This window comes from Macaca thibetana, chromosome 7 (assembly GCF_024542745.1).
Source record: "Macaca thibetana thibetana isolate TM-01 chromosome 7, ASM2454274v1, whole genome shotgun sequence".
Lineage (NCBI taxonomy): Eukaryota > Metazoa > Chordata > Mammalia > Primates > Cercopithecidae > Macaca > Macaca thibetana.
The window spans coordinates 69,639,963-70,584,419 of NC_065584.1; the positions used below are offsets into that span (position 1 = coordinate 69,639,963).

The following is a 944,457-nucleotide window of genomic DNA, read 5'->3' on the forward strand; positions in this document are numbered from 1 at the left end:
TTGAAGCAAATTTGCCTTCTGGTTGTTTTGGCAGGAGGTTGCATTTTAGAAACCATCTAAATCTTGGTTATTAGACAAGAAACTCCATTTTTCTTTTTTCCTGTAAAGGTCTTTCCTTCATTCAAAGTGAGAAAACTTGTAAATTTCTATTTATTTGAACTTTTCTTTCACTTCAGCAAACAAGTCTTGACTCCAAAATTATTAGTGCAGCTCATGAGATAAATGTAACTAGTTTGAGCACAGTTCATTTGAATACAATATGATGCTTTCTTTCTTTTTCTTTTTCTTTTTTTTTTTTTTTTTAACAAAAATCATTTTCTAGCATTCAAATTGGTGGAATGATGGAACTAGATGACCATAATGACATTGGTTCACTTTTACAACAAGTTTCCAGTTTTTCAGAGAATATCTTGGGAAACATATTGACTACTTCCTGTAGTCCAGTAGTTCGACTGGCATAAATGCCGCTCACGTTCTCAGTGATCAGGGAAATCTCTTGTTTCCAAAAGCCTTTTGTGTTATGTCCTTGCTTGAACAAACTGAAGCTTCTTTGTGTAGAAAACACATTGTAATGTTCACAGTAACGCTCTCAGAAACTTCCTTAAGATTTTAATCTTAAAGAAAAGCATATTGGTTTTAGCAACTTGACAACTGATGCTTTGAAAATAAAATTATAAAAGCTGTCTTAGTCAATAATGGATAGCCGACTAAAGTCCATTTTAGGTTCAGAGTTCACAGCCATCAATAAAAATTGTTGCAGAATTATAAAGCCTCTTACGGGGATCTATTGCTATTTATTGTAATATAAATAAGAACTATCAAGTTTTGGGCACTGCTGCTCATACTACTAGATTTTGAATGTCATGTTCTCCAAGTGTCTGCATTCTGCCCCCACGACTCTTCAAGCAGAGTACCGACATAATTCTCCACAAAATGATCAGTGTTTGATGTCTGAATGAACTGTTGCTTTTCTGAAATGAGTGCATCTCTGCCTTGCTTTCCCAAATGACAAGAACATTACTATATATTGAAAACTACTCCTTTGATTTGAGAAAATCAGCTATGTAATTTCTTTTGCTAGATCATTTTCCTGGATCTTTAAAATTATCAAATGTAGTTCAGTTGAGCGTCAAGTAATAATCCTTTGTGGAAACCGAACATAATAGAAGATTACACAGCATCTAAAAAATTTCCAAATGTTCTTTGTTGAGACAGATGGTGAAACTATTCAATGTAAGTGACAATGCCTCCATTTGTAATATTTAAACATCTGAACAGTGATTGATAGAGCTTCTTTAGTAATACAATCATTTCATCAAAAGTCTTGTTCTTCACAATCAAAAATACCTTCTCTATATTGTTTCACTGCAAAATAATAAAATGAAAGTTTCACAGCATGTGAATCCTAAGAAGAGTAATTTAGAACATCAAAATTTTCAGTGAGCCCCAAAGCAACCATTTGAGGTCTGCTCAAGTTTTGTTGTGGAGGTTGGATTCAATTGTTTGCCAAGACTATTTGAAAATGAATTTATACTGCCAGCTGCTATCCAGCTTTTATTGCCAAATAAAGCACATTACGTTATTATAACTAAAAACCGATATAAATAACTTCTCCGTTTCTCCTGTAGCCTACCCAATAGGGAGCTACCTAAAAGGAATGAGTTAAAACAAGGAGTTAAAGGAATAAAGGAGTGCAAGATGATAACTGTGTCAAATTCAGGGTGCTGAATATAATAATATGCAGTTCAGAGAACTTGTCCATAGTTTTTGTGGATATCCCTAAGTCACTTCATATTCAACCTTTACAAACTGAACTTCTGACATTCCCCCAAGTGTGCTTCCTCCTATCTTCCCAATCTCAATTTCATCATCTACCCAGTCACCTAAGTCAGAAACCTGGCAGCTCTCTCAGTTCTTTTTTTTTTTTTTTTTTTTTTTTTTTTTTTTTGCATCACTCTTAACATTAAATCGAGTATGAAGTCTTGTTGAGTATATCCCTTAAATGCCTCTCCAATTCAACCACGTCTCTATCCCTGCTACCACGAACCTGATCCAGGTCACCATTTCTCCCTGGATCACTGCCACGGCCTCCCTATTGGTCTTTCAGCATCCAATCTGGCTCTTGAAATACTTTCATCTCCATGCAGCTGGTGTTATGTTACGATATCTAATCATGTCACCACTTGCTTAAAACTCTTTAATGAATCTCACTGCCATTAACATGGCTCACATGACTCACAAACCTCTTCGTAAGCTTACTCCTGCTTACCTGTGCAGCTCCATCTCTTACTGCTTGACCGCTCTTGGTTCATGTTCCAACCATGAGGAACTTCTTTCAGCTCTCTAAACATATCCTGTTCTCTCATCTCTGATAAAAACCATATCGTGTGTATTATTCCCTCATGAGACCCATCATGTAGTTAACTTCTGCCAATTCTCAGGTCTCCGTTTTTCCCTCTAGAAAGCCTTCCAGGTAACTTCTCCTTCTACAGGCCCTTATAGCACTCCATATATTTTCTCACTATCCATTATGCTCCCTTAAAACTGTTTGCTTATTTCTGCCTCTATCACCAGACTGTTAAGCCCCATGAAGGCAGGGATTTGCATTTCCTTGTTTACTCTTGTACCCTAGTGCAGTGCTTGATATTATACATGGTGTAGACCTAAGCATTAGTTAATTGACTGAGTAGCCAGCTGAGGAACCAGCCTAGCCCATGGAAGTAGTTCACAGGGCAGGGAAAGGCACATTCCTGAAAAGTCAGGAGCCGGTGAAAGGGCCCTGAGATATATGCAAGAAAGAATAGGATACTGAAAGGAATGGTGGTGGGGTTTTCAAAGAGTGGAGTGCAACTACTACACAAACTTAAGTCAGAAGCTCCATGGATATAGATAAGTAAAAATAAGGAAGAGAATCTTCAAGTTGATTAGAATTAGAGAAAAATTAGGAAATATCTGTGCTTAGTAAGCAACCAATCTGCATAGTTGACCCAGTTCTTTTACTGAGGGTAGAACTTAAGGGTGGTTTTATACCCACACCCATCACATACATAAATTTTGGCTCTAGGTGAGCTCTTCTCCTATCCAATAGAGAGCTTTGTAACTTTTTTATATATGTTTATGAATTATACAAGAAAAACCTGAGGACGGGCCTAAGAATGCTGTAGGTCATTTTGGCATACTGGCTTTGCATCCCCAATGAGGAAAAATGTCAGCCTGTGAACTGTATTCATAAATATGCCAGAAAGCATATCATTGTGGGACCTGGCATGGCCATAGCTTGGCATGTATTCAGTCAGGAATGAAACAAATGATAGAGTGCCTGGAGAGACTATTTCTTGCATATTGGAGATCTTAAAGAGCTGAAAGCTCCTCTGGATGCATTTTTGTATTATCTCATCCAACATCAAATAGAAATCCCAAGGTTTGAAGAGCAGAAGATAGTAGTTTATTCATCCTCTCAGGAACTCCCCAGGGGAGGAAATTAAGAGGGAGGCAGATTTCAGTGCAACATATGGAGATTTTTACCACCCTCAGAGCTGTCTAAAGTGAGAGTAAACTAACAGCTTTGCAAATACTGAAATTCGTTTCATTTTCAGCAGGAAAAGGAGAAACTAGATCTTAGTCTTCAGCAGTGATTTGGGATGGAAGGGAAGTGATGACCTCTAAGCCTCTAAGTTCTATTCTGATGATAAAATTTGATGATGTCATTTTTTCTTGGTGACTCAGAGGAACGTGATGCGTGTGAATCATTGTAGTGCCCAGAGATGCAATGAGGTCCTTACGGTTTGTGAGGTGACTTCAGCTGCATTTTCCTATCTTATGTTGCTCCAGGCAGCAGTGCTTTTGCTGTTAACTTGTATTCTTTTCCCTCCATTCTATCCATGTCCCCGCCCAGGCTGGTCAACTAATACACTACATATTACCCGCCCTCATCTCAACAGAAAACCTTAGGAACAGGAAGCAAATTTACTTTTGGTACAAAGAACAGTGCTTTGACCCAAGAATTCCATCACTGTGGCTCTCAATGAAAATTTGGGGAATAGATTATGAATGACTTTTAGGAGAGAATGCTACTCTTTATTTACCACAGCTTAGAAAAAAATCTCTGCCCCATGCGTTCACCCACATAGCCATATAGACTCTTTGCTCATATCTGAGAATAACATTTAGTGCTAGATTCTTCCTGTAGTTTGAAATGTCAACTGTCTCTTTCCTGTCTTCCAAATGCTTACTCATCTGTTTAACTCCCATTTAAATATCTGTTCTGGGATGCTTTCCTCGGGCATAATTAACTACTCCTGTGTGCTCTTTTAATTAAATACATACTTCTATTATTCAAATTTCATATTTTATCATAACTATTTGTTCCCATTTGTTTCCTCAGTTAACTCAGAGCTTCTTACAGACAAAGTAGCCCACCTTCATAAGCCCACCTCCATTATATATAATGCCCAGCATATAATGGGTGCTCAGTAGACCCTGGGTGGCTGGGTGACTGAGTGAGGTAAATTTGTGTGTCTCCCTCTGATGAAGAAAAGCACATAGCTTTAAGGCATTTATCTCAGGCAGCATTTTTACTCACTTTCTAATTCTCAACTTTGCTCTAGACCTAAAAATATGACATCCAAATTAGTGGGTCATGTATTACTACAGTGAGGTTTGTTGGTGGTACACACACACAAACAGATACACACACACACACACACCCTCAAACATCCCTATTAAATTTTAAATCTTTTTATATTTTGACAGATTTTGAGAAAAGCATTTGTTATCACTTTAAGGATCATACCTTTACAAGATTAATGTATTGTACAGAAGCCAATTTTCTTATTAGGTTTAAGATGGCCACAGAATTATATAAGGTACAGTCCACCAGACAGCTTCAGGCTCTGAATTTGAAAGGACATGCAGCTACAGGAGAAATGTATCCACAGTTTAATAATCACTAATATATAAATACATCAGATGTGGGTCACCACATGCACTGCTCTCAGGGATGCAAACACTGTCTCTTCTCATCTGTCATCAAATCATTTAAAATTTTATACCCAAAGAACAGTTTAAGTCTCAATTATTGAAAAACAATTATTAATTAAGTCTGTACATCTTTACTATACTATGAAAAGAAAATTACAAAAGGTAAGCTTGGAGCCTGAACCTTAAAAAATAGTTCAATTAATTAATTACATCGATTTTCACATAATAAATATGACTGTATCATATTATGCCATTTTTCTGCCTTACTGATTCACTGCTAGGAATTCATGAGATAGGTTTTGGCACTTAAAATAGTGTTGGCCATTATTTCACAAGCAAGAGGAGCAGGTAGATCATTTTCCACCATCCTCACATCCATCCTGGCTTATCTCTGTGTCCCCTCTGTAGTTTTCTGGGCCAAGACAGTTGTGCCCCAGGGATTACGTCTCACTATTTAAGGACACCAGTGGTTGAAAGATGATTCCACATCACTTAAGCCGATGGAAGAACTTGATGGGGGAAAATATCAAATCAAAAATCTCCTTTTACCTCATTTATGTAAGCTACTTTTACCTCATTTATGTAAGCTACTCATTCCGAATCATGAATTTACAGTAACATAAGACATTCCCAATTATGTCAGAGAACAGTTTTCAAAACAAAAGCCATTAAAATTCAACGTCTTTTTTTAAATTGAACTTTTAGAGCCCTATTCAGATAAGGGAATAGTGGCTTTTGAATGAAGATAATACAACTCTGAAGATAAATAATATACTTGTACAGCAACGATAAATTTCATTTAAGTAAAAGATAGGTGTGTGTGGTTTTTTTTAAACCAATTGGTCTTAAATAGATGCTCCTCATTACGACTTTTTCACTAGGATTTTTAAAACTAGGTTATAAACTGCTTTTTTGAGTAATTTCAAGGCACTTGAAAAGATAAACTATCTTATAGGTTATAGGTAGTCTTTAACTTGTTAACAGTTCGGCAAATTTGTAAATTGACTGAAGTTCAGAATGAACTTTTCCCAAGTAGATAATGTTTTACATAGGGTTGGTCCACAGGTAGACCCGTAGAAAAGTTTTTAAACTTTATATACAAGAAATGACACTAGGTTGTGTTAAGATGTAAGTACTACAAAGATTATGAAAGATTATGATGGCCTTACACGTGATTCAAGATAACATATTGCTTTTTTATAATGACATGGTATTTGTTTATATATCCAAATCAAAATAACCCTCTAAATTTTCTTATTGCAAACATCTCAGGTCAGTGTATCCAAAGGGGAGGATGGATTTGTCCCATTTCTCATGCCACAGCTGTGCTAGTGTCCTCAGTAGGGACTTCACCTATTGCATAATTAAGTGCTGAGCATTCACATAGCAATGCCTTAGACAAAAATGGATCCTTAATTCCACATTCAGATATCTGGAGCATGTGTACTTCACAATGTGAGACAAGATCCTGCTCCACACTGTGGCCTTGCAGGTGTTTCACTGACTTGGAACAGGGGCGGCTGCGGGAGTGAAGAACCACGGTGGGATTTGAGGGAGAAGGGAAGAAGCACTGGGGTGGTGGCGGGGGGAGAGTAGTTGGGAGGGGACACTGGGCTGGGGGAATTTCAAAGAGGGGAGGAAATTAGATCCTTTATTTTACACAGTACAACTGACCCTCTAGTACTACTTATTGTATATTTTCCAAAGATGACACGTCAGAAATGTTTTGTCTTCCTTTGTCTTTCGCTTCCATATCTTTATCTACCTCCACTGTCCATGTCAACGTTGTTCCAAATTATATATTTGCCTTGATCATCAATACTTAATAAGGCAAGGTGGAGAAACAGGGACCCAAACCTGCCGAAGAAGGGGCAGTAGATGGAGGGAAAAAGCTGAAATTGGGAGAGAAGGTCAAACTGAAGACAGAGTCTACAGCAGAAGGGAAGTGGAATGAGCTATGCCAGCAGAAAGGGAGTTCCAGAATGACATGTGGATGAGTAGGAGGGTGTAAGCAAAAAGAGAGTGTGAGTTAGAGTTATTCTCTACCAACACTGGTACAGTAATTCTCCCTCTACTCTGTGAGGATTGGAGATTTAAGGGCCATATGCTCAGCATTTAAATTCTGTGATGATCATGGAAGATTGCACATCTAGGTAAGGGTTGACACACTGAAGTCCTTGGACATGCTAAACAAAAAGCACAAACAAAAGGATGTCTGTGCCAGACATTCACTGAGCTAATGGTCAAGAAATCTGAATCTGAGAGTTAGCCTCAGCCTTGCCCCACTAACCCTCTGTGTGATTTTGGAGTATAAGTCTTTGAATTTCATTATCAGCGTATTGGAGAGCAGGACGAAACTGCCTCATCTCTTAAAAATCTTTACCACTCTTCTTCAAGTAGGTTTCCTATTTCTTGGCTGAGCAAACACAGTTTTGCTGGATTATTAAACAGTCCATAGGCAATGATTCCAAAACGGAATGAAATGGACTTGAGCCATTGCACAATAGATCTCATTAATGAGTCTCTGAAAGTAAGGCAAATCCTAATCTGTAATCACAGAGCCACCTGCAGATGTCAGATTGCTATTTTTCTATTTAATAATTTCTACATATAAACTCTTATCCCTATTCTAAATACTAGGATTGATATAATGAGGCAGTTATTCAAAATAGACTTAAGCAAATAGTCATAATTATCCTAATTTTACTAATATAGTTATTCACTAGAACAACAGAAATCAGTTTAGCAACTGCCATATTCCCATTCTTTAAAAAATTTTCCATTATTATTGTACATCTCCAATGTTATCAAAGTGACTTTCATCCATTACAAGGTATATTCCAAAATCTTTATTATAATTTTATTACCTTTCATGAGTCATAAAACCCTTCTAAAATTTAAACAAAAATGAGGCATGACAATAGTTTGATTTTCTGGTGAAATATTACCTCTGTGTTAAAAATGGATGCTAACATATATTGCACATTTATTTTGCGTAGGTTCTATGCCAGCCAGAACCTAGTGGATCCAATGAGGCAGGCAAGAATTATTATTACTGTTTTGTTTTATGTGAGTATTTGAGTCACTTATAGGACAAATGCTAGGTAAGTGGCAGAGCTAGGATTTTCCTAAAATCTATCTGATTAAATAAAATTATTCAAAAGAGGTAAGAAATTCTGGCTGTTTTCTGTGGTTTAACATACTTCAATTCAGGTCCTGGTTTGCCCACTGATACTCTGTAACAACCAGGTATGTATAGCCCTCACTACCTTGAAGCCTGACTCAGGGACTCCAGCATGTCCTCTTCCTATAGATTTGAGATCATGCTACATGACAGGGAGTCATTAATTAGTAGAGGCTCCTTGATAATCTGCCCCCATTCTTTCTCTTGCCTTTTGACATACAGAAGCCAGTAAAATTTGTTCTGTCTTCTTAGGGAGTCTGTGAGAGGTTGAGACCCTTTCATCCTCATAGATTTCATGGTAATTCCCTGCCATTTGAGGCAGTTTCCATGAGGGTGAAAATTGGTGTTATTGTTTGGGGACCTCTGGGACACCCTTATTTTTTAAGGGAAGAGAGTCTGGTTCATAGGGCTTGCTTACGTCAGAGTTACAAAATGTATGACCTGGTTTTGTGGTCAGTCTGTGTGACGCTGAGTCATGATGTTGGCAATTTAGCAGCGGAGATGCAGCTTCACAGTGGTGATGCTCAGCCCGAGAGTAAGCAGCACAGCAACTCCTGCCACTTTCCACCATCACATTTTTTCTTTTTAAATAATGACAAAATAGTTAATTTATCGTACTTATAATATTTAGCTTAACATACCTAAGTAAACAGAAATATAACAAGGTTAACTATGCAAATCTTTAGGTTTAGTTATCTTAAAAAAAATCTAAGAGTATATGCTTCCTTATTTAATGGTGAGACATATGAGTCACCGTAGTACAAAATTAGTTGTGACTGAAAGGCTAGCTTTGAATAATTACATTCGTGATAAAAATAATGATATTACCATAATATAAATCTGCTCAGTAAAGGGCATTACTCACATAATTTTACAGTGCAAAGAAATCAGTGGTAGAATAGATGTTTGTCAGCTACTCTTTCAGAACCAGATACTCTTTATCCTAAATACTTTTATACTAAAAAATGTACACCTAGTAGTAGGCTTTCACTTTTAATTTTGTTACCAGAGAAAATCTCTTTACATGTATTATTCATTTTATATTAGGCATTCAGACATATTTTTATTTAACATTAATTATACTATTAATACAAATAACTGCCATGCTCAGGTTAATATCCTTTAATGTTATAAGTTCCATTGTTTATGTTATAGAGTGATATTAATTTTCAGTCAAATTTTATACTATGTAGTCACATCATTCTTTTTGCCATGGGTTCAATGTGAAATTTATTTGTTAAAAATATTGATAGCTTTACCAGTGGTTAGGGTTTAATTTAAACACTAGATGGTTTACATAGGATTTAAAAATGTACACCAATACACACACAGTGTACTGTGATTTTAGACTCAGAGAAACTTATATTCAAATCCTATGTATGTCACCAATTAGCTGTGTGAGATCACGGAATCTAGTAATTGTTATAAAATATAAGCACTGGGCCCTGTTGTGCAGATCACAGAGGGAGATCATCTATCAATAAGGCCACAAGGACTGCTTCCTTGAAACTCTGTGCTACAATTTTAAGGGACACTGCTTCACTCCTTCACTCTTTACCAAGTATTTTATTGTCATTGTTATTGGTCTTCTCTCCTCTGTTTAAATTAATTTGCTACACAAATAATAGAGTTATCTATATAAAATACAAAAGAAGATTTTTATCTCTCCCCTGCTTAAAATCCATCTATCTGTTTATCTATTTATCCATCCATTTATCTATTCGTTATCATATTGTCTCAGGTCATTTCAATGGTATTAATTTATAATTCACCTCTATAGTTTGATATTATTTAATATATTATTCAAAGGGCAGTACCATCATAGAATAAAGAATTAAAAAGCAAAGATATTTTCCAGCCTTTATAATTTAAAGGAAAATTATACTGGACTATGAGGCCAGCACCTGCATTAATCATTTTGTGATCTATTCAAGTTCTTGGATTTTGAAATAATTAGTTAATATTGAATAAACTGTGCCTGCATTGTAATTTTTAAAAATACAGCATGATAAATCATGTCACAACAAACCTTTTACACATCATGTACAAGTAACTCCAGTTTTATCATATTTTTAAAAGTTCAAATATGATGAAGATGTTCTTGTAACAGCGCAGACGTGGGCACAGATGCTTAATGTTTGTTTGATTGTTCATGCATTTGTTTGTTACCGGAAAAGCTGTCCTGGATTCTCTGGCAAGATCTTTATTCTCTCGTTCCAGAACTGAGGGGCTTACTCATATATCCTAGATCTAGTCCACTGGAGGCCGAGACCCTGGGTTGCCACACTCACTAAAGGGAAACACAGACTTTGGACTTTGTTTTTGTTTTTTTTTTTTTTTTGAGACGGAGTCTCGCTTTGTTGCCCAGGCTGGAGTGCAGTGGCGCAATCTTGGCTCACTGCAAGCTCCGCCTCCCGGGTTCACGCCATTCTCCGGCCTCAGCCTCCCAAGTAGCTGGGACTACAGGCGCCCGCCACTGCGCCCGGCTAATTTTTTCTATTTTTAGTAGAGACGGGGTTTCACCATGGTCTCGATCTCCTGACCTTGTGATCCGCCCGCCTCGGCCTCCCAAAGTGCTGGGATTACAGGCGTGAGCCACCGCGCCCGGCCGACTTTGGACTTTAATATATAATGCAATACAAATTTAGAAAACAATATACTGGAAGGCACTAGAAACTATTTTTCACTGTGATATTATAAAAAGAAAACTAAGAAAAAAAATCCTTTAGAATGTAATTTACATAAACAGTCAGGTTCTCACATCCTCAGTGCATTAAACACATACATTGAAATTGGTTTCTTCTGCATTTACTTTCCCAAAAATAAACAACTATTTTACTATAAATTATAACAAAATATGCAGACTCTAATCAATACAGTCATTTCTACTCCTGTGGGGAGCCAAGAGCATGTTCCTCATAGAGGACTTTTTGTTTCCTCCTACCCTGCCAACATAGAAATGGGGTACAAGCCCATGGGCGCTTGTCTTCCCTCTTTTCACTCTCTTCTGTCTTCCTCAGTGTTGTTGCTCACAGCTCTTGCCTCAGAATTGTTCTCAGAATAGATCACATAGGTTCAGATGTAAACAAGTCATTAAAGAGCTTAAATATCTTGAGTTTCCAAAGGTGTGCCCCTTAATAGTAGAACATACATTTTAAATTAAAGCAGAGCTTCTCAAACTTAATAAACTCCCAGAAACACGCAGACTCCTTGTGAAAAAGGAACATTCCTAAATCCATCTCTTGCATATTCCAACTCAGTAGATCTCAGGTGGGATCAAGGAACCCAGGTGACTCTGAAAATTAACCAAACTTAGAAAATACTGATCTAAAAAATGACTCTTTGGTTGTAGATTTCAGGAATCAAATGAGTAAGTCACAGGTTCTTTCTGACAAAGCTGTTAGAGAATTGTGGTCATGGTATTAAAATTATTTACTCCAGGAAAATGGAGAGCTAGACTGGCGTGTTTTGCAATTTTAATACAAAATAATTGCTCTAAAAAATGACTCTTTGGTTGTAGATTTCAGGAATCAAATGAGTAAGTCACAGGTTCTTTCTGACAAAGCTGTTAGAGAATTGTGGTCATGGTATTAAAATTATTTACTCCAGGAAAATGGAGAGCTAGACTGGCGTGTTTTGCAATTTTAATACAAAATAATTGCCCTGATCGTCTTTAAGACTGGACTTTCCATTTCCTATTTTAGCCAGCTTTATACCTAACAAATAAAATGAAGGACATCTCACAGGAGCTAGTATTTCCTGCCCCTTAAAATTAAATGTAGCTATGAACATTAAAACAACTTCTACTTAAGACCATTTTACAAATCAGTTAGAAGCTAACCCCTAGTGTTTAATAAGACATTTTAAAAGGAACCTGTGCTGGAAGTCAGCATCTTAATTTTTCAAAATGGAGATTAAGGATGGAAATAAAAAATGATTATGGGAGCAAATTGAGTGTGACATGGGAACAATTTAGAGTGTCTTGGGAAATAATGCTTGGGAAAAATTATTACTAGAGTATTTTGGCTTATTTTCCTGTTCTGAGATGTGGGACACTAAATTTAAGTTTTATGTCATGAACTATAGACTACAGAGCTACTTTTTCTTCAACATTCATCTAATATTAAATGAGTTTGACCTTGTGTGAGACCCAGGGAGATATTCTACTTTGCATTCTGCTTTGTATTCATAGTATCAAGAAGTTTAAAGAAGTGAGTGGTAATGGAAATCTGAAATGCTATGTGATTAATGTGATTATTTCATTTGTTTACAATGAAATAAACTTTAATGTTCTCAGTCATTATTTATTTATTTCAAGAAATTCAGTATTAGAAAATACGTCATGTTCGACTCTCCCACAAGGGAACTAGCTTAGTAAGATTGGGTGGTTTTATTGTTTATTATTATTGTTGTTTTATGAGCATAAACTTCATTAAAAGAATGGGAATGAAGTAACATTCAAGTTGTCTGTGCTTCTTTATATAACCAAAGACATATTCGCTCTGAACTAGCCACCAATTAACTTTGTGAACTTAGAAAAGTGAATTCAGGCCCTAGATCAGATTGCAGCTTCCTCATCTGTAAAATGAGAGTTAGATTGGAGAAACTTTAATGTCCTTTGTGGTTGTATCATGGTGTGGAGTGGTGCTCCCTGACTCCTGGTATAGCCATGATGGTCAGTGCTGAGGTTGTCTGCAGAAGTTATACGAGGAAGTGTTTATGCTTGATACAGAGACATACTACATCTCCCTGGTAGGTCACATTTCATAGCACTTTACTTACATTAAATCATGTAATCCTCACAAGAATGCTATAGAGTAGATGCTATTAATTTTGTTTCCGTTTTACAGATAGGGACTGTAAAGCACAGAGAGGTTAAGCAACAAGCCATGAGTCACCAGCTAGTAACTGGCTGGACCAAGATTTGGATTCAGGCCGTCGAGTTCAAGTATTTGCATGCTTTACCCCTGTGGTCTATTACCTCTCTGCTAGTTTATGGGAAGAGCAGGTTTAGATCTCATTGCTAAATCTGGGACTGGCTGTGATATTCACGTGGGGTCAATAACTTTATTGAGAAGATAAAACAGAGTTACTAGTTTTACCTAGAGGAGCAGAAATGCAAAGTCAGTTGCAGAAAACCAAAATGGTATCATACCAGGCACGGACATATTGGCTGCCAAACATCTGTCAGTGGCCCAGTCAAGGCTGTGGGGCGATTCCAACATCCAAATCAGATGATGCCTCTAATTTCACAATCCCGCATACATTCTTAATAAACTGTTGCATTTGTAAAAGAAAAAAAAAATACCAAGACCACTAAAAATGCTGTCACGATAATAAACTTATAAACCCAACACAGTGTGTCTATAACTTGTGCCTTAACTTTCTCCAGAAGTACTAAGTCAAATAACAGCATTGAGTGTGATCAGCCTAGTTTTGATCTTACTTTAATGGAATTCTTTTTATGTTTCACTGTTAGATATATTTTGTGTTAATTTTTGAAATGTATGTATGTGTGTGTTTAATGCTAAGAGTATTTCTTTATCTTCCTCTTTCCAAGAATTCTTATTAAGAATGTTTGTTTAATTTTACCAAATGCTTTTTGGTGGTTATCAAAGCAACCATACCTTTTTTTCTTATTGAACCATTGCTACACTCCACAACAGAGTATATTGGGCTGTTTTAAAAGAATACCTTGAGGAGTATTATTACAATTTCAAGAAAAAAATTAAACTTAATCCTACCAAAAAAATAGTTGTGTGAATCTATGATATAGCAGAGACCACTGAGGCAATTTTAGGACCACTATACAAGGAATTTGAGCATATGCTGTTTTCTTCTTTGTCTTTCTTTTTTTAAAATAGGAGAAAAGACACACAAATTTATTTAACGTGTATGCATAAGAGGCTTCAATATGGAGACTCTGTGTCTTTCAAAGGTTGACTTATTATTAAATCATTTCCATAATTATCAAAAATATCTAGATCCATGAAACAAAATAAAATGAAGCAGATCAACTCTGTGAGAATTTTGCTCTTAGGAAGTCTTATCCAGTAAGACACCAGTTTAAAAGATTACCTCTCTGTATTGGAAGACGTGAGATGTGAGAAGGGGCAGCACATGACTATAAAGACTAACTACACAGCCATAAAAAGAATAAAATTATGTCTTTTGTGGCAACATGGATGGAGTTGTAGGCCATTACCCTAAGTGAAATAAGTCAGAAACAGAAAGTCAAACACTCTATGTCCTCACTTATAAGTAGGAGCTAAAACACGGGTATGCAAGGAGATACAGAGGGGAATAATAGACCTGGGAGACTCCAAAAGGGAGTGAAGATTCAACAATCACCTATGGGCACAATGTTCACTATTCAGGTGATGGGGACCATAAAAGCCCAGACTCCTATGCAATATATCCATGTAACAAAACCACTTCTATCCCGTGAATCTTAAAATTCAAAAAAAAAAGAAAAAAAAGAAAACTCCATGATTTTTAAAGACAGAGTACACTAAGAGAGTAAAGGACAAAACTGAGTTTCCCCTCAGTTCAGAGGTATATTTTCTGTGAAATTAATTTTTTTATTGGAATTATTATTATTATTATTATTATTATTATTTTTGAGACGGAGTGTTGCTCTTGTTGCTCAGGCTAGAACACAATGGTATGATCTCAGCTCACCGCAACCTCCACCTCCACGGATCAAGTGATTCTCCTGCCTCGGCCTCTGGAGTAGCTGGGGTTACAGGCATACGCCACCATGCCCGGCTAATCTTGTATTTTTAGTAGAGATGGGGTTTCTCCATGTTGGCCAGGCTGGTCTCGAACTCCCAACCTCAGGTGACCCGCCTGCCTCAGCTTTCCAAAGTGTTGGCATTACAGGCTTGAGCCACCACGCCCATTTGGAAAATTTTTAAATAGGATATATTAAAGGTGTACAACATGGTGTCTTTTTACATAAGTATACCTTTTGTAATGATTCCCATAATTGAGCTAATTAATATATCCATCAAACATATTCATCACCTCACATAATTACCTTTTTCTTGAGATTAGAAGACGTAAGTTCTACTTTCCTAGAAAATTTCTACTATATAAGGCATTATTAGTAACTATAGTTACCAAGCTACACATTGCATCTCTGTTATTTATCTCATAACTGACAGTTTATACCCTTCGACTAATATTTTCCCATTTCACCGCTTCCCAGCCCCTGGCAATCACCATTCTAATCTCTGTTTATCCAGGTTTGATTTGTTTAGATTCCACTTACAAGTGATATCATGCCTTTCAGTGCCTTGCTTATTTCACTTAGCATAATGTACTCTAGGGTCATCCATGTTGTTCCAAACGTCAGGATTACCCTCTTTTTTAAGGCTGAATAATGTTCCATTGTATCTGTGTGTCTGTGTGTCTGTGTGTTTGTATATATATACACACACATACGTATGTATATATTATACAAGTTACCTATTTATTTATCAACAAATTCTCGTTTTTGTATCTTGACTATTGTGAATAGTGCTTCAGGGAACTTAGGAATGCAGATATCTCATTACGATACTGATCTCATTTCCTTCAGATGCAAACCCAAAAGTAGAACAGCTGAATCATATGACAGTTCTAATTATAATTTTTTTTTTTTTAGGAAACACCACACTGTTTTCCATAATGGCTGTACTAATTTACATTATCTCCAACAGTGTACACCTTCCCCTTTTCTCCATATCCTTAATAATTATTATCTTTCTTTTTTTTGATAGTAGCCATTCTAACAGGTGTGAAATGATACCTCATAGTGGTCTTGATTTGCAATTCCCTGACGATCAGTGATCTCAAGCACCTTTTTATATACCTGTTGCCTATTTGTAGGTACTATTTGAAAGATGTCTATTCAGGTCCTTTGCCCATTTTTAATCAGGTTATTTGGATGTTTTTATTTTGTTTTGTTTTGTTTACTATTGAGTTGTAGGAGTTATTTATATATTTTGGATCGTGCACACTATTGGATATATGGTTTGCAAATATTTTCTCGCATTCTCTGAATTGGCTTTCCATTTTGTTGATTGTTTCTTTCACTGTGTTGTTAGCTTAATTTATTCCTACTTGTTTATTCTTGCTTTTGTTGCCTGTACTTTTGGTGTCATATCTAAAAAAATTTGCCCAGATAAATGTCATGAAGCTTTTTCCTTGTGTTTTCTCCTCATAGTTTTACAGTTTCACAGCTAATGTTTAAGTTTTTAATTAGTTTGGAGTTGATTTTCATATATGGTGTGAGATAAAGGTCTAATTTGTTTTTCTTCTTGTGGATATCCAGTTTTGCCAACACTGTTTATTGAAGAGACTGTACTCTCCCCACTGTATGTTTTGATATATTTGTCAAAAATCAATTGATCATTAATGCATATATTTATGTCTGGGCTCTCTATTCTGTTTATCAATGTCTGTTTTTGTGCAAATACCACGCTGTTTTGATTGCTATAGCTTTATAGTAGGTTTTGAAGTCAGGTAGTATCATGCCTCCAGTTGTGTCCTTTTTGCTTAAAATTCCTGCAGCTATTTAGAGTCTTTTTTGGTTCCATTTAAATTATAGAGTTACTTTTTCTATTTATGTGAAAAATGCCATTGGGATTTTGATAGGGATTGCATTAATCTGTAGATCACTTTGGGTAGTATGGATGTTTTAACAATATTAATTTTTCCAATTCATGAACATGAAATATCTTTGCATTTATTCCTGTCTTCTTCAATTTCTTTCATACATGTTTTCACGGTTTCTTCTTCAGATAGTTCATTGTTAGCATATAGAAATGAAACTGATTTTTGCATATTAATTTTGTATCCTTCAACTTTACTGAATGTATTAGTTTTACCAGTTTTTTGGTGGAGCCTTTAGGGTTTTTAATATATAAAATCATGTCATCTGCAAATAGAGACAATTTTTCTTCTTTTCCAATTTAGATGTCTTTTCTTTCTTTGTCTTGCCTAATTGCTGTGGCTAGGACTTCCAGTGCTTTGTTGCATACAAGTGGCAAGAGTGGGAACCCTTGTCTTGTTACTTATCTTAGAGAAAGAGATTTTAGCTTTTGATTGTTTGGTATGATGTTAGCTGTGGGCTTGTCCCATACGACCTTTAAGGTGTTGAGGTACATTCCTTCTATACTTAATTTGTGGAGAATTTTTATCATGAAAGGATATTGAATTTTGTCAAGTGCTTTTACTGCATCTATTGAGATAATCAGATAATTTTTGTCCTTTATTATGTTAATGTAATGTATTACATTTATTGATTTGCAGATGTTAAACCAGTTTTTTTGCATCCCTGGGATAAAGCCCACTTGATCATTGTGTGTGATTCATTTAATGAGCCATTGAATTAGGTTTGCCAGTATTTTGTTGAGAATTTTTGCATCTATGCTCATCTGGGATATTGGCCTATGATTATCTACATATGGTTCTGGATGTATGATACATTAATTTGCTACTGAATTTGGTTTGCTAGTATTTTGTTGAGAATTTTTACAACTATGCTCATTGGAGATATTGGCCTATAATTTTTTTCTCTTTAGTGTCCTTGTCTGGTTCTGGAATCAAGTTAATGTTAACCTCATAAAATGAGTTTGGAAATATTCTCTCTTCTTCAATTTGTTGGAATAGTTTGAGAAGGATTAGTATTAGTTCTTCTTTAATGCTTGATAGATTAATTATTTTCTTATAGATATCCTTTGCTCCTGGAAAATAGATGGAAGAAACACTAAAGCCATTGACTATTGGCAAGGACTGAATTCTTATGTTCTCCTTTGACAGTTGTCAGAGCCTGCACACAATAGGCATCAAAATGGGGGAATTTGCTTTCTTGGTGGAAGGTTACATAACTTTTAACAATTTAGGTGTTAGAAAAATTCCTCTGAGAACTCAGACCTAAATGTAAGACTGTAACAGGAAATCCTTCACAGGCCTCCTTTACTCAGCCCGCAGCTCTTAACACCTCGTGGGAGGGGGAGCATGCAGGTGAGTGGGTCCAGGGGCTAGATGAGTGCTTCTGGATGGCAGCAGGAGCAGAATTCTGTGTGGCCCCATGGCAGTGTCTAGAAGGGGAACTCATGACTCCTGGAGCCCCAGAGGGCCATGTGTTACAGTGCTCTTTTAGCTTTGCCATCCACCAACATCTTAAGTGTTAAACAGCGCAGTGTGACAGCCCTCTGTATCCTAAGCTCTTGTTCAGCATTCAGGAAGAATCAGGTCGCATGAATGAATTGAAGATGGTAAATATGGGAAATTTTATTGCCAATGAAAGTGGCTCTCAGAAGGATGGAGAGCTGGAAAGGGGATGGAGGGGAAGGTGGTCTTTCCCTGAAGTTCGGCCGTCCCCAGTGGCTGTGCCCTCACCCAAATCTCACTTTGAATTGTAACTCCCATAATTCCCATGTGTTGTGGGAGGAACCTGGTGGAAGATAATTGAATCATGGGGGCAAGTTCACCCATACTGTTCTCATAGTAGTGAATAAGTCTCACGAGAGCTGATGGTTTTATAAGGGGCAACCCCTTTCGCTTGGTTCTTATTCTTTCTTGTTTCACAATGTAAGATGTGCCTTTTGCATTCCTCCATGATTGTGAGACTCCCTGGCCATATGGAGGTGTAAGTCCATTAAAACTCTTTTTCTTTATAAATTATCTGGTCTTAAGTATGTCTTTATCAGCAGCGTGAAAACAGACTATTAGACCAGCCAAACTCTTCTCTGGGGTCCTGCCACCAAGCCATCCCTCTGAAGTCAAGCTGCTTCTCTCTGACATCTGGCTGCTGTTTCTCTCTGATACCCGGCTGCTTCTTCTCTTCTCTCCTTCTCTGCTGCTTCTCAGCTTGTGGAGCCTGGGTACAGGATGGGGGGCGGGGTGGGCCAGGTGTGTTTGGAAAAGGCAACGTTTGAATGGGAAAACAGGGATGTAAAGTTCTCACTTTGCATCACAGTTCCAGGCTTGAGGGTAGGGCCCACAGTATATCATTTAGGTTGAATATATGGGTTTAGAATTCAGCAGCCCAGTTCTGCCACTAGCTAGCTAAGCAACCTTAACTTAGTCACTTAACTTCTCACAGGCTTCAGTTTTTTCGTCTGTAAAGTGGGTATAATAATACTCGTGTTCCCAGGGTGAAGTAAACAAGGTAAAGTGATTAGGTCAGTGTCTTGTGCATAGTAAAGTACTCAGTAAGTGTTAGCTAAGTATGTCTATATATCCACCCATGTATAAATTATGAAACATTTTCAGAGCCTCCAGAAACTATTAGAAATATCTTGTTGAGTCCTCTGGTTCAAAGGACAAGTGCCCTGAGACACAAAATGAATTGCAAAATCCAGCGAATCCAGCTAATCCCCACTCTTTGTGTCAAGCGGTACTGTACCTGAAAGTTTTAAAGCCAGGGGAGTGTTTCTTATTATGAAAATTTACTAAAGGGCATGTCTTCCCTAGTGAAGAGTCACCTTTGCAGTACAAAGGTGTTCCTCATAGGAGGATCATACTTCTTTCTGGCCTATAAATTAATTACAAACTTTGCCATGAGAAATTCTACAAAAAAGAGAGGAAAATAACATAGGTATTTTGCTCCTCCTCAAAGTAAAATATTACCACGTTTAAAATTAAAAATTAAGTGTTGATTGAATTATTAATGATCAAATTAAATATCATTAAATTAAGTATTGGTTAAATTAAATATTGATCCAAAATGACTCTAAAATTAATTTCTCTTAAGCAAGACAATAGGAAGACAGCCTGGTGAACCGTAATTACCATACTTGGGAGCAATGGGCTTTATTCTTGGCTTCACCTTTTCAAGCCTGTGGAATACTTCAGGGATTCTTCTTCTTTTTTTTCCTTTGTGACGGAGTCTCGCTCTGTCGCCCAGGCTGGACTGCAGTCGTCCAATCTCGGCTCACTGCAAGCTCTGCCTCCCGGGTTCACGCCATTCTCTTGCCTCCGCCTCCAGAGTAGCTGGGACTACAGGCGCCCGCCACCTCGCCTGGCTAATTTTTTGTATTTTTACTAGAGACGACGGGGGGATTCTTCTTAACTAGCTGTGAGATATGGGTAAGTCACCTACTTCGTTGGTCATTGGTTTCCACTTCTGAGAACTGGGCAGGTTTGGCCAACAGATGTTAGCTCCCTGGCAGCTCTCACATTCTTCAATTCCATGTTGTGCTAAGGCAGGCTGCATCACACAGCTTTGTGGAAAGTCCTCCCTGAACTTGGCAGACCAGATTCTAGGACAATCAAAATGAGCAGTGAAGAAATCAGCCAGCTCTGAGCTTCACCTTGCTTCTAAGTACAGGGACTGGACCAAATTCCCTTCCAGGACTACCGTGAGCCCTAGCATTCCATACCAGCTCTTGTCTTTGAAAAATTACAGTTAGGTTCTACTTGGAACTGCCAAATTAGTATAAAAATTAATATAAAGAACCAGCATCTGTGAATCTCTTCCTAATAGATGTATAACTGGATTTAAAGTCTCTGACACATTTAGACTGAGTGCTAAGTCACCCAACCATCTGGCTCTAGGACAGTTATGCAAAGAGCTGCTCTCCACCTGGGCACTGAGAGCATTAATGTTAACATCCTGCTGGGCAGGCACATGCAGAAACAGAGATGGAGATTGGCCCAAAGTCAAAAGCCAAAAAGATTTGAAAAACACTTGGACTATCTAGTGAAAATTCTGTCTGTGAAGCAGTAAGCTTGAGGTAAAGAAAAGCCAAATGACTAGAGGAGGAGAATATAGAGTGAACATCAATGAAGAGAGCCTTTAGCTTAGACTGAAGAGAATATGCTGAAGCTTTAGCTGGCCTTTTGAAAATCCCTTCTCCTTCAGAATTGTTAGGAAGAGATGACTTTGAAAATGTTCCTGATACCTGTTTTCATGTTAATGCTGCTGGTCACTATCACCTGATTCCTTTTATTGCCAGTTGGCATTTTGAAAATATCTGTTTGCCTGGGAAAATGTAGTCCCTGGATACATATTCATCATATATTTCTGCTTCAGAGGCAACTCACACCTTTAAGTTTGGTTACATTTCCTTAACCAAATACAGATTTCTATAGCTCCCAGGTGTCTGGAATAAATTTGATAAAAACAAGATTCCCACCCCTGTGCCAGGCTGTGAGTGACTGTTCTGCATTACTTGCTAGTAGAATAATCACTTGAATGGTGGATTACACTGCCATGCACTCAGTTTATGCATAGAAAAGTCCCCTCCTTCCATTTTCTCCACTTGCTCACTGATTCCATTGACAGGGAAAATAAAATATGTCATTTGGCAAGTAGAAATATGACTTTAAATCCAAGTATCATTGGGAGATGTGATGTTTTCACTGGAATTCAATAGTTCAAAGAACCAGAGAATTTGTCCCTTCTTCATCTTTCACAAAAAAAGAGATTTTGATCTTAGATATTTCTATATCACCCTGAAAAAAACCCCAAACTTCTGAGAATACTAGAAATGTGTTAGCTATGCATTAAACTTCTATATATGTCATACTCCATGAGTTAGATGGGAAAACATGCCCTCTGCATTGTCTCAGCTCTTATACCTTCTGGGAACACAGGTTCTGATCAATTTCTGGGCTGTGGCTCAACCCACATGTAGTGCAACAGAATAACAATAGGGAACAGCTGCTATTTTATTATCACCTGCTATTTTCCAGGCATTGTTTTAGGCATCCCTCATACATTGTTGCATTTAATCTTTATAATGCCTCTGCAAGGAAAGTATGAAGGAATATTTCCTATTTCATAAATGAGAAAAATGAGCTCTGTAAGTCTGAATCTTTCAAGAAACAGACATCTAGTTGGGATTAAAACTGCAAGAATCTTGTTAGGGAAGATGCCTGTGTTAAAGGAAATAGGAAGGGAGTTGGAAAGCCATCAGACCACAGTCAAGTTTGCTCCTGGATAAATGGGAGAAAGAAAAATGTACCCTCTAATATTCTGGACTCTAAGGAAGGTTCTGCAATGTTGCCAGGGAGTCCTTGAGCTAAGAACAGTATACCAAGGAGTCCTTGAACCAAGGTTGCAGACCAAATGTTCCTTGTCTCCCAGGAATAGGTCTGGGTGACAGTATCTGGGTGACAGATTTCAGTAGCTGGTACGTTGATTGAATCACTCTCCCTGAGGAAGGAGGTCTTCCATGTTCATTCTCACGGCTGTTCAACAGGTTCAGTCAGCTGAATTTGCACCGGATGTCACAGCTAGTTGGTGGCAAAGGAAAAAACCTGTCGGTCCAAGCCCTATCCTCAGACGTCCAGATGTATGTGAGTAGAATCCTAGAGGTGCCAAACACTGGGCGTAGGCCCCTTACATGTTCTCCATCTCACTCAGGCTCCAGAGCCTGCAAAGGCTGGCGCCATGAAGCCGCAGTACCCGGAAGCAGGAGACAGCTCCTGTCAGAGGCAGCCCGTTGCTACCTAGCATGCTGCTCTCCCACCGCTTTAATAATTTGTTATAAAACAAACAAAGTCACCAGGGGAATTGCTGCCAGTGGATAATGGCCTCCTGCCTTGCAATTAAGCGCTGACATTCAGCTTTGCCTCACCAGTCACAGTATATTGCTGCTTCCTGTCCCAGTGTTCTCACCCATGAGCGTTTTCTGCTAATCAAATTTATTATCCTATGCAGCTGATCTTGACATTCATTTCCTTTTCAGCTTGGTGGTGAAGATTTAGAGAACATAATTTTTAAGCTACCTGTTCTCTTCGCCCAACATTCATATAGCCTACAAAGAAACACAATCTCTAAATAGAACAAAAAAAGCTCCAAAAGTTTATGTGGGTAAGATATCCCAGTTGTTAATGGGATTCAGTGGCAAGATAATCCTAGGAAGTGGATAAGGAAGTGGAGACTTGTGGAAGTTCTTTTCATGCCACCCTGAGCTGATTTCCTACTGACCCCTTGACTAGAGGTTCAGATCCATAAGCCTTGACTTCTGATATGACATTCTGTGGAATCCTGTGGGATCCTGTGGGATCTAATACACCTGTCAATTCAAATAGTAACTATCCCGTAAGAGTTGCTACTTCCTTAGCAGCCCAGGAGCTTAGAACTGTGCATTACCCCAAGCTCTGAAAAATCATATACCTATTCCCTTGGAAGAGGAGATAATGCACCATACCCTCCACAAGTATAACCAATTTTGAAATGTCTGAGCAAGAACTAGGAGGTTCAACTCATGAGGTCTCAATTCCCTTATCTGCAAATTGAAGGCAGTAGAGTAGGTGATATTATGGGCCTTTTTAGATCTGAAAGACCATGATTTTGTGATAACCAGGAGGTCTTAAGGATAGGCATCAGGCACTCATCATTCTTCCCATTTCTCCACATCAGCCTTCTTCCTCCTAGTAATAATCTATCTTGAATGTCCAGACCCTCTCTACTGATTTAAGGTCTAACCCCTATTACTGCTTTCTCTAGCCCACAACAGACTCCTCCTCTTCCTTCTCCTCCTCCTTATTGCCCCCCTAGTTTTCTCCCTTATCACTTTGTGACCATGTAAACCAGATTTACTCTCCAGCCTACTCTCAGAGACCCATTTTGTCCTTGCTTTCTACTTTCTTTGCCAGAGGAAAACAAAACAAATTTGTTATACAATTAAATGCTGACAACCCCGAGAAAGGTAAAAGGTCATTTTAAATTTACACTAAATTGTAAAAGACATAGAAAATTCTTTTCTGACCACAGAGGGGAAAACATAAGTTACGGAGTTGAGGAAATTAGGAGGAGTTTGAGAGAGAAGAAAGAAATAATCATTTATTGAGTGTCACATAATGCCAGGAAGTATACTATGTGTTTTTCTTTTTAATACATTGCTATACTGTTCTCTTAGATTTCAAAAGCAATTTGTACATCTCACATAATGTAAACACAACCAGGTGTATAAAATAAAGTCAACTAAATGCCTATCCCCCACCACTACCACTGCCCTCTTTTAAGACCAACAACCTCAACAATTGTGTTATTTATTGACTCAATACTATTGTGTTACACGCTGACTCTTCACTGTCTGCCAGGCCCATAGCAGTGAACAAAACAGACAAAACATCTGCTTTCCTGGAGCTTTTTTTAGTGAGGAAAGACAGGTCATTACAAACCAAGTAAGTATAAATATATCAGAGATGATAAGAGCTTTGGAGAAAAATCGAACTGGGAAGGGGATAGAAGGAGAAAGGACAGGGTGTGCACACATGAACAGTTTTGACTGATGCCATCAGAAAACACATTGTGAGAAGGTGGCACTTGAGTGAATGGCTGAGGTTTATAAAGCGGGTGAATATATTTTTCTCAAAATTTTCTCTTGCTTATGCAAATACTCCAAACATAAATGCATGCACATGGTTTTGTTTTAACACCTTTTACAAAGTAAGATTATATTATACACATTACTTTGCAACTTGCTTTTTCCACTGAAAACTAAATTATCGAGATCTCTGTGGGTCAATATATGTAAATCCAGTTTATTTTTTGAATAGCTACATGATTTTCCATAGTTTGAGTGTATCAAAATTTACACAAATGTTCCTCCATTAATGGAATTTAGGTTATTTGTAGTTTTCACATTCTTTTTATTCTCTTTGCAAAGACAAGCAATGTTGTATAGTTTTCTAGTCTTTATTTGTTCATGCCAAAGTTCCAAGTATTTTAAATATTCCATTTTACTCAGCACAACTTAACTGAGAGCTAGATATTATTATTGTATTTTTTTTTTTTTTTAAGCAGAAGTTCAGAATAGTTAAGTTGATTTGCACTGCACTGGGTCATGGAAGAACAAAGATTCAACCTCAGGACAGTATGATTTCAAATACTATATTCTTTTTAAAACTATGTCGAATCTCAGAGCTGAGGACAGAAAAGCAGTACCATCCCCAGGAGAATGGGAAGAGTAAGAGTAGTGCAATTTGTTTTTCATAGCACTAAATTTATTCAATTTAAGAACTGTCATTTATTTTGAGCTTGTGTCCTATGTTTTCAGCATTAAATTGACTTGCTTCAATGAAACAAGGTGACAGCAGATGGTGGACAACATTTTCTAATGAACTTATTCGGAAAAGGAAAACTTCTCAGTTTTAGTATGGTTTCCCAAATACACATTTTCAAACGTTCCATGAAACACTGGAACCACTGGAGTAGGGAATGCGATGTGAAAAACCCTGGTCTAAGCAGCAAAGATCTGAGCTCCACCAGGAGTGTGTCTCTGCCTATCTGCCTCAAGACATACTTTTCTAGACTGTAAAACTGAGATTGTAATGATTCTCCACCTGTACATGTAGTGTTTTTATTTTGCTTCTGCCTAGACCTGTGCCTATTCACTTATATCTGGAGACAGAAGATTCGGCCTAACTTTATGGATGACGGTGAAGTTCCCAAGTTTGAAATAAAATTGAAGCTGAGTAAAATTTGGGGTCAAGGACTAAGTAACCCATGTTATAAATAATAATAATGTCAGAACATTTATGGAGAGTTCATCGTATTGTCAAACATATATCCTGTTTAATACATTTAGGATACTGTTGCTGCTTACTTAAAATTTGATTGAGCTAAGTTTTTAAGAACTACATATATTTGAACTTCACTTTTTTTTTTTTTTTGAAACAGGGTCTTGCTCTGTCACTCAGATTGGAATCCAGTGCAGGATCATGACTCACTGCAGCCTCAACCTCCTGGGCTCAAACTATCCCGCTACCTCAGCCTTCTAAGTAGCTGAGACCATAGTTGCGTGCCACCATGCCCAACTAATTATTTTTATCTTTTGTAGAGATGGGGTCTTGCCATGTTACCCAGGTTGGTCTTAAACTCCTGGGCTCAGAGTTTGAGCAGTCCTCCTGCCTCAGCCTCCCAAAGTGCTGGAATTACAGGCATTAGCCACTGTATCCAGCCTGAACTTCACTTTTAATGTTAGATGAAGTGTTGACTGTGATAGTACTCTTAAATTGGAAAAAATATGTCTTCACTAATTCTGGAAGTCAAAGCCAAACACACACACACACACACACACACACACACACACACACACACACACACAAAGCTAGAGTATTTGAAATTGGGAATGAAATTTAAAAATGAAAGCATAAGAAGAAAAAATTTTTAAGGAACTAGATTAACATAATATAAAATAGCCCAATAAAAACATTATACTTCATGTGTATAAAATAATGCACTGCAAAAAAGAAATTTATAATAATCTGTACTTAAGTGCCTAATCTGTTAGTAGCAGAACAGTTAGATCCCATGTTAGCATAGCATCAACTTTATTGAAGAAACCAGTCATATTAGGAAACCACTCTGGATTTCTAGCTTCCTGTTTACTTACTTTTCATTAGATACAAAGTATGGAGGCTAAGGGTTACACTTTCCGTCTGACTTCATCACATTAATTAATTTCTGTAATAATGAGCTGAGGAATTTATTAAAATCTGGGGGGAAAAAAGCCTTACTAGGAAGTGAATGTTAATTCAGAGTGACAATGCCTCTCAAAGACACATGCGATTTCCCCAGAGCATAAAGGAACCAGAATGCATGCTCGTCTGTAGTTACAACAGAGCAAATGTCTAAACAAAGGATGCTTGCAAGCAGTTTATTCCATGAGATTTATAGTCCTAATCTGCTCTGTTGGGTGGAGTAAGCAATGTGTGCTGACTCTGCCAATGTCAGACCTAGACTCATTAAAGACAGAATCAAAATGCTAACTGAAGCAAGAAAGAAGGGATTAATGTTGAGGGCGGTTTCTTCACCACTGTAAAATTAACACTGCTGCTGCTGCGGAAGCACCATGATCACTGAATTTAGCCTTGCACTGTGCAATAATCTCCTGTGAAAAACAAAAACCCAAATTAGGCATTTTGCAAATATTTGATAATTAGAGAAGCAAGAATAAAGGAATGCAATAGCTTTGATCTTGAGATTTTTAACATTGGGAAAAGCAAAATAATTCTGTTCTTGAAAAAACTTTCTAGGTGTCTTTACACTAAGACTCTGTCATAGACATTACATGGAAAATGAGAAATAAGCTTGCCTTAGTTCTTTTTCCAGGAGTTGAGTTTTGTGTGCTAATGTGTTATTTCTCTATTATAAATCTGTAATTATAAAGATGCCAGTTGTTCCAAAAATAACCATGTTAGCTTGGTAACTACTTAAAGAACAAGACTTAAGGGACTAGAGGCAATAAAATTGGAAGCAGAATTAATTTCATATGTGCTCACGTAGAAATGCTGGTAGTCTAAAGAAAAAGCTACGTCTCCCTGATGGATAGCACATGACAAAGTTTAGATCCTACATTTGCCAATTACCTCAAAAGGCCTAATTAATCTCAGGAAAGTCAATAGTTCAGTTGTTGCCAGAAATTGTCACCCTTTTTAAAGAAAATATGCTTAACAAAAACGTTCCTTCTTTACTTTGGCTCCTCAAAGAGCCCCTAGTATCTGCATATGGAAGTTGTGTGTGGAAGGTTCTCTATTTACCATACACTGTAGTGTATTTCTCTGGTACCCTTGCAAATAAATAGTTATATCTGCTTCTTTGTTCTCATTACTTAGTTACAGAGTGGTCCACAACTTGTAATTAACAGTACAATATGCTTTGTCATTTCTTTTTTTTTTAAATTATACTTTAAGTTCTAGGGTACATGTGCACAACGTGCAGGTTTGTTACATAAGTATACATGTGCCGTGTTGGTGTGCTGCACCCATCAACTTGTCAGCACCCATCAACTCGTCATTTACATCAGGTATAACTCCCAGTGCCATCCCTCCTCCCTCCTCCCTCCCCACAATAGGCCCCGGTGTGTGATGTTCCCCTTCCTGTGTCCAAGTGATCTCATTGTTCAGTTCCCACCTATGAGTGAGAACAGGCGGTGTTTGGTTTTCTGTTCTTGTGATAGTATATTGAGAATGATGGTTTCCAGCTTTATCCATGTCCCTACAAAGGACACAAATTCATCCTTTTTTATGGCTGCACAGTATTCCATTGTGTATATGTGCCACATTTTCTTATCCAGTCTGTCACTGATGGACATTTGGGTTGATTCCAAGTCTTTGCTATTGTGAATAGTGCCGCAATGAACATATGTGTGCATGTGTCTTTATAGCAGCATGATTTATAATCCTTTGGGTATATCCCCAGTAATGGGATGGCTGGGTCATATGGTACTTCTAGTTCTAGATCCTTGAGGAATCGCCACACTGTTTTCCACAATGGTTGAACTGCTTTACAATCCCACCAACAGTGTAAAAGTGTTCCTGTTTCTCCACATCTTCTCCAGCACCTGTTGTTTCCTGACTTTTTAATGATTGCCATTCTAACTGGTGTGAGATGGTATCTCATTGTGGTTTTGATTTGCATTTCTCTGATGGCCAGTGATGATGAGGATTTTTTCATGTGTCTGTTGGCTATATGAATGTCTTCTTTTGAGAAATGTCTGTTCATATCCTTTGCCCACTTTTTAATGGGGTTGTTTATTTTTTTCTTGTAAATTTGTTTGAGTTCTTTGTAGGTTCTGGATATTAGCCCTTTGTCAGATGAGTAGATTGCAAAAATTTTCTCCCATTCTGTAGGTTGCCTGTTCACTCTGATGGTAGTTTCTTTTGCTGTGCAGAAGCTCTTTGGTTTAATTAGATCCCATTTGTCAATTTTGGCTTTTGTTGCTGTTGCTTTTGGTGTTTTAGACACGAAGTCCTTGCCCATGCCTATGTCCTGAATGGTATTACCTAGGTTTTCTTCTAAGGTTTTTATGGTATTAGGTCTAACATTTAAGTCTCTAATCCATCTTGAATTAATTTTCGTATAAGGAGTAAGGAAACGATCCAGTTTCAGCTTCCTACTTATGTCTAGCCAATTTTCCCAGCACCATTTATTAAATAGGGAATCCTTTTCCCCATTTCTTGTTTTTGTCAGGTTTGACAAAGATCAGATGGCTGTAGATGTGTGGTATTATTTCTGAGGGCTCTATTCTGTTCCATTGGTCTATATCTCTGTTTTGGTACCAGTACCATGCTGTTTTGGTTACTGTAGCCTTGTAGCATAGTTTGAAGTCAGGTAGCATGATGCCTCCAGCTTTGTTCTTTTGACTTGGGATTTTCTTGGCAATGCAGGCTCTTTTTTGGTTCCATATGAACTTTAAAGCAGTGTTTTCCAATTCTGTGAAGAGAGTCATTGGTAGCTTGATGGGGATGGCACTGAATCTATAAATTACCTTGGGCAGTATGGCCATTTTCACAATATTGATTCTTCCTATCCATGGGCATGGTATGTTCTTCCATTTGTTTGTGTCCTCTTTTATTTCACTGAGCAGTGGTTTGCAGTTCTCCTTGAAGAGGTCCTTTACATCTCTTGTAAGTTGGATTCCTAGGTATTTTATTCTCTTTGAAGCTATTGTGAATGGGAGTTCATTCATGATTTGTTTAATTTCTTTAGTTGGTTTCAACAGCTCCTTTGGCATTTTTATATATTCATGAATTCTGGTCACTATAGGTAACACTAATTGATGTCAATAGAATAAATTAGGACCAGATAAATTCCACCCAACTTTACAGTAAAAAAATTGCACAGCAATGCAAATTGCTTATGTTTCAGAGTGTCAAAGACACCCTAAGTCTGTGGTTTTGTGCCTTGGTGTGCATCAGAATCATTAGGGAAAGTATTCAGACTGAGCATCAGGGCCTATAGATGCTGATTCACATTTAGCTTGGGGCTAGGATACCCAGTATTTTTTAAGCCTCCTAAATTCTATGACAATAAGAAAAAATGAGAACCACTATTCTAAATGATAGATGGTAATTTATGTTACAAATTTCTTTCCAGAAAATAAAGAATACTCGCAGTTATAATTTTTTTTCCTCAGGATCTGAGGGTTTTCAATACTCATTATTGTTTTTAAAAGCAAAACTCTCCTCCCCAAAACAATTTTAATAAAGGATTTATATAACTCTAATGTCTCCCCTTTTATCCCACAATGCCACACACATGTACTATATACATTGCAAATAGCTTTTTTGGGGGTTATCTTTCCTACCCACATAATCAAAAAATTACTAGGTAACTAGGAATAACATAGAGAAAGAACAAAATAAATATACACCTACATAAAATTATACAGCATTAAAATAAAAGTCAAAAATTGAGAAAATTAATTTAATTTGGCTTTTCTATGGTTTATTCTCCTGAAAGTAGCATCAGACATATTGCAAGTGGTAAAAGGATGACCTGGATTGGCCTATAGAGCCATGGTGTTTTGGTCAAGTGAAATAGAGTACCAGTCCCTTGCCTTAGCAAAAGCTTGTTCCTACTCTCATTTCAGGTAGTTTGTTTTTGCCATCCAGTTTGATGCTGAGTTGCTAAGAAAAGCCATTCATGCCAACAGACTGAGTTTTCTGTAATTGCTTTTATACATCTGCAGAAATGGGACCATCACAAAACTTTATTAAGACTTAATTTTCTAACATGTACTACACAAGTATTCTCTTCTGCTTAAGTCACTTCTGAGTTCATGGGTTAGTAAATTGGACATTAAGAACCTACCATGGTATTTGTGAACAAAATTTCAAAGACATTTGGAGGAAAGAGACTTTACTCCAGTGAACAGTGAGCAAACCAGGGAGATGCTGTCTTTAGGGTAAAATGAAGGTGTGTTCCAGAGAACAAAAGGAGGGTTAGGTTTTACACGAAGAGTTCTTACCCAGGTTCCCAATCGGGTCCATTTATGCAAATGAAGGATTCAACATTGCTTAGTTCCTGTTGGCTGACTTAGCTGAGTATTGATTGGTTCACACAGCTGAGCTCTGATTAGTTGGTTCAGGTAAGCTCTGAAAGCCCTAAAGAGAGCTGTGGGTTTTCGGGGAACTCGGAATATATGTGTGACCTCTATGCAGCAAATGCCAATTTGTCTCTATTTAGAATTTAGCCTCAGTTAGCCACTTGGGATCCATCTTGAAAAATTGGCACTTTTAGATTCTCATTTGTTCACAGTATTAATAGTTGGAGATTAGTAGAACCCAAAGATTTCCAGCTGCATTCTGAGTTGTATGCACAGCTTACCCTTTAATAAGAACCAGTTTCCTTCCCTTGAAAAGAGTTCTCCCAGTGGTGATGCAAGAACTTTTGCTCCGTAGTTCAGCTACATCCTGGTTCTTGTCTCATGACCAGGAAAAATTAAGCAAGCAGACACAAGGGCAGAATTTATTAAATGAAAGGAAAGCTCTCAGCAAAGAGAGGGGTCCTGCATGCATGTTTCCACCTCACAAATTGAATACCAGGCCACCCTACACAAGCTAAAGAGGCCATGCTCCTACCCTGCATAAGGCACTAATTCCTCGTGGCTTCACCCCATTCCTCCAGTTTGTGTGGGCCTCCAGTCCCTTGCGGACTTACCCATGCAAGACCCCATGCAGGTTCCTTTGTCTACAAAAAAACATCTGGTGTAAACACTTGTAGGGTGGCTGGAAGATTCTCCAGGGATGCTTCCTTGTCTGCCCAGGCATTTGTCTGCCCCCTGCCTCTATCAGTGGCTTCCATCATTTTTCACTCCTCAGGTAGCAACAGTTTTGATTGTTTTCTTTAACAAGCAAGAAGAGTATAGATATAAATCCATAAATTCAAAAGCCATTTCTTGTGGGAATGTGTGAGAGCTCTGAAAATTGCACTGAACTAAAATAAGAAGGAAAATGATAAGCTCCTCTTGATTTCTCTTTTCTTCAGCAGCATTACAGTATATAAAGTCGAAGGTGGTTTTTCTGTGTAAATTGACAATTCTAGTGTTTCAAGCCAAACCTGTAAAATGCTGTTATCAGTGATTACACATCCTTCTTCACTGATACAAAGTAGAGTCTGAACAAAATTTGCCTTTTCACGTGTTATTGTGAAATCTTTTTATTCTGAGGAATTCTGTGGGATTCAAAATCTTTAAATTAGTCTGTTGACTAGGCTAATTTAATAGGTATTAGGCTATTTATGGTTTGCTTGTTTGTTTAATTGTGGTAAAACATACATAAAATTTATCATTTTATGTAATATGCATACAGTTCAGTGGCATTGAGTAAAATCATGTTGTACAACTATTACCACCGTCCATCTCCAGAACTTCTTTCATCTTCCCAAATTGAAACTTTCTATCTATTAAAACAATAACTCTCATTCTCTCCTCCTCTAGGCTCTGGCAACCACCATCCTACTTTCTGTCTGTATAAATTTGGCTAGTCTAGCTACCTTGTATCAGTGGAATCATACAATATCTGTCCTTTTGTGTCTGGCTTCTTTTAATTAGGCAGCGCTTCAAGGTTTGTCCATGTTATAGCATATGTAAAAATTGTATTCCTTTTTAAGGTCCAATGATATTTCAATGTGAGATATATATATATTTACTGAACCTTTATGTAGCATAGCAAGTCCTGTGTTTTCTGGAATAAGATCTTCAACATGAGATAGATGTTTTTTACTGGCTCATGAATTCACTCATTTTATTTGCACAAAAACAAAGTCACAATTAAATATATATTATATATTAAAAGTATATAATATGTATCACATTTTGTTTATCCATTCATGTGTTAATAGACATTTAGATTGTTTCTACATTTTGGATATTGTGAGTAATGTTACTATGATCATGAGTATACAAATATCTGCTCAAGTTCCTGCTTTGAGTTATTTTGGATACATACCCATAAGTGGAAGTCCTGGATCTTTACAATAATTCTATGTTTAATTATTTTAGGATCTTCCATAATGTTTTCCAGTGTAGCCACACCATTTTACATTCCCACCAACAGTGCACACAGGTTCCAATTTCTCCACATCCTCACCAAGACGTTATTTTCTGTTTTTTGGCATTTTAAAAATAATAACCATCCTAATGGGTGTGAAGTAATATCTCATTGTGGTTATAATTTGCATATCTCTAATGATTAGTGATGTTAAACATCTTTTCATGTGTTTATTGGCCCTCTGTACATCTTCTTTAGAGAAATGTCCGTTCAAATCATATTTTCACTTTTAATTTAATCATTTTGTTGTTGTTGAGTTGTACTTCTTTACAAACTCTGAATATTCATCTCTTATCCCACATATGATTTGCAAATATTTTCTTCCTTTCTGTGGATTGCCTTTTCACTGTTAATAGTGGTCCTTTGATGCACAATTTTTGTTTATTTTGATGAAGTTCAATTTTTTTTTGGTTGTTATGCTTTTGATACATAACTGGAAGCCTTGAGAAATCCAATGTCATAAACTTTTCACCTGTTTTCTTCTAAGAGTGTTACAGTTTTAGCTCTTATGTTAGGGTTTTTGTGTTTTTCTGTTTGTTTGTTTTTTTGTTTTTTTGAGACAGAGTCTTGCTCTGTCGCCCAGGCTGGAGGGCAGTGGTTCAATCTCAGCTCACTGCAAGCTCCGCCTCTCGGATTTCTCTCCATTCTCCAGTCTCAGCCTCGTGAGTAGCTGGGACTACAGGCTCCTGCCACCACACCCAGCTTTTTTTTTTTTTTGTATTTTTTGGTAGAGACGGGGTTTCACCGTGTTAGCCAGATGATCTCGATACCCTGACTTCGTGATCTGCTCGCCTGGGCCTCCCAAAGTGCTGGGATTACAAGCGTGAACCACTGTGCCTGGCCCGTGTTAGGTTTTGAATCCGTTTTCGGTTACTTTTTGTGTATGGTATGAGTTATAGACCCAACTTCATTCTTTTGCATGTGAATATACAGTTTTCACATCATCATTTTTGAAAGATTCTTTACCCATTGAATGATTTTAGCAACCTTGTCAAAAATTATTTGAACCTGTATGTGAGGGTTTATTTCTGAGCTCTATATTTTATTCCATTGATTTATATGTCCATCTTTATGCCAGTTCCACACGGTTTTGATTGCTGTGGCTTTGTGGTAAGTTATAAAATCAGAAAATGTGAGATTTTCAACTTTGCTCTTTTTGAAGATTGTTTTGGCTATTTGGGGTCCCTTGAGATTCCATATGAATTTTAGGATGGGTTCTTCTATTTACAAAAGGTCATCAAGGTTTTGGTAGGGATTAAATTGAAACTATAGGTGGCTTTGTGTATGACTGACATTTTAACAATATTGTCTTCCAGTCTGTGAACCTAAGATGTCTTTCTATTTAATTGTGACTTTGTTTTTATGCAAATGAAATGAGTGAATATATGAGTAACTAAAAAATATCTTCTCACGTTGAAGATCTTATTCTAGAAAATATAGGACTTGCTATGCTACATAAAGGTTCAGTAAATAAAGAAGAATGAATGAAAACCAATATTTTGATGGACAAGAGAATCACCTTTTTTCACACATACCACAAATAGTTTTAAGGACTCTCTGTTTTATTATTGTCCTTCACCTACAAATGTAACATAACTGATACAGCCTAATTTCAATGTGTAGATGAGACTAAAGGTGTTGATTTGTGGATAAAGGCCTTTTTAACTCAAAACTGTAGAAGCTTGCTCTGCCGACATTTCAGTTCAGTAAATAGCTCTAAGGATATACAAAAACAACCTGGGAGATTTGGGGAAAAAAATGTAGACAACAATTCTTGTCCTTCCAGAGCTTTCAGTCTAAACTTGGAGGGAGGGAAATCAGACAGACACACATTTAGAGGCTGGTTGGTATTTAAACGATAATATGTTTCTGCAACAATGACTCAAGACAACACAGTGATATCTGAAATTCTCCCTTATTCACTTTTATCCTTATCTTCCATGATGTATTTGAGTCTAACTCTGATAAATCTTATTTTAAAAACTAAAGTCTGGTAGTAGTTGAAAAGTTTTAAACTGTTATGAAAGACCATATTTGATATTACACAGGCATATCTCATTTTACTGCACTTTGCAGCTATTATACTTTCACAAATTGAAGGTTTACAGCAACCCTGTGTCAAGCAAGTCCATCAGCACCATTTTTCCAACAACATGTGCTCACTTAATGCCTTTATGTCACATTTTGGTAATTCTCATAATATTCCAAACTTTTTCATTATTGGTGTATCTGTTATGGTAATTTATGATAAATGATCTTTGATATTCCTATTATACTTGTTTTGGGGTACCATGAACCACATCCATAAAATACAGTGCACTTAATTGATAAATGTGTGTGTCCTGACTGCTCCACAGACTAGCTGTTCCCCCATCTCTCTCTCTCTCCCTGGGCCTCCCTGTTTCCTGAGACACAACATGCCTGTAGTGTCTTACCTTCATTGTTAAGCTAATTATTGTTTACTAACAATTCAGGTTAGTTACTCTAGCAGTGAGGTAAGTTACGGAGTGTCTCAGTGAAGGTGTTAGAAAAGACTTATACGATTTGGGCAGATGATTGAGTATATTAATAAATTGTATCTAGGAGGAGGAAAAACTAGATCAAAGCTAACTCTGTGATTGATAAAGCGGCAGCAGTCACTCTTTTGTAGCAAGCTTGTCCAGCACATGGCCTGTGGGGCGCATGAGGCTCAGGATAGCTTTGAATGCAGCCCAATACAAATTCCTAAACTTTTTAAAAACATTATGAGATTTTTTTTTGCTATTTATTTTTTAGCTCATCAGCTATCATTAGTGTTAGTATATTTTATGTGTGGCACAATTCAATTATTCTTCCTCTAATGTGACCAGGGAAGCTAAAAGATTGGAGACTCCTGCTTTACAGGGTAACTAGAATGGGAAACTCTACAGGACAAATATCCCAGCTTCTTCAGTAAATAAATTGCAAGTGCAAAATGGGGCAGGGGAAGCAGGAGTCACCCTCAGTGGCCAGGATAGGGGAATGTATGGCCATTTTGCAGTTTGGACAGAGTTCACATTTTGTCTGTGTTTAGACATGCTTACAGAATGGTCTTGCTTTTGTCTTGATGTATCACAGCCCTGAAATGGCCTTGTCTGATGTTAATGTTCTATAACATTGTTTATGCTTAGCAGAAGAACCCCATCATCTAGCTGTGAAGGCCAAGATAGCAACTACCACCACCAACTCCTGAGTGATCCTGCCAGGCCAGCTCCTGGGCGTGAGAGGTTACTTTTCTCTTTCTCACATCAATCACACATTAATTTTTTTCTCTGAGTTCCTGTAGCACTTATCATGGCATTTAGTTAAATGTAGCTTCCCTCATTATCAGAGTGTATGTGTGCTTTGTCTCCTCATGGAGGCAATAGCACATGTAGGGCAGTGACCAAGGCTTAGAAGCTTTCATCGCATCCTTGGTGTTGAAAATCCTCTGATTCAATCTGTGTAGTAGATGCTTAATATTAACTTTGAAGTGAATGAATGAATGAATAACTTAAGCCCAAATAAACCTCATTTCATAGTTTTTCAATTCTAGAAAATTGAAGAAGAAGAAATCAGTTCTTATTTAACTCAAATAAAATGATGTTTTCCTTTCACATGCCAAAAAAGAAGAATGGAGCTGAAAGTAAAGTTGATCAAGTTGACGTAAATATTTGAGTGAAGAAAAGACTTGCTGGTGCATTTGAGACATCAGTAATTTAAATCTTCAGTTAGATATGAGGAATTATTCAATAAAAAATGAAAATTGTTTTTTATTTAAAAATGTTATGGAATATTTTACTTGCCAAAAAGAAGTTTATTCATCATTTGTATATTATCTTCTAACACACTACTAAATTTTCAATCTTTCCCCTAATTGATAAAGTATTCAATATTTTAATAAGTTTTTGTGAATTTCAATTTTGATTAATTCATGGGTGATAAATATTGATGTTACATTTTTATCTCCACGTTCTTATTTACTCTCTTTTGAATGAGGTATAATCCTAACAATTGCCAATCACTGAAATAAACAAATGTCATAAGTAAAACTCTTAAAATCATGGGGGAAAGATATTAACAGTTTTAGAGCACTGGGGTTTAAAAATACCTTTCTGCAAAGAACTCAAAATAAAAGAGATAATATGAACAGGAGATCTTTAGATCTCTATCTATCTATCTATCCATTATCTATCTATCTATCTATCTATCTATCTATCTATCTATCTATCTATCTATCTATCTCTATCATTTATCTATATGTATCTGTCTATCATTCTATCTAGAGATTTGCTTTAAGAAATTGGCTCACAAGATTGTGAGTGCTGGGAAGTCTGAAATCCACACAGCTAGCTACAGGGTGGAAATTGAAGTAAAAGTTGACTTTGCGGTCTTGAATCCAAAGGCAGGAAACTCAGGCTGCCTAGAAGCAGAATTGTTTCTTCTTCAGGAAACCTCAGTCTTTGCTCTTAAGGCTTTCAGCTGATTGGATGAGGCCTATGCACATTAGGAAAAGGCATTTGCTTTACTTAAAGCAACTTATTATAAATGTTAATAACTTCCTTAAAAATTATTTTACAGTAACAGCTAGATTAGTATTTGACCAGCCAGTCACCACAGACTAGCCAAATTGATACAAAAATTAGCCATTGGAATATACTTTCAACTAGTTATTGACCCTAAAAAAGGCTTACAAATGAAAGTTGTCTTTTATATTAATACCCCCTAAAACAATTAATTTTTTGAAAAATCAACTTCTCAGTGAGGTATTAGTGGTAGGAATAATTATTCCATTGTACAGATAAGGACACAGCACAGTCATGTGCTACAAAATGACATTTTGGTCAACAGCATACTGCATATATGATAGTGGTCCCATGAGATTATAGGGGAGCTAAAAATTCCTGTGACATAGTGATGTCATTGCTGTCATAATATCACAATGCAACATATTACTTTTTCTGCGTGGAAATATGTTTAGATACTCAAATACTTATCATTATGTTACAGTTGCCTACAGTATTCAGGACAGTAACCTGCTTTACACGTGTGTAGCCTAGAAGCAGTAGGCTGTTCCATATAGCCTACATTTGTAGTAGGCGCTATCATCTATGTTTGTGTATGTGAACTCTATGATAGTCACCCAACAATGAAATTCTTAACAACACAGTTCTCAGAATGGAGTCCTCCATCATGAAGTGATATATATTATTAACTGTACTTTGGGTTTGAGTGATTTGCCTAAGGCCACTAGAAAGTCTGTGATGTAACTTGTCATCATCACTGGCCATCAGAGAAATGCAAATGAAAACCACAATGAGATACCACCTCACACCAGTTAGAATGGCAATCATTAAAAAGTCAGGAAACAACAGGTGCTGGAGAGGATGTGGAGAAATAGGAACACTTTTACACTGTTGGTAGGATTGTAAACTAGTTCAACCATTATGGAAAACAGTATGGCAATTCCTCAAGGATCTAGAACTAGAAGTACCATATGACCCAGCCATCCCATTACTGGGGATATACCCAAAGGATTATAAATCATGCTGCTATAAAGACACATGCACACGTATGTTCATTGCGGCACTATTCACAATAACAAAGACTTGGAATCAATCCAAATGTCCATCAGTGACAGACTGGATTAAGAAAATGTGTCACGGCCGGGCGCGGTGGCTCAAGCCTGTAATCCCAGCACTTTGGGAGGCCGAGACGGTCGGATCACGAGGTCAGGAGATCAAGACCATCCTGGCTAACACAGTGAAACCCCGTCTCTACTAAAAAATACAAAAAAAAACTAGCCGGGCGAGGTGGCGGGCGCCTGTAGTCCCAGCTACTCGGGAGGCTGAGGCAGGAGAATGGCGTAGACCCGGGAGGCGGAGCTTGCAGTGAGCTGAGATCCGGCCACTGCACTCCAGCCTGGGCGACAGAGCGAGACTCCGTCTCCAAAAAAAAAAAAAAAAAAAAAAAAAAAAATGTGTCACATATACACCATGGAATACTATGCAGCCATTAAAAAGGATGAGTTTGTGTCCTTTGTAGGGACATGGATGCAGCTGGAAACCATCATTCTCAGCAAACTATCACAAGAACAGAAAACCAAACACCGCATGTTCTCACTCATAGGTGGGAATTGAACAATGAGATCACTTGGACTCAGGAAGGGGAACATCACCCACTGAGGCCTATTATGGGGAGGGGGGAGGGATTGCATTGGGAGTTATACCTGATGTAAATGACGAGTTGATGGGTGCTGACGAGTTGATGGGTGCAGCACAGCAACATGGCACAAGTATACATATGTAACAAACCTGCATGTTATGCACATGTACCCTAGAACTTAAAGTATAAAAAAAAAAAAAAAGAATCCAACCTTTTGTTTCCAATCCAATGTATCAAGGCCACCCCATTTCTGTGAGATCTTGGTGTGCATGATCATTCCTTACATATTTGAAATGCACGCTTTTGTTGCCCACTGTGGCATTGACACCAGCCAGCCATAAGGGTTTTCATAATAGTTTTCAATGAACAGATGGTCCTTTTTCAAGCTAATAAATGCCTTCCTAATTCTACATTGTGTAAGCATAATCCCCAATTCCCAACCCATTAGAACACTGAACCATCATTGTTCCCTTGTTATCCCTGACTAACTTACCATCATCATAAATCCAATTTTAAAGAAGAGTCAGAGAGTTAGATAGAAGACTGTGGGAACTGTATGCCTCCCCCCGCAACTTCTACCTACTTGAATTCGGTTTCTTACTTTACCATTGCACTTGCCAAGATTTTCAGTCAAATCTCTGATGCTGTCATACCCCATGTCCCTCAATTTTGCACTTGCTATTCATTCAGGCTTCCATTGGGTTTGAGTCCTATATTGCCATTTAATAGCTCAGTGACGTTCTAAGATTCAATTTGCATCTTCTATTAAAATATAGACAAAAATTCTAACCTCGTGAGATTTTTTTTAGTGATGCATTCTATTAATATGTACCTAATTGACCACAGTGCCTGGCATCTACTTACTGTTTGATAAATGCTAACTACCTTACCACCCACTTATGATGCTCTAAATCTGCTTATGGGACTCTTAATCTGCCTCTAGCCCCAAATTTTCTCCTCCCTGATCAAAGTGAGAAATGTAGTTTTCTACAGTGGTTAGAATTATGATAACGGAGGGTGACAGGGAGACAGAAGGAACATTTTTCACCCCATTGTAAAAGCTTCCAAGCTAATCCTGAGTGATAATGACAGGCTCTGAAAGTATCCTCAATGAAATTTCATCACTTGGAGGTACAGCAGCAGATTGTTGTTGGAAGGTAGAGGGTAAACTTGAAAGAAGAGTGAAATAATGAAAAATCCAAAACTGAGCTTTGAAAAATTATTAGTCAAAATGGAATCAAACTTGCTCCAGGCTAATTACTTGCACTTTTTAAACTTCAGTTGGTAGAAATGTAATATCTGGAGATATAGGTGAATATTTCTTGTACTATTCTCATAAGTAAAACCTAGAATGAAGAATAGTCATAATTTCTCTATTTCTCATGATAAGTATTCCGTGATATGGTGCATCAGGTAGAGTATGTGACATTTGGCATTATGAAATTAGAATATTAAGTGGTTCCCTAGTTACTTAACTTGTAGTTGTCATAGTCATAACATCCACAAATAGCATTACTTAGTCAAGAGGTGCATGAGAGAGTGTTCAACGACATATAAAGTAATACACACACTGATGTATTTGGACATGCATGTAGACTTTATATTACAAGCACTGGAAAAACTAAAAAATTACATTAAAATTTTATAGTACTTCAATCTTCATTCGTAAATATACAGCATGGATTGTGATGATAGTAGCATCGATGCTTAAATCCATTGCTATCTTAGCTAGGTAACTACTACACTTTTTACCTCCTTCTTTTAGACTACATGCCACATATTTGTCGTTAATTTATTTATGTGCCTGTCTCTTTCCCTAAATTGTGAGCTCTTTGGTGGCAGACTCTGTGTCATTCATCTTATCTTCATGCCTGGCATAAGCCTGACACATAGTGGACATTCACTGTACATTTGATGGATTGAATTTTGTTAAATGATGGAAGGAAAGAACTTTATCGTATCATGATTTTATTGTTTACTGGGCTCAAAGCACTATACTAAATCTTATGATTAGCTAAAACAGTTTGGACATAGGCTCTATCCTCATGCTTCTTGTATCTGGCTGACTTAGAGAATGTGAGTGTTTATTTCTAACTTACTGTGAACTTCTCTTTCCTAGAGTTTGGATGTTTAAGGACTGTTTTCTATCAGGCATGTTCCTGAAAGGTCACTCATGATTTTGAGCCTGGGACAGCTAATTGTAACATCATCATCAACTCAGCTATGGCATCTAGATTACATCTAAAACACATATCATCTTGTATACAGTATCATGAAAATTTGGTTCGTAGGTGTATTTTATAGACCAAATGTACACTATGCTAAAAAATTTAGTCACCCAATTTGTTATTTCTGAGGAGAGAAAAGGAACACTATTAAATTGTGTACCAGATCCACACTTTAATTATACAAGCAAAGAAAAAGTGAAGTTAAAAGGTTATACCAGGTCCTAAAATATGAAATATGTAGACAGTCATGTCCATTAAATGTTAGAAAAGAATGTGATATACTACAGAGAACTTTCAAATCATTTTAGTCATTTTTATTATTTGCTTTAAAAAAAGCACAAGCAAGTCAATTAAGTGACAGATTGCTGGGATTTTAAAAGGACATATGCTTTAGTTTTATATGACTTTCGAAATCCCAGGCATTGAAAATGATTTTAAAATATCATGAACTGTAAAAATCTAATTTACTTTACTCAACTTCAAGTGCCAAATTGTGGGCAGTGGTAAGATATTCAAGAATTGTGGTCATTCTGCTGCCAATATGCAATGTTAGCAACATTTCCACCAAAGAGAGCTCAACTAATGGCCTCTATGTTAATCAACAGAAAACTATTTAAAGTGCTATAATAAGCTTCTAGAAGTAGTCTTGAATTTTAAAATGTTAATAATTAAGGTTATATGTATATTAAAGGATAAAATCTTTTAAAAAACACCTAAAATGATCATAAAGTTGAGGATATAATGTGCCTTTACACAATATATTTTCACTTATGGCCTGGAGACTAACAACAATAACAACAAAATAACCAACACAAACCCAAAGGCTATCAGAATATCAGAATTTAGGGAGAAAAATACAGACATACCTGGAGATATTGTGGGTTTGATTGTAGACCAACACAGTACAGCACATATCACAACAAAACAGGTCACACAATTTTTTTTTGTTTCCCAGTATATATAAAAGTTATGTTTATACTATGCTGTAGTCTATTAAGTGTACAATAGCATTATGTTTTTAAAAATGTACACAACTTAAAACACTTTATTGCTAAATCATGCAAACAATCATCTGAGTATTCAGTGAGTTGTAATCTTTTCCTTGGTGGAGGGTCTTTGTGTGTGTGTGTGTGCGCGCACGGCGGCAAGATTTATTAAAGTGAAAGTGAAAGTAAAGCGAAAGCGAAAGGAAAACTTCCAGGTAGCGGAAGGGTATCCAGAACAGTTGCCGTTTCTGGCTTGGGTGTCTTATGCTTATGCTTATATCCCCTTATGACTCCTCCCCTTTTCCTTGTTCTGTCCTATAGGATTAGCTTATTTTCTATCCACTAGTGTTGGCAGGCCTGATTGGTTAAAAACATTAGGCTGCAGCTAAAGCTTAAACTCCCTATGTGATTGGTTGGAGTTTCAATCCTTCAGTTTGCAGCTGTGACTCATTTTGGCTTAGGGAAAAGTCCCCTTTGATTGGTTGAAGTTTCAATACCTTAGCTTGCAGCTATGCCTTACTTTGGCTTAGGGGAAAGTCCCCTTTGATTGGTTGAAGTTTCAATCCCTTAGCTTGTAGCCATGACTCATTTTGGCTTAGGGGAAAGTCCCCTTAGGGAAGTCCCCATTGACCCAGGAAGTCCAGCCAACTTAGCCACTTAGTCCCTCAGTCCCCACTCTCAACAGGAAAGGCCAAGTGCTGTTGGGAAGTTGGGCGATGATGGTTCTAGATACTTCTTGCTGAACTGGGGCATAGAAGGGGCTCTGCAGTTGAGGTTTCCTCGGGAGGGGAGTCTTCAGTGTCGTGGTGTGAGAACAGATTAGCGGGTCGGTCTAGGGGTCCTCCATAATAGGTGCTAGTGGTGGTTATTTGGGGTTCCATTTGTAGAACCATTTGCAGTTTTATGGATTCTATTCTGGAAGAGACAATTTTTACAGGGAGGTTAAAGATGCAGGGTCCAAAAATAAGCTTCATCACAATAGCCACCAAGGGTTCCAAGAAGGGGAGAAGCCAGGGCATCCATAGGTTGACAATACTCCAAGATCCTGTGTCTTGGAGCTCTTGTGTCCAGCGCTGTATCCGGTCTCAAAGCTCCTTAACCTTCTCGGTGACAATTTCGGATTGATTAATGAAATAGCACTCTTCTCCTAGGAAAAGACAGGTTCCACCTCTTTTGGCTGTTAATAAATCTAAGGCTCTCCGAGTTTGAAGGGCTACTGCTGCTAAAGAGTTAAGCTGGCTTTGTAAGGTGACCAGCCAATCTGTGAGTCATTCCATGTCATCATTTAACTCTTGTGATAATTTGTAATAGAATTTGGGGGAGGTGGTAATGCCTCCAATGTTGTTTCCTCGTTCTCTTAGCCCCAATAATGAATGGCAGGACTTGTGCCCATTTGTAACGGGGTTTGGGTAGAAGAAAATTCTGTAACGCGTGATCAGTGTAGATAGTCATAGGCGGCACCAAAAAGGAGAGAAAGCATAGACTTTCGGAGGAGCTGTTTAAGCAGTGGTAAGCTGAGGAATCACAAACAAAAAATATTCCTGATGGTAAGCAAGAGAGTCGTGGAGTTAGGGTAATCCGTGTTTTGCATTGGAAGGCGGCTGCATCAATGGTTGTGCTAAACTTTACACAGGTGGGATTTGATGTATGTGTTATTTCTAGATTTGAGACTAAAGGACCCACCAAGCCTGTGGTGTTTGTTCTCAGTTCGGTGGCTTTCCAATGTTCGGTAACAGGAACGGGGACATACGGTTTAAAGCGTAAGGGGAGGCACATCCAGCAGTCAGTTGGATTTTGGCTGGAGGCCTTGTGAATTTCGGTAAGGGTGACGTTAAAGTGGAGCTAAATAAATTTAGCAAGTGGGAGTGAGTGACTAATCCCTGTGCTTTTAGGTCTTTGACAATCTTTTGTAACCCTCGTTGGGCTTCTGGTCTGAGGGAGTTCTGCCTTTGATAAGGAAAGGAGGTAGGATCCTTTAATTTAACTTGAACTGGACAAGCATTTTTTGCTCGTCCCTATTGTCCTTGCTCTGCCCAGACTTTAGGATTAACACCTCCTCGAGTAGAGGGCAGCGAACAGGTATTCCTTCTCCTATAATTAAGTATATAATGGCCCCTGCTTTAGCTAATATGTCCCTCCCTAGTAAAGGAGTAGGGCTCTCCGGCATAATAAGAAAGGCATGTGAGAAAAATAAGGTTCCTCAGTCATGACTTAGGGGGTGGGAGAAATACCTAGTGACTGGCTGTCCTAGGACCCCTTTGATGGTGACAGACCTGGAGGATAGTTGTCCGGGACAGAAAAGCAAAACTGAGAAGGCCATGCTAGTGTCCAGGAGGAAGTTAGTTTCCTGACCCTCGATAGTTAAGCTTACCTGGGGCTCTGTGAGGGTGATGGCATGGACTGGCACCTGTCCCAGGCACTCTCGGTCCTGTTGTTGGACCATCTGGTTAGTGGCCTCTGGCTCAGAAGACCTTCATCCTTGGGGGCAGTGTGCCTTCCAGTGATCTCCCTGGCACAAGGGACATGGACAAGGGGGCGGCTTATTTTTCTTCGGGCAGTCCTTTTTGAAGTGCCCTTGTGAGCCGCACTGATAATAAGTCCTGTTAGGTGGGTTGCCTGCCCAGACCTTCTTTCTTTCAGAGTCACAAAAGTTTGTCTGCCTGAGGGCCGTAACTAAGGCGGTGGCCTTTTTCTTGTCTTGTCTGTCTCGTTCAGCCTGTTTCTCCTAATCCCTATTATAAAACACCAAAGTTGCCAAATTCAATAGAGTTTCCAAATTTTGCTTGGGGCACAGGGCAGACTTTTGAAGTTTTTTTCTGAAGTCTGCAGCTGACTGAGTGATAAACTTATCCTTTAAAATTAGTTGGCCTTGAATAGAGTCGGGTGACAAGGAGGTATGCTTTCTTAATGCCTCCCTTAGCCTCTCCAAAAATGCTGTAGGGTTTTCTTCCTTTCCCTGCGTTACGGTGGACATCACTGAGTAATTCATTGGCTTTTTTATGGTCTCTCTTAATCCCTCTAATATACAAGTCCATAAATGCCTGTGACTCCAGTCTCCATGCTCCGAATCAAGGTCCCAATGGGGATCCACACTGGGAACCGCCTGTTGGCCTGTGGAGAATTGTTCCCTTTCTTCTGATGCCATTTTATCATTTACCTGGCTTAGGTACCAGAGATCCCCAAACTCCCGGGCCACAGCTAAGGCAGCCTCTTTTTCGTTGGAAGTTAATGTTTGACCTAACAACAACATAAATCTCTCCGTGCTAAATCAAAATATTGTCCTAATCCCTGTAAGATGTTTATGTATCCATCAGGATTATCTGAGAAATTTCCTAGGTCCAATTTGATCTGTTTTAAGTCTGAGAGGGAAAAGGGGACATATACTCGTGCTGGGCCAAAGTCTCTTCCTCCTCCCTCAGCTTGCAGGGGTCACAATCGAGGGCCATTGGTGCATTTCGGTTCCTTGACTACCGTTTTGTCTGGTTCCTTTTGGGTCGTTAGGGCCACAGGAGAGTTCTTCCTAGTGGGAAGGAGAACCGTGGGGAGACCTGGGTATGGGGGTAGGCTTTGAGGACCCCCAGTAGGATGTAAATTACATTTTTTACATAATTGTGGGTTATCCCTTAGTGAGAAAAAACCCTGTACATATGGCACTTCATTCCACTTGCCCTCTCATTTACAAAAGAGATCTAGCTGTAGGGTGGTATTATAGTTTATACTTCCCTTGGGTGATGACGTCTCCCCTCTGGGAAGAGGATATTGTGGCCAAGTGGTGCTGCAGAAAAATATAAGTCGCTTCTTCTTCAGCGTTTGAGGGTCAAATTGGTCCCAATTATTCAGAATACACCTCAGGGGTGGCTTCACTTTTGAGGAAACATCTCTCATCTGAAAGGAGAACATGGGAGTGCCTGGAATCCTGGTCATCCCCTAGTGAGCACTAGCCCTAGGGCATCCCGTATGGTTCTAGTGTCCTTTTCTTTCCAGGGTGTGCAATCACCCATGGAACCCTGCTTATCCGATTTACTTGAGCCTGCTGACGTAGCAGTTTTGCCGGCACTAGTTTCCTGCCCTTTTATAGCCACAAAAAAGGGGGCCGGGGCTGCTTACCAGCGTGCCCACAATTGTCTTTGCATCTGTGAGTGGGTCTTAGGTTCAGGGTGTATTTTGAGTTCAGACACCAGGCACCAGTTAGCATATTTCTGGACTTGGAGCTGTCCCAGCAAGATAAATTCCTTGAAAATGGCACTGAAGCACAACAGTTTTAGGGTAGGCAGCGGCAATTTTGGGGACTAAGGTTGGAACAGTGCTTTTCATACCCGAAATTTCTGTCCCCTATTTGCCCTCCTAAGAATATTTATTGACCTTTGGACTTGAATCAGGGGAGCTATTGTCTATTATATTGTTTTTGGCCCATAAGTCTGACTTCTTGGAGTGAAGAAGTTCTACAGTTCTAATTGCTGATCCCAGACAGGAAAGGTGATAAAGTAGCCTCTACAATCTGGAGTAAGTTTAGGGCAACAAAAGGAAAAATGTCCTAGGCCTTCTATCAGCCACTGACATGTCTTTTGATGTCCTGGACAGTGCCTAAGGTACAGGTTACGAGGGACAGTCCCGTATATTGATACCCATTGGCATAAGAATAAGCCTGGGGGCACCATGGGCAAGGGTCTTTGTATTGCCACCCCACTTGACTTAGGCTCCTAGCCAAAATACTCTTAGACTCAGAGGTAGGAAAGATCCTAGAGGATAGGGCCTCAAGAAAGCCTTCTCTGAGGATGTTAGAACCCAGGAGGCATGGGTCAGAAAAGGCAGGGAACGCACACATGGGCTGCTGGGGAGTAGAAGCTTCTCGCTGTGCCATAATCTCCACCGGGTCAGTGCCGGGAGTTCAGGACAACAGTTTTCCGCCTCTAGCCAGCCCTCAGCTTTTCCCAGGAAAGGTAGAGAAAGGTGGAACTGGTTCCAGGCAAACCAATGCTCCCAGCCCAGAGGGCCAGGGATTGCTAGAGAGCCCTTTCCCAGAAAACCTCACACCTGTGTCTTAAGTTCAGCAGCCACACTGATTGCTTTTAAATGGCCAACAGGTGCCCGGTGTTTTCCTCCAATTTCTAGTGAGAAGATAGAACAGAATAGCAAGCCTAAGGGGTCCACCTTAGGGGTTACTCACCGCTTTGGAGAAATCCCGATGGGCCCCCAGAAATGAGATGAGAGGTCTTCTGATCGAAGGTTTTTCTCAATCAAAAGGTTCGTAGTCTCACGGGCTTCAAGTAATGAAACCATGGACCACAGCGGTGAGTGTTACAGCTCAATTAGAGAAACATACAGACCCAAAAAGTGTGCGGCTGCAAGATTTATTACAGCAAAAGCGAAAGTAAAGTGAAAGTAAAGCTTCCATGCGGTGGAAGGGAACCTGGAAGGGTTGCCCAGAGGGTGTTGTCTCAATGTTGATTGCTGCTCACTAATCAGGGTAGTGGTTGTTGTTGAATATTGGGCTGTGGCAATTTCTTATCGTAAGGCAACAATAAAATTTGCCACATCAATTGACATTACCTCCCAGGAAAGATTTCTCTGTTGCACGCGACACTGATAGCATTTTATCCACAATAGAACTTCTTTCAAATTTGGAATCAATCCTCTGAAACCCTGTTTCTGCTTTATCAGCTAATTTTATGGAATATTCTAAATCCCTTGTTGTCATTTCAACAATATTCACAACATCTTCACCAGGAATAGATTCCATCTCAAGAAATTACTTTCTTTGCTCATAGCAAGAAAGCAACTCTTCATTCAAGTTTTATCATGAGATTGAAGCAATTCTGACACATATTCAGGCTCCACTTCTAATTCTTGTCCTCTTGCTATTTCCACCACTCTGCAGTTACTTTCTCCTTTGAAGTCTTGAATGCCTTCATGTCATCCATTAGGGCTGAAACCAACTTCTTCCAAACTTCTATTAATGTTAACATTTTGACCTCCCATAAATCATGAACATTTTCAATGGCATTTAGAATGATTAATCCTTTACAGAAGGTTTTCAATTTACTTTTCCCCTATCTATCAGAAGAACTACTATTTATGGCAGCTGTAGCCTTACAAAATGTGTTTCTTAAATAACAAAACTTGAAAGTCAAAATTACTCCTTGAATCCATGGGTTACAGAATGGATATTGTGTTAGGAGGCATGAAAACGAGATAAGTTTCCTTGTACATCTCCATTAGAGATCCTGGGGGGCAAGGTGCATTGTCAATGAGCAGTAATATTTTGAAAGGAATTATTTTTTTCTGAGCAGCAGGTCTCAACAAGGGGCTTAAAATAATCAGTTAACCATGTTCTTAACATATGTGCTGTCATCCAAGCTTTGTCATTCTATTGGTAGAGCACATCAAAGTAGATTTAGCATAATTGTTAAGGGCCCCAAGATTAGCAGAATGGTAAATAAGCCTTGGCTCACTTAAACTTCAAGTTACTAGCTGCATTAGCCCCTAAGAAGAGAGTCAGCTTGTCCTTTGAAGCTTTGAAGGCTTGCATTGACATCTCCTCTCTAGCTATGAACATCCTAGATGGCATCTTCTTCTAATAGAAAGCTGTTTTGTTTACATTGAACATCCATTGTTTATTGTAACTAACTGCATATATTACTTTAGCTAGATCTTCTGATTAACTTGCTGCAGCTTCAACATCAGCACTTGCTACTTCACCTTTCACTTTTATGTTACAGAGATGTCTTCTGTCCTTAAACTTTACAAATCAACCTCTGCTGTCTTCCAACTTTCTTTCTGCAACTTCCTCAACTTCTCTTTTGAAGCTTGCCAAATAAATTACAGCCTTGGATACTTCTCTTTTTAAATTCCTTTGGCTTCTCATCAAAATGCAGATAATGCCTATCTCACAGTATTGTGAAAATTTTATATATATTTGTTTAATTATCCACTCATGTTTGGGTTTAACAAATATTTATTTGGCACCTATTGTGTATCAATTGCTGTGTTTGGCACAGGTAAAGACACACTTGAAAAACAGGTTGGATTCTGAACCATTTCTTCATGTCCACCACTGTATTCCTTCCTGAACTCACTGAACTCCTAAATGATTGCCATCCTTTCTTTTTTTTTTTTTTTTTAGATGGAGTCTCACTCTGTCACCCAGGCTGAAGTGCAGTGGCACAATCTTGGCTCACTGCAACCTCTGCCTCCCAAGTTCAAGTGATTCTCCTGCCTTAGCATCCTGAGTAGCTGGGACTATGGGTGTGCACCACTATGCCCAGCTAATTTTTGTATTTTTAGTACAGATAGGGTTTCACCATATTGGCCAGGCTGGTCTTGAACACCCAACCTCGTGATCCACCTGCCTCGGCCTCCCAAAGTGCTGGGATTACAGGCGTGAGCCACCATGCCTGGCCTGATTGCCATCCTTTCTTAAGTGGTTTTCCATCATTTCCATCCTCTCTGATATCTTTACCTCCCCACAACCATTTTCACCATTCAGATGCCCAAAGTGCTAGTCATACTCTACCCCATCTCAAACCCCTTAGTAGATCTCCCTACATGCACAACTAAAAATTCCTCAGAATAATATTTAAAGCTCTCCACAGTCTCTCTACATCCTGTCCAATCTTATTTCACTACTATCTTACAAGAACATGAGACTCCAGTGAAATTGAACATGCCTTCCAAATATGTCATGCATTTTCTAGAAGGATATCTTATATGGTTTTCTCTGCTTGAACACCCTAGATTTGAATGTCCAAATCCAATTCATCTATTGTATAAAATAGTTCTCAATTTCCTCACCTATAAATAAATTATTCCTCTCTAAACTATAATATTTGATCTATGTTTCTCTTTCATAGACATATTTATACATGTCTCAATGTCTTTCTTAAACATGTTTATTTAAATTAAACTTTTATTTTGAGTTAATTGTAGATTCACATGCAGTTGTAAGAAATGATACAGAGATATTTTTGACCTCATACCTAGTTTTCCCAATGACACAATCTTGGGAAACTATAATGCAATATCACAAAAAGGATGTTGACATTGATACAGTCAAGATGCAGAACATTTCCCATCATTACAATGATCCTTTCTACACCTACTTCCCTCTTGCTCTCACACCCTCCTTAAGCCCTCTAAACCACTAAACTGTTCTCCATGTCTGTAATTTTTTTCATTTCGAGACAGTTATATAAATAGCATCATACAGTATATTTAGAATTGGCTATTCTTTGTTTTTATTTTTTTTTTTTTTTAGAGACAGGGTCTCACTCTGTTGCGGAGGCTGGAGTACAAGTACAGCTCATGGCAGCCTTGAACTCTTGGGCTGAAGCAATCCTACTACCTCAGCCTTCTGAGTTGCTGGGATTATAGGCATGAGTCATTATGCCCAGCAGTATTGGCTATTATGATTAAGTAAAATTCTCTGAATATTTATCTGAGTTGTTGCATGTATAAATAGTTCATTGCTTTTTACTGATGAACAGCATTCTCATGATTCGGATGTACCACAGTGTGATCATTCACTCATTGAAGGGCACCTGGGTTGTTTCCAGTTTGGGAATAATACAAAATAAAACTGCTGTAAAACTTCATGTACAGGTTTTTGTATGAACATAAGTTGTTTCTATGAGATAAATGGCCAGAAGAACAATTTCAAGGTTTTAAGCTAGTTGCATGTTTTAAATAAATAAATTGCTAAACTATGTTCCAGACTGGCTGTACCATTTCACATTTCCACCACATATATGAGTAACCCAGTTTTTCTTCATCCTTAAGAGCATTTGGTGTTATTGCTGTTTTTTTTTTTCCATTTTAGTACTTCTAAAAGGTATGTAATTTCTATAATGTGAATGTTTGCATCCCTTCAAAATTCAGGTATTGAAATTCTAACTCTCAAAGTGATGATATTAGAAGGTGGGACCTCTGGGAGGTTATTAGATCATGAGAGTGCAGCCTTTGTGAATGGGATTAGTGCCCTCATTTTTTTGCATGTGAATATCCAGCTTTCCCAAAACAGTTTATTGAAAAGATTTCCTTTTATCATTACGTTTTTCTTGGCTCATTTGTCAAAGATTAGTTTACCATATATGTGTAAGTTTATTTCTGGACTTTTTATTGTGTTCCATTGGTCTATGTGTCTATTTGTACCATAATGTTTCAATTATTATAGCTTTGTAATAGAATTTGAAATCAGGAGGTGTGATACTTCCAGCTTTGTTCTTCTTGCTCCAGATTGTTTCAGCTATTTAGGATCTTTTGAGATTCCATATGAATTCTAGGATTGTTTTTTCTACTCCTATGAAAAATCTGTGATTGGAATTTTAATAGGGATTGCATTGATTCTATAGATTGCTTTGAATAGTATGCATCCCATTTTGTTACTATTGATATGATATCTTTCTGTTTATTTCTGTCTTCAATTTCTTTTATTGGTGTTTAATAATTTTCAGTATATAGATTTTTTCCTCCTTGGTTACATTTACTCAATTGTTTTATTCTTTTTGATGTTATTACAAATGATAATGTTTTCTTAATTCTCTTTCAGATAATTCCTTTCCAGTGTCTAGAAATGCAACTGATTTTTGCATGTTGGTTTTGGGCTTCTCAACTTTGCTGAATTTGTTTAGAGTTCTAACAGTTTTTTGGTGGACTCTTTAGACTTTTCTATATATAAGATCATGTCATTTTCAAACAGGGAGTATTTAACTTCTTCTTTTCCAATGTGGATGCTTTAAATTTTTTTTCTTGCCTAATTGCTACAGTTAGGACTTTCAGTACTGTGTTGCATAGACATAGCCAGAGTGGGCATCCTTGTCATATTTTTATTTTTAAAGGAAAAGCTTTCAGATTTTTACCATTCAGTATTACGTTAGCTATGGTTTGTTTTATATGAATGGCCTTTATTATGTTGAGATGAATTCCTTCTATACCGGATATTTTGAGGTATTATCATGAGAGAAAGTTAAGTTTTGTCAAATGCTTTTGCTGCATCTATTGAAATGAGCATATGACTTTTATCCTTCATTCTGTTAATGTGTTATATCATGTTGATTGATTGATTGATTTGCATGTGTTGAACCATTATACTTGCATCTCAGAGATTAATCCCACTTAATCATAATGAATGACGATTTAATGTGCTGTTGAATCTGTTTGCTAAAGTTTGTTGAGGACTATGGCATTTATGTTCATTGCTGGCTTTTTAAAATTGTAGTGTACTTGTCTGGTTTTGGTGTCAGGGTAATACTGACATTGTAAAATGAGTTTGGATGTGTTCCTTTAAAGGAGAACACTTTAAAAGGAACACACACATATGCATACACACACACACACACACACACACACACACACTCTTACCTTTATCAGCAAGTTTTATATTTTTGTATGTTTTAATGTTACTAAATAGCATCATTTCATATGATCTTAAAGAACACTCTAGCATTTTTTGTAAGGCAGTTCTAGTGATGAATTCTATCAGTTTTTGTTCATCTGAGAAAGTATCTCTCCCTAATTTTTTTTTTCACATGTGCAGAACGTGGAGGTTTGTTACATAAGTGTACACATGCCATAGTGGTTTGCTGCACTCATCAACCTGTCATCTACATTAGGTATTTCTCTTAATGCTATCTCTCCCCCAGCCCCCCAGCCCCTGACAGGATCCTGTGTGTGATGTTCCCCTTCCTGTGTCCATGTGTCTCATTGTTCAACCCCCACTTATGAGAACATGTGGTGTTTGGTTTTTCTCTTCTTGTGTTACTTTGCTGAGAATGATGGTTTCCAGCTTCATCCTTGTCCTTTCAAAGGACATGGACTCATCCTTTTTGTGGCTGCATAGTATTCTGTGGTATATATGTGCCATATTTTCTTTATCCAGTCTATCATTGATGAACATTTGGGTTGATTCCAAGTCTTCACTATTGTGAACAGTGCCCCAGTGAACATATGTGTGCATGTGTCTTTACAGTAGAATGATTTATAATCCTCTGGGTATGTACCCAGTAATGGGGTTGCTGGGTCAAATGGTAATTCTAGTTCTAGATCCTTGAAGAATCGCCACACTGTCTTCCACAATGGTTGAACTAATTTACACTCCCACCAACAGTGTAAAAGCGTTCTTATTTCTCCACATCCTCTCTAGCATCTGTTGTTTCCTGACTTTTTAATGATTGACATTCTAACTGGCATGAGATGGTGTCTTATTGTGGGTTTGATTTGCATTTCTCTGTTGACCAGTGATGATGGGCTTTCTTTCACATGTTTGTTGGCTGCATAAATGTCTTCTTTTGAGAAGTGTCTGTTTATATCTTTCACCCACTTTTTGATGGAGTTGTTTGCTTTTTCTTGTGAATTTGCTTAAATTATTTGTAGATTCTGGATATTAGCCCTTTGTTAGATGGATAGATTGCAAAAATTTTCTCCCAATCTGTAGGTTTCCTGTTCACTCTGATGATAATTTCTTTTGTTGTGCAGAAGCCATTTAGTTTAATTAGATCCCATTTGTCTATTTTGACTTTTGTTGCCATTGCTTTCGGTGTTTTAGTCATGAAGTCTTTGCCCATGCCTATGTCCTGAATGGTATTGCCTAGGTCTGGGGTTTTTATGGTTTTAGGTCTTAAGTTTATGTCTTTAATCCATCTTGAGTTAATTTTTATATAAGGAAGGGATCCAGTTTCAGCTTTCTGCATATGGCTAACTGGTTTTCCCAACACCATTTATTAAATAGGGAATGCTTTCCCCATTGCTTGTTTTTGTCAGATTTGTCAAAGAACAGATTATTGTAGATGTGTGGTGCTATTTCTGAGGCCTCTGCTCTGTTTCATTGGTCTATATATCTGTTTGGGCACCAGTACCATGCTGTTTTGGTTACTGTAGCCTTGTAGTATAGTTTGAAGTCAGGTGGCATGATGCATCCAGCTTTGTTCTTTTTGCTTAGGATTGTCTTGGCTATGTGGGCTCTTTTTTTTGGTTCCATGTGAAATTTAAAGTAATTTTTTTTTTTCCCAATTCTGTGAAGTAAGTCATTGGTAGCTTGACGGGGATAGCATTGAATCCATGAATTACTTTGGGCAGTATGGCCATTTTCACGATATTGATTCTTCCTATCCATGAGCATGGAATGTTCTTCCATTTGTTTATGTCCTCTCTTATTTTCTTGAGCAGTGGTTTGTAGTTCTCCTTGAAAAGGTCCTTCACATCCCTTGTAAGTTGTATTCCTAGGTATTTTGTTTCTTTGTAGCAATTGTGAATGGGAGTTCACTCATGATTTGGCTCTGCGTTTGTCTGTTATTGGTGTATAGGAATACTTGTGTTTTTTGCACATTGATTTTGAATGCTTTGCTGAAGTTGCTTATCAGCTTAAGGATATTTGGGGTTGAGATAGTGGGGTTCTCTAAATATGCAATCATGTCATCTGCAAACAGAGACAATTTGACTTCCTCTTTTCCTTATTGAATACCTTTTATTTCTTTCTCCTACCTGATTGCCCTGGCCTGAACTTCCAACACTATGTTGAATATGAGTGGTGAGAGAGCCTATCCTTGTCCTGTGCTGGTTTTCAAAGGGAGTCTAGCTCTGTCGCCCAGGCTGGAGTACAAAGGTGTGATCTCAGCTCACTGCGCTCTCCACCTCCCAGGTTCAAGCGATTCTCCTTCCTCAGCCCCCTGAGTAGCTGGGATAACAGGCGCACACCACCACACATGGGTAATTTTTGTATTTTTAGTAGAGACGGGGTTTCACAATGTTAGTCAGGCTGGTCTCAAGTTTCTGATCTCATGATCCACCCACCTTGGCCTCCCAAAGTGCTAGGATTACAGGCATGAGCCACTGCGCCCAGCCTGACAGTTTTTTTCTTTCAGCACTTTGAAAATACTGTCTTGCTGTTACTTGGCCAGCATGGTTTCTGCTGAGAAATCAACTGACAATCTTATTTAGGTTCCTTTGTATGTGGTAAGCCTCTTTTATATTGCTTCTGTCAAAATTCTGTCTTTGATTTTTGACAATTTGATTACAATATGTGTTCATTAATTCTTCTTTGGTTTGAACCTGATTGGAGACCTTTGAGTGTCCTGTAACTGGTTTCATCTGTCCCCAGATTTGGGACATTTCTAACTGTTTTTACTTTAAATAATATTTCTTTCCCTTTAGCTCTCCTTCTTCTCCTTTTGAAACTTTTATAATGATATATTTCTGTCCCATAAATTTCATAGACTTTATTCATTTATTTTCATTCTTTTTTCTTTTTTCTCCTCTGACTGTATATTTTCAAAGACTTATCTTCAGGTTTACAGATTCTTTCTTCTGCTTGAGTAGGCCTGCTATTGATGCTTTCTATTCCATTTTTTCATTTCATTAATTGTATTCTCTAGCTTCAGAATTTCTGTTTGGGTTTTTAAAAATTTATGTCTCTCTACTGAACTTCTCATTTAATTCATATGCCATTCTTTTGATTTTGTTGAGTTGTCTATTTGTGTTCTCTCATCATTTGCTGAGTTTCTTTAAAATAATTATTTTGAATTCTTTGTTAGGCAATTTATTGATCTCCACTTTTTTTGTGGTTGGTTACTAGACTACTAAAGTGTTCTTTTAATGGTGCTGTTTCTTTGATCATTTGTGTTTATTTCTTGACATCTTGCATTGCTGACTTTACTGACTGACTTCAAGAAAACAAACATCCTCACCAATCAGCTTGACTAGGGATTTTGAGACCCTCTCAGACATTCTCCATGGATCCACTTGATTTATACCTTTGTCTCCTCTTAGGATGGGGATGAAATTCTTAAGATTTGATGTATTTTCTGAATCTCACAAAGCCAAGCCAGGTGCTCAGAGCCTCACATTTGTTTTCCCTTGGGAAGAGCCCCAAAATTGTCAAGTTTGTGTTTTTTCTTTCAGTCCCACAGAGTAGAAATGGCTATTTGTGGGGCATGTTTTCCCTCACTGTCCATGGGGAAGCACTGGGGAGTTCACCTGGTGGAAGGGGGCATGAGGCATACAAAGCATTTGGAGTGCCTATGGGTCAATTAGGAATATCCATAGGTGAGGCACCCCAAGTGACTTATAGGTGGGCTCCTTGAAGATGGAGTATGTGGAGAAGATATTAGGGCCTCTCTTCCCTGATCCTAGTCTCTCCCAACAACTCAGCTATGCCAGTCATCTCCATTATCTGGGTGAGATAAAAAAATTAGTCTTCCTGGGCAGTATTCACATGGTTGGGGGAGCAGGTTCCTCATTTATTGCACTCTCACCTTCTCCCATGGGAGAAAGTGCAGGCAAAGGGGTTCTCTCTTGGCACAGAGCTGTACTACTTTCAAGGAAGATTGACATAAATAAGATAAAACTGTTCTTCTTGCTTTCTTCAATGCATCTATTCTGAAATTTTTTTGTTCCAGTGGTGTGCTAGAACTTCTCCACCGGATTATCAGTGTCCCAAAAAGGTACTTTCATTCATGAGTATCCATCAAGATTGATGTTTCTACAGAAGGATGATCACCATCTTACTGACATCACTCCTGCTTGTGGCTTTTATGACACCACAGTCCCCAGGTTTTCCTCACATCTCCAGCTACTCCTTCTTTGTCTCCTTTATAAATGTATATTCTTCTCCCCTGAGGTTTCTAAAGGGGTGAACTGCATTCTCTTTCTCTTCTGATTTTATAATCAGTCCTTGAGTGTTCTCATTCATGCCATGGCTTTGAATACCTCCTAGAGAATGATAACCTGCTCATCTGCAGGCCAACTTCCCTAGCAATATATCTAATTCACTTCTTGCCATCTCCATTAACATGTCTCAAAGTCACATTAAACAAAGTATGTCCAAAACCGAACTCATTTTTTCTTCCCAAGTCTTATCTTCTCCGTGCTTCTGCACAGTAAATGGAATCACTATCTGTGTTGCACTTTGCGAAGATTAGCCATGCTAGGATTTTTGGAAGCAAGAGAGAGATAGCAGGTTTAGATGTGTATAACATCATTCTAGCTCCAGTATGGAAAACTAATTGCACAGTGGGAAAGAGAGGTCTTCTTTGAGTTTCACTAGTGTATCATATTCTAGACACTACAGAGCATTTGGGCTTGCTTTTCTTGTCTGCTTAGAGTACTCTTGCACTTCTCTTTACATTCGCTCTCAACTTACTCAATTTCTTCAAGATAACCTTCATCCTTGTTAAATCAAATTCTTCTATTACAGCCCTTGCTGTGGCTGTAGCATTTGTCCTAGTTATTTGTGTGATTATATGTTAAAAGTCTACTTCCAATAAGAAAATTCCATCTTTCATCAAAAGAGACTATGCCTACCTTTTCTCACAGCTAGCAACATAGATATGGAATATCCTTCATAATTATTTGGCAAAAGAGCTAAAAATAATAGTAATTAATAAGTTCTGTGGAAAAGCAGAGGCACACCAAAAGCTCTGGGCACGCCCTTAGTCAATACAGATTTCTACAATGAAAATACAATATTTATCTGATGCTCATAATGACTAGCCAGACATAAAGACAGGTTCTGAGTCAAAGAAAGATTCAGTATACATTCATTTGTTTAAGAGTCTTAGCATTGTTTATATGTTGCAGGCATTTCTGCAAGAGTAGAGTGTATGACATATTGATATATTTTCAAAATTGAAACTGAAATAAAAATATTATCTGTAACTTTGAGCAAATATTATCAATTTATCTTCAAAGTATATCTCAAATTCAACCATTTCTCTCTTCCTCTTATGCTACTCTTTTAATCCAAGCCACTATTTATTCTTGCCTGGACTTTCAATTGAATTAACTGATCATTCTGCCTTTATTCTTGCTCTGTTACAAAGCCAGGCCCAACCCAGCAGCTAGAGTGGTCCTTTTAGAACATAATTCAGGTTTAAATTCTACTCCAGCTATTCCATTGTTTTCTTATAGGCTATCTATTGATACATAACGGATCACTCAATACTCAGAGGTAAGAAATATAAGCAAACAATAAAAGAACACAAATAGACAACTCAATAAAATCAAAAGAATAGCATATGAATGAAATGAGAAGTTCAATAAAGAGATATAAATTTAAAAAAAAAACCAAACTCATTATTCTTCTCATGAGTTTGTGGGTCAAGAAAGTATAAAAGGCACAATGGAGAGTATCCATCTCTGCTACCCAGTGAGCCTCAGCAGGGGTTATTTGAATGACTAGCAGTGGTTGGAACAGCCCTACTAGGATCATATGTCTAGTGCCTGGGTTTTCCTTTATATGATATCTGCTGACGCTGGATTGTCCAAGTGAGTGACTTCTTCACGCATATCTGACAGCTAGGCTGGAATGGATGGAACAGCTGGGGCTGACTGGACACCTTTGTTTTTCTTTCTATATAGCTCTCTAAATGAATACCTTTGACTTCCTCATAGTATGGTGGTCTCAGAGTAGACTCACTTTTGACATGGCAGTTGGTAGATCCTAACATGTCTAGGCAGAATCTGCAGGGCTTTTATGACCCGTTATTATCCCAGAACATCACTTTTGCACATTTTATTGACTAAACTAGTCACCACAGCCACGCCAAATTTAAGAAAAGGGAATTAAATTCCACCTTTCAATGGAAAAAGTAACAAATAATTAGTGGCCATTTTTAATCTACCACATTCTCATATTACTCCAAATCCTTACTTACCAAGGCTGTTTGATGCCCTGTGCAACCTTCTTCCTGCTGTTTCTCCAATCCCATCTTCTATTAGTTTCCTTCCTGTTGTTCTCCTTTCTGATCCTCAAATATGCCAATAATTGTTCCTATTCAGTGCTTTTAGATTTGCTATGCCCTCTGCCAGGAGTCCTCTACCCCTGCATAATTGAATAACTCACCCTCTACTTCAAGAGTCTGCATATATGTTGTCACCTTTAGAGAGGGCATCCCTGACCACCCTTTATCACATTTTATTTCCTTACTCTTCTTAATTTTTCTGCATTGCACTTATCTATCCATCATGTTATACTTGCTTTTCTGTATAAGTCTCGCTCTCTAGAGCTTAAGTTCCAAGTTCCAGAAGCACATTTTCTTTTTTACCTCTGTAGCCCCAAAGCCTGACACTTACTAGGGGATCAATAAATACTTATTTTATGAGATAAAGGAATAATTCTCAAAATCATATGGAAACTTGATTAATAAAATCTTGCCTCTATAGAGTATTACTGAGATGTCTTTCAGTTATTACATACTTGTATCTGAGACTATTAGGATTTTGATGGGAATGCCCTTCTCAAAAGGCCAAGTGGAGCTCACACAAATTTAGAACTGGATTTGAACAAACACAACACATGTCTTGAACATTACCTGGTTCATTAAGGGAATGCAAGATGCAGAATAATTTAGGCAAATGCAAAAAAAGTCAGTATATTTTAGAAGAACTAGATACCCTAGGGCCTGATTATGCATGGTATTAAACAAGAGGGGACTTGATGTGGCAGGAAAATCACTAATATGATCAACTCTTATAAAAAGCACAGCTATAAGAAGCTAGCTGGGTGATTACTACATTGAAGAGTATTCTCTAGAACATAATTCCAAAATATAATTAGGGTGCTGATTTTTAAAATGATTTATAATTGTGACTTATCTTGTTGGCTATTATTATTGCCTTTTAAATAACCACTTACACAGGCTAGTAATTATTTTGTGCAAGACCTAGAGTAAAGAACTTTGATTCACTTTCATTTATTATTTAATTTTTGTAAGTGTTTACTTATTATAAAACCTCCTTCAAAAGAGTTAGTGTGCAATACTTATTTGGGTTTTATATGTAACCCTGTATTAATATTGGGAAGGCAATATTCTGTTTCTACTCAGCTGGAAAAACCCTTCTACCATTAATCTGTATGATATATTTAGCCCACATTGGGACTGACCAGTCAGGAAATTGTTTACATAAATTCTTTTGTCTCTTGCCTTAAGAAAGAGACCAAATTGATCATCTGTGTATTGTATTATATTGCATTGGAGAAAGAAGTCTACCAAAAATATACAGGCTATTAAATTCTGAGGTTACATGCAATTGATGGTTTCTAATGCTGATGATTTTAATAGAATAGATATGTCCAAGTCATCATACTATGCTTGGGATAGAATTTAAACGCTCTCCATCATAAAACCAGTGTCTTGCAGAGTGCTTCATCTGCTTCAGGATTACCTGAAGTGCTTATTTAAAATGTCCCCATCCAGATATAATGAATTAGAATCTCTGGGGGTGACACCCATGCATTGCATTATGATCAAACACCCCACCCCATATGAGGTACTTAATTATGTACAGTAAAAATGACTTTAAGTTATATAGTTTAAAAACAACTACTGTAAGCCAATGTACTAGAGATGGGAAGCTCATGTTCAAGGGAGAGTAAAGATAAACTAAAAATGACATTAATATCCATCATTTATTTCTTCTTTTGTTATGAAAATCGTTGACTATGTTCCTGTCCTCTGACCTAACAAAAGAGCAAGTGGGGGTCAAGTGGGAATCACAGAGGCAGGGAGGGGACAAGAAGAGATACAACTTATGAATCACTGCTATCTGGTAGGACAATCCCCTCTGCAAGTTTGCAAATCTAATACAATGCAGGGGACAGCATAATGTGGCAGTACAAGTCTTAACTTTTTAGTCACAGGCCTCTTAACCTAAATTCTGATTTTGTTACTTACTAGCCATATTTATTTATTTATTTTTGAGACAGGGTCTTGCTTTGTTACCCAGGCAGGAGTAGAGTGGTGAGACCATGGCTTACTGCAGCATCAACCTCCTAGATTCAAACAATCTTCCCACCTCAGCCCCCCAAGTAGCTGGGACTACAGGCACATGCCACCACCCCAGCGAATATTTTAATTTTTGCAGAGATGGGGTCTTGCCATGTTGCCCAGGTTGGTCTCAAACTCTTGGGCTCAAGGGATCCTCCTGCCTTGACCTCCCAAAGTGCTGGGATTATAGGCATGAGCCATTGTTCCTCGCCACTTACTAGCTTTTTAACTTCCTCTTTTGCACTTGCTAGCCCATTTTCCATATAGGAGTCAGACTGATACTTTTTAAATGTAAATAGGATATTTTCACTGTTCCTGTTTATACAGTCTTGGTACTTTCTCATTTCTTTTAAAAAATCATCAGATTCTTTTTTGACTATTAAAAGACTAACGATTTGGCTCCTGTTTATTTCCCCAATATCTTCCAAATCCTTTTCTCTTACTATGGTCAACTCAAACTAACCTGTTTTCTTGTTTCTAGAAAATGCCAAGTTCTTTCCTATCTTAGAACCTTTACATATGCTATTTAATCTGCCTGAAATACTCAGTTCCTGAATCTTTGTGTATATTTTGCCTTTTTGTCCATTAGTCTTGGCTAAACATTATCTTTTTAGACAAGTCTTTGCTTATTACGTTATATATATAGATACCCCCATTTTCTAAAATTGTACATAATGTAATTATCAAGTGATCAGCTCTGGAACCAGAATACCTGACTTAGAATATACTAATCTCTAAATATGTCCATTGTTATTATTATTGTTTCATAATATTAATTGTATTTACACATTAATTACATCTATTTATTTGTTTTTTATTTGGTTAGTAAGATTCCTACACTATCATAAGCTCCAAAAGGGCACTTTCTGGATGAGGTTTGTTCACCACTGTAAATCCTGTGTCTAGACAAAGATCTAGTAAAGGCTCTCAAAGTATTTGTTAAAGGAAGGAAGGAATGAATGCACAGGAGATTTAAGTGGTAGCTTTTGTTGTTGATATTATCATGAATTATGCATATTATGTTATATTTAATTGTACTTAAGTTCTACCCACAACTCTATAGGTTCCTTGAGGAGGGAGATAGTGTATTAATCATCTAAGACTCTCAGGATATAGGGTAGATATTTATTTAGTCAGTGTCTGTTGGGTCGAATTGCTTACGGAATAATGGAAGCAAGAAAGTCACAGTCAACAGAAAGAAAGAATTACCTACATGTAAATCATAACCATGTTTTCCTATACATAAAATTAGACAACTAGAAAAATGAAGAGATGAAGACGAGGCACTCAAAAGAATAGATATTAATAAATTCTGCTCAATTTTAAATCAGAAAAGTCTCAACAGCTGGCAAGTATGAACACTTATTAAATCATATAAAATGCAAATGGTATAATTAGATCATGTAAAATGCAAATTATGTAATTCTTTATCGTCAAAAGATGTGGATGACATTAACAAGATTACTATCACCAGCAGCTCTAAAACAATGAGAAATGAGTTGCTGCTACTAACCTGTTCCTACTCCTATTTTTGCTCTCAGTTAAATCATGCTGAGTTAAATTATGAGATGAAAACTTTTAAACTTTATATTCCTCAGTCCTCATATTAAGTGCTTATTAAATCACATTCTGTTCACTTCCTGGATGCTTCTCTCATTCATCTGCTGCTCATTTCACTACTACTAACCCAGATCTTCCTTAGCATTCCTCAGCCTTCACAAAATTTGCTTCCCCTTGCCTCTAATCATCCCACCCACTTTAATCCCTGGAGTACCCTCCCAATCTGTTCCCTCACATCTCCACCAGAACCCACATATTTGATTGTAGTGCTTCCCTGTCCATCATCCTTGTAACTGCTCATTATCCATCAAATACGTGCAGGCAGCATGGCCTATTATTAGTTCCAACCTAACTTTCTTAGATTCTTCCTTATCACAGCATACTTGCAACCACCCACCCTTTGGTCTAGCCCTGCTGCACCTCTAGAATTTCTATCATGATGCTTTATCCTTTTCATGCTTTGTGGTTTTAGTTGTTATTTTCCTGGAATTTTTGTCTTCCCAAAGTCTGTCTGTCAAAAGCACCTCCTTCCTTCCTGGCTCAAATATTACTTTTTCCTGCAGCTTTGCCAGATTCTTTTAGTTAAAATAAATCCTCCCTCTTTCATATTTCTATAATACTTAGAGCACTCATAGTCTACCATATAATACACATAGTTCTGGATGCATCTAAATCCCCTACTTGATTATGAGCCAGAGAGGAACCATCTATTATTTAGCTTAGAATAAGTCACAGTGCCGAGTAAAGTGCCCTGCACTTAGATATTGATCTATTGATCACCCTGTTCTATTTAAGCTCTACTAATTTAGTTTGATGCAATCATCTGATCCATTTTTTAGAAACCCAGTTAATTGCCCCAAATGCTAACAGATTCCATCTATCAAATATGTTCTAGCTACTATTCTGGCTTTTAAAAATTCAGAAAGTCAAAATGAATTGATTCATTAGTAAAATAGCGAACTTTTAAAACTTAAATTGAATACTGCTGTTACAGCTTACATTCCAAAAGTTATAAAATACTGGGTTATATACACTGTTGTTTAGATAGGACATTTTTCTTATAATTTAAAAGATCATGTCATTGGGACAGGATAGTGTCTTGGGAGTGGAGAAAATGAATGTTTCATTTTTTATTTATTCAATGAATCCTTATTGAGTGTCTACCATATGCTAGGGATTGACATGAAAATGGGAAATACAAATAAACCATCTGCCCTCAGATGTCTACAGTCTAATAAAGGCAAAAGGTCTTAATCAAATAATCACATAATTAAATCAAATAATCTTCAGTGATATATATGGGAAGTTTTACAAGATGATGTTCTCAGTGCTATCAGTAGATACAGTCAGAGAAGGGAGCAAAACTTCCCCCTGGAGATGGTAATTGGGAGAGAGAGCTGACATCAGAAGGATGAAAAGTAGTATACAAGTCAAAAGATAAGGAGAAATGTTTAATTTAGAGAGAAAATTGTTTGCTAACACCTGGTAAGAGAAGAGAATGCTGAAAGTAACAAAAGAAGGCAGGCCTTGAGGGGAATAGGGTACAGAGAAGGACAGATACATGGGGAAGCATCCAACCTTGAAGGGTCCTGAGGCCGTTAATGCCTTTGGTCTTTATCTTGTGAGTAAAAGGCGACTTGTAGAGTATTTTAGGCAAAAAGAGGGTGGGGTGGAGTGGAGAAGTTGAAGACAATCTGATTTACATTTCAGAAAAGGTCTTGGAAAGGTGCATCATTAAATTTTCAAAAAAGTAGCTGGTTCTGGCTTGAGATATATTGTGCATGTTTATACTGGTGCCAGAGAAGTAACTTGCCCCTAACAGCCTTTAAAATAGCCTCCGTTTTCACTTGGACCAAATTTGGACTCTTGAGTCTGGCTTTTGCAAACTTCTGTGATCTAGGCCAACTCTATACGGGCCCATTCTCCTCATCTCCTCAAGCTTTCCACCCCACTCAAATGCATCTCACAACTGCTTCCTGTCTTTCTCCAATTCCCCACAAAGCCTGTACAGATTCTCCCTGCATCCACTCACCATCTAAGACCTTCATATGTTTTTAGGTCCAGCTTACTCTTATTTACTCATTGTCTTGATCCATTTGCTTTGCTATAAAGGAATACCTGAGGCTGGGTAATTTATAAAGAGGTTTATTTGGCTCCCAGTTCTGCAGGCAGTAAAACAAGCATAGTACCAGCATCTGCTTCTGGTGAGGGCCTCAGCTGCTTCCACTCATTATGGAAGATGAAGGGGAGCCAGAGTGTACAGTGATCACATGATGAGAAAGAAGGCAAAAGAGAGGGAAGGGGCCAGGCTCTTTTTAACAACCAGCTCTCAGGAAACTCTCCCAGGAATTAAAAAAGTGAGAACTCACTATTACCATGAGGATGGCACCAAGCCATTCATGAGCAATCCACTCCCACAACCCGAACACCTTCCACTAGGCCCTGCCTTCAACACTGGGGATCAGATTTCATTATGAGGTTTGGCGGGTCAAATGTCCAAACTATAGCACTCATGTTTCACTTTTCTCTGTCTCCATTAATTCTTATGACCAATACTATGAAAATAAAGTACGGCATCACATAATTTTACAAGATGCTATTTCATTCTTTTATCTGTGTACCTCTTGTCTTCCCAACATGCTTATCTTCCCAAGGGAGGGACTGGATCCTGCACAGTTTTTTGGTCCCTTACAATTGTTAGCGTATTTCTATAAAAATGGTAGTCACTCAAGACATGCCTCTTGGCTGAATGCTTACAGTCCTCTACAGTTCTAGAAGGTACTTGAGGAAAACTTGAAAGCAAAGATAGAAATAATTTTGGAAGATTTTTATAAGGAAGTTGAATACTACTGTAAATTAACTAGGGATTAAGCATTAAGTGTAAGAGTAGAATTTTAAAACCAAATAAATATTTTAGATAAGGAAATTTAACAAATTTTATCCATATTTTTAGATTTTTTAAATTTTGAAATGACTTCAGATTTACATAAAAGTTGCAAGAAAAGGGTTCAGAGAATCCCCATACACACTTTACCCAGCTTGCCCTTTAAGATCATGTATATATCTGGTTTCTCCTCAAACTTCCACTTATTAATTTTAACATCCATCTGTGGGCCTTGCCTGCAGCAATTATATTTGCCTAATGATGATTTTCTATTTTATTATTCCTTCAATATTTATTCATTGGAATCATTGTGTAAGGAGATTTCTCTCCTCCCTACTTTCTTTTTTACTGTCAAAAAAGAAGCTACAATCAATGAGAACCATTGCTTCTAAAAATGTATAGTCTACTCTTCCATGAGGCATCATGATATTATTCAAGTTTAGACTTGTAGATACCCTCTACTGTTAAAATCTGCACCCAGTCATGGTCTTATTGAATGTTCTCAGTGAGAACAAGGTCTCATAACTAGCTTTGTAGGTGACAAGCTTGCTGTGGTACTCACAGGGGCTTAATCAGTGTTTACAGATGATATCTGACAAGTAGGCACTAGGTTTGAAATTCAAATTAAATAGCAGAGAAGTATTTAGAATGAATATGTAGCATTCAAGTGACCTTTCTCAGGTGTAATCACTTGGAGAGGCAAATGATATAATTTCTCTTATACTACAATACTAATAATCGGCTTCCTTGTGAAAATATGCTTTTGATATTCTGCTCAAATTTGGTGACTATACTCCATTTATGTTTGTTGAATTAAGAATAGATAAATAGGACACATATTTGATCTCTACCTAAAATGATACTTAGTATTGTATTGCTTGTAAATTTTCAATATACTTTTATGTATATCATCACCAAACTACCATTCTAAGGGGTAGAAAGCTCTTGTTGTCCTGATTTTACAGATGAGAAATTACCTGATTTATGCTCTTTGTTCCTTCCACTGGAACAGAAATTTTCTATCATTTTTATTCTCTATCTCGTTGATTCAACAATCTTAATGGACAGCCTTCACAACAATCCAAGTTGCCCGCAAGCATTTGCCCCATACGAGAACTGTAATTTGCTGCTAACCCCAGTCATAAAGAAGGTCAAGCTAGTTTTATTCAACACCACCAAGTGCTAGTGATGGAGATCCTAAACCTTCTCTGGGGTTCACAAGTCTCTTGTGTCATTGCTGGGGATGTTACACAGATGTAGGCATCTCTTACCTGGGCATTCTAGGGATGATGTGGTAGCTGCTGTCGAGAGTTTTGCACCAGGACTGACGAGCAAATTGTCAGCATTGCCCTGAGATGTGGGGATTCAGATTACTCACAGGCCATCAGTCAGCACCAACCTTGCTGCATCCTTAGTTCTAGTTACCACAGACTTCTCTCTTTCATCGTTTTTCCTCTGACTTCTAGTGTGGCAGGAGAAGCTGAGTAGGGGACATCGGCCCTTTCTATTCCCTTGGGGTATAACCTTTGAAACTCAGGAAAAGACCTCTCCCCTGCTCTCTGCCCATCTGCTCTCATGTTTTTTTACCTGCGGAAATGAGAACAGAATTATCTAGCTGCTGAAACAGAGGAAAGGACCAAAAATTCAAGAAAAATCAAGGAGAAAATTGTTAATATTTCAAAAGCATTAGTTTTCCAAACATGGGCACCTACTAGCTTTCTGAATGGTAATGTAGGAGAGGTGACACCAACAAAAATAGAACTAATTGGCTGGATGCAGTGATTTATGCCTGTGGTGCCAGCTACTTGGGAGGCTGAGGTAGGAGGATCTCTTGCACCTGGAAGGCAGAGGCTGCAGTGAGCTGAGATCGTACCACTGCATTCCAGCCTGAGTAACAGAGTGAGACCCTGTCTCAAAAAAATAAAATCGAATAGAACTAATTGATTGCCTGTTATGTTTGAACATGTTGAAAGGAATTTTACAACTTTGAAGGAAAGATTTGGAAAAGAAATAAAAATATAGGCATAGAATACAAAGCAAATCAAATATAAGGTAATTCATAACTATAAAAATATGAAAGTTGTATTAAGGCAGGATGTATGATTATAACGTACTATGTAGCTCAGCTATGAACAATATTTACAAAGTACTACTAGTGTAAATCCTAAATATTAATTAAGCCAAAGTGATGATACATATAAGTGATAGGTTGAGGGGTGTTTGTTGGAGAAGGTAGAAACAAGAAGCAACAATAGAAAATTTTAAACCATCTGCCGAGAATAGCCAGGAGATAATATGAAAATAAAAGAATCAAGAAGAATCCATATATGCATATTATTTACAATATGTAGGTAAATAGCAGGTAAAACTGCTGAAAGGTGGAATAAGGTTGCCCCAAGTGATCAGGAAAGGGGAAGCATAAGGCCAGGAATGTCTGTTCCTCATAATAAGCTTTCCAGTTGTTTAAATTATGTACATTTATTCCTTAATAAAATGAAAGTTAATTTTAAAAGTATTTCAGATATAAACTGAAAAATTGGTGGAGACCGAGTTAGTGATAGTGAAAGTAAAAGTAATCTTTTACTTTCTTAAGATAAGTGTAATTAAAAATCTGAGAAAAGTATAACTTGAAAGATGAAAGCCTCTGGAATACCACTCAGATAGAGCCAGTGTAGACAATTTAATGTATATTTCCTCCAAAATTTCTGTATTTCCCAAAAAATGCAATCATACTACAGAAACTATTTTGCAACTTGCACTTGTTTTTCCTGTAACAGGTCCTGGACATCAGTTTATGTCACTATGTACAGATTAAACACATTTTTAATGGATATATAATTTTTTACATTACAGATACATATTAGATATAAAATATTTCATTGTATGATGTACTACAGTGTATCAAATTATTGTTTATTAATTTTTTCCAATTTTTCAGCTGTACTTCACTAAGTATTCCATATGTATATATTTGTGCAATTCTAAGAATGTTTCAGAAGTATACATTCTTAAAATGCAAGTCGTAGCTCAAAAGGCATAAGGCACTTTATATTTTAGTGGAAATTACTAAATAGTCTTTCAAAGACATTCTGGTTGGCAGTAGTCTCACCAACATTGGATATAAGTGCCCAATCTGCTTATGCTGTTAATTTTTATTGGGACATAAAAATTGTGTGTTTACACACAATTGAAAATGATGTGTTTACAAAGAATTTTCATATATGCCATGGACTGAATTGTATTTCTCCAAAATTCATATGTTGACTCTCTAACCCCAATGCATCTGTATTCGAAGATAGAGTCTGTGAGGAGGTGATAAAGGTCAAATGAGATCATAAAGCTGGGGCCATAATCTGATAACAATGGCGCCCTTATAAGAAGAAGAGAGACATCAGAGTTCCTGTCTCCACTGTGAGAGGACACAGAGAAGATGGCTGTCTCCAAGCAAGGAAAAGAGCCCTCACCAGAGACTGACTATGCCAGGTCTTGATCTGGGACATCTAGCCTCCAGAACTGTGAGCAGAACTTTTTCTGTGTTTAAGCCATGCAGTCTGTGGTATTTTTATTATGACGGCCTAAGCAGACTAATACATATGTCATTTTTTTCAAAACTCCTGTCCATGCAAAGGGGTTCCACCATTCCTAATTTACAGGTAAGGAAATGGCATTAAGAATGTGCTCAGATCACATGGTTTTTAAGTGGCGATGCAAGGAATAGAAGGCAGCTTTTTTGACTCAGAGTCAGTTCTTCCTCTTTACTACAGAAGAGTAGTCTTGTTCATTACAATTCCAGCTCACTTATTAGCTCCTACTATGGGAAATCTATTGAAATCACAAATGCTTGAGTTGTAAAAGTCTTTGGAGGTTATCTAGTCTAGCAAAGAAAGTGAGGCCCTGAAAAATCAAGTAATTGGTCCAAGATGACACAGCTAGTTAATGGAAAAACTAGGATTGATATTCAATTTGACTTGAGTCTAGTATTCTTTAATTTTTTTTATTTTTTTGAGACAGAGTTTTGCTTTGTTGCCCCAGCTGGAGTACAGTGGCACAATCTTGGCTCACTGCAACCTCTGTTTCCTGGGTTCAAGTGATTCTCCTGCCTCAGTCTCCCGAGTAGCTGGGATTACAGGCATGCACCACCACGCCCAGCTAATTTTTGTATTTTTAGTAGAGATGGGGTTTCACCCTGTTGGCCAGGCTGGTCTTGAACTCCTGACCTCAGGTGATCTGCCCACCTCAGCCCCCCAAAGTGCTGGGATTACAGGTGTGAGCCACCGCGCCCAGCCCTTTAATTTTGACACAATCATATTTCAAAGTTTACTTTTAATGTATAAATTATTCCTTCATGTTTCCAAACACTACTATAATTCTATAAATACGGTTATTTTTCAGGTCACAAACTTTATCTCATAAAATAGAAGCTGCCCTTTAAAATTCCAATCAGATTTATATTCTGATGTCCTTTGGTAAAGTGATGTAACACATAATAGTCAGTGTTTGTTTCAGTCGTTTTTTAAGGATGATGGAGCCTAATTCTTTTATATATGACTCTATTACACGACTTAGTTCATTCAGGGGCTGAAGGCTTCCACATCTCTCATTTCCATGCTAATTAAAATGTTAGCTTCTTCTTCAGTCTTTGGATATGTGCAACAGGAGATTAGAGTTTGTCTGCTTCCTTTATATCAGCAAAATGAATCACACTGCTGCCAGGAGAGTCCCATTAGTGTCATAAATCCTAGAAACACTATACACTTTCTGAGAATGAAGCTTGAGAGTTGGAAAGCAGTATAGTAATTTTTGCTGACAGTTACCCCCACCAGGACAAAATAAGAGAGGTCTGGGAGCAAGCCACAGATTATTCTCAACATTAGCAAAGTGAGATGCTTTTTGAAAATAATTACTTTCCCTCTACAAAGTGATATAGATATTTTTATCATTTTATTTTTTTCTAAATTAGTTTTGGCATTTAGTTTCCCAGAATATAAGACTTAAATTGAAAATGGCAGAAAAGTCATTCAAAACCCTTTTCTACCTCCCTTCAATGTAACACATTCAGTAGCTTGGTGATTTCAAGTATATTTTTCCAAATAACAAAGGAAATTAAACTCAATAAGTTATGTGTTAAATACACCACGTAGATTCATTATTACTTTTTTAAACTGCTTGTACAGTAGAATACCCAATACACAACTGTGGTTATTAGCAGAGGAACTGAAAGGTAACACTGATTCACTGAATGTTTCCAAGACTCAGGTTAACCTATAACTAGAAACAGCTTGAAGACATCTGACTCATGTTTCTAATGTCCAGAGTAATGGAGCTTTTAAAAATCATTTCACAATACCACCAGTATTTACTCAATCCATATGAGTTGTACTTATCTTTTAATGAAAGAGTGAAAACACAGTTATAATAATTCCCACTAACAACACCCACAGAGAGCTGATTATCAAACTATCTTATTATTCAAAATGAAAGGTTTCTCTCCATTCAGAAGAGAATACAACAAAATAATAAAGGGAGCAGGAAGTAGGATACTGGAGAAAAGAGAGAAACGGTGAGTCTTTCTGCACATCAGAGTCCCTTAGGGAAGATTTTGCAAAACACAGGTACCCACGCTTCCCCCAGATATTTTCATTCACCTGGTCTGGGTTGGGGATGGACAGGCATAATTCTCATGCTTAAACTAAGTTGAAAATCACTATAAGAGAATGAACAGGTACACCTGAGGACACAGGAGGTATCGCAGTGGACTCAGGAGCACTGCAGAGAATGGACAGTTTTGTTATTGAAAGGTTGGCATTCTGGGTATGTACTCTACTACCCCCAAAGGTGGATGCTCTTGGAGTCTTGCCAGGGAAACAATGGTCAATGCCACTTGCTTGTTCTGTGTGCTTGAGCAAGGTGCTCAATATTTGTTGTTCCAATTCTTTGTCTGGAGAATGGGAATGATAGTACTATCTCATGATTATTAAGATAAAATGCGGTAATCCACATGAAAGGCTTAGCTCAGCACCTGTCATATGGTAAGTACTCAGTACATGCTATCTGACCACTCAGTTGGGAGAAAATCATCAGAGCCTTTATTTTTTGCCTTTTAACCACGTACTAACTGATGTTTTCATACACACACACACACACACACACACACACACACACAGCTCAAGCAAAATGTGCTAAACATTTCTGCTTACAAAGTAAACACAAGTGGTCATCTGGTAATGGAGCCCTCATCACTATCGCACCCAGATTACAACAGGATACCTCACCCAGACAGTGTCTCATCTGCCAGGTGACAGGCCTTGGATAGTTCTGTAACAGGTATCTGAATTACAAGAAAAGAAGCTGGAGCAAGTGTGTGTGTGTGTGTGTGTGTGTGTGTGTGTGTGTCGGGGTGTGTGTGCATGTGTGTGTTGTGGGAGGGGTATTATTGTAGTTGCTACTGTTTCAATTGAAGAAATTTGAAAAAAAAAATCTATAGGTTAAAAGGAAAGAGCCAAAAAAGTGGGAGAGGCGACTCTGCAGGTGAGGGAGAGGTGTCCAAGGGAGCAAGAACCTTGGAGACCCCATGTAATAGGATCAGCCTCAGATGGAGCAGAGCAAGCTCCTCCTCTGAAGTGGAAGGAAAGGGCATTAGGAAGCTGTGAAAGCAGATAAATGTGTGGGCATGGCAGGACAATGGGCAAGTTCTCCCTAGTTGGTCCTTATTTTCTCCAATAAATAAGAGCTGAGGTCACCTGCAGAGGTTAAAGAGGGAGGAGGAAAGGAAGGGAGCTAGAGGCAAGTGGCCAGTGTTTTAAATAGCTGTTGGGAAGGTCTCAAGAGCTCCAAAGTACCTCCGACTGCAATAAGTCATTTAGATGGTATTCCTGATTTGTCTTCTTGGCAGATTCTTGAAAATTTGCAGCCAATTGGAGATAATTAGTTTTCCAAATAGATCCCACTCTGGGAGAACCAATATTGCATTCTTTTAATGCAGGCTTTTATAAATAGCAATAAAACATTCTGCCATCTAACCATAAAGAAGAGACCCATATAACGTCCTCCCTTCATTGAAAAGGGAGATGTTATCTTTTAAAACTATGCTGCAAATAGACTTCCCTCCGATATATTGTAATTTCCTACTAAATAACTATTTTTTTTTTTTTTTTTTTTTGGTGGTGAGATCAGAGGTTAAAAGCTGTTGTTTTTACCAAAAAGATTTTTATTTCTATTTCTATACAATTAACTTTAGTGTTTTTAGGAAGGGGGAGGTGAGGACCCAAGGTTTTTTTAAGGAAAATAAAACTATGTGAAAATGCAAAAATACAGAATTCAAAAATGTAAATATATATGCCAAAAGCCAACCACCTTTCCTATTTTTCTGACTTAACCCTTAGCCAAATTGTATTCCATGTAGTTTGAGCTAATAAATGAAAAGGTCAAAGAGCTAAGAAAAGATAATACAAAGAAGCATGCAAACAATTGATAGAGATGAGGAAAGCATTAGAACAAACCACTTTGCCCACGATATTTATGCTGAAGGCCATATGCAGGCCAGAACTTGAAATATAGTTGAAAGCTTAAAAGGTACAGTGATAAGAAAACATAGCAGAGGCCATGAAACAGCTCTTCGGGGGTCTAATCACAAGTGCCTGAGAGGATTAGAGCTTTAACAAATACAGCACTGCTTTAGAGAAAGTCAAAAGCAAAATGAAAGCACTTGCCTTTAAAAAGGAATCAAAGAACCACTTGATCTCCAAAAACAAAAAAGACTTATAATGTGGAAAGAATAGTAACTTTTCAATTAATCAGCTCTTGGAGTCTCTCTAATACTTGCTATTGCATTTTTTCTTTTCGTCATTATATAATTCTTTTTTTTTCTTTTTCTTTTTTTTTAAAGACAGGGTCTCACTCTGTTGCCTAGGCTGGAGTACAGTGGAGGAATCATGGCTCACTGCAGTCTCAAACTCCTGAGCCCAACCAATCCACCCACCTCAGCCTCCCAAGTAGCTGGGACTGCAGGCATGCACTACCATGCCCAGCTAATTTTTCCATTTTTATAGAGATGGGGCGCTCACTGTGTTGCCCAGGCTGGTCTCGAACTCCTGGACTCAAGCAATCCTCCCACCTCAGCCTCACAAGGTGGTGGGATTACCTGGTCCAGTTCATTTCATTAAAGCAATGTATATAATGTGAGCCAAGACCATGAAAATATGCGTAAAATACACATATACATAGGTCAAGGAGATATCAATTTCTTCTCTCTTTTTTTCATGTTGTTTCTATAATAGATTGTATTATAGTTCAAAATATGGACTGCCACTTCCTGCGGGAAGATTATACTTTTTCTCACCGCTTTGATGTCAGTTTTGGCCATGTGACCTGCTCTGTGCAAGAACATGTGAAGTGATATTGATTTCTGCATAAAGAATTAGCATAAAAGGTCTGAGTCTGCTTGGCTTAGAAAGACCTGTGTGGAAGATTGGCCCTCAGCTGGAACTGGGGAGCTTGAATTTCAGGAAGGGTCTCACATTCCCTGATAAGGATGGCTCACACACCTAAACTGCTTGTGCAAACAATAAGGCTTATGCTGAACCCATGATCCCTTTCTGGGGGTACAGAATTTGGGTACATGCTAGGCAGAGGATGCCTATTGTGATCATCCCCCAGTAAAAACTGTAAGCATTGAGTGTCTTGTGAACTTCCCCAGTAGATGACATTTCACACATTGCCATGATTTGGCACTGGAGGAATGAAGCATATCCTGTGTAACAGCACTGGATAAGGACTCGGAATCTTGTACCTGTTTTCCTCCAGAAACCTTTGTCCCATGTACCTTTTCCTTTGCTTATTCTACTTTGTATCATTTTGCTGTAATAAATCATCACTATACAGCTGTGTGCTCTGAGTCTTTCTAGCAAATCACGAAGGCTGCCCTTCCGGGAAGTCCTTCATGACTCTTTCTCCTTGGTATGACAAGTGTCACTACTCTGACTACAGGCTACTCTGCCTTCTGGGTCCCAGAGTGAAGACGACATGACAGAGTCATAGCCAACTTGGAGTGGTCTAACATAAACAAAAAATAAAGCTCACAAGTTGTAAGCCCCTAAGATTTGGGAGTTTCCATTACCACAGCAAAACCTAGCTTTTTCTGACTGACACATAATTTTGGTGATACATTAACACAGTTTTTCATGCTCCCAAAGCCTTTTCTCACATTATTTACTTTGACCTTCCCAAAACTTTATGAAGTATGGAAACCAGATGATATTTATATGCTAGAGACTACATGGACCTTTGTTTCATTCTCTAATATCATGAAACATTAAATAAATAAATCCCTACTCAATTCCTATTCCATGGAGGCATGGTTCTATGGAGTTGTCCATGTAAGAAGCAGACAAATAGCAAATAAGTCACTGCAATTTGGAGCATTCAAAGTCAAACCACAACTTTTTATTGTGGTTCCTATTAGTAATGACTGGTTTGAGGTTTCAGTTTTTGTTTCTTTTTTTTTTTTTTTTTTTCTGTCCACAGCACCTCAACAGGTATAAATGTCTTTCCAGACCTCTGGTTGTCCATCAGTTTATACCTGCTCTGGTTGGTAATCATTTCTTTGAGGTGATCTCCTAGGACTACCAAATTAGATGTGATTTATGCCACATAACCTATATTTTAAATCATACTGAAATAAACATTGCCTTCAAATTTAGTGAAACTCAATAGATTAATTCTCTATTACTATTAAACAAATCACTCCAAAATTGATTGGCTTAGAACAACAATAAGCATTTATTATCTCATGGAATTTCAGTGGGTTGAGAATTTGGGAACACCTTAGCTGAGTGGCTAAGGACTCTGGCTCGGGACTTGTCCTCAGTTTGCAGTGAAGACCCCAGTGGCCAAGGCTGCAGTCATCTCCAGGCTTGACTAGAGTGGGAGGAGTTTCTTTCATGGTGACTATTTGCATAATTGACAAATTACTGCTGCCTTTTACAAAGAAACCTCAGTTCCTTGCCACATGTGTTTCGCCACAGGGCTGCCCAAGTATCCTCGCAACGTGACACCTGGCTTTCCCCAGAGCAAGTGATCCAAAAGAAAGTAAGATGGAAGCCACAGTACCTTTTCTAACTTCATCTTGGAAATCATACACCCCCACTTCTGGCACTAGAATACATGTTACTAGGTCCAGCTTACACACAAGAGAAGAGAAATTAGACTCCACCTTTTGAAAAGAAAAGTGTCAAAGAATCTGTGAACATATTTTAAAAACCATCATATCCCTCGTAGGTAATTATTTAATACTATTGTTGTTCACCAATATGTTCAGTGGGGAGCCACTTCTGGGCACTACTTAATCCCCTCATGTTTGGATGGGACCATGTGACCAGAACTGGCCAAGAGTTGTGAGTGGACTATTCAATAACTATTTCTAGAAAATTGGCTCTCCATATGGAAAAAGACAAAAAGATATTATTTTATGTCCATCGCAAAAATCAAAATGAATTAAATAAAGAAGAAAAATCAGTAATATGACATTTTTACAAGAAAACATGTAATATTTTATGCCCATGACAAAGGTAGGGATTTCCTAAAGAAGACACAAAAACCATAAACTAGGATATCATTTCACAATCATCAAACTGGCAAACAAATTAACAAATCTGAGAGGACAAACTCTTAACCAAGTAGCAGCTGCTGGTGTGAATGTAAATTTGTACAAGCATTATGAAGAGTAATAGAACAAAATCCAGTAAAATCTAAAATGTGAATAGTCTCTGACTAAGAAATTTCACTTCTGGGTTCATGTTCTTTACCTTGGAGAAGCACGAGGGGTGTGTACACAAGGATACACATGCCAGGATGTTCACTGAAGCACTATTTAAAGTAATGATAACCTGGAAATAACTTTACCATCTCTCAAATGTCATTCATACAATGGATTACTATACAGCAGTTAAAATAAATAAGCTAGATCTGCATTTACCAACATGGATAAATCTCAAAAATCAATAATGACTGAAAAGGCAATTTGCAGGCTGGCATTCATATGATTCCATTTATGTGAATTTTAAAACGTGTGAAACAAAACCATATAGCATTATTGAATAAATACGTTTGTAGGAAAGATTTTTTTAGCCTGCATGCATTTCAAAGTTGAGATAACTTCTGGTGAAAAACGTAGGCGAAAGAATTGGGAGTTGGAAGAAGGGCGGTTTGTTGTATCAGGAATATTTGTTTCTATTTTTAAAAAAGAGATCTGAAGTAGATACAACAAAATGTTACCATCTGCTTACTACTGATGATGAATGTTATTGTTATCTTCTGTAATTTTCAGTGTCTTTGGAGAATTTCATAGTTAGACACTACAACTTGAAGAAAACCTCTGAACTAGATTATCTCAATTCTTTTTATATGAAAATTTATTGTTCTAATGAGGAGAGGGATAATCCCTAAATCATGGTGGGTGATTTGCAAGATTTGGGGCTTTTTAAATTAACATACATTAGCAGCTCCTCTGAGATGAACTCTGTATAGGACATGCCAAAGTCACATATCCAGAGCAGGACTTGCTGATGACTATGGCCCAGAATGGGCTCAGGCCACCCAAAGTTCTTTCTATTTATGACAGAAAAGACAGTCCCATTATCTCTGTTCTGGAAATCATCATTCAAATCATTTGTCTGTGTTCCCTTCAAAAATCCAAAATGGTTTGCATTCTTCTGAGTGTTTTTCTGGTGTTAAATTAGATATAATAAAAAGTGTTTTGTTTCAAAGGAGATAAGTTCAAGCTATTCAATTCCCTCTTTCCCACAAAACCAATCCAATCTCATTTAAATTTATTAGGAATGAAAAATACACACGTATCTCCAACATCCCCTGATTTCCCAAAGAAGGCTTTGGAGAGAGTGGAAAACATGGGAATGATACTTTGATTATCATTGTTATTTCCTGGATACAGCTGGATTACAAGAAGCTGTGAAATGGTTTTAGTTCTTAAAAAAAATCCAACAGTTCTATTTTTGCTGACAAGAGAAAGGTCCAACTTCCTCTCATAGGAAAGACTTAATCTTGTTATATTTCTAACCACATTTTGGGCAGGACAGCACTAAATAGAACGGATAAGAATCTAATCTTCCAGATGCTTACCCTGAATAAATCTCCAAACTTTGAAGGGACTGTCTGAGAGCTAATCCTCTCAGCTTTAAGCTTGGGTCAGTCAATGATGAAAAACAAAATGGAAAGTTGATCCATTTCTCACTTATTTTTCCTACACGATAATATAATACCAACAGCAACACTCATTTAAGCTACAATGTTTCTGTATTGGGTATGCTTCTGTATGTGTGAATGAGGTGTGTGTGTGTGTGTGTGTGTGTGTGTGTGTGTGTGTGTGTGTGTGTACCTTTGTCCAAAAAGACCTTCACCATCCAAGGGCACAGGATTGTTCTCTCTCAGTAGCAGAGATTTGTAAATCCCTACAGTATGAACTGTGTTTTGATGTGGGCCAAATAACCAGGGAAGAAATTACTAAATTATGCTAGTTGTAAATTGTCCATTCTAATGGGCCCAAACATCATGATTATTTTTATAAATCACTTTATTCTATTTGCCTGCCGTTTATTGATTCAATAACAAATCAATACTTACTACCTACCACAAACATATTCTACACCAGGCATTTTACAGTGGTGCCTATAGAATTATAAAACTTGTCATTTCTTGTTTTTAGTATCAATGAAACTTCAGGAAAATTAAGTCACAGAATTCTTAGTGAAACATATGATTTCAAGTCATAAAACCAGAAAATCTGATCCTAAGTAATACTGGTGGTGATAACTCTCCATCACTGTAGTCACTGTACTGCCAGTAACTCAGCAAAATTAGACGGAGTGTGACAACAACAGGAAATCAAAATGATTTGTAAAGTGAGAATTCGTCACATTTTCAGGGAAAACCACACAATATTCTGAAATGAAAGCCATTAGAGGGAAAATGCATTTCATTAGCCTGGTCTTCTAAGGACAGTTAGGTTATAAAACCAATTTGCCTTCTTTTAATCCTTTCCCTCCATCCTCTGCCATATATCCTTATGTTGTCATGAGTGTTCCACCATTGCCTTAGATTTATTTATTTATTTATTTATTTTTTATTTATTTTTTTTTATTTTTTTTAAGACAGGGTCTTGCTCTGTCACCCATGCTGGAGTGCAGTGGAGCAATCATGGCTCACTACAGTCCCAACTTCCCAGGCTCAGGTGATCCTCCCACCTCAGCTTCTCAAAGTGGTAGAATTACAGATGAGTGCCTTGGAATATTTTTATGAGAGGAGAGAAAAAGGAAACCCAAAACAATTTGCAGACTCTCATTAGACATGATGGATTATATTTGACCCTTTGCTTCCTTTCCCTGGGAAATTTCAATAGAAACTCAAACGTCCACTTACCTCACAAACAAACACACTTTTGTTAAATCACCACAACTTCATGGAATGTATGTCTTGAGTCTGAGATCCATTTGGGTTGAATTCATATACAGTACTTATGTGATGGGATTGGTTCTCAGACTGTATCCTCTCTTATGACACAAACAGTGGAGGGTTAAAATTTTATGTGTATATCTGTGTGGATGTGCATGCTTATGTGTGTATTTATGTACACATGCATGTAGAGAAAGACACATAGAAAAAGAGAGAAACAGAGCAATAGCAAAACAAGAGACAAGAAGAAAAGTAATTTGAACTAAAATAAAACAACAAAAATTTCTTACAAATTAGCATGTTTCAGTTCATGTTTATGGTAGAAGCTATGAAGTGAAAAGGGAATGAAAGAGCTGGAAATGATCTTTTTTGAATAAATGAACTGAACTGAAAAAGAACTGATAGTGCTCCTTAACCATGGAAATAATTGTAAAACTTTCAATAAAAGTTGTGATTATATAAATAAATAGGTCTAGGAGATAATCTTTGCAAGTGATCTGAAAGGACAATGCCACCAATGTTTTGGAGGGTCTCAGTATGTTCTCCTCTCATGGTTCAAGGCACTTTAAGATTATTGTCAGAGATACCTGAAGCCATAGAAATGCTTTTTTTTTTGTACCTTCATATTAAAACAATAAATAAAGAACACCCCAAATCTGCAGATTAGATGGGCACACACGTCCTCATGAGAAAATGATAGAGAATGGCTGATACTGTAACATAATTGGGTAATATTATTAGTTTTCAAGCTTGAGAATGCACTTCCATTCAGGTTAAAAAGCAAGCTGCCAAGTGGTGAATACAAGCAGGCTGGCCTGGGTTTATTAATAGAAACTTATGTTTTAGATGATAGGGAAAATATTTTGTATATTATGCATGTCTATGTTTATTTTCATGTACATGGAAAATATCGAAATAATATGCACTATATCCTTTTAGTGATGTTGTAGTGGTGATCTTTGGGAGTCAAATCTTTTAATTTTGTTTTTGCTTATTTTTGTTTTCTAACTTCTGCAACACATACATTTTGTTTTCTAGTAATAAAGTGTTATTAAAAATAAAAATAAAATAGCAAAATCATAAAAGATAAATAAGCAAAAAGGTAGTGTACACCCTCAAAGAAAGGAAATAAAACATAAGAAATTTATATGAATAAAGTAGTTTAACCTTAAATGTGACAGACACCCATGTATGTTGAGGAGAAAAACAGAATTAAAAAATCCAACAAAATAAGAGATAATTGGAGAAGTCATTTTTATATAAGAGATAGTAAACACTGAATTATTTTGAAAACATATAATGTAGAATAAATTACAGATACAGAGTATAATACCAGTGTATGAAGTAAAATAAAAAGTTGTACTGTAGCAAAATTTAGTAAGTGAACTCTGGAAGATAGGAGCAAAAAGAGTGAGATTTTCTCATCTGTCATAAGGAAGAGCCAATAACTTCTATCTAAGGAGGATCAAATAATAGGAACTTGTGGATATTTAAATGTTTGACTATATCCCAGGAAAAGCATAACCATAAAAATACAGAGAAGCAAAGAAGGGTTGATAATACACCAAAATTACTGTAGAAAATAATGATACTTATAACAGTAGTAATCATAAGTTTTGGAATATAGCTGAAGCAATAGTTGGTGTGAATTTATTGCATGTTATTTTAAAAAAGTAAAAGTAAGTGAAGAAAATAGAAAAAGGTAAATGCAGAGCAAAGAATATCCTATGAAAAGTATTTTTAAAAGAAATAGAAGTAAAATTTACTTATATAAAATAAATTAGAAATAATGAATAGGGGAATAATGATTAACAAAAAAATGTTGAAAGCTCATAACATAAATCTGAAATATCTGGATGAGGTCATAACGCTTTAGAAAAAAAAATTAGTAAAATTGGCCCCAGAAAGATAAAGTTGTACAATTACACTTAAGAATCTGGTCAAGTTCTGATATGAATCTGATAAAAACTTACCCTTTAATGAAAAAAGTCCAGAATGTTTTTAAAAATATAAAAGTTGAATATATCTGCAGAAAGGACAGATCATTTCAGTGTTAATTCATATTGTTCCAGAACTGAACAAGGGAAAGAAAACCTCCAAGTTCTTTTTTTCAAAGCAGTATAATATTGACACCCAAATTTGACAAACATAACCCATAAAAAAGAATACAGACCCATCTCATTTATAAATAATAACAATGTAAACTTTCTAAATAAAATGTAGCAAACCCATTTCGGTAGCACATTTAAAGATCAATAAATCATAAACAAATAAGTAGGGTTTGTTCAGAAATAGAAGCATGATCTATGGAAACCAATAACAGAATAGCATTAACATAGTTCACTATAACAAGAAGTAAAGGCAAAAAGTTATCATTTCTGTAGATTAAAAAGTATCATTTAGGTAGTAAAATTTTAAAAATCCTGACTAACTCTGGAAAATATGCTCTATTGTTATACACTTAATGAAGGGAATTTACTAAAAGTTGTTGATGGTTAAACATCTTTATGTGACTTTATTCATTAAAGTCAAGAACAAGATTTTTTTAAGCTTTAATCAACACTATTCAGGAAGTATTGATCAATCCAATTATCTAAGAGAAAAAAATAAAAGTTTTAGAAGAAAAGAGTTAGCAAAATTATCTACAGATGATACAGTTGTATGCTTGTGAATCTTTAAAATCCTAGGGAATCAGAAAAAAAAAGAAACCGCAAAATAATTTACTCATCTAACTGCTACAAAATTGTGTACTAAAAATCCAGTAGCTTTCCTATATAAAAACTTTAACCAATTCAAAAATAATATAAGGAAAGATCCTATTTACCAATACCAACACTCACATACACACAAATACATACATACAACCAAGTAACAAACAAGAAATGGTGGGGAAAACAACATCACAATTTCTTAGGAACATGAAAAATATAAATAAATGGAGACATATATATATATATACACACACACACATATATACCTTATTATTCATTAAGAATACTCAATAGTAAATATTTCCATTTCCCATAAATTAATCTAAATATTTAGTGAAATATCATTTAGAATAACAACTTTTTGTAAAGACATCAATTATTTTTACAGTTAACTGAAAAAAAGTAAATATGTGATGATAACACCCAGAACATTCTGAAAAAGAATAGAAATGTGTATAGAGGCAGGTAGGAGAGTTTAGAGAGGCCAAGGTGTCCAGACTATGGAATGGTTACAAAGAGTTCAAAAATACATGCAAGCAGATATGAGAATTGGTACAGTAGTCCTCCCTTATCTAAGGGGGATACATTCCAAGACCTCAGTAGATGCCTGAAACCTTGGATAGCACTAAACCTTATAAATACAGTACTATGCTTTTTCATATTTATACATATCTATGATAAAGTTTAATTTATAAATTAGGCAAGTAAGAGATTAACAACAACAACAATTATAAAAAGAACAATTATAACAATATACCAGCATCACTACTCTTGCATTTTGGGGCCATTACAAAGAAATGTAAGGGTTACTTGAATAGAAACACTGTAATACTTGAGGAGTCTTAATTGAGGAGAAGGAGTCAAGTTGGTGGAACTGAGGGAAAGCAAAAAGAGAAAGCAGATAAGCTCTAAGTCTGCCTTTCTTCTTGGTCCAGGATATATAGCCCTCCTGTGCAAATAACACAATCTTCCTGCACCCAGCTATCACCAGATCCTCAGCTGACTAAAATTAAAAAAAAAAAGTTAGGGTGGCGGGCTCCTGTAGTCCCAGCTACTGGGGAGGCTGAGGCAGGAGAATGGTGTGAACCCGGGAGGCGGAGCTTGCAGTGAGCTGAGATCCGGCCACTGCACTCCAGCCTGGGCGACAGAGCGAGACTCCGTCTCAAAAAAAAAAAAAAAAAAAGTTAGTTAGGTTACTGCAATTTTGGCATTATTAGAACTGCCCAAAACCTTCCTCAGCACACAGCATAAGCACCATCCTATAAAATCCCCAGCAAGCCTTTGTCTCTTTGCAGTTAGCTCCTCTCTTGCTAACCTGTCTGTAACCACTCTTGCAACATATTTTCATGCTTTCTCTATTAAGTCTGCCTTTCTTTACCTACGGCCGACTTGTAAATTATTCTTACCACCACACCACTGGCCTCAAATAGTTGCTGATCACCCATGACAATACTGATGCAGGCAGACCCCCAAATTGGTGCTCAATCCAGAGGGTTCTTGGCTTCATTTAGGAAATAATTCAAGAGCCAGCAGCGAAAGAAAGCAAGTTTATTAAAGATTAGAACAACAATGTACAGCAAAATGGCTGTCCATAGACACAGCAGGCCTTTCCCAGAGGCAGAATTGCCCAGAGTAGCAGTGTATAGCAAAGTGGCTGCTCTATAGGCAGAGCAGACCAGAGCAGTAGCCGCAGCCCCAAAAAGGAGTAGGAGGAGGAGGTGCAGCAGCAGCAGCAGTGTACAGCAACAGTAGCAGTGCAGAGTAGCAGTTCCTGTAGATTGGTGGCTAGCTGTATTTATACCCACTTAGCTGTATAATAATTAAGGAGTGAATTATTCAGAATTTTCTAGAAAATGGGTGAGGGAGTTCCAAAACCATATAAAATAACTGCTGGGTTCTTGTCATGGCATTTGTAAACTGTCGTGGCGCTGGTGGGAGTGTCTTTATGCTAATGAGCAATGAGAGCAACTAGAGGTCACTTTTTTCACCTTGTGGTGGTTTCCACTTGTTTCTTCACTGCATTCTGTTTTGATCATCAGGGTCGTGATTGGTGCTGGGAAAATAAGTCCTGGTCACCTCCTACCTAAATACTGCTGCAGTCGATCTGATAACCAAGAGGGCCACTGAGTGACTAAAGAGCAGGTAGACAGCCTGAATACACTGGACAAAGGGAGGATTCTTGTCCAGTGTGGACAATGCAAGGCAGTGTGAGATTTTATCACACTATTAGGAACAGCATGCAACTAAAACATTATTTCCAGAAATTTCTATTTAATATTATCAAACCATGATTGACCTTGGGTAACCGAAAATGCAGAAAGCGAAACTACAGATAAGGGAGGAAAACCGTATAAGCAAATGGTGGAGAAAGGAAAGATATTTCAATACATTTTGATGAGACAACCAGTTAGCAATTTAAACTAAAAGTATAGCTGAATTATTCCCTCACTCTTTATACCAAAATAAATTCCAACTGATTAATTTTGAAAGAAAAATAATGAAACCATAACCATAATAAAGAATATATCCCAATTTTTCAAAATCCTAAAGTTAAAGAACTTTTAAAATCAAGACTATAAAATCCAGAACCCATAAATATGTTGATAAATTAGTTCCTATGAAGATTTAAAACTTTTGTTAGAACCAAATAGTATAAACAAAGATAAAAGTTTTTTAAAAAGTGGGGGAGAGAATATTTGCAATATATTGAAAGATAAAATACTATTTTCCTAAAAATATAAAACTCTCAGGCCAGGAACAGTGGCTCATGCCCATAATCCCAACACTTCAGAAGGCTGAGCTGGGAGGATTTCTTGAAGCCAGGAGTTCACGATCAACAACAAAGTGAGACCCCGTCTCTACAAAAAACAAAAATGACACAAAGCTTTATTTAGAAATTATATACGTATATATGTTTTATATATATGCACATATATAAAACTTCTAGAAATCAATAAGAAAAATACCCCAAATCTTTTAGAAATATAATAGGCATTTCACAGAAAAATAAACACATATGGCTTATAAGCAGATGGAAGGTTGCCCAATTCTTCTCATAAATAAATGCAAATTAAGGCAAAATAAAGACAGTATTTTTTAGCTGCCAAATTGGCAATAGTTTGATAGTATACAGCCTTGGCAAGGTTGTGAGGAAACAGGAATTATCACACACAGACAGTGAATGTACACATTATCACAGCTTCTTTGGAAGGGAATTTGACAGTAACCATAAAAATTAAAAATGTGGATAACCTCCAACACAGAAATTTGATTTTGAGGAATGTATCCCATAGATACTCACATGTGTGCAACTGCAATGTACAAAAAATGTTTTAAAGCATAGTTATATATATATAAACAAACATTGGGAGCAGCCTAAGTATAATCATAGTTAGATTGTTAAGTGCATGAGACTTTATTGTCTGGGTGCTTCCACCACTTACTAGTTTTGTAACCCTGAACAAGCTTCCTCAGCACTCTTGCCTCAGGCTCCTCATCTGTAAAGCTGTGCTAAAAGAAATACTTTACCTATTTCATTGGATAGTTAAGAGAAAATGAGTGAACACATAAGTCAAAAGGCAAAAATTACAATTTAGCTTAAGGATCTTACTTGGCTTTATTTGCAAGTCCAGAATCCAGCAACACTTCATTCTCTAAAGTATAATATGTGTTCCAATGAGCTGAGTAGAATAAGTTGGCTTTGTAGACAGAGAGATGAAGAAAGCAGAAACAAAGAACAAAAAGCACACCAGTTACTTCAAAGTTACTTTTCTTGTAAGATGCAAACAGGGAAATAAAACAATAGAAAAATGACCCATTAGTTAACTTCAGGTAATCCCAGGTTACTTTTTGTTGTAAGGATTAAAGGCAGAGGGAATTTCATGGCCATGCAGATTAAAACTAATTTATTTGGGAGATTTGGCTATCTCTCTCTCCTGATTTCTGGAAAAGACCCATAACAACTCAGTTTCCATGTAGTGAGTAGAACCTCAGCTTGAAGGACTCCATTCTGGTTTTTAGTCTGATCTCTTGGGGCCTAGTGCAGGAGCTCAGTCCAAAATAAGGACCTCGTATAATTTTTGTTTAACACATGTAAACTGCTTATGACACAATATATATCTCATTTATATGTGTATATGTGTATATAAACTACATACATATGCACATGTGTATATAGGTATACACATGTAAAAGTATCTACACTATTGTAATATTATAAAATTATTTTAAAACAGTAAAAATTCATTGTTAATACAGAAGCATTTCTGAGATATATTGTTACATTCAAATAATAAGACAAATATCAGAGTGGGCTGTGCTCTCATGTGTGTTCAAAAAGATAAGTATTCATATAAAGCTCCAAAATGATACATGGGTAACTAACGGTAATACACATTTCCTACAAGATATACATGAAACTGCTTGACAGTTGTTGCCCATGTAGAAAGGGTCTGATATGATTTGACTGTGTTCCCACCCAAATCTCATCTTAAATTATAATTCCCACAATTCCCACATGTTATGGGAGGAACCTGGTGGGAGGTAATTGAATCATGGGAAGGAATCTTTCCCATGCTGTTCTCATGTTAGAGAATAAGTCTCAAGAGATCTGATTGTTTAAAATATGGGAGTTTCCCTGCACAATCTCTCTTTGCCTACTGCCATCCATGTGAGATGTGACTTGCTTCTCCTTGCATTGCGCCATGATTGTGAGGCCTGCCCAGCCACATGGAACTGTAAGTTCATTAAACCTCTTCTTTTGTAAATTGCCCAATCTCAGGTATGTCTTTATCAGCAGTGTGAAAATGGACTAATATAATAAATTTGTACCAGGAGTGGGGTGCTACTGAAAAGATACCCAAAAATGTGGAAGCAACTTTGGAACTGGGTAACAAGCAGAGGTTGAAACAGTTTGGAGGGCGCAGAAGAAAAAAAAAAAGATAATGTGGGAAAGTCTGGAACTTTCTAGAGACTTTTTGAATAGCTTTGACCAAAATGCTGATAATGATAAGGACAATGAAATCCAGGCTGAGGTGGTCTCAGATGGAGATGAGAAACTTGTTGGGAACTGCAGCAAAGGTGAATCTTATTATGCTTTAGCAGAGAGACTGGCAGCATTTTGCCCCTGCCCTAGAGATTTGTGGAACTTTGAACTCAAGAGTGATAATTTAGGGTATCTGGTGGAAGAAATTTCTAAGCAGCAAAGCATTCAAGAAGTGACTTGAGTGCTGTTAAAGGCATTCAGTTTTAAAAGGGAAACAGAGCATATAAGTTCAGAAAATTTGCAGCCTGACAATATGATAGAAAAGAAAAATCCATTTTCTGAGGAGAAATTCAAGCCTGCTGCAGAAATTTGCATAAGTAATGAAGAGCTGAATGTTAATCCCCAAGACAATGGGGAAAATGTCTCCAGGGCACGTTGGAGGTATTCACAGCAACCCCTCCCATCACAGGCTCAGATACCTAAAAGGAAAAAAATGGTTTCCTGGGCCAGGCACTGGGCCCTCTTGCTGTGTATAGCCTAGGGAGTTGGTGCCCTGCGTCCCAGCTACTCCAGCCATTGCTAAAACGGGCCAGGTACAACTTGGGCTGGCAACTGCTCCAGAGGGGACTTGCACCAGAGGCAGCTTCCACATGGTGTTGAGTCTGTGGGTGTGTGGAAGTCAAGAATTGAGGTTTGGGAACCTCCACCTAGATTTCAGAGGATGTATGGAAACGCCTGGATGCCCAGGCAGAAGTTTGGTGCAGGGGCAGGGCCCTCGTGAATAACCTATGCTAGGGTAGTGCAAAAGGGAAATGTGGGGTTGTAGCCACCACACAGAGTCCCTACTGGGGCACAACCTAGCGGAGCTGTGAGAAAAGGGCCACCATCCTCCACATCCCAGAGTGGTAGAACCACCAACAGCTTGCACCATGCTCCTGCAAAAGCTGCAGACACTCAATGCCAGCTCATGAAAGCAGCCAGAATGGAGGCTGTACCCTGAAAAGCCACAGGGCCAGAGCTGCCCAAGACCATGGAAACCCACCTCTTGCATCAGTGTGACCCAGATGTGAGACATGGAGTCAAAGGAGATCATTTTGGAGCTTTAAAATGTGACTGCTCTGCTGGATTTCAGACTTGCATGGGGCCTGCAGTCCCTTTGTTTTTGCCAATTTCTCCCATTTGGAATGGCTGTATTTACCTAATGCCTGTAACCCCATTGTATCTAGGAAGTAACTAACTTTCTTTTGATTTTACAGGCTCATGGGCAGAAGGGACTTACCTTGTCTCAGATGAGACTTTGGACTGTGGACTTTTGAGTTAATGCTGAAATGAGTTAAGACTTTGGGGGACTGTTGGGAAGGCATGATTGGTTTTGAAATGTGAGGACATGAGATTTTGGAGGGGCCAGGGGTTAAATTGTATGGTTTGGCTCTGTCCCCACCTAAACTTCATCTTGAACTGTAAGTCCCACAATTCCCAGGTGTCATTGGAGGAACTCGGTGGGAGGTAATTGAATCATGGGAGCAAGCCTTTTCCATGCTGTTCTCATGATAGTGAATAAGTCTCAAGAGATCTGATGATTTTAAAAATGGCAGTTTCCCTGCACAATCTCTCTCTCTCTTTGCCTGCTGCCATCTGTGTAAGATGTGACTAGTTCCTCCTTGCCTTTGCCATGATTGTGAGGCCTCCCCAACCCCATGGAACTATGTTTATTAAACCTTTTTCTTTTGTAAATTGCCCAGTCTCTGATATGTCTTTATCAGCAGTGTGAAAATGGACTAATACAGGGTCCAAGATCAGAAATCAAAGATACTTTAGTGTATATTTTTGTATGGCTTGACATTCTTACCTTAGGGATACATTAATTTTTAAAATTACAAATCTAGGTAGTTTTTTTTTAAGAAATTGAATCAAGCAGCTAATAGAGACCCTCACATTAAATTATGGTTCTCAGCTTCATCCAGGAATAATGTCCCAGTCCACAACTTCCCTCTTCTATCTCTTCTATAGGATGACCCTTCTGACTACATTACCCATCATTAATCCAGAAAACAGAGCAAAGGTAACATAAAAACACCTTTGTGGCTGGGCACATTGACTCACACCTGTAATCCCAGTGCTTTGGAAAACTGAGGTAGGAGGATCATTTAAGACCAAGAGTTCAAGACCAGCCTGGGCAGCATAGTGAGATCCCAGCTCTATAAAAATAATAATAATATAAAAAAGAAAAAAAGAAAACACCTTTGTGTTTTGTGGTGACAATTTTAGGAGCAGCTGAGATTCCTCAACAAGGGCAAATATGAAAATAGAAAGCAGTGATTCTCAACATAGGTCCTCAGCCCCACTCAAGCAATCACACTGTTGGCTCAACAATGTGATTCCTATAATCCATCCCATGAGCCAGTGGGCAACTGACTTCTCTCTCATTAGTCCCTCATTTTTACATACAATTAAAGGTCTATTTAGCAGTAAATTTTGTGTAATCTATTTAAAATTTGAAACCATTTAAAATACATTAATATTCTACATTTTGTTATCAGGCAGTTCTTTTCAACAGAAAAATGAATAGGATAGGCAGGCTACAGCATCTACATTTCTTATTGTGTAACAAATTGCCACGAACTTAAAACAATACACAGTTATAATCTCGCTGTTGTCCTGGGTCAGGATTCTGGTGCAGCTTAACTGAGTCCTTGTCTCAGGACATCACAAGTCTGCAATCAAGGTATCAGCTGGGCTGTGTTCTTACCTGGAGTTAGAGTTCCTTTTCCAAGCTCATTCAGTCTGGAAAATGTATTTCTGTAACTCCCCAGTGGGTTCACCTGGCCCACTGCCTAGACAGAGCCAATTAATCAAGACAGGGGAATTGCAATAGAGAAAGAGTAATTTACACAAACCCAGCTGTGTAGGAGACCAGAGTTTTATTACTACTCAAATCAGTCTCCCTGAGCATTCAGGGATCAGAATTTTTAAGGACAACTTGGTGGGTGGGGGGAAGTCAGTGAGCTGGGGGTGCTGATAGGTCAGGTCAGAGATGGAATCAGAAGGAGTCAAAGCTGCCTTCTTGTGCTGAGTCAGTTCTTGGATGGGGCCCACAAGATCGGATGAGCCAGCTTATCGATCTGGGTGGTGCAGGATCTGCAAAATAACTCAAGCACTGATCTTAGGAGCAGTTGAGGGAAGGTCAGAATCTTGTGGCCTCCAGTTGCATGATTCCTAAATCAAAATTTCTAATCTTGTGGCTAATTTGTTAGTCCTGCGAAGCAGGTTAGTCCCCAGGCAAGGAGGTTTGTTTTGAGAAAGGGCTGTTATTATCTTTGTTTTAAACTATAAACTAAGTTCCTCTCAAAGTTTGTTTAGCCTATGCCCAGAAATAATCAAGGACAGCTTGGAGGTTAGAAGAAAGATGGAGTTGGTTAGGTCAGATCTGTGTCACTGTCTCAGTGACAGTTTTGCAATGGTGGTTTCATTTCCTTGTGGTTGTATGATTGAGGGCCCCATTTTCTTGCTAGCAACTGGCTGTAGGCTGCTTTCAGCTCCTAGGGCACCCTCAGAGGCCTGTCACATGCCCCCTCCAGTGGCCATCTCACAGTATTCTGCTTATGTCTTGCAGGCCACCAGAACCTCTCACTTTTATCTGCTAAGAAGGAGTCTTATAGAACATGATATAATCACAAGAGTGAGGGCCCATCACGTTTGCCACATAATATAACCTAAGCACGGAAGTGACATCCCATTCCTTTGCCATATTGTATTGGCTAGAAACAATGACAGGTCCATTTCACATTCAAGAGAAAGAAGATATACAAGGATATGTCTCACTGGAGTCACTCTAGAGTGTGTCTACCACAGTACCCCATCTGGCAGATGCCAGGAATTGTTGAGAATTATTGCCCATTGTAAAAGCTTTAAGGGATAAAATAAAATAATTCAATGAGATGTACTTACAGGTGATGGCAGCATCAACATCTGGCAGAGACTGCAGTGTGGTGATATTAGTTGATACGCTACTTGGTAGTTAAGGATCAGTAAGTTAAAATATTTTTGTGGATGAGAAATACCTGGATGGCCATGTAATGAGTTCCATAAACTGTTTTGATTTTTGCCTTCTCACCTATACCAGAGGAACAGTTTTAAACAAACACACACAAAAAGGCCATGATTCCAGAAATTATCTATTTTCTGCTGCAACTCAAACTTGACATTTTGATATAATCCCTCAGGGAAATTCTTGTTGTTGTTTTTTTAAATGTTATTTCTTCAAATTTTGACATTCAAAAAGATGGCAGCCACCTGTTCTGAAGTAGGTCAGGGAGATGTTATCCAGGGTCATAGGTCTCCTTATCTCTTCCTTATTTCCTTTACAGTCACCCAGTAGATATCCTTCTTTTCCAATCACTGCATTTATTTGAGATAAATTAGAATTTTTGAGTTCAACTGAGCTCTGGAGTACCTGATTAGTCATCGTCCCAGTATAAGTATCAAATTTTACATAGAATATAGTAAAAAATATCAAATTAATCTTCTTACCATGCTTTCTGTAGGAAATTATTATAGATAGGCTGGTTAATCTGTATTTGTTTACAGACATAATTTAAATACTACATAGGTTACTTTCAGGAACTACAGAGACTAAAGTAAACCAAACATTTTAAGTAAAGAGGTGGAGGAATACACGTAGATTTCCATGAATGAAAACACTTCCATAGTTGGCTTTTCTTTTTATTTTTAGGAGACTGAACAAAGTAAAAGAGGAAAGGGATTTTTAAAGGCCCCAGAATATCTGCAGTCTGAAGATCCATCTTATGCAAATACAGATCGCTATCACTATTCAGTTATTCAGATCAATCACTTATACATTTAAAAAAAGAAAGATTGCACTACTGAGAAATGAAATTGAAACTTGAGTGAAACGCTAAGATAAAGCAAAGACATTAGCTGCACCGGAAGTATCTTAAAATCATTCTTAAATAGAATCTAAGCACTAGAATGGCCTATTCCCAGGTCTTAGATGGATAAATGGAAGCACACTGCCTAAAAATGCCATTTACAGTTAATTTTCTCCACAGATTCCTCCTCACACTGAGTTAAAATCTCAACTCTTCCCAGTTAGCCCTTTGACCCTGGGCAAGTTACTTAACTTCTCTGAACCCCAATTTACACATCCATAAAATAGGGGTAATTATACAACCTCTAAAGTTCTCCAAAGATAAAGAGATATTTTATGCAACTGTTTTAGCGCAATGCCTTGCAGCTACTTAGTGCTCATTAAATGATAGCTGTTATTAATAATAATAGTATATAGAAAAAATGTTTCAGTGAGGATCTTGTAAAGACAAGTTTGTGCTATCTTTTTAACACGGCACGTATAATTTTCTTAGTGATTTTTGGTGATGGGGGTTTTGAGTCTTGAAATACACAAAATAATGCTGATCGGTGTGAACAGTTCTCTATGTGTTAAAATTATGCTGCTTCTCTTTAAAGGCTACCTGCATTTTATGTAATTGAAAAAAGGTTACTTTTTGAAGTTTTTCTCATGACCACTGACATCTCTGAGTCAAAGAAGAAAAACACATGCAGCCACTTTTTAGTACTGGAAAAAAAATTATAATCACTGCATTACCTGTTATTGTTCAAAGACAGCAGTTTGATTTGCCATCTTCTTAATCATATTTTGCATAGTTTGAATTCTCCTCTAAAGCACTGTGTATCTCCAAGTCTTCCTCCTTGTACTCATGCACTTGTTCTCTTCTGCAGTCTCTCTCTTGTTCTCTCTCTCATTTTCTCTCTCTCTCTCTCTCTCATTTTCTCTCTCTCTCTCTCTCTGTCATTCTCTCACTGAGTGGCAGCTCCCTACACTCCCTCTCTCTCAGCCCCTGTGGATTTGATCATTTCATTATTGAAATGCAGTGTCCTTTGTTCACATCTAAGGTAGATATTAACATTTTTATTGAAAACCAAAGTAATTCACTTACTCTGTGAATTCTTCACTGCTATAAATGACAGAAGAGGCCCTCTCACCAAGTGCAGTCATTTCAGAGGCTTTATTACATTCAAGAAGGAAAAGGTCCAGGTTAAAATGAAGTTAACAGATTTGCTGAAGGGCATGTTTCTACACACCAGAAAGTGTTTCCCTTTCTAATATATTCCACTACTGAACTCTGTGACCTCACTTTACAGAACTGCCTGTCATAAGGTGCTCAACACCCTCTCAACTGCAAAACTCCAGATCTGAACTCTTCACACCTTGGAGTGACAGTTTTTGGGAAACAAACCATTCCACACAAATTGCCCAGGGTAATGAATAATACTCTACTTCTTTCACCTGGATATTTTTCTGAGCCTAGGAACGGGCAGGCAAAAGATGTACTGTGCTGAGTATCAAAATAAAAGGGCCAAACCACAGGGTATTTGCTGGCCTCTGGGAGTAAACAAATTCTATATGCATGGCTCCTAAAAGACCCCGCTTAGAGGCCTCCTTGCTCTATTGGTCTGAATTAAATAGTGGCAAAGATCCTCAGTACCACCACTACTTTTAAGGGACATTGGGCTTTTCTGAAATAGCCTGAGCTTCTAGAAGACCCTGTTAGGCCTGTCTCAGAGAATTCCATTCAACATCAGCTAAGGTATCTTAAAACACCTTTAGAAATCTTTTTCCCTTTCACTGGTCTAGTGAGAAAAGGATTGAACTGGAATTCAGGAGACCTAAATTCTAATATTGCCAGATCCATGCTTAGCTTTGGACTTTTCCTCTTCTGAAACACAAGGTTATCAGTGGAGATATAATGGGTGTAACGGTGCCCAACTAAGCTAGTTCATCAAGTACTTATGAGGATCAAATACGGTAATGCATAAGAAAGCTTCTGATAAAATGTAAATACTATGAATCTAAATGAAATAGGGGGAGCCTCTCATGGCTATATCGTATTTCCCAATCCTCACTCCAAAACTATAAAGCCCTGGAAAGCAAAGAGACAGGTCCAGAGTCTCCCCTGAATTACCTGCGAGTCATAGCACGCACCCTGGCAGCACGTGCAGAGGTTCTGAGCCCCACCACTCAGAAAGGAGGAGCAGTGCCTGGCAAGGATCTTGGCAGACACCTAATCAGGAAGTGCCTGACGCCAGTGGTCCAGGGGAAACTTATGGAGAGAGAGGTGGCAAGGTCATGATCAGAATATTCTACTCTTTTCCTTATCTTTCCACTATTCCTGCAGACAATTTTATACCTCAATCCTTGTCTTTGAAGTCACGAAGGTAAGCCCTTTCCATCTAATTTCTCTTAAATCTGGAAACCCAGACAGAGTGAATATACATTTAGCTTTTCCATAAGATAGCGAGGTCTTCAAATATGCACCATCTAGAAGACATGTGGGTTGCAGGAAAGAGAAGATTGGACCTTTCTTAAGGGACATCTACCAGGCATAAAGAGGATGTAGACTTCAATATCAGAGTTCACACTTCGGGGATTTCTAGAACAAGAATGAAACCTAAGACAGAGGCACCTTTGGATGAAAACTGCTTCCCCCATAGCCCAAGGCAACTGTGGTTACTTTATGGGTTTGCTGGTAAAAAATCTTTCAGAAGAGCCCACATCTTCTCTTCAGATTCCTTTCTTAAACAAAAGTGAAGATGCAATCACTGATGGAATGTTCAAACTTGGATAGTCACTAGAACCTTATAACCATTACATGTAGAACTTTACTGTTTATCTATCCTGTCCCATGCTTTCCTACCTCATCCTCACAAACCCAATTGAGTTCATTACCTCAATGAATGGAACCACCACATCCCAACTGCACAAATGAAAAAACATAAAATAAAATTTTAAAAAAGTAGGAGTCATTAACTTTTTCCTCAACCTCATGTTCCCAAATGCAAACAGTCATCGGATTCCGATGATTGGACCTCCAAAATACATGTTAACTTCACATTCACTTCTCTTCAACAGACATTTTAGTGAAGGCTGCTATCATTTCTGACTTTGTTTACTTGAATCTAAATTGCCATTGTTTGTAAACTACATTATTATGCTTTGTATCACTGATAAAGAAAATAAAAGCTTCCAATTAATTTATGACATGCCACTAACAGTAAGATGAATCCAGATTTAGATATAATAAAATGTGGAGGGAAAATTGCATGTCTTAAAATTAGTGAAATACAGTACTTGTCAACATCCTAACTGCTATCTCTGCATTTATTCATGCACTCTTCCAGTCCACTCACATTACATCTAGAATGTTCTTTCTATAATAGGACATGTTACTGCTTTTTGCTTAAGACACTTCAAATTATTCTCTATATACTCAGGATGAAATCTAAAACAAGCACAACACATAAGGCCCTGCTCATTTCTCCAGCTCTTGACACTCTGTTTTTCTTACTCTAAACTCCAGCCATGCATAGCAACTTCCAAGTTCTGAAAAGAAAGAAAAAAAAATGTTCTAGTCAAACTTCAGATATTTGCGCGTACACTTCCCTCTGCTGCAATGATATTCTCAGCCCTCTTAACCCCTACCCAACCTTCAGGTCTCAGCTAGCTCAAATCGTCATTTCCTCCAGAAGTTCTCTTTATCTCCAGACCAGGTCTAGATGTCTCTTCTGTGTTCCCATAACACTCTATGTTTAACACACATCATACTCCACAAAAATTCCCTTTCTCTTTGTCTCTCCCTTAAGACTAGAGAGTCCTTGAGATAAGGGAAGATGCTGTAACACTATCATATCCCAAGTGCTTCACATGGTACCTGACAGCTAAATACTTGTTTAAGATTGACAACACATGAGGAACAAATGCGAGTTTACCAGCCAAACAAACACAATAAACAATAGGATTTTTTTAATGAATTCATAATTGTTTAGTTATCTTCTACCTGTCAATTGCCAAATCTCTGTAATAAATTTCTCATCAATGGGATAAATATGCTTTAAATTACAATCATATGGTATTAATCTGTTTTCACACTGCTGTAATGAACTACCTGAGACTGGGTAATTTATTTTTTTAAAAAGAGAGGTTTAATTGACTCACGGTTACACATGGCTGGGAAGGTCTCAGGAAACTTATAATCATGGCAGAAGGTGCAGCAAGGCATGTCTTACATGGCAGCAAGAGAGAGGGCAGGGGAACTGGCAAACACTTTTAAACCATCGGATCTCATGAGAGAACTAATTTACTACCACAAAAACAGCATGGGGGAAGCCATCTCCATGATCCAATCTCTTCCCACCAGATCCCTCCCTCAACACATGAGGATTACAATTAGAGATGAGATTTGGGTGGGACACAGAGCCAAACAGTATCACAAATGCTCAGCTAGTGTTAGATGCTGCTATGTCTTTAGGGAAAATAGCCTCATGTTATAAACTGATACAATTAGGGAACAAGCTTGAAAACAAAACAATTAGAAAGAAAAGCAATGCAAAAAGTGTCTAACTATGTGTAGCAGATTATATTCATTGTTGGCACTCAGATGAAAAAGAGACCACCAAAAACTGGAGCAGTCATAGGATTTATTGAGGATGTTCAACTTGAGCAATCTCTTGAAGGAGGGGTAGAATTTAAATTGATCACGTTTAGGAGGAACTACCTATGAGCTACCAAAAAGAGACCCAACTGTCATTTTATTCAGTGTTTACTGTTTTGGTTGATAAAATATCTCTTTCAGAGACATTACAATCATAATCTTTGGGAAATGAATTAACTCAAGTAATTTAAAATCCATTCTTGGCTAAATTCTCAATTAGATTTATTTTGCTGTCTTTTCATTCTGTCATAGATGTCCTTATTCCTGCTGCATTATGTTGTTATTCAGCTTAGAAAAAAATACAGATAAATCCTGAGGAAGTCTAAGGATACTTATTCTGAAAGTAGAGAATGTCAACAATGCTCAACAGAGTTGTACATGACGCCAGCATCTGCCTGTTTCAGCCAATGTAAGCAACCCATCAACTTCCCAGACAAAAAGTCACAGTGACCTGCATTTGAAGAGGAGTCACACTGCAGCACTTAGTCAAAATGACAAGCATGTCCCTGGTGACTTGATGTTTGAATGGCTGGCCATGGGATTGCTAGGGTGATGGCCTATGGGTCTAATTGGAACTGCAATTGCTCCCAAAGAGCTTTTAAAGGCTGCCTCCATCTGTGTCTTCCCTCTTTCTATGTAAAATATTTTTATTTTACCAATAAAATTTCAGTTAAACTAATGATATAGAATTCTGCTCTAATATTAGTTTGTCAAGCACATCACTCACTGGAAAATAGTTTTCAAAATTGGAAGGTGACCCACCACTGCCCTCTGAGCCTGAGACAGAAATAGAAGTCAGGTAAAAACCATGACCAGAAAGAAGTACCTGCAGGGATAATCAGCAGTTGTGTAGGTGAGAAAATGTATGAGGCTCCTCTTTCTGTCATGATAGCTAAAATTGTTTCTTTGTAAATATATCTCTCTCAGTTATGTACTGTTTCTGCGAGCACCCATTTTTCACACAAATTCCATTTCTATAGTCTTTGCTATGAACCTCATTATTACCAATAACTACAAATTCTTCAATATTTTAACTTCAAGTATTCTGTTTTCTAACAACCCTATTTTCCACCTCATTCCCTGTAGAAACTCAGTTTCAACAACCTCATAATGTCATTTTGCAACCCATTATTGACTCGTTCACCTTTACCCTGTCTTTTTGACATCTTCTCTTCTTCCCTTCCTCAACTGAAATTCCATGGCCAATTATTATTATCACTTCTTTGCTTGCACTGCCTGAAAAATCTTTTTACATTTCTTTTCATAAAGGTCTGTTGAAGAAGTTCTTCAAATTCTTTTAGCTTTTTTTTGTCTGAAAATGCTCTTACTTTGGTTTTATCCAAAAAGGATCTTTTTACTGGATACAGAATTCTAGGTAGAATGATTTTACTCTTAAAATGTAAAGGTGTCATTGTGTCCCATGGCTTGCATTGCTTTTTATGTGAAGTCTATGGTAATTTATTGTTCTTCTGTACTTACTGTGTGTTTTTTATTTTGTTTTATTTCTTTATCTTCATTATTGATTTCCAGCAATTTGACTTTGATATGCTTAGTGTGGTTCTCTTTTGTTTATCCTGCTGATAGTTCGTTGAGTATATGGGATCTATCAATTTATAGTTCTCATCAACTTTTGAAAATGTTAAGCCTTTGTTCATTCAAATATCTTTATGTTTCTTTCTTCTCTCCTTCTGAGACCCCATTGACATATTTTAGACTTTTTGATAATGCCCCATAGGCCACTGAGGCTGTGTTCATTTTTTTTAGGTGTTTGGTGTCTGTGCCCTACTTTGGATAATGTATATTACAATGTCATCAAGTTCACTGATTTTTTTTTTTTCCTGACATGTTCACCTACTTTTTTGAATTTATTGAATTTTTCATTTCTGACACTGTATTTTCAGCTCTAAAATTTTCATTTGGGTCTTTTTTCCATTTCTGTTTCATTAAGTTCATGCTTTCCTTCAAATCCTTGAGTCTCTATACCTTTTAACTTTTAATTTCACATTTCTATTATTTCTGTGTTCATTTGTGGTAGCTGATTTTTTTCTCTTGTTAATGGGTAACATTTTCTTTTTTCTTTGAATTTATGATTTTTAAAAATGATATGCTGGACATTTTGAATTTTTTGTTGAGTTCCATTTTTTTTCTTAAATAGTGCTGAACATTTTTCTATCAGGTAGATAAGTTACCTGAGAATGACCTTGATCATTTTGAGGTTTGTTTTTAAGCCTCAAAAACAAACCTGCTAGGGTTTGTCTAGTTTAGAGTATGTCTGCTAGGGTGTGTATAGTTTAGATCTATTAATATTAGGGTATGTCTAGTTTAGACATAGGGGTATGCTAGGGTATGTCTAGTTTAGACCTATTACTGTGACATGATCCTTCTTGGGTCTCCATTGAATGTCCCAGGTGTTCAGTGAGGACTCTCTGCTTTGCCTGTTTGGAACTCAAATGTCTCCCAGCCTAGCATGAGACAGGGGAACTGCTTTAGCTTAAAGCTTCCCATTTGTTCTTTTTGCAACATCATTTGTGGCTTGGTATTCAGCAAAGAAATCAAAAGGACCGTTACGCAAATTTTGAGTGTTATTTCTTTATTTGTCCTGTAAATTCTAGCTACTTCCACCTCCCTCAACTCCAGTTTTTTCTTCTTAACTCAGTGCAACCACTGTATTCAGGTTGAGCTCTTCCCTGTTTCTGTGGTCCAGAAATGCCTCCAAGCAGAAAGCCAAGGAAATTGTAGGGCTCACCTCATTTGTTTCCCTTCTCTAAGGGTTACAGTTCAACACTGCCTGATGTTCAGTGTTTAAAAACAGGTGTTTCATATATTTGTTCCAGTTTTCTAGTTGTTTATGGTGAAGTCCAGTCCCAGTGTCTCTAACATGGGCATAAGCAAAAGTTTTGAGTATGTTACTTAGAGTGGGTGCCATAATTCAAAAGCTTCATGTCCTCTTCCCCAATAAAATGCTCAAGAGGAAACATGAAGAAGTTGTAATCAAACAAATCTGACCTTGAATCTTGGCACCACTACCTACTCCCTGTGTGGTTTTAAACAAGACTCAACCTCTCTGTGTTTCTGCTTTCTGTTTTGTATAATCGTGGTAACAGTAACTACCACAATGGAGGTAGATATAAAGTTTAAATAAAATGATACATATAGAGAGCTTGGCAAAGTCTTTTGCATCTAATTGTAAAATAAGAAATATGTAACCTGAAATCAAAGAGCCCTCTTTTTGGTCTTAAATTTGTCGTAATTAGGGCCTTTGACAAGGTCAGCAGCCTTGTCAAAGAATAAGGCAAAACGAGAAAATAAATAAGATGGTTTTCTCACTGCTGGGAAAATCAATGTGTCTTGTGCTCTCTTCTCCAGGCCAAGACTGGCAGAATCCTGCCATCTGTGTGGTCTTTCAATCTCCATATGATGAGGAAAAGAGAGTCAGGGGCAATCCCACCTGGGCTGAAATGTAAAGGAGAGAAAGGGAGGAAAGGCGTGTTTATATCTACTTCTCCCTCTTAGCTCAGCTTCCTCTTTCTTCTACTTACACTTCTGCCTCCTCTCTGTCTCTGCCTCTTCCTGGGATGCCTGGCAGTTCAGTCTAGCTTGCTAGAAAGGAGAAAAGGAAAGAGGCAGTCAGCTGTGTGAAGCTTGTCTTCCCTCATCTGGTAAAGTAATTAATTACCTTGTTAGTGGCATGCTATGTGGTCTAAGGAAAGACTCCGTGCCCAGGTTACAAAAGCCACTCTTGCTGAAGGCTCAATTTTACTCTCTGGAAAGGTATTTCATACATTATTTACTTATTAAAGGAAATAATAATATGTAACTTGGAATATAATTAAAAATTTGAGTATATTTTACAATGTTCTGTTTTACAGAAGGTGCTCTGTCTTCAAACACTGTCCATTCTCCCTTTCACTTCATTCACTCACCTTGGCCAGGAGAAAAGCTGCAAAAAACAAGCTAGGAAAGATACATAACTTTTTAATAGATAGAATTTTCCATGAAACAGGTCCACATAGTTTACTCTACTGGATCCTGGTGAATGATAGTTATTCCCACTCTACTTAGACATATTAAGCAGGGGGCCCAAGGAACTGACCCTGGCCTAGAGGATCAATGCTGTGACCCAGTAATGTCATTCAGTTGAATTATTGCTGAGTCCTGCATCCAAAAGAAAAATATTGGCTGCAACATAAAGGATGTTGGTTGCATTTGCATTCTCTTTAGTATCTAAGCATAATTTGATGCTATATCAACCTCTGCCATCTAAAAACCTCCACCCCCGATCCCCACGTTAGTATACACAGGCCTCTTCAAATATCCTAGACTTCACCTTTCTGTTCCCAATATTATTTCTATCTGAATTGATGCTGGAATCCATCTTCTTCAGTACTGGAGGTAACCTGCAGCTCTGACAGTAGCAGACAAGCATGAAATTCTGAATCCTGAAATTCAGTGGAATTAGCCAGTCACTGTTATGTCAAAATTCTGCACTGTCCCAAATCAAATACTGATCCTGTGCCAGGGGATGTACTCAAATCCTGTATGGATTTCCTGTTTTAAAAAGCCATCTTGTGATAGGTTTTTCTGTTAAAAAGCCTGTTACCTGTTCCCTTCTCCCCTTTTCTCTTAGGAAACTAAAAGTAAAAAATACCTTATTTGGAGGTCGTCCCCTTCAATTGGTCTCATCTATATACGACTGGCCTAACAAGTCAAACTAACTCTTCAATTGACAAAATGGAGCCTTCAAAACTTCTTCAAAGTAACCTCAGAAACCAGTACTCAGAACTCATTCCTAGGACTTGCAGTTTTGGATTTCTCCTACATCTCTGTTTTACTACTTTTTCTTTTGTATGGGTTTCTCTTCTTCTTGATGTCGTGGTGTTGAAGTGCCATATGGTTTATTACTTGATCCTCTTCTGTTCTCTATCTATGCTCACTCTTTTGCTGACTGCATTCAGTGTTGCATCTTAAATAAAATCTATGCCAACAACTCCTACACTTATATCTCTATCCCAGACATCTCTTTTGAATGCCAGAGTTATATATCCAACAGCCTACTTAACATGTCTATATAGATATCTAATTAACATCTGAAATTCAACATGCCCACAACTGAACTCATCATCTCTTTCACATCTGCTCCATCTATCACTTTTCCCATCTGAATTAATGGGATTTCTTGGGAAAAAATCTTAGGGTCATCTTTGACTCTTCCTTTCACGTCACACATCTGTCATCAGCATGTCCTACTGGTTCTGCCTTCAAAATGTAAATAGAAACATATTACTTTTCAACACCTGAATTGCCACCCACCAGATCTGCACTATCCTCTTCTCTATCTGAGATTGGTGCCATCACCTCCTGCTGGACTCTGCTGTTACCATTGCCCTCCAGTGTATACACAGCACAGTCATCAGACTAATGCTTTTCGAAGTGTTAATCAGATCATGTAATTCCTCTGCTCAGATTGCTGTGGTGGCTCCATATTTCACTTACAGTCAAAGGGAAAGTCCTTACATCACCCTGAAAGATGCTATATAATTTAACTTCATCTCCAACCCACTGCCTCTCCCTCACTCTGTTCCAGCCTGTCTGGCATACTTATATGCCCATCTTAGCACTTTTTGTATCTGCCTGGAATGATCTTCCTCCATGTAGTAAACTCCCTGATCTTGTTCAAGTAATGCTCAAATGTCACTATCTTAAGGAGTCCTATTGTGAACACTTTAAAAACTCTCCACTCTAGTATTGCTAATCCCTCTTACTATGCCCGCATCTCCTTTTTGCTTTCTAGCCTTTATATCCCTCAACATACTATATCATTTGCATATTCACATGCTCCTTGCTTATCTCCTATATTCCCCTGCTGAGAATGCGGGCCCACAGGGTCAGGCATCTTTGTCCTGATGTATCTCAAGTGTCTAGAACAGTGTCTGCTCAAAAAAAAAAAAAAAAAAAAATGTTGTGCTCAAAGGATGTGCTGAATGAATGAATGAAACTGTACAGCAATGAAAACATGGAGCCTTTGAATACTATTGCCAAGACAAAGGTGATTTTAAGCCCCTAGCATGTCACCCTATCATTCTACAGAGTTTATGTTACCCATTTTCCTTTCACCTTCACAGAGTTGTCAGCCTATTTGCCACCATTTGGCTCACATTGACCTTTCCTAAGCATTTGGTAAAAACATGTACTCTTTCTGTCTTGGAAAAATCAGCAATTAAATGACTAATGTATATTATAAACAGTTTAATTATTTTAATTATTCACAGGAATACATTTTGTCTTACCAGCATAATTGTCTTCACAGGCTGCTGGAGAGCCCCCTTCAGGCTGCCCAAAGTACTAGTTATAATTTCTTAACAGAACTCCTTAATCTGAGTTCTTAAGGATATAATAATAAATTTTTAAGAGAGCTCAGTATCCTACTTTGTTTGATTGTGTATTATTTCTTATCATCTGTCACTTTAAAATGCACATTGCTCTGAATAGAGTGTCGGTTCCCTGAGGGCAGGAGGAGGTTTTTCTCCTACTTGTGCCACTAATTCTTACCACAGTACACAGCACGGGTTGTAGATGCTCAGTGCATATATGTTGAATGAAAGTTAAGCCACCAAAAATAATTTGCCAAAGGCCCCCTCAGAGCACAATCTCATTCAGGAGGCAAGACACACACAGAAAGGAAACATAATATGAAATAGCCAAGCCTGGAAATACAGCAAGTGTCCCTGGAGCACTAAAACTTCTCAGTTAGCTGCACACTGCAGGGCTCCAGGCAACAGTCACGCATTCAGAAAGAATGGAGACAGATCAGAGATACATTTTCTGCTTACGTAACCACCTTCAATATAGTAAGAAAAAGAATACAGTTAAGATGTATAATTAAGAAAAAGAGGGGAAAAGAGAATCATCTAAATATGTATTTCACTTGTTTCTGCTTCTTATCTAAAGACAGAGTTTACCAGACATGTTAATCAAAGCAACATAGGTGGTAAGTGAGGCAAATACTGACTGGAATATTATTTGGCCATAGTCCAAAAAGTATTCTTATGAATTTATTTACTATTCTTTTCAAAGCAAAGTGGCTATTTCATTCATCAATCCTTTTGTTTAAATCATGAAATCTTTGGAGAGTGACATCTAGAGAAAGAATTTTTGACTAAGATTCAGAAGTCACGAATTTTAAGTCTAATTTTGTACCTTTAAGTTGCTATGTGATTTGGGTAAGTCTCTTAACTACCGGGGGATTCAGCTTCTTAGCTATAAATTGAGGGAATGCTCCTAGATAATTACTGAATTCTCTTCAGAGACTAAATTCAATGACAACCCCTCTATAGGTCCATAATCTACCACTGTAAAGCAGGTTACAAATATAATTTTTTAAAAGAGTTAAACTCCAGGTGAAACAATATTTCCATTTATTATCTTTGGGACTTCTGTTCCTTCTCCATGTAACCAAAGGTGAAAGCAGCCTGATGGATGTAAAAGAACAATGCATCATCATTACTATGATTAAATAGAGAAAGACCCAGAGCTGGCTTGCTGCTGCAGAAATCACAAATTAAAACTTTGTTGAGGACACTCATATTCTACAGTCTTTTCCCATAGGAAGCTTCCAGTGATTATTGATCATCTCACATAGAAAAAAAAAAAGACATGTTTATTTTATTTAATCTTAGTTATGTCAGTCAGTTCTTGGCTGAAAGTAAGAAAAGTAAACTCAGCTATCCAAAGGAAAAAAAGATAGGAATGATGTAGAAGGCTATCATGGGCTCCCAGGACCAGACTTGGGGAGCAGACAGAAACTCAAAAGGGTTAGGAGGCTGCACAGCATAGGCAGGATTCATGTCCCACCACAGGGACGGTCTGGTCCTCGAGTTTCTCCTGTCCTGAATTTTGTAGTTTCAAAAGTGACATTTCTATAACCAAGCCATATGGGACCCAAGAGAAAAGTGGAAAGCAAAAGACCTACCTGCAGGCAACAGTTACAGACAAGAGAAGAGATGAAATGTTCTGCTTTGCTCTGTCCCACCCTTTCTCCCCTGCTCTTCATTTCTCCTACCTCGTAAACACACACTTCTGAGATAGAATCTTGGAGGGTGAAAATATCATGTGCTTTTGAAATAACAGCTCTGCCTAAGGAAAAGTATCCACTTAAATATATCTGTATATGCATATATGTACACATGTATGCATACATGCACATATATGTATGTGTGTGCACTTTTATAATACAAATAAGGCATTTAGAAAACAGAGAAAAATAAAAAGGAATAATTTTAAATCATTCAAAACTTTCCAGCCAGAGATAACCACTGTTGACGTAACATTATATCATTTTGTAGTTAAAAACTCCTTTTCACGTCAATGTTTGTTTATTCCACCAAACAAAATTAAGCATGACATGAGTTTTACATTGACACATACTCAAATTTCAATAAAAATTTAAAGTGCAGTATTAAAAATATTAAGATGTCTTCTTTATCAAAACTTCTGTGCAAGTTTTATTACAATGCAATGGAAGCAATCAAGCAAAATCAAATGAAACACAAATGGTTCCACTGTAAATAGCAGGCCTGGCACCCTCACCCTAACACTGTGTTAGAAAGTTGTTATGAAACACACAGTAATATAAGTTCTGACTCACTGAATTTTATCACCCAATCTACAAGGATAAGAGCCTTCCCCAAAGCAGCTGTATCTCTAACCCCGATGTTCTGTTGGCGTTCTTTCTTCCTGGGCCACTCTGGTATTCACTGGCAACTTCTCTATATTCCATTTCAGTGCCAATCCACTACCAACCCAGCAACAATGTGGCATTAAACATAAATGATACCCAACAGCACTGTTTGAAAATGGAAATGAGAGTCTTCATTAATTTAGAAAATCCAGAATTACATATTAACATTTTCTATAATAATTTCTCTGCCTGATTAGGTGAGTGACTAAACAAGTACTCACTGCTATAGTATCCAGGCCATTTGCTTGATCATTTCCTCTGGTTAAAAGCAAGTATTTGTTCTTTTAAGCATTTGTTTTGCTTGGGATCCAAAAGTTAAAGAGGTAAGTTTAGATCAAAACAAGTAAGTATCTGTCCACACTGAAATCTTGGAAAAGATGATTCCCTGTGGTTCAATTGTGTGGTCCTCAGTAGCACACATGGGCTAACAGGGTTGTGGGGAGACTGTAGATGATGTTGCTGAAAGAGGCCTTGGCCCAGTTTCAACATAAGAAGTGCTGTTGTTGTTGTTTTTATCCTATCAAATGCTGACGTCTTGTTCATGGACCATGTCCTTGCCAGAGCTATACTGTGAGGATATTTAAAATAAGGATATGTAAACATGGCATCTTGATCTCACTATATTTTATCTTCACTCAAATACAACCTCTTGGAACTCTTTGGAAATTCTAAAAAAAGAGATTGGGGGTCAGAGTTAAAAGAATATTATATACTGAAGTGGCAAAAAGATAAGTACTTTTTAAAATCCTCTCTGCCTTAATATATTGTCATCATATTAAAACTAATAATTCGTGATGAAGTCTACCATTGTTGGCTATAAAGGAAGCTTTTAAAATATAGAGTTTAAATAATAATTGCATACGTGTGTGTGTGTGTGTATATATATATATATATAGAGAGAGAGAGAGAGAGAGGGAGGGGGGGGAGAGAGAGAGAGAGAGGCTGCCCTTAGTGTCAGGTTTGATGTGTAATGTTCAAGGGTTATCTGTAATTCATGCTTCACAGCAAGACTGGTCTTTTTATGTCAGAAACCAAGTGCAAGATTGCCTGTTCTTAAGCAAAAATGTGCCTCTTGGCAACTGAATTTAAATTGTGTATTACTCTGCTGTAGTTCAACAACCTGATTATTTTTAGATAGAAATTTAAGGTAAAATGGCACATGGATATATTTAGAGAAGACTGCAGCTGGAGTCCAGCTATCACAGAAAGCATTCTGGCATTTGCTTGGGGAAGATATAGCTTTCAAGGGGCAGGGATTCAGTAATAGCAGGTCACTAAGAACTGCTGCAGGGAGTCACTGATTCCTGGAAGCAATGACTGGTGTCTTGACACCCTGGAAGTTTTCCCAAATGACTTGGCTAGAGTAGATAAAGCTCAATTTATGCCATTGATCGTATGTATTTTGTTTCTGATCGTGGAAGATGGGAGCAAGAAAGGACACTAGGTTTGATTTGATTTTGCAGGGAATAGAGCAACTTATTAGTCATTCAGTCAAACATCCAACAAATATTTATTGAGCATTTACAATGTACCATGCTATTAGATGCAAGAGATACAATGGTGAGGAAAAACATTCCCATGTCTTCGTGAAGCTCAAGGCTTAACAGGTAGGATTAACATTAACCAGATAATCACATAAATAAGTGTAAAGTTGCCACTATGATGAATGCTGCCAATGAATAGTCTAGTGCTATCAGGGCATGCAAGAGGGGAATTTGGCATAGTCGAGATACAGCAAGGCTTCCCTGGAGAAGACACCACTGAAATCAAGTCTGAAAAGTGAGTAAAAATTAATAAATGAAAGGAATTGAGATTATTCTATGTACTCAGAACAACATGTGCCAAAGCCCTGCTGCTGAAGGAGCATGCATGTTTGGGGGACTGGTAGGTCAGTGCAGCTGAAGCAGAGAGAGAGAAGACAGGCTACTATAAGATGAGCCTGAAGAGGTAGGATGAGGTCCACCTTAGAGGAACCCATACACCATATTGAGGCCTCATATTTTCAGCCATGTAGGCAAAATTGGGGCAAACATACTTTTAAAAGGGATAATGGATCCTTATAAAAGAAATTAAGGTCAATATATATATTCATATGCTACTATTTTGTACAAGAAACTATGCTAGGTCTGAAGAAGTTGCCAAAGGAGTACAGCATCTATGTTCATAATGCATAAGCAGTCCAAGAATAGACAGTGAAATATATTCCATGTTGTCAGAGAACATCTTTAAATGATACAAAGATTTACTGGAGGAAGATATGTAACATGACAAGAGGGAATAGAATCTGGGGAACACTTAATAGAAAAAGGCTAATGAACAGTCAATAGAATTTCTACTAGCAGAAATGGAGAGCATGGAGCTAGTTCTATTGACAGTTATCAATGTGAGCAAAACCAAACAAAAAAGTGGACCATGTCCATTGTCTTTGGGGAGAACAGTAGAAACTTCAGGGAGGTTATATACAGGCACCACATGGAGATGGTGTAACAGAACAATGTCTTACTTTTATATTGTACTGTACACTTTCATTGAGCTCTAACTTATAATCTCGATAGATCTCCAAAATAACACTATGAAAGAAATAGGGAAGCTTTAGCAATTATCTTCATTTTACTGAAATGTAGAGAGTATAAATAATTTGTCCAAGAACACACAACTGGCAAATGATTGATCCACAATTAAAATACAGATGGCAAGTTTCCACTGCTTCACTGATTCACAAATTTCAATCATTCAGAATCCATCTTTATGACTTCACTACATCTGGATATCACTTTACAGTTATATACTTAATGTTTATCTTTTAATTGACTTACTCTTTTTCCTTAAAATTTTTTAAGAGGAAATTTTCTATCACCCCCATAAGTGGAAGTCAATATCATTTGTCAAAAGTTTAAAGGTAATCCACAAAAATAAAGATTTTTTTCAAAGCAAAACAATTTTAGATATCATTGTCTTTAAAGGAGGCTGAGACATGAATATTTACTTGGTTAAAAAGATAGTTTAGCAAGTATTAGAAAAGTGCTAAAAGAAAAAAAAAAAAATCCTGGTGAGAATACAAAGAAGTGGAAACACACAAATGCTCCTGGTAGGTGGAAGTATAAGTTGGAACAACTACATTAGAGAGCAATTTGGCAAAGTTTATAGTATATATCTATAACATAAAAATATTCTTATTTTATATTATACATATAATGTTTAAATCTTTATTTATTTATATGCATTATCTTTAACATAGAAATTCTACTTCTAAATATATATCCTAGAGAAAGGATCAGTGAATTTTCTCAGCAGAAGTCTAGATAGTAAGTATTTTAAACTTTGCAGGCCATAGAGTCTCTGTAGCAACTATTTATTTGTGTTGTAGTAGTATAAAAATGACCACAGATAATAAGTAAGTAAATAAGTATGACTGAACTCCAACAAAAACTTACTTATGGATACTAAAAATTTAATTTAACACAATTTTGTGTGTCATGAAAAATTCATACTATGGTTTGAATGTGTTCTCCGTAGTGTATGTGTTGGAAATTTAAGCCCCATTCCAACAGTGTTGAGAAGTGGGGCCTTTAAAAGGTAATTAGGTAATGAGGGTTCTGCCTTCATGAATGAATTAATGTTGCTATCATTGGAGTGCATTCATTATCACAAGAATAGGTTTGTTATAAAAGTGAGTTTGGCCCTCTCTTGCTCTCTCTCAATGTGATGTCTTCCTCCATGTTATGATATAGTAAGAAGGCCCTCACCAGATGTGGCCTCTTGATTTTGGGCTTCCCAGCCTCCAGAACCATGAGCCAAATAAATTCCTGTTCATTATAAGTTACTCAGTCTATGGTATTTTATTATAGTAGCACAAAACAAAGACAATTAGTCTTCTTTTGATCTTTTCTATCTTTTAAAAATATAAAATCCATTCTTAGCTCAATGGCTGTACAAAACAGGTGGCAGGCTGGATTTTGCCACCTGGATTTCAAATTCCATGGACTCCTGGACTTCAAATTTGACTTTGTGTCAAGCAAGTCCATCAGTATGATTTTTCCCAACAATGTGTGCTCACTTTGTGTCTCTGTGTCACATTGTGGTAATTCTTATAATTTTCAAACTTTTGCATTCTTATTATTTTTATGGTGGTTTGTGACCAGTGATCTTTGATGTTACTATTGTAAGTGTTTTTGGGTCCCAGTAGTGGTACTCATATTATACAGCAAACTTCATTAATAAAGGCTGTATATATTCTGATTGCTATACCAACCAACCATTCCCTCATCTCCCTCTCTCTCCTTGGGCCTCCCTAATCCCTGAGACACAACAATGTTGAAATTAGGCCAATGAATAACCCTGCAATGGTCTCAAGTGTTCAAGAAAGTGTTTAAGAAAAAGAAGGGGATTCACATCTCTCATTTTGAATAAAAATCTAGAAAGAATTAGGCTTAGTTTTGAGGAAGGTATGCCAAAAGCCAAAGTAGACTGAAAACTGAGCCTCTTGCACCAAACAGCCAACTTATGCATACAAAGGAAAATTTCTGGAAAAGGGATATTCCAGTAAACACACAAATAATAGAAAAGTGAAACAACCTTATTGCTAATATGGAGAAAGTTTTAGTTGTCAATAAAAGATCAAATCAACCACAACATCCTCCTAAGTCAAAGCCTAATCCAGAGCAAGACCCCTACTTCTCTTCAATTCTATCAAGGTAGAGACAGGTTAGGAAGTTGCAGAAGAAAAGTTTGACATAGCAGAGGTTGGTTCATGAAGTTTAAGGAAAGAAACTGTCTCCATAGCATAAAAAATGCAATGGAAAGCAGCAAGTGCTGATACAGAAGCTGCAGAAAATTATCCAGATCAGGCTAAAATTATGCATGCAGGTTGCAACACTAAACAACAGATTTTCAATGGAGATGAACTCTCCTGTTAGGGTCTAACACAGGTGGTGACTTTAAGTTGAAGCCAATGATCATTTACCATTCTGCTAATCCTATTGCCCTTGAGAATTATGCTAACTCTACTTTACCATGCTTTATAGATGGAACAAGAAAGCCTGGATGACAGCTCATCTGTTGAGAGTATGGTTCACTGAATATTTTAAGCCCATTGCTGAGATCTACTGCTTGGAAAATAATTCCTTTCAGCATACTACTGCTCATTGACAATACACTTGGTTGCCCAAGAGTTCTGTTGCGGGAAGTCAGGGACCCCGAATGGAGAAACCGGCAAAGCCATGTCAGAAGAACATAAATTGTGAAGATTTTATGGACATTTACCACTTCCCCAATCGATACTCTTGTGATTTCCTATGCCTGTATTTACTTTAATCTCTTAATCCTGTCATCATCATAAGCTGAGGATGAATGTCGCCTCAGGACCCTGTGATGATTGTGTTAACTGCACAAATTGTTTGTAGAGCATGTGTGCTTGAACAGTATGAAATCTGGGCACCTTAAGAACAGGATAACAGCGATTTTCAGGGAATGAGGGAGCTAACCTTAAAGTCTGGCTGCCTGTGGGCCAGGCGGGACAGAGCCACATTTCTCTTCTTTCAAAAGCAAATAGGAGGCATATCGCTGAGTTGTTTTTCTCAGCAAGGAACATCCCTGAGAAAAAGAATGCGTTCTGAAGGGGAGGCCTCTGAAATGGCCACTTTGGGAAAGTCTGTCTTTTACAGTTGCCGATAAGGGATGAAATAAGCCCCAGTCTCCTGTAGTGCTCCCAGGCCTATTAGGATTTCCTCATCCTAACCTTCAGTAACCCCCACCCTACTTCACCACCCCCAACCTTCAGTAACCACCACCCTACTCATTAGAAGTCATCAACATTGAGGCAACATCCTCCACCAACAAAAAGATTACTACTTGCTGAAGGCTCAGATGATTGTTAGCATTTTTTTGCAATAAGGTATTTTAAATTAAAGTATGTCTATTTTTAGATCTAATGCTATTGCACACTTAATAGATTACAGTATAGTGTAAGTATAATTTTTAAATGCATTGGGAAACCAAACAATTCATTTGACTCTCTTTACTGTGATATTTGCCTTATTGTGATGGTCTGGAACCAAACTTGTAATATTTCCAAGGTATGCCTATAATTTATTTGGGAGGTGATCTCAGAAAAGGATGAGTGGGGAAGCGGAGATATGAGATAGGAAAAGACAGGAAACCCAAGGATGCAGAATCAACAAATTCTCACCTTGGGATATGAGGCAAGTACTGCTGGGAAAAATACCTCAGAGTTGTCTCACAATAGGTGTAAAAACAGGTAAGGTATTTATCCACCAAATCCCTGCCTATCATTGAATGAAGGCTGCTTCAGGCTCTCTGGCATTTCAACTTGCCCTGCAAGTAAGCTGAGTGTGCTCTGAGCATGCCAGAACAGACACCTTTCAGCAGAGTGCTGCAGGTGTCCACAGGAAGCAGCCTTCAGTCTGGAAAAGTGAGTGTCAAGGGTATAAGAGTAAAAACAACAGTTTCTGCTGAATTGCAAACAGTTACAAACATGAATCTGAAAATGGATGAGTTGTCATTTGCTCAAAGGAATATTATACAACAGTTCCAATGGATAGTGTAGCTCTAAATTAGTCAACATCAATAAATTTCCAAATAAGATATTGAGATAAAATGGAATTTGTATCACAATAATTAATATATGTAACATTTCCATGCAGTTTAAAAGAATGAAAAATATAGCAAATTTAGGAAGAGCAGGTGCATTTAGAGAATATCAAAAAGAAAAGAAAGCAAGTTACACAAAGGACCTCAGCTCTATTTCTGGTTCTTTGTTTTTTGAAAAAGCCAGACATGGAAAAATGTTAAGTATAAAAAATATGGGTGTGCATACATGAGTATTCATATTAATATTTTCATATTTCTCTTTATATTATTTATATTGAATAACAGAGAAAGTTGTAAAGAAATGGGCTAGCCTAAATCTAAGTTGTTCATGTTAAAAATCCAAGCTTCTAGAAGAAAGTGAAGTAGGTGTGAAGAAAATGTAAAACATTGATAGTATCTGATGTGGAAGTTTTCAATGCTTATTATTTGTGAAAACATCATTAATTTTGATAGAGAAGAATAGCAAGGATATGACACATGTAAATAACTTTTCTAATAAAATAGCTGTGAGGATAAAAAAGCAGTTGGCAAAATATCTTAAAAAGATTAAGTGCTATACAGTGTAACTAGTATAATTATTACTAAATTGCAGTGACATTATGAAATGTTCCAATGTTAGTTGTTGAATATTTATGGAAATTATTGCCTTGTCTTTTGTCAAAACAAAATAGAATTTCCTTTTTCTCCATATTTTTCCTGTCATGATAGGAGGATTCTGGTTTTTGATAAAATTTTATGCATATTTTATCATTTGGAAGTATGAAAAGCTGAAACTTTTTAAAAGACTGAATGTTGCTTGTGCTTTACACATAATTATGGCAAGAATAACAGTAAAAATATGCCTACAAACATCTGGTGTTTACAATATTCTAGCAGTGGGATAAATACTTTTCATATATAATCTCAAACAGTCCTTATTACAACTTTGTTATGGAAGTTTCTGTTTTTCTTATTTTGCAGATAAGGAAAGTTAAACGCCACTCAATGTAAGTGGCTTGTCTAAGAATATAAAGTTAGGACACGGAGTGGCCAGGACTTGAAATGATTGCTGTTAGCTCATTAAAAGCCTGCACCTTTAGTCACTCTGCTGTACATTGTCCCCCAAAAAGCAAAAAAAAAAAAAAAAAAAAAGTTAGTTAAATTCCATTATACAAAGCAACAAAGTATCAAATTTTAATATTTCTCAAAATAAATTGATCATTACTAGGTTTTAGAAATCTTTAGGGTCATAAACACTCCATTATAATGTTTTATTGTAATAAGATTTAGCCTATTTGCGATAATCCACTTTTGCAACTGAACATTCGTAATGTTTACATGTTACATTATACTATTCAGGAGGGCTAAGACAATCTAGTATACCTGTGACTGGCATGCACTTACTAGAACTTAAGGAGATTCACTTTAAGAAAACCCTCCTTTGGAATGTACATATGAATGGTGCTGCTTCTGGCAGTACATGTAACACTTCAGCACCTGGCCAGTGTTTGACCTTGCCTACTCTTGTCAAACTCAAAAACTGTTAATAGTCTCAGTGAGAAACCTGGCTGTCACCATTGTGCTAAGAACAGGTGACCAGGTGTGGGACTGACACAGCACACTTGCACAGGTTTTGTATGAGCTAGTCGTGAACTTTGACTGCTCTCCTTGCCTCTCATCTGAGATCATGACCATTCAAGCTGTCTGGTCAAGACGCTATTAAGAACAAATGGTGTACTCTTTAGTCATTTGTGTTATGCTACTTACAACCCATAAATTATAGTAGCTTACAATATTTATTCCTTTACATGAGCAATGCAGGTCAGCTGCAGGTATGTTGGTTACATAGGTAACCAGATATGGACTTCACTGGGCTGCACTAGGTCCAGTGGGCCATCTTTGTATGTTTACTCATGCTGAGATCCAGAATTAAGGAGTGGCCACTGCCTGGAGCACGGTGTTCCCATGGTAGAGGGAAATGTTAAGGGTAAAGAGAGAATAATCACACAAGCTCATTTAAAGCTTCTGTTCAGATGCCGCTTACTTCACATCTACAACCGTTCCACTGACCAACCCATGTCAAATGGCCATGGACAAAGCTAATGGGACGGAAAAGTATACTCCACCAATGGGGAAGATACTACAAAATTTGTGGCAAAGGGTAAATGTGAAATTTTTTAGTGGGAAAAAGGTAATAATTGGAAATCAAAAAGTTCAATTTACCAAGGTAAAAAAAAATCAAAGGAGAAGGAATGAGAAATATATATATAAGAGAAATAAATATAATATGCACACACTAAATTATAAATACACAAGTATTATAGTAATAAAATTTTTAAGCTATAAAATCTTCAATTTCCTAAAAGCATTGGCATCAAACTCATAATAATATTTAGGGAGAAATCTCAATGTCCCTCCCTCTTGTGTTCCCACCTGGAGGGATTTCAGCTTCTGTCATCCCCCTCGTTCACACCTCCCAGGGTAGAAGGAATAGGTGAGTTTAGAAGCATCTGTGAATGCATGACTCATGTCTTCTGGGCTCTCTCTTTTCTGAAGCATCCCTGTCTAGTGGGACAGGATGTTCTACTCTATCCCTATCCTCTTTCCAAGGTAAGAGTCCTGTCCCTGTCCAGCTGTGTTGGTGACTGGATGGGTACATTTTATTTACAGAGGAATTATTAGAAATAGACAAAGAAGTCTTTTCCTCAGTTGGTTCCACCTTTAGTCAGGGAAGAGGACTGTTCTTGATTGGCTCCTTCCCAAAACTATAGTAATAATAATGTTGATAATAGCTAATATTCATTAAATACCTACCACTTAACTACAGAATCTCATTCATTGACATAATGACCCTGAAAACTGTTCAATCAGTTTTATCGTTGAACAAACTGAGCCTCAGAAGAGTTATGTGATCCTCCCAAGGTCACACAACTAATAAATTGGTGGACCTGAGTTACAGTTTTAAATGATATTTACCTGTATGTTTTTTTCTTCCAACTTTTAAGTTCAGGGTGTACATATGCAGGTTCGTTACATGAGTGAATTTCATATCGGGGGGTTTGGCCTACAGATCATTTTGTCACCCAGGTAATGTACATGGTACCTCACGGGTGGATTTTTTAATCTTCTATCTCTTCTTCCCACCCTCCACCCTCAAGTAAGCCCTAGTGTCTATTATTCCCTTCTTTATGTCCATGTAGTCAATGTTTAGCTCTCACTTACAAGTGACAACATGCAGTATTTGGTTTTCTGCTCCTGTGTTAATTAGCTTAGAATAATAGCCTGCAGCTTCGTGCATGTTACTGCAAAGGACATGATTTAATTATTTTTTTTGGCTGCATAGTATTCCATAGTATACATTGTATCACATTTTCTTTATCCAGTCCACCACTTTTGGATATTTAAGTTGACTCCATGTTTTTGCTATTGTGAGTAGTGCTCCAGTGAACCATACATGTGCATGTGTCTTTATGGTGGAATGATTTATACTCCTTTGGGTATATACTCAATAAAGGGATTGCCAAGTTGAATGCTAGTTCTAAGTTCTATGAGAAATCTCCAAACTTCTTTTTACAGTGGCTGAACCAATTTACATTCCTACCAGCAGTCTGTAAGTGTTCCCTTTTTTCCACAACCTCACTAGCATATTTTTTTTTTTACTTAATAATAGGCATTCTGACTGGTGTGAGATGATATCTCATTGGGGTTTTGATTTGCATTTCTCTAATAATTAATGATGTTGAGCATTTTTTCAGATGCTTGTTGGCTGCATTTATATATGACTTCTTTTGAGAAGTGTCTTTTCATGCCCTTTGCTCATTTTTTAATGGGATTGTTTGTGTTTTCTTGTTGATTTATGTTCCTTCTAGATTCTGTATATTAGACCTTTGTTGGGTGCATAGTATGCAAATATTTTCTCCCATTCTGTAGGTTGCCTGTTTTCTCTGTTGACAGTTTCTTTTGCTGTGCAGAAGTTCTTTAATTAGGTGCTACTTGTCAATTTTTAGTTTTCTTGCAAATGATTTTGAAGTCTTCACTATGGAATCTTTGCTAGGGTTCATGTCCAGAATGGTACTTCCCAGGTTTTCTTGTACAGTTTTTATAGTTCTAGGTTTTACATTTCTATCTTTAATCCATCTTGAGTTGAGTTTTTATATGGTGAAAGTAAAGGGCCTAGTTTTAATCTTCTACATATGGCTAGCCAGTTATCCCAGCACCGTTTGTTGAATAGGGAGTCCTATCCACAGAGCTTGTTGTTGTCAGCTTTGTTGAATATCATATGGTTGTAGGTGTGCAGCTTTATTTCAGGGTTCTCTAACCTGTTCCATTGGTTTATGTGTCTGTTTTTATACCAGTACCATAATATTTTGGTTACTGTAGCCTTATTGTAAAGTCAGGTAGTGTGATAGCTCTGGCTTTATTCTTTCTGCTAAGGATTGTATTGGCTATTCAGACTTATTTTTAATTACATATGAATTTTAGAATAGTCTTTTTCTAATTATGTGAAAAAATGACACTGTTAATTTGATTGGAATAGCACTGAATATGTAAATTGCTTTGAGTAGTAACAATATTGATTCTTCCTATCCATGAACATGGAATGTTTTTCCATTTGCTTGTGCCATCTCTGATTTCTTTGAGCAGTGTTTTGTAATTCTCATCATTGAGATCTTTCACCTCCCTGGTTAGTATTCCTAAGTATTTTATTCTTTTTGTGGTTATTGTGAATGGGATTGTGTTCTTTATTTGGCTTGGAATTTGTTGATGTATAGAAATGCTACTGAGTTTTGTACATTGATTTTATATCCTGAAACTTTGCTGAAGTTGTTCATCAGATAGATATAGTATAGGAGCTTTTGGGGAGAGACTATGGGGTTTTCTAGGTAAAGAATCAAATAATCTGTGAAGAGTGGTAATTTAACTTCCTGTCTTCCTATTTTGATGCCTTTTATAGCTTTCTCTTGCCTGATTGTTCTGGTAGGACTTCCAGTACTATGTGGAATAGGAGTAGTAAGGGTGGGCATCCTTGTCTTGCTTCAGTTCTCAAGAGGAATTCTTTCAGATTTTGTCCACTCGGTATAATGTTGGCTGTGGGTTTGTCATAGATGACTCTTATTTTGAGATATCTTCCTTTGATGTCTAGTTTGCTGAGGGTTTTTTAAATTATGGGATGTTGAACTTTATCAAAAGTCTTTTCCACATCTATTAAGATAATCACATGAGTTTTTTTTTTAAGTTCTGTTTATGTGATGATTCACATTTATTAATTTGTGTATGTTGAACCAACCTTGCATCCCAAAGCTAATCCACCACTTGATCATGGTGGATTAGCTTTCAGATGTGCTGCTGGATTCAGTTTGTTAGTATTTTGTTCAGGATTTGGCATCTATGTTAATCAGGGATATTGGCCTGAAGTTTCTTTTTTTCACTGTGTCTCTGACAGGTTTGGGTATCAGAATGATGCTGGCCTCATACAATGAGTTAGAATCCCTCCTCCTCAGTTTTTGGACTGGCTTTTGTGGGAGTGGTACCAGCTCTTCTTTATACATCTGGTAGAATTCAGCTGTGAATATGTCTGGTCCAGGGCTTTTTCTGTTTGGTAGGGGTTTTTTTGTTGTTATTACTGACTCAATTTCTGAATCCATTATTGGTCTATTCAAGACTTCAATTTCTTCCCAGTTCAATCTTAGGATGTTTCCAGGAATTTATCCATTTCTTCTAGGTTTTCTAGTTTGTGTGTATGGAAGAGTTTGTAATAGTATCAGGGGTGTTTTGTATTTCTGTGGGGTCAGTGGTAATGTATCCTTTATTATTTCTGATTGTGTCTATTTGGCTCTTCTCATTTTTTTCTTTATTATTCTAGCTAGTTGTCTATCAATTTTATTTATTCTTTCAAAAAACACACTTCTGTTTTTGTTTCTCTTTTCTATGATTTTTCTTATTTCAGTTTCATTCATTTCAGCTTGGATTTTGGTTATTTTTCGTTTCTGCTAGCTTTGAGGTTGGTTTGCTCTTGTTTTTCTAGTTCCTGTAGGTATGAGGTTAGGTTGCTAATTTGAGATCTTTCTAACTTTTTAATGTGGGTATTTAGTGCTATAAATTTTTCTCTTAACACTCCTTCAGCTGTGTCCCAGAGATTCTGGTATGTTGTATCTTTGAAACTGATAAAAGTTTCAAAGAATTTCTTGATTTCTGCCTTAATTTCATTGTTTACCCAAAAGTCATTCAGTACGAGGTTAATTTCCATGTATTTGTATGGTTTTGAGAGACCTTCTTGGTATTGATTTCTATTTTTATTTTGCTGTAGTCTGAGAGTGTGGCTGGTATAATTTCAGTTGTTTTGAATATTTTGAGAATTGCTTTATGGCCAAGCATGTGGTTGATTTTAGAATATGTGCCATGTGCAGATAAAAAGAATGTATATTCTATTGCTGTTGGGTGGAGTGTTCTCTAGATGTCTATTAGACATATTTGGTCAAGTGTAGAGTTTAGGTCTCAAATATCTTTGTTAGCTTTCTGCCCAAATGATCTAATATTGTCAGTGGGGTTTTGAAGTCTCCCATTATTATTGTACGGTTCTCTAAGCCTCTTCATAGGTCTCTAAGAACTTCTTATTTTATGAATTCAAGTGCTTCCATGTTGGGTGCATATATATTAAGGATAGTTAAGTCTTCCTGTTGAATTAAACACTTTATCATTATGTAATGCCCTTCTTTGTCCTTTTTGATCATTGTTGATTTAAAGTCTGTTTTGTCTGAAGTAATACTAGTAACCCCTGCTCTTTTTTGTTTTTTGTTTTTTTGATAGATCTTTCTAAATCCCCTTACTTTGAGCCTGTGGTTGTCACTGCAGGTGAGATGGGTCTCTTGAGAACAGCATACAGTTGGGTCTTGCTTCTTTATCCAACTTGTCACTCTATGCCTTTTAAGGGGAGTATTTAGCCCATTTATGTTCAAAGTTAGTATGGATATGTGTAGATTTGATGCTGTCATCATGTTGTTAACTGGTTCCTATATAGACTTGATTGTGTAGTTGCTTTATAGTGTCAATAGTCTATGAATTTAAGTGTGCTTTCATGGTGGTTGGTAATGATCTTCCATTTCCATGTTTAGCACTTCCTTATGGACCTCTTGTAAGTAGGTCTGGTCATAACAGATTCCCTCAGTATTTGCTTGTCTAAGAAGAATTTTATTTCTCCTTTGCTTATGAAGCTTAGTTTGGCTGGCTATAAAATTCCTGGTTGGAAATCCTTTTCTTTAAAGATGCTGGCCGGGCGCGGTGGCTCACGCCTGTAATCCCAGCACTTTGGGAGGCCGAGGCGGGCGGATCACAAGGTCAGGAGATCGAGACCACGGTGAAACCCCGTCTCTACTAAAAATACAAAAAAAAATTAGCCGGGCACGGTGGCGGGCGCCTGTAGTCCCAGCTACTCAGGAGGCTGAGGCAGGAGAATGGCGTAAACCCAGGAGGCGGAGCTTGCAATGAGCCGAGATCGCGCCACTGCACTCCAGCCTGGGCGACAGAGCGAGACTCCGTCTCAAAAAACAAAACAAAAATAAATAAATAAAGATGCTGAATACAGGCCCACAATCTCTCCTGGCTTGTTGGATTTCTACTGAAAGGTCCACTGTTAATCTAAAGGGGTTCCCTTTATAGGTTACCTGCACCTTCTCTCTAGCTGTCTTTAATATTTTTTCTTTCCCATTGACCTTCGAGAGTCTGATGACTATGTGTCTTGGGGATGGTCATTGTGTATAGTGTCTTTCAGGGGTTCTCTGAATTTCTTGAATGTAAATGTCAACCTCTCTAGCAAGATTGGGGAAATTTTTGTAGACAATATCTTCAAGTATGTTTTCCAAGTTGCTTGCAGTTTCTCCCTCTCTTTCAGGGACACCAATGGGTCATAGGTTTGGTCTTTTTACATAATCCGATATTTTTCAGAGGTTTTGATTATTATTTTTTATTATTTTTTCTTTATTTTTGTCTGAGTTGATTCAAAGCATCAGTCTTTGAGCTCTGAAATTCTTTCCACAGCTTGGTCTATCCTGCTGTTAATACTTGGGATTATATAATAAAATTCTTGTAGTGAGTTTCTCAGCTCTATCAGATCCATATGGTTCTTTCTTAAAATAGCTATTTTTGTCTTTCATCTCTTGACTCGTTTTAGTGGATCCCTTAGATTCCTTAGATTGGGTTTCAACTTTCTCCTGAATCTCAATGAGATCTATTGCCATCTAGATTCTGAATCCTATGTTTGTCATTTCAGCCATTCCATTCTGGTTAAGAACCATTGCTGGGGAGCTAGTGCAGACCTGAGTTTCAACGACAGGCTTATTGGAAGCCAAACTGTACAACACTGTTCTGACCCCCTCTGTCTTGTGTGCAATGGCAATGCTCCAGACAGGGAGAAGCCCAGGGAAGGGGAGATAAGGCAGAGTGTCTGAAATGTCAGGTATTTTTATTGTCTTGATTTTTTTATTACACAGTAAATTTAAATTGTTAATAACTTAGACTTTTTAACCGTAGAGGTTTCACATCTTTATGTGAATTTTGGAAATGTATTAGTGTGTCTCTAAATTGGCATAATTCTGATTATGAAAACCTACTAATTTATTAATATATATTTAATTTCATTAGAAGACAATGATAAGATGGAGTTTAACTCAAAGAAATTTTCATTAGTACAAATTTTACAAATATATCTCTATTCTAATACAAAGATCTACCAGTACAGAGAGGGATGATGACCTTTTTGTCGGATTTAGGAGACCCACCTGGGTCTTATAAAGTTTTCTGTAATGTTTAAGCCCTTTAACTATTGACTATTGACCTCAATTATGGTAGTTGAAGGTGTGACTTCTATCTATATAATTATAGGGCTTTTGGATATTCAGATTTAAAAAGTTTTTTAACAATGACAGATCATGATATTTTTGTCCTTTACCTGATATTTATGTATCTTTTTAGGCTTGTTTTAATTTTCATGATAATATGATACCATGTCTTTTTCTTTGAACCCTGAGATTAATAAAATGTATTCCTGGAGACTTCCTATCCACATAAGTGCTATTATCTCAAAATCTTGATATAAGAAAACATCACAAGCCTCAATTCCTTCCTGCCCTTTTCTCCATGTTACTTGTCAAACTGTTATTGGAAATGAGCCTCTGACCTTTTTTTCTCCCACACAATTTCTAATAAAGATGCTGCCACACGGCCGTATCCTAGTAACTAGGTTTTATACTGAGAAAGACAATTAAGAGAGTCCAAGATAGGGCTAGTTTCGACCATCAGCAAAGGTAATTTGCTAGTCTTTTTCTTTTTCTTTTTCTTGATTTCTTTAATTTAGTTGAATAACGGATCTAACCTTAATGTTCCTTCTGATAAAAATACTGTCCTATAGACCCAAATTAGCATATTTGCTTTTGATTACCTTGCAAAACTCTATTTGCTCTCTTTTCTTAAAAGCTTAATAATTCATGTAAGGCTTCAGAGGAATAAAATCACTATGTGTGGGTGAAAAATTCCAACTTCCCTGCTGAGGTTAAATGGCAGCCTTCAAAGAATGTTTTAAATAAATAATGGAAAGAGATACTCCATCTTGCCTCTGAACTGCTGCACAAGCAGTTCCTTAGTCACCAGAATTTGCAGAGACATAAGAAATCAGTAGTCACACAGGCAGGTACTAGAGACCAGGAAGCACCACTATCCTAAATGAAGGGCAGAGATTGGAACTGCTCTGCTTCAGGGCTTTGTGAGACTCTGGGAATCAAATCCTCAATTTTCAATGCAGTAGTAGCTTGCTTTTGCACTCTTAAGTCAAGGCATGAAACTGGATGAGGGAAAAAAATGCATTATTTTCAGGCAGAACCCAGGTTTAAGGAAATAAGAGGGGGCAATGTACAGGTGCCCTGGAGAAGGCACCTCTTCCCTTGGAACAGTCTGCTGGGCAGATTAGGAAAGGAATGAGAGGAAGATTGAGGGTGAGCTTGTTGCTGGGGTATGGCATGACATTTTTGCTTTGTAGGTCATAGAGGAAGATGGGCACCACTGACCCAACTCACTTCCTCCCAGCCTGAGCTCGGTATGCCTTTGTCACCTAAAGTCATGAAGATACAATCAGAATTCCAGTAGCATTAGGTGGTAAACGCAGAAGTGGTTTTTCAAAGGCCACCCCATGTCCTATATGCTACTCGTACATAATTCAAGCAGCTTTAGTGTCTCACTGGGCTGTCAGGTCTGGGAAGTCAGATCCGACATGTAGTTAGATGTGCTCATTGTAGAAATCACACTTCTCCAGAGTAATTTTTACAGTAATATGAACTAAAGTTAATTTCTCAAAAATGTTGCAGGCCCTCTCTAGAAGTATACTTTTCAGTCCTCTAACTGTCGTTGTTTTTCTTCTTTCAAGGAAATCAATGCAACCTACACTAACTTGGGACAATGGACCCTGCAGTATTTCAGCTGCAGAGGGGTTACTTTCCCAAATGTTTCAGGCATCTGTTTCTTCATTTCTTTCTTCCTTTGCTGTAAAAGAGCTCCATATGTCTTGTTTTAACACAGTATGTTTGCAACCACAGCAAATTAAATAATGCCAGTTGAGAACTATATACTAAAATATGAAAATCTAAATCGAATTTATATCTTCACAGTGCAATGTTTTCTGAACTTCACTTTTGCACATACCATCATCACGATTTTTGTCATATCCACATTTTACCTATAGTATTATTTAGTAATTTTCTTTTAAGTTGACTCACATTTTTGCCTCCATACATTAATTTCAAAGGAAGCTACAATAAAAGTAGCATGTCACTCACCGTAAAAAAGAAGTAAAGATATATAGATCTGTAATCATTAAAACATAAAAATGTTGTCACCCCGCTGAAAATTATCTGCATACCATATTTTGAGAGACTATTGTATAGAGATTTATAATTTACAGATTTCTCCAGCATAAATTAATCCATTTAATTTTCACAAGAATTCTATGAATTTGGCAAACAGATACAGTATAACCATCCACATTTTAGAGACAAGAAAACAAGCAAGCGCTGGCTCACAAAAAAAAAAAAAAAAAAAAAAAAAAGGAGGGTTTTCATACTGAAAGAGAGCTTGCTGTTGTTTTTGTTTGAAGCCCATATTATCTAATTTTGTACAGTTTATGTATGACTTTTCAGGTTCATTTGTGGTCTAAGAGTCTAAAATTCTAGACTACAGGTCTTCTAGAACACTGTTTTAATTGATTCCCTACTCACTTACTATCAAAAATCTTCTTGTGACTGCCCACATTTTGATTGCACTAAAATTGTGCCAAAACGAATATATTCAAAATAATTGATAATTTATGGAACCCTTAAAAACCTTCTTAACACAAAATTTTTATGTGGTAAGGTAGGTAGCATTTTTCTATGTTGCAAATTAAGAAATCATGAAATATTTAAATAATTTATCCCAAATCAAACATCTTTCTGTACAATTAGAAACACCAAAAATTTTTAAATTTGTGTGAAGACTCAAGAGAGATTTAAGACAGTGCTTTATAAATCGTATTGGAAAACAACACTATTATGTGAAATTCCTCACAGCAAAAATATGTTATAAAATGTCTTAGTGATTCTTTTCACTTCACTATTGAAGAGGTACGTTGTAATCATCTAAAGCAAATAGTGATACTGAAATCACAGACAGATATTTAAGCAAGAGATAGCACATACTCTGTTAGTCAAAGACACAGGAAATATTACATAAACATTCAACAAAAACATTCATAATAAAAGAAAATTGGCATTATATCATTGAGAATTACATTAATTCATTCTACAGATAAAATATTCTTATATTCCTATTGCTTCTATAATTCTAATTTTAGCTTATTTTCAATTATAAATTTAACATGAGTATTTTAAAATTTGTGATGATATAGAAGGATATTAAATAAATGTTTCTCTCTCTTTTCTTTCTTCATTCTCCCTCTCCCCAGTCCTACCTCCTAATTTCATTCACCAGTGGTAATCATTATTAAGTTTTTGTGTGTGTATATGCTTTCCGAAGTTTGATGCACATGCATATGCTTTGTTTTTAGGCAAATGGAATCTGAAAATACTTATATACACACTGTTTTGAATCATTTTTTCTTGATATCAGATATCTTTTTATATTGTTATATACCAACCTTTTACATTCACTTCATTGTAACAGAGTGTTCCATTGAATATATGTGCAACCATTTATATTGCTGGTTGTCAGATTTTTTTTTCTGTAAAGAACCATACGGAAAATATTTCAGGCTTTGTGAAATATTTGGTCTTTATCACAACTATTCAACTCTGCCATAGATAATACATAACTGATGGGTATGACTGTACTCTGATAAAACTTGACAAAAACAGACTATAGGCTGGATTTGGCCCACAAAACATAGTTTATTGACCCCTGATCTAAATAATTAGTCATCTACTAGTATAAACAAGTTATTTTCTGTTTGTTGCTATTAAAAATAGTGCTGCTATGGGACTCTTTAATGTATATGCATTTGCTTAAGTTAAAATGAATACACCACAGAGTATATAAAATATTGCTTTATGTGTGAAAAAACAATCCTGTATATTGTGGGCTTCTTTCCATCAAGTGCTTGTGTTCTCTCCCTGGACAAATAGATATTTTCTGTCCGTGTTGTTTTATTTTTTTATCTGGCCCCTTTCCTACCTTACTATTGGCTAAATGAAAAGTCCAGAAACTCAAACCTATTATTGTATCTATTTCCTGTTTCCCCTGACTTGTGTTATCCAGGGATTAGTGACAAGAAAGTGTCACCCCTATGGGAGAGGAACTGTCTAACTCAAAGATTACATGTGAAGGGAAAGCTTAATGGAGATTGAATTAAATAACTGGTATTTTCCTTTTCAGCTATTTTTTATCTCATTTTCTTTTTTTTTTTCCTGAAATTCTTTGTGGCAAGTTGAGTTTGTATCAGAATAGGTCCAGACAATGGGGAGATTCTAAAATCAACCTTTAGCCTTTAATTAAAGACCTGAAAGATATTGCTATTGGCCACTTCAAGGTATAGAGAAATTAATACTCTGAACTGCAGGGTATCTGAGAGAACAAGTAATCAGATCTTGTGTTATCACAGAAGATAATGGGCACTATTTCTTCCTCCTCCTTGTGTGTTTATACAATGTCTGGCAAGACACTTACAGGTAGAGTTAAGCAGCATCTTCTGTTCCTGCTTTTCTACAAATGGTCTCATGATCAGCCTCAGCAGACATATGAATTTTAACTCGATTTTGCTTCCTTTGTGGTTGAAGTGCTCATTGGGGATGTCATTACTATCTGGAGGACTTGCATTTTCCTTTTTCACTAGTGCTTAACAAAATAAAGTCCTTGTGTCTTTCATTCCTCATCATCCCAGCAGACTTTTAGGCTGAGATTTTTGAACAAATATATTTGTGCTTGAAATTTATTGAATTTGTGGTTGAATGTCTCACCTTTACAGAGGATCACTCATCACCTGAATAAGGCTCCCAAACTAACAAAGGAGCTATAAACCCATAAAGAATTGCTGATAAGGCAGTTGATATTAATCTGGGTCTGAAATTTAGTTTGACTGAAATCAAATCAGGCTCACTAGATTCTCACTCTGTCATGGTGTGCATGATCCTGACTTTTTTTCATGAGCTAGCTTATCCTAACCAATATTATCTGGCATGCTATACTTCGTAAAATAAGGTTATATTCCCTTTAACGTTCAAATTAATCCACTTTGAGCTCCTCCCACTTATCCAGAGAATGTCTTACTTTTCTTGATAGTGTTTCACCTCCTTTTCATAAGAAATCATTGAAGGCCAGTGGTGTTTATTCAAACAAGAAAGGTCAATTCAGGTTATTAGTGACTTACAGAAAAGACACTGGAAAGGCTCATCAGTCCCTTGACATGAATCATTCTTAATTGTATTTGCTGATGTTGCTGCCAAAAATCAGTCTGGCAGTACTGTAGTGATCCAGGCATGAGCTACCGTAGGAACTAGGTTATTTTGGTGATACTTTCTCAGGAGAGAGCAGAAAAAGGCAAATTTTCTCTTCCCAGTGTTACAACTACCTCTGGTCTCCCCACATAAAGCATTTTAGGAAACTGGAAAAAGTCTCCCTAAGAGACTGAATCATTTGTGTTACAACCTTGCAATGACTACCCAAGAGAAAACAAGCAGGTGTAAGGGGAAAAAAGTGAAAAAGGCAGGAAAAAAGTGAAATGTGTCTCTCAAATTAACATAACCAAAGAAAGGAGAGTGGGCCATTTATTACAGCCTGAAATAAAATATCCTGCTGTGCTTGCACCTCAGGAGACTTTCCTAGCAGTACCTTCAGCTGAAAACATGAATATGCTTGTTCAGAAAAATCACAAAAGGGCTTTTTGATAAGTCCCTATGTTGACACAAAAAATTAGTTTTGGATATGGACTGGAAACATCTATTTTGATAATAGATCCTTTTATCTACCCCAACCCTCTCCACACACAAACACACATATATAAATTCCCATCTATTATGTATAACTTTGCTCCGTACAAACAGCCACAAGGAAGCTGACTCTGATACCAACTGGAACTGGCTGCAGATGATGAAACTATCCTTTCTAGCTTGTTCACATAGCCTGCCCAGGCCCACAGAGGAGAAGCCCATAACCAAGGTGTTGTCAACAGCATAGCACCTTCAGAACTACAAGGGATACAGGACATTGCCATGGATTGAGGGAAGAGAAAATGTGTAACTACATTAACCCAGGGTAAAAAGATATGATTCTTGTCTTCTCCAGTGACACACACATACACACACACACATACATAAGCACACATCCACTCAGACTCTTTCCAGACCTCCTTATAATGAAAGAAATGCTGAGTTCACCATAGGCTGTGCTTTGAGCTAGCTCTCTAGGATGTTTTGACAGGCTTGTGTTAACAGTTTTAGAATTAAGAACATGACTTTTCTTCCAGTAAGTTTCACCTCAGGGGCCAGGGAGGGCTACCCCAGTACATATGATCATGTTTAATAACTTTCAAACTTAAAAGAAAATTATCAAGGGTTACAGCACCATTCTCCTACCCCACACCCCAAAGGCAATTTGACTCCTTGACAAAGTTGCCCATCTCTTTTTGGGCAACTTTTAAAATGAAGGTGTGTTAATCTGTTCTTGCATTGCTGTAAAAAAATACATGGGAGCCACCAAAGCTTACAGCTTGCACCCTCTGGAGTGGTGGGCCACACTGTACCTGGGCTTCTTTGAGCCAAGGCTGGAGACAGAGTGGCATAGATATGGGGAACAGTGTCCTGAGGCTATGCAGGTCAGCAAGGCCCTGTCCTCACTTCTGGGTTCTCTCAGAATCAGTCTAATCTCACTTTCAGATCACAGCCGTTTGAGTATTGTCAGGCAGCTACCCAGTGCTTTCCAAAGCTTTCTTTCTCCAGATTGAATATCTCTGATTGTTTCAACAATCACACATTATGGTAGGATTTTAGTAACTTAATTATTCTTTTCATCTTTACCAGACACACTTTTGGAGAGCACCAGCATGCTGAGTTTCAGGGACCATGCTTTTTGGGGTGTTTCATATAGTTGATCATCATAATAATATTAATTATAACAATTAGAAGCTAATAGCTAATATTTAATGTGTATCAACCATATACAAGGATTGCATTGAATGATTGATGTGCTGTTACTCTCTTACTACCTACAATAGCCCTGATGCAGTTTGAGTGCTCCAGAAGCTGATGTTAGGACAGAGTTTGGAGAATGTCTGTCAAGAATCAAAACCTGTAAGAGAAAGGGAAATTTGTGAAAGGAAGCACAATTTCCCAGAGAGAGAAATCGAATTGCAGTGTAGGCCTGACAAGGCCTCAGCCAAACCAGCAGGGGACTCTGAAGCAATTACATTGCCCAACAAAGTTGTCCCATATGGGACCCAAATGACTGATCCTTTATAAAACCCATAAACACACTGCACCATTACTGGATGCAGATTGCCCAAACATGGGAGTGATCTCGGGTAATGTGACTCTGCATCTCAGGCAGACCTTAAAGGCAAACTGATGGAGGTCATTTGCTGACTATTGTCTTTACGGCTGGGCAGGTCTTTCCTAGAAGAGGGGTCTTGTCAGTACATCTCCATTTCCACCACAAACCTATAAGGTCAATACTTTTATTTTTCCCATTTTACACATAAGGAAACAGATATAGACAGATTAAGAAATTTACCAAGATAATACAGCTTGTAACTTTAAAATGGTGAAAATATCTCTTCTGCAGTTACAATCAAAGTACATTAGATTAAATGTACTCAAAAACTGAAAATCTACTTTGTTCCCCTACACTTGCAGACAACATGCTATACATTAGAGAAGCTGCCAAGAACTGAAGTTCTGAGACTTTACCCTACTTGCAAGCTAACAAGCCTGCCCCATTTCGTGGATGTTTTAGGGACATGATACTCTGGGGTCAGAGAAAAGGACTTGATTACTCACAGCACAGTGGACAGTATGAGCTTCATGTTCACACCAATCTCCCTCCTCCATCACCACCCTCCTCTTGGTTGTATTCAGGTGATATTAAGGCATCCTGGGGGGATACTGCACACACAGTGGGTTTGTGTCACAGTTAAGGAACCTGGAACTTAGGAAATTCTGCTCTTTAAAGGAGATTGCTAGACTACCTCCTAATCCTTTGCCCCAAGGGAAATATTTTTATTATCCATCTTCCAAGGTTGTTTGCTATACAAACATCTTTGAAAATATAGTCCATAATAAAAATTGATGCAAGATGTGCAGAAATGCCAAGAAAATTGTCTCCCAAAAGATACAAAGAGAAAAATGACATAATCTCTGCCTTACCTCAATCTAGAGAAGGAAATAATAAAACCAAAATGTAACTATAAAACACTATATACATTTCTATAGCTGGGTAAAAGACCATGAAGCTGCAGGAATAGATAAAGGAAGAAACCAATAGCTGGTTAAGGCTAGGGAAGCCTTCATACAGTAGGTGATGTTTGAGTGTTTACTGTTTTCTAGAATTTAATCAGTTCCTAGTAACAATTGAATAAAATAGGAAAGATGATATGGTTTGGCTGTGTCCCCACCCAAATCTCATCTTGAATTCCCACATGTTATGGGAGGAACCTGGTAGGAGGTAACTGAATCATGGGGGCAAGTCTTTCTCATTCTGTTCTCATCATAATGAATAAATCTCATGAGATCTGATGATTTTAAAAAGAGGCATTCCCCTGCACAAGCTCTCTCATTTTTTGCCTGCAATTATCCGCATAAGATGTGACTTGCTTCTCCTTGCCTTCCACCATGATTGTGAGGCTTCCCCATCCATGTAGAACTCTAAGTCCAATTAAACCTCTTTGTTTTGTAAATTGCTCAGTCTCAGGTATGTTTTCAGCAGTGTGAAAATGGACTAATACAGAAAGAAAGGTAGGATACCTCATGATCATGAAATTCACTGGCATACAAAGGATATAAGCTACTTTTGTAGTAAAAATTTGGGTTCTAAAGATTTTAAACTTTAGGCATAATGATGGTAATGGAAACATGTGCAAAACAGCCTTAAAAAGTCTAATAACCTTTCCTTCATTGCTTTCTTAGCAAATAACAGTGCCCAGTAACTAGAATATCTATATATTATGTTTGATATTCAAATTAATATATTTGAAACATTATTGCATTTCAGAATATAGATGAATAATTATACATATACAGCATGAAACATACATTTTATCCAATCTGCTGCTTTGTCTAGCAGAAGGTCATTAAGGATTATTTGTAACTTTAGAATGAATGCAATTATTTGTAAACTTTAGAATAAATGTAACAGTTACATTTGCCCCACTCAATCTTGTTTCATAAAAATCTGTGCTTTGTCTTATGTTCTCTTATATTCTATTCTCCAGAAGAGAGGTGGCCCTTAGAGTAACATCTCTGACTCCTTGAGTTTAAACTTTGGACATTTCTGAAACCTTTGGGTAAATGTACTGCTGGTTAGACTAGAGAGGGATCAGCTGCATTGATAATATGCAGTGAGATATAAGGAATAAAGGAAAAGAAAGAAAAAATAGAGAATAAAATCAGAATTGAAGTCCAAAATCTTCTCTGCAACATTTTTGAACTCCAACAGACTTCTAATGAAAAGGGACTTCTAATATAGAGACTTAAGAAGCCTATCTGCACATAAGCAATCACTCTTCTTTTAAACACTGAGAATGAAACCATTCCCTCTCAATATTGCACATATTTTACAAGGTGTATAAAAAGAAAAGCATGTTCGTCTGTCTGACAATAGCATCTATTCTATATACCGCAAAGCTAGTCCATAGTTTTATCTTTCCACCCTTATGTTCTTCTCATTCCCTTCAATGCCAAAACCTCAACTTCATGGAAAGAACAGAGGCCAACGGGCATGAGCTCAATTCAACTGAAGAAATGTTTATTCACGCCTACCACATGCAGTGCTACATTGAGTGCTGGCAATTCAAAGACACCTAAGACATAGTTTCACCTTTCAAGACGCTTGCCTTTCCATCTTCACCCTTCCTTCCATCTATGTATTTCTCTTCCTCCATATTCTTCTTTTCCCTTTCTTTCAGTCTGAGCTTGCCTGAGACTAATCCTTCCAGACAGAACTCTTCATTGCAGTCTTCCTTTACTCTTCATGTTCCTTGCTTATCATTCCACCTAATTTCACCTCTATTATTAACATCTTTTTAGTGGCTCTATCTTCTTAATATATAAATTATACTATATATAAACTATGCCTTTAGCTTTTAAAACATGCAGTCATTGATCCCTGTGTAATTACCACATTGCCCCCCTCTCTCTCTCTTTACAACTGAGCCTCTAGAATTGTCTTTGTTCATTGTCTACTTATCCACCTCCCATTCACTTTACAAAGCAATTCAGTTTGGGTTCTACATCCACCTTTCATTGGATGTCACTGTTAATATGCTTAGTGCCAATCCTCCAGATGCCCTTCAGTTTACACAAAGGATAAGTAGAGTCTCCCTTCCTGTATTAGGAAATTTTTGCATTGTTGTAAAGAAATGCTTAAGGTTGGGAAATTTATAAAGAAAAGAGGTTTAATTTAATTATAGTTCTGCAGGCTCTACAGCAGCATGATGCTGACATATGCTTAGTTTCTGGGGAGACCTCAGGAAGCTTGCAATCGTGGCAGAAAGCAAAGGGGAAGCAGGCATGTCAGATGGTAAAGCAGGAGCAAGAGAGAAAGAGTTGTGGGGAGGTGCTGCATACTTTTAAAATCGTGCAAGAACGTACTTTCATGAAGACAGCACCAGACCATGAGGGATCCATCCCCATGACCAAAAATACCCCCAACCAGGCCCCACCTTCAGCATTGTGGATCACAATTCAACATGAGATTTGGGAAGGGACAAATATCCAAACTATATTATTCTACCCTTGGCCCCTCCCAAATTTCATGTCCTTCTCACATTGTAAAATACAGTCATGCCTTCCCAACAGTCTCCTGAAGTCTTGACTCATTCTAACATTAACTCAAAAGTCCAAAGTCTCATCTGAGACAAGGCAAGTCCCTTCCACCTATGAGCCTGTAGAATCAAGAACAAGTTTTTTACTTCAAAGATACAATGGGAATATAGGCATTGGGTAAAAGGGAGAAACTGGCCAAAGGAAAGGGGCTACAGGCCCAATGCAAGTTCAAAACCCAGCAGAGCACTCATTAAATCTTAAAGCTCCAAAGTAATATCCTTTAACTCCATGTTCCACATCCAGGGCACATTGATGCTAGGGGTGGGCACCCAAGGCCTTGGGCAGTTCTGTTTTCATGGTTTTGCAGGGTAAAGTTTCCAAGGCTGTTCTCACAGGATGTTGAGTGCCTTAGGCTTTTCCAGGAGCAAAGTGCAAGCTCCTGGTGATCTACCATTCTCAGGTCTGAAGGATAGTGGTCCTTTTCTTACCACTCCACTAGGCACACAGTGGGGAATCTATATAGGGCCTCCAATCCCACATTTCTTCTCTGCACTGTCCTAGTAGAGGTTCTCTTTGAGGACTCCACTCCTTCAATAGGCTCTTGTCTGGGTACCCAGGCTTTCTCATACACCCTCTGAAACCTAGGAGGAGACTGCCAAGCCTCTTTTACTCTTGCAGTTTGAGCCTGCAGGCTTAACACAACACGAAAGCTGCCAAGACTTATGGCTTGTATTCTCCAAAGTGGCAGCTCGAGCTATACCTCGGCTCCTTTGAGCCACAGCTAGAGCTGGAGCAGCCTGGATGCAAAAAGCAGTGTCCTGAGGTTTTGCAGAGCAGCATGACCTGGCCCATGAAACCATTTAGTCCTCCTAGGCCTTTAGGAGGGGCTGCCACAAAGATCTTGAAAATATCTTCAAGGCCTTTTCCCATCACTGTCTTGGATATTAGCATTTGACTCCCTTTTAGTTATGTAAATATCTCTAGCAAGTGGTTGCTTCACAGCCTGCTTGAATTCCTCTCCCCAAAAAAGCTTTTTTTTTTCCTTTGCTATGTGGCAAGGCTGTAAATTTTCCAATCTTTTACATTCTGCTTCCTATTTAAATATAAATTCCAAATTCAAGTCATTTCTTTATTCCCACATCTGAATTAGGCTGCTAGAAGCAGCCAGGCCATACCTTGAATCCTTTGCTGCTTTGAAATTTCTTCCACCAGATATCCTAAATCATCACTCTGAAGTTCAAACTTCCACAGAGCCCTAGGCCATGGACACAATGTAGCCTAGTTTGTTGCTAAGGTATGATACATGTGACCTTTGCTCCAGTTCTCAATAAGTTCTTATTTCCATCTGAGACCTCATCAGGCTGGCCTTCACTGTCCATATCACTATCAATATGTCAGTCACAACTATTTAACTGGTCTCTAAGAAGTACCAAACTTTCCCCATCTTCCTGTCTTCTTCTGTGTTGGGGAAAACAGCCCCACACCATCCAGCGGGTTCCCCGAGTCCAGCGGAGACAAAAGAGTTAGAAAGAGACAGAATAAGCATTTAAAAGGCGGGTCCAGGGGACCGGAGCATCGGAGGCTTGCTCATGGCCCAGAGCTCTTCGGCCCTGCCTAATTTAATGGTTTACAAGCTCTTTGTTCTTAGGGCAGACGGGAAGGGTAGGAAGGGATGAGGAAAAGGATTAATCACTGAAGGAGAACTCGTGAGTCATTCAATAAGATGTATAGCAGTGGCAGTTTCTGTAAATTTCCTTGAGCAAAGGCGTGAGTGTAAACTACTTAAGGTCTTTAACTTATCAGGACTGAAATGGGTGGGAGTGGGTTTCAGGAGGAGTCAAGACTTTTGATTACACTCCACTGCTTCAAGGGAGTGTTATCTCCCTGAGCAACCTGTGGAATGCTACTGAGGGGTTATGCTCTCAGGGCATAAAGACATGAAGGCAATAAGGAGACTTTTCTCCTCAGAGGCCACTCATGGCACCCCATAGGTGTCTCACACAGGGGAGATCAACTCATCTGGCACCCCAGAAACTCTCTTTCCCACATTCTGAGCCTTCCAAACTCTTCCAACCACTGCCAGTCACCCAGTTCCAAAGTCACTTCCAAATTTTCAGGTATCTTTACAGCCGTATTCCACTCCACAGTACCAATTTTTTGCTATTATGTTGTTTTTGCATTGCTAGAAAAAATTTCCTGAGATTGGGTAATTTATAAAGAAAAGAGATCTAGTTGGTGCATGTTCTACAGGCTTTACAGAAAGCATGATGCTGACATTGGGTTGGCTTCGCGGGAGACCTCAGAAAGCTTATAATCATGGCAGAAGGTGATGAGGGAGCAGACACATTATATGATGAAAGTAGGAGCAAGAGAGAGTGGTGGAGGGAGATGCCCACACTTTTAAATGACCAGATTTCACAAGAACTCACCCACTATCATGAGGACAGTACTAAGTCATGAGGAATCCATCCCTATGACCCAAACACCTCCCACCAGGCCCCACCTCCAGCCCTGGGGATTATAATTCAACTTGAGATTTGGGTGGGGACAAGTATTCAAACTGTATCACTTTTTCACATGCTAGTAAGTGAGTGACTGGGAATCTGAACCCAGCCAGGCAGTTCGAGAGTCTATAGTCTTAACTGCTACATTATACTATATTTCCAATAGGAGATGCCATATTTGGCATCACGTCTCTCATAACACATCCAGGCAGTGGGATTTGTCTAGCTCTAGGCTTACTCAGAACCCTTCCAGAGATTACTTTTTTTAACTGAGATGAGAAAAAAAAAAAAAAAAAAAGTGAGATAGAGAAAGCCTCAGTTACTCTATAATGGAGAAGCTGTAAGATTTTAAGCCAAGATATATTAATTACCCTGTCTGTCACTGAACTGCTGATTTATAACAGGAGAAAATGAAGCCAACATGCAGGAAGGAAACTTAACAAACAGAGCCCACAAGTCTTCTTGTTTCTGGTACAATTGTATACAAAACCAGCTTCTATCTTTGCTCTTAGTGGACTACCTGGTCCATAAATTCATCTCTTAATTGAAGTTGGTTTGAGTCAGAATTGTTACTTGCACACACACACACACAAAGCCCTGTTAATATTGATCTTTTTTTCTTTCACCTGCATTCAGCATTTGATATTATTGGACATTCCCCTCCTGTGTGAAATTTTCTCAATCTTATCTCTCAAACCACTCCCATCTTCCCGGATGCTTTCTATTCTCTTCCACTGGTCCTGTAAGCAGCAGCAACACTAAAGTCTTCATTTAATCCTTTACCTTTACCTATGCCTGATCCTTGTGTCCCATGTATAGGAAGTCAACAACAGCTTATGTGCTTAAATGCTAATCATTCCTGCATTTATGTTTATAATCCTAATTGTTGTATCTTAGGTTCTCAAAGACACCTCAAACCCACACATCCAAACTGACCTCAAAAAGTGTACCTTGACCCCTCCTTCACCCCGTTCAAAAATTAATTCAAAATGGAAACTTGACCTAAATGTAAAACGTAAAACTATAAAGTTTTAAAATAAAATATAAGAGAATATCCTCAAGATCTTAAGAGATGAGATTTTTTGATGACATAGAAATCAATAATTATTTAGAAAACTGAAAAATTGGGCCGAGTGCAGTGGCTCACGCCTGTAATCCCAGCACTTTGGGAGGTTGAAGCAGGCAGATCACGATGTCAAGAGTTTGAAACCAACCTGGTCAACATGGTGAAACCCTGTCTCAACTGAAAATACAAAAATTAGCCGGGCATGGTGGCATGTGCCTTTAATTCCAACTACTCGGGAGGCTGAGGCAAAAGAACTGCTTAAACCCAGGAGGTGGAGGTTACAGTGAACCGAGATCATGCCGCTGTACCCCAGCCTGGGTGACAGAGCAAGACTCCATCTCAAAAAAAAAAAAAAAAAAAAAAAAAAAAATTAAACTTCATCAAAAGTGAACACTAATTCTCATAAAAAGATATTATTAAGAAAATGAATAGAAAATTAATAAAAATTTCCTCCATATACTGAGAGAAAATATTCATAAAACATACATCTGACAAAGACATATACAATATAGAATTTATGTAACTCAATAATAAAAAGATAAAAACCCAATAAATGAGTCAAAAACTTAAATAGGCATTTTTCAAAGGAAGATATACAAATATCATTAAGCACATGCAAAAGCGCTCAACATCACTAGTCATCACAGGCAAAATTAAACCTCAGTAAGAAAGCACTGCACATCCTCTAGAATGAATAACATAAGAGATGGACCACAGTAAATGTAAGCAAAGATGTGGAGTGCCCAGAATTCATATATATTGCTGATGGAAGTGTAAAATAATACAACCACTTTGGAAAACTACTTGAAAGTGTCTTAAAAAGTTAAATACACATCTGTTTAACACAGTAATTCTACTTCTAGGTATTTACCAAACAGAAATAAAAGCATATTTTCCATACAAAGACCAATATGCAAATATTCATAGCTGCTTTATTTGTAATAGCCCCAAACTGAAAAAAATATCAGCAGGTGAATGGATCACTAATTTGTGGCATATCCATCTAAATGGAATACTGCTCAGCAATAGAAAGAAAGGAACTACTGATACAACAAAATGGATTGTCATCACAAATATTATGCTCAAAAGAATAGACACCGGACACAAAGGAGTACATACTGAATAATTCCTTTTAAATGAAATTTTAGAAAAGGCAAAACTAATCTTAGGTGAGAAATATTAGTAGAGGTTGCCATGGTTGGAGGCATACGACTGGGAAGGGGCACAGGGGACCTGTCTGAAGAGATGGAAATGCCTTACGTCTTGGTTGTGGTGGTGGTTCACAGGTATACATAAATTTGTCAATACTTATTGAACTGCTCATTTAAAGTGGATGTGCTTTTTGTATCTAAATTACACTTCAATAAAGTTGATTTAAAGAAAATGCCACAGAGTTTAGAAAGAAATAACACCCTATGATATGAACTAATTTCATCTTTCTCACATGACTTGTCATTGACCTAAGAGGACCAAAGACCTGGAAGCTTCAGTGGGAGTGAGATCAAAAAAGAAAGCATAGGAAAGTGTATAGTTTGCTTACAACACTCTCTACCCTCCTCTGCCCCTCCTGCTGTGTTCTACCTCATCTACCAGCTGCTGCTTCTACAGGGCTCTCCAGTATCCCATGATGGTTCTTAGATGGCTGTCCATCAATCCTGCCCTGAGCAGAGGCATGGGCATGAGTCAAAATCCTACAGCTAGGATTAGTACGCTTCAATAGACACATATAAACTGTACATTTAAAAGAGCTGTTAGAATTGTAACAGTGATAATTGAGGTAGGATAACAGCGATAAATGAGTAGGAGTTCAGATGAAACAAGAATCATAGAATATTGACAATTATTGAATCCGAATGATGGACAGAGGAAGGCTAATTACACAATTTGCTTATTTGGTATACGCTTAAAATTTTATATTTAAAATGGTTTAAAAAATAAGTGTGCCAACCAGAATACTGTTTGTATACTTTAGATCTTTTTATCTTTTTGTTGCTGACTATAGTCATATTTAATATAAATAAATAAAACTTTTTCCATGCCTACACAGCTCACCTATTGTGGTCGATGCCAATTCTGGGTGTAAAAGAAAATCCTTGAGGAAGTAGCAGGGTAAATCAACACATATCTAATTACACTTTTCCCTTATTTAAAATCCTTTGGTGTCTTTAAGGAAGTTCAAACTCTAAAATAGCATTCATTACTTCTTATAATTTCCCACCTTACCTCACTTATCTTCAGCTTTATCTCACTCAATATTTGTTCATGTCATTTAGGATGAGCTTTTTGAACTGCTTTCACCTCAATGGATTTGCCATGAATGCGTACATCTTCTTTTTCTTCTTCTTCTTCTTTTTTTTTTTTTTTTTTTTTTTGAGACAGAGTCTCACTCTTGTCACCCAGGCTGGAGTGCAATGGCACAATCTTGACTCACTGCCACCTCCCCCTACCAGGTTTAAGTGATTTTCCTGCCTCAGCCTCCAGAGCAGTTGGGATTAGGGGCACCTGCCACCATGCCCAGCTAATTTTTTTTTTTTTTTTTAGTAGAGACAGGGTTTCACCATGTTGGCCAGGTTGGTCTCAAACTCCTGACCTCAGGTGATCTGCCCACCTTGGCCTCCCAAAATGCTGGGATTACAGGTGTGAGCCACCACGCCCAGCCACTTACACCTTCTTCACCTTAACATACACTAGTCTCTGCCTGGAAAGACATCCCAATACCCCCAGGTCTTCTGGCTAATTCTCATTTATTTTGAGATGCTACAGAATGTGTATTGTCTTGCCAAGCTTCACATCTCACATCCACTGCACGTGTCTGTTACTCATCTGCCTTCTTCACTTGACTGTAAGCATCTTGAAGAAAGGGACTGTGCTGTTACCTTTTTATTCTCAGCACCAGCCCAATCACAGCAACTTAATAAATGTTAAGATTTTTGTTAAATTAATCAATGAATAAATGTAGACAAAATGCTAAGGCCATAGACATATCAAACAGAAAAATGAAGGCATATCATATCTAACAAGATTAGGAAGCATTAGAAAAGCTTTTTTCAATGACTTACTTGAATATATTTTAAAAATATTATAGACCCTAATAAGATCCTGCTTTAGGGAACACAGTGGTAATTGAAACAGACAATGCTCCTGACGTCATACAGATTACATTCTTTTCAAGGTACACAGACAATTAACAAATATAGAATATAGTGTCAAGTACCAATAAGCATTATAAAAAAATAAAGCAAGATCAGGGTTGGCAGGGGATTATGACTACATAAAAAAGCAATTTAAAGCTTCTCTAGGGAGGTGACATTTGAGCAGAGACCTGAACGAAGAAATGCATAAAGCCAGTTGATGATCAGGAGGAAAAACAAAGCAGAAGGAGCCAAAAGTGAAAAAGCCCAGCATCAGGAATTTGGGGTACAAGGAATTCTGGTGCCAAAACTGAACATTCTATCTCTAGAAATATGTATTTTTGGGGGAGTCTTAAAGGCTTTTCTTTTTCACTATTTTTCTATTAAAAGTCAAACACCACTAGGAGCAGTGACAGTTTAAGAATTAACAAGCTGCAGAGAATGAAGCAAGGGTAAGAAGGCAAAGTGGATTGCAGAGCAGGTCCCCAAAAGGGAAGACCAAAGGGCACTAAGCCTTGCCCATGTCACTGCTGTCCCTACACTGGTTCTGGGTAGAGACAGTGATGTGTTTAGATGACCTATGTAAAGGTGAGATGGGAAGAAGGTGGTATTACTGTCTGCCTCCTCTCCAAACAATTGCACAGACCCTTTCTCTTCCCACTTCGTCCAATTAGAAAATATCCTTTAAACAGCACCAGGGACAGTAAAAACAAGGATTGGTAACCTCTGGGATGGTATTAGTCACTGGAAAGAAAATTGGAAAATCAATTCTGTTTGACTTGTAGCAAATGATCCTGCTATGGCAAGGTAGGAAAAATACGGTCTTTAAGAGTCCAAGTGGCTGTTGAGTTCATAGCAGTGACTTTGCCACCGATACCACTTAGCAGTGGCAATAACTAACAAGATGGTCAATAATACGGGCTCAGGAGGCTAGGATCACTGATCCTGTGAAGTAAGAAAATGTGCAGCTCTTTCAGATACTTGGAAAAATCAACAGAGCCACAAGAGCCAGATAAAGAAGATGACAGCTCTGCCCAACAGCAGAGACATAGGAACAGAAGCCAGGAAAATGCATCACGGAAGAAAAGTGGCTTCCTGTGAACACAGGTGCAATAATCAAATTAAGCTTCCTACTTAATGTGTTAAGAGAAACATAGCTCAGCATCGAGTCCCACCACATACAAAGCATCTGATAATTCCCAAAGTGTGTTCTAACTTGTTTCATGTCATCCTTACAAGCAGTTACTTGCGTTGTCACTCATATTTTGTAGATAAGGAAACTGAGGCTCAAACTCATATTAACAAGTGGTACAACAAAAGCAGATACCTTGGTCCTCTGGTTTCCAGTCTCAGGTGGGCCTCACCCAGGACGATTCCACCAGGTGGAGAACTCTCCACCTTCTCAGTTCGTCTCTCTTCTAAACAGTTCACCCTCAGCCTTGTTTCTTTCCTCCTCTTCTGCTTTATAAGTACCCTAGCAGAGGGTTTGATGAGCTTGGGCAGTAGAATTAGACTGTCTGGGTTTAAATCCTAGTGCTACAAATTACTAACTATGTGACATTAAGCAAATTGTTTAATCTTGCTGTCTTTCTGCTTCCTCTTCTGTAAAATGAGAATTGTAATAGTACCTCATAGTGCTTAAAGCAGGGCCTATCCCATAGGAGAGCCCAGTAAAGTTTGCTATTGAAATTATATTCCTTTCCCCGTCACACTTCACAAGCCCTTGTTGACTATCCCCTCTGTTGTCCAGTTCCTCCTTTTCCTGCTTACATTTTCTGCCCCAACCTCTTCCTCCAACACCCCACCCCAACCCCCTCACACACACACACACCTTGCCCTCAGAAACAACTTGCTCTCTTTTTTCTCCCTTCCATGACTTCTGTGTTCTGTCTGCCAACTATACCTGCTCGCACGGCCTCCACTAACAGTGTCTAGGACGGGCCCAGCATTCCTGTACCTGTCCCTGCTGCCCTTGAAGCTGTGTGTACTGGTTGAGGCCCTGAAACTTCCTGCGGATAGATAGTTCAAAACACATTCTGTGAAACTGTTCCAGAGGGGAGAGCAGCAAGGTTTTGCTGAAAGATTGCAGAAATCAGAGAAAACAGAGATTTATAGCAGGTGCTGCTTTCTTAGAAGCCGAGGACCTGGGAATGCCTCAGGAATAACAATGAGTTCTCTCCTATCCTTACACGATTGCTTGGATGCAGGTGAAATCTATGCCAGCTGGTGTTTCAGGCTAATTAAAAGCGTGTTCACTTGCCTTATCCGTATATACTCTGCCCCTTCCTACTAACACAGGCTAGAAAAATACAGTTTTCCTTTGAATCAGTCCTCTTTTCATCAGAATAGATCTCCCTGCCCCGCCCCCACTCACCCCTCCCCCTACTCCAACACACACACACACACACACACACACACACACACACACACACACACACACACACACACACACACACACAGAGTCTTACCTGTCTTCAGGGCCCAGACATTCTGTATAGAAGAACCATACCATTGATGACCCAGATTATGGAAGGTGAATATTAAGTCATGACCCAGATCGGTCAGTCATGCCCAAATTGACTTTGAAAATGCCTTGATTCAATTAACTATCTTTTAAAAATCCAATTATTTTTTAAAAGATAAAACATCTAAAAAGTAAAACTACCTCACATTTCTCTCTCTATATATATACATATATATATAAATACATATATACACACATATGTGTATGTGTTTGTGTGTGTGTGTGTATGTGTGTGTGTAGTATGAAGACTTTTAAAGTACAAATCCTTGAAATTTACTCAGCTCCCTTTGCATCTTACTTCATGGATTACTGCAAAAATGAAGATGCAGACAAAATGGCAAATCTGAGAAGGGACGGACAGGCAAAATGGAGCACAACGGAGTCACTACTGCTATGTCAGTGTGGAGTCACACCTTGAGCCATAGTGTTACTTAACCATGTTCCTTGACGGCACACAATGTTATACTGTAATATAGATGTAAATATTAATATAATATAGAAGTAGGTAATATATAGTATATATATATCATACTGTAATATAGAAATAAATATTATACTTCTGGAATTCTTGAAATAGTTCTGTCTGTGATGGCATCAGAAAAAAATCTTGAGGGCTGAGCTATTTGTCTTCCGTGCCCAGGTTCTGTGGAACCCAGCACAGTGACTTTCGTCCCTGTGAAAGCTCAACAAAACACTAGCGAAGGGTGGTGATTCCCAGTTATATAAAGATCTTTGATGATGATAGGTACACAGGGGTTTCCAACTCAAATAGTGCAAAAGCGAGGAAACAATCATAAACATAAGTGAAGTGGGCCAGGTAGAACTACAACAAGCTGGAGTGCTCACAGCCCTTATAAGGGCAGGGTTGCTATCTGTAGCTGATTGTTGCTATGTGGAAATGCAAGCCTAAAGCACCAAATACTCTGCTTTTCTAAAAGAAGTGGAAATAGCCTGTAACTGTCAAAACTAATTCAACTTTTTAAAAAATCTCCAGGCAGCTCAAACAAAACCTATCTATAGGCCCCCAATTTGCAACCTCCTACCATAAAAGGTCCATGAGCTTGGTTTAATGCAGGGTGAAGTTATCACCTTGGCATCTCTATTTGTCTATCCATATAATAGAGATAACTATAATACCTTTCTCATAGCATTGTTTGAGAAATTAAATGTGTTACTACATGGTAAGCATTTGCACTGTCTCATATTATGCATTTTTATTATTAAAAATTATATTTTATAAATTTGCCTAAATCCATCTGAATGCAGTATGATTGAATTGAAATATGTAGTCTATAAGTCATAATTCCCACGTTTGATTGCATAATCTCAATAAAGAACCTCACCAAATCCCTCAAGCTATATTAAACATGATCCGTCCTATCACATTCACAACTTGTGACGATAGAAACTGAGGCAGAGAGAAGTCAATTTGTTGTCCAGGTTTGCAAAGATTCTCTGGCAATATAGGAAGTGTCTCCTTGTCTCAGTCACAAGTATCCTGTAAATTGGAATGGCCTCTACCATTGATTTTTACGATCACTAAGTTTTCTTTGTGGTTCTCCATGCTTTGACCATATCAAAAAAAAAAAAAAACAAGGTTTATAAAGACATGGATAAACTTTACCCTCTAAAAAGGCTTTAGTTGTGGGTAGACTATTTGTACTCAGGTTTGTATATTTCAAGCTAATTTGTAGAGCTTCACTAAGGAATCCCACTAAGCATCACTTAACACATTTTCAAACTGAATCTGACAAAAGTAAACATCTTTGAAAAATAGAAGCACAGGTATTCCAGTACAATAGCCCCTTGGTCCCCAAAGTGTGGTCCTGGGGCAGCAGTAGCAGCATTAGCTGGGTGCTTTTCAGACATGCAGAATCTTAGGCCTCACCCCAGACATACCGAATTGGAATCTTCACTCCCAGGTGATTTATGTGTGCATTACATTTGAAAAACCACTACTAGCCAACTAATCTCTATAATCTCCTGCAGCTCGTGTGTGACCAAGGAAAGGAATAGCAAAAAGGGTTCACTTTACATTTTACAGGGAAGGCTTTTACTATTTGTTAACTCACTTGAGGGACATAAACTGTCAAAAGCCAGCCCTCAGCATTTGTTTAATTATACTCCTCCAATGAGCCTAATTAAATATGACTTCCACAGAATGACTTCCACAGAAGTCATTTAATTGCACACCTCCAATGAAAATTCCAAAGAAACATGTAAGTTTGTCTTGGACCCAGGCCCTGTTTGCTGAGACTTGCTTTCAGCTGAGACTGACCAGTGCATTATTGCCAGTCAACATGGCCGCTGAGACCTGCTGCCCATTTGTCCGAGGACAGCCAGTGACAATATCCCTGTGTTGGTGTGGCTACATAATCAGAGAAAGGTGCTAAGTCCAATAGACCAGTAAATATCTTATCATTGGCAGCCTTGCTCATTCACAATGGATGACAGAAGCAAGTAGGTACTCCATGCTTTTGCAAAAATGAGGAAAGGTAGGAAAGAAAGGAGAGAGGATGAGAAGAAGGGAGGAAGGAAATAAAGAAGGAAATAAAAACATTATCAGGATATTTCTTTACAACTCCCATTTCCATCCTTCTTTTTTTCTAGCTATTGAAAAGCCAGTGCTTCTACAAGTCACCTTAGGCTAATGATAGAGCAAGAAAGAGGTACTTTGTCAATGACTCTACTAGAGGTAGGTGAGGGGAGACACAGGGTTTGATAATCTGTAGACCCACTTCACAGGTGGGAAAACCCTGCCAAGCTTATTCCTTCACCTTGATTAGACCCAAGGCAGGCAAGCTCTGTTCCTTTAGTGAGGCTATCCACTTCTAGCCTTGTGTTCAGGCAAGGAAAGGGTGGGTGTGGGTTCATAGTTTGGCTTCCACAACCAGATCCATCCTGCACTGTCCTGTCCAGTGGACTGTATATCAGTCAACACTCAGTAGGCAGGATAGCATACGACCAGCTATCGGCATAGCTCAGTGGCTCTCACTGTAAGCAGTGTGCTAAAATCCACCTTCTAGAAGAGACAGGTTTATAAAATCAGCTCATCTATGTTTTAAAAAGTGTCTTAAATTTTGCTCTAAATTTTCTGATTTTGTAGGTAAAACAGATATTCCTGAAAAACAGTATGTGTGTGTATGTGCACTACTTGTTTAAAGAAATCTCTTAGAGATTTGGCCGAAAGGCAGTTTACTGGGAACTTATCCAGCCATGCTGTATCTGGGCTAAAGTACATTGGTTTCATTCTTCAAGTTCTTCAGGTGTCACAGCACTCAACAAACAAATATTTAAAAATACCTTCTATGTGTTTGTCATTGTGCCAATTAACCTGAACCAAGTTGCTCATAATGATAGGAAGAATTAATTAGTCATGTTAATATTATGTTATTATGGGATCAGTATAGGAGTATTTGCATAATACTAGTTCAGTATAGGACACATGCAAACATATTAAAAACTAAAAACATGTTCTAACTGTGAGTAATTTTTCTTTTAATAATTGAGCTTTCAGAAACATTTCCACAGAAGTCATTGTCTCTATACTGTAAGTTATTTAAATTGAAGAAAAGCTATTATTTGTCAGCTCAGCAGGACCTCAGAAAGCATCACTCTTTTGCAGGAAAGCCAAGGCTTCCTCTCTCTGGGACTTAGAGAGCAGAATGTCAAGGTCTCCAGAGAACCTCATCCATGAACCATTGTTTCTTCCATCATTTTTCAAAGCAACTATTTTAGGTGATTTCTTACCTGAGCATGAGGAGGGGGCCTCATTCACAGACCCTAAGAAGCAAGCACCAGGAGCAAGGATCCCCCTTCAGCTCTGCCTGGCCAATTATCCCATATCGTAGCCCCTTTGATTTCTCTTTGACATACAACACAATTTAAAACTGTTTTATTTACGTGTCCATTTATTTACTTAGTAACTGCTACCTTCCCCCTGCTCTCTAGCCTCCAGTGAAAGCTCCAGGAAGTGAAGAATCACACCTCTTTTTCCCTTCTTTTTATCTCCAATGCTTACCTCAGTGTCCAGTCTACAATAAGAAGTCAATAAATAGTTTTGAGTTTTAAAAATGATGGCTGTTTTGCCAAAGCAAATCAGTGCCAAAGAAAAGGCAAGGCTGTGCCCAGCCTCGGCATTTGTCTTCCTCCTGCTGTCTAGCTTAGTATTGTGGGGGACACAGGTATTCATCAGAGAGTATTTCCATCTTGTCATGAAACACTACCTTGTAATCCAGTAACTATCACTGCAGTTAAAGCTGAGAAACCAAAAGATTTCAAATAGGAAAAACTCCCCAAAAGGATATCATTATCAAATGCATTTGCCAAACATTTCTCGTGATTAGCACATTGTTTATGGTTTGGGAAGAGCCTGAAAAGAGCAACTCTTTCTTGCTATCATAAAACATCACAGCATTCCCTTTTAGGCGGAGTCTATGTTATCCAATCTGCAAATGACTGGAGCATCAAGGTCAGATTCCAAGGTAAGTCCTAAAACACTTCTCTGGAAACAAGGAACCTGAGCCTTATGTACTTGGTGGCTCTAGCCGCCAGCTCAGCCCCTGGCGTACAGTGCATGCTGAGCAACATGCCTGTTACTGAACAAAGTAACAAGTGTTTTCCTAATTCCTGAATGTATAAATAATTCTTAAATGCCTATGAGTGAAAATAACAGGGGGAAGATACAATCTAATAAATGCAACAAAAAACTTTTAATACATGGGATGTAAGGAACAAAAGTTGAGTCAAAAAGTTTGATAATCACATCTACAACTGAATTAGAGGACTTTTTAAATCCTATCAAATTGATGATATATAAAGACATACCAAAAAATGTGAATCTATGTACTCTCACATACTCCTTTGAAGCCTTGAATTTTTTTTAAAAATAAACTACTGAGTGTCATTTCTCACAGTGGATCAAATTTAGCCTATGTTTTCATTCCTAGATTCTAAACGGAAAGAAATGCTTTAGGAATCTATTTTTTTTCCCACTCTTCCCTGGCCCTGGTTTTCTGGTTCTCTCTAGGCTGGGTTACTCCTATAGCGAAAGAACAAATTTGTCATGCTCTGTACAGTAAAGGGTTAAGTATTTCAGATAGTACCAGTGGATTTATTAATATATTGAATGTAAAAGGTATAAAAACTCTTTAGAAAATAGGTTTAAGTGAAATCCCATTAGTGTGCTAAAAGGAAAATATACTGGATGAACAAAAAAATCACTAAAAAAGAAAATAATAATAATGAATGGTGGTCCTGACTCCCTCATTTACCAGCAGTAAAATGAACTAACATTCCAGAACGATATCTGATTAACTAAGCCACTGAATTGGAGAGGTAACTAGCAGAACCCACTGGTGTGGTATGGCTACTCCATTGTAGAGCTTTTTATTCTCTCTGTGACTTTGAAGGTAGACAAGAAGTTAAATATTACCACATCCTTCAACACATGAGTCTGTGCTAGAATAGTGCAGTTTGAAATTCATCCAGATAGTCTTGAGTTCCTAGGAAAAAATTAGCATTTTTACTAATTTCTCCATGCCTCCATTTCCTTGGCTGTAAATGGAGGCAGCGCTACTGACTATGTCACAGGAGTGGTGCAAAAATTAAATGTAAAACTTTAGAAGTGTGTGTGGCATATGGAAGGCATGATATGTGTTTGATATCATGGTGATCATGATGACAAGGGTGATGATGATGATGACGATGATGATGATTCCCTTCCTAATTGGAAAGCACTTTCCTCGAACACTTTAGTGATATAAAAAGACAAATTATTGCTTTTTAATATTAGGCCATGGTGTAGATTGTATTACTGGCCTCAACTCTTCCCCTCCTCTTTGTATCCATGTCTTGGATAGTTTGGCTAATGGAATGAGGTGTTGGAAGTGATGTTGTGTCCATTCCACATCTAGGCCTTAAGATGTGTTGCATGCCCCCTTGCAGCTCGACACTGCCTGATGCATGACAAGAACATGCATTAGGGAGTCTGCTGGTCCAAAGATATTAAAAGATTACATGAAACAGACCAGTAGACCTGGAGCATAAGCATGTGTTTATTGTTAATGCCATTGGGATTCTGTAATTCTTTTTTACATGGCAACAGCTAACTCAGCCATAATGCAAATAATTGTGAAAATAATAGAAATAAGCAACAAACACAATATAGAATAAACCATGGCGGTAAATGCAAAATTTTGTAGAGCTGCAGTCGTGTGTACATGTATATGTACATACCAAAACTTACAAAAGTGTTATTTTTATAAGTACAAAGTGGTCAATTACATATGGTTCTCCTAAATATTCTCTAGTATGTGCATTGTGACTAGTATTTAAAATACATCCTCCTATGATTTAGGAGAGTTCCCTAAAATTAAGTAAGAACGATTTTCAAAGAAGATAGCACATAGATAGCACTCAATGCATATTTGCCGAAAAAGTTATTAAACAAAGACCCAAAAAATCAAGCAACACTCTGTATTTGCATCCTATTCGATGCATCTCTTCCTGCTCCTGCTCCTGCTCCAGCAATGTAAAAATGTGCCTGCTTCCCCTTTGCCTTCTGCCATGATTGTAAGCTTTGCCTTCTACCATGTTTGTAAGCATAGAAGCGGAAGCGCTATTCTTGTACACCCTGCAGAATCATGAGCCAATTAATCCCCTTTTCTTTATAAAGTACCCAGTCTCAGGTATTTCTTTATAGCAGTGCAAGAATGGATGAATACAGATGCTAACATAAGGTAAATGACTTTCACCACAAGTGAGGTATAAACTCAAGCAAAGCAGCCAGTGTGGTCTGGATGGCTGTGTCCTGTGCCCCTGGCCTTCAGGAAGCCAGAGAAAGCCACAGAGCTCCAGAGGCCCTGGCTCTGTGATAGCATCACCTGCAAGTACAAGAATTTCACTTTTATGCAACCCCAGGCTTTTGGAAACTCATTAAGAGTGATAAACATCAGTTTTCTTTCACAAAATGTATTTTGTGGATATTCCCAAAATCAATACCCGGTAGTAATAATGGTGGACAACAACTCAGTTAATAGAACTTCAGGTTTCTTTATGTCTAACAGTCTTTATGTCTGAAATTAGTGATATCATCCCATTCTCTAGATCTAATGCATACCTAATAAATGTACTAAGTAAAACATATTATTCCACGTCTCTAAACCATTGTGTCATGCTTTCATCACATAGTTTCCTCATTGAAGTACACATCTGTGTGTTTACCAAATCTCAGCAGCCCTCATGTTGTTTAGCTTAAATGAATAGTCTCAGGCTGAAATCGGTTGCTTTCAAACATAGGCTGACTCTTTAATTTTTAGCTGCATGAAGACATTTGCCCTTGTGAAAAGAGCAGCTATTGTCATAATGCTTTCTCTCAATCAGCGTAAAGTGCATCCATTTTAGTAACCATGGTTATTTCCAAAATTGTATCAATTTGAATTAGATGCATTTTTCCTTTGTTAAGGAAAAGGAACTTAGGTGCATTCAGTCCCATGTGCACATTTCATTTTAACCCAATAATGCCTATTTTCAAAATAAGCATTGATGTATTATACTTTTCACCTCATAATCTGCCACTTGCTTTTCTCTCCTAAAATGTAAAAACCAAATCAGTTCAAAACTCTGTTTCAGTTAGGCAGCCCTTAATGTAGACTACATTCTTTGGGTAATAATGATATAGGTTCATCCATTATAACAAATGTACCACTCTGGTGGAGGATGTTGGTAATGGAAGAGTCTATGCATGTGTGGGGGGAGTGGATACATGGAAATTTCTAAAACTTCCTCTCAATTTTGCTGTGAACGTAAAACTGCTCTAAAAATTAAAGTCTAAACTTTTAAAAGGTCCTCTAACAGCACAAAATCCATCTGTTACTTGAAACCTATGAACTGCTTCTTAGGTCATGTTTTGGAACTTTGTGAGGGCCTCAAGGGCAAGGACTATATTTTATTCAATTGTGTATTTGTGTGATGTTATAAGTTGAATTGTGTCCCTGAAAATTCATATGTTGAAATCCTAACTCCTAGTAACTTCAGAATGTGACCTTATTTAGAAACAGGGTCATTACAGATGTAATTAGTTAAAATGAAGTTATACTGGAGTAGGTTAGGCCTATAAGGATACCTAATCCAATAGAACTGCTATAATTTCTTATAACAAAGGGCAGTTTGGACACATACACACACACACACAGGGAAAATATCATGTGGAAATTAAGTTGTGGGCACGAAGGCCCTTAGCCCCCTAAAGATTTGCTGAAAAAATCACTGACTGACATGAGGCAAATTGATTAATAACAGAAAAGGTACATGAATTTATTTAACTGTATACATGGGAGCTTTCAAAATCAAGACTCAATTCCCCAACAAGTTACAGAAGCGTATAGATTATTTTGAGATTATAGACAGAATGAGAAAAAGCATGGCCAAAAACCCAAAACCGGGTTCTGTTGGTAAATCAAGTTTTAGTGGCAAGACATGTTATGGGAAGGAGAAAGGAAGAGGCTTGTCCAGCAAAGGTGGTCTTGTTATGTAGATGAAGCCTCACTGGTAGTAGCCCTCAGATAGAATAGTCGGAAAACATTTTTTTCAGGCCTTAAATGGTGTCATCGTCTCAGTTAACCTTTCCTAGATCCAGGGAAGGCCTAGAAAGGGAAGCCTTGGCAGCATTAATGGAATGTCTCTACAGACGCAAATTTCCCCCACAAAAGACAGCATTGCAGGGAAATTTCAGTCAACCGGTACTGTGGCAGCCATTTTGAAATATATCAAAGAAACGTATTTTGAGGTAAACTATTTTGATTTCCTTCAAAGTCAGAGATCAACGTGATGCAGCAGAAGCCAAGGAATGCCAAACACTGCCAGCAAATCATCAGAAACTAGGAGGGAGGCAAAGAGCATATTTCTCCTTCTGCCCTTGGAAGGAGGCAACCTTACTGACAACTTGATCTTGGACTTCCAGTCTCTAGAACTATAAGGCAATAAATTCATGTTGTTCAAGCCATTCTGTTAGTGGCACTTTGTTACAGTAGCCCTGAAAAACTAACTCAGGTGATATTAGCAGCAGTGAACCCATATGGGTCTGCAGAAACCTCAATTCTTGCCTCCTTAGAAGAAAGAATTTGACTGAGAAGCATAAGGCAGAGTGAGAGACCAAGGCAAGTTTTAGATCAGAGTGAAAGTTTATTAAAAAGTTTGAGAGGCCGGCACAGTGACTCACGCCTGTAATCCTAGCACTTTGGGAGGCCGAGAAGGGCAGATCACGAGGTCAGGAGATCAAGACCATCCTGGTCAACATGGTGAAACCCTGTCTCTACTGAAAATACAAAAATTAGCTGGGTGCAGTGGCATGTGCCTGTAACTCCAGCTACTCGGGAGGCTGAGGCAGGAGTATCACTTGAACCAGGGAGCCGGAGGTTGCAGTGAGCCAAGAGATCACGCCACGGCACTCCAGCCAGGCTACAAAGCGAGACTCTGTCTCAAAACAAACAAACAAACAAAAAGATTTAGAGCAGGAATGAAAGAAGAAAAGTATGCTTGGAAGAGGGACAAGTGGGCGACTTAAGACATTCAAGTGCATGTTTGAACTTTGACTTGGGGTTTTATACATTGGCATGCTTTTGGGCGATCTGCTTCTCTTTGCCCTGATTCTTCCCTTGGTGTGGGCTGTCCGCTTGTGCAGTGGCCTACCAGCACTGGGGAGGGGCCAAGTGGATTTACTGATGTTGTACGCTAGCTCAATTGAGGCATTTTTCCCTTGCTTGATGCAGTTTTTCTCTGTTCCTGGAAGAAGGTCGTATACCACTTAAACTCTTACATTTTGCCTTAATGTGCATGCTTGAGTCCACTCACTCAGCTCCTGAGATCTTACTGGGAAGCTGCTGATCACCAGTTTCGGGGTTTCTGTTTGTTTGTTTGTTTGTTTTTTCTGTCTGTTGGGAGACTGCCTTTCCCTGGCATGGGCTGTGACCAATTATTATTTTAGAGAGATATTTTTACAACCACCTGACTGTCACCTGATGGTTTCATAACACCTTTTTCCTGCCCTGCTAATGTCTGACTAGCTACCTACTGTAACAGTGACAAGTACAAAGTATAGTCATAGTCATTTATTTCACAGATTCAACAAATATTTACAAAATGTCTTTATTCAGTGCTATGGGAAGGGAATAGGGTAAAGATCCTGTTCTCATATAGGTGACATTCTAGTAAAGGAGAGAGAAAATAAATAATTAATTAATTAACGTAAAATATAATTTATCTTCATTTTCTAGAGAAAACTGGGGCTCAGAAAGACTTTCCTAAAATATAAACAGCATGTCTTATTCACGAGCACAGAAGAGAATCCCAGAAGGCCCACTCCCATTGGGGTGCCTTCTTGCCAAGGCTAAAGGCACCATCTCCAGTTTGTGTGTTGCTAAGTAACATGAAGTTATCTTTCCTGGATCTTACTTGTGAAAAAATATGAGATTTTGGCAGAATGGAAGCACAGGATTTGAAGTCAGGATACCAAAACTGTGTCTTTGTTTTGCTCCTTGTGCAATCCTGGATACATTAATTTATATACCTGAGTCTCCGTTTTCTCCTTTGCAAAATACCTATCCCGTGAGATTATTGTGCAGAATAAATGGGACAAAGAAAAAAACAATCAGGACTTATTTATTACTTCTGAAGTCTTTGTTGGTTCAAACTCAAAGGTCCTAGACTTCTCTCACATAAATTTATACTATTTTTTGTTTTGTTTGGGAGGGGTTGTTTGTTTTGTTTTGTATTTACATGCCTAATATACATATCTACTCAGAGATTCTGGGCTTGGAACCACATTTGGTATCAAGGCAGAAAGTTGTTATTCTTTATATTCAATGAAATGTATACTAAAATACCAAATACCCTATGTTCTCACTCCTTTCCCCACCACACACACACATAAATAGGTAAGTCGGGCTAACACCCCTTTTTTCTTGAGGATGGCCCATGATGATGATGACAGATGGCTGGGGTTGTGTGAGCAAGAAGGTACTCCCACCCACATTACACACCCAACACCATCTGCTTTTACCACCTGCTGCTGTTCACAAACAGCATGCATTGACCACTGTGGGCCTCTCCCAGCAACCTCACGAGATGCTCTCCACTTGGCTCCTCTTGCTAACAACAGGTCTTTATGTGGTTCCTAGAGGTGCTCCCATTAGTGTCTGCTGATCCCTGTAACTGCAACCATAGTGGTAGCCATTCTTGTAGGTGACACTCATTAGAATCTCTTCTGAACCTACCCATTTGTAAATTTGGTTGTTTCTCTTATTTTTATTGAGTTGCACAAGTTCTTTGTTTAGTCTGGATACAAGCCCTGTATCTGATAGATAATTGGTAAATATTTTTTTCCAGGATGTGACTTGTCTTTTCAATTTCTTAATGCTACATTTTGAAGCACAAGAAGTTCTAATTTTAAAGTAATCTAATTGAGCAATTTCTTTTTTTTAATGGCTCTTCCTTTTGCTTTTGTGTCTAAGAATCCTTTGCGTAGCCTGAGAGGACAAAGATTTTCTCCTGTGTTTTCCCCTAGAAATTTTTTGTTTCAACAAAAATGTTACATTTAGGTCAACAACACTAAAGAAAACCAAAATATTTCTTTCTAAAATACTGAAGATTGTCGAGCTGAAGAAGACTAAAACACAGAAAGACATCTGCCTCTCCCTGTGCTTGCCTGATGGGGACAGCAATTCACAAAGACAAAGTATCTTTCTACCTGCTCCCTCTCCTTCCTTCCTGAAGACAGAGATGCAAACTCTGTCTTTACTGGTGATAACTCTGAGCTCTTAGCTCAGAAGCTGGCACCAGCAGGGCTAGGAAAATCTGGGAACAAATTTTACTACCTTCCCACAGGTTTTCTGCCTTTGCAAGGGACTCCTTTGTCTTATCACTATAGAATTTATGGTTCTTTGTTAAAATACCATTTAAGGCAGAGATCCAAACCACTACCTTGTAAAAGACTTTTGAGAGCCTCCTCCCACATGATGTACATACAGTGTGCATTAAACATAAAAATGTTTCTTTTTCTCTTGTTAATCTGTCTTTAATTAACAGGAATCTGCTCCAGCTATATATTTATGAAGACTGAAAAAAAAAAGATTTTCCTCCTTTCAATATATTTTGAGTTAATTTTGTCTGTGTTGTAAGGTAAAAATCTAAGGAGTTTTGGTTTGGTTTGGTTTGGTTTGGTTTTTGTTTTGTTGTTTTGGTTGTTGTTTGCATGTGGATATCCAATTGCTCCAGCGCCACTTGTTGAAAAGATTATCCTTTCTCCATTGAAATGGGCATCTTCTAAAAAAATTAATCAACTATAAATATGAGTTTATTTCTGGACTTCTAATTCTGTTTAATTAATCTATATTCCTATCTTTATGACTGCATTAGTCTGTTTTCACACTGCTATGAAAAAATACCTGAGACTGGGTAACTTATAAAGGAAAGGGGTTTAATTGACTCACAGTTGTACATGGCTGGGAAAGCCTCAGGAAACTTACAATCGTGGTGGAAGGTGAACGGTTAAAAAGGCACCTTCTTCACAGGGTGGCCGGAAGGAGAAGTGCAAGCAGGGGAAATGCCAGACACTTGTAAAACCATCAGATCTCATGAGATTTACTCACTATCACGAGAACAGCAGTGAGGAAACTGCCCTCATGTTACAGTTACCTCCACCCTTGGTCCCACCCTTGACATGAGGGATTAAAATTGAAGAATGACATTTTGGGTGTGGATACAGCCAACCATATCAATGACAATAGCAAATTGTCTTGATGGCTATAGCTTTATAATAAGTTATGAAATCTAGTTAAATAAGCCCTCCAACTTTGTTCTTTCACAAAGGTGTTTTTGGCTATTTTAAGTTATTTGCATTTCCAAATAGATTTTTTAAAAGCTTTTAAATTTATATAAAAACACCTGTTGTGATTTTGATAGGGATTGCATTGAATATATAGATCAATTTGGGAAGTATGTAGAAATATAATTAATGTTGTATATTAATCTATCCTACAACCTTTGTAAACACGGTTATTAGTTCTAGTAGTTTTGGCTTCATTAGAATTTTTTACATACAATATCACATCTTGGAATAGTATCTTAATATCTTATAAAAAAGACTCATTTACTTTCTTCTTTCCAATTGGGAAAATGCTTTCAATCTTTCACTATTAAATATATAAGTACTCTTTACCCAATGGGGAAAGTTCTCCTCTATTGCCAGTTTGTCAACAGTTTTTATTACGAATAGGCATTAGATTTGGTCAAATGCTTTTCCTATGTCTGTTGAGATCACCATATGGTTTTGTGCTTTATTCCTGTAATACGATGCATTAAACTAACTGATTTTTCAAATGTCACACCAACCCTGAATTTCTAGAATAAATCCCACTTGGTCACGGTATATTAGCCTTTTTATATGTTGCTGAATACCATTTGTTAATAATGTATTAAGAACATTTTTGTCTACGTTCATGAGAGATATTGATCTGTAGTTTTCATTTCTTACAATTTCTTTGTCTAGCTTTGATATTGCAGTTGTAATGACCTCATAGAATGTATTAATTAGTACTCCCTCCTCCTCTATTTTCTAAAAATGTTTGTGAGGATTGGCATTATTTTTTCTGAAATATTTGATAAAATTAAACAGTGAAGCCTCTAAGCCTGGGTTTCCTTTGTGTAAGAATTTTTAATTAGTAATTCAATTTCTTTACTTGTTTTTCAGATTTTCTATTTCTATTTCTTCTTGAGTCAATATTTTTCCATTTCATCTATAAAAGGCATTAAATGCTCATAGCTTATAGGCTTTTCTCTGATAATACACATGTATACTACTACTCCCATAAGTTAGCACGTATGACCATCTGGAGTCAGTTGTGTTACTGGCTTTTATTTATAATTATTTAATTTGATTAAATATTATATACACTTCTTGAATAGGATTATAAAAAGAAAGACATTGCTTATAGGAAAATTAAGTTTGAAATGCCTTGGAAGAACATGATAAAAGCGAACAGCTTAAAACAAACAAAAACATTGAAAAACTGTTGTAAAACACACAGAGGGGAGATTGCAACGATCTAGAGTGATCCTGAACTCAGATTGCCTCACAAGTGTTTTTAAGCCCTTATTCCAAAAGAATATCACAAAGAATGCACCATTGTTATGGTTTATGCAAGAAAGACAAGCTCCTTTAGTACATCCTTATTTGAAGAAAAACCCATGCTTTTTGCCAAATACTTGTACATTGATATATTTTAAATTAAAATAAAATAGATGTATGTCCTTAGCTTCACTTAATAGTTTACCAAACGACTTGAGAGATATTCAGAGTGGGATAGGATATCACATAAATATCTGCAAGAGTTGTTGTGTTGATATATAGGAAAAATCTGAAAAGAATAACAGTATCAAACAGTAAATAAATTTGCTGGTCCAATCAAATGATGAAGCAACTTGTAGACACAAATTAACTTGGAGAATGGGGGAATGTATAACTTACATCCCAGGGACTCACTTGGAGGAACAGATTTGAGGTCCTCATGAGCATAGTCAATATAATGAGAATTCCACCTCTATTCAAAAAAAAAAAAAAAAAACAACAACAACAACAACAAAAAACACCTGGGTTCCTACAGCTCCAGACTTCATGGTACTGCAAAAATCTTTGCTAAATATGAACTTCATTTGGCTGAGAAGATAACCTGAAATTTATCTGGGAAAGAAACTCTAAATTCTTGAGGTGATAAAACTATTTGTTGGGAATAATAAGTGACTTTAAAGCTGGGGAAATTTATAATTAAGATTAGAGGTGTTGAAGTTATTTATATTCATATTGTGATAATTGTGTATAGTTCTTTTTTTATTGAGAAAATTTGATGCACTAGTTTCTGTCTTGCACATTTTAGTTTTAAAAATGTACCAGTCTGATTTAAGTTCATAAATACTATCGTAGTATTGTGAGAACTCAAAATTTACTAAATCTATACTTTATTCCATTAGACAATGAGAGTTATTTAAATATTTGAAGAGTTTTGTCAAAATTATTTTTTTCTTCTTCAATATGGGGTCTTGCTCTGTCACCCAGGCTGGAGTGCAGTTGCACAATCACAACCCACTGCAGCCTCAACTTCCCAAGCTCAAGCAATCCTCCCACCACAGCCTCCTGAGTAGCTGAGACCACAGTGATGCACCACCATGCCTGGCCTTTTTTTTTTTTTTTTTTTTTTTTTTTTTTTTTGGAGAGATGGAGGTCTCCCTACGTTGCCCAGGCTGGTCTTAAACTCCTGGGTTCAAGCAATCCTCCTGCCTTGGCCTCCCAAACTGCGAGGATTATAGGCATGCACCACTGTGCCCAGCCTCAAAATTCTTAAGAGGAAATTTTTAATGATATTTTTAAATACTTAGGATAATTTTAATGTATAAGTTAGGTCTAAGAAGTTGTAAAGCTTTTTTTAGAAGTAATTGTTGAAATTTCATACATTTATTTGTAAAGTCAGAATATTTTAAGCTAAATTGAAACTTTTAAGGAAAAACTACTATGGATAGTTATTACTTTAAAGAGTCAAAGACTAATTTTAAAATCCAATGTAACTCTAAATAATGTTTATTTTGTATGAAAGTTGTCCTCAAGGACATTAAAAGAATCTAATTAAATATATTTGTCACTTATCTTGATTATTCCACACCCACGGACTTCTTAGATTAATCTACCAATTCTAATTATAGTAAGTAGGTTTCATACACCATCTAATTATCATGTGCCATTGAGTCAGCCAAGAAGCTAAAGTGGGGAACTATTTGATTCATATATCTTTAGCTGTATGGGTGTAGGAAAGCATGACATATAGAAATTATAAAGGGTTATAGAGTCAGAAGATCTGGGTTTGAAATCAGCTGTACCACACACTTCATGTTAGACTTCTAGCAAATTACTTAACCCCTCTGTAAATATTCAGTTTCATCACCTGTAAAACCTTTACCTAACTCGTAAAGTAATTGTGAGGTTTATATAATGCAATTGATTTTAAGTATTTAGAACAGCACCTGACACAAAATTGAGTATTCAATAAATGTTGGCTGCTGTTGTTATTTATCATAGTTATTCATTTTTAAAAATGGTTTATAAGCATCACTTTCACCCAGATGTTCTTAAGGGAGTTTAAGTTATTATTTGTCAAATCTTACCATGAAGTCTTCTATTTGGGAGACTCCTACATACATACACCTTTCTGTATTTCAATTGCCATGACTTTCCAGTAGCCTCAAGGATGACTTTGCCTAAAGAAAAATGTCAGTTAAAGAAAAACATTTGGAATTAATCTCTGGCTTCGGGTTTAAACCCTAAGGCTCCATAAATCCTCTTGTTTCAACAGCCTTGAAGTCTTGCTGGTTTTTGACATTTCTTTCAAGAGAAAAAACCACTTTAATGATTTTGCTGAAATTGTAAGTGATTCTATCTCTTTAATTATTTGAGCCTTGAATGTGAGGACTAATCTGGAGAGTGAGAAGTACAGTCATCCCTAATATCCATGGGGGATTGGTTCCAGGACCTCCCTCAGATACCAAAATCTGTAGATGCTCAAGTCCCTGGTAAAAAATGGCATGGTATTTGCATATAACCTACACACATCCTCTCATATACTTTAAATCATCTCTAGATTACTTATAATACCTAGTACAATGTAAATGTTATATAAATAGATATGCTGTATTGTTTAGGAAATAATAACAAGAAAAAAATCCGTACATGTTCAGTATAGATGCATTTTTTTCTCAAATATTTTCAGTCCTTGGTTAGGTAAATACACAAATGCAGAACATATGAATATGAAGGACTGACTGTATTTCTTTTTTTTCTTTTTTTGAGACGGAGTCTCGCTCTGTCGCCCAGGCTGGAGTGCAGTGGCGCAATCTCGGCTCACCGCAACCTCCGCCTCCCAGGTTCAAGCGATTCTCCTGCCTCAGACTTCCAAGTAGCTGGGACTATAGGTGCCCACCACCATGCCTGGCTAATTTTTTATATTTTTAGTAGAGACGGGGTTTCACCGTATTAGCCAGGATAGAGGACTGACTGTATTTCTAATTGCTTCTTTCCATCAGCATAGAAGCAATTACTTTTATAGCACTTATACATGCCAGGCACTGTCCTTCGTGCATTAATTCTTTATATATTCTTCAGAGCTGTCGATTTAGAGGTACTAACATTAGGCCACTAAGGCTTCATTCACTTGTTAGAACATTTTCCCCTCAGCAAGTATGTCAAGCAAAGTATTTCAAAGAATGTAGAGTCAATAAAATTCTACAAAGCAAATTTGTGTGGTAGGATGATGAGAGAAAGAGTACATGAAGAGTCAGCCTGGTGATCATTTGTAGCTAGTTAAGAGACCACAGCTGAAAAACAGAACTTGCTTTTATCACCAAATTACATGATGTCTAAGTGGTCACTGTAACTCAGATCCAATCTGTTATAATGAGGCTGAACTCACACATGCTCTATCAGTTCAGAGGAGCTGTTTCTCATCTATTCTTCCCTCTGCCCTCTGGGGAAAGGGCATAGAGGAAATATTGTGTTGTGAACTAAAATAAATGCTCTGTTTTTCTAAAGATTGAAGGTATTAATTTAGCCAATGCATGGTTAGCATCTAGCTGGTCATCTGTATTATGGAGAATGTGAATGACTTCAAACACGAAAAAAAGGATAAACTGTCACAAGTTCAGTGCCCCCTGGTGGAGCATAATGGGAGGCACCTTTTCCTTCTGTCCCTAAAAAGTGTCTAAGAGCTTGCAAGGTGCATTTTAAATGTCCATTTCTCCCCTGGCTTCATCTTGCCTTTCCTATTTTCTTCTTTCCTTTAGCAAATTTTTTTAAACTTTTTTTTTCGAGACAGGGTCTCACTCTGTCTCCCAGGCTGGAATGCAGAGGCGTGATCACAGTTGACTGAATCTTCAACCTCCTGGCTCAAGTGAGCCTCCCACTTCAGCCTCCTGAGTAGATGGGACTACAGGCATGCACCACCACACCTGCCTAATTTTTTTTAATTTTTACTTTTGTAGAGATGAGGTCTTACTCTGTTGCCCAGTCTAGTCTCAAACTCCTGGACTCAAAACATCCTCCTGCCTCGGCCTCCAAAAGTGCTGGGATTATAGGCATGAGCCACCATGCCCGGCCTACCTTTTTATGTTTACAGTTATTTTATCTTTTTGAATTTTTGTAAACAAACTTAATTCTTTCTGGACTAGCAAAATATTACTAATAAACAAGGCTGATAGCCTGTGGGGTGCCAGCTTGGCCACCTAGAGTGTGTATGGCTGGCATCCATTCTCTTGGTTCTGAATTGGTCAGTGTCTGGGTCATACCAGTAGTTAAATACTATTCATATTTTCCATTAATGTGAATATACATATGTATATATGCTTGCACATCAAGCCAATCTGTGCTTTTAAAATTCTTTGTTCCTTAGAATTCTCAAAGACTAAAGAATGCAAAAGAAATCATCCCAAAATTGAAAATATATATCCTAGTTATAGTCAAACAAATATATCATACACAGTACCCATTTTTAATGGCCTGTAACTAACAGCTGTGATTTTAGGTCCTCAACAAAGGAATGAAGACTATTAAGAGCAGTGTCACTTCCAAAACCTCTACAGTCACACAAAGTCAGAGTTGCTCAAAAGACGAAGACTGCATCTCTGAGAATAACTGTGCCTCGTGACAACCTCAGGCCGAGGCACTTAGAATTTGTAGATGGAATTTTCCCACATCTTTAAAAAGAATTCAAGGCCAGGAGTGGTGGCTCACACCTGTAATCCCAGCACTTCGGGAGGCCGAGGCAGGTGGATCACCTGAGGTCAGGAGTTCAAGCCCACTCTGGCCAACATGGTAAAACCCCATCTCTGCGAAAAATACAAAAATTACCCAGGCATGGTGGCATGTGCCTGTAATACCAACTACTCAGGAGGCCAAGCCAGGAGAATTGCTTGAACCCAGGAGGCAGAGATTGCAGTGAGCTGAGATCTCACCATGGCACTCTAGCCTGTGCAACAGAGCAAGACTGTGTCTCAATAACTAACTAAATAAATAAATAAATTCAGCTTTATTGAAGTACAATTGGCAAATAGAAATTGTGTATATTCAAGGTGGACAACATGATGTTTTGATATACATATACATTATGAAATGATTTCAACAATCAAACTAATTAACATACCATCACCTCACATGGTTACCTTTATTTATTGTGATGAGGATACTTAAGATCTACTCTCTTAGTACGTTTCAGGTATACAATACAATATTATTAAATATGGTCACTATACTGTATATTTATTGATCTTCGTTGATCTGTATTTATTGGTCTATAATTTATTGATCTTACAGCTAGAAGTTTGTACCATTTGACCCATATCTCCCTATTTCCCCACCCCTCAACCCCTAATAACCACCATTCTACTCTGTTTCCATGAGTCGGATTTTTTTAGATTCCAAATATCGGCGAGATTATGCAGCATTTGTCTTTCTGTGCCTGGCTTCTTCCACTTAGTATAACATCCTTCAGGTTTATCCATGTTATCACAAATAGCAGAATGTGTGTGTGGTTTTTTTTTTAGGCTGAACATCATTCCAGGGTTTATATGTATAGGTACGTGTGTGTGTGTGTGTGTGTTGCATTTGCTTTATCCACTCATCATATATTGGTTACTATAAATAATGCTTTAGTGAACATGAAAGTGCAGATAGATAGATAGAAAGTTCTTTGACATACTGATCTCATTTCCTTTGGATATATACTCAGAAGTGGGATTGCTGAATCATATGTTAGTTCTATTTCTAATTTTTAAGGAGATTTCATAGTGTTTTCCTTAATGGATGCAACAATTAATATTCTCAGCAACAATGTATAAGAGTTCTTTTCCTCTACACCCTCACTAGCACTTTTTTGGCTTTTTGATAATAGCCATCCTAGCGGGTATAGGTAGTTCATTGTGGTTTTGGTTTGTATTTTCCTGATGGTTAGTGATGTGAAGCACCTTTTCATATACCTGTTGGTTATTTGTATGTCTTCATTGGGAAAATGTTCATTTAGGTCCTTTGCCCAGTTTTAAAATCCAGTTATTTGGTTTTTTACTATTGAACTCACTAGTATGAATCCCTTATATGTTTTTAATTTAAATCCTCATCAGATATATGGTTTCAAACATTTTCTCCCATTCTGTGAATTGCTTTTTCACTTTGTTGATTGTTTCCTTTGATCTTCTTGCTTGATTATACTTAAAGGGTTGTAACATTGTATAACATTGTATAGTCAGGGTGGATTTGCAGAAGACAGAAACCACTTTCAGAAAAACACTCTTTAAAAACATATTTGAATGCTTACAATATCACTGGTAGAGTTAGAGGAGCAGGTCTAGGTTGGGTTTAGAATGATTCTCGTAAAACCACTTCGGAACTGACCTTTGAGGGAATTGTTTCCCTCGCCACAATCAAGAAACAGGGCAATTAGGAAGCTGCCACTGGAAATTTGACTTCAGGAACCATCTTAGCTACACTCTAAGCCCTACTTCTCAATGGCTATAAAACTAACAATTAGTCGTAAGAGTTCTACTTAAGAAAACGTAGTGCTTCCTAAGCACTTTATTTTCCAAAAGTACAGAAAAAATATTGGAACGTGGCCCCTAATTTCACGCAAGTGCATTTGATTGGTCTAATTTAATCATAGCTGGACCCTTAAATCCAGAGAGTCAAGGAAATGAAAATTTTAGCATTCTAATATATTTTACCAGGCAGGCATGCATATTAGAAGAGTATCAACTCCCAAATGCAAATTAGTCGAATATCATAAATCAACTTATTTAATGAGCCATGAAATCAATTGATTTTTAATGAAATGGAATAGAATTGATCATTGTATCCTACATAGCAAAGGAGGATTGTTTTGTAAAGCTTTCTATTTTAGGTTTTTTTTTTGTTTTTTTTTTGTGTGTGTGTGTGTGTGTGTGTGTGTGTGTTTATAACCAGGTTATAAAATGAAATTAATCCACATGGATTAAGGCCAAAATATTTTGCTATCCACTGCACTAGATGGAGGTTAGAATGGATTTTGAACACCAATCTACCAATATTCATCATAAACCCCGTGAAGATGAATTTATATTCAAACTAACTATATCCATTTTCTATGACTGCTGGAATGTTGGAACAACACAACTTTGCTATCTTACAGTTCTGTAATTAAGAAGTCCAAAATGGGTCTCACTAGGCTCAACTCCAAATGTTGTTAGGGCTGCACTTCTTTCAAGTGCCTCTAGGGGGAATCCATTTTTTTTTTTTTTTTTTTTTTTTCTCTTTCCATGTTGGACTCCCCTCGTTCATTGGCTCATAGTCGTCTTCTTCCATCTTCAAAACCAGCAACTTTGGGCCAGGTCTTTCTCAGGTTGCCATATCTCTGTTCTTTTCTGCCTCTGATCTTCCCCTTTTAAGAATCCTTGTAATTACTTTGGGTCTAGCTGGATAATCCAAGATAATCTCCCTATTTTAAAGTCAGCTGATTAGCAATCTTAACTCTTTTTTTTTTTTTTTTTTTTTTTTTTTTTTTGAGACGGAGTGTCGCTGTGTCTCCCAGACTGGAGTGCAGTGGCGCGATAAAATCACTGCAAGCTCCGGGGTTCACGCCATTCTCCCGCCTCAGCCTCCGAGTAGCTGGGACTACAGGCGCCCGCCACCACGCCCGGCTAATTTTTTGTATTTTTTTTAGTAGAGACCGTGTTAGCCAGGATGGTCTTGATCTCCTGACCTCGTGATCCGCCCGTCTCGGCCTCCCAAAGTGCTGGGATTACAGGCTTGAGCCACCGCGCCCGGCCGCAATCTTAACTCTTATGTCATGTAGCCTAAAATATTCACGGGTCCCAGGAATTAGGACACAAATATTTTTTGGAGTAAGAGACATTATTGCACGTACCAATTAACCAAACCAAATTAAGGAGCAAGGGGACATTCGATGTGTACTATAAACTAGGGAGGAAAGGGGATACTGATCCTCCAGTCCAGATCACTCTTGTTATTACTGCTTCCAGAGGAAGGTTAGATAAGAAAAATGCATTACTTCCTATAAAGAAATGCATAAAAATATATATAATTTCATTTGTCTCCTTTTTTAAAAATTTTAGGTTAGGGGGTGCATGTGAAGGTTTGCTACATAGATAAACTCTTGTCATGGGGGTTTGTTGTAGAGATTATTTTAGCACCCAGATATTAAGCCAAGTACCCAATAGTTACCTTTTCTTCCCCTCTTCCTCTTCCCACCCTACACCCTCGGTAGACCTATTGGGGGAACCCACCCCCAATATTTCCACATAGGTTCTTTCTATTTTCCCTAAGTGTCAGCTGGCTGAGAAATAAAGAGAGACAGTATAAAGAGAGGAATTTAACAGCTGGGCCACCAGGGGTGACATCACATATCGGTAGGACCGTGATGCCTGCCTGAGTCTCAGACCAGCAAGTTTTTATTAAGAGTTTCAAAAGGGGAGGGGGTGTAAGAACAGAGAGTAGGTACAAAGATCACATGCTTCAAAGGGCAAAAAGCAGAACCACTGATAAGGGTCCAAGAAAGATCACAGGGCAAAGGGCAGAAACAAAACCACTGATAATGGCCCAACAAAGATCACAGGGCAAAGGGCAAAAGCAGAACCACTGATAAGGGTCTTTGTTCAGCAGTGCACGTATTGTCTTGATAAACATCTTAAACAACAGAAAACAGGGTTTGAGAGCAGAGAGCCTGTCTGACCACAAATTTGCCAGGGCTGAGTTTCCCAACAATAGTAAGCCTGAGGGTTCTTCAAGAGACCAGGGCTTACCTCAGTCCTTATTTCAACTGCACAAGACAGACATTCCCAGAGCAGCTGTTTATAGACCTCCCCCCAGGAATGCATTCTTTTCCCAGGATATTAATCTTAATATTCCTTGCTAGGAAAAGAATTTAGTGATATGTTTCCTGCTTGCACGTCCATTTATAGGTTCTTTGCAAGAAAAAAAAATATGGCTCTTTTTGCCTGACCCCATAGGCAGTCAGACTTGATGGTTGTCTTCCCTTGTTCCATAAAAATTGCTCTTATTCTGTTCTTTTTCAAGGAGCACTGATTTCATGTTGTTCAAACACATGTTTTATAATCAATTTGTACAGTTAACACAACTATCACAGTTGTCCTGAGGTGACATATATCCTCAGCTTATGAAGATAACAGGATTAAGAGATTAAAGACAGGCATATGAAATTATAAAAGTATTACTTGAGAACTGATAAATGTCTATATTAAGATGAAATCTTCACAATTTATGTTCCTCTGCCATGGCTCCAGCTGGTCCCTCCGTTTGGGGTCCCTGACTTCCCATAGCATAGACTCCAGTGTCTGTTGTTCCCTTTTTTGCTTGCATAAGTTCTCATCATTTAGCTCCCACTTATAAGTGAGAACATGCAATATTTGGTTTTCTGTTCCTGCATTAGCTTGCTAAGGATAAGAGCATCCAGCTCCACCTATGTTCCTGCAAAAGACATGACTCAGTACTGCATTTTCTTTGTCCACTCTGTCATTGATGGATAAGACAGAATGAGAGAAAAATATTTGCAAACTATGCATCCGACAAAGGGTTAATATCCACCATCTATTAGGAACTTCAATTTGTAAGAGAAAAATAACCTCATTAAAAAGTGGGCAGAGGACAAGAACAGATATTTTTCAAAAGAAAACATTCATGCAGCTAACAAGTGTATGAGAAAAAGCTCCATATCACTGATCATTAGAGAAATGCAAATCAAAACCACAATAAGATACCATTTCACACCAGTCAGAATGACTATTATTAAAAAGTCAAAATATAATAGCTGCTGGAGAGGTTGTGGAGGAAAGGAAACACATACACTGTTGGTGGGAGTGTAAATTAGTTCAACCATTGTGGAAAGCAGTGTGGCAATTCCCCAAAGAGCTAAAAGCAGAACTACCATTCAACCCAACAATCCTATTATTGGGTATATACCCAGAGGAATATAAATTATTTTACCATAAAGATACATGGACATGAATGTTCGTTGCAGTCTCCTCATTTTCAGATGCTTTCTGTTTGTTCCCTAGTATGAACAACACTGAAAATAACTAGTTATCTTTTGTATCTCCTCCTCTTCCTCTCCCCTAACATCAAATTTTACGTAACATTTTACTTCATTACCAATAAGCCCACCAGAGAGTTTATATTACATTTTATAAATGCACCCTGTTCCTCTCCTGCCATTTCTCAGTCATTTTTATCTACAGTATCAGAGCACGGTTGTCATGTACTATACTGTTTCCCTTACCTCCATCATTTAGCCTCAGTTTTACAAGTAAATGTATATTCAGTGCACACAGATAGTCAATACTTTCTAGTCACTTTTGTTGTTTGAAGATTTCTCAGGAAGGAATGTTAGAAACAATATCCTCTTGAGCATGTTCATAAGACCACCTTTATGCTTGGCAGTCAGTTTGACAGGATATAAAACTTACATTTTTTTTTTTAACTTAAGTATAGTAGGTGTTACTATTTTAGCATAAAGCATTGCTGTTAAAAAAAAAAAAAAAAAAAGTTGTTTTAACTATGACTTCTTTCCTCTTATAAGTGACCTGAATGTTTTGCCTGAAATCTCAGAGTTGTTTTTTCTTTTTAATTCTAATTCTTTTTTTTTTTTTTTGAGACCGAATCTCGCTGTCACCCAGGCTGGAGTGCAGTGGTGTGATCTCGGCTCACTGCAACCTCGCCTCCCCAGTTCCAGCGATTCTTCTGCCTCAGCCTCTCGAGTACCTGGAACTACAGCCATGCCACCATGCCCAGCTAATTTTTGTATTTTTAGTAGAGACGGGGTTTCACCACCTCGGCCAGGCTGGGCTCAAACTCCTGACCTCGTGATCCATACACCTCGGTCTCCCAAAGTGCTGAGATAACAGGCGTGAGACACCGCACCCGGCCAAAAACTCAAAGTTTTTTTCTTTTTCTGATTTGTCCATTTGGTTTATTAGAATATGTCTCAGTGTTAGCTGCTCTGAGACAATTTTCTCATAAACATAGAGTTGTTTCAAGACCTCTTTTACTTCAGGAAACTATTCTTGAAACACAGCTTTTAGTATTGTTTTGTCACATTGCTTTTCTTTGTGGGACTCAAATATATTGTATATTTTTGTCTACCTTATATACCTGTAACTTTCTTTGAAGCCATTTTATTTTTGTTTTCAAATGTTTAATCTTTTCTATTTTTCTGCTTTCCGTTATCTATTGGTCTCATAGTATCCATGCTGTTATCTACAATTCCTTCTAAATTAGTCTCTAGTTCTAAAATGAGTTTTTTTCCCCTTTGTTATATTTTTTAGTGTGGCCAGTTCTCCTTTCAAATCTTCCTTTCATCCAATCATTTTATCACTGAGTTTTCCTAATTTATCATGTTCTTCATAGTTTCTAAAAATATTTATATTTCTTTGAGATGGTTTTTTAAACACTAGTTAATGAATTTTACCCGATTGCTATGAAAATGTTGCTCCGCTTCCATATTCTCTTTATCTTATAATGAATCTGTGTGGGATGGGACTCATGTCTTCTGCTGTGGCTTCATCTTTAAGTGAGATGGGTCCCCCTGTCCTTTTAGATGTTTCTATGTGCTAGGTCAGTGGGGCTTCCGGTGACTTCCATGCCTTCACAAAACTTTCTTTTGTGTTTCTGTTAAGAATGCCAGCAAATAGGTTCTCATACTCACCTCTCCTCTGTCCCCTCTCCTTATTGTTTTCCTAGATTTTGTCTTTCCTTTGCTCCTAGAACCCATGCACTGCTCAATCTGGATCCTACTCCCAACAGTTGGTCTTCAGCGAAGGTCTGTGTCCAGAAAGGACACTTTTGTCTGTTAATTTTGAGAGTTCCTAGGACCCAAAACTCCCCATAACGTCTTCACCATATGTCCTTCCTTTAACTCCCTCACACTCACTGGGACATTGGTACATCAAAGCCCCCCCCAGCTTTTGATACTATTCTCAGAAAAGCCAGTTGCACTCCGCTCACTGAAAGAGAGCCTGTTGATTTTTGACTTTGTTGGCTCTGCCTCTGCCCACCCCACTTTCTTCAACACAGCTGCTTAGACAGCATCATTCTTGTTGCTATTATTAGTTTGCTTTTTGCATTTTTGAATTCATGGGGTATCTCACTCCTCCTATTTTTGTAGAGGTTTCCATATTTTTTGTTACTGGTGGTGGTAGTAGTGGTTTTGTTATCTACTTTCATTGCCCACTTTTGAGGTGGATTCAAGGAGATTTAAAAGCTATATTATTACCCTTTTGCCTTCTCTCTTATTATTTCAACTTCACGGAGCAATTTTTAAATTAATTTAATATATTTATTAATGTATTAGTTTATTTAATAAAATAATTTAATAAAAACTTATTTAATAAGAATTAATTTAATTATCACCTATGTATTACTCATATCTTTTACAAGGCATCAAACTCCAAAAATAGAAACATATCACAGAACTACAATGAGACAACATTTCACGCTCACTAGGATAGCTACTATTACTTAAAAAAAGAGAAAAGAAAGAAAGAAAATAGAAAAAAAATAGTGTTGGTGAAGATGTGGAGAAATTGGAACTCTTGAGTACTGTTGGTAGAAATGTAACATGATGCAACTGCTATGGAAAACAATATAGTAGTTCTCAATAAATTTAAAATAGGATTCTCATATCATCCAGCAACTCCACTTCTGGGAGTTGAAAGCAGCATCTCAAAGAGGTATTAATACACCCACAACCATAGAAGTTTTATTCACAGTGTCTAAAAGGTAGAAGAAAGGAAGTGTCAATCCATGCATGAATGGATAAACAAAATGTGGTATACACAAACAACGAAATTCTTTTCAGCTTTAAAAAGGAAGGAAATTCTGACACATGCTACAACATGAATGAATCTTGAGGACATCATGCAGACTAAAATAAGCCAGTCACAAAAAGACAAATACTGTATGATTTCATTTATACAAAGCACCTAGAGTAAACAAATTCAAAAAGACAGAATGAGGAATGGTGGTTGCCCGGGGATAGGAGGAGCAGGGAATGGGGAGTTGTTGTTTGATGGGTACGGAGTTTCCATTTTGCAAGATGAAAAGAGTTCTGAAGATTGGTTTCTCAACAATGTGAATGTACTGAAATACTACTGAATTATATTTCGCTATACTGAAATGGTTAAGATAGTCAATTTTATTATGTGTATTTTGCCCAAAATTTTTAAACAGTACCACCACCTAACCACCTGTTCAAGACTGAAAGAGGTCTAGGAATTGGAATTGTTCTTGACTCCCATTTCACACCCAACCCTTCACCCACCCCTGTGATTCTAGACAGTTCCTAAATCTGCCCACTTCTCTCCATCCTCACTGCCTCCATGTTAGTTATCTTTTCTATATTACTTATCTCCCTTCCACTACTGTTTATACTAATTCAATGACCATACTTGAGCCAGCCAGAGACTGAAATCTTCTAAAACAGAGACTGGATCACATTACTTGCTTAGGAAATTCTAAACTCCTTTAAAAGGGTTTACAGACAAGAACTACATGATCTGGTCACTGCTACACCCCTGGCCACATTTCTGACTACTCCATTGGCCCTCACTTCTCATTCTGGTCCTGTCATGCCACAGACCTGGGAAGGGGTCTGGACTTCAGGCAAATCAGAAGCACGTGGTTTTGAAAGACACTTGTAGAGCTCAAGGCAACCACCCCTCCACCCTCTCTGAATACTTTTTGATTTGTGCGGCCAAGTCCTTAGCCATGATCCACCAGGCCTAGCAAGTACATTAATATCAAGAAATAAGCTATAATTGACATTTAACAATATAATTCCCCAGAAAAACAGAACATATTTTAGCCTTTGAAATGCTCATCTTTTTTAAATGCAGTAATGAAAAGATAATTTTATCTCCTAGACATTCTAACCACATTTTCCCGTAATCCACTCTCATGTTCTGTTGGCCTTGCTCTTTCTTCATATATTAGTAATAAAAATAATAATAATTATATCCTTTATCTGTAACTCCACATAACTTTGACTCTGAAGGTTTCTTGTGCAATTTTGTTTTATTTCCTTACCTTTTGGGTTTTTAACACTTTCATTATCTTTTCATTAATCTCCAAGTCCTCACCTGAGTACTGATGCCTCAAGATTTATAGACCTCACTGAGAACAGCATGGAACTAAGTTTCTTGGTCTTTCTCTTCCCCCTCTTGATCTAGCTGAGATGCTATCCTTTGCTTTTTGACAAGAGAAGTGAAGGAAAAAATATATATCAAAGAGATTAGAGGATCATTCAAACTTGCTAGGCAAACAGAAGTTCCTAAACTCAATAGTAAACAATAGATTTACATATATTGTAGTTCCTTTTTTTCAGACAGGATTCCTGTGGGAACTGACAGCCTATATTCAAACCTTCCACCCTTCCCTCCCTAACTCTCCATTCTCAGAGATTTCATCCAATCTTCAAACTCCAACCCTAAATTCCATTCAGTCAATCATAATTATCATTGAGCTTGACAATCCTCAAGATTCAGTATTTACAACCATAGCTAAGAGGCTGTATGAGGTTCCTGCCATTTCCATAAACATAGAATTTCAACATTTCATTCCTTCCCCATCTAAAGCCCCCACTTTTTGTTTATAATATTACCATTCCCCTAGGTACCCAGGTTCCCTAATATTTGCCTCCATGATGTGTGCTGGGAATAGAGAAATGGAATATGGTCCTCAACTCCCAACATGTTCCCAGCCCAGCCAGAAAGGATGACAAACAGAGGGTGAACACCAAAGTTGAGAAAGAACCACACACATCACAGTTAACTTTTCCCTTCCTGTCATCCCTGAGATTCAACTTTTCACCGTCTGCTGTTATATTTTTATCCAATGTTTGTAAGATTCATCACTGACATCAGTCTTCTCCCCAGCTTGAAAACTTGAAGTTGTACGTCCCACGTTCTCCTGCATTAAATCAGTCCTGAGGACAATCCATGCTTTTTTTGGTTTTCTCTCACAGAAAACCAAAAAAAAACTTCATTTCTCCCCCTCATAGTGCTGCCAGGTTATCACCTCCTGTCTTGGGTACTCTAGCATCCTCCTCTCATTGCTTCCACTTGGTCCAATCCATGTAGAATATTTGACTGAACTTCCTACAGTGCTACATTCTCAAAGCCATTCTCTATTTAGGAACCTACTGTGGAATTGATTTTAGTTACAGTGGGGCACCTTACGAGGTCCCCAGTCAAGGTCCACTCGCACTCACCAAGCCCTTCTCCCGCTAATCTCCAAGACTCTGCTTAGTAGTGAGACAGCCAAGGCTCATTTCTAAATGTGTGCCTTTAATGAGCACCCTGACTCTGCCAGCTCTTCTTAGTCTGCTTGATTCTTCTAGGCCTTTAAGAACAAGCTCGGGTTCCTCTTTACTTACTCATTACTGTGAATAAACCTAATTGCTCCTTCCCCGACTTCACCAAGATTACTCTGTATTCCCTACATTACCCAAAGTCCAGGAGATTTGATTAGACACAATGCAGTCTTCTATGTTGTAGAAGCACAACACCTTTTACCTATTTTGATATATACATTGTTTTAGGAAATTTTGAATATCCAATTGAGAAAAAAAGGAAGAAAAAGAAATGGTTCTATCTTTAAAAAAAAAACAGCCAAATACTTTTGAGTTTGAGGTATTTGAGACAATACTTCCAAGGTTACAAACAGACTCCAGAGCACTCTGCCCTATCAGCCCGGCCAACCCCCCTGACAAAATTGTTATAGTAATAATCGCAGCCTTTCCTTCTCCAGCCTCCTTTGCTCCTCAGGTTAAGCTTCTTTTCTTTCCCTAGCACCTTTAAGATTGTACCCCTTCTTTTAAAACTTACTGCCATGAAAGAACCTCACAAGCTGGGTATAATCAAAACGCCACTTGACTAAGCTTCTTATAGTCTGTGTTCTGATGCCAGTTCTAATAGAAAGAGTCAACATCAAGAGAAGTCACTTAACCTCTTTGCCTCATTTCCTTTGTTTGCAAAATAAGAAAATTGAACAACATAATTCTCTGAGGTTCCTCTGAGTTCTAACATTTTTACATAGATGGCATTATATACATGATGATTAATAAATTAGTGATTAATAAAATGAGTCCTAAGTTGTTACTTCTTCTTAATTTTATTTTAACAGACCTAACACTTTAAATGAAATGAATAAATATGATATTTTATCCAGCTCTTATGGAGAAAGAATTTGGGAGGCAAAAAGTGAATGCTGAGCACAACAGAGAGTTTATTCCTCATGAGGGCAAACTGGCTGCTGATGTTTATCACTCCATGGTGATAACATGACTATCAGGTAAAAGGTCAAGGTCTAAGAGTTCAGTCATACAAGAATTCAAACAAAACCTTCATTTCAAAGCATCTATTGGACCAACTGTAGCTAAAAGTGTTTCTGGGTCCAATAAATAGCACATTAGTTGAGCAAAGATATTTCTGTGATTCTTTTTTAAAAAGCTGTTTGGGAGATTCCTGATGTGTCATAAAGCTTGTAGGAGTGCACTGCTTGATGGTCCAATGACCAGGAGGTCAGGAAATTGAAAAAACAAATCCTGAATAGAAATGTCACCATCACTTTGCTTTTCCCAAACACCAGAAAAGGCCAATTGAAGCAGATGTTTGGCTTCTAAAGAACAACTTTCAGAGAAGTCATAACCCAAGGGCTGAGTAATCCCCCGGGAAAAATAAAAGATTCAGTAACCTACAAGGGAGAATCCAGATCTGACATCCTGGCCCAAAAGTAAAGGGCAAGGATGTTAAGTATTTCACTGGAGTGACAAGTACAGCTACTACCCAGAGAAGTCATCTTGTTGAATCAGATCTTCTTTTATCATCCCTTATGTTACAGGGTGAGATCATGAGCATAAAACAGTGGAAATTATGTGAAAATATTTCCAATCAAGAAGCACCCAGTGAAGCATGTAATTAAGTGGAAAACTGTCAGTGAATGCTTATTGTATCTGCACAGGACAGGACATTGGTTTAATGGCTTTATACAAATGAGAAAAGACAACTTGGTAATTGACTTAGTACAACAGTAGACAATGTAGAAAAGATACTTCTGGAGGCAGTGGGGCATTGAGTACAATCTTAGGGGTGCTGAACATTGAAGTAAAATGTACAGAGTTGATCACAAATTATTCTTTAAATGATAAATTAATTTTAAAACAACGATGTTCCAGAATTTATAAAATTGGCTGACCTGATGGCAAACAACTACAAAGTCACTTTTTCTTCATTCTAGCAAAGTATGAAGCAAGTTTTGCTGGACAATCTTGCAGAATATTGCAGTGTATTAAAGGAACACAGGAAACCAAGAAAGGCCTTAAACCCAAGAAAAGTATTTGCACTCGCTCTGTCTTCATAAACTTAATAAAATTGCACGTGGTCATGCAAGTTAAATTCCATTATAACTCCCAAGGACAGTGTAAAACCTTCCTAAAATGTTCAGAAATGTTATTGCATTTAAATCTACCTGCAACAAGTAAAACATTGACTACAGATTAGAAATAAATCATAATACAGAAGAATTTATGGTAATAAATGAGGAATTTAAAGACCTGGCTCCTCTGTACCATCTTAAACTACAGAGAAGGAAAAAAGTAAGTGATGTTAAAACCCAGAGCCAACATCCAAAGGCATCTCTTCCTCAAGTAATGATATCACAATGGCATCATGTTGCTACTTCCCATTCCAACCAAACAAGCAGGGATAAAGTAAAGAAGGAGAATTTTGGAAACTCAATAGTAGTTGACGCGAGTGGGCAAAGATCAGAGCTATGTAGCATGGGGAGGGTAGTGGGGGCCTGTCCATTCTCCTTCTACCTGCTCCAAGACTCTACCCCTTTCTCCTTTACCCCATGCAAAAATTGCCTAGTGTTCCTTGCACTGGGAATAGATTCATATAGAATACACACTGCTCATGAAGGAAACATGGTAGAGCCCATTTCTTCACAATATGAATCAATTTTGTGGCAAACATAGGCAGAGAACTAATCAATCTGGGAACAGAAAAGATTGTGTAAGATGAAAATAATTGTTAAGTTACTCTTCACCCCCTAATTTTGCCCCTCAGCTCCTTCTATATCCTCACAATGGGATGGAGAAAAGCGATATTTATTCAATAAACATTTATTATTATTATTATGTGTGGAATACCTTGGCTATTACAAAGATGCAATAGAGTCTCCCTAAAAAGGATTTATACTTTATAAAAAAAAAAATCAGCTTTGCCTTCCTGAAAACTTTTGTCTTCTGGCTTAAATAACACCACCCTCTTGTTCTATTGTCACCTTTCTAAAGACACAGCATTTGGCTTTTTCAAACTTCTTTTTTTCTTCGTCTTCTTTTTTCTTTTTTTTTTTTTTTCAGAGTCTTGCTCTGTCACCCAGGCTGGAGTGCAGTGGCGCCATCTCGGCTCACTGCATCCTCTACCTCCCAGATCAGGTGATTCTCCTGTCTCAGACTCCCAAGTAACTGGGATTACAGGCATGTACCACCACACCCGGCTAATTTTTGTATTTTTGGTAGAGATGGGGTTTCACCACGTTGGCCAGGCTGGTCTCAAACTCCTCGGCTCAAGTGATCCACCCACCTCAGCTTCCCAAAGTGCTGGGATTACAGGCATGAGCCACTGCCCACCATGCCCAGCTAGCTTTTTTTAAACTTCTTAGGTTACAAGTCATCCTTGAAGTTTTAGCTCTCACTTGTTTTGCAGTGTATTCACCAATCTAGAATAGCAGAGCCCAACTGTTTATTAAATTCCAGATAAACACCATGTATTTCTTACTTCCAGTGCATTCCAGCCCATCTCCACTTGAATGCCCCACAGGTATCTCCCACCAAAATATCTAAAACTGAAATTATTTTCCTGTTCCTTCTGTTCCTTTTCCCTTCCCTACTCTCTTCGTTTCATTTCTTCCAGGGGTAAATCCGGAGGTGAGGATTCCAGTACAAATAGTTTATTTGGAAGGTGATCCAGAAGAGACTACTAGGGAATTGGAGCAGTGAGATGAGGAAGGGAAGGTAACCAAAAAGGCTTAGTTATCAAACGAGTTACCACCTGGAGCTGAATCACACCGGGAAACTCAGAGTAGACTATAAACCTCAAGTAATCCCACCTGGGGTGCAAAAGTACTGAGATATTTAGCCACCAACCCACTAGAAAATGTTTGAGGGCTGTTGCCAGGACATTAATTCTCTAGCACTTCCCATCTTCTTCGCCCTTGCCATCAGAAAAACCCCTCAGGCATTGGATGCCCTCTTCAGCTGGAAGGCTGCACACAGAGGTTATGAGGGGGACACAAGCAAGTCCTGTCCACCTCTGTTTTGCATGTTGGTCAGTGGCACCACAACCCAGCAGTGACCACAGCTAGAACCCTTAGAACCATCCATGATTTCTCCCTCTTCTTCACCCTTCACATTGACTCAGACACCAAACCTTATTGATTTTATGCCCATTGTATTGTCAACTTCCTTTACCCTTCTCAATCCTTGTGCCATTGTCTTAATTCAATACATCAATGTCTCTCCTAAAATATTGCCATAATAGATTCCTTTTGGTCTCCAGGGCCTCCTTCAAGCTGCCATCAGAGTCATCCATCTTTTGCACTATTCCAGAGGGATAAGATAACAACAGCCAATGGGTACTGAATGCTCTCTCTTTCTTGTGCCAGCCACTGAACTAAGCATACTACATGCATTAACTCACTTAATCCTCACAACAAATTTATAAGACAGGTAATAGTTTTTACCCTCATTCTACAGATGAGGTCACTGAGCCTTAGAGATGTGAATAAAGTCAGAGCTAATAAGGTTAGAGAAGGAATCCAAACCCAGACAGTCTGACCCCAGAACTCTGGTGTTTAGTAACCATAAGATATTACCATTGTACTCAGTTGTCTGTTTAAAATGCAAATCCAATTATGTCATTTCTCTGGGTAAAAACCTAACCCCATCAATGTTTTCCTAAAACACTAATGATTAAAGTCATAACTCTTAAGTGTCAGGATACCATGTGATATACTGGCCTCAGGTTCCCTGGCTAGCTTATCTTTCTCTACCTGTATTCCCATATTAGTTTCTAAACTTGAGCCATCAGGAACAGGAAGCAGTGTGTTTGATTAAAATACGGGGTGCTTTGAGGAGAGATCACAGAAGATAAGTCTGTTTCATACCACAGAAATCTCTGAAAAATCACCAGATCAAAGAAGCAATATATCTCTCCAGGAGGCAGCCACCTGCCTCAGCCATCAATATTTCTGAAAAAGCAGTCAGGACTTTCAATCTCACACCGGTCAGAAAGGGCCTAAACCAGCTGGGAGGCCGGCTGACCTACAAATCTGTCGACACGTTTGCCAGCAAGTGTTGTCTGACTTCTGCTGCTCTCTGGCTAGCCAAGTTGCTGCCTGCCCAAGCCCCTCCCCTTCTTTCCATGGCCATTCAAACCGATTCTTCCTCTGCTAGAACTTTGTCTGCTTGCCACATCACTTCCTCTGCTCTGAGCTTGAAAAGACCTCTCTGCCTTGTGTTCTTATGAAGTCATTTCATTTTCCCTTGAAAGTAGAGCTCCAGTACATAAGGGAATAGAAGGCATCTATCCTTCATGAATGTTCATGAATGCCCTCTAGTACTTAGCATGTAAAAGATTTGCAATAGACAGTCGAATTAATCAGTTAGATGGTATATCAAGATTCTGTCCCAGCCTATGATATTTTAAGTCCTAATGTTCTCACATTTTGAATGTATGTTACCATGTAATAAATTACATGAATAACTGTTGAAAGAATATTAAATCCTGAAGGTCAACTCAGTTCTAATTAATAATAAGCAATAGGCTATATTTCGTATATGAAAATGGCCCACTATCAGTAAAGCAAACATTGTGAAAGTTAAATATTCACAGGGCTGGCCTTTATCAGACTAAATGGTGCTATGGGTGGTTAATATTGCACAAGACAATTCTGTCATCCCGTTAACAGGGTATTAATCACCTGCCACACCCCCACCAGTTCCCTCACCCCACCCCTCTTTATTATTTTGCTTGTTAGCACTTTGGATATACATACAGTGACACCTATTAATGTTTCCCTGACAGGAGTAAAAATTGCTAGTAGGCAAATTTAAAAATTATGTTTCACAGAGGAGTTCATTTCCCAATGCATATGCAAATTGTTGTCAATTTGTTATCTATTCACACTGTTAACACCTTCATATGAAGTGATTAAAACTTTCTCCCTGCTGGAGAGAGATGAATTTGGAATTGTGTTTTCAACATAGAGTCAACATTGTATTTTTACTGTGCCAGGAGAATTATGTTATGATAGAAATCATATATTTCTACTGTGAAACATTTTGGAGCACAGAGGTGGGAGAGGTGGAAACTGACCTTCATTAAACCTATGGCTGGAGATGTAAGGCAGCCTTCCTATCCAGTGGACAGCTTCATTGATGAGTGAAACGAAGACACTCTTACTGGTCAACTTGCAGTACAGCACTGCAGAATAATGAAATCAGCTCCAAGTTTCCTTGCCTCAAAATCAATTTTAGAGAAAATTCTGCTTTGGTGAAGCTAGCTCTACCTCCCCTGGGATATTGCCGCTAACATAAAATCAAATATCAAAAGACAAACATAACAGGTGATTCGCTTTTTAATTACACATATGTAAGAATACCACTCTATACCTTGGTATGTTACTTTTTAATACCCACATTATATAATTTTGATTATCATAAAAATTCTGCATCCTAGTAGAGCAGATTTTGTTGCATTTCGCAGATTAGGAAATGGAAGTATAAGAACATAAGTGCGGCTTGTCCTGAGTGCATAGCCATATTGTAATCTTTAACTTGGATCATCTGGCTGAAAGTCAGGGAATACAAGAAAAGTCTTATATTCTGTAAGTCTAATAATACAATAATAATAATAATCTTAGCCTCAAACTCCATATAATATTCCCAAAGATGAAAAATTCAAGAGGAAAAGGGTATAAATATGTTAAATAACTGTTTTATAAACTGGTGTCAAATATAGACTGAAAACATATTTTGAAACACCTGAAGATAGACACTAGTATAATGATGTCTACCTTCCAAATAAGTAGATAGATTAATCAGAAATTCTTTTAGAAAAACTATTTAGAAATATTAAATATTAAAAAATAAATTTAGAAATAAATTTGATTCGTGATCCAGAAACTATATAGGAACCTAAGAAAATATCACTGATACACAATAGTTGTTGGAAAAGATTGAGAAAAATCTATCTATATGATCGACTATCACTCAATCCTAACATGGGGACCATAGGACTATACCTAATAGACCTACAGTTACAGGAAGTATAATAGGACCAAGGGCTTGCTGGCTGCTGCATTGTAAAATTCACTGTTGTACCAAGTGTGGTGGCTCACACCTATAATTCCAAAGCTTTGGGAGGTCGAGGTGGGCAGATCAGTTGAGGCCAGGAGTTCAAGACCAGCCTGGCCAACATAGTGAAACACCGTCTCTACTAAAAATACAAAAATTAGCTGGGTGTGGTGGCACTTGCCTGTAATCCCAGCTACTCAGATAGCTGAGGCACAAGAATCATTTGAACCTGGGAGGTGGAGGTTGTGGTGAGCTGAGATTTTACCAATGCACTCCAGCCTGGTTGACAGAGTGAGACACTATCTCAAAAATAGAATAGAATAGAATAGAATAGAATAGAATAGAATAGAATAGAATAGAATAGAATAGAATAAAATATAAAATTCACTGTTGCATTTCCATCAAGGCCAGACCTCCCAAGGCCTGCTCCCAAAACACAATATCCTAAAGCCAACCCATTCAGAATTCAATGGTGGTATGGTGGCCATCCCAGCCATATGTAGCCCACTTTCTATTTTCTCTCACACAGGTATGTCTAATAAAATTCTTGCAGTACTAAGACACATAAAAACATATGTTTTGATAAACACAATCAGAAAGGACAAGGGAGATATTACCACTGACCCCACAGAAAGACAATCATCAGAGAATATTATGAACAATTCTATGCACATAAACTAGAAAATCTAGAATAAACAGATACATTCCTGAACACATACAACCTCCCAAGACTGAGCCAGGAGGAAATTGAATCCCTGAACAGATCAATTATCAGCTCAAAAACTGAGGCAGTAATAAATGGCCTACCAAACAAAAAAGTTCAGGACCAGATGGATTCACAGCTAAATTCTACATGTACAAAGAAGAAATGGTACCATTCCTACTGAAACTATTCCAAAAAATTGAGAAGGAAGGAATTCTCCCTCACCCATTTTATAAAGCCAGCATCATCCTGATACCAAAACCTGGCAGAGATACAACCAAATAAAAGAAAAAAGAAAAGAAAAGAAAACTTCAGGCCAATATCTTTGATGAACATTGATACAAACATCCTCAACAAAATACTGGCAAATCAAATCCAGCAGCATGTCAAAAAGTTTATCCACCACAATCAAGTAGGCTTTATCCCTAGGATGCAAGGTTGCTTCAACACATACAAATTAATAAATGTGATTCATCACATAAACAGAACTAGAGACAAAAACCACATGACTATCTTAATAGATGCAGAAAAGGCTTTCAACAAATTACAACATCCATTCATGTTAAAAAAAACTCTGGGCCGGGCACGGTGACTCACGCCTGTTATCCCAGCACTTTGGGAGGCCAAGGCGGGCAGATCACGAAGTCAGGAGATCAAGACCATACTGGCTAACACGGTGAAACCCTGTCTCTACTAAAAATGCAAAAACTTAGCGGGGTGTGGCAGTGGGTGCCTGTAGTTCCAGCTACTTGGGAGGCTGAGGCAGGAGAATGGCATAAACCTGGGAGGCGGAGCCGAGATCAGGCCACTGCACTCCAGCCTGGGCGACTGAGCGAGACTCTGTCTCAAAACAAAACAAAAAATAAACTAGGTATTGAAGAAACGTACCTCAAAATAATAAGAGCCACCTATAACAAACCCAAAGCCAACGTCATACTGAATGGGCAAAAACTAGAAGCATTCCCCTTGAAAACCGGCACAGGACAAGGATGCCCTCTCTCATCACTCCTATTCAACATAGTATTGGAAGTTCTGGCCAGGGCAGTCAGGCAAGAGAGAAAAATAAAGAGTATTTAAATAAGAAGAGAGGGAGTCAAATTATTTGTGTTAGTACATGACTTGATTCTATATCTAGAAAACCCCACAGTCTGAGCCTAAAAGCTTCTTATAAGCTGATAAACAACTTCATCAAGCCTCAGGGCACAAAAGCAATGTGCAAAAATCACCAGCATTCTTATAAACCAACAATAGTCAAGCTAAGAGCCAAATCAAGAACAAACTCCCATTTACAATTGCCACACATAGAATTACATACCCAGGAATTCAGTTAACTATGAAGGTGAAAGATCTCTACAAGGAGAACTAAAAACCACTGATCAAAGAAATCAGAGATGACACAAACAAATGAAAAAATATTCCATGCTCATGGATAGGAAGAATCAGTACCATTAAAATCATCATACTGCCCAAAGCAGTATGGCTTTTTATAGATTGAAGGCTATTCCTATTAAACTCACATTGGCATTCTTCACAGAACTAGAAAAAAAAAACTATTTTAAAATTCATATAAAACGAAAAGAGCCCAAATAGCCAAGGAAATCCTAAGGGGAAAAAAAAAAAAAAAAAAAAAAAAAAAAGGCTGGAGGCATCATGCTACCTAACTTCAAACTATACTACAGGGCTACAGTAACAAAAACAGCATGGTACTGGTATGAAAACAGACACACAGACAAATGGAACCAAATAGAAAACCCAGAAGTAAGACCGCACACCTACAACTATCTGATCTTTGACAAACCTGACCAAAACAAGCAAGGGGAAAAGATTCCCTATTCAATAAATGGTACTGGATAACTGGCTAGCCATGTGCAGAAGATTAAAACTGGACTCCTTCCTTATACCACATACAGAAGTTAACTCAAGATGTATTAAAGACTTAAATGTAAAACCCAAAACTATAAAAACCCTGGAAGACAACCTAGTCAATACTATTCAGGACATATGCACAGGCAAAGATTTCATGACTAAGATGTCAAAAGCAATTGCAATAAAAGCAAAAATGGACAAAGGGGATCTAATTAAACTAAAGAGCTTCTGCACAGCAAAAGAAACTAAACTATCAACAGAGTAAACAGACAACCTACAGAACTGGAGAAAATTTTTGCAAACTATGCATCCAACAAAGGTTTAATATCCAGCATCTATAAGGAATTTCAACAAATTTACAAGAAAAAACAAACAACTCCATCAAAAAGTGGGCAAAAGACATGAATAGACACTTCTCAAAAGACACATACAGGAGGTCAACAACCATGTGAAAAAAAGCTCAATATCACTAATCATTAGAGAAATGTAAATCAAAACCACAAGAGATACCATCTCACACCAGTCAGAATGGCTGTTATTAAAAAGTCAAAAAATAACAGATGCTGGATAGGTTGTGGAGAAAAAGAAATGCATATACACTGTTGGTAAGAATGCAAATTAGTTCAACCATTTTGGAAGACAGTTCAGTGATTCTTCAAAGATCAAATGGCAGAAATACCGTTAGACCCAGCAATCCCATTACTGGGTGTATTTCCAAAGGAATATAAATTGTTCTGTTTTAAAGATATATATACATGTATGTTCATTACAACACTATTCACAATAGCAAAGACATGGAATCCATCTGAATGCTCATCGATGATAGACTAGATAAAGAAAATAGGGTACAAATATACCATGGAATACTATGTAGCCATAAAAAAGATTGAGATCATATCCTTTGCAGTGACATGTATGGAGCTGGAAGCCATTATCCTTAGCAAACTAACACAGGAACAGAAACCAAATACCACACATTCTCACTGATAAGTGGGAGCTAAATGATGAGCACACATGGTCACATAGAGGGGAAAAACACACACTGGGGCTTATCAGAAGGTGGATGGTAGAAGGAGGGAGAGGTTCAGGAAAAATAACTAATGGCTACTAGGCTTAATACTTGGGTGATAAAATAATCTGTACAACAAACCCCCATGACACAAGTTTACCTATACAACAAACCTGCACATGTGCCCCTGAGCTTAGAGTTAAAAATATATGTTTTGAAAAGATAATTTAATTACACGGCCTAATTTTATGTGCTGGGTATGGTAACTCCCAGCTGTAATCCTAGAGCTTGGAAGAAGGATTGCTTGAGGTAAAGAGTTCAAGGTTACTCCAGCCTGGGTGAGAGAGTGAGACCTTGTCTAAAAAAAAAAAAAAAAAAGGCAAGAAAGAAAATAAAAGATGAGAAAAGAAAATTTAAAAAAAGACAGATGCAAATAGTATGCCCAAAATGACCTAGATATTGTAGGAAAATCAAAGAAAAGACACATTCATTCACATGAAGATACATGGATAATAGAATGAATAAAAATGTACCAAAGTGTTAATAGTAGTTATCTTTGAGTAGTGATTTTATAGGTGGTGCTCATTTTCTTTTACATATTTTTCTGAGTATCCTACATTTCCTAAAATGAGATTATGTTATTTTCTACTTTAAAACATCATCTAACCATCACAACCTAACAAAGTATAGATTTTAGAGAAAAAGTACACAAAATACAATTTGGCTAAGCATAAAAAATGATTAAATTGAGACACATTATGTTTTCCTAAAATAATTCAGGGTGTTTATTGGCTTATTCAAAAGTGAAACCTCAAAAAGAAATGTAAGATTCTTGATTCCTCGGTACTTTGATGAACTTGAAGATGTGGTTTGAAGTCACTATCTTCTTAAAAATGGATAGATATAGACTATCTGTTGCATGTTTATAAACAAATGTACCATTACCAGGAAAATCTTCTAAGAAAATACGTGGAGTTTCATGCTTTCTTTTAACATCCAGGAAGCCCTGCTCTTGATTTGATTTAATTTAGGACAAAATAGGGTCTTCCATTTTGCTTCAATATGAGTTATATGGACCACTTGTTTCCAAAAGCTTTGGAGGGTGGGGAGGAGAGATAAGGAGAGAGGAAGGGAAGGAGAGAATAAAATAAAGAATGAAAGAAGAGTGGTCTTTGTTTGGGGTGGGACAGTTCTGTCAAAGACAATTGTGCATTCACACTAGCTTTGATAACTTCGTATTGACTGTTGTTACCGAGAAGAATTCTGAGGTTGCATCTGATATAGCTGGAAAGTATGGTGTTATTATCAATGAATGATGTCTGTGTAAGTGTGCAAAGGAAGGTATTTGTCATATATGAAGTCTGGGATAGGGCAGGCAATAGGATAGACAATGTATCATCAGTTTAGTAGTTTTGCTGTCGATATATCATGTGACTTCCATGTAAAAACTTCATTCAAGTTTCTGTCAGCCAATTATTGATTAAATGCATAATGTTTTGCTTTTAAATCAAGTGTGTTCATGTATTGTGAGTTGAAAAAAATACTACTACTACTACTACTACTCTGAGGTTTTTTTAAAAAAAATAGTGTATTTCGTAAGTTATTATTGTTCAGAATGAAATCTAGAAATATTAGTGACATGGTTTGGCTCTATGTTCCCAAATCTCACGTTGAATTGTAATTCCCAGTGTTGGGGGAGGTACCCAGTTAGAGGTGATTAGATCATGTGGGCAGATTTCCCCCTTGCTGTTCTCATGATAGTAAGTGAGTTCTCATGAGATCTGGTTAAGCTGTGTAGCACTTCCCCCTTTGTTCTCTCTCTCTCCTGCTGACTTGATTATGGGCCTGCTTCCCCTTTGCCCTTCCACCATTGCTGTAAGTTTCCCGAGGCCCCCTAGGCCATGCCTCCTGTACAGACTGTGGAACTGTGGGTCAATTGAACCTCTTTTCTTTACAAATTACCCAGTCTCAGGTAGTTCTTCACAGCAGTGTGAGAATGGACTAATACAATTAGCATACAAATTTAAGTCATGACAGGGTCCCCAACATTTTACAGTGTGGACCATAGGGCAGCTGATCAGAATCAGATGGGAGCTTCTTGACAGTGCAGTTTTCCTTGGCCCCACCCTCTACATTCTCAATAAAAATCACTGGGGACTAGGTTCTAGAAATCTACATTTTTAACTGGTACACCAACTGATTCTTATGCACTCAAATTTGAGACCCACTGACCTAAACTTCTGAGAGAATATTGCCATTCACTCCATGGCACTTTCTCAACTGCCCTACCACCTCCACCATTACTCTTGTCTAAAAACACAAGCAGTGCCTAAATTATTCTCTATTCCAAACCTAATTTTCTAGATCAACCTCTGAGAAACAAGTATACTGCCTCCTAACTCTGAATATTAACAATCCTCCCAAAAGACACTGTTACCATGCTCCAAAAAATTTGGGAAAATGTTGCTGGCAGCTTTAGTTAAAATTACGAGTTCCTCTACTCTTGCATTCTCACTAATATGATCTATAGCCTTTTGGAAGTTGAGGCATCTTTCATAATAAATGTGAAAATGACCTCAGTAGCATTTCCATTATGATGGACATGAATTATGACTGATGATTTTTGCAAATCTCATTTTAAGCCTAGTATCAGTAGGAGTAGCAGCCTAGTGGATAATGATTGACTGTATAAAATGCTTTCCCTAAATCAAGCCCTGTATACTTTATGTACAAATATCCTTGGACTAGCATTGTGTATGTCTAAATTACTAGTTATATTTAGGCTCCACTGAAGCTTAAGCCATTTCTTTCACATAGTTACCATAGTGCTTTATCCCTAGCAAGCACCTTTTCTTCATATTTTCACCCCCACCCCCTTACTCCCAGGCAGCAAAATATGGATTTGAAGGAAGCCTTTCACTTTAAGGGGTCTTATTTGAAATATAAAGAATTTTAAATGACCTCATGTCAGCAAATCCAAAAGATCTCTAAAAAGAATGTTGTCAATTAAGATGATTTATGACATTGACTTATCTTGGCCAAGGTAGAAGAACACCTCTAATGAGAAGTGCAGTTGCCGTAACAGCAGATGCATCAGGCTTTAATGCTGTGCTGACTCTTCCTTCCATTGTGAACCCTGGAAATTTACTACTGGCCACTGCACTGCATGCAGTTGTGGCCCTTTGACAAAAAGAAAAATTTTATTTAAAGTTTTGAACCTATACTAGCTCTAGTAAAAAGACAGATGGCTCCATAAAATATGCAATAAAAGTGGTCTCTAGGGTTTTTTGAAAGTAAAAAATGTGAGAATTCATTGTGGTGCCATTTGGCCTCTGAGGTTGTGAGTCTGTCAGCATTTTAAGTCCTAACTTCTGCATTTTAAAATTCTATATGGACAATAGTAGTGTCCTACATCATTGAAAAGAAAGCTCTCTTCAGAAAACCATCTTTTCCAAATATATATATATATATTTATATATACATATATATGTGTGTGTGTGTATATATATATACACACATATACATGTATGTATATATATTCATTTGGGAATCACAGAAAAGTATTGTTTTATATCTTACATAAGATAATAAGATAAAGGGCTTCTTTTGAGTATTTTTTTTTTTTTTTGCCCTTAAAATTGTGTGTGTAATAAAGGGGCACATATTTAACATACTCATTTCAATCAGGGAAACACTTCACTAACCATATTTGTCTCTAACAACTCTGGTAAACAAATTCTTAGCTGCCTTCAGAAAAAGTATTCATTAGACCTGCATGTGGTTTTTAGGCCAGAAGATGGACCTAGAGACAGAATCCGGGTCTGGAATGAGGTCTAAGCCAGTGGTAAAGGCACAGACCTGGGAATCAGGAAGTCTGTGTTCTGCCTCTGCTGTTAACAACCCACATGATCCTAGGCAAGACCCTGGATCAATTCACCCAAAAGGGCTTCCAGCATTCTTGGGCTGCTGTAGAGACATATACAGCCAACTGGCAGTATTACAACATGTTTGGTCTCCATCCTCAACCAATCCCTCACCACAGTTCAGTAATATTTTACACTATCCTGGAGAGAGAAATATGTAAGTGTTTAAATTTAAAAAAAAAAAAAAAGAAAAAAGATGGGTTAAAAAATCAAATGAAATGTCAGAGCAGGTCTTGGTCAGAATTATGGCATTCACTATTCTGATGCATGAAGCCCACTTCCTTCTGCACTCAATTCTGAGGCTTACTGCATTCCTGGTATTATATCTCAATCTGAGACAGTCTATGGATATGCTTCAGGTAGCTCTGCAGCACCGATGTAAAATTAGGCTCCTGTGCCTTTTCCTGGAGAGAGGATCTATTGCTCACTTATCATTCTCATAAAGATTTATGACCAAAATTATGTTTATGTTCTGTATAAAGAAAGGAAAGTAATACATTATCCACACCAGCCTGGAGGATGGTCTATTCATCTTTGAATCTACAGTCCCAGGCACATGATCCACATGTAATATTATATGCACTCAAAAAAGATTTCACGAACAAATGAGTGAATGAATGAATGAGAGAACAAATGCACAAACCCCATTTGAGGATACAGTGCTGGGCACTGAGACTGCCTCAAGTCACACAGCTAATCAAAAGCTTCAGTTCCTCAAATGAGCCCATGATCTTTGCTTGCCCCTAGCAATTTGTGAACAACATTCCTCTGCTTTTCTTTCCACTAGATACAGTGCTTATTATTATTGCCCATGGCCAATTAACTTCATTGGAAAATGGAAATCCATCATAATATTCATTTTTCTAATGAAAACATTAGAAGCAATCTTCTCTGAAATAAAAATGCATGATGAAGGACTTACTGGAATAGAGTTGAAAAGGAGAGCACTATTCTTGAGCCACCAAATTTGGGTTATAGTAGCTAGTACCAAGCCAGAGATATTTGTCCATCGGGCCACAAGCCAAGGCCATGGGCCTCAGGTCTGTTCATGTTTTTGAAAGCCCATTAAGCCGTCACTACTTTGGCCCCTGCTCAGAACCTAAAGATACAGGTGTTTTTAGTTTATGTACTGCAGTTTCTCTTCTCACTCTGGACCCATTCCAACTAGCAGCTGTCTTTTTCATCCTGCCCATTACTGATGCTCTATTACCCTCACCACGTTCTAGGCAGGCCTCACAGATGGAGCTCTCGCAGCTGCCTTTGAGATATGTCTGCCCCTACACACGCTTCAAAGAGTACTGATGCTTATTATGTACAGGGAAGCCAAACTGCAACTTCCATCATCCTATTCCCAACACAGGACCACTGTTGGAGTCCCATTCAGTAGCCAGAGAAGGTTCCTGCTGCTTCTGTGAGGATGTCCTAAGGGCTGCAGGATGGCCGTATAGAATCCACAAAGCCCTTCTACTTCTCTTTGGCTATTTCTCTTCTGTACACAGACTTTTTAAATCACTATTTTCCGGGCATGTGTGGCTAAAAAAAAAACAGGCCTTGAGCAGAAGCATTTCCTAACTCCAACTGATCTGAGACAGACCTTGAAGGAGACAGCTCTTTGAGGACCCAATGGTGTTCAAGAATCATAGGTTCTAGCTATGGGACTCACACCAGACTTATTGGTCTGATGAAGAGTCACTTTTGCTATCCCTGTGATATTAGAGGATACTCACTTTACCTAGGCTGATTCACCTGGGTGGAGTACATATCTACTCACCTCAGCTCAGCCTAGTCTACCTTACCCTGGCTGGATCATTTAACAATTACCAATTGATTACCTATTTTATGCCTACACTATGTTAGGGGTTAAAGATAATAAAAGTCTGTATCTCAAGGACTTCGTATTCTATCAAGACAATGATAAATATGGTTTAAAAAGTCTATTATAATAAAACAAGCTAATATTGTTCTGAAAGTATTGGTCATTATCATTAGACAACAAATAAATGAGGCAAAAAATAGAAAGGAAAAGGCAAAATTATCATTATTTGAAAATGATGTGGTTATTTCACCATAAACCCAAGAAAGACAAGTAAAAAATGATTATACACAACGAGATAATTCAGTAAAACCACGGGTACAAAATACATTTACCAAAATGCTTTCCTATATGCAAATGATATCCTATATGCTTTCCTATATGCAAATGATAACTGGCAAGAAAATTCAATTAAGAGATAATAATATATTTATAATAAATTAAGAAGTTTGTGGAAGAAAATTTAGAATAAATAAAAAGATATACCTATTCTTGGAGAGGAAAATAAATATTATAAATACATCAATTATCCTTAAAGAAACATATGCAATAATGTATTAACATTTTTTTAAAAAGTGATTATTAGTAATTTACCAAGCTGTGAAACTTATATGAAAAAAATTGATACTGATATAGGAGTAAACTGACAAAATAATGAACAAATTGAGAGTTGAAAAATGATGAAATATATTTTTTAATTGAGTATATAAAAAAGATCAGCATTTCATGTCAGTGGAGAAAAGATGGATCATTTGATATAATGGTCTGGCATTTGGACAAAAACAAAAAAGTTTATTACCATCTCACTTTTTCTACCAAAATTAATTCAAGATGAATCAAAGATTTAATTTTAAGCATAAAACTACTAGATAATAAAAATAAAAATAGAAAAATTCTTGCAGAGGTAGACAGGGACAAGTATTGTATGTATACATGTGGTAATGGGGAATTGAAGGTGAGGAGGGGCAAATGGGTAAGACATTAAGAAACAACAGTTAACAGAGTAAAATAAATAGATCTTAAGTAGACTTCCAGTTTCAGCTAAAACACGTAAAGAAATTAAAATTCCTCATTCCATCCTTACAACAAGAAAAAGCTGAACAAACTGAAAACCAATGAGTTTTCTTGGGCCCATGAAAAAACTGAGTTTGCAGGCCACACTACCACCCCCAAATTTGAACAAACAAGCACATTCAGAGTCACAGCCAAAATTTGCCTATCTATAGCAGAAGCCATATATTGTAGAAACACTTAAATGGCAATTTCAAAAAATCAAAAAGATCCCCTTTTGTCTCGGGAAGGAAGAGGGCAAAAGCAATCCTTGTAAACTATGCTCAGAGCCTCCTTCTATACAACAAAGGCCTCTTCTACATAAGAAAATATTTTATCAGAGCATTGGAGCTCCAGTCCTCATGTTTCACCTAAAGGGGATAGGGAAGAAGCTATACAAAAGAAACATTTGTGAAGGTGTTAGGCCATCAACACAAGCCCACTAAAAGACTGACATTTTTTTGGAAGATTACAAAATTTGTATCTTCTCCCACTCCTATCACCACACAAATGTGGATCCAGTATGGTAATAGTTGATTACAGCTAAAAGAGATGCAAGACTCAGATTCTTTCTGAGGCATAGTACTTAGGGAAGCCCAAATTAGGGGAAGACAAAACAAAGGCACAGAAGGAATTGGAAGAGGCTGGAACTTACAATTACAGCAAACACAGCCCAAATCCACGCCAAATTAACATAAATCCTCACAGAACAGGTCTATTTACATTGTTTTCTATTACCTGACACAACATTTACAGCTTTCACCAAAAAAAAAATCAGAAGGCATACCAAAAGGCAAAATAAAAGTCTGAGGAGATAAAGCAAGCATCAGAACCAGATTCAGATATGATACTCATCTTCTCAAGAAAATAGAAGCAGAGGGCACACTTCTTAACTCATTCCGTGAAGCCAGCATTACCCCACCATCAAAAGCAGATAAAGATATTACAAGAAACAAAAACTACAAACCAATATTTCTCATGAATACAGATAGGGAAATCCTGAATAAATATTATCAAATAAGATCTGACAGTGTATAAAAAGAACTATATACCATGATAAACTGGGATGTATTCTAAGTAAGCAAGGCTAGTTTAACCCTTGAAAATCAATCAATATAATTGTAACCAAAAATAAAATTCTAAGTCTCTGAACCATCTAAATGGACCCCTCCACTCAGCCAAGGGCATTCCAAAGTTAACCTGAAAAACTAGTTCAGTCATGATGGTTGGTGGGGGCTTGGACAGACCTCATTATACACTCTCCCTTTGAAATTCAGACACAACTGGCCAGTATTAACATTAAAATGGAGCACTTAATGCTTTTTGTAGCAATAAGACACCAAATTCCAGACTGACTCTAGTATAGCATCACATGACAGATAGAAAGCCCTGAAAGAAATCAAAGCATTTTACCCTAAAATGTGTTTCTTTGACATATTTTTAAATAGTCCTGCAAAGCTATCTCTTGTGGGAAAAGTATTCATTCTGTAGAAAATCCCCTTCCCTTTCCAGATCTTTTCCCTGATCTAGGAGAATTAACTAAGAGTCTGGTACCTTTTTAACTCTGATAAGAAATATTTACCATCTATTCTCTCTGAAACCTGCTACCTGGAAGCTTTATCTGCATAAAAAGAACCTCGGCCTCCACAACTCCTTATCTTAACCCAGACACTCCCTTTTATGGATACCAGGGTTTAAAAAAAAAAAAAAAAAAACTTTTATTTTAAGTTCAGGGGTACATGTACAGGTTCGTGGTATAGGTAAACTTGTGTCATGGGGGTTTGTTGTGCAGATTATTTCATCACCCAGGTATTATGCATATTATGCATTAGTTATTTTTCCTGAAACTTTCATTGATCCTACTATCCACCCTCCAGTTGGCCCCTATATGCTGTTCCCCTATATGTGTCCACATGTGCTCATCATTTAGCTCCCACTTATAAGTGAGAACATGTGGTATTTGGTTTCCTGTGTGAGTTTGCTAAGGATAATGACCTCCAGCTCCATGCATGTTCATGCAAAGGACATGATCTCATTCTTTTTTAAGGTTGCATAGTAGTCCATGGTATATATATACCACATTTTCTTTATCCAATCTATCACTGATGGGCATTTAAGTTGATTCCATGTCTTTGCTATTGTGAATAGTGTCGCAATGAACATACATGTGCATGTTTCTTTATAATAGAATAATTTATATTCCTTTGTATATATACCCAATAATGGGATTGCTAGGTTGAATGGTTTTTCTGTTTTTTGGTCTTTAAAAAACCACCACACTGTCTTCCACAATGGTTAAACTAATTTATACCCCTCACTGACAGTGTGTAAGTGTTCCTTTTTCTTCACAACTTCACCAGGACCTGATTTTACTTTTTATAATAGCCATTCTGACTTATGTGAGATGGTATCTCATTGTGGTGTTGACTTACATTTCTCTAATGATCAGTAATATTGATCTTTTTTCATATGTTTGTTGGTCACACATAAGTCCCTTTTTGCAAAGTGTCTGTTCATGTACTTTGCCCTCTTTTTAATGGAGTTGTTTGGGTTTTTTCTTGTACATTTGTTAAAGTTCCTTACAGATGCTGGATATTAGACCTTTGTCAGCTGTATAGTTTGCAAAAATTTTCTCCCATTCTGTAGGTTGTCTGTTCACTCTGCTGATAGTCTCCTTTGTGTACAGAAGCTCCTTAGTTTAATTAGATCCCATTTGTCAATTTTTGCCTAGGGTTTTTATAGTTTTGGGTTTTACATTTAAGTTTCTAATCCATCTTGAGTTAACTTTTGTATATGGTGTAAGGAAGGGGTTCAGTTTCAGGTCCTGAATATCTTTGTTAATTTTCTGTCTCAGTGATCTGTTTAATATTATCAGTGGGTATTAAAGTCTCCCACTATTATTTTTTTGTCTTTTCTATGTTGGTTTAGTCTGTTTTTCACAAACTAAGATTGCAACCCCTGCTTTTTTCTGTTTTCCATTTGCTTGGTAGATTTTTCCCCATCCTTTTATGTTGAGCCTGTGTGTGTCACTGCTTGCAAGCTGGGTGTCTTGAAGACAGCATACCAGTGGGTCTTGGTTCTTTACCCAGCTTGCCATTTTAGTGGGGGCATTTGGTTCATTTACGTTTAATGTTAGTATTGATACATGTGAATTTGATCCTGTCATCATGATGTTAGTTGCTTAATTTGTAGACTTGTTTATGTGGTTGCTTTATGGTGTCACTGGTCTGTGTATTTCAGTGTGTTTTTTTAGTGGCTGGCAACAGTCTTTCCTTTCCATATTTAGTGCTTCCTCCAGGAGCTCTTGTAAGGCAGGTCTGATGATAGTGAATTTTCTCAGCATTTGCTTGTCTCATAAGGACTGTATTACTCCTTCACTTATGTTTGGCTAGATGTGAAATTCTGGGTTGAAATTTCTTTTCTTGAGGAATATCGAATATGGGACTCTAATCTCTTCTAGCTTGTAGGGTTTCTACTAAAAGGTCTCCTGTAGTCTGATGGGTTCTCCGCTATAGGTGACCTGACCTTTCTTTCTAGCTGCCTTTAACATTTTTTTCTTTCATTTTGACCTTGGAAAATCTGATGATTGTGTGTGTTTGTGGGCTTATCTACCTTCAATCTTTAAGGTTGCTGACCTTTGGATGGATTTTTTTGTTGTTGTTTTATCCTATTTGATGGATTTGAGGGTTTGATTGTTGTATACGGTGGATTCAGCTGGGTGCATTCCTTTCTGGAAGATTTTATAGGCCCAATCTTCACCTCCCAACTCCTGGACTGCGTGCTCTAACTCTGGAGACTTGTATTCAGCCCCGACTTTGTTCTCTGCCTCCTCAAGGTTTGGAATACACTGTGCTGGGGACACTGAGGTGAGGCAGGTGTGGCAGAGTGCTAGTGGATACTGGGGTGACTGCCTCACTGTGGGCATTCACCACAGTGGCAGAGGCAACATAGCTGGTGGTGAGTGGGGGGCCTCTGCTGGAGACTGTGTGCATGATCACACTGGAGATGATGTTGGCGCAAGGTGGGGTGCTGGCAGCCACAGGTCTGGGTGCTTTCTTTGTGCCCCACAAGCAGGAGTGATTGCTTAGTGATTGCTTAATCTGTTGTTCTCTGTGCAGTGTTAGTGCAAGAGTGGGGCACTGGTGGGGATGGGGTTTGCTGGCACTGTGCCCCAAGGCCTATCTGCAAAGGTGGTTGGTGGAGGGAGAGAGGGCTACTGCATTCCCACACACTGATGGAGCAAGGAGAGCAAAACCTGCCCATGCAGACACAAGCCAGCAAAGTGATGTAGGGAGTTGTCATGGGCCCAGGGGAAGCTGCAGTATGGGGAGGAAGCATGTGGGCTGATGCATGGCTATAGGGGCTGCCTTGCTGGAGCTCCTCACCAGTAAGGCATGGTCTGCCAGTGCTGAAGCTACGGTAGAGCCCCCCAGGGCATCTGAGACTACCCTACAAGCAGGTGTGGCCAGGCTGGGGCCTCAGGAGAGACCAGCAGACCAAGGATTGCTCAGGTCAGACCAGCCCTGTCTGATAGGCAAGGCCACCCTTCAGAGTTCAGATCTGACAGTTCCCCAAGGGCTCGAGTCTCCAATGGAGCAAGTCAAGCCCACAGGGGTGGCTGTCTCTAGCCATGCTCCACTACAGTTGCTCCCACATTAAACCATCTGGGCTCCACATTAGCTGACTTGCTGCCCCTACCACTTCTCTAAGCAGCTCTCCCTGCCAACTTGAGTGTCCATGGTGGTCAAGGAGTCTCCTCCTGCCAGGCTTCCAGAGTCCCATGGTAAGAGTGGGTTGCTCCTTGCCAGTTCAATTCACCCATTCCCCTGGAGCTGTTGTGGCCCAAAAATGAGTCCTGTGCATGGTTGTCCTGTGCAGTGTTCCCAGTTTTCTCCCCCTTCAGCCCAGCCTCTGCATCTTCCTTCTGTCCACTCTTGGCATCTTTCCTCTGAAGATATGTTAAAAGCATGTAAGTTGTCTCAGTCCTTCTGTGGGAGCTGTTCCACCTGGCTACATCTAGTCAGCCATCTTGTCCCTCACCTCAACTGTATGTCTTTAAATAAACTCTTTCAACAAATTGCCAATCAGAAAATCTGAATCCACCTATGACCTGGAAGCCCCCCAACCCCCCCATTTCAAGTTTTCCCACCTTTCCAGACTGAACCAGTAGAAATCTTACATCCAGACTGAACCAGTAGAAATCTTACATGTATTGGTTGATGTCTTATGTCTCCTTAAAATGTATCAAACCCAGCTGTATCCCAACCACCTTGGGCATTTTTCCTCAGGACCCACTAAGGCTGTGTCACAGGCATGTCCTTAATCCTGGCAAAATGAACTTCTAAATTGGCTGAGACCTATCTCAGATACTTTTTGGTTTACCTAATCTACCACATCAACAGGTTACAGATAGAAAATCATAAGATCATGCCAATTAACACAGAAAAAGCATATAACAACATATACCACCCATTTGTGATTTTTTAAAAAAATCAGCAAACTACAAATAAAGGGAAAATTTATCAACTTGATAAGTAACATCTACCAAGAAACCCCTAAGTTAACATAATAGTTAATGGGGAATGAAATGCTTTTTACTTGCCCCTCAAGCCTGGAAATAAGGTGTGGATTCCTTTCTCACCACTTGATGTGGTTTGGCTGTGTCCCCACTCAAATCTCACCTTAAGTTGTAGTAATCCCCATGTGTCAAGGGCGGGGCCAGGGGGAGATAATTGAATCATGGGGGCAGTTTCCCCCATACTGTTCTAGTGGTAGTGAATAAGTCTCACAAGATCTCATGGTTATATAAACAGGAGTTCCCCTGCACAAGCTCTCTTGCCTGCTGCCACATAAGACGTGACTTTGCTCCTCATTAGTCTTTCACCATGATTGTAAGGCCACCCCAGCCATGTGGAACTCTGAGTCCATTAAACCTCCTTTTCTTCATAAATTACCCAGTCTTGGCTATGTCTTTATTAGCAGTGTGAGAACAGACTAATACACCACTCAAATTCAATGTTGTACTACAAATACTAGCTAGTACAATAAAAAAAGAAAAAGAAATAAAAAGATATGCAAATTGGAAAGAAATAAAACTACCTCTATTCACAGAGGACATCGTTGTTGAGATAGATAGATAGATAGATATAAAACTTCAAATAATTGACCAAAAACAAAAAATTCTGGAACTAAGCAAGAACAGCAGAGTTGCAGAATACAAGATTAATGTTTAAGAGTCCATTACCTTCCTGTGTGTCTGTCAGCAATGAACAATTGGAATTTGACACTAAAAACACAAAACCATTTACAATAGTACCCCCAAAATGAAATATCTAGTTATGTCTGGCAAAATATGTACAAAACCTATATGCAGAAAACTGTAAAACAGCAATGAAAATAATAAAATATCTAAATAAATGGAGCAATATTCCATGTTCATGGATGTGAAGACTCAATATTGGTAATTAAGTTATCAATTCTTCACAACTTGCTCTGAAGATTTAATGTGAAGCCAATTAACATACCAGTAGGCCAGGTACAGTGGCTCATGCTTGTAATCTCAGTACTTTGGAGGCCAATGACAAGGGATCTCTTGAGCCCAGGAGTCCAAGACCAGCCCAGGCAACATAGGAAAACACTTTCTCTACAAAAAATACAAAATTAGCTTGGCATGGTGGCACACACCTGTAGTACCAGCTACTCAGGAGGCTGAGGTGGGAGGATTGCTTGAACCTGGGAGGTTGAGGTTGCAGTGAGCCATGATCATGCCACTGCACTCCAGCCTGGACAACAGAGAGAGTTGTAAAAGAAAAAAAAAAAGACAACAGCAAGCTATTTTGTAGATTTCATTAAGCAGATTCTAGGTTATATGAAAAGGCAAGGCACTAAGAACAGCCAACACAATGCTGAAGAAGAACAACACTGGAGGACTAACACAACCCTATTTCTAAACTTGTTATAAGGCTACAGTAATCAAGGCAGCATGGATTTGGTGAAAGGACACATAGAACAATGAAACAAAATAAAGAACCCAAAATAGACCTACACAAATACAGTCAACTGAACTTTGACAAAGGAACGACGGCAATTAAATAAATAAATACATAAATAAATGATAGTCTTTTCAATAAATAGTGCCAAAACAATTGGATGTTCTTACAAAAGAAAAAGAAAAAAAGAACCCAAACACAAATCTTACAATTTACACAAAAATTAACTGAAAATGTGCCATACACCTAAATGTAAAGTGCAAAACTGTAAAACATCTTGGAAAAAAAAAAAGAGAGAAACTCTACATTACATTAGGTTTGCTGATGAGTTTTTAAATGCAAGACCAAGAGCATAATCCACAAAAGCAAACGTTGATAAACTGGGCTCTATTAAAATTAAAAACTTCTCTGAAAAAAATACTCTTAAGAGAATGAAAAGGCAAACCACAGAGAGAAAATGTTTGCAACACACATATCTGATTAAAGACTTACATCGAAAATAAACAATGAACTTTTAAAAATCAACAATAAGAAAAAAAACTATCAACTTGAAATAATTGGAAGGATAAGAATACAATTTAAAAGAGTTTATTCAAGTGCTAAGCAAGAATGGCCAACTTAGTCAGTGCTCCAAAGCTGAAAAGTTAAGGTCTTGCTTATATAGGCAGAAAACAAAGAAATTTAATGTGATTACATTTTTCACACAGGACTAGTTTAAGAGTTACAACGATTTGATTAGTTACAACTTGTTTTCTTTTTCTTTTTCAATTTAAAAGAGTATATTTTACATTCCATCTTACACAATGTGATAGTCCTGAGGTCTTTGTGTAAGAGAAGTACGAGGGAAGTCAATCTGTAATGAAGATCAACAGTGAAGACGGAAGGGGTCTTCTTTGGTGCCCTTTAGTCTTTTACAACATTTTACAAAAAATGCAGGTAAAGAAAAAGGCCAATCTATAATCAGAGGAACAAAAGTTACAGCTAGTTTACATAACTCAGGTCCTATAATCACATTCCTTTAAGACTCAAAATAATTTAAAGTTCCATCAGCTTTGATTGTAACTACTTATTTTTACACAACCCAACGAAAACATGGGCCAAAGTTCTAAGCAAACACCTCCTGGAAGAAAACATACAGATGGCAAATATGTATATGAAAAGACCGTCTATATCATTTATCATTACAAAGTAGAAGAGCAATGTGATACCACCAAACACTATTAGAATGACTAAAATTAAAAACTGACAATACAAATAACTAACTAGTGTGCTAGGATGTGGTGCAACAGGAACTCTCATTCATTGCTGGCAGGAATGCAAAACAATACAGCCACGTTGGAAGACAGTTTGGCCATTTCTTATAAATCTAAACAGAGTCTTACCATACAATCCAGCAATCAAGCTTCTAGGTATTTTCCCGACTGATTTAAGAACTATGTTCATGTAAAAACTGCTTGTGAAAGTTTGTAGCTACTTTATTTATAATCATCAAAAACTGGAAGCAAACAAAAAGCCCTTCAATAGGTAAATAAACCATGGTTCATGCATACAATGGCATGTTATTCAGCAATAAAAAGAAGTGAGCTATCAAGCCATAAAAAGTGGATGAATCTTAAATGTATATTGCTAAGTGAAAGAAGCCACTCTGACAAAGCTCTCTACTAACTGATTCCAATTCTATGACAGCCTGGAAAAGGTATAGAAATGGTAATGAGTAGTTTCCAGGGACACAGAGAGTGAGGTAAATGATTGAATAGGAGAAGCACAGATGATTTATTAGGTATGGAAATTATTCTGTATGATACTGTAATTGTGAATACAAGACATTATTTTTCAAATTCCAAAGAAACTTAAAGCAAAAAAGGTACGCTTCAAGGTATGAAATTTTTTTAAAAATCACTTTAGAGGATCCCAGCAGAAAATGTGGGATATAAAAATTAACTAAATGTATTACACATGTATGAAACAATCTCACAAAATTGGGTGGGCGAATTAGTTTCAGACCTAAGAAAATTTGTAAATTAATGGAGTCTGTAATAATAACAGCAATAGGAACTTCTCATGAGCACTGTAGTCTAGTTGATAAAAGCTGTTTCCCATTGAAGTTTGGGTTAGCAATTCTGAAAGCCCCATATGTACATACCAAAATTGAATAATTAAGTAGATGGATGGCAGGTAGTGAGCGTGGAAAGTTACAGATAAGCAAGAGAAAGAGTTGGGAGCATCGGCATGAGCTCCTGTCTAACTCAATATACATAAGGTTGGTTACACATGGAAGTACTTTTAGATAAGTTTATATACATAGGTTAGAATACATCTCTTTGTCCTAACTGCTGAGAGGGCCTAGCAGCAAAAAGCACATCCAGTGCCCAAATCTTGGTTTTAAATACTATCATCCAATAAAAAGGAGCTGGGGTCCTGGGATAAATGGCTGATTCTACAGTTAGGGCAGGAAATATACAAGACATACCTGGAGCATCTTATAGTGCCAGAGTAAAAAGGTGTTTAAAAAAAAAAAACACCACAATGATGGGCATATGTCAAAGGGGGTCTAGGATTCAACTGAAAGAGCTCCCAATAAAACTCTAAGCAACCGAACAGGAACAAAGCTGGAACAATTCAAGCAAAAATTTAATATTAGGTTATAATCCAAAGTACAAAAAATCCTCATGAGTGCCTATAAATCTGTATGAATATAAGCCATTGAATAAATAAATAACTTCGGAGAATGGACAAATTTCCGATGCAGAAGAATTTAAAATAATGTATGCTGATACTCTAGTCTCAAGAAGGTGGACCATAACTCCCCACTCTTTAAATGTGGTGGTTCATAATGACTTCCTTCCAAGGAATACATTACAAATATGAAAAGGGGTGGGGGAGAAAAACTTTATAATGAAGAAACCTGGAAAACACTACCTAACCAGGTGATCAAGGTTAACGTCAACATTGATCAGGCCTATTGACAGTATGTACCCATGATATGAAGTGATATGATGTGATGACTGTCACACTCCAGTGGTCTTCCTCCCAAAATCCCATTGATAGAAAACATTAAACTAAACTAAATTTGGCCTGAGAATGCCTCCATACTCAAGTCCTTATGTAATGAACTGCAACCTAAGAATACATAAATGAACTAAAGGTCTAATTTTAAAGTATACTTGATATTGTTTGGTTCTGTATCCCCACCCAAATCTCATGCTGAATTATAATCCCCACATGCTGGAGGAGGGGCCTGGTTAGAGTTGATTGGATTATGGGGGCAGAGTTCTCCCTTGTTGTTCCTGTGAAAGTGAGTGAGTTATCACGAGATCTGGTTGTTTCAATGTGTATGGCACTTCCCTCTTCACTGTCTCCTGTCATCAAGTTAAGATGTGCTTGCTTCCCCTTCACCTTCTGCCATGATTGGAAGTTTCCTGAGGCCTCCTCAGCCATGCCACTTGTACAGCCTATGGAACTGTGAGTCAATTAAATCTCTTTTCTTGATAAACTACCCAGTCTCAGGTAGTTCTGTATAGCAATGTGAGAACGGACCCATGCAATACCCTTAGATCAAATAGCTGAGTCTCAGTCAATTACAGTAGCTGAGCTTCAGTCAATCACAAGAGGCTGATTCAAATAATGGCAAACACCACGCTGTAACCAACTAAACTGTCTCTATATCTCACTTCTGTTTTCTGTCCATAAATGCTGCCCAACAACATGGCAGGCCAGAGTTCTTAGAATCTGTTCTGGTTCTAAGAGCTGCATGATTCATTCATTAATTTTTCTTTGCTCAATTAAACTCTATTAAATTTAACTTGTCTAAAGTATTTTTCTTCAGCAAAGCTTTATTTGTAATAGCTGAGAACTGGAAACAACGCAAATGTCCATTGAACAGTAAATGGATAAACTGTAGCAATATCTGTGCAATGGAAAATCATTTACCTATAGAGAGAAATGAATAAAAATGATAAAAAGAACAATAGAGATGAATCTCAAAATATTTATGCTGAATGAAACAAGCCAAATTAAAAAAAAAGATACATACTGTACAGTTATTTATATAAAACATTTAAAATGCAAACTAATATATAGTAACAGAAAGCAGATCAGTTGTTGCCTGAAGTAGTGTGGGTAATCAGGGAGGATTAAAAGGAAGGGCTTACCAAGGGGCTTGAGCAAATTTGGAGGTGGTCGTGATAGATATATTTACTATAGTCAGCCTTCCATATCCCCGGGTTCCACATCTACGATTCAACCAATCACAGATTGAAAATACTGACAAAAAAATGAAAAAAATAACAATACTACTACAAAAATAAAAATGAAAAAACAATACAGTATAACTACTACTATTTATATAGCATTTGCATTGTATTAGGTATTATGAGTAATCTAGAGACGATTTGAGGTATACAAGTGGATATAAGTTAGGTTGTAGGCAAAGACTATGCCAAGTCCTATGCCAAGGACTTGAGCATCCACAGATTTTGGTATGCAGGAGGTCCTGGAACCAATCCCTCACAAATACTGAGGGTTGACTATATATCGATTATGGTGATGGTTTCATGGGTACGTACCTATGTCAAAATTTATCAAATTTTACACTGTATATGTGTGCTGGTTATAGTAAATATTTATGATATAGTATTTTATAAACAACTGAATAATGAAAAGAAGTAAATATACAATTAAAAGTAGTTGAACTTCAAGTTTGCTGAGTGAGAGCCAAGATCATCCACAACAAAAATTTTCAGGATCTCCAAGAAATTGTTTAAATTCCTTTTAAAAGGTAACAGCTGCCTATGATATCTTTCCAATATTCTTTTTCCAAATATAAAGATTACCTTTCATGTCTTTGAAATGTACAAAATATCTGTGCATTTCTTAAAAAATGTTTTTCTAATGAAAGAAACAGTATAAGCAAAACAAATTCTTCCACTGCCCCCACATCCTCTTAATACCCAACCACACCCACAGAACAGCTGCAAACATTAAAAGAAATGATCAACACCATGTGCCTCTTGATCATGAGTAGTCAACAAAAAGATTCCACAAAAATGATATGGTCAAGCAAGAAGTGCAATAAGTACACATTTCTCCTTTGCTTTAAAGAAAAGGAGATTCACATTTTAATACTTATCTAACCATTATTTTAAGGGAAAAAATTAAATTAGATGTATTAGATTCCATGATCTTCTCTGTAGATAAAATATATGTTATTAATCATTGTATAAAATGAAATTCTTGGAGGATTAAAATATTCACCATTATGTATTTATCTTGAGAAACAGAACCCGAAAAAAAGTTAGCAAATGTGCGTCACTGCTGTGCTTTGTCCTTTGTTGGATCAGTTTTACTCTTAAGATGAAATTTTCCATGAATTTTTATGACTTCCTATGGACAGGTACACTGGTGTGGAAAGTGTTTCCTGGGTAGAATTTTAGTACATTCTGTCTCTTTCTAGGGAATGGCTCCAAGTGAGCCAGAGCAAGATCCAAACATAATGGAAGAAAAGATACTAAGATACACTAAAGGGAGTCAAGCAGTAATTCATCTTTGATAACCTACAGATTCTGTACCAGAGTGCTAGCTCCATCCTATATATTGCCAAAATTTAAAACTCTCTCTTAGAGAAGGGCAGTGTAACAATAACAATAACAAAAACAACCATAACAATAATGGTTATTTTTGCTGATATTTGCTGAACATATAGTATATTCCAGGCAGTACTACAAAGTCATTTAAGCTTATAGCCTTTGAGGCAAGTATTGTTACCATTCTCATTTTGCAGGACTGGAGACACAGAGAGATTAAGTGACACAGCCAGTGAGTGGCAGAGCCAGGGTTGGAGGTCAGATAGTTCAGCTCCAGAGTCCGCTTCCCGACTCCCTGTCACATGCCTCTCAGACACGGGTTTTGTGGCAGACAGACCTGAAACTGTTTTCTCACCCTGCTACTCTACTTAATTGCACAGTTTTCTCACTCTGGTTCTTAAATGAGTCTACTGCTGCCTACCCCTCAGGCTGTGATGGGAATTCAGTGAGATCAGGTAAGTCTCCTGCCACAGATCCAGGCCAGTAGGAGGCATTGGGTTATGGTTGCACAGGCACTGGTAACACAAAAACATGCCAGACAAGACCACTGCCCTTGAGGAGCTCACCTTTGAGAGTAGAAGAGGACCTGCAGTATTCCTCCCACAACTGCCAGTTCTTCACTGAAGACACATTAAATTGTCTCTGCATTTCTTCCACAACTGTGTGCATGTTGGATCCATGACTCCAAGTGACCCCTGATTTGTGTTGTGACTAGCCTGTGAGGTGAAATGAATGAAAGGTGGAAGCTTGGAAGTCTGGATTGTTGATTTCCAAGCTTGTTCTCCCTCCTGCAACTGCACAGGCAGTGATGACTTCCTAATCTGGTAAAAAAAAAAAAAAAAATATATACTATTCTAATTATGCAGTGCTTTAGAAGGCCAAATGTTATTGAACATAAAGTGCTTAGATGGTAGGCCTCATCAGCTCCAGCTCTCAAGTTTAATAGTTTTACATGTGAAACCTTATGATGCTACAGTAGGGAATTCATTTCCAATAAGGACTCATAGAAATCATTTTAAAATGCTCCTCCTACTGCTAGAAAAACTGAATATTAAATGTGACTGAAAGAGAGAGGGTGCCCCCCATAAAAGAACACAAATACAGAATGGTCAGGATACAGAAGAGCCCAGCATCATGAAAATAAAAGCCAGTATGTTGTGGAACATATCGAAGCAAATCAAATTTCTCATATACATCAATTATTACTACAAAAAGCAGTAATTTATATTTGATATCCTGCAGATTCTATTGTCAGAGTGCTAGTCCCTTCCACTTATTAAGCCCAGTGCTCTCATACTAACATATAAACCCTACTTTCAGAGAAAGGCAACGTAGCAGTTAACAATAATAATGGCTATTTTAACCAATAATTATTGAGTACTTAGTATGTGCCAGGCAATACTATACTCATTTATGATGATAATAGCCCTGTGAGGTGAGTAGTACTATCAGGCTTATTTTACAACTTAGGAAGCAAGACACAGAGGGATCTAGTACTAAACTACATAAATTAAAGCAGGAACTTTGAGGTTTAAATGATTTGATACAATTTTATAAGGAGGTGCAAAGAGATTTTCAAAACAAATCACTGAATGTGCACTGCATGTTTTCTTTCAATTGGGTAGCATTGATCAGAAGAGATAGTTATACTATGAAAGGATGGAAATCACAGTACAAATACAGTGGTTTGCACAACTGGGAGAAAATGATGCAATAAGTAGGGGACTGCAAACAATAGCATGCTGTAGAGTCCTTAAAATCATGTTATAAAAAATATTGGCGGTGGTCCACGCCTGTAATCCCAGCACTCTGGGAGGCCGAGATGGGCCGATCACAAGGTCAGGAGATCGAGACTGGCTAACACGGTGAAACCCCGTCTCCACTAACAATACAAAAAATTAGCCGGGTGTGGTGGTGGGTGCCTCAGGTACTTGGGAGGCTGAGGCAGGAGAATGGTGTGAACCCAGGAGGCGGAGCTTGCAGTGAGCTGAGATTGCGCCACTGTACTCCAGCCTGGGCGACAGAGTGAGACTCCGTCTCAAAAAAAAAAAAAAAAAAAAATTAATCACATAGGAAAATGGTCATGATACAATCTTAAGTGAAAATAACTTTTAAAATATATACCACGATGATGAGGACACAATAGTGAACAAAGCAACCAAAACCCTGCTTGCGGGGAGCTCACCTTCTATGATAACAACAACAACAACAAAAAAATATATATATATATATATATATATATATATATATGATAGTAGATATTCAGGTATTGTCTGTCTAGCATCTTTTTGAAAACCAATCCTTCTCCACTCTGATTCTCATAATATTCTTCAGTCCTTGAGTACTTACTCATGGGCCTCTTCTTGACCTGTACACCTTTGCAGGTCTTGGGAGCAGGAAGGTAACACAGCTGTAATTGAGTATTGAACACAGCTGTAGCCCATCACAGTAAGCCATCCTTAGGCTAGAGTGAGTGCTAAATAATAAGCACGTGTCCTAAACCAGGACAGTCAGACACTTCACTGATAATTTTGTCAAAGCAAATGGGAAAAAATAATCCCTTCCTGATGGAATTGTTAAGATTTTGAGGTGGAACTCAGGCTAACCATGGTCATCATGCCTACTATTTGAAGAGAATGGAACTAAGAATTGAAGAGAAAGAGGAAACCTTGATAAAATCATTTTATTTTTTTACTGAAAGTTATTTAAGTTTCCTCCCACTGTAAAGAAAAATAAAAGTGTTAGCTAAAGCAAACATATCATAGGGATCTCTGCTCGAGCCTAGGTTTGGCAGTATATCTGATTAAATTGGTGGGGCCAGTAAAGGAATCTGTTTGCACATATTAATAGGCAGAGATAAATGTGCTCTGCTGGGCCTGGGGTGTCAAAAACAGAGGGTGCAGCAAACAGAACAGTGTTTGTTCCCCAGTTGCTATGCATTTTTTGAGTCCTAAAAAATGAACAGATGCTGGTAAAAGGAGAGGTTTTTGTGGAATACTTTGTTAGGCTTGAGGGCCAGCACCTCTTCTCAGGGTCCCAGGATAGTGACACAGCACATGGGGTATGAAACACAGTATGGCTCTGCCACGTGAGGACCGCAGGGCATTGGCTTATTTTGTTAGCTCAAGTTCAAGATTTTGCAGTTTAGGGAGGACCTGAAGGCAGTTCCCTTGTCACAGACAAGGTATCCTCGAGGAAGATAAAGACAAGGTGGCCGAAGAGCTGTCATGGAGTGGTTTTGCACAGTAGACTTGGAGTGCAGAAGACATGCTTGTTTAGGAGCCTATAGGACCCACTTTGGACTTGCCGTAGTGGCATGGTATGGTGATAAGGGAGAGCTTAGGCTCTTTATCAGGCTGGAGGGAGCACAAGTCAGGGAAGTTTAAGATAATTACTGTTGCTTTAACCTCACTATGCCATTAGAACAATTATGTTTGGAAATATTTAAAATATATATTTGGAAGGACAAGTACCAAAATGTTAACAATGGCTGCTTTGAGATGACAGCATTATGAATGATTTATTTTCTTCTTTGACCTTTTGTTAATTTCCTCAAATATTCAATAATTAAATTATCTGTTATAATGTGATCAGTAAACACGTAATAATGTGTGTGTGTGTGTGTGTATATATGTGTGTGTGTAGTTTTCAAATGCATCCAAACTATATAGTTTATTTAGTCCTCTGGGAAGTGTCATTCAAATGCATCCAAGAACTGATAAAACTTCTCAAACAATTTTACAACTTCAATTTCTGAAGAGAAGGAAGAAAATCTAAGAACTTGGTGATCCAAGTGTTGAAGGATTTACCACCAAAATTGTCAGAAATAGCATCTCAGAAAGTCACCTGAAGATGAAAGAAATTGGAAATATTGCATTAAATTTATGGTTTTTAAAATTTTAGATATGTAAAATATAGAGTCCGTTTAAATAGTATTGTTTGAATGACTGTAACTACATAGTTACAGTCTACCTGTGTCTATGTTTATATCTTTACATAAATACATGCCTTTACATATACATAGTTATGTGTTGCTGTAACCTATACCATTAAAATAATGATGTTTGAAATTTACTAGAAAAAAAACAAACAACCACATAAAAAAGTGGGCAAAGGACATGAACAGACACTTCTCGAAAGAAGACAATTATGCAGCCAACGAACATATGAAAAACAGCTCAACATCATTGATAATTAGAGAAATGCAAATCAAAACCACAATGAGATAGCATCTCATACCACTCAGAATGACAATTACTAAAAAGTCAAGAAACAACAGATGTTGGTGAGGCTGTGAAAAAATAGGACCACATTTACACTGTTAGTGGGAATGTAAACAAGTTCAACTATTGTGGAAGACAGTGTGGCAATTCCTCAAAGATCTAGAACCAGAAATACCATTTGACCCAGAAATCCCATTACTGGATATATACTCCAAGGAATATAAATCATTCCATTATAAATATACATGCATGCATATGTTCACTGCAGCCATATTCGCAGTAGCAAAGACATGGAATCAACCCAAAGGCCCATCAATGATAGACTGGATAAAGAAAATGTCGTACATATACACCATAGAATACTATGCAGCCATAAAAAGGAATGAGATCGTGTCCTTTGCAGGGACATGGATGAAGCTGGAAGCTATTATCCTCAGCAAACTAACATAGGAACATAAAACCAAACACTGCATGTTCTCACTTGTAAGTGGGAGCTGAACAATGAAAACACATGGGCACAGGGAGGGGAACAACACACACGGGCATATCTGGGGGTTCCGGGGGAGTGAGAAATCAGGATAAGTGATTTATTGATAAGTGTAGCAAACTACCATGGCACACGTTTACCTATGTAACAAACCTGCATGTCCTGCACGTGTATCCCAGAACTTAAAATAAAATGAAAATTAGAAAAAAAGATGTCTGAAAAAAATTTAAATATATTAAAATTAGCTATACACATGGATATAGATAAAGGTAAAGACATAAACATAGAAACAGATGGTCATAGGTTTAGGTGTAAGTATATGTTTATCATGGCTTTCAGAGTCATATTTGAGACCTATTCCTATATTCTCCTGTATATAATCTTTATTCAACTGAAACTTCCTATCCCAAAGGTTTTCAGAAACCTAATCCTAATTTCCAGGGAGACATTATTACAGTCTAATCCCTAGTCAACTTTCCATTTCATGTCCTCATTTTTTAATGTATTTATAATAAAGCAGTGGTATGAAGAGTCCAGAAAGATTTAAAAGAAAGGACAGATATAGGCTCTCTACACAGTGATCCTGTTACAATCACAGGAGACAACAAAAACCCAGGAAAACTGCTTCTCACAACTCTGGGGCTCTAACTTCGGTAACCCTGGACAAAGGGCATGTGACAAAGTTTATGGAGATGGTCAGTAATTGTTTTCTAAAGGATAACACAGAATAAAACTCATCTTCTAGTTTACCCTCTGGAGACACTATTTCTCCCTCTTCCTATAGCTGGCTGCTTATTTTGCCTCTCATTATCTAATTCACCATTTTGTCTGGCCTTTAATAAGATTCCACTTTGTTTCTGGCAAATCATTTGTGCTAATAATTTCTGGCTCAAGTTCTCGCTACAGCCTCATATGAATGATGACTTGTTGCTTTGCTAAGAGCTCATTTGCTGGACTGTAATTTTGGTTCAAGAAGAATTAACATTTTGTAAAACAGATGGTGGATAATAATTCATCACACCTTGAAAGTTTCAATGATGCTGCTGCTGTTGGAGTGAAAGCCAGGTTCATTTGACAGGTGTTCCATTGCCACTTGCTATTGTTTGAGGTGACATAAAACTTTTCTCTCCTGCATGCCTTGAATTTCTTAACAGAACTTGCAATACCCAAAAGGCTCTCTGACTTGGGGACAGTATGTTCTTGTAGGGCAAATCTTTCTATGTGAATACATGAAAAATGTAATCCCTGGACCCGTTCATCATTTCCTTGGTTAAAGAGACAATTAAATAATTTTTGCTGACTTTTTCATATATGCTCTTTGCCAAATCAAATCTAAAGCTTAAAATTACATTTCTAAAACAGACATTCTGACTCAGTAGCTAAGAATAAGACTGAAGAAAAACAATTTAAAGATCAAGTAAACAGGCTTTCACACCTGGTAAGCTGTTGGCAAATTCAAATCCTCAAAGGAGTTACACTGCGTTGCTTTAAGCAGACTCAGAGTATGTGGACATTTGACCTCAAAGCTACCCTTCAAGGATTTGTTCTCTTAACCTTCTCCAGGTATTGTGCATAACACACAGTGTAGACAAGAGCTGGACTAAGGGTTCTAATGCAGGTAATGTGTGTGCAGAAGCAAATCGAGGAGGAGGGCTCTAGATTGATAACTATACACTGACTGACAGGCTAGAGGGATCCAACACTATCATGGAAAGGAATAAGATAATACATACAGTTTGATTAGTTTTTATCCAAGAAAAGTCATGCTCATTATGACTTTGAAATTTGAATATGCAGATTGAGAGGTGGATCTCACAGAGGTTATTTTAAAAAAAAATTCTAAAAATGCAATGCTATAGAAATAAAAAAGGACAAGATTTTTGGAAGAAAAAAAAGCATATTTATGGCAAAAGGTCTCCGACTCCCCTCTTCTGGGGGTGGAGAGGTATTCTAAAGTATGTTTTGCACTGTCTCCCAGATTTCCCCAGTAGAATTAAGCCCTGGTTGCCCACAGTGGTAAACTGATTAGTAATGGGCTCTTTATTTGTTTCTTCCCTTCCCTATCCCATGTCCCCACTCCCTCATCAGTGCTTCCTTGGATTGTCTCCAAAGAAACTACTTTCACACAAATCCTCATGTCAGTGTCTACTTCTAAGGAAACCCAACCTAAGATGGTGTGTATGCCCATGAGTCCCTCGGGACTGTAAGAACACCCTATTTCTGTATTTTCCTCAGGAGGCAATAGTGAATAAGAAGCAGTATAAAGTTCAATCTGAGATCAGAAAATAACTCTAGTCCTCCTGAAAAAGTACTTACAGGTGGAGGTCAGTCTCATGCATATTATCTATTAGTTTGCTAGGGTTGCCATGACAAAAAGTCACAAACTCGGTGGCTTAAAAGAACAGAAACATATTCTGTCACAGCTCTGGAGCCTAGATGTCCAAATTCCAGGTGTTAGCAGGGTCATGCTCCCCATGAAGGCTCTTGGGAAGGAATCATCCTTGCCTCTTCCTAGCTTCTGATGGTTGTCTGCAATCCTTCATGTGTGTGGGTTGGCAGCTGCATCATCCCAGTCTCTGCCTCCAACTCCACATGGCATTCTTCCATGTGTGTCTCTCTGTATCTTCACATAGTGTTATAAGGACACCAGTGTTGAATTTAGGAAACCTCCTGCTTCCTGCAATCCAACATGACCCTCATCTTAACTTGATTATATCTGCAAATACTGTTTCCAAATAAGATCACACCCACAGGTACCAAGTGTGTGGACTTGAACATACTTAAGGCGGGACAAAATTTCACCCACAACATGCTACATCCACCAGTCTAACAGAAGAGAAGTCACGCAGCTTTCTGTCCCTGCTCACTCACATGTAACAAATATGCTGCTGCTGCTGCTGCTGATGATGATGATGATGATGAAGAAAATAATGGTGATGATGAAAATGACGGTGATGATGAGAATTTTAGAAATCTACTCCAGCCAGGAACAAAACTCTCAGCAGTTAGAATATACAAAAAAACCATGGCCAGTGCTTCCTAACTCCTACTTACATCTGCTTTTTATTTATCTTTCTAGGCTAGTGACGGTTTCTAGAATCTTTGCTCTGAGCATTCAGTAAGTGCTTTGGATTTTAATGCCCTCTCTCCTGAGAACAGTAAGTGTATTTCTGACAACACAGTGCCTTCCGAGATGAAGTGAGAGCCAAAAGTACCAGCTCATCAACCCCTCAGTCCCTGACCTTAGCTGAATTCTGTTGCTCCGATGAACAGAGCTAGCCAGGAAGAAAACAGCCACATGACATTTTCCACCATTGGTTGCTTGCATCTGAGTGTGTCCCTTGTTAAAGGCAATCCACTCTCATCTCTAGAAGCATACCTGGTTTTCAAGTGAAATACTCCCAGGCCCTTAAGTAATTCACGAACAGGCGATGGTATAATATTTGAGCCATATAAATGTGTATTCAGCTGCTTTGATGCAATTTCTCTTTGGCTTACTAATGAGAAGGCATTGAAAAAGAAAAAGGGAGGGTTATTGAACAACCAGAGCAAAACGTCCATCACTAATTATCTGAAAGCCCAAAGATCCAGCATCCTGATTAGCACAGGCCTGGAAAAAGCACAGAGTAAAACTGGACATTTATTCTTCAATTAGAGCATAGAATGATTACTGCCTTCCAGATGTCCTAGGAACAACCTTCAACTTCATCACTCATTGAACAGAAAAGTAATTTAAAGGACAAAGAAATGCCCACTTGGGCTCTGTGAACACAGCACCAAAATTCTTTGGTAAGGAAGGTGTGCCTGACATTTTTCAGCTTTTATATCTTCATCCAATTAGCCTCTTGCTGAGGTAAAAACAAGAAGAGCCGCTTACAAAAAAACTTAGAAATGTAAACAGAGGAGAAGAAGATAGAAGAAAACACAACAAATTACTAACTACTAATCTTTGAAAATGGAATTGGGAGTGTTTTATTATTTTCTTTTCAACACTTTTACATTTTCTATGAAAAGCATATATTGTTAGTAATTTATCATTCATGATATTGAATGCTTACAATATACATGCACATATTTCATTTAATTCTGACCAAAAACGAAAACAAAAGAACCTATGTAGGAAGTATTATTCCCATTAAGTAACTTGCCTAAGGTCACTCAACTGATATATGGTAGTCAAGATTCACAGCCAAGTCTACGTAATTTTGTTGTCTCCCATATATTGTTTTCATAATCAGAAGGAGAAAAGAAGACATACTCAAAATAGTATCTAATATAGAAAGAATAGTGGAATCAACTTGTGTAAAAAAAAGAAAGAAAAGCTTCCAAAAAAAATGCCACTGTAGAGGCTAAAAATCTGTAATAATATTTTATCTCAGATGCACCCAATATCAGTTACCAGATAGTCAATGATCTTTCCATATGAAAATGCATATTACTAGCCATGGCACCTTATACTGCGCATGAAAACCCAGGGCATACAGGTAGATTCTGCAACTCTTTTTGGGGAGGGCCAACACAATGACCCAAGTCTGCGTCAACTTTCAGCATTTAGAGGGCTTTGTGACCTCAGTCAGTTTGCTTGTTCTTTCTGCGGTTCCAGGTTTTCATTTGTTTGTTCCTTTGTCCATTGATTCAACAAATATTTCCTCTGTGCCCAATATGCCAGTTATTTTTCTAGGTAAGTGTGGTGAATAAAAGAGGCATGGTCTCAGTCCTCACAGAGCTCTGCCCCTCACCTTGGAAGAAAGATAACAAGGCTTGCTTCAGTCAGGGTTGCTGCAAGGACTGAATCAGAGAATGTAAAGCATCTGCCCCAGCACTTGACACGTGGAAGGCACCCAATACATTTACCACTGGGATTATCTCAGTTATTCCAGCTATAAAATGGAATTTATCTTATCTCACTTGGCTGGGTGTGAGAGTACTGATCTCTATAATTCTTCCCTAATTCATCCATCCCAGCCTAGAAAATACCATAGTTTTCAAAATATGCTTCAGAGAAAATAGGATCAGAAAACAAGGTAAGAATGTAGATATTTTAGTTTAGGCTTATGATACATTAAATTCCATTTACTTTTCTTTTACTTTGAATATCAAAATTCACCATACCATATTTAATACGGTCATGTAAAAACTGATGATTCACTAGGAAAGCTCTTAAAATATTCATGTAGGCAAATTCTAATCATCTTAGCTTTTATGATTTGAGTTAAGGGGAAAGTCTGATGAGGACTGTTAAGCAAGTTCCTACTTTTTAAAGGCCTGCGGAGGGATCTTGAGGTCTAAGTAAGCCTCTGTGACCAGAAACATGTTCATATACTTGTGTCCAGTGATATATACTTCCTGTAATGCACATTCTATATGTTATGAGCACAATATTTGAGTGTGTATCAGGGACTTACATAGATTTTCTTTAATGTTCCAAACACTTCTAGTAAAGTTAGACATCCTCCTCCATCAGAAACTAAAACCAGGAGATGTTAAGCAGTTTACCAAGTTATGCTAACTAATAAGTGTCAAGGCCTGAATGTGAACCCTAATTGTCTGACTAACTTACCCTCTTTTGAGAACACCACACCAGGGCTCCACCCACGGGGAATTTATTACTTTTCAAAGCAGTTCATTTCTTCTTTTTAAAAGCTCTTATAATTCAGAGTTTCTTCTAACACTGAGCTGAAATCTACCCTCTCCTTGTGTTACCATTGGCTGTAGTTTCACACTTCAGTTAAATTAGTTAAACTAATTCTTCTTCCACATGAGAGCTCTTCAGATATTCAGAAACACCTTTCCTTTCTTTCTTTCTCCTCTTCACTCTTCTCTATCAAGTTTTCCTTTCTTCAAAACAAAATAATCCCACTTTTCTACTCTGCTTTAAATTTCATTGTTTTAAGTCCCTCCCTGCTCAGTAGGGTAGATATTCCATTGTTTTAAGTCCCTACCTGCTCAGTAGGGTAGCAAAACCTGCTCAGTTCCAATAATCATAGTCTCAGTTGTTCACATCACTTTTTTAGAAATTAAATACAATACCACAGGTGTGATCTGAAGTGTACCAAGTGGAATTTCATTGTCGCCATCCTTGTCTTATGTTATACTTCTATTTATGTAGTTCAACAGCAAATTAGCTATTTTATTCTAGCTACTTCATGCTGCTGACTCACATGAATTTGCTATGGTTACAGCAAAGCCTTTAGGTCTTTTTTACATATACAACTATGAATCCACATTTTCCAAGATCCTATTCCTATGCCTTGCTTACTTGACTTTTTTTTTCATATTAAGCTATACTTCTTAAATTTGGGAAGGCTGAAATAAAGGGCAAGGTTTTTTATTCATTTCTGTCATTAAATGGATTTCCTCTTCACAGTTTCATTCCCTCATAAGTGTCCTTCCAAGTCATTGAGTAAAAATATTGACCAAACAAAGACTAAAAGGGAGTTTGAAATTCTGCCCCACACCCTGTAGATTTCTTTCTCGGTTGAGATCAGCTCACACTTCAGCAGCTGATAGGCAGGGTCAATTCAACCATTTAGGAATTCACCTAATGGTACCAGCCTGCAGCCCACAGGCTCCTGCAGGATTCCTCCTCAAGGAGTTTGTGAAAGTCCATAACATTTGCTCTGCTGGTATCAATATTCCTTGTCTGCTTGTGTCCTACATCTCCAGGATAGTACCTGGTACTCCTGGATGTCTTTTGTTGTAAAAGATACAAAGTCCCTAGTTTATTTCTTGTCTTCATTCTTTACTCTGAAAGAATTGCTCTTGCCAAATGCTCACCTTGATGCTATTAAAGTTTGAGACTTTCCAACTTTCCAGACAAGATCAGTTTAATGGGCATTCGACCTGTGTGCAGAAACACACACTCAAATGGGCCATGCACTTGGCTTAATGCCCTGCCGTCACCATTTTGAAAGTTTTAGAAATTTTATTTATTCAATTGTTAATGTATTAAATGTATAATGACATAGTAAATTAAAAATACTGTGACAAGGTGAGATAAAGGCTACAGAAGAAAGAAAAATCTTCATATTTTAGTATCTTCAACAGTAATGTTTACCTGCTGTTTGAATAAGGAACCCCACATTTTCTTTCTGCACTGTGGTCCACAAATAGTGTAGCTGGCCTTGTTTTGGGGTTGGATATTTAAAATATTTAACAAGTATAGCATGGCCCTCACCTAATTGGAATAGATGCCTAACCCATCAAAAATTGGTGCCAAGTGGTATGTAGGACTGCAGCATACCAGCTGAATATTGGCCTTGCTGCTTTCTGCTGCGTTGGCATGGTCACCTGGGAAGCATGCCCTGATGGCCATGCCCTGAACACCTTCAGGTCTTGGCATGCCCTGAACACCTTCAGGTCTGCATCACTGCCAATCCTACTCACTCTCCCCCAGCTTACCTATCTTCAAACTGCTGCACTACATCAAACCATCTTTATTCTTTCTTTATTCCAGACTTGAAAACAAAAACACATTACTTCCAAGGAAGGCTTAAAGTGAAAATTCCATTAGAACCCTGTGAAAGTTAGAAAAATTATTAGCTAATTTGCGATTTCCCATAGAGTCCATACCAGTATCAGACCTATTACATTCTCATTTATTAACTTCATGCTTTGAAAGATTTCTGGTTGAAGAAAGTTGGTGCACCCAATGTTTTTGTAAAGGCAAGAGGAGGGGTTAATAATTACAAACTTTTTCATACCTCAGTCCTCTGACATAATCCACAGAGCTTTGCCTTCCAAAGGCACTGGTTGGCATGGATATTCTCGTAAAATAGATTTGGGGACTTTTTATGAAATGCAAGGAAATTCTTTTTATGAAACGCCAGGAAATTCTGATTCTTTTTCTTTCTGAAGTGAGGAGAAACCATTTCTTTCAGAGCTCACGTCCAGCAAAAGGTGAAGTATAACCTTAGTCTCCATGCCTGTTATGTCCTGCCAAACGCACAGCTAGAATCAGCCCAAAAGCAACGGTGGGGGGAATTCCCACAAGACAGTGCCCCAAACCATCCCAAGATGAGGCAGGTTGAGGCTCCTAAGACAGAAGCACTAATTGCCAGGGTGATCAGTCCAAACCATTTCTTAGACGAAAGCACAGAGCGGGCTGCAGCAGTCCTCGCAAAGGACAGCAAGAGAAAAGGGGTGTTCTACCCAGGTTATGTCCTGCAGTGGACGGGTCAGCATATCAATTTTATATGGGAGTTAAAGGAATTTGGCTCAGGGATGGGGCCTGTTGCTTTCAGTGTTTGGAGCAACAACCTCAATACTTTTATCAGTATCTGGGAAGGTTCAAGGCCCTGGTTTGAGTTCAAGCCTGCTGGGAAAATCCTGCAGCTGGCTGGATCACAGAGCAGTCAAATCACTCTGTGAGTTTTTGGTCAGGACACAGAAAGAAAAGGCAGGGAAATTTGAGAACCCTACATTTACCAATAAGTCCTTCACAGCTGTTTGATCCTGACTTCCCATCCTGGTACTGCTCAGGTTTTAAACTATTAATACAATCAGTGAACAATCAGATTATCATCACTTTTTATGAATATACTTATCTGTGACATTTCCTCAAAATAATATCCCTCTTCCTAAAATATCTTCCCTTCTCTATTCTATATCTCTCATATATCTTTACAGTTTTTAGTTCAGATTCCATTTCTCTGCGAAATTTTCTTCTTTTCCACTACAAAGTCTCCTGCATTACTATTTTTAAACTTTTCAGTCTAAGGGTCATGTATCTAAATTTGTTGAAATGATCCCATTTGTCTGCTTCACATTTAGAAAGCATCTAAGTTCAAGTGTAGTGAAGGCTAATTAGAAAATTTCTAAGTCATGTACATCTATGAAAGATTAAAATTGATCAGATGTGGCGGAAAGAACATTGACTAAGGTTGAAATTCTGCTTTTCCTACTTTCTAATACATGGTCTTTGAAATTCTTTTACCTTTATAAATATGTATTATTTGTGAAAAGATAATAACACACACCTGGAAGGTGTATAATACGTGGGAAATTATCCTTTAATCAACTAGACAATTCCTGGCACAGAATAACCCCTCACTAAATAATAGCTATCAATATTAGAAAACACTCACCACTACATGCCTGATTTTTCATTTCAATTCAAGTCAGTACTACAAATAGGAAGTGTCTTCTATCGCCAGTCAATTTTGTGGATGATCAAGAGATAGATAGATAGATAGATGCTTAGGAAAGCTGTTGAGGAGAATAATACTTATTAGTAAAACAGAACACATGTTGATAGAAACTAAAATGAAAACAACTGCCAGAAGATCAGAAGCAGATGTGTTGGTGTGTTAAGCAGAGACCAGTATGTGTCCAGGTATCAAGAATGACTTCATGGTTTCATGGTCTCTATGGCAAGAAAGATGTAAAAAGTCTATATTTCTTTTGAGGATCCCTTGAGGAATGTCCTGACTGCCCCATTCCTGTTTTTCAGGCATTTTAAATCCCTACTGACCTGGAACAGTTTAAAAGTTGTAGTACACAGATGAGATTTATGTGACAGCCTCATGCATCATTTTTCTCACCTCAGTGACCTTAGTCCCCTGAATACTATTTTTTGTAAAGTGCATCACCACTGGAGAATTTAACAGGTTGTCTTTATTTTGCTTATTTCTCCAAATTTCTGCTCTACAACTTTTTGGGCCTTTCAGCTACAAAAGCGATTTCTCAGGGATATATAAAAGTGTCAGTGTTACTAGGTGGTCTGATGATGCATGGTATACTTCTTGCTAGAGCAAAGGCGATGGAGAAGGTAATGCTTTGAATCAAACACTGACAGGAGGGCAAAAATTGTGGTGTGTAATACATTCTCCAGTGGAATAGGTTACAAATGTACAGAGAGTTGTGACAATGCATGCATGAGATGCATACCACACACCAGAAGAGCCACGCCAAGCTTTAGGATGAGAACTTGAAGAATCTCTCAGAGTTGTCCTCATGTCACATAAGTTGGAATTTTGAAATGAAATACATTGCATATATGTTTGGGGCACTCAGGGGAAAGAATAAGGAAACATGCTACTCTTCCACTTGACTAGTTGCTATTTATTCTTCAATGCTCAATTCAAAAATTACCTTCTTCAGGAAGCTTTCTCAGATCCCCACCCCAGCCATCAACACCAACCTCCACCACTCTACTACTGCTACCACCATCTCCCTCTCCTTCTCCACCACCCAACCACCCCATCACCATCATTCTACTATGACATCACTTCTAGCACTACAGCCCAATCTACTTCGGCAACCCTGTGCATGCCTCTTTCTAGGCAATTTTACATTATACTTAAATGTGACTTGCTACTGTCTTGCTAGACTTATCTTTTGGGAGTCAGGGATTACTTTAATCTTGTTTCCCCACTACCTAATAAAGAGCCTACCCTATCATAGGTACTCAGTACATGTTTGTTGAATGAATGAACAAACCTAACAATGGAATTACTTTTCAGAAATGTTTGCAATATGGAGTTGTCTTCTTTTTAACAAATTATAGCGAGATTCTCAACTTAATTCTTTCCAGTCACTAAAGAACACTTAGGAGCAATTCGTTAAGTGACACCCTAGTGACCAGAAAGAGATATTGCAGCTAATTCCAAAAGTAATTTCCAGACAGAGTATACTCACAGGAAAAATATGGCTAAATACTTTCTAAGACCATTGGATAGGAAGCTGTAAACTAATTCAGTGGGTTGCATCTTTCCAGACTCTCTGAGAAACTGATAAATGGTGGGTGTCATCCGTTTGAAGCCAATTTGGAAAAAATGTGTTTTAAAGAAATCTTATACCCCATTACCTTTATTTATGACTTAAATGGATCTCTACACATGGAATTTCCATACATGGAAATTCATGTTTAACTCTAACACAGATTCTCAATTGCTCACAAATGATCCTTGAAAAAGAAGGGGGAAAAATCCTGAAGTTATCTTGTTTATTTCTAAAGGTTGTTCCTTTTGTTTATGAGATTGCACATTCTTCGAAGACAAGAGAACAAAGAGAAAAAAAAAAAAAAAGAGAGAAGAGAGAAGGCAGAGCTCTAGAGAGATAGGAAGAGGGAAACAGAAAAGAGTTTAAGAATATACATTTAAATACCAGCATCACATCAGTCACTATTTCCAAAAACCAAAATAACTTTGGAGTCTGTAACTTCTGGTAACATGAAACTCACTTGCACTATCTGGCCCTAATTCTACCATTCATAATGTGACATTACAGATGTGACTTTGCCCTTCTATTCCTTTTTCTGTAAGTTTGAGGGGCTGATGTTATTTACCCCAAGATCCCTTCATGAGCAGTAATTTTATAAAATTCTGCCAATCAATACCAAGTGTTCTCCGTTTTCTCATCTCTCTGATTCTTTCTCAATTAGAAAACTGAAGTCCATGTCAAGAACAACACTACAAATGGCCACCCACTCAGGGATCTCAGTAGTATTTATTTTTAAAATTACACAGTGAAAGAGTACTTGCTTTATTCTGTTGCCAAACTCAAGGAGAGCTATAGGCACAAAAACTGTCTGTGAATTTTAAGGCCTTTATCAGTCAAATTCCCTCAGGGTTAAACATAGATCTCATTCCAATAATTCAACACCTTACAACAAAAAGAAAGTAAGACAGACAGACAGAGTTACATGGCTCTCCTGGCTGTTGTCACCTATTCCTTAAATCAGTATACTCCCAGAGAAGAGAGAAATACTTTACAGTCCAGGAATAACCCATCCATTTACTTACCATTCAGCATCCACTGAAAACAGAGAATCTAATAAGGTTCCATTTCAGCCCTTTCTCCACCTCAGAACAGCAAAGATACAGGAAGAAGGTAAGGGGAAATATGGCAAAGAGGAAGCAAAGGTTGATTTTGCTTTTTGGGTTAAAAAATGCATACACTGGATCACCATGGTTTTGTATTTCCTTTATTTACTATGATTTTGGTTTTCTAATTAATATTACTAGTACAACTTTTACATTCCAATCTGTTTCCAATGACAGAGCTTCTTACACTAACAAAAACAACCGAGATCAGGAGTATATTTCAGAAGTCAGGAGCAGGAGTGACTCAGGGAGCCGAGCCAAAGACTTGCAGATCTGGAGGTGAAACTGTGTCCTGAACTGGGACTAACTGGCCACCATTTGCTTCCTGTTTAGACAGGTGTTTCCTTCTTTATTTGCTCCTTAAAAGCCAACTTTCTGCAATATATTAAGTATCTTGAAGTTCCTAAATGTAGAACTTTTTGTAGGGTGATGTAGGGTTAGGTGGGATGGGTGGTCTTGAATTGCCTCAACAGACTTTGGTCGTGGTTAAAACTGATCCACTTAGGGTAGAATTTCCCAAGTAGGAGGAGAGATTTCCTGATTCCAGAGGTTCTTAGCAGCTCCATAGTGAGTTGAAATCCCTCTGAGTCACTCTCCACTTATGAACATATGGCACTAAGAACAATTTTTTGGAAACGAACATCTTCTTACCATGTCCCGTACTTCACATCCTTTCCTAGGACTGACCCTAATAATTGGCACCTGGTTGTGTAGGAATACAAAAAGCAACTCGGAGAAGCTAGAAATTTGTTTTCATGTTTCATGCTTTCATATTTTTGACCTTTAGAAAATGAGTTTTAATGAGAGGTTAAATAATTTGAAATAATTTTTCTTTGGAATATTAAAGAAAATTTCTGAACAGTTTCTGGGCAGATTTTTGGAACCTGGTGTTAGTTTTTAAGTATCTCAGAAACACACTTCTGAATGAATTTAAAATTAAACTTTGAGCCTGGCGCGGTGGCTCACGTCTGTAATCCCAGCACTTTGGAAGGCTAAGGCGGGCGGATCACAAGGTCAGGAGATGGAGACCATCCTGGCCAACATGGTAAAACCCTGTCTCTACTAAAAATACAAAAATTAGCTGGGCGTGGTGGCTGGTGCCTGTAATCCCAGCTACTGGGGAGCCTGAGGCAAGAGAACCGCTTGAACCAGGGAGTTGGAGGTTGCAGTGAGCCGAGATCGCGCCACTGCGATCCAGCCTAGCAACGGAGTGAGACTCTGTCTCAAAATAAAAGAAAAAAAAAATTAAACTTTGGCTATGTTACATGTCATTAATAAAACACACCTTGTCCAGCTAAGCATTTTTAAAATTTTACTTGCAAATCACACACACATACATACCCCAAAATTGTTGGCAAACATCCAGGGGATCAAACAGAGATATTTTTCTCCCAAAATCTAACTCTGCTTTAAAAAATAAACACAGAGATATCAGCCTTCTAATCTCATACTGAAAGGATTTATCTTTTTCAAGCCAAAGATATTTGGAAATTAAGTTGAAGTTGTATATATAAGATAGTTCTATACTTAAAGGGTATATGGATAAAAGAATCTGAGGGTATTGTTATTTTCTTATAAATGGCTTTATTTTTACCAAAAATTAATGTTCTTTGTAACTCTAATAATACACATTAACAAAATGAAGAAAACTAAAATTACCTACAAATCTCATGACCCAGAGTAAATCATTAATGTTTTAAATATTATCCTTCTACTCTTGTTTCTAAAAATTAAATGTATTTTTAAAATTACTTTATACTTTATTGTGTTGTCATTTATTAAATATTTATTGTCCATCTTATTAAATACCATCCCACAATGTTATTGAAAATAATTATATGCATAGTTTAATATATGAGTATTGCATCATTTAACTCACCAATTATCAATAGAAATTTGGAATATTTCCAATTATTTGATATTGAATTCTATTATGAATATCTTGAGTTATTATTTTTTCAATGAAATCTTTCAGAAACCAAAAAGCATTTGTAAATTATACTCCAGAAATGTTGTACGTACCCAGCAGCAGAATATGAAAGTGCTTTTTTCCAAATATCCTCATCCACATTGAGTGTTAACATAATTTTAATCTTTAGAAATTTAATAGGTAAAAAATGATGTCCAATTATTTTTTGTGTATGTATCATATGTGTGTTTGTGGGGATACATATATGTACATACATTTCTTTGAAATATATACATTTCTTTGATCATTAGTGAGACTATATAGTTTTATGTTTATCATTTCCATTTCTTCTTTTGAGAATCTCTTGTCCATATTCTTTACCCAATCATTACTTCTCTTTTATTGATTATCCTTCTATTATCATAAAAAATATGATATTAATTACACTTATTGAAATGTAATTCATATTGAAGAATTTAAGTGCTGCCCACTGACTCTCCAGCTAACACACTTTTCCTGCTTTGTTATCTACCTCTCACTTCTGTTCATGGAGTTTAGAGGTATGAAAGTTTCAAACATTTAGGATTTGAAATCTATTAAATTTCTTTAGTCATTTTTACTTCTGCTTAGAAAATCTTTACATAGCCCAGTTTTTAAATAAACTTTCACTTATATTTTCTTTAAAATTTGTATCATTTATCTCAGTACACTTACATTTTTAATTTCTCAAGAAATTGTTTTAATATGTAATGAAAGTTTTATTAGACCTAATTATTTTTCTTCCAAGTAAATAACTGGTTGGCCCCCTCTAAAAAAAAAAATTGAATAATTTGTACTGTTACCATGGCAAGGAAATAGTGCTTTTACTTTACTAAATTCTTATATGCATTTGTTTCTGTTACTAGACTTTCTATTCTGTTCTATTGATCTCTTTAACTGTACCTGGACCAATTTTATACTCTTATGTTTAGCTATTATCTGGTGTTTAATAATGAAGCACAACTTGGATTGTGCTCTATTCGATTTGGGAATAAAGTAATATCTATTGCTTCCTTTTTATTTTCTCATCAACCACTAAGATTATCTACAAATATAATTTTTTATTTCTGCCTTTCTAAGATTTTATTAAATTTATTTTTCTAATTTTATAAGATTAAAATCAGAGAACATAACTTTTAAGATGTCTGCTAAATCTCTACGTTTTTGAATTTTAAAATTTTCTTTGTGGCTAAATATATGAAGGATGTTTATAATTTTTGCATAGATAAAAAAGATTTGCTCTGAAATAAGGATGATATTAATTGTATTATTTATCTGTATTCTTATTTCTAAAATGGGTATATTGAAGTCTCCCACTAAAACAGTGTTTATGTGTTCATCTTCTACTTGAATTTCAAATTGTTTTTATATATTTATTCATCTCCTGTATTACTTGATGTATAAAAGGTTTTGATAACTAAATCTTCCTCATAAACTGTGCCTTTTATCATATAATGTCTTATTTTCTAGGTTTAGTGCCTTTAACATTAAATTCTACCTTTTTAAAATTAATATTCCAGTTTGGCTTCTTTTTGTTTGCATTCGCCTAGTCTTTCTTTGTTAATTCTTTTATATTCAACCAGCTATTTTAAGGATGTTTCTTATATGAATCATGTGGCTAAGTTGTAATTTTTAACACAACCTGATAGTCTCTCTTTCAATGACAGAACATAGTGCATTTATATTTAGTAAAATAATATATATCTGATCTTATTTCTTCCAGCTTTCCTTATGCTTATTATTAATTTTCATTAAAGTTGCCACTTTTTCCCATTCCTTTTTCTCTGGTAAAATCAAATTGCTGTTTCTTCCACTTTTTCTCTTGTTAATTTGGAATTTCTTCCTTATTTTCCTGTTAGAAACACCTTTCATTTGTCTTTTCTTAATCAGATACATTTGTCTTTACTGATATTTGAAATAAACTTATAAACATGTTTTATTTTTCTCCCTTCTTCCCTCTCATCCCAATAAAATGATACTTTTGGACCACTTCCTGTGCTCTGGCCTGGCCCACTGCTATGAGACCTTTGGAATATTTTTACTCTGCCCGCTCCAGTCCAATTCTTGTCTTTGCTGAGATAGTTTACTAGATTTTAGTACTTTTTGTCCTAGACTATTAGAATATTTCTTGTGGTAGGTTCCTTGTATCTTAGAAATCCCAATTTGGCATTTGTGTATACATTTCCAGATAATTTATTTTCTGTTTAATAGATAATTTAAACTGATTCTCACTGTTTTCTCTCTTCTTCAATTTCCTGTATTTTAGTTTCTAATATGGTTCATTTCTTGTTTGATTATACCCTTTCAACAAGATATTTTCTGAGAAGAAATATATTGCAAACAGCATAGGCTCCTTATATAAAGCCAAATGATGCTTCTTAATAGGGGCATGTCATACCTGATTAAATGAGATTTGTTAGGACTCAGTTGCACAATCAATTTATTCAATTGTATTCTGGTTAAAAGGAGGACAGAGTCTTACTGAACCTATACAAACAGTTTTATTACTATTGAACAAATAACAGTAGAAATATTTCTGAATTCTGAAGTCAATGTGAATCGATATCATTAAAATATTCTATTTCAGTTTAAAAAGCAAAGTTTCCTAAATTGACAGCTAGTGAAAGCTTAAGAAGAGTTGCCCCATATACCCATTAAAAATGAAACATTAAAAATAACATCAACAATATTTCAAATAAATAACCATAATTTAACTTTCCTTATCAATTAATTTAGTCCTATGTAGATCATTTTTGTTCCACTAGATGTTGGGCCAGTTACCTTTTGCTTTCATCTAGTATATCTGCTATAGGGCTAACAAGAGTCCTGGAATTCCTAACTCAGTCCACTGGCAAAAATCTAAAACTTGTCTAAGCAAAGAGAGTTCTGAAGCACATATCCAAGTATCTATTCTTTAAAGTATAAACACTTTAGAGTACCTGGTAGAGTTCATCCCATGAGGCCCTGAAACTGCCTTTCCTTGTAAAAATAAAATAAAAAAATTTAAAAAAAATTAAACTCATCTGTAGCTTATAGAATAGCCTTCAGGCAAACATCTAAGGGAGGCTGACACTTGTTTAATAATAAAACAATGACAGTGGTCAATTTATTACAGTGACTAAGAATATCAGAATGAAGGAAAGTTATATTCTCTTTTGGGATACAGTACATAACAATTTCATAAGGGTTTGATCAATGTTTTTCCTGAGGATAAGACTGAAGAGTACTGATAAATCTCAGAGGCCTTCCCATAAAACATACAGTTTCTAAAATATTTATATTAATAACATTTTACCTATGCAAACTTAACAAAGAAAGATTGAGCATGCCTGTCTTCTGGTTTGACAATTTTTCCTATATAACTCTTCTAATAGTGTCAAGGTAATTGTAAAATATGGAACATGCTGAACATTTATTTCTAGTATTTCTCTTCATAAGGTAAAATAATACATCTTTGTGATTTTCCAGGGTCCCTCGGGCAACTCACAAGGATAGATTTAGGTATAAAAGACATACCTTGTTTTCTAATTTTAGGATCTGAATTTGAGAAGGCAAAATCAAAAGTTATTGGAGCTTTGGTTACTTGACTAAGATAGCATCATGAATGCTGAGAAATAGTACTTGGTTGTTTATTTAATCAAAGTGACAATAAAATATTTTAAAATAACAGCAAACAAGTTAAAATTATTGTAAGAAACGAGTTCTTTCACAAGACAGGAATATTTGTTCTTTATTTTTGCTCTTTTAAAAAATAATTAAGGACATTATAAAACTCGACATAAAGCAGAGAAAATTATTCTGATGAGATATGGAGTTTCTGCTGTAGGAACAGATTTCACAAAGGGGACAGAATGACATTTTATATACCTTACTAAAAGTTCTAAGATTATTTTTAACAGAGAGAAAGTTGAATTCTAGTTTTTAATTAATATATTTGGCAGTAAAAGATTCACAAGCCCCTTTTCATTCCTTACATTATCTGGTGAATAAACCTATCAAAACCAAACAAACTTTGCCAAAATTTAATGTATTTTATAGCTTCCTTTCCATTTCAGTTATTATAATTCAAGGCAAATAAAATTCATATCCCTCAAACCCTCTATAACTTGCTATACAGAATCAGATTTTGTCCTTCACTGTGCCCTCATGTTCTGGAACAAACTGACACTAATACAGGAGAAAATCATTCCCCTTTTTCCTTGAAAAATAAAAGCACATACCCAGTTGTATTTCCTCTCTATGGCTCCTAGTATAGTCTCAAGCAGTCACATTAATTCTACTTTTAACTAAAACTCTAATTTCTATTTCACAGCACAAACTAGAAACTAGAAAACTGACAAATACATCATAATTAGGGATTTTGCCAGTACAATAAAACTATTGAATACTGGTAACAAAACTTTCTCCTGCTATACATATCACTTTGCACCCTCACAAAGTAGCAAAAATAAAAAATTTAAAAAAAAAAATTCATTTCGGTATTATTCTGAATATCCTGTTCAGTCTGTTTGTGTTGCTATAACAGAAGACCTGAGACTGGGTAATTTATAAAGAAAAGAGGTATTTTGCCTCATGGTTCTGCAGGCTGTACAGGAAGTGTGGTGCCAGCATCTGCTTCCGGTGAAAGCTTCAGGAAGTTTCCAGTCATGGTGGAAGGCAAAGGGGAGCCAGCATGTCACATGGTGAGACAGGGAACAAGAGAGGGGGAGTGAACAAGAAAGGAGGAAGAGAGGGAGTGGAGGTGCCACGCTCTTCTAAACAACCAGTTCTCACGTAAAATCACAGAACAAGAACTCACTCATGACCAGGAGGATGGCACCAAGCCATTCATAAAGGATCCACACTCATGACCCTAACACCTCCCACCAGGCCCCACCTCCACCAGTGGGGATCACATTTCAACATGAGATTTGAAGAAGACAAAACATCCAAACCATATCATAGCCCAAAGATATAGCCACTAAATGGTGTATCACAGTTACATGCAAAACTATATGAACTTGAAATTATGTATAGTAATCAACATTTCAGTATCAATACTATATATGAATTATCTTGGTATCTACTGATTATATTTTAATTAACATAATTTATTAAATTCCAAAGTTTTAAGTTCCCTAAGAATTTTGAAAATTACATTCAAACTGACACACTACAGAACATAACTACTGCTATAAAGATGTCAGAATTATGAAGACAAATTTACAGTTTTATCATCTTGAGCATTATATAACTGTAATGTTTATTTGATCTATAAGACAATGTAAGAAGTTTAGAATGTTCATATATTAACTAATCTCCTTATGAGAAACATACTTAAATCATGTTTACAAAGCAAACTAAAAAGATGGCTGTACTGTACTGAACGCTAGTTAAATCACAGAAAATTATCCAAGTAGTCTAATTCATCCAAAGATTCCCTTAATTATGTGAGCCTGGATTCTTAAAATATTTCTGTGATACAAGTTTCTGTAAGAATAATTGCTTTCACACATTTAAAGTATTAAAGATTTGGTGGTTTTGTGAATTCTTGGAACAATTGATTTATATAAGTACTTGTTTATCTTGAAAAAGCAATCAGAACAGATCTCCTTTAATTTAATGGACATTATACCTAATTTTTAAATACTCTCCAGAAGTAAGACAATGCTGCCCATTCATACACAAGAGTTAAAGGCTTTTCTGAATTACGAACAAATAATTTTCAGCCCAAGTATACAACTTCAGTAGCAGGTCCAAAGAGAGACCAGAAACATAAAAACTCACTAGTCTAGATCTCAAGAGCTGTTGCCCTTCCATAATGGTCACAGAGTATTTTTCAATTGATCTGAGTTCACAAATAGGCAAACAGAAAAAGATTAACAAATCAAATCCTGTCATCTCTTACCCTTCAGAGACTAGATCTCCATCATCCATTGGACAGAGGTCACCCATGGTCAGACCATAAAATAAAATTCCCAATCATTGCTGCCACCAGGGGGGAATGACTACTGCCCATTCAGGAACCAGAAAAAGCAAAAGTACAAAATCAATATAAAGAGAGAGAAAAAAAATAATAGAGGAACAGAGCATTGGCAAACTTTAGTTGGTGCTGAGGATCTACTTCAGGGGCCAAGAAAAGATTAACTTGAGCATACACAGCCCACGAGCTACACTTATCCAGCAATACAGCATCTTCATGAGTGCACTTGGGTGTTCTAGTGATTTATCTCCAAAACCTAAAAAAGTCATTTTCAGAAAGTCAACACCATGATTCTCATTCAATATAAGATGAACATTTGCCAATAATTTTATCTCATTAAAAAATGAGGAAACCAGTAAAATGTTAATAAAAGGTTCACAGAGCATTGAAAAAGGTAAGTATATACAGGTAATTTGATAAAGGAATGATAAGATAAAATCACTAGGTTAAATACAAAACTTTTAATGTCTTAGGGCCATAAGCTGTTCCTTTTGTTCCACCAAACAGACATCATTTTCATATTTGAAATATTTCATATTTCAAATCTAAATTTCAAATCTAAACATTAACCTCTACCACTACAGGCCTCTGCCGCCACACACTTTAAACAGTTCAGTCAATAAAATGTCAAGCCCAGACCTGCATGGGAAATAGCACTCAACAATCTCTTCTATCAATTTCCAACTTTTGGATAGTTTTTGTTCTGACAGAGTCAAGGGTTTTTACCTGCCTCAGTATGTCTCTTTTAATGCACCCTACTGGAACCTGTGAGCCCTTTCTGTGTGTAGATTTAGATCTTCAGAGCTTTCTTCAAATCAGGGACATTTCCTGCTCTTGTTCAATTACTGACATTCCTTCTCCTGTTCCTCTCTATTTCTGGAATTCCTACAATGAACGTAGTGAGTCTTGTGGAGTTAATTGTATCTTCTCCATAATGACTTCCATCTTTTGATATGTTTTCACAAATTCCTATTTCAAAAATGACCTTCCTCTCCAAATCAGCCACTGAAATCACTAGGAAATAATCTTTGATTACAGAAAGTCTTATTTGTGTTATATTTAAATTTCCTTAAATGTTCTGATTATGTCTTTTTCTTCAGCTGTATTCCATCTCCTCCTGCAACTCTATTTTACCGAGCATGTGTCCTATTTGTACTGACTACTCACCTTTCTGCTACTGAGTCTTTTAGATAAGCTGCCTTTTTATTATTGTTATTGTTGTTGACTCATTGAAGCTAACACCTGACAGTCTCTCTGCCCTTAATTAGAGGGACTCAATCCACTCATATTCAGCTGATTTTTGGAGCTTAGGGGCTAGAAAATCTAGTATATTTATGTAAAGCCACTGTCAATCCCTGCAAGGTGTAGTGAGCATACACCTGTATAAAACAAGCTCTTTCCAAGAAGCTCTGTCTTCACACAAGGGTCTCTAGTGCTGCTTCCCAGTTCTTACCCAGCGCACACAGAAGAAAGTCTCCACCAGCCCTCCTCACCAGAATTCCCACCTTGCCCAAGGCCACACTCGCGTTTAGCTACCCATCAGTTCCACCAACCATTTGACTCAGCAAAGGCAAATAGGTTGGAGTTGAGAGCGAAAGAAAAGGAAATCACCATCTTTCAGAATTATCCACCACGTATAACTTCAAATTCTCCTTACATCTATGTTGTCTGAGGCCCACTGAAATTGCTGCTTGTTAGCCATGTTGTGTGCAGCCATGGGGTAGGAAGGTGGGGTACCTGAGGTTGGAAGTTGTTCTTAAAGTGGGATGTATATGAAAAGTAAACTGTTTAACTGGGAAGGCTAAATTATGTCTTAATTTAGCTTGACAGAAGCAAAGTGGTCATGTCTAGACTCCCAACGTTGCCAAATCTCGGACTGGCGTTAGCACTGAGTTACCCTATCTACCAGTTGTTTATCATTCAAATAACTTATTTATCTGGGTTCTTTATTTTTATTTAATTCCTATACTTCAGAGGATAGGATATTTAAAGAACAGGTCAAGTCTAAAGCAATACTGAGCCAGAATTGAGTTCTTCGTGAAGATGGAAAGTTAAAACTCTGGCTTCCAGATCATGGAGACATTGCTTTGTATCTGTTCTCTTGAAGTTATTTTGAATCATTTTTGTTTTTTTCTCATTTTGCAACTGCTGCAAGAAAATTAACCTTGGGCTGCCTCCCAATGGGGAGGTCCCCATCCTGGCAAGGCCCAGATGTGGGTGCCTTAGACTAGCACTTCTCTAGGCCTTATAGCAAACTGTTCTCTTCTCTGACTTTGGTACAGTCTACTTGGGTTGTCTTTCCTCTTCTCACCACTGAGTGGTGAAATCCAGACAGCTGATATTAGTGTGAGGGCTTAGGAACAGACACCAAAGAGGACTCTATGACTGTTTTGTAGTGGTCATTGTGGTTGTTAGAGTTTGTTACTGTTTGTCTCAACCACTTAGGTCTGACTACTGTAGACCAAAAATATTGGGTGACATACTGTGGTATACAGCTCAGCTCAAAGGGTGACTAAATTTAAGTTTGGAATTAAACCTCTGGCTACTATAGTCTATCTTTACTTGAATCTCTTACATATCACCCTTGCAATCCAATGCAGTTAAGAGACTGATCACTAATGATCCTCTACTTGAGATAATGGGCCCAGCTTTGTAAAGGTAGGAATGATACATCCTTTGGGATTACATGTGGCAGCTCTAATAGCCCTAAAAAGGCTTTATGGCTTCATAAAGAAGAGACAAACTTGAAGCATTGTCAATATTATTAGAACCTTGAAATAGATTCAGATATCCTCCTGCCTTGTTCCTATTTGATATCCATAATTATTCACAGATGCAATAAGAAAACAGACCTAGGTGAATATTTAAACAGTAGCCTGATTCTGCCTGTTTCCTTTATGAATAGAAAACATTGCTTAAATTTTTATTTTCATTGATTTGCATCTTTAATCTTTTCCTGTTTATTAAATATAAAAACATAAGGAAGAATGTAAAAATCAACCATGGTCTCAGTAACTAGAGGTAACCTCTATATCATTTTTGCTGAATTGACTTTCAGTTTATAATATACATAAAATAAGTTCAGTCATATCTATATACTCATTGTATTCAGTGATTTGGACAGTGTATGACTAGTTTTTAACTAATCAAGTTTTTTCAAAATCATATTTGCTTATATTTTTTCTAAAAAGGAAAATATTTTCCTATTATGTAAACTTTTAAATTCAGCATTTTGCTGAGTTGACTTTCAGTTGGTAACATATATCCAATAAGTTCAGTCATATATATATATTTTTTTTCTTTTCTTTTCAGTGATTTGGACAGTGTAGAGCTACTTTTTAATATATATAATCAAGTTTTTTCAAATTTGAACTTACATTAATTATAAATCCCAATAGTAGTATAAGCATTTGTTTAATATCCTTTTATTTCCCAATCCTTGCCAGTACAACCTGAGAATATGCACCTCAAACATAATTGAATTGTTTCTCATCCTGTCCTCTCTTTTGTTTTTAATTAGTATACTCCATTTGGGTACCAATTTATAACAATTTCTTGGGCTTTACACTACACATAAGTCTGGCATCAGTGTTCTGTGGTTCTTTAGGACCAATCTAAATTTTATGCCCTTACAAGTAAGCTGCTTTTTTTTTCCCTTCTTGCTTGAAAACTTTCAATTGTTTTTATACTGGAATATCTCATTTTCACCAGCATATGCCGTTCCTCATTTGATTCATTTTGTCTGGAAAATTTTCCTCAGTCTATAGTCGGGTATTTTTTTTTTTCAGATTTAAGAAACTCTTCTTTATATGTCTTTAATTATTAACTTTATAATTTCTGGTCTATTCATTTAGTCTCATTCTCAAGGGTGCCAATTATTCATAGCTTCATATTCTATTCCCAAATCTATCATTTTATTTCTTATTTTTTTTTCTTCATTATATAAAACATTCTGCACTAACTGTCCCCAGTGTGGATCTTCATTCTGCACTGGAGTTTAATTTCTATGGCTTCTTTTCTTAATATTGGCAGGGTTTTTTTTTTTTATCTTTATCAGCTTCCCTTTTAAATAATCTTTTATAGATAACCTTTTTATCTTTTAATAACTCAAAGCAGGTGCATTCTTAATTTCCTTCTTTTACCATGATGAACTTTCATGCATATTTTTTAACAGTACTTTGTAGCAGTGGGTCCCTACTTTTATGTTATATGGGCTTTTAAAAGGATTTCATTTGGTGTTTTTTTCCTTGTTTAATGCATCTTTGAACAAGGAGAAATTTTAACCACCTCTGGTGATTGCCAGATGGGAAAAGCAGTCATCCCTTTACTCCTACTCAGTGTCCCTATCTCAAGCCTTTGACTGAGTATGGATGAACATAGCCCCTCTAGATGTTTGTCTGAGAGACTTTATGAGACCTGGTCTTAATGTCAGACCCTTACTAGAAACTGCATTAGTCTCTAGATAATGATCCTATACATGTCTTTTTATGTGCACCTAGAGTACTTCTCTAGATAGATGATAGATGATAGATAGATAGATAGATAGATAGATAGATAGATAGATAGATAGTTCCATATATCAATATAGCTATATCAATATTGATGTATCTATAGATCTAGATAGATATATGATAGATAGAATCTAGATCTATCTATGTGTCTGTGCATCTATGTGTCAGTATAAAAAACCTATATATTGAACAAGCATGATTTATGATGTACTAAGAAGACAACAGTCCCACACTATTCCTTTGTTTTGGTGTTTTGTTTTTTCCTATTTAATGTAAACTTTTAAATTGAAATATAGTATACAGAGAAAAGTTTACAAATCTTAAATATGCACCTTGAATTTTTACATAGTATCCTTGTACCCACCAATAAGATGAAAACTAAAACATTATCAGCACTTCAGACACCCTCTTTGTGCCACACATTAGATGTGGCACAAATCTAATTTCTTATTGCATCACAGATGCAAAAAGAAAACAGACCTAGGTGAATATTTAAACAGTAGCCTGATTCTGTCTTTTTCCTTTATGAACAGAAAACATTGCTTAAATTTTTATTTTCATTGATTTGCAACTTTAATCTTTTTCCTGTTTATGAAATATAAAAACATAAGGAAGAATATATAAATCAACCATGGTCTCATTAGATGCAATTAGATGTGTGTCATCACCACACATTAGAAATCTTTGTATGTGTTTTAGATTTTGTAAGGTTCTTTTAAGTTATTTTTAGTAGCATCTTAAATGTGGAAGAGCATTAAAAGAAGATGAAAATATGTCAAAAGTATGCATAATTAAATTTTGGTCTGTCCTGGGTAATCTGACCAATAATTAATTGTCCTCAAAAGTAATTACTGTTCTGCCTTATATCACCACAGATTAGTTTTACCTATTTTTGAACCTTATATAAATGGAATTATATTTTGTGTATCCTTTTGTGTCTAGCTTCCTTTGTTCTAGGTTGTTTTCGAGATCCGTTCATGTTATAAATGGCCAGAAATGTTCATTCTCATTGCTCTATAGTATTTCATTCTATGAATATGTCACAGTTTATTTGCCTTTCTTCCTGTTGGTACACATTTGGTTTGTGTTCAGTTTGGAGCTATAAACGTGTCTTTTGGCGCATATATACTGAGTTGTAAAGTATGTTTATATACAATTCTGGCAGCTTCTGCCAAACAGTTTTCTAAGCAGTGCATGAAAGCTTCACTTGCTCTAAATCCTCTCTAACTTTTAGTATTGTCAATTTTTTAAAATGTGTCCATTCTTGCAGGTGTCTAGTGATATTTTCCTGTTTCATGTGCTTACAGGCCTTTTAAATATCTTCTTCTGTGAAGTGTTTGTTCAAGGACTTTCCTATTTTTTATTAGGTTGTCTGTCTTTTTCTCATTGATTTGTAGAAGTTCTTTATATATTATGGGCATTAATCCATCATCAGATATATGTATTGCAAAATACCATCTTCTACTCTATGGCTTACCTTTCCATTCTCTTATTAATTACATTTCTACAGCAATAAAAAGCAGTCTCTTCTACCTCATTTATTTCTTTATATAAGTATGGATGCATGAGTTTTTACCTTATTCTATATGGGTTATAATCCATTATTCTTATTACATATTTTATTGTTCAAAGTCCCCTAGATTTGCCCATTGGGAGATCCTGTGATATATCCTTGTCTTTTTCAGTGCTTCATTTGCTTTTAGTGCCACAAGATGTTCCATGCTTTCTGTATTTCTCCTGCTCTAGACCTGAACACAATTATTTCTCCAAAGAGCCCTGTTCCATTTGTAATGGATAATGGTACTTAGAAACCAAGATCTAGGTCCTTGCTATGCTCATTGCTACTAGAGAATAATTGGCTCTAGGCCCTCATTAAATACATAGCTAGATAACGTGTGTGTGTGTGTGTGTGTGTGTGTGTGCTCACACATCTAAATTTATTTCTATATCTGTCCAACTGTGTGTACACATATATTTAAAATCATAAACTCATATTAATCTCTCTGATATCTTGGTTTGCAATCACTTTAGCTTCCTCAGATAGGCCTGTGACACAGTCCTCAATGTCTTCCAGTTACAGGGAACACATTTCAAACTCTTTGTGTAGTTCCCTTGAACTTCCCTCTCTAGATGTAGGGTTAGAAGGTGACAAACCCCCCACCCATCCCAAACTGGGAAAGGAACTTATACCCGTCTCACAGTCCAATTCAGAGAAAACTCCTCACTGACTTCCTTGCAAAATCCTCTCCGAGGAGCTCAGAAGCTTGAAACACCTTCTTGGGTCCATTTGCCTTGTAAACCTGCCTCTCACTCTTCCTGTCTGGCATACCGGTACTCAGTCAAACGCTGAGACACAAAAAGCGCCCCAAGCTAATAGGTTACGTGCATTCTATAGATTTTCTCCAGGTTCTGACTAGAGAAAAGGAACAGCTTTCAACACATTAGAAAGTGATTGTGGGGCAGTATGGGGAAGACTTTTCTAAATTCTAGCAGTTAGTTAAGACAGGACACAGCAAAAGGGATGGGTGGTTACCTTTTCCCACTATTTCCTTGTTGGTAATACATAGATCAAGGTTCCTGATCAACCACATGACAGTTAGAAGCAATTCCCCAAGATGTTGCTAAATCAAAAAAGTATTTTTACATTTTCCATGACACTATGCCTCTGCAACTCCCTGTACTTTTGTGAGTATCTTAATGTAAAGGTTAAAGGGTGAATCAGATGTCACTGGTTGGTCATCAATTAAATTTTGGTCTATCCTGGGTAATTTGATCAAACAAAATGTATAGCTGTTCTACTTTCTATAAATGATTTCTTTTAACTTTTAAAATTAAAATAATAGCCATTTGACTCAATACTGCACCAGAATTTTGGGGATAGGCTTCAATGAGTATAGGCAGCTAGTTCTGGAGTGTTTGGGACTATCAGGATTTGTAGAATCTCTGCTTGCTCCGACAGCTTACCAACCTTTGGGCTGGATTTTTCTGAGGGTTGTAGCTGAAATAGCCCATTTCCATTCGAGCGCTAAGTAGGGTGGCAAACAAGATTATCAGTAACAATCACAAAGACCAATAGTGATAGAAAAAAATAAGTCTAATCTTCATCTTTCTTTGATAGACTGAGTTACTAAAGAGTGAGTTCAAACTCCTATCTCCTTAATTTTTACCTTGATAGACTTTCTGTTCTCCCCTTTCGGTATTGTTGGTCTCTCATTATTTTTATCACCAATATGATGGATAAAGGGAAAACTCTTCCTGACTTGAATACAGACAGGGTATATATCATGTTTCTAACTGTATTCTTACTTGTGCACAAGAGCAGGGCTAAAAAGCAAGAAGCCCAAAATAGAATTGCTAACACTTTGATGACCTGTTTACTTTCTCATGTCATCAATTATTATGGACAGTAAATCAATTGTTCTGATTGGTTTCCTATAGCACTGCATAGAATACATGTCTTCATATATTGATATACTGTCATTGATCATTACTCTTTAATTATTATTGTATGGCCAGTTTCCAGCACCCAGTAAATTAGCAATGCTTTGAAAGTCTACTAGAATTCAATCTTCCCGTGTTCGTTCTTTTAAATTATTAATTCACTAACTTAACTAACATCACTAACATTTACTAACCTTTAAGTACTGTTCTAGGCTTTGTGGTTATTACATCATGATCATTCATCATTGCTTTCACGATAAAATAGGAATGAATATTGTTTGAGCTAGTGTTTTACTAAACGCTGCACAAGAAGCACAATAAAATGGCATAGAGATCTACATTGTGGGAGTTTGAGGCTGGTGAATTGCTTAAGCCCAGGAGTTCTAGACCAGCCTGGGCACCATAATGAAACCCCATCTCTACCAAAAAAATAATAATAATAAAAATAAAAAACTTGCCAGGTGTCGTGGCACACACCTGTAGTCCCAGCTATTCGGGAGCCTGAAGCATGAGAATCACTTGAACCTGGGCATGTAGAAATTGCAGTGAGCTGAGATCACCCCACTGAACTCCAGCCTGGGTAACAGAGTAAGACCCTGTCTCAAAAAAAAAAAAAAAAAAAAAGAAAAAAGAAAAAAAGGCATACACACCTAAAAGTAGGGATAAGTGCTTCCATTTGAAAATACTAAGAAAGTTTTCATAGAAGACTAAGAGAACTTAGTATCCAAGCTTCTTTGTAAAAGTAAGTAGGTTTCAAACAGATAACATTGGAGGGTGAAGGCAGAATATTCCTAATAAATGAGATTGCATGGAAAAGTATATAAATATCCAAACAGTGACAAATATCACAATATTACTAAGCTGTGTGGGGTACTTAAAGACAGATTTCTTCTTTTCAAAAGAAACAATTTTGGAAATGTAGATTTGAAATAAGTCAGAGATTGCTCAGAATGACAACCTAAAAGGCTTGGATTTTCCTTAGCAATCTTTCCAGCAAATACAATAAACTTTGAAATTTTATTTACTTAAAAAATTCCAACTGAAGATTTGCCAGTTTTTGTCTGAATTTCCTATCTAAAACAAAAAAATTCAAAATCTACATATTTAATGTGTTACAGTATCAATCAGGTGACTTTTTAAAATAAATTGAAATTATTTTTCTTTATTGCTTACATTATGTGTTAGACAGCGACACCTCATGGTAAAATGCTATTTTACAGCCAAGTGTATGATAGAGGAAGAACACAGACAAAAACCCGCGAATGGCGTCTTAAGAGATTTTCTCAGCAGAGAGATTGCCCAGGATTATAGCAAGCGGGGGGATGGACTTAGTAGCTAAAGGCAGTAAAAGAGATGGCAGGAGATTGGGAGGGACCCGAAATCTCCTGAGGGAATTACTAAGTTCCAACACAGCATCAGTATCAATCAGTGTTGGGAACTCTCCATGCCCATGTTTCCTGCATCTGCCAGATAATGACAAGCTTAAAATATTTCTAAGAGTAGCATAAGAGTGAAAAACGAAATTCTAACATCTGGTTCCTGCAGGTCCCTGTGTATTAATGCATGCATACCAACAAGATAAACTCCAAATGTCTAAATGTTTGTACACCACCCATAAATGATGAAAATTTATAAGAACTGTCTTACATATATTCTTGAAGTCTTTCAAAAAACAGAGGTAATATGGCACAGTGTTATAAAAATGCTTTCATTCCCGTGAGGCTACTGTTCTGGTCACCACCAGTTCAAAGACCACTGCAGCATCTATCTATAGATGGCTGCGGCTTTGTGCTAGAGGTACCTTCTCTTTTGATTACATTCTGAGAATAGAGTGGGTAATAATCCAGGCTAGGATAAGCTCTCCCAACACATAGTGGGGACAAACTGATTCTACTGACAAGGTTGAGTCTCTCTCATACTCACACAATAACTCCAATAATGTTCAAAGCATACATTCTCTTGCCCACCCACCATCTATGATTGGCAAACTCAGAAAGAAAATGTTCAGTTGTTTCAATGAAAAGAGAACTTATTTCTCACTTAGGCTCTGACTGTGTTTAATATGAAGACCTGTCTTCACTCTACATGACTGGATCTCCAACCTTTAGTCCAATGTATCTTGGACTTGAGAAAAAATGAAAGTCAGTGCAAAATATCTCTGTCATTTAGTCTTCCACTCACGTTTTCAAGTACTACTACTACTAATAACCCTGTTTGCTTATATGATTCGAATTGGGTACATTTCATTTTAACTTTCAGCTCAGCATTGTAATTTTAGCTCTTCTTCATACATCAGACCACATAACAACTTTGAATCACGTTTTTTTATGACGAAACTTTGTGGATAAAATTCACTTTGCTAAATGACATTAATTTAACACGATGTATTGAATATCTGCTATATGCCCATTACAGAACTAGGTTCACGGCAAAGGCCAACAGAGAATAAGCATATTTTGTTTCCAACATCAAATGTGTGTTTTTCCTCTACATTTGCATCCAAAGAAAATACTCTTATGCACATCAGGTTGAATCTCTTAGCTTGGCTTACGCTAAATTTATATTATATAGAGACTAAAATATGCTTTCAAAATTTTCAATTTCTATTCTTGTCTGTTTTGTAATCTCCCAAGAACATCTGGAAGCTGGGGGAAACATCAGAGGAAGAGAAGAATGTTCAAATACACAGCGACCATCCAGAGACATATGGCCTGCACGTTGATGAGCATTGTGAACTGAATTACTGCTGTATCTGGAGGAATTCCATGAAAGAGAATAATCAGTCTATTTGGATCCCAACTGCCTTTTCCTGCCTCCAAAGGGAGGGAACTAGTGTGGGTGGAAAAACCCAAGGCATCCCAAGGCAGTCCTGCCTTCTACTGGGCCTGCCAGGACAGGCTCCTGGTGGGTTGTAAGGAGAAATGCAGGCAGAAGTGCTGCCAGGAAGCTGCCCATCCGCCACCACAGGGTTCCATCCAGCTGGTAGGAAACCTGCCCTCTTGGCAAGACATTTCCTAAAGAGATGATTCTCCTTCTGTCTTTCCTGCTTTCTCTACTTCTAGCAGAACAATGTTCCCAGTGAGAATCCCGAAAAGATAGTGATGTCTTTTTGTCCACAAGTTTGTTTATTTCCTTTGGCATGAATCCAAGCCATTTAATTCTCTAAAACTACAGCTGGTCAACATCCCTCATAAAATTAAATAATAAACAGCTACACAAAGTGCATACTGCATGACTGTCACCCATCTACAAGAACTTTTCAACCTATCTTGGCCACTTTGTGGTGTGTGAAATATCTATAAGCAACAGATAGTGCAATATTTTCTAAACTCAATCTGAAGTTTTCTGTTCTTTGATTGATGATTTTAGACCATTCATATCTTACATGAAAAGAGATACACATGCCTTGCCATTTCATCTGAGTTTAGATTTACTATCCCTTATTCTTTATTGTTATTTCCTCTTTTCTGTTTTCTTACATTGGCTGACTTGGTCAAATTTTTTTCATTCCCTTGCCTTCATCACCCCTCTACCTCCACCTCTACCTCCACTAATTGGAAAGTTAAGCTGTGTTTATTAATCTTGCTGATAATTGGATTTGTATTGCTCTATTAATGTGTCTAAATTAAAATATAATTACGCCCTCCCACCTGAACATTTTGCTCTATCACTCCCTTCCCTGCCATGCTCCCTTCTAAGCCCACAGTTTTGCTGAACTAGGAATTGTCCTGAGAACTTTCTTCCACAATGGCTCAGCAGATCTCCATTTTAAACTGGCAGCCTACAAACCCAGCCCTGGAGTTACAGCCAGCCTGCTTCCAGGAGTCTCCTACGAGCTGCTCCCAGGAAAGAACAGCAAAGTAATCTGGTCCAGTGTGGACATGCTGTTCAAATCATCTGTGGTTGAATGACTATTTTTTTAATTTAATCTTTTGTAGACATTTTTGGTAAAATATTATATAAATGAATTACTAGAGAAAAAGAAACACAAAAGTAAAAACATGTGAAATATAAGCCCCAATCTTTTGTTATTAGATTCAATACACATAAAAATAAATTTTAATACATACAAGCAAAACAAACAGCATGGGATAAAATAAAAGAACCCCAAAACCATATGAATGATTCATTGAAAGTGTGTTTACAGATTAATTTGGAAAATGCTTATTATACTTGCCACTTTTACTCATTGTGCAATAAAACAAAAAGTTATGAAAGAAATAGCGGTCTCTGTAGTAAGTACTGTGTAGATACTTTGTACAAACACAATACATATCAACACTTAAGGTCTTTAATGGTACAAAGGAGCTCGTTTCTTGCTTATTAACTAATCTAAATCAAATTGAGTTGGCAACAATACTGCTTACAGGCTATGATGGATATCTAATTTCTATGTTTTCTTTTAATAATACTGATATCAGAGAAACAAGTCTTAACCAGAGGTATGTTGGCAGGAACAGAATAAGATATTTCAAAGGCATTTGAGCAAGATCAGAATATTCATTCCCAACTTTTAGCCAAAATGAAGCAACTGACACTACATTTGCAAAACTTAACTTCTATCCTTGTTAATCTTTTGTCCTTATTCAATAAAAGAATCCTTATTCTTTTATCCTTATCAGTAGCAAGTCACAACAATTTATCCTGTAAAGTTGCAGTTAAATTTGTGTTCTTTTAATGAAAGTAGTGAATTTTGGATTTTATACTCTTTCAGATTTGAGTTTGCCAATTAATTTTAAAATATCCCCTGCCGTAAGTAACTCGGTTCTACTGTGCCTGCCGAATTCCAAACCCTGAACTGGTCTGGACACTCTTCAGGAAGACAAGTCACCTGATCACATGCTTGGATATCATGGCCATGCCAAAAAAAAAAAAAAAAAAATCTGTCAGTTTCTGAATGCCTGCTCTCAACCTCAATACAAACAGTTCACAGACCACTATAGGTCCACAGATCAGACTTCAGATAACAGTAACCTAGAAGGCACTGCTGGAGGCTGGAGGGAAACTCTGCTTTTCCTCCTCTGAGGGTTGGAGGGAGACTGGAAAGATTGTCACCACCTGGGGAGCTTTGATAAAACATAAGTTCCAGGGGCTCTTACCTGTGTTTTCCCTGCTGGAAACTTCTCACTGGTGAATCCATCTGTCTGTGGTGACTTCTGTATACACATTCTAGAGCAGCACTGTCCAACAGAACATTCTGTGATGGTGGGAATGAGCTAGACCTGTGCAATCCAATTCAGTAGCCACTTGCCACAAATGGCAACCAGGCACTTGAAATGTGGCTAGTGCAACTGAGGAAGTGGAATTTTTATTTTATCTTAACTGATTTTAATTGAAATGGCCACAGCTGGCCAGGGACTACTATATTGGACAGGACAGCCTAGAAGCTTTTGTCTTGCAGGGATACTGGGATAGGAAGGGCCCCATCTGGGAAGCAGAGGCCGGGAGTCTGGGGCCGACTTGACAGAGTGCAGCCTGCTTTGCCGGGAGCCCCAGGGCACAAGAGTTTCCAAGGAGCTAAGAGGAAAAGGGAACTGCCATCCCAAATGGGCTCTGGTCGGCTCTCCACATGTCTTTTATCTCTCTGCAGACTTATGGCACCAGGAGCTTTCAATTGTCTCATCTCCAGGACTCTGAAGGTCCTTAGAACACTAGCAATCCCTCTCAGGCCTTAGGGGACCTCTACCTGATGTCCTGCTCAGATGATGGAGAGCCAGCCCCCTTCCTCTTGCAAACAGACTTCTTGCACAGTCACCTGGCCTTAGACTAGAAACACGGCTCTCAAACTTCAGGGAAAGTATGATCAAGCAGTTCATCAGGAAGCACAAATGCCACATGGACAGGACAATTCTTTTTCAAGAAGACCCACAGACTTCTCCTGGCTAGGCTCTGAAGAAGCCACAAAAATCTGTCCTTCCACCCGGCTTTCAAGAGAGATGAGCCGTCTCCATTTCCATCAGTCACTCAGCTCTTCCCCAGCACCACAGACAACTGGCCGCCTCGGAGGCTCTTCCAAGTTTCCTCCAGCAGGCTCTTTAGTTGTTATAATGTCCAGAAACGGAAATGGGAATGGAACCTATCAAGTTTTCCATATTCCAAAAATTGTCTCCAGCACATTCCCTGAGAAAGTGTTGCATCCTTGCCCTGAACACCTTCCAACAGAATGACTAAGGAGTACTCAATGCTAGACCAATCCAGCCTGTTCACTCACTGAGAGGCGTAACTTGCCTGAAGCTACAGGACCACAATTGACCATACCCTCCCCTCCTTCTTTGCTTTATCTTTTTAGAACATATTCTGTTTATTATTAACATTTTTAAACCATGAGACTTAAAGATAATCTGGTCTAAACCCCTAATCTTGTACATAATTTTAAAAAAAACCACAAGGACAAATAGAAGGCATGCACACCATCATGCCTCCTGTCCTCTACCCACAGCACAGGTCACTGATCAATTAAAGCAATCTTTTCGACTGCACACAGGCGTGGCCTTAAAATCCTTCTGGACAGAATGCTTCAGGCAGACTTTTCATATTTAATCATAAACATAAATGACATCAAACATTAAACCCATTTGCCAATCCAGTGTTGAATGATGCTAAACTATTTTGTGGCGAAACTGGGCCCACGTCTCCTCTCTCTCGGCTTATTGACCTTTCTACTACATCACAATGTTGTACTTATGTTCAAATGTCACACTTTACGTCTTCTGCAAATATTCCCTCCAGGTTTAATTTTTCCAACAAAATATCTCATCATGTTTTTGTCTTTCCATTTTTGTTCTCGAATAAGTAATACATTTACTTGTTTCAAACTCAAAACAATGTAAACGTATACTCTGAAAAGTCATGCTACCACCCAAGTCTCCATCCACTTCATTCCTTCACTTTTATTAGTTTATCGTTTATCCTTCCAAAGTTTCTTTGTGCAAATACATGCAAATCAAATATATATTCTCATTTTCTGTGCTGGCCATACACAAAATGTAGCATATTATATATACTTGTAGCACCTTTCTTTTTTTACTTAACAATGTAAGCAAGAAATGGATTTTTCTCACTTTTTTGTAGGTTTATAACCATATTACTTTGGACATTTAGGTCATTTGAATAAGATTCAGTCTATAAGACTTGCCTTCTTAAACCTTGTGTTTGTCCTCTCTGAGACTCGATGCCACTATTTGGGCAGTTAAAACTAAGTGGCCCTTTTCGCTTAAGTTTAATTATCCATGATCGATCTTCTTCAAAATGTAGGTGAAGTTTCTCTACTATCCAGCACATGATATGGCCAACGTTTTTATTAAGAAAATAAATTTTATTAGAGCCACTACATAAAATATTTCTTTTTATGGACACTAAAATAATAAGCATACATAAAGTGTCACAATAGCTTAATAATAATTCAGTATTTTGGAGTTGCCAAGTATAAACCCGGAGGCCTCAGAATTAATTTTAAGGATTGAGCCCTGGTTATTAGCAGACACATGTCTGCTTTAAAACTTCGTCCTTTTCACTATTAGAAAGCCAAAGGCTGCTTTGGCTCTTAGAGCTTAGTGGAGCCTCAGAGTTGAGCCACTACACTAGTCTCTGATTAAATGGACCCCAAAGTGTTAGCCTGAACTCTTCTGTTAATTGCCTTGAGTTAGTTTGCCTAATCTATCAAAGGAACGTATGAAACCTCTGATCTGTATGGCAGCCTTAAGATTTCTGATCTTCATTATCTTCCATAAAAGTACATCACTTTTGCATTTTTCAGTTCCTTTTGAATCCCGTGATAAGAATGATCTGCTAATAGACAAACTTAGGCACATTAAAATTTTTACAAGTTTATTTGAGCATCCAGCAATTCATGAACGCAGCAGTCTCAGACCACAAGTGGTTCAGCACTCCACTGAGAGGGTGCAAGGGGAAAATTTGTATAAGATATTTGTGGAAGCCAGACAAAGAAAATATCTGATTGGCTTAGGCTGAAAATCTCTGGTTACAGGTTGGTTAGCAATTTCTGATTGGTTAAACTTAAGTTTTATTTTAGTGTTTAGGTTGAGTTAGGTTTTGGTTTGCTTACAAAGGCACTGGAGCCATCTCAGCCTAGTGGTCTTGAAATTAATTATTATAACAGATCCCCTCCCTAAGAAAGCCAGCATCCCTAAGGGAAAATAAATACTGAGGACTTTATGCAAAGCAAAGAAATGGATGTAAAGACGTAGATCCTCATTGCCCTCACAATACTTCTTTTCCTTGAACAAAGGCTGAGAATGGATAAAGATAAATTTTGGCACAGTAAGGACAAAGATAAAGAATAGCAAGAACTTGTAGCTTGGATTATTGATGCCAGAGAAGTGGAGACACTATGTAGAGAATATTTTTCCCTGTTTCCCACCACTGCTTCCTGGACAGAGATAATCTGGGACCCCTGTGAGTACAGCCCACCTGGCAACCTTGCCATATTTCCATCTTGCAAGGCTTCAGGACAGCGCAGGAACTTATATTTCAGACTAAACACTAAACAAGAACATTAGCCTTAACAACACAAATTATTAATTCATTCCTTCCTTATGTAGCTGAGCACTTAATGATCCAAATCTTAGCGACCTAGTTGGGTAATAGTTCATTGCTGGATGACCCATCTTGACTTTCAAAGTTGCTATTGTTTTTACATTATCTTCAAGTGTTATCATTAGGTTGTGAGCAAAACTAATTTTCTTAATCGTTCCCAATCTCCCCAACCCTTTTTCACCGAATAATATCATCAACAGGCTGCACAAATTGGACATCTGAGATTTAGTTGACTTAGTAACACCTAAAAGATCATTTATGGCTGCAGCAATAAGCCTCCCATTTCATCTAATTAGAGAGCAAGATTATTTCCCTAAATCCTCACTAATATTTCGAGTTGACAAACAATGAAGCAATTCTGATAAGGTGAATAAATGAGTTTCATAAAGCCACTGCTTTTTTGTTCCTTCTTCAATAAACTGAACACTACACCCCAAGCACAAGTTTAAGTGCCAAGAACAAAATATATAAGCACCAGTCACAGCAGTTATTAGGCAACATACTCCACAGAAACTGTCCTGAATCTTCAGAAGCATATTAACTTTGGGGCAAACATCCACCAGGAACATTGCTGCAGCTTTTCTGCTTACATTCTTAAACGTGCAGGGACAGAGACAAATGTTGCTTGGTCTCTTTATCATGAGAGTACTTAAGTGTTTACTAAAGCTAATGTCTCCCAATAAATTACAGCTCATTCCCCAAAGATGGTTATTTCTCAAAAAAGCTATGAGGCATTTAAAAAGAATGGTCAATAAGATTTCATGGGGAAATGGCAGTCTAGCTAAGCCTGCCCTAGCTTGGTACATGACAACTTTTTTCATCTGAGACAATGTCTATTTTGAACACACGCATGCTATGAAAATAAATGGAAAATTATGAACATAATGTTGGTGAGTGTGTTATATAGGAAACAAGATAGGAAATAATATGGGAAATGCACAGAACAGGTGTAGAGAATGAAAGCAATGATTAAATAAAAAGGAGAGAGGAAACATGAACAGAAAGAAGACAGAAATGAAGAGAAAGTTTAAAAGGCAAGAGAAACCCTGCCGAGTCTGGCTTGACAAGTGGTATATGATCACTTCCATAACCCATGAGAAGATTTTGGTAGGTCAGGACTTAGAGTGGTTGCCTAGGTTTCCTGTGAACATACCTGGCTTTGTCCCAAAGCTATTAATGCATGGTGACCCTGGCAGGATTACCTGCCCTGGGACAACTCATTCCATACATTGGCTTACTTGGCAACATCATTGTGGAAGGAAAAGGGAGACACTATATTAAGGAAGCAGTAAGAAAAAGTGGTATCCAGTTTATATTAAAAACATACCTTTTTTAATATAACGGGATCATGCCCAAGAAAAACGGTAACCCAGGAAATTCTGGGTTCCTTTTCCCTCAAAAGTAGTTCAGGTAGGGTCCCTTAACATTTGTTCTCAGCAAAATTAAATGTGTCACCCACTTCGCCAGGTACAATGGAAATTGTACAATGGGCAGAATTTGAAAGTTGCCTTGTGGCAACTAAAATGTATCTAGTTATTTGTTTTAAAGTTGATTACTCAGTTTGAGATATGCAAACTTACTTCTCCTAGAAATCTAGGAAAACAACTAAACCCCTTGGCTTCCTGAGGATCAGCTGCACAGCTTATTAAGGCAAATAAATGTCAGCAAAGCAAAGGGGGTCTGCCTGTTGTTTTTCCTCTCTCCATAACTGCAAATAGCACCCTAGAAGGAGTCAGGAGAGCCATTGTTTTTTCAACTAACAAAGGTGACAGCAATTAAGTAGTGGAGTCAGGACCCAAGCTCCCTTGTGTCCCACGCTTGTTCTCTGACTTCTATACCACACACCAGTCAGTCAGTTTGTACTATAATTACCCGACATACGTTTTTCAGCCATGACAGATATCTGTAAAGTGCTGAGATGCTAAAGGAAAGGTCAAGAGGTCCCACCATCTGCAGGTGGGCTGCTGGCCTTGTGTGGAGCTATTGGAGCCCCTCACTTAGTGGAACTGGGGACCCTTTTAACGGCTAACATTTAGTAAGCTGTAAACTATGTGCCAAGCAGTGTTCTGAATTGCATATGAATCAACTCATCTATTCCACACAATTGTTCCCAGGAGTAGTTGTCTCCATTTTACAGGTGAGGCAAACAGCACAGAATGGTTAAGTGGCCCAAGGTCTCATCACACATGGGTCGCGGGTGCTAGAATGTAAACTGTGGCTCCCAACTGTGCCTTCCTCCACCATAGCAAGCTACCATTCACCTGATTCTCGCTCTTGTTTTTAAGCCTGCTGATATTTTTTATTTAAGGTCATGCCTCCAAATCCTTGTTTTCAAAAAAAAAAAAAGTTTAATATGTTTTATCATTGTCATATTCTATTTTTGTAATATTTTCCAAATGTTACTGTGCCTTTTAAGGATCTTATTTTACTTTCTTTAAAAAGAAATTATCCACATAGTACATTATCTCTCCCCTACCACTACCTGCGCAAACTTAACCCCATAGACAACCAGGGTTGAGTGTGCGTGTGTTTGTGCATGCCTCACTATGAATTTATTGTATTGCATTAATGCATTACATGTATTTATTTATTTAAGTACAAACACACATACCTTTTTAATATAAAGGGATCACACCCAAGACATATTTCTGTAAGTTGCTATTTTCAATAAACAATAGGTTGAAGCTCTTTTAACGCCTACGCATATAGATATAAATCGTTCTTCTAACAGATGCAAACAGTCAAATATTACCTTATCTGAGGCTGTCCCTGACCATTCTATATAAAATAGCACCCCACCCATTCTCATCTCTTACCTTGCTTTATTTTATTCTCAGCTATTATCAACCAAAGCATACCTGTTTATTGTCTATCTCCCTCCACTAAAAGGTAAGCTTTATGAGAATAAAAATTTCTTTTACTCCTACATTCCTGGCCCATAAAGCAGTGCTGGCACCCGGGGGTACTTGGGACACATTTTTTGTGAGATTATCCTTCAAAAAGACTATCAATTTACATAATCACATAATGTGCGTGTGCCTTTTGACCTGGATCCTTGCTAACCTTGAATATTATAAGTCTGTTAAATTTTTTGTTAATCCAATATTTCATTCCCCGAGAACCTCTTGAGTAAATTACCTATCCAGATACCTTATCCCTTTGGCAGTTGGATTTGTTTTCTTCTTACCTATTTGTAAGAGTTCTTTATACATTCAGGGCGCTAAGTCTTTCGTATCTTACATGCTGAAAATATTTTGTCTTATTCCATCATTTTCGTGTCACTGGCTAGGCACAGAAGTTCAGGCTGATCCTCAATGACCCTTGCTCCTTGGTGACAACCAGAAGTTCTATGGATTTAACATCACTTCAAACTGTCTTGTTCCAAATGAGCTGGACCATGCAGAACTATCGCAGTCTGCAGCTACTGTGCGCCAAACCCTACTCAAATAAGGAAGATTCCCAGGAGATTCCCAGGGCTCTGCTTCTTCTATAGCCTGGCAAGATAACGCAATGGGGAAGTAGCTGTTGTCCAGCATTCATCAAAAGCCAAGATAAGACAGTTAAGGAATACTATTGAAAGAATACTGCCCACCCACACTTTCATGTATTCTATACAGCCTAATTCTCTGAAAGACTAATTCCTGGCCTTGGTTCTCTTGGAGTCACACTAACTGATCTCCACTTACCCAGCATGCTAGTTAACAGATACTCCTCTGGAAGTGCACTGAGGAAAGCCCATGGCCAGCTGAATGCCAACAGCCAGTTAGTCTGGCCATTTCTGCTTCCCCAGTTATTTGCTTGTCAAGTGTCAATTGTGTTTTTCCTCAAATCCATTTATGCTAGTTAATTTTGTTATTATAATTTTATAATTTAGTTAAATATTATATAAGTGATCAGAATGCAATGAAAAGAGGATAGGTTTTGCGAAAATTTTAGTTAATTGCTTTGGATACATTCAGTAAACTGGGTACTAAAAATTGTTGTCATACTAGATGTATATGAAAAAACTGTAAAAAACTGGGAAATTTCTAAAAATGTAAAAATTTAGAAACATACTTCATTCAGATTGCCATGTAAAAAAAAGGCTCTGGCTGTACATCAAAAGACAGCTACATGGCTACACCATTAGTTACAAAACAAATTAATATCATATGCATCATTTTTTGTGATTCCCTGCTTTAATAGACTTTTCATGTAGTTGACCCTTGCTAATGCATAGTTTTCGCTGCAGACCAGCAGCAACAGCAGTGGGAGTGTCTCAGTCCATTTCGTGCTGCTATAGCAGAACGCATGAGACTAAGTAATTTATAAAGAATGGAAATTTTTTGCCTGACAGCTCTGGAGGCTGAGAAGCCTTAGGTCAGGGTGCTGGCAAGTTTGGTGTATGGTGAGGTCATTCTCTTGTCCCAAGATAGAGCATTACACACTGCGTCCTTCAGAGAAGAGTAGGCTGGATGCTCCCTTGGCAGAAGGTAAAAGGGCCAAGAGAGAAAAGAGAGTCAAACTCACCCTTTTATAATGGCATTTATACCACCTCTAATCACCTCTTAAAGGTTCCACCTCTTACTACTCTTACAATGTGTATTGTAAATACTAATTTATTAAAACTAAATTTCAACATGAGTTTTTCAGGGGACAAACATTCAAACCGTAGCATGGACCTTGTTGGAAATGCAGAATATGAGGCCCACTCCAGACATACCAATTTGGCATCTGCATTTTAAATACTTTCAACTTTTATTTTAGATTCAGGGAGTACATGTGCAGGTTTGTTGCATGGGTATATTGCACGATGCTAAGGTTTAGGGTATGATTGATATTATCACCCAGATAGTGAGCTTATTACCCAATAGTTAATTTTACATCTTTTGCCCTACTCCCTCCCTCTTGCTTCTAGTAGTCCCCAGTGTCCATTGCTCTCTTGTGTCCATGTGAACTCAATGTTTAGCTCCCACTTATAAATTATAACATAACTTATTTAATCTTCTGTTCCTGCATTAATTTGCTCAGGATAATGGCCCCCAGCTCCATCCATGTTGCTGTAAAGGATATGATTTCATTATTTTTATGGCTGCACAGTATTCCATGGTGAATATGCACCGTATTTTCTTTATGCACTCCACCACTGCTGGGCACCCAGGTTAGATTCCATGTCTTCATTATTATGAATAGTGCTGCAATGGAGATATGAATGCATGTGTCTTTTTGGTAGAACAATTTGTTTTCTTTTGAATAGATACTCAGTGATGGGATTGCTGAACGGAATGGTAGTTCTATGTTAAGTTATTTGAGAAATCTCCAAACTGCTTTCCACAGTGGTTGAACTAATTTACAGTCCCATCAACTGTATATAAGTGTTCTCTTTTCACCACAGCCTCACCAGCATCTGTTTTTTTTTGTTGTTGTTGTTGTTGTTTTGTTTCTTTTGACTTTTTAACAATAGCCATTATGAAGGGTGTGAGATGGTATCTTATTGTGGTTTTGACTTGCATTTCTCTGATGTTTAGTGATGGTGAGCATTTTTTCATGTTTGTTAGCCACTTGTATGTCTTCTTTTGAGAAGTGTCTTTATGTCTCTGCCCACTTTTTAGTGGGGCTATTTGATTTTATTATTTTTGTTTAATTGTTTAAGTTCCTTATAGATGCTGGATATTATACCTTTGTTAGATGCATAGTTTGTGAATATTTTCTCCCATTCTGGAGATTATCTGTTTACTCTTGACAGTTTCTTTTGCTGTGCAGAAGCTCTTTAGTTTAATTAGGTCACACTCGTCAATTTTTGATTTGTTGCAATTGCTTTTGAGGACTTAATCATTAATTCTTTCCAAAAGTTGATATCCAGAATGGTATTTCCTAGGTTTTCTTCTAGGATTCTTATAGTTTGAGGTCTCACATTTAAATCTTTAATCTATCTGGAGTTAATTTTTGCATGTGGTAAAAGGTAAGGGTCTCATTTCATTCTTCTGCACATGGCTAGCCAGCTATCCCAGCACCATTTATTGAATAGGAAGTCTTATCCCCACTGTTTATGTTTTTTGATTTTGTTAAAGATCAGATGGCTGTGGGTGTAAGACTTCATTTTCGGGCTTCTCTTTTCTGTTCCATTGGTCATGTGTCTGTTTTTGAAAGTTTCAGGATACAAAATCAGTGTATGAAAATCAGTAGCATTTCTGTACATCAATAATGTTCAAGCTTAGAGCCACAGAAAGAATAAAATCCTATTTACAATAGCAAAAAAAAAAAAAAAAAATACCTAGCAATATATCTAACCAAGTGGTGAAAGGTCTCTACAAGGAGAACTACAAAACACTGCCTGCTGAAAGAAATCATAGATAACACAAACAAATGGAAAATATTCCATGCTCCTAGATTGGAAAAATCAGTATTGTTAAAATGGCTATACTACTCAAAGCAGTCTACAGATTCAATGTTATTCCAATCACAACTACCAATGTCATTTTTCACAGAGCTAGAAGATACTATTTGTATTAAGCTATTTTCATGCTGCTGATAAAGACATACCTGAGACAGGGTAATTTATAAAAACAAAGAGGTTAATGGACTCACAATTCCATATGGCTGGGGAGGCCTCACAATCATGGCAGAAGGCAAAAGAGGAGCAAAGGCATGTCTTATATGATAGCAGACAAGAAAGAATGAGAATGAAGTGAAAGGGGTTTCCCCTTATAAAATCAATATATCTCATGAGACTTATTCACTACTATGAGAACAGTACGGGGGAAACTGCCCCCATGATTCAATTATCTCCTACCAGGACCCTCCCACAAAACATGGGAATTGTGGGAGCTACAGTTCAAGATGAGATTTGGGTGGGGACACAGCCAAATTGTATCATTCCACCCTGGCCCCTCCCATATCTCATGTCCTCACATTTCAAAACCAATCATGCCTTCCCAACAGTCCCCCAAAGGCTTAACTCATTTCAGCATTAACTCAGAAGTCCACAGTCCAAAGTCTCATCCTAGACAAAGAAAATCCCTTCTGCCTGTGAGCCTGTAAAATCAAAAGCAAGTTAGTTACTTCCTAGATACAGTGGAGTTCCAGGCATTGGGTAAATACACCCACTCCAAATGAGAGAAATTGGCCAAAACAAAGGGGCTAAAGGCCCCCATGCAAGTCCAAAATCCAACTGGTCAGTCAAATATTAAAGTTCCAAAGTGATCTCATTTGACTCCATGTCACACATCCAGGTCACACTGATACAAGAGGTGGGTTCCCATGGTCTTGGGCAACTCAACCCCTGTGGCTTTGCAGGGTACAGCCTCCCTCCTACCTGCTTTCATGAGCTGGTGTTGAGTGTCTGCTGCTTTTCCAGCTGCACGGTGCAAGCTGTCAGTGGATCTACTATTCTGGGGTCTGGAGGATGGTGGCCCTCTTATCACAGCTCCACTAGGTAGTGCCCCAGTGGAGACTGGGTGAGGCCTTCAACCCCAGTTTCCTTCCACACTGCCCTAGCAGAGGTTCTCCATAAGGGTCCTACCCCTGCACCAAACTTCTGCCTGGACATCTAAGCATTTCCATACATCCTCTGAAATCTAAGCAGAGGTTCCCAAACCTCAATTCTTGACTTCTGTGCACCCACAGGCTCAACACTACGTGGAAGCTGTCAATGCTTGGGGCTTGCACCCTCTGAAGTCATGGCCCAAGCTGTACCTTGGACCCTTTTAGCCATGACTACAGCAACTGGGACATAGGGCACCAAGTTCCTAGGCTGCATACATCAGAGGGCCCTGGGCCTGGCCCATGAAATCATTTTTTCCTCCTAGGCCTCTGAGCCTGTGAGGGCTGGAGCTGCCACAAAGGTCCCTGACATGCTGTGGAAACATTCTCCCCATTATCTTGTTGACTGACATGTGGCTCCTCATTACTTATGCAAATTTCTGCAGCTGGCTTGAATTTCTCCTCAGAAAATTTGTTTTTCTTTTCTATCTCATTGTCAGGCTGCAATTTCCCAAACTTTTATGCTGTTTCCCTTTCAAAACTGAATGCTTTTAACAACACCCAAATCACCTGTTGAATGCTTTGCTGCTTAGAAAGTACTTCTTCTAGATACGCTAAATCATCTCCCTGAAGTTCAAAGTTCCACAGATCTCTAGGGCAGGGGCAAAATGCTGCCTGTCTCTTTGTTAAAACATAGCAAGAGTCACCTTTACTCCACTTCCCAACAAGTTCCTCCTCTCCATCTGAGACCACCTCAGCTTGGATTTCATTGTCCATATTATTATCAGCATTTTCATCAAAGCCATTCAACAAGTCTTTAGGAAGTTCCAAATGTTCCCACATCTTCCTGTCTTCTTCTGAGCCCTTCAAACTGTTCCAACTTCTTCTGTTACCCAGTTCCAAAGTCACTTCCACATTTTTGGGTATCTTTACAGCAGGGCCCCATTCTAGTAGTACCAATTTACTGTATTAGTCCATTTTCATGCTGCTGATAAAATATACCCAAGACTGGGTAATTTATAAAGAAAGAGATTTAACGAACTCATGGTTCCACATGTCTGGGGAGGCCTCACAATCATGGAAGAAGGTGAAGGAGGAGCAAAGGCATATCTTATATGGCGGCAAACAAGAAAGAAAGACAGTGAAGTGAAAGGGGTTTCACCTTATAAAACCATCAGATCTTATTCACTACCATGAGAACAGTATAGGGGAAACTGCCCCCATGAAACACCTACTGGGTGCCTCCCACAAAACGTGGGGATTATGAGAGCTACAATTCAAGATGAAATTTGGGTGAGGACACAGCCAAACCATATCACTACTTTAAAATTCATGTGGAACCAAAAAAGAGCTTGAATTGCCAAAGCAATCCTAAGCAAAAAGAACAAAGCTGGAGGTATCACATTACCCAACCTGACACATACTATAAGGCTATAGTAATCAAAAGAGGATCTGTATTTTAATGAGATCCCAGGTGACTGTATGCACATTCTACTTAGAAAGCACCAATATACACAGTATTTTCTCTCTTATTTTATAAAAGGACATTTAAATAAATCTATGATTAAAGAATTTTCTATACATTATTAAGCCCACATGAGAAATTTCTTTTAAATTTGATGTCACTTTTCTCATAGAATTAAAGTTTTTTTTGGACTATAATAATTATAATATCAATCTGACCTTCCTTTTTGCTTTGGCCACTAGGAAGCTCATAAATAGTTTTTCCTTAGCAATGTCATCTGTTCTTGCCTTCTTATTTTAATTTGTATTTCCTCTTGTCTGGTAGTTTTCATTATATTTTATTATTCCATTGTATATGTTTCTTGCAATAATTTTATCTTGTTTATCCTAACATTAATATAGGGGGAAAAATAAATTGACACTCTTCAGCCTGGCATTGAGTAATTATATTCAATGTGATCTTCCACCTTCCTGACCTCACCTCCTGTTCCTCCCAAACAAGAACACCGTATTCTAACCTATTGACCCTTTTCCATCACCCAAACATCCTTTCTTTTCTTTGAATAGGCTCTCTTAATCTCTCAAAGTTCAGCCCAAATTAAATCTTCTACTTGATGGTTTGCCCTGGTCATCCTGGTGAAAAGTTCTTTCCCCTCTTACCTCCAAAAAGCACTCTGTTGAGATCCTTAAATGCAATTTGGCAGTTAGCTTCATGTTGTGTCCATTTACATATGTGGCTTTCAAAAGTACTTTGAGGGAAGGGAGCATGTATTATTTGGGTCACCTGCAGTGTCTATTGCCCAGATGATGCTCTATTAATGAATGAATGAAAGTGTATTAAGTACATGTGATGAGAATTTCAGTTGGTTTCAGCTTAATAAAAACAGATTTGAAACAAACAACCAATATGGTAAGTATAATAATCTATTATTTTTACTTTTCTGCTTCATTCATCATTCAAAGGAGCTCATAACCCAGGATTTGGTTGGGCATCTGAAAAGTTTACTCAAAATTTATAAGACAACAAGAATATATGATGTGCCCTTTAAGTAAAGTCAACGAGGTGTTGGAATGTGGGGTAAGGTGTATGAGATGTCTGTGTATAGAAGATATTTACATTTTCGCCAGAATCACACTGCTCTCCACAGGGCTTCTGGCATCATTTCTAAAGACTCACAGGCCTTTAGCCAAGTCTTTCAGGGCCAAAGCTCCCCATGGACTGTCTCACAAGATCTGCAGGGGAACAAGGTAACACTGACTTTGGTGGCTTAGAGACAGTGCAACACAGCAGCAGACAGACAGCCTGGCACACAGCCAGCTAAGAAAGTGGGACATCTGGGTGCAAGCCCAAACATCTCGCTGACCTTGAGCTGAAGGGATGAGCCTCTGGCAGGCACAATCAAAAGGCTCAGATTCCCTAAGCAGAGAGCGAATATTACATACAACTGCAAGGGAGTGGTCCATGCCACATTCAGCAGCCTAGGACACAGAGCACAAATTAACAAATTCACCTTTGTTAATTAGGGCAGGACAATAAGATTTGAGCTGTCAGAAATATCGTGCAAGCTAAAAATATAATTTAAAATTTTGTTGTAGATATATTAAAAACATAAAAAGAAACAGGTAAAATTAATTTTAGCAATATACTTTCTTTAACCCAATATATCTAAACTATTATCATTTCAACACTTAGTCAATATTTAAAATTATTAATAAGATATGTCCATTTTAAGTCTTTGAAATCCACATCTCAATTTGGGCTAGCCATATTTCTAGTGCTCAGTAGCCACTTGGGTCTGGTGGCTACAATATTGGACAGTGCAGACTTTAAATACTAAAAATACAAAAATAGTAAATTATCTATAAATAATAGAAAGGTTCTGACGTTGTAGATTAAGCTATCTAGCTTATATTTCTAATCCTTGGTTACAGTTTTTTGGCACTTAGAGAGGCCATTTAACCTGAGCATCTCCCCATCAGAAAAAAATGTTGATAAATAATCTCTACCTTTCAAGTTTGTTGGCATCAATGTGTGCCAAGTACCAGAACACAGCCAGGCCTCCAGAGGACACCGAATACGTGACAATATACTGATAACATATTCATATAGAAGGGCTCCAGAGCTACCCACAGTGAGAGTAAGAAATCTCTCTGAAGGGAATTAGAGCCTCTCATTTTTCCTGGCTAAAAATCACAAAAATAGAAGAGAATGTGGTAGTTTCATTCTAGCTTTTTTCTAACTTTACAGTATAATATTCCAATAGATTGTATCCCTTTATGTATTGCATCCTTTTTATGAAAATACGCAGATTTCCAGGTTCTAGTCTGGCATTTAAACAGCTAAGAAGTCTTCACTCCAACCCAAAAAGTAAAGAGCTAAACAAACTGGAACATCAACAACTCTTCTTAGATCTGTCAGAGAAGGGAGGTCACGGGGAACACCACCATCCCAAAAACTCTGTTGTCCAGCCTGTACAACAGAGCGAGACTCTGTCAAAAGACAGACAGGCAGATACAGAAAATCACAACTTAGCAGAGCAGAAACCTTCACAGGAACAAGTATCTGAAGAAATAAAGGTAAAATAAAAACATTTACTTTTTTATTCATAATAGATCTAGCATGTTCAAAATAACAGCAAGAATGTATTTGATTTTATATGCCTGTGTGTGTGTGTGTGTGTGTGTAAGTGAATGGCAGTGAAGAGACCAGAGACAGGAGTGAGGAAAGAGTTGGGAATACTTTGTTATTGTAAGGTACTCCACAGTACGCATCAAGTGGCATAGTGTTATCTGAAAGTGAACTAGAATTAGTTGTAAACATGTATTGCAAACTCCAGAACATCGACTTAAAAAAAAAAGCTAAAAAATTAGTATAATTGAGCTAAGAAAGCAGAGAAGGTTGAATCATATAAAATGCTCCTTTAAAACCACAAAATGCATAAAAGAAGTGAAAAAACTGGGAACAAAGAACAAGGGCAACAAATACAAAACAGTAACAAATGTAGTAGGTGTTACTTCAACTATATCAATAATCACCTTAAACATCAGTGGCCTAATGCACAAATTAAAAGATACAGATTGTTGGTCAGGTGCAATGGCTCATGCCAGTAATTCCAGCACTTTGGAAGGCTGTGGCAGGAGAATCACTTGAAACCAGGAGTTCAAGACTAGCCTGGGTAAGAAACCAACACCCTGTCTCTACAAAAAAATTTAAAAATTGGCTGAGCATAGTAGTACATGCCTGGAGTCCTAGTTACTTGGGAGGTTGAGGCAGGAGGATGACTTGAGCCCAGGAATTAGAGGTTACAATGAGCTGTGATTATACCACTGCACTCCAACCTGAGAGGCAGAAAGAGACTCTTCAAAAAAAACAAAAAAAAAGAAAGAAAGAAAGAAAAAGAAAAAGAAAAAAAAAGAAAAGAAAGGAAAAGAAAGAAAATTGTAAGAAGAATCAAAAAACAAGGTCCAACTATATGAACTATATGTTTTCCAGCTGAAATCCCCTTTAAATATAAAGACACATATAGATTAAAAGTAAATGAATGGAGAAAGATATACCATGATCTTACTAATCAAAAGAAAAATGTAGTAATGATATTTATTTCAGACAGAGCAGACATCAGAGCAAAAAAGTTATCAGGGATAAAGAAGAACATTATATAATGATTAAAAAAAGAGTCAATACTCTCAAGAAGACATAACAATCTTTAATGTGTATGCGCCCAACAACAAAGCATCAAAATACATGAGGCAAAAACCGCAAGAACTGCAACAATAAATAGATTAACCCACTACTATAGTTGCAGACTTTAATATCCCTCTATCAAAAATGGATAGGTCCAACAGGCAGAAAGCCAGTAAGGACATAGTTGAACTCACTAGCATCATCAATTAACTGGATATAGTAGACATCCATAGACTATTTCATCCAACAATAACAGAATATACATTTTTCAAGTTCATGAGAAGCATCCAAAAGATAGATTACATTTGGGGCCATAAAACAAACCTAGCAAATTTAAAATAATAGAATCATATAATACCTCAAACTACAATGGAATTAAACTAGAAATCAATAACAGAAAAAAAGTCTATAAAATCCAAAAATACTTGAAGATTAAACGACACATTTCTAAAAAATATGGGTCAAAGGAAAAATCTTAATAAAAATTTTAAAATATTTTGGCAGGGCACAGTGGCTCACATCTGTAATCCCAACACTTTGGGAGGCTGAGGCGGGTGAATCACTTGAGGTCAGAGGTTCAAGACCAGCCTGGCGAGCATGGTGAAACCCTGTCTCTACCAAAAACACAAAAATTAGCCAGGCATAGTGGTGCATGCCTGTAGTCCCAGCTACTCAGGAGACTGAGGTAGGAGAATTGCTTAAGCCTAGGAGATAAAGGTTGCAGTGAGCCAAGATCATGCCACTGCACTCCAGCCTGGACAACAGAGTGAGACTCTGTCAAAAAAAGAAAAAATAAAATATTTTAAGCCAAATAAAATAGAAAATACAATTTAAAAAATTTGGGGGATTCAGTGAAAGCACTGTGTAGAGAGAAATTTGTAGCACTGAATGATTATATTAGAAAAGAAGAAATACATAAAATCAATGATCTAAGCCTCCACATTGGAACATTAGAAAAAGAAGAACAAACTAAATCCAAAGTAAGCAGAAGAAAATTATTATTGTTGTTATTATTATTATTATACTAGAAATCAATAAAAATGAAAGCAGGAAATCAATAGAAAAATATCAGTAAAACCAAGCTGGTTCTTTGAAAAGAGCAATAAAAGTCAATAAGCCTCTAGCCAGGCTAAGAAAAAAAAGAGAGAGAGCACACAAATCAGTAAATGAAAATGAAATCGGGGACCTCAGTAAATATACCATGGACATTAAAAGGATAATAAAAAAATTACTATGCCCATAAATGTTATAATCTAAATAAAATGAACCAATTTATTGAAAAATACGATCTGTTAAAATTCACACAAGAAATAGAGCATCTGAATAAGTCTATATCTATTAAAGAAATTGTATAAATAATTAATAACCTTTCAACACAGAAAGCAGCAGGCCCAGGTGGGTTCACTGGTAACTTCTAACAAAAATTTAAGGAAGAAATTACACAAATTATTTAAAATCTCTTTCAAAAGATAGAAGTAGAGGGACTACATTTTAACTCGTTTGATAGGGCCAGAATTACCCTAATACCAAAACCAAACAAAGACATTACGAAGAAAGAAAACTATAGACCAATATCACTGATGACCATAGAAGCAACAATCCTCAACAAAATATTTGCAAATGAAATCCAACAATGTATAAAAATACTTCTATATCACAACCATGTAAGTTTTATCCTAGGTACACAAGACTGGCTGAACATTCAAAAGTCATTTAATATAATCTATCACATCAATAGTCTAAAAAAGAAAAATCATGTGATCATATTAATAAATACAGAAAAATAATTTGACAAAATCAAACATTCATGATAAAAACTATCAGCAAACTGGGAATAGAGAGGAACTTTCTCAACTTGATTAAGAGCATCTACAAAATATCTATAGATATCATCACACCTAGCAGTAAGAAATTCAAAGCTTTCCCACTAAGATCAAGAACAAGCAAAAATGTCCCCTCTCACCACTGCTTTTCAACATTGTGTTGAAAGTTCTGGATAATTCAATAAGACAAGAAGAGGAAGAAAATGGTATACAAATTTAGAAAGGAAGAAATAAATTGGCTTTATTTATAGATGATGTAATTTTCTATGTAGAAAATCTAAATGAAATGACAAAAAAAAATCCTAAAACTAATACGTGATTATAGCAAGATTGCAGGATACAGGATTAATATACAAAAGTCAATCACTTTCCAATATACCAGCAATAAACAAGTGGAATTTGACATTAAAAATAAATTACCATTTACATTAGCACCCCCAAAAATGAAATATTTAGGTTTAAATATAACAAAATATATACAAAATCTATGTTAGGAAAACGAAAAAACTCTGATGAAAGATACCCAAGACAAAATTTAAAATAGATATTTCATCTTCAAGTATAAGAAGACTCCATATTGTCACAATTTTAGTTCTTCTCAACTTGACCCATAGATTCAACACAATCCCAGTCAAAATTTCAGCAAATTGTTTTGTGGATATTAAACACTAATTCTAAAGTTTGTATGAAAAGGAAAAAGACCCACAATAGCCAACTCAATATTGAAGGAGAATAAAGTCAGAGGATTGGCACTGCCCAACGTCAGACTTAATATCTTTTTATTATTACAGTAATTTATATTACTACAGTAATCATGACAATGTGTTACCAATAAAATAATATACAGGTAGATAAGTGGAACAAAACAGAAAGCTGGCTAATAGGCCCACATAAAGCCAAGAAAATGATCCAAAGAGCCAAGAAATTGGCCTACATAAAGATCAGTTCACAAACTGATCTTTGAGAAAAGAGCAAAGGCAAAACAATAGAGCAAAGATAGCATTTTCAACAAATGGCTGGGATGACTGGACATCCACATGCAAAATGCAAAACTGTAACACTTCTGGAAGATAACATAGGAGAAAATCTAGATGACCTTTTTGTATGGAGATGTCATTTTAGATGCAATACCAAAGGCACAATCCATGAAATAAATGATAGCTAGAATTCATTAAAATTAAAAATTCTACGGTACAAAAGACACTGCCAAGAGAATGATAAAACAAGCCACAGGCTGAGAGAAAATATTTGCAAAAGACACATTTGATAAAGGAGTGTTATCCAAAATATACAAAGAACTCTTAAAACTCACCAAAAATAAAATGAACAATTTAAAAATGGACAAAAGACTCTTACAGACAATTCACCAAAGAAGATACACAAATGGTTAGTAAGCAAATGAAAAGACGCCCAACATCACATATTATTAAGGAACTGCAAATTAAAACAACAATGAGGTACCACTATGTACCTGTTACAATGGCCAAAATCCAAAACACTGACAACACAAAATGCTGGCAATAATGTGGAAAAACAGAAACTCTTATTCATTACTGGTGAGGATACAAAATGATACAGCATTTTGAAAGATAACTTAGCAGTTTCTTACAAAACTAAGCATACTCTTAGCACATGATCCAGCAATCATGCTCCTTGGTATTTTCTCAAATAAACTGAAAACCTATGTCCGTACACACACAAAAATGCATATGGATGTTTATAGCAGCTGTATTCATAATTGCTAAAACTTGGAAGCAACCAAGATGTTTTTCAACAGGTGAATGGATAAATAAATTGTGGTATATCAAGACAAAGGAATATTATTCAGTGTTAAAAAGATGAGTTATCAAGCCATGAAAAGACAAGGAAGAAACTTAAATGCATGTTACTAAGTTAAAGAAGCCAATCTGAAAAGACTACATACTGTACAATTTTAACTATTATAAGATTCTGGGAAAAACAAAACTATGGAGAAGAAAAAAGATTAGTGGTTGCTAGGCAGGTGGGGCAGCAGATGAGTAAGTGGAGCACAAAAGATTTTCAGGGCAGTGAAGCTATTCTGTGCAATAATACAATGGGTGGATAGATGTCATTATATATTTGTGCAACCCAAGAGTGGGCCCTAATGTAAACTAGAGATTTTAGATGATAAGGATGTGTTGAGGTAGGTTCATGGATTGTAACAAACATCTTACTCTTATGCAGCATGTTCATAATGAGGAAAGTAAGGGGGATATTATAGAAAACTCTGTTTTCCTCTGAAAACTGCTCTAAAAATAAAATTTTTTAATAAAACATATTTTGAATATGCAACAAATCAATGGTTAGAGAAGTTAGAAGATTAGTTCTCCAAAGAACATTTCACCTTATATTAGTACTCACACAAAATAATTTCATAATCAAAAAACTCACAAGTACTGTCAAATAGCTAAATAGAATAGTTGAAAATGTTCAAATTTCTTGGGATCCAGGTCAGTACTGAATTTAGCATCTCATGTCCCATTGTCCTTTTCTCTCCTTCCACTGTTGGGTGTAGTTGGGGTCTTGGGAATCCAGTCCATATTTTGCCTGTATTGCAAAATAGCATTGAAAAACATCTCAAAAGAAAGGGAAACAAGATTTGGCATTCAGAAAGTAGAAAGGTTTCTAAACGTAGGAATGCTTTACATAGGTTGTAATGCAAATAAGAAAGATTGCCAAGAGATAATTTCCTGGCCTGGAGCAAAAGGAGAACAGAATCAACTTGGTAGGTGGAAGTGAGGCATGGGAGATACAGGAATTCATAGTCCTCCAGAAAGATCCAAGGTCAAAATAATTACCACAAAGCTTGGGGACAAACATGTTATGAAACAAAAACAGACTGCATGAGGGCAATTTCTCAAATCACTGTGCTGAGGGAAAGAGTGGATGGTTTTCAATGAATAAGCAGAGCAGGAAGGTAAGAATATGAAATGAGGAAAAGACACCACAACATCTTCCTGGAGGGAAAGATGAGTTAGAAGACAGCCTTTAGGAATAGAAACACAACTTTGGGGATGCACCAGTAAGAAACTGCATCAAAGTTACTTCAGTCCTTAGAGAGATCAGTTGTGAATTGTTCCTGTGTCCATATGGAGTGAGAAAGAGGGGCTTGGAGGATACTGGGGACCTAGGGAACAGAATTATATTCTCTCTGGTTGGGAACAAGGAGGAATCTCACTTATGGAACAATTTAGGACAGGATTAGTTTTAGGTTTGACATTGTTAACCAGTAATTACTAAACACCTTTTATGTTCCCCCTTCCAACTTCCCACATTGTACCCTTTGTTAATCATTGCCATTGGTAACAATTCAAGAAGAACCAGCTCTTGCCTCCTAAGAATGAGGAAATTCTACAGACCCAACATATCAAATGATTAGCTGAAAGGGTATTGTTGCTATCGGGGAAAAAGGGCAATTTGACTGGGGGAAATTCCATTCATTTAGCAAAATTTAAAATAGTGTTTCTTTAACAATGATGATTTCCTACATATTTGTTTATTTTTTTAGGAAGGGGAACTGACACAAATTTTCTGGAAGATTTATAAAAGTTTTTAGCCAGATGTGGAACAACTTTCACTACACGGCTTCTGGAGATCAAAAGTGGTAAAGAGTGCCTCTTCGAAAGGAACTCCACTCACCTCAGGTTCTTTGGTATGGAGCATGTATTCATCTATTTTGCATTGCTATAAAGGAATACCTGAGACTGGCTAATTTCTAAAGAAAGGAAGTTTATTTGGCTCACAGTTCTGCAGGCTGCACAAGCATAGCACCAGCATCTCCTTGGCTTCTGGTGAAGCGTCAAGCAGCTTTTACTCATAGCAGAAGGCAAAAGGGGATCAGGTGTGTCACATGGCAAGAGAACAAGCAAGAGAGAGGAGGCAGGTCCCAGTCTCTTCTTTTTTAACAACCAGCTCTTGTGTGAACTCATTACCATGGGGAGGGCACCAAGCCATTCATGAGGTAACCACTCCCATGACCCAAACACCTCCCACTGGGCCCCACCTCCAACATTGAGAATCACATCTTAACATGAGATTTGGGGGGACAAACATCAAAACTATGTCAGGGTACCATTTTGTGCCACTGCAGCCCCACAGGATAAAGTCAAAATAAACTTTCTACACAGTCTCACTTTGCTGTGGTTTAAAATCTGTACTTACTATAATGTCATGCATTTTCGAATTTCCTCTGGCTCTTGTAGGCAAGTTGGTATTTATCAGGACATCTGGAATTGGTAGAGGAGGATACTATCTAAATCAGTGGTTTTTAAAGCTTTTTCACCTCAATCTACACTAAGAAATAATTTTTGTAGTTACCCTGCACATATATATATATATATATATATATTTAAAAAGTACACATACAAAAATACATGGAAAAATCAGTCGAGGGGCATGCCCAAGATGGCCAAATAGGAACAGCTTCAGCCTCCAGCTCCCAGCGTAAGCGACACAGAAGATGGTTGATCTCTGCATTTTCAACTGAGGTACTGGGTTCATCTCACTGGGGCATGTCGGACAGTTGGCGCTGGTCTGCGAGTGCAGCCCGACCAGCGAGAGCTGAAGTAGGGTGAGGCATCACCTCACCTGGGAAGCACAAGGGGGAAGGTAATTCTTTTTCCTAGCCAAAGGAAATTGAGACACACAACACCTGGAAAATCAGGTAACTCCCATCTTAATACTCAATAGATGGAGAAAAGGCCTTTGACAAAATTCAACAGCCCTTCATGCTAAAAACTCTCAATAAATTCGGTATTGATGGAACGTATCTCAAAATCATAAGAGCTATTTATGACAAACCCACAGCCAATATCATACTGAATGGGCAAAAACTGGAAGCATTCCCTTTGAAAACTGGCACAAGACAGGGATGCCCTTTCTCACCACTCCTATTCAACATAGTGTTGGAAGTTCTGGCTAGGGCAACCAAGCAAGAGAAAGAAATAAAGGGTATTCAGTTAGGAAAAGAAGAAGTCAAATTGTCCCTGTTTGCAGATGACATGATTGTATATTTAGAAAACCCCATTGTCTCAGTCAAAAATCTCCTTAAGCTGATAAGAAACTTCAGCAAAGTCTCAGGATACAAAATCAATGAGAAATCACAAGCATTCTTATACACCAGTAACAGACAAACAGAGAGCCAAATCATGAATGAACTCCCATTCACAATTGCTTCAAAGAGAATAAAATACCTAGGAATCCAATTTACAAGGGATGTAAAGGACCTCTTCAAGGAGAACTACAAACCACTGTTCAGTGAAATAAAAGAGGACACAAACAAATGGAAGAACATACCATGCTCATGGATAGGAAGAATCAATATTGTGAAAATGGACATACTGCCCAAGGTAATCTATAGATTCAATGCCATCCCCATTAAGCTACCAATGATTTTCTTCACAGAATTGGAAAAAACTGCTTTAAAGTTCATACGGAACCAAAAAAGACCCCCTCCGCATTGCCAAGACAATCCTAAGCCAAAAGAACAAAGCTGGAGGCATCACGCTACCTGACTTCAAACTATACTACAAGGCTACAGTAACCAAAACAGCATGGTACTGGTACCAAAACAGAGATATAGACCAATGGAACAGAACAGAGCCCTCAGAAATAATACCACACATCTACAGCCATCTGCTCTTTGACAAACCTGACAACAACAAGAAATGGGGAAAGGATTCCCTATTTAACAAATGGTGCTGGGAAAATTGGCTAGCCATAAGTAGAAAGCTGAAACTGATCCTTTCCTTACTCCTTATACGAAAATTAATTCAAGATGGATTAGAAATGTTAGACCTAAAACCATAAAAACCCTAGAAGAAAACCTAGGTAATACCATTCAGGACATAGGCATGGGCAAGGACTTCATGTCTAAAACACCAAAAGCAATGGCAACAAAAGCCAAAATTGACAAATGGGATCTCATTAAACTAAAGAGCTTCTGCACAGCAAAAGAAACTACCATCAGAGTGAACAGGCAACCTACAGAATGCGAGAAAATTTTTACAATCTCCTCATCTGACAAAGGGCTAATATCCAGAACCTATAAAGAACTCAATCAAATTTACAAGAAAAAAACAAATGACCCCATCAAAAAGTGGGCAAAGGATATGAACAGACACTTCTCAAAATAAGACATTCATACAGCCAACAGACACACGAATAAACGCTCATCATCACTCACCATCAGAGAAATGCAAATCAAAACCACAATGAGATTTGCATCTCACACCAGTTAGAACAGCAATCATTAAAAAATCAGGAAACAACAGGTGCTGGAGAGGATGTGGAGAAATGGGAACACTTTTACACTGTTGGTGGGACTGTAAACTAGTTCAACCATTGTGGAAAACAGTGTGGCGATTCCTCAAGGATCTAGAACTAGAAACACCATTTGACCCAGCCATCCCACTACTGGGGATATACCCAAAGGATTATAAATCATGCTGCTATAAAGGCATATGCACACGTATGTTTATTACAGCACTATTCACAATAGCAAAGACTTGGAATCAACCCAAATGTCCATCAGTGACAGACTGGATTAAGAAAATGTGGTACATATACACCATGGAATACTATGCAGCCATAAAAAAGGATGAGTTCGTGTCCTTTGTGGGGACATGGATGCAGCTGGAAACCATCATTCTCAGCAAACTATCACAAGAACAGAAAACCAAATAGCACATGTTCTCACTCATAGGTGGGAATTGAACGATGAGATCACTTGGACACAGGAAGGGGAACATCACACCCCAGGTCCTATTGTGGGGAGGTGGGGGGAGAGGGGAGGGATAGCATTAGGAGATATATCTAATGTAAATGACGAGTTAATGGGTACAGCACACCAGCATGGCACATGTATACATATGTAACAAACCTGCACGTTGTGCACATGTACCCTAGAACTTAAAGTATAATAAAAAAAAAAAATACATACAAACTGAATCAAGAGAATCATAAAACAATAATGTATTATCCCTGAAGCACTGTGAAATTTCAATTCTAGCTCGATTTTATTTTTTAAAAAACCCTTGTCACAGCCCACCATATTGATCATTGTTCATTTATAAGTCATAACCCTATTAGAAATACACTGGCCTGAAGTTTGTGACTTCACTTCCCAAGTGGTTACCATGACATGCCTATTCACTGCCACCTGATTTACAAGACCTTCCACAATCTGGTCCCATCTCCCTGTTCTGTATGAGTTTCCCACTTCTCCTAACATATCTCTTAGAATAATATAATAGCTTCCTTTTATTGGGCACTGACAATGTGATAGTTTCTGTGCTAAGAGATTACGTGAATCAACTCTGTAGTGAGGTTATTAATTTGCTTCCAGTATATAGATGAAGAAACTGAAGCTCAGGGAAGTTGAAGCAAGTAAATGACTGGGCTGGAACTCAAGATGGGCATAACCCTGGAGCCTGTTCTGTTTCCACTGGAACTCACTGGCCTCCATGTCAGAGTTTCTCTTTAGTACCACTCTTCCTGCCTGGAGCCCTCCTGTGTTCATGCTGTTCTCCTACCTGGAAGGCCTTCCAACCTCCACTACTAGCAATCCACAACTACCTACTCTTATTTCTGGACTCTGCCCAGAGTCCAGAACTCTGCTTCTCCTAAGAAGCCACTCGAATAACTTTGGCCCAGGCTCTCCTCTCTGCTTTAAACTCTGGGAGGCAGCAAAGCTCAGGCCAGGTTTAAACGCTAGTTCAATGACATACAGCCTGAAGATGGCGCTCACCTTCTGTATCTCCACTTTCTCTTCTGTAAAATGAGGATAATAATTGCCCCTACCCTGCAGGATTGTTGTCGGGGTAAAATAGTTAATATACATAGTGTGATTAATACAGAAGCTGGTGCATAGCAAGTGTGCAACAAATGTCATTGTTATTCAGTTTTACCCAATGATCACTTCGTGATACGCTGTCCTATTCCTTAATCGTTTACTCAACATGCATATATCTAATGTCTCTGACTAGAATGTCAGGTCTCCATGGGCATGACTGTACCATATTTACATTTTTACCCCAGAGGTACACAGGACCAGGCATGTTGTACACATTTAACAGATATCAAATTTTAACGTTACAAAACTGGCCAATGCCAGAAAAAGAATGACTCCTTCTCCTTCTCCTTCCCCTTCCCCTCCTCCTACCCCTCCCCCTACCCCTCCCCTTCCCCTTCCCCTTGCCCTTCTCCTTCTCCTTCTCCTCCTTCTCCTCCTCCTCCTTCTCCTTCTCCTTCTTTTTTTTTTTCTTTTTTTTTTTTTGTTTTGGTATCAAAGGAACATAGAGTGATGATTTCGTTTTGGGAAACTCACTAGGATGGCTTGTAAGTTCTATGCATGGAAGTGCTCTTGGGAGGAACTACTGTATAATACTTCTCTGGGCTCTGCTTGGTGCCTGAGCAGATTTAAGTTTCAGAGATTCTGTACTGAGAGTGGGATGTGCAAAAATTTACACTTCTTTATGTTTCCAGAACTGATGTTGGTTTAGCTTTAGAGTCTTTACTTTCACTTAAGTATACCCAGTCACTTCAAATTTAAACCTTTCATTTTAAAATGATTCTCTCCCTCCCACTTCTTTTTCTTTCCTTTTTCACCAGGGTAGTCAAAGTTCCTAAGCCCAACCATGGCAAGGATGGAGTGAGAAATAGGCCATACATCTGGAGGTTTTTTTCTAGCTCTGGGCTTTTAATGAGCTTGTGACTATGGCTCTCAGAGGTCAGTTTCTTATATGTGCCTCTGCAGAAAATAGAACATTTTAAGCATCCGCAATATAGCCACTTTCTTTGTCTCTGGTTTTCTTTCTAACCTCACTCAACTGTATTCATTCTGTAAACTCCATCCCCCAGTAGTAAGCACCTTGCTATAAGGAAGTTGCAGTTTACAGTAAATTAAAAAACCTCCAGCCTGGCTTACTTTTGCCACTAAGCATAATGGAAACACATTTCTCTCTTGTACACAGAAACACAAAACAGCACAAAAAAAGGCACATGAGGAAATCTCACAGGAAAAGGCATCCAGAACATCTAAAGTAAATTGCATACTTTACTGTACTTATTATCTCCCCAAGAAATCAGTGTGAGAGCTGTTAGATATCTGTCCGCAAGGAAAACATTTCTGTTCCACTAGAAATGCCCTACTAAGTTTGATGGTGCCCAAATACTGGTCTTCCTTCTACAAGTTCACCTGTTAAATGCTGTTTGTTCCTCAGAATGGGGTTCTGCATTCTTACTTCCACGTTCACTGTTAAAACGGAGCCTGGTTCAAGCAAGATTGGTGGGTGAAAAGGAAATGTGGAGAGAAATGACAGTTCCCTAAGAAGCAACACTTTTTTTTCCCTAGAAAGTGACTTGAATCGACTTCAGTTGAAGAATAAATCATCCTCAAACTACACCTGCTCTATTGATGGTTCATAGAGAGTTCTAGAAGAGCTTGGACACTCACTGATTGTGCAGAATTCTTAGAGTTACTACTTGTCATTGCATGATTTTACTCCTGAAGTCCCTGGTGAGTTACATGGTATGTGCTTATGTAGGTGGAAATAGAAATGTATAAATCAGTATATGATCATCCAGGTCTGAGAATTTTACAGCATCTTTTGACATATTGGAAGCAGACTAAAATTGCAAAAGCAGATTCTTGGCTTCAAACCAAAGCAATAGGTAGTGCTGTGGTCAGAGAAGTGCTACATGTGAGTTTGGAGAAACTTTTTTACAAAACACACACCAACATTGGTTTGTTTTCTGAGACTGGTCCTCCAGGCTTCTTGGGATATCTCTGGGGACCATGTTTGCTACACCGAGCCACAAGCTCAGATGGCCAGTCAATGTGGCCCATTGCAGCCTGGGTTCAGCTGCCCTTGGGACTTATGGCAAAGACAGATGTTAAATACTGCTACAGAAGGGCTAATTATGTAAAAGGTAGTTACACGTGTTAAGAAAACTTTAATATATTTCACTAAATAAACAATTTTTCAGTAATAGCAAAATATAGAACCAAAGAAAACAAAACCTAGTTACAGAGTAAAATCTTCCTTATACTAAGTTTATTTTGACTCCTCTTTCTCACAGTCTCTACATAATTGATTTAAAAGCAAACTGCATTTCTAATAATAGATTTGTGTTATTTTTTCTTCTGCTCTGCTGTAAGTCATAAAAGCAAACATGCCCACTTATTCCGTTTTCACAGGTTCTAAACAACCTGCCTACTCCTTCTCGAATAGTGTGAGTTCCTCCTTCTGAAGTCAAATTTTTGGGGGGCAGAGTCATATTTTGAAATTCTTCTTGTCAGAGCAGAATTCTCTCTTTGGACTCCCCTTTCCAATCATTCTATCCAGGCATGAACTGGTGTCAGTCTCTCTGCTTTATGCCTGGATAAAACTATCCTTATCATTTATACACCAGAGCCTTGTTTTCAAAGAATGAGCATCATTTGCTATGGCGATAAATATACTCTGTAGAAAAACTTCAGACTACATTAAACCCATTTACTACAGTTTTGGAGCAAGGGGCTGGATGGCAGAGAGTGGAGGGGAGGACCTCTTTCCGGAAGTAGATGGAACACGGGTAGCCACAGTCTACAGTTCTGTGTTCCAGGGCATGCAGAAGGAGGAGAACTAGGTGTCTTTGCTGGTCTCCTGGGAACAGGGGAATATGGTTTCAGAGCCTACACTCAACCCAAAGTATGGTGTGCCCATAAGAGATACCATGGCCCAGAGATTTAGGGTCAGCTTCAAACTGCATGAACAATAGCATGTTTGGTGAGACTGAAAAAATTATATCACATCATTTTCCCTGTGTTTAACTCTCCAGGGTCTCCCATTGTTCTTACAATAAGATCAACCACCAGCTAACTTCCAGATGCTACTAAACCCTGCCCCGTTTGACCTCAATGTCCCTCACAGACCGTCTCCAGCTTGTGCGCCACCACACTCCTTTTCCTGGTGCTCCCACTCAGCTCCTGCTCCTCTCAGGACTTTCTTGGCTTAAATTGCTCTTTCCCACACACCCCTCACCAACTCCAATATCCTTTAAGTCTCCATTTAAATGTCATTTTTCTGTGGAAACCAATTTGAACTTTCATCAGTTTCTCTTGATACAATTGTCGTGAAATCATAATTTGCTTAATCTCTGTCTTCCACATTAGACTGGAATATCAATGAAAGTAGGAGCCACGTCTGCCCTGAATTCTCAGAACCTAACACATGTCTGGTCTATGGTGGGTGCTTAGTAAACCTTTGACAATCAAATGCCTGAGAATGAATGAAGTTGTGAAAGAGAACATGGGGGAATACTTCATTAAGTAACATGTTGTATTTCTAGCATTCTGAAAACCCCACAGACTAATGTCTCCCAAATACCCAGTGCAGTTATATAAAAAGATTTTATAATTTATAAACAAAATAGAGACTGGGTGCCATGGCTCATGTCTGGAATCCCAACACTTTAGGAGGCTGAAGCAGGAGGATCACTTGAGCACAGGAGTTCAAGGTCAGCCTGGGCAACATTGGAGAGGAGACCATGTCTCTACTAAAAATTTAAAATGTATCTGGGTGTGGTGGCACATGCCTGGGTGACAGAGCGAGACCATGTCACAACAAAATAAAACAAAACCCTCCAAAACCAAAATAGATCTTTTTTAAACTTACTGAATAATAAGTTTAGTCTATCTTCAAAGCCAAAATGACATTTCTATTAATTGTGGGAGGTAAAGGGGAAAAGATGCAGGAGGATTGAAATATTGTAGCACAATTCATGTGCTATGCCTTCCTGCCATCCCAGCTTTTAATTTAGTGGATTTTTAAAATTTAGGATTCCAAGTACGGCACTTCCTGCTCTCTGTTACTGCAGACAGCCATCCCGGCAGAAAAAAAGCATCTGGACCAGAAATCATCATTACCAAGTGACAGAACTGGAACAGGTATTAGAGTGATCCAAGATAATTACTGAGTAGAAAAGATTGATCTCGACTGTTTCCTGAATGTAGCTGAGTTTGACCCAGAACAGTGCTTCTCAAACTTTAATGTGCATATGAATCACTTGGGATCTAGTTAAAATGCAGATTCTGATTCAATAAATATAGAGTGGGGCCTAGGGTTCTGCATTCCTAACAAGCTCCCAGGTAACAGACGGGACTAGTCAACATGGATTGGCACAGGTCAGAGGGCACAATCATGCCCAGACGCAAAGAATGTTCTTCACAGAAAGGAAGTGGTGGGGCCACGCCTAAAAGGGTGAACGGCAAAGCCCAGATGTCGCCAGCAGAGGGCAGCAGAGGGCAGGTTAAAGTGCACTGGACTCACAGGCCAAACTCACCCCAAAGGCAGCTCCAAAATAGTTCAAATCAGAGCATGCCTAAGAGGACAGGGGAAAAGCAGGCGCTGAGACCACCAGCAGCCTGAAGGCAGATGTTCACACGGATCGAATAAACTCACTGGAGGGAGCACTTTGTGACAGCAGAAAGAACACCAATCACGGGCAGGTGACCCAAGATCTAAGTCAGACACAAGAGAGCAGTGCGTTGGGGCCAGCCACTCACCATCAGCCTTGATTTCCTCATCAGTCAAACAAAGGGTGGTCGCTAATGAACGCTTCTGGTCTTCACGTTCTGCATCAGCGGTTCTTGTTCGGACCTGGAGGAATCTGGAAGAGACCATGGAGAGACAGCTGGTCACCTGCCAGGGTGAGGCCCTTGGGACATGTGATGGGCAGGGAGTCGGTTTTGTTTGAAAGTCAGGGCTCAGTGGAGGTTTTTCTTTTTTAATTAGCATTTTCATTTGTTATCAAAGATTACATACACTTTGGACAAAAAGATAGGGGCCCGGTGTGGTGGCTCACGCCTGTAATACCAGCACTTTGGGAGGCTGAGGCGGGTGGATCACTTGAGGCCAGAAGTTTGAGACCACCCTGGCTAACATGGTGAAACCCCATCTCTACTAAAAGTACAAAAATTAGCCAGGCGTGGTGGTGGGTGCCTGTAATCCCAGCTACTCGGGAGGCCAAGGCAGGAGAATTGCTTGAACCTGGGAGGCGGAGGTTGCAGTGAGCCAAGATCAGGCCACTGCACTCCAGCCTGGGCAACAGAGCTAGACGCTGTCTAAAAAAATCAGATTGGACTAAAAGGCTTATAACCAAAACAACAGTCCCTTATCCCTCTCACATTCCTTATCTTTTTCCCCCAGAAACAATATCTTCAAACTCTTTTACTGTTTCTCCTCCATTTTTTGCTCCATATTTCTGAATAATTTATACAATATAATCCTATTACTTGATTCATTAGCTATTGACTTTTTACTCTAGTGGATTAGGATAATAGTTCAATTATACCATCTTTTCTTCTTCATTATTCTCTAAATATAATTTGTCTTATTAATATATCTTGAGTCATATCTATATTCAGTTTCTGTGTTTTGACTATGTACATATTATTCATTAAGTCAGGTAATATACTATGATTCTATCTAATTTCTCATATATCTTTTTGTCTGTCCTGGAATGAATAATTGTCTTATTTTTTTCATGTGCTTTATTTAAACATCTGACTAAATTTCCCATACCCTCCAAAGTGCTTCTATTGAAGACAGTTTTCCACAAAGGAATCTGTCAGATTATTCTTGCTTTTACCTGTTTTGCATTGGATCCCATGCATCCTGAATATCATCCTTCCTTCTCCTGAGTTTGCTTCCTCCTTTTAGTGGAGCATTTCCACCAGCAAGGTCCACCAGCCCTTCCACCAACAACTTGACAGTAATCAGGGTTGTCTAAGTCACATGCTCTTATAGATCCCTCAGGAAGAACTCACAGGATTGCCGCTTCCTAAGTTTGGGCCATGGCCATGAAACATGTCTGAACTGTATATGTGAAGGTCAGTTTGGCTAGATATAAACTCCATAGCTGACATTTTCTTAAGTATTGTAATTGTTATTCTGTTGTTCTCTGGCTAACATACTGCTCTTGGATGGTCTGATTAAAATTTTATTTATTTTCCCTAACACGTGAATTGTTCTCTTGCCTGGATACCCAAAGGATCTTTTTCTCTAGGGTCGCTTTCAGGTCCAATGTTTACTAGAGTATGTCTTGGTATTGGTTTTCTGGGGAGCAGTTTTCCCAAGTCATTCCTTTTAATATGAGACCTGACTTCATTTTTTTATTTCAGGAAAGTTTCCTCATATTACAGATTTTAATATTTCCTGTGCTTCATTTATTTTCTTTTCCCCTTTGGGGGTTCCTATAATATGTATATTGGATGTTCTTTGTTCTTTTATGTATCACATTCTCTCAAACAGCTTTTCTTTCCTTCATTTCTTGATTTTTAAATTTTTTTCTTTTTCCCTCTTCTATTTCTCTTAAGACAATATTCATTGTGTTAATTAACTTTTATTTTCTTCCCAGTTTTATCATTTCTAATTTTAAAAACATTTTTTTATAAATTCTATTGTCAATGAAATTATCCTTTTGCCCAATTATCTCATTTCTGAGTTTTTTCTAATTCTTACTTCTGTTGTTCTTTCGTAGTTTCTATCACTTTCTTAAAATTTTTAGCTTATTTTGAAACATCTGGTTATAATTGTCATCTATTTCAGCACATTTTTCTAAATTCTTCATTGAATAGGGACATTTTCTGCTTTTTATGTTCCTTTTTGCGTAACTTTGTATGTGATTCACCCACTATCCTTTTTCTGTTGCTCATTTTTCAGACAGATGAGTTTTCCTCCACTTTTAGGAGAGGATGTGTCTAGATCACTCGTCTAGGCCCATAGCTCTATAATTACCTCTTTTGTTGTTTTTAAGGAGATAAATACATCCCGGCTTTCTGAGATGCTCCTTCTCTGCTCCCTCTCCCATTCTTACTGGAATTTCTCATTCTATTGGCGTTGTGATTCCTATTGTCAGGTTGGGTTCTACTCCCAGCAGTTTCTCCTCAATGCAGGACTTGGCCTCTGAAGGGAGTTGGGGAGTTTTTGTTTCTAGAGTTCATAGGCCCCAGAGTGCCCCAGACACACTCCTGATAATTGGAATCTCCAGTCCACATCACAGATTCAACTGAGACTCAGGTATGGAAACTCTAAATGCAGTGGTCTTTTTCCAGCATCTCACTGCGAGACAGAAGAGTGTGGTGCTAGTTTCCCACTGCTTGTTCCACACTCCCCTCCCCGAGATTTCTTGAGTATGTAACACCCTAAGAGGCAAAGTATGGAGGGATGCAAGTGACAGTAGCATAATTTATGAATTTCCTTGAGTCTCCCTCCACTAACTGTCAGACCACTATTAACCTTGAGTGTTTACATTTTTACCAGTATTATTTCAAAAACATACAACTCATTGGATGTTTTGAGGTTTTGTTCTAGTTGCTCTGTCAGAATGTCTGAGCTTGAGGTGACTCTGCAAAGCTGGGCTTACACAACCAACTCTGAGCTTAGCTTCACCATTAGTAAACAAGGTAAATAACGCCCACTTCACAGAACTACTGAAATGATAATAAAGTTGAAGCATATGAAAGTGCCTCCTTGATTTCACCTGATATGTAAAAAACTATTTACAAACTGTAAAGTGATAAGACACTGTATGTTATTTCAAATAGATTTAGGAAATATGTGAAGCCCTGTAATTTTAGGTTTCACTGCATAATTTTCACTTAATATGCAAATTGTTTTCTTTTCCCACTAGATTGTTTGCTTCAGAAGAGCAGTGATTATTGTCTGATTTACTTCGACGCTACATCCTCATTGCCTAGTATGGTACCTGGCACATCACAGACATTCAGTAAATACTGGATGAATGAATTATTTGTGCTAACTTTGCCTTAAAGCATATTATGCAACAAATAAAACAAATGGGCAAAAATTAAATGGTTACTAGGTTGTTGTTGGATTGGGCCTGTGGAACGTGCTCTGCCAACTTATTTCTTTAGCATTTCAGTTTGCTTTGTATTCTTGCCTACAAGGGACACTGACTCCCCTGCTGCAGAGAAGGGAATGAGCAACACCCGGAGTGCCAGAAACAGCTCCTGCAGGAAACGTGGCTCACCGACCTCCAAGTGTGTGTCCTCCAGGCCAAAATACAGAAGGTTTGAAACAACGTGGCTAATGGCTGGGCAGAGAACAACGAACTGGACTGTCTTTCTCTCACAAGTGTTTATGGAAGTCTGGCAGTCTGTCTTTAAGTAAATAGACTTGCTCTAATGGAGCAATCTATCAAACAAGTAGGGCTGCTGAGAAGGGGGGGAAGGAAGGTGCAGCACTGACTGCTTCCTCGCCCTTGGGAGCCATTTCTTTGAGGATAACAAATGCGAGCGAGGTAGTGATACTCAAAGCAGGAAAAATAATAGCCTGTGGCTTAGGATGGTCTCATCTAAACTCAACGTGTAGATGGGTTTTGTGTGTTTAAACAGGCAGCTCTGCATCTCAAAAACACAGGAGAAGGAGCACACAGACACAGAACCAATACCAGGAGGCTTCTAGTTAGTGGGTTTTGTAAGAGAAGGGTGGTACAATGAACAGATGAATGAGCAAACGTTTAGTCTCTACAGGGTTTCTCCCTCTTTACTACTGGAGGGGGTGTCAAAACTGCTAATTTGCTTGCTCACCACACAGTACTTAATAAATGAATAACATATTTACAGCGTGAGATACATGGTTGGGGGGGTTTGGGGTGCAGGGGCGGGGCAGGGAGAAATTACCAAATATTCACATGAAGACTCATATTTTGGACTTTACTCACAGTATTTGCAATGACACAGTGAAAGGGCCAGGTGTAGGTTAACCCTTTTAGTTTGTGCCAGAACTTTACATTCTTTGCAAAGAAGAAAGAGATTTAATATAAACTACAAACGCTTTAATCAAGTGGCTTTCTTCACATACCATGAAAGCATTTTGAAACATTCAAGTAAAAAAAAAATTCCTTTTTTCTGAAAATATAACCTCTTAAACACCAAGGATGCTGCCAGACCAAGTCCCATCAAGTAAAAGGGCCCACAATAAGAAGCTTAAACAGGGTTAGGATTAGGTTACATTTGTATAAATAAGCCGGTTTTTGTTGTTCAGGTCTCAATCCTTAAATGATCCTATCTTGTGTATGGAAGGTGTCTCCTCATTAAATTATACATTAATATTCTCAGCATGGGGCCCAGTGGGATCCAGAATTTCCCCAGGGCTCACCAATTGTTAGAGGCAAATAACTACATCAATAGCAATAATTTAAATTTTGCTCATCCATTGTCCCCACGTGCTGCAAGGCCCTCCCCTCACCCCAACCAGGTGTTCCTGAGCCCCCTGTGAGTGTCCCACTCATGCAGATGAGAAGCCCTTGCCTGCTTACTCCACAGGGGCACAGGTGCTGCTGCCCCACTGGCACCTTCTGAGGGGATACAATTCCCAAATGCCATTCTTGCCCCTGTGCTATCCTCAGGCTCCCAAATGTGCAGAGTGCACTCAATTCCAAAAAAATGCACACCCCCTTCAAGCCGCATCGGGTCAGAGCCATGCAGGTCCCATAAGAAAAAGGCAAGAGGGCCTGTTACTCCAGCACCATGTCATAACATGTTTGTTCCTTGAGCTCCGAAACAGTCTTTTGCCCCACATTTCACAAAATATTTTATGAAACCATCTTCATCTGCTTTTGCCTTCTGTTCCTCTCTCTGCCTGTCTTAGATCTAGAACAGGGCCCTGGGAAGCACCTCTCTTCCATTCCCCCAGACAGGGACAAAAGTCCTCTTTTCAAGATGAATTGAAGTCCCCATGCAAATTAACCCTTCTGGGGCCTTCCCTACCATTTTGCTAAACATGCCCAGACATACTTGAACCTTAACAGTAGGTAGCATCTAATCCTGCCTCACTCTTGTATCTCACACCCAGGATCCAGGCCCTGTAGATTTCTCCTTCATAAAACTTTACTTTGACCCTTCCTTTCCTTCTCATCTGCCACCATCTTAATTCAAGCTTATCATTTTGCTCCTTGCTGTCTCCAAAGCTCATTAGTTAGAATCACTGCTCATTCATCCTAAAAGCTGCTACCAAAATAATAATCCTTAGACTCTGCCTTGAACACACAGACTGTTTGTAGTAGTTTCCAACTTTCAATTGGCCATATGAGTTAGCTGTCTATTACTGGAGAGAGTATTAGCCTCCATCTCTGTCAACCTGCATTTGAACCTTAGCTCTGTGCTTACATAACTTTAGGGTATAATCACTGGCTTTAAGCCTAAATTTCATCATCTTTAAAATATAATATTAATATCTGCCTCATAAGGCTATGTAAGAAAAAGATAATATGACATGTTTTTCAAATTTGAAAATACAAATGTAAGAGGTAATATTGTAAGATGTCCTCCACAATCTGGCCACCACCAACTTTTTCAATTTTTTCTCCAATTATTCCCATTCCCAGCCCTCCTCCTTAGCCTCATCAGTCTATTTCTTGTCCTTTAAAGGACTCTTTCACTTCTAGATATTGCTAGTCATTGGAATACATTAACCAAAATGTCAGTGGCTTAATACAAAAGTTTTTTTATTGCTTACCTAAAATCCAAAACAGGTGTTCCTACTTGGCAGGTGGCTCTCCTACAATGGGTGGTTCAGGGATTCAGGATTCTTCCATCTTTCAGCTCTGCCATCCTTAACATGTGACTTCCAGGGTCATTTCAAAAGGAGAGAGAACATGGAGAATCACATGTGGACGGTTGTTATAAGCACATATCAGAGCTCAGAGTCATACAACATCTAATGTAGTCCAGTGGAATATCCAGCAAGATGAGGATGGGTTTGGTGAATGGTTGGCTCCCGACACAACCAGCCCAAACACACAACCAGAATGTATTATCCAGAATGTATTCCCAGATACACCCTTCAAATGCCAGCTAAGGCCTCATTCCATTCATGAAGTCCTTCTGGAGCAATCTAACTGATAATCTTATACTATAAACTCAAACTCCTAGCATATATTATATACTATGCTGTGACTCATTGACCTCCCTTTTGTTAAATCACATACATTTCTAGATCTCTTTCTTCTCAAACTCTGAGACATTTAAATCTGATCGCACCCTTCTTGATGAGATACTTCTCTACATTAACACCCGAGTTTAGACTTTCTTCATTCTTCACCTATGAGACCTATTTTTGGTTCAGTTTTTTCTTCCATTGAATAACTGTAAGAGTCTCCATTCCTCTAAAAGTAGTCCTCCATTCACTCTAACTGTAACCTCTACACAGATGTCTTCCAAATCTGAATCCTGTCTCACAATCACTCATCCCTACTCCACAGCCACTATTCCAGCTATCTGCAGGATTTCTATGGTAGCTCATCTCCAAAGATCCAAGGATACCTAACGCTCCCTCCCCAGTGAACTACCCCTCTTTGAATCCACGCCCTGAGTATCTCTTACCCCTTCAATCTGGGGCCTCCTGCTAATGTGTTAAGTGATAGAAGTGAGATGCTGTGGTTTCCAAAGCTGAGGGTCATAATAATCCATGATGCTTCCACCTAGCTCCTCTGAATGCCCGTTCTTGGAACACTCATTATGTTGTGAAAAGCCCAAGATTCATGGGGGTGTCTTAGTTGACAGCCCCACCTGTGCTCCCAGCCAGCAGCAAGCAGCACATGCAAGCCATGTCAGTGAACCCAGCAGAGGCTTCCAATGACTCTAGCCCCAGCCACCACTTGCCTGCAAGTGTGTGAAAAATCCTGAGGACAGCCCAGCTGAGTGAGTCCCCATCAACCCCTAGAACCATGAGAGATAATGCAAAATGTGTGTTATAAGCCACTAAGTTTTGGGGTGGTTTGCTACACAGTAATAACAAAACTTGGGTATCTAACTGTTGAGCTTGCCTACAAAATAAGTGTTCTCAGTAGATGTGTTTCTTAGTCAAATAGAGGAGAATTCAACCTTTTCAGGTAAAAGTCTCGACACCATTGTTTCCCTTTCCTTCTTCTCTATTCTAACTTACCACTAGACTATAAGCCCCATCAGTCAAGAGACTGTGTCTGGTCCCATATCCCCAGCACATTTGTTTGTACATAATACTGACTCAATAAAGATTTTATAAATAAATTACTGAATGAATTCTTTTGGAAATTATTACTGAACCATAAAATTCATTTCTTAAAAAAATTTCATGGATTCTCAGTAACTGTTTTTGTTGCCCACTCAACCATATTAGAATAGCTGTTATTGCGTGCATAGGTGCTAGATGTTACATTTATCATCATTTTAACTCTTGTAATGGCACTATGAGATATACATCATTATTCATTTTTTATAAGAGGAACAAACCAATGTTGAAGAAAAGTCAAATTCCTTGCCCTATATCACAAAGTTTGAGAGTTTAAGAGTCAGGATTCTTAACCCAGGTCTCTAAATGCCCTGATTTATTTCACTCAGCAAACACTGCTTCCTTATCAATTTTTGTATTTTTTTTGTCATTGGTATCTTCATAGGGATAGGAATAGGTACACAAAATTATTGTTTGGGGAAAAAATGAAGTCTCAGACGAAAGATCATGACAATATTTTCTCTCCTCTACCATCCTCACTCTTTGCCAAAACAGGAAACGAATCAGAAAATATGGAGAGGATGGGGCGCTGTTTTATCTCTTTGTGCTGGGCAGTCACCTAACACAGAACACAGATCCTCAACCCAAGCTTTACATTAGAATCACGTGGGAGCATTAAACATTATTTCCTGCCTGTGAGCCATCCCAGACCAATAGAATCAGAAGTTCTGGTGGCAGGCAAAGACATTCTTGCCTCTTTACTACTCTCAGTGATTCTAAAGTGTGGCAAGCCATGATCCACTGCCATAGGAGTTCTTGCAGTGAGCAAGTGAGCCCATCATCATCTATCAGAAAATGATCCAAGGGTTTGGATGCAACCAACAATTTTCACTTTCAGCAGTAGAGTCAGCTCTTGTATGAAAATGCATACTACAATCTTCTAGTTAAAAGTAGTAGGGAGACTGTGGTCAGGCCTCAAATCTCAACCCCAAAGCCACAAAGCATTGACTGAGAAATAAGCCAACCTCAGTCCAGAGGCCTTGCAAAGTTCTAAAGCCTCTTCAACTGTTACATTAAGTTTATGTAATCAATTTTCTCCCTATAGATGACACCCAGAATACTATTCACTCGTCTGTTCTTTATGGCTTTGGGGAACAAATGAAATTCTGTGAGATAAAAATAATAATGGAAGAAAATAAAGGAATTGGCTTCAACAGTAATTGTTCACAGAAGTTTATAGTATTTTTTAAACTACCAAAATTCTTAAAACCCACCTGCAATTGTGCAATACCTTCCAATTCCCTCTCCTGTTTTCCACCTAAGAACTCAGATACTCAGGTCTCATGAGATAATGTGGAAATCCTTGCTCTGAAATCCCTGGAGAAGCCCCAAATTGTAAAGAAATATTGTTCTCCCTACATTCCAAGTAGCACGCTGGGAAGCCTTCCTTCTCTGTGGGCAGGCGAGCTGGCTCAGCCCATCCTTCTGAACGGACTTCTCGTTCCGCTGTCGACAGCATGGAACGGTGTAAACTAAAGGCTCCTTCACATTTATTCATGCAGCTCAGCTCCTGCCCTGTTGACGCTCCTAAGCAGATGTGCAAGTGCCCAAAGACAATTACGTTATGATTCATCCTTCAGGACGCCTGCTAAGGCAGGCTGCCTGGCTGTGAGTGAAAACACATTTTAGCAGTAGCTGATTTTTTCCTTTGGTTGAGGACCAAGTCAGACTAGGCATGGCTTTGAAGTTATTTCTGTCTCGGTGGATTAGAGGTATCAAAAGAAGCAGCTCCACAAACCTTTTAACAAATATTTACAATTCTGCACTAAACAACCTCCACCGTACCTTAACCTTTACCGTCTTGTGAAATGCTTGCCAGCCTCCCTGCCAAACTCATACACTTGGCAGAGGAGGAGAGAGGGCAGCAGCTCAAAGGAAATGAAGTACAAAACAGTGAGGCATCCAGTCTTTTTGCAGCGGAGGAGAAACGAGGCCTTGTTGTGCTGGCCTGGCTGCAGACGTGGATACTCTTCCCCTGTCCCCCATTCTACCTTGTCCCTGCAGGCAGGCACTCCTCTACCCCCAGAGAGATATTTCACTTGCTCAATCCAGACACTGGAGGGACGTGTTCCATATTCACCTCAGTCAGCCTTGGAGCTGCCCTAAAGTCAAAGTTTCCAGAGGTGACAAAGGTGGTTTCAATTCAGTGCAGGAAGGACAAAAAACAATAGGCTCAAACTGCAAAGGAGAGTGATTATGAGGATGCCATGTCTGCACCCGTTAGAAGACCACAACACTTTGTGTAGTTTACAGTAAGCCTCTCACATTGGATGTTTTTTAATGAAAATGCTTGTCACAGAATATTTTAGTTGCTTCTAAAAGGCTGTACAGATTACTTAAATGGATGACATTGACATCTTTTTTGTTTTTAGGACTCCTCATTGTGAACACAAAGATCTCATAACAAACATCCATAGAGAATAAAAGGATCAATGAAAGCAGCCAAAAGGCAGGATCCCATAGCTTTGATGAGGTGAAAAGCGGCAATCCGTTGCCTCCTTCCCCTCTTCCCTGACTTCCTAGGAACAAGTAGCAAGTATGGCTTACCTGTGGAGCCAGCCCCCCAGTGACGAGATCAGTAGAGGAGACCCATAGGAGGAGTGAGCATTAGTGAGGTCCTCCAAGTGGCTTTAATCAGCCACACAGAAGTCACCAAAGGAAGGTGGAGCTTGAGAGGAACAGATGGCAGCTACTGACGTAACGGCAGCCAGGGTTTGTTCATGAAGCCCACTGACATGGTACCCAGTGACCCCTGAACTCACTGTGAGATTCTAAAGCCTCACAGCCATGATGAAGGCAAGAACCAAAATTAAATGCCTGTATGTTAACAGGCCCACCAGCTCTTACCTCTGGCTTGTATAGCCCAGGGAACAAGCATTAGTAGATGAACTCAAAGATTTGGTGGCTAGGGTTGTAGTCAGGCATTTCATTCATTCACTCACTCAACAAATATTTATATCCCAAAGCACTTGGTTAAATGCTTTGCAAAACAAAAATAAACACAGGTCCTTCCATTGAAAAGCTTACTGTAATCACTAACAATAAGTATTAATACACGGTATCTATAATACAGGCTAAAAAAAAAGGTAAGTTTCATCATATAGTTAAAGATCAAACCTTCATTTGGTTCTTGGTGAGGAAGAGAGATGATCTCCAAATTGGGAAATTAAAAATATTTTGTGTAGGAGCTCAGGATTGAGGTAAAAGTAGTACACGCAAAGATGGTGCAGAAGGTATTCTCAAGGAGAAACAGTGTGAGTGATGATATTGAGGAGGAAAACATTGGACCTACATTTTAAAGGAAGTAGATGGTCCCATGTGCCTGGGCAGTGGTGTATAGGAAATAGTGGAAAATGTGGTCAGAAAGTGGGATAGTCAGGAAATGGAGGGCCAAGGGTGCCAGATCAAGGAATCTGATTTTCAGATCATAAAGTAATGGAAATCATGAAAAATTCCTTAGCAAAAGGGTGACTTGATAAAATAGTTACTTCAGGAAGCTTAATCCTTGCTTAATTGCTGAGAAAACTCTTGTCAGCAGGGCTGATTTCACTATCAAACTTTATAGTAACTCTTATCAACAGTAATATTCAGTAGCATGAACAAGGAAAAAAATCCGGTTTCTAATCCCAAAGGTAATTCTTCCTACCGCCCAGAATACTCTCTCAGCCTACCAGCTGTGTTGTGTGCTCAGAGAGCAAAAGTTCACATAAATGACGCCTACATCAATCATAATTAAGAAAGTGTGCCTGCTAGAGGGAGGGGCAGGACAGAATAAAATGCTTCCCAACCACTCCTACCAAGGGGAATGACCTCCAGGAAGCCTTTCTGATGGCCCCACAATCTCTTCTCATCTCAGGTGCCTTGGGGTAGGGTCCATCTTTCATAGCCTACAACCCTAGGTGTATATTCTTAATTTACTCAAATAACTTATAACATCATTAATGCACCAATTTTCTTCCTGAAAATTGGTGAAAATATATTTTTCTCTATAGGGCTATTTTCCTTGTTAATTATGTAAAACTAGTAATAGTAGCACACAGACACTGTGAGTCTTATTTTGAGGCATTAAACATGCAATAAACTCAATATACTATATTTCACATGTTTCTTAAGAATATGAAATGGTAATGGTGGTCACTACTCCATGAAATCTAGCCAACATATATTAGTTGTACTGTAACATAATAATCTCTATAGAAAATTCTTCTACGGCTCTTACAGAAGTTCATGAATATTTGCTTTTAGCTTCAGAATTGCTTTAGAGTTTGACAATAAAAACAGGGACTTAAAAATTAAGTGTAAGACTTTTTGTCTTTTCAAAATTGTAGAAAACTTTATTTTAGCAAATTATTTTATTTACATATAATTAAGAAAAATAAACATCTTAATTCTACCTTTCAGAGATAATGTACTTTGTAATGGGGAAATAACATCATATTTTATAAATATTCCATATTTAATTTTATCTGTATGCTTTTGTACCTTTAGATGGCTTCCAATGTTTCAGTTTTAAAAACAGAACTTGATGAGCATGATAATATCTAAATATTTGCTTATATTTTTAATTTTCTTAGGACAAATTTATAGAAGTATAATTTTTAGGTCAAAGAGGAGGCATATTTTAGAGGTTTTTGATGGATACAGACAAAGCTTGTGAAAATCTTAAGACCAATTTAATATTCCTTCTGCAATGAATGGGAGGTGATTTTCTTGAACACTGGATATGATGATTATGTTTTATTATTTGCTAATTTGCTAGGTGAAAGTTGTGGTTTAATTTGTCTTTAATTACTGATTTTAAAAATTTTATAATGCATATTATTCATGTGATTTCTTCCTTTTTGAGTTATAGCCTTCATCATAAAATTCGTATATTTGATATTTGGGGTTTTTCATTCTTGACAACTCTTTATACATATGCTGCAAATATATACTTTTTAATATCTGCTTTTACTATTTTTGTAGCGTTTTGCTACAAAAAAATAAATTTGTACATGGTCAAATCAATCCACCTTTATCTTTTTTTATTTCTGGATTTGGTGTCAAGTTTTTAAAATTTAACATGCTCAAGATTATATAAATATTCTCAAAGTTTTTTATACTGTTATCAATTTGGCATGTAAATTTCTTTAATCCAGTTGAAATTTATTTTGTTATGTGGTGATAAAGTACTGGTTTTTTCCCTATATGTTTTGCAAATAGCTATCCAGTTGTCCCAACACTACTTAGCAAAAATTCCATCCCTTTTTATTGTTTCTTCCATTTAATTGCATACCAAAATTTATAGACGATATGAATCAGATTGAAGATTTTCTATTTTTTCCATTAGTCGGAATTCCGTTCCTCAGCCAACAGTATGCACTCATTCAATTTTTAAAAGACACTATCATATCTGGTATGGTATGATAAGGTCCTCATGATTGGTTTGTTTTGTTTAAATAGAAATTGTGCTAGTCTCATATATTTACCCTTTAACATTTTTCAACATGTTGTGAAGATTTTCCACCATATGAAAAGGTATATTGAATAATAAACCCTGATATGGTTTGGATCCGTGTCCCCACCAAATCTCATGTCAAATTGTGATCCCCAGTGTTGGAGGTGGGGCCTGGTGGGAGGTAATTGGATCATGGGGGTGGTTTCTCCTGAATGATTAAGCACCATCCCCTTTTGTATTGTCCTCACAACAGTGACGGAGTTCTCATGAGATCTGGTTGTTTAAAAAGTGTGTAGCCCCTTCCCCTACTCACTCTCCACCTCTCGCCATGTGAGACATCTCACTCTCCCTTTGCCTTCTGCCATGATTGTGAGTTTCCTGAGGCCTCCCCAGAAGCTGAGCAGATGCCAGCATCATGCTTCCCGTATAGCCTGTGGAACTATGAGCCAATTAAACCTCTTTTCTTTATAAATTACCCAGTCTCAGGTATTTCCTTACAGCAGTGTGAGAATGGACTAATACAAACACCCATATACCTACCAACGAGCTTAAGGTGTTTTAGCATTAGCAGTACAGTTGATGTCTTTTGTGTACACTTCCCAAATTACTTCCCCCAGTAAAAAAGAGCTTCTTACTATCCTGTCACTGTCCTTGACATTTATCATTCTCGAGTTTATTTATACTCTGACTACATATGTATTTCTAAACAATATATACACTTGTTTAGCATTTTTTAAAACTTCTTGTAAGTAAATGAAAATATTCCTGTTTCCTATTTTTTTGTTGTTGTTCAATGTTTGTGCAATTTATATATGTAGCTCCAGTTCCTTCATTTTCACTGTTTTATAATATTCCATTGTATGAATGGAATGTATCATTTAAATTATTTGCCTATAGCCTTGTATATAAGGTTTTATGTGCGGTTTCTTTTGCTGTAAAACATTCTCGTCCCTATCTCCATAAACATGTAGAAAGATCTCTTGAGTAACTCGCTGGGCTGCCGGATGTATACATCTTCAACTTCATAGTAGGTATTGTCCAGTTGTTCTCCAGAGTGCTTGTACATTTACCTCCCTATAAGCAGGGTTTCTATCACTCCACAGCCTCATCGGTTTTTAGTGTTTTCAAGCTTTTAAGCTTTTTTCTTTTTTTTTTTTTTTGAGATGGAGTTTCGTTCTTTTTGCCCAGGCTGGAGTGCAATGGCACGATCTCGGCTCTCCGCAACCTCCACCTCCCAGGTTTAAGCGATTCTCCTGCCTCAGCCTCCTGAGTAGCTGGGATTACAGGCATGCGCCACCACCCGGCTAATTTTGTATTTTTAGTAGAGACGGGGTTTCTCCATGTTGGTCAGGCTGGTCTTGAACTCTTGACCTCAGGTGATCCACCTGCCTCGGCCTCCCGAAGTGCTGGGATTACTGGCGTGAGCCACCACGCCCAGCTTGCATTTTTCAATATGATCAATTTATTCTTTTAGGAAGACTTTTGAATTCTGTTGTCAAGTTCTAAAAAATGTAACTCATTAAGATTTTTAATAGAATTTTAAACTGCATATATTAATGTGGAATAATTAGCACCTATATATTAATTATATAATAATTAGAACTGTTCCCATCTCAGAACATGATCCTTCTAATTTTTTGCCCCTTCATAGTTTTGCACTCTTTCATAGTTGTGAACATTTAAGTGAATTCATGCACATTGCATAGTTTGTTGCTATTGTGAATGAACTCTTTTTTCAAAAGGGTGATTTTTAAAGCCAAAAAATTTACTCTATTCTTTTGTTGACTTTGAATTTAAGTAGATTAGTGCCCCCAAAAGATGGAAAATATGTTAAGAACAAATAGCTGAGCACATCCATAGCATTATCTAAAATGTCAAATAAAAGGTCAGCACTGAAATTAAATTTCAGCACCATTATGAACACTGCTGGTCCCCTTCATTTGATCCTGCCCCACTCTCCCAAAGTCCTATTTTTTTTAAGTGACTTTTCAACAGCACCTCCTAATAGGCAGGTAACCACAAGGTGATCTAGAATTCATCACAAAGCAGTGGACAAAAGGTGGGCAACTGGGACCCTCCTCCCAGGGCCCTTTGCACCACCTTACAACACCTTACAGAGCTTAAGCAGTGCTTAACCCTCAGCTTTAACCATAAGCTCAAAATTCAAGGACACAGAGAACGAGAGGAAGAATGGGATTTCCCACCCCCTCTCTCTTTCTGTCTGACCAGCCACCTCTTCTTCATCAATAGGAGTTATCAAGCACCTGTGATGGGCTGAGGACTGAGTCCAGTGCTATCAGGGTAAGGCAGGGACATGAAAAGAGCCTAATACATAGTTTCTGCCCTCAGGGAACAGGCAATCTAGATGGAAAGATGACTCAGAAGCATGCAGAATTATGGAACAATTCAGAACCTCTTGAATAGTCTTATTTTTTTCTATGCTACTCTCAGCTACATCCAAATTAGGTAGGTAGACAGACAGACAGACTAGCTAGATGGACAGACTAGATAGATAGATAAATACATACATACAGATAGATAGATAGATAGATAGATAGATAGATAGATAGATAGATAGATAGATAGATTTAAAACATTTGGGACATTTTAGTTTCTTTGTCACTCTTTGAACTGGAACTATAAAAAATACTCTTTTGCTATCACAAGAGGATAGAGGACCTAATATAATGCTGCTGCTGTGTCTCAACAGTGACAGCCAGGTACAAAGGTTACCACCACTTCCCTTTGGGCTCTGAGTGTGTCGTGGCTGCAGGCAAAACTCACCGTCCCTCACTTCTAACCGGGTTCCCTGGCTGTGGGCAGTTCTGGACCACAGCATATTCCTCCCCGACAATGTTGAGTGCCCAGCTCTATTTAAGCAATCTCTAGTGTGAAACAGTAAACTGCTTCTCAGAACTTTGAAAGGAGTAGAAAAAAAAAAGTCCAGAACCATGTGTACCTGGGATTAATTTTCTCTCTGTTTTCAAAAAAAATAAAAATAGTTCCTCCCTCCAATCCACTGCTTTAGAATGTGACTTGGAGTAACATCTAGTGAGAGACAGATTAGTCTGTTCATTTGTCCTGCATTATGGCATACATCATTAAAGGTCTAAATACAAAAGATATATATACACAGTCTTGAAGATTAAGAGTAAATTGCAAGCTATTTTGATTCTTCAGAGGGAATTAATAGTATCATATTGCTTAATCTTTTGTAGAGGGTTTAAAGAGTAGTTTCATAAATATGATCTCCTTTAATTCCCACAACAATTCAGTCGGGTAGGCAGGTAATATTATTCCCATCAAACCCGTAGATCTTAGGGCTAGAAGGGACTTGAAGGCCTATCCTGCAGGTAAGAAAATCGGTTCAGAGCAGTTAACTGAGGTCACATAGCTAGTAGAGACATGACTACAAAGCCTCATTCTGACACCCAGACCCCTCTGTTGCCTTTCTACCATACCAGATTGCCTTATTGATCCCAACTAGGGAAAGCTGAAAGTGGCCATTTTGTGTGTAGTGAGCACATGGGAGGGAGGAAGGGAGGAAGGGAGGAAGGGAAGAAGGGAGGAAGGGAAGAAGGGAGGCAGGGAAGAAGGAAGGAAAGGAGGAAGGGAGGAAGGAACGGAGGAAGAGAGGAAGGAAGTGAGAGAGGGAGAGAGGAAGGGAGGGAAGAAGGAGGGGGAGGGGGGAGGAGAGAAGGAGGGAGGGGAGAAGTGCTCAAGGGTTTCAATTGTAGCATATCTCTGTTTTGTGACAACATCAGCTGAGACCTTCACATTCAAGGTTATAGGACTGTGAGGTATAGACCCCTATAAATCTTCTGTGTTCATGTGCCAATGTTAACAGCTGACAGAGAAGTGAACTAGCCACTTGTTAAGCCTGCCCAATCCCAAACGAAAATTGGTTCCTAGTCAATACACCCCATCTGATCTTTTTCAGGGGATGCCTAGGTCTGGAATTCCAGAACCTCTGAGAAGAAAGGTCATTTCTCAGGCTGACTGTGATGCTTAGAGCTCAAACTTAACTAAAAATCCTAAAACGATGTTAGAACAAATTATACATAGAATGGAACCAAATTTTACCATTTTTCCCCAGAATCAAAGCCATGGAATATTTTCAGAACAAGGATAACTTTTAAGCCCCAGCCTCCTCAGCTCAATCTTTGTGTGAGCCCATCAGATGTACTGACAAGACTAGAGACAAGGTGAAAGCCACACTAGGCCATTTATTTTATCAGGAGACCTCTGTGTCTACCTTCATATGAGACAACTGACATGAGAGACACAAACGTGAGACAGATTGCCCAAGGATTCTACCCCAACTTCCTTCCCCAGGTGCAACAGTGTGTGGCCACCGCCTAGCTAAGGTGCACTACTATGCAACAGTGTGTGGCCGCCTGGCTAAGCTCTTTACTTGGCAAGCCACCAGCCACTTGGGACAGACAACTGGGTCACCGTGGCCCCCTGACATCAACACTGTTCAGACACCAGAGTGAATAAAACAGGAATTTAATCCAAAGATTGGTTTTGGAGAACCACGCTCAGACTGGAAGGCTGAGCCCTGAAAAAGATCTGTCTCACCAGCTGGCCAAAATAAATACAGGCAAAAATAAAAGAAAAGGGGAGAAAAGCAGATTATGAATAGTTTTTCCAGACATGCAATTCTAAACCTAAGTGCAGATATGCACTTTAGAAAAAAAAAAAAAAAAAGAAGTGCCTTAGCCTTTTGAACTATTTCATCTCTGGAAACAGCCTTATTTTACTGTTAATTTGCTTTGATTCAGAAAACTGACATACAGGGAGATCAAGGAACTTATATGCATTTATGTAGAAGTTTATTATTCTAAACATTAAAGCGCAATAATACAAGACTAAAAGGCATGTTAGTTATTACTGATATAAAACATACGTAACTACCTTCCATATCCTGGCTGTTAGCATTGACTGTTTGTTGAGATTTGCTGAAACCCATGTCTGCATTTTAAAACCTTTCTTTTTTAAAGGATCAAAATTTTTCCCCAAATATAAATTTCAACAAATATACATCAAATGCCTACTATAAGCTGGCCGCTCCATTACTGATTTAGAAATTATTGAGATTTTTGTTGAGGAAAGGAAGAAGAAACAGAAAGTAAAATTCCCCAAGGAGAAATAAAGCTGATAAGAAACGTGACTGTTTACAATGCTAATCTTCATATAACTTAGAAAAGTACATATCAAATTTGAAGAGGATTTTATGCTCCCATTAAGAAGAGATGGGTATTGTTTTGTATCTGCTTATAATGAACATGGTCATTTTATCGTATTCTGAAATGATAGCATGCATTGGTTGTTTTCAATCTCAAAGACAGTTTCAGTGAAACAAAATTATTATGAATGTGAACAATATATTATTTATTATGTGCTGGAAATTTAACAGCAATGATATAGCTAGGAAGTAGAACATTTAAAAGTACAGTCTACAACAGTAAAGAAATAACTCATCCAAATCCTATAATATTATGTAAAATGGAAAAAGATATTCTTACAATTAACTGCTATGTTCACTTATTCTAAAGCTTTTGGGCCTACGAGAGCAGAATGTTTATAGCCGGTAATACTATCCATATCTTAAATAGCTTTTTAATGACACTGCTCTTCTTTGGCTAAATTATGTCACATAAAACCTCCCAAAGAAATGAAAAAAAGCACAGTTATGAACAAGACATATGAAGTTCCCAAACTCATTCAAGAGCCTTGCCAATATACTCATCCCAGTACTGAACACATTTTCAAAGCAGCCACTCTGACCTTTCTAATGAGCATATTACCAGAATCACAACTGTCATAAAAGGAAAGAGATCTTATTAACCAAGAAAGTTTATATCCCACGTAAGCCTCACACATTAAATATTGCATAATCCATGCACTGAAAAGCAGGAAGGATCAATATTCTAAGCACAGGAATCTCAAATAAGCTTAAATGAATGTTTTTATATTTGTATAATAATGGCATACTCTGAACTCTAAATTATGAATAAACATTTTAATACAAAGCATATAAGCACTTTTCCTTATTTTTGAGAATTTACTTCAAACTGTTAATTATCCCTTTGATGCCTGATCCATTATACATGAGTTATACTACAAATTAAAGTCAAAAATGAGTACCATATAGCACAACTAGTTTTCCATATGACAGAATTTTTATGCTTTTTCATTACAAATTGAGACAGATTCAAAGGTACTCAGGAATATCAATCTTTATAAAACCAGCCCAGGTTACTAAATTTCTGTTTAGTTTAATACCAAATTTTTATAGACATATAGCTAAAAAATATTGTTTTGAAAACTCTGAAATCAAAGAAATACAGATTACAGAGGATGAATAACAAAAAGTTCAAAAACAAATCCACCCATGTTGTATTGATGCTGCATCTATAGGCTTTGTATGTTTAATTATGTCTTAATATATGCTTGCCCACATCAATGATGTCTGGTTTTGTGGCAAAGCTCAGATTATGTTTCTTTAGTATGTCTAACATAAAATGATGCCCATTTAATAAGAATCTTTGATGATGGTTACAAACCCTCGGCAGAACTCCCAGTTACCACAGAGTGTCTTGTAAAATAAACAAAAAAAATTAACAAACCTATAATCGCCAAAATTTCAAGTACTGACTTGAGTACTATTTTAAGTACTTTTTTCAGTCAAAGAAGGAAACTTCTTAGGGCACCGCTTCTCAAACATGAACGCACATACAAGTCACCTGCAGATTCTCATTCGGGAGGTCTGGGGTAGGACCCCGGACGCTGCCTTTGTAACATGCTCTCAGGTGAGGCAGGAAACACACTTTACATAGACAGAGAGTAGGAAAATCTTTCTGAGATACCAGCACTAGGCCTCAACACCTTATTGGAGAGTTCCTTGGATTTTAATAGGTTTTTCTATAAGGGGACTCATCCAAAACACTACCTACCTTCTCAGTCAAATGAAAGAAAAGAATGGCCATCACTCTTGTGAAGAAAGATCCTTCAGGTGGAAGGATCCTTCAGGTGGAAGATATGAAACCTTAATAGTCTAGCTCTAATTTAAAGGAATTAAATGCATCCTTCGCCCAGAAAAGCATTCACTTATTATTACTGAAACATCTGTTGAGCATCACCAAAGTGCCTAGGACTACTCTATATACTGCAGGGCAAAACAGAATAAAAAGGCACAAACCTTGTGTTTAGGAGCTTGCAATATGGTAGGAAAGATGAAACATCTTCTCCCAAACACAAACAACTGCACAGCCATGTAGAAGGGAATCAGTGTCCACAAAGAAGTAGAAAGCCAGGGTGGGGGTTTGGGGCTGAGGAGAGAGATGACCCACATTTGTATGAATCAAGGATGGTCTCGTGGAGGAGGACTCTATTAGTCCACTTTCAAACAGCTATAAAGAACTGCCTGAGACAAAGTATTTATAAAGGAAAGAGTTTTAATTGGCCCACAGTTCCACAGGGCTGGAGAAGCCTCAGGAAACTTACAATCATGGTGGAAGGTGAAGGGGAAGCAAGCATCTTCTTCACAAGGCAGCAGGAGAGACAGCGTGCAAGGAGGGGACTGCCAAACACTTTTAAACCATCAGATCTCATGAGAATTCACTTATCAGGAGAACAGCTTGGGGGAACCACACCCATGATCCAATCACCTCCCTCCCTCAGCATGTGGGGATTACTATTCAGATAACATTCAGGTGGGGACACACAGCCAACCCATATCAAGGACCATCACCCTCTGAACCATGAGCAGAGTTCAATATGTAGAGATGGAGAGTGAGGAATGATACACACAGAGGTACAGATAGAAATGTAAGTGTTTTTATATGTTTTTATTTTTACAACTAAAATAATTAACATTCAACATTTTAGGGTATATTTTATTTAAAAGCTTTTTCAGAACTTCAGAGATTAGACTAGAGCTTCTCAACGCTCTGGAGTTTTTTTTTTTTTTTTTTTTTTTTTTTTTTAAGACGGAGTTTCGCTCTGTCGCCCGGGCTGGAGTGCAGTGGCCGGATCTCAGCTCACTGCAAGCTCCGCCTCCCGGGTTTACACCATTCTCCTGCCTCAGCCTCCCACTCTGGAGTTCTTAAAGTGGGGTTTCCAAAACAGCAGCTGCATTAGCATCACCCAGGAACCCTATAGAAATGCAAGTCCCAGGTCTACCCAGGACCTCCTGAATCAGAAACTCTGGGGTGAGGCCTAGACATCTGTGTTTTTAACAAACCCTCCACAACAATTAAGTTTGAAAACCACTAAACCAGACCTTCTCTGTTTCAATGTGAATAGGAATCTCCTTGGGAGCTTACTGAAGTTCAGTTTCTTGGGTATCACTCCCAAAAAATCTGAGTTAGTACAGTTGAGGTAAGGCCTGAAATTTGAAGTTTTAGTAAGCATCCCAGTCTTTTCTGACACAGGTAGACCACAGGCTCCATTTTGAGAAACACTAACAGTTTCTTCATCTCAGAACAGGAGATGAAGAAAAGAAAAAATGATAGGAAGAGAGTCAATAAAAACAGGTAGGAAAGGAGAGAAAAGAGTAAAAATGCTCAATGTTTATCAATGTGAAACCAGCCAGTAAGAAAAAGGTTTGATTCCAAATGCTCTGGAAAGAAAATTAGATCCAGAGAGCTGATACCTAAGTAACTCACATATTTCATAAAGTTTGATGGACAGCTCCACAAGGATTTTTCAATAGCCATAAACAATTCCTCTTTTATAACAGAGGTCTAGAGTATGAGTCCTCTTGACATTACAAGTGTAGAGAAATTGATCGAGTTCTTTCCTGTGTGGTGCCCAGGAATTCGATAAGCCGTTGTCGTTTTTAAAAGACTGTCATTTATTGCTTGTGGGTTACAGGAGAGCTTAATGGCAGAAATTACTCTTAAACCCCTGTCCTGTTTGAGCACCCGGTCAGCATTAGCTATTTCCTCTCAGAGATTCCTTTCTTTTTCCTATAAACTTTCAGGGATAAATCTCAGAGTGACTTAGCATCCAGAAAATAAAGTTCTGGCTTAGCAGTAGCTATAACCCTACAGCATTGTGAAGTTAATTATTAGGTTTTAAGGTTGTGTTTTATCCTCTAATCTTCCTCATTTTAAAGCAAAATTGAATCGGCCACTTTGGGTTTAGGCTATTTCAAACATAGGATAAAACATAAAGTTCCTCAACTCCTCAAGGAGACATATAATTTCTGGGGTGCCAAGAGATAGAATTTCCAGGGCACAGATTTCCTTGAGGCCTGGAGGCCACTGACAGTCACCTCCTTTGTACAGGACGGGGGCCTCGGTCCTTTTTCTCCTTATGCCATTTAGGATCATGGTAAAGCAGAGGTCCTGGACTCAAACTGTTCCACCTCTTACTACACGTTACTTCAGGCAAATAACCCTGCCTCTCTCCACTGCCATTTTCTCATCTATGAAATGGGGATATGAATCATAACAGCTTCATGGAGCGGTTGCAGTAATTAAAGAGAGAGTACACATGCAGCATTTAGAAAAGGTCTTGACATTTAGTAAGCACTTAAATGTTTTTATTATTTCCCATATTTTATATAGCATAGAATGAATCTAAGTAGACATGGAGATGGCACTTAAAATACTAATTAAAAAATACATGTATCATTGAAAATACTTTGAGAAATGAATTACTCTACATCCAGTCAAGAATGCATTCTATTAGAATCGTTTAAATAAAAACTTGCAAGAGAGGGCCTCAGGGTTTTTTAATCTTGCTTTATTGGTATTTTCCATTCCAAAGCTTTCCTGAAATGGTATTTTGCAGGTAGCCTGGGTTGTATTGTGGCTCTGTCCTTAAATGTGGGACCTCAATAAGCCACCTAATCTTTCTGTACTCAAGGTTTTCTCATCTGCGAAATGGGCTAACAACTCGTTGGGAGGATCCAGTGAGCACTTGCTGTTGAAGGGGCTTCAGAAAACAGTGCTGATGTGGGACTGGGGTGGCAGAGGCTGCCGTTGTCTCATGGTCCTTAGCAGAGTGAATGCCAGCCTGTGGGCCTGTGGCATATCCCAAAGCAGTCAAACAAAAAGGAGAAATGTCTACAAAGCCCTGTGCCTTACCACTAAGATTCATGTGAACTTTAAAAATTCTGTCCCATGACATAGCTGTATCTTTCGATGTAAAAATATTTTAAATTACTTTCCATTTAAATAACTTAAATTTCTCTTCCCTCTCAACCCTCCCGGTGCCCTATACCAATTCCCCCTCTAACACCCCTGAAGTAAAGTTGATACTCTTTGGCTACTCACTTATTTCCCTAGTTGTAAAGAAATCCCGGTTTCCGAAACCCTAGAGGCAAGTTCTAAGCAAAGATCACATTTTCACAACCAAGCTACAATGAGAAGTCTAGTATATTAAACTATTTCCTGGATTGCCCAGGATTTTCAGCTCTCAAATATTCTTCTCCCACCTTTTCTGCTCACCATCAAAGACTTAATATAGTAAACACACAGCATAGGAATGGAAAGCAGAAGACGCAATACTAGAGAAGTCAGTATTCTGTGAAGATGAGTATGCGCTGCAGGGCTATTACACGACTCATACATTATTCCGGGTAAATTATACATGGAGAAGTTGTGGTGAGATGTCTCTCACATTTCAAAGGCACAGAGTTCTGCTACAGAATTTGTCAATTTTCTGAATAGGACTCCAAGACTAATAAAAATCATTGCTCTATCATTTTTAGGGAAAGAAGACCTCATCTCTAGGTTTTGCAGAATAAAACACCTTAACTTAGATACTAAAATTCTTATCTTGGTCTTTACATTCAAAAGAGAGATTTGTTCCTGACTTATAAAGCAAACATTCCTAAATGATGCTCTCCCAGTCTAATAAATTCAGCATTTAGTGGTTTATAACAAGCTTTTTACACAAAATGACTACTGGGTAAGAGTAATAATGACATAAATACTAAGAATGGAAGAATGACATAAATATTAAGTTAAATTCCCAATTACTTTTTCTTTCTTTAAATATAAGGCAAGTTGATTTGTAGACTTACATAGGTCTCCTATAGGAAGGTTAGAGAAAGAAAGTAATGCTTCATACAAAACAATTAGGAATCTTTCCCTTAGGTCTTACAACCATGTAAGTAAAAATTGTACTTTAAAGTGTCATGTGGTTTATGTATAATATATATAATCACATCCTTTATATATAAAATCATATGATACTTTATATATATGCAATAAATTGAATTGTCTCACCTATTAACCAACTGAAGTAAGATTAAGGAGTATATTTGTATTTGAAATGTAAACGATGCTTTTTCCACTTAGTGATTTATTGCTTTTAAGTCACATTACAAAATTACAGGTATTATCAGCACAAACCACCGGCCTCCCAAAATTCTTTCCTCTTTTAAAATTTGTGTCATAAAGTTGATAGATATGTTAAGACAAAGTTTTCAGTGATTATCCTCTTTTCTTTCTATCAGAGGCTTTAGAGATCTTTTTATTTTCAGAGAAGTAACAGCTCTAAAGCAAAGCAAAATCATCACATGAGCGCATGCAAATGAACAGATCCTTTTGCAGAGAAATTAAAATTGTAGTCCTGGGAAGTAAAAGACCTCAATTGACTCACAGGTTTAGGTAGTAAGTTTCATATTTTCCTTTGAAACTTAAGTGACTATGGTCATCAGCCTATGTATTTTAGAAAAATACTTTTAAAGCTAAGTTCTTCCCAAGAGACGGTCATGATGCAAACACGGACCTGAGATGCTTTGTGGACAGTACCTCCCTGGACCAGTGGGACCTCTGAACAACTCCTGCTCTGCCAGCTCTAGCTCAGAGTCCACTGCAGGCATACATGGAAAAGGCAATGTGGGACTTTTAGAGTCTGAAATGTTGCCTCGAATAAGCTATTTTAACATGGGAGGGGGATAACTTTACATTTTTCCTATTATAAAACTAAGTTGTACTCAGTGATTTAAAAATACATAAATCAGAGAATGCAGAAGTGTCAAAAGTTAAAAAAGTTAAAAAAGATCTCTTAAAATTCTCATGCAGCTTCTACCAATAAACTCTACACCATCAATCCCATTCTCTACAGGCACTCATTGTTAAAGTCTGATGTATGAAACTCATTTAAGGCTTTATACAAAAATGTAATATATTCTGCATATGTATGGTTTTATTTTACAATAAAATGGAAGCTTACTACACTATACATACTGTTCTGCATATCCATATGGAAAACTAATTATCAATGGAAGACTTCTTGGATAGAATAGAATCAAGAAAAGAAGTTGTTGAATTGTCTTATTGGTTTCATGAATTAAAGTTATGACAATGGTATGGTCCATATACTTGATGGAAATTTACCAGTTGGGGAGAGGTCAAAATATCAGAATGTTCCTGTGCACTGTTTAGAGAATCTGTTCAGCAGACAGAGCCAGAAACGTGCATATAGATGTTTACACTCTGATCATTCCCTCCTCTTCCTATTCTAAGTTCCACACCCACCATGCCCTTTCGATTAGTATAACCTTTCTTAAAAAGCACAGAAATTAAAAATCTGCATAGTCTCATATGCACTCGACTTTATTGGGTTACAACTTGATTATGTTATGTCATCATCTAATTATAAAGAGTACAATGATTAGGTTGAGATGTTGATACATCATTGTTTCAGACATTACAACCTTATCACCTTGACAGAGTTCTGTTTTCAGCTACTACTGGTTGACTAATCCTTAGAGTATTTTTATAGCAGGGTGATCTCATGCATTATGTCTTGATTTTGCTTGAAACTTCATTTTTCAAGGTTAATCTTATCTCCTGATCCTAAGGATGTTTTTTTTTTGTGTGTGTGTGTGTGTGTGTGTGTGTGTGTGTATGAGTTAGGCACAGTTAAAGCTGTGTGGACACTAAGGATGAACTGTTAAATAAGAAAAGTACTGAGGATGCAGGCAGTCACTGCTTTGTCAAGGCTTGCCTGAAATCTCGCAGGATGCTCACTTTATCTTATAAATGAATAGTAAAACATGTATTTGTAGTGTGTTGGGTCACAGAGTCCTGTGTGAGGGTCCATACCTGTCTTTTCCTTAAATAAACACATCGAATATTTATGAAGCACCTGATAAGTGCCAGGAGCTGTGATAAGCATTGGTGATGCAGTGGTGAACAGATATACACAATCTGAGTTTTCAGTCTGGTGAGGAAGAGTTTCCAGTCTGGTGAGGAAGACAACCATTAAACAAGGATACACAGATGTGAAGGGCGTTCCCAAAGAGAAGGTGACAGTGCTGTGGGAATATATAACAAAAGATCTAAGCCACTCTCCTAGATGGGGAAATAAGACCCTTCTTGAGAATAAATTAGCCAGGCAAAGATGAGTGAGAAGAGGAAGAGATTTTGAACAAAGTCTGGTACCTCATTGTGAATGGTCATTAAGGTTCCTGTTGTTTTTGGAAATCAATGAGTCTAAAGCTTTGACTAACAAAACCTTTTTGTGACATTGGAGAAGCTCTGGGAGTAAGATCTTACTGTTACAAAAACACACTAAGAATGTAGACTGGGACTCTCAAAGTAAAAGGCTATTATTGTTCTGACTCTGACCTGTCTGCCCAGGCAATCACCTTATGTTTCCTGTTCATTCTCTTTCCCTTATCCATCTCAGCTGGCATTTGACATTCTTCCCTCCCGCACTCTGGTTACTCTTCTAGCTATACCCATCAAACAATAATACTGTGAAGTACAATGTTTCCCAAAATGTAATATGACTGGAATAAAATGAGATGATTTTAGGTAGAATGACACATTTTTAATAGTCACGCATTTACTTTTACAAATTCTTTCTTTGAAAATAAGTTCGATTAATACTAGCAAATCAATTTAAGAAAATATATTGGCCGGGTATGGTGGCTCATGCCTGTAATCCCAGCACTTTGGGAGGCGGAGGCAGGCGGATCACCTGAGGTTGGGAGTTCGAGACCAGCCTGACCCCATCTCTACTAAAAATACAAAATTAGCTGGGCGTGGTGGCACATGCCTGTAATTCCAGCACTTTGGGAGGCTGAGGCAGGCGGATCACCTGAGGTTGGGAGTTCGAGACCAGCCTGACCAACATGGAGAAACCCCATCTCTACTAAAAATACAAAATTAGCCGGGCTTGGTGGCACATGCCTGTAATCCCAGCTACTCAGGAGGCTGAGGTAGGAGAATCACCCGGGAAGCAGAGGTTGTGGTGAGCTGAGATCGTACCATTACACTCCGGCCTGGTCTGTCTCAAAAATATATATACACACACACACATATATATGCACACAACTACATATACATATATGTGTATATATATCTACACCTATATATAACCTTAAACCACAGTTGGGTGTTTGGTATATAGTCGGTTTTTAACAAATAATGGTTTTGTTTTTCTCCCTTTCTTACTGCCTGTGTGTTGACCTTTATGGTGTCAATTCCTATGTTGCCTTTATTGTTAGAGATGAAATATAAGACATAGCACATTGACTGTATTTCAAATTAAAAGCTTGAGATAACCTTATTACTATTGTGCATTTATCTAATTTTAGGATGGATGGATAGATAAATGAAGAGATAGATAGACAGACATAGGCATACATATATGTCTATAAGACAGTACAAAAAAAAAGTGTGAAAGACTGGAAATACTTTTTCTTCACAAAAAATCATTAGGAAGCCAAAGAGCTCTAATATCATTATAATAAAGACTGTTTAATAGAACATGCGTTTATCTTGCCTTGGATTTTTTTCCAGGTGAACAGGAGCAGGAAGCGCAGAGCAGGCACTAGAACAGGATTTCAACCTCAACCCCACCACTCACTAGCTATGTGACCCCAATCATACAACTCAATCCTTCTGAGTCTCAGTCTCCTCATCTAATGATACCTACCTACCTTACAAGGCTACAGAGAAAGTAGAGGCAACATAGGTGAGGCATGGAAGGCTATACCTCTAAGTGCTAAATATTGTGATTATTAGTTTTTAGTTCTAATTACATTCTTCTGCCCGTGACCAAACTATAGAAATGCCTCATTGCAGAGAAGAGACTCCCATCCATGTCAAATGAAAAATAAAGCTCTAAATTAGAAAAAAAAAATCTTGGGAACAGAAAAGTATCAGTAGGAGTTCAGTTATAGATAACAAAGGCAATCTAGTTCTTTTACAAAGAAAGGGGTTTCCTACAAGGACATGGGTGCTCACATCATTGGAAAGTCTGGAGAAGCAGGGTCTGGGCTTGGCCCCCAGAAGAGCAACACAAGACTGGCCAAACTGGGGGAGATGCTGCTCTGCCAGAGAGGAAGCCTGAAAATAAAGAAATGGGCACAGCAACTGTAGATTCTAGGGAAACATACGATCCATCTAGGGTCAGAAGCCATGGCCAGATGGCTGGTTCCAGAGCAGGACTGCCAGATAAGACACAGGATGCCTGTTTGAATTTGAATTTCTGATCAACAACATTTTCTTTTGAAAATGTTTTTCTGAAACTAAATTTCGGAATAATTTTTAGTATAAGTATATCCCATATAATAGGATATACTTATACTAAAAAAACTTATTGATTTGAAATTCAAATTTGAGTGACCTGTGTTTAACTGGGAGCCCTGAATTATTAATAATTTATCTGAAATTCTAATTTAACCAGATTTTATTAGTCAGCTTTTTGTTTTATTACAAAGAATGCCTGATACTGGATAACTTATAAGGAGATTTAATCAGCCCACAGTTCTGCAGGCTTTACAAGCAGGATGCCAACATTTGCTCAGCTTCTAGTGAGGGCCTCAGGAAACTTACAATCATGAGGGAAGGTGAAACCCGAGCAGGCACATGGTGAGAGCAGGAACAAGAAAGGGAGAAGGAGGAGCCAGATTATTTTAAACAACCAACTCTCCAGTAAACTAACTGAGGTAGAACTCACTTATCACCAAAAAGGTGGCGTGAAACCCTTCGTGAGGGATCTATACCCAAGATCCAATCACCTCCCACCAGGTCCCACCCTCCAACATTGGAGATCACATTTCAACATAAGATTTGGAGGGGACAAATCCAAACCATACTACAGTTATTCTATATTTGTATTTGCTAAATCTAACAATTCTACTCTAGCCAACTATTTTAGCATGAGCAGAAGGGTGCTTTGGATGATACTGCCTCAATTCAGCCTCATCAGATTGCATCAAACTGGCAGAAACTAAATCACATCAGGAACTCTGCTGGCTGCAATGACATTTGGGAGGCAAAACTTTTAGCTTTCAGTATCTGTCTTATGGAAGGAATGCAAGATGTCTGAAGGGCATATGACAAGCAAATAATTCACACCACAATATCTATACAATAATGGTGATCCCTGGTAGTTGTAATTTGTGTATTATTTAACAAATATGTTATGAGCATAAATTAGCTGCCAGGCACTACAGGCATTGGAGATACAGCACTTAACCAAAAAGACAAAATTCCTGTCTTTATAAAGCTTATATTCTAGTTAAAAAAAATACATAAATTAACAACAACAAAAAAAAAACTAAAAAAAAATACAGAAGTGCATAAAATTGAAAAAGTCATCTATAATTCCACCACTCTTCTTTCATCTTGATGTGTTAAAAAATTTTTAATAAAACAAAGTGAAAAATCTTCTGCTCCCTTTCTCCTTTCTCCCTCCAATTTTATCTCCCAGAGATAATCATCAGAAGAAGTCCTGTGTGTGTGTTTGTGTACTTATTATAAATAAATTAAACCCAACCAGTAAGTCCTACAACAGTGAGAAGCATGTAGACTCAGGGAACCTTCTGAAGCGATCAAAACCAAGCAAAGTTAATTAGAAAAGATGAAAGCTAGGCATCTTTTTCCTTTTCCCTTGGGGCATGAGTACCTCATTTACATCCTATGACCTCCTGAAGTTACTTTCTTCCGTGTTCTCCATCCTCTCAATCCTTCCTTCATCATGCTATCCTTCCCTTTATCTGCCCTGGATCTTCCAACTGTCAGAGTTGGAATCTATACCACATACAGTTGGAGCACATACAGGACAAGGTAAACCTTTTTCTGTAGAGTACTGATCAATTTTCATATGTCCAATTTTATTGGCGAGGCTAAAATATCCGCAGTCTACTAATGTGAAGACTGAGGGAGAAAAAATGACTAAGAAAAAAAAAAACCCTCTTTCTCTATCTCCTTCTGACTACAGAGCCTTATTTTCCTTCTATCATTTACTCACAAAAACTCTGCTCCAGCCCCTTTCCAAAATATGCTTCTTTATTTTCTCACTGCTGTATCTCTGTCCTGACATTCAGTCTGTATGGAGAGTCTTACTATTCAACACCTCTGCCCATGGGCATTTTCTCCTGCTCAGGACCAGCTTAAATGCTTCTTCCTCAATGCTGCCATCTTAGATCCTGAGACAGGTTTTATTTATTTAAGTGCAAGTAGTTTACTTGGGAGGAGATCCTAGCATGCTTTTGTCTTTGCCAGGGGAGAGGGAGGTAAGACAGGGAAGGGAAAAAGCCAACAAAAGGTGTGGCCACAGAAAAAATTATATGGCAGGTCACTGGGGTTTAATCCCACTGGGGAAGTCAGGGAGAGCTATCCCTTCAAGAGACAAGGGAGCTGAGAGTTTATCCTTTAATTCCCTTCTGTCATTAGCTGAAGGTTCCTCCTAGTGTCATCAGCTCCTCTTCAGAAGGCCTGGCCTGGGCACGGGCTGAGAGAAAGAAATGCCTCCCGTGGAAAATCACGGATGCTTGCAATAGGATTCTGTCAGTGCATGCAGAAACTGTGGGTGCCAAGGGGATATGAGCCAGGGGACATACGGCATTTTGAAAAGTTAGACATGTTTTGTCCTACTCTGCTCGCATGACCCTTGGATTGTATCATTTCCCCAATAGTTATCACATCCTGCCTTGTGTTACAAGGATTTGTGTACAATTAGAAAAAAATATTAAATTACTAACTGTCTCAGCCTGGGCTCCCACCAGAAAGTAGACCCCAAGGCAAATGCTTCTGTGTTACTACTTTATCGAGAAGTACAATCCCAGGAAAGCAGGGACGCTGAGAAGGGAGGGTGAGGCAAGGAAGACAGAAGCACCAGCATGAGGTGTGATTTGAAAGTGGCCACCAGTAAGTACAACTGATTGCATAATCACTCAGGACTATCCTCCACGGAGCCGTGTACACTCAGTGTCTCAGAACACTCCACCAAGAAGAGACGGAAGAGGTTAGAATTTATCTACCAGTTCATTTCTCCCATCACCAAAAAGGTTCATCAGACAGGAACTGTCCCCTGCACGTCCACAGCGCATAGGGGCAGGCACTGAGAATCCCACAGCCTCTATCACCTCTTTCAACAGAGAAGCCCCAGGGCAGTCGGTGAGTGACTTGCGGCATAGGCAGGAGGCAGGGGCTGTCTGTGGCTGCATGTGGTTTGTCTGAATCTCATCTGTGGCTGGGGCAGAGATGAAAAGGCATGAAGATAAGTGAGAGAAAGAGGTTATGAAGCAGCTTATTAAATTTGTCTGATTTACCAAGTAAAATAACTCACCAGGGATGACCCAATCCTCACATGGACCCACACATCATACCAAGAAAATTTTCCTGAAATAGTGTGAAGCATCCCATGGTGGCTTACAAATGAAAATCAACATTCTTGCTAAGCACAGTGGCTCACGCCTGTAATCCCAACACTTTGGGAAGCCAAGATGGGAGAATCACTTGAGTCCAGCAGTTCGAGACAAGCCTGGCAATATAGCAAGACCCCGCCTCCACAAAAAATAAAAATTTAGCCAAGCATGGTGTTGCATGCCTGTAGTCCTAGCTACTTGGGAGGCTGAAGCAGGGTGGTCACTTGAGCTAAGGAGATCAAGGCTACAGTGAGCTATGATCACGCCACTGCATTCCAGCCTGGGTGACAGAAAGATCCTGCCTCTTAAAAAGAATTACTTAATTGACTAATTAAATAAAAGTCAACATCCTATTATGAAAATCTGGTACATCAAACTAAAAACAAAGAAAGCTGAGTGGAGAGAAGTATTCTTTCCAAATGCCTGCTTACAGTGAACACAGGTCTCTGAGGAGATGGAGATGTACTGGAAGAATAAAACCAAGAAGGGAAACAACCCAAATGAGGCAAATATGAGTAAATTTAAAGTTAGGAAGCCAGGCCTGGAGCAATGCCTCATGCCTATAATCCCAGCACTTTGGGAGGCGGAGGCGGGCCAATCACCCGAGGTCGGGAGTTCGAGATCAGCCTGGCTAACATGGTGAAACCCCATCTCTACTAAATATACAAAGTTAGCTGGGTGTGGTGGCACACGCCTGTAATCCCAGCTACTCAGAAGGCTGAGGCAGGAGAATCACTTGAACCTGGGAGGTGGAGGTTGCAGTGAGCCAGGATCACGCCACTGCACTCCAGTCTGGGCAATAGTGAGACTCCGTCTCAAAAAAAAAAAAAAAGTTAAGAAGTCTTGCTGTTATCAGTGAGGCAAAGGGAAAGAGTTCTCTGGTTCATTCAGAGATTCCTCAGAGACACTCTATAAATAGTTTTTAGTTGTTTTATTTTCACTCATCAACTCCTGCAATGCAAGAATTATAAATATATACAGATTTTATATGTATCTATGATAGCTGCATTAAAGAGGCAGAGGGAACTATCTCAAGGAAACATGATGTCCAAAATCTTTATAGGTGCTGTCCTAGAAGGCAGGCCACATGTAAAAGAGAAACACATTTGTCTATTGGAAGAATATAGTATTAGGAAGACTATTGACCTGTATACACACTGTTTAAAGGAAAAGAGAAGGGTTTTACTTGAGTTCAGTTTTTTATAGTCATCAGTTCTGTTTATTTTTTTAATCTGTATACTGTTGAATACATTATCAGCAAGGATTGATGAAAAGGTCGATGACATTTTTTCTACAATATATAGTATTATTTCAAAAAGAATTACTTTAAAGAAAATATTTTAAATGTTAAGAAACATTCCTATTTAATTCCTTAAGAAACATTTTCCTTTAAATTTTGCAGCCTTGAAAAAATTCAATTATCAAGGTATTCCAAATATGCAGAAAATGACATAAATTTTATAATTAATGTATAACAAACATTTTATTAAAATGCATAGAAGGTTATATGGAAGACTAAGCATAATGAATACAATAATGAAAATGGTGGAACCTTTTAGACAACAAATATGTTTCAGTTTCAGAGAGAACAGTTGTGTAAATTACTCTAGAAACCACGGTCTATGTAATCATATAACTGAGTTATGGTCTTCAAGATGAAGTGCTTGGTTATAGTCAGCCATAGCTTCCTCAATCAGACCTATTTTACAACGAACTTTTGCTCTAAAATTATATACTAGAGCATCATTAGGCTTCAAAGACAGGGCTGCAAAAGAAAAAGAAAATCAAGATATGTTTAAGCTAGCACTCAAAAAATAGTCTCATTTCCTTACAAACAAAAATTGTATAAGAACTTTTTTTAAAAAGTAACTCAATGGATGAAATCAAGAACTTTAATACTTTTTATTTGAAAATATTTTTCTTCAAACAGAACTATCTAGTTAAATTAAAAATATTGAATCTTTCTAAGCAAACTAACTTGGGGAAACACAGTACAATGTCTTTCTTCGAAAGGTTGGCATTGTTTGTGTATAGTTTTGTAATAATTCTCTATATCTCAGTTTACTAGAGCTTTAAGTTAAGACATTACATAAAGGAATCTATATCGATTATATCAAGGACATGATATCTAAAACCACTAATTCTTATGTAACTTTATCTAAATAAATAGACCTAATGATTTTCTTCTTTTGTAGTCTAAAAATAATCACATCAACCACTGCAATCTTACCAAAATAATTACCAAAAGTATACCTTTATTAAGGTCTTCCTCAGCTAGTTCATATTGCTTTAAGCAGTAGTAGAAATGTGCTCTATTAAAATATACTGCAGCCCAAAATGGACAGCTTTCAATTACATTTGCAAAATCTCCTTTTGCTTCTTCGTATTTCTTTAATATTGTATTTGTAATAGCTCGATTCATGAGAATATATTCATTTTCTGGATCAAATTTTAAAGCTTTTGAGAAGTAGCCACTGGCCTACAAAATATGAAGATAATGATATATTTTAATTAGCAACTTACTATACCAAAATTTGAAGCACTTTTAGTCTTAATTTTAAATTAACGCCAGTGGCATACCAAGGGGGCAATAGAAGCAATTCATCCCAGGTACAGAGGTGCATTGTCTGCAGAGAATGTAAAAAGGTAAACCCAACCAAAAGTTGATCTGTTTTTTGTTATTACAATGTGTCAGCAATTCTAGATAATGTCAGTGATATAATACTCCTGTTGGCTGGGTTAAAATGCTCCCACTGGCTGGGTGTGGTGGCTCATACCTGCAATCCCAGCACTTTGGAAGGCTGAGGCAGGTGGATCACCTGAGGTCAGGAGTTCGAGACCAGCGTAGCCAACATGGGGAAACCCCATCTCTACTAAAAATACAAAAATTAGCTGGGTGTGGTGGCAGGCGCCTGTAATCCCAGCTACTCGGGAGGCTAAGGCAGGAGAATTGCTTGAATCTGGGAGGCGGAAGTTGCAGTGTGTGGAGGTCACACCAATGCACTCCAGCCTAGGTGACAGAGCAAGACTCCATCTCAAAAAAAAAAAAAATCCTCCCACTGCCTCTTACCCCAAATCCCAGATCCCTGTATAGAGATAAAAATATGTTAAAGCATAAAATAGAAAAGAAGGCCACAACAACAGGATAAAATACAAATTAGAAAAATAACACTTGGTTTTTGTCATTTACTGATTTGCGTATGTTGAACCAGCCTTGCATCCCAGGAATGAAGCCAACTTGATCATGGTGGATAAGTTTTTTGATGTGCTGCTGGATTCAGTTTGCCAGTATTTTATTGAGGATTGTCACATCAATGTTCATCAGGAATAGTGGCCTAAAAATTTGTGTGTGTGTGTGTGTGTGTGTGTGTGTGTGTGTGTGTGTGTCTGCCAGGTTTTGGTATCAGGATGATGCTGGCCTCATAAAATGAGTTAGGGAGGATTCCCTCTCTTTCTATTGATTGGAATAGTTTCAGAAGGAATGGTACCAGTTCCTCTTTGTACCTCTGATAGAATTCGGCTGTGAATCCATCTGGTCCTGGACTCTTTTTGGTTGGTAGGCTATTAATTACTGCCTCAATTTCAGAACTTGTTATTGGTCTATTCAGAGATTTGACTTCTTCCTGGTTTAGTCTTGGGAGGGTGTATGTGTCCAGGAATTTATCCATTTCTTTGAGATTTTCTAGTTTATTTGCATAGAGGTGTTTATAGTATTCTCTGATGATAGTTTGTATTTCTGTGGGATCGATGGTGCTATCCCTTTTATCATTTTTTATTGCATCTATTTGATTCTTCTCTCTTTTATCTTTATTAGTCTAGCTAGCTGGAGGTATCATACTACCTGACTTCAAACTATACTCCAAGTTTACAGTAACCTAAACAGCATGGTACTGGTACCGAAACAGATATATAGACCAATGGAACAGAACAGAGGCCTCAGAAATAACACAACACATATACAACCATCTGATCTTTGACAAACCTGACAAAAACAAGCAATGGGGAAAGGATTCCCTATTTAATAAATGGTGCTGGGAAAACTGGCTAGCCATATGCAGAAAGCTGAGACTGGATCCCTTCCTTCCACTTTATACCAAAATTAACTCAAGATGGATTAAAGACTTAAACCTAAGACCTAAAACCATAAAAACCCTAGAAGAAAATCTAGACAATACCATACAAGACATAGGCATGGGCAAAGACTTCATGACTAAAACACCAAAAGCATGGCAACAAAAGTCAAAATAGACAAATGGGATCTAATTAAACTAAAGAACTTCTGCACAGCAAAAGAAACTATCATCAGAGTGAACAGGCAACTTACAGAATGGGAGAAAATTTTTGCAATCTGTCCATCTGACAAAGGGCTAATATCCAGAACCTACAAAGAACTCAAACAAATTTACAAGAAAAAAATAAACAACCCCATTAAAAAGTGGGCAAAGGATATGAACAGACATTTCTCAAAAGAAGACATTCATATAGCCAACAGACACATGAAAAAATGCTCATCATCACTGGTGTTTAGATAAATGCAAATCAAAACCACAATGAGGTATCATCTTATGCCATTTAGAATGCTGATCATTAAAAAGTCAGGAAACAAGAGATGCTGGAGAGGACGTGGAGAAATAGGAATGCTTTTACACTGTTGGTGGGAGTATAAATTAGTTCAACCATTGTGGAAGACAGTGTGGTGATTCCTCAAGGATCTAGAACCAGAAATACCATTTGACCCAGCAATACCATTACTGGGTATATACCCAAAGGATTATAAATCATTGTACTCTAAAGACCCATGCACACGTATGTTTATTGTAGCACTGTTCACAATAGCAAAGACCAACCCAAATGCCCAACAATAATAGATTAGATAAAGAAAATGTGGCATATATATACCATGGAATACTATGCAGCCATGATAAAGGATGGATTCATGTCCTTTGCAGGAACATGGATGAAGCTGGAAACCATCATTCTCAGCAAAGTAACACAAGACGAGAAAACCAAACACTGCATGTTCTCACTTATAATTGGGAGTTGAACAATGAGAATACACGGACACAGGAAGGGGAACATCACACACCAGGGCCTGTCAGTGGGTGGTAGGTTGGGGGAGGGATATGTAAATGATGAGTTGATGGGAGTAGCAAATCAACATGGCATATTTATACCTATGTAACAAACCTACACATTGTGTACATGTACCCCAGAACTTAAAGTACAATTTAAAAAAAAGTAAACAAGAAAACAAAAGAAGAAAGAAAAGTAAAACTTTGTGTAAAAAAGCAGAGTAAGAGCTCAACCACAAGAGACTTTTCAAAATAAGGTTCTAAGACATACAAGAGTGATAAAAACTCACTTATACCAAAAAAAGGTATAAAAAAGAGAGAGGAAATATCAGCTTGTTGAAAAGACCAAAGACTTGAGATTATTCACAACTCATCATTGATCTGAAAGGGACCCTCAAGTTAGTCTGCAAAACAGTATTGGAGTCCTGGTCCAGGAGTCATTTGCTAGAGCTCTGCAAAGAGGCAAGTACCAAAATTGAGAATAAACAATAAGTAACTTTTATAGAATTTTGACATGGCTATGACATCCCAGCACTTGATCACATTTCTAGTAATTCATTTTTATTGGGTTTTAGCAATGTATATTGATTACAGTATACTAGAATTTTTTTTAACTGGCCTTTCACCACAAATAGTTGAGATGCTGATTAGACATCCTGCTAGTCAACTTAGAAATCTCTAATTCCCTGATGGATGAAAACCTGGCCACTACTTTAAAACCTACCTTAAAGAGAGACTCACTTTTCACAGTAAAGCTTGCCACTCGCCAATTACTTAATACTCAACTTTTTCCGAACCAAACATAATCTGGCTTCTATTTCCCCCTATTCCATGAATTCTGTTGTTGCTAAAATTGCAGCTGTCCTCAAGCCTAATGGACACATTCTAGTTCTTGTCTTCCATGACATTTCTGTGGCATGGACACCTTTGGTCTCTCCTTCCTTCTTAAAATTCTCTCTGTCACTGAACTACTTTCCTCTATGTTTCCCGAAGAGCTGTCCTCTATTCACTTCCTTCATGAGTGATATGGAACACTGATTGCACAGTGGCTGAGAGCCCAGACCATAGAGTCATATTGCTGGGTTTATATCCTGCCTCTACTTTGAATGAGTTACTAAAACTCTATTTGCATCAGTTTCCTCATCTGTAAAACAAAGGTAACAAATAAAACTCCACTTCCAGTGTTGATGTGAGGGTTAAGTGAACTAATATGTAATGTACTGAGAACAATATGCAGAAAGTAGTAAGGACTCAGTCAATTATTACTTATATATCACGTTTTTCCCAGTGTCTATACATGGAGAGGGAACATCACCTTTAGGCAATACTCCATGAATTTTGCTTCCTCTTACTTTTGAGAGGTAATTAGCTCAAGATGTAAAATCCATCTCAACCCTGAGACAGGTTGGGGGGAAGGGGGACAGGATTGACATCATTCTGTGAAGAGCTTGAAGAGGATTCTCTCCTGAAGAGAAGGCTGCACCCCCAGTTCTCAGAAATGAGGCAAGGGAAAGACTCCAAGCAAGGCCAAAACTTTCTTCCTAAAGTAATTTAGACTTCATTTTGATTCACCAGTAAATTATCAATAAAGAAGACACAATTACACATCACAAGGCAAACCTTCAATCATGTAAGAGCAAATTCTTTTTCTCACGTAAGAGAAAAGAACTTTGAACTGTGTAACTTTCTACTCTAGCTGCCAAATATATTACTTAGAAAATGAAACCTATAAATTTAATGAGGTTACTTGAAGTATCAGAATATTAACTATGAAGCAATTAGAGGCTAAAGGCATCTACCACAACAGATGGCCTTGATTTTTTAATAATTGGTTTAATGCCCTTACGTTGTAATTAATTAAAAAGCAGATCCAGTTATTTTTTAAAGTCACCTGTAGTTCATAATGTATGCAAGTAGCACATCCAACTGTGGTTTAAGATCATTAAATCACATTAAGTGGTTATCATTAAGTCACTAAAGATAAAAGAAGCCAGATCACACACATTTTTTTAACCCTCTAGAGTTTATTAGATCAGTTGAGGGACCCTTCCTCCTAGCCTAAGTCTTACCTCCTTTATAGTCAGAAATAAGGTGATGAGGGCAGAGGGTGAAAGGGAATAAAAGCCATTTTCTCCACGGAGCCCAAAGCATACTAGAATAGCTGAATACCTATTCCCAAAGCTTGCTAGTCCCTGGAGGGAGTGTGCACTGTAAAGCTCAGGCATCCAGTATATCAAGTCAAAAGATGGAACATATTTTACATGAAATATTTGCCCAGATAATTTGTCTATACTTTGGAGGGAATACAGCCATACTTCAAAAAGAATTTAAACTACACTTTGGATCTAACCAAATACTTTTCTACATGATGCCCATATAGTAATCAAAGACAAATGAATGAAAAAGGTGAATATCTCCTTTTCATGCAGATCTTAAACATCTATGGAAATATAACATTGCCCTGGGAATTTTATTTGCCTTAATCACATTAACTAACTACAATGCACATAAACATTTCTAGGATCCAGCCAGAGGGTGATCTGAGTTTGGTCAAGTTAGAGACAACTGATCTTTGAGCAATTGTCTCTACTGACAGGATAGATGTAAAACTGACAGGATTAGATGACATTAGCTTAAGGACATAAGAAACAGAAAGTTATGGTTGACTCTGACATTTCTATTCAAGTGACTTTATGGAAGATGACAACTCGAATTGAGAGAGCATTTATATGAAGAAAGCTCGGCTAAGGATAATGGATAGAGAGAGCAATTCAGAATGGGCTTTAATGAACTTGTAAAATATCCAGTTGTAGCAACTCCTAAATATGGGTTAGGAACTCAGAAGAAAGGAGAGTTTCAAGTAGTGTAAGTCATGATAATAAATGGACTTTCAGAGCAGAGAAATGTAGAGATAAGAGGGCAGAGTGTGCTTCCTGCCCCTTAACAGCTTACAGAGTAAGGAGATAGAGATCAACACAGAAACAACTGCATGACATAAAGCAGTATTTAATCTGTATAGAGAGAATTATATGCAAAGCAAGAAAGACTCAAGATCTCATTTTGAAATTTAAAACTACAAACCTCAAATGAGGACTTCATATTGTTACTACACTCTAATATGCTCATCTTACCACTCTCTTAACACAATTATTTCACATTTTCTCTCTTGTCTTTAAAAATCCTAGCCATCTTGTCTTTCTTTCTTAACCATTCACTCCCACTGTTAACTGGTGACTAATACTTGTATCCATGGAGAAGATATAATCAATAGATAGGGTTACATACTACCAAAACCTACATTCAACTGTGCCCAAACCCTCTGCCTTTCCTAATGACATAACGGGTAGTGTGTTCTGCTCCCATCAAGGGCCACATGTGCAACTTCCAAACTCTTAACTTCATCAAATTCTTGAAGATTTTGATCCTAATTATCCCTGACACTCTCCTTTACCAACAATTTACTAGTTTGTTCTTATTAACATTGGAGCGTAAATTGATATCTCTCATCTTAAAGACACATACACACAAACCTCTTACCCTCAAAGTCTCAAAGACAATAAAAAAAATCACCAGGAAAAAGATAGTATTTCTACAATGAAAACTAAAATTATAACATTTCACACCACACTTACCCTGCCATGGACACCACTAGTGCTTATACATCCAGCCCAGGGGCCTAAAGACTGACCTTCCCAGCCTACCGCCCTCACTGCCAGTGCCTATGTGCCCTGCCAGGAGCACAAAGACTGCCCACCCAGGGAAAACCACTGCCTGCAACGGCCCCCATGTGCTACCTCAGGGCCTGAGGACTGGACTGCCTGGCATCACCACCTCCAGTAAAGTTTCACCACAGTGTCCACTAATAACCACAGCCTAAGCCACCAAGGAACTCACAGACACCACTGACATTGATTATAGATGAAGTAATCATATGCAGACTATACCACTCTATGGTGCCCACCTAGAACCTAAGCCGAAGTACCCTATTCAACTTACTTTATAGATACATCTGCAGAAAAAAGTCTTTCCCTATGAAAGCTACTTAATAAAATTGGAAGAAGTGATGGTTACACCAGATGAGCAGATATCAATGTAAGGACACAAGAAACATGACAAAGCAAAGAAATACACCCCAAAAGGAGTGCAATAAATCTCCAGTAACCCCAAAGAAAAGAAATTTTGTGAAATGTTTGAAAAAGAATTCAAAATATTTACCTTAAAGAAATTTAGAACAAAAGAATACAGATAAGCAATACAAAGAAATCAAAAAAAGAATTCATGATTTAGATGAGAAATCAAACAAATATAGATATCATAAGAAAATAACCAAAGAGAAATCCTGGAACTGAAGAATTCAATGAATGTAATTAAAGAAATACAATCAAGACATTCACCAATAGACTAGGTAAAATAGGAGAAATAATTCCTAAACTTGAAGACAGGTCTTCAGAAATGACCTAGTCAGACAACAATAACAAAAAGAATAAAAAGGAACGAAGAAAGCTTACATCATATAGAGGATACCATCAAGTGAACAAACATTCAATTTTGGGAGTTCAAAAGAAAAAGTCATTAAAAACCTATTCAGTAAAATAATAACTGAAAAGTTCCCAAATATTGGAAGAGATATACATACAGATACAGGAACCTCAAATGTCCCCAGAGAGATTCAACCCAAAAAGGCCCTCTCTGAGGCACACTATCATCAAACTATCAAAAGTCTAAGACAAAGAGAGAATTTTAAAAACACCAAAAGCATCAAGTCACATATAAAGGAATTTCTGTCAGACTAACAGCAGATTTCTCCACAGAAATCCTATAAGCCAGGAGAGAATTGGATGATATATTCAAAGTGCTGGGGGGTGGTAGGGGAAGAACTGTTAAGCAAGGATACTATACCCATCAAAGTTATTGCTCAAAAATGATGGAGAAAGTCTTTCCCAGACAAACAAAGACTGAGGAAATTCATCAGTATAAGACCAGTCCTACATGAACTGCTTAAGAGATTTTTACATCTGGCAGCCAAAAGACAATATCCACCATCATAAAAAATACACTAAAATATAAAACTCACTGAAACAACACACAATGGAGAAAGTGAAAGGAAACAAATGTTATCATTATCGAAAGCTGCCAAATTTTATTATCAAAGATAAGCAATAAGAAAGAAAGGAACAAATATAGAAAACAATAAGAAAACAACAAAATGACGTAAATACGTCCTTACCTATCAAAAAGAACTCTGAACATAACCAGTTTAAATTTCCCAATTAAACGATATAGACTGACTGAATGGATAATAAAACAAAACCCAACTATATGCTGGCTACAAGAAACACATTTCACCCATTAAGGACACATGACTGAAAGTTAAGAGATGTAAAAGGATATTTCCTACAAAACAGAACCCAAAAGAAGCAGTTATATCAGACAAAATAGACGTCAGGACAGAAAACGTAAGAGACAAATGATATCATTATATAATGATAAAGAGATCAGTTCAGCAAGAAATATAACAATTGTAAATACAAATGCACCAAACATTTGAACACCCATATATATAAAGCAATTATTATGGGTAAAGAGAGTGAGTTAGACCCATTAATAATAAAACAATTGTTGGGGACTTCAATACCGCACTCAGCATTGGATGGATTATCTAGACAGAAAATCAACAAACAGCAGACTTAAACTGCACTATAGACCAAATGAACCTTACAGACATTCACAGTACATTTCATCCAACAGTTGCAGAATACTTATTATTTTTTTTTTTTGACGGAGTCTTGCTCTGTCACCAGGCCACAGTGCAGTGGCGCAATCTCAGCTCCCACCTCCCGGGTTCAAGCAATTCTCCTGCCTCAGCCTCCTGAGTAGCTGGGACTACAGGTACGCACCACCATGCACAGCTAATTTTTGTATTTTTAGTAGAGGCGGGGTTTCACCATGTTGGCCAGGATGGTCTTGATCTCCTGACCTCGTGATCTGGCCACCTTGGCCTCCCAAAGTGCTGGGATTACAGGCGTGAGCCACTGCACCTGGCCAGAATACCCATTCTTATCAGTATATGGAATATTCTCCAGGATTGGCTACATGTTAGAACATGAAACAAGTCTCAACAAATATTAATAATCAAAATTATATCAACTATCTTCTCAGACCACAGTGGAATAAAACATCAACAACAAGAGAAGCTTTGGAAATTAAATAAGCAAATTAAAATTAAATAATATGCCTCGAACAACCATTGGGTCAATAAAGAAATTCAGAAGGAAAACAAAACAATTCTTGAAACAAATGAAAATGGAAACACAACATACCAAAACCTACGAAATGCAGCAAACCTAAGAAGGATGTTTATAGAGTTGAATGCCTACATCAAAAAAGTAGAATGATTTCAAATAAACACTGTAAAAATGCACCTCATAAAACTAGAAAAGCAAGAACAAGCTAAACCCAAAATTAGAAAAAAAAAAAGAAATAATAAATATCAGAGCAGAAATAAAGACTTAAAAAATATAAAACATCAATAAAATGAAGTTATATTTTTGTAAAAATAAACAAAACTGATTGACTAACTAAAAAGAGAGAAAAGACCCAAATAAATAAAACTGAGAAAACTGGGTATCCATATGCAGAAGAAAGAAACTAGACCCCTGTCTCTCCCTATGTACAAAAATCAAATCAAAATGGATTAGACTTAACTGTAAAACCTGAAAATATAAATCTACTAGAATAAAACATTGTGGAGATGTTTCAGGACACTGATTAATATGGCACAGATTTTTCAAGAGTTAAGACCACAAAAGCACAGGCAACAAAAGCAAAAACAGACAAGTGGTTTTATATCAAGTTTAAAAAGCTTCTGCATAGGAATGGCAATAATCAATAGAGTGTAGAGAAAACCTACAGAATAGGAGAAAGTATTTACAAATTATTCATCCAATGAGGAACTAATAACCAGAATATATAAAGAACTCAAACAACTCAACAGCAAAAAAAAAAAAAAAAAAAAAAAAAAAAAAAAAAAACCATTCCTATTAAAAAGGCAAATGATCTGAAAAAAAAGACATACTTTTTTTTATAGATAGATCTATTAAAAAAAAAGTTGAACATCACTAATTGTCAGAGAAGTGCAAATCAAAACCACAGTAAGATATTATCTCACCTCAGTTAAAATGGCTATTGTCAAAAAAAAAAAGCAAACAAAGAAAAAGACAGAAAAAAACACATCTAGCAAGAATGCAAAGAATGGGAGCTCTAGTACACTGACAGTGAGATTCTAAATTAGTACAGCTATTATGGAAAACTGTACAAAGGTTCCTCAAAACAAAAGAACTAGCATATGATCCAGCAAGTCCACTGCTGAGTATATATCCAAAAGAAAGAAAATCAGTATATTGAAGAAATATTTGCACTCCCAGGTTTGTCCCAGAACTTTTCACAATAGCCATGATATGGAATCATCCTAAGTGTCCATCAACAGATGAATAGATCAAGAAAATGTGTTACATATATGCAATGGAATACTATTGTATCATTAAAAAGAACAAAATCCTACTATTTGCAGCAACATGGGTGAGCATAGAAGACATTGTGTTAAGCGAAATAAGCCAGGTACAGAAAGACAACACGTATTCTCACTCATATTTGGAGGCTTAAAAAAAAACTTTGCATCATAAACATAGAGAGACATAGAGAGTAGAAAGGTGGTTACAACTGGCTGGGAGGGGTGGGTGGGGGGATGAAAACAGGTTGGTTAATGGGAACAAAAATACAGTTACATGGAAGGAACAAGTTCTAGTATTTGATAGCACAGCAGGGTGACTATATTTATGATTTATTGTATATTTCAAAATGGCTAGAAGATTTGAAATGTTCTCACCACAAAGAAAAGATAAATGTTTGAGGCGATGCATATTCCAATTACTTTGATTTCATCATTACACATTGTATGCATGTATCAAAATATCACATGTGCCCCATAAATATGTACAATTAGTATGTATCAATAAAAATATAACATTCTGAAATAAAATGATTCTGAAAAAAATTCATTTAAAAAATTTATTTTAGAAAAAAATTTTTAAGGAAGCAATTGCTATCAAGAAAAAAAATGAATCAGAAATATAGGAACCCAGAAAAGAGGTGATCAGGAAAAAATGGCATGGAAATAGGATAGAACTAGAAAAATAAAATAAAAAGGAAACCTGACTTATGAGGTCCACACGGATAACAGGTATCTCAGGAAACAGTATAAAGATTTAGAAAAAAATACAAAAGAAAGACAAAGAAAATTAAACAGACATTAAGAAAAAAAAATTAGAATAACTCAAAGTTAAAGAATATATGACATCTATATAATTGGTATCCCCAGTGAACAAACTCAGAACAATGAAACAGAAAAAAAAATTGTTAACTGAATTCAACAACACTTATCTGAAATCTACATACTGAAAACATATACTGTATACTTGATAAATTTAACCTGCAGTGGTCAACCCTAAGGCATACCTTGTTAAAACTTTTTCCTTAAAAAACAAATGTGGTTATTTTGACAGAGCAAGTTGCTTTTAAGAAAAAGAAAATCCGGTTTGCATCATGCTTCTTGACACCAACATACACCACCAGAAAAGAAAGCAGCGCTTACAAGACACTCGAGGAAAGAAACATGAGTCAAGGAGCCATGATGTCTTAAGGTATAAAATAGGCTACAGGCAAACAGCTATCAACATGCAAAAATCCAAGGAATATTGTTCTCAGGAGCCCCTCCTTAGAACTCTACCAGAGGATTAATTTCAGATAACCAAGAAATTATTGCGGGGAAGGGGAGTTTGGCAAATAATCTGGTGATGAGAACTGAATATACTTAACTGAAGAACTAAGACTAAAATGTGCAATAAGGGTAACAAAATAATACATAAATATTAAATCTTCAGGCAGTGTAGAAATAATAAAACTTACAACAAAATGAGAGAATTAGATTATGTACTGCCCAAGTGAACATGCAGCAACTATTCTTTTGGATTTCCCCAAGCGTCAGCAGTTGCCCTGCAATATCTATTGTCAACTGCTTCCAGCCTGGAATCCTCTGCTCTTTCCCCTACTTAGCCTTCCTTCAAGACCCTCCCTATGATGTGATTATCCAACTCACCTTAATTTGGACTAATTTTTATACCCAAGAGACTGTGGAAACTAAGTTTATATGACAAGCTGACATAATAAGCTGAAGCATATTTAAGAATATGAGGATAAACTATTTTTTTTAAAAAAAAGAATATTACTAACTAAAATTGAATAATGGATGAGAGGGAGGAGGAGTTTAGGGGTAATTTCACTGTTGTTCATAGTAGAGAAACTAAATTAAGAGTATTAAAGTTATTTTTATAAAGGTAATCACTACAGCAAAACTATAAACCCTCCTAAATATCACAAAAACTGAAAAAAAGTCAAGAAATAAAAAACAGAGAGTTAAATACTTTCAAAATACTTTTAACATTAACATACTTGTATTACATAAAATGACAGAACTAAGATCAAATGTATTTATTACATCAAAATTAAATGGGCTTAACTTGCCTATTAAAAGAAAAATATTTTCAAATTAGCTCTCAAAGTAAAATCCAATTCTATGCAGTATAAAAGAGACATACCAAAAACAAAGGATTTTAAAAGTTGAAAGGAAAAGGGAAAGCAAAGGAATATCAGGCAAAGCAAATCAGAAGGTCTCAGAGGTCATGATCCTCATATTACACAAAAGATAATTTGTTCCACAGAGCATTAAAAGAAACAAAGAAGGAAATTTGTAATGCTGAAGGCTATAATTCATAATGCATATATAATAGGTATAAATATCTATACATGAAATAATGTAGCATGGATTTTCACAAAGCAGACATTATAAGAGATGTAAAGAGAAACATATAGGAACCCCCTAATAACAGGATACTTGAATAAATCTCTCAGTCCAGATAGACCAAGTGAAAAAAAAAGTATGAATGTAAACTAATTAATAATGTAGACTTCATAAATGTAGACTTAAATCCACATCCTAATAGTAGCTACCCTTTCTTTGGAATGACCCTGACATATTCAAAAAAGCTTTTTACATTAGACTACATTAAAACTCAATAAATTCCAGAATGTAGAAAATATAAATGTCCTTCCATCTGGTTAAATGCCCTATTAATTTATTCTTTAGTCAAATGGGAAATAGAAATTACAGGTGCAAAATCTGGGAAAAACATTAATAAAAACATTTCAGTATATACTCAACACTACTGAAATATACACTTAAAAATGGTTGAGATGATAAAGTTTTTGTTAGGTGTATTTTACCAGAGCTAAACAAGCAAACATTACAGGGCCAAATGTGTGGAATGCTGCCAAAACAGTACTTGGGTAAAAGTCATACTTTTAATAACTTATTACAATACAAATGAAAGGGTGAAAATAAATTAAGCTTCCAACTCAAAAAGATAAAGAATAACAAGACAAATTCAAGGAAAGCAGAAAAAAGAGTGACTATAAATAAAAAGCAAAAACTTAAAAATTAAGAGTTTGAATCATGTAAATGCCTTATGATTCAAATGAAATAAATCCAAAAAATAGAAAATACCATCATCTAATGACCCAACATTTTTGTTTCAGATACTATGAATTGAAATCCAAAGAGATTAAGGCATCACACAAAACCAGAACTAAAATCCAAGTCTTCTTACTCCCAGTCAAGTGCTCCCATGGCAGAAATTTGGAAAAAGCATAAATTAAGGTGAGTTAGATAATCATAAGGACGGTCTTGAAGGAAGTCTAAGTGGGGGAAAGAACAGAGGATTCCAGGCGGGAGCTGGTGACAATACGTATCGCAAAGCAAGTCCTCACACTTGGGGAAGTCCAAAAAAATGTTTACTGGATGCTCACTTCGGCAACATATACATTAAAATTGGAACAATACAGAGAGGATGAGCATGCCCCCTGTGCAAGGATGACATGAAAATTCATGAAGCATTTCATATTTTTCAGGGAAGGAAGGATAAAATATCAAGGAGCATGAGAAAACTTTTGGTGCTGATAGATATTTATTATCTTTATTGTAGTGATGATTTTGCAGGTGTACACATATGTCAAGACATCAAATCATACATTTCAAATATGTGTGATTTGTTCTATGTCAATTATGTCTTAATAAGATTCTAGCAAGACATTTATTATGATAAAATATAAAGAAGAAAAAACTTTTACAAGTGTTGTTGATGATAATGAGGAGAATAAATCCATAGAGGCATAAATATTTAATGGATAAATTATAAGCATTCTTATGTAAGACAACATTTTAAATAAAAGAGCTAATATCCAATGCATTATTAGCCTGAGACTGTATGAACTACATTTTGAAGCTATATATAATAAAGATAGCATTTCATGTCAAAAAGAAAGTGTTAAGTAAAACTCACATTACCTGGGAAAACTGCCTGTGGTGAAAGTAGATATTTCCCGCATTAAAGTAAGCCAGCGAGTACTCGGGGTTTAGAGAAATTGCATCTTGATAGTCTTTCATTGCATTCTGTTTATGGCCCATAAACTCATGAATCACCCCACGATTTGTTAAGAATTCTGCTGTAGTATTGATCTGCAGTATAATATTATGATTATTTAACATCTGGGAATAGTATGTATCTCTGATTTCATGTCTGCCAAAATGAACATTAGAGAATCTACTTGTGGGAAATGAGTAGTTTTATAGTGCATGTAAAACCCCAGTAGAACAAATATTTTGAGAAAGGAGTTGGTATGAAGTTGGTTCAGTGTCAACATTTTGTTGATTTGGTTGCTATAAAACAAATAATCTTAGTGTTTTTTCACTCAGTTCCTTTCCAAGGAATAGACAAAGTGGAAAAGCTTATCTGTTTAGCTGTTAAGCTAGAGAAGAAATTAAATTGAATAGTTAACAGGTGTATTTTTATGTAGTAGCAATTATCTTTCAGTTCTTTCCTTTTCCTCATCTCAAACACTACAATATCTGCCCAAATCTATAGAATCAAAACCCAAAATCTAGAAGTAAAGAAGAGTTTCTGTCCATGCATTCAACATGAGATTTTTACTTGTCATTTCATTATGGGAAGATTCTGGGGATTTACACTGTTCTCTCTTTAGTTCCTTCAAACCTAGAACATTATTTTATGTTACGCATTCACTTTGTATGACAAAATAATATTGATGTCCCATGAAAGTATAAAGCGTGTTTACTGAAAGCGATCAACATTTATCAGGACTTTGGGGTTTTAGTGCATTTAGGTTATAAAATTGGCAAGCCATAACTCTTTACCCTAGGGATCACTTGGGTTAAAAAAATACAAAACATTATTTTCTGCATAAGTACTTTAAAAAGCTAACAGAGAACTTCTTACTTGAACCTATTCATTGACAGTGTTAATTTATGCTAATAATAATATAACCTAAGATGGTTTTTACCTTCACGGCAGCATTAATATCCTGCATTGCAGCAAAATTATTACCCATCTGAAGACAGACCACAGCTCTTCCTTCATAGGCTAAGTAGTTCTTTGGATCAATATCTATGGCAATGGTAAAGTGGTTCCAAGCTTTCTGGAATTTTCCTTGGGCCTAAAATAATTTTCCAATTACACAAAGTAGGAAATAGGCCATAACATAACAAATGTTTATGATTCTGACTCAATCAAATAAAACTTTAGTAAGAGTATTTAGTAAGGGTATTTAGCCATGCTAAATCTAAGTTCTTTTAAACCAGAAAGTAGGCATACTGAAAGCATACTGTGGCTGTATTCAGTTGACTAATTACCTCTGAGTATTTATGATGAAATTTTAATTAATTAAAATATATTTAACTTCAGAGTCATCTCCTGTACCAATCCTGGACAACATAAAATCATAGCCACCATGTGAAATGCCAACGGTTTTTACCAACACAAAAAGATTCACATTGAGCTGCACACACATAGGGAGGGATTGCATTTATTTGGTTGGCACTGAATCTCCAGTTATAGATAATATATACATAATATACATAATAAAATAAACATGTATTGAATAATAAATGAATAATGGTGTAAAACATATTCTGATAAATCATGCCAGCATCTGGCGTTTTAGGATCACTATACATATTCCATGGAAAATACATGTAAATCTACCAAGCTTCTGTTTATACCAACTGGAAAAGAAAGAAAAAGGTCAGGAGAGGGGCATTGTTAATAGAACGATGTCAGAGTGCTTCCTAGAGAAGACCAGCTGGCAACTAAATGCCTCCACAGGAAGGCAGTGAGTTAATAAATTCAGTACAGTCTGGAGTCTGTCTTTTTTTCTAATGGGCTAAAAAAACCCATCTTGCCAGAATCTCGGAAGCTGACTCACTTTAACCAAGCTGAGCCTAGGGACTCTCATATGAAAGTAAAAAGAAATACAACCGTTAAGGGAACAAGACCCTGTTTCCTGACCATCAAATCTTCTCTCTCTGGGTAAACCATTTGTAAATCCACACTGTCAACACAAGCTCATTTAATAAACAAGGAATCAGGCAAATTGAGATTAGATTATTAGAATATTAAACAGCAAACTGCCTCACAGTAAGATCTCTGTCATCTGCTCCAGACCACATCTGTTGTGCTCATTTCTATATTTCTAGTGCTAGGCAAATAATAAGGGAATCTGTAAGTATTTGTTGAACAAACTGTTGCTCTTTCCCTGGACAGAACTCAGATGAGCCTAACTCTCCTTTTGCAGTCCTCCTTCCTCACTCAATTCTTTACACTGCTGGGCTTTTCAATTCTCTTTTAGGTTGCTATACACCCAGTGAGATCTTCATAAAATGCAAATTTGATGTCACTTCTCCTATTACTGTTATTCACATTTTTAACTGGACCATAAGGCCTTTACTCCAGCCTCAACTCATGCCCTGCTCCCTTTGCCCATAACATTCCATCCACTTGGGCCCTCTTGTCTCTTTCTTAGGAGACTTTCTGATGGGCCGGTTCTGCTCTACGGAACACTGTATCCTAGCCATGGCCCCTATTTTCACACCTCAACATTATTAATTTCTCAAAAAGCTTTCTCTCACCTCCCAAACAAAGCTAGGTTATTTTGTTATAAGTTATACTAAAACTCATCCTTTTCCTTTGTTGCACTTATCATGATTATGATCAATTATTCATATGATTAATTGTTTGATGCCTATCTCTCCACTGAGTAGTAAACTCTGCAAGAAGAAGGAAGTATATCTTGTTCATTGCTATATCCCTAGGCCTAGAGCAGTTTCCTTTCTATATTTAGTGCTCAGTTAATGTCTGTTGAATGCAATGAATGATGATGATCTTAACACACTTCACTGGATTGCAGTCAGCTCTAGCTGCCTTGGAAATCCCTCTCTTTAAATGGACTTTGAAAATTTCTCTGTGATCCAATAATGGCTAATTTTCTTCTCTTTAGCTTTCCACTAATGCAATAGGACAAAACCTGTGGGGCCTAGGTATACCAGCTAGTAAAATAAATGTTACCCAGGTTCTTATAGATGAACTTCATCAGGCAAATTTTAAAAGTTGTTTGTAAGTGAGGAGGAAGGTAGGGAGGGGTGCAGACATAAAAGGAAGCTCAGGTTCAAAAGATTTTCATTTAACCAGCCTACCAGTTCCCCAGGCTGATCCAGATCCAGACAGTCTCTCTCTAACTAACTAAACCCCCTGCTCCCACTGCTACTCTGGAACCTAAAAGCAAGGAAAAGACAAATGTTCATAACCAAAGAAATAACATATACTCCCATTGCCAGGAAAGAGCCAAATAAATTTTTTCTCCCCAAAAGATGCTTTTAATGCTCAAAATGTTGCTATATTACCTGCAAATTATAGCCAAAACTAATTCTGGCTTTTATGTATGCTGGATTAATATGCAGCGCTTTCAGAAAGTCTTTCTGTGCTTGCTTGGTGGCTTCAGCATGACCACATTCCATGTAAGAATTTCCCCGTCCAACATAAGCATCCAGAAAACATGGGTTAATTTTAAGAGCCCAGGTAAAGAAATTGACAGCTTCTTCAAACTCATTAATTCTGCAAATAAATAAAAATATTGATGCCTTCTGGTGAACTGATGCATTCTGGTGGCATATGCAATGTTTTCTGTAACTGACTTGTCCATAAAGATTTGAATTGACTCACAAAAAATAATCTCCATTTCTATTATCCATTGTAGGAGGTAGGCACATAAGTCCATAAGACCTAAGGAAGTGTCACAGGTCCTTTGAAGATTTTGGTAAAAGGAAAGACGGCAAGAAAGGGTCATTTTCATAGCAGAATGTGATGGGATGATATTCTGGATTTTTTTTTCAAGTTATTAAAGTCCACATGGCATTCTTAAATCTGTTTTTAACAGGCATTAATTACCAGTATAGAAAAACATATGCTACGATTGATGAAATCTACTTTTAAAAAATAGATTAAAATAAACTTATTTGTATGTATTTAATATTTCCTTATACAATGAAAACAGCCAGATTTTCATCACATGGGCGTCCTTACGTCAGATCTCCTATAAAGGCAGGCCATTTCAATGTGGACACCAGGAGAGAAGGGGAGAGAAGAAAGTAAAATGCATTTTATTTATCAAATTGTGAATGTATTTGGCTAAATGATAACTCTCTCTATCCTCCCTAATTACTCTCTTGTAAAGGCATCAAATATTTGTTCATGGGCATATAAAGTCGCTTCTCCATTTCATATGCATATCTAATAATAATAATTAGTTTCAATTAACATGGAGAGAGTCTAGGATTTTTAAAAATAGAATGGAATGAGGAAACTAGCATTGTTTACTTACCAGGTACTGTGCTAAATACTTAACATATGCTATTTCCTTTAATACTTCCAACAACTCTGTAAGCTAGTTGTAATTATCTACATTTTACAGATGAAAGGAAAATTATGGCACAGAAAAGTTTGCACACAGGTAATGGCAGAGTAACTAACATACTATGTTTGCACAGAGAAAATATCTGAGATTCAGATAAGCCTTACTCCAAAATCCGTGCTTTTCCACACAGCCATCTCTACCACACAATCTGCACCTATAATACACCTGTGGTTGGTGTACAAGAGCCAGCTGATATCTCAACAAGGTAGCCAGAAGAAAGGCTTGGAGTTCAGATTTGAGCCTGAACATGAAAATTAATATTAATTTTTTAAGGTTGTTATGAGGATCAAATAAGAACATGTGAAGAACACCTAGCACAGAAACCCTCACCCATTGAAGATTATATCTTCCTTCCATTCTCTTCATTACTTCTCAAACAGGTTTCAAATTTTAATAAGATGGATCACTACTTTGCCCATTTTTCCTTTATAAAATACATGGAACCCAGGATAGACTGTTCCAGGAATTATCATCTTCTAGAGGTTACTCAAGAGTATCTCTTAAACCAGTGATTTCCAAACTACCCCTTCCTTCATGAAAGTTGCCCCAGGTTCCACCTATACTATCATTTACTAAATATTTTCTTTTAAATCAACTCACTTTTTTTACTTAACTAAATTTATTTTTGAAAGCAAATTAATTTAAATACCACAAGTTGAAAAATTATCTCATGTCATAAATAAAATAATAAGCTAAAATGATAAGCTTGGAGCTGGATACTTTATTCTGCAGAAAACAGCCTGAGTGCTACACCATCGATTACAAACAGAAAGTTTTTCAAGACTAGCTCTGGCCAGGCGCAGTGGCTCACGCATGTAATCCCAGCACCTTGGGAGGTCAGGAGTTCAAGACCAGCCTGGCCAACATGATGACACCCTGTCTCTAATAAAAACACAAAAATTAGCCAAGCGTGGTGGCAGTCCCCTGAAGTCCCAGCTACTCGGGAGGCTGAGACAGGAGAATAGCTTGAAACTGGAAGGCAGACGTTGCAGTGAGCCAAGATTGTGCCACTTCACTCCAGCCTGGGCAACAAAAGCAAAACTTCATCTCAAAAAAAAAAAAAAAGAAAAAAAAAAAAAAGACCAGCTCTTAGCTAAGACATTCTCCTTGATGTGTTCAGAAGGTTTGGGAAAGAATTCATTTTGAAACTGAAAGGCAATTCAGTTTCTCACAATGTGATACAGTATTTTTTTAATGCTTGTCCAGGCCATGAAAAGTAACAGGTACTTGCAATACTTGCTCCATGTTTTCCCAAATGTGGTGCAACAGGTGTTCTTCTAGAAGCTCACACAACAATCCACAGTGAAGCATTAAGAAAGCTTGCTTCTGATGTTACAAGCAGGCAAAGGTTAACATCCACATATGGGAATCAGACGCCGCCTTTTGAGTTACTCAGGAAAACACAAGGTCACTTTCCTTAAGTAGTATACAATGAAATTGTGCTCTCTTTCCTGATAATTGGCACTATTTAAGAAGTAAAAGTCGGGCTAGGCATGGTGGCTCATGCTTGTCATCCCAGCACTTTGGGACGCCGGGATAGGTGGATCACCTGAGGTCAGGAGTTCAAGACCAGCTTTGCCAACATGGTGAAACCCCATCTCTACTAAAAATACAAAAAAACTAGCCAGGCATGGTGGCATGCACCTGTAGTCCCAGCTACTTAGGAGGCTGAGGCATGAGAATTGCTTGAACCCAGGAGACAGAGGTTGCAGTGAGCCGAGATCACGCCACTGCACTCCAGCCTGGGCAACAGAGTGAGACTCAAGAAAGAAAAGAAATAAAAAAGAAAAGAAAAGAGAAAAGAAAGGAGGGAGGGAGGGAGGGAGGAGGGAAGGAAGGAAGGAAGGAAGGAAGGAAGGAAGGAAGGAAGGAAGGAAGGAAGGAAGGAAGGAAGGAAGGAAGGAAGGAAGGAAAGAAAGAGACAAAGAAGTAAAAGTCCACTTTGCCTTTCCAAGTGCCTTCTCACTGTAGTATAGCAATAATTCTAAACATAGCATAACAAATTCCTTATCAGGAATAATAGTCATTCCGTGTAAAATGCATTTAGTTTTGATAGGTTCAGAGAGGTTTTGTTGTGTTTAGTATTTCTATCTGTGGGTAGTGAAGCATTTACTTATGATGCATACTTATAGTGAGCATTTCAATGGACATTTCCAGGGAAATCCCTTTCTCTCATATTCTCCCCAAATTCATTGAAATGCCCGTAGTAATATTGACATCCAAATTGCATCATACACCCTGGCCCCTCTTACCCAGTGAAATTAAAAATCCTTTGTGAGTACATATTCTAATATATGGTTTATGAAATACAATCTTCCCTTCTGTATAGCTTAACCAATTAGAAAAATAAGGCAGTGAACTGAAGCTCACCACAATGTCATACAAGTTGTGAATTACCAAATGGCAGTGATTGAAGCTATTTTCCTGTACCCATCAAGTTATCAGCACTAATCTTTAATGAACAACTAGTCTGTTCAGACAAAGTAAATAATCATTAAATCTTAAAACTGAAAAGAGATCTTGAAAGACAGCTAGCAAGCTCCTCAAAGCCGATAGTGACTAAAATCAAGTCCAGGGAGGTAAAAGTGCTGAAAATCAGAGGCTCCCCAGCCTCCTGCACCAATAGACCAGGAAAAAAAAAATGAGCAGATGCCACTGTGGAAACAGTAATTTCATTTCTCTGAATATGTGTCTGTCACAGTGTCCTACAGGTTGAAGCCCTTGTTAAGTAACTGCATGGCATTTAGCCAATGGGAGAATGTGGCAGAATATCTATGATCTTGTCAGGATACACGTTCAATGAGATATACATTGTTAAGCACCAGTTACCACAAGTGTAAAAGTATGTTAAATGAGGTTTTCTAAAATAAAATGTGTTCGCATAAATCTAGAGCCATGTGATCACTTCCTGGAGATGCATGATTCTATTTACTGTGTTCTGTGAACAAGGGATTGTGTGCTGAGCTTGTCCACTAGGCCACAGACACAAAGGTCCACTGCATTTTCCAAATTAATCACATACGTGACCAGATGTGCCCTACTGAGTTGTACAAATAAATCACAAATCCCTGCCCAAACTAAAGAATCTGGCTTGAAGAGTTAAAGACTCAAAAATATTTTATGCCCCAATATGTAAGAATAGTAAAATAAATGTGCTGAAGTAAAAAGTAGATAGGATATATAACTTTGAGTAATCTCCCTCTATGATATTTTTTGAAATATGAAAGCGGCGTTCTCAGTTCTAAAAATTAATTCTACCATAACACTAGTGGTGACTAAATTGGGCAACAAGTAGGATATTCAAGCCTAAGGAATGTTGTCTCCTAGCAACCACAAGAGTGAGAACCAGAGATATACAAAGGATACTTCAAAAGTCTGCAACCCCACGAGATCAAAGATCAAAGCCTTAAAATTTAAAAATTTATTTCTTTAAAGAATTTTTCCAAATGAGAAAATGTTTACTTTCCCTACTGTAAGACACACCAGGAATAAATCCCCATAGTTACAGTCCATGCATCTGTGGCTTAAGGATGTTATAGCTCACCTTGAAAAGCAAAAAAAATATATATACGACCAATCACTAAACACTCCTTATTGTTAAATTCAGCACAACTCACGTGGAACACGTGGAACTGGGACTCTGAGTTTTCACAGGTGTACAGTTGATTTAAATTCTACTTTTATTAAAGAACAATAGAGATTCTAGTTGGGTGATGAAAGTTGGTTATTTGGAATTGCAAAGCAGTATCAGCTCAAGGAGGCTCTCCAGTATATACCCAGTGATTACATTTCATAAAAGAGATTGTGAACCGACATATAGAGAAATTTACTGGTTCTAATGGTTCCTAAACCTAGGAGTGAGGTAGAGAGTAGTTTTGGAGTCTGTTTTTAATTTTAACAGAATGCAATGAGCTCGGACATTTTTGGTCTTCACCCGCCCACCAAAACAAACACATCAGTCATCGTTATTCCATCCCTTCTTAAGAATGACAATTACTTAAAGAGATAGATTGCACAAAGGTTGCTGGATTAAAATAGACAATAGTATGACCGGGTTTTGCTGTCTGTACAAAATGAAAGGTCTGAGACCAGGTTAGGCCTTTTAACACAAAGACACCTTCAGAAGTTCCAGTTATGGTATTACTCTGCCCATAAAATTTTAAAAAAATAAACTTTCATAGGAAAATGTAGCGTACTATATATGTCCTCAAAGAAAAAAGGATGTCAATTTCCTAAATAATTCAAACTATGTTTTACTCTTTAAATTGGGTATTTATACAGCCTAGTCTACATAATTTGGAACTATTCTAATTTAATCCTCCAAATTAACTGGTATTATTTGTTTCTTAGGGGGAAAAAAGTGATAAACTATTATTTGATCAAATACATTTTATCACATATTAAAATCCTCACAGGCTGAATCTCTATAATTTTAAAAGCAAAATTACTAAAAGTTAATTTTATGATGTCAAATATATATGTAGAAACATAAGCATTATGGCTAGCAAAGTCTATACACTATAATATTATTTCAGAGTATATTTTAAGCTGATTATCTTCTATATTTTAACCTTATTTAAGTGTTTTCATCTCTTCTTCTATAACTTATTTTTATAATAAACCCAGGAAGAAGTAACTTTGCTTTAAGTATTGTGTTTTTTGTAGATATTTGCTGGTGTTTTTTATTTAGATTTAGTCATGTTTTTAAACGCAAACTTTTCTTAAAAATGCATAAGTTTTTAAAATCACCCTTTCTTCCAGGAAAGAGACTTTATAATAGTCCCACTTTATGAACAAAATAAATTATTTTATGCTTAGCTATTTTGAGTTACACATAATCTTATTCTATATATTGCCATGATCCTTTCCCAGCATCTATGCTTGGATTAGATGAACTCTGCCCAATGCCATGATGGAAGCATTTGCCTGCTAATTTGTGTAGAACAGTCTATTAGAAGGCAGAAGGGTGCTGAGGAACACTAAATGTGGTCCCCGTGTCTACACAGGGAACTCTTTGTGTCCCTCCCCGTTTTTGTACTCTGTCACATTCACAATTTCTCCCAGTTTCTTCCATTCTCTCCTGGCTTGTTTATGGGGTGATAATTAGATAAGTCTGATGGTCCCGCTAGCTTCCACTTGGACATCAATTGCACTCCATACCTGTGATGGCACATGGCAGTGGCGTGACAAAGGCTCTCGTTAGTCTGGCTTATCAGAGCAGCTTGTTTAAAATCCTGAAATAATGTTATAAGCTTTTGTTAATTTTGCAACATTATTTTATGTGCTATCTTAAACTTCCTTCTAACTGTGATTCCACAATGAAACAAGCATTAAGATACACATCTTCCTAAATACATGTGACACAAGCATTAAAATACACATCTTTCTAAAACTTTATATTTTCCTTGTAGCATCACATCAAATAAGAACAGATGAAACAAAGGAAACCTATTATTGTAGACTCACTCAGAATCTTGTACTACTGGTCTCTACTCAAGAATGGAGATTTTTTTCCTATGGTTTTGCCCTGCAATGGGTAATGAGGTATCTATCTCATTTACTTTCTTTCTATTGTTTATTCCCAGTGAACTCCTCTGGAGACTTCTCTATCTAGACAGAAAAGGAAATGCACCTGGAGAGAACCTTTGATGTTACATGACTATAGGACAAACAGGCATCCAGGTTGGGGAAAGGGCATAACCAGGCCTTCTGTATGGATGAGCTGGGGCTGCTGCTGCCTTTGGAATCCACACTTCCGGTGAGAAATCGTCTCTTGTCAAGGATCCATAAGCCCTCCTGTGAGGGAGAAATGGAAACTCTAATCGCCAGATCTGAAGTTAGGGAGGTCAGCTGGGAAGGATCCCAGTGGCCACTAGAAAGAGGCTGTTTAAAAGCATTCAAAGGGCTAAGTCCACAAAAGATCATGCCATGGTAGCCCAGAGCTCTTTTCTCTATCAGGCCCCAGGGACAGTGTCTGAAGCTTATGGCTCTTCAAAGTCCTACAGAAATATTTGAGGCCTGAAGTAAAATAAGAAAATTTAAATTTTCTTATTTTTATTACTGAATTATACTGAATTAATATTTTATTACTGAATTAATACTGAATATTTATTCAGTATTCTTATTTCTTAATTTTCTTATTTTTAATAAGAAATTTAAATTAAGAAAATATTCAAATATATAACTGCAAAACAAAATATTATATCACGTCAACTGCATGATATTTACATATGTATTAATATATGAGATGTAGATTTATTTTAGTGATTGCTATACTATAGGAAGGGCTTCTGAAAGAGTACTGAATCTGTGAAGGAATGAAAATAGCACTGCTTTTTCCCCCAGAAGACTGCTTCAGTAGTAATCTTCCTGGACAGTGTTTGTGATCTCACCTGATCAAGCAGAGCAGTAGGGAATATTACACTCTTCTCTGGAGTGGCAAAAGGAAACCCCTCCAGGCTTCCTTCCTGGAAGCCAAACATTGGAACTCTACAGCCCCAAAGGACACTACCCAGCCAGAAAGGAGCTAATCAAAGCCCACACTCTCCCTCTCCCTCCCCGCCTCCTCCCTTCCACAAACCCTCCCTGGCTATGTCAGAGGGAAGAGGCTGACTGTCTTTGAAGGGTAGGATAAATTTTCTGCTGTTATTGGAGGTGGAAGAGGGAGTAGTAAGGTTAATCTGCACTCAGAGATCCTGCTGGAGGAGGCAGTATTAGTCACAGACCAACCTGTAGATGTGGACACCCCACATTGATTCAAGAAGCATATTTGATACCAAATGGAACTATTTGGAAGAAAATTTTTTAAATTATTGTCTAATCAAATATAATATAATAAAAATGCTTCCAGACATCTCTCTAGGAGGATTTTTTTTTTTTTTTTTTTTTGCTAAAAATAAGGCAAACTTCCAAGTGTAAGTGAGCTTTAATACAAACATTCCCATGAATTTTGGAAGTTTCAAGGATGACCATGTAACTTAAAAGGCTAAAACAAATTCAGTTTTGTAATCAGATGAAACTTACAAAAGTGAACTTGACTCTACATAATCATTATTATACTACATGGTAATTAGGCAGTAATTATCAACAATAGACATAAAAGATGACTATTAGCATTACTTAGAATAAAGTTAGCCACTGTTATTTAATATTATAATTTTTCTCTTCTGCATTAATTATCTCTGTAATATAAGGATGATAAATAACAAACCACACAGTCACTAATGTGTACCACATAGAATAGAATTTAGCAGTCTCACACTACCACTTCACATGCCTCCCCTTCTCCCATCAGCTCTATATACCAGGGGTTGGGGACCCCTGGAATACGAGATGTAGATCTACATCTCAATCTCAATCTACATCTCAATCTTACATCTCAATCACAGCAGGAGGTGAGCCACAGGTAAGCATTACTGCCTGAGCCCTGCCTCCTGTCAGATCAGCAGCAGCACTGGATTCTCATAGGAGTGCAAACCGTATTGTGAACTGCGCCCACCTAGGTTGTGTGCCCCTTATGAGAATCTAATGCCCCATGATCTGAGGTGGAACGGTTTCATCCCGAAACCATCACCCTGCCACCCTGCCACCTGAATCCCCTGAAAAAATTATCTTCCATGAAACCGGTCCTGGTGCCAAAAAGGTTGGGGGCCACTGCTATATACTTATGACAACCTGTTTGTTTTAGTCGCTCTTTCATTTCCCTTAAGCTTTGATCCTTGGCTACCCATTTATATTTAAGTTTGAGGGATTTAGATCGAGAATGGCAGTTTGGGGTGCCTGAACATCTCTTCTCTACTATCTGTAACCTTGCAGCATTATAACTTTTTTTTTTTAATCCCTTTACTATTATCTTGGTAGGTTTTCAAGAGGGAAAAGAGGAAAACAAATGTTCTTAACCCATTAACTTCTGGTTAACTTAGCCATAACTTCACAAACAATCCCAGTCGAAATGCTTCCTGAACAAAGTGTTCCTATGAAGGGCATACAGCTCTCAACTAACTAATGTTTTCAGCACTCAGGCTACTCAGCTTCTCTGTTAATCAATCTTTCCCACTAAAAGTGTTTTTAAAGATTCTACTTTCTCTTGATTTTTCATGCAGACCTCTAATTACTCAGTCTTACATATTTCATTGCTTCTTCCCCTGCTCACATCGTTTTTTAGTTGTTTTAATTAATTTTTTAACTTCACATAGAGAAAAATTGAATTTTTTGCTTTCAATTTGTGTTTCTGTGATATATCTTTTCCAGCTTTTTGTTGTTACCTATCTATACCACTATATTTAAAATGTGTTTCTGGTTGCCAAAATATAGTTGGGACTTTTACAAAATTCCAATCAGACATTTTCATGATTTTCATTGTTGTATTTTGACTACTTCCATTTAATATAACTACTGGTGTGGCTGGATTTAGGTCTACTATTTTATTATTTCTTTTCTGCTGATTTTCTCCGTTTTTGTTCCTCTGCTTCCCCTTCCTAGACTTATATGGGATTCTTTTAATATTTTTTAATATTCCATTTTAGTTTAGCTTCTACCTTTTTGACTGAAGAGGTCACATTTCAGCAGAAACCTAAATGAAACGATGGCATGAATCATACACAGATCAGGAGGAAGAGTGCTGTATGCACAGGGACTCACTCGTGTAAAGGTCCTAGGGCAGCAAGGGAGCTCAGCATTTCCAAGGAATGGCAAAAGGCCAGGGTGGCATGACTAGTGGAGAGAAGAGAATGTTTGATGACGGGATCAGAGGTGAGCAGCAGTCGTATCAAGTAATGTCTTGCTTGGTCACAGTCAAGAGTTCAGATTTTATTCTAAGTGTGATGGGAAGCCATCAGAGGGTTTTGAGCAAAGGAATAACTTGATCTGCTTTATATTTTTAAGAGATTTCTGTAGCATCTGTTTAGAGAATAGCATGTAGAGGGGCAAGAGTGGAACCTTAAGCCAGTTGGGAAGCTACTACAGTAGTCCAGAAGAGAAATGATTCAGTTCTGAAACCTGAGTTCTGCTCTTGCCCCAGTACTTACTGGTTGAAAGGAAGATAGCAGTGGCAATCATGAGAGATGATTTAATTCAAAATATGCTTTAGTGGTAGAGCTGACTGCACTTGCTAATGGGTCAGATGTGGGGTGTGAGGAAAGAGAGGGGACAAGAATGACTCTCCCTAGACCATCAGCTCCTCAAAGACTGGAACTCTGTCTCATTTATCTCCATATATTAATGCCAGTGCCTTGCCTGAAAGAAGATAGAATTTGGAATTGAGGTCTGAGTTCAGATGTTACCCCAGTACTTACTGTTGAAAGGCCTTATTTAACCTCTTTTGAATACCAGTTTCCTCCTCTGTAAGTTACAATGATAAATTGTGCAGCATTGTTGAGGACCCAGTGTGTAGCAAGTGTGCAACAGTTGTTTAGTGGTTGCTTAGTACTAAATAAATCTTTATACAAAGGATAACATGGGCCCTGCATTTAATTCTCTAACAGCTGCAGTCCCTTGTTCCCCATCTCCATTATCTCACTCTCTCCACCTCAACACTGTTGCCCATTGTTTTCTTGCCTACTACAAACAGGCAGGTTCTTTATTTCCATCTACCTGAGGGTATACCTAGTGACACAGCTCAAAAATATTTTTAATATATCAAAAAGCTTAAAGGTATTCAAACACTGAGATCACATTTATTCATAGCGTAAACTTCCTCAAAGGTAAATGATTAAGTTGCACAGAATCTCAAAAAAATGACTCCAGAAATAGAAAAAATAATCATCTTGGGAGGTGAAAAGAACAGGATGTACTCCACTCCATATGTTATTTTGCAGTTCCTCAGAGACAAAGAAGCAAAACTGTTATTATTTAACTACACATTTCAAATTGCTATTTAATTTTTACCTCCTGTTTCTTAATCTAAGAGTTACAAACAGACAATAAAAATAAAAAGTTAAAAATGAGGATGAATTTTGTTTAATTATTCTTTTTTTTTTTTTTTTTTTTTTTTTTTTTTTTTTTGAGACGGAGTCTGGCTCTGTCGCCCAGGCTGGAGTGCAGTGGCCGGATCTCAGCTCACTGCAAGCTCCGCCTCCCGGGTTTACGCCATTCTCCTGCCTCAGCCTCCCCAGTAGCTGGGACTACAGGCGCCCGCCACCTCGCCCGGCTAGTTTTTCGTATTTTTTTTAGTAGAGACGGGGTTTCACCGTGTTCGCCAGGATGGTCTCGATCTCCTGACCTCGCGATCCGCCCGTCTCGGCCTCCCAAAGTGCTAGGATTACAGGCTTGAGCCACCGCGCCCAGCCTAATTATTCTTTAATGAAATACATTTAAACTACCTGTTTCATCTGAATACCTTGTCTATGCTTTTTTCTACTGATTCTGAACGCCTGTCACCACTAACTTAAAAACCTGTTACCAGTAGCCCATTCTGAGCAACTATTTCCTGCCCTGTTTGAAACAGATTTATTTTGCTATATTTGCAAAGGGAAAAGAGGAAAATTTTGAGAAAGTTACCACTAAACAGCAGAGTACACGTTACAGGAATCATTTTATTTACTAAGTAACTTGAGTTTTGTCTGTACTCCCTTAAAAGAAGTGATGGTCTTGATCAAATTAGAAATGTCTAAAAATGTATTGGCTGTTTATCTGTAATCCAAACAAAGCAAAAATACACATTTTTTTCACAGAGTGTATTAGTCATTTCAAGTATTTTAATGGAATTCTTGCTAAAGTTAAGCTATCACTCATTAATATTGCCAGTTGATAATAATAAAATCTTGTTCACTAGTTCTCAGAAGTCAATGTGCAAAATCAAGTGGGTTCTCACATAACAGGAAGGCTTACCTCTAATGCAAAGCCATACTGGTCTAGTTCTAGGTAGATGAGTCCACGATTAAGGAACGTATTTAGTTTTACAGTTTCTGTAGCATCAAGAAGCAGCACAATTCCATAATCTGTTAATGCCTAAAAATAAAATAATCATTTGTAACATAGATTCAGCTTTTTAGAGCCTGAAATCATTGGCTATGAACAAATATATTTATGTCCAAACTAGGACCCAATGGTTAGTTCAATTTGTTTTATAATTTATGGCCAAAATAACCATATGTTAGATTTAAAGGGTACCCTTAGGCAAAAAGTATCATGGACACTTTTCAATAAGCAGTGCACACTATGCTTGCATTTCAAGTTTTACCTGCAAGTCACCCCATACATTTTCATTGGTGTATGGGCTGGAAGAGAGGGATTTAGCACTCTGCCCTGACTCAGTAGTTTCATCAAATGATCATTAAATATATAATTTCTTTTTAGTGTTGTATTGTTTTCCTTGCTGAAACCTAAGCTCTATGAAGACATAGCTTATCCATTTTGTTCACTGTTTTAAGCCCAGTAACAAGCATCAAGCCTGCACATACCATGCATTCAATAAATTTGTATACAATGAAAAAGTCATGAATCAATGAAAATAGATCTTAATAAAACTAACAAATAAGCACTTGTATGAAAGTTACCTCAAAATATTTTGATAAATATATTCATTTTTCTAAAAGACACATAGTGTAATCTGAGAATCAACTCAGACCCTTCTCCATTACTTTTACCTTTTTTTGTTTTTTTTACATTCACTGACTAAACAAGATTTTACTGGTTTCTACTCTGCACTAGGTACTAGAAGCATCCTAAACTTGGGTTGGAGCTGAATCTCTTAAACCATTTTCCTACTGAACATTCTGTCCAAAACAGCCATATGGTCTGAACAGAAAAGGGCTAAATCTTATTATGCCTGTAGCATCTGCCAACTGAAAATGACAAAGAGCATTTTATATTTGTTCATTTGCCCTCCTCTGGTGTTTCCTAATGTTGGGTGCTCAAGTGTCTTTAAAAAATGTGCAATTAAAGATCCTATAGGTATGTTGTGGCATAATCATAAATAAAAATTGCCAGGACTATAAAAATAAATAGTAATATTTGTCAAAAAAGAAAAAACCAAACCTAGAATATTAGCCACAAATTGTCTAACATTTTTCTTTTACTAAATTACATTATGTGAAACCAGTATGATGCCTTGGAGATCCACTGAGCAGCTGAATCTGCAACACAAGAGGAAATAAAAACTGGGAAATAAGATTTCGTAAAGATCAATGATGGTAAGGGGTAGGGATGGGAGCACACAGGTTTTGATTAAGAGGAAGGGTCAGGGCCTTGGCCTCTCCTGGATTTGTGCCATGCCTCTGTTATCATTACTAACTCCTCAATTTGGAGAAAATTACTTAACACTAAGCCTTAGCTTCCTCATCTGCAAAATTGGCGTGTTAAAAATTCATCATATTGTTACAAGGATCTACTTAAAAATGTTTTGATTGTATCTCAGTGAAGCATTTAGCTCAGTTCCTGTCACACAATAAACCCTAAATAAGTGGTAACTGTTCAGTATTTTTATTAATATCAAGTGTTAGAACCAGAATTCATCTTTCCTTAGTTTTTATGAAACTATATCTTGGGAGAATGCCTAAGTGCATTTTCTGCAGAAAGTTACTTGGTTTTTCTCAGGCTAGGGATGGCAGGAATGCTGAGAAACAGGTGGAGGAGGACACACTGCTTAATGACATCCAGTCCACATGCTGGAGGTCAGACGGTTTTACAAAGCCACCTAAACACTGTTAACCCAGAAGCAAACAAATTTGTGGACAACAATACAGGTCACTAACTCCCTCTGTGTGACTTGGATGGTTTTTCGAACCTCTCCCTACTTCCATTTCCTCATCTGTAAAGTTAGCAGATTGGATAAAATGCTTCAGAGTCCTGGCAGCTCTGAAATCACCAATATTTTATTATCGTAATTTAGTTTTACTTGATTTAGGTAGTTTTGCATTTTCTTTATTAACAGGGCACTGGCTCTTTCACATATCTGAGATAACAAAACAATGAGTGTTCCCTCCCCACCCCAGCCCATTGTTCTCCTATTCAGGGTTACCTTTCCTACAAGAATGGGGTTGGGGAGGGAATCCTCAAAGGCCCCTGTTGTGCAGGTCACTCTAATAAATGATCTTTCTGTCAGCTGCTAGCATCTTAACAATCCCCTTGTTAAAAATTAGCTATTCATTTATCAACATCTCTGAAGGAAACCTGATAATCTGGTTACCAAGAATTTTATATCCTCTTAGGTAGAGACAAAGTTTCTCAACTTCCCTTCTAAAGCTTGTACATTTCTAAATTTCTAAATGTTTTAAACAGATTTCACTGTCCACGTTTCACAGACTGGGGAGTGTGTGAACAAAGAACAGCAGGAATGTGACCTAGCCTTTTAAAAGAATGCGTCATTTACTACGGACATGGGCAGGAATAAGGAGAGGGAGGCAAGTAACAGAGGAAGAGGATGGGACATTATTCTGAAAGACCACAAGACTAGCTGCTCCCCAGTGAGGAATCCTCATTGAAAAGGGACCAAACCAACAGAGGAGAGAAGAGAGTAGGTAAGATTACAAATATAAACAAGAGTTTGCTCCGGCAGACGCTGGATCAAGACAAATGGAAAAACAGGTTTGCTGCAGCCCACAGGCCTTCAAAATATGGGCCAAACCTGGTCACTGGTCCCTGGAGCTGAAAACCATCACTCCATACTCCGTGCTACATGTGTGGTCTGAGGACCAAACAAAAGAATGCCTACACAAACTGCTGTAGCTAACATTAAAATTTTGAAACCACAATATTGCTAGTGATTGCTACTGCTTTAAAAATTCTGCACTTTGGGAGGCCGAGGCAGGCGGATCCGAGGTCAGGAGATTGAGACCATCCTGGCTAACATGGCGAAACCCCGTCTCTACTAAAAATACAAAAAATTAGCCGGACACGGTGGCAGGTGCCTGTAGTCCCAGCTACTTGGGAGGCTGAGGCATGAGAATGGCATGAACCCAGGAGGTGGAGGTTGCAGTGAGCCAAGATCACAGCACTACACTCCAGCCTGGGCAACAGAGTGAGACTCCGTCTCAAAAAAAAAATAAAAAATTCTGCATACGGTAGAAACATTTATTCAAATGATAATTATGTGATGGATTTAATTTATAAATGCCTTTAAATGCTTCTATAAGCATTATCAACTTAATTTTTCATTTGACTTCTTTCAGAAATTATATAAGAAAATTTCGTGAGCACCAACAAAGAAATTAAATATTATTTGAAATGGTTCTTTGGTTTCTCAAGTTTTATATGTGTGTATTTCTTAGGAATTCCTTTTGAAAATTCTAGCAGAAGTAATAAGAAAATACTTTATAAATGCCTTAAATGAATTTACAAATGCTTTAATGTATTGTTTATTACATGTTTATTGACTGAAATCAACAAGCTATTTAATGCATGTTATTTATTAAACACTTTAAACACATTGTTTACTAAAATGGTCATCTTACCATTTGAAGTTCCCTTATCTTGGTGTAACATAATGCTCTGTTATAAAATGCTATATAACTATTTTTGTCCATGCTGATAGCTGTGGTTAAATCTGTAATTGCTAGCTTATAAGTCTAAAAAGAAAAAAGTAATTATGTGAGAAAGGAAAATCATAATGGACTGAAATTTAATCATAAAATAAATTCTTGTTTCTATCAGAGTTTTTGAAACACTCATTTAACCATTCCTTGTATCATCTGTGAAATTAACACATTGAAGCTAATCTTTCATAGAGTTAATTAAGAAAATTTCCTGGTAGAAATTATCATTATAGTTTCTCTTACCTACAAACAAAATTAAATATATCAACAACTTTAATTTAGGTAAATATCTTATTACCAGTGTTGGTATATGGCAAGGAGAAAATCATACTTCTAGGTAAAATAAAATAAAGCCAACCATATTAATGCAGCAAACATTCACCAGTGCTTGCTTGCTTCTGTCATTGTGACTGTCATATCACATAATCAGCATGTTTTCTACCCTTGTTCTCTTTTGCTTCCTCTTTGATTCTTCTCTGATACCTTATATCATCCATTTCTATAGATAGTAATTTTCATGGAATTAACACATAATGCAAGGTCTTACCTTTGCTTTAAGGTATTATTTGTAAAAATTTCATATAAAATGGCTACGAAGAAAGATCAGAAAAGAAAAGTAGAGAGAAATAAAGTATTCAGTGCAGTATCACATATCAATGGTACTGCTCACAACTTTTAACCCAGTAACTTCTGTTTAAGAACCAATCATAAACCCAAGCAGCAATTTTGTTCTCAGATGTATATAACTATATTATTTTAAACAGTAAAATAGTAAAAATTTTAAAAACAATCAAAAAGTTCAACAATAAAGTAATTAAAAGTAAATTATGGTGGAATATTATGCAGTCAGCAAAATACTATCTTCAAAGATTAAGTGTAAAAAGCAGGGCACCAAACAAGTTATATAAGTAGCATAGTCCAAATTTTGGAAAATATATATCATATTTTATGAGGAAAGTAAAAGACTAAATACAAATATGACAAATGCACTCAGGAATTATCATTGATGGTGAGATAATAATCCTTTATTCCCTTCCGTATTTTTCCAAATTTTCTGCAATGAATATATGCTACATTCTTAATAAAAATAAATAATAAATGTTATTTAAAATGTAATATAAAAAATAAATACCATTATTTTGTGAAAAAAATATGAATTGGGAAAGTGTAAAGTTTTCTATGTAGTTCTGCCCTTCATATCACAGTGATTCCCAACCACAAAGAAAAAAAGTAAGTGAGTCCCCTGCCTAGCATAAGAGTCTTCCCACCCTAAAATTTCAGTAAGCCAGGCAGGAAATGGCCCTACCTTGTTGTAGTATTTCAGAACTCCTCTGTAGAGATAGGCACGTACGCTCTCAGGGTAAATTTTTATAGCCTTGTTACAATTCAAGATTGCTTTGGAATACCTGCCTTTTAAACCATAGAATGCTACTCGGCTTAAATATGCCTATTCAGAGAGAGAGAGAGAGAGAAAGAAAGCAGGAATGGGTGCTTTAGTAAAAGCACCAATTCTACCAAAATATATACTTGGAACAAATCTATGCCTCCCAAAGAGGGTATTAAAATATAGTCTTTTAAAAAAATTTCTTTTATTAGAAAAAAAATTTCAAATGACACAGAATAATTGAAAGAATGATAAATACCTATCACCTGGAGTTAATAATTATTAACATTTTGCCATATTTCTCTATTTTTTTCCTGCACTATTTGAAAACAGGTTGTAGATATGGTAATACTTTACCCCAAGTCCTCTAGTATGCATCTTCTGTGAAAAAAAGACATTCTCCTACATAACCACACTGCCATTATATATCCAAGATGATTTATAGAAATTTCCTAAAATCATCTAATATTTAGACCAGATTCGAATTTTGTAGATTCCTAAAATCAAGATGCAATCAAGCTTCACCTATTGAATTTTGTGTTGTCTGTATAGTCTATTGAAAGCTAGGAATCTATGTAACATCAAAACAAAAAGTAAGTAAAATTAATGAGTATATAAACTTTAAAGTATTAACAGCCACATTAATATATTAACAATATTTACATACATCACATTCACATATACATTTATATATAATATCATAATATCACTGATGGAAAGAATACTTTTAGTTTAAGGAGAAATACAGCTATTTGGATTATCAAAATACAGTTAAGTGAAAAGTAGGTATAAGAAACTGATTGGTGCTAATTAATAACAATGGCATATAAGAGATTTAATAGTTTTACCAAAATTAACACTTTACAACTCACTAAAAACATCTATTTAAATACCTGGTAATGTTTTGGATTGAGGGTAATGGCACGATTAAAATCCAGAATCGAGCTATCCTTGTGGAGTTTCACTTTACAAAGCCCTCGTTGATAAAAGCTTTCTGCAAAATCTGGATTTGCTTTCACAGCTTTTGTAAAAGAATCAAAAGCCTACAGGAGCATATTGTCAAAATGCAAACCATTTAGTGACATAATATATTGTTTTAAAATGTTAATGAATTACAGTATATAACTATTGTTGAAAAGTTTCACTCTATTTGTGGATTATTTTAATACATTTCTCCTAATGGATCTCATGGAACAAATAAAACTAATATTTAGAAACAAGTAGAGATGATTATTATAATTAAAGGTCTTATTCCCAGACTAAGGTCTACATAATCCATATTGTTATATTACAATATTTTGGGTGGTATAATTTTAATTGTTATTCAGATTTTGTTTCTTCAAAGAAATCACAACTAGCACATTTATTTTCCATTAGGATCCAGCAAATGCATCATTATAAAACTTCAGAACCACAGAACTCTAAAAATTTTCCCCACATTTTAAAGCAAAGCTGAGTTTGCTCTTGTTCAAAAGGACTAAAAACATGTAAAATATTTGTAATTTGTCTCATACTTACTGGAATTTCTTAATAGAACAACTAATCAAGTGCACCTCTTTTTTTGTGTATACCAATACCACTTTAAAACACTGTCCACTCCATGAACCTAAGAATTAGAATGATGTGTGTGTATTTGTGCGTGCATATGTGTGTGTCTGTGTGTGTCTGTATGTGTGTGTGTGTGTGTCTGTGTGTGTCTAGAGATAGAGTTGTAGAATATCCAACATTAGCCATCAGATAGTATCAATTATTTTACATATTTGTCATATCAGTGATAATTTTGAAGTAAAGACTTGCCTAAAATCACCAATTTTAGAGCTGAGACTGGATAAATATGTAATAATTGAATCAACTGTTTTTCAGTGTATCTGGCCATCTTAACAACCCGTTTCAATCTGATTTGAATTGTTCAATGATCAATAAGAAAAGCCAGAATGCCCTAATCTTTTCCATTTATTCTACATTATGTTAAAGCATTTAAAGTACTTAAAATTTAATAAGTGAATTCATACTAATGTGATAAAATTATTTTACTGTAATAATTTCCTGCAGTTAGATTTATTGTTCTGGTGGGAAACATACGTTAATCTTTAGAATATTGTTGACAAACAAGCATCAAATAAAACATGTTGGCTAAATAAAACAATGTCCTAGGTGTTGCAGGGTGCAGACTGACTATAATGAGCCAAGCTTCAAAAGCAGCTTTGGACCAGTTGCCCACTGTATACGTGGTCTTCGGAAACAGAATTGCATACAAGCAACCAGTCTCTAAAATTACAAATAACCTATACTCCTAAATACACGAAATACCATTTGTAAATTGCCTTCCTCCATGTAACAAAGACCCAAGTTATACAGACAGTCTGCTGAAATTGCTGTGGTGTTTGGTCCTTTATCGGAATGAGAAATGACATCCAAAGCCTTCTTAAGCATTTTCACAGCTTCCTATAATGATAAAAAAGCAGGGAGGGGGCAGGAAATGTTTCTTTCCACTATTGATTTAACATTACAGCCTTATATGTTAAAAGGAGCACAGAGCACACACCTCTACTCTTACTTTATCAGGGAACAAACAGACCTGGTGAAGTTACAGGTCTTGTCAGCACACTACAGGAAGAGAATCCAGTTCAGAAGTCTTACCCTCATGAGTTCCACCCAGATGCCTATCCTACAAGCCAGTACTTAAACAGGTTTATGGACATGGATCTTTAGAACTAAAATTTGTAAATTCCCAAGGCTATACTCAAGCTTAAGTCAGGCTTAAATTTATAAACTAGTTTATTGATAATTTCCTAATAATTTTTTTGAATGGAATACTAGGAAGCTACTAGGTAGTAAAAGATCTCCACTGATAATATCTGACATAATTTTAATCAATTTTTATTGTGTCCTGCTGTCCTCCTAATAGGGTTTTATTGGCATCAAAAAATAAACCACCTCCAAAACTCACCCATTTATTTATTCAAAACACTCAAAAGTCTCATTAATGAAAACGTTCAAAATAGTCAAAAGTTTCATTAATGAAAAAGTCTCATTAAATGAAAAACTCAAAAGTCTCATTAATGAAAAAGATAGAAATGCCATTTAATACTTAACTACTCCTTGTATATCTTTATATAGAAAGTCAAATAATTGTTCCTGGTCACACCATCTTCTTAATTGTATTAAGTTGCTAAAGAAACAATGAGATTTCACTTGGATATGCTAAGTGTCCTTTATGGCTTCTATCGAGCATTAGCTCTACATGTTTGCAAGTCACCCAGCATCCCTCCTTCTGTCCTCACTCTCAGCACATGACCTTGCCTAGAAAAAGTGGATTATTGTCTCAATTTCCCCCCTTTCTACTTTTCAACAAATCTATATCTTCATTCACTTTAACCTTTTTCTCTCCTGTCTTTGAATTGCTTTCTTTCTCATTCCTTGCAGGGCTAACTCCTCAAAAGCTGTCCTTGACCCCATCTCCTTCTGCCCCACCTGACCAACCTGTTACTTCCTTCCTTGTCTGGATTTCTGCCCCTTCACTGACTCCTTAAGTCCAAAAAACTTGTCTACTCAAGCCTTCCATTCCGTTTAAATTAAAATGAACACATCTTCACTTCCTCCTGCTTCCCCCATCTCTCTCTCTTTCACTACTTTATGGTGTCATCGGAGGGACATCTGCAGATGCTTGCAGATAAGTCATCTTTATGGTCTGCAGAAAGTACTGTGGCTGCTGTGTGGATAAAAGCTTGGAAGAGTACAACAATGCAGCTATATAATTCAAGAAAAAATTTTTTAATTATATGTTCCAAACCAGGATAATAGCTATAGAAATAAAGAAAGAAAGTGGATTTGAGAAATATCTAGGAAGTAGAACCAAGAAAATATATATACATATTAACATCACTATTTATTACTATATTTCTATAGTATAAATACTATATATCACTATTTATTACTAGAACCAAGAGAATATATATATATATATACACACTAATATCACTATTATATTAACATCACTATTTATTGGATGGAAGAGGGTAGCTGATGGTGACATCAGGTATCCAGCTAAAGTCACAGGGGACAGGCCGGGAGGAGGAGATTAAAGTAAATATAAAAAAGCAGTCCTCAATGAATACAGAGACCAAAAACTCCAAATGTGAACAAAAGAGTAGACATGATCCATACTGAGAAATGATCACAGAATCTGCAATAAGAAAGCCAATGAAGGCCGGGCACAGTGGCTCACACCTGTAATCCCAGCACTTTGGGAGGCACAGGCAAGTGGATCTCCTAAGGTCAGGAGTTCAAGACCAGCCTGGCCAACATGGTGAAACCCCATCTCTACTAAAAATACAAAAATTAGCTGGGCATAGTGGTACGTGCCTATAATCCCAGCTAGTCAGGAGGCTGAGGCAGGAGAATTGCTTGAACCCAGGAGGCAGAGGTTGCAGTGAGCTGAGATTGTGCCACTGCACTCCCACCTGGACGACTGAGCAAGACTCCATCTCAAAAAAAAAAAAAAGAAAAGAAAAGAAAAAGAAAAAAAAACAAGTCAATGAAGTTAGCAAGAGTGCTTGATTCCAAACCAGAGGTGCATTCATTTTCTATCACTACAAGTCAAATTACTACATGTTTAGCAAATGATAGTAACAAGCATTTATCACCTCACAGTTTCCACAGGTCAGGAGATTGGGCATGGCTTAACTGCGTCCTCTGCTCCAGGTCCTACAAAGCTGCTATCAATATGTCAGTTGAGCTACATTCTCCTCTGTAAACTTGACTGGGAGAATCAGTTTCCAAGCTCATTCATGTTGTTGGCAGACTTCATTTCCTTGAGACTCCAGGACTGAGAGCCCCAGCTTCTTTTTTTTTTTTTTTTTTTTTAATTTTAAGTACCAGGGTACATATGCAGGATGCACAGGTTTGTTACACAGGTAAACGTGTGCCATGGTGGTTTGCTGCTCCTGTCAACCCACCACCTAAGTATTAAGCCCAGCATGCATTAGCTATTTTTCCTAATGCTCTGTCTCCCTCCACCCTTCTTCCTACAAGCCCCAGTGTGTGTTGTTCCCCTTTCTGTGTTCATGTGTTCTCAGTGTTCAGTTCCCACTTACAACATGCAGGGTTTGGTTTTCTGTTCCTGCATTAGTTTGCTGAGGATAATGGCTTCCAGCTCTGTCAATGTCCCTGCAAAGGACATGATCTCGTTACTTTTTATGGCTGCATAGTATTCCATGGTGTATATGTACCACATTTTCTTTATCCCGTCTATCATTGATGGGCATTTGAGTTGATTCCACATTTTTGTTATTGTGAATAGTGCCACAGGGAACATACACACACATGTATCTTTGCAACAGAATGATTTTTATTCCTTTGGATATATACCCAGTAATGAGATCGCTGGGTCAAATTGTATTTCTGCCTCTAGGTCTTTGAGGAATCCCAAACCATCTTACACAATGGTTGAAAAGTATAAAAGCATTCCTATTTCTCTGTAACCTTGCCGACATCTGTTGTTTCTTTTTTCTTTTTTTTTTTTTTTTTTTTTTTTTTTTTTTTTTGAGACAGAGTCTCGCTCTGTCACCCAGGCTAGAGTGCAGTGGCCGGATCTCAGCTCACTGCAAGCTCTGACTCCCGGGTTTACGCCATTCTCCTGCCTCAGCCTCCTGAGTAGCTGGGACTACAGGCGTCCGCCACCTCTCCCGGCTAGATTTTTGTATTTTTTAGTAGAGACGGGGTTTCACCGTGTTAGCCAGGATGGTCTTGATCTCCTGACCTCGTGATCCGCCCATCTCGGCCTCCCAAAGTGCTGGGATTACAGGCTTGAGCCACTGCACCCGGCCGCATCTGTTGTTTCCTTACTTTTTAATAATCACCATTCTGACTGGTGTGATGCAAATAAAAACCACAATAAGAGATACCAGCTTGCTGGCTATTGGCTGCACTCAGGTCCCAGTTGCCCACAGTTCCTCACCACATCACTCTCTCCACAGGAAGTCACAACAAGGCCAGCAGGAGAACCTCTCTCTCTTTACTCTGCTAAGAAGGTCTTATATACTGTAACGTAATTGATGGAGCAACACCCCACCAATTTTGCCATATTCTATTGGTTGGAAGCAAGTCACAGGTCCTGCACATACTCAAGGAAGGTGAGGAGGTAACATAGGGTAGGATTAAGAATAATCTTAGAGGCCAGGTGCGGTGGCTCACGCCTGTAATCCCAGCACTTTGGGAGGCCAAGGCGGGTGGATCACGAGGTCAGGAGATCGAGACCATCTTGGCGAACATGGTGAAACCCCATCTCTACTAAAAATACAAAAATATTAGCCGGGCGTGGTGGCGGGCACCTGTAGTCCCAACTACTTGGGAGGCTGAGGCAGGAGAATGCCGTGAACCTGGGAGGCGGAGCTTGCAGTGAGTCGAGATCGCGGCACTGCACTACAGCCTGGGCCACAGAGCGAGACTCTGTCTCAAAATAATAATAATAATAATAATCTTAGAGTGTGTCTACCAGATGACTCCAATGATCTGGCCCCCAGTAATTCAACATTCTTACCACATGCAAAATACGTTCCTCCATTCCAAGGTCCCCCAAAGTCTCAGCTCATTATTGCATCAGCTCAACATCTAAAATTTCATCATTTAAAGCAGGTCCAAGTCTAGATGAGGCATTCAAGTAAAATCCACCAGGTCCCACTCCTGGGGCACAATTGCTCTCTCTCCATCTGTGAACTTGTGAAATTAAAGAGACAAGGCATCTGTCCCCAAAACACCCAACGTACAATGGTGAGATAGGCATAGAATAATATCCACAGATATTCTGGTTTAAAAGGGGAAAATGGGAGATTAAAATGAGCCACTGGTCCATGGCAGTTCTGAAACACATTTGGGCAAACGCTCAGTCTCTTGATTAGATTTCAAAACATTTATGGCCCTTAGTGTCATCCTGTGGGTTCTTAGTCTTGCCTTCTGGGTCCTTTTTCCTTTTTTATAAAAGGTTGTACATGTTTGCAGCTGAGTTGTTTTATTAACCTACTTCCTGCCAGAATGATTTTGAGGTCTGACAGCCTTCTTTCGTTTTGTACTCTGTCTGTTTGAGTCCAAATTATCAGTGTTTATAAAGAAATAATTCTCTTAAAAACTCTGGGGATCTTCCATGGATTTCACAGTGATTCACTTCATTAGACAAAAGCCACATCCACTATTTTCAAGAAAATTCCTTCTCTACTTTGGCCTCCTGCTGAGATGTCTGAGGGACAATGCCCTTAAGCTTCTAGAGATCCTCTGGTTTGGTTAAGAAGATTTGTAAGGCATGTCCTTAATCTCTTGAAAGGAAAGAGAACTAGTGTGACTGAATACTCTGCCCTCATGATCCTTCTAAGATCTTAGCAAAGTGCTGTCCAGCCACACCTTGTCCTTTTCTCTTGATAGTGAATTTTGTCCTCTTTTGCCATCTGGAGAAGTTGAAAATTTTCCACATAAGCAAGTCCTGGTTTATTTTGTTTAACAGTTCTTATCTCTCCTTTCTCACACTTTACTATTAGAAGCAAAAAGAAAGCTGGCAGCACTGTCAACACCTTGCTTGGAAATTATCTTAGCTGTGTATCCAGGCTCTGAGTTATTAGTTCTGCTTTCCATACAACTATATGAGAAAATTTTACTAAGCTTTGAACTGCTAAATAAAAATAATAACATGTTGCTCATTTGCTTCAGAGTCCTCAATGCTAGTGTCTTTAAAAACCAGGTATCTACTAACAGTCTGTTTGAGGTGATTGAAGATTTTTCTGTCATGTTCCTCAAAATTCTTTCAGCCTCTGCCCACTGCTTGATTCCAAAGCTGCTCCTACATTTGTAGGTATTTGTTATAGCGGCACTCCATCTGTATTATTTTCTTATTGCTGCAAAAAATGCCACAGCAGTTCCCCGCCATGATACCCTCTCCACAAGCAGTTCATAGTATAATTCTTTGGTTTTTTTTAAGGCCAGGAAGGGAATTTCTCTCTCCAGTCTACTACATAACGTAATATAATCATGGAAGTGACGTCCTATCATCTTTCCCATACTCTGTTGGTTAGAAGCAAGTCACAGGTTCCACTCACACTCAAGGTCACACAAGCGCACAACTTGTTGAGGGTCACTTTATCATGTGTCCAAGAGGAAAGAAACCAGATTGTGGTGAGCAGCAGAATGAGTGGAAAGTGAGGAAATGAAGATAAGGGATATAAACAATTTTGCAAGATTTGGTTGTGCCAGAGTAAAGAGAAAAAAGCCAGTAACTGGAGAGGTCAAGAGAGCAAAAATAAAGGTTTTTTAGTTTTCATACTAAAGGTAGTTTCTCATGATTAAATGCTTATGGAATGAAGCCTATAAAAAGTCTTAAAATGCCCAGGGAACCAGATATCAATAATTTCAATGAGGTTATAGCAATTAAGACATTGTACTACTGGGCCAGTAATAGAAAAATTGACCAAAGGAACAGAACAGAGAACCTAAAATAGCACATGATCCACACATATGTGAAAACTTGTAATAAGATAGATGTACCACTGCAGATTTTTGGGTTAAGAAGAACATCTCAATAAATGTTACTGAAACATTTAAATACCCATATGGAGAAAACTGAAATTTTATCACTCTCTCATGCTAAAAAAGAATAATCTTAAGATAGAGTAAGGTCTTAAATGGAAAAAGAAAAACTTAAACTTTCCAAAGAAAATAGGGAAGAATATCTTGACCTTGGAGTAGAAAAGGGCTTCCTAAACAAGATGTTTTTAAAGATGCCCTGATGACAAATTTTAAAATAGACATATTCAACTACACTAAACTTCAGAAGTTCTGTTCATCAGAAGACACCGTAGAAACAAAACACAAGCCACAAACTGTAAGAAGATACTCAGCACACAATTGAGGATTAGTATACAGAATTTATATCTTAAATACCTAAAATCAATAAGAACAAGAGAAATGAAAAATATGTATAGCAAATTGATAGAACAGGAAATATGAGTGGCTTATAAACATAAAAAGATTCTCAATCTGATGCTCAAACTGAGAAGTGTGAATTAAGACCACGAGACATCAATTTTTATCCACCAAATTGGCAAAAATAAAGCCTAACAATATCAATTACTATAAAAGATGCAGATCAACAGGAACAGGAATACACCTACACTTCGGGTGGGAGAATAAATTGGTACCACCCTATGAAACAATGCATCATTTCCTTGAAAGTTAAACATTCACATTCTCTACATAACACCAATTGCACTCCTTGAAATATATCCTGGAAAACTACTCCACATGCTGACTGAATACATGAAAAAGAATATTTAGGGCAGCCCTGTTCTTAAGAGGGGGCAATAAAAAAAGAGAGAAAATAACCCAAATGTTAATTCACAGAAAAATAAATAAATAGTATGACTTAATTTTGTGAAAAATATTTGAAGTGGTATACTAAGCACAATATATACACTTCATTAATAGGTTTAGTAAACATTACTCAGAGGACTTTTCACCTTGGTTCTCTTGGCCTTCATTTGAACTTTTGCTAATAGAGCATACATGGTCATCTCAGCTCTATTCCAGCTGATTCCTTCCAAGACCTCAATGGCCTTGTCATGGTTTTCACAAAATGAATAAATGAGGGCTTGCTGTATAGGACTCAACTCAATAAGACCTAAAAGGGAAGGAAAGTTTATCGATATCTTTGCCAAGTATCAAGGATTTTGAATATAATTATTCTAAGGGAGTAATTCAATAATTTGTCTTTATAATATGAATTAACAAATCAACAAATTATAAAATTAACAAATTATACTAAGATTTATTTACTACCAGTAACCAACAAGACATTCCAATTACAAACAAAAAATAGAAAAATTGTAAGCTTAATATTTCCCATAAAAATCTCTCTCACAAAATTCACTGCTATGAATCATTTTACTAATTGGCAATGTACGTATAAAACTAAAGTTTCAAAATCTAATTTGATTTTCAATTGGATCCTTCATGCTATTTATACATAACTATTGCAAAATAGCATAAAAATTTTAAATACTGAAGTATTTCTTAAAAGTTATAATTAATTATATTTACCTTTGTCCATTTCTGCTACTTGATAAATAGTAAACTTTGCAAGATCATAACATTTCATCATAAGAAGATATTGTCCTCTGGAAGAAATAATCGATTTTGATTCCAAGTAGCTAAAAATAAACTTTCTAAAATAAAGTTTCTTATAATCAGTTACTTAAAATTTTACAATATATTTATTCTTATTTACTTATGTATGCATTAAAAAAGTGAAAATTATAGACATTTTGTATAATCTAAATACATCAATTAGCATAGTGATGTGATGAGGAAACTTAGGAAATGTAACGCTGAAAGAAAAATACCCAAATCTCTTTTTGTAATTATCTGTATTTAAAATGTTATACTTTTTGCTGAGAAATTATTAAAAGATAAAGTTCAAGGCATATACAAGGAAGGAGGTATTTACATAAATTGCTAAAATGTGGTTCAAGGACAAAGCAAGCCCTTATCAGTAAAGCATTGTCTCATTCCATTTTCCCAGGTCTATAAATCCTTAAAAGATTATATTTTTGATAGTGATAACTCATAACTTGTAAAGGATATCTTTATAGAAAGTTTTACTACATTTGAAATACTGCATGGAAGTAGGCACTACCCGTAGAAATGGTATAAAATTCAATATGTCATTTCTTTTCACTGAATTAGTGGAGGTTTATGTTTGGTACACGTGCTCATGTTTGATTGTGGACATAATCAAAACAACTGTTCAAAATATGTTACCTTACTCTTATGAGATATGTGATAACTATATGACTAGTTGCTTAAAAAGGTCTCAAAGAACATAAACACTAAACAGGTATATTTTGATGCAGAGGTAGAGCAAAGGGAAAAATCTGGTTATCTTATGTAATAAACTATCTTAAAGTTTAACAAACTGGCTTGCCGGTGGGGAAATGGCAATTACTGGGAGATTAAATGTAAAATGGGGAGTCTGAAAGGTTCAAGAGGGAACTGAAGATCCCCATTCAATTTCTCTGATGTTAAATTATCCCAGGAAAAATTCAGTTTCTATGCTCATACCTTCTTATGTATAATTGGATTCCATCTGGCTGAAGGTGGATAGCACGAGACAATTCATTTACTGCCTTTTTCCATTTATGCAACTGTTGAGTGATAAACAGAAACTTAGCTCCTAATAATACCAGTTGCTTCCTTTCTGATATTTATTCTCTCGCCCTTTCTACAGAAATTTTGCAGGTACATCTCCTAACATACATGTTTTTCTTAAGAATCAACAAAGCAAATAGGTTACAGAGAAGTGAAAAGAAAAATTTATGATATACTCTTAGTTTTTAAAAATAATCTATCTTTAATTTTGAATAATAATTATACATACCCACTTATACTATTTCACACAAATGTGATTATATAATACATTCTGGATTGTGTGCATGTTTGTGTTCTCTTTTATCATTTAGCTTTCAGTTTTTCTCCCTCAACCCTAACAACTTTTTCAGTTAACCTGATCCATCTTAATCAAGTAGCATGCAGGCCAGGCTCAGGCCTCTAATTCCAGCACTTTGGGAGGCTGAGACAGGAGAATCGCTTGATGAGGCCAGGAGGTCAAGACCAGCCTGGTCAACATAGTGAGACCCTGTCTAGACAAAAACAATAATAAGAATAAAGACTAAGAAATAAAGTATCATGCAAAGGACAGTAAGATAAAAACTAAAACTATATTCCACTTAAAAATAAGGGAGGAAGAACAGGCCTGCACAAAAATTAAGTAAATGAATGAATATAACAAAATAAAAAAATGATGAAAAGTAATCTGTTTAACATCAATATATAATGAAAAGTAAACATTAATCATTCCCTTAATACTGGTCACAGAAACTGAATTTGTACAAATTTGGGGACAAAATCAACTACCATTGGAAATACTGACAACAGAGCACTCTGCAGACCAGAGCAAAATTAACCTGGGACAACCAACCAATTTTTTTATTGTTATCGCACAATGATGCAAAGAAGCAAATGTACAAAACTAATTTGTGCATGGAAGCAGGCAGTACCTGTAGAGATGGTAAAAATGTTTGGAGGAAATGGTGGATGGACTCAAAAGAGGGAACAGAAAAGGAAGAAGTTTGAAATTTGTTAAAACAAATTGGAAATTTTCTGTGGAACTTCAGGCCTGCTGCTTCCTAAGCTAACCCTATTCAGGATGGTGTAATTAATAAATCATATAGTCATATGTCCACATTGCTACACCTGTTCTACCAACCATACATGTCTATGCATTGAGGAAACCCTGACTTAAGACAAATGGAGGCACATTCTCAAATCTCTACAAGCTTCCCTGTGGTCCAGAGACATTAGACCACTACCAGGCAACCTTAGATTAGATTTACCCTGGAGGATGAACCCACATAATGAGAGTATGTATTCTTGTACATACATATACAAGGGTTTATTTACAATTGTTTTATTTACATGGAATTGTATTGTACACACTTCACACTCTTTTGTGAGTCCTACTTTTGTAACTCAAAAATATCTCATGGAAACCCTTCCAAGTCAGCTAGCATACTTCTATTATTCTTGTCACCATCTCTGTTACATTCTATGGTGTGAATGCACCACAAACTATTCCATCATTACGGCATAGAGATTTTTGCCTCTCAGAACAGCCTTTGACTATATCCTTACACCTTGCTATCATGCTAGTGTTTTGATTTCTCTATGTGTTCAGAGAAACTCCAACTTCCACAGATGGTCTTGGCTTCATCAACAGGGTTAGGTTAAGCAAAAGAACCACACTATGGTTCTATGAGTATGTCCATCCTTTCCCCGACAGAGTCAAGAGCTAACATGACCTAATGGCAACACTGAACCTGCCCTGGGTCCCCACCTCCATCGTCAGCAGAGTAAGGACTTTGAATGGGATTCTAGTCACACTGGGTCCTGAGACGTAGACAATGGAGGGCAGAGCCTCCAGGCAATCCTCCAGGGACATATAGTGTGTGCCAGGAATAAACCTTTGTTTTAATACAGTAATTTTGAAGGTTTTTTTTTTTTTTTTTTTTAACCCCAGCATAGCCTAGTTTATCCTGGCTGAAACCATCATAGACAAGAGACAAAGGTAGAAAGGCAATTAGGAGATGGTTCCTGTGGGGTCTTTCAGATCTTTGGCTTTTGTAGAATTTAGCTTTTATTCTAAACACAAGGGAAGCTATTGAAGGGCTTGAGCAAAGAAACGAAATAATCTGACATGTTTTGGCAAGATCACCGTGGCTGCTATTTGAAAATCCTGGTGAGAAACTAGTATTTGGACAGGGCAGTTAGAGGTGAAGTGGTGGAAATGCGTGTCTACTTTGAAGGGTAGAGACAAAAGTTATAGCGTTATCTCTGAAAATCAGATCTGGCTGGAATTGGAGAGGATTTTTCCTATTTATTGTGCTGTTTTAATTTGTCACAGCTGGGACATATAACATTTATTTTTAATTTAAACAACTTATAAAAATTAAACAAAATTAAAGGGAAGTATGAATGGTCAGTATCCCGTTCTATGGATGGATCCCATTGTATAAATCTACCTACTCACCTGTATGTACACACACACACACACACACAAAACATTGGACCATAGACTCAAATTGTTTAGAGCAGCTATCCCTAGAGAATAAAATTATATATAATAGCTTTCAGTTTATTTGTATTTGCATGCATATATTACCTGCAATAAATATATAATGCTTTTGTAATAAAGAAAAAAAGGTATTATTTGCAAAAGTGAAAGACATAAAAATGTACACCTTGAAAGTAGAAGCTTTATAAATGAGTAATTAGAGTTAACTATCAGCTTAACACATTGTTTATAAATGCATTAGCCCCTACAATTATCTAAAATATGTATATATATATAAAAATTATGCTGAACAAATATCCAGAAAATTAAAGTTTTTTTTAAAAAAAATGAAGGTTCTCAAGGCTTAAATACCTTAAAATAGGTTTCTGCTCGACAAAGATAGCTTTGAATATATAAAGGATCAATTCTAATAGCCTCAGAAAATTGCCAAATGGCTTCCGTGTAGTTATCCAGGTATAGCAGATGTATGAGGCCAATATTTACATAAGCCAAAGTAGTAGTTCTAAAAAAAAAAATGAGAAAGTGAAATCTTGTTAAACATTTTTCATTATTCCAAATATTCTCCAATTAGGAATAAACTGAATGAAATAGATGCATCAGTATTCATCAGAGTATTTTTTTTAATGTTTTACAAAGGAAAGGAAAGTAGCTGCTCTCTGTGAAAAACTATAAATACCTTTATGAAACCCTTAGGAGGGAATTAATGTTTTTAGGGTCTGAGCTAGGAACAGAATTCCTGAAGTCTCCTAGACTTTTAGCAAAACTTTACTCTTCTTTGATTTACTTTCCTGTTATCTTGAGTCACAAGCTTAGTTTTTCTCAACTAAAGGGTCTTTACCTCAGGCTATGTTCTATTGGCCATGAGTGACAGTAAGAAACAGTCATATTCAAGGGTTTGGTGGCTTGGGGTTAAAATCCTCTCCACATACATATTAACACAGCTTTTCTGTATCAAATAAATGTTATTTATCTCTCTTAGAATCAAATGATTTTCAGCAGAGAAATAACCTTAGAAATTATCATGTTTGATGCCACTATTTCAAAATGAGAAAACCACCCATCCAATAATCTGGTCTAAAAGAATCCCTGACCCCTTGCCTAGACACCAAAGTTCCTACTTCCCGTTTTCTGTCTCTTTGAAACTGACACTCTTTTCTTTTTCTTTCTGGCTCAAAAATGTCCAAAAGAAAACCACTGTGGTCATTATGGAGTCATGCTCCACGAATTTCCTGTGTCAAATTCAAAGTTTACCTTGGATAGATTAAGCAAACCATCTGCTGGTTGGCAAGGAATTGACATGATTAGTTACTCTTTCTGACACCTTCCCTTTTCACAAATGCTTCATTGGAAGAAAGGGGAAATTTTAATTAAATCTGTGATTTACAGTTTGTCTTTCTGACTAGTGCATTTAACTTTCAGTCTGTATTTCTTCCTGAACCTATGGTCTACATGGTATTAGTGTTTTTATTTTGCTTTACTAAACAAAACAAAGCCAGAAGTTCTAAATAGAAGGTTGCCTTCCATTGAGTTGTATGCTGTCCATAGCAATCATATACCAAGCAGAATTTTTTTATTATTTTAAAACTTAATGACAGTTTTCCATGAAGTTAATTTCAAAAAGCTCTAGCCTGGGCATCTCCAAAATCCTCAATAGTATTGATTCCTTATCCATGGATTTAACTCCTGTCAAACCCATTTAACTTCTAAAATTTGCAAAAACACCCGAGGCAAACAGATGTTGAGAACAGGTTTTATTTTAGAAGTAATCTTGTTTTTAGAAGTAGTATTCTAATTCTAGGATGACTTTATAAGTGTCTCACTTTTTCTAGGTTATCAACGATTAGGGGAAAGAAACTTTTTCTCCCATTTTAGGTTTTCAATTTTTTACAAAAGTGAAATCAATAAATATGAAAAGGAAAACGTACCTTTCTAGAGAAATAACAGTTTCAAAGTCACAAATTGCCAGCAACCAAAGTTTTAGATGTGCATAGACTATTCCCCGATGTAGAAAACAACCAAGATTCTCATAGCCATCATTTATGAGTGCTTAAAAATTTAAAAAAATGTATTTCATTCAGGTTCTAAAATAACCATATGTAAATTATATTTTAGTCTGTAACCTTCCTATTGCTTATTCTCTTTTTTTAACATTATATAAAATAGAAACATATCTATGATGAGTGTACTTGTTTGGTAAGTTAAACAATAGTATTGTACATTAAAATGTATTTATTAGTAACAATGTGGCAATTGTGGTTCACAAACTCATTAGAGCTGAACTAAACCCTGATCGGAATCTAGCATAGTCCACTCACTGTATAGGTGAGGAGATTAAAGTCCAAAGGCGGTAAGTACATTGACCACCGTCATGATATGACAGTCAGTGGCAAAGACTGGCCTAGAATCCAACTCCAGTCAGAAGGTTGACATGACCCTTGATGGCCTGATTTTATCAGGAAGCCATCGTTACTGGCCAAGAACAGGCTTGGTTACTAGTCCTGAAGGCAGAAAGCAGAGGTCAGGCTTACACACAAACCAGGATGGACAAGCAAAGAGGCTACACCAAGGCAAGCAGAGCTTGGAGGTAAGGCAGATGGCTTGACTATGCACATCCCAAATAACAACTATCCAGGATGCACATCCCAAATAATGGAAGGGAGAAAAAGAACCTCCTCTCAGTACTCTAGGTGTGTGACTGTCATCAGTAACCAGTCTAGAGGTCATCTCATGTCTCTCGCCTACTGATTGCCCCTTCACTTTCAAAACATGTTAGTGAATTAGATGGGGTTTCCACAAGTTTTGACACATATTTTTAAAGCTTCTCATGCCATTCTGCCTTAAGATGGAAAGTTTTGCCAAAATGTGCATAATGTTTACAGTCTAAGACAAAAATATTCACAGTACTAAATTTAGGGAAGTATAGTTAGTGTCAGCAATGATCATAAAGATTAAGTAAATACAGTCATGCACGACTTAACAGTAGGGATATGTTCTAGAAATGCATTATTAGGGGATTTCTTTATTGTGCAAACATCATAGAGTGTACTTTCACAAACCTAGATGGTATATGTTACATATGTATATACATATATCAGGTTTACCCATAGTATATACAGTGCATTTTTGACTGAAACATCATTATGTGGCACATGACTGGTATCACTTGAAGAAAATCTAACTGCTCAGTTCACGGTATGATTGACTAGCAATTGAAAAATCAGCTGCAGTTTGGGTGGTTGCTCTTAACAAATAATAATAATAAAAAAACGATTCTTAAGAAAAAAGAAAAAAATATCATTTAACCTCTCTGTGCTGTGGCTTTCTCATCAGTAAAATGTGAATGAAAATAGTACCGAGCTCCTAGTATTACTCTGAATATTGAGATACTTCTTATTTGGCACTTTAAAAAGCACTTTGCAAGTAGCAAAATGCCCAATAAATGTTAGATATCATTATTATTATTATTATTATTACTAGCTTAGCAAAATATCTTGAGAGTCCTTTTTTGTTGTGGGCGATAAAACTCCTTGGGCTATCTGGTAGGAAAGGATTGAGGCTGAAATCAAGTTTGTCTGCTCTGGATAATTAAATAATAGGAATTTTGTTCAATTATTGTGATAGCCTAGAAGTGGGGAGAGGAGTGCATGAGAAGCCCAAAACTTATATAAGAGGGAAATATAAGAAAGAAGCCTTTACAGGAAGACCAGAGAGAAAGGGATTTGGCCAGTGGTAGATGGATAGGGCTGACAGAGTCAGATAAACTTCTAAAAATGGGGGTGGTTTGATCTTCAAATTTAAGTTACCTGTGCTAAATTTATCTTCTGAACCCTAAAGCATTCAGTAACAGATTAGTAGACACAACATGTTTGTGTTGATGTTATACTGGGGAATGAAGGACAGACCTGGTAAAAAGCAAAGCCAAGAGAACAGTAGCCACAGAAGTGAGGGTGAGCAAAGATGGGGAATCCAGCCAAAAGCTGAAACTGGACTCAAAGATGACGAAAGAATTAGACAGAAATCCTCAGGCCCCTTTCCCAAGAATCCTTGGAAATAGAGGGGAGGACACTAGACTCCTCTCAATACACAGAATGAAATTTGAGTTATTTTATTTTAACATTAATGAGAAGGGTGACCTCAGAAGGCAAATGGACTTAAGACAATCAAGTAACCATCACCTTAGCTCTTCTTCCCTGTGGAAATCTAGTTGTCTCTTCATCTCTAGACACCGTCTAATCTACAATGATGGGATTCTAGAACTTCGCACCCAGGTGAACACAGGCATATCTGGAGCGTTAGACTCAGGCTGGATTTCATCAGTCAGGATGAGCTCATTCATTCTGTTGGAGTCTGTTTACTGAGCACTGACTCTATGCTCACCAAATGTGCTGGCCACATGCATAAACCAGGAGTGTGCTGATTGAGGGTAACACAGAAATGGCCATTTTTAGCTGTTGGTGTCCTTAGCTACTAAGGATTCCCAAAACCTATTTTTAGTTTATGGGTTAAAAACGCTGAATTTGACAAATCTCTTGGGCTGAGCCTATGGAGCAGGACACAGCCCACCAGGACAATTTACTGCCATTTTAGAAAGCTGACTAGGAAACAGGCCTGGGTTTCCAGAAAAGTCTTTAGAACCCAGTATATTATAGAAAGAGATTTCTTTGATGTCACATTCTCCCCTTGCCACAGTTAACACACACACACACACACACACACACACACACACACACACACGGGCATATTAGAAACACTTATAACTAAACCATTATAGCTATATATTCATATATTGTATATCTATATAAGAATATTAAAATGTATAAGCTCATGTAATATATACTTATAATGTATATTAGTATATAGTAGTATACTTATTACATTAGTGGCCCCACTTTACCATTCACCACTATGAAACTGAGCTGTTGAATCTCAGATCAGATTGCTACATACATGTAATTGAAGGCAAAGTACCTGAAACACTGTAATCCTGTAGCGCTCTAAAAGGGTTACTCTTTCTGAATAAGCAACCTCGATAATACAATGCTAACCAGTTATTAGGATCTAAGTGAATTGCAGCAGAAAAATCTTGAGTTGCTTCTTTGTAAAATTTCCGTTTAACATATGCAATCCCTCGGTATGTCCTAGGAAAAAAAGATTTGTTTTAACAAGTATTGTAAAGTATACATTTTCTCTTTTTGGTAAACCTGTACAACTAATTTTATATTTGAATAACAATTTGTAAATGTTTCTCCTTGCTTCACAAGAGAGTTTAGTCATGAAGTTAACAGTAAAAATGATACAAACTTTTTATAAATTGAAGGACACTTTATTGTATACATAATTATATGCTTATTAGGCACATTCTACATATTAATTATATGCTTACTAATTTCATTTCTTACATTTCTCATGGAGGTATGTCAATAAAATAAGCATTATATTTATTATTTATTCATTTCCCAAAATGTATTAAGCACTAATTTATACAAAATTGCTCCCTAGAAAAACAAAATGATCCATTTTGCAGAACATGGGCCCTAGTGAGTAGAAGTTTTAGAAGATTTTTCTCTGGGCCTTGAAGATACATCCAAATATGTGAGAGTCTGCTCTTTCATGGATGAAAGCTATTGCGTTAGTTGTGTAAACTGGATTCCTTTATCATTAACTTCTGACTCCAATTTTGAAATTATCACTGACTTAGATCTATGCTAAAAAACTCATTTTCAGTTAGTTAATAATGTGAAGCATATCCATTGTTAGAAATAAAATAAAGATGACAAGGAAAAATAGAAGAAAGAAGCTACTAGGTTGTCTACTTAGAAGAAATAAAAATAGTGGGAGGTTGCAAGATGGCTGAATAGGAAGAGCTCCAGTCTATAGCTCCTAGTGTGAGCAACGCAGAAGACGGGTGATTTCTGCATTTCCAACTGAGGTACCAGGTTCATCTCACTGGGGCTTGACAGACAGTGGATGCAGGACAGTGGGTGCAGCCCACAGACCGTGAGCCAAAGCCAGAGGAAGCATCGCCTCACCTGGGAAGTGCAATGGGTCAGAGAATTCCTTTTCCTAGCCAAAGGAAGCCATGACAGATGGCACCTGGAAAATCGGGCCACTCCCACTCTAATACTGCACTTTTCCAACAGTCTTAGCAAACGGCACAACAGAAAATTATATTCTGTTCCTGGCTCGGAGGGTTCCACACTCACAGAGCCTCGCTCACTGCTAGCACAGCAGTCTGAGATTGAACTGCAAGGCTGCAGGAGGCTGAAGGAGGGGCGCCTGCCATTGCTGAGGCTTGAGTAGGTAAACAAAGCAGCCAGGAAGGTCAAACTGGGTGGAGCCCACCATAGCTCAGGGAGGTCTGCCTGCCTCTGTAGACTAAACCTCTGGGGGCAGAACATAGCTGAACAAAAGGCAGCAGAAACTTCTGCAGACTTAAACGTCTGTGTCTCACAGCTTTGAAGAGAGTAGTGGTTCTCCCAGCATGGAGTTTGAGATCTGAGAATGGACAGAAAGCCTCCTCAAGTGGGTCCCTGACCCCCGAGTAGCTGGGAGGCATCAACCAGTAGGGGATGACTGACACCTCATACAGCCAGGTGCCCCTCTGAGACGAAGCTTCCAGAGGAATGATCAGGCAGCAACATTTGCCGTTCTGCAATATTTACGATTCTGCAGCCTCCACTGGTGATACCCAGGCAAACAGGGTCTCGAGTGGACCTCCAGCAAACTCCAACAGAACTGCAGCTGAGGGTCTTGACTGTTAGAAGGAAAACTAACAAACAGAAAGGACATCCACACGAAAACCCCGTCTGTACATCACCATCATCAAAGACCAAAGGTAGATAAAACCACAAAGATGGGGAGAAACCAGAGCAGAAAAGCCGAAAATTATAAAAATCAGAGCACCTCTTCTCCTCCAAAGGAATACAGCTCCTTGCCAGCAACGGAACAAAGCTAGATGGAGAATGACTTTGAAGAGTTGAGAGAAGAAGGCTTCAGAAAATCGGTAATAATAAACTTCTCCAAGATAAAGGAGGATGTTCGAACCCATCAAAAGAAGCTAAAAACCTTGAAAAAAGATTAGACAAACGGCTAACTAGAATAAACAGTATAGAGAAGACCTTAAATGACCTGATGGAGCTGAAAACCATGGCATGAGAACATGACGCATGCACAAGCTTCAGTAGCCAATTCGATCAACTGGAAGAAAGGGTATCAGTGATTGAAGATCAAATGAATGAAATGAAGTGAGAAGAGAAATTTAGAGAAAAAAAGAGTAAAAAGAAATGAACAAAGTCTCCAAGAAATATGGGACTATGTGAAAAGACCAAATCTACGTCTGATTAGTGTGCCTGAAAGTGACGGGGGAGAATGGAACCAAGTTGGAAAACACTCTTCAGGATATTATCCAGGAGAACTTCTCCAACCTAGCAAGGCAGGCCAACATTCAAATTCAGGAAACACAGAGAACGCCACAAAAAAAAGATAATCCTCGAGAAGCGCAACTCCAAGACACACAATTGTCAGATTCACCAAAGTTGAAATGAAGGAAAAAATGTTAAGGGCAGCCAGAGAGAAAGGTCGGGTTACCACAAAGGGAAACCCATAAGAATAACAACACATCTCTCGGCAGAAACTCTACAAGCCGGAAGAGAGTAGGGGCCAATATTCAACATTCTTAAGGAAAAGAATTTTCAACCCAGAATTTCATATTCAGACAAACTAAGCTTCATAAGTGAAGGAGAAATAAAATCCTTTACAGACAAGCAAGTGTTGAGAGATGTCATCACCACCAGGCCTACCTTACAAGAGATCCTGAAGGAAGCACTAAACATGAAAAGGAACAACCAGTACTAGTGACTGCAAAAGCACGCCAAATTGTAAAGACCATCGATGCTAGGAAGAAACTGCATCAACTAATGAGTAAAATAACCACCTAACATCATAATGACAGGATCAAATTCACACATAACAATATTAACATTAAATGTAACTGGGATAAATGCTCCAATTAAAAGACACAGACTAGCAAATTGGATAAAGAGTCAAGACCCATCAGTGTGCTATATTCAGGAGGCCCATCTCACATGCAGAGCTCAAAATAAAGGGATGGAGGAAGATCTACCAAGCAAATGGAAAACAAAAAAAAAGCAGCAGTTGCGATCCTAGTCTCTAATAAAAAAGACTTTAAACCAACAAAGATCGAAAGAGATAAAGAAGGCCATTACATAATGGTAAAGGGATCAGTTCAACAAGAAGAGCTAACTATCCTAAATATATATTAACCCAATACAGGAGCACCCAGATTCATAAAGCAAGTCCTTGGAGACCTACAAAGAGACTTAGACACCCACACAATAATAATGGGAGACTTTAACACCCCACTGTCAACATTAGACAGATCCACAAGGCAGAAAGTTAACAAGGATATCCAGGAATTGAACTCAGCTCTGCACAAAGCAGACCTAATAGACATCTACAGAACTCTTCACCCAAAATCAACAGAATATACATTCTTAGCACCACATCGCACTTATTCCAAAATTGACCACATAGTTGGAAGTAAAGCATTCCTCAGCAAATATAAAAGAAGAGAAATTATAACAAACTGTCTCTCAGACCACAGTGCAAACAAACTAGAACTCAGGATTAAGAAACTAATTCCAAACTGCTCAACTACATGGAAACTGAACAACCTGCTCCTGAATGACTAATGGGTATATAACGAAATGAAGGCAGAAATAAAGATGTTCTTTGAAACCAATGAGAACGAAGACACAACATACCAGAATCTCTGGGACACATTTAAAGCAGTGTGTAGAGGGAAATTTATAGCACTAAATGCCCACAAGAGAAAGCAGGAAAGATCGAAATTGACACCCTAGCATCACAATTAAAGCCACTAGAGAAGCAAGAGCAAACACATTCAAATGCTGGCAGAAGAGAGAAAATAGAACTAAGATCAGAGCGGAACTAAAGGAGACAGAGACACAAAAAATCCTTCAAAAAATCAATGAATCCAGGAGCTGGTTTTTTGAAAAGATCAATAAAATTGATAGACCACTAGCAAGACTAATAAAGAATAAAAGAGATAAGAATCAAATAGATGCAATAAAAAATGATAAAGGGGATATAACCACCGATCCCACAGAGATACAAACTACCATCAGAGAATACTATAAACACTTCTGTGCAAATAAACAAGAAAATCTAGAAGAAATGGATAAATTCCTGGACACACACACCCTCCCAGGACTAAACCAGGAAGAAGTTGAATTCCTGAATAGACCAATAACAGGCTGTGAAATTGAGGCAATAATTAAGAGCCTACCAACCAAAAAAAGTCCAGGACCAGATGAATTCACAGCTGAATTCTACCAGAGGTACAAAGAGGAGCTGGTACCATTCTTTCTGAAACTATTACAATCAATAAAAAAAAAAAAGGGAATCCTCCCTAACTCATTTTATGGGGCCAGCATCATCCTGATACCAAAGCCTGGCAGAGACACAACAAAAAAAGAGAATTTAGGCTAATATTCCTGATGAACATCGATGCAAAAATCCTCAATAAAATACTGGCAAACCGAATCCAGCAGCACATCAAAAAGCTTATCCACCATGATCAAGTGGGCTTCATCCCTGGGATGCAAGGCTGGTTCAACATAGGCAAATCAATAAAACGTAATCCATCATATAAACAGAACCAAAAACAAAAACCATATGATTATCTCAATAGATGCATAAAAGGCCTCTGACAAAATTCAACAGCCCCGCATTCTAAAGACTCTCAATAAATTTGGTATTGATGGAACATATCTCAAAATAATAAGAGCTATTTATGACAAACCCACAGCCGATATCATACTGAATGGGCAAAAACTGGAAGTATTCCCTTTGAAAACTGGCACAAGACAGGGATGCCCTCTCTCATCACTCCTATTCAACATATTGTTGGAAGTTCTGGCCAGGGCAATCAGGCAAGAGAGAGAAATAAAGGGTATTCGATTAGAAAATGAGGAAGTCAAATTGTCCCTGTTTGCAGATGACATGATTGTATATTCAGGAAACTCCATCGTCTCAGCCCAAAATCTCAAGCTGATAAGCTACTTCAGCAAAGTCTCAGTATACAAAATCAATGTGCAAAAATCACAAGCATTCCTATACACCAATAACAGACAAACAGAGAGCCAAATCATGAGTCAACTCCCATTCTCAGTTGCTTCAAAGGAATAAAATACCTAGGAATCCAACTTACAAGGGGTGTGAAGGACCTCTTCAAGGAGAATTACAAACCACTGCTCAACAAATAAAAAAGGACACAAACAAATGGAAGAACATTCCATGCTTATGGATAGGAAGAATCAATATCGTTAAAATGGCCATACTGCCCAAGGAAATTTATAGATTCAATACGATCCCCATCAAGCTATCAATGACTTTCTTCACAGAATTGAAAAAAACTACTCTAAAGTTCATATGGAACCAAAATAGAGCCCACATTGCCAAGACAATTCTAAGCAAAAAGAACAAAGCTGGAGGCATCACACTACCTGACTTCAAACTTTACTACAATTCTACCATAACTAAAACAGCATGGTACCAGTATCAAAACAGATATATAGACCAATGGAACAGAACTGAGGCCTCAGAAATAACACCACACATCTACCACCATCTGATCTTTGACAAACTTGACACTCATAAGCAATGGGGAAAAGATTCCCTATTTAATAAACGGTGTTGAGAAAACTGGCTAGCCATATGCAGAAAACTACAACTGGACCCCTTCCTTACACCTTAGGACCATAAAAATCCCAGAAGAAAACCAGGGCAATACCATTCAAGACATAGGCATGGGCAAAGACTTCATGTTTAAACACCAAAAGCAATGGTAACAAAAGCTAAAATAGCTACATGGGATCTAATTAAATGAAAGAGCTTCTGTGCAGCAAATGAAACTATCATCAGAATGAGCAGGCAACCTACAGAATGGAAGAAAATTTTTGCAATCTATTCATCTGACAAAGGTCTAATATCCAGAATCTACAAGGAACTTAAACCAATTCACAAGAAAAAAGAAATACATCAAAAAGTGGGCAAAGAAGGTGAACATACGCTTCTCAAAAGAAGACATTTACACGGCCCACAAACATATGAAAAAAAGCTCATCGATGCAAATCAAAACCACAGTGAGGTATCATCTCATGCCAGTTAGAATGCTGATCATTAAAAAGTCAGGAAGCAACAGATGCTGGAGAGGGTGTGGAAAAGTAGGAATGCTTTTACACTGTTGGTGGGAGTGTAAATTACTTCAACAATTGTGGAAGACAGTGTGGCGATTCCTCAAGGATCTAGAACCAGAAATACAATTTGATACAGCAATCCCATTACAGGGTATATACCCAAAGGATTATAAATCATTCTACTATAATGACACATGCACACGTATGTTTACTGCAGCAATATTTACAATAGCAAAGACTTGGAACCAACCCAAATACCCATCAATTATAGACTTATAAAGAAAATGTGTCACATATACACCATGGAATACTATGCAGCCATAAAAAAGAATGAGTCCAGGCTGGGCATGGTGGCTCACGCCTGTAATCCCAGCACTTTGGGAGACCAAGGTGGGCGGATCACCTGAGGTCAGAAGTTCGAGACCAGCCTGGCCAACATGGTTCAACCCTGTCTCTACTAAAAATACAACAATTAGCCAAGTGTGGTGGCGGATGCTACTCGGGAGGCTGAGGCAGGAAAATCGCTTGAACCCAGGAGGCAGAGGTTGCAGTGAGCTGAGACTATGCCATTGCACTCCAGCCTGGGTAACAAGAGCGAATCTCTGTCTCAGGAAAGAAAGGAAAGAAAGGAAAGAAAGGAAAGAAAGGAAGGAAGGAAGAAAGGAAGGAAGGAAGAAAGAAAGGAAGGAAGGAAGGAAAAAGAAGGAAAGAAAGAAGGAAAGGAAGGAAAGGAAGGAAGGAAGGAAGGAAGGAAGGAAGGAAGGAAGGAAGGAAGGAAGGAAAGAAAGAAAGAGAGAGAGAGAGAAAGAGAGAAAGAGAGAGAAAGGAAGGAAGGAAGGAAGAAAGAGAAAGAAAGAAAAAGAAAGAAAGAAAGAAAGAAAGAAAGAAAGAAAGAAAGAAAGAAAGAAAGAAAGAAAGAGAAAAGAATGAGTTCATGTCCTTTGCACATGGATGAAGCTAGAAACCATCATTCTCAGCAAACTAATACAGGAACAGAAAACCAAGCACCGGATGTTCTCATTCATAAGTGGGAGTTGAACAATGAGAACATATGTACACAGGGAGGGGAACACCATACACCAGGGCCTGTCAGGGGTCGGGGGCAAGGGGAGGGAGAGCATCAGGACAAATTCCTAATGCATCGGGCCTTAAAACCTAGATGACAGGTTGATGGGTACAGCAAACCCCCATGGCACATGTGTATCTAACAAACCTGCATGTTCTGCACATGTATCCCAGAACTTAAAGTAAAATAAAATAATATTTTTAAAATGATTTAAAATTAAAAACTGCAAGTGAAAAGATGAGTAGACATGATTATATACATATTTTAAACCATTTCAAAACAAAATTTAGACTAAAAGAAAAGCAACAAAATGGAAACTATACTATGTGCAAATGAAAACTGCACAATGCACAAAGTTTAATATACAATACAATAAGATAGTACATCCCTTGAAGCCAGGAGTTCAAAAACAACCTAGGCAAAAAGGCAAGATCCCATTTCCACAAAAAAAATTGAAAAATTAACAGGCTGTGGCAGCACAACCTTGTAGTCTTAGCTACTTGTGAGGAAGAGGTGGGAGGATCGCATGAGCCTAGGAGGTTGAGGCTGCAGTGAGCCATGACTGCGTCACTGCACCCTAGACAGGGTGATAGCGTGAGACTCCTTCTCTATAAATAAGTAAACAAAAGATTCTGCAAGAAAATGTATGAATAGTTTTCTGTGCTCAAAGTACAAAGGATATGAAGAAGAGATGCAAGGTGGTAGGCAATGCTTTAGAAATTGATAATGCAACTAGTATTTAGGAAATGCAAACGAAACAATTTTAAATTGTCATTTATGCCTATTAAATGACCCACACCATTAGGTTGTAGGCAAGGGTTTTTCATTTACTGATGGCACTGAAAATTGATTCATTGTTTTTAAAGAGCTGTCTGATATATTTCAAGCAATTTTCTGTTCTGAAAATGTATTTCAAATAATAGTAATAATTTCAAAAACGACATCTAAAATCATTCTTACCTTGCTTGAGAATTTTGGTGATCTATATTTAACAAGGCTGTGAAATCCTCTATGGCTGCAAACCAGTTTTCATTTTCATAATAAAACAGCCCACGTTTCAGTAATGCATCTGTTCTTTTGGGATCATAAAAAATACACTACAGGGACAGGGGGAGGTACATAAACATCACAAAATGAAAAAAAACGAAGTATATAATCACATAAGTGATCTAAAACTATGTTTTTAACTTCAGGTTAATAAAAGCAAACCATCTGAAGATGTCAGAATTTTCAGAGTGGTAGCTAAAGAACATACCTTTAGGAGATTTTTTCCATCATCAAATTCTAGAGAGGGAATATTTTTTAGGAGGAAAAAAAACAGCATATACAGGAAGCCCAGGCTTCTACTCACTGAAACTTTTGCTGATAAAAATTCATAAGTGAATTGTTCAACTAGAATGGAGTTCATTGGATCTATCTCAGCATTTTATCCTAATTAAAGACGTAACATATTAGACTACATCAAGGCTGATTCAATCACATAAAATATAGATTAATCTAGCCATTAAAATAGGGAAGAGAATTGAACTGGTACTGGCATGGCTCATTCATTTTACATTGACATACAAAGTAATAGAGGGAACAGACTAAATCATATATCAGTTATAAAGCTCTTCACCTATTGTTAGTAGAAAAGAATTGAAGCACAAAGGAGATGACCAAATATCTTTCAAATAAAAAAAAAAAATCCTAAAGATTTCAAAATTTGTTTGATCTCAGTGTGCTGCATTACTCTATTTCTGAACTATTGGTGCAGGATAGGGGAAACAAAGAGAATAGATAATCTAACAATTTCAGCATCTTCAAAAGAGCTTTTTGGTCATTTCTAGACCAGAAGTTAACAAAACATGTAATATTCTCCTCAAGCAGAAAAATGTCAAGTGGATGTCATGGATTCATAAATAGGGCAGTTGGGAACATGGAAAGTTAAATTATTTAAATAATTGCTTCTAAATTCTAAATTGCAGTAAGGAATAAGAATTTGGAGTTTAAAGTCAGGAGATCAGAGTTGGAACTGTACTGCAATAAGGGGAATATTTTGCCTTGACTACGATTCAGTTAAAAGTTCATTTCCTGGTCCAGCACCGTGGCTCATGCCTGTAATCCCACCACTTTGGTAGGCCAAGGCGGGCAGATCACAAGGTCAGGAGATCGAGACCATCCTGGCTAACACAGTGCCTGTAGTCCCAGCTACTTGGGAGGCTAAGGCAGGAGAATGGCGTGAACCCGGGAGGCGGAACTTGCAGTGAGCCAAGATCACGCCACTGCACTCCAGCCTGGGCAACAGAGTGAGACTCTGTCTCAAAAAAAAAAAAAAAAAAAAAAAAAAAGTTCATTTCCTCAATTCTCTGACATCTCCTAAACATAAGTTACTCTCCCACCATCCTTATTTCCTTCATAGTACTTACCACAATTTGTAACAATGCCTTAATATCATAATTTGTAATACTGCCTTAGTAAATAAATACTTGCAAGTGAACAAATGAATGAATGAATGTATGAACAAACCAGTAAACACAGCTTCTTTGAGAGCAGATAGGTTCCCTGCAGAAAAGAATCAGTTATTCAAGAGTTAAAAAGTAGAAAATACTTTTCTTTAATGTTTAAAGGTAAGAAGCAATTTTCAAAGGCTTCTTTAACCACTGTAGCATGGCTCCAGAGGAGGCAGCTGGAAAAGCTGGGCCCCTCTACATGTTATCTCAAGGCCTCCACGTCCAATTCTGATGTAAATTCATTCATTCACAATTTAAAAAATAATAATTAACACAGTGTTAATATAAATTCCAGTAATGAAAACTCTAGCTCCTAACCTATAACAAATCAATTTTGATTATATAATATATATGAAAAGATCTTCAAAAATTTGCTGTACTATTTGCATGAGGATATCGCAATCTAAACTATATAAATGGTAGAATTATATGTGATAAGACTTACTTTAGAAAAGTCATCAATGGCCAGTACTTTGTTTGCTATTTCATGCATCTCACCCCTCCTGAAATAGATGTCAGCATCTGTGGGCCTGCATTTAATTGCCTGGGTATAATTTAGAATTGCCATAGTTACGTCTTTTTTTCCCCTGTAAATTTCTGCCTTTGACAAATATGCCTCTAAAGAAAATTAAAAAGATAAAATTTGGAGTTATAATCCTTTCATTCACTATGAAAATTTTAAAAGATTAATCCCTCTCCCTCCAAAAAATGTAGTCAAAATAATTTTTCTCTATTACATTTTCTTAACTATTAGTTTATCTTATTTTATTCTATTTTATTTTTTTAGGCAGGCTCTCCTGTCACCAAGGCTGGAGTGCAGTGGCACAATCATGGCTCACTGCAGCCTCAACCTCCAGGGCTCAAGCAATCCTCCCACATCAGCCTAATAAATAGCTGGAACTACAGATGCATGCCACCACACCCAGCTAATTTTTGTATATTTTTTTATAGACACGGGGGCTCACCATGTTGTCCAGGCTGGTCTCAAACTGCTGGGCTCATGTCATCCGCCCACCTCAGCCTCCCAAAGTGCTGGGATTACAGGCGTGAGTCACTGTGCCTTGACCCATTTCATTTAATTTTTATTTTTACAATGCCAAATTTGTTCTCAAAGGCTGGATAAATGCTCATTTGTGGTTAAAAGTACTTTCAATTTGAAGTAACAAAAATTACTCTTTACCTTTCCATATGTCTAAAATGTTTTTTCATAATCCTTTAATCATCATAGTAAAAAGTTAGGCTGTGATAACACAAAACTTAATGGACTTTTAGCAGCGATCAACACAGGTCAAAAATCATTTATTAAGCTCATGTTTTATTTTATGGGTATGTTGTAGGTGCTGGGGATACAAAGGTGAATATCACATTTTCACATTCCTAGAAAGTTCCATGGGTGCTTCAAGTTGATTGGAGGATAGCACATAAGAGCAAAGGTACAAATTTCTTACAACCAAGTAAGCCTAAGCATACAATAACTAACTCAGAGAGATGTGATCAAATCACACAAATCAAAGAGAGATTTGTAAATTACTTCTATAACTAACTATTTTAAATTCATATTCTTTCGTTGTGAGATGAGCAGTAAGGAACCAATTTACTGCAATATATATCAAAGACAGTAAACTTTCAAACCATGATAAGTATTTTAAAAAGACTATAGGATTGTATGAGCCCTGGATTTACAATAACAAGAGTAAAAAAATTTAATTGAGGAAAGTCATTTTCAGGACATATATCTACTGATTTATGTATTCTTACAGTACCAATAAATGACAAAGTTGAGGTCAAAATGTAGGTAATATAACTGTCTCTACAGACAACCCACCTGTATTATTTTTATTATATTTATGTATATAATTCAAGTCATCCAAAGCTTCATTAATTTTGTCTTGGAAAAGATAAATTAAATGTCGTTGCCAATAGGCATTGAGAAACAATGGTTCCAAGAGCATTACCTAGAAAATATATGTAAAAATTCAGTTAAAGTTGATTTGTTAAAGGAGGATATCCTATCAAATAAATGTTTCAAACACGATTGATCCCAGTGGCTTTGTATGTATGTAATGTAAAATAAAACCTCCCAATCTGACAACTAAAAATCATGTTTTTAATATTATTTGAAAATGCAAATAATTATACTGTTATAATAATTCTACATGCTATACTATAAACATTCATTGTTCAAAATTTCAGCAAAAATTACTATACAATTAAAAGCAAGTGTAAATGGTGAATATTACTATTTTGGTTAAATAAAACTTACTCTCTGTAGATCATTCATGGCACTCTGCAACTTTCCCAGTTTTCTATAAATAGCTCCACGCCTACAATATGCAAATGCAGGATATTTTGTCTTATCGTTTATTTCTTCAGTCAAAATCTTCACTTCAGATTCATAATGTTTAATGACCTCTTGTGGAAGATCGGACTCCACATCATCACTTAATTTTAGTTTTGGTGGTTCTTTCACTCTTTCAGGTGTGTCTTTAGGAACTGATATTTTATCATCTTTCTCTTTTACAGGCGTGCTCGCATCTTTGTCCGTAATGAGCCTATCAAAAGCCCATGTCCGAGGATCAATATTTTCTGGAATTCCTCCCTTAGTTTGGAAGAATTTTTCAAAATTTAAATACAAAGGTAAACTGGGACACCGTATTTGACGTTCATATAATGGAACTTTGAACAAATATTTCTTCTGTTCTGGAAGTATTCCATGAGATGTTGATCTAGTTTTTAAAAGAGTGATTTTTTTTAATTACAGAAATACAATCATCTTTCTAATCAGTAAATCAACTCAGTCACACATAAAACTACTATTTCTGTTATCAAAACAAAATTACATGCTAATTTTATGCGCAAGTTCTCCTTTTCATTTAATAAAACGGTAACACTGTATGAAGAATCTCAAGTTTATGAAAGCAAAAGACTGTTTTTAAAGATGTAGCCTCCTTAGAGTACTAAAAAAATGAGGTCAACGCGCCTTTCAAGTTTAATTTACACCCTCTACCATACCTAACCCACCAGAGGAATTACAATTGAGAATTAAGGAAGTAAACATAATATGAGAAAAAAAAAATGCCATGCAAGAGGTTAAAGAGGACATGAACTTGAGGTAGCGGGAAGAAGGCAGGAGTTGACTACACCTCAGACTATCAACTGAATATCCCAGTTTTACCCTTCTCTAGTAGGCTATCAAATTAAATAATACCTAATATGCTTTCAAATGCTACAAGTCTAGGATTAGCCTTCTCAAATTCTCCCTTTGCAATATAGTCTTCATTGAGTAACATGTGCCATAGGGCTGGTACTGTACTAGCCATAGGAAATAAGAATAAACTCAGTATATTGAAATAAAATAATTTACCCTATCAATTCATATTTACTGAGTATGTACTATGAGAAATACCTAGTGCTGAACACTAGGAGAACAAAAGTAAGAAAAGTCAGTTTCCTTCCCTTTCCTTACTTTCATAAATTCTCTATTCCTTTCCACATTCTAGTGCAAGCCACCATCATCTATTCTTCTTAGAGTAGAATAATTTATTAACTCCCTGCTTCTACTTTTGCCCTTTGTCTAATTCATTCTCTGCATGGCAGCCAGGCATAGTTTTTTGTTTTACAAATGTACATAAGATCATATCACTCCTCCAAGAGCTTCCCCAGTATGCAAATCAAGCTCTTCACCATGGTCCATAAGACCCCACGTGATCAGGTACCAGCATAAATATTCGACACCACTACTCTCCCCCTCATTCCCTAACTTCCAGCCTTGAGCACGCCTCAAGGCCATTGCCCTTGTCAGCCCTTCTGACTGGTTGGCTCCTTCTCAATTCATATTTCTGACCAAATGTCACTTTAGAAAGGTCTTCTGTGCCAGATAAGTTTTGTTTGCACCTCCATATTCATCTCTACCCTTCTCCATCTTGCTCCCTGTCCCAGGAAACTGATCTGCACAGACTATAGCCTCTTGGTCTCTGTCTTCTCATAAAGTTTATCCAATTAGGAACCCCAACAGAGGGAAGGAGGAGAGTGAAGTCAAGGTGTTTATTCCTCCGGCTTCCTGATGAAGGGTCTCCTCAAACTCCCCAGGATTCTTGAACAAAGATCACTACTGCTTTCGAGAAAACCATTTCTATACAACTCTTTTCTTTCAGCTTCTAGTCATCACTCCCTCTTTTTGTCCTCTCAAATTTCGGAGTAGAAAATGGCTTTACATTTTTAATCCCAGGATACTGCATTATCATTTTTGGTTTCCTTGTACTTTGATATTTTTGTAAATTTCTCCCAATATTATCCTAAGCTGAGTGGTGTTTATGATTGGGATCTTCACTGACAAAGTAATTAGTACCAGAGATGGACTCAGGAAACACACACACACATAAAGCATTCTAGGATAACTTCCTTGCCAGGCTGAAATAGGACATAGGTAATCCATGGCATGTGGTGGTATAAAAATTTGTCAAATATCACCAATGTTAGCAGGGACTGATGTTCAGGTGGAAGACAAGGCATTGGGAGATCAAGGAGCTTTAAGTCATTAAGACAACAATAATTATTATAAAAATTGTGTGTTCAATAGCAAAGACTTGGAATCAACCCAAATGTCCATCAGTGACAGACTGGATTAAGAAAATGTGGCACGTATACACCATGGAATACTATGCAGCCATAAAAAAGGATGAGTTCGTGTCCTTTGTAGGGACATGGATGCAACTGGAAACCATCATTCTCAGCAAACTATCGCAAGAACAGAAAACCAAACACCACTCATAGGTGGGAATTGAACAATGAGATCACTTGGACACAGGAAGGGGAACATCACACACCAGGGCCTATTGTGGGGAGGGGGGAGGGATGGCATTGGGAGTTATACCTGATGTAAATGACAAGTTGATGGGTGCTGACGAGTTGATGGGCACAGCACACCAACATGGCATATGTATACATATGTAACAAACCTGCACGTTGTGCACATGTACCCTAGAACTTAAAGTATAAAAAAATAAATAAATAAAAAATAAAATAAAATAAAAAATTGTGTGTTCAGTTGACTACTTCTTTCAGACCAAAGAGTAGTTGCAGTACCTATTAAGTACCCTGTAAACTTTGTGAACCAAGTTAATGAAGCTAGTAGGCAAGAAGCAGAAAACTGAAATATGGGATGTTAACATGCAAGGAGCTATGAATGAGAGTGAGAATTTTAAATCTCCAGTTCCCACTTATCTTCCCTTTACTGAGGAAACTGGCTGAGGAATTGTCAGATCCCCTATCTCAGACTCTCAGTCCTCTCCTGCATAAGTTTCTTTCAATGATTACACTGTGACATTGCCTCATATGCTGTAAGGCACCTACCTCAAGCATGTCCTGAAATCACTCAGCTGTGACTCTCAAACCCTCTCATGGAGCCTCAGCCATTACAGTCCCTCAGTCTCCCACATTCCTCCTCCATGGAGGTGACCTTGGGTTGGTGGCTGCTGGCCTCACCACACACAGCCTTAGCTAGAACACCTGGGAATACTCTAAGTGAAGGGTTCTCAAACTTCAGCATGCACCAGAATTACCCAAAGACTTGTTAAAAATACAGATTTTGAGGCTCCACCCTCAGGGTCTCTTATTCGGTAGACCTAGGGTGGACTTCTAGAACTTGCACCTCTAACAGGTTCCCAGGTAACAATCATGCATGGATTACACTATAAGAGCCATTGCTATAGAGGAATGAGTTCTAAGGTTCAAGAAACAGGAATTTGTCTGCAATATGGAATGTGCTTAGTCAAGTCCTAACCCTTGGAAAGACCAGAGAACGCATAAGTGAGGGGGCAATACCCTTGAAAAGCCTTGTGGATGCTGACCTCAGAGCTGGAAAAGAATGACAGTGGGAGAACGGGAGCAAAGAAATTTGTTTCACTGACTCCAGTGGGAATAACAGAACCCTGGAGTGGTAAAATCCCATTTACCACTACAGATATGGTAGATACAATGACCACAATAAGCAACAGAGTCAGAATAGTAATAACAGGATTTTAACTCTCAAGGACCTGTGGCAATAACTAAATGTCTAAATGTCCTTAGAGATGAGATAAATGGGCAGCTTGCTTGGGTGTTCTTTGCTTACATAGGGGAAAAACTTATAGGTCTTCTGGTACAAATCTAACCAGCTATAGTGGGGGTTCACAATCTTTTACCCAGCTTTCACACCCCAGCCAGTTCATAGTCCAAAACCTCTCTTAACAGGAAGGTCGGGAAAAGTATCACTGAGGAAGAATCCTTCAATGTGGCTTCGGTATACACAGTGAATTTTCCCTGAAATCTTCTAAAGGTATAAGAAAGGGGAACCTCAAACCTTTTAGGGGTAATTAGATACTGGCTCTGACCTTATGCTAATCCACAGATACCCACTACAAATCCCACTGATGTTTATCAATCAAATTAAAGAATTACGAAAGTCAAGTGATAGAATCTTGGTCTGAGACCACTTAACAGTGGATCTAGTGAGACATGGACCCATTTTTTGATAATTTCCCTAGTCCCAGAATGTATAGTGGGAGTAAATACATGTAACAACTGAATAAACGGTAGACTGAGGAAGATAATGGTAGTAAGGGCCAAGTGGAAATCGCCCTCATCCCATCTCACACCACTATCCACCAAGATAGCAAACAAAAAGCAATACCAGATTCTGGGGAAATTACACATTAGTGTCACCATCAGACTTGAAGGATATAGGTGGCAATTCCCACCACATCTCCAGTTTACTTTCCTGTTCCACCAGTGCAAAACCAACATCGCTTGTAGGAAGTGACTATAAATTATCACAAATTTAATCAGGTGGTGATAACAATTACAGGTTTAGTTCCAGATGTGGTATATTTACTGAAGCAATGAACACACCTTCTGGCACCTGGTTTGCAGCTGTTGACCTGACATGCTTTCTTTTCCACTCCCCTAGTTTAGGAGAATCTGATGAAGTTACATTTAGATGTCAGGGACAACTCTCTCCATATATATACACACACATACATATATGTGTGTACATACCTATATATATGTGTATGTGTATGTACATATATATGTGTATGTGTGTATATATGTGTGTGTGTGTGTGTGTGTGTGTGTGTGTGTGTATATATATCCCATATCCAACCCACAAGCAAATCCTGTTGTCCCTATTTCTAAAATCTATCTAAAATCTAACCACTTTCCACTACTTTGGTTGCTATCATCCCAAACCAAGAAACTATTTCTCACCTCGATTATTTCAATAGCTTTCTAACTGGTCTCCCTGTTTCACTACAATCTATTTTTCACAAGTAACCAGAGTGAACCTTCTGGAACATAAACTAGATCCTATCAACTCACTGCTCCCAAATCCCAATGTTTCCTTTTCTATTAAGAATCCAAAGTCTTTGCCATAACCTATAAACATCACTACCCCATTCTCAAGTCCAATGATTTCTTGGCACTCTTAAGAATAATTTCAAATTTACTCTGGCCTATACCACTTGGTATTATCTCTGACCACTTCCTCAACCTCGCTTCTTTCCACCCTGCACTCACTCTGTTCTAGCCACACTGATTTCTATGTTGTCCCTCAAAAGCAACAAGCATGTCTCCAACTCAAGGCCTTTGCACTCACTATGACCACTTCAGATATTCAAATACCTCATTCCCTCATTCCATTCAGTTCTACGCTCAAATATCACTACCTTATAGAGGCTTCTGACCACTCTGTCTAAAATAGTAACCTTTGTTACACTGCTTTATTTTCTTCATTACATTTGTCACTTCCTAATGTTATTTGTTTACCTCTCCACTCTCTCTCCCACTAGAATATAAGCTCTATGAGGACAGGGAGTTTGCCAATCTTGTTCCTTGCCCTATGCTCCTTGTCTAAAACGGTATCTGTTATGTAGTACTGTTGAGTAGTGCTCAATAAATGTATATTGCAGAAATGAATGGCTGAACTTCTTCATTCATCAAATTGTTGCTGAATTCTTACTATGTGCCATGATTTAACAAGAGAAATTGCATTTAACTATAGTCCCTCCAACTCTTCACTTTAAGCTGATAAACTTTGCCTTCATTGAAAATATAGGAGCTATCTGCCTTGAACACTTACTTCATTTTCTTAAACAAAATATACATTCCCAGGGAAGGAAGATGCTTTATTCATATAATGTACAACACTTCTTCCCTGGGAGTTCAGTTGTATCACTTGTGTTCTATGTCCCATCCACGTTTGCCTACTCAGAGGCTTCACTCTTTCAATATCCTGACTTTTCTGTAACATCTAAAATTGTGATCAGTACTCTGAAATTTTACTGGGCAGAAAAACTGCAGAAAGGATACTAAAGAGGCAAGAATGAGGAGGAAATTCCAGACAAAAGAGAGTTGAAAGAGGGCGTCCTCTAAATCTAAGTTTGAAGCTATACATATCCCAGACTAACTCCTGAACCACCCACCAATCACTTCTCATTATTCCAGAAATAATCACTTTCATAGTTTGATGTATATAATTTCAAGGTTTCTATATAGATATATAAGCACTATTATACACACATACATGTATATACATACAGCTTTGTTAAAATATATTCCCACATAAACATCCAAAAATATGTTAATTGTGACTTATTTCTCAATGGTAGTATTGCTGTATTTTCTAAGTTTTTACAATAAGCATGTATTATTTTTACTATCAAATATTAATAAAATAAGTACAATGTTTTTAAGGAAACAAGATCTTGCTATATAACTTTCTAGAAGGATGTAAAAAGGAAGGGAAATGCAGACAATGGATGAACTTTCATGAGGAAGAATTATAGTCCCAGATCACTAAAATTAAATAATACAAAGAAAAGGAACACGATAAAAGAGGGGACTGGCTGTTTACATCTACCCCAAAAGGTAAATATTTCTTCCTGTACTGCAAGTTTAAATCATGTTTTCATAGCCATGAATATGGTTCATGGTTTTTCATCTGGAGGAACAAGAGTAAATTAATCTGCTAGCTATCACACCAGTCTGAGAAAGTCAAGCCTTTGGGCTGGAATATGTGTACATACAGTTAATCTGAGATGAGATGTAAGACAATTAAAGGAAACAGAAATTTTGAACAGTTTAAACGTTTTGCTCAAAATATTATTGGTATAAAAATAAGGATAATTTGACTACCCAAATCAAGGGATATTTGAGCTGGACATAACTTCAGAAACCATGTGGACAGGGTATTCATCTTCTAGATGGGGAAACAAATATTCAAGGAAATTAAGTAGCTCGGTCTAGTCACTGAGGATCTAGTAAATGGAGGTTGGGATATGGATGTATACAAATTCCTGATCCAGAGTTCTTGCTCCTAGAACAACACTGCTGCCAGCTCTTAGAGAAGCAGAGTGGTAAATGAAAGTCAAAACAGTCTTGATGGCCAGGCGCAGTGGTTCATGCCTGTAATCTCAGCACTTTGGGAGCCCAAGGCGGGTGGATTGCTCGAGACCAGAAGCTCAAGACCAGCCTGGGCAACATGGCGAAACCCTGTCTCTACCAAAAAATACAAAAAGTAGCCACACGTGGTGGCACCCACCTGTAGGCCCAGCTACTTAAGATGATGAAGTGGGAGAATCCCTTGAGCCCAGGAGGCTGTGGTTGCAGTGAGCCAAAATCACACCATTGATCTCCAGTCTGGGCAACAGAAGTGAAAACATGTCTCAAAAAAAACCAAAAAAACAAAAAACAAAAAGTGGAAGAGTAAAACAACTAAGGAAAATATAACAACTCTTGCTTGGGGGAAAATAAATTCTGCTACTTTCAGGAATGCAGCAGCACAAGATGGGCCAAGAAAACCAGGTCTGAGACCACAGGTTCACTTGCAGGAGCAGGTCAAGTGAGTCAAGACTAAGGACAATTATTCTAGAAAGGGGCACAAGAAGATGCATTCAGAGGGATAGGAACGCCATTGTCACACAGGCTGGTAGCCTGGATCTCAGATGAAGAATGTTACTCAGTCCCAGAAGACAGAACGTTGGCAGAGATCAAGAGGCTAGCAATTCACAAAAGCCCACATAGGAAGTAAGGCAGTGGGTACAAGGGAGTGAAGGCAGCCAAGATTCATTGATAGGAAGAGCTCACTGTGGGTCAGCCAGCTACTGAGGAAGGTCTCCTCTACTCCCTCGGGTTGCTCTGTCAACACTGAGCTCAGAGACCAAAGCAGAGGGAAATTTCTAGAGAAACAATGAAGCTGCAAAGTTATTGCAAACTCTGGCAACCTGCCATGACCTAGCTGAGCAGGGAAGCAACAGGGCTAAGGAGATAAAAGGAAATGCATGAATCTGGGTGAGGTGGCTCCAGTGGCCTTCTGCAGGAGTGACTTTCCACAGTCATAATTTGACTTGATGTATAAGAACACATGCAGTCTGCTTCCCACCATTAAGAGAAGCCAGCCAAGAATGGGTGTGATTAAATAACCTTCATGGTTGAACACAAAATGGTAAGACGCAAATCTGTGAATTACCAAATTAAGATTAGTGAGAAAAGGCCAGGCACGGTGGCTCATGCCTGTAATCCCAGCACTTTGGGAGGCTAAGGCGGGTGGATCACCCGAGGTCAGGAGTTCGAGATCAGCCTGGTCAACATGGCAAAACCCTGTCTCTACTAAAAATATGAAAAATTAGCCAGGCGTCATGGTACATGCCTATAATTCCAGCTACTTGGGAGGCTAAGGCATGAGAATCACTTGAACCTGGGAGGCAGAGGTTGCAGTGAGCCGAGGTGCCACTGCACTCCAGCCTGAGCAATAGAGAGAGACTCTGTCTCAAAAAAAAAAAAAAAAAAAAAAAAAGGGAAAAAAGTCTCAAACTATAGGAACAAAATTATTTTTCAAGTTGCTCCATAGTTGTTAGTTTTGAACTAACAATTTGTGTCTACATTTATATGTGGTAAATTAGTTTGAAATAAGATTTTTTTTAAAAAGGTAAGAAAGCTGTACTAACATATTGTCTTAAACAAATATTCCCACAGTTTGTTTTACTGCCTCCACCAAGAGGTTCATCCTAGGGTTCCTGTAACACCCATTGGCAGCACATACAAATTTCAAAGTCAGTTATTAGAAGGCAAAGAAATCTTTTTAAATGGTAAAACTTTATATTCAGAATGATACAAGGTCAGTAAGAAGACCACACCCCACAGAAGCAGCATTTGATCAGTTTATATCCTTTTTTTAGATAGAAGTCATTTAGGTTGTGGCCAAAATGGTGCTGTGTGTATTACCCTTTCTAGGATGGTGAAGATTCATAATACTTTAAAAATCAGTAAATGTATCTAAAATGTATAAGCAAACTTCTGGTTCTGATCTAAAACATTTATCAACTTAGAAAACCTACTTGAAGTCTTCTACAGATGAACTAACAAAAAAAATTTTCCAGATACTCTATTTGTTGCAGATGAAACTTAAGCATAAGTAGTATACAAAGAACACGAGACTTGAATGGCATTCTCCACTATGGTTGGCCTCTGTTCCACTCTATCACTCACACTTATGAAGTACTATGCCCCCCAGTCTTCTCAAGGACAATAAGTCACCATTTCAAGAGATAATTAACTCTTTTGCAGACAGCAAGTCTTTATAACTATAAAGTGAACAAATTTTTTTTTATTCTCTTATCATCAGTAAAGTCTTTACTTTTTCAAAAGGACACAAGTTTAATAAATTCTGTGATGTCCTGGGATATCTAAAAAGAAACCTCAGAGCTTTTAGGAAACTATTTTGCACAATACTTTTGTTATAAGAAAGTTATGTCCTGAACACTTAATAATGAACACATTTGGAATTTCAGTGGTTATTATTTCAGGTCCCTACATAATTTTAAATATACTGGCTACTATTACTTCCAAGGAAGGAAAAAAATATTTCTGTGTTGATTCCTAAATAAGAGCTTACAATATTTAAAAAATTTTTTAACATTTTTTTTGAGACGGAGTCTCTCACTCTGTTGCCCAGGCTGGAGTGCAGTGGCGTGATCCCGGCTCACTGCAAGCTCCGCCTCCTGGGTTCACGTCATTCTCCTGCCTCAGCCTCCCGAATACCTGGGACTACAGGTGCCCACCACCACGCCTGGCTAATTTTTTTGTATTTTTAGTAGAGATGGGGTTTCACCGTGTTAGCCAGGATGGTCTCAATCTCCTGACCTCGTGATCCGCCCATCTTGGCCTCCCAAAGTGGTGGGATTACAGGCTTGAGCCACCACGCCCAGCCTTTTTTTGGGGGGGGAGGGGGATGGAGTCTCACTCTGTCACCCAGGCTGGAGTGCAGTGGTATGATCACAGCTCACTGCAACCTCTGCCTCCCAGGTTCACGCAATTCTCCTGCCTGAGCCTCTCAAGTAGCTGGGACTACAGGGACGCACCACTATACCCAGGTCATTTTTTGTATTTTTAGTAGAAACGGGGTTTCACCGTGTTAGCCAGGATGGTCTCGATCTCCTGACCTCGTGATCTGTCCGCCTCAGCCTCCCAAAGTGCTGGGATTACAAGTGTGAGTCACTGCACCGGGCCCAAAATTATCTAGATTTATAAATCAATTCAATAACTTAAAATTTAAAAATACTTAAATATCTATTTTGAATGGGTAGAATTTGTGTGGAGCAGGAGTTGTTTTTTGTTACTAAATCACTTCGAATAACTTGTTTGGGTTTTTTACTTTCTGGAAGATTTCAGTTAGCTATCAAATTGATTTAGTCTTACCTCATGTCCTTAAATCAATCCCCTATTTAAATTATAATTTGAATCATTCACATACTTATACTATGAAATATCCATATATTTTTAAATGAGGGTTTGTCTTTCTTTTTTTTTTTAAGACAGAGTTTCACTCTGTCATCCACGCTGGAGTGCAGTGGCCTGACCTCGGCTCACTGCAACCTCTGCCTCCCGGGTTCAACCTCTTCTCAGCCTCCTGAGTAGCTTGGACTACAGGCACACACCACCATGCCCAGCTAATTTTTGTGTTTTTAGTAGAGAGGGGTTTCGCCGTGTTGGCCAGGCTGGTCTTGAACTCCTGACTTCAGATGATCCACCCGCCTTGGCCTCCCAAAGTGCTGGGATTACAGGCGTAAGCCACCTCACCCAGCCAGAGGTTTGTCTTTCAAAAAGTGAAGGGTTCACATTTTCAGTGCAGAATAAAATAATAACTTCATGAGGTGAGATTATAAAATTGAGGTCAAAACCACAATATATTTCTTAAACTATAAAAAGAAATCACTTAAACAAGACCTTTCAAGAGATTTTGGAGGCTTGGATAACTCTTCATACACGAATATAAGTTTTTGTTGTTTCAATCTTTTCTTCCATTTCATCTTCTTTTTCTTGGGATAAACAATGTAACTAATGCCAGCTTTTTTAGATGCTTCAATGAGAGTCAAAGAGAGATTTCTCAAACTGTGTTTTTCGCACATGTTATCAAAGATGTCATCTATATTTTTTTTCACAGGGATGGGTTCTTCAGTTTTATTTTGCTTAGTGAGCTGGAGCTGACGTTTCAATTCCTTTGTTTTCTGAAACATAACCTCTTTTATACTGCTTTGCATATCATTCTTGATTTCCAAAGGAGCTATGATATCCTCCTTCCTCAAGTCTACAGCAGATTTTACTTGCTTAGGTAAGCAAGCAAAGAGGTAGAAAAAGTGTAAAATCAATTTAGTTGCTATGCATTCAAAATTAATTAATTCTGTTACAATTACTATTAATGTGGTTTGGTCACTTAATTTAAAAGTTTAAAAATCTGTATTCTTAAAATTATTCAAAAGTCAGCTGATAAAGTTAATAGTGGGTTAGTTCAAGCAAAGTACAATAATTTGGTTGGTCATAGGATGTTTAATTAGGTATATGTAAACAACACTATAAATTAGATAGCATTATGATTTTCTATATTTTAATTGAAACAGAATGCTCTCTACATATCCAAATAAATTACATGTTGTACTTTTATATTTAATGCAAAAAAACTAGTAGAATGGGCAAAAGCTGTTAAAATGCCTTATTCCATAAAAATCAATTTGGGTTTTCTTTCAAAAGCGCTTTAACAACACTGAATTTCTACACAGTACCATTCAAATATTCTCCACAATAACTTTCAATTCTATATATATATTTTTTTTTTTGAGACAGGGTCTCGCTCTGTCGCCCAGGCTGGAGTGCAGTGGCCGCATCTCAGCTCACTGCAAGCTCCGCCTCCCGGGTCTACGCCATTCTCCTGCCTCAGCCTCCCGAGTAGCTGGGACTACAGGCACCCGCCACCTCACCCGGCTAGTTTTTTGTATTTTTTTAGTAGAGACGGGGTTTCACCATATTAGCCAGGCTGGTCTCGATCTCCTGACCTTGTGATCCGCCCGTCTCGGCCTCCCAAAGTGCTGGGATTACAGGCTTGAGCCACCGCACCCGGCCTCAATTCTATATTTATAATAGGAAGTAATAAAATCACAATCTATTACAGTATTTATTTTATCTAATCATTAGAGAATCCACTTAATTGTTAATAATAGTATTATTTAATATTATAATATTAATAATTATAATTTTAATAATTATGCATTAATACCTGAAACTCTAATACTCATTACTTACAAAAGATAAATTACTTTAAATCCTTTGATATAGCATTTCCTGCCTATTGAGCCATCATCAATAAGTTAAATGCATTTCATTTGCTAATAAATAATTTGTTACAGAGATGTATTTCTGTATAGTGAATTTTGGCCCAAATTTCAAACATCATAATTTCATACTAGCCAGTTACATACTTTTATATACTAAAGTACAATAGAGATATTGACCATCTGCAACTTACTGTACTCCCCCATCTCAAGAAACTATATAAAACTCAATATGTAATTAGACTAGAGAATATAATATAGAAGTATATGCTTTTAAAAAAAACCATAAGGTGATTATTATTCCTAGGAATACACATGTTTCTTCTAGAGAGTAAAAACTATAAAATTATAATACCCTTAGTTGTGTAGGTTGTGCACTAAACCATTTTTGGATATTTTCAAATGATGCAGATTTTCTTGATAAGAAACACTGTGAAATAATAAAATGAAAAATATACATTAGCCACAAATACTATTTGGTAAGCTAAAATATATAACCCTTGGCTAATAACTGTTTAGGTAAATTAATGAAATTCAGAAATACTAATTAAAATACAGATACTGAGTTTGAAGTCACTGACTTTATACAGAGGAAGAGAACTTAAAATCTATCAATTAATGTAGAAGAGTGTATAATAATAAAAACTATCTTGTTTTTTTAAAATTCAACTTGATATAACAAACACCAATTACCTGCTATGTACAAGGTAGGACAGTGCAAAGCTACCCAGCTGGTGTAGGTGGCACTGGTGTGTGTGAATGTATGACAGATACGCTAAGCCATGAATCCCCTTCACCCTGGGGCTGCTTTAGTGGGAGCCCCTGGATAGTCTCCTCTAATCATGAGCAATCTCAACCTTATAGTTCAGGAAACCACGCAAGTGTTACCACTTACTATAATAACACCCAGACTGGTGTTATTATATTAAGAGTTGGAAAGCTCTACTAAACTAGACTGCAAAATACAAAGAAAATGGCACGTTCCATATCCTTAAGCATAATAATGATGCAAACAGTAATAAAGAAATATCTAGGCCAGATCCAGTGGCTTACACCTGCAATCCCAACAGTTTGGGAGGCTGAGGCAGGAGGATCACTTAAGCCTAGGAATTTTGAGACCAGTCTGGGCAACATAGTGAGACCCCATTGAGCCCAGGAGGTCCAGGCTGCAGTAAGCCACGATTTTACCACTATACTCAAGCCTGGTAGACAGAGTGAGATTTTGTCTCAAAAAAAAAAAAAAAAGGACTATATTAGGCACTAGTGAGAGAAAAATAAAACCATGTCCTAATTGTACCCAATAAAGGTCAGGTCATTGGATACACTGCAGTTAGTTATACTAAAAGTCATGACTATGCATCTGATCACCATTTAAAGTGATCAGTCTTACTGTGTTTCATGGCCACAAACAGTTTCTCCATTTAGTCAAAGACTCATATACATGTTCCTTTGATATTGAAGACCTATGCAAGAATGACTGAAAAAACTAGAAGTGTTAGAAAAACTCACAACAAATATCCTGCTATTGTTTAGTGAATAACATCTTCTAACAGTCATAAAAACAGCATATTTGAGAAAGTAGAAATGTATCTTCAGTAAAGATAGCACTGAATGGTCTGAGCCATTTCCCAGAATGAGGAAGTACCAAGAAAAAAAAATTTTTTTTTGAGACAGTCTCCCCCTGTTGCCCTTGATCTCCCATGCTCAAGCCATCTTCCCACCTCAGCCTCTTAAGTAGCTGAGATACAGGCACATGCCACCACATCCAGCTCATTTTTTCATTTTTTTACTAGAGATGGGGTTTCACCATATTGGCCAGGCTGGTCTTGAACTCCTAGCCTCAAATGATCTGCCCACCTCAGACTCCCAAAATGCTGGGATTTACAGGCATGAGCCACCATGCCCGGATCCAAGAAATAATTTCTGGAATTACCATAATTAATATCTGGACTGTAGGCAGATATACTAAACAATCTTAATTAAGAACAAAAATTGTACATACCCAAAAATTTGTTCTGCTATGTCGACGAAAAGTAATGGCACTGCTTTTATATGAAAATTTATCAGTTAAAAGTCTGCTTGCTTGAACACTCTGTGATAAAAAGATAACAATTTTAAATTATGTTTTGGAATACTTTTTAAAAGCCTACGATGACTGTTACTTCACAGTACAACATTATTAACAAAAGAGAAAACATATGAAAGTAGTGTAATTCTAGAAAACACCAGAGATGCATCAAAGTCCAGCTACAGCCATAATATTTGGCTAAAACCTGCAATTTGGCTTCAGTGTTGGCATTTAGCAAAATGGTTACTTCTACATTATTTCTGACATCCTTAATCTTAGGAGTGATCGATGATCCTATGATCTCACAGGTTAACATTGAATTTATGTAGCATATTAATATTAGGATTATGAACAAAACATTATCTAGTTTGCTTGTCAACATATGAACATTCATTTTTAAATACAAACAATCATTCTAAATGTAAACTGGAATGAAATTTGCCTTAAGTGCTTTATGCTTTGAATTCTATCGGTTAAGTATGTAGATATATTTATTGTTGTAAGAGTAAACTGCCACAATAATTAATGTTATTATTAAATGTGCTACTTCTCTATCTTGTAATCAGTGGTTTGGATATGCAGAAACCTAGAAGACCTAAATTTGACAGCTGGGTGGATTAATGATTAATTAAATCATACTACTACTTTGTTTTTTGAAACTGTTAGGTCTTGAACACTAACATTAAAATTTTTTTAATATTTATTGAACAAAAAGTCAGATTTTAAAAATATTATGTAATTATTACTGACAATGGAGAAGGCTATGGGTAACTTAGGAATCACCAAGCATTGAATTTTTGCTAAAAATCCTCTCAAGTTATATTTTCAGAAAGTAGTGATAGTACAATGTATGGTAAGATAATTACCGGACATAATAGAAAGATACTGGTCACCTTCATCATTATTCTTTAAAAACAAACTACATGGTATACCAGGTATTTTCAAACCATTTTGTCATATGCTTACACAAGATATTGAAATATGATGGAATAGCAGATATTACATATTTAAAAGAATGCTTTTAACAAAAATAAGGACAACAACCTTAGTACCATGCTTCATAGATATCAAAACTTCGGAACTTATTAACAATCAATGGTTACTTATTTTTAAAAAGGAACCTATATGCTGGAGCCTTGGAAACTGTCAAAATAAAGCCCAAACTAAGGTATCTTGAGAGGGCACTTACAGTGTTGCTTATGTGATATCCAATGGAAAAAAAAAAGTCCCCCTACTCTACCCCAAAGATATTGTTGAAATTGGTATGCATGCAATAAAAGCTGGGATGCAAAGAGAAATGGAAACAGTTTCTTTAAAAGTCAATAATGACTTCTGCTTCTAATTATGTAACATTAGGAACTCTGCTGAGGACAACTGAGAGCTACATACAATTTGAAACACAATGGTCAAACCATCAGAGAGCTAGCAAAATGAAAAGATGAGCCAAAATCTGAGAAAAAAACAAGGACCAGAAAAAGTAAGCCTACTATTCAAAGATGCTTTGTTCTCAGAATGTTTGCCAAAACAACTATAACTCTGAGTTGCAGAGTTGGCAATTTCTTGGGGCAAGGGTGACAAAAATCAAAGTCCAGAATCTACCTGAGATGTGGAGCCTGATAACACATCCCAATTATATATAAACTGGAATACCACAGGGGTACACCCTCAGATTAAAAGTGGGTGGAAATAATCAACTTTTTTGTGGACTTTCAATCTGGGCTCTATCACGAGGGTAGTCAGAGAAACTCAAGCCTCAACTTTAGATTAAAGCTGTTTCTAAATGGTAAAGACCTCAGGTTCTAACAAAAATGTCCTTTGGAGCAAGAAAATGCCATAATGCCATTCTAAGTCTCAAATGTTTCCTTAAAATCATGTTTTAAATACAATGATAAGCAAACATGTAAAGACAGACAGGTATACAAACAAACGAAACACCATAACATAACAGATTTAAGGAAAAATAGAAATACTAAAAAGAACCATATAAAAAACAAGTTTAACAGTATATTATACACAACTAAAGAGAGAAATTCGTGGACCTCACCGATAACATAGGTTAGAAGAAATTGTCCAGAATCCAATACCAAGCACAAGAGAGGAAAAAAAAAAGGTACCTAATACATGTGATTAAAATCCTAGAAAATGAAATAGAGAATGGATAGAGATTACTAAAAATTTTCCATAGCTAATGAAAGATGTCAACTACAAACTCAAAGGATTTCAATATATGATAAATAAAAAGAAATATACACCTAGACACATCATAGTGAAACTATAGGAAATGCAAATGAAAAACTTAAAACCGGCCAGGTTTAGTAGAAGCAGAAAATGCATTAGCTTCAAAGTCTTTACATTTAAGACTTACTTCTCAACAGCAATAATGAATGCCAGAAAATAATGGAACATCACTATTGTGTTAAAACATCTGCCAATATATTATACTCAGATAAAATATTCCTCAAGAATGAAACAATATGAAGACATTTTGAAACTAAGAAAAACCAGGGATTTCACCAACTGCAGACCTTCTACCCCTCCTCTTAAAAGAAATTCTATAGGATACAATTTAAGCAGAGGGTAAAATGATTCCAGATATAAGTGTCTGAGATGCGAGGAAAAAAAAAGAAAAGCAAAAAAAAAGAGATAAATATATGGGTAAAATTTAAGGTATATTACATAAAATGAAAATTTAGTTTGGACTTTAAAAGCTAAGGATCAAAGTAAGAGCATAAGTCAAGAAAGGGTAAACGGAATCAAAGGATTCTGAAGTCACTGTATTTTCCTGGAGGAGTATAAAGGTATTAATGTATATTAGATAGCAATAAGTTAAAGATGCATATTCTAGGGAAACTGCCACAGGAATAAGAAAAACATACTGTTGACCCTTGAATAACATGGGTTTGAACTTCACGGGTTCAGAAAATCTACTTATTTACAGATTTCCTTCTGCCTCTGCTACCCCTGTAACAGCAAAAACAACCTCTCTTCTTCCTCTGCCTCAGCCTAATCAGTATAAAGACAACAAAGTGAAGACCTTTATGATCATCTACTTCCACTTAACTAACAGTAAATATATTTTCTCTTCCTTATAATCTTCTTAATACCATTTTCTTTTTTCTAGCTTACTTCATTGTAAGAATGCAGTACATAATACATATAACATATAAAATATGTGTTAATTGACTGTTTATCAGTAATGCTTCCAGTAAACAATAAGCTATTTGTAGTTAAGTTTTTGGAAAGTTGAAAGCTACACATGAACTTTCAACGGTGCAGGGATTGGCACCCCCAACCCTCACATTGTTCAAGGATCAATTATATATAACTTTTACAACAGAAATGATAAAACACAATACACCCAAATAATTGGCAAAAATTAAGCATACAATGGGTAAGAAAATAAAAATAACAATGAAAAGTGGACGTAAATTTTAAATAGGCCCAATTAAAAAACAAAAAAAAATCCAAATCTATTTAATTGTTTTCCTCTAATCACATGTTGTTTACAAAAGACACATCTAAAATATAAGAATACAGAAAGGTTATGTGTAAGGGAACAAATATTTAATAAAGGAAAATTGTTATCAATGCATTAATAATAAAGATAGACTCTAAGGTAAAAGTGTTTACTAAAATAAAGTAGCTCAGTTCATTACTGAAAGTTTTGACTCACAAACAATGTTTAACAATTCTTCATTTGTATGCATCTAATAACATGGCCCCAAAATATATAAAGTAAAAATTGACAATATTACAGAAAAATATAGACAAATCTACACCACAGTGGCAGATTTAAACACCCAGCTGAGGTTGAACAAAATGTCATTCTGCCTTCTTGTTTTAGCTCTTGTACTGTAAAGAAGTTTCCTTTTCATGGCCTATTTAGTGTCGTGTTTTTCACATTTTTGTGCTTTTGATTTGTGATTTTGCTCTTTAAAATGGTCCCCAGTATAGTGCTGAAGTGCTGGCTAGCGTTCCTAAGTGCAAGAAGCCTGCAATGTACATTACAGAGAAAATAAATGTGTTACATAAGCTTCTTTCAGGCGTGAGTTATAGTGCTGTCGGCTATGACTTCAGTGGTAATGAATCAAAAATATATATTAAATAAGGTGTCTTTAAATAGAAAACCTCATAAAGCAAGGTTATGTATTGATCAGCTGATGAAAACCAGAGGCTCACAGGACCCTCGCCTTCTACTTCCCCTAAGGGCAACAGTTCAATATCAAGTAATTCAGTGCTTGAGGTGACTTTATGGAACATAACTACCACAAATGACAAGAATCCACTGTACATGTTTACTGTATCTGTACCTCACACCAAAATGTAAGCTCCATGAAATTAGTGACCTTGAATTTTCATTGCTGCAGCTCCAGCCTCTAGAACAGTGACTCAAACATAGAGGTGACTGGCATGTATTTATCTGATGAATGAATGAAAAAATGACATGTAAAAAGACTCACGTCTTCATTTTAAACAAGACCAAGAAGTTCCAAGTGGGATGAATGAGAACTACAGTGTCTGAATACTTATTATCAACACTGGATGCTGCCTGGCAAGTAATGAGAACAATAGAATTTTATGCCACATCAAATTGGAATGCAAGAGGCACAGGAAAATAAATATACATCCACAAATACAAGTACTCCAAAATTTACCACCCACAAATCTTTCTGGAAAGAATTAGTCAAAAATATAATCAGGAAAACAAAAATGATTAGAAGAAAGGAAATGATATAAGACAAGAAATTGTGGAAAGAAAATTAAGTCAGAAAAACAGCTAAATCTATGTAATTGTTGATGCACAGAGTGAACACTGAAATTATCAGGATCAAAAATATTTAATGGTCTCAAATGTGGCAGATGGCAGATGGGAGTAAAGTGAAACATTTTAAAGTCTTAATCCTTCATAGAAAGGATATAGATTCTGATTGACTCTTGATGTGTTTAAATACATGCCAGATATTTTTAAATAACCATGAAAATGTAAAATCATGAGTATATTGTATCCAGACTACTGAATTTTATTTAAAAAAGAACAACTGAAAAATATAAGTTTAAGAAAAGGAATAACAGGTGAAAATAAAAAAGGCAGCATCAAACAAAAAAAATAAGTTAAATTTGCTTTTTAAAAATATGAGCACATAGATCTGTGCATCTAAATATCATTTCCCATTCATCAGAACCAGGAGTCTTTGAAGAAAGAGTCAATGCCAGTTTTGGTGAAATGAAAATGTCGGGTGAGCTTGAGCTATCTTTTTGTGCCAGAAAATGCTATTGGATCTTTTTCTCCTGGTCTCCAGGAGCGGACAACCACCAATACTGATTTTCTTTCGGTGTTGTAGTAGTATCAATACTACTTTTCTAGTGGGTTACTCCATGGTCACCAGTTCTCACTAACTCTTCCTATTCCTGCTACAATTTCACTTCTTTTAAAACAATTTTGCCTACCCTCAATTCCCTACATTCACACTTTCCTGTAAACATACATAGAAAAATATATGCCCATACTTTGTAAACAAACATATAGTTTAAAAAACATTGCACTCATATTACAGAATCCCTACTCTGTCAGCTCAAGTAGAAGTAGACATCAACAGTATAGGATAAAAAGAAGGTACAGGAATAGGCAGGGGGAGCCTTCAGAACACTATGCAGATTTGACATCTGTGAAAGGGGATGAGAAAGGAAGGATTAGGTAGGAAGAGCTTCAGACCACGGAACAGTCCTAAGAAAGATTCAATCAGGCAGATGAAAAGTCCCTGAGCCAAAATTGCCCATGAAAGCAATCACAATCAAGCAGGAATGCATCTGCTCTAGCAACCACCTTGTGCTCAGTCCCTGGCTGGGAGCAGCCCCAAGGAAGCATGGCCTTGGAGCAAATGCCATGTTAGGTCTACAGGACAGCAGCTGGAGGCCGCCAGTCAAGTATGCCCCCTCAGCAGATTTTCTTGAAGCAGATTGTGAGCATCATATTTTCATGGATGCCACATTGACTTATGCAAATTAATATTCACCAATCTTTTGCATTAAGGTAATCTTTTCATATACTTTATATTATTAACTTTCTCCTTCTAGCTCATGACATATTTTTCAAAAACAATATGTATTTTCTCAAGTAAATGAAAAGGTTAGACTGCATTATTAAAAAAATGCAAATATATATAGTCTTCTAAGATTTGAAATATACATACACTTTGACTAGGAATTCCAAACAGAGAAATACACATGTGTGTGCAAAGATATATATTCAAGTATTTTAAGTGAAAAAAATTAAGATGTAGAATAACATAAATTACAAATGCATATATGTAAAAGTATTCATTTGCACATACCTGCATGACATAAATGACAATGAAAATGTCTGAATGGATACACAAAATGCATTTAACAACGGCCAACTTCAGGGAGAAGAGAACTGGAGAAGGACAGCATTAAGGAGGGGGAATGCTCTTTATGTCATATTCATCTTTATTGTTTGAATTTTTACTACAAGAAAGCATTAATATACTACTAGTGTGATTTCTGAAGCAATTGTAATAGCCTTTGCCACTCTGAAAACAGCACAGACAGTAGGGAGTTAACAAAAGAGAACAGAAATTTTAAAAAAACAGAAATCACAAAATGAAATAATAATAGTAGGACCAAAACACCATATGTTACTTATATGGCACAACTAAACAAAACAAAACAAAAACAACAAAAAGTATTAACATAAAAATATTTCTGAACACAGAGAAAAGAACACAGGGCTAGACATACTAGAGTAGAATTCAAACACTGAATAGGCCAAACTGGATCATTTCAAATCAATAAGAGACAAAATTCATAATAAAGACAAAACATCTTCTAATCACAGAAAGTAAAACTGTTAGTAACACGTGGAAATTTTTTTTTTTTTTTTTTTTTTTTTTTTTTTTTTTTTTTTTGTATTTTTGGTAGTGATAGGGTTTCATCATGTTGGCCAGGTTGGTCTCCAACTCCTGGCCTCAAGTGATCCACCCACCTCAGCCTCCCAAAGTGCTGAGATTACAGGCATGAGCCACCACGCCCGGCTAACATATGGAAAAACTGACAAAACATAACTTCATTGAAAATCCGTATTTAATTAAAGTCTTTATAAGATCAAATGAAATAAATATACCACATTAAATGTAATAATATTATAATATAATAGCTAAGTCTATTATTATTTGAGCACCTACTACTTATCGAGCAATGCACCATATAGTCTCTCATTAAATCCTCAAAAAACACACTGTGCAAACAAAAAAAAGAGGCTTCATGAAGTTAAAATAATAGTACAAGGTTACCCAGAAAGTAAGTGGATATCAGATTCGAGACTATCTGATTCCAAAGGTATGCTCTGCTTAGTCTGGCCACAATATAAAAATGATAACAAATAATACCACTGAATTAACTGAGAGATATTGGGATATCTAGTACAAAAAAGCAAATATCCATAAATTCCAAGAAACTGGTATTTTGAAGAATATATTTCTTACACTAATAAGGTTTTAAAATAAAATTTTAAATAATTCCAACAAGCTTTTAAAAAATGTTTAAACACTATGGTGTATCAAAAAGAAAAGGAAAATTGCAATAGAAATTACTTTGAAAATAAATAAAGACACTGCAAATGAAAAGGTTTGAAATAAGGTCAAGTACACAGAAGAAAACTCATAAATTACTTTTTTAAAAAAAAGAAGAAATATGAAGAAATTAATTAAGTTTTCAGCAAAAGAAATTAGAGTCTGGGTGTGGTGGCTCACACCTATAATCCCAGCACTTTGGGAGGCCAAGGTGGGCAGATCACAAGGTCAGGAGGTGGAGACCATCCTGGTTAAAATGGTGAAACCCCATCTCTACTAAAAATACAAAAAATTAGCCAGGCGTGGTGGTGCGCGCCTGTAGTCCCAGCTACTCAGGAGGCTGAGGCAGGGGAATTGCTTGAACCTAAGAGGCAGAGGTTGCAGTGAGCCAAGATTGCACCACTGCACTCCAGCCTGGTGATAGAGTAAGACTCTGTCTCAAAAAAAAAAAAAAAAAAAAAAAAAAAAAAAATTGAAAAATGCCAACATAGAATGTCAACATTCTATGGAAAGCAGAAAGCCAATAACCAAAGATATGTTTGAAAGGAGAAGTAACAACACTGAATTAATATTTAATCCAAAAGGGTTTTGGTCAAAGACGGTGGGTTAAACTCATGTGTTTTCCTGGTTGACTGGCCATGATATGTAACAGCCGGGGAACTATGTATTACATATCTTTCTAAAAAAATAAAATAAAAGGGATGGTGTCATACTGGTATGAGTATAGTAGTCTGACACATATAGAGAAAGCATTTAATTTAAAAACAAATGAAACAAGAAAAAAACTACTTTCTTTTTTTTTTTTTTTTTTTTTTTTTTTTTTGAGACGGAGTCTCGCTGTGTCTCCCAGGCTGGAGTGCAGTGGCGTGATCTCGACTCACTGCAAGCTCCGCCTCCCGGGTTCACGCCATTCTGCCGCCTCAGCCTCCCAAGTAGCTGAGACTACAGGCGCCCACCACCACGCCGGGCTAGTTTTTTGTATTTTTAGTAGAGACGGGGTTTCACCATGTTAGCCAGGATAGTCTCCATCTCCTGACCTCGTGATCCACCCGCCTCGGCCTCCCAAAGTGCTGGGATTACAGGCTTGAGCCACCGCGCCCGGCCGAAAAAAACTACTTTCTAAAAATTCTATTCTAAGAAAAAAAATCAGAAACACCATCAGAAAGGAAAAAGAAAATGATGCAATATTAGAAATGAATATTAAAACTGACAAAATATATGCAACTCTATGCATATAACTTATAAATTTCAACTAAATACATAGCTTTCTGTAGGAATATGTTGCCAATTGACAAGAAAAATAGTAAATATGAATAAGCTAAGAATTAGAAAAGAAAAATTTTTAATTATCAAACAATTACCTTACCAAATGGCTCAGATGAGTCTGAACAGTGAATTCTTCCAACTTTTCAAGATTATTCCTATGCCATATCAATTTCAGAATATTAAAAATGATGAAATGCTATCCAGTTAACCTTATAAAGCAAGAATAGCTCTGATAGCAACGTCCAACAAAGGAAAAAAAAATACACTACACAGATATTTCACCCATGAGTATATATTTAAAATTAAAAATAAAATATGGCCTAACAGAATTCAACATAATATTTAACAATAATACACTATGAACAAGGAATCCAAGAAATGCAAAGATATTTCAATATTAACATTCTAAACATGTAGTATCGACAGGTTAAATATGAACAAGACTCCAACCATGCCTTGGTTGCAGGGAAGCTAGGAGATAAATTGATGACCCCATTTCAAGCAACAGCATACATGAACTGAATGTCTTCATATTAACCTTACCTCTGGCTTTATTATGCTATTACTCATGTTATGTTTTCCCCACAATTTTTTTAACTTTTTTGTTTTATCCTTTTCTGATATATGTGTTTTCATAAGCTGCCTACAGCATTGTGCAAATAAAACAATCCTGAATGCCACTAAAAATTTATGTACAATGATGCTCATCACTGAAATACTGTAAAAGAAAAAAAAAAGGAAAAAGCAGAAAACAGGAGGAGGAAAAAGGAGAAGAATTTTTACAAACCAAAGAAAATGAACCAAAAAGTGGGCAGCAATTCTCTGTGGGAGAAGAATAATAGGTTATTTTGTTTTATTTCTCCTTATTTTTCTAATTTTTAAAATGATCAGTATAACATAAAATGAGAGTAATCATTCTTCTTTAAGGGAAGGAAAAAGATTACCACATTTGGGTATTATTAAATGTTTTTAATATTAATTTAATTTAAAATGTGATTTTAAAAACAAATGAAAATACCATGAAGATCTCTAAACAACTCAAGTAGCTTTATATCTTGAACTCTCAATCAAATAAAACATTCTTTCAAAAAGAAAACAGAATATTCTTCTTAACTAGCTAAAGTCACATGGATAAGTATAACATTTTTTAAATATACATTAAATATATAAAATTATGGATGGGCATGGTGGCTCATCCCTGTAATCCCAGCACTTTGGGAGGCCAAGGTGGGTGGATCACCTGAGGTCAGGAGTTCGAGATCAGCCTCACCAACATGGAGAAACCCCGTCTCCACTAAAAATACAAATTTAGCCAGGTGTGGTGCCGCAAGCCTGTAATCCTAGCTACTCAGGAGGCGGAGGCAGGAGAATTGCTTGAACCCGGTGGGGCAGAGGTTGCGGTTAGTCAAGATTGCACCATTGCCCTCCAGCCTGGGCAACAAGAGCAAAATTCCATCTCAAAAAAAATTATATATGTGTGTGTATATGTATAGAACATATTTTATGTATATGTATTATTATATGTATTATATATTATATATATAGAACATATACATATAATAAAATTATAAATTCATAAGTGTGTAGGTATATAATTCTATACATACATATAATTATTTACATATATAAATAATTTCTATAGTGATATCCAATTAATCCTAATTATGGCAATAACTGTCTGGTAATTTATATAAATGTCCAGTAAAATTTAATGTCACAGCCAATTATACAATTTAATTATTAAATAATAACAACAACAATAAAAGAGAAAACCCATTTGGTATGTTACCTCATATTTTGGATATAGAGTTTCCTTCATGACAGATTCTGGAACAGAGAATTTAGGTGCAGCTGTATTCCAAAACAACTTCGTGAATTCTGGATAAGCACACATCTTTGAAAACAACATAAAAGGTTATTAGAAATGGTACGAAATGGCCCCAAGAGTAAACACTCAATCTCCTGTCAAAATTATTTTTAGTTGCTGAGAATTTTTGGTTCCATAGCTTCTGAAAATCTGGTAAAGAATTTTTTTAAAGCCATCAGGTTAGTAACAATGTAAAAGTCTGCATTACCAACTGACCCTAAGGACTTGGGGAAATTTGTAGAACACACTGGAGGCCAATTGGCCATATCTAGTAGAGTAGAAAGTGTACATGCCACATCTTCCTGGAATTTAACTTCCAGCTATATAGTCTAGGCAAATTCTTTCACACATGCATGGGAAAATGTGTATGGGATATTCACAGAGCATGTGAAATAAAAAAATTAAACCCAATCTAAATAGCCATTAACAGAGTAACATAAATAAAATGTGGTATACTCATAAACACCATAAAACACATTAAAACACAAAAATTATGATCTAGAGGTGGATCTTAGAAGCATGGTATTGAGAAGAAAATAAGCAAGTTTTAGAAAGAATCATATAAAACCATGTCATTTATATAAATGTATCCAGAAAACACACAAAAAAAGTATTATTTATTGGTTAGGCTCACGAATACATCTAGTAAAGTATAAACTCATGGAATGGAAAAACTACTATAATTATACCAGTAACTGCTGGGTAGGGAGGAAGAGAAATGGAATTAAGAAGTACAAAAGGCCTTAATTTAATAATTTTTAAAATTTTATTTAAAAAAAAATGAAACAAGTATGACAAAATGTTAACATTTCCAAAATCTTACTAACATATTCTCAGGTGTTTGCTAGTTTGGTTTCTGTATTTCTTTTCCAAATAAAAATTAATCAGGCCTAGGGGATATTTTTAGCGATGTGAAAGTATTCTGTAGAATTGTGGCTACATGACATTATACATTTTTAAAAACCCACTGAACTTTGAAGCATAAGAGTTGAATTTTAATGCAATGCAAATTGATGCCTACGGCCATACCACTCTAAATATGCCTGATCTCTTCTTTAATATGAATTTTTAAAAATCATTTAGGAGGTCAGGAGGAATCCCAGGATGGAATGCAGAATGTAATAAAACAGTCTAACTATATTACAAACATATGAAACAATCTCACCCAAAGGGGTGGGGGGAAAAGTTGTTGACCTCAGTTATGTTGGAAATGAGGACATAAAACTTAAGGCAAAAGGAACTGTGCACATAGTGTTACACATTAGGTAATAAAGTTGTATTCCACATGATTATGAATTAACAATTCTGATACTTCTATGCATGTGTACTGGAATTGAAAAATTTAATAAATTGAGGGAGAATTACGAAAGACTGGTTTGTCACTGCTGGAGTACAAGTGGAGTAGAAAAAAAGGAAGGAAACTAGAACGACCCATGAGGTAATGGATTAGAGTTGGATGCATCAGTAAGAACTCATATTTAGCTTACTATAGATACAGATATTTACATATAGAAATATGTATTGATACATGTATTTATTTATACAAGTTTGTGTACACACATATATTTCCTTGCTTTGACAGCTGACAAGACCTGGAAGCAACAATGCCCAGTAGAAACAAGTACACCTACTGCCTGGATCTTAGTTTTTAATTATATTCCCCAATAAAGAGACCTAGGACTCCTTGTTGAAATGGCTGATTCTAGGACTAGGGCAGGAAATATACAAGATGAACCTAGAATATCTAATACTGCCAAAAATTAAGAAAGTGTTATTTAAAAAATCCCACAATGATAGGGTGTCAAAAGAGACATAGGAGCCAACTGAAGGAGTTCCCAATGGCCAAAGATCAAAAAATTTTATCAAAACTAATAATAATAATGTAATATTGGATTACAACTCAAAGTATAATGTAAATATTCTCAAATTATACTGACATAAATAAATGACTGAGTAAATAAATAAATGAGAAGAATAGACACACTTCCTATACAGAAGAATTCTAATAAATTTTTGTAGACACTCTACCCTCAAGGAGATGGAGCATAACTCCCCACTTCTTAGGTGTGGCTGTGCATGGTGACTTTCTTCTGAAGAGAATAATATGGGAAGGGAAACAAAGAGAGACTTTAAATGAAGAAACCTGGTAAACACTACCTAGCCAGGTGATGGAGGTTAACATCAACATTGATAAATCATGTCCATAGTACATACCCCTGATACCTGATGAAAACGGCACTTTTTACCTCAGTGGTCTTCCTCAGAAAATCACATAATCCCATCAAATCTGAGAAACATCATGGCTGGGTGTAGTGGCTCACACCTGTCCCAGAACTTTGGGAGGCCAAGGCTGGAGGACCACTTGAGGCCAGAAGTTCAAGACTGGCTTAAGCAAGTAAGACCCTACAAAAAATCTTAAAAATTAGCCAGGTATAGTGGCATGTGCCTGTAGTCCTAGCTACTCAGGAGGCTGAAGTGGGAGGATCACTTGAGCCCTGCAGGTCAAGGCTGTAGTCAGCCACGATCATGTCACTGCACTCCAACCTGGGCAACAGAGCAAGACCCTGTCTCTAAGGAAAGGAAGGGAGGGGAGGAGATCAAGCAAATCCCAAATGGGAGACATTCTACAAAATACCTGACCAGAACTCCTCAAAATTGTCAAAGCCATCAAAAACAAGGAAAGTCTGAGAAAGTATCACAGCCAAGAGGAGCCTAAGACGGACTTGATAACTAAATGTAAATATGGTATCCTGGATGAGATCCTGAAACAGAAAGAGGACATTACATAAAAACTAAGGAAATCTGAATGAAATGTGGATCTTAGTTAACAATAATGTATCAACATTGGTTCATTAATTTTAACAAATGCACCATACTACTGTAATATGTCATATAAATTCCCGAGGGCAGCCATAACAAATTACCACTGCTTGGCTTAAAACAACAAACATTCTCTCACAGTTCAGGATTCAAGGTGAAGGGAGGGCCATGCTCCCTCTGAAGACTTTAGGGAGGAATTCCTCCTTGCTCTTCCCAGCTTCAGGGGTTGCTGGCAATCCTTGGCATTCTTTTGCCTGCAGCAGCATCACTCCAGTTTCTGTCTCCACCAGCACATGGCCTTCTTCTCTGAGTGTCTCTGTGTGTGTTCACATGGCATTCGCCTTTTATAAGGTTACGGGATTCAAGGCCCACCCTATGGATGATCTCATCTCAAGATCCTTAACTACATCTACAAAGATTCTATTTCTAAATAAGGTCACACTCACAGGTGCCATGGGTTAGGACTTGGACATATCTTTTGGAGACAACTATTCAATCCACCATTACTATGTTAATAATAGGAGAAACACAGTATGGTATGTATGGGAAACTGCCATACTGTCTTTGTAGGTTTTCTGTAAGTCTAAAACTATTTTTAAAAATAAAACTATTATAAAACAATAAGCTGGGCACAGTGACTCATGCCTGTAATCCCAGCACTTCGGGAGGCCCAGGCGGGTGGATCACTTGAGGTCAGAAGTTTGAGACCAGCCTGGCCAATATGGTGAAACCCCATCTCTACTAAAAATATAAAAATTAGTTGGGCATGGTGGCATATGCCTGTAGTCCCAGCTACTTGGGAGGTTGAGGCAGGAGAATAGCTTGAACTCAGGAGGCAGAGGTTGCAGTGAGCTGAGATCACACCATTGCATTCCAGCCTGGGCATTGCAGTGAGATTCCACCTCAAAAAACAAAAAATAAAATAAAATAATAATAAAACAGTAAAAAGAAAAAATTTTTAATAGTTACATACGAAAAAATAATAATCAGGTATTCATGACAAGATCTTGAAGAAAATGTGGTAAGATTTTAAAATAATAGCTTTATGAAGCCACAGTATTATTGATAATTATGTTTTGCCACAATATTGATAATTATGTTTTCTTTAATATTTTTATTTACTTGTAATAATATTTAATTGGACTATGCCTTTTCCCCAAAATGATCTGTCTTTCACCAGGAAACTGAGCTCAATTTTAAAGCATCAACTGCAAAAAGACATAACTCTAGCTTTAAAAATGAATGCTTAACAATGACATCTGGAGTGTGGATGATACACAGACTTTCCAGAGTAATACATGAAAACCCAAACCCAGTAAATAAAGATTCACTATTATAAGGTGTCACTGCATCTGGAGTGCTTTTATTTCTAGTCAGAGATATAATCCTCAACTATTCCATATACTTGATCACATGTTTCCTGTTTCCCAGAAGAATACAGTATTTTGAGAAAGGCAGATTTTGTAGTTGCCAGGTAATTTTTCCAGCATAAGACTTCAAAATTAAGTTTTTGGTCTCACTTGTCCTGTTATGCTGGGCATAGTGCATCACTTTATGCTGTACACACCTAGAGCCAGGAAGTCCTTACTAAAAGATGAATAAACTCTTCCAAAAACAGCTGGCAAATCTTCTAAGGATCACCTACACATTAAGAGGATTTCAGGTATTCAAATGTTATGTCACATATAGTACAGTAATTTTTCCCATGGAGTACACTTCCAGCAGCTTAAGCAACCAGAATAAAACTACTGCCCTAGAAGTTAAGATACAAGTCTCCAAGTAGGAAGGGCAGGAAAGCTATCACTAAACAACAATAATTTGCTCTCAAGGGAAAGTACAGATGCACCTTCAGGAGAGAATTTATTAAATTAAACTAATAAATAAGACTAACCATGGTAAATTGCTTCTCCCAGCAATGCTCAGAACTTCTAAGAAGAGTCCTAGGAAAATATTAGAAGCAACAGAGGTAGTGGCTGCCAGAACTTGAAAGGACAATGGCTGTTGCATAGCAAACTGAATGACTAACTCTGAAGCGTCCTGGGTTAATGTATGTTTAACAGTTCCTGCATACCTCCTAAGGCCATGATGCATATTATAAGCTGATACGATAACTCTTGTTCATACTGATGACCCAAGGTCACAGTATTCTGTTCACTAAGGGAAAGAGACATGCAAATTAGTTTCAGGGTCAAGTTAAGTTTCATTTAAATGAAACCTAAGGCAGAATATCAGTTTTCAAAATGTAATCTGAGACCCTGGGGAAGGTTATTTGCCTTTTTCACTATGTTAACATTTGCATTGATGGGGGAAAAAATATATATATATACACACACACACACACACACACATATGTGTATATATATACACACACATATATATGTGTATATATGTATATATGAGTGTGTATATATATTATATATATGGTAAAACTCACAGTGCCAAAGTATGAATCAAGACAGCAGCACCTTAAAAGTGCCCACCAGAAAGAAGGAAAAATTTTTAACTTTATTAAATCTCCAAACATCTTAATATTTAATGTGATTAAATGAGAAATACAAACAAAATACATCTGTGGCCATGGTGAAGTATGATGGTGGTTTGGAGGAAATGCATGTGTGCTATTGTTTGAGTTGTGAACTGAACTAGCCTCCATTTTCATTTAAGAAAACAAACATCAAACCATGTTTATTGAGACTTGGGTATATGGCAAGATTTTTCTTAAAAAGGAAAGAAGCAAACTTGTCACTTCAAACAAAACAACTGAGTGTATTTGTGACAACGAAAAAAATTGAGCTTTTGAACAAAAATTAGAATTTTGGAAAACGTGTGTCCCTTACCATGAGTTTGCAAGGTTCCCAATGCTAAATAACTTTTCTGACAATTTTAAAAATAATCTATTTTGATATTGTGTATTATACTGAAATGTGTCAATATTTGAAGAGTTAAATAACTGAATGAACAACATTTTCCAAATAACTAATGTGTGATGTTATTTGAAACAATGCACGAGTAAAAGATCCATTCAAAGTACAAGATAAAACAATAGATTTTAACATAATAAAGTATGGAAGTCATCAGTACAGTTTCAGATTTCAATTGCAACAAGGTTTTTTATTGTATACATCATCATGTAACAATTATCTTTTTAACTGAGGCTAAATTTTTTTTTTTTTTTCTCTGTTCCACGGACCGGACCGCAATTTTGGTATTAGGCTTTTTATTTTGAGATAATTGTAGATTCACATGCAGTTTTAAGAAATAATACAAAGATATCCCATCTTCCCTTTATCCAGTTTAGCCCAAAGACAATATCATGCAAAACCATAGTACCATATCATAAACAACATGTTGACATGAAACAGTCAAGCTACAAAACATTTCCATCATCATAAGGGATCCATCTTGTCCTTTAAAGTCTTACTCATCCTAACCCCCATCCTGAAAACCTGGAAACCACTATTCTATTCTTTATTTGTATAATTTTGTCATTTCGAAGAAGTTATATAATGAAATTACACAGTATGTAATCTTTTAGAATTGGATTTTTCAGCATAATTATCTTAAGATTCATTGTTGTTGCATATATCAATAGTTACTTCCTTTTTACTGGCGATTAGTATTCCATCTATGGATGTACCACAGTTTTCTTAACCCACTGAAGGATATCCAGAGTGTTTCCTGTTTGAGCTTTTTGGTTTTTTTCACTGTGCAACCTGCTTCAGTATTCATAGCTCACAGGTAAGGCGGCTGAGCAATGGTTCAAGGCTGCAGTTTACTCTGGCATGAGTACACTGTGAGAAGCCCACAGAGAGTTTGGCTTCTATTAATAAAGCTGTGATGACCTTTGTGTACAAATTATAATGTAATTATAAATTTTCATTTCTGTAAGATAAGCACCCAGGCATGCAATTGCTGGGTTGTATGCATGCCCGGACACTTTATCTTACAGAACTGCATGCATACTTTGGATTTTTCTCTAATTACCAAACTGCTTTCTAGACATCTGTACCATTTTACCTTCCCAAAAACAATATATCAACGATCCTATTTCTCTTCCACATCCTTACTAGCATTTGGTGTTATCACTATTATTTTATTTTAACCATTCTGTAGTAATATTTTATGGTGGTTTTAATTTGCATTTCCCTAACAGCTAATGATGTTGAGCATCTTTTCATATGCTTCTTTGCCATCTACTTATCCTATTTGGTGAAATGTTTATTAATGGTTTTGCCCACTTTCCAGTTAGATTTTTTTATACTGAGTTTTGAAAATTCATTATGTATTCTAGATACTAATTTTTTGCTGGATATGTGTTTTGCAAAATATTTTCTCCGAGTCTGTGGCTTGTATTTAATCCTCTTAACAGGGTCTTCTGAAGAGAAAAAAAGTTAATTCTGATGAAGTCCAATTTACCTATTTTTCCTTGTACAAATAGTGCTTTTGGTGTCAAGTCTAAGAATGCTTTGCCTAGCCCTAAATCCCAAAGATCTCCTATTTTTTTCTACAAGTTTCATAGTTTTATATTTTACATTTGTCTACAAACTATTATTTTAAGTCATTTTTTATAGGATGCAAGACTTAGGTCAGGGTTCTTTTTTTGGCTAAGGGATGTACAATTGATTCAGCAGCAATTGTTTGAAAAGGCCATCCTACACCATTGAATACTTTTTGGATTTTTATTAAAAAAATCAGTTTTGCATATCTGTAGGAGTCCATTTGTGGGTTTTCTACTCTGTCCCATTGATCTATAGGCCTATGCATCCACCAAGACCACACAATCTTAATGACTGTAACACAGTAAGTCAGGAAGTCAGCTAAACTGATTTCTCCCATTTCATTTTTCTTATCCAAAATTATTTTAGCTATTCTACTTCCTTTGCATTTCCATACAAACTTTAGAATACTCCTGTTTACATGTACAAAAAAAGCCTTGCTGGAAATTTGACAGGAATTGCTTAAATCTGTGTATCAATTTGAGGAGAAATGACAGGTTTACTATCCTGATTCTTCCAATCTATAAATAGGGAATCCCTCTATTTACTTAGATCACTTTTATTTCTTTTATCAGCATTTTGTAGTCCTCAGCATCTAACTCTTACACATGCTTTGTTAGATTTACACTTAATTATTTCAGTTTTAAGCAATTATAAATGATACAGTTTTAATTTCAGTATATATTTCAGTACATGTTCATCTATAGATACATAGAAATACAATGAATTATTCATGTTTATTTTGTATCCTGTCACTTTACTGAGCTCAGTTATTAGTTCTGTGAGATTATTCTTGTACAGATTCCTCAGAACTTATTTATTTATTTATTTATTGACATGGGGATCTCACTGTTGTCTAGGCTGGAGTGCAGTGGCATGATCACGGCTCACTGCAGCCTCAAACTCCCAGGTTCAGGTGATCCTCCCACCTCAGCCTCCCAGAAAGCCCTAAGGCCATGGGACTACAGGCACATACCACCATGCCCAGCTAATTTTTGTATTTTTTGTAGAGATGGGATTTTGTCATGTTGCCCCAGCTCGTCTCAAACTCTTGGGCTCAAGCAAGCTGCCTGCCTTGGCCTCCCAAAGTGCTGGGCTTACAGGCATGAGACACTGCACCTGGCTGATTCCTCAGAGTTTTCTATGTAGACAATCATGTCATCTGCACATAGGGGCAGCTGTATTGCTTCTTTGCTGGTCTGCAAGCTTTTCTTTCCCTTTCTTGCCTTAGTGCACCGCCTAGAATTTCCAGCACTATGTTGAATAAGAGTGGTGTGGGGAAACAATCAGGCTTTCACCATTAAATACTATGTTAGCTGTAGGTTTTTGTAGCTGCTCTTTATCAAGCTGTAGAAGTTTCCCTCCATTCCTATTTTTCTGAAAATTTTTATCATGAAAATGGGTGATGAAATCTGTCAAATGCTTTCTCTTCATTGATTAATATGATCATGTAATTTTTCTTCTTTATTCTGTTAAAATGATGAATTACAAAGATTGACTTTCCAGTACTGAGCCAGCCTCAAATCTCTGGAATAATTCCCTAAAGTCGTGGTGGATAATTCCTTTTATGTATTTTTAATTCTATGACCTAACATTTGTTAAGGATTTTTATATCCAATATTTTTTTTCTTTTTTTTTTAAATTTATTTATTATTATTATTATACTTTAAGTTCTAGGGTACATATGCATAACGTGCAGGTTTGTTACATATGTATACTTGTGCCATGTTGGTGTGCTGCACCCATCAACTTGTCAGCACCCCTCAACTCGTCATTTACATCAGGTATAACTCCCAGTGCAATCCCTCCCCCCTCCCCTCTCCCCATGATAGGCCCCGGTGTGTGATGTTCCCCTTCCCGAGTCCAAGTGATCTCATTGTTCAGTTCCCACCTATGAGTGAGAACATGTGGTGTTTGGTTTTCTGTTCTTGTGATAGTTTGCTAAGAATGATGGTTTCCAGCTGCATCCATGTCCCTACAAAGGACACAAACTCATCCTTTTTGATGGCTGCATAGTATTCCATGGTGTATATGTGCCACATTTTCTTACTCCAGTCTGTCACTGATGGACATTTGGGTTGATTCCAAGTCTTTGCTATTGTGAATAGTGCCGCAATAAACATACGTGTGCATGTGTCTTTATAGCAGCATGATTTATAATCCTTTGGGTATATACCCAGTAATGGTATTGCTGGGTCATATGGTACTTCTAGTTCTAGATCCTTGAGGAATCGCCATACTGTTTTCCATAATGGTTGAACTAGTTTACAATCCCACCAACAGTGTAAAAGTGTTCCTATTTCTCCACATCCTCTCCAGCACCTGTTGTTTCCTGACTTTTTAATGATTGCCATTCTAACTGGTGTGACATGGTATCTCATTGTGGTTTTGATTTGCATTTCTCTGATGGCCAGTGATGATGAGCATTTTTTCATGTGTCTGTTGGCTGTATGAATGTCTTCTTTTGAGAAATGTCTGTTCATATCCTTTGCCCACTTTTGGATGGGGTTGTTTGTTTTTTTCTTGTAAATTTGTTTGAGTTCTTTGTAGGTTCTGGATATTAGCCCTTTGTCAGATGAGTAGATTGCAAAAATTTTCTCCCATTCTGTAGGTTGCCTGTTCACTCTGATGGTAGTTTCTTTTGCTGTGCAGAAGCTCTTTAGTTTAATGAGATCCCATTTGTCAATTTTGGCTTTTGCTGCTGTTGCTTTTGGTGTTTTAGACATGAAGTCTTTGCCCATGCCTATGTCCTGAATGGTACTACCTAGGTTTTCTTCTAGGGTTTTTATAGTATTAGGTCTAACATTTAAGTCTCTAATCCATCTTGAATTAATTTTCGTATAAGGAGTAAGGAAAGGATCCAGTTTCAGCTTTCTACTTATGGCTAGCCAATTTTCCCAGCACCATTTATTAAATAGGGAATCCTGTCCCCATTTCTTGTTTTTCTCAGGTTTGTCAAAGATCAGATGGCTGTAGATGTGTGGTATTATTTCTGAGGACTCTGTTCTGTTCCATTGGTCTATATCTCTTTTTTGGTACCAGTACCATGCTGTTTTGGTTACTGTAGCCTTGTAGTATAGTTTGAAGTCAGGTAGCGTGATGCCTCCAGCTTTGCTCTTTTGACTTAGGATTGTCTTGGCAATGCAGGCTCTTTTTTGGTTCCATATGAACTTTAAAGCAGTTTTTTCCTATATCCAATATTTATAAGGAATTATCTTAATCTGTTTTGCACTGCTGTAACAGAACACTTGAAACTGGGTAATTTATAAAGAATAAAAATTTATTCTCTCACAGTTCTGGAGGCTGGAAAGAAGTCCAAGATCAAGACACTGATCTGATGTAGGCCTTCTTACTATGTCCTCACATGGGGAAGGCAGAAAGGCCAAGAGGGAAAAAGAGGGCTGAACTTGCCCATTTCTAATAGCATTCTTCCCACCCATAAGGGCCTACTCACATCTTAAAGGTCCCACCTCTCAATACTGTTACAATAACAATTAAATTTCAACATGAGTTTTGGAGGAGACAAACATTTGAACCATAGCAAGGATATTGGTCTGCATTTTTCTTTCTTCCTTTTGTGTGTTTGTTTGTTTGTTTGTTTGTTTGTTTACTGCCTAGTTTAGGTACTAGGGTATTACTAGCTTCAAAAAATGAATTGAGAAGTCTTCCCTCCTCTTATTTTCTTAAAGAGATTGTATAGAATCAGTGTTAACTGTTCCTTAAATGTGTGGTAGAATTCTCTCTAGTAAAATCATCTGGGCTTACATATTTAGGAGAAGTGGAATGTTCTATAAATCAATAATTCAATTTCCTTAATACTTATAGGGCTATTCAAATAATCTATTTCATACTGGGTGAGTTGTGGTAGTTTGTGTTTTTCGAGACTTTCTTCACATCATCTAAGTAATCAAGTGTATGTGTGTATAGAGTTGTTCATAGTATTCCTATATTAATCTTTTGATATCTACAGGGTCTGTAGTAACACCTCATTTCATTTATAATATTGGTAACTTATGGCTTTTCTTTTTTTCTTGTCAGTCTTGCCAGAGATTAATTTCATTGATCTTTTCAAATGACTAGCTCTTCCTTTCATTAATTTTCCTTACTGTTTTTCTGTTTTCCATGTCATTGATTTCTGTTTTTATTCCTTCCTTCTGCTTGTTTTTGGTTCATTTTGCTCTTTTTTTTCTTGGTTCTTAAGTGGGAGCTTAAATTATTAATTTGAGACTTTCTCTTTTCTATTGAAAACATTTAGTGCTATAAATTCTGCTTAGCTATGTCCCACAAACTTTGATATGTTGTATTTTCATTTTCATTCAGTTCAATGTATTTTTTAAATTCCTAGCAACTTCTCCTTTACCATAGATTATTCATAGTTGTACCATTTGGAGTTAGATTCTGTTAGATTCCAAGTGTTCGGAGATTTTTGTTATCTTCCTCTTAGTGATTTCTAGTTTTAGTCCCTTATGGATTTGCTCTATCCTGGTATATGTTTCGTGGCATCTGAAAAGAATATGCATTTTGCTTTTGTTGGGTACAGTGTTCTATAAATTTCAACTGGAACCTACTGGTTGATGAGGTTGTTGCTGATTTTCTAAGTGTTCTATGAATTCTTGAGAGAGAAATGCAGAACTCTCCAACTATAATTGTGGAATTGTCTATTTCTCCTCTCAGTTCGTAGATTTTGCTTTGCATGTTTTGCAGTTCTATGGTCTGGTGCATATATTTTTTAAGACTGGCATGTCTTCTTGATGTGCTGACACTTTTTTCATTATGTAATGTCCTCTGTGTCTCTGAGAACTTTCTTTGCTTGGAAGTCTATCTTATCTGATATTAATATAGCCATTCCCACTTTTCTTTGATGGATGTTTGTGTATTTTTAACCTTTTTATTTTCAAACTGGCTATATCATTATGTTTTAAATTTGTTCCTTGTAAATATTATATATCTGTGTCATGTGTTTTAATCCATTTTGCCACTATGTCATTTAATTGCTAAATTCAAACCATTTACATTTAAATTAGGGTTTAAGTCTGTCATTTTAGATTTTGTTTCCTGTCTGCTCTGGTTTCTTTTGTTTCTCTGTTTTCTTTTTCCTGTCTTCCTGTACATTACTTGAACATATTTTAGAATTCTACTTTTATTTATTTATAGTGTTTTTAGTGTATCTCTTTGTATAGCTTTTTAATTGTTACTCTAAGTATTACATTTTATAAATATAGCTTACCACAATTGACTGAGGGTATTATTTTACTAGTTCAAGTGATATGTAGAAATCTCACCTCCCTTTATGTCTCTTTAAGACATATAATATGTCTTAAATATGTCTTCTAAATTCTGTTACAACCACATCAGCATGATAAATTTTGCTTCAACGGACAAACATAACTTAGAAAACTCAAAAGGAGAAGGAAGTTTTATAGTACTTACCCATATTTTTGCTTTACATGGGCTTTGTTCCTTCTATATATTCCTGAATTTTTTCTCTTATTTCTCTCTATTTAGAGAACTTTTCCTAGCCATTCTTTTAGGGTAGGTATGCTGGCAACAAATTTTCTTCTATCTGAGAATGTCTTGATTCCTTCATTCCTAAAGGATATTTTTCTGGACATAGGATTCTGGAACACAGTTGTTTTCTTCCAGCACTTGAAAAATGTTCTGCCACTTACTTCTGGCCTCCATCACTTCTCATGAGAAACCCATTTCCATTCAAATTGTTTTTCCCCTACAGGTAGCATGTCCTTTCTTTTTTGTTGCTTTCTTTATCTTAATATAATGCCCCTCTGTGTCTCTGAGAACTTTCCTTGCTTGGAAGTCTATCTTATCTGATATTAATATAGCCATTCCCACTTTTCTTAGATTGATGTTTGGTTTTTCTTTATCTTTCATTTTCAGAAGTTTGAATATTATGTGATTTGTTCCATATTCCTTTGGATTTTTCCAGTTTGGGATTTGCTCAGGCTCCTGAATCTATAGCTTTCTGCCTTTTGCCAAACTGGTAACTTTTCAGATATAATTTATTTCAATACTTTTCAGTCTCTCCCCATCTTTTGTGATAACACAAATACTAGATCTTTTGTTACAGTCCCTCAGATTCCCCAAGGTTCTATTGGCCTCCTAGCATGTTAATAGATATAATTCACATAAAAAATTATTGAGGTCTTCTATAATTTTTTTTGAGACAGGGTCTCTCTCTATTGTCCAGGCTGGAGGTCAGTGGTGCAATCACGGCTCATTGGAGGCCTCAATTGCCTGGGCTCAAGTGATTCCCTCATCTTAGCCTCCCAAGTAGCTGGGACCTCAGACATGTGCCACCCAGCTGGGTTATTATTTGTAGATACAAAGTCTCGTTATGTTGGCCAGACTGGACTCAAACTCCTGGGCTCAAGCAACCCTCTCGCTATGTCCTCCCAAAGTTCTGGGATTACAGGCATGAGCTACCACACCTGGCCAGCCCTCAACAATTTTTAAGAGTAAAACAAGTCTCCTGAAACCAAAAAGTTTGAGGACCTGTGAGGTACAAAAAAGTAATATTAAAGAAAGTTTCTTACTTCCTCTCCCAAGACTTGCAAGTGTGGTTTGTGAGCACGCTCTCTAGTTCTTTGTGCCAATTCAGGTGGTATCCCTTGTGGTGTCAGAGGAATATGGACATAGTCTTGGTTGTCATCCATAACAGGAATTCCATATAATATTCTACAATGTGATAAGAACAGTAAGTTTGTTTTTAAGTAATTGACAAAGCATAAGATATTTGCCCTCATTTCATAACTCCACTGAAATAAACACATAGACATTTGACACCTGCACTAAACAGAGATTGTGTAGAAGTCAGATAATCCAAAATGAGAAATAATCCAAAAAATGCTAATATCTGGTTCTTAATACATTTTAATAGTAACATTTATGATGATTTTGTTTCATTATACTGGAATAATAAATTCACCCTATGAAAGCCTAGTTACAAAAGAGGTTTAAAAAAAAAAACCTTCTCTACCTTCTGATCTCTCACCTACTCCCCATTCCAAGCCCACATATACACACAGAGTTTCATTTCTTGGACTGGGGCAAAGCATCAGCCGAAGCAGAAGTGCCTTCTCACATTATGGTTTTCCCTTCTTGCTGGGATGAACAGAAAACTGTTCAGGCATCAAGTCTTTCTTTTAGACTACAAGCTACATATACGTAAGAATATATATGGAACAAAACTTATCAATACAAGATTAAGCTAAAGAGATGAGATAAATCAAAATTTGAAGGTAAAATGTGTCATTAATCACTGACCTACAGACTGGCTTAAAAATACATTAACTTTTGTACTGTAACACTTAACTGTAAAATAAATATAAAATAAACATAAAGACAAAATATCCAAGAATATATACATAGTCAAGTGCCACATACATATTATAGATATATCGATTTCACATTGAAGCATTTAGAGCTACTGTTTCCTCTAACTTATTGATACACTATTATATGAAGAATCACTTTATGAGTTACCAAATGTGAAAATTAAGCATACAAAAACCAACTGATTACAGCAGGTTAATAATATACTGAAATCCTCAAATCCCATCATTCCTGCTGTTAAGAAGTAGACCCACTCAGAGCCAGGCTGGAGAAGATATGGCTTTGTCAGAGTAGAGTCATGAATAAAAGCTTCCTATCTTACCTACTAAAATACTTGAATTCAAGGAGAGTTTAAAACTCTACTCCCAGCAAGGTGAATACCACTGCCACTTAACACCCAATCCATCCTCCTTCTAACGTGCTTTTCTGAACTGCCAAGGATAGAAAGGTAAAACTCTCTTGGCCAGGCATGGTGGTTCATGCCTGTAATCCCAGCACTTAGGGAGGCTGAGACAGGGAGATCACTTGAGGCCAGGAGTTCAAGACCAACCTAGTCAACAAAGTGAAACCTCGTCTCTACTAAAAACACAAAAATTAGCTGGGTGTAGTGGCACACACCTGTAGTCCCAGCTACTCAGGAGGCTGAGACATAACAATTGTTTTAACTCAGAGTGCGGAGGTTCCAGTGAGTCAAGGTCACGCCACTGCACTCTAGCCTGGACAACAGAGTCAGATTCTATCTTTAAAAAAAAAAAAAAACTCTCCTGAGGCCAGTGTTCTCGATATTATTTAGAATCCACTAACCAAATGCCATTCAGAAGGCAGAAGGTTCTGATGTTTCTGTTGGCAAGTACAGTCACGACAATGTTGAGTTCTTCTGTAGCAGTGTTCCAGTAAAGTTATGACTTTGTGAGTTGTGTTTTTTATTTGTTTGTTTTTTGCCAGTGAGCACGTCAAACAGACACAGTGTGGCTCCAGAGTCCAAAGCTGTGACAGTAAAGGCTACTTAATCCCTGAATCTCAGTTAAGGTGGTATGTTGCCAGTGCTGGCTTCCAGATATGCTGCCTTCCTGTGTCAGGAGCAGCAGCGTCCCAGGCAGCCAGTTAAACATGCTCTGTGAGTCATCCCCAGGAGATCTCCCTACCTAATGCCCCATTTTTCTAACCCTCTCATTGATTTTAAAACACCAAATTCCCATTACTAAGTCCTTTTTTGCTTAAAATAGCTACAGCTGTGATATGATTTGGCTGTGTCCCCATCCAAATCTCACCTTGAATTGTAGTTCCCATAATCCCCATGTGTTGTGGGAGGGACCCGGTGGGAGGTAATTGAATCATGGGAGTGGTTACCTCATAGTGCTGTTCTCATGATGTGAGTGGTTTATCACAAGAGCTGATGGTTTTATAAGGGGCTTTTCCCCCTTTTGTTCATCACTTCTCCTTGCTGCCACCATGTGAAGAAGGACATGTTTGCTTCCCCTTCCACCATGATTGTAAGTTTCCTGAGGCCTCCTCAGGCCTGCAGAACTGTGAGTCAATTAAGCCTCTTTCTTTTATAAATTACCCAGTCTTGATTAGCAGCATATGAACAGACTAATATAAGATGTTTCTGTTTTCTGAAGCTGAATTCCAGTGTATCCAGAAAAACAAAAGAACAGGGGAAAGTCTAGGGACTAAGAGAATGAGCCAAGTGAATACATACATCAGGATGAATAAGTATTTCTAAGATAGGTTGGGAGGAGAAGGAGATGGTGATGAGGACAGCGGTGACTAAGAAGTTATCTAGAAGCACTGCTGTACTTTTCTCTGGCTCTAAGCCAGAAACAGGATAGTAAAAGTCATTTATAACTTACTGTCTTTTGCTCTTTCATATTCCAAAAGCACGCTAAATAAACAGAAATTGGACTGGTTGGAAGAAAGTGAAGGTCACTGGACATTCTAGAGTGCATAGTTCTGGTAGACATGAATGGAGGCTTTGGTGGAAAGTCTTACCTAAGGTTAGCCTTTATGTTCCTGTATGACAAAGATGAAGCACTTACCTGGAAATTTTTATCCAGATTTTCCCTGCTTCCTTCTTTCTGTCCAGAGAAAAGAACCAACCCTTTCTAGAGTTCTGTCTGGAAAACACCACTATCTCAGTGGTTCAGACTGAAAATCTCTTCATCACCAATCTCTTCCTCACTCCCAACAGTAATGACTATTTCTGTTCATTCTCCCTCCATGATGTCTCTCCTGTTCATTGCATCTTCTCTCATCTGAGTCCTGTGATACCATCTTTGCTGGTCCCTTACTTCCAGACCCTCCCTCCTCCAATCCATGCCACATATCCCTGAAACTGTTGTTATCAGTCACCCCCTCTCCAAACATCTCACTGACTACACACACAGTATATATAACCCAAGCTCCTGACTCTGGCAGTCAGGGTCCTTCACAGTCTGGGCACCATCTACTTTGCCAACTCTGCTTCCTTCCCCCAACCTCCCACCCAAGCTACATTTGCAATGCAAAAAAAAAATGCCTTATGTGCTGGGATTACTCCAGGAGCAATAGGGGAAACAGGCAAAATCAACAGGCCATTATAGTACCGAGTGGCTATGGAAATGGAGAATGGTGAGAGCAAGACCTTCAGATCTCAACTCCTCCACAGACCTTTACAAATCCTCCTCTGCCCAGCCCAGATTCATGTCTGACTCCCTGGTTTCCCTGTTGCATTTCATCTGCTCTTTCATTATACAATATACTGCATTCTATTCCATATGCCTTTTTCACAGTAGAGCATAGGCTTGTTTGGGAGAAAAAGTGAGACTTACTCATTTTCTGTCTCCCAAAAACTTGAATGGAGTAGGTACTAAATAAATATTGTTGAATTTTGGCTGAGTAAGAAAAGTCTCAGAGCCAAAGCCAGCCCCATACTCTACCCTGGGAAACAGAATCACTGGTAAGGCACGAGATGCTGGGGGTTCTCAAAGTGTGTTCCCTACTGAGCAGCATTATTATCATATAAGAACTTGTTAGGAATGCAAGTTATTGAGCCCACCACAGACCTGAGTCAGAAACTCAGGAGCTGAGGCCTAGCCATCTGTGTTATAACCAGCCCTGAAGGTAATTCTGTACACTCTGAAGATGGAGAACAACTGAGGTACTCAATCGTTCCTAAAACAGCCTAATCATAAGAATATCCTGGGATGAAATCAAATTTGCATCTTCCCAGACCCCTTCTCTGAAGATTCTAATTCAGTAGGTTTGTGATAGAGCCTGGGAATTGACAAACTTATCAAACAACCCAGATGACTCTTATCCTCAAGAAAGACTAAAAATCACTAATATAGTAGAAAGAGTGAGCCTTTAGAATGAGGTTAGAAAACAGAATTTGAGCCCCTCATTGTGCTGTTTCCTTCTTCAGTCTGTTTCCTCATTTACAAATGGCAACAGTGAGTTTTTCAGAGTCAAATGTCTTAGAAATCATGTGTGTGAAGAGGCTTGCACACAGAATATGCTAAGAAAGTGATTGACATTATAACCACTATTGCTTATGATCATTGAGGGAGTTGAATGAAGGAAACAAGCCCACCTCTCTTGGAGTGAAAGTTAAACCTCCTTTTGGGTCCACATTGGCATCCCATGAGGCCAGAGAGAGAAATGTATTTCTGATTGTATGATGCTGTTAAAGAAGTTTGGAAAACATTTGTTCTAAGTTGTGAGTACTCTGAAAAAATCTCTGCACACATCTTCTACGAGTTACATAAAGGTGACTGTGAGTTACATCTTGTGAAGCACGGAGAAGGGATCTCCCTCCAGCAATCCTCCCCTACCTTGGCATGACCCTAACAGACAGGTTCTCCATCACAGCTTCACTATCTCTTCCTTAACAAATTTATCTTGCTCTTTGGTGTACAAAAGCCTGCGAGAGGCTTCACAGGATGTAGATCACAGTCACTCTTAGGTAACTCATAGAAGATGTATACAGGGAAATTTGAAGAGTGCTCACATACAAAAGTTTCATCAAAGTCAATCTCACATGCAATGGTTCTATTCTAGATACCATTTTTTTAAAGTGCTCATAGCAAACTGATTCACACTAAACTGATTTCACAACCCACTCACTGGGTCGCAATTCACAATTTGAAAAACATTAACTTACAGAGAATGTTGTTTAAAAAGCATACGCCAAGGTCTGGAAAAAGCTTTAGGTTTTCATCTTCTTGAAAATGTTAATCTACAAATAACTTTCTTTAGTCTTTTATAATTTTTTTCTTTGAAATCTACAGCAGAGGCATATGAATACTTCGTATGTTTTAAAAAGATCAGAAAATATAGTCTTGATAAAATAACAAGTCTATAGAAGAGTAAGTGTATAACTATATATATGTGTGTATATATATACATTTTACAAAACATGATTGGGGAGGGGGAAATTGTATTTTTAATCATTGTAACTTCATTGCTACATGCAAACAGTGACATCTGGTGGAATGATACTGCTTTACTTTTTTAAAAATCCAGCTTTCACATACTGGCAATTATGGAAACAGACAAATTTCCAAATAATTCCTTTTTTGGTATTTCCATGTAAAAACAGAAATACACAAGTGTTAACTCTTACCAGACATTGATAGTGCATACTGAAATGATTTTTTGTCATCCCAAACTGTATTTTTAAAAACATGCTGAAGACCTACTGACAGGACTATTTGTTCAAAGTGAATATAACAGAAATTTAAAATGAGGTTACTATTAATTCCAGTTCTATCTCTGCCACCAACTGTGACATAGAGTGCAAAGCTTTGCCTCAGTCTCCTCATCCATAATATGAGAGGTTTAGGCTAGGGAACTACTAAGATGTCTTATAACTCTGTTCAATGTACTGCTGCGACATATACCACCAACTCACACAGTGATTCTCATGTTCTTTGGTGTAATACCTTAGGTCACTGCTTGGATTATGCAGCAAGGAACAAGGCCGTGTAAGGGGTAGGGGTGGGGCCAGGATTAGACCTGATCATTGAGAAATGACAGATGGTAGGGGGAAGGTCAGTCACAGATACCTAAACTGGTAGGAAATAAAAAGCATATGAGACAGAACAGAGTATTACAAATGAAGTGTAACAGACCACAGGTCTTGGGTGTACTATAATTAGAAAGGTTTAGTATGAGATGACGGCACATTTGGGTGGGGGGCAACCAGTGATAGGAAGTATAAAACCAGGCAATATTCAGAGACTGCAAAGCTTTCAGTAATTAACATCAGAGAAGTCTCCCACAATGACCAAGGCCACATCCTTGGCCTAGAATCAAAACAGGATTTTCAGTTCCTAGGAGGCAACAAGCAATAGTAAGATAAAATCCTCATCCTATATAAGCAGAAGCCCAGGTTCCAAAATTGGTTCACAATTGATCAAATACAAACCACCAGGGGCAAGTAAAATATGCTTCACACAGATTATCCAACTAAGCTCCTCAGATTCTTCCTAGATTAGGTCAAATTGGTCCTAAAAACAGAATGAGGGTAAGTATACAAATTAAGCATAAAGAGAAAAAATGAAAGGGCCTTTCACAAATACACAAAGCAGTAGAATATAATAAAAACCACGTTTAAAATTATAAAGACCTGGGTTTGAATCCCAGCTGTTACCAGCTACATAAACATGGACTAGTCAATCATTATGCTGTATTTTTTATTTGGGAAATAAAATTATTTTATCTACTACTTAGAGTTGTTATTAATACAAAATTATATAATAAATGTAGTGTATTTCAATGCATTTTTCTGTTAGATAATTTTCCATTTTCTTAACAAATATTACTACCTTATTTGAAGGATTTGGATAAAATCTTTCAAATAAAAGCACATCTTAAATATTTGATTTGTAAGCTATCATCAGTAGAGATAGTAAGTCAAACTACTCATATATGTGTCCTTACATTTTTATTTATATATATAGATATATACCCTCAAAGGAATATGTTATCAAAATAACATCTATAATGTCATTTTCATAAAATGTATGTATATATAATATATGTATATGCACAGAAGAAAAGCTTATAGTAATCTACCATATAGAAAGCCTGATAGGAAAAGGTCACCCTTAGTACAATATTTTTAACAATCATAGAGAGAAACTATAGAGGCAAATTTTTCAGATCCTGTCCCATCCCACCCCCAGTGCCTTTCAGATTCTGACTGACTCAACTGCTAACATAAACCTGCATCTCTGGTTCTCCTACTTAAGATCTAAAAGTACTATTCTAATACCTCCAAGATAAACAGTCAAAAAATGCCTGGTAAATCTAGCCAATATTAACTTTGGGGAGCCAGAAATAATTTGCCTTCATTCAAAGTTGAGTACACAGAAAAACCCAAAATGATTTCTGTGAAGACTGTCTCCAAGCTACAAAAATGAAATACAGCATTCAAAAAGTGACAGAAAGAACATCCTTTTGGGAAAGATTTATTATAGGACACAAAAATATTTTAGAAAGATTCTGCTTTTTTTCTTGAGGTAATAAAATTCATATAAACAAAAGAGATTCTCTTAAGAGACTGATAGAATTTAGAAAAAAATCTGTAAATGCCATAGCAGTCTCACAATGGAAATTAGAAGGACTTTTTAAAATTTATACCACAGAAAATGAAACCACTGAAGAACAGAGGTTTAAGAGATAAATCTAAGCAAAACAATGATAAATATAGAGGAAAGATAGTGAAGATCCAACATACAGCTAATTGATATTCCTGAAGAAATGCACAAAATAAATAGAATAGAAACATTACTCAACATAAAACAGAAAAGTCTTATAGTGAAGAACTATATTTGCATACAAGAAAGGCTTTCCACGTACCCCTAAAAATTAATTAGAAAGCAATCCAGTCTCAAACATATGCTAGGGAAACTGTTCATTTTAAAGCAAAACATAAAAATTCTGTAAGCATCAAGATGAGTAGGAGAAACATATTACATGCAAATAAATGAAAAACGGGTTGGCTTTAGATTTCTGTCTCACAAGATTAGACATCAGATAATGATACAAACAAAAAACACATAGGCAAACGCTGGCAGATAAAACAGATTATAGGAAATAGCAAAGAAGCAAAAAAGGAAAAAGAAAATATAAAATGACAAAATAATACCAAGTACATCTGATAGGACAATAAATGAATATGGGGTGACGCAACCTATTAGAAAAAAACCTATCAGAAAAAAATTCTGATTAGCTCAAAAAATACTTAAGTCTATGCATTCTACAAGGGACACAACTAAGACAGACTAAAATTAAAATGGAAATATATGCCATATAAATAAAGCAAAAAATAAAACAAAGTAGCTTTCATTTTTATGGGTTAAGTGTACAATGAAAACAAAATGATCACAATCAACAGTTTCTTGAACTTTTCTCGCACACACAGAAAAAAATTGTTTTATATAATACACATGTTGTTTCTGAATTTAGTTCTAACCCTTTCAGAATACAGAGCTCTACTTCATTCTTTATTATGGTTGCAATGCATCTCATTATTGAGCGCACAATTAAAATTCTTCCATGATGGACACTTAGGTTGTTTCCAGTTTTTAGTTATTATAAAAAGCGATATGATGAACATCCTCATGCATTTATCTTACCAATTGATAGTCATCAGCATATAAATGGCATTTAAAGCCATGGTCCTGGATAAGATCACCTTGCTAAGCCTGGGCAGTCCAATGTTGAGAAGTCGAGATGAGGAGACACCAGGAGGAGGGACTGAGAAGTCATAGCCAAGGAAGCAGGAAGATAGCCAAGAAAGGAGTGGTCCCTAAGGCCAAGGGATAAATGTGACTTCTGGAAAAGTAAGTGATCAACTGTGTCAAACACAATTGAGAAGACAAGGACTGTGATATCTTAAAGCAAACCTGATCATGTCATTCTTCCTCAGAAAACCTATCAATGCTTTCCCAATTCACTGTGACTAAGAATCCCTCCCCCAAGCACTCACGTGTGCCCTCACATACACATACGGGGTAACTGTAAAATCCTGCCTCCGCTCTAGCTTCAAATGTATCACTGCTCTTCCTGTTCTCTAATACTGGACTTATTTCCAGTTCTCAGATGGATTCCAATTGTCCACAGCATGAACTCAAACTTCAAAGTGTATACAAATTTCCTGCATTTCTAACAAGTTCCCAGGTGATGGTGATGCCGCTAGTTTGTGGACTATACTTTGAGTACCAAAGACCTAAAACATTCTTTCCCCTCCTCCTTCCTATCTTCTATCCATCTTTCAGGTTTCAATTTAAGTATCATTTCCTCAAACCTCCCTAAATAATCAGGGACTCCTCTTACATGTTTCCATAGCACTCTGCACAACTCTATATTAATTGTCGCATTCACAGTAATTAATTCACCTTTCTTTTCACTGGTCTCCAGGTTCCCTGAAGGCAGTGATTATATTTCTCTTGTTTGCAGATGCCTCTCTAGTGCCTACCTCTGTGCCTACTACCGAGTTAGGCATATCATTTGATCACTCGGATCAATATTTATTGACATGGAAAGATGTTTACACATAAGTTTTTAAAAGTTAGGTTACAAAACATTATGCATATAGTATTATTCTAGTTTTGTTCTATATGATTTATTTGCAAAAGGAAAACTCTGGAATCCTATATTTAAGAATGTTTAACAGTGTTATCTATAAATGGCAAGATTTTAATTGTTTTTCATTTTCACATTTGCTTGCATGTTTTTGTATATTTGTTAAAATATTTTTATTGTTTTTTGTAATAAAATAATCAAAAATGAAATTAAACATTGAATTTTGACACTTAACCTTTAGTTTTTCTGTTGTTGTTGCTGCTGTTCTAATGTATAAAACTAATGATCTGTCCACATATTTTCCAAAAATTGACTAGGAATTTCTTTTTTAATTTGAAGTCAACTAGCGGGTTAAGTCTGGGATTTATAGCCTGGCATTGCTCACCACCCAAGAGCTGGCTATAAGGGGTGCCTGATTTGAAAAGGTCAGCCAATGTTTGTAGGACAGGATTTTTGCCACCAACTCTCTATTGGTGGTGAATCAAGGAAATACGCAAGTAGTTTTAGATAGACAAATCAGTGAAATGGAACAGAAATCCATAAATAGACTCAATAACATGTCGGAATTTAAGGTATTTGAAAGTTAGCATTTCAAAACAGTAAGGAAAAGAAGATTCATTGAATAAATTATATTTTAAAATTGTTCTTATCAAAATAAATTACAAATGGATTAAATATTTAATTTTTTTCCAAAGGAAACCACAAAGTTACTAGAAGAAAATATGAGAGAATATCTTAAAATGTAAATGTATAAACACCCTTTCTAAGATTAGCATCAAGACTAGAACACATTAAAAAATTGCTACATTAAAACATTTCTGATAGCATAAAACACCAAAAACAAAACTGAAAAGCAAGCAACAAATTGAAAAAATATCTATAACATATATGGCAAATAACTAAAATTTTTAATATAAAAAGATCATTCACAAAACAATACAAAAGAGAATAAATGACAACTCCACAAAATGTGATCTAGTAATTCTCAAAAGGAAAAAAGCAAATAACCAAGAGACATCTAAAAATATGTTCAACCTTACAAGAAATGAATAAAAATAATAAAATATTAGAAAAAATTCAACAAGAGCAACAATCATAGTTTGGCAAGGGTGTAAGGAAAAGAACAGTGTCATAAATTGGCATAAACAGTGTCACCATAGCTTGGTTATAGCAGTAACTATCTGGCCAGGCACAGTGGCTCACACCTGTAATCCTATTATTTTAGGAGGCTGGTGCAAGAGGATCATTTAAGGCTAGGAGTTTGAGACCAGCCTGGTCAACATAGTGAGACTCTATGTCTACAAAAATAAACAAATAATAATAATTAGCCTAGTGCTACTCAGGAGGCTGAAGTGGGAGGAGCCCAGGAGTTCAAGGTTACAGTAAGCTATGATTATGCCATTGCACACCAGCCTAGGCAATAGAGCAAGACCCTGTCTCTATTAAAAAATTTTTGTATAAAGCAGTAAATATCATGAAATAATTTAAATGTTCACAAACAATCTTGAGTGAAGAAACTCAGGCTATAGAATGTCATGGGTGGTTTAAACACGTACATATACAAGAGATGTCTGAAAGGCTATTCACCAAGTTGTTAACATTAATCTAAGTCTTTAAATACCTTTAATGATTTCCCCTACTTTAAAGCCTCAAATATAAAATCCCATACCAAAACTTTGAACTAAATGTCTATAAACTTCTCTATATAATATACAAATCATTTTTAAAGCAAAAATATGGCCAATACAAGATATTTGTATAGTTCTCATCATAATTACTCTTTAGCAAACTAAGCGTTAAGTTTGAACACTACACTATACTTCAAATAAACTTAAGTATATACCCTTCCAATTCCATTAAAATAGTCTTGGTATTTGCCATAAATAATGATTAACAAAATCAGGAAACATTAAAACCATACAACCACAAGTATTACTACCTTTGAAGTTAACTGATCATTGCACAAAAAATTGCAAAAAGCCATCCGATGAAAGGGTATTCATTTTGTTTACAGTTACCTTACTTGAGAACACTTGGTAGCGCAGAAAAAAATTATACATTTCTCTGAACTTGTAGGCTCAGCAGACAGATATATTTTGAAAAGGTTAAGCTATGTTTAGCAAGGTAATCCTCAAGAGATAGATGCTGGAGAATTAAATATTCAGTACTTAAATTAACTTCTTATTTAGTACTTAGGAACAAATTGCCAAGAATTATACCTCATCAAATAGAACATTTATTGACTCTCGGAAAAAGAAAGTGAGGTCTACTTGAAGAAAAATATTTTCAGAATTGGAAAGAAACCAGCATTTCTAACACTTTGCATGAATAATTGAAGCTATAAGTCCTCCAAATGATGCTTGGCTTGCGTAGTGCTAATGGGAATGACTCAAAATGGTAGAGTTTCATGACTACTAGATTATGTTTATGTATTTATTTTCTACTCCCAGCTTTAGGCTTTAACATACATTCCAAAGAATGGCATGCTGAACTGCTGTTTTCTACTGGAGATACTGGAGCAGTTCTGAAATTTCAAAAATTCTTCATACACAATTTTTTTCAAGAATTTAATTTGATAAAGCAAAACTAAAAGACTTTAGATGTATAAAATTATGATTGATAAATAAATCCTAAAATTTTTTTTGCCTACATAGAAAACAAACATAAAAGTGACCTTCTTTTAGGGATTCAAATAGAAACTAATTGTGATTGCTAATCACTGGGAAACCAGGTAATTTTTAATTCATGAAATAATGCAGTAGTGTTGCCATTTTTACTAGAAGTCAAGTTTGAGAAAACGCATTCAAAATATGCCATGAAAAGTATGGTTACTAATGATTTTGTGACAGTGTCATTAAAAGTAATATTTTAGAATAGTATTCTCATATACCTAGGATAGTTAAATTATAATACTAAAAAAGTTTCCATTTAACTTAATATTTAATATTTGCAATAGTTTTAAAACATGTAGTACATTTTTCAGTATTTTTACCAAGGCTTCTGAAAGGCAAGAGACTGTAGAGCAAGCATTCTCAATGGGTAGGTAATATCCCTCCCTGGAGGTGAAAATTGGTGCTTGGGGTGGGGGGAGCACAGAGTGATTAAAGCTTACTCTTTTTATTTATAAAGGACATACATTCATATAATATATAAACAGATATACAGTATATCTAGCACATTAAAATTTAATCAGGAGGGGTGATTAGAAAAAAAAAAAAAGCCTTAAAATTCTCTTTAAGTGGGTGATAATGAAAAGGCTGATAAAAACTGAGTTAGACAAACCTGGATTCTAGTCACTATCGAGAGATAAGAACTTCAGCAAGTAACCTGATATCACGAACCCTAAATTTCTTCATGAATAAAACAGAAATTACAACTTCTCCCTTACAGTTGAAGATTTAAATAGGAAACATATGCAAAGCACACAGCACAGTGCTCAGAATAGAGTTATTGCTGCATAAATATTAGGTTCCTTCCCTTTTCTCCTTTCTTTTGAGGATGCTGTAAATTATACACTCTCCACAAAAGAATATGCGGATTCCAAAGGAAAGTGAGACCCAAGAAGGGGAACGAACTCCAAGAGCAATGACTTTTGTATGTGATCCCTGGACCCAAGTATGCCCAATGATGGTGAAATCTAGTTCAAATGACTGGGTCCAAGTGTCAAATCTGTGATTTTTTTAATTGTCTATGTGTAGCTAATTGCTTAAATTTTATTACTTTCAATTTCCACATTTGTACTCCAGAGTTGTGATGACAAACAAATGAGATCATGTATGTAACACTCTGGGAATACTAGCGTTACCTTACAATTGGGAATGGGTTCATGTTAATATCATCAGGAAATGGAGACACAGACCTAGACTGTATACCTGAGGAAGTGGCAGAAAAAAAAAAACAAAAACTGCTCCCTTCTCTTTAGTGTCCAAGAACAGAATCAAGTCTTTAAAATCTAGAACTCAAAGGCAGGATTTATGTGATAGTTTACATTCAGTTTAAAATCAAATTACCAGTGGAACTCTTACCTATCTGCTTGTTCTTCATCTGTAAAGTGATCATCTAAGAAAGAGGTTCCAAATTTTCCAAGCAGGGTATTGTGGCCTTTCCTGTTAGCAGTGTGATACACTCGAGAAGCCAGGCGCAAGTCAATGGGCAGTTCCCGGGCTGGGATGGTGGCGCACAAATCATGAAGGTGCGGCATGGAGTAGTCTCGTGGAATTCTGCAACAGAAAAAAGAAAGTGGGCTTCTTTCATCATTTTGTGGCCTTTAGATATAAAGTACATTTATACTGACAATTTAGTTCAGGTTCTAAAGACATATATAAATATAGGAGATCTGATTTAAAACTATAATAATGGTATATAACAAATTATTATCACAATCTCAGGCCATTGTCTAGAGCTTTAAACTTGTATCTAACTGCCTGCTGAACAGCTCAACCTACACCTCTACAGACTACAGTCTACAGGCATCTCAGGATCAAGTCTAAAAACACACTCTTTATCATAATCTCATCCCAACCTCTTCTTTCCTGAATTCTGAAACTCAGTCTGTGGAAACCATATCCAGCCATCACGTATTACTCCTTTGCTACTCTGCTCAAACGCTAATGTCCCTAAAGAAGTGGAACAATATAGGAAGGACATTATCCATTAACTAGCATTGATAGAACTCTGGGTCTCTCTAAGTTAGTGTGGTATCTCCCTTCCCCCTCTGCTGGGACTTGTATGTCTCTCCTGTCTTTCCTAAGTAGAGAGGATGACATGAAAATCTGCTTTTTGTTTTTGTTGTTTTTGAGACGGAGTCTCACTCTGTCACCCAGTCTCAGGCTGGAGTGCAGTGGCACAATCTCGGCTCACTGCAACCTCCACCTCCCACGTTCAAGCGATTCTCCTGCCTCAGCCTCCTAAGTAGCTGGGACTACAGGCCTGTGTCACCACGCCCAGCTAATGTTTGTGTTTTTAGTAGAGATGGGGTTTCCCTATGTTGGCAAGGCTGGTCTCAGACTCCTGACCTCAAGTGATCCACCCGCCTTGGCCTCCCAAAGTGCTGGGATTACAGGCGTAAGCCACTGCGCCCAACCCAAAATCTGCTTTCTTAATCCCCAGTGCCACCTGTCATCCAATCAACAAATAATTATTGAGCACCTACTGTATGACAGATTCTGCGCTAGGTCCGCTACACACATTTTCTCTAATTCCCACGATGAAGCTGTGTTGGAGGTATAATTATCCTTATTTTGGGTAGGTCACAAAATTAGTGGGTAACCACTGGGATCCACACACAACATTACTGGCTATTGACCAAACTTCTTGCCTATTAGTGACTTCTGGGTGGAAGTGGTCCTTTTCCAGAAGTACTCCATCCCTACCTTCCTATTAAAGCTTACATAACAAAATGACCTTCTTTTCATCCAATCCAATCCAATCCAATCAGCTTTAGATCTTTAGATCATGTTCTCTTCTGAACCCCAAAATACAGCTGAGAATATGAATGACTTGTTGAAATTGCTCTTCCTTCACGGGCCTTTAAAACTGCAATATCCCAGATTTCCATCTACCCCTCAAATTCATCATAATCTGACTTAGTCATTGGTTTTCCTTCTCCAGTTTCTGAACTGGGTGTGGCTTCTGAGGTTTGAACTTTTCTTTGTACATTGGAAAAATCATCTTTAGTGTTTCAGCTATTACCTCTGTGCTGAGAGCTCCCAAATCTTACTTCCAATATCACTACCTTAACTAGATTTCTCATTTTGGAGACAGAAAACATCTTTGACCCCTCTCTCTTTCACCTGCACGTCCAGTGCAAAACAGTTTCTCCCCTGCACAGGATTGCTCAGATGTGCTCCTTCTGCATCCTCACTGCCAGCATACCCTTCATCACCTCAGCCTGCACAGGCAGTCCTTCGCCAGTTGGGTTGAGCACTGCAGCCTCTGTCTATTCCCCTCTGCAAAATTCTACCAGATCGATCTCCTTTAAGTGCTCCTTTACCCAGCACATTGATTGGTTGTTGCTTACTGCATTTGTCTAACTTCCTTTCTCTATGTTTCAAGGCTCCTAGCCTTTGGACTTACTTCTAGCATAGTGATTAAAAGTACAGACTCTGGAGTCAGACTGCCTGGGTTCAAACACTGTTTACAATTCTCACTTGGTCATAAGCAAGTCAATTAATTTCTCTATACCTTGTCCTGGATACAGTTGCTTTAAGAAAGAAGAATGAATGCATTTAGAACAGTGTGTCTCACCTGGCAGAAGTTAGTTATTCTCATCAGTTTCCAGGACAAATCACAGGGTTAGACCTGTCAGTTCTTTCAGTTATGGATACAGTGCTGTCTACCCTTTTGTCCACGTCTAAATATTCTTCAAACAAGATCTCAAGGACAGACTTATCTGCCAAGTTTATCTTTTTTTCTTTTTTACAAACTGTCTTTTTTTGTAAGCTGCTCTACTCTTGTGTCACCCATTTTGACCCTTTATCTAGAGGGTTAATGCTGGTCTGTCCACTGACCACTTCATATGGCTGGGACTGATTCAGAGATTAGCATGGTGTAAAGAATATAGACTTTGGAGTTGGCTGGGCCTGGATCAGGATCTTGGTTCTAATACTTGCCAACTGTATTACTGACTTCTTTAAAAGTCTTCTGATAAATGAGGATAAAAATCCCTAACTCTTGCCTTTATAAGAACTGATAAAAATAGAAGATGTGTCATTCCCAGTCTGTTGAAATATCTCAAGAAATGGTTTATTTTTAAGGTTGTTACTATTATTTTGCACTACACAACACCTAACCCATTGCCAGGCACCATATGTACACTATTGAATCATTAATAGAGAGTGGTCTATGGCATTTCCAAAAAAGCATAGGGCCTAACACAAATAGGATATGAAATATGTTCATGTGAAAGAGGAAAAGAGAGGTAAGTCTAAACATTTGGAAATGCCTGAGACAAAGAGGCCTAACTGGAGGAGTGAAAGGGGGTGTCCAGAAAGCCAGGGCTCCCAGGTACTCTGGACTCCTAACAAAGGGCTTTTAAAATAGAGGTGGAAAAAAAAGGTGTGCTCTGATGTCAAGCTCACCTACACCATCATTCTACCTGAGACAGGTCCTGGCTAGTAGAATGTGTTTGAGATTACATTACTGATTTTTATATTTTCTTTAAAAAGCATCACAACAAATCTGAATTCCTATGTGCCCATTATAGTCTATTAACATTAAGCAAATATATTTCTCTTGGTTATTGACCTAAATAACAGTATGCTGCAATAGATGTTTGAATTCCCAAGAATACAATTTAATTTGAGGGCTAGTGAGAAAATTTAGCTTGAAAATTGATTAAAGAAAAAGGAACAGTAAATAAAAGACTTTCAGAAACATTTTTCCAAGGTTCTTTTTTACTATATAATTTTTTAAAATATCAGACTTTTATTCCTCTGCATCTCATTCTATTTCTCTCTAATAAAAATTTCTAATTTTTGTTTTAATGAATTAAAGCAGTACTATATATATATATATATATATCAATAAGATCTACAAATATTTTTGGCATGCCCAGGAAAGGTTGTGTGTTTTTATAGCACACTCTTCTTAAACAGGACTATTTGTCATTCTTTGAAACACTAAGACATAAAAAAGAAAAGACTCTGACTCTGTGTGTGGCCATACTACTCTGCTTAATGCACTAAATGCAAAAGGTTTTTTAGAAAAAAAATCAAGCAGTTTCTGCTTCATTGATAATCTGACAGTAACTATTTATTGAAGGTAAAATACTTGTTGTCTGCTGTCACTATTTGTTTTAATACATAATCTTGCTAACTAAATGAGCTTAAAGCAATGCAGATAAGCAATGGTATGTACAGGGTCACTTAAATGCCAATTTGACTGTTTCATAAACTTTGGAATTCTTTTCCCATGAGTCTATTCTTAGCTACTAAATTGTGAGTAATATCCATTTACAAAGTTTGAGCTAGCCATAAAAAGGTTGTCTTCCATGTCCAGCATACCTTTCCGTTCCCTAAGAAACAACAAAAGCTAATAATTAAAGCTTCTTCAAACCCCCATTAAGAGTTAAATGAAGAAGAATCTAGAAGAAACCAACCCATAAAAACTTAGTGGTGAAATAAGGAGAAAATCTGAGTATCAACAAGGTGACTGGCAAAACGTAAATCATATTCTAAATTGCATTTCCACACTATTATTTAAAATTGTGGTTGTATTCCTGTGTAACAAGAAACTCCATTAAAATTATGGATGTGAGGATGAAGCATGATATTAATAGTAGAGAAAAATAATGCCATCTAAATTACCAAACAGATGGCTTATGGACATTTTGTGTTGGCTTGTTTTTTATTTTATCATAACAAAATTAACCAATATAATAAGCAATTGATCCAAATCAGGCATTACAGTGACCAAAAATATCAAATCTAACATGCTAACATTTAATTTTCTTTAGTCTCACAAGGAGTTATTTTTATTCCAGTTATTGTTACATCATGAAAGTAGGCACATTTGTCAAAAATAGGAAAAGAAAAAAGCATAAAGTATAGCACTAACTGTAAAATCTGTCACCAACTTTTCCTGTGAGGTTTAACTTAGCTCTCATATCTGAATTTCTAAAACATTTAGTTTTCTTTTATAAAAATGTATTTTCACGTCTCAATGCTACTGAATAACTCCTCTTCCAATAGGAAAATTATAAATGTAAGAAAATTACTTTTCACGTAGTTTTTTATCACAAAGAGGTTTTGAAGACTTTCTTGGTCTCAGTGATACACGTTTCTGCATTTGCTTAACTTCTTTTCCTTCAATTTGCAAGAATTCTGATGATTTTGCCTTTAAGAAAATATAAAGTGTAAGTGTAAGATGCAACACAAGAGTTAGATCTTTCTCTCATATTTAGTGAGTCATCTAATATTTAAACTCCAGATTTCTATGTATATTTTATAACAGAATGCTAAAAGTAAAGTGATAGTTTCATCTGAATCCATTCCTAAATTTTACATATATACCTATATAACAATAAAAATATTAGTACCATGTTTATTTACAATATTTTTATTTATTACCTTAAAATTACTGAAGAATAAATATAATATTTCCCCCCAATAAGTGCACTCTTCTTTATTGGTATTTGTAATAAAACTTACCCTTATATCCTTAAAGTTTGGCATGACTGCTAGTTACAACCACAAGCTAAAAAGAACTTTAGTGCTTTATATTTTTGTTTTGATCAGTTTATCAGAATAAACTTATGCAGAATTCATGGTAATCATTCATGTAAAGATATTGTTTTCTGTGGGTTTCTCTATATTTTTTTGAGATTAGATTTAAGGAAGAAATCAGGGAGGCCCTCCTTGGGAAAAGCTATGGTTGAATAAGTAGAAGGTAGCCAGATAAAAGGAAGTTAATTTTCTTATGTTAGGTAGGGTTTAGGTTTGATACAGTAGTAAGGAAGGAGCTATTGCAACTTCTTGGGTGATGAAGTAATGAAGAATAAAGAAAGTTCAATGAATACAGAGCATTCCATCCAACCATCTTGGTAATCTGAATTTCCTGTACAGTATTTCCAGAAAGTGGTCATCAACTGGCTGAAACATGGGCAGGAGTGGAGAACTTGAATACATATAAACTCAACCAGTTTCTGTTTGAAAGTCTTCCAGTCCTGGAATTTTTGCTTGTTTCTTTATTATTGAATCTAACAACTTTCATCCACCAGTCTCAATTCAAACTTCGGGAACCATCCAAGCACAATCTAGCTCTCAATTGTTTGAGAGACAGACAAATATTAGAATACAGTTTAATCCCCTGGGCCTGCTTTTCCCTCAGATACACATCCCCAGTCCTTTCAACTCTACCTTACATGACATAGTTTTGAAGTACTATGCTTAGTCATCTTCACTGCTTTCTTCCAAATAGTCTCTAATTTGTTAGAGCTCCTCCTGGGGTTGGACACCCGGATGTGAATATAATATCTGAGGTGTGATATAATCAGATCAGCCAGAAAAAAAAGATGGTATTTGTCAATGAATGCAAACTATGACTGCATGTGACTTCATCACAAAACTACATTACAGCCTAAAACACTGAAGTTTTTCACATTTGCTACTAAATCTTGTCATCCCATATCTATGCACTTACTGTGTGGATCCTAAGGCTATCCTAATTAAATTTCATATGAGATTTGACTAATCAAATCTTTTTTTAATTCTTAATTTTTGTGGGTACATAGAAGGTATATATATTCATGGGTACATAAAATGTTTTGATACAGGCACACAATGCATAATAATTACATCATGGAAAACGGAGTATCCATTCCCTTGAGCATTTTTCCTTTGTGTTACAAACAATCCAATTATACTCTTTTAGTTATTTTTAAATGTACAATTAAATTATTACTGACTGACTCAGTGGCTCACGCCTTAATCCTAGCACTTTGGGAGGCCAAGGCGGGTGGATCATCTGAGGTTGGGAGTTCGAGACCAGCCTGACCAACATGGAGAAACCCGTCTCTACTAAAATACAAAATTAGCCAGGCATGGTGGTGCTTGCCTGTAATCCCAGCTACTCAGGAGACTGAGGCAGGAGAATCATTCAAACCCAGGAGGTGCAGGTTGCAGTGAGCCGAGATTGCACCATTGCATTTTAGCCTGGGCAACAAGAGTGAAATTCCGTCTCAAATAATAAATAAATAAATAAATAAATAAATACTGACTATAGTCACCCTGTTGTGTTATCAAGTATTATGGCTTATTCATTAATTATATTTTTTCGTACCCATTAACCACTCCCACTTCACGCCCATCAAGCCTTCCTTCCCAGCCTCTGGTAACAATCCTAATACTATCTATCTCTATGGGTTCAATTGTTTTGATTTTTTAGATCCCACAAATAAGTGAGAATCTGTGATATTTGTCTTTCGGTACCTGGATTATTTCACTTAACATAACGATCTCCAGTTCCTTCCATGTTGTTGCAAATGACTAAATCTCTCTCTCTCTCTTTTTTTTTTTTTGAGACAGGACCTCAATCTGTAGCCCACGCTGGAGTGCAGTGGCAAGATCATGATGCACTGCAGCCTCAACCTCTTGGGCTCCATTGATCCTCCTACCTCAGCATCCCAAGTAACTGGGGCTACAGGCATGCACCATCAAGCCTGTTTAATTTTTGTATTTTTATAGAGATGGAGTTTTGCCATGTTTTCCAGTCTGATCTCAAACTCCTGAGCTCAAGCAAGCTACCCGGCTAGGCCTCCCAAAGTATTGGGATTACAGGAATGAACCACTGTGCCCAGCCTCATTCTTTTTCATGGCTGAATAGTATTCCATCATGTGTATGTACCACATTTTCTTATCCATTCTTCTGTTGATGGACACTTAGGTTGCTTCCAAATCTTGGCTGTTGTGTGATCAGTGCTGCAACAAACATGGAAGTGCAGATATCCCTTTGATATACTGATTTCCTTTCTTTGGGGTATGTACCCAGCAGTGGGATTGCTGTACCATATGGTAGTTCTATTTTTAGTTTTTTGAGGAACCTCCAACCTGTTCTCCATAGTGGTTGTACTAATTTACATTCCCATCAACAATGTATAAGGCTTCCCTTTTCTCCACATCCCTGCCAGCATTTGCTATTGCCTGTCTTTTGGATATAAGCCATTTTGATTGGGCTGAGATAATATCCCATTGAAGTTCTGAGCACTTTTCATATGTCTGTTTGCCATTTGTATGTCTTCTTTTGAGAAATGTATATTCAAATATTTTGCACATTTTTAAATAAATTATTAGATTTTTTTCCTACAGAGTTGTTTGAGCTCCTCATATATTCTGGTTATTAACTCCTTGCAAGATGGGTAGTTTGCTAATATTTCTCCCATTCTGTGGGTTGTCTCTTCACTTTAATGAATGTATCCTTTGGTGTGCAAAAGCTTTTTAACTTGATGTGAACCCATTTGTTCATTTTTGCTTCAGTTGCCTGTGCTTGTGGGGTATGGCTCAAGAAATATTTGCCAAAACCAATGTCCTGGAGAGTTTCCAATTTTATGCGGTAGTTTTATACTTTGAGGTCTTAGATTTAATTATTTAATCCATTTTTATTTGATTTTGTCTATGGTGAGACATAGGGGTCTAGATTCATTCTTCTGCATACGGATATCCAGCTTTCCCAGCATCATTTATTGAAGAGGCTATCTTTTCCCCAGCATATGCTCTTGACACCTTTGTTGAAAATGAGTTTACTGTAGGTGTGTACTGTATTCTGTTCCATTGGTATATGTGTTTGTTTTTATGTCAGTATCATGCTGTTTTGGTTTCTATAGCTCTATAGTATAATTTGAAGTCAGGTAATGTGATTTTCCTCCAGGTTTTTTGTTTTTGTTTTTATTTGTTTGGGGTTTGTTTTTTGTTGTTGTTATTGTTTGTTTTGCTTTGTATGGTTTTTGTTTTTGTTTGCTTAGGATAGTTTTGGTTATTCTGGGCCTTTTTGGTTCCATATAAATTTTAGCATTGTTTTTTCTATTTCTGTGAAGAATGTCATTGGTATTTTGATACAGATTGCATTGAATCTCTAGATTGCTTAGGATAGTATACACATTTTAACAATATTGGTTCTTCCAATCCATGAACATGGAATATATTTCCATCTTTTGGTCCTCCTCAACTTCTTTCATCAGTGTTTAATAGTTTTTATTATAGAGATCCTTCACTTCTTTGGTTAATTCCTAGGTGTTTTGTAAATGAGACTACTTTTTACTTCCTTTTCAGTTTGTTCACTGTTGGCATAGAAATGCTGCTGATTTTTGTACGTCAACTTTTTATCCTGCAACTTTACTAAATTTGTTTATCAATTCTAATAGTTTTTTGTGGAGCCTTCTGGTTTTTCCAGATATAAAATCATACCATCTGCAAACAAGAATAATTCGACTTCTTCCTTTCCAATTTGGATGCCTTTTATTTCTTCCTGTTGTCTGATGGCTGGGGCTAGAACTTCCAGTATGATGTTGAATAACAGTCGTGAGAGAGGGCATCTTTCAGGTGCTTCAGATCTTAGAGGAAAGGCTTTCAGTTTTCCCCATTCAGTAAGATACTAGCTGTGGTTCTGTCATATGTGGTTTTGGGGTTTGTTTATTCATTTATTTATTTATTTATTTATTTATTTATTTATTTATTTATTTTTGAGATGGAGTCTTGCTCTGTTGTTGAGGCTGGGGTGCAGTGGCGTGATCTCAGCTCACTGCAACCTCCGCCTCCCAGGTTCAAGCAATTCTCCAGCCTCAGCCTCCTGAGTAGCTGGGCTTACAGGAACACACCACCATACCCAGCTAAGTTTTGTATTTTTAGTGGAGACAGGGTTTCTCCATGTTGGCCAGGCTGGTCTCAAACTCCTGGCCTCAGGTGATCCACCTGCCTCAGCCTCCCAAACTGCTGGGATTACAGGTGTGAGCCACCTCACTGGTAAAAACCATATGTGGTTTTTATTATGTGGAGCTACGTTCCTTCTATACCCAGTTTTTGAAGGTTTTTCTTCTTCTTGTTCATGACGGGATGTTGAATTTTATCAAATGGTTTTTCAGCATCAATTGAAATGATCATAAGGTTTTTGTCTTTCATTCTGTTGACAGGATGTGTCACATTAATTGATTTGCATATGTTGAACTACCCTTGCATCCCAAAGTGGGATTCATTCCACTTTGTCACGAATGATCTTTTTAATGCATTGTTGAATTCAGTTGGCTAATATTTTGTTGAGAATTTTTGCATCAATATTAATCAGGGATATTGGCCTGTAATCCTTTGTGTGTGTGTGTGTGTGTGTGTGTGTGTGTGTCTTTGTCTGCTTTTGGTATCAGGATAATACCTGCCTCATAGAATGAGTTTGGAAGCATTCCCTTGTCTATTTTTCAGAATAGCTTGAGTAGAATTGGTGTTAGTGCTTTCAATTCAGCAGTGAAGCCATTGGGTCCCAGGCTTTTCTTTACTGGGAGACTTTTTATTATGGCTTTGATCTTGTTACTTGTTATGGGTCTGTTCAGGTTTTAGATTTCTTCCTGATTCAATCTTGGTAGATTGTATGTGTCCAGGAATTTGTCCATTTCTTCTAAATTTCCCAATTTATTGGCATATAGTTGCTCATAGCAGCTACTAATGATCCTCTGAATTTCTGTAGTAATGTCTCCTTTTTCATCTCTGAGTTTATTTGGATCTTCTGTCTTTTTTTCTTAGTCTGGCTAAAGCTTTATTAATTTTGTTTAGCTTTTCAAAAAACCAACTTTCTTATTTCATTGATCTTTTGTATTGCTTTCTTCATTTCAATTCAATTTATTTCTGCTCTGACCTTTATTCTTTGCTTCCACTAATTTTTGGTTTGGTCTGCTCTTTCTTTACTAGTTCTTTAAGATCCATCATTAGATTGTTCTTTTGAAGTTTTTCCTCTTTTTTGATGTAAGCACTTATAACTATGAACTTCCCTCTTAGTACTACTTTTGTTGTATCCCACATGTTGTGGTATGTTATGTTTCCATTATCATTTGTTTCAAAAAAAAATTTCAATTTCCTTCTTAATTTCTTCATTGACTTGCTGGTCATTCAGAAGCACATTGTTTAATTTCAATGTGTATAGTTTCCAAAATTATTCTTGTTACTAATTTCTAGTTTTATTGTATTTTGTTGTTTTTTGTTTGCTTTTGTTTGTTTGTTTGACAGAGTATTGCTCTGTCACGCAGGCTGTAGTGCAGTGGCACAATCTCGGCTCACTGCAACCTCCACCTGCTGGGTTCAAGCAATTCTCATGCCTCAGCCTCCTGAGTAGCTGGGATTACAGGCATACACCACCACACCTGGCTAATTTTTGTATTTTTAGTGGAGATGGGGTCTCAGCATGCTGGCAAGGCTGGTCTTGAGCTCCTGACCTCAAGTGATCCACCCACCTTGGCCTCCCAAAGTGCTAGGATTACAGATGTGAGCCACCACACCCGGCCAGTTTTACTCTATTGTGGTCAGAGAAAATGTTTAATATTGGTTTTTTTTTTTTTTATGTTATCCACGTGCTAAAGAATGTGTATTCTGCAGCCATTGGATGAAATGTTCTATAAATATCCATTAGATCCACTGCTCTATAGTGCAGATTAAGTCTGATGTTTCTTTGTTGAATATCTGTCTAAAAGAGCTGTCCAATGCTGTAGGTGGGATGTTGAAGTTTTCAGTCATTGTATTGGAGTCTCCCTCTTTGACTCCCTAATATTTGCTTCATAAATCTGGGCACTCCAGTGTTGGGTGCATATATGATTAAAACTGTTATATCTTCTTGCTGAATTGACCCCTTTATGATTGTATAGTGACCTTCTTTTTCTCTTCTTCTTATAGTTTTTTTCCTGAAATCTATTTTGTCTTATATAAGTATAGAGATTCCTGCTCTTTTCTAGTTTCCATTGGTATGGAATATCTTTTTCCATCCCTTTATTTTCAGTCTATGTGTGTCTTTATAGATGAAGTGCATTACTTGTAGGCAACAGATCAATGAGTCTTATTATTTTTAATCCATTCAGCCACTCTATGTCTATTGATTGGAGAGTTTAGCCCATTCACATTCAATGTTGTGACTCAAGAGTAAGGACTTTCTCCTGCCATTTTGTTATTTGTTTTCTGGTTATTTTGTGGTCTTCTCTTCCTTCTTTCTTTCCTGTCTTCCTTTTAGTAAAGTTGGCTTTCTTTGGTGACATGATCTAGTTTCCTGCTTTTTATTTTTTGTGTATCTGTTGAATTATTTTTGATTTGAGGTTATCATGAGGCTTCCAAATACTGTCTTATAGTCCATTATTTTAAACTGAGAACAACCTAACACTGTTTGCATAAACACACAAACAAGCAAGCAGAAAAGAAAAATAAAATGAATAAAGCCTCCACACCTTAACTTTATTCTCCTGCTTTTTAACTTCTTGTTGTTTCTATTTATATCTATGGTACTGTCTATATCTTGAAAAGTTGTTATAGTTATTATTTTTTATTGGTTAATCATTTAGTCTCTCTACTTAAGATAAGTTTACACACCATAGTTATGGTGGTATAATATTCTGTTTTTCTGTGTACTTAATATTACCAGTGAGATTTGTACCTTCAGATTATTATTTATTCCTCATTATCATGCTTTTCTCTCTGGTCGAAGTACTCCTTTTAGTATTTCTTGTAGGACAGGTCTGGTGTTGATAAAATGCCTCAGCTTTTGTTTGTCTGGGAAAGTCTTTATTTCTCCTTCATGTTTGAAGGATAATTTCACCAGATACATTATTCTAGGGTTAAAGTTGCTTTTATTCAGCACTTTAAGTATGTCATGCTACTCTCTCATGGCCTGTAAGGTTTCCACTGAAAGGTCTGCTGCTGGACTTATTGGAGCTCTATTGTATGTTGTTTCTTTTCTCTTGCTGTTTTTAAAATCCTTTCTTTATCCTTGACCTTTGGGAATTTAATTATTAAATGCCTTGAAGTAGTCTTCTTTGGGTAAAATCTGCTTGGTGTTCTACAGCCTTCTCATACTTGGATAGTGATATCTTTCTCCAGGTTTGGGAAGTTCTCTGTTATTATCCCTTTGAGTAAACTTTCTACCTCTATGTCTTTCTCTACATCCTCTTTAAGGCCAATAACACTTAGATTTGCCCTTTTGAGATTTTTTTATAGATCTTGTAGGTATGCTTCATTGTTTTATTCTTTTTTCTTTTGTCTCCTCTGTGTATTTTCAAATAGCCTGTCTTTAAGCTAATTAATTATTCCTTCTGCTTGATCAATTCTGCTACCAAAAGACTCTGATGCATTCTTCAGTATGCCAACTGCATTTTTCAACTCCAGAATTTCTGCTTGATTCTTTCTAATTATTTCAATTTCTTTGTTAAATTTCTAAGATGGAATTCTGACTTCCTTATCTGTGTTATCTTGAATTTCTTTGAGTTTCTTCAAAACTGCTATTTTTATGTCTCTATATATTTTGAATATATGTCTATTTCTCCAGGGTTGGCCTTTGGTGCCTTATCTAGTTCATTTGGTGAAGTCATGTTTTCCTGGATCATTATGGTACTTGTCGATATCTGTCTGTGTCTGGGCATTGAAGAATTGGGTATTTATTGCAGACTTTGCAGTCTGGGCTTGTTTGTACCCATCCTTTTGGGGAAGGCTTTCCAGATATTCAAAAGGAGTTGGGTGTTGTGATCTCAGCTGTATCTGCTTTAAGGTGGGGTACCCCAAGCCCAGTAATGCTGTGGTACTTGCAGTCTCGTAGAGGCACCACCTTGATGGTCTTGAATAAGATCTGGAAGAATTCTCTGAATTACTAGGCAGAAACTCTTGTTCTCTTCCTTTACTTTGTCCTAAACAAACAAAGTCCCTCTCTCTCTCTCTCTCTCTCTCTCTCTCTCTCTCTTTCTCTCTACTGAGCCAACTGGAGCTGGGGATGGAGTGACACAAGCACCCCATGGCCTCTATTCCTAGGACTGCACTGGGTCAGATCTAAAGCCAACACAGCTCTGGGTCTCACTCAAGGCCTGCTATAACCACTCCCTAGCCACTACCTATGTTTGCTCAAAGACCTAGGGCTCTACAGTCAGCAGGTGGCAAAACCAGCCAGGCGTATGTTGTTTGTGGCAAATTTGCTCAGGCCCTGGGTGCAACCAGAGGTGCCATCCAGGAGCCAGCGACTACAGTCAAAAACTTTAGACGTCCATCTGGCATTTTATTGTACTACAGCTGAACTGGCACTCAAACTACAAAATGAAATCCTTCCCACTCTTCCTCCCACTTTTCAAAAGCAGAGGAGCCTCTCCCTGTAGCCACCGCTCTCAGGCCCACAGGGAGTATTGCCAGACTCCTGCCAATGTTTCCTAAAGGCCTAAGGGCTCTTCAGTCAGCTTGTGGTAAATGCTGCCTGGTCTGGGACTCATCCTTCAGAGGAGTGGGCTTCCCTCTGGCCTAGGGCAGGTCCAGAAATGGTGTACAAGAGCCAAGTCCTGGACTCGAGGACCCCAAGAGCCCACTTGGTGCTCTACTCCCCTGTAGCCAAGCTGGTTCCTAAGGTACAATACAAAGTCCTCTTTACTTTTCCCTCCCCTTTTTAAAGCCGGGGTCTCACCCTATAGCCACCACAGCTGGGAATGTGCTGAGTCTCGCCTGAGACCAGCAAGTGTCAGGGTCTCACCCAAGGCCCTCAACTGGTATCCTTTCTAGTTATTCAGAGCCCAAGGACTTTTCAGTTAGGAGGTGATGAATCTTACAATTTGGTCCCTCTCTTCAAGGCAGCCCAGGGCATATCTAGAAATGTCTGGAAGCTAGGGCATCATGGCACTGACCAATGCCCTATCCTGCTGTGGCTGAGCTTGGTATCTAACACGCAAGACAAAGTCTTCCCCACTCTTGCCTCTCCTCTTCTAAAGCAAAAGGAAGGAGTCTCCTTTGGAGCCATGAGCTATGCAGCCTGGGGTTAGGGGAGGAGTTATGCCAGCACTCCTTAGCTGCCCTGGCTGGTGTCTCAGTAGGTTGCATGCCTCCCTAGTCCACTATCTCTGAGCCCAGTTCAACCCTAGGACTTACCTACGTGTTGCAGTACTTGTGGCCTACATTGCCCTTCAAATTTATTTGGGGCCTCAGAGCATGTTAGCCTGTGGTGGCAAGGCTTTTAAGAAATCATGCTCCGACCATTGAGATCAGCTATTCCTCTCTGGCTAGGGCTCATTTAAATGCACCCTCTGTGGGCAGGCACCAGCTGAGTTTGGTTAAGTTTTGGTTTCTGCTATAACAAGACAGCAGTGAGTTCAATACTTCACACTTGCTGGCTCTCCCTCTCCCCAGGGCACAGAAACACTTTCTGCACCACCCCTCTGCTGCCAGCGGGTCAGGGCAGGGTGGTGTCGGCAATGCAAGACTATTTATCCTACCTCTTCAATGCCTCTTTCAGTGATATGAAGTTACAGTCAGGTTCTGTGTCCTGGTGTACTGTGGGGTGGAAGCGACAATCAGTGGAGCCTTCTATTCCACCATCTTGCTCCACCTCCTCCAGACACATCTTACCAGTAGCATTTTTGATGCTATCTACAAATTCAGTCAGCAAGTTTTCCGTTTTCTCATATGATATGGTTTGACTTTGTCCCCACCCAAATCTCATCTTGAATTGTAGCTCCTATAATTCCCTCTTGTTGTGTGAGGGACCCAGTGGGAGATAAGTGAATCATGGGAGCCGTTTCCTCCATACTGTTCTCATAGTAGTTAATAAGTCTCACAACATCTGATGGTTTTATAAGGGGAAACTCCTTTCTCCTGGCTCTCATTCTCTTCTCTTGTCTGCCACCATGTGAGACACACGTTTCTCCTTCCACCATGATTGTGAGGCCTCCCCAGCTATGTGGAACTGTGAGCCCATTAAACCTCTTTCTTTTGTAAATTGCCCAGTTTTGGATATGTCTTTATCAGCAGCATGAAAACAGACTAATACATCATCTAAACCCTTAGGAAATACATTGAATTGGGCACAGCCCTGTAGCAGTCCACAAGACTTCCATACACTAGTTGTGCATCCTTTGCATAACTAATTACAAATCCATTTAACAGTCCACCTGACCACAATCTCCTCTACAAAACCATCATTGGGAGGCTTTCATAAGCAGTTGCTGATATTCCAATGATAATAACAATAACTAATGTTTATTGAGTTTTCTGTGTGTCAGGCATTGTTCTAAGTGCTTTATATTGTAGCATCTACATATAATCCTCACAAAAACAATATGAGGTGGGTACTGTCGTTATCCTCATTTTACAATACAGACATATAGTAGAGTTCACTACTTTGCCTAAGGTCACACTACTAGTAAAGGGTAAAGAGAGGATTCGGTCCTTGGACATCTAGTTGCAGAACCTGTGCTCTTCCCACAATCCTCATGTTGAACACCAGGTCTGACATTTTTATGATGCTCAGTCTAGGAATTCTAGGAAAATAAATGAGGTCAGTCTTCCATGACTTACCTTAAGGGGCCCATACTCCAAGTGATTACCACTTCCTTTTAGAAGGGTTCAGACACAATTATTTTAATGAGTCATTTAATAATTCTAGAGTTTTGTCCAAGATCAATGCATAGATTGCAGAAATCTTAACCCTTACACTTAAAAAAAATATAAAAGTCATATTTGCAGTTGCCAGGCTCCAGGCATTGGCACCTCTCCCACTGCAGCAGCTCCCCAAAGCTGCTGCTGAAAGGTGCAACAAGCTTAAACTCATCTATCTGAGCCATCCAACAGGCTCAGATATCCAAGTTAACTCTTAAAATCTTTTACAAATCTTGGACTTTAAGTTTCTATTATGAATTCTTCTTTCTAAACTAAAGATCATTCTCCCTGTCAGATTTAAAAGACACAAAGCATAAGTTTATCAGCTTCCTTTTCTCTTTGTTATACTTCTGTTTATTTAAAACCTCAACCTTTTTCCAAAAATAAATTAAGGCAGCTCTGTCATCTCTTGTCATCACACTATTCATCCAAATAACAGAGTTATCTTTCTTTTTATTCCCCCTCTCTTTGCTCCAAAACTAACACCAAAAACACTTGTTTTTGTTCTTAACATTATTCATAGGACTAAACCCATTCTGGATCTCGGCTTTCTTGGTACAATTTTATAGCAACATGCCACCTTTATATTTTTATATGGATATGCATTTCCATGGATATTTTTAAAACTCTAAATGCAATAGATTACTCATACATGTTCTGTGAGAATTTGGGGGATTTAGGGCATCCCCATACCTGTTAAACTTCCTTCAATTTATAATATCAGGTCATGAGATCATATCAATATTTTTATTAGAATTTTACTGACATTTTATAAAATGTTCAACCATCCTATTATTGGCTTTGTGTCAGTTATTTATTCACAGAATCACTATTATTTCTATCTAACTTTCTTTTGTTCATCATGATTTAGACAAAAATACTAACTACCTTCATTATACTAATGAGCTTCTAAGAGTAGAAATGGCCAATCAGGTAAGGATTGATCAAATTCTCACTTTTTCTGCTGAACAAAACCTTCCAGCATGTATCTGAGCAATTAAAGTCCTGCACTGTTCCTTTATCACACCTCTGTGCTACTTCTGTTTAATCATGTCAGAAAAGGTCTTCTTGTCTGCTTAATCCTCAACCTGGCCAGGCTTGCTGGAGTACGTTGTTCCTCATTCTGCTAGCATTTTGAGCAGAAATGCTAGAAACTACCCTTATGGACTCAAATGTCCACATACAGTGTAAAGTTCATGAATAACAACTAATCTTGAGATGTTAACACAAATAAATAAACATATGATTCTTAGTGAAGACTTGGTGGGAATAGTTCGGTGCTATTTTTATGGCATTTCTTAAAGGTACCACAATATCCCACAACAATAAGGCATAATATTTTATTAGACATTCTCTTCTCCTCCCCTTGAAATATTTCTCATTTCAATTTAGAGTCTTGTAATCCATTCACCAAGTCACTCTGATCAAAACATTCTTCCTAGAATGCTTCTTAGAAACATCCAAATGCATGCTTTGTAAAGGGCATGACTGATGGGGTCAGTCACCAACCACAGGATAAGACCCTTGTCCCTGAAAGCAGTAGGGTATTTCCTCTGGTCAACTATTACTTGTGGATCTTCCTTATTACCTGTTATTCGTGGAAGACCAATAGGCTAGTGTCATACAGGATAAACCTGAGAAAACAGGGCTTAAGAAATGAAGAATAACCACTGCATTAATTCAGACATAAGGTCACCAGGACCCAGACTAGGATGGGGTAACTAGAAAAGAGAAGAAAAATATAGAAGCAATAACATTTGGGAAATTCCAAGCCTTGGAGATTGATTTATATGTAAACAGCAAGAGAAGAGGAAGGCCACAGACAAATCCCAGGTTTCAGAATTGGGAGTCTCCAGCAAAAATTGAAGAACGAGTAATTGCCAGTTGACCTCAGTGAACCGTAGTAGGAACATAATCATTGGTGGGAAGGGGAGGCGCAGAAGTAGAAGAACTGACCAGAAAAGCTGTTTACCCAAGAAGGGGCATCCATCTGAATCAGTTTGGGAGAGGATTTCTGTTGATAATCGAGATGACATGCTGTGGTTCAAGGAAAAGGGCCTTTTTTTAAATGCTAATAATATATCTATTTTTAAATAAATTTATTTAAGTAAAAAAGTGACTCACATTAATGAAAAGAATTAATACAACAATCCTCCCTTATCTGTGAGGCATATGTTCCAAATCCCAGTGGATGCTTGAAACCTTGGATAGTACTGAACCCTATATATACTATGCTCTTTCCCATACATACGTATTGAAGATAAAATTTAATTTATAAATTAAGCACAGTATAAGATTAACAACAATAACTAATAATACAATAGAACAATTATAACATACTGTAATAAAAGTTATGTGAATATGGTCTCTCTCTCTCTCTCTCTAAATATCTTACTGTCCTATGTATATTCACCTATCTCCACACTGCAGTTGACCACAGCTAACTAAAACCTCGGAAAGTAAAGCCATGGATAAGAGGAAACTTAAACCCTACTGTAAAGGCAGGGTGATGTGCAAATATGATAAAAAAATTATGTAAACAATAGATAAAATGAATCTTGTAAACATTCTCACAGTAGAGAAAGACCCAGGGGTTAGTATGAACCTAAATGAGGTAAAACGTTATAAAAGCTATGAAGTTCACCAAGTTCTATTTCCTGCACTATAATTCCTGACTTCCTCGAGATGGTAACTAGAAGATTCTTGGCCAATTTCTAAAAGACCTAAAAATTCCTTCCCTCCTTGAAAATCTGTTTTCTTTCCTCAGAGTTGCAATTAGGGTTAACACTAGAAATCCTCAAAAAAACATGTTCTCTTTTCCTAAATGGGCAACTTGCACTTCTGAGGTCCCCTTTTCAGAGTGAACACACCATCACCCCCACCCCCAGCCCCATACCTTGGTCCTTGCCTGGGCCAATTCTTCACACCTGCACATCCTCAATTCTCATAACTCTTAGGTGTTTCCAACATAAATAGTTTCTTACCGTTAAAGACACCCGCTTGGCTTCTTTTGAATCACTTGTGGGCTGTCCATCTTCCAAAGGTTTACTTAATTCCTCTGCTGGCTGAACTTGCAAAATTTCCTGAGGTTTAAATACTGTGCTTTCTACTTCTGAGGTTCCCCATTCTATATCCTCTTGTTCAATCTGGAGAATACTTGACATGGCTTCAGGAAGTTCCTTATGCATATTCTGTTGGAAAAAGTAAATGTGCGAGAATGCTTTTTTTTTTTAATTGGTCCTTCTAGGCTTTTCAGTGATGCAACAGATTCTATCTGACAACAAGATGAATATGAAAATGCACGCTTGAAACTAAGCACAGGTGATAAGTTTCCTCTGAAGATTTCGAAAGAGAAGCTCAAATTGACTTAAGAAAAATGTGAACGCTGGCAAATTATTTTCCTCAGCCCTTGTCTCAAAACTACAGCTACCCCACAGTTGTTATGGGTAAAAGATGGCATACAATACCAAATACTATGAAATTTTCTTTATTATGCAAGAAGGTATAGCTAGACCAAGAAATTTAATTTTGTAAAATAGAACTTTAATCTTGAGCTCATGTTGGTTTTTTTTTTTTTTTTTTTTTTCCATATCACAAGTCATCAAGCAGGAGCTCATGTTTTTATAAAGCTACTGGATGGTGTTATGGAAAGATTAAGAACATGTTTTTAACCAAAGGGGACTGAATTCAAATCCGGGATCTGTTAATTAATAGATGTTTGACCTTAGCCAAGTTACTTAAACTTTTTTAGCTTCATTTTTGTCACTGGTCATCAGGATAGGCTATGCCCAACTACTCCCCCACCAAAAAAAATAGTGGTTCAACACACTGGGACAGTGTGTTGACTACAAATCAAAGTGGCTCTTTAGGGCAGGCATACTTCTTATGGTAGCTCAGCCATCTAGGCTGCTTCCAGGTTGTAGTTCCTTCACACCAAAACACAGCTTTTATGGTCACCACAGAGCAGTGACCATATCACTTTCCTTCGCACCCCATTGGCCACAAACAGCTACATGACCCCATCTAACTGCAAGAGGATGGGGGACATTTGAATATTTAGCAGGGAGCCATTCAGCCACTCCATTGGCTTGACTCACATCTTTACAAGGGATATATCTTTTTTTGTATTTAGTTTTTGTGTGTGTCCTCTGCAAGCTGAGGAAGAATGAAGCCAATAGTGACTCAGTCCAAGTCCAAAATCTTCAAAGGCAGGGAAGCTGACAAGGCAGCCTTCAGTCTGTGGTCAAAGGCCCAAAAGCCCCCGGCAAACCACTAGAGTAAGTCCAAGAGTCCAAAGGCCAAAGAAGATGGAGTCTGATGTCTGAGGGCAGGAGGGATGGATGGAAGCGTCCATGACCAGGTACCAAGTCGAAAAGTATTTTACCTCTAGAGAAGTGGGTCAGCTTCCTTATAAAAAGCCAGAGGCCAGAAGAGGTCCAGTGATTGCCTGTAAATGTCAATGCTTAGGGAATGGTTCCAGCAGAATTACAAATAAATTAATATTTTTGTTTAACTCTTTATTTTAAATAATCAAGATGGTATCTAAGCTAGATACCTGATTGTTGGCCTTTTTCACAGTTTCCTTCAAAATGGTATCTTTCCTTATACTTTACATGAATGTAGTGAATGGTATTAAGTTTATTCTATTAATGAAGATTTCTATTTTGCTAAACCTCACTGATATTGTATTTTCAGTTTACTATACCTGTTAGAGGCGTCAAGGTCAGAAGGTTTGATATCTGTTTGTAAACAGTGTCAACTAGAGGCAGCTACCCTAGATGTCAGTCTTAAGTCCACAGCATATATGGTAAGGCTTCCTAATTGATATATCCACATACTATTACAAAGGGCTACTGGTACCATCTCATGCTGGGTCATGAGGCTAGTAATAAGAATACAAAGGAGAAAAAGATATGGCCTGAAAGCATCTCAAACTCTAGGAGTTCAACCATTTGGGGTAACTCTAATATTACAGGATTCATAGCTTTTGTGAAAAGAAAAAATTCCATGCACTTTCTGAACATGATATGCTAACCTAAAAATGAAATATGATCACAATTTTATGTATGCGGGGGTCATATTTTCAGGAACCAAAGGAGCTTGTAATTTAATGGTAACATTTTATGAATTCTTTGTAGAGGAACTGACCATCAGGTTATCACTTTTCTATGTAAATGTGAGTTTCTATACACTGGGAGACACTTCCCATTCACAAGGAATATGTTCCAGATTGCTTTGAATCCAATGGTTATTTTACCAATGATGGATAAAAAGAAATATTTATTTCCACAACAAATATCTGTCACCAACTGTCCACATTTCTCAACCAAATTCTTCCCTCACAATGCTTTTAACAATTCTTCTAGCTGAATACAGACAAAAGTAGTGCTTTCTTAGAAGCTAACAATTTTTAATTAATTATCCAACTACCTTCTAGATCTAAATGTCTCTAAATCAGAATTGTTAAAATCTTCCCCTTCTAAAAAGAGTTTGGGGCCTTAGCTCAGAAGGTCCATGGTAGCCAGCAACAGTGAGCCAAAATGGCCCAAGACTCCCAGTGTGGTATCGAGTTAGATGTTCTCACAGGTAAACACACTTCTAAAATATATCAGAGAAATTTTTTTAACTCTCTATATAAACATTCAAGCAACAGAAAGCATGCTGTTACTTTAACAGAGGCAAGGAGGATTTTTATTAAAGCTTTACCGTTTGTGATTCCTCAGCACCCATCTGGAATCTATGCTCTGCTTGTATCTCAGGTGTTTCTGCTTGCATACTTGATGTTTTGCGGTACATTTTTCCCATTAAAGAAATATCCTTGAATAAGAAAAGGAAGCAAAGTGATGCAAATTTTTTAAATCATTGAGGCACATTATTCATTATACTAAAATGCTAGTCAATTCGGCTAGTAAATGAGAAATAGAGAAATATAAAGTAGTCAATAACACATGGTAAATAAATAAAAACAATAAAGGCAGGGTGTGGTGGCTCATGCCTGTAATCCCAGCACTTTGGGAGGCCGAGGTGGGTGGATCACCTGAGGTCAGGAATTGGAGACAAGCCTGACCAACATAGTAAAACCCCCATCTCTACTAAAAATACAAAATTAGCCAGGCATGGTGGCGCATGTCTGTAATCCCAGCTACTTGGGAAGCTGAGGCAGGAGAATCACTTGAACCCAGCAGGAAGAGGTTGCAGTGAGCTGAGATCATGCCATTGCACTACAGCCTAGACAACAAGAGGGAAACTGTTTAAAAAATAAATAAATAAATAAATATAAAATATTTTTATCTATGTTTTCAATTTCATGGCTTTTTGCTGGTCTCTATAAATATATTTTTAGATTTAACAAGATAGGTAATATTAAGTCAGATGCTATAAAATAATGTTATTAAGTCATTCTATAAAACATTGCACAAGAAAGATAAAATCAAAACTAAAATTTAATGCAACCAAGGGCAAGAAGGAATATGCTTAAAACCTCACCGGATGGACTGTTAGTATCATTTTTACCACAGCTAGTGATAACTGCAATGATATACTCTCTACTCAGTTGAAATGGCAAGAAGATAGTACACTCCAATTACTAACAATGATCTAGGTATAAAGAGACCCAGGTTCTGTCCATCCAAACTGTAAAGCCACAAATCAGGCATCAACAGGCACATTATTTTGCTTTCCTTCCCCTCAGTCTTAATACTTTTTAAATAGGCATTCAATAACATGACTTTTTTTTGAAACAGACTTGCTCTGTCACCCATGCTGGAATGTAGTGGTGCAATCATAGCTCCCTGTAACCTCAAACTCCTGGGCTCAAGCGTTCCTCTCACCTCAGCCTCCTGAGTGGCATGGACTACAAGTGCATGCCACAACACTCAACTAATGTTTTTGCTTTTTTGTAGAGATGGGGTATCTCTACATTGCCCAGGCTGATCTTGACCTCACGGTCTTAAGGAATCCTTCCTCCTTGGCCTCCCAAAGTGCTGGGATTACACAGCCATGAGACACTGTGCCTGGCCTACATGAATTTTTAAGGTCCCTTTTTCTTCTAGCCTTTTAGTAATGTCAACAGCAAGATTCAAACTCCCATTGTACCTTAAAACTCTTATTTTTCTACTTTTTATTTGCTTTATTAAAAGGATCTAATTCAGGCCATTGGCTTCTACTTCTGTCCTCTGGTTATAAATAACTATAAAACTGGACAAAATATTACAGCAACTATTTTAGGATTTGACAACAGGCAGTGCAGAACTGTGATGACAGAGAATGGAAACTAGGTAAGAGTTACAATTACCTGATTTCTGCCTGACACAATTTCCAGAACATGGCACAAAAAGGCAGAAACCAAACAGAGCCCAAGTATCTTACTAAATTGAAGAGACAGAAATCAGATGAGAGGAGGACAAAGGGGCTAGAGTTTGTAAGGAACAGTGTGGAGATGAGAGCACTGCACAGACAGAGAGCTCCAGAAATCGGCATAGGGTCCTTGAGTCTTTGGCTGAAAGTCTGCCCATGCAATGGGGAAACCCATGAGGCTAGACAAAGAAACCTTGCCAGGGAAGAAAACAATTACCAAGGAGCTGTAAGCCACAATTCCCAGAGCTCACACAAGGTTGGAATTCATTAGGTCTCCCACCAGACATGGAAGATACATGGTACATTAATTATAAAGGCCAAAAGGATCATCCATTAGTAGTAATGCTAAATTAACCCTTGAGTAAAGACTTTTGTGGACGTTAACAATGCTTTAAAATAATTCTTTTAAAAAATCAAGCTGCTCTTCAAGTAACTTAACTGCCTATCATAACAAACTCTAACACTCTTTAAAGGAAGTCAATAAAACCCAATGCAAAATTCATAATGTCCAACATCCAATCAGAAGTTGCTGGTCACATGAAGAAGCACAAATACGTGATACATAACCAGGAAGAAAATCATACAAAAAGACCCAGAAATGACATACATTTTGGAATTAGCAAATAAGGATCTTCAACTTCTAATATAAATATTATAAGTGTTCAACATTAAATAAAAATGTAAGCATAAAGAGGAGCAAACTTAAGAAACAGAATTAAATGTGACATCTATAGATAGAACATACATCATCTAAAATAAAATTCTCACTGAGTGGCATTAACAGAAGAGAAAGACATTGCAGAAGAAAATGTCAGTTAACCTGAAGCCTTATCAACAGTAACCATGCCAAATGAACCACAGAGCAAAAGAAAACTAAAATAAAATGAACAAATACTCAGTCAAACATATATTTAATTGGAGCTCCAGAAAGGTATATGGAGAGTGACTGAAAACATTGACACGCAAATGGCCAAAAATTTTCCAAATATCATGACAACTACAAACCCCCTAAGTTCAATGACCTCTGAGCAGAAACACACAAAGAACACTGCCCAAAGTTCACTGTCATCAGAATAATAAAAACCAGTAATTCTAAAAAATATCTTTATTTGTAAATGAATGATTACACATATACAGAAAATCATAAAGAATACAAAAAAACTTACTAGAGCTAATAAACTAATTCACTAAAGTTGTAGGGTACAGGAAAATTATATAAAAATAAGTTTTATTTCCAAACAATGAACAATCTACAAACAAAATTAAGAAAACAATTCCATTTAAAATGCCATAAACGAGAATAAAATACTTAGAAATAAATTCAACCAAAAAAGCACAAGACTTGTATAAAATATTCCTGAAAGAAACTAAAGAAGTCCTAAATGAAAGGAAAGGCATCCCATGTCCATGGATTGAAAGACTTAATATTGTTAAGATGGGAAGACTCCCCAAAGCTATCTACAGATTCTTTGCAATCCCTATCAAAAACCCAAGGGCCTTTTTTTCAAAACTAGAAAAACTGATCCTAAAAGTCAATAGAATCGAAAGTTCCCCTGAATAGGCAAAACAATCTTGAAAAGGAAAAATAAAACTGGAGGACTCACACTTACCTATTTCAAAATTTACTATCAAACTACAACAATCAAAACGTGTGATACTAACATACAGATAGACATCTAGATCAATGGAATAAATGTGAGAGTCCAAAAATAAACTCATCCAACCCATGGTCAATCAACTTTTGACAAAGGTGCCAAAAACAATCAATGGGAAACAAATATACTCTTCAAATGGTGCTGGGGCAACTGGATATCAACATGCAAAAAAAATAAAGTTGGCCCCCTATCTCATATGATATATAAAAATTAACTCAAAATGGGTCAAATACCTGAATGTAAGACCTATAAACTGTAAGATTCTTAGAAGAAAACATATTAATAAATCTTCATGACCTTGGATTTGGCAATAGCTTCCTAGATATAACAACAAAAACATAAGCAACCAAAGAAAAAATAGACAAATTGAATTTTACCAAATTTAAAACTTCTGTGCATCGAGGACACTATGAAGAAAGTAAAAATGTAACCCATTGAATGGGAGAAAATATTTGTAAATCATTTGCCTGACAAGGGTCTAATATTAGGAATATATAAGAAAGTCTTAGAAGTCAACAAAAAGACCAAAAAAATTAAAAATGGGCAATGGACTCCTGGCGTTGAAGTTAATAATACTCTTTGGCAATAACACAAGCAGTTTTTAAAGCAGAAAAAAACAACAGAAAGAAGCTTCAAAGGAAATACCCTGATTATTCAGCTTAAGAATTTCACTCCCTCCCTCTTCCTACTAGTCATAAGTGTCCTGGCCACCACTATCTGACCATGATCCTCTAACTAATCATTCTTTAGTGTCAACAACTTTGGCATTTCTCAATTAAGCATTTCCCAAACAAGAAAAGCAAGTTTTTTAGTCTCAGAGTCACTGTCATTAATATCACCATGCAACAGAAAATTGTCTAGTATTCTTTCCTTTGAAAGAGTTTTGACACTAACATACAAGAAGAATATTCTGGAAGTCATAGCACTAATTCTCTGTTGTGAATTATAAAACTCTGTGAATTATTTGGCGAAAGTGAAGATATAATCACAGGAGATAGACAACAAATTTTCATTTCTATATAGTCAAAAAATGGGCAAAGTATTTTTGACATTTCTCCAAAGAAGATATACAAAAGCCAACAAGCACATGGAAAGATGACCAACACAAATAATCAGGGAAATGCAAATCAAAATCACAATGAGATACCACTTTATACTCACTAGGATGGCTACAATAAAAAAAAAGAAAAAGAAAATAAGACTTTACTGGGATGCAGAGAAACTAGAATCCTTGTACGCTGCTACCAGGAATGTAAAATGGTGCAGCCACTGGAAAGGTTTGGAGGTTCCTCAAAAACTTGCATACTATTACCAATTGACCCAGCAATTTCCCTTTTAGGAATATGCCCAAAAAAACTGAAGGTAGGTATTTCAATAGATATTTGTACATCGATGCAGCACTATTCACAATAGCCAAAAGGTGGAAACAAGCCAAATGTCCACTCACGGATGAATGAATAAACAAAATTTGGTATATCCATACAATAGAATACCATTCAACCAACAAAAGTAATGAAGTACTGATGTATGCCACGATGCTGGATGAATCGTGAAAACATTATGATAATTGAAAGAAGCCAGACACCACAGGTCATAAATTGTATGATTCCATTTATATGAAACATCCAGAATAGGTAAATCTATAGAGAACAAAGCCAAATTGTTGTTGCCAGGGCCTGAGGGGTATGGAGAATGGCGAATGACTGTGTAATGTGTATAGTGTATCCTTTTGGAAGGATGAAATGGTTTTGAAACTAAATGAAGGTGATGGCTGCTCAACATTGGAAATGTTGATGCCACCGAATTGTGTACTGTAAGATGGTTAATTTTACATTATGTGAATTCACCTCAGTGTAAAAAAAAAGTAATTGGATATGATGAGCACTTGAAAATAGTAGGTACACAACAAATGTCATTTCCCTGCTCCTTAAACATTTTTAACTAATATAGCAGTAAAATTTATACGTGATAGTTACTACATTGCCCAACCCAACGACATAAGGATTTATTTTTGTTTGTCTATAGTCTAGTAAAGCCAGAGAAATAAACTTCACACTTGACATTTAAAAAAGACACGTAGGGAGGCGGAGGTTGCAGTGAGCCGAGATCTCTCGCCATTGCACTTCAGCCTGATAACAGAGAGAGACTCCGTCTCAAAAAAAAAAAAAAAAAAAAGACATGTAATGTAAAAAAATGTTTTATTGACAACAATAATTTTGTTAGTGTTGGATCTAAAGTTTAATAGCAAAGGAACACAAATGGATGTAGAGGTAACAGGTGAGAGTAAAAATAATGCAATTTATTCAACATTAGGAAATCCATTAATTTATAAGTCAAATGTACAAACATACAATGATCTTCATGGTACTCTCAAGTGAAAATCACATGGAAGGTGGAATGATAACGTGGTTGAGCACACATGCTTAGGTTTTGGTTTCAAATCTTGACTCGGTCACTTTAGGATATTCTCAAGCAAATTACTCAACCTCTCAATTTTGTAAAATGGGAATAATATTAGCACATACCTCATATGCTTATTATGAGGATTAAATGATATAATACATGCAAACAGAAAGTGTCTTATACATAATAATAGTTTTTGTTCATGTTAAAATAAAAAGCAAAATAAGGATCCCTATTGGCACCATCATAATTTGACGTTATACTGGAAATTCTAGATATGAAACAGAAAAGAACATAATTATAAGAAATGAGCTAACCACATAACTGTTACTTGAAGAGGTACTACTATATACCTAAAATTCCCAAAATAATCTGTAGAGTTATTCAGACAGAAAATCAATTCACCAAAACCAAACTCAGAAATTTAGAAAATGAGACAAGGAACAAAATCCTAAAAGTAACAAAAATTATAAACTAGCAAAACAGTGCCTTAGGAAATGTGAGGAAAACAAAAAACAATTGACTGAGACATAAAAATTGACTTGAATCAGAAAATTTGGATGTTGGACTAAGAAAAAAAGATCAAAAAGAAAAATTTTAAGTAATACAATTAGTATTTTGTTTAATGTGCATTAATTCTACCGTTCTCCCTGAGTTATAAACTGTAACTAGTAGTTTATTTCTACATTCTCCACAAGTCTGCCAAAGTATTAAACAAAATTTTTTAACTCCACAAACAATTGAAAATTTATAAAGCTCTAAGGGGTCCAGCTTCACAATCCTGGATACATTTTTTTTAATGTGTTTCATAGAGCAGTTTCCACCTAAAGCATGTAACAGAATCCAAAATGTCCAAGCTGGAAGGACCTTGAAGGATCAATAAAACCCGAAGGACGCCCAAATTTCACAGACACTGAAACCAAAGCTTTGAGGCTTAAAGGGTGCTGTTTAGTATTCAAAACAAACAGACCACATGGTCTTTCCCCTAAACTGCTTCAAGCAGATGGACAGCAACAGAAGCAGCAGTGTTCCTGTGCCCTGTTAGGCAGACCCAGTATTTTCTCAATCATCATTAAAAGAACGAGTAGAGACAGCAGCTGCCCTCTACTCTTCGTCATGCAATCCAGGTTCTCCCCAAATGACACTGGCCCAAATAGCATGGGCCAAAAGAGTGTTTCTAAAATATACCCTTTTATGATTTCATCAGCACTTAGTCAAGCTGCACTGCCTTTAGATAACTTACTGTAAAGTTCAAGGTTTAGAAAGAAGGAAAGAAAAGGCATTGTATGGCCCTAAACAATATTTATCCACACAGGTTACTTTCTTGAAAAAATGTCCTGATCTGCGTTAACTTTCTCTTGCTTCCTGCAGGCAAAACCCTGATGGCGCTGGCCTGTGGAATCCTCCTTACAGGCACAAGAATGTATCAGGGCTGCTTGACATCCATTCTTACCCCTTGTGACTCTTTAAATTAAACATTTATATGACTGTTCTGGGTGACTGGACCCTGTATTCCATAGACCTGTTGGCTCTAAAAATGTAATTTGAAAAAGAAAAAAAAAAATGGAATTTGAACAGCTACCATATAAATTTAAACATCAAAATTGCTACAGGCACTATCTATAACTAAATGTGTACAGAATCTTTTGCACAAAGTCCTAACAGAACATAATCCATTACTTAAACCTGTTCAAAAACTACAGTAGTTCCAGAAACATAACATTATTGGGTTTCAAGTAAAATTTCTACTTTTTATAATATCACTTCTCTGATAGCTACCCTATGAAAGAAAACTACAGTGCTTTTAGAAAAAAAAAAAAATGAGGCATTCATGAAAAACTTGTTTAAATCAGGTCGTCCAAAACAGATGCAATGCAACCAGAAAAAATATTTCCAGAATATGATAAAGCCTATAGTTGAGCAATGCACCATTCTTTATTCCTTGACATTCATACTAGAAAAAACAACAAAAAAATCCAGACTTTTTGTTTCAGAAGGCTATGGAGAAATCTAAGTTAATATGCCTGATTCTAGGTTATAGCATCTGATATTTCAGGTACAACATCCCTTTGAATTACATACCAACTGTTGAGTGAGTTATGAGGAGCTATGCAAGCAGCACTGTGCCACAGCACTCCAAGGCTAGGAATCTAAGAGAAATATAAGTCAAGATTCTTTCTCTCAAGAAGTTTCAGTTAGTTAGAGAGATGAAAACAACAGACTAGGAATAATGTTTTTCAAAATGCAAAGCACTGAATTTAATCAAGCGTAATTATTATGCACAGGCTCCAAGTTCAATAGGAATCTAATTTATTTAGAGAGATGAGGATAAGAGTATCAATATCAGAGAATGCACCAGTTTTAGTTATGCTAGTGAAAAATAAATGTGAAGAAGAGCTGGGTTCTGGGTCAAGGGATGGAGGGAGGGGAAATGCAGTTCTTATCCCATATTTTAATGTAAGACCACATGAAAATAATTATGCATCTATATCAATGATTTTTGAAAGTTCATATGCCTCTTTTGTTTATTTAGTCAACAGTATTCCATAAAACTAAAATTCCCAAGACACAAACTGAGTGTATTAGTCTGTTTTCACACTCCTATAAAGAACTGCCCGAGACTGGGTAATTTGTAAAGAGATTTAATTGACTCACAGTTCTGCATGGCTGGGGAGCCCTCAGGAAACTTACAATCATGGTGGAAGGTGAAGCAGGCACCTTCTTCACAAGGCAGCAGGACAGTGTGAGCACACAGGAAAAAAATACATTGATAAAACCATCAGATCTCATAAGAATTCACTCACTATCACGAACAGAATGAGGGAACCGCCCCCAAAATCCAATCACTTCCCTTCCTCAACACATAGGGATTACTGGACACTCCCTCGACATGTGAGATTACAATTGAAGATGAGATTTGGGTGGAGATACAGAGCCAAATCATATCACTGAGGAAGGATGAAAACATATTTGTTATGCCTTCTCAAATGACGCTACATCTCAAAAACACTGTTTTTGCTGTTCCTGAATCAAATAATAAATTCCATTAATTTTCTTAAATGTTTTCTACTGTAAAACCATTCAAAAATGTTAACTAATACTAACTAATATAAAACTCAACAAATTAATATGTGTTCACCTATCCTGGCGTTCAACAAAAACATTTGTAGTACCACTTGCAGATCTTATTTCAAAAAGGCTCTAGTAACCATTGTCCAAGATGATCTCCAATGATTCCCACCTCCTGAATGGTCACCTCCTCAATGAATAGGACAGACCTGTGTAATCAATAAGATATAGCAGAAATTACAGTGTGTGGCTATTTCAAAAAAATATATATGGCAACTTCCGCATTGCCCTCTCTAGATGACTCGTTCTAGGGGAAGCCATCTGCCATGTGATAACAACACTTAAGCAGTCCTATGGGGAGGTCTGCTGCCAACAACCAGCACCAAATTGCCAGTCTTATGACTGAGACATCCTGGGAGCAGATCCCTCAGTCTCAATCAAGTCTTCAAATGATAGCAGCCCCAGACAAGAACTTGACACAACCCCACAGGTTAGAATTACATAGATAAGTTGCTCCTAGATTCCCTACCCACAAAAACTGTGTGAAATAAATGTTCATTGTTTCAAGCTGCTAAATTTTGGGGTGATTTGTTGCACAGAAATAAATAACTTTAAAAAGGCTCTAAAACTCTAGCTCTTCAGATATTTCATGGCATTTCCTAAAGAACCTAAAATCTCAAAATCTCATAATTTTTATTATTTAGGTATGTGTTTCTTCATTATTACCTATTATTGTGTAATTGTTCTTAGCCTTCTTAAAAGATATCTATTGCTTTACAAAACCCATTAAAAAGTGAGGTAGTTTGGCTCAGCACAGTGGCTCACACCTATAATCCCAGCACTTTGGGAGGCTGAGGCAGGCTGATCACTTGAGGTCAGGAGTTCGAGACCTGTCTGGCCAACATGGTGAAACCCTGTCTCTACTAAAAATACAAAAATTAGTTGTGCATGATGGTGGACGCCTGTAATCTCAGCTACTCGGAAGGCTGAGGCACCAGAATTGCCTGAACCTAGGAGGTGGAGGTTGCAGTGAGCCAAGATTACACCACTGCACTATAGCCTGGACAATAGAAGGAGGCTCAAAAAAAAAAAAAGTGAGGTAGTTTGTACTAGATCCTTAGGAAAAACACAAAGTACGTGTGTTAAACATACTGTGTAATACTTAATATGCCCTCCTTTGTCCCACATAATTATCCCAAATATCAGGAAATATATTTAATCATCTAACATTTCACTATATTGTCAGTAACTTTGAAAGACACATTCCATGTATCATTTCTACAGTATTTGTGAAAAATATGGAATTACAGAAAATTAAAGAGCTTTCTAGAGGCAGGACTCATCATAAGCCCACACCAAGAACATAGTTCTTTGTCCTATTATTAAACAAAGCCAACGAGAGAAACTCTATAAGTCCCCTAACAAACAGAAATATATATTTAATAACATCTAACCTATGTTTGTATTTTAGAGAATACATATACCTTCCCTAATTAAGATGAAGAGTGATTGATTCATATCACCTGTGAAAGAGCATTAATAATCAGCCATCAGTTATCTCTTCTCCATACTAAATTCCATCTCTTCCAAATTTTTCTCATATGGATCTGGGAGAGGAAATGATAAATTTTCAGAAGAATCCATAACAATATTCTCTTAAGCCTCCTAATCTCACAGAGGATTTAATAACATAAATAAATACTTCAATAATAAAATTCAGAGCCTCAAGAGTAAGCATATTTTTGTTTACATCATTCAACAAATATTTATTTATAGAGTGACTACTAAGTCCAAGGAATTATATGAGGTGATGTGAAGGATAAAAAAGCAAAAGATAAATAATCTTGCTTCCAGATTGTTTATGGTCTTATAAAACAAATTCAGCATTCATTTGATCCATCCTACTAAAAATAGAAAGGCAAAAGTCTATTATGATCACTTAGGTAGTCACAGCCTAGACGAACATATATATTGATGTGTAGATAAATAACAATAATGCATGTCATAAGAGAAGCACAAAGTAAACTTGTACCAAGGAGTTGGGGCAAGGGAGGGGAATATTATATTTAGAATAGAAGGCAGCACTTCCTTAAAATAGTTCTTAAGAGAGAAGTAGAAAGTAAATGTGTCCAGTGGATTCAAAGAGCACTGCAAGTAGAGAAACACTTCTTAGATTGATTTTCAGATCCTTTCTCTTCCCCTGAGGCAGGTGCACATGTGCCACTTACTGTACTCAAACAGGGTTAGGATGGAAAGCATCTTCCCATTGGCTCCCTCACTCCTCATCCCCAGCTGTACTTCCAAGGGGTAGTGATGAGCCCTGTGGTTGTGTGCTTATTTGGTGCTCTAACATGGTTTTGCTCACAGCCAGATTCTAATTCAAAAGGGAATTTTTTTTTTTTTTTTTTTTTTTTTTTTTGAGACAGAGTCTCGCTCTGTCGCCCAGGCTAGAGTGCAGTGGCCGGATCTCAGCTCACTGCAAGCTCTGCCTCCCGGATTTACGCCATTGTCCTGCCTCAGCCTCCCGAGTAGCTGGGACTACAGGCGCCCGCCACCTCGCCCGGCTAGTTTTTTGTATTTTTTGGTAGAGACGGGGTTTCACCGTGTTAGCCAGGATGGTCTCAATCTCCTGACCTCGTGATCCACCCATCTCGGCCTCCCAAAGTGCTGGGATTACAGGCTTGAGCCACCGCGCCCGGCCTCAAAAGGGAAATTAATCCATTAATTTCATTTATACGAAGCTATGGAAATATTTACCACATTATTCACTTCTTTCATTTCCCTTCTCTCACTTCTCAAGAGAGACAATCTTTGGGCAGAAGCAATGAGATTATTCAAGTTATCAAGGTATTCAGTCCAGGTTTTCAGTTGGAAGCATCAGAAACAGACTCTTATTATGTAGGAGGTATGGAAAGGCTGTCTGGATTAACAGAATCAGTGAGGAAAGAACCAAAGAAGTCATAGAACCAAGAAGCAAGAGACACCACAACAGTCTTTTAGCAATAATAAACTTTCCAAGGTTCCTCATGACTCAGTCACCTGGAATGAGTCCTTATCATCCCTTTCATAAACAGACATGGTGTGTTCAGGAAATTTTAAAATTCAGTGGATGGCTGGTGTGGTAAATTTTGTATTAACGGCCTCAATTTTTCACCTCTCACTCTATCCACACCTTTTGCCATGTGACTTTGCAGTTTTTTTTCTGTCAAGAAGCAAAGTTTATTTTCCTGCCTCCTGACTCTGGACGTAACCATGTGTCTCTGGATTTATTCATTTTATTGCTTTAGCCAGTAAAATGGGCCAAAAGTAATGATGCACCAATTCCTACCCTAGGACTCAACAGCTTGCAGGTTGCTCTCTTGAACTTCTTCTGTTACTATGAGAAGTGCATGCCTAGTCAATTCACTAGTTCCAGGGGGATAAAAGTGTATGGAGGTCCCTGGTCTCGATGTGCCACATGGAACAGAGCTGACCAAGCTAAAGTCTCCAGCCAGAATAGAACCCAGCCTAGATTAGCTGACTCCAGCCAATCCACAAAGGTGAGAGCTATAATAATATTGTTTGGTACTAAGCCCTTAGTTTTGAGAGTTTGTTACATAGCATTAACCGACTGATACAACTGGTGAATAAATTAGAAGGAAAAAGAAAAAAAAAATGCTAGTAAGGTCAAATTATGAAGAACCCTCTATGCCATCCATAGTTTGGAATTAGACTATATCCTGCAGTCAGGAGGTATCCAGCCAAAAAAAATTGTTTTTAAGAGGAAATCTCACACTGTCACCAGGGCTGGTGTACAGTGGCATGATCTCGGCTCGCTGCAACCTCTGCCTCCCAGATTCAAGCAATTCTCCTGCCTCAGCCTCCCAAGTAGCTAGGACTACAGGCACGTGCCACCATGTCCGGCTAATTTTTGTATTTTTAGTGGAGATGGGGTTTCACTATGTTGGCCAGGCTGGTCTCGAACTCCTGACCTCATGATCTGCCTGCCTCGGCCTCCCAAAGTGCATGGATTACAGGCGTGAGCCACCATGCCCAGCCCTAGCCAAATTTTAAAATAAATTAATACTAATGTCTGGTGAATAAACTTCAGTGGGGGTAAAAACTGAAAGTTGGTCCTGAAGATACTGTAAGGATCCAAGTGAAGGCTGATAAGAGCCTCACTTAAAGCACAGACAGTGAAAATAAGAATATCTACTTATAAACACCCCTTATTCTCATTCTTCATCTTTTAAAGGTATTCTTACAGATCAAAGGAAAAGATTAATAAAAATAACCCTAACGTTTTTCAAATATAGAGAGCCCTGTCTTGAGTCTAACTGGGATTTGAACATGTTTGGGCATGTCTGACAAAGTCTGATGGGACAGACTTTCCAAAATCTCATTTGCATGAGTAATGGAGAGTCACTTGGGAAAACATCCCAACCAATGAAGAAGTTAAGCTTGATGAGCAGAGCCCCATACGAAAACCTTGGTCTTCGGGGAAAGGATGTGGTTCCGTCTCTCTGATCTGTCTCCAGTTCCACCCCATGACATTCACTTCTGATTCATAATATTAATGTGCTGGACAGGGGGCGGGGAAACAGAAAATGAGTATGTGGGTACTATAAGTGAAATACGAAAGAACCAATTAACTTAAAACTGTCCCACTAAGACATGAAGAGGAGTCCTCCTCCCCCAACCTAATCTCCCTGTCCCAAGCAGGGCTGACTTACCCAGTAGACTCAGTAGGTACAGTGCCTAGGGCCTGTGATATTTTAAGGACCCACAAAAATGTTTTATTTTTAATTTCTTTTAAAATCAAAAGAAAACAGCGTGGTTTATAAAAGTAAAAAATTAGACGTAATAAATGTCCAATAATGGAGGATGAGTTAAAAAATAAAAATAAAAAATCAGAAGAAAAATACATATAGTAATAATAAATATATAATAATAAAATCAGCCTGGATAATATTTACTTTTATACCAACATAGTCATAAATTTTTTTTTTCAGTATTTTTATGGGAAAAAGTGCCCCCAAAGGCAAAAGTGCCTGAGGCCCACCAAAGTCAAAATGCATCCCTGGTCCCAGCCCACAGTGTAACTTTGGAACCTTGAGAGCCCTGAATTGTTGTGGACATTACCAGGACAGGGTTGGGTAATTGTCTTTCCCCCACTTATCCCCTCAAAGGATATGGGTAATATGTTACAAAAAGGGGATAAATTTCACAGATTGAGCAAACAGGTTTTGAGGGTATCTTTCCTTACTTCCCATCCCTTTCTCTCCTAAAGGAGTTCATGGGCAGTTTGACAAAAGAGCCACCCTCTGAGAGAAGCAAGGAATCTCCTCAGTGGCCTGACCAGGCACTCTCCCTGCATTGCTCCAGGAAACTGCTATGACACTGGAAAATTAAGAATATTAAAACTATACTTTACATCCATGGCTTTCATTTTTTTTCTTTTTCTTTTTTTTTTTTTTTTTGAGACAGAGTCTCACTATGTTGCTCAGGCTGGTCTCAAACTTCTGGGCTCAAGTGATCCCTGCACTTCAGCCACCCAGAGTGCTGGGATTACAGTATAAGCCACTGAGCCTGGCCACTTTCACCTTTTATAAGTGGTAGGACCTATCTGTCAAGTAAACTCATACTTGGAGGCCCAGTGTATAAAGTAGATCGATGGGGAATGTTGCAATCAGGTGAAGGCCGATGGAGGCTGCTGGAAGGACCATAGCCTATCCACTCATTCCTGCCCTCACCCCTCCATAGGACCCAAGGTCTCTCTGAAACACTGGAAATCACTGCTTTTGCAAGTTGCAGTATAATATAGATGGATGATCTAAAATCAAATTTACACTTAGAATCATTTCATGTGTTGTTTAGTGATCCTATATTCATTTAGCTCCTATAGGTTAAACTCTGTATTTTGGAGGTAGAAGACAGGAAAGAAGTAATGCTAAATCAAGGCTCTGGCATGTGCATGAGAGGACAAGCTTGATTTAGCTGCTTTAAGGTCAGTTTCAGTTCCTGGTGCAGCCCTGGAGTTTGAGTATCTCATCACAAAGAGTGTGATTCTGGTCTTAAGGAGAGGTACAGTCCCTAAATATTAACTAGCCAGTTCATCACAAGCTCAGCTTGGCCCTGCTGAACTTGCTTGTGTTCGTCTCACATAGCCCTTTTTCTTCAAGATGCTGAAGGTTAATTTTGCTAATTCATCATTTTTTTCCCTTCAACTTTTATTTTAAGTTCATGGGTACATGGGCAGGACGTGCAGGTTTGTTACATAGGTAAACGTGCCATGGTGGTTTGTTGCACAGATCATCTTATCACCTAGGTATTAAGCCCAGCACCCATTAGTTGTTCTTCTTGGTGCTCTCCCTCTCCCCATACCCACTGACCAGCCCCACTGTGTGTTGTTCTCCCTCAGTGTGTCCATGTGTTCTCATCATTCAGCTCCCACTTATCAGTGACAACATGTGGTGTTTGGTTTCTGTTTCTGTGTTAGTTTGTTGAGGATAAAGGCTTTCAACTCCATCCATGTCCCTGCAAAGGAGATGATCTCATTCTTTTTATCGCTGTATAGTATTCCACGGTGTACATATACCACATTTTCTTTATTCAGTCTATCATTGGTGGGCATTTGGGTTGATTCCGTGTCTTTGCTATTGTGAATGGTGCTGCAATGAACATTTTCATGCATGTATCTTTATGGTAGAATGATTTATATTCTTTTGGGTATATATCCTGTAATAGGATTGCTGGGTCAAATGGTATTTCTGCCTCAAGGTCTTTGAGGAATTGCCACCCTGTCTTCCACAATGGTTGAACTAATTTACACTCCCACCAACAGTATAAAAGCATTGCCTTTTCTCCACAACCTCTCCAGCATCTGTTGTTTTTTGACTTTTTAATAATAGACATTCTAACTGGCATAAGATGGTATCTCATTGTGGTTCTGATTTTCATTTCTCTAATAATCAGTAATGTTGAACTCTTTTCCACATGTTTGCTGGTCACAAATATGTCTTCTTTTGAGAAGTGTCTGTTCATGTCCTTCACTCACTTTTTAATGGGGTTGTTTGTTTTTTTCTTGTAAATTTAAGTTCCTGGCAAGCTCTGGATATTGGACTTTCGTCAGGACAGATTGCAAAAATTTTCTCCAATTTTGTAGGTTATCTGTTCACTCTGATTACAGTTTCTTTTGCTGTGGAATAGCTGTTTAGTTTAATTAGACCCCATTTGTCAATGTTTGCTTTTGTTGCAATTGCTTTTGGCATTTTCATCATGAAATCTTTGCCCATACCTATGTCCTGATGGTATTGCCTAGATTTTCTTCTAGGGTCTTTGTAGTTTCTCTATTTAGATAAATATATTTATCAATTTATGTTTTATCATAAATATTTATCTTTAGAGTATAATAATTCAAGGGTGGCATTTGGCCATAATTCTTGCTTTTCCAGTCTTTGTGTCAAAATCTCTGGGCCTGCTACACTGGACAAGCAAGTAGTTTGACAGCTGGGGGAACGAGAGCTGTCAGTGGCAGTAACTGTAATGCACATGCTAAAAGCAGCCAAAATAACTCCCTCTCAGTATTCCCAAACCCATTCCCAGGGTACTAAAATCATGCACTTAGTATCAATTTAAAAATAATGGAAGGGACAAATTGATAAATGGGAAAGCGTAATCTTCAGATTAACATAAATTGATTATGAAACCTAACATCATCCCTTATGCATTAGAAAACAACATTTTTCAAAGATTCAAATACCTGACTTGGCCATATTCTGGGAGTGCTATTATTTAAAATAATTTGAATTTTGTCTGGATATCAACTATATATTTTCTCTTAAAAACGTGAGATTAAATTAAAAAGGAGAAAAAATTATCCCTGAGCTGCTCACCCCTGGAGTGATAATTCTGTCAGTTCTAACTTCTATTTTCTTAAGGCTACATTTAATATATTTTCTATAAAGAAAGGATTTCTAAAAAGCATTGTATTAGTCCTTTCTCACATTGCTATAAAGAAATACCTGAGACTAGGTAATTTATAAGAAAAGAGGTTTAATTGGCTCACAGTTCTGCAAGCTGTACAGGAAGCATAGTGGCATCTGCTTTTGGGGAGGCTTCAGGAAGCTTCCAATCATGACAGAAAGCAAAGGGGGAACACCCACACTGTATTCCAAAAGCAGGAGCAAGAGCGTGAAGGGTTAGGTGCTACATACTTTTAATATTTTTTCATTATTTTTAAAATTTTTGTGGGTACATAGGTGTATATATATTTATGGGGCAATGGGAAATAACCACATCATGGAAAATGGGGTATCCATCCCCTCAAGCATTTATCCTTTGAGTTACAAACTACTCACTTATAAATAACCAGATCTCACAATAACTCACTCGCTATCTCAAAGAAAGTACCACGCGGGGTGGTGCTAAACCATTCATGAGAAAACCACCCCCATGATCCAGTCCCCTCACAACAGGCCCCACCTTCAGTATTGGGGATTACATTTCAATATGAGATTTGGGCATGAACACACATGCAAACTATATTAAGCATCTATAGAAACAATTTTCTTAGACAAGCTTTAACTATAAGAAGACATTGCTTTAAATAAACACTCTTCTAATTGGGGACAAATATATAAAAGGAAGTTTACTTTGGACATGACTCGATAGACAGTAAGAACCTCAAAATGTATTCTACAAGATGGTTATTTATTCTTGTGACTGACTACTGTAATGCATGTAGTTAAGTTGCCAGTGTATAAATACATTAAAAAGGTGGACCTTAAAAACAACAAACATGAGTACATTGACAAGAGAATGTCTTGCAAATATTTTATTATTTTATCAACAACTCTTTAAGAAATGTAACTACATTTTACTAAAATGAAAACCCAGAAGCAAAACAAGTCATATCATAAGACCTCAGAAAGATTTAGGAATTGGAGGCAGCTAATTCCAAAACTGATAGTGCAAGTGGACTGAAAACAGCCTCCCTAGATCCACCTCCACGCAGTCCAGTAACATCTCTCCCACACCACAGCAGAAGACAGCAAGGGTCAAACATAAAACATGCCAGCAGGAATGAATACTTTGAGGCAAAGTAAGAAGATAAAATTGAAAATATCCTCTCAGAAAAGAAGAGGAGGGAACAAAAAGGAAAATAGGAGAGATATATAAAAATAAGACAATCAGTCCACACCCCCAACATCCAAATAACAGAAGTTATAGAAAGTAGGAATTGAGAAAACAAAGGGGAAAATATTTTAAAAGGAAATTTCCCAGAATTGAAGGATGTTGGAATGAAAGGGCCACTCAGGCCCCATCGCAAATAAATGAAAAAGGAGCCACATCATGTCATGTCATATATATTTCCCATGTATCCTTTGTTGGTAGAGTTAGTAAATTAAGAAAGAGAAAGATATGGGACCCAATCAACAGAAGAAAGCAAAGGCCGGGGCCACTGCTAAACAGCAAGCCCAGAGGGCCATTAATCCTGATTATACCAGGAGATCAAAGGGTTCCAAGAGGAGTGTCTCAAAAAAAAAAAAGAATAGGAGAGATTACCTGGCATGTCTGAATATTTTAAGAAGACATTTACACGTGTATAAAGAGTTTAGGGATAACTTAGTGATGTACACATAGAAAATTATTTCATGAAAAAAATAAAGCTTGCAATCATGAACTGTAGGAAAAAGCAGCTACTTGAGAAAGGAAATGTTACCTGTGGTATCTACCTAAATATAATATTGCAGATATCAAAAATTATACTTAGCTACTATTGGGAAGCTAGGAAAGTGCATGTGCCATGGGTAGAGGTGGTTGCTAGTAAAAGCAATAAATCATTATATTCCATAATAGGAATCAACAAATCTTCTCTAATGGGGGAGGAGGGGAGTCAGAAACTAGTATCATTAAGATATGATTTAGAATATAAAGGCATAGATAAGATGAAATAACTAAAAGGCTGGAAAGTGGTTGTCTTTAGGGAGTACAAATGAGAGGTGTGAAAAGGTTTGACAAGGAACTGCTTTAATAAGCCTAGTTGTACTATATGATTTTTTTAAACTATGTTCATGTATTACTTTGATCAAAATAAAAGTTAAAATATAACAAAAAATAAAGCACTAAAATAATAACAGCAACAACAAAAATTAAATCTACTTCTTGCATCTTCCATCTCTCTCTCTGTCTGCTAGATCATTCCTCTCATCATATAAACATTCATTTAAAAGAAAATCCCTATATAACCTCTTTCAGCTGTAGTCCAATTTCTTTCTATCACAGCCAGTCTTACTGTAAATTATTCTCTGATCAGGTGTTCACCGTCCCTCTTCAAACTGTTGCAATGGATTAAGGTAAACCATACAAAATTGCTGATCTGATCATTTTTTACCTATAAAAACAGCAATTTCATATGGTTCAACCTAATAGTTTACTGTCATTTCAACCACCTAATGCTGAGTCCATCACCTGAATACTTGCTGTCCTGTTTAACCATATCCTGCTCTCCAGCCTCACTGCCCTGCCTGAATTCAGACATACTTCCTTTCCTTCTGGATTAAGGCTTCAGCTCCTGACTCCTCTGCCCACCAGTCCATGTGAGCACTGCCTCCAGAATGATCTGTCAAAGACTTTAGTTGCATCACATCACTTTGCTGCTTCAAATCCTCCAATGGCAGCCCAGTGCCATCAGAATCAAACCTAAACTCTTTTCCATGGCCACATGTTGACCACTGCCTGCCTCTCCAGCTTCATCTCCCTCTAGACTCTGCATCCCACCCTGGCTTTGCCCCATTTGTGCCCTCTAAACTTTTTTTATTTTTAGAGTCAGGGTCTCGCTATGTTGCCAGGGCTGGAGTGCGGTGGCTACTCACAGGAGCAATCACAGCACACTGCAGCCTCAAACTCCTGGCCTCAAGCATCTGCCAGCCTCAAGCCTCCCAAGTAGCTGGGACTACAGGTGTGCACCACAGTGCCTGGCACCTTCTGTACCTGAGACACACTAAACAACTTATATGCAGAAATGTTCCTTTTATTTTCATACATTACAATGTACATATGGGAGATTAAATATCTCTAATATGTGGCACCTTGAAGGTACTTGATAAATATTTATGAAAGGAAAATTCATTGTTTTCATTAATGACCCAAAAATGAATCATGGATGAAAACATATATATGTGTGTGTGTGCGTGTGTGTGTGTGTGTGTGTGTGTGTATATATATATATATCTCATATACAGTACATATATTCAGTTTCTTCTAAGAGCCAAGTGGAAGTTCAAAAGCCTGACTCTGGTTATTTAAATATTCAAATGGATAGTGACAGGAATCTAAGAACAACATATGAATTGTGTTGACAGAGAAGAATTAGAAAAAGAAAAGGAGCAGGGAAAGGGGGGGCCAAGGGGGTATGGGAAATAGCTTCACTTCAATTTTATAATGTAACAACTAAGAAAAGAAAATTCACAAACACTACAATTAATTTGTGTGCAGGAAATTGTTCTCCACTGTCTAAAAAGTGATGAAATGAAGTCCTTATAGTTAGCCTTAAATAATGTATGTACCAAGTATTAATACTTCTATATGTTTTCTGGTGAAGAACTGCATCATTAAGTTTCAAAAGCTGCCCAACCAGTTCTCAAACTAGCATCCTATCCAACAAATGTTTAATTAGGTTTGGAGTTTTGTTTAAACTGACAGTTGTGGTTCAAAAGCCCCCAGGGTCAGCGTTATAGTTTGCATTGTAAGTAACCAAATTGCCCAAAGGTATTCTGTGGTTCTACGGCTGTTATTTTTTATTCTGATTTGCAAAGGATCCAGTTAATAGCGCTATACTAAGAATATGGATTATTCAAATGCAAAAATATTTTTACAGTATCTCTGAGTCAATTTATAAGAAAAAAATAAACAAGCTGTTATTCTTCACCTATCCACTGTGCAGTCATCCAAAGACCTGACCTCACGGATCTAGCAGAGACAAGAAGCAGGATGTAAGCAAAAAAGATTTTAGAGGAGGCAAAAGAGATGTTAGCAAAGGCCGGTGCAGAGGAAGCTCACACACTTTCCCATAGGAAAGCTTTGAGGCCCTCCCTTGGAGGCTATTTACTTTTACTTTACAAACAATGTAGCCAAGCTTATTTATCTAGTTTCTAAGCCCAGGGCAGAATAGAATAAGATATTAGGATGAGAGCTGTGGGAGAAGGGGCACTTACAGCAAACCAAAATACTGACTGCAAAACGGAGCCAACTGTCGGCCTAATGAGGAGGAAGAAACAAAAATTATAAAAAAAGAAACAAAAGAATTCAAAACACAGCTGAAAGCAGGGTGTGGGGGCAAAGGCTTCACTCACCCAGTGAGATCTTGGGCCATCACTGTATCACAGTAGAGCATAGAGGATCCACATCTAAAATGGTGCCCTTTGTCCTCAAGGAAAAGATCAACTTAGCGCCTCTGCAGGGGCACACCTGTGCCAGGTAATGGAAATGCAAGAAGGAACAAGCAACACCTGCTTTCACAAAGGGGAACGAGCATAGCAGATTTTAGAAAGTGTTTCTTCTGAAAGACTAAGCATAAAAGAAAGCTTACTTGTCCTTAAAATACTAAATCGCTAATTATCAAGAAAAGTTAGTATCTAAAGATGACTCATTTGTTAAGGATAGCAGTTACAATGTAATTAAAAATCTATTTGAAATATATATGGGATTGTAGGACCTAAACTCCATAAGGGTTTCAAATAACTGTTTGACAATATATAACATCAAAGAATACAGGAGTAATAGGGTATCTAGAGTTTGGTCTCTGCTTCACCACCAACTATACATGGCCTTGGCAAATGAGTTACTTCCCGGAGACTCCATCTCCTCATCTGTCAAATGAAGAGGCTAAAGAGATAGTTGTGAAATATCCACCAATGTTTCCCTCCAACTCACACACCCAATATTTTCCCTTTACCCACATAGACCACTGAGGGACCATGGCCTCAGGTAAAAGGCACTACTGCAGAACATAAAATGACAGACAAGAGCCTCTTTCTGGCTTTCAGGTTTCAAAAACCTGGAAACCAGGTAGAATAGAAAGAATAAATGACAAGTGATTTGGGAGAAAACAAAATGAGTTTGAGTAACATTTCCTTTCTCTGCAGTTGGAAATGAATTAAATTCCTGGCCCAGAGGAAGTTGGCAGGTAGGTGAAGAAAACATAAATGTTGTGGGGTTCCTGGGCTAGGGGCTTATACCCAGCTCCCCAGGGCTAAGCCCAAAGGAAACAAAAGAAGATGCATTTGTGGGAAGGAAGAACAGAAAAGACCTAGGACTTCGTCTCATGGAGACTCCAGGAAGCAGTAAGATCCCAGAGAAGAAATAGCCCTGCGGAATGTCGAGGCAGGTGGAGCATTATATCATCTCACAGAATTTAGCAGGCCCTAGACTAGCCTGAGAACAGCAAAATGATTTCTGTGCAGCCACGAGTAGAGGGAGATTGGAACAGGGGCAATTTAGAAGAGACCTGTGTGGACTACCAATGTTGGGAAGACCTAAGTGGACCATCAGATAGAACTATGGATGTCTCAACAGAGGTGTCCAGCATGGCGTGTGATCTTAAGAAACTCTATATATCCTGGGGCGTGGGGAGGTGTGAATCTCCAAATTGTAGATAAATAAACATGATTCTTGCACATCTCTGTTTACAAACGGAGATTCAAACCCACTACATGCTGAGACAGACTCTACAGCTATAAAATCAAAAGGTCAAGCCACAGAATAACAAGAAACAATCTATTAATAACTTCATGATAATGAATGTGGGAAAACATGAATAAAAAGAATATCTAGAAATACACGAGTCACAAAACTGATCGTTGGAATTAACATCCTGAATAAATTAGTAATTATTAAAGAAACCAAGATTATTTTTTATAATCTCTTTACCCAAGACACAAGCCCAGACAATATTACAGGTGAAAATTACCAAACTTTTAAGGAAAATATAATCCCTCTCTTGTACAAACTGTTTCTGGAGAACAGAAAAAGAAATCAGACATCCAACATATGAGGATAGTACAACTTTGATAACCAATGTGGACAAATGCAGTAGAAGAAAAAAAAGAATACTCAATCTCACCTATGAAGACAAATGCAAAAACTCTAATAGAAATCATCAGTGTATAGAAACATACTGTAACCTAGAACATTTTTCCCAGAATCCAAGGATAGTTCAGATTAACTAGTAAGTCACAATAACAGATTAAAGAGAAAAAGTATTCAACAAATTTCAACATTTATTCGTGATAAAAATTCTTAGCAAGCTGAGAAAGGAAGTGAACCTAATAATGAATATCTATCATAAAGCTATAGTGAACAACATACTTAGTGGTAAAATTCTAGAAGTCTTTGGTTTAAAGTCAAGGATAAAACAAGAACTCCTACTATCACCACTTTCATTAAACACCAACCATATTAAACAAGAAATTCCACAAGTTCAACATATTTAAACCAATATGGTAATAAGCAATTTGAAAATGCAAATACAAAATGCATCCCATGTACAACAGCAATAAAATCTATAAGATGGGCAGGGGTGAGAGAGAGAGAGAGAGAGACAGAGAGAGTAATGTTATAGTTATAACGCTATGGTTAAACCTTGTAGTCTTCATCTTACTAGACTTGACAGTATTTGACACAGTTATTGCATCGTTCTTGAAATAATTTTTCCATTTGGTCTCCACCAAACACATTCTCCTGGTTTGTCTCCTATACCAGGCTCCCCTCAGCTTCTTTCATTTATTCCACTTCTCTCTAACTCTAACAGTGGCATGTCCTTGGGCCCTTAGGCCTCTTCTGCTTTCTAGCTACACTTATGCCCTGGGTCAGCTCTTCCAGTTTCATGAATTCAAATACCATCTGATCACTGATGACTTCCCATCCCTCTAACCCTAACCTCCCACCTGAACCCTAGAATTATAACTGAATGCATATTTGATATCTCCACTTGAAAGTGTATTAGGCACTTCAAACTTAACATGTCTAAAATCAACTTCACAATCAGGCTGCCCACCCTTGACTTTCACCATCTCAGAAAATGGAAACTATCCTACCAGTTACACACACCATAAACCATAAAGTCATCCTTGACTCTCCTCTTCTCTTTCCACCCCTGCAACACACATACAAACCATAAGCAACCTTCAAAGTAGATGCTGAATGTGACCATTTCTCTCATCCTTCCTACTGTCACCATGATTGACCCAAGTCGCCATCATCTCTCACCTGGATTATTTTAACAGGTGCCTAACATATCTTCCTTCCTTTACCATTTTCCACCTATGATGTATTGTTCACACAGTAGTCAGATACTCCCTTTAAAACAAGATCAGATCATGTCATGTCCCTGCTCAAAACCCTCCAGTGTCTTCCCCAATCACTCAGAGTGAAATCCATATTTCTTGCCATGGGCTACAAGACTCTATACATCAGTGATTCTCAGAAGGGACAGTACTACTCCCTAGAGAACATTTAGAAATTGCTGGCCAGTGGATGGGAGAGACAGCATTTTTGGTTGCGAGAATGACAAACTGCTATTGGCATTTAGTGGGAAAGAAGGGGCCAAGGATATAGTAGACATCCTGCAGTTCACAGCGCAGTCCACAAAACAAAGAAATACATGTCCTGAAAGACTTTCACGTGGGTAAAAAAAGTTTCATAAATAGATGAGGACGGAATCTAATTCCATTTTATATATTTAAACACACAAAATATATCCCTCATTTAACCCATTCTGTATTTTCCAGAAATGCAACTACTGTGTAAATCATAGCAACTATGCTAATAGTTTAGTCACCAAAACAACACACCTGTTTCACTCTGCATTGGCAGCAGTTATATACAAATATATACAAAGAATATATGAAGTTCATTTTGTAAACTTAGAACCAACCATAATTAAATTAGCAGAGACAAGTAAAATTTGGGAATAAGGAATATTGCATAAATGAAGTTTTTAAAATAAATGTTATTGCCAATCTATATAATTTTTTAATATTTTAGCAAAATAATACATTTATATTGGGAAAGTTACATATTGAAATTATTAATTTTGAATGGCCTGTTGTTTTTGTTTTACCCTGAAATTGTCCACAGAGGTCTATTTCATGTCTTCTTGTATTACTTTCTTTTTTCCTATCCACCCTATAGTCTCATCATCTTTTGAAAGATATGTCTTCCAAAGTCCATTTAAGCACCAGAAACTGAATATGTTCTGATGTGTTGAGATTTCAAGATGGGAGAGATGTTTTGTTTTGTTTGGTTTGGTTTTCTGATACTTTGTCACTTTGTCCAATGTCACAACAGAGATTTATGTTGACCTTACATTTATAAAGAGGCCTAGCTCATTTTCTCCATTTCAAAAGTCTATAACTGGTCTTGGCATACATTCCAACTTCATGTAAGGTTATTTACCACTTTCTCATCATATACACATATGCCTAGTCTGCTACCATAAATCCTAATGTATTATAGTGCCAATTGCACTGCTATTTCATTTTCCAGTCTTCCATACCCATCATGGTTCCTTATATTCCTACCCAAAGAGATTCACTATGGGTAGATAAAAGCAGCTAACAACTTCATATTTCTTCCGGTGTAGTCATTTGTAATTTATTTAACCACATATCACTCTCATTGTTCCTGTACGTTACAAAAAGGGTGTTATATTAATTTTTACATTGCATGAATAGGTAAAAGATAATTATTTATAAATTTTGTTCAGAATATTAAAAAGAGCAAAACATACCCAGTAAGAAAAGTGTGCTGGGTCTGATAGTATTGAGAACCACTGCCCCAGTTGATCTGGCTCTTGGCTATCTCTGTGACATCATCTGCCATCATACTCCCCATACAAAGATCCCCACCTTGTAGTTTCTCGAACATCACAGAACATTTCTACCTTGGAGACTTGCACTGTCTCCTCTCACTGCCTGGAATGTTCTCCTTCACACATGAATTTGATGGTTTGTTCCCTTACTTCCTTCAGACTTCTGCTCAAATGTCATGTTCTCCTATGGTCCTTTTCTGATCATCTTATTTAACTGTCTCTCCCTCCCCCATTATTCTATCTCTCTGTCCTAAATTACTCTTCCTTTTGTTACTTATTGCCACCTAAGACATTACTGATTTGTTTACACTCTGCCTCCTCCCTCTAGATTATAAGCAAGGATTTCATTTATTTACTGACATTTCCAAGCATCTGGTATAGCACCAGATACAACAGGCACCCAATAACATTGCAAGAATGAATAATTGTTTTAAAGACCAAAGAGTAAGAGTGTGCTGTTGAGAGTCTGGATTGAGCAGGTAGGACCAGGTCCTCCATTTCTAATTAAGACACTGCTGACATGCTACTAAATGTTTGAGATATTAAACTTTCACTGAATATTTCATTTGAAGAAATGTTTCCACAGCTGAAAAGTATTGGAAAACTACTGCTAATTTGCCTTTCAAATTAGCAAAGAGTGAAAAGTACCAAAATGCACAAAGCTGGTGAGGATGTGGGGAAACAGACTTGTACTCCCTACTAATTGGCAAGTACTTGGTTCAACCTTACTGGGATGCAATGTAGTAGTATGTACTAAGAGCCTTTTTAAATGCAGCCTATTTAACATGTATTGTCTTATTTAAGAACATTTTATTCTCACAGTATTTCAAGGTAAGTATTATTAACCCTATTGAACAGATAAGAAAACTGCAGCACCAATAATTTAAGAAACAAATAAATCATAAATCAAGGATCCCAACCTAGGTCATCTAACTCTAAACCCAGGGCTTTCTCTGCCCTTTTCCATTGTCTGCTAGCTCCCTTGTTATGTTACCTAACTCCTCAAAGCTAAAAACCGTCGCATAACAAAATATTTCCATACTTAGTGCCAAGCACAGGGCTAAATATTGCCGGTGCTCAAAAAAAAACTTTGCTGGAAGAGTGAATAACACTTTGGCCACAAGAGTCTCTACACGAGGTGTATCACCATAGAGACCATATCAGAAACTACCTCATTATTTCTTCTACCCTTTTCCATAGTAATATAATGTGAACCTTGGCATATGGCATATGGCTGTCCAGGAGAGTGATTTCATTTTTCATCCTCTTTTGTAGCTGGCTAAATTCTGCCAGATTAAATACAAGCAGAAGTGGTGTGCAATCTCAGACACATGCTTTTCTTGTGTAAAACCTTCCTGCTGGCCAGAATGCAGAGGTGATAACTGATGCAGCTATGTTGGACCTTACGGTGGCCTTGGGAATGCAGATGAGTCAGTGGAGCACTCAAATGTCAGGATTCTGGATCCCTGGCCCTATGGAACGTCACATTGGTATTACATATCCTTTTTATAAGACCGTTTTTTACAAGACAGAAATAAACTTTCATCCTGTCTAATCCACTATTAATATTACTTTGGGTTTTCTGATTATCTGGACCCATTAGCTACTTTGAACTAGTTCTATTAGGGCTGCCTCTTACTCCCTCTTTCATTGTAACTTGATACTTAGTTAAACCGATTTGGCTTTGTCCTAGCGACAGCCGATATGAATTATGCATTCCATTTAACATTTTCAAAGATTCCATTGTAAATGGATATTTAATAAGCCTTTTCACTTAACCCTAAAGAGCAACAGAACAGTAAAGCATAAAAAGCCATAATTCCATAAACTGTTTAATAATCACTTTCCAGAGTAATAATTGATTGTCAAAGACTATAAACTAGGCAGGTCTCGACAGCATAATGAAATCAGAACAATGAAAAGTGTCTCAGCTGTCTCAATCTTTCCTTTCTTCATAACCCTATTTCCAATGATTAAGAGATGAAGAGCTTGACTAGTGATGTTCTTGAGGGGAAATTTGGCTGAAATGATGAGGTCTGGCTTTATTATAATCTGCTCCTGTATGCCTAATAAATTTGTAGTAAGCCAAGAAAATGACAGGAATTTTATTTATTGTATTATCTGTGAGGTTTAAAAAAGATAGGCTTCCTCGTTAAAGGGTGAGGAAAGGGTAAAGGGTACAGGGAATTTTACTTATTACCAAGACTGAAAAAAATGTGATGATGAGTATGCTGATTAACAGCTAGCCGTGTGATCATAGCAATCCTGTAGCCCTCCTTAAATAACATCCAAAGCATTGGCTCTTCCTCCTGGCTTTCGGGAATTCCTGGTAAGGCCATAGACACACCCCATTCTCTCAAGTTGAAAATTCTCAACAAGACCCTAAAACTCACCACAGATAGTAAGACGTCTTTTTTGTTTGTTTTTGTTTTCTTTTGGCTTCAGGGTTTTTGTTTTTTGTTTTGTTTTGTTTTGTTTTGAGACAAGAGTCTCACTGTGACACCCAGGCTGGAGTGCAATGGTGCAATCTCGGCTCACTGCAACCTCCACCTCCCCGCTTCAAGTGATTCTCCTGCCTCAGCCTCCTGAGTAGCTGGAATTACAGGAGTGAGCCACCACACCCAACTAGTTTTATTTTTAGTAAAGACAAGGTTTTGCCACATTGGTCACAAACTCCTGACCTCAAGTGATTCCCCTGCCTCGGCCTCCCAAAGTGCTGGGATTATAGGTGTGAGCCACCACACCCAGCCAGATAATGAGATTTCAAATGTCATTTTGTGTGCCACATAGTGACATTTCAGTCAATGACAGACCCCATATATGACAGTGATTCTGTAAGATTATACTGCATTTTTACTCTATCTTTTCTATGTTTACATAGTTTAGATACATTAGTTACATTGTTTGGATACACAAATACTTTCTATTATGTTACAGTTGGGTAGAGTATTCAGGACAGTAACATGCTTTGTAGTCTAGAAGGAACAGGCTATACCACACAGCCTAAGTGTGTAGTAGGCTATACCATCTAGCCTAGGTTTGTGTAAGTACACTATGTTCATACAATGATGAAATCACCTAATGACACATTTCTCAGAAAGTATCCCCATTGTTAAGAGTCAAAGTAGCTCTTCTTCCAAAAAAAGAGATAGGGACTCATAACCCATGCCCATCAGGCTAAGATGAGAAAGTACTTGCAGGTATTCACTTTGAGAACAGTTCAAAGATTTCAAAAATAACTAAGAAGATTAAATAAAAGCAGGTCAGTCTGTTACAGAGGGCATATAAAGATTTTATCTTTTATTCATATTAACAGCAACTTAAGTTGGCAAAATTAGTGGGTTTTGACTGAATGTAACTGGTTAGTGACCATATAACCAATTGCAAATGTCATCACCACCTGCAGATTGTCCCAACTGTATTCTTTCACTCTGATGACAAAATGTGCTACCTTAGGTGCTCAGCCCAAGTCTCATCCCACACCCACCATTCCTACCAACACCACAGGGCTCTATGAGCAAATCCTTGGTTCTTGCTGATCCTCCTCAGGCCCAGGTGTGCTAGGCTCAGAAGCTACCAGCGGAGGCTATGGGACCATCAAAGCAAGGGAAAGGGCAATGGTCCTCCCACCAAAGCAGAGATCTGAGAGAGAAATCAAGGGACAAGTAATTCTGGATACCTGAGTATCTAGATCTTAAGTCAGTAAAGGAAAAAAGGAAGGTAGGAATAGAGTAAAAGAGAGAAAGCAAAGTGTCATCTGCATGTATGTATACATCTGATGTAATATGAATAAAAACAGTTCTGGACTGGCTGTCAAAAGAACTAAATAGTCCTAGTCTCAACTATGCTAATCAACTGTATGGCCTTGCGAAAGTCACTTTCCTCACTGGGTCTCAGTTTTGTTATCAATAATACAAAATTAATCAGGTTACTTTCCAGCTCTAGATACTATTTTAGTGAAAAATGAGGGTAAAGAAACACTATGGGGAATTTTATCACCAGGACTATGAAAGTTTTTTTTCCCAAATAATGAGAAAACAAAGTAAAATATGTCAAATAAAATGTATTAAATGAGAACATATTACTTATAGTTTCAATAAGATAGACTAAAAATTTAAAGCTTTTCCTACCAGGTTCATACAAACTCACAAAGATAATAAATACGACTAATTTTGTCAGGCTATCCTTCTTCACTATGGCGAGACTAAGATCCAGCACCCTTAGCAATGAACTGAGAAAACCAGGTACTTATAAAAAAAAAAAATTCCTCCAAAAATGAAACACATATCCAACACAACTAGAAAATGTGCTGTGCAGTCTGTTAGACTATTTTCATTTGGGATCAGAGATGCTTAAACATGATTGTGGTTGGCTAGCTCTCAAGATTTTGATTTTACTGTCAAACTGTTTATCTACCCATCCCTAAAACCCACATATTTACCTATTCTGCTTTAAAACAAACACTGTAAAGAATACAGCTGCCTAGCTTCAGGCTGTTTACAGCTACAGAATGGCTGACTTCAATGGCAACCAAATATTGTACTTTTCAGTAATAAAAAATAAACAGCTTCCCATGTACAATATGTCAATGTGTAACCTAACTGGGATATTTAGTTGGTTCAATTTGCTGTCAAGATAACTACATTATTTTAAGCTGTAATATCAACTTTACATGTTAAACAACTGTTTTAAACTGTTTAAGTTCTTTCCTGTAGTTTTACACTCAACAAATGAAAATCATGACTTGAAGGTATCACAAAAATTACCCTTAAAGTAGACTAACAATCTACAATGTCAAGACAGCGATTAGTGCTGAATTTTAACTCTGCAGCTTGTCAGCTTGTGGCCCACCTCATCTCCCACCTAGAAAGATTCTAAGGCCTTGGACCAGTCCTTAAAATGTAAAAGCATTAAAAATGCCTACATTGGCCAGGTGTAGTGGCTCATGCCTGTAATTCCAGCACTTTGGGCGGCCAAAGCAGGTAGATCACCTGAGGTCAGGAATTCGAGACCAGCCTAGGCAACATGGCGAAACCCCATCTCTACTAAAAACACAAAAATTAGCCAAGCATGGTGGCGCATGCCTATAATCACAGCTACTTGGGAGACTGAGGCAGGAGAAGTGCTTGAACCCACAAGGCAGAGGTTGCAGTGAGCTGAGATCGTGCCACTGTGCTCCAGCCTGGGCAACAAGAGCAAAACTCAATCTCAAAAAACAAAACCAAACAAACAAAAAAACCCTCTACATTACAAAATCAAAGGTGAAATTGAGTTATGTATTAAAAAAACAATCCGTGGAGGACTAGGAGGAGATGCTTTTACCCTAAATATTCAAGTAATTGTACCGGAAATAGCCAGAAAAAGCAATTATTTTTAAAAACATTTAAAAATTCTTCACTTTATCTCATCTGCAGATCTTAAACTCTGGTATGCATAGAAATTGATCAGTTCCAAAATTCAAATGCACCTGGCCATTGTCCTTTAGAGTCTAAATTAAGGGACTTAATTATGCAAACAAGCAAAAAAAATCATTGCTGAGTAGCATCTGTACTAAGAAACAGAAAACAATATATATGCATTCTGTAATAAATTAGCATTTCATTTTTCAAGTAACTCTATATTCTAATCTTGAAAAAAAAAAATACTCTCATGGAAAATAAACCGCACCTGTATCTGAAAAAGAATAGTTTATTTTGAAGAAACAACTTCTAACTTGATTCGAAATCCTTGTTACAATCAAACCATCTAAAGAAATAGGTATTTTCCTTTAGATCTTATACATATATATATATTAGACCTAGTATATATTATTATAGAAAAGAGATATATATATCTCTATATAGCTATATATCTCTCTATATACCTATATATATGTCTATATATCTCTATATATATCTCTGTATATATATCTTACTTTTCTTTTTCTTTTTTCTTTCTTTTTATTTTATTTTATTTTTTTTTTTTTTTGAGACAGGGTCTCACTCTGTCACCGAGGCTGGAGTGCAGTGGCACAATATCAGCTTACTGCAACCTCCACCTCCTGGGTTTAAGCAATTCTCCTGCCTCAACCTCCCGAGTACCTGAGATTACAGGTGCATACCACCACGCCTGGCTAATTTTTTTTTTTTTTTTTTTTTTTCACTTCTTGTAGAGACAAATTTCACCATGTTGCCCAGGCTGGTCTCAAACTACTGAGCTCCAGTGATCCTCCCTCCTCGACCTCCCAAAGTGCTGCGATTACAGGCATGAGTCACCTCACCCAGTCACTTTCCATTTTTTAAAAATGAATAAAAATTAAATACATAGCATTTGCATTTACTGAAAGCATCCAAATGTTATGTGAGAACTTTTACGTTTACACAGAAAAAAACTGTGAATTAATTTGGCAATAGAAGGAAACTTCTGAATTATTACATAATTTGTACTAGCATAAGCTGTTACATCTGTAAGGATGGAAAAAGAACTGCATGAAGGGAATGTTAAGAGAAAAGTGTAATAAAAGTGTCTGTAATTTTGAGTAGAAATGATTTGCCCAAATGAGTCCCTTCCAATTGTACTGGTGTCATTCAAACAACACATTGCTTTTCTTTGCCCAAATCCTGGTAGGTTATTTGATTTATACCTTCAGTGAGCAAAACTGTGTTCCTAATATAGGAAAAGATGAAATTTGAAAAGCAAAGGGCCAGAAAACATTTAAATACTATGAATTCTGCAATATGCAGCTCTTTAAAAGAATACATCATAAGTTATACATGGCAATGTATGTTCTTTGATATGTATCAAAAAGTTAGTTGCAGAATAATATGTATAGCATGTTCTTATTTTTACAAAGAAAAATGTATTGTATGTATGGATGTACACACACATTTGTACTAAGAATTCAGAAGTGTAGAAGGATAAACAACAATAAGTATTGGTTAGTCTGGGAAGTTGGAGGTTTAAAGAGAATATATTATTTTCATATGTATCTTCTTATAACTTATAAAAAGAGGCACATGCTTTTATAAAGAATCTGCTAGCATCTTTAATTAAAGTTTTTATTTTGAGATGACTGTAGATTTATATTCAGTTGTAAGAAAAATACAGAGATCTCTTTATCAGCTTTTGCCAACAGTACCATTGTGCAAAACTGTAATACAATATCACAACCAGGATATCAACAATGATACAGTCAAGATACAAAAATATTTCCACCACCACAAGGATTTTTCATGTTGCCCTTTTAAAGCCACACACACTTCCCTCCCACCCCCACCCACCCTTAACTCCCAGCAACCACAAACTTGTTCTCCATTCCTGAAATTTTGTCATTTCAAGAATATTATATAGGCCGGGGGCAGTGGCTCACGCCTGTAATCCCAGCACTTTGGGAGGCCAAGGCAGGTAGATCACTTGAGGTCAGGAGTTCAAAACCAGCCTAGCCAACATGGCGAAATCCCGTCTCTACTAAAAATATAAAAATTAGCCAGGCATGGTGGCGAGTGCCTGTAGTCCCAGATACTCGGGAGGCTGAGGCAGGAAAACCTCTTGAACCCGGGAGGCAGAGGTTGCAACGAGCCGAGACCACACCACTACATCCCAGCCTGGGCAGCAGAGCAAGAATCCATCTCAAAAACATAAAAAGAAAAAGAAAAAAGAAAAAAAAGAACTTTATATAATTTAATCATAAAGTGTCTAACTTTTGGAGATTGGCTTTTATTGCCTCAGCATAATCATCTGCAGATTCATCCACGTTGTTGCAGGTATCAATACTTCATTTCCTTTTCTTCCTAAGTTAGATATCCATTTACCCCTCAAAGGACATCTGAGTTGTTTACAGTTTGGGGTTATTATGAAAAAAGCTGCTAGGAACATTTGTCTCAGACTTTTGTACAAGCATAAATTTTCTATCCTGGACAATAAATGCCTAGGAGTGCAATTGTTAGATGACACAGTAGTAGCATGCTTACTTTTTTAAGAAACTGCCAAACTGTTTTCCAGAGTGGCCATGTCATCTTATATTCCTACCAACAACGTATCAGTAATCGAGCATCTCTGCCTCCTTGCTGGCATCTGGTGTTGTCACTTTTTTTTATTATTTTAGGCATTCTGGTAGTTGTGCAGTGACATGTCATTGTGGTTTTAATTTGCATTTTCCTAATGATGAATGATTTTGAACATTTTTTCATGTGCTTACTTGGCATTTGTATATCCTCTTTTGTGAAATATCTGTTCATGTCTTTTGCCTATTTTTTTCTCTTTTTTTTTCCTCAAGACCCAGTCTTACTCTGTTGCCCAGGTGGGAGTGCAATGGCATGATCACAGCTCACTGTAACCTGAAACTCTTTGGTTCAAGAGATCCTCCTGCCTCAGCCACGTGAGTAGCTAGGACTACAGGCATGACCCACCACACTGGTGTCCATTTTCTAATTGAACTTTTTACTGTTGAGTTTTGAGAGTTATTTATAAATTCAAGATACCAGTCCTTTACTGAATGTGTGGTTGCAAATATTTCCTCCCAGTCCACAGCTTGTCTTTTCATCCTCTTAAGAGGGTCTTTTGTAGAGCAACAAAAAATTAATTTGGGTAAAGTCCACTGTCTCAATTTGTCCTTTGGATCATACATTTAGTGTCAAGTCTAAGGACTCTTAGTTGAGATTTAGAAGATTTTCTTCTATGATTTTGTCTGAAAGTTTTATTGTTTCACATTTAAGTCCATGAGACAGATTGAGGTGGGTTTTTTTCTTGTGGTTTTGTTTTATGGTTTTTTTTTTCTTTTTTTTGGTTTTGGTTTGTTTTGTTTGTTGTTGTTGTTGTTGTTGTCGTCATCGTTGTTTTGCCTGTGGATGTCTACTAGTTCCAGAACCAGTTGTTGAAATGAAGTTAACTGCTTCTGCACTTTGTCAAATCAGCTGGGCATATCTGTGTGGCTCCACTTCTGTGTCCTCTATTCCACTCTCTCTCCCTCCACCCCAATATCACACAGTCTTGATTACTATACCTAAATAAAAAGCTTGCAATAAAGTACACTGATACCTCCCACTTTTTTCTTTTTCAAAATCTTTTTCAAAATTATTTTAATCATTCTACTTCCTCTGCCTTTTCATTAAATTTTAGAAATCTGTTTTTTTCTATAACTGTAATAAAATTTGCTTGGATCAAATGGCTTTAAATGTAATTTTCTTACAAGTGGATACCATGTTACTTATTTCAGTAAACCAGCCATTATAACACTAGGTGGAAAGTTAGATAATTGATCTGGTGCTTTTTCTCTTTCCTAATGTATACGTTTAGTGCCATTAATTTTCCCCTCATCATTACTATAGCTGTGGTATACAAATTTTGACATTTTTTAATGCAGCTCAATATTTTTTTTTTATTTCCCTGAGACTTCCTCTTTGACCCATGGATTATTCAGAATTGTATTGTTTAGTTTCCAAGTGTTTGGGGATTTTCCTATCATCATTTTGTTATCAATTTCTAGTTTGACTCTGTAGGGTCAGAGAATACATTCTATATAGTTTCAATTCTTTTAGATGTATTGAGGTTCATTTTATGGTCCCAGATATGGTCCATCTTAGTATATGATCCACAAGCAGTTGATAAAAATGTATATTCTCCTGTTGTTGGGTAAAGTATTCTAAAAATGTAGGTTAGAGCCTAGTGGCTGATAGGGTCCTTGAGTTCCTCTGTATCCTAAGAGATCTTCTGTCTAGTTTTTCTACCAATTGCTGAAAGAAGGGTATTATGCGTTTTTAACTATAATTTTCAATTTGTCTATCTCTCCTTCCAGTTTTTACTTCACATATTTTGTAGCTCTGTTATTTGGTAAATACATGCCTAAAACTGTGATTTGTCTTCCTGGTGTGTTGGTCCTTTTACAATATTATAAAGTCCTCTTTGTCTCTGGTAATTTTTTTGTTTTAATGGAATTTTCCTCTTGTTGCCAGGGGCTGGAGTGCAATGGCACGATCTCAGCTCACTGCAACCTCCACCTCCTGGGTTAAAGCGATTCTCCTGCCTCGGTCTCCTGAGTAGCAGAGATTACAGGCATGCACCACTATGCCCGGCTAATTTTTGTATTTTTAGTAGAGACGGGGTTTCACCATGTTGATCAGGCTGGTCTCAAACTCCTGACCTCAGATGATCCACCCTCCTCGGCCTCCCAAAGTGCTGGGATTACAGGCATGAGCCACTGCACCCGGCCGTCTCTGGTAATTTTCTTTGCTCTGAAGTCTACCTTATCTGGTATTAATATAGCCACTCCTGGTTCCTCCCAACTAATATATGCATAATATATATTTTTCAAACTTTATTTTCAACCCGCCAATATCATAATGGAAAAACATTTCTTGTAGACAATATATCATTGAGTCATATTTTTAAACCACCTGCCAATCTCTGCCTTTCAGTTGGTACATTTAGACCACTTACAGTTAATGATATCTTAGGATTGAAGTCTGCCACTTTATTTTTTTTTGTTTTCTTTTTGTTCTTTATGCCTTTACGTGACTTCTTTCTACCTTTACCTGCCTTCCTATGGGTAACAATATTTTTTAGAATTCTATTTTGATGTGTCTATATTTTTTGAGTGAATCGCTTTGTACATCTTTTTTATACCTTTTTAAGTCATTTCTCTAGATAGTACATGATACCAGTACCAGTAGCATGGTCTCCTGGAATGGAAATTGTTCCAATTAGAGTGACACATGAAAATCTTACCTCCCTTTATATCCACTTTAACTCCTCTATCTATAATAGTCTTAAATATTTCCTCTATCTACATTTAGAACTGCATCAGACAGCGTTATAATTCTAGCATCGATCATCAAACACAATCTAGAAAACTCAGGAGGAGAAGGAAAGTCTATTGCACGTAGCCATAGATTTGTTTATTATGTTCTTTCTTCCTAGTGCTCCAAGAATCTTTTTTTCTAATCTTTTCTGTTTAGAGAACTTCCTTTAGTCATCCTTCTAGGGTAGAACTGCTGTGAAAAAAAATCCTAGTTTACTTCATTTGAGAATGTCTTGATTTCCCCTTCATTCTTAGGAAATTATTTCAATGGAAATAGAATTCTGGTAGATAGTTCTTTTCTTTCAGCATTTCAAAACGCTGTGTCAATTCCTTCTGACTACAATAGTTTTCAATGAGAAACCTACTGTCAAATTATTTTCTCCTATTGGTTAACATATTGTTTCTCTCTCACTGCTTTAAATTTTTGTTTCTTTGACTTTAGTTTTCAGAAGTGTTACTATTATGTGTTTTAGTGTGGATTTCTTTGGTTTGGAGTTCACTCAGCATCTTCTTGAATATATGTAGGTTTATGTCTCTTGCCACATTTGGGAAGCTTCTAGCCATTATTTCTTTTTGTACTTTTTCAGTCCTGCCCTCTTTTTCCCCTTCTTCCAGGACTAAGATGACACCAAATTATATCTTTTGTTTTAGTCCCACAGGTCCGTAAGGCTCTGTCATTTTTTTCCCCTCAGTCTACTGTCTCTGTTTGCAGCTCAAGTATATTGCATTGTTCTCCAAGTTCACTGATTCTTTCCTCTGTCTTCTCCATTCAGTTAACGAACCCATTTGTTGAGTTTTTATTTCAGTTATTGTACTTTCCAGTACTAAAATTTCCTTTGGTTCTTCTTTGAATATTTTGTTTCTTTACTGAGACTTTCTACTTTTCTGCTAAGAATTTCTACTTTTCCATTTGTTTCAAGTACATTCATAATTGCTCACTGAGGTGTTTTGGTGGAGGAACTGTTTAAAATCTTTGTTAGATAATTCCACCATCTCTGTCATCTTGACTTTGGCATCCATTAACTGTCTTTTTTTTCTTTTAAATTGAGATGTTTCTGGATATTGGCATAATGAGTGACTTTCTATTAAAACCTGGACATTTTGGATATTATGAGAGTCTGGATATTACTTAGACTTTCTGTTTCAACTGGCTTTCTCTGACACTGCTCTAACAGAAGCAGTGCAGGGAGGCACTTCCCCTGTTACTGCCAAGTGGAGGTAGAAGTCTAGGTTCCCGCTCAGCCTTTACTGGCACCTGGGATGGGGGCCTCCTTGTTACTTGATGGTGGGACTAGGAGTTCTGGCTCCCCACTAGGCCTCTGCTGATCCCATCCTAGTTGGAAAGAATAGGAGTGTCTCATTACGGTTCTCCACATGGCCTCCATTGACACCAGAGGGAAGAGGGAGAGGGTGGCCTCTTTACTTCTGGACAGTATTGAAAGTCTAGACACTCCATTGTCTCCATCCCACTGGGAAGGGGTAGGGGTAGGGGACACTTCATTGTCTCCATCCCACAGCCCATTGATATTGGAAATTGTATTAGGCTGTTCTTGTGTTGCTATAAAGAAATACCTGCTGACAAGATGGCTGAACAGGAATAGCTGCGGTCTGCAGCTCCCAGCAAGATCAACGCAATAGGCAGGTGATTTCTGCATTGCCAACTGAGATACACAGCTCATCTCATTGGGACTGGTTAGACAGTGGGTGCAGTCCACAAAGGGTCAGCCAAAGCAGGATGGGGCATCGCCTCACCTGGGAAGTGCAAGAGGTTGGAAAATTCCCTCCCCTAGTCAAGGGAAGCCATGAGGGACTATGCCATGAAGAATGTTGCACTATAGACCAGATACTACCTTTTTCCCATGGTCTTCGCAACCTGCAGACCAAGAGATTCTCTCGGGTGCCTACACCACCAGGGCCTTGGGTTTCATGCACAAAACCAGGTGGACATTTGGGCAGACATCAAGCTAGCTTCAGGAGTTTTTATTTCATACGCCAGTGGCACCTGGAACACCAGCGAGACAGAACCGTTCACCCCCCTAGAAAGGGGGCTGAAGCCAGGGAGCCAAGTGATCTTGCTCACTGGATCTCACCCCGACGGAGCCCAGCAAGCTAAGATCCACTGGCTTAAAATTCTCGCTGCCAGCACAGCAGTCTGAAGTCAACCTGGGACACTCAAGGTTGGTGGGGGTGAGGAGGGGGGGTTGTCTGCCCTTACTAAGGCACTGAGTCTTGAGTAGGCAGCTTTCCCCTCAAAGTGTAAACAAAGTCGCTTGGAAGTTCGAACTGGGAGGAGCCCACAGCAGCTCCACTATAGCCAGACTGCCTCTCTAGATTCCTCCTCTCTGGGCAGGGCATCTCTGAAAAAAAGGCAGCAGCACCAGTCAGGGGCTTATAGATAAAACTCCCATCTCTCTGGGACAGAGCACCTGGTGGAAGGGGCGGCTGTGGCCGCAGCTTGACAGACTGAAACCTTCCTTCCTGCTGACTCTGAAGAGAGGAGAGCAGCAGATCTCCCACTACAGCACACCAGCTCTGCCAAGAGACAGACAGCCTCCTCAAGTGGGTCCCTGACCCCTGTGCCTCCTGACTGCGTGACACCTCCAAGCAGGGGTAAACAGACACGTCATACAGGAGAGCTCCAGCTGGCATCTGGCAGATGCACCTCTGGGACAAAGCTGCCAGAGGAAGGAAAGGCAGCAATCTTTCTGTTCTGCAGCCTCCACTGGTGATACCCAGGCAAACTGGATCTGGAGTGGATCTCCAGCAAACTCCAGCAGACCTGCAGCAGAGAGCCTTGACTGTTTGAAGGGAAACTAACAAACAGAAAAGAATAGCATCAACATCAACCAAAAGGATGTCCACACAAAAACCCCATGCAAAGGGCACCAACGTCAAAGATCAAAGGCAGAAAAATCCAAGAAGATGAGGAAAAACCAGCACAAAAAGGCTGAAATTTCAAAAACCAGAATGCCTCTTCTCCTCCAAAGGATCATAATTCCTTGCCATCAAGGGAACAAAACTGGATGGAGAATAATGAGCTTGACCAACTGACAGAAGTAGGCTTCAGAAAGTGGGAACGAACATGTTCTAACCCAAAGTAAGGAAGCTAAGGATATTGAAAAAAGGTTAGAGGAATTCCTAACTAGAACAACCAGTTTAGAGAAGAGCATAAATGACCTGATGAAGCTGAAAAACACAGCAAGAGAACTTCATGAAGCATACGCAAGTATCAATACCTGAATTGATCAAGTGGAAGAAAGGATATCAGAGATCGAAGATCATCTTAATGAAATAAAGCAACAAGACAAGATTAGAGAAAAAAGAATGAAAAGGAAAGAACAAAGCCTCCAAGAAATATGGGACTATGTGAAAAGACCAAATCTATGTTTGATTGGTGTACCTGAAAGTGACGGAGAGAATGGAACCAAGTTGGAAAACACTCTTCACGGTATTATCCAGGAGAAATTCCCCAACCTAGCAAGACAGGCCAAAATTCAAATTCAGAAAATCTAGAGAACATCACAAAGATATGCCTTGAGAAGAGCAACCCCAACACACATAATCATCCGGTTCATCAAGGTTGAAACGAAGGGAAAAATGTTAAGGACAGCCAGAGAAAGGTTGGGTTACCCACAAAGGGAAGCCCATCAGACTAATAGTGGATCTCTCAGCAGAAACCCTACAAGCCAGAAGAGAGTGGGGGCCAATATTCAACATTCTTAAAGAAAAAATTTTCAACCCAGAATTTCATATCCAGCCAAACCAAGCTTTATAAGTGAAGGAGAAATAAAATCCTCTACAGACAAGTAAATGCTGAGAGATTTTATCACCACCAGGCCTGCCTTACAAGAGCTCCTAAAGGAAGCACTAAATATGGAAAGGAAAAGCCAGTACCAGTCACTGTAAAAACATACCAAATTGTAAAGACCATCAGCACTATGAAGAAACCACATCAATTAACCGGCAAAATAACCATCTAGATCACAATGACAGGATCAAATTCACACATAACAATATTAACCTTAAATGTAAATGGGCTAAATGCCCCAATTAAAACACACAGAATGGCAAAATGGATAAAGAGTCAAGACCCATCAATATGCTGTATTCAGAAAACCCATTTCATGTGCAAAGACACATATAGGCTCAAAATAAAGGGATGGAGGAATATATACCAAGCAAATGGAAAGAAAAAAAAAGAAGAACCAGGGGTTGCAATCCTAATCTCTGATAAAACAGACTTTAAACCAACAAAGATCAAAAAAGACAAAGAAGGTCATTACATAATGGTAAAGGAATCAATGCAACAAGAAGAGCTAACTATTCTAAATACATAAGCACCCAATACAAGAGCACCCAGATTCATAAAGCAAGTTCTTAGAGACCTACAAAAACACTTAGACGACCACACAATAATAGTGGGAGACTTTAACATGCCACTGTAAATATTAGACACATCAACAAGATTAAAAAATCACCAAGGATATTCAGGACTTGAACTCAGCTCTGGACCAAGCGAACCTAATAGACATCTACAGAACATCACAGTTAAAAGAACTAGAGAAGCAAGGGCAAGCAAACTTAAAAGCTAGCAGAAGACAAGAAATAACTAAGCTGAAATCAGAACTGAAGGAGGTAGAGATACGAAAAACCCTTCAAAAAAATCAATGAATCCAGGTACGAGTTTTTTGAAAAGATTAACAAACTGAGTCCAGCAGCACATCAAAAAGCTTATCTACCATGATTGAGTTGGCTTCATCCCTGGGATGCAAGGCTGGTTCAACATACTCAAATCAATAAATGTAATCCATCACATAAACAGAACCAACAAAAAAACCACATAATTATCTCAATACATGCAGAAAAGGCCTTCAATAAAATTCAACAGTCCTTCATGCTAAAAGCTCTCTATAAACTAGGTATTGATGAAACGTATCTCAAAATAATAAGAGCTATTTATGACAAGTCCACAGCCAATATCATACTGAATGGGCAAAAGCTGGAAGCACTCCCTTTGAAAACTAGCAAAAGACAAGGATGCCTTCTCTCACCGCTCCTACTCAACATAGTATTGGAAGTTCTGACCAGGGCAATCAGGCAAGAGAAAGAAATAAAAGGTATTCAAATAGGAAGTGAGGAAGTCGAATTGTCTCTGTTTGCAAATGACATGACTGTATATTTAGAAAACCCCATCATCTCAGCCCAAAATCTCCTTAAGTTGACAAGCAATTTCAGCAAACTATCAGGATACAAAATCAATGTGCAAAAATCACAAGCATTCCTATACACCAATAATAACAAACAGAGAGCCAAATCATGAATGAACTCCCATTCACAAATGCTACAAAGAGAAAAAAATACCTAGGAATACAACTTACAAGGGATGTAAAGGACCACTTCAAGGAGAACTACAAACCACTGCTCAAGTAAATAAGAGAGAACATAAACAAATGGAAAAATATTCCATGCTCATGGAAAGGAAGAATCAATATCGTGAAAATGGCCATACTGCCCAAAGTAATTTATAGATTCAATGCTATCCCCATCAAGCTACCATTGACTTTCTTCAAAAAATTAGAAAAAACTACTTTAAATTTCATATGGAACCAAAAAAGAGCCCATATAGCCAAGACAATCCTAAGCAAAAAGAATAAAGCTGGAGGCATCATGCTACCTGACTTCAAACTATACTACAAGGCTACAGTAACCAAAACAGCATGGTACTAGTACCAAAACAGGTATAAAAACCAATGGAACAGGGCAGAGGCCTCAGAAATAACACCACACATCTACAACCATCTGATCTTTGACAAACCTGACAAAAGCAATGGAAAAAGGATTTCCTATTTAATAAATGGGGCTGGGAAAACTGGCTAGCCATATGCAGAAAACTGAAACTGGACTCCTTCCTTACACCTCACACAAAAATTAACTCAAGATGGATTAAAGGCTTAAACATAAAACCAAAAACTATAAAAACCCTAGTAGAAAACCTAGGCAATACCATTCAGGGCATAGGCATTGGCAAAGACTTCATGATTGAAACACCAAAAGCAATGGCAACAAAAGTCAAAATTGACAGTTGGAATCGAATTACACTAAAAAGCTTCTGCACAGCAAAACAAACTATCATCAGAATGAACAGGCAACCTAAAGAATCGGAGAAAATTTTTGCAATCTATCCATCTTACAAAGGGCTAATATCCAGAATCTACAAGGAACTTAAATAAATTTACACGAAAAAAACAATCTCATCAAAAAGTGGGTGAAGGATATGAACAGACAGTTCTCAAAAGAAGACATTTATGCGGCCAATAAACATATGAAAAAAAGCTCATCATCACTGGTCATTAGAGAAATGCAAATCAAAACCATGATGAGATTCCATCTCAAGTCAGTTAGAAGGACAATCATTAAAATGTCAGGAAACAGGCCAGGCACAGTGGTTCATGCCTTTCATCCCAGCACTTTGGAAGGCCAAGGTGGGCGGATCACCTGAGTTCAAGAGTTCAAGACTAGCCTGATCAACATGGTAAAATCCCATCTCTACTAAAAATACAAAGTTAGCCGGGCATGGTGGCACACGCCTGCAATTCCAGCTACTCGGGGGGCTGAGGCAAGAGAATTGCTTAAACCTGGGAGGTGGAGGTTGCAATGAGCTGAGATCACAGCATTGCACTCCAGCCTGGGCAACAAGAGCGAAACTCCATCTCAAAACAAAACAAAGCAAAACAAAAAGTCAGGAATCAACAGATGCTGGAGAGGATGTGGAGAAATAGGAATGCTTTTACACTGTTGGTGGGAGTGTAAATTAGTTCAACCATTGTGGAAGACAGTGTGGCAATTCCTCAAGGATCTAGAACTAGAAATACCATTTGACCCAGTGATCCCATTACTGGGTATATACCCAAAAGATTATAAATCTTTCTACTATACAGACATATGCACATGTATGTTTATTGCAGCACTATTCACAATAGCAAATACTTGGAACCAACCCAAATGCCCATCAGTGATAGACTGGATAAAGAAAATGTGACACATATACACCATGGAATACTATGCAGCCATAAAAAAAGGATGAGTTCCTGTCCTTTGCAGAAACGTGGATGAAACTGGAAACCATCATTCTCAGCAAACTAACACAGGAACAGAAAACCAAACACCACATGTTCTCATAAGTGGGAGTTGAACAATGAGAACACATGGACAAGGGAGAGGGACATCACACACTGGGGCCTGTCGTGGGGTGGGGAGCTGGGGGAGGGATAGCATTAGGAGAAATACCTAATGCAGATGACGGGTTGATGGGTACAGCAAACCACCATGACACTTATATACTTATGTAACAACCCTGCACATGTATCCCAGAACTTAAAGTATAATAATAAAAATTAAAGATTTAATACAATTTAAAAAAACAGAGACTTGGTAATTTATAAAGAAAAGAGGTTTAATTGGCTCATGGTTCTACAGGTTCTACGGGATGCACAGCTCTGGCGTCACCTTCTGGGGAGGCCTCAGGAAGCTAAAAATCATGGTGGAAGGCAAAGCGGGAGCAGGCACTTCACAGGATGAAAGCAGGAGCAAGAGAGAGTGGCGGGGAGGGGCCACACATTTTTAAATGGCCAGATCTTGCAAGAACTCTCTCACTATTGCAAAGAGAGCACCAAGCCATGGGGGATCCCACCATGGCCCAGACACCTCCCGCCAGGCCCCATCTGCAGCACTGAGGATTATAATTCGACATAAGATTTGAGTGTGGACAAATATCCAAATTATATCAGAAATACAGGCTCCCCATCCAGGCTTGATGGGTGGGGAGGGAGTGGGGCCACAGGTTTTTCTGCAGTATTTAGCCAGAGTAACATAGTTATTGTCTAAAAACTTTTTGTCTTGCTAGGCTGCCCCTTTCCTGATCTTTTGGCTAAAGAGCAGGCTTTTGTTGCAGCTTTTTCCAGCTGTAACCATTGGCATTCCTATGTATGTTACTAGCTTCTTTAGCTACAAGTCTGGGAGAAATTAGGAAAAAAGAAAAGTCAGAGAATTCACCACCAGGTCATTCCTTGTGCCCCAAAGTCCCTAGATGTGCTGTCTTCTGCTATTCATGTTTTGGAGTCTTCTGGTATTTGTTTTATATACAATGTTCAGGGTTTATAGTTAGTTTTACTAAGCAGGAAGAATAGAGAAAAAGGATATCTATTTCATCTTCCCTGAGGCAAACATAAGCATAAGTTTTATGACATAACTTTTTTGTAGACTGTATATTATTTGCTTATAGGAGACTTGGACTATGAATTCTCTCTTATCTAGGTCACGTTAAGCCATTTTCCTTTTGAGCTGTATGATCAGAAACAACTATGCATGACAGAAGCAAGGACCACCTGGATACTTCATCCTCCAGTTAACATCTAGAAAGTGGTCTGTGAATCCCAGCCTCGTGTAATTAGAATATATCTTTGTGACTGATGCTATTGAATGTCTTAGCAAAACAAACAAACATTCATAACATTTCTACTTCTCCTGCCAAGGTATATGCATACTTTTTAGGTCAGTGTTTCTCGATTGGATAAAAGAGGATGGCACAATTTTGCTCCCGCCTCAAGGGCTCATCTGGCAACATCTGGAGACATTTTTTATTGTTATGACTTGGGAGATGCTGCTAGTATCTAGTGTGTAGAAGCCATGGATCCCTTGAAATATCCTACAATTCACAGGACAGCCAGCCTCAATGAAAAATTAAGTGACCCAAAATGTCAAGAGTGCCAATGTTGAGAAATCCTGGTTTAGATGTCTGACATCTGACAGCTAAGTTTAACCCTCCGTATTCTTTGCAACTCCAGGCCCACGTAACTATGGACCTCTAAGTGCTGCATGTGGAATGTCCTTTAACAAGTTCTCAACAAAGACAGTCCAGCCTGCCAAGATCATCTTACCTCTCAGCTTCCCTCTAGGGATTCCTATGTGGCTGCAAGTTATGATTTCTAAAGGGAAGAACCATGTTCCTTGTTTTTCCTGGAAAGAACATCATTAACATAAGCCCCAAACGTTTAAAACAAACATTCTTATTCTAATCTTAAGAATTTTTTCAAATCATAATTTGGATACCACTTTTACACTTGCATACTTACATTTTTTTTTTTTTACAAAGTCTCACTGTTGTCTCCCAGGCTGGAGTGCAATGGCACGATCTTGGCTTACTGCAACCTCCACCTCCCAGGTTCATGCGATTCTCCTGCCTCAGCCTCCCAAGTAGCTGGGATTACAGGCACCTGCCACCGCGCCCAGCTAATTTTTTCATTTTTAGTAGAGATGAGGTTTCACCATGTTGGGCAGGCTGGTCTTGAACTCCTGACCTCAGGTGATCCACCCGCCTCAGCCTCCCAAAGCTCTGGGATTATAGGCGTGAGCCACCACGCCGGGCCCATACTTGCATTCTTATTACTGTCTCTCACCTACCACCCATTGCCATTGCAACAAATTCCCCATTGTACATTTTTCACCCTAATAAAACTTCCGAAGCCACTTTTACTTTAAGAAATGCAAGTTCTATCTTCTGGAATTGTTGTGGGGTGGGGGTGTCAAAATTTTAAAAGCCAAGAACAAAATCCAGGCTGCACTCAAAAAATCAAGATAATGAGAGGCAGGGATGGGACTGAGATACCTGATACTGTCCAAGATACACTTTATTCTAATGCTCCATGATCCATGCCACTCTCCTACATAAAACAATACGTAGGATAAATGCCATAAAAAGAATACACAAGGGGGGGCCAGGCACAGTGGCTCACGCCTGTAATCCCAGCACTTTGGGAGGCCGAGGTGGGCAGATCACAAGGTCAGGAGATCGAGACCATCCTGGCTAACACAGTGAAACCCTGTCTCTACTAAAAATACAAAAAAATTAGCCAGCCGTAGTGGCAGGTGCCTGCAGTCCCAGCTTCTCGGGAGGCTGAGGCAGGAGAATGGTGTGAACCCGGGAGGTGGAGGTTGCAGCGAGCGGAGACCGTGTCACTTCACTCCAGCCTAGGCGACAGAGCACAACTCTGTCAAAAAAAAAAAAAAAAAAAAAAGAATACACAAGAGGAATTAACACTTCTGGTAGAAGAGCCGAATACACTGCAATGTTCATTATTCATTTAATAGTCTCTCTTCATATATCCCTAAGTCCATTTGAGCCCGCCAAAATACAATCTTTCTTATGGGACACTGCTCTGAGGTATAACTTTCCTCAACCGTACGGGACCTCCGGGCCAGTTTCTAATACCATCCCCTCTTCATGTCAAGTACCTTAACTACGTCATAGAGCATGGGGCCTATGTCAGAAGAAGGGGCGCCGAGGCCTCTCCTCTCTTTGCTAAGGCTCTTCATTGGGCATCCCTGATTTCTTATTAGATTCACAGAAAATCTAACTAGAAATACCCATTTTTAAATGGCCTGAGCAGTCACCCTGATCTTGTTCAGTAACAATGGGGAGGTGTGAGTCTCAACTCAGAACATTTGTCATACTCTGCCCACAAACATTAGGCCAAAGGCAACACCAGAGACTCTTGCTCATACCTGTTTTTGCTTCCCTTTATGGTCACATTCCTTAAATCACAGCCAAGAGTGTATTCTGGGGCTGAAACAATTTTAAAGACATAATGCAGTAGCAGTACTCTGTGTACTAATAAGATATTTGTAGCTGCAGCCAAGAACAGTAATAGAATCTTCTTGCTTCTGTCATTCTCAAAAAAGACTGTGTCTCATATTTTTCTTTCTTTCTTTCTTTCTTTGGGTTTGGGGGTCAAGTTCCCTTGTTACTACTTTTGCTGTCAATGTCCCTGCCACAGCAAAGTCTGTATAATGGACAACATACCTTAAACTTAAATATGACCCTATCTAGCTTAGCTTCCTACCCAGGACAAGTCATAATGAATCAGTGGGCTGTCCCGGGCATGGTTCCAGCTCAGTGTCTCAGATGAGACTGCCTGGGGTGGAATCCCAGCTCTGCCATGCATTAGCTCCAGAACACTGTGCCAATCTTTTTTAACTTCACTAAAGCTAGAAGGCCCCCATGTCAGACAGGACTTTTATTAGTATCTATTGACCTGATAGGGTTGTCATGGGGACAAAAATGCATGTATAGTGTGTCCCATAGAGTTTGGCACACAAGACGCACTTACAAATCTCTATGATTGGGAAGACCTAGAAAATATTTTTTAAAATGTTTCAAGAGAATGATTTTCACTGAAAGTACAGAATTCTTATAAATTGTAATATGCTGATCTTCTTAGAATATAAATGCACTTTTACTTTAATTTACTACTGCTAATATTAAACTGTAACAGAAAAAAAGAGTTTTTCACATAAAATGCCTGTTCCTTTAATACTAAATAATCACAAAACCTTTGAAGGGTAAGGCTACTAGTGACGTATTACTGAAGTCTTCAGCTAATGTTCTCTGAATCAGTTTTGGGGATCATCGCTCAGTTTCTTTCGCTTTGAAAAGAGGATACACTCCCTAGACAGAAAATTCAAAAATTCAAATGGAAAATTCAAACAAAATGCAAAGAAGTTGAATAACGCCGCAGTGTTTTTGTGTTATAATACATGACACCCTGTGCACCGAAATAGCATCCATAATAAACTACGCTTACATATGCAATGTACCTCAAATTGCATTTGGGAGAAACATTACTCTGGTTTTGGTTCACCTACTTCCATTCTAATATCGTAGTTCTGGCCAAGGATGCTCCGTATGAGCTCTTTGATGGTCTGGTCGGAGGCCAGCTGGGCCTCGGACTGCAGCGAGGCGATGATCTCTTCGATGGACGTGGGGATCACGCGGGCGGGCAGCAGCGCCTGCCAGGCGGCCTCCCGCGCGTCGCTGGGCGGCAAGCTCTCCTGTTCTCCCTGGGCTCCTAACCCCGCCGCTTCCCGCGCCTCGCGGGCCCGGCTCTCGCTCATGAAGTGGGTGCGGATCCTCACTTTCCTCCGCCCGCTGCTGACATCCGTGTAACCGTCCTCTGTGGAGATGGAGCTGACCTTCCTCTCTTTGGCCATGCAGGGCCCTGAGAGAGGAGCTACCTCCTGGCCCTCCTCGCGCCCCCTGCCCAGGTCAAGGACCGGCCTGGGGGCCGCGTGCCGCGAGCTACCCAATACCCTGCACGCTCTGCGCTTCACGGGCGGCTCGGGCGGTGGCAGCAGGACCACGGGTCTGGCCGTGCCGAACCCCGAGGCGATGACTGGCGGCTTTTTCAGGGTCTGATGCCGTAGGAACGCGGAGCTCCGCAAGTAAAAGTCCCGGGGGCGAAACGACAAGGTCTTGCCTGGAGCCGCCGCCTCACCCAGGCCCGAGGGCCGCGGCGCGCCTCCGAGCACCTCCTGCAGGAGGGCAGCCGCGGACATTGCAGGGCCTTTAGCCGAAGGGGACCCTCTCGACGTCCGGGCTGCGGCGCAGGAAACGCGCTCGGGGCGGGCCGCGCCGGGGGCATAGAGGCTGTGGACTGGCCTTTCATCTACAGCCGGCTTGGAGGCCAACTTCTGCTTGAATCGGAGAAAATCCTTTTTAGTTTCCTGCCGAACCTTCTCAAGCTCTTTAAACATATAGGATTCCTCTTTGTATTTCAGGCCAAAGTGCCTCGGGATCGTGGACATCTTGATAAATTTGACCTGTAAAGTAAGCCCCAAAACAATCATATGTGTGGTGTGCGTATATACATAAATACAAAACAAAACTGGAATAAAATTCTAGCTCAGCAAATCTTCTCATAATAGAACCTCACTGTGCTCCCTGAGGCACAAGTGAGTAATATTATCATGTAATTTTATGTCCACCTATTGGCCATTTCACAAGAACCATGAAAAACCTCTAAAGCAGTCATTTTTTTCGGTGGAAGTTTCCCAAACCTCTATTGGATTTCTTTTAACATTTCTTTAAACTCTAATGTAATGTTTCACTTCCAGGCAAGTAGTATCGTACTAAGCATAGCTTACAAAATCCCCAGGACCCCTGCTACAACAGAATGAAGGCCACAAACTGTGGCCTGAGGCCTGGATCATTCAGCCCGTATTGTTCAGAGTATTTCAACAATTTTTTCTTTTTTTGAGACAAGATCTCGTTCTGTTGACCAAGTGGCTGGAGAGCAATGGCATGATCATGGCTTAGTGCAGTCTCTGCCTCCTGGGCTCAAGCGATCCTCCCACCTCAGCCTCCTGAGTAGCTGTGATCAAATGTGGTACACCACATCCAGCTAATACTTTGTTTGTAGAGATTCCGTCTCTTTGTGTTTCCCAGGCTGGTCTCTAACTCCTGGGCTCACGCCATCCTCCCACCTCAGCCTTCCAAAGTGTTGAAATTACAGGCGTGAGCAACCATGTCTGGCTTACTTCCACAATCTTAATTCATAGCCAACTATTTTAAATTGGAAGATTTTCATATACCAATTCAGATTTGCAGTTTCTCAGAAAAAAAGAAAAATGAAGGGTCTGTCAGTGCAAGGGCCAAATCCCAGCTCCTGTGGCTAGACAGCTGTTTCCCCTTCCCTCTCCAACTGGTCCCAGGTGTCCCCTTCCTTACCCAGCTCACTCCCTCAAAGTGTCATCTAAGCCACAGCAACATGTAGGAAGGGAATGCGAGAAACCTCAGGATGGGCTGCAGCTAGATTATGAGGCCTTCAGTGCCACTCTCTGTACTTTTTCTGTGAGCTACTGGAAACCACTCTAAATTTTTAGCAGAAAAGTAACGATATATTGAGTAGAAAACGGAATAAAGCCTGGAAGGACAAGTAAGAATCTGGTAGCTGGAGCCTGAGTCTGGCCTTGATAATGAAGCAGAGTAAAAATAGAGACAAACCTAGGTAAAACTGACAGGACCTGGCCAATGATTAGGAATAAATGGGAGCAATGAAAACTCCTTCAAAAAATAGGGACTTTGAGTCAGCCTAATGATGTCTTAGTCATAATAAAACTTCTGTTATTCACTGAACTGTACACTTGAAAATGTTTAAGAGGACAAATTTTGTTATGTGTATTTTAACTACAATTTTTAAAAATTCTGTTATTCAGCAGGGCCAGCTAGCTATGATCATAAGTACATTTTGAGATCTTAAAAGATCATTACCCAAAGCCAGGCTAGCAGTAAATATAAATAGGGGACCAATGGCAGGTTCTGTGGCATACTTACCTGTGTGAGGTGGCAGGGGCAAGAGCAATTAGAGAGTTAGAAAAATGAAGAGGACAGTGTTCCACAGAACACACCAAGAGGAGCATTTCAAGAAATCAGGGTAAAACAATGAAAGTAAAACAAAATACAATGAACTAGAAGAATAATAAGTCTTTAGAGAACACTCAAGGTCAAGTTTCTTTGAAAATAAATAAAACAGTAAGGCAGAAACACCTCTGGAATGTCATCATTATTTCCAGATATGATTATCTACTGAAAACACCGACACTAGAACTCTAATAGGATTCTGCAAGGCATTTGAATGTAAAATATATATAATATATATTTAATGTATATTATTATTAATTTATATATAAATATATATTATAATATGTAATATATAATTTATATATAAATATATAATAATATATAATATATAAATTATACATAATATATATTTTATATATTATATATTATATGTAATATGTAATATATATTAGCTGGTTATTTTGCTCGCTAGTTGATGCAGTTTCTTCCTAGCATCGATGAACTTTACATTTTGACATGTTTTTGCAATGGCTGGTACCTGTTGTTCCTTTCCATGTTTAGTGCTTCCTTCAAAATCTCTTGTAGGGCAGGCCTGGTGGTGACAAAATCTCTAAGCATTTGCTTGTCTGTAAATAATTTTATTTCTCCTTCACTATAAAACTTAGTTTGGCTGGATACAAAATTCTGGGTTGAAAATTCTTTTCTTTAAGAATGTTGAATATTGGCCCCCACTCTCTTCTGGCTTGGAGAGTTTCTGCCGAGAGATCTGCTGTTAGTCTCATGGGTTTCCCTTTGTGTGTAACCTGACCTTTCTCTCTGGCTGCCCTTAACATTTTTTCCTTGGTTTCAACTTTGGTGAATCTGACAATTATGTGTCTTGGAGTTGCTCTTCTCAAAGAGTATCTTTGTGGCATTCTCTGTATTTCCTCAATTTGAATGTTAGCCTGCCTTACTAGGTTGGGGAAGTTCTCCTGGATGATATCCTAGAGAACTTCCATCCTTATATCCTTATATCCTTATATTATATATAATATATATTATATATTTTAAATTCAAATCCCTTGCAGAATATAGTTATATATAATTTATATATAATATATTATTTATATATAATAATTTTATATATATATTTATATATTATATAGTAATATATTATAATTAATATATTTATATATTATAATTTATATATTTATATATAATTTATATATTTTTATATTTTTATATATTATATTATATATATTATATATAATTTTATATATAATATATTATATATAATTTATATGTATTTACATATAATATATAATACATAATTTACATATATTATATATTATATATTTTATATAATATATTACATATAATTTATACTATATTATATTATATATAATTTATATTATATATTATATATAATTTATGTATAATATATATTAGATATAATTTACATATTTATATAATACCTTATATATAATATATATTTTATATATATCCCCCAATAATTTCTTTATACCAAAATGGTCTCATCAAAAACATAATGGACTTTAGCCTGGGCAACAGATGTAAAACAATGTTTTTACTATAATGGTAAAATTTCATTTGTAGTATTTTTAAAGTAAGTATCTGGGCATAAACCTAACAAAAACATGTACTGAAACTACATGATTAAAATTTTTAAATTTTACTGAAGGATATTGAAGAAAGATTCAACTAAATAGGAAGTTAATGTTCCTTGATGGAAAGACCAAATATTTTAATTATATCAGGACTTACCAAAATACTGTATTGGTTTCATGCCAATGCAAAACTCTGAAAATGATATTTTGAACTTTGAAAGGTAATTCTGGATTCATTTGAAATAATAAACAGGCTGGATTAGCCAAAAAAAAAGAAAGGAAAACAGAAATGAGGCAGCACTTCTTGCTCAATGAAGAGCAACCAGATAAAAGATTTACAGATACAATAATTAGAATTGAAAACCTCCTGCCGGGCGCGGTGGCTCAAGCCTGTAATCCCAGCACTTTGGGAGGCCGAGACGGGCGGATCACGAGGTCGGGAGATCGAGACCATCCTGGCTAACACGGTGAAACCCCGTCTCTACTAAAAAAAAAATACAAAAAACTAGCCGGGCGAGGTGGTGGGTGCCTGTAGTCCCAGCTACTCAGGAGGCTGAGGCAGGAGAATGGCGTGAACCCGGGAGGCGGAGCTTGCAGTGAGCTGAGATCTGGCCACTGCACTCCAGCCTGGGCGACAGAGCGAGACTCCGTCTCAAAAAAAAAAAAAAAAAAAAAAAAAAAAAAAAAAAGAAAACCTCCTGCTAAAATCAATAAGTACACTGAGAAAGTGAGAAAAAGGATGAAATATTAGTTATATTATAAAGGCAGCATTAAATTGATGATAAAAGAATTTTTCAATAAATTGTGCTGAGACTACTACACAGCTATTTGGTGCAATTTTTTGGTGTATTTCATGACAGGTACCCAAATAAATCCATATGGACTTAAAACTTAAAGGAAAACATATTTTTATTTTACTTTGCATTTTTATCACTTATCTACATTTCTTAGTTGGACTCATATCAATTCATGAAATAATTATCTTTACAATTGTAATTATTCATTTATCATGATGTTTGATAGTATGAAGAAAATCTCCTGTTTATCCTCCAAATATAGTCTTATTGCTTTTAATTGAAGACCCCGCTACATGAAGAGCTCATCATATCTGGGAATCAATAGGCTTTCTTTCTTTACCTAGCTCCACCACTGACTAGACCTTGGACAATTCAATTCTATCCATACGAAGGGTTCATGTTAAATAGTGAAAATTATCTGTTGCCAGTTTTCCAGACCATAGGATATGAACAATAGAAATTATTTCTAAAGCCCTTAAGAAAGTTTCCCTACTTTAAAAAATGCTGTATAATCGCACCCCCTCCCCCAGTATTTTGACTGTTATTGTTTGCACAGGTGGCAATATGTTCATATCAACACTATCTGCATTTCTTCCTGCAAAAGGTTGAAAGGTAGTAACTGGAACAGAGCACAGACCAGAAGTACATTAGTACCTGATGAGAATCTGACTTGACTCTCCCACTCACACTTCCCTTTTATTTCTTAGTTCCTGCTTTCTCACTTCTCCCAGGCCTTTTGTTTGCTATTGAAGTTTAACAACTGTTCATTGTTTAACACTTCTTAGTACATTCCCATGAGTTCTTAACAGGAAAGTTGCTCTTTCTATCTAAAATTAAACCAACAGGAAATAGAACTTCTAAATTCAACAGGAACTTCCATTGTGCATTCAAGATGAGTGGTATACCAGTGCTTCATGGGCCAGTCCATCAAAGCTAAGTGCCTTTATTCCCCTACCCACTCCTACAACACAAAATACATAAAATGACTTTTAAACATTCATTCTCGTGAGAAAATAGCATGTTCTCTTTTTCAAAGGAGCAATTTACTAAGAGAAACTAGTTCTAGCTTGGAGATACCAAGGGAAAAATAATGTAGTTGTCTCTGAAGGAGAAAGTATTCATCTACATGATGTGTCAAATAGGCAGCTCACAAACCAGGCTGATTATGTTTACCCTACCCTTTAAAATGGGACAATGCTCTTAAAAATCTGTCTATGCCTTTTCCTTTCTCTTCTGCCAGGAGGTTCAAGGCCTGAGCAGTGAAGTAGTCAGAAGCGTCAAGAGCCAGCCTTTTCTTCTCTCTCACAAGGTCAGGTCAGCCATCAGAAGAAAGTTCTCCAGCCAAAAATGGCTAAAGACTCAGGCAGGGCTGCCCACTTGAATTCTCTAGACCATTGCAGGTTGCTCTCTGGTTCTTGCAGTTGTGTTTATTTCTCCTATTGGAACAGAAAATCCAAAACTTTGCTCTAGACTATAACTAAAGTCGAAATAAATGGAGCAGATTACCACATGACTTGGTTCCAAGCTACACAAACCCACCTCACAAAGGGAAAGCAGTCTGCATATGTTAGGCTTAACTCATCAGATGATTACATTAGGAATGGGCCCAGAAAGTAATATGGATTACCTGACCTTGACCTCTTCCTATATGTAGTCAGGGGACCACACTGAGAAGGATAACATATTAAGAACAAGATTTGGGTTTTCCTAGGTCCATAATCAAATATCATCTCAATTGACATACTTCCTAAACTTCAGGCCAATGTCAATTTCCAATGCACAGTACTAAAGTTCCAAAACAAACTTCTTAGCCCAAGGACAATCTATCTCATTTAGTGAAATCTTCAGCCTTGCAAGGAAAACAAAAATATTCTGAAAACAATACTTGCTTTTGAAATATCAGTGGGAGAAATGAGATCTGTTTGTGCCCTCATTGTCATTTACAAAAAAAAAGCCTCAAAAGAAATATATAAACACATTAATAATTTTGCTGAAAGAATGGGAAACCAGTGATTTATTTCTATTTTTCTGCACTTTCTATACTTGTTTTGCTGCCTTTAATCCTGTTAATATCAATAATAGTAAAAACCACTTACATGTGCTCATTTACAAGGATATAGAAAATAGAGAAAATGCTATTTTTCAGGCTCAGAAAAGGTTTCTCTCTAAGCTATTCAAAAGCTCACAGAAATTTCAATAACTATAAAACCTCAGCCCTTTATAACAGTCATCTAGAATATGCCTATATCCCTTGTGAATGTATACTTACATTCAAAAATACATACATATATAAATACATAACAGCTAATGAAACAACAAAATACTCCCCTGCCTTTTTCTTCTCCCCATTTTCTATCTTCCCTTCTTGGACTCCCTTTAATTGCTTAAAAAGCCAAAATTTAAAAATAAAATGTGGCCAGGTGCAGTGGCTCATCTTGTGATCCCAGCTCTTTGGGAGGCCAAGAAGGGAGAATCATTGAGCCCAGGAGTTCAAGACCAAATAAGGCAACATAGGGAGACCCCATCTCTACAAAAAATAAAAGATTAACCAGGCATGGTGGCACATGCCTCTGGTCCCAGCTAGACAGAAGGCTGAGGTAGAAGGATTGCTTGAGCCCAGGAGGTCAAGGCTGCAGTGAGCCATCATTGTGGCACTGCACTCCAGCCTGGGTGACAAAGACTGTCTTAAATAAAAATTTTTAAAGAATAAATAAAAATAAAATGATATGTGTGTGTGTGTGTTTAATGGTCATCGTACTTCTGACATGTTAAAATATTGCCTGCTCTCAGTTTCAAATGCAATTTGTTGAAGAGCCATAGATGCATCTCTTTTTTTTTTTTTTTTTTCTGAGATGGAGTATCACTCTGTCGCCCCCCAGGCTGGAGTGCAGTGTTGAGATGGAGTATCCCTCTGTCGCCCAGGCTGGAGTGCAGTGTTGAGATGGAGTATCACTCTGTCGCCCAGGCTGGAGTGCAGTGTTGAGATGGAGTATCACTCTGTCGCCCAGGCTGGAGTGCAGTGGCGTGATCTCGGCTCACTACAAGCTCTGCCTCCTGGGTTCACGCCACTCTCTTATCTCAGCCTCCTGAGTATCTGGGACTACAGGGAGCCGCCACCATGCCTGGCTAATTCACAGATGCATCTTTACAGACCAATTCCTCACAACAACATATAAAGTCTGGACAAAATATTTTTTTATTGACCTAAGAATTCTTCAGAGTAAATAAAACAGGAAGATTGTGGAGGAAAGTCAACATTTGTGTAAACTGGCCTGGAGAGAAGTTTCTGGTTTATTGTGGTTTTTCTTCAAACACAGTCCATAATTGCAGAATGGCATAGTGCAAGTGTCAAAAACATTGATAGGAAGCCCTTCATTATTCTAGCCATAAGAATCAGGGAAAGGAACCCAGACAACAAACATCGCTGAGAACTGAGAGAGAAATTCTGGAGGGAATAGACCCAGAGAAGATAATCCCCAAATTCTTCTAAACCCCACATATCTCCGACTGACCTTTGATTCATGTATATGCAAGACAAACTCAAAGTAGCACAGCAAAGCCTTAAAGAGCTGAACTGAACCACCAACCGCAGAGTAAGACAGGTCTTACAGTGAGTTTAACTGACTGATGAAATGCCTGCTAAATGGGAAACAACAACATTCTTCAGAAAGGATATGACAGAACCTAGACTCTACATGATAAAACATTCACAATGTCCAGGATATAGTCCAAAAATACTTGGCATGAAAAGACTTGGGAAAATTGACTCATTCTCAGAGGTAAAGATAATAAACAGATCCCAGTCCAGAAATTACTCAGGTGTTGAGATTATTAGAAAAGGACTTAAATTAAAGCAACTCTCATAACTATGCCCAATCAAGTAAAGGAAAATATGCTAGAGATTAATAAAAAGAAAAAGAAAATTGAACAGATCCCATTCTAGAAATGACTCAGATGTTGAGATTATTAGAAAAGGACATTAAAGCAACCATTATAACTATGCTCAATGAAGTAAAGGAAAATATGCTAGAGATTAATAAAAAGAAAATCTTGGCAGAGAAATTAAAAAAATAAAAATAGAAATTTTATACCTGAAAATATATTTTCAAAAAAAATTGATTAGGAAAATGGAGATATCAGAGAAAAGAGTAACTGAGTTTAAAGATAAATGCACAGAAATTATCCATTATAAGAAAAGAGAAAAAAGAAAGCCTGAGATACCTGTAAGGATAATACCAAAAAGCACTAACATTCAGATAATTAGTATCCCAAGGAAAAAGGAGAATGATTGCTCCACTGCACTCTAGCATCCTGAGTGACAAAGAGAGAATCTGTCTCAAAAAATAAAAAATAATTATGTTTGAGAACTTCCTAAATTTGAAGAAAGACAAATTTATAAATTCAAGAAGCTCAGTGAAACTCAACCAGAATAAATGTAAAGAAAATCATATGTAAAGTGATAAAAAACAAATTCAAAGATAAAATTCAAAAGCAGACAGAAAGAAACAACACGTTATTGACAGGAAAACAATAATTCAAAGACCATGGACTTCTCATCAGACATCCCTAAGAACAGAAGACAGGGAAACAGGATTTGTAACATGCTAAAAGATTTTTTTTAACTGTCAACCCAGAGCAGGTGCAGTGGCTCATGCCTGTAATCCCAGCACTTTGGGAGGCCCAGGCAGGCAGATCTTCTGAGGTCAGGAGTTTGAGACAAGCCTGGCCAACATGGTGAAACTCCGTCTCTACTAAAAATACAAATATTAGCTGGGCACAATGCTGGGAACCTGTAATCCCAGTTGCTTGGGAGGCTGAAGCAAGAACACTTCTTGAACCCAGGAGGCAAAGGCTGCAGTGAGCCAAGATTGTGCCACTGTACTCCAGCCTGGGCAACACAGCAAGACTCTGTCTCAATAAATAAATAAATAAATTGATTAATTTAAACTGTCAACCAAGTTTTCTATATCTAGATGCATATTCTTTTTTAAAAGGTAAACAAAATAAAGACATATTCAGATAAAACAAAAAATCTAAGAGAATTACTCACCAGCCAATAGAAATTACAAGAAATGCTAAAGAATGGTCTTCAGGGAGAAGAGAAATGATACCAGAAGGAAATTTAAATCTTTAAAAATGAATGAAGATGAAAAATGTGTCAAATGTCTGAATAAGTACATGAAGCTATTTTTTTTCTCTTAAGTTTAAAAATAATGTATAAAAAGTATAATATTGTGTTGTGGAATGTTTATGTAAGTAGGTGCAGTACATATGACAAGAACCAAAAAGACTGGGATAGGCGTGGGCAAAAGAACTATATGGTTGTACAGTTTCTGCATTTTATGTGAACTAGTTCAATATTAACTCTAAGTAGACTTTGAAATGTTAAGGATGTGTATTGTAATTACTAGAGAAACCATTTTTAAAGTAATGCAAAGAAGTGCAACTAAAAAGCCAACAGGTAAGTAAATTGAAAACAAAAGATATTATTAAATCATAGAATATATTTTAGACTGAATAATAATGAAAACACAACATATCAGAATGTGTGGGGTGTAGCTGAAGCAGTGTTTAGAAGGAAACTTATACCCTATATGATGAAATCAAAAAGAAGAAAGGTCTAAAATCAATAACCTAAAGTTCCACATTAAGAATCTAGGAAAAGAAGAATAACGTATATTCAAAGTAATGGAATGAAATAATAAATATAAGGATATAAATCAATCACATGGAAAACAGAAAAAGAATTGAGAAAATTAAGTCAAGAGTTGGTTCTTCTAAAATTTCAACAGAATTTAAAAACCCATCTGACTAGACTGTTTAAGAGAACAAAAATCACCAATATCAGGAATGAAAGAGAGGATTTCACTACAGAACCTAAAGATATTAAAGGACAATTTTAAAAATGTGATAAACAACACTACACCAACAACATCTAACAATTTAGACAAAATGGGCAATTCTGAAAATTACAACTTAACAAAATTAACACAAGAAACAGGAAATCTGAATAGCTCTATATTTTTAAAAAATTTTATCTGTTATCAAAAAATCTTACCACAAGGACAATTCCAGCCCTGGATGGTTCTCTCAAATATTCAAGAAAGAAATAACACCCATCTTACATACATTTATTTCAGCAAATAGAGGAGGAAGGAAAATTTATTTTATGATACCTGCATAACCATAATACTAAACCTGACAAAGGCTTTTTTGAAAGAAAGAACATTACATACTAATATTCCTTAGGAGCATATATGCAAAAATCATTAACAAAATATTAGCAAATCAAATCCAAAAATATATTTTTGAAAAGGATAATACATTTTGACCAAATAGATTTATCCAAGGGTTGAAAAATTGATTTAAGTATCTTGATTTATTATATTTATTTGAAAATCAATATAATTCACTATATTAACAGAGTACATGAAAACAATATGATTATTTTGGTAGTGAAAAAATATTTGAAATAATTCAACAACCATTCAGGATAAAAATAAATTAGTAGCTTTAGGCAAACTATGAATCACACGGAATGTCCTCAATCTAATTAAGAAAATCTACAAAAACTTTACAGCTAACATTATATTTATGCTTTCCTCCTAAAGTTGGAAACAAGGAAAAAATATCTCACTCTTTTCATGCATATCCAACATCATACTGAAGGTCTTAGCCATTGCAATATGGCAAGATAAAGAAATAAAAGTAATAAAGATTGAAAAGGAAAAGGTTAAAGTGCCCCTATTTGCAGATGACATAATTTTTAGGGTAAAAATCCTGAGGAATCTACAAAAATCTATATGTCCTAATGAGTGAAAATATAAAGGTTGCACAATACACAGTTAGCAACATACAAAATCAGTTCCATGTTTATATAGTAGCAGCAAACAACTGGAAAATATTTTTTAAATTCCACTTACACTAGTGCCTCCACAAAACATAACATTTAGGAATTAATGTAACAAAAAATGTCCAAAATCTCTACACTGAAAATTACAAAACATTATTTACAGAAATTAAAGATCTACATAAATGAAGACATACCAGGTCCATAGATTGGAAGACTCAATATTCTTAAAATCACAATTCTCCCAAATAGATCTATAAAGTCAATGCAATCCCAATAAAAAATACAGCAGGTTTTTAAATAGAAATTACTAGCTGAATCTAAAATGTATACATAAATTCAAATGACTTAAAATCACCAATGTGATTTTTAAAAAGAAGAGGCTGGAGGACTTGCACTATCCAATTTCAAAACCTACTACAGTAAGCTACAGTAATTAAGGAAAAGGTCATGGCAAATCATTATGCCAAGTAAGGAAGCCAGACACAAATGGGCATATACTGTATGCTTTCTTGCATATAAAATTCTAGAAAATACAACCTATTCTATAGTGTCACACAGCAGATATGTGACTGGTTGCAGGGTGTGGGCTAAAAGCAGGGATGAAGAGCAAAGAGGGCAGAAGAATAAAAAGGTTCAGTTATATTGATTGCAGGAAATGTTTCAAAGGTGTATGCATCTGTCAAAACTCATCAAATTGTATGCCTGTACCTTGTATATTGTACAATTGTTCATTTGTGCAGTTTACTGAATATAAATTATGCCTCTATAAAGTTGTAGATACGAAAAAAGCAATTTGTTCAACTTTGAGATTTGCATGTTAAAAACAAAAAAACAAAACAACAAAAAAAAAACTATTGATCTCCTTTAAATTTCTGCAACAGTAGTTTGCAACAGTTCCATTGTGGATCTGTGGGCTTCAATGCCAACAATCCTGGCATTAAGCCCACAGTGTCTCACCGTCCATCAAGGAGTTAGAGCCAAGCTCAGGCAACTGCTCTCTATTCTGAAACTGCACACATTGACCCTAGTGAGAGCAGTCACCTAATGGTGGCTAAGGTTTACTCAAAACAAGCTGCCCTGTAAAGGAACAGCAGAGGTCAGGTAGATGGAAATTAAAGTACCTCCACTGTGACCTTTCACCTCCCGAAGTCTCTTTGAATCCCCCCTCTTTCTCCTTCCTAGCCTCTTTTTCTCCTGTCCCCACAGCCCGGTCTGGCGTCGTACACCTACCTCTCCCTTCCACCAGGTTCTCAATCCTCCCAGCTCCTCTTCAACCCGTGGTCATTCTCCCACGAAAGGCAGCCCAAACTCCAGCCCCAGTGCCCCAGCCCCTTCTACCCTGATTTCTGCCGGGGTGAACCTGCCACAACGAAATAGCCACGCGGAACAGAGTGGACAACCACTCCGCCCAAACAACGCACCTCTCCTTCGCAAAGCGCCCACACGAAGTCACCGCGCCCCAGGCCGCGTCCTCCTCTCACCCGGCCTCGATGGCGCCTCCGCTCCCATTCAGGTGGCGGTGAGATTGGCCCCGCCGCTCGGCCTGTGTGCAACAGGCCCTTCCGGTGCCGAGGGGCCGGGTGGGGTCGACTGGCTGGGTGGGCTCGACTGGCTCCACGGAAGAAAGGACGCGTTCCGTCGCCCAGCAACTAGCCGCGCGCCCTCCCCGGCCCCGCCTCTCCCGCGCCTCAGCCCTGTAGGAGCCTCCAGCACCGTGGCGCCTGCCTCAAGTGCACCCGCCTTGCGGGACCCGCTCCAGGGCAACCTCGGACTTGGACCCCAAACCCAGGCCTCACTTCTCCGGGCGCTAAAAGACACTGCTCCGGAAGAGCCTCCTGGACTGAAGCCGCCTGGATTGGCAGCTGTTACGGAACTTAACCAACTGCTTACTTAACACTCTTGCTCTTTCTACGTTTAAAAGAATAATACTGGACCCCGAGACTTAAACCTTCAGCTTTGGGGAGCAACACAGATGAATGTCTCACAAACATAATGTTGAGCGAAGAAGCCGGACACCGAGGGGTACATACTGTATGATTTCAGCACACAAAGTTCAAAAACTGTGGTGCTTATGAACGTAGGCTCAGCTGGTATATTACAAATAAACAGAAGAAAGTAATAACCATAGAAGTCCAGAGAGTAGCCATCTTGGGAGTGGGACGGTGATGGTAAGTGGGCAGGCAGTACCAGGGCAGTCGGGATGCTAGCAACATTCTACTTTTAACCTTGGTGATGGCTTCTCAGATTTTCTCTTTGTGATAAACCATTGTTTTCTATTGTGTTCATTTTCTTGTGTAATATCTCACCATTTTTTAACAGCTCAAAAAGAGAAAGAAAAACCAATTAGATAATATAGTGTAGATGAATGTGCTTTGCTCAGTACACTTAGCAGAACCGCACATGTTTATTTTCTGTTCCTCTGTACCAACCCTTCTCTCCAAATTCAGGCAACTAAAAAATTATGTGGGAGAATGGCAGATAAAATGTACTGGAGTTTGTTGTCATGAAGAGTCAAAATAAGAAATAAACGTTCTAGAGATCCTCCGTAAGATCTGTCCTGGAAGAGGGCAACGTGTTTCCCGTAAGTCCAAGATGAAAGTCTTGTGCTGCACAGTTCCCTAGAGAGGGGCCCCTGAACAGCCTTGCTTTGGAGACTGATGCATCCTCAGGCCTCCAGAAGGAAGCTCTTGCTCTAGAGACAGACAAAGCCAGGGTGGGACACACAGCTTTACCATGTGGGCCAGTTGCTTTTCCTCTCTGGGTTTCTGCATGTTCGTCTATAAAATGGAGATCATAATCCAACCTCTAAGGTCTGTTATTTCACTCCCTAACACAGTATGTTCAAAAATGGTTGCTGAATGCTGTCAAGATGAGAAGCATTCTACAGAAGAAGATCTGCCAACCCTGCGATGTTACTGCATTTACATCACATCTCACTGCCCTGTGAGCACTCTGCATGGGCAGCCCCTTCAGGCCAGGAGTAAATTACTTTTCCCTCCTAATCAAAATAATAAGCAAGCAGCCAAAGTGCTTGTGAAGTGACTAATTGTTCATGGTACTATCGCGAAAGATGCACAAAAATAATATACATGCCATGTTCCTAAATTGAAAAAATATTCAAATTAATATAACCTTGAAATATGTCTATCATATAGTCAGGAAACAATTTAAATGACAAATAAATATTGTTCATTAACACTTTATGTAATCAAAAAACAGTAACTAAGGACACAGGTATCCATGTCATAGGATAATACAATCCATGAGCTAGGTAGTATTATCATCTTCATTGTACAGATAAGAGATTATACAAAGAGATTAAGGAATTCACCTGAGGTCCCCTAGCTAGTAATCCTGTGCTAGGAATCTCTGTTCTAGGTCTAGTTGATTGATTGATTGATTGATTGATTGAGACAGGGTCTCACTCTGTCACCCAGGCTGGTGGGCAGTGGGGCAAACACGGCTCACTGCCGCCTTCCCAGGCTCAAGCAATCCTCCTGCCTCAGTTTCCCAAGTAGCTGGAACTACAGGAGTGTACCAGGATGCCCAGCTAATTTTATATATATTAGAGACAGGGGTCTCTACGCTGCCCAGAGCTGAGCTTTTGGGCTCAAGGAATCCTCTCACCTCTGCCTCCCAAAGTGCCTGGTGTTACAGGCAGGAGCCACTGTGCCTGGCAGATCTAGTTTCATTTTAAAAAGGTGAGAGTGGGAGACAGAAGAAGTGGGAGGAGGAGGAGTTAGTTATTGAGTTAAAGGTATTTCAAACTTGTTGATGTTGTAATGACTTCATATGGAAATGTTAACACTTCTAGTACCATCTTAAAGAGAGGGCAATTAGACTCAAAAGAGCAGCATAAAATCATTCAATAGTCATTGAAACACTATGATTTCCTCTAACTTTTGCCACTTTCCAACCACCACCTACCAGTCCCCTTGCCACCCAGCTTTGAAACCCCCTGTAGTTCACTACAGCATGAATGAAAGTATGGCCAGTGTGACTTTCCAGCTCCCACACCTTTGATGTATCACCACAGAACAAAGTCCAAACACAGTTCTCCAAAGAGAATTTGAGTCTCCTCACAATTAGGGCCCACCTAAAGGTTTATATACTTGGGAAATAAATACTAAAATCATGTCTTTACTTCATATTGTGCACAAAATAAGTTCCAACTGGATGAAAGATTTTGATTTTGTGCAGATAAGGCTTGTAAGCACTGGTGGCCCACACCTGTAATTCTAGCACTTTGGAAGGCCAAGGCCAGTAAAATCACTTGAGACCAGGAGTTCAAGACCAGCCTGTGCAACATGGTGAAACCCTGTCTCACCTGGCAAAAAAATTAGCCAGGTATGGTGGCATGAACCTATAGTCTCATTTACTTGGGAGGCTGGGGTAGGAGGATTGCTTAGGCCCAGGAAGTCCAGGCTGCAGTGAGCCAGGATCTTATCACTGGACTCCACTCTCGGTGCCACAGCAAGATCCTGTCTCAAACAACAACAACAACAACAAAAACTTGTAAGCACTAAACCATAAAAGGCAGAAACTATAAATAAAAATACCGATTTTTGAAACACCTGCATTATGCATTAAAAAATAAAATTAAAATGCAAATAAAAACCTGGTAAAAATGTTACTACACTTATAGCAGACATGGGACCAGTATTCTGTGGATGCGAAGTAGCCACTCCAAATTTTCAATTGGCTAATGAAGGTGTGAATGACAGTTCCCAAAAGAAGAAATATTATGGCCAATAGAACTATAAGAATATTCAACTCAACTAATCTCATAAATACAAATTAAAACAATGTTTTGCAGTTTTCATCAATCAAATTACAAAGTTAGTAATAGAGTGTGTGCATGGGAATGAGGAAACAGCATTACTCACAGATTTCTGAGGGCATCCTGCTAGATGTCATATAGCAAAATGTCTCAAAAGGCTTAAATATACCATTCTGAGCAACATAACAAGACTCCACCTCTACAAGAAAATTTTAATAATTAGCTGGGCATGGTGGCACACACCTGTAGTCCTAGCTACTTTGGGGCTGAGGTGGAAGGATTGTTGGAGCCCAGGAGTCCAAGGCTGCAGTGAGCTATGACTGCACCAATGCACTCCAGCCTGGGAAACAGAGCAGGACCCTGTCTCAAAAAAAGAAAAAGAAAAAAAAAGACTAAATACTTGCATGTATTTTAACCCAGAAATTCCACTTTTATGAACTTTTCCTACATAGAAGTATGCAAAATTTTCAAATAATAATATTGGAACATTGTTTTAATCTTTGGAAGGCAGAATCTTGTCTTCAGTTTAGTGTCTTTAGTATCTAGCACAATGTTGGCACATAGAATTCTCATGGATGGTCACACCTAAATAATGTCACTGGTTTAGCACTAGTCAAGACTGAGTTGTTGCCAGACACAGACCTGTAAAGGACTGAGCTCTAGACTGAATATTCTAGAGATGAGGAGCCAAAGATGCTGAGGCCTTGGGGAACACACAAGGACATTTCCCATGAGCCCCTCGGTCACTGGACCTAGTTTAGCATCTGCTTCTATTAACACAACTCATCACTAGCAAAAGTCTCAGTCCTTGATTTATAGCAAAGCTCAGTTCACTGAAGGCCAAAAAAACTTGATACTATCAATATTTTATTTTAGCATCAGTTACTTTAACGATTATGTCAAATGCAAATCAGCAAATTAAAATGGCAAATGTAATGCAAATAAACTCAGAGTGTGCTTACCTGCTAGACCCATAGGCAGGCTTTCCTGTAGAAACCAGCCACCACAGAAATCCTGGAGCCTTCATGGCTGTACTCCAAGATGGTGACATGGAAGGAGTAGAGCCTTTTGATGAGTTACAGGATGAGGATGAACTGGAAAGAACTGAAGACACCATACCTCACTTCTACGAATCCTTGTTCCTCTCCTCATCAGTCAAGGCCCCAAGGAAAACAGATGGTACACTCGAAAGGGTTTTCCTGGGGGAAAAAATTTGAAGGTGGGATTAAAGGGAATTAACAAGAGAAAATGAGTCACTCAAGGTCTAGCAATATTAGGAAGGTATTAATACTTTTGATCTGAAGGGGCAAGGGGGGAAAAGGAGGTGTTAACAGAGCCTGGTGAGAGCTGAAGCTGTGGAAGATGAGCTGCTGATGGGACTGTAGAGACAGAGACGGGAAGTAAAGGTCAAAACCACAGTGAGGCAGGGAGAAAGCAGGAGGCCTAAGTACTCCTACCACTCTACCCTCCTGCCCTTCAGTCCTGCACCGTTGTCCTCCATTGGTCAAACCCATTTGTAAGTCCAAAGGCAAGGAAGACTAAGTAGTGTGGTCCATAGAGAACTAGGCAAAGCGGGGAGCTGGAGAGTATAACAGAGAATAACCAGCAGAGTCCCCTACCAAAAGTTGCCTGTACTGCCACTGATCCACAGAAATAAACATATTGAGACAGCTTGCATTGCCTTAGGGCCTTCTCTGGCATTGATTACCTCCAGCCTTCTTCAAGCACCTACGCACCCCACCTTCCCCATGGTAACCTAATTAACATCTGCCAGGCTTCCCTCCAGATCCCAAACTTGAACGGGGTTCTAACATCTAAGCTTATGGAGTTCAGGAATGGACCCCTGGGAAGTCAGCTACCACTCTTCTTTGGAGCACCTTGGAAGTCTGTCACTGGGGAATGACCTCGGGATTCTTAAGGCAGGATAAAAATAGCAAACACTGAGCAGAAAGAAAAAAAAAAAAAACCTGTGAATAAAACTATCCATTTGAAAAAGAAAAGATACAAATAACAGTAATGAGCCTGGTCCAAAGCAGGTGTACTTGGCCAGGAATTAAGGATTTATTTTTCTTGGAGGTAGTGGCTGATGTTTAGCATTCCATTTACACGTTACATCTCCAAAGGGCTTTGCTTAGATGTTCTCCAGCTATGGTAATACACTAGAGATTTTGCTGAGTTTTAGGTCAGAGCCATTCCTTTTCTGAAGGTAAATATGTAAGACTGTTGTATGTGCTTTGTAGCCTAAACATTGAACTTAGAGAACCAATGCCTGGTTTACGCTTAGAAAAACTAACAGCTCTCCCAAGTAAGCTGTAAAAACAGAAGCTGCATTTAGCCAGAGATCACTGCCTGAGACTTCTGTGTATGATCCCACTTCCCCCATACTCACTCACCCACATACCAATCCAAGAAAAATTAATAAGCTTTGAAGATGTGTTGTTTTTCTGTTTTCCAGTGAAGGAAATATTTTATTTTATTCACCTGGATTCTGATTACTGAGTGAAGCAGAATTCAGAAACCTACTGAAACTGGTATGCAGGACCTTCTTAGCCCATCCAAACTCTGTCTAAAATTTGTGGGACGTTTCTCATGAAAGAGTCCTGGATCCACAACTGAACTGCAGCCCTTCCAAACTTCGTCAGTAGGAGGGTTTAATCAATTTCTGGTCTTCATTTGAGCAGACATACCTATATCTGAGCAGACAAATCACTGAAACCCCTCTGTGATTTGGTCTTTTCACAGACTATATTGTCTGTCTTAATTAAACTTTAGCATCCCACTAAGCTTTCTTGCACATGCGAGGTAACATTTAAGTCTTTAATATTTGAAGCATACACCGTAAGCCCAGCATGCTCGCTTCATTTCAGATGGACTTCAACTCCCAGGAAAAAAGTTTTAGGGAATTTAAATCAAATAATTTTTGAAGAGAGCAACTAAAGCTTCCTTGATGTAATGATGCCTTGAGTTTTCAGGATTTTAGAAAATGTCTAAGTATACTTCTCTAAATGAGTTATAAGTGGTCCTAACTGTCCATGAGAAGGGCAGAGGAGGAAGGAGAAAGTGTCTAAGTGAAATCAAGAGTCTTGCTTTCTCATCTCAGTTCTCCCCAAGTTCAGGTGCTGAGGATGGATTGACCTCTCAGAAGCCCAGACTTCATTTTCTTCCTCTTCCTCATCTCCCCTCTCCTTCCTGGGTGCCTCCTAGATCCAAACCACAACCCATGTTTGCCTGAGGTACACATAGCCAGGGTGATGATCGGGGTCTCTGAGAGAGGCATGCCCAGACACCCAATGCCTACAAGTCCAGCTGGTAAATTCAGGCGGGCTCCGACGATACTCTCAGGAGCCCAGGAAAGGCACAGGCAGACTCTTGGGGAGGCATCTTCCCTCTCTCGCCTAGGGGGAGGAATGGACAATGTGTTCTGCTACCCCAGTTGGGTTCAGCAGGACCTAAAGGGTAGGAGGTTCAAGACTTCTCATCTCCTCTCCCCTTGAACCACCTTCCCCCAGAAGGTCCTTAATGTGAGCTTGATGCTGTCTCTGGATCTCCTTCGGATGGTGCTTTTCCTTTGTCATCCATCACTGACTGAGTGAAGAGTGGCTCTGCCAGTCAAGGAAATTAGGAAATTCCCAGCAGGGTCCTGGTGGACACTGAGACTCCGCCCCCCGGCAGTCCAGTTCCCATGGGAGAGCTCCCTCCTCCTCCTAGACTGTAGCTTGGAGGAACTGCAACAATGCAAAGAAGGAATGGTGACAACATACAAAAGATGTAGAAGGCGAAGCACAGGAGGCACACCTGGTCAGCAGCACCTGCCACTACATGTCCCAGCATCCAGCACCACCCAGGCTCCCAGAATTCTGTGAAGGCTCTTTTTGTTACCACTTATTGCATACTCAATCTACACTCAACTGGTATGAGGTGGGTACTCCCACGCCCATTTTACAGTTGGGAAAACTGAGGCTCAGGGAGAGCTAGTCCCCTGCAGTATCTGGATTGGAATCTAGGTCTGATTCCAAGCTGGAATTGCATTGAACATGTCCAACTGCACTGTCGATTGCAAGGAATACGCCCCAATGGAGTTTGTCTAATGAGAAAAAGTCTCAGAGATCTTCAGCCTCAGAAACGAGTGGCCTGAGCCTGCCAGCCCTAGGGAGAGGAGTGTGCAGAGTGCTGAGCCTTCGCCTCCCTGAGGAGGCTTTGCCTGGGCTTGGAAATTGGGAGGACAGGTTGGTCTTTCTCTTCTGCTGCTGCTGTCTTTGGAGATGACAGGCAGTGAAACAGAGGAAAGCTTTTGCCCTAAATTTACCATAAAACATACACCACAAACCTGGATATTCAGCAAAAAGGAAGGAAATGTTTGCGGTATCAATTATCCCAGAGCCTTCCTCCCCCCGGGAAAGTCGCTTCACCACTTCTGGAGCTGAGCCACCCACCACCACAATCACCATAGCGGTTTCCTTCTTAGGTTCACACAGGTTCCTCATTTCTCTGGGTGAGGTCTTCAGGGCTGACTCTCACGTCAGCCACTACTCCAGACTTTGTTCCTACAACTGACGATTGCCAGAACCCGGCATCGGATCCAAGCTCCTCACTTGGGAAAAGAGGAAACGGCGGCATAGAGGGCCCGGCTGGGTTCCCTAACATATTAGAAGTTGGCAGCACTGCTGCCAATGTCAGAACCATGCTGCCCCACCCTAATCTTAACACCGGGTCCGCATCTCCACACAGCTTCTGTAGTCTTCACTTCCTCTCTCTCTCTGTCATCTCTTGGGATGGTGGTTTATTCCCATCCAGCACCTGCAGGAATTTGTGAAGCTCCTGCTCCAGTGTAAACTGACCTTTAACCCCAGCACCGGGATTTATTTATTGAAACCACTTTTCTTGGCGGGGGTGTAGGGGGAGGGTCATGAGGAGGTCAGTGGAGATCAGCAATTCACAATGGAAGGTATTTTGGCGGGAGGCGGCCAGTGGCGCGAGAAGAGTGGGATCCACGCCACCAACTGCATTCTCGAAAGCATTTGAAAGAAAACAAATCTACACCAGATCTGCTAAAACTCGAAACCTGAGTCTCTAAGGTGGGTGAGGCTTGATCCAAGTTCCGACCACCTCCCCCTGACCGAGGTGACAGAGGTCTGGGTAAGCTGTAGCTTGGAGAAGAGGACCTGAAAGCAGGAAGGTTGGGGTGCAGATCCTCCGCCGCATCGGAGCCACGGCTGAACCCCACATCCACCCGGTGGGAGAGTGGGGGTGGGAGGAACATCGAGGACACCAGATGCGGCCGGAGGACCGCACAGCCTTGTGGCTTCTCGAGTGATAGCAGCCCAGAAAAGGAGGTAGGCATGTTTACTCTTGAAACGTCTCTCCCAACTCCTGCATTTTATTTCGGGGCAATTAAAATTTAAGGATGAAAAAATGACAGAAGGGGTCTCCAGTTATTACATTTCCACAACACTGCAGATTCTGAGATTGGTGATCCTTTAAGGAAATCGTTACATTACACATGGAAAGTGTGTAGAATAAAATACTTTGTATCTTAGGTAGAATAAAACACTCTATATCTTATGATACAAGACAGAGAGGCAATTAAGGTCAATGCCTGGTAGTTTCAAGTGCGCTGTCTCCGCCGCGGCCAGCGAAGAGGCAGGCACCGAGGAAGATCACCTCTGTGACGCTCGGTGCGAAAACCCGCCCCGCAGGCGCGCAGAGCCCCAGGCGCCCCCCACAGCAGGGGCCGGAACGAACACTCAGCGCGCTCTAAGTCGGGCGCGCAGGCTCGGACTAATAAAGAGCTCTAGTGCAAGGCTTTTCCTTCTCACAACGTGGGCTCGGCTTTATTTGTTTGCCAATTTAAACATATTATTTAAACACCGATGTTTCCTTTCCAGCTCCTGGTGAAAAGTGTTGCCTGACGGAAAATTCATGGGGTTCTTCAACTTCTAGTCAATATCTGCTATTGACAGGTGTGGCTGTTGCATTTTCACAGCGAGGAAAAGTGAAATATTTGACTTTGGGTCACACGATGACTGTCCTATATGGGCAAAGCGAGGAACTGATTCCGCCCATGTCCAGGTGCCCAGGAAAGGGAGCATTTATTTGTTATGCCACCCGATAATACTGGTTAAAATGAGGCGTGGTTGACAGGGGAAGAGCCAGACCCAACGGGTTTGGAAGCTCAATGTTCTCAGATGTCTGAGACCCTGTCGGCTGTGCCAGAGCATCTTTCCCATCCAATTCTTCACTCAGTCCATCGGCCCATTCATTCCACAAAACCTTTGTTTTTTTTCCTAGTGCACCTGAATCAAGTCCCTCAGATCCTCTCACTTGGGGACTTTGGATGTGGTGGATATGGTGTCTAGACTCATGAATTCTTCCCTGACTGAAGCTAACCTGGCCAGTCTCAGGGATGGGCTAGTCAGTTGACTGACTCAACAAATCTTTATTGAAAGTCTACTATGCTACAGGCTTTGCTCTGGCAGCAGGAACCACAGCAGTGCCTGCCCTCAAGGAGCTACTAGACCAGTAAGGGAAAGAAAAAATGAAAAAGAAACAAATAGAATTTGCTGTTGGTGTGTGATAAAAACATAGCAAGGCATCCAGAGCAAGGTGTGAACCTTAGGAGGGCAGGGCTCAGTTGTTTGTGAAAGGCTGAAACGTTTTAACAGGAACTCCAGGAGGTTGCTCTGGACTTCCACCACAGGTAGTGTCCAGTGGTAGCTGCTGCATTTGTTTAGTTTGATCCATGATTCTGGTAGGCATCCAAAATTACAACATTCAGAAAGTAATCAGAGTTCCTGAAAATCTTGCTAGTAACCCAGCAAAAACAAATGCTGCCAAGGAGGCTGCTTCATAGCGCTTAGTTTAGAAGCAAACTCACTGCAAGGTAAGCTAAGCAGTAGTTTTGCTCTGTGGTCCACAGAACAAGAAAAATCAAAACACTTCACGCAAATGCACAACTCTTAAAACAAAACTTTCCTCTGATGTTAGCTCTTGGAACAGCTGCTGGAAGTCCCAGAAACAGCCACCCAACAGTGCTCTCCAATCGAATTTTAATTTTAAGTAATGAAGGTAACCTCCCTCTAGGCATGCCAGTAAATTAGTCAAGGAGTCCAAAGCATAATTTCAAAATATGGGGGGAAATCAGAAAACTGATACAATGAAAAACTACCGGCAGAATATATTTTTATTTTCTTTCTAAGTGTAAGATATGACATATGATTTTTTATTAAAGCATCTGTTAAATAGCACTATGTAATTTGAGGGTAATCACATATGAATAGCCAAAGTTCAACTACCAGGGACAACTGAGAGACCGTGGGAAAGCTCCTGGGTGTGTGTGGGGAGGGGCGCGAGTGGATTGGCGGGGGCTGGCTGGCCTAGGACGGAGAAGCTAAACACTGGTCGACCCTTCAGGAAGGATTTAGATTTAAGCTACAGCTTTAAGGCAGGATATGAAATAGTTGACTTTTCCAAGCTCCTCAGCTTCCATCACTGCTCTCCATTAACGCGGGCTTCTGCTGATGGAGAGGAATGGAGGTCCTGACCTACCCTCGCCCAGGTTTCCAGTCTCCCAGCTATTGCACACAGGAGCAGCAGGTGGGGAAACGCCAGGATCTCCAAGCACCCTGCCAAGTCTGTGGCACCCAGTAGGACCTCAGCTGCTCAGGTCCTTTCTGCTCTAACGGATACCTAAGAGGTGTCACGTTTACCTCTAATTTTCCAACTCTTTGTGTGAAGCGCGCATTGCCAGTCCCTCCCCTAGGACCCTAGTCCTAGAGTTTTTAAAGTAGAGCCGGAAAGCCTGAGGATCCTTTCAGCAGCACAGAGCAGACACCGCGCTCCCCAGGAGGGGCTGGATGAGGAGGGACTGGCTGGGACTGAGCACGTCCTCCAACAAGAGCTGACCGGTGTGAACAAAACAGTCAGTAACTCGGGGGCCACAGAGATCGGGAGATGCGCGCGGTCGCGGGGACCCAGGCCTTGGAGGGGGCGCCGTATCGGTTCCGGGGCCTCGAGGGAGGTTGGTTCCCGTTTCCACGAGGCCCCAGGGGGCACTTCTTCCTTCCAAGGCTGTCGATTGCCCAGCAGGGGAACTTGCCCTTCTCAATCTTTCTCATTTGAATACATGAAAATGCGAGTTGATTTTGGCAAGGCCATGCTCTCTCACGGCCAGAGGGACGGTTTTGTCGCCCGCGGGCGAGGCCGGGTGGGGAGCAGCTCCGGCTCCGACATCCGGCTGCGGGTGAGCTAGGTCCGCGCCCCCGGCAGCTCAGAAACCCGGCGGCGCTCAGGCAGCAGTAGGGGAAAAGACAAACCCAGTAGCTGTTTTTGTTTGCTTCAATAAAATAAGGGAAAGCCCTGGTTATGTTTATGCGTTGCTTTTACACACAAAGACACACAGACACAAGCACATGCACACACAGCCAGGGTTGAGGCCGGTTACAGGATTGGACTCTGTACAGAACTGCCTGCAAAGGCCCGTCAAGTGGTCCCAGGGCCCCTACCTACTACAGAGTTGTGAATTAATCCCTTAAAGATTTAATGATGGAACGAAGGGAGAGAGGAAGGAAGGTATAAGGAAGAAAAATAAAAAGAAGGCAGCGAAGGAAAGGAGTTCGAACCTGGCCCCGCCCATGCTTCTCTCTCGCGGGGGACCGCCATCTCACGGCTCCCTGGCCCCCTCCCCAGCTCGGCGCACACATCCAACTGCGAAGGCCAGGCACACGCAGGTGTGACCCCTTGTGTCCAGCGTCCCAGGCCTTCCTCACTTCTAAGCTAAGCCGGGTCCCAGTTGGGGTCGGCTTTGAACCGCGTTCACGACCACAGGTCTTAGTTTCATTGGATCCGATTCTCCCCTGCAGAAGGAGGACTTAAGCTTCTTATCTGGGTGAGGGGGTGGGGGTCCGCGGGGGAACTCGGACCACTCCACACCAAGCTTGGCTGGGCTGCTGCAGCCGCCACCTGACAACAACCCCGTCCAGGGAAGGGTAGGCAAGGAAAGGGGACAGGCGAAGGACAGCCACAGAGGGAAGCCCTAGATAGACTCGAGTGGGCACCGCAGAGCCCCACCGGCCCAGGCCCTGCTCTCTGCCCACCCTGCGGTCCTGCTAAATGGGAAAGACCCCGTCGCCGCGAGAGGCCGCCGGCTGGGCCCGAGGCGCGAGCCCGCAGCCTTTCCTTCCACCTTTCGCCGTCGTCGCCCTCTGGTTCTCCCTGTCTGGAGAATATCTAAGGAAGGGGCTCCCAGCCAGAGCTTGCTGGGAAGTGTAAGCTGAGGCAGCCCAGCGTGGTCGAAGGACCCAGTGCCGCCCAGGTACTGCGGGACTGCCTCGGGAGCTGGCCCCATGGGTGTAGCAGGCGCAGCTTCCGGGAAGGGCGGGGCGGCTTCCTCCGCTGGCGGCCACCTGGAGTACCCGCGCACCCTACAGTCCTCACTGCCGCGGCTCCCTCCACTTGAGGAGCCCGCCCTCCCCGCGACCTGGACCGCCCCGGGCTGTCGCAGACCTGTCCTTACACAGGCAAGCTTAACCCGGAACACCCCAGGAGCCGCCACGTGCCTGCCCTCGTGGGTACCCTGCCCCAAGTCCACCCGTCCTCCCCAGAGCTGAAGACAGGCCTGGTTTCCTCCAACGAGCAGCGCAATCCTTGCAAAGCACAGTTTGCAGTAGCGTAGGTGCCTATTTGGGAAAAGAGGTTCGAAAAGAGCAGGCTGCAGTCGCTGGACCTGGCTACCGACTGGCCAGCAACTCCCAGACAGCAGCATGGAAGTTATGTATGTATGTATGTATGTATGTATTTCCAAGTCAAAGACCTAACACGACCCTGCTGATTCGCTTTTAAACCTCAGGGAAAGTGACTGGCTGGCATCTGGGTACACTAGAACCTCACCTCCTAAATGTGTTAGGTATCTTGCAATGCGGCCACTGAGATGGAGAGAGGCTGAGAGCTGGACGAACTGCCATCTCTCCTTCCATCTTGGCCTTAGCTCTAAGAACCTAACTCCCTGGCTGTGGGACGCATGCGGAGTCCAGTATCGCCTGGCGGTGCTCCCTGGAGGCGGGAAAATTCAGCTTTCCCTCTCCACGACAGGAGGCGCTGTGTTTGTTGAAATCCCCCTGGCCGCGAGCCGCGAACCTGGGATCCCTGAGCTGGATCAAGGCTCCGAAGCTGTCAGAGTCCATTCTGCATCACCGGTCTTGGGCTTTGAAGAAGCCTAGAAGACATTCCGCTTTGGCCATCATGCTATGAAAAGTGGATTTTTTTTTCCTAAGACAACTTTTTGTTTTGTTTTGTTTTGTTTTTGAAAATATGAGACTTAGCAGGTTTGGGAAGTGGGCTAAAAGAATATTTAATATTGTAATTGATCCCCCATTTAAGGTGACAGTGTTTTCCCCCTGCTTAAAGCACCAGCTTTTTTGTGCACTATAAAAGCTATTACTATCTATAAATTGTTACTCTCGGTAGAAAATACCCTAGTCTTGCTCCGTGTTATTGGAGAGCCGAGAGGGTATTGGAGAATCACCTCCAGAAGGAACAAGGAAGCTCATTAGCACTGAAAGTCCCCCGGATCAGGCCGAGGAAGCTGAGCATCCGTGTACTTTACAAATGGAACTAAAGTCAGCTACTGATGGGAACTTTGCAAAAAAGAATTAGTTTCTGACACACAATTCGCAGATACATTTACACAAACTGATGGGACAACTTGCAGTCACAGGAGAAGGCTGCATTAGGGAGGGTTCCTGCCCTCCTGAGGTCCAGGTGGATTTAATTTCATTCATTCCTTTCCTTATGTGACGTTTCTATCCCCCACCCTTTTTGTAAAAAAAAAAAAAAAAAAAAAAAAAAAAAAAAAAAAGTAATCCAATGCTTTTATCTTTTTTATTTCCTTAACTGCACATCTTCACCCTCTCTGCTCCCCTGCTGACTTAAGAGATTTGTTTGGTTCAGGGATTTAAAGTGATTCGCTTGCCAGATTTCAAGTAGAAGAGATTGAAAAGAACAAAGCACAGGGAAAAAGGTATCTGTTTGGAAAACAAGTTAAAACATATTTCTTAAAATGAGATTAATAACATTTTAAAAACTTTGCAAAACAAGAAGATTTTGCGGATTCTTAATTACTTTAGATTTTATTTTATTGTTACTTAAGGAAACCTAGTGGTTCTACAGGCAGTACAACAAACCCATGGTCACAGGACACTCAGAAACAAACACACTCAGTCACACGTGCTCAGAAATACACAAACGGTCACACAGTCAGAAACACACTCACCATCTCCCAATCTATCACCAACTCATTGCCTATCACCCAGTCACTTCAGTATTCTCTCTCCTAGGACAAGTGGGCAATCCACCACCCAGGGCCTCAGGAGAGTAAAGAGACTTTGCGTTGGAGAGACTCTCCCACCGACGTCCAGGACCGATTAGGAACCAAGTGAGCCCCTGAGATCTCAGCCCGGACCCTCCGCGTCACAGGACCAAGCGCCGCTGCCGGCAGTCTCGGGCTTCTGCCTGGCACCTCTTTCGCAGTGCACACGCGTTCCCGCGCCCAGGCCCTTGCTCTCCCAGCTAACGCGCGTGTTATGGGAGATGTCCCCTCCCCCTGACCTTTTCCTATCAGAAACCAGACGGTCGTCTCCAGCTCAGTCCCTGAAGCTGCTGAAGGGGGGCGGGAGGAGGAGCCCGGCAGAGGGAGGACGGCCCGACTTGGGTCCGCCTGCCCTATCACACAGACATCTGCTCTCAGTTGCTTCCTCTTTATGGTCGCTACAGATGACAGGAGAGAGGAGCGGAACGAGGCGGAAAAAAAAAAGTTATGTCATAAAGATATAAACCGGTGCTGTGACTCACCTGCTCTTAGCCGCAGGTACGAGTTTCGTGGCAGCGCCTCCGCTCTGCTAGCCGGGAGCCCGGGTCGGCCTAACGTCACTTGGCTCGGCTGACTCAGATGACCCGGTTTCTAGTGACGAAGCAAAAGTGGGGCTTTTTCCCTTTTCTAGTCGGAAGCTCAGGAGGAAAGAAAGAAAGAAAAAAAAGTCTGTATTCTCCAGTCTCCTGGGGTTGAACTTTGGGTCAGGAATCAGGAGGGAGGGGGCAAGGAGAGCAGGAGGGGCGCGAGACTGGGCCGCAGCCCGCGCTCAGAAGGTGGCAAGTACCTCTGGGGAGGGACCCCGGGGTCACTTAGCCCACAAAGTCTCTAAGCCCAGTCTCCGACGCCACCGCCCCCAGCCTTCTCTGGCTATGAGGTTCCCATCTAGACCCCTAGCCCGCCCGCCTGGCCCCGCCTATTTTTTCTTTTTCCAAAGGGTGTTACACCCCCTCCCACCCCACTTCCCTCTTTCCCTAGCCTCCGGGCCTAAACCAATTACACTGCTTTGCAAACAAAGTGAGGGCCGCGCTTGGGGGAGGGGTCGCGGGGGAGGGGGCGCGCGCAGCGGTGGCGCGGCGGGGCGGGAGGCGCGGCGGCCGGACTGGCGGGCGGCCGCCTTGCAGGTGCACCTCGGGCTTTGTAGGTGCGAGCGTCTTTGTGCGGCGGACAAATGGGGAGAGGACGAGGAGGTGGGCACTCGAGCGACGTAAGATCCACATCAGCTCAACTGCACTCGCCTCGCAGAGGCCGCCCGCTCACTTCCCGCGGAGGCGCTCCCCGGCGCCGCGCTCCGCGGCAGCCGCCTGCCCCCGGCGCTGCCCCCGCCTGCAGCGCCGCCGCCGCCTCGCAAGCCGCGCCCCGCAGCTCTGGGCTTCCTCTTCGCCGGGGTGGCGTTGGGCCCGCGCGGGCGCTCGGGTGACTGCAGCTACTCGGTTCTCCTCCCCCGCCCCGCGCCGCGCGGCCGCCCGTCGCTTCGCACAGGGCTGGATGGTTGTATTGGGCAGGGTGGCTCCAGGATGTTAGGGACTGTGAAGATGGAAGGGCATGAGACCAGCGACTGGAACAGCTACTACGCGGACACGCAGGAGGTGAGAGGCGAGACGAGGCGGGCGGCCGGCGGGGCGCCGCTGGAGCCCGTGCCAGGGGAGGCCGGGGAACGGTGGGCGCCGGGCAGGGCGGACAGTCGGGCCGGGGGCGCCTCCTCGGTGCCACCGCTGCCCGCCCGCCGGTGTGGTCCCGGCCGGGCCTTGGCCGGGCCTGGAAGCGGGACCTGCTGCCCTGCTCTGTCCCGACTCTAGCAGCCGGAGAGGGAGTTTTAGGAAACTCCGGTCTTTGAAAACAGCGGCCCTGGGAAGCACTTGCCTCTTCCCAGCAGCGAGCGGGAGCAGGAGCCGGGCCCGGGGTGCCGCGGGCGGGCGAACGCTGGCGCGAGTTGGAAGCAACTCTGAGAAAGCCGGAGCATACCCGCAAGGCGACCTCTTCGTCCCGCCGTTTAATCCGCAGACGTCTTCTGATTAAAGCGCTCTGCCGCCAAGTTGGGTGTCTCAATAATGAAACGATTTCTAAATTTTATAAAACTTGTTCTTCAAAAGCCCTATGTGGGGAGAAGTGTGCGCCTTCTCTAAAACCGCTGGGTGGCGCTAGTGCGACCAGAATCTTCTTCAGAACTCCGGGCCGAGAACCTGTTTCTCTTCATTGTCCCCTTGGTGGCACGTTCATGGGGGTTATTTTTACAATGTGCACAAAAGGATTACAGGGAAAACCAGGTACAGGGAGGACTAGCACCTATTAAAAGTATTTTTCTGGAAACAGCTGGCTATTACCCCCCAAAAGTTTAATTACCATTATTGAAAACGCGTATTGGAACTGCCTTGGATAATCTTGGGAAGAGGGAAAGAAAATAAAGCCCCAAAGTAAAAAAAGAATTTTAAGACGTGGACAGAAAAATATAGAATCACGTAATATTTTGATGGTAACTAACTTATTTAGATTTATATATTCACAAGTTTACCTCTGAGTTTATTTGCATACCATAGTTTACTGGGTGTTCCTATTTAAATCTATTTGTTCTCATGTTTTCAAACTGAGTCATACTTGCTGATGAAAATAAACTTAAGGACATCATTATTCCTTATTAAATTATCAGAGGAGTGCTTTTTAATATGCCTAGGTTCTGTATGTTTAAAATACTGTACCGAATGCATTCCCACATTGCTATTGATAAGGATTTTCGCTTGCTGATGATTTTTAAAGCAGCTCAGAGGTCTTCCAGAGATTTAATTCTGACGCAGTCATCTCGACCCTACCATTCAACTGAGACCCCTAGCGAAAGTACTTTCTAACATATTAAAGCTGAGAATTAGGAAATACAATAGCATTAAGAGAAAATAGGTAGAATTTGATTTTTGAATTTTAAATTATTCAAGACTACTCACGGAATTTCAAAGCCGGGCATTGAAATCATCAGCAGCAACATCAGTATGTGGGAAAAAAAAAGATTTATTTTGACAAACTGTGTCACCAGTATTTTTAAATAGGGGACGGTGAAGTGGTGACAAAATTAATGCGAGTTTCTAAATAGCTTGCAGAGGTGTACATGCAAAGTCACGTTAAAATAAAATGCATATAGCACATTGAGATTATTATGGCACCCCCTCCCAGCCCGTTCTGTTATGGATGTACTTTTAGTTTGATTTTTCCAAAACTTATTTAACTTCTGAGTTTGCTTCCCTTTTTAACATTACAGTTGCTACAAGCAGGTAGAAAACAGTACTTCTAAATACAATAAAAAACAAAAAGTCACCATAAGCAAAAACTCCTAGGACAATAAAGCCACTTGTTGGGAAATAAATGATTCAGGGGGTCCCATGTCCATAGGTGATTTGCTCTATCAGAGAGTTTCATTAACAGTCAGCTATAACAACCGAAACCGCTGTGCGGTCAGCCAGGCCTGCAGACTCAGGCGAGGAGGGCACAGAGCTGGTGCCCTGTGGCCCGCTCAGTGGGCCTGTGACGCGGAACCCATTGCACCCTTAGGGTGAAGTGAATAAGCAGAGGGTCAGAGATTAATTCTATTTTCGGAGTTTTAAAGACATTTCCCCCCAAAGAGCGCTTTGCCGAGGCTGGCTGGGGTGGAGACTTGGAGACCGCCTAGCGTGGATGGAGGAGGCGATGAGGGGGCCCTGGAAGCCAGCCCCTGAGCCTGGCGTGTAAGGCGATTACACATCTTCCTAGGGACATATTTTCTGTGAGCGCTTATCTTTCATGCCTGTCGCGCTAGGATTTTCCCCCTACCGTGCAAGACATCTTTGCTCGGTCTGGGGAGGGCGCTTAGCCGTTTGCCCTGGGTGGGGGTGTCCCGTGTTCTGCAGAAGTGCTCTGCACTTGCCCCCGGATTAACTCCCGGCCGGCCGCCCTCCGGTGCCCACCACTAACCCCGCCCTCCGGGGCTTCTTCGCTGTCTCCGCTCCAGGCCTATTCCTCCGTCCCGGTCAGCAACATGAACTCAGGCCTGGGCTCCATGAACTCCATGAACACCTACATGACCATGAACACCATGACCACGAGCGGCAACATGACCCCGGCGTCCTTCAACATGTCCTATGCCAACCCGGGCCTAGGGGCCGGCCTGAGTCCCGGCGCCGTAGCCGGCATGCCCGGGGGCTCGGCGGGCGCCATGAACAGCATGACTGCGGCCGGCGTGACGGCCATGGGTACGGCGCTGAGCCCGGGCGGTATGGGCGCCATGGGCGCGCAGCAGGCGGCCTCCATGAATGGCCTGGGCCCCTACGCGGCCGCCATGAACCAGTGCATGAGCCCCATGGCGTACGCGCCGTCCAACCTGGGCCGCAGCCGCGCGGGCGGTGGCGGCGACGCCAAGACGTTCAAGCGCAGTTACCCGCACGCCAAGCCGCCCTACTCGTACATCTCGCTCATCACCATGGCCATCCAGCAGGCGCCCAGCAAGATGCTCACGCTGAGCGAGATTTACCAGTGGATCATGGACCTCTTCCCCTATTACCGGCAGAACCAGCAGCGTTGGCAGAACTCCATCCGCCACTCGCTGTCCTTCAATGACTGCTTCGTCAAGGTGGCGCGCTCCCCGGACAAGCCGGGCAAGGGCTCCTACTGGACGCTGCACCCGGACTCCGGCAACATGTTCGAGAACGGCTGCTACTTGCGCCGCCAGAAGCGCTTCAAGTGCGAGAAGCAGCCGGGGGCCGGCGGCGGGGGCGGGAGCGGGGGCGGCGGCGCCAAGGGCGGTCCTGAGAGCCGCAAGGACCCCTCTGGCGCCTCTAACCCCAGCGCCGACTCGCCCCTCCATCGGGGCGTGCATGGGAAGGCCGGCCAGCTAGAGGGCGCGCCGGCCCCCGGGCCCGCCGCCAGCCCCCAGACTCTGGACCACAGTGGGGCGACGGCGACAGGGGGCGCCTCGGAGTTGAAGACACCAGCCTCCTCATCTGCGCCCCCCATAAGCTCCGGGCCCGGGGCGCTGGCCTCTGTGCCCCCCTCTCACCCGGCACACGGCCTGGCACCCCACGAGTCCCAGCTGCATCTGAAAGGGGACCCCCACTACTCCTTCAACCACCCGTTCTCCATCAACAACCTCATGTCCTCCTCGGAGCAGCAGCATAAGCTGGACTTCAAGGCATACGAGCAGGCACTGCAGTACTCGCCTTACGGCTCTACGTTGCCCACCAGCCTGCCTCTAGGTAGCGCCTCGGTGACCACCAGGAGCCCCATCGAGCCCTCAGCCCTGGAGCCGGCGTACTACCAAGGTGTGTATTCCAGACCCGTCCTAAACACTTCCTAGCTTCCGGGACTGGGGGGTTTGTCAGGCACAGCCATGCTGGTAGCAAGAGAGAAAATCAACAGCAAACAAAACCACACAAACCAAACCGACAACAGCATAATAAAATCCCAACAACTATTTTTATTTCCTTTTCATACACAACCTTTCCCCCAGTGCAAAAGACTGTTACTTTATTATTGTATTCAAAATTCATTGTGTATATTACTACAAAGACAACCCCAAACCAATTTTTTTCGTGCGAAGTTCAATGATCCACAAGTGTATATATGAAATTCTCCTCCTCCTTTGCCCCCCTCTCTTTCTTCCCTCTTTCCCCTCCAGACATTCTAGTTTGTGGAGGGTTATTTAAAAAAAAACAAAAAAGGAAGATGCTCAAGTTTGTAAAATATTTGTTTGTGCTTTTCCCCCCTCCTTACCTGACCCCCTACGAGTTTACAGGTCTGTGGCAATACTCTTAACCATAAGAATTGAAATGGTGAAGAAACAAGTATACACTAGAGGTTCTTAAAGTATTGAAAGACAATACTGCTGTTAGATAGCAAGACATAAACAGATTATAAACATCAGAGCCATTTGCTTTTCAGTTTACATTTCTGATACATGCAGATAGCAGATGTCTTTAAATGAAACACATGTATATTGTGTATGGACTTAATTATGCACATGCTCAGATGTGTAGACATCCTCCGTATATTTACATAACATATAGAGGTAATAGATAGGTGATATACATGATACATTCTCAAGAGCTGCTTGACCGAAAGTTACAAGGACCCCAACCCCTTTGTCTTCTCTACCCACAGACGGCCCTGGGAATCAATTCCTCAGGAATTGCCCTCAAGAACTCTGCTTCTTGCTTTGCAGAGTGCCATGGTCATGTCATTCTGAGGTCACATAACATAAAATTAGTTTCTATGAGTGTATACCATTTAAAGAATATTTTTTCCAGAAAAAGGGAATATTACAATGTTGGAGGAGAGATAAGTTATAGGGAGCTGGATTTGAAAATGTGGTCCAAGATTAAAAAATCCTATTGATTGTGGCCATTTTAATCATTGCCATCGTGTGCTTGTTTCATCCAGTGTTATGCACTTTCCACAGTTGGACATGGTGTTAGTATAGCCAGACGGGTTTCATTATTATTTCTCTTTGCTTTCTCAATGTTAATTTATTGCATGGTTTATTCTTTTTCTTTACAGCTGAAATTGCTTTAAATGATGGTGAAAATTACAACTTAAATTGTTAATTTTTATCAATGTGATTGTAATTAAAAATATTTTGATTTAAATAACAAAAATAATACCAGATTTTAAGCCATGGAAAATGTTCTTGATCATTTGCAATTAAGGACTTTAAATAAATCAAATGTTAACAAAAGAGGATTTCTGTTATTTTTCTTCACTTAACTAAATCCGAAGTGGATATTTCTAAATATGATATTTTTCAAATTCTAGAACTGAATATAAATGACAAAAATGAAAATAAAATTGTTTTGTCTATTATTATAATGAATTTATAGCTAGTAAAAGGGAGTGAAAGAAATTCAAGTGTATAAATTGATTTAATATTCCAAGAATTGAGATTTTTAAGATTCTTTATTCCCAGTGATGTTTACTTCATTTTTTTTTCCACACCGGCTTAAGCCTTCTGTGTTTCCTTTGAGCCTTTTCACTACAAAATCAAATATTAATTTAACTACCTTTCCTCCTTCCCCAATGTATCACTTTCCTTTATCTGAGAATTCTTCCAATGAAAATAAAATATCAGCTGTGGCTGATAGAATTAAGTTGTCTCCAACGGAGACTCCTGAACCCTCTTCTCATTAAAAGAGAAACAAAACTTAGCCATCAGGGTAGCTCTGGAGGAGGTTGGGGAGGGGAGTTAATTCAGTCTGGCAGAGGAAGCGTTGTGCCTACAGGACATTTTAGGGTAGCCGCTGTTTTGCATTTTGTGAAGTTATTTTTTAAATTTTGATTCAAAAATGTCGTTCCTAAGAACTTAAAGTTGATAATTTGTCTGACTTCTAAGGAGCTTTTAAATGCAACTTCACACCCCATAGTTGCTTGGGATCACAAAATCATTAATCTCCTTTGATAGCAGGCTCACTTTCCAGTCCACCTATTTCTTTGTAAGTCTTGTTCGGATTGACATCAACAATAACAACACCAGCTCAAGCAGAGGCCGGCCTGCCTGAGCTCTTGTGTATGAACTCCATCCTCACCAGGGCTTGAACTTGGACAGCCTTTACTTTGATCGCGCCACTCCACACCGCGGACAAGATAAAAAGAGCTGTGTGAGTCGCTTAATTATCGCGTAATTGCCTCCCCAGATGAGAGAAAGGGTGCCATGTAGCACTTGAGAAAAATCCAGAAATCCCAAACCCCCACTCACTTTAGTTAATGAAAGGAGGAGGGGAGGGAAATTACTGGTTTGAATAATTTCAAACCCTAATTTGGAGACCTCGTAAGGACATCAAAGTCCCAAAGAGAGGAAAAAGCTTCCAACCCCAACAGTTACTCATATTTACATAGGGTAAACAAATGTGGGCAAATTCAGCTTCCAAATGTAAGACAAAGGCATGGGCTTGGGCCTCGGAATCCCGCCCCCACTGAATCTAAGATGTTTAACTTCTGTGCTGTCCTCTCTGCGCTGTTCCCTTTCTTGTTTTCAACGTATTAGAAACATCAGCGCCTTGCCTTCACCCCACCATTAAGTTGGCCTTAGCTCTTGCTCTCTTACTTGCCGGAGACGTTGTCTAATTATGCGGGGGACGGGGCACTTTGGAGACCTGCCTCGGGAGCTGGGCCGCGAGGAGCCTGCAGGCCCAGTCCCTGCCTCGTGGGCTTCTCGCAGTTCTCAGACCGCATACTCCGCCACCTCTGAGCGATGCGACCTGCCACCCGCGCGTTAGGACGCGCGCGGGTTGGCGGCCAGGACAGCTGGTTACCAGGGAAGGCGGACAGAGGAGGACAGCAAACGTCTCGAGGTGACAAGTGCAGTTAGTTCTTCATTGTTTGAGCATTTTCCCCTCCTAGCGAATAAATCTCCTGTTGAGCCTGGGACCTAAAAGTCAACAAAGAAGGCCAGCCGCCTCGTTACGGCTCCTGCGGCCCCGGCTGCCTGCGTTGCCGCGGCTGCTCCCGCTGCGTAATCCCTTCCTCGGAAACCCGGACACACAAACGCCCGGGCGCCCGGGCTGGGGCGCCGCGCCCCTGGGCCAGAGGAAACCATCTGTGGTTCCCAGGGAGTGCGGAGACCCTCCCCGAGGGCGCCGCCTTCCTGCGACCCCCACCCCATCCCCTTTTCGTCTCGGGGTTTCCACATTTCTTCACCTCGCCAGCTCCCGAAGACCAGGGCCTGAAAGGGGTTGTTGACCGTCCCGCCGCGGTGCTCCCGCTCGCTGGACTTAGGAATTTCGCCCGAGATGGGGGAGGGGTCCCCAGGGAGGGGAGGGAGGGGGCGAGGAGGGGCGAGGAGGGAAAGCCTTCCTCCAGACCCAAGTGTACAGCTCCGGAGGTGCTCGGACCCACCAACGCCACCAAGCAAACACTTTTACAAAAAAGAAAAAAAACAAATGTTTTGGGGGTGAGCATAGGACAGGGTAGGGAAGCTGCAATTGTTACTCTCACCTTGCGTTTAGGAAGGGCAGGTGTGAAACATTTTTCAGGTGATAAAAAGAGAACCAAAGATAGGGAAGAAGAAAAGCTCACCAGTTCTATTCAGCAAAAACTAAACAACTCACAAGTGTTCGCAAGTAGAAGGCAGCTCCGTCCATTTTCTACATGATGGCTAATACAGTGTTTAAATCAAAGGCACAATTTAATTTCCATTGTTCCTTTGTGATCCCCCTCATAAAGGATAAACTGATTAGAATTATTAGGAAAGGAAGGATTAAAACAAACAAGATCCTAGTAAAGCTCCTAACCTCTGTTTTCATTTTCTGAAGGATAGATACCTAATTGATTTCACTGAAAGTATAAAAAACATTCTATTTCCCAGAAGTCTAACCGATTTGAATGAGCCATAACAGAAAAGAAGTCCTGAAGTGATAAAAATGTAAGCCCTTGTTTTGGCGTTTTAAAAAATTGGTCTCAATTCCACAAACATGCTTAAGTTTCTTTGCAAAAAACTGCTGAGATCAATACAAATTCCTTTCAATGCGGGCCAAAGTAGAAGACCTGTCGCCCAAATTAATTAACCTTTCCTAAAGATCAATTGGTTTTCTGTTGATTTAGCAGTAATATTGTAGAACATTTAGCTATAATGTATTTTAATGTGATCCTTCAATGTCAACAGGAAAAAATTCGTTGAAAAACAAAATAGCTTAAGTAAGTTAATAGACATTTTATACATGTGTAAAAAATATTTTGCCTTCAAAAATTAAATACCAATTGTTTTTCTGAATTGTAATAAAGTGTGTTTTGCAACTAAATGGAGTTAAGAGCATGCCTAATTACTCCAAGATAGTTATATGCAAAAAGGTGATTGTTTTAAAGATACCTAGAACTACATAGGTAATCAAATTACACTGAAATATAAAAACAAAATTTTCTCAAACTAAAAGAATCATTAGAATCAATAGATTCTCATGAGAGTCAGAATGTAAGAAAATGAAATGAAAAAACGTGAATATTTCACAATATTCCTGTTTATAAATAGAATCTATTTGGAAGGTAAAGCGTTTCTTAAAGTAGCAATTTTTATTTTGCAAGTTTTATTTTCATCCACGATGCTAGTGTATCCAAATAACATTTAACAACAGATTACCTTAAATCTTACGTTTTTTCTTCCAAATAGTTAAGTTTGGGGGCATAATAGTTCCATTGTTTTTTCTCTTTTTAGCCCCCGCCCAGCATGGTTCTTTGAACTTTGGCCAGTTAGGACTGCAGCCCTCACCTTTTTGTTCTCCACCATCGTTTTACCAAGCAATCTGGGGCTGGAAAATACCCATGCCATTCAATTTTAACTTGTAAAATGCATGCATTTTCCTATTATAAACATTTTAAAACACCTGACAAGGGGGAAATCCTCACTTGCCACCTTTCTTTTTCTATTTAACTTCCTTATTTCTCCGATTATGTTAGCTGTGACTACAGAGTAAGAGCAAAGCGCATGGTGAGAGTGAGCGCCCCTCCTCCTTGTAGCCCCGGGAAATAAGGAGCCCTCCTTTTTCTAGGTGCCACTCAGTGATCTTTTGGGGTTCTCTATGTTCCAGTCAACCTACAGGACAGAGGCAAGATATTCTCCCTCAAAATCCAGGAAAGAAAGGGCTGAAGTAGAATCGTGCTCGAACACATCAGAATCCAGGTGGAATGCGGGTCAAGTCACTGGCGAAGTCAGGTTAAGAACCAGGCCAGTGACACCAATGGCAGGCCTTACCCAGAATTTAAGTGTGAGGTTGCCTTGGTTTAACTTTTTACGTCTCTCAACTCCCCTTCAAGATTACACATCAGGGGCTTTTTCTTTTCTCTTCTTTCAATTTCTGAAACCAAGAAAAAAACAACCTGGAAATTCCCCCCCAAAGCATTGCCTGGAAATAGAGAACAATAAATTAAATTGGAAACCTCCTTAGTCAACCACCCCACACACACACACACACCTTTATAAAGGAGTACATTTGTTACTCTTTTGCTTGCCTGCTTATATCCCAGGTCAGTTTTTTGGTTTCTCTCTCTTACGCCAAATAATTGTTTTAAAACACAAACAGTTTAATGAAAAGACTGTAAGGAGCTCTGCGGAGGTTTGTATCCTTTGTATATTTAATTTTAAGGGCCTATTATGCACGAGGGAGGAAGTAGGCGCCCGCCTAGTCCCGTGCTCCTGGAGAGCGGAATTTCTTTGCATGGTTCAGGTGACTGGGATATTACTGGAACGTTCCCCTAGCTCTGGGTCCCACCTGGGGGCTTTGTGCTTCACTGCCACAGTCCAGCTATACACTGCGGCTCAACAGCGGCTCAACCCTGGGCGCCAACTCCCGCTGTGTCCTCCACCGCTTTTAGTAGGTGGAGGCCGATTCAGGAGCTCAAGCGGCAATGAGCCGTGTTGTAGCGCAAGGCCTCGTCCAGGTTTCCTCGCCTCTCCCTGGAGTCACACCGCCTTCTGCTGACACGCGCTTCCTTTGTGTCATGCTTGGCTAATATATTAATGGGGCGGATAACCCGGATCCTTAGCGGAGGGGAGGAGGGGGCTGGAGATGGGGAGGGCAGGGAAGGGAACCGAACAGCTCTGGTTGCTGACCCTTGGGCCAGAGAGCCCTGGGGCCGACCGGGAGTGGAGGAGCGAATCGAGGTGGGAAAAGTTCACATTGGGGGCACTGAAAGTAAACTTAACTGCCTGAAACAAGTTTTAGAAAAGGTGATCTGATGCTAATGCTCGGTCCTGGGCACAAACTGCGCAGCCAGAAGCGGCGGACGCCAGAGAAACTGTCCCTCCGGCGGAGCGGGCCGCGCGCCTGCAGCGAAGTGTCCGCTTCCCCTACCCAACTCCGGGCCGGGAGCTCCGCCGCGCTGCGCGATGTGCAGAGTCACGGGTGAAAAGTCCTAACTACGTGTCGCACGAAGGCCCCTTGCCGAGTGCACACCTTCGCGGACTCAGACTCATTAAGCTCTAGTTGAGCCAGCTACCTTAGATGCTGGGTCCCAGTGCTTAAAAATAAAGACCAACCCGCTCCCTGCCCTCAAGGAGAAGCCAACTTTTCCCACCCTCACCCCAAAGGGTTGTGCGGCCTCCCAGTCGGACTCATCAGCCACACAGGTGGATCTCCTGCGCTACGCCAGGTGAGCAGGAGGAACGGCAGACCCCTGGCCCGAGGCCTGAAGCCCAAGGATCCCCGCCGCTGGGTACTGGCCTCATTCCAGTCCCGGCCTCCTGGGCCAAGCCCCCTCCCCACCGGGCCCCAGGCCCCGCCCGCCAGACGGTGCCCGGGTGCCCTGAGACATATGCTGCCCGCAGGCCGCGCGGCCCGACGTAGTGCTCATTGCCGAGGCGGTTCTCAGCCCATCAAAAGCCAGGGCTTTCTTCAGCCGTATGGGCCGCGAGGTGAACAACAATGCCCGGGCCCCTTCACTTCAAAAGCAGCGATCAGGGGAAAGGCTCCCCCAGAGAATTTTTTTTTTTTCCCTCAGCCTTTCATTCCTGGTTTGAAAAAAAAAAAAAAAAAGCATCAGCAACGCCAGGGCCCGGGCGAGCCTAATGCCCTTTGATGGGGATTGAATTCATTATCTCCAATAACACAATTGTGCTTGGCCAACGAAAAGAGCAAAGCAGAGCTCTATCCTGCCCGAGGGGCCCGGCCGGGCGGGGCTGGCCGGCTAGCAGCGCTCCTGGGGACCCGCACAGAGGCGCAGTCCTAGCCCGCCCGGCCCACTGAGGCGCCCCCTGGGCTCCGGGGCGCGGGCATGCCCGAGGCTGCAGGACCAGTGGCGCCGCTCGCCGGGACCGCGCGGGGAGGGGCGGGATGGCTCTCTCGTTTGATTTATTTTTCATTTCTCCCTTCGTAACCATCCCCCGAGGGCGGCCCCCGCAGAATGGGTATTAACTCTCCTCCCTCCCGTCCTCCAGCTGGGAAGCCATCCCTGGTGCCCTGGGAGCGCTGGGCAGAAGGGCCGCCCTGCGCCCCTGGCTGACCACGCATGGCTCTCAGCATCCCGGCCGCGCCGCCCAACCCTGGCGCGGAGCCGGCTGTACCCGCAACCTGGCACCGAAAAACTGGGCCCCCTCTCGCTTCCACGCCAGCCATTGAGGAAAAGCGCCCCAGGAGCCTGGGCGGGGACCGCGGAATACCAGGTCTCGCCCCCGGGTGTAGGGGTCTGGGCGCCGGGCGTGATGCCTCATCCCCTCCGCTTCTGGGCCCATGGACACTGCCTGGGACCGCCACCTGACACGAATGTCGCCTCCTCCCGGGTTCCACCGCCATTCCTTCCCTTTCAGCCACCTCCAGCCCCCGCCTTCTCTGCCCTCTTGATTGTAGGGAGGTGGAGGTGACAACCGACTAAAACAGACACTGTGGGTCTTGACTGTGTGTGTGTGTGTGTGTGTGTGTGTGTGTGTGTGTGTGTGTGTGTGAGAGAGACAGAGAGAGAGAGAGAGAGAGAGAGAGAGCGGGGAGAGGGAGAGAGAGAGAGGAAGAGGGAAAGAGAGAGATTATATTTTGAATCTCTCAGAATCGTGATCAAAGAAGACTTCATAGCCCCGTGTCTTAAATTGCAGTTCAAGGTATTACTGAGATGCTTCCTACACAACCTTACTTCCCGCTCTTTACCCCCATTACTGGGGAAAGTTCAGATTAAAGTTTTATTTCAGTCAGATAAACAATAATAATAACAACAATTTAAAGTACTTTAAACAAACAGAAGACTTATTGAAATACTCTGCAGTAGTAACTGAATTGGTCGTTCCTCACCAATGAGTCATGACTATCCCAGCCTCCAAGCAATGGACTCTTCACCTTTCTCTTCAGAGAATTAGAGCCAGTACACACATGCTGTAGGAGGTATATAGACAGGTAGATAGCTATATATACTCACACAAATATATACATGGACTTAGAGGAGCATCCACAAGAACTTCCTATCTATACAACTGTCCTGAAAGCAAGGAAGCAAGAAACTAAGTAATATGCTGCTTTCAGGTCAACCAAGAGAAGTGTTTCAGATTTGACTTCCAGCGAGGCATTATTTTCATCAGGAGATACAGGGATTAGTTATTTAATTCTCTTCAGCATAGAGTAACCTTTACAAATTTAACCCATTGACTCTGACAACAACCTTCAATGGCACTGGGGGTGGCGAGACGGGGGTTCCTCTCAAGTATGTAAGATTAAAAGACTTCAGTTCTTCTTTCCAGGCTTTCTTTCTTCCCCTTTGTCTTATAGAGCAGCATCCTGAATGTAATTTACATTAAAATATAGATTCACTTTTGTGAAGTCTTTATAGTTTTCATTTACCTCAGAAAGGATGTAAAACATTTACCCTGCAGATATTCTGAGTGTCTAATAAAGAAGTGTATGGGAAATTCTATTCTTTAGGTGAGTTTTAAACTCTGAATGCTACAGGTTGTCAAAAATTGAATGAATTCTCTTTTGGACCCCTAGCCCATTTTTATTAACTTATTAAAAATAGGTTTGAATCTTGGTGACGGGCTCATTTACACTGTGGTGACTTACTTCAGTCACCTTTTATAAAATCTCTTTTGCAACATCAAGTGGAGGTTTAATCTTTGTCTTGAATTTTGCCACACACATCCCACACCTGGTGGACCGCTGCGCTTCCTTTGCATATTCATTGTCACATGCTTAGAAATACTGGGAAGAGAAAGATGTTTATACAGGGTAAAGATGGCAGTGAATTAGATTTTACATATTAACAATTTGAATAAGAGTTTAACATAATATGTATAATAAGAATAAGTTATATGTAGGTATAGCTATTTAATAATTTTTATGATATTTTGAGGACTTCAGAGGACTCGGGACCCAGCGTAAGAACAATTCCCTGCATAACTATATGTTTAAAACAACCACCAAAAAAGCTTTAATTCTGACATATAGTCTACCCAACCTCAGAAACTACAGGACAGGCCCGTGGTTTATCACATAAACAATTTATCTAGTGTCTGAGTACACATAAAGGATTATGTGGCTTCAGGTGAGCAGGGCCCCATAGGATGGATGAATTACTAAACAAAAGATACTATGATTTTCATGTAGATGTCTTTGGCCATGGAATAGAATTAGGAAGGAAGAAGATGTGAAGCATTTCAACAGAAATGAAAATCCAGTGTTATCTAAAGTGCAACCCCAATGCCCATTTCAGCCTTGAATCATGAATCATGAAGCCATGGAAAATAGTGATGGAAAAGACTCTTTATGTCTTCTAGCTCACTCACCTTAAAGATTACTCTCCTCAGAGTATTCCCAAGCCATGGTTTGAATAGATTTAAATGTCAAGAACTGAAGGACTCCCTTCCACTTCTTGAGTTTCTTGGAGAAATTATATTCATGGTGCAAAACATTTTGCCAACAGTATTTTCTTGGTTATTTATTAAGGTAAAATTGTCTTGCATTTTAAATATGCCTCTTCGAGGATCCATTTTTATTAGTTCTCAAACCTGTTTCAGATACCCACATGCTTGTCTCTCTGTTTATTCAGCCAGTCTATACACACTTACTTTATTTAGTTCCTACATAAGATTGATCCTGATCCAAATAAAATGCCCAGGTGGGAAACTTCCTTTAATATGTATTAAGCATTTGATTTTCTATCCTTAATACTGAGAGGAAAATAATAAATTTAAATCTCCAAATTCCTTTGAATGATACCAGCATTATAAACCTGAGACTTGATCCATTTGTGAGATGTCACCCAAATGCTAAGTCATGAAGTCTCTTTGCCTTTTAAGTATAATTTATGATAATACATCACAGGACCTCAACTTCTTAAAATATGCTAAATTCTTAAATAAAAGAAAGAAAAACTAGAAACCAATTGGGAGTTGGTTCATTGAGAATACTGTTCCTCTTACTGGAGAATTTTCAGAGTGTTTGTTCCTTGTGACCCAGAGATTTACATGTGTCCTATCAGGAATATATTTTATCAGAGTTTTCAATAGCAAATAGGTCAAGGCAGTTCATTATAAAACTTCCAAAGAGAAGTAAAACCTTTATATTTCAATTGCAGAGATTCAAAAGCTGGAGCTGGAGCACTGCATAATGATTTGGCCTCCCAGACTCAAATCCAGACTCTGGGCTTCCAATGTGCCAAAGTAGTAGCCCGCCCTCTGGACAGTGAAATGCCATGCCCAGGCTTAACCCTGGAGTCTGCACCTGTCTTTTACACTTCAGCATTTCTACTGAGTCAGGCAATTAGGAAGGAAATGCTCCTTTAGTCTGACAGATAATTCACTTTAGAAGTATAACCATAGCAAGAACAGATTGTGAGGTAAGCAGAGAGAGAAATGAGAAATATTGAGAAATGATCTCCACTGCATTCCATTCACCTATCTCATCTTACAAAATAGAATAGGTGAAAAGGGAGAATGGGAATTGTAAGCAAAATGAAAGATTGTAAGGTCTCTGATGAGTCAAAGAGTGACATTGAGAAGTTGTGTAATAATACTATAATTTATATACTCCCATTGAATACAAGATTGCACAGATATCAGCTTCCTCCCAATTTGCTACTGGGTCTTGAGAGGGGAAAATTCTATCCAATTCTTGATGATTCATATGATATAGCAAGTGACAGTGTTGCGTTTTATTTAATTCCCTGTACAATGACTACTACCTTAAAATATCCAAAGAGCCTTCTTAAATAAAGTAAGATCTGCTATTTTTTTCTCCAGGATTTGTAGTAAACACATATTTTAAAGTCTTATGTTCACTTACAGTTGTTACCAGGTGATGTTGTTTGTGGAATAACCTGAGATTTTAACACTAAGCACAAATTAACTTTCCCAGAGTATAACAGAGTCCTATTTTCATCTTACCCTCAGCAACAGAAAGAGTAGTGTAGTAGCCAGTGTTCAACCTGAAATACAAAAAAAATGTAGAACATAGTAAGATTCTTCTCAACTATATACAAGACCCTTACAATTAAATTTATCATTGGGGTAATAAACAATGATTACCATGCTTTGAAATAACATTTTTAAGTGTTTTTAACTCAGGCGAGTAACTTGTTTTCAAGAGGAACAGAAAGCAGAGATTCCCAAGGAAATATAAGTGATGAAAAGATGATAGAAACAGAAGTACCATAGGAGAAGCAGCAAAAGGTATTAGGTCATGTATAGACTCACAGTCCAGGGGACTGAGGGAGTGAGAGCTGGGACAGAGGCAAATTAATAGCTGGAGAGAGCTAGACAGAGTGTGCTGAGGAAGGGCCAGGCGTGAAAAGATTTGGTGTCGTCATAGCAACGGGCTCAGCCCTGCTCCCCCTGAAGCCCATTCATCTCTGAGCTGCCGGAACACGTTTTTAATTAAAGCGTATAAAAGTTGTTTTGTAAGGACTTCTCATCCGATAGATTTCAAAATGGTTAATCAGGCTTCATCTCCTTTTGATGCTCACAAGAGCATGGGCTACAGCATGCACAGAAACTGCTGCTGCTGCTGCTAAGTGAGTTATATCTCTCAATCACACCTAATACCAGAAATGAGCAAGGCGTCTATTTATTTAGATACACAAAAACAGAGGATTCAAGTGGGAGTGGGGAGTCCATTTTTATGGAACTCAGTCTTCTGGATGGCCATGGTCCCTGGTTGATGTTCTATTTAACTTTTGAAAATAGCAAGATTTTTTTTTTTCCTTTGAGAGACACAGTCCAAAAGCCAAAATAAAGGTTACAAATTATTTGTATCAGTGAATATTTACCCTAGCATGGGTATTTCAAATAAAAGGTTTGTACCACTCCCATATAAAAAGATAGTAACCTGTCTCATTTGTTTTTTTGGAAAAAAAGAACTCCCACTCCTAAATCTTTCATAAATTCATGATATACAGCAATAGCTGCATTTATCTCTTTAATAAAATAGATGATTTAATAGAAAATGGCATCTTTTGTTGATTCACTGAATAACCTCTTAGATGAGTTAAACTTTCTCTAGGCTTTTTCATCTCCCTTTCTCCCCAATCTTGATTGATGGCCTTATTTCTAACTTCACTGAAAAAGAAAAAAAAAAAAAAAAAAGAAAAGAAAAGTAAAGAGACAGATGATTTTACCTGTCATCCATTTCTTCATCTACCCTTATCCCAACTGAACATTTCTACTCCTATACCAGTGCATCCTCCATGAGGTCATGGATGAGAAGGAGTCCTGCCTCCTCTCTGAAATAAACATGCCCACCAAACGATTTTACTGAACACTAACATTAGTCAAGGCCACTCTATAACCAGAGTGAAGTGAGGCAAAACCAAGACCACTTTGTAATTTTGTCTAAGCACAGATGAAAACAAGATCCCTATGTAAACTACAATTATAGCAAGCATCCCTTCATCCCATCTAATAAGAGTAACTGTTGCTTATTTACAAATTACAGCTGTAGCCAAAGTCCCACTATCTTGAACTCTCCCCTGAATAACCTAACACAAGCCCCAATCATATAATGTCCTTTCTAACACCCTCTTACTGAAATGCCACACAATTCCCCATGATGCATAGTCTCCTTATTTGCAACAAGCTACAAACCCAACTTATTCAACTATAGATATGCCTCTAATGATCTGGTGTGAGAATATTGACAGACCTTTCGTTCCTTTGTTTCATGGCTTGAATTATCACGCAGCAAACTAAAAGTTAACCGCTACCCTTTGAACAAAACTTCCTTCTTATTTCTATACTGGTCTACAAGGCATTTCCATGATTATTTAATATATTTAAATTAAAACAACACATTTCTTTCAGTAACAGGGCATCCCTCCTGACTTTTACATTTTTCTCAAACTCTTAGTCACTCAGGCCCGAAAAGTCATAGTCATCATTGACTTGTCTCTCTTCTTGCCCATATATCTCTAATTGATTAATATGCCCTGTCAATAATTCCTGTTCCCAATATCTATTTTCTGGACATTACAGAGGTCACAATTTTAGTCTATAATACTGTCCATTATCTATTAAAATAGCCTCCAGATGCTCTTTGGCCAATTCTTGTCTGTACATCATTTCTAGCCTAATGTTCCTGCAACAAGCTTCCAGTGAGTGCAGTTAAGTTCTAACCTCTTGAGGCCAGAGTTTTCACAGAGTAAAATTAGAAATTATATAGGGATAACTAGCATGCTTTTCCTCCCTTAGAAAAGATAATGTCATCTTAGGCTGCATACATGAAATGGGGAAGGCAAGAACACACTGGTCAACACAGGGTCATGTTTCCTATGTTAGGATTTATTCTCTGAGAACTATAGGTCAGACATGGTTGCTCACACCCTTAATCCCAGCACTTTGGGAGGCTGAAGTGGAAGGATTGCTGGAGGCCAAGAGTTCAAGACCAGCCTGGAAAACAAAGTGAGACCCTGTCTCTATACAATTTTTTATACAACTAGCTGGGCATGGTGGCATGTGCCTAGTCCCAGCTACTCAGAGGTTGAGGCAGGAGGGTCACTTGAGCCAGGAGTTGGAGGCTGCAGTAAGCTATGGTCATGTCACTGCATTTCAGCCTCAGTGACAAGAGAGACTCTGTCTCAAAAAAAAAAAAAAAAAAAAAATTAAAAAAAAATTAAAATTAAAATTAAAAAAAAGAAAAAGCAAGACCTTTAGGAGATTGTAAATATAGATGAGAACTAAATCAGGCCTTGTGAAGGATGGTTTAGAATGGGGATGTTTTGCCACAGAATAAAATATTTATGTTACAGTTGAAGGATATTACAGTTATTTCAAGCATATGTGAGGGAGACTAGAACCATTTATTGTATGTGAGTATAGAGGGCAGAATTAGGGCCAAAGGGTAGAAATTAGAGACTTACAGATTACAGCTTATATGAAGACATCCATAACATGATTTTAGATTGAGTAGGTCACCTCAGGAAATACTGAGCTTCTCAACATTGAAGCTTCAAGTGTACATCAGATGACCACTTGGATATACATTTTCCTCAAACTTATGCTTTATTTACTTAGCTCTAGTCATTCAACTTTCAATTACAATAGATATATTTGTTTTGAATAAAATAAACTTTTTGTTTCATGTATTCTATTTTTAAAACGCAGTCAATGTTCATTTGCTTTATCCCACATATTTATCCTTCCTGCTATATTCATTCATTCCTCTGTCAGTATGATCCATCTGTGACCACCTTCCTTTTGCCTACTTGACTTCCTTTAGGATTTCTTTTAGTGGAGTTCTGCTTGTGATACTCTCTCACTTTTTGCTGGGAATTTAATTCCAGGTTGTTGCTGTTGTTTTACTTTCAGCCCTTTAAAGATGCTATTTCATTTTTTCTGGCTTCTGTTTCTCTGAGAAGACAGAATTACTCCTACTCTTTTGAAAGCCATATGTCGTTTTATTCTTTTTGTTGTTTCTTTCTTGAGTCTCTAGTAGTCTCTAGTCGTTTCAACTTCTGAGTCACCTCTGGGTCTGGTTCTGCTGACTATTTTATCTTTTGACATAGGTATTTTAAACTTTTTAAATGTGTGTTTTTTTTTTTTTTTAAATTAAATGCCAGGTATGTTTTATAGAAGAAGAGTAGAGACTGAAGCAAATGTTCAAAGTGGGAATATCTATCCTTCCATCAAGGTATTAATGTGGAGCTATTAGTTGATTTAGTCAGCATTTGCGGTAAATTGGGTTTTGTTGTAGCTATGGTTATTTTCAGTGTACAACAGACTTGAAATCCCTCTGGTGGTGGGCTGGGCTGCTCCTATTTTGTGCTTAATGTAAGACCTGCAGTTCTGGAGAGTGATCGTTGCTTTTTTCCTCTTTCCCTGCTCCATCTTTTCCATGCTTTTCTTCTTTCTCCAACAGTAGATGGCTATTGTTACCTGTTACCAGACACAAGGCTTCTGGCGGGGGAAGGGGAGGAGTTTCTCAGTTCTCCTGCTCTCTTCTTGATTTTAGGCAAGCCCTGTACATCTGAGCATCCTCCAGCAGCAGATGATCTCTGCTTCCTACTCAGTGCAGGCTTTCTAAAACTGATGAACAATATGCCACAACAAACATGAGATTCTAAAAACCTAAAAACACACAGGCAGGTTCCTTGCCCCTTCCTACAAATTCTACCTTGTATTGGAGTGTCTTCAGTGTGTATGAGTTTCTTGAACCTTTCTAAATATCACCAATCTTTACCTAGGCCTAAGGCATAGGATGGTTCTTGCCCTTCTTCCCACGAAGACAGCTTTTGCCTCATGTTAAAGCAGGGTTGGATACAATGTATGGGCAGATTTCTTACCTCTCTCCACTTGGTAGATGCCCTTTGCCTGGAATCAGTAGAGGACCCAGAGTGTAGGTGGGTTTTATACCTGTTCCTAGATACATACCTGCTCATAGCTGTGGCCATTCATCAACCTGTATTCAAAAGGGGCCTGGACCTTGGGTGTGCTTCTCCAGGTACTCCTGCTCTAGCCTCAAACCTTGGCAGGCCCTGCAGAAATCTTCCATAGAAAAGAAGACTCTCTCAGGTCCCCGCTCTACTCTCAGTCTTTCTCATATGCGCCCAGTGGAGGTCCATGAAAAAGTGTTGGTGAGTGTGGGCAAATGTCCTCTGTGCTCTGGGATTCCCAGGGATTCTGAACTGTCATGCTAGTCCATGGGTACGTTTAAGGCTTTGTTAACATTTTCTTTCCTGCTTACCCACTTTATGACTACCACCTCTTTCTCCCATGCTCTGCCAAAAAATGAGACAATTCGTGTGTTTCATTTCTCCTCAGAGGGACTCGTTCTTCTTTGGAATTTAATTCATCTAGTTGCTTTGTAATCTCAACTCTCTGATAGGCTAAAAAGTTATGATTTTATACATAATAATTTATTTTTTTCATTCTTAGGCAGGTGTGACACTTTCTTATGGTTTTCTACATCCTAAGTGGAAGTAGAGCTGTCTCTCTTGTTGTTTTGAAGATTTGTCTATTTGTATTTTTTTGAGCTGTTTATGATGTGCCTAGGGGTGTGTGTGTGTGCATGCGTGTGTGTGTGTTTAAGTTTTTAGAATCTCATGTTTCAATAGCATACTGTTCATCAGTTTTAGAAGATTCTTGGTCAATATCTCTTCAAATACTGATTCTATCCCATTTTCCTTCTGTCCTAGAACCCCAATTACACACACTAAGTCTTTTACTATGTTCCATATATCTTTTACAATGTTTTATAGATTTTTCTTTTTTTTCTTTCTCTTCTTCAATTTGGACATTTTCCATTGACCTCTCTTTCAGTTCCTAAATTCCTTTTCTGGAAAATTTCCTTTTCAGGAAATTCAGTTTCTGAATTTCCTTTTCAGTTCCTGAATTCACTTTTCTCCTAGGTCTAATCCACTAAAACCATCTATTGAATTATTAACTTAGTTCTTATATTTTTCAGTTCTAAGATTTCCATTTAATTTTTTAAAAATTTCCATTTAAAATCCACTTTTGAGCAAATTTGATTATAATGATTATAATGATTTTAAAGTCTGTGTCTGATAACTGCAATATCTGAATCACATGTGGATTTGTTTCTATTTTCTGTTTGTGTTGGTTTTTGGTCATTTAGTTTTATTGTCTGCCATGCTGGATAACTTTCAGTTGAATGATACATATTGTGTATGAAAACAGTGGGGGTTCTAGCTGATATTGTTGCTTTCTACGGAGATTTTTTTAAGAGTTTGAGAATATCACCTTGGTATAGTTGAGGGTAATCTAGCTATAAATGTGTCCTTACTCTTATGATGTAGATTTTCCAAGGTGTGAATCAAAAGCTGAGTTTCTCCTCTTTGGTGAGACCTGCACTCCAACTTTTGTCTCCTCAGAATCATGGAACTGACAGATTCTCTCCCTAGATTTAATCTTCCTAATATGTATTTTTTTACTTGCTTTTTCTGTGTCTCGTCTTGAGTTTAGCCTGTTGGATATCAGAAAATGCCTTGAAGGAAAAATGCACATAGAATGTTGGTCTTAACTGTCCATAGCACTTTTCTCTAGATCTTGGCCCCTCATGTAATAACTGCTTAATTTAACTCTGAACTCCACTTTTTCTGTTTCCTCAGCCCAGTACAACTGCCACAGGCTCAAGAATGCTCCATTTGTTATGCCTCTATGCCCCAAGCCTTGAATCAGCAAACATTCCAAGGCGAAATCGCTATTCTCAGAGCAGTACTCACTTCAATATGTTTTCCTTCTCTCCAGGATCTTGGTCCCTGAGGTCCTGGCTGCACTGGTTGTTCTCCAGAGCTTTCAGATTTTGTTTTGTTTTGCTTTGTATTTTGTCCAAGTTTTATAGTTATTCTCAGTGTATGAATTCATCTGATTCTAGCAACTCTGTCATAGCCAGAAGCAGAAGACCTTTCCTTATTATAGTCTAAACCTGAGTCCTTAGCCATCAAGTCTTGGCAATTCTTATAAGATCCTCTTAATTACCTGCGTTCAAGCCTCAAATTCACTTTCTTACCTATATTTTATGGGTTAGCATATATTTGAGTCATAGTTATGGCAGAATTTATTTTTTGTAAACTTTGGTTGACTAGACAATTAAGATAATTTGGGTACATACTGTAATGCTAGAATAGTTGAAGATCTTGGAATTATTTCCTACTCTTTCATCTTCTATTTGCCAACAATCTTTAGTTTAAAATGTTAGTCACCTCTAGAACATTCTACATCTTCACTTCCACCAGCAAGTTTACTATCACTTTAGCTCTCTAGAACCCAGCTTAAATCCATTTCTCAAGACTAGGAAACACAGATTAACATCATCATGAAGAGCAAATCTTCACACTTAGAATACAGATCAGTGTACAGGATTCCTATTGGAGTTTGTCCAGTTTGGATTAGATAATGCCCATAATGGAGTACTCTTACAGAGAGCAAGTTGAATACAAATTTAGTTCAAATTATTATAGTAAACAACATATAGTAATTGAACAATTAAGGGTAGTGATACACAAATCTAGGTTAATCAAAAAACCCTCCTGGAAATGGATTACAAACTGGGTTCTAGAAAGCTGAACTGATAGTAAACTATGCTGGTGGAAATGAACACATAGAACGTTCCAGAGGTGACTAACATTTTAAGCTAAAGATTGTTGACAAATAGAAGATAAGGGATTAGGAAAGAAATGAAAGTGTGTTAGTGTTGGTATTATATAGTATATTTGTTTGTTTCTTTGTTTTTTGTTTTTTGTTTTTTTTTTTGAGACAGAGTCTCACTCCGTTGGCCCCGGTTGGAGTGCAGTGGTGCGAACGCTGCTCACTGCAACCTCCACCTCTCAGGTTCAAACAGTTCTTGTGCCTCAGCCTCCCGAGTACCTGGCATTACAGGTGTGCACCCCCATGACTAGCTAATTTTTGTAGTTTTAGTAGAGACGTGGTTTCGCCATGTTGGCCAGGGTGGTCTTGGACTCCTGACCGCAAGTGATCTGCCTGCCTCGGCCTCCCAAAGTGCTGGGATTACAGGCGTGAGTCACTGTGGCCAGCCGTATTACACAGTTTAAAAATGTCTGTTGAAGAGAAGAAATTTGGAAAGCCATATAATCTGAGTCCATGTTCAAAGACAACACATGTAGTGTCAATTGAAAGAAGGAAGTCACTGGGGCTGAGTGAATCTTTTTAGAAAGAAATTGTAGCATGGTCACCAGCTAGGTGAGGTAGTAATGGACATAAAGTGGAAGAATTTGATTAATACTATAACTTGCAGAATCTTTCAGTGGAATGGTGGAGCTGAGGGCAGGGAAGAGGTTAAGAGAATAAATACAAGGAAGATAAATGCCATTTTTAAAAATGCCATATAAAGACATTTAAGCTGAGAAGTTGTCAAACAGTATTCTTGCAGATAATGGCAGGAGGGAAATCCATAGCAGGGAGGATAAATGATTTGGGTGCTATCTTTGCCTTCTCAAATTTCAGGGATGAATCTCCATTTGAGATTAATTTATTCATTAACACATTCAGCACATTTGTTGAAAACATGGGTAAAGCATGTGTTAGCTATTTATAGAGTTATATTAGATGATCCTTGATCTTGAGGAATTTATAATGTGATAGAAGTGATAACACATGAATAATTAGAAGAAAGAGAGAAAATGGCCAATTTAGTTTCTGACACATAGTAGGTGTCCAACACAGGTTTGTGGAATGAATGAATACGTGAATGAATGAATCAAAGACATAGGAAGCACATATAAAATAGTAAGAGTTGGGAAGAAAAGTTATTTATATGCAGAAAGACAAAAAATGTCTGGGTGCGGTGGCTTATGCCTGTAATCCCAGCACTTTGGGAGGCTGAGGTGGGAGGATTGTTTGAGCTCAGGAGTTCGGGACCAGCCTGGGCAACAGGAAGAGACCTCATCTCTGTGGAGAAAACAAATAAACAAACAAATAAACAAAACCATTAGCCAGGAAGTTGGTGCACATCTGTAGTCCTGGCTACTCAGAAGCCAGAGGTAGGATGATCACTTGAGCTCAGAAGGTCGAGGCTGTAGTGAGCTATGATCATGCCACTGCACTCCAGCCTGGGAGACAGAGCAAGACACTGTCTCAAAAAAAAAAAAAAAAAAAAAAAAAAAAAAAAAAAAAGCTTTTATAGGGAATATGACAACTGAGTAAAACCATAAATGTCAGATAGGATTTAGGATTTAGATATGAGATTGCAGTGAGGGACAATTCCAGGTAGAGTTAAGTGTAAGAAATTGGAAGCCAGAAAGTTCAGGGCACATACAGCCCAAGGTGACATTGCAGCATGAAAGGGGAGGTCACAGAAAGATAAAGCTGAGAAAGTAGGCTGGAACAAAAGTCTGTAGGGCCTTAAATGCTCTAAGACGTTTGGTGTTTATTCAGTTAATAATATTTAACATTAGAAAGATAATGTATGGATAATAAAATATTTGAATCCCTCGAAGAGATATGGTTAGAGGGGTAAAGAGAATTTATAAGAAAGATAGAAGAGAGGAAGAAAAGAGAAAATTTCATCTGGGTGTATTTGGCAATTAAGACTGTGAAGTTCCACAGTAGAGAAAAGAAATAGAATTGGTAATCAAAGCTGTTCATAATACAAAGGTGTAGCTATGACCCTCCTTCAAGTACTGAGGCTCTTGATGGAAGGATTCATGTTATTGAGCTTGTACAAGCAGAATGCTCTTATTTCACTAACACCCAGAAAATAATCCATTGCTATAATTAGCACTTAATTGTGCTATGTAATATGAAATTCCTTATTATATCTTTTCAGAGGCAGTAAGTAAGAACAGGTAGAAGGCAATTTCCTGGGAAAAGTGGTCTATATTTACTGTCTCCATTTCTACATTTTTCATTCACCTCTCAGCTCACTGCAATCTGGATTTTGCCTCTCATTTCAGTAGAAATCACTCTCATTAAAGTCACCAAGGACTTCCTAACTGCCAATCCCAATGGCACTTAGTTCAAACATCATCTCCTTTGGGAAACCTTCCTTAATGTCACAGAAAGAGCAAGATGCCCTTTTACCTGTTCTGAGCCTATGTCTGTCATGGCCCCTAACACGATGTATGACAATTATTTAAAGCTATGTGAATTCCCTTTCAACTGCGATTTCCATGAGGTCAGAGACTACGTCTTATTCAACTTTGTATCCCCAGCACCAGGTATGGTATTGCCTAAATAATTAAGAAATAAAAACAATAAACCCCCCTCTATGATCTCATTCAATCCTCTCTGCAGGATATACTTTTAGACAAAATACTGAAGACTCTTTTTTTTTTTTTTGAGACGCAGTTTCTCTGTGTCACCAGGCTGGAGTGCAGTGGCGTGATCAAGACTCACCGCAACCTTTGCCTCATAGGTTCAAGCGATTCTCCTGCTTCAGCCTCCTAAGTACCTTGGACTACAGGCATCCGCCACCAGATCCAGCTAATTTTTGTATTTTTAGTCGAGACAGGGTTTCACCATTTTGACCAGGGTGATTCAAACTCCTGACCTCAGGTAATCCACTCACCTTAGCCTCCCAAAGTGCTGCGATTACAAACCTGAGCAAGTACACCTGGCCAAGACAAAATACTAAAGATTTCTAAATATAATCAGAACACAAATTGTCCCAAGGACTTCCAAATAGAACGAGAATGGAAACATTTCCTCTGAGAACATTACTTTTACCTTTCCTTGTACTGTACATTATTTGTAAATCATTATATGATTAATATATATTGATAAAACTTACATGTTTTACAATCTTATCTCCCTACCCCTCACCCATTGCCACAGTTTATTACCCATACTTCTCATGACTCTATCATGTTGTGATTTCATTGGGTAAGGACTATTTTGATTTAGCTAAACATTTTAAAGTGTCTCTTATAAGATTCAAACATAAATAGAAATTGATAAAAATAAACAACTCTCATGAACAAACATTATTTCTTATTTTATCTAACATGGTTTTGTCTAGTAATACAGCTCATGGTTAAGTAATATTCCTCATGATCAATAAAGAAATTCAGTGTTTTATTATTCTAATTGTTTTGTCAAATATTTGCATCTTTGAATTTAACATGTGAAGACCATTCTTGTCTATATTTTTATACACACACACACTATTAATCTTTTTAATCAAATTTTGCAAATATTTTGGAATTTACCAACCTGGATACATATGACAGTTTAGAGTTATCTTTGGTTCTTTCTCTTCCTTTTGCTCCTTTATTGCTATATTGTTTCTTCTCCTCACCTATAAAGCTCACACTTTTTATTATTTTCTTTAATTCTGGTTAACATTTGTCTATTCAACCTTATTCTTACCTATCTTCACTTCTCCCATCATCTTGTTCATCTATTATTTGACCATTTTACACCTGTGAAATGTCTTCCTATAACCTTCCTATCATATGGTAGAACTATCTATGAATAACTATACAGGTATCTACAGATGCCATGAAGATAATCATCCAGATCATCTTTGGAAAAAATTGGGGACAGCATTTAGTAAGGCATCAAGAGGAATAGGGTTGTCATCTTTTAAGAAAGTTTTTTTTTTAAAGTCAAATTAGTATCTAATGCAGCACAAAGTCCAAGAGGACTAAAAACTTAGAGTCTAAGAGGTAAAGTATTCAAGCTGTCAGTTCATTATTACCCCATGTGAGTTTATAATTTCCATGAAGAAACTTGATATATATTATGAACTTAAATAACAATGATAGTATATAATCATATGCTAACAAGTAGTAGAGACTAAGCTTCAATGATCATTATATGAGGGTTGCTTGGGGTGGAACTAACATAAATAGATGGAACTGAGGTGGGAAAACAATGATATCTTGATTTGATATTACTTGTGATAAATGTCCCAGTCCCTTAAATGCATTATTTATATATATTCCATATTTTAAGAATACGGTTATCAAACTAATTTCAATATTATCATTTAAATAAAATATATGATGAGATAATGAAGTATGTGAGCAAAGGAATCTGTAAATGCTTTGTTCTAAAATTATTATTATTTTTGTTTTTGCTACGAAATTTTCAATTTAATAATGCTGAGGATAGTTATTTTGGGAGGGGTTGCATACAAGTATATTTTAAAATTATGTTCAGTTTTTAAGAATAAATTAATATCTAAACATATTTGAATTTAGTTTCTGATTTTTCTTTAATGTAAGAAAAGTCAAGAAAGGAAAATCATTTGGATGACTACATGTTTGTTGGTAGACACTATTAAAACATATTAAGCATTTATATAAGCAACATTTTTAAAATGTCAAATAAAAGTATTTTCTTTTTGAAATGCTTTCTTTGATGCTTATTAAACAACCAGGCTGTTATGCTGAGGCAGCAGTAATGGAGGTTCTGCTTTTGCTTTTGAAAGGAAGCATTGGAGCATCTCTGGATTTTAGATACATCGGAAACCCTCACAAAGACTTTGCAAACAGACTGACGGAAAACAGAGATCGAAAACTGGTCTTTCAAATAGCACCTCATCATCGTTCCCAATGGAAACTTTTCTTACTTCTAATTCTTTTTTACTTCTAATAAGGTGTAAACTATGCACATATAACAATGTTTGCTAGCAAGAGAATCTTAGAGACGATATGCAGGAAATAAAATTTTTAGGAAATAAAATATTCTTTACAATGTACCTTAAAACAACAAAATGAAAAACGAAGATGTATAAACTGGCTGTGCATTTACCTAACTTTAAGGATGTCAGAATTAATATACTACAAAAAAAATTCATTCTTAAAAGCAAAGCATAATTGTTTGCCACAATTATTTTAATATATTTCTTTCCCAGGATAAATTTTAAACTCAGGAAAGCAAGGACCGGAATTGGAAGAGTTAAAAAAACACGAAGCAACAGTAACTCCATTTAGATAAGGGGATAGAAGGGTGGAGCAAGGGAACAATACACTAAAGTACTTTTCTTTCACAGATCTTGGTTCAAATTAAGGTTAAATTCCAAAGGAGGATGTGTTTTCCCCATATGGAGTCTTAAAGGACATGCCTTTGTTTCCAACTTCCCAGAGAAGATATATGTTAACACAAACAAAGCATTTCATAATAAATTTAACTTTTATAGAGTGACTAATGCCCTGTGGAGATAAGGCGGACTCTCAGTCACCTGTGTTTAATCCAGGCTGAAGAAATTATGCCAAGGGCACACTGACAAAACTTTATTTCTTCGGAGAAGATGGCAGTAACTTGGTAGGGAGCAGAAAGGGTCTTGGTTTTAAAAGTTTTGTTGGAATGACTCTCATTCTCACTGTGAACCCAGTTTAGCATTTATGTACTTTGGAAGGACAAAGAGGTGAGGTAAGCCTGCCAAAATTTGAATCTGTGTTTCTGGGAACCTGTTAGTAGGTCAACTGTTACAAATGTAAGAGGAACTGCAAAGGAGCGGTAAATACTAGAAATTTGGGAGTTGGCCTGCAAATAGCTTTATTAAAGCTTGCATACTGTTTCTTCTTCTAGATCTCAGGTCAGGTGACATGATATTTAAAATGCCACAGAGTATCACTATTTCTCAATCCAAACAGGCTTGGGTGCAGGTAGGGTGGGAGGTAGTACACCATGTAAAGAGACAACTGCTTTCTTTTAAAAATATTTTACAGTTAACAGACAGAAATGGAGATCTTTAAAATTTTACTTGGGATCTTGCTAACAATAATAATTTATTAATCTATCTCTTCTTCCTAAGAAAGATAAATGGTTTATTTGTGAAAATAGTACTTTCCCTTGCTTTTATTTTTATGTTGTTATTAACTAGAGGCCTAATTGTGAAGTCCTTATTCTTGCAAAATGTCACTGAATTTGTGGTTAGGTAAAGTTACTCATTGAATATATATATCCCCTTTCCATGGCAAATTCTATTGACTTCAATTGAAGAGTAAAAGTTAGTGCTGTGGCATGTGAGGAATGAATTCTTTTTGAGAAAAGGAAACAATCTATTTGCGTCAGTCATATCAAACACACTTGACTATACATTATACAAGATTCAATTTATTTTTTATATTTATATATTCATCCTTGATGAAAGGCTTAGGCAATCTATATAAAATTTAAATAAAATAGAATACCAGTCTCCCTTCCTTCTCCACTCACTAAAAATGGAGACACTGACATGGAATAAATTTTATGTAGTTGCTATATGAGAACTTTTTAAACACTTCTTTAGTTTATCAATCTGTAGGTCACTAATATTGATTCTAGACAAAATTAGGCATTGTCACTTATTTTATACTTCTCATTTCTTTATAGTGCTCAAGTTCCTTCTTGTGCTCTGAATAAGAAAAAATATCTTTCATCTTTTTATGTTAGCCAGTGGCTAAAAGAAGATAACTTTTCCGACTCTAGACTACTAGCCAAGGGTAATGAGGTTTCTCTTCTCAGGCTATGTAATGCCAAATCCAAATATCAGAAATTAATTATCTTTCCCAAATTTCAGAAATTAACTTCTCAGAGAGGAACACCACAAGGGGGCAGGTGAATCCAGGCTAGGTCCTAGGTAAGAGGGTCTCAGTATTGGGAATCCTGGTCAAAAGATAGGGAAAGGTTAGGTGAGAATTAGAAACAACTCTAAAGATAGTATTTCTTCATGAACACAAGCATTGGATCTGGATCACCCAAGTGCAATTTTATTTAGAACATCTCTAAGACATTAATTACAATACAGCAAGGAAATAAATGAAATATATCAAACCAGTGTAAATAGTCCCATGTTGAAAGTGCTTACTGTGTTTAAGAAGGTCAACGGGGTAATTTTGCTGAGAAAAAAAAGACTGTATGTGAGAAGAAATCAAAAATTTACTGCAGAGCAATTGGGGTATGGTTTGAAGATAAATTACAACCAGATAGGCAAAGTAGCAAGTAATTAAAAGACGACACGAGAAGATATCTTTGCTTCAAGGTGATCCTAATAATGAACAATTTTGTAACAGAAACATAAAGTTTCAATAGAGCTATGCCATTTTTTTTTTCTGAAAACAAAAATTAAGAAATTATCTGAGGCACTTTAGGAAAGAGAAAATCTGCTGTTTAAAAAGATTAAAGAGTCCGTTTTGATTTTCATTAGGAATTAAACTAGCCTATGAATAGGAGGCAAAAATTGATATTTAAAAATTAGTTCTCCCAAACAAATATTTTTAAGTTGCTACCAGATATCGCCCGTGAGAATGTCAATGACAGTATCTTCTATGGCCAACATACACGCATACCTTCTATGCAAAACGGCCAGGATGAATTCTGTTTGGCAAAGCTGGAAATTATCACCAGTTTCTCTTTTATACCTCACTAAGAAAATACATTTAATTATTTGATGTGAATAGATAGTATATTATCTTTTATAGATTAACAAAATTAGGCACACAGAATAGTGTAGGTTAATGAAGTACACAAGTTTTGGCTGTTACTGGTAGTTTCTATTTCATTTCCAATAGCAATTAGAATCTTTAAAATGAGCTCTTAAGTAGCTTCTTTCATTTATGATAAAATTAACTTCTTTTTAAGGCCTATACAATTTTTTTTATAATGATAATGTACAAGTCATTTCTTTTGTTATAATTCTATTGATTGATGAGGTTATCTCATAATACACTTTAGGGCAAGCAGGTTTTAGAATGTGGGATTCCAAATTGATCAAACTTTCTGTTGTACCATGATATATTTTGGTTTTTTGTTATCACAGGACTTGACACTAGTTAAACTAGTAAGCCTATTTTTAACACAAAACTCTGGACTAAAATGTGAATGCCTATTCCTATAGTACTTTAATGAAGGTTATTTCTCTCCAAAATCACTCATTCTTCTCATTGTATGTATATGCAGATATAAACACATACATAATATAGACGCATACACATAAACTCACACGTACATACATACATGTTGCAGTCCATTGGTGATATTTTAGAGCACTCTTTCTCCTCTTTTCACTCTGTGAATTCTCTCCTCTTCCTTTACTCCAAGTACTTGCAAAGTCCTCACATGCTTTGTCACCTTAAGGACATGGAAGCAGCTTCAGCAATGCTTGAAATAATAATGCTTTGATTTGTTAATGTGAAAAGTTGGATGACTTTTAAAAGCTGACCAGTCCAGGGCTATTTGCACATAGTAGACATTCAATAAATATTTGTTGATTTGATTTATTCTAGGGTAAAGAACTGAGTAACAACTCTTTTTGTCTTCACTGATGTGCTATGGTTAAGCCTGTGTACAAATCCATTTATGAGTAAATATTAATGGTCATGGTCAATGACGATGTTTTAGAGAGAAAAAAAAATCTAGATCTACAGGCTGTTAGAAATAGCAATGATTGGGAGCATGTTTAATAAAATAAGTAGGTATAAAAGAGTAGATGACAGGCACTGTAAAATAGGGGCTCACTAAAGAGAATTCTGAATAAATTATCTGGAAAGAAAGTGGCTATTCCAAGAGTTTTGCATTTTTGTTTCCATATACTAAGGCAAAGGACTTTTTCATTAAAAAAAATTACGGATAATATTTTGGTTACAAAATTTAGTAAGCATATATAAGCTACATAATATTTCCTTTGGTAGATTCTCCTTTACAAAAGTCACAAAAGTGTTAATGTATGGTTTTATTGACAACTGAGAGGTCCTGAAAATAGAGAATGAGAATTTGTCCCAAATTTCAAGCAATGTGTAACTTTTAGGGAGTTAAACTCTATACTCCTATCATTCAAAAGAGCATAATTGATTTATTTCCCTTTCTGGATCACCAACAGTAAAAACTGTTTCTGAACTTACAACATGTTAAATTTTGGCTCAAGGCAAATTTACAGCATCAAGGTTTATGATAAAATCTGTCAAAACATTAACCATGATGGCACAAGTTTCAGCTCTAAACAGCAGCAGATAGGGAAGCAGTATGGCTGACAACCTGAACAGCTTAGGGATGGATGCACATTCGCAATTCTAGCTGTGAAAATGCCTGCTTATGTCACATTATAAATGTTTTTCAATTCCTTTGTTCTCATTTTTCACAAATGTGAAGGTTTTATATAAAAGGACAATGTTTTAATTAAGTGGTTTCAAAGTGATTAGAGATCCTAGAATTAAAGATACAATTCTAAGTAAAAAGTTATTAGCTAAGAGAACTTCAGATGTTCAAGACAAGAGTTAGGAATCAATAGCATTTTCATTTCTTCTGTGATTAATCTCAAGAAAAATTAAGTATGAACGCAGGTAGTATCTTAACCTTTTTGCTACTTTAAGGCAAATATGATTCATTTGGCCACATGCTAGCATTTGAGCAATATTCATCTATGTAATTTTAATTTTTCAACATGGAAAACAATGCTGAAAGTTTTGGTTTCCTGTTCCTTCATGGTAAAAAAAGCTAATTTCCTAGAAAATTACAAGCAAAATACAGTTACTCTTATCAAAAGTGAATCACTCTGCCAGCAGTCAATTATAATCAACATAGTTAACTTTGTGTATGAAGTACATACTAGAAACAATATTGGAGAAGGACATACTATATTGAAAAATATAATTTGATTAGCCACAGCCAAAACAGATTTATGAGAAGAAAATCTTCTTTAAGGAACTTAAAGTATGTTAATGTCATGGTCATACAAGTAAAATGCAGTAAATATTCTTTGCTTGAGTATTTCAGAAAGGCTTTGATACAACTGACCTATTTGTTGAAGAATGGCAGGCATTTTTTGAAGCTTTAGAATCATCATTCAACAAGTTACATGATGAAAACTGGTGGATACTGAATCAGAGACAAAATAATATTAGTAACCAAATATCAATTTTTGAAGCTGTAGTTTGGTAGGTAACATTCATGCACAATTTATTTTTGCTCCCAAATATCTTAAAATATGACTTGGGTATTGAAAGAATAATATAACCAGAGAGTAAAATCTCAAGAAAGTATATCAAAGTAATAAGAGCTCATATAACTTTGGTTGTTTTTAGAAAATGAGGGACCACTGAATTTGAAATCATGATCTAAAGTACATGCAGCAACATAAGAGGATATCCAAACAATTTACACTGGTTTATACATTGTTTGCATTCTCCTTCTCCTTGCCTGAATTTGGACAAGCAATGTAGTTATCATTATTGCTCAATAAGGATTTAAATGACCTATTTTCTTACCTGGAAATTTTGTATAAACTTTGTAGTCAACAAAATAAAACCAGTCTTCAGTTCATCATGGAGTGAAATTTCAAACTTTGGACTGCACAGTACCAACATTTAACAGCTACACAAGAAGTTTGGATTAAAACAACAAACCAAGGCTGGGTGTGGTGGTTCATGACTGTAATCCCAGCACTTTGGGAGGCCAAAGCAGGAGGATTGCTTGAGTCCAGGACTTTGAGACCAGCCTAGGCAATTTCAGAAGACCCTGTCTCTACAAAAAATTTAAAAAAGAAGTGATTCAGGCTGGTGACATGTGCCTGCAGTCCCAGCTACTTGGGAGGCAGAGGTGGGAGAAACACTTGAGCCCAGGAATTTAGGGTTGCAGTGAGCTATGATCACACCACTGTACTCTAGCTTGGGTGACAGAGTGAGACCCTGTCTCAACAAAACAAAACAAAACACCCAAAACAAAAAACAAACCACAACAGACACCACACACACACACCCCCTCCCCAAACCAAACAACAAAAAAAATTAAACAACGTCAAAAAAACCCCATAGCAACCCTTCACTTTAAATTGATAAATTAATTATAGTTAAAAAGCTACAGTATTCAGGTAAGTACAATGTTTTAGCTGGTAATGTGCCAGGTGCTAGATAATTTGACATAATTGTATATTTTAACATCACTGATATAGGAAAAATATTTAAATTTTAATATTTTAATGTCATATTTTTAGAAAGGCATATCACACAGATGTTTAGAAAGTTAAAATAGTTTGAAAATTTAGGTTTCTCATTAAACAAGGATGATTATTCATCAAGTATTTACCTGTGCAAAGAAATATGAACAAAACTGAATCTCTCATCTTCAGGAGCTTGCATTCTAATGGGAAATAGTAAAGGAATACTGAAACCAAGAGAAAAGTTATTAACTGCCCTAATAGAGAGATGAAGAAAGAGCTAGATGGCAAATAGAAGGGAGATTAACTACAACTTTGTGGGGGGGTGGGGGTGGGGAATTAGGGAAAGCTTCATGTAGGGGGTGGTACATAAGTGAGCTTGATGGATGAACTGGATTTAAAAAGTGAAGGTGGATTTGATTGAGTATAGGGTTGAAAATGGCGAATGAATCAAACAGTGAAAATATGGGGTAGGAACTGAAATGGAGAGTATGCCTGGAGTACATGGTCTCAGGTATTAGTACGTTATGAATAAAAGTCACTTTTATTAATTTTCTTGCCATTCATAAGAAAACAAAATGTAGCATAGAACTTCTATGTATAGTTTGGGAAACTGGTTCTTTAAAAAATGCAACATGGGCCCAGGCAACTTTCCTAAAACGTAAAGAAAATAATATCTGCAATAAATAACTAACTATATTCCTTGAAAAGTTGTTGCAATTTATAAAAGTTTTTTATTTATAAAAGCAGAAACAAATTATTGCTGTGATATAACTGAAGCTTTAACTGAAAGGAAACTTCTGATTTCAAAAACTTTTCCTCACTTTTTTTTGACAACAATTACATATTCACATTCCTACATTCCTCTATGTCACCTAAATAAAATTATATAACTACTCTTTATGATATGATCACAGTTTAAGATGCAAAAAGCAAATCCAATTTTGCAAAGTGCTAAGACTATATCATACTGAGACATTAGTAATCCGTGTACACATTTAAATGAAGTGTAATTCTTCAAAGAAATAACACTGAGATATTTTATGTCAAATTATTATACTATTGTTCAAAATATATTTGAATTTTCTCCCACAGAAGTATCTTCAGAACTGGTTTATGAGTTAGAGGAGAAATTCAGCCTCTTGTCTTTCAGTCACTTGGCTTTTAGACTCAAGATAGTATAGTTAGAAGCAACATGAAGCTTAGGTATTTTAAAGAAAAACTTGTTCTTAGCCAATGTGTACCTAATCTATATGGGTCTGAGAGACATTCTTTGTGACATTATCAGGAAGATCTCCCTAAGCAACAAAAAACATTTGGCATGGAAGAAGGGCCACATGAGATAAAGTATACATGACTGGTGCATTTGGCAGTTCTCACCTTATAAAAATATTAAAGTACAATAATAATAAATAAATTAAAAAAAAAAAGAAAAAAAATATTATACAGTCATAGTTCCTCTATTTTAGGCAAAGTTCCTAAGTTTTAAAACAGGTATACTTTTTGAAGTTTCTGCCACAGTGGGTATGATTTTTGAAATGAAAGTTACTTCTTAATTTTTGCTAGTGCACTTTGGCTTATTTCTTTACTTTTCATATATATATTTTAAAGGCTACCTTTTAGGAGCAGTTGGTCTAGGAAGGCAAGAGCATCTTAGTTGCATGAAGACATATAAATTATATAATCTTATTATAAAACCAAAAATGTTGATCACTGCTGTTTTCTAAGTCTTGCTTTACATGGAGCCAGTGTGAAAAGTTCGTTAGCTAGAGCTTAACAACACAATGGCTTGAAGGAATGGAGTTACCACACAAGTGTTTAAATTCCACGGCGGATCCCTAGCTACAACGGAGAAGAAAGTTCAAACAACAAAAACAGAGTTGCAAGGTCTGAACTTGTGTGTCACGGATACCTCTTACTCATCACCAGGCAGCTCTTATTCAGGGCAACCATGCCCTCCCAAGCAACATGGTTAATTGAATAAGGATTCTGAACCTTTTGGCTGCAGATAAACCAAAGTGGTACATGGCTCATAACTCAAACATTTCATTTTAGGCAGCTGTTAATTTTCTTGCCCAGGCTAATTTGGATTATTCAATCATTTTCTTTTCTTTAATGAAAAACTGCTTGTAGTTACTGGTGGGGAAAAAGAGCTGCAATTATGGATCTTGGAAGGTAAATTTATTATCTGCTCATTTTAATCATGTATACAAGTGATACTAAATTCAGAACATTTTATTAGCAGTGCAATTCTCTCTCTCTCTCTCTCTCTGTGTGTGTGTGTGTGTGTGTGTGTGTGTGTGTGTATAGGTTTAATAACATTCCACCTTGACTACTGTTTCCTGCTATGATGGACCTGGTACCTCCTGCAGTAAGCAACTAAAAATGTTGGATAGAATATGAAAAACATCTTTTCAAATTCATCAATATGTTGGCAGTCAATAAGGAATACTCTGAGGCCCAAACCTAAGTAAAATGCAACCCTGAGTGGTAAGTAAAGCACAAAAGGCAGTTTTCATCTCAAAAGCATTTGTCTTATGACAGGGGTAAAGTTGAGCTTGGGTTTTCATGGCCTTGTAATGTAGCAGGGGACAAAGTACAAAGCCAGAACCCATCTGGGGAGAGAAATCTTGAACTCAGGCTATGAATGAAGGATAAAAAAAAAATTTCCCATATGAAGTTTGTAACCATAAGCTAGCTCTTCTGTGGATTTTCAACCCAAATTAACATTACCTAAGTGGCCTAATAAAAGTCAAATTAAGATTTTAAAGTGATCCAACATGCTTCCAAATGACTGGCAGAAGCAAATGCAAAACTCTGTGGAGGAACCCACCTTTAACCCAGGCTTTGAAAAACTCCATAGAGAATAGTTCTAAGAAGATATAAGTTTACATTAATGAATCACCAAACATTTAAATAAAGATAGCTAGCAGAAATAATAGACAACAAAATCAGAGCAGCAAATACTTGACATGTCAAAATTATCAGAAATTAAGTATGAAATACATGTTTAAAACATGTAAGAAAATAAAAAAATTAAAAATACAGGAACTCTAAAAATGATCAAACGCACTTGGAGACAGACAAAATATAACCTCTAGAAATGAAAATTATAATAAAGGAAATTTAAAATTCATTGAATTTCTGCTTCGAGACAAAACAGAATAGTTTGTGATAGACCAGTCCTCCTGCCAACAACAACCAGAAAAGCTGAATAAAGTATAAAAAACAGTATTTGTTTAGAAGTGTTGAAGAGGATGTAAAATAAAGGCAAATAGAGAGACTAAGATTCCAGAAAGGAGAACAACAGAGAGGTAAACTGATGATCTGCAGCCACTTTTCCTTTGGAGGCATTTGCTGGTTCTGGGTGAAGATGAGGGAATTGATAATGTGGGCTCTGTCCTAGCAGAAGATTGCTTCTAGGAATAGGGAAACTAGCAGAGCTTTGGGCAATTTTGCAGGGCTGGAGTGACAAAATTGGAGACCTAAAGGGCCTGACACATATATCTAGTTGGCAAATTCTGAGATATCCTAAGTGAAAGATTAAAAAAGCTAAAATGAGAATTTCTAAAAAAGCTCAGTGAAGATATCACTTTCACCACTGAAGGCCCTAGTGAATTATGCAACAAGAAAGGAGGCAAACCAGAAACAACTGATCCTTATTCAAACTGGAACCCAGATTCAAGCCAACACAGTACTTTACTAGATAAAGGTGACTGGGTTTCATTCAGTCATCGCAGGAGAACAAAGGATAAACCCTCTTGGGAGGCAGACAAAATCATCTGGAGGTTCAGGTTATGTTACATTCAATCAAGAATTAATAGGCATGCCAAGAGACAAGATAGATGATAGAGAAAGACCCAGAGGTAATTCAGATATTGGAGTTAATAGGCATGGACTTTAAAGTAATAATGACCAGTATGTTCAGGAAAACAGAGGCAAAGGGGGAAGAAAATAGATTTAGAAAGATGAGTATTTCACTGGAGAATCCGAATGTACAAAAAAGAAAAAAAGAAATTGTAGAATTTAAAAATTCAAAACCTAAAGTTAAGAATTCAATAGATGGCCTTCAAAGCAGAACACAGGCTTACTGAAATAAAAGACAGGTAATCAAAAAATTCAAAATTGTCCAGGTGTAGTGGCTCATGGCTGTAATCCCAGCACTTTTGGAGGCTACGATGGGAGGAATGCTAGAGGCCAGGAGATAGAGACCAGCTTGGGAAACCTAGCAACACCCCGTATCTTAAAAACACAAAAACAAAAACAAAAATCAAAACTGTTACACATATAGCTAGAAAAAAAGAACGGAAAATATAGGAACACAGTGAAAAGGTTAACATATATGTAATTGAAGTCTCAGGAGGAGAAAGAGATATTGACTAAAGATGTCCTAAAATTGAGAAAAGATGAAGACAGAGCTTTAACAAGGTCTCTGAATTCAAGCAAGAAATATAAAAAGAAGACCACATCAAGGCATAAAATAAAACTGCCAAAAAACAAAGTAAAAGAAAAAAATGTAAAAAGCAATCAGAGAAACAAAAAAGTTTACTTCAAGGAGACAATAAGACTGACGGCTGATTTCTAAACAGGTAAGAGAGAAGCTAGACATTAACAGGATGACATTTTAAAAGATCTACAGGAGGGCCTACACTTCTGGCTACAATGGAATAACAGGGACCAGATTTATCCTGCCACTGTCCTCAAAAAACTGAAAAACAACAACAACAAAACCAAAACCAACACCACCAACCAAATAAAAAGCAATAGTGAAAATACATGAAACAATGTTTTTGGACTTTGGACAATAGGCAGTCCAGGACAGTGAATCAAACAAATGAAGTGAGCCCTATGATTGCCCCCGCTTATAGTCTGGAGAATTTACAGAGTGTAGAGTGGGGCAACCAAAACAGAGCTTGGAAGGCTCCCTGAGTTGAGGACACAGAGTTGAGAATCTGGGGACACCAGAGCAGACAGAATTTACAGCTCAGAGTACTGGAGAGAAGAAATTATATGCAGAGAGGGCTGGGAGAGGCTGCACAGAGAAAAAGAGAGAGAGAGAGCGAGAATATACCAGAGAGCGAGTTTGGCTCTGAAGAGCTGTAGACCATTCCTTGAGTCTTTCTCGGAGTATTGATCAACACACATATGTGAGCAAATTAGCAAGGCCAGGGTAAAAATCACCAGGAAAGAAAAGGCAGAGCAATGACCTAAACTTACATATGGTCATCATATACTATAAAGAATATAAGGTAATATATTCAGAAGGGGATTGCCTTGGTTGTGAGGAAAACTCTGCTCTAGAATAGCTGCTCTGGTCTTGCCCATCAAAGCATAAAACAGCTTTAAAAGTATTATACTGTTTCTAAGTAATGTAACTGCATTCCTGAACAAAACTCAAAACATTTAAAAAAATACAAAAATATTCAGCACCCAACCCGATAAAATTTGCAATAACTGGCATTCAGTAAAAAGTTACCAGCATGTAAAGCAGAAAAATATAACCTATAGTAAGAAAAAAAAATCAGTCAATAGAAACAGGCCTGGAAATGGCACAGATAACATAATTAACAAACATGAACATTAAAACAGTTATTACAGCAATCCCTTTTTATCTGTGGGGGACACATTCCAAGACCCTCAGTAGATGTCTGAAACCAAGGATAGTACCGAACCCTATATAAATTTTTTCCTATATGTACATTTTTATGATAATGTTTAATTTCTAAATGGAGCATAGTAAGAGATAAACAATAACTAATAATAAAATAGAATAATTATAACAATATGCTGTGATAAAAGGCATGTGAATGTGGTTTCTGTCTCTCAAAATATCTTATGGTACCATACTTACCTATTTTTGGACTGTGGTTAGTTGTGGGTAACTAAAACCAAGGAAGTGAAACCACTGTATATGTTTTATGTTCCTGAAGATAATGCAAAGCATGAACAAGTTAAGGAGAGCCATACAAAATTTAAAAAACTCAATTCTAACTTATAGAGATGAAAAATACAATGTCTGTGAAGAAAGAGGCCCTGGATGGATTAACAACACATTAGACACTGCAAAAGAAAAGATTAGCAAACTTGAAGACAAAGTAATAGAACTATCCAAAATGAAACAGAAAAAAATTGAAAAGAAATATAATAAAAATATAGTTAGTTAGAATGAATAAGATCTAATATTTGATAGCACAACAAGGTGACTACAGTCAATAGTTTATTGTACATTTTAAAATAACTGAAAGGGTATAATTAATTGTAACAAAAAAGTAAATGCTTGAGGTGATGGATATCCCATTTACTCTGATGTGATTATTATGCACTGGATGCCTATATAAAAATATCGCATGTGCCCCATAAATATATACACCTACTAGGTACACACAAAAATTAAAAATTAAAAAAAAAGAATGAAGCATGAACAAGTTGTAGGATAACTTTAAGTAGCTTAATATCCAGAGAATAGTAGTTCCAGAGAAAGAAGAAAAAGTGATAGGGAAATATATTGGAAAAAATAATGGCTGAAATTTTCTGATAAAGACTGCAAACATGGATCCAAGAAGTTCAGCAAACCACAGGCACAAAAACATGCAGAAATCGACACTGCACATCATAATCAAATTGATTAAAACAAGTGACAAAGGGAAAATCTTTAAAGCAGCTAGAGGACACATAATGTACAGAAAATAAAAATAAGAATGACAGCAGGAACAAAGCAAACCAGAAATATTAGAGCAACGTCTTTAAAATACTGAAAAAAATCAACCCTGTAAACCTCAAATTCTATATGCAGCATTTTTTTCACAGAATGAAGGCAGAAAAAGAGTCACATTTTCAGACATACAAAAGTTGAACCAACAGTTCTTCACTAGTATAGATGATAAATACTTTGGACAGAAGGAAAATGGTAACAGGTGGATAACATGGATGTATGCAAAGAAAATAAGGGCGCTAGAAATGGTAAATATGTGAGTAAATATCATATACGTTCATTCTTATTTTAAAAATTTTCTTAAATATAATTACTTTTTAAAGTTAAAAAAGTTACAATTATGTGCATATGTAGAAGTAAAATGTGTGACAAATCACAAAGGTCATACATCATGAAACAATAATTTAGCAAAGTAATGTGATAGTTTAGATATTACCAGTTTATAGAATTTTTGCCCCAAAGACACCTACTGCCCACTTCCACTGCATTCCTCTTGTACTCACGTACTAAATTCTAAGTTCACTCCAGGTGATAACAGTGCTACATAGTCTGTTTACATTTACCTTATCATGATTGAATAATCAAATGCAACAGAAACAGTGTTTTTAGATTTCAGCTATTGACAGCAAAATTCCACGTACATATTCCAAAGTGAGTAGAGGTGCTTTATGGTAGATTTGAGTCAGTCTATTATTTTTTAATTAAAATAATTTGATCTCCCCTCTTAGGTTCTTTCTAACCATATTCACTAAAAATGATATTTCTCTTCAATATTTTATTGCTATAATTTTATTTTATATCTAAATAGTTTTGAAAGATTCCTAAGGTGCCTAACAAATTTGTTCATATTGACATTTCTCTTTATTAAATTTGTTAAGGAAGTCAGACAGTTTGACAGTGAACTTAATCTGTTTCCTTACTGCAATATATTTTATACTGCATATTTTTAAGACTAGTACACTGTCTTCAGGATTGTACATTTATACATTTGATTAAGATTGATGTATAAGAATTGCATTGAACTATGCATAGGATTTGCAATAGGGGATTTTATTTGAATACAAAGTAAATATATCTTTTAGACATTTGGGCTTGTGCATTAAAATACATCTTTGTTAATAATCAGATAGTCCAGAAATTGGTGGCTTCTAAAATACTAGCATACACCAAAACTATATTTAGAAGACAATTAGATTAAAAATTAAGCATATAAAGACTTCTGCAAAGGAATATCATTATATACAATATTTTAATGATTCTCAAAAATACACATTTATCATTGTCAAATTCTATTTATGAAGTCCTACATTAAATAATTCAACTTTTAGAAGTAACTTAACATACACTAAAACATGTAATAAAAAAGGTTTTTTTTTCTAATTTCAGTATATATGCTGCCGAAGCTAGCACAAGAAAACCTTTTCAAAAAAGATTATTCTAGTAAAAGGATTACAAAAAATTTGGTAACTTGAGATGCTCTTCTGGAACGTATGCTGCTAGTTTAAATGTGCAAGCTCCAACTTAACAAATGCTTAAAATATTTGAGTTTTTAAAACAGTGCCAAAACAAACCACATCTTTTCTAGAGATGACATATTTAGCTAAGCACGAGCAAAATAAATGTCTCAACCATTCCATGTATTTGTTTAAAAGCCTAAGAAACCACGTGCATTTCCAATAAAACATGAACAAAATACTGAAATCACTGGAGCCTAGCAGTTCATTTATAAATGATTTTTTAAAAAGGTAAATGTATCAGTGTGTGTGCATGCATAAATATGTAAAATATGAATAGATAGGTTAGCTGTAAATACTAGTTACCAACAACACAATAAAATCAGTAAAAAATGTGGGTTCCAAACACATCATATGTGAAAAGACAAAAATGTATGAGCCATGGCTATTTCATCATACAATGCCTTATTAATCACAACTATTTGAAAATAGAAACTTTAAAAATAATTGTGATCTTTAAGAATAGTACATATAAAATGTTTTTCTGTGAAACTATATTCAATATTAAAAGTATACACTTTAATTTTCTAGCTTTTTAATAAAATAAACTAATTATATAAATAAGTGACCTGATAAGATGATAGGACTGAGTTTATTTGAATAAGGAAATATACAAAGGATCAACTTTATCATTGAAAAAATAAGCAAAATATTTTATTCCATAAAGTATTTAAAATACATTAATAATTTCTACCTTATTTATAAAATTTTAAATTCTCATATATTAATAATTAATAACTTTGCTTTAACTGCTTATACCTTGCTTATAACCAATAACTTTGCTTATAACTGGTTTTAGCTCTAAATTGTTCTAGGAGATACAGCAAGGCTTGAAGTTTAGACTACCATGTTATAAAACTAAGCTGACAGGTTTTAGCATCAGGCCAAATTAAAAATAGTACAAAGAGACTCATGATATGTTTTATTAGGAATGAATTGTCACAATATTCCTAATTAGTGAAGGCTGAGGCAAAGCATACTGCCACTATAATACCACAGAGAGGTGGTAATAATGTGATGCTGTTTACACATGCAATTCACATTATTGTACTTCATTGAAAGAAATGTGTACAATCTTTTGATTACTAAGGAATTCGTATGTAGTATGTGAAAGAAATGGTACTATAACAACATAAATTGCAAGAGTTAAAATCTTTACTTTGAAATTTTTTTCTTACAGAGAGATTTACAGACTCATAGTTACATGGAATGTGGTTATAAGATCTTAGCTCCAGGTCCCAGCCAGTCCTTGGCAAATTTCAAGACTTACTGAGTCTGTTTCCTCATCTGTAGAATGAATATAATAATAATTATAATGACAGTAATACTAAAATTATCATCACCATCATTATTATATGGGTTATATATAATTTATTATTATTATGATTGTTGATAGGATCAAATGAAAAGAAAAACAGATGTAAAACGACTTTGTAAATCAAGTGCTACAAATGTTAGTATTAGCATTTCTGCCTTTCCTCTAAGTTACTTATTTTTACAAGAAGAAGTAAATTCTCATGTTACTATAGGATTTAGTAGATGATGTATAAAACAAACTCAAAGCAACATTTCTCAGCAGTGTGGAATACTTCTAAAGTTGCATTATTGTTGAATATATAGAGAACCTATCTTCAGTAGGCAAGGCTATTCATTCATACAGAAAAAATATATAAAGACCATCTGACACACTGTTGATGGACACTTTTAAGTGTAAGAAATTAAGATAATATTTGGCTGTAATACTTTGAACTTGAAATTTTGTAGACAACTCATTTTCAAGAGGATGTGATATTTTTGGGAGATTACCTATACTGAACAACAGTGGATGTTACAATTATTTTGCAAATTTAACTTTATAATATCATATTCTATAAAAGTTCCACATCTTAATTATAGGAATTGGTTATTCTAATTTGATCATTTAAGTGTAGAAACATTTGTTTGGAAATCGTGAAATGTCTTTATACTATATTTTGTGTCTTCTAAAAACTCAGACAAAATAACTCAAGAAAAGTTCATCTGTTTTCAGGATTAAACTGAAAATTCAAGTTTACTTGTGACTTATTTTAAGTGAGATCAGGAATGGACTATTTTGTGACAAGAACTTTCTCATTACTTACCTGCACCTCCCAGATGACTTTAAAGATGCTCTTTCTTCACATAGGGAGCTGTTACACGTTTCAAATAGAGCCCAGAGACAAAAACTGCATGCATGACTAAATCATTACATATTTCTCTATTATAGAGTCATTGGTCTATGAGAGGATATAATTATCTTTAGGACTATAGAGCAAATTAAATTAGTTTGTTTTAACCTCTGTTGTCCCTTATTTTCTAATTCTCATAGTTAAAAAAGGTACTTCAATGGATACAGATTTAATAAGGAAGAAATAGAGTTTGTTAGTACTATGATTCTTTTGTCACCTATGACAAAGTAGCTTACATTTTCCTGTGGAGTAAAACAAAATTCAAATGGATAATCTACGATAGTATATGAAAGAATGGTGCAATAAATTGTCCTGAATGTACTTATCCTGTAAATAGGCAATGGTAGATAATTTAGCCCAATCTTAAAGATGAATTAAGAATATATAGACTTAGAAAAAAATTTTACTTGCCTACAAAATTTTCACTAATTAAATTGCGACTTGTCTATTTCATTCTGTTCCAGGCACAGTCATTTCCTCTTGGTCTTTCATCTGTCTCGTCTAAAAATATGAAAGTATTTTCTCTATAGCTAATTACATAAAAATCTCAGTTCTATTCATAACTTCATATGACTGCTATGCTGTAATGATCTTATTTCTGAAATAAAATAAAAAGCAGGTAACCTCAACCAAATGGCAAGTTTACTTTTTTCTGAATTCTTATATTTCTACATTATAATTTTATTGTATATTATGTATTAGATCCCCCTCCTCCACAACAAAAATCAAATGGCAATTAAAAAAAGATAAACAATAAGAATACTTAACAGGTTTGATGGTCTCTGTTCTTTTAAGACAGAGGCATGCTAATTTTCAAGCAAAAATGACAGAGATTTATAGCTTAAGTAGAATTTAGATAATTATTCAGACCCAACATTAAAAAATACTGACAATGTGAATTTATAAGTACACATTAACAGTCTGCTCTTTTTATTGAAACAGTTTGCATTATTTACAGTGAAACAAAAATCATGCCTTGATGAATGTAATTTTAATATATCCATCTCTTATTAAACAAATTATACATTTAATTCATGGCATCTATATTTAATATCTTTTAATACTAACAAAGATTACATACATGCATTGAAGGAAGACTACACACTCATGTTTAGGCCTCTCTCATCAGTTAAGAAATATTGAAAAATGCATGTATTTGAAGTTTTGACCTAACAGTGGATTAAAGCTTAGACAATATTTACTTTGCTGCACTTTGATTCAGAAAGGGCCACATGTGAAGATATGATACTAACCAACTTTAACATGTTTCTATAATGATCTCTCAGTAAAAAGATTTATATTAAAGATATTGAGATATAAAATAGTTACAAAATAAGCTGTAACCTTATAGCTACCCATTGGTAAAAGTCTGTAGTTAATATATTTGGATAAATAACTCAAGTCAGCAGCAAAGTGGTTAAACATTTGTGATTTGATTTTATCTCAGCTTGGAATGTGGTTGGAGTGTCCCACTTCTAACAACTGTTTGCTAAGTTAAGGCTTTAGTGTTTACACAGTGTTGAATGAAGCAGCCTGGTCACCAGATGTGATCGCTTCCCCAGACTGTCGTTTTTTTTCAATCAGATCACTGTCCTCATGGTCCCGGTTCCAACCTTCTTTCTCAGTACATCCACCAGCCTTTCCAACCTAAGTTGGGGTTGGGATGGGGGTGAGAAGGGGAAAAAAAAGGGCAATTATTGTTAAGAATGTCCTGGCTGATAAAGGACAGTATTTGCCTGTGACCAAGCAGTCCTCACAGTCATGTTAAGAAACAAAGCATTACTGTGAAAGACACTGCTACAGAGTGCCAAGTATCTGAGGTTTCAAAAACCAGCAATGACACAAACTTTAACCCAGATCCTTGAATTATGTCAGCATTAGATGCCACACAAAGTGGCATCTAATAAGATACTTACTTCAATGCATTTAATGCATTTACCTACTTGTATTAAGGTTGTGAATGAATCATTTACTATGCAATGACAGGATCACATATTAAATGTAGAATAAACTGATTTTTACCTAAGAAAAGCACATATTTCAAAACAGAAATACCAGCAATGTTTCACTTGTCACTTAGCTAGATAAGTGATTCACTGGTTGGTATACTGTGTAACTTCTATGAGGTACTAAATTCCCATCTTTTCATAGAATCAGCTGATAAAAATAAAGCCAGAAATTATGTGGCTAGGTGGAAAAAATTTCAAGTTACAGTAGAATGGAAATAATTTAAATATACAAAATGATTTGATACTAAGAAAACCAGACTTTTTGTTCTAATTAAAAAACAAGGATCTAGAACTAGATGTACCATATGACCCAGCCATCCCATTACTGGGGATATACCCAAAGGATTATAAATTATGCTGCTATAAAGACACATGCACACGTATGTTTATTGCAGCACTATTCACAATAGCAAAGACTTGGAATCAACCCAAATGTCCATCAGTGACAGATTGGATTAAGAAAATGTGGCACATATACACCATGGAATACTATGCAGCCATCAAAAAGGATGAGTTTGTGTCCTTTGTAGGGACATGGATGCAGCTTGAAACCATCATTCTTAGCAAACTATCACAAGAACAGAAAACCAAACACCGCATGTTCTCACTCATAGGTGGGAACTGAACAATGAGATCACTTGGACTCAGGAAGGGGAACATCACACACAGGGGCCTATCATGGGGAGGGGGGAGGGGGGAGGGGGAAGGGATTGCATTGGGAGTTATACCTGATGTAAATGACGAGTTGATGGGTGCAGCACACCAACATGGCACAAGTATACATATGTTACAAACCTGCACGTTATGCACATGTACCCTACAACTTAAAGTATAATAATAATAAATAAATTAAAAAAAAGAAAAAAACAAGTTTCTATTTCTGAGTAGCATAAATACACTGGAAATTACCTACATAGACTTTTTTGTCAAAGAAAATGATTTTTTTTGGTTGATTAAAAACTAGTCAATTAAATCGAAAAGAGAGTCGAAAGTTCAGAAGTCCATTCTGCAGTGTTCTTAGACTACTCTATGAGCGGGAGGTCACATTCATGTGGATCAGTGAGAGTTTTGCTTGACAAAAGATGATAGAATCAGACCATTAATTGGTTTTCTTCTTTTATTTTCTTTACTGAAAGCATAAAACCTCAACCAAAAATCTTGCTTGATGTTATACACACAGAAATCTTCCTTATAAGTAAATATCATGCCTAGCAGTTTTCATATACACAATCTTTCTCTCTCAAAGACTGGTAAGCGGCACAGTGTAGTCTGCTTCACAGTTTGCCTCATTTATATGGATCCATGCATGAGGGTCCTCTGCAAATAAACACAGCACAGAGCTAGACACGAAAGGAATGAGGGTATTCTTAGTGTCATATACGCTGGGTTAGAAGATTTGGAAGTTTCAGTAAGGAATGGACAAAATCAACTGCATATAATGCTGAAAACTAGCTGAAGTTTATTGGATGATTTTGTATCTATCAAGAATTCTGTTAACAAAAAACAGGAAAATAAAACAAAATCATTCAGTACATCAAAAAACTTTGCTCTAAGAAACACAGTAATGGTCTTAGAGTAAAAAGGCAAATCTTGTCTAAGTTCATTACTACAAACTTTTCTAAAATGCAAACTATACATAAACGTTGTATATCCACTATAACAGTCTAGTGGTACAAATACCCGAACTAGAAGAGTCATTAGAAAATTCACTGTATTCTCAGATTAGTCTGCAATACTTGAACCTTCCCTAGTGGTTAAAAACTAGTGCTAACTTATACACTCTGAATATTATGACTCATAGGACTACATGAATCCTTTAAGGCAATATTTAATTAACTTGAGTTGTGGATGAGGGGAAAGAAAAATGTATGAATTACAGAATTACACTATGAAATTTTAAGTTTATTGTTAAAATCTGATAGTAACTTGAAATAACCATTAAACAGCTCCCAGCAGAAATCATTATAAGACATTAGTAGCATTTCTTTGCATATATTGTTAAAAGCCAGAAAATATTACTTGCAAACTGGCTGAATGTATCCCTTCTCCATAATATAACTTATACTACTAACTAGTGAAAAAACCTTCTTCACAATATAAAAGCTCTATTTTGTCTAGTTATTATTATTGTTACTATAAATTCAGAATCAGTGGAATCCCAAATTATTGAGATGAATCTGTGTTGTGCTTCTTCTGGCTTCTCCTTTACAGACAGGCTCATCTTACTTTTGTTTCCTTTTTCTACATTAGGACATCTTTCCATTTAGAACTCTTATATCTTGTTAAGGTAAGAGATTAGGAGGAAATACTTAAATATCATGTTTTGCAATGTCTTCATTATATTTCAACAATTACCAGATCAACTACATTCTCAATTTATCCAGGTCGAATGATTTATGAAAATCTGCTCTCAGAAATGAGAAAAATGTCACTTACTTAGTTTTGTGAAAGCTTACTGACTTCTGTAACACAATGAAGCACCTATTCCTTCCTGTAAGGAATGGAATACACCTGCCAAACATGGGCTGTGCCAACAGGAAGGTAGACGTGTGTGTCTGTTGAAGCACCTTGCAGGATTTGCCTGCAGGCTATTCTTACTATCCAAATCAATAATGTCCTTAAAAAATTATGTAGCTCACTAAAATAGGCTCCAGATGCTTTAAATATTACTCTATGATATCTTCCCAACAGCTTCATGAAACACGAAAAGGGCTAGAGCTAGGATTAGGATTTCTCCATTTTAAATATGAAGAAACTGAAGAACAGACAAGTAAACCCTTATACAAGATTGTGAGGTAAAACAGTGATAAACCTGGGCCTGGTTTCCTTGTTTTTAGTTCAGAGCTATTTCCATTAGGGTTTGAGTTACTATAGACCTACAGATTTCACATTACAGGTTAATGAACTATTTGTCTTAGTAGCATCGTTAAAAAATTTTCCTCAAGTTATTCAGTTTATCTGAGGACATATTTGCTGGTGTATTTCATCTGGTATTCTAGTAACAACATGTTATAAGAAATTAAATTACAACCACAGAACATACATTCTTCTCATCTATACAAAAAACATATTCTAAGATCAACCACACGCTTGGTCATAAAACAAGTCCTCATAAATTAAAAAAATAAAATCATACCAAGCACACTCTCAGACTATAGTGCATTAAAAATATAAATCAATAACAAGAAGATCACTCAAAACTACACAAATACATGGAAATTAAACAGTTTCCTCCTGAATAACTCCTGGGTGAATATCAAAATTGAGGCAGAATCAGAACATTCTTTGAAATGAATAAAAACAGGTATACAAATTACTAAAGTCTCTGGGATGCAGCTAAAGCAGTGTTGAGAGGAAAGTTTATAGTGCTAAATGTCTTCATCAAGTAGTTGTGAAAATCTCAAATTAACAATCTAACTGCATCTAAAGGAACTAGAAAGAAAAGAATAAATCAATCCCAAAGTTAGTAGAAGAAAATAAATAACTAAAATTAGATAAGAATTAAATGAAGTTGAGATGCAAAAACCCATACAAAAGATCAATGAAACCAATTTTTCAGAAAAATAAAGAAGACTGATAGACTGCTAGCTAGATTAATAAAAGAAAAAAAGAGAGATGATTGAAATAAGTACACTCAGAAATGACGAAGATGACATTACAACTAATCCCACAGAAATATAAAAAATCATCAAAGAATACTATGAACAACTCTATGCACACAAATTAGAAAATCTATAGGAATAGACAAATCAGATGAATCAGTAATAAAAGATCTACTAACAACAACAACAACAACAACAAAAGCACTGGACTGGATGGACGCATAGCTGAATTCTACGAGACATACACAGAAGAACGGGTACCAGTCCTACTGGAAACTATTCCAAACAATTGAGGAAGAGGAGCTCTTCCTTAACTTATTCTATGAAGCCAGCAATAGCCTGATATGAAAATTTGGTAGAGACACATGAAAAAAGAAAACTGCAGGCCAATATCCCTCATGAACTAAGACATAAAAAATCCTCTACAAACTATTAACAATCTGAATCCAGTAGCACATTAAAAAGTCAATACACCATGACCAAGTAAGCTTTGTTCTGGGATGCAAGGCTGGTTCAACATATGCAAATCAATAAATGTGACTTGCCACATAAACAAGCCACAATGACTTTTGCACCAACCTATAGGAATTACCATCAGATTACAAAACCAAAGTATATAGGGGGGTAATTTGATAAGAGCCATACAGCTAATGGGTTTTGAAACTGAGACATGATGCTAGGTCTAACTACCGTGTTCCTGATTGATCCAATTTGCCACAATGCTTCCAAAAGTATAGAGACTTTTAAGGCTTATTCCTGAATTTTTGTGGCTTGAATTACTCTTATTGACTAGGTAATTTATTGCAAAGGGACAGGAAGGAGTAAAAGCAGAACAAATTCCTCATCATTAATTGAATTGTACCAAAGTAAATATCTCACTGTAGATTCCCTTTTTGAAAATAATTTTTGTATTTGTCAATGTGAGAATAGGAAAATTCTTATTGGTTACTTTCTTTCCAGAAAAAAGCATTCCTATTACTTAGGCAATGAAGTTGGCTTTTTGTTTATTTTTCCTTTCCAAGAGGAAAAAACCAGGGAAATCCAAGAGAGGCAAATAACAATTATCCTTCCAGCAGAGGAGACAAAGTCACTAAAAATGCTGCACCTAGGGTTTGCCATTAGTATTCAAGATCTTGCCCCCTTTCAATCAGAAGGATGAGAAGACTTTAAATATGATTTTTGTTTCTTTTATCACTATGGTTGTTGTTTTGTTGGTATTTTTAATGTTGATGTATTTTATCATCTTTTCTTTACATTTTGCTCCCTTGATGACACTTAAATGCTCATGACTTCCAAATTTAGACCCGTTTCTCAAAATTCTCTTCTGCATTTTAGACTCACTTATCCAACTGCCTTCAAGGTATCTCCTCTTGCTTATACTGTCGGCATATGATACTCAGTATATTTAAAACAAAAGTATTTTAATTCTTACGCATGTTTCAGTATTTCTTGTCTTGATTAATGTTGCCATCCATTCACTCACTCGATCTTTCAGCTAAAATATTTAAGAAAAACTTGGTATGTTATTTATTTTATTCTTTACTTCAATTTGAACCTGTGAAAACTTTGTGATGAAACTGCTGATGTAGACAGTGGAACACAATGAAAGGGTTTTAACTCATCTAGTAACATAATTTGCATTTTAGAAAGTTCATATTGCCAATACTGCAGAGATGGGATGAAGGCGGGTTGACCTGTAAGTCAGAAGACCACATAGCCTTTTATTTAAAAAATACCTTAGTGAGCATAATGGTATGAATGTACTTACTGCCATTAAACTATACACTTAAAAGTGGTTAAGTTGATAAATTTATGCTATGACATTTTACCACAATTTAAAAATATGTCAGGCCAGGCAAGGTGGCTCACACCTGTAATCCCATCACTTTGGGAGGCCGAGGTGGGCGGATCACTTGAGGTCAGGAGCTCGAGACCAGCCTAGCCAACATGGTGAGACCCTGTCTCTACTAAAAATTTAAAAATTAGCCAGGTGTGGTGGCACATGCTTGTAATCCCAGCTACTCGGGAGGCTGAGGCACAAGAATTGCTTGAACCTGGGAGGCAGAGGTTTCAGTGAACTGAGATCGCACCATTGCTCTCCTGCCTAGGCAACAGGGCAAGACTCTGTCTAAAAAAATAAATAAATAAAAATAAAGGCCTGAATTAGAGCTGTAGCAATGCAGATGGAAAGAAGGAGATGCATTTGAAGGATATTTAGGATATGGGATCCAAAGGACTTCATGACCTCTGAGGATAGAATGAGCTGAGGTGGGTTGGGCAAGATTGGCTGACTCCTAGGATTCTGGTTTTGGTGACTAGATAGATAGTAATGCCCTAATCAAGATAATGGAGAGGAAGAACAGTAGATTTTTGCTGGGGAGTATGTGTGTGGGTATGTGTGTGTGGGGAATATGTGTGTAAGTTAAGTCTTACACGTTTGTGGTGTCAGTAGGACATAAAAGTGGGGATCTTAAGCAGGCACTTGGATATAAGAGTCTGTGTTAAAGAGAGAATATTAGGTCTATTTCAGTTCAATCAACAAGTATTTGTTGGGTAATTCCTATATGCCAGGCATTGTGCTGGGCTTTGATTATTTAAAGAACTGCTTCTTACTCATAAGAAGCAGTAAGGTGGGAAACTAGATCTTTATATGGATAACTCCAGTAAGTTATTAGTAAATGTTATAATATAAACACAGGTATTAACAGAACCTACCTTGGGTATGGAAGGAGAGGAAAGGTCTATAAAGGCTTCCTGATGATGCCTAAGTGTTGAAGGATGAGAGTTACCTCAAGAAAGGTAAGAATGGAGACAGGGCATGGATGTGCATTCCAGGCAGAGGAAATAACACACAGGTATAAAAAGCTTGATGCATTTCAAGTACTGCCAGTAGTATGGTTTCTCAGAACAACAAAATAAGAGGTGAAAGATAGCAGGAAATGGGGCTAGACAGGCATGCCATACATACTACATTTTACTTTCAGTTGCAACTGAAGCCAGCGGAGTGGATGGAAATGTTTGGAGAGAGAAGAAATAAAAAAGAAGAAAGGGAGGAAGAGGATAGAACCAAAATGACAAAAAATATATAAAGAAAATAAATTTTAAAAATAATTTGAGCAAGAATGGTCAAAGAAGTAAAAGATGGACCAAGAATATGACAGTCACAGAATCCAGAGAAGAGAACTCCAAGAAGGGAGTGATCATCAGAGTTAAGTAGGTGCTTAAGCAAGATCAAAGTGAAGTGTCCATTTGATTTGCCAGGAAGTGATAACCTTTTTTGAGTGCAATTGTAATGGTATGATAAAAGTGAGATAAAGCATGAATGGAATGTGAAAAAGTGAAAACTAAGTATAGGCTGCTTTACAAGATCTTCGTTAGAATGTAAAGAAAAGAGAATTGTAGTTACAAGGGGATGTTTGGCTGAAGGAGTCTTGTAAGAAATGGAAAACATGTGAATGTGTTGATAGACTATGGAAAAGGAGAATACAGAAACATGCTAAGATATAAGGGAGGAAGGTCATGCTTTTTAAAATGGGCCTCTGAGGAATGGATCATAAGCATAACTTGTAGGATTATCCTTGAAACTATGACTGGTTAACTTTTCCTTGAAGACTAAAAGAAAAGAGGTGGAAAGAATATATCTGTGGATAATTCTGTAGGTGTAGAGGAAGGAAATGACAGAACTCATGCCTGCTAGATTCAATTTTCCTCATGGAATAGAAAGGTAAGATTTCTGCTGAAAGCACAGAGTGAGGAAAAAGGCTGAAAGACAATAGTGAGGGTTTAATAGGACAAGAAAGGGAGGTGACCAGGGATATGAAAAAGGATTTTTAAGTGGTATTCATCTAGCTAAAGCTAGACACTACAGCTTTGTAGAAGACATAAACCATCATAGTGGTATACTTTCCCCCTCATCAACTCTATACTTTGGGGGTACATTTGGGGAAAGCAAGTTATAGAAGTAACTCAGAGTTTATGACTTACAGGACAGGAGCATGAAAAAGACCAGGACATAAGGAAACTGAGTGTCTTAGGGAGAAAGTGATTAAATCTAGACTCCAGACTGAGGAGAGAAGAAAGCAAGTCAACAAAGGGCTGTTACTCTACGGGGAGAATGGAGAGAGCAAGGGACTGGATATCTTGATTTGTGTTGAGGCTAAAAAGCAAGAAAAGTTGGAATAAGACTGTGATTCCTGTCAGAGAGGCAACTTTGACCTTAGGATTTCAGATGTAGAAAAGTTCTGAGTGACAACAAGATCCAGAGTGAGTAGCTGAAGTGAAAAGGTAAAGGTCATTAACATTCAGGAGGCAAATGAATAATGCAGGTTATTGACACAGATATTGAAGTTTGTTAGCATGAATGCAGAAGCTGGAGTAGAGAGGAAGACACTGAATGAGATGCTTGAAACTCACGTTAAATAAATGGCATTGATCAGGAGATCAGAAGCAATTACTGAACAAGAGGGATAGAGAATGATAGAGATGGATGATGTAAACCTCAAAGAAGGGGTTTTACATGGATGCAGAAGGTATGAAAGTACTAAAAGGGAACCAGAGCTTTCCTTCCTATTATATGGGGTAAAGGAGAAATGCTAGTGTTCAGTGGGCTACTGGGAAAATAGTGTCCTTGGTAAATTCAAGTTTCGGGTAAAATGTGAGGGCGACACATTCAGTGCAGAAGTTGTGGATAGACACAAGTAGAAACAAAGGAAAGAAGGTTCGTGAAGACAGATTAAAAGGAGCTGAGGTGTAAGGACAAAAGGAGAAGGAGGGAAAGATGGGGAGGGGAGGAAGCACAGAAATATATGGAAGAGGACAGGCAATTAATCGGGCTTACCCATTCCACCATGCAGAAACTGTAACTAATGAAATAAACTTCTTGCTCAGTTTTAGCCACAACCGAAAGATACATATACAGACTATAATGCACACAGATACATATAAAAATGAACATATGCAGACATATTTGTGAATAAATACAGATACTACCATATAAATATGAACACACACAAATATGCTCACAAAAGTACATATAAGAAATCAGGGAATATAAAAAATGAAATTGATAAAAGTATATCTGAAAAAGACTGAAGAAAGAATTCATAAGTGAAAAGGTGAAGGTAGAAGTAGATGGGAAAATGGGTTGAAAAGTCATACAGAAAGTGAAAACAAGAATTGTTAGAAAGTGATAAGAATAGTGTATTAGTCTGTTCTCACGCTGCTATAAAGGGCTGCCCAAGACTGGGTAATTTATAAAGGAAGAAGGTTTAAATGACTCACAGTTCAGCCTGGCTGGGGAGGCCTCAGGAAACTTACAATCATGGGGGAAGGGGAAGCAAACATGTCCTTCTTCACATGGCAACAGCAAGGAGAAGTGTAAAGCAAAAGGGGGAAAAGCCCTCTCTAAAACCACCTGATCTCCTGAGAACTAAGTCACTATCATGAGAACAGGAAGGGGGAAACTACTCCCATGATTCAATTATCTCCACTTGGTCCCTCCCATAACATGTGGGGATTATGGGAACTACAATTCAAGATGAGATTTGGGTGGGGACACAGTCAAATCACATCAAACGGGGAGGTGAATAATAACTATATAGTCAGATAATTATTCCTTATTTTTATAGAGAGTTAGCCTCCTGGGCTCTTCTACCTGTCTGCCTACACCTACCCTTTAAATCATTACCCTACTTGATTTCCTTTATGAGGTGTTGTCAAAATGTTAAGAGAATTGTTATATCTTTACTGTGTTTTACTTTTTTTTTTTTGAGTCTAACACTTCCAGTCCTCGAAGGGCTTTGTATAGGTTAATAAATTGCTCACCGTTATTGGTTACTCTCTCTGCTGTCCAGTGTCTTTAAAAACATAGAGTCCTACAGAACAATCCAGTATGGTCATTACAAAGGGAAATGGAACTTATATCTCTCTGAATCTGGGAATTTACTTCTATCTTAATGCTGCCATGTTTCACTATGGGCTTAGACTTAGCGTTGGGGCAAAAGGCTCACACACTAATACCTGGGCCTGCTTTGCCAGCAAAACCAAGGCAAACTTTCTTTTTTGACATTTACAATTAATATTTCCATTTCAGAATAAATCACCCAAAAGTCAGTAGCTTAAAACAACTCTATTTTATTTAATCATATCAATTTGGGCTTGGCTCAGCTATAAGCTTTGCCTGGAATCACTCAAGCAGCTATAGTTCACTGGGGCTGCGTGGCACGTGCTAACAGTTGGTCCTGCCTTCTGGCTAGGACTCCCACTTTATGTGCGATCTCACTCTCAAGTAAGCTGGCTGGGATTTATTTACATGGTGAGCACAAGTCAGCAAGAGGGCAATGCCAGAATCAGTGAGGCCTCCTGAGACCTTGTTCAGAAGTTGTACAGCATCCCTTGGTTTCTTTTGTTGGTTAAAGTGAATCGCAGCCAGCCCAGATTCAAAGGGTGGATGGAGCAGGAGCAGCTGAAAAAAATTTGTGGCCATTTCTCATTCCACTACAGTATTGATCCTAAATTTAAGATTTTTACATTTATCCCTGTCAGATTTCATCTTAGTAAATATAGCTCATTTTCCCCAGCAATTCATATCTTTTGGCATCCTGAATTTGCTATCACTTTTTTTTTTGTTCTTTTGAGAAGTCTACTCTTTATGTTTTTAACTTAGGTCTTCAGAAAAATGTTGACTAGGAAAGAACCAAAGATAAAGTACAGAGAAAAGCTCTTAGAGGCAATTTTACAGATTATAATATGTATTCTTTTTCAATTAGCTATAAATTCTCAGAACTGTGCAATCATTTCTTGATCTTTTCCAGAAAGTTATTTTGAGACAGTTTGTGAAATGACTTCTGAAATCAAGACATATTAAAGTTCATTATTCCTCCTTACCTACTAGCTATAGAGGTTAATTCCTGAAATATAGCTAGACCTGCAAGGCTCATTATATGGCAACTAGGACTGTTTTCACTGTCAGAGCATACTAAGTCCTTAGTGAGTAGATCACTGAGTTATTAGGTCAGTCTGCAACTAAAGAATCTGGACCAGCTATAGTGTATCATCCAGAAGCATTTATACCTATTTCAATTAGAGTGTTAAAGGGCTTAATTAGGGCTTTTACAGATATCCAAAAAAGCCTAATACCTAATTTCTTGATCTGTGACATGGAAGCAGAAGTTTCTAGACTGTGATGATACTTGGCAAATATGGTGTGTTTGCAGACCATTTCTTGTTGAAGTTGATACTATGCCTTGTATGGCTCACAGCATAGAGCATTTACTTTATTTTTAAATTTAATTTTAATGAGTGATCTTTCAACATTCAATATATAGTCACCGGAAAGCTTTACTGAAGAGTTCATGAGTCACTTTTATCAAACCCAAACCGTGAATTCCAAAATACTACCAACCTAACAATGCTGTGTTTGGTATCATGCATTTTGCCTTATTAAAAAATATCTTTTTTTATTGAACAGGTTCACTATTAAATGGATAGGAACTTACAAATTGATCTTGTTTTACACAATTTTGAGACTAAAACACTTGTTTGTAATCTTATTAATAGAAAACTCAAATGTAATAATGGGTTGTGATTGATTTGGCTGTGGGCATAATTTATTTACCTAGAATTGGACACTACAACAATAATAAAGTGAGATTTCAGCTGTAATTATGGTAGAGAAAATGCAAAAAAAAAAAATTGACACCAGCAGGGATGTAGAAAGCCAAAGTAACTATCAACTATGACTTATATCATACATATAAGTGTTTTCCGTGACAAAGGATAGTGTTAAAAATCTTAGCCTAGCTAAGGTGTCATTGAAAGTTTACATGGATATAATAATTAGAATCAAGCATTCTTCTCTCTGTTAATCTTCATATCAAGATCTTTGAGATTAAGTAGAAACCAAAGAATGCATTTTAAAAGGCCCTCTTACTACCTACTTGATCCAATGTGTTCAGGTATCTCCAATATCTTGTGATAGTCATGAGATTTGAGAATTTTCATCAGTACTAAAATGTTGCTAAATTTAGAGCTTTATGTAAGTTTAAGCAGAGTAGACACCTAGGTTTTGTTTAAACACATTTCAGTAAAAAAAGCCAACTTTCAGCAAAAGCATTGATTGTATTATCAGTCTAGTTTTTGACCTAAAAATGATGACTCCCAATTCAATACTTATGTACACATTGTTTCCACTACCAACCCTCACTATCCCAAACACAGGGGATACTCAGGAAATGAAGCTTAGAAAATTCTTTTTTTATTTTTTATTATGATTATACTTTAAGTTCTAGGGTACATGTGCACAACGTGCAGGTTTGTTACATATGTATACATGTGCCATGTTGGTGTGCTGCACCCATTAACTTGTCATTTACATTAGGTGTATCTCCTAATGCTATCCCTCCCCATACCCCCTCCCCACAATAGGACCTAGTGTGTGATGCTCCCCTTCCTGTGTCCAAGTAATCTCATTGTTCAATTCCTATCTATGAGTGAGAACATGCAGTATTTGGTTTTCTGTTCTTGCGACAGCATGCTGAGAATGATGGTTTCCAGCTGCATCCATGTCCCTACAAAGGACACAAACTCATCCTTTTTTATGGCTGCATAGTATTCCATGGTGTGTATGTGCCACATTTTCGTAATCCAGTCTGTCACTGATGGACATTTGGGTTGACTCCAAGTCTTTGCTATTGTGAATAGTGCCGCAATAAACATACGTGTGCATGTATCTTTATAGTAGCATGACTTATAATCCTTTGGGTATATACCCAGTAATGAGATGGCTGCGTCGAATGGTATTTCTAGTTCTAGATCCTTGAGGAATAGCCACACTTTTCCACAATGGTTGAACTAGTTTACAGTCCCACCAACAGTGTAAAAGTGTTCCTATTTCTCCACATCCTCTCCAGCACCTGTTGTTTCCTGACTTTTTAATGATTGCCATTCTAACTGGTGTGACATGGTATCTCATTGTGGTTTTGATTTGCATTTCTCTGATGGCCAGTGATGATGAGCATTTTTTCATGTGTCTGTTGGCTGTATGAATGTCTTCTTTTGAGAAGTGTCTGTTCATATCCTTTGCCCACATTTTGATGGGGTTGTTTGTTTTTTTCTTGTAAATTTGTTTGAGTTCTTTGTAGGTTCTGGATATTAGCCCTTTGTCAGATGAGTAGATTGCAAAAATTTTCTCCCATTCTGTAGGTTGCCTGTTCCCTCTGATGGTAGTTTCTTTTGCTGTGCAGAAGCTCTTTACTTTAATTAGATCCCATTTGTCAATTTTGGCTTTTGTTGCTGTTGCTTTTGGTGTTTTGGACATGAAGTCCTTGCCCATGCCTATATCCTGAATGGTATTACCTAGGTTTACTTCTAGGGTTTTTATGGTATTAGGTCTAACATTTCAGTCTCTAATCCATCTTGAATTAATTTTCGTATAAGGAGTAAGGAAAGGATCCAGTTTCAGCTTTCTACTTATGGCTAGCCAATTTTCCCAGCACCATTTATTAAATAGGGAATCCTGTCCCCATTTCTTGTTTTTCTCAGGTTTGTCAAAGATCAGATGGCTGTAGATGTGTGGTATTATTTCTGAGGACTCTGTTCTGTTCCATTGGTCTATATCTCTGTTTTGGTACCAGTACCATGCTGTTTTGGTTACTGTAGCCTTGTAGTATAGTTTGAAGTCAGATAGCATGATGCATCCAATTTTGTTCTTTTGGCTTAGGATTGTCTTGGCAATGCGGAGGGGGTCTTTTTTGATTCCCTATGAACTTTAAAGCAGGTTTTTCCAATTCTGTGAAGAAAATCATTGGTAGCTTGATGGGGATGGCATTGAATCTATAAATTACCTTGGGCAGTATGGCCATTTTCACAATATTGATTCTTCCTATCCATGAGCATGGTATGTTCTTCCATTTGTTTGTGTCCTCTTTTATTTCACTGAACAGTGGTTTGTAGTTCTCCTTGAAGAGGTCCTTTACATCCCTTGTAAGTTGGATTCCTAGGTATTTTATTCTCTTTGAAGCAATTGTGAATGGGAGTTCATTCATGATTTGGCTCTCTGTTTGTCTGTTACTGGTGTATAAGAATGCTTGTGATTTTTGCACATTGATTTTGTATACTGAGACTTTGCTGAAGTTGCTTATCAGCTTAAGGAGGTTTTGGGCTGAGACGATGGGGTTTTCTAAATATACAATCATGTCATCTGCAAACAGGGACAATTTGACTTCTTCTTTTCCTAAGTGAATACCCTTTATTTCTTTCTCTTGCCTGATTGCCCTAGCCAGAACTTCCAACACTATGTTGAACAGGAGTGGTGAGAGAGCGCATCTCTGTCTTGTGCCAGTTTTCAAAGGGAATGCTTCCAGTTTTTGTCTATTCAGTATGATATTGGTTATGGATTTGTCATAAATAGCTCTTACTATTTTGAGATACGTTCCATCAATACCGAATTTATTGAGAGTTTTTAGCATGAATGGCTGTTGAATTTTGTCAAAGGCCTTTTCTCCATCTATTGAGATAATCATGTGGTTTTTGTCTTTGGTTCTGTTTATATGCTGGATTACGTTTATTGATTTGCGTATGTTGAACCAGCCTTGCATCCCAGGGATGAAGCCCACTTGATCATGGTGGATAAGCTTTTTGATGTGCTGTTGGATTCGGTTTGCCAGTATTTTATTGAGGATTTTTGCATTGATGTTCAGCAGGGATATTGGTCTAAAATTCTCTTTTTTTGTTGTATCTCTGCCAGGCTTTGGTATCAGGATGATGTTGGCCTCATAAAATGAGTTAGGGAGGATTCATTCTTTTTCTATTGATTGAAATAGATTCAGAAGAAATGGTACCAGCTCCTCCTTGTATCTCTGGTATAATTCAGCTGTGAATCCATCTGGTTCCTGGACTTTTTCTGGTTGGTAGGCTATTAATTATTGCCTCAATTTCAAAGCCTGCTATTGGTCTATTCAGGGATTCAATTTCTTCCAGGTTTAATCTTGGGAGAGTGTAAGTGTCCAGGAAATTATCCATTTCTTCTAGGTTTTCTAGTTTATTTGCATAGAGGTGTTTATAGTATTCTCTGATGGTAGTTTGTATTTCTGTGGGGTCAGTGGTGATATCCCCTTTATCACTTTTTATTGAATCTATTTGATTCTTCTCTCTTTTCTTCTTTGTTAGTCTTGCTAGTGGGCTATCTATTTTGTTGTTCTTCTCAAAAAACCAGCTCCTGGATTCATTGACTTTTTGGAGGGTTTTTTGTGTCTCTATCTCCTTCAGTTCTGCTCTGATCTTAGTTATTTCTTGCCTTCTGCTAGCTTTTGAATGTGTTTGCTCTTGCTTCTCTAGTTCTTTTAATTGTGATGTTAAGGTGTCAATTTTAGATCTTTCCTGCTTTCTCTTGTGGGCATTTAGTGCTATAAATTTCCCTCTACACACTGCTTTAAATGTGTCCCAGAGATTCTGGTATGTTGTATCTTTGTTCTCATTGGTTTCAAAGAACATCTTTATTTCTGCCTTCATTTCATTATGTACCCAGTAGTCATTCAGGAGCAGGTTGTTCAGTTTCCATGTAGTTCAGAGGTTTTGATTGAGTTTCTTAGTCCTGAGTTCTAGTTTGATTGCACTGTGGTCTGAGAGACAGTTTGTTATAATTTCTATTCTTTTACATTTGTTGATAAGTGCTTTGACCAACTATGTGGTCAATTTTGGAATAAGTGCGATGTGGTGCTGAGAAGAATGTATATTCTGTTGCTTTGGGGTGCAGAGTTCTGTAGATGTCTATTAGGTCCGCTTGGTGCAGAGTTGAGTTCAATTCCTGGATATCCTTTTTAACTTTCTGTCTCGTTGATCTGTCTAATGTTGACAGTGGGGTGTTAAAGTCTCCCATGATTATTGTATGGGAGTCTAAGTCTCTTTGTAAGTCTCTAAGGACTTGCTTTATGAATGTGGGTGCTCCTGTATTGGGTGCATATATATTTAGGATAGTTAGCTCTTCCTGATGAATTGATCCCTTTATCATTATGTAATGGCCTTCTTTGTCTCTTTTGATCTGTGATGGTTTAAAGTCTGTTTTATCAGAGACTAGGATTGCAACCCTTTCCTATTTTTGTTCTCCATTTGCTTGGTAGATCTTCCTCCATCCCTTTATTTTGAGCCTATGTGTGTCTCTGCATATGAGATGGGTCTCCTGAATCCAGTAACCTGATGGGTCTTGACTATGCAATTTGCCAGTCTGTGTCTTTTAGTTGGACCATTTAGTCCATTTACATTTAAGGTTAATATTGTTATGTGTGAACTTGATCCTGTCATTATGATATTAGCTGGTTATTTTGCTCATTAGTTGATGCAGTTTCTTCCTAGCATTGATGGTCTTTACATTTTGGCATGTTTTTGCAATGGTTGGTACCAGTTGTTCATTTCCACATTTAGTGCTTCCTTCAGGATCTCTTGTAGGGCAGGCCTGGTGTTGGCAAAATCTCTAAGCATTTGCTTGTCTGTAAAGGATTTTATTTCTCCTTCACTTATGAAACTCAGTTTGGCCTGATATGAAATTCTAGGTTGAAAATTCTTTTCTTTAAGAATGTTGAATATTGGCCCCCACTCTCTTCTGGCTTGGAGAGTTTCTGCTGAGAGATCTGCTGTCAGTCTGATGGGCTTCCCTTTGTGGGTAACCCGAGCTTTCTCTCTGGCTGCCCTTAACATTTTTTCCTTCATTTCAACTTTGGTGAATCTGATAATTATGTGTCTTGGAGTTGCTCTTCTCGAGGAGTATCTTTGTGGCATTCTCTGTATTTCCTGAATTTGAATGTTGGCCTGTCTTACTAGGTTGGGGAAGTTCTCCTGGATGATATCCTGAAAAGTGTTTTCCGACTTGGTTCCATTTTCCCCCTCACTTTCAGGCACACCAATCAGACGTAGATTTGGTCTTTTCACATAATCCCATATTTCTTGGAGGCTTTGTTCATTTCTTTTTCCTTTTTTTCCTCTAGACTTTCCTTCTCACTTCATTTCATTCATTTGATCTTCAATCACTGATACTCTTTCCTCCAGTTTATCGAGTCGGTTACTGAAGCTTGTGCATTTGTCACGTAGTTCTTGTGTCATGGTTTTCATCTCTATCAGTTCTTTTAAGGTCTTTTCTGCATTGATTATTCTAGTTATCCATTCATCCATTCTTTTTTCAACGTTTTTAGTTTCTTTGCGCTGGGTACGTAGTTCCTCCTTTAGCTCTGAGACGTTTGATTGACTGAAGCCTTTTTCTCTCAACTTGTCAAAATCATTCTCCGTCCAGCTTTGATCTGTTGCTGGCGATGAGCTGCGCTCCTTTGGAGGGGGAGATGCACTCTGATTTTTTGAATGTCCAGCTTTTCTGCACTGCTTTTTCCCCATCTTTGTGGTTTTCTCTGCCTTTGGTCTTTGATGATGGTGATGTACTGATGGGGTTTTGGTGTGGGTGTCCTTTCTGTTTGTTAGTTTTCCTTCTAACAGTCAGGATCCTCAGCTGCAGGTGTGTTGGAGTTTGCCTGAGGTCCACTCCAGACCCTGTTTGCCTGGGTATCAGCAGTAGAGGCTGCAGAAGATAGAATATTGCTGAACAGCAAGTGTTGCTGTCTGATTCTTGCTCTGGAATCTTCGTCTCAGGAGTGTACCCAGCCATGTGAGGTGTGAGGTGTTGGTCTGCACCTAATGGGGGATGTCTCCCAGTTAGGCTACTCAGGGGTCAGCGACCCACTTGAGCAGGCAGACTGTCCATTCTCAGATCTCAACCTCCATGCTGCGAGAACCACTGCTCTCTTCAAAGCTGTCAGACAGGGACTTTTACCCCTGCAGAGGTTTCTGTTGTTTTTGTTTAGCTATGCCCTGTCCCCAGGGGTGGAGCCTACAGAGGCCGGCAGGCATCCTTGAGTTGTGGTGGGTTCCAACCAATTTGAGCTTCCTGGGGGCTTTGTTTACCTACTTAAGCCTCAGCAATGGTGGGCGCCCCTCCCCCAGCCTCACTGTCGCCTTGCAGTGAGATCTCAGACTGCTGTGCTAGCAATGAGGGAGGCTCTGTTGGCGTGGGACCCTCTGGGTCAGGTGTGGGATATAATCTCCTGGTGTACGGTTTGCTAAGACCCTTGATAAAGTGCAGTATTAGGGTGGGAGTTACCTGATTTTCCAGGTGTTGTGTGTCTCAATTTCCCTTGGCTAGGAAAAGGAATTCCCTTCCCCCTTGCACTTCCCAGGTGAGGCGATGGCTTGCTCTGCTTCAGCTCTTGCTGTTCGGGCTGCACCATGGACCAGCATCGACTGTCTGACACGCCCCAGTGAGATGAACCTGGTACCTCAGTTGAAAATGCAGAAATCACCTGTCTTCTGTGTCACTCATGCTGGGAGTTGGAGGCTGGAGCTGTTCCTATTTGGCCATCTTTGGCACCCATCCCCTAAAAAAGTCGAAGCTTAGAAAATTCTTATGTTTCTTAAAATGATTTTGGGCCGCATTTTTTTTCTTTTTTACACCTGGTATCAAATAGTCAAAGTAACAATCGTTTGGGCTAGTCATGGGACAGAACTGTGAAAGTGGAAAGTTTGTCTTTATTTCTCAAAGAGCAAAGTCTAAAATAATTTGGTAGTAATAATTAAAATGGAGTTCTGATACTAATAGAGAATTCTAGAGAGAGAGAAAAAACTCAAAACAAAAACTTAATGCTTAGCAGAAATTTACCCCAATGATACTTCACTCATTTCCTATCAAGAATCTAAGTATCCTCATATTCTCCCCCTAAAGATGCTTAGCACTTGTCCTGAACTTTATGATGATGTTATGTGATTCACAAAAAGGCATATCTACAATTTATTACAGTACAAAGCTTTAACTCAAACATGGAAATATCTGATGGAGAAATTTCAGGTATCAATTGATAGATATCAAAATAGATGTATTTTGGTATTCACATTTTTCTCTTAAATGACTCCTGGGATGTGACTATCATCTCTGTCTGCATATAAGATTGTCCCTTACATGTCCCTCTTATTGTCAACTGGTATCATTGGCTGGATATACATGCATTTTAAAAAAGGGAGAAAAGCAAGAAAAATTTTGGAGATACAGCCAACAATATTTACCTTTAAAGCCTCATTACTAATCAGGTATGAATTAATTTGTCGATTTCTACTATAACTTCAAAATTAATCAAATCTAATTCAGCCCTTCTCCCCAAACCATTTTGCTATGTAAAAAGTTATCAGCCAGGTATTGTGGTGCATGCCTGTGGTCCCCAATTCTAGGAAGGCTGACGTTGGAGGATCGCTTGAGCCCAGGAGACTGAGGTTAGAGTAAGCTAAGACTGTGCCACTGCACTCCAGACTGGGTAATAGAGCAAGACCCTGTCTCCAAAAGAAAAGAAAGGGAAAATAAAGCAAAGGAAAAAGAAACTGAAAAAAGATAAAGAATTACTGGAATAAAGGAAACAAAGAAATAATGTAGATAATTTAGCTCCTAAGATACATAATTACACAAAGTACTGTCGTTCACTCATTTATGCATATTTGTTAGGTAATTATTTTGTGAATAGCACCTTCTAAACACTTGTTCTATACAGCCTTTTAGGTGTTTCTACTGTAGATATATATCATATGAAGTCTTTTTACAAAATTCTCTGTAAGGATAGATTATAAAAGGAGTTTTCATCCATAGCAAGTTATAATACCTTTTTCAAGTGGCTAAAAGGTTTTAAATACTGTGAACGAGAGAGTGTGTTAGATAGGAAAACAGTGATAAAGTGAGAATAAGCTGTACTCAGATCTCACAATTCCTGGGTCATTTTATTTACCATGCTGCATTAAGTTTGACTTTTAGATTTACATTAACATTAAGAAGTTACTTCATGCCTTGAAATTCAGCAAGAAACTTGGATTTACTGTTGAGATTAAATAGAACACAGAAAAAACTTGGTATGTGTATATTCAACTGTGCTTAGATTAGATATATGACATTCCCTTTTCAATGTCATTAATATTAAAAGTAGACAAGGTACCAAAATATTACCTATATTTTAAACATTGACTACTATCTTTTAGGTAACCTTGAAAAATGAAGCTCGCCAATCAATCATATCATCAGTTAATATCTACTTAGGTGAATAATAAACATAAAAGTTAGATATGAAAATTAAAATATGTGAAACTTTGTTTTCTTTACTTTTGTTTCACCTCCTTTAAAAATGAGAACACAGAAAATAAAGCAATATTTCCTTCTTTATAGTATCACTAAAATAATTTTATTTCAACTTTTGGATTTTAAAATACTACCTTTGGTATAATTTTACTCAAGGCTTAATTAAGGTTTTGTAAGTTAGATGTCTAGATTGTCCCCTGGATTCCAGTTGGCCCATGGCAGCACTAAGTGTATTGGATGATACTATCAGGAAAGTACGTAACAGAAGATAATGGAGTTATTTTGCTTAATTCCCTAAAAACATTAGAAAGTGACTGAGATAATAGAATAAATTAAGATTAAGTTACAATTTTATTGGGCTCTTTCACTTTGTCTATCAGGGGATATTTAAATCATATGTAACATCCCCAAGAAAACTCAATTCCCATAACAAGCCCATGAGGCTCCATAAGGGTAGGGACAATGTATTTACCCCTGTATATTTGGTAACCAGCCCAATAGGCTCTCAAAAATCAATAGAATATTGTTTATGAATAAATATAGCACACATATGTTGGGAATAAGGAGTACATTTACATTTCTTATTTTAAAGTAACGGGCTGAAATTTTGATGCTGACCTCCTAAAGGTAGGTTTCAAGAATAAAAGAAAGTCAATTAATTGATGTGAAGATTTATAGTATATAGTTTGTCAATAATCTTTGCAGAATAACATTGAATGATAGAGCAGTTATCTAAAAAGAACAGATTTCTCTCACTTGGTTTGGTGAGAAATATGTTAGATAAAATTTCACCCTAAGTAATAACTAAGTAAAGGTATTTCAGTTCCTCTTGTTCTTCGTCTTCTTTTTCTTCCTTTGTCTTCTTCTTCGTCGTCTTCTTTTCTTCTTTTTCATCTTCTTCTTTTCTTCTTCACCTTCTTTCTCTTCCTTTTTTTTTTTTTTTTTTTAGAAGGAGTCTTGCCAGGATGGAGTGCAGTGGCATTATCTCAGCTCACTGCAACCTCCAACTCCTGGGTTCAAGGGCTTCTCCTGCCTCAGCCTCCCAAGTAGCTGAGATTACAGGGATGTGCCATCATACCCAGCTAATTTTTTGTACTTTTAGTAGAGATGGAGTTTCACCATGTTGGTCAGGCTGGTTTCAGCTCTTCTTTTGATTTCATAATTTGTCAGAAGAAAAAAGAAGAAGCTTACAAATGAATGAAGTTGCCTTGAATGTGGACTGCTTATGCATCTTCTATGGAAGAAGCATCGGAGTCAAAAATAAGCAGGCATGTGACAGAAAGTAGGAAAAAACAAATTCAGTGTCAACCATTTCAATGATCCCATTTAAAATTATTTGATTTCTAAGAATTGTAATGGGGTACATCAGTGGTATTTTTTAAAAAGGATGTAGATGAGTGGGAAAGTCTCTCTTTTTGCCTTATTCTTGTGTTTGTGTTTTACTCTCCTACTCCCCATGTGAGCATATGCTTAAGTTACAACTGAAGGCTCATAGAGTATCTTGATGTATCCTGATTTCTTTCAGCTGGAAATGGAGTTTGTTGGTTACATCATTGTCTTATTTAAAATATCACAGTTTCACTATTTTTAGAGTGTCTTTTGTTAAAAATTGAGTGATAAGTTGTTTCCTTCTTAAATATTGTTTTGAAAACTGCCCAATTATACTGTCCTCACAGTCTTTTTCTTATGGGGAATCAATCCTTGGTTTCAAGATAAGGATAAAATAAATAGAAATCTGAAGTATAATTTCATTCATGGTATTATTGGACTTTCAGGTAGCCACTGCTTCTTTCTGGCAGTTTAAAATTGCATTTTATTGGGCTTAGATATTTTACAGAGTCCTAATCTTTTTACATAAATAAGAGTGATTTACTTTTCTAAAACATCAAATTTAGTTGCTATATAACCACGAATAGGCAGATTGCTCTGAAATTGTTATGATGCATACTCATCATAGACTATACTTTATTTAATTAGTATAACATCACAACATAGAAAATAGAAAATGTTATAAAGCCCATACCACATATGTTTATATTTTCATTTATCACAAAATAGTGTAGAAACATACATACTTCTTTTGTATTTTATAGACAAGGAATTCTTAATGCAGAGAAAGACTGAAGAATTAAGAGGTGACTCAGAACCATCTTACTCTATGAAATAATAAATGAACAAGAAAAAACATATTAATATGTTACTAGCATGATATATATACATAAGCTAATAAGCAAAGATTTACAGCAACTATTCATTAATATTAACTAGATGATTTACTCAAAATAGGTATTTCTACCAAAGTTAGGTAACAAAACACATACCAAAAGAGGTAGATACTGCATATTGCCCAAACCTAAACTAATCTAAGGAAAAATAACAAATTACAATTTTCACATGTCGTGTTTCGTAGAGTTTCTGAAAATCCTTGAGGATTTTACCAGGAGACAGGTTTGAGACTATTCTCTTAGTAAGACTGTAAGACTGACTTTCATTTTTTTTTCCTGATTCCTGATTTTCATATGCCACTTGTAAATGTAATTTTCATTCTTTAATATCCATTCACTTCACAGTTAATACTTTTCAAGCACCATAGATGACTTGAAATTAAATCACATACATCTTTCTTTTATGCGTTAAAGTGTTAGTAGTAAGGATTAATGGGCTTTATTCTCAGTACCTAGATTATTCTTTGGTAGTAAGTTAGTAACATAGGAACAAATTAACTCTTTTGAACTGACAGGACACTAGTAAACTATATCAGGGACTGAGTTACAATGATCTTAAGTGTGAATTACACTTATGTTCAAATTTATTTACTGTGAGTGATCACAGAGATAGACTTTTCATGTGATTTCCTTTAGACTTACAGTATTTGTACTGTTAACAATATATATAGATCTATGTATTCTAGAAAATATCCGGAAATTGGCAGCAAATAATTAAGGCCTCATTTATTTATAATGATTATGATTTAGAGAGTTATGGAAGATACTTTGTCAATTTTTTTTGGAATAACAAACATTTACTCAAAAATGGGTAAGTAATACATAGTCACCCTCCATCCCTTAATGCCTCTTCCTCTCCTTTTGAACAGATGGGTAATGTATGGGCATGGGAGGTGGAAAGGACACAAGGACTGGCCCACCACCTTCTCTGTCCCCCAAGATGACAGCTTATAGAGCAGAGGAGGCAAATAGGTCCCCTTCCCTCCTCTCAAGGTACCATATGGTCACCTAAAGCGCCAGCTCTGTAAGGCCAAATGAAAATTATTGTTTCATCTTAATTAGCAGAACAATTCTCATCTGTGTGCTAAGAAAATAGTCACAAACCTGTCTCCTGATAAAATCCTCAAGGATTTTCAGAAACTCTACAAAACATGACATGTAAAAATTGTAATTTGTTATTTTTCCTTAGATTAGTTTAGGTTTGGGTGATATGCAGTTATCTGCCTCTTCTGGTATGTGTTTTGTTACCTAACTTTGGTAGAAATACCTATTTGAGTAAATCACTTAGATAATATGAATGAATAGTTGCTGTAAATATTTGCTTATTAGCTTATATATATATACATATCATGCTAGTAATAAATTACTTTTTTTTTCTTGTTCATTTATTATTTCATAGAGTAGGATTGTACTAAGTAACCTCTTAGTTGTACAGTACAGGTAATACAGAGAGAAGGAAGGCTTCAAGGGAATTGAACTTGGTCCTGTAGAATGGGTGGGATATGAAAAAGCAAAGAGGAAAGAAAAGGGGGTAAGGTATAGAAAAAAAGCAGCATAGGTGAAGCACAGGTACAAGGATGAATATAATCTATGAGAGGAACTGAATAGAGGTCAGTCTGGCAGGAACAAAGAGGGGCAAATAAGCAAAGATTTACAATAACTATTCATTGTCCATCCTCATCATGTGCCTTCTTAAACAAAATAATTAGTAAAATTCTTTCTGGTTGGGCACGGTGGCTCATGCCTGTAATCCCAGCACTTTGTGGGGCCAAGGCGGGTGGATCACAAGGTCAGGAGTTTGAGGCCAGCCTTGCCAACATGGTGAAACCCCGTCTCTACTAAAAATAGAAAAATTAGCTGGGCGCGGTGGCGGGCACCTGTAATCTCAGCTACTCGGGGGGCTGAGGCAGGAGAATCACTTGAACCTGGGAGGCGGAGGTTGCAGTGAGCCGGGATCATGCCACTGCACTCTAGCCTGGGTGACAGAGTGAAACTCCATCTTAAAAAAAAAAAAAAAAAAATCCTTTCTACATGCAGTCTCCAGCTGCTTATATCTGGACTTTAAAATATTCACACATCAGGCTACTTCTGATAATTCTCAGTCTGAATGACATCACTTCAGAAAGTGATCTGCTGTTTGCCCAGTAGAGGAGTTACATATTATTGCCTTTTGAAGGATGATATCTCAAACTGCAGCCTTGACATCTGGCCTATCTTTGAACGGCTTGAAATACAGCTCTTATGAATAATCTTTATCATTCAGAATAACTTTGGACATTCTGACTTTTAGCACTAAACTCCATGGAAAGAGTTTAATTATTTGGGAAATGGGGTTATACAATCTAAATTGCTGTCATTCCAAAGAAATTCTCATGGGTATTTCTATTATTCCCAGAGAAGAATCCTTACAAGCCCTTCCTTTCTTTTCCTTGTCAGTTTCTAGAAGCCAGTTTTGATGAGTTTTATATCTGCCATCTGGCCGTACTTTTTTCAAACTCAACTTAATATTTTTTCTCATAAGTTTATAAGTTAGGGTTACACAAAAAGAAAATGAAATTAGTTCTTACTATTGAAATGAAGATGTTCTATTAATGGCACTGTGTTTTTCCTATCTCTTATGCAGAGAACGTTAAAATGCTGAATTCTTTACCCTTCACATCTAGTTGGTCATTAAATCACATTTTGTCAATAGTGTTTCTGATACGAATTTCTTCCTCCCATTCTCACTGCTACCAACCTACATCAGCCCATCATTTGTCTATCTTAAAATACTATACTATCATGACTGCTTCTTAGCTGGTACTCTTACCTGTAACACCAACCTGATTTAATTAATCTTCCAATGCTAAGTGAGAGATCGATGTTCCTAAAATGCTATTTTCATCAAGTAATCATCGCTGCTTTAAAAACTCTACACTGGCTTCTTATTTCCTATCACATGAAATCTAAATGTCTTTGCATACTTTTGAAGGCTCTCAGTAATTCAGACTAGTCTTGCTTATCTGATCTCATGCTCCAGGAGCCTCTGCTCCTGCCAGGGTGACCTCTCTGCAGCTCCTTTCATAGATTATATTTACTCTTGTACCTGTGCTTCATCTCTGCTACTTCTCTCCTCTGTATTACCCTCTCTTCTTTCCCCTGTGCTAATTCATATCCCACCCATTCTACAGGGCCATGTTCAATTTCCTTGAAGCCTTCCTTCTCTCTGTATTACCCTGTACTGAACAACTAAGAGGTTACTTAGTGCCATCCTACTCTATGAAATAATAAATGAACAAAGAAAATTATGTTAATATATTACTAGCATTATATATACACATACATATACACAAATTACAACATGCCAGATACTTTTTAACTTAATTATATTTGCAGGCACTTGAACCCTCTCCAAATATTTAGGTACAAGTATGTTTACTGTAGCAGTATTAGGAAACAACTCAAAACCAGTGGTATAAACTTATCACAGGCAAAGGAGGTATGAAATGCTTTTAATATATCCAACCAGTAGTGCTAAATACATGACACAATTTTTTCGATTAGCTGTCTTACTCTATATCTTGTAATAACAGTAACAGAGATGAAAATAAAATCAATTTTGTTGCTTTTTTCTTACACTAGTCTATATTTTCCACTAAAATCCTACATCTTTCCAAAAAGTGATAAAATCTTTTAAATTCGAGCAAGATGGCCGAATAGGAACAGCTCCAGTCGCCAACTCCCAGCGCGAGCGACACAGAAGACCGGTGATTTCTGCATTTTCAATTGAGGTACTGGGTTCGTCTCACTGGGGAGTGCCGGACGATCGGTGCTGGTCAGCTGCTGCAGCCCGACCAGCGAGAGCTGAAGCAGGGCGAGGCATTGCCTCACCTGGGAAGCGCAAGGGGGAAGGGAATCCCTTTTCCTAGCCAGGGGAACTGAGACACACAACACCTGGAAAATCGGGTAACTCCCACCCCAATACTGCGCTTTAAGCAAACAGGCACACCAGGAGATCATATCCCACACCTGGCCGGGAGGGTCCCACACCCACGGAGCCTCCCTCATTGCTAGCACAGCAGTCTGTGATCTACTGGCAAGGCAGCAGCGAGGATGGGGGAGGGGCGCCCGCCATTGCTGAGGCTTAAGTAGGTAAACAAAGCTGCTGGGAAGCTCGAACTGGGTGGAGCTCACAGCAGCTCAAGGAAACCTGCCTGTCTCTGTAGACTCCACCTCTGGGGACAGGGCACAGTAAACAATAAGAAACACAGCAGAAAACTCTGCAGACGCAAACGACTCTGTCTGACAGCTTTGAAGAGAGCAGTGGATCTCCCAACACGGAGGCTGAGATCTGAGAAGGGACAGACTCCCTGCTCAAGTGGGTCCCTGACCCCTGAGCAACCTAACTGGGAGACATCCCCCACTAGGGGCAGTCTGACACCCCACACCTCACAGGGTGGAGTACACCCCTGAGAGGAAGCTTCCAAAGCAAGAATCAGACAGGTACACTCGCTGTTCAGCAATATTCTATCTTCTGCAGCCTCTGCTGCTGATACCCAGGCAAACAGGGTCTGGAGTGGACCTCAAGCAATCTCCAACAGACCTACAGCTGAGGGTCCTGACTGTTAGAAGGAAAACTATCAAACAGGAAGGACACCTACACCAAAACCCCATCAGTACATCACCATCATCAAAGACCAGAGGCAGATAAAACCACAAAGATGGGGAAAAAGCAGGGCAGAAAAGCTGGAAATTCAAAAAATAAGAGCGATCTCCCCCGGCAAAGGAGCGCAGCTCATCGCCAGCAACGGATCAAAGCTGGACGGAGAATGACTTTGACGAGATGAGAGAAGAAGGCTTCAGTCCATCAAATTTCTCAGAGCTAAAGGAGGAATTACGTACCCAGCGCAAAGAAACTAAAAATCTTGAAAAAAAAGTGGAAGAATTGATGGCTAGAGTAATTAATGCAGAGAAGGTCATAAACGAAATGAAAGAGATGAAAACCATGACACGAGAAATACGTGACAAATGCACAAGCTTCAGTAACCGACTCGATCAACTGGAAGAAAGAGTAACAGCGATTGAGGATCAAATGAATGAAATGAAGCGAGAAGAGAAACCAAAAGAAAAAAGAAGAAAAAGAAATGAACAAAGCCTGCAAGAAGTATGGGATTATGTAAAAAGACCAAATCTACGTCTGATTGGGGTGCCTGAAAGTGAGGGGGAAAATGGAACCAAGTTGGAAAACACTCTTCAGGATATCATCCAGGAGAACTTCCCCAACCTAGTAGGGCAGGCCAACATTCAAATCCAGGAAATACAGAGAATGCCACAAAGATACTCCTCGAGAAGAGCAACTCCAAGACACATAATTGCCAGATTCACCAAAGTTGAAATGAAGGAAAATTTCTTAAGGGCAGCCAGAGAGAAAGGTCGGGTTACCCACAAAGGGAAGCCCATCAGACTAACAGCAGATCTCTCGGCAGAAACTCTCCAAGCCAGAAGAGAGTGGGGGCCAATATTCAGCATTCTTAAAGAAAAGAATTTTCAACCCAGAATTCCATATCCAGCCAAACTAAGTTTCATAAGTGAAGGAGAAATAAAATCCTTTACAGATAAGCAAATGCTTAGAGATTTTGTCACCACTAGGCCTGCCTTACAAGAGACCCTGAAGGAAGCACTAAACATGGAAAGGAACAACCGGTACCAGCCATTGCAAAAACATGCCAAAATGTAAAGACCATCGAGGCTAGGAAGAAACTGCATCAACTAACGAGCAAAATAACCAGTTAATATCATAATGGCAGGATCAAGTTCACACATAACAATCTTAACCTTAAATATAAATGGACTAAATGCTCCAATTAAAAGACACAGACTGGCAAACTGGATAAAGAGTCAAGACCCATCAGTCTGCTGTATTCAGGAGACCCATCTCCCACGCAGAGACATACATAGGCTCAAAATAAAGGGATGGAGGAAGATTTACCAAGCAAATGGAGAACAAAAAAAAGCGGGGGTTGCAATACTAGTCTCTGATAAAACAGACTTTAAACCATCAAAGATCAAAAGAGACAAAGAAGGCCATTACATAATGATAAAGGGATCAACTCATCAGGAAGAGCTAACTATCCTAAATATATATGCACCCAATACAGGAGCACCCACATTCATAAAGCAAGTCCTTAGAGACTTACAAAGAGACTTAGATTCCCATACAATAATAATGGGAGACTTCAACACTCCACTGTCAACATTAGACAGATCAACGAGACAGAAAGTTAACAAGGATATCCAGGAATTGAACTCATCTCTGCAGCAAGCAGACCTAATAGACATCTATAGAACTCTCCACCCCAAATCAACAGAATATACATTCTTCTCAGCACCACATCGTACTTACTCCAAAATTGACCACGTAATTGGAAGTAAAGCACTCCTCAGCAAATGTACAAGAACAGAAATTATAACAAACTGTCTCTCAGACCACAGTGCAATCAAACTAGAACTCAGGACTAAGAAACTCAATCAAAACCGCTCAACTACATGGAAACTGAACAACCTGCTCCTGAATGACTACTGGGTACATAACGAAATGAAGGCAGAAATAAAGATGTTCTTTGAAACCAATGAGAACAAAGATACAACATACCAGAATCTCTGGGACACATTTAAAGCAGTATGTAGAGGGAAATTTAAGGCACTAAATGCCCACAAGAGAAAGCAGGAAAGATCTAAAATTGACACTCTAACATCGCAATTAAAAGAACTAGAGAAGCAAGAGCAAACACATTCGAAAGCTAGCAGAAGGCAAGAAATAACTAAGATCAGAGCAGAACTGAAGGAGATAGAAACACAAAAAACCCTCCAAAAAATCAATGAATCCAGGAGTTGGTTTTTTGAAAAGATCAACAAAATTGACAGACCACTAGCAAGACTAATAAAGAAGAAAAGAGAGAAGAATCAAATTGACGCAATTAAAAATGATAAAGGGGATATCAGCACCGACCCCACAGAAATACAAACTACCATCAGAGAATACTATAAACACCTCTACGCAAATAAACTGGAAAATCTAGAAGAAATGGATAATTTCCTGGACACTTACACTCTTCCAAGACTAAACCAGGAAGAAGTTGAATCCCTGAATAGACCAATAGCAGGCTCTGAAATTGAGGCAATAATTAATAGCCTACCAACCAAAAAAAGTCCAGGACCAGATGGATTCACAGCTGAATTCTACCAGAGGTACAAGGAGGAGTTGGTACCATTCCTTCTGAAACTATTCCAATCAATAGAAAAAGAGGGAATCCTCCCTAACTCATTTTATGAGGCCAACATCATCCTGATACCAAAGCCTGGCAGAGACACAACAAAAAAAGAGAATTTGAGACCAATATCCCTGATGAACATCAATGCAAAAATCCTCAATAAAGTACTGGCAAACCGGATTCAGCAACACATCAAAAAGCTTATCCACCATGATCAAGTGGGCTTCATCCCTGGGATGCAAGGCTGGTTCAACATTCGCAAATCAATAAACATAATCCAGCATATAAACAGAACCAAAGACAAGAACCACATGATTATCTCAATAGATGCAGAAAAGGCTTTTGACAAAATTCAACAGCCCTTCATGCTAAAAACGCTCAATAAATTCGGTATTGATGGAACGTATCTCAAAATAATAAGAGCTATCTATGACAAACCCACAGCCAATATCATACTGAATGGGCAAAAACTGGAAAAATTCCCTTTGAAAACTGGCACAAGACAGGGATGCCCTCTCTCACCACTCCTATTCAACACAGTGTTGGAAGTTCTGGCTAGGGCAATCAGGCAAGAGAAAGAAATAAAGGGTATTCAGTTAGGTAAAGAAGAAGTCAAATTGTCCCTGTTTGCAGATGACATGATTGTATATTTAGAAAACCCCATTGTCTCAGCCCAAAATCTCCTTAAGCTGATAAGCAACTTCAGCAAAGTCTCAGGATACAAAATTAATGTGCAAAAATCACAAGCATTCTTATACACCAGTAACAGACAAACAGAGAGCCAAATCATGAATGAACTTCCATTCACAATTGCTTCAAAGAGAATAAAATACCTAGGAATCCAACTTACAAGGGATGTAAAGGACCTCTTCAAGGAGAACTACAAACCACTGTTCAGTGAAATCAAAGAGGACACAAACAAATGGAAGAACATACCATGCTCATGGATAGGAAGAATCAATATCGTGAAAATGGCCATACTGCCCAAGGTTATTTATAGATTCAATGCCATCCCCATCAAGCTACCAACGAGATTCTTCACAGAATTGGAAAAAACTGCTGTAAAGTTCATATGGAACCAAAAAAGAGCCCGCATCTCCAAGACAATCCTAAGTCAAAAGAACAAAGCTGGAGGCATCACGCTACCTGACTTCAAACTATACTACAAGGCTACAGTAACCAAAACAGCATGGTACTGGTACCAAAACAGAGCTATAGACCAATGGAACAGAACAGAGTCCTCAGAAATAATACCACACATCTACAGCCATCTGATCTTTGACAAACCTGAGAGAAACAAGAAATGGGGACAGGATTCCCTATTTAATAAATGGTGCTGGGAAAATTGGCTAGCCGTAAGTAGAAAGCTGAAACTGGATCCTTTCCTTATTCCTTATACGAAAATTAATTCAAGATGGATTAGAGACTGAAATGTTAGACCTAATACCATAAAAATCCTAGAAGAAAACCTAGGTAGTACCATTCAGGACATAGGCATGGGCAAGGACTTCATGTCTAAAACACCAAAAGCAACAGCAGCAAAAGCCAAAATTGACAAATGGGATCTAATTAAACTAAAGAGCTTCTGCACAGCAAAAGAAACTACCATCAGAGTGAACAGGCAACCTACAGAATGGGAGAAAATTTTTGCAATCTACTCATCTGACAAAGGGCTAATATCCAGAACCTACAAAGAACTCAAACAAATTTACAAGAAAAAAACAAACAACCCCATCCAAAAGTGGGCAAAGGATATGAACAGACATTTCTTAAAAGAAGACATTCATACAGCCAACAGACACATGAAAAAATGCTCATCATCACTGGCCATCAGAGAAATGCAAATCAAAACCACAATGAGATACCATCTCACACCAGTTAGAATGGCGATCATTAAAAAGTCAGGAAACAACAGGTGCTGGAGAGGATGTGGAGAAATAGGAACACTTTTACACTGTTGGTGGGATTGTAAACTAGTTCAACCATTATGGAAAACAGTATGGCGATTCCTCAAGGATCTAGAACTAGATGTACCATATGACCCAGCCATCCCATTACTGGGTATATACCCAAAGGATTATAAATTATGCTGCTATAAAGACACATGCACACGTATGTTTACTGCGGCACTATTCACAATAGCAAAGACTTGGAATCAACCCAAATGTCCATCAGTGACAGATTGGATTAAGAAAATGTGGCACATATACACCATGGAATACTATGCAGCCATCAAAAAGGATGAGTTTGTGTCCTTTGTAGGGACATGGATGCAGCTGGAAACCATCATTCTTAGCAAACTATCACAAGAACAGAAAACCAAACACTGCATGTTCTCACTCATAGGTGGGAACTGAACAATGAGATCACTTGGACTCAGGAAGGGGAACATCACACACCGGGGCCTATCATGGGGAGGGGGGGGGGGGGGGGAGGGGGGAGGGATTGCATTGGGAGTTATACCTGATGTAAATGACGAGTTGATGGGTGCAGCACACCAACAAGGCACAAGTATACATATGTAACAAACCTGCACGTTATGCACATGTACCCTACAACTTAAAGTATAATAATAATAAATAAATTTATAAAAAAAAAAAATGTTTTAAATTCCATCCAGTAAGTAGTCAGACTAACAAGAAATTTTTTGTATTAATGCTTACAATGAAATGGCAAGAAGAGTTGTTGCCAACTGTAAAAAACAAGTTGAAAGAGTTATTCATACTTGTCACCTTTTTGCCAAAAACTTCCCATAGGTATAGTACTTTGAATGCTATGTTCATATACCTGAAGATTTAAATCACTCACATTAATCGATCAAAGACTCTGGTCCACTATTTTGACATGCTTACTGAGAACAGAGGATGACTGACTATTCTCAAGGAAGTTATTAACTTCTGTCCAAACCTTCTCTCTCAGTCTGTGCAAACCATAGCAGTGAAGCTCTTTGATGGGACACACACTGCCTTTTTCAGCTTCACATCATTCTTTTCTATTAGGATACCAGTGTCTTTGAAAGTTATTAAAAAAGCATGTTTAAAAAGTATAGAAATTTTGAATACAGACTTTCTCAGTATTTGTACCATTGTGTATTGTCTGGAAATTACTAATCAGGGTTTATAGTTTTAAAAGTCTATAAAGAAGTTGACAGTGTTGAAGACACTAACATTTCAAAGTTAATTTTAGCACTATGAATATACACACATTTGTTTTTATCTTTCTTGGGCACATCAGTAAAAATTTTTATTGACAAATAGGCTAAACCCAAATTAAATTCTAGCTATTACTATATATCTTTACAAATTTTGCAACTTAGATCACTCAGAGAATATTATATTTTATAATTAGAGGGCAAGATGAAATGCTACCTTCCTGCTATTAAAAAACAGTACTATATTTCTCTCTTTTCCATGTACTTGAAGGGAGTTAAAAATACACAATTCCTCAAGGATATCTCTAAAAATAGCCTAATTGTTTTTCTAATTGATCCAGAAACTTCTTCTAACAGTTCTAAATATTCTTTAACTCAAGAATTCCACTTCCAGGAATTTGTTTCCTCTGTAATAATCGCAGCTGGGCCCGGTGGCTCACGCCTGTAATCTCAGCACTTTGGGAGGCGGAGGTGGGCAGATGACGAGGTCAGGAGATGGAGACCATCCTGGCTAACACGGTGGAACCCCGTCTCTACTAAAAATACAAAAAATTAGCTGGGCGTGGTGACGGGCGCCTGTAGTCCCAGCTACTCCCGAGGCTGAGGCAGGAGAATGGCGTGAACCCGGGAGGCGGAGCTTACAGTGACCCGATATCACGCCACTGCACTCCAGCCTGGGCGACGGAGCGAGACTCCATCTCAAAAATAAATAAATAAAACCAAATTACCTGCTTTTGTCACAGAACTTGCACTCTGGTCTACAAAAAAACAAACAAACAAACAAAAAAACGTATAGGATACATTTTTGAGATTCAAATTATACTTTTATAAAATTGTGTATTGTCTGGAAATTACTAATCAGTATTTATAGTTTTTAAAGTCTATAAAGAAGTTGACAGTGTTGAAGACACTAACATTTCAAAGTTAAGTTTAGCATTATGAATATACACACATTTGTTTTTATCTTTCTTGGGCACGTCAGTAAAAATTTTTATTCACAAATAGGCTAAATACTTCCCTTAAAATAGTGATTACATTCACCAAATTGTAAAGAAAGACGCTATGGGGAGGAGTAAAAACAGCTTTCATCTGGTTTCAATGAAAACTTGAGGCTTTAAAACAATTTTAATTGTGTATCTATTTTGTTTTCTCCATTAGTGGCCCATCCTTCAAAATCTAGCTGGAGGCCGGGCACAGTGGTTCACGCCTGTAATCCCAGCACTTTGGGAGGCTGAGGCGGGCAGATCACCTGAGGTCGGGAGTTCGTCACCAGCCTGACCAACATGGAGAAACTCCGTCTCTACTAAAAATACAAAATTAGCCGTGGTGGCACATGCCTATAATCCCAGCTACTCGGGAAGCTGAGGCAGGAGAATTGCTTGAACCCGGGAGGGGGAGGTTGCGGTGAACCGAGATAGCGCCATTGCACGCCAGCCTGGGCAACAAGAGCGAAACTCTGTCTCAAAAACAACAAAACAAAACAAAGCAAAAAACAAAAAACAAAATCTAGCTGGAGCCTGATGCAAAAGGACATCTTCTCCAGAAAAAAAAAAAATTACAAATCTCTCCTTCAAAAAAACCTTTCATGTGTGGCATTTGACATTTTCTTTTTACTTAACCCAACTAATATGTAGTTTTGCATCTCATTAAAAATAAAACTTAACTGGTTTGTCAGATTCTAGAAAAAAAACTTTAATAACAAAGAGATAAAGTTTTGGAGAAATGTTGAAATATAAAAAGTTCCCAGTTGGGACAAATTTTTAATAACAAATTCAGCCTTGTCTGTTAAGTTACTATATCAACTGGTATTATAAAATAGCATATACATGGCTGGGCGTGGTGGCTCACGCCTGTAATCCCAGCACTTTGGGAGTCCCAGGTGGGCAGATCACAAGGTCAGGAGACCAAGACCATCCTGGCTAACATGGTGAAACCCCGTCTCTACTAAAAACAAAAACAAAAACAAAAACAAACAAAAAATTAGCCAGGCGTGGTGCCAGGCGCCTGTAGTCCCAGCTACTTGGGAGGCTGAGGCAGGAGAATGGCGTGAATCCGAGAAGCAGAGCTTGCAGTGAGCTGAGATTGTGCCACTGCACTCCAGCCTGGACTACAGAACCAGACTCTGTCTCAAAAAAAAAAAAAAAAAAGAAAAGAAAAGAAGAAGTACAAGTCCACTTTGCCTTTCCAAGTGCCTTCTCACTGTAGTATAGCAATAATTCTAAACATAGCATAACAAATTCCTTATCAGGAATAATAGTCATTCTGTGTAAAATGCATTTAGTTGATAGGTTTTGCTGTGTGTAGCATTTCTTAGAAAAAAAAAAAAACAAATATACAACTACATTGACTAGAGAGGCTTGATTATGAGACACTAATATTTAGTCAAATTATTAAGAAATCATATTTTAAGTTATCACATTTTTGGTGATTCTTCTTTCTCTATAACTTTAACAACATTTGATATGTCATAGTCTCTTAGAAATACTATGATAAAGAAGCCATTAAGCGTATCCTCTACTTTTTCCCATTGATTCTCTCCCTCATTGAGGAATATTCAATACACATCATAGAGGAACAAATTTAACTGAATGAGTTCTCCTTAATTTCAACAATTACTATGGGCACAAAACAATATAAAATTTTCACTGGGTATCTTTATTGTTAATTCATCAGGTCCAACTTTTTTTATGGACAAGTAGGCTATATGCATAATCCTTTAATGTACAATTTCAAAGTTCAGAAAGCTCTGAAAAACAAAAGGTACTTTGATAAGTTTGCTGCACTCCTGTTGCAGCAAAACCTGACTTGATTTAAGGTGACAATTCACATATATCTCATTGCAAAAATATTCATGTGTTTGATTATAGGGTGCTTTCTGGAACAACATCCCTTTATAAGATTTGGAAAATTCTGAATTATGAAACACATATAAACCCAAGGGTTTTAAGTGAGGGATATCGATTCGATTAGATTCTATGTTATTCCTTTAGTAGGTGAACAATATTGTTCATGTGCCGTAGCAAATTCAGTATTTTAAAATCATATTTTTGGAGGTTCTAAAATTGAAGATATTACACTCTATGGTACACTCTAAAAAGTAATAAAGACTTACAGCAACATAGCCCAAAGAGTTAATGGAATATATGGTTTTCACAATGATAACACCTTCCTTGATTCACCCAAGTTGGAGACAGACGTCCTTTCTAAGTGTTCCCACGTACTATACACTTCCCCTATTATGATTGCTGTTTACTAGTCAGTGTCCCTTGCTAGACTGTATGCTCAGTGATGTCAGATGCTGCTGCCTTGAATTATATTTTACCAGTAATTCTCAGTGCTTGCCTCACTGCTTGGTGCATAGCACATGCTTGATTAAAATAATAATTGAATTGGAGAGCAGAAGAAGTAAGTTTCAAAGAATTCTCTAAGTACCTTCAAATAACTCAAGGTAGGACAGGAACTACTCTCATTCAACTTCCATCCTTTCATTATTTAAGGACCCCTTTTATTCTTATTTCACCAAAATATTTTAGCAGCTGTCCATTCATGCTCATTTTATTTCCAGTTTTGTTTTTTTTTTTTTTTTTTTGGTAGTCTTTCATGTTAATGATTATACATCCCTTGTCCTTTTAAAGTAAGCTTCAGGCCGGGTGCGGTGGCTCACACTTGTAATCCCAGCACTTTGGGAGGCCAAGGCAGGTGGATCACGAGGTCAGGAGTTCAAGACCAGGCTGACCAAGATGGTGAAACCCTGTTTCTACTAAAAATAAAAAAAAAATTAGCCAGGTATGGTGGTGGGTGCCTGTAATTCCAGCTACTCGGGAGACTGAGGCAGAAAATTGCTTGAACCTGGGAGCCAGAGGTTGCAGTGAGCTGAGATCGCGCCACTGCACTCCACCCTGGGTGACACAGCGAGACTCCATCTCAAAAAAAAAAAAAAAAAAGAAAAAGAAAAAGAAAAACTAAGACGTCAAGACGAACATCCACCTGGATGTTTTACATACTACTGAAATTTACATACTACTGAAATTCAACCTGCTAAAGATGTCATTCCATTTCACTCTGTTCTTCCTCCAGTCTTCCAAATCTCAGCAAATGGTATTCCCATCTATCAGACTGTTCAAGACAATTATCTGGGAGCTCTCCTCGACACCCTGTATCTTTCCAGAAGTCTACTGTCCAAATTTATCTCATCTCACTATTTCTCTCAATCTCCCCCCACCAACATCCAAGTTATCACAATTTCTCATCAGTTCTATTTCTTCCTAGTGAGTCTCTCTATTTCTACTCTTGTCTCATTCCAATTATCTTCCACATAGTAGTCAGTGTTAGTCTTTTAAAAATGCAAATCAGAATATATCCAAGATTGAAATCCATCAACAACTTCCACTGTTGTAAGATATAGTCAAAAAATGGGAAATAACACAACGGGAGTTAAATGGTTCTATAAGATCTGACTCTGCATACTACTCCATCCTCTTTTTTGCTCCAAGCAGCCATTATTTTGCTGCAAAAATCTTCCTTCAGTTTCTCCAACAAGCCAAGTTATTTGCTTCGGCTTCCATACAGAAGGCTATTTCTCCAGGCTAATTCCTATTTATACTTCTGGTCTTAGCTTAGATAAACACCTCTTCCCTTACCACAAATCTAAATCTACCTGTTATACTTTCCTAGCGTTCCTAGGAATTTTTCCTCATCATATTAAATGAATTTATAATTATATACTTACGTGTATGAATATTTTAATATGTCTCTCCTGAAAGATTTACTTTATGAGGTAAAGGTACAGTGAGGTCAAGATACAGTTTGAGTTTGTTCATCAGTGCCTAACACAGTGCCTGGAACACACAGAATATGTTTTAAAAAAATCTGTTGAATTAGGACATGAATACAATTGATCAACATCTAACTATTATAATTACTAAATAGAAAAATATTTAAATCATGACCTGTTTTGAATGTGCAACAATCTTTCTGCTTTTATCCATTAGGAATTTTTCTCTTTCATCTTTTTTATTTGGAATGAAATAGATTTGTATTTGAGATCTGGAAAAAAAACGTCTAATATTTATATTTGGCTTAGCTATTATAACTCACCTATTTACTTCCTGAGATATCTGTAATGATTTGTGTTTAAATTTTCACTTTACAATAACTAATTAGGATACTTAGATCACCATTTAAAAATACAAACAACCACTTCCAGTAGTCAAAAGGGGTATTTCTAAAGGGACAAAATCTATCACAAAACAGTATCAAAGCTAAGTTTTATCATAAAAGTATGGACTCATTAAATAATTAGGCAGACAGATAGGCTAACTATCATACTTAGAACTTGACCCAAATTCTAATGAGTAATGAAACTTGTTCATTAAGCAGGAATTAAAAAAAAAAAAAGCAAGGTGACATGACTGCTAACATAAATCTTTGATGCACTGATCTGATTCCTTTCTAAAGACATTTACTTAGGGTAGAGTTTATTGTGTTTAAATTGTTACTTAAATGCTATTTTAAAGTTCTTTATTTTTGTTTTCATACGATATAGAAAATGTATGAAACCAATATAAAATTCAATTACTAAGGATAAAAATTGTATTAATGGGTCCTAGTTTCACTCCCTAAGTAAGAAAATAGGATTCATATCTATTAATTTGTCACTAACATGTAGCTCTCCAGAATAACTATGTATTCCTAGGACACAAACATTTTTATTATTTTACTATTCACTGGATTCATTATTCAAAAAATTATGAGCAATAATACAACCAATTTATACTACACAATAAATTATGTATTCTATGAAAGTCAAATATTTTCAGAGTCAATATAATCACAACATACTTTTTTTGGACTCACGTGTTCACTCACAGTTTGCTTTTAACTGCTTCATAGAGATGGCAGTTTACACATTACAATGAGGTTTTATTGATTTATCAGTTACACAGTATAATAAGCATTCTCAGTAAACTGGAAAAGCTAGCTCTGAGGCTAGTATCATACAATAGTAAGTTGCAGAATATCAGAGCAAATCAGAAGGTTGGCATAAGGAAAAGATATATGGTGTAAACTAGACTAGCAAAGACTAATATTTAGTAAGTCCGCTAACACAAACAAATTAGGTTTTTAAGTTGTACACTTTGTCCATGATGGGAAAAATGTTTACTTAGTATTTTATGTTATATGGTCAACTATTCTATATCAAACTATTAAATTTCTTTTTTGGGAAAATGTTTTCTTATTTGAAGACATGTAAAGTAACATTTAACATTAATATGATATAACAAATACTTTTGCTAGCAAACAAGTCCTTTCTTTCAATAATGTATCTGAATTTAACTAGCTCAGATAACTTGACTTTTGCAATGTATTTGTTAATAAATAATAAAAATATTAAATTTTTTTTTAGTATTTTAAAATAAATACTTTTAAACAATAAAATGTGTTAAATTGGTAAGAGAGTAAAAGGGTTGAGCAAAAACTACACAATAAAATTCTCTAAAGCATCATGTAAAAATTTTGTAATTTAAAAATGTAAAGATCATGTAGGCAAAGGTGGTAATGTTCTCTGTTCTATTATTGAAGCCAAAGAATATATATATATATATATATATATATATATATATATATATATATATATATTTTACTTTTTCTTTAGATAAAGTCTTAGTCTGTTGCCCAGGCTGGATTGCAGTGGCATTATCTTGGCTCACTGCAACCTCCACCTTCTGGGTTCAAGCAACAAAGAATAAAATTTTTATTAAAGTTTTTTTGCTTTTTAAAATGGAATAGTTTGAGGACTTCTAAGAGCCTACAAATGAGCAAAGTGGAGTACTGGAAGAGATCCGCAGAGCAATTCATGACTCAATCAGCTGACTGAGTTGTTTGTCATTCAGCTGAACAGAACTGGCCAACATGTTGTTTTAGATAATAATTTTTTTCTTTCTTAGTTGTAACTTGTTTAATTTCCATCCCTAATAGGCCATTGAAGAAGTAAAGCAAACAGAAAGTATATGGATGTTGAAATACAAATTAATGAGGAGCATAAAAATAAATCTGTAAATTCACCTCAGGATTCTCTTCACGAGATCTATAAATTGTGTTCATTTGATCCCACTACTCACATTACCCATTATGTAGCTGCTTCTTAAAAAAAGAAGTTAAAGAGAGAACATATTAGAACAATAATATTCAATTTAGTTTTTCATATACTGGCATAAAGGCCAAAACACCCACAATGTGCTATTTGTGAAAATATTCTAGAAAATAGAGGCTCTATTGTTTTATTTTAAAAGTAAAATGTGACTGGGCACAGTGGCTCATGCCTATAATCCCAGCACTTTGGGAGACCGAGGCGGGTGGATCACCTGAGGTCAGGAGTTCAAGACCAGCCTGGCCAACATGGTGAAAGCCCATCTCTACTAAAAATACAAAAATTAGCTGGGCATGGTGGTGGGTGCCTGTAATCCCAGCTACTCTGGAGGCTGAGGCAGGAGAATCACTTGAACCTGGGAGGCGGAGGTTGCAGTAAGCCAGGATCTCGCCACTGCATTCCAGCTTGTACAACAGAGCGAGACTCCATCTCAAAAAAAAAAAAAAAAAGTAAAATGTTAAGAATTCCAAATATCACCTCACAAGCAGTTATTTAATGTCATAATATGTTATCAAATTTTAATCTACTTTCTTATTTATATTCAGACCCTAAACTCAACTTAATATTACATTATAAAATTTAACAAATTATGATTTTTCTTATATAGCTGAAGTCAAACACCATGTGATGTTACATAAGTATTAAAGATTGTGGTAAATAAAATTTATAAAACAATCAATGCAAGTTAACTTCTTTATCTTATACCAATGCAAAAAAGGATGTTTAAAACACTACATAGAGAATATATACTGGAGAGATTCAAGAGGCAAGAAAGATTGGGAAATGTTGCTTTCACATTGCTAAAGGTTTTGATCATTTTAAACCCAGAAAAGTTTCAATTAATGATGGAGGATGTGAGTCACTGATTTTTATACTGCCAATGAAATGCAGCAAGCTAGAATAACTGGTTAGTTTTATTAAGGTATCTTATTAAGATGGCTTATTAAGCTACTCACTATTGTTTTCATAGGGCTTTAGGCAGATACTAAACTTTAAAATGTAGGATTCGTTCCTTCCTAACTTTCATAAAAGTCATATATAATTAGCACTGAATGAAATTTTCTAATGTCAACATTTCAAATTTTGATTAACAGGGAATACAAATCAACCTAACTCAAGTTTAATTCAAAAGACAGGCAACATCCTTTGGGAGACTAGTAGAGATAATATATCAATGCAACTTCAAATTTTAGACTAAGCCATGGGCCTACAAAGTAAAAGTAATATTCAACTTATTAAGCTGGCATCATCACAGTCATTTTCCCTACCTGTTTTAACTATGATTCATAAAAACCATACATTCTCATCTTTAGGTCAACATTTAAGGTCTCGAAAGCAATTGGGCCCTATTGATAGATACGATGATTGATATACATAGAGTATAAAAGATGATTGAAATAAAGATAAAGTAACAGTTGATAAAAGTGATGCAGGTTCCAAACATGAATTGAGATACAGAAATTTAGACAGTGGTAAGGTTTACGGACACCATATAATTAAAAACCTGGCCAAATTCTGTAAGGTGGAAAGAACCACGATAGTTCAAGTTTACGATATTACTATCATTTCTAAACATAAAATACCATTCAATAGAAATCATACAAGTTAGGATAACTTAGCAAGTTATCATTATTATTCTTATTTTTAAAGAGAATAAACTAGGAGTGTCTTTTATTCCCCTGTAACAGTATTTTTCCCCCCCTGTAATAGTGTCTTTTTCATCTTTTATTGGGTATTCAAGGCTAGAACTAGAGTGAGATGAATGAGGCACTCATCTCAGGTTGAAATTTAAAAGGATGTAAAAGAAAGTAATCAAGATGAGGAATATGTTAATAAAAATAGTTTTGAAAATCACAACACAAAAACTTCATGAGAAAAATATCAAAATTTTAAATAAGGAAAGGATCAATACCTAGTCTAATACCGACAAAGTCTCTAAAGCAAAACTTCTTTACCTCATAGTTTCTTTAAAAGATGACTTCTGATAAAGGGTTGAGTGGTTTAGGTCTATCTGCTATCATTTACATAAGCACAGAATACATGAGTGAGAAAAATACCCAAAGTAAATTTTAATAATAAATCCCTAAATATTGTTCTAAGGCAGTTGATATCCTAAACCCCTATGTCTAAACCCACCCTGATTTCTAAGCTCTAAACTCCTTAGTTATACTAAGTAAGCTCTCTGAAACTATTTAGACTGACTGATTCTAGTACCAAGGTTGCTTCTTTTAACTAATTTTATAGCTGATTAATGGTCTTTGCTTGAATTAATTATGCTGGAAGTTACAAGGTACTGATTTTCTAATTGTATCACTCTCTCTATATTTATTAACTGACATTATTCTGTACAAAAGGCTTTTTCCTCTTTATCCTTCATCTCTTGTTTTTGAATATGTTTGTAGACTCTAAGATGTAAAAGTTCAATATTTTGTAATCAAATAGAGTTTATTTTTTCGACTCACAAATCATCCCAAATTTGGTCAGTGGAAACCTTTTCACGCTGGCTTATGTGTCCTTTCTATACAACCCCGTTAATCTTTGAGCATTTGCTTGTTTCTTGGCACAAAAAGACATCCCAGACTACTCTGCATTTTACCTGACCTAGAAGCTTGGTACTTTTTAATGGGAAATGGTACTTAGAAACTAAAATCTGGATGCTAGATATGTCTACTGCTTTTAAGCCCTTTTCAGTTGACACAGCTAAGAAAAATATGTATATATTTAAAATCATGCAGGCGCGGTGGCTCATGCCTGTAATTCCAGCATTTTCGGAGGCCAAGGTAAATGGAACACTTGAAGCCAGGAGTTCAAGACCAGCCTGGAGAACATGGCAAAAACCCATCTCTACTAAAAATACAAAAATGAACTGGGTGTGTTGGTATGTGCCTGTTATACCAGCTACTCAGAAGGCTGAGGCAGAAGAACCGCTTGAACCCGGGAGGCGGAAGTTGCGGTGAGCCGAGACCCTGCCACTGCACTCCAAAGTGAGACTCTGTCTCAAAAAATAAATAAGGAAAATCAAATCATGAGATTCATTTTGATATTTCTAATTCAAATGTAATATTTCAGTTTCTATTTCCTAATTCCATTTATTTTATGGTGGAAATCTTGGTTCCTAATAACATTTATTTATTTATTTGCTCAGTTCAACAATATACATAAAATCATTTCAAAATGTTAATACCAGTAGGACTAATAACTGTTAACATAGTGAGTAAACTTTAAAATTTCTTTGCATGTATTTCTATTCTTAGACTATATGCCACTAAGGATGTATAGTCAGAGTATGATGATCAAAAGATACTTTTCTGTATTTTATCAATTCTCTATACAGTTAGGTATATTTATTCCTATTTATAGTCACTTTTAGGGCTTTCTTTTTATCTTTTTAATTTGATTTCAATTTCTAAATATGTAAAAGATTTACATGACTCAAAAGTCAAAACTGTACAAAAGGGCATACTCAGAAAAGTTGCACTCCCATCTGTGCCTGTATCTCTTTCCCTTATACCTCCAAAGGTAATCATTTTAGTTTCTGGCTGATCTTTCCTGTTCCTTTGATTCTTATTTCTCACACAAAAGGCAGTAAATGAGAAGCACTTGATTTTTTTTCAGTTAGCAATCTGTCCTGGAAATCACTCAATATCAGTTTATAGGTATTGTTCTTATTCTTTTTTACAGCTGCATTGTATTACACTATGTGCATGTACCATCATTTATTTAACTTCTCTCCTATTTGGGTTATTTTTATTTGCTATTAAAAACAATACTGTAATTCTTATGTTGCTTCATATGCATGGAGGTTTATATTCAGGATAGAGTCCTAAAAGTGATTCTTCCTTAGTCAAAGGGCAAATGCATATGTGCTATTGTTAGATATTGCCAAATTCTCCTCCACAGGGGTTTTACCATTTCACGTTCTCACCAGTAATGTATGAGAATGCACAGAACCCTCTTTACTTCCAGTTTCAAGATCTATGTAAAGAATCCCTTTCAAAAGTTACATGGTTCTTGTATCGTTTCTGAGGCTACAATATAATTTTTTTCCCTTTTTGTTTCCAAACAAGTGATCATAATGTTTTAATTAAAAATATATAAGTTGAAGATATTAAACAGCTGATGTTTGCAGAGCACATTATACTTTTCAAAGCACTTTTATGCACATGCATTTCATTTGATCCTTATAGCCATGTTTTGAAGTAGATTAGAGCAAGTATGTCTTCCAGATGAGAACATTGAGAGCAAATTTAATGATTTGTACATACCTAGTTAATGACGGTTGAGGGTCCTGTTAGTTCACTAATTATTTTTACTAGATACTAAGTTGCCTCCCCTTTAACTTCCAATTTTAGTGTCTTAATTTTCTATATGTTAGTGTAACTTGCTAGATACAAGTATTAGGAATGCAGACCTAATCATTATATTTACCTCATAAATGGCAGAAACAAGAAAGCTATTATTGAGTTATTGAGCTTGTATTTTATTTTGGAGAATAAAGCTTCATTTGTTTGGTTTAGCTTAAATATTTTATAAACTACAAGTGCTAACCAAGTACAATATAGTTTATTCTAAAAAAATACAGCATATTTCAATTTAAAGAAAGACTTAGTAATGTAAAATAAGTAACAGCTTAAACACAATGAATTATATTTTAATACATAAGCAATTGCTGTACATTTCTAAAGTCATAGCAAATAAAGTAAAAAGTAGCCAAAATGTAATTTCAGGACTGAATTAAAGTTCAAAGTCTTCCTTTGTTCTAAACAATGTCTCCTTGCATTCTGTGAAAAGGTGAGAGAAAAAGTTCTGTTCTGAGAATAAAATGTTTGAACTATATTTTAATTAGATTGATTCGTCCTTGAGAAAGGCAACATATATTTATCCTATCAAGCGTACTTCAAGAAAATATTAAAGAATGACATTAACAAATATAAACTGAGAGTCCTCAAATCAGAAGAAATGAAATCATTGAGCATAAATATAAACTCCAATTTTGGCCTCTTTTTCATAATGTAAACTGGACTCCATAAAACACAATCTGTATGTTAAAGATGCCATTTATTTTTCAGGTTGAAAAATAACAAAAAGACTTTAGACCCACATATAAAAGGTACTCTTTTTATCCTTTTCTGAGACACTGACCTGTATACTCATTTAAAAATGAACACCACATCTTTACGTTATTAAATCTTTGTTTTGATCTATTAGTATTCACCAAAGTGCCATTTTATAAAACCCCACACTGAATAGACAAGGCTGGAGGTGACCATCTGCAGCTTTAGAGTCTGCATTTGAATTGATGAAAAGAGCTTTGTGTTTTCATTGCCAAGTTTGATTCTTCCAGTCATTAGGAATTCCCCTCAGATCGCATCAATGAAGCCGGACTCTCTTACACCCATGTGTTAAATTCTCTTCTCCTCATGGTTTCCTTTGCCAGCTCTTCTCAAGAATGACTACTGGGTCTTAAACACATTCTTCTCACAGCTGTGTTAAAAAAGAGCATCAGAAAGTCTTCCTAAAACCCATATGTGTATCTGGTCAGTTCTCTGTCCTAGGGTCACCTTACATTGTGGTGTGATTATACAGAGATTCATTCTTGTTCTTGAACTGTGCTACTGCCATCATTCTGGGAAAGATTTAGGCCCTCTGAGAGTCAGTACTAGAGAACTTCTTGGAAGTTATGTGAAATACACATAACTTAGCTAAAAAGTCAGATTAGTTTAACTTAAGAAAGATCTTTCAAGACACTAAAAATGTTTTATGTTATTTTTACCATTATATAGCTTGTTATATGGCACACAGTAACAGAAAGAGATACAATATATGCTTATACATATACACAGGATAGTGTTGTTTGAGGCAAAGGAAAAACTAAAAAGATGATGATGTTCTAAGAACTATTAGTTTGTATTGTATAAACGCCAAAGCAACTTAAAAAATTAAAATTAGTTTAGTAGGTTCCAAAATATCATTTACATGGAATTTGTAGAATCTTTTTTTTTTTCACTTTTGGTCAGTCTTCCTATAGAAAGACCTGCTAAAGTATTCTACAGTGGTATAACTTATTTTTTTCATTATATTTAGGTTAAGAAGTGACAAGTGCCTCTGCTGAGTTGTTCAAGAATGTATAACACTGAAGGAATAAAGAAGATATGCATCAGCTATAACTATATTCAATATTGTTATACAAACTTTTTTCTCCTTAAATGTAGATGATCAAGAATAAAGTTAATCTATGGACAATGTTTATGATTTCACCATCAAAGTTACAATGAAACAAGCAAAGGATTCTTCATTCTGTAAATTTACCAAGGGGCAAATATGGACATGGGCAAATCCCTGACCCAGTAGGGATAAATAACCAATTATGGAATCTTAGAATCCAAGTGAAATTTGTATTTCTATGTGCTCTTGGGTTCAATTGAGTTTCTCCCAATTATATTTTGGGAATAAAATCTATACCTAGTAACCTATTTGTCTATTTAGGATAGTTGCACAACTGTGAAATCAGATTTTAGATGAGTATACCTGACCAATGTGGAGAAACTCCATCTCTAGTAAAAATACAAAATTAGCTGGGCATGGTAGCACATGCCTGTAATCCCAGCTGCTCGAGAGGTTGAGGCAGGACAATGGCTTAAACCTGGGAGGTGGAGGTTGCCATGAGCCAAGATCGCGCCATTGCACTCCAGCCTGGGCAACAAGAGCGAAACTCCATCTCAAAAAACAAAACAAAACAAAAAGTGTATTTTTTCTATATTAACCAGCAAATACATTATATCTAACCTGTGTGTTTAATAACAGAGACAACAAAGGGGAAAGTTTTGAGTGAATTATATAAAGTATCAAGTTAAACAATATGTTACATCAAATCTAATGAGACTGAGCAATGTTTTCACAGGAATGACTAAAACTTCTAAAAATCTAACTTCTACAATACCTTCCTTTTCCCCTTTATTATAAAAATATTTTAAAGTACACTAACAATTAGTGTCATTTAGTAATCTTTTCCTAGGGAATTCAAATCACTTTATACATCTTATTTTTATCAATTCTTCAACGAATCTCAGGTAAGGTAGTTGAGTACTTCTAACTTCACAGAAGTATCCAGGAGCTATGTAGCCTGTCAAGTGATAAAAAATTAGAAAGCTATTGACTGCAGCTAAGAATAGAAACAAAGAAAAGGATACTTGTTAGATCATATATGCCTCTAAGGAGCTTATATTTCATATAAAATAGTTATGTGAAAATCACATGTATGTGTCTCTAAGGTATAAAAAATGTGGTATTTTTCCCTATCAAATTTTAGTTAAAATGTATACGATCATCATAAGTGGATTCTATCATTTCCCTAAAATAATAAAAATTCCGGTCTTTGACTTTTAAAATCACTGTAGTACTGGCATTTATAAAAACCAAAACCCAAAACTTTTGTATTTTATTTGAACTGAAACAGTATGGATATCTCATATTTAGTCGTTTGTTCTTTTTCTTCAATTCCTATTGCGTTCATCTGAAACATGTTTTATCTATCTGAGTATGCAGAAACATATAGTAGCTCAACTCTAGTTCTAATCACTGGAAGACAGTTTCTGAAATGAAGAAGTACATTAAATACAAAAAGCCATGTTGTAATTTAAAATTTTGGTTCCTACTTTTATGCTCATTTTCATTCATTCCATAAGGTTAGTTACAAAAGGGATCTACCTTATCGGGGAAAATACAGAGGCTAGGTTTAAAGAGCCCTTTTTCTTCTTTAGCCTGGATCCTTCACTTTGCACTCCATTGGAATTCTTATATTCTGGGTTAGGCACCAATCCTAATAATCCCACATTAATCCTTCCCTGGCACAAAGGAGTAACTCAGATAATTAAAACTATGTTTCTTCTTCATATCAACATGAGACATTCCCCAATAGTTAAGATATAAGCCCAAATTCTTTAGTTTTTATAAATAAATGAATATAATTATGTATTTGTTAAACATTGTAGGTATATCTATGTGTATAATAAAATCAGCTCTAAAGAAACCTACTTTATATATAGATGGATGGGAAAGGTGATCCACTCTGTAAGCATATAATGGAATTAGTGATAATTTTAATGAAATGTTTGTTTAACAGAGTATGAGATGACACATTTCACAAGTCAAATACAATTTAACTTTTATGATTCACAAATTCAGAATATTAAATTCTTTAAAAGCATATTGCACATCAAAGAATAAAAATTAAGCATGTTTAGATGTTGTACATCTTATGATGACTGTTTAGGAGCCATCTGAGTCCATCTTCCATATATAGATGATAATAAAATTATCTCTAATTAGATTTAGAAGGTGCCCTCCAAAGCTAATTAGGGAGGGCATTTGTTGATAAACTATCACAAATAAACATTCGACTTATTACTTGCTGAAGTACATATATTTCACAGCTTTCAAATTTTAAACACAAGAATATATTTTAAAGAGCAATTTCTAGAAAAGTTTTAGGTCTCCTCCCACTTATTAATAGTACTAATAAATCAAAGCTAACTTTCAACATTATATAAAATATTGATTTATACCTTCTGCTGAGTTGAGGAATTATGAAACTTATTCTTTGATTCAATCAACAAGTACTTACATTGTTCAGATATGTCTAATTTTGCCTTGACACTTACAGTCCAACAAAAAATTTATAGAAAAAATATCACAGGTAAAGTTGACAAGAACCAGAATAATTTTAATGAAAAGACAATGAAATTATTTTAAAAAATTCACTGAGGCCTTTCATTATGTTAAGCATAATTATTTTTCATATGGTTAAAATAGTTAAAATCAGATTCTAGAGCCAGCAACAAAAGTAAAAAATCTAGTAAAATCTATTGATGAAAATAGTAGGCTTTTTTTTTTCAACTGAGAAACTTTAGAAATGCTCTGTCCCTCTTCCCAGCACCCACAGTCATCTATCCTGTTTTATAATTCAACCTGCAAACAGATTAAGCAGCTGAGTTTGTGGAAAGTATGTTTGCTCTATGCTAAGAACCCTTGTGTGACACTATGGTGACTCCCCTGACACTTCGAAGAGAACTACAGACGGTTCTTACTTGTCAGCAGGAAAACCAGGCTGAGAATTCACAATTTCTTTGTAACACCAAATTCTTCACAGAAATCAGTATTTGGTCAAATAGCAGAAAAGACTTTAAACAGCTGTGTGTGTGTGTGTGTGTGTGTGTGTGTGTGTGTGTGTGTGTTTGGTCAATACTGATCAAAAGATATAGGGTGCCCTATATTTCAAAAGACAATCTACAACTTAAGAAAACCTACAAATTGAAATGTTTTAACCTGATCTTTGATGTTTTAATTATGTTATAAAAATTTAAGATGAGCAGAACTCTTGTAAATTTTAAATAATGGATTTTTTCTTTTTAGAAAAGTATGGGAAGGATGAAAGTTCTTGAGTTGATACATCTTTTCTTACAAATCCGTTTAAAAGTTTACAATTTTTTCCATATCTCTTTGTCTCATCTATTCATTATATAGTTACAGTATATGATTTTATATAGTTTATGAGGGAATTTGAATCATAGCACTGTAAATCTGGACCACAGTAAAACTGACATATGACAAAAGTTATTTCCATGTAAAATCCAGATCTTTGAGAGTTCTAACCTTATAAGCCTGGTTGTAATTACTTTTACTTTAAGTAACTATGTGGAGCTTAGGCATGCTAAGTATAGCAAAATGTATTTTTAAAAGTCCTTTGGCACTTGTTCCAGGCCACAAGAAGCAAGCATACTTGTAGATGGAAAAGAAACTATAGCATAAAGAATTACAAAGTTTTAAATCTCTCATGATGAATAAAAACATCTTTTAAAGGATTGATATGTCAGTTTTCTCTTTAATAAATGGGGATTAGGGATAGTCTTTGACAAAACTATTAAGAGAAGTTTTTCCTACAAAGTTCCCGTGTTCTTAGCTGCTCTTTAATTCTCTTTACTTCGACATAACCCCTCTGTCCAAAACCAAGTACAAACATTCAGTACCAGGAAAAGAGCAATCTAAAAGCTAAATCACAATATGCTATTCATCCACAAACACACACATTTTTCAATAAAAGTACATAAATAAAAGAGAACGAATTTCCACTGATAAAAGATTAGGCTTTATGACAGGTGGGCCAAGAAGACATTTTTTGGTGATGAGGTATAGCATGCACAGACTTTTCCCCTGTAAGTGATGATCTGCCTATACTGGCTAGCTTATGGATGGTAATCCTGTACAACTTGTCTTTCTAGGAATACTCCTATAGGCTAAAATATTTCATAAAATATTAAATTTTTTATGATTCTGAAAGAAAATAAATGTAAAATTCTATGAATAAATAGCAACAGTAGATAGTCTGTATTATTACCAAAGATTTCAGGTCTTCTAAATGTAATTATATTTGATGGAAGTGCGTGGTTAAAATCTGATCAACAGGAAGTAAGCACTGCCAGCTCCTCGGAGAGTGAAAGGTATGGTGGTGGCAGTGAGGGGAGGGAGGGAAGGACCAGCCATAGAAGTCATGCTTTTCTATGAAACTAGTAAACTCTGGACTCTGGGTTGGGAACAAAAGTATTTGTTATGGGCCTAAAGTAGAGGGGAGTATATCTGAAATTTTCCTGTGTATCTCTAACTTGACCTGCTTTAACTTTATTCTGTTATTCTCTCAAACTATTAAACAGTTATGGTTGATTTGTTCATAGCATTTACAGAGTACTTACTTTACAGCAGGTATCTGCATGAGTTTTTAGAAGAGATGGAGAAACAAAGATGAATAGAACACAGTCAATGTCTTAGGAAATCTGGGAGAGAGTGCACTAGGTAGAAAATAGATGTAAAAAATATACCACCTATGCCTGGTGCAGTGTCTCACACCTGTAATGCCAGCACTTTGGGAGGCTGAGGCGGGCAGATTGCTTCAGCCCAGGAGTTTGAGATAAGCCTTGGCAACATGATGAAACCTCAGCTCGACAAAAAAAAACACAAAACACAAAACAAACAAAAAAACCCACCTAAAATATTGGCCAGGTGTGGTGACGCATGCCTGTAGACCCAGCTCCTGGGGAGGCTGAGGCTGCAGTGAGCCATGATTGTGCCACAGTACTCCAGTCTGGGTAACAGAGCAAGACCCTGTCTCATAAAAACCCCCAAAACCAAAACAAAACTATATATATACACAAACACGTACATGTATGTGTATATATATAAACCATATATATACACAGAGTCTATATCTATGTCTATATACATGTAGTTTATATATATGTGTGTATATATAAGCTTTATATATAGACATATATATAGTTTATATATGTAAGTATATATAGTCTATATGTATATAGACCATACAAAGATGAATAGACTATATAGACTACATGTATATATATACACATATAAACTATATATGTGTGTATATAAACTAAGTATGTATGCATATACATATATATAGTTTTCAGGTTGAATATAAAATATGATCAATGACTGTGGGTGCTGGGAAGAGGAACAGTGCATTTCTACAGTTTCTTAATTTAAAAAATGCCTACATATATGTACATATACATAGCTTACATGTGTCTATACACATACACATATAGTTTTTACATAAGTATATAGATATACATATATGTATATACACACATACATGTGTATGTGTATCACGTGTATGTGACACATATATGTATAAACATGTACAAACATATGATACCTATATATCACATATAAGTATATATACATATGTACATGCACATATATAAACAATATATGTGTATATTCATATATAAATGATATATGTGTATGTATATATGTACCTGCACTATATATGTACATATATGTAGGCTTTTTTAAAATTGAGAAACTGTAGAAATGTACTCTGTTCCTCTTCCCAGCACCCAGAGTCATCTATCCTGTTCTGTAATTCATCCTGCAAACAGATTAAGCAGCTGAGTTTGTGGGAAGTATGTTTGCTCTATGCTAAGAACCCTGTGTGACACTACGGTGACTCCCCTGACACTTCAAAGAGTGATATATGCATATATCACTCTTTGAGTGTGTGTATGTATATATACACATAGATGTATATATACACATATATATAAAAAACCCTCAGAATTGTCAGGGAGGTCACTATACACAAACACACACACACACACACACACACACACACACATCCTCGATCTTAGATGATTAGTAAAGGTATGGATTAAATACTATGAAAACATTAAAGAAACAGAAAATAAAGAAATAATTAACTGGAAGAAGCCAATAAAGTCTTTATTGTAGACGTGACATTTGGACTGGACTTTAGGAAGTAACAAAAATTTGGCCAGGCAACAATAAGGGAGAAATATATTCTGCGAAGAAAAAATAGCACATGCAAAGATGTTGTGGTATGTGTTGTGGGAGAAAATGATACTAGAACAATGGGAGAAGGCAAGTGATAGGCCTCATATGTCATGTTAAATCATTTAACTTGTACGGAATGAACAGACCCTGAAAAATTTTAAACAGGGAAATAATATGATACAAATTACATTTTAAAAATATTAATTGGTGGCAGTGAGGAGGATAAATTTGAAAGACCCAATGCAGGTCAACTAGTTTTATGATTATTGCAAGTCTAGATGAGTGATGATGAGGGTCTCAATGAATGCAATTACCAAGAGAGGATGAGGTAGAGGGAATCAGGAGATATTTAGGCAGCAGGCAAAACAAAGATTCATGACAAAGTGAATGTGAAAGGCAGAAAAAAAAAGAGTGAGGAAACAAGGACAGCATGGAAGTTGCTGAAGTGCATTAATTGAGGCAGGAAATACAGGAGAATGGACAGGACTTTACTTTCAGGGAAGTGAAGAGTAAAGAGTTTTGGAAACATGAGACTGGATCTCAGGGGACAGGTGAGTACTAAGATAAGTATTTGGAAGTTATTTGGCGAATAAGTAGTAGTTGAAGCTTAAGGAAATAGATGGCATTACCGGGAATTGTGTAGAAGTAGAAGAAAAATAAAATCTTTTAAGAAACCATTATTTTCGGATAGCTGGGAGATGTAATCCCTCAAAGAAATGGAGTAGGAACAGTCAGAGAAGTAATAAAGGTAGAAAAAAATGGTGCTACAGAATCTAAGAAAAGAAAAGGCTTCAGGAAGGAATGATGAACAGTACTAAACGATGAGAGTTCAAGTAGGATAAATATTGTAAAAGTTAACTGGATTTGTGATCGGATGCTTGCTAACCTTAAAAAAAAATCCTAAAATAACATTGTATGAGCAGAGGAACCAATATACACAAAGGCATTTAGTCCTGAAAAGGTAGAGCCCTTCTGAGGAATGAGATAGTACAGTGTAGAGTGAAATGCCAAGAGAAGGAGGAATTATGTAACACATATTGTTCTAAAAGTATTATATATATTAGCTCACCGAATTATCATGGCAATGTTAGGAGATAGAAGCATTATTGTCCACATTAGCATAGTGTTTTATATCCAGGTTCACATACCTATACATTCTGAATTCAAAGCTTGAGCTTTTAAACCACTATGCTATATTGCTGAAGATATGAAGGTCTTTATTTATTTTCACCATAAACATATATTCATTGTATAATAAAAATACAGTTTAAAATAAGCCATTGAATTTAGTAGTTAGAAAATTACTGCTGATCTTAAGAAGAACAATTTCAGTATACAAACTAGCCATACTGTACTGAGTAGCAGAGGAGTAAATGGGAATTGAAAAATTAGAGATGGTGAATACAGATCAGTTATTCAAGAAATCTGATTGTGAAGGGAAAAGAGGAAAGTTATTTAAGAAATTTGATTGTGAAGAAAAATTTGATTGTGAAGAAATTCCTTTAGTTCAAATTTTAAATTCCCTGGAATACTGACATATTTTCAAAGAACTTTCTAAAATTATTTGCTAATAATATTGATTTCAGATTTTTAAGGAGACTACGAATACCATCTTGCAAAGTCTTATAAGTTGGTTTCCTTTAAGAGGATAACATTTCTCTTAAACTCAATAAAATAGGCTAATATCCTCATGAAGATATACTCTGCCCAATTAAATATGAAATACAGTGGATCAAATATGAAAAGGAAAATCCGATAATACTTCATCTAGTGCTTACTGTTGGAAATCAGAAGAATAAGAGATTTAACATTTAATTCTCATAAATGACACAGTTGTGCTTAAACTCTGATCCATGGATTAGTGCCATTCCATAAAAAAGTTTTGATCTGTCTATGGTTAATTGCAAAAAATAAGGAAGAGAGAGTGAATTTTTCAGAATTAAAGTTATTTTATTTATTAATTATTTTTTATTATACTTTAGGTTCTAGGGTACATACACACAACATGCAGGTTTGTTACATAGGTATACATGTACCATGTTGGTTTGCTGCACCCATCAACTCGTCATTTACGTTAGGTATTTCTCTTAATGCTATCTTAAGAGATAAGAGCATTAAGCCCAGTCCCCCAGTCCCTGACAGGCCCCGGTGTGTGATGCTCCCCACCCTGTGTCCAAGTGTTTTCATGGTTCGATTCACTCCTACGAGTGAGAGCATATGGTGTTTGGTTTTCCGTCCTTGTGATAGTTTGCTGAGAATCATGGTTTCCAGCTTCATTCATGTCCCTGCAAAGGACATGAACTCAACCTTTTTTATGGCTGCACAGTATTCCATGGTGTATATGTGCCACATTTTCTTAATCCAGTCTGTCATCGATGGACATTTGGGTTGGTTCCAAGTGTTTCCTATTGTGAACAGTTCTGCAATAAACATACGTGTGCATATGTCTTTATTGTAAAATGATTTATAATCCTTTGGGTATATACCCAGTAATGGGATGGCTGGGTCAAATGGTATTTCTAGTTCTAGATCCTTGAGGAATCATCACACTGTCTCCCATCATGGTTAACTAATTTACACTCCCACCAACAGTGTAAAAGCGTTTCTGTTTCTCCATATCCTCTCAGCATCTGTTATTTCCTGACTTTTTAATGATTACCATTCTAACTGGCATGAGATGGTATCTCATTGTGGTTTTGATTTGCATTTCTCTGATGACCAGTGATGATAAGCATTTTTTGATATGTCTGTTGGCTGCATAAATGTCTTCTTTTGAGAAGTGTCTGTTCATATGCTTTGCCCACTTTTTGATATGGATGTCTGCTTTTTTCTTGTAACTTTGTTTAAGTGCAAACAAATCACGTAGATTCTGGATATTAGCCCATTGTCAGATGGGTAGATTGCAAAAATTTTCTCCCATTCTGTAGGTCGCTTGTTCACTCTGATGATAGTTTCTTTTGCTGTGCAGAAGCTCCTTAGTTTAATTAGATCCCATTTGTCAATTTTGGCTTTTGTTGCCATTGCTTTTGGTGTTTTAGTCATGAAGTCTTTGCCATACCTGTGTCCTGAATAGTATTGCCTAGGTTTTCTCCTAGGGTTTTTATGGTTTTAGGTCTTATATTTAAGTCTTTAATTCATCTTGAATTAATTTTTGTATAAGGTGTAAGGAAGGGATCCAGTTTCAGCTTTCTATATATGGCTAGCCAGTTTTCTCAGCACCATTTATTAAATAGGGAATCCTTTCCCCATGGCTTATTTTTGTCAGGTTTGTCAAAGATCAGATGGTTGTAGATGTGTGGTGTTATTTCTGAGGCCTCTGTTCTGTTCCATTGGTCTCTATATATGTTTTGGTACCAGTACCATGCTCTTTTGGTTACAGTAGCCTTGTAGTATAGTTTGAAGTCAGGTAGTGTGATGTCTCCAGCTTTGCTCTTTTTGCTTAGGATTGTCTTGGCTATGTGTGCTCTTTTTTGGTTCCATATGAACATTAGTTTTTTCCAATTCTGTGAAAAAAGTCATTAGTAGCTTGATAGATTGGCATTGAATCTATAAATTACCTTGGGCAGCATGGCCATTTTCATGATATTGATTATTCCTATCCATGAGCATGGAATGTTCTTCCATTTGTCTGTGTCCTCTTTTATTTCATTGAGCAGTGGTTTGTAGCTCTCTTTGAAGGGGTCTTTCACATCCCTTGTCAGTTGGATTCCTAGGTATTTTATTCTCTTTGAAGCAATTGTGAATGAGAATTCCCTCATGATTTGGCTCTCTGTCTGTTATTAGTGCATAGGAATGCTTGTGATTTTTGCACATTGATTTTGTATCCTGAGACTTTGCTGAAGTTGCTTATCAGCTTAAGGAGGTTTTGGGCTCAGATAATGGGGTTTTCTAAATACACAATCATGTCATCTGCGAACAGGGACAATTTGACTTCCTCTTTTCTTAATCGAATATAATTTATTTCTTTCTCTTGCCTGATTGCTCTAGCCAGAACTTCCAACACTATGTTGAATAGGAGTGGTGAGAGAGAACATCCTTGTCTTGTGCCAGTTTCAAAGGGAATGCTTCCAGTTTTTGCCCATTCAGTATGATATTGGCTGTGGGTTTGTCATAAATAGCTCTTATTATTTTTAGATACGTTCCATCAATACCGAGTTTATTGAGAAGTTTTAGCATAAAGGCTGCTGAATTTTGCCAAAGGCCTTTTCTGCATTTAATGAGATAATCATGTGGTTTCTGTCATTAGTTCTGTTTATGTGATGGATTATATTTATTGATGTGCATAAGTTGAACCAGCCTTGTGTCCCAGGGATGAAGCTGACTTGATCGTGGTAGATAAGCTTTTTGACGTGCTGCTGGAATCAGTTTGCCAGTATTTTATTGAGGATTTTCACAGCGATGTTCACCAGGGATATTGGTCTGAAATTCTCTTTTTCTTTCTGTTGTGTCTCTGCCTGGCTTTCATATAACGATGATGCTGGCCTCATAAAATGAGTTCGGGAGGATTCCCTCTTTTTCTATTGACTGGAATAGTTTCAGAAGGAATGGTACCAGCTCCTCTTTGTACCTCTGGTAGAATTCGGCTGTGAATCTGTCTGGTTCTGGACTCTTTTTGGTGGTCGGCTTTTAATTATTGCCTCAATTTCAGAGCCTGTTATTGATCTATTTAGAGAATCAACTTCCTCCCGGGTTAGTCTAGGGAGGGTGTATGTGTCCAGGAATTTATCCATTTTTTCTAGATTTTCTAGTTTATTTGCATAGAGGTGTTTATAGTATTCTCTGATGGTAGTTTGTATTTTTGTGGGATCAGTGGTGATATCCCCTTTATCATTTTTAATTGCAGCTATTTGATTCTTCCCTCTCTTCTTCTTTATTAGTCTGGCTAGTGTTCTATCAATTTTGTTGATCTTTTCAAAACACTAGTTCCTGGATTCATTTATTTTTTGGAGTGTTTTTTGTGTCTCTATCTTCTTCAGTTCTACTCTGATCTTAGTTATTTCTTACCTTGTGCTAACTTTTGAATTTGTTTGCTTTTGCTTCTCTAGTTCTTTTAATTGTGATGTTAGGGTGTCACTTTTAGATCTTTCTTGCTTTGTCTTGTGGACAGTTAGTGCTATAAATTTCCCTCTACACACTGCTTTACATGTGTCCCAGAGATTCTGGTACATTGTGTCTTTGTTCTCATTGGTTTCAAAGAACATCTTTATTTCTGCCTTCAGTTCGCTATTTACCTAGTAGTCATTCAGAAGCAGGTTGTTCGGTTTCCATGTAGTTGTGCAGTTTGAGTGAGTTTCTTAATCCTGAGTTCTAATTTGATTGCACTGTGGTCTGAGAGACAGTTTGTTGTGATTTCTGTTCTTTGACATTTGCTGAGGAGTGCTTTACTTCCAATTATGTGGTCAATTTTAGAATAGGTGCAATGTGGTGCTGAGGAAAATGTATATTCTGTTGATTTTTTTGTGGGGGGGGGAGTTCTGTAGATGTCTACTAGGTCTGCTTGGTGCTGAGCTGAGTTCAAGTCCTAGATATCCTTGTTAACCTCCTCTCTCATTGATCTGTCTAATATTGACAGTGGGGTGTTAAAGTCTCCCATTATCATTGTGTGGGAGTCTAAGTCTCTTTGTAGGTCTCTAACGACTTGCTTTATGAAGCTGGGTGCTCCTGTAACGAATGTGGGTGCTCCTGTATTGGGTGCATATATATTTAGGACAGTTAGCTCTTCTTGTTGAAGTGATCCCTTTACCACTACATAATGGCCCTCTTTGTCTCTTTTGATCTTTGTTGGTTTAAAGTCTGTTTTATCAGAGACAAGGATTGCAAACTCTGTTTTTTTTTTATTTTCCATTTGCTTGGTAGATCTTCCTCCATTCCTTTATTTTGAGCCTATTTGTGTCTCCGCATGTGAGATGGGTCTCCTGAATACAGCACACTGATGGGTCTTGACTATCCAATTTGCCAGTCTGGGTCTTTTAATTGGGTCATTTAGCCTATATACATTTAATATTGTTATATGTGAATTTGATCCTGTCATTATGATGTTAGCTGGTTAATTTGCCTATTAATTGATACAGTTTCTTCATAGCATCGGTGGTCTTTACAACGTGGCATGTTTTTACAGTGGCTTGTACCAATTGTTGCTTTCCATGTTTAGTGCTTCCTTCAGGAGCTCTTGTAAGGCATGCCTGGTGGTGACAAAATCTCACAGCATTTCCTTGTCTGTAATGGATTTTATTTCTCCTTCACTTATGAAGCTTAGTTTGTCTGGATATGAAATTCTGGGTTGAAAATTCTTTTCCTTAAGAATGTTGAATATTGGCCCCCACTCTCTTCTGGCTTGTAGGGTTTCCTCTGAGAGATCAGCTGAAAGTCGGCTTCCCTTTGCATGTAACCCGACCTTCATGGCTGCCCTTAACATTTATTCCTTCATTTCAACCTTGGTGAATTTGACAATTATGTTTCTTGGGTTTGTTCTTTTCAAGGAGTATCTTTGTGGTGTTCTTTATATTTCCTGAATTTGAATGTTGGCATGCCTTGCTAGGTTGGGGAAGTTCTCCTGGATAATATCCTGAAGAGTATTCTCCAACTCAGTTTTATTCTCCCTGTCACTTTCAGGTACACCAATCAAACGTAGATTTGGTCTTTTCACATAGTCCCATATTTCTTGGAGGCTTTTTTTGTTTCTTTTTACTTTTCTCTAATCTTGTCATCTCACTTTATTTAATTAATTTGATCTTCAATCACTGATATCCTTCCTTGCTCTTGATCGAATCGCCTACTAAAGTTAGTGCGTGTGTCATGAAGTTCTCGTGCCGTGGTTTTCAGTTTCATCAGGTCCTTTAAGGTCTTCTCTACACTGTTTATTCTAGTTAGCCATTCTTCTAACTTTTTTTCAAGGCTTTTAGCTTCCTTGTGATGGGTTTGAACATGCTCCTTTAGCTCAGAGAATTTTGTTATTACCAACCTTCTGAAGCCGCCTTCTGTCAGCTCGTCAAATTCATTCTCCATCCAGCTTTGTTCCCTTTCTGGCGAGCAGCTGTGATCCTTTGGTGGAGGACAGGCGCTCTGGTTTTTAGAATTTTCAGCTTTTCTGCTCTGTTTTCTTCTCATCTTTGTGGTTTTATCTACCTTTGGTCTGTGATTTTCGTGACCTAAGGTGAGGTTTTGGTGTGGATGTCCTTTTTGTTGATGTTGATGCTATTCCTTTCTGTTTGTTAGTTTTTCTTCTAACATTCAGGCCCCTCAGCTGCAGGTCTGTTGGAGTTTGCTGGAGGTCCACTCCAGAGCCTGTTTGCCTGGGCATCACCAGCAGAAGCTGCTGAACAGCAAATATTGCTGCCTGATCCTTCCTCTGGAAGCTTCTGCATGAGGTGTCTGCTGGCCCCTACTGGGACGTGTCTCCCAGTTAGACTACAGGGGTGTCAGGGACCCACTTGAGGAGGCAGTCTGTCCATTCTCAGAGCTCAAATGCCATGCTGGGAGAACCACTTCTCTCTTCAGAGCTGTCAGACAGGGACATTTAAGTCTGGAGAAGTTGTCCACTGCCTTTTGTTCAGCTATGCCCTGCCCTCAGAGATGGAGTCTATAGAGGCAGTAAGCCTTGCTGAGCTGCGGTGGGCTCTACCCAGTTCAAGCTTCCTGGCCACTTTGTTTACCTTGAAGCCTCAGCAATGGCAGATGCCAGAGGCCCCTCCCCCCACTAGGCTGCAGCCTCACAGGTGGATCTCAGACTGCCACGCTCGCAGTGAGTCATGCTTCATGGGTGTGGGACCCAGCAAGGCAGGCACAGGAGAGAATCTCCTGGTCTGCTGGTTGGTAAGACTGTGGGAAAAGCACAGTATTTGGGTGGGACTGTACCGATTTTCCAGGTACAGTCTGTCATAGCTTCCCGTGGCTAGGAAAAAGAAATCCCCGATCCCTTGTGCTTCCTGGGTGAGGTGATGCCCTGCCCTGCTTTGGCTCACCCTCCGTGGGCTGCACGCACTGTCTAACCAGTCCCAATGAGATGAACCGGGTACCTCAGTTGGAAATACAGAAATCACCGATCTTCTGTGTCGATCATGCTGGGAGCAGCAGACTAGAGCTGTTCCTATTCAGTCATCTTGGCCATTCAGTAAAGTTATTTAATTTAAAACATTATCTGAGACAATGCTATTTCTACTTTTGGGTGTATAAACAAATTTTTTTTAATGAAATGATGATGATAGTTGATGAGATCTAAAAAATAAAAGGTTAATAACACATCCAAAGATTTTTTGAAAATCAAATTGGTCTGTGGGAATGACTGTTTTAGGGAATTTTGGTCATGTATAGAAATTGAAGGATTACATATAAAGAAACCTTTGAAATTTGTATTTATTTGTAGACTTTAAGCAAACAGAGCCAAATCAGATCCTGTCAAAAGTTACTGATTGTGATTTACAATGAAATGAGATCTACCTATACATCATCGTGTTCTTAGAATATAATGTACATTGTGAATAACTAGATATAGTTTATGACTGAATACAAACCCAATCTTTAAACTTACAAATATATATAATACCTACACAAATCAAAAGTTTCAAGGTACACTGGTAGTAAAGATTAAAACGCACAAATTCTAAACTGTTTTAAAATGGTCTATTTTAAAACTACTGACTTACATAACTTCGGCTATTAATCAAAATATAACTTTGGGGATATTGAGGAAATGGTCGAGATGACATTTTCAAATAAGAAATAGTGGGAAGTAAGAAACCTTGATGTGAGCACTGCTTCATAGTGTAAAACTGACAAAATAATTGTTAAGTAAAAAGGTATATCTTTGAAATTGAAGGTGACTAGCTATGTGAATGCTGTAATGCTGTTAACAATACATAAAGAAGGTTAAAATATATTCTATTACATGTATTCTATGTATTCTATTACAGTGGTTCTATTACATTAAAGGTGTCTCAGAAAATTCTGCTACAATGTTCAAGTCCAATAAATTAACAAGTGACTTCTTTGCCTGATAAGCTATTTGTTAACATTTTGCTAGCTGTCAAAAGGACTGACAGATTATGCAGCTTAATTTAAATTTTAATAAAAATGCAAAGATCATTCAAAATAAACACATATAATTATGCACTGTGAAAAGCAGTATTGAATACTTCAGAAGAGCAACACAAGAAAATTAATTTCACCCTACTGGTTTTTATGCACCTACAAGTCTCAGACTGCAATGTCACAGATGATCTCAACTCAAGCAGGATTATTGAAAAGCTGAATGAGTTGAGGTGGTAACTTGACTGCCTCTTCCCCTTGCTAATAACTTTGCCTATTAACTTGGGACTGTTAAATGATTTAAATAGTATGGCCTCCACGAACTGATGATCAGTTATTAAATAAAAATGGTCTGCCCTACATGGTAACATTAGTTCCCAAGAAAATGACTTTTTTGACCCCAAATATGGCATCTGGTATCCAATCTAAAAAAGTTTACTGGGTTAATTCTACTTTTGTCTTAAACTATTAATATGATCAATAAATACGTATTGTTTAGTTCCCAAAAGAAAGTGTTTTGTTTTGTTTCATGTGTTTGAAGTATTAAAAGATCATTTAACTTACTTTTGAACTTTTTCATTGGTTACTTGGGAGGCCTCTATGGCATGTTGAAGTTGTAATTCCATATTTGCTCGCTCTGTCAGAGCTTGTTGCAGTTGAGTAGCCAGTTCCTCATTTTGTTGTTGAGTGATGGAAACAATGTTCTCTCTGTTTTTTAAAGCTTCTTCATATGTACTCAGGGCATAGTTAAACTGATCCTTCAGATTTTCTTCTTGAGATAAAGATTTGTGTAAACTGAGAAAATATTAAAAAATAATTTAAAGATAAGTAATGTAGACTGAGTGATCTATGATCTATTTAACAAAAACCTCCATTTAGAATCTCTAATTCTAAAAATCAATGAATACTTAAATGAGCAAATGAAAATAATTTTTATGTCACAACATATAAAATTGATAATTTTTCTGCTTCTAGGCTGAAAACCGAGACAAATGACTATGCTACCAAAGCATACAAAAAGATGCTGCAAGATGTTAATTTAATTAAATCAATGTAAATATTATATTCAATTTTCTTTAAAAGGAATAGAGAACTGGAAAATAAAGTATCTCTAGGCAAATATAAGAATGTAATAAGCTGAAAGAAGTGAGAAGAGAATGGGCATTGGTTTAGGAGGTTGAGGGTCTATTCTTCCAAGCACTTAATGAGAATGGATGAGGTTTATGCAAATACTGACCAGCCTTCTACACAGCATTTTCTACTTGTCACAGTTGAGATATAAATGAATTTAAAATCACTGGTCAGATTGCACAGAAATAATATGTATTCATATATATGTGTGTATATATATATATATTTTTGGCTAATGAATCTTATAACAAATACATCTACTCATTAAGTCATACAGAGAAATAGCATATAAATTAAGACCAAATGAATGCAGAAGAAAATGCAGACAAATAGAATCCTAAAATGCTAAAGGTCAAATCTTTGATATGTCATTACCACCTACCACCTGAGGTTATTCTGAAATGGCACCAAGCACCTCACTCAATTAAATAAAGACATTTTGAAAATATAAATATTTAATAAGAGAAATTTAAAATCCACACAGGAGATGTTCTTTTTTATTAAAGATCATTTCAGTATATGCATACAAAGGAAATGTCGATTGGAGACATTTGAAGTAAAACAACTTAACTATATAATATAGATTGATAATGTGAAGGAAAGCAATATCATTATTAAACCTGCAAAAAGCTAGGCAGTGAACTTTGGCATTGTCCTAATACCTCGTGTGATACTTTCTTTAAAACTGTTCAAACTAATTATACATTTCCTTTTTTAGTTTAAGTTACCTATAAGCCTTTACAGTATGCTTATTTTGGAGAAGGCGTCCCATAGAACTAGGATGGACATGAAACAAGGACAGTCAGCATACCAGATGAAATCATTTCAGGATTCAAATTCCTTCCTAAGAATACAGACTGTTACTAAGCCCTGGTCAATTGGCTACTACCTAGAAAATTAGAATGGCATGTAGTGCCACATTTGTGGAGTGCAAAAAATATCTTTTTTCATGGTTTTCACATTGTTATTAATCTAACTAACCCTACTTCATTTCTTCTCAGTTTTTTCTACCAACCTATGTGCCTAAGGACTGTCTCTTGCCCGTTTTCCTATTTTTTCTGTGTCCTCTCACTTTCTGCATCTCGTCTGTTCCAAGTTCCAATTTTCTTTAGCTCACTCTCTGTATCTCCTTGAAAGACGCAAGAAAGAAAGAAATTAAAAAGAAACAAACTAAAAGCTAAACCTTAACAAAGGTACTTTCTTATGTTCTTTATGCTTAAAACATTATTAGTTATATTTTGATTTGTTAACTACATTTTAAATTACACAAGGTGCACATATACAAAGTATTCAGCTTGAAAAAATGTGAAGAACAAAATACGGAACAAACGCAGAAATCTAGAAGACCCCTAGTGTTCCCTCCCATTTTTCCCCTCCCCAAAAGGTAAGTACTAATCCAACCTTTATCAAAATGTAAATTGCCTATTTTTAAACTTTTTGTCTGGCTTATTTTCCTCAACAATTGGTATGTGAAGTTCACCTTGCTGTTGCATATCATTCATTGCTTTTTATTGCTATAAAATATTCTGTTATATACATATGCCATAACTTATTTAACTATTCCACTGTTGTTGCTATGAATATTCTTGTACATGTCTTTTGATGGACCTAGGTATTCATGTCTAAAGTAGAATTTCTCCAAGGGTATGCATTATTTTCAGATTTAGTACACTGATAATAGATGCTGATTTAGATTTAGATGCTGCTAATAGTCTTCTAAATTAGTTGTACCAATTTATACTCCCATCAGCAAAATATGAGAGTTTCAATTGCTTTATATCCTCCCTCAGAATGACATTGGCAAGTGCTTTTAACTTTAGTTATTTTAATATGGATGCAGTGATGTTTCATTCTATTCATATACTTATGTATGTGTATGTTGATTGATTGATTGAGACAAGGTCTCACTGTTTCCCAGGCTGACCTTGAACTCCTGGGCTCAAACAATCCTCCTGCCTCAGCCTCTTGAGTAGCTTGGACTATGGGCATATGCCACAATGCCTGACTCTTAATGCTGTCTTTTGATGAAGGTAAGTTCTCAATTTAAATAAAGTTCAATTTATCATTGTTTCTTTAATGGCAATGCTTTTTGTAAACTGTTTAAAAAATCTTAGCCTACTCCATTCCCTTATATTTTAACTTTACGTATATGGCCTAATTTAAAACTCAGTGAGACAGCTTAGTTTGGGAATTCTGCATTTGTCTATCATGCCTAAAGCAGTAACCAGTATACTGTAACCAATTAGAATCAATGATTAAGTTTTAAAAATCTCACTATTATTAAAATTATGAGCATCCTGATTTAATTTCCTAATCACTCCTCACTTCCTAGTCTTTTATCATTTAATTTTTAGGGGGCAAATTTATACCTGATTTTGATTATTCTCTCAGATGGACATGTTTGGATTGTACCCGCAAGTTCAAAAGCTTCTTAGCATTCAAAATGTCTTGGAAACCTGTTAATTACCACCAAGACTTTCCCAAACAAGGGACATGATCTTTTTAAAAAGATGGAAGTAGATAATGTCACTTAAAATCCTGCAATAGCATTTTCTTGCATTTTAAGAGAAAACAGTATCTAAAAATAAATGCTATATGTTAACTCACTAAATGTCACAACTTGCATGAGAAGTCCTATTAATATTCCTTTTTTGGGAGGTGCGAGCAAGATGGCCAAATAGGAACAGCTCCAGCCTCCAGCTCCCAGTGCGAGTGACACATGAGATGGGTGATTTCTGCATTTTCAACTGAGGTACTGGGTTCATCTCACTGGGGAGTGCCGGACAATCAGTGCCGGTCAGATAGTGCAGCCCCACCAGCCAGAGCTGAAGCAGGGCGAGGCATGGCTTCACTTGGGAAGTGCAAGGGGGAACGGAATCCCTTTGGAAACTGAGACACACAACACCTGGAAAATCGGGTAACTCCCACCCTAATACTGCGCTTTACCAAGGGTCTCAGCAAACGGCACACCAGATTATATTCCACACCTGGCCAGGAGGATCCCACACCCAAGGAGCCTCCCTCATTGCTAGCACAGCAGTCTGAGATCTAACTGCAAGGCAGCAGCGAAGCTGGGGGAGGGGCGCCCGCCATTGCTGAGACTTAAGTAGGTAAACAAAGCCTCCGGGAAGCTCGAACTGGGTGGAGCCCACCGCAGCTCAAGGAGGCCTGCCTGTCTCTGTAGACTCCACCTCTGGGGACAGGGCATAGCAAAGAAAAAAAAAAAGAAGCAGCAGAAACCTCTGCAGATGTCCATGACCCTGTCTGACAGCTTTGAAGAGAGCAGTGGATCTCCCAGCCCAGAGGCTGAGATCTGAGAATGGACAGTCTGCCTGCTCAAGTGGGTCCCTGACCCCTGAGTAGCCTAATTGGGAGACATCCCCCCACTAGGTGCAGACCAACAACTCACACCTCACACGGCCAGGTACACCCCTGAGACGAAGCTTCCAGAGCAAGAATCAGACAGCAGCACTCGCTGTTCAGCAATATTCTATCTTCTGCAGCCTCCGCTGCTGATACGCAGGCAAACAGGGTCTGGAGTGGACCTCAAGCAATCTCCAACACACCTACAGCTGAGGGTCCTGACTGTTAGAAGGAAAACTAACAAACAGAAAGGACACCCACACCAAAACCCCATCAGTTCATCACCAGTATCAAAGACAAAAGGCAGATAAAACCACAAAGATGGGGAAAAACCAGGGCAGAAAAGCTGGAAATTCAAAATATTCAAAAAATCAGAGCACATCTCCCCCTCCAAAGGAACACAGCTCATCGCCAGCAATGGATCAAAGCTGGACGGAGAATGACTCTGACGAGTTGAGAGAAGAAGTCTTCAGTTGATCAAACTTCTCAGAGCTAAAGGAGGAACTACGTACCCGGCGCAAAGAAACTAAAAATCTTGAAAAAAGAATAGAAGAATGGATAACTAGAATAATCAATGGAGAGAAGGCCACAAACGAACTGACAGAGATAAAAACTATGACACGAGAAGTACGTGACAAATGCACAAGCTTCAGTAACCGAATCGATCAACTGGAAGAAAGAGTACCAATGATTGAAGATCAAATGAATGAAATGAAGCGAGAAGAGAAGTCTAGAGGAAAAAAAGGAAAAAGAAATGAACAAAACCTCGAAGAAATATAGGATTATGTGAAAAGACCAAATCTACGTCTGATTGGTGTGCCGGAAAGTGAGGGGGAAAATGGAACCAAGTCGGAAAACACTTTTCAGGATATCATCCAGGAGAACTTCCCCAACCTAGTAAGGCAGGCCAACATTCAAATTCAGGAAATACAGAGAATGCCGCAAAAATACTCCTCGAGAAAAGCAACTCCAAGAAACATAATTATCAGATTCACCAAAGTTGAAATGAAGGACAAAATGTTAAGGGCAGCCAGAGAGAAAGGTCAGGTTACCCACAAAGGAAAGCCCATCAGACTGACAGCAGATCTCTCAGCAGAAACTCTCCAAGCCAGAAGAGAGTGGGGGCCAATATTCAACATTCTTAAAGAAAAGAATTTTCAACCCAGAATTATATCCAGCCAAACTGAGTTTCATAAGTGAAGGAGAAATAAAATCCTTTATAGACAAGCAAATGCTTAGAGATTTTGTCAACACCAGGCCTGCCCTACAAGAGATCCTGAAGGAAGCATTAACATGGAAAGGAACAACCGGTACCAGCCATTGCAAAAACATGCCAAAATGTAAAGACCATCGATGCTAGGAAGAAACTACATCAACTAATGAGCAAAATAACCAGCTAATATCACAATGACAGGATCAAGTTCACACATAACAATATTAACCTTAAATGTAAATGGACTAAATGGTCCAACTAAAAGACACAGACTGGCAAATTGCATAAAGAGTCAAGACCCATCAGGTTGCTGTATTCAGGAGACCCATCTCACATGCAGAGACACACATAGGCTCAAAATAAAGGGATGGAGGAAGATCTACCAAGCAAATGGAGAACAAAAAAAAGCAGGGGTTGCAATCCTAGTATCTGATAAAGCAGACTCTAAACCATCAAAGATCAAAAGAGACAAAGAAGGCCATTACATAATGGTAAAGGGATCAATTCAACAGGAAGAGCTAACTATCCTAAATATATATGCACTCAATACAGGAGCACCCAGATTCATAAAGCAAGTCCTTAGAGACTTACAAAGAGACTTAGACTCTCATACATTAATAATGGGAGACTTCAACACCCCACTGTCAACATTAGACAGATCAACGAGACAGAAAGTTAAAAAGGATATCCAGGAATTGAACTCAACTCTGCACCAAGCGGACCTAATAGACATCTACAGAACTCTCCACCCCAAATCCTCAGAATATACATTCTTCTCAGCACCATATTGCACTTATTCGAAAATTGACCACATAGCTGGAAGTAAAGCACTCCTCAGCAAATGGAAAAGAATAGAAATTATAACAAACTGTCTCTCAGACCACAGTGCAATCAAACTAGAACTCAGGACTGAGAAAATCAATCAAAACCACTCAACTACATGGAAACTGAACAACCTGCTCCTGAATGACTACTGGGTACATAACAAAATGAAGGCAGAAATAAAGATGTTCTTTGAAACCAAAGAGAACAAAGATACAACATACCAGAATCTCTGGGACACATTTAAAGCAGTGTGCAGATGGAAATTTATAGCACTAAATGCCCACAAGAGAAAGCAGGAAAGATCTAAAATTGACACCCTAACATCACAATTAAAAGAACTAGAGAAGCAAGAGCAAACACATTCAAAAGCTAGCAGAAGGCAAGAAATAACTAAGATCAGAGCAGAACTGAAGGAGATAGAGACACAAAAAACCCTCCAAAAAAATCAATGAATTCAGGAGCTGGTTTTTTGAAAAGATCAACAAAATAGATAGACCGCTAGCAAGACTAACAAAGAAGAAAAGAGAGAAGAATCAAATAGACTCAATAAAAAATGATAAAGGGAATATCACCACCAACTCCACAGAAATAGAAACTACCATCAGAGAATACTATGAACACCTCTACGCAAATAAACTAGAAAACCTAGAAGAAATGGATAATTTCCTGGACACTTACACTCTCCCAAGACTAAACCAGGAAGAAGCTGAATCCCTGAATAGACCAATAGCAGACTCTGAAATTGAGGCAATAATTAATAGCCTACCAACCAAAAAAGCCCAGGACCAGATGGATTCACAGCCGAATTCTACCGGAGGTACAAGAAGGAGTGGTACCATTCCTTCTGAAACGATTCCAATCAATAGAAAAAGAAAGAATCCTCCCTAACTCATTTTATGAGGCCAACATCATCCTGATACCAAAGCCTGGCAGAGACACAACAAAAAAAGAGAATTTTAGACCAATATCCCTGATGAACATTGATGCAAAAATCCTCAGTAAAATACTTGCAAACCGAATCCAGCAGCACATCAAAAAGCCTATCCACCATGATCAAGTGGGCTTCATCCCTGGGATGCAAGGCTGGTTCAACATACGCAAATCAATAAACGTAATCCAGCATATAAACAGAACCAAAGACAAAAACCACATGATTATCTCAATAGATGGAGAAAAGGCCTTTGACAAAATTCAACAGCCCTTCATGCTAAAAACTCTCAATAAATTCGGTATTGATGGAACGTATCTCAAAATAGTAAGAGCTATTTATGACAAACCCACAGCCGATACCATACTGAATGGGCAAAAACTGGAAGCATTCCCTTTGAAAACTGGCACAAGACAGGGATGCCCTCTCTCACCACTCCTGTTCAACATAGTGTTGGAAGTTCTGGCTAGGGCAATCAGGCAAGAGAAAGAAATAAAGGGTATTCACTTAGGAAAAGAAGAAGTCAAATTGTCCCTGTTTGCAGATGACATGATTGCATATTTAGAAAACTCCATCATCTCAGCCCAAAACCTCCTTAAGCTGATAAGCAACTTCAGCAAAGTGTCAGGATACAAAATCAATGTGCAAAAATCACAAGCATTCTTATACACCAGTAACAGACAAACAGAGAGCCAAATCATGAATGAACTTCCATTCACAATTGCTTCAAAGAGAATAAAATACCTAGGAATCCAATTTACAAGGGATGTAAAGGACCTCTTCAAGGAGAACTACAAACCACTGCTCAGTGAAATCAAAGAGGACACAAACAAATGGAAGAACATACCATGCTCATGGATAGGAAGAATCAATATTGTGAAAATGGCCATACTGCCCAAGGTAATCTATAGATTCAATGCCATCCCCATTAAGCTACCAATGACTTTCTTCACAGAATTGGAAAAAAGTGCTTTAAAGTTCATATGGAACCATAAAAGACCCCGCATTGCCAAGATAATCCTAAACAAAAAGAACAAAGCTGGAGGCATCACGCTATCTGACTTCAAAATGTACTACAAGGCTACAGTAACCAAAACAGCATGGTAGTGGTAGCAAAACAGAGATATGGACCAATGGAACAGAACAGAGCTCTCATAAATAATACCACACATCTACAGCCATCTGATCTTTGAGAAACCTGAGAAAAACAAGAAATGGGGAAAGGATTCCCTATTTAATAAATGGTGCTGGGAAAATTGGCTAGCCATAAGTAGAAAGCTGAAACTGGATCCTTTCCTTACTCCTTATATGAAAATTAATTCAAGATGGATTAGAGACTTAAATGTTAGACCTAATACCATAAAAACCCTAGAAGAAAACCTAGATAATACTATTCAGGACATAGGCCTTGGCAAGGACTTCATGTCTAAAACACCAAAAGCAACAATAAGATAAGCAAAGTTTAAAATCACTCTTCCAGTTTTAAAATTATATAATTCTTTATAAATTTAACTTTTATAATTTAGTGTAGAAGGTAAAACTTTAAAAATATTTTTACTCACTAATATTTGATATGATCATATTTCTAATTCACATCAAATAAGCCTGCACATTGTCTCCTATGTTGCTCACCACATTAAGTCCAATGGCAGGCCAAGGTAGAAAATGTCCTTAATGTGTATTACTCCAGTGAGTACCATGTAATAGATTTCCCTTCTGAAGTGGTTTCTGTCTTGGTTTCGATGTTCCCTGGTCAATTACTTTGTCTATGGCCCTGACTATTTTCCTGGTCCCTGACTCTCTATGCCACCCCAGCTAAATATAACTTGGAATTATCATGTTTATGAGCCACTTATATGTTTTGCTTACAGATATTTATATTCTCTTCAACTTGTCTGCCTACCTGCTCATTGAACTCTCTCTTAATTGTAATGTTACACATGGATTCAGCCTTTTTTTGCAATTAGTACTTTTCCATTTATACTAAGTTTGATGCTACTTTTCCTGACTTCCTCTCTTGTCTCCATGATCAGGTATTGGCCAAGTCCTTACAGGAGATCATTTTACTCATCATCATAGAATATGCACTTATTATTCTGTTTATGCTTCATTTATTTTACAGTAATTGCTCAATCATTAGTGTGTTGTATATATGCTATTTATTTTAATTGGATATATATTTTTGGATTAAAATTTAGAGATGAGGTACAACAATATAGATCAGTAGGTCTTAACCAGGAGTAATTTTGTTCCTCAGAGGACATTCTGCAACATCTGAAGACATTTTTGTCACAACTGGTGGGGGTAGTGGGGAGGGTGAGATGGTACTAGCATTTAGTAAATAGAAGCTAGAGATGCTGGTAAACAGAGGATAGATTCCTACAACAGAGAATTATCCAGACCACTATGTCAACAATTTCAGTCTTGTCATTCACTCTGAGTAACACTGGGGAAAAAAGTTACCTACTGAATATTAATTTCCTCAACTCCAAAATCATGAGAAAAATATCATGGAAATCATATGAGAACGAAATGAGGTGATCTACATGTGTCAAAATAACTGGCACAATATCTGCCAGAGAATAGGCATTCATATCTGTATAATTCTTAAAAGGAATTACTTATATCTAATTAACTTTGTACAAAATGTTACACAATACTCAAGTATTTTATAAACATTTTACTGAGAAAAACAACTGCCTGTCCCTACAGGTTTTTCATGAATTGGGAGAAGGAAACTAGTTTTCTTAACCTTTGTTCGCTTACTGATAACATTCTTAAATCATTCTTGTCTAAAAAATGGGCAGGTTTGGCTTGTTTTACTGAATTAAAATAAAACCTAAGCAAATATGAAATGTAGAAGTATGTGCTGCTTTTTCCTAAGAATACATTTCTGAAAGGATAATGTCTACTTTTATTTCCTGGTTTACTACATCAATTAATTTGCTAAGACCCTTTCAAGAAGATAGTTGAAACTGAGCATGGTGGTTCATGCTTTAATATCAGCACTTTGGGAGGCAAAGGCAGGAGAATTGCTTGAGACAAGGAGTTCTAGACCAGACAGAGCAACATAGCAAGACCCCGTCTTAAACATTATTTTTAATTGAAAAAAGAAAATCATTGACTTCCTCACTTATTTTTAAGGAAATCAGCATATGCTACAGTATAATAGGCTTTAATTTTTAATGACATACAGATAGAGGGAAATATATTCAGAATGGATAAAAGTGTGGATGTGGAAGCTTAATCTGCAAATCAAACAGTCTAGTAACTTCAATGATTTGCTTCCACTGTTACTGCAGTTGATTTAATAAAATAACTTGCTAAAGTACTTTCAGAGAAAAAATAATTTCTTTATTATAAAGCAAGCCAATTAATACTGCACTTAAAATGTCAAGAATCTTAAACTGGATAACTTGTCAATATATTTATTAATATTTATTAAAAGCTTTCTGGATGCTACATTTCACAATACAAATTGGGTGTCACTAAATATCTGTTGAATTCATGCTTAGAAATGTAACAACCTATACAAATAATTCCAAGGAAGCATTAAAAAATATCGAAGTCTTTGGAGGTTTTTTTGAGACAGTCTTGCTCTTTCACCTAGGCTGGAGTGCAGCAGCATGATCTCAGCTCACTGCAACCTTCACCTCCAGGGTTCAAGCGATTCTACTACCTCAGCCTCCTGAGTAGCTCGGACTACAGGCACACGCCACTACACCCAGCTAATTTTTGTATTTTTGGTAAAGGCAGAGTTTCGCTATGTTGCACAGGCTGGTCTTGAACTCCTAATCTCAAGTGATCCACTTACCTTGGCCTCTCAAAGTGCTGGGATTACGGGCCTGAGCCATTGCGCCTAGCCAAAAATATCTAATTATTAAATATACTACAGCACCTGGAATTGATGTAGGGCCAGCTCCTGATTATCTAAGAGTATATTGTGTGCTTCATAAATTTGGTGATGTGGGAAGCAGAGTGGTAGGAGATTATACTCACAAAGCCACTTATGTTTATATACCACTGTATAGCTCACAGGCAACAAAATTTATCTTGAATTTTATCATATAATACATAATGGGCATCACTAAAATGAAAAAATTATACTGTCAAACTTAATAGAAGGTAGACTTCTGCTTTTGAGGAGATGGAAGAAATAGAAGATGCAATTAAGAAACAAATGGAGGATTTGCTGGCAAGATGGCTGAATAGGAACAGCTGTGGGCTGCAGCTCCCAGGGAGATCAACACAGAAGGCAGGTGATTTCTGCATTTCCTACTGAGGTACCTGGTTCATCTCATTGGGACTGATTGGACAGTGGGTGCAGCCCATGGAGGGTGAGCCAAAGCAGGGTGGGGCATTGCCTCACCTGGGAAGTGTAAGGGGTTGGGAAATTTTCTTCCCTACCCAAGGGAAGCTGTGAGGGACTGAGGCTGAATAACTGTGCATTCTGGCCCAGATACTGCGGTTTTCCCACGGTCTTCGCTACCTGCAGACCAGGAGATTCCCTCTGGTGCCTATGCCACCAGGGTCCTGGGTTTCAAGCACAAAACTGGGCAGCCGTTTGGGCAGACACCGAGCTAGCTGCAGGAGTTTTTTTCCATACCCCAGTGGCACCTGGAATGCTAGTGAGACAGACTGTTTACTCCCCTGGAAAGGGGGCTGAAGCCAGGGAGCCAAGTGGTCTGGCATGGCAGGTCGCACCCCCACAGAGCCCAGCAAGTTAAGATCCACTGGCTTGAAATTCTCACTGCCAGTACAGCAGTATGAGGTCGACCTCAGATGCACCAGCTTGGTGTCAGGAGGGGCATCCACCACTGCTGAGGCTTGAGTAGGCGGTTTTACCCTCACAGTGTAAACAAAGCTGCAGGGAAGTTCGAACTTGGTGGAGCCCACTGCAGCTCAGCAAGGCCACTGTGGCCAGACTGCCTCTCTAGATTCCTCCTCTCTGGGCAGGGCATCTCTTAAAAAAAAAAAAAAAAAAAAAAAAAAAAAAAAAAAAAAAAAAAAAAAAAGGCAGCAGCACCAGTCAGGAGCTTATAGATAAAACCTCCATCTCCCTGGGTGGGACAGAGCACCTGAGGAAGGGGCGGCTGTGGGCGCAGCTACGGCAGAGTTAAATGTCCCGGCCTGATGGCTGTGAAGAGACCAGCAGATCTTGCAGCACAGCATTTAAACTCTGCTAAGGGTCAGACTGCCTCCTCAAGTGGGTCCCTGACCCCTATGTATCCTGACTTGGAGACACCTCCAAGTAGGGGCCAACAGACACCTCATACAGAAGAGCTCTGGCTGGCATCTGGGGGGGTGCCCCGCTAGGACGAAGCTTCCAGAGGAGGGAACAGGCAGCAATTATGGCTATTCTGCAACTTCTGCTGGTGATACCCAGGCAAACAGGGTCTGGAGTGGAAATCCAGCAAAATCCAGCACACCTGCAGCAGAGGGGCCTGACTGTTAACAGGAAAACTAACAAACAGAAAGCGATAGCATCAACATTAACAAAAAGGACGTCCAGTCAGAGACCCAATCCAAAGGTCACCAACAGCAAAGACCAAAGATAGATAAATCCATGAAGATGGGGAGAAACCAGCACAAAAGGCTAATAATTCCAAAATCCAGAATGTCTCTTCTCCAAAGGATCACAACTCCTTGCCAGCAAGGGAACAAAACTGGATGGAGAATGAGTTTGATGAACTGACAGAAGTAGGCTGTAGAAGGTGGGTAATAACAGACTCCTCTGAGCTAAAGGAGCATGTTCTAACCCAACGCAAGGAAGCTAAGAACCTTGAAAAAAGGTTAGAGGAATTGCTAACTAGAATAACCAGTTTACAGAAGAACATAAATGACCTGATAAAGCTGAAAAACACAGCACGAGAACTTTGTGAAGCATACACAAATATCAATAGCCAAACTGATCAAGCAGAAGAAAGAATATGAGAGATTGAAGATCACCTTAATGAAATAAAGTGTGAAGATAAGATTAGAGAAAAAGAATGAAAAGGAACAAACAAAGCCTCCAAGATATATGGGACTATGTGAAAAGACCAAATCTACTTTTGATTGGTGTACCTGAAAGTGATGGGGAGAATGGAACCAAGTTGGAAAACACTCTTCAGGATATTATCAAGGAGAAATTCCCCAACCTAGCAAGACAGTCCAACATTCAAATTCAAAAAATACAGAGAACACCACAAAGATACTCCTTGAGAAGAGCAACTCCAAGACAGATAATCATCAGATTCACCAGGGTTGAAATGAAGGAAAAAATGTTAAGGGCAGCCAGAGAGAAAGGTCAGGTTACCCATAAAGGGAAGACCATCAGACTAACAGCGGATCTCTTGGCAGAAACAACTACAAGCCAGAAGAGAGTGGGGGCCAATATTCGACATTCCTAAAGAAAATAATTTTCAACCCAAAATTTCATATCCAGCCAAACTAAGTTTCATAAGCAAAGGAGAAATAAAATCCTTTAAAAAGAAGCAAATGCTGAGAGATTTTTGTCATCACCAGGCCTGCCTTACAAGAGCTCCTGTAGGAAGCACTAAACATGGAAAGGAAAAACTGTTACCAGCCACTGCAAAAACATACCAAATTGTAAAGACCATCAACACTACGAAGAAACTGCATCAACTAATGGGCAAAATAACCAGCTAGCATCATAATGACAGGATCAAATTCAAACATAACAATATTATCCTTAAATATAAATGTGCTAAATGCCCCAATTAAGACACAGACTGGCAAACTGGATAAAGAGTCAAGACCCATCAGTGTGCTGTATTCAGGAGACCCATCTCACGTGCAAAGATGCACAAAGGCTCAAAATAAAGGGATAGAAGAATATTTACCAAGCAAATGGAAAGCGAAAAAACAAAAAGCAAACAAACAAACAAAAAGCAGGAGTTGCAATCTTAGTCTCTGATAATACAGACTTTAAACCAACAAAGATCAAAAGAGACAAAGAAGGGTATGATAAAATGGTAAAGTGATCAATGCAACAAGAAGGGCTGTCAATGCAACAAGAAGGGCTGTCCTAAATATATATGCACTAAATACAGGAGCACCCAGATTCATAAAGCAAGTTCTTAGAGACCTATGAAGAGACTTAGACTCCCACACAATAATAGTGGGAGACTTTAACATCCCATTGTCAATATTAGACAGATCAACGGGACAGAAAATTAACAAGGACATTCAGGAATTGAATTCAGCTGTGCGCCAAGTGGACCCAACAGACATCTACAGAACTCTCCACCCTAAATCAACAGAATATACATTCCTCTCAGCACCTCATTGCGCTTATTCAAAATTTGACCACATAATTGGAAGTGAAACACTCCTCAGGAAATGCAAAAGAACGGAAATCACAACAAACAGTCTCTCAGACCACAGTGAAATCAAATTAGAATTCAGGATAAGGAAACTGCACAACTACATGGAATCTGAACAACCTGTTCCTGAATGAGTACTGGGTAGATAATGAAATTAAGGCAGAAATAAAGATGTTCTTTGAAACCAAAGAGAACAAAGACACAACGTACCAGAATCTCTGGGACACATTTAAAGCAGTGTGCAGATGGAAATTTATAGCACTAAATGCCCACAAGACAAAGCAGGAAAGATCTAAAATTGACACCCTAATATCACAATTAAAAGAACTAGAGAAGCAAGAGCAAACACATTCAAAAGCTAGCACAAGGTAATAAATAACTAAGATCAGAGCAGAACTGAAGGAGATAGAGACACAAAAAGCCCTTCAAAAAAATCAATGAATCCAGGAGCTGGTTTTGTGAAAAGATGAACAAAATAGATTCACTGCTAGCCAGACTAATAAAGAAGAAAAGAGAGAAGAATCGAATAGATGCAATAAAAAGTGATAAAGGGGATATCACCACTGATCCCATAGAATATAAACTACCATCAGAGAATACTATAAACACCTCTACACAGATAAACTAGGAACTCTAGAAGAAATTGATAAATTTCTGCACACATACACCTTTCCAAGTCTAAACAAGGAAGAAGTAGAATCCCTGAATAGACCAATAAAAAGTTCTGAAATGGAGTCAGCAATTAATAGCCTATCAACCAAAAAAAGTCCAGGACCAGATGGACTCACAGTCAAATTCTCCCAGAGGTACAAAGAAGAGCTGGTACCATTCCTTCTGAAACTATTGCAAAGAACAGAAAAAGAAGTAATCCTCCCTAACTCATTTTATGAGGCCAGCATCATCCTGATACCAAAACCTGGCAGAGACAAACAAAACAAAAAAAGAAAATTTCAGGCAGATATCCTTGATAAACATTGATGCAAAAATTCTCAATAAAATACTTGCAAACCGAATCCAGCAGCACATCAAAAAGCTCATCCACCACGATCAAGTCAGCTTCATCCCTGGGATGCAAAGCTGGTTCAACATACGCAAATCAATAAACATAATCCATCACACAAACAGAACCAATGACAAAAACCACATGATGATCTCATCAGATGCAGAAAAGGCCTTTGACAAAATTCAACAGCCCTCCATGCTAAAAACTCTCAATAAACTAGGTATTGATGGAACATATCTCAAAATAATAAGAGCTATTTATGACAAACCCACAGCCAATATCATACTGAATGGGCAAAAACTGGAAGCATTCCCTTTGAAAACTGGCACAAGACAAGGATGCCCTTTCTTACCCACTCCCATTCAACATATTATTGGAAGTTCTGGCTAGGACAATCAGGCAAGAGAAAGCATTGATAGGTATTCAAATAGGAAGAGAGGAAGTCAAATTGTCTGTTCGCAGATGACATGATTGTATATTTAGAAAACCCCATTATCTCAGCCCAAAACCTCCTTAAGCTGATAAGCAACTTCAGCAAAGTCTCAGGATACAAAATCAATAAGCAAAAATCACAAGCATTCCTATACACCAATAACAGACAAACAGACAGCCAAATCATGAGTGAACTCCCATTCACAAATGCTACAAAGAGAATAAAATACCTAGCAATACATCTTACAAGGGATATGAAGGATCTCTTCAAGAAAAACTACAAACCATTGCTCAAGGAAATAAGAGAGGACACAAATAAATAGAAAAACATTCCATGCTCATGGATAGGAAGAATCAATGTCTTGAAAATGACCATACTGCCTAAAGTAATTCATAGATTCAATGCTCCTATCAAGCTACCATTGACTTTCTTCAAAAAATTAGAAAAACCTACTTTAAATTTCATATGAAACCAAAAAAAGACCTGCATTACCAAGACAATCCTAAGCAAAAAGAACAAAGCTGGAGACATCACACTACCTGACTTCCAGAACCTACAAAGAACTTAGACAAATTTACAAGAACAAAACAACCCCATCAAAAAGTGGGCAAAGGATATGAACAGAAACTTCTCAAAAGAAGACATTAATGCAGCCAACAAACATATGAAAAAATTCTCATCATCACTGGTCATTAGATAAATGCAAATGAAAACAATGAAATACCATCTCACGCCAGTTAGAATGGCGATGATTAAAAAGTCAGGAAATAACAGATGCTGGAGAGGATGTGGAGAAATAGGAATGCTTTTACACTGTTGGTGGGAGCGTAAATTAGTTCAGCCATTGTGGAAGACAGTGTAGCATTTCCTCAAGGATCTAGAACAAGAAATACCATTTGACCCAGCAATCCCATTACTGGGTATATATCCAAAGGATTATAAATCATTCTAGTATAAAGACACATGCACACGTATGTTTACTGTGGCACTGTTCACAACAGCAAAGACTTGGAATCAACCCAAATGCCCATCAGTGATAGACTGGATAAAGAAAATGTGGCACATATACAACGTGGAATACAATGCAGTATAAAAAAGGATGAGTTCATGTCCTTTGCAGGGAAGTGGAGGAAACCATCATTCTCAGCCAACTAACACAAGAACAGAAAACCAAACATCTCATGTTCTCACCCATAAATGAGAGTTGAACAATGAGAACACATGGACACAGGGAGGGGAACATCACACACTGGGGCTTGTCGGTGGGTGGGGGTCAAGGGGAGGATAGTATTAGGAGAAATACCGAATGTAGGTGATGGGTTAATGGGTGCAGCAAACCACCATGGCACATGTATACCTATGTAACAAAAGTGCATGTTCTTCACATGTACCCCAGAACTTAAAGTATAACAATAGTAAAAAAGAAACAAATGGAAATTTTAGAACTGAAAATAAAATAACTGAAATGAAAAGCCCAGCGGATAGGCTTAATAGCAGAATTGAAGGGACAGAGAAAGAATAAGAGAACTGGAAGATAGAACAATAAAAACGATTCAATATGAAAAACTGAGACATAGACTGAAAAAAACTATCATAGCTTCAGGGACCTGTGGACTATAATAAAAGATCTAACGGGTACGTGAGGTGGCCCACGCCTGTTATCCCAGCACTTTGGGAGGCTGAGGGGGGCGGATCACGAGGTCAAGAGATTGAGACCATCCTGGCCAACATGGTGAAACCTCACCTCTACTAAAAAATACAAAAATTTGCTGGGTGTGGTGGCGCACTCCTGTAGTCCCAGCTACTCAGGAGACTGAGGCAGGAGAATCGCTTGAACCCGGGAGGCGGAGGTTGCAGTGAGCTGAGATCACACCACTGCACTCCAGCCTGGTGACAGAGTGAGACTCCGTCTCAAAAAAAAGAAAAAAAAAATCTAACATTTGGGTCATCAGAGTCATGGAAGGAGAAATGGAAGAGGACAGAGCTAAAAAACAAGTAGTTAAAGAAATAATGGCTGAAAACTTTCAAATGTGGCAAGACACAGAAACCTACAAGAAGTTGAGAAAACTCCAAATGGGAAAACTCACATAAATGAATGCAAAGACACATCACAATTAAACTTCAAAAAACTAAAGCCAAAGACAAATGACAGAACTCATAGCTTCTTTTCCAAGGTTGACTAGTATTGTATTGGATATATACACTACATTTTCTTTATCCGTTCATCTGTTGATGGTACTGATACTTAGGTTGATTCCATAACTTGGCTATTGTGAATAATGTTGCAATGAACATGGAAATGCAGACATTTCTTTGAAAAAATAATTTCAGGACAGTTGTGGTGGCTTACACCTGTGAAGTCAGCACTTTGGAAAACTGAGGTGGGAGGACTGCTTGAGGCCAGGAGATCAAGACCAGCTTGCTCTACATAGTGAGACCCTGTCTCTACAAAATTTTTAAAAAGCAATCAGGTGTGGAGGCATACACTCATAGTCCAGCTACTCAGGAGGCTGAGGCAGGAGGATTGCTTGAGCCCCTGAGTTTGAGGCTTCAGTGAGCTACAATCATGCCACTGCACTCCAGCTTGGGTCACAGAGCAAAACTCTGCCCTTAAAAAAAAAGATTTCAAATCTTTTGGGTAAATATCCAGAAGTGAGATTGCTGGATCATATAATTCTATTTTTAGTTTTTGGAGGAACCTGCTTTTCAGTTATCCATAATGGTTATACAGTTGGCCCTCAATATATGGACACACAGTTGGCCCTAGAATACATGGATTCTGCAATTGTGGATTCAACCAACCATGGATGAAAAATACACACATGCACACACACACACACACACACACACACACACACACATATATATATATTTTTTTTTTTTTTTTTAAGGAAAGAAAGATTGTTGTTGGCTGTGCTTGGTGGCTCACACTTGTAATCCCAGCACTTTGGGAGGCTGGGGCAGTTGGATCGCTTGAGCCCAGGAGTTTGGGACCAGTTTGGTCAATGTGGCAAGACCTCATCTCTACTAAAAAATACAAAAAATTAGCCAGACATTGTGGCATAAGCCCATAATCCCAGCTACTCGGGAGGCTGAGGCAGGAGAATCGCTTGAACCCAGAAGGCGGAGGATGGAGTGAGTCAGGATCATGCCACTGCACTGAAGCATGGGTGACAGAGTGATACTTGGTCTAAAAAAAAAAAACATGGTTGTGTCTGTACTGAACATGTGCAGATTTTTTTTTTAGTGATTATTCCCTAAACATATAGTGTAACAACTATTTACATAGCATTTACATTGTGTTAGGTATAGGCTAGAGATGATTTAAGGTATATAGGAGGATGTGCATAGGTTATATGCAAACACTATACCATTTTATGAAAGGGATTTGACTATCCATGGATTTTGCTATCCACTTGGGGTGCTGATACCAATCCCCTAACAGATACTGAGGGACAGCTGAATTAATTTATGTTCCCACCGAGAGTATACAAGGGTTCCCTTTTCTCCATATCCTCACTAACACTTGTTAACTTTTGTCTTTTTGGTAACAGCTGATATGGTTAGAACCCAAATCTCATCTTGAATTGCAATTCCCTAGGTGCTGAGGGAGGAACCTGGTGAGAGGTAATTGGTTCATGGGGGTGGTTTCCCCAATGCTGTTCTCATGACAGTGAGTGAGTTCTCAGGAGATCTGACGGTTTTGTGTCTGGAATTTCCCCTGCTTGCATTTCTCTCTCCTGCCACCATGTGAAGAAGATCCTTACTTCCCCTTCACCTTCTGCCATGATTGCAAATTTCCTGAGGCCCCCTCAGCTGTGTGGGACTGTGAGTCAATTAAACCTCTTTTCTTTATAAAATACCCAGTCTTGGGCAGTTCTTGACAGCAGTGTGAAAATGGACTAATACAACAGCCATTCTGATTGGTGTAAGATATCTTATTGTGGTTTTAATTTGCATTTCCCTACAATTAGCAATGTTAAGCATTTTTTTCATATATCTACTGGCTATCTGTATACCTTCTTTTGAGAAGTGTCTATTCAAATCCCTTGCCCATTTTTAAATTGGGTGTTTTGTTTTCTTGCTATTGAGTTGAGTCCCTTACATATTTTGGATATTAACCCTTTATCAGATGTATGGTTTGCAAGTATTTTCTCCCAATCCCTAGGCTGTCTCATCATACTGCTAATTGTTTTCTTTGATGTACAGAAGCTTTTTAGTTTCATGTAATCTCATCTGTCTATTTTTTTCTTTTGTTGGCTATGCTTTTTGGGGTCAAATCCAATAAAGCAACATTATATAGATTCCCTCCTATGTTTTCTTCTAATAGTTTTATAGTTTCTGGCCTTTCATTTAAGTCCTTAATCCATTTTGAGTTGACTTTTGTGTGTGGTGAGAGATAAAGGTCCAACTGCATTTTTCTGCATGTAAATATCAAGTTTTCTAGGCACTATTTACTGAAAAGACTATCCTTTTCCCATTGTGTATTCTTGGCACCTTGGCAAAAATCATTTCCGGGCTCTCTATTCTGTTTCATTGGTCAGTAGGTCTATTTTTTGGCAGTATCATGCCGTTTTAATTGCTACAGCTCTGTTGTATTATTTGAAATCGGCTATTATGATGCCTCGAGCTTTGTTCTTTTTGCTTATGATTCCCCTGGCTATGTGGTTTTGCTGTGTGTGTGTGTGTGTGTGTGTGTGTGTTGGGGGCGTCCATATGAGTCTCATGATAGGTTTTTTTCTATTTCTATTAACAATGACATTAGAATTCTGATAATTATTGCACTGAATCTGTATATGATTTTGGGTAGATCACTTGGTGTGACATTTTAACAGTATTAACTCTTTTAATTCATGAACATGAGATAACCTTCCACTTATTTGTGTCCTCTTCAATATCTTTCATTGACATTTTAGAGTTTTCATTGTGCAGGTCTTACATCTCCTTTTGGTAAATTTATTCCTAAGGTTTATTTTTTTTTAGGGGGTAGCTATTGCAAATGGGATTGTTCTCTTGATTTCTTGTTCCGATAGTTTGTTGTTAGTGCATAGAAGTGTTATGGATTTGGGGGTGTTGATTTCGTATCCTACAATTTTACCGTATCTGTTTTTTGTGTTTTTATTCTTTTAGAGGATCTTTCTCTGCCACCCAGGCTGGAGTCCAGTGGTGCAATCATAGTTCACTGTAACCTTGTACTCCTGGGCTCAAGCAATCCTCCTGTGTCAGCCTTCCAAACAGCTAGGACTACAGACATGTGCCAACATGCCTATTTTTTAAACTTTTTAAATAGAGATGAGGTCTCACTATTTTGCCCAGGCTGGTCTTGAACTCTTGGCTTCATGTGATCCTCCTGCTTTGGCCTCCCAAAGTGCTTGTATTACAGACATGAACCACTGCACCCAACCTGTTTTATTAGTTCTAAGAGGATTTTTTTTGTGTGTGTGTGTGTGGAGTCTTCAGGGTTTGTGATCCTGTTGTCAGCAAACAATGACAATTTCACTTCTTTCTTTCCTATTTGAATGACTTTTATTTCTTTCTCTTGCCTAACTGCTCTGGCAAGAATTTCCACTATGTGGAATAGAAATGGTGAGAGCTGGCATCCTTGTCTGATCCCAGATTTTAAAGGAGAGGCTTTTAATGTTTTACTGCTGAGTGTAATGTTAGCTGTGGGCTTCTTATATGGCCTTTCTTTTATTGAGGTACATCCTTTCTACACCCAGTTGTGACAGTTGTTTTTGTTTGTTTGTTTGTTTGTTTTTTATCATGAAAGTATGTTGAATTTTGTCAAATGCTTTTTCTGCATCTAATGAGATAATTACATGGCTTTTGTTTTTCGTTCTGTTAATGTGATGTATCAAATGTATTGATTTGCATACATTTCACCATCCATGCATCCCAATAATAAATCCCACTTGATAATGGTAGATTTATAATGTGTTGTTGAATTTGGTTTGGCAGCATTTTGTTGAGAATTTTTACATCTATGTTATCAAGAATATTGGCCTGTAATTTCCTTTTCTTGTAATGTCCTGGTCTGACTCTGGGATCAAGGTAATGGTGGCCTTGCAAAAAGAGTTTGGAAGTATTCTCTCCTCTTTAATTTTGGGAAGAGTTAGAGAAGGATTAATATTAGTTCTTCACTAAATGTTTGGTAGAATTCAGCAGTGAAGCTGTCAGGTCCTGGGCAACTTTTTATGAAAGATTTTTTTTTATTACTGATTTAACCTCCTTATAGTCATTACTGGTCTGTTCAGATTTTCTGCTTTTTCATGATTCAGTGTTGGTAGGTTCTATTGTCTAAGAATTTATCCATTTCTTCCAGGTTATCCAATTTATTGGCATATATTTATTCATAATAGTCTGTTACTTTGTATTTTTGTGTTAGCAGTTGTACAGTCTCCTCTTTCATTTCTGATTTTTATTTACTTGAATCTTCCCTCTCTTTTTCTTAGTCTAGCTAAGGGTTTGTAGATTTTGTTTATCTTTTTAAAAAACCAAGTCTTACTTTCATTGATCTTTTGTACTGTTTTTCTAGTCTCTACTTCATTTTTTTCCTGCTCTGAGCTTTATTATTTCCTTCCTTCTGCTAACTTTGGGCTGGGCTTAGTTTGTTATTCTTTTCCTAGTTCCTTGAGGAGAAATCTTAAGTTACTTATTAGAAATATGTCTTGTTTTTTGATATGGGCATTTATTGCTGTAAAATTTCCTTAGAAGTGCTTTTCCTCTATACCATAAGCTTTGGTATGTTGTGTTTCAATTTTCATTTGTCTCAAGATATTTAAAAATTTTTCTTTTAATTTCTTCATTATGCATTGGTTGTTCAGGAGCATGTTAATTGCCATGTATCTGTGAATTACCTAAAATTCCTCTTGTTCTTGATTTCTAGGATTCAAACTAATGTGGTCAAAAAAATACTTGATATGATTTCAATATTCTTCAATTTGCTAAGGCTTGTTTTGTACTCCAACAGGTGATCTATCCTGGAGAATGTTCCATGTGTGCTTGAGAAGAATGTGTATTCTGTTCCTGTTGGACTGAATGTTCTGTATATTTCTGTCAGTTCCATTTGGGCTAAAGTGTTGTTCATGTCTAATCTTTTATTATTAATTTTCTGTCTGTATAATCTGTCCATTGCTTAAAGTGGGGTATTCTCCAACCCCACTGGAAACAAACAAAAAATAAATAAAGTGGTATATTGAAGTCCCCTGCTATTAATTTGTTGCAATTTATCTCTCCACTGATCCTTTAATATCTGTTTTAGATATTTAGGTATTCTGATGTTGCATGCATATATATTTGTAATTGTTATATCCTCTTGATAAATGGATCTCTTTACCATTATATAATGTCCTCTTTGTCTCTTTTTTATAGTTTTTGACTTAAAGTCTCTATTGTCTAAAACAATATTTATGACTGTTATATTCTCTTGATAAACTCCTCTATCATTATTATAATGTCCTATTTTTTACAGCTTTTGAATTAAAGTCTAAATTGTCCAAGAATATTCAGCTACCCCTGCTATCTTTTGGTATGCATTTATGTGGAATATCTTTTTCTATCCTTTCACTTTCAGTCTATGTGTCCTTAAAAGTAAAGTTAGTCTCTTGTAGATAGCATATAGTTGGGTCTTGGTTTTTTTTCATTGAGCCACAGTATGTCCTTTTTTAAGATAATTTAATCCATTTAAATTCATGGTAATTATTGATAGTAAAGACTACTGCCATTTTGCTAATTGTTTTCTGGTGGTTTTGTTGATACTTTGTGGCATCTCTTGCTATCTTCCTTTTTGGTTTGATGGCATCAGATTTTCATCAGTAATGTCCTTGGCAAATTTGTCAATGAATTTCTCTGCTGTTTTGTGATCAAAAGTTTTATCACCACAAATCTTTAAAAATTTAATATCATTCTTTTTCTCAGTTTCTGCAACCAGCCTGTTGAATATTCACAGTTTTTCAATTTTCAGTTCATTGTGCTAGATCTCTGCTTGTTTCATGACCAATACACTATTACGTGTCATATATTCACTTCAACACTGATGGATCTACTCTTTCAGCACATGACTGAGGTCTTCACTTTTAGCTTTATGTAGTATTCTATTTTTCATCACTTTAAGCACAGAACTTCAATGGCTTATCCTTCTGTGACACAGGTAATATATGGTAGTCATTCTAGCACTATACTCTTTTGTAAGACATTTCACACTTACACTGCTGTCCAGTTTCTCCAATAGCATGACTTTCTGAGCTATGGATAAACATAAATGATTCTTCTTTTTCTTATCATTGTTCCCAATGGGGCATCTGCAGACCTTTTAGCCTTTTTCAACAATATCTTTATACCACAGAGCAGAGAATAAGCAAAGCAATAGAAAACAAAAACACGCAGTGAGCAACATATGTAAATCCTGGCCCCATGTGGGGCATTATAGTGACCTGCTGTTCATGCAGCCAGCCTGCACACATGCTATTTTATTATGCTTTGTAGGTGTGCTTGTGTAGGGAAATCTGGGTATGCTCAGAAAAGATATATTGCAGCTGAATGGGCTGGGAGGGTCTTTTTTTTCTCTTGAGGATGCTGAATAAACTGTGTGTTGTGTCCCTGCATTTTGAATGTGACTTGTCACATGAGGTCAGGTGTGGAATTTTATACTTGTGATGTCATGTCAGCACTCAAAAAGTTGTACACTTTGAGCATTTTGGATTTTCAGATTAGGGATGCACAATCTGTACTGATCTCAGGGACATTAAAAGCATAATAGAAAAATGCTATGAACAACTCCATGCCTGTAAGTTTAATAACTTACATGAAAGAGATCAATTCTGTGAAAGACACAAACTACCAAAACTCATACAAGGAGAAATAAATAATTGGAATAAACATTTATTTATTAAACAAATTCAATAAAATAATTGATAACATTCCAAAAATGAAAGCACCAGGCACACTGGTGAATTTTACTCAATATTTAAGAAGGAAATAATATCAATTCTCTATGATCTCATCCAAAAAATACAAGCAGAGGAAACACTATCTAATTCAATTAATGAGGCTAGCATGACCCTAATACCAAAACCAAGTTAAGAGGCCAGGCGCCGTGGCTCACACCTATAATCCTAGCACTTTGGGAGGCCAAGGTGGGTCGATAACCTGAGATCAAAAGTTCGAGACCAGCCTGGCCCACATGGTGAAACCCTGTCTCTATTAAAAATACAAAAATTACCCGGGTGTGTGGTGCATGCCTGTAATCTCAGTTACCCAGGAGGCTGAGGCAGGAGAATCACTGGAACCTGGGAGGGGGAGGCTGCAGTGAGCTGAGATTGCACCACTGCACTCCAGGTTGGGCAACAGAGAAAGACTCTGTCTCAAAAAAAAAAAAAAAAAAAGAGAGAGAGAGAGAGACATTACAAGAAAGTAAAACTTGAAAACCAGTAAACAAAGATGCAAAAACCCTAAACAAAATATTACCAAATTAAATCCAACACAATATATAAGGAATTACTATGACCAAGTGAGACTTAATGTATTAGAAGCATCTGACAAAATTAAATGCCCATTCATGATAAAAACCTCTCAGTAACCTAGAAATAGGGAGGAGCTATCTCAACTTTATATAGAACATCTATAAAAACCATACAGTTATCATATTTAATGGTAGGACATTAGGTGCTTTACCCCTATGATCAAGAAAAAGGTAAGAAGTGCCCTCTCACTACTTCTATTCAACATGGTACTGGAAGTCCTAGCTAATGCAGTAAGACAAGAAAAGAAAGTGAAAAGTATAAAGATTGGGAAGGAAAAATAAAACTATCTTTTTTTCTGCAGATGACATGATTGGCTATGTAGAAAATCCCATGAAATTGAAAAAAACATTCCAGACCATCCAACCAACCAACCAACCAAACAAACAAATAAAACAACTCCTGGAACTAGTAATGATTAGTGATTATAGTAAGATTGTACGACATAAGATTATTTTAAGGTCAATTGCTTTCCTATGTAGCAACAATGAACAATTTTAATTTGAGATTGCATTAGTACCGAAAAGAGAAATACTTAGGTATACATCCCGCAAAATATGTACCAGATCTATATGAGGAAACCGATACAACTCTGATGAAAAAAATCAAAGATGTAAATAAACTGAGTCTTGGATAAGGCAACTCAGTATTGTTAAGATGCCAGTTCTTACCAACTTGATCTGCACATGCAACACAATCCCAATAAAAATTCCAGCAAATTATTTTGTATTGACAAATTGATTTTTAAAGCTTATGTGGGGAGGCAAAAGACCCCAAATAGTCAACTCAGTATATAAGGAGAACAATATTGGAGGACTGACACCACCTAACTTCAAGCCTTACTGTAAGGCTATGGTAATCAAGACAGCATTGTGTTGCAAAAGAATAGAAAAATCGATCAATGGAAGAGAAGAGAGCCCAGAAACAGATACACACAAATACTGTCAACTGATCTTTGACAAAGTAGCATAAGCAACCAAATGGACAAAGAATAGTTTTTTCTTCTTCAACAAATACTGCTGGAACAATTGGATATCTATATGAAAAAATGAACCTAGACAAAGACTAGACTTTTCACAAAATGTAACTCAAGATGGACCATAGGACTATAACAGCGAAACACAAAATTATACAACTTCTTAAAGAAAACAAGAGAAAATCTAGGTGACCTCGGGCTTGCTGATCAGTCGTTAGATGTATCACCAAAAACATGATCTATGAAAGAAAAAAACAGGTAAGTTGGACCTCATTAAAAGTAAAAACTTCTGTGCTACAAAAGGCACTGTTAAGAGAATGAAAAGACAATTCACAAAATAGGAGAACATCCTTGCAAAACACATACTAATGAAGGACTGGTATTCAAAATACACAAAGAGCTCTTTAAAATCAACAATAAGAAAATAAATAACTTAATTTTAAAAATGAGTAAGCCTGTGATCCCAGCACTTTGGGAGGCAGAAGCAGGTGGACCACTTGAGGTCAGGAGTTCAAGACTAGCCTGGCCCACATGGTGAAACCCTGTCTCTACTAAAAATACAAAAATTAGCCAGGCATGGTGGTGCATGCCTGTAGTCCCAGCTACTCAGGAGGCTAAGGCAGGAGTATCGCTTGAACCTGGGAGGCAGAGGTTGCAGTGAACTGAGATCATGCCATTGCACTCCAGCCTGGATAACAAGAGTGACTGTCTCAAAAAAAAAAAAAAAAAAAAAAAAAGTAAAGGATCTCAACAGACACTTAAGCAAAGAAAATATATAGATGGTTAAGTAAGCATATAAGAGGCTCAACATAATATGTCATCAGAGAATTGTAAATTAAAATAACAATGATATACTACTACACTACTTATTAGAATGGCAAGAATCCAAAAACCTAAAAATACCAATTGTTGTACAACATCCTCATTCATCTCATCCGTTGCTGGTGGGAATGCAAAATAGTACAACCACTTTGAAAGATAGTTTGGCAGATTCTTTCAAAGCTAAATATAGCCTCACCATATTTAATAGTCTGTTCTTGCAGTGCTAATAAAGATATACCTGAGAATGGGTAATTTATAAAGAAAAAGAGGTTTAATAGACTCACAGTTGCACATGGCTAGGGTCATAATCATGGCTGAAGGTGAATGAGGAGCAAAGGCTGTCTTACATGGTGGCAGACAAGAGACTGTATATAGGGGAACTGCCCTTTATAAAACGTGAGACTTATTCACTATTATGAAAACACCATGGTAAAAATCCACCCCCATGATTCAATTACCTCCCACTGGGTCCCTCCCCTCCCACGACACATGGGGATTATGGGAGCTACAATTCTGGATGAGATTTGGGTGGGGACTCAGCCCAAGAATGTCACCATATGATCTAGCAATCATGCTCCAAGGTTTTTACCCAATTAAAACCTATGTCCATACAAAGACCTGCACAAGAATGTTTATACTAGTTTTATTCATAATTTCCCCAGACTGGAAACAACCAAGATGTCTTTCAATAGGTGAATATATAAACAAACTATAATGTGTCTATACAATGGAATATTTTTTAATGATAAAAAAGAACTATCAAGCCATGAACATACATGGAAGAACTTTAAACGCATATTGCTTAGTGAAAGAAGCCAGTCTCAAAAGGCTATATACTGTGTGATTCCAACAATATGACATTGTGGAATAAACAAAACTACAGAGACATTAAAAAGATCAGTAGTTGCTAGGGATTCAGAGGAAGGGAGAGGAATAAAAAGTATGGGCATGCATAAAAAGCACATGGGTATTTTAGTATGGTAAAACTCTCTATGACACTGTAATAATGAATATATGACATGCATTTTTCAAAGCCATAGAACTGTACAATATAATGAGTGAACCTTAATGTAAACTATGGACTTTAGCTAATGATAATACATCAGTATGTTTTCATTAGTTTTAACAAATGTGCCACATCAATACAAGACATTAATAAAAGGGTAAACTGTGTGTTGGGGAGGTTATGTGGGAATTCTGTGCTACTTCCTTAATTGTGCCATGAGTCTAAACTGTTCTAATAAAGAAAGTCTATTAATTGAATCCCTGCTCCACCACTATTCCCATCCACACACACAGAGTAGGAGTGAAAATTGGCTAACCAAATTCAGCAGGAATGAAACTTGACAAGATACAAAGGAACAGTCAAACATGGCCCGCAATAGTATAGTGTCTGTGTTCATTTGCTTTGCGTTGCTATAAAATAATACCTGAGGCAGGGTAGTTTTAAAGAAAAAAAGGTTTATTTGGCTCACAGTTCTGATGTCTGGACAAGTTCGAAATTGGGCATCTGGTGAGGGCCTCAGGCTGCCTCCACCCATGGCAGAGCTGGCTTGTACAAAGATCACATGGTAAGAAAGGAAGCAGGAGAAAGAGCGGGGAGGTGTGGGATGCTTTTAACAACCATCTTTAGTCGAGAAAGACCTAATAGAGTGGTAACTAAGAGTGAGAACTCTCTCATTACCATGAGAAAGGCCTCAAGAAGATCATGGAGGATCTGCCCCCCGTAACCCCAACACCTCCCACTAGGCTCCACCTCCCAGCACCACCACACTGGGGATTAAATTTCAACATGAGGTTTGTAGGGGCCAAACATCCAAGCTACAGCAGTGTCCAAATGGGACCTAATCAGACCTGAATTCAGTTATGCCTGTTAAAATTTATAATAGGGATACTTTGAAGCACCTCCATAGGAGGGCTTACCAGGTAGTGAGTGGTCTGTAAAACTTATTAGGTTTTATGGAAAACTGCTGAGAAAACATACTGGGCAGGAAGTGAGAATAAATTAAAGGTCTATGATAAGTCTCTTCAAGTATTTGAAGAGGCAGTTTACAGAATTCTGTGTTGCTTCAGAGGGTAACATAATCCAGCTCAGAATGGGACTTATTAGAATTGTACAATAGGATGTTGATGCCTTACAAAAAAATAAGATGCTCTCACTATGTTGATGTATTCCTGCTTAGTATTGAAGGCTAGACAAAATTATCTTTACATGATTTTTCAGTGAAGACACTTAGTTAAAAATAAGCTATCATATCATTTTTCATCCTAATTCTACTTAGATGGGGGTACTCCGTCACAAGAGAATAGTGCCATCTGCATAAGGATCAGTTCTAGCCAAAAGAATTTTTGAGGCGCTCAGCACACTCTCACTAGCTAGTTTCTCCATAATTGGAAATTATGCCCTATAACATCAACATGAATACATTTTTATACTAAAAATGTATAGGCTGGTGCAAAAATGTATAGCCTGGTGCAAAATTACTTTTGCACCAGCCTAATAATAGCAAACAATCAACTGTTCTTACATAGGCCCAATATTTTTTAATTTTATTAATGATCCCAACTCCCTTAGGAAAAGTAAATCAAGCCTTTTTAAATATATAGTTTTATTTTACATTATATACAGTTTAGTTGTTGGACAAGCACTGATGCTGATTTCAGATATAAGGTCTAAATAAACACAATTTATGAGAATATTACAAATGCACAGTGCTTGCTACATAGCTGCTTCTAAAGAACTACTTGATTAATTGAATTGCTGAATATAGGGTTCAGCTGGTACATGCCTATTGTAAGCATATGCTTTGTTTTACTCAGAATTGGGTCACTGCATTGAGATACCTCAGGCCCTGCTTCCCTTCCTCCTATAAATGAGTGATTACTATGTGCTGGGTGCTTTGCTAGGGCTAGGGATGAGTACTGACTAAACACATGTTTCAAATTATTATAAATGCTATAAAGCAAAGGAGGTGACTTTTGAGTTGAGATTTAAAGATAAAAGTAGGCATTAATTTGAAGGAGGGTGGACAAAAATTTTTCAGGCACAGGGGAGAACATGTACAAAGGCCGATGGTAAGAGAAAGGATGGCTGAAGAGCTAAATGAATCCCAGTTAGGCAGTGTTCAGAGAGCATTAAAAAAAAGTAGTTGGGATCAGAGCACATAGAATCTTCCTGAAATATAGAATATTTTGGTCTTTATCAAAGGGAAAATGAGAAACTACTAAAGGATTTTAAAGAAAGCATAAGAATATTTGCCGTTCAAAAAAATTGCTCTAGCTAGGGAGTAGTTTGTATAGCTACAAGTATTCCCACTCTCTAATAAGACACCAGATCTCTAATTGCTAAGCCTCACCTCGCCCTTCTCTGAGCAGGATAGCTTTGGAATTGTAAGAGAACATGGAGATATACTGAAGCTCAAATCCAGGAAATATAACAAAGTTCAGGAACTTATTTTTTTAGTTAATTGGACCAGACATACTCCTTAGAAGATTTTGTTGTTGTTTTCTATCACAGATTTTGACTCACTAAATTATGAAAATATTCCTGTTTGTTCTAAAATTTCTCTTGGACCTGGTTTGGGATCATCTCATTTAGAATCAAATGGTCTATGTTTGCTGTCTTTATCTTCTCAACGTCAATTCAAGGGTCTATAATCTTCTCTGTCTCCAAGTGTTCCAATGATGTTACCAAATACAAAAGATACTTAAAAATTTATTTGTATAGATTCAGTGAGTACATGTGCAGTTTTGCTACATGGATATATTGTGTAGTGGTGAAGTCTGGGCTTTTAGTGTACCCATTACCGAAACAGTGAACACTGTAACCAATAGGTAAATTTTCAACCCTCACCCACCTCCCAATATCCCTCGTTTTGGAGTTCCCAGCATCTATTACTCTCCTTTGCATTAAAAGACACTTTTCAAGCTTCTTATTTGACCTGAGACGAATTCTTTCTAGAAATGCCTTTTTTCCCTGCTTTCCATGACAATACACTTCTGGTTTCTGTTTACTTTCCTTGATGCTTTTCAATCTTCTTTGAAGGGTTCTTGTCTTCTACTCAACCTTTAACTGCTGTCTTCTCATGCTACCTAGTCTCTCCTGATTGCAACCCACACTGATAGTGTATTAGTCTGTTATTACATTACTATAAAGAACTACCTGACACTGGGTAATTTGTAAGGAAAGGGGTTTAATTGGCTCATAGTTCTGCAGGCTGTGCAGGAAGCATGGCTGGGGAGGCCTCAGAAAACTTACAAGCATGGCGAAAAGTGAAGAGGAAGCAGGCACATCTTCACATGGCAGAGCAGGAGAGAGAGAGCAAGGGGAGGTGACACACTTTTAAACAATCAGGTGTCATGAGAACTCACTGTCACGAGAACAGCAAGGGGGAAATCCATCCCCATGGTCCAATCACCTCCCACCAGGCCTCTCCTGTAACATTGGGGATCACGATTCAACATGAGATTTGGGCGGGGACACAAATCCAAACCATATCAGGTGGCTTCACTTGATCATCGATATAACTAATGACCTTTAACTCTGAAGTATTTCTCTCCAGCTCAGATTTCTATCCTAAGCAACAGATCCTTATAACCACCTCATAAACATCTCCATGTGACCCTTCTTCAAATATCTATAACTTAATGTCTAAAATTGAACTCATGATCTCATTTTGTACCCCTCTGCAAATTGACTCTTTCTCTTCCTCCTCCTTTCCTTAGGCATCACCATCTATTCAGTTGTTCATGCATGAAACCTACACATCATCCTTAATATTTATATCTCACCTCACAGTCTATGCTATTTTATACATAAATCTCCTTTGCATCTTTCAATTTCTTTCCATCCCCATCTTAGTTCATTTTCTGTTGCTATAACAGAAAACCGCAGACTGGGTAGTTTACAAATAATAGAAGTTTATTTGGCTCTGGAAGCTGTAAAGTCCAAGAGCATGGCACTGGCATCCGGTGAGGGTCATCCCATGGTGGAAGGTGGAAGGTGGAAGGTGGAAGGACACACAAAAGAGAGAAAATGGGGGGCTGACCGTATCCTTTTATTAGGAGTGCATTCCTAAGACAATTAACCCTCTCCTATGATAATGGCATTAATCCATTCATGAGGGCAGAGCCCTCATGGCTGGATCACCTATTAAAGGCCCACCTCTTAATATTGTTATAGTCGCAATAATTCCCAATCCATAAACTTTTGGGGGACACATTCAAACCATAGCAAGCCCCATTGTCACTATCTTAATTTAGAGTGACTGCTATTATTCTTTCAAGTGAATTACCACATGATATGGTTTGCATCTGTGTTCCTGCCCAAATCTCATGTCAAATTGTAATCCCCAGTATTGCAAGTGGGGTCTGGTGGAAGGTGATTAGATCATGGGGGTGGTTTCTCATAAATGGTTTAGTACCATCTCCTTGGTGCTGTTCTTGTAATAGTGAGTGAGTCTCACCAGATCTGCTTGTTTAAAAGTATGTAGCACCCCCCTGCTCTCTCTCTTTTCCTCCTGCTCTGGCCATGTGACATGTCTGCTCCCCCTTTGCCTTCGCCATGACTGGAAGCTTCCAGTGGCCTCCCCAGAAGCAGATGCCACTATGCTTCCTACACAGCCTGCAGAACTGTGAGCCAATTAAACCTCCTTTCTTTATAAATTACCAAGCCTCAGGTATCTCTTTATAGCAATCCAAGAATGGACTAATATACTACAATAGTCTTTTCAGTTGTTCTTTGCCTTGAGTGAGTTTTCTAAAGCACAAATATGAATGTATCACTCCCTGGATTAAAACACTTTAATGGCTCCTCACTTTTCCTAGGATTAAGTCCAAATTTCTTAAACCTCATTTACAAAGCTTTTCATGCCTCTCTTTATAGATCATTTCTCTTCATTCACCTATTTACCTCTATTCTCCAGTCAGGATGAATAACCTTCAAGTCCTCTAGAACACTGACACTATCTCCCTTTACTTAACTAGCTCCTACATATCCTTTGGATCTCAGCTTGGATAGGAGAGTCTCCAACAAATCTGACCTAGTGTCCAGCTTAGGTCATCTCCTCATGTTCTCCCATAGTACTCAGACCTTTCAACTGGATAAAGAGTAAACCCCAGGGGAAACTGTCTTTTCACCATTTAATTTCTATCTACTACCTAGAAAACAGTTTAATAAATATTTGTGAAATGGATAAAATAACTTGTTGCTCAAGCCTGTTTCATGTGGTTCTTAATTTTTTATGTTTTAGTGGATGACAAGAATCTGTAATTTGCATATGCCCTGCAGAAGATAAGGTATGGATATTTAGGACTAGTCTACAGTTAATCAATGTGGATTACAGACTAATTACTTTGTGGACCCTAAGAGTAATTTCAAAATACCCCAAGATTTCAAAAGGAAACGAAAGAAAGAAAAGCAAGCAAAACTAACTTCATGAAATTAATGTATCCTTGAAGGGGATGTTACATTGACTCTCATTACTATAATATCATTGTGGATTTCAGTGGTTTTCCTGGAATGCTGAAAAGAAGTGCAACTGGAAGCCCCCCTGGCAGTTGAGCAAACATTTGCTTGTGGTGAAATAATTCCTGAAAGGGGCATTCATTCAATAAACATTTATTGAGCAACCACACACACACAAATGTACACACACACACATATATGTAAATACATGTTTATATACTATATTGTCACATAGTAAATGCTTGTGGATACAACAGTAAACAAAGCAGATCAAAATCTTTAATCTTTCTCTCTCTTTTTTTTTTTTTGAGATGGAGTCTCACTCTGTCACCCAGGCTGGAGTGCAGTGGCGTGATCTCGGCTCACTACAACCTCCACCTCCCGGGTTCAAGTGAGTCTCCTGCCTCAGCCTCCTGAGTAGCTGGGATTACAGGCACCTGCCACCACGCCTGGTTAATTTTTGTATTTTTAGTAGGGACAGCTTTTCACCATGTTGGCCAAGCTGGTCTTGAACTCCTGACCTCAGGTGATCTGCCGCCTCGGCCTCCCAAAGTGCTGGGATTACAGGCGTGTGGCCAAAAATCTCTAATCTTATAGAGGTTTTACTCACCTTTTTATCTTTAGCACCTCAAGAATGCTTAATAAATATTTGTGAATTAGTTAATTAATGTTTCTTAAGACCTGCTCACAATCTGTATTTCCTTAAGTCTTGATGGTCTTCCATTCTAGATGTGCTATTGCATAGCAGATCCCATAGATAAGGAAGAAAGGCTGTGATTATCCTGAACGTAACTTCTACTTCCCTTTATATTTCTTATTTTAAAATCACTTCACCATAATTTATTATAATTACCAAAATGTTAGCTTATGAAATTTGAAGCAGGTCTCTTTATAGAGAATAGACAGGCAGTTACAAAAAAATGATCTTTTATCATAATTTTGTTGATGATTTTGCCTACAGTAATTATAGAGAACTGTTGATCACTTACACCAAGATGATCCCTAATTTAAGCATATTATGCATGTGCTGTATGCACCTTATTTAAAAGAAAATCAATTTGTTATTTATTTCATTATATTTTTCAGCAGTTTTTCTGTACAATATGTGAAAATTGAAAAGTTGAACAAAGTCAACTCAAGGTTCCATCAGATTGCTTTATCTACAGGTTTTAGGGTTATAAATATAAAATTAAGGTTATTGCTTCTTTGAGAGCTAAAGTACTTAGTAAAACATTCATTGAGGTTTCTTCTTTGTAGTCTGATAATGTTAAACATGGCTTATATCACATTTATAAGCAACAGAATTATTTCAAAAAATGTAGCTAATGATAAGGATGAATGTCATTTACTTTTGTTTTGATCGCCAGGAAATATTGTTTACTTTACTTTAAAATTTATGTGAGCCATTTGATTATATGCCTTTTTTAATTAGCTTGAAGGAAGCAATCACTGGGGAGAAAGCGGAAATCAATTCTGATCCGATATTGATAGCTACTGTGCTGTAAACTGTGTGTCCTTTCTAATTAAATGTAAACATGTTCAGTTCTAAAGTCCAGTAGCAATGACAACAGTCACTAGGAAAGATTGCCTAAGTACTGCTCAACTGATTTGCCGGCCTTTCTTTCTTTCAAAGTTGTGCTTGTGCAATCATTGGTGGGGTGAATGCTGGTTGTAACTGACTTTTTTTTAGGTCATCTTCAGAGAAAAGATTTGACAAGAATGTAGAGTGCTCTACATGTAATACCTGAAGTTACTTATTAACTATGTCCTTCTGATAGCTAATCAATGGCATTGCATAGAGTGAAATTTGGTGCACTAAACTGCCCCCCTGTCCAAAGCCAAGTCTTGGTAAATATTTAATGGCTGTAAAGGTGTTTTGCTAGTTATCAAACTGATATGTTAAAGGACTCTTAAAAGCAACTTTATCTTTTCTTCCATTCCCTAAATAATTTGCTCAGCAATATACTGTGTAGGTGTAAAAGCATTTGGATTATTTCATTTTATTATCTTCCTCAGAAAAAGAACAAATTAGAATTAATATAAAATCATGTTCACTTTAATCAAGTACTTTGTCACTTAAACATAAGAGGGAAAAATAACAACCACCAAACTTCTCTCTTGGTAAAATGCCAACTTAAAAAGCATAAAACAACCCAACCCCTTTCACTTTACTAAACACTACACTAGACTGGTTCAAAACCTGTTGTACAGCTGCTGTCATAAGGAAATGTTATAAAATTTCTCTTGCAACACACTCTGGAAAAATTAGAAGACATTTGGATTTTTGCTTTTTATTCAACATAGGACAGGTTGGGCTTTACCTATTTACTTTTTAAATTATCTGTTGAGCCCCCTTGTTTTATCTAATTTAAGTCCTAGCTAAGCAGAAAAACTAGCAGTTTTATTCTTGAAATAAATAAACAAATATCCTAAGATTTAAGTTTTATTAGAATACTTGATAATTGCTTAGGTCCTGTCTAGAAATGAGTCTGATTTCTTTAAATTTACACTTATTTAATGCTTACAGATTGGGAAGGAAGTTAGTAGTACTTTTTTTAAATTCTGGCAGGAGAAATAGTTTAAATGTATTTCAGTCTAAATTTTTTTTTTAATTTATTTATTATTATTCAGTCTAAAATTTAAGACACTTACTAAAGACTGACTGACTTATGAGGTGGGAATTTTAATAGCCTAATTGTAGAAAGTCACAAATTACACTCCTAAGTAGGAAATAAGTTCTGGTGACTGAAAGTCCTACATTGAATTAATGACTCTGCAAGATACATCCAATATCAAAAGGGTTAAAAATGAAAAAATAAAGAAAAAGTATTAGAGTAAAATCATTAAAGTTCAGTTTTTAGAATGAACAAATATTACAAATTTGCCAGATTTGAGGTGGTAATGATGCATTTCTCAACACTAGGAAGACCTGCTTATTTTACCTTGTGGTGGTCTGAAAGGAATATTTATATATGTTTTTGCCTGCATAGCTGGTGTATGGAAGTTTCCTACTATTAGTTTCCTACTATTAGTGACATATTAAGTTAGATTTTAAGATGTTATTGATGGTCTAAGTGTAATGTAATTGTTCCTAAAATCCTGTCTAAAGATTATTTCAATATTGTATCACTTTGGAAGAGTAAGGCACCATATTCCACCATGTTCCAACTTCAAGGAGTTGCATTTTGTATATTGCTGACCACAGTATATCAAGAGTTTGGAAAGAATATTCATGTTTTTAAATTGGTATTTCCGGTTTGTGCCTCCTGAAGACATGTCTATTTTGATTTTGATCTCTGAAATGTTTATTATAAAGGTATTTTCCTACTTCTCAAATTTTGGCCAGAGACCAATGTCAGATCAGAACAAGGGAGAGGCCAGCAGGTACATGTCTGGAGCCTCAATCTAAAATGATAACAAAACTTCACTGAAATAAGTTGAAAATATGATACTAGTTAACTCAAGCTGCACAGGTAACCAATTACTCATGGAAATCAAAAAATATAAATTTGGTATACTGATGCTAAAACAGGCACTTCAATAGGAAATTAAAATTCTTTTTCTGGCACTGAAAACACAATTGCATATATGTGAAAAGATAAGCTGCATTAACTAACCTTTACCAGCCAGCTTTTTAAAAATTTATTTTTATTTTTATGGATTCAGGGGGTACATGTGTAGTTCTGTTACATGGATACATTGCAGTGGTGAAGTCTGGGCTTTTAGTACACCCACCACCCAAATAGTGAACACTGTACCCAACAGGCAATTTTTCAACTCTCACCTCCTTCTTCCTACCCCAGTTTGGAATCCCCAGTGTCTATTATTCTCCTCTGTATTTCCACGTGTATCCATTGCTTAGCTCCCACTTATAAGTGAGAACAAAGAGTAACTGATTTTGTGTTTCTGAGTTATTTCTCTTAGAATAATGACCTCAAGATCCATCTATATTGCTACAAATGACATATTTTCATTCTTTTTCTTGGCTGTGTAGTATTCCACAGTATATATATATACACCACATTTTCTTTATCCAGTCATCCACTGGATAAGCACTTAGGTTCAGTCCACAGCTCTGTTATTGTGAATAGTGTTGAGATAAATGCACAAGTGCAGGTATCTTTTTCTTTGGGTAGATATCCAGTAGTGGGAATGCTGTGCTGAATGGTAGTTCTATTTTTATTTCTTTGAGAAATCTCCATACTGTTTTCCACAGAGGTTATATTAATTTACATTCCCACGAACAGCGTATAGTGGTTCCTTTCCTCCACATCTTTGCTACCTTGTTTTCTGAAGTTTTATAATAGCAATTCTGACTGGTGTGAGATGGTATCTTATAGTGGTTTTAATTTGCATTCTTCTTCTGTTTAGTGATTTGAGTATTTTTTTCATACGTTTGCTGGCCACTTGTATGTCATCCTTTGGGAAATACCTGTTTATGTCCTTTTCCCAATTTTTAATGGGGTTGTTTTTTTCTTATTGAGTTATTTGAGTTCCTTGTAGATTCCAGGTGTTAGTCCTTTGTTCAACGCATAGTTTACAGCAAATATCTCCTCTCTTCTACAGGTTGTCAGTTTAATATGTTGATTATTCCTTTTGCTGTCTGGAAGCTTTTTAGTTTAATTGAGTCCCATTTGTCTATTTTTGTTTTTGTTGCATTTGCTTTTGAGGTCTTAGTTATAAAATCTTTGCTTAGGCTGATGTCCAGAATTTTTCCTGGGTTTTATTCTAGGATTTTCATAGCTTCAGATCTTATGTTTAAATCTTTAATCCATCTTGAGTTAACTCCTGTATACAGTGAGAGACAGGGGTCCAATTTAACTATTTTGCATATGGCTATTCAATTTTTCCAACACCGTTTATTGAATAGTGTGTCCTTTCTCCACTGTATATCTTTATCAACTCTGTCAGAGATCAGTTGGTTGTATGTATGCAGCTTTATTTTTGGGTTCTCTGTTCTGTTCCATTGATCTATGTGTCCATTTTTCTATCTGTACTGATAAAATTTGGCTCTGTGTCCCGATCCAAATCTCATCTTGTAGCTCACGTAATTCCCATGTGTTGTGGGAGAGACCCGTTTGGACATGATTAAATTATGGGGGTGGGTATTTCCTGTGCTTTTCTTCTGATAGTGAGTGGGTCTCACAAGATCTGATGGTTTTAAAAATGGGAGTTTGCTTACACAAGCTCTCTCTTTGCCTGCTGACATCCACATAAGATGTGACTTGCTCCTCCTTGCCTTCTGCCATGATTGTGAGGCTTCCCCAGACATGTAGAACTGTAAGTGCAATAAACCTATTTCTTTTGTAAATTGCCCAGTCTCAGGTATGTCTTTATCAGCAGCATGAAAACAGACTAATACAGTAATTTGGTACCAGTAGAGTGGGGTGTTGCTGAAAAGATACCCCCAAATGTGGAAGTGACTTTGGAATTAGGTAACAGGCAGGGGTTGGAACAGTTTGGAGGGCTCAGAAGAAGACAGGAAAATATGGGAAAGTTTGGAACTTCCTAGAGACTTGTTAAATGGTTTTGACAAAAATGTTGATAGTGATATGAACAATAAGGTCGAGGCTGAGGTGGTCTCAAATGGAGAAAAGAAACCTGTTGGGAACTGGAGTAAAGGTCACTCCTGTTATGTTTTAGCAAAGAGACTGGCAGCATTTTGTTCCTGCCCTGGAGATTTACAGAACTTTGACCTTGAGAGACATGATTTAGGGTATCTGGTGGAAGAAATTTCTAAGCAGTAAAGCATTCAAGAGGTGACTTGGGTGCTGTTAAAGGCACTCAGTTCCACAAGGGAAACAGAGCATAAAAGTTTAGAAAATTTGCAGCCTGACAATGCAATAGAAAAGAAAACCCATTTTCTGAGAAGAAATTGAAGCCTGTTGCAGAAATTTGCTTAAGTAGCTTGGAACCAAATGTTAATCACCAAGACAATGGGAAAAATGTCTCCAGGACATGTCAGAGGTCTTCACAGCAGCCCCTCCCATCACAGGCCCACAGGTCTAGGAGGAAAAAGTGGTTTTGTGGGCCAACCCCAGGGTCCCCACGCTGTGTACAGCCTAGGGACTTTGCGCCCTGCATCCCAGGCACTCTAGTTGTGGCTGAAAGGGGCCAATGTAGAGCTCAGGCTATGGCTTCAGAGGGTGCAAGCCTCAAGCCTCGGCAGCTTCCACGTGGTGTTAAGCCTGTGAGTGGACAGAAGTCAAGAATTGAGGTTTGGGAACCTCTGCCTAGATTTCAGAAGATGTATGGAAATGCATGGATGCCCAGGCAGAAGTTTGCTGTAGGGGTAGGGTCCTCATGGAGAACCTCTGCTAGGGCAGTGCAGAAGGGAAATGTGGGGTGGGAGCCCCTACACAGAGTCCCTACTAGGGCACCACCTAGTGGATCTGTGAGAAAAGGGCCACTGTCTTCCAGACCCCAGAATGGTAGATCTATTGACAACTTGCACCGTGTGCCTGGCAAAGCTGCAGACACTGAACACCAGCCCGTGAAGGCAGTCGGGAGGGAAGCTGTACCCTGCAAAGTCACAGGGTAGAACTGCCTGAAACTCTGGGAACCTACCTCTTGCATCAGCATGACCTGGACGTGAAACATGGAGCCAAAGGAGATAATTTTGGAACTTTTAGGATTTGACTGCCCTGCTGGATTTGGACTTGCATGGGTCCTGTAGCCCCTTTGTTTTGGCCAATTTCTCCCACTTGAAATGGCTTTATTTACCCAATGCCTGAACCCCCATTGTATCTAGGAAATAACTAACTTGCTTTTGATTTTACCAGCTCATAAGCAGACTGTTTGGGGGACTGTTCTGAAGGCATGATTGGTTTTGAAATGTGAAGATATGAGATTTGGGAGGGGCCAGAGGCAGCATGATACAGTTTGGTTCTATGTCCCCACCCAAATCTCATCCTGTACCTCACATAATTCTCATGTGTTGTGGGAGGGACCTGGTGGGAGATGACTGAATATAGGGGAGGCTCTTTCCCGTGCTGTTGTCGTGGTAGTGAATAGGTCTCATGTGATCTGATGGTTTTAAAAACGAGAGTTCCCTTGCACAAGCTCTCTCTTTGCCCACTGACATCCACATAAGATGTGACTTGCTCCTCCTTGCCTTCTGCCATGATTGTGAAGCCTCCCCAGCCATGTGGAACTGTAAGTCCAAACACCTCTTACTTTTGTAAATTGCCCAGTCTCAGGTGTGTCTTTATCAGCAGTATGAAAACAGACAAATACAAGTACCATACTGTTTTTCTTTACTATGGCCTTGTAGTATAATTTGAAGTCAGGTAATGTGATGCCTCCACCAGCTTTGTCCTTTTTGCTTAAAACTGCTTTGGTTATTCAGGCTCTTTTTTGGTTCCAAGTGAATTTTAGCAGTATTTTTTTCTAATTCTGTGAAATATGATGCTGGTAATTTGATAGGAATTATGTTGAATCTATATATTCCTCTGGGGAATATGATCATTTTAATGATATTGATTCCTTTGATCCATGAACATGGCATGTTTTTCCATTTGCATCACCTAGAATTTCTTTCATCAGTGTTTTGTAGTTCTCCTTGAAGAGGTCTTTCACCTTCTTGGTTAAGCATATTCCTAGGATTTTATTTCTTGTGTGGCTATTGTAAATGGGACTGAGTTCTTGATTTGGTTCTCAGCTTGAATGTTATTAGCATATAGAAATGCTACTGATTTTATACATTGACTTTGTATCCCGGAACTATACTGAAGTCATTTATCAAATCTAGGGGTCTTTGGGAGGCATCATCAGAGTTTTCTAGGTATAAGATCATGTCATCAGTGAACAGAGATAATTTAATTTCCTCTTTTCCAATTTGAATGCCTTCTATTTCTTTCTCTTGCCTGATTGCTTTGGCTAGAAATTCCAGTATTATGTTAATGGGAGTGGTGAAAGTGGGTGTCTTGTTCTGGTTCTTAGGGGAAATGCTTTCAACTTTTTCCCATTCAGTAAGATGTTGGCTGTGGGTCTGTTGTATATGGCTCTTATTATTTTGAGGTATGCTCCTCCAAGGCCTAGTTTGTTGAAGGTTTTTATCATGAAGAGATGTTGGATTTCATCAGATACTCTTTCTGCATCTATTGAGATGATCATATGGTTTTTGTCTTTAATTCTGTTTATGTGGTGAATTACATTTGTTGATTTGCATATGTTGAACCATCTTTGCCTCCCTGGAATGAAACCCATTTGACCGTGGTGTACTAACTTCTTGATGTGCTATTGGATTTGCTTTGCTAGAATTTTATTATTATTATTGTTATTATTTTATTATTATTATTATTTTGAGATGGGAGTCTTGCTGTTGTCCAGGTTGGAGTGCAGTGGCACAATCTCAGCTCACTGCAAGCTCCGCCTCCCAAGTTCAAGCAATTCTCTTGCCTCAGCCTCCTGAGTAGCTGGCGTTACAGGCACCAGACAGCCACCATGCCCGGGTAATTTTTGTATTTTCAGTAGAGACGAGGTTTTCACCATGTCTGTCAGGCTGGTCTCAAACTCCTGACCTCAACTTATCTGCCCACCCCAGCCTCCCAAAGTGCTGGGATTACAGGCATGAGCCACTGTGCCTGCCCAGCCTGTTTGCTAAAATTTTGTATCTATGCTTTTTTTATATATCTATGCTTTTTAGGGATGTTGGCCTGTAGTTTTCTTTGTGCATATGTGTCCTTCCCTGGCTTTGGTATTAGGGTGATGATGGTTTCGCAGAATGGGTTAGGGAGAAATCCCTCCTCTTCAACTTTTTAGAATAGTTTCAAGAAGATTGCTACCAGCTCTTCTTTGTACATGTACTAAAATTTGTCTGTGAATCCTTCTGGTACTAGGCTTTTTGTTGTTGTTGGAAACATTGTCATTACTGTTTCAATTTTATTACTCATTACAGGTCTGATCAGGGTTTCTATTTCTTCCGGGTTCAATCTGGGGAGGCTGTAAGTTTCTAGGAATATATCCATTTCCTATAGGTTTTCTAGTTTGTGTGTATAGAGGTATTCATAGTATCTCTGATGATCTTTTGTACTTTTGTGGTATCAGTTGTATTGTCACCATTATCATTTCTGATTGTACTTATTTGAATCTTCTCTCTTTTGTTATTGGTTATTCTAGCTAGTCATTTATTAATTTTGTTTTTCTTTTCAAATAACCAACTCTTCATTTTGTTGATTCTTTGGTTCATTTTTTTCATCTCACTGTTATTTAGTTCTGCTTTGAGCTTTGTTATTTCTTTTCTTCTGCTAGCTTTGGATTTAGTTTGTTCTTGTTTTTCTAGTTCCTAGGGGTGAGGTGTGGCATTAGGTTGTTAATTCAAGACCTTTTTATCTTTTTGATGTAGAGATTTAACGCTATAAACTTTCCTCTTAGTGCTGCTTTTGCTGTATCCCAGAGGATTTGGTACGTTGTGTCTCTATTTTCATTTGTTTCAATAACTTTTAAATTTCTGTCTGAATTCCACCATTTATCCAAGGACCATTCAGGAACGAGCTGTTTATTTTCAATTTATTTATTTATTGACAGAGTCTTGCTCTGTCGCCCAGGCTGGAGTGTAGGGGCACAATCTTGGCTCACTGCAACCTCTGTCTCCTGGGTTCAAGTGATTCTCCTGCCTCAGCGTCCTAAGTAGCTGGGACTAGAGGCATGTGCCATCAGGCCCAGCTAAGTGTGTGTGTGTGTGTGTCTGTGTGTATGTGTATGTGTGTGTGTGTGTGTGTGTGTATTTTCTTTTTTTTAGTAGAGACAGCATTTCGCCATGTTAGCCAGGCTGGTCTCAAACTCCTGACTTCAAGTGATCCTCTCACTTTAGCCTCCCAAAGTGCTGGCATTACAGGCATGAGCCACTGTGACTGGCTTCAGTGTATTTACATAGTTTTGATAGTTCCTCTTGGTATTGATTTCTAGTTTTATTCCACTGTGGTCCAAGAAGAAAATATCGGTATGATGTCCATTCTGTTGACTTTATTAAGACTTGCTTTGTGGCCAAATATATTATCTATTTTGGAAAATGATCCATGTACAAATGAGAAAAATGTGTATTCTGTCATTGTTGGGTATAATGTTCTGAGAATGTCTATTAGGTTCATTTGGTCTAGAGCTCAGCTTAAGCCCAGAATTTCTTTGTTGACTTTCTGCCTCAATGATCTATCTAGTGCTGTCATTGAGGTGTTGAAGTCTTCCACTATTATTCTATTGCTGTTTATCTCTTTCTGTAGGTCTAGGAGTATTTGTTTTATGAATCTGGGTGCACATACATTTAGGATAGTTATATCTCTTCGTTGAATTGAACCCTTTATTATTATATAATGACTTAATCTTTTTTTTTTTACTGTTTTGGATTTAATGTCTGTTTTATCTGATATAAGTATAGCTGCTCTTGCTCATTTTTGTTTTCCATCTGTATGGTATATCTTTTTCAACCCATGTCTGAGTGTATGAGTGTCTACCCATGTGTGAGTATATGAGTGTCTACCCATGAGGTGGGTTTCTTGTAGGCAGCAAATGCTTCAGCTAGGTAACTTGTGAACCCAAATAATCTGTGGTGTGATACTATAGGTGATTTAGTTATATGTTTCCTCAGAAATTGTCTGATTTGGGTAATTACAAAAGACAAGAACAAGAACATATAGGAATACATACAAGGAGCACCTAATCCAGATTAAGTCTTGAAAAAGGAGTAAGAGTTAATCAAACAAGGAAAAATAAAGGGCGTTTCAGGTAGAAAAGGTCATGTATATCAGCATGGTGGTATGAGAAAATCTTTGCTGAAAATATTTAGTTCATTATGGGATTGCAAATATGGCTAGTCCTAAATAGAAATGTGCAGAGTAGAGCACAAGTACCAACATGTAGAGTAAGGTGAGTGAGGGAGAGAATATTATCTTGAGGAAAGGATAGTGTGCTCATCTCACTATTGCTATGTATTTTGTGCAACCAGGAAAAGAATAACCCATTTTCTGATTGCTGGAAACCCAGTATGTGGAAACTCTTGAGTCTGGTTGAAGGCATGTCCATTCTCATTTATTCAGAGCACCTACTTTGTGCCAGACACTGTTCTAGGCATTAAGGAAAGACCAATGAATGAGAAAGATCAAGAACGCTACTTTTGTGGTACTTTCAGAATGAAGATTTTATCCAGATTTAGGAAACACCCACGTGCAGGTAAAGTCCCTTTCTGGAGAGCTCATCTACTACCCTGGTCTAAGAGGCTCTCATCTCTCATGAATTTTCTACTCTGTACTCTACACCAAAGCCCCCAGATGCCAATTCTTTATAACAAATGCTTTATTTCAAATTTTGTCTTTTCACGATGAGTCTTTTTACATCATGTATAGCTCTAAAATAAATTTTCTATCAACAAAGTATATATTGCTGCAATATGTCCTTTTCAATAGTAAAGATATATCCAATTATTATGCAAATATTAAAAAGGATATTAGTTACAATTATCAAGAACTAGTCAACTGTAAAAACAATTCCTTAAAGGTTGTCTGTAGAGTGTGTTTTCATATGTTCATACTTTATTCCAAAAGATTCTATATTTTTATGAGAAAATAACAGTAGAATGAGCTTTTTTCATATTAAGAAAAGGTCTGAAATATAAACATTAGATTTTGTAGCACTTCAATATCTCTGTCTACCTTCTGGTAATCACTGCCTTTATGAAATTTACTTTTGGAAGTGACAAATACAACTATGAGATCTCGTTGAAACAAGTCAATAACAAAAACACATAAGTCAATCTAACAAGCAAATTTAAATTAAATTAAATTTTAATTTAACAGGGTAATATTTATTGCCCTTATAATTCCATATTTACCTGGCTTGGGATTGAAATAGTGGATTAGGGCAAGATGGCAATGATGCTGACCTTACAAAGAATGTTAGGATCTTTTCACTAATAAAAATTGTATTTCCTTTATCTGAAAAATTCATAGGTACAATAAGCTTGTTTTTCATTTAATACGTGCCTATTATGGTTTTGTATAGAACTTACCCATAATATGAGTATGAACAGGGTCCCAGGCTATAATTTGTTCTTTATCTGAGGAATATACTATGGACAGGTATCATTTAGCAACATTTATTTAGGTTGAGGAATATCTATCTGATCTTGTTAACTATTCAAGGAAATATACATTATTTAAAAGATATATTCAATTAGTGAAAATAGGAAAGAGGACTAATTTGGATGGGCAAAGGACTGAAAACTGACCTACATCTTATTTATTTTATTCCTGCAACGAGTATGATGAGTTCACAAAAAAGTTACCAACATTAATGTCATGTAGAAGAAACCTATATTTTCTTCTACATGATATTGATAAGACCAAGGATTCTACAATAATGCTGTCAGCAATCCTATATTTATGCAATCTATTGAAACATATTGAATAACAGAATGTAACAAATAATTTATTTAATGGGAAAATAACATACAAATATAATAAATCCAATTTGGTAAACATAGACTTACTAAATCTGAGCTATTAAGGAGATTATTGACATCACAATGAAATACACTTTAAAAATTAAAATCATGTAATTTTCACAGAACACCACCAAATTTCTAAAAGTGCATGAATGAAAAAAATTTATACCTATAATATAAACACATTAGTTGCCCTAGAATTATAAACTGAATAAGAGCATCCTTGCCTTAAGAAACTCAAAGTGCAAGTTGAGAAGGAAGATAATAATAGATTTTGGGAGCAGAGAAGATGCACACCTAATTTGACTGGTGAATGAGAGGGGAGAGAGGCAGTAGGTTATTTACAAGAGAACAATTCCTGAAAAAAAGCATGAGGCAGCATGAGCAAAAGTATGTTGGTGAGAAAAATAACAGTATACAGATAACTAAAGCAGTTTGGCCTCAAGTACACGACAAGGAAAGAGTAAAAGATGAAGACAAAGAGGCAGTCATGAGTTAGATAATGAGAAGGCTTTAAAACTATAATATTATCTTGTGGAAATGGAAGACTATTATTGAATGGTTTTAAGGTAAATGGCAGTCAAGAAAGAGTGAGTAATGAATTTGAAGAGAACAAATCAGGTGTAGAGAAATTATTTAGGGAGCTATTTCTGTAGTTTCAAGTAATATATAATAAAGATCTGAATAGGATATTAGTATTAACAATAAAAAGAGAAAACAGATTCAAGAAATATTTAAGAAGTAAAATTGATGCAATTTATTGACTCATAGTAATTCAGAAGAAAGAGCAGTTTTAAAAAGGACATTGCTGCCTTCTATTTTAGATATTTTGAATTAGGTTTACCATGAAATATCAACTGAAAATGTCCAGCAGATAGTTTTGATATACAAACTGAAATTAAAGAGAGAGAGATGTGGCTTCTGCATTTGGGAGTCATCAGCATATAGGTTGGGGTTAAAAAATCCAGAGGAGTATGTGGAGGCAGTTCAAGGAAAAGACATATGATAATTATTATCACAAACAGTGAAAAAAATTCCTATAAGATGGTCACAATATATCAGAGTAAGAATTTTTTATAATCGACATTGTCCTTTTTCTGGTATTCTAAATGAAATAATCAGAAACAATCATCGGCTGCCTCCCATGTGCTCAGTACTGAGAGAAAAAAGAGAGAAGTAAAATTTATTCCCTAATTAACACTTTGACAATACTTTATTTCCCACATGGATTTATACATACATGCTTCTTTATGCTTCATATGATGAAACCTCTCATATCACAACAGTCACTTTATATATTTTCATTGTGTTTTTATAATAGGATACTTTTGTTATCAACTGTCAGCAGCAGGATCATGAACCATGATTGAAAGGTGAAAGCAATATGGGATTTGTAAAAACCTGAGCTGTTTCATTCAATATCAGTATGACTTTGGGGAAATTACTTAACTGAATTTTAGGTTTCTCAATTGTAAGACAGATAATACTGCTTATTTCACACAGCTGTTATGAGCATCAGCTCAAATTATAAATATAAAAGAACTGACAAAATTAAAGGTCTATGTAAGTGTTAGCTAACACTATCACTACACCTTCTGTGGTAAACTGCCTAGACGGTATGGGAAATTGAGGGTTAGAAGATCCACATCAAGACTGCCAATGAAGATTGGCCTCAGAGAAGGCCAAACTCCAGGAGTACCCTGAGGCCTGTAATCCAGCTGGAGTAACGAATCTGGAGCCATGAGCACAGTTCTAGTCAGAGGGCACACAGGTCATGAGCAGAGCCAGTACATAGAACATGACTCCATGAATCAGCAGATATTGACACTGGGGCAAATGTATGACATAGTGTGTCAATGCCTTATTTATTCCAGGTCAAGGCTAACTAGATCCACTTTGCAGAGTCTCATAAACAGCTGCTGAAAAACTTCTGATTATAAAAGAGCTTGATAGTATCCCTCTAAAAATGACCAGATTATTTAAATCACACACATAGAAAAACTTCTGGAATTCTGGCCTAAATGACAATCATTCAAATAATGAATGAATTTGGGGTATGAAAAAAGAAAAGTGATGATACTGAACGCTGTGTTTTTCACTAATGAGTAACTGACTAAATAGCCTAGATAATTTCAATAAATAAAAGAATACATCTGCAAAGAATATTGGTTTTGGTTAGGATGCTTTGGTTCTAATTGCAAGCTTGTCACTAACAAATCATGTTACTTTGGCTAATTCTGTTTAACTTATTTTTTAAGGTCTAATTCCAAATGTGTAGATTATATTAAAATGACACTAATTATTTTAATGAGTATCTTTTTTGGGCACTTATAAACATTGTATTCAATGTGTACAATAATTTTGAAAGGTGGTTACCATTCCATTTAAAATGAGAAAATGGAGCTAAAGAGGTCAAATAATTACTCAGAGTCAAGCAGGTAAAGGGTGAAGTCAGGATTCCAGCCATAACATGCCTTCTTCCAAAGACTACATGATTTTTGTTTTTCAAAACATGATTTTCTCAAGACTTTTTCAACCTTAAAATTTTATAAGACAAATGTTTAATCAAATACAATGAGTATAAATATAAATTCCAGGTTCTATTAAGTACTGTATCAAAGATTAGTTATGAGATCCTGAAACAACCACTAAGCACCTCCCTGTTTCACTTGTAAAACCATTTAAATAAAGATAATTCATGCTACTAATTATCTCACAAGATGTAGGAAGTAAAAAGTGATTATGGCCTTGAAGACACAAAGAATATGGCTAACAATATAATGACCTATCATATGTCTAAGAAATCTCTTGAGACTTCTTGAAGTTAAAAAAAAATCATACTTTTAAAGCTCTATGTATGACTTAATAATAAAGATTATCAGATGGGGATTGAAGTAAATTTCTTTCATTGGTAAATAAAATGCACATCCTAATATCATTCATTTTCCAGTCCATTACTGCTGCTTCTTAATACCATTGCCTGGTTTCTAAAAGAAATTCCTTAGAAGGACATTTATCTAAAAATACCTAAGGAATAAAGCTTAAGGAAGAGAGAATGAACATCCTGCTACTTGACATTAATCCCATTAACTCTGAGTACCTAACAGACGGCTCTGGCATTATTCCTAACTGGAAGACACTGAAGTTAAAGCACAAGGTTTTAAAGTTAATGGGAGTTGCAAAACTGAAAACACTGTATGTCAACTTGATAATATGCCCCTAAGTTATTTTTCATGGATAGTGCCGTTCTTCTGTTTAATGAAGAGTTAAAGCATGTGCAGTAATTCCTTATTTTCACAATATTCTTTCTGACAATAAAGATAACAACTATGAGAACAGTTTTTAGCTGGCTAAACCTGATGTACTGGTTTTGTTAATAAAAAATTCATGACAATTAATGAAATGGATCTATTAAGACAGTCCCCCAAAGTAGTACAGCTGCCCCACCTACAAATGAACTTCTCATGACCTATATTATTCAGAAAGAACTGTAGTAACTTGCATTAAAAATTGTTGCATACAAAAGGTTCAAACCAAATCAAAGCATTACTCAGAAGCTGGCAAGATACTTCAAGTGAAGAATGCTTGATATGGCCACCTTTAATCAAGTTTTCATTTGTTGTTCATACCCATAAAACTATTTCTATAATTGATGCTTTTCTACTATATTAAATTTTTAAAAATGCAACACTTAAAAATCATTTTAAGATATTAATAAGTAACACTTGGCTGAGTCCCAGATTTCACACTTTGTTATTAGAACTGCATTGAAAAGAGAGACTTTTTAGTAGCCATATCTCTTTCTCTTCATCTCAAATCCTTAATGGTCAAGTGCTAGGCAAAGAGAATAAACAAAAGAACCTTAAGGCTCATAATGATTTCTTTGATATATTTTGGCAAATACAATTTAGCAGAACATTTACTTTCTACAGGTTCCCCCTTAAAAATAATCCTTTAAGTCATACTTTGATTTTAAAAATCAATTGGATGTCAATTCTTTCTCTATCATAAATGTATTTCTTCATTAAACAATCCTATGATTATGAGAGAGAATCAGCTCCATTTCCATGTATAAGAATCACAGTTATAAAGAAAACTCATTGTTTAAGAATAACAGACCCACCCGAAATGGCATGTGAATGTGTTGTCCATGATAAGAATATGCAAACCTTTTGATGTACAATCTTTTCTAAACCAAAAAAGCCTCATCATATTTGAGACTATCTTTCATTTATAAATAAAAAGTTATTTTTTAAAATTCTCAAAAAAACACAAGTAGAAGAAACACTGGCTTCTGACACTTAATAAGGCCATCTCAATACCTGCCTTCTTTCTCTTCCACAAATGTTAGTTGAGCACCTACATCGATGTGCAAGACAGTGGAGATAAGGTACAGAGATGAAGTAGGGGGTGATACAAAGGTGAACAAGGAAGAAGCTTAACTTGTACAAAGTAGCTAATATTGCCCTGGGGAAGAGGTGTCAAGAACTCCATAGAAAATACCAATCTTGATGAATAAATGTGATGTAGATCTTAAAAATAAATGTTTAGAATAATTTGATTAGAGGAAACAAATAATATTCCTATTTAAAAACTATAATATTAAGACTGCATTAACTTTATAAATACAATTGTAATACCACTTTATTAAATTTTTAAGTGAATACAGAATATTTTACATTATCAGGGTACAAGACTTCTTAAAAAATTTTTTAATCCATAGACAACTTATTCTATGCTAGGAAATGAAATGCTACTTAAAAACAATGAGGAAATACTTTATTTCCTCCATAAAAAATAGATATGACTTTATATTTATACAATATTTCAAAAACATTCATAAAAAAGACTTGAAATCAAGTTGAAGAAATTTCTAAGTCCATGTATCAGAAATTTAAGGATGAAAGAATCTGTCCAGAAAGTATAACATCTGGCTATTAGGATACCAGAAAGAGATACACCAAGGGGAAAAATGAAAGAGAAAACTATCAAATAATATTAAGGAAAATTTCTCAGAGATGAAAGCCAAAGATCTTCAAGTTGCAAGCATCTATAAGTGGAGATCACAGTAAATGAAGGAAGATCCATTCTCAGATACCTCCTTATCAGATTTCAGAATACCAAACTGAAAAAAACACTGAGATTAAAAAAATTACCTTCCATGAGAAAAAGTCAACAAAGAAGATTGATTCATTCTGAAATCAGTTACTAGAAGCAAGAAAAGAGAAAGAATAACATCTTAAAAGTTTTGAAAGGATGTAATGTTAAAATATGAATTCTATATTCAGAAAGCTTCTCTGTTTGGAAATTTCTTGAAGGGGAAATAAAGCAAGAAAGTGACAGGATGGGAAGAGCTGAAATAATGATGCACAAGATCCAAGAAAAAGAAAGGTGGCCGGGCCAGGTGGCTCAGGCCTGTAATCCCAGCACTCTGGGAGACCAAGGATGGCAAATCAGTTGAGGTCAGGAGTTCGAGACGAGCCTGGCCAGTATGGTGAAACCCTGTCTCTACTAAAAATACAAAAATTAGCCAGGCATGGTGGCGCACGCCTGTAGTCCCAGGTACTCGGAAGGCTGAGATAGGAGAATCACTTAAACCCAGGAGGCAAAGGTTGCAGTGAGCTGAGATCGCACCACTGCACTCCAGCCTGGGCAACAGAGTGACACTGTCTCAAAAAAAAAAAAAAAAAAAAGTAATCAGAAATTTCAGGCAGGATAAAAAAAAATCGGTACAAGAAAGTCATGGCTCAAGTAAGAAAAAAAACCCCAAATATGGTCCAATTTTAAGTACTTGGTTAAGTATTTTAAAAATCCTTTTGTCTTGATCCAAAGAACATTCTATTTGGCACAGGGTTGACAAATACAATCCAAAGGAAAGGAAAGGAGCTATAATTTTAGAATACCACATGGCTAGCATGGTCATTAATATTGCTTCTTACTTTTCAAAACTTAACATCAACTTGTATTAAAGCAATGAATAATTTCATTATTAATTCCACTGAAGGACAGGTGAATGATAAAAATCAAATTCTTCATCTCCATTCAGTTTGCTAAATACTTTTCAGAACTATTTGCGACAATATAAATTCTTTACAGACTTATATGTTTTCTACAAGTCTACATTATGTCAATGTTTATACTCATAAATATAATTACTTATAGTCTGAGTGTATGTAGGTTTTATTTAAGTACTTTTTTGAAATTATTTTGTGGACTGTCTCTGCCAAAGATTTCTTCCTTTTTTTTTTTTTTTTTTTTTTTTTACTGGTAATATCAACTGCAGAACTTAACAGGGAGGTTAAAACAAAATGGAAAAAGCTATTGATTCTTAGAAATGCCTTTGACATGGCAAAAATTTTAGTAACCTGTCTGATCAAGTACCGATGTATGGAATGTAAAAAACACTTCTCAAGTGACAGAAGGAAGAATGTGATCTTGCTGCCATTCACTTCTTTGTTGGCATAAACCAGAAATTATTTTAAGGTAGTTCTTGAGAAGATACAAAGAGTCAAAAATGAGTTAGAAATGTTTGAAGAGTTATGTACAAATAAATACCTGAAAAACTCAAACTTGAAGACATAAAAGAAACTGTCTGTCATGGAATTTGAACACATTATATGTTCACCAGAAAATATTAATTAATGCGAAAACTATGAGTGACCTCTATACATATGAAAGAATCAGCAGAATGCTGATTTTGAAATTTGAGATTGTTTGGTTTTTTAGTATAATTAACAGTATAAAGTAAGACTTTTAGTTCTCTAAGATCTTTAAAAGTTTCTCTCCCCTTGCACTCTCTTGCTTAACCCCACCTCATTGATTTTAAAAGACAACAGCACAGCAAACGACGACATTAACTTCTTTGTAAAGATTTTTCAGACTTTATGCTATGGAATAAAGTGAACTGTTAAGACTTTGAAAACTGGGCCGGGCGCGGTGGCTCAAGCCTGTAATCCCAGCACTTTGGGAGGCCTAGACGGGCGGATCACGAGGTCAGGAGATCGAGACCATCCTGGCTAACACGGTGAAACCCCGTCTCTACTAAAAAGTACAAAAAACTAGCCGGGCGAGGTGGCGGGCGCCTGTAGTCCCAGCTACTCGGGAGGCTGAGGCAGGAGAATGGCGTGAACCTGGGAGGCGGAGCTTGCAGTGAGCCGAGATCCAGCCACTGCACTCCAGCCTGGGCGACAGAGCAAGACTCCATCTCAAAAAAAAAAAAAAAAAAAAGACTTTGAAAACTGCTAGTTTCATTTTTTTGCTAGCTGTAATTATTTATTGGCAAATAAAACAATCCTTCAAGAAGAAAAAAAGTCAATAAATAAATATAGTTTGGCAAGTAAAAAGAATTTTGCTACGTATTAGAACCTATTTAAAATAACATCAATGAAAACAAACAGGATTTCTTGCTAGTGATACTGTGGGCACTTTACAAATAAACTACTACAAATACCAGTTTCAAACTAAGTAGCATGTACAGGACATATTGATTCACATTTCCTACTTCAGATTCTGTGCTGCCTTCTGCAATGATCTCTACACTCCTGCATTAGCCCACACTGGCTATGGCTGCTAGTGCTATAGTGCAGAGACTCCCCTTTAAAGGAAGATTGGCAGGTATTGAAGGGTTATAAAGGACTATTAGCACCTAACTGGGGTTTTCTCACTAGTGCAGTGACTGAAGTAACAATTATGAAACACAGTTTTGGAGAGAAATATTTTTGTTTTGGTTGGTCAGACTATTTATTTCTGTCTTTAAGAGCATATCCAGTTTGCAGCCCTGTAATGAGAGGTACTCAAAAGTATGCAGTCTTTCTGCTTGTTTTATAAAATTAGTCAAGAGTCCTGAACTTTGGCTTCAATCTCGCTCTTCTGTGTCAATGGCCAAGTCATCTGATCTCTTTAGTTCACCTACCAACTTTCATAACTGCCTACCTACCCATACATTAAAAAGATAGGTACCAATATTTTCTAAGTTCTTTGAGCAAAATAAAAGTCACATTACATCTATATTATTAAAAAAAAAAACAGCTGACTGGAATTAAAGTATTTAAGATAAATGTATAAGTCATGTTGACTCTAGCTGCCAGTGGGAGTAAAATGCAAATGAGCACTATCAACAAATAGCATTGAATTATCTACAGTCACATATCATTGTTCTGCCTCTTGTTCCTCTATTTAAATTTAACATGTTCTTATTCTTACAGTTTCTAATACATACAAACGCAATGACACAAAGAAATATCTGTGAAGCTATAAAGCATTTCAGCGCCTGGTGAGTGCCTCAGGGAGCTATGATTGGAAAGCTACCCAGATTGACACAGTAAAATGAGGGAACTAGAACCAGTCTAATTTGGTTATATCTTTTTGAAGATAAAACATAAAAGTTCGCCTCCTAAAAGTGTGATGGGCATCTTTCACTGAAATTAGATTCAGAAACTAGGAGAACTAGAGTGTAGTTGTTTATTATTATACAAACCATTACTTTGCACCTACTATCAGCCAGATAGTATATTAGGTGTAGGAATAAAAAGTAAAATAAGAAAAAGCAACTGTCATGGTAATATTTGTGAAGGATGTGAGGTTAGGGTTAATGTTAATTTTTGCATATAATTGTTTACATATCCACTTGTTTTATCACTACTTCTTGAATGGTGGCCTTTTCCCTATGAATTGCCGTGTCTTCATTGTTGAAGATAAACTGACCATATATGTGTAGGATTCTTTTATCCTCCGGATCTATATGTACATTTACGTTTTCACTAATATCAATGTCTTGATATCTGTGACTTTACAGAATGTATCTTGAAATCAGGTATTCCTCCAACTGTGTCTTTTATAAAATTGCTTTGGCAATTCTAATCATTTGCATTTTTATATAAATTTTAGAATTAGCTTGTCAATATCTACAGTAAACACAAATGTAATTTTTATTAGGATAATATATAGCCTACAGATCAATTTGGAGAGAACTGATATCACAGCAATATTGAGTGTTCCCATTTATGAACACTACGTAATTCTCCTTACATGGGTCTTCCATAATTGTTTTCAGCAATCTGTAGTTTTCAGAGTACAGTGTTAAATTCATCCTTAAATTTCTCATAATTTTGTATGCAACCTTTAAAATGTTACTAGAATAAGTTAATTCAGATCAATATGTAAAAATCAATTGTATTTCCATATATTAGCAATGAACAATTAGAAAAGGAAATTTAAAAGTTCAGTTTCTTTTAAAGAATCCACAGGAATCCTTAGGATGTGTACAACATATCATCTGCAAATAAAAGCAGCTTTATTTTTCCAATTTTTAATAATTATCGGTTCCTACAGAAAGTTGAAGTGAGAAGATCATCCTTGCTTTGTTCTTGATCTTACATAGAAATCATTGAGCCTTTGTCATTAAATATCATAGCTGTAAATTTTCTCCTAATGTTCTTTATCAGTCAGACTGAACAACTGAATGGGTTTTGAATTTCATCACATGCTTTTTCTGCATCCTCTGAAATGATTATTTTCTCTCCCTTATTCTGTTAACATGGTAAATTACATTGATTTTCAGATGTTAAACCAACCTTGCATTGCCACCTTTAGCATTGCAGTACCCTTTATATATGCTGTTGGATTTGGTTTGCTAGTTTTTGTAGAGGGTTTTTTTTTTTTTTTTTGAGCCCATCATCATGAAGGACTTTGGCCTCAGTTTTCATTTCTTGTAATGCCCTCATCTGGTTTTCACACTAATGTAAAACAGATGTTATGGACTGAGTTGGGAAGTGTTCCATCCTCTTTTATGTTCTGAAAATGTTTGTATTAAGACTGTTACTATGTCTTCCTTAGATGGTTGACAAAACTCACCATGAAGACACTTGGGCCTGAAGTTTCTCTGCAAAATGTTTTAAATTATGAATTCAATTCCTCCTTCTCTCCCTCCTCCTTCTTCTTCTCTCATTTTTTTTCCTTTTTTTTTTTTTTTTTTTTTTTTTTTTTTTTTTTTTTTTTGAGACAGTCTCTCTGTCACCCAGGCTGCAGTGCAGTGGTGTAATCGTAACTCACTGCAGTCTCGACCTCTTGGGCTCAAGCAATCCTCCCACTTCAGCCTCCCCAGTAGCTGGAACTATAGGTACACACCACCATGCCTAGCTAATTTTTTAAATTTTTAGTAGAGATAGGGTCTCACTGTGTTTCCCAGACTGGTCTCAAACTCCTGGCCTAAAGCTCCTCCTTCTTTGGACTTCAATTTCTTCAATGGATATTGAACTGTTCAGAGTTTCTATTTCTTTTCATGTACACTAAGGATTTATTTCTAGACTCCCAATTCTATTCAATTACAAAATGTCTATTCTTATGCTAATACCACATTGTTTTGATTAGTGTAGCTTTGCAGTAAGCTGTGAAATCAAGAGGTGTGATTCTGCCTCCTTTGCTCTTTTTTTCAAGATCAATTTGGCTATTCCGGATTTCTTTCATTTCCATACGAACTTTAGAATTAGAATTCAATTTCTACAAAGAAGTTAGCTAGCATTCTGAGAAATTTTATTGAATTTGTAGATTCTTATCATCTTAACAGTATAAAGTCTTCTGATCCATGAACACAGATGTTTTTCCACTTATTTAGATCTTCTTTAATTTCTTTAACCATGTATTTGTCATTTTCAAAGCATAAGTTTTTGCGATAATTTTCTTACATTTATTCCAAAGTATTTTATTCTTTTTGATGCTATTGCAAAGGTTATTTTCTTCTTTTTTAATGGTACCTTCAGTAACAATTTTTTAAAATTTTTATTTATTTATTTTTATAATTTCAGCTTCTATTTTAGATTTGGGGGTACATGTGCAGGTTTAATGAGCTTTTGATAAAATTCAACATCCCTTCAGGATGAAAAATCTTCAACAAACTAGGCATCAAAGGAACATAACTCAAGATAATAAGAACCATCTATGACAAACCCACAGCCAACATCATACTGAATGGGCAAAAATTGGAATCATTCCCCTTGAAAACTGGAACAAGACAAGGATGTCCACTCTCATCATTCTTATTCAACATTGTCCTGGAAGTCCTAGTCAGAGCAATCAGGTAAGAGAAAGAAATAAAAGACATTTTAATAGGAAAAGAAGAAGTCAAACCATCTCTCTTTGTTGATAATATGATTATATACCTAGAAAACCCTAAAGACTCTTTGAAAAGGCTCCTGGAAGTAATCAACAACTTCGCTAAAGTTTCAGGATACAAAATCAATGTACAACAATTGGTAGCATTTCTGTACACCAATAACATCCAGCTGACAGCCAAATCCAGAATGCAATTCCATTTACAATAGCCACACATACACACACACACACACACACACACACACACCCTAAAGTAGAATTAGAAGGAAATTTTTTCAACCTATAAAAGGGCATCTATGAAAAATCCACAGGGGTGGGGCATGGTGGCTTACACCTGCAATCCCAGCATATTAGGTGGCCAAGATCTCTACAAGGGGAACTACAAAACGCAGAAGAAAGATATTGTAGCTGACACAAACAAATGGAAGAACATCCCATGCTCATTGGTCAGAAGAATTAATATTATTAAAATGACCATGGTACCCAAAGAAATCTGCAGATTCAACGCAGGCCCTATCAAAATACCAACATCATTTTTCATAGAATTGGGAAAAGCAATCCTAAAATTCTTATGAAACCAAAAGAGAGTCTGAATAACTAAAGTAATCCTAAGCAAAAAACCCCAAAAAAACAAAAAACAAAACAAAACTAGAGGCTTTCTACAGTATATTATGTTACTTGACTTCAAATTATACTACAAGGCTATATCAGAAATAGACACACAGATCAATGGAACAGAATAGAAAACTCAGAAATAAAGCCACATATTTACAGCCAACTGATCTTTGACAAAATTGACACTAATGTACACTGGAGAAGAGATGCCCTTTTTAATAAATGGTGCTGGGAAAACTGGATTGCCATATGCAGAAGAAACTGGACCCTTATCTCTCACCATATAGAAAACACAACTCAAGATGGATTAAATACTTAAATGTGAGGCCTAAAACTATAAAAATCCTGGAAGAAATCCTAGGGAAAACTCTTCTGTTCACTGGCCTAGGCAAATAATTCATGACTAAGATCTCAAAAGCACAAACAACAACAACAACAGCATAGACAAATGGGACTTGATTGAATTAAAAAGCTTCTGCACAACATAAGAAATAATCAACAAAGTGAACAGACAACCTGAAGAATGGGAGAAAATATCTGAAAAATATGCATCTGGCAAGGGCAAGAAACTCACATAACAGCAAAACTAAATAATCCCATTAAAAAGTGGCAGTTGATAAGAATAGACATTTTTTTCAAAAGAAGACATACAAATAGCCAATAGGTGTTATGAATAAATGCTCAACATCACCACTCATCAGAGAAATGCAAATTAAAATCTCAATGAGACATTCTTATTGACACCACTCAGAATGGCCATTATTAGAAAGTCAGAAAATAACATGCTGGTGTGTTGGCAGACATAAGTGAACTCATACACTATTGGCGGGAATGTAAATTAGGACAATCTCTGTGGAAAACAGTATGGAGATTTCTCAAAGAACTTAAGACAGAACTACTATTTGATCCAGCAGTCCTACTACTTGGTACCTACCCAAAGGAAAAGAAATCATTACATTGCACTCGTATGTTTATCATAGCATAATCCACAATGGCAAAGATATGGAATCAACCTATGTGTCCATCACAGATAACTGGTTAAAGAAAATATGGTGTTTATATACACAATGGAATACTACACAGCTATAAAAAAGAATGAAATCATGTTTTTTGGGGGCAAAATGAATGGAATTGGAGGTCATTATCTTCAGTGAAAGAAGCCAGACACAGAAAGACAAATATTGCATGTTCTCATTCATAACTGGGTGCTAAAAAATGTATACCCATGGACATAGAGAGTGGAATGATAGACAATAGAGACTCAGAAAGGTGAGGGGGTGCAATGGGGGTAGATAATGATAAATTACTTAATGGCTACAATGTACATTATTCAGGTGATGGATACCCTAAAAGCCTTGATCTGACCCTCACTTAATTTGTGCATGTAATGAAACTGTACTTGTGCCACATAAATTTATATAATAAAAATGTATATATGTCAATTGCAATGTGGATTTTATTTAAATCTTGATTAACACAAATTAGTAAGACATTATGACATGAAACAATTGGAAGTTTTAGCACTGAGTGGGTATTTGATGATATTAAGAAATTATTGTTAGCCCAGGTGTAGTGGCTCATGCCTGTAATCCTAACACTTTGGGAGGCTGAGCTGGAAGAAGCACTTGAGCCCAGGAGTTCAAGACCAGAAGGATAACATAGTGAGACCTTGTCTTCACACACAAAAAACCCCAACAAATTAGCCAGGCATGGTGGCGTGAGCTTGTAGTCCTAGCTATTCAGGAGACTGAGCCTTGGAGGGGAAGGCTACAGTGAGCTGTGACTGCACCACAGAACTCCAGCCTGAGCAACAGAGCAAGACCCTGTCTCAAAAAAATAAATTTATTAAATAAAATATATTATTGTTAAATTGTTTTTAAGTATGTTAATGGTATTGTGATTATGCTAAAATAAGAGTCCTTATCTTTTAGATGATACATACTGAAATATTTGTAAGTAAAGTAACATTATATATGTGATTTACCTTAAAATAATACCAGAGAGTGGGGGTATATGCATGAGAGTGTGGATGAAATCTGATTGACTAGGGGTTGATGTTTTCAGGGGCAAGTGATGCGTACATGCAGAGTTCATTCTGTAGGCTTTTGTATATGTCCCAAATTCTCCATAATAAGCTTTTCAAAAATGTATTTAGGCTTTTAAGATGCTTTAAATTCTATATAAAGTATTGAAGCATTTCTTTTGAGTATAAGTTTAATTTTTAATGCTTCAAAGAATAAGCTCTATATTCCCAAGGCTCTCCAGGAAACAGAATAAAAACTAAATGCATGTTAACAATAAAATTCCTGCAATTTTCTCTTAATTCCATAATATAACACAGTATGTTCATTAAACCTCTACTTTTCCTTATTCTGTTCTTCCAGGCTAGAATGCCCTCTTCCTTCTCCTCTCTATCAGAGCCTTATTGATTCATATACTTCAATTCTCAAGTATTCCATAAAATCTTGTGAAATTTATTCAAGCCTAGAAGAATCTCTCCCTTCTATGACTTGCTATGGAAGTGTCCAAGTATTTCATTTAACAGCACATAGTAATGTATGTTCATTTTTAGTATATATTTTTTTCTCCAGTTAATTATAATCTATTTTAAGGTAGCAATTGCATCTTATCCTCTGTTAACTCTACGTTTCACAAAAGTCTGCACAGTCTTTAGTACACAGCAGGCTCTTAACAAATTCATATACAACTGAAAATAGCTATTTGGTTAATGGTTACTACTAAATATGATTGTTGTTAGGTTAGTGATTGTGCTACAGCATAGATAAAACAATAATATTAACACTACAACATACTAATAAACATAAACTATTATGATTATATGGATAAAATTCCTGTTAGGCACAGTATTTAGTTTTTGTAGTTTAACATATGATATAATGCTAGAGCTTAAAGGTTCAAAAAAAAATCAGTGGTGGTCTATAAATCCAGACATCAACTGTGGTTGTATTTGTACAGTTTGGTTGAACATAGACAAAGACTGTTAAACTCCAAAGCAGGTCAGATTCTTTTACCGCGTTAACCGGCCTTTAACATGGTCTCAGTGATGTGTTTTGTGCAATAAACATGTCAGGCATATCCAAATCAGGGAAATAATGCTGAAGTACCAGCTTTGCTTCAGCATTATTTCTGAGGGAGGCAAGGGTAGAGGAAGGGGTCCAGTAGTAAAGTAAAAGGCCCAGCTATCAGGAGGATTAGGTAATATTTATGCCTCTGTCAATGGCCTTAATGTAACCTAGGGGATGTTAGTTTTCTCTCTGTTTCAGTTTTCTTCTCTCCAAAAAGGGATGATGCCTTACAAGGATGTTGAAGGGATTAAATAACATATGTATCAAACTCCAAGATACAAGATAGAAAGAATTACAAACATAGCTTTAAAAATTATATCTGTATTTTCTGGGGTAAAAATTTTAACACAAAACATTGAAGAAAATGTTATTATTTTGAATTTGTACTCTTTGGAAAACATGTTTTTCATAGGTTGGGGAAAAGTGATGAAATTATTAGATTTCTATTTCTCAATATATTTTGAACATTAAAATGTTGCTGTGTGAATAAACAACTCCTGAAAACAAACTGTTAATCAAAAAGGGCCAAATCCAAGTTCACGCATGCCATTTTGACAACATATTTTTTAAATGCCTCACAAGAAAAAAATCAACTATCTTAACTACAGTAAAAACTTGTTCCTAAAGAAAAATCAAATGATTGCATATTGTGTTCACAAAATATTGTATTTAAAGTCTAAAATGCTGAAAAAAGTTATAAATGTATTGACAGATTCTCAAAAAAGAGCTAATGATAACAATAAAAACTCAACATAGGGATTATAATAATGGGTTACCTTGGGTACACCTAAGTGTACCCAAGTACTGTATAAAGCATTGTACATGCATTATTTGATTTGGTTATTCTAAAACAATGATATGAGGCAGGTATAATTACAATTCTTATTTTGCAGGTCAGGAAATTGAGGCTTTGAGAGGTTAATTACCTGTAGATGGTCACTCAGCTAGAAAGTCACAACCTGCACCATCTGTCTTACTGTGGTGTTAGCTCTCAATTAAAACACTGTATCATACATAAGAATGAATGGAAAACAAAAGTTTTACAAGTGAAAAGGTGAACGAAGACCTAATGAAAGTGGATTTAGAAATATATGTTTTCTTCATTATTAATTATAATTTAAGTCAACAGTGCGTCCAACTTTCTAGGACAAAATCTCAATTCTCACCTTTTTTCATATCATTTTTTCAAAAATTTTTATTTTTTATAGTTTAGAACAGCTAACCAAGCTTGACAGGACAACTAAACTTTCCATGGGTTAAAATAAATGAAAATCTTGATCAGATTAACATTGAATAAAACTAAACTAAAAAACCAGTCCCTATCTCTAGGCTTTTGAACTTCCTGATTGTTTTACATAGTAACTGAATAGTGTTTAGTTGTGATTCAATTAGAACCAGGAAGTTTTAGAAGATATTTGGGGAATAACTGGAACTACATTAATAGAATACTGATTGTCATAAAACCCTTTTAAGCCTGAAGAGAACAAGACATACTATACAACAACATTTAAAGCTTAACAGCTAAACAGAATAGTAAATTAAACCTTAATAAATTCATAAGTTTCACAAATATTTTAGGTTTGGAATAGTCAGTGGGGCACAATATTTTTATACTGAACTGGCTTATAAAATAATATTTTTGGAATTATGGGGAAAACATTCAGTCAAGTCTATTTTGACCCTTGCAAACTTGTAAATCATTTAAACTTTAGAGAACTAGTTCATGATTTAAAGAATGAAAACTCTAGGTACCTCACATATAATTGAATCTGGAATATTTACACATTTAAATGCCTAACTATAGGTAAACATTTATCCTTTTGGGAGAGGGCCAGGTGAAAGGGCCTCATGGCAAAATAACAACGTTAAGTCCCGGATATCTGACTGTACTGCCAGTGCCACCCAGTCTTAAAAATACTGCTGGATCGTCATCATCATCCTTAGTCAATATTTACTAAGCTTTTTATGACAGCAGTGGCATTAGAAAGTTTATAGAAATCAAAACTAGCTTAAAGATCTCAGTTTATTAGATCTTGTACTGTATGTTTAACATTTATTGTTTTTGCAATTAATGAATCAGAATGTCCTGAACAAAGGTCTTCAATTATTAGCTATTATTTTCATTTGCCAAAATTTTTAACTAGTTTAGATTCAGTAAAAAACTTTAATTCATTTATTAATGCATATGTGTCATGTAAAGAAAAAGAAAACATCTATAATTAAAATATACTAAATAAACCTAATTAAACTGAGTGAAATTTATTGAAATATGAAGGAATTCTCTCCTCTCATTATCATTTCTGACTACAGCTAATGTTCACAGTATTGAATTATTTTAAAAAGGCACCCTCTTCATCTCTAACCAGTCACAGAACCCTGTTTCTACATCAAGTTGAAGAAGAATGTTACGTTAATAGTTCTTTTAAAGTTGGTAGTATTTTTTTAACATCTTATTTTACTTTTAAAAAGTGCTTGAAATACTGCCATGTAAAATACCTTCAAAAATAGTTAAAAATATTTGGCAAACATAAAATGTAAGTGAAGTTATCATTTACATGTATATTTTACATAACACAGGTGAATAAAGTCTACTCTGGAATTTAATTCCCTTATAAATCCTGCCTTTTGTAAAGCACAACACTAATAAAATCTATTTAAAAAATTAATCACATTGTCATAAATAGATATACCAAAACATGGATCAGTTTTTCATTATCAATTCTAAGCACTAAGCTTAATTTGTACAGGTTACCACGCATGAGTCTTTTCAAAACTTACAAACTCATTGATATAATATACAAAAGTAATACATGTACATAAAAAATTTTGAAATTCAAACACTTTATTAGGGTATGAAAGGAAAGTTAAAGTCTTCTCTCACTTACCATGAATGTAAGAAATCTGACTGTTAGACTCAGTCTCATTTCCCAGGCAACCTGCTGTTAAGTTTCTAATGTATCACAATGGTTAAGCACATACATATATTAATACATACTCACTCATTCAAAACACTTATTGAGCATCAAAGACGTGTGAAGCAGTGATTCAGGTATAAGATTCAGTAGGAAGAAAAAAACAAAATCCTAAAGGACAATCCATAAACACAGTACAGTGTCGTGTAAGCATGTCTATTATGAAAAAAATAATAATAAAGGAGGGTAACAAATAGAGTGATGTAGTAACAGGGTACGCTATTTTAGATAGTGTGATGTTGTGATATTGAAGCAGAAAGTTGAACAAAGTAAAGGAACAGACTCATGTGACATTCTGGGGGTAGAACACTCCAGGCAGAGAAAACACATGGCAGGGCGCTGGGATGGGAGCACACCTAGAATATTTGAGTTATTAAGGGACCTTGTGTGGCTAGAGTGAACCAAGAGTAGAAACATGTTAAGAAATAAGGTTAGAGAGGTAGCCAGGGGCTACAGTATATGTATATGTGTACAAACATCCATTTTATAAGTAATATCACAACACACATTTGGGGTCATAAAATTAAATATGTACAAGGTCGAGGAAGATGACTTTAAATTCACAAAGTAGGTGGAATAGAAAGTGGTGAAATGGCAAGTGCATGCCTCTTTTAGAGAGGGTAATTTTTACTTACCCCTAGTCAATTGTTGAAATGCATGAGTGATGGTTAATTTCATGTGTCAACTTGGCTAGGCTATGGTAATGAGATATTTGGTCAAACAGCAATCTAGATGCTGCTGTGAAGGGATTTTGTGTTTTTTTTGGTTTTGTTTTTGTTTTGCTGTGATTAACATGTTTAATTAGTAGACTTTGAGTACAATAGACTGCCTCTATAATTATGAGTAGACCTTATCCTATCAGTGGAAGACTGAGGTCCCCTAAGGAGGAAGAAATTCTGCATCTTGAGACTCAAGGCCACAACATCTGCTAAGTGCAGTGACTCACACCTGTAATCTCAACACTGGGAAGTTGAGGTGAGAGGACTGCTTGATCTCAGGAGTTCAAGATTAGCCTGGGCAATATAGTGAGACCTTGTCTCTATTTTTTTTTTTTTAATTAGTGCTCACCTCTGGCACATATACTAAAATTAGAACCATACAGAGAAGACTAGCATGGCCCCTGTGTAAGGATGACAGGCAAGTTCGTGAAGCATTCCATATTTTTGGGAGAAAACTTTTGCAATCTATCCATCTAACAAAGGGCTAATATCCAGAACCGACAAGGAACTTAAACAAATTTACAAGAAAAAAAAACCTCATCAAAAAATGGGCAAAGGATATGAACAGACACTTCTCAAAAGAAGACACTTATGTGGCCAACAAATATATGAAAAGAAGCTCATCATCATTGGTCATTAGAGAAATGCAAATCCCACAGTCAGATACCATCTCACACCAGTTAGAATGGCGATCATTAAAAAGACAGGAAACAACAGATGCTGGAGAGGATGTGGAGAAATAGGAACGCTTTTACACTGTTGGTGGGAGTGTAAATTAGTTCAACCATTTTGGAAAACAGTGTGGTGATTCCTCTAGGATCTAGAACCAGAAATACCATTTGGCCCAGCGATCCCATTACTGGGTATGTACCCAAAGGATTATAAATCATGCTACTATAAAGACATATGCACACGTATGTTTATTGTGGCACTAGTCACAATAGCAAAGACTTGGAACGAACCCAAATGCCCATCAATAATAGACTGGATAAAGAAAATGTAGCACATATACACCATGGAATACAATGCAGCCATAAAGAAGACTGAGTTCAGGGTCGGGTGCGGTGGCTCACGCCTGTAATCCCAGCACTTTGGGAGGCCGAGGCGGGTGATCACGTGAGATAAGGAGTTTGAGACCAGCCTGGCCAACATGGCGAAACCCTGTTTCTACTAAAAATACAAAAATTACCCAGGCATGGTAGCGGGCACCTGTAATCTCAGCTACTCAGGAGGCTGAGGCAGGAGAAACACTTGAACCTGCACTCCAGCCTGGACAACAGATCGAGACTTGATCTCAAAAAAACAAACAAAAAAGAATGAGTTCATGCCCTTTGCAGGGACATGGATGAAGCTAGAAACCATCATTCTCAGCAAACTAACACCGGAATAGAAAACCAAACACCACATGTTCTCACTCATAAGTGGAAGTTGAACAGTGAGAACACATGGACACAGGGAGGGGACCATCACACACCGGGGCCTGTTGGAGGCTGGGGGGCAAGGGGAGGGATAGCATTAGGAGAAATACCTAATGTAGACAATGGGTTGATGGGTGCAGCAAACCACCATGGCATATGTACACCTGTGTAACAAACTTGCATGTTCTGCACATGTATCCCAGAACTTAAAGTATAATTAAAAAAAAAAAAAAAAAAACTAGGCATGGTGGCAAGTGCCTGTAGTCCTAGCTACTCGGGAGGCTGAGGCAGGAGGATCACTTGAACATGGGAGTTTGAGGCTGCAGTGAGCTATGATTGCGCCACTGCACTCCAGCCTAGGAAACAGAGCGAGACCCTGACTCAAAAATAACAAATTTTAAAAAGTACATCAACCCTTCACTGGTTTTGCAGCCTGATGGCTTGCCCTGAGATTTTTCAGACTTGCCAGGCCCCACAATTGTTTGAGCCAACTTCTTAAAACAAATCTTTTGCCCTATTTATATACAGTCTATTGATTCTCTTTCTCTGAAGACCCTGAATAATAAACATGTCATACTATAATCCTAAGGGTCCCACATTGCCAGATCTCCTAGATCTCATCTTGGCAATGAATTTAATATATTTTTTCCAATGATATGCAGACCAAACAAAGCATCCACGGAAAATATTTTAATTTATTTTTTCATTCTAAGAATAATGCTGCAATGAACACTGGATAATGATATTATTTCCTAAGTTTTTTTTAATTCTAAATTTTAAGAAAGGTAAAATCCAAACAAATGTTTCCAATGATAGTTTTCAAATATGAGCACTGTATGTCTAAAAAAAAGAATTTTTTTTTGGTAGGTGATATATTTGCTTTATTATATGGAGACCCCATTTTGACCCACATCCGTGTAAATAACTAACCTACATGCTAGACTAGGTTCATGTCATCTCAAATCATTCATTCATTCACACATTTATCAATGACTTCTTATATGCATTGCACACAAAAAAAACTGTGCAGGAGACACTTTACATCTGAAGAAACTTTCAATCTCGTGTTAAATTTGATTGTTTATTCATTTGTTGATATATATTTACTGAAGTCTTGCTATACATGAAGAACAGAAGCACTAGTAGGGGAATTAAGACACACATTCATAGAACTATTGGACAAGAAAGCATGAGGTATGTATTGCTAGAGAGCCACTGTGAATAACTATGATAGGAATTTTACATATTGAGATCACTTCTAAAGGACAAGATTAGAAAAGGATTAATAGAATAGCTGTTATTTAAATTATGATGCGAAGCCTCAATAAAAATGGGATAGGCAGAGATGGAGTAGTCCAGGAGGAAAAGATGACATATGAGAAAGCACTGAAGTGGGAAATTGTTGGGTGTGTCCATGAAATATTGAACAATCTATTTTGGAAGTGCACATAATAGTCAATTCAGTGTAACAAATACTTGTTGAGCACTTACTATGTGTGAAGCAATATGCCAGTGACACAAATATGAATGAAACTGGGAAGCAAAAAGATGATTGGTGAAATATTAAATTAGAAACAGGGCCAGGTGCAGTGGCTCACGCCTGTAATCCCAGCACTTTGGGAGGCCGAGGTGGGCAGACCACGAGGTCAGGAGATCGAGACCATCCTGGCTAACACGGTGAAACCCCGTTTCTACTAAAATACAAAAAAAAAAAAAAAATTAGCCAGGCATGGTGGTGGGCGCCTGTAGTCCCAGCTACTTGGAAGGGTTAAGGCAGGTGAATGGCGTGAACCTGGGAGGCAGAGGTTGCAGTGAACCGAGATCACGCCACTGCACTCCAGCCTGGGCAACAGAGAGAGATTGTCTCAAAAACAAAACAAAACAAAACAAAACAGAGATGGCAGCAATATCGAGGAAGTTCATGAATGTTACATTAAAGAGTCTGGATTTTATTATATATGTAATGTGGTATTGTTAAATACTATTGATGACTGAATGAGAGGGTGAAAATAAAGTTTCAGGAATCTTAAGAGAAGTAAGGATGGAGAAGACAAGTAAACAAAGTAGCAAAAAAAGCTTGGTCATGAAATTATTCAGGTGTAGTCTAAGTAGGAAAAGGCAAAAGTGACAATGATTGCAAGGAAAAATCTAGCAAAAGTTGGTTAGAAATTAAATTTAAGAAAGCGATGAATCAAAGATTACCTATGTAGGAGGCAACTGCCACCTGTGGACCTATAATAATAGTGATTCTGAGTGCCAAGACCAAGGGAAACACTGCACTTTTAAAATGTAACAAAATATAAAATTATATTTTTCTCAAGCTAATAGAAATAATGTTTAGAAACATCAAATTCCAGGACTTATAATTAGCAAGCCCATTCTAATACAAACTCTGGGTCCTTTGCTAGGCACAACCATTGAGTGACAAAATATTTTGCTAAATGCTCTTAAAAGGAGGTTGAGTCACTTTGTAGAATAACAACTAGCAGTTGAGAGCTATACATGTTGAAATTTAGTTTTATTCTTATAACTTACTGTGTTGAATAAGGCGCAGAAAATCATGAAAACTGATAATGCCAAAAAACGTCCTTCTGGATACAAAGTTACAGAAGATTTAAATTTACTTCAGTAGCAATAACCTCTTTACTAATTTAATTGTCTTATATCTCAAGACAGCAAAAATTTGTAAGTGATTTTATAAATTACACTTAGTAATATATTTCCTTGGCACAGTGCTTTACAGTTTTCAAAAACATTCAGATATATCATCTCACTGGTTTTCATATTAAGCAGGTCAGATATTATTGATGTTTACAGGTGAGGCAACCGACATTCAGAAGTTAAGTCACTTAGTAAATGCCATATTCTGTAAGTTGAGAGGAAGAAGAGACGAATGCTTAATAAATATAGTCCAAATCACTGGACATGTAGAAAATGTATACTTTAAGTTTTTTTTTTAAACTGTTTTAATTTTATTTTTGTTTTACATTCCAGAGTCACCAATAAATATATACATAGTGACTTGAATAGCGAAGCCAGCTGTAAATTTTTAAATTTAAAGGCCCTGAAAAATAGATATAACTTAATGGCATAAAAAGACTGTTTGACTCTAAATGTTACTAAATAAAAATTTAATCTACTTCATATAAAGGGGTAACAAATTTCATAAAATGTGAGAAGTAGAAAAAGCTTCTCACATCAAAATTAAAGAAACTGAAATCTAGCAAAGTTGAAACTTGTCTACAGTAATCAAAAAAAAAAAAATCTGATTAATGCCAAAGATGGAAGTGTAATTCAAGTCTTCTTGTGTTCTTTTTAATCACAGCTGTTGCAGTATGGTACCATAATGTAGCTCCATAAATAGTTAATTATTAGAGAAAACAGAGGTGTGACAAAAATTTTATGTCACTGGGTAGGCCAATTGATTAGAATATACAACTAATGAGGTCAGGATCAAGTGTTCAACCCCACTCTTGATGAGGGATTTGCATTGAGAAAAATACTTCATGTATTTTTAGCTTCATGGCTATAGTTTGCATGCTATAATCACCAGTGACTTTTCTTACCAACTCGTAGTTCCAACCAAGAAAGCATATGGTTCAGTAAAAAACTATCACTACCATAAAAAAAAATAAAAAACCTCACGGATTCTAGTGACAATCAGCAGTATTTCTGATTGTTAAGGATAGTATATACACAGACCAAAAAAAGTATATAAAGAGAACAGGACCCATACTGAATAAAATTTACTAAAGTAGTACAGAAAAAAATAAAGAATTTTACTTTCTTTTTGAGTATATTTCATCTGGCCTCTATCTTTATGGTTTCTATGACTTTTAAATGTATATTACAAACCCAGTAAGTAGGGTTCATGTTTATCCCACTTTTCACTATGTTAAACACCTAAGTATTTCATATAATTATTGTCAAAAAATACTAATTCAATCATAGGAAACAAACTACCTTAAAAAGTGAAGCATTCTCTTCAACATTTATGTTCTAAAATGTCAAATTTACCATATTCTGAATGGCATTACAAATTCACACATGGAATCACACAAAATATAACAAAAATGTAAAGCACACTGACTGTTGTTAATTATAATATGTATAATAAATCCTATACTACTGCCACCAAACAACAAGGTCTAATTCTTGTCTAAACACTTTAATTTACACTTTCTTTAAGTGAAAGGAAATATAAGGAAGCACTATAAAATCAGCAAACATTGAAACAGGCATTCCCTCAATTAGAAAAGAATTTGTTATTATTATGTCTCCTGAACGTAGGAATGCAGCACTACAGGTTTATAACAACAGGAAAAAAATCATTACTAAATACAAATCTAATCCCTAAAAGTTTAAGATTCTTTCTTGATGGAACTGTCTAAATTTGATTAACGAAGGTGTTGCAAATGAATTTAGCATTTGCTATAGCAATCAGGAGGTACTAATATTTAATAATAGCACTTTTATAATATATGGAATTTATTTTAAATCTTGGTATTGTTATTCCTCTCCTGCTATCTTTTCTGTTTTAATGCAAAAGAGCTATCAGCTACAGTGGTAAGTTTATTATCTCTACCCTCCCATCTCACTGGCCACTCCTCCTAACTGCTGAAAGAAACAAAAGGCCAAGGCTTCATTTTCTTAGCACTCAAAATATTCTAAAACTCAAAGGAAACAAACAGAATAAAGAAACTCATAAACCTGTATTTCCATATTTCCATTTTCCTTATTCCCATACAAGGGAATGGAATGTTTTTACCAGCAGTAGCTCTTACACCAAACTCAGAGAAGGAAAAAAAAAAAAAACGCCAGGATCACTAATTAGTAAAGAAGAAAAAAACTGGGGAGACAGAGTCTCACTCTGTTTCCCAGACTGGAGTACACTGGTGTGATCTCCACCCACGGCAACCTCTGCCTCTTGTGATCAAGTGATCCTCCCACCTCAGTGATCCTCCCACCTCAGCCTCCCGAGTAGCTGGGATTACAGGAACATGTCATGCCTTGCTAATTTTTGTATTTTTTGTAGAGACAGGGTTTGGTCATGTTGCCCAGGCTGGTTTTGAACTCCTGGACTCAAGCGATCCGCCATCCTCCCAAAGTGCTGGGATTACAGGCGTGAGCCACCATGTCCAGCCACTAATTAGTAAAATCAAAGGAAAGGTAGAAGGAAAGCCATCATCATATTTTAATCTGCCCCTAAAACGAAGAGCTGATCATACGTCCTCCATTGTTTTGGCTGTTGGAGAGTTGAGAGTCAGAGTTGAAGCTTTCTCTTTTGCTGCTTCACAGTATACATGCCGGCTGTATCCTGACTCACTCCTGGCTCTAGCTACCTGTTCTAATCCTATATTTTCCTACCCTTATTTTTTCTTAAATATTGGTAAATAACTTTCTCTGACAGCATACATGTATAAATGTATATGTAAATGTAAACTGATTTGGATAGTTGAAAGTATTGCTTGCCAAACATAATCCGTTATCTATGAGTTCTATCTATCTATTTAATCTATCTGAAAATTACGGAGTTAGTTTTAGGTTCCTTCACATAAAAAGGAACCTTTTCATTTCTTCTATAACATAAGAAAATTAGTAAAGAAACCTAATATCTCTATGAATTAGTTGTGTTTGACATACAGATAAGTAAGCATCATTTACTAGGTGTGGAAGAAATACAGTTTACTTTAATTTAAATCAAATTAAAATAGACTTTCAGCTTGCAGGAAACTTGAGCTTGGTTTTTTGGTAATTTCCTCCCCCTTCCTAGAGTTGTACATCACAGGAATCTTTTACTGATCCCATTTAAAATAAATTTCTGTATATCCTCACAGAGTGTGCTCTGTACCTTTAAAAAATGTGTAGTAAAATGACAACATAAAATTTACTATTTTAACCATTTTATCTGTACAACTTACTGGCAGTAAGTACACTGACAATATTGTACAATTATCACCATTATTCATTTCCACAACTTTTCATCATCCCACTCTGTGTACATCATATAATTCCCCACTCTTATAACTCCCTATTCCCTTTCTTCAACTCTAGGTAACCTCTATTTTATTTTCTGTCTCTGTGAATTTGCCTATTTTAAGTACCTCATATAAGTGGAATCATACAATCTTCGTCTTTCTTATCTGATTTATTTCACTTAGCATAATGTCTTTAGGTTTGTCCATGTTGCAGCATGTATCAGAATTTCATTTGTTTTTGAATAATGAATAGTTGGATAATATTCCATTCTCTGTATATACCACATTTTGTTTATTCATCTGCAGAGGGACACTTGGGTGGTTTCTACCTTTTGGTTAATATGAACAATGCTTTCATAAACACTGGTGTACAGTAACTGCTTGTCCTTACTTTCAATTCTTCTGAGTATATACCTAGGAGTGGGCTTGCTAGATCATATGGTAATTCTATGTTTGACCTTTGAGGAACCACTAAATTGTCTGCTACAGTGACTGCATCAATTTACATTCCCATCAGCGAAGCAGGAAAGTTCTCTGTATCTTTTTGTTTTAGGGGAAACATGGAATCTCCCTGGAAGATGCAACTTCCCTTACATTTTTGAGTGGATACCAAACATTCTTCCATGCATCACACATTGTGCAGGTCTCTTATGATATATCTAGTGATATGCCACTCTTCATTCAATAGGTAGGATTTATCTGTTTTTGCATCATGCTCAGAACTGAGTGCTTCACTTCATTTAAGCATTTCACTTAAATAGTAACATTCCGCTTTCTGATTTCAATCTCCTGTCTCTTCAGCTCTTGAATTATATATATATTTTTGTGTGTGTGTGTGTGTGTGTGTGTGTGTGTGTGTGTGTGTGTGTGTATTTTGAGACAGAGTTTCACTCTTGTTGCCCAGGCTGGAGTGCAATGGTGCAATCTTGACTCACTGCAACCTCCACCTCCCAGGTTCAAGCGATTCTCCTACCTCAGCCTCCTGAGTAGCTGGGATTACAGGCATCCGCCCCTACGCCTGGATAATTTTTTGTATTTTTAGTAGAGACAGGGTTTCGCCATGTTAGCCAGGGTGGTCTCGAATTCCGGACCTCAGGTGATCTGCCCAACCTCTCATGTTCAGAAGCCAACACTGACCCCTACTTTATGCAGGAGGTGGGGGGGGCGTGGCTAATACTAATTGTGGCCTCAAATTTAGTAATACAGCTATTCTTAACTCCTTTACTCCTGTCTCTGATCACAATTTGGCCAGCTTCTTTTTCAAGGTGAACTTTTCTGCAGATACTCTAAATTCCAACTCTTCCTACTTCCTCTGGAATCCTGCTCTATAAGAATTCTTTCTTTTGGCTTCTTCAAATTAGCCATAAATATACTCAAGTATTTGCTATTTTTCAAAAACAAAAATCCTTAACCTACGTTTCCTCTCTTCTCAATTATCACAACCACCTTTCTTACTCAAGTTTCTTCAAGGACTGCTCTATTGTCCAAATTGCTATGCTTCTTTACCTCCTAATTACTCTTCAATTCACAGAAAACTGATGTCTATATATAATACTCTATTGACTAAACGACTCTGTGGAAGTCACTAATGGCCACTGAATTTCCAATGTAAAGGATACCTTTGGTCCTTATCAGAGTTAACCACTTAGTAACATTTGACTCTTTTTTCCTTTGGGAAATCTTCTCTAGTTTCAGTGATATATTTTTTGGTTCTACTCCTACCTCACTGATCTTTTGTTTTAAAAAGAAATCTATCTTAACACTGGTTGATCAATAACAATAAACCAAACACTGTGCTCAGAGCTGAACACACTTAAAACAACCCTATAAGTAGGTACTATTACTCTCATTTTAAAGAAAGGAAAGGAGTTTGGTGAGGTTCATTTATACACGACCACACATGGCATGGCTGTCTAATTGCAAATCCCAGTGGCTTTATTACATCACCAGAAATATTTTTTAAGTAGCAGTGAGAAAAGTAGTTGTGAAGCATATCTTTGAACCAATAATTACCAACCTCTATTTAGAAGAGATCATATAATCCTACTAGACTCATGTAGATTTTAAAGAGTATTTGAAAAACAAGAATTTTAGCCTTATGATTTTCAAAAATGATTCAATCATCTTTCACAATTTGGCAGAGAAGGAGCTTCAGGAACTGGCATCAAGGTTTGCTTGTTAGGAAGTAATGTCAGTTCATGCAACATTATCATATACCTCTCGGAATTCTCTGACACTGTCACTTCATCAACAGAGCACCCACTGTCCTGTCCCATAAATGCTACTGGAGAATGTTCCATAAAAATCCTCTCCATCAATAGGGTGAATCTACTACTTACCACGTTGCAATGTCCATGGTCAGGGCACAAATCATATGGTATTCATGTGTTAATAACTGGTTTAATATCTGCCTCTTTATTACTTTACCAATAAGAGACCTTAATTTAATGGAGCTAACTGAAATATGCATGTAGAACATCAGCTCTCAAACTTGGCTGCACACGGGAATTTTCTAGAGAGCTTTAAAAAGACACTGATGTAATCAGCATGCAGTGGGCTAAGCGTCAGAATTTTTAGAGACCATCAGATTATTCTAATAGCAGCTACAGTTGAGAGTCATTGGGTAAAAGACAGGCGAAAGAGTGTAATATTCATTTTATAGTCCAAAATAAAGTAGGTTGGTAGTACGTATTCATTCATCATCAGGGTTTTGCTTACCTGTATGCCCACTTATAGATACTAATTCTAATTGCAAAAGCAAATGATTCCCAACAGTCAGTGACCAACCAAACATACTTGATGTTTGATAACTGCATTCGTTTCCAAGGACAGCCATAACAAAGTACCACAAACTGGGTGGTACTGTTAAAACAACAGATATTTAATGTCACTAGTTCTGGAAACTACAGAAGTCTGGAATCAGGTGTCAGCTGGGCTATGTTCTTTCTGACAACTGTAAAGGAGAGTCCTTCCTTGCCTCTTCTAGTGTTTGGTGTTTGCCAGCAATTGGTGTTTGCCAGCAATTGCCTGGCTTGTAGATACATGGCAGTCTTCTCCCCATGTGTCTTCAGATTGTCTTCCCTCTGTGCATGTCTGTCTCTGTGTCCAAAATTTCCCCTTTTTATAGGGACACCAGTAGTAGTGGATTACAGCCCACCCTACTGACTTTATTTTAACTTGATTACCTCTGTACAAACCCTATTTCAAAATAAAATCACATTCTGAGATAGCAGGGGTTAGGACATCAGCATAACCCTTTTGGGGGGCATAATTCAACTCATAACAATAGCCAACTACTACAGATGTTAATAACATTGCTCCAAAGCAGGAGGGCTTAACCTGGGGATGGGAAAGAATTACACCTTTATTTTCACCAACTCTCATGGAACTACAGTATTTCCTACAATTATGAACATGAGCAAGAAATTGCAGTAGTACTATCAGTGGTTCTTGAGAGTTTGCACCCATAGAAATCACTGGTATTTTCATGTCACATTTCAGCATTTGCAGTTATCCAAAAATACCACTTACAGTCATCACTGGCTTGAAATTAAAGTTGTTAATGGACTTACTGCTAGATCTAGTTATTTTATCCATTAATAATGATGCATGTATATCATGATATATCATGACACAATATTTTCTTAACTGTATTTCAATTAAACATTTTGATTTAATTGTATTTTATGCATTTTAACTTTATTCTCAGAAAAGGTCCAAATTAAAACAAAAATATTTCAAAAATTTAACAGCCCCCTTAGTGAATTTCTACATTTCAGACTTGAGGATTTTTTTAAACTTAGTAATGAAAGAATATACATAGCATTGTACATTGGTGTGTTTTTTCAATGTTTTCTACCATGATCCACTGTAAGAATATATGTTTTACACATAACCCAATACACAATCTTTTCTCTGTTTCTCACATACAAACCTGAAACAAAAGTTTACCATTACTATAAGAGATACATTCTGACATTTCTATTCATTTTCATTAAAAAATACCTACCTTATTAATGTTACAGGAGTAGTTGTGAATACTCCTGTAACATAAATTAATAACTCTGTCATATTAAAATACATGAAAGATTATTATTACTATGCATGTGCTGTTTTAAAAATATATATTTAAATATATATTACATTTATACATATAAATATAAATATATGTATATTTTACATTTACAATTGTTTTAGAGGTGGTATTTAGATGGACAAATAGCTCAACAGCTATCCAGGCTTCATTTAGACACATGGTAATGGATTATGTAAATTTCATAGTTATGACGAGAGTAGAAATTTAAACTTGACCAAATATAGGAAAGAGAAGAGGTAGAATAAGAAATATTGTAAGCCTGAATCTTTTTTTAGTTATAAAAATGCTTTAAGTGCATAATATTTAATTTCATTGAGGTATTTCCTTATTCACTATTGTAAAATCAGGTAGAAACATTTCCCAAACTAACAATATTTACTTAACCCCAGGCTGAAAAGAATTTTACCTGTAGTAAACTCGAAGGGTCTGGATTTCCTCTTCCAGTTTTTTGTACTGTTGAACTGCAGTTTCTCTGGCTTGTTGCATAGATAACAACTTTGCCTGCAAGCAATTAATATTTTAAGAAATTCAGTATTCATTTTAGTGTGATAAAATAGAGTACTACAGTAAGAACAGTAGTCTTAAATTACTGACAGTTAAAAAAAACCAAACCTATGAATGTTTTCAGTAGAGTCTCATAAGTTACCAGAAAATAGTCTAAAGGCATTAATAATACAAATACTAAAAACTTGAACATATTAAATTTAGCAACCTTGCTCATTACTAAACTTCAACCTTATTTATCTGTATCATCAGATATATGCCCTTCTGCAATGTTTAACTTTATACAGAGAATTCAGAAAGTGGAACATGGGTTTCAGAGCAATATCTACAGTAGAGATAAGTACAATGTGTGTTTCACATACAAATTTAATGTGGCTCCACTGCCTGATCATACTAGATTTTCTTTTAACTTTATTAACAGTAAAACTCAGAAAATTCTAAATATGTTGTCAAGCCATCTTTCATACTGAATGTGAAAAAAATACAGCAGGCTAAAAACTGATTCTTACAGTATGACTTAACCTTTTCAATTCCTTCTCTGTGGGAAAAAAACAAATTCTGAAAGGGGAGAATGGCAGCAACCCTAAATGCTAGTGATACTTTATTAAAGGAGCATTATTGTTCCATCCTGCTATAATATTTCAGTTTTAAAGAACAGGTAATCAGTTTTTTTCAATGAGGTTCAACATAGTAATTTAAAAAGAATTTGCCACGCTCCCACCATCATTCCTATTGGATTTCAAACAACACCAAAAACAGTTTTCAACATAACTGAAAATCTGGCACTGGTAAGTCAGATTTTAGTATTGTTTATTCAAAGTTAAATTTTCATAAAATGGTTATCTTTCACTTTGCTTTAAGTGGTGTTTGAAAGGTAACGCAGAGCAAATTGTTGTCACAAACCTCACAAAGTAGGAAAACCACCAACAATTAAAAAGTAATAGAAGTTTGGAGCCACAGGTTCAGAATTTTGCTGAATTCACATAATTTCACTGGAATTGTTTTATTGTGTAAGAAGTCATATGAAAAATTGTAAAATCCTGATTATAGGAAAATTAATCAACATAATAAAAGTGAACTTTACAGAGTGCCACTTTTCTATTTTAATAATAGATAATTTTAAAAACATGCAGCAGTTCGGACCTTTGCATATAAGTTTTAGCATTAAGATTAATTTGTTCTCTGAACTGGTAAATTCTATCCAAGTGTTACCTTATAGCTAAATTTAAGATGTTTGAAAGCTTGCTTTAACATGCCATAGTCCATAATTAGAGATAAAACATTCTAAAAAATTAGGGAAAAGCATCTAAAGTAAAAATAGATGGCTGATTCTTAATGTCAAAGAATGAAAGCTTTTCCAATTTTCAGTATACCATAAAATGTGATTAAAATGGTAACTTGGAAGACACAGATACCCACTGTGACTAATGGCAGGTCAAAAAGAATCACACATATCACATTCAACTTTAAAAACTTCAGACTTCAAACGTGCATTTAAGGAATATCAAATACTGAACAGGTAATATAGATTTTACTAAATAAATATGTGCCAGTGCTACATCTATACAAATGCTGAAATAAAATGATTGTTTTGAAGTCTTTTACTTGGTACCTGTGCACAGAAATCAAAACCAAAACCAACCAACAAAACAAAAATTATTGTAGGAAAACACTAAAATGTAGTTTTTGCCTAGAATTTTTCTTTTTCTTTTTTTTTTTTTTTTTTTTTTTGAGACGGAGTCTCGCTCTGTGGCCCAGGCTGGAGTGCAGTGGCGGATCTCAGCTCACTGCAAGCTCCGCCTCTCGGGTTCACGCCATTCTCCTGCCTCAGCCTCCTGAGTAGCTGGGACTACAGGCGCCCACCACCTCGCCCGGCTAGTTTTTTGTATTTTTTAGTAGAGACGGCGTTTCACGGTTTCACCGTGTTAGCCAGGATGGTCTCGATCTCCTGACCTCGTGATCCACCCGTTTTGGCCTCCCAAAGTGCTGGGATTACAGGCTTGAGCCACCGCACCCGGCCTAGAATTTTTCATAATGAAAATGGGACTGTGATAAGTTTAAATTCCCATGCTTAAGGTATTATTGAAAATTTCACTTTCTCCTCCCACATTTAGTTGACCATGAAGACTTGGTGTTGTTTTATAACAGTTCACTCAATTTCTTAATTCCCAGCATCGAATTTTCTTCCTAGGCCCTAGTGATTATGTTCAAAGCTACTATAAACTTTCTGGCTTTACAATATCCTTACTTTATCACATATATGCTTATCTGGCAGCATTTCTTTTTTGGGAAATACTTTACCCTATGCTACAGTGATCTTGTTCAGTCTCTGTGGCTAGAGTGAATTTCATCCCCCATCACCTCAGGTATAAGATCCAGGTTGTCTAATTGAAGTACTGCATCCCACTAGCCCCAGAAGAAAATCGAGTCCTGACGATATCATTTCTACTCTTGGATTCACGTATGCCAGAAAACAGATCCAGATCTGCTTCCTGGACTTCCAGGATAGATAAAATCCTTTGTCGGGGGGTAAGATGGAGGGTGACTTAGGCTAGTTTGAGTTGGGTATCTGTTGCATGCACTGTTGAAATATTCAACCAATTTAAATGTGCTATTTACTTCTATAGTATTTCCTAGATTGATATTTATATCATATAATCCTATCATACTATACGTCAAAAATAAATGTCATATCAAAAATATCAAGGAAATAACAAACAAGATATTTTTCCTGTCTTTCTTTCTGGCATCCTATTCCCATATTTCTGACAATTACTTTTATAAAAACTGCATGTATTCATTTATGTGTATACTTGCAAAAATAAATGCATGCATTAAACAAAAACTAACAAAACTCAGTGTAAGAGAATATACAATATAAAGTAAATCTCCCACCTCCTACCCTCAGTACTACAAATCCCTTCTCCTGAGATTACTAGTTATCTGTCTGTTGTACCTTCTTTCAGAGATAGTTTGTACATATATAAGCATATATAGACACTTGCAAATAAATTATCCCTATTTACAAAATTGACAGCGCTTTATACACACTGTTATACACACCTTGCTTTAATTTTTTTTTCAAAAATTGCTATTTTGCTTCACAAAAAAAAAAAAAAAAAAATTCAGCCAGGTACAGTGGCTTATGCCTATATGGTAGCTCATGTCTCATTTCCCAGTGCTTTGGGAAGCTAAGGTGGGAGGATTACTTCAGCCCAGGAGGTTGAGACCAGCCTGGGCAACATAGCAAGACATCGTCTCTACAAAAAGTTTAAAAATTAGCTGGGTGTGGTGGCATGCACCTATAGTCCCAGCTACTCAGAAGGCTGAGGCAGGAGGATTGCTTGAGACCAGGAATTCAAGGCTTCAGTGAGCTAGGATCGCACCACTCCACTCCAGCCTGGTCAACAAAGTGAGACCCTGTTTCTAAAAAAGAAAAAAAAAATCCCTACCCCATTCCACGTATCACACTCATCAGTCACATCCCTTTCTTCCTTCCTAGCCCCAAAGAAAAACACTTTTATGAATTTGGGTTCATTATTTACAAGAATAGTTTATACTTTTACTATAGTATAAACATTTTACACAAGTATAACACTTTTTCTTCTTATAGTCATATTTTAAGTAAAATTTTATCAAAGTAAACATATATGCAAGTAAGTACACACATGGACTTTTCAATATCAGACTTATTGAGTCATAATTTGTACAAGGTAAAGATTTACCCATTTTCACTACATAGTTCTGTAAATTTTGACAAAGTTATCCAGGCTTGACACAGAATATTCTTGTTACCCCCAAATGGTCCTTGTGCAACACTGGAGTCAATGCCTTCTTTTCACACCCAGCCTCTGGCAATCAGTGATGTGATTTTTGTCCCTATAGTTTTTCCTTTTTAGGAAAGTCATATAAATGGAATCATACAGTATGCAGTCTTTTGAGTCTAGCTTCTTTTACCTAAACATAATTTTCTGAGATTCATCCACATTATTTCATGTATTGGTAGTTTATTCTTTTATATCACTGAGTAGTATTCAATTGTATGAATGTCTCACAAACTGTATATCCACTTACCTGTTAGACATTTGGCTGATTTCTAGTTCTTTGGCAATTACTAATAAAGCTGCTGTAAATATCTATATATAGGTCATTTCCGTGGAAATATAACTTTGTTTCTCTTGGGTAAATACCTAAGAGTGAAATTGCTGAGTCCTGTGGTAAGTGTGTATTTACACTTTATACATCTATATATCTACATATAGATATATAAAGTTATATATAAATAAACATATACTTTATTTAAAAACTCCCAAACTTTCTGTCTATAATGATATCACTTTAAAGCATCCATGCTTAACTACAAATCAATGCCACTTTTTGACCACCTACTATGAGTTAGGCATTCTTTCAAGTGTTTAAAATACATTACTATAGTCTATTCTCATAACCAACCTATGAGGTAGTTCCTATTATCCCTATTTTGCAAGATATAAAACATAGGTTTACAAAGCTTAAGTAATTTCTAATTATAACAGAGCTAGTGAACTCAAATAGAAATTCAGACCTGTTTGTTCCAAAATACATATTTTCTTTTTACACCACTGTACACATTATATATAAATTACTTAATTCCAGGTGTCACAATGGAATCAAACGATGATTTGATAACAGAGTTAATGACAATAATGAAAGTCCACAGAATAATCACAGTGTATTTTATACCTTCCGTGACTGAAAAATGGGTTGGTTAAGTAACGTTAAGCTAGTCTTATAGTTACCTATCTTGATATCAGTCTTGACTAATGCCATCTAAATAGGACAGCCATTTGTACTGGCACTGTATCAGAAATGAACTACACTGTTTCATTAGAGTTTAATTTAGTAACTCAGAATGACAAAGAAAAGACTCCACTGTTCACATCACTAAGCACTATTCTTAACCACTATTGTGGATAAACCACTTTTATCTCTCCTTGAGATCTTGTTATGTTTGGTTTAAATGTGTTTTTAATAGTTATAGTCTGATACAGTTAAGCCTTATTTTGGTAACTTCAAGACCATGAATAGAAATTGGTTTTTATCTTAGAACAGAGACATTTGATGTTATGTGTGATATCTGCTAAATAAAGAAGCATACAGTACAAATTAAATCACAGAAGCAAATAATTTTAGACTTGGAAAGGATCTCAGAGGTAATACGGAACCTTAGTTTTATAGAGGAAGAAATTGTTGCTAATACAACATGTTCAGGGAAACATTTGGAAATTGTGCAAGGTTTCATAGCTGGTTAGAAAGGAAGTTGGAACTAACAAGTATTCAGAAAACGTTGCTTATTTTACCATACAAGACCACATTTCAATATCGTATAATTTAATATGTGTGTTAGTTATTTTAATAGAGTTATTTCCAGAGTAACCATAAATATATATGATTGAGCTAGCACTATTAAACACATCCATAAAATATATAATGGTATATCTTCAAACAATACATCAAGTTAGACGATTGTTCAAAGAACATGACTACAGACCTACCAGGATTTTAATTTTTAACCTCAGAAGAAGGTTAAGAATCTAGTAGAAAAGAAACATAACTAAATAACTTGTGTAAGGATACCCAAAAAGTTAAAAGCTGTTTTCACAAGGATAAAAATGACCAGGTTTCAATTAAACCTCCACTTCACAGGAAGGCTTGGATTGCTTACCATTGTGTATTACCATAGTGTATTGTTCCCTACAGCTGATTCCTTAGAGGTTGTTCTATCTTGTCCTGATGTCATGTCTCTCTGTTTATCAGACCAGAGATAATGAGGTTCCTCAGTCAAAAGTAGTCATATATACACTGTCAAGTGATATATGAGATAGTCTGACATGATGAGAGAGAGAAGAAGAGTTTGTGGTAGATGAGAGTGAGAAGAAGAGTTTGTGGTGGAAGCAGAACTCAGAACATTCACAGGCAGAAACGGATTCATGGGCAGTGAGCAGAAGCCATGGAGGAGAGAAAGGCAGGGGAGAGAGACATATGCCAGAAAGACAGTGCAGCCATGGTGATTAAAAGCATAGTCTATGGAACCAGAAAGGCTGGGGTCACATCCTGGCTTCACCACTTACAAACTGTCCTATCTTGGCAAGTTAGCAAATCTTCATATGCCTCAATTTCCTCACCTACAAAGTGGAGTAACTGCACTTTATATCTTAGAGGGCTGATGTTAGGAAGAACTAAGTTAAAATCTGTAAAACACAACAGTGCCTGGGACATAGTAAATGCTTTAATAAGTGAACTAGCTGGATCACTCAGCAGATGAAGAAGCAGGAGACGTGCTGCAAAACAAGTAAAGAAAATAAAATCTAGTGTAGATCTGGCTGGTACCATGAAAACCTTTACACATAATGAAAGATGTCCAAGTCCCTGAGAGGTCTTGCTGTTTACAGTCTTCCTCATGATTCTATCTTCACCAGAAAGTCTTTGTTGACCAAGGTAAGTAGGAGAGTTTTCTTGTTCTTTGTCACAAATCATGTAATTTTCCTTCCCAACAAAATTAGTACAGTCACATACAGAATAATAACGCTTTGGTCAACAACGGACCACATATATGACTATAGTTCCATAAAAATATAACACTATATTTTTACTGTACTTTTTCTATGTATAGATATGTTTAGATACATAAATACTTGCTGTTGTGGCACAGCTGAATATGTTGTACAGGTTTGTAGCCCAGGAGCAATAGGCTACACCATATAACCTAGGTAGGCTATTCTACCTAGGTTTGTAGTAGGCTATACTACCTAGGTTAGTATATGAAATCACCTAAGGATACATACAGTGGATCCCCACTGTAAGTAACGCATGACTGTATACAAAATGTTGTATTCCTCAAGAATCCCCTTTTACTATGTGTCATAGGATTTCAGTGATCACTTGTGAAAACAGAATACATTTTAAAGACTTGATTTTAATGGATATTTTTTATTAAGTATAGTTTAGGTTGGATTCTCTTTATCATGAACACCAATACCAGAATTTATAATACTTTAAATATGTATAGTGATGTGTGATGTATAAGACTTGTACTATATTATCTAATTTGAGATAGTAGGAGCTTGAATACTTTCATTGAATGAATAAATGCTATTTCTACCGTTTCAGAAGAGAGGAAAATAAGAGAGAGATTATTAACTACGCAGATTGTCTGTTAATGAGGGGGCAAATTCTGGTCTTCTTTCAAGTCCTAACAATATACAGTTATACATAGACACAGCAAAATAGGAAGACATGCCAGACACTATTCTAAGTGCATTCTATATTCATATATCATTTCTCACAAGATGTTGTATAGTAGCTACTATTACTATTCTATTATAAAGATGAGGAAAATGTTACATCACTTACTTGTCAGCCAGTTAATCAATGGTGGAACAAGGGTTTGAACTCAGGAATTATGGCCCAAGTTTCTCCTTTTAACTGCTATGTTATAAATACTAGGCAAAATTTGGTGCTTTAAAAAAAAATCTGTGCTAATTTTTATCAATGAATTATATTACCTAATTTGATTTAAATAAATTGGTATAAGAATTACTTTTTTAAACATAACTCACACAGTTTAAGATGCCATCCAAGCCTTTCTTGGAGGCACATATATAGTTTTTGGATGTTAGTCCATTTAATGACAAAAGGTCATCTGTGGTGTTTCCCTCAACTTTACAGACACCTGGCAAAAAAGTAGTATTACCATTCTCAGAAATATTAGTAATAGTATATAATCTATTTTTAAGGAATAATGATGATGAGGATTTCTCTCTACTGCAATAACTAACTCCCAAAGAAGCCTATTCTATTTTGGGGGCAGGGGTGGCACAAGCTTCCAAGCATTTATCCATTTACACACATGCAGGTAAGGTAGAGGAAAAAAAATCTCTCTCTACTGGATCTAGCAATGATTCAGCAAGTGTTCTTCTGCCTGTTTTGCAAGTGTGTTTTTAAGACACTATTCTTAGTCAACTAGCCTGAGTTCCATTCTGTGCTTGTTTCCTAGTACTTGGCTTAATCTTGAATCCAGACCTCTGCCTGTTTACTTGGATTTGGTGTCTGCCTAAATTTATACCCTCCAAAGTATTGTATCACTTTGGCTTTTTCAAAACACTAAATACTAAGATACAGAGGCATAAACATGTAATTGTGCTTCTATATCAGCAAAAACAAAGAAGAAACCTTGAAGCAGTGAAAGATAAATGATTCATTATTTAAAAGGGATTCTCCATAAGATTAACAGTGAATTTCTTATAAGAAACCATGGAGGCCAGAGGCAGTAAGATGGAATATTCGAAGTAATGAAAGAAAAGACATGAAGAGATATTTCACAAGGGAAGACATCTACATGGCTGACAAACATGATACACATGCTCAACATCACTAGTTTTCCGGGACATAAGATTTAAATCCCAATATGCTGTCACTTCATCCACAATTGAAGAGGTAAAATTACAATGACTAACAATAGTAGGATATACTGGCTACGATGTGAAATTACTAGAAATCTCTCACATTTTGGGTAGGTGTATAAATTAGTTCCATGCTTTTAGGAAACGTTTGGACTACTGATCATGGATGGCCTATTATGAAAATATGTCATTCACTAAATTGGGAGAAGTCAACTTGTCTTTTCATGTGTATTATGGGTATTATTAAAGATTATGTCAGATTTGATTTTTAATAAAGTCATTAAAATTATAGGTTAATAATCCTTTATTCACAATACAAAAACCCCAACATTTCTGAAAACAAAAAAGAACTTTAAAAAAATTTTTGGCACTGAAATCAATTCATGTAAAACCTAGGTAAACTGATGTAAAGCTATTTATGGTCTTCCTTTATCTCACTAATTGTAAATATTTACATTTTGTTGCAGAAATACTGGGTTTGGTTAGTTTTTAACTTATATTTGACTCCCCCGCATTGTTGCAGGCCTTTGAAAGCCCGTAGCCTTGAGGCACTATGTTTATGGGATAAAACAGCCTAGTAAAAAAGCCTTTTAAACTAAGGTGTTTTAGGAAATGCCTTGTTTCCCAATCCCTCACTCCAACCAGATGTTGTTACTTGATCCTACCTGTGGTCTCATGCCCACATGTAATCTGGGAGGAGTTCTTATTTTGGGCATAATAGGCAGAATGTCTCCCAAAGAGGCCACATCCTATTCCCCAGAACCTGTGAATATGTTAGGTTATATGAAAAGAGGAGAATTAAGGTTACAGGTGGAATTAAAGTTGCTAATCAGGTGACCTTGAGATGAAGACTATCCTGGATTATCTAGGTAAGCCCAACGTAGTCACAAGTATCCTTTTAAGTGGAAGAGGGAGGCAAAGAATAAGAACCAGAGAGATAGCAGTGTAGGAAAGATTAAACTGGCCATTGCTGACCTTGAAGATGAAAGGGGCCCACAAGCCAAGGAACATGGATAGCTTCTAGAAGCTGGAAAACTTGAGACAACTTTAGGCATATCTTCTCATTTTCTTTATGGAGTTCTTTTTTTGCTATTGCTATTTGTTTCAATATTTATATTAATATTTATATTTAAATGATTAATACTATTAAAATACATTAATACTTATATTCCTTTTTAAACTATGAGCTCCTTGAGAGTTGGAACTATACACATATGCATGCTTTTATACATGGTACAAATAAAGATGTGTATTAAATATTTGATAATATTTAAATTAGCATAAACCATTCATGCTGGCATTTAAGGCCTTCCACAATGTGGCATTGAACTCTCTTTTATTCCTTCACATTCACTTTAGCCAAGGATCTGCCATAAATTCTGCCTAATTGTAATATTCCCTCCATCTAGAACATCAAATCTATGCCATGCTATCAAATCTACATCAATCCTTCAAGGCCCATTTTAATTATTACTTCTTACATAAAGTCCTTTCTTGATTATCTTCCCCACTCCAGAAACTTTTTCACCTGCAAAATCCTTAGTAATATTTTTTAAATTTTATTTTGTTTTACATGAATGTTTTATTATAATATACAAAAAGAAAAGTTCAGGGCTCAATGAATTTTCATAAAGTGAACACACCTGTTTAACAAGAAAACTATACAAACAAATACAATTATTTCCATCACCCTCAAACATCCTCATGCCTCTACCTAATCTTCACCTTCCCTAAAGGTAACCATCATCTTGACTTCTACTATCATAGATCAGTAGTGCCTGTTATTGAACTTTATATCAATAGAAGAATATAATATATATTCTTTTCTGTTTCTTTTTTTTGCTCAACATTAATCTGGTGAGATTCATCCACATTGTTTCTTGTTCCTTATTGTATACAATTATAACTGCTGTACAGTATATAATGAGCATAAATATACCACTATTTATTTATCTATTCCATTCCAGTGATAAACCTTTGGGTTGTTTTTGCCTTAGTGATTTTTAAAGCCTTTTTTTTTTTTATGACAGCTATCTCAACCTATCTTACATCACAGTTATTTACATACATACATATCAAGGTAGGGACTACATAGTAGTCCCAAAACATGAATGCCGTGCTCAGCACATACCAGATACTTGGTAGATATTGTTGAAGTATAGTATTACATATTATGATGCCACAATTAAAACAGATTAGTATTTCACATTTCCAAAGAGCTTCCACATTCATGTGAGATGATAGTACGTAATACCATGAGGTGGTTAAGAGCAAGGTCTCTGGAGTTAAGCAAGCTTGGGTTAGGCTACCAGCAATCAGCTTGAGGACTGAACAAGTTAAGGCTTCTGAACCTAAATTTTCTCATTGGTAGCATGAAAGTGATAATATCCATCTCACAGGATTATTATGTAATGATAAAAAGAGGTAACTTATTATCTCATATAGCCATATCAAAGTGAATATGTAAGCTATATAAGAGGCACAATTGAACCTTTGATGTGATATTATTATGAAGTAACTGATGTCTGTAAGGAACAGCACTGTACTAAGTGACCGGCGAATAAGGTGAGAAAGGACTTAGCTTAAACTATAAGTTCAAGCCATGTGGTAGTCTAGACTAGGAGTTATTAAGGATGATAAAATAAGTATTTTAGGCTTGTGGGCCACACAGTCTCTGGGACAAGGAATCAACTGCTATTGTAACAAGAAAGTAGTCATAGACAATATGTAAATGAACAGATGTGGCTGTGTTCCAATAAAATTTTATTTACAAAAACAGGCAGCTGGTCTAGAGGCCATAGTTTACCAACCACAGAAAACTAGAGTGGCCACAGGTTTACATAGAGCCCAGAATCTCTGGTGATCTTTACAAGCTTTTGGTTAGTTGTCAGATACCTGAAAACATGAGAAATGGAAAAACTGAGCACATTTTCAATACGCTTGGCCTGTCTAGAATGAACATGTTTCTACATGAAAGAAAATATCTAAAATACACGCTGTTCTAGAACAGGTTCTTTAGAGTAAATAATGGTAGAACGAGGAAAAAAGAAATTCACAGTGGTTATATGAGAGAAATCATGTGTTGTGTAGTATCATTGCATTGCAACAGGATCAGGGAGACACGACTTCAGCTATTAAATATAATGCAAAATAAACAAAATGTTAAGACCTCATAGCTTCAAATTGCATTTGATGTTAATATAGCTATAACAGCATTCTTTTGAACAGTGTTTTTCTGATATGTTTTTATATTTTTTAAATTTCAATCTATTTTATATGCCTAGGTTTAGATGTGACTCTTGTAAACAGCATATTTTCTCCAGTTAAACAATCTTTGTTTTTAAGTGGAACATTTGGTGCTTTGACATTTAAAGAAATTTCCAATAAATTTGGCTTTAAATCTATCATCTTCTTGTATGCTTTCTACTTTCCTCACTAGTTCTATGTTATATTTTTAAAATAAAACCTCTTTATGCTAACTTTTGAATTGATTCATTTATTATCATCCCATTTCTCCCTATTTACTTCTGAATGCCATACTTTCATTTTCTATTCTTTTAATGGTTATCTCAGAAATTACAAGATGTAGCTTGGCTCATAGAAAATTTAATATTAATACTCTTGGACAATAAGAGGAACTTAAAATCCTTTAACTCTATTTACTTGCCTCCTAATTTATTTGCTATTTTATAAATGTATTTTAATTCTTTTTACATAGTTTTAACCCCCCCCAAAATATTATTATTTTGTTGAACTAATATTCACTTCTATCAGTCACTTTTCTTCTGTGTTCCGATTCCTTCCTGGTTGGGAGGTTCCTTATAGAACCATGTACCTGTGTCTAAACAACAGCTCCTGAAAGTTTCTTTACTACAATTCTGAAATTGTAAAAATTCAGTTTTTAGTTGTCTGAAAATGTCTTTATTTCATATTCATTCTTGAGGGATATTCACGCTGGTATATAATTTTAAACAGGCAGTTATTTTCTTTTAGTACATTTAAAGCATTATTCTAATGTCTCCTGACTTCCACTGTTCTATGGAGAGGTCATGTTCAAGTCTAATTGTTGCTCATTTGAAAGGAATCTGTATTTTTCCTTTGGCTGGCTACTTTTATAATTTTATGTTAGAATGCTAGATGTTTAGAATTATTTCATGTTAGCATTCCTCAATTTGATTATGGTGTGATTGGGTTTAGATTTCTTATCTTGCTGTGGATAGGTATCTTCCATCAGTTTTAGAAAAATCTCAGTCATTTTCAGTTCTAATGATGCTTTTCCTGGATGGCCTGTATTCTCTCCTTTTCGGAGTCCAATTAAATGCTTGTTGAACCATCTTACTGTAAATCTCCTAATATTTGATTCATCCATCTGTGTTGAATTATGGGTAATTTTTTAGATATATTCCAACTTATATGTCTTCTAATGCATGAATTATTATTATTATTATTATTTTGAAACAGAGTCTCGCTCTGTCACCAGGCTGGAGTGCGGTAACGCGATCTCGGCTCACTGCAACCTCTGACTCCTGGGTCCAAACATTCTCCTGCATCAGCCTCCCAAGTAGCTGGGACTACAGGCGTGTGCCACCACACCCAGCTAACTTTTGTATTTTTAGTAGAGATGGGGTTTCACCATGTTGGCCAGGATAGTCTTGATCTCTTGAGCTTGTGATTCACCAGCCTCAGCCTCCCAAAGTGCTGGGATTACAGGTGTGAGCCACTGCGCCCAGCCACGAATTATTTTTTTCGCTGTGTGTAACCTGATGGTCAATGTCTTGCAGAGTGTTTTATTTCTAAATAATTTTTTTGTCTTTTTTTGTAAGAACTTGCAACTTTTTTTCTCCAGATTTGCCTAGTGTTTCCTAAAAAGCACCTGTGGATTACTCAGGGCTGTGGTTCATACTGTATTTATTTAAATATCATTTAAACATTTCATACATAGCTACTTATATTCTTTAGATGATTTTATTATTTGTTTGTTTTTGTTGTGTTGTATCTGCTGTCATTCATGATGGTTTCCTTCCTGATGTGCTTGATTGATCTTTAATTTTGAAATCAAATTTTCCTGATAATAATCTTGGGAATACTGCTGGACTAAACTGGGGATGCCTTCTTCCAAGGAGTACTTGCATCTGTTTCATCAGGGAGCCAAGGGAGACAATTCCTAAAGTTCAAGAGGCCTGAATTAATGCAGGAGTTTCTGTTTCAGATCCCTAGCCTTGCTGCTGACCAAGGATTGGGACCAAAATGATGATACAAACTATTCCTCTAGATGTGTTTTCTTAGGGCTGCTGTGGCCCTTCTGTGTGCTTATCATGGGGAAGGGGGTTGCCTCTGGTTCAACTCCCGTTTTTTGGTGAAGTAAAATCTTTAGACGTTTCATATGCTTTTTGTGAAACCAGCAATGCTGGCATGGATGAAACGGTTTCATCTAGGACCTCGCAGTTTAGCAGCAAGACGGTCACTGCAGTATCTGCCTGCCACACTGCAGGAAGCAGAAGTCTATGTTGAAAGTTAACACATATCGCAACCATCAAAAATAGATGACACTGTTTATAATTCTCACATTTGGTAGATTAGCTTGGTTTATTTATTTATTTAAATAATTTTCCTGACTTGTTTTTTCTTTTCTTTTGAGACAGGGTCTCCCTCTGACACCCAGGCTGCAGTGTAGTGGTGCGATCTCAACTCACTGCAGCCTCGACCACTGGGGCTCAACAATCCTGCAACCTCAGCCTCCTGGGTAGCTGGGACTATAGGTGCGTGCCACCACACCCAATTAATTTTTGTAATTTTTGTTGAGATGGGGTTTCACTGCATTGGCCAGGCTGGTCTCGAACTACTGGGCTCAAGTGATCTGCCTGCCTTGACCTCCCAAAGTACTGAGACTAAGGTGTGAGCCACTGCACCTAACCTTGTTTTTTTAAAAAAAGCACACAACAAAAAAAGTTTCAGATTGACATTTTCAAGTATTTAATGTGGTGTCTTCTAGTCTAAAATCACAATATATGAAAAGTAAAATAAAATTTTGGATATAATCACTCTAATAATAATATTTTCTCTTAACATTTTTTTTTAGAAATACTGGGAGAGTTGAGTGTGGTGGCTCACGCCAGTATTCCCAACACTTTGGGAGGCCAAGGCAGGAGGACCATTTGAGGCCAGAAGTTTTAGATCAGACTGGGCAACACAGTGAGGGCCTGTCTCCACAAAAAAAAAAAAAAAAAAAAAAAAATCAAAAATTAGCCAGGCGTGGTGGTGCACACCTGTAGTTTCAGTTCCACGGGAGCCTGAGGCAGGAGGACTGCTTGAGTCCAGGAGTTCTAGGTTGCAGTGAGCCATGATTACACACAGCCTGAGTGACAGAGTGACACCTTGTCTCCAAAAAAAAAATAAGAAGAAGAAGAAAGAAAAGAAAAAATAAAGTGTGTACTGGGAGATATAAAGATTGGTTAGATAAGAATTTTGATTAAATGATTAAGAATAGTACAAGGTAAATTTCCAATATTATCATTTTTAAGCTTGGTATTACCTGTGTGACAATATCCTTCCTGTCTAAACAGTGGTCTCTCACTGTTCTCTCACTGGTCTCTCACTACATTAAACACTATGTAAGAATTATTTAAATAAGAACTATTTAAAGCAGTTTAATCACTAAAGCAGCTGATGTGGTTCAATTGAGTGGTGTGTGTTATAAGTCTCTGATATCCAATAACTGCCACATATTCTAACTTACATATATATAGTTACAGGTTACCATAGTGTCACTCTTTAAAAGGTATATATAACTAATTATATAATTGATAAGATGTTCAAAAATAGAAATTGAAATATTCCTCCCAACTGCCTTTAACAATGTGTATCCTTTAGGGAAACAAATCCGTGGTGTAGGAAAACCATTCACTAGGAAATGATCTATTTAAACACTCAGTGTTTAAGGTTATATAGAAAGGTTAGTGGCAGAACCAGAATTAGATTTTGGATTACTAGTGACTCTATCTATGCATTAACTACTCTCCCAACTTCTCCAATCTCAAATGTGCTACTATATACTACTGCGATTAACTCCAGAGGTAACACTGTTTACTCCAATTTTTAGCTCTTGTCCATTTCCTGTCATTTATTTTACAACTCTGTATTTTTATTTTTAGTGTCTGTTATAATTTACTTAAGCCTTTTACAATTTAAAATATTTGTCTTGAACGATTTCTTAGTGCATTAATTTAGACTGTGGAGACTTTATCTTTTCTTTGTAACTTTTAAGTGGAATGAACCCTAGCTCAAAAGATACTAAAATCTTAAATCTGTTGCTAGTTAGATGTCCATTACTTTACTTAAATACTGAGACTTCTTGACTCCACCTCTGAAAGCCACTCTTACTGAGATGTAAAAACCACTGACTATTTCACTGGTTTCACTAGTAGTCTCTTCATCCTTTAATGAGATTTACCACTTTTAATGTCTAGAACAGAGACTAATCACATAGCATTTAATGGTCTTCAGAAAATATCTGTTAAATTACTGAATTTTCATCTACCAAACCAACGGTTCTTCAGGTCATTTTCTCAGGAATGTGCATAATTTGTTTTTATTAATTTGTTTTTATTTTTCTCAGGAATGTGCATAATTTGTTTTTATTAATTTGTTTTTATTTCAGGAAATAAAAACAAATTATGCACAAGAAAACACTGAAAACATCAGATGGAATGTGGGTTCCTCAAAAAAGTCCACTCTCCTTTTTCATGGCATGATACACTCCTTTCACTAAGCTCTCTGGTACTACCTAAGAACATGAGCACACAGAGAAAATTAAATTCTTATTTAAACTCAAGAAGCAAACATTTCTCAAAATGACAATATTTCCTGCCTTTATACTTGAGTCGTAAACATTTCTCTACATGCCAGTGCCCTTTTATTTAGTTAGAATTTTAGCAAGCAGTATTTTGTTTATTTGTTCAGGATCGTGTATGTTTTTTCACTACATCTATAGTACACTTCATCACCTGAACACATGCTGAACCAAACTTGTCTTGCCAGCAAAAAATTTTGAAATTATGCAATCTGCAATTCAGTCCACGACAAGCACTTGGGTAGAATTTCTTCTGTACCATTTCAACATCAATTAAAGAACTGCCTGCATAGAAATATTGCCAAATGAAAAGTTAGTGAAGCAGGTTTAATCAAGTGAACTTGTCTATCATTTTAGCTAAGGACTTGTCGGATAGTCAAATAAGCACCAGAATAATTGTCTAGCAAATTAACCATAAGATTATTCTAAAATTTTATGAAAGTATTAAAAGGAAAATCAGTATGATTATATTATCTTTAATTAATACAAATACATTTTTCATTCATCAAAAAGTTTTTTAAGCGCATAGGCTATAAAAAAAGTGTAAAAGAATATGAAAATGACTATTGAAAAAACAGCCATGAAAACTGAAAAAAAAACTTTTAAAGAAAACCTTTTCATCAATTTTGTTTTACAAGGAAACTTTTTAAATTGGAGAAAAATTAGCAAATTTTTTGGCATGTACACATTAATTCATATCTAGCAAACAATTATAACTGCAGAAACACATAAAGATTTATAATCAAGGCTATATGAAAGATTTTTTTTTACTGAAACAGTTCACGATTAAAGTACTAAAAGTATATAAATAAAAGAAATACTAATTTATAAATCTCTCATTTGTGAAACAGTTTTATTCAGGTGTCCATGTCCAAGCCGGCAAATATCTTATTCATTTATTATAAAAATCAACAAGAAATTATTGAAGTTATCTAATTTAAAAGAAACTTTTTAAAAAGACCAAATCACATTTTAATGTAAAATAAACCAAGCAAGATTTCGCAAATACGCTAAAAGTTTTCTTAAATACTTTAAGTTGACATATAGGCATTAAAATGAGTAAACTTAAGTTTTTAAGAGATGACAATTAAAATAGTTTTTAACCACAGGAAGAGGCCTTGCTAAAGCTGACTTCATTTACGTTAATCACATATGCAGTAATTTAAACAAAAATTCTGTATATGAATGTGGAAATTATTTGGGAGTAGTATCTAAGCATGTGAAAAGCGTAAGAAAAAAGAATCCCCTGTTTCCTTTTGGATGCTTCAGACAACAGCAGCACAGCCTAGGGCACACTGCTGCGGATTTTAACTGTTGTATGGAACTACTCAAAATGCTTTTGATCCATTTTATCTTGCAAGTTAGCAAAGAAATGTTGCAATAAGAAACACCAACAAAGATCTGAAAAAGTTAAGCTCTGGATTACCATATTGTGTTCTCCTGCCATTCAATGCTTCATACAAAGGCAGTGGTGTTCAAAGTAAGAAAAAAAAAAAAAGTGAGGAGAGAGAAAAAAGAGAAACTGGTTTCAGAAAGTGCAAAGCACAAAGTAAATAATATTCTTCTACATCCCTTCTTTTTCACAGATTGGATGTTAAAAGAGTTTCAGCAATTAGGCTTTTGTTAATTACCAGCTGTTGAAACAGATGTGTTGACTATCCTTATTAGTCAACAGCTGGGTAAGAAGAACAATTGATGCTCCCTAAAACCAACAGCCAGCTGCTCTGCAGTAATTATCTCCAGTTATTAATACAGGTGATAAAGACAAAAAGCTCCTATTCTTCTCTTTCTATAACTTTGACAGTTCCAGTAACTATACCTTTATCATTACAAAGCAATAGAGAATGCATTTATTAAAACAAGTAACGGTGATACATTAGAGTGGCATTAACTTTATGGCAGTTTCCATTATGCAATTTCTGGAGAAGGAATCAGACAAGTGCTACAAGTAGAAGCAGACATTCTGCAGGCTTTTATTTATCATATTTCAAATGTCACTGCCAACTTACTTCTCCAGCACTAACAATAATAGCTAAGCACTTAAGTTCTTTGAAAAAGAGAAGCATAACTAAAATCAGTTCTTTCTGATTTCCAGGTGTTTTCACTGATCATGTTTTATATTCAGTTCACTGAAGCAATATATTTCCTCTTGGTATGACTAAATATCAGTGACTTGTTCCCTAGCTTATATTTCCTAGGTGACTGGTAGAAGCAATTTTACCAAACCCAAAAAGAATTTATTTCATTGCAGTAAACATTTCATGTATACAAAGAAATCAGCAAAATAAGCAAGCAAACAAAAAATAAAAACATTTTATTTTGTAGACACCGTTTTCTGAAATACAATATTCAAGTTTCTAATTATGAGGATGTTAAAAAAGAAATGCTATGTTGGACCACATTGATAAAGTACCATTAATTACATGTTTTAAAATTACTTTTATGTTTCCTATTTTAAATATTCATCTTACATTTTTACTTACAAGAAATGTAAAACAAAGATTTAGACAAGCCAGGCAAACCATCTCTGTCCTACAAAAGAGGTGTCTACAAGAATTTACAACCATATCTATTCACTAATTAGAGAACACTCAAAGACACTGCCTTTCTGAAAACAAGGATTAGAGCTGGATGAATGCACCCCTTTCACAAACCTTCCTCATGTCCCTGTTGGGTCATCACAAGCAGCTTGTTCTTCCAGCATTAAATAGAAAAGCCTGCTGCTTATCAGTTTTTAACACCTCAGTTAGACATCACGACAATTAACGGGGACAGAAACTTTAAATAACATGTAAATAAATCATTTCACCAAGAAAGGCTGTAATAAAAAACAATGAACAGAACCAAACTTTCTAAAGTAATATTACGTAGGTTGCCACTGAAGTATTTTGGGTGTCTGATATAAAAAATATTAGCTAGAGGCCAGGCACAGTGGCTCATGCCTGTACTCCCAGCACTTTAGGAGGCCAAGGTGAGAGGATTGCTTGCAGCCAGGAGTTCAAAAACAGACTCTGAAAGACAGTGAGACTCCATTTCTATTTGGGGGAAAAAAAAAAAAAAAGCTAGAAACCTGTCTTATCACATTCTATGTAATTATGGCTCCTAAGGTAGAAATTTCAACATTTATATAATTACAAAACAAGAGAGATAAGCACATTACCAAAACCAAAAAAATTATCCATCTCTATAAAACCAACCTCCCATGAGAATTTGTAATATTTAAGATTCTGGAATTTACAGGGAATCCTCTGATATATAGAAGCTAACAAAATGTGTAAACAGAGTAACAACACATTAGCATTTATGTTTGAAAATCTCTGTTAGGCCATATAATTATTCTGTGGTTTTTCAATTTTAAGAAAAGAACTAACTTTTCAGCATGGTAGCAGTGACAGTAAATATCTTCCACCCTGATATTGGGTAGCCCTCCTTTCCCTTCCCACTAGGCAGGAATATTGGAAAAGTACACAAGCAATGTAACAGCTAATCGTGCTTCTCTCTCCTCTGTGGAAAGGAACAGGTTGTGGCTACTGCCTAACAATTCTACCCATCTTAAATAACCAGGCAGAGCAGCCATGGCTACTACTGAAGCAAGAGGCCTGCCGTCTCCTCATTAGATCCTAGGTGACCTAAACAGGGAAGGGAGAAGTGAAACCTGTTTCACGGTCACAGTTCCTAAGCTCATTGCTGTTTAAAAATAAGCCACGATATGTATATCTTCCTTCCTTTGGAAAAAATTAATGGCAATATATAATGAACATCTGATTACTACACACAATTCTTCTAAATGCTGCCTTTTTGAAATTTAAAAATACTTAGGCCACAATTCATCTAGAATTTAAAAACACTGGAACAAGACTCAAGCATTCAGAACTGCTTTCAACAGGCTGCACCTAAGATATCTCATTTTCACACCAATTTCAATGCATTTCAATTTAAGAATTTCACTGGACGGCTTAATTACCTGGGATAAACACCTGCATTTTCTCATCCATAACACAGGTGCCCACTGTTCGGTACGCCTTTCCTATCTTGCTCATTGGCAGACTCCTAAATATCCTCACAGTTAAGTCTTTCACATCTTCTTCCTATTTCACTTTAGCTTCTGCAGGTATCTATTATAGTACTGATCTAATTTTATATGCATTTTGGGGTATGTTTATCTCCCCAAAAGGTGGCAAATTTTTTCCTTTTTCTTTCTGTAGTTTCAGATGGTAGTATATAAATGCATACCTTAAAATCAGGAAGATGTCTTTAATAATTGTTCAGAAAGTACATTTTAATAAATCATGTGATATATAATCATATCACAGAAAGATATTAATTTAGCTTTACCCAGCATGCATATCCCTATGAATAAGAAAATTCTTTCTCTTAACTGAAATAATCATCTTTGCTTTACTGAATGTCATATTCAAGACATTAATTTCAGTTTTGCACCATCTCATAAGTGATATGCCCAATCAACAAAGGAAAAAATTTAAAGCAAAAATAAGATGTTTAAACCTCCTCTATCCATAACTCCTACTCCTATAGTGCATTTGGAGTAATTTAAAACTAGTTCCATGCCATACTTTTTATTTTTCTTATTTTATGTAACGTATTTTGAGGACCCTTCCTTAACACACATCACAATTAAAGTTATCACTGCTTTAAAATTATCTATAAATTTTAAGATAGACTACCTTTCACTGATTCTTATACAATGTTTTATCCTCTTTGGATATCTGTTTTAATTTTCCTTTAGCTATAATACTTCTTCAAGTAATTCCTACAGGAAGAAAAAAAGGGGTATATTCATAGTCCTATGACTATGAACATAAAGTCTTTGTTTTGCCCTCCTCTATAAATGATATTTTGGCTAGATATAGTATCCTCAAATTGCAATCTTTTCCTCTAAGATTGATAAACATAGTTGCTCTGTCTTGTTTTCCAATACTGCAAGTCAGGAATTCTATGCTGCTGTGATGCTCTTTCTTTTGTAAATAATCAGCTCTATACAATTTTATAACAAATGTTATAAAGGTATAACATTTTCTCTTCACCATTAGTGTACAGATATTTTGCCCAGACATGTCTATATATTTAGCATATGTATATAAATTTACATGAGCAAAGATGTAATTTATTTATTCTACTCAGACATTGTTATGGACTTTCATTTTGATAACTCAAGTTTTCCTTCAGCTCAACTGAGTTTTCTTTTATTATTTCTTTGAATGTGGTTTCTCTGACATTTACTTCTCTTGCTCCTGCACTTACTCCATTTTCCATAAATTATGTTTTGCTTCTGATCATTTCACTCCATTTCTTTGTGTTTTTTCTTAGTGTTTCTCCCTTTGCTGTTCCAAATCATTATTTATATTTTTGTCCCTGATCATTGATATTAAAATCACCTATTATATTTTTTAAACAATGGTCTTTTTTTTTATCACTCCTTCAAAATATCTTTGGTTCTCTATAAGAAGTCTTATTTTTGTTTTTTTTTTTTTTAACATTTTCTTCTTCTTTAAATAAAAAAGACTCAAGGGAGCCAACTATGTGGTACACGTGGTCTTTCTTCATGGACCAACCAAATTCCCTGAATTGCATATGGTCTCTCAAAGGCTATTCATACCAAACGGTATGGATTCCTTGAGCACATTTCGAAACTGGCATATTTAGAATAGTAGTGATGCAAACAAGTGAGTAGTAAGCAGTTTCCTCATTAGGTAGATTGGCAAGTTTCTGTAGGCCACAACCATTAACAGGACAAGGGGTAGTTTCTTTCCAAGATCTAAGAAAACCTGGAGTTAGGTAGTTGGAGTAAAAATAACCTTCATTCCATTGCTTCTTCTCTATTATTCATTCAAACGTTTAAAAGTTGTATTTATTTTGCTTCCATACAAGTGGAAAATAGTCCCCCTTTTGGATAACATTGACTCCATAGGGAATTTGTATTGGTCCCACAGAGTGGACAACTAGGCTTTGTACTATCCTTATCAACAAGCTTCAGTCCCAGTATATTCAAACACCAACCATATATCTTACTTATGCTTTAAGTAAGGCATTTTCTAAACTTACTTGTTTAGAAAAATCAAATAAACTCAATTTCACTGTCTTTGTCAGTCACATTATTTCTCTAATTAGTCAGTCTTAAAAACTTGAAGTTATCTTAAAACATCTCCTTCATTTCCCATATCCAGTGAGCGAGTCAATAAGTTCTGCTACTTATTTCAAAATGCCTCACATTCTTTCCTATCTCTTACTATTGCTGTTATTTAAGGCCCCCCAGCCCTGCAATCTTCTTTACTTCATTCATGAAATACTTTAATAGCCTCCAAGTCAGTCTTTCCTATCTTCTTATACCTGCCCTAATTAATGCCACTAAAACGTGAGATTACTGTTCTCTGACTCTCATATTATCAAGTCATACATAGTACCACTCCTCCAGGCAAAAATCTTCAGGGCTTGTCCAATTCCTCCTTCACCAAGAATAATCTTTGCTTCACTTTCAAGAGCCCACTGTACAATATTAGAGTTTTCCAGTGGGTGATCAATCATTCTGGGAAACTTAAAAAGTCCCAGTCTTTGGCAATAGGTGACCACGTTTGGGGGAAATGTACAAATCCATGTGGTGGTACAAAAAAATAGAGCTAAAAACAACACTGGTGTTAGTGTCTAATGGACATGGCATAGATTATCTGCTTTCTGTAGTTGCTGTTTTTCCTGACCATTAATGTGAGCAAGCATAATTTATGACTGACAATAATGGATCATCCATTGTTGCATCACTCCTAGTGATGTGACTTAAGTGTACAACTTAAGTGCATGGTAAATATGAAAGTTAACAACCCATCTTTGACTTTCTCTGTGGATTAACTATTGTGCTTTGTATCAAAAGAGTGCTAGTTTAATTTTTAACACTGTGAATATTATCACTATCCTTTCTAAGAGCTCAGATAATGAAAATGAGAATGACGACAACTCCAATGCCACCGTGACTCAGATATCATAAAAAATGAATAATAAATGGAAGAATGCATCACTGGCTTAGGGAGATAAACAACAAAAACAGAATATACTGTACACTATACAGAAAAGAATCTGGGATTCGACATATTGGAGAAGATGTGAAAGCACATATGAAGATGGAATCTCATAGGGCAAGTATTTTTAATCATTCAGAGGTTTGTTTTATTTTTCTTCCCAAAATGGCACCAATACTAGCAGCTGCTGTGTTACCTTGAGTCACATGAAACACACATTATTGTATGGTTTCCATGACGGGTCTATGAAACTGAGTGAAGTTATTAATACACATATTCATTCAGAGGTTGCAACTAAATTGTCTTATGGACAAACAAAAACGAAAATTTTCATAAGACATGCATTGGCCTCTTACAGTGTAGAGCTGATTCTGTCAGCACTTAATAGCAATAATGCTTTCTATAGTATATCAAGTGATGTGTCAAAATATGACAACAAATGTTCCGCTACTTATTAGGTACTCTTATTTCAAAAATGAAGTTTCACATCATCATCTTGATTTCCATGGTTTAAATAAAACCAAAGAAATCATAAAAAAGACTATTGATATATTGTCCAAATAAAAACTAGACTTTCCTCATTTATCTGCCTTTTCTGGGGTACATAACACATAGGTAAATTTTGGGAGTTTCCATTTAGTCTATAAACTTCTTATCAAAGAAAAATGAAAAGATTTTATCAGTTCAATGTCCTGCATACCTTGTACATAGCACTGCTAGAAGGGGTGTGATTTGCTTACCTGTGATATTGTGGTTTTCATATTATAAGCTTTTGATCACTTTTCACTTTCCCAAAATATGCAAAACTGCTTAATGATTTTTCTTTATTCTATAGAAATTGAGGTGGTCTCCTTAGACATGTGTCTACAGTGGCTATCATTGTTGATGGCCAGAGAAGATACGAAAAGGTTGGCCTGAGAGGACAGATCATCATAGCAGATGGGAGGCAGGACTACATTGCAGCTCCTACTCGGATGGACAGAGCAGTATGTGGAGGCTCACATCATGAATTTTAGCTCCAGAACAACTGCAAGAACAAACCAGGAATCCTAAGAGGACCAACAGACCCTCTGAAGGAAGTGGAGTGCTCCTGCAGGACTCGGGAGACACCTCAAATACTGTGAGTGCCCCACCTGCGGAAGTGGGAAAGGAGATAATCCTCTCGCGACCACCACCACCACGACCGCCCCACTGGGGAAACTGAAGGTCTAGTTTGTGGGAGAAGTTTCCCACCTTACTTGGAGCTGAGTCAATTTTGAGAGCTGAACAAAATACAGGGGTAGAGGAAGCAGCAGAAGGGCCCTGGGAGCTTGCTGGGTCCCCAAGGAGGCCATTCCTGCCTGGCACCACAGGAATCCAATGAGAGGGCAGCCAGAGGCACAGGGGAAAACACCACAGGGAGAAGGAAATCTCCAGCTGAACTTTGTATCAATTTAAATGGGGCAAGAAGTCTCCTGGCCAGAACTCACAGGAGGGCATGAATCCAATGTGCAGACTCCACAGGTAGGGGAAGAACCAAGCTCTTCTCTTTAGCAGCTCAGAGGCAGGTAGCCTGGGGTAAGTTCTTAAGCCCAGCTCACCCACTGCCTGGAAACAGACTTAGGGTTGTTAGAGGGGCCACAGTGGAAGTGAGACCAGCCCTTTAGATTGCATGGGAGCTGGGTGAGGCCTGTTGCTTTTGGCTTTCCCCACTTTCCTGACAACCTGCATGACTCAGCAGAGGCAGCCATAATGCTCCTACCTACACAACTCCATTGACCTGGGAACCTCACCCTGATCCCCCACCCAAGGAGAGTCTGAGCTCAGACATACCTAGCCCTGTCCCCACCTGATGGTGCTTCCCTATCCACCCTGGTAGTTGGAGACAAAGGGCATACATATACTCTTGGGAACTTTAGGGCTCTGACCACTGCTGGTTCCTCTACATATTACCGCAGCTGATGCTTTCTGGAAAGTGCCACCTCCTGGCAGGAGGCCAACTAGCACAAAAACAGAACATTAAACCACCAAAGCTAAGAACCTTCATGGAGTCCATTTTACCCCTACCCCCCACCCCCTCCACTGGAACAGGTGCTGGTATCCACGGTGAGAGACCTATAGACAGTTCACATCACAGGACTCTGTGCACACAACCCCCAGTACCAGCCCAGAGCTGGGTAGACTCGCTGGGTGGCAAGACCCAGTAAAGAGATAACAATCACTGCAGCTTGGCTCACAGGAAGCCACATCCATAGGAAAAGGGGGACAGTACTATATCAAAGGAACACCCCGTGGGATAAAAGAATCTGAACAACAGCCTTCAGCCATAGACCTTCCCTCTGACAGAGCTTACCCAAATGAGAAGGAACCAGAAAACCTACTCTGGTAATATGACAAAATAAGGCTCTTTAACACCCCCCCCCCAAATCATACTAACTCACCAGCAATGGATCTAAACCAAGAAGAAATCCCTGATTTACCTGAAAAAGAATTTAGGAGGTTAGTTATTAAGCTAATCAGGGAGGCACCAGAGAAAGGTGAAACCCAATGAAAGGAAATCCAGAACACAATACAGGAAGTGAAGGGAGAAATATTCAAGGAAATAGACAGCATAAAGAAAAAAACAATCAAAACTTCAGGAAACAATAGACACACTTATAGAAATGCAAACTGCTCTGGAAAGTCTCGGCAACAGAATTGAACAAGTAGAAGAAAGAAATTCGAGGTTGAAGACAAGGTCTTTGAATTAACCCAATCCAATAAAGACTAAGAAAAAAAGAATAAGAAAATATGAACAAAGCCTCCAAGAAGGCTGGGATTATGTTAAACACCAAACCTAAGAATAACTAGTGTGCCTGAAAAAGAAGAGAAATCTAAAAGTTTGGAAAACATATTTGGGGGAATGATCGAGGAAAACTTCCCCAGCCCTGCTAGAGACCTAGACATCCAAATAAATACAAGAAGCACAAGGAACACCTGGGAAATTCATCACAGAAAGATCATCGCCTAGGCACATTGTCATCAGGTTATCTAAAGTTAACATGAAAAAAAGAATCTTAAGAGCTATGAGACAAAAGGACCAGGTAACCTATAAAAAAAAAAAGCCTATCAGATTAACAGCAGATTTCTCAGCTGAAACCCTACAAGCTAGAAGGGATTGGGACCCTATCTTAAGCCTCCTACAAAAAAACAATTATCAGCCAAGAATTTTGTATCCAGCAAAGCTACATCATATATGAAGGAAATATACAGTCCTTTTCAGATAAACAAACGCTCAGAGAATTCGCCACTACCAAGTCACCACTACAAGAACTGCTGAAAGGAGCACTAAATCTTGAAACAAATCCTGGAAACACATCAAAACAGAACCTCATTAAAAAGCAAAAACAAAAAACAAAAAAACCAAGGTACCCAGGCAACAAATAGCATGATGAATGCAATAGTACCTCACATCTCAATACTAACACTGAATATAAATGGCCTAAATGCTCCACTTAAAAGATACAGAACCACAGAATGAATAAGAACTCACCAACCATCTGCTGCCTTCAGGAGACTCATCTAACACAGAAGACTCACATAAACTTAAAGGGGTGGAAAAAGGCATTTCATGCAAATGAACACCAAAAGTGAGCAGGGGTAGCTATTCTTATATCAGACAAAACAAACTTTAAAGAAACAACAGTTAAATGACAAAGAGGGACATTATATAATGGTAAAAGACTTTGTCCAACATGAAAATATCACAATCCTAAACATATATGCACCTAACACTGGAGATCCCAACATTATAAAACAATTACTAACAGACCTAACAAATGAAATGGACAGCAAGACAATAATAATGGGGGACTTCAATACTCAACTGACAGCACTAGACAGGTCATCAAGACAGAATGTCAACAAAGAAACAACGGAATTAAAACATATCTTGGAACAAATGGACTTAACAGATATGTACAGAACATTTCATCCAACAACCACAGAATACATATTCTATTCAACAGTAAATGGAACTTTCTCCAAGATAGATCATATGATAGGCCATAAAATGAGCCTCAACAAGAAAATTGAAATTATATCAAGCCCTCTCTCAGACCACAGTGGAATAAAACTGGAAATCAACTCCAAAAGGAACCCTTAAAATCATGCAAATAGGCCATGTGCAGTGGCTCACGCCTGTAATCCCAGCACTTTGGGAGGCTGAGGCAGGTGGATCACAAGGTCAGTAGTTCAAGACCAGCCAATTCGAGACCAACCTGGCCAACACGATGAAACCCCTGTCTACCAAAAATACAAAAATTAGTTGGGCGTGGTAGCATGCACCTGAAATCCCAGCTACTTGGGAGGCTGAGGCGGGAGAATTGCTTGAATCCAGGAGGTGGAGGGTGCAGTAAGCAGAGATCGTGCCACCGCACTCCAGCCTGGGCGACAGAGTGAGACTCCATCTCAGAAAAAAACAAACAAAAAACCCATGCAAATACATGGAAATTAAATAACCTGCTCCTGAATGAGCATTGAGTCAAAAACGAAATAAAGATAAAAACTAAAAGATTCCTTGAACTGGATGAAAATAATGACACAACCTATCAAAACCTCTGGGATACAGCAAAGGTGGTGCTAAGAGAAAAGTTCATAGCCCTAAATGCCTACATAAAAACACTGAAAGAGCACAAACTGACATTCTAAGGTCATACCTCAAGGAACTAGAGAAACAAGAACAAACCAAACCCAAACCCAGCAGAAGAAAGGAAATAACCAAGATCAGAGCAGAACTAAATGAAATTGAAACAAAACAACACAAAAAAATACGAAGGATAAGTGAAACAAAAAGCTGGTTCTTTGAAAAGTTAAAAAAAATTGATAGACAATTAGCAAGATTAACCAAGACAAGAAGAGAGAAAATCCGAATAACCTCATTAAGAAATGAAACAGGAGATACTACAACTGACACCACTGAAAGACAAAAGATCATTCAAGGCTACTATGAACACATTTATGCACATAAACTAGAAAACCTAGAAGAGATGGATAAATTCCTTGAAACATACAACCCTCCTAAAATCAGGAAGACCTAGATACCCTGAACAGACTAATAACAAGTGAGTTTGAAATGGTAATTTAAAAATTGCCAAAAATAAAAAGTCCAGGACCAGACGAATTCACAGCAGAATTCTACCAGACATTCAAAGAATTGGTACCAATCTTTTTGACACTATTCCACAAGACAGAGAAAGAGGGAAAGAGGGAGCCCTCCCTAATTCATTCTGTGAAGGCAGCATCACCGTAATACCAAAACCAGGAAAGAACATAACCAAAAAAGAAAACTACAGACCAATATCCCTCATGAACATAGATGCTAAAATCCTTAACAAAATACTAGCTAACCGAATCCAACAACATATCAAAAAGATAATCCACCATGATCAAGTGGGTTTCATACCAGGGATGCAGGGATGGTTTAACATGTGCAAGTCAATAAATGTGATACACCACATAAACAGAATTAAAAACAAAAATCACATGATCATCTCAACAGATGCACAAAAAGCATTCAACAAAATCCAGCATCCCTTTATGATTAAAACTGTCAGTAAAACTGGCATACAAGGAACATACCTCTATTTAATCAAAGCCATCTATGACAAACCCATAGCCAGCATAATCCTGAATGGGGAAAAGTTGAAAGCATTCCCTCTGAGAACTGGAAAAAGACAAGGATGCCCATTCTCACCAGTCTTCTTCAACATAGTACTGGAAGTCCTAGCCAGAGCAATCAGACAAGAGAAAGAAATTAAGGGCATACAAATCTGTAAAGAGGAAGTCAAACTGTCACTGTTTGCTGACAATATGATCGTTTACCTTGAAAACTCTAAAGGCTCCTCCAGAAAGCTCCTAGAATTGATAAAATAATTCAGCAAAGTTTCCGGACACAAGATTAATGTACACAAATTAGTAGCTCTTCCATAAACCAACAGTGACCACGCAGAGAATCAAATCAAGAACTCAACCCCTTTTACAATAGCTGCAAAAATAAATAAATAAATAAAATATTTAGGAATATACCCAACCAAGGAGGTGAAAGACCTGTACAAGGAAAACGAGAAAACACTGCTGAAAGAAATCATAGATGACACAAACAAATGAAAACATATCCCATACTCATGGATGGGTAGAATCAATGTTGTTGAAAATGACCATACTGCCAAAAGCAATCTACAAATTCAATGCAATCCCTATCAAAATACTACCATCATTCTTCACAGAATTAGAAAAAGTAATTCTAAAATTCACATGGAACCAAAAAAGAGCACGCATAGCCAAAGCAAGACTAAGCAAAAAGAATGAATCTGGAAGCATTGCATTAACTGATTTCAAACTATACCATAAGGCTATAGTCACCAAAATAGCAAGGTACTAGTATAAAAACAGGCACATAGACCAATGGAACAGAATAGAGAACCCAGAAATAAACCCAAATATAGCCAACTGATCTTCAACAAAGCAAACAAAAATAAAGTGAGGAAAGGACACCCTTTTCAACAAATGATGCTGGGATCATTGGCTAGGCACATGTAGGTGAATGAAACTGGATTCTCATCTCTCACCTTATACAAAAATCAACTACATATGGATTAAGGATTTAAATTCAAGACCTGCAATTATAAAAATTCTGGAAGATAAGTTTAGAAAAACCCTTAAAGACACTGGCTTAGGCAAGGATTTCATCACCAAGAACCCAAAAGCAAATGCAATTAAAACAAAAATAAACAGTCAGGACATAATTAAATTAAAGAGGCTTTGCATGGCAAAAGGAACAGTCAGCAGAGTAAACAGATAACCCACAGAGAGAGAGAAAATCTTCACAATCTATACATCTTAGAAAGGACTAATATCCAGAATCTACAATGAGCTCAAACAAATCAGTAAGAAAAAAAAAAAAAATCCCATCAAAAAGTGGGTTAAGGACACGAATAGACAATTCTCAAAAGAAGATATACAAATGGCCAACAAACACGAAAAAAATGCTCAACAGAACTAATGATCAAGGAAATGAAAATCAAAACCACAATGCGATACCACCTGACTACTGCAAGAATAGCCGTAATCCAAAAATCAAAAGATGATGGCATGGATGCAGTGATCAGGGAACACTTCTACACTGCTGGTAGGAATGTAAACTAGTACAGCCATTATGGAAAACACTGTGAAAACTCCTTAAAGAACTAAAAGTAGAGTTCCCAATTAATCCAGCATTCCCACTACTGGGTATCTACGCAGAGAAAAAGAAATCATATGAAAAATTTACTTGTATACCCATGTTTATAGCAGTACAATACACAAAATCTTAAATTTTGTGAATTCGATTTTTGCAAAATGATGGAACTAACTCAAATGCCCATTAATCAATGAGCAGATAAAGAAACTGTGGAGATATATGTATATATGCATGATAGAACACAGTTATAAAAATATGATGGAATACCACTCAGCCATAAAAAGGAATGAATTAACGGCATTTGCCGCAACCTGGATGAGATTGGAGACTATTATTCTAAGTGAAGTAACTCAGGAATGGAAAACCAAACATCATCATATGTTCTCACTGATAAGTGGAAGCTAAGCTATGAGGACATAAACGCATAATAAGAATGATACAAAGGACTTTGGGACTTGCAGGGAGAGGTGGAAGGGGGCGAGTGGTAAAAGACTACAAACAGGGTGCAGTGTATATTGCTCGGGTGATGGGTGCACCGAAATTTCACAAATCACCACTAAAGGACTTACTCATGTAACCAAATACCACTTGTATCCCAATAACCTATGGAAAGATTTAAATAAACAAATAAGTAAATAAATAAAAAGTTGGCCTGCCATAAAATCATATTTTCAAAGGATAGGACAAAAAATGTCCTCTTTAATTTAGAAACACAATAAAGGTAAGTAATTCATATGCTTTTCTTTAAACCTGCTTGATGATCACTAAAAAACACTACAAGGAACCTAGAAAAAGAAGAATGAACTACCCAAGTTTGATGTTATATGTATGTTGCAACAAAACAAAACCACACAGACACACACACACACACGCTTATTTTTTTGGAAAATAAGAATGTTTTATAACTCAAAAATATGTTACCAGAAAGGGCAGTGTATTAGTTTCCTAGGGCTACTGAAACAAAGAACCACAAATTGGGTGGCTTAAAACCCACAGAAATACTCTCACATTTCTGGAGGCCAGAAGTTCAAAATCAAGGTGTCAGCACAGTTGCTTTCTTATGGAAGGTCTGAGAGGGAATCTTCTCTGCCTCTCTCCTGGGTTCTGGTAGTTACCATTAATCTTTCACATTTCTTGGCTTGTGGACACATTAATCTCTGCCTCATTACATGGCTTTTTTTCCTATGTCTTTTGTATCTGTGTCCAAATTTTCCTCTGAAAAGTACCCCAGTCATTGGATTAGGTGGTACCCTAATCCAGTATAACCTTATTTTAACTCAGTTACATTTACAAAGATCCTATTTCCAAACAAAGTCACTTCAGAAGTACAGGGATTAGGATTTGAACATATATTTTTGGGGGACACAACTCTAACCACTACAAGTAGCCAAATTGCACAAGACTTTAATTTCTTTAATAAACTATAACTTATTGATATCTATTTTTTATTTCATAAGTTCAAATTACTTTTATGCCCAACTGATGCTGAAAAATCCTTCTACAGAGTTCAACATCTATTCACAATAAAAACTTTTAGCAAACTAGTCAGTGCCTAAAACTTTCTCACAGTGATAAAGGATATTTACAAAAAACCACAGCTAACAACATACGTAAGGTAAAATACCGAATACTTTTCCTCAAGATACAGAACAAGGCAATGGTGTCTGTTCTCATTACTATTATTTAATATAGCTAAATAACTTACAGCCAATGCAATAAGGAAGGAAAAGGAAATAAAAGGTATACATAATGGAAAGAAATACAAATGTCTCTATTTGTAGATGACATAATTACATTGAAAATCCCACGGCATCTTTAAAAAACAACTGTAAAACTAATAAGTGAGTCCAACAAAGCTGTAGGATATTATTAATGTAAGAGTGGAAAGCAAAATGTTAAAATAATATTAATACCATTGTAATAGTGCTAAATATTAAATACTTAGGTATAAATGCAACAAATGTGCAAAATCCGTATGTTCAAAGCTACAGAATGCTTATTAAATAAATCAAAGAAGACCTAAATAACTGGAGACACATAACTGTTCCTTGATCAGAAAACTCAATGGTAAAGATGTCATTTCTCCTATCAAAAGCCCAATTGGATTTTCTCTGTAGATATAGACAGGCTGAAAACAATTCTGAAAGGAAAAAAAAAAATTGGAGTAACTGGAACATTTAGTCCACTTGGTTTAACAAATCACTCTTTTTTTCAGGATTTTATTTATTATTTTAATATTTAGCTTGGACTATTTAAGTATATCCTATTATATCACTTTACCCCTTCATTAGTTCCTAAATTCAAATTCTTATCCTTTTCATGGTTATCTTAGAGATTCTAACTTGTTTTCCTGCCTTATAACAGTCTAATATAACCATATAACTTCTCCAGTAATGCTATAACCTTAGAACATTTTGAGTCCATTACCCAGTTCTAGGCTTAAGGGTTATTTTTCTCATGGACTTTAATTTATACATGGATTTGAAATGGCACAAGACATTATTATTAATTTTGAATAAGCGGCTGGGTATAGTGGCTCATGCCTGTAATCCCAGCACTTTGGAAGGCCAAGGCGGACGAATCACAAGGTCGAGAGATAGAGATCTGCCTGGTCAACATGCTGAAACCCCGTTTCTACTAAAAATACAAAAATTAGCTGGGCATGGTGGCATGCGCCTGTAGTCTCAGCTACTTGGGAGGCTGAGGCAGGAGAATGGCTTGAACCTGGAAGGTGGAGGTTGCAGTGAACTGAGATCATGCCGCTGCACTCCAGCACGGCAACAGAGCGAGACTCCATCTCAAAAAAAAAAAAAAAAAAAAAAAAAAGATTTGGCTTCATTAGGTCAATATTTTAATATTTCCAAACACATTTATCCTTCTGGCTGCTCTGAATTTGTTCTTGCATTTCTTTGTTTGTGTTTGGTATCATTTTCCACTTGACTTAAGAACTCCCTTTACTATGTCTTTCAATTCCCATCTGCATGTGACTAATTCTCTTGGGGTTTGTCTGAACTATGTTTACATGTCACTATGTCACATTCTGCTTTGAAAGATATTTAAACTAGGTATAGAATTTTACACTGGCTTTTTTTCTTTCTTTCTTTCTTTCTTGGTTTTTTTTTTTTTTTTTTTTGGAGCTTTAACAACGTTATTCTAATCTCTTTTGGCTTCTGTTATTTATATTGAGAATTCAGAAGTCAGTAATGCTGTTCTTTGAACATTTTTTTCCCTCAGTCTGCCTTTAAAATTTTTCTCCTTATCTCTGAGTTTATTACTTTAATTATGTTGTGTCCATGTGTCATTTTCTTTTATTTATCCTACTTGGTGTACTCAGAGCTTCAAGAATTTGTGGTTTGAAATTTCCAACAGTTTTTGGAGAAATCTTGGCTACTATCTTGTCAACTCCTGCTTGTCACGGTGTCTTTCTCATCTCCTTCAGAGACTCCAATTATACCTACATTGTACTGTTTTGAGTTTCACTGTCTCTTCAGCTACGTCTCCTCTCCCCTAACTCCTTTTTATCTTTGCTATAATTTAAAAATTTACTGTTGATTTGTTATCTAGTTTACTAATCCTGTTTTCTGCTAAGCCCATCTAATTTCGGATATTGTGTTCATTACTATTAGAATTTCTATTTGATTTCCATTTGATTGTTTTATAGAGATTACAATTTTATAATGGAATGCTTAATATTTTCATCAATTTTGTCTCTGATTTCTCCTACTTTTTTGAATATTTTCATCATAGCTATTGTAAAGTCCCTGTCATCTAATGCCAATATTTGGATCAACTTTAAGTCAGTTTATATAATGTGTATTTCTCTTTGTTTTGAGCCTGTGGACTTATCTTCTTGTGTATCTAGAAATTTTCAATGGAATGCCTTCCATTGTATATAATATATAAGTGACATTCCAGATATGATTTAGTCTTGAGGTTTAACCTTCATCTCTGCCAGGTAGATAAAGTGGGGCTGATCATTGTAATTAAGTACTGTAGAGTATGGGGGTCAATTAGCCTCTAGTTGGTTTTTTTTTGTTTTTTGTTTTTTTCTCTTGAGATGGAGTTTTGCTCTTGTTGTCCAGGCTGGAGTGCAATGGTGCAAACTTCGCTCACTGCAACCTCCACCTCCTGGGTTCAAGTGATTCTCCTGCTTCAGCCTCCAGAGTAGCTGGGATTACAGATGCCCACCACTATGCCTGGCTAATTTTTTGTATATATATACACAAAATATATATACTGACTCTCTATATATATACACACACATATATATATGTATAGTCCGTATATATGTGTGTGTATATATATATACACACACACACATATACACACACACACACACACACACACACACACATATATATATATATATATATATATTTTTTTTTTTTTTTGTAGTGGAGACAGGTTTCATCCTGCTGGCCAGCTGGTTCCAAAGTGACCTCAGGTGATCCACCCACCTTGGCCTCCCAAAGTATTGGGATTACAGGTGTCAGCCACCATGCCCAACCTCTAGTTCTTATGAAACAGCTGCAAAGTCCATCCTGCTTTTCAGACTTTTTGTTTGTTTTTAATCTCCAAACCTGTGCAGTCACAGATATCCAGAAGGCACTACTGGATGTGTGCTTAATGCTCCCTCCCCTCAATATCAACCAAAAATCTTTTTTTTTTTTTTAATACCTGACAATGGCTCTCCATGAGTATAAAGCTAGAATTTTTAGATTTCTGCCTGCAGATAATCAACACATGCCTACGAGATAAAAGTGGCTGCAAAAATAATCTCTCCTTTCAGGTTCTTCACTTCAACTGTTTTATTCTCTCTAGTCTTATTACTCCAATGAATAAAAGATTCTGAAGAATCCAAAATCAAGGCTCAGAAGACAGAACAATAAATGTATAATACAAAAATTGACACAAAAAAGAGTAAAGAAAGTCTCAGATTACCAGGATGTCAGGAAATCCAGCTGGAAAACAAGAGATCTACTCTATATCAATCATGTGATTAGATGCAATATTCATGTACATATATAAATATTATCTACACATACACGTTAACTCTGGGATTATCTTTCTTCCTTCAAGAGTTGAAAAGATAAGAAATAGAAATGAACTCTGTTTTACTACATGCCAGCATACATTTTTTAGTCTTATAAAGAAGACATATTATTACAGTAAAAATCTGTTTTTGTTTTTACCACCCTTCATTCTCTTTTAGTGTTTCTGGTAGGAAAATATTTCAAATTTATTTTAGAATACCATCCTTCCCTTATTCATAACATATCCTCAGGGGCAGACCTAGATTGTCCTAAGGCAAACAGTATATTTCACTCCCTTGGTCACAGTAATCATTTTAGAGATAAATGAGTAAGCACATGACCTCTAGCAGTAATCCAAGTTTAAAAGATCCAATTCTAGAATTTCTGTTTTAATTTTTGATAAACAACTTTTTTTTTCCTTCTAGCCTTCAACTGGGAAGTTGAGAAGGCAGAAGCTTCTACCTCATGAATGTTAAGCCAATACATAGAAGAGGGCAAACAAAACCCAGATACAGAACAAAAGTTTTGGGGTCCTATGCAAGAATTTGCTTAAGTTAAAAGAGAAATGAGCTACTATTACACATGACATGGATGAATCTCAAAATCATCACGTTGAAAGAAGCCAGACACAAAAGAGTAGGTATTATATGACTCTACTTGTACAGCATTCTAGAAAATGCAAGTGAATTTATTGTGACCAAAAAGCTGATGAGTGGTTGGCTGGGCTGGGGATAGAGGCTGGAAGGCAGCACAAAAAAACTTTTGGTGGGATGATAGAAATGCTCTGTATCTTCATTACGGCGGGCACATATGTCAAAATGCATTGACTGTACACCTTAAATGGATGAAATATACTGTCAATAAAATTAATTGAAAAAAGTAAAAAAATAAAAATAAAAATAATCTCTGGAAGTTAGCCCTGTCCTTGGTCTTTTCAACTATGTGAACAATAAGTTTCACTTACGCTTAAGCAGTTTGGGGTGTGGTTTTCTACCCTTGAAACAAGCAAATACTATCCAATACAAATACATTCAATTTACAAAATTTACCATGGCAAGCAAATGTATTAATGCATTTTTGAAAGATAGTCAATAACAGTTGAAACAAAAAGGCTTACAGGTGCTTAAAGTCTCAGTTTTCTTTTAAACAAATAATTGTTGAAACCCCACAATTCTCCAACAATGCTGATTACCTCAAGTTTTTTTCATCCTTTCTAAGATGAGACTGACGACGTTTCTTAAGCTCTTATATTGTTTAGGAATTATTACATAATGTTTTTCCTAATCACTTATTAACATTTTTTTCTGGTTCACGCTTCTAGTTGGACAAGAAATAATATATAATTTTCCAAGTAGCATTATCAAACATTTGCACAGTTTTGAGTTACATCTTTGGCTTTCCCTTCTCTTGGTTCAATTATCTTAATTTCTACCTCAAGTTTCCTTTATTTATTTATTTTAATATGTCTTTTGGATCTTAGAGGTTTTCTCATTTCCTCTTTAGAATTGCATAGGAAAATATTAGTTTTAGAGAAGCATGATTGTAAAACACCCAATACTTTATAATAAATACATTCTAAAAACAAGACTGATAGTTTCCAGATTGAAAAACCCTGCCACAGAGAAAACTATGGTCTTATAAATAGGGAAGTTAAAAATGTCATTGAGACAGATACATATATCACATTTTTGTTAGAGAATCTTAAATTTCATATAATACAATAAAGTGAATATACATAAATTAGGCTGAAAGTTAGGTCACAGGTATACAGCACTACCAAATGGGAATTGTCACCAGGACAAAACTGATACACTCAATGGAAATACTGTATCAGGTTTCATGATTTAAGTTCAACAATTTGAGGTTCTGGAAACAAAGGTCCTAATAGCCCTCAGAGAATCCTTCCTCCCCTTTACTTCCTTCCTAGTCACAGAAAAGAATGAAAATGGAACACTTGAAATAAAATTATTTTTCTTAGTAGTGGTTTAATCTGATCAAAACATTTCTTCTGATCCATGTTAAAGTATATACAATAAAGAAATATTATAAATCCTTATTAATATATTCTAGTTATTTTTATGTAATTTATTCCATTTAAAATAAATTTACCACTTTCCTTATATTAAAAAATGTTTCCTAAATACTTTCATATTTTAAAAATTCAGCTTTTAGTTATTTTTCTTATGGTTTCATTATCTTCTAGGTAATATACATTGTCATTTATAATTCCTTTAAGGTACTGTCTGCAGCTGATCATTCTTCACCTAATTGGATGTCAACACCGAACTTACGGTTTTTGAATGGAATATTATTGAATATTATTTTTACAGCTTTTATGCAATGATACTTGTTGAATTTATTTTGAGATAATAGGTATAATAGATAATAGGCATATTATCAATTGGCTCTGTTGGGAAAAATGAGATAACTATAATTTGTATTTCAAATCCACTGAAAAGCTGGGATTATAACACAGATATATGTATAGCCATTATGGAGTAAGAACTATATTGTTAAAATACTATTTACATTTAAAGCTAGTAAGGTCAATTATTGCTTTATGCCTTTTAACACCTAACATGGTGACATATTAACTAAGCACTTAATTCTGTATTTGACTCAGTGATTTCTCTGTGATCTACTATATTAACTGTCTAAGCAACTCTCTGAACAATTAACAATTATCCAAATAAAATAAGACCTAGAATACAGGTTCTTAACCTAGAGCTCATCAGTGAGCTCGGGAAGGACAAAAACTCCTTGAAGCTATATGCAAATTTCTGTAAATTTGTATTTTTTTAGGGAGAAGACTCAATATTTGCATTGGCTTCTCAAAAGGGTTTGAACTACAAAAAAAGTGTTTAAAAATCCAGTTACATGGAGAAATAAGATCAATTTATTGTCAAAAGACAGAATTATTCCTTTTATACATCAACCAGGCTTGACATAAACTGTAATCTCACGGAAATGTCTGCTACTGTAATCAAGAATTTGCATGTAGAAGGAATGCATCACAGAATATATGACATCTGGCTATGTCTACTGTACTAAAGAATTAAAGAGGTTTGAAAATAAATACTGAAACAAATAAATAACCTCAATTTTATTAAACTAAAATCTCATAGCTAGGAGCATCTTAAATTGAGAATAAAGTTTATATACTATTTCAGTGTCATATGAATGTCATAAAATAATAAAAAATGTACCATATAATTATTTAAAAAGCACACGTCTATAAATTGGAAACAATGACCAGCTAAGAGATGACAGGTAGGCTGAAACTCAACCTATTTCCAAACCACTAAATAAGACATAAATAAACCTAAAGGGAAAATTACATTTGTAGGTTTATAAAAATATTTCTAAAAACCACTCCTATAAAGCAAAAGATATAAAAAGAAGACTTGAGAAATGTCTACTAAAAGATAAAAAATTAACAAAGCTATATGTTAGGCCACTTTGGTTAATGCAATTTTCTTTTGTTTCTCTCTAAAATGGTATATCAATTTTTATTTTTCACAAACTTCTTTCAGTTAAGAAAGAAAAAAACATTTGCACAGTAAAAAGCAGTTTTTCATCAGCTTTTTCTAGTCAGTGAACAAAAGGCTGAGAAGAAATCTTTTTTTAAAAAAATGGTTATGTTATAGTATAATGTATAGATTATATAAATCATGCATTATCTTACAGACATATATAAGAACGTATAGTGATAAAATGTATAAAATAAAAGAAAAGAACCAAATGCTTGCAACAGAAAACAACAGTGTCAAGTTTAGTTCTTTTTCTGTACTATAAAAAAACCAGCCATCCTGAAGGCCTGTGCCATTCTTAGGCCACTTTCAGGCAGATTCTGAAAAGCTGGAAAGTAAACACAGGTGTTTTAAAACTAGAGCTGCTGTCATGGACAACCACAAACACCCTTAACTCTGATGTGGCAACGCCTCTTTCCTGCCCTCTGTTTTTTAAAGCAATACCCGAAAAGAAAATGTCAAATGTTTCACCTTTCAACACCTCAGAATAAGTAAGAGCTTAAAGTGTTGTTCTGTAAATCTCTAGCAAATAGATCACTTTTTCACTACTTTTAAATGTAGCCAATTAAATATTAATTGCATAAGATAAAAAGTGGAATTTCTTTAAAAATTTCCACCACTCCAAACTTACCTGCCCTCTCTCTTCCACCATATTTTATAGCAGTTTCTTTAGTTTCTTAAAGCAAAATCTTTTGTTTGACCATATTTAGATTGTTTCTTCTATCGTATAGTTTTTACAGAAAATATCTGATTTTTTCTTGTAAGGTTTAACGTACAACTCAGAAAAATGCAGAGCTTTAACTGAAATATGTAATCTCTTTTAGAAAACTGTATGCTAATAGGTACCTAAATAGGAGTAGAAATCATTTACAGAGAAAAATAGAAAACGGAAAGTAAAATAATTCCCAAACTGTTACAAAACATGGAACTCAGGTTTTTGGAACCAACTCATAAATGGCATCAATTTTCAAACACTGAAATATCAATCTATTACTTATAATTGTATAAAATTGCCCTTTAAAAAACAGGGATAAAATTCATTAGAAATTGATAAGCTACTACCTAACTAGTAAATACAAGAACTAAAGAAAAATTAATTCTTTATATTTTACCATACACATCAAGAAACAGGTACTGTAAAGGGAATGGCCAAGTAATTATCAACCAGTTCCCAAATTGATCTTGGAGGTTATTTTGAGAGGTTTAGTCCTACCCTCAGAATTTCACAAATAATTCCTTTGTGCAATCCATGTAAGAACTGTGCTCTGAAATCACACTTGTTTGTAGATTTGACTATTTTCAATAAAAAACTAGTAGTTTTTAATAAAGAGATATCTGCCTTTTTAAATAATAAAATAAAATTAATGAATAGGAATGAAAATAAAACTGAATGACAATTTTATATCAGTAGCTATATTTTTCCCAAAATTTCCTCAGGTATTTTATCATTTTCTATTACCTTTTCAAAATTGTGAAGAACTAATATCAGAGCTATACAATATTTGGCTAAATAGAAGCAATCGACAATAAATAAAAGTAAACTTTTGCCATCTTGTTCAGATCTATCCATGCATTGTTTCATCTCAAATGTGAACGACATTATATAGTATTGAGACAAAATAATAATGTTGTGACAAACCAACGAAGTAAAGACATTTAGAATTAAGTTTGACAGAGTTCACTGTACTGTGGTATTATAACATACGCATGATATCTATGGGCACAAAAGAGCAAGGAAAGGGTAGTGTGTCAGTATTAGAAGTTAACTTCCTTTCTTTTGTTGATTTATGTTACCATCTAATAGTACATAAACAATCTGTTTCTAGGCAATGAATTTCTTCCTCTGCCATGATGAACTGAGTTCATTTGTACTTTAAATATTTTTCAGCATATAAAAATCCAGTTTAACAGCAACAGCAACAAAAGCCAGTAAAGGAATGTCATTTAAAAATCAAATTCACAAAAATGTAAGATATACAACATTTACTTAATTAGAAAAAGGTTCCTACTTACATTTTATAACCTCTCAAAAGGTGAAGGTAATTAACACAGCAAAATTTATTAAAAACAAATGATATTAATATATCTTAGAATACTCAAGTTTTGTTGGTAATTCTTTCTTGGTCTTTCTAAAAGTAAAGTACTTATCTGAAAACTTGTAGATCTGGATAAAAGCCAGTAAATGACTAACACAAGTAAGATTCCAGCAATTATTACAGTAAGTAAATTTTTAAAAGAGGCACCTCAGACTTAAAACCTGACCATCATATAATGGAGCAAAAATACAACGAACAAATGTACTTTTTTGATGGCTGTGATCATGACTTAATTTCACTATCCTCATTTTCTAGTAAAAATAATAGTCTTTCTAGTATTTAAAATGAATAATTTATATAATAAAATTCAATATAAAAATTGTCACTTTTAAGAAAGAAGGACAAAAACTCTGATACAAGTTGAGAATAAAATACACAAAAATGACTCTGGACTTAAACCTCAAATAGCAAGTATCAAAAGAAAGTGAAGATTAAATAGTCATAAATCACAAACAATACCTGAAACAAGATACCGGATTATACTGAAAACACTTGCATGGAATTTATAAAACTATGTTGCATGATTTTGTGAAATCATTAAGAACATACAAATAAAAGATACTATAAATGCCATTCAGATACAATTATGGTTATACATGATTCAAAGCTAACATTTTCTAAAGAAAAGGCTGTAAGTTATCAAAACTCCCAGAGGTTGACATTCATCTGAAAATACACAAAATTTTTTTCAAGACTGTGAAATATATTCTTTAAAAAAATTAATATAAATACAAAAGAATAAAAATGTTGGAAATAATGCTTTTTGTATCGAATTTTAAATGCTAAGTAATAAATTATAAGATCTATAAAATGTATCTATGAGTCAGTAGGCAAGAGTGATTTTCCAAGACGCCTTTTTTTGTTTCAGTTAAAATTAAAATCCATGCTGTCTAATCCTTGGAGTCAATTTGTAATTAAGGGGATTTGATGAGAGACCAGGCACTGAATTAATGATAAAATTTAATATCTGTTTTAATGCATCAACATAACAGAAAAACTAACCAACACTGAACAACACAATAAAGTCATTTTGTTGTAGAGGACATATCTGTGTCAGTCTGTGAATGTTATTTTTTAAAAAAGAAATATATATGCTAAAGTTCTTTAGATGAACTGTTAAAAACTGTATGTCTGAATATCAACACTCAGGTCAAAAATATTAGAATAAAGATTAGCTTAGTACGAAAACTACATTGGTAACTGCAACTACTTTTACTGAGAATTTTATGTAATCTCTAATGAAGGTCTCAACTACTTTCCATATCATATTTCAAAGCAGAAATACTTACTTAGTAAAGTAAATTAATTCTATTTGACAATAGTAAGTTTATTTATTAAAAACGTATTTTTAGTTTAGAAAGAATGCTTAATTTTTAACATCTAACTAATCAAATTTCATAGTATTTCAAGCAACCAATCTGGACTTTATGCTATACTTTTCACAGTATTACTATACTGCAATTCATCAAAGAATTTAATACATCACTTATTCCAAATCACTTTAGGGCACAACTTTACATAGAATTCAATTACTGGAAATAGTTAAAAATCAAAGAATGTCAAATTTCATTTGACCAGCATTCACCATGTAGCCTCAACCAATTCTTCCCCCTAAAATACCAAGAAAGCACTAAAAAGACATAAAACTGATAATACTACCAAAACACTGACATCATCCTAATATAGAAATCAACTGGAAAATCAAACAAAACTAAAATTTTAAAGCACAATTGGTATCAACTTAAGAACAAAAAATTCACAGGCCTAAAAGAAGGTTGAGAAACTATTTTGTCCTTGCTTTACCTTCCAAACACAGAGTCTACACTAGGCAAGTTTTCAAATTCAGAGTAAGATATTCTAATTCAGGTCAGGAGCAGTGGCTCATATCTATAATCCCAGCACCTTGGGAGGCTGAGCTGAGAAGACAGCTTAAGCTCAGGAGTTCCAGACCAGGCTGGGCAAAATAGTGCGATCTCATCTCTACTAAAAATGGAAAAAAAAAAAAAATTAGCAGGGCATGGAAGTGTGTGCTTGTAGTGTCAGCTACTTAGGAGGCTGAGGAGGGAGGATCCATTGAGCCTGGAAGACTGGGGCTGCAGTGAGCTACAACTGCACCACTGCACTCCAGCCTGGGTGACAGAAGGAGACCCTGTCTTGAAAAAAAAAAAAAAATCCAATTCAGTAGACTTTGGGTTGGGCCAGATTTTATTATTTTCAAAACATTTTTTGATTATTCAAATACATGCCTTTGTAAAGAACCATTAACCTATATTCATTACCTAACCTGACCTCTGCCCAGGACATTGTTCCCAAAAATATGTCACAGACACCTGCTCTTCTACACCCTCTTGGCCATTGTAATACCAAAAGTCAATAGGTTAGAAAAAGAAAGGAGAAGATAATGAGCGCCTCAGAAAATAATTTACATTTTTCTACTTTTAAACTTTACATTTACAAGAGTCATGGCTTCCACCACCACCAATGAGAGTAGAAGGTAAGGAGGAAGCTAGTAATGAAGGTACCTACTATTGATGTGGGCAGAGATAGGAAAGGCCTAGGAGGAAGGCCTGGCAACATCGAGAGTCTTACATATTCGATTTTTTTCCAGGTCGGTGAACATTTTCTTATTAAAACAATTTCATTCTACCACCCAAATTCCTCTCCCAGAAGTACTGTGGCCAAACTGAAAAAAGGATAAGTAGGTATTAGCTGAACAAAGTAAGGGAATAGACAATATAGAGCGTTTCCATTAGAGAAAATGCCAGGTACAAAGACCAAGTGACACAAAGGTTGGAAAAGCATTCCAGGATCTATCCAAAGTCAGTTAACATACTGATATGTCTGCCTGTTGGGCCTAAAATTCAGTCTCTTACTAAAAATTTATGGCTTCATTCAAGTATTCATTTTTTAAAGTTGGTGGCATATTACAAAATGTATAAAATGGTTCCTGTAGGGAAGCTTGTAATGTAATTTTATATTTCCATCATTACTTATCAACATAAAGTATCAAATTCCTAAAACAACACTGACTATGAAACTCACAATTAGGAAAACATCATTAGTAACCAGTTAGAAGCAATTATATGCAAGTATCATAAGTGTTACATTTACATTTGTCATAAATAATCTCCACAGAAATTTCTCACAGTAATTCAGTATTCCTTTCATGGCAGAGGTAATAGTTCACAGTTGTTTCATCTGCATCTCATCAGTTTTTATTGTGCCTTGATGGACCTCATGAACCTGCATAGGCTATAATGATTTGACTATACCTGGTGCTATAATCCATGGAACCACCTTTCACTGTAGTTGTTCATTTTAGACAGCACATAATGAATGCTGTTAGAGCAATTCCACATTTGGTATGCAAAGACTGTAAACCTGGTTTAGCTGAGAGTCTTGCTTGTAAAGAAAGACATTCTCTTGAGAAAAAAATTATTACGTAGAAAACAAAGGCTGGCAAGGGAACAGAACGCTGTTAGAAACCAAGGCAGAATTTCTCCCCATCTCCCTTGTTCAAAAATTGGTGTTTTCTTTATATACTGACTCCTTTCTCTCCTCTTTTCCAACTGGCTGCTTCATAAGTTCAGATTGCCCATAGTCTATAGCTGTCTACATGGACCCAGGCCTACTTCATGATCATTTGGTTTAGCATTCAAAACTGACTAGCTCCCTTCCCTTTCAGTATTTCAATTCCAAATTACTGAAGGAGTAATCTGACTTACAATCTTTTCAAACCAAGCCATACAGCTCAAGGTCATTAGCTGGCTTTGGGTTACATGGCCATGCAACAGATTTCTTATTGAAAGAGAATGGTTGAGGGATGGGTAAATGAATTTGAGTAAACAATAAAAAAGATTTGTTACACTCTTCACTCTTTAAAATAAATCTTCCTCAGCATTACATACATATTATACACTAATCTTCCCACTTTTACTTAATAACTGAGCACCTCAAAAAATAATTTACATTTTTCTACTTTTAAACTTTCCATTTACAAGAGTCAAGGCTTCCACTACCACTAATGAACAGAAATTGCAATGACAAAGCTACCACTGCCTTAATATGCCACATCAAATGGACACTTTATATTTTTTCTTTGCAGCATTTGACACTGAACCACTCCATGAAATTTTATTCTATTCTGAATTGTGTGATAACACAGTCTGTTGGTTATCCTCCTATCTTTCTACTACTTTTTAGTCTCCTTCATGAACCACTTATTTTTGTGTACCTCTTAAATGTTGGAATTCACTATTGTTTCTTCTTTTTATTTCTCTTCTTCTTCTAAATCTGACCTCTGAATATTCCCATACATTTCCATGGTATCAGTCCAACCTGTACAAGATCTGATATCATTCTCTTCCTTTTCAAACTATTTCCTGATATTGTATTTCCCAATGTACAATCATTTATGCACTAAGGAAAACGAAAAATAAGTTGCTATAATAAAGATGAGATAGTAATATAGCAAACTAAAACAGATTATAAAATAACAGAATTATTTACATTTCTGTGGTACCAAATCTGGTAGTCAAAGGAAAGAAGGTATTTTCGTAGCAAAATATACAAGCCACTAAAGTTGACTTAAGGAGAAAACTAGATGTATATATTGAAACAACTGAAAAAGTAATTTAAAATTCACTGTATAAAAAGGCATTAAGACTATATGACTTAAAAAACATATCCTATTTACTACTTAAGCCAAGATCATTCTAATGCAATTTAAACAAGACCACAGTGAAAGGTAGAAATTTATATCATTCATTAAGCTAGTAATCCTAATATAAAAACTGATATAGCCAAAGCAATCTTGAAAAAGAACAAACTTGTACGACTCACAGGTCTTGATGTAATGCCTACTACAAAGCTACAGTAATCAAGATATTATGGTAATAGCATAAGGACAGACATACAGATAAGTGGAACAGAATCGAGAGTCCAGAACTCAACCTCATATTTATGGTTTTGAGAGGGGTGACAAGACAATTTAACGGGGATAAAAATAGTATTTTCAACAAATGGTCTCGAGACAACAGGCTACTCATATGCAAAAGAATAAATTTGGATCCCTACCTCATCACACAACATACAAAAGTAACTGAAAATTGTTCAGAAATCTAAATGTTAAAGCTGAAACTATAAAACTCCTAGGAGGAAAAACATAACTGCAGATTTTTGGGTCCTTCAGTTAGGCAAAGCTTTCTCAGGTCGAAACCAAAATCCCAAGCAACAACTAAAAAACAGATAAGCTGGACTTAATAAAAATTTAAAACTTTTGTGTTTTAAAGTATACCATCAAAAATGTGAAAAAAAAAACCCATATAATGGGAAAATTATTTACAAATCATATATCTGGCAAGGAACTTATATCTAGAATATATAAATCTTATAATCCAACAAAGACAAGACAAGTAACCCAATTCAAAAATGGACAAAGTATCAGAACAGGCATATTTCTAAAGAAGATGTAAAAATAGTCAGCCAGCATATGAAAAGATCTCTTTATTTACTAGTCATTAGAAAAATGGAAATCAAGGCTACAAGGAGATACCACCTCACACCCACTTTAGAATGGCTTCAATAAAAAAACTAGGTAGTGTTGATCAGAATGTGGAAAATTTGGAAATGTCATATATTATTGCATAGCATGTAAAATGGTGCAGCCACCTAGGAAAATAATTTGACAGTTCCTCAAGATGCTAAACATAGAGTTACTATATGATCTACCAATTCCACTCCTAGGTATATACCAAGAGAAATGGAAACATGTTCAAACAAAAATTACACATTAATGATCATAACAGCATTATTCATAATAGCCCCAAACCAGAAACAAACTAAATGTCCATCCACTTATGATCTGATAAACAAAACATGGTGTATCTGCATGATGAATACTATGTATCAATAAAAAGATATGAGGTACTGATACATGCTACAGTATGGATGAACTTTAAAAACAATGCTAAGTGAAAGAAGCCAGTTACAAAGGGCCACATTTTGTATGATTTGCCAGAAGAGGCAAATCTATTGAGATAGAAAGGCATATTTAATATTTTCCAGAATAGGCAAATCTATAGAGATAGAAAGCAGAGAAGTGGTTGCTTGAGGCTGGAGAAGGAATGCTGGAGGAAATGGGAAATGACAGCTAATGTATATGGGATTTGTTTTTGGGGGGGTGTCATATATTAACATACATATTTATATATTAATACAATAAATGCCTGACATAGTTCAAAAAAAAAATAAAAACAAAACTGTAGGTCAATTTCACTTATGTTTAAGAATATGACCTTTGAGCCAAACTGCCTGGATTCAGATCTGAAATTCACAAATTATTACTAACCATAACATTGGTCAAGTTATTAACTGTTGTTTTTCAGTTTCTTCACCTATAAAATAGAATTGTACTATCTCATAAGGGCCACTTTAACAAAAGCTGAATAAAGTACAATGTAACTTTTCATGAGCCCATTAGAGAGCCAAACTCACAAGGCAAAGAAGCAGTCTGAATTTCAAGGAGAAGCAAGCCTCCAACGAGAAATGAAATGAATGAACCAGCTTACCTTGGTCAGAGCATGGAAGGATGAGGGGCCAACCACCACCTACCTAGAACTCTTGGGAACACCTGACAAAAAGGAAGTATGCACTCACTCATAGGATCTTTTACACAGATCTCCACTGGGTGCTCATGAGAAATATCAAGGGCAGGTTAGGTGTCCAGAGATAGCTTCCTGGAGATGCAAGATGTACAGAGGGTGTAGGGGAGGAAAATGGCTGCTGTGCTGGAAAGGGGAAAAATCTCCTCACCCCTTACCCAGACCCTTCTATGAATAGAGCAAAAGCCATATGAAAGAGGGGCAGCAAAACCCTTAGGATATAGGAAAAACCCAGTGCTTTGGGGAGGACAAAAGAAAAAAAATCCCTCTATCCTTGAGTGAGTGGCAGGGAACAATAGACTTGGGCCCAGGATTCTACAACATACCGTTAGATAGCTTCTATAACTGAGAAGGAGAAGTCTCTCCTGTACAATACCTGCCACAGATCTAAGTCAGCTGGGCTGACTGGAAAGAAATTCTAAGAAAAGCCCCAACCCAAAGTCTACACAGGACTAAAATTGGAGCTGAGAACTCCCAGACCCCAACTCCAGTCTATAAAATAGTATTCTACTGCTGGGAGAAGGGCAAGAGTGTAGCATGAGACACCTTTGAGATGCAAGCATATTGAGATAATTGAAAAGCAATAATGAGGCATGAACACTGAGAAAAATCTAGCATCTGGGCTTCCATTCTAAACATACGGCAACAGCCTCCTACAACTAGAGCCATTTGAAACCTATAATATGCTGACAGTAAGCACAGCAACAACAAAACCCAAATCTATTTCAACTCTAGAGTAGATCAACTCAATGCTGACACTACTGACCTGATAGGAGAAGCACTGTTCTATTCATAATATCCAGCATTCAATGAAAAATTATGAGACACACAAAAAGCAAACACAAAACAAAACAAAATGTCAAAAGACAAATCACAAAACCGGACTCAGAGACTACCCATATACTGGACCTATCAAGGTGAAATTTTAAATTTTGAAAATAAACAAAAAATCCCATGATAAATGTCAAACTAATTGGTACAATATTGAATTCATTACACTAAACTTAGGTAAAAGGCAGATATATCCATGATTGTAATTCCTAATCAAGGTTAATTAGGCAGGTCTAGGAACACTGAGAGGGCAAAGGGGAACATCATTAGGTTTTGTTCTATATCTCAGCACTTTTCTCACTGGCCACAATGGATATGTATAACTTTAAAATAACTTATTTCAAAATAATTCAAGGCCCACCAGAACTTGCAAAAACTATACAGAGAACTCCAGTGCAGCTTTCTTTTCCCAAAGATAATATCTTATCCTTCTCCCAATGATAATCCAACTTCTCACAATGATATCTTATTGTATATGTACCATAGTACATTGCCCAAACCAGAAAACTGACATTGGTACAATGCTATTTAACTCAAAAGATATAGAACGTATTTGGATTTCACCCATTTTTATATGCACCCTTTTCCCCTCTCTCCGTTCTTCCTTATCTTTCTCCCTCCCTCTCCCTTCTTCCTTTCCTTCTGTCCCTCTCTCTCTCTTTTCTTTCATCCCTTCCTTCTTACATTCTTTCCTTCCCTCCCTCCCTCCCTTCCCTCCTTCCCTCCTTCCCTCCTCCTCGGCATATAAGTCTGTGACATTTTAATATCACCATAAGGGGAATACAGAACGGTTCACTATAAAGAAATTCCCCCGTGTTACCTTTCAATAGTCATAGCCTACTCCCAAACCTAACTCCTAAGCAACCACTGATTTGTTCTCTATCACTATAATTTTGTCACTTTGGGACTTATATAAAAATGGAATCATATAATTTTAACGCTTTGAGAATGGCTTCTGCATCATGCCCTTGAAACCCATCTGAGTCATGGGTGTATCAATAGGTTGTTTCCTTTTATTGTTGAGTAATATTCTATTGTGTGGACATTTATCCATTGACCTACTAAATTTGGCTTCTTTCTAGTTTGGGACAATTATGAATAAAGCTGCTATGATCATTTATGTACATGATTTGTGTTAAATTTTTATTTTTCTGAGATAAAGATCCAGGAGTGCAACAGCTGGGTTATATGGTAAGTATAAATTTAACTTTATAATAAACTGACAGTGTTCCAAAGTAGCTGTACCATTTTACACTCCTAACAGCAATGTATGAAAGATTCCATTTCTCCACATCCTGCCAACATTTGGTATATCAGTATTTTTTCATTTTAGCCATTCTATTGGTATGACATGATATCTCATTATGATTTTAATAAACTTGTAAATTTTTAAAGATAATTTTAATTTTAAAAAGTTTAAAAATAGTAAAGTCAGAGTTTAAGATTTCAGCTACTTTTGTCAAACATTCTGCATCAGTAATACTGGAACTGAGTCCAGGAATCTGAATTCAAATAGTCATACTGCTATTCAATTACTCTGCTCTTGGATAATCTATCTTGAAGAAATAATGCACACTCTTAAAAAATTTATCCCTCATGCATCCTTTCTCAGGAAATTATTAGAGAATGTGCTCCATCAAAAGGAAAGAGTAAATTAAGAAGGAGAAAAACTGAATCCAGAAAACAGGGGATTCAATAGAGAAGAAACTAAAGGAACCCACAAAATGAAGGTAGGTTCCAAGACCAGTAATGTGTTGCAGTCCTACAGAGAAATTGGTCCAGATTCTATAAAAGAAAAATGTAATAATTTTAGGTTACCTAATGTACTTGAATGTATTAACAGGAAATGTATATGCCTAATAGAGAGTATATGTATGTATTAGTAATAGATATAGAATATACAAACAAACTAAAAATCTAGACAATAATCATGAAAAAGACAAACTATTTAGAGAAAAAAAGGAAATCTGTTCTTTCAAGCACTGTCAAGGGTCTGAGATTTTTTACCCTACTTGTAAACCAAAAAAAAAAAGCCTGCCACAGTTTCATGCATGTTGGCAAAAGATACAAGAATCCTAGGTAAGGACAAAAGACTTAACTCAGGCACAGGAACCAGCATAAACTTTATGCTTGCATGGGTTCCCTTTGCTCCCCAAGTCCCAAGGGGGCAGTGAGGAGGGGCTCAAGGAGATACTGCAAACATAGTGGGTTTACATCACCTCTGAAGAACTCCAAGGGTAATGAACCCAAATCTTTTAAAATATGCTACAAGCAAAGCTGCCCAAACTTTGCCTCAGAGGAAGACATTTTTATCACGTTAGACAGTAAACATCTCATTTAAAAGTAGATGCTAGCTCTATCTTCCAAGGAACTCACTAAGCAAACATTCTTTAAAACATAATTTGGAACAAAGGCTGTTAGTGACTCTACAAGACATATAGAAACACACACAAAAAAACCCACGGGAGAACTGACTCCAAACATGGTTAGAGGGTCACAACTAGAATTAGTTTTTAAAATATTAAATAGAGTAAAAAGTGTATACATACATATATATCATTAGAGTATGTAACCTTTCCTTCCTTACTTTTTTTCTTTTTTTTTTTTTTTTTTGAGACAGGGTCTCGCTCTGTCTCCCAGGCTGGAGTACAGTGGCTCCATGTTGCTGCAACCTCTGTCTTCCAGGTTCAAGCAATCCTCCTGCCTCAGCCTCCCTAGTAGCTGGAATTACAGGCACACGTCACCTAGTCCGGCTAATTTTTGTATTTTTAGTAGCGATGGGGTTTTGCCATGTTGGCCAGGCTGGTCTTGAACTCCTGTCCTCAAGTCATCCACCCTCGTCAGCCTCCCAAAGTGCTCAGATTACAGGTGTAAGCCACTGTGCCCAGCCTCCTTACATTTTTGCTTTAGTTTTATATTTATGTGTTTTTATATTAACTGGTTCATGATAGAAAATAGAATTCTTGCTGAGATGTCTGAATACTATATGGTCATCTGTGAATATTTACCAATAATAATGTAAATACTAAACATCGAACAAAAAGGTGAGAAAGCTAAATCTTCATAGTAGGAAGTCAATTAATAATAACTAAAAATTACACATCAAGAAATGAGCTTTTTATTTAGACATATAAATGCAGACATAGAAGAGTTAAATAAGTTGAAAGTGATTTTTTTCTGTGAAGTAGAAATAAGGAATGGTAGATAAGGAAGCAAACCGCCATTTTTTATTACAACCTTAGAGAATCATTTGGCTTTTTAAAATATGTGCTTTATTGGCCAGGTGTGGTGACTCATGTCTGTAATCCCAACACTTGAGGAGGCCGAGGCAGGTGGATCACTTGAGGTCAAGAATTTGAGACCACTCTGGCCAACACAGTGAAACCTGTCTCTACTAAAAATACAAAAATCAGCCAGGCTTGGTGGCAGGTGCCTGTAATCCCAGCTACTTGGGAGGTTGAAGCAGGAGAATCGCTTGAACCCAGGAGGCAGAGGTTGCAGTGAGCCAAGGTCACACCACTGCACTTCAACCAGGGCAATAGAGCAAGACTCTGTCTCAAAAAAAAATTGCTTTATTAAAAACCAAAATTTGAAAAACATTTTTTGTTTGCTAAATATGGTTAGATATTTAAATACAAAATATTTTTCACAGAAGTATTCATAGTGGTGCAAAACTGCAAGCAAGCTAAATAATCAAGTTTAAAGAAAGTTAAAATTATGATGCATTTGTGCAATGCAAATTGTGTAGTATTTTAAGAGAATATTTATAAGAACACTTAAGTCAGTCAGGTGCGGTGGCTCACACCTGTAATCCCAGCACTTTGGGAGGCTGAGGCGGGTGGATCACATAAGGTCAGGAGTTTGAGACCAGCCTGGCCAACATGGTAAAACCCCATCTCTATTAAAAATACAAAAAAATGAGTTGGGCATGGTAGTAGGCATCTGTAATCCTAGGTACTCGGGAGGCTGAGGCAGGAGAATCGCTTGAACCCAGGAGGCGGAGGTTGCAATGAGCCGAGATCGTGCCACTGCACTCCAGCCTGGGCAACAAAAGCAAACTCTGTCTCAAAAAAAAAAAAAATTAAGTCTACTGGAGAATGCTTAAGAAGTGTTAAGCAGGTAAAGTAGGACATTAAACCACATGTGTGGTATTAATTCACTCAACAGATATTTATTTATTTAATGGATACCCTGTGCCAGGCACTTTTGTAGGAAATTCAGCCAGGGCTAGTTTTCAGGTGGTATGTATGGGTACGGCCATTCAAATTATTAACAGCTGGCATCTGTTGAGATTGGTCAGTATCTTTAACTTACTGACTATCAATGATTTTAAATGTCATCGGTAGATACAGAAGTGTACAAAGTAAACAAAAATCCCTAACCTAATAGAGCATTAATTCCTATCAGGAAACTAGACACAAAAGTATAATAAATTAAAAAATATATATTTTATCATACAAATTATCATCTTACTTTGTAAGATGATGTCAAGTACTTTAGAGTAAAAGCAAGGAAGGAGACAAAGAAAATGCTGCTGGGGTATGGGTTGAGACATAGAACAGGTTGGTCAGGGAGCCCTTACTAGGCAGGTGGCATTTGAATAGACTTGAATAAGATAAGAAAGTGAGCTGTGTGAACATTTGTGGGAAATGTCTTCCTTGGAAGTAGGAACAGGCAGTACAAAGTCCAAAGATAAAAGCATGCCTGATGTGTTTGAGAAAGAGTAAGAGTCGTGCACCTACAATGAAGTATGATATAAGGGGACTGCCAGATCAAGAGATCATGTAGGTTTATCCTCGAGTGAAATGGCAGGCCATAGGAAGGTTCTTAGCAGAATAGTAAGGTAATCTAATTTACATTTTAATAGGATCATTTTGGAGGCTGTGCTGAGAATAGAGAAGGACAAGGAAAGAAATGGAGACCATTAGGGGACTTTCACAATAATTCGGGCAAGAGATGACAGGGGCTTGAAAGATAGAAGTAGCAATGGAAAAGGTAATAAGTGGCTAAATTCTTGATATGTACTAAAAGTAGAGCCAAGAGAATTTGTTTACAGAGACAATGTGGAACACAGCAGAAAGACAGGAGTCAAGGCTAACTCTTGGGATTTTGGCCTAAGCCACTGCTAGGTTAAAAGAATGTTCTGTTCAGATAGAGTCTGCAAAATGACCAAGTTTTGGGGTGGGTAAGACCAGGAATTTGCTTTCTGGTATATTAAGTTTATGATGTTTATATACACCCAAGTTGTGATAGGCAGCCTCTAGCATGCCTCAAATGATCCTTGCCTCCTGGAATTCATGTCCTTATGTAATCCATTCCCCTTGAGTATAGGTTGGACTACGTAACTCACATTTTAAAAGTAAGTTTGTATTTTGAAATCATTATAAATTCACAGGAAGTTCAAATGTCCACGAAGATCACAGGTACCTTTACCTGATGTCTCCCAATGGTTTAACATCTTATACCATCACAATATAATATCTAAATACCACAGTACAGTATCTTAATCTGGCACTGTGACAGAGTCCACCGAGCTTATTCAGACTTCACCAGTCTTACATGCACTTGTGTGTGTGTGTGTGTGTGTGTGTGTGTGTGTGTGTGTGGTTTTATGCAATTTTATCACACGTAAATTGACATAACCATCACCACAATCAAGATACGGAACTCTTCCATCATCACAAGGATCCCTTTGCAGCCATAAACCTGTTGTCTTGGTGTAAATATTAATCATACACTTTTTGCTCTCAAAAATGTCTTAATGATAAACTATATGGTCATTCTACCTATTACCATACTAGCTTGAAAATGACTGCTCTTCTCTTAATTAAGAATCTATATAGGCCTGAATTCAGACCAACTCACAAATATATATTGTTGAATAAATAAGTAAAACAATGATACCACACTACAAATTCATAAAATCACATTATTTTGTAATTTAAATGACAAAATGTTATTCAACCTTCTCATTTTGAAGATAAAAATACTTTGACAAACATCATACAGTTTGGTCATAGCAGAACAAAGACAAGAACACAGGTCTTTGATACCTACACCAAATGTAACATTGGCATAATACGTCATATTTTATAATAGATTACACATATATTTTATTAGCTGTAACACTATCTCCCTGCTTTTATTATCGTAAAAATGCAGGAGCCAATATTCATGGAATTTCTGAATTTCCCAATGCTGCATAGCTAGTAAATGGTAAATTCAGGATTTTTAAATTAAAACCTATTACTAGAATTATCTTATAAAAAATAACCCACAATCAGCTGGGTACGATAGCTCATGTCTGTAATCCCAGCACTTTGGGAGGCCGAGGTGGGTGTATCACGAGGTCGAGAGTTCAAGACCAGCCTGGCCAACATGGTGAAACCCTGACTCTACTAAAATACAAAAATTAGCCAGTCGTGGTGGCGGGCACCTATAATCCCAGCTATTCGGGAGGCTGAGGCACAGAATCACTTGAACCTGGGAGGCAGAGGTTGCAGTGAGCCAAGATCACACCACTGCACTCCAGCCTGGGCAACAGAGACAGACTCCGTCTCAAAAAAAAAGGAAATAAAAAACTCACAACCATACTCCACTGTCAATAGAAGGTATCCATCTGGGCATATCAAAGATAGTACATTAACGTGGCTGCTATAAGAAAAAGGCTAACAACTCATCTCAATATATGATTTCATCTTCTTTTTTTTTTTTTTTTTTAGACAGTCTCACTCTGCTGTCCAGGCTGTAGTGCAGTGGTGTGATCTTGGCTCACTGCAGGCTCCACCTCCTGGGTTCAAGCAATTTTCCTGCCTCACCCTCCTGAGTAGCTGGGACTACAGGCGTGTGCCGCCACACCCGGGTAATTTTTGAGCTTTTTAGTAGAGACAGGGTTTCGCCATGTTGGCCAGGCTGGTCTCGAACTCCTGACCTCAGGTGATCTACCCGCCTCAGCCTCCCAAAGTGCTGGTATTACAGGCGTGAGCCACCTTGCCCAGCCTCAACAAATGATTTCCTCTTAACAATTGTATTATTACTTACTATTATGTACAATAAATGGTGCTTGCTATTTACTTAGTCTCTTAAAAGAGCTTATCTTGCAGTGTACTACAAACAGCAAAGGACAAAATGAACAAACAGAAGCTCTTTTATCAATATTTTTAAGCCAATAGTAAAAACCAGAATTCCTGTAATGGTACTGTCCAGTTTATAAACTAAGAAATGTTAGCACAAAATAGAAATCCTTCTATAGAGTTTTAGTTGGGCACAGTTAGTGATTATTAAGACAATATTATAGCAGAATAATTCCATGTTATCCATGTCTTGAACACTGTGGATAATAAATATATTGACTTCAACTAGGATATATTAAAATAGATTTTTTATTTAAAAAACTGGTTGTATAATATGATATAAACAATGTGCTAAATTCCAAGGGACTAGCATCATAAAAGTTATGATTCCTCATATCCAAGAAGTTTCTGATTTATGGAAAATGACATTTAAATAATTAACTAATAATCAAGACAGAAAAAAGTAAAGTCAAAACAAAAGCAAACACCAGAAGAAATTAAAGAACATTTAGGAAACTCTAAGTAGTGGGAAATATCTGGGGTTTATAAAAGAGAGAGAAGTAGTTCAAGAAGAAAAAGAAAAAGAAAAGCAGGGTAAAACTATAGTATGGAGTCCTAAATTCCATACTTAGAGGAAGCTTGAATTTTCATTCCACAGGCAACAGAATGCAACCGAAGCTTTTTATTTATAGAACTGTTATTTCATTCTTGTTCTTGAGAATTACTCTCTCTGTGTAATATCTAATGCATTATTCTTCTTGTTCTCACTGTATTCAAAGTACTACTCCATTATTGCCATGGAGAACTCAGTGAGTCTGCTATCTTTTATAAACGTGTTTCTAATAGGTTGTTTTTAAGAGCTTTTCTTTAATTCCTATGTTCTCCAGTGGGTTTTTTTTTCTCCTTTATTATAATGAGAATTCATTTGGAATTCCTAGATCTGAGGTGTTTGTCATTTGATAATTCTTAAAAATGTTAGTCATAATTTCTTTGTATCTTGCCTTTTCCTCATTCCCTTTGCCATCTTCTCTGAAATTCTGAATAGATTTATTTTAGCTCTTTTCCTCTGTTTTTTGTGTCTTTTAACATCTCTTTTATAACTTTCATGTATTTGTCTCTCTGGCTTCCATTTTCATACTTGCTTCTGATCTTTCAGTTTACTAATATTTTCCTAAACTGTTTGTAATCTGCTGTTCAATCTATTTGCTATATGTTTAGTTTTGGTTATTTTACTTTACATTTCTATACGTTCAATCTAGTGATTGAATTAGATTTGACTAAACATGACTGAGTGGATTTTAAGTCATTTTTATTCAGTTTACTTGCTCTTCTTTTTAAGTCTCTCTTTTTTCCTAAAAGATAATAAACATGCTTATATCATATTGTGATGGAGACATTAAAATATCGGAACTATTTGTTGAACTATATGATTTTGTTGCTATATGTTTTTGCTGACTTTCATTACAAGTGCCTTTTTCTCTTATGCATTTTCTGATTTCGTTTTCTGTGAGCTCAGGGTCTTTGAAACTTATATATAGGAATTATTAGATGCTTAATGTGAAGACAGTTTCCTTTGGTCTGTTGTCTGTGGGCACCTTCAGGACAGGACCATTTAAATTAAGTCCTCAGCTTTTAGAACCACACATGCAGCAAAAATTCAGGCTACCTATGTGGTTCTAAATTTGCCCAAAAGCTGGCTGTGGATAATAAATTCTCAGAGATTTTTCCCCCTTAACAGTCAAGAAAGTCAAGTTCCCTTGCTATCTTATTTGTATGAAGGGCTTGCCTCTTGTTCACGTAAACACTAATGGTGTGACCATCAAGAATACTAGTTTCAGAAGAGGATGTCTCATTATAACACTCACTGGCATAAATGCGCTCTTAGCTCTAACTCCTATCTATCTTGCCCTTGCAGCCACTAATACAGAAGATCAAATTTACCAAGATTTGACAAATTTATTCAGAGTGAAAGACAGCTTCAGGCAATTACTTATTTCCCGTGTGTGTGTGTGTGTGTGTGTGTGTGTGTGTGTGTGTGTGTTTCATTTCTGCTTTGTTTGAGGCCTTTGGAGATTCCTTATTTTATTGCTTTCTCAAGAGAATATTTTTAAAATACTCTTAAAATATAAATTATTGGGCCAGGTGCAGTGGCTCACGCCTGTAATCCCAACAATTTGGGAGGCCAAGGCAGGCGGATCACCTGAGGTCAGGAGCTCGAGACCAGCCTGACCAACATGGAGAAACCCCATCTCTACTAAAAATACAAAATTAGCCGGGTGTGTTGGCGCATGCCTGTAATCCCAGCTACTCGGGAGGCTGAAGCAGGAGAACCGCTTGAACCTGGGAGGCAGAAGTAGCGGTGAGCCAAGATCGTGCCATTGCACCCCAGCCTGGACAATAAGAGTGAAACGCTGTCTCAAAAAAATAAAAATAAATAAATAAATAAATAATCACTGTCCTTTTTCATTATTTTTATCAGGAGGGTCACTCAAGATATCTATATCTTCTTACATTGCAGAAAATGCAAGAATTAGCAAAGGTTTTTGAGTAGAAAAGTGTCACCTATGTTTTAGAATGATAGCTGATGGCAGCATGACAACTGCTTAAGATGTGAGAAACTGAGGATGAAATAATTAGTTAGGAGGATAGTATGATCATCTAGAACATGAATTTAACATAGGATAGACAATAAAAATGGCAGAGAAGTCTGGGCACAGTGGCTCAGGCCTGCAATCCCAACACTTTGCGAGGCCCAGTTAGGAGGCCTGGCTTGAGGCCAGGAGTTTGAGACCAGCCTGGCATCATAGCAAGACTCTTGTCTCTACAAGAAATTTAGAAATGAGTGGGGTGTGGTGGCATGTACCTGTAGTCATAGCTACTAAGGAGACTGAGGCAGAATGATCACTTGTGCCCAGGAATTGGAGGTTATAGTGAGCTTTGATTATACCACTGCACTCCAGCCTGGGCAAAATGAAAGAGCCTGTCGCTTAAAGAAAAAAAAAAAAGGGCATAAAAATACGAAAGAACCACCACATTCCTGTCAAGACTGAACATGGAATTGCTTTGTGGTGGGGGAAAGCTTGAAAGGATATGAAGATTATGTCAACTGTCTTAGCCTACATGCCTAGAAGGATGGTAGTACCATTAATTGATAGATGTTAATAGACCAATTTGGCAGTAAATAATAGAAAACCATAAAGAATGATTTAAAATATAGGGCTATTTTATCTTGTCCCCCCAAAAGTTGCTGATGATATAGTTGCTTAATGTTCTTTCAGTGGCTCATTGGCTAAGAGGTTCAATGGTGTTATAGCCAGCTACCCTTGGTCTTTGTCTCATGACTATAAAATGACTGCTGCAATTTCAGACAGCACGTAATAAGAAGGGAGGAAGGAGTGATGTTTACTTCATCTGCCCTTATCTAAGGAAAACAAAAACTTTTACAAAGATATCCCTCTTTCCTCCTCCCCTACTACTGTAGATTCATTTTTATGTCTCACTGGTAAAAAGAAAAGCTGAGGAAGTATTTAACTTCTCCAGTGTCTACAACAGAGTCATGCAAAGGAGAGTATGACTGGAAATAAATGTTGAGTTATACAATCAATAGTGTTTGACTCAGGTCTTGATTTCCTCCCGGGGAGAAGGCTTACAGAGTCAAATTAGGCATTTGGATTCAAACTTGCTGTGGTTAAGCAGACATTAAGATATTCAAGTGGAAGAGCAGACATAGGATCATTAGGACAAAAATGATAGGTGATGCCATAGGGAAAGATGAAATTGAGAAGACTACAAAAGAGAAACACCAACTGCTGGTGAGAATATGGAGCAACAGAAGTTCTCATTCATTGCTGGTGGAAAAGCAAAATGGTACAGCTACCTTGGAAGACAATTGGTCAGCTTCTTATAAAACTAAATATATTTTTACATATGATCCAGAAATTGTACTCCTTAGTACATTCTCAAATGAGTTGAAAACACCTGGGTCCATACAAACAAAATGCACATGGGTGTTTATAGAAACTTTATTCATAAATGTCAAAACTTGGAAGCAACAAAGATGCCTTTCAGTAGATGACTGACTAAATAAACTGTGGTATATCCACACAATTAAATGTGATTTAGCTGGTGCTAAGAGTTTAGCACCAACAAACCTCTTAGCCCATGAGCCACTGACAGAACATTAAGCAACTATATCCTGATTTGTTTTTTGAGCAAGAGAAAAAAAAAGGCCTACATTTTAAGTACTTAAAAAAAAAAGTTGTAAAGCCATCAAAAGATATCTATGAATTTTAAATGCATATTACTAAGTTATAGAAGCCAATATGAAAAGGCTACATATTCTATAATTCCAACTATATGACATTCTGGAAAGAGCAAAACTATGGAAACAGCAAAAAGCTGGTCAGGAGGGATGAACAAGCAGACCACAGAGGATATTCTGGGCAGTGAAACTGTCCTGCATGATACTATAATGACTACACAACATTATACATTTATCAATAACCACTCAATGTTCAACACCAAGTGAATTCTAATGTAAACTATGAACTTTTGGTTATGATGATGTGTCAATGTAGGTTCAATGACTATAACAAATATACCACTCTGGTGCAGGATGTTGATAGTGGGAGAGGTTGTATGTCTGTGGGACCAGTGAGTATATGGAAACTCTGTGTTTTGCAATTTTGACGTGAATCTAAAACTACTCTAAAAAGCAAAGTTTATTTTAAAAAATAAGAATGAGGAAACAACTAACCCAGAAAACATTTATTCTTTAGAAATAGAAAAATAAGCACCAACAATTAAGACTAAGTAAGGAAGAGCAAACAAAGAGGGAAAAAAATGGGGATACAGTGACAGTAAACTACAGAAAGCCAGTCACAGGAGTAACTGCCTGTAACTGCCTACTTGGGAAGCTGAGGCAGGAGGATTGCTTGAGCCCAGGAGTTTGAGATCAGCCTGGGTAACATGGTGAGAATGAAAGAAAGAAAGAAAAGAAAGAGAAGAGGAGAAGAGAAGAGAAGAGAAGAACAGGAAGAGAGGAAAGAAAACCAGTATGTCAAGAGGGTAGGACCCAACAAGATTAAAATGAGTTATTCTTCTTAGGTTGATTGGGATGTAAAGATAATAAATAATAAATACCAAAGTTTTATCAGCAATCAGAGCTCTTTTATAATCTAAGGAAGATTCACTTTCAATGGAATTACATTGGACAGTTCCAATTATAGGAAGGAAATGTGTGAGTAGGAAGGTAAATTAATAAATTAAAAAGGAGGCTGGGCATGGCGGCTCATGTCTGTAATCCCCACACTGTGGGAGGTCAAGGTGGAATGATCACTTGAGCCCAGGAGTTTGAGACTTCATCTCCACAAATAATAAAAAAATCAGCTGGACATGGTGGCACATGCCACGATTCCAGCTTGGGAGGCTGAGGTGGAGGAATCACTTAAGCCAAGGTGGTTGAGGCTATAGTGAGCTGTAATTGTGCCATTGCACTCCAGCCTAGGTGACAGAGTGAGATGCTAACCTAAAAAAAAATTATAATAATAATGAAAATAATTCTTAAAAAGGATAGACAGAGAGACAAATTATGAATTAACTCCTATTCACAACTGCTACAAAAAGAATAAAATATCTAGGAATACAACTTACAAGGATGTGAAGGACCTCTTCAAGGAGAGCTACAAACCACTGCTCAAGGAAATAACAGAGGACACAAATAAATGGAAAAACATTCCATGCTCATGGATAGAAGAATCAATATTATGAAAATGGCCATACTGCCCAAAGTAATTCATAGATTCAATGTTATCACCATCAAGCTAACACGAACTTTCTTCACAGAATTAGAAAAAACTACTTTAAATTCCACATGGAACCAAAAAGGAGTCCACACAGCCAAGACAATCCTAAGCAAAAAGAACAAAGCTGGATGCATCACACTAACTGACTTCAAACTACACAAGGCTACAATAACCAAACAGCATGGTACTGGTAGCAAAACAGATATATAGACCAATGAAACAGAACAGAGGCCTCAGAAATAACGCCACACATCTACAAACATCTGATCTTTGACAAACCTGACAAAAACAAGCAATCGGTAAAGGATTCCATATTTAATAAATGGTGTTGGAAAAACTGGCTAGCCATATGCAGAAAACTGAAATTGGACCCCTTCCTTACACCTTACACAAAAATTAACTCAAGACAGTTTAAGACTTAAACATAAGACCTAACACCATAAAAACCCTAGAAGAAAACCTAAGCAATACCATTCAGGACACAGGCATGGGCAAAGACTTCATGACTAAAACATCAAAAGCAATGGCAACAAAAGTCAAAATAGACAAATGGGATCTAGTTAAACTAAAGAGCTTCTGCATGGCAAAAGAAACTACCATCAGAGTGAACAGGCAACCTACAGAATGGGAGAAAATTTTTGCAATCTACCTATCTGACAAAGGGCTAATATCCAGAACCTACAAATAACTTAAACAAATTTACCCCCAAAAAAACCAAACAACCCCATCAAAAAGTGGACAAAGGATATGAACAGACACTTCTCAAAAGAAGACATTTATGCAGCCAACAAAAATATGAAGAAAAGCTCATCATCACTGGTCATTAGAGAAATGCAAATCAAAACCACAATGAGATACCATCTCATGCCAGTTACAATGGTGATCATTAAAAAATCAGGGAACAACAGATGCTGGACAGGATGCATAGAAATAGGAACACTTTTACACTGTTGGTGGGAGTGTAAATTAGTTCAATTATTGTGGAAGACAGTGTGGTAATTCCTCAAGGATCTAGAACTACAAATATCATTTGGCCCAGCAATTCCATTACGGGGTATACACCTAAAGAATTATAAATCATTCTACTATAAAGACACATGCACACTTACGTTTATTACGGAACTGTTCACAATAGCAGACTTGGAACCAACCCAAATACCCATCAATGATAGACTGGGTAACGAAAATGTGGCACATATACACTATGGAATGCTATGCAGCCATCAAAAAGGATGAGTTTATGTCCTTTGCAGGGACATGGATGAAGCTGGAAATCATCATTCTCAGCAAACTAACACAGGAACAGAAAATCGAACACTGCATGTTCTCACTCATAAGTGAGAGTTGAACAATGAGAATACATGGACACAGGGAGGGGAACATCACACAGTGGGACCTGTCTGGCGGTGGGGGGCTAAGGGACGGATATCATTAGGAGAAATGCCTAATGTAGATGATGGGTTGATGGGTGCAGCAAGCCACCATGGCATGTGTATACCTATGTAACAAACCTGCATGTTCTGCACACGTACCCCAGAACTTAAAGTATAACGAAAAAAAAAAAAAAGAAGAAAGGATAGAAAGGCAATATATATGAATTTCCTTATTAAGTTTGATGTCTACATATTTATATCTAACGCAAATTTATTTTAAAAACATTACATGTTCAAGGCTGGGCTTGGTGACTCATGCCTGTAATCCCAGCACTTTGGGAGGCCAAGGCAGGCGGATCACTTGAGGCCAGGAGTTCGAGACCAGGGTGGGCATTGTGGTAAAACCCTATCTCTACTAAAAATACAAAAATTAGTGAGCGTGGTGGTGCATGCCTGTAATCCCAGCTACTTGGGAGGCTGAGGCCAGAGAATCACTTGAACCTGGGAGGCAGAAGTTGCAGTGAACTGAGATCGAGCCACTGCACTCCTGCCAGGGCATCAGAGTGAGACTCTGTTTCAGAATGAAGAAACAAACAAAATCACGTGTTCAAAAACATGTTCTTCCAGAAACCAATTTCTTAAGTAGATAAAATTTACTTTAAACAAGAAAATAAGCTGTTTTTTAAAAAAGTAACTTTCAGAATATATACTAGTATCAATATAATTCAGTCTCTTATCCTATAGATACCACTGTGTTTTACTTGTTATTAGGGAAAATAGAAAATATAAAAGTAGGAGAAACAGTGCTATGCCTTGCAATTTTTTTTTCTTTTTCTTTTTCTTTTTTTTTTTTGAGATGGAGTCTCACTCTGTTGCCCAGGCTGGAATGCAGTGGCACAATCTCTGCTCACTGCAACCTCTGCCTCCTGGGCTGAAGCAATTCTCCTGCCTCAACCTTCTGAGTAGCTAGGATTACAGGCATCCACCACCACGCCTTGCTCATTTTAGTATTTTTTAGTAGAGACGGGTTTTCATTATGTTGGCCAGGCTGATGTCGAACTCTTGACCCCAAGTGATCCACCCGTCTCAGCCTCCCTAAGTGCTGGGATTACAGGTGTGAACCACCACACCCGGCCTGCAAAATTATCTAGCATAACTGCATCCTACATTAAAAAGAATGCTTATAAATGATCAGTAAAAATCTTATCTTAGTCTCTATCATAAAAAGTAATTTAGAAAAAAATCTCTGGTTATTAGAATAAACAGACATTATTATTAAAATGACACTAGATTATTAAAAAGTATTTCCTTGCATGATAACTGATTTTGCTATAACTATTTTGGAAAATTCTATGTAATCTATGACTACTAATTGTGATTGTTTTCCCCCAAATATATCTCTAGAATCGTTACCTTTAGGAATTTCCGTGTAATTCAATAAAATAAAGCATGAATTTTTCAGTTTTTACCCTACTCAAGTTGACATTTAATAGTGATATTCATAACAGTACTATTTATAATACTAAAAATATTATTGGCAGACTGAAAGCTTTAGAGACAGTGAATCGTTTTTAAAGGTTGTTTCTGACACTTACTAGATACTAATTAAATATTAAATCAGTTAACCGAAAAATGATACTTATAAATAAGTTGTAAAAGATAAACATATTGCTCAGAAAGGAGGCAAACTGTTCACTCACCAGATAGCTTGGTAGTAAACTTATTATTCATTAACTCATATGACAACTTAAAGGTACATAGCGCTATAATTAATGCATCAAATAAAAAACAAAAACTTCCTGGAAGGTAAGAGTAATTTTTAAAAAATGATTCAGAATAAAGCAAATGTTTTATAATTGACCTAATTTTCAGAAAAAATTTAGAGTTTCTCATGAGGAAATATGGCATAAAATTAATAAAAAATTTGTCAGTGTTATGCAAGACAGACCATTTTAAAACAAGCTTAAATGAACACAGATGCTTAATAAAGATTGAGTTGATAAGTTTTAAAAAATTAATTCTTCCTTTCATCTTTACCAAGAATTTAAGCTAGCTTACTTAATGAATGTTACGAAGGATTAAAAGGCAACAGAAAAATTTGAGACTTTTGCAAAAAAAGATAAGCAACTAGAAAAGATTTTAATATAGTATATTTGTCAGGAGTGAAAATATAGCTATATTGTTTTAAATTAGATAGTAGTCTACAGTTAGCAGAAATTTCTATCTTATGGGGGTTTAATGTTTGTTTTGAACTTATCTATTTCCAGCCTGGCCAACATGGTGAAACCCCGACTTTACTAAAAACACAAAAATTAGCCAGGCGTGGTGGTGGGCACCTGTAGTCCCAGCTACACAGGAGGCTGAAGCAGGAGAAACGCTTGAACCCAGGAGGCAGAGTTTGTAGTGAGCCAAGATCACACCACTGCACTCGAGCCTGGGCAATGGAGCGACACTCTGTCTCAAAAAAAAAATTATTCCATCTATTTCCTTATCTCTCTCCATAAATAGCAGCTATCATTTCACTAAATTCAACAGAAACACACAACCAGAAGTGCCAGAATAAAGACCATGAAATTAACATATACTTAACAAACTAGAATTTTTATTTTAGGCACTGTTTTAAATGGAGACTGCCATATCATATTAAGCCCATTAAATCTGTCCCCTAACACTGACAAATTAACACTGACAAATTAGCATACATTATGGAAGCTGCTTTTCAAATAATGTTTTCTATTTTGCAAGTATACATTTTAAAAATTATTACTACTTTTCATAAAATAGTAAATTCCTTGGGGGTAATTAGAAATAATCACAGCAATCTATAATTTGTTCCTTTCTCACTTATCGTTTTCATCTATCTAAAGCAGAAAGTGCATTAAACAATAATAACAAAGATATTATAAGCCTACCACTAAAAATATCAAAATGAAGTTAAATACATTTTGTGGAAAAATCTGACTTCTACCAAATCTTATACTTCTTAGACAGATTAAAAATATTTTCTACATTAAAATGTCACAATTTTCCTCAATTTTGGTACATGATTCCAGCTTAGTGAGTTATACAGCTAATGCCATGATATTGCTCTGTAATATGCAGCAAAAAAAAAAAAAAATTTAAGACAGCGAAGTAGAATATAACCTTCTTGGTAGCAAATCTTTTCTTATTATACAATAAAAACAATGATGAATCTTTTCTGTTTCTCATGGATTTCTTTTTTTAAACCTTAGCAGGTTAGCATGAGAATGCAAGCACCTTGAAGGTAGAGACAACTACTGTGTACAGGCACTATACTGAGAACTGGGCAAAAGACAAAAAGTAAAATGAAAAGTCACAAGCACTTTAAGAAAAAAATATAATTAGGAGAATTAAAACCATGTCCTTTTTCATAATTACTTGATCTATATTACAATGGGACAGAACTTTTTGTTATGAAACGTGTATTTCACTTGTTGAAAGTTCTAGTTGAATTTATTATTTAACATCTTTCTTTCTCTTTTACTGTAACATTCTAAGTACCTCTTCATTTCCCAAACACATTCACATATTCTTCAAGGACTGTCAGTTCTGTGGGTGACTAATATTACAAAAGTCCTTTTAAAAATTATTACAATAAATATTGATGCAAAGCAAAGGCCCATAATTTAATTTTTTTCTTTTAATGTGGTCACTTTTTATTAACTGCAAAAGGTAATGATATAAAAAAGAAACAGAATAAACATGTACTAAAAGTTATTAATATACCATCACTCGAAATTCAGAAAATGTGTTGTTTTCACATACACATACATGAAATAAAATATACCCTAACAGAAGGGTGCTGTATCTGTGTTTAAAGAAGGGGTTGTTGGCAAACACCACAGCTCACTTCTGCTGCAATGTACACAACTGATATATGCAGCACAGAAAGCTGGCACCAAGGGCTTACAACCTTAATTTGCCTGCAAGAAGGAACGGAGATTTACCTTCAGAGCACGTTCTTGATTGTTTTCAGCAGTCAGATGTCTCACGTTGTTTGCTGAAGTCTGGTTCTGCTCTTTCAAATGATGAAGCTCCTGCTCTAGCCGTTTGCACTGCCACAGGGGAAGAATCCCATTAAGTAAAGGAGTTATAGCATTTTTTTCACCAAGCCACATGAATTAATGTAAATAATATCACTGTATTCTCTAAAATACAAGGTGGTTTTTTTTTTTTTTTTTTGGCAACAAGAATGGTAAGTAAAAGTAATGGTAAGTACAATAAATAAAAACATTGCTTATAGTATTCTAAAAATTCAATTACAATTTTCAGTTACTTTATTAATCTGAATGTTATATAAATCACAAAAACACTTTTATAAAATTAAGGTCGAACCATATTTAAAATTATTCTTTGAGCAAATGGTTCTGATTATCCATCTATTGGTTGAATAAAAGTGTGCTTCTAAAAATCATATTGGATTCTAAATAAACTACAATATGATATTGTATGATCACATTTTATCAATACTTTAAAATAAAAATTATAAGGTGTACATTCAGAAATATTTCCAGTTTTTAAAAATATCTAAGGAAACAATTTTATAGGGAAAAAAGCAATAGCCAGAGTGCCAAGACTTGGAAACAGATAAAGAATTAAGTGTTTTTAATTTCTCCCATTTTGATCAAATTTTACTTATAAGTAAAAGTGGTAACAAATATGTGAAATGATCACTTTCACCTATTTGGAATACAAGTAAAGAATATAAGAGAATATAAGTAAAAAAAATAAGTAAAAGTTTCAATGAGCCAATAGAAGCATCTGTGTTCAAAAAATTTTTGAAATATCTTGCCATTTCAATATAAGATTTCAATATAAATATGTAAAACACTTCACATAATAATTACACAGGCTATAAAATGGTGTGCTGTAAATCAGGACAATAGGAAGATACATGGGGGATTAAACAAATAAAGTACTAAACCCATCATTGAGGAAAAAGTTAAAAACCATTCCTTAATTTATCTATTTTAAAATTAGAATACTTAAAAAACAACTAATAAGGACACATACTGATTTAAGATCAGGAAAAAGTTCTTTCTAGATTATTTGACAAATGGATAGTTGTCATAATGGATGAATAAAAAATCATTACTTATTATGTTACAATCACAATGCAGCTATCATCCAAAATGACATTTCTTACTCCTCTGGTTTCTTCTGCCTCTGATCCAAATAATATTAGTCAGTATGTATCAATATTTCACAACTTTGAGTAATATACAAAATGTTTTGGAAGAAAAAGTCTTACCAGACTCCTGATACTGACTTAGATTGCCGAATGATGTCTGTGTACAAATGTGAAATTGAGTATACACATTTCATGCATAAATAATACAATTATAAAATCAAAACACTCTTAAAAATAAATAAAATAACCATAATATCAAGGCATTCCTAATCAACATTAATTTAATTTAGCAGATAGTTTTGTTGAAACTAAATTCTCCAAATATGATAAAATACTGACTGAGTGCAGATTTTTTTACATTGCCATGTCTATTCCATCATGAGCTGTATGACAACTTAATTCACCTATCACATTTTAAAAAATTTACATGAAAATTCTGTGACACATATTATGTGGCATTTATTTTCAGGAGACACATGATCTACATATTAAACTGTGTATCTTTTATAGCCAGTAAAAAAATATTTGGTCAGAATGCAATCAAATCACAGTGTGTGTTACTGAGGACACAAATTATGGCCCAAGAAAACGAATATGGCATAGCACTAACTGTGACGATAAAGTAGAGATACACTCTACTAAATTATCCTTTACATTTTCAACTAAATTTAATATAAAATTATTAAGTATTAAAATGTAATAACTAAGTGATCTATTAGGATTCAAAGGTGGAGCAGATTATTTTGGCTATGGGAGAAAGAATGTTTCATGGAGCTGCTGACATCTGAGTTGGGCTTGTTTTGGGCATGTGATTTTGTAAGCTGACACTGGAGAAAGAAGAAGAATACAGGAGAAAATAAATGAAAGTAGAAACTTAAGAAGTGTATCTGAAGAAAATGAGGAAGCACGGTCAAGAGTTGTGTGACACCTATTCTTTTCATTCCAAATAAATTAGAAATCACCCAGGAATAGGGATTTTTCCAAACTACATGGTAGAAACATAAAAAATTCACTCATTCATGCTCAAGAAATAAATGCTAAACGTTCTTGTAAAATAAATATTTGTAGCATATTTAACTACATTAAATGTTTATTTAAATTTACGTAATCCTATATTATTTCTTCATTTGACATTATCCTTGAAAAGTCTAACATATTCCCCACAATTGCATATTTATATATAATTTCTAGTGGTTTGTTTCTTTTTACTTTTATTAAACTCTGTAATTTTGAAATTTATTTTGATGCAACGGGATTGAACAGTTTATTCATTAGGAAGTGGCACACTATATTAATTACTGTCACTTTATAATTTCATAAAATAGTTATAAAGCAGATAAAGATCCTATCATTTAATCACATCTCAAATTTTATTGATATTCTCACCAAATTAATTCTTCAATGTTTATATTTTTAATTGTTGAATTTGTCATTTAAATGATACAGAAAGGGCAGGAGTAGCTATACTTATATCAGACAAAACAAATTTCAAGACAAAAACTCTAAGGAGAGACAAAGAAGATCATTATATAATGATAAAGTGGTCAATTCAGCAAGAGGATATAGCAATTTTAAATATATATGCACTCAACACTGGAGCACCCATATATATATAAAGCAAGTATTATTAGAGCTAAAGAGAGATATAGGCTCCAATACAACAATAGCTGGAGATATCGACATCTCATTTTCAGGGATGAACATATTTTCCATAAAGAAAATCAACAAAGGAACTTCAGACTGGATCTGAACTACAGACCAAATGGATCTACTAGATATTTACAGAACATCTCGTCCAAAGGCTGCACAATACACATTCTTTTCCTCAGCACATGGATCATTCTCATGGGTAGATCATATGTTAGGTCACAAAACAAGTCTTAAAAAAAAAAAAGAAATAATATCAAACATCTTCTCTAACCACAACAGAAGAAAACTAGAAATTAATAACAGGAGGAATTCTGGAAACTACACAAACACATCAAAATTAAACAATATGCTCCTGAATGACCAGTAGGTCAATGAAGAAATTAGGAAGAAAATGGAAAAACTTCTTGAAACAAATGATAATGGAAACACAACATCACTACAGGATACAGCAAAAGTAGTACTAAGAGGGAAGTTTACAGAGATAAGTGCCTACAGCATAAAAGAAAAAAAACCTCAAACAAACAATCTTAACAATGCATCTTAAAGAACTAGAAAAGAAAGAGCAAACTAAACCCAAAATTAGTAGAAGGAACAATAAAGTTCAGAGTAAAAATGAATAAATCTGAAATGAAAAAAAATACAAGAGATCCATGTAACAAAAGCCAGACTAAGAAAAAGGAGGGAAAATTCAAATAAGTAAACTTCAAAGATGAAAAGAGATACTAAAATCAATATGACAGAAATTCAAAGGATTATTAGTGCCTACTATGAGCAACTATATGTCAATAAATTGAAGAATCTAGAAGAAATGGACACATTTCTAGACACAAACAACCTACTAAGATTGAGCCAGGAAGAAATCCAAAACCTGAACAGACCAATAGCAAGTAATGAGATCGAAGCCATAATAAAAAGTATCTCAGTAAAGAAAAGCCTTGGACCTGATTGCTTCACTGCTGAATTCTAATAAATATTTAAAGAAGAACAAATACCGGTCCTACTCAAACTATTCTGAAAAACAGAAGAAGAGGGAAGACTTCCAAACACATTCTACAAGGCCAGTATTATCATAATACCGAAACCAGACAAAGACACATCAAAAAAAGAAAACTATAGGCCAATATCTCTGATGCATATTGATGCAAAAATCCTCAACAAAACACTAGCAAATGAGTTCAATAATACATTAAAAATATCATGCATCATGACTAAGAGGGATTTATCCCTGGGATGCAAGGATGATTCAACATATGCAAATCAATCAATGTGATACATCACGTCAACAGAGTGAAGGACAAAAACCACATGATCATTTTAATTGATGCTGAAAATGCATCTGATGAAATTTAACATCCCTGCATGATAAAAACACTCAAAAAATTGGGTACAGAAAGAACGTACATCAACATAATAAAAATCACATACGACAGACCCACAACAAGCATCATACTGAATGGGGAAAAATTGAAAGCCTTTCCTCTAAGATCTGGAAAACAACAAGGATGCCCACTTTCACCACTGTTATTCAATATAGTATTGTAAGTCCTAGCCAGAGCAATCTGACAAGAGAAAGAAATAAAGGGCATCCAAACTGGAATGGAAGAAGTCAAATTATCCTTGTTTGCAAATGATATGATCATATATTTTGAAAAACCTAAAGATTCCACATACACACAAAAAAATTATTAGAATTGATAAACAAATTCAGTAAGGTTGCAGGATACAAAATCAACATACAAAAATAAGTAGCATTTCTATATGACAACCGTGAAAAATCTGAAAAAGAAATTTTAGAAAACACTCCCATTTATCACAGTTTTAGATAAAATTAAATACAAAGAGATTAATTTAACCAAAGAAATGCAAGATCTCTATAACGAAAACTATGAAACACTGATGAAAGAAATTAAAGAGAAAACCAAAAAATGAAAAGACAGTCCATGTTCATGGATTGGAAGAGTCAACATTGTAAAAACGTAGGTACTACCCAAAGCAATATACAGATTCAAGGCAATCTCTATCAAAATACCAACTACATTCTTCACAGATATAGAAAAAAAATCCCAAAATTTATATGGAACCAGAAGTGATGCAGAAGACCCAAAGTTACCCTAAACAAAAGAACAAAACTGGAGGAATCACTTTACCTCACTTTAAATTATACTACAGAGCAAGAGTAAACAAAACAGCACGGTTTGGACATAAAAACACATAGACCAATGGAACAGAATAGAAAACCCAGAAACAAATCCACACATCTGCAGTGAACTAATTTTTAACAAAAAAAGTGCCAAGAACATACACTGGGGAAAAGACAGTCTCTTCATTAAATGGTGCTGGGAAAACTGGATTTCCATATGCAGAAGAATAACTAGACCACTAACCCTTGCCATATACAAAAAATCAAATCAAAATGGATGAAAGACTTAAATCTAAGACCTCAGATTATGAAACTACTACAGAAAATATAAGGGAAAATCTCCAGGACACTGGTCTAAGCAAAACTTTATTGGTTTCCATTCCAAGATAGTCGAAGAGGAACAGCTCCAGTCTGCAGATCCAAGTGTGATCCACACAGAAGATGGGTGATTTCTGTATCTCCAGCTGAAGTACCTAGTTCCTCTCATTGGCATTGGTTGCACAGTGGGTGCAGCCCACAGTGGTTGAGCTGAAGCAGGGCAGGGCGTCACCTCACCTGGGAAGTGCAAGGGGTTGGGGGATTTCCCTTTCTTAGCCAAGGGAAGGGGTAACAGATTGTACCTGGAAAAATGGTACATTCCCGCCAAAATACTGTACTTTTCCCATGGTCTCAGCAACCAGCAGAACAGGAGATTTTCTCCTATGCCTGGCACGGCAGGTCCCACGCCCACAGAGCCTTGCTCACTGCTAGCACAGCAGTCTGAGATCAACCTGTGAGGCTGCAGCCTGGCTAGGGGAGGGGCATCTGCCATTGCTGAGGCTTAAGTAGGCAAACAAAGCAGCCAAGAAGCTTGAACTGTGTGGAGGCCCCCGCAGCTCGGGAAGGCCTACTGCCTCTATAGACTCCACCTCTGTGGGTAGGGCATAGCTGAAAAAAAGGCAGCAGACAACTTCTGCAGACTTAAACATCCCTGTCTGACAGCTCTGAAGAGAGCAGTGGTTCTTGCAGCATGACGTTTGAGCTCTGAGAACGGACAGACAGCCTCCTCAAGTAGGTCCCTGACACCCATGTAGCCTAACTGGAAGATACCTCCCAATGAGGCTGACAGACACCTCATACAGGCGGATGCCCTCTGGGACAAAGCTTCCAGAAAAAGGATCAGGCAGCAATATCTGCTGTTCTGCGATATTTCTGTTCTGTAGCCTCTGCTGGTGATATGCAGGCACATAGGGTCTGGAGTGGACCTCCAGCAAACTCCAACAGACCTGCAGCTGAGGACCTGACTGGTAGAAGAAAAACTAACAAACAGAAAGGAATAGCATCAACATCAACAAAAAGGACATCCACACCAAAACCCCAACTGTAGGTCAAGAACATCAAAGACCAAAGGTAGATGAAACCATAAAGATGGGAAGAAACCAGAGGAGAAAAGCTGAAAATTATAAAAACCAGAGTGCCTCTTCTCCTCCAAAGGATCGCAGCTCTTCGCCAGCAACAGAACAAAGCTGGATGGAGAATGACTTTGACAATTTGACAGAAGTAGGCTTCAGAAGGTCGGTAGTAACAAACTTCTCCAAGCTAAAGGAGCATGTTCTAACCCATGGCAAGGAAGCTAAAAACCTTGAAAAAAGGTTAGAGAAATGACTAACTAGAATAAACAGTATAGAGAAGACCTTTAATGACCTGATGGAGCTGAAAACCATGGCACGAGAATGTCGTGACACATGCACAAGCATCAATAGCCAACTCAATCAGGTGGAAGAAAGGATTATCAATGATAGAAGATCAAATTAATGAAATAAAGTGAGAGGAGAAGTTTAGGGAAAAAAGAGTAAAAAGAAATGAACAAAGCCTCCAAGAAATATGGGACTATGTGAAAAGACCAAATCTACATTTGATTGGTGTAACTGAAAGTGATGGGGAGAATGGAATCAAGCTGGAAAACACTCTTCAGGATATTATGCAGGAGAACTTCCCCAGCCTAGCAAGGCAGGCCAACGTTCAAATTCAGGAAATACAGAGAATGCCACAAAGATACTCCTTGAGAAGAGCAACCCCAAGACACAAAATTCTCAGATTCACCAAGGTTGAAACGAAGGAAAAAATGTTAAGGGCAGCCAGAGAGAAAAGTTGGGTTACCCACAAAGGGAAGCCCATCGGACTAACAGTGCATCTCTTGGCAGAAACCCTACAAGCCGGAAGAGAGTAGGGACCAATATTCAACACTCTTAAAGAAAAGAATTTTCAACCCAGAATTTCATATCCAGACAAACTAAGCTTCATAAGTGAAGGAGAAATAAAATCCTTTACAGACAAGCAAATGCTGAGAGATTTTGTCACCACCAGGCCTGCCTTATAAGAGCTCCTGAAGGAAGCACTAAACATGGAAAGGAACAACCAGTACCAGCCACTGCAAAAACATGCCAAACTGTAAAGACCATCAATGCTGTGAAGAAACTGCATCAATTAATGGGCGAAGTAACCAGCTAACATCATAATGACAGGATCAAATTCACACATGAGAATATTAACCTTAAATATAAATGGGTTAAATGCCCCAATTAAAAGACATAGACTGACAAATTGGTTAAAGAGTCAAGACCCAAGAGTGTGTTGTGTTTAGAAGACCCATAGCATGTGCAGAGACACACATAGCTCAAAGTAAAGGGATGGAGGAAGATCTACCAAGCAAATGGAAAGCCAAAAAAAGCAGGCATTGCAATCCTAGTCTCTGATAAAACAGCCTTTAAAGCAACGAAGATCAAAAGACAAAGAGCACTTTGAAAGGCCAAGGCGGATGGATCATGAGGTCAGGAGATCGAGACCATCCTGGCTAATATGGTATAACCCAGTCTCTACTAAAAATACAAAAAAGTAGCCAGGTGTGGTGGCAGGCGCCTGTGGTCCTAGCTACTTGGGAGGGTGAAGCAGGAGAATGGCAAGAACCTGGGGAAGGTGGAGCTTGCATTGAGCCGAAATCACACCATTGCATTCTAGACTGGGCAAGAGCAAAAACAAACAAACAAACAAACAGAAAGGAAAAGAAAAAAGAGAGACTAAAAAGGCCATTACATAATTATAAAGGGATCAATTCAACAAGGACAGCTAACTATCCTAAATATATATGCACCCAAACAGGAACACCCAGATTCATAAAAAAAGTCCTTAGAGACCTAGAAAGAAACTTAGACTCCCACACAATAGTAATGGGAGACCTTAACACCCCATTGTCAACATTAGACAGATCAACGAGACAGAAGGTTAACAAGGATATCCAGGACTTGAATTCAGCTCTGCATCAAGCGGACCCAATAGATATCTACAGAACTCTCACCCCAAATCATCAGAATATACATTCTTCTCAGCACCACATCACATTTATTCTACAACTGACCACATAATTCGAAGTAAAGCACTCCTCAGCAAATGTAAAAGAACAGAAATCACAACAAACTGTCTCTCAGACCACAGTGCAATCAAATTAGAACTCAGGATTAAGAAACTCACTCAAAACTGCACAACTACATAAAAGCTGAACAACCTGCTCCTGAATGACTACTGGGTACATAACGAAATGAAGGCAGAAATAAAGATGTTCTTTGAAACCAATGAGAACAAATATACAACATAACAGAATCTCTGGGACACATTTAAAGCAGAGTGTAGAGGGAAATTTATAGCACTAAATGCCCACAAGAGAAAGCAAGAAAGATCTAAAATTGACATCCTACTATCACAATTAAAAGAACTAGAGAAGCAAGAGCAAATAAATACAAAAGCTAGCAGAAGGCAAGAAATAACTAAGATCAGAGCAGAACTGAAAGAGATAGGGACACAAAAAACCATTCAAAAAAAAAAATCAGTGAATCCAGGAGCTGGGTTTTTGAAAAGATCAACAAAATTGATAGACTGCCAGCCAGACTAACAAAGAAGAAAAGAGAGAAGACTCAAATAGATGTGGCCAGGCACGGTGGCTCATGACTGTAATTCCAGCACTTTGGGAGGCTGAGGCAGGCAGATCAGGAGTTCGAGACCAGACTGACCAACATGGTGAAACCCCGTCTCTACCAAAAATACAAAAAAATTAGCTGGGCATGGTAGCACGTGCCTGTAATCCCAGCTACTCGGGAGGCTGAGGCAGGAGAATCTCTTGAACCTGGAAGGTGGAGATTGCAGTGAGCTGAGATGGCGCCACTGCACTCCAGCCTGGGCAACAGAGCAAGACTCAGTCTCAAAAAAAAAAAAAAAGAATCAAATACACTCAATAAAAAATGATAAACAGGATATCACCACCGATCCCACAGAAATACAAACTACCATCAGAGAATACTATAAACATCTCTAGGCAAATAAACTAGAAAATCTAGAAGAAATGGAGAAATTCCGGGACACATACAACCTCCCAAGACTAAGCCAGGAAGAACTTGAATCTCTGAATAGACCAATAACAGGCTCTGAAATTGAGGCAATAATTAATAGCCTACCAACCAAAAAAGTCCAGGACCAGATGGATTCAAATCCTAATTCTACCAGAAGTAAAAAGAGGAGCTGGTACCATTCCTTCTAAAACTATTCCAGTCAATAGAAAAAGAGGGAATCCTCCCTAACTCATTGTATGAGGTCAGCATCATCCTGATACCAAAGCCTGGCAGAGACATAACAAAAAAAGAGAATTTTAGGCCAATATTCCTGATGAACATTGATGTGAAAATCCTCAGTAAACTACTGGCAAAGCGAATCCAGCAGCACATCAAGAAGCTTATCCACCACGATCAATGTGGCTTCATCCCTGGGATGCAAGGCTGGTTCAACATACCCACATCAATAAACATAATCCATCACATAAACATAAACAGGACCCATGACAAAAACCACATGATTATCTCAGATGCAGAAAAAGCCTTTGACAAAATTCAACAGCGCTTCATGCTAAAAACTCTCAATAAACTAGATATTGATGGAATGTATCTCAAAATAGTAAGAGCTATTTATGACAAACCCACAGCCAATATCATACTGAATGGGAAAAAACTGGAAGCATCCCCTTTGAAAATTGGCACACGACAAGGATGCCCTCTCTCACCACTCTTATTTAGCATAGTGTTGGAAGTTCTGGCCAGGGCAATCAGGCAAGAGAAAGAAATAAAAGGTATTCAATTAGGAAAAGAGGAAGTCAAATTGTCCCTGTTTGCAGATGACATGATTGTATATTTAGAAAACCCCATCATCTCAGCCCAAAACCTCGTTAAGCTGATAAGCAAATTCAGCAGTCTCAGGATACAAAATCAGTGTGCAAAAATCACAAGCATTCCTACACACCAAGTACAGACGAACAGCCAAATCATGAGTGAACTCCCATTCACAATTGCTACAAAGAGAATAAAATACCTAGGAATCCAACTTACAAGGGATGTAAAGGACCTCTTCAAGAAGAACTACAAACCACTGCTCAACAAAATAAAAAGAGGACACAAACAAATGGAAAAGCATTCCATGCTCATGGACAGAAATAATCAATATCATGAAAATGGCCATATTGCCCTAGGTAATTTATAGATTCAATGCTATCCCCATCAAGCTACTGACTTTCTTCAAAGAACTGGAAAAAAAAAACTACTTTAAAGTTCATATGGAACCTAAAAAGAGCCTGCATTGCCAAGACAATCCTAAGCAAAAAGAACAAAGCTGGAGGCATCAAGCTACCTGACTTCGCACTACCTGACTTCGTACTATACTATAAGGCTACAGTAACCAAAACAGCATGGTACTGATACCAAAACAGAGATATAGACTAATGGAACAGAACAGAGGCCTCAGAAATAACACCACACATCTACAACCATCTGATCTTTGACAAACCTGACAAAAACAGGAAATAAGGAAAGGATTCCCTATTTAATAAATGGTGCTGGGAAAACTGGCTAGCCATATGTAGAAAGCTGAAACTGGATCCCTTCCTTATACCTTATAAAAAAATTAATTCAAGATGGATTAAAGACTTAAATGTTAGATCTGAAACCATAAAAACCCTGGAAGAAAACCTAGGAAATACCATTCCAGACACAGGCATGGGCAAGGACTTCATGACTAAAACATCAAAAGCTATGGCAACAAAAGCCAAAATTGACAAATGGGATCTGATTAAACTAAAAAGCTTCTGTACAGCAACAGAAACTACCATCAGAGAGAACAGGCAACCTACAGGATGGGAGAAAAGTTTTGTAATCTACCCATCTAACAAAGGGCTGACATCCAGAATCTACAAAGAACTTTAACAAAATTTACAAGAAAAAAACAAATAACCCCATCAACAAGTGGGCAAAGGATCTGAAAGATATGAACAGACATTTCTCAAAAGCAGACATTTATGCAGGCAACAGACACATGTAAAAATGCTCTTCATCACTGGTCATCAGAGAAATGCAAATCAAAACCACAATGAGATACCATCTCATGCCAGTTAGAATGGTGATTATTAAAAAGTCAGGAAACAACAGATGCTGGAGAGGATGTGGAGAAATAGGAACATTTTTACACTTGTTGGTGGGAGTGTAAATTAGTTCAACCATTATGGAAGACAGTGTGGCAATTCCTCAACGATGTAGAACTAGAAATAACATTTGACCCAGCGATCCCATTACTGGGTATATACCCAAAAGATTATAAATCATGCTGCTATAAAGACACATGCACAGGTATGTTTACTGCAGCACTATTCACAATAACAAAGATTGGAACTAACCCAAATGTCCGTCAATGATAGACTGGATTAAGAAAATGTGGCATATACCTACAATGGAATACTATGCAGCCATAAAAAAGGATGAGTTCACGTCCTTTGTAGGGACATGGATGAAGCTGGAAACTATCATTCTCAGCAAACTATCGCAAGGACAGGAAACCAAACACCGCATGTTCTCACTCATAGGTGGAAACTGAAAAATGAGAAGACATGGACGTAGGGTGGGGAACATCACACACTGGGGCCTGTCGGGGGGAAGGGGGCTGGGGGAGGGATAGCATTAGGAGAAATACCTAATGTAAATGACGAGCTGATGGGTGCAGTAAACCATCATGGCCCATGCATACATATGTAACAAACCTGCACGTTTTGCACATGTACCCTAGAACTTAAAGTATAATTTAAAAATAACAAAAACAAAAACAAAATTCTTGAGCAATACCCCACAAGCACAGGCAACCAAAGCAAAAATGGACAAATGGGATCACTTCAAGTTAAAAATCTTCTGTACCGCAAAGGAAACAATCAATAAAGAGAAGAAACAACCCACAGAATGGGAGAAAATATTTGCAAATTATCCATCTGACAAGGAATTAATAACCAGGATATATAAGGAGCTCAAACAACTCTACAGGAAAAAATCTAATAATCCAATTTTTTAAAAAAAGGCAAAAGAATTGAATAGACATTTCTCAAAAAATGACATACAAATGGCAAACAGGCATATGAAAAGGTGTTCAATATCACTGATCAGCAGAGAAATATAAATCAAAACTACAATTCGATTATCATCTCACTCCAGTTAAAATGGCTTTTACCTAAAAGACAGATAACAACAAATGCTGGTGAGCATGTGGAAAAAGGGTGAAAAGGGTGAACATTTCTTGAGCAACATCCCGCAAGTACAGGCATCCAAAGCAAAAACGGACAAATGGGATCACATCAAGTTAAAAATCTTCTGCACAGCATAGGAAACAATCAACAAAGTGAAGAGACAACTCATGGTATGGGAGAAAATACTTGCAAATTGCCCATCTGTTGGTGAGAATGTAAGTTAGTATAACCACTATGGAGGAAATTTTGGAGGTTCCTCAGAAAACTAAAAACAGAGCTTATGATCCAGGAATCCCACTACTGGGTATATACCCCAAAGAAAGGAAATCGGTATATTGAAGAGATATCTGCATCCCCATGTTTGTTGCAGCACGGTTCACAACAGCCAATATTTGGAAGCACCCTAAGTGTTCATCAACAGATGACTGGATAAAGAAAATACGGCACATGTATATACAGTGGAGTATTATTCAATCACAAAAAAAAATGAGATCTTGTCATTTGCAATAACATGGATGGAACTGTAGATCATTAGGGTAAGTGAAACAATCCCAGCACAGAAAGAGATCGTTGCATGTTCTCACTTATTTGTGGGATCTGAAAATCAAAACAATTGAACTCATGGACACAGGGGTTAGAAGGATGGCTACCAAGGCTGGGCGCGGTGGCTCAAGCCTGTAATCCCAGCACTTTGGGAGGCCGAGGCGGGTGGATCACGAGGTCAGGAGATCGAGACTATCCTGGCTAACATGGTGAAACCCCGTCTCTACTAAAAATACAAAAAACTAGCCGGGCGTGGTGGCGGGCGCCTGTAGTCTCAGCTACTTGGGAGGCTGAGGCGGGAGAATGGCGTGAACCCGGGAGGCGGAGCTTGCAGTGAGCCGAGATCAGGCCACTGCACTCCAGCCTGGGAGACACAGCGAGACTCCGTCTCAAAAAAAAAAAAAAAAAAAAAAAAAAAAAAAGGATGGCTACCAGAAGCTGGAAACGGTAGGTGAGGGCTGGAGGGAAGTGGGGATGGTTAATAGGTACAAAAAAAAGAGTTAGGAAGAATGAATAAGACCTAATATTTGTCAGTAAAATAGGGTAACTATAATCAATGATAAGTGTACATTTAAAAATAACTAAAAGAATATAATTGTATTGTTTGTAACACAATAGATAAATACTTGAGGGGATAGATACCCCAAGATTATTGCATCCCTGTATCAAAACATTTCGTGTACCTTATAAATATATACACCTACCATGTACCCACAAAAATTAAAAATTAAAAAAAATTGTTAAATATATAAAGTAAAACAACAAACAAACAAACAAACAAAAAAACAGGAAAGAAAGAAAAAGAAAAGAAAAAGCAGAATGGGCTGGGCACAGTGGCGCATGCCTGTAACCCCAGCACTTTGGGGTTTGAGGCAGGAGAACTACTTGAGGCCAGGAGTTCAAGACCAGCCGGGGAACATACCAACACACCACATCTCCACAAAAATAAAAATTAAAAAATTTGTCAGGCATGGAGTCTTTCACCTGTAGTCCCACAGCCATTAGGGAGGCTGAAGTGGGAGATTACTTGAGTCCAGGAATTTAAGGCTACAATGAGTTATGGTCTTGCCATGGCATTCCAGCCTGGTCGACAGAGTGAGACCTTGTTTCTGAAAAGAAGAAAAAGAATACAGAAAGAGACAGGAAATAACACAAACTGCTATCACCAATGTTTACCAAATGTAAATTAATCTTTCATAATTCAGATTTTAAAAAATCAAAATATTAGAACTATATAACTAATTTATCCATGCTTAAATATCACCATTCTTTTCTCCCCCAAGGAATGCCTATTCTGAAGTGCATTTTTTTCAACCAATATTAAGCAATGACTCTGTTCCAGGCAGTTGTATATGGTTGGAGATACAGCATCTAACAAGCTAGGGAAAAATGCACTCTCGTGGAGTTCACATTCTAGTTGGGGAAAAGAGAAAACAAATGAAATAAGTAAATGAAATATATAGAATGATAAAGGTGAAAAATGTTGAAGAAAAACAGGTTAAAGGCATACAGAGTGCCAACAGAGTAAAGAAATACTTTGCAATTTCAAGTAGAAAAGACATAATTGAGAAGATATTTGAATACGGAGTCTAAGAAGAAATAGCACTAAATCTTGCATATCTTTGGAAGGAGTGGTTGAAGCAGAAGGAACAATAAGTGCAAAGGCCCCAAGGGGGAAACTTATTTGGTATATTTGAGTAATGGCAAAGAGAATCCTGTAGTAGGAATGAATGAAGTAAGCAAGGGGGAGAAGAGTAGGAGATGAGGTCAGTAGAGCCTTGAGATTCTTGTAAAGACTACTGCTTTTACTTTGAGTGAGATGGAAAGTTTCTAAAGGGTTTTGAGTAGAGAAGCCACATAATTTGTTTGACATTACTGTACATTCACATTGCCTGCTGTTAAGAATAGACAGTGACCAGGCACGGTGGCTCACACCTGTAATTCCAGCACTTTGGGAGGCCGAGGTGGGCAGATCACCTGAGGTCAAGATTACAAGACCAGCCCGGCCAACATGGCAAAACCCGTCACTACTAAAAATACAGAAATTAGCCAGGCATGGTGGCAGGCACCTGTAGTCCCAGCCACTTGGGAGTCTGAGGCAGGAGAATCGCTTGAACCTGGGAGGTGGAGGTTGCAGTGAGCTGAGATCCTGCCATCACAGTCCAGCCTAGGCAACAGAGCAAAACTCCATCTCAAAAAAAAAAAAAAAAAATTAGCTGGGCATGGTGGCACTGCCTGTAGGAGGCTAAAGCAGGAGAATCCCTTGAACACAGGAGGCAGAGGCTGCAGTGGGCTTGAGATTGCGCCACTGCTCTCCAGCCTGGGTGACAGAGAGAGTCTCTGTCTCCAAAAACAAAAACAGAAACAAAAAAGTGCCGGGAGGGGGGAGGGTAAGGGAGGGGGAGGGGAAGGAAAAGGAAGATGCAAGAAAGAAGTCTGGTCTGGAGATTGAGTAGTTAGTCCAGGAGACAGATGAGGTGGCTCAGACTAGGAAGGTAGAAGTGGAGGTACTAAGAAAATTTTCCTTTTAGTGGTAGTCATCCTTCTCTGGTTTCTGACCTTAAAACAAATGCTTCTAATATATAACCATTAAGAGGCATTTTGCTTGGTATTCTGATCACATCAGGGACATTATTTTTTATTCCTAGTTTGCTGACCTGTCCCACTCCCCTTCTGTAATATTAATACTAGTGTGTTTAATTTTATTGCATGCTTTTACCAAATGTGTTGCATTAATACAGTGAATTATCTCAATTTTCTAATGTATAACAATAATTTGATTACTCTGATGAGTCCTAATTGATCATCACATCATTTTATTCGCTGGGGCCATGTCTATAATCTATTTCTAGAAGAATCAGTAGACATCCTTTATCAAATCATCTAGTTTTCCTTCCGGGTTGAATGCTTTTTTTTCAGAGGTACAGTTTTTAAAGTTCTTTTAGAGGAAATCATGTCCTTTACAGCAACATGTATGCAGCTGTTGGCTATTATCCTATGCAAATTAATGCAGAAATAGAAAACAAAATACCACATGTTCTCACTTATCAGTGGGGGCTAAACATTGGGTAAGCATGGACATAAAGATGGGAATAACAGACACTAGGGACTACCAGAGAGGGAAGAGACAGAAGGGGGAATGGGGTATAAAACTACCTGTTGGGTACTGGGCTCCCTACCTGGGTGATGGGATCAATTGTACCCCAAACCTCAGTATCACGCAGTATACCCATGTAACAAACCTGCACATGTACCCCATGAATCCAAAATAAAAGTTTTATTAACAAAGAAAAAAAAAGTTCTTTTACTGAGACATCCAGACTTTGAAAATGTGATTCTTTTGTTCTCACACAGTTTACTGGATAGAACTACTATGATAAATGTTACTTCTTTGGCACTTTGAAGATTTATCCCATTTTAGTCTGGCATTGATTGTTGTTAACATAAAGTCACTATGAATTTCATAGTAATTCCTTTGTAGGTTGCTATGTTTTTTCTCAATTGTTGCTTTAACGTCTTCTCTAGTTTAATTTTGATGTTCTACAGTTCTACGACAATATCTCTAGGAGTGGACTTACTTTTAACTTCTTCATACTCTGTGCTTGTTAAAGATGGAAAATCCACAGCTATCATCTCTTGGAATATTATCGTGCTCCCATTCTGAAACTCATATTGGCCATATTAGATCTATAACTCATTTTTAATTTAATCACTTTTAATCTATTTTCAATCTCTATGTGTGAATTCTGAGCATCTATCATTAGTGATTCAAGATTCTTGATTCTATCTTCAGCTGTATCTATTCTTCATTTATTCACTTATTTTTTAATTTCAGTGACTATAGCTTTCATTTTTCTAGTTGCGTGCTTTTCAATTCTGTCTATCTTTCTTTCACAGTGATCCTTTTGTATATGTCTATTCAATGGTTTCTCTGTTTACATGTATATATTTTATATGCTTTCACATTTTCCTGTTATCTCAATTTTTTGGTAGCATAATCCTTTTAATTATTTTTCATGTTGTATTTTTTATGTGGCATAAACATTTTCACTTTTCCCATCTTTAGCAGACATTCCTTTTTTGGTATTAACTTGTGCGTGTAGATGAATTGCCAGATTGGTTTTGTATGTTTCTGCTGGATGACCTAAAGTTTTATTAATCTAGGTCAGATTTACATCTTAATGACTTTGTGGTTTCTCACCACGACAGTTATGTAACGTGTTGACTATATTCCCATATGAAGCAGGTGTGGCCCTTTAATTTCTCAGGATAATTTTTCCCCCTTTGCTATGTCTTGGCCAGAGACAAGCTTCATTATCACTTCTCTGAACCAGTAAGTTGTCTATTTTTTTCTAGAGTTCCTTTCACTGAAGAGGTATTCTTTCTACAGTCTGGTTGTTCAAGGTTCTCCACTCAGTTCTCACCTTGCATGGCCATATCATCACCTTCTAATGGTAATAAAAATCAAAGTTCCTAGCCCTTGGGATCAATATCTGGTCTTATATCACTATTTACCCAGTATATCTGTAGCTCTTCAGGTTTCCTCTCAATTTTTTAATCCTCATGGTCTTTCTCTTCAACTTTTCTGGAAAGGCTGTGTGTGTATGTTTGTGTTGGCGGGGGGACTTTCAGGCCAATTTTTACATGAAGTATTATAAATAAAGAGATAAGGATTGCATTGGGAGTTATACCTGATGTAAATGACGAGTTGATGGGTGCAGCACACCAACATGGCACAAGTATACATATGTAACAAACCTGCACGTTATGCACATGTACCCTACAACTTAAAGTATAATAATAATAAATAAATTTAAAAAAATAATAATAAAGCTATTTTACACTGAAGGCATTTATCCATATTTGCATATTTGGGTTGTTTCCATGGCTACCAGTATAAAAGGAACAGAAGGTAAGGTCCAGGGAATGCCCAAAGTGGCAAGTATCTGAAAGCGCCATATCTTCAGGTATTTTTTTATTTTTTTGAGATGGAGTCTCACTGTGTCACCCAGGCTGCACTGCACTGGCATGATCTCGGCTCCCTGTAACCTTTGCCTCCTGGGTTCAAGCAATTCTCCTGCCTCAGCTGGGATTACAGGTTTGCGCCACCACACCTGGCTAATTTTTGTATTTTTGCAGAGATGGGGTTTCACTATGTTGGTCAGGCTGGTCTTGAACTTCTGACCTCAACTGATCTGTCTGCCTCGGCTTCCCAAAGTGCTGGGATTACAGGCGTGAGCCATTGTGCCCATCCACATTCAGGTATTTTAATGATCCCCCCTACTTTGACAAATACAAAGACACAGGACAAGTGCTAGAGAAGATATGTGTCCCTAAATCAAGTAATGTATTTCAAGTAAATGTCAACTGTATATATCATAGTATTCTGAAGAACTAAGATTCTCACCATAAGAGACAAAAGATATACACATAAGATATGTTAAGTAAACATTCTCTAGTTCACAATTTGAAGTATCAGTATGAACACACATAAGTTTTATTTTTAAAAAATACGAGTGTTTATGTGTGTGTACTTCCTAGTTCTGCCCACTGAAACAGACTAAAAACAACAGGAAACTCAGTAGCAGTGAGGACCCCTAGCACCTGGAATATGGGCTCCAAGTATCACCTCCTACTGAAAATAAAGAACTCCATGGATGTTTGGTTGATTCCAGTTCTGGAACAAGAAATGTGCAGAATGATCTAGGAACATTCAGTCATAGCAGATACCAATAAATTATTAAGGAGACTCAGAAAAAACTCAGAGGCCAACTTGAAAAAGTTCCCTGTTATCTAAAGAAAATATAATTTCAGTATCAATAACTGATAATAACTGAAGTGCACTGAATAAAATTATTGTGTATAATGACAATTTAAAAATTTTAAAAACTTGGCCATGCACAATGGTTCTTGCTTGTAATCCCAGAACTTTGGGAGGCAAAGGCAGGAAGATCACTCGAGGCCAGGAGTCAAGACCAGCCTGGTCAATGTAGGGAGACTTTGTCTCTACAAAAACTGAAAAAATATTAGCCAGGCATTGTGGTGTGCAACTGTAGGCCCAACTACTCAGAAGGCTGAGGTGGAAGTATTGCTTGCATCCAGGAAGTCAAGGCTGCAGTGAGCTACACTCCAGTCTGTATGACTGTACTCCAGCCTTGATGACAAAGCAAGACCCTGTCTCAAAAAAAGAAAATAAAAAACTAAAAAACAAATTGTTAATGTTGGAGGATATTGATAAACAAGTATTTAAGTATTGTCCACTATTTTTTTTTTTTTTTTTGGATAAAGTCTCCTTCTATCACCCAGGCTGGAGTCATAGCTTACTGCAGCCTCGAACTCCTGGGCTCAAGAAATCCTCTTGTTTCAGCCTCTGGAATAGTTAGGACCACAGGAGCACACTGCCATGCCCAGCTATTTTTAAAAACTTTGTTGAGATGAGGACTTGTAATGTTGCCCCAGCTGGTCTCAAACTACTGGCCCCAAGCAGTCTTCCTGCTTGGGCCTCCCTAAGTGCTGGGATTACAGGTGTGAGCCAACGTGTCTGGCCCACTCTTTATTATATAAATTTTACCACTGGATAATCAAACAATAGATAAGAAGATAGCTCTCTTTAGAGAAATATTCTAACTAATAAAGATAATAGGAATGTTATCGTTAGAACATCACAATTTTGAAATTATTAGTATAGTAACAGATCTAGGCATTGAGATTTGCTAACAACATAGAAAGAAGCACAACGTGACATGTGCTTCCAGATGAAAGAACACAAAACCACCTATAAAATAGTTTTGCTAATAAAAACAAATCTAAATCTCATTAAGTCTCTAGGTCAAGTATCCATATTTGAATACTTGGGGAAAAAAAGTACATATATGGAAAAAAAGAAAACAAAGGAACATATTAAATGATACTATAGAGATGTAATGAAAAAACTGGAAAACTCTACAAGAAAACTGACTTTATTTTATTTTAAATTTATTTTAAAAATAAATTCCAGGGGAATAAAAAAGATGAAGGGGAATCTATAAATTAAAAGATGGTTAAGAGTCAATTTGTTCATTTGCAATGTGTGATTCTTATTTATATACTCAAAACAAACGTGAAATTATGAGGTACTGGAATTTGAAAATTAAAACTGGATGCTTCACAATATTATAGATTTATTGTTACTCCTTTTGGTGTGATAATGATACTGTAGTTATGTTTTAAACAAAAGTCTATATATTTCTGAGATACACTATAAAATTTATAGATGAAAAGAATATTATATCTGGGATTTCCTTCAAAATAATAGGAGTAAATGAATGGGGGACACATATTTTAAAAAGATGGAAAATTGTAGCAGGCTGAAAATACCATAAGGATTCATGATACCAGCTCTCTTGAACTCACTGTTAAGAAGAAATTTGTCACTGAAAACAAACAAAAACTAATTCTACAATGCAAGTGAACTAATAAAATCCATGACAAATTTTTAGAAAATAAATGTAGCCAGTATTTACTATATGATCTGCAATTTCCTTTTATTGATCATTGTGAATTCTGAAGAATTATATCATGCAGAAAATAAATCCTAATGATTCTGTTCTATGTTCTTTACTTTCTGAAAGATAAACATGCCTTAAGTTCCTAACAAAAAAGTTCCATAACATTGTCTAAGTTTTTAATAGCTGTTGGTTTTCCACAATCTGCTTTGAGTCACAAATCATCTTGATTATATTATAATCAAACATCTTCCCATTTGGATGTGATACAACTCTTTCCTTTGCAGACAAAAATAATATTAGACTTTTCCACTCAAAACAGAAACAAAACTTTGGTGTCTATGTGAATGATGTACATTGAACTGCAGATGTTTGAAAGTATTTAGGACTATAGAAGTTTTTATTCCTTTTCATTTAGAAGAATTTTTAAAAATCACTCCATTTTAGATGTAAAAATAATAATTACAATGCTTTTTCCACATTACAATAACTTGGAATAAAGAGTTTTTTTTAACTTGAAAAGGTAACTTGTTTCTTCAAACTCTGGCAAAATATCAACAATTTAATTTACATGAATACTTATATAAGAGTAAGAGGTTTACAAATACCAAAAATTAAGTGGATGAATCTCTGAAACCACATAACACTACAGCTGATATGTATGTGTGTATATTTATACATTATATATAACATAACTAAATTATTCAATAAATTATTATTGAGCATTCATTAGGCAATGTATCAGCACCCACCAGGCAATATATGCCATGCAATGACATGTTTCTACATATTTATACATATATATAAATATATATTTTAACTACATATAAACATCCCTAAAATACTATATTAAAATAGAGATTTAATAACAAATATAGTAATTTATATTCATATTTTAAACTATTAAATTATCCATAAAAGATTAATTTGAAGGAACATTTTAAGTTACAAAGAAAAATGAGTGAACTTAAAATTATTAAAGAAGATACAAGATGTATACAGCTATTTAGTAATCCATGCTATTAAAATATCATTCTTTATAACACTATCTAAGATTATTATGTTAGCTGTACTCATAAAAAGTTATTCATTTAAAAAATTGTGATTTGCGGCCAGACGTGGTGGCTTACGCCTGTAATCCCTGCACTTTGGGAGGCCGAGGTGGGTGGATCACAAGGTCAGGAATTCGAGGCCAGCTGGACCAACCTGGTGAAACCCTGTCTCTACTAAAAATACAAAAATTAGGCAGGCGTGGTGGTGCATGCCTGTAATCCCAGCTACTCGAGAGGCTGAGGCAGGAGAATCTCTTGAACCCAGGAGGCGGAGGTTGCAGTGAGCCGAGAGATCGCACCACTGCACTCCAGCCCGGGTGACAGGGTGAGATTCTAAAAAAAAAAAAAAATTGTGATTTGCATATATTTCAGAATAATTCTTAACATGCTTTATTTTTATTTATTTATTTATTTATTTTGAGGCAGAGTCTCGCTCTGTCACCCAGGCTGGAATGCAATGTCGCAATCTTGGCTCACTGAAACCTCCACCTCTCTCCCAGGCTCAAGCAATTCTCCTGCCTCAGCCTCCCAACTAGCTGGGGGGCACATACCACCATGCCCAGCTAATTTCGTATTTGTAGTAGAGACAGGGTTTCACCATGTTGCCCAGGCTGGTCTTTAACTTCTGACCTCAGATGATCCATCTGCCTTGGCCTCCCAAAGTGCTGGGATTACAGGCATGAGCCACTCCGCCCAGCCAACATGCACATTAATTATGATAGTCAATCAACTCTTGGTGAGAAGTAAGTGTGCACCAGGTCCTGTTCCAAGTATTTTATATGTATTAAATTATTTAATCTTGATGTGAGCCTTATGAGTTAGGTATTATTATACCATTTTGAAGAGAAAAAAATCAGAAGCGAAGAATAATAAATAACTTTTCTAAAGTCAAGCAGCTAATAAGCAGGATTCAAATTCAAGCAGTATAAATCAGTTGTCAACAAATTTTTACTGTACACATACATTTACAATAGCAAAAGGAACTGAAACAGCTAGAACTACAGAAAAAGTTAATGATATTTTAAAATTAGAACTTTGGGCTAGATAGTCATGCCTATAGTCCCAGCATTTTGGGAGGTTGAGGCAGGAGGATCGCGTGAGGCCAGGTACCCAAAACCAGCTTGGGCAACACGGTGAGACCTCATCTAAACTGATAAAAAAATTTTAAAAATAACATTAGAACTTTGAACAAATAGAGATATAGATAATTTTTAAGTAATACTTAGATCTGATACAAGGAAATAGTTAACAAAGATCAGAAAGGAACTAGCTGATATATAGAATTATTACCTTTTAACTCAGTTCCTTCATTCCTAACAATGTCTATGGTAAATTAATGAAAACAGTCTACGCAAATATTTCTCACCTTTTAATTTCACATTCTAAGGCTAGCATACTTGCTAAAATCAGAATGCTCTTTTTAGAAATATAAAACAAAAAAATAGCTATAGGCATACTATAGCTTCACTTTATTACACTTCACTTTATTACATTTTACAGATATTATGTTTTTTACATATTGAAGGTTTGTGGCAACCCCATGTCAAGCAAATCCATCAGTGCCATTTTTCCAATAGCATGTGCTCACTGGGTGTGTCTGTGTCACACTTTGGTTAATACTCACGATACAGGAATACATTGCTTAACAATGGAGATACATTCTGAGATATGCATAATTAGGCTGTTTTGTTGATGTGCAAACAAGACATGTACTTACACAAACCCAGATGGTATAGCCTACTGCACACCTAGGCTATACGGTATAGTTACCTGTACAGCATGTTAGTGTACTGAATACTATAGGCAAGTGTAACACGATGATAAGTATTTGTATATCTAAACATAGAAAAGGTACAGTGAAAATATGGTATTAACAGATTAGAAATGGTATAGCTGTACAAGACACTTATCATGAATGGAGCTTATAGCACTGGAAGTTACTTTGGGTGAGTGAGTGAGTGAATGTGAAGGCCTAGGACATTTTGGTACACTACTATAGATTTTATAAACATTGTACACTTAGGCTACACTACATTTATAAAAAATACTTTCTGCTTCAATAAAAAATCTTAGTTTACTGTAACTTTTTTTTCTTTTTCTTTTTTCTTTTTTCCTTTTTTTTTTTTTTTTTTTTGAGACAGGGTCTCTTTTACCAAGGCTGAGTGTAGTGGCATGATTATAGCTCACTGCAGCCTCAATCTCTCTGGCTCAAGCAGTCCTCCCACCTCAGCCTCCAGAGGCAGGAGCTGGAACTACAGGCATGCACCACCACATCCAACTAATTTCTGTATTTTTTTGTAGAGAAGGCATCTCACTATATTGCCCAGGCTGGTCTTGAACTCCTGGATGCAAGGGATCACCCCGCCTTGGCCTCCCAAAGTACTAGGATTACAGGTGTGAGCCTCCGTGCCCGGCTTACTGTAACTTTTTTACATCATAAACTTTTAATTTAACTTTTTGACTATTGTAGTAAGCAGCTTAAAACATAAACACATTGTACAAATGTACAAGAATCTTTTCTTTCTTTATATCTTCTTTCTACAAGCTTTCCGTAGTCTTAAAATTTTTATTTTTGCTATTTAAGCTTTTTTTTTGAAACAAAGACAAAAACACACACATTAACCCAGGGTCAGGACCAACTATATCACAGCAGCAATAGAGTAAAGCAAGGGAGGCCAAAATAAGGAAAGACAAAGTAGTAAGACGCCAAGATTCTGCATAGGAAAAAGTAAGCACAAAAACCAAAGGAAAGAAGATGCAGGAGTAAAGAAAAAAAAAATGTATTAAACAGGGAACTTCTGAAATTTTAACCGTACCTTATAAGCCAAATTATTATTTTATAGGGATTTTATTTTAGTTAAAATTACATACAGTACAATGCACACATTTTAAGTACAGAATTGATTGCTTTTTGACAAATTTATAAATCTCGATTACTACCATCCTAATTAAGATGTAGACTATTTCTACCAGAAAATATCTTGGTACTCCCTCTTAAGCCAATCTGCACCAATCCCCACAGGCTGCTACTATTCTGATTTGTAATAGCATGGGTTATTTCATCTCTTCTTGAAGTTTATAAAAAACAATGAAACTTTTAATTCTGTAATCCTTTGTCTGACTTTAATTCAACATATGTATTAAAGATTCATCTATGTTTGTGTGTGAGAGTGTATGAGAGCAGTTCATGCTTTTCATGCTAAATAGTATTCCATTGTATGCATATCCCACAATTTGTATATACATTTGCCTTTTGATGAAATGACTTTCAAATCACTTTCAATAGTTGAATATTATAAATCAGCTCCTATAAACATTCCTTTAAATGTCTTACAGCATATTCTTATTTTCATTTTTCCAAGGTAAAGACCTAGAAATGGAATTGCTAAGTCATAGAATAGACATATGTTCAACTGCCTAAGAAAGTACAAAGCAGTTTTCAAACCTGGTTGTACTATTTCACACTCCCATTAGCAACGGAGGAGTTTCAGTTGCTCCATATCCTTACCAATGTTTGCTGTTGTCTGTCTTTTTAATTTCAGACACCATAGTACATGTGATGTAGTAGCATATTTAAATTTATGTCTCCCTGATCACAAATGATAATGAATCTTTTCAGGTTGTCACTGGATGATTTTGAAGTTCTGTTCCAGTCTTTTGTTCATTTTCTTTGGTGGTGTATCTTTTTATTATCAATTTATACATGATGAAATATGCATTTAATACAAGTCCACTGTTTTATACATGAATTACAAATATTTTCTCCCAGGTTATAGCTTGCCAATTTATTTTCTTAAGGTTGGCTTTTGATGAGCTTTCACTTTTAATCTTGTTTAAGTTAAATTTATCAATATTGTCTTTATAGTTACAGCTACTTGTGTCTTTTCTTTCAATTCCTGCCTACCTCAAGGCAAAAAAGGCATTTTCCTATGGTTTCTTTGACAGCTTTACAGTTTTAGCTGTCTTGTTGAGGTCTATAAGCCACCTTGACTCATTTTTTAGTATGGTGTGAGGGAAGGGTCAAGACTCTTTTCTGATACCCAGCTATTCCAGCACTGCTGCTGAAAATACTTTTCTTTTTCAAGTAGGCTGATTTGGTACCTTGATAAAAATGGCCAGGCGTGGTGGCTCACATCTGTAATCCCAGAACTTTTGGAGGCTGAGGCAGGCAAATCACTTGAGGCCAGGACTTCTAGACCAGCCTGGGCAACATGGCAAAACCCTGTCTCAACTACAAACACAAAAATTAGCTGGGCATGGTGGCGCACACCTATAGTCCCAGATATTCAGGAGGCTGAAGCAGGAGAATCACTTGAAACTGGGAGGCAGAGGTTGCAGTGAGCCGAGATCACACTACTGCATTCTAGCCTGGAAGACAGTGTGAGATTCTGTCTCAAAAAAAAAAAAAAAAAAATTAAGCCACTGTCACATGCAAAAGACTGAAATTGAATTCCTTTTGTAAACCATACAACAAATGAACTTAAAGTAGGTCATACAACTAAATGTAAAGGATAAACTATAAAAATATTAGGAAAAAACAGGAGTAAATCTTAGTGACCATGAGTTAGACAAAGCCTTCTTATCCTTTGAGTGACCAAGGAAAAAATAAATTGGATTTTATCAAAATAAAAAACTTCTGTGTTGCATATGATACCACTAAGAAAGTGAAAAGATAAATTACAGAATGGGAGAAAATTTTGCAAATAATATATCTGATTAAAACAAATTGTATCTAGAATATAAAAAGAACTCTTACAACTCAATAAGCAAAAGAAAAATAACACAATTTTAAAATGAGCAAAGAATCACAACAGACATTTCTCTAAAGAACACACACAAGGCCGGGTGCAGTGGCTCACGCCTGTAAACCCAGCACTTTGGGAGGTTGAGGCAGGCAGATCACAAAGTCAGGAATTCGAGAACAGCCTGGCCAACATAATGAAACCCCATCTCTACTAAAAATACAAAAAATTAGCCAGGCATGGTGGCGGGCACCTGTAATCCTATCAACTTGGGAGGCTGAGGCAGGAGAACCACTAGAACCTGGGAGGCAGAGGTTGCAGTGAGCCGAGATTGCATCACTGCACACCAGCCCTGGTGACATTGCAAGACTCTGTCTCAAAAAAAAAAAAAAAAAAAAAAAAAAAAAAAAAAAAAAAAAAAAAAAGTATGTACATGTATGTATATTTACAAATGAACAATAAGCAAAGGAAAAGGTATTCAACTTCATTAGCCATTAGGGAAATGCACATCACGATCACAGTGAGGAGAGTGATATCAGTAAGATAGCGGACAAAGAAGCTCCAAGCCCTCGATCCCCAATAGGAACACAAATTAACAACAAAATATGGAACAACATTTTGTGCGAATTCTAGAAACCATTTAAGAAGCCATAGCAACCAAGTGATACTACAACCAAGGGGGAAAAAAGACCCATTAGTACTCTTTTTAACCAGTACATCATGTCTCGCTGTTAAGATAAAATTACAGAGGCAGAAGCAGGCAGATAATTTGAGGTAAGAGTTCAAGACCAGCCTGGCCAACAATGGTGAAACCCCATCTCTACTAAAAATACAAAAAATTTTCTGGGTGTGGTGGTGCGTGCTGTAGTCCCAGATACTCGGGAGGCTGAGGCAGGAGAATCGATTGAATCTGGGAAGTGGACATTGCAGTGAGCTGAGATCACACCACTGAACTCTAGCCTGGGCGACAGAGTGAGACTCTGTCTTAAAATAAAAAAATAAAAAATTTTTTAAAAAGATAAAATTACAAGGCATATGAAAAGGCAAAAAACAAAAAACACAATTGAAGAGACAGAGCAAGTATCAGAGCCAGACTCAGAAATGGCAGAGATACTGGAATTATCAGATCAGAAATTTAAAACGACTGTGATTAATATGCTAAGGGTTCTAATAGATAAAGTAGACATCAGGGAAAACAGATGGACAATATAATCAGGGAGATGGGAATTCTAAGAAAGAACGAAAAAGAAATTCCAAAGATCGAAAACCCTATAACAGAAACAAAGAATGCCTTTGTTGGGCTTATGAGTAGGCTAGACATAGCTGGACAAGCAAATTAGAAGAGACAAAGAAGGACATTATATAATAATAAAAGAGAATGATAACATGAAAGTTTCACACTTCCGAATTTCAACATTACAAAGCTACAGTAATTAAAACACTGTGGTATTGGCATAAAGACAGACATGTAGACCAATAAAACAGAATAGTGGGGTCTAGAAGTAAACCTTTGCATATATAGTCAAGTGATTTTTGATAAAGGTACCAAAACCACTTAATGAGGAAAGGATTGTCTTTTTAACAAATAGTTCAGAGACAACTGAATATCCACACGCAAAAAAAAAAAAAAAAAAAAAAAAAAAAAAAGATTTTGGACTCTTACCTTATACCATATACAAATATTAGCTCAAAATGGATCAAAGACCTAAACATAAGCGCTAATAACTCTGAAACTCTTAGAAAAAAATATGGGGAAAAAATTTCATGACATTGGATTTGTCAATCATTTCTTGAATATGATACTAAAAGCGCAAGCAGCTAAAGATAAAATTGAACTATATCAAAATTAAAAACTTGTGCACAAAAGGACACAACCAAGACAGTGAGAAGACAATCCATGGAATGGGAGAAAATATTTCTAAATCATATGTCAAATAAGGAGTTTATATCCAGAATATACAAAGAACTCAACAATAACAAACCCAGCTTAAAAATGGGCAAAAAACTTGAATAGAAGATATTTCTCCAATGAAGATAAATAAATTGCAGCATTATTCACAATGGCCAACATTAGAAGCAACCCAAATTGCCAGCAGCAGATGAATTGACAAACAAAATGTGGTATATACAAATAACAGAATATTACTCAGCCTAAAAAAGGAAGGAAATTCTGATACACACTACAACATAAATCAACATTGAGGACATTGTGCTACGTGAAATAAACCAGTCACAAAAGGACAAACACTGTATGATTCCACTTACATGAAGTACCTAGAATACTCAACTTCATAGACAAAGAAAGTGAAATGGTGGTTGTCAGGGGCTAGGGGGAGAGTAGAATGAGGAGCTATTGTTTAATGGGTACAGAATTTAAGTCTTGCAATATGAAACAGTTCTGGAGATGGATGGATGGTGATATGAACACTACTGAACTGTATAGGTAAAATAGTGAATACAGTAAATTTTATGTTATGTATATTTACCACAATTTTTAAAAAGACAAAAAACTAAAAACCACAAGATACCACCTCACATCCACTGGGATGGTTATAATAAAAAGAATGATAGTAACAGGTGTTAGCAAGAATGTAGATAAATTGGACCCCTCATAAATTGTTGGTGGAAATGTAAAACGGTAAAGGTACTTAGGAAAACAGTTTGGTAGTTCATCAAAATGTTAGAGTTACTACATGATCTAGCAATTCCACTTCAAAGTATATACTCAAGAGAAATGAAAAACATGCTCCCACAAAAACCTATACATTAATGTTCATAGCAGCCAAATAGTCACAAAGTGGAAACAACTCAAATGTCCATCAGCTGATAAATGAATAAACAAAATATGGCATATCCATACAATTATTTGACAATTTAAAAATGATCAATTTTGCAATAAAAGTACTAATACATACTACCAGATGGATAAATGTTGAAAAAAATTATATAAAATGAAAAAAGCCTGTCACAAAAGACCACATACTCTATGAATACATTTATGTAAAATCCAGAATAGACAACTATATAGACAGATAGAGTATTGGTTGCTTAGGGCTGGCGGGAATACATTTGGGGGAAATAAACAGAGAGTGTCTACTAACAGGCACAGGGGTTCTTTTGGGGTTGATTAAAATGTCCTAAAATTGTAGTAGTGACTACACAACTTTAAATATACCAAAAAGCATTATATTGTATACTTTAAGGGTATGAATGGCATATGAATCTCAATAAAGCTGTTAAAAATGTAAAAAACAATTAAGTAATTATATATGAATGAATCTATTTCTACTGTTGATACAGTTCCATTGATTTGTGTATGGATAAGCTACACTCTTGACTGTCCCTTGTAGTTTTCGGGTCTTAAAATCAGGTAACATAAGTCTTCCAATTTCACTCTTTTTTAAGATTGTCTGAACAGTCGAGGTCTCACATTTCCATAACATTAAAAATATTGAATTGTCAATATTTCTATTTCAAATGTATCTTAACCTAGATGAATAAATTCTTTGAAAATTCAATTTATCAAAACTTGCACAAGAAACGGAAAATCTAAATAGTTTTAGTGTATTTATTTACAATAAATTTGTCCATTTCATCTGGGTTACTAAATGCATTAGCATGAAGCTGTGTATATCATTCAGTTATTATCTTTTTTTCTAAATTTCTCTTTCTACTTTACATTGACACTTTAATTATTTAAAAGGTGCTGCTTAATTTCCTATTCTAAATATCTTTTCTAGTTAATTTCTCATTCAGTTCCCTTGTAGACAGAACATATATGCCTATAAATTCTATCTTCAAATGTATTGTGAACTATTTAAAGTCCAGCATATAGTCTTATCTTTTTGATTGTTCCATGTGAACCTGAGAAGAATGTATTTCTATAGTTGTCAACAGGTAATTGCAAAGTCAAGCCTTCTATAACGGTAATGAATTTTGTTCAAATTGTCTGTCAATTACACAAAGAACAGCAGTGATACCTCCAATTATGATTGCTAAATAGTGTACTTCTTCCCTTAGTTCTCTCAGTTTTTGCTTCTTGTACTTTGATGATCTGCTATTATTTGTATATTCAGTTAGGATTCCTATGTATTTCTGGTGATACGTCCCTCTTTATCTCTGGTAATACTCTTTGCCTTTAAGTCTACTTCGTCTGATATTAATATAGCCATAGCACCTTTCTTATGTTTATAGCTCACATATTATATATTTCCACATTTTACTTTCAACTTATTTGTGTCTTGTCTCAGGTATGTTTCTTACAGACAGTATATATAATTGACTCCTGACTTTTCACTACCTTTAATATGTCACAGTATCTGTCTTTAACTGGAGTATAGTTGGTCCTTGAACAACACAAATTTGAACTGTGTAGGCCGAATTATACACAGATTTTTTTCAGTAGGTATATCAGAAAGGTTGTGACAATTTATAAAAACTCAAAGATGAACTGTGTAAGGTAAAAATATCAGAAAAGTTAATAAAAAGTTAGGTATACCATGAATGCATTAAAATGTGCATAGTAGTATTTTATTAATATAACTGACTACCATTAAATGTATACAAATTCATTGGAAAAAGTTAAAATTTATCAAAATATACACACACAAACACAGATTATACATGGAACCATTTGCCATCAAGAGAATGTAAACAAAAGTAAAGATTTATTAATGCCAAAAACCACAACTACTTTTGCACTGATCTAATAGTATTAAATCATAGCTGCATAAAATTATCTCTAGCAATACTATACTACTATAATAATTTCATAACTGTCTGCTATTACTATTGCAGTGAGCTAACTTACTGCAAGTATCTCCTTAAAACACCATGGGATGTTACTCATCTCCACAACAGCAGTTCATGTCTCCAGTAAATTGTGTATCATAGCAAAATGATCTCTTGCAGTTCTCACATATTTTTCATCCACTGCAATACTGTAACTCTTCAGTAACACCATGGGACCACACAAAGTGCCACTAGTGATGCTGGAAGTACTCCAGAGAAGCAGAGAAAAGTCATGACATTACCAAAAAAAGGTTGAATTGCCTGATATGTACCATAGATTGACAACTAAAATTGTGGTTGCCTGCCATTTTGGACAATTCATCCTATAAACAGATGATGTAAATTTATGGCACTGATAAATATAGTTCAATATTGTAAATGTATTTTCTCTTCCTTACAATTTTCTTCATAACATTTTCTTTTCTCTAGCTTGCTTTAAGAATACAGTATATAATACACGTAACATACAAAAGATGTGTTAGTCAACTGTGTGTTGTTAAAGGTAAGACTTCCAGTTAACCATAGGCTATTAGTAAGGTTTTGGGGAATCAAAAGTTATATGCAGTTTGATTCAACATGATCAAGTGAGATTAATCTCAGGGATGCAAGGATGGTTCCACATATGCAAATCAGCAAACATGATACACTGCATCAACAGAGTGAAGAACAAAAACGATATAATCATTCCAATAGATTTCAAAAAAAGCATTTGATAAAATTCAACATCCCTTCATGATAAAAACTATCAACAAACTGGGTATGAAAGGAACATATCTCAACATGACAAAGGCCATAAATGACAAACCTACAGCTAGAATCATATAGAATAGGAAAAAACTGAAAGTGCCTTTTTTTTTTTTTTTTTTTTTTGAGAGGAGTCTTGCTCTGTTACCCAGGCTGGGGTGCAGTGGCATGATCTTGGCTCACTGCAACCTCTGCCTCCCAGGTTCAAGCAATTCTCCTGCCTCAGCCTCCCAAGTAGCTGGGATTACAGGCACCTGCCACCATGCCTGGCTAATTTTGGTATTTTTAGTAGAGACAGGGTTTCCCCATCCTGGCCAGGCTGGTCTTGCACTCCTGACCTCGTGATCCACCTGCCTTGGCCTCCCAAAGTGCTGGGATTACAGGCGTAAGCCACCGGGCCCAGCCTGAAAGTGTTTTCTATAAGATAGGGAACAAGACAAGGACACTCACTTTCACCACTTTTATTCAACAAATTATTGAAAGTCCTAGACAAAGCAATTGGACAAGAAAAAGATATAAAATGCATTTGAACTGGAAAGAAAGAATTGAAATTATCCTATTTTGCAGATGACATGATCTTACATTTAGGAAAACCTAAAGACTACACAAAAAAACTATTAGAACTGATAAATGAATTCAGTAAAGTTATAGAATATAAAATCAACATAAACAATTAGTAGTATTTCTATAGGCCAACAATGAACAACCTTAAAAAAAAAAAAAAAAAAAAAAAAAAAAACAAGAATGTAATCCCATTTACAATAGTGAAAAATAAAATAAAATACCTAGCAATAAACTTAACCAAAGAAGTAAAAAGTCTCTACAATGAACGCTATAAAACACTGATGAAAGAAACTGAAGAGGACACACACACACACACACACACAGAGAGAGAGACTGGAAAGATTCCATGTTCATAGATTGAATGAATCAATATTGTTAAAATATCCATACTACTCAAAGCAAGCTACAGATTCAATGCAATCTCTATCAAAACACCAACGACATTCTTCACATAAACATAAAAAATAAACCTAAAATTGATATGGAGTCACAAGATTCCAAGAAAAAAAAGGAATAAAGCTTCAGGAATTATATGACCTAACTTCAAATTATGTTACAAAGCTACAGTAATCAAAACAGCATGGTAACTGGCATAAAAACAGATAAATATGGGACCACAGGATAGACTAAAAACCAAAACAAAACCAGACACATAGACTAATGGAACAAAACTGAAAACCCAGAAATAAATCCACACATTCACAGCCCACTCATTTTTCACATAAGGAACTAAAAAAGATAAATATTCAATATATCCCAGATGTCTGCTCCATTTTAGCCCTTTAAATACAACAAATACCCTCCTGAATACAAAAGTCACAAAAACTAATTTATCACTTGTCTGTTTAACCCATCCCTCTCTGATCTCTCCTCCTGGCATCCTAATTTTCTGGCTGTGTACTCTGTGTATTCTAGTGGTAAAAGAAGGAAAGGGTAGAATGATAAGTCTGAAGAAGTAATCTAAACAGGTTGCAAAAAAAAAAAAAAAATTAAGAGGACACAAAAACAAAAGTTACATAGTCCCTTAATTTTAGAAGTATCTGATATTCTGAGAACAGCCCTTTTATCACCCACAGTTTCTCAAGATCTCAGTCTGCTGGGATAGTCATAGAGTTTAACAAGAGGAAATGGTAATACAAACATAAAGGATATTATATCTCACATTTAATGTATGAACCGTTAATTATATTGAGGACTGTTAATTATATGGAATCATAACTATATTTAATACATTAAAGTTAAATTAGAATTATGTTTGTATAAAATTTAAGAACACTATGTTGGTATTTTCCTACCTTCCAGGTGTTTGCAATATTTACCTAAAACCTCTTTGCAGACTAAATGGATTTGAGATTACAATTATAGTAGGTGAATTAAAACTTAAAATTCACTAACAACACTTCCTCTTCAAATTCAATAATAAATGTAAAAATTCAAGAACCGTTCTGAATTTTCTGTTTTGATAAGAATTATACCAGAAAAGTATTGCATTTCTATAGTTTAATGTGAATAATCAGAATGTAATTAAAATGTAGAACAATATTTTATTACTAAAATGATTAAAATAAAGATAATTATAAAATTACCACATAAAAGGTCTGATTTGGCTTATTCGTTTTTTATAATCTCTTCAGTGCTGCAAAAGCATTTATTTCTAAGATGATGACTTTACTTCTCTGGCTAATACAACTACTAGGATGTGGTATTTTGATCCTTTTTGTATAGTTATAACCTTGTAATGCTGAACTCTATAGTTAGCTAATGACCAGGAAAACAAAATTCAGTAAATAATACCATTGTAATGAGTTGGTTCTTAAGTAAACTTCAATGGATCTTCTCAAAATCCATAAACAAACAACAGTATAACCTAAATGTTAAGTTGGCAGTTATTGCATAAAAGAACAGAGATGTTTCTTACACTATTTTAAAACACAAATCAGAGTTCAGGAAAGAGCATTAGCGTTTACTGGATGATAGCCACAGTTTAATAGTTTATTAAGCTCTTTTTCAGTTATATTCGTGGAATCACAGGTGCTTCCTCTTAGTTTGCAAACTTTATTTGCCATTATAAATGTTGTAATCTCAACAGAGCTGTCAATTATTTAAGTGTTCATTCTTAATTTTCTTGTATAATGTATGCTGCCCAAACATTGTTAAATCCTAACAGAAGCAACTCTAACTTCTAAGATTACAACATGACTAAAACTAAAAGTTCATATGACAAATCAAAGTATCAACAAGTTGAATATTATATAAAAAGTCATTCTCATTGAGACTTCAAACTCAAATTATTTCTGAACATGTAAGTATGATAACTAGTGTTCTCTACAGGAGGCAAGTAAATATTTGTGTACTGATTAACCAACTACTGTAGCAAAAGCTTTAAAGACCTTAGACAGTTCTCAGGACACTTTCTAGTTTTTAATGAAGTCAATCATTTACCTGCATTTTTTTTTAATGGTCTTAAAGTTGTTTTATGGATGTGTATATGTAAGGCCAGGAACATCATTCAAACTATTGAGCAGTGATTAACTTAAGAGCAATCTTAGTGAAAACAGTCTATCATTCAGCTCCCTAAAGTCAACTAGTATTTTAAAACTATAATTTTCCTATGACTTAGCTCTTTCCCTCACCTGCCTGCCCTCTTTGTACTTTTGTCATCTCTGGTGTTTGGAAGTAGTTTTTCATTGCCAAGATCATTCTATATATTCTTAAGCCTAATCCGTTTATTTCCTCAGCTCAATACAAAACTGCCCCACTTCCAGTAACGCTTCTCTCTGAACCCTCTGTAACTGAGCATGCTCCTTCTCTCACATACTGTTGCTTCAGATGCAGGAAAAAAGGACTTGGATTTTCCTACTTTCCAACTGCTATTTCCAGTCTAAGAACACTTCGTTATATATCGCTTTCATTTTTGAAGTTTCTGCTATCTCATTTAGAGCAGTACTCCTCAAAGTGTGATCCAGGGACAAGTACTACTCCAAAACTGTCTGTTACTGACATGAAGCTAGTACTAGAATTCAAAGTCAGCTATTAAACATTTTATGGTAATCTGACAAAGAAATTTTATGGCTGTTAAAGCCAATAGTTTAAAAACTATTATGTTTGAATTTTGCATATTTTTAAAATTTCACTTTTTACAATTCATTTTAATCATATTTACAAAGGTAGTAACATATAATAAAACTTTTAAAAAGCTTTGAAAAAAACTTTAAAAAAATGGTCCTTCACCACAGCTAGTTTGAGAAGCACTGATTTGGATTTAAATGACTAGTTTCTCATCTGTGACACTGTGAACTACTTACCACCAAGGTTACTTTCCCATATTTTAATGGAAAATTTTCTGGGCCAGGTGTGGTGGCTCATGCCTGTAATCCCAGTACTTTGAGAGGCTGAGGCAGATGGATTGCCCAAGGTCAGGAGTTCGAGACCAGTCTGACCAACATGGTGAAACCCCGTCTCTACTAAAAGTACAAAAAAATAGCTGGGCATGGTGGTGGGCACCTGTAATCTCAGCTACTTGGGGGGATGGGCAGGAGAACTGATTGAGCCTGGGGAGTGGAGGTTGCAGGGAGCAGAGATTGCATCATTGCACTACAGCCTGGGCAACAAGAGCGAAACTCTGCCTCAAAAAAAAAAAAAAAAAAAAAAAAATTTCTGCAAAAATTTTAGACAAAAACAATGGTCACCCAAACAACACTCTAAACTCACATTTAACCCTCTTTTTTTTTTTTCTAATGAAATTTACCTTCAAACAACGTTCACAACCAGTACTGTATGTTGCTCTTAGGTCTCTTCACTCCTTAATTCAAAATTCTTGCTCTTAGATAACAACCTTCTATTCTTCTGCCTTCTTATTAAAAATACTCTAAGAAGAGCAAAATAATAGTTTCTTTTAAAAAGGATTATTTTTTGTCTATGCTAGACCATCTGGTTCACTATTTCAGTAACACTGTCCCAAGCACCTTCAAATTCCTTACACTAGAAACCTTGTCAACTTCAACCCAGGATAAATCCATTATAATAGAAAACAAATATATATTTTCTCCACTTTCACCATCAGCTAAAGACTGCTTGAATTAGCCAGGCACGATGGCTCACACCTGTAATCCTGGCACTTTGGAAGGCTAAGGTGGGAGGGTCACTTAAGCCCAGTTCAAGACCAGCTTGGGCAACATAAGGAGACTCTGTCTCTACAAAAAATTTTAAAAGTAGCCGGGTGTGGTGGCATGCACCTATAGTCCCAGCTACTTGGGAAGCTGAGGAAAGAGGATCCCTTGAGCCCAGGAGGTTGAGGAGGTTGAGGCTGCAGTGGGCCACGATTGTGCCACTGCACTCAAGCCTGGGCAACAGAGCAAGAACCTGTCTCCAAAAAAAAAAAAAAAAAAAAAGACTTTGAATTTTATTATTTCCAGCCTCATGTGGGATACTGCATGCTGATCCATTTCATTTTCTTACCTGGATTTCTTCCACACACTGCACAGTTTTACTGACCTCAAGACCCTAAATCCAACCTTCTATCTCCTAGGCTCAACAAATAAAGTATATCAAATAAGAAATAAGGGATTAAGTATAAACTTCTCTGACTTCATCTCTCTTCACTTCTAAATACAGCTATATATTTATTTGTTATTAATCTTGTCTGAGTTCATTTCTCTCTGCCTCCTCTAAATATTTTCCAAATCAAGAATTGTCTCTAGCTACACTCACAGTTTTCTTTTCATTTTCTGCTCTTCCTTAGAATTGGTCCTTTATATCGATTACCAAGATTATCTTAAAGATAATTTACATTTCAAGATAAAGCATTCACATGTGAACACTGAGTATTTGTGTTTCACGTGAGTGCTCACCAAAGGGTGACCATAGCAGATGAGGGCTTTAATAATAATCAGGTTGACAGGATGATCCATTTTGTGGATATCAGTCCGCCTATTTCCCCAGACATTCCTATCACTCCTCAATGAGCTCATGAACACAGTAAATATGATGGCAGGCATGGAAGTTCTGCAGAGGCTCGGCAACATGGATTTCCACTCACCAATGTTGACCTGGCTATAGCCACTGCTGCCAGTAGAGACCAGCACTGAGCTCCCAAAATGGCACCATTCCCTGGGCAATCTACAAGGGGAATAATGGCAGGGTGATTACACTGGACCATTTCCATTACAGAAAGGATTGTGCTGTGTTCTTATTGGAATAGACACTTCCTCTGGATATGGATCTGCCTTCCCTACACACAATGCTTCTGCAAAAAAAAAAAAAAAAAAAAAAAAAAAAAAAACTGTGAACTTACAGAATGCCTTCATCTACCACCATGGCATCCCACAGAGTATTGCTTCTGATTCAAGAACTCACTTCACAGTGAAGCACAGATAAGCAGTGAGCCTGTGCTCAAGGAATTCATTAGTCTTACCATGTCCCTAATCATCCTGAAGCAGCTAGCTTGACAGAATGGCAAAATGGTCTTTTGGAGACTTGGTTACAGTGCCAGCTAGGTGGCAGTCCCTTGTGGGGCTGGGTAAATTTCTCTAAAATAACATATGTACTCTGTATCAGAGTCTATTATACAATGCTTTTTTACCCATAGCCAGGATTCATGGGTTCAATAATTAAGGGATAAAAACAGGAATGACTCCATTCACTTTTACCCCTAGTGATCCACTAGCAAAATATTTGCTTCCTATCTCTGCAAATTAAGATGCTGTTAATTCAAGCATCTTAGTTCCAAATGGGGAAAAGCTTTTGCAGGAGGACATAACATGGATACCACTTGTCTAGAAGTTGAAATTACCACCTGGAATTCCTCATGCCTTTGAATCAACAGGTGAGGAGGGAGGCTGCTGTACTGGCTGGGATCACAGATCCTCACTACCAAGAGGAAACTGGGTTGCCACTATCCAAAAGGGGTAAGGAGGAATATATGTTGAATACAGAAGATCCCCTAGGGCATTCCTTTTATTCATGTCATGTATCTATTCATATCTAGTGAAAATATCCTTTAAAAATGAGAGTAAAATGAAGACATTCATATAAATGAGAACTGAATTCAAAAACAGCAGATATATACAGTATTAGAAAAAGCAGAAAGAATAAGAAGGCGAAAAGGAGAAGGAAGAAGAAGAAAAAGGGAAGAAGAGGTAGAGGAGGAGATAAAGGAAAAAAGCAAGGAACGAAAGAAAGAAAAGGAGAGAGAAAGGGAGGGAGGAAGAAGGAAAGAAAAGAAAATGCTAAAAGATAGTTATTTAAGTTAAGAAAAAACAAAATTGAAATTCCTACATAAAGAAAGAAAGTTAATTTAAAATAAATGTGTAGATAAAAGTGTATATTTTTGCTTCTCATAATTTCTTTGAAGGATTTTTTTTATTTGAAATAAAATGAATACAAAATATATGTCAACATATTAAGAAGACGAGGGCAAATGGAATTTTGCTGTTTAAAGATTATTACAATTTAAACCATGTAGTGCATTATTAATTTGAAGCAGAGTGTGATAAGTGAAATAAATGGAGATATATACCATGTATTGAAAAACTAAAAATTATTAAGATGTCAGTCTCCCTCTGTTCCAATAATCTATAGACTCAATACAATGAAAATCATAACTCTATCAAGTGTTTTGTAGAAATTAAAAATCTGACTCTTATGATTACAGGAAAATGCAAAGAACCTAGAATAACCAAAAAAACCTTACAAAAGAACAAGTTGGAGGACTTTCAACGGTTGTCTTAGAAATTTACAGTAATTAATGCAGTGTGACATTAGCATAAAGATAGACAAATAGATCATTAGAAAAGAATAGTACATCCATAAACAGACATACACTTATATGGTCAATTAATTTTTTTCAGTGGCATGAAAGCCACTTAATGGGGGAAAATCATCTCTCAATAAATAATGCTGAAACAACTGGATATTCACCTGTTTAAAAAAATGAACTTCAATCTTTATCTTACCATACATAATAATTAACTCAAAATAAATCACAGACTAAAAGTGAAAACTAAAACATTAAAGCCTGTAGAGGAAAACAAGCTGTCATCTTTGCAATCTTGAAATGAGGAAAGATTCCTTAAACAAGACAATTAAAATATTGATAAATTAGATGTCATCAAAATTTAAAACTTCCTCCCATCAAAATATGGTATTAACAAAATAAATAAGCAAGCAAAAACTGGGAGAAAATATTTTAACACATGTATCTGACAACAGACTTCATCCAGAATCAATCAGAACCACACCCAGAAACACAAATCAATAATAAAAAGTCAAATCACCCAAAATAAAAATGAGCAAAAGACATGAACAGATGTTTCAATAAAGAAAATACATGAATGGCCAATAAGTATCTGAAAAAGTTCACAACAGCATTAGTCACTGGGAGATGCAAATTAAAATCACAATGATATACCAATATATGCCTACTAAAATATCTACAATTTAAGACACTGACAATAACAAGTGTTGATTAGTATGTAGAGCAACCAGAACTTCAGTAAATTGCTGCTGAGAATGTAAAATAATAGTCACTTCCAAATAAAGTGTGCTGATTTATTTTAAAAATAAATACATCCCTATCTTATAATGCAGCAATTCCACTCTTAGGTGTTTAACCAAGAAAATAAAAATGTATGTCCACAAAAAGACCTATACAAGAATTCTTGTGGCAGTCTTAATCATAATAGATAAAAACTGGACAAATCCAAATGTCCACCAACAGGAGAATGAACAACAAATGTAATATTAAACAATGAAGTATTGCTTATCAATAAAAAGAACAAAATTACTGATTGGAAAATATCACAAATACCTTGCTGATATTATACAATACCAGTTACATAGAATTCTAGAAGAAGCAAAACAAATCTGTAATTTAAAAAAAAACAGTAAAGTTGTTTGGGTGGGGCAGAAATGATTGATAGAGAAGAAATATAAATGAGGGAACTTTCTATGGCTATCGAAATGTGTATACCTTTATAAGGATGTGGTTACATGCGTGTATAAATTTGTCAAAACTCATCAAATTGCCAGTTTAATATTTATGTATTTCATTTGTACATGTAAATTTTATCTTAAATCAAAATTGTGAGAAAATAAAAAGTTAACATTAACAGTGAAAAACTCTGAATTTTCAATGATTGTTAAAACAAAAATAACGAAAGGACTCATAAAAATCTCTAATACACTTAACTACTTTAAATTTTATATGGAACCAAAAAAGAGCCCGTATAGCCAAGACAATCCTAAGCAAAGAGAACAAAGCTGGAGGCATCACGCTACCTGACTTCAAACTATACTACAAGGCTACAGAACCAAAACAGCATGGTACTGGTACCAAAACAGATACATAAAAAAATGGAACAGAACACAGGCCTCAGAAATAACACCACACATCTACAACCATCTGATCTTTGACAAACCTGACAAAAACAAGAAATGGGGAAAGGATTCCCTATTTAATAAACAGTGTTGGGGAAACTGGCTAGCCACATGCAGAAAACTGAAACTGGATCCCTTCCTTACACCTTATACAAAAATTAACTCAAGATGGATTAAAGATTTAAATATAAGACCTAAAATCATAAAAATTCAAGAAGAAAACCTAGGCAATACCATTCAGGACATAGGCATGGGCAAAGACTTCATGACTAAAATACCAAAAGCAATGGCAACAAGAGCCAAAATTGAGAAATGGCATCTAATTAAACTAAAGAGCTTCTGCACAGCAAAAGAAACTATGATCACAATGAATAGGCAACCTACAGAATGGGAGAAAATTCTTGCAATCTATCCATCTGACAAAGGTCTAATATTCAGAATCTACAAGGAACTTAAACACATTTACAAGAAAAAACAAACCCATCAAAAAGTGGGCAAAAGATATGAACAGACACTTTTCAAAAGAAGACATTTATGCAGCCAAGAAACATATGAAAAAAAGCTCATTATCACTGGTCATTAGAGAAATGCAAATCAAAGCCACAGTCAGATACCACCTCATTCCAGTTAGAATGGCAATCATTAAGTCATAAACCAACAGATGCTGGAGAGGATGTGGAGAAATAAAACACTTTTACACTGTTGGTGGGAGTGTAAATTAGTTCAACCATTGTGGAAGACTGTGTGGCAATTCCTCAAGGATCTAGAACAAGAAATACCATTTGACCCAGCCATCCCATTACTGGATATATACCCAAAGGATTATAAATCATTCTACTATAAAGACACATGTACACATATGTTTATTGCAGCACTGTTTACAATAGCAAAGACTTGGAACCAACCCAAATACCCATCAATGTTAGACTGGATAAAGAAAATGTGCCACATATACACCATGGAATACTATGCAGCCATGAAAAAGGGATGTGTTCATGTCCTTTGCAGGGACATGGATGGAGCTGAAAACCATCATCCTTAGCAAACTACCACAGGAACAGAAAACCAAACACTGCATGTTCTCACTCATAAGTGAGAGTTGAACAATGAGAACACATGAACACAGGGAGGGGAACATCATATACTGGGGCCTGTGTGTGTTGGGGGGACGTTGGGGGCAAGGGGAGGGATAGCATTAGGAGAAATACCTAATGTAGATGATAGGCTGATGGGTGCAACAAACCACCATGGCACATGTATACCTATGTAACAAACCTGCAGGTTCTGCGCATGTATCCCAGAACTTAAAGTATAATAAAAATAAAATAAATAAAACAAAAGAGAAGTGCAATCGAATGAATGAATTGTCATGTTCAAAATCTCTTAATCAATAAAATGCAGCATTTAGTCACCACATGAAAAAAAAGAGGTTGATAAGAGGCATGTGGAAAAATACTAATTTGAGTCAATTTTATAGCTAAGTTGTCTGCAATTAATTCCCCATACTAAATTCTTGGTAATTAAATGTATTTTTACAAAATGACCTATTTCATTTTCCCTATAGTTCAGTTGTTATAGTAAATGATAGTTAAAAGTTTGCAAGTTCTCCAAAAATAAATGAATAAATGAGTAAATATTTTTAAAAAAAGAAAATCTAGGTCTACTTCACACAATGAAAATATTTTTTAAAAAATCAATCCTCCTAAGCAAAGTACAAGTTTTAAAAAAAGATACATTTCTTATCTATATAAGAACAGAATAAAACAAATAAATGTGGTCATCTTAGATAGACTGTGATGTCGAATATGACTTTTTCAAAAAGATAAAACTAAGGAGTCATATAAAAATATCAGATCAGTGATTGCTGTTGAGAGGTGGGAACATGAATTGGTTGGATAGGGCATGAGGAAACTTTCTAGGTTAATACTGTAGTAATGTTCTGTATCTTGACTGTGGTGATGACTATATAGTTGTATGCACTTGTCAGACATAGAGAATGCGCACTTAGTTTTCTATATTTCAATGTGTATAACTTTTAAATAAAAACAAAATAACCACAAAAATACAGAATTCCACCTAATGATATACTATGCTGAAGAATATAGAAGCCAATGTATTGTTGCCTGCATTTACATGAATGCATCGGATGCCTAAGTAAATACCTAGATAATGTGATAAATCAAGTTTAGCAAAATATAGTAATAGATTTCAGGTGGTATGTATACAAACGTCCATTGTAAAATTCATACAAATTTTCCATATGTTTAAAATTTTTCATAATAAGATGTTAGGGTCAAGGTTGAAAGTAAAGGATGGAAAAGGATATAACATTCAGATATATAAGTAGATGTTAAGGCAAAAAGTATTATCAGAAATGAAAGTGGGCATTTCATAATGATAAAACAGTCTATTCGATAGGAAGATAGAGTAATCGTAAAGACCTTAGTACACAATAAAATGGCTTCAAAATAAATAAAATGAAAATTGACAGAATTAAAAGGAGAAAAATTAATCGTAATCACTGGATACTTTAAACACCTCTCTTGATAACCAACATAACAGATGCACAATAAATCTATGCACAACAACTGGACAACATGATTAACCTATTTGGTCTAAATAACATATGGAAACAATACTACACTCAATAACTACAGAATATACAAACTTCATGAATTGCCTAAGAAACAGAACCTATTTGGGGTCACAGGGCAAGTATCAACAAATTTCTAAGGATTGAAATAGTATAGCTTATATTTTCTCACCACCAGAGAATTAAATTCCAGCTCAGTGACAGAAAGATAGCCTCAGAATTTCCTAATGTTTTAATATTAAGCAACATATTTTTAAGTAATTCATGGGTCAAAGAAGAAAACAAAAGTAGAAACTAAAAAATATTTCAACATATATAATAATTAGACACATATAACGAGAAATGGCATATCAAAAATTTATGGAATGCGAAGCCGTATATAAAGAAAAAAGTAATCATTTTCATGAAAAGATCAACCATTTGGAACACTCAATATTGCTAAGATGCCAGTCTTGCTTTAACTGTTCTTCAGAGGCCATGCAATCCCCACTAAATACTACCAGCTTGAAGAACAACAAGCTGAATGAAGAACTGAGAAAAGCTACAGAAATACTGAAGAACATTGACAGTTGGATCCTTACACTACCACAAATTAAGACTTACTACAATGCTACAGAAATTAAGATCCTGGATCATTATTGCAGGGATAAAAACCTACAACAATGGAATAGAACAGAGTCCAGAAACAGATCCACACAATAACCTAAGTTATTACACAAGCTCTACTGCAATTCATTGCTGGGAGGATGGGGAGACACAACTCATTAGTTGCACAATGCTGAGACAAGTCGACTAGACATCTATATGAAGAAAATAACCGACTTTGACAATTTAAAAAGTATTTTGAAACTGATCAAGACCTAAATGTGAAAGCTAAGATAATCAAGCTTCTAGAAGAAAGCACAGTAGAACATGTTCAAATGGGAATGGCAAGGGTTTCTGAAACAGGACACAAAATGCATTAACCATAGGAGAAAAAAATGATAAATTAGACTTAATTAAAATTAAGAATTTTTTCCATCAAAAGACAGCATTAAGAGAATAAAAATGCAAGCCACAGCCTGTACAAATATATATAAATTACATAAATTAATAAGAAAAACAACGAAATTTAATAATGGACAATAGCCCTGAAGAGACATTTCACAAAAGAAGATATCAAAATGGCCAAAAAACATATAAAAAGCTACTAACATCATTAGTCATTAGGGAAACACAAAATACAAAATAAATCCACAATGAAATATGACTATACACCATCAGAATGACTGACATTAAAATGAGTAATGATACCAAGTATTAACTCTCACAACTGGAGCAACTCACTTACATTGCTGCTGTAAACTGGCACAACTTTGGAAAAACATTTGGCATTACCTAAGAAAGCTAAACCTATGACTCCACTATTCTTTTCTTTTGTATGTGCCTGTACATGTATCAAAAGAAATAAACTTTTAGGTCCATCAAAAGATATGTTCAAGAATCTCTGTAATACTTCATTCATAAAAAGTTAAAAATGAAAACAATCTAAATTTCTGTCATCTGTTTAATACGCAAATAAATCATGGCATATTCACACAATGGAACATCACACCACAATGAAAAAGACACATTATTAATAATTATTAACAATACAGATCAACATACAGTCATAACATTGGGTGACAGAAATTAGACACAAGGAGTATATAACATATGATTCCTTTTATATGAAGTTTTAAAACATGCAAAATGACCCATGGAGACAGAAGTAAGAGGAGTGATTATCTTTGGTGAGAAATTCTGACTGGGAAGAGACAGGAAAGAGCCTCCTGGAGTACTAGCAGTGTTCCATACCTTGATCTGGATGCTGCTTACAAGGGAACACACATATATAAAAATTCATCAAATCCTTCACTTGAGATTACTTCACTTCAAGTTATACCTTAATTTACAAAAATACAAGCTTCCATAGCTTTCATATCTATTCCTCTCCTTATTTTTCTTGTTTAGAACCTCTTCATCTCTTGCCTCAATTATAATAGGTTCCCATTATCATTGGTCTCCTCAGACTTATATTTATATCAAGGCACTTGATAAAGTCTTGCCCAGAAATCCTCCTCAGGAGTGCACTTTCTGCATTATAAGAAAACTCAAAAACTGCAAGTTTCACATTGCCTAGAGAATTAAGTCTACATTTCTTAGCATTTTACCCGCCTAAAGTCCCCAAATGAAATTTCAAATAACATTTCTAGGTATAACTTTTCTAAGAAGGCTATTCAGAAATACGTTTATTTTTAAACGTTTATATTCTTTGGTCCATCTTTTTCATTCCTAGGAATTTTCCTTGAGGAAAAAAACATGGATGTACATAAAAATTTAGTTACAAAAATGTTACCATTCTCAAAACTCTCAATGGCAGGTGAGTTAAACAAATCTTAACACGTCCACATTATCAAAGGATGAGGCCGGGTGCAGTGACTCATGCCTGTAATCTCAGCACTTTGGAAGGCAGAAGCAGGTAGATCGCTTGAGCCCAGGAGCTCAAGACCAGTCTGGGCAACATGGTGAAACCCCATTTCTACAAAAAATACAAAAAAAAAAAAATTAGTCTGGCATCGTAGTGTGTGCATGTTGCCCCAGCTCCTTAGAGGCTGAGGTTAGAGGATCACCTGAGCCTGGGACGTCAAGGCTGCAGTGAGCTGAACCAGAGCCATGATCACACCACTGTATTCCAGCCTGGGTAACAGAGTGAGACTCTGTCTTAAATAAATAAATAAATAAATTCAAGTAAAATTATGAGAATATCTAACAAAATGTCAAATTAATGTGAAAAATCAGGCTACAAAGTAGTATATACAATATAATATGCATTGAAAAAAGAATCTACATATAACTTTCTAGGAAGTGAGTCTGGGGGCAATTTTTTCCTTCTTTTTGCTTATCTGTACTTTCCAAAGTTACATATACTTTCAAAAAGTTGTAAAAATTTCACAATAAGAAAAAAGCAATTACAATAGATGAACCATCAACAATATATTTTAGCAAGATTGACTGAAAAACATGCATAAGCAAATAATTGTATGATAGACAGGAAAGCAAATTAACAAACTGACAAGGGAAAAAATTAATGAAAATCTTACAGTCACTATAATTAAGAACACCAAATATGTTTCCTACTTTTCCTGAAAAATGAAATTCTACATGTTATGCTTCATTTTCCTTTTGAGTATAATCTTTTTGTCAAATTTCTAATATTTTAAATTTATTATTTTGTATCTATTATATGCTAAACACTATGCTAATTATAAGAAGCACAAAGTGAAGGCAACACTAAAAAAGGAGAGATTAAGACACTAGGATATTTGATTATTTCCTCTGCTAAAGTGAAAAGATAACCTTGAAGGCTACATCATTGGCCAGGATTCTAGGTATGCTTATCAAGTGGGTTTGTTAGCTTATGCTGCACTCCCCAATCTCAATCTGCTTTATCACAGTGACTGCTGGTCATACAGATGCCAAGTGAGAAATTCATAACCAGGCCAGGAAAGTTCTAGTACCCATTTCTGAATCTTGAAATATGTGTCATTATACTATCTTCTCAGACCTTAATTTCTATACTTGTTACAATAAGGAGGAAATTCTTTGCAAGTTTTAAATTATTCATACTTTTCCTTAGATATGCTTCTTCTCTTTAACCACTTCTGAATCTGGTTTACGGACTGTGAGATAAAGTATGTATGATTTAGGGTTTTTTCCTATACATCCATATAAAAATTACACAGAAAAATATCTGGAATCACTAACCCTAATAATTGAAATACATTCAAAATCTTTATTTCTAGTGCCTTTTTCTCTTGACTGCAAATCACTATAGCACAATTACTTGACAAACCAAGAATTCCAACACATGGATTTACCAGTTTTTTACTATCCGGGACCTTGCCTTCTGTGATACCACACTCTCCTCAGTTTCTTTCTACGTGCCTCATCACTCCTCTTCCTCTTTACATAAGGGAGAGTCCATGGTGAGGGAGAGTCTGGGGTTCATTGCTGTAATAACTCTGGTCCCTCACCCATTAAAATCTCAATCTTAGTTAAAATCAAATATCTACTACACCACACTACTTACACCACACTCAAGATGCTAAAAGAAATCACACAACTTCCCTGACACGCTTTTAAAAATTTAACTACCCTAATTCTTAAATGTGTATTCAGCTCTGCCTGGCAATCTTATATTTCTCTAGTTATGTTCATTTACATACAAACAATGACAACGACTCCAAACTGTCTCTACATTATAAATCTTCAGCACCATCCACTAATCCACTGAAAATCTAAATTAATCTAACATTTTAATAGAGAGGGACACTGCACCCCCAACTTTCCTTTACTAAATTTATCAACTTGCCAGCATCTGTATCTATCCAAGCTCTTTGCATACATCTGTTAGAATGAAAGTAGTTTCCCTGTTCCTAACAAAAGCCAATTCTTACACTTATGTTCTAGAACCTATTTCCTATCAATTTACTCATTTACTCCAGGACTTGGTTCTTTTTATTTATATATTTATTTATTTATTTATTTTTATTTATTTTTTGAGATGGAGTCTTGCTCTGTCTCCCAGGCTGGAGTGCAATGGCACAATCTCGGCTCACTGCAACCTCCACCACCCGGGTTCAAGCGATTCTCCTGCCTCAGCCTCCCAAGTAGCTAGGATTACAGGCGCCTGCCACCACGCCCAGCTAATTTTTGTATTTTTCAGTAGAGACAAGGTTTCACCATGTTGGCCAGGCTGGCCTCAAACTCCTGAACTCAGGTCATCCACCCTGTTAATAATTGCACAGGCTGCAATTATGTTTTTTATCCCTGAAAACATCACTTTTTTCTTGGTTCATTTTTATCACTACAACAACCACATGTGCTAGAGTATCTCATTAAAAAAAGAAAGAAAAAAAAAAAAAAAAAAAAAAAAACTCCCAAGATACCATAAGCCCTCTCTCCATCTAATGCCAATTTTTCCATCTACATTACAAGGGGGGAAAAAAGTTGTATTCACTGTCTGCATTTCCTCTATTTGCATTCTCCCCTCAAACACTCCAAGGTGGCCTCTGTTCTGGACAGAACTCCTGTCAAAGCCCTCAACATCATCCACGTGATCAAATCTATCTTCATTTTGCTTGAACCCACACCATTCAAGGGAACTGACTATGCTCATCTTTTAGAAACAATTTCTGGCTGGGCACGGTGGCTCACGCCTGTAATCCCAGCAGTTTGGGAGGCCAAGGCAGGTGGATCACCTGAGGTCAGGAGTTCAAGACTAGCCTGGCCAACATGGTGAGACCTCGTCTCTACTAAAAGTACAAAAAAATAATTAGCCAGGCATGGTGGTGCACGCCTGTAATCCCAGCTACTCGAGAGGCTGAGACAAGAGAATTGCTTGAACCCAGGAGGTGGAGGTTGCAGTGAGTTCATATTGCGCCACTGCATGCTAGCTTGGGCAACAGAGCAAGATTCGGTCTCAAAAAAATAATAATAATAAATAAATAGAAACAATTTCCCCTCTTGCCTTCCCTGACACCACACTCATTTCAGTGTCCGTCCACCTCATTCAACATTCTTTTCCAATCTCCTCTCCTGGCTCCTCCTCTTTTGCCCAACTGCTAAATGTTGACATACCACACAACTTGGTCTTGGCCCCTCTTCTCTTTGGTGAGCTTTCCCTAACTTCATCTAGTCCCACAGTTTTACTTATCCATATCCCAATGGCTTCAATAACCAAGTAACTGCTCAAAATTCTCCCTGAATTTTTAAGAATAATTTCAAATATACCATATCCAAAAGAGAATGTAATATGCTGTAATATGTCTTAAAATATGTTGATCTCACCCCAAAGAAACTTCCCCATCACAACAGATGGAGCCAACACAGTGTTCAAGTCCAAATACAGAAGTCAGCCTTAATTCTTTTTGCTCCTTTATGTCCAAATCCAATTTGTCTTCGAGGCCTACTTATTGTACTTTTAAAATATTTCCCAAATCTGTCCACTTTCTTGATTGACACTTGTTCCTCTGAACCACCATCAGTTTCATCTTTTGCTTAGACTATTTCAACAGCTTTTGTCTTTCAGTCCCTTCTGCATTTAGATGCAATATCTGCTTCTGACCATTATCTGAAGACCATATGGACTTGTCTGCTGCCTATGTCTTCTGCCTTATCACTTGTAACTATCTTCCTTGCTCACTGTACCTCAATCAAATGGAAGCTTGGCATATTTGCATTGATTCCTTAAACACCTAAGTTTGTTCACTCTCTCAGGGTACTGTTGATCTCTTCTTTTCTGGTGGAATGCTCTTTCCATAGCTCTCTGCACAGCTGGATACTTCTCTTCCTCAAGTCTTCAAGTCTTAGAGCAACAATTCATCTTGAAAACTAGGCCTGCCTTGATCACTCTATTTAAAGTGACAATCCCACCCGCAGCTGCCGTCACTATACATTTACCTATTTTCATCACACCACTGAAAGGACTTTATTTGTTTGTTCACTATCTACATCTGCATATGAAAATGTAAGTTCCATAAGAGTAGGAACATTTTATATCTGGATTATTGCTGAGTTCCCAACACACAGCACATAACAGGTACTCAATAAAATGTGAATGAATGAATAATATTTCACTAAATTCTTTTAGTTTCATGTATCTTGAAATATCTAAAATAGCTAAGTTCAATAATTCCACAAACATAGTAAGTAACTTCACATCCAAGGGACTGTAATTGACACAAATAAATAAACAGTTTCTATCTTCATGCAAGTGCATGTTAGTAGGAAAGCCAGGCATAAAATCAATTAACTGTAATACAGTGTGATAAGGCCTGTAACAGGATACAAGGTAAAATATGGGCACAAATGACATAGCTATCAATATTGATTCATGCGAGTGATCTTTACAGAAGAGATGATATTTAAAATGTCTTTGAAGTATAATGCAGACAAGTGAGCAACAAGTAGAGAGGAAGTATGTTCTAGTAAGAGGGAAAAACAGGCTTAAAGGCAGAAAGAGTCAAAAAGAATAGACTAATGTACTTTCTATGCATTCTTCAGCAGTTTCCTAGAATTTTCTTCATTGCATCACTAGATTGGATTCATGTCTTCTTCTTCATGTCTTCTTCTTACTTAGTTTACTCCTTCAGCTTGGTGCTTGGTATAGGTTTGTAGCCTATATTGGCAAAGGAATCTGAACAGTGAAATGTTTAGCTGAATTTCTTTAATTACCCCTTGATTCTTCCATGGGTTTTCTATCAATGTTGAACATGAAGGACTCTGGATCTGTACTTTTCATTACAATATTTGTTAATAAAAAAAAAAAAGAGGCACTAAATTATCACAAAAGGTGTGCTCATTATATTTCATCTAAAGGAGCAATATAAATATCTTAGAAATATTTTAAACAATAAAAACAGGAAATAAGAGTATAGAAATTAATAATAAGTTTAGATATATGGAATGACTCATTTCTAGAAAATAGTGATGAGTGCAGATTCTCCGTATGGTGTCCAGAAAACAGAAATGTATGATCACTGATTTGGCCTTGACAGACAGGCAAGAAAAAACTAACATCTAGAAGACACAAAAGTAGAAGGAAACCCAAGGAAAGGTTGAAGGATACAAAGATGTTTAACCTGAAAAGCAGAAACAGTGCTAGTTTCTGCTTTGCCTTGCTGTGCTTTGCTCCTAAAAGTTTTTAGCATGTATGCACCTTTTCTTATAGTTTCTGAACTAATTATAATCAAGCCTGGCAATATAATCAAAGCTCCATTCTCATCAGTCAATGCCAATGAAATTCATCCAAGAGTCATAGCATATTTTCCATTAGTCCTATAATAGATTCCAAACATGTACGTTCATATAGAATTTACCACTTTCTTCCTTTATCCCTGCTGTACTCTAAGTCTCTATGACAAGACTTTTGCCTTCTGTTTTGAGTGGTCCACTTGGTTAAAGTCCATAAAGTCCATATAGTTACCCCCATTCTCATACCTGACTTATTCAGGTCCCAGGGGTTGGGCCCCTCACTTAGGTACCGGCAAGGGTCCAATCAATGAAGAGCTCTACAATATTATCTTACTAACTACAAATACCAATAAGACCCAAAGCCTCCAGGTGCCAGGCCTTGCCCATTTATGTATACCCTTATAAGGAAAACATACCCTAGAGCTAGCCTAATTTTGCCAGAATATCTAGGAATAATTACTTTAATTACTGTATCTCCCAATAAAGTCAGCCCTCAAAGCTAATAATTCACCAATCCTGGCTAGTTCAATAATTTTCTGTTGCTTACTGATGTGTGACCTGGGTCCAATTGTGCTTCTAGGCCTAGCCCTCATGACTTAAGACATTACTGATAAATATTTGAATATATTTGATGCAAATAATATAATGAAATGTTTTGAGACCAATTCTAACATCAATGGCTAGATATTAACAGAAGATGGATATTTGACTCAATTAAAAATTAGTGACAGATCAGATCCTTAATTTAGTGAACAATTTAACTAGATGACTCCTAAGGTCCTATGAAATTTAAAATTCTGTAATTCTATAAAAATCTTTGCAATTAAAATTCTAAATTTTTTGTTTGGATAGAATAATAATCTGAAAGATCCCGGAAAAGAATAGTGAGGAAACGGAATTTTACAGCTTTATCTTCTGATTCCAGATATTTCTACAATTTGAATAAAATAGGGAAGTGTGAACTGGCCAAAAAAATGATAAAGAAAGAATAGAGGACTGGTTGGTAATATAATTCCTTGATCAAACAATTGCTAATTATAATTTTTAAATTAATGCTATGAAAGACTTTAAGGCTTTTGGCTCTCAGTTTGAGATAGAAGAGAAATGAAAAAACAATTTGGGATAAATAAGAGTATAACAATTTATCTGAAAAAGGTAACATTTTTAACTAGGCCAGTTAAAGTAAATAAATGATTTTGACTTGATTTGAAAAATAAAGTAAGATATCAAGTATATCAAAGTCAACAACTTATCACTGAATCAGAAATTTTTAATATCTATATGGAATGTGACTAAAGTTTTCCTAGCACTATACAGAAGACATAATTAGAAAATGTCTGATGCTAAATAATAGCTTTAAAATTAAGGCTGGGCACGGTGGCTCACAACTGTAATCCCAGCACTTTGGGAGGCTGAGGTGGGTGTATCATTTGAGGTCAGGAGTTCTAGACCACCTTGGCCAACATGATGAAACCCTGTCTCTACTAAAAAAGTACAAAAAATTAGCCAGGTGTGGTGGCGCCTACTTGTAATACCAGCTACTTGTGAGGCTGAGGCAAGAAAATCGCTTGAACTCAGGAGGCAGAGGTTGCAGTAAGCCAAGATGGTGCCACTGCACTCCAGCCTTGATGACAGAGTGAGAATCCATTCTCAAAGTAAGTAAAAAATTAATTAAATTAAATTAAATTAAGGCAAAATCCCTGTGGTAATCCTTCCCAAAACTCAAAATTTCACTTTAATCATAAGAAAAACAAACCTAAATTCAGAGGTATTCTCTAAAATATGTGAGAGGTACTCTTCAAAATTATTGAGGTTATGGAGGAAAAAAATACAAGGAAAGATGAATAGGCTGTCACCAACCAGAGGAGACTGGAAGAACGTGACAATTAAATGCAATATGCTACCCTGGATTGAATTATGAAACATAAGAAGGACACTAATGAAAACTGGTGAATTCTGAATAACATCTAGAGTTGAATTGATACTAATGTACCAATGTTGGTTTCCTAACTTTCACGAACACATCACAATGATTTAAGATAACAAAATTAGGGAAAACCAAAACTGGATAATATATGGGAGCTGTCTATATTGTACTATTTTTGAAACTTTTCTGTAATCTAAAACTATTCCAACAAGTTTATTTTTAAAAAATCAAAGTTAAGAAAAGTTTCCATTCAGAAATATAAAACAATAATTCAAAAGTGTAAGTATATAATGACTGTAACATAAAAATTAAAATGAGTATTTATTGAGCCATAAGGCTTGCAAATAAGCAAGTCAAAATAACTAAACAACTCCTTTCTCATAAAATATAACCATAAATATAGTGCAGTGGTATTTATACATAACAACTTGTCAGCAAATATTACCAGATGTTAACTTCTTATTTATTTATCCTTTTATACCATGAAAGTCAGTGGAGGGAGAAAAGATAGGAAGAGGGAATGAGTGGCAGTGAATTTAATTATGCTCTATGTGCTTATTTTTAGTTAACTTACTTCCATGTCTAGACAGCATGGAATCATTTGTGGTGAAGCAATGCTTCATTCAAGAACAAGAAAAGCCAGATTTAATACAAAAATCATCTGCCTAAAGGTATCAGAGGGCTGTTGCTGCAATAATGGCTTGAGTGTCTAAGATTCTAAAGAGGAATTAACTGGAGAGGAATCATTGGAGGATATGCAGTTATTTTTTCCCCCTGAAAGTGTCATATTCTAGGTATTGGGAAAACACTAAGAAATCAGGCTTTAACTAGGCAAAGAACTCCTGCTGGAAGACAGAGAAACCACCTAAGCTTTTGACAGCTATTCAGAGCTAAGGTGACAAAATGGAGATTTGAGACTTGTTTCTGAACCAAATCATTTGCCAAATTCCAAACTTCTACAGGTCTTTAAGTTAAAAAGCTAAGCCCCCAAACCTCTGAAAAAATAGTAGAGTTTTCCACAGTCTACCAGTGCTGAGGAAACAAACACACACTCGAATACAGGATCATCCAGCAGTCAGGCCCTTGTAAATACTCAGCTCTCAGTTTGGGAGGCCTCATCCAAAATAGAGGGGTGAACCACAACTAGGCCAAGACTTACCAAAACTTCCACTCAGCCTCCATGGGAGATGGTAAGGCATTTGGATAGCAATGGAAATGAACTAATATGAAACATTTTACGAAGTAGGAGAGAAAAGGAAAAAGTGGTTAAGCGATCACCTTGTGAAGGCCAGAAAAGATGTGAACTAGTACGGAAACAGAGAGATTGTCTTTAAATAGAAGCATGTAGTTAGAAAAAAGTAAGGTAGAAAAGGCAGAGCACATGGGTGCAAATGCAGGCAGACTGGTAGATGAAATGGCTGTGGGCATACAGAAGTTATCTTTTTAACTGGGAGGAGAGGTTAGATAACTAAGGAGAAAGAAGAAATAAAAGAGTCCTCTAGAGGGAAGAGTGAATAGACAAGCAAAAAGCAAGAAGTTGCCAGGCAACACTAAGAACCTAACTGAATATATTAATAGTTGGTCATGGATTTAAGGTAAGTGCAGTCAGTAAATCTGTGTGATTTTTCTCCTGCCTTATAAAGCTGTGAAGATACAAAACAGATAGAAAGATTCATTTAACTAGGTTTTGATTTTGCTGGGTGAGTAGGACAAACGAAGAGGGCCAAGAGAAATGAGGTTACGTTATATGCAAGTTGGCTAGATGTGTGTGTGTGTTGGGGTGGGGGAGTAAGGACATAAGGGGTTTGAGGGATAGAAAAGAGTTAGTAAGATTGATAGAAGTAAGTTGAGGCCAGGCACAGTGGCTCACATCTGTAATCCCAGCATTTTCGGAGGCCGAGGTGGGCGGATCACTTGAGGTCAGCAGTTCAAGACCAGCTGGCCAGCATGGCAAAACCCTGTCTCTACACGAAATACAAAAAAATTAGCTGGGCGTCATGGCGCACACCTGTAGTCCCAGCTGCTCAGGAGGCTGAGACAGGAGAAGCACTTGAACCTGGGAGGCAGAGACTGCAGTGAGCCAGGATGACACCACTGCACCCCGCCTAGGTGACAGAGCGAGACTCTGTCTAAAAAAAAAAAAAAAGCTGGAATCAGAGCTCTAGCATGAGTGAGCTAGAAAGAGAGCAGAAAGTGGGAAGCTTGACATTGACACTCAGAATGACCAGGAACAGAGTATGACCACAGAGTAGATAGCAGATATAGTGCGCAGCACACAATGACTAAAGTAGAGAAATTTAGGAAATAAGAGGCTGCAATTTTTGAAAGGATTAACTACATAGGAATTTACATCACCAAGAATTATGACAGGAGTAGGCTGAAGAAAGAGACATTGGAGTAGACCCAAAAATCTTAACAAAACAAGGGAAGTGATATAGAAGTGCGTACATGACTACAACAATAGTGTATACTGGGTGCTAGAGTCTGATGCATGAGTTTCAAAGCTGGAGGTGTTTAGGGAGTGAAAAAGGCATAGATCTGAAAACACTAACAAGGCCAGGTGTGGTGGCTCATGCCTGTAATCCCAATACTTTGGGAGGTCGAGGCAGGAGGATCACTTGAGGCCAGGAGTTCAAGAGCAGCCTGGGAAACAAGGTGATACCAAATCTACACACACACACACACACACACACACACACACACAAATAAATAAATAAATAAATAAATAAATAAATAAATAAATAAATACAATAACGAGAAACAAGCCTCCAAGTCCAGTGGTATAACTGGTATGAGAGAGAGCACAGTCACTAGTTGAAAGGACTGCATTGGAAGCAGTGGCCTGAGGGAGGTAATCAGGTTTCAGGTAAAGCAGGAAAGTGTAAGTAGCATTCAGGAAAAAATACATGAATAATTTTGATCCATTAATCAAGATTTACTAAAAGGTACTGAATTAGGCATTGGGAATAAAACAGTAATACAGACATAGTCTTCAGAAAACTGTAACTTAAGTAAGAAGTCCCATATAAAAGTGATTAATTGAAAAAATATAACTAAATTTCTATAACAAGTTAGCCTGTTATAAAGCAAGTTTAATTTTATTAAGAAGTGAGACTGCATTAAATTTTATTTAAAATGAGGTCTCATATTTTGAACAGTAGTAAAATAAAATACATAATTATTTTAATATAGCTAGTCATTATGGTATTAATTATGTGCTAAAAACTAATGTGAATTAAGAATATCTGGGCCACAGTCATTTTTTAATGGTTAAAAAAAGAGAGATGAAAATGGTAAGTATATGCTTTTACAGATACATGCAGAGTTACCTTAGACAAGGCAGCATCCCGTTCTTCTATTAGTGCACTCATTTCTTCTGCAGTTATTCTCATTTTACATTCCTTGGTCTTGTAGATTCTATCCACAATTATAGCTCCATTCTTCTGAATAGCTATCCCTGTGTCTGCATTGTTTATTCTGTTCAGTAATTCCTGTAATGTCTACCAACACCATTATATGTTAGTCAGACATGAAGTTTTAATATATTTTATTTAATATAGGGTTTTAATTAATAGGCACATGTGAATTGTAAATTGACTGAGTGAAGTTATTGAATTTTCATATTGCAGCAAAGATGTACATTATTAGTGTGTCAATTCTTCTTTTTCCCACATCTTAGTTCTTGAAACCCACTCAATTGAACTTAAGCCTCTAAGATATAAGACTGACATCAAGAAATCTCCTCAGAGAATGGCTTACCATGTCATTTTCTTCAGGGTTAATATTTTCTAGCCTAGAAAAAAGGGACACAGAAAGCCTGATCAGTAGCATTTCCTTAGTGCAGCAAAATGAGTTCGCTTTTTAAATCTTTAGAACCTCAAGTAATTTCATTCGACTAGTCTTTAGAGTCAACCATGACACTGAACATATTAAAGTGCCACCTGCTTGACTCCATCTTTCAATAATGCTCCATATCTTCTGCACTGACTTCAGACTGTTAAGTTATTAATGTTTACTGCTATATATGACTACAAGGATCAATTGTTCATATGTGCTTAGATGAAGAAAGTTCCCCAGTGATAAAAGCACTCATTCTCATCATTATATTTATTCCTGGACTTTCCATTTTTATCAGAAACTGTATTTCCTCTCTTTTTTTGGACACCATCATAAGTAAAACAAGGCAAGTATTTTTATTACAAAGTTTAACTATGTTCCCTCAAAAGCAATAACAAATAATTACACTAAATTTGAAGTAAAAACCTCTTGCTGTTACTTAGTTGTTATTATAAAACAAACGTATAGGAAGGCTGACCAAAATTGTACCAAGTTTTTAGATGACTAATGTTATTTTCTTCTTCATAATGTATGTAGAATTATTCAACATAAAGACAAAAAATACAAATGGGCTCCCCTCAGAAATGCATTTTGTCTTTTAGGAGTCATAGTGGCTACTGAAATGTTTATTGATGTTGAGAAATTGAAGAAATGCAGTAAAGGTAAAGAAAGCAGTTTTAAATTACATAGAAAATGTCTATAATATAATTTAGACAACCATTCCAAGTACGTAAATTAAAAGTACATTTGTAATATGCATTAGTGAAAAGGTATAGATTCTAGAAAGGATCTCAATTATTTTAAAATTACATTTAAAAGTTTAGATATCCAAGTTTCTGTTTTCTCAAGTTTTCCTCTGTTTCTGTGTTCCTATGATTTAACATTTACCATAAAAGAGGATACTAGCCAAAGATAATAGAAGACACTTAATAAATATACCACAAAATGGTTCCAAACTTCACAACTGGATAAAATTGCTACACTCATGGAAAAGTAGTACTTTTAGAACTTAGTATTTTAACAGAAAAAAATATATACACAAATATTAAAGAGCTATTTAGTATAAGTTAACAGGAATGTATAGTAATTTTAAGTTATATATAATTCAATGTATCTGAAACTACTAACGTCCACTTAGGTTTGCATTTCAAGAAGGGCAACTACTTTCATCCTTTATCTTTTTTTGTTCAAAATAAATGAACAATTTTCAATGATGCTGCCTAACAAAAGTTTGTTCTATAAGAATTGTGAAGATAAATTGTGAAACTTCTTTTCATCTCAATTGAAAAACCTAACAGAAAATTATAAGATAATAAAATTCTTACATTTATTTATTATCATAGTGAAAATATTTGAAAAAAAATGAGTGGCATTTAACCAGCAGTAATTGGTTGGCTAAATACGATTTTTAAGGAAGTTATATGTGGTGAGAAATATTTATCTAATATTATCTTTTATTGTCATTCTTTTTAGGTAAAATCAAAGTAACATCTAATTATGACAGCTACCCAATAAAATCCAATTAAAATGCTTACAAACTTCACAATTACCTTGTTAAACTTGATAATTTAAAATGTGAACAGATACATGACAATTAAACATTGAGACTGGTAGATTCCTCTGGAACCTTTGCAATAACAAAAGACATTTAGTTACCAAGGTTATAAATCTCTATTTTTAGTTTCAAAGAATTTTATATGACCAGGAAGGAAATAACAGTAAGTTACCTAGTCTGCATATTCCAAATAATCAACACACACACAAAAAAAGTGTATGGAAGTTCTATGTAATATTTATAAGTTGTCTTCAGGCATTGCAAAGTAAAGCATTACTTTAAGGAGAGGAAGATGAAGAGTTCAAATGTTTTAAACTAACAGCTTTCAATAAGAAAGGTTTAAGATCATTGTATTTAGTCTAATATTAAAATTCCCTACTAATTTAAATATTTTTTTTAAATCAGAATCAAAAGTTCTTATCAAGGGCTATTCCAGATCCCTGGCACATGAATTTAGTATTTAGACTTTAAATAATTTGTGTGATTGCTGCTAAAAGCACACAATATATACCGACTTGTCATTTTGCTGATAAATAAATTCAAATTATGTTTTTGGTAAGGCTACTGTACTAGGTCTGACACACAGGACGTAAGTGAGCTAAGTGAGTCACTTAGCATTTGGATCTCAATCTTGCTTTGTTATTATTCTTTATAATTGATGTAAGTATAGTGATAAATGGCCAGCAAAAGAAAAATATAACTTTAGTCAAAATGAAAAAATTATTACTTCGAGATTTGAAAATTTGCATAGATACAAGTAACTTTCAACACAAACATGAGTCTGGAAAGAGAAAAAGTCAATACTTGTATTTCTCTACTTGTATTTCTTTAAAAGTTTCAGGAAATATCACAGATATCACAGATTTATCAAAGAAGATTATGTCATAATTTAGTCTCAACTAGATTATATAGAGTAGAGATCAGCCAAGTTTTTCTGCAAATGGCCAAATAGTAATTATTTTAGGCTTTACCATACGCTCTCTATCATAGCTACGAAATTCTGCCTCTGTAGTACAAAAGCAGCCATACACAATAAGTGATCAAGTATAGTTGTATCCCAATAAAACTTTATTTACAAAACAGGTGGCAGGCCGAATTTCAACATAAGTTCTTACTTTGCAAATCCTTGATATAGAGTGTTGGAAAATGAGACTAGATCTTTGATGTTAATGCACTGTAAGTGCCAATTTAAAATATTTGACATAATTTTCTAAGCTAGATCATTCAATATCTAAAGATTAAGAATCAACAAAAATAATTTTCAGAAAATGAAAATCAGGTCTACAATAAGTATATCTCATACTGTGTCACTTGAAACAACACAAAACTTAGACAACTTGTCTTTTCAGAAAAGAGGTGATTTGAAGCAGCTATACATGGCTTTAATTTTCTGTTTAAAAAGACTTTGGGGAAGGTACTAAGGTTTACTAGTGGTATGTACAACATGTAACACTCTACTGATTTAAATAAAGACTTAAAATAATAGTTGGTGTTATATGAAATATATCTGGTGAACTATAAATTATATCTCATTAATATGAGGTTTACAATTAGACAAAAGAATTTCAACCTTTTGTAAACTTTAAATTATGCCTGCAACAGTCTAACTTGACACAGTCATGATAATTAGTAAGAATTTTGCTGAAGTAAATGTCTATGGGCTCAAGTTTCAATTGATTTCCTATATCATGCAAATTCTGACTGACATCCTTGCACTCTAAGTGAAAAGATCCATGCGTGAAATGTCGCATTTCTTGATTTATCCCTAAATCAGTCAATATCACCTTTTTCTTTTCTGAAACTATAGTCATTCACCTTGTTCAACTCTAAGATGCCAAACATTGACCTCAAATGATAAATAAATTTCAAATTTTTCTGAAAATTATAATTTGTTTGCTTTTATTCTAATCAGAAAACTCTGATTTGTTTGCTTTTATTCTCTCTCATTTTCTACACACCACCACACTTAACATGTTTAAAAAGTACCAACAATAGCAAAGAGACTGAAAAAAAAGGTATCATGATCTGAAAAGCTGAAGTATACAAATGCAAACATGTATAAGAGTATGTATATTTAGGTAATTTTAACTTGAATTCTTTTTTATTTTTTTCCCTAGTTTTCGATAAAAGCCAAAAAAGAAACAGAAAAAACATTAATGATCCAAGGGGTAAAGAAAAGCAGAGAAAGGCAGAATAAGACAAAGCAGACACTGTAACAGAGATACAACGTAGATCAGAAGTAGCAAAGCACATGAGAGAAAAAAGACAACAAAGAATCTGAAGATTATAGGAAGCAAGAAATTAGGAATTTTTTTAAAAAAGATGTGAACAATTTATATAATTTTATCATACACTAGATGCCCCCACATATACCTTTCAGTCAAGCAAAACCAGTTATGTATTGGTCCCGTTATCAAGATGTAGTCTAAAACACACTCTTGACGGTTCAGAACCTATAGATTCAGCAGAAGAGAAAAGAACCTCACCAAACCATCTGATACTATGCTGACATAATATTCTTTGTTGCTGTTGCTTTTCTTGCTTGGTATGTGTGGCCTTCCCTGACTCTTCTCCCTACCTGAACTCCTAGACTCTGATACAGAAGGAGTCCCTCTTATAAGCTGTTTCTAGGAACCAAAAATTTCTTCAAATTAACTGTTAATTAATTGTTTTAAGTATTTATATGATTACTTACTTACTTAAGTCAATTTGACCATAATGCTGTGTCCCCAGCAACTAGCACTGTACCTGACACAGTACAGTCAATAGTTACTGAATGAATTAATTAAAAGGCTGAAATCGAATGCATTCCTTTTCTCCCATTCCCATTCTTCCCTTAATACTAATGATCTAAAAGACAAAATGAAAAAGATTCTGTCTCAAGGAACACTAATTTCAATATACTTTAATAAAAACTGTAACAAATATATGTATAAATTAAAGTAGATATGCAATGAAGGGTAAAAAATAGGAAAGAATGATAGGCTCAATTTAAATATTTTAGTTAAAGAGACAGAATAAACCAAATAAGAGATCAGTTTAATAGCAGTTCTGAGGAAGAAGCTTTGGCTTGGATATGTAGGAAGATGGTTGTAACACTGATCAGGATAAGGGATTAAGGAGGAGGATCAGGTTTTAAGAATGAATGAATAAGTTTCATTTTGGATATGCTAAGTTTGAGTTGCCTGTGTAAATCTGAGGTAGACATTCTGACAATATGTAATTGACTGACTGAGAGTCTTTGGCCAAGTAGTCTAGCCCTGTAAGCTTTTCATCTATAAAACATGAATATACCTATTTCCAAAGAGTTGTGACATTTTATGAAAAACTGATTTGTTGTCTTTTGGAGGTCAATTTGATTTTTGAAAAGCATAAAAATCTTTTTAGAAGCAAATCTCATGAATGAAATCAGTGATTGATTTATATAATGAAATTTATTAACATAAATTGCATGTAAATATAGCATACCACTGTTTGGTGCGTGATAAAATGAACATTATAGTACCTGCAAATCTCCAAAGAAGAGTTCTAAAGTTTTAATGACTATACTACTGAAATTTTGTTAAAAGGGTGTCTAGAATAGCCAAAACAATTTTATAATAAAAGAGCAAAGTTGAAAGACTCCACCTAATTTCAAGACTCACTATCAAGATTATGTGATATTGACAAAGGGATCAACATATAGGTTAATGAACCAGAACAGTAAATTCAGAAATTAACCCACAGATAAAGAGTCAACTTATTTTTGATAGAGATGCAAAGGAAATTTAATGTAGAAATGACAGACTTTTCAACAAATGGTGGTAGAATATAAGAATGTCCATAAGCAAAAGAAAAAAAAATTGTTATCAAAATTTAAGTGTTACCAAAATTTAAAACTTGTGTTCTGCCAAACACACTAAGAGACTCAGAAAAACAAGACATTGACTAGAAGAAAATATTTGCAAGCCACATATCTGATAAAGGACTTATATCCAGAATATAAACAACTATTTTAAATAATAAGAAAAAAAATCCAATTTGAAAAACTATCCAAATACCTGAACACTTTACCAAAGAAGATATGCAGATGGAAAATAAACATTTAAAAAGATGCTCAATATCATCTGTCATCAGGGAAATGCAAATAAAAATACTAAGATACTACTACACACCTGTTAGAATGGCTAACATCCAAAATAAGAAACAAAACAAAACAAAAACAATAGTTTCAAATGCTTGGAAGGATATACAGCAACAGGAACTCTGATTCGTTGCTAGTATAGCCACTCTGGAAAAGAATTTGGCAGTTTCCCATAAAATTAACATGGATTTAACTTATGATTCAGCAGTATTGCTACTGGGTTTACTCAACTGATTTGAAAATGTATGTCCAGACAAAAACCTGTATATGAATACTTAGAGCAACTTTACTCAAAATCACCAAAAATAGAAGTAACCAAGATATCCTTTATACAAAGGAAGGAATCAAAAACTGTGATACTTCCATACGATGGAATACTATTCAACAAGAAAAAAAGAACATAATATAAATTAATGCATTAACATGAATGCATTTTGCTAAATGAAAGAAGCCAGTTTGAAAAGTCTACATATTGTATGATTCCATTAACATGACATTCTAAAAAAGGAAAGACTGTCAGGGGAAGAAAGCAGGTCAGTAGTTGCCACAGAGTTGGGAAGGAAGGAAGATTTGAGTAGAAGCAGCAGTGGGGATTTTAAAGTGGCAGAACTAATTTGGATACATGACACTACACATTTGTCAAAACCCACGGATATTTACAGCACATAGTGAACCTTAATGTATGCATACAAAGAAACCAACTAGGAGATCAAAGGACACTAGGATAGAATGCAGACTACGATAAATAACTCTAATTACATTTAAAAAAAATGGCCTAAACTCATTTAAAGAGGTGGGGCGGAGGAAGGAGCCAATTTAAGTAATTTTGGAAAATGGTGTCTTGAAACTTATAAAACTAAACACTAAAAGAAGTATACATAGTACATTCTCATTGCTAAAGTTAATTCTCATGGAGTTATATGTTAATGACTCAGAGTTATAATGTATACTGGGTTTCAACAAATAAGTAAATAGATGGTGGTTAGTGGGGGCCAGTTTTGTCACCACTGGGTAGAGTAATTTACAGATGAACAAAAGGGGAAGGCTATAATAAACAGTATGGTAATGGATTAGAATTAAGAACATCAGTGTGAACTTATGTTCAGCTTGATATAGATACAAATGGATAGGTGTATAAATAAGAGATATGTGTGTGTATACATCAGTTAGTGTATATATACACATATGTGTGTGTGTGTGTGTGTGTGTGTGTGTGTGTGTGTGTGTATCCTACTCTGTCTGCAGAAATGGTCTAGAAGCAGTCATACTCCCACAACAAAGGGCACACCTCACACCCAGATCTTGGTTTCTAATACTATTTTCTAATAAAAGGATCTAGAGTTCCTTGAAGGAATGACTGAATCTACTGGAGGGGCACAGCTCTATACATCCTTACATAAGGTGACCCTGGAGCTTTCTGTCATGCCAAAAAGAAAATGTTCAAAAATCAGAAGAGACCAGATGTAGTGGCTCTTGCCTGTAATTCCAGAACTTTGGAAGGCTGAGGCAGAGTATCATTTGAGCCCAGGATCTTGAGACTAGCCTAGGCAATACAGTGAGACTCTGTTTCTAAAATAATTTCTAAAAATTAGCCAGGCATTAGCCAAGTGAGCGCCTGCAGTCCCAGTTACTGGGGAGGCTGAGGTGGGAGGATTGCTTGAGCCCAAGAGGTCAAGGCTGCAGTGAGCTGTAATCATGCCACTGCACTCCAGCCTGGACAACAAAGCAAGACCCTGTCTCAAAACAAAAACAAATAAATGACAGAAAGGAATGGGGACACGTCAAAGAAATATAGGAGCTAACCCAAAAGAGCTTCCAATCCACAAAGGTAGAACATTTCAAGCAACAACATATATAACATAGTATTAGATTACAATCCAAAGTATTAAATGAACACCTATGAATCCATACTGACACAAATGGCTGAATAAATAAATAAATGGGAAAAGAGACAAATCTCCTGTATTAAAGTGTTACATATAATTTATGTAAATATTCTCCCCTGCACGAGGTGGAGCTCAACAACCTCCCATCTTCATTCTTTAGGATGGACTGTACTTAGTGATGTGCTTCCAAAGAGTAGAGTATGAACAAAGGAATGGAGGTAAGTAACTTTACAGTGGAGAAACTTAGCAAACCATACCTTGGCCATCAAGGTTAATATTACTGGTAGTAAATCCAATCAGTAGAATATAGCCTTGAAATGATATGAAGAAAATGGCACTCACTTCTGTAGTCTTCATCCTAAAAACTCATAACCCCAACATAACCATGAGAAAAACCCAAATTGAGAAACATTCTGTGTAAAATACCTTGATCAATATGCCTCAAAACTATCAAGGTCTTAAAACACAAGAAAAGTTAGAGAAAAATGTCACAGCCCAGGACGGGCTAGGGACATATACAAACTAAATCCAATCCTGGTTAGGATCCTAGAGCATAAAAAGGATATTTTAGAAAAATTAGTGAAATCTAAAAGAAGTATAGAGTTCAGTTAATAGTTATGTAACAATACTGAATTCTCCCCTGTGACAAAAGTACCATGGTAATGTAAGATGTTAACAATAAGAGAAAATGGGTGAGGATTATGCCACAACTATCTGTATGATCTTCACAACTGTTCTAGATATCTAAAACTACTCTACAATTTTTTAAAAATCTTTAAAAACTTGGAATTCCAAGTAAAGATGGCACAGTGAAATCTGAACACCCAAGTCTACTTATCCCATCATATACCTACATGAATAGAATATGCAAATTAACCAAATGGTAAAGAAAGTAGGCTGTCATGTAGTAATTTTTTTAAATAGGGAGGGAGTGCAGGGTGCAGAGATGATTATTTTGGCTAGATTACCTATGAAACAGGTGTTGGGAAGACAGTGAGCTAACAAAACAGAAATTTTCACTGATACCACACAGCTTAGAAATAATCTGAGAATGAGTTGAGTAGACAGCCCAGAGAAAACTAACAAAAATTTTTCATGAAGAAAAGCCTGTATTACCTAAGAATCTATATAGAGGAAGCAAGAATCAAGGCTGGCCATGTTTTACTACAATAGTGAAACAAATAAAAGCCCAAAAGCAATATCCCCATGAAATTAGGATACATATAGAGAGACCAGATAGCATGAACCCTTAATGTACGGCACCAAACAAAATCCCATAAGCAGAGGACAGAACCTCCCACAAAAGGAGCATACAGTCCCAGAGAGGTCTTACCAAACTCCATTCCCATCCCATTGCCCTAGGGTTATATAGAAAAGTAGCAAAAGCAATGCCTTGCCAAGAAATGGCAGCTCAAAGAAGGCAAACAGGCCTAAAAATAAAATGTTTAGGAGGCTGAGCATGGTGGCTAACACCTGTAATGCCAGCACTTTGGGAGGCCGAGGCGGGCAGATCACCTGAGGTCAGGAGTTCGAGACCAGCCTGGTCAACATGGCAAAACCTGTCTCTACTAAAAGTACAAAAATTAGCTGGGGGGGTGGCAGGTGCCTATAATCCCAGCAACTCAGGAGACTGAGGCAGGAGAATAATAGCTTGAACCCGGGAGGTGGAGGTTGCAGTCAGTCAAGATCATGCCACTGCACTCCAGCCTGGGCGACGAAAGCGAGGCGTGAGACTCCTTCTCAAAAAAAAAAAAAAAAAAAAAAAAAAGTTTATTAAGGAAAATTCACTTGTACCATTATGTTCTGCTAAAAGTTTTTAACAAAATTGCCTATTTCAAATATGAGTAAGATGCAAAGAAATGATATGGCAACTGTGAATACACCACGAATACAACACAAAACATGCAAAAGAAATTAGTTTGTAATAAAATGAGAAAACATAAACCAAGGTGCTATGATTTGAATGTTTGTCCTCTCCAAAACTCACGTTAAAATTTAATTGTCAGCCGGGCGCGGTGGCTCACGCCTGTAATCCCAGCACTTTGGGAGGCTGAGGCGGGCGGATCACGAGATCCAGATATAGAGACCATTCTGGCTAACACAAGGAAACCCCGTCTCTACTAAAAATACAAAAAATTAGCTGGGCGTGGTGGTAGGCGCTTATAGTCCCAGCTACTTGGGAGGTTGAGGCAGGAGAATGGCATGAACCCGGGAGGCAGAGCTTGCAGGGAGCTGAGAGGCGGAGCTTGCAGGGAGCCAAGATAGCGCCACTGCACTCTAGCCTGGGAGACAGAGCGAGACTCTGTCTATAAATAAATAAATAAATGCCATGGTAACAGTATTAAGAAGTAAGACCTCTGAGAGGTGATTAGGCCACTAGGCTCCTCTCTTATGGGATGAATTAATGTCATTATAGAAGGGCAAGTTTAGCTCCCTTTTGCCTGTTTTTGCCCTTCTGCTTTCCACCATGTGATGACTCGGCAAAAAGGCCCTTGAAAGTTGCCAGCACCTTGATCTTGAATTTCAAGCCTCCAGAACTGTGAGCCAATAAATTTCTGTTCATTATAAATTACCTAGTCTCAGGTATTCTATTATTGCGGCAGCATGAATGAAATAAGACACAAGGGAAAGAAGAAAATTTTCCTACCCATGGTTGGCATTTTATAAAGAAAAAGAAAAGAAAATCATTTCAATAAAAGAGAAGGGGCTAAAACAATAAAGTGAAAAGAGAAATATAAAACTTAAGGAAATAAATTGAGAATCAAAAATAAACAAATAAATAAAAATTACATACATTAATTAGAAAGACCATGGAAAGGAACAATGACAATTGGGATTACCAACATAAAGGAAAGATTTGTAATCATCACAGTGAATGCAAAAGCAGATTAAAATATTAATCGTTATTGAATAGATAACATATAAGGACAAAAATGTCCCGTATAAGTGTATCTGGAGTCTCTAAAGTAGAAAACCTAAAATCCAAAACATTTGTAGACCTAAAATTCTCATGAGCCAGTTGTGATGGCTCACAGCTATAATCCCATCACCTTGGGAGGCCAAGGAGGGAGGACTGCTTGAAGCCAGGAGTTTGAGACCAGCCTGGGCAACATAGCAGGACCCTATCTCTACAAAAAAACTTATTTAGAAAGTAAAATTTCCACGAAATAATAGCACGGAACCATAAAAAAGCACAAGATCATGTCCTTCACAGGAACATGGACAGAGCTGGAGGCCATTATCCTTAGCAAACTAATGCCAGAACAGAAAACCAAATACCACATGTTATCACTTATAAGTGGGAGCTAAATTATGAGAACACATGGACACATAGAGTGGAACAACAGACCTGGGGCCTATTGGAGCATGGAGGATGGGAGGAAGTAGAGGATCAGGAAAAAAAACTAATGGATACTAGGCTTAATACTGGGGTGATGAAATAATCTGTACAAAACAACCCCAAAACCCAAGTTTACTTATATAGTAAACCTGCAAATGCACCCCTGAACTTAAAATAAAAGTTAAATTTTTTTAAAAAGGTAAAATTTCCATGAAATAAAGGAAGAATCAAATAATCCTTTGAAAAGCATGCTGTGGTCCCCAAAACCTTATTAAAGAATGATGAACACAATTGCCCTGATTCAGCCCTACTTTAAGAATAAAGGATGAATCCTTCAGGTATCTGACAAAAAAAAAGGCAGACACACACACACACACACACACACACACACACACAGCCAGGCATGGTGGCTCATGCCTGTAATCCCAGCACTTTGGGAGGCTGAGGTGGGTGGATCATTTGAAGTCAGGAGTTCCAGACCAGCCTGGCCAAAATGGTGAAACCCCATCTCCACTAAAAATACAGAAATTAGCCAGGTGTGGTGGCACTCACCTGCAGTCCCTGTTGCTTGGGAGGCTGAGGTGGGAAAATAGTTTGGATCCCAGAGGCGGAGGTTGTGGTGAGCTGAGATCACATCACTGCTCTCCAGCTTGGGTGACAGAGCAAGACTCTGTCTCAAAAAACAAACAACAAACAAACAAAACCCACACACACAAAGGGATCGGGAATCTGATTGATCTCAAGACTTCTTTTCAGGCAAACAATAACAGAAGACAAGAGAGTAACATTTTTACAATGTTTAGAATAAAAGGATACCTGACTCAAGAATTATATTCATAAAAAAACTTGAATACAAGGATAACACACAGCCAATCTGAAGCATGTTAAATCAGAGAATAAGGTATTTATGAGCTCTTACTTTGAAAGTGAAATTCATTCACCTGCTGTGATATTGTGAAATAAATATTTGGTCATCATTCCACTCCCCCACTCCTTTCCTCACCTACAGGCAATCTCCAAAGTGATGTCTTTTTGTATGCTAATGATTAACTGATAGCTGGCAGCCCTTAGATACCTTCTGGATGGAGGCTGGTCATGAGGAAGGCTGTATAATTAAAAGGTTGTGACTCTGAGCTTCAACCCCCAACCTCTGCAGAGGGGCCTGGCAGTTAAGTTGATCACCAATGGCCAGTGGTTTAATCAATCATGCCTACGTAATGAAGTCTCCATAAAAGACCCAGATGGACAGGATTCCTAGAGCATCCTAATAGCTGAACATGTGGAGGTTCCTGGAGGGTGGTGTACCCAAGGAGGGCATGGAAGCTCTGCACCTCTTCCCCCATACCTTGACCTATGCATCTCTTCATCTGTATCCTTTGTCATATCCTTTATAATAAATGTAAGTTTTCCTTGAGTTCTGTGAGCTGCTCTAACAAATTAATCGAACCCAAAGAGGGAACTGTATGAACCCTCACTTGAAGCTGGTCAGTCAGAAGTTTCAGAGGCCTGGACTTAACGATTTTTGTCTGAAGCAGGGCCAGTCTTGTGGGACTGAGCCCTCAACCTATGGGATCTGATGCTTTCTCCAGGTGGATAGTGTCAGAATTTAATTGGAGGACACCCAGCCGGTGTCTACTGCAGAACTGATTACTTACTTGGTGTGTGGGGAAAATAACTACACATTTGGTCAAAAAAGGCTTCTGTGTTGACTGTTGTGTTGAATAAGAGAAAAGAAAAAAGCACGTTGAGTTTGTGTTTTTGTTTCCACTGACGCACCCAGTGATTCCTCACAATAAAAAACTCAGGGATAAAAATGCTATCTATGACAAAACTTCCAGCAATGATTATTCAATCCTTTTAAAGTTAAGATTAAACAACAGGGCACACTTTGGCTATAAAAACTAACATGGCTATAGAAATGAATACAACTTTTACAGATTTTTTAATGTGAAATTCTTAATGAAAAAAGTGGAGTTTTAAAGTGCTTCTTTCTTTCTTTCATATGAGAAAAGAACTTTTATCTGAGGAATGCAAGCCCTTTTAATTATCAGGCCCAGAAAGAATGAAAATGAGACTGCAATCATGTCCTACTTGCCACCCTCTGAGCTATGTATTTATCTTTTTTTTTTTTTTCTTGAGACAAGATCTTGCTCTGTCACCCAGGTTGGAGTACATAGGTTCATTGCAGCCTCCATCTCTGGGGCTCAAGCGATCCTCCCACCTCAGCCTATAAAGTAGCTGGGACTACAGGCATTTATCACCATGTCAAGCTAAATTTTTTAAATAATTTTTTTTTGTAGAAACTGAGGCAGGTAGATTGCTTGAGTCCAGGAGTTCGAGACCAGCCTGGGCAACATGGCGAAACCACGGCTCTATTCAATTTTTAAAAATAAATATATATTAAATAAAAGAAAAAAATTTGATGACTCCAACACCTTTTTTTCAGTCTCATTTGTTATTAGAAGAGTGTTTAGAAAATAAATATAGTTTGTTGAGAGAAAATATTGCATGAAGTTCAAAATTTTCTTCAATTTCACTTCAATTGACTATTACTCTTAAATTCAAGTTAACACTTACATAGCACCCACTATGAGCCACGTACTTTTCAATATTCAGTGATTTGGCTAGGTGCAATGGCTCATGCCTGTAATCTCAGGGCTTTGGAAGGCCAAGGTGAGAGGATCGCTTGAGGCCCAGAGTTTGAAAACAGCCTGGGCCACACAGTGTGACCCCATCTCTACAAAAAACTTTACAAATTAGCCAAGCATGGTGGCATGTGCCTGAAGTCCCTGTAGTCATAGCTCCTTGGGAGGCTGAGGTAGGAGGATCACTTAAGCCCACTTCAAGTCTGCAATGAGCTCTGATTACACCACTGCACTCCAGCCTGTGTGATGTAGCAAGACTCTGTCTCTAAACAAACAACCAACCCATACATATATATATATTTTTTAATTATATATATCAAATATTTTACATATATACATATATAGTCAACAAGTAATTTAGTCCTTATGACAACCTGTATAAGTCCTCATAACCTGCACTATTATATACATTTTGTAGACCAAAAAACTGAGCCTTATAGACTTTGGGTAATTTGTCCATCGCTATACAGCAAGAAAGCAGCAGAACCAATATTCAAAGATAGATTGGGTTCAGAATCTGTGCTCTTAATCTCTACATTACACTGCTTCTCAAATACAACAACATGTAGAGAATGAATTGATTTTTATCGAATTAAATCTATAGCTACCTCCAATCAACCCCAAGCCATCTATCCTTCTAGGTAATGATATTTAAGTATATAAGAGAAAATGTTTGAAATAATGTTTCCCTATGGATAAAGATGGTTATTTTGGAATAGGCATTGTGGAATTTAGGTGAATGTTTTTGTTTCTTTATTTGTTTTTTTTTTTTCCCAACAAGTTTAATGGTCTACAATGAGCCTATCAATCTTCAAAAAAATGAAATCATTAATCTAAACAAAAAACAAATATTACCTAATCACAAGTTGAACACATATTATTAATTATTTGTGGCTTTTTGTCTCCCCAGTGAACCATGTTTTAATTAGCACTTTACTCCGTTCCTCCAAGAGTCTACTACAACACGGGACAAAGTAAACATGCCATAAGTATGCTGATTGATCATTAAATATTAGATTACTGGATTCTATCTATCTGTACAGGTAACATATTTCTAGATGTTCTAGGGCCTTTCCACTAAAGCATATTCCTTAGACTACCATCATGTGTAACATCTGGGAGCTTGTTATAAGGACAGAATCTCTGGTCCCAACCCAGGCCTAATGAACCAGAATCTGCATTCTGACAAGATCCCCCAAGTGATTAGATTGTACATTAGAATTTGAAAAGTACATATTTCTAGGGCATTGTTTCTCTAAGTGTAGTCCATCACTTATCTATCAGAATCACCTGGGTTGCTTTAAAAAATGTAGATTCTTAGGCTCCACCCTATTCAAGTATCACTCAAGTTTAAAAACCAAAGCTAAAAAAAACTGCAAGTAAAAAATAGTAAAGAACAGGAACAGGGATATTAAGCAGAGAGCAGTGAAAGACTTAGATGGCTCAAATAAATTTTAAAAGTGATAATAAGGAGAAGACGAGATAATAAAAAGAGGAGTCACATATGAAGGAACAACAAAACTACGAAGAAATAAAGAAAGTAATTGTATTGAGAGTGATGTGCAATTCTTTCTCTCTTTTTTTAAATTGACTGCTATTCCTGACAGGCAAACTAGCATGCCTAAGGTTTTAGAAAAAGACTGGAGAGGTCGGGCACGGTGGCTCACGCCTGTAATCCCAGCACTTAGGGAGGCCAAGGTGGGCGGATCACAAGATCAGGAGTCTGAGACCACCCTGGCTAACATGGTGAAACCCCATCTCTACTAAAAGAAAAAAAATTAGCCAGGCATGGTGGCAGGCGCCTGTGGTCCCAGCTACTCGGAAGGCTGAGGCAGGAGAATCGCTTGAACCCGGGAGGTGGAGGCTGCAGTGAGCTGAGATTGCGCCACTGCACTCTAGCCTGGGCAACAGGGCAAGACTCCATCTCAAAAAAAAAAGAAAAAAAGAAAGAAAGAAAAAGACTGGAGATATGCAATTTCCTAGGGTAACACATTAAGAATGAGTCACATTTTTGAATACGTAACTACCACCTAAAGCATACCTTTTATAAGTGCTCCTAATATCATAGAGTTTTAAAAGTGTACATACATGTTTAGAGACATTTCCATATGCTTCGCTCGTGCAATTGCTTCATCTCTCTCCTCAATGGCTAATTGCAGTCTAGACATAACAGCTTTATCACGTTCCTTCTGCGCAAAATACACTTCTTCAACCAGAGCTACCAAAATATATAAAGCACACAATCAATCATAGAAAATAAAGGAGAAATGTATACCTTTAGCAAAAATAAAAGCCATAAGTAATTATTATTGTAAGGACTACTCATTAAACTGAATTAATATCAATTAATCAATTCAGAAAATAGTATTTTTAGTAATAGGTACTGCAAAACTGGGATACCACTTCATACCCCTAAAAAGAGCAAAAATTTAAAGGTCTAATAATAGCAAATGTTGTAAGCCTGTGAAATAAAGAAAACTCTCATACATATTGCAGATAGGCAGATACATTTCTACAACCATCTGAAGAGCAATTTGGCAATGTTTATTGAAGTTGAAGATAGGCCTAGCCTAGCAAATCCCCTCTTTGATATGTAGCCTAGAGAAATTCATGCACATATGTAAATGTAAACATGTACAAAAATACTTACTGCAGCATTGCTTATAACAGCAAAAGGTTAGGCATAACCCAAATGTCCATCAACATTAACAGGAATAAATAAATTACATTCAGAATGGAATACTACCCAGCATTTAAAATGACTTGACTATGGACAAATGGACAAATCTCAAAAACAAAATGCTGGCAAAAATAGCAAGTTTCAAAGTAAAACAACTCTACCCACTACTTATGAATAGACGCAGTTAGTAAAAATAATACAATGAGCAGGGCAGGCACGGTGGCTCACGCCTGTAATCCCAACACTTTGGGAGGCCTAGGCGGGCAGATTACCAGGTCAGGAGACCAAGACCATCCTGGCTAACATGGTGAAAAACCGTCTCTACTAAAAATACAAAAAATTAGCCAGGCATGGTGGTAGGCGCCTGTAGTCCCAGCTACTCGGGAGGCTGTGGCAGGAGAATGGCGTGAACCCAGGAGGCGGAGGTTGCAATGAGCCGAGATTGCGCCACTGCACTCCAGCCCGGGTGACAGTGTGAGACTCAGTATCAAATAAATAAATAATAATACAATGATCATGAAAAGGGTAAACACAAAATTCAAAATAGGAATTATCTCAGTGGGAAGGTGGAAGGGGAGGAAAGAAAATGGGTAAGGGAAGAATAAAATAGGACAATGCTGTGCTGTTATAGTAGTGCACATCTGCACAGAGCAGGGGACACTGTTGATATAGATTTTAATACAAACGGCATCATCTAGATTTTTGCAGCACTGTATCAGGAGCTTTAATGTTATCTGAAATTATCATTTCTTAAGCATAATTTTATTGTTTGTATGTTTGAAATCTTACATAATTTTTTAAAACATTACTGCAATGTGGGCCAGGCACGGTGGCTCACACCTGTAATCCCAGCACTTGGGGAGGCCAAGGTGGGCGAATCACATGAGGTCGGGAGTTCAAGACCAGCCTGGCCAACATGGTGAAACCCCGCCTCTGCTAAAAATACAAAATTAACCGGGCGTGGTGGCACATGCCTGCAATCCTAGCTACACAGGTGGCTGAGGCAGGAGAATTGCTTGAACCCGGGAGGTGGAGGTTGCAGTGAGCCGAGATCACACCATCGCACTACAGCCTGGGCAATGAGAGCGAAACTCCATCTCAAAAAATAATAATAATATTACTGCAACATTAGACAAAGAGGGCCTCAAATACCTGAATTGCTGAACCAAATTTTATTTATACTGTCGAACTACAAAATAAACTTCAGAAATATTTTGAAATGCTCTTTTAGTTTGTAAAGCATTGGATCCCTGCCCAAGGATTGTTACAGATTAATATACAGTTAATCAAGATAGTTATTAGGCCCAGCATGGTAGCTCACACCTATAATCCCAGCATTTTGGCAGGTCAAGGCGGGAGAATCACTTGAGCCCAGGAGTTCGAGACCAGCCTGGCCAACATAGTGAGACCTTGTCTCTACAAAAAAATAAAAATTTGGTAGGCTGAGGTGGGAGAATCACTTAAGCCCAGAAATTTGAAACCAGCCTGGCCAACTTGGTGAAACCCAGCTGGAGCCTAGGAGGTACAGGCTGCAGTAAGCTGTAATTGTGCCACTGCACTCAGCATGGATGACAGAGTAAGACCCTGTCTCAAAAAAAAAAAGTTATTATTGTATTTCTTAAATTGTAAGTAGTGGAAAAGTGGTGGTAGAGTATTCAGCATGGATCTAACTAGCCAGTCAGTTCACACCCTGGGCAAGATGGCATAAAATTTCATTACACTACTCAAAACAATATGTAATTTAAAACTTATGAACTGTTTATTTCTGAAATGTTTCACAATATTTTCAGACTTTGAATAACTGAAACCATGGAAAAAGGAACCACAGATAAGATGGGACTACTGTATCAATTCCCCATGCTGGTTTTTTGTTGTTGTTGTTGTTTGTTTGTTTTGAGAGTCTCATTCTGTTGCCCAGGTTGGAGTGCAACAGTGAAATCTCAGCTCACTGCAACCTCCGCCTCCCGGGTTCAAGCAATTCTCTTGCCTCAGCCTCCTGAGTAGCTGGGATCACAGGCGCCCACCACTATACCCAGCTAATTTTTTGTATTTTTAGTAGAGATGGGGTTTTGCCATGTTGGCCAAGCTGATCCCGAACTCCTGACCTCAGGTGATCCACCTGCCTTGGCCTCCCAAAGTGCTAGGATTACAGGTGTGAGCCACCACGCCTGGCGCCTCATGCTGTTTCGACAGCAACTTCTATCAACTGTAGTACACAAAAATGAATTTTATTTTTCCCTTCTAATGCTACAGAATATCCTACCAGTAAGGGCAGTAATAACAGCTTGGAGAAACCAACATGGTGTATCTTGCATAGTATGGTTAATAGCATGGTGTATGGAAGAATATGAGTTTTAATTGTGATCTAAGGTATTAAGGGTTAGCAACCTTGTTTTTGTTAATTTCTTACATTATTTTAGTTGAAGTTCAGGTATATAAAATGGGTAAAATACCACTATTCATGATGTTATGAAAAATTCAATTAGAAAATATATGAAAGCTCTTGGCCAAATAAATAAAATAAAGTGGATCATCAACAAATGTTAGTTCCATTCTACCACTACAGTAAATACTCAAACCACAGTCACAATGTGACTTAATTCCTAGACATATTAATAATGTGGTTTTGATTAATTTGTACTACTCACATATTAAAAATCTAAGTCAAAATTCCTCAATTTTTAGCCTTTTTCATTGGCAGGCAAAAATTATGTAAGGGACTGAAAGAAAAATTATTCTGAATCCATTCTATATTGTATGCTGCATACCATATTTATATTAATAATAGTTTATCAAAAATATTGCAGTGGCTCACATCTGTAATCCCAGCACTTTGGAAGATCAAGGCAGGTGGATCCCCTGAGGTCAGGAGTTTAAGACCAGCCTAACCAACATGATGAAAACCCATCTCTACTAAAAATACAAAACTTAGCCAGGCATGGTAGCTCACGCCTGTAGTCCCACCTACTTGGGAGGCTAAGGCAGGAGAACTGCTTGAACCTAGGAGCAGGAGGTTGCAGTAAGCCAAGATTGTGCCACTATACTCTAGCCTGGAAGACAGAGCAAGACAGGGTCTCAAAAATCAAACAAACAAAAATATGGTATTCTAAGATTTTTTAAGTTTAACATTATCATATACTTCTAAGTTGCCTCCTTAGTGCAGCAGGCAGCACATCAGTCTAATAAAATACTTCTAATTTGTAGGCCAGACAGAAGGGACAAAATGATGGTAAATAGTGATATAAGCATAGATCAACATGCTACCCTGAAATATTCTGAGATATCAAAATGTTAAAATACTAATTACTAAACTTTAAATGCCAATAGGTTTCCTTTCATTTCTATAAACTGTGGCCAGATCTTTATACAGTTACTTGTAATGCAAGTTATATACCACTTTACATGAAATAGTACCTGATGAAAGAGGTAAGACTAGCATATCAGGTGCTTTAGTAATAAGTCTAAACATCTCTATGCTTAAAAGTAAGTATTATATACAGAGGGCTTCTTTGGTCCTGTGTGATCAAGAGAAAACATTTTTTTTTAATGCTACTTCAAATCCAAAGATGTATATGTGCATTTAAAGGATGTTGCCATTTAAGTATTCTAAGGTTAAAATTTTAAATGCCAGAAAACACACATGCACAAACACATAAAATCTAGTTATAGAATTTATAAATGATAAGAATGTTTTTCAAAATTAAGGCATTACTCTAAAGATTCAATGCAATCCCTATAAAAATTCTACTGTAATTCTTCACAGAAATAGAAATAGAAATAGAAAAAACAATCCTAAAATTCATATGGAATCACAAAAGACCCCAAACAGTCAAAGCAATTTTAAGTAACTACCATTTAAAATATATCACAAAGCCAGAGTAATCAAAACAGCATGGTGGCTGAGTGTAGTAGCTCATGCCTGTAATCCCAGCACTTTGGGAGGCCGAGGCTGATGGATCACCTGAGGTCAAGAGTTCGAGACCAGCCTGGTCAACATGGTGAAACCCCATATCTACCAAAAATACAAAAATTTGCTGGGCGTAAGTGGTGCATTCCAGTAATCCAGCTACTCAGGAGGCCAAGGCAGGAGAAGAACTTGAACCTGGGAGATGGAGGATGCAGTGAGCTGAGATCACGCCACTGTACTCCAGCCTGGACGACGGAGCAAGACTTTGTCTCAAAAAAAAAAAAAAAAACCAGCATGGTATTGTCATAAAAACAGACACACTGACCAATGGAACAGGATAGAGCATCCAGAAATAAACCCACACAATTATGGTCAACTGATTTTCAACAAAGGTACCAAGAACACACAATGGAGAAAGTATAATCTCTTCAATAAATGGTGCTGGGAAAATTAGATATCTGCATGCAGAATAAAAATAAGCATCATCTCATCCCTTATTCAAGAACCAGTTTAAAATGCACTGAAGACTAAAACATAAAACCTGAAACTGTAAAACTACTAGAAGAAAACACGGGTAAAGTTCCATGACATTGGTTTAGACAGAGACTTCCTGAATATGACCCCAAAGGCACATGCTATGAAAGTAAAAACAGACTAATAGGATTGCATCAAACTAAAAACCTTCTGCACAGTTAAGGAAACAACAGTAAGAGACAACCTACAGTGTAAGAGAAAATATCTGCAAATGACACATTAATTAAAAGAATAATACCAAAAATATACATGGAACTCGAACTACTCAAGAACAATTAGCATGACCAACATGGTGGAACCCTGTCTCTACTAAAAATACAAAACTTAGCCAGGCCTGGTGGCATGAGCCTGTAATCCCAGTTATTCGGGAGGCTGAGGCACAAGAATTGTTTGAACCCGGGAGTTGGAGGTTGCAGTGAGCCAACATCGTGCCACTGCACTCCAGCCTGGGCGACAGAGTGAGGCTCAGTCTGAAAACTAAATAAAATAAAATAAATAAAAATGGGCAAAGAACCTAACAAATATTTCTCAAAAAAAGACAAATGGCTAACAGTTATATAAAGAAAGCTGCACATCTCTAATCACAAGAGAAAGACAAACTAAAATCACAATGAGCTATCACCTCACCCCTGTTAGATTGGCTATTATCAAAAACATGAAAGATAACAAGTGTTGGTGTGGATGTGGAGAAAAGCAAACCATTACACAATGTTGGTGGTATTGTAAATTAGTACAGCCATTTTGGAAAACGGTATGAGGTTCCACAAAAAACTAAAAATAGATTACCATGTGATCCAGCAGTGCCACTTCCAGGTATGTATCCAAAGGAGTTGAAAGAAGTACATTAAAGAGATGCCTACACTCCCATGTTCATTGCAGCATTACTCACAATAGCCAAGATATAGAAACAACAGATATGCCAAACAATGGATAAATGAATTTTTTTAATGTGGTACAATGGAATACAATACAGCCTTTAAAGGGTAGGATTTAGGTTTCTCAGCTGGAAAAGCTGAAAAAAAGAAGGGATATTCTGTCATTTGCAACAACATGAGTAGACCTAGAGGACATTATGCTAGGTGAAATAAGCCAAGCACAGAGAGACAAATACCTCATGATTTCACATATGTGGAATCTAAAAATGTGGGACACACATAAGTAGAGAGTAGAACAATAGCTACCAGAGGCTGGGGGTGAGGGTGGAGGAGGAAAGGAGAGATCTTGGTCAAAAAATAAAATTTTCAGTTTGACAGGAGGAATAGGTTCTGGTGATCTATTACACATCAAGGTGACTGATAATGAATAGTAATGTATATTTCAAAAAGCTAAAATAATGGATTTTAAATGTCCTCATCACCAAGAAACAGTAAGTATTTGAGGTGGTAAATATGTTAATCAGACTGATTTGATCATTTCACAATGTATGTACATGTACTGAAACATCACATTGCACTTCATAAATCTGCAAATCATACATCAATTAAGGGAATAATATATACAGCTATTATTTGTCAATTAAAAATAAAACAAAAAACCCTCAAAACCAAAATTAAGGTATAACTGAATGACAATTTTTAACATCTATTAGGTTAGATGTGAAATTTGTTGTTTATAAAAAATCCTGATTCTGGAATTCAGTACTTTCGAAGGATCAATATGCAACTCTCAAACATTTTTAGTAAAGAAAACTTAATTGTAAACACTGAGCTTTTCCAAGGTGGATGACTATTACAAAGTTCACTAGAAAATCAATATAGCATTTTAGTTGGAATTTGCTCATTAAACACCCACAGCTCTAATGCAAATTATGATGGAATGAATAAAGCAAATACGCATGCTTCTTTCTTTTTATTAAATGTAAAATCTACTGTTAATTGCATCTCATATGTCATACAAACTTTTCTCCTTAACTATTAAATAGAAGCTTTAACAAAAGTCATTAGAGATTCTCTTTCTTTGACTTGAATAAATTTCAATATTTGTTCAGTAAAGGTTCACAGCAGTTAAATTACATTAACAAATATTATTAGCTACTATGTAAGCCAACCAAGTAAAATACTTATAGTGTAGGTAAAACAAATCATTGGGTGTTTACAATAATATTTGGATATCTCCATTTTTAAACACGGTTATCAAATATCCTATAATTCTTAGTCAAATGAGAAAGATTCAGAGAGGATCACCCGTACCCCCCTCAACCAAATACTCAAATTTGTTTAGTAAGCTAATTGTTTTCTAATATGGGCAAGAGTAAATATGAAGAAGCTGAACCATACTAAGTATGAGTTTATTGAGTCAAGGCAGAGTACATATTTTCTTAGTAGACCCAAGTCTATTGACAAATCCATATTCCACACTTTTCAAACTACTTTTAAAATACAGTAAGAGTGAGACAGTACCTTGGATAACATTCTAGTTTAAACATTGGCTCATGATTCTCTAAATAACATAATTTGGAGGACAGACATTTTGCAGGAAAAAAAATCCATCTGTTAACATCCTATGGTAGTTACGTAAACATAAAAGGCTAAATTAAAAAGAAGGAAAAATAAATCATTAGGATTTTAAACATATCAAATAATAACTGGATAATAATTCATGCTGGAAAATTCTAAGCAATATAGACAATAATTTTGTAAAAGATCAGACTTTACTACATATAAAGAATCTCAGATTCTATGAATATCTACCATTACAGTTTTACCTGAGCAATAACCATCTGGAGAAGAATTATAATGATGTCACATTGATTTCTTGCAAATCTGAGAACAATTGGCATTTATAAAACCACCAAATATATATTCTAGAACTACAAACACTATATATTTTAATTTCCTTAATAATTGTAATTTTTCCTTCTTTGCATAAACTGGTTATTGGAAATTTTAAAATAGATGGTAGATGACCCACACCAGTAGAAAATTAACCAAAACCTACTCAAATTAGTTCAATGTTTCTGTTTTTGGCATAACAATGCTGAATTCAACTGATTACTCCAGAACTTCTTTCATAGATGGGACTATTTGTTTTTTAAAACTGGACTTTGCAACATTTTATACAATTACTTTGTAAATAACTTTTTCTGATTAAAAAGTAGTACAAACTCATAAAAATTTAAAGGAGAAAAATATTTAGTATAGCCTTGTAACCCTGTAATTAAAATAAGCAGCATATGTTTCTACATTCTTCAGTACTCTTCAAAAACATAAAATAGCACATGAAATTTTATCATTTGTACATGCTATATATGATTCAACTAAGATGCTCCTAATATGAGATTATGGAAGTTTCCAACTATTGGCTATATAAACAACACTGTAATGAATATCTTTGTATACACATCTTTATGTATATACATACCTAATTAAGAAAATTACTAGAAGTATGATGACTAGATTAAAAGTCAGCTTTTAAAACTCTTAATATATACTTCAAACTTTCCTCTGTAAAGTTGCTGTAAATTTATACACTCAGTGTCAGTACAGAAACTGTTCAAGATTAATTTGAAAATTATGCAAAATAGTACGTTTCAGTAGCAAGACAATGAATCAAAAGCATTTTTTAAAAAACCCTCGATTACTATACACATGTATTTACTATAGAAAACTCAAAGACTTTATAAAAAATATGTTCTATGCTTACATTCAAAGATTTAATATATGTGATATTGGAGCTACCTTTTCCAATGTGAAAGAGAAAAATTTATCCCTGAAGCATTAATATCAGTATTGATAATTATATGCCTTTTGAAATATAACTTAAAAATTTTTTGTGTATTTACTAAACAGACTATCAGCATTAAATTTTAATAGATACCAATATGAAAATTATTTGAAATATAAGTGCTATCTAAATATTTTCTAATCTCATTTCCTCTTTAGAATCATTAGACATGTGAAAGAGTCGATAACTTTCTGAAAAGTTTTATTTTTGTTATTTTTATGTTGTAAATACCTTAATTACATATATTTTCAAATGCTTGACATTATGCTAAAGTCCACTGTATGTTAAACCCAATAAAATATTTCCAGCTGTTGGCTATTCTTACATATAACGGATCCTCCGTCTACTGCAATTTTATTGTTTTTCCAGAAAAAAACAAACTTTTCTAGGAAGCAAGGATACAAAATTGGTTATATTCTTTCCTCAAGTATTATTTGACCTGGCACTCGCCAGAATTCATTCTGATTCATATCCATAGAATTCTGTAGCCAAAGATAGTAATATATTCAATAGTCTATCAATATTTCTACCTGCTGTGTTTCACAGAGATGGGCCTTCATGTTCTTATCTGAAATTAGTGGTCATATCCTTGAAATCCCTTTTCTTTTCAAATTAAAAAAATAAATATAGATATAAATTTAAGGCAGCATTATAATTTAATACTGTTAAGGCATTGAAGTATTAGGTTAAAAGCTATCACATTTTATTGATGCCCATTATATACACAGAAAAATTAGATTCCAATGTGTATTATTTCTTAAAGATAAAAATTAAGCCATTTTCTATTCTGGTAAAGAAAATTAACTCTTCTTCCTCTTAGATGGTCAACATCATCTGAGATATGATACATAGTAACAGATAATCTTTTCACAAGAGAATAATGTAAACATTTTCTATAATATAATTTTTTCTCCCATTTTAATCCACTAGGGTATCTTGATATACTTGCTATTAAAGTATATCAATTAAACTCCTCTTCTCCCTACCAAAAGAAAATAAACATTCTCTGTAATAAAAATATATTGACAATATATTTTTTTAATTTACAAAGTATCAGTCTAAATTTGCATGCATAGAAAGAAATCTATGTTTAAAGAGAAAAATCAAATGCTTGCATCATCAGTACAAGTAAGTTAAGCAAATTATGTAACCATTGAATTACAGGTTAAAATGCAGTAAGACAGATTAGAAGATAGATAGATAGATAGATAGATAGATAGATAGATAGATAGATAGATAGATAGATAGAGACTTAAAAACACAAGACTTAGGAACTAAGGAGTTCTTTTGGCTAAAACCTAATATTGGCTTTATTTCAGTTTAATTGGAAGAGGATCTCAAATTCATCTTCTCCATGAGATATCAGGAACCTGGATTTCTCTTTGTACCAAAGGTTAATAAGAAATGTGTCTGCAAAAGTCAAACAGCATTAAATACCAAAAACTGATTATTATTCTACAGGAGTTGTTCTGTCATTCATAATCTCTCCATGCTCCAACCTTCCACAGCTAATCTTTAATGGATGACATGCAAGAAAGAAAAATAACTAACATATAAAGCAGAGGCTCTAAAGAGAGCTTTTAAGAAATAGAAAAATAAGGCTTTTAAAGAAATATAAATATTTTAAATATCACAAAATAACATATAAAACACTATTTAAATAAATACTTTTATGTAAAATTCAAGCATCATCTGCATGCTATAAAAGCAATAGAATAGAATATAATAGAATAACAAAAATTAAAGAGACAAAAAACACTAGATAATGCCCACTGGGACTGTTTGGGAAAAATGAAAGGTTTAATTGAACAAGCTATTTTTAAGATGCATAAAAACACATCATCACTGACATAAGAGTAAATTAATGGATGCAAATCAGGCCATAGCATACTATATCTCATTGTTAAATTCAATTGAACTAAAAGCAATTTTAAAATGCTTGTGTTTTAATGACTTTTTTTAGGTGAGAAGAGATACATACCTAAAGAACAAAAATGCAATGTTTCTTCTCTGCTTCTCTAAAACATCCCCTAGCATTTGAAGGTCATTCATACAATTTTCAAATAATATTACCCACATGTATAATTTAATGAGCTAAAACTCAGTAAAAAGTTTTAAACAGCTACAATGAAGTAAATAATTAACACATAGGGAGTGAGATGGTCATTTCAGCTTTTCCTAAGACTAAATAAGACCTACTTATTATACATTCTAACTTTTTTTTTTAGAGATTTTAGATTTTAAAAAATATTTCAACACTTTTGAAATAAGGTTAATTCTAAAAATCAAGGAAAACTCAAAACTGGGGATCAAATTAAATTGTTAATAAAAATTATTTGTAAACTATTTTAACAAAAGAAATAAAAATCAATTCCTTATGAAACAAAACCATATATAAATTACTATCCCATACTAATTATATAGATAAGTATGGGATATTATTTACATAATCACACATTTAGGAACACTTTGAGTATGTCCTCTATTAGATGAAGAAGTCTTGAGAAAACAAGATGGTTACATCATCATCATCTTATCATAATAATTATTATCGAGTGCCTTCTATGGGTTAAGCACTTCATAAACATTATCTCACTTAAGCATCACAACAACCTATAGTAGATTTTAACTAATGCTTAGTGAGGCTGTCATTACACATGATAGGTGGCAAAAAGATTAGAACAAAGGTCTGAATTCAAAGTCTGCGCATTTAACCACTACTTACAACATGTATGGTGTATTATGATTTCAGAGAAGTAATAACAGGCACAAAAAAAAAAATGTCTGAGATCCCAAATCTGTCTTATATGCTGATCTATATTCAGTGTCTAACACAGTGCCTAGAACATAATGAGTCTGTAATAAATATTTGTCTGATTTGTAAAGAAGTAAGCATAGTTCCTGTGAAACATTTAAGTGCTTAATAAACAGTGTCAATGATGGTGACAATGACAATAATGATGGTGAAGTGAGAAAGGAAAAGAAAGGTAAGGGAGTCAACCATCAGAGATTTTAACATGATAGGGAACACAGCTGAGTTTCAAACTCTCATAAAATCACATTAGAATAACAGATTTGTGTTATGAAAAAACCAATGGGGAAACAAAGGAAAAAGACTTGAAGCTAAGTAATGGTCTACATAAAAGTTCATCATAGGTACACATTGCATAAAAGCTCAAATCTTTTGCATCCCATTTCTTTTATTTTGAATTCACATTTGAGTAAAATGTATTAGTGATATTAAATATCTGTATCTCAACTGCAGTTTTATTAATAATCAAATACTTTGTTTCTTCTTCTGTTTGTCCATTTTTCAGTTTAGTGCCTTTCAAAATCTATTAACAGTAGCCCATTAATTTTTACTTAAAAGCCAAACAGAATAAAATGTCTTTTCACAACTTCTGGCAATAATAACATCAAAGATTTCAGAATTTCATAAACGTAAAGCAACAAAATAATATTAATTTGAGCCACAACTTACTGAGTACTAGTTATATATCATGTTCTTTGATATATTAACACTAATCCTTAAAATCATCTGGTAAGTTGGTTAATATTCACGTTTTACACGGGAGAAGATTAAAGGAGGTTAAATAACATGCCCAACGGTAGAGAATCAATATCAAGTGTCCAAGCTGTAATTTGAACCTGGATCAATGTGACTCTAAGGATTTTGGTCTTCCCAATTGCTCCAAACTGCCTACTGAGAACTGGACATCTTTTGTTTTACGTGGTCTTGACTGTACCAGAGTCTTATAAATTATACAATCACCTTGGAAGACAAGATAGACTAATGTATATATGATACATAATAAACATAAAGATATAAAAATAAATACAAGGAAAAGCTGAAAGACTAAAAAAATGGCATGGGTAAAAAATGGCAAAACTGGATCACAGCCATCATAAAACCATATGGTCTTTATGTCTCAAATTTTAAGATTAGAGGCAAGTAATTTCTTTAAAAAATCACATCTTTTGAAAACAATTTTTTTTAACACTAAATCTATGCTCATTATAGAAAATCTGAAAAAGGCAGAAACTGTTCACTGAAAAATTAATAGTTTCACTTAAAGACCACCAACAGTTGCCTCTTATTTTATATAACATACATGTATATATATTGTTATTTTTACATTATATTATAGTTTTCCCCCTATTTCTTTCACTTAATAGTTATGATGTTTTTCTCATATCCTCAAATATTCTTAATTATTACAAAATGTCTCAAATTATAAATGTATCATAACTTATTTAATAATTCCCTTATGGTTAGACTGTTTTTAATTCTCTTGCTATAGCAACTAATATTATATGAATATCTTTATATATAAATCTCCGTATTTTACATACTCTAAGAAAATACCTACTATTTCCTTAGGGTACCTCATATTTTAGTTAACATTTTATTTTTAAAATCTATAGACAGGTTGTCTCCTATTTGCTGTTTCCAATGTTTAGTTCAGATGTTCTTATAAGTATTTCTTTTATTGTGAAATGGTTTGATCTTCTTAAACATATATATTCTGCTTAAGTATATTATAATACTTATGTATGTGTGCGTGCTTATATTTTGCCAAATACACATTTTATTTCAAATATAAAAATGAGCAGTCATAGAAACAAACATCCATGCATATGTGGATTATTTGTTCTTTCACATTACAAGAAATAAAGAATTCGTTAGATATAATCATAGTCCTATACTGCTCTTTTTTCTATTAAGATACTAACAAGGTAGTTTTTGTTGTTCTGTTTTGCTTTTTGACTGTACCTCCTATTCATCAGATAGAAAATAAGTTTATTTAAGACAAGCTTATTTAAGATCATACATAAAATGGGAAAATATGAAAAGGTTCAAAAGTCCACCAAAGGGTCAGTTACCAAATTTTCTGTTGTTTTAAACCAATGAATTTCTTCAGCAATTCATATTTTTATTTTGACATAGTAATAATAATTCTTTCTAATGTTATAGGCAAAATACTTTAAGTCTCTTCTTAAAATGAGATAGAAGTAAAATATTAAAGAGGAAAGATACACTTTGAAAATTTATACCTTAAAAAAACTTTGGGGAATTTTCATTTTGTGTCATTTTTATAAGCAAATGGTTGGACATATCTCTCTTAGTTAGATTGTTTTGTTCCAGAGAAACTAAATAACACTGTTATTTTCATCAATTTAGAATGCTATAAACATTTTATTAAACATCTTTTAAATAATTGACATTTATTAATATAATATTTTGTTATTAATGAGAAATATAATTATAAGAATAACAAAGTAATCAAATTATTTCCATTTTATGAATGCATGATTCAAACTGTTCAAATGGGAACCCTTAAATACCAATAAATAAATATTTGAAGTATCTGCTTGGCTACATTATAAAAAAATTAAGTAGTAAATATTATTGCTTAATTAGGTTTCCCTTCCAAGAAATAAATGGGCTAGGGCTAGGCAGACACATTAATTCATGATTTTCAAGAGGTTATGAAAACCCAAATCTTATTAAATTATTTCTGTAAGACATATGCAAAGTTAATATTATGCAAATGCCTTAAAACAAAAATCTTCTAATAGTATCCAAAACAAATTTCTTGTAATAGTATCCTAACAATTAGTATATTTATATATTTGATTATAAAAAGCTAAGAAATTGCCAAGTTGTTCTAAATTTATATTTGAAATACTTATTTTTAACAAACTATTAATTTTCCTCAAAATATGTTGCTCTCATATTTTCCCACACACAAAAATAAAAACGTTATGGTAGTTTAACACTAACAGAAAAGCAACCATCTAGTATTCAGCTGGTGTATTTATTTATGGTCATCTTTGATATATTTTCATAGCAATGTTCAGTTCTATTTTCCACAGTAATATTTTAAAGACAAGCTCTACTAGTTAATCAAATCTCTGACCTAAAATAATTCTTTCACATATGTAATCCCATTAAAGTGACTTGCAAAGCATGATGATAACCTCACACTAATCACAAAATTCAATTGTTTCTTAAAAGCATTCCAAATGATATAAAAATGTTAAAATCAGTGATGTCTAAAATGGCTCTGAATGCTAATGTCTATCACTCTATGAAATTTCTCTTTCCTTAACATACTAAAACAATGTGAGAGAGACATTCACAGTGACATACACAGATGGAGATCACAGACCATTGAGAATCATTTCATTGTATCTATAACATATCAAAAACACATTAAAAAATTTCTCCTTGCAAAGACCTGTGAGTAAAGATAGACTCCAGAACATATTTAAGGTAATCATTTATAATCTGAAAGTTTGGCAACCTTTCACTTTAATCTCAGGCAAAATATTATCTCTATTAGCATCTACATCATCAGATGAAAACTTATTAATTGCACAAAACAGATTTTTTAATCAAATGTAGGTTTCCATTGGCAATGAATATGTGACTATCTTCATACAAAGGAGAAGTATTTCCTCTCAACGAGCTAAAACAATAAGTGGTATTTGAACTGCTGGTTGAAAGGTAGAGGCACTGGTAATCATTATTTCCCCTTGTTTGTTCAGCCCCTTCCAACAAAACAAACAACCTTTTTGTGATTGGATTGACATGGTGTTAACAATGCATTTAATGCCCAAATCAGTATGAATACAGGTAAAGCTCTCACTAATACCAGTACCAGGATGTTAAAGCCACCTATTTTCTAAGCAGCCAAAAAAAAAAAAAAAAAAAAGGAAAGAGCTTCCCTCCTTTGGCAAATAAGCCAATATGCTAGTATTCACCAAGACACATCATATAATAACCTTGTGTGTGATTCTTCAGGCCATATGTTAATATTCCTCTACTATACCTGCTGTGTTTTCAGCGATTTTAGCTTCTGTTTCTTTCTCTTGGAGTTCCAGCTTAAACTTTAGTTTTCTCTGTTCTTTATCTTCTTCAGCCAATTTCTGTTGAAGCTAAAGCACATTAAAAAAAATCATGGATTTTTATCTGACAAAGGTCTTGCAAAAATATAATTAATTTCAAAGTTTTTGGTTTTTTTCTTAATTCTTATATAATATTTAACTGCCTAGATATATAACTCCAGAAAAAAAATTAAAAATTTAAGCTATTTATAAAGTAATAATTACCTGTAATTATATAGAAATTATGAAAACATCCCAATATACACTTAATTTATGTGTACAGGTGCATGAATAGGCAAATGAAATTCAGAAGACCAACACTATTCTTAAAAATAACTACTGCAGGTAGGGTGCGGTGGCTCACGCCTATAATCCCAGCACTTTGGGAGGCCGAGATGGGCGGATCACCTGAGGTCAGGAGTTTGAGACCAGCCTAGCCAACATGATGAAACCCCATCTCTACTAAAAATACAAAAAATTAGCTGGGTGTGATGGCGGGCACCTGTAATCCCAGCTATTCGGGAGGCTGAGGTAGGAGAATCACTTGAACCCAGGAGGCGGAAGTTCCAGTTGGCCGAGATCGCGCCATTGCACTCCAGCCTGGGCAACAAGAGTGAAACTCCATCTCAAAAGAAATAATAATAAAAACAACTACTGCAAAAGCAGTTTTATCCATCCTTTTTTCTTAATGCAAAATATTTGGAGGGGATTTGCCTAATAAAATAATAGATAGCACTGCTTTACAGTTTCTCTTAGTAAGTCCAATATTTTGAAACAAAATTAAAACAATAATCTTAATATCTGATACAAATGTCCCTTTGAGAATACTACCCCATCATATTCCATTTAAATTGGCACTGACACCTGACTCATAATTGGCATTTAATAAATAACTGCTAAATGAAAGTACAGAAAATGTCTCATACAGAATCCCTCCAAATGTTTTTTTAATTCCTCCCTAGGTTTTTGTCATTTTAGCTGTTTTCCTTCAAACATGATCAACATTCCTGACGTCATGCTTCAGTTTGATTAGGTCACACAACTAGAATATTAAAATCAGAGAAGTATGTAGAGGTTAAAAAAAAAGAAGACACAGAAAATGTACATTATTTAGTAAAATTATTTAATGATCACATGACTATAACTAGAATAAGAGTCAGAAGATAAAACATAACGTGACAAATTGGACTGGACAAAATGCAGCAGTATAAGATTAACACAAGGTAAATGACAATATGGCCAAGTCTTGTTACTGAAATGTTTAATTACATATATTACTGAGGTCAAATATGGGGAACGGATACTAATAAAGAAACAAAATTAAGATAGTAACATGAAACCAGTACATTCTATCTCTCATTCTCTATAATGCTGAAGTAGAGTTTTACTAAAATTTGAATGAATTTTTTTTTTTTTTTTAAAGATACCTATACAAGGAACCAGGGGCTTATGAAAAAGGAAGTGCTAATGCGGACCAGCAAGGTAGGAAACCAAAAAAATGTTTTCATTGTCAACCCTTTAACTCAACCATACCCTGATGGCAAGGTATGGCAAAAACATAAAGCTACTGTTAAATGATTAAAGTACAAAATAAAACTGAATTATGATGGGCAACAAAGGAAATTTAGAAGATCAACAGCTAAAACCATACTATGCAATTATCAGACTTTCCATATTATACCTTTTTATTGCTTGTTCTGAGAAGATCCAATTCTTTTAGAAGAAATGCTATTGTCTTCTCTTTATCTGAGTCTGAAGTAACTTGACAAGGAGTCATACATTCATAATGCATATCATTGTGCCTATGTTCCATAATGCTGTAATAAAGAAACTGATTAATATTTCAGAGTAAGATAAACTAATTTTTTGACATTTTATATGCTACTTGAGAACAGTATCAACTTGTAAGTAAACAGTATAAAGGAAGGGAAAGAAAAAGAGATGGGCTGCTTTTTGAAGGCCTTATATTAAATTTGTAAGCATAGGTAAATCTTAGAGTCACTAAGAACAAATTTAGTGAGGTCTGGGACAGTCAGTGCAGCTCTATTTACCATATATGTCTCCTGTTGTAATTATACTAGATATCTCATAATCTGACTTTAGCCCAATCTCTACTATTTACTTTACCCATGTGGTTATAAAATGTTTATCCCTACTTCATTCTTCTGTGCTTCTACTCCCCAGTATGTACTCCAACCTACACCTTAGTAAGAATCTGAAAAAGGGATGGGAACTATCAATACATCTATTTAATTATATCTTACTATCTATTAACATATCTACTGAATAATTTGAAAGTAAGTAGAAATAAAAGTTCCTATGCAAAACTCTGTTAAAAATAGTATGCTGTAAAATATTATTTTGTCTAGACTGAAAATATATTAGTCATTGAAACTTCTTTTTAAATCTAATAATATTTTTCTAGCACATGACTAATTATCAAAGTTCCTTAATCTCATGAGTAAAAGTATCAGGTATCACAAATTCAAATCCTTTCATGAGCTAGGTAAGCAAGGTGAATGGGTAAAAGTTGAGAACGTAAAACAATAAGGAAGGCAAATGGTAGAGCACAAGGCCCTTTTAAAAGCATTCAAATTCATTTAAATGAAAAATAGTGCTAACCCAAACCAAAATGCATGTTTGGGCTTACCTTGTCCTGGAGCTGCCAGCTTTTTTACTTTCGTGAATGATATCTCATGTATATCAATTTAACAGTTATTTCCAAATACATAAAGAAAGGTCACAGAAAATAATATTGAACAAAATGGAATTAAACCTCACTGCCTTTCTTCAGATGCACTTTGTGCTTTTTCACTTAGTTAACTAGACATATTATACCCATATCATGGAAACAGTAGAAAACCCTGATAGATTCGCCAAGTTTTAATAAGTTTTTAAATTAGCCAACACCAAAAAGGAAGAAGGAAAGGGGAAGAAAGGGAAGAAGGGAGGAAGGAAGAAAAAGTTCTTCCAATTCCAACTTTCTCTTTCTCCTTTTTTTTTTTTTTTTCTTTTTCTTGAGACAGTCTCACTCTGTCGCCCAGGCTGGAGTGCAGTGGCACAATCTCAGCTCACTGCAACCTCCGGTTCAAGCGATTCTCATGACTCAGCCTCCTGAGTAGCTGGGATTACAGGCATGTGCCACCACGCCTGGCTGACTTTTGTATTTTCAGTAGAGACAGGGTTTCACCATGTTGGCCAGGCTGGTCTCAAACTTCTGAACTCAAGTGATCTGCCTGCCTCGTCCTCCCAAAGTGCTGGGATTACAGGCATGAGCCACCACGCCTGGTCCCAATTACCACTTTCTAAATCTAAGGCTATGAGCACTTACTTGTAATTTTCAGTGGTGGAGTAAACAGACTGATCATCTGGATGAGAACTGATGATCTGCAAATTCCTTGATCTCTGCCCTGGCCATTCTGTGTTCTCATATGATATTTCATTAACTAATTCAGGGGATTTTCGATGCATACTTTTTTCAGAATTCAGAGTCAGTTGTTCATCTGGCTGTGTACTTTTATTTATCCCTGTAGTTTCTTGCTCAAGATAACTGTGGGTTATGTCTGTATTTAAACAAAAAAGTAACACATGATATATTAAACACCATAACTACAAATTAAATCATTCAATCAAATAAATATTTTTGGAAACACTCTTATAGTTTTAAACAGATAGTTTCTAGTCTTAATCATACTGTAATCAGATAAGCATGGACAGTGTGGTTTTTGTCATCAAGACTTCCATTTCCACAGTTAACAGATATTTAGGATAGTGGTTCAAAATTTGGCTGCATGTTGGAATAACCTAAGGAGATTTTTTTAAATCCTCAGAGCTTCAAAAATCTCTGTAAGACTTAGTCTATATTTCTGAAGATCCTCAAATGATTCCAGCATATGCTCAAGGCTGAGAACCACTGATTTGAAGGTATTATTTTCTAGATTAATTTTTCTAGATTTCTGAAAATAATATACAATAAGTTAATGATTATAGTGAAGTGATAATGTATGTGGAACTCTGGTATTAGACTGCCTGGGTTAGAATTCCAGCTTTGCCAAGTGCATCGCTTTGGGCTCAACCCATCCTGCCTCAGTTTCTTTTTTGTAAAATGGGTATATAATATTACTGTTGAGGACTAAATTAATGCATGCAAAATACTTGGCCTAGTGTCTGACACATCAATAAATGTTAACTATTATTTTTGTAATCATCATCATATTAAAAGGGACACAATACAAGGAGAATTATTTCTAACCTCCATCTTATCCTATATGTATTATACATTAGAAAAGATACTTTGCAACGCCTATCTCACAAAAATTATCTTACGCTACAGCTAGTACATAATGGCTATTTCAAAGGGACAGTGTGTATTTAATGACACATTAAAGTTTTGGGGAGAAAATGACACACAAATACATACACAAAGCAAACTCGTTCACTAGTAAATCAGCTCAACAGGTACCAGTACTGATTGCAACTAGTATTTTATTATTTGGAGCAGAAATATTTCTTGAACTTTAAAAGGCAGGTTAATCTCACCTGATTTTTGGCAGTGCCTTCTTTAAACTTAAAATCATTGGAGGCAGAAAAGAGTCGTTTTATTTTATCTTACTTTTTTTTTTTTAGATGGGGTCTTTCTCTTTTGCCCAGGCTAGAGTATGGTGGTGCAATCATGGCTCACGGTAGCCTCAACCTCCTGAGCTCAAGCAATCCTCTTGCCTTGGTCTTCTGAATGGCTGGAATTAGAGGAGCGTGCCACCATGCCTGGCTAATTTTTATGTTTTGTAAAGATGGGGTCTTGCTATTTTGCTCAGGCTGAGTTGTTTTTTATTTTTTTCAAAAAAAGGGGGGTGCTTATAAATAAAATACCTCTCATGAAAATATTCATTTTTTAAGAGAAAATCATTAGCTTGTATATATGTTGAAATTAGGTATAGCCAGTGATGAACTCCAGATCTTGGACATTATTCTTACTGGTAGCTGGAAACTAGATCAGTATCATTTGTTTTTGGTAAATTACTCTCATATCACTCTGAAGAAATGAATTAGAAGAGAGAATGTGCTATCATAATTACACACCATAAGACAGCTGTGAAATTTCAACATTATATTGTTTTAAATTAAATTAGACAGTTTTAGGAACAGATACATCTGAAGATTACTTGTTCATTCTTGACATTTCAAAATTCTTACTTGGTTTGCATTAGATGGTCACCATGCTACTTTTCTGTAATAGGCTGGCATTAATATAATGAAACTCTCAAAATCTGAATAAGAAAATTTATAAATGGGCACTAAGGAAAGCCTCTATATTATTAACAGACCATGCTTTCTTACACTAACATAACATTGTAAGTAGCTCAAATGAAAAACAATCAGAAATAGTTACTGAAAGCTTTATCAAAATAACAAAAATTGCCCCTAGGGACATATTTTTTAAAAACTCTTAAGCCCCACATTCTTCTTCAGTTTATGAAGTGCCATGTTTCTTCAAAAGGAAAAAGGATGGTCCATGGACCACTGCCAACTATAAAAGCCCCCAGGTCCCCATGACAGCCCCACAACTGCTTCAGACTCTTAAGTCCCAACTCTTTTTGGCCTGTTCAAGACCAAATTTACCATTATCTACAACTGGTCCCAAGTTGTTTTGTTTTTGTTTTTTTCTTTGAGACAAAGTCTTGCTCTATCACTCAGGCTGGAGTGCAGTGGCGCGATCTCAGCTCACGGAAACCTCCGTCTCCCGGGTTCAAGCAATTCTCCTGCCTCAGCCTCCCAAGTAGCTGGGATTACAGATGCGTGCCACCACGTCCAGCTAATTTTTGTATTTTTAGTAGAGACGGGGTTTCACCATGTTGGCAATGCTAGTCATGACCTCCTGACCTCATGAACCACCCGCCTCGGCCTCCCAAAGTGCTGGGATGACAGGCATGAGCCACCGCGCCCAGCCTTGTCCCAAGTTTTAACCACCATATTTCGAGGTCTAATTCAGTCTATTTTTCCTTTCAGTTTTTTATTCCTTACCTCCTGGTGTTTAGTTGACCTTATCCCTGCTATTTAAATTTGCTATTTGTTTACTAGTTTTATAGTTCTCTTTCTTCGGTTTTAACCTAATGTCAAATTTTGTGATCCCCTGAACTCTTGATAAATCACCACTATTTAACTTGTGACCACATTATCTTCTTCAAACTTAGAGCAGATGTGGAAACTTCCCAATAAGAGCTTCCCAATAAGAGGGCTCTTTGTTGATCCCTCCTGGATCTTAGTAATTATAACCCCTTGAAGTTTTCTTACAATAAATCCATTGATTTCTGACACACTCTAGACTCTCATTCTAAAATTTAATTTTAAATGTTAAAAATTTTTAAAGGACACATACTGTGTGACTTGGTTCTATTTCTGGATATTTCTCATTTTGTTCAGTAGTAAAAGCTTTTAGATTTCTAATTCAAAAGGCTCATCAGAAATTTGGAGCCTGCTCTGCAAATCAGACTATCCATACTCTTCTACTGAAAATTTATTTCAAAAAAATTTTTTTAAGTCAGGATCTAGCAATGTTGTGTAGGCTGGCCTCAAACTCTTGGGTTTAAGCAATCCTTCCACCTCAGATTCCCAATCTGAGAATTTAATTTTACTTTAGAATATACATGGCTGATTTATAAAAATTTTCCTGCTTGTCTTGTTTTTTTGACCAACTATTTTGGCAAGTATGATTCCAGGAAATCAATGTTAAATCCTCTGAAGGCTCTCAATGCTCTCCTGTCTGTCATCCTGCATTACACTATATTAGTATTCAAATATTTGTATAAAAAGGTTGACTACTCTAATTTATTTATTCATTAATTTACTGATCGTTCATTTAAAACTTACAGTGTGATATGTCTTGTGGTAGGTACTGGGAAAACAAAGATGAATAAGAAACAAACACTCCACTCAAAGACTCTCTAGTACAGTGAGGATAGCAAGCTCATCTAATGATCTGAATACAGTATAGTAAGGATTATGCTTGGGCTATGGAGGCCAAATACATACAATATGCTAGACATACTAATGCTCACCTGGAAGACTCTAGGAAGACTTCACAAAGGCATTTCTCCAAAAAAGGTCAAGTAGGGATATGCGAAGTAGCAAACTGCCAAAGAATAGGCAGAGTTAGATGAAATAAAAAGTTAATAGACTATAAAAATAAGAGAATAGGAATAGGAATATAGAGGAGAATAAATAAATTTAGGAAAAACCAAGAGACACTTCTTGTATTGAAATGACAAGATGTTATAGTCAGGAAGAAAATTTCTAAAATCAGTATTAAGGACAAAGTCCAGGGTATGGCTCATCTGGAAATGAGTTGATGAAATAAATTAAAAGTGAACATACTTGGAGTGGGGAAAATCAAGAAGTCAGTGTGCTGAAAGTACCACCTTTGAAGGCACTGAAGTCATCCAGAAAAATGGCAGAAAATGGAGAGAAGAAATGAGAGCCAAATGTCAAAGATTTCAATGACTACAGAAGCAAGCTAAATGAGAAAACTGACAAAAACTGACATTAGATAATCCTTCATTTTTACTGTTTTATTTTGAAATAATTTGTCTCATAAAAAAGTTGCAAAACAAAGAATTACTGTATGCCCTTTACCTAGACTCCCCAAATATTAACATTTTATCATGCTTGCTTTATTAACCATTCTTTCTATATGTATCTACACAAATACAATTTTTTTTTGAGAGGATCTTGCTCCGTCACCCACGTTGGAGTGCAGTAGCACAATCATGGCTCGCTGCAGCCTTGACCTCCCGGACTTAAGCAGTTTTCCCAACTCAGCCCCGCAAATAGTTGAGACTACAGCTGTGTGCTGTGTTGTCATGCCTCACTAATTTTTTTTTTTCAGAGATGGGGTCTTGCCATGTTGCCCAGGCTGGTCTCAAACTCCTGGGCTCAAGCAATCCTCCTGCCTCTGCCTCCCAAAGTATTGGGATTATAGGCATAAGCCCCCATGCCTGACCTTACAATTTTTTTTTTCTGAAACATTAGTGAGTAAGTAACAGGCATGATGCACTTTGACTTTTCAAGACAAATGTTAAGATACTGCTCTATCATCTTGCATTTTGCCTAATTTTCTTTACCTTATTCAGAGCCCAAATTTATTTCTGAATTAGTACATTTTCCAACCAAGAGAAGATGAAAGCAGTTAGTAACTCTAAGTTCAGTTATTTTCCCTAAACTCTCCATCTCTGAAGGATCTTTATGAAGCAATAATGAGATGAAGCTACTAAGAGCTTTAGCTGAGCTTATTTGTATTGCCCCATCACTTGAAAAAGAACTGCATACAGAAATATAAACACAAGCCAGTAAAATGTCATAAAGTGAAGCTATTGGTCTGTTTTGCATATTAGTCAATTTAAAAGATAAGATAAATGTTAAACAGAAAGATATTCACTTTCGATTCAAATTCTTATCTTTAGGCAGATGAAAACTTAAACCTAAAACCGTCCTGTTGATTCCTCTATCTCTTTCATGTGGTTTGAAACGGAAACTCTCTTTAGTAATCCACTTTAGTGTTTAATTAATGTCATCGTTGACTGTTCTAACATTATGACTAACCGAATTAATACTATTCAACTTCATTTATCTATATGGACTTAAAGAATAAACTGTCAATCTCTTCTTCATTATTCAAAAGTTATGAAGTCTGACTTTCTCAGAGTTAACAGGGAAAAATTTATGATTACTATCAATCTCTTCATTTGCTTTTCTGTGGGCACATTCTTTTATTTAGACATAAGAATTCGACCACTTCAAACCAAATATAATTCCCAACTTTTGCATTTACTGTATGATACTATCACTACCACATAAACTTATCCTGCTATCAATTGAAAACGACATTATGGATTACTACTAGGTATTACCCTAAAATGCCACCTACTGCTATTGCAAGAGACAGTTTATTCATTTAGGCATAAAATCTTAGTACTTAATACATCTGCAGAGACCAGCTGCATTATATGCTTTGAAGACCCTGTATCTCTCTAGTGACTTTCATGCTGTTTCCAATGAACCATTTTCATGATCTAATGAATTATTGCTTGCTCCTGGAGGTGTCAGTATTGTTAACTGTCACAATGCTAATGCTGTTGTTAAACCCTCAATTCCTTAGTCTGGAAAATTAACAGTATTACAACATCATTGCCTATTCTAGGAAGGAAAGCTTTAAGATTCCCTTTGAGTTCAATTCTTCAGACAATTATACATTTTTTAACATACACTATACTCAGATTGATGCTACCCAGTAAACCATGACTCACTGCCAAAAATAACTATTATTTAATGACCACTATACAGAAGTAAGGCAGTAGCTAGAATCAAATAGGGATTCTTAGAGGCTGGGAAATTCTGTTCTGTCTGGCTTTGTAAATAGTTTGTGACAACTGGTATCTGTGTAAACGGATTTGATGGTCCCGTGGGGGGTCAATACTGTTTACAGAGCTGTTTCTTCAGAGTGGTTGAGCTAGAATTGTCTCTAGGGTTCCTACTGGGGTTACTCAGAATAGCAACATCCCAGCTACCTGAGAGCTCAGGGACAGGAAAGAGGAAGAGGGGATAGAAGTATTAGGGGCAAATACATTCAAATAAATGGATCGCCTGCCTCTTAAGATGAAGATGCTACTTAGTGCATTTATATCTAAAATGAACATAGTAAAGGCAATTTGTTAATGTGTTCTCTGATACTTGATAACACAACTTCACCACTTCTGTAAATTCTGTCTTTTGGGGGGTGAGAAAAGAAGGTTATACCTTAGCATCTGATTTTATAAATATAAAAGGAACCAAATCTCATGATTAACGTTTCTTTCCTTCCTATATGGTCCATCGCCATATTATATAAAAACATCAAAATATCAAGACTTTCTTTTGCTATTAGACTGCAAATTTGATGTGATGATGGAATTTCTATAGTAGTTCTACATGAGGCAGGAGAATGGCATGAACCTGGGGGGCGGAGCTTGCAGTGAGGGGAGATCACGCCACTTGACTCCAGCCTGGGCAACAGAGCAAGACTCCATCTCAAAACAAAATAAAACAAAAACAAAAACAAACAAACAATAACAAAAAAAGATGTCTTTTTACAATGAGTAAAAACTTTTTTTTTAATGAACATTAGTTTTTAAATAATCAGAACAATGTCGACTAGTGATTGCTCCCAATGACTTCTACCAATTCCTTAAGTAATTTAAACATAGTATATACTCTCTTTCTCTCAGTGTGTACAAATAATATTTATTTCCATTACTAAATATTTCCAACTATGTTTCCCTTTTCTGTGGAATAGAGGGTTAGCTTTCCACACAGATGCATATTATATGTGCTCCCCCACAACATCTAGGCAACACAGATGCATATTATATGTGTTTTTCCCCATACATAACATTATCAGAAACCTCTGTCACATTACAGTAGATTTGCCTAATATGTGTATACAAGATAAAAGTTTAGACCATCCAACTGGTCTAATCACTACACCACTGATACACTTAGACCTTCCAAGCAGAACCACAGGATTCTGAAGACGACTACAAGGTTTGAATTCTGGCTCCATAATATAGCTGTACAGCCTTTAGCAAAATATTTAACCTTTCATCAATTTCCCTAGCAGTAAAGAGTACAAATGATAGCATCTACCTCAAAAAAATGTTAAGAGAATTAAACTAAGTTACATAAATCTTTTAGAAAAGTGTTGGCATAAAATATACAATAAATATTAGTGACTATTATCTTTAGAATCTGCTTTGCTAAAAGCTACTTTCTCTATTTTGATTTCTCCTACCTTTCCGTGAGATAACATCACCATCTTGGGACAATATTCAAACTTACAATTCAAATTTATGTCTTTAATTTCTCTCAAATATTAAGAAAAGCAAGAAAGGTATCTATTTTCCTAGTTATTATTCTAGTTTTCACATTTTAAATTTTCTCAATTTCCTGAACAAATTTATTTGCTGATCAATAGTCAGCATATAGTTGCACAGCTAAAATCAGTACAGCTGACCTAATCAACCAAGTTGTTATCTAAACATTTACTTTTTCTTTCAGGAAATGTTAGCAACAATGGGGAAAAAATCTCTCAGAAATACTAACATATCTAATACTTTCTCTTTTTTACTTTTTCTCTTTTCTTTGGGCCCAAATAATGTTATCCTGTAAACAACTGTATATAATTCTTTTAAAATATCAGAAGACATGGAAATGAAAAATAAATAGAACGCCACCTAATTCAATGACAAACATAAACACAAAGAGAAAATACTTAAGATGGTTAAAACTTGTGATTAATACATAATGGTTTAATAAAGTTTGTATCAGATTATAAAACTAATACATTACAGAAGTAGTAACAACTTTGAAATTTAGAAATCTTGACATTCAGGAAAGATTCTGAGAGAAAATTCACTGTCAAAGAAAGAAAATTAACAGCAAATTCAACCCCATGGCAGGAAAACAAGAAATTTAAATGACATACTTCTATAACATAATTTGATCATTCATTATATTGGCATGTGATATTAATTACAATCAGGATCACAGCTGGTAGATCACAGGATCTTCCTGAGAATCTAATTTTGGAGTCACAGGAAACTAGGTAACTTAGCTTAAAAAATGGAAACTTTTTACATGAATACTGTATACCAGCTCTCTCAGGGCTCTTTAAATTTGTATTTTGGCTTCAACAGTCATAAAATAAAGCCATAATTTTACTTTCATTGGTCTACATAATTAATACCCTCTATCTGTGCTTTAAACAAACTTGCCAACATACTTTTAGATTGTTTCTACACACAGCATAAATGAAATTATAAGAGAATCTTTCTTTCATCTGTTTTTCAGTATCATCACCAAGTTAATTACCAACCACAACTATGTAATTATTTTTCTATAATGTGTTCAACCACATTACATTAGCAACTATGTCCAACCACATTATAGAAGAATAGTTACACAGATGTAGTTTCTACAGTTCACGGCCTTCTCATCTATGTGTGTCTCCCTTTCTAGACTGTAAGCTCCCTAATATACTCATCTTCCTAAAACATACTGGAACAAAACAGTGAATATATTAGGGCTTTCATTCGATGAAATGAAATGAATCAATGAAAGGAGATACTAAATTAGGTTTCCTTTTTTTTTTTTTTTTGAGATGAGATCTCATTATGTTGCCCAGACTGGTCTCCAACTCCTGAGCTCAAGCAATCTTCCCACCTCAGCCTCCCAAAGTGCTGGGTTTACAGGTGTGAGCTAATGCATCTGGCCAGAAATACTGAATTAGAAAATCAGCTAAAGAATATATGGAGAGCAAATAAGCATTGAAAATGAGTACTTTATTCAACACTTATTAAGAACCAACACAGTGCCAGGTGCTGTGTAAGATGTAAAGGTAAATTAAAAACTCTATCTGCTCTCAGGGGAAATGACAAAGAACGAGGGAGGCAGATGATATGAATAACTCTTGCAAACAAGTAAAGAAAAGGTTGGTGGCAGAATGTGGGTAGTCCCAGTGATATGTTCAATCATATAGATCAGCACTATCCAAAAGATATATTGTTCAAATTGCTTATACAATTTTTAATTTTCTAATAAGCGTATCAAACAATAACAAGTAATATTATATTTCTCAAATATGACCATTTCAACATGTAATATTTAAAAATTGCTTTGAGAAATTTTATGTTCTTTTTTGTACTATAATTACATCAAATCTCAGTTTGGACTAGCCAGATTTTAAGTGCTCAATAGCCATATGGTGCCCATAGCTACCATATTGGAAAGCACAGACAGTAATTTTTTATTTTACTTTTTTCAAGACAAGGTCTCACTCTGTCACCCAGACTAGAGTGAGGTGGCACCATCATGGCTCACTACAGCCTCAACCTCCCAGGCTCAAGCGATCCTCTAGCCTCAGCCTCCAGAGTAGCTAAGATCACAGGCACGTGCCACCACACCTGGCTAATTTGTTTTTATTATTTGTAGAGACAAGGTCTCCCTATGCTGCCCAGGCTGGTCTCGAACTCCTGGGCTCAAGTGATCTCAGCCTCCCAAAGTGCTGGGATTATAGGTGTGAGCCACTGTCCTCAGTGCATATGTAATTCTTAATAAGGTATACTGTATACATACTGAGGAGAAGTCAAAAACATATTGAATGGTGAAGGCTACGTGTAGCTATAAGATACTGAAATAAGCTTTTACTAAGGTTGAAAAACCAGAAAATCACTAAATCTGTCAATATCACATAACTCATTCATTTGGACATTAGAGTTGGACAAACAAAATAAACTGTATTCTTTATACTACTACACATGGTTATATTTAGATAAACACACATCCCAAAAAGAAGTGGTGAGATTATTTTACCTTAGATACAACAATTCAATGACTTGACGTACCATGTTTCAAACTATCTATTGGCTATTCATGAAAATTCTTTTACTACAATTTTATTCTTTTTTTTTTTCAGATAAAACAGCTATTTAAAGCTGTGATACCACATCAATTTTTTTTAAGTTTTTGTTTGTTTCACCAAGTCTGAAATGGTCATGAATGAATCAATATTCATTCTATCGAGGAAAAGTTCCAATTTCTATGTATGAACTCTTTAAAGCACATAAATATTTTGTGAAATTCTATCATATGTTTAAGCTTTTAAATTTCAACATCCTTCACCATATGAAGGCAATGAGGACAATATAATAGTGTAATATCCTACAGCTTAGGCTATATAACTTATAAATCACATAAATTAAGGGTTTGTACAACTTCTATTACAAATATTAAAAACACTGCAAATATTATTTAGGCTGAAATGATTGTGAAAACTATCCTAAAATTCGATTAACTAACATAACTCTTTTTGTTGTTGTTTTTCCCCAGTGATATGAGCTATTTGGCTATTTGTAATATATGTGTAACCTTTTCAGCCTTTCTCAAATTTTCTTATTATTAGAATAATGTGTATAAGTTAATTAAAAACATGAGTGAACTGGGAAAGTCTTAAATTTCTACAACTGCAATAAAATAGGTTTAATAATTATGTATTTTTTGTTTGTTAAGAATGAAGATATACCAATTGTGAATTCAACAATTTCATAAATAATTTATAAAAGATAAATTTTCCAATAATAAACATAAAGAGGAAAAAACAAACTTTCTTTATATGTGCCACTCATTTTGTTTAAGAATATATTTAGATTTGGAAAACAAAATAGAAGAATCACCAGTCAGATACTAAGCGGGAATCAGTGAAACACAGTGTTAGTTCTAATGGATGGATGATTGTGTTTGGTCTTTTGAAACTTTGAAGTATAGGTAAGTCTTGATCACACAAATTAATAAATCCTAAAGCTGGAGTTAACAATAACCATTACACCCAAATTCTGCAGCTTAGCCCAGCCAATTTTTCAAAAGGTCAGGTTGTGAACTGGAGAAGATCAGGGAGGTCCACCGCATAGCTTTGTTGCCAGGCATCTCTCGTCTGGATTGTTGCAGGCATTTATTAGTATTCGTCAGCAGACTCAACAAAGCAAACAAGAAATTCAAGCACGAATAATAAAATGAAATGCTGCTATATAACCCTTTGTCATTCAGCAAATATGGGACTTTTTAGCTACATTGTTCCTAAACCTGGGTTACTACTTTAATTTTTCTCCACAGCGCTGACTGAATGAGTATGCATGTGTGTTAAATGCAGAGCTCCCCTAACAACTGCAGGACTGCCATTTAATCTGTTGGTAGATGGACCATTTCCTGTGGGAACCCTAGCTATGATTTCCAGATCCACCAAATAAATCTCAGATTAAGATTCCAAATGAAACCTGCCTTTGGCAGATAAAAAATGTCAAGATGGATATAAACAGTAAAATTATAAATTATCTAGGTGTTGCATGACAAACCAATGCTCAATTTTTTTTTTGTTGACATGTGCCCAGATATCAAAACTATATGAGACATTCATCAAATGTCACACTTTCATAATATTGGAGGCATCATTAAAACTGTTTGACTAAGGACCTCAAAGTGTTTAAGCAGTAGCTCAAAAGTATATTTGTGCAAAGTAGAAGAATAAATTTACATATCAGCAGCAGCTCATAAGGGATGGGTAAATATTCTGTTTATCTCTCATTGTAATTCAGGTTACTTTAAATACAAGGTTTTAGGAAATCATTATACTCTATATGGCATCATTACATAACTTTCTATGCAAATGATATATTTTATTCAAATTCCCCACTTGTTTCTCAAAAACACACACACACACACAAAACAAAACCAAAAAACCCAAAAGCAAAAAGAAAATCATAAAAGGAAAAGGTAAGACTGCTATTTCATTAATCAACTGTAACTGGTAAACTAGTGCCTTGTTAGTTACACTACAGCATAATCAGCCCCTTGTTAGAGTTAGCATTTTAAACTTTTCAAAAAAGCATTAAGTACTTGAAACAAAAAAATTAAGCCTCAGAAAAGTAAATTTGTTTTTTGGTAATGTGTTCGTTTCAAATGACTTGGGGGAAGGGCAGAGACTTTTTTTAAAGAGATAATAAAGGGCCAATATAGAACATCATGGAAAGCAAAAGTCCTATTAAAAATGCAGAGGAAGTCTCTGATGCTAGTTTCTACTGCATTCTCAAGAGATCAAAGGCAGCTTTTTTAATGAAAAAAATTTTCTGTCATTCTTCTTCTTACCTGGACTAGTGCAGCCTTGTCCTAATCTTTAACTCTATACTGGTTGATTATAAAATATAAGAATGAAGTTTTCCAAAAGGAAACAGGTTTGCTGAACTGTAATCATTACTTTTTTTTAACTTTAAACTCTTAAAAACAATTGAGTAAAACAGCTTCAGTGACTCCAAATTTTGTAACATTTGGTTTTTTGATAAACATTTAAAAATAATCTGATCTACTTACAATAGAAATTCCTTCAAATTATAACTTCTTTCCACTTTTATAATAATTAATGGAAAGGACACAGAATATCCATACTCCATATTACCAATCTTAGCGTTTGGACACAGGCCTGAAACCTTAAGGACTACATATTTGTTCTGTCTTCCCTTATCATATTTCTTTCTTCCAAAACTTGTTGTTGGTTCAAGGAAACTAATGCTAAATGAACCATACCTACCCTAATCTGCTAGGGATTAATACTAATCTGAAAATCTGGAATTTTCTGGAGTGGAGAGAACATTAAATAAAGAAAGAAATAATGGTATCTTGTGCTTGAATGTGATTATATTTCTATATTAAAACTGTTCAAATCAATGAACAGTGTTTGTTAACTGTATTAATTTTAGTGTATCAAATTATCTTGGTACAGACAGCAAAACTGTATTTAAAAGGAGCATTTAATTGTTAATTTTAAAAATACTGAGTAGCAAAAACATTGTTTCTACACGAGTATAATTTTATCAATACAAATCCATCAGTTTGTACTGTTCACACATCAGCATCCTGATATTATAATACTAAATGGTTGTATGTAAAAACTAGAATCTGTCAAAAAATAAACACAGAAGTTCAAACACGATTTTTTTACATAATTACTTTTTAGTTTGCATCTTTTCAAAAACAATTTTACCATATGGCAAAGTATTATCTATTTCATCCAAAAGCTACAGATAAGAATATTTTTAATTCAATCATTTACACTATAATCTACTTAATTTCAAAATTTTGAAGCCTGACTTGCTCTAAGTTTGCTTTTTCATATTCCCTGAAATAAGCAGAACACAAAGAAAAACTGTACCTGAAATTCTCCCAAAAAGATAATAACGTCCTACATGACAGGTTGTTTTGATTCAAATAAAACCAAAACACTAAAAGTTGGAGTATTTGGTGAACTCCTCCAAAAGATTTTTATTCTACTACTACAAATGTATTTACAACCAAAAAGTAGTAAGTAAATGTACACTAAAATATATAATTTTATCACTTAAGAAACTTTTTAAAAATGTATTTAAAATACCTTTAAGTCCAGGAAGTCACATCAGTCCTACCCTACCGCCAACCTGGAACAACTCTCTAAAGGGCCTTCAATTCAGTCTACATACCAATGTATATTGATCCAGTTCTCCTAAATCAACAAAATGCCAATGCACACTCAGATCTTTATATTAATCGTACTACAGAGGCCACACAGTCATCTGAAATATGACAAGCTGAAATTCTCATGTGTAGAAAATTAAAGATTCAGGAACATTATATTAAGGTGCATGCTGTAAATATGTGTTATAAGAGGTGTTCTGGCATGAAAGGCCATAACCAGAAATAAATTAGGATTTTTAGCAAAGATTTGTTCAGAATCTTAAGGATGGAGAATTTAAAACAAAGCAAAAATCTTTTGACAAAATCAAGTCATTGCTTTCTATTTCAAAGAAAAAAAAATGTTGTTTTCATGACCACAAATAAATGTAAAAGAATCTGCATATTAAAAGTAGAGTTTGTATTTCCTTAACCCAAAGAAATAGAGTCACAAGTTCTACAAAGAGGATCACACCAACAGAATAGAAACGTGGGAGAAAAGGTCCTACTAAAAGGGAAATTTGCCACTTTTCATGCTCATTCTTCCTAGAAACGATCATTTCTATAAAATGGAGGAACCAAAGATGTAAGAATTGCGCATGAAGAGTACAGTGTGAACTGATTTAAAACATTATAAATTTAGTAAAAACAGAAAGAAAAAGAAAGAAAGAAAGAGAAAGAAGAAATCCTTTTAGCTCACAAACTTTTCCCCTATTAAGAATTTATTGATTAGCTCACTGGTTGTAACAAATGTACAACTGTGGTAGAGAATTGGCAGAGAGGGAGGTTGGATGTTTGTGGGGGTAGGGGATGTATGAGAACACCCTGTACTTTCAACTCAATTTTACTGTAAATCTAAAACTATTCTGAAAGATAAAGTCTATTTTTTAAACTGCCAAAATATAATTTAAAAAATAATTTGTGGCATAAACTCGCCAACATGAAGTATTCATATTAGAAATCATGAATCTTAAAAGGGTTCACAACAAATGTCATAGCCAGTTAGAAAACTAAGTTGCCCTTGTAAACATTTTTTGTTTTTTCATTCCATTTTTCTACTCAGTCCAAGAGTATTAACAGAATCATTCATATCAAGCTTAAAAAATTAAAAATTCCAGAATTGTATTTAATAAATTTATTTATATTAAAGGAAATTTTTTAAAATAAAAGACTATAACTTCAATCATTCTTCTAAGAGTAGCCTCAGCATCTCCTCAGGAAATGAATCAATCCTTGCTGGCCAGCTGCCAGTATTCCTAAAACCGCTCTCTCAAATATTCTAGATGGTCATGTGTGAGAAGCTACTAGCACTCTATTAAGCTAGGTCCTATGGAGATAAGTAGTAAATTTAATCAGACCTCAGACATGTTCTTCTTTTAACCCCCAATGGCACATGTAAAATTTTTAAAATGCAACCTTAAATCCACACTTGCCAAAAGGAAAAGGCACATGAAAATACTCTGTGATGCCACTAATCTGGAGATTTTTTATTCTAAATGAATATTATTAATTATATATTATAGTATATCAAATATACTAACTATAAGCATACCATTTTGAAAAATTAAAGTTCCAATGATATTCTGAACATTGTATTAGAAGAAAACAGATTCTTTATAATACTATAACAATCATTTCAAATACTGTTATTAAGGATTCTTAATACTCTCGAAACTCAGTAGAATGTACCTTCCATAGCTAGAAGGAATAAGAAAGACAATCACCACGGTTTACTTAAAAGTCCTCTAAATTTGTCAACCACCTTTTATTTTTATTTTTATTTACCATCTGTAACCTACCACCATCACATTGGTGGAAATAATTGCTCTGGTAAGTGAAATACAGATTAAATAAATTCATTTCCTGCTTCAGGCATTGTAGTAGGGACTTTACATGTAACATTCCTAATCTTCGCAAGGGTCCTAAATAGATTATCTCTCTATTTCGTATAAAAGAAAACTCAAGCTTACAAAGATTTATGAAACTTATACCCAAATCCAAGTAGGTAGTTAAGTGAAAGATGTAAAAATTGAAACTTATGTTTAGCTCCAAATCTGTGTTCTTTCCACCATAACATTTTACTGACATTATTAAATGTATTGGTTTTCCAACACAATCTTCTTTCTGCTTTAAAATATAGGCAATAAGCTAAAACCACTAATTACATGTCTTCTTCATGAAAAATATACCATTACTTACTAGAAAGCCAATTATTAATAAAATTTAATTCCTGTAATTGAATACAGAATGATTAGTGATCTAGACATTTTCAAAACCTTTAATTTCAAGGAGTATATAATCATAATGTCTAGGAAATAGCTTTTTTTTTTACCAGCTTATCTTGCTGGTAGCAATGAATGTCCAGTTTAAGCAATTTGTCATTTCCTTCTTCTCTGCCTTAAACATAAAATAGTTTATGAAAGTGATATGAGATTCTACAATCATATTTTAGTCATAATGATCAACAACATTTAAAAGCATCAATGATGTTTTCCTACAGTGGTTCTTCAGTGTCTACACTTACAATTTGTTTGCAAATCATGCAATACTTTTAGTTATAATTCAATTACAGAATTGCAGATGGATAAAAGGTAAAAAAGAACATGTACTTTGTGAACAGACAGAAAGATAAATGAATCAATAATACAAGAGGTTGACGATGGCACACAGGTTCAAAACGCCAAGGACAAATAAACATTATTCTGACTAAACAAGAAACTAACCACTTGCAAGTTACCTTTCGTTAAGTTTCATTTATTTAAAAAAATATTTGTTACTGTGCTTTATAGAAAAACTGTAAGAATCATGGATACAAATGATACTTGCTAGTTCAATTCTAAAATAAAGATGACAACTTTTTTAACTTAAATTCAGTAAGATAAAAAATTTTTAAATATTTATTAGCATCCAAAAAACTTAAAAATGTAAGAATTCTATTTACACAGCAGTTCTAGAAGTGTTTTTTCACCTTATTTCAAATAAGCACAATGATTCCTGACTTAGAATCATGATCATTTTTTAAGCTTAAAGATTAATTAAAATACGTAATCTAGATCTAAATTTAGATAATACATAAGTAAAAATAACTACTTTGTGTGTAAAACATATATTACATATGATGATCCCCACAAATAATAATCCTAAAAACAATATTGAACAAAGCCATTAAATTGAAAGATTTTGGTCAAAAGCTTCTTCAAGGTATAATTCTCATCATTTCTTACCTTAAATTGGTAAAATATACATATATATATTTAAAATATAGCAGATTTAATATTTAATTTTGGTAGGCACAGTAACCTTTTGTAACCTTTCTTAGGGAACACTGACCCCTAAAGGTTCTAAATTTAAATGAGTTTCACAATTTTCTAAATTTAACTGGTATCCAGACCTCATTTTTACCTACATAATTGCAAGTATGTATACTTAGGGCAGACATATTTACCTGTAAATAATATGTAAACTGTTTGCAAAGAATTGCTGTATGCTATAAAATAACTAGACCATGTATCTGCTAATAAAAATCCCAACATTCATTTAAGAAATGATCAGGAATTTATAACAGTATTCCAAATAATTATTCATATGAGATTTATAATCCCTATGTCTTTTTTCTTACAGTTATGTATATAAGTAAATACAAAACAGGGCTAAACAACCAATAATATAACAACAACTCATTATTTCAGAGGGTATAAACTCCTTTGATTATGACATTTCATTTTTTTCTTTTTTTTTTCAAAAGAGAACCCTTAAATAGAAGTTTTCACAAAAAGGCAAAACATCACTTACCCCTTAAAAGGCCTGAAGATGGTAACACATTTTTTGCTGGGAATATATGTTTATTCACACACACATTGTTTTTGTCAACTTACAAACTACATTCATTCAGGACTGTTTTTTCAACTACTTAAAAGAAACGTGGGGGCTAGATACAGTTGTTTTTGCCTGTCATCCCAGTGCTCTGGGAGTCTGAGGCAGGAGAATTGCTTGAGGCTAGGAGTTTGGGACCAGCCTGGACAACATAGTGAGACTCCCTACCTCTACAAACCATTAAAAAAAAAATTAGCCAGGTGCAGTGACTCATGCCTGTAGTCCAAGCTACTCAGAAGGCTGAGGAAGGAGCACTGCTTGAGCCCAGGAATTCAAGGTTACAGTGGGCCATGATCATACCACTGCATTCCAGCAAGGATGACAGAGTGAGACTGTTTTAAAAAAAAAAAAAAAAAAAAAAAAAAAAAGAACTTGGGTTTATTTTGTAGATATCATCACCCAGCCCACGTACCAACCTCAGCTTTCCATTTTCCAAAATGTCTACAATGACAAAAACAAAGAAAAACATAAACGGTTATATATGTTACATTATCAATCTTATCAGCTCTTTGACTTAAAATATTTCAGAAGTGTTTCTACAGTAAAGCTAGGAAAAGAATGGCCACTTCAACACTCTTTATAATGAAATTTGTAAGATGAAATAAAGCCATATCTGTGTAATACAAGTTTTAATTAACTCAATTTTTTTTAATTAGTAAAATTATGCTAAATAAAATAACTATTCAAAGGAACTGACTAGGAACATTTATGTAAGATAGAGCTTTGAAGCAATCTGTGATTTAAGATAAATCCCATGAACCCTGCCATCAGGGAGATGACGATGTGAGATTTTACTGTTTAAACATCTGTTATCACAAGACTCAAAAGTTAAAATATTTATGTTTAATTTTATTTCCTAATATTATTTATTTATTTATTGAGACAGAGTCTCCCTCTGTTGCCCAGGCTGGAGTGTGATGGCATGATCTCTGCTCACTTCAACCTCTGCCACTGGAGTTCAAGTGATTCTCCTGCCTCAGACTCCCGAGTAGCTGGGATTACAGGTGCACGCCACCACACCCAGCTAAATTTTGTATTTTTAGTAGAGACAGGATTTCGCCATGTTGATCAGGCTGGTTTCGAACTCCTGATTTCAAGTGACCCACCTGCCTTGGCCTCCCAAAGTGCTGGGAATACAGGCATAAGCCACCGCATCTGACCTTTTTCCTAATAATGTTTAGTAACAGATCCTTATAAATGGGAATGTCTTATTCCTCTTTCCAATGTCAAAAAGATGCCTGTAAAAATGTAGATTTTCTTAATGCTGTATCAGTCATATCTGCTGTAGTCTGTGCCTACTGTAAACTGTCTATGCATCTGTATCTTCAACCATAAAACTTTCCTTTTCGTAAGTATCCCAGAGCTTCATCAGCTCCTTCCTTGACATCCTTCCTGATTATTGGACATTTATCAGCAGTACTCCCTCTACAGTCTCTCTCTCTTTAGATATATTAAAAATAACTCCTTTCACTCCTTAAAGATTGTTTGGTCTCTAATTTGAACATGACTCTTACAGCAATACGATGTGTGAATCAGAAACATAACAAATGCATCATTATTTGCTTCTTTTTTCTTTTTACATAAATTGAGTAAAATGCTTTTGAGCTGTTAAGAGTATCTACTTAGTTACTCAAATAAATGAATAAACATAGCTATAACAAATTAGCTCCTAACTTCATACCAATACATTCTTATCCACAATTTGAATATAAAGAGCACACCAAAATTAAGTGTCACATAGTACATGCACTATTAACTTTGCACAAAAAACCTTTAACTATCTTACCCAGATATTATATATTATTGTTTTACATAGAATTAAATCAGCTGTCTGGATTCTAAACTCATAATAAGCAGCCTAGTGTGACAAATAAAAAGGGAAATTACTAATGGTGGGTACAAACAGCAGGAAAATTTGTAACAGTATAAATATCAAAAACAAAATGCAGAAATCAGAAAAAGGCACTCAGATCTTTCTATCCCTCAAAAGAATACATAATTGCTAACTTATTCAGTACAATGATTATAGAATGGTCCTCAAAAATGGACTTTAACCTTCAAAAAAGGATAAAAATGTGGCTGGACTATGCTGAACAGGAGCCCTGTTGGGGGAAGGGGAACCAAAAAAGGAAGAGATGCATACAGTGTTTTAATAAGAATCCTATTTTTAAAATTATAATATAAGAGGAAATTTTAAAAGATGTACATAAAGGTTTAAGTTTTCAAATATATGTAATATCACATTCAGAAAGAATCATTTCCCAAGGATTCCAAATTTTCAACATTTTACCGTAATAGATCTTAAATATCTCTCGCCCCTTCCTTTATGTGTGCTACTCTTATCTGTCTGTCTGTCCATCCATCTATCTACCCATCCACCTATCCATCCATCCATCCATCCATCCATCCATCCATCCATCCATCCTTCCTTCCTTCATTCCGTTTTTCAGGCCATCTCTCAGTCTGTCTCTGTCTTCAGACTGTCTTTCAAATTGTATCTGTCTCTGACTGTTCTCTGCCTCTCAGGCTGTGTTCCTCCACATGTGCATACCTGTGAGTATCTTCTTCTCTGTCTCATATATGTGTCTTAGTCTATTTTTCAGTGTATGTGTCTTCTGATCTATGTCTTTCTACTCTGTCTGCATATATACATGTCTGTCCCTCATTCTCTCTAGTCTCTCTCCTTACTTTACGTGTGTCTCTTTCTCTGGTAGATTTTTCTTTTTCATTCTGGCATTTCTCTCTCTCTTTGTGAGAAGATGTATATATGTATCTTGTCTTTTTCACTATATGTCTGAAAGAGACATATCTTGTCTCTTTCACTATATATGTCCCTTGTCTGTATGTACGTCTCTTTCCCTGTATCCGTCCTCATGCCTGTGTCTCTATCACTCTCAGTGTGTCTCTTTTTTTTCTCTCTCCCTCACTATACATCTGTCTCTTTCCCACCAAGTCTCTCTTACTGTGGTATTTCTCTTTCTCTGAGTCTCTGTGTATGCTTCTCTTTCTGTGCACCTCCAGGTGTGTGTCTGCGCCTCTATGTGTTTCCCTCTTCAAGTATCTTCCTTCCTGTGTCTCTTTCTCTGAGGATCTCCTTCTCTGTGTGTTTCTTTCTCTGAATGTGGCTCCGTCCATCTCTGTCACAGTCATTCAGTCTCCTCTGCCTCTTTGTATGTAGGCGTGTTTCTCTTTCCCGGTGTGTCTTTTTTTTTCTCCCTCTCTCAATGTCTTTTCTGTGTCTCCTTCCCTGTGTGCATGTGTGTGTCCCTTTCTCTCTGTGTGTATGTCTCTTTTCTCTGTGTGTCTTTCTTTCTATCTCTTTCATAATCCCTGGGTCTCTGTGTGCATGCTGTGTGTCTGTGTGTGTGTGTGTGCGCTTGTCTACCTCTGTCTAATATGTTGGTTAGAACAAACACACTTCACTCAGTGCCTTGAACTAGCATAACACCTGGGGTTTGGTATTAATACCTTAAAAGTCCTTACCTTTTGACCAGTTCTCCATTTGTATTTCTATTCTTGTTTGCTCTGGCAATGTCTCTGGTTTTTGCTCCAAGATTTGCAGCTAAAATAAAGTCAACTCTAGATAAATAAACTGAAAACAATATATCAGAACACACCTAAACCTTACCTTTGTTTAACAGAGAATTTACAGGATAAATGGTTTTCTAAAACATTTATAATGGGACAATTAACTGAGAATTTCAACAGGCGAAATTAAATCTTTTTCTCAGAAAAAGGTTCTTTTCTTCACACATATATTTTAGTATATACAGTTCAGGTTAAGCTTTTTAGACATTCATGCTGATTTGGGTAGAGAACCATTTAATTTATTTAACTGAAATATTCTCCAACTATAATTTTAAGCATTTAAGAAAAATACATTTTTACTTTATTTGCCATAAATTTTATACCAAACATTTCAAATTTACTGATTTCAATTTACTGTGTATATATTCATATAGATTACTTTTATAAATTTTACTTATAAAAGAAATTTAAGAATACTACTCTAATTTTAAAAAACATAAAGACCATCACTAACTTGTGGAATTACCGATACTCCTCTCTCTTATTTGTTTTCGTAGTAAACATGATAAAACACTATGCGAGTGTTTTTTTATGCTTTTAAGGAGAATAAAATTAGATTTACCTCACAGATAGAACCCTGCGTTCTTTAAAAAGTCCTCAAATAAAGCTGTAGTAAGCTTCTCCTTTTCCAATTTTCTCTAAATATGTTGATTTGGAGTTGGCAATCTTTTTCTAAGTTTCTCATTTACTTTTGGATTAGCTGAAAATATAGGAAGTTATTAATATCAAAGAAATATGTTCCAGTCAATGAAGCCATTTCCCTACATATTGCCCAAAAAGGTTAATAATAATTGCAGTATTTTAATAAGAGATTCATATACCAAGACATGTAGAAAATACAGTCTTTAATAACCTCTGGAGTATTTTAAAACATGTCTTACAGGCCTTAATGTGCTTAGTAATATACTATTTAAAACCATAATTTTATCCCTCTGCAATATACAGTCACTCTTCCTCATCATTTACCCAGCTAATGAATGCCAGCAATTAGTAAAATGTAATCCCATTGCACAATCATTTTAATGCTTTTAGCACTCAGAAAAGTAAACACCAAATTAATACTGCTCAAGCCATATCAGATCCTAGTTGGAAGCAAGCAATTATAGTTCAGCTCCTCAGGTGTAATTAAATGATTGGAATGATTTAGTTCCATAAATGCAAGTTAATTCATAAGCAAGCAACAAATATACTGGGAGTAATTACAAGAAACATTGACAGTCTAAGCAGGGCAAATTCTTTTATAAGCCTGATGTAGTAAAATGCTGCCCTCTCCTGGGCATTTAAAGGAATAACTCAGAGTCAAACAAAAAAATTCCACAAAACCCAACTTTTAGAAAGCCTCTAGACAAAATAACCAATATATCAATTTGATTCCATGACTTACAACAAAAATCTAAATTAATACCTATATTATGATAATTTATGGACACTGAGATAATTAATGACTCGTCCAATAAAGCTCTGAGTCCCAAACTACATCTATTTTATATAGGCAATTTCTACACTTTTAATGAAATCAAATAATGCTTATGACAGACTGCAAGTGAAACTTCTAGTACCCAACGAGACTGCCAGTCAACACCTCTGTTCTCTCAATGGCAAAGTGTAACTTGACTGTTATGGATAATAACTAAACTATGCTTTTATATGTAGTAAAACATGCATGGAAAATGTAAAACAAAATATTCAATACTGTTGTGACTTTACATAATGATCTAAAACTAATTTTTTAATAAACTTCAATAATCAAAACAAAAACCTGAGTACTCTTATAACTCTCATTATAGGCATATTTCAAAATGTAAAGAGTACCAAGTACTACACAAAAACGCATTCTATTTTTAGGTCATCCCCAATATTTTACCTTCTTAGGCTAAAATTCAGGACAAATGTATTTACATACTAACTACTCAAGTGGTCCATAACTTTTCAGACTAAACTTTCAGAAGCTTATTTATTATACTCTTAAGTTATGTTATAACCAATAAGCCTGTGTAAAAAATATGTATTAGTAGCCTTAAACCCGAACAGTATCATCCCATTGCCTTTCTGTAATTTGCACATGTTCTCTGACAAAATATTGCAATTAACACAATAAATATTTACTTTTTCAAAAAATACAAATGGTCCTTGGCAGAAGATAATGCTTAACACTACACCAATATTTTTGGAGACAGAGAGACCAATAAATTAATGTCCTTTAAATTTGCTTTTAAGTGCATTAAAATAACCACATTCTAAGTCATAACCAGCACAAACTATAAAAATAAAAAAATCAAAATATTAAAAAGTCCTGTCACAAAGTTTAAAATGTACAGCACATTTGCTTTGCCCTTGATGTCACAGTCTTATTTTTCAATTCATATCTTGTACACTGTAAGTTAATTGCTTTTGGAAAGTACTTATTATTCATGTAAAAATTAATGTGCCAATGTGTTTAAATCCTCTTAAATGACCATTCATGCATCTTTCTTCTTTAAGTACCAATGAAATCTGTCAAAAGACATCAATGCAAAATGGTCTTAAAGGAAAGTTCTAATAGAGATTTTTTTTTTCTGCTAACACAAGATTTTCATACTCACCAACTTTACTTAAATTCCATTAATTTTTTAAGCTACTTTTAATAAATTCACCAAGTAAAATTTTTAGGCCTCATAGTCTGTCATTTGTGTTCCAGCTGACATTATGAATATTAATAACAGTGTTATCCTGATTAAATAGGCTTCATATGAAATCCCTGTGAATCCTATAGCTCAGACATCTCATTTTTCCAACTCTTTATGAATTTGGATTCAGACATTAAACTGGAAAAATCTTAAAAACCAGATTTAGTGACATATTTGCATATTCAGCAAAAATTAGATGTTTTAATGATTCAAACAATTAAAACATATCTACATATAATAGGAGAAGATTTCTGTAAACATGCAACATATTTATACTTCTATCTTTTTTAGGACAAAGGATTAAGACTAATAAAATACTATTTTCTGTCCTTACCTTAAAGATTTGATATCAAGAATTTGTCTTCGGTCAAAAATTATATATTCACATTAAAACTAGTGGGATGATTTTACAGTAGACAATCAGATAAATTGGGTTTCTTAATCCAAATGCTAACTTACTACTTTACAGACAAAACATAAAAATTACATTATTACTAATCTACACCAAGTTCAAGAGGCAACGTAAAATCAATTTCCAGCTAAAGTTTGTTTATAAGTTGGATGGAAAAAATTACCTATTTAAAAAAAAAAAACAAACTCTACTATAACCAACAGAAGATATATGAGCAGCTGTTAAATTAAAATATTCTCCATAATGAATTCCTAGCCTCATTCCTCCAAGTTATTTTTAATTCTGAAAAATTTTCAGTATATAAAAAAGGAAATGGCCGGGCGTGGTGGCTCATGCCTGTAGTCCCAGCACTTTGGGAGGCCGAGGCGGACAGATCATTAGGTCAGGAGATCAAGACCATCCTGGCCAACACGGTGAAACCCCATCTCTACAAAAAAAAAAAATGAGCCCGGCTTGGCAGTGTGTGCCTCTAGTCCCAGCTACTCGGGAGGCTGAGGCAGGAGAATTGCTTGAACCCGGGAGATGGAGACTAAAGTGAGCCAATGTTGTACCACTGCACTCCAGCCTGGCAAGACCCTGTCTTACAAAAAAAAAAAAAAAAAAAAAGGAAGTGAGTCTTATTATAAAGAAGAAAATAAAAATAAATAATAATTAAGCAAACTGCATACCCTCTCTCTCTCTAGGTACATAGGAATCTCAATATATCTGATAAAGTTTCCTACATGCACTCATCAAAAAAAGTAGGTTGAAAAAATTTAAACAAACATCCCTACGCTCTCAAATGTGACTTGACTCTCCTATTTACTCAGCATTAAAACACTTCATGAAACAAAATTTGTTCTTTGACCAGTCTGAAATTTCTAATCTGCCTAAAAAATTGTAAGTAATTCTGACATTTACCCTTTAAAATTAAATAATGCCTTTTTGACAGAGAAGCATTTAAAAATGGGATTTCATTCCCCAATGTAACAGTATCCAGGATTTTTAAAAACATTTTAAATAGGAGATGCTCTTCCTACCTTCCTCCACAAAAGCCACACTTTACCAAATGTTTTCAGCTGACTTTGGTTTATGCCACATTTTTCATATTTTCTTAGCTTAATCACAAATTTGTGTAAATTGAATCCAAGTATCAAACTAGAGATCATTTACAATACTTCATTTTATCCAACAGTAATTTCAGAAAAACTCTGAATTTTGTATTTTCTAGCTTGAGAAATGCTGATAATTTCTGCATTAAAACAGTTTCATAAAAAAGAAAGCATGCTATTTCAGAGAGCCAAATATTTTATCACACAACACAATATAAGCACATGTCCTACTATTGGATTTTCATCTTATTATACAAAAGACTCAAACATTTATAGCCCCTGACACATTCTCTCCCTAAAAGAATCTCTTTCACCCAGTGTGCCTACTCCTTACGAAGCTCCAGACAACTCAAGTTCCTCAGAGCTATGAAAAGCAAGAAGAGGTTCAGGAAGAAAGGGTAAGGGATAATAGTGGCCCTGTACCACAGCTCTACAAATTTAAAAGGCATATATTTAAATTATTTGACCCCACAGTTCCATTACTAAAAATATTTACAAAAATATGTAAGATATATTTTTACGTACAAAGATATTCATTGAAGCAGTTTTTATTCATAAGAACAAATACTCATGCTCCAGTCATGCTGGTCTTCTTTCTGTTCTTCGAACACACCAAGCTTATTCTTACCTCAGAGATTTTATCTTGCTATTATACTCTATGCCTAGAATTCTCTCTTCTAGATCTCTAAGCCATTTTTCTCATTATGCAGGCCTTGCTCAAAAGTCATCTCTTACAAAGGTTTTGCCTGGCCATCCCATCTAAAGTAGAAACTCTTTTCTCATCACATTACCTGCACTACTGCCTTCATGAAACTGATTTGTTTAGATTTTATTTCATTGTTTTTTGATATATCTCAGCAACTTACATGGAAACAGGGCCCTTGATTTTCTCCTCCATCTCTGCATCCTTAGAAGAGTCTTTGGCATAAAATATGGACTCAGTAAATATTTGATGAACACACAGGTGGATGGACAGGTGGAGGGACATGACTAGCAGGAAACTAGAACTAACATAAATGTCCATCAATAGAAAATCGGTATAAATAAAATGTGGCTCAACCATATGGAAAACCTATATGGTTTATACCACAAATGCAAGAGATCTATATATACTATGTGTATACTATGAGCCAGACATTATTATAGGAGTTAGATATAAAATGGTGAATAAGACAAATAGATTTCCTATACAAATATATCTTTGGTCAAACAATACAGGCACCAAGTATGGATAAATTAAAAACAGAAAAATTAAACTCACATATATATACATGCTTGAATAGGCACATTATTTTTTTACAGAAGTATACATAAGAAACTATTACCAGTCGTAAGTCTGAAGAAAGGGCCTACGAGTTGGGGTGGGGAGATAGAGAAAATTAGGGAAAGAAACATTTATATTTCATTTTATATTTATATGTATAATTTGATTTTTTAATTGGGTGCATGTATTACTTCTAATTTAATAATTAAATATTTATAATTAATATGGAATTTAATAGGAAACCTTGAAGGACATTACATTACCACTGAGAGGCCCAAAATGAATAGAAAGAAAGTGATCTTCATGACACCCTTGAAACTTTGAAAAAACTATTATTGCCTAATTAATCTTTTATAATTATACTTTGTTATGATTGATTGACTGCTTGCTTGCTGCCGTGTTTGCTTGGATTAACTGGACTAAAAAGTTCAAAATAAACTAATACATATGGCAAGAATTTCTTGAAATAGAGAAATTCAAAATGTAAGAAAGAGTTTCTGAGAACTAAACAAATATTTCTAAAAACCACATTTCTTAGTTCAATTAGGGACTATTTACAATTGTCTCAGAATTCAGGCATCTAAATTCAGGAGTCTAAAGTTTAAAAAATTTATAATGAAAATAAATTGCTTTATATTATTACATTTTATGTCTATCACAGACAGTTCCCCTTTGTTTATGCTTTAGTAGTCAAAAAGTTACCATCAAAAAAGACTCATTACATCCCATCATTGAAGGTCAATGTAATGGTTTCCGCACGCCTCCCCATCCCACCCCCTCACTATCCCCCCGCACCCATAATAGAGACGAGTTCTCATTATCTTGCCCAGGCTGGTCTCAAACTTCTGGACTCAAGAGATCCTCCCACCTCGGCCTCCCAAAGTGCTGGGATTACAGTCATGAGGCACTGAACCTACCTAATTTTATGTGTCAACCTGACTAGGCCGTGGGCTGGCCAGATATTTATAAGCATTATTCTAGGTGTGTCTGTGAGGTTGTTTCTGGATGCGATTAACATCTGAATCAGTGTACTGGGTAAAGTGGACTGCCCTCTCTAATGTAGGTGGACCATTTAATCAATCAAGGTCCTGAATAGAACAAAAAGGCTGACCTCTAGAAAGCAAGAGGGATCTCCTCTTGCCTTACTGCCTTCAGCTGGGACACCAGTCCTTTCCTGCCTTCAGACTATGAAATATTCACTCTTTGGGGGCTCAACCTGGCTAGTCATTAAACTGGAAATATACCATCAGCTCTCCTAGACCTCAGGCCTTCAAACGGGCACTGGAATTGCGCTGCTGGGTCTCCAGGGTCACCAGCTTTCTGACTGCAGATCTTGGGACTTGTTAGCCTCCACAATCACATAAGTCAATTCCTTATAATAAACCTGTGCATGTGTGTATGTGTGTGTGTCACCTACTGGTAGTTTCTCTAAAAACTAACCATAAAAGGACATCAAATTAAGAGGAAATTGATACTTAGTGCTTCAAATATATGGCTTCCACATTTTCAAAATTTGGAGGATAAGACAATATACTATTTTGAATACAGCAGTAGTCTTTAGTGCCAGCTGCAAATGACACTTTGAGAATGAATATGGCACTGCAAAGCCTACTGATAAAAAGCAAAATTTTAAAACTAATATTATTTTCAGAGGGTAATCACATACCAGGATTTTCTAAAATATCCTGAAACGTTTTGCCCTAAGCAAAACTAAACTAAATCACTTAATCTAGCACAGAACAGAATATAAAAACAAAGTCAGATTATAGAATAGTTTCTCCAGGGAACAAATAGCCTGTTTGCTTAAGATCCTTGTGGGTGCCAAGTTCTGACGCAATGATATACTCCTTCATACAAAGGTTTACATTTCCATACAGCCAACTGAAGTTCCTGGCAAATCAAAGGTGAAAACATATTAGAGCAAGCTAAACTGATCTATAATGACAACTGTTATAAGCAGCCACTTGAAATCAAACAAAAGAATAGCTATCAGAAAATGTCTTTCAGAAATAAAGTAAAAATAATCATTTAGGTCTTTAATTCATCATATATTATAATGCTTACTAACAGATTTTTCTCAAATTGAACAAAAGCCATTTAGTGATTTTCCATATCTTCTGTAGTTTTACAATAAATACTGACAAAGAAGACCTTAACAAACAGAGGCATATACAGAAGAATAAATATATTCTACTAACAACTTATACTTTGAGTTTTAAACATGTAATGACAATTTTATAATTGAGCCATAATTGCATACTATACTCCAGCCTGGGCGACAGAGTAAGACATGTCTCAAAGAAACACCAAAAAACACAATATTTTATCTACATAATTTGCTAAAATTATTGTAGCTAATCAATCCCAAAGAACAGTGCTACATGCAACCTACGTACTTCATTTTTAAAAATTTTAATATTAAAGTCAGCTTACAGGTTATAGAACACAATTACTAGAAGTGAAGATTTTAAAGATAGTAAAATAAATTAGACTTATAGTTCCAATTTCTTGTTCATTACCAAGTATGTCACAGCCTCCTCCATTCATTTTTCTAAGAAACTACAAAAGCTCATTTAATTTCTTGAGTAATTCTTAATAAATGTTTTCATTAATGAAAAGCAAGTAGTAGGAATATGATACCAAAACAGATGTTCCATAACATGGGATAAAAATGCATTGTGAAAAGAAAAAACACAAGAAGCTGAACTATATATACAAATTTCCTTGAAGAAACAATTAGTTTTATTCTTCCTGCAATTTCAAATTATAATTTCAGCTATAAATTATATGTAAGTGTTATACTCTTTTTTTAAACCACATTATAATTTCTTAGGATCCAGAAATACATGTTCAACTACAAATTTGTTTCCAAACATACATTTTTAAAAAGCTATCTCAAAATGACAAACCAACTAAGCTAAAAATATTAGCGATAAAATTAATACTAATACAGTTGCAGAGTGTTTCTGTCCAAGTATTAAGTAAATTAAGCAGGCCAGGCGTGGTGGCTCATGCCTGTAATCCCAGCACTTTGGGAGGCTGAGGCGGGCAGATCATGAGGTCAGGAGATCGAGACCATCCTGGCTAACAAGGTGAAACCCCGTCTCTACTAAAAATATAAAAAATTAGCTGGGCGTGGTGGTGGGTGCCTGTAGTCCCAGCTGCTCATGAGGCAGGAGAACGGCGTGAACCCAGGAGGCGAAGTTTGCAGTGAGCTGAGCGCCACTGCACTCCAGCCTGGGCGACAGAGCCAGACTCTGTCTCAAAAAAAAAAAAAAAAAAAATTAAGCAATGTATGCTACTTTTAAAAGACTTTCCAAAAGACACAGATGACTTTTCATTTTTCATTTTAAAAAAATACGAATATTACTTTTTTTTTTTGAGACTGGGTCTCATTCTGTTGCCCAGGCTGCAGAGCAGTGATGTGATCTTGGCTCACTGCAACCTCCAGCTCCCACACTCAAGCAATCCTCCTGCCTTGGCCTCCCGAGTAGCTGGACCACTGGTACAAGTCACCACACCCATCTATTTTTTTTTTTTTTTTTTTGGTAGAGGTGGGGTTTCGTCGTGTTGCCCAGACTGGTCTTGAACTCCTAGGCTCAAGCGATCACCAGTCTCTGCCTCCCAAAGTGTTGGGATTACAGGTGTGAGCCACTGCACGCAGCCCAGAATAGCACTTCTTTCAAGAAGGTTTCATTTCTATGATGCGGTGATTTATATAACATGATCATGATTACTACTTGCAAAACGGCTGTATGAGTAACCTGGCATTTTATATTATTAATTCTTTAAGAAAAATCTTTTCTTAAATTCAAATAAAATAAAGGGAAACCAAAACTGAATATTTATCCTGTCACAAGTATTAAAACTATTACAAAAAGACAAACATTATATGCCTCCTATTATCCTGGGGTGAGAATGGGAGATGGGGGAAAAACAGCAGGATTCACAGGACAGGTAGAATATGGGATATATATGAAACAAGATTAACCAACACAAATCATGAAGGATAATTGTCAAACCTGGGTAATACATACATAGGCATTTGTGATTCTGTTTCTCTACTTCTGTGTATGTTTGCAATCGTTTATAACAAACAGTTAAAACATATATTGCAAAATAAAAGAGAACATACAGCATTTACTTTCTTGCAGAATTCACTGAATAATTATTTCACAGAAGGGAGAAGATAGTGTTTGCCTGTAAGTCTCAGCTGCTTAGGAGACCAAGGAAGGAGGATCACTTGAGTCCAAGAGTTCAAGGTTACAACGAGCTATGATCGCGCTATTGTACTCCAGCCTGGGTGACAGACTGAGACCCTGTCTCTAAGAGAAGAAAAAAATTTCAAAATTTCAAAGACAAAAGCAAGCTCAAAAGGAAGAAAGCGAAATGTTCACATACCAAAACAAACCATAACAGGCAGTGAGTAGGACTTAACCAAGCAGTCCACAAGAATAGAGACCAAACTGGCTCAAGGGTTAGAGTTCAACCACACAGATTCTCTCCTTCCTTAAATAGCAATCACATATCTCTGAGCACCTGCACAGTGTCTTAACCAGACACAAACCACCCACCAAGTTGGGTGCAAAAGTTAACTACTTAAGATCAAAACTTCAAGGTGGCACGATCACTTAAGGCCAGAAGTTCAAGACCAGCCTGAGCAACACAAGACCCGGCCTCCACAAACAACAATAAAACTTTTTAAAACAAAGTCAAAGTGCAGAGATGTTAGTAAAATAGTAGACTAGAAAAATGTATGCTCTTGTTATCCCAAAGAGAATTTTTTAAAAAATCAAAGCAGAAACTGTCTGAACCAACTTTGCTGGAGCTATAGAAAACAAAGGTTTACAGCAACCAAAAAAATGCCAAATCAAGAAAAAGACATCTTCAAAATGGTAGCACAGTATTATATGGCTTTATTCACTTGCTCTTCCCCCATCCCCCAACCGCTGCAGTGGGAGTCCTATACTTGAAGCAGTTCCACCCTTTAACTAGAGGGAGCAGAGAAGACCTGACAGACAAATTGTTGTGCATGTCTGTGCAGACCTGTCTAGGAGAGGCTGAAGGACTGACACAAGGCACTCCTCTGTTTCGTCTAGCTCAGAACTCAGGTAAGAAAAGTGGCAGGTACTGCTTGTACAGGCTGCAAAGTGACAACAGGTCCACAGAGACCCAGGCCAAGAAATGACTGGGGGAAACATATGACAGACCATCTATGACTTGAAAGAGAAGCTGGAGCAAGACTTTCTGGGAAATTAACACATGACCACATGACAAGCAGCCAAGTATACTGGGGAATCTAGAAAGCCAACACATGCCCAGGCAAGAGGCATGCCCAGAAAAGACCTGAGATCTTAAACTTTCACCTCAGGCTGATCCCCTGGATCAGATTAAATCTAAGGGGTAAAGGAGTGTCCCAGCACATAAGCAATTTGCAAAGACTGAAAGAGGCCCTGGCATTCCAGGAAAACTCTATAAAAACACCAGCTGAACATAAGCTAAAGGAACAGCTGTCAATGATCACACATAACAAGGAACAGTGGCGCAAATAATTTGGAGGCCAGGTGCGGTAGCTCACTCTGTGATCCGAGCACTTTGGGAGGCCAAGGCAGATGGATCACCTGAGGTCAGAAGTTCAAGACCAGCCTGGCCAACATAGTGAAACCCTGTCTCTACTAAAAATACAAAAAATTAGCCAAGCGTGGTGGGGCATGCCTGTAGTCCCAGCTACTCAGGAAGCTGAGGGAGGAGAATCACTTGAACCCAGGAGACAGAGGCTGCAGTGAGCCAAGACTGCACCAATACACTCCAACCTGGGTGACAGGGGTCTCAAAAATAATAATAATAATAATTTAGAAAAGCCTCAAAAGAAACACACTACTATAGCCTTCAACAGGCAAAAAAAAGTGGCGGCGGGGGGGGCCTTGATTAGACGTTTCTCCAAGGAAGACACACAAATGGCTAATACACACATGAAAAGATGCTCAACATCATGCGCTATTAGGGAAATCTATGTCAAAACCACAATGAGTTATGACTCATACCCAGCAAGATGATTATTATCAAAAAATTGAGGCCAGGCGCGGTGGCTCACGCCTGTAATCCTAACAGTTTGGGAGGCTGAGGTGGGCGGATTGCCTGAGCTCAGGAATTCGAGACGAACCTAAGCAACACGGTGAAACCCCGTCTCTACTAAAATACAAAAATTAGCCAGGAGTGGTGGCATGCGCATGTAATCCCAGCTACTCAGGAGGCTGAGACAGGAAAATCATTTGAACCTGGGAGGCGGAGGGTGCAGTGAGCGACATCGCGCCACTGCACTCTAGCCTGGGTGACAAAGCAAGACTTCATCTCACACACACACACACACAAATTGAAAATACCAAGCATTGGTAAGGTCATGGAGAAATTGGAACCCCTGTGCATTGCTGGTAGGAATGTAAAATGATACAAAACGACAAATACTTTATGATTCCACTTATATGAGGTCCCTAAAATAGGCAGATTGATAGAGATAGAAAGTAGAGGCCGGGCGCAGTGGCTCAAGCCTGTAATCCCAGCACTTTGAGAGGCTGAGACGGGCGGATCACGAGTTCAGGAGATCGAGACCATCCTGGCTAACACGGTGAAGCCCCGTCTCTACTAAAAAATACAAAAAACTAGCTGGGCGAGGTGGCGGGCGCCTGTAGTCCCAGTTACTTGGGAGGCTGAGGCAGGAGAATGGCATGAACCCGGGAGGCGGAGCTTGCAGTGAGCTGAGATCTGGCCACTGCACTCCAGCCTGGGCAACAGAGCGAGACTCCATCGCAAAAAAAAAAAAACAAAAGTTATTGTATTGTAATTTCACTTAAAAATATTAGCAAACCATCATTTAAAATTATTGCATGACTATAAAGTTTGTTATGCCATTATTCTATTACTGAACATGTAGTTTTATCAAATTTTTAACAATTAAAATAATATTATGGCAAATGTCTTTGTCATAAGACATTTGGAGCTTGCAGTGAGCTGAGATCCAGCCACTGTACTCCAGCCTGGATGACAGAGCAAGACTCCACCTCAAAAAAAAAAAAAGCAGAATAGAGGTTATCAGGAGCCAGGGGAGGGGGAATATGGAGATACTGCTTAATGGGTACAGTGTTTCTGCTTGGGATGATGAAAAGTTCTGGAAGTTGCTAACAGTAATGTTTGTACAACATTGTGAATGTACTTAATGCCACTCAACTATTCACTTAAAGTGGTAAAATTTATGTTATGTACTTTTATGATACACATACACACGAACAAGAAAAAATGCTATCTGTGATTAATAAATAGTCCAGTAACAGAGGACTATTATTATTACAATTAGAGTCTAACTATACCACACACTCATACAAAGTCAACAGTAATTCCTTGAAGATGGCCTCAAACCTATGGTTCCTGACCTGTGTGTCAAGGTATTCCCTAACACTGCAGCAAACACAAAGGGATTAAATATTTTAAATTTTCAAGAGAAGCAATGACATCTGTTGAACATTATGTGAACTACTAGTTCAAAAAGGTTCACTGTTGGATCATTAGATCTCACTACATTCTATTCAATGAATTCATATCTTTACAAATCTGGGTTTACAACAGTTACTGGGATAAAAAGCAAGTAGCATGCAAAAATCAGTTTGGAACAAGAGAAAACAATAGCTCAGAAGTAGCATAAAAATATTAAGACACTAAGGGCATCATGAAAAAAAGTTTGGGAACATACGCTTTAAGAATTCAGCTGGCTGGGCACAGTGGCTCACGCCTGTAATCCCAGCACTTTGGGAGGCCGAGGCAGGCAGATCACGAGGTCAGGAGATCGAGACCATCCTGGCTAACACGGTGAAACTCCATCTCTACTAAAAATACAAAAAAAAAAAAAAAATTAGCCAGGCGTGGTGGGGGGCACCTGTTGTCCCAGCTACTCGGGAGGCTGAGGCAGCAGAATGGCGTGAACCTGGGAGGCATAGTTTGCAGTGAGCCAAGATCGTGCCACTGCACTCCAGCCTGGGTGACAGAGCGAGACTATGTCTCAAAAAATAAATAAATAAAAATTTTAAAAAAAGAATTCAGCTAAGGGGACCACAGTAGACCTCTATCAGTACTGCAGGGACGAATAAATGAGTAGTAGCTAGAATGGAAGCGTACTATATTCTAGGTTATGCTAATACTTTAACAAAAGCAACAGTCAATAATTAAATTAAAGGTTGGGGGCTATGTATGGTGCCTCATGCCTGTAATACCAGCACTCTGGGAGGCTGAGTCAGGAGAATTACTTGAGGCCAGGAGTTCAAGACCTGCCTGGGTAACAAAGCCAGACCTCATCTCTACAAAAAATTTAAAAATTAAAAATTAAGGCCAAGCATGGTGGTTCATGCCTGTAATACCAGCACGTTGGGAGGCCGAGGTGGATCACTTGAGCCTAGGAGTTCGAGGCCAGCCTGGGCAACACGGCAAGATCTCACCTGAAAAAAAAAAAAGAAGGGACCGGACAATGTTGAAGACGAAGCCCACAGCAGCAGATTGTTGTCCTCTATTTTCAAGAAAAAAAAATTTATCATGTCCATGCCCTAACTGAACAGGAACAATGATTAACAGCAGAAACAATAACTAACACCACAGACGTCTCAATTGAATAGGCTTACACGATTCTGATTGAAGAATAAAGTTGAGCAAACTTTCTACTCGATGGGTGCCAAAACCATTGCACCCAGATCAGCTGCAGACAACAGCAGAGCTTTCAATGGAAATTTTTTAAAAGTAGGATCAAGATCCTGAAGCATTTCTTTGAAGACTGTAACAGAGATAAACATGGTTTTACAGCAGTATGATCCTGAAGACCAAGTCCAACCAAAGCAATGGCCACCAAAAAGTAAAAGTGGTCCAGTCAAAGCAAAAGTGGACTGGTCAAGAGCAAAGGCCATGGCAACAGTTTTTTAAGATGTTTGAGGCATTTTGATTGACTTTCTAGAAGGCCAAAGAATGACAACATCTGCTTATTATGAAAGTGTTTTGAGAAAGTCAACAAAAGCGTTAGCAGAAAAATGCCTAGGAAAGCTTCACCAGAGAGGCCTCTTTCCCAACAGCAATGTTCCTGCTCATTCCTCTCATCAAATAAGGGCAATTTTGCAAGAGTTCTGATGGGAAATCATAAAGCATTCACCTTATAGTCCTGATTTGGCTCCTTCTGACTTCTTTTTGTTTCCTAATCTTAAAAAATATGTAAAAGGCATTCATTTTTTATCAGCTAATGATCTAAAAATGACTGCACTGACATGGTTAAATTCCTAGGACCCTCAGTTCTTTAGGGATGGACTAAATGGCTGGTATTATCATCAACAAAAGTGTCCTGAACTTGATGACACTTATGTTGAGAAATAAAGTTTATATTTTTTATCTTTTAATTCCATTTTTCCAAAAACTTTTTGAAGCCCCCACATATAGACTAAACTTTTTGAAAAAGTTAAAAGCTTTTTGAAAAAATATGGAAGTTAAATACAGCCAACTGACTACTTCTTGGGACCAATTTATATTTAAATTGCACTCAGGCCACAAGTACCTGATGTTAACATTTGTAGTGGCTGTATTAACACTGGCCCCAGCAATCAAAGAATGACTGGAAATTTTAGGGAGTACTGAATTACTGAATCAAGCCCAAATGGTGTTGAGTGGCATTTCATGATGAAATACATGTGTTACCCCAAATAGTGACACTAGAGGGTGCTGTCTTCCAGAAGACTGGTCAAGACTGGCATCAATTTGGAAAGATGAAGCTATACATGCATGGAGTGGATGCCTCACTAAGCTGATGAAACAGTATACACCTCAGCTACAATGGAGAAGACTTACATAATCACTTAGGAAGGACTACTGAATAATTTAATCACTGTAGAATCTGGCAATCTTAGACTGGCCAGATTTTAATCTTTCTGCCTTGGCAGTGTGATATAGCAATGGGATTGCAGGTTCATTAAAAGAAGTAAATGAAAATCAAATTTGCTTGATCTCCAGAATTAGAAAATATGTTGGCAGGCTGATTTAAAGGCCCCAACTGACATGATACGTGTGAAAAACTGAGAAAAAAAGTGAATTTGGTCTTAGAAAGATGATACATGCAAGTAAATGCCTCCATCAATACTATAAAAAGGTACAAGTATTGCTGAAAGAGAAGAAAAAATAATAGTCAAAATGGTAAGAGGATATTAAAAGGTACAAGTATGTGTTGACAGAATAGGAAAAAGAATAGTTAGAATGGTAAGAGGACATTAGAAGACTTGTGAAGAGATATAGTTGCAATTTCCATTTTCCCATTGGATGGCTCAAGTCCTGGTGATCACAGGAATACTAGTATGTTTCTCCTTTTATATAAAATATTGGGAAAAAAAATGTGAGACAAATTATAAAAAGATGACTGAACATGTGTAGCAAGATACTAATAACGGACAGAGAGTAGACTGTGAAGAAAAGAGTTAAGTTGATCTAGACCTTAACCAAAACTCCTTATAAACCCTGATATATGAAATGTATTAGCTGAGTGATAATTCTTTAATTAGTAACTTCTTTTAACTTTTATTTTCTAAGTATTACTTGTATTCACAGTGTATATTTATATCATTGTGTACTATAAAACAGTATATATTAGGTAAACTGTAGAAGTCAAGTATGATTTATATGCCAAACAATAATAAAATATTTTTTATTTTTAATTTAATATTTTTTAGAGACAGTGTTTGGCTCTGTCACCCAGGCTGGAGTGCAGTGGTGTGGTCATAGCTCACTGCAGCCTCAAATTCCTGGGCTCAAGTGATCCTCCCACCTCAGCCTCCTGAGTAGCTAAGACTACAGGCACATATCACCATATCTGGCTACTTTTGTAAAATTTTTTGTAGAGATACAATCTCCCTATGTTGCCCAGGCTGTTCTTTAACTCCTGGCCTCAAATGAGGCTCCCACCTCAGCCTCCTGAAGTGCTAGGATAACAGGTGTGAGCTGCTGCTCCCGGTCTCTAGGGCTTTTATTCAGTTTTCTCATCCACACCTCTTTGATAGCAATTTTTTTAGTGATTAACCTTTACTGATTGTTCCAAAACATTCATCTTATTTTTAATAGAGAGAATGCTTTTTATAATGAGTTTCCATTAGCTTATTTTAATATATTAAATTACATAATTATGATCACAGATACAATTAGTATAAACAGGTTTGAGAACAAACACACCTGACACTACTTTTTAAGTATAGAGATCAACTGGCAAAAGCAGAAGTATCTACAAGACACTCATCTACTAGCCTTAGTATCAAGCACACTATAGAAATCAGTCAGTATGTTAATACCAGTGGGAATGGAGAACTTCCATTATTTTGGCAAATCATTGAGTGGAAGCCATTTATAATAATTTCAACTGTATATTGAAAATATTAGCTGGGCACGGTGGCTCATGCCTGTAATCCCAGCACTCTGAGAGGCCAAAGCAGGAGTCTTGCTTGAGGCCAGGAGTTTGAGACCAGCCTGGGAAACTCAGGGAGAACCCATATCCACGAAAAATAAAAACATTAGCTGGGCATGGTGGTGAGTGCCTGTAGTCCTAATAACTCCAGAGGCTAAGGTGGGAGGATCGCTTGAGCCCAGGAGTTTGAGGCTGCAGTGGGTTATGACCACACCACTGCACTCCAGCCTGTGTGAGAGCGAGACCCTGTCTCAATAATAGTAATAATAATAATAAAATCTTTTACATTTTCTTGGTCATTAGAGTACTGACTGAAAGTATAAGGACAGACCAATAAAAACTCACCATCTCCACCAATCAACTGTATACATTCTCCACACATAACAGGAAAATAACATATAGACAGATAGATAGATAGAGATATATGGAATAAAATTATATTTTGCCTCTAGTTACATAATGAATAGGAAGAGTATTGAACTGTATTATATATTGGTTTACTTAAGTTTAATATTATTATCTCATCAGCTGCATTCCCTTGTTTGCCATGCAGTAGCACAATATCATTAGTATCCAGCGCCATCTACTGGAGAAATAGACTCACTTTGCAAAGCTTATGTGTCAGTCCTTTTTATTAATTTTGCAGTAAACCTAACAAAACTTTTAGAAAACCCAGCTTTTCATCTATAACATACAATTACCCACATTTTTCCGGGGGGGGGGGGGGGGGGGGGGGGGGGGGGGGGGGGGGGGGGGGGGGGGGGGGGGGGGGGGGGGGGGGGGGGGGGGGGGGGGGGGGGGGGGGGGGGGGGGGGGGGGGGGGGGGGGGGGGGGGGGGGGGGGGGGGGGGGGGGGGGGGGGGGGGGGGGGGGGGGGGGGGGGGGGGGGGGGGGGGGGGGGGGGGGGGGGGGGGGGGGGGGGGGGGGGGGGGGGGGGGGGGGGGGGGGGGGGGGGGGGGGGGGGGGGGGGGGGGGGGGGGGGGGGGGGGGGGGGGGGGGGGGGGGGGGGGGGGGGGGGGGGGGGGGGGGGGGGGGGGGGGGGGGGGGGGGGGGGGGGGGGGGGGGGGGGGGGGGGGGGGGGGGGGGGGGGGGGGGGGGGGGGGGGGGGGGGGGGGGGGGGGGGGGGGGGGGGGGGGGGGGGGGGGGGGGGGGGGGGGGGGGGGGGGGGGGGGGGGGGGGGGGGGGGGGGGGGGGGGGGGGGGGGGGGGGGGGGGACCCCCCCCCCCCCCCCACCCCCCCCCATATCAACCCCCTCCCCCACATCCCCCCCCCCCTCCTCCTTAATGAAGATTCCCCACCCCCTCACCCCCCCCCCCCCCCCCCCCTACCCCCCCCCCCCCCCCCCTCCCCCCCCACCAAAAGTTTTCCCACTGATAAGTAATATTAGGGGGGGGGGTGACGGGACTTATGGGGCGGATGTTGTGGTTACTGACTGAAAGTATAGGACAGACCAATAAAAACTCACCATCTCCCACCAATCAACTGTATACATTCTCCACACTTAAACAGGAAAAATAAAATATAGACAGTGAGATAGATTAGCAGATATAGGTGAAGATTCTGACCAAAATTTTTCGTTTGATAAGTAATATTTATGAACACTTGGGATTTCTTCAACATCTTCTAAAATTTTCCCATAGGAAAAAGAAAAGTGGCAGCTCATTTCTCCACGGAAAAGCTTAGTATTCATGCTGTCCCTTTAAGGAAGATGATAAAATATACAAAGTTACTCCACCAGATAGAGATATGGAGCAATACCCTGCAAGCACCACTGTAAAACTCTCTTCAAAGTTCCACTGGTCACAATAACAAACAGCTAGAGACATACACAAAAGCAGCAGCAGGGTTTCTCAACACTTTGTTGACCTTTTCCTATTAATAAATAACATGGTAAAACATTTTTGTATTTCTTAAAAATTTGGTGAAAATTATTAGTACTGTTAGAGTAGATTTAAGATTATCAAAATTCACCTCTTAATAACTATTTTTAAATGCATATTTGTGTATTTTAATTGACAAGTCAAAATTGTACATATTTATGCACAACATGTTGTTTTGAAATATACATTGTGGAATGGCTACATTGAGCTAATTAACATATGCATTATCTCACATGTCTTTTTTGTGGTGAAAACACAAAATCTACTCTCTTAGCAATTTTCAAGAATATAATACATTGTTATTAACTGTAGTCACCATGTTTTACAATAGCTCTCTTGAACTTATTCCTCCTGTCAAACTGAAATTCTGTCTCCTTTGATCAACATCTCCCCAATCACTCCCATCCCCAATCTTTAGCCCCTGATAATCATCATCTTCCTCTCTATTTCTAAATTCAACTTTTTTAGGTTCTACATATAAATGAGACCATGCAGTCTTTTTGTAACATATATATTTTTAATGTAAAAATATTTTAATCCTTAATGTAACTAAACTTTGAGTCAAACCCTATTTTTGAATCATGATATAAAGTATGTAAATTTAATTCAATAAAAGCCCCTAAAATCAATCACTAGCATAAAGAGGTATATAATCAGTAGTGACAGTAACAGATTATTCCTCCTAATAGTTTTATTTCTACATCGCTGCATAAACTCAATATGGAATTTAAGTGTATATCTCTTCATGTTGTTGACTTAATTTAATAATGTTAATTGGTCTGCTACTCTGTAATGTTAATTCATATAGCCAATGGGCTTTTTTGTTTTTGTTTTGTTTTGTTTTATGGTTAATCTTCGTGGCAAGAATGAATAATGGGCTTGGGTGCAGTGGCTCACACCTGTAATCCCAGCACTCTAGGAGGCCGAAGGCAGATAGATAACTTGAATCCAGGAGTTTGAGACCAGCATAAGCAATATGGCAAAACCTTGTCTCTACAAAAAATACTAGCTGGGTGTGGTGGCACACGCCTGTATTCCCAGCTACCTGGGGGCTGAAGTAAGAGATCACTTGAGCCAGGGAGGAGGTTACAGTGAGCTCAGATCACACCACTGCAGTCTAGCCTGGCCAACAGAGTGAGATCCTTCTCAAACACATACACACACAAATTAATCTTTTAATAATATTTATAAATTTAACAATGCACTCATTCATCTCTCTAGTGCCTGTTTTGCACAATACCTAGAAAAGTATATATGTTTAAATAAGCTATACACTGTAAAGATGTTTGATGAAATTGTTGACTTACTTTGGAAACTTTACCATTTTCAATCTGTTAACTTTTCTTTATTGGTCAGGATACTTATTTTACCAAATCAAATTTATTCATTTATTTAGAGACAGGGTCTCACTATGCTGACAAGGCTGGTCTCAAACTCCTGGCCTCAATCAATTCTCCTGCCTTGGCCTCCCGAAGTGCTGGGATTACAGGCATGAGCCACTGTGCCAGGCCACAAATTGTTTCCAGTATTTCTTCTTTTGGGTGCCTTGCAACACTAATTACACACAAAAAATGTGAAGCAAAGTATTTTTGATAAGTTGATTTTTTAATTATTGTTTCAGACCTTTAACTCGACCTGAAGAGAGAGGATAAAGATAATATCAGTGGTTGAAAGAAAGACAATTTGCTTCCTAAAGCAAGAACTACATTTCATAGGTAACCCAATACAAAGTTTTCTGCTATTCTCTGGGTCATGGTGCCATCATGTCATTACCATCATACCAAGACCCTAGCAATGAACTGTTTGTTCTATTTATGGGGACAAGAAACTAAACGGTTTTTAGGTAAGGTAAGGTTGGAGTTTTTGTCCTAAAAATGTTTTAATCAGCAGTCACGAAGGCGTCCAGTTCCCCTTAAGACACTGAACTGCAAAAGGTTGCTAGTTCTCTTCCCCAAAATCCACCTAGAACTACTTTAAAAAAAAAAAAAAAAAAGTCATTGACCTGAGGAATCAACCAGAAACTTCAAGAAATGTGTGTGTCAACTGTCTTGAAATAGGGTTGGGAGCCACCTCAGGTGAAAGGCAGACACTGGTGATGCTGAAAGAATAGGTGAGAGAAAAATGTGTAATGTATATGTTTCTTAAGTTCCAGATGTTGCCTTAGGTCAATCGTCTGTCCCACCAATACAGAAATCCACAGCAACAGCCCAAGCAGCAAGTGCCAAATGGTACTGTCAAGGCAGGGTAAAAATCTTGCTGGACTAATGAAAAGAGATGGGATCTAACCATCATTTCCTCTTCTACTCTATCCCTTTCCAAATCCCCATCCTATTTGGATTATAACCATACAAGTTCCTATTAAATGTGCAGGAAAATCATATTTCCTAGCCTTATTTATATTTTGGTCGCTTGAATTGTAGCCAAAGTAGTGTGGGCAGACGTGATACAAGCCAATTTCAGGACTTACCACTAAAGGCATTCTGTGAGCTCCTTTAGCCCTCTCCCACAACAACCTTGAGAACCTTGTGATGGTGCCATCACAGGATAGAAGGAGCTTTAATCTCTAAGCCAAACTCTGTATGAGTGAAAAACTTGTGTTGTATTAAGCCATTATTTGGGTGTTATAAGTGCAAGATAGTCTCTCCTATCCTGGTACACAACTTAAAGAGATTGCTGGCCCACTTCCCTCAATGCTGACTAAAGGAGTTCCTTGTTGCAATAACAACAAATGTCAACAGTGATTCTGTGGTGCTTGAGACTCAATAACCTCCAGCTCACCCCACTTCCACTTCTGAAAATACACACCCACATACATACATACACACACACACACACACACACATCACACTTCATGTTTTAGACCTTGGATGTGTCTCTGTTCAGCTGCACCACCATTTCCAAACCCCAGATATGAGGAGAGATAGTATACAATGACTCTGTATAGGTTAAATAATTAACTACACTAAAAAAAATTTGAAGTATTGAATACATGAATAGACTATACAGTGTTAATTGATCACCTCTTTGGGGAAATGCACAATTTCATTTGAACAGCAAGCAGTCTCTAAGAAGCAGGAAAAGGCAAGAAACAGATTCTCCCTAAGACATGCTAAAAATCCCCAGCCCTACTGCCATTTTCATTTTAGCCCAATGAAGATTATTTCACATTACTGACCTCCAGAATCATAAGATAATAAATTTGTGTTGTTTTAAGCCACCCAATTAGTGATGATTTTTTACAGCTGTTACAGCAGCAGTAGGAAACTAATACATATGCCTTATGAGTTCCCTAGCTCTCACAGCACCTCATATATTCAGAGACATTTTCAGCTTCTTATAGAACAAACTCAAAAAAGGAGGCATCACAGTCAAGAATTAACTGGACACTGAATTCTCAATAATCAGGAAGCTGCCAAAAATCTTATCTCCAATCTCCCAAGGAGTATTTCTCACACTACCCAGAAAGGAGTCCTAAGCCAGCATGTTAGCTGAAAGGTAAAAGACTTTCCTTTTTTTTTTTTTTTTTTTTTTTTTTGGAAATAGGATCTCACTCCACTGCCCAGGCTGGTGTGCAGTAGTGCAACCACGACTCACTGCAGTCTTGAACTCCCAGGCTCAAGCAATCCTCCCATCTCTGTCTCCTGAGTTACTGGGATTACAGGCATGCACGCACCACCACACCTAGTGATACGGTTTCGCTGTGTCCCCACCCAAATGTCATCTTGAATTGTAGCTCCCATAATTCCCTCATGTGGGAGGGACCCAGTGGGAGATAAATGAATCAATGGGGGTGGTTTCCCCCATACTGTTCTCATGGTAGTGAGTAAGTCTCATGAGATCTGATGGTTCTATAAGGGGGAACCCCTATTGCTTGGCTCTCACTGCCTTCACTTGTCTGCTGCCTTGTGAGACGTGCCTTTCATCTTCCACCATGATTGTGTGGTCTCTCCATCCACGTAGAACTGTGAGTCCACCACATGGAACTGTGAGTCCATTAAACCTCTTTCTTTTGTAAATTGCCCAGTCTTGGGTGTGTCTTTATCAGTAGCATGAAAGCAGACTAATACAGCAAATTACTACCAGCAGAAGTGGGGTGCTGCTGTGGATACCCAAAAATGTGGAATCAACTTTGGAACTGGGTAACAGTCAGGGGTTGGAACAGTTTGCAGGGGTCAGAAGACAGGAAAATGTGGGAAAGTTTAGAGCTTCCTAGAGACTTGTTGAATGGCTTTGCCCAAAATGCTGATAGCAATACGGACAATAAAGTCCAGGCTTAGGTGGGCTCAGATGGAAATGAGAGACTTGTTGGGAACTGGAGTAAAGGTGACTCTTGTTATGTTTTAGCAAGAGGCTGGAGGCATTTTGCCCCTCCCTAGAGATTTGTGGAACTTTGAACTTGAGAGAGATGATTTAGGGTATCTGGCAGAAGAAATTTTTAAGCAGCAAAGCATTCAAAAGGTGACTTGGGTGCCGTTAAAGGCATTCAGTTTTATAAGGGAAGCAGAGCATAAAAGTTCAGAAAAGTTGCTGCCTGACCACACGATAGAAAAGAAAATCCCATTTTCTGAGGAGTAATTCAAGCCGGCTGCATAAATTTGCATAACTAATGAGGAGCCAAATATTAATCCCCAAGACAAAGGGGAAAATGTCTCCAGAGGTCTTCACAGCAGCTGCTCCCATTGCAGACCCGGAGGCCTATGAGGAAAACGTGGGTCAGCCCCAGGGTCCCCGTGCTGTGTGCAGCCTAGGGACTTGGTACCCTGTGTCCCAGTTGGTCCAGCCATGGCTGAAAAGGGCCAACATAGAGCTCGGGCCATGGCTTCAGAGGGTGCAAGCCTCAAGCCTTGGCAGCTTCCACATAATGTTGAGCCTGAAAGTGAATAGAAATAAAGAATTGGGGTTTGGGAACCTCTGCCTAGATTTCAGAGGATGTACGGAAATGCCTGGATGTCCAGGCAGAAGTTTGCTGCAGGGTGGGGGCCCTCATGAAGAACATCTACTAGGGCAGTGCAGATGGGAAATGTGGGGTCAGAGCCCCAACACAAAGTCCCTACTGGGGCACTGCCTTGTGGAGCTATGAGAAAAGGCCACCATCTTCTAGACCCCAGAATGGTAGAAGTACTGACAGCTTGCACCATGTGCCTGGAAAAGTTGCAGACACTCAATGCCAGCCTGTGAAAGCAGCTGTGAGGGAGGCTGTACTCTGCAAGGACACAAGGGCAGAGCTGCCCAAGACCATGGGAACCCACCTCTAGCATCAGCGTGACCTGGATGTGAGACATGGAGTCAAAGGACATCATTTTGGACCCTTAATATTTGACTGCCCCACTGGATTTTGGGCTTGCATGGGGCCTGTAGCTCCTTTGTTTTGGCCAATTTCTCCCATTTGGAACAGCTGTATTTACCCAATGCCTATACCCCATTGCATCTAGAAAATAACTAACTTGCTTTCAATTTTACAGGATCATAGGCAGAACGAATTTTCCTTGTAACAGTTGAGGCTTTGGACTGTAGACATTTAGGTTAATGATGAAATGAGTTAAGACTTTGGGGACTACTGAGAGGGCATGATTGGTTTTGAAATGTGAGAACATGAGATTTGGGAGGGGCCAGGGCTGGAACGATATGGTTTGGATGTGTCCCCACCCAAATGTCATCTTGGATTAAAGCTCACATAATTACCTCATGTTGTAGGAGGGACTCAGTGGGAGATAACTGAATCATGGGGCTGGTTTTCCCCATACTGTTCTAGTTGTAGTGAATAAGTCTCACAAGATCTGATGGTTCTATAAGGGGAAACCCCTTTCGCTTGGCTCTCACTGTCTTCCCTTGTCTGCTGCCATGTGCCTTTCACCTTCTACCATGATTGTGAGGCCTCGCCATCCTAATGGAACTGTGAGTTCACTAAACCTTTTTCTTTTGTAAATTGCCTGGTCTTGGGTATGTCTTTATCAGCAGCATGAATGTGGACTAATACACCCAGCTACTTTTTAAAATTTTGGTAAAGACAGGGTCTCACTATGTTGCCCAGGTGGGTCTCAAACTCCCGGGTTCAAGCAATCCTCCCACCTCAGCCTCGCAAAGTGCCGGGATTACAGGCATGAGCCACCACACCCGCCTGGTAAAGCATTTTCTAAACAGAGTTCTCTCTCACTCAGTCACTTCCTATAACCAGTTCAAAGATGATTCATGTGGAATCATAAAATACATATTTAGATACAGGTGCTGCCATTTATTAACTCTGTAACCTTTGAGAAATCACTTATTTTTCCTGCTTTAGGGAATTGAGATAAATGGTCATCAAAATGCTAGATTTCACAACCTAGTAAAATCTCCAAAATAAAACTGTTGCCAGGTTTTTATTTCATAAAGGAAGGACTTTAAAAGGAAGGAACAGTCACCATCTGTAATAACCAGCCTCTCCTAAATTAAAGAATATTGTAGCAGGACATAATTTCAAAGAACACAGCCCTTTAAATTCAATAAATTTAACTTTGTAAAAAACACCCAGGAGGGGCCAGGCATGGCGGCTCACGCCTGTAATCCCAGCACTCTGGGGGGCTGAGGTGGGCAGATCGCCTGAGGTCAGGAGTTCAAGACCAGCCTGGCCATGGTGAAACCCCATCTCTACTAAAAATACAAAAAATTAGCTGGGCATGGTGGTACATGCCTGTAATCCCAGCTACTTGGCAGGCTGAGGCAAGAGAGTTGCTTGAACCCGGGAGACAGAGGTTGCAGTGAGCTGAGATCGTGCCATTGCACTCCAATATGGCAACAAGAGCGACACTCTGTCTCAAAAAAAAAAAAAAAAACAGGAGGATCCTGAAAAAGATAGTGGTAGAGGCAGCATAGTTTTTGAAACTCCTCATATGTCTACATAGAGCAACCAGGATAGTAGACCCAAACCCATAAACAAAATATTATATTTTTAAATATTAAATATTAACATCTACCACAAAACTAAGTAAACACCAGGCCAGTCACAGTGGCTCATGCCTGTAATCTCAGCACTTTGGGAGGCCAAGGTGGGCGGATCTCTGGAGGTCAGGAGTTCAAGACCAGCCCGGCCAACATGGTAAAACCCCGAGTCTACAAAAAATAGAAAAACCAGCCAGGTGTGGTGGTGCAGGCTTGTAATCCCAGCTACTTGGGAGGCTGAGACAGGAGAAAAGCTTTAACCCGGGAGGTGGAGGTTGCAGTAAGCTGAGATCACACCACTGCACTCCAGCCTGGGCAACAGAGTGAGATTCTGTCTCAAAGGGAAAAAAAGTAAGTATGGCCCTCTCGGTCTCACTTTCACCTTGCTTGCCTTTCCACCTTCTACCTTCCACCATGGATGAAGACCCTCTCTTCATAAATTACCCAGCCTGTGGTATTTGTTATAGTAGCACAGTACCAAGGAGCACGACTGTAGCTATAACAAATATCTGAATATCCGAACATAGTTTTGGAACGAGGTAATGGGTAGAGGCTGGAAAAATTTGGAGGAACAGGCTAGAAAAAGCTTAGATTGACATAAATGGAGAGCTTAGGGCAATTCTGTTAAGGGCTCAGAAGATGAGCTGTAGGCCAAGTCTGAAACTTCTTACCAATAACTTAAGAGATGACGATTAGAATCTTGGTAGAAATATGGACAGTAAAGGCTATTCTGATGAGGTCTCAGATAGAAATGAAGAACAGGCATTGGAAACTGGAGTAAAGGCATTCCTTGCTATAAAGTTTCAAAGAACTTTGTTTAATTAGGTCCTTGCCCAAAAGGCTTTATGGAAGGCAGAATTTAAGCTCAATGAACTAAGATATCTGGCAGAAGAAATGTCTAAGCAAAATACTGAAGGAGCTACATGGTTACTTTTAACCAGTCTGGGCAACATAGAGAGCAACCTCATCTCTATAATAAGTTTAAAAAAAAAAAAAAAAAAAAAAAAAAAGCCAGGCATGTTGGTGCATGCCTGTAGTCCCAGCTACTCAGGAGGCTGAGATGGGAGGATCACTTGAGCCCAAGAGTTCAAGGCTGCAGTGAGCTGTGATTGTGCCACCGCAATCCAGCCACCTGCGAGACAGAGCGAGACTCTGTCTCAAAAAAAAAAAAAAAAAGTAATGTTGTTTTTGCTGTTAGGTTTTGGACTTAATTGGGACCAGTTATCCCTTTCTTCTTATCTATTTCTCTGTTTTGTAACAGTAATGTCTCTCCTATGCCTTTGCCACTTGTATTTAAAAAGCATATAACTTATTAATTTCACAGACTCACAGTGGGAGAGCAATCCGCCTTGGGATGATAGCGCCTTGAGTTTCAACTGTATCTGATTTGTCTATTTATTTATTTATTTATTTATTTATTTATTTATTTTTATATTTGATTTCAATAAGACTCTGGAGTTTTGGACTTTTGAGTTTATGCTGGAACAACTTTTGGGGCTGCTGTTTGTGAGAAGAACATGAGTTTTGTGGAATGAGGGGTAATATGCTGTGGTTTGAATGTCCACTCCAAAACTCATATTCAAATTTAACTGCCATGTGATACGGTTTGGCTCTGTATCACCACCCAAATCTTACGTGAAATTGTAATCCTCACTGTTGCAGGAGGGTCCTTGTGGAAGGTAATTAGATCATGGAGGCAGACTTCCCATTTGCTGTTCTCATGAGAGTGAGTTCTCATGAGATCTGGTTGTTTTAAAGTGTACAGTACTTCACCCTTTGCTCGCTCTCTCTCTCTTGCTCCACAATGTGAAGATGTGCCTGCTTCCCCTTCACCTTCTACCATGATTGTAGGTTTCCTGAAGCCTCCCCAGCCATGCTTCCTGTACAGCCTTTGGAACTGTGAGTCAATTAAACCTCTTTTCTTCATAAATTATACAGTCTCAGGTAGTTCTTTATAGCAATGTGAGAACAGACTAATATACCACGTGACAGTATTAACAGGCGGGACTGTGAAGAGGTGATTAGGTCATGAGGGTTCCACCCTCATGAATGGAGTAACAACGTTATCACGAGAGTAGTTTTGTTCAATGGGCCTGCTCTTGCTCTCATCTTTCCACCTGTTGTCATGAGATGACAAGCACAAAGGCCCTTGCCAGATGCCAGCACTATGCTCTTGGACTCTCCAGTCTCCAGAACCGTAAGTCAAATAAGTTTCTGTTCATGATCAGTCACCCAATCTGTGACATTCTCTTATAGCAACACAAGACAAACTAAGGCAGGTACATTTACATGTAGATCATGAGCTTCCAAACCAACCTGTGAGTAATCATGAGACAAAATATTTTCAAATGAGATTTTAATTCTAAAAAAAAAAAAATTAACAAACAAAGCATAGGCATCTAAATATGTGTTGGTACAACTTAGGCAACACAGCAAGACCGCATCTCTATGAAAAGCTTTTTTAAAACAATTAGCTTGGCATGGTGGTGCACACCTGTATTCCTAGCTATTGAGGAGGCTGAGGTGGGAGGATTGCTTCAAAAAAGGAGTTCGAGGCTGCAGTAAGCTATGATCACACCACTGCACTCCAGCCTGGGGGACAAAGGGAGACTCTCTATTAATAAGTAAATAAACAAATAGAGACATGTAGGTAGATTTTAATTTAAAATAAGATTAAAATTAATTACCTGCATGACATAAAGACAATAGAAATTAAGATGCTGAAATCCTAAAACCAGTTTCTTACCTGTAAAGAATCAAAAAGAAATTCTGACAGTGCATTTTTGTACATAAACTTTCTAAGCTTCAGTTCACTTACCCAAATGAATTAGAATAATCTAGCCCACTGTGCCAGCTCATGCCACTGAATAAAATGTTCTACTTTGGGATATCATAAGCTATAACACACAGTATCTGCAGCTCCCATGCTGGCAATAAGCTGTTTGACATAAATTAAGGAAGTGGCTTTGATTTACATTAAACTTAAAAGATAATAAAAGTATTAAAGTACTAATTAGTTTCAAGACATGCTGCTTAAAGAAGAAGTCTGTCATACTTCAAAAAATAATTCATTAAGAAGGAATTTCAATGTTTAAATGTTTTTTAGGTTATAGGTATATGGTTGAGACAATGCAAAACAGCATTTCAGCATTCAAATGCAAAAAAAAATCCACAGGAAATTACCTTTCAGATTCCTTCCAAGAATGTAATGTAATAATACAAATTTTTTTCTAATTATGTGATGAATACTTACATCCTCACACCTTAAAATAAAAGGATCTTAGGTCACATTTAATAAAACGATATATTCTAAAATCAAAATGTTATTTAAAATAACAAAAGGCACGCAAAGTAAAAACATTCCACAAACTACCCTTTCCTAACTATGTATTATTTAGGATAATAGAGCACAATGAAAAAAACATGCAAATACTAATCAAAAGAAAGCAGGAGTGGCTATATTCATATCAGACAATATAAAACAAAGATATTACTCAAACTATATAAGTACAATAAAAGTTTCAACTTACTAACTAAACATAAGCAATCCTAAATATGTAAGCGTTTAACAAAACAGCATCAAAGTACCTGAGGTAAAAACTGGTGAAAAGAGAAAGACAAACCCATAATTATAGTTGGAAACTTCATCACACCTCTCTCAGTCATCACGAGAATACATGCTCAGAAAATCAGTAGGGATACAGAAGACTTAATATCTCAGTGACAGAGACCCTTGCCTTAGTCAGGCTCAGTGATTCACACCTGTAATTCCATCATTTTGGGAGGCCAAGGCAGGGGGATTGCTTGAGCCCAGGAGTTCAAGACCAGTCTGGGCAATATAGTAAGACCTCGTCCCTACAAAACATTTTAAAAAATTTTAGGCAGGCATGGTGGCACACGCCTGTGGTCCCAGCTACTCCGTAGGCTGAGGTGGGAGGATCACTTGATCCCAGGTTGAGGCTGCAGTGAACTGTGATCACACCACTATACTGTACTCTAGCCTGTGTGACAGAGCAAAATCCTGTCTCAAAAAAATAAAAAACAAATAAAAAGGATCTTGCCTTGACCAAACTTTAATGAGGCTCCTTTGAACCATCTACTATACTAGCCCTCAACCTTTTGGGTTTCTGTGTCTGTCTCTGCACCATCCAATTTTAGCAAGAATTCTGCTAAGTCAGTTTATTGAGAATCCTCCATCTTTGATCACCATGGCCTGACTTCAGAAAGAATCCTGTCAAGTTGGTTTAACCACAATCTTCTCTAACCCTGATGATTCCTGTTAGTAATTTTCCATCCACTGATCCCCTCCCTGCTCCTTAGCTATAAAGTCCCATTTGCCTATGCTCATGGGAACTGAACCCACTTCTATATTGAGGTCTCTTTTCCCCTATTGCATTAGTTCCTAAATAATATCTGCTTTTACCGCCTTAACTATTAATACTACCCAGCTCTGGTTTTCTTTTTTTTCTTTTTTTTTTTGAAATAGGGTCTCACTCTGTTGCCTAGGCTGGAATGTAGTGGCGCAATTACAGCTCACTGCAGCCTCAAATTCCTGGGCTCAAGTAATACTCCCACCTCAGCCTCCTGAGTAGCTGGGACCACCACACTAGGCTAATTTTTCTATTTTTTTGTAGAGATGGAGTCTCACCATGTTGCCCATGCTGGTCTTGAATTCCTGGGCTCAAGTGTTCTGCCTACCTCGGCCTCTCCAAAGTGCTGGGATTCTGGGTGTGATCCATCACACCCAGCCTCTGTTTTTCTTAAAAATCAATCCATTTGACTTAACATTTATTTAAAAACTCCACCCAACAATGGCAGAATACACAATATTTTCAAGTGCACATGATGCATTTACCAAAATAGACCCTATTCTGGTCCATCAAACAGACCTCAATACACTTAGATAAAATTGGCCAGGCACAGTGGCTCACATCTGTGATCCCAGCACTTTGGGAGGCCGAGATAGGAAGATCACTTGAGGTCAGGAGTTCCAGATCAGCCTGGCCAACATGGTGAAACTTCATCTCTACTAAAAAAAAATACAAAAATGTGCCGGGCATTTTAGTGCATGCTTGTAATCCCAGCTACTCGGGAGGCTGAGACATGAGAATTGCTTGAATCTGGGAAGTGGAGGCTGAAGTGAGCTGAGATTGTGCCACCGCACTCCAGCCTGGACAACAGAGTGAGACTTTGTCTCAAAAAAAATAATAATAATTGAAAAAAGATGAAATCATGAAAATCATGTTATCTTACCATGATAACTAAAAATAGACAAGAAATAAACTAGAAATCAATAACAGAAAGATAATCTGAAAAATCCTTAAACAATCCCAAATAACCCATTTTTCTAAAAAGGAAGCTAAAAGGGAAACTTCTGAACAAGATAAAAATGGAAACACAACATTTTGAACTAGATAATTTTTTAAAATGTTAGATGTAGTTAGATCAATGCTTAAAAGCAAATCCACAGTACTAAGAGAATATTTTAAAAAAGAAGGAAGGCCTCTAACTAGGACTTACAGTACTATGTTGAATAACAGTGGTTAAAGTGAGCATCCTTGTCATGTTCCAGATTTTAGGAGAAAGAATTTCAGTTTTTCCTCATTCAGTATGACACTAACTGTGGGTCAGTCATATCTGGCTTTTATTATGTTGAGGTATGTTCCTTCTATATCCAGCTTTTTGAGGGTTTTTACCAAGAAGGGATGTTGAATTTTATCAAATATTTTCAGCATCAATTGAAATGATCGTATGGTTTTTAATCCTTCATTCTGCTCATATGATGTACACATTGATTGATTTGCATATGTTGAGCCATCATCGTATCCCAGGGAAAATCTCACTTGATCATAAGGAATGATCTTTCAAATGGATTGCTGAATTCGGTTTTAGTATTTTGTTGAGAATGTGTGTATTAACCTTCATCAGAGAGATTGGTTTTCTTTTTTTGATGTGTCTTTGTCTGGTTTTGGTATCAGGGTAATAATGACCTCAGAGAACGAGTTTGGAATATTCCCTCCTCCTCTATTTTTCAGAATAATTTGAGTGGGATTGGTATTAAGTTTATCTTCAAATGTTTGTTAGAATTCAGCAGTAAAGCCACGAGGTCTTGGGCTTTTCATCACTGGGAGACTTTTTATTATGGCTTCAATCTCGTTACTTATTACTAGTCTGTTCAGGTTTTGAATTTCTTCCTGAATCGAACATTGTAGGTTGTACTATCTCAGAATTTGCCCATTTCTCTTGGATTTTCCAATTTATTGGTATATAGTTGCTCATAGTAGCCACTAATTATCCTTAGAATTTCTGCAGTATCAGTTGTAATGTCTCATTTTCATTTCTGATTTGGATCCTCTCTTTTTTCTCAGTCTGACTAAAGGTTTGTCAATTTTGTTTAACGTTTCAAAAACCCATATTTTGTTTTATTGATCGTTTGTATTTTTATTAAAATTTCATTTATTTCTGTTCAGACCTTTATTCTTGTCCTTTAGTAATGTTGGATTTGGTTTGCTCTTGCTTTGATAATTCTTTAAAAGCACTGCTAGACTGTTCATTTGAAGTATTTCCCCTTTTTTAATGTAGGCACCTATAGTTATAAAATTCCCTCTTAGTACTGCTTTTGCCGTATCCCATAGGTTTTGATGCTGTGTTTCCATTATCATTTGTTTCAAGAAATTTTTCAGTTTCTTTCTTAATTTCTTCATTGACCCCCTGGTCATTCAGGAGTATATTGTTTAATTTCCAAGTATTTGTACAGTTTCCAAAATTCATCTTATTAATGTCTAGTTTTATTCCATTGTAGTCAGAAAGGATGCTTAATATTATTTCAATTTTTCTGAATGTCTGACGACTTGTTTTGTGAACTAACATATGGTCTATCCATGAGAATGATGCATGTGCTGAGGAAAAGAAATGTGTATTCTGTAGCTCTTCACTGAAATGTTCTGTAACATCTATTAGGTCAATTTGGTCTATAATGCAAACGTAGTTTGATATTTCCTTGTTGATTTTCTGTCTGGAAAATATGTTCAATACTGAAAGTGGGATGTTGAAGTCTCCAGCTATTACTGTATTGCAGCCTATCTCTCTCTTTACCTCTAATATTTGTTGTATATATCTGAGTGCTCCAGTGTTGGGTGCATATATATTTTAAATTGTCATATCCTCTTGCTGAATTGACCCCTTTTTCATTAAATAGTGACATTCTTTGTCTCTTTTCATAGTTTTTGTCTTGAAATCTATTTTGCCTGGCATAACTAGCACTTTTCTGGTTTCTGTTGGCATAGAATAGCTCTTTCCGCTCTTTCCATCCCTTTCTTTTCTTTTTTTTTTTTTTTTTTTTTTTTTTTGAGATGGAGGTTTGCTCTATCACCCAGGCTGGAGTGCAATGGCATGATCTTGGCTTACTGAAACCTCTGCCTCACAGGTTCAAGTGATTCTTCTGCCTCAGCCTCCTGGGTAGCTGGGATTACAGGTGCCCGCCACCACACCTGGCTAATTTTTGTATTTTTAGTAGAGACAGGGTTTCGCCACATTGGCCAGGCTGGTCTCGAACTCCTGACCTCAGGAGATCCGCCTGCCTCAGCCTCCCAACGTGCTTGGATTACAGGCGTGAGCCACCACACCCAGCCCATCCCTTTATTTTCTGTCTGTGTGTCTTTACAGGTGAAGTGTGTTTCCTGTAGGAAACAGATTAACAGGTCTTGTTTTTTCATCAATTCAACCACACTACGTCTTTTGACTGGACAATTTAGTTCATTTACATTCAACATTGTTATTGATGAGTAAAAACTTACTCCACCTATTTTCTTATTTGTTCTCTGGTTGTTTTATGATATTCTCTCCCTTCTTTATTTCCATTCCGTCTTCCTCTAGTGAAGGTGATTTTCTCTGGTGATGTGATTTAGTTTCTTGTTTTTTATTTTTTTGTGTATCCATTTTACGTTTTTTGGTTTGAAGTTACCATGAGGTGTAGGAACCAGTCCCACAGGGTCGGTGCGTTTTTCTCCCCGTGTGCGGAGACAAGAGATCGTAGGAAAAAAGACACAAGACAAAGAGATAAAAGAAAAGACAGCTGGGCCTGGGGGACCACTACCACCAAGATGGAGACCAGTAGTGGCCCCAAATGCCAGGCTGCACTGTTATTTATTGGATACAAGACAAGGGGGCAGGGTAAGGAGTGTGAGCCATCTCCAATGATAGGTAAAGTCATGTGGGTCACGTGTCCACTGGACAGGGGGCCCTTCCCTGTTTGGCAGCAGAGGCGGAGAGAGAGAGACAGAGAGAGAGAGAAGACAGCTTATGCCATTATTTCTGCATATCAGAGACTTTTAGTACTTTCACTGATTTTGCTACTGCTATCTAGAAGGTAAAGCCAGATGTATGGGATGGAACATGAAAGCAGACCAGGAGTATGACCACTGAAGCACAGCATCACAGGGAGATGGTTAGGCCTCCAGATAACTGTGAGTGGGCCTGACATCAGTGGGCCACCACAAGAGGTGGTGGAGTAGAGTCTTCTCTAAACTCCCCCGGGAAAAGGGAGACTCCCTTTCCCAGTCTGCTAAGTAGCAGGTGTTTTTCCTTGGCACTGATGCTACCGCTAGACCATGGTCAGCTTGGCAACGGGGCGTCTTCCCAGACGCTAGCATTACCGCTAGACCAAGGAGCCCTCTAGTGGCCCTGCCTGGGCGTGACAGAGGGCTCGCACTCGTCTTCTGGTCACTTCTCACCATGTCCCCTCAGCTCTTATCTCTGTATGTGGGGGCGTCTTCCCAGAGCTAGCATTACCACTAGACCAAGGAGCCCTCTAGTGGCCCTGTCCAGGCGTGACAGAGGGCTCACACTCTTGTCTTCTGGTCACTTCTCACCATGTCCCCTCAGGTCTTGTCTCTGTATGGCCTGGCTTTTCCTAGGTTATAATTGAAAAGCAAGGATTATTATTAGAATAAAGAGTAATTGCTACAAACTAATGATTAATGATATTCATATATAATCATATCTATGATCTATATCTAGTATAACTATTCTTATTTTTATATATTTTCTTTATTATACTGGAACAGTTCGTGCCCTCGGTCTCTTGCCTTAGCACCTGGGTAGTTTGCCGCCCACAAAGAGGCTTGCAAATACTATCTTACAACCCGTTATTTTAATCTGAAAACAACTTAACACTATTCTCATTAATAAGCAAAAAGAAAACTAATAAAAACTCTGCCTTAACTTCATCTACCTGATTTTTAGCTTTTTGTTGTTTCTATTTACATCTTATTGTACTATGTCTTGAAAAGTTGTTGAAGTTACTTTTTATTGCTTTATCATTTATTCTTTCTACCGAGAATGAGAGTAGTTCACACACCACAGTTACCGTGCCATAGTATTCTGTGGTTTCCTGTGTACTATTACAAGTGAGTTTTGTACCTTCAGGCAATTATTTATTACTCATTAATATCCTTTTCATTCTAATTAAAGTACTCCCTTTAGCACTTCTAGTAGAATAGATCTGGCATTAATAAAATGCCTCCGTTTTTGTTTGTCTGGGAAAGCCTTTATTTTTCTTTCATATTTGAAGGATATTTTTGTCAGATATACTATCCCAGGGTAGAAGGTTTTTTTGCCCTCCAGCACTTTAAATATGTCATGACACTATCTCCTGACCTGTAAGGTTTCCACTGAAGTCTGCTGCCAGTCACACTGAAGCACCATTGTATGTTATTTCTATTCTCTTGCTACTTTTAGGATCCATTCTTTTTTTTTTTTTTTTTTTTTTTTTTTTTTTTTTTGAGACGGAGTCTCATGCTGTCACCCAGGCTGGAGTGCAGTGGCCGGATCTCAGCTCACTGCAAGCTCCGCCTCCCGGGTTCACGCCATTCTCCTGCCTCAGCCTCCCGAGTAGCTGGGACTACAGGCGCCCGCCACCTCACCCAGCTAATTTTTTGTATTTTTTAGTAGAGACAGGGTTTCACCGTGTTAACCAGCATGGTCTCGATCTCCTGACCTCGTGATCCGCCCGTCTCGGCCTCCCAAAGTGCTGGGATTACAGGCTTGAGCCACCGCGCCCGGCCTAGGATCCATTCTTTATCACTGACCTTTGGGAGTTTGATTACCAAATGCCTTGAGATAGTCTTCTTTGGGTTAAATCTGCTTGGTGTTCTATAACCTTCTTGTACTTAAATATTGATCTCTCTCTTTAAGTTTGGGAATTTCTCCATTATTATCCCTTTGAATAAACTTTCTGCCCCTATCTCTTTCTCCACTTCCTCTTTAAGGCCAATACCTCTTAGATTTGCCCTTTGAGGCTATTTTCTGGATCCTGTAGGCATGCTTCATTGTTTTTTATTCTTTTTTCTTTTGTCTTCTCTGACTGTGTATTTTCAAATATCTTATCTTCAAGATCACTAACTTTCTTCTACTTGACAATTTCTGCTATTAAAGGACTTGGATGTATTCTTCAGTATGTCAATTGCATTTTCAGCTCTAGAATTTCTGCTTGACTCTCCTTAATTATTTCCATATCTTCGTTAAATCTATCTGATAGAATTCAAATTCCTTCTCTGTATTATCTTGAATTTCTTTGAGTGGTCTCAACACAGCTATTTTGAATTCTCTGTCTGAAAGGTCTCAGATATCTGTTTCTCCAAGATTGGTCCCTGCTTCCTTATTTAGTTCATTTAGTGAGATCATGTCTTCCTGAACAGTGTAAATGTATATTTTCTTTGGTATCTGGGCACTGAAGTGTTAGGTATTTATTGTAGTCTTCACTGTCTGGGTTTATCGTAGCTGCCCTTCTTGGGAAGGCTTTCCAGATATTTGAAAGGACTTAGGTGTGACCTAAGCTATATCTGCTTTAGAGGGAACCCCAAGCCCAGTAATGCTGTGGTTCTTGCAGACTCACATAGGTACAATCTTGATAATCTTGGACAAGATATGGAAGAATTCTCTGAAATACCAGGCAGAGATTCTTGTTCCAGGCAGATATTCTTGTTCTCTTCCCTTACTTTCTCCCAAACACACAGAATCTCTCTCTGTTCTATGTCACATAAATCTGGGGATAAAGTGACATAAATATCCCTGTGGCCACCACCACTATGACTGCAGGGTCTGACCTGAAGCCAGCACAGCATTGGATCTCGCCCAAGGCCTGCCATAGTAACTCCCTGGCTACAGCCAATGTTCGCTCAAGACCCTTGGACTCTACAGTCAGCAGGAGGCAAAGCAAGCCAGGCCTATGTCCTTCCCTTCAGGGTGGTGAGGTCCCCCAGGCTCCAGGTGAGTCCCGAAGTGCCATAAAAGAGTCAGGAAGTGGAGTCAAAAACACTGGAAGCCTACCAGGTGTTCTATTGTACTCTGGGTGAGCTGGAACTCAAAGCACAAGACTCAGTCCTTCCCTCCCCTTTCCAAAGGCAGAGGTGCCTTACCCCGTAGCCACTGTCACCCTGGGCCATGAGGATTACCACCAGACTACCATCAGTCTTCCCTTACAGCCCGAGGTCTCTTATGTCAGCCTGTCATGAGTGCTTCCTGGGTTGTGACTCACCCTTAAGGGAAGTGGACTCCCCTCTGGCCCAGAGCAGGTCCAGAAATGTCATCCAAGAGTCAAGTTCTGGAATCAGGGACCCCAAGAGCCCACTTAGTGTTCCACCCACCTGTGGCAATGCTGGTATCTAAGGTACAAAACAAGTCCATCCTCTTTACTTTTCCAACTACTTTTCTCAGACAGAAAGAGTTTTGCTTCATAGTCACCACAGCTGGTAATGTGCTGAGTTTTACCTAAAGCCAGCAAATCTCAGAGGCTCACCCAATGCCCTTGATGTAGTACCTGGGTATCACTGCTGATTATGCAGGGCCCAAGGGCTCTTCAGTTAACAAGTGATGAATGCTGCAAGAACTGGGTCCTTTCCTTCAAGGCAGTGAGTTCCCTTCTGGCCCAGGGGGTGTTTAGAAATGTCATCTGGGAGCTAGGACATGGAGTGGGGCTCACAACTCTGACTGGTGCCCTATCCTGCTGTGGCTGAGCTGATATCCTAGATGCAAGATAAAGTCCTCCCCACTCGCCCTCTCCTCAAGCAGAAGGAAAGGGTCTCTTTTGGAACTGAGAGCTACGCAGCCTGGGGTTAGGTGAGGGGTGATATCAGCACTCCACTGGTTGCCCCAGCTGGTGTCTCAGTATGTCACATGCCCCCCAACCACAGTCCACTGTCTCTGGGCCTAGATTAGCACTAGAACTCTCCTAAGAGTTGCAGTCCTTATGGCCTACACTACCTTTCAAGTTTATATGGAGACACAGAGTGCTGCAGACTTCAGTGGCAAGGTTCGAAGGCACTCAAGTTTGGACCACTGGGATCAGCAATTCCCCTCTGGCTAGGGCTGGTGTAAATGTTCCCTCCATGGGCGGGCATCAGCTGAGTTTGGTCTGCTTTTCCTTTCTGCCCTAACAGGACAGTACTGGGTTCAATGTTTCACAATTGTGTTTTGTCTCCCCCAGTTCCCAGAGAAACTCTCTGCACTCTGCCACCCCTGCTGGGAGTGGGGAAACAGTCGCAGTGACTTAGGATTGTTTTTTTCCATCTCTTCAGTACCTCTTTCAGCAATATGAAGTTAAAACCAGGTACTATGTGTGCTCACTTGATTTTTGGCTCTCATGAAGGTGTTTTTTTTCTGTGCAGATAGTTAACTTGGTGTCCTTGTTTAGGTGGTGGAGGGGTGGGCAGTGGAGCTTTCTATTCCATCACCTTGCTCTGCCTCCTCATCTCCTATGCTTGTTTTCATCTTTATCCTTTATAACATCTGAAACTGCCTTTGCAAAGATTATGACAGTGAAGGAAATCAAGCATGGCTGACTCCATCTTGCTTCTAGCTTCTCAGGCTGGCTGTACTCACCTTTCTTGGGTGTAGGTCAAGCTAATCATGGGAGAAATTTAGTTTATAGTTTAATTTTGAAGTAGGGATGATAATAGTACCTGCCTAAAATGAAACCCTACTTGTTCAGGTACAAACACCACCTTTGTAAAAATAATGAAAGGCCACAAAATTAGGATTATGGGAGATACCTAAATTCTGCTACAATGTAGCTGTAGTTAAATGATAACCAGACATTGTCCTCTCGCTTCCCTTTCTATAATCCCTTGCTGTCAGGAGTCATGTGGCCAGAGGTCACAAGGTTTGTGACTTTCCCTATTGCTCCTTTAGATGCCTCAACCAGTCCTGTGGCCCCCACAGAGAGGCCAACTCAGTGCACACACTCTCCATATGCCTATGATTGCATCACATGTCAGCAAAACTCATTCTCTAGCCCCCTGCCCACCTAATCTTCAAGTCTTCGAGGAGACTGATTGGAGTAATCCCGCCAGTCCATCCACTTGGCTAGTTCTGTATTGATAAACCTCTCGACTGCAACAGCACAGTCTCAGTGAATTGGTTTTGACTGTGCAGTGAGCAGGAAGCACCCAATGGGCGGTTAAACATCCCTTATAAATCAACCACTTAATGACTTTCCCTGAGTTCTGTGAGCCGCTCCAGCAATTTACTCAAAACTAAAGAGAAGGTAATGGGAACTCTAACTTGTGACTGGTGTCAAAAGGGATGAGCCATTAAAAAAGGGCGGGGGGATGGGGCAGTCTTGGGGAGTGGGCACCCAACCTGTGGGTTCTGACACTATCTCCAAGTACATAGTGTCAGAATTGAATTGGGGGATATCCAGTTGGTGTCCACTGCTTTTTGGTGGGGAAAAACTCCCTGACATTTTGTCACAGAAGTCTTCCATGTTGATTAGTGTGGTGTGAGAGAAGAGGGAAACACAGTTTGAGCGTTTTTCAAAAACATACACATGTACAAGATATTATTAAATTAAAGAGGGAAGCTACAAAATAATAGAGCACATTAATTTGGCAGGGTGCAGTGACTCACACCTGTAATCAGTACTTTGAGAGACCAAGGTGGGAGGATCGCTTAAGGAACAGAGTTCAAGACTAGTCTGGGCATAGGGGAACCTCATGTCTACCAAAAAAAAAAAATTAAAAATTAGGTGTGGTGGCACACTTGTAGTCCCAGCTACTTGGGAGGCTGAGGTGGGAGGATTGCTTGAGCCCAGGAGGTCAAGGCTGCAGTGAGCTATGTTTGCACCACTGTACTCCAGCCTGGGCAACAGAGTGAAACTCTGTCTCAAATAAGCCAAAAACCAAAACCATGTGTATACATTATCTAATTTCTTTTCTTTTTTTTTTTTTTTTTTTTTTTTTGAGATGGAGTCTTGCTCTGTCACCCAGGATGGAGTGTAGTGACATGATCTTGGCTCACTGCAACCTTTGCCTCCAGGGTTCAAGCGATTCTCCTGCTGCAGTCTACTGAGTAGCTGGGATTACAGGCAAGTGCTACCATGCCCACGTAATTTTTGTATTTTTTAGTAGAGATGGGGTTTCGCATATGTTGGCCAGGCTGGTCTCAAACTCCTGACCTCAGGTGATCCGCCTGCCTCAGCCTACCAAAGTGCTGGGATTACAGGGGTGAGCCACCATGCCCAGTCTTATATTATATAATGTCTAAAATAACAAAAGGTTAAGAAAAAAGGCAATAATAAAAAATATAAAGGGATGAAATGACCCAAATGCTAAATGCTCCAACTGGAAGACAGAGATGTCCCACTGGATTTTTAAAAATCCAGATCTATGCACAGATTAATCAAAAGAGAGCTGACATAGCTATATCAAAATAGAAAGAAGTCACAAATAGGAAAAGACACTGGAAACATGACAACTAAATATAACACCAGCTCTGGATTTGTTCCTAGAATAGGAAAAGAACATTAATAGAAAATCTAGTGACATGTCAATAAAGTTTACAGTCTAATGAATAGTATTAATTAAATTATATTTTGTAATTTTATTCAACTTATTCAAATTTATGCAATATTTAATGAATTACCCAGTGAAACCACAATATTAGTGTTCTGGTTTTGATCACTGTACCAAGATTTTGCATAATGATAATGTCAGAAGTACAGTGACAAGGCCGGGTGCAGTGGCTCACGCCTGTGATCCCACCACTTTGGGAAGCTGAGGCAGGCAGATCACTTGACAACAGGAGTTTGAGACCAGCCTGCCAACATGGTGAATCCCCATCTCTACTAATACAAAAATTAGCTGGGCATGGTGGAATGCACCTGTAATCCCAGCTACGCAGGAGGCTGAGGCAGGAGAATCACTTGAACCCAGGGGGCAGAGGTTGCAGTAAGCCGAGATTGTGCCACTGCACTGTAGCCTGGGCAACATGGTGAGACCCCGTCTCAAAAAATGAAAAAATCTAAATATTTTGATGGTGGCTACATGGGTGTTCACTTTTTATTCATTCACTAAACTGTCCATGTATGTTTTATGTACTTTTCATGTATTACTTGCTGCTATGTTCTCTAAAAGTTAATTGATCTATACTATCTACATTAATTGATCTATGTTTTCTAAAAGTTAATTTCTCTGTATTATTTATTTATATTTTCATTTATTTATATTTTCTGCTTTTCGAAACTTGTTACTCAGCAGTAAAATCCTCAAAACTATGACGATAGGAAATTGGTATGCTTTAATAGACAATAAAATAATATACAGCATTAAGGATTCCGGTAATACGATTCTTCTTGTACTCAAGCAGCTTCCAAAACTTATAAAACCATGCATATTAAAAGTCATTCTCCAAGTAATATTTATACATAATCAAACCATCCTAACACGGAACTGCACATTCATAACAAGAATAGATTACCTGACTATACGCATCCAAAACAGTATAAAATCTAAATTAAAAATGCTTTCAATGCAGCCAATATCTGAGTCAGAGATGCTTATGCCAACAGCCTAAAGCAGATCTAGGGTAAATACGTCTTATTGGTCATCTACTATTAAAAAAACACCAAATCAACCCTTCAAAGTAATAATTTATTTACATTGCCAGCTTAGAAATAAAACAAACACCTAGCAATTAAATTATAACTAAAAACAAGTATGGGATTTATAATTAAAACTGTTAATATTTGGTTTTTCAAGATATAAAAAATAGCATGCCCTCAGCCTGGCATGGTGGCTCACACCTGTAATCCCAGCACTTTGGGAGGCTGAGGTGGGAAAACCATCTGAGGTCAGGAGTTCAAGACCAGCCTGGCCAATGTGGCAAAACCCCATCTCTACTAAAAATACAAAAATTATCCGGGCATGATGGCACGTGCCTGTAATCCCAGCTACTCGGGAGGCTGAAGCATGAGAATCACATGAACCTGGGAGGCTTGCAGTAAGCCAAGATCATGCCACTGCACTCCAGCCTGAGCAAGAGAGAGAGACTCCATCTCAAAAAATAATAATATCATGTCCTCAAATAAGTTTAAACTGATAAAAACAGATTAAAGTTTTTCTGGCATTAATGAGTAGTGTAGTTGTCTATTGCTACCTATATTAGTCTGTTTTCATGCTGCTGATAAAAATATAACTGAGACTAGGCAATTTACAAAAGAAGGAGGTTTAACAGACTCACAGTTCCACGTGGATTGAGAGGCCTCACAATCATCATGGAAGGTAAAAGGCATATTTCACATGGCTGTGGCAGGAGAGAATGAAAGCCAAGTGAAAGGGGTTTCCCCTTATAAAACCATCAGAGCCAGGTGCGGTGGCTCAAGCCTGTAATCCCAGCACCTTGGGAGGCCGAGACGGGCGGATCACAAGGTCAGGAGATCGAGACCATCCTGGCTAACACGGTGAAACCCCGTCTCTACTAAAAAATACAAAAAACTAGCCGGGTGAGGTGGCGGGCGCCTGTAGTTCCAGCTACTCGGGAGGCTGAGGCAGGAGAATGGCGTAAACCCAGGAGGTGGAGCTTGCAGTGAGCTGAGAGCCGGCCACTGTACTTCAGCCTGGGTGGCAGAGCGAGACTCCGTCTCAAAAAAAAAAAAAAAATATATATATATATATATATATATATATATAAAAAAAAAACCATCAGAACTCACCTGGACTTATTCACTACCAGGAGAACAGTATGGGGGAAACTGCCCCATGATTCAACCATCTCCCACTGGGTCCCTTCCACAACATGAGGGAATTATGGGAGCTACAATTCAAGATGAGATTTGAGTGGGAACACAGCCAAACCATATCATTCCACCCCTGGTTCCTTCCAAATCTCATGTCCTAACATTTCAAAACCAAGCATGCCTTCCCAACAATCCCCCAAAGTCTTAATTCATTTCAGCATTAACTCAAAAGTCCACAGCCCTAAGTCTTATCCAAGACAAGGCAAGTCTCTTCCACCTATGAGCCTGCAAAATCAAAAGCAAGTTAGTTCCTAGATACAATGGGGGTACAGGCATTGGGTAAACACAGCCATTCCAAATGGGAGAAACTGGCCAAAATGAAGGGGCTATAGGCCCCATGCAACTCCAAACTCCAGCAGGGCAGTCAAATCTTAAAGCTCCAAAATTATCTCCTTTGACTCCATGTCTCACATCCAGGTCGCACTGATGCAAGAGGTGGGTTCCCAAATCTTGGGCAGCTCTGCCCCTGTGGCTTAGCAGGGTACAGCCTCCCTCCCCAGCTGCTTTCATGTGTCAGTGTTGAGTGGCTGAGGCTTTTCCAGGCACACACTGCAAGCTGTCAGTGGATCTACCATTCTGGGGTCTGGAGGATGGTAGTCTTCTTCTCACAGCTCCACTCGGCAGTGCCCCAGTAGGGACTCTGTGTGGGGGATCCAATCCCACATTTCCCTTATGCACTGCCCTACCAGAAGTTCTCCATGAAGGCCCCATCCCTGCAGCAAACTTCTGCCTGGACATCCAGGGGTTTCCAAACATCCTCTGAAATCTAGGCGAAGATTCCCAAACCCCAATTCTTGACTTCGGTGCACTCACAAGCTCAACATCACATGGAAGTTTCCAAGGTTTGGGGCCTGTGCACTCTGAAGCCATAGCCTGAGCTCTACATTGGCCCCTTTCAGCCAAGGCTGGAGTGTCTGGGACACAGGATACCAAGTCCCTAGGCTGCACATAGCATGGGGACCCTGGGCTTGGTCCATGAAACCATTTTTTCCTCCTAGGCCTCTGGGCCTATGATGGGAGGGGCTGCTGTGAAGACCTCTAACATACCCTGGGGACACTTTCCCCATTGTCTTGGGGATGAACATTTGGCTCCTTATTACTTAGGCTAATTTCTGTAGCTGGCTTGAATTTCTCCTCAGTAAATGGGTTTTTCTTTTCAATTGCAAGGTCAAGCTGCAAATTTTCTCAACTTTAATGCTCTGCTTCCCTTATAAAACTGAATGTGCTTCAGGCACATGTATGTTTATTATGGCACTATTCACAATAGCAAAGACTTGGAACCAACCCAAATGTCCATCAATGATAGACTGGATTAAGAAAATGTGGCACATTTACACCATGGAATACTATGCAGCCATAAAAAAAGGGTGAGTTCATGTCCTTTGCAAGGACATGGGATGAAGCTGGAAACCATCATTCTCAGCAAACTATTACAAGGACAAAATCCAAACACCGCAAGTTCTCACTCATAGGTGGGAATTGAACAATGAGATCACTTGGACACAGGGCAGGGAACATCACACACCAGGGCCTGTTGGGGGGTGGGGAGCTGAGGGAGGGATAGCATTAGGAGAAATACCTAATGTAAATGATGAGTTGATGGATGCAGCAAACCAACATGGCACATGTACACCTATGTATCAAACCTGCACTTTGTGCACATGTACCCTAGAACTTAAAGTATAATAAAAAATATAAAAATAAAAAACTGAATGTGTTTAAGAGCAGCCATGTCACCTCTTGAAAGCTTTGTTGCTTAAAAATTTCTTCCACTGGCTGGGTGTGGTGGCTTATGCCTGTAATCCCTGCACTTTGGGAGGCCGAGGCAGGTGGATCACCTGAGGTCAGGAGTTCGAGACCAGCCTGGCCAACATGATGAAACCCCGTCTCTACTAAAAATACAAAAAATTAGCTGGGCGTGGTGGTGCGTGCCTGTAATCCCAGCTACTCAGGAGGCCAAGGCAGGAGAATCACTTGAATCCAGAGGTGGAGGTTGTGTCACTGCACCCCAACAGGGACAGTAAGAGCAAAACTCTATCTCAAAAAAAAAAAAAATTCTTCCATCAGATATCCCAAATCATCTCTCTCAAGTTCAAAGTTCTACAAATCTCTGGGGCAGGAGCAAAATGCCACCAGTCTCTTTGCTTTTGCTACAGTTCTCAACAAGTTCCTCATTTCTATCTGAGACCACCTCAGCCTGGACATTATTGTCTATATCACTATCAGCATTTTAGGCAAAGCCATTCAATAAGCCTCCAGGAAGTTCCAAACTTTCCCACATTTTCCTGTCTTCTTCTGAGCCCTCCCAACTATTCCAGCCTCTGCTTGTTACCCAGTTTCAAAGTCACTTCCACATTTTCGGGTATCTTTTCAGCAGCACCCCACTCTACTGTATTAGTCCATTTACTGTGTTAGTCTGTTTACTGTGTCAGTCCGTTTTCACACTGCTAATAAACACATACTTGAGACTGGGCAATTTACAAAAGAAAGAGGTTTAATGCATTCACAGTTCCACGTGGCTTGGGAGGTCTCATAATCATCATGAAAGGTGAACGGCACGTCTCACATGGTGGCAGCAAAAGAGAATGAAAGCCAAGCAAAAGGGGTTTCCCCTTATAAAACCATCACACCTCGTAGACTTACTACCATTAGAACAGTATAAGAGAAACCACCCCTGTGATTCAATTATCTCCCACTGGACCCCTCCCACAACATGAGGGAATTATGGGTGCTACAATTCAAGATGAGATTTGCATGGGGACACAGCCAAACCATATCACTACCTAACACATTAAACCCAAATTCAAGAGCTTAAAACAATACACATTTGTAATCTCACAGTTGCTAAAAATCAGAAATTGAGTGTTGCTAAGCTAAGTCCTCCAGCCCAGGGTCTCTCACAAGGCTGGAATCAAAGTGTCAGCCAGGGGTACAGTCATCTCAACGTTCAACAAGGAGAGGATCTGCTTCTAAACTCTCTCGGTGGTTGCTGGCAGGATTAATATCCCTGAGGGGGCCGGGCGCAGTGGCTCACATCTGTAATCCAAGCACTTTGAGAGGCCAAGGTGGGTGGACCATGAGGTCAGGAGATCAAGACCATCCTGCCTAACGTGGTGAAACCCCATCACTACTAAAAATATAAAAAATTAGCTGGGCGTGGTGGCACGAGCCTGTAGTCCCAGCTACTCAGGAGGTTGAGGCAGGAGAATTGCTTGAACCTGGGGGCGGAGGTTGCAGTGAGCCAAGATCACACCACTGCTTTCCAGCCTGGGCAACAGAGTGAGACTCCATCTCAAATAATTAAATAAATGCCTGAGGGTTTTTAGACTGAGAAACTCAGTTCCTTACTGGCTGGAGGTCCCCTTCAGTTCCTTGACAGGTGGGCCTTTTCACAGGTCAGCTCACATGACAGCTGACTTCCTCAAGGTGAGTGAGCAACAGAGTGCCAGCAAAAAGGGGAAGTCATAAATTTTGTAATCTAATCTGATAAGTGACATCACACCATTTTTGCCATATTCTAGTAGAAGTGAGCCTCTAGGTCTAGTTCACCCTCAAGAGGAAGGAACTACATAAGAGTGAACACCAAGGTCACTTTAGAAGGCTCCCTATCACAGGTAGTATAATGGAAAAAGCAACTGTAATAAAAATCAGAAAAAAATAGGTTCTAGTAACTATGTGACTAAACTGAGAAGGTAGCCTAAATGACCCCTATGGTCTCTTGGCATTCCCAACTCTGTGTCTTTTGAAAAAGATTACCAGAGATTAGAAATACTTCATCAAAATGCCTCATTTCACAAAAGAAAGTTGAGTCACAGGAAAAGTTAACACAAACAGGTAGTAAGCCACACTTATTTTGCTCTTACGTCCTGTGCTCCTTCCACTATAGTAAACTTTTTTGTAATTAATGCTCTAAAACAGTTCTATCTTCTCTTTATGATAGTCTCAAAATCTAATAAATTCAATAGAGAGAATAATAATACAATGCTAACAAAAACAGCTACAATTGATTCATCTTGTACATTATCTCTTTTTCTCTCATCAACCCTAAGCCATCTCTAGATGGTATGTGAAGTTGCCAGTGAAAGTGAGTCATCTGCCCATCGCCAGTCCCAGGTAGCTGGACATACTAGTAATAAGATTTGCTGGAAATAAATTATAAAAGCAACAAATAAGCAATAGACAAATACATTCACCTTGAACACACAGTCACCCTAAACAGGGTAAACAAGATTAAATGTAACCTAAATAAAGTATCTAAAAACTGCAACCAGAAAAGGCAAGGTGTGTTAGCAATGAAATTCTGGAAAATTGTTCCAGAAGTCAACAATGGCAATGTAGTGCAGGCAATGTCCAGAGGAGAAGGTACTGTTGGAAGCTAGTGACTACAATTCAACCCACAAATACATCCTTATTAACATGAAAGCATCACCTAAGGTTGATGGTACAAATTAAATATTTGTGCCACATTAATTCCCTATTTGCTCCCTTATGAAGTCTGAAGCCATGGAGGGAGGGGACTCCCTTGTCTGAGAATCCCTTCCACTGGCACATGCCCTTTATTACCCATAATAATTTGCAGTGACTCCAAGTTGATTCAAGGAGTGCCATGAAAAACACTGCATATGAATACAATTGCTTTGTGTGGGACTTATAAAGCAGAAAGGTATTTACATTAGTCATTGTGTGTGTGTGCACATGTGTGTGTAATGAAATGCAGTATGTACTGGATCCAGAATTTCTATATAAGAAAAGCTTACTTAACTGCAATGAATTGATAGTGGAAGGTGAGGCCCATCTTAAATCCATCTGCATAACAATCAAGTAAGACTGGAAAAAACCAATTATACATATCAAAGAAAGGATCACACTGATGAAATTACCCTCACACCCTTCATTAGTATTAGCATATATGTTTAAATGTGCACTAAATTCACTTCTATAAATTACTTAAAAACAAAAAAGGCACTGGTGCCGTGGCTAACGCCTGTAATCCTGGCACTTTGGGAGGTCAAGGCAGGAGGACCTGAGGCCAGGGGTTGGATACTAGCCTGGGCAACAAAGCTAGACTCTGTTTCAACAAAAACAAAAAATAAAATAGGTGTGATGTTGAGCACCTATAGTCCTATCTACTTGAGAGGTTGCAGTGGGGAAGACAGCTTGAACCCAGGGCAAGGTTACAGTGAGCTATGATTGCACCACTGTACTCCAACCTGAGTGACAGCAAGATCCTGTTTCTAAAAGCAACAACAAGAACAACAAAAAAAACCGAGAAAGTGTTAGCTAAAAATGTTAACATGGATGGTGGGCTGAAGGGCATTAAAGTAAAATTTTGGGCAATACTGAGTAAAAGACAGGGGGCCAAGAGTAAAAGAAGATGAACTGGGCAGTCCAAAGGGACATTTAAGGAAGAAACGACTTCCCAGGATGGATCCTGGGAAGAGATGTCACAGTTGAGCTTCATGGCCCAAGTCAATGGCTATTACTTCCTATATCATGAGTATACTCAATCACTAGATAAAAATGTTTTAAAAAGCCATCCCAGGATGGAATAGCTCAAAGGACAATATGCACTTCAAAATATTACAATAAGTATATTATATATGTCAGGCCTCTGAGCCCAAGCTAAGCTATCATATCCCTTGTGACCAGATGGCCTAAAGCAACTGAAGATCCACAAAAGAAGTGAAAATAGCCTTAATTGATGACATTCCACCATTGTAATTTGTTTGTGCCCCACCCTAACTGATCAATGTACTTTGTAATCTCCCCCACCCTTAAGAAGGTTCTTTGTAATTCTCTCCACCCTTGAGAATGTACTTTGTGATATCCTCCCTCTGCCTGCAAAACGTTGCTCCTACCTCTACCACCTATCCCAAAACCTGTAAGAACTAATGACAATCCACCACCCTTTGCTGACTCCTTTTTCAGACTCAGTCCGCCTGCACCCAGGTGATACAAACAGCCATGTTGCTCACACAAAGCCGGTTTGGTGATCTCTTCACAGGAACATGTGAAACAATGTATTTTTTTATATTTTTTACTCAAAATACCCAGAACTGTCTGGACATTCATACTTTTCTTTCCTAGCCTTTTAAATAGTATCAAAGAAAGATTGTCTCTCCTTTCTTTTCTCACTTCTTACCTCTCTTTTGTTCTTCAGATTTACAGGGTGAGTAGAAAGTGGGAGAAGTAAAAACAATTCAGACAAGAATCAAATTGGCCTCTAATTAGTCTCAAGGTAAAACTGGTAAACCAAATAAAGTATATTTAGAGATCTGAAATTCAACACCAAACCACTATAACTCATGCTGCTTAACAATACTGGCCAGGTGCGGTGGCTCGTGCCTGTAATCCCAGCATTTAGGGAGGCCAAGGAAGTAGGATCACTTGATCTCAGGAGTTTAAGACCAGCCTGGGCAACGTGGCAAAACTCCATCTCCACAAAAAAATACAAACATTAGCCCAGGCATGGTGGTGTGTGCCTGCAATCCTAGCTACTTGGGAAGCTGAGGTAAGAGGATCACTTCAGCCCAGGAGGCAGAGGCTGCAGTAAACCAAGATGGCCCCACTGCACTCCAGCCTGGGTGACAGAGGTACACCCTATCTCAAAAATATATATATACATACACACACATAGATACATAGATAGATAGATAGATAGATAGATAGATAGATAGATAGACAGACAGACATAGTATTATGGATATATATTTCTCTAATGTAGCCCATCTCAGTTACTGATTTCACATCCAACCAATTGGCAAAAGATTGAACAAACATTTTTCAATAGAGCAGGGGTTAGTACACTATGGCCCACAACCCAAATCCAGCCAGTGGACTGTGTTAAAAAAAAAAAAAAAAAACTAATTGGGAAACCATTAGGTTGAGACAGTTCCAGCACTTTGGGTTCCTATGTAAATAAACCAAAACCCAACTCAATGTAAACAGTAAAACTAAACTTGAGTTTAATCAATCAGAAACCACCAACCAACTTCTAACTAGAGACATTCCACTGTAACCAATCAAATATTTTCTTTGTCTATTTCCATAAACACCTTATAAAAGTTTTCCCTTCACACCCTCTTGGTGGAGTCTTGAACGACTTGTGGTCTGGTGATACCCAATTTATGAAATTGCTGAATGCTCATATAAACCCTAAAATTTTAATATGCCTAAAGTTATCTTTTAACAACTGTTTTTGTATAACCCATGAGCTAAGAATGGTTTTTACATTTTTAAATGGTTGGGAACAAAGAAAAGAGGAAAAAAACAGAAAAGAATATGTAACAGAGACTGTACAGCCTGTACAACCTAAAATACAGGTAGTCCGAGCTTCACACATTACTTGGTTAACTGAAACTCTACAAAGCGAGGGCTGCCTACACTTTTTGTCTGGTCCCTTACAGAAATAGAGGATATCCAAATGCCAGTAAACACATGAATATGTGCTCAATACCATCAGTCATTAGGGAAATTATGGGAAAATCCCAATGTTATTTCACTATATTCCTATTAGAATGGCTAAAATTAAAAAGACAATGTGAAATGTTGCAAGCATTTGGAGGAACCAGAATTCTCAAGCTGCCACTAAAGTGTAAATCAACACAATATGAAAAACTTTTCAGTAGTGTATACCACAAGCACACATCTGCCTATCCTGTAACACAGTAATTTTACTAGTAGGCATATACGCAGTAAAAATGTATACATGGCCAGGCGCAGTGGCTCACACCTGTAATCCCAGCACTCTGGGAGGCTAAGGCAGGTGGATCACCTGAGGTTAGGAGTTTGAGACCAGCCTGACCAAAAAGGTGAAACCCCGTCTTTACTAAAAATACAAAACTTAGCCGGGTGTGGTGGCAGGCACCTGTAGTCCCAGCTACTCGGGAGGTTGAGACAGGAGAATTGCTTGAACCCGGGAGGTGGGGGTTGCAGTAAGCCGAGATTGCACCACTGCACTCCAGCCTGGGTGGTGGAGCGAGACTCCATCTCAAAAAAAAGAAGAAAAAAAAGAAAAAGAAAGTAAACATAATTTCATCAAAATATTTCTAAAAATCTTTATAGCAGATTGGTAATAGCCAAAAACTAGAAACACTATACATACAGCATGAGAATAACGAACTGCTACATAACTTGAATAAATCTCACAAATAAAATATTGAGCAAAAATCGGACACTAAGGACTAAATACCATATTACTCCATTTATATAAAGTAAATAATGGGTGAAATATAATGTTAGACGTCCAGATAATGATTACCTTTGGAACCATGAAGTGGGGCTTCTGGGATACATTAATACTCTTTCCTGATCTAGATACTGGATACATAGGTATGTACACTTTGTGAAAATTCACTGAGCTGTACACTTATGATTCATACACTTTTCTATAGGTCTTCATACTTTAAATATTAACGCAATAAAAATATTTCTTTAAACTCTCTGCCTTTGAAGGAAAATTGTATACATATCCCATTCATTTTGCTGATTGCCATCATACTTCCCATCAATGACATGTCTTGATTCCTATTTCTTACATTAAAAAGTCAACTTTGTTTTAATTAATTTTATTGGCATACGATTGCATGGAATGATTATGTAATTGTCATTTTAGATTAACTCCATACCAGATCACAAGGAAAAACTTTGAAACGCCAATAACTTGTGATAGTATATTCAAGTTACCTAGGAACAAAAAAACACCTCCTTGAAATGTAGTTTTTTGTTTGGCCCTTTGTTTTGACTTATTTCTCTCTACTACCATTGTGATTTAACCTGCATAAAATGCTCAAAGGAGCTTTTCCAAACGCGTGTGCTTGTGCAAAGTTGTTCCTTTCTACTATCCTTGTCTAATAATGCGGCTGTCTTGTTCCCTCCATCCATCAAGCTTAAAATGCTTCCCAAACGTTGCACTGGGCCCAGGGACATAGTGAACCAAAAAAAAAAAAAAAAAAATTCCAACAGTATCTTTTTACTGCATGGTTCAGCGCGCTTAAAGAAGCCCCTCATTCTTCGCCCACACTTCCACGTGTCAGAACTGAAATATAAAACGAGTAAGTGACTCTCTCAAGGACACAGAGTCGATCAGAGGTTGAGCAAAGACTGGAACCTTCTGACTAACCACAACTTAAGGGGAAAACAAAAACAAAAACAAAAAAAATACACCCTTGAATAAATGCTCAGCTGCTCAGGTCCAGTATTAGGAAACTGGAGACAATACCAAAATCATACCCAGAAAGAGTTGTCTGCCACCTGAGGACCCCACGACACTGACCTTCGAGGGAGCCCCGTCACTCTCGGCCACGCGGGGTCAGCATTCACTAAGTACAGACTCCGCGCGGCCCCTTCTCCTTCTCCAAGGAAAAGTCTGCGGCCGAAAACTCCAGGGCTGATCTGTGCCCACCACTATCATTCTCCGTCGCCCAAACCTTCCTGCCCTACCGTTTACCTGAGATGCGCCTAGCATAGCCCGGGGAGTCGACACCGCGCGCCCGACCAGAGTTTCTCAGGCCCAGTGCGCAGCCACCGCGTCAGCCAATCGCCACTAGCTCTGAACCTCCCGGTTCCAGACTCACGGACAAACGACCGGGAGGAGGAGAGGGGCGGGGCACGGCGCGGGAGGGACGGAGGGAGCCAGCCGCTGGCGGCGCGCGAGGGCCTACGGGACGGCGGCGCGCCTCAGGGGAAGGCGCAGGCGGCGCTCACCGGGCATGCGCGTGCCGCGCTGCCGGGCCGCGAGGCGGGGCCTCCAGGCGAAAAGGAGAGCTTGAAGAGAAGGCTCGGGAGGAGTTTGGAGAGAAAGCAGTCGAACTTAATCCGCTGCGGTGGCTGCCCTAACGGGCCGCTTATGGTTGTCGAATCCAAGACGACGAGCGCAAAACGCTCTTTCTCTTCTGAAAGAGCAAAACGTTGTCTGGACAAAACCTAATAGGATTACAAGAGGGAAAACGCGGAACTAAAAACGGCGTCTTGTGGCCTCACACTTGGCCTCGTGGAGTTTTCCCAGGACGTGGCGAAATTGTGGTTTCCTTCTTTGTGTGTGGTTTGGGATGAGAGGTGGGAGGGGCGTGTTTGGAAGCGACGGTCGAGTGAAAATGGCACCAGATCGGGCTCCGGTTGAGTGAACAAAAGTACTGTCTAGATTCTGGCCAAAGAACGTTTCACACTAAAACCTTGGAGCTGGTGACTTTTTTTTTTTTTTTTTGACTGACGTGCTGGAATGAGATCTGGATTCTTATGTACGATATGTGAATCCTCTAAGAATAAATGTTAAACCTTACAGAATTTAAAAACTTCCAAAGTTTTCAATTCGCCTACCTCCATGAACTAAGAATGGTATAATTAACTACTAGTAATTTAAATTTGGGTTTTTTGTTCCATAGTTCAGAATTGCTTTTATAAATGTCACTTTAACTCCTGTTGCTCATGATTCCTTCAGAGGCCAAATACTTAGTGACCACATGCTATGTGCCAAGTACTCTTCTGGGTGCTGAGTAATGAGCAATAATATTTTTAATACACCCCAGAGAATAGGCATAATATGAGGTGCTGATGGGTTCCTAAATTGGTGGTTTAAGTTAATGAAAGGAACTTATCCTTTAGTAAATGTACAAAATAGAGTTTAAAAAACTAAAATGGCTGGGCTCGGTGGCTTACGCCTGTAGTCCCATCACTTTGGAAGGCTGAGGCAGTAGGATCGCTTGAGCCCAGGAGTTCGAGACCAGCCTTGACAACATAGCGAGACCTTGACTTTACTAAAAATCAAAAAAATTAGCTGGGCATGATGGTGCATACCCGTAGTCCTAGCTACTGGGGAGGCTGAGGTGAGAGGATCGCTTGAGCCCCAGAGGTGGAGACTGCAATAAGCTACGATGGCTGGCGCCACTGCACTCCAGCCTGGGGGACAGAGCATGACGCTGTGAAAACTAACAAACAAAATGGAAAACTTGAATGTAAATTAACTTGGAACAACAGAGGTTATAATATTCACAAAATTTTGGTTATGTATGCTGTAATGAGCAGACAGTGCGCTCAAGAAGTTTGTTACCGGTTCAGCTTTGAAGTGTGTTTTTTTTTTTTTTTTTTTTTTTTTTGCTTCAGTCAGGATTTGAATCGTATTTATGAACATAAAGTACCATAAAAATCTATGAAACAAAAGCAAAGATTGTACAGTTTATCAGAGTAAATACTCCAATCGGGAAGTATATAGCTTGTGCAAAGGCTTAAGGCCAAATCAAATTATGTGCAAAACAAAGGAAAAAGTTGATTTTCCTAGCTAGGAAATAAGAAATAAAGCAGAATAGTGACTACCACGATGAGAACATTCAAACCATGTGATGAATTAGTAGAATAAATTTAGAGAAAATTATAATATTTTTCATTGAGTAAAGTTCATTTCCTCCTTTTTTTAAAGCCTGTTATCTGGGTGCTAACCGTCTCCAGGATAAAGAGAAACCTCATATTTTCTTTCCTTTTAGTAAGCTGATTCTCTCTCTCTCTCTCTCTCTCTCTCTCTCCCCCTCGCCTCTCTCTGTTTTATGCAGTGAGTTCAAACTTTAGGACTAATTCTCCTTATTATTTTTCCAAATGTATCGGAAGTAACTCATTAATGCTCTTTCCCTAAACGTTTCATACCACAACAGGTAAGTTTTCCCCTACTCCCCTCCACCACCACCATAACCAACATACCCATTTCTTCATTTTCTATCATTCTAACAGTTGCCTGTCTATGAGAAGTGAAAGAGATAAATTATAGCTTTTTTTCTCTTCTCAAAATGATTATCAAAGATATTATCTATGTCCTCATCTCTCATATAAGCTGGGCTTTTGCAGAAATATGGATGAAGATGAGAAGAAGAAAATGAATCACTCTTTTGTTACAGGGAAGAAAAGAATGTCCTATTCTTAATATTATCAAGTCTATAAATATCAGGCTCCCGCAATATGTCACACACTGATCAGTTCTGTAAATAAAATAATGAATAACAATTAGGCACACAAGTAGCTGAGAATACCATATGTATTAATCAGGGTTCTCCAGAGAAACAGAACCAAAAGGATATGTGTGTACACATAGAGACTACATAGAGAGAGGGACAGTGATTTATTGTAAAGAAATAGCTCATGCAATTGTGAACTTTTAGTGAGTCCAAAATCTGAGGGAAGAGGCGGGTAAGCCTCAGAAAAGAATTGTAGTTGGATACACATTATGGAGTATAATCTGTTTTATTCAAAGTCTGGTGATTTAAATGGTAATCTCATCAAAAAAGCACCTTCACGGAAGCATCCAGGATAATGTTTCACCAAATATCTGTGCACCATGGCCCAGCCAAGTTAACAAAATTAACCATCACACTGTGTAAACTGAGAAATGGCTTTGGGATAGGGGAGTTTAGGGGATGAGGAAGACAGAGTCAGGAAAATCTGAAGGAGAAAATGCCTCCTGTAGTATGAATAAGACTTAGCAAGGTAAACAGGTGAGGGTGGAGGTGCAGAGAAAACAGAATTCCTTATAAAGGAATCAATACGGGGGTGAGATACTGTAAGGAGCTATAAGCAATTTAGTATCACAGTATAAAATTTAACATGGAAAGTGGTGGGAAATGAAGTTGGAGAGATTATGAAAGGTCTTTTTTAAAAATTGAGTTGGGGACTCACTATGTTGCCTGGGCTGGTATCAAAGTCCTAGTCTCAAGCAGTCCTCCCACTTTGGCCTCCCAAAGTGCTGGGATTACATGCATGAGTCACCATGCCAGGCAATATAAATGATCTCTCAATTAAGTACCTTGGACTTGATTCTATAGTCAATAAATATTGAAAGTTAAACAGGAGTGATGAGATTAGATTTACACTTTCATTTATAAATGTGGAAATATATTTCAGAATCAAAATTCTCAAATTTGGAAGACTAGTTAATCTAATTGAAAAATGATAAAAAGGCTGGGTTCTGTGGCTCACACCTGTAACCCCAGCACTTTGGGAGGCTGAGGCGGGTGGATCACTTGAGGCCAGGAGTTCGAGACCCCCCTATTTAACATGGTGGGAACCCCTGGCTCTACTAAGAATACAAAAATTAGCCAGGCATGGTGGCACATGTCTGTAATCTCAGCTACTGAGGAAGCTGAGGCACGAGAATCACTTGAACCGGGAGGTGGAGGTTGCAGTGAGCCGAGTTTGCACCACTGCACTCTAGTCTTGGCGACAGTTAGACCCTGTCTTAAAAAATAAATAAATAAATAAATAAATAAATAAATAAAATGTATGAGGATAGATGGAAAAGGGTGGCTTGAAGAAGTAGGAAATAGCTTGCAAATCTAGTAAATAACTAGTTGAGAAAGAGGAAAGCATTGATTATATTAAAGAAATTGGTGAATAAGTAAGTTCAGTTTTTGATAGAATGAGTTTGAATTGCTAGGGAAGCATCTTAGAGTAGCTTTCCAGCAGTCACATGTAAGGAAGTGTTCTAGACTGGGCTAGACATGAGATTAATGAACATAGATATGATGGTTAAGGCTATTTTTAAAATTTTCAAGTCAGTCCCATGGCACTTTGCTTGACTATAGTAATCCTTTTAAAGGATATAAGGATCCTTTAGCTACCTGTCTAAAGGATCATGATTCATTTTTTAATAGGTTTTTAAAATATACTTTATGTTCTAGGGTACATATGCACAACGTGCAGATTTGTTACATAGGTATACATGTGCCATGTTGGTTTGCTGCACCCATCAACTCGTCATTTACATTAGGTATTTCTCCTAATGCTATCCCTCCCCCAGCACCCACATCACCCAACAGACCCGGGTGTGTGATGTTCCCCTCCCTGTGTCCATGTATGCTCGTTGTTCAACTCCCACTTATGAGTGAGAACATGTGGTGTTTGGTTTTCTGTCCTTGTGATATTTTGCTGAGAATGATGGTTTCCAGCTTCATCCATGTCCATACACAGGACATGAACTCATCCTTTTTTATGGCTGCATAGTATTCCATGGTGTATATGTGTCAGTTTCTTAATCCAGCCTATCATAGATGGACATTTGGGTTGGTTCCAAATCTTTGCTACTGTGAATAGTACTGCAATAAACATACGTGTGTATGTGTCTTTATAGTAGCATGATTTATAATCCTTTGGGTATATACCCAGTAATAGGATTGCTGGGTCAAATGATATTTCTAGTTCTAGGTCCTTGAGGAATTGCCACACTGTCTTCCACAATGGTTGAACTAATTTACACTCCCACCAACAGTGAAAAAGCATTCCTATTTCTCCATATCCTCTCCAGCATCTGTTGTTTTCTGACTCTTTAATGATCACCATTCTAACTGGCGTGAGATGGTATCTCATTGTGGTTTTGAATTGCATTTCTCTGATGACCAGTGATGATGAGCGTTTTTTCACAAGCGTTTGGCTGCGTAAATTTCTTTTGAGAAGTGTCTGTTCATATCCTTTGCCAACTTTTTGATGGGGTTGTTAGTTTTTTTCTTGTAAATGTGTTTAAGTTCTTTGTAGAGTCTGGATATTAGCCCTTTGTCAGATGGATAGATTGAAAAAAATTTTTCCCAATCTCTAGGTTGCCTGTTTGCTCTGATGATAGTGTCTTTTGCTGTGCAGAAGCTGTTTAGTTTATTAGATCCTATGTGTCTATTTTGGCTTTCGCTGCCATTGCTTTTGGTGTTTTAGTCATGAAGTCTTTGCCTATGCCTATGTCCTGAATGGTATTGCCTAGGTTTTCTTCTAGTGTTTTTATGCTTTTAGGTCTTATATTTAAGTCTTTAATCCATCTTCAGTTAATTTTTGTGTAAGGTGTAAGGAAGGCATCCAGTTTCAGCATTCTACATATGGCTAGCCAATTTTCCCAGCACCATTTATTAAATAGGGAATCCTTTTCTCATTGCTTGTTTTTGTCAGGTTTGTCAAAGATCAGATGGCTGTAGATGTGTGGTGTTATTTCTGAGGCCTCTGTTCTGTTTCATTGGTCTATCTCTCTGTTTTGGTACCAGTACCATGCTATTTTCATTACGGTAGCCTTGTAGTGTAGTTTGAAGTCAGGTAGCGTGATGCCTCCAGCTTTGTTCTTTTTGCTTAGGATTGTATTGGCTATGCGGACTCCTTTGTGGTTAAAACTTTAAAGTAGATTTTTCCAATACTGTAAAACTTTAAACTTTAAAGTAGATTTTTCCAATTCTGTAAAGAAAGTCAGTGGTCGCTTGATGAAGATAGCATTGAATCTATCAACTACCTTGGGCAGTATGGCCATTTTCACAATACTGATTCTTCCTATACATGAGCATGGAATGTTGTTCCATTTGTTTGTGTCCTCTTTTATTTCGTTGACCAGTGGTTTGTAATTCTCCTTGCAGGGGCCCTTCACATCCATTGTAAGTTGGATTCCTAGATATTTTATTCTCTTTGTAGTAATTGTGAATGGGCGTTCACTCATGATTTGGCTCTGTGTTTGTCTGTTCTTGGTGTGTAAGAATGTTTGTGATTTTTGCACATTGATTTTGTATCCCAAGACTTTGCTGAAGTTGCTTATCAGCTTAAGGAGATTTTGGGCTGAGATGATGGGGTTTTCTAAATATACAATCATGTCATCTGCAAAGAGAGACCATTTGACTTCCTCTTTTCCTAATTCAATACCCTTTCTTTCTCTTGCCTGATTGCCCTGGCCAGAAGTTCCAACATAATAGGAGTGGTGAGAGAGGGCATCCCTGTCTTATGCCAGTTTTCAAAGGGAATGCTTCCAGTTTTCACCCATTCAGTATAATATTGGCTGTGGGTTTGTCATAAATAACTCTTATTATTTTGAGATAGGTTCCATCAATAACTAGCTTACTGAGAGTTTTTAGCATGACGGGCTGTTGAATTTTGTTGAAGGCCTTTTCTGCATCTGTTGAGATAATCATGTGCTTTTTGTCATACGTTCTGTGTATGTGATGGATTATGTTTATTGATTTGCATATGTTGAACCAGCCTTCCATCCCAGGGATGAAGCTGACTTGATCATGGTGGATAAGCTTTTTGATGTGCTGCTGGATTCAGTTTACCAGTATTTTATTGAGGATTTTTACATAGATGTTCATTGTGGATATGGGCCTACAATTCTCTTTTTTGGTTGTGTCTCTGCCAGGCTTTGGTATCAGGATGATGCTGGCCTCATAAAATGAGTTAGGGAGGATTCTCCCTTTTTCTATTGATCGGAATAGTTTCAGAAGGAACGGTACCAGCTCCTCTTTGTACCTCTGGTAGAATTCAGCTGTGATTCCATCTGATCTTGGACTTTTCTTGGTTGGTAGGCTGTTAATTATTGCCTTAATATCAGTACTTGTTATTGGTCTGTTCGGAGATTCAACTTCTTCCTGGTTTAGTCTTGGGAGGGTGTATGTGTCCAGGAATTTATCCAATTCTTCTAGATTTTCTAGTTTATTTGTATAGAGGTGTTTATAGTATTTTCTGATGGCAGTTTGTATTTCTGTGGAATCGGTGCTGACATCACCTTTATGATTTTTTATTGCACCTATTTGATTCTTCTCTCTTTTCTTCTTTATTAGTCTTGCTGTTGGTCTATCGATTTTGTTGATCTTTTCAAAAAACCAGCTCTTGGATTCATCGATTTTTTGAAGGGTGTTTTTTGTGGGTGTCTCTATCTCCCTCAGTTCTGCTCTGATCTTAGTTATTTCTTGCCTTCTGCTAGCTTTTGAATGTGTTTGCTCTTGCTTCTCTAGTTCTTTTAATTGTGATGTCAAGGTGTAAATTTTAGATCTTTCCTGCTTTCTTGTGGGCATTTAGTGCTATAAATTTCCCTCTACACACTGCTTTAAATGTGTCCCAGAGATTCTGGTACGTTGTGTCTTTGTTCTCATTGGCTTCAAAGAACATCTTCATTTCTGCCTTTATTTTGTTACTTACCCAGTAGTCATTCAGGAGCAGGTTGTTCAGTTTCCATGTAGTTGTGTGGTTTTGAGTGAGTTTCTTAATCCTGGGTTCTAATTTGATTGATTGCGCTGTGGTGTGAGAGACAGTTTGTTGTGATTTCTGTTCCTTTACATTTGCTGATGAGTGTTTTACTTCCAATTATGTTGTCAATTTTAGAATAAGAGTGATGTGGTGCTGAGAAGAATGTATATTCTGTGGATTTCGGGTGGAGAGTTCTGTAGATGTCTATTAGGTCTGCTTGGCCCAGAGCTGAGTTCAAGTCCTGGATATCCTTGTTAATTTTCTCTCGTTGATCTGTCTAATATTGACAGTGGGTTGTTAAAGTCTCCCATTATTACTGTGTGGGAGTCTAAGTCTCTTTTTAGGTCTCTGAGAACTTGCTTTATGAATTTGGGTGCTCCTGTTTTGGGTGTATATATATTTAGGATAGTTAGCTCTTGTTGTTGAATTGATCCCTTTACCATTATGTAATGGCCTTGTCCCATTTGATCTTTTTTGGTTTAAAGTCTGTTTAATCATAGACCAGGACTGTAATCCCTGCTTTTGTTTTTTCTGTTTTTTTTCTTTCTTTCCCTTTGCTTGGTAGATCTTCCTCCATCCCTTTATTTTGAGCCTATATGTGTCTTTGCACATGAGATGGGTCTCCTAAATACAGCACACCAATGGGTCTTGACTCTTTAACCAATTTGTCAGTCTGTGTCTTTTAATGGGTATTTAAATATAAATGGGTATTTAACCCATTTATATTTAAGGTTAATATTCTCATGTGTGAATTTGATCCTGTCGTTATGATGTTAGCTGGTTATTTTGCCCGTTAGTTGATGCAGTTTCTTCCTAGCCTCGATGGTCTTTACAGTTTGGCATGTTTTTGCAGTGGCTGGTACTGGTTGTTCCTTTCCATGTTTAGTGCTTCCTTCAGGAGCTCTTGTAAGGCAGGCCTGGTGGTGACAAAATCTCTCAGCATTTGCTTGTCTGTAAAGGATTTTTTTCTTCTTCACTTATGAAGCTTAGTTTGTCTGGATATGAAATTCTGGGTTGAAAATTCTTTTCTTTAAGAATGTTGAATATTGGTCCCCCTCTCTTCTGGCTTGTAGGGTTTCTGCCGAGAGATCTGTTGTTAGTCCAATGGGCTTCCCTTTGTGGGTAACCCGACCTTTCTCTCTGGCTGCCCTTAACTTTTTTTCCTTCATTTCAACCTTGGTGAATCTGAAAATTATGTATCTTGGGATTGGGTTGCTCTTCTTGAGGAGTATCTTTGTGGCATTCTCTGTATTTCCTGAATTTGAATGTTGGCCTGCCTTGCTAGGCTGGGGAAGTTCTCCTGGATAATATCCTGAAGAGTGTTTTCTAACTTGGTTCCATTCTCCTTGCCACTTTCAGTTACACCAATCAAACGTAGATTTGGTCTTTTCACATAGTCCCATATTTCTTGGAGGTTTTGTTCATTTCTTTTCACTCTTTTTTCTCTAAACTTCTCCTCTCACTTTATTTCATTCGTTTGATCTTCAGTCACTGATATCTTTTCTTCTGCTTGATCGAATCGGCTATTGAAGCTTGTGTATGCTTCATGAAGTTCTCATACTGTGGTTTTCAGCTGCATCAGGACATTTAAGCTCTTCTCTATACTGATTATTCTAGTTAATCATTCATCTAACCTTTTTTCAAGGTTTTTAGCATCCTTCCGCTGGGTTAGAACATGCTCCTTTAGCTCGGGGAAGTTTGTTATTACTGACCTTCTGAAGCCTACTTGTATCAACTCATCAGACTCATTCTCCATCCAGTTTTGTTCCCTTACTGGCGAGGAGTTGTGATCCTTTGGAGAAGAAGAGGTGTTCTGGTTTTGGGAATTTTCAGCCTTTCTGCTCTGGTTTCTCCCCGTCTTTGGGGTTTTATCTACCTTAGGTCTTTGATGTTGGTGACCTACAGATGGGGTTTTGGTGTGGATGTCCTTTTTGTTGATGTTGATGCTATTCTTTTCTGTTTGTTAGTTTTCCTTCTAACAGACAGGCCCCTCAGCTGCAGGTCTGTTCGAGTTTGCTAGAGGTCCACTCCAGACCCTGTTTGCCTGGGTATCACCAGCAGAGACTGCAGAACAGCAAATATTGCTGCCTGATCCTTCCTCTGGAAGCTTCATCCCAGAGGGGCACCCATCTGTATGAGGTGTCTGTCGGCCCCTACTGGGAAGTGTCTCCCAGTCAGGCTACATGTGGGTCAGGGACCCACTTGAGGAGGCAGTCTGTCCATTATTGGAGCTCAAACACCATGCTGGGAGAACCACTGCTGTCTTCAAAGCTGTCAGGCAGGGACGTTTAAGTCTGCAGAAGCTCTCTGCTGCCTTTTGTCCAGATATGCCCTGCCCCTAGAGGTGGAATCTAGAGAGGCAGTAGGTCTAGCTGAACTGCAGTGGGCTCTGCCAAGTTCGAGCTTCCCTGCCGCTTTGCTTACAGTGTGAGCATAGAACTGCCTACTCAAGCCTCAGCACTGGTGGACGTCCCTACACCCGCCAAGCTTCAGCATCCCAGGTGAATCTCAGACTGCTGCGCTAGCACCAAGCAAGGCTCCATGGATGTAGGACCCACTGAGCAAGGCATGGGAGGGACT

The 944,457-nt window shown here is 37.1% G+C and overlaps 3 protein-coding genes, 1 long non-coding RNA gene and 2 other non-coding genes across 26 annotated transcripts; 3 read left to right on the plus strand and 3 right to left on the minus strand.

Annotated features, from left to right (window-relative positions):
• Nucleotides 1-245,319: 245,319 nt before the first annotated feature.
• LOC126958403 (uncharacterized) lies at nt 245,320-272,617 on the minus strand. Of its 2 annotated transcripts, none has more exons than XR_007727179.1 (3): nt 272,575-272,617; nt 267,662-267,765; nt 245,320-246,776 (listed from the first exon to the last, which is right to left on the minus strand). It is a non-coding gene; the product is annotated as an uncharacterized LOC126958403 (long non-coding RNA). The 2 variants fall into 2 exon arrangements; XR_007727180.1 differs by lacking the exon at nt 245,320-246,776 and adding an exon at nt 258,976-259,340.
• Nucleotides 272,618-273,643: 1,026 nt separating this feature from the next.
• Nucleotides 273,644-517,903, minus strand: TTC6 (tetratricopeptide repeat domain 6). 11 transcript variants are annotated; one of them, XM_050795855.1, is made up of 32 exons: nt 517,498-517,903; nt 489,123-490,076; nt 441,020-441,130; nt 438,298-438,504; nt 423,955-424,073; nt 419,264-419,458; nt 405,869-406,010; nt 391,924-392,028; nt 381,214-381,303; nt 379,567-379,641; nt 377,833-378,212; nt 366,836-367,298; nt 366,398-366,527; nt 365,018-365,190; nt 363,041-363,177; nt 354,743-354,912; nt 351,700-351,820; nt 350,126-350,276; nt 347,206-347,288; nt 346,186-346,262; nt 345,606-345,766; nt 338,416-338,550; nt 336,999-337,148; nt 336,028-336,168; nt 334,641-334,754; nt 331,078-331,197; nt 325,411-325,484; nt 319,181-319,391; nt 316,786-316,938; nt 315,773-315,943; nt 301,496-301,721; nt 300,707-301,007 (listed from the first exon to the last, which is right to left on the minus strand). In XM_050795855.1, exons 2-32 carry the CDS (start codon nt 490,059-490,061, stop codon nt 300,871-300,873), a joined length of 5,661 nt encoding a protein of 1,886 aa, XP_050651812.1. In that variant the 5' UTR covers nt 490,062-490,076; nt 517,498-517,903; the 3' UTR covers nt 300,707-300,870. The 11 variants fall into 11 exon arrangements, with proteins under 11 accessions (XP_050651816.1, XP_050651812.1, XP_050651811.1 ...); XM_050795854.1 differs by lacking the exon at nt 517,498-517,903 and adding an exon at nt 502,295-502,481; XM_050795859.1 differs by lacking the exons at nt 300,707-301,007; nt 301,496-301,721; nt 517,498-517,903 and adding exons at nt 273,644-273,746; nt 502,295-502,481.
• On the plus strand, nt 315,227-315,333 carry LOC126960159 (U6 spliceosomal RNA). The gene has a single exon (XR_007727750.1). It is a non-coding gene; the product is annotated as a U6 spliceosomal RNA (small nuclear RNA).
• A 355-nt stretch (nt 517,904-518,258) lies between the features above and the next one.
• Nucleotides 518,259-523,706, plus strand: FOXA1 (forkhead box A1). The gene is made up of 2 exons (XM_050795865.1): nt 518,259-518,604; nt 520,989-523,706. Exons 1-2 carry the CDS (start codon nt 518,533-518,535, stop codon nt 522,327-522,329), a joined length of 1,413 nt encoding a protein of 470 aa, XP_050651822.1. The 5' UTR covers nt 518,259-518,532; the 3' UTR covers nt 522,330-523,706.
• A 6,435-nt stretch (nt 523,707-530,141) lies between these two features.
• Nucleotides 530,142-934,561, minus strand: MIPOL1 (mirror-image polydactyly 1). 10 transcript variants are annotated; one of them, XM_050798627.1, is made up of 13 exons: nt 934,370-934,555; nt 882,719-882,856; nt 882,052-882,130; nt 860,969-861,200; nt 859,319-859,454; nt 857,583-857,688; nt 841,991-842,120; nt 826,276-826,309; nt 825,846-826,016; nt 769,375-769,482; nt 702,391-702,485; nt 626,114-626,344; nt 530,142-533,854 (listed from the first exon to the last, which is right to left on the minus strand). In XM_050798627.1, exons 3-13 carry the CDS (start codon nt 882,068-882,070, stop codon nt 533,761-533,763), a joined length of 1,356 nt encoding a protein of 451 aa, XP_050654584.1. In that variant the 5' UTR covers nt 882,071-882,130; nt 882,719-882,856; nt 934,370-934,555; the 3' UTR covers nt 530,142-533,760. The 10 variants fall into 10 exon arrangements, with proteins under 10 accessions (XP_050654584.1, XP_050654586.1, XP_050654587.1 ...); XM_050798629.1 differs by lacking the exon at nt 934,370-934,555 and adding an exon at nt 934,196-934,358; XM_050798630.1 differs by lacking the exon at nt 934,370-934,555 and adding an exon at nt 910,345-913,121.
• On the plus strand, nt 690,834-690,938 carry LOC126960158 (U6 spliceosomal RNA). The gene has a single exon (XR_007727749.1). It is a non-coding gene; the product is annotated as a U6 spliceosomal RNA (small nuclear RNA).
• Nucleotides 934,562-944,457: the final 9,896 nt, after the last annotated feature.

Bases quoted from the DNA above. Each gene is read 5' to 3' on its own strand.
- TTC6 (XM_050795855.1), bottom strand. From the start codon at position 490,061: ATGTCCACGATCCCGAGGCACTTTGGCCTGAAATACAAAGAGGAATCC. The intron at 438,505-441,019 runs GTAAAGCTTTAA...TTTTTCCAACAG, and splicing joins GTGCTGAGGAATCACAAACG to AATATGCATAAGGAACTTCC. The intron at 419,459-423,954 runs GTAATTTTCTTA...TTTCTGTTGCAG, and splicing joins GATAAAAAACTACGTGAAAA to AATTCCACGAGACTACTCCA.
- FOXA1 (XM_050795865.1), top strand. From the start codon at position 518,533: ATGTTAGGGACTGTGAAGATGGAAGGGCATGAGACCAGCGACTGGAAC. The intron at 518,605-520,988 runs GTGAGAGGCGAG...TCTCCGCTCCAG, and splicing joins ACTACGCGGACACGCAGGAG to GCCTATTCCTCCGTCCCGGT.
- MIPOL1 (XM_050798627.1), bottom strand. The intron at 826,310-841,990 runs GTATGTACACTT...CCTTTTTTCTAG, and splicing joins ATGGAAATGTCTCTAAACAT to GCTAGAAAATATTAACCCTG. The intron at 533,855-626,113 runs GTAAGTTAAATG...TTTGTATTTCAG, and splicing joins ACCAATGAAAAAGTTCAAAA to GTTGAACACTGGCTACTACA.